Source organism: Anticarsia gemmatalis, chromosome 9 (assembly GCF_050436995.1).
Source record: "Anticarsia gemmatalis isolate Benzon Research Colony breed Stoneville strain chromosome 9, ilAntGemm2 primary, whole genome shotgun sequence".
In the NCBI taxonomy this organism is placed as follows: Eukaryota; Metazoa; Arthropoda; class Insecta; order Lepidoptera; family Erebidae; genus Anticarsia; species Anticarsia gemmatalis.
The window spans coordinates 10,038,575-11,013,749 of NC_134753.1; the positions used below are offsets into that span (position 1 = coordinate 10,038,575).

Genomic DNA, 975,175 nt, shown 5'->3' on the forward strand with positions numbered 1-975,175 from the left:
CGCCCGGTCCACGCCTTGTAACTGTAGTTGGCTGGTTGAAAGGGCTCTATGCGCCCGGTTCATGCTATGTCTATACGATTGTCTAAAGGTCGGAAAGGTCACGTGCACCTGGGTCTTAATGCGTCCTGTCCATGTCTCAGTGATGCGTATAATTGTAGTCGTGAGAATATTGCACCCCGAATTGAGTTATCAAATTGGCTTTGTGTCAGGCATGGACGAGCTCACAATATACGTGAACGTACTGAAACTAATACGTGTAATCTTTCAGATGATTCTGTACGAGACTACTAATCGCACGAGGACGTGCTACAGTCAGGGTTGGCCGTGTAGGCGCGTCAACCTTTTTGTTGGTTTTAAATGCTGGCTAGTGACCGTTGACATAAGACATAACACCAAGCGCTGGGGAGGCGGCCATTATTAGAGAATTGGGTTGTCATGGTGGCGCACGCACCCACGTGTTGTGGTGGAATGTTAATCGAGTTAGATCATTACTATCCTTTATAATTCTGAATGTTGGACATTAATTAGTGATTTAGTTAACGAGTGATAATGATATTATGGACTATCTTGTGACTTAACAAGCCCTGGTCTCTTCGCCCTATTACCCACGTCAAAATGACAGACGAATCCCAATACGATGGCGTTTCTCCTACTCTAATGCCTTTAACTATATATTATGTCGCTCCTTCAATGCAAAAGGGCCACAACTCAAAAAAAAATGAAAATCGTTTTATTGCAAAAATGACACCTGAACCGACTATATTTTATAGTAAAAAAAAACCCCCATCATTTTTGCTTATATTATGGCTGCACTGACTTACTGCCCTTTTTGCATTAGCTCACTTTGACAGGTAATATCAGTGCCAAACAGCCACTTTGCAAGTTGCGCCCGGAGATTCAACGCAAATGCTTGTCAGTTACATGAAAAAGTGCCACAATCCAAAATATGTCTGTGTTGGGAGCAAAATTTCAAGTTAATGTGATCATATTTTACAATACAAAACTGCCATATTTTGGAAAACGTCCTTTTTGCATTCTAACTATAGTATTTGTTACCATATTTTGTAATACAAAAGTGCCATATTTCTGAAAACGACCGTTTTGCATTCAAACACTAGTATTTGTTATTATATTTTGTAATATAACAGTAGCATATTTTGAAATACGTCCCTTTTGCATTAAATTATTGTGGAATAAATAATCATTTTTAGCGTGCTAGAATGGGAAGGCCAGAAATATGACCGTTTGGTATGATAATAATTTTAGTTTTCGTTACAAATTTAAAAATAAAATAATACATTTTGATGCAGGCAAAGTAAAGAGGCACCCTTTCCTTTCAAATTCCTCTTTCAGGGGCAAGATCCGACCAGTCCTTTTCAAATGCGTTTAAGTCAACCCGCCATCTCCATTTAAGTCTCCCGCGTCTGCTATGACCATATTCTGGCATCCAGTTGGTAGATATGCGTGTCCACCTTTCCGAATGCATATAGATAACTAGCTGACCCGCGCAACTTCGCTTACGTCACGTAAGAGTCATATTTTCCCCGTTCTTGTAACATTTTTTACTGGTACTCTGCTCCTATTGGTCGTAGCGTCATGATATATTGCCTATAGCCTTTCTCGATAAATGGGCTATCTAACACTGAAAGAATTTTTTAAATCGGACCAGAAGTTTCTGAGATTAGCGCGTTCAAACAAACAAATTCTTCAGCTTTATAATATTAGTATGGATGTGGCCGGCTCAGTTCCATTTCAGCCAGGCGGTCTTCTACCTTACATCGGCTATGCGAGTTTGGGAGCGCAGTATAGAATTTCGGACGTGATCTGTTCTTTTGATGCATAATATACTATGCTCCATCGCTCTCTGGCTCTTTCTGGTTTTCCGTAAGGGACCATGTTTGGGCAGCGTAGGTAAGGACGGGTAGTAGGTATAAACATGTCGACGAGCTTTCACTTCAGTGACAGTGGAAGGTTACCCTTCATTAGCTCTTTCCTGGACCAGGATCTCTTTCAGGAACTTGTGACACGTTTGTCCAACTCTTTGTCCCGTCGCGTCGGTTGTTAAAAGAGGTTATCTGGCCCTAGCAAGTGTACTCGTCGACATAGTCTATGACGTGCCCGTCTACCTCGACCCTACGTTTTGTGTTGTTGGTCATAACCTGGGTTTTTGTACGGTTCTTACTCAGTTCAATCTGAAGGTTTGCCGTGCTCAGATTTTGAGCATTGATTCGAGTTCCGATGCCGAAAAAGAGAAGAGGACTATGTCATCTACAAAACAATGGTTTGTTAACTGTTTACCACTTACAACTATGCTTTTGATTGCCATAACACCGCCAGGCTCCTGAAAATTTCTCTGAGGGTGCTGGTAAATAATTTGGGAGATAGCGGGTCTCCCTGTTTCACGCTTGGAACGATATTGTTGTCTATTGCTTTGATGAGTTTGATGTATGAAGGTTCGATTCTACTTAGTATCTTTAAGTAGGACTTGGATGGAGTGATGATACTATGGCGGAATGAGTAATGCTGTCAAAAGCTTTGGAATAATCCACGAATGCTAAATATAAAGGCTTATAAAACTCAAAAACCTTTTCTATTATCTTATTTCTTTAATACTCCTGCTGCACTCAGTCTACTCGTCACGTTACCCATTGATTGATGATGATGATTGATGTTTAATTTTACTAAATAATGAAAGTTACGCACAAAGTTGATCTCAATAATTTTACTTACTTGATAAAAAGTTAAGATTTTTTCATTTAGATTGTTTAATACAATGTTTTCCTGGTCTATTCAGTTATGGTTTTACTTAGTAATTATTAATAAACTTTTTGATACGGTTTTTTTACCAAAAACGTACAATTAACCATTTTTATTTGTAAAACTGTGTTTAATTTTTGACATATTTCTCATAATATTGGTTCAAATTTTGAATGCAAAAGGGACTTATATGCTTTTTTCTCTTAATAGGTAACAGCTATTACAAAGTTTATTTTGTAGAAAGATAGAGCTAAAAAATACGCATCTAATGATATATTAACATCTTATATTTAATAAATAAATATATGAAATGTTATAAAAAAACAGTTTCAAAAATTTGTTTTGGCTCTCCTGTAAAATTTATAGATTTCGATTTGTGGCCCTTTTGTATTCAAGGAGCGATGTGTGTATGTGTGTTATGTAACAGCCTGCATCTTGTAGTATTGGATCATATGCAGTTCATATTTGACTGTGTAAAAAGGGTAGTGTCTGAGCTTACCAGTACAGCGAAAAATTACCGTCTTTTGTGTAAAAATAATATTCTTTCAGGGATTTTGACAGTAGTCAATGCCATTTACTTGCTAAAACATAAAGCCAATTCGTTAAAAAATATTTCATAGTTTAACAAAAACCTTCCGGATATTTTTTACCAATTTATTCAGTCTTCTTATGATTGTGCTTTAAACACGGTACCACAAATTACAAAAATGAGTACAAAAAACTGTATAAGAATTTTTTAAATTATTTTTCACGAGTAACAGCGTCATTAATATACTAAGGAAAACTACAAGAACTTGTATAGCAGTTCACTTAATTCTGCGCATCACAATTTATAGCAACAGTGACCACACCCTGTATAAGTTACGATATAATATTCCCACAGTGTTCTTTTTAAGCTGCGTACACGCTGACCTAACTGTTGGTAGCTGTTTAATGCGCTATATAACTCTATGTGTTCAAGTAAAGTAACAAAACGCTGAAAGAAGGAAACAGCATAGAACATAAGCCTCTGTCTTTTAAAGTTTCTTGTATAGCGCGGCGGCTAGTTACTATTTTCAGACTAACAATTATTTTACTGTAAACATCATAATAAAATTAGCGTATCGGATTCGGGTAGCGATATTTGAACTCGAAATTGGCGTATTAACCAGCCAATTAAAAATTTTAGCGAATTTAATGTGTGTGAAAACAATGCACGATTCTGCAAAGCAGGAAAAGTCTAATAGACTCTTAAAAGCCCCGACAACCAAGACGAAATTATTTTCATACAAGGTCTGGTGATTAGGTATGCTTCTTTATATAATTTTGCGCTTGCTTTGTGGTCGCTAGTTGCAAATAAGACTAGCTCATCAGTACCCATGGGGTTTGTTCTGAAGAAATAATTTGTACCATGTGGGATACTGCTCTTGTTTGAATTAATGAAGACGAACTTGTAGATAGTGTGAATGTAAGCCCGTTGCGTATTTATCTGGACGTAGTATTTAAGTGCCATAATGTAAAGCAAAATAACAATGCACAATATTTCTATAAATTCTAATATTTCTATGTACTCTCGTAATGTTATAATTTGACTCACAGATCTCTTCGAAACAGTGATTGATACCATATGAAAAAACGAACTGTGTAATCTTTGTACAAAATTATGACTTAACATGTAAACATAGCTATTTTTAAAAAACCAAAAACTTCGCAGGCCTTTGCTACCATTAGAAGCCACTTTTGTTCTACGTAACTTGAAACCCAAGCACAACTATTCTAGTTTTTATTGAGAGATGACGTTCAGTAAGTCTGAATAACTCTATAAAATAAAGGCTATATTTATTCTAAAGCTAGAGAAAACGATGCTAATTTCCACAAGAGCTTCAACGTGATGTTTGAATCCTATTCTATGTCAACGCACGCTAATTAACTATTCTTCCATTTGCTAGAATATTTCATCCCCAGTAAAGAATAATATATAAAAATGTATTATTAGGTACCATACGAAGCTCGTTTGTATAATTAAGTAGAAAAAGACAATATTTATAATGAGTCTTGTTTTTAGGAAACATAAACAAGAGGCAGAATATATCAGACCCGAAAAATTTATTAAATTGGTTTAACTCATACTTCGGATACTTCTTTTGTGTGGGAATCGAATGAACACCAATTCCAGTCTAAAAGTTGAAAAGTTTTTTTTTAAAGACTTCCGCTCTAAAAATTGCTCTTATGCCGCGGGGGCTTTTACAAACATACAAACAACGGCACACAGTTCAACTACACGAAGTGATCGCACAAATAATTGTTCCTTGTGGGAATTCGTCAAAAAAAAAGAAAAAGTTCCTTAACAAAACCGTTGGAAGATAATCATCTTCGAAAGCCATTTTGATTTCTTGCATCAGACTCAGGATTCATATCGAAGACCTCTGCGCGGCACTAACGACCGCACAAAAGACAGTTGAAGAAAAAAAGAGTTCTTTATCCAATTTTATCAAAATTTTTTAATCGCCTGGTTAATACGCCAATTTTCAACATTATGCCTGGTAACATACGATAACAAAATAATTAAAATATTCAGTAATTAGTTACGTACGCGAAAGGGCCTTTGTTTAATTCCGTCTTTGAGTAAGGTTAATTTATTTCCAGGCAACATAATTTTGACCCAGTCAATCAAAGTCAAAGGCAAAACCGAGTTCAAAATATTTATTCCCTTAAGAAGATTATCTAGTTGAACAAATAAGGGAACAGTTAGTTTGGAAGGATAGTTCCTTGATTGGATTATAAAGTTAACTTTGAGTTCGTTACAAATAAGATGCACACGTATTCTGAAAGCTTAAGGATTTTTAATTTATGCGTACGCTTAAATTGATTCAGTGGGAAGGGCTCGGCCTTGAGTCCTCCACTCTGATCCAGTGCGGTTTTGGAACTTTGCATGCTCTCAATAAATGACATGTATCAAACAAATTTTAGGCATGCAAGATTCCATCACGATGTAAATAATTATCACTTGTTCTGTTCTCTGTTCTAATGATTTATGATTGTCACTTGCTCTAACAGTGAAGGTTTTCCTTCACTGTTAGAGCAAGTGACAATCATTTTTAATACTTTCACACATAACTTCGAAAAGTTATTGGTGTGTTGCCTCGGGTTCGATCCCTCGATCTTACGTAGGACACTTTTACCACTCGGCGATCATTGTTAGTTGTGTACTTAACTTATTTCGTACATTTCATTTCGTTTGGTGCATTACTTCTGTCCTAAATTGAGAATAATCTCTCTTTTTTTTAAATAAACAGCCTTTTTTTCATTTTCCGCATAATCAACTTTTCACAGCTTTTTCAAAACAACAATCAATATTAAATTTGAAATGAATTTCTTATGAGTTCATTACTTTTTAATTCCGAACCGTCACTCAAAAGTAATTTACATAATAATTACGTACTTTACACAAATGGTCGCAAATGACAGTTAGTTAAATTATAAATTGGATTAATAATATTCTGTTCAATCGAGTTGTGATTTTCTCCGTTCGTCAGCGAGGGTCTTAACGAACCATATTGTTTTTCTCTACGCAAGATGATTACAAATTAGGAGGGCCTTTGCCGGAACTACTGCCAGTCAAACTCAATTTAAGTTTGGTCAACGTTATTTCACAAAGGATTGTTTTAATTTTCATAATAATGCCACGACTTTAGTAAAACGATTTTCGTTTCGTACGTTTGTTTACATCAAATGATGGAATTATAATGTTATAAAGTTACGTCACCGTTAATATAAACAATCGTAAATATAAATACAAGAACTTATAAAAGAACTATACTTTCTATACTTAGATTGACTAAAATTGAGAATCTAGGCGTAGGATTTATTGACACCTGTTTTATTTGTCATCACTTTAAAGGGCAAAATTTAAAAGTGGTTAGTTGTTTTAACAAGTAATTAAAGAGTGACAACATTTTTCGTCCCTTATCATTAGCAACATATTTATTAAAGGCACATAAAATTACTTCCAAAATAATGAAACCCGACCATAAATAACAAGAGTAATAATACTTTTTTTACAGATTTCTGCCTGGTTGCATCTGAATACCATCGCCAATCGTGTTATACCCGGAATTACTTCGACAAACGTCTGGCGTAGTCACGAACATTCTATTATACGGCTAAATAGAATAGTCTTTGTTCACTGTAAATAAGTAGGATAAAGAGTGCACATTAATCTTGGCGGCTTAATCTTTTGCTTTAAGAACGGACGAAGCATTTATTATGGCGAGAGTGTATTAGAGTGGTGGTTTTCTATGAAACCTAGATTTAACGGAGTAGTGTTTATTCAGTGACCTGGAATGTCTGTCTGATATCTATGAAATGAATGAGATTTTGTAAGAACAAAGCTGTGTTATTATAATTGAAATATTTTTAAATAAAGTTGATAAAGGGTTCAGTTATCTATATAGTCCGACCACTTAGTAGGGAGCGTTGTCATGCACGATTTATTTACATTTATTTAAAGGTATCTCAATACCTCTGCATTTTTCCTAAATAACGTAGATGTATCAGATAGGTGACTGACGGTTGTGGCCTGGGTTACTGATGTTCTAAATTCTGATTATTGTATGCCTCCGACAGCTGCAAATGATGTATTTGATAGTTTCTTAACAAATAATATTTTACATCTGCCTTTATGAGAATTGGTCGGTTCCAGAATTCTCCGTTTTAAAATCCTGTCCTTAAGCACGTAAACTAGTATATTCTTACTTGATGGAATAATTCTTAACAAACAGCGTAAAAACTTGAATGAACACAAAAGTTTTAAATTAAAATATTTTTTGAACAAAAATCTAAAACAATTTGCTTCTGACCACATTAACGATAAGGTATACCTTAATGTACGTATCAAATACTTGTACAATTTTCACTAGCACGAACATTATTTTTGGTAATTACATATTTGTTACTGGGTTTTCTAATGTATATTAGAATAATCTTTATATGTTAGGTCGGAGAAAAAGTATTTTAGCTTTATAGTACGTTTGAACTTGTAATAAAATCTCTTTGGCTTCAAGAATCACAAATGAGTTCCTATACGGTTTATTAGGTTTCTTTCAGTGAGCTCGTGAGGTACCCAAATATCGAGCATTTTTGTGTAGAGAAAAGATTTTATTACAAGTTCATACATACAATAATGCGAAAAGACTTTTTCCTCGACCTTATATATGTAGAATGCCCGGTATAACATGGGAACAACATTGTAATATGTAAGTATGTGTAGTAAGTACTAAAATCAAATACCCTTAGTTCACTAGTTCATTATTGTACAAGCGAAACTGCAGACAACTAAGTCGCCGTCCAGTATAAGTGCATATAAATTGATGTGAGTAAAGCACTATCTCTTGCACTCACCCATGAATATCTATACTAATAGCCGCTGTACAAAGTCTATTGCATCGCAAGATTTGGTACGATGTTAGTCTTGGCCAACCGTGTAATATCCTTCTAGGCGTTTTGCAGCTACGGTGGCCAGTTTCATTGGTACTAGTCACTTTAGTTCCCGGACTTTGTTTATAGTGTTAATTTATTTTTTTGTTGGAACAACCATTCGTAACGGTTGTACAATATAAGAGATTGATAAAAAAGAAAAAAGTGTACTAAAAAAAGTGTGACTATTATACACATATCACATAATAGTCATATATTACGCTTGTTATACTGAAAATGTTTTGCTATTATCTGGGGACATAACCGAATTTCTCCTATTTAGAAACACTCAAATCCAAAACGAATACAAAAAGTACTTTGCCAAGCCCGGGACTCGAATGGGACAATCTATGATCAGCAATTGGATACAATACCGATCGCACCTCAAAGGTCACTATAGTACGTGTAATAAAAAACAATTATTTATTAAATCTCACCAACTACATGGTGTGACCTGAGGTAATACCAAATGTACTCGTATATTAATGTCCAGTAATCAAGTAAATCAGTCTAGACATAGACTGACCCCGACACAGTTAGTACTAGTTATCTAACTTTCCATCTATTACACTACCATTTAAATAGAGACAGAATATTTATTGTATTAACAGCTTGTACTCAGTTGAGTGATATATTTTGGTTATTTTTTGGAAGGTACCTAGTCTGAAATTATCAGTAGTTCTCTAATATATGAAACATATTATTATAAATATAAACCTTCCTCTTGAATCGATCTATCAAAAATCTGCAGCAAAATTCGTTGCGTAGTTTTAAAGATTTAAGCATACATAAACACATAGGGAAGCGACTTTGCTTTATGTATGTAAACTTACCCCCAGTTTCTGAGTACATTTAACGGTAGTTTATCTATTCAATAGCGTTTTTTTTTCTGTTCTCTTCTAGAGTTTAAACGCTATTGAATAGATAAACTACTGCTAAATGTACTCAAAAACCGGGGGCTTGTGATTTTAGAATGTAATTTCACTATATCAAAAGAAAATACAGCGTCCGTTTCAAAAGAGGTTGTAATGAATAAAGGTCTTCTCAACCTAATAAATCGGGAGAGGCGTTGGATTAATCTACTTTAGTTTAGTTCTCTGAGTAATAGAACATTATTGGTTCTGTCGTGTCTTGTTAAAAGCTTCGGGAATTCTTCCTTTGTATGAAGAAACGGCCCGCTTGTTGATGAAATGAAGACTTTTCTGAGATAAACTAACAAATTGATTTGAAAAGATGTAGTAGATGTTTATGAGTTTTGGATAATCTTTTTGGCGCTATTAAGTTGACTATAACTATTAAGTTTTACTACTACTGTCGACTTTAACAGCTTATAAACAATCGGCTAGCATGCATAATTAAAGCATTGTCTATAAAAATTGGAGGCTTTGGTCAACTCATCCCGCTTGATCTCATCCCGCGGGATGAGTTGTCCTCGTACAGTTTTTGAATCGGACAACTCATCCCGCTGATATATTTTACGATTTGTACAGACTTGAAAAAAAGTGGTTCACGCGCATTAGGGCTAATTCTCAGTGTGGCAACCGACTCGCTAGTGTACTATTTCTTATTTCTCGTTATGGCCATATAAATGTTATTTTATTGAGATTTTATTATAATTCATATTACTAGAACGTACATACATTAAATGTCAGTCAATGTGTCAAATTATTCAGATTTGAATTTAGAGTTTTTTTTTTATATTTGGCACTTATAATAAAATTATAGTTTGTGATTTTAGCCTTTTGACCGCCACAAAAAAAAACACTTCGCCGTGCCCTCCACGCCAAGCCACAATTTCAATGTCCAAAATGTTATCGATTAAGCAATATGATTTGACTGCCTCTGTGGCGCAGTGGTTTAGGTCACCACGCCGATACCACCGCGTCGGGAGGTTCTGGGTTGAATTCCCACACGGTACAATTATTTGTGCTTTCCATAAATTATTGTTTCGGGTCTGGTTGTACTTAGCGTCCATTGTTTGTATGTTTGTAAAAGTCCCCGCGACACAAGAGCAACTCTTAGAGCGGGAGTTGTTCTTTTAAAAAAAAAGAAAATATATCGATAAATAAGTGAGTAATAATATTCATCAGACACTTTTGAATATACAGCTTATAACACAAAAAGGATATTTATTTAACCTCATCTCCTACTGTAATAAACTTAAGACCACATTTATAGCAACACTTTTGTTCACGAATGTACAAATATTTCAAATAATACGGTACATTTTTACCTTTTCTTTAAAGCGGGATGAGTTGACTAAAGAAAAATAATAAAAAAAATAATTTGGTCAACTTATCCCGCGGGATAAGTTTTAAGCGGGATGAAATGACCAAAGCCTCAAAAATTGGTGTATGCAAAACTGATCAGCGCACTGATCACGGCACTCGGTTACTAAACTCCGGGCTACTATTGAGACCAATACTACTTTGCCTGACTAGGAAATCGAAACTGAGACCTCATGATCAGCGAGCAGATACATTACAAACCGAACTACAGAGGCAGTTATCACAATCGTTGCTTTAAAGAGCCTTCAAAAAGTAGATAATATCTTGTTCCAAACACGAGAGTTTTACAAGTAAATGACGTAATCTATATGCACCTTTATATCTCCGTAAGTATGTTGTTCAATTTTCCAGGAAGTACTTTAGAATTACATCGCCTTCGCTAGGTAACGGGAAGGCTTTTCACACGTGTCTCGTATCAGCGATAACTGTAGTATTACTTCAACAAATTGCACGCGTACTAACCTTGGTGATAGGGACGAAAATTGCAGGCTCGTGTTTTTATAATTTTAGAATTTGTTTGTTGATTAAACAATTATGTAAGGATCTAACTTTATTGAATACTACGACATCGTTCGTTAGGTTATTGCTTGTATAAACCCATTTAGTCCACAAATTACACGTGGTTACAGACCTTGGTGATAGGGTCGAAAATGTATTGCAATTTCGTTGTTCCTGTTTTTGTTGAATAAATAATTCAGTTAAATTTAGCATTCGGATACAATACTGATCGATGTAGTAGTTAATTTATTTGGTTAGGTTGTTGATTTTAAAGTAATAAACCAATTTAAGCGTATGTAGTCGAGAAAAAATTATGAAAAATATCCTCTCCACTCAAAAACCCAATTCAAAACTACCAAATAACTCCCTTTACATTCCATTCAAGCAAATATCGACCTCAATTCCGAAGTAAACATTTAAAAAACGGTTCAAAATCCAATATCTATCTGTTTGTATTGCTCACAATAGGTACGTGAACGTCATAACAATAACCATAGCCACAGGGTGTTTCAATCCCAAGATTATAGGTTACGTGATGGTATTAACACGGAAGGCTGTACTCTAAAGCCTTCCTAATACTATGAAGTAGAGCGAATCTGAGTGTACCGTACAGATTAAGATCAACCTGTGTTTTCATTGGAGATTGTTTGAAGTAAATCTATCGTAATCTATACGGATATTATTAATGCAAAAGTTTGAATGGTTGGATGGATGTTCCTGTACCTCAGAAGCTGGGGGTTAATTACGCTAAAAGTACTGAAGGAATGTTAATGATATTTTGGACACTGATATGTTATAACCTGTGTTTACACAGGATACTTTTTACCCTGGAAATATTTTCACGCAGACGAAATCGTGTGTAGGCTAAATATTTTTTGTAAAACCATTGTCACTATGTGCGACTGCTGATCACGCTATATTGGATTCGATTCTCCAGGGGGGCAAAAAATTCCTATTGGGTAATTTTATTCGAATATGTGTTCGAGTAGTGCCCATGGCCTCGTATTAAAATATGTCGTAAATCTTAAATGGCGAAATTGATTGTGTTTCATACACCGTCTGAACTTTCGATTAACACAGACAAGACGTTATATTAAAAGAAATAAATTTGTGGAGATTTTCATATAAATAAACCTCAAGGTTCACTGACCTACAAGTTAATGCTCTCAAAGAATTAAATACATATTCATTGGAGTAAGTAAGAAGCAAATGTACGAAAATTAGGTAATCTAGGAATCGTTTGGGTCAATGTCCTGTCTACGTTCATCTTGGAGGTAAAAAAGTGTTTTATCGTTCACATTAGTGTCCCAAATATACATAAATATTCATAAATCTTAGACTGAGGTTTTGTGGCATAAATACAAGTATACCATTCTTTATATTGCTATGAAAATGCTATAATATTTTTTACCATTGAAAGAATTAGTAAATAATGTTTTGTTCCGATGTTTTGATTGATGGGTGGCCTTATGGCCACATTTTTTATATACTTATAATATATACGTATGTATATAAAAAGTGACTGAGGCTAATGATGATTCAATGTAGTTTTAATGAAAATATATTATCGCTTAATTCCCGCCTACACAATAAAGCAAATAAGAGAGAACTATATTATGTAATTGTACACATATACAAGGAAAGACACCGTTTGCACAGTTCGTTGCCCTTCCAAATATTCCGGAACAACCGTCCGAATTATCACTGAACCGTGAAATGTCCAAGTCAATTTAGATACTAGTTCTTTAACTAAAGATTAAGGAAAAAAGAGCCCACAATAAATTCATGTAAGGATCCCTAAGCACTTAACTCGTTTATTTTATTTATACGCAACGAGCTAAATTATTGTTTTGACCTCTAAGGTCCAATGCTAAGAGGCACTCGGGCAAATAATATAGCTTCTCGGGTGAATTGGCTCTTAAAAGACAATCGTACTATAGAGTCAGACTTGGACTGAATGCTTAAAATTCTGGATTAATAAGGGTATAGGTAATAGAAATCGGAGACCTGCTATTCGAAAGGTTGTGTAATTTGCTTGTGAATCGATACTTGTTCTTTCTTCTTTGATTAGGCTAGATGCGTTCGTACCGTACTTCGAAAATGTAATGACAACGTGACTAGGGAAAGGTTAACTAAATTGAAAAGGAAATGCAAGTGAGAGTCAATTAGATTATCTTCATAACAATTGTTTGTTTTGGTAATCATGGTGATCATTATAACAGCTTACACTTGCAGTTGCACTTGATATAATGGATTCGATTCCTTCACGTTGATAATATTAACTTAGGAAATCTACAAATTATTACTTCACGCGCCATTTGGGCATACTCTAGCCTATCTTAACATATTATTATTAATCTTAGTAGTTCAAAATAAAAAAAAACGCAGAAATCTTTACGAAATTATGTAAATATCTTCGAATAGTAGCAAATATTGGCAAGTTATAGCAAAACATTGAATTTAGAAGTCATAATAAAAGCTGAAATTTTCACACAAATAACTTCATTAATAAGGCAAAAATATGCCTATCTAACTAACTGCAATCCGAGATAATTATATTGAAATCGTGAGAATAACTTTAGTTTCTACTTATGCCCCGAAGCCTTTAAAATTCTACTTCGAGTGTGAGAGTTCATTAGCAATATTTTACCTTATAACTTTCTACACTCCACGTGTAATGGAGTTAGATATACGATAACTGAAAAAGTGGCTGTAAATTTAATTAAAATTATTTCAGAAATGCGTCTTCAAGAAGTTTCATTTTTGAATGATATGAATGTAAAACACGTGATTATTTTATGTTTTCTCACAATCTGTATAAACCAGTAGATTAAATAACTTTTCATTTTAATTTTGGATAACGAAGGGAGAAAGACATGAGAACATTTAAATGACTAATTGCTTTTTATCGTATGAGTAATAATCATAAACAATGATCGTACCAAGAACTTAAAATAACGCCAATACAGTTACCTGAATAACACGTCTCACCTCAGGAAAGCATAGTTATTAAAAGACGCCCAACCTGTATGAAACACATAAAAGACTGCAGCATTTTTTAAATTATAGGTATCCATTTCATTCAATTTATTTCATAAAAAGACACCAAAACACCTTTTCTATTACACCACGATATTAGTAAGCATCCCGATACGCGTAGAATTTGTCACTCGCTCCATTCTTCGCGTGCCCGTCCTAAATTCGCATTTTTATTAAAACAATCACACAAAATATGCTTCAGTTGAAACGAGAGGGGCATACTAATGTACTCGAGATAAGGGAGGGAGGAGTCAAATTGCAAAACATTGCAGGTTTTATTGAAGGGCTCTCGTGGTTGTATGACACATTTCCGTGTTACTACTATGGGTTTTGTTGTTCGTGTAATAAATTATTTATACAAGTTACAATACGATTTTTCTACATTTTTTAGAATTAATTTTGTAACTGATACTACAGCGTACTTATAAACACTTATTTTCTATTTAAAGAACGTTTTATTTATTAATGTGACGCTTTTTTATGTTATAAAAATGGATCGAATATCGGCCATTATCGTATGTGGCGTGCATATTACTTACCATGCACTTCTTAGATAAATTGTAGTAGCGCTATTCTTTACTGTTGGTAGTGTCAAGTATCGCGAGTTACTGGAGCCAATAAATGTAATTCTCACGGAGGCGATAAACAGATTTTCGTGTAAAATGTCTTTATTGTTAGCTTATCGTCGATAGTCGATAGCAGTAGAGAATCGAACTATAGATCGGCTTATATTTCGCGTCCCTTGCATAGATTGATAAAATCATGAATCAGTTTCTGAATCACAAACTACAGTGACTGATGTTACCTGAAACTATAGTCAACTCTTGGTAAACGTTCATGTATTAAATGCTGACTGGTTCGTATCAAATTCCACATAAGATTTGCAACTAGAGCGAGGCGTGTACGTTTTCAAACGACTGTTTTAATATCGAGATGTTTGTTTGTTGTATAGTCCTCTGTGAAATTTATCAGTATACATATAGCTGTTATACTACTATAACAACAACATAATATGAGAACTATCAGGTATTTTAAAAATAAATATTTAACACATAAAAGAGTCGGAGGAAATCACTGAAAAATGTTTTAGTCAGCACAATAAAAAATTTAATCTGTTAATATTAACACTTTTCTTTCACATTTTCAAAACAGATTTCTATTTCCAGTATTTATCATATTTGTTTAAATATTTACTGAAGTAGGTTCTGAGTAGAAACATTTAAAGCAATACAAAAAGCCGCAACTGGATTCCGAAACTTATGTTAAATTGAAAACAACTATGTTTTTAGGCTTCTGAATCCTATTTCTTTTATTGAAAATACAAATGATACTGTTACAATTTTGTTTGGTAAAAAACTTAAAGCAGATTTTTTGTGTGTATTAATAGAACATTTTACGGAATGTTCTGTTTTCACATTGAACAATTTATTGAATATTCGACTGTAAAATAAATGTAACTTTTACTACACAAAATGATTTGATCAAATAGCTACATTAACTAATAGACAATGGGTTACAGGCCGCATACGTGTACCACTCCCGTAATACCAAATTATTCAGACAGAAGTGTATGACATAAATATGGTTCGTCATTAAGAAAGTTTGTTCCATATAATAGTGGGCAAACCTATTGTTATTATCAGTCAGTTTTTGCTTTTCGCTTTTCATCATTGGTTCTCAAAGCGGTTTTGGTTTAAACAGCTCCATGAAAGCATAGTACTACTGCTCCATAAATCAGAGTTGAAAGAACACGATTCAAATATGAACTCAAATTTGTTTGTGTCCTTTTCCAACCAATTTCATAAATTTTCTACCAATGGCGATATTTACAAACTAAGGAAAAAATTTTCACCACTTTTTTTTATTTGTAGTTTTATAGGTATGTTCGTGATACAAAAATTGATCAACTGTCTTAACAATCGTAACTAAAAAACAATAAACTCGTGTCAACATTTCTTCGAAAATTTCAAGCGTAAAGAGGACGCTTAAAATAACACTCAACCAAAGCGAAGCGCATTTAATGATACTACTTAGTGATGTAGGTTGCACTGCGAGTGAAACACTTGAAGTAGTAATTTCACTCGGGAGCCTGTTCATTTAGCACTGTACTCTCTGCTCTTTAAAACGTACACGTTATTATATTTAGGAAGTGTTTTGAAGTATCGTGTCTGTTTAGTAAGGAGAATATGTATTGTGTATGTTCTAAGTATGTGTCCTACTAATTTTTTAAATGCGAAGGTTTTTTGGAGTGGATAGATGTATGTATCTTTGTTACTCTCATCCAAAAACTACTGAATGATTTATGAAGTTTGGTAAACATATAATAGTCTATAACCTAGACACCAAGGAAACTTTTTACCCCTAGAAACCATTTCATACGGATGAGGTCTCGAGCAGAACCTAGTATTGTATATTCTTTAAATGTCTACCATATACGAGTAGCATGTCAGATGCAATTTTGAGTGGTCTTTATATATTTGCTGTCTCTTTATTTTGTTATTAGGTTATCTGTCATTTAAATTTTTTGCCGTGAAACTGACAATGAAACCACTCATTCGAGAATATCCGAACGTGCCATTGACAAGGTGATTTGAAAGTAATGTAAATTAAAGAGAAGAGGTCTTTATTGCTTTGCAGAAGTATCAGCACTAGGACTAGAAGCCAAACGTAAACTGAATATAAAAACAAGGCTAATAAGTATTTCAGTTATTGGTGTGAATTTTGAAACCATAATGTTTAACTTTAGTTTTAGGCAAAATAACTTTTGTACCTTCTATCTATTACTACAGTAAAATAATAATCAAAACCTTGCTTTTTCTGTTTCTCTTCACTAAATCGTATATCAAAATAAAAGGTATAAAAGCGAAAAGAAATTAGGTGAATTTATGTCGACATGATTCGACTCCCAAATCGTCGAGCACAATGGAAGTTGGCCTAGCAATTAACTCAATTACTCCCATTGTACTTAACAACCAAAAATAGGTTTCTTTATTACCCGTTTTTGGTGAAATAATAGTGGTCTAATAACAAGCACACTATGCTTTTTTCACTTTAATTAATTTAAGTGACGAGCACTTTATAAAATGCAAATATAATTTTCGTTAGTTCAAACCTTTTGCGGATTGTGCGTTGACAAAAGTGAAAATTGACTGCTAATTGTTATGAGGCAATTAAAAGGGTTTCATTATTATAGGCTTTTTAATGTACTATATAGATTGTAGAACGTTTAATTTAGTAAAAATTTTAATAGAGCAGCTTAATTATAAAGGGGGATACAAGTTCTTATATTTAACTAACGAAAGCTAAATAAAATACTCTAATACTTTCGGGAATATAAGTTTTTTTATTCGAAAACTTATGTTACATGCTTTCAAACTTTACAAGATTGATGTAGGGTAACCGTAAAAGCCTAAAATTCAATATATACGTTAAACAAAATAAATTAAAACTTAGAAAATAATATATCAATTATGAGGCGACTAGACTTACCCAAGGTTAATTGAGCAAAAATTTAAAATGATTGATAGTCACGCTGAAGGATAAAGCTAGACTTTAATTAAAACTCACTAATTTATAGTAGAAAATGCTTTGTAATTAAGATAGTCTATTTAATATATGAATGTGAAAATAAGGTTCTTTTTCAGGTTGCTGGCGGTTTGCCATTAGGTTTTTTGTTCAGGAAAAAAATGTAGCTAGGCGTATATGAGATTTCAGACGTAGCTACATACGATTTGTTGCTCAACATCGAAAAATTTTACAAAAAATAATAATGTTGTGTTTTTTTTCATACATCAGAAATGTTTTCTGCTTTGTTAAATAAAATTCTACTCTTGAAATGTTTTTTGCCTAAGTGATACTTTCACCTTTCCAAAATTGTTCAACGCATAGCCTCATGCATAGTTTTCTTCGCAATTAATACTTTATTATTGGTATTAAAAGCGACAGTTAGAATCTAATTTAACAATATGCCAATGACTTTATATAGAAAATAAAAATTTAAGGATCGCTATTAAACAATTACAAGAATCATTATATGCGAATATGAGTATTTTAGTACTAATCACATTCAAAAAATGTTGCGCATCAAAACGTTGCCAAGTGCGTACAAAACTTTATCGTCGAGTTAAACGGTATCCGTAGTTTTTTGGCCGACTGACTTTCGATCGATCAACGGAGTCTTAGCGACGTCAAACAGACAGCTTAACGAGCTCGTGATGCTGGAGAGATATACGACTGCGGCTAAGTAGCCAGAGTACCCCTAACACTTAGCTTGCTTTGAGTGTAAAAGGCGCGAAAAGTTACGTACATGTAGCGCCATGACATTTTTTATCTAAAAAATGTCTGCGGTTGTTCTATGTGTCTAGTGTTTGTATGTTTGTAGAAGTATCCGCGAAACAACAGCAATTCTAAGTGCGAATGTTGTCATCTAAAAGTAAGAAGTAACTACGATATGTTCACTTTTTTCAATGGTCAAAGATAGGGGGATTTTTTCAAACAGTAGGACACACAAAGACCAACTCCATCAAAAATCATATTATCATGTATCAATATTATCCTTCTATTAGTCATCCATACTAATATTATAAATGCGAAAGTAACTCTGTCTGTCTGTCTGTCTGCTACTCAATCACGCCTAAACTACTGAACCAATTTGCATGAAATTTGGTATGGGGATATTTTGATACCCGAGAAAGGACATAGGCTACTTTTTACCCCGGGAAAATGACGCATTTCCCGGTGAAATTCAGGTGGCGAACAAAGTCGAGAATAGTCAATATTATAATGACATTGAATTAACAAAATTCCGTTATCATGGCATTTGTTTCAATGGCGGATATGCCTTAGCGCGACTTCGTTTTATTAAGAGATATAATTGATATAAATAATTTTGAGAATATTTTTCGTATACCATTTTTATAACAACCTCATGTCTGTACATTATAGATATTAAAGAAAAACTAAGATGGGGGGATCTTCATACAACCAAAAGAAGCCAAAAATATGTTTTTTTTTTGTCTGTCTGTCTGTCTGTTTGTTGTTTACTTTTCACGCAAAAGCAACTGGACGGATTTTGGTGAAACTTATTTTGTTATATAGCTATTAGTCCTCGCTAACATATAGGCTATTTTCTTTGGAAATTCGCTATTTTAGAGGGGTAGAAAGAGAGGAGTTTGTACGAAACTTCGTCAGCTTTGGAGCTAATTCGTTTAAAATTAATATATGGTTAGAAATCAAAAATGACGCAATAAGGATTTTTGGAAATTCTGCCTTAACGGGGGTGAAAAAGGGGGGTAAGTTTTTATGAAACTCCGTCGGTTTTTAAGCTAAATCTATAAAAAATTAAGTTGTTTAGCAAGCAAGTAGTCATGATCTCCTGGTAACTGTGAAAAGGTTTATAGAGAGTTAAAAAAGCGTGAGCGAAGCTACGCGGGTCAGCTAGTTAGTCATAAATATTCTGGGAATGCAACTTCTGGGCTCTGTTGAGCGCTAAACAGAAGAATAAAAGTATGTTACCAAGTCTCTAATAACATTTGTACGAAATTTCGTGTATACATTACACAAAATATATAAATATACGAACTACGAACTAATTGTCTATTTTAAGACCAGCAAAACCAATCAAAAATGGTACACATAATAATCATAATAAAATGGAAAGTCCCATAACACATTCGAAAACATTTCGTTGAAGCCTAAAAAAAATAATTCGTGGAATTTTTCTCTGCAGGTTATTTATAGCTGAAAAAGTGTGAATGTTATTATTTCGAGAATCCAACAAATCAGTTTCTCACTTGTCAAGTCACGAGAAATAAGTTGTTTGAAGTAACAATAAGGGAGGTAATTTATATTTGTACGCATATATTTATCAGTGTCAGTTACACAGACGGAAACCTCACGACTTGAACTTATGACTTTTGCATAGGGATTAGGTTTTTTCGAACGTGGTAGGCTTTTAATATAAATATTTCTACGACTTATTTTGTAGTCTTTATTACACAGTCCATATAACGGCCTCGGAAGATAGGTCAATAATGTTGTTTTTTTATCGGGAAGACCTGTTTGAAGATGTCTAGTTGGACAAATATCAAAAACAAATACAGGCACACCTTTTCACTGGGTCCTAAGATTAATGAGCGCTACAAATGATATCAAATTGTAATCTATTTATTGCCATTTCCTGGTTTATTCATCCTCTCCTCATGTCTCGATATTTTGGCAGCAAAGGCAGTCTTTTTTGGACCCAGCTATGCTGCGGCAGTTTCTTGTACTCTCAAAGTTCTAATAATATAATGTTAAAACAGATACAATTTTATACTTAACACTTATCTAAACTAAAGAAACACCAAAGACAATTACACCAGCATCCTACAATTATAGTACCAGTTTATCTCCTAGTTAGCAGCACTAAAGTTCCGGATACAAAACAAAGAACTCTGTTCACAGATGGTACGTTCTCTAATCAATGATCGGAACGCCAAATAACATTACCGAGTTGGGAAAAAGCCTGGATACTACTTTTGATGAGGTTTGTTCCGAGCTCTATTACCAGATAATTTTGCTGGATATTTTTAGTTCTTTGCGAAATGAATAGACTGGGAACAAGAATAAATGCGCATTAAGCGACGTAAATGCTTTATCAAATTTACATATTCTTTAACTAATAATTGGATTAGTCTAGTAAATTGTGAAAAAGTAGTTATTATGATTTTACATGGTAATCCGAATTTTTGGAGTCAGTAGAAGAATACGTTTTTTCATAAGAAATTTGCTACATAATGGTTCGCTGTTACATTATTGTTATACTGGTGATGGTCCTTCTTTTAGTTTCTACGTATTATTTAAATGCTATTATTTCTTTAGTTATCTTTCTGTTAATAACATTTTCAAAGACTTCAAGGTAATTATTTTTAACAAACAAGTTTACTCCCACGTCATAACCAAAAAGACATGTGTAGTATAACTAACTTAATAAGCATACTTTGACGATGATCTTAGTTTTTCTAAGAAGTGATTTGAGTTTACGACATAATAAAAGGCTGATGACTACAGCCTTAAGGGAGGACCACATTGAAGACGTTAGCGTTGTTCTTCCTCTCTTCATTCTGTCTCAATCTATTGAAAAATTTGGTTTGCAAGTTGAATAGTACCTGTAAGTCTGTAGCGGGAGCCGTAAAGCTAATTTGAAAGCACATTTTTAAATGTAAAACTCTCGATACTCGACAGGACCGAATTTAGAAAATCACGTGGCAGATTTCCGTGTTCTCTTTTATCTATACTAATATTATAAAGCTGAAGAGTTTGTTTGTTTGTTTGAACGCGCTAATCTCAGGAACTACGGATCCGATTTGAAAAATTCTTTCACTGTTAGATAGCCCATTTATCGAGGAAGGCTATAGGCTATACATCATCACGCTACGACCAATAGGAGCAGAATGCCAGTAAAAAAAATTACAAAAACGGGGAATATTTCGACCTATTCTCTTAGGTGACGCAAGCGAAGTTGCACGGATCAGCTAGTACATAATATATTATTTCAAAATTACACGTCGCTGTGAGCCCGCACCCGTCCCGCAATCGCGTTGTATGTGTTGTTCTTAATATAATGAGCTATATGACCCGTTTCCTCAATAAGTGAACGCCCACGTTTATTAGTCTTTGTTTGCTAGAAGAATGTCGGCAATTTAGCGAAGCCTTCCAAACATTATCTTAATTTAAGACATTACCTTGATATTTTATTAAAACAGATGTTGCCTTAAAATAATACCACAATACGGCCATAGTTGACATTATACTTAATATTATATGTGCCACTCACTTTTAATTACATATATTAACCGTCTCTGTGGTGCGGTCGGTAATGTATACGACTGCTGATCACCAGGTCCCGTGTTCGATTCCCAGGTTGGACAATTTGCTATTGGTATTTTTTGCTTTCAATTTATGTTAGACAAGTTAGATAGTAGTCCTAATGAAGATTAGTAAATACCAATAGCACTTTGCCTGACTCGGAAATCAAACTCGAGACCTCGAGATCATCAGACCCATCGACGTAAGCAGTTTGAAAAATGCGATCATAAGAAATATGTGAATAAATCAATACCTTTAAATTTCACCGTATTCCCCACATAGGCACATAATAAATGAAACAGAAATAATTAAAATAAACAATTAACAACCCCATCTACCGAAAACGTAAATTCATTAATTTATAAAGTTATTCATGCATAACGCTTTCTGTCTCGAAGTCCCGACTTCTGATGCCGGTGACGTCACATTCTTGCCAATGAATTTGTGTCGGCACGCACTCATTACCTCCTTGATTTCAATATACTTAAGTAAATTAATTTGCCCGGTTTTGTAATAAAGTTTGCCGTGTTTGCTAATTAAAATTGATATTGGGGTAATTATTTTGTTTACACAAAGTTTTTGAGTGGAAGGGAATTTTGCGTGGCTTTGTTTTTGGCTTCCTGTTTTACTCTGTTTTATACTAGATACGAACAGAATTGCCGCTGTTTATGTTTTCAAGACATTTGTGTAAACTTACCGTTCGAAAAATTTTACTATTCTCCTCTTATACCTACAATAAAAAAAAATATTTTCCTGCCTGTTCGTTGCCGGTTTACGAACATCAAATCTATCATCATCATGGCTTGCAATAAATATTTAATCATGCTGTTTTGAAGGCGCAGCTAATAAGATGTGACTTTCGACAGATTGACAAAAACACCATTAGGTCTTTTCTTTGTTAAATATACGAAATGTTACCGCATCGATATTTGTAGTCAAGCAGAAAAGTGAAAATATAAATGCTTAGGATGGAAGTAAACTATTCCCACAACTCACGAGGTAAATAACATCCTTTATAAGAGAAGGAACACAGCGTTCACAGCCTCAATCTCCGGGTAGTTTCCGAGAATCTTTTGATAGATAAACGCAATAACATCCGCGACATCTCTCGATCTCGCTCGGAACTAGTTTGTCGTATATGCAAGAGATATATTTTGTAAATAAGAGTAGCGCGATTCTATCACTATTGACTATGGACATTTTTTTTATGAACGTCTGATCAGCACCTCTGGCGAGCACTGTACAAACAAATTATTAAGTACTTTTTACTGTCATACTCTCGATTATCTATAGTACGGATTGCAGACAATCAGGCTATTTTTGTGTCGTTAATTGTAGGAAGAAAAACTCATACAAAGTATATCATCATTAGATATGAGAATTGAAAAGTGTGAAAGACGGCCGATTTTTTCAACATTTGCCCAAACCAAATGCACAGCAGTATGCCCGTGGAATAAAAAAAAATAAGAGAGCTTTCTAAAACGCCAACAACTGTATTGTCATAGTAGAAAAGAATAAGAGATTACTTAATCATTATCGAAAACAAAGGAAACAATCTGTGAACTTTTTGAATAAAAATTATAGTAGTTCAAGTCTTCCGGTGCATTTTTACTATAAAACTTTTGTATAGCTGTTTCTGAACTCAATATCTTCAGGTGTTTCTTTTACAAAATTGTTACGAGATTGCATAAATAAGTTTCTTGAATTGCTTTTCTTTTGTTCAAATAGTTGAAATAAGCGGTAATCAAATATACTGTAAGCCCTTTTATTTTTAAACTTTTACTTCTCGTAATGACTACCGACAACCGGCTAGCTATCGAAAAATTTTGCATGACAATCTATTTAACGCCTCTAGCGGGCGTCGCAAAAACTATTTCGGCAGTACATTTTAAATGTCAAACTCATGAAACTCAAAAGTATCGACTGCAGAGAATCACACTACAAAAACGCTAGCATATTAACAACCTCGCTCTTTTTAATCGTAAAGCTTCAATCTACCATATTTCAAGCCACATGACTACCATCATTCGCAGTATCCGAAGAATTTATTTCAATCAACTGTCCTATACCCGGCAGGATACCGGATAGAGTGGATAGCTAAATAACCGGCCGGGATTATTCCGTATCAAGATTTACGTTCGTGTACGTTTTAGAGCAAATTTCTGTCACATGCCAACATACTTGTGACTTTGGATAACGTATATTTGCGAGGAATTCCTTGACCTACTTGTACAGTTTGTGATCATGTGGAGTCACTCTAGTAAATAACTTTGCCTTCATAAACAGAGGGACAGCGAGGGTTTAATCTGTCACTGATCTACAATGAAATAACACAATTTTATAATAGGGATGTTTGTTAAAAACATAAATTGTAATTAGTCCGTTAATCATATAGTAGATATATATTAAACGAGTATTTCCATACGTTTCAAATCGGTCGGCAGTCGGTTATAGCTAAGCTTGAGGGTTCTTGGGTTTGATACACGTATCCGCAAATTCCTAATGCCCTTTTCTAATTTATATTAGAATATTTGTCAATAGTGGTCTGGAGTTTCGTAACAGGCAATGGGCTCGCGCCTTATACATGGGACTAACATTGTTAGTGGCGAAAGATAGGTGACATACACCTCTGCCTACATCTTCAACAGGTGTGATGTATGTACATATTTTTCGTAATTAAAACGAGAACTAAAATAAAATAAGACATCCCTACACTACGCGTTGTCGTTGTTTCCAAGAGATTATGTTTTAATTATGTTTGTGGTTCGTATGGAGGTTTGAAAAGAGGGCTTTTGGTAAACGAGGGTATTAGTTGACATATTATTATTTTAATTGTATTATACGAACAAATTTTCAGGATTAGGTGAATATATCTTAATTTTGTTAATGGATTTCAGGTTTTGTTATTCTAGAGCTTAAATTATAACCAACGACGAAACAATACTCATTATTTACGACGGACAAGGATTAAAACCGTAAATAATGTAACTAGGTATTATCTAAAACATTATTTTTATATTTTACCACAAATAGTTGTTTCGAGTCTGGTTGTACTTTGTGTCCGTAGTTTGTATGTTTGTAGAAGTCCCCGCGACACAAGAGCAATTAAGTGCGGGAATAGTATTTATATAATTTTTTTCTTTTTTTCTATAATTAGCTACATAAAAGTTTATATTGCTTTAATTAGCCTCATAACATTTCAATATAAGTCGGCACCTTTTATTTTTACAGTAATGAGAGCTAATGTATATGTTACTGAATAAAATAACACCGCCTTCCAAAACCAGCACTCAAATAATTATTTCAACTATCGAACAAGAGTAAAATGTTGAAAAATAAATGTTCTTCATATATTTTCTAAAGGAACATAATAAATCACGCTCAGAAGCTAGCCTGTAAATATAGGGTGCTATAAATTTGTGAATGCTCTTTGAAAAAGACCTCAGACAAAGCAAAATTAGGCCGGAGCGATGTATTTACTCCAAGACTTTGGAAAGAAATATTATTAACTAAGTAGTGCACGTGGATCCGCGTGCGTGGTCTGTTTATTGATAAAAATAGTAGTTTTTTTTTAATCCCAGTTCTTTAGCTATCTCCGTGCACATGACAATCAGTTCAGTGGTTTGGTTAGAAAAGCGTATCCAACCAGCTGACTGAATTTTCGCGTTGATAAGATTAACTAATATTAAGTATCTATGCATTATGTATTGAAATTCAAATTAATTCAAATACGTTATTGTGTGTGAAAGTAATTTTAGTTATTAATTTCTTGAGTTTTTCAATTCAACATAATTTCTGAAGCACTATAATTTGATTCAAATCAAATCACCATTTTATAGTGCTTAACATAAAAGAGCACTTTGTAATTTTTTCAAAGAAATAATAATCTATTTTAATTCGAGTATTGTAGTATTAGTTTGGATGCGCTTAGTACCAGTACTTATACAGTACAGTAATGAAACTGCAGCTGACAGATTTCTAAAACCAAAACAAACATGAAATCTAGACAATAGACATATAAAAAAAGCTTTATTTTATATATTTTTCAAGTCACTATAATATAAACAAAACAATATTACATCCTATTACGAAAAGAATGTTTGTCGTAACAAAGTTAGTGGCACGTCCCTAATCGAAGGTGACAGTAGACATTTTATACATAAAGGTAGCTTCAGTAACCTTGAACTTACATATCCAGCCCACGAAGAGCACCTCTGATCTTTTGTCTCTTTCTAATTTCTCAATTACTGTTTTCTCTCTCGCTCTGAAGGAAACAGTGCAGGGAATGTTACGCTTTGAACCTTAGGAAGTGTTATGGTGACGCGGATTTTCGTGATTTCAGATTTCATAGTATGGTTTTGTTAGTAAACCGGTTTGCGTGAGAGCCGAGACTTTTTTTACTTTTGTCAAAATAACTATGTGTTATTGCAGGCAATGAAGTCCCGATTGCGTCCGTGCGTAAATGAAAGACCTTATTTTAACTAGAGGTTTAACTGAAAACTTGCTATTACTTTAAAATTTTCGTGACGCAAAAAATACTAACAAACAATACCCCACAACTATCGAATATTAACAACCGGCTAGCTATCGACAAATTCTATATGACAACCATATAAGCGCCTCTAACGGGCGTCCTAGGAACTATTGCTCGATGCATTTGAAATGTCAAATTTTCGATATTTTTTAGTACTTACCTACTGTAGAGAAATGCGCTACAGATTTAACCAGATTCTGCAGTATATCCCCTCTGCTATGAATACATCTTTACAAGGGTTGTACCGGCCATGACCTCTCGTAAATGCCCAATGTACGTCCGTATCAAGACATTAGTGCCCCATTTCAATGTCAGTGCGCGATCCAAAGGTGGTATTAAGAAGATTACGCTTGCTTAGCTGTTAGGAGCCGTGGATAAACGAGTGATATTGAATTGCCAGCTCCTATTAAGATAAGGAAGGCATACAATTTAATTTGAGAGACTGTTTTGTTTTCGTATTGACTTACTTTTCTTTTCCTGATATTTGAATGTTATGTTACAGGAACTCGCGCCCGCAAATGTCCCCACTAGGTATTATGCTGAAACCTGTTTTTCCCGAGGATATGAACCCTACAATTCCCCTATTTCACTATCCTAGATGCACCCTTACTAATTTTATTCCAAACTTTCCAATATCTTTTTAAAAGATAACTTTTTTCTTTAAAAGGACAACTTTCGCAGTAAGAATTGCGGATCGCACACATAAATGTACCGTGTGGGGACCGAATCCATGACCTCTCAACGCAATGGTAGCGAAGTGGCGACCTAAACCAATTTTGTATTTAAAAGGCGCGCATTTGCAAGTACTTAAAATTAATTATTCTACTTTTAAGAAAAGTGTTATCTAAAAAATTACACCACAGAGAGAACTAGATTGTGGTTTTGTACGGTAGTGATTATTTCAACACATAAAAATTACAAGTTTATTTAAAACTAGTTGTTAATAAGTATATTTTCAGTTTAACATAAACCGCAAACAAAACATACAAAACGTAAGTCATACATTATTTTCAAACACACAGTTTTAAAAACTCCCACATTTATATCTTTCTGCAAGTTAAAGCGATGTCAGAATAAAATAACCATACATTACATGAAAATTGTATATCTTTAACATATTTTACACTTTTAAGAAAGCTTTTATTTTTATTTCAAGGATTTTATACGCGTAACGTTTTATGGGTGATCGTTTGTAGGTTGTTTAAACACTGAAAAATTATGGAGGTGCTTAAAGGTTTATGATTTATAATCATTGTAAATGACGTAGAATATATTATGTGTGTAATATTTTATAACAAAAACGATTGATTAGTTTAGCTTTGGCTTTTCCATACTTTTTTGAAGTCAGAATTCAGGTCGAAGAAAAAATATCTTGAAGTTGACGAACATTGTGATACGCCCTTTATTGTTCTTTATAAAAATCCTGACAAACTGTATAATACTTAAGCTATAATTTTTCATGGAATAAAAGAAACACTAAAATCGGTTCGCCCAGTAGAAGCTTATGAGATTACAAATATATAAAACAGACGAATTAAAATCCTCCTCCTTTTTTATGTTAGTTGAAAAGAAAAGAAGTGATTGATAGTAAATATTTTATTAAATGTGACTTTACCATCTAGTTACTATTTGTCTTTCATCCTACCAATCTCAAATCTCACTCACTGACATGTATCAAACGTTTAAACGTCACATTAGCGTTTGACATTTGAACGATAGAAACTCGATAGCATCGTATCGAAATTCGATTCATAACACAACCAGAATTTCGCTGCCTTAGTTGAATTGTGAAAAGTCTAAATAGCGATAAACTATATATCAAGTTCATTCCCTAATAGGAGAAAGGGTTTCAAAACTTTCCTAGTTCAGACAAGGTTAGTGCCGTATGGAATATTTTCGCTAATGGCGTTCAACATATTAAAGCCTTATTGATATTTCATAAAACAAATTGCTCATAGTTTGTTTGTTTTTTAATAATTGAATTTGTTCCAATCATATTACATAGAGTTTTTAATTTAAAGTTAATTTGGTTATTAGTTTTTCTACTTAATTTTGTGCTTTATTTTTTGTTTGACTTGATTGGTTCAGCCAGATTATTAACTCGTAGGGTTTCTAGAATAAATTATTTAAAGTCACCTTGTATTTACAGGCATGTTCTTTTGAATACAAGGAGTCTAGAAATCTACTACTGACCAAATAATGTAATTTTCATGGTTTAAATACTTTATTCCGAGTAATAAGTCTAAACATATTAATTTGAGATAGCTATCTTGAGACTTTTGCCTAAACATAGCCGAATGGTAAGCAAATCAAAGCAAAGAAGCTTGTGATAATATGTGATATGTTAACCTCTTCTCGTACGTAAAAATAATAATTTTATAATCTTTATCGTGTTTAGACGTTCTAGATGTACTAATAAATAAAGAACACCCTCATTTTATGAACCATCCCCCTTTACGCAGAAGTAGGACAGTAACGGGTTAGAAAAAATCCTACTGTTATTTGTATAAAAAACATTTCTGTGGCTTTAAAAATAACTTAACTAACAAAGTCCACTTTAATGGCTCTTTATTAGTTTGACCTTAACGTGTCAAAAGAATGCAATTTCCTCATTTTAACAAAACAACAATTTCACTTTCGTAGGGTCAAACTTGCTACCAAAATCCACTCTCTCGACCAAATTCTTCGGTCTAAGTGAAAACGACAGTAAGATAGAGTTCCCAGAAAGGGTTCGGGATCCCAAGACACCATGACGTATATTTACGACTGTTTCTATGTATTGTTTATGTGAAAACTTCAGATGCATTGTTGTTTCGCCGAGATAAAACTACGGCTTATGAATGAATATATGTATGTATTTGACGGTACGACATTGAATTGTGGATGTATTGGGAAAGGTTTGTTATAGATATGAAATGTTTTAGTTTTGTCCGCATCTTTTGATAAAATAAAATGTTTAAAGTAGTATAGATATAATATTATGAGATCAGAATGCCAGTACATATTGGTATTCGTGTTATCATTAATGAATAAAGTATTTATTAATGTGTCCTTAGATTTTTACAGCCTGTTGTGTGCCTGTCGTTTTATTTACCTTAACATATAAACAGTTCATCTTGTACAACATTAGGTTTTATACAGCAATGTTATTAAAAATGTAAAATATTAGTACTTTACTTACATACAATATTGCTAACGACTGATCTTTAGCTGATCTAAACTATAACTGATCTAAAGATAACTGATCATTTTTTGAAAGTCATTATTTCAATAATGTAATCATTTCATCATCATCTAAATATGAATCGGGTAATATGTTGCAAAATTGTAAAACAAAATTGCAGGGAACGTAAATAATGTATATTAAAACAAAAGAATATTTCCTTATTTCACCAAATTGGTTGCTCAATTGAGGAAAACACAATGTTTTGATGAACCACAAGCGAGATATTAAAACCATTAATCATTTTTGGACTCAAGTGCCACCATTTCATGGCTTTTTTGCTTTAATAGACTATGAAGAGTCCCGATTAAAATACATTTCTTTGGTTAAGAATAGAACATTTTAGGAAGCAAAGCCTCATGGATCCGTAGCACATTTTTCTGCACTCGGTGCTATCAAGAAGAAAGCGTTTAGCATTGAGGAATGTTTAAAAAAGTAACGTTTGGGTTACGCTAGAGGCTTTAAAAGGCTAATCAATGAGTCAAGCAGAAGTAATCGAAAGGTATTTACTTGTCAACGGTTGATATTGATAAAAAATCGCCTCTTTCTACGATTATTTCGGAAACCATTTTGATACAAATTGAAACCACATAAATGTCGTGGAAATCTCACAGCTTTAGAGAAAGTCAAATAACCATTTTCCAGATGGGCTTCAAACGTCAAAAGCTACCGAATGTTTGACGTTCGGACGGCCATGTCCGACACGTGCATCGAATACGTTCGCAGGCTTTGTCCATGGTAGCTCGGCTTGCCATTTTCGAATCTTTATTCGACAATCAACATATGAAGGTGGGTATGAATATTAACTGCACTTGCGATAAAAATGCTATTCTACTAATATTATTAATTTGAAAAGTTGTGAGGATGGGATGGATGGATAGGATAGGATAGGATGTATGTTTGTTACTCTTTCGACTACTAAACGGATATTGATGAAATTTTGCGCGTACATAGTTTGTAGCCTCAATTAACAGATGGCATACTTTTTCTCTTTGGCTTTTCTTTAAAGCGGATAAAATCACGATCAAAAGTTAGCATAACGATGTCTAGACTACTTTATCTAAATTTAAGGGTCCAAAATTTCTCAAATAAAATATAAAACGTCTAATTGTTCAGAAATAGCAAACTTTATTACGAAACTCGAAAATATGAAATACCAACGAACTAAGAACATTCTTGTACTCAAATAATGCCTCCTATTTTTATCCTCTCAAGCGCCCGGCCACCGTGTCACGGATGAATGTGCTACCCCCGTCAAGCGCCCCGCCACCGTGGTACGGCAAAACGATCTTACATTTAAAAAACGTAAAAACGAAATGCTAAAACTATGTTTATCCCTTTTAAACATATTTGACATTGAAGCTGATGAAACGAGACGACGATCTAATGCACACACTTGAATAAGTGGTTGATATAGGCCAGAGAGCACCTTAAACAACATCTGACCCAACGACATGATCCTTTATGACCAATATTGTAAATCCTTTTTCTAACTAATTTTAAAGATTTGAGTATATTTTACAGGTGGATTTTAATGTCATTATTCATTAACTACACGATAAGACCTTTCGTCATATTATTTTTTTTGCCTAAAAATATTTTTTAGACTTTCTTCAAACACATGCCTAAAGCACACAATATTCAGATTAAACCGACTATTGTACTACCACTATCAAATATTATTTGTGGTTTATTTTTTTAATCTATAGCAAATTTTATGTAGATTTCAAATATATAAGATATGACTAGGGTGTTAGTATTAAAATATGACGGAATCGGCGCTTAAACGCCAACCGCCAATTCAATTTCGCGCGCCATTTTTGGCCCGGACGCTTAACGGTATATTTGAATTTTGACGTTGGGCGCTCGAGAGGTTATATAATGGGAAAGTACCTGAGCGAAAATAAAAAAGCTTTCCAGAATATTGAGAGCCAAAGAAAATATATTGTTATTCCCTAAAAAAATCTGGGGTTTAAGTTTCGACAAACGATGTCTCGTTTTTAAAAGGTCGAAGAGCTTTTGTTACGCGTCCTCGGATGTGTCAATCATCATCAAAAATATACATAATTCACTGTCGTATTAAGAGCCGACTACCGAAAGAAAATATTGTGTAGCTGTGGCTTTAATAACTAAATAGGTAAACTATAGTTGGCTTATCTAAACACGTTATGTAAAATTTTAAGAATTAATATAAAAGGAATAAAATGTCATGCCAAAAGCCTTTGTCTGGCTTGAACAACTTTCACTCTAGGTTAGCCACTAACCATACGATAGGAAGGAAGGACTGAAATTTCAATACGGAAAAATTTAACGATTATCACTACTCGTTAAACACTGTCTATTACTTATACATGAAATGTGGAATAATAAAGAAAACAAGGACTAAAAACTAGATTAGAACTAGGTTGGTTTAAAAATTAGATTTATTCCTGTTTTAAATATTCTACCCGTCTTTTACCTTTTCAAGAATAACTACTCACTATATTGGTATCAATCTTCAATTGTTCGAAGTTCCCTTGTTCGTGTATTAAGGTCCGTATTAATGTTACGTCACGTACCGTAGAAACCGATATGTCAATATTATGCCTAACGTATTTTGTGGAAGTCTTGAAGCCACTGATATGTACAAAAAATTTGATTGAGTTTCACCTTACGATTGCAAATGTGTTGGCAATTTTGTTCATTTTATTTTCTTTCCGATTTTTCTGACTTTATTTACTACTGATTGATAACTGACTGAAATTATTTTATGAACCAATTGAATAAACTAAATATTTATTTTTTCTTTATGGTCTTATATTACATCGACAGTATCCGCAAATTAAAAAGATTTCAGTAAGATATTAGTTAATGAAACTTAAGTCCGGTTAGAATTACAAAACATGTACTGTAATTTTTGCGCCACATTTTATGTAGTATAAGAAGTTTCAAAGTTAATTGAAAGTGACAAAATTCAGATGAACTGATCCAAGTTTCACGCCTACAAAGTATAAGTTTAACATCTCAAATTATAATAAAAATCACTCAAAAGTATATTGAATCGCAAATAACATACTTCCAGGAAATTCGATTACGTTCTTAAACTTTGTCCTAACTTTAAGTGATTTGTAAAGAATGTAATAAATAATATTAATTTATTACAGTTTCGTAAATACTTTGAAAATGTTATAATATCTTTAGCTTTTAAAGGTCAGTTGAGAAATTATTATAAGAAGTTAATGTAACAGCTGATCATGTTCTTTTATAAAGTAGAACAAAGTTATTGAGTTCTCTAAGTACTCGTCATTAAACTCTGTGTGTCTGAGTCTAGTAAGAAGCTGCTGCGTAGAAGGTCGCCATGTGCGAGTCCATAGACTCGCCGGTGAAGAACTGGAGTTCCTTAAACCTACCTAGGATGTCCTTCATTACTTTGTTCATGTTGGTCTTGAATACGTCGATTTGATCGGGCGCTTTCTCTTCTAATTTTGCTACTAGTTTCTTCATGTAGTCTTTGAGGTATAACGTATAGGATTTCTTGTCACCGAAAGCGTATGTTTCGACCAGCCTGTGGTTCAGGACTATGTCTACACCGCTCTCAACTGCATCATCTGTGCCTTCGTCCGCCTCCTCAGCCGAGGGGTTGAAACCCTCGATTTTGATGTCTCCTTGTCCTCTCGTCACCAACTTGCCGGTCACTTCGTAGATCACTTCGTCAACAAGTTTGACCCTGTATGTGTCTGAGAACATCTCATCACCAGTAATAATATCTTTGTAGATTCTCATTTTGTTGGATTAGAGGCGATTAAAAATAATAAAATCCGAAACAACGGCTTCTTGCCCCAAGAACTAAACCGGAAAGGGCTTTTTAGAAATAGGACAATAATGATATGAAGAAGGAGGCAAAGATAGAGTTAATAATTCTAAACTCTCGCGACTTGTACACTTAATATTAAACGCGATTGAAACGTGGTTGAATTAAATTGCGTTTTAGACCCGTTGCATTATAATATTCAAAGATGGAGATGCGCTTTGGAGCCTGATTACGTCGTCATCGTTACGACTGAAATGAATGAAGACAGGCCAAGCTCCGGGCTACTATTGAGAATATTCTAATATAAATTAGAAAATACCAATAGCACTAAGTACTGCAACCGGAGACCCCGAGATCGCCCCGAAACCTCGACCCACAGCGACAGTCACACAAAATAAGTGCTAAATGAATAAAGGTCCATTTTTTTCCAAAATTTTCCATAGCCCATGGAAATCGCCCTTCGGATGTTAAAAAGGTATATTGAAAACAAATGGGCAGATCAGTCTCGCGCGTTTGAGGGTTACGTGCGTCAGATTTTGCACAGCCGTGCAATCTGTACACAAAGAACATTTGTCAGTGTACGGTTGAATGTGACGTCATTTTTTATACTCCGCTGACGAAACACTTGATACGGCCCGCTGGACCGATCCATTGCGTTTATTAGGCCGAATTAATGGCAGGCTGAAAATTTGTGGTGTATTGATTGTTGACCCTCATTTTTCTTAGGGATTTAATACAACACAAAGAATTAGCTTAAAATCTTCGTTATTTTATTTCTAATAGAGTATTACTAAGCTTGCACTGCCTGTGACATTTGTAAAACTTGATTTTCAGAAACCATTGATTTTCAAACAAATTCAGTAGATTTAGTATTTCACATCTATTGATGAATATTGTCATTAGTTATCGGAATTAAATTCAAGCATAACTTTGCACTTTCAATTTTTAATGAAACTTGAGTTTCAAAAACCAGACGAAGTATGATTAGTATTGAAGCAGCAAATCATAAAACGTGCATTGGCACGTTTTATGATTTGCTGCTTCAATGCTCTAGTTTCTAGTGCAAACTATCAGCAACAAATCCTTAGCTAGCCGTGAATAATCCATTGCATTATAATCCTTTGTAAGCCAGAACACTGAACCGTGTCACATGTCCCACCGCAGTGCTTAACCATGATCGATGTAATGAGCTATTTAATGCTATGTACTATTTTCAATTACTAATGTCACTGGTAATAATGAATTGTGGTTATTTTAATAGTAGTGGTGAAATTTTATTCTATTGTTATAAAAGCGTTAGTTATATAACCATACATACATATAATCACGTTCTTTGTTTATTAATATTTTTAAATTAGAGCTATATAAGTTTTCGGCCCACTTTCAAATGATCGACAATTTAAATGTAAGGCAACTTAACAATTTTTAACAATAGCAACATACCAATATTTTTTAAAATTTCAGACCCTTTCTCATTTCAGGTAGTGGGACAGAGTAACGAAATAAATTTACGAATCATTTAGGATACAGCATCTTGAATAGCATACCCGATGAAAACTACGAAATTGCCCTCCACTTAATCTTAGTACTTAACCCTAGTACCGCAATTCTCTGCAGTCGGTACTGTCGAGTATCGAGAGTTTGACAATTAAAATGTACTGCCAATATAGTTCTTACGGAGCCCGTTAGAGGCGCTAAACATGTATAAAATTTCACGATAGCTAGCCGGTTGTCGGTAGTCGATAGTAGTAGAGTATCGAGGTACAGTTACTCTTTGCCATTTACATTCCACATTAGCTATTCCCCATAGAACTCTTTGTGGGTATGCCCACATAAAACTCATAAAAGTGATATTGCAATATTTTCCTATTTGATATTGAACATTGATATAGAAATAAATCCAAGCGTATCCGATTTCTAAGAACTTGGACTTATTCACTTACACAGAATTCCAAATAGGGCCTGTGTTTCTTGATAAAAATACGAATAAACTTGCTATACAAATATTTTGTTACATTCGCAACAATATTGAATAGAGATTAATAGAACGAGGTCAGACTTGTTTCAACACGGCGTGTACATTGTACATACTGAGTGAGGCTCTATAATATTGTAGACAAGTGAAAGTACAAGATTTCGATTCGATAATATCGAGCTTCTATCGTCAACTATAACAGTACTATAAAATATTTCCATAAGATAATGGATGCCACAAGATGGTCGGCGGCGAAGAGGAAGGCCTAGACGGAGATGGCGAGATGACCTGGATGCGTTCTTGGATGGATGGCCAGACGCAACAATCGACTGACGGGACTGGAAACTCAGGGGAGAGGCCTTTGCTCAGCAGTGGGACATAGAAACAGGCTAAATAAAAAAATAAAAAATGTCGAGCTTATATCGAAACCACATCGATGTTTCGTCGGTACCACAACGCAACTGCAAAAGCTGCAGCGGCACTATTCACATGGAACCACATTTAGTCGCTGCGTCGCGTCATCGTGGTCGGTTGTGGTAGGTACGTGTAAAAAAGGCCTACGAGGTAAATTGCTACTTCTATTGAGTCCGACCGAGTACCTTTCTTATTTTAAAAGAACAACATTTTGTTTGTCAAATGAATATTGACTAGATACAAACTTAATACAGCGGCATAAAAATATTAGTATTCCACTAAAATATCGTAAATGTAGATAAAAACGTCACAATTTTTTTTTTGTATTGTTTAACAAAATTTTATTATTCGTTATTTTTTCTTATTGATACAAAATGTTTTAGATCATCTTACTTTTTAGAGAAAATTGGTATACCTACACTACCAAGAAAACACAAATTGCGATTTCGATGAAATATTTTCGGTAGGGCGATAAAGGTTTAAATAACTATGCTCGCGGGAATCTGTTTGATACCGTGAAATATCAATTACGGCTTATACTTCCTTCACTTCCTTGATGTTATTTTGTGTAAATTTTAATTAAGTTCGTGTTCTATTTCCATACATTTTAATGTTTAGCTATTGTTCGTTTACGCGGTAGAGTTGGTAGGGAATATAGCTTGAACCGCAACTGCTAATTTATATTACTTATTTAAAATACGGGTAATTTTTGATAGTTTTATTTTTGTTTTTATAATAAGATGAATAATAACAATTTCTTTAGGTGTTTTTTGATAAATATATAGTGTTAAGTTAACTTTACTAAGCACCCACGACTCTGCAAGTCTTGGCGGTGAATTTTAAAGAAAACTAGCGACCCGCCCCGGCTTCTCCCGGCTTAAACAGTTCTTTTACAAAACTTTTAAACATAATCCTTCCTCTTGAATCAACCTATCTATTAAATCCGTTGCGTAGTTTTAAAGATCTAAACATTCATACATGCAGACATAGGGTCAGACGCGGGAAGCGACTTTGCTTTGAACTACGTAGTGATGGCCAAAATTTTTGGGTTAAAAACATTGCGACAATCTCGCTCACAGCTATTTTATATTTTATATTTGAACGACTTATATGGAATTTAAATTTATAACTAGAAAATTGATTGATTAGTTCAACTCTACGATGCAAATATAAAAACTACGCTCAACAACACATGACGTATTTACCTAGGTATTTGCAAAAAGGCATAAACTATCTAAAACATGTCATTATATTCTCCGAAAAGTACAGAGTCTGCAACTTCAACAACTTATAAATGTTCTAAAACAAGCAATATTAGTTTTGCTAACTTGCAGATAAAGTTCCGGATAATTCCTAGAATGGCATCATTTAACATGATTCTCAGACTTCGTTGAATTTTAACTAACGTTTATAAGTTTAAATTAGTAGAAATGGCTTTTAATGTTAAAATGCCGTTCTAATTAAAAATGGTTTAATCTTTCGAAATTTTATTACTAATGCAAGAATTGAACAATGATTGAAAGTATTTTATACTAAAGTGAGACTGGAATGAATGTATGTTGCTCTAGGTCTCTGGCCTATTCTTTCAATTACTCTTCCTCTTAAAAAATTGCGCGATTCCTTCCTGTCGTTACTATCGAGTATCAAGAGTTTAACATTTAAAATGTACTACAAAAATATTTCCTATGGCACCCGCTAGTGACGCTGTTGAGTTTTTGATACAATTTTCTCGATAGCTAGTCGGCTGTCGATACACGATAGTAGTAGAAAATAACGCTAAATTTATGTACCTAGTATTTAGCAATATACTTCGCCTTACATTACATAGAAGCAACATTATAAATAGCAAGATGTGAGTTTATTTCGATACACTTACATACTGTCCCATAAAGAAAAAGTTTAATAGACGTAGAATTAATAAAATACGACATAGAAATATGATAATAAAGCTATATTAATAAACACATTAATTAGTCTCGCAGTGGGTGTGGATTAGAGTGTTTTTAGTTGTCTAATGAGTTTTAAGCCTCTAAGATATTAAAGCTTGAGAAGCACTTTGATATAATTAATTTAAATGCGATGTTTCTTTCATAACTCATTTGTAAAGGCTTATGAGATTTTTATGAATGTGGTTATTATATTAAATGTTTTAATGTTTTTCCCCTGAAAACATATTCTCTTCGCTGATATCTTACAGCCAACAGGTAGGTTAACAATCTCTAGGTTAAGCAACCATAGGCGCGGTCATTCCATAGATCAGTGGCTCAGTGATATTTAAACTGAAAGTCTTTGCGTTTCAAAAAACACGTTAAAAGTCGGCTCTGGTTTTTGGTTACAAAGACAACAGTCGTTAAGTCATTTCCTTTGATATTGCTTACCACTGTCCATAATTAATAACAAAATGGCCACATCTAAGCTATTAATTACAAGATGTATTGACATCAATACACCTAACATAGATGTATTATGGCTTATAATTTGTAAATTGAACCTTGTATTTATTTACTAAACTAACGCATATTATATTAATAGACATCTATCAATAAAGCACATTTTGGTGTATTATAGATCCTTCTTCAAATACAATAGTTACGCTTGGCTAAATATTTAGGTTAATCCATGATTATTGTCGAGTATGCACAGTTTGTATGACATTAACGTCCGCTAGCAATAATATCGAAACAATCACTGTCAAAATGTAGCGTGATCTAATATCTTTGATATATGTATACTTCTATACAATAATATAAAATTGTAAAGTTTGTTTGAACGCGCTTATTGTTATAAGACGCGGTAGTTTTATGTATAAGGGTACTTTTGTCCCGTATCAGATTTTCATACAAAATTTTTCGATGGCAGGTCGGTTGTCGGTAGTCGATAGTGGTAGAGAATCGAGGTACAGTAATATTTAATTATTTTGAATGACGTACTCTCGATACTACATAGTACCGACTGTAGAGACTACAAATAGTTGTTTAATAAAAAAAATATCAATAGAAAAACGCAAATGAGAGATAAATCTCTTTAGATACTAATTAATTATATAAAAACATCAACTCTAAAAGGAATAAATAATCAAGAGAGATCTCTAAACTAATAAACATCACGGTTCCGTTCTGTTTTAATCCTTGAAGCAAGAATTCCAGTACTTTGCTTCATTTATTCGATTGAGTACACCCAGTAAGGATTTAATATAGCGCAAAATTTATCGGACAACTTCATCCTAAGAAAAAGAAAAAATGCACGTAGTTATAATTATACCAATTTTGCATGATAATCTATTTGTATGTTTGAAAACATTACCATGAAAAAATCCGTTTGAATAAGATGAATTAATACTTTGTGCAATATTATAGTATCTTACTAATAAACCAAATGTAAGTTCTGATAAGCTATACAATGTCTAGTCACTTTCTGTTCTATGTTAGTAATAAATTTTATGTTAGTAGTTAAATATTCTTGATATTTTCCAAATTATGTTAGAACAATTCTCAGTATTAGTCCTGAGTTTGACAACGTGCCCGGTTAACGACAAAACGCTCACTCTTTTACATGGAACTAATATTGACAATGGTTAAACATGATTGTATTTCATACACTTCTACCTACACATCAGGAAAAATAGGCGTGTTATTTTATAAGTTATGCATAGAAAACACATTCTCATCCAAATCTTTATTCTGTTATGAAGCACCATTTTAATACACGAACTAAATGTGTCAGTACTATCTGTATTCAGGTGCAGAACTGTGGGCGACACTTGACCTGACGCGCGTCAATAGAATGAATGCGATACAGGCCGTGTGATACGTTAATCTATATAGCGAGTACTATGCGTCATCAGTTTGATATGGATTTAATGGGAATTGGATCGGTGCTATAGTTTCGTAATAATCATATATCAGTTTAGCCTTCCTTCCAATTATATTGGAGTCGGCTTCCAATATCAATCGATGCAGCTGGATACCAGTATTTTCAATGAAGTGACTGTTTATCGAACCTCCACAACCTGCCTACCTTACTTGATAATAACTTCCATTTTACAAGTTTCAATACAAATCCGAAATCTTTGGTACAATCTAGACTAAAGCTTACCTATTTCACTACGTATAATGTATTTGTGAGTTTCTTTCAATTTTCAAAATAAAGTTTCATAATTTACATCTACATTTGTTGGATTTGTATTTGATTTTATATTTTAGACCGTAATCTGGCATTAAAAAAATATTTTTGATGGCAAAAAATATCCACTTATATAGCAAACTGCAAAAAAAATTTAGTTGACACAAATCGCATTGAATGTGCGCAGTATACAATCTCTCTAAAACATTTTTATAGAACAAAAATAGTTTCAAAAAATCCACATACATTATGATACTCTGATAAACGGCAATAAATACATAGAAGTGACACATGGAAATGGAGATTTTTGTTTCATTTTACTTCATAAACCATTTTGTGAAAAGTTTTTCCATCAGCAACTGTTTTTTGTTTTAGTTTTCAATTCGCTTTTTAATGGAAATGTACAATAGAATGATGTTTTGAACTGTTGGCAGTAAAAATATGTTCGTATTTTTTGTATTTTCTTATCAATGTTATTTATTATTACTGTAGTATTACTGTATAAGCATTCGTGTTATTATATTATGTTTGTTTGTTTCTAAACAATGCAAGAGGTACTTAGTTTCACGATTTATACATATATTTATTGAAAAAGCACAGAAAAAAATATGAAATACAATATAGATTTTTTTACCCCGAGCCTCCAGAAAGGTTCGGAAATATACTGTATTATAAGCTATACAGCGCATTTCATATCGAGGAGAATTCAAACAAACCAAAACTTACGGATTAATTTTACAATCAGAATAAAACTAAAACTATATACTAACTCCTATTACCTGAACTATAATAAAACTGAATCTTGTTTTTCTCCCAAAAGTCCACCTGAGTTGAGAGCCGATGTTTTGATCGCACAATGTTACTATAGTTTCCGAGTTCCGACCTCTCTGAAAACCATGTCCAACTCTCTAAAGGGAATAAAGTTTAAGTTGTCCTTGGAATACTTCACGATACGGCTAGTTGCTACTCACAAAATTGTAACAGTAAATAGCGGAAAATAGCAGTTTTGTCGCTTTTTCCTCAAACTTTTTGTAGTCAGTCAATCTGATCTACCAGTGGTTTGGTTCGTAAAGTAATATAATTCACATAATTAACTATGTATTTGTTAATTCTTTTGTCAATATTTAGGTACTAAACTGAAGAAGCTATTTACTAGGTAACCCTGCAGCTTAAACAATAACCATGCAAAATTACATCAAAATCCCTTCAGCAGATAAGCCGTAAGCGTAAACGAGGAACAAACTGACTGTCTTATTTATTAATTGCATGAAGTATGAATAGATAGTCAAATTATCAATTGTGGATATAATGTACATTTTTTATAGTTACAAATGAAAACTTTTTGGAAACATAATAATATTATATTTTAGTATTTTTTATATTGACAATAAATATCGTTTACAACATTTTGCAGAGGCTAAAATTACTATATACGTACGTCTATACAAATAGATAAAAAAACCAAATTTAAAACTCAAGAAAGTTTTTTACAATTTATTATATAAAAATAGTACGAAATGAGTACATTTCACTACGAAATATTCGCGTAATATAGTTCAAAATTAGGTTCACTCATAACAACCCTTTAATATTTGACAATTGTACATTCCAACGCTCTCTAAATGAATTGCGTACAAAACACTGAATACTAGAACACTCGTTTCACAGAATAGCAGTCAGAATAACGTTGTACGTAATTGATCATGTGCTGTACAATATGAAATACTAGCTGACCCGCGCAACTTCGCTTGCGTCACATAAAAGAATCATAATCATAATTTTCCCCGGTTTGTATAATTTGTCACTGGTACTCTGCTCCTATTGGTCGTAGCGTGATAATATATAGCCTATAGCCTTCCTCGATAAATAGGCTATCAAACACTGAAAGAAATTTTCAAATCAGTAGTTCCTAAGATTAGCGCGTTCAAACAAACAAACAAACTATCAAACGAACAAACTCTTCAGCTTTATAATATTAGTATAGATTTACATAACCCCGTGTGCGTAAATAAAACGTAATTTTAATACAGTTTAAAACAGTGATGATAAAATTACTATTTGGATAGATTGTACGGATTGAAATTTATACTTTTAGTTTAAGTTTCGTTGTCTTTGTAACGGAATAACATGCATACGACCATATAGCTTAAGAAGATTTACATGACACCTGTTAACACCATAGGTGTCGGCAGCGGGGAAAAAAAATCGGAGTACCAAATTTTACAAGTTATCCAAGTTACTATTATGATTATTTTCAAGAAAATTAAAAGAATCCAAAATCAGTTTAGCTGGAAATTGTGCTCCAGACCTTAAGAGTTAAGTATATCAAAAAAAAAAAGAAAAATTACGTATGAATATAACGAATTTTAACGTAAAAGCACAGGTAAAATAAAGAAAAGAAGAAAAATCTATTCAACATTTTTGCATTAAAATTATTTTGTGGATGGCGCAGCAACAGACAAGCAAGGAAATAATAATGTATCAAAAATATTTATATTTCATTTTTACTCAGAACGAAAATGATGGAAGGTAACGATATTCTATAAATAGCTCATTCAGGATGTTAATATTACAATACTAGCAAATGCCCCCGAGTCCGTCTGCGTAGATGATATATTATGTATAACTAAAGGTTATGTTTTATTCCGGGACATAAGCTACAACACTCCAAAGTTTCTGTATATGTTGGTCGATCTCAGACCTATTCAATAATACTCAAAAATTTCACGAGAATCGGTCAAGCCGTTTCGGAGGAGTACAGGAACGAACATTGTGGTACCAGAATTTTATGTAAAAGATGTATGTTTGTTCCCTCACAATCAAACACACCTACAAACTTTTGCATTTATAATATTAGTAGGAAGTAAAATAATATTGTAGTACAAATGACTAAATACTTCTTCTAAATACTATGTACTTAATATTTCAATTTCAATTCTAAGAAATATTATTTAATAAATAACTAATTAGTCACGCCTACTATTCGTCTAGTGTTGAGAGATTTCCTAGGATCTTTCGATTAATTACTGGAATAAAATATAGTATATTTTAATTAAAATATTTCATACTTCCATTGGAGTAATTTAAACTAATTATTACTTCTAGGCTTTCGTCTTTATGCATGAAAGAGAGTAAGCTTAAGGGTCTCAGCACACATATGGGATCGGAAAGGGATCGTCACCGTATCGCTTCGAGCCGTTCGGAATGGTTTGTATTAAACTCCCTACTGCAACGCACACTAATCGGAATAATAACGTAATCGCCTCGCCTCGGAACAGGCTCCGAACTTGAATTCCCGCGCTTACGGCTCATCGTCCCCGCGCTTACGTTTCTCCGTCCCCGCGCTTACGTCTCTCCGTACCCGAGCTCACAACTCTTCGTCCACCCTTTCCCCTTTCCCCTCCCGCGACTTGCCTGCTAAAGACGCCGCCATTCGCAAGGAGTATTTCATTCAGGGAACGTTTGGTTTCAAACTGATCTGGTGCCAACCAGGTCAGCCACGGGGCGGCGAGGCGTAAGCGCGGTGTCGCCTAGCCGTAGCCGAGTTGACGTACAGGCGCTGCTGATACGCTTTCGTTACGTGCATACGGTAGGTTGACGCCTGGTTGACAGCGAGGCGAAAGGCGTTACGGTTACGATCCCTTTCCGATCCCATATGTGTGCTGAGACCTTAAGTCACCAATCGTGGGTGTCAGTGTAATATTAAAATTCTTAAGCTTTCGACTAATAAATTGTATTTCATTAGTTTCCTGTTTCCTCTAACACATTATTTGTTTAAAAACTTAATAAACGTAAAAGTTTGAAACAAATACTGAACTCGTCAAAAATTATTAGCGTTTAACTAACTTTACTTTTTACTTCTGTACGCAATACATACATACATATTATTATGTGACTTCCTTCTTTTTGGAGTTGAAAAAACAGTATGAAGTCACGGTACTTACCTTCAAGTAACCATAAATATCAAGAAGTCTGCAAAGCCAAGAATAAAAAGCCTAAAAGTACCTTTTTTAATCTCCGCAAAGATGAATAGCACATTCTAATGTTGAGCTTTATTTTATTCATAACAATTGCCAGTATTTTCGGCACATAAATTACGTAGCCGGTCTCATTCACAGCACGCCGTGGTCGGATTCCACTGCGTCTAAATTCATACAAAATGTATGCGAAAGGCAAAGAATCTCGGTACTGTCAAGAGTGAAAATGTGTGTACTATTGTGCCTATGACGCAGTATTGAAGGAAACCATACTTACAAGTATTCAAAAGTAGAAGTCCATTACGCTTTCAATGATATACTGTTGAACCAATTTCCACAAGGCGAGGTAATGAAGACACAAAGCCCAAACAAAGAATCCGTTATTTTTTTCAACGTTTAGCATAATTGACGCTGTTATCATTTTTTTTTCAGCTAGGGAGATTAAAATCCCTGAAATCAAGATCATTTAAATTCAGTATAAAAAAATTGCCCACAACTGGTCAAAGTAATGGGCTCACGACTTAAGATTTTATACCGGAAAAGACAGTTACCCAGTTAGTTACTAGCTAAATTTTACCGCGCTTATAAGCTCATTTTGACGACAAAAGAGTAAGGAAACTGTAAATTCACTATTTCATTTTTAAATAGAAAATGAAAATATGCTCGTGACTGTACTCTCGAATTGTAACTCAGTAGAAATAACAATAAACATATTATGAAAAGCTTTGTTGCTCTTGTGTTTTGTGAAACAAAGGGCACTTGTATTATACATAGATATGGCGCTATATAACGGTTACGTGTATGAAATGTTACGACTTCCTATTTTAATTCCACACGTGGTTATTGCTTAATTAATCTCTTCTGTTGCTATTTTTGGAGGCTAAAGGAGGTTAATTGGTATATTTGTTCGTCAAACAATATAGCAAAGGTGGCACGTGTAAAACAATGTTTCTATGCATCTTTATATAAGTAAGTAATTTTGACTTCCATTGAACATTTGACACTCGGAGTCGTAAGTAATTATTGGTTAGGTTGCGACGCAGAGCATCTTGCATTCTTTTACTAAAAATATCACGTTGTAATGTAAAGATCTGGAAGACCTTGGACCTCAAGATCAAGGAAGTATTTTTAACGTACACAAATAAGTTATATTTTTTAGCTCATGATTCATTCATGGTTCGTGATTCTAGCATTGTTAAAGTACATTCACCGTACTATAACAATGCTAGTGTAAGACCTTACCAATCAATGCGGTGTATAAAAAAATAGGTTTTTCTACTTTCCATCATGTTTATAAACGTTTTCGAATGGATCTGGATGGAAGACAAAACACTATCAACTCACTTAACAAATCTGTGCCTGCTCCATGTTTTATTAGTGGGGCAGACAGTTACCAGGCTCATACACCAACCTTATTACAGTTTAAAGTACCCATTTTACGCATTATTTAACTAATAGCACCGATAAATATAAATCTTAATAGACTATATTGTAGGTCAGCCGTCTACAAGTAATTCTGTATCGAGAAGAAGCCATCTTACGACGCGTGGGATCCTTAGAAAGGTTTTTTGATATTCTGTGAGGCGAAGGCACGAAACCATACAGCCTTGTCCTCCTTTTTATTTCGGCATTCATCTTATTGCTTTGGAGTTAATTCAAATGGGGTAGACATTTTTTTTTAAGTTTCATTTTCAAATTAATGCCTGTTACTGCCTGGTAAATTAAAATACTCGAAAACTACTTTCAGGACTTGTTGACGACTCAAGGATATCGATTCGCGTATCTGATAGATAAAGAAACAAAGAGTAATAAATGAAAAATCTTCAAAATCTCTTCTGAAGAGTTAATTAAAACTTATCCAGAAATCCTAAACCCGGGTATTGGTTGTCTAAGAACCAGTTTCACAACTTATGAATAAGTATAAAATAACTTAACTGCTAAATTAATTGACTGCAATAGTTTCAAAACAGGTACCAAAATCTCACTTCTTTTAATTGATATTAAAACCCTAACCAGCGCCCCTAACGAGTGCCGTAGGTACCAAATGCTCGGTATATTTTAACTGACAAATTCTCGACATTGGTTACAGCCGGCTGTAGAGAATCCTATTGCTGGAGGTAATTATCTCAGTTTGTGATTTCGATCATGATGTTACGACTAATACAATGTCATACTAGCTGTATTATCCCACAGTCTATAAATTAAACGGTCAGTTTGTTATCAGCCTGTCACAAGGAGTTAATTAGTATGTAACTAAACATCTACATTATATTGTGATAATACCGATAAACAGATATATTAATTGTTTCACTAGCTCGATTCTCTACTACTATCGACTACCGACAACCGCCCTGTCATCGAGAAATGTCGTATGAAAATTTGATCTGCGCCTCTGACGGGCGTCGTAGGAAATATTTTGGCAGTACATTCTAAATGTCAAAATTTCGATAGCTAGTCGGTTGTCGGTAGTCGATAATGGTAGAGAATCGAGGTACAGGTCTGATTGTATGCCCGCCCTTCTGGCGGGAGAATCCCACATAACCCTGCACTCCACCCAGAGGGCATGTGTATGCTTAATGCATTAGCCACGTTAAAAAAAAGTCTGATGCTACTTCGTTTTCATTATCTGTGCTGTACCTATGTTTTCAAAAGTCAAGAAGTAGGTAAGTTTTTTGGAGCCAGCAAAATCTTTCGTAAAGCATTTCTCCATGTAATAAAAGGGCTAGTTTCATAGCTTATGTCAGATAACATAACTTAGAGATAAAGTAACAGAAATGTATGTAAAAATTAAAATTAAAATTCCACCTGATAATTTAAGCGATGCTTTACTTTTTACTTCTGACGTCATAACTCAAAATTCAGAATTCGCACAATTCTTCACGTTTATCAATTCTAAGATATGCACATTTTATTGCACATATAAAATGGGCATCTGTTAACTTGACATATAAAACAAGGGGACAGCGTGATATCTTTATTTTATAGCAATATAAAATACTTTTTTGACTGCTTCTATGCAAATTGACGTTTTTATCAACAACTCTGATACTTACAAAAAGCATTTGAATATGAAAAGACGATTTTCGTAGAAATATCTGATCCACCTCATTTTATATCCTCAGTTTTGATGAAATTTAGTTACTTACATACAGTTTAATTACATTTTATTGAATTATTACCTAAAAGATATAAATTGAATCAAATCAACTTTTTTCTTCAATGCAATTAACTGCTAGGTATTTGATAATTGAAATATAGAACCAGGTAATACAAACAAAAACAAGGTCAAATTCATTCCAACAAAAATACTATACTAGTGACGTCACAAGTCAGTATTTTCAACATTTCATAAAGAGTAGGTGGTTGTTGACTGGTAGTTAAAAACCCTATTCGTATATTATTATAAAGTTCTAATGTTATTGTTCTAAATGCACGGTTCGTTGTTAGCATAGAATTAGAATATTCTAGACTAAACTGAGTCAATGTTATAACTGTATTGTGTAGCATAAATGTTATATAAGACCGGCAATTTCAGACAAAACACAGAGCGGCCACAATAAGTCTGCATTTTCAATATATTTCGCCTTTTCCTAACAAGGTCATTGTTTCTTGGGTTTGAGAGTTTCTTTATAAAGGTACGGCTACACGCACAATATTGCCTACTAAGGATTGTTAAAAAATATCGCTGTAAACGCTGGAAGGTGGCTTCACGATAGCGACTCTTACTTGCATTGCGTTTGCTCATTTATATTATAATTTCTTTACATACGAAATTATGCGATGCCTTTTTCAAATAATTGTTGTAAAATTGACTTATAAGGGCAAAAGTGTACCTACGACTGTTGATGGTTTATTTCCCGGCGTTTGCTTCTTGCTGAATCGAAGTGATCTATATTAAAATACTTTCGAATAAGTAGCTCGGAGTTTGGTAATAGGCAACAGACTCGCCCCCCTAGAACATGAGAGTAAATGGCAAAACGAGAGTGTATTTTCATACACCCTCGACTTCGAGCATAGTATACGTTTAAAATATAAATAAATAGGTAGTAGATTGAGTATGTATCCATACCTTTATCTTCTAACAATATAGGTAGAAAATCCGGAACTAATGCTACGTCTGTTATTAGCTGTCAACTTGTCTACCAACTAGAGGTTTTGCTTCTAATAAATCTCTACACAATTTCCCGTGAAATGTTTCGAAGTTTGCCTAATAATGTGATTGTGTCTTGCCTTGATTCTTGATTTTAGGAGGACTATGAATTGTTAATTGTTATTGATAAGGCGAATGAAAAAAAAATAGAAAATTACCCTTTATGTCAAAACTAAGTGCATGTATATTCATTCGCCACATAACCGAGAAGCTAAACTGGTGAATACACAAGATCTCGCTGTTATAGGACACTCTTACGAATGTCTACACAAAAACAAATATAATTGTAATTGTAATAAATTAGAGTATGTAAATAACTTTAAATATTTAGGATTGACTATAGATAAAAACTTTAACTGGAAATTACATGTGAATGATATTTGCAATAGGTTAAGAACAGTATTATGTAAGTTTTACCAGCTCAAACAAGTACTCAACAAACAGACGTTAAGAACAGTTTATTTCGCGCTTGCTGACTCGCTAATTAGTTACGGATTACTAGTATATGGAAGAACATTTATTACATATTTAAAGGACATTAAAGACTTGCAAATAAGACTGATTAAATTCCTAGTTAGTAAAAACATAAAGAATAAGTGCAATAGAGATTATGATAAATTATTTCCTATTTGTAAAATTATGCCAATTGATAAGAAAGTAGAATACTTGATAGGTATAGAATATTACTACAATGATATGTATAAAATAAATGTAAAAAATAAATATAATACTCGTAGGGTAAGAGAGAACAAATTGGTCCAACCAGAGATAAGAAATTGTTATGGTAAGAGAACATCTAAGTACTTGGTGCCTAATGTGTTTAATAAAATAGATTTGTTAAGAGAACAAAGTAAAATAAGTAAAAACTCACTTAAAACAAAATTAAAAAATATATTTTTGTTTAAGTCTGAAGAAAATAAATAAATAAATAATCTATATCAGTAAATAAAATTATAAGCAAAAACAGATTTAGTTATAATAACAACTATGTATAATTTTAATAGTATTGATGGATGTGATATTGTTTTCTGTATATAGTTTATTATTGTTACGTTATTATTTTTGTAAAAGTGCGCTTCTCGCCATCAAACGTAAAAGTTTGGCGAGTTTACTTAAAATAAACAATATTGTAATGTTTATATGTACAAAAAAAAAAAAAAAATTATTCAGTCCGACAACTTAGTAGATAGCCAGTTTGATACAATTTCTTCATTTTGTTACATAGAATAATTCATTATAATCTAGATAACTTGTGCATGCCTAGAATCTCTATTAGGTTGTTGGACTAAAGAAATTATTTATATCAAATCTTACGTAATCAATAATATTTATATGCATTTTGGAACTGGGGTTACCTCATTATTATTCGTTCAAAATATAGAACGTTTACATTATTTTTTTGCCAAATAAAAATGCCTGTAAAAGATAGAAAGCCGCGATAATAAGATCTTTACAAATTCAAGAGAATATTTTATAATAATTTTAAAATTGAAAAAGCTTTTTAAACCCTCGACGAACATGTTTACGAGTTCATCGTAAGGCTCAGTTAAGGTTATAAGCCCAAGCGTAGGTATTCCCTCACTTAGTCCTACATAATCGTTCCATTCTTGATAATAATAATAATTGTGTCAGAAGAAAACGTATTTTCTATTAAACAATCGAAGTTTTCGTAATATGTTTTGTTACATAATGCTGTTACAAAAAATCAATTCTATAAAACCCCAACGTGATTTGAACTCAAAGTAAATCACCAACAAAATCATTTTACCTGCAAAAATAAACCGAGAAATAAACTCACCTTTCTGCATATTTATGACTAGCTGACCCGTGCGGCTCCGCTCGCGTGAATTTCGTACTGTTGCTTGTTCGTTTGAGCACGCGAATTGCGAAGCACTACCTACACACCTACACATAAAAATGCTAACAACTCTTTTGTCATCTAATGGTTATTTACGAAAGGGACGTTATGTGACGTGTTACGAACTACAACGCAATCTGTTAGTTGCGGCGAACAACGACAACAAACGAAATTACTCGATTTGCCATCTAGGATATCCCGACCGCACCGGAACCACGTAAACCAACATTTTTGTGTAATATATCATACAACATTTATGTTTGAAAATCTTATAAATGTATAACCTGTTTCAAAGGTATTTTTTTTACAATAAAGGAATCAAAATAAATTAATTAGGAAAAACATGTTGTGTTGCGGACTATAACGCCATCTATTGGTTGGCGCGAACAACAGGTATCGATACGGCCGGCACCGCGTTAACTATATATGCGAATGTTGTAAAGTAGATTGCAACGCCATCTATGGTCTCTTTAGAGAAAACGCAGGTTCAAACGATTTCTACGTATTTTTTTAAATTTTCTAAAAATCTAAGAAATTTTATGCGATTAAAAGTATCCTAAAAGTTGCTCCACTACTTATTCTACGCATATACCAAATTTCAGTGCATTCTATCCGGTAATTTTTACGTGATAGCGACACATACAGACGGAGGACAGACAGACAGACAGACAGACAGACAGACAGACAGAAAAGAAAATTATAAATTGCAGATTCGGTATCAGTATCCGTTACTAAACATCCCCCATTGTTTTTTTTTTTAAATATATTCAATGTACAGAATTGACCTCTCTACAGATTTATTATAAGTATAGATTAATACAATTTATTGCAAATAACCTTTATATGAGCTGTATTCTCCGCGGCTAAATTTAGCTGCTTTATAGAATGTTACAATTCGGGCTTCGTAAATTTTAACACGATCCATGAAGGTAAGTACGTCAATAAAAAGTTACGCAAGCCACTGAAAAGGGCTTTTCGGCGTGTGCCGTATCATAAGTATTTACTAACATAAAAAGTCCAGTAAAGATTTCAAAGGCAAAGTTACTACACCACCTATCTCCGGGCTCGATCCTGAACACCGGAAAAGTTCACCACACTCAATAACCATCGGAATATAAAGTGGGTCGTCTGGATTGATTGAAAAAAACTTTCATAGCAACATACGCCGCGGGCAAGTACCAAAAAGTTATGGAACAACTATCGCTTGTGATTTGCACGGGAATAAATAAAGAAGTAGTTGAGCGATTACTTTCGTGACACTGTTTTGAATCACATGCATATATAAAATCACGGATTTAGTCTCAAGGGAGCACGTAGCAAGTACGGCCTACGATTCTTACATACATTTTTCTTTGTACCACTTTTGTAACAAAACGTTTTGATTGTTAGATACAATCATATCTGATATGCATGTTATACAACTTATAAAATTAATATAATTATTCAACTTTACATTAAAAATCAAAAAATATAATTGATTAAATGAATTGTAACATAAAAGAGTCGCAATTATCCCAATTTTTCAGTTACTTACTTTCAATAAGGCTTCAAAAATTATGATTAATTAACATTTTTAAAGCCCTAAATATTTTATACAATAGAAGATACTTTGCGCGTAATATATTTTGAATTTAGAATATTATAACCAATACAAAAAAAAAGTAGTATGAACAATCGAAACAATGTTTTGTAGCATATAATGTTTTTCATCAGGACATAAAAATATGTACGCAGTACAAACGTATGGAACTCATCATTTATACCCTCGAGAGGCTTAGCGGCTTAAGCCTCGGCCACCAATTGTCACGTCATGTCTTCTGCATGTTACAGGATACGTAATGTGAGGCTTACGACGTCATCGCGACGGATCATTAATAATCTACTCTCTGTTTTTTTATCCGACTTCAAAAAAAGGAGGAGGTTCTCAACTCGTCGCGATATTTTTTTTACTGAAGTATATAGTAGTAGTATATAAGTAGGTATCTAAATGGTAAATTCAAAATGAAAGACAAATTTTCAAATTGGATTTCACTTTAAAATGTTAGACTCAAATTAAGTGTATTTCGCCATATTGATGTCCGATTTTAATGGGGAAATAGAAGAACTTCCAGAGAGTTTACTAAAAGTATCCTATAATCTGGTGGTTAGATAAGGGACTTAAAAAACTTTCTAGCTTTATTAAGGGTCCACATGCAGATAATTTCAACTTGGTGATTCAAGCCACCGCCAATATTCTTTCGATATGATTTAATGAAACAACACTTTGGTCTTCATTTAGTTATTATTATAGGTTTTCAATTGTTTTTGTAAAGCACGTTAAATTAAGTCTTCACAAGTTATGTCGGTACCTTAAGTGAGCCTTCCACAAAAATTAAGTCGTTTAACGTCCTTAAGATCAGTACATGGAATAAGAAAAAGACTACACTTATAATAACTATAACATATTTAGAGTGGGTGGTACATAAATATATTAAATACAATGTCTAACTACAAGCTCAAATGTAGGTGTTAGTTTGTTATGAGTAAAGAAACAGTTTTGCTAGTAAAAAGTTGTTTTTGTATGAAATAATAGAGCTGTTAAGTTTTTTTTTGTATTTTCGTTATTGTGTACCTACTCACTGGTAAATAAAAGACCCACGCGTGTTCTTCACTATCAGTAGTAAATCGTTACTAATAATAAATATTATGAATAGGCACTTTAACAGGAATTATGGTATTCTGTCTTATCTCTACAAGGTTATGCAAGATCTAAATAGTTCATACGTTGAGCAGTTTTTTATACAAAATTTCTTGATAGCTTGCCGGTTGTCGATAGTCGATAGTCGATAGTGGTAACGGTAAGAAACGCGCTAATGTTGTAACAATCGACCAAAATATGTAAAATAGTATGCTTTAAATGCCTAATATTGAAAACCCACGAGTTTTGATGGGACAAGAAATTCGAGGTGTTACCAAAATACATTCCAATCTATTCATTTAAAAGTGTCCAAAATAGATTGTATTTGAACTTTAACCAAAGAAATTCTTAATAAAAAATAATCGGGTCACAGAATTTCGGCGCAAACATGTCTCCCTTTGAGGTCCTAGATCAACAGGTTGGGTAAACATGTATTGGTTTTTTGCTAGAAAATTCCCTTTAGAAAGTCAGATTGAAATCGTTGAAAGTAGTCATACACAATATTGGCAAAATACATTTAAATTAATGGAAATTCTGTGTGCGTTTATTGCAGACAAGAACAGTTATTTTATCGCGCTTATTTTTGCATATATTACTGTTGAACATAACCAAATAGTTATGCTTTACGTCGTTTAGGTACGATTTAATTTAAGATATTTTATGAAATTTGTGTTTCTTTTTCATAAGATTTATTGTGGTAATCCTGGATCACTTCTGTACCTACTATCAGATAAAGTTGCTAATCATTTGATTTATTAGTTTTACTAGAAAATTCAGGTTTCTAATCTTAATTTTCAAAGCTCATTATCACACAGTAGCTGACAACTACTAGTAAGTCCTAACGTGAAAAATCATACTAAAAAATATCATAATTATTTCACATACATATTATGTCCAATATCTTCGTGTATAACAATTAAAATGTACAAAACATAATTGATCTCAACATTTGTTTAGCTTTCAATTTGTTTCTCTACAAACAAATATTCAGTACAATATAGTACAAGTAGATGTTAGCACGACAATTTACATGACGAATGACTCTACTCTCTCGGGCGCATTCATACATCATACCACTCAACTTTAACATACTAACTGTAACTTGCCATATGATAAACTATGCTTCTTATTTAAAATAGTTAAAAGTGAAAAGAATAATTATATTTAACCGACGTTAAAATCTAGGAGATTCCTGATTCTTTTGCATTTTTTTTTATTTTATGTTATCTCAAATCTTTTCTTTGTGTAAGCAACAGTAAAAAATATGTACACAAACCAAAACACCATTTTAATTTGCTTCAGATTAAAATTAGCTATTATAAAATTTTTAATCTACGGTCTTCTATAATTGTTTACATTGATGATACAAGACCGTATTATTATTTACTTGTTTCATGAAGCTAAAAATACGTATATAGAATTTCAAGTTTATAAAAAAAGGTTCTTGGCCCCTTTGAAAGGCATCGGCCCCTAAAACGAATAAAATAAAATCAATTTGCCCACTTCATAAATCAAAATTATTGTCTAACATTTTCAACCAGACTGATGAAGTACCCACTAAATTAATCGTTAATTGATTATGTTATTATTGGAAACCGCGGCAAAGGTCATTAACTTTGATATCGACCACATTCATAATAGTTTGTATATTCAATATACTCAAATATACCACAAGACTGTACTAACATACACCTACGATCGGAGATCAACATTTATTTATCTCAGGGTAGATCTACACTTGTACGATTTTGATTAAAGCATCTTTGATTTTCTCAAAATTTTCAATCACTTACACAAATACTGCCTCTGTGGTGCAGTGATTTAGGTCGCCACGCCACGCCGCTGCCATTGCGTCGGGAGGTCGTGGGTTCGATTCCCAAACGGATGCATTATTTGTGCGATCCACAAGTAATTGTTTCGGGTCTGGTTGTACTTTGTGTCCGTTTTTTGTAAAAGTCCCCGCACAACACAAATCTTAGCGCGGAAGTTGTCGTCATAAAACTCATTTCTTATAGTCTTTACGGCATTTTTAAGTATTCTTATTTTGTAACAATATAATAAACTTTTTTTTTTCTAATTTATTACATCAACAAATGGTAAATGTGTGGTAAATGCAGTGGTTTCAGTAAAATTAGTTTTTGACAATTTACACAAACCCCGCACCATGTCCAGATTACTAAAAAAAACACAAATATTTGACCATCAATCAAAATTTATCAAACAAATGTGTAAATTGCAAAATAAACAATGCATTATATTTACTTACCTATAGAAATTTTCACATACGAAAGATAACAAAGGTCAGTTTATGTGCATGCATGATGGCAAAATATGCGAGCGCACTCGTATAGACATGCCTTTATACCAGAATGTAGTGTCCGCAACAACATACATTTCTATTCCGTGAGATCTGTACACTAGGAAGGCTTTATATCATGTCCGAGGATCTGTGCAGTCTTAGTTACAGCTAATAAACTGCATTTTACTATTGTACTTTAATATTTGTATTTTTCTTTGCGACGTAATATATCTTACAATATGGATTGTTAGTTCATCTGTATTTTTTAATAAACACGATTTATCTATTTCGGCGAAGTTTAGGTCAAAAGTGCAGCAGCGACAACTCTAACTTGCATATACTATCATTTTAAAGGCATGCGTCAAAAGAATATGCAAGATTACCAAAGCGCACGTGTATAGACACGCCTTTATTCTAGTATGTAGTGTCCGCAACAACATACATTTCTATTCCGTGAGATCTGTACACTAGGAAGGCTTTATATCATGTCCGAGGATCTGTGCAGTCTTAGTTACAGCTAATAAACGGCATTTTACTATCGTACTTTAATATAATTGGTATTTTTCTTTGCGACGTAATATATCTTACAATATGGATTGTTAGTTTATCTTTATTTTTTTAATAAACACAATTTATCTATTTCGGCGAAGTTTAGGTCAAAAGTGCAGCAGCGACAACTCTAACTTGCATATGCTATCATTTTAAAGGCATGCGTCAAAAGAATATGCAAGATGACGAAAACGCACTAGTATAGACATGGCTTTACAACTAGTATGTAGTGTCCGCAACAACATACATTTCTATTCCGTGAGATCTGTACACTAGGAAGGCTTTATATCATGTCCGAGGATCTGTGCAGTCTTAGTTACGGTAAATAAACTCTGGATTTATCATGTAACACATTGCGACATATATTTTGGGTTTAGTGGCACAGTTTTTGTTTCTTTGCCTTTGTCATGTGGCAGATGAATTTAGTTTTTGTGTATTATATTGTTAAGAGAGTAGTAACTAATTAAAGTTTTTTTCATTTTACCCTTTGTTACAATCTAAAGCGGTATTTATATTATAGTACATGTACAAACGATCCATGGCTTAAGCAAACCTTGGCGCGGTCGTCCCATAGATAGGTCATCGCCTAGCGGAATTCGAACTGGGCGTCTTCGTGCTTTTGAGGGCACGTAAAAAGTCGGTCCCGTTAGTTGTCAATTAAGGTAACAGTCGTTAAGCCACGTCAAAGGCCTTCGGGTGACTTGAACAACTTTGACACTAGGTTGACCACCAACCATACGATAGGAAGAAGCTAAGCTGTTCCGTCCCATTGCACGGTGGTCGCCCCGCTGAACAAAGGCGGTCATAAATCCGTAACTTCTTAAATTAAGGTTTATTTCCATTAAAAATGGATTTAAAGTCTATATAGTTACACATAATTATTATAAAAAACAATTCGATAAAAGTTGTAACAGAAATAAATTAATAAAATAATATTTTAAATCAAATGTTCCCTGGTTAGAAATGCTTGTGACTAAAAAATCATAGCTTTTCAGTATGGGGTTATAATGTAAGTGTATATAATAATAATTGAATAAAATCTCTACTATATAGTGGAGATTTTATACATACATAAATATATACATATTATATGTATCTATATATGAGCCTTATTTGAAATAAAAATCATAATCACAATATATGAATATATTTACCACCATAATAACAAAAAACAACTTACTATAACAAAAGTAAACTTATATTTAATAAATCTATAACCTGCTTTAACATAATGCCCATTTTCTTACGGGGAAGTTTCCGAAGACCAGTAATAAATGGATCTGAACTAAGTAAAAGTCTATTTAATAAGTCGGTATTTGTAAGTTTTCTTGACATTTTCGAGTATGATCTCGTCTAAAGGCCATATAATTTTTTTTCCCCAATATATATTAGACAATACTGTGCAACTTCACCACCATGAATATGGACTTTGTGGACGGAAGCTGGGAGATTGTACCATGGATATTCTTGAACTAGAAGTCACGCGGTTTCCAAAGTATATTCACAAAATTTTTCTGAATTAATATGAAATCTTGATGACATAGCATGCAAAATTATAGAGCAACGATCAATTAAATATTTATTTCCACCTGTTATTTCAACTGAGATTGCAGAGTGATTAAAGAACTTTCTAGCAGTATTTCCATCGTTCGATGTCCCGCTTCCGCTACTTCGCGGTTTGTCTACTATTAAACCTAATCTAAGTCTGAATTGGTTCTGTACAAACAATTTCCTATTTTAATTTACTTCTATGCACATTTATCCAATTTATATCAAAACTTCTACATATGTTTGATATCTTTTGTTGTAAACACTTAATGTCAATATTTTCTTTATCCAACAGTGGAGGTAGTATTGTTTCTATTACGTGTTTACATTTTAGTCCACTTTTCCACTAACAGATGACCAAACTTCAAATAAATGCAACCTCGAAAAGGTACATTTAATCAAAGAACCTGAAAAAAAAGAAAATAGTATTGATTTATGTTTCGTAGATCGTGCTACGAGAGGCTACGAGCGGGCCTGCAAAGTCGTAGAAGCGGTGTAGTACGGAGAGATGCAAATTTGTGCAAATAAAAGCTAAATATTTTCAAATTAACTATTTCGATAATTATTTTAAAGTGAGTCTCAATCTTTCGAAATATATCGAAATATACTAAAAGTCTACATGAATTCTACTCTAGTGTAAATTTTTCTCTAAAATCTTGTGTGGCGTAGCATTTAAAAATAAACACATAATAAGAAAATACAGGTAAAAAATAGATTAAAATAATAAAAACATACCTTGTTCTTGGATATCCATAGCACAAACACCACTCAACAACAAAACAATTCCGATAAATCACAATTACACAAACACGTGCGCGTGAGTCACTGATAAGGGTTGTGAGTTGCGTTAATGATGCGCTCACTTCGGAAGTTCACAAAGTAATGATAATTAAGTAAAATAGTCGGTCTGTTTATAGTTTTTGATTGTTTGTTTATCGGTGTATGATGACGTGCACATAAATAGTGGTGACTAGGCAACTGACTTTTCACATTTATGACCTATGGGCGAGACCACCGTGCATTGTCGGGCAAAGGTCTCTCCCAAAGTACTCCACTGGTCTCTATTATTAGATATTTCCTGCCACTCATCGAAATAGGTGTCTAAAGGATTAAATTACTTTTAAAATGTACGCAAAAGCGTTAAACCGGTACATACCAAAAACACAAAAAAATATATTTATAAAACACGTTTTATATTAACAGTAGATCCTAACAGTCCCTTTAATACATGTCGCTAAAAAAACGTCTCCTTAAACCCGATTTGCATACCCATCTTATTTGTAGCATTACAACAAAGTTATGGGCTCGAGTCCCGTGGAACTTGGGTGTCTATAAACTACAGTAACCGATATATATGACCGCGTTAAGTGTATAGGACTGAGAGAAATATGCAAGACCTTTTACTAAAAATACGTTAGTTATGGGACTGATATGTGGGGACAAGTAGATATATTTTCGTTGGGTGTTTTTTTGGTGGGAGCTGTCGTTCCTGGTTTTAGGAGTATGGGAATATATTTTTTACTTGACTACCGAATAAGGGTTTTTGAGTATCTTTTATGTTATTTTTTTTTTAAATCCTCTGTTGCCCAAGCAACGGATATTCGTCTTAACCAAGTGATGTTGAAAAAAAATTCAATCTTTTGTACGTCTCACTTTTGTAATTTACGAAAATTATGTTTTGTATTTTAGATCCACATTAAACCCAATGATTATGAGATAATTTCAAAATTTGAAATAACATTTCGTAATTATATTATTTTTTTCTGACAATATGTCTCAGGGACAACGCACAGGAACAAAGGGACTGAAAAAACTAATAAAAGGACAACTAATAAAGGCAACATATTTTGTTCGTATAACATATCTTTTGAGCATCCAGATATTTTAAACAATAGATATTTATATAAACAGCACATAGAATACCACAAGTAACATTGAACTATAGTCCTTATCTATCGATTTCCACAAGCAACTAACTTTAAACCGAGGTTAAACAAGCAAGATACAAGTACGGTATTCAAAAAGTCATTGACTCTGTTGATCTTGTACGGTAACAGTACCTTACCTAACGTGGGAGTATGGATTAGTTTGGGAAACAAATAAGCCAATAGGAGGATTAGTTTATATTGACATGGGTAAAAATTGTTAGGGAGTTTGAAAGACATTGTTTGGTATTGTGGTATTAGGGATTTGATGTAATATATAGTATGTATCAAAATTTTGTATGTGAAGTCAAAACTAGACGTTTATCTTGTTTTTTTTGTTCGTTATTTTTAATTAACACTCACAAATCATAATTTGAATACTAAAAGTCCATTTTGGTGACTAAAAACGAAGTAAAAAAATCTGTCATAAATAATATATCATGTGTAAAGTATACCCTTTTTGTAAAAAAAAATCTCAAAACAAATAATACTTGCAATCCCTAGAAATAACTTTTGTTATCGCATTTTATAATTCTTAGCGATTAACAATGATCGTAACATAATGTAACAATTTCGAGCATGTTATTAAACAACATGCATTAGAGCCAAAAGCATCCCTACCAATATTCAACGTATTCAAGCGTTTTCATCAAGTGTCAAATAAAAACGTGCCCACAAAACTCAAACAAGGCACAAAATACTTCCCTCTAAGTTAAGAATAAAGGCTAAAGTTGTAAAACATACATAAAAGCGACTTCAATCTTGATAAACCCTAATTTGTAATTTTGATACAAGATTTACTCAAACAAAGTGTTTATAAAATAATTTTGGCGGGCTAAGTTGGATGTTCTGTTGAAATTTTAAGGCTGAGACAGAAACGATACTTCGAGTTCCTTTGAGTTGTTCTACATTAAGTATATATTAGGGTACAGGTATTAACGCAAATACGCATTTCACTTTAAATGCCTAAAGATAAAATCTATCCAGCTGCCAAATATTTTTAGCATCATACAAAAACCAACAAACGAACACTAAAGTATTAGTTTGTTAGTAGTTGTTGAGTTAGTATGATCTTTTAATGTTTGCTATTCTTGGGCCATTACAAACGCGTGAACTAACGTTACATAAATAAATATATTTTACCCATTAATGTCCCACTGCTGGGCAAGAGTCTCCTCCCGTAATGAGGGAGAGGTTAGGTCTGTTGTTGTTGTGTTAGAACTAACGTTACATAATGTTAATTGGACTCTCTCTTCGCACTTACACATTTCCAAAAACATTAAAAAATGAGTTTATTGCATACACTTATTCAAAGAATGTATTAATAGAAGACGCAAGAACATTTTTTTGATTTCTAGGCGTTTACATGCTCTTACAAGTACTAAACTTTTTTGCATGCTAAAAATACCTTCTGTACGTACAAAATAACATCGTAGAAAGCTGAAACAGTTTTACTTATCCTCCCCGAACAAAGGCTCGTCAGAATTTTAACGATGAAAACCCACCAGCCGATAGTTGTTCCGAAATAAAACTGAACAACGGAGGCTAATGATGGTCCGGAACTCTTTTTGTTTACGACTAGCAAAAATACGCGGTTTTACTTGTAATTTTGGTATAATATAACAAATATGATGAGAGTTAATTTAAATAAGAAGCTATGTTAGATTTTGAATCTTCGAAATCGGTTCAAAGGGGACCAGACAGAAATATTTTAAAGATTTAGGAATTCAAAGATAATACAGTCTTAAATGCGTCTGACTTGTGTGATTATAACCATTAATTTTATAAAAAAATATTTCGCATTCATAGTAATCATTTATGTAAGTATTATTAATAATGGGTCTGTATTTAAGAGAAATTGTCACCTGCAAACTGTCATCAGTACCGCGATTCTGTACAACTATCGAGTATCGACTATCGACTCGCTATCGATAAATTTTGTATGAAAAATTGATCAGCGCCCCTAGCGGATTTTTGCAACAACTATGTTCTTCAATGGCGCCATTTTCCACCAAACATTAAAATAAAATATTTTTTTTTTTGCTGGAGCGCACGTAGGGGCAATTCGAAATTCGAATTTCGAAATAAAATATTCCTTCCATTTTTAATTTTAATAAATTATTTAAATATTCTATATTAGATAGACGAGGCCAACGAGGCTGAAAAGGTATTGTCTCCTTTGCCTGCTTCAACGTAGAAAAAAAAAGACGCTGATTCTTTTTTTGTTTTGATAATGTTTCGTTGAACAACATTAATTATGATATTTTTATGTATTGATTTATTTTTACTAATACCGTTTAAAGTAGACTATAATTATTATTTATGAGAATAATACCTTTCATGATTATTTTTTATCCACTATATAATATATTTAAAATTAGTTTATACACAATTATTACCAATAAAATTTTATTTAAAGAACTAATTTTCAGAACGAAACTTTTTCTCACTTTAAATGTCAAGTTTTCGATACTCGATAGGTCGCGATTCTCTGCCGGATTGCTGCCGGTTTCCTAACGAGTAGCTCGATAGCAATGTATGGTATTCGATAGCGTGACGTTAGTATCGAATGTACAGAATTGAGGTACAGTGCCTCAATTCTCTACTACTATCAACTACCGACAACCGAACTGTCATCGAGAAATTTTGTATGAAAATCTGATCAGCGCCTCTGACGGATGTCGTAGGAAACATTTTGGCAGTACATTCTAAATGTCAAATGTCGATAGCTAGCCGGTTGTCGGTAGTCGATAGTGGTAGAAAATCGAGGTACAGAAGCCGTTCAGTAGGTATTGCATGAAAGAGTAACGAACACTCAAACAAACATTCGTATAATAATCATAGAACTGCTTACTGCAGAAATTTTGCTTGTTCTATCTGAATTTGGGGCAATAATAACTTGTTTAACTCTTTTCCAAACAACATCTGACCTAATTTTGTTTGTTTTTGCTATTATTTTGAAGTCGAGTTTTGCAATCATTAATTGGCAAGAGATTCAGTTTTAATCCACTAAAAAGATGTTGTTTTTAAATTTAACTAGCAAGCTCTGTTCGTGTCTAAGTAAACCGATTTGAAACCAAAAAAGTAGTTCACGGTTAAGCCCGAGTCGTGTTTAGAAATGTCTTTAACATAAAATTATATCGGACGATAGACAGACGGACACAGTCAGAACTAAATCAAATAGATAAAACATGTTAAGATGATAGGTAAAGAATACTTTTACAATCTTGTACCTAGTAGTACCTACCTTTATAGTAAAAATACCACACGAGTAAGTTTAGCAACATTATTACCTATAGTTCAAAATTTTTAAAGAGAATCTTGTATGCAAGGTTCGCCGTCGGCGGAGGTATAGGTACAATTCAGCATTTACGACATTAGTGCCCGAAGACTTAAGCTGAGGGTAATGGCCTTTTTGCTTGGCTTTTTTGTTGTGACGCACATCAAAATCTCAATTATATTCGTGCTAAAACTTTCATTCCAAGGCCTTCACTAAGTTTTCACAGTATAAAACTAAAAATAATTTTTCACTTTCAAAGAGAATTCTGACGTGAAATTTCAAAGATGAAACGTAAAGGTTTTCAACTGGTTCTAATTAGCCGTTTAACGTCTTAGCAAACAAACTGAAAATCGTTTAAGAAACGCTTAAGAAAAACTTCACTCCTTCAAGTTTGTTGAAGTTTTCAACTATCCATATTTTCTAAGTTTTCAGGCTATTCTACTTTGGAACAGTATTTTCATATACATACTGATAATGTGGTCATGGCCGGCATCCGGCCACGGCAGCCAATTTCATTGAAACCGGCCAAAAACGCTAGACTTCGCTTAGTGTCCAAGTGTGTGCACAGTACATAGGCAGACTCTCTACTCCCTTACGGGATTCGAACCCGTAAACTGAGGAGAGCGCCACAGAGGCAGCCATTCTTATTAACTAATATTATAAAAACAAACTTAACTAATTCTGAAGGAATTAATTAGTCATTCGTTTGTTTGCGTATCTTGTGGGATTGGAACAGTTATTTTCATTTCAATTGGATTAGAATCTAGCTTGTAGTGTTATTGGTTTCCAACTGCAATTCGAAGATTGGTCTCGTAGGCAGCAAAACGCCCGTTTTATACAATTCCAGGAAGTTATACGAAATGAATACTGTGAGAGTGTAGCTTTGAAACAAAACTGTGTGTGTCTGTGTGCGACATACAAAAGACTCCATTAGAAGATGAATAGAGGACTTGTGACACTTTAACACATGTCTAAAATTACTTTCTAAAAATAAAAACGGCTGCTATTTTTATGTGAATGTGAATCAGTCAAAAGAAGGTTGTAGAAACTTTAGTATATGAGTTGCTATTTTTATCGCTGTGGTTGTAGCTGTTTTGGTCGGTGTCTTCCCTCATGGACGCATGGCGTGATTTTATATACTTAGTTCTTTTTAGATTTTAAATTTACTTACTTGACCTGTCTTTTTATCGAAAGATGTTGTCTGTTCTGCTGCCGTCACCTGCCTGCATCACTTTTTGGCATCATACCTACTTGCAGTTGCACAGAGCAGTTTATAGCAATTATACTTTTCGAAGAATGCATACAAAACTTTATTCAAATATTATAATTTAAAAAAAAATTAAGTCTCATTGTATTTCAGTTTACAGATAAATTAAGGTCGAACTCCATTGTCAATAAGTCCACTTTAAGATTCCTTACCATAATTGAAAAAGCAAAGAGACCATAGACAAAATGCTTTAAAGCTCATTGTTAAAAAGCTAGTGCATTGTAGAGTTTAATCTATGGCCTTTGTTCGTGTACGGACAATGCATTCATCTTGAATATTCGTTTAAGTTAACTAATGGATTTTTATAGATTTCAATTTAATATATGTTATTTATTTACAAGGGCTTTTCTTTTTATATCCCATACTTGGCAAGCGTGGTGGACTCAAGACCTAGTCCCACCCTCATTTCGGGAGAAGACCCTTGTCCAGCAGTAAGCCATACACTACACCGCTGAAACTGTCGTGTAATGTTCAAACATCCTCAAAAATTGACGACAACAGTGTTTTTGGCGCTTATCTTTGATAACATATTAAGGAAAAATATTAGAAAGTTGCAATTAAAACTAAAGGTTTGTATAAAATAAACTTACATTTTATTATGTACACAAACAAATATAAACTAAAAACTTAACACACTAGGTAACTATTTAACACTGACTTTAACGATATTAAGGGGGCCTGTAGTACCAAAATAATATCTTTCATTTTCTTTTTTTTTAACCGACTACGAAAAAAGAGAAAATTCTTTATACCCCAGTAATTTAGTACCTCGATTTTTCGGGAACACTTGGGCTTATTTATAAAACTCAATAAGCATTTTGCAGGATAGGACATAAATATGAACCATGAAGGTTAACTATTGTAAATATTGAAAATCCATGGTCCCGGTAAGAATATTTGAATCCAGTAGCGCGATTCTCTACTAGTATAAACTGTCGACAACCGGCTAGCTATCAAGACATGTAGTATGAAAACGATCAGGGATTCTAGCGGGCGCCGGGGGTAACTATTTTTAGAGTACCTTTTTAAATAATGTTTATTTCTCGTTATTCGATAATAACATAAGTAAGGCAGGCTACAGTCATATTTATTTATAGAATGAAAAGCATGTTTCCCCTTAGTAAATAAAATATCTCCAATATTTAAAATAATTTCATTCCATGGCTCATTATTTCTCAACCTGTATATTTTAAAAATAATGACTATAAATGACTACATTTGTGGGTGACGTAACAAGTAATAAATCAAATCGAATAGAAGTTTTTCGTTAAAGACACACATGGGGTACTTTTTTCTACATTGTTTAGGGTACAATCTACCATGGTCGTATGCCTCTTTGAAGACACCATGAGCTGATGCGTTTTCTTCATCAGGTTCCAAACTGCAACAAAAGAAAGAAATACTTTATTCATTCTTCGTATGGGTAATGGCCAACCTTATGTCAAAGTTCTTCAAGCCGCCCCCAGGGCCTTTGACATGGCTTAATGATATAACTTATTGACAACAGCCGGGACCGACTTTTTACGTGCCCTCCAAAGGACGAAGACGCTCAATTCATTGCCACTATGCGGCCACCCATTTATGGAATGCCCGCGCCAAGTTTGCTTCACCCATTGATCGATTACCGAGAGTGCAACTTATTTACCAGTGACTTTTTTTTAATAATTAATAAATAATAATAAAATGGTCAATAACTATGTGTTTTTGTATTATTCTTCTCGAAGAACAAATCATTCTTGCTGATCCCCTCAAGAAATTCATCGCAGTAGAAACACCAATAAGTTTAACAGGATTACACTATACATCGGACATCGGTCCCACTAACTCGGCCCGATGCACGTACTACCAATATTTGTCTGCTTTGATTAAATTCTCGTGTCGGGATCCATTCCGTATTGTCGGTCACTATTAAATCTTATTTTATTCATTTGTATTGAAATTATTGAGGTGTTAACGGGTTACACTATTTGTACGTTTGTTGATAAAAAATAATGATCTCTTTTCCAAATGACAAGAATATTCTTAGTTAAGGTGGAAAGCGCCAGACCATTTAAATATTAGATTTAGATTGTCTGGTAGTTTTTGGAATAAATAGCTAATTTGATTGTCCCGATTCGCCCGTCACACAGTTGTTAGATGACCTTTTTAAAGTGACTTATTTATTACTTATTTTTTATTGGTCAAATGAAAAGTTAACAGTGGAATCAAATTAATCATTTGTTCTGCATAATTATTTTGACACACCGTATAAACTAAATCAGTACTACAATGAGTCATGAAATATCGTTTTAATTTATTATTATTTGCAATAACATAGACACAAAATAATTAATTTACAATAAATTATTGACATTAGCGAACGTAGCTGAAGCCAAATAATACAAAATGTATCGCATTATGTCAATCCACGAGTAAATAGAACACCTATGACTGTAAAATAAATATCTGTATTTAAATAAAATATATGTTTTAGTAATTGCAATATACGGTTAAATAATACTTATACATACACATAATAAAATTGTAAGTATCTTTGAATTAAGTGTAATGATTTACATTAATTATAACTGCACGTTTGGCGCAGTGGTTTAAGCGGTCACCTCGCCGCGACAACCGTAGCGCCGCGTGTGGTGGGTTCGAATCCCACCCGGGACATATCTCTGTGTGATGAGCACGAGTATATGTTCTGAGCCTGGTTGTGAATTTATCTATATAAGTATGTATTTAGAAGTATATAAGTATGTTTATCAGTTATTTGGTTACCATAGTACAAGCTCTGCTTAGTTTGGAATCAAATGACCGTGTGTGAATTGTCCCACTATATTTATTTATTATTTATTTATTTATTTAACATTATAGGTAGGCAATAGCCGTAAAAACTAAAAAACAAAATATTTTTTCTCATCAGAAAATTTGTTTGTCAGATTAGCCAGAATACGCTTTGAGTAGAAAGATAGGAGATTGTAGAATTTATAGAATTTTGGGATATATAAGAAGGCTATATTTTATTCGGGAAAGATTTAGACTGATAACCTTTTACTTTGTTGATATTGGTTAAAAAAAGTTTATTTATTTAACTCTAAATTTGTTTTTATCAGCAGGATTGAATGAAGCTGCATGCAGATATGTAACAAACAGTACATAATAAAATTTACAATATTTTATAATCCAATTTAAATTCACAAATTGTGGTTATATTAGTGTCGAATTATCGATAGTCAATACAAATATAATAAAGCTGATATATTTAAATTATGTGAAATGTAATCTCGTATGTGATTGCAATATTAGCGTTTCGTTAATTTGCTTGTTATTTCCGTGTTTTGATTGGAAAATGGGAAAATAGTTAATTTATATTTATTTGAATCAGTAGCTTGATTTTCTACAGCTATCGACTACTACTACCGGCTAGCTGTCGCGAAATCATAGCGACTCTCGCGGGCTCCGTGAGAACTATTTTGGCAATACATCTTAAATGTCAAACTTTGATACTCGACACTTAACGGCTGTAGAGAATCGCGCTGCTCTAATTCAACACAAAAAGCTCTTCATCAACGTTATAATAATAGGTAAGTACACTGTTTTCTTCCAAAAAATAATATTTTTTGCCATGGTTACGGTCATAATCATTTAATAAGCCGCCCATGGGCTTATCCAGCGGTTGTGATATATTAGGCCGACACAATGTCGGTCAGTTGCAGTCAAAATGTGGGTCGAATGTTGGCTTATTAAGGCCTTGCTGTTATGTTATAATATGATTAAATTTTATAAACAGGGATATTATGGAAGATTCTGGATGGGGTCTTTTATGTAGATTTTTTTAGTAACAGGGTAGCTTTATGCATGCAGTACATAACATTACGACTGTTATATAGGCAGATGAGTATTAAATGCAATCGCGTTTCGCCTTTAACTATTTTAGTCCCGTGTGATAGAGAGCGAGCCTATTGCTATATACGAGCACAATACCAAACTCCAGGTTGCTTCCTGTACTTTTAACAAAAATAAATCCTTGAGGTATTTTCTTAATTCAAAATAATATCGTAAAGAATTTCAGAAAAATGTGAATGAATTCTGCCTATCTCTGACCTAGTTGGTATAAATTTTGAAACTCACCGGATCCAGGATTCTAAGAATCACTTTACGACACAAAAAAATGTGTTTGCTTTATTGTTTGGAATAAAGAAACCGTGTTAACATAGAAATACGATAAATAAATCCATGTATTTCAATAGGGTCATTGACCTTTCTGTATCGTTTGATTGTTTGGTAGAATAAGAATATAGTTAGTAGTAAATAAATATATTTTGTAAATAATAAAACCCGCACTTGGCCAACGTGGTGGACTCAAGGCCTAACCCCTCCCTCATTACGGGAGGAGACCCTTCCCCAGCAGACATCAATGGGTTAAATTTGTTTTTATTTAAATAAATTTGGAAAAATTGAAAACTTTTGTCTGATTCTACAATATAATCAGCCTAGTCTTTCTTCCAACTATGTTACTTCACCAGATGCAGCTAAAAAGTAATATGCAACTATATTCTTGTTCTCGGATGTTGTTTAGATTTGCATAGAAATGATATAATATAAAAATCTGTTTTGTAAAAGCACAAAATACGTATTATCATTACACTATACTGTGTTGTTCCATCGCTACGTTATTAAGACCCTTATATACTGACGTAAACTTAAAAACTGTCTGCATGCAGCTATTTTACAGGGAGTGTTTTTTTTTGTTTAATTTTTGCTCACAGGTTAATAAGAAATATTTAGTACTTTTGACTTACGTATATTTTAAAGTCCTTGGTTATTTATTTATAAGCCGTTGCTTAATACAATGTCTCATAGAGTCTCTATAGATTATCTTTTCTGTCGTTGAATTACCATAAAATTCTTGTTAAATAATTTTAAGTCGCTCCAAATTAGCTTTTGACCAACAATAGAACAATTATTTTTATATACTATGGAAATTGTTGTTACACAATTTTGAAGTAAATTTAGATGTCAAACTCTCGGGACTCGATGGTTCCGACTGGTCAGAATCGGGCTAAATTTCTTATCTTATTCCTGTAACAACATTTTCTCTCTGTCTGTCTTAGCTAGTAAATTTCTCGTTAGTGAGCCCTCTCCCTTAAATGTTTGTGCATGCACGTCTCAAGCTATGATGAAACAAAAACACAGTGAAGTTTTATTAAAGCGAAGACATTTTGTTTGAAAACAAACCGCTATGAAATATTACGATGCAACGTAAGTTATTGTAAGTGATATATTGTGGGAGAATATGTTCCGGTATTATGGCAACATTGATAGTGAAACAAGCAACACAGACTTTTCCTTACTTTTACTAAAGTAATTCAATATTTATGTGCAACCAGCGGGGAAACATCTAAAAATTTAAGCGAATGTGTATTATTCGTTACGGGGCTTGTGTGGAAATAGATTATAATACTGCAGCACGAAACAACATAAATGTCGGATAATCTCTTCACCACAAAAGAACATCTGAATATACGTGTAAAATTTCTTCCTATTCTCACTTATAAGTTCAAATCGTGTAATTTTCTAAAACATATTAATATACTTTTATTTAGTTTCACTAGAATATAATTCACCAACGGTTTGCTGATATTTTCAAACAAGCTTTCAGCCAAGGGCCTAAAAGCTTAGTCATATTCTAAAAATCTACAAAATTGTTTTGTGCCATCAAATAAAATCCTGCTATACGAAAAACCTTGTCGAAAATATGTATTAAAAGTACACCTGCAGCGTACACGGAAAAACCCAGGGTTTTAAATTCTAGGTTTCGAAACAAACATTTTGAACTAAAGGTACACTCGACCAAATTGATTTGTGACACACTATAAATCTATCGCATCGCTATGTTATTAAGGATAGTCCATATACTTTGAATCATCAAACCAATACATAATTACTATATCAAGCGATTTCCTGACACACTCTTCTACCAGCATGTGAGTAGCTATCAAGATTTTTATATGACAAACTGAACGGTGCTCAAAAGAACTATTAATTTCAAGTAATTTTAAATGACAAGCTGTCGCTACCTGTAGTATTGAATGTAACGAATCACACTACAGTTGTTGACACACGCATATTTTTAGGGATTCATTTAAAGAATGTCTCAAGTAGAACAAATTGATAAAACAATGGAATATTAAAAAATATTGAATTTTTTTCTTGGTGATTTCCTAAGTGACACACGAAGCGGTTGGTTCAACTGTACACGCATTTGCATTTTTCCTAGAAGTGTTCACTAGTTTTCAGTTCAGTAAGCTGCGACGTACTTAAGAGGAGAGCTCGATGCATAAGCCCGTCTGCGGCTTAAAGTGTGTGTCTGATGGTTCAAGATTTGAGTCGTGATTATAGTGTTAAAATGTATCTACGTGGTATATTTTGTAGATAACTAGCAGTTTGCAAATTCGGCCTGCTTTTTGTACATTGGTACAAAAAGCAGGTAAATGCTATAGTAAAATAATGCCTAATGTACTTATTAGTAATTTAATGACCATTTCTTACTCGTTAAATCTTTACATTTAGCTACTAAAGTGAGTAAGCTACTTTTTTTGACCCATTACTGCCCCGCATCTTCTAGTTAAGGATATTTTCCTGATTTGAGGGAGGCTTAAGGCACTTGTCGACCAGGCTAGCCAAGTTACATTATTGTTATTACATTAAAATAATTTTTGTATAACTGGGATGTCAAAAATATTAATATTTTTATCCCTTCGAGAATACACGTGTAACAGTTATCGGTAAAATGGTTTTGAATCGATCAAAGTATAAAATATTCGCTTAGTTATCAAACAATAAATTATTCCATCAGTTCACTAGCTTACTTGCTATTTAACAATGTCTGACTCTGTGATGTTGAAGTTCAGTGCGTAACTATCTTGCGGCTTGCGGTCGGTTGTTTCCTAAACGTTAGCAGAACAACTACTGCTATTGATTTTAGTTATGGCTTCTTGCTGTCGATCTGTTTTTAACATGTGGCAATGCGTATAAGAGACTTTTTTTTATTATTAAAAACGACAACTCCCGCACTAAGAATTGCTCTTGTGTCGCGGGGACTTTTACAAACAACGGACACGAAGTACAACCAGACCCGAAACAATTATTTGCGCAATGGTAGCAGCGTGGCATCCTTAACCATTACTGTGTCACTGGTAGACAAGAAGGATTGAAGACAGGGTCATCACCTTGCGCTAAGTTTGCCACGCTGGCTAAGTAGGTTATTGACTCTTCAATCTATCAACGATTAAAATAACTTTCAGTTTTGTAATTTTAACCGAGGTTTTTTCTTTAAATATTTTTGATCAACAGTGCGATTGGTCTGTTATAGCTCTGAATAACTCACTCATAATCAATGCCGTTTCATATTTTTATTCATATGTGTGTCTGAACAGAATTTTACCACCAACATGATACCTCATGTTTGATCTTTCGACTTCTAGCGTAGGAGGTAAATCCTGTCACTACTTTCGCTCATAATGTTCTGTAATTCAATTCATCATTTTGCTAACAATTCTTGAATTTGATATTCATAAGACATCACGTTTTTTTATCCAGTTCAATGAACATCGAACATAGAATACGAAAATAAAATCTTAAAAATGTTTTCATAATGTTTGCTTCGTGTACCGTTTACGGAACAATATCGTTTTGTTATTCATTTTCTAAGAAAAATCTCGACATTTAGTACCTACATGTGTATCAAAGAGTGAAGACAATAATTGTTGAAATATCAAATGACATACAGCAAATAACATTTCTTGGGGAGAAATGTTCCGAGAAACGTTCATTTCGACGGAAGACATACTTCCATGGAAATTATTGCGTTTTATTCTTATGTAAGTACTTAGATTAGATCGAAGTTTATATTAGGTCGGGGAAAAAGTCTTTTCGCATTATAGTATGTATGAACTTGTAAAAAAATCTCTTTGCCTTCAAGAATCACAAATGAGTACACGGTTCCTTAGGTTACTTTCAGTGAGCTCGTGAGGTGCCCAAATATCGAGCTTTTTTGTGCAGAGAAAAGATTTAAACAAACATAAAAACACCACCTGCACCTCACTTATAACAATAAATCAATAATACTATCCCCTTTACTTGACACGTTACTGAAGTCTGTGTTACTAAAAGCAAAAGCGTGTTGAGACCTGATTGTTATCCGCTGCCGCTGTGGGTAGTGGAATGTACGATCCGGTTTCAGCCAGATATTTAGTATGAAGTTCCTTGACTAAAGCAAGATAGCACTGCGGTACACGGTACTTAGGGCATGCGACGAGCGAGAAAGAAATTAAATAAGAACCTAATCTGAACGCTAAACATAATGCAACTCGGTGTATGTCTCCGGGATCGTGCTATAGTCCAAGGTCTAGTAATAATTCTGACGCATAATCTGATCAGTATCGAGAGAATAATCAATGGTAAAGTTTCTTGTGAAAGAAAAAACCTATAACTGTTCTACTGCTAGGCAAGGATCTAGGCATTGGGTCCACCACGCTGGCTAAGTACGGGACTTAAAAACAATAAGACACGACTTTTTTTTAAATTTTTACCTAATATAAATTATAATAAAACCAACTGAATTGAGAACCTTTTCCATTACAAATTAGTTTAATATAATAAATAAAGACTATATTCGAATAAAGTAAACGTTTTTTGTGTAACAGGAATCCGAAACAATAATGATATATTTTATGGTATTTTACTACATAAATTCCTTAGAAATTCTAGATCGGGATCGTATTAAATTCACAGAATTCAAAATTGAGCCTTAATCTTCCTAAAATACGAGGTTTTCGACCAATTCCTTACTTCGAAAACGTCAAAAACAGTGAGACAAAGTAACCTATTGACCGACCTTTCAAACAATTCTTATGAAGTTCAGTATTGTTTTGACACGAACTTGCGCGAAGAGAGCCTCGTAATGGAATACGTGATAAATCTTGAAGAAAAATTTTCGCCACCCATTGAATATGGGGATGTGATGTGAATACTGTTAATTTTTGGTAGAATTGCCTGGTGAAAATGAGATTGTAGTGTTTCTTGAATAAAATGTATAACATTATGATTTTTGAACATACATTTATTTTCTGTGATTTGTATATTTAGCTAACCCGTACGTTTAAGTTCATGTCTGATTTGGGATCTCAAAAAATATAATAAATTCAGTAAAAAGTAGGCTATGTTTACTATCTCTACGCTTCAATTCAGCGGTTTAGCCGTGAAAGCGTGACAAACAAACATATTTTGCATTTATAATATCGGATGGCCGAGAAATCAGTATGGATATAAATTCGTAAAAAAATATTTTTATAATTATGAGTTTCATTGCGGTATAATAATAAAAAACTGTAGCTGTAAGCTGATTTTGGTAAAATTGGAGGATAGATGGCATGGAGTTCTCAAGACTTGTGATCAAAGTAAACTTAGGTTACTGTTTTCTTTGTAAAAACTAACTAAAAACACTTTAATTTCATCCAAAATACTCAGAATCTCAAACAAAAACCCTCCACAAAGTCTAAGAAAATACCGAATCCTCAAAACACACTTCCGTATTTACAATATGCGTAGGTAGTCTCCGTAACTGTTGAGTTTGAATAATATTCCCTTGAGATATTACATTGTGCCGGTGACATGTGCCCTTGACAGTACAGAGCATTCGGGAGATGTCGGGAAACGTCGGCTATATTCGGGTAAACTCGCCGCTCTGTATACAATTCATTGTGTTTACTATGCGAAGTGGAAGAAGGAATGCAGTTGCTTTTTATATTTTTCTGCTGTGATTTTGAATGTGATTTTTCTGATGGGATTATGTGTATATGTTACTGTAAAAGCTCGAACTGTGGTAAATCCTAAGATTTGCCGGTAAAACCTAAGATTTACCAACTCTCAATGGTAAAAGTCCGAACAAGTCGGAGTTTAAAAACGATGTTACGGTATACTTATAAAAAACCCGTAACATAGTTATAAAGGAGGAGTTTTGGATAAAGCGACATGAGTAGGTTAGGTTAGAAGGCTGAGGTAGAAGCGAGCGAAGCGAAGCTCCCACCTTAGCCTTGGTGGTTATTTTTTTTTAAACCACCCAGTAGGAGGAGTCCCGCGAAGTGAGGCTCCGGCGACATCTCGACATCATCAAGTGAATAGAGGTAAAAGTTCGAAATAAAACAATTGTTCCGACTTTTACCATTGAGAGTTGGTAAATCTTAGGTTTTACCACAGTTCGGGCTTTTACAGTAACATATATATATTAGAAAGGTAGTTATTTATTTTTTAAGATGTTTGACCAATGCCTGCCTAGTATAACCTGCGCCAAAACATCAAGCTTTTCAAGGTGTGTGTTTGCTTTAATTTCCGTATTCTATTATATAATAATCATGCGACGTGGACGTTTAAAAGTTATGACTTTTATCATTTGTCCAGAAATGGATACAGCCGTAAAAATATTTGGAAAATGGACCTTTTACCATTCACACAATCACATACGCGATACGTGACAAATGCTTCAGAATCAAACTGCCGAATGTCCAATCAACTCAGGTGTTCTCTCCGGTGTAAACATATTTTTGCTTGTTACTATACCATAGAAATAGTAAAAAATTTGTTAGTTTGAAAGATACATTATGTTAGGACAGGTTTATGAAATAATAAGTTTTAAAAGTACATATTATTATGTCACCCAACCACGGCAAATCTTGAGCGTACCTAAATGTATATTACTTTCTAAATATAAATGTTACCTTGGTTATAAATATAAGTATTTCTATACAGCAAAAGTTTAACTAAAACGTTACCGTTCGTTAAAATGCATATCTGCATAAAACACGCTTTTAAATTGTTGTACAGAAACTTCATATTTTAAGTTACTCCTTTTATTCTCGGACGTGAAAATGTACGGAAAAAGTATTATTTCTATTCGTGTTTTCGGTTAAGCTCAGGGAAGTCATTAAATTGTTGGAAACTAGTTTCAAAGTTAAAACTTTAATGTTAAAGTTCAGTATACATTGGCGAACCCGCAATAAATATGCATATTTCTACAAGGTTTCCCTTCATTTTTTGATTTTATGACTGTTCAGCAATCTGTGCATTACAATATTATTAAATTGCTGCGATTTTTGGGGTATATTATAAAGATACAACTAAATCTTTAGAAAATAAGTGATGACTCAAAGTCGATTTGTAACTAGCATTAACTGTTGTAAAACAAAACTATACTCAATTGAATACCAGGGTAAGAAGTCTAACCCCTCCCTCGTTCAGGAAAAGACTCTTTCCAAGTAGTGGGAGAGTAACGGAATAAAAAAGGTAAGAATAAAATATGCATAAAATAATTTCAACACAAATAATTTACAAGCAGGATAATAGTTGTAACAAATGCAATTTCGCCAATGAATACTCACCTTTATAATAATGTAGCAAAGTTCAAAATGCTTGTAATAAGTTTATAAATACAGTGTTATGGTCGTTAGCATTGTTTATTGAGACACAACTATTAATAAACTGAGGGCAAGTTGAGTGAAAGTCAAAGACTGGTCATTACCTACTCTGTAGTTGTATAAAGGTCGAACGTCGTGTTCATTTAACTTAATTGACGTTTAGTCTATATCGCTGATTGTTGGCAGCTCCTCGCATGATCAATTATTGTATCAACCACATTGTAAAACTTTTTGGCGATTGAAAAGAGTGGCCGTGAGTTTCTCGCTAGCTCTTCTCATAAGGCTCTACCCCCTTTCCGAGCTAGTGGTAGATTCAGTAATTGTAACGACTATCATAAGTGTCAATATTTGACCTAAATGAATAAATGATTTGATTTTGATTTTTGATTTTGAAAGGGTTATTTTAGGGCTATAAATTAAAATAGAAGTTATTTTTATTGTATGGGTTGCAAATATTTGATATTTGTTTTAGTTTTCAATGGAATAATAGTAAAGACTTTATACCGTGTGTTAACTACGAAAAATTTTAGAAGAACTAAAAAAACTAGAGTTTTTCTTCGAAACAATATATCGTTCATTGGCTCTTTTTTCATTTTAGTTTACACATATAGGGCAGTATTGGATGAGTCTCTCTAAAATTTATATTTCAGTACGCGGAAATCTGGCTATTTATTTATTCACGGCTAAGCGGCTGAACCGATTATGAGATAGTTGAAGACCACAAAAATCAACAACTTTATAAAAATTATAACACTCAGATTGTGATACCTAACAGAGGTTTCACTAGCGAGGATCGAGTAACAATAATATTTTATTTGAAGTTATATACAATTGAAATTTTTGAACTATGGCGATTTATACTCATAATACGAAATTGTCCCCAACCCGCACTTGGCCAGCGTGGTGGACTCAAGGCCTCACCCCTCACCCACGTTTGGGAGGAGCCCTAGCCCTGCAGTGGGACAGAAATGGGTTAAAAAAAAATACGAAATTGCTTCAGGGTTTTAATAATACTAAAAAACCTACTGCGATATCATCGATCTCCGATACTGTTCAACTATAAATGCTTACTGCAAGAAAATTTTCAAATTGAATGCTTGTTGAAACACAATTTCGCAAAAGAATCTCCTTTTACAGTTCAGTCAAAAAAATTGGCACAAGTTTCAAAAGGCTCCTCTAATTAGTACACACCGGTACTAGTTGAAACAGCCAAAAAAACTTCATAAAGCACTTAATCAATATTGGGTGAATGTGGAGCGGCGATCAAAGCTTCAAGATGTGTCGATACGTCAGTGTACTAAATAGAAAGTCTACATCCTGTAGTTAACTAGGCGACGTGTTACAAGCTCTCGAAATTCATTTACCTTGTTAACCAACTTCAAAAAGTAGGATTTTTATGTTTATTACTTCATAACTATTTGCTAGGTAAACTGATTTTAATGATTCATATTTGTTTAAATGGTGTTGCTAGCTACAATATAATTACGTCGATACGTTAGTGTCCTAAATAGAAAGTTTACATCCTGTAGTTAACTTCGCAAAGTGTTACGTGTTTTCGAAATTCATTTACCGACTTAAAAAAGGTTCTTAATTCATCTCTTGTTAATGTTTGCTACCTCACAACTGTGCTAAGTTAGATGCACTGATTTTGATAATTTATTTTTGTTTAAATTGGTGCTTGCTTCAAAATATTAGCCTACATACTGAATCTGAACTTAAGTTGGTAAAACTAAACTGATGTTGGTTTTCGGATTTAAAAAACAAAATTGTGTATGTGCGTTTGTAGCATCACCATCATGGGTTTATGGTACATTTCATCCCAGGACGCACTAAATCTATTTTAATCATGCAATGTAAGCAAATCACGGACACCACTCAGTTCTGTAATTGAAACTAAGAATTCACTCAAAGGAATACGTTTCCTTAGAGTACGTACTAAAGAGCCAAAAACAGTGTAACTCAAATATTTAACAGCACACTTGAATACGTGGCCAAATATTTTATTCCCAAGCATTTGACTCAAACAGTGTAACAGGTTGCTCTGAATAACCAGGTTTTCATTCAACAGTAACTTGGGAGCAATTTCATACTAACGACTACTGACAACCGGCTAGCTGTCGAAAAATCGGCTGTTTAGCGCGTCTAGCGGGCGCCGTAGGAACTATTTTTACAATATATTATAAACGTTAAACTAGAAAATACTGTCGCTAGCCAGTTGGTGTGTACTACTCTACCAGAAAGTGAATGCGACTGCTGATCGTTCGGTTTCGGGTTTGATTCCTGGGCGCACAAGATACATAATATTATAACTACAATTTTAAATGCGATTTGTGTATTCCACACAATTCTACTACAACAGCTTACCTGAAGCGCTACTTAGTCGAACGTTAGCATATTTCATACACTTCTGATTCCACTTTCAGGCAAAACAGGCTTCTACATAAAACATTAAAATCCAATTTATTGCACAAGTACCCACAACTGTCCATCGCTTTTAAACGCAAGTGATTAATTATGTACGTCTGTTGTAAACTACATTAGTAACCAACTTTCAAGGTTGGAAAATTGGTCTAGATTTGCTGAATAATTTCTAAGTAATATTGTTTCTGGACTACTTTTCTAAACACGTTTACGGCTTTTAGATAAGTCTTACTTTTGGTTTTCAGAGTAAGCGAAAGTGTAACAGGTGCATTTATGATATTTATCACCAGTTAAGCCACGTCAAAGGGCTTCGGGCGGCTTGAACAACTTTGACACTAGGTTGACCAGTAACTGTACGATAAGAAGAAATAAAGAAAATCACCAGTTTATTCCTTCTGAATATGTATCAGTACCTTATCAGGCGTAATAATGACGGTTGCTGATACTCCAACTATCGTGAGTGATAGATAAAAGGGCTTTGGATGCAAAAGTCAATGTATCGGTTTTGATTCACGGTTGAACTGTTGAGTTGATTTGATATTATTTAGCATACAAGTAGACCTTAATGGCTTTTCCTTATAAATCTCTGTGGTAAAAGTGGCCGCGAATACAAGCTTAATGTCCCAGTGCCTCTTAGCGGTAGTTTATCGATTCAAACTGTCACGTTTATTTGAGCTTAAACGCTATTTAATACATAAACTACCGTTAAATGGATCTCAGAAACTGGGGGTAAGTCCCATTTAACATTAGATTGCAATCATACACCGCAATACTATAAACACAAACCTTGTTTAATCCTACAAATATCCATCACAAAACAAAGAGAAAACAATAAATCACAGAAGAAATCATCTTAAAAGCAATCCATATCGTATCAAAAGACTTACGTAAGCATGTAGATGAAACCTTGTCGCACTTCATTGTTCGGAGGTTGCGCCCCCAGTTCACAATAGAGGTACCGAGCACATTGTATCGGATCGTACAGCAATATTCTTCTCCATCGCACTGCCGGTTTCTGGAAAGTTTAAAATATATTTGTTGGACATTTAAACGGCTTTTAAATAATCACATTATCTTTTTAGCCTAGACCCGAGTGTGTATTATTACAGAAGGACTTTCTGCTATGTACTATCGGCCATCGACAAACGCCTAGGCTAAGTCAGTGTGGGAACTATTTGCAGGATATTTTTGTTCCTTATTGACATTAGCGACTATAGAAAATCGCGCTATAGCAATATATTACAGCTCTTTCATGGTTAATAAAGTAACTTATGATTCATCTCAAGTCTTTAGCTTTTTAGCTTTTTTAATGTAGAATTTTGTTGAAATAAGTTAGGCGTAACATACACACACACTTTTGCGTTTATAGTAATATAATATTGGTAAGTCATTTAAAATCTGAATATTAGAATAGAAACTATTAAATACCGACTTTAGACTTCAGTCTGCGTTTGCACATTTTACAGATTATTACCGCCGACTCAAGATTAGCATAAGCTTGCTCCACCATCTGCCAAATGGAGGGTACACTGAATTTACTCGGAACCAAATAGCAGAGGTCGAATTTTGGTTTTATTGAATAACCATGTGCTACTGATGGGGAAACGACAAGCTTGTAGAAGCAGTGGAAAGTCAAAGATTTGGGTGGAAGTAAAAAATAAATACTATTCAATGTTGTAATTATTTCTAATACACATAATTTACGATGCAGATGCTGATCTCGAGATCTCGGGTTGGGTTCCCAGGTCAGGCGAATTAGTTTTGGACTTTAAAAGTAATTGTTGTGAACATTGCATTACTTATTTGATTTTATTGTTAATTTGTTTTTTATTATTTATTTTAAATTAGGTTTTAATTTCTTGACCACATGCGTGGATGACAAATTAGTATACCACTCCACTATCATTGATCAATAAATATAAATAAATAAATAAATATTATTGGACAACTCACACACGGTCATTTGATTCCAAACTAAGCAGAGCTTGTACTATGGTAACCAAATAACTGATCCCATCAAAAACATTCTGTAAAAACCTCAAGTCTCGCCGTAAAAAGTTGTGAGATCTATATAATACCAAGTCGAATAATCTATTAAGTCTCTACTTAAAGGACCTTCTGTCTTAAGTTATTACGTATGTTATTATCATGCCAATTTAAAAAAATACCTTTAAAACAAATAGACCGACCTGGCCATCGCATGATTTGATTATTAGTATGTATCACACTACACAGCACGACGAGAAGTTAATGTTCCTGAAATGTTAATGGCGAATTTGTGTTTTCTTGCGATGACCAAGTCGATCTATATGTTTTAAAGGTTTTTTTTTAAATTGGCATGATAATAACATACGTAATAACTTAAGGCAGATCGTCCTTTAAGTAGAGACTAAATAGATTAATCGACTTGGTATTATATAGATCTCACAACTTTTTACGGCGAGACTTGAGGTTTTTACAGAATGTTTTTGATGGGATCTCACTTCTTTTTGTAGAGCGAACATAAGTCCAATTTGTATGGAAAGACGTTTTTTTTTTTCATAATTCAACATATTTTCCTATGGGAATGTTGTTCAGTTTCATGGGCTAAACACCCTTACCCACCCTATACCCCCTCCCGTTATGCCTCATATAGTAGGTACCTATTTATTTTATTTTCTACAGTAATAAAAATTCATTAACTGCAAATGTAACCTAGTAATCTTATACATTTATATGGGATTACAAAGTTATTGTTACAGTTAGTGTATTTAGAAAACTGGACCGAAATTAGAAAAAAATAAATTTTTCCCATGATTAAGACACTAAACCCTATTTGTATTCTAAATTTTAAGCTTCTAAGTCTGCTAGAAGTACCTTAGACTTTTGATGATCGGTGAGTCAGTGAGTCAGTGAGTCAGTGAATCAGTGAGTGACAAAATTCAAAATTTTAACAAGTTGTCATTCTTAAACTACTGGTTCAAATTGACTGAAATTTTAAATATACCGTGTTTATACAATGACTGATTGGTTGCTGAAAATCCAGGCTTCTTGTTTTATCCACAACGAAATTATAGGGGTGTCAAAAATAGCCCGAATAGCTTCGAGAAAAGGATGTTACGGCCGTGCCGCTTTTTTTTGCTCGACTTGCGGGGGCACTTCCGTGCCCCCAGATAAACATACTTATATACTTCTAAATACATACTTATATAGATAAATTGACATCCAGGCTCAGAACAAATACTCGTGCTCATCACACAAAGATTTGTCCCGGGTGGGATTCGAACCCACCACACGCGGCGCTACGGTTGTTGCGGTGAGGTGACCGCTTAAACCACTGCGCCAAACGTGCAGATCAATAATCGAATTAAGTGTAAAATACTGAATAAATACTAAAATAGGATAATGGTTTTGTAATATAAAACTGCAATCGCATCGCTGGTTTATATTACAAAACCATTACCCTTTAACTGTTAAAAATGTACCCAAAACTTTTCTATGGGGTTCATTTTCCAACTTTTCGTACTTTAAAAACGTTTTATGGTGGGGACAATCGTTGTAATCTGGTGAAAAATATCCATAAAACGACCATTTTGCCATCGTTAATACTGTAATAAGGCTATTATGGTGTACACATGGGATGTATAAAATATGACTGTACAAAGTTTTAATGCAACTCATAAGCAATACACTTGAATAGCAGTTTGATTGTTTACTTGTTGTAATAACTTATTAATGGACAACCTGTTCTTTTGTATTCTTTAAACTTTATGTCATACTATTATAGCCCCAGAACTTAGAAGAGAGCATGCACGATTTACTTAAATAGCAAACGAGAGTTCTGTGTATTTCCAAAATAAAGTAGCAGTAGCAAACAGGCCACTGTCAGCTGCTCAATGTATAAAATTCGGTATTTTGTATGCCTCTATTAGCCGCGAACCTTGGCTGGACAAGGCTCTCTAATAAGTTGTGGGACTATGGCGCTAGTCCCCCATTTGATAATAGTTATATGGCCTATTACCGGCATCGCTGCAGCTCCCGTGGGATTTCGTGACTGTTGCATTTTGTTTCTGCTATCATCTGGTTTCCTGGAAACCATTTTTTTTTGGAATGCATTTTGCTATTCCGTATAGGTCTTCAACGTCTGTTTTGTCGAATGATTGTGTGTCACTGACTACGGTAATATAGGCCCACTTTCCGAGTGGTTATAGATTACGTATTTGATCCGATCTCGATTCAAATGGGTGGTTTCCTCCCATTTGACGACTATATCATCATAATAGTCAAGTAAAGTTTTGAAAGAAAATCATATTCTAAAATCGGATTGCAACTCTCAAGAGATACAAGTAAAAATCCACTAAAAATATCAACGGCTGGATTTTACAACGGTATTACAAGTGCAGTATTTGTTTGGCCCAGTTGAAACGTTTCTCGAGTAAAATAAATAGGGAACCTTTCGTGTGCCCACAACCCCAGGATGCTCGTTTGCAAATAGCTGATAATTTATTTAAAACAGCCGAATAAAACAACGATGTTTATTATTCGGACGCTCGCGAATGGAATGCTTTTCACACTCTTAACAATATAAGGGACTAAGACAAAAAATTTAAAAGTAAGACTTAAGTTCGTTTTCACCACTTTTATGAAATAGCTTATCACATAATATTTTGACAGTTATGTTCATTCATTGACATTAATTGTCACCTAATTAACAGACGCTTAAATAAAAACTGCGAACCTTGTACCTCGATTCTGTACCACTATCGACTACCGACAACCGGCTAGCTATCGAATTTTGACATTTAGAATGTACTGCCAAAATGTTTCCTACGACACCCGTCAGAGGCGCTGATCCGATTTTCATACAAAATTTCTCGTTGACAGTTCGGTTGTCGGCAGTCGATAGTAATAAAGAATCGAGGCACTGGTACTTAAAATTATAGCTGCAAATTATTAAATTATCTGCCTGTTAATAAGAAAACCTATAGATAGAGAGAAACAAACGACAACAAAGACTCTGGTTACTTTATTTGTGTCTACCTTAAACAAGCCGGAGGGCAAAAATCCAGAATCTTCAAACACGATTTCCCAAAAACCTCCATTTTCGTATTATGCCGTTACATGGCTAAGGTTACGTTTTGTAAAAAACTCGACAAAAAGCCTCTAACGAAGAGGCAAGAGGCTCATACATTAACGCGGCACAGACAGTCTGTTTCACAAATATAATGAGTAAGATCTCTTTATTTTATCCGATTGTGGATGGAATAATGATGTAGTTTGTTTTTCTCTTTGTGCTTTGTTTGTAAGTGGTTTATAGGATGAGATTTAAAGCTTTTGTCTATATAATAAACGTGAATTATTTATTATTTTTACTTTTGCTTGTCGCAAGTTTATTTAGGGTCGCCCATCACACGCTGCCGATGGTATATTTCTTGTAGTTTCCATTTTTTTTTTATTGACTTTGACGCTGGTACTCGGTACACTCGGTACAGATTGACGCAAAGAAAATATGCCGGTGGCGGGGTTTTGTAATTTTGACCGGTGGCCCATATGTGGCGACGCTTATAATGATAAAGTTAATTCCAGTTTAATGTTACATACCCCCAGTTTCTGAGTACATTTAGGGGTAGTTTATCTAATCCACAGCATTTGTATATGCGTTTCTACGCTATTGAATAGATAAACTACCGCTAAATGTGCCTCAGAAACTGGGGGTTAGACAAGTACAAGTCGGAACAAAACTCAAGGACTGTAATGGCCGCGTCAAAATTAAGATTATTTTATTTTTATTTTGAATAGAAACTTATACTACCGCGATCGTTAAGCTTTTATTACGCTAAGATTAGTATTTCCATAAGAGTCTTAGATTTCCTTATCACACATGTAACACAAACAGCTTTTTATACATGTTCTAACGTAACAGTTCTCAATATAGATCTAGATTTATCTAGTCTAAACATTTAGAATGGACTCTATTTAAAATGTTCTGAACCTTGAGACTAGTGGGTAAACGTCTGGAGTAAACTAAATAAACGAGATTTATTATATTTCTAATTTAATTCTGTATTTTTAGAAGAAAGTTTTGTTTATGAAATTATTTAAATGGAGATTTTATTTGCTTATTTTTGGTATATTATACCTAGTTATCAGTATATTTAAATAATTACGATATAATGATATCATATACATGGATGATATAATACATGGTTCACGATGGTAGTCACCACTTTGTACAGATTGTCGCAAATAAAATATGCCGGGGGCAAAAAAGATGAAAAAGATTGTGATGTCTACCGCTGAATCTGATAAGATTTTCATACAACATAATTCTATGGCTAGCCGGTTGTCGGTCGTCGATGGTGGTAGAGAATCGCGGTACAGCATTGTGTTTAATCAAACAATAAAACACAACTCAGGTTCATATAAAACAAATGCCCCACATATTTCCTCTTCCTAATTCTTCATACCATCGATACATTAATGAACAAACTCATTATTGTAAATATTTGTTCACAAAATGGTATAAAGTCGGAGTCAAACATTATCTTCTACATTTACCTACGAGTAATTACTGAGAAGTTTTTGGTGCGTGTCTTATTACATATTTGATTAGAAGTTCCGCGAACACATATACCTACATATGTATATACTATACTAATATTATAAAGTTGAAGAGCTTGTTTGTTTGTTTGTTTGATTGATTGTTTGTTTGTTTGTTTGTTTGAACGCGCTAATCTCAGGTACTACTGGTCCGATTTGAAAAATTCTTTCAGTGTTAGATAGCCCATTTATCGAGGAAGGCTATAGGCTATATATCATCACGCTACGGCCAAAAGGAGCAGAGTACGAGTAAAAAATGTTACAAAAACGAGGAAATTTTTGACGCATTCTCTCTTATGTGACGCAAGCGAAGTTGCGCGGGTCAGCTAGTATTATTATATGAAATGTTGTGACAATGTCCGTAAGTCGTTATAAAAACTACTGAACAATAAAATTTTACAATAATATAGCTTCGATATCAATATAGACTGTTTGCAAATTAAAATCTTTTTATTTAAGCTATCAGCTATTGTTTTCAATTTTTTATTGTTATTATGTTAGTATATAAAATCTGTCTGTTATGCTCTCACAACTAAACAGCTGTAACGATTTTCAAAAACCAATACTCTCCCATTGTTAGGAAATTAGTTTTTAATATTATCAACAGTATATAGTAAAAATATGGCATGAATCTTTAAACCAAAACCGCGTGACTCCGCTAGTGGTAGGCACATACATGTATCCTGTCTTGAATACTAATTAGTCATTTGTATCCATGTAGAGCAAATTGTTTCAAGAGTTCATTGTAATCAAATTAAAACAGCTTAATTTGCTTTTATTGTACCTATTATGAAGTTCTAAGAATGGGAGTAACATGTAGTTAAGATTGAAAATAGAAACATTAAGTAATATTTGTGATGATATTACAAGTTTGAAAGTCTATCTGTATGTTACGCTGACACAACTTAATTGCTGGCCTCACTTTTATAACTTGTACTTTTTATAGATGAGGTTCAAAATTAGGCATGAGAAAAAAGATAGGTTCATAAACATTTTTTCAGGATGCCTAATTATAGCCGACGGTTCGTGCCGTGATAAAGACCGGAGGCCGAGACATGATAAAAATATCATACTTCATCTTTAATGGCCAGTAACATGAATGTGCTTAGTATGTTTTATTTATTATATATACCTATTGACATTTAAAAAGAGCAAGCCGTGAGTTTCTTGCCGTTTCTTCTCACGAGCAACAGCTTTTCCGAAACGGTGGTAGATAAAAAATATTTTGACGATTTCAAATACTTGTTAAAGTTTATGAAATAAAGAATATTTGACTTTGACTTGACTTTGACTTTATTTATTTAAACTTCTTATACACAAAAATTGTATAAAGGCGGACTTAATGCCAAAGGCATTTTCTGCCAGTCTACCTTGGGGTGATGCAGAGATTAAATGAAGTAGGTACTTAAATAATAAAAGAGGAAAATTAATTTGAGAAAGAGGTTTACAAATAAATAACAATGGTTCATGTGAGTGTACATAAATATGGATAAGTATATACATACATAATTATTAATAATGATAAAATATTAAATACGAATAAATCAATATATTATCTAAATAGACGATATTAAAAACATACTATAAACTAAATATAATACTTATAAATATATATATATATATATATATATATATATATATATATATATATATTTTGTTTTTATAATTCATAAATACAAACTATGATAAGTGTGATGTTTCTGCAACTTGTTTTAACAAGAGATCCCGAACTTTGCTCTTAAACGTAAGACGGTTAGTAATAAGACAGATTGGACAGGAAAAGAAGAGTTGACAAACCCAGAAGTGTGTGAAGGGCAGAGAAGAAGAAGATTATTAGAGGAACGAAGGTTACGGTTGTGATTATCACACAGATATTGAAAGTAAGGAGTTAGGTAGGCTGAGGGAGTAGAAGAAGTAAGGAAAGAGAAGAGAGTCGTGAGTGCACGTAAATTACGACGCTCACGAATGGGCAGCCACCTAAGCTGGGAGCGATATGTAGATATATGATCATACTTGCGGAGGTTGAAGATGAATCGAATGCAGTTGTTGAGAAGGCGGTCAAGTTTATTGAGGAGATCTGCATTCAGGTCGAAGTAACATACATCAAAATAGTCAATCAGTGGAAAGATTAAGGTCTGCACAAGCATTGCTTTAGTCGTGGATGGGAGAAAGTTTTTGAGACGATACAGAGCCCGCAGTATACCAGTGACCCTCTTGCAAACGTTAGATACTTGAGCAGTCCAGCTCAGAGTTGAGTCCAAGTAAAGGCCAAGATCTTTCACAGTAGGGGTCAGTTCTATTATTGAGCCATCAAATACTACCGGTGGTACTGATACGTGACCTAGCCTACTGATGCTGCGATGACTGCCTACGACTATCGCCTGACATTTGTCAGGGTTAACAGCCAAACCGAACTTCCTAGACCAACACTTAATGTGCTCAAGGTCACTGTTGATCATGCCGACAACTGATGCTATCCCTTCCACTGTTCCTTGCGCGTAGAGTTGCAAGTCATCAGCGTACAGATGATACGCACCCTGAAGATTTTCGGTTAGGAGATTGATGAAAATAGAAAACAATAACGGAGAGAGGATGCCGCCTTGTGGGACGCCAGAATCGAGTTCACGCCAGTTCGATGATAAGTCACCGATGTGAACCGACTGTTGGCGTCCTTTAAGATATGAGGAAAACCAATTCAGTGCACCAGAAGATATATTCAGGTGACAAAGGATGGAAAGAAGGATATCATGACTGACGGTATTGAAGGCGTTCGAGAAATCAACCAAAGCCACCACGGTGACTTTAGTGTCCTCCATGCCCGCCCTTATATTGCCAGTCACTTTAAGGAGTGCGGATGTAGTGCTGTGACCTGGTCTGAACCCAGATTGAAGTGGGTTAAGCAGGTTGTTGTTTAATAATAATAATAATAATAATAATCATTTATTTCGACCAAACGATCATACACATATAAAAAGAAAAAAAAAAAAAAAAAAAAAAAAAAAAAAAAAAAAAAAAAAAAAACATATATATATTACAGAAGAACAAAATTAGAGAAATAATTAAAATAAACAAAGCATATTGAGATCATCTGTTTGGAAGCATATGAATCATACAGCAATGATTCAAGTAACAACCGTCGAAACGCTGCGCAAATGCTTTCAGGATGCTGTTAGGGCTAATCCGTACTCTGCTTAGCAGAGACGAGTAACGTTTGCGCATTGTGGTGTAGAAGCAGTTGACGCGCGCGTCTGCAAACATACCCGAGGCGCTGCAAAATCGTGGCAACCCCACCAACATCCTGAAAGCATTATTATATTGTACACGAAGGGCGCTGTACTGTCTTTGCGTGTAATCAACCCACAGGCTGCTGGTATAGAATGAGGTACAGTATGCTCTAAAAAGAGTAACTTTTACTTCCACCGTGCAGCGAGCAAACCTGCGGGCTATCATATTTGCTCTGACAGACAACGCCCTACGCTCTCTTTCTATATCTTCATCGTCTTTCAAGTCAGAAGTGAGCCAGTGCCCTAGGTATTTAAATTTCTCCACTCTCTTTAGGACACTACCATTCATTTTCACTGCCGGAATGACAGATAGATCTCTATTTCTGACTTGAAAGACCCTGAACTCGCTCTTCTTAACATTATAAACTAAGCCATGTTTAAGAGCATAGCGTTCACAAATGCTCAACATTTTAGACAAGCCACATATAGAGGCACTAAGCAGCACCATGTCATCAGCGTAACTCAAGTTATTTACAGGGACTCCATCAATATGACAACCGACCCTGGCGCCGCTCAGTTGCTCTATCAGCGCGTTAACATAGAGGTTAAATAGCTTGGGAGAGGATAATCCTCCCTGCCTTACCCCACATTCCAACCTATATGGTTCTGAGTAAGCTCCAGACCACCTCACGACATTGACCTGGTTAAGGTACCAAAACTTAAACATTCGCTTAAGCTCCGAGGGCATACTGATGTCTTTAAACTTTTCCCATAAGATATTATAGTTAACCAGGTCAAAGGCCTTGGAGAGGTCCAGGAAACACGCATATACGGGCGTTTTGCGACTTGTGTAGTACTTGACAGTTTGCTTAAGACACAAGATTGCAGTCTCAGTTGACAGGCCAGGCCTGAAACCAAATTGGTTATCATGGATCTTGAGGCAATAGTCTAACTCTGTATTAAGCAAACTGTCAAGAACCTTCGCAACTATGGTAGCGAGAGATATAGGCCTGTAGTTTAACTGTATTAACACAAACTGTGTTAATTGCTTGTGCACACAGGCCTCAAGCACCTTGGAGAGGAAAGGGAGAATCGATATGGGTCGGAAGTGAGCTGGACTCGATGGATTTGGGATTTTAGGTAACGGGATAATGTAGGCTTTGCGCCACAGAGAAGGGAAAGAACCGGAGGTAAGGGAGAAATTTATGATATGGGAAATGGCGGGGAGTAGGTGATCCAATACTGTGACGATCATATGACGACTGACGTCGTCAGCGCCTACTGCATTGGACTTAATTGAGAGCAAAACAGAAGGGATCATAGTTGGGTCGGGGTAAATTATTAACGGAACTGACAGTGTAGCACGTGGTTTGGTGATCTAAAGGTACGGTAGAAGTGAAATGAATGTTAATGTCATCCAAACCAACCGTGCACTGTGGGACATTACTTCGGTCTTTGCCGATACCCAGGGTCCCTAGGAACCTCCAGATATCGGCCGGGGAAGAGGAAGAAAGATTACTTAGAATGTGTCGGCGTTTAGCGTTGCGTACCATCTGATTGCATCGATTCCTTGCAACTTTGAACTGAACCCAGTTGTCGTCACAGCGGTCCCTACGGAACTTTGCAAATGCCCTATCCCTACGTCTCATGGCAATGCGAACTCCCTCAGTCATCCAGGGAGCAGGCGGTCGTTTTCAATGTTAAACTCATTTTCTGAAATTTGCAAAGAGACATTATTAGGTATGATTCATTATTGAAGAAATCTATAATCACGCTTCTATTTACGAGAATGGATAGTAAATAAATATGAACCCTTGTTCTATTTATTTATATCAGAGAGACAACAAAAGGGTCCTATTTCCTTCCGGCATTCGGGTGCGAAACCTTAAAATTGCCTTCCTACAAACATCGGAATTAAAAGCCTCTATATACGACAGCTAAACAATAATAAAGGTTCATATCTGGAAGACAAGGGTTTTAAACCTTTTTGTTTTGGGCAAAAGTATTATATGGCTTGGTTTGCTATGTATATGGCAGATTTAGTAAAATCTTTTTTGCTAATTCTGACAAGAATTTGGCTAAACAATTTAGTATTTTGATGTGTTTTTTTAGTATTATTTTCGTATTATTATATATACATATATTCTTGGATCGTAATGACTGTGCTTACTACGGAATGTTAAATTTCAATTATTTTAATTTCAATAATTGATTTTTTTAATAGAATGTCTGATGTTTTAAGATTCATGCTGCCCTTATTGAACAACAGCACACAGATGTTTATTTAAGTATTCACACCGCTGCTATGGTTTCCGACCACGGTTTGAGTACCACTGCTATAAAGTCCCCATTTTAAAGTATTGTTCCTGACGTTTGTAATATGACCTTATGCAAAACAAAGGTAATCTGATATTAACATTATTTGAAAGAGAAGCGTTGCTTTGATCCCATTTACGTAATAAAATTCACGGAAATCCTTCGCAACGGATAGATTAATTACAAGGAATTCAAAACTACTGTTGTAAAGCAATTTATAATAACAAAGCTTTGATTATTTCCTTTACTTATATACTAGTTTATAACCGCGGCATTGACGGCGTTGTGACGTTTATTGAAATCTATCAAATCACTAAATTGTATCGAACATGGTTCATGGTGTACAAGAGGCACCAAAAAATTGAGAAATTAAATTGTACCTCATACAATATGATAATATGTAGTAGTGATACTTAATCAATATTGACAACATCTTATTGAGTTTTGCCTTAATTCTTAACTATTATTATAATTGAATATGCACAAATTCATTTGGTGGTAACACTCTTAAAAAAACTCTTCAAGATTGAGAGACCCTTAAAAGTTTCAACAAAAATTAAATTCAGCTTGAAAGACCTATTTACAAGGTGCATTTATAATATTCAAATAATTTATTATTCGTTTCTCACAGACTTGAGACTTTTCTCAGGAATCATCAAAGCTTTCGTCTCCATTTCAGGTGAAAATGACCCGTGGCCGTAAATCTCTTATACGGACAAGGTATACACAAACATATATTTTTTGTAATTACACTTTTAAGAATAAATTATATTATACACGTTGGCTTCGTCAGAGATGTATAAAAACACTCATGTTACGCAATTAACTATTATAGAATATAATAGGGAGCGAGCCTATCACTATAAACTTAGTCAAGCTACTACTAAACAATCCAAGAATATTTTTGTACAAATTAGAAAAACGAAAAACTCGTTGCCCAATAGGTGAATCAAATCCAAAATCTTGTGACCAGTTGCCGAAGTTGTTACACTATAACTGTTCACTAGCGTGATTTCTCTAAAATCGGTACAATCGAGTGTCGTACATTTAATAATAATATGTTCTACAACAATAGTTCCTACGGTATCCACTAGGGTCATCAGGTTTTCATACAAAAATTCTCAACCTAACCATCGATAATCAATAGCGGTAGAGAAACGTGCTGCTTATCACAGAAACAGTTTAATATAGTGCTATCTCTTTCCCACAATAGGTCTTGAATCGCTTGAATGTCAGAGTCCGGTCCCAACCGTGTTTATTAAACGGTGAGTTCGTAAACGTCATTAACTTAACATAAACTATTTCCTTTGATGTATCGAGTATTTCCAAGTATTAAATTCCACAGATTTCTCCAAGGACCTGGACAATTTGTAAAAGGCTTAATACTTTTGTAATAGCTTTTTGAAAGGTACTGGGAAATGATTCCCGTATTGGGATTTACAGATAAATATAATGTAATTAGGATAAAATTTATTTAATTTTGTTATGAAATTCCGTGATATTAGGTACGAAATCTAACTTTTAAGTTTGTTTCCAGATTGACGTAGTTCTTTGATTTTTTTTTCGATATCAGTGAAACTCATACCTAATTCCGGCAGGCAAATATAGCATAACTATTGCATTTTTATTTGTTTTTAAGGTTTTCTTACATTTTAGTTCATGAGGTCTATCGACGTTCAGATTATAGTTGTCGGTCATTTTCTAAGTTACTAATAAAGTTGAATATTATGGCAATTTACGAACAAAATAAGTCAACAACTTGACTACACGCCAACGTCATAATAGTATAATATCAAAGAAGGGTGTTAAAACTAAACCAACCTTTTTTAACATTCAAACGAAACTTGAATTTCGAGTCAAGTTCAAGCCATTTGTATCCTAGTCTGTTTTCTTGGAACATAATTAAAAGGTCAATGACCGAACAACTAAATAAGCCTCATTACTATGTAGTATTTACAGGGTCGTTGACCTTTGAGCTTTGACCTTTGACCTAGGTAATAGGAATCTTATAATCCTACAAAATTCACATTTCATTTACATTAGCGAGGTATTTAATTATAAAGTAGATTTATCTTTAGGACTGTTAAAAAGACTCGTGTCTGTTGGGAGTTAAACGATTTTAAAAGTAGGAAACGGAAGTTACTAGAAAGTAATTACTACAATTAGAGCTAATTATAGTTAACGCTGTATCTGACTGCGAATATTATCGATAGCTTAGAATTGGTACGGAAAAATAGACGATAGATTTGTGGATTCGCGGCAAAATGTACTTAGGAATAGAAACTGTGACTCCGGAAATTATCAGTTATGAGTTTTCAATATCTAAACGTCACGGTTAAAATAATTTTAAGCTTTTAAGAACAGCAAATTAGTATTACAATATTAAATTAAAATAATAATATATTAAGACACCTGTCGGAGATAGGTCACAGGGGAAAACTATGGGGGAGGCTTTTGTCCAGCAGTGTGACGATTAGGGAATGCAATCCCGACTCGAGATCGTCAACTCGAGATCCCTCGCGATCAGAAATATCAATCCCGCGGGATCCCGAGATTTTCGGGATCCCGTCTAGTTAGTAAAAATAATACAATTCGAACGGCTTGTTTAATGTAATATGTGTGTGATAGTGTAACAAAGGCTTTTATTTTCTTTCAAATAATAATTCATTGCATTCACAATGAATTATTATTTGAAAGAAAATAAAAGCCTTTATTTTTGAATATTACTAACAACGTAACATAATTAACAGGTGTAATAACATAATCAAAAAAGTAGGTGTAGCTCCAGGAGATCAAAATAAAAAGTAATCACATGGCATTTTGAAAGTAGCCTCTTAAAATACAAAGTGTATCAATAGTACGAGCTTCTAATCGGCATCTTAAGTCTATTGCAATGTAGCCAGCTGCTGAAAATGCCCTCTCCGACAATCCCGAACGGGATCTCGTCATATTATGCTTCGGGATTGATCCCGAAAAAATACACGGGATCTCGCGAGATCGGGATCCCGCGAGATCGGGATTGCATTCACTAGTGACGATACAAGCTCATAATAAATATTATGACACCAAATTAACAGGCACAGCACATACACTAGGCAAGTAGAAGACGAATAAAATTTGTTCACAATGATTTACAAATTGAAACTTACTGTATAATTATGTGACCCAACATCTCTCTTGAACAGCATCCTTATAAGCTTAGAGGCTGCTGTGAGTGCTTGATAATCTTTGACGAGAAGATGAAGACTGTAGAGCACTCCCACTAGTAAGGCTAACAGGATTATAAGCCTGGAATAGAAAAACAGAGCTTATCAACGGTTGCATTAAAAAGTAATGGAAAATAGATAAAAAGGAGTTATTTTTTACGTCAATAACACCTAAACGAAACCAAGTCCTTTTTTTTAGTCAATAATATCTTAACGAAAACAACGAAAATAATGAAAGTATTAAGCAATATTGTTTCTATGTAAAGTGAGAATGGCAAATCTAGAACTAGGTACTACTTAGAATTTACATACAATATAACATTAAACGATATCAAATAGCAGCTGAAATTATGTCGTAATTTTTTAGTTTCTTATGTTATAGCTATCCTGAATTATTCATATTAATGAAAATGCTGTCCAATAATTAGGTATTTACGTATTAGAACGATTTATTTTAGGAATATAATATATTATAGAATATAATATAGGAATTTGCATTCATTGCGAACTAATTGCTAGTCAAAAACGGTTTAAGCCTTTGACACGACAAAATGGTTTAGCCCGGTTATTCGTAGCGTTGCGAATAAAATGTCAATCTTGCTTTCGAATTCACCACTCATAAACCAAGCAAAAAATTCTAAACGAATGCCGAATGGATTTAGTTCGGGATTGTTCGTGCTTAGTTTGCAGTTGATATTGACAACGACATTAATAGGTGCACTACATGAAAGTGGTACTACATTTAGGTATAACTCAAAATTTACATATAAGTTGCTTTTTTATTGTCTTTACAAAATAATTATTTATGCAAAAATAAATTTTCATTGAAACCCTGCATGCTTAAAAGTTCTTTAACACATTTTTTGAGGGCATACAAAGTCTGGACTAGAGGCTTAAGGCTTGCGGGGTCATGACTGTGTGTATTATTAAATATAAGTAATTATTGCTTGTTTTAACTGTTAAGAAAAATATCATGACACAGCCTTGCAAGACTAAAAGTTTTAAAATCATTCTTGAAAAAAATGTAAACTTCCCCAAAACGATTCCCTATTTTACCAGAGCTTGGTGGACGCAAGGCCTTCCCTAAACCCGGGAAAAATACCCTTAAACCTTACACTCAGTGAGTTAAATGTATAAAAATCACTTGAAAACCACCCGAACAGTGACATAAATAACACATCTCCAAAGTCAATATTTTAGCGTTCTGCGAAAAAATCCATTGGCTACTCTCCAGGTCCAGACATTTCGAGAAATATCTACTTTAACAAACTTGTGTGAAATATGAGACGTTTTTCCAAAGAAACAAAGCTTTTTTATAACTTTCTCATTAATATGAATGGTATTTTATGAGTTATTCCTAGTATTCTTCAGTAAATGTTAAACGATGAATGGAATGATTTCCCAGTGGGTTTCTAGAAGGAAATGCCTTATTTGATTACGTTTTATAATTTTATATCGTCACTCATATTTTACTTCTTGGTCAGAGAATTGCTACAATTTTATTCCAAGAGAACAACCGTGATTACTGTCTTTTCTTCAAGCTATGGTTATCTTCAAAATATTTTAAAGCTAAAATAATATTATTTTTGACCAAAGTCACTAAACTCGTTTAAGCAAGTTAAAGAGTTTGTTTTATCAAATCAAAGAGGCATTCAGATTGTTACTTGTCTCTGCTTGCAACCTTATTCAGCGACATGAAACTCGGGATATAAAGCATTAAAATATATAGGTGCAATATAAATATAACAAGGTTAAGTTATATTTTAACTATGTTTGTATCAGATTACATTTAAACTCGATAACATTTTTACGCATAACGTCAAAAACATTCAAGCGCTCACTTCATCATTATGACTTCCACTTAATATTATGCATGACTCATATTTTTATTGCATGACAACTCAAGTGAATTAAGTTTTCTAAGTCAGAAATATGATTCACGGTCTTGAATTTAAATAACTAGAGACCGCCCGCGACTTCGTCCGCGTGGAAACCCTTCCCGTGTAAATTAGATTCCCTTCGGGAACTCCAGGATAAAAAGTAACCTATGCATTATTCTGGGTCTTCAGCTACCTACATACCAAATTTCATTGTAGTCGGTTCAGCAATATTTGCGTGACAGAGTACAAACATCCATACATACTCACAAACTTTCGCATTCATAATATTAGTAAGTAGGTTGTCTCAGATTTGTACAAATTGTACTACGATTACACATCAAACAACTTAAAAATAAATTACCCCAAACTTTTCTGAGCCCCAAGTCCAAAATTAAAAAGTCATTTCCTAGAAAACGGGTACAAAATTAATCTTCTCTCTTTAAATATTTGGTTTACATAACTCAAACATTTTTTATTAGCCATTTCAGAGATACTTTAGCGTGTTGTGCGGGAAAGTGGACGTTTGGACTTGGTTTGATTACCGGTAGAGACAATCGTGACTTGTTTACTCGTAAACTCCAATGGAAGGTTAAAGGTTTAGGTTCAATCGAAAGTGCTAGTGTTCCATAAGTTTCATGTTTAATCAAAACTAAATAATCCTTTTTGATTGCAAAAAGTTTTATATTAAAGAATTGTATCTACTAAACAGTTCAAGAGTTAGCAAATCGCTTGGTCGACACTTCCCGTGACCAGAATCCTGGAATTTATTTGGCACAATGAATAAGCGGAACGTTCCCGGTAGAAAGCAATGCAGAGGAGTACTTCGACGCATAGGGCACTCTCCCTTTCTTTTCTTTTATTTTAGATTTTGTATACATATATTACATAATATAATTTAGTTTAAATTGTAACTTATAAACAGTTTCCAATAGTCGAAAGTGATTTCGAACAATATGTTAATGAGTAATTATTGCTTGAATTACTCATGAACTTATCCAACTCATAAGTTTATTATATTATCTGTTAAGTATTTACATCCAGGCAAAATTACACACTAATAAATATGACATTCACCAGTAAAAAAAAAATTATAAAGTTTCGATGCCTACATTATTGTTTTCATATCAACGTTTTATAACAAACAATTTAATCTTTCAAAATGCGCTAACGAGTATAACAAATCTCGCTGCAGTAATCGCGTCTACGGTTAATAACACAATAAACGTAAAAAAGATATAAATAATTTAAACTGGAATCTAATTAATTTCGGCAATGGCTCCGTAAACAGAGGCTTGGCAGAGCAAACGAGCGTTTCTTTCCGAAATTCAAATGTCTCCGTGTTGTACTTAATTATGGACGCCCCTTAATTAATTAAATAAGCGAAGCCAAGAGTCGCTTGTTCGAATACGATGCGGTTTGTTACTTTTTATATTGTTCTTTTTATAATAGTTCAATGAACGACTGCTAGCAGTTCATTATGTACGTTTTACTCTACTGTGAGATAAAGAGTTTGAATTACTTTGCCATTGAAAGTGAATACCTTTTGCCAAACAGTAACAGTTCAGTTTTAACATAGAACTGTATAATGCAAATTGAAGGTGTCTTATGTAAGACTTCTTTACTGTGTCTTAAACTAAATTTAGGTCAGTGCAGTGCTAACATATTTTATTGTTTTGTAGTCGCTTTATGATAATATTGTGTTCATAATTTCACAGTTCCGGCATTCAACACTAACAGTAAACGTGCACTTTCTTTATAAATAAATATTAATCAAGTATGTTTCGTAAGGCTTTGTAAAAGTGAGTATAATTACAAACTATTTTGCTGCTTCTGGGTTTATTCTCTTAAAATTAAATTAACTTTATACTGATACACTTTGTGTTTGCAAACGTATATTTATTGGTTATCATCTTGACATAAGAGTACGACATAGTCATTTCTTTTACGTACCAAGTTTTCTTCAAATAAAATAAACATTTTAAATAACCATCGTGGTCATCATGTTCCAAATTATTTCTTACTGTTATCTCTTACATAACAAAAACATTATTGACTAACGTTAAAACGGTTTCAAATAACCCAAAAAACAAACCAAATCAATTGAAAGAGAATTTTATGATTATTTGAAACCTTTTTGTTTTTATCTCATTGTCTGTCGTAAAGATTGATTGTAACAAAAACTTGAGTAATGGACCCTCAGGGTAAAGAGATTTTGTAGAATAGAACAAAACAAACAATAGGACTAGTTAATGAATCAAAATAATGAATTTTTGATAGTACAGAGCTCAGAGTCAAATTACATCGACATTAAAACGACTTTTAGTAAGTTAGTTTTGAGGTTATTTATATTGGAAGAAAGAGCAACACTTAGAATTGTCTAGAATACAAACAATGACACGTCATATGAAACATTATAATAAAAACAAACTTTAATCAATGTCGGGACCACCCGACATTGATTAAAGTTTTACTTATGCTCTTCAGACAAACACAATAAAAAATCGAAGTTTAAACAATAGATAAGTAAAAGATGAACCCAAAATAATAAGTAGATAATTAAATCATAACCATACTAAACCTCTAACACAAAATAAACAAAATTCACATCTTACTTGATTCCCATCTCAGATCACACACACACACGACTATTAACAAACACAGAATTCAATGAAATACCTGGGCATTCCTTCCCGCGCTGATTAAATTCGAAAATGCCATTTCTCCGCATTGCCACGGTGCTTACCGAGGCATGGTTATACTACCATGTGTGGTAGGTACGATTGCAGTTTGCAGCGCAGTGAGAGTTAGGCCCTCCTAAATCGGTACGTGCTATGTAAGCAGTTTGCGAGGAAAGTGGTCGTGGTATACCGCCCTAACTAGTTTGTTGTTTCATTTCCTTAAAGATTAAGGATCTGCAGACGGTCTAAGTGTGTTTAGAATTTATGATATTATGTTTCGGCTCTATTTGAGCTTAGTTGCATTTCGTGTAGAATTGAATTATCAATATTAGTTTGCAGTCGTTAAGGTTTTCATTCGTAAAATTTTCTTCGCTAAAATCGATAATCTCGCCTCAGAGTCTCGAAGGATTTTTTTTATAAAGTATTCGAAGCATCTGGCGCTGTTAAGCCGCGCTCAACATGCCAATTCCAACATTTCTGATCTAAACTTCGCCAATGTCGGCGTAATAGCTGTTTGTTTGCAAAATTTTGACTTTTTTGCCCTTTACACTTTTGCGAAACTCACAAATATTAAAAAATAGACGGAATTCAAAAGAAATAAGGCCTGGAATTGCTCAGCAAGAAGTCTAGAGAATATGGCAGAAGTTTTAAAAACCCCAACTTACCGTTCGGTATCGGAAATAAAAAGTTTTTCAATCTGTTCGGTAAAGTTACTTGACCGACTCGGTTCGTCCACAATTTGATATAACCGATAAATCAGCTACTTGAAGTAGGTAAATTGTTATTGCTGTCTGCAAAACTTTACTTTTATTCAGTTAGTAAGTTTTGAGATTTTATATTTTTCTCACGGATAACGGTAAAACTAGTGATGGAATTCTGGCGGATTTTATTTTCGTACCTACATTCATTACGTTCTTTATTGGAATATTTATATTTGCCTTTCATTCTTTAACAAAGTACTGTAGTGATTAAGCCAAGTTACCAGTGCTTACTTAGCTAAATAATATTTAGTTTTTCTTTTAACGAATATTACGTTTTAGAAAAAGTAGATATGAAAGCAAAATAAAAAGCTACATAAGGTTGTATTAACTCTACACTGGCAGCACTCTAGTCTCAGAGAACTCAGTACATTGCAATCTTTAAAGTCAACAAAGTCTTTGTTTTACGAGATTTGAGCGCTGCGCAAGTGGTACAAGAAAAACTGTTTGACAACACACATTTATAAAATTCTATTTAAAAAGCACTAGTATATAGTATTACTAGTTTTATTATTTATCGCTTAGTAATTGGCGTATGTTGGTGTGTCAAAATTTTTCAAGCTGCCCGAGATTTTTAACATTGCTTAAAAAGTGCCAACTTTTTTGAGCTCTCTGAAGCACAGACACGTTCAGCTCTCATACCTCTAAGCGGCCACCCATCTACGCAATGTCCAGGCTACAAGTTACTTAACCATCATGTACCAACCAGTAAGCACCGCGAACGCCAAACAGTAGAATCACAATCATTGTTTTGTTTTAAAAACACACATAGTGAAAAAGAAAAACAAGATTTTGTGTTCCAAAAATTTCTGAATGTATTTTTACGTGTGTGGAAAAGGTTCCAACCCAATGATAGGCTTTTAAGGCTGTGTTTTGTTGAAAGTTACTGTAGTGCAACTTTGGATCATGAAGTTCAGGATATAGATGTTGGGTTAAACCCAAACCTTTTTGCGTATAAACATGTTTACGACTTGCGAGTAAAGTGAGGGTTGATCATTGTTCTACCTTTTCTGTTTTGAACTTAATAATGCTATTTGATGTTTGAAATTATTTTGTTATTCCGGAATATCCATTATTTGTTAATTCAATTCGAAAAAATAATAAAATATTTTCTGTAAATTGCAAAAAAAGAGGATAAGACAATTGTTTTTATCATATTAAGTGTTTGATAAATATAAATAGTTGCTATGAAATGGAAAGTTATTTTGGAAGTTTGGCTGGTTGACAGTTTATAGAACATCGCATAAAAATTTACCAGTGACTTACTTAGTTCTCAATTCGATCCTAAAAGTTTGTATCAAGATTTTTTTACCTTACACCAACACGCCATCAACGAAATCTGCAGCAAGGTCAAAAAAGTTACAGTTCCCCAAAATTCTAATATACGGTTTTACTAAATCCTTTCTTTCATTTCCATTCAATAAAGGGTAACATAACATAATAAGGGCATCAAAGTAATATTACGTTCGTGGCTTTATGTATTTACATTTCCCGGCTCCCTTTTGTCATAGTAATAATAGTGTGACACAAGAAAGGAGACCACACGTAAATCTTCTTCAACCAAGTTATGGAAGCGGCAACCGCATCAAAATACATCTTATTGTTCTCAAGATTAACTTGTACGGATGTAAATAGTACCGGGAATTTCTGAATAATGGAAATATTGTTATGAGTTTTGTTTGCTATTACATTATGGTAACAGGCGCGTTTGGATGTAATATTTTAATAGAGAAATGTTGTTTGTTTTGGAAAAACATATTTGAATAAACATCGTAATGATGATGTTATGGTCCTTGAATTTCTCTTCATGATTAAGGAAAGCGCTAAGAATTGGACAATAGAAAAAAGAGTTGCAGTTCTGTTGATAAGATGAAAAGTGACGAAGTGTTCCAAGTAAGATCTGATTATTGCAAACGCTTTTTATATAAGCCATTACTTTCTTCGAGATTGGAATTTAAATGCCTTGATATTCTCCTCATGTAATTATTTAAGAAGGAAAACATAATATAATATTGTCAAACTTATTTCAGCATTACACAAATTCGCTTTCGCTTTCCGCTACATAAATTAGTTTACCTGCACATTTTAATTCAAACAAAAACCTATACTGATCATTACAATTCATTTCATATTTGTTTCCAAAATTGCATCAAAACAGTACCCAAACTACCATTTACTACAGAACTTTAGGCAAGTTCAGCAATAAAAGCCATTCAGACTGTAACGTCAATAGCACGGTCTAGTTTGTATCGTAACAAAAGAATAGGCTCCAACAGTCAGATTGAAATTCACGATACAATGCTATAACCTAACCACATGCCATAAGGCAATATTCTACGGAAATCGTTGCAGTATTGCCTTTAGTTGGAGCAGTTAGACTGTTATAACACCTGGATTTGATTTATTGTATAGCTGTTTAGTGTGAGGTGACACGGAAAGAGGTACTGAATAACGTATCGTGTAGTAAAATGTGTTGTAAGTTTCTAAAATATTATGCAATAAATGTGTATTTTTAATTATTTTGCATTTTGTAATTATGCTAGCTAGTGTATTTGTCGTGTAAATAATAAACTTTGATGTATATAGTATACGACGTACTTCAATTTTTTTTCATTAAAATGTGTTTTTAGTCCTACTACTGTATAAAAAAATACTGCTCCTGTATTTAAAAAAGTTTACGTCGAATAAAACTTTCAATTAATGTTTTGGGTTTCGCTTCTCGGATTAAACGACAATTTGTAAGGTACTGAAATTTATCTCAAGAGATATCTCCGCATTTAATTCATTTTGTACAAATTATATTTTTTTCATACAAATAGTTTTCTACCTATTTCCAGTACTTAAAGGCTACTTAGTTTACAAAGTCAGGTTGGATCTTACAAGTACAATTGCGTAACTTGCCTTATCTTACAAAGATGTATCACACAAATGTGACCACTTATATGACAAACTTGTAAGAAGAAGTAAACAAAACTGGCATGCATTATCTTAGTGTGAATCTGACGCCACTGCAGTGGTATTGTACGTAATTGTTGATTTTAAGGTCTCGGGTTCATAAGCAGGTATTTTTTATTAATGTCTACTATCGAGTAGCTTGGCATTTAAAATATACTGCCAAATAAGTTTCTACGACGCCCGCTAGAGGCGCTGTACCGATTGTCACACAACATTTTACGATAGCTAGCCGGTTGTAGGTAGTCGATAGTGGTAGAGAATCGAAGTAACGTGACAAGTGGGACAGTTTTAGAAAATATAAGAGAATTTCATGGTTCCAAAAATATAAACGGCGAAATGCTTTTACTAAAAGTTCTAGTCGTCTACTAGATTTAGTCCAGCTATTAGAGTTATATTAAATGCTAAAGTTCTAATGATAGATTGTTATGTATGCTTGTTACTCGCTCACGCTAAAACTATCAAATGTATTTCAATGAAAATTCATAAAGAAGGGTTTTTTCTAAGCTAAATTTACACATAGGACACTTTTACTTCGGAAAATTTCACACGAAGTCAAGGAAAAAGTTTCTACAGGATAAAAATATGAATTTACACCTATCGTTAAACACTTGCCAATCAAGTCAAAGGTTCTATTCTCAGAAACCTGTGAGTGCAAATTACGTGTTTCCCGTAATGTTACGTTACAAGCTGATACCTATTAGTATAAACATTTGTTTGTGAATACCTTTTTCCTGTTTACGATTTTATTTTTATTTTGTTTTTTTTTCCTTTTGGTGTTTTTCACGCCTGTTTCTTTTAAAGGGAAAGACACGTGCATTGCTATTTTTTATTTGTTCTTTTAAGTCTTGGTTCAAGTGATTATTTTTGGGCTGCCTGCCGCAAGTGTTGTGGGTTTTGTTTCCACATATGAACATAATATATTCTTTTCTGAATGAAAATACTGTCCTAATTCACAAACCACGCGGGCAAAAGCTAGTAATGGATAAAATTATTCTGTTTGATATGATTTTTTCTTAAATAGATACTTATAATTAGTGCCTACTTTTGACCAGTGATTTTTTTTATATCTTTGTAGTTTTGATGATGATCTTGATACCAAGTAATTGGCAAACTTAAATGATTGGAATAATTTAAAGGTATACTAATTAATCAACATTGCATCTATTCAATTACTTCCATTATTTATGCAGGATGTCGTAACACAATCAGACCGCAAAATTTAATCACCAACAGCCTTACTTCTCCAAAGCTATTAGCGTGAAAGAAATCGTGTTCAGGAGAATGTCAGGGGACCGCAACGATTATGGGAAAGTAATTAATGCAATTATTTCATTCCACCCCTCGCATCGGACCGTGTTTAGGTCAACAAGACGAGAATTGTTTGTAAACAGACCCTTGAGCTTTCTCAGTTCGTTAATTTTATGGTTTTTGTATTTGTACAGGTTCTCATGGTGTAAAAAAACGTCGTGAAGGAACCTTACTTGCCGTATATTTTTTTAATTTATGTAAAACTTTACATTGGGGACTCTGAATAAGCACTTTATTAGCGAATTAAGTTAGTTACTATTTTAAGTTTTAATAATATACTATAATTTGTTTGCCATCGACGCGCTAAGAAGAAGAAGCTAATTGGACTCAAGGTTTATCTCCTTCGTCGTTTTAGATTGAGGTCTTTGCCCAGCAGTGGACTGTAGGATTATTATAAATGCAAAAGTATGTACTCTCTCCGTTTAGATTGCAAAGCTGCAGCTACAATTTTCATTAAAATTTGCTTGGAGGCAGTTGAAAAAACAGTGCCAAAAATGGATAACCTATCTTTTTTTAAAGGTCAATGTTTTACCCTAATTACAAGCTAGTGGCTGCGTGTGCATTTATTTTAAGCTATGAAATAATTTTCCTTTTCCACTGTAATAACTGTGTCACTTATATAAAACTATTGGCAAAGAATAATCTAGAAACTCAATTTAATATACTAATGCCTGGAAAGCGGACGTTCTGTAATATTATAATATACAGGATATTCTCCATGTAAATTGAAATCATACCACGATAATTGGTAACTTAAGTAGGAGTTAATTAATTTAGTAGCTGTTCTAATGATTTAGAACCTGATATTAGACTAAGGGATGAACTTACGGGGTTAATTGAACGTGTTAATTACAATTAGTAATTAAAATTTTAACACCCGTAACTTTACTTGGGCTTTTTTTCTAATATTTTTTTTTATTTTAATTTTTGCTTTTTCTTGACATTTGTTACACAACACAGCGTTTTCTTTTTACTTCAGACAGTCTGATTCAAACAAATCAATTGATATTTGAATTGGATTTTTCGAAATTGCTTATAATATCTATAAATTAATTTGTATCTTACTGAGTAAGATTATATCCTTTACATTTTTTCATATTATTGGAAATATACTTTCGTATCCACAACAGATAAATATACTTCATACGATTTTTTCACAACTTTTTATGAGAATAGTTACCGTGTAGGCTAGTTTTTTCATAATAAATATTAAACTTTAACTTATTCAAAACTTAAAATCGCTGACAAAATGATCTTTTACCCACAATAATAGTAGTAATTAAACGTAGGTTGATATTAATTATGAAAACGTAATCAGTGAAACGTAGTGAGCCATTTTATAGTCCCGCAATATATATTTGTGGTCAGCAATACGAACAAAAACATGAATGTGGTGGGTTAAACACAAACGGTTAAATACATGACAATTACATGATTTGTGTTTTAAATTTATATGAGAATTTTAATAAATCATTTAGTTTTATTGTCTGATGTAATTAAATGCAATGGGCTCCCTATATTCATTTTCAGACAAATTCGTTAATAGCTAAACGTAGGTGTATTTCAAACATATCTATATCTATATACACTTTCGTGTATAATACGAGCAATGTATTGGTTGGTCAGTACATGGAAGGTCGTGGGTATTATTCTCACACGGAACAAATATTTGAGCGAACTACAAAAAGTTGTTTTAAGTCTGATTGCACTATGTATCCGTTGTTTGTGTTTTTAAAAGTTACCGCGACACAAGAGCGACTCTTAGTGCTAGAGTTGTCGTAAAAAAAAACAATTGGTAAGTGTAAGATTTACATCTACACTAATATTATAAAGCTGAAGAGTTTGTTTGTTTGATTGTTTGTTTGAACGCGCTAATATCAAGAACTACTGGTCCGATTTGAAAAATTCTTTCAAAATCAAAATCAAAATCAAAATCAAATCATTTATTCATTTAGGTCAAATATTGACACTTATGATAGTCGTTACAATTACTGAATCTACCACTAGCTCGGAAAGGGGGTAGAGCCTTATGAGAAGAGCTAGCGAGAAACTCACGGCCACTCTTTTCAATCGCCAAAAAGTTTTACAATGTGGTTGATACAATAATTGATCATGCGAGGAGCTGCCAACAATCAGCGATATAGACTAAACGTCAATTAAGTTAAATGAACATAGCTAGGTTATTTATTAGTCTCTGATCATACCGTATGTTGGGAGCACCTACTAGCATGTGATAATAAGAATATGGGCAGCAAGTGAGCACACTGGTTGTGAACATTATAAAAGAAAAAAGTGACAGTTTTATGAATAACATCAAATTGTACGTAACATCACCTATTTGCATCATTAATTGCCCATATTTTACAATATTTAGACCTACTGCTACTGAGTTTATACAATTTATAGCAAAGTTCCCTAATTTCAAAGAATCCTAATCAAGCGAGCGACTAATCCCAAGAGCTATTGTCGTTTAGATACTCATCAATTCTGTAATAAGCTTTCCTAACGAGATGTTCCTTAACAGCAACTTTGAATTTTGGCAGGGGTAAATCCATGATGTGCTTTGGAAGCTTGTTGAAGAAACGAATGCCGAGACCTGCAAACGAATTGTGCACCTTGTGTAAACGATGATGGGGACCTACTAATTTGTGTCTGTTTCTAGTGTTATAATTGTGTCTATCGCTATTTGTTGCGAAAGTCCCTAAATTTTGTTTTATATACAACAAGTTTGCAAGCACATACTGTGATGACACCGTCAGTATCCCTATCTGCCCAAAAAGCTCTCTCAAGGAGTCTCGCGCTCCTAAACTATAAATTGCACGGATAGCTCTTTTTTGAAGGACAAAAATAACATCTATATCAGCAGCCTTACCCCACAGTAATATACCGTAAGACATGACGCTGTGAAAATAACTAAAGTAAACCAGTCTTGCCGCATCCACACCAGCAAACTGTCTTACTTTTCTGATTGCGTACGCGGCGGAGCTGAGTCTCCCCGAGAGATGCGCTATTTGAGTGCCCCATTGGAGCTTGCTATCCAGACTGATACCTAAAAAAGTTGCCGAATCTACCAAATCGATAGTTTGCCCATTTACGACTATGTTAGTACCTAAATTCCTCGCGTTGGGCATAGTGAACCTAATGCACTTAGTTTTGTTAGAATTTAATAACAGATTATTACAAGTGAACCAGTTGTGGACCTGTTCAAGAATACTATTGATATCAATAAAACAAGACTTCGAACGATCTACTTTAAAAATGAGTGAAGTGTCATCTGCAAATAATATAATATCACATAAGTCCTGCACCTGAAAGGGGAGATCGTTTATATATACGAGAAAAAGAAACGGACCGAGTATCGAACCCTGAGGCACGCCGAGAGAAACAGCTGAACCTGAAGACCTTACACCATTGATATCTACTCGTTGAATCCTATTACTCAAATATGACGCAAGTAAATCGAGCGCTGTATCCCTAATTCCATAGTGGTTTAGTTTCCTAAGGAGCGTATTATGTTGGACACAGTCAAATGCTTTGGAGAGATCGCAGAACACCCCAATGGCGTCCTGGGATGTCTCCCAAGCATCATAGATATGCTTGACGAGCGAAATACCTGCATCGATCGTTGACCTACCCTTTGTGAAATCATACTGTTTACCATGAAATAGCTGATTCGAGTTAAAGTGACTTTCGAGTTGCTCTAATATGACCTTTTCGAAGATTTTGCTAACCGCAGGCAAGATGGAAATGGGCCTGAAATTGCTGGGCTCACTCTTAGATCCCTTCTTAAAGAGTGGTACTACTTTACTGTGTTTCATTAAGTCCGGAAACACACCAGCGTCTACGCACCTATTAAATATTAAAGCCAAATGGGGGGCTATTTCCAGGATGATACTTTCTACTAATTTAACAGAGATGCCCCAGAGGTCAGGTGTTTTTTTGGAGTTGAGCGACCTAAAAGCCTTAACTACATCATTAGAGTTGATATGTTTGAAGAAAAAAACACTACCACACTCTTCTACACTATTTCGAAGTAAACATTCTGCCTTGGCAGGACAGGAATTCAAGGAGCTAGTTGTAGCTGTGGGAATATCAGCGAATCTTAATATCTTCAGTGTTAGATAGCCCATTTATCGAGGAAGGCTATAGGCTATATATCATCACGCTACGACGGCAATAGGAGGAGAGTACGAATAAAAAATGTTACAAAAACGGGGAAAATTTTGACGCATTCTCTCTTATGTGACGCAAGCGAAGTTGCGCGGGTCAGCTAGTTCATATATAAAATCACGTCACTTGGTACGATACTTACAAACTTACGATTTACCTTATACTGTGTTGTTAAGATTATCAACCAGTTTAAAGTAATCTTTAAGGAACTGCTCATTTCTCTCGTGAGGTAAGCTTTATCGCTGTCGGTTTGCAAGTAATCTACGAATGACTCATTTCTAACGGCAATGGTAGTGTTAGGTACTAAACTTGCTTGCTTTAGTATTATAGTTATACGCATAGTATTTTAGTAAAGACAGGTTCTATAAATTAACAAGATGTTGTTATGAAACTTGATTGATTTTCAATATTCATAAAGGAAATTGATTCCTCTGAAGATTTGGTTATATGTACCTATAGTCTGAATCAATCTAAGGATGTTTCCTAAAAATATTTTTCCTAACACTTCCTGTAAGTTTTTAATACGGGAAATAAGCAAAAGAGGATCTAAACGAGGAACCCAAATTTATTTAGAAAACTTAAAGGACGGTCTAAAATTATTAAAACCAATTGAAATTGTAAAGTATATTGAAAATAATTTATGTTAAGGCTCTAAAAATTTACCACGTAATATTTCAGAGGCAGGCTTTGTGGTTAATAGTAGTCGGTATTGAAAACAATAGGGGCCGGCTATTTACGACTAGTTAAATATTCTGAACGCATACGTTGACCGTTTTATTTAATTACGACTCATTTATGCTATAATTATAAAAGGTGAATTGTCATTAGCATGCTTCTTGTTGATACGTTTCTGTTTGTGAATTAAGAAAGTCAAATTTTCTTAAGACACTGTTAGTGATTTTTTTTCAATAAGTACTTATTGAAAATAAAGTCTATTTATTGTTATCAAAAACCAAATTATTCCTAAGCAGTCAATCTTAATTGCTTAATATAAATTAATAAAATATAATATTTATTTTGAAAACCTGTACCTCGATTCTCTACCACTAGCGACTACCGACAACCGGCTAGCTATCGACGTTTGACATTTAGAATGTACTACCAAAATGTTTATTACGTCACCCGTCAGATAGCTAGCCGGTTGTCGGTAGTCGATAGTAGTAGAGAATCGAGGTACTGATCAGTGCCCTTAGCGTATTAGCTAAAATTATTAGTTTTATTACATTTTAAATGTAGCAAATACATCGAGAACTACTTCTTATACCGAAATAAACAAACTAAAATAAAAGTCGGAACGTCAACAATCTTAGTACATTTACATACTCCATTTACTGAAACGTAATTGGGATTCCTAGTGTTTGAGTGAATGACTAACTAATGAATATACTTGGCGACGCTGCGGCGCCGACAAACTACTAAGATGCTATGAAGTACTATGAACATCTCGCATCTCATTTGATTTCTATGTGACTGGAATCTGGAAGGTTTTGTATGAAATTACATATTATATTACGTAAGATTTATTACACAACAGCAGTCTCGTCTACATTCGCTATTTTAACATTGAATATGAAACCATTCTATTTCAAATGTCTGATAATTTTATTCTAGTTTGAATTTGACAGCTATGTTAATGATACAAACTTTTTAGGAAAACCATTTGAGTATCGTATAGTACAAAATAATTCGTACGGCGCCCGCTAGAGGCAACGATTAGTAGCGCGATTCCGTACAACTATTGAGTACCGAGAATCAGCTAGCTATCGAAAAAAAATGTATGGCAATCGGTTCAGCGCCTCTATATTTTTATATTTTAAAAGTTCTCGAAAGTACCGACAGTATCGAAACACGCTACAGATTTTCACACAATTTTTGTCAATAGTATTAAAAGTCGCTCCTTTGTAAATCGATGTAAAAATTACCTAATAATACATTACCATTTGTCATGTCTTTAAATATTTTTAAGGACATGACAAATGGTAATTTTATGCTACGGCATATAATTGTAATATGTACACACGACGTGCATTACAAATGGTACTTTAGTGCTATTAAAAAGAAAGTTCGTAATATCGTTTTCACTTCCTAATGCTATGAAATAATATTATTAGTTTTCAAGTAAAACACGACATAAAACTGTTATTTCCATTTACATAATCGAATTTATATTAAAATAAATTAACATAGCATTACAAAATTACTCTTTTCCGTCGTACGATCAAATTCGTATAATCATAATTTGTATGCCTCTAAAATAAACAATTTATGACATATTTTAACAAAAATCCTGGTCAATTTGTGCGTTTTCATACATATTTAAGCTCATAAACAAAACAGCTGCAGAATGTAGGGAGGTGATAAAATTTCGTATTTTGTAAACCACAGCGGCCAGTTATCTGAAATTACATTTGGTGAGTGCAAACGACTTGTTATGAGTTGCACATTATATGAACAAAAATTGTTTTATGATTTGTTTTTGTTCGGAGATAGATATAGCTGTGACTTTTAGCGTATCTAAAACAGGTATTCGTTAGGAATCGAAACCTAAATAGATTATGTATATTTTGTTTATTAAATAATTATGTATACGTTCTTTGTACTCGTCAAGATAATGTACCTATAGTTATAAAATCTATCAGCCTTGACAGTTGGAGAGAAACCACTACAGCATGCAGAAAGTAATATAAATAGCTGAATAATTAGATGTGCAGATAAATTACAGGCTTCTTATGTTAGAAGCAATTTTATTAATTATAAAACGATAAAGATAGTTAAAGATCAAAAAAACATCTGCAACATCTTTATTTAATTTTGTTCGAACAATAACAACTGTTGCAAAAAGTTCAAGTGCACCTTAATGATGCCAATTAAAATAAAACTAAAAGATTATAGAACATAAGATGCGGGTCGCTGAATAGCTGAAGATTAAAGGTGAAGACAAATACATTGCAATATCTCACCTTTATTTTATTATATTAGGAGCAACTACGGCTAAGGTGCAGCGCAGACGGCACACTTTTTGTGTGCGATCGAGTCTGCAGAATATCATGATAGACATTTAAAAAGAAAAATGTGGGATGAAGTGTGCTGTATTGTTTATTCCGCTCCAGTCTAAAGAAAAAACAAAATACGGTAAGTTTAAGTTTTTAATAGACTTTACCACATTAGTACCTGTGTAGTAATGAGTCTGTGACTCGATCGCACAAAAAGTGTGCCGTCTGCGCTGCACCTTATGAGATTACTAAAATATCTTGAATAATGGTATCGCTGGGACCATTAATGTATACAAATGAAAAAGATTCTTCAAGTGTTTTTGATAATTTAATTTTTATTGACTTATTTTTTTGAGGGCATGCTAAATCCCCAACCCGCACGTGGCCGGTTTCTGAATTCTACGTATTTATAATTTGAAAAAGCTTGGCTAACTCGTAACATAGCAGAAACGGATACTCAACGAGATTTAAGGTTATTTTTTCAAACTGGCGTTTTGCAGTAACGTCGTTTTAGTTGCTAATTTAATGTGAAATCTGCATACGTGCCTCGAACTGCACTTCAGGTCCGTTGAAAATCTTTGCCTTAAGTCATCCGTGTAAACTTCAAATAACACTTAAATAAAGACCCAAAAATTATCCATCATTTAAACAATATTTCTCACATATAAATTACTATTTCACATAACAAATGGCAGTCCAGCCCAGTAATCAGTCGTCCAAAGTGGATATCAACTCGTATTACTACAATTTCTCGAGTGCTGAAGGTTAATGTGCCTATCGATTAGGACCTAGGCCCTCGATTTTATATTACAGGCATTAACCGTGGCATTCCACTGTTGGAAATCGAATGCCAAATGTCGTAATCAAAGGCAGGGTATGCCGAGAATAGGTGATAAGCGCCGAATTTAATGTTAGGTGTTTATATGAGATTTTTGGAATAACCGTGTCGTTTGTGACGTCACGAATCGTATGGACTCGAATTTAATTTTTTTTCTTTACAGCTTGGTAAGCTTGTAAACCTTAGTCTTGCTTTGCATGTCTTCAAAGAAAACATTATACCGCTCTCGTGACTTAGACTTTAAAATGATCAGTAATGCACCGTTTATTAGGTACTGGAGTAGGTAGTGAAAATTGATAATTTATATTTCTTAACGTTAAGCTAAAGAGTTAGTGGCGATACCAAAGGTGCATAATTTGAAATTGCAAAGCGTATCGATTACTTTTGATACTCGAATTTCCTTATTGTAATCACTATTTTGAAACAATTTTAGCTCATCCGGCACAAATAAGAAACGACCATTCCTTAACCTTGCTTAGTAATAATTTTAGCGCATCCGCATTTAATCACTTTAAAGATCTGACCTACTATTAAACCCGACCTTTCAACTGTAAAATTATGAAGTCTTAATTCCAAATTCATTGTAACGTCCCTTCAGTAAGAAGTTACACTCAAAAGGGGAAAACCTTGACCGAAAAGAGAATACTGGGGTAAAAAAAAATACCTGACTCAACTTTTTAATGGGTCTGTGGAGTTAAGATAAAAATTCTGTACCGCTCAGATATTTAAATAGGTTTATGGGTGCCATTAAACAAAATTTATTGTCCAGTTTCAGGTCGTTTTTTATTAATATTTAGAAAAAGGTTAGTATATTATCTTCTGTTCTGCTTTTTGAATACATTGCTTTGGTTAAGCTTTGGTATGCAAAAATGACCAGTAATGGCCATTGAAGTACTTGTATCAGCTTTGTAATTTACTAGAATAATATAACATAAATAAAAGGATGCTCATTAAATAGTGTGACAGTTAGCCTGCGACCACGGGGAGTGCAACCTGCGCCGAAACGTTAGGCATTTCAAGGTAAGGTGTTCGCGTATCCTATTATACATTAAACATGCAACGAGAGTTTAAAAGTTAAGGATGCTCATTAGTGCTCAGTATATATTATCAGAGACACCTAAAGAATTAGCACTTTTAATATAACAATCAGTTCTAAAAGAACAACAAAGGGACTAAAATGAAAATACTGAGAAAGTATTCCTTTAAATAATTGAAAGCTTTACTAAATTCTATATACTCCAAGACAAAACAAAATATAATAATATCAGCTTTCGTATTGCAATACAAACAAGTGTATTCTTTTGTCATCGTATCTTAAGATTAGCGGATACGTATAACAATTTATTTTCCTTTATTTCTAACTAGATTTATGGCAATAGACTGGCCACATATAATAGTCCGACAACTTAGTAGAGAGCAAGTGCGAAATGCCTGTTTATTTTCTATATAAAATTCTAATTTTAGTCTGGAGTAAATATCAGTGACCCGCTATAAGATAAGATAATATCCATCAAGATAAATCGTACTTGCCAAGTTTGTTTTATAAGTTGTCAGACTATAAAATGGTCGAAAGACACCCAGTACTTCATAGATGTGCATTATTATCACGCCTGTTATACCTGAAGGTGAGTGTATATTAAATACTTACAAAAATAATTATTTATTTTATTTCCGTTTTTTTCTATTGGGCAACGTTGCGCTGCAACACGGCTTAACGAGGCTTCCTATGTTTGAAATCTTGAACAGCAGCTTAAGAGCTAAGAGTATTTTTACTAAGTTTTAGGTTAAACTGTAGATTAAAATGAGTGTTGCTTTCTTCGGATTAATATGTAGTTTGATCAATTATAGCAATTATTTGTTATTATTTATTAGGCTTAAACTTTAGAGTACTAGAATCCAAGTTATTTTGATATAAGTATGACGATTACAAAATGCATACATCGAGTTTTTGAGTCCCTAATTTCGTACTAGATTATAGGCTGGCATTTATTTATATGAAGTAGACTTAAGGGCAGTTTCACAGCTTTTGAAAAGGTATCAGATAAGTTATCTGCTACATAAAGTGGCAAAAGTTTGTATGAAAACAACTGCCAAAATTTTTGGGCTATAATAACTTACCCAGAAGTAGTACCTACAATCGGGCGTTTACTTAGCTTTAGACACTTTTGTTTTGCGATTGAAGTAATCAAATTAAATCACAGTGTTTACTGCAACAGACTTTAATTTTCTACTTCTTTTTAGGAATGGAAAAGAAATAAATGAACCTACTATTGCAGTGTTCTTCTTTTATGGCTATTACGGGTCAGTGCCCACTTTGTGTACTGTGCCTCTCATTTAAAATTGTCACCGGACGAGGAAGTTTTGTGAGATTTTTTGTCAAAATACTTGCGTTTTGCAACTGCCTCTAAAATTTCGTAATCGTTTCAGCTTAGAATGACAAGATGAAAAAACATAACACTTTATTAAGTGTTTGTCACGCCTAATAGCTACTTTCGAACAAAAAATATAAAGTAATGACTGTATTAAATTTTTGAAGCAGTACCTAGCCTGGGGCCAATTTCTTATTACTATCAACCATCGACAATCGGCTAGCTATAGACAACTTTTGTATACAAATTTGATCAGTGCCTCTAGCAAGCACCGTAACAACTATTTTTTGAGTACATACAAAATATATAAAATGCTCGATACTCGATAGTACCGACAGTAAAGAATCATGCAATGTTCAAAGTAGGTATCGCGCTCAAAACATTTTCCTTAACGATAATATTCATTGCCTAATACTTCAGAAATCAGGAAAACCGATTACCTATTTAATTTAAACTCCAAACTCAACATAATCATGACATGTGGCTAGTTCCTTATCGTCTCTTGTACAAGATTGTTTACATAATATTATCAGATGCACGTTTTACGGTAATAGTCCGGTTGACATGATACTCATCGGGGATCATCCAGTAATGTACCGGGCTTTCTCTTGTATTCTTGTTTTTTGTATAAGTTATTCATACATCACCATATGTGATGTATGAATAATTTATACTACAGTGTATGCAAAACAATGGCGATAAAGGACACCATTGGCAACAAGCATATTCGATTTTGCCAAAACTCCGAAAGAATACTTAGATAATACATACACAACATTACGACTATACCCGAAGTTGTAAGCAGAGGTCTAAAAAAATACACGCAAGTAAGTCCCGAGTAATAGCGAGCGAGCCAATTGTCATTTACTAGGAACATTACCAAACTCCGGGCCACTTTTCCCGATCCGAGGATCGAACCCGAGACCGTGTGATCAGCAGTCTTAAATTATTTAACACCAAAAAAAAAACTCTTTTAAAACAAATTTAAAAATAAAAATCAAATCGCATTTCAATTATTGTTGTAACTTACAGTTTGAATTTCATATCCAACTTTAATTCCGGGACTAGCGCGTTGTTCATATCACTTATTTGGCCTAACCATCGTTGAATGTTGCTTACATTACAACTAAGCTTACAGGTTGGTTAGGTTATGTCGTTTTGATGGTCCTGCCTGTTGCATGGCAAGCAATTAGGTACTGGCTAAACTAGAAACTAAACCGTCATGTGTAAGCGACAACAAGCGATGATGTGCCTGGATTATGTCGCTAAAATGTTGCAAAATGTATTAAAGTGTGTAACAGACGTCTTAGTAAAATAGCTAAGTAGGTATATAAGAACTCTGCGACTATTAAGTGCTATACGATTGTTTTTTTAATCATTAATCAGGCAAGCGTCCTGTTTGATGAAAAATGTGCAAATTAAGGTTAAAACAATCTGATTTAAGTATCTATAGAATATTTTATTACAATATGCGATATTTTTATCAGCATGAAAAGCAATATTTGTAAATTTTAATACAGGTTTTTTTTTAAATCCATACTAATATTATAAATGCGAAAGTAACTCTGTCTGTCTGTCTGTCTGTCTGTCTGTCTGTCTGTCTGTCTGTCTGTCTGTCTGTCTGTCTGCTACTCAATCACGCCTAAACTACTGAACCAATTTGCATGAAATTTGGTATGGAGATATTTTGATACCCGAGAAAGGACATAGGCTACTTTTTACCCCGGGAAAAAGACGCATTTCCCGGGAAAATTCAGGTATCGAACGAAGTCGCGAATAATCAATATTATAATGACATTGAATTAACAAAATTCCGTTGCCATGGCAACTGTTTAAATGGCGGATATGCCTTAGCGCGACTTCGTTTTATTAAGAGATATAAATAATTTTGAGAATATTTTTCGTGAAAAAAAATGCATATTTTATATCATCACGCTACGACCAATAGGAGCAGAGTAACAGTAAAAAGTGTTACAAAAACGTGGAAAATTCTGTCCCTTTCTCTCTTATGTGACGCAAGCGAAGTTGCGCGGGTCAGCTAGTTACATATAAATTTACTTAAACACGCATATTTTATTTAAAACAGTGACATCTATAACTTGATACTTGCTTCAATTACTTAAAGATGTGTAACGTAACTTCGCTGAGTGCGACATCTAGTTATACTAAGATAAAGCACACGCCGTTTAGAATCTTCTGGCAACTTGTTGTTTAACTGTTCCCCAAAAGATTACTAGAGGGCATGAAATAGAAATAGAAACACTGTTAAAAATATATACCGGAAAATAGGTAATTGAAGGATTTTTTAGAAAGTTTAGTAAATGTAAATCTAAGTATATATTTAAGAGAATATATTTCCCATGACATGATGATATTGAGCGCGTGCCCATTTTGAAACTGAAAATGTAATCGGTTACCGCCTGTTAAATTGTCTCCCTTGTCCAGTTTAGTTAATGGTCAGTTCTCAATAATCGAATATTCTCGTCAACATAAAATCTTACTAGACGAAACTAGCAAAGTAGCTTCAAATGCTTATTAGTATTTACATCAACACATCAATTTCACCATCACAATAAAAAGAGATTATAATACAAAATACATAAAAATTAAAACATCTTCCTCACCAATTTTCCACACAATAGACCCACGCGGCCCAGTTTGCTTCATTAAGAAAAATTTAAAGCCGCTCTCGTATTTTTTTCATTCCTTATTAAAGGTTACCCTGCAATATTATTTGATGATTCATTTTGACTGGCCATTCATCACGGTGGGGGAAATAAAGGGAATTTCATAAAATACCTTCATTACTTCATGGTTTGGTTTAATTCAGACATCAGTCGCAATTTTTTTCTACGTCCCTTTCTTTTGAATTAAGGATAAGTATCTTGGTATAAACAACCTTTTATGTTGAGTAATCACCAGTGTTATAAAGCTTTACAGGTCAAAAAGAAACAGACTGGTAAATAAGTGAAACATTTTAAAAAGAAAGCATGGTATGATTATTTTATCCATTTGTTATTGCATACTCTGAAACGTTTAGATAATAATATAACAAAAAACTGGAATGTTAATACTTCAGCATTGTAAAATATCTAAACACCAGTATAAAAAAATGTTTTAAGTTTTATAAGCACCACGTAATGGATTAAAAATACTAAATTACAAAGAACAGCTGAATTATAAAAAAAAACATCTAAATACGTATTTTTAATAACGCCCTCTAGCATAACAGCAATGAAGAAACGAGACTCCAAACGCAAGCAGAAGGGGAAACTTACACAACCACCTGCAAGATGGCAGCACACGTAGGATCGAATACTTTAGGTTTCAAATAGAAGGAAATACCAATGATTTGTGGTTACTAAAAGCTTGTAAGGGTACAATATATTAATATCGCGATAAATTATACCCACCATTGTTACGATTCGTACGGTTTCCTTTAGAAAGCTATTGTAATTTATTATAGCTGATAAATAGTTTAGGTATCTGTCTATTTATTACATATATAAACTTTATTTAGGTTTCTTATATTAATATAAATAATATATTAAATAAAACAATCGTATGATTGATTACTAACAATAATTAACCAGGTGTCAAAGTTAAATAATTAGTAAAATCAGTCAGCCTGCGACCAAGGCCAGTGTAACCTGCGCCGAAACGTCAAGTTTTCGAAATGAAATGCGTGTTCGCGTCAATTTTAGTATTCTAATAATTATATAACATGCAACTCGAACGTTTATTGTTTATTAAAAGTTCTATTAGGAAAAATTCTATCAATTTCGAAAAGAAAAATGCTTTAGGCTTAAGATAATATATAATAATTTTAGCATAGTTATCATTTTCTTGTCTGTATGTTTGTTCCCGTTACACAAAATCTACCGAATAGATTCTAATGAAATATGCATGGAAGTAATAATATTACTTCCATGGAAATATGTCTAATACAGATAATTAAATTGTACTCTAGATAACCAATTGGTCATTCTTTCTCTGGGATATTTTTCCGTGCAGACATCACCAAGGGCAGTATCAAATTTCCATATCGTTAAAAATACAGAGTAAATTTTAACATGTCGTATTTTTCATCAACCGTACATTTTCAAAGGATTAACAAACCTTTGATGTAAGATATTAAAACACTCATATTATATGTTTTAATTAATTTACTTTGTAATGTAATGAACAAGTTAATTGAACTCTGAAGATTAAGATTATCTAATTATAAATTTCTTGTAAATAATTAAGTATTCATCTTCTGAATATACTGCTTGAGGCAATGAACGAAAAACCTAAGTACAAAGTGAGAAAGTAATTAGTTAGATACAAAGTGTTCGGGATGTTCTTTTGATTGTGAAAATTCTGTTGTAATATGTACCAAGTATAAATAACAATATGCTCTTTGAAACCTGTAAATTGTACAAAAAGCTGTGGTAATTACATAATAATGATTAAATGTACCTCAGTGCTTACGAATAGCAAGGTCAGTTAAAATTACTAAAAGCAAATAGTTCTCGCAGAAAACGCAAGGGGCGCACTTTTTCATTTAAAATGTTTTGATAGCTGAGAGTCGTCGAAAGTCACACCACTGTATTGAGATTTTTTACAGTCGGTACTATCAAGTATCGAGAGTTCGATACTTGATAAAACTCTCTATCCTTGGGTCGCTGATTAGTTATACTTACAAAACTGGATAGTAACTCGCCTAATGATAGTTCATAGCAGTAGAAATTCGCTGCTCCGTAAAAATCCTGTAAAGGATCTTCCGTCATTAGCCTATTTAAGACAAGTTAAGCAGGTGACGTTGACAATTTGACGCAGGACAAATTTCCATAAGCCCTTTAAGTCACTCAAAACAGGGGCCGTCTTGCATAGTGGCTGTATAAGTATAGACACTTGTACATCCCCATTTATTTATTTATTAGCATACTATATAAAATATAGAAGACTAGCTTCTGCCCACGACTTATGACGCATTCCCAGGGGAAAATATATGCTATGTGTTAATCCAGGTTATTTGCCACCTTTGCAGAAAATTCTATCAAAATCCGTTAAGTAGTTTTGGCGTGATCATGTAACAAACATTCATCTAATACTCATTTTTTTTACATTTATTAAGTTAAGAAAAGACAACTGGATTGGAGTGTATATGTACAGTACACATGCGGGTAGGGTTGACTTCAACTTTTATAGGAGTTTGAAGGCGTTTTTTGTATGGATCGTTATAAGTTTTCGTGAAGTGTTAGACTATTAAATAGTCTATAAGGGATTTCGATTGGTAGTTTGTTGTTGTAACAATGATGCTTATTTACCTAACAGAGAAAATGATGAGTCAATTTAAATGTAATCTTACTGATTATATTGATATATGAATAAATCACGTCAAAACTACAAAACGGATTTAGGTACAGAAATAATTTAAAACCTGAATAACTATGTGTTTATTAACTACATTTTACCCAGAGAAACCTTTCCATGCAAACGATGTCGCGGACAGAAGCTAATATGAAAAGGTAGTAAATACAAGCTAATGGATAAAAATACAATTATCTATGTTAGGCTATGCCAAAATACATAACCGACATGTCACAAGCGACATACTTTTCTATTTTCTCTTAAGTGACCCTAAAATAAAGCGTGGCACATGCCTGATAACATGAAAAAAAGTAGAACGTGAGTGGGGGAACTCCCGGCCTTGAAACAGATGTGAAAACTATGTTCTTCAAACACATTTATTTTATTACCTACCCACTAAAGTTCAGTTTTATCGACGAACATCGAAACTGCAATTAGACAGATTTTACTGTCTTCACGGATGAACGCGAAAACTGCTCGTAAAGATTGAAATATTTTCTGTGTGTGAATTTATGTTTAGTGTTTCTATTGCTAAGTATTTTTTTTCTAACGGGCCCGCACGACTCTACATCCTCTACTAATGCCATAGCTTTGCTGATTTACAAAAATTAAGTTTGATTTCGGATCTCCAACTATAACTATAATATAATATAATCAAAAATAACAGTTGATTTGTGAAACACATGCAGACATATATGTATTTTTAGATTTAGCCCTGTTACGGTCTTTTGAAGCTCTAAAATTAAATGCAGTCCGCTTGACTTCTCATTATTCATTCGTGTCCATTTCTCTAAAGCGAATTCAAGATAGATTGACGAAATGCATCGGATCAATAAACGTCCCCGAATATCCACGAAATTCACTCGATGCTAACAGGGTATAATTCCACCGAACCATACAAAGTTGACCCGGTTCTCAACTAGAATCTAGGTCTTTAAACTCAGTCTGCATACTCGATCATCCAATCAAGAATCCATTTATCCAAAAGCTGTCCTAAATCCTCGCGTTCGGAAGTCTCCTTAAAGTCGACGACCTCCGGCCGCAGATGGCTTTTAAAGCTTGAAAACAATCGTTAAGATGTTTGGATTAATGGCCGAGAGCTTGAGTTTGGGCGTTCGGGCTCAAATAGCACCCCACTTGTTAACAGTCTAACAGTTCCGAGCTTATTTTAGAAGTCAATATCGTTTCGAGTCTATTCGAGTTTGCTCCGCAACTAACGGAACTAATTTATGTCCAACTTCGTATGCAATTGCGATGCTGCATTTGGTTCAGATCATCGGTTTTATTTGTTTCCTTTAATAAATGCGAACAACTTTGTAGAGTGAGTTTATTCTGCGATGCGGAACGTCCTAATTACGAATGCGATATTGGAGATGAAAATTTATTCTAGTTTGCATGTTTTTTTTATGCATTTGATATGATTGCTATTATTGTCTCGGAAACGATGACGGTACTTCAAAGCTGAAATGAGTTAGATTACTCAATCAAAAATTTTCTTTTTCACTTTTTGTCAAGTGATATCTACCCATGCGTTCTACCCTGCATTATTTATTAGCATCCCATTGTATGATATAACCTCATTCTCAACGGACATTCGGTCAGCTACACCCGAATTACGTGGCTCAAAACCTTTTGACCTCCGCCAAATGACACAAATGCGTAATCCAAACAACAGTGCGGTTTAGACTGACCCGAAATTAGCTAACCGGAAAATAATAATCGCTTTAAACCCCAAACCGTGGTGTTTTGACCCTTCTGAATTGTCTAAAAATTAAAAACGACAGCGACTTTTCTTTCATTTTACATAAAAAAATATATTCTTATATAATAATAAATAATATACCAGGTAGCTAATAAAAAAAAAAATTTAGCGACCATGAAACATGGTACATTATTCATTATTATTTATAAATAAATGTATTAATATTATTATATTGACCAGAGTTTTGTAAAAAAAAATGCAATACAATTTATTGACTTATAGTGTGTGCAAATAAGTAGCAAGGATCTTCTCGCAGAACAAGGGATGTTAAGTTAAGGATCGTAAAGATCACTTTACTCAAATAAAGTGTGGACTTAATATTACTTCATGAAGTACTGTAAAACTTTTCAGGCATGCAAGATTTCAACACGATATATTCCTTTAGGTTTAAGCAAGTGACATTTTTACTACACTTTATTATATTGTTTCAGTTCGTCCGATAATATTGATAACAAAAGGTAGCATTGAATGCTGTTTAACATAATCTGGTCTTACGTCAGCTTGTTTCAAGGGGAAATGCAGAGAGTATTAACATAATAAGCTTAGCGCAAATCATACATACATGTATCTATCTCAAATAAATATCTGTAAATGCTGTATAAACAGAATATTACAAGTAAGTAACAAGTTTTGAAATCGAAACGACATATTTTTCAAGACCATCGGGTTAAAGTATTATCTCAAATTAATAAAAAGTACGCAATTTGCGCATGCATGCATATTTTATTAAAAAGATTTTTGGCATAGATTTACCAAACGATTATATCGCTGGGGGTACTGCCGAAATGTGAAAAATTTAATGTAAAAAATGCGATCGGAGTATAATGCTCGTGAAATCGCATTCATATCGTAATTGGACAGTCATTAAAAAAGCCAAAGTTAAAAAGATATTTAAGTAGTTATGATGGCCAAATCAAAAATGTTATACGAGTATATTTTCAGTGCGAAAATTTTCCTTCTCGTACATAAAATATAGCTAGAATATAAATCTACAAACGGCGTTGGCGTCTAAACGTTGTGGGCGTAGACGTCACTACGAGTACATCTCGCATTTAGCTCTAACTAGATTCTGAGTCGGTCCATTCAGAAATAACAATAGACAGTTGCAGCTTTCAAGCAGTCACTTGTAGCTAGTAGTTAATTTAGAATAACATTTATTTTATTCATTTCATTTGATCATTTTGTTAAACGACAAAAGCGTTTTTAAAGAAAGACACAAGGGTACGAATTAACTAGTCGTAAGAGAATTCGTATATACATTTAGAAAATTTATGATATGATACAAAACAATTTTTAACTTAAAAATATTTAAGTATGAATCAAACCACGTCTTCATGTATTTAATTAAATTAATCATTGCTCTACATTAGCCTGTACAAACATGCAAATAAAGTAACGACGAGTTCTTGCCACAAATATTTGGTTACGTTATAAAATTATAAAATTTTTTTTGCTGAACGTTTATTTTAATAAGAATATATATTATCTTATGATAAGAATCTTATGATAACATATAGCCGAAAGCCTATATAATAAAACATTACAATAACAAACACAAAACAAGACTCCTTGTATTCAGCATTTGTAGTACACGACAAAATGAAATTCTATCTGCAAAGATGTCATTTAGGCTTTTCTTTTGTATACTAAAATATATCTTTCTTTGTACGCGAATAGATATGGATATCACGGTTCTTCTAAACATAACACGATATTGCCTATTTGGTGGGTAAAAATATTGGTTTATTTTGCCGTCGGGCGGGGGAATCTCTGTGATTTTGTTATGTAATGTTAGATTCTTTGTGAAGCTATTCTTAATAATGGCCTGATAGATGTATTGTCTGTTTGTTAGTTTGATGATGAGAATATAAATGGAAACTGATTTTTTGTAGTGTTACTTGAAGAATAATGTTTTTTTATATATGTGTATTTTTAATTCAATTATGTTTTAGTACTGAAGAAATGATTGTATATTTGTACTATTCCTAAGACAAATGCGAAAAAGCATGGCGTAAAAGACTGCAAAAGACGCAAAGTATAAGCTAGGGTTGTAAGGGTTGATAATTATCACAGTCATCAATTGATGTTGTAACTAAGTATGTATGGTCCAAGAATTTTGTAGAGAGCCTTGTATGCAAGGTTAACGGAATTCAGAATTTAGAAGATCAGTAGGCTGCTTGGTATGGCTACTTTATTTTGTAAATACACATAATTCTTAATTGCAATCCAAATAAATCGAGCGTAGCAAGGCTCTCTACTATGTTATCACAAAACTGGTAGTTATAATCACAAATAGTTTAGTATATCGTAAAGAAATTTCAAGCAAAACTACGAAAAAATATCACTACGCCGATAAACTTTTTCCAATTGTGTGTTTTCATACGTTTCTCTTCATCTCCATTTTATTAAGTATACAAACTTGTGACAAACAACTTAATTCTCGTACACGATATATTTCAATAAGGACCAACATCCCCGAAACTTCGGGTAAAACTTTCATGTGAAACTTACAAGGAAAAATATAATATCCCAAAAACTGATCTAACGCTACGCCGTCGTTTTAACAAGGATTATATACTAAAAGTTATTATACGAGAATATCGTAGGCGTATGTTTATTGGTAGTTTATTTTTCTTAGAATCCATAAGTTTTGTTGCCTTGGCAGTGGTTGTTTATCAAGTTCTTAATAGTTTGCTCTAAAATTAATGCCATCACTATATTAGCCCACTCTATGTTAGGCCTCAGAAAAATAAGCCAGGTATGTTCAAGGAAACTGTCGGTTGAGTACCAAGAAACTAAAGCAGGCATAGGTTGCAATTGAACTATTTTTGAAATTGTAAATGAATATTTTTTTTAGGTAATTATGATAGTGATCTCTAAGACTTTGCCACTATAACATTAGTGTAATAATGTGTAAGAGAATTACATTTCTACGTCTACAAAGCGATAGGTCAAGACGTGTGTACAGCAATTCCTCATCACATAACTCCTGACCTCCCTAAAAGACAATAACGAAGCTTCTATGTGCTCCACAATCCTTGTTACCATCCAGACAATGTAATGCGAGTTTATGAGTGTTCCGCGAATCCTCGGACGTTGATTAGGGTTCACAGTCTTTACGTACTCTCGTATGTACGTACCTGTGTACGAACAACGATACGGGCGGCCTCTTTACCTGGGTAAAAGTGAGTAAACAAGTACTTCATTCAGACATTTCGGTGTGATCTTGCTTGGCTGAGGTTTTGACTTGACTGTTGAGTAGGTTAGTAATCTTATTACTAAGATTGATATATCGAATTATCGCTATAAAGCAGTACTATCTATTAATAACGTTAATTCTCTATCAGTATTAATAACAGAAAGGCAATACGAAAGTCTTAAAAATATATTTTAATTCAGAATAGAATAGAACAAGATATAATATTTAGGCCGTTGAAGTAGAAACTTCAAAAAGGTTTCTTCAATATTTATTAATCCTTTTAGGGTTAATGTGGGGTAAAAAAGGATATTTGTTTTCTTTATATAATAACTGTAGCGGCTCCACGCAGATGAAGGAAAAACTAATCAATATATTTCCTACTATAAGCATTATCTTATGCGATGAAAGAAGTTGTTTTCAATACACCACTTGACATTTATTGCTTGTATTTGTACAGCATTCGTAATTGACCCCAAACATACAAACTTGCATAAATTTTTAACATTAGCTAATTTTTTTTTATCACCTAGCCGCCCGCGACTTTTTCGTTAAGTAATTTTCCTGTTTTTTTCAAAAAACTATATTGACTGCTCCACTCCTATTAGTCAAAACAGGGTGTTATTAGCCTATAGACTTGCTCCCCAGATTTATGTTATTAGTACAGACCCGTATCGTGACTAATATTACATAGTATTTGCCAACTTACAGTTACCGTAGTTGGTAATGTTCCAACCAATTGCAACTTTACCTCTCAATTTGTAAACAGAGTTGTAAAAAACAAACAATCGTACAGGAGATACTTTGTCAGCTGCAGACGATACGCTTTTATTGGATGAACTAGCAAATTGCATAGTATTGGGAAGCTAAAGGTGGTTACACACGTTTTAGCTAAATTGATAAACTTGTGTGATATATTGTTGTAGTCCAACAGTTAGAGAGCCGTGTATGCAAAGTTCGCGGCTAGCGGAGGTGTACAAAATGCAAGATTTAAATATAAGTGACCCGCAGGCGTAAGTAATTAAGTAATTAAAACTAACTAGTTTATTAACAAAAGATAATTTTAATTGCTACTGAACTAATACACTTATTCGCTTAGCAGTAGTATGGGCCAGTTAAAGTAGAATAAAAATGAAAATGTTTATTTGTACCTACTGTATTGTAATGATATTATAAGTACTGTTAAAACGTACTCTCTGAGTCCGAAGCGTATCGACACTCACATCAGAAAAGCAATGAAGTGTTCATATTTGCACAATACTTAAAATGACAGCTTCTGGACTTTTAAATTTGTTCTGTTCGTATTAAAATATGACTTGGTTGTCCTATGTTAAAAAAATGGAGATAACGAAACTATTATTACATAGTATTTGCCAGAGAATGGCAGAAAATGCCCCTGGCATTAAGTCCGCCTTTATACAAATTTGTATATAAAGAATAAATAAATAAATAAAATTATTACACAGAGACAGGCAGGATCTAGTTTGACACATTCAAGGAAAATCCTGAGAAAAATCATAGAAACGCAAAGCAGACGGAAAATGATTAATCTTTCACGCTCGTTAAACGTGTAGTTACGTATATACTCACCTTAAGGCAAAGTTGTTGGAAATTGCAACAAGTTGCGACTGGGACGAGCGAAGCTTAATGCTAATGGTGCAAACTTGGCACCGACAGTGCGAGCAAGGACTCTTGCTGGCCGACAAGTTGGCAAAGTTACAGCGATGATATGTGTGCACTAGGTTTTAGTTTCAATAGGTTCATTTGTTTTGTTGCGTTTAGCTTTTAAAGTTGGATAATGTTATTTAGTTTTGTAATTGGTTTATCGGCGACGAGTGGTCAATTTAGACATTCTACTAAGCATTGCACTTAGCTTGGTTTGTAGGTATTAAAACGTCTTCTAATAAGCTATGCGAGATGCCTTATACATTGGCATTTTATATTTTGAGTCAAACTATGCTTACAAAAGTTTATTAGTTTACCGCAAGATAAGAAAGTAAAGACAGCGAAAAGAAAATCTACTCCAACCTAATCCCGAAGTATGTAATAAACAATCCATATATTTTTAACTGCATGTTCCAGTAGAGTATCAAAGTTTGAGTAGTTTTCACATGGAAAAATACAAAATATTTAGTTTTCTAGCTGGTAATATCTTACATTTATTTCACAATAAAACCTATTCTTATATAATAATACATCATAATGTCGAAATAACCTTCCCAATATTTCTCATAATGAACTAAATGAATGATACTCGTAAACCAATAAGTTTAGCAGGTGGAACGGAAGTCATGCTCGTAACTTAGTTAACAAACGAGGGGTAAAACCCTTAGTTGGTTTTTGCGATACCCATGGGATCTTATTACCGAGGATTCTTAATCTTATTGTCATGATGATTTGTTATTGTTATTTACTTGTTTTTCAGAAGTATTGGCAATTAGAGGGTTTAAGTGAAAATATGACGTTATTGTTGTAACTAGTTCTGTTTTAAATTTTTTATGTTGAACCGTGGACTGCAAGGTATTTGGGATTTGGAAACAGCGATAAAAATAGTCACAGGGACAAAAATAAAATGAGATTTCTGCTATGCCTGATAGCAGGTAGCTCATTTGAATTGTCTTGCTATGTTTGATTTGGTATTTTCTGAAAATATATTAATGGTAAGAAAAAAATATATTTGGAATATAAAGCTATACTTTTCTCAAAAGTTTAACAATCACAGGAATATTCGATCGGGACCAGCATCTAGAACTACGAATACGCCCAATACCTGTTATCCTATGAAGTCCCAATCCCCTAAAAACTGTTTATTTGTAATGTAGATGGTATTATAGAAAACTCCTTATCATATACTTCATGCACTTGTTTTTGTTTGGGGTTTTTCGTTTTTGCTACACTTTTACTCTCCCTTTAACCAAAATAATCCCAAAAAATATACACAAAACTCTTCATAAAACACTTCTCAACTTCACCAGAATATAAGCAGTCTCAATATATTCAAGCTACTCAAACGTAGTAGGTACTTATAAAATAAATTGCTCCGGCGCTGTCGCGTCGCGTCACAACTCCGCGATAAAAAGTTAGAGGTGTATTTCACTGTCATTTTTGTATAAAGAGGACATTATTTGCATACATCGACGTAGATGAAAGCTTAAAGTAACTTGGTTTGATGTTTTATGCTCCTGTGCAAGTGTTTTTGAAAGTATAAGAAAGTATAAAGTTGGGGAGAAACTGTTTAATTAAAGATGACTAAGTATTGTTTGACAGACGAAATAGTAGGTGCTTTTATTGTACTTACTATTTCTCTGGTCAAATTATTTTGTGAAAATTTCAAAACATCTATTGATTGGTACCATAGAATATATTATGTATAGCGGATACAAAATACAATAAAAACATCATTCATCGTGTGGGGCGCATACTTATTTACTTAATTTAATACAAGAGATCCAATATAAACTTCACTTGATAATATAACAATACACCAAGATTTTGGTATCTATATGATGTTAAAATTAGATTTAAAAATCTTCTGCCATTATTAAATTCTGAACTGGTTTCGTATTCTCGAATGCAATTTTTATGAACCTGAAACCTAGCTATCTAAAGTCATAAACACTACTGCGAAACCACCCCAATTGTCTCAGTCTATATTTACTCAATTTTGTTCAAAAATACTTCTCTTTAATCTACAACATAACACGAGTTAATTTATACAACTGTCTGTGCATGTTAAATTGACGTGACAGTCTCCAGTAATTCCCTCTTGCAATCTGTACGTGAATGTCTCGTACGATTATAATTGCACCGAGTTACTTCATATGCTTGTATGTACGGTAGGTGAAGTTTATGTTAAATTACACTGGAGTTTAATTTGGATTGAAGATTAATAATAATATCATAGAAAGTATGAGTGTGAAAAATCATAAGTAGTTAATCGGTTTTTAATAGGGTACATGTAATAAGAACCTACTCATTTTTATCTCGGTTAAGTAGTGCATATTTTAGGCTCTATTTTGCATATTTTTCCTCTTTACCAACATGATTAGCTGTTACAAAATATACGTATATGCTTATAAAAAACCGACTTAAACTTCACTATATATTTCATTTCGACAGCAACAACGCATAAGGTCGTATACAAAATAAGGCAAGTTTACAGTACGGGCGTTTAAAGTTTACTTTTGTCATAACTTAAAAAAGTGAAAGAAATTTTCATTATAATGACGCTTATAATTAGTGGTACCCACATATCATCTTTATACAAACAGCATTGGTAGAAAATGAATTGTAATTAATGTAAAAATACTGAAATTATATACTTACGACTATATGCGTAGGGATGCAAGTATTATATTATAGAGTTACGACGAGTTACGACGATATGCGTAGACTTAAGTTGTCTTACCTTCAAGTTACGTCGGGTTACTACCTTATGCTTGGCTAGAAATTTACATACCGGAAAGATGCAAATTCTTACGACGTTAGTCGTGGTACTTAAACATATTAAAAAAAACATTTTTTTATTGTTTCAAATCAACTTCATTATTAATTCACAATTACCAACCGAAATATGAGGGTAAGTCATAATATGTATTAAGTTTTAGACCTGAGTCATAATTTGAGGTAGATAACTTTAACATTGAATAACATAAACAGCCAAAGGAATCCTAAGTAATATTATATTATATCAGACAATAAATCACTCGTATCATGGTTATAAAAGATAAAAATATTTCTTGGTCGACAACTTTAACCTATTTTCCACTAACATAAAAATAACAGTTTTGCTTAAAATATAATCAGTTTCTAATTATTATTTATTTTGGACTTATCTAATAATCAGTCAAAATTATGCCTTCAGCTTTATTTGCACTCAGTGCTTTACAATTAAAATTAAAAAATGATTTTAATTATGTTAACGTTACCAGGGTATAGATTTATATGATCTTCAAAAGATCGTTATAACCTCAAAAGATGTGTTTACCAAATGCTGTAATGGCGTCTCGATCAAGCAGCACTCAGAGTTGGTTACATCTGCTCTAGCGGCTTAAGCTGTACAAAGGCTCTAGTGTTTGCTGTTGTAGACTTCAAGGTTTTGCAGTTGTGGCATAGGAGTGCTTCAATATAACTGTTTTGGTCGCATCCTAGCGTTTTACTTGTAATTTTAGGGGTCAGTCGTTGAATATTAAAATAGTTTGAAAGTCAATCAATAAATCAACTTATAGTATGATTCTTTGAAAACAGTTGACAGACTGAACCACCACTTCACCTACATATGTAAATATTAAATATAATAACTTTGAGCTCTATTAAAAAGGTATATTACTCGGTTATAGATGTATAGTTACAAGAGCGATAGTTGATGCTATTAAAACGCTTTGGGTGCTTTAACATAATTCTGTAATCCCTGCGGCTGTAAAAATATTTCGAATGATATTTTATACATTTATTTGCCGTACAGAAGCCATATAAATATCTGATATAACGCTCAAGGCGCTATTAAAGACCTACGCAACTTTTTTATAGACGAGTTATATACTAGCCCTGAAAAAATCTGTTATAGAACCTAAGGCATTACAAAAAGCTTAGTTACGCTCATGAGCGCTATAGAAGCAACGCATAACTCCGTTTAAACTCCTTTATCTCCTAAAGTACCCTTATACATTTAAAGGTGTTATAGAAGACTCCATTAACTCTATTATACTTCCCTAGGCTGTCTAGCGATGCAATAACATACTCATATATCACTATAAGTCATCTGGTTCCTACTAAACGGCCACTGTCCCGCCTAGCTGTTAAAGGTTTTTTTTTAATAGCTACCATACAACTTATAGAAAATTGTACAGCATTTGAATGACTCTTATGTAAGTATCAGGCTGTATAACGACTGTATAAGCAGCTTGTGTGCTTGTAGGGTTGTATTACATTTTGAACTGAGCGAGTATTATGTAAACATTTAATGCCAATCGTACCTCTTGAGAACTTTTACTGGCATCATTACAATTACCGCTCCTTGTTGGCGATATCTCAACCATTGACTCATAAAAAATCCAATTATGACCGGATTCACCTTGGACAGGTTCTAAAAAATAATAATAACAATTCAATAACCACTACAGCAAATAAAAATGGTTCAAAATATTAAATTTATTCATAATTTTAGCAAATACATAATGTCATAAAGTCTTATTTAATATATAGTTCGATTCATAACGTCGTATGTTCAAGATACGACTATTGTTACTGAGATTTGGTTATTTCATAACGACGCATACAGAGGTAAGTATTAGTTACGACCCCTAACTTTCAGAAATGAACAACGCATAACGTCGTAACTATAATGTTACGACGTTATGCGCGGGACTAGCTTAAAATTATAAATATCAAAAGAACTACTTAAACGTTAGAAAATATCTAATTTAACAACTTTGTATTGCGTTATCATTTAGAGTGTTTCATAATTAAACAATCAAATATCAACCAAAACTTACCGATTCGACGGGATTAATTGGAGGTTATGTTATTATTGTCATTAAGTGCTCATTTTAAAATTCTTGACGATCGTAGGTTGTTTATTTTGAATATATATAATAATAATAGATATTACAACATAAATCACATCAAAGTTCTTATTGTTTACTTATTTACTTAAAATACTTTATTGCACGCGCCGTCAGTGACATACGACGGCGGTAACTGACTGTGATTGGTCAAGCACGAACCAATAGCGTAACGCATATCGTCGTATATCGAAATGCTACTGTATGCGCGGTAACTTTAAAAATATACGACCATATGCGTTAATGAAACTCGTTAATTAAAAGTAATTTTACTATTCTGATTTCAGGAATCTATTTAACTCATACCCGTCATTACGATAGTATAAAAATTGGATTTTCGATGAAAATAGTGTTCCGACCTTATGCGTGGTTGCTGTCGATTTACTCTTTAACGTTTATTTAAAGCAAAAAATATAAAATACTAAGTAACTTACCAGTCCAAAGAAGCTGCAGTATAACCTTTTCAAAAACGTTTTTATTCTATTACAGTGATTCAATTCTCAGCACGAGAAACCTTCACCGCGATTGCATCAATATTTACAAGCGATTGTCTACAAAAACTGTAAAGGTTCAACGCGAATGATCACTATGTATGGTTATGTGGGCTCACTCTAATATTGATATTCAAAGGGTATTTTCTTGCATTACAAAGGGTTTCAATTTTATTTGTAACCCCCCAGGGACCTCACATAAAATCTGTCGGGATTTGACGCAGCGCTGACTGGATGAAAATAGAGGTATAACCATTTTGCGCTGGCTTTGTCTACATTACATACGTTTACCTACGTAGATACGACCCAAATGCTTTTAAAACTCTGCTTCCATACACACTTCAACGTAATTGAAAAGCCAATTTAAAAAACAAATGTTAATCTCTCTTTCACTCGCCTCCAACAATTGTATGGGATTAAATCTACGAAGTATATTCCGCTAATTAAAATTTGCTAATCGAGTTGTGCGTACAAACAATAGCGAGGAACGGTGACATTAAACAGTGAAGGGTACTGAGAACAAATCCGAAACCCTTTCGGCCGGTCGCTGCACGAAAACAATTAATATGATTTATGAGAGAAATAAAAACCCTTGAGGCCATTTAGCAGCATTTTTGCTTTAGCAATAGTCGACTTTCGTAATAAAATTTGATTTATAATATATTAAATTTCACAAAGAAACCGAGAGAATTGTATTAACAAAAATGTCGGTAAAAGTTCTTAGCATGAGAATAATATATGTTATAAACAAGGTTTGTACTCCCTTTTATGTTGTATTTACACGAAGTTTGAGGAGGGATGTTTCCTTCGAGTGAAGTGGCCAATTTATATTTACAAGTAAAATAAGCAAGTGCGTACATATTCAGAGGAATTTTTCCGTAGTAAATTCAAATTAGGTACGTAAAAGTATTACGTCTGCAGAGTGTTATTCAGCCACTTTTACAGACTGCCGATATACCTGTCTAGAAAATTGTATAAGATAATTTAGGCAGCGAATAATTTATAGTTGAAGATTTTTTACGAGCAGCTAGAAGAAAGAAATGGCGACGGACTTTTATCAAGTCTAGTTCTTTAAGTAGTGAATGTTGGAAATATTTTTGCAAAGATTTATTAGACGCTCTAGATGTTTAAATATTTTTTGGGCTGAATTTTTATACAGTGTCGTCTAAAATGAACCTTTATGAAACAAAAACGCCAAAGTGACTTTATTTGACTGTAAACTATATAAATGATAAATCATTTTAAAATCGTTATAATGATAAAGTAGCTATTTGATGCGAAAATAAAAATAAAATTATTAATTATTTTCTAACAACATGATTCTACAGAGGAGAAATTTCCTATTATTATCGTCTGTCGACTACGCCGACAATCTGATCAGCGCCTATAGCGGGCGTTATAGAAACTATACTTGCAGCACATTTTAAATGTCAAACTCTCGATACTCGATAGTACTGATTGCAGAGAGTCGCGCTAATATACCCAGCATATAGAAATTTCTGTGTCAACCTGTCAATTTTATCTATGTATCTGTCAATTTCAATACTAAACAGATAAACAAACAAGTTAGACATTTCTATAGATAAAGGTGTGTGTAAAGGTCGTGGGGCACGTAAACACTTGGTTGACCTTTCTTAGCGCGGCGGCTCGTGTGAACGGTATTTATGCGCTACTGGGCTTGGTTGCTGACATTTTAAAAAATGTGTGACGATGTTTCTAAGCCAGTAGACTGTAGTAACGAGGTAAGTAGGCTTTGAGTAGACATGTGTGGTTAAATAGAGCAATAGAATAATGATTTTGAGTATTTATTTGTTAGGAGCTAACAGGTAAAGTTAAGAGTGTTCATGTGGACACTTTCTCGTTTACATAACATTATTTAGTGCTGCTGCACTCCTATTAGTCATAACGAGCTATTATAAGAATAACAGCCTTCTTCAATAAATGGACTATTGAACACAAAAAGGATCTTTTTAATGGAACCAGTAATTTTTGAGTGCGTTTAAACAAACATTCAAACTCTATAGCTTATTATCATAAGGACCATATTTTCATCAGATATATTTCAAGCATTTCAATACTATTTAAACATTCACAAATCAAATAAACATTCACAATACGAAGGCAATGAACCATTTCCAACAGTCCGATATCTTTACTCATACAATAATACGTATACAGGAACCAGGAAACACCAATCAGATCCTTCGCAAATAATCTAAAGGCTGGTCCACAACAATGGACAGAAATCACGTAGCAACAAATAGCAATATTGCATGCAAATATCAAGTGAGATCATCCGGTCACGGCGTTGATTGAATGAAATACAGGACGGTCTGTTGCGTCATAACTGTAGTGTGAACAGAATATGCGTATTGTTCCAACAATAGACAGCTTTTTGATATGTCGGTCTATTTTAAGAATGATTTTGTTACAGTTCAGTTGTTACAGTTTTGGCGATCTCAAATGTAAGTTAGTTTTTGGTCATTTTTGGTAGTTTATGGACTTGAAAATATTTATCAGTAGCCCGTTTCCTACAACTTTCGAATAACTAAAACCGGCCAGCTATCGATAAATTTTGTATGAAAATCTGATCAGCGCCTCTAGCGGCCGTCGTAGTAACTATTTTTAGCATTACATTTTAAGTGTCTAACTCTCGGCACTCGATGGATTCGACAGTAGAGATTCGCTCCACATATTTATTTTAGGTAGGCCCTATCTTATCGATCTTTTGTGTCAAATACCTATTTGATTTTATTATAAAAAAAAAAAAAAAAAAAAAAAAAAATCATTTATTACCAGTCCAGTTTTACAAAATTATGCTTATATCTACGACAACCCCACTAGGCGCAGCCTGTATCGGGGCTATCAATATTATGAACAATTGCCAGATCGGACTAGTTAACTTAAAACTTAAAATGCATTTATGTATTTATGAGGAAGAATGCGTGTATTTCTGTGAGCGTGTGTGTGTGTATACGTGAGCGTGTGTGTGTCTGTGTGTATGTGTGCGTGAGTTTGGGTGTGTGTGTGTGCGTATGTGTGTGTGTGTGTGTGTGTGTGTGTGTGTGTGAGTGACCCAATAATTAGTAAGTAGTTTTAAGCAGCTGTTCAATTTCGTAATAGTCAATTTTACCCAAGTATTTAATAGTTTTTAGTTCAACTTCTCTTATAGAAGTTTCCTTAAAGTTACATTTTTTCTGTAATTTGTTATAAATAAACGGATATAGGTAAGTGTTGAATCTCTTGGCGAAGGAGGTATGGACTGCAGGGACCTGGGCCCTGTAGACTCTTCGATTAAGTAAAGCTTGGTAAGTATCAGAGTTTAATATTTTTTTATGTGTGTAGATTATTGCTAGTTTTATATAAAGGCGGCGAATGCTAAGTAATTTTGTTTCTTTATGAATAAGTTCTGTAGAATACCTGATGGGTTTCTTTAACATGACTTTAAGGACTGATCGTTGCGCTTTTTCAAGGCAGATTATATGAGAAGCAGCCGTACCCCCCCAAATTCTTAAGCAGTATGTGAGAATTGATTGGCAAAGCGCTAGGTAGATTGTCTTAATGAGTTCTACACTAGCTACGTTCCTAATTTCCTTCATAATATAGATTATCTTCCTGGTTCTTGACGATAAGGCTGTAAGGTGTTCCTTGAAGGTAAGTTTTTCGTCAAGAAGGATACCAAGATATTTTATTGTTTGCGTTCTTTGAATCCCTTTACAGCCGCAGAAATTAGGATCGACATTTACTTGATCACGAGAACATGTGTGGACTAAGATGTTAGTTATTGCAGGTGGGGCCGACGCCGCAGTTTTGTGAAAACATAGGAACTTCGTTTTGCTTGTGTTTAAGGTAAGTAAGTTATCTTCTAGCCATCGCATTACTTTAGCCATACCCTTCTCAACTCTTTGATTGCAGTCATCCCAAGAATTACCATGAAATAATATAGCAGTGTCATCGGCGTAGCAGATGATGTGAGCATTTAGTAAAGGTAAAGAAGCAAGTTCATTCAGGTAGATCAAGAATAGAGTAGGGCCAAGGACGCTGCCTTGGGGTACGCCAAACGAGAGTTCACTAGGAGTACTGAGCCAGGAATAAATTTTTAGACATTGACGCCTTCCACACAAATAACTTTTGAACCAGTCATGAGCAATGCCTCTAACACCTATGCCTTCTAGTCTTCTCAGTAAGATAGGAACCGACACGGTATCAAAAGCTTTTGCTAGGTCTAGGAAAACTCCAGTGCACGCTTTACCGTTGTCTAAATTGTCTACAATATTGTTAATTAGCAAATTAACTGCGTCTTCTGTCGACCGTTTTTTTCGAAATCCAAATTGGTTGGGGGATAAAATGTTATTATTTTCAAGGTAATCTATTAAACGTTTGTTAACAATCCTTTCCATAATTTTAGAGAAGACTAGGAGCAAAGATATAGGTCTGAAGTTGTTGGGACTATTGCTTTCTCCACTTTTATGAATTGGTATGACAGTTGCAATTTTCCAGTTATTTGGGACCATTCCTGTGGATAAACTAAGATTAATTATTTCAGCAAGGGGATCTACTATGTAAGTACTAATAGCTTTAATCATTTGTACAGAAATACCATCAGCTCCAGGCGCAGTGTTTGATCTCAAGGTATGTATAATATTTTCTACTTCATGTCTGTCAGTCGGTTCGAAAAAGAAAGATGATGATGGAGAATTATTAGTGTCAACGTTTTGAGCTAGGGTCAACTGTGTGGCATTTAACTTTAAAAGTATATCGTTAGCATAGGTTTGGCCTATCGTAGCAAAGAAATTGTTACAAACATTGACAGATTCTTGAGGACAACTTTTGATGGTCGTTAGGTCTAAGCTCGGAGAAGATTTATTATTTTTTCTGTTAGTGATTTCGTTAATTATTATTTTAAACTTGTGACAGCCCCACTACTGGGTAAAGGTCTCCTCTGAAAAATGGAGGGATTAGTCTAGGAGTCCACCACGCTTGCTAAGCGCCGGTTGGGGAGTTTAAGAGTCTGCCCAATGTTCCACAAACTTAATAATTTCACCAATGATAAAATTTTGTAAAATAACATTTTCTAAGATTTAGCTGAGCTAAGTAAGTACTACAAAAATATACGTAGCGATTGCACTGTGTTATCACGTAAACAAATATTACCTAAACAACGGCAATATATGAATAGCACAATAAAATGACACACACGACCGAGACCGAATACCGTCTTTCCATGCGTGAAAATAATTCCTTTAGTACAATTCAAATTGAATTCTTGCCGTCAAGCACGATCACGATTTCATATAGAAAATATTCCACCGATTCTTCAATACAGATACCGTATTATTTTGAAAAAAAAACATTATATCACGCCTGTTTTAACAGAAGGTGTAAGCAGAGGTGTACTAAATATTGTTCCCATACTTCGCCATTAATAATCTTAGCTCCATGTAATAGGGGGCGAGTCAATTGCCATATAGCGGGTTTTACCGAACATTTTTGGGGCTATTGTCAAAAATTGGAAATTAGAAAACACCAATAGCATTTTAACCTGACCTGGGAATTGTTTTTTTTTTATTCTAGTTAATCACAATTGTTAGTCATTGACTCAAAATAAATAAATTTAATTTTGCTTCTGATTTTGAAGCGGAGACCTCGTGATCATCAGTCGTATTCACTGCTCTCTAGACCACAGAGGCAGTCAGTGAGAGAAAATGTTTATTATTATGATACCGTTTCCATTAACGATTTAATCTAAAAGCAGTGCAAATGTTTTCACAGAGAGATGCTTTGATTGCGTCCATTACAATAATCGTACTGATTTGAGATAACCGCGCGTTATTTATGTTTCAATATTAAATTATTTTAAAGGATTAATAGTTTGCGTGGGGTTTTGATTTAAAAGTCATTGAATTGTGTTTTGTTTTACTAAATATGAAGGTACATGCATACGTCATGCCTGTTATATCCGAAGGTTTAGGCTGAGATGTGTTGAATACAACCTCGTTTCGGGATTATTTATTTTAGTCCCAGGTAATAATGGCCAATTGTATTCTTTTTTTAAATGATAAGAGCTCCACGGTTTGTACAGCTACTATTGTTGCCTTGTAATTTTGTTGCTTTGTATTTTCTCGGAAATGAAATTCGATTTTTAGAAAATTATCTTACTCCTAAACCTATAAAGCAGTACCTCGATTCTCTACCACTATCGACTAACGACAACCGACCTGTCATCGAGAAATGTTGTATGAAAATCTGATCAGCGCCTCTGACGGGTGTCGTAGGAAACATTTTGGCAGTACATTCTAAATGTCAAATGTCGATAGCTAGCCGGTTGTCGGTAGTCGATAGTGGTAGAGAATCGAGGTACAGGTAACTTTCAATTTCAAGAAAAGAAAAAAAGACCAAGTCTTTTCTTCATATACGATAATTATTCGTGTAGTGCTAAATCTTATTTTTGGCAATTTGAAACAGTAGTTATTAGATATATTAAATCAACACCAATGCAACATTTCCATAAAATTTTCAGGTTGCATTAAAAATTGTAATACTGTAGTCATAATGCCGCGGATTTTTTAACACATTATTGTTACACTTTTCATGATAAAAGCCTAAAATACAACAAAGCCAACCTGTTAGCAGTAATCATGATTCAGTCGGCATAGCATGCGGCGTGAATCGATACTGAATGGCATCCGGTTGTCAGTTGAGCCGTAATTGCGCGTGCCAGCGGGAATGATACCAATTTGATCTGTCAGCAAAAGCCTTTTTATTGAAGTGCCTTTTTATTTTATCGTATTGTTTATTTTGTAATAGGAAATTGTAACAGTACAAAGATTTGTGAAAAGGTATTATTAATCGCTCCTTTTGAATTTAAATTTATTGTGGTTTGTAGCACGATTCTGTACAGTCGGTACTATCGGGTACTGAAAGTTTGACATTTAAAATGAACAAAATAGTACTTAAGACGCCCGCTAGAGGCGCTGATAAGGTTTTTATTCATGATTTTTGATAGCTAGCTAGCTTATTGATTGGCGAAATTACTAGAAAATCGCTCCTCTGTTTTGTGTAATACGATGGGAATGGACGACGTTCCTAATTCCAATTCCTAAATAGAAAAAATAATTGTGCGAGCGACAAGAAGGTGTTTCATGGATAGTTGTACATAATAATATGTACATATGTTTGTATGACTGTGAAGTCTCCGCAACTATAGGTCAGACTTAACTATGGAAATTTACTTTAAAAATAGTAAATAAAGCTAAAAGATACGTCACATGCTGTTTCTGTTAATGATAGACACACATATGCACATTAAAACCAAGAAATGTATCGCATTAATATTCATATAATAACAATGATTATGAGATAACCAAATTGCAATATGTCGTGCCAACTTGCCATTCAGACGGTAAGTATCACCCCTTTGAGTGAAGTTTTATGAGCGCGAGTAGTTGATATCCTAGTAAAATTGTTAATATAAAGGCTTTTGTGGTTCTAGGGATTTGAATATAAATGTTCAGAAGTATACTTAAGTAGAAAATTGATATTTTCGCCATCGATAGAATAACATAACTTATTTATTTATATATTGCCTGTACATACAAAACTAGAGACCGCCTGCGACTTCGTCCGCGTGGAATCCTTCCCCTGTTAATCCTAATTCCTCGGGAACTTCGGGATAAAAAGTATTCTATGTGTTATTCTGGGTCCTAAGCTACCTACATACCAAATTTCATCGAAATCGGTTCACTAGTATTTGCCTGAACAAGTAACAAACATCCATACAAACATACTCACAAACTTTCGCATTTATAATATTAGTAGGATTATACAGGCGGGCTTAAAGACTTAGACACTCTCTGACAATCTACCTTAGGATGGTGTAGAGATAAAAAAAGTATGGATAGAAAATGGAAATAAAATGAGGCTCTATTTAGATACTTCCTAGATTGTTTACCAAACAATTAGCAAGTAACTACTAATGTAACAGTTTCTATTTCGTAAAATCAACACAATTTTCATTGCCGCTATGCATTTCATTACTCACACTTCACACCACCGAATATTCGATTCAAAACAATGCGAAATCATTCAAACATTGCGAATCTGAAATCAAAGAGCAAATTATGATAATTATTCACACCTGTACATTTGCTAATGGTACCGAATGTCGGCCAGTGACGCGTAATATCGATAATGGCAACATCACTATTTGATGATTGCTCGCGATAATTTTATGGTACATCACTAAATTGATTCTGCCAATGATTTGATTTCAATCGTTGAGTGTTGTAAATTGGCATATTTGGAAATCATAATATTACGAGTGTAAAACAGTTTACTTTCTCATGTTGCTAAGAATTACAAGATTCTGCATGACATAGGTTGGTGAAACAAGCAGTTAAGTTTAAGGCAGTTTTTCACAGGATTTTGGGATTGGAAATACGTAAAAAGAAAAAATATTTGTTATCTGTCTTTCTGCACCACTCACAAATACGTTAGTAGACAACTTACCGCCGGTTTCTGAGGTACATACATTTAGCGGTGGTTTATCTATTCAATAGCTTTCAAACTCATATAAAAAACGCTATTGAACGCTAGACACTAGGTTAACCACTAACCGTACGATTAGCAGTAGTAGTATTAATCAGAAGCATTTATTTAAAAGACCTCATTATATAAAAAAGAAAAATAAAAACACTTAAACAAACCACAGTAATTCTGACACTAAAGCAATTACAGCAGAATGATTGAAATTTTCATTGTTCATTCGTATAACCGGGGCTGGGTGTTTAAAACTGGGCCGCTCGTAAACCGCCTGTCCGCATACCGTAGTGTATTGCACAGATGCCGTGGCCGACTATCGTGGCATTATTAAATTTGTACACGTCTATGTCATATTTGTGTGGTTTCCTAACATAGTGAGAACTGACGGACAGATTATTGGTAGATTAGGCGAACTCAACTGAAGTTATACTATATTCTTCCTTTTTTTCTGTAGAAAAAAAAACTCCCGCCCTTAAATTGCTCTTGTGTCGCGGGGACTTAATTTACAGACACATAATCAATGGACACAAAGTACAACCAGACCCGAAACAATTATTTGTATACCGTAAAAATTTTCGCTACTAATTTTGACTAGCACTTTTAATTGCTGATTATATTAAGCAATAGATACGAGGATGATAACACATAAATTTGGAATTTCTTAGAGTAGTTCGTATTAAACGCCCTAAAATACATACCTAAAAGTACAATCTAGGTACCCACCACAATTTTGTTACAAAGTTTTTTCCTGTTCCCGGACATATTTTCACATAAAATACTTCATTCAGTGCACCGCATGATTTTATAATTGCAAACATACTCAGCGTAAGTAAAACTTTCCCAGTATGTAACGACATTTAAATTCATGTTTGTACAAAGAAAACTTTTGGAGGTGAATAATAATGCAAGTAAGAGCACTCATATTCCGGGAGTTTTTAATGCTTTTCAACTATTTTGTAAGGTACTTTTTGTGCATTATTACGGACTGCGGGAGCTTTCTTTTATTTTCGTTTCGTATGTGGTTTTAGTGTGTTACTTATTTGTTATTTTATTTGGTTGGTATCTAATATTTGAAAGCGGAAGATAATCAACATTTTACTCGTATACATTGTCAAGATTTGTCCACGAAGTATCTTCAATCGAAGATTAACACAATATATTATTATGTTTTTCAACAGTGATATATCTACGGCAAGTTTACCAAAACTGGAAAGTGATTCGATGTTTTCAGTAATAGTTGGCTTTAAAAGAGAAAAATAAAATATTGCGATCGTTGTTTTACAAGACAATAAACGTCAAAGACGCTTTTTTCTTACTAAATACATTAGGGAAATATCTTAATCAACTCTATTACTCTTTCAAAGCCAAATATCCTTCACTTAAGTCTTCATCTCTCCACAAGTTGAACTGCGTGGAATTCGTTTTGTCATACCCGTCTAAGAATAAGGAACTCATGTAAGATTGACATAAATCTCAAGAATACGACGACGTACTGATACTGCACGCCTTGGTAGTATCCTGTTCATCTATTCTATGTACATATATCCTTACATCTTGTTCCTTTTTTGAGATAACTTTGCATAGAATATGGAATTTAATAAGCATGTGACAATTTTTGTAGAAATATACAACGACTATTTTTATGGACGTGAAAGTACGTGTGAGTGTGTATTTAATTGTTCTACTTTGTTTGTTTTTCATATAAATAAGTTTAAACTGAAATAAGCAATGTTTTAGTACGTTTTTATTGTGGTAAAACTTCTTAAAAAAAATTATTCGCAATTTTTTTTTAATATTCTGTAACACTTCTTGTCAAAAAAGATAATTAATTAGCTAAGATAAATTCGTGAATTGTAGATCCACATGGCCCGATAAATTTCTTTTTAGAACCAACTATGTTCATTCATGAACACTATTAATTGCATTTTTTATCAGTTCCAGGTATTTTGTTAATGATTTAAGAAATCAATTTGGCGATATCTAATTGTTAAAAGTCACAAAAAAATATTTGCAAAACTTTCTTCTACTACCAAACTTCTGAGGACTAATAAATGCGTTTAGTATTTTCCATTAGCTCAATGCATTTATAAGTTCTAAAGCTTATTCAAAGCCTGAACGAAGTTGTTCAAGCGAACTTAGTTAGTACTTAGATACACTTCATTTGAAACTATTTTCCTTTGAGAGTCTTGATTAGTATTAAGCTTAGGGCTACCACAAAACTTTGAGAAATCTTTGTTATACGTCGTTGAGGTATTTATAGAAGGGACTTACAAGAAATCGTACGTTTTGATAGTAAGTTTGGAAGTTCATTGACATTTAAAAGTTAGTTTTATCCGTAACCGGTCGCTATGAAATGTCTTCAAACTGACATTTATAAAGTTTATTATTATTGAGTAAGTTGAGAGTTTTAGAATTTGCTTAGTCGATAATATTAGTGTTTATCATGACTACTGAGTGATCATAAGTATCTGTCTATCTTTAATTTCAGATTTCATGGTTGATTTAGTAACACAATTCATAAGACAGGTAGGTTACAGATTAAATACCGAGAGAGGACATCCTTCTTCTATCATCATATTATGAAACCTGTTTAGTGAAAAAATGCATGCATTATCACACAATACGGTACAACGCTGGCTTTTCACTAATGCTCATTTACATGGGTTGATTTATTAATACTGAACAATTAATTTAACCGAGATCCACTGTTAGTTCCGACAACTAGCATTCGAGTACCTAAAATTGACTGTTTTACCCAGTTTTTACTTATCACTTGTCCTTACGGTGAAATAATATATCGTGATGGTATCTAGCATGCCTGAGAGTTCTTTAAAAATATTATTAAGAGTATGCAAGCCTGTAATAATCAACCGCGACTTACGGCCTAGCCTTTTACTTATTCTGGGAGCTGACCCTTACCCAACAGAAGGACAAAAATGGGTAAACGGTATTTGGCTAGTTTTTTCTCTCTAAAGAAACATCCAAATAAGTTGTAATGGAAGTCATCTCTCAACAAAATCTGCGGTTACATTTGCATTTCGTATTTCCTTGTGTAAAATTTGCACAGATATGAAAAACGATCCGCTGTGTCACTGTTGCAATTGTATGAGATAATGCCGGGAGAGAGATGCCTTTGTTGTTTCAAACTGTCTGAGTGATGTATGGAATTATGGAAGGTCTTTGCACTTTTGACTTGTCTTTTTTTCAGATTTTGACTTTCGACTATATAGTTACGCGTTTCGGGTTTAGTACTCTTTATATTATATTGCTTGTTATACAATTAAGATAAAACCTTGTAGACTGGCTTCTTGTTTCACAAGGAAAGCTTTTGTCTGTAAAGTACAGGATTCCGCTTGCAGCAACTACAGCAGACATTTCTATAGTTCATGGCAGACTCTTCATTATATTGATTGTATAAAACTGATTTAGGCGACACGACTGTCGTTATGATGTACTCTCTCGATGTTAAACAGCGGTCTGTTTGTATTGTTCCCATCTTCAGACACAGATTATTTAAATACTTTGCATTTGAAATCTATAGGTACTTTTAATATACAAGATCATATTTTATATTATCATTGAAATAAATAATCCCAAAAATAAATTGTTCCCGAATATTGAATAATGGATTTGTCAATATTCTCTATAGATTCCCCAACAATAGTTAGTTGCCAACACTGATTTGTACATCTCGGTCCCTGGTGAATACGCGACACACAATAGGATATTATCGAGAGGCGATTAGGAGATCGATACTTGTATCAAATGATGTATGGACCTCGTTCTGTATGTTAACATTAACGGTTATGAGGGTCGCTTGTGTCGGTGCTGTAAACAACAGGTTAATTTGGATAAAAAAGAGAATTTGTTAATTTTGCAGAGGGAATGGTTCAGTACGGACTGCAAACGGGGTGATTTGGAATGATAGTAAGCATTCTATGAAAAAAATTGCTTCCAATTAGTGAATATATAATAAGTGACGTAATGTTGTGCATTTCTGAATATATAAATGCCATCAAAAACATTCTGTAAAAACCTCAAGTCTCGCCGTAAAAAGTTGTGAGATCTATATAACACCAAGTCGATTAATCTATTTAGTCTCTACTTAAAGGACCTTCTGTCTTAAGTTATTACGTATGTTATTATCATGCCAATTTAAAAAGAAATACCTTTAAAAAAAATAGACCGACCTGGCCATCGCATGATTTGATTATTAGTATGTATCACACTACACAGCAAGACGAGAAGTTTAGCTCCTGAAATGTTAATGGCGAATTTGTGTTTTCTTGCGATGACCAAGTCGATCTATTTGTTTTAAAGGTTTTTTTTTTAAATTGGCATGATAATAACATACGTAATAACTTAAGACAGAGTGTCCTTTAAGTAGAGACTAAATAGATTAATCGACTTGGTGTTATATAGATCTCACAACTTTTTACGGCGAGACTTGAGGTTTTTACAGAATATTTTTGATGGCATCTCACTTCTTTTTGTAGAGCGAACATAAGTCCAATTTGTATGGAAAGACGTTTTTTTTCATAATTCAACATATTTTCCTGTGGGAATGTTGTTCAGTATCATGGGCTAAACACCCTTACCCACCCTATACCACCTCCCGTTATGCCTCATATAGTAGGTACCTATTTATTTTATTTTCTACAGTAATAATAATTCATTAACTGCAAACGTAACCTTGTAATCTTATACATTTATATGGGATTACAAAGTTATTGTTGCAGTTGGTGTATTTAGAAAACTGGACCGAAATTTGAAAATATTGAATTTTTCCCATAATTAAGACACTAAACCCTATTTGTATTCTAAATTTTAAGCTTCTAAGTCTGCTAGAAGTACCTGAGACTTTTGATGATCGGTGAGTCAGTGAATCAGTGAATCAGTGAGTGACAAAATTCAAAATTTTAACAAGTTGTCATTCTTAAACGACTGGTTCAATTTGAGTGAAATTTTAAATATACCGTGTTTATACAATGACTGATTAGTTGCTGAAAATCCAGGCTTCTTGTTTTATCCACAACGAAATTATAGGGGTGTCAAAAATAGCCCAAATTCCTTCGAGAAAAGGATGTTACGGCCGTGCCGCTTTTTTTTGCTCGACTTGCGGGGGCACTTCCGTGCCCCCAGATAAGTTAAGCAAATATTATGATTAAATTTTATTATTCGGGAGTGGCTTTGTTTTGGCTAAGTTTTCAGTAAAAGTGAAAGGTAGTCTCTACTTTTTAAGAATGTATGTGTTATAAAGGGACTAAGAACAATTTAAAGCCCCAAAAAATAAGAAGAATATTGAATTTCAAATATGATCTTGAAACTCAATATCACTCATGAGTTTTTAAATTCAAGCCCCCGAGGTCTAAATCAGATACAAGTAATGCGTTTTATCTTACATTATATTTATGTGAGCACGCGAGCTCTAGAAGCCCTACTACGAGTCTTAAAATATTTAATTAAGAATTGTTTCTTTTTTAGTTCTAAAACTAATCAATACAAATAAAAGTGAAACGCCAAATGAGTTGCTAAGCTTTAAAGTCAAGAACGGCTCAAAACATGAAATGTTGTGCTCATATTTTGAAAGCACGGGGCACAGTTTTTATGTAGATAAAATAATAACTTTTTACTCGCGAACGAAGCCGCGTGGGTTAAACAGTATTATTTAAAAGAAAAGTATAAAGACAATAATCTGTAATGTTGATTTTTAATTTAATTGTATTTTAAATGACTATAAAAACAATCCGATGTAAAATGCGGTAAGTTCTTACCAGCAAAAAATTGAAAAGCAGTATATTACAAATTATAACAAACGACTTCCACAAACCGAGTGATTTATTATCAAATTAACCTAATTCTGTAAGTCCAAATGAAAAGTTCGCGAAAGAAAACTTAAATTCGACTTCAAATATTGGAAGTAAAGGTCAACATTTTTTTTAATATTCAAATAATCTTTTTTCGAGAGCAAAGAGTATACCTCTTACCCTAAATACGTTTATAAGTACTCTTAATCTTTATTAGATTAGAGGCTACACTACGGACTGTGAAAAATGGCATCCATATCCATATTTAGACAATCGATTTTTCGTAATGTATATAGAATTAGGTTTGTGTGAATAAGCTCTGAAAATAGAGAAAGGATTTTTATTTAATAGTGATTTAAAGTGTTTCTGTATGTACGTTGGGATTATTTTTTATGTTTATTTTTTCTAAAGTTCAATTCAGTTCTTATTCATCGGCTATATTCTACTGCAATATATTTTTAGGATAAGAAATTGAAATAGGCAATGGGATATCTCAATATTTATTTGGCTCTGTTTTTTTTTTCGTGAGTTACCTTGTTTTTTTAAACAGTTAGGTCATCTAGTCTTAGCAGATGAGTACTTCTTTTTTCATAGCAACATGATGAACATGAAGTAGATCTCATACTTAAAAACAATCATTTCTTTAAATTACACGTAATAAAATCTGTGTGAAATTGTACAAATCAACATAATTTCGAATCATAAGGCTATGATGAAAGATAAAAAAATAAATGATATAAGACTGTTTTCGAAATAAACTTTAGAAAGTAGACACCTAAAACCGAGATTTATTCAAGATAAGGTTTTCATCAGAGCTCTGTAAAGAGCTTAAAAAGAAACCGTAAGCTATCTGAGATCAAAGTTAACGAAGCCTCTGATTCTGAAACTTTTATATAAATTGGATAGACTCGAGTTCTATACAAATCGTTAGTACATAGAGTTATATAATCTGAGTTTGTTTTTATTAACTTTTATAGGCAAATTGGCTGATAAGATGTTAATACAGCAATTTTGATGTCTGTTTAAGTACGAAGGTCTCGTATATTCTATGCTTGGTGACCAAACACTGCAATTTTCATTCATAATCGGTAGCCCACTAAATATTTAATGGGACTCCATTTATCTCATATATAAAATTTCACAGACATCGTCAAAGAAAAACCAAAATCTGATCGTCGATAAGTTCCCAATTTATTTTTGTACAGATTACTTATCGAAAGACAAGAGAGTAATAATTATAATCATCACGTTAACGTGTTTTTATCTTACAATATAAATCGAAAACGCTTTAGCAAATAACGTAAGAAAAATCTTCGTGAAAATTTTATCATAATAACTAGTCCTTTCACATCTAAATACGAAGCCAGTCAGCAGAGTTATTAAATAAAATTATTCAAATTTCCTTAGAGAAAAGCCTTTTAGAGGAAAATTCAACAAAAATGTCTCCTTGGCCCTTACATCTGAGGGGAAAAATATACCCCAATTTCAAGGAAGATTTGTTAAGAATGTCGATGAGTTTCTCAATTACTCGTCGGTCTTTTTATAAAAATACCAAATACGTTAATAATGACACGATAATTTAGTGTCGTTATTTTTGTGGTCTTTGTTAGTAGTTGCGAAAGGAGATCATCCAGGCTCCATACATTTTTGGGCCTTTTTCAAAGTGCCGGCCAACAAAAAAAAGTGGCATATATCGATAGAACTAGCCATTTGAAGCAATAATTAGTAGGGCACGAAACCGGTAGGATCGCTTTGAACCGAGTTATACAGGTTTGAAGATTCATAATATTCAAACATTTATTCATTTCTAAAAGTGCTGTGAAACATAAAATAATGATTGATTTTGCTAGAATTAACTATCTAAAGCAATTTTGATTGTGAAGCGACCACTCTGAAGTTGATTTAAGGTCGTAAGCACACGTATCAACTCAGAAACTGGTCGTCACCGTATCAACTCGAGCTCATCAGTATTATTTGTATGTAATTCCCTACTGTAACACACTTATCGGAATCGTTATGTGATCGCCCCGGCTCACGACGATGGGAGTGGTGCGCATGCGCATTATGCATATACCAGCACCCAGGGTGGAGTGCAGGGCTATGTGCAAATTCCGATAGAAGGTCGGGCATACCCTCTAAACCGCAACATGTGTCCTCATAACAAGGGCCCTCATCACAAATCGTGCCCGAAGCACAAAATATTGTTCCACTTGCCGATGAGTCGGACATAACAACCCAACGGCAACACTCTAGGTGACGTCTTACCTAGACGATGGTTTGTTAGTTGCACACAATCGAGGGTGCGGCCCCTTGGGTTCGCTAAGGGGGGATGCGCTGACCTTGCGCTAGTCGCCAGTGACCAGTCCAGTGACGACGCATTGGGGCGCCGGGGGAATCCAACTTGTCATACGGTGACGACCCGTTTCTGAGTTGATACGTGTGCTTACGACCTTAAATCAACTTCAGAGTGGTCGCTTCACAATCAAAATTGTTTTAGATAGTTAATTCTAGCAAAAACAATCATTATTTATGTTTTACAGCACTTTCAGAAATGAATAAATGTTTGAATATTATGAATCTTCAAACCTGTATAACTCGGTTCATAGCGATACTACCGGTTTCGTGCGATACTAACTATTGCTTCAAATGGCTAGCTCTATCGATACATGCCCCTTTTTTTTGTTGGCCGGCACTTTGAAAAAAGGCCCTAAATGAATGATCTCCTTTACTTTTAAACACCGTATGTATTTTCTTAGCAGAAGGTATACTACGTTATGAATATATTTACGCAGCAATAACGTTTAAGGGTGTTCTCACATTATTCCATCGATCGTTGATAAATTGATTACTTTGAAGTGAATCAGTGATGTTAGATCAAGTTTTTATTCTTCAAAATATTTGTTGAGATGATAGATTTAAGTATAGGTAGATTATTTAATCGAAATGGATGCAAGGAAATTAGTGTTATCATAAAAAAATTGTTCAGATTTACTCGCAGAATGACTAAAACTAGGTTTTAAATCAACCACGCTGGCCATAGAGACTTTGTTTTCATATAAACACCGTTCTAAACAAACAGCAGCGATGTTTACTAAACCATATTTATATCTATGTGCTTTCACTATAATAGGTTACACTCGCGACCCCGTTCCGTTCCCTGCGTCATATTTCAACTTGCAGGCTTTACGTGCATCGACGTAAAACATCGGGATATTTTTCTTTAAGAAAACATAACGTATTGGTTTCAGAATTTTATGTACTCATAATTTTTATGGTACAAAAAAGACGGAATAACAAATTTTATCAACTCATAGATGATCGATGAAAATGAATTTGGGCGAATGAACTCTGTGTTTTATATGATATATCAATAAAATTCTTAAGTCTCTTAATTACCCCTTACTAACCATTACTTACTTACCATTCACCTAACTCAAAGACTTAAGTCAGGCACCATCACCTAACTGTGCAATAAACATGGCAAACATACATTTGACTGCCTCCGTGGCGCAGTGGTTTAGGTCGCCACGCCGATACCACGGCAACTGGAGGTCGTGGGTTCGATTCCCATACGGGACAATTATTTGTGCGATCCACAAATAATTGTTTCGGGTCTGGTTGTGCTTTGTGTCCGTTGTTTGTATGTTTGTAAAAGTCCCCGCGACACAAGAGCAATTCTTAGTGCGGGAGTTGTCTTCTTTTAAAAACAGAAAAAAAAAACAGAACATTTAGGTTTGTGTCGTAAGCAAAAATCTTCATTAATATTTCATCATACATAAACCGAAATTCTCTCGGCTTCATTAACAAAATATTCCAGCTATCCTTCATTCACAAATAAGATTAAATACAAAACAATTCTAACAAACGTTCCTCACTAACATTTCATTGAAACCAAACAGTAAATTAATTGAAATGCCATACAACATTATCTAAAACAATTCACATGTGTATTTGATCTCCGGAATATTTACTCGCGAAACAATTCATTTTAAACTTAATTTGGTACACAAAGTACGCCTTATAGAACACAGAGAACAAACACAGAGTAAAATACACCTTAAGATTTATGTGATAAAGTTTAAAATCGTGTGTGTAGAGATAAGAAGCGTAATAATTGCGAGGAAGTCTGTCTCACGTTGAAAGTTCTAAGGAAAAGACTAACTTGGAATCGATTTGTCGGGAGTTTGCTAGTTCTGGAAAGATACTGAGACACTTTCATAAATCATTAAGCTACTATAGCTATTTCATTTTAATGTATGTTATGGTTGTTTTTTAAAGTTGGGAACAAACGCTTTCTTTATAAGTTTGCTTTTGCTGTTGGTATTTTTATGATATGGACGTTCGTATGTGGTATTTTAGAGTCATGCACTTTATGAGATTTGCATATGATGTTTACGCAATTTAGTGATCTAAAACAGAAACGCCCCTTCAAATCTAAATGGTACTTAAACGTAATCACGTTGCTTATTATCTATGCACATGACACTTCTATACCCATAAGATTTAAGACTGTCTCAAACTCAACTGTCCTACCCGAATTCAATGAATAAAAAATTGGACACGAAGACGCCTATTTTTTCATACTAAAAAAACAATATTAAGACTAAAAAGGGTATTTCTTTATTAGAGACTGATATAAACCATTTCTATCTCACACATATCTTCACTCAAATTTTGTAGAAATATTTTATAAAAAGGAAATGGTGCCAAACCCTTATCCATAGAACTCTTATACGGGTTCAAGGTTTCTCAGCGTTAATTAAAGCTGCCTAAAGGTATTTACCGGGTAGCTATGTTTGAGTCTTTTGACAATCTGAGATCTTCCACGAATACCATTGTTATTTGTATGAATACGAAATCATTTTGGAAAGTACCTAGATCTTCCTAATCTAGTAGTAATATTGAGTTCTGTTTTTACATATATTGCATTGCATTTTAAAAAGGCACACGGCTTATATGTATTTTGAAAAACTTTGTGCGCATAACTCAGTAATAATGTTATAAATTTATATTAACTTGCTTGCGTAGCCCGGGATTTGATTTTGAGAAAACAAAATATGTATGTTCTCGGGGCCTCTTCTATCTCCGTACCTCACCTTATCATTCACATTGATTCAGTGGTTTAGTTATAAACGCATGATCCTTGGATCTCCGAGATGAATATTTTCAAAATGATTTAGTCGTTCGGCCGTAACAGTATGACAGACAAATAAAGTTTTGCAGTCATAAATAAGTGGATAATACGGAGGTTGATACCATGGATTGTGTGGGTATGGATCACCAACAACATAACCCTTTCTTAACAAAATCACCATTCGCACCAATGAACCTTATCCTTAACTAAATGGTATTCCACAGTTCAGATGGCACGCAGTCCACATAGCGTTCAAGCTATGCGTGCAACGTTCCCTGTATCTGCACCCCCAACTATTCAGTCCAGCTAATTGCAACTGGAATTTTCTAGAACTATGTTTCAAACTATGTAGTTGGTAATTCAAAGTTGGTGTACTATCGTGGTGGAGTCAGGACGATATATTGACTAGGTTAAGCAATGCCATCTAGACCATCGAAATAGGAGACCGCTAAGCTATGAAATCGAGGTCGGGAAAAGGATGGGTGAGCGCTGAGCTATAAAACCAAGGTCAAGATAAGGATGGGCGAGCGGTGACAAAAAAATTGTTTTAGTAGTTTTTAGTTTTGCCGTTGCTATCGGCTAACTGAAAAATTAAGTAATGTACCTATTAGGTGAAATTAAAAATAGTTGAGCTTTTACAAAAAGTTAATAGTCAGGTACTTAAGTGGGCTTAGTTATCATAAAACTGCAATTTGAAGTGAGTATTAAAATAGGTATATATTTTAAAATGCGCGTAATAATATAAAAGAAAAATAGTAGTAGGTAGACAGCCTGCGGCTTTGTGATTACCAGTTGCAAAAACAGTAGTTTCAAACGAATTTATGAGACAGGTTAAGTGCACTGGCGTCGTAAAAAATATGTTAGGTATTATAAATATTATTACTACACTCCACTATTGTACGAACTATCGTCATATTTTTATTAAAGAACTGCTTTTGAAAATCACTCATAAATTCAGATTCTAATCTAAGCGGTAGTAAATTTTGACTGCCTCAGTAGCGCAGAGGTTTTGTTCGCCACACCGCTACCATTGCGCCGGAAAGTCGTGGGTTCGATTCCCACACGAAACAATGTTTTGTGCGATCCTCGAACAATTCTAGTGCTAGTCTAAGTGGTAGTAATTTTTTACAGCCTCCGTGGCGCAGTGGTTTCGATTCCCACGCGAAGCAATTATTTGTGTGATCCACAAAATATTGGTTTCGGGTCTGGTTGTGCTTTGAGTCCGTTGTTTGAATGTTTGTATAAGTCCCAGTGACACAAGGGCAATTCTTAGTCCAGGGGTGAAATGCGGTGATATTTTTCACATCTGTGCTTAGGATTCAGACATAGGTGTAATTTTATAAATAAAAAAGAGTAGTGTAAACTGTGTAAAATATCTTCCAGATTTCAAAGCCACTAATTATATAATAACAAAAACAAATACTATTAAAAAAGACAAGCCGCCAATCATACCCACACATACAGGCTGTTCTAATTTACGTGACGCGCTCCGAGACGAGACTTAAACGAGTTATGTTACCGTGCACCTAATGTTATGAGAACGCTTGATAATTACACACCGTCTCAAACAACGCTTCATTAATTGTAGCTGCCTTCTGAATATCTCGTAGCCTGTGTAATATAGTTGAAGATTTTGAAGAAAAAGTTTAGTAAATGAGATAATGTTTTTACTAAACTCTAACTAAATTAAATAATAAAAGTACCAAGACAAAGTACATTAAATGGCAAAAATTCGATAAGAAATCTCGGTGCAATCGGTGTACAAACGCCGAAAATAACCTTTTTTTTAAACTGCTGCTCAAAATGCTTTAGGCTGCGTGTTTTTTGCAGCCTTTACTTAATTAACCATTGAAGGTATATTATTTTCTTAACAGTGATATTATTAAAGACGCGGCTCATAATTTTTTGATGAATAAAGTTACAAAACCTTTAATTAAATGTCACAACTAAGTACAATGCAAGATGCTCAGTTAATGTTAAAACTAATTTCAAACATTTACTGCAATCTGAAAAAACACAAAAAATGACTAGACTTAAAATAGAATTGAACAACAGAATCTTAAAAAAAATAACATGAAACGTAACTTCACATAAACGTACCTATATCAAGTTGGACATAAAACATTTCACATTTTACCGTCAAAACCACTGACTTCATAATTTAAAGACTTTATGTACAACAAAGAATATTAAGCTTAAATTCTGCATACATTTTGTGATTAATGCTAATGCTGAGATAACTTATGAGACTTTATGTTCGTGTATTAAGAAGGTTCTACACCGATAAGGAATATCGTTGATGCTGGTTTTGCGATTAAATCTCTGTAGGTAATGATTTAGGAGAATTTCGACATAATATATGTCATAGTATATCGGTACCCAAAGAAATTCTTTAAGTAAAGCGGTTTCAGATTATACGATTCTGGAAATAAGTAATTTACTTTGGTAAAAAAAAATATTCGGTTGATTGATTGCCGGAGAGATAGATGTACCAACTTATGATTACAACTTTTTCCAAATTCTTTTTTTGACCGATAATTGCCACGTTGCTGGGCAAGGGTCTCCTCCCATAACAAACTTAATGATGCACTGAAATGTTAAAAATCATTTTTATCTCGTAGGACGGAAACTTCGACGTTTTCGCATTCACGTTAATAAGAGTCTTCAAGGACTATGAAACGCGCTCGTGACGTAAGAAACTGCAACACAGACAAGGAAGGTTTGAAGGACCTCGTCATAAAAGTACAGAAAAACAATTGATAGTATTTAGAAGAATTTTTTAATGTGTAATCTCCTTTATCACTAGTCTATAACGTTCATTAACCTGTTGATACCCCAAAAGTGACATTTTAGACAAAATCCCTTAATTTATAATTCAGGTGTGGGTGACTTAATCCTTTGGTTGGTGTGCGTTAGAAAATAGATAAACTAAATCACGTACATTAGTTACTAAAGTAACTAAGTCAGGCTTAGTTAAATTAAAATATTTTGTACGGTAGCTCTAACTGGCTAATTCCTGGATTTCATTTTCATTAGATTTTTCGTGGAAATATTGTGTGGTTCGGTGTTGCTAGTTTGTTGGTAATTAGTGTTGAAAATATTTGTTTAGTTTTATTAGTCGTTCGATATTGTTGGTATTTCATGTCCATTATGCCAATTGAAAACCTCGCTTTAAAAAAGATTCAAAACAGCGGTGTCATAAGCGTGTATCAAGCGTGTTCACGATCAACAACGCCAGTTCTTATAATCTCAAAAACATAGACAGCAGAATCTCTTTACTCCATCTGCGTCGCAATTTTATCAAACACTAATGCATGTCATGTTCAAAAAATAATTTAGAGGGATAGAATTTAATGAAAGCTTAAGCTTGTCTACCAACAAGTAGCGTAATATCATTAGCCTATTTCATAATACAGTCGTTTCCATTTAAATCCTCAACATACTAAAACCTTGTTTTGAGCAGCAAAATACCAGACATAAAAAGAAACACAACCTTCCAGATAAATAGAATACAAAACATTTCTATTTAACCCTTCCACTGTTTATTCATACATCAATTTATACAGTACAACAAAACACGGCTTCGGCTCAGGTGCGCGGCCGGAAGGCGGGCCGCGTCACAGAAATTATGACGCTTCTGATTTACAACTCACTTTTGTTTTGTCGTACTAAAGTGTCAGGCCACATAGAGATTTTGTTTTTATTAAAATTGTATTGTTTATTGAGAATGTTACGTGTTTGGGTTTAAGGAGCTCATTGATTTGTAAGAGCACGTAGAAGTGTTGTATGTATGGTTGTGAAACCCTTTTTTGTAGTGAAATATATTTTTCATTCATATTTTTTGGTGTTTTTCTTTTATATATTTTTGCGTCGTCTCATTCCGGACCTCTATTAAGATTTATAAATTGCCAATTGATTATGCAACCAGGGACAACGAATTTAAAACATAAAGAATGCTGTCAGTTATCAACAACCAAATTTAACAACCTGTTTTTATGAAAACTTTGATCAGCGCTTCTAGCGAGCGCAGCAAGAACTATTTTTACTATACATTTCAAATGTCAAACTATCGATACTCGTACTACCGACTGCACAGAAACGTAACTAAACCTTTTATTCATCACTTTAAGTAGTAGGGGACGCTTCAGATCCACATTCAACACCAGCTAAACCCAAGTCTCTTTTCTCTGAAATATTACCTATATCTACTATCTAGGAGTGGGTCAGTAAAACGCGGTTCAAGACAGCTGTAATCCTCAATGACCTTTCGGTTTAACACTAGTGAATAGTTCTATTAGTCAACTCAGTCGCCTTCACAGAGATTTCTTGTGAACGAAAAAGTTGAACATTGAATTGAAAAGTTGACTTTGATAAAAGTAGTTTCTTTTCGCATTAGTAACTTTAGTAAGTCGATTTATTACTCTTTTTTCACATTGCCAAATCCATTAATGAGAAATTATACTGCCAGAAATGAGTACGGGAAACATTCAAGTCCAAATCGTGACATACTGTTGCATTTCTTTCGAAGCACACAGACGATCAGCTGCCAGTTTGCGGCCACCCATTTACAGGATTTCCGCGCTAAGGTTGCTTAACCCATTAATTGCTTATCCACCAGTGATCACCACTAGTTATGAGCGCCTCTAAGTACAAAACCTAAATTACAAATACGCTTCAAGAAATCTCGCGTCAAAAATAAAAAAGTGAACTATGTAAAGATTTGTTACCGTGAACAAACTTTCAAACCGACTAATTTCAAGGATGAACATTTCAAAAATATTTGAAAAACCAAAATAAGAATTATTTTAGCAACTTCAAGTTACTGCAAAGTAAATTCACAAAGGCAAACTTAGTTAAAAAAGGTCCTCGAGGTAAAGGACAAAATAATGACTTGTTCAAAAAATTCTACAACAAAGTTGCTTAAGGTTCATAATTAGCTAAATTGTGGACTTCCCTGAAACTCTTTAAATCTTATTCTGGAGTACTTGTGTTATTTATCAAGGGGTCAGATTATTTTAGTCCACTTTTAAATAAATGTTTCAGATAGCTTATGAAAACATAGTGCCAAAAAGAAAGTCTATTAAATATTTGTTATTTTACAAAGTTGTGAAGTATTTTAACAAAGTGTTACTGTAATGTTGGTGCATAAAATTTCTATTTATGTACGATCCTATTCAACAAATACTGTATATATAATTTAAAAAATAGCAAATACTGTCTAGTAATAAGTTATCTAAGCAGTAAAAAACCTTTTATTGCCGTTTTACGCTAAGAAATACAGATCTCAAATTGCCTTTAGAATCTCGAAAGGAAAAACGTCAATGCAGTTAACTTCGGCTTAAAGACATAAGACTCCTTACGAAGTTTCCTGTGCCTCTAAAAACTAAATAACATTCAAAAGGCAGGCTTTAGTTTAATACAGACCTCATTTATTATACTTTTTTAATTTGTTTTTTTTTAATTTGTTATATTTCGGTTATAAGGATATATGTATGTTCGTGTAATATTTTAAATAATAATGAAAACCTTCAATAACGATCTATAAATTGTTCTAGAAACCCTACCCTATTGGTGTAGAGCTTTCGGTGAAAAAACAACTTCAATCACTCCACGGCATATGGCATCAAATTAACAATGACACAAAAAAGCACCGATAACTTAAAAAATAAATTACAAAATTCATTTCACGATCGTTACAGGTTTCCGTCATGACCTGTTGAACTGACGTGTCAGCTTCGTCGGCTGGCGTTTGGCCAAACTCCAGCCTCTTTTACATAATTCTTCGAACCAACGATAGCACACGTTTTAAACCTATTAACGGATTGATGACCCTTTTCATGTCTGCAGTAGCCGGTCAAACGAAGATCAATGCCAAAATTTGATATTTAAAAGGGTTGAGTTAAGCCGTAAATTGTTTTTTGGAAATTGAGTTTAGTATCTTTGGTTATAGGTATCAATAATTATAATACTAATACTTCTTCTTCTAATAATACTTCGCTATAAAATGAAGCGCTTTCAAAATAACAGCGGTTGCTTTTAATCATCTTTATATATATAATTCTTCTGTAAGTGTGTATGTCACTGAACTTCTCTTAAACGACTGGACCGATTTTGATGATTTTTTTTTGTGTGTGTTCAAGGGGATCTGAGAATGGTTTAGATTCACAATTTAGTCCGCTGGACAATGTTTTTTGGACGCGTAGACAGGACAACGTCTGTCGGGTCCGCTAGTATTTTTATAAACTTGTCATAAAATGAATTTTTCAGGGTTCATTTATGTAATCAATTTTAGGTAGGCCACCTTCTATAAAAATTGACACTGTTATGGTAAACGGTTTTAGAAATATAATCTTGGCAATTATTTTTTTTATTGAATATTTATTCATTGGTATCAACGCCACCATACACTTTGTACTCTACAAGTTGTAAAGACAGGTTGTAAAAAGTGTTCTATCTCTATCTAATTTGCCTATATTAAAGTAGTTACGTTCAAGCCGACTTTAAAAGGTGCTTACTATCAAATTTAAGTCAAATTACGGTTTCAATACCAAACAGAGTGTCAACACTTTTGTAAAATGATATCTAGTCTAATTTTAATTCGACACACAAAATCCTTCGAAGCAGTGATAACGCGCTAACTTATGTTTATATAATCAGCCTATACAACTACATTACTTATAATTCACGGCCTACTTTAAACCGAGATTTATTACACGTATAGATTATAAACCTGAGGTTGAGATTGTAACGAGTAATTTACTATCGCATGCAAAGCTGTGAGTTCAAATTATCGGCTTGTTGCTAACTTAAATTGTTACAAATTACTGTTGTAAATACGATAATGGTATTACGTGTTTTATGTTAGAGCGTAATGTTTTATGGTGGTTCTTTTATGAGTTTTTAAAAACTGTTTTTCAGTTTGAAAAAGCCGTTTTTCATGTACAGTTTTAGAATGAATATTTTGTTGTGAACTAATTTTAATAGTTTGAAGTGAATCCTTTTGGTTTCACCACCGAAAAATGTTGTTCTAATATCTGGAGTATAATTAATTCTCGTCAAATTTATAGCGGGTTCATACTCAAATCAGTTCAGCCGCTTCGCATAAAAGAATAACAAAACAACCAAATAAAAAAACGTATACATTTATAATGCTTATAAATATCATCATGGATAAAAAGATCTGACATGCAGTCGCTCAATGTTATATTCTGGGATTCGGTTGCATCCGGTGAGACTGTAAGATGACTCTAATACAATGACATGTAGTTGGATAAAAGATTAGGCTGACGATGATATCTCGAGAAGGAAGGTTTCATATTTGATCGGCTTAAATAAAATGGTAAAAAAGCCACGCGTTTAAAGCAGCGGACATAAAGTAGTAACACTGTATGAATTCCTTTTAACACATTAATATTAAATAACCCAATTAATAATAATAAACATACAAATTTCAACCACAAACAGATAATCGCAACCCATCCGAAAATTACATTCATTTTGATATTTTCAACATTTTAAAACGACAGGAAATATGAACTGCAGCCGCGGTGCAATAAGTTGACAGTCGGAAATTGAATGTCGGCCGTCGCGGTGACAATGAACGGGCTGGCCGGTAACTTTCACTGTTGACAAGCCTTTCCGCTACTGCGCCCACGTTGACAAGTAATTTTGAATTATTTTTGAATGGTTTAATGTGGTGCTAATGAAGCGTGTCGTGTAATTATGGTGAATTATGATAGTTGAAAACGTCAATTTTAGTGGGTTTGTTGAAGTAAATGTTTGCTGCGTATTCAATTGAAATATACATTTTTTTTTTAGTATTATTCATTTTACGTATTGATTATTACGCTAGATGTTATTTTTAGCTTAACTCTGTTTTATTTTATTTGTTGACAGTATTTATAATACGTGTTAAATCTACAAGTATCTTTCATCTTTAAACCAAAACCAAAATAGATGACGAACAAAACCCCGAAATCATAACCAGAAAATTACAACGACGGCCTAATTTTTCAACGCCGGCCTTTATACCATTAGATCGTTCTTATAAAACAAATGGCAGGAGCCATGATGGCCATTGACGTATTAATTAAATTAGAGAGACGTTTGACTTCTGATGGGGTTTCCGAGCTTCTCTAGTAAATTCAGTTCAGCCTATAACACACAGAGAGCGGGAGCGTGACGGGTGATTTATCTAAACGCGTTTCCTGCGCGTTTTGCTGTGTTCACACACAACATGGGCGCGTTTCGACCGCGGGCGTGCTGTATGATAATTAAAAAACACTTAATTATTGTTTTTGCAGAATACGGCGTAGTTCACTTTTCTTACAAAGTTTCTCAATAATGACTACATAATATAATAAATATACAAATCTACAATAAATTGATAATGGTAAAACTTTATCACTTTCTCATAATTGGCCTGTGTCCATGTCTATTGCAGATGACAGGTGGTGTCAGACGAAGGAGTATCGTATTAGTAACGAAGCACCACCTTCATTTGTGGCTTACAAGGTCTACGCGGGAGTGACAATCACGACCGCGGTTTTGGCAGTTGAAAGAGCCTGAGGTCGATGGAGGATTTGAAATGTAACTAGCAGGTGCTATAAAAACCATAACCACGTTGAGTGCGGTTAAAGTTAACGCGTTGCCCGATTTGTGCCCATCCGGTGTAATATTCGTGGTTGTCCGTAAAACCATTTCAAATTACACCCGCCGTTCTGCCGCTCCGACCCGCAGCCGACCCGCAACCGCGCTGTGTGTTGCGCTTTAAAAGCCTTGTTCCCTTCTCAATTTTGCTTCCGATTGGTCGGGGCACTCGCGGTCGAGGTCTTGTCAAAATGTTAAGTTTAATTTGTGCAATCTGAATTTCCCTTGGCGCTTTTAGCCAGTTGCGCTCACTGATTGGTAAGCCATCAGCGGGTTATGGGATGCTTTCGTATTTTTATAGCAAAAATACCGAGGTTTTTTATAATACGTTAGGTTGCCATAACAACACCTTGTTTAACTATTTGCATATGAAAGAAATAAAGGAGCGGAATGAGAATTTCCTCCTTTTTTGAAGTCGGATCGTCAAAGCCACCGAAATGACCAACTTTATTGCACAAAAACCTTTCTTATAACTTACAGTTGATAGTTACAACTTGTTTATCTTCCTCTTTACCCTCAGTTAATGCCGCCCGACCCACTAAACGTCAAGTTTACTAGAGAAATTACAATTAGCCCGTGTTCTCGCGAATATTCGTAAATATCATGGTAAATTATTTGTACGTAAAGACGTAATAACATCACGTTGTTTCGTTGTTTTCTTCAGATTTTTTTAGTGGGTATTCATGTCTGTGATTGGGTGTTGAATTTAAGTTGAAAATTTGAATTTACTTACCGTAGAACCGTAGTTTAAATTTTAAGGAAAAGATGTAATTAAGGCGTTCAAAATTGCGCTTTAAAGGAACATTTCAACATACATTTCAGCACTTACGACATGAGTTGTGATCTAGGTAGCCAATCACAGTAAAAAATGTTTGCTTTATTTTTAGTCTTATTTAAAAAGATATCAAAATCGTTATTATGATTCAATTCCAATACTCAAAACATCTCTGACAAAGTGACTCTCGAAGTAATAAAATACTACTGACCGATAAAAATAACACTTAAAACAGTCTCACGAAAGTTTCACCATTTAAACTTGTGACTGACAAACAAAGCAATTATTCTTTTGTATTTACAACTAGAATTTGCCCGTGACTATATTCGACTATACTATACTATACTTAAAACAAATTCAAAGCTAAAGGTTTACTATAATATCACCACCTTATCTGACAAAACAATCGGAATCCATACATCCAATAAACTTTCGCTATTTCTTAGATTCAGTTTTGATTTAATAAAGGTTTATGTTTTCAGCTATCTCCATATTAATTTTCACCACAATTATTATTCGGCTATTTAACCATGAAAGCGGGACAGACCGATTATCGTATAAACAATATTAGGTACTATGAATGAAAGTTCTATTCGCCATAAAGAGTTTTTTCTATAGCCTTTTCCAAAGGTTAAAGAAACCCCATCAAACAATTCCGAGATGAGAATAAACACTTTGGTTTATTGCCATACTCGGCATAAAGGCATAAAACAGAACATTTGCCTCAAATTGTTTTGTTTACGTGGCAAGGCTTCACAACAATTCCCCTTGTTTTCCTTACAACGTTATACGTATTGTTTATGCCATCAAAAACATTCTGTAAAAACCTCAAGTCTCGCCGTAAAAAGTGGTGAGATCTATATAATACCAAGTCGATTAATCTATTTAGTCTCTACTTAAAGGACCTTCTGTCTTAAGTTATTACGTATGTTATTATCATGCCAATTAAAAAGAAATACCTTTAAAACAAATAGACCGTCCTGGCCATCGCATGAATTAATTATTACTATGTATCACACTACACAGCACGACGAGAAGTTAATGCTCCTGAAATGTTAATGGCGAATTTGAGTTTTCTTGCGATGACCAAGTCGATCTATTTGTTTTAAAGGTATTTTTTTTTAATTGGCATGATAATAACATACGTAATAACTTAAGACAGAAGGTCCTTTAAGTAGAGACTAAATAGATTAATCGACTTGGTATTATATAGATCTCACCACTTTTTACGGCGAGACTTGAGGTTTTTACAGAATGTTTTTGATGGCATCTCACTTCTTTTTGTAGAGCGAACATAAGTCCGATTTGTATGGAAAGACGTTTTTTTTCATAATTCAACATATTTTCCTATGGGAATGTTGTTCAGTTTCATGGGCTAAACACCCTTACCCACCCTATACCCCCTCCCGTTATGCCTCATATAGTAGGTACCTATTTACACCTATTTATTTTATTTTCTACAGTAATAATAATTTGTTAACTGCAAATGTAACCTTGTAATCTTATACATTTATATAGGATTACAAAGTTATTGTTGCAGTTGGTGTATTTAGAAAACTAGACCGAAATTAGAAAATATTAAATTTTTCCCATGATTAAGACACTAAACTCTATTTGTATTCTAAATTTTAAGCTTCTAAGTCTGCTAGAAGTACCTTAGACTTTTGATGATCGGTGAGTCAGTGAGTCAGTGAGTCAGTGAATCAGTGAGTGACAAAATTCAAAATTTTAACAAGTTGTCATTCTTAAACTACTGGTTCAAATTGGCTGAAATTTTAAATATACCGTGTTTATACAATGACTAATTGGTTGCTGAAAATCCAGGCTTCTTGTTTTATCCACAACGAAATTATAGGGGTGTCGAAAATAGCCCGAATTGCTTCGAGAAAAGGATGTTACGGCCGTGCCGCTTTTTTTTGCTCGACTTGCGGGGGCACTTCCGTGCCCCCAGATTAATGAAATATTATGTCGAGAAAAAGAGGTTATTTATTGGTTTGTTTGGAACATAGAAATAGATAATTTTGTAAGGTAATGATGTTTCTTGGAATGAATTGTGATATGTGATCTTGATACTCTATAAAATATGGACGCAATCACTCGAGTCAATTTCTTTTTTATATTTTATCAAACATAATAAGGCTAAGTGAGAAATAATAAAATTAACTTAAAGTATATTATCCTTAAAGTTGATACGGCTGTATCCAAAACAATAAAATTTTGGTGGCGACCTTTTGGTTAGATGTGATCAAACACAAGTTTATATTAACTATTGTAACAAAATTTAGAGTCTTATTCACTAGCATGTTTCTGACTTTATTCAGTTCCACCTCTAGTTTGTAGTCCGCTACATACTCGGCAATGTTATAAATAAGAACAATTTTGTTTAAGTACTGTACAATGTTATCATAAAATCAAGCTCTTAGTGTTGATATAGTATATTATATGCCCTTAGCATTCCAAACTTTATTTTCGATTGATCAATGGGCAACTTTGGTACCCATTTTCTTATCACACAAAGTTCCAGCGATATCGAATTCTGTGAATACTTTTATCCAAATAACTTCAAACACGACAGATATGAGAATTATCGATGAAACTTCTTTAATATCAATAGTTCAGTTGAATTGTTTTAGTTATATAATGGATATTTTAAGCCTTTTGTTATTACTTTGTGCGTTAAATCTTTAATCGTTCTTTGTAAGTTTTCGCTTTAGTTATATGAAATTGCAGATTTTATTGTATCAGTTCTTTATGTAAGACCTAGACTAGATTTTTTGTGCTCTGTCTTCATTCTAACAAAATATAATTCTATGAAAAGAGTTTGGTTCAAACAATTGTCTGATTTGTACTCTTTAGTTTGAAACTAGGGCACGATCAAAGGCCGAATTAAAATGGTACCAATGGAGGATTTAATTAATTAAAAGTTACAAAAGCCACACTAACGTTTTATATAACGGGACAATAAATTTTCATGCACGCTTAGCTTTTTGAAAAACTATATTTTGGACTGAATTATCTTCTTTGAATCATGTTGCATTGATATTAATTTCTACCCGTCGTTAACTTCCAAATACCATTCCCAATACAAACAAGATTAAACCATACCCAAGGCCAGATTTTCTGAAGTCAACATTCTCTGAATGCAACAATCACACCTTCCCAGCATCACAAGAATTCACTTACCAGTTCATCTGCATTCCAATCGGCGATCAGCAATTTATCAAGCCTCTCCACACTTTGGTTTGTCGGAAAAGTCAATTGAAGAGTTCTCCAGATAATATAGGGGCATTCCGCTCGCGTCACTCCATTGTTCAAGATCGGACGTTCCTATTGAAAGATATAAATGTTGATCTTGCCTTGTTTCAATGCTTTTGTTATGTTATTGGATTTATTTGTAGCGTTTTGTAGGTTTTGTGTATGGTTTAGTCATTTATTGGTAGACGAATAGGTGTAGTTAGTCACATGCAGAATTTATTTCCAAATGATTAAAATATCGCGGTTTAATCATAAGGTCGAATATTGATTTTGTCAAGTGTTATTGGGTTTTTCATAGTGTTAGTTGGCAAAAGGCTTGCCTTTTATTACTTGGAAGCAAAATTGAGAATTATGAAACTGGGTGTACTTCGGTAAGCTGATGATGTCTTCAGGTAAAATAGGCGTGAATGCTGAAAAAAAGACACTGATTGTTGTGCGTCCATGAACGTTTAATTTATTCTTACTTTGAATAAAATACGTTCAGTTATTAAAAGCAGAGCCAGGTTTAACAAATCACCATTACTTACATAACCCAATTGCAGCGCTGAGTTGCAAATTAGTTTTCGCATTCATTTTCTTAAAGGAAAACAAGAAAACTCTTTTCGACTGAAACTCGGAAGGAAAAGTTTATTTGTTTAAAATATCGTTAGTAGGTTTACGAATCCTTACTAAACCAGTAACCCCGTATTATCCCTTTGGCACAATTTGATCTGAAAAAAGGCGTAGAAAAGTCTATTCTAGAGATTCTCGTAATATTGACTTCTAGTATATTTGAAGGGAATGGAAGGCTCAGTTGGTTTCTTGTTGAATACGCAAAAGAAACGAAATTACATCAATTTGCTTATTTATTATCAAATTTAGAATCAAATATATATATATATATATATATATATTTGATTCTAATTTGAAGGCAGGTGATGTTGGCTCCCTAGGTATAAAGTGACGTGATATGATATAAGCCTGGTTCCTGCAACTTATAACTAGAACAGTAATAGTAACGCGCCAAATAGCAAAGTCTGTCTGTTTTTCGTCCACATAGTGACTAACTGAACCTATTTTGATGAAATTTAGCATAGAGTTAAGTAAGAATCAAGGTTCAAACATGTAGGTAAGGTACTATTTTCATTTAAAAGCAGCATGCAGGTGCAACAGCGGGCAAAAGTTATGTCGCTGATAACTTAAAATTGCACTGTAAATGCACAAAATTACTGTATTTAAATATTTTTTAACTGAACACAATCACTCAAAAAAAACAGCCAGTGCTAACAAATAATTACCATACGTATTCATTTACTTGCAAATTACAGTACTCCTTATCTCGAATAAGGTTTGTTTACAATACACCCTGATACAATTACAGGGTAGCTTATCGGAAGGCTACGATTGAATTAGGGAGAAGCCACCCCCCATAATACACAGATTACAGACATAAATCAACCCTTCACTTGGAAACTTTGAATAGAAACCTTCTGCCGCTTAAAAGTTATTATCCAACCACGTGACTTTGCCCGCCTTTGTTTTATTGGTGATTATTGGAATTAATAAAGGAGTAGGGGTTGAATGCATTGCTCATAGTTTGAACTGCGGTTGTTTAAACTTGTACGTACGAAGAAGTAATGCATAAACGTAACTTTACGTAATTTTGACAGTGTTTGGGATGCCAATTATGCGGTTGTGAATTTGATTTTCGATTTTGTAAAATTATTATTACGATGTTTGACGATAATAAATGTGTTTCGCAAACGCTTTTTATTGTTTATGAGCTGGCAAAATATTTTTTTTTTAAGAAACTTATGCTTGCCTAAATTTCTTATGTGACTGATATCGGATTACTTAAACGCTCCAACTGTGACGAATAATAATCATATTTGCCCGATTTTCCGTACATATTCTATCAAAATGATTCTCCAATTAACTTGACGGACGGTAAGAAAGAAAATCAAAGATTACAATCCCCAAAAAAAGTACAAGCAAAAAATACTTACTAAATAAACCCCTAAACATAGACAGGTGTAAACACGAACACACACCATCTATGTGTTGAGGAAATTCGCAAATGAGATTATTCTCCCAAACAAACTACATCAAATGCGTATGTCTGAACGTAAAGGGAAATCAAAGGGATGGATTCATTGTGCTTTCGGTAAAAGTTTGACTTCCACCCTTATGTGGACTATAAGGAAACATTGTGAATAGTTATTGGGATACGGTTTGTTGGTATTAGTCGTAATTGTTATCTTGCCTGTGAAATCAATATTGATATACTCTTCATAATGCCAGTTTGCTGGCACTGATTTATCTTGTTATAAGATATTTTTTACCCGGAAGCCGATAATGAGATAGAATGCCAAATTACTGCTTACATGGTCTGAGTGGTTTAAATATTTGGAATACGCCAAAGTGCTTATCGTTCTTTTTCAAAGCTTAGATAGAATTATTATATTGTCTGGCCTAACAAATTTAACAAGAATTATGTAAATTTATTATTTTTTCGATACATCTCTGCCCACATGTTTGGCTATTTTAGGCGTGGAGCTTAAAATGAAATCATAAATCATAGTCCATTGAAATGTTACAATTTGAGGGCCAAATATTGCATTTCTTAGAGGACCCAATTTTATTTTTGGAACATGTAGGGGGGGTCAATAGAAGCTTAACTTGAAGTTTGTGGGGTTGCCACTCTTGTCCCCCGGCCGCCATCTTCGAAAAGGGGGTGGAACCACTTTATTCGCTATATCTCAGAAACTATGCGACTTGCAATAAAACTGTAAAAGCATAATTTGTAGCAAATTATTTTTCCTACAAATATGTTTCATAACTTTTTGCCCTAAATTAACAATTAAAGAAGTTATGAGCAAAAAAAGTGATTTTTTTTACAAAAATTTTCTTTCCGTATTCGGTCTACTTCGTAGCGCTGTTACTGAGTTTCTAATTAATGAAGTTGAAAAAAATTATGTAGATAAATTTTCCTCGAAAAATACTCTACAAGATTGGTCTGAGGTATTTTTTTTGTATTTATACATATCAGCTTAGCCTTTTTTCCAATCTATGTTTGGAGTCGGCTTCCAGTCTCACCAGATGCAGCTGAATACCAGTGTTTTACATGGAGCGACTGCCTATCTGACCTCCACAACCCAGTTACCTGGGATGTAAAACGATACCCTTCGTTAAGACTGGTTGTCAGACTTTCAGGCTTCTGACTACTGTTAACGACTGTCAAATATCTTCGAAAATGACAGCCGGGACCCACAATTTAACGTGCCTTCCAAAACATGGGGGAACTCGATATGTGTAAGATGGTCATCCATCCACAGAACAACCTCGGCAAGCGTGGTTTAACCTCAGAAATCGATCCGCGCGGCTGTCGTTAAAAAAAGTTATAGACTAATAAAGAAAATTGTTATGAAAATATTGCACTTTTTTGCTTATAACTTCTTGAATTGTTAATTTAGGGCAAAAAGTTATGAAACATTTTTGTAGGAAAAATAATTTGCTACAAATTATGCTTTTACAGTTTTATTGCAGGACGCATAGTTTCTGAGATAGAGTGAAAAAAGTGTTTCCACCCCTTTTTCGAAGATGGCGGCCGGGGGACAAGAGTAGCAACCCCACAAACTTCAAGTTAAGCTTCTATTGACCCTCCCTACATGTTCCAAAAATAAAATTGCGTCCTCTAACAAATGTAAAACTCATGTAACATTTCAATGGACTATCATAGATTTTGAATTCCTAAAAAATAAAAACACAATCAAATCACATAAAATATTGCATGTTACGTCACACTGTTTTCTTTCAATATCAACGAAAAAAGCAATTCTGTTCAGTGTTGAAAAGACGGCCGCTCGAACGACTTCGTTTATCGCGATATCTCTTTCAAAAGATACAAAGTACGTTGTAACTTGTGCTCGGTGCCTTTTGGTGTGCATTCGCAATCAGATGAAATTGTATTTTGTTTACATTTATTAATATTTAAATGGACAACGTTGGTTATATAAAGTCTACTGATGGTTTTTTTTTTGCATTCTCTTATTATTTAACACGAATAAATGGTGTCTACCTACTGCAGAAAATTACGCGTCAGTGAACGCACATTTCATACTTTTATAGACAGTTAGTCTGGTATCAAAAATAAAATTTCTGAACATCTTATCAGCGCCTCTATCGGGTGCTGAAGGTACTATATTTGGATTACATTTTATATGTCAAATTGATACTCGATAGTACCAGCAGTAGGAAACTACTCCTTTTTATAAATTGGAGAGCTGTCTTTTTTTCATTTTACCATTATGAAATCTAATATCACTTAAAGACAGTGATCCAATTTTAGTTGTTCAAATACAAAACCCATTTCCTGCTGCTGTATTTAAGTTATAAAAATGTTATTTGCAATGTAAATAATTCTTCAAGTTTGCTTGACTAATTAAATTTTCCCGACTGCATTTTGTCTGATTAATATTTTTTAAAGTTAACTTTTAATGTCTTCTTAAATTAAATAATAAAATTTGATTTGTTATGCTTTTTTGGATCGCAATTTCCTAGGTTTCATAATTTTATTGAGAGTCAGTAATATGTCTTTTGGAATATTATTTAAAGCAAACTTTGGTAACAAATATACATTCTTCTAGTACATCACACATTCAATTCATAAAACAATGTTAATGTATTTGATACACCTGTACCTATTACATCCAGACATAACAAAAACATAAAATATTTAAAAAGACTATTAATTTGAAGCCTCAGAATGTATTAATTCAAGTAAACAATATCGGTAAATGCGTTAATCTATTAATCCTATAAATATTGTTGTACATATTCTCCTTTGATCTTACATTGTAACGTCAGAATACGTATTTAAGCTTTAAATGAATTCAATGACTTAATCCATCGCTCAGATTGCAATATAAAATAGTAATTATTTTCGTGGTCTGGCACTTATGTCCTTGCATTACTCAGTATAGTACAGAACAGAAAGCAATGAAAAAGTAAATGTAATTATTTATTTGTACCGTTATGTCTGCGATGTGCATGTACCCACTGCAAAAATGAAGAAGGAATCAGGCTCCGTATCAAAAACAGTTTGATTTTGCATCCCTTCAAAAATTACCTATTTTAAAGAACTCTTGGAAATGCAAGGTCTTTCCAAGACGATTTCCTTCTTCATTCGAGATAAATTACTTCTGATACTCGCAACTCCCAACTAAAATTTGGGCGTATCATTGATTTTTAACCTTACATTACGAAGTGTGGCGCAAGCCTCTCTATCAAAAAAGCGACTTGTAAGCTTAAGAAATATTTACCATGCAAAAATATAGTACATCAAATCAACTTTTAAAAACAGCTCTTCATCATTCTCATCAAAAGCACTCGTAAAAAATCCTTTAACCTCTCAAAGGCACGAATCCCAGTAATTATCCCTAATCGTGTCTACTACAATAGATCCGACATCTTGAAAGGGTTAAGTATGTAAAACGATTTCAAACGAGATAAGGAGTGGTTGAGGGTTGAATCTCCGTACTTATAAACCAGAGGTCTCTCGACCTGCAATTAGCAGTGTAGGGTTAACTTTTGGGCCTAATTTAATTACGAACGCGTAATCCCGTATCATATATGATGTGGGTGTAAAAATTGGGATTTATTGTGTTGAAATTTTGTTTTATAATTTATTAGCAGTAATTTACAGCCAAGGAATTAACACTTATAGCAATGTTTTTTTGAAATGCAAAGAAAATCTTTGAATACTTTTTCTTACGTTCTTTTCCTTCTCTTTCCTTTCCCCAAATCATGTTTATGTTTGTTACCAAAACTGAGATCTTAGAAAATAAAAATATAAAATAATAAAATCTTAAATATGACAGTTGCAACCAGTTAAATTAACTATCATCGTCACGATGTTGTAAAATATAAGTCAAGAATAAAATGAACAATCTGACAATTGAAAGCATACACTTTCCAAAATCCCCATAAACATCTTTCCATTTAAATTCATCATCTCCAAAAATCACTTTCAAAATTGCGTCTTCTAAAAGAACCGTTTATTACACAGTTATTGTTCCGCTAACATCTCGCTGAAAACTTGTACGTCCAAGTTTATAAAATTATTTCTCTATAGTGAAACTTTTATTGAAAAATCAAACTTCACTGGCTTGGAAGTAGCTAGACTGCAGCACTAGCATTTAAAGCTTAGTTCCTGCAGTGGGCTTAGGCGAAGAGACCGTGCGAGTTTGTACTAAATTCAATTTATAATAATGTATGTTCAATATGTACTTGCAAACTTTCACGTTGTATGAGTAATAACTTAATACTATACGGGAATAAGTAAGTCTTAGAAGCGAATTCACTACTTTAAATTAATTATCAGATTTATCGGACGGAATTTTCACAGTTATCTTCAAACATTTTCGGTCACTGTATCTAGCAGATAGCTTATCTGACACTCATTAATGAGATGTAAAACTGACCTTAACTATTGATTGTGTTTAAACACCAGTGGCACTTGCGATTGACAAAAGAAGAAATATGTTTGCGGGTATGATCTTTGTGTGTTGGTTTAATTGCTAATGATTAATGTATAATAGAATACGGGAATTAACGCGAACACGCATTTTACCTTAAAATGCCTAACGTTTCGGGCAGGTTGCACTCGCCGTGGTCCCAGGCTGACTGAGAGTCATATGTATTCTATTATACATTAAACATGCAACGCGAGAGTTTAAAAGTTATGATTGCCAATGATTGCTTGTTGAGAAGTTGCTACTGCTACTTAAGATTAAAATATAACAAATATTTAGTTTACGTGTCTCAATTGCTAATACAACTTGATACTTGTCTGATATAGTTATACTTCTAGAAACTTAGCATATAAATTCGTCATACAATCATGGACCTTCCTTCAAATGATACTCTAAGTATTACAAGAATATTCTTAAGGAAACTCTCATCCAAAATACTACTCCCCATAAATGATTGATAACAAACAACATATACAAACAGTAATACATACCAAATTAGGATACGCGGAAAGAATGTAAATTAATCACTAACATGGCACGGTGAAGGAAAACATTATGCATTATGAGGAAATCCGCACCCTTAATCATAAGCGTGTTTAAATGATAAATGGTAGGGATAGGGCGGGCCGTGTCGAGGATGTAACCTTCGTGTATTATGGATATATTAAGTATCAATCTTTTTACATTGGATTATGTTGAGGTCAAGCTTAGTGGGTATGAAAATTGAAGTATCACGAAAAAAATGTAATGTGATGTCTAAATTTTGTATCCACGATACACATTATGGATGATTTTTCTGAGAAAGTTTGGTGGAAATTATATTTTTATGATTTAACGTCACAGTTATTACAAAGATATAATAGAAATAGTTCTCAGTCTATGCATCGGGAATGATTATAATATAATAATTATGTCATTGTGACATGTTTCCAAAATTTTCCGCTTCATTCCAAATTAATTTTAATAATAATATTACAGTCTTCAGGTAAACATCTTTAACTACACAATTACCATATTTTGAATTATGAATAGAACACTGGTTATAGTTTTTGTAGAAACTTCTTTAAAATACTTATCAACACGAAGGCTTTATTTTGAATGGTGGCCAAAATAATGTATACAAAAAATAAAATAATAATCTAGCTCTTAGACTAGTAACATTAGAATAATGTATTTCGCTTAGCTTGACTTTTGCAACTCACGTGAGTGGTAGCAAATTCAGTTTGGATTCTTGTCTATTAAAATATTTCACATGAAATTCAAAAATTGTGTTTTCAAAATTCGAAAGGTATTTTCATTGAGTAAAGGTGACTTATCAATGTTTAATCTTAAAATCCTATGAAGCTCACTTTTTCATTTCTCTATTTGACTCTGCTAAAATGTCTACATGTCAAATCCTTCGGTATTCATTGAACATGAACAAAAAATACTAAACGTTATCACTAGTCTGTATAAATAAGACAAATGACGGGGACTAGAATATTAAGTATTTAAACCTTCGGTTTGCGAAAGTTTCAAAGTAAACTAATAATTAAATAGTAGCCTAGTAATAAGTTGTTAATTTTATTCCAGAATATCAAAATTCGGTCATACTGTTGGCAAAACAGCTGTGAAAAAGTATATAAAAGTAACCAGTTTAAACATTATGCAGTTAATAAAAAGCTTGATAACGACTTCATTATATCAAGCAGCATCCATTAAATTAACGAAACAACATCGAACGTCAAGTAAATGAGAGATATCAAGTGCCATTCACGTAGATGTGTGTAAAATTAAATTTTCCGTACACACTCGTTTGGGCGGCGAGGCTCCTACATTGTTGGCTACACACTACGGCTTAGGGCTGGCGTAGTAGCAAAATATAGTTTGGATGATGTCGATGACAAAACGAAATAGACTTATGCGCTCTATTAGCTGTCTCGCTGCTGGGCAAGGGTCTCCTCCCGAATTGAGGGTGTGGTTAAGCCTTGAGATCACTACGCTGGCCCGCAAGGGCGGTTTGAAGACTTTTGAATGCCATCAATAAAGGCGTTAAAAAACTGACATGCAACGTTTCATGACAATATTTTTTAAATACAGTTGCAGCAAGCGGTAGTTATTTATGAATAAGTAAATAAAGTGGTTTGTTTAGTCTTAAAGTTTTCACATCATCTACATTTGTGATTTTACTCTTAAACACCTCTTAAACCTCTTAAACTTCGTATTGCCAATTAAGAAGCAAAACCCGGAACGAGCATATAACAATACATTTTCAAGCCTACACAAAGCCTTTAGCCTCTAAAAGCCTACTAATTACAATAAAAACTTTGCCACAAGAACCTAGAAAATTAATTTAACCTGACAGCCCTGAGCGTCATTACCCGGACACACATCTGGGTCGGCGTCATGCTCGCGTCATGCCCGAGTCTCTTCACAATAGATCGGAAAATGTGCGTTGCTAGTGAATGCGTCATTCGTACATTAATAAAGTGAGCCGTACGTGTGTTAGAACAATCTGAATAGGTGTATTGGTGATGACAGTTTTGTGTGGGACTTGAGTTAAGTGGAGAGGTTGTCATGCTCTTTTAGCATGATGCTTACGCTTTTGAGGCAAACGTAATATAATATTTATTTTTTTGTTTTAGGTATTTTTGTATTGTATAATCTAGTGGTAAATTATAAAATACGGATGCCCTGAAATCTCTGTCTTTTAATTGCCAAATTCTTACAGCAACGTGTTGAGTGTTTAGATGATTATTTAATTAGTGATATTACCTGAAATAATATTTTTTTATTATTATGAAACCCATAATATCATATTTATTTACCCATGTCTTATATACAATCAAAACATACTTATAGCACCTAAAAGAAATAAACCTATTACACGCTACAAAGCTTCATTCTCTTTTTAACATAAAAAAGAAAACTAAAATCCCAACTCATTCACAAAACGAGATGCACAAAAACCCTTTAATTCATTTAAAAACAGAATGCAAGAGTACCAACAAAACAAAGTTTAAATGGAAAATTTTAAAAGTAAACTAATTTATGTTATAAAGTGCAAACAACTGCAGGATTAAATACACAGAGATACAAACTTGAGTTTAATTACTTGCGTCTGTTGGGCAATGTATTGCCAGAAAGTTTATCTGTAAGCCTCGACTATATGACAAAGGTGTACTGGTTAATAGATTTATGTTGGCGATACCCGGTTTTATGTGGGTATAAAGTACTTTTGGACTCCTGAATCTTTGTTGTTTCGAGGTATATTTACGATATGTGTAATTGTGTAGTAGTTGTATTATTCGTCAAACCCGCTCAATTTTTATATACCGTTATTGGCCAAATGGACTTTTATGATGCGTATCAACTGATAGAAATCACTTGTGACTTAAAGATATTGTAATGATCATCTAATCATAGTAATTTCTTTAAGCGACAAACCAGTATCGCGATACTCTACCATTACCAACTACAGCTTTTGACAACCAGCTAGCTATCGTGTAATACTGTATGAAAACGTGATCAGCGCCTTTAGCGGGTGTCGTAAGAACTATTTTTGTAGTACATTATAAAGGGTAGTATTTAAACGAGTACTGTAAATTAAAGTTTTAAGTGTTAAAAATAATTAATTTACGGTATAGTATTACTAAGTGAGCGACTAACTGCGAGCGACGAGATATTAGCAGAACAGCAACTTACAAACATTAATTTGAGTTACTTAAAATTCAAAATGAGAAGCTTCATAATATTTGAGCGACCAAATTTTTTTTTGAGTGTCAACGTTACGTCCTTATTTTTTTTCACTATTTGGCAATTGTTTTTTTTATACTGAGCGGTATTTCATCTGAAGTGTTTCGAATACAAAAACCACTTTGAAAAATACTATAATGAGCAGAGTATGATAAGCTATATATAAATTCGTCTCTTTTGATATTACATCAGGTCGCCGGAGCCCCGCTTCGCGGGGCTCCTCCTTCTGGGTGGTTTAAAATAAAATAACCACGAAGGCTGAGGTGCCTCAGCCTAGCTAGCCTAGCTTCTAACCTAACCTACCCATGTCGGTTTGCCAAAAACTCCTTTTAATTGGAAAAATCGAATCTATCTTAATATTGAAGTTGCCCTCTCTGTATTTCTAGTCGCTCACTTAGTAATGTAGTCGCAAGAACAGAATTTTAATTTCTGAAATGGATTTATCACAACCCACTTTTTGTAATCTCTTTCTAGAATTTAGTATTAATCAATATTTGTAGTTACTTTGTTTAATTTTTCGCTTACTCAAATTCATACTGCTCAAGTTATTAAAACAGTATGTCATCATCAGTCGTTAAGTTTTTTTTTATTCGATCGTTTTATAATTCCCCCATTATAAATATCAAACTCTCGATACTCGATAGTACCGACTGTAGAGATATGCCATAGTAGTATCGTTTTTCTGACTTTCAAGCTATATAACATTACATCACTATGACTGTGGTCTACGGCAACAAAAATAATATTTAGTCAAATAAATAAATAAACTAATCCAACTATTTCAAGTCCCGTAGGTCACGTTTGAACGTAGAATAAACAACCAAATGTTATTCAAATATTATCCATGTCCATGTTATTATAACTGTATATTTAGATTTAAATCAAACCTAGATCCCAAAGGGCTAACATTATTCAAACATGAGTGTCACTGGCGTATGTTAAGAGTGATCGTTTCACATTTAAATTAAAAATTATAAGCTACAACGATCAAACGCGGTCGCCGCGTACATGTATAGACTAGCTGACCTACAAGGCTCTTCTCACGTATAAAGCTTCCCTTTATATATCGCTTAGGCGTAAAAAAGTTGCTTATTTTTAATTTAGACTCTTCAGTTATTACCATTCAATATTTCAACGAAATCAGTTCTGATTAAACCTCAAAAATCCATCGATCTGTCGAAATCAATCGTAAATCAATCAGGCAAACTTACACATGAATAACACCTAACTTCTACTTGTGCCTTGGTTTGCGTGAAAAGATTTCCCTTGGTTCGAAGTATGTTTTAATCCATGCTTTACTCATACGCTAGGTGCAGGTGCTAGATATTATCGATATCCTTTACTCTTCTTTTTATTTCTTACTTATTTTATCTTATCTTAGGGGTGAGGATGCCATTTAGTAGCCCGCTGACACTTTGACCACTGCTGAAGTTCTTCTTTTTGTCACCTCCAGACGTGCAAAACCTATAAGTTTTGCTATTTCATTGTTACACTTTCACGCGAAAAATTCTACGTATACAATTATTTTCGCATTAATATTATAACTAAGGCCAATACAAAGATGTACACATAATGTAGTACCCATATCATCCCGAGGGCATCGCTAAATAGATCTAACATTTGCATCCCGACGTTTGTAAAGGAGTGAAGAGCTGCGGATTTACAAGGTTATGACGTCATTTCACTTGATATTGCTAGAGGAAATATTGTAGTTTAGACAAGCGGTAGTAGAATTTAGATTGAATTGGAAAATCGGTTCCATTTCTGACTGTTTGTGGCTGCATATGTTTAGCTTAGAAGCTTTATATACAAAAGTTTAAATTTACTATATACATATGTTTTTTCTTTTAATGCAGAAGAAAACTGTAGAGATCTTATCAAATGGCGTTCTCAGGCCTGTCCCCGAAGAAAATGGTATGATTTTATGTATGTAAAGCTTTATAATGCAAAACAATGGTCGTCTCTATTTTAAAACTATAATGACATGTAATGGTATTATGTGATGTCATGTTAATGCAATTGCTATTTAAGTAAAAAATAATAAGAAAAAACAGTCATATAAAATTGTCTCATGCCAGAAAAAATATATGTTACCTACGTAATATCAAGCTCTATAATTTTGGCGATTCAGTAGGTACTTAAAATTGTAAAACAATTTTAATAAGTTTATTCTGTAATTAATATAATTTACATAGTCCAACAATTTATTAAATAATTATTACTATCAATGTGTGCTCGTACCAATAACAAACATCACGTATAAACCTTAAATTACAAAGAAAAACATTTACGACCGAGCGTGAATAATAATATTGACATTTCAGCCATATTCACATCATTATTGCCGACGATATCGGGCAATAAAATGTATCGAGTCAAATCGAGTCGCTAAATACATATAAGTACGTATGTATATACGTGTCCCATCACTAGACTCGTAAAGCGACAAGAGTTCCCTATCTCTTCACACTCGTGAATTCTTTGTAAGCGTAAAAATATATAAAACATTTATGTCTCGACTTGTTTTTGCCCACGACTTCGCTTACGAACTTAATTTTTGAAAAAATTGCCGAGTGTATCCTCAGAAAAGATTTAATCTATCATTTAGCTACAGTTTATCGTAATCGATTTAACAGTTTAGCCGTAAGAGCGTTACAGGAAAATACCTACGTTAAAAATTTTAATTCTTGTCTAGATTTGCTTGTAATTCTCGCGACCCGATTATGCGTGGACTTGATAAAATCTAGTCACAGTACATATAGTACTCTTAAATTATTTCTGAGACACAAACTCCTACTGTCAAATTTCATCAAAAGTGGTTCAGTGATTTTGAAACAAAACACGCACCCATCAAGACAAACTTTCACACGTCCTATATAAATAAAGCTACACATTTATGTCATACACTTTATAGCTCATGTGCCGTCGCAAAGACTAGAATTACTTTTTTACTTAGTTCGTGAACAAATACAAGCTTCGTTGATTAATTTTTATACGCCAAAACTCTTTTACAGGCCTATTCGTATGAAGAATTGATAGCGCTTCCTTTAATATTTTCTCATATGCGCTGTTTAGAAGCACTTAGATCTAGAATATGGCAGATGTTCCGTTTATGGTTGTGTATTCAGTATTTTATTTGCAGTTGTTCCAGTTAACGAATAATAAAACTTGAAAATATTTGAGAAGATGGCTTGTCATGATGACCGTTTGCTTTCATAAATCAAAATAGGAACAATGAATTGTCAGAATTTCACAGCTTTTGATTCAAGCGATTTGATTATCAAGTCGGACATAGCTCGAGCTTTTAATTTTTTTGTTAGAAAATATATTTTTTATACGTAAGTAAAAGACACTAATACGGCATTTACCTATTATAAGTACACATATTTAGTATTCCATTAGTTATTACTCCTGCATTATACTTTTTGTATTTAATTATACTGAAAAATAAAGCACAGTAATAGCACAAAACAAAATTTATAAACATACCAAAATTTCGCCATTTAGGTTCCATACTTTCGTTTAACGGGCACAGTTCCAAACTCCGGGCTATAAAAATATAAGCATTAATCCTATTTTAAGTTATATTAGGGTACGTATGACGTCACCGTCCAACGATCTGGTGGAGACGGCGTGCTTTCGCATAACAATTTCAGCTTATGCTAGTCTAGGCTATCGGCTTGACCTACATACTATAGTAGTTTTTATGTTCTGACCTTCTGGTTGGCAAATAGTATTGAAGATTTTTGTGTAGTCAGACTATCGTTTACAAGGATCTTTTTCAATATAAGCACACGACGATTGAGGATAGGGAAAAGTTGAGGATGTTTGAGTAGACCTAGCTTAGCAGTAAAGCTTAGAAAAACGTAAAATAAGTAAGTGCGTTTTGTAAAATATTTAGTTTTTGAATCAAATAAAATATTACGCATGGTGCTTTAATCACACATTTATAACTTAAATGCGATTTTAATTGATTGTTAACGATAAAGTAAATTTATTTTGTTTACATTGTTAATTTTATTTTTTTACATAACGAAGAAATATATAAATATATTGCATTAGAAGTATCGCTCGACCTTTGACCTTCGACCGCAGCTAAAAACTTCCTTATTTATTTTCATATTTGTCGCTCAAATCACACATTAACTAAATCAATTGAGAACACAACATTGTATGCATCAAACTCAGTTGAATACAGTACTCGTGTCAAGTATAATGATATTCTCAGCAGTGTAGTCCCGCAGGACTGCTACTGTTGCATATTTATGCAGCGGCGAGATGTTAACTACTCTCCTGACACTAGCTCATATTATAAATGAGAAAGTTGTGCGAGCTCTTTGTAACACTGTTGTACTGATTTTGGGAATCCTAGAGTATTATAAGAAACTTTGCTGTAGAGTCGTGAGAGAACCTATAAAATTGAAATGTTTTTGTGATTATTTCAGTTATTTTTTAAGAAAGTACAATTTTTATTATTCTATGTGTATTTGTGCACCGGTACAAGCAACGGTACAAAGTATAAAACCCACAAAACTTGGCTATATTGCAATTTTTTTAATTTTAAAACATAAATTCTATAAAATCAGACGTTTGGACAATAGTAATTTGATACGTGTGGTAAATACACAACTAGCCTTTAATACATAAAGCGTTTAATTAAACTGTACCAATAATAATATTCTTCAACACTTTCTTAGTACAAATAATATAATCAGCATAAATCTAGTTAAAGACAAACCATCAGTCACCAAAATTTGAATTTTAAATTGCCCATCAGGTTTCAATGTTGAGTCCTATTCGACCTACAGACACTAGGTACATAGGCGTTACGTAACGAGCCTCTATTGTACTCCTAACGTCTAATCCTTGGGACCTAGGTCGATTTGATTAGGAGCTGGATATCGCGCCAAGTATATGACCCAGATTACTTGCTTCACTTTCTATTTCTGTTTAATCATACTAAAGTAAAGATTTTATTTGTATAGTACTTGTTTGGAGTAATAAAACTCTTAAATGGCATTCGTGTGATCACGGATTTTAAAGAAAGCTATCACGAAACACTATCAAGCTTCTGAACTGCAATAAGATATATTTTTGAGGGAGTTTATCAGCTCCTCTAGCGTATTTTTTAAGAGCAAAAATTGAATTTAAAACCTTCAATGCAAAGGCGATAGAGGCTTTATTAAAGCAGATGTGACGAACATAACTAAAGCAACATTACAGTTTACTTGGGTCCAATGTAATTGTCAGCGACGAGACACTAATGTTCTTTGCATGTTGATGCATCGCATAATGTCACATTCGTCACTCAAGACTGCGTGTTATACAAACCGTTACGTAATTCTGTAAACAAATCTTCATTCATTATCATAATAGATATAAACGTAAACATCATAAGAACAAAACAATCAATCTTGCTATATTAAAAAAGAAAAAGGAAAATTCCTGAACACAGTAATTGCATCTTCAAAACATTTGCACAAAGCCGATGAATATCACAATAACCGCAATACCCGGATTCATAACACCGAGTGAAGCTATTTTTCTTTTCGGCATCCTTGCCTCCACAGATTTGTACCCTTCATTTTCAAAAAGGGCTTTTGTTTGATTTAACGACGGCGAGCACGCATCTCAACCTTTCGGCCTTCCCTCCAACCCGGACGTCCGAGAAAAAACATTTTTTTTTCTTTATATTTAAAGTGTTTCCATCAAGCCGGTTGGACACCTGTACCTCGAAATCCTCACTTTGTCCTGATGTAATGACGCCTTCGCAAATCCCAAGTTTAAACAAGTCTGTCCTTGTTTAAATAAAGCTCAATTACGCAAAACTTGCAGGTTTTTTTCATGAGCTACGCTTGTTTGCTGAATTTGTTTTCTTAGCAAATTGAAGTGATGTAAACTAAGGAAGTAATTTGAGTTATTGCAAGTCCCATTAAGAAGATAGTATTCAGTTTGATTATATAATATAAATGTAATAAAAAAAAGTATAATTATGTACAAGCGCAAGTAATATGATACTAGTTTGATTCGAGTACTGAACGTAGATGTTATTAATAAAACACGAAACATTATCAATTTGTTATCTCAATAGCAACATTAAAATCAACAATACACAGCCTTTATATCAAAGGTTAGCTTTAAAACTATCAATTAAAAAAGTTACCGTGGTAACAAAATCGTAGTTATTGACCACGTTACTCAAAGTTAATATAAAAATATTCCATATCCTGTATATCATTCCCGATCAATCAATTCACAGACACAAAGGTCACTCCACAACCGTGTTAGTTAATTTATAAGCCCGATTTAGACGTCAAATTTTCATTGAGTAATGACAGGCGAACTAATCGCCTATTACTAGAAGGTTTTGATGGGTGTCGATCCAGTAAAACCGATTAATTTTCAGTAATCTGTCTATTATGAAGTACAGCGGAAATTGCTGTCAATCACAGGATGTTTTCATACAACTCGATACTAGGTTGTTGGGTAAATGAGGATGTTGTTTTACTGTTATCTTTAAAGAAAGCTGTTTGATTAAAATTGCGATAAAGAGGTTTTTAATTAATAGTTGCGTGCATATAGCGTTTGATATTTTTTTCAAATTCTGATTTAAATTCAAGAAATATTTCTGAATACAATTTTAGTCGAATGACTTTATAGTGGCTTTTTAGAAGGTTATAACAGAGTACGAATAATAGCTTCTGCTCGCAACTTTGTCTTCGTAGGTAGATTTCCCTTCGTAAAAAAAATATAGGTATATTAAACCAGATTATATTTAACTATGTGTCATAAATCTTTTAAATAACGCCTATCCATAAGAAAACCTTTGCATTTGCCCTATTAATATAATTTTGATTTCATAATTACTCTCCAAGTCTGTTTATACAGACTGGTGGTTGCTACAATAGATAATTGTCTTAGCTAACAATTCTGAATCAATTACTAATAATTATTGCTATTAATAGTTCGGTCAGGCGAGGAAATTGTCAAACGGAGTCAATCAACTCAACGTATAATATAATAATATGTATTATGTTTTCCCAAAGGTTAACAGGTACACATGTCATGTGCTGCTTTGTACTCTAAGTAAATTAGGACAAATCTTGTTTAAAAGTCATCTTTATAGAGAATTTCTGCTGATTTCTACATATTTTTTCCAAGGCCTTAATAGATTAATAATGTCATCTCACATACCTCTCCTTTTCATGGAGATCTTTAACTTTCACAAACAACGGGCACAAAGTTCGACCCGACACGAAACAATTATTTGTGGATAGCACAAAAATAATTATTATTGTTTCGTATCAGAATCGAAGCCACGACCTCCCGACGCAATGGTAGCGGCATGGTGACCTTATCTTATATGGCATAACCTGCAGATTACAAGAAGTTAGCAATAAACATAACTTAAATTTAAGTAACTACAAGCCGGCAATATGTCCTCCACTCCCAAATACTCAACAAACGATTACAAACTTATAACTGCAAGTAAAATCCTGTTGAAAAGTCAGTCGCAAGTGTAAAAGGTAGCAGACGGAACGTTTCACATGTAACATGGCAAAGTGCTTTGACTAAACCGGGCGCAGGCTTTAGCCCCGGGGATTAGGCTTGGCTTCAAGAAAAATACTTTCCTGGTTGCTGATTTTTTTTTCTATCTTTTATTTATGCGAAATGAGAGTGTTAATGCGTTTTCTAGTTTGCGGGATGCGAATTTTTGGGAAACATTTTTGAATAATTTTGGACGAAATATTTTTATGTGATGAAGTAATTAAATGCGATGTTTCGTGTTCAGTGGGTTCGTGCCTAAAAAATTGTTTAGTAATACATTTTTGTGGTTTAAATTTGTTGAAATGAATATAATATATGTAGTAGCTGACTATCATTGCCAGTTCAGCAAAGGTTGTAAATACATCGATAAAGCCATATTTTTGTTTTGATTATACATCAATTGCAGTTTTCGATCCCTATTATATCACTATTTTGACAGCTATTTTAAGGTATAAGATTGAGAATACGTCAGACCCCAGCTACATAGAGGTGAAGGCGCATTTTAGAAATAAAAGAAGATCATAGCACCAAAACTTCCATTACACCTTTTTACTAACCATTAACATATTAAATGACGATAACCCTCCAATTACTCACGGTAAGTACTAGTAACCGAAGCATGACTGAACATACATTAAGCTTAACACAGAACACGACACCGCTAATTTCTTCCAAGCCGTCGCGTCACCGCAAGAGCATTCATGATTAATGATCGCCGATAGTCGAACGAAATTGATTTTGCGTTGAAAACAGTTTACATGATAAGGCTTTTTCATTATACGACATTTTTTGTAGGTGATTTTTTTAATCGCTAATTATAGTGAAGACTAGTTTTTGCCCGTGAATTTGTCTGTGTCGTTTATGACTTAGGACAGAATACAAACTTTCATCATCCCTTGATGAATTTTAATACCTTGGGGGTAGAATTGATCAAAATTCTTCTTAGCGGATGCCTACATAATAACATCTATCTGAACGCTAAACAGCCCGATCCGTCCAGTGGTTTGGGCTGTGTGTTGATAGATCACTATGTCAGTCAGTCACCTTTGAGTTTTATAATAGTAAAAAGAGAAGATAGACTCGCCTCTGCTGACTTAACTGTATGTGACTAGTTTTCTATTGCGTATTTTTAATACTTATCGAAATATCTTCGCTTAAGTTTAGTTATGTGTAGACCAATTGTAGCTAACTCGCCACCAATTTAATGGTATTAGGAATTTGATTGTCAAAATATTTGGTCTTAATACCCTTTGAAAACAGGAAAAACAGCTGTTTCATTATTATTTTAACATCTGAGTTTGCTTGACATTTCGGCGTTCATACTGGTCGTGATCGCAAGCCAGCTGCTTCAAGTCCCATAACACAGCCGATATAACTCCCAATCATCAAACATAATAAAATACTTGATCCCGTTAATTCCGATATATTCTTAGATACAATTCAATATAACATTCTTTCAAATAAAATAGAACATTCTTGCAGGCTATTACTTCCGCTCCTTGCATTGATATACGACTCTCAAAGAAACGAGGAAACTAAAAGGTTTAATGCGTAGGCGTATCATATACACCCACGTTTACATCTATACTAATATTATAAAGCTGAAGAGTTTGTTTGTTTGTTTGATTGTTTGTTTGTTTGTTTGAACGCGCTAATCTCAGGAACTACTGGTCCGATTTGAAAAGTTCTTTCAGTGTTAGATAGTCCATTTATCGAGGAAGGTTATAAGCTATATATCATCACGCTACTACCAATAGGAGCAGAGTACCAGTGAAAAATGTTACAAAAACGGGGAAAATTTTGACCCATCTCTTATGTGACGCAAGCGAAGTTGCGCGGGTCAGCTAGTCCAAATATAAATGTTAAGGGAAGTGATAATATTATAATACAATATTAATTCTATAGCCGTCACTTTGCCTACGTTTGACTTCAAAATTAAAGGAGTTACGCCACAATCCACCTACACTTTGTAAACAAAATTGGATTACAAAGTTTTGTATCTACTTAGGCATATTAAAACGATATACGCATTATAAGAGCATTCTAATTGAATATAATGGCTACTTTGAAATGTGAAGTAGCGATATTATACGTGGTCAGCGCCCCTAGTGTGGGTTAAAGGAACTAATTTTGATACAGCTGTCAAATTGATGATAATATGATAGATAACATTTTATTTTTAAATTGATTGAATAGTGTTAAAATTACAGATTTAGTTAATTTGAGAACCATCACCCGGCTTTTAGGTCATCATAGGTTTTTTGAATAGCGTTATACCGGGTCCTCATCATATTTTTCATCGTGTGTCCTTTGCAGCAAATAACAATCATTTTAGAAATCATTATTTCGATCGAATACTTTACTGCATAGAAAATCGGAAATTAGTACTAAGTTTTATCAAATAAAAACAACGTGTAACAGTTTTTCCATCAATCAATACTTCGATATCGTGTCGCCACCGTATCGTTAGTATTAAAAACTTCCAGTATGTGCGTTATTCGCTCGTTACACGCGACAGATAGGACAGATTTGTGCACATTATGTAAATTTGATGTGTTTGTGGATGTGAAATTTTGATAGCAGTGAATGATTTTATATACCAATGTGCTATGAATTTTAAGTGCACCTATAAATATTTTCGTGTACCAATATTTCAGTTGCGTCACACTAAATGTAGGCCAGTTGCAGTGGTGTGACTTGGGAACTATAGTACTTAGTGACCTCCTTTAAGTGTCTACGTTCCTAGTACTTCTGAGGTAATAGTTTTGAGATTTTGATCTCAGAAACTTTTGAATTCTATATGATTTTGAACGTTAGAAGAATATGAAATATCTGTCCAAGTTATGGTTTAAACCTAACCTACCTACTCCCACTGTTGGACAAATATACTACAGTTCTCATTCTTAATAAAATTTGCTATTAGGGACCAATTTGTTCTGTTAATATACATATGTATATAACAACACGTTATTTTTCCTATTGGAGTGGGCAGAGACCAAAGAACGCCACTTGGTACGATCCTTGTAAACCTCCTTTATCTCATTGACATCCATACATCTTGTGTTACAACTCCGCCGCTGTTGTTGTTGTGTTATATCAGTAAAGGTAAATGAATATATTCAAAAATAGTAATTTGCACTTGGAAATAAAATATCAAAACAAACAGTATTTTTATATTAAAAAACTTCAAGTTGTTATCTTCAAACTTTAAAATTTCAAGTGACCGTTTCCGAAAACAGTTCGACGTTGAATAGAAAAGTTTCGACCGCTTTGTTACCTTATCTTACAGTACCTTAGTTTATAAGTTGTATAATAATATGTATATTCTTATATTTTTATGTACTTAGGCAGATATGGAGTAGGGTGGGGAGAGTTTTGGAGTAAGTTGGGACAATCTTGTTTAAATATCAGAGGGGTGATAACAAATCACTTGCGTTATTTATTGACAACATCAGTCGTACAAAGATAATCTTGTTGATCAAGATAAATTAATGATTGTTGGAGCTTATTTAACAAGAATATCCATAATTATATTACAATACCCTCCACGGACGTTTGAGGGGATAAGTGCCAATTCTATGCCTCTAGTGAAAAAGGGTATAAGTCAGATTTGGTCAAAAATTAATCATGTATTGAATTTGTTTTGTAATTGAATCGGACTTGTCCAAAATTGTCACTAGAGGCACGGAATTTACGTGTTTTTAGTATCTTGACAGAAGTACCACGATAGTATTTAATGATAAAAGACATATTTAAGTTATCTCATTTGCATTGGCTGAGTGCAAGTTCTGCGAGAAGACTGTAATTGTCCGAAACGTCGAGAATGAAAACAGGTTTTTGCTTCACTCGCATTGTAATATGACTCTAGCCTAAAATAAATAAATATTTTGGACAACTCACACACGGTCATTATATTCCACTAAGCAGAGCTTGTACTATGGTTACCAAACAACTGATAAACAAACTTCTAAATACATACTTATATAGATAAATTAATATCGAGACTCAGGACAAATACTTGTAGTTGGAGTAGTAGTGTTGGAGGAACATGATCACCTCGTTCCTCCACATACTCATGCTAATCACGCAAGTATTTGTCCCGGTTGAGATTCGAACCCGCCACACGCGGTGCTACGGTTATTGTGGCGAGGTGACTGTTCAAACCACTGTGCATACGTGCAGTTAGATAAACCTACACTGCTTTTTATTCCTCAAATATTTAGTTTCCAACGTGGTCACTGTAGAAACCGAACGTTGCGTTTAACAGCCTCGTTGAGTCCCATATCTCGAATACATTTAGGTCGTCACTCGTTTAAGAGTAGCCATTACACCTTTTAACCTAAAGCAAGGTCTTTCTCTCCTCTATTTGCACGTTAAAATATCTATCGACATTTATGGGTTATTAAAGTGTAAAGTATTGTGAAGAATTTACGAGTAGCGTTATAAAATTAGTTAGGTATCGGAGATTTAAGTATGTTGTTTAGATCTTATTTGAGAGTCTTGTGAGAATGGAACGATGCTTCGTTCTATGTAATAAAAAAAAAATCTTAGATTATTGCGTAACATTAAAAATATGCATCTGAACTGTGAAACTACCTTTTTCTTTAGAGGGCACGTTAAAAGTTGATCTCAATTGTTGTCGATTAAGACAATAGTCGTTAAACCATCTATAACAATTGTCAGGCGGCTGTTCAAGTTTGAAACTAGGTTTACCACTAACCATACGATAAATTAATAATATAAAATGAATTTAAAATGATGTCACAAAATATCTAATTATAATAATGTTCAGATAATATTGACACATAGCCCCGAGAGATTACGTCCATCGAATATAATATTCGGATTCAATATTACATTGGGATAAAGTTAAAATTACTACTGCACTATTAAAAATCCGTTTTATAGAAACAGTATTATAGAGTCCTTTATATAAAATTTATTCATTGAAAAGTATTCATGAACTGCATCTGTGGACAATCTGCTGATCACGAGATTTCAGGTTTGATTTCCGGGTTAGGCAAATTGTGATTGGCCCTGTCTAATTTATGCTATCAAAAACATTCTATAAAAACCTCAAGTCTCGCCGTAAAAAGTTGTGAGATCTATATAATACCAAGTCGATTAATCTATTTAGTCTCTACTTAAAGGACCTTCTGTCTTAAGTTATTACGTATGTTAATTATCATGCCAATTTAAAAAAAATACCTCTAAAACAAATAGACCGACCTGGCCATCGCATGATTTGATTATTAGTATGTATCACACTACACAGCACGACGAGAAGTTAATGCTCCTGAAATGTTAATGGCGAATTTGTGTTTTCTTGCGATGACCAAGTCGATATATTTGTTTTAAAGGTATTTTTTTTTAAATTGGCATGATAATTAACATACGTAATAACTTAAGACAGAAGGTCCTTTAAGTAGAGACTAAATAGATTAATCGACTTGGTATTATATAGATCTCACAACTTTTTACGGCGAGACTTGAGGTTTTTATAGAATGTTTTTGATAGCATCTCACTTCTTTTTGTAGAGCGAATAGAGCGAACAGAAGTCCAATTTGTATGGAAAGCCGTATGTTTTTCATAATTCAACATATTTTCCTATGGGAATGTTGTTCAGTTTCATGGGCTAAACACCCTTACCCACCCTATACCCCCTCCCGTTATGTCTCATATAGTAGATACATATTTACACCTATTTATTTTATTTTCTACAGAAATAATAATTTAATTCATTAACTGCAAATGTAACCTTGTAATCTTATACATTTATATGGGATTACAAAGTTATTGTTGCAGTTAGTGTATTTAGAAAACTTGACCGAAATTAGAAAATATTGAATTTTTCCCATGATTAAGACACTAAACCCTATTTGTATTCTAAATTTTAAGCTTCTAAGTCTGCTAGAAGTACCTTAGACTTTTGATGATCGGTGAGTCAGTGAGTCAGTGAATCAGTGAGTGACAAAATTCAAAATTTTAACAAGTTGTCATTCTTAAACTACTGGTTCAAATTAACTGAAATTTTAAATATACCGTGTTTATACAATGACTGATTAGTTGCTGAAAATCCAGGCTTCTTGTTTTATCCACTACGAAATTATAGGGGTGTCAAAAATAGCCCGAATTGCTTCGAGAAAAGGATGTTACGGCCGTGCCGCTTTTTTTTTGCTCGACTTGCGGGGGCACTTCCGTGCCCCCAGATACTAGAATAATCTCGGTATAATCCGGTTATACCTTCTGGTATAAAAAGCATGATGTTATGTACTTACTGTGTATGTACTATTAAAAGTTTAATTCGACTACCTCCGTGGCGCAGTGGTTTAGGTCACCACGCCGATACTACTGCGTCGGGAGGTCGTGGGTTCGATTCCCACACGGAGCAATTATTTGTGCGATCCACAAATAATTGTTTCGGGTCTGGTTGTGCTTTGTGTCCGTTGTTTGTATGTTTGTAAAAGTCCCCGCGACACAAGAGCAATTCTTAGTGCGGGAGTTGTCTTTTTAAAACAAAAAAAAAAAAAAAAAGCATTATAAATCCGGTAACATAAAATAGTGGAATTAATAAAACGGATAGAGGAGTACCAACATTTTATCAGATGAGCATGAACTTTACAACTACATTTAATTTTTACAAAGTAGCGAGTTTATTTTTGTGTTAGTCATAATGGCTTTAACAATGTTTTGTTTTTTGGTTTTGAACCAAAAAAACAATAGGTCAACAACTTAGTCCAAAGCTTTGCGCAGAGTTCGTGGCTATTTAAAGTGCGAATAAATCAAAATTTTGAGTCTCAGTGACCCTCGGGCATAAGCAGCTGACAGTGATATTTTGGATACAAGTTACCTTATTTTGAAAAGACATCGATTGCTTTATCTAGACGATTCGTGCATGTCAAGGCTCTCTACCAACTACCTACTCTGTTTCAGGACAGAGCAAACACTATCAAAATGAACCCACTTCACTGCAACCAATCATATAATACCCCACTCTTACAGCCCTTCAGGTTCGTTTCAAGCTACTACTAGATAGGTAATCCATTAGTGTGCTTTATCGATACAAAGTGCATGTGTTACGGGCTCAGTCAACCAACACTCTGTTATATTGCGGGCCTTACCTACTGAGGCTTCTAGCATGTTACTACTACTTACGGAGTTTTGGTATGTTCGGAAACTTTGCCGAAATATTGGAAGGCAAGTTATCAAAACCTCTTTAGTAGACCCTGAACAAATTATTTGGATTAAACATTTTAATCTATGTCAGGCGACATGGCGATGGAACAATACGCATGCCTCAGAAAATACGGTTAATAAGACGGGAAAGACGAAAAATTTTCACCATAGTATAAATTTAATATACTCAGACATAGTACAAAAATAACAAAGAAATTATTGTCGTGCTTTTGAAAGCACTATATGGATTTATCTATAGAATGTTTTAAGCTTATAGTAATATATGTAAATTAATTATTATAAATGGCGAAACGTGGTTATATTTCCAATAAACCTATCGACTACACCTCTAGTCATGACAAGCATGATATTATGCATAAGTAAAGGGCTAAACAAAGCTCTGATTCCGTTTTATAAAAATGAAGTTTATAATAATATAAAAGTAACAAAACATTCTAAAATAAGCTTACTTGTTAAAAACCTGACACTAAAATGCGGGTATTTAAAAAAACAACGGAATGCAAACATCAAGTCGTCTACACCCTTATAAGCTTTGAAAGGCTTCACGCGTGGGAGTGTGCAGTTAGCTATTTATAGAACACGTGGGAGGCTTTTAATGGTACACTGGAGGTACAAAGATGTTCCACGAAGAGCCAATGGGATATAATTAGATGTTATTTTCAGGTGTAGAAAACTTCGACGGGGTTGAATGGTAACATAATATTGAAGGAATATATAACGGCTTTCAACATTTGTCGCAAATTTCTTAAAGTATAGTATCTGTTTTCCTCTCTCCTCTCCTCGTGTACAACTAGCGAAGCCAGAAGAATAAAAAATATTTGAAGATAAAACTTGAAGCAGATAGGTACTCTAACTGGTAAGAAAAAACACTAAAGTCCAATAAAGGCTGCACGGCTGGATAGTGTGATTAAAAAATATGATTTTGTTGAAGTTAAAATTAATAAATTATAAAAAAGTTCTTTTTATCTAGGAGATTTGATCAATTGCATATGACAGTTCATTCCTTATTTTTATTTAATTCGATGTCGGCTACCAAGTAAAAGCCTATGGAAACCAAATCATTATACTATTCAGTTTTCGTAGAAATCCAAAATCAAATATCGAAAGCAAATCCTAGAATTCGGGCAACGAGAATTCCCGATACAGTTGTCTACGTTGCTCCCGTACACCTATAGTTTGCTTCGGCTTTAGGCTCTAATGTGATAAAGGACAAGCCTTTCACGGCTTGCCGGCTTTGCTACTAGATTTTCTGATTGAAAAACCCCAATTACTGTGTTCGGAGCTTACGTTTATGCTCGGTTTGCTGTTTGAATTGAAACTAGTTAGTAAAGTAAAAAGGGTAAGTAGTTGTAGTTTTTTATTTAAACACAAATATTTTTTTGGTAATTATCCTTTTCTATGGTACTATTTGGCTAAAGGATAAGTATTATAGTAGTAGTATTATAGTATTATTATAGTAGTATTATAGTAGTAGTTGACTAATTTGAGTCTCATATTTAACAGCAGGTTGTTTTTTTATGATTGTAACTTCAACACATTCATTACTTATTTTCGAATCAAAATTTATTATAAAAATAAAATAAAGTATTATATTATATTATAAAATAATACTCTTCAAGATACCCAAAAAGAGTGTCATAATATTTTAGAATATTTTATACCCTCAGTTTTCCTTCACCTCGCTCTCGCTACAACTTATTATAGATTTTTATAAAATAAACTTTGTATCTGAACTTCCTGTCTTCCGGCAGCGAGTTATTTCCTGATTTGCTAAGGAAGGGAAAATTAAATTGCATCCCGTTTCCTCAAGTAAAATAGTCTCAGCAATATTTCAGAGCTCTTTGAGTTGTTATGAAAAAAATATACTAAGAGTATATTTTTTATAAAACTACCTAAACTTTGTTACTGTAAAAAATTGATAACATAGGCTCATTTTTTTATATTCTCTTGAACAATATACATAACATCACGCATGTTATATCTGCAGATGTAGGCAGAGGTTTACAATGCAAGTTCCATAATGGGACCTAGGAATCGAATCCGGAACCCCGTGGTTAGTAGTCCGATAGACTAGGCCACAAACACGTGCAACATACATTATAAAAATTACATTTTATATTATATTTTACCACCCTAAGTATAATCGTGCACTTATCTCTTCGTAATTACCGTTAAAACTACCATAAAACTAGCTCGTTATGAACTTTTACAAGAAAACATGTAACTACTCATAAAGAAATAAAGAAGAGTAACAATCTCCATAGCACTCGATAAACAAGAAGTGGATTCATATTTTCTTTTTCTCCATAATAAAATTTATTGACGAATGAGGCGGTATTATTGTAGACGCGCACCGAATTACGAGCGATAACAAGCAAGTGCGAGTCGAATGAATAATTCATCGATTTGTAGATCGATATGTCGCGAGGCGGCGGTAATCTCGTCATTTCGTATTAATTCCGGAAAAGCCGAGTGTACTTTTGAAAGGAAATCCGCTCTTCGAATATTTGGTTTAAAATCTGAATTTCATGTTTAATAAGGTGTGTTCGGATTTTATTTACTTTTCGAATTAAATCGAGTCGGATGTTAAAGGTTATTTCTTTTTTACGAAAAGTACTTTACATTAAATCATTTATCATTTTATCAATTTATTTCCCAAAATCTTTTGGGTATTATTATATTATTTAATTCATTCATGCTCAGTAAAACCCCAACACTGTAAGGTATGTTTTACGCAATAGCTTACTAAGGTACTTACACTTAACCCACAAACGAAACGAAAAAAAAAACACCACGCAAGATCGCTTTTCACTTCAGCCTAGTTTTCACTCGATAGAAATCCAATCTCTTTTACCCGTCAAGAAAACATTACAAACAAAGCCAACAAATCTATAAAGTGAACTTCACATTTTCTTTAAAACTTAAGAAATATTTACCTTCAAAGCGAAAGAAAATGACACTTTTCACAAGTACTGTGACCATAACATTTATAGAAGGCGACGCTTCTATTGTATTCTATAAGTCTTATGCAGTTATTCGTGTTATAAATGCTAGCAGATTTTATCTTGGCCCCTTTTAATACAACTTTCTCGATGTTATAAAAGTTTCGTAAGTTACGAGCTAAGAACTGAAAGGTTTTAACGTCTACAGTCACAATTTGCAGCTCGCTATTATTAATTGCAGCAGCGGGTTCTCTGAAAATTTGCTGTGAAATATTACAACGATTTTTGTAGATTGTTTTTCTTAGAATTTTAGTTTGTAACCATTAAAAGTATGTTCTTACGCAAATACAATGGGCGATTTATTACCAAATACAATATTGCCTGGTTATTTTTTAAATACCGTTCTAGGTGGTTTCAAAAATCTTTAATTCTCAATATTTGGAGCCATTTTTTAGGGACAGACATTTAATGAGAATCTACCTATCAAAAAAATTGAAATTATTAATGAAATGAAGTTATTTCATTATGATAAAATTACTTACCTGATACTAAAATTACTTTTACTAACATTGAATGCGTGAATAATAAAGTCAAATAAATTAATTTGGACATGAATTGCTATTTATAACAAACCATACAAATACATTTCATTGAATTAATCTATAAATAGACCAACATTCCCAATTAATCCGTGTTAAAACAAAAACCAATATAACACGCGAGTCTTTGTACTTTTAACCATTTTTATTTGAGTTTTTGCACTCGGGTTTTCCAATTTATTTAATTTACTTGTTCCCCCAACCATGGGCAATATGTTTTTCTAGTGGCCATTCGATTTTCGTCGCTGTAAATTTAAATACCTTTCGGCGGACGGTTGTTTTACACCTAACTAACGTTTTGTTTCGACAGCAAACAATCAACAATGATAAATGTTTTTGTGTAGTCATTTTCTATTTGTTTTTCTGCGTGATGTGTTCTTTTGTTTTGAGTTTTGTGTTTTAGGAAGAGTGTTTTAACGATGAAATGGTATAGTTTTTTTTTCGATATAGTCATAAAGCTATAAGATCGTCGAATGTAAGGAGACATGTGGAGAAGCGCCTTCTTCTTCGTGTCATCATCAGGCTTATGAACAAAATTAAATATTATTGTTTTAGTCTTTTGTATGTAAATATATGTATATATGACGGCGATGGGTTAGTAATTCCTTTACGCATGGCTATTTAAATACATATGCATCTTCACATTGTTATAAACGTAAAAAACATGTGTTATTTGTGCTTACCCTATATGAACGATACTTGTCTGTTGAGTGCTGACCAAATTAGGTAAAACCGAATTATATCGTATTCCTTAATTTTTAAATACAACCATATACAGTAAGAATTTTATTTGCGTATTAAATGGGGAATAATCTATGAAAAGATTATATGCACTTACTTACTTACTTACATATTTTCACTATAATGCATGGTGATAGTCATAATAGATAATGCATTGAGTGAAGTATATCTATCGAATCCAGGCGAAGCCGAGAAAAGGCAGTACTATTAAATAAATCGAAAAGGAAATACTAAAGTCTAAATATATAGTAAGGCATAAACTTACGCAGATGTAGGGCTCCGTATTTATAGTCGATGTGGAATTGATTGCGTCTCCAGCCTTTGTGTTGTCCCTTAAAAGTCGTCGCACAAAGCCTATTCAATCCCTAAAAGATTTTTGTTTGAAATATCACTTGTATTTTTACTTAAATAAAAAGACACATCTTTCAACATACCTAATGGTTTTTCTCTTGAATGATTGTTTTACATTTGAAGTGAATAGGGTATAGTTTTAAGCCCCTCTATCTATACTTAATATTATAATTATATACTTAATATTATAAAGCTGAAGAGTTTGTTTGTTTGAACGCGCTAATCTCAAGGACTACTGTTCCGATTTGAAAAATTATTTCAGTGTTAGATAGCTCATTTATCGAGGAAGGCTATAGGCTATATATAATCACGCTACAACTAATAAGAGCAGAGCAGCAGTAAAAAATGTTACAAAAACGGGAAAAAAATTTGACCCGTTCTCTCTTATGTGACGCAAGTGAAGTTGCGCGGGTCAGCTATAATATATAATACCAAAGTGATCATCGTGTTTGTCAATTTATATAAAGAACTAGAAATACTTAGTACAAGCATATTACTATTATTATATTTAATTTTCGGGTTGCTATAAACCGATAGACTACAGGAAAACGTGTGTTGTGCAAAGTTGATTGTGATATAGTTATAGCATTAAATATTAATATTGTTAAATGTGTTATAATTCCATATTAAGGGTAATATTTGTTTGTAATAAAACCACAAAAGAGGCTTAAATTAAGCTTTTTATTAATCATTCACATTGTACGACCATGTACATAAATATTTTAATTTAAAATGGCCAGAGGACTAACGAAAATTTCAAACGCCGACAATCGCTTCCTTAAAAAACATAACGTACATTTTTGAATTAAAAAAGGCGTCTTAAAAATAATATTTTTATACAAACTCAGTGCCTAACAAATTGGTTGAAAACAGATAAAATCTTTAACAACAATCGATTTTATGGAAATGTACTTCGAATTTGGTCGGAGGACGTTGGGGTACATTGGCACCAATATTTGAACAAACAATTCAAATATTTTTCATTAAGATTGAACAACAAGATACTGAATAAGAACCTGATATAATACACTAACAATGCAAAATAAACTCAAAGGCTTATTAAACAAGACCTAAATTGAAACAACAACACAATCTGTAACAAGACCAACAAATAGTTTTGACAAACAAATGTCTAACATTTGTAAGTCATAAGTTTAATTAGTTGAATTCCCAAGTATTTGACGTGTTCGTAATACTAACAGGTCCCAAAACTTTCATAGGTCATTCAAACTGTGTAAACTAACCTCAAACAATAGCCTGAAAGACCATTAGGGTCACTGAACAACTATAAGCTATGCTGCGCTGTGCTAAACCACCCTGGTCAAAAATATCATAATAATAATGCCCTTCTCACCGATATTGATGGGTAGATTGTAATCAATATAAAGACTCATGTCCTGATCTTTTTATGACACTGTACTACCGATCAACACTTCTTTCAGATTCCTTTTTAAAGTTTCAATTCTAGGCATATTTCTGTCACTCGTGCGTATGCATTACACGCTATAAAATTGCATGTACCTTCGATCAAAACGAGTCAAATTTAGCCCCATTATACTCTGATTCAGCTCAAATTTAAATCTGTTTTAGCTAGAGGTAATATATAGCAGCACAGCATTATTTTACATAAAAGTAGCAGAGCACAGTACATCTTTACATTGTGTTGACCCTTACCCATATAATTACATAACCGAGCGAGTTTACACTAACAAGTTGTACATGAATCCTAACAATGAACTCATAGATGTATTTGCAGTCGCATTGAACAACTTTTACAACGGCCGTGTCCGGATAAACTGGGTACAATTATTAACTGTGCCCATTTCCCTCTTCGATGTTGTTTATTCAACAAATATGAAGTGGTGGAAGCAGTTTACTGTAGAGGATTTTTAAAACATTTTTTGTAGAAATGTTTTTTCAGCAATTGTCTGGGGACTTGAATTTTATTTATCATCGTAGTACTTGATAGGATTTAAAGTTTTTTAACAAATAAATGAAATCACTATTTCATAGTGTTTTGCTTAACTCTGAAAAAAAAAATATAATCAATTAGAATTGTTCGTAATAAATTTATATTATTAATGTACTTAGTAAATAACATTTATTGGTACGGCCAAAGCGATTGTCGGCTACAGGATGTTACCTAATACGCCTAAATGTATCTATTTTACATTATTCATATACTTTCATCTATACAATAGCACATAAATAATTAATCTATTTTTAAAATATATTTCGCTTCAATATACACATTTTCTTAACTTATCACATCCTTTAGCCTAACAAATAAACTTTCTACAATAGTCAGTGTAAAGAGCTGCAGGAAGACTTTCAACGCCAATAGCGGAGGACCAATCTCGTTTAGGGAATAATTCGATACACCCAAAACATGTTTTCTCATCGCTAACGAAATCATACAATAATATCAAGTTAATTTATCCCAGACGTATAACTCCATTTACTCCAAGTTTGCCCAAAGGGGCTAATCAAATAAATCCCTAAACAAGTCAAGCCCTCCATGGCAATTACGATTAAATATCATAACCTCTGCTTTACAGCGTAACACTAATCATATCGAAAATATTCTGCTGAAATATATTAGACAATAATTTAATTTCTCAAAATACGTTCTCACTTTGAAAATCACCTACCAACATGAAATATTCTTTACGAATGAGGAAATTATAAATGATTACGATTTAACTATTCATCTAAAGACCTTAGATCTACGAATTTTGTAAGTATATCAACACGGGATGGAAATTATAAGAGGTGAAGATGAAACGTGAATTAAGTAGATGTTGGTACTTATAAGCCCGGGGGAAGTATGCTTTGAATATTTCATGGTGACCTTTAATCTAGTAGGGTAAGACAACACTCAAAGCTTAGCGAGAAAGGATTTTATTCCACGATATTCTGTTTCACACTATTGTTATTCTCTGATTAATTTCAAGAACCGTTTCACAGTCACGAGTGGCACTTGCAGTAAGTTCAATGTCTATCTTACATTTATTGTGTAATTTTAGGATTTAAATATAGTTTTTTTCTATTTCAATGAAGTAGTTTAGAAATAACTTGCGTAATAAAATAGCGATAGTTTGGTTAATCGTTGGAACCCTGTAGTAACTAGATCAGATAGGTACTTATAATTGACATACAAAAGCTCAGGAAGAAACAGGACATTAGAAGGTAGACATTGAATTCAAATAACATCGACTTAAAATTAAAATACAGTAACAATTTAAACTCTAGTTACATTTTAACATTAATTTATGAACACATTAAAATTATATTTAAATATAATTTGAAGCTTGGGTTGAATAAGAATAATAGATAAAAAGGGTATAATAATGTAAAAATTGTAAAAAATCTAGCAAAACAAACGTTAGGACAACCATTTACCTTGAAAGTGAGACGAGAAAGCTTAGGGTACACAGATGTATAGTGTAAATAAAGGGTACCTAAGAAATATTGTGTCTAAGAGCTATAAGCGCCTCGGTAGATAAAATATTTGATCGAAGATAGGCGATATTCGCAGCGTCGTTTTAGTATAATTGGAGTGTAAATTCGCGGAGCATGAGTCCGCAGCCGAGGATCCATATTGGGTGTGGCCGCAGACTGGTCGATGTCGCGTTGGCTTGACTCGTCTCGGAGTGTGGCTTCTTCAGACTTAGTTCGTTTACCGCTACTGCAAGTATTTATAGCATTTGAATAATCCTTGAGTTATTACAGATATACATCAATTTGCGTTATAAATTATATCCTACTAAGTCAGAAAGTATTGTGCTTATTTCAAACTTAATTTTGAAAATACTGCTTTTCTATTTAATTATAGCCCTTTTAATACGCCGGGTACTTTTAATTCTTACCCCAAATTAATAAATTTGGATGCATTCAATATAACCAAATTTATTCGTACAGTATTAAAGTCAATTTAGACACCTATTGAAGTTATATTTCCACAATGTCCCTATTGCTAAATGAAAGCTGTTAATCTATCCACACAAAGTGCAAATCTACATCACACAGTTAGTTAGCCGTAATTTTATCGACCGTACTAAAACAGCTCTTTTTATTTTAAGCCGAAACTTAGTTCACTTGCCAAGTTCCGCGGGATTCGCATTAATGTAAATACAAGTTTGTTTCTTCGTTCCGTAGTTTCTTTCAAACGGAATAAATGAGACATTTTAGTTTTTGGCGTCGCTAAGTAAATATTACTTACGAAATGAGGAAGAATAATTAGGAACAATGTTTCTTTTAGCTTTAATTAAAGTTGGTATATTTAAAGACTTACCGTTCGTTCTAGGAAATGTCGTTTACTTTGTAATTATTTTATTTTGGCGAAATACTAAATGATGGACGTCAAAAATTGTACTTTGTTTATGCGTACCATTTTATGAACACTTACTGTAAGGTATCAATTAATATAGATGACAAACATTACTGTCTAGCTGTCTGATCAATGTCGTGTCAACTCTGATTAGTTATACAGTGTTTTGTTTTTTTCTCTTATGAACCGTACCTCGATTGTCTACTACTATCGACTACCGACAACCGACCTGTCATCGATAAATTTTGTATGAAAATCTGATCAGCGCCTCTGACGGGTGTCGTAGGAAACATTTTGGCAGTACATTCTAAATGTCAAATGTCGATAGCTAGCCAGTTGTCGATAGTCGATAGGGGCAGAGAATCGAGGAAAAGTTCTAAAATGTATTGAAAGTCACAAAAACCTGTATAACTAACCGGATTCTACACGACGTTTTTTTTAACTAAGGAGGTAAGTCCCTTGGCTCCTAAGGTGTAATATTCCTGTCTGGTCATCTTACGCCGGTAAATAATATAACATTACTTGATAAGCTGCGACGTACCTTCCTGACCCAAATCCTAATCCTTTACCTCCCTTTACAGAATACAGTCACGAGCATGAAAACAATTCATGACAAATACATTGTATTTTTAAGTTTTTAATTTATGTTCCGTGTATAAAAAAACTGCCTGGGATTTATTAAAAAATAATTAAAATACCGGATACAGCCGAGAAATCGGCAAAAATCCGGCTGTTTAAGATCTTTATTATTTCACTACTGCGATGAACCCACGGTAGGAAAAAATAAAAAAAGGTTTTTTTTTTAATTATAGAAATTAACTTATTCACGCCTGTGACAGTATCAACTGTGAAACCACTCACCCGTCACAGTTTGTTTCTTAACGTCTGCATACTTCTCCCCCGGGCCGACTTCGTCAGGTATGGTCGCGGTGCAAGTCAGCTGTAGTCGGCCGTGTGCAGGCGCCTTTAGCTCGGCTATCGACACCCATAGAGAAATGGGGATGACTGGCGGTGTCCGTGGTCTTTCTTGAATCTGTTAAAAAAGTTCTTTGTTGAAAAGACCTGGTTTTCTTTTTTGGTGGTTAAAATATGGTTTTTTTTTTGAGACACCTGTCGAGAGGATTGACAGATAGTTTATTTTTATTGTTTTATTCTTAAAAAGATAACTCCCGCACTAAGAATAGCTCTTGTGTTGCGAGGACTTTGACAAACATACAAACAACGGACACAAAGTACAACCAGACCCGAAACAATTATTTGTGAATCGCACATCAAAAAATGTGTACTTGATCTATTAATTCTTCAATGACTAACGTCTTTTAAAACATTATCTTTACCAGAAAAATATAACTTGAGCCTTAAAAATAATAGATGTAAAGGTTTTCATAATAGCCTCAGAAAATTTTGATTTCATAATTAAAACAAAATATAGCCCGGGACTTATAGCAGCAATAAATGTTATACAACCAGAACAATCAATGAAGCCCATGAAATTAACATGAGAATGCTTATTATCGTATTCTAAGCAAAGTTCTAAGGTAAAGCATACTTAAATAAGGCATGTTACTTTGAAAACATTTCTTAAGAAGGTTCCAAAACAATTAAATATTCCTCAACTCGCTTAACTCGGAGGAAATTATTAACGTAATCCCCGCTGAGCTGGCAAACTTGAAATATTTTCCATCATTGTAAAATACGACATTGATGCCAAAGATATTCTCAGTTACAAATTGCAATTAAAAAATCTTAAAGCGAGAGCAATACTAAAAAAAAACATTTATAAATCTTTGCCCAATCTACGAGTATATCTATACTAATATTATAAAGCTGAAGAGTTTGTTTGTTTGTTTGTTTGTTTGAACGCGCTAATCTCAGGAACTACTGGTCCGATTTGAAAAATTCTTTCAGTGTTAGATAGCCCATTTATCGAGGTAGGTTATAGGCTATATATCATCACGCTACGACCAATAGGAGCAGAGTACTAGTAAAAAATGTTACAAAAACGGGGAAAATTTTGACCCATTCTCTCTTATGTGACGCAAGCGAAGTTGCGCGGGTCAGCTAGTTAATTCCTAATTGTTTTCTTTTTTAAAGCTAAAGTAATAGCTACTTAAAATTTTCAAAAGCTAGACAGTTTTTTCACAAATAAGTATCATTTAGCGGTCAGTTAGTTACCTATTCATAAACTGACTGCATTAAACATTTTCACTGCAACTTAATAGACTCTCAAGAATACAGAGAAAACGAGACGGGAAAAGATATACAGTGAAACATTGTAACATATTTCATAAGCGTACAATATGTGCGTCCGCATAAATTATCACCACTTCCCAACAAATATTGTATTAACAAACACTCGTAAATAAACATAAACATCATGAACACATATTGGACAATATAAAACAAAGTTACAAAAATGAAATTGGAAATAACGACGAGTCGTTTTCAAAATTTACTCGACGCCACAATAAATGTTCCCACGTCGAAAATGTTTGGTTCAGATACGTCTGGACCGTTTTCATTGCGAATAAACGCGGTTGTCAATTTAAAAAGGAAGGAAAAAAGTAATATTGTGATACAAAATCGGTTGTACTTGAGCCCAATCGACTTTGGATTGAGATTGTCTTTTGTTATTTATTTCAAGACGCCCGCTTTGATTTGTTCTTTATCTGCAACATTGAGATCTTTCAATTTGTACTTTTGAATTGCGGGATTAAAAGTTGTTCATGCCGTCAATAGTTCGAGAAGAAAGTTTCTTTTATTTTCCGAAGATATCCGGGATAGCGAGCGCTGGAAGCATTTTATTTGTTCGCCTTATTTTCCTCTAAACAGAAGCAATTAACAGGTCACTTAATTAAAAGCCGTAAGCTAAATTTCGAGTGCTCACATTCTACGCTGTTCATTTAAATTTTCAGTTTCATATTACCCGAAAGTTAATTAATGCTAGGGTAAAGAAATTCCTAAAAATAACATTGCGTCGTCTGTTGTACGCGTAGCTTAAAAAAAGAAATTTGAATAATAAAGTTAAAAAAAAGCACCAAACAGTTAATGTAAAACGAAATTCACGCATCTGTTAAAATTCTATCTAGATAAACCAAAATATGACCAAATTATTATCGAACCATTATTTACTCTCAGTTACTCAAACAATCAAAGACAATAAACAGACTGTATAGAAAGTCTACCAATGAAAATAAAAAATGTCATAATAACATTAACCATTTAAAAGCAAACAAAACAAACATCGAAGCATAATGGGAACAAAACACTCAAAAACTTAAAAGCACGTCAAATTTAAATCCGGATTGCAAACCTTTGCCATTTCTTCGCTCTGTGCCTCTTTCAAAGTGCACTTATGATGCTTAGTGTTGTTCACAGGTGGCGCTTGAGTAGTTTCGCTCACTAGCGCCCAATATTTCGCTGTGTAGTTAAACTCGGGGGCTATGTAGCGATGCTGGTGCTTCCTGTGACGGTAGCCACCTCCGCCTTTCGTGCGAGTCGAGCTTGACACGCGGTAGGAGAAGTATCGCACTGATTCTTCGTCAACCTGGACAGATAAGAAAATATTAAGAAAGTTACAACAGCTACGCGAAAAGGGAACATTCGGGTCTGATATTGAAAAAGGCATTTTTTGTTTTCCTTGTCTTTTAAGTCTTTTACTTTACCAAAGTTAACTAAAAAGCACGCAATTTTATCTGCAAGCTTAACTAGCTTGCAGATAAAATTGAACAGATAAAATAACTTTCATTTAAATATTTTTTGAGCTCTGGATACTTATTTTACAACACTACAAAGTCAGTTACCTACAGCGTCAGTCAAAGGCTTAGATCAGTACTGAGATCACATCATTATCAATAGACAAGATTCAAGCACAGTCCTCAATTTCAATTTTTTTACAATTGGACCACTACCCCTTCTTTGTCGAGAGTAATATATCATTGCTCATAGCCCTTACCTTTTCATTGTCAATATACCAAGTAAGCTTGGGAGCGGGCGCGGCCGGTGCACTCGTGCAGTTCGCTCGCAGTAAACCACCAACTACGACATCAGGCTTCCCGAACGTTATGATCGGTGGGTGTTTCTGGGCATCTGGACAAATCAATTACATTATTTAGTATTGCTATTTTTGGAATAAAAAAGGGCATTTAGAGAGTCTTTAACTATTGTTTTTGTAGAATGTACTATTAAATTTAATATTTCGTAATCAATTATTTGCTCATAGCTGTTCCTGCTGATAAAAATAGTAATATTGTCGTTTTAATGTACGGTTGCGATTAAGTATAAAAAATATATTTTGAAAACTAGTATTGAGCTTTGTCACTCGAATTTTCTCAGATAACTATAGCGCGTTACGCTAAAATCCAGTATCTGCTCTGTCTGTCTTGTCCAAATGGAAGCGACAATAATCTTTTGATTTCCTTTGTTTTAGGAGAAGCGGTGTGCGGGGCAGTTTAATCAACCATGATACGTGCACTCCAAAACAATACTAACCGTTGAAAATAACTACGTATTGTCACCAATTAGACTGTTTTCTTCTCTAAGCCGTTTGACAATTGCTCTATAAAGACAAATTAGGACACTACTATGTCTCAATTATTTCGAGATTAGACAAACAGAAACAAGTTATTCAAAGGCAATGGCACAGAAGCTTATAACGATCCGTGTGAGATAACATCTCTGTGGCCATTAGCTTGGTAGCCATTGACCCGTTTAATGGAGTTCCGCAACGGCCTGTGGATTTGATGGTAATTAAAACTGCTTTTCGTAACTGCCTAGGGATATGGGGTAAGAACTACAAGATGTATGTTGTGATTATGTGATATGGACTAATTAATGGCAAAGTTAACCTAATTAATAAAAAAAATTGGCTAAAAAAATTCAATATTTTGTTTCAAAACTTTACTTACTGAAGATACTTCACATGAGGACTACCTAAGCATCAATTTATTTAAAATATATCAAACATTCATAAGGTCCCAGATTTGTGTAATTTGTATCTTGTTGCGTGGGTTAGCACAAAAAAAGCCTTAGCAATGCAAATCTGGTATTCATAGTTTACAATCTAATGACCGGCAAATACTTGGGATAAAACTTGAGCTACAGATGCATTCAAATATAAAATCAAGTCAGATTTTCAAATGACACATAAAAGTGTAACTTCCGCTACTATAAAACATACCACGTCAATTTTCCTAAAACCTCACGTAATATGACTACACAGCAATTAGAATATAACACCAATTAATCCACGATCAAGGAATAAATTCATCTTCATTAGTTGAACGCTATCAGAAATAACACACATATTAGAAGCTCGATATCTCACGCGTAATCTGCTATTAATTGAAGCGTCTCTCAACTTGAAGGACTGGGGGTAACGTTATACTTGGGTGGAGTTAAGTGGTGTTTCATAGATTTATAGTTTGAATTTTACTTTATTTGACATAATATTTTGAGGACTTTATAGCATTAATTTGATAGCTTGCAAATAATTTTATGCTGTTTAATGACAGAACTTAAAATGTTAATAGAAAACAAATATTTGCTATAGACACTGTGTCTACTTGGCTTACTTGAAAGAGAATCAGTGATGGGTCTCTTTGATAAAATTTCATATTAGTAGGATACAAGAAGCTCATTTCAAAAGAAATTACAAATCTTTTCATGAATAATGATATTACCATAAATTAAATAAGTCAGCCTGTGACCACGGCGAATGCAACCTGCGCCGAAACGTTAGGCGTTTACCTTAAAATTAAGATAAAATGCGTCTTACCGTTATTCCCGAATTCTATTACACATAAAATAAGTTCATTAATTTGCATTATTTTTACAAAAACAAAGTACTCTTAAAGGCGTAGATCACCACTAAGGTAACGTTATATGCCTATTTCAGTAGCAACCAAAACTTTTACGAACTCTACACAACTGCAAAATTCGTTACCCCCATCAACCTTATAACGCCTTCGAATCTAATAATAGAGTTTCACAATAGACGTTATGATAATGACCAACTAAATGTGAGCTTGGACAATGGTCGGGAAATAAAAAAGTATATTTTGAACGAATGAAGTAGATTATTAAGGATGTAATAAAAGCTAATAGAAGCGAATAAAAATCGTAATACTCGGTGGAAGGGCTGAACAACCGGTCTTTGTAGTTCTGTTCATTATTCATATATGGTGAGAAGTACGATGACATTTTTGAGACAAAGTACTCAAATCTAGACTGCATGCATTGGACATGCAGTCTAGATTTGAGTTTCTGACCACAAATATTTTTTTATGGGAGTATCTTCTTAAATTCTAATAGATTAAAACATTTTTGGGTCTTTGCATACAAATTTAAATAACCCTGCAAAGACAAATTATATGTAGGTTTGGATATAAAAGTGCATAACACAATTATAGAAGCAAAGTAGCACAATTGCCACAATCATATTTTCAAGACTAAAGTATATCAAAAGAGTAGAAAATCCCTCGTTTTCATTTCTATCGTACAATTCTCATCGTGTGAACAACTATCTGTCAAAGATGTCCGCACTATAACCCGGTTATGTGCAGCCAGAAGTTTGAAAAGTTCTGACAACTACGGAAAATTAGGTTATCGATACGCCACTAGTTCGGTAGAGTTTCCCCTCGACATTCACGCTTGCTGATCAAATACGACATCACGATCCGAATATGATACGTGCAAACTTTTCTAAATAGATACTGACAAATATGTTGATGTTCCTTTCTAATCAATATGCGAGAAAGGGAGAAATAATATCATAACTTAAATTAAGGTGAAGGTCACAATTCGTCTTTGCTTTTTTACGTATTACCAAGTGAACTAATTTTGATTGTTACTTTATGTTTGATATTTTCCATTTGAAGTGGTTCGAGATTAGACCAGTATTTTTTGAGACATTTTACAAAAGGCATATTTGTGGTGCTAATAAAATGTAATTTTGCTTGTAGTCGTTTTTCTTTGAAAATTAATCAAGACAGGTTTTAGGCAATTTTGCATTTGGGTATGCTCAAAAATATTGATTGATGCTTTAACAAAAGAACCCAATAAATAAGATTCAGGGTTCAACTCCAAAGTGGAAGCCTTTGCTCAAGAGCGCTTGAAGATTGTGCTAGACGAAATTGTGTAGTCAATAGAAATTATATTCCCTTGTTCTCCCGAGATTGGTATTGGAGCGGACATAATATTGGAAGACATTGCAATGCATTTAATTAAGACTGATAGACTAGACGCAATTAAGTTCCACGAAATAGTTTGAACCTCAATTCATTGTATTATTATGTATTAGCATGCGGGCATGCGCCGAAACATCAGGCATTTCAAGCAAAAATGCGTGTTCGTGTTAATTCCCGTATTATATAACATGTATCAAACAATCTGCCTCTGGGTCTGCTCAGTCGATAGTGTAGGTAATCGACTGCTGATCGTGAAGTCTCGCGTACCATTTGGGAATGGAACGCGAGACGTCGGATAAAAGTAGGTATTGTTGGTTTTTTCTAAATTATATTAAAATATTTTCTCGATAGTACCCCAAAAGTTGGTAACGTGTCCGGTAAATGGCTAAATTCCCCGATTACATGGATTTAAATTGTTAATAGCGAAACGTCGGTGTATTTCGCCTCTGCCTACACGTTTGAGTATTACAGGCGCGATTAGTGAATGCAATCCCGATCTCGCGGGATCCCGATCTCGCGAGATCCCGTGTATTTTTTCGGGATCAATCCCGAAGCATAATATGACGAGATCCCGTTCGGGATTGTCGGAGAGGGCATTTTCAGCAGTTGGCTACATTGCAATAGACTTAAGATGCCGATTAGAAGCTCGTACTATTGATACACTTTGTATTTTAAGAGGCTACTTTCAAAATGCCATGTGATTACTTTTTATTTTGATCTCCTGGAGCTTGATTATGTTCATGTTATTACACCTGTTAATTATGTTACGTTGTTAGTAATATTGAAAAATAAAGGCTTTTATTTTCTTTCAAATAATAATTTATTGACTATCACACACATATTACATTAAACAAGCCGTTCGAATTGTATTATTTTTACTAACTAGACGGGATCCCGAAAATCTCGGGATCCCGCGGGATTGATATTTCTGATCGCGAGGGATCTCGAGTTGACGATCTCGAGTCGGGATTGCATTCCCTAGGCGCGATATTATATAACAATGCGAAGGTTTAAAAGTCGACAATTATTTTTGTAAATATATTGGTACTTCTCCTTTAGTTTTATAGCTCTTTTTGTTACTGTCTTTACGTATACCGTCTGCGTAATCTTTTTAGTTGCCGTTTTAGAAAAGAATTATCATTTGAGTAGCGTTGAAGATTGAACAATTTATATTCATGACTAGTAGACCGTAGTAGACATTACCTAAATTGGATTCTTTTCCTAGACACATTTAGAGCACCAAAACGCTATTTTGGAAGTACAGACAAGATTTTTATGACAATGTTGAAACAAAAAATATCGTTATTTTCACAAAATTAGGCAGGCACATAATAATAAGTACCTTCGTTAAAATGCGATGGGTAGGTTCCATCGTCTCAGACTGGTTTTCCATGAGAGATCAGAAACGTATCACGTAATCAGGCTATAGTACTTTATCGGTCGTATGCATTAGTTAGTCAGGGCTATGTTACAAGTACCGCTTCATTCTCATGTTCATGTTGTGTTTGTCACCTTAACGTGTACTGTAACGCGATTCTCTACAATCGGTACTGACCTGAATCCAATGCTAGACAGCCCGTCAGAGGCATTGATTGGATTTTTATACATATTTTCTGGATGGCCGGCTGTCGGTAGTCGAATCGAGCTAATGTTTAAATAGAAATACTTTAGGTGCTACCTATTGACGTTTCAACAGCCAGTCAAAGCGAGGAACTTAAATAAAAATTTCCTACTATTGATTTTCTTTCTGCGTCACAAATTATAAGCCCGACGCTAGTGGTAACACCTTTAAATAAAACTTAATTTCATTGCAACACAACCTATTCAGAACTTGCTACCTAACTTGTTTGTAATAAGACGCTTTGACGTGTTCAGGGGCTTAACTAACATAAGTTCGTTAATCGGTTTTGAACACAGAGCACGTGTGTTTGTTCATAATTAAAACTGTGTTATTGTTACGATAAGTGCCGTCTATCAAGTTTCCTGTGGAAATATATTATAAAGTTTTATTACTGGATAAAATTTTAGGCTTTGATCTAGTTATTTTTTTCAGACTTATGGTGTTTTTAACTGTCAATAATTCATACATTTTGCATTAACTTATACCGAATTCGTATGATCAAATAAAGCACAATAATAAGAATAAGAGAGTTTAAAAGTTATGATATGTTAACGAACACTTAGGCAAGTAAGGTAGCATCACGATGTTTTCCTTCACTGTTGAAACTTGTCTAGACGTATCATATCATATTTATTTTAAACAAACTTTGCCCCAAGTATCATTAGGGGATACATCTCCTGAAGACTAGTTCAGAGGCTAATACAATGATCTAATCAGAGTAATTAGCATGCGCTAACACAGCTCTCGACACGTCAAACACGTACCAGATATTAACGTTAACGAGACAATTACAAGCTCAGATTCAATCTTACTTCTCTAATAAAATACGTGTCACTGTTTTCACTGAGTTTCTAATTGAAATAACGTTTCAGGGGACTGATAGTTTACTATTCAAATTCTTTATATTCGATAGTTGTTTTTTTTAAATCAGAAAGGCAAATTGTAATCTTATGTCCGTTCTCTATAATCAGTAGCGGGAAATAAGTAAGTCAACTTCTATAGCGTTCTAAACATCACGCAAAATTACTCAAATGTTTATGCTGTATATGTAGCACCATCTAGGATCCATTGTGTAATATTCTGTAATCAATAAATATTCTTTCATCATTTAAAACTGATATATTCTTTACAATTTAATTTGCAACGATTCATATGTGATACTAAAATTGCAACGTTTTATTACGCGGTCATTTCAAATGTCGTAAGCCAACAATGAAAAGGAAATTCTCTAGCATGTCAGAACTTTCTTATGCCAGTCGTATAAAAATGTTCAATGTTCATAGCATACATATGATAGACGGCTTGTTAAATTTTAATTCATTCAAATTCATCCTTGAAGGCTTTTCAGCACTCTTGTTAAACAAATATGTATATTGTATAGCCAACAAAAATTTAGAGTACACAAATCAAGTTTACACGTGCCAAAATCCCTGTTTGTAAACGCTCAGTACAAGGCAACAACATTCGAGATTCTGGAACGGTTCCAACGAAGGAAAGCCAGACAAAATCCGAAAAAACAAGGATAAAGAAACCAGCTAATTGTTATCTGACAGTCACCACCGCTAATAAATAACTATAGTGTAACAACTTAGTTATTTATTTTATTTTTCGTATGGTTAGTGGTCAGCCTAGTGTCAAAATTGTTCAAGCCACTCGAAAGGCGTTTGACATGGTTTAGCGACTGTTATCTTAGTACACCACTAACGAGACCGATTTTTACATGTCCTCCAAAGCACGAAGAAGTTCAGTTTCAATACAACTACGCGGTCACCCATATATAGAACCTTGCTTTTGGTTGCTTAACCGCGCACCTCAATGACTTAGTAGAGAGCCTAGTATGAGAGGTTCGCGGCTGAAGGAGGTATACGGAAATTATGAATTTAGAACATAAGTGTCAGGCAAGCCACCCGTGCGGCGGTATATTTATACAGCTAATTTAGGAAAATAGCAGACTAATTCATTATTATCAAATAAAATGTTCACGCCAAGGCTCCCAACAAAATTATCCAACTATGGTAAAAAAACAAATAATTAAAAGAAACTTTATGACAAGGAATTTCAATTTATTAATCGTAGTCAGAAATCACGCGGAAGTTCAGACGGATATTAACTTTCCAATCAAATGAACGTTGGGAGTAACAAAGCGAAATTAAAATTTTAAAGTTTGAAATACAGTTTTATTACATGACGTTCAGGTTAAACGTAATCTGCTACAACAAATAAATTTCGGTTTATACCTATTTTTATTTACATGTTATTTAAGCGCGTATTTAAAACATGCCAAAGCTTAAACTTTCGCGTTGTATAATGTTCTACGATAAAACGAAGAAATCTACAAACGCTCCATATTCTCAACCTTTTATTTATCACATTATTACGTCCGCACTAAGTCCATTATAAATCTACCGATATACTTCGCTATACATCGAGAGCTTTCCGTGTATTGCGGGTATGTCAGCCCGTCGGCACATTGCTTGCGTTTGTCATGTGACTAGACACTTGGAACGGAAATAAGAAGTCTTGGAAATTCTCTGCTGAGGTAGAATTCTAGTAATATTTTCGAATTGGAAATTTTCTAGAAATAGAAAAATCTTTAAGGCTGTACAGGCAGATTTGTACAAAATACATAAAATCACGCCGTGATATCCATGAACTTCATTGACTGAATAAAAAAATAATGTAAATTTAAAATCACGTCTTATATCTTTTAAGGTTATAATATGGTGAGTTTGTCGGTATAAGATTTGACAAATTAAACAAAGTACGTAAAAAATATCTTATTTATACTTCTGCCTTCCTCGCAGCAGCTTGCTGCTATATTCAGAGACTCAAAATAATATAGCGCATACTGCACTGTATCGGTACTGTTACGCGAAGCTTGAAGAAGCTTTATCCAACTGAAATAACTTATTCATTCTAATGTATGTATTCTGTATTCCGAGTGAATGTTGCGTGAGATTAGTTCGGAGGCGTCTCGGTTGTCAGTTTAAGTGAATTTGAGTATATTATTGTAATCATTAGCATTGATAAAAAAATACAAGTCGTAATATTCTTATTATCTTATGAAGGAAAACTTTCGGGTTTATCTCGAGTACTTATTTTTTCGAATGCTAAATGTATAAGTTATAAACAGCCAAAATGTGATCATGGAAGTATTAGTTTTGTTTGTAACTGCCTCTGTGGCGCGTTCGGTAGTGTATGCGACTGCCGCGCCTGAGGTCTCAGGTTCGAATCCTGGGTCGGACCAAAAAGTCTTTTCTGAGATTTTTTGTTTAAAAATTCTCAGAGATTGCCCGGAGTTAGGAAGTTGAGGTCTTAGACCTCCGTGCCTCGGAGAGCACATAAAGCCGTCGGTCCTGCGCCTGACCTCTCTCTGGTCGTGTCGGTTTAGCCGTCCCACCAGGCTATGAGAGTAAATGAACAGAGATTGTACCCGTGTATTGTGCACACACTTGGCCACTATAAACAATGTCCTGCACAGTTGGCTGGTTTCAATGAAACTGGCCGCCGTAGCCGAAATCGGCCAGGACGACCTCATCATCACAGTTTTGTTTGGGATTCCAACGCACAGAGGTGAAGAAATGACCGCAACCAAACACAACACTACACCACAAACGTCTTACATTACCATCAAATATTCAAGTTGGCAATATCATCTATACTAATATAATAAAGCTGAAGAGTTTGTTTGTTTGTTTGTTTGTTTGTTTGAACGCGCTAATGTCAGGAACTACTTGTCCGATTTGAAAAATTCTTTCAGTGTTAGATAGCCCATTTATCGAGGAAGGCTATAGGCTATATAACATCACGCTACGGTCATTAGGGGCGGAGTAGCAACGAAAAATGTTACAAAAACGGGGAAAATTTTGACCCATTCTCTTAGGTGGCGCAAGCGAAGTTGCGCGGGTCAGCTAGTTCATGTATAAAGTCATACCAAAAATAACACAGTCATCAATTTAAAGATTAATGGAAACCCATTAAACTTTTGTAGCTATTCCTAATTCGTATTTAATTGCTGTAATACCATTTCTGGTAATAGTTTTCACTCACGGCACGCCCGACGATTAGCTTAGAAGCGCAAGGTCGTAAAGATGGGGAACTTTAATGGCACCTTGAGCTAGTTTGAGTTGTAGACTTCATAGTTAGCCTCACGGGTCGGTAAAGTATCAGTGGGTAAAGCAACGTTGCCGCGGACACTTTATAGATAGGTAGTCGCTTATTTGAACTGAGTGTCTCCGTGCTTCAGAAGGCATGTAAAAATTCGGTCTCGATAGTTATCTATTAATACAAAAACCGTTTAACCACGACAAAAGGTTTCTGGCGGCTAAATAATCTAAGACACCGGGTTGCACAAACACATAGGTACATACATACCCAACACATATATTATGTTAAAAAATTGTCATAGTGATTATCAGTTTAGATAATCGTCTTTTACACCATAAAGAATTACGACATAAGGTTGAAGATTTCCTATTGGGCGATATATAGGAAACGGCACCTAAGAAGATAGTTTTTAGTGGTCAAATATGTGCCGAATTCACTATCATACTCTAAGTTAAGTAAGTCTATTTGAATAGAGCCAAGTTTATCTCCGGAGTGCAGAATGTGGACGGATGGACGTTGAGCTTAATTTGATATGGTTTAGCTAATAGCTTTCAGTTAGTTGTAAAGTTGTTTCAGCTGTTTGAAATGATATAACAGCTTATGATGTAATGGGTTAAACAGCTGTAACTACTGCCAGTCATACTAGACAGTTATCATTATGACCTTCGCAGAAATATGTTTCTGTGTTGGTTTTGCGCTAATCTATTTTTTTTAATTCAACCCTATCATCGTCTATTTTATGCCACCATTCGTCTTCAGAACGACTTCAAACATTATAAGTTTCATAAACGTAACTGTAACCATTTTAGTAATTATTTTACATCTGGGGACACGGTAGTGACCCCGCCAAGACGAGCCAAGCATACCAAGTTAGGGATGGAAGAATTAGCCCATGAAGATTCAGCAGCCTGGCCCTGATATCTTTTTTAAAGGGGAAACATTGTGTGGTCGTCTTAAGTAACCTTTTATTTGTTTTATTTTTGGGTGTGGTAACATTATTCAGATATTAAAGTTTTTATTATTTATAGATTTAGATACCACAACTAATAACAGTAAAAAAACAAGATTAAATATATAATTACCTACACTCAAACAAAAATAAACGTCCGATAAAAATAATTTCTAGAATAATATTATTTTACTTACACACAACAGTCAGTAGATGTTCATGTGAGGCTGCCGTGTAGATAGGTGTTTCTAACGACACCTCGCACCAATACATGCCTGACGCCGACGGATCCAAGTTGTCTATCGTGATCGAGTTCTCCGTAGATAACGTCATCTGCAACAAAGATAAACAAACAATGTTACCAATATCATACAATCCTACTAACGTATCCCTGACGCAAAAGTTTAATTTGTTACTCAATCTTAAAACTACTGAACGGTAGCGCGATTCTGTACAGTCGGTACTGTCGAGTATCGAAATTTTGACATTTAGAATGTACTGCCAAAATATTTCCTACGACACCCGTCAGAGGCGCTGATCAGATTTTCATACAAAATTTCTGGATGACAGGTCGGCTATCGCTAGTCGATAGTAGTAAAGAATCGAGCTACGGATTCCGATGAGATTTGTTGATACATCATTAAAAGCCTAGAACTACAAAGATTTTCTTTTCTATTACACACGATTGAAGTTATTAATTATTGGTGAATGCTTATATCATAAGATACTGTGTTTAAGACAGGCACGTTTTTGCCTTGTAGTAGATAGTAAGTTGACAGTTCTTTGAAATAAGTTATTAATAGCTTTTGTTTTATTGTAGTTGTAATTTGTTCCAATAGAATCATTAATTAGTGTCATGAACTTGTTTCAAAAAACCACACAAAAAATTATAGAGTACTATTCTTGGTACTAAACTAAGTAATCTAATTTTAGACAAACTAGCATCTGAAAGAGAGCGACCACAAAAACCTTTAATAAGATTTGAGACAAATCTGAGAAACAGAAATTAGACAAAAGTATTCAACAATGACAGTAATAGAGAAGACTAATTGTGAGGCATAAATAAACAACTTGGAAATAAATATAAGTGGGAATAGCAATGTCACAAATATAAACATTTATCATTAACAATTTCAATTCAACACTAAAAAAGAAAAGCATAATTCACCTGTATTATAATACTTATCTCACCCCATTTAGAACCTAATAAATCACAACACAAGATACATTTCAAGAATCTGCCAACATAAAAGAGACAGCAAATATTCCTTGCGTATATCAAACAAATAAAAAGGGCCGCTCGATTCTATTCAGTTCATAAACTAGTTCTATTGTCATGGAGATTACATGCCTACCTAATCAACAAAGCCTTACAAGAGACGTTTGTCTTGAGTACGTAAATCTAAAGCCAAGTTCAGCAAGTCTTTGAATACGAAGATTTGATTCAAGTACTCTTAGAATATTCCCTGGTGCAGAAGTTTTATGATGTTCGGGGAAATATGTAGCTATCTCGTGTGATATTTTACGAACAAAGAAACTAGGCGTGGAAAAGTTGAATTTTGATGAAACAATATTTTGGGAAAATTTCGTGAAATAACATTTGTTGTTGCAGAATTCGTTGAATTTTGGGTAGAAGAGATATTTGGTTATGCCTAAATTTATATTTTTTGTATTGACTGAAATGATTTTGTTGGCTTTGTTTACTTTATTGACTTCTAGTCTCATTTTGCTGCAAGTTCTTTATTGTCTTGCTATACCAATTCAAATAGCCGCGCAGGAACGATAGCAAAGTCTTTTACCGTATAGTATTGCTAAAGAAATACGAATTCAAAGCAAAGGTCAAATATATCAAAACGTAAACAAAATCTTTTTTGTCTACCACTTCTATACAATGTACATCTACTCACATTAAGCCGTCCTCCTGCGAAGGTATAACTGGTGAACGGCGGGTTCCTCTCCCTCACGTACTGGAGGAGCTTGGTCCCGGTCCTCAGGAATTCGACCTTGTACAGCAGTTGCGGCGGGACCTGGTGCAAGCAGCGGAGTGTGGCAGACCCACCCCGAGCTACCCATGCCGGGGCTACTAGACGGACGTCCACGTCCGTCGCTTGGCCGCTTCCTGGAGGAAAAACAAGTCTTATAAGTATTTGAAGAACCGGGAAAAAAATTTAAAATAAGGATTTTGTTGTATAAGCTGGAATTCCGCAGACTTATTTTGTAAGCAGTTAATGTTGTTGAAAAATAAATTCATACATTGAAAAGATTTTTTTACTTTTAAAGTAACCAAGTAACCGAATAACGAGTAAAAGTTGTGCAGCATATTCTTTTAGCAGGTAATGTTGTTGTTCAGGAAACATTTGTGCAGTACAAATTGCAAACATGACGTTAGAACGAAAAGTATACCGTGTACTCGACCCTAAAAACGGACTCTATGTAAACATCAGATTCCACCAATACACGTAGGAAACAAAAGTAAGAAAACAGTTTGAATAGCCCACTATTCCGTGAGAACGTTTATTAACGTAGCTTTGTAGCATTCCTGTAAAAGAGAGCAAAGAAAGGTTGCATGAAAACAATAACGGTTCTAAGCGCTTTGAGCTGGACGTCTGCAGGTCAATTACTCTTGAATACTCCCCAAAGGTAAGAACTAAACAGAATTGTTTGTTGCACAAGACGTCACTCTGTTTACCTATTTAACTCGACTCCTTAACGTTTTCCTTATTTCTTGTAGATTTAGGGGAAAATTCAATTCCCTTAGAAAATACAAGGCGTGTGTACATAATAAGGTCCCGTCTCCCCTAATGTTATTAACATACGACTCAAACGTGTCGCACGCTGTTTGTATGAGCAAACTAAAGAATAAGGGTTTCTTTAACAAACTTGATGTACATGTAACACGAGATTTTTCCACACTCGAAAATATAAAAAGAATTTCTCATATTTTTCCTTGTTTTGACGACATAGAAAAATTCTTGCGAACAAATCGTTTAAGTACTTAGTTAAATATACCGTGGAAACATTCGCATGCCACTGAGTCTGACATTTATTGATTAATGGAAGTTAATGTAAGTTTTTTGAATATTTAATAGGAAAATGCTGTACAAATAAAGTTTATTTGAGCCTCTGTGTTAAAATAAGAACGCAGGTGAGTCTACTAATGAGAACATTACTGTTGTCATTCTCCCGAAACTCACAAAAGGCGTTTATTTTTCACAAGAGCAAATTAGGTCTTTGAGCGGCAAGTACTTAGGAAAATAGGACTTGTAACTTCTGCAGAGAGTTCAAAATAGCTTTCGATATGAATATTCACCGATTTGCAGTATCATTTCTGTAGTAAACACACGAACATCCGTGTTGTCACGACTTGTTGCGATACAGTTACGTACTGGGGTTAGATAGCGGCAAATGTCTTGAGGGTCGAAGACGTATAGAACATACAAGCATACAGCCTCCCTGTGGAGGGGGTGACATCCGGGAGCGTGCTTCCGGTGTACGCATCACCGACACCGGACAATGAACGTGTCGCAGGGTTGCTAGATTGTGCAAATTTGATTACGGGGCAACATTTCGAAGTAGGACACCAGGTCGTGTCATGGATCGAAACTTTTGGCTATTGCTTTGATTTAACAAAGCCCTGTAATATAAATGTCTGTAAGCGTATCTCATTTTGACTTCTGTTTGGGATAGTTCAAGTGTGATGTTCAATTCAAATATCGTCCTCCGTGGCGCAGTGGTTAAGGTAGTTGCAAAACCACTACCAATGCATCGGGGGTATGATTCCCACACGGAACGAATATTTGTGTGATCCCCAAATAGATATATTGGTCTGGTTGTATTTTATATCCGTTGCTTGTATGTTAGTAAAAGTTCTAGCAAGACAAGATAAATTCTAAGGACGAGAATCGCTTTTTAAAAAAGAAAAAAAAATCTAAAATTCTGAAAAGCTTAAGATAGCCAATTAACAAAAATGTAAACTATTCTGCTGCAAACTTAGCAACAACTGCGTTTCATTAGAAAAAGTGCTACGAGAAAAAAGCAATAACCTATTTGAAAAAAAGAAATTCGACACCTCACATGGTTTTATATTCAAAACTTTTTTCACAAAAATGAAACTTGATCAGCATACAAATAGTTTTATCCCCAAATCTCATTGAAACCCCGTGTCTTTAGTCAAAAGCCAGTAAATTAAATAAGAAGACCAGTGGTTGGGGCGAAAAGCTTCAGTACACGTGCGTGAGGTCTCCAAAACCCGGACCTAATGGATTTTTAAGTGTTGAAAGGTTTCTACGACAGTCCATTTTTACGTCACTTACCTGTATAGGTTTCTACGTGTTTGTTTATCTCGGAAGAAAATTCTATCGTAAAAATGGTTTTGAAATGTTTAGAAATGGACTAGTATTTAGTTTAGTAAACTGTGGTTAAGTTATTTTATCAATAACATGGATCTATAGTTGTATTGACCATAAACTTCTTTATCACATGAGTAACCTTTCTAGGTATGAAATTATTCTTAATCGATATATTATATGGACTGTGAAGTAATACATTTGAAGAAATAAAACTGTCTGTAGTGACTCGATAATTTATCAACAAATTGTTAAATAGTCGTTTGTTAAGATGTTGCTGTTTCGTTAAAAGAACACCGAATAAATATCTGGTTGGATATAGAAAAAATGTATGTCCGCAAAATGTCCCGAATAATTTGAAATAAAAACTATCTTTTCGTGACTAAAATTAGAACAAACGACCACTATAACGGGAAAGGTTTTATTTAGAACGGCACCTACTAAAAATTTATGAAGACCCTTTTTAGACCAGTTCAGATTTTTTTCCAAATATACCCTGAATGCGTAATCTCGGAAATGGTTGGAAGTCGTCGGTTTCAGTGGACATATAAATAGGTTCCCGTTTCGGACCAGACGTTGCAAAATATTCGACTCTTGATAGTGTGTGTAGCTTGATGGACGAAAACATGCGGAATTTTATTCTATATCAAACGGGCCGGACCAGCGAATTTCAGGATAATATTGTTGGTGTTTTGGGGCACAATAAGATTTTTTTATAATATGCTTGTTCGTACATCGTCAATACATGAACCTTGTTTTGAACCACAAGCCGTTGAACTAAAATAATTGCATTGGACTAAATATTATTTCTAACCTGTTTTTTATTTGTTTTCAATACCAGCCCACAACCAACCAAAAAAACTCGCGCTATCTTGCGCGTTATTCTGTTTATTCAGACTTCTTCATAAACTAAAATTACTTCATACAAAAGTAACAAGATGATTACGCCATTATTATGCGGGATGCACGTACAGTATCCCTAGGGCGGCTATTTACGCACTACTCGACATAGACCATGCATCACCCGTTCTCTAGAGTGAAATAAGTCTACGTAGTCTTCTAAGACAGCGATTTTATTGGTATTGGAGCTGCGAGTGCCTTGAGTTTGCAATAAAAGTGAAAATAACTAACTTGAAATTTTGTGTTCTTTTTACGGCGATAGGTTATTAGACCAAATATAAAATTAAGCTATAGCGGCATATAATCGTGATACTAAGAGTCACAACAAAAAATAATATCAATACAAATCAATTTAATATGTGACCTTTAATTATTTCTACCGAGCATAAGACACGTTGTGCATCTTAGACCGTATCCAGAAGGGGCGAATCGATTCACGCGATTTTGATAGCGCGCGTCCAAAATACGCGCGAAGCTCATGCTCCTTGTGGACGTTCACGCGAAGGTATCGCGGCAAATTCGTCTCCTCTGGACAAGGTCTTAGTATTATGAGTATATTACAAGTAAATAATGTCAATTTCAGTGGCTGCTAATTTCAGTTAATTATATTTTAAATTATTATTAAAAACAGAAGCAGCATTATCTGCCACTGACTTCATGTTACTTAAGTTATAATTGGCAACGACGACCGATCAAAAATTAAAACAAAATTTCACTCGCGTTTGCAGCAAGTTTCCAACAATTCGTAACTCTCGTCGAATGAACATAAAGTAGGTTCTTCAAAATGACGTGTAGCGGAATAAATAGCTGTACCAAAGTCGCTTGTTTTATGGCTCCAGTTTGATTTCGTAGTAATAAACCCGTTATAAACGGAATAGTTCTGAAATGAACAGAAGTAGTGTGCCAGGGAGCCATAAATGCCAATAAGTTTTTATTCGAACTAATGCCGCAATTACTTGAAAAGTTTCAAGCTGTTTTATTTGTTGTAAAGCAAAAATCTTTATAGTTTTACTGAGTTATGGAGAAAGAAATTTTATACTAAAGACCTAGTTCTATTTTATTTCAAGTAGCTTCTATTTTTTGTTCATCCACACTTTAAGTTATAAAATAAAGTTGTTGATGTTAATTTAATATGTTTGTTAAACCAACATCTAATAAAAAAACACCTTCCTTATTGATTAGAAATAAAATTATTTGTTATACCTACGACTCTGCGTGACTTGTATTACCCTAAAACTTTGTTTAAAAAGGTCCCTAACACCACAATTGATTCCAATCCGTCCATACATCTTGTAGATAATCACAATAATATAAAAAAACAGCAATAAAATAAATCCACGATTACAATAATTCTCCAAATGTATGTTCAAAGAAAAAACAAACCATTTACCGTTTGAAAGAAACTAAGAATACTCAAACAAATCTAACATCTCAAGTAATGTATCGTGAAATGTAATCTGGATCGCTCCAATGGCACACAATCATGATGAAACGTACACTATTGAGCGCTTTTTGATCGCTCAAAACGCTGAAACGAGAGCTAAAAGGCTTAAGCATACGTTACATTCAAATCTGAGGCTTTTTATTTTTGCTTTGGGAGACGCTATTTTGAAAAAGCAAGATTTAAGTTCTCCTGTTACTGATTTGAGTGGTATTTCAGTTTATTATACAAGGAAAGTAAATAAATTAATAGTAACAGCCTTTTATGTTTCTATTTTATGTTTTTGGAGCTGAATCACTTCAGGTTGTTCTATTAAATTATTTTATGTGCTCCCGAATTCAATATTTTAATGTACGATTCTTAAATTTATCGCATAATATTACAGTTTTATTTTACTCCGATTTCTTATTCGAAGGTAATAAAAGTAAACTGTTTTACACGAAATCAAAGTTCAAGAGTTTGTATTTTTAGGTAATGTACTTGAGAATATAATTTATTTTACCTTTTATGAACAAACAAAACCATAAAAAGCAAGTCTCGGAGGTACAAACTTCTAACAAAACAAGTCCACTCAATATTGGAATAACAGAATGTCGTTAAACGTCCAATAGTGAAGGAAACTTCGCCGCTTCTAATAACTTGACCGAAATTCAATTTGTTTGAAAGCAAATCCGTGTATCCATTTAAATAATTCATTGCTGTTACCATTCCATATTTAATGGTTACAAATAATACAAATATTTTCCAAGTCCACAATAATGATGTTGAATTTGATTAGAAGTGTGTTTGCCCGATGAATTATTTATTTGCTGATTTCTGTTTGGATAATGAGGATGAAATATTGGGCTGTTTTGTGGTCACGTAAGGGGACTCAATTATCGGTCTCTCATTCTGTTTTTAGATTTGCGTTTTTGTACCAATTTTATTTAATACTCCATTCTATTTACATTTGGCTTCTATCGAAGGCAGATATCAATACAAATCAAAATAAATCACAATATCCTTATCCCGATAAAGAATAATAAAATTTGATAACCCAAAAAACATGATAAAGTAACTTCCTTATACCCCATCAAATAAAACCGTAAGCAATACAAGAAACGAAATATCGAGAACAATCAATTCGCAGGTTTAGGCAGGGGTAACACCCGCAAACAAATCGCCTACATTTCACCCCGGTATTGTAAGTAGTCTTGTATTAGGAAACTGGCAGTGTAATATATTTTTTCCGTCAAACCAACGATTGAGGTCGGCCGATATGGCTCGCGGTCCGGTAGATGCACTGCAACTGACACGCAACTCCGCTACTATATTGGCTACCTTAAGTTAGCTTTAGCGCACACATGGAACATTAGCTCCGGTCTAATATCCTACAGACTTGGATAAATCATTTTCAAATACAAACGTGAATTCGCAAATCTTTTCTCAACGGTCACTGATCGAATTTATTCTCTCATAAAATCCAATTGTATTATAGATTCCTTTGTCGGTGCTTAATTTGAAGCGTGAAACTTACGTAGCAAAATAAAAGAAATGAGTTCTTCTACTGAAGAAGGAAATACTTGGCTTGATAGGCTATTACGTTTACTGAACCATGCTCCGATGCCTGATATTGGGAACTTATTTATATTTCGATTCGTAAGTGGAATTGGTTACACGAGAATAAGGTTTTTCCTCAACAAATTATATGTAATTTTGCCTAAAGATAAAAGTAACGGATCACTTATTTACGTGGGCGGCATGAGACACGCTTTAAGGATTACTTAGGTGGATGAACAGCAAATGGGTACCTAATTTTATCACGTATTGAATTTCTCTTATGTTGTTATTTCAAAATCAATGCTCCAATGAATGGATCAACAGCTTTCATCAATGATCTACTCAAAAATTTATCATTATGTACAAATACGTCTATATTTATATTTTTTTGTTATACCAAAAACAGAATTATAGCAGCGCCTGTTGCTATTTATACTTATTTAGGACACCAAAAGATATTTTAACTTACAAAATAAAGGTCGCAAATGAAGCCTAAATCTAGACCGTAATTTGGGTAAATAATTTACACATTTGGACCTTTTCGGCTCAATTCCTGTCCGCGGGTAAAAATAAAAACCATTTACCAACAATTTGATTTTGGGACCCGTAAAATCAAAAAGGGGACTCTGTATTTGGTAAATAGACGTTGGAAATTGTACTCGTGGGTTCAACAATTACGGGTAAGGCAGCAGTGACCTACTGCGGCTTAATCATTTTCGTCTTCACATTCTGACAGTGACAATTGGAATTAATTTGGCCGGGATTGTCCTAATTTCGACCGTCCTTCACTTTAGTGCTGACCTTTTGGGCTCAAAGATTTAGTAGCAGTGGAGTAGTGAGGAAACTATATTGATTAATGTGTGTAAACATATTCATGCTTCTATTTAATGATATATAAAAGCAATAATTCAAAATATTAGTTAAACATATTTTTCTTCAAAAATATTAACCGACTTCAAAAATCAGAGCTACACGATGTTATAAAAAATAGAAATTCTGTTATGTATTATGTTAAATGTTTTAAAATCGACAATCAATGACATTTAATACCAAACACATGGTGGTGATCACAAGGACTAACCTCTCTTTCATTCCTTTCTTGGACAAAACGTTATCCCAGCAGTACACACAGACGTCATTAAAATTTATTCAGTCATTATGACATGACAATACATGATAAAATAAAATAATGTTTTAAAAGATCATGCTTACATTTGTGTCTCAATCTTACTTAACGCGTTTCATAGTGTTTTACTCCATTATGAATTTAAATTTGTACTAAAAAAATCAATTTTCAAACTTAATAGCCCGTTGAGGCTTGAGTAGCTCGTAAACTCTTCATAATTAGCTCCATTACCTGATTATGCTGTTAGCAGCTAGTTAAATATGCTATTAAGCTCTATCGGCTTCTACTATCGGGAGAATTTCATTTTAAACAACATTATCTGCTTAGTTAGTTAGTAAAATACTTTTAAGGCTTAAAAAGGATTATTATACAAAATTTATTACTATTTACTACTAATTTTACTAATATTATTCGCGAAAAAATATGGCGTTGGATTTTCTGGTAAGAGATGATTGCGTGCATGGTAATCAATAATCATTTTATATTCAAAGTTATAAAACCAAGTGAAATCGCTATCGTTCTTATCTTTATCTTTATATTAGTAGGTGTTATTCAGGCAACTATAGACAGACGGCAATGACAAGTGGCTGCATAATATGTTTTTTTTACGAAACTAGAGCCACGACTGCAACCAGTTATGGATCGTTTTTAATGCCGTCCGTCTCTGCCACTGTCGGTCTATGGTCTACCGCCGCCCAGAAAATACCAACTATTGAATCAAGTTTTATTATATTATAGATATAATATCTCACTCACCTGACTTTAAAGCGTAGCACAGGAAGATTACAGAAAGCCATGACGTCATCGAGGACTGCACCATCGCCCAAACGTTCTTCACTTATTACACCATCACTTAAATCTTTATCACTTATAAACACATTACTATTATCACAATTTCACTACGTTTGACATGGTTTACTAGTTTATTGTCATGGCTTCCTCTGGAAATGACAAGTTAATATTAAGATTTCGCTTTGCATGACCGACTAACGATATACGGAAATCAACGAAATCATGTAAGTATGTTTTACTATATTTGCTTGAGTGTTTCGGCATAGATTGAACTGGATTTTGGTGGATTTTTTCACTAACTGATTGTAAGATGACCGAGTTGTTCACTGAAGCCAATGCAACTATGGCTTGTGGGACTACTGCCAATGAAACTTAGAAATTACTGCCAGTGCGACAATATGCCGAATCGTCAAACAAACGAAGGTAAAAGGCAGGATTGTTAATTCCCGTACAATATTAGATGACGAGTTATTGTTCCCAGCATTCATTTGTGGAATTCAACCGGGTAAAAAATTACCTCGTAAGAAACAGAATGAATTCATAATGCTTATTTTTATGAAGGTTTTTATTAAAATTTCTTACGGTGTTGCGTTTATTTACGAGTATAAGATCCAGATGGAGAATGAGGGATTTTGTTTTTGTTTATAATGCGGTGGTACTTTATGTTTATGTTGTGTTTAGTGATTATAACGAGACAATCCTAGGCAGTTGCCTTTACCGGTCGGTTGTTTAACCTACTGATCTTGAAATTGAATCATTTCATGTTGCCGCTTCGCCAATTTCTTTTAATAAGATTTGCTGTAGTGCGAATCTCTAACACTCTTGATTTATCTTTTGAAATATTTTTTGCTGTTTACACGGCATAGTGATACAATAAGACCCTAACTCCTTTAACTAAAAATATCACCATCTCTTGAAGCAACGGATCAGTAGCCCGATTCTCTGCTACTATCGACTACTGACAACCGACCTGTCATCGAGAAGTTTTGAATGGAAATCAGTACTACACAGTATGTACAGACTTGTTTGGCGGTACATTGTAAATGACAAACTTTTGATACTCGATAGTACCAACTGTACAGAATTGCGCTACAGTAATAAGATAACAAAAATGGCGATTGCCCATAATATTGAGTTTCTACGGCGCTAATAAAAATCAATATTTAATAGAATTTAATCCCTAACGGTGGATTTTATACACTACAAAAGCTTACATAAACTTGGAAAGTTTGTTATGTTTTAATTAGGTTTAAATATGCGCAGCCCGTAGCCTTCGGCAGAGGTCAGTCTGATGGCGGAAACCCGGAGATAGAAAAACAGATCACGTTTGAAATTATCTCTGTTTAATGAAATAGCTTTATAAAATATTAAAATTTCTATCGTTTGCTTCGAATTCCTTTGAAATGGAAGATGTTTAAATACTGTTAATGAAGTTTGTGAAGAATGTTAGGTCAAGAAGGGTAAAATCGTTACTCGATTAGAATTAAATAGAATAATGTATATTTATACCAGAATGTTCGGTTTAATGTAAAATAATTGATAACCTACCTATATTAATAATATAAAGCTGTTTTATTTGTTTGCTTATTTTAGTTATTCTAATGAATAGTTACGAAAAAACGATGTAATTTCAAACATTTCAAAATGTATTGCAAAAATAGGAGTTTATGAGAGCAAACATTATTTAGTCACTCATTTAGTTTTAAATTTAGTGTAGTTAAAAAAGTTTTGTTTTTTAATTGGAAAGAAAGAACAGTAGCTGTTAGTTAAAGCTTAAATACGAGCATTAAAACACAAGCACTATACAAATACTGCGTCACCAATAAAAACACTTGCAAGTAAACTTTGTTTTTTTTCTCTATTTTCTTGGTAAAAAATCTCAGTAACAAACTAAAATGGGAAGTACGTTCACTAAATAGCAATACACTTGCCCCTAGTGGGATCTAAAATCGTCTTTGGCAAAAGTCGGCTACTCCTCCGAGGTTTACAAGTTAAGATAAAAATTTATTAGGCCACTGAGGAATTTCGGCTTCCTCTTGAAGTCCAAATAAGATTTCAATACAAGAGAAGCAAAAAAAGCAGGAATGTTTTGTTTCTTTTCACTTAAAAATCTTATTTTTAAGCCTTGTTCTCTGAATTTAGATTTCAGAAGCGCGATTTTACAGTTGTTATTTATCGACAGTCGAGAATTTGACATTTGTAATATACTTCAAAAATTAGTATGTACGGCGCCCGCTAGAGGCGCTGATATTTTTTTCATTCTAAAATTGTCCATAATAGTTATAGGAAACCATTTGTCACATACGATCCTTACCGCTAACAGTCGATCTGCTAAGTAATGCAGCTGTTAAGTATTATAATATCTTTCTGAACTGTATCGTAGAGACAGTAATACTTTTAACCATCACCGAAAATTGTTTCTGCAATCGTGACTATAATAAAACTGCACTAATAGCCGTAAATATTGCTTTCACTTATTTCCCACTAACAGTAAAGTGAGTTCACAAAGGTGTCACATTAGTTTTCAAGTAGTGCGCTTCCGTATTTCGGACAACGCGGTAATTTTATATGTCAAAGCATGACAGTGGTTATTTTCAGCTTCGAGCACGGACACTGGCTTGTCGGAATTTAACACTACAAAATATATTTTTGGTTTATAGAAAATAGTTTGATAATATTGACCTGTATTTTTCGAATCTACAGTGTTTAGATGGCAGGTGAAAAAAATACAGTCTCTGTCTCTCATAGTATGGTTAGTGGTCAACCTAGTGTCAAAGTTGTTCAAGCCGCCCGAAAGGCCTTTGACGTGGCTTAACGACTGTTATCTTAATTGACAACAACCGGGACCGACTTTTTACGTGCCCTCCAAAGCACGGAGACGCCCAGTTCAAATACCACTATGCGGTCACCCATCTGTAGAATGACCGCGCCAACGTTTGCTTAACTCACAGATCGTTATCCGAACGGTGAGCGCAACTGGCTATGGACGTATACAGTGTATGCCACGTAATCCGGCTTAAGTAAGCAAATACTTATACGAAATATAGAAAACCAGCACAAAAGCTTAAGTAAACTCCTTCTATACTCTAGACTCATCAAACTCCAAAGGTCAGGTGTCGGCAGTATCAACAAAATGCTTACTCAAAAGATCCGAACTCCAAACGCCTAGGTATTTGTCTAATGTAAGGGGAGGGTCCCCTTATCGTTCTACATCAGTCCCGACATGATAATAAAGGGTTTTGGCCGTGCCGTCCCTGACTGGCCAACATTTTATTCAATGAACTTTAATATATCTACGTAGATGTCCACGGGTTTCTGCCTACTAAAATATTTATTGTTCGCAGTCCCGCTGACTGATTCGATTCACTTTGGGATAGCTGTTTGTTATCAAAGATACAAATACGTGTAAATCATAAGGATATTGTTAGAAGGATATCCGTATTGGGGATATAATGCTTTCATATTTGATCTTGTAAGGTTTTCGTCGCAATAAAATATGTATCTCTCTGTATAAACCAGATGTTTTCTCACGGTACGTTGCTTTCAATTTTCTTATTATTGTTATGAAATGTTTATTTCGGTTTTTTTATGGGCAAAAGATAACAATAGATTGCTTAAAGTGCACTTCATATGCCTAAATATTTTCTTATGTCATTGGTGTCATATGCCTAAAACGATATACGATAATATTCTAGCACTTGCAATTTTGAGTGTCAATCTCAATTGCGTATCTATTTTATTCTCTATTTCATCTATTTCAAATTACGAAATTTCGTTTCAAAGACCAAGAACAGACGGTTTCGGTAATATTATTCCAAAACATCCGTATTTCTCATCTTCGTAACAATGTTAATCAAGTCACCAAACACGAAATTAAAACAGATATAAAAATTAAACTCCAACGGAAACCAATTTAATGTACAAACATTTTCAATTCGTTTTTGCATTCATTGCGAGTAATAATTTTATACTCTCGAATGTTATTTTTCATTCAGGGAAGCCACGAAGTGAATTAAATGAAATGAGTGGGTGCTTATAGCTAGCACGCAGAGTTGAGTATTCGAAAACTTGAAAGGCTTTTTATAATAACGAATCGGATCTTCGCTTCGGTCACAGGTAATTTATATAGATGAATAATATTATTGATATTGATATAATTTTTATTTATATGTATGATGATAAGGTATTTTTGGTTAAATTATTGACGAGATAAAAATACCTTTCGTTTTTCCTTGTCTTTATTCCAACTTACGTGGGATCAATACTACAGGTTTCCTTAAAAAATGCTCTAAAGTGTATTTGGCTGATATTTGCACAAGTGGCCTCTGCCTGACGACAAATTGAACCACGTGTGAGATAATAAACAAAAATTTTTTTTTAGCCTAATTGAGAACCTCCCCTTTTTATAAGTCGGATAAAAATATACAAGAAACTAATCAGTTTCTTGTATAAAAGTATACAAGAAGCTGATCATCGCCTCTTAGCATATATAACAAAGTATATTTTTCTTTTTTCTTATTATTTTAAATAACAGTTGCGACTATGGTATCAAGCGTACGTTCAATTAACTATCCCTTACTACCTTTTTGCCTTATTGCTTGTTTAAAGAGTGAACATCTATCTTGAGAAATAATTACGCGGCAGTCTGAAGTATTTAGCTTAGCAGAAGTTAATTAGTTCTGGTAACAGCTGCGACAGAGCTTAAGGTGTCCGTTGTAGTGTATCATCTTGCGCTTTGTTTACTCGTTTTGCTAGAATTGAATTGGTTTTCTTTGTATTTTACTGCTGCATTTTTGTATTAAATCAATGTTTTGTCTAAGTTTATTATTATAATTTATTGTAAAGATCTGCAATACGTATTTTTTTTGTGGTACGAGTAGTGTTTTCTCATTAACTCAGGGTGTTTGAATGCAATTACTTAGTGATTAAGCCTGAAATTTAAAAAATCATGTGTTTTTTTCCCAATTTATTGTAGGTATATATATACTTTGTTTAGAGTGAAAAAGAAGCAAATTTTATTAAAATTACAACATGATTTATGAAAACGATATAAATGTTGGCACGTGTAACTTTCAAAAAATTCTATTCCTAATGATAAGTGTATTTGACGCATTTTTTTTACAAAGGCAACAGTAATTACGAAAATATCATCAAAATTTAGTATTTAATAATTCCTCATAAAAAAAATATGACGAGGGTCTATCAGCCCGTGTTACCGTTTATTTCTTTATTTAACACGCTTTTATGTTTCTGAATGTTATTGTGTACTTTTGAAATGAACATTATTGTTATGACTTTTGATATATTTATATTTTATTTACAATATATTACAGGGAACGATTTTCTATTTGATACAAATATCTTCATAGGTTGTTAAAATATTTGATTAATAATACGGTTATAAGGCCACAGAAAAACAATCTTTCTCTTGTGTGCTGGAAGTATTATAATCGTATCGCCACGACATGTATCTTATCTTAGAAATCAAACAAATAATTTTATTTCTTGATGTTTTTCAAAACTTGTATAATTATATTATTAGAAATTTCACCGTATACAGCAGCATTTGAGGTTTCAGGTTCATACATACTATAATGCAAAAAGACTTTTGCCCCGACCTAATATATTTTCTACGACATGAGAGTTTTCCACTTTTTCCTTAAATAAAGTGATAAAATAACTTATTCCACCAGAACTATTTTATGCAATCATTTTTAATGTCAAACGTTACAGTACCGAGTATATGAAATCGCGCTACTGAATGTTTTTGCCACATCGTTCTACAAAAGAACTAGAAGTCAGTACCGTAGGAACGCAAAGACAGCGTTTAGGTTAGGTCATTTATCACTGTTATTTACCCGGAGGCCCTACTTGATGGATCACCGTTCAACTATCACGTACTTCGGTACTACATAGCACGAATATTGAGTTTGGATTTAAAATAGGGAAATAGCGCTACTATTTAAAAGGCAGTTTAAAGTAAAATAGGTGAATTTCAAAGGGTGAAAGGGAAATTGGCAAAGAACTATTCAAATCTCTTCTATTATTAGAAAGTTTACATATTTGCACAATTAGTCGCTAATTTAAATACGAATAAATAAATTAACAATCTAATGAACGACTAAAAGTATTCGTAAAACTAATACGAAAATTTTACAGTTTATAAATTGTTTGTTAACAAAAGATAAGTAATTAATCTTAAAAATGAATTTAAGTAATTTTATAAGGCCTCTTCATATTAGTTTTAATAATAGCTAAATGCAATACCTTCATTAAAATGCTAGTCGTCATGGAACTCTTTCTAATAACCAGCAAACTAATAAGCACTCAGTCTATAAATTACATTAAATTAGACTTATCATATAGTACAAGTTCTTTATCAATACGAGTGTATTTGAGTGTAATTTATATCTATTTCGATTTAACAACGACAATTGCAACACAGTACGAAATGTTACATAAAAATCTCGAACCATATTTTTAATCGCCAAACGAATTTATGATATTAAAATCAACCCTATCCGTAGATATAATATTGGCAACGGTGCCCATAAAATTATATCTACTACTTTGATTATCATCACACTCAAGCAAAGTTGCTTTATACCTCTTCAATCAAGTACCTTATCTATAGAAGAAGCCCCTAAAAATCGAACTGAATTCAAGTAGTTTGACAAATTCCCTTCAAGATAAGGCACTTAACGGCCCCCTAAACTTCATCGTAATTTTGTTTTAGGGTGATGACTAAATTGTAAGCCTGTATATAGCCATGGGGTAAGGGTAAATGCACACCTCAGCGTAACACCGAACTCGTAAAGTACAACGTAACAACGCACCTACGCACTTTCTAACTTGAGCTGTATGTGCGTTTCCTGTGCTCATCACTTTCGGAAAAGGGTTTTGTGATTTTGAACTATAATAACTGCAGGCAAGAATGCTGCGTTCTGCTGTTGTAGGCTCGATTTTAATATTTGTTTCTATAAGTTGTTGCTTGTCTTGTTAAGCCCGGTATGTTTTTGTTTGTTTATAAAAGTCCCCAAGAGAATAATAATTTATTGCAGCAGCCTTCTTACAAAAACAAAATATAATAAAGCCTTAATAAACAAAAAGATACATTTTTATGGAAAAAATATATTTGTCAAAAATTTTATTAGATAAGTATGCCAAAAATATCAAAATCATATTTTTCAGTACAAAAAGTATTTTATTTTCGTAAACACAATTCATCAATAGCGATACTCAAAATCATATTTATCAGTACAAAACGTATTTTATTTTACGAATACACCATTTGTACGTCAATAACGATACTCAAATTTATGATATTAATGTTTCGTTGTGGACATTTTCCACCACATTGGATCAACGCATCATATTTTAGTTTTTGTGGCGTTATAGCCGATCGCTCATAATTAATAGTTTGGTCAATTTATGGTGAGGCAATAAGTGCGGAAAATGTGACACAGTTTCGGAGTGAAAAGTCACGAACTCGTTTTTTTTTTCATTATGATTTTCAGTATTTCTAAAAAGAAAGTATTAGAAGGAGGTAAGAAACTACAGTATGTTAATAAATAAGTATCATAGATTTTTTTGCTTTTTCATGGACGTAATCATTTTCCTTGAAAATTATCAACAACTATTAACATATAGGGCTGGAAGTCCTGTGAAGAGACCTCAGCCTAGCAGTGGAACACAGAACTAGGCCTAATTAGATAAAAAAATGCGACTTAAAGTTTGTAAGTCCAGGGGAGCGATCTCTCCTTAGCATTGGGACACAGAAACATGTTATTAAAAAGGAAAAAAAATAACGATCTTTATTTATTTTAATATTTGTTTCTTTTAATTATTTTTAACTAGTTTCTTGTTGCTGTATATAGTAAATATTCACCAAAAATGAAATAATGTAATCTGCTCGAGTATACAAAAACCTTTAATTGAATCTCATACATAAAACGACGCGTATCGTAAGGGTGAAACCACACTCTAGATAGCGGCTGACATGGGTGGCGTTAACATTGAATTATATACCCTTTGTATGTGTCTTTTATATGACGTCCAGCGGCTTAATGTGTCCAAAGGTTTTATGGTAATAGAAAATTATTTACAAGTAATTTGAGTGACACGTTTATATTTTATTTGATGTTTGTTAGAAAACGTTGCGTTAATTTTAAAGGCTTCTGTTTTTTGGATCAAAGTGTTTACTGTTTCATTTTTGTAAACAATGGATCAAAGAATTGTATACAATGGTGTTTTACAACAATTGTTTTATTCAAAACCAAAGACTAAACTGAAATAAAATTATTTCCTTGTTTGACTCTACCCAATTATTGAAGGCAACGGTAGTATAATTTTTTTTTAAATATATTTTGGACAATGATTTTCAATACTCGTATCGTATCGAGTCCCTGAGATTTAATTATTGATTTTCAAAAGGCACTTAGGATGCAACATTTTACAGTAGATAGGTAGCGAGCTAAAGAACTACCAGAAAAATATATTTTGCTTGAGCCCGACTCGTCGGTCGGCAGCATTTTAGGAAGGGCTATCAAACAACCCCACATAATTGAAACATAATAAACCAGAACAGAGTAGAAATAAACGTAAAAATAATCACTGACACTGAAACAAGAATGAGAAAAAGAACATCTATTTCACATAACCTCGAACATTCGAGTTTTACGTCAGTGATTTACAATTTGTACGAGCAAAGTTATTTGCTACCGTGTTTACGCCTTTACGACTTCACCTTGATGAGTTCTCAAAAGAAATGTTTTGTATACAAACAAACAAAAAGAGACAAACAGAACGGGCCAATTATTATAGGTACATGATGTTACAAAGGAACAAACAATGATTACTAAGAAAAACAATGTGTGCTTTGTTTTGTAAAATTGTACTGAAAAAAGTGTTTCGTGACATAGATTTTTGGTATTTTATTTTCATAGTCCTTTTTACTTATTCGTATTCAAAATTGAGATCAAATAGTGACGCCAATCATTTGATTGTAACAGAGTACAATATAAAATAAAATTTAATAAAATAATTGCGTATTTGTTTAATAAAACACTGTATACATTTTTTTGATCACCTACCCAAACATTACTTTATTATTCGTGGGCTTAAAGTCTTTAAAGGAAGTCATAAAAATTGCTCTATATTTTTTTCCTTTTGAGTATTAGTCAAGTCACTACAATACATATGTGTTTATTTTATGCGTCTTACTTCACTTAATGTAAAAAGTTAGTAACTCTTGTCGTCTTGCCGCTGGGCAAAAACCTTCTTATGATTTATAGACCCTTCGATATTCCGGGAAATGCAGGCTTCTGAGTGTCAACACGAAGAACCCTTCAGAGGCAAAAGGTCCTATGTTTACTTAAACGTATTACGTATAGCGTCCTTTTGATAATGTATGGCTTAAAAAATAATTTAACAGTGTAATAGTAGGTTTTGTTCGGATCTACAATTTTCTCTTTTAGAATTCGATACTAAACTTTGAGCTTTTGTCAGAAAACCACGCGAAAAAAAAATCCTAGGCGTATTATAAAAAGCGTACTATATAGCGTCACAACGAATGTGACAGTCGCCAATCAATTTCAAATAATTATATCCAAACCAAAAATTAAATCTAATAATCTGAACACAAACCAGGCCAGTAAGACGAGAAAAATCTACCATTGAATAAAAAAGCCATGATTGTCCCAGATTTTTGGCTTCTTACGCAGATTTAATTTTATATACGCATATTTTTTATTATCGTTTTATGATATCCAATCCTTTCTCGTTTGCGTCAATTTGGGTTGAGTTCTACATCAATCTTCTTACGTCGTTGTTGATGCATGACTTACAAGAAAATGAGTAGGTACTTTAAATATTTATAGATGTAATGAAAAACGGCAAAATAGTAAACCATGTTTTATTATGTTTTAAACGCTTACGATCCTACAAAAATTATCACCGTAAATGCTACAAAAATGACATTTTGATTATTAATAACTACTTAAATCAAAGTTAAAGGCTGTACTGGCATGGCACCTATTTATTCACCCTCGAAGTGTAAAACGAACCCTATAAACTGTCAAACAAAACCTCACTATTTGTATGTTAAACACAAAAACCACATAAGCACGTGTGTATTCCCAATAAAAACATTCACTACCGCAGTGTAAAACAATGAAACCACAGAGTATTAGGGAACACGTATGTAGCAACACATTGATGCATAAAGTTTCGACGAATAATAACAATTTATCCAGTGTATTCAATACATTATATCGTTCTTGGATCGATGGCCAAACGCAACAATAAACCCATAGGAATTGAAATCCAAGGAAGAGCCTAATTTAACCAGTGTATCCAATAGATTATATCGTTCTTGGATGGATGGCCAACAATGATCCAAGGAGACTTAAAATCCAAGAGAAAGGCCTTTGCTCAGCGCTTAGGTGGACACAAATATAAGCTCATAAAAACAATATAGTAGAATTGCCATCAACTGAAAACATTGGAAACATATCGATGTATTCTATCAAAACAGGGCTACAACCTGCATTCACCTTATAAAATTGCACGTCAGTTACGCAAACCTATTTATAATTTACTCCTTCATTACCACAACTACCATGCCTCATTAAAGAAGCCAACATCACAAAACTGTATGCAAAAACACTTTAGATTTTCCTTTTGGATGAATACAGCACAATTATTCTAGCAAGTAACGAACCGGGTGAAATCTCTTTTGAAAATCATTCCTCATTTAATCCGTGATTACGCTGCAACGCAAAACAAAAATGAAGCCGCGAGATTATTTCCTCTCATTGCTTTCTTGTTCCGTTTTGTTTAAAGCCCTGGTTATTAGAACGGCGATTTAGTTGTTGGAGAATTTAAATTTGTGGAGATATTGTTTGTATGATTTCATTTTATAAAATCACGTTTACTTATAGATTTGTACTTTTATAGCTTACTTCTTTCTATATTGGATACGATTTATCAGACAAACGCAGACTACGTCTATTTTTGTTGAGAGAAACGTGATTCTTTGCCACTATCGACTATCATTAACCGCTAGCTATAGAAAAAGAAACTAAGGATATTAGATCAGCGCCTTTAGCGGGTGCCGAAGGAACCGTTTTTTAAATACATTTTAAGTGTCAAATTCTCGCTACTCAATAGTTCCAACTGTAGACAATCGCCCAAGGTACAGCTCGAATTACAATAGTCGTTTTGTGTTATTATTATTGGAACCAGCGTTGCACTACAATACGTCATACATATATTATGTAGCGCGATTCTCCAACACTTTTGACTATTCACCGGCTACCTATCGAGAAATTTAGCATAAGAAATCGATCAGCGCCTCTAACAGACGTTGTGAGAACTATTTTGGCAGTACATTTTAAATGTCAAACTCTCGATACTGGGCAGTACCGATTGTAGAGAATTACGCTACTGGCTACCGTTGATTCCTATCGCCTACTTCAACATTCTTAAATCAAAATCTTCAAAACTAAATCTTATTCATGAGGTATTGTAGTTCGAAATAAACCAAAATTCATTATGCGAGCTACTGGCAGGGCGTCGGTATTGCGCATATCTATGACAACATCTAATTGTATTTGCATGCAGCAAACAGACAATCAGACAAGCAAATACGGTTTATTTGGTTTGAGGTTAACTTACTGCAGATCTTAGCTCGCTTGTTATTGTCATGTAGTTTGTGATTTTAAAATGTATTTTTATGTTAATGAGAACTGCATTTTATAAAATATCTTTCTCAGGATGTCTACAAAGCATATACTTCTTAGTAAATTCAAGCGATGGTATAAATAGAAAACTGAGTACATAATAATATTTAACTTGTAAGACAGTTTTCTTTGGAATATATACGATACGAAAATATATAATCACGTCTTTCGCCGAGGTTGTTTATAAAAAATACAAACAGTTTTTTGTATACGACTTAATTTTTTAAAGCTTAGTATTAAAATGTTATTGGTCATATAATTTGGGCTTAATACACTCAATTACTTGCGGCTATAATATCAAAATCATGCATCATTTTATTAAAGTTTTTATACGAAATAAAACAATCAATTCCGAAACACAAAATCGCAAAGAATAAAGACACAGTGATATCGGAAATGACCTCTCATTTCGGTCCTTTCGTTGGACCCGACCGTCTCATTAGTAAGACGTGTCGGCATATGGCGCGGCAACTTTGTGTGACCGGAGACTCGTGCTCAAAGACTTCCTTAACACATTGTTGAACAGACACGATAGATAAGTCCACTATAGGTTTGATGTTTGATGTTAACATGGAATAGGCACTCTATTACGTAATTTTTCTAAGTAGAGATTTATAAAAATGATGTAATATTATTTTGAGAATTGGTACTAGTGCATTTTTGGAAGGTTATTGTGCTACAGATATTTTAATTAAAAATCGTGGCCAAGAAATTTTGCTATTTTCTATTTGGCCCTACCTTCCAAACTGGCGGTAAATTTGCTCTCTGTATCATTGACAATCATAAGTGTCAGTACTTGATCTAAATGCATAAGTGGTTTGATTTTAATTTTAAAATAATTAATTTTGATTCATTAACTAACTACATACATAGTATCAAGCCTGTTATACCCGAAAGCTAAACCCAAAAAAATAAAAAATTTGATGATGATGAAAAATAAAATTTGATCAAAACAAGGTCAATACTAGACTAAAACAACTTTATAACCAGTTAAACTAATATAAAATAAATCTCAAAAGACTTTCCTACATTTTACTTTCAACTACATCATCTGTGCCCATTCAGTGTTCATGACACAATTTAACTTTTAGTACAACTACATAAAAATGCGATCTAACAGTGAAAACTAGGGCAGGCTGTAAAACTGTAATATTTTTGTACAATGTGTAGAGGAGTGAATTAAAAACTCATTTGTGGTTGATAGATGCGAATGTTTGAGGAATACGTGCAATGTTGAGATGTTTTTGCAAGCTTGTGGTTTGATTGTGATTGGTAAGTTCAGAAACTATTGAGCTGCTTCATATATTCATATGGGTTTTGTGAGCTCCACAAGTTATGGTTTTACCCGATGTAGTAGAGGGTAGTGATACAGCTGATGTTTTTCGTGTCTATCACTTCGTATCTTTCTTGATACTGAAACTTTACCAGGCAAGGCTATAGAAAGCTAAAATAATTTTCTGATTCTAGACATCAAGAAAGGTGTCACGTTTTTAACTAAAAAAATCAGAATTAAAAGTTACATTATACTGATTATTAAGAATAATATTTATACAAAACAAGCAAGAATGCAGTACTTATAACACATTCCGCGGAAATATTACCACGCGCTAACGTCACCGAGTGTAAAAATGTACATGCACATTTTTATACTTGCATGTGTACCCGACATAAATCACTGTGTTTTCATGGCTACCCATTTGCTCTGGAATTTACTTTTCTTATGTGTCAGAATACAGCAACAAGCCGTTGATCAGCGAGGCAATTTTCTATCACCATTGACTGTCAAAATATTTTATATGAAAAACTGATCAATGTTAAATATAACCGACCAAGGCCTTTTTTGCAATAAATATCATCAAGTAATATTAAGTTTTTAACGCTCCCTAGTCAGTATTGACAGTAGCAAATCGAGATGCACAATTCGAAAATTGACGACACGCTACCTACGTAAGAAAAGCGCGTAGCGTGTCTGTGTGTGAGTATTAAAATCTCCATTACCCGTACTCCTCGCACTTATTTTGCAGCTTTTATTAGCGGTTTGTTGCTCTATTCAGACACTCAAACTTACATGGCGCATACATTTTTACAGTCGCATGCGTACCGGACATAAATCCCCGTATATTCATGACTACCCACGTATTTGCATAAACTACTAAACACCATTATCTACATAGCGCCATCACGTTGGTATGAAAATTCAAATGAAATGTGAGAGCGGCCGCAACTTTGTTATGTTGCCGGTAATTAGTTGTTATGATTTTAAACGAATTTCGAATGAGATTAAAATATTTTGGTTTGACCGCATAATTTTATTTTAATTGTATAATGTTTATGTTATTATTTAATTACCTTTGATAAATATTCCACTTATGTTTTACACGTGAAAGTAACGCTAACACTGTCTGAATTGAAGCGAGATGCTCTGTATACGGTACAGTTGACAACTGACTAGTGATCAGCGCCTTAAGCGGGCGTCGTATGAACTATCTTTGCAGTATACCCATCCCAAATCTTAGAGTCTTGTTGTTCGATGGTACCAGCTGTTGAGTGCCATGCTACTGATTAATTTTCTCATCACTCTTTGAACATTAAACGTTAACGTCATTGGAACGACAGAAACAAGTCTTTACCAAAAATATATTTTGAAAATTATAGATGACGTAAAAATCTACTGCAACTAGTAAGGTATCGATTTTTAATTTCACGCTTTAATAAAAAATAAACAATTCTGTACATAAATTCCTTTAGTAAATTGATAGTCCTAATACAAAACTAATATTGGAAATCTCCAATTTCGTGAATAAGTAGGTATACCATTCATTCGTTGAGAGATCAACATCACATTAGCGAATTGAATAGGAATTAAAGCTAATACCCAATCGGATTATGATTGCATCGGTGGCTTTCGCGCGGATTTGTGCAAATGGAAACGAAATAGTTTTGTAATGACTTAATGTAATGTTACCTTTTAGATTTTGTTGTGCTTTGTGTCCGTTGTGTGTATGTTTGTAAAGGTCCCCGCGACACAAGAGAAATTCTTAGTGCGGGAGTTGTCTTTTTAAAAAAAAAAAAAGAAAAAAAAAAAGATTTATTTGTGAATATTGTTTTATGTTTAACTGATGAGGTTAGAGAGAAGAGAGAAAATTGAATAGTTATATTGAATTCCTTTAAGCGTGGTTATGTTTTGTAACTATAAAAGTTTCGCGTCACATGACTATTGAAATTTGAGAGAAGAATTGGTATGCCCTGTGACGAAATGTCAAGCAATAATCTTAATTAATATGCTCAAAATCGTATTATAATAAATATGAAAGCGTTTAATATTGTTACAAAACGAATCAATGAGACACATTTTTCCGCTAATTTACCGCGAACAAAGACATGCCGATCACTTAGAAAGACACAAAACGTAATGTGTGTAATTTAACAAACGTGAAAATAACACCATATAAAAATGCAAACAGAATAATGTCACTGTTCACACTGTTGAACTAAATAAAATGTTAACTTGACTCCTCGTACATCGTGTGTACAGCAGAAAAATGTGTGGCTATCTAGATTCATCGCCGAGCTTATCTCCTAACCTAGCCCATTCCTCGCTTGACTCATGTTTTTAAAATCTCGCCGCGCTGTATATACTAAGGGGTGTCGCTAGCAATGACTTTTTGTTGCTAATTTAATGTTGCTGGCTAGGTTCATTGTGACTTTTGGTGGTTAGTTGCGGTTGTAACGCGCAATGTAATTCGCTTATATCGATACAGCCACGTGTTTCGCAAATTGAAAGATCAAAGAAATGTGCCAACTTAATTATCCAACTTTGACAAGGATTAAGGATCGTTATCGCAGTCGTTTGCACCTTCGTTACGCATGACGCAGCGTTTATCGCTAACATAGAACGCTTTTCACACTAGTAATGCAGCTACCAGAATTCAAGCTTATTTATGCGGAGGAGTGATTTACCAACACTATTTACAATCGACTGTATGAAGAACTTATTAACGGTTCTAGCGTATTCCACAAGCATTATTATTTTCTAGTAACTTTACACGTCACAAACAAAACTACATACAAACCAAATACATTACCAAACCAAATACATACAAACCAAAACTTAATAATACTCAGTACTCGTATCGTATCAAGCTGCAATTAACACTATCTCCAGTAAACCGTCTAGGATTACAATTATCCAGTTCATCTCTTGTTGTTAGTCAACATGCTTTTTAAACGTCGTCAGCTCAGCTCATTTCTCTGAGCTTTGCGAAAGACAGCATCATTTGTCCACCTCCGGGCGATTAAACACAGTTAAGTGGACTTTTGCGAGTACAGCTGGCCATCATGGCCGAAGTTTTTAGTTTATTTACTTTTTAAAAGAATTTCACCTTGAGATTGCAGCTGTTTATTTTAACGGTTAAATTTTCTGATTTATTTGTACTTTAGATACAAATAGAAATCAGTATTTCAGGACCATAACTTGTTTTGTCTAGGGATCATAGATTTGACATAAAAAAAATCTACGTTGAAAAATTTTTATACAAAAACTTTCGACGGCAACTCGATTGTAGTCGCGATAATTCCTTCCTCTTGAATTTTTTATTCATATAATAATCAATAATACGCGCACAAGCTTAGAGCTTGACATTTTAACTTTCATTAATAAATTAGTACTTTGACGTATGTTACCGACTCAAATTAATACTTAACTTGTTCCTTATACTATTTTCATAAACACACAGTAGCTCAATTCCATACCACTGTCGACTATCAAAAACCAGCAAGGTATCTAGAATTTTTTGTATAAAAATTTGATGAGCGCCTTTCGTAGGCGCGGTAGGAAATATTTTTGCAATGTAAAGAATCCGTAGAGAATCGCGCTACCGTACATTGCATTAGAAACTTACACAAAATAAATCGTTCAGTTGCACAAAACATTACAGATTTTACAACTTGGGTTGAATCAGACATCAAAATAATATAATAAAGACATTTATTTTATTGATACTCACGCTCTTGGGTTGTTCGCATAATAATATATGTCAATAGAATGCAGCCTATGTGATTGCGAACTTTAAGAGGCTATTGTAATAAAATCGAAATAAAATCCTGCAACTGACCGACTAGTTTATAAAGTAAGTAGTATTATTAAAATGGCTCATTTATATAAAATTTTATTCTGATTTATAGTAAAACTAGCTGACCCGCGCAACTTCGCTTGCGTCACCTAAGAGAATGGGTCAAAATTTTCCCCGTTTTTGTAACATTTTTCGTTGCTACTCCGCTCCTAATGACCGTAGCGTGATGTTATATAGTCTATAGCCTTAGCGCCGACGCGCTATTTATAGGGACGCTGCCCCCGCCGCCGCGGCCGGCCCGTACCGTGCCGCAATACTAATATCGTGATATGTCCTAAACTATATGTCTAAATAACACACTGTAAACTGCAAAAATAATCTAAATTAAATGCTCGTGATGATGAACTTACTTATTTTGATAAGGATATATGTATTATTGGTTATATCACCAGTTAAACATCACCCAACGAATTAAATGTTTTTTTAATACAGAAAAGTAGTTTTTGTGACTTAAATAAAAAAGCTGGATATATGTCATCGCGGACTTTTTTGTAGAACTAATAAAGACCAATGTTTTTGCTATACATTGTTCTTACTTGTATCCAACGGTATAAGCGGCGCACGCACAAATGCAATCTTCAATTAGATTTTTTTTCTGACTTCTTGGACATAAATCGCTATAACTTATGCATACGAAGGGACTACAGACAAAATGGGCGACTTTGTTTTATACTATGTAGTGATTTGGATATTATTTTTTTTTTGTACAGCAAAAATCTTTTTTACGTCGGTAAAATTGTTACGAAATATGAAAAGGAAATAACTCTGTCTGATTTTTGTGCCCCGGAGAAGGCCTTCTTTATTTTGTTAATGAAATAGATCCGAGGGTTCAGCTACTGCAAAAATGCATCTTTACTCTAAACTGGAAAATCGATTGAAAATCTGAATAAAAATTATTCTACATTAACTAACATTACAGTCGTTATTCTTTTAGTAAATTACAGTGTGAATGTTTGGTCGTGTCCTTTCACTCTCTGTATACGGTGCCTAAGATTATAATCCGAGCTGTCAAATTATCTCAGCTTATACGCGCTTCCATTTGTTCATGGAGAATTTTGAACTTTGACCTTGGGAATAAAGGAGCTTATGACAAGCTTCCTATCGTAAAATGTATAAAATAAATTGGTGTATTGTTTTTTTGATAAAACGAAAATTAATGATGCGCCCAAAAATATATTACAATTGGTTTCCTTTTATCACCCTCTATTCTAGTAGATTAAAATAATTTATGTTATTAAATTAAATCGTTTGCTACTTCATGTTTTAAATACACATTTAGCTTAAAACTACAAAAACAGTGTAACAGACTATAAGATAGAAATGTTATCATTAAGTTAAATTAATTACACAATTGAGAACTTATTCATCCCATCCATTCACGAACTTCATTCATCCTAACCACTGAATAAACTATACCTTCTAACGTGTTATTCAAACCGCCGCCGTACTATAAATACAGCGGGTGTCGTATTAATAGTGCGGCCACGTGACAATACGTTACAATAGCGGGCTCCATTCTCTAGATTAAAGGGATTAAAACAATGCAACTATGCCGTGTGGGAATTGTGAATTGTAAATGTAGTATAGATATTTTTAATGACTTCTGCTAGCCTGGTAGTGAATGTGACTGTTATTTGAGTTTTAGGGCTCATTTTCTAACGTTCTAAAGAATAAATTTTGATGTTTTGATATAAATATGGTGTATAGAGAATATTATCTTGGCAAAATTATTTCATCCTAGATCTGGTTTCTGTAGTATCTGTATTATCTACAACAACGGACAGACGGCTAGCTATCGAGAAATTTCGATCGAAAATTTGATTAGCGCCTCTAGCGGGCTCCATCCGAACTATTTTGACAGTACATTTGAAATGTCAAACTCTCGATAGCCGACAGTATCGATTGTAGAGAATTGCACTACACACTACACCAAAAAAACTACTTGATTTTTCAAAAAAACGACGTTGAAAGTGCTTTATTGTTATATTTACTAACGCCTAAATTAATATACAAATTGACGCAAAACAAACATTTATAATCAAGGCAAATAGAGCAAAGCTACACAATACAAAATAAAAACACATCCGCATACGACTATTATCCCAATATGACAGGTCACCGTCATTTGTCCCCACGAGCCTTCACGAGTATTGTTTCAAGACGTCTCCTTTCGCCCACACTGATCCCAAATAGATTAGTTTATGTATTTCTTTCTTATATAAAAACACTCTTCGCAGAAACATGTTCGGTAATACATCTTAGTCCGTTGACAATGTAATGTTAGAGAAATGCTTTTTCGGGTATTGTTGTTAATTCTGAAATGAAATATCTTTCAACATTTATATGTTTAATTTATCAATTTTATGAACATTTATATTATTCAGTTAATATTCTCTAGAAAGTGCATTAAACGAAAGTTAAGCAACAATGTCGAGGACTAGATTAAGATGGGTGGCCATGGTTTCTTAGACTACCAAATAATAATTCTATCAACATTTTTTTTTCTTGAATGCTCGGCAATTGGTCTTATGATTTTGTATGCTTGATAATTCTTTAAGTTGATAACGTCTGTTGAAACTGATTGATTATCTGATTTTTCAGCTTATTTCGCTAGACACTGATCATAGTCATCATAAGGACTATAAAAAAAATTATTATAATAGAATATAATATATTGCACGTAAACAAACTATATGTGAAAATCAACTATTGCGGTTTCCTCATAAGAGCTTCCATCCTCTTAGCTGTCATCATAATGCAACATAGTAAGGGAAGGTATGTTTACAATCATTATCTCTTCCCCTTGGCCTATATTTATAGACATTCAGTGTGCGTGATATCGCAGTGTTAAGCTTGCACTACGAGCGACCCGCCATAAAATTATCGGTTTTAGTATACCGGGTCTACAGTGTTTTGCCTCTATAACAGGTGTGGTGCATCTAATATTTCGTAATGCTGTAATTTCTTGAGTAAATTAGTAAGTCAAAGAACTAGCATGTAGAAAATTTTATTGTCATAATTTGTAGGCTGGATATAATAGTACAAAGACCCGATAGAGTAGCTATATTTTGCCAAAGATACGGTATTTTTGTTTCGATAACTATTATTGAATCGAACTCGTTTCTCTCTTACTAGCTACTTATTGGAGAATATTTTTGCTATAAACACACCCAAGTTCATGGCTTCAGACTTTTGTACTAATATCACAAAACCGATTGTAACTCTGACAATTTTTCGTCAATTTTTTACGCTATAGTGGCGTAAGAGTAAAACTTACCCCAAAAAAGGAAACAACCTTACAGAAATGCGGCCAAATAATTTATCCAAGGACATTTATAGTATTCAATCATTGCCCACCATTGATCTATAAATAGACATTTAACCCAAACTATTCAACTAAAACATGAAATTCAAAGACACCTAACTAGTTACTTAGTCTCAACCTTAGTTCCCCACCGTTTCACGAAAACCCACAAGCTCTTTGTTAAGATTAACTCGGGAGTAATCTTGGCTTGTTACCACCAAGCTCTTCTGAGTCAATGCTTGTTTAAAGGTGGAGTTGTAAAGGACCAATGTAAGGTAGGCATGATCTTTTCGTAAGTATAAAGTGATAAGTAATATCATTGAATTAAATTGCCTACTTCATTAGGTGATGCCGATATTTTATAACCGAATATCTGTTGAGTACGTTACTGTGTGAGAAATTATTACAAAATGAAGTCATATTTCTATTGGGTAATATAACTGCATTATGTTGACGCATTTAGTTTTCTTAATTAGCAGAATAAACAAAAATAATTAATTGTACAAAAACCGTATAAATTAATTTCCTGTTGTTATTCGCTGGCATTGTTACAATTTTAATTTCTGCGGAATCATAACTTTTATCTTAACTTATAAATTTAAACATATTGATATTTTACCTTTGTTAGTCAATTTTAGAAGACGGTGTATAGCTAGAGTAAAAGATGAAACACAGACAGATTCTGATAAACTAACCCCAGCGTAATACCTACCTACTTATTTAATAATAGTGTTAAATAATAGTATTTTCCTATCAATTTACAGAGCTTTTGTAAACTTCTGTATAAATTAGCAAATCTTAATGAAAGAACCAATTCTAAGAATGCTTAAACAATTAAAATACTAAAACTAAACTTTACGGATAAAAATAAAATTAGCAACAGATTGCCTTGAATTATTTACTTTATACAAAATTTGGCTTTTATTGGTTCTAAGCTTCAAACTTCGAGGCCTTTGTTGAACTCTACTATGAATGATTAATATTTAAAACTTTTGTAAAGACTGAATGGAGACCTAAATAATTCAAGAAAGTTTTGAACTCAGTTCTGTTTAGCCGATATTAATAGTTATGTCATTGTGACCAATGCTATTCGTAGTTTTAGTAATTGTTTTTGTATTTATTTGTGTAAGGAATTTAACGAGCCTCCCTCGGCAAATGATTGATGGCTCGAACCAACGCACGAATGGTTTTTCTAAATTGTGATTATTCGCAAAAGTTTTACTTGTTCTTAAAATAAAGAAAAACACAGTTCTTATTGGAAAACAAAGACCCCTTCCTACACACATAGCCAATAGACACAAAGCCTAACACCTCCTTAAATCCTTGAAGAGACCGTTGCCTAGTAATGGTTAAAATGAATGAAATGAATGCAAATGAATGAATGCGAGAACCACACGTAGAAGAAAAACAATACACAGCCAACGAACCTAGACGTCTATCCAACAACTTCAAGCTTGACTTCACTTATACTCGTAAACTACTACATAAAATGTAAGTGATATCCTTTGAAGTAAGCTTTAAAGAAAGATATACAACACCGTTCGATCTTTGCAAGATATATTCCTTTTATACGCCAGCACGCTGCTACATCAGTCTTGGTTATCATGTTTCGTTGACGTACAGGCACGAGCAAAAATATGTATATACTGCCACGTTTCCAAACTGATAAATAATCGAAGATGAAAAGCGATCGTTTTCCCTTAAAATTTTATAATTTTAATAATCTAATATTGTAGTAATATGGAACTCAATGTTACATTTGAACACCTTAACCTGAAATGCTTGACGTTTCGGCACAACTTACTGGTCGTGGTCTTAAGCTACATGACTTTGATTGTCAGCTTGCAATAACGGACAATGTAAATCAATAAAAAATAAAATGTTTTTGTAGGAATGAAAACATTCCCGTCAAATATTATGCGATATTCGTTATGGAACGTAAGAAAATTTTTGGTTATGAATCTTAAGGTAATGGTAAGTATAGACCAAAATATACGAATATTCATTTGAATATTCGCTGTATACTTATAAATGCTTGTGACTGTACATGTTTAAGGAGATGACGTGAGATTGGTTATTCGGTGTTAAAGCTTGAAGCTGAACTGTAACAGATATTGTTGAGGTTAAGCAACTTGTACTGAAAGTAGGATGGGACGATGAAAATGATGATTAAATTCCAGTTTAGCTCAATAGGACTATAGATATAGCATTTGTTTGCAGCGTCCCATTTTCCTGACAATGTAAAATGCCAAATAAGAAATTTGGAAAAACTGAGCATTTAATTATAATATAAATAAATGAATACTGTAACATCATAAATTACCTACATGCAAAACACTACAATTTACAATCAAACAAGAAATCCTTTCATACATATTGTGTTTTAAAATAATAATTTTAATGGTTGTCCTACATAAATGCCTGAATAGATAAAGCAATTACGTAATATTCTTCACAATAACCGGAGCAGACTCTCAATTTTTCTAAAACCGATACGTATTAAATTCTTTTCCGAGGCAATAGTGGGAAATGAAATAAAAGCCCAGACAATAGCCAACGGGGCGAGGATATAAAGACCAATTATGTAACATTGATCCAATTTAAAAATGCCGTTAACGATCCTACGTTTTTTATTTCATTAGTATTTAACTTGCTCTTGCTCGCGGCTCTGTCCGTATGGACTACAGTAACACCATTTTCTAGCACTATTGGCAACGGGCTAGCTATCGACAAATTTTGTATGCAACGCCCCTAGCGGGTGCAGAAAGAACTAAATATTGACGTAAAGTTTAATGTTAAACTTTTACTCAATAGTACCAACTAAAAAAAGCGCGCAACGTATGTTATGTCACCGACAAAATCACAAAAACAAGCTAATACTGGAACATAAGCTACAATATTGCTAAATTACATCAAAATCCGTTCAGTAGTTTTGATATCAAGCAGTAAGAAACAGCCGTACAAATATCCTAACTTCTCCATCTATATTTAAAAAAATATAGATTAGACATTTCTATTTGAAGTTTTAAATGCAATATGTACACATGACTAAAATAAGTTATTCACAACAGTGGGAATAAATTATTTAACAGTCCGAAAGTTCCATTTGTAGTTACAATGCTTTTAACGGCTTATTAAGTAATTGGTTAAATGGATTGTAAACGACCATTAAGTCCAAATTGCCCAATGTCTGAAAACAAAGCCAACAATTTTGTTTTGTTCACCGCATAGTTCAACATTTTTATGTTATTTCTCCTGCGACGACCCGTGTGTAGTGCCAAAACGTCAAGTACATAAGGTCAAATTCATGACATCCATCTAATATTAAATAATAATAAATGTCAGTCATGTAACAAAAACGTTTGAAAGTTCAAAACATACTGCTGCGTCAATCATTTTTAGAAAAAATCGTAACGGAATCCCAACAAATATTCGAATCGACATTCATCGATGCCAAAACTTTATCTGCACATATAAGCGTAAAAATGAAAAACAGAAACGGCGAATTCAAACCTTTTAGTGCCAGCAAACCCTATCAACTCGTTGCCGCACTAGTCACTCGATTCTGCACTCGGATCGGGTGCGAAAAAATTCAATGTTGAGAGCTCTAAAGAATCAAAAGGAACAGAACAAACCATGTGACACTTTACAGGCGTTTTGCTTTTAAAGGAGTTTGTGGAAAGGTCTTGGCTTCAAAACGATGACGTGTAAGTTCACGTTACGTGACTAACGCGCTTCCACGCCTAACTGCCGGCAGAATTTATTTTTTCCTAGCGCTGCCGTCCGTTAATACACGCCTGAATGGTGAAGCGACGTGTTTTATTCTTGTTAGAAAAATAAATGTTTTAACAAGACATGTAATTTGATAAAGACTTTATAATAATATTATTACTTATCATTTTTTTTAAATATTTTAGGAATAACACCGTAGCGGGTGAAACTAAGGGTTGCCATTGTAAAAAAACATCAGTGGGTCTGATATTGGTGGACCAGGCAAGCCGTGTACGTATTAAAAACGTTACATTCTTTCAAGAACTGATTAAATAACTCTAAGTCATAAAAGGCGGTCTAAAGTTTTGCTGTATTAATACACGAACACTTCAAAAATTCAGTGGTGTATTTGTGTTCAACCGTTTAATCCTCTACATTTGTAGCCAAACGGTTATCACTGTTTTTTCAAGTCTCTTTATTTGTGTAACAAGTATAATTTAGCAAACATATAGAAGAAAATTCAAGGAAATGTATGTGAATACCGGCTCGGTTATTGCGTCAACGTTGTGGCATTTAGAGAGTAGTACTTTTTAAATTATGTTGCGAATGCTTGAGATGTGTAATGTGGAGAAATTGAGGTGTAGGGACTTTGTGTTTAATGAGTGTGCATATTGTACCTGCATGGAGGAATTTAAATTATATGAGATTTTACTAAAATTGCTTCAGGAACTTGGTAGATTTAAGCAAAAAAAAATATTATAAAAGCCTGACCCAACATTAAAACAAAATGAAAAATTACAGTGAAAACATTCTCACTGGTTAACATTGAGACTATTGAATATGGGAAACGCGGATTCTTAATTCAAAACAAGCATTGTTTACTCCTTTAAAAAAAACATGGCACATAAGCAAAAAAAAAATAGCCTGACTGATAAACTCCTTTCGTAAAGTCAGCTAAAATGTATGAACGATTAACTCTTCGTCAAACGATTAAATAAGTACCGACACTGCTTCTAAAACTATCTGCAGAAAAACAACTACAGACATAAACATCGCTTAAGTCAGTACAGCCGTCCTAGTAATGTCTATCATAAATACAAATGCCAAGTATTACAGACGCAGATAATAGCACGCGTATCTCTCAGTTAATCACAATAACCTATATTTCTACTACAACTAGCGTACGGCTAACGATGTGTTATGTTCACGTATTGACGTGTTGTTGGATAATGTTGTATAACATTATAAGGTGATAAAAAAACGATGAAGGAAGAAAAAATTACAACGGTCGCAGAAAATGATATTCTATTTTCTTTGCATATGTTCATGGAATCAAAGAGTATTGTTTATGTATAAGAAAGATTTGCATCTGTTTTTTTTTATATATGAATATGAAAAATCTGATGCGTTAATATATTACAACATCAGTATTATTATTAACATAAACGTTTTTGAACAAGCCTACTTTTTATTGAAAAATCTACACATGTGACAGCTTTTTGCCTAAGTTTATTATACTCTATTAAAATAAATCTTGCTTCTTGCTTAAATGACCCATCGTCATTTTATATTTTGTTTTCAATAAAGAATAATAACCTTTGTTTAATCAGCCATAAGCTACAGAATTCAATTTTAGCAATTTTAAAACTATACAAAGAACCCCACAAAACATAATTCTTACTTATCAAAAGTAAAACATAACCTCAAAGTTAATCCCTTTGAAATACATAAGAGTAAGCAACCGCGGCTTAGTTTATTCATAGTGTAATAATACATAGCTGGCTCATAACGCACAAATCTGTGATGAAATATTTATGTCCATACATACATTACTTTATGGAGTTCCCTAGAGGGTAATTTAGTTTGTGATTTGCTTGTACATTAAAAAGGGTTAAGTGCTAGTGAGTCTCTGAAATATTTAGTTATAATAAACAATAATTTACTAGTAGTTAATTGTGGAATAACTATTCAAAACAACTTTGAAATGAAACTTTATCATGGATCTTACGCAATTATTACATCTATGCCTTATATTCCACACAATTGATGGTCAGAAAAGATGGTGATATACATCGTTTTAGGCTATGAGTCTACGGCGTAGTGCTTGTTGCTACGCCGTAGCATCGATGTCCTCGGCCGTAGCAGTAAATGCTACGGCGTAGCAAGTGCGTGCTACGGCATAGTACCTGCTACGACTACAACATTACTTATTTCTTAAACGAAAACTAAGTGTATTTAGCGAAATAAATGTAGACAAAGAAATATAAATACGAATGGTACCAATTATAGATAACTACCAGTACTTTACATCTAGCTAACGTTACACGGTTACACGTTCTCAAATAAATTGTAGAGTTTAAAATAAACTAGAAATAGACCGGAGTCGTAATTAGATGTGTCAGTGTGTTATAATTATGAACCTTACCGCACCTGCGCTACTTCGACACGAACTCTATGTAGAGCTACGGAGAGTCGCGATAACAGAGCTATTTTATGCCTCTAATTTGTGAAGGCAAATTATGCTATTTTTAGAATGTTATATTAAGCGTTGGGTTGTGTTTTATCGTTGTAACTGAAATAGTTTTCTAAGAAACGAGTTAAACGGTACTTTCGTAATTAAGTTACTGTAATTAACAAATGTAATTTGAAGGCCAAGCATTATTGTTTAGAAGTATACTATGTCCTCGTTTTTATACATACAGTATTTATACTTCAAAATAATTAAAACAATTTTGATTAAATTTAGAAGAATGTAACAAAATCTCGAGAAAGAGCTCTTTTTATTTTAAGAACACCAATACAAATGGAGCTTAGGGCATACACTTAACATTATTATATAAAGAAAAAACATTTTGGAGTGTGCCTAACGACATTTATATAAACAAACACTCAAACATTCAAAGACCAATCAATCAACTTTAAATTAATAAAGCGGTTTGTTTAAACTCTACAAACAGAACTAGTCAAGCCCCCTTAGCCTTCTTAACCTAAACAAACAACACTTAGATGTTTTGTTATTCATTAGAAAGGCCAGTGTAAACACGACCTTATGTGGTTTCAATGTTGCCACGCACAAATTCTTCTCTAAAATTAGTCTGTATATTTGTTACGCTTTGACTTTTTGCTTGGGGTATCGTGTTATAACCCAAGTAACTGGGTTGTGGAGGTCAGATAGGCTTCGCTGCATGTAAAACACTGGTACTCAGCTGCATCCGGTGAGTTTGGAAGCCGACTCCAACATATTTTGGAAGATGCTAAGCTATGATGATGATTTGTTACGCTTTGATGGCTAAGATGGTAAAACGATTTGGATGAAAAAATCATAGCCATAGATCGTATCAATTGAAAACTCATCATTAGAAGTTTTTGCTTAAAAATGACATTTTGTTTTTAACCCACTACGTCCCACGGCTGAGCGAAGGTTAGAGGAGTAAGACATTGAGTGTATCACGTTAATGAAGTGTAGGTTGAGGGAAAACTGTATTCAGCTTTTTTGTACAAAATATTGTACGTGCGTAAAGCCTTGGATAAAAGCTAGGGATGGAGAGAAAATATAATTTTGTTCGTGTGATGAAATTATTGAATGAAATTACTGATGGCAGGGGTGGACTGTAAATCAATTATAGTCTATTGAGTGAAGCTTGCTTTTATAAAAAAATGTGTGGAAACTATGGTAGAAAATGATACATGATTTTTATAAATACATATATGAAACAGTAAAGTTTTAAAACAATAAAAAGTCGCGTTGATTTTTAAGGGTCGTTTGTCGCACAAAACGACAGTTAAATCCCAGGGTCTACCACGCCGATCAATAGTGGTTAAAGGATTTTTCATTGTTTTAAGAACTGTTTAAATGAACTTTCGGGCATAACAGGCTTCCACTCGACGGTTTTCTTTGCGTAGTAAGTAAATGACAAATATTTTGAGCACTTAGATACCTACCACATTTGAAGGTCATGAGTTTGCTGTTTTTTTGCACTCCTAAGCATGCGAGGCAGCTGGTAAATTCACTTGAAACACTAAGAATCTCTACTTATACATAAATCAAGAATCAAAAACAAATACATAAATAATAATATTTTACATATAAAAATGCTAATGCAAACGCAATGCACATCACACATCATAATAACACCTAAAATAACAAAGTCATGTCAAATACCAAACAGGCAGGTTATTAACAAGAGCGTTTCAGAGTCCAGTAGGTGACGTTTCCGACGTGTCTTGCATCCCACGACTGACGTACAAATGCAAGTTTGTTCGCACTGCGACGACACGAACTAACAGATGGGAGCGACACGTGTTTAAATAAACTCTGCTCGTTTTGTATTTTAATTTAGATGTACGTGAACTGGTTTTATGGTTTACGACACTATACGTCCCTATTTCCTTGAAAATATTACGAATGCGGTAGTAAGTCTCTCTGTTTGCATGTCTCTTCTTAATGCCTAAAGCACTGAACCGATTTAGATTAAATTTTGAACAAAGGTAACGCGTGACATAAGCAGCCGTAATATAGTATAGAACTTTGTGCTGCTGCTATAACTAACTTCTAATAAATAAATAAAAAAGAAAAAAAAATATGCTTGCAAAAACACCAAACGTTCCTCCATTCAGATTCCTGTGACACTAAAAATTATCATCTCATTATTTTGTTCTATATAACACCTAAACACACACACACATGAAATATTTTTTCTCAAAGGGGTAGGACCAAACGAAAGAAACACACCGAAAACAAACATCATTAACATCTCCATACAATAGTAAACAGTACTAAAATATACCGAGCACGTTCTCTCCCATAATATTTAATCGAGCAGACATCTTAATGTCAACAGAAAGAAAATTCATGATTATTTCTACACAAGGCTTATGAAATAAGCCTCATATTTCATGGATATAACCTACTGAATATGGAAAGAGGAAAAGGATAATAAAAATGGAAATCAATGGGCCTATTAACTTGCATCACTTGTTTCTTATATTATGACTAGCATTGTGAGTTATATATTTATTATTATATTTCTTGCTTGTTATTCGGTTGGGAAATTTTCCCATCGACAGTATTTATTTGAGGAATAATTGACGTATAGATGATGTATGAAGAATCTGGTAAAAGCTTCTTATCCTATTATTTTTTAATGCGGAGAACCAGTATGTAACGATAGGTAGGTATAGCTAGGATTTAAACTGTCAGTATATCAAACAATCGACTAAAGAAAGAAAATTCCATAATTTGAAACTAAATACTACTAATTGATTGTTATCTAATGCGATGCGAGGATTAACTCACTATTGCTAATGCCTGGTGACGCTAATCACTGTATTGTATGACACATAAGCTTGAACATGTATGGAATGTTAAATACATTAGTATTTTGCTCGATAATATCGTAGAGAGTTAGACGAGTATAATTTTTACCAAAAAATTGTTTCTTTAGAATACGCTAGGGGCGCTGAACAACTATCTTGAAAGCCAAAATACTTGATAATCAGCATTCCGATCGAAATTTCTCTTTACTGTTTTTCATCTCACTTTAGTTGTGTTGCGTAACCGATATGGCATATAACTTAACAGTTGATGGTAAACCTCGACATAGTTGATTTACCAATTGAACACAGCAACAGCAGTTAAACAAAAGTCATTTTATTCCCATATATAAAAACAAAGATTGAATATTTCACAAGTGAAATACCTTTAATAACGAGGCACTTATGATACGTTACAATAATGATATCCATCATGATCATGAAGCAATAAATGCGGGTACTCGTGCATATAAATGTTAACGGTTAAATAATTTTGAAAAGATGTGACGTCACGATCGCCTTATTGAAGAAATCGATCGATTCTACCCCGTTATGATAAACTCTACTTATGTTAAGAATCCATTTCAGCAGAAAATAATGATTACTAGTTAACTATCTAATAGATAAAGATATAGTACTAATCTAAACATATTCAAAAGTAATAAAACTACAATATACGAGAGCACAAGTAATTAATTTTAAGTTGAAGATAATATGAAAAAACTAGCTCTTCCAATGATCGTTAAATTAATGAAAATCTGGGGGCACGGAAGTGCCCCCGCAAGTCGAGCAAAAAAAAGCGGCACGGCCGTACCATCCTTTTCTCGAAGCAATTCGGGCTATTTTCGACCCCCCTATAATGTCGTTGTGGATAAAACAAGAAGCCTGAATTTTCAGCAACTAATTATTCATTGTATAAACACGGTATATTTAAAATTTCAGTCAATTTGAACCAGTAGTTTAAGAATGACAACTTGTTAAAATTTTGAATTTTGTCACTCACTGATTCACTGACTCACTGACTCACCGATCATCAAAAGTCTAAGGTACTTCTAGCAGACTTAGAAGCTTCAAATTTAGAATACAAATAGGGTTTAGTGTCTTAATCATGGGAAAAATTCAATATTTTCTAATTTCAGTCCAGTTTTCTAAATACACTAACTGCAACATTAACTTTGTAATCTCATATAAATGTATAAGATTACAAGATTACATTTGCAGTTAAGAATAATTACTACTGTAGAAAATAATAAATAATAGGTGTAGATAGGTACATACTATACGAGGCATAACGGGAGGGGATATAGGGTGGGTAAGGGTGTTTAGCCCATGAAAATGAAAAACATTCCCATAGGAAAATATGTTGAATTATAAGAAAAAACGTCTTTCCATACAAATTGGACTTATGTTCGTTCTACAAAAAGAAGTGAGATGCCACCAAAAACATTCTGTAAAAACCTCAAGTCTCGCAGCTCAGTCTTTCTGGCGTAAAAAGTGGTGAGATCTATATAATACCAAGTCGATTAATCTATTTCGTATCTACTTAAAGGACCTTCTGTCTTAAGTTATTACATAAGTTATTATCATGCCAATATTAAAAATATTTTACGTTTAAAACAAATAGATCGACTTGGTCATCGCATGAAAACACAAATTCGCCATAAAAATTTCAGGAGCATTAACTTCTCGTCGTGCTGTGTAGTGTAATACATACCAATCATGCGATGGCCAGGGCGGTCTATTCGTTTTAAACGTAAAATATTTTTAATATTGGCATGATAATAACTTATGTAATAACTTAAGACAGAAGGTCCTTTAAGTAGATACGAAATAGATTAATCGACTTGGTATTATATAGATCTCACCACTTTTTACGCCAGAAAGACTGAGCTGCGAGACTTGAGGTTTTTACAGAATGTTTTTGGTGGCATAATGTTTACAAATAAAGTGAGTTAAACAATTTCCTTTATACTCTCATGACTTAAAAACTGACATGACTTCTTTGAAAGCTTAAATTGAATAGATCATAGTCTCTTCTCAACCAGTAAAACTGTTTAGTCTAAAGTAATATAAATCTATATATACTATATAGCAGTGGCGAAGGGTGAGTTTTGTTAAAAGGCAAGCCGGAGCTAAAACTGCTTAAGCTAAGGTTAAGCAACTCTTAGTGCGGTCATTCCATAGGTGGGTGACCGACGCGATGGCGGCTTGAACAAATTTGACACTAGGTCGACCACTAACCATACGTAAACAGAAAACCTACCTAAATCGTTGTATTGCGATCCGATCTACCGAACTACTTTCATAATAAGTAAGAACTAAGTACCTATGAACGAAATTATTGATGAGGAATGATTATATCCTATTACTTCAAATTTCATGTTAAAATAAGAAAATAAGTGTCTTATTATTTAAATACAACTTAGATTGACTCCAAATGCTATCTACTAGAAACAATCGGAGAAATAATAAAAACACTACAGCTAGGTACCTACCTACCGATAAGTCATTGATAAATTTATAAAGTTATATCGTAGAGAATAACTTATGGGAATGTTTAAAATACTTATCATGTCCTTTGCATTCTGTATTATTTATTTTGGTAGATAGGTAGGTACATGTTGGCACTATGAGCATTTTGAAAACAATGTCTACACTCTACAACATTAATTTACTGATTAATAACTAATTTAACAATATTTATTGCTTCTACTTCTACCTACTTGTTGTCCATGATCGCAATACACACACAATAACAATGAAAGTAATACTTACAAATACACGTTAGATACGACCAATACATTCACACAATCACCACGATTTTACACAAAATAATAACATTCATAGATAATTTAACACAATTTAACTCATCCAAATATAATAAACATAATAATCCAAAATAACCTAAAATAGGCGCGCAAAATGAAAACAAAACTAAATCTAAAATCATAAATGTCATCACAAAAATTGCATTCATTGTCTCTCTCTCATTAAATATCATTGCATCTCACTCACACATTAGCTAGTTGCCGCGCCGCCGCGCCGCCCGCGCCGCTGCGCCTGTTGTACCTACTAGTCGCCCAATAAGCCGATGAATTCCGGGTTACCTCGCCGGTAAAACGCGCCATAGAAAAGTACGTCCGCGTGACGTCATCGACATCTTTTTCCCTTTACGCGATTCCTGCGCGCGCCGTCGAGTTGTTTGACGGCAATTTTCGGTAATGCAATGCAATGCTTTTGCTTTGACAAATAGAACAGGCGTTTATTCATGTATTTATTTTAAATTAGTCGTATTGAAAATATTGATGAATGTCGTAATAAATATAGAATTAAATTTAAATAAACGATCTTTTTTTGAGAATAATACACATTTATGTGATGCATTTTTAGGAGTGTTCCAAAGGTAAAGCCGGTAGGAATCGGGTTATATGGAGCCTTCGCCACTGCTATATAGTTGTTCAAACACTCGCTAACAGCTGCTGCGGTAAGCCCACTTCGACCGGCGCATCCTTTGTGGTAACAAAAACCTATTTATATCGATCACCATTATTTGAACGTTAGTAGCTACTGCCTATAACCAACACCTGATGCAACAATATCCCGAAGAGGGGCAGAAAGAGGTAGTGGACCGATTTCTGAAGTAATTTAAGTTTAAATGCAAGTATTATTTTTTTTGTCAAAATGACCAAGTTTGACCAAGATCTATCAAAACTACCAAGTTTGTTTTTTGATTTTTTTTAGCTGACGAAACAATTAAAACAACTTAAATTTATCACCTTTTTCTTTTTTGACCTAGTTAAAAATGTTTCGGAAAATTGTCAGCGACGCGTCACCTAATCCAAGAAACATAATTATACAAAAAAGTAACTGCAATTTCAAGTGTTGCAATTAGTTAAACTATCTTGTTAATCAATTAATGTCACACCACTGAGCTAAGGTCCTCTCGTAATTAAATCATGTCTTAAGTCCATTACGCTGGCCAAGTGCAAGCATATTTTACCGATAAAAGAATTACTATTGCGTAAGGACCTTTTCTCGATGGGAACAGAAAGTTCTTAGTTAAAACCGTTAAATTCTATTAATTTCTATTTGATAGATACCACCCAAAAGATAACTATAATTAAATAATGTATGTTCTAATTGAAATATACTATTTAACTAATTAATTTAAATATATAGATTATTTTACCTCCTGTAGAATAGAGTGAAACTTTGACACATTGCAAAAAGTTCATCCGATTCTAAAAATATAATATAAAATTTCCCTGTCCTTTTATGTAACCCTTCATAATGTCACTTATTTCCACCCCACTTGATTTATTTATAGTCTACAAATAATACTTCCCTATTATACGCTAGTTAGTCAAAATACAAACTCTAAACGAGCTAGATAAAAGTTCTCAACTCAAATTTATATTAAAATTTTCCGCTTCCTTTGAAATTTGGAGATTCTCCGCAAAAGTGTCCGGATGCCTCTGATATTGTATTATTTAAATTTAAATAAATTTCTCACTTTGAGAGATATCTTAAAAGATAGATCTTATAATTTTACTAGAACCGGTGCAGTTTTAATTACGTTTCCAAAAAGTCCGATTAATTAATTGTTTTATTATAATCTCTCTTCTTTAATTGTTGTGGTTTGAATTGTTGAATTGAAATAATAATGATGTCATTTTAACTGTGGTTAATTTAACTTTAGATATCATCATCATAAAATGCTTTCAAAAGCTTTAATGTCCGTGGCTAATTAACGTTCATGTACAATTATAGTCATAAATTAAAAGAGCATTATGCCAAAATTTACGAGGAATCTTCAAGAATGTTTATTTTATTAAAGTATCCAGCTACAAAATAATCCAAAGAATATTTTTATTGAAGTGAAAAATTGAGATGTGGGCAGGTAAAACGTGAAAGTACCACCGCATCTTATGATATATGACTTCCCTCTAAGATGTGCAACATCGTAAAATAAAATCTAGGTCACAGGAAATTTTGCTCTAACCCTGTTACCTATATCAATACAGGTGATATAGTTTATAGATAGGTACCCTTAGTACCTCCTGCGCAGGTCATGCGCAGTACGACAACTGCGCGAAATTCAACCTTAACGACATTAAACTTTCCATTCAACTTTCTAATGAAAATTCTGTCAAACGTCCAAGTTCAATTCGAAATTAAACCTCTCAAAACTTCCTAATGAAGGCAAACAGAAACTTTGAAATAAATCATCAAAAAATGTAACTTTGTTATGAATAAAATTGAAAAGAAAAGAAAAACTTTATCTTAAGAATTATTTACTAGAAAAATATTCACTTACGTAACGGTCAAGAAAACGCACTAGAGGTGTCGAGACGAGTCGAGAGACGGAACCAAAAAGAAAACAAAAGTTGTTTGTTTACTTGTATTGCCTATTTCCTACCACTCAACTCGTCGGGCGCGGCTGTCGGGTCGAAAAAACACTGTCATTTATCATGTGGCAGGCGATCAGGGCACCTGTAGAGTGGTGACTGTTTTTTGCAACATGCCGCGTGTTGGGAGCCGCGGAGCGCCTAGCGCGCCGTACTGCCGACGCGAGTGCGAGACACAGACTACCCACTACCCTACCCCTCCCGGCCGCGATCGACCGTCGCGCGCCACCACCGGCCCCGCTTCAACTCACAAAAAGCCTTGTTACTCGCGGGACAATTAATACGATTGAGCCTTTTTCGTGAATTGCCCCTCAACTCAAGTTCGCCTTTACAAGTTTTTTTAGTTGAATACCGTTCAATGGTTTAAGGATATCGATTTTAACACTTTTTGTTTACACAATCAATTGCCGAAGTCATCAAATAAAGGCATTATCTTACACAAGTTCAAAATCAATTTACCTATAATGCTTATTTTAAACAACAAAACCTATTATGAGAACGGCACTTTGAAAACTGAAAATTTCCGGCAGCTTTCATTTGAACAAACGCTTTGAAATAGGTATATAAACTTTGTATGAAACTAGCGAACTCTAAAAAGGGAAGCGTGTATCCATAAAATACCGCTTTGTTTGGTTATAAATGATTTCCAAAGTAAGCGTAGACTTTGGAATATAAATTACAGGGTTGGCTGCCAACACCTAACCGTGTGTAAAATGTAATATTAATTTCCGAACTACCGTACCTGTTGCGATTATATTAACACCCGTTTCCGACTGCGACTTTGCTTATGTAATTGGCAAAAATATTTCACTAACTCGCCCGTTCGTATTAAATATTCAGTTATAAAGTAATTCAATCTGCAGATATCAAAATATTTTTTTTTCTGTATCCACTACACCATATACGATACGACATATTCGTTTTTAAACATCCATTGAAAGTAAAACTTCCATATCAAAATATTTCAAATAAATGCGCAAAAGTCAAACTTTAATTCTCTGTGATCACATTTGAAACACATTGCACACTGCCGTTATTTCAGTTTTTCATTTAACAATGTATTCATATTACTCATCATCATCAGCCTGGGCTTTCTTCTAACGATATTAGAATCGGCTTCCACTTTTACCAGATGCAGCTGAATACCAGTACTTTACTGACCTCCACAACCCAGTTACCTAGGTTATAACACCATACCCTTCGGTAAGACTGTTTGTCAGACTTTCAAGCTTCTGACGGCTGGTAACGCCTGTCAAAGATCATTGAAAATGACAGCCGAGACCCACAATTTAACTTGCCTTCCGAAACACGGTGGAACTTGTCAGAGTCATATTATTATGTCTATGTAAAACCAATAACAATATACTACTACAGTAATGATTTTATAGCATAAAAGCTACACTGTCGAACTATTTAATTACATCGGAAACTTCTCTAGAGTAAGCGTGCACTGCAAATAGTGCACATACTTAGAATTTGTAGCGCATTATAGTACAAACTGTATTCAGAATGTGTTCTATGAAAGTTGCCTTACGAATTGTATGCAGTTTACTTGTTGAGTTTACTGACAGTATTGTAAGGTTTTGTGTTTTCTGGACGAGGTTGTGTGTGAACAACTATGTACCAAAATAAACTGAGATATGAATGCATTATTTTGGGAAACTATTTGGCTAATCATTTGGCTCTTAATTGTAAGCTTTACCTAAATACCTTGTAATCTTGATAATTAGGAGGTTTGGAACATTGCTCGGCAAATTAAAGGTAAAAAAGTGTATTCCACAGAAAAATTAAGTTAATACTTTCTTTGAATAATGAATCATTTATAGTTGCATTCTTTTTAAATAGGTTGAGCTCTTCTCTACCAAAATATTTTTGGAAAGTTTTTTATTCAATTGACATGTTACAACCTGCGAATAATTTATTCTACAGAACAGAAATGAATATGCTATTTTTACCAAAAAAAGAAAAAAATCACAGACACCCACTCGCATCCACAAATAGATATCATCCTCACACTGACATCGTCAAAATTTCATTCACGTACTATCAGCGAGGTCCGAAAATAGCCGGGCCCATTTAACAGTCGTCCCAACTAGCCCCAAAATAGGACGAAGCTGCAAACCCGTAGTGCCGACAGATTGACAAAACTGTGAAAATAAATTTAAGTTATTGCCTCACTTGTAGAGTTTGGGTTGAAGATTGATGATCTTAGGAAAGGTACAGAAACAAGGAGGTGAGTAAACCTTATCCATTGTGAGGGAAAGACAGTTGTGTACTGGGTTAACTTAGAAAAATACTAATAATAATATGTTTTAATAAAGATCGTAAGATTTGTTTGAGTACTGCACAGTGAGAGAAATTTCTCGCGCAGATGCAAATAATGAATATAAAGAGCAACAAAATATAGTTTAAGAATCATAAATGTTAATCAACGTTATCAGCGTTCGGCGCTGTATTTGTGCTATCAACACATTATAAGAGTCACAAAATATCTTCAGTATATATTTATTTTCAGCTTTTGACCATTTTTGTTGGCAATGATATGTACCGCACCAAAAATCTATTTAAGTAGAGCCTACGAAACATTATCATGCACTATCCAAATGATAAATACAGCTCAGTACATTCCCAGTTTTATTCAGTCTCGTTGTGAAGAAAACATCACCTTACCGTTTGATTAATACCTAGGCTCTACTTTCGTGCTCACTTTATCGTATTAAGATGTATGCTTTGAAGTTTATTAGATTACCGTAAAGGTTTCGGTATTAATATAATAAAAAGGGTATTGTACCCGCGGCTTACGAAATGAGGCTAAGAAATATGGCTGATAAAAGTAAAGTTTGCTATTATTGTGTGTGTTTTAATCATACTTATAAGTTGCTGCCCGCGGTTTTACAAAAATCTTTAAGGTAGTATGTTGTTTTTGAGAATACAGAGTAACACTCTGCAAAATTTCATCAAAATCAGTTCAGTTATTTTATTATTTAAGTTTCACAGAGAGACAGAATAACTACGAGTAACAGTAAAACAGTGGCTTAAAATGTACTCGTATTAAAAAAGGGATAAAATAACCATGAATCACAAATTGTTTATTGAATTACAGTTATTACCTAAATCTAGATCTACATTAACAAAGTTTATGACGGTCCTAGTACTAAGCTCGAAAATCGTATCGCGGGGACCAGAGGGATAAAACATGGATCTGTTGTTCGTTGAAGCAATATAAAGTTGAAAATTAACGAAAGAACAATGGCAAAAAAATCACTTATATTTTTTGAGCGTCTTCGAATCTCAATATTACCAATGTACTTTATTAATTATCGTATGAATTTCAGGAATATCATTTTTACCTCTGAAAGCGACATTTAATAGATTAAACAAAAAGTAAAAAATTGACTATCTAAGAATGATTCTCCATTTCCTTTAGATTAAAAATGTTGCCATTAGGTACTTTGTTGTTTATTAAGTAGATTTATGTTGTCCTTGTCTATTTAATTGTTTAAATAACTAAATAGTCTTCAACGTGAAATATATTGTTATGACAAATTATTAAAAACAGTTACTAATAAACTGAAAACTTCTCATTTATTTTGCTCATACAAAGATATATTTACAGTCAACAGAGATATTTTAGTAGTATTATCTTTTTAAAGTATGGCAACTATATATTCTCTACTTCAGTTCGATTTGATTGTTTGTCGTTGACGTTTGGTGATTTTCGGCATTGACGTGTTTCGTGTTGTTGTGTTTTTCGATTACTATTGCCTTTTCGTACCTATTTTCAAACAACTCTGACTTACTGAGGATTTCTGCTCTATTTGTCAACCCTGCATCTCTAACGGATTTCGATTTGGATTGCATCTACATGACTTCTACTGATTCATCATGGACGTTTCCCTTGCTTTTTGGATTTTGTGAACTAGTATAATACTTCTTCAAGTATGGGAAGTCGAGTCAGACTGACTCGAATTCTGTGCGTGAATTGTAACATAGAATAGCTTCCGCTGATACCCTGCTTTAGAACAAAATACAAGAGTTGCCACATTGCTGATTAGCTGGGTTTATCCAATAACATATCTCACGAAAATAGGTTGTCCGGTGGATAGACATACTCGTACAATAGGCTGCTGTGCTGACTTTAGTCTGGTACTTAGGATAGCCCAGGCATCAAGATAATGTACCAACTGAATTTTAAAATGAAATGATAATCAGAAATGTGTATGAAAGAAATAAATAATGTACAACCTTTTCATTTTTTATTTACCTTTGTTGTTACAACCAAGCTGATTTATACTATCTGATAACTTAAATACCCCATAAAACAGTTTGTTTTATAATATAACAGTCTAGTTGTAGGAACAATGACTCAATTAAAATATTCCGGAGTGAAGTTGGCTACAAATGGTTTATCAGCAGCTATCGGCTCTTTATCTCTTTATTAACGCAAAGAATTGGAAATGTAGACATAAGACCCAGAGGTTACCATACGGAAATCTCTGGGTACATATTAGTTTTGGGGCTATACCTGCTCGAAAGGTTAAGGCAGTCAACTTCACTACGATGACGATAGTAATACAGGGTGTAATTGACAGCTAACGGTCAATTATAACATTTTAATGAAGTGATGATGACATAACCTATAAAAATATAAACTCAAATTACTCAGGATCTCCGGTGCGCCTAATGAACATATTTATATATTTAGAGTCGGGAATTAATGCTGCATATTATAACATTTGTTTTATTTGAAGACGCAACATTTTAAAATTAGTGATTATGATGTATGAGATTTTGCCATTGTTCTTTACTGTTATTGTAAAGAATAAATATCATATACTAATAGGTAAATATTATTTATCAAATAGCAAAGTAATACACGAACACAGTTAGCAAATCCCACTAACGCCTAATTTCGTAGCAGTATCGTAGCACGTAATGATCATCTCGTAGCTGCTCGTAGCGGCCTGGGGCTACGATGTGCTACGAATACTGCACAACAGTAATAGTCGGATGTTTTCGGTTAACATGCAAATTTAACTAACACTGTTAATGTTTAACTGTAGTTCTGGTTGTAGTTACATATGAGATTTCATAACATATTTTAAATTTAAAGTTAACATCACTTATTTTTCTATTATTTATTTATTTTGGATTTTTAAGTGAATTTACTCTAAGGTACCTAAGAATTAGTTGTACGAAGAATTGCTGCCACTAAATTTCAAACATTATTTTTATATTATTCCTGAATGACTTTGTTTTCTTTTTGTAGTCAATGTTTAGTATTAGCTTAGAATGGAAGGTATTTGTAGAAAAATCTTTCACCATGATTATATAAAACTAATTTAAAAGCATCAGTTTGCGTCAATTCTGTAAATCTGAATAAAATAGGACAATTATTAATTACTGGCGACATAATACGTATTTTAAAGGATATATAGTCTTTAAAGAAAACCAGAATTGAACATTGAGATAATTACGTACACTCCTGATATCTTAGTAGAGGTTCTAAATCAAATTAGATTTCCAGCCTAGATTTCTAGCCCGTTTAATCTATACTGTCATATGACGTATGAGACTACCTCCAAGATTATGCTAAGACGGCCGACCTAACTTGACCTAAATTTTATCTTAGGTCTTCAGATAGTAAAAATGTAGGACACTTGAATTAGACTGCAATGTTGCTGCAATGGAAAGTGCTAATTGAATATTTATCGAGTTCGATTCCCGTATAATGTAAAAATGTTCGAGGATGAACGAAAAATTTGCATTTGAATCACTATTTAATTCTATTTGAGTCGTAGTCAAATGTAAAAACTTTAAACCAAGAACTCGGGCTTTAATCTAATATAAACTGCAAATACCGTATCTAAAATTGGGTATAAATATATTAAACCACATTGAACCTTCTTATGAACTTCTAAATACATACTTATGTAGAATCATTAACAACTAGGCTCGGAACAGATACTTGTGCTCGACACACACATTTTTGTCCCAGATGGGATTCAAAACCACCCCTACGTTAAACCACTCATTTGTTTAGAAATACCAATCGACCAACCATTTCATTAGTATTTGTGTTAACCTCCTGATTTTGAATTTCAAAAACAGTAACAGTAGCTCGATTCTCAACTACTATCGACTACCGACAACCGGCTTGTTATCGAAAAGGTTTGTATGAAATCTGATCAGCGCCTCTAAAGTGCGTCGCTGGAACTATTTTAGGAATATAATCTGAATGTCAATTTCTCGATACTTGACAGTACAAATTATACAGAATTGCGCTACTGGGGGGCTATCACGTATCACAGTTGACAACTATTTGAAAGCCACTATGCTGTATATTGTTTTCTCCCTTAGATTATAGTGATTAATACGTTACGTCAAAGCAGTAATGTACTGAATAGTGACCATAAATTTTACATATACTAGCTGTCAACTGAGATACATGATAATAGCCCGCTGGAACAAAAATATAATAATAAAACAATTGAAACTCATCCACTAGTTTACAAATCATTCGTCCGAAACTCAAACAGGGTTGTACAATATTCATTTTTTATTAACAATAACGCGACCACTTAAAATATTTACGTTTTCAGCAGAAACCCAGTGAAACGCGAGGCGCATTATTTTATCGTAAACCACATACAATTGGTTTACAATCATATCGGGTATTACGAGTATTGCGTGTTTTTGTCTCGGTCAATGACCCGATAATTTATTTTGAATCTGCATTTAATAAGTTACGTAATTGATATTTATTATTATTAGTCTGTTACTATAATGATTGTTGTAAGAGACTTAGGAGTCGTTAGCAGTGCATGAAAAAGGGACAAAAGAAGAACCAAATAAAACAAATTTTCCATATTATATCTCCTCCTACTTTCCAACCTTAGAACTTATCCAGGAAAGGAAGGTACTTTTTTAAATAACTCAACTAAAGTTATTTACTAGAGTTCGATGTATCAAAAAGTGAATACAAAAAATACTACACTTTTGTCTAAAACTACTATTAAGTTATACGAAATTATGCAATCCAGAAAACCACACCTAAAAAGCCCACAGCTAATTAAAAAATAATAAAGTACTACCTAATTCACCAGTCAATATTTACTGAAATAAAACCCATCTCAACCTGCACTCTCGCATAAACTTTATAAGACGGCCGTAATATCCAAAATTTAATTTAAACAAAGAAAAGCAGGTGGCGTCCGAGTGATCGACAGGCCCTCAATAAACCTCCCTAATGAGATTATAACGATTTAGCTGCTTATCTAAAGAAGGCATCAAAATGAGGCATCAAAATCCGATTGAATGTTTCATTGTTTTGACCGATTTGTGTCCGTGATTTCAATGAAACGATACAGGGATTATTTCCTTTTGTTGAATTCGCTTGAAAAGATGAGGATAAGCTGTTATTGTTTTGAGGGTTCCGACAGTTTTGTGTAAGTAATAGGTGGTTGTGTGATTATCTGTCTGTATAGAAAGAAGCAACTTCCAATATTTGTCCGCTTGCTGATTTGTTACATCTATTGTTAAACACATGAGAAGCAGTGATAGTCGAGTGGTATAAATAGGCTCCTCCCACGCAAGTGGTCGACGTTTCGAACCCGAGGCAACACACTAATAAATATTCGAAGTTATGGGTGTATTAGAAATAATTATCACTTGCTCTAACGGTAAAAAAAATCATCGTGATGAAAACTTGCATGCTTAAATTTGTTTATTACATTTCTTAAGAGCATACAAAGTCCCCAACTTGCAAACAACAATGACATATTGTTATTTTAATGCTTGAATTATTTTAAATTGAAAAGGATTTTGGCTAACGATTATACTCACTGTAGCTGGTTTCCACGGCGAGCCATATTCTAGGCCGATTATGGTGCTGATAAAATTAATGAGGTTCTGCTCTATCCTCGTCATCCAATATACCTGTGGCATTTATGATAACCACTGACCTGTTTTACCATCAAACATAAGATGTATTTTTACGGGAAGAAAGAAAGTCTAAGAAAGTAACTAGTTAACTTTACGTTAACTGATTTTATATAAACAAATTCAGAATGTAGTTGTTTTATGAAAATTACAATAAAATAACAAGTATTTTACAAAGTAAAACCACAAACGGAAATTATATCGTAAAATCATTTACAAATACGAACAATCACAGATTTATTAAGAAAGCCTCCCTTCCCAAATAAACTTATGCAAAGTATTTTACTAGACTTATTGTTTTATCTCTTCATGTTTTGATAACTTTACATCTGTTATATTGTTCTCTGAAACTTTGTTTTATTTCATTCATGAGTACGACTTTTGGTTGATATCAAATTTTATTATTATTGAAGTGTTTTCTTTCATGGAAGGGACACTGGTGTTGCAAAGAGAGAATTGAAAATGATAATAGGAAGTGCTCGAGATAACTTTGATGCGGCATTCAATTTTAAGGCGAGGTGAATGCGTTGAACGTTTAAATGCGTGTTTTGACTGTGAGTAGAAATGTTGTTTTTAAATACACTGGAACTGTACAGAAAATGCTTAAATAGGAATAGTTTCTTACTCTTCGGAGTTACTATCATAGAACATTTTATTAATCAGCGTCACAAGCACATATCAAAACTATTTAACCCAGGTATATATGTATATGATTAAAAAGTAATTAATTAAATAAAACACTATCTATTGTTATTCAGTAAGAATTTGTAAAATATCTTCTCAAATGTAAATTTCAATAACAAGACTTATTAACTTAATATACCGAGAAAAATGTTTAAACAGAAATGTTTAAAGTCAATACTACTAGAAGTTTTTAGTGCTACATTTTTCAAATTGAATCAATGATTGGTCGCCTTCTTTGAAGTTACTTTCTATTCCTAGTAACAAATTGCATTTAAATATTGACACTCAATTACACTTTGTATATTCAGTTTGGAAACTCTATACCCCTACCACTGGTTTACTAATACATTAGCGACAATAGTTAAGTTACCATTTTCTTTTTATAAAAATTTTGCGTGTCGAGCTAACTTCAGCTAGTAAAGCATAACTCATAGGTCACTTTTTGCTTCAGAATTAATCTAAGACGAAACAGCTTTGTGACACCAATTTCATCACTATGTATATTTCTACACACAGCTTTTTTTTCGAAAACAATTTTAAAGGATCATCTTACTACTATTACAAATCATTTTATTAGATTTAAGGCTCTTAGAAGGAAATAAAATACATTGAAATGGCTTAGTTGTTTTTCAATAACTTGATCAACACCAAACAGTCCAGCAATGCTACAAATCAATGTAACTACAAGAACATTGTTTAATCCGTAGCAAATTGAATGCAAAAACAAACAGTGAGCAAGAGTCAAGTTTCAACTGGAACTGGGCGCACGATGCACGTCCCTGAATCATTAATCGCAAGAAGCTTGGTGGCGAAACTGTTACACACTTTTGGGACACTACTACGAGTTTACAGTAGCTACTTTAGTTAGTTCGATTTACGCAAAAGGATCTAAATAATTATAGCATTAGTATAACTGCATAGTTTATTTTCTTAATGATGGAACGTAACTGAAAATGATCCATATTTTCTGTTTGTGGCAGTGTCTAGTAAAAATCATACGGCGCAGATATTAATTTATAAAACGATTATCTCTATATGGACACGCTTTAAGGCGCACCGCGGTAATAAGTTTGATCAAAGGGGGACAAAAGCAGAAGGCGCCCATGGAAAAAATTATACCATGGGAACAAAGCTGCACACAGTAAAAGCCATATAATAATAATGTGGCAAATTTCGTTATTCTTTAAACGTAGTTAATTTAAGACGAAATGTAGCACAGGGGAGTCATGATCAGTAGAACTATAAAGACCATATAAGTTATTTGTGATTTTGCTATTTTAAGAAATAGTATCATAAATTGCTATATATAGTAAATCAACTACAGTCAGTATCGACGGACAAACTACAGTAACCAGTAGTAGTGTTCAAGCGTATTTATTAATACTTGTGGCTCGAGCACTGGACGTGTCTCAGCTGAAGTAGGGTTTAATTGAGGAAAAGTGTCGGGAAATCTTGCAGGTTTCAGTGCATTACAAATTCAAGAACGACCATTGATTTCGGATTTATTTGCTTTCTTTTTCAATTTTATTGCAGCGTTTATCTCTAACTTTGTAACAAACCGTCGTAAAACCTTAGAGAGTCATTATTAGCTACAGGTTTGGAATTAACAAGTTTGTAAAATTTAGTTTTAAACGGAATATACAAACAAAATACAAAATAGGGAGCTATTCTGAACAAAACTATTTTTAAAACGTATCATTTAGTAATAGTAAATTTTAGGAAAGTGGTTCTTAATTAAAATTACCATGATTAAAAGAAAAGAAATCAACGATAGACTATAACAATTATTATCATACGTTTTATCAAACCTCATCATATAATAAGACGAATGCGTTTTTTCCACATAATAACCTCGCTAAGGTCACAAATATTTCACGAACGAAGACGCAGGTTATATCGAATTCTTAAAGAGATTTACTGCGACAACCGACACGCATAAATATAACATACACTGAATTAATACGGTTGAAACATGAAGTATTGCTGCCTACATAGGTATAGTTGTATTATTTTTAGAAATGTGAAATGCAGAGTTTCTAGCATACTAACCAGAAGTCAGGTCGTTCATTCTGTTTTAGAAATAGACTATTCCCTATCACATTAGATCAACATTTTAAAAAGGGGAAATCATTATCGACTTCAATTCACTTCTGCTTACATTTGGGAGATAAAAAAGACCTGAATTTGTAAAAAGTATGACAATTTTATCCTGCTACCACTTTTGCCTCATTTTGATGTCAATAAATCTTGCATATAATAAACCGATATCTTTAGTGCAGTGTTATATAAATATTCCATTTATCCAAATAGTAGTAAATTCATAATTTAACAATAAATTTTTACACAATATGGTCTAACTATTATACTGTAACTGCAAACTAATAGTAATAGTTTAACGAGACGCGTGGCTTCGTCAAACTGTCAGGAATCATAGGCGTGCATTTCAGTGAGCCGTCACGAACATTCCTATTTCGCGAATGCATGCAAGCATCGCATACGCATAAACAGATGCGAATGAACCGTTGAATTGGGAATTCTAGTTCTGGAAATATACTGGTGAAATTCTAAATATGCGTTACAGCTTTGATGGAATATGTTAGCTTACTAGTGCGGATAGGCTTTTTCAAACCATTTTCAAAGTCATGACGAAGTGACAATAGAGATAATTACAACTTGTAAACTTTTGCCTTGTATGACTATTTTATTGCACGAGAATTGCCATCACTTTTAGTATGCCAAAACGTCAAGAATGATTGCGTTAAACCGTATGTAACGAGCTTTTTATTTATCGATTGCTTGTTTTTATCGTAGCCTATTGTTAATTAAAAAATCCAACAGTAACAAAATGAATTCAGAGTTTCTTTGAAAGCCGAAACCTGTAATTGTTTTCAATTTTTTTTTATAATGTTGAAGAAACAAGACCTAATGTTTCTTAGAATCTTATTTATAATATTTTTGAAAGTTATAACAAACGTATTTTTTTCTAGAAACCTGTTCAAATAAAAAAATCAAAATTGAAGTTGAAACAACAATTGTAAGGTAGCCCCACAACAGCGGTATATTTTTAAAACTTGTTTTTGTAATAACGAATCACAAAAAAATTACTTCTTAGAAGTATTGTTATTTGTTTCTGTTGAATTGATTTTTAAATAAATGTAATTAGATACATATGCAGTTTGATTGTAAACTATGCTTTTTTATTTATAAATTGGTTATATTGTTATACGTGCGAGCTGACTCAAAATTTATCCAAAATTTTGTTTTTACAGTCTTTCGTATATCTGTATAGATCTACCTAACAGCTCAAAAAAAAAGACTAAACTTATATTTACATATTTTATTTTCAAGATCTAAGCCATAGGCTCTCTGAAATTGAAACGTTCTTGGTTGGGTCATGTATATTGAATATCGTATTTCAGGAAATCAGTGGTAGATAGCGGTAAGACCATAAGTATTACAAGACGTAAAACTATATAAATAACAGAAAGACTGGCAGGCAGAAGCTTATGCTTTTTTTCTACAGTAGGTCACTGAAAGGATTAAAATTATAATTTATTTAGTCACTGAACAGAAAACCTAAAAAATTACAAGGTGTTTTGAATCAATATCACACACTTCGAACCAAGCTATTTAACTTCCGATACGAGTACTACACGCAAAATCTCGAATTGTTCGTACAAACTTTGTTTAGTTTACCTAAACACAACTTTCGTTTTAATAGCTAACGTGAAATATAGGTGTGGGCGTTGAAAATTGATTTATTGTAAAACTTCAATACCGTGTACAGAGTTCGCAAATGAATTTTACACAGCCTTCGGTTTGGCAGATAAATTGGTTGAACTTGATACCAATTTTAAAATGAATGTGAGTTTAAATTGATCAAATTGTGTGTGGAGTGACAATAGTGTCGATTGGCTATTGTTTACCTTCTTCCGTATCAATGTAAGTGTGGAAGTCTGACTGTTTTGTTTCAAAGCAGAATCCCTGATCAGATTTTGATGAAATTCTGATAGTTATAGTATAGAGATAATTGAAGGCCCAGCATTTTAACAAACCATATTGGAAGACCGAGATTTTTTTGTTGCATTTTATTCTTTAAATTCATTCCTTTTCAGAATTTGGATTTAAACCTAAATACAAATTGAACAACGCATAACATTTTCACTGATATCAATATTCGCACAACTCCTGACATATTCGCTTAGAAGTATTACAACAAGTTTTTTGAAAAACCCGTTATAAATAATTCCCACTTTAAATAAAAAATGAAACAAAGATGTTGTTTTCATTGCATTGTTTTGAATTCACCGCAAAACAAAATTTGAATACATGAATAAGACAATTATTAAAATGTATAACGCAGGTTTTACAAGTAAGTACCAAAATATTTTGTTTGCTTCGCCCACGTTCACATAGAACTATAATCGTCAATATTCGTAGTACAAAATGATACTAGCAAGCGTAGCAACAGCTGCCGGCGTCCGCTACGAGTGCTACGGTTCACCCCACGTAGCCGATAGCTTGTTACGTAGCACTTACGCTACGCTGACTTTTATTGCAAACGTATATAAGTAGTATTGAGTAAAAGAAAGAAATATGATTTGAGTTTCTTTCAGACAATTTACTGGGAAAATATCTGAAGTACTTATGGCTAAGTTTTAGTTCAAAGCTCTTTGTTTCTAAGAAGAAGACTGTCTTAAGCACTGAGGTTCTCAGTTAGTTTACAAATAAGGGTCATATTACTAGATTTAACTCAGAGCTCTGCCTCCGGGCGGTATTCTCAGTTTCCTGGAAATTTTCTTTAAAACCGTAATCCTTAAAATAAAATATTAAAAAGAACAGTAAAAATAAAATAGGGAGATGAAAAATTAACTTTTATAAACAATATATTCTGTTTTTTTATTTATATAAAAAGAAGGAGGGAAGAGAAAATAGTTGTTCAATTAATGTGTCAAAAAATATTTCAAAGCATTGGTTGTTTGACGAATAGTGTGAATAACTGACTAAAAACCACAAAAATAAGCCTGGTACACTCCAACAATAGTTTCAACACGAAATATAAACCCAATTAAACTAGAATATTCGATGTATACGATTTTTATATCTGTGCTAGAATTTTCCGGAATAGTTTCATACGGACGGCTTTTTGTAAAAAATATTAGTACAAAACTTCGGAAAATCTGTAAAATATTTTGATATTCGTCCGGATTTTTAGTTATAAAAGTTAAATTCACTTTTAAAATAAAGTTAGGCTTACAGAGGATTTTTGTTCACACATTTTTATGAATAAAGCTTTTGTAGATTTAATTGACATTACGTCCATATTTGATGAAAAAAATATGGCATCTGTTCGTATATCATATGATTGTTTTAATAAGCATATTGTAGTTCAACCTCTTTGTTATATAAAATGTAAATTCTGTTTAGTCTTGGATTACACTACGACCCCAATTATGTTTCTTTTGAAAAATTATAAGTTAGGGCCACTTAAATAAGACCCTGAGTATCATTTTTTTTTTTTAATGAAAGTCATTTTATAATGGTCCTTTCCAGCAGAATATAAAGGTTAACTAATCATTACTACTAAAAATCTTCAGCCTAAGTAAAGTAACAATATAACAGCAATAAAGCTTACTGGCATACTGTATTAATTATAAACAAAAAATATGTCTCATAAATCAAACATTAAAAACATCGAAGAGATCTTTTTGGGCCGTGAAAAGAAATATCGATTAAATATTAAACAAGCCAGTGTCGTCACTCAACTGAGTTACGGTTTTACGAGTGGCTTTACGGTTTCCAAGTGGACTTACCACGGAATTCAATTAAAATACCTATTAACAGATATAAAGTTTACGATATTGGGAATCGAACTCTCTATCTTATGCCGTTCAGGATTTTTACAGCGGCCGTTAAATGAGGATCTTATATTGAACTTTTTTCTACAGTTAATGTTTATAAAAGTGATTTTTATGCCGACTTTTTTGTTAGTGACGTGTGAATTTCCTAAGTGAAATTAAAAGTATAGACATTTTTAATGTGGATAAAACTTTTTTTATCGACTGGAACTCAAACCTAGAACCCGTCATTCAGCTAAGTAGCCATTCACCTTTAGCCAACTTTCAAATCGTAAATATAATAATTAGGGAGGGATTATTGTTAATAGAATGTATTTCTTATTTCTAAAATATAAAATGTATTCTAAATATTTACATACCTATTTACAATTTGGATTAAAATAAAAAACAAAAATTCTACAAAACTATTATTAAACTAAAGCTAGTTTTCTGAAAACTTGTTAAAATATAACAACTTAACATTTTGAATATCTAAACAAATCTAATTTATTTTTGTGAGTGTATTATCAAGTTTTGAAAACTCAATTTGCAAAAGACTCTTATCTTTGACTAAAATATTTTGTGCGCACTTTAACAGTACATTTCTGAAAATGAAATGAAATACACTTTGTATTTTCTAGACTGTTTTAAAAAATTTAGACAGCCTTATCTATTTAAATAAAAAATATTTTAAGTTGTATTTTTTTGTCGTGAACGTCTGATAGGCTCGTTCCATGTAAAATACTGGTATTCAACTTCATTGGGTGAGACTGTAAGCCAACTCCAACATAGTAGGAGGAGGAAAGCTAAGCTAATGATTATGGTTGTATATTGTTATTCATAAGACGCTAACCGACTATTTACAATAACGTGTAGTTCCAGGAAGGAATATGTAAACGCTGGTTTTAAAGTATCATCCAACAGATAACAAGAAACAGATAAGCATATATTATTATTATCTATAGAGCTATTTTTGCAGCACATTTTAAATGTTGAACTCTCGCTACACAATAGTACCCAATATAAAGAATCGCAATACAGATTGAGAAATCACGTTTCTTCTAAAAATAATAATCTAGAATACATTAACAAACACTTCAAAACAACGAACAAAAGTCACATCTGCAACTATAATTATTTCCTCACCATTATACAAGCGACAAAGCTTCGAGAAAGCGACATTATTTCGCGTCAAGCGCCCGCTCTCGTACTGAACTCCTTTCAATAAGCGACGAGCAATCAATCACTATCAAACACAGGCAAAGAAATATCTATGCGATACCAACGGTTGACGCTTTTGGCCAGGTATTGTGAGTTATTGGTCCTCTATTCAGTTGCATACATCGTTTAAATGATTGTCTGAATGGAAATATTATTTTTGTTTTATACTTTAAATTGTGAGTAACTGTGCTTCTCTTATTCCGGAAACGGAGACCCTTGTCAGAGTGGTTACATTTTTTAGCTTCTACGTGAATGTTTTCAATGCATATTGAATATTGCGTTTCGATATTCATTTTGATTGTATAACTCCTAAAATATGTTTACTGCCCAACATCTCCACATAATACTTTAGGATACGGATTCTCCATAAAAGATCGATAGGTATTAATGACTTAAACTCCGTATTCACTCTAGGTGGCAATAAAAATGGCTTAGCGACTGTTGTAGTAAAAGAGATTCCTTAAGCTTCACGTTATTTGATGTGAGTGAATTCTGCCAACCTCGATTTATTTTCGACTAGTTTATGTTCGCGGCTTTATTCGCGTGGCAACTTAAATATAGCACGTATTTGATTATTATTATTATAGGTCTCCAAATGTTTCCATGCTAATTTTCATGAACATCGGTTTCGTAGTGTTACCGTGAATAAAAACACAGAAAGGCAGACAGACTTTCGCATTTATATTATTAGTATGAATTACATTTGAGTCATTTCTAAGTCCTTGAAAAAGATTAATTAACAAAACTAATCAAATCAAGTAAAATAAACTAACCCTCAAAACTATGTCTACTCTACAATCAACAGTTATAATAAGACCTTATCGGTATATCTCTTTTATTTACTTTCACTCATAAAACTAATCAAAACTTTGAATATTATTCCGTAATAAAACATACTGACCTCAAATGGTAAGGATTTTTTATTAAAAACGCGCTTTCCCCGCCGCCCTACTTCAATAATAATTTAAACATTTCTATTATTATTTCTATTATATGTTTATCCTGAAAAATAAAAACAAATTCTGTTAAGCCTTTTGGCTTAAAAATATTTAGGAAAAGGCAGATAAAAGCAAGTAAGTAAAATATGAATAATATCATGCACAATCTATTTACCTAAAACACATTATTATGTGTTTTTGTTAATTCATTGAAAAAACAGAGTCATTTAAATAAATAAGTCATTGCTTTTTCTGTTTGACTCAGCAGAAAGACAGTTAAGCGGTTTCTGAGGTACATTTAGCGGTAGTTTATCTATTCAATAGAGTTTTTATATGAGTTTAAACGCTATTGAATAGATAAACTACCGCTAAATGTTCTCAGAAACCGGGGGCTGCTGATTTAAAATTAGATTAGTAGCCACATAATCTACAATTTCAACTGCAAAGACAATCAAATTAACTATAATTACAATGCTCAAAGGACTAATCAAGAACTCTAATCTAAATCCTTTAAACCAATAAACTAAGTCTATTATCTATAAATAAAGTTGTTTATATTTAAATTAGCGTCTGGTTACAAAGTTTAGTTTTAATAAAGACTTGTTTAAAATCTAAGTGTTATTCTTAGTGGATCGTCAGACCCTTAAGGAGTTTTCAAGATAAGGACTCGGTTACATAGACGCTCGGAGAGCGGATCTTATTTTAAGCTTGATTAAAACTAGCCTCTCTTAAAAAGTATAACATTGCTTTCTGCGTAATAGTAGGTCGAGGAAAAAGTATTTTCGCATTATAGTATGTATGAACATGTAATAAAATCAACCAAAGGCATTTTCCGCCAGTCTACCTTGGGGTGATGCAGAAATCAAAAGAAGTTGGTGTTTAAAAAGGAAATAAATAATAATATAATACTATAGTAGTTGTTGGCTATGAGTTTCTGACTAAACAATCTCACATTATGTCAAGTATTTGCTTGTGCCCTGTCACAGTGCATCGGTCACTAATGCATGGCTATCCCTATTGTTACTTTTTCACAGGGAGTGCTCTCTTCCTTCTGGATATCTTTTCGGCTCCAAGAACAACTTTTTTTACAATGGTCAAGTAACTACAGTAACCTAAGAATCTAGCATAAAGTCATCTTAGATCGTATTCGCTTGTAACCAAAGTCGGTAGGTATTCGTGACAAAAATATCCTGTCTGATGCTCACCAAGCAGCTATGTGAATAGGCCCTAAATCGCCTCGAGGCGTCGGGCGGCCCTTACCTCCGTCAAGCCTACTTTATTAATAAAAGTAATAGCATCAGAATTTTTGACGTCAGTTATTTCTAAAGGTACGACGACATTGGTATCGACAGATATGCTATGAATTTTAATGTAACATAGCTTGAAAGGTGATGTCTTGATTGATATTTTATAAGATGGATATGTAAGTACCTTTATGTGTACAACATATAATTATATGCACTCGACATTTTTTATGGATCGTTCATGATTCGTAGCGCAATTATAAACTTTTATTTCTATTAGCCATCTTTTCACCGACTGACTAATTGAAGTAGGTATGTATTAAAGCTATAAAATGCACTTCTTTTCGTTATACATTGAAATTGTCTTAGTGATTTTTATAATTAATGTTATACGTCTTATTCAGTAAAACGTTAAATTATTTAGCATTTTTGGCCAAAAAAATGTAAGTATTTAGAAGATGAGCGTAGGAGTTGTAACGCAATACAAATAGTCATGACATTTACGTTAGTAAATTGAATAGATGATATTAAATTTTCACACAAACAAAATAAGCTTAATAAACTCGAAATAGACTGCAACAATCCATTTGAAATGGCGAATAAACATTCAAAACTCGACCGCGGCGAGCCAATAACGTGGACTAATACAAAGTGTTCAATAGGAATTCAATAAACTCTGTTCAAAATATTCCTAACATTTATATTTCCAAGTGCCTTTGTTGTCTTATTGGTATTGTCCGACAACAGTAGCCTTGGCATGCACGATTCATCTTGATTATTATTCAGAATTCTTGTTTATTTCCAAAATAAAGTAGCTGTATCAATCAGGCCAGCGGCAGCTGCATAAACGTAGGTCAAATATTTTTTAAATCTGAATTTTGTATATCTTCGCCAAGCTTACCACAAACTTGTATCCGAGGGTCTCTTCTAAGTTATTGAACTATAGTGTATATGACTGCAAATCGCGGACTCGATTTAGATTTACAGGTCGGCAATTTTAATATTTTATAAATCAAATTAGAATATTTCACAATAGTAGTCCGGAACTCGGTGCACGGTACTACGACATTAGGCTCGCCCACTATTGTATAGGACTAACATTGATATTGGCGAAATGCGGGTGCTTAGGTACACTTCCTGTTATAACATGCATGTTATTATGTGCCTATGTATGTTTTTTTTTCTCTAGTAGCCCGAAATGTGGTAACGTGCTCAGTATATGGCAATAGGCTCGCCTCCTACTACATGGGGCTAACATTGTATATGTCGAAACGTGGGGTGCATATCACACTTCTACATTACTAGTACCTAGTACTTCTTTCACATAACAGGCGTGATTTTATAAATACTACGTCAACGTGGGTTTATTCAAAACATGAACTAAGATGTTATTTCACCAGTATTATGATAGAATGACCTTTGAAGTTTTGCGTCTACCCACATGGTTTAAACTTTAACGTTCGTAGGCGATATTGTTGGAAACAAAATACTGTTTCAGCTTTGCAATAATATTTTCATGTGGTTCAGAGCGGATTTATTAATGGAATAATAACATGGCCTTCTATGTTATAAATAATTAATGAGTCTATTATTATCATATAGACGTGTAGATATAGAGTTGAAAGGTGCTACACCTACGTACTTTCTATTTCAGTGAGATGTAGAAGCTTAACTTCTCAGAAAATGGCGTCTTGAATAAAAAGAGATATAATGTGATGTTAAAGTTAAGATTCTCCTCAAATTTTTTGGTGATTCTAATGTTAGTTACAGTGAAATGAATTCTCTGGTCTCTGTCTATCCCTATGGAAACGAAATGAGTTTTAAGACTCTTACCCAATAGGTCGTGAAACTGGCCCCTAATGAATAATCTTTTTAATCTCATCAATCATCCAAAAGTTATTAGAGTAAATGTAAAATATGTTTCTGATTATTATTATATGTACCTACCTATGTAAAATGAATAAAACTAGAAGCAGGTTTTAATCAATAGGTAGGTACAGAGAAGTCCTGCAATTTACACGTTTGCCTTAATGTCTAATAAATAATGAATCACACAATATTAATATGATGACATTAAATCGCTAAGAACTAGAAATATATTGCCAACATGTTTTATGTCCATAAACTTAGGTATTAATTGCAATAATATTTTGTGGGCATCACATGTCACATCAATAATAATATTATGAGTCTTATGTCAATAATAATATTATATTTATTAGTTGTGTGATCCATAAAGAATACTAGTTTATGGTCTCACTGGCACGGAAAAAAAATAAGTCATACGATTTTTTTCTCAATTTTTGAACTAATTTATATAAACTTTGGTATCGCAATACACTGTATGTAGTGAAATATATTCCTACTACATACACCCATTTTGTTTGCCGATAAAATTCAAATTTTATCTAGTGTTAAAATCCCTTTAAGTCGTACTATTCTAAAGACCTATTAGCCCGTATATTAAGGCCTTGTATAAACCCAAATTTACCAAAACGCCTGAAGCAAAAAACCAATTAAACGTACAAAAGGTTAGACCCACATTTTAAGTGGGTGTAACATTTTTTGATATCGTTATATTAGAATGAGCCCTAAAAAAATAATCGCTGAAGAAACGAGAGGTAGATATGTGGGTGAGTTAAAATGTATTCAATGCCCTTTAAATTAGAAAAATAAAGTTTATATTCTTATTTGCAAGAATTTTTTATTTTCGATGTTGAGTTTAGTACAACTAAGTCTAAAAGAAGAAAATTCTATATGATGATAAAGGAGATCATCCACGCTCCATACATTTTTGGGCCTTTTTTCAAAGTGCCGGCCAACAAAAAAAAGTGGCATGTATCGATAGAGCTAGCCATTTGAAGCAATAGTTAGGCCGGGACTCCACCAAAGCAGAGATGTGTGCGGTGTGCTGTGTGCTGTGCGAGAAGAGATGTTTTTCAGCTCGCGGGACTCCACCAAAGCGGAGATGTGTGCGGTGTGCTGTGTGCTGTGCGATAAAAGCGTGTGCTCGCGCGCACGGTACTAGCAAGATGGCCGGCCGGCGCGCGCGCGGGGTTCTGCGGGTTGCTAGCGGGCGAGAGGGGGGAGGGTGACATCGCTCACTGCACGCCGCTCACATCTCTCGTCTCCACTGCGCGTCGTCCGCGCACAGCTCACATCTCCGCTTCCATCGCGACATACAAATATTACACATCTCCGCACAGCGATCTCCACTGAAGCTGAGCGGAGAGGAGACGTGTCAATAACTCAATTCTATTGGTTGTTTAAAAAACATCTCCTCTCCGCTCGTCTCGTCTCCGCTTTGGTGGAGTCCCGGCCTTAGTATGGCACGAAACCGGTAGGATTGCTTTGAACCGAGTTATACAGGTTTGAAGATTCATAATATTCAAACATTAATTCATTTCTGAAAGAGCTGTGAAACATAAAATAATGATTGATTTTGCTAGAATTAACTATCTAAAGCAAATGACCACTCTGAAGTTGATTTAAGGTCGTAAGCACACGTATCAACTCGGAAACGGGTCGTCACCGTATCAACTCGAGATCATCAGTATTATTTGAATGTAATTCCCTACTGTAACACACTTATCGGAATCGTTATGTGATCGCCCCGGGCTCACGACCATGGGAGTGGTTTGTATGCACATTATGCATACACCAGCACCCAGGGTGGAGTGCGGGGCTATGTGCAAATTCCGATAAAATTGTGGGCATACCTTCTAAACCGCAACATGTGTCCTCATAACAAGGGCCCTCATCACAAATCGTGTACCATTTGTAGAAATGAATAAATCTAAATAGACTGCATGCAGTCTATTTAGATTTATTCATTTCTTTGGCTAGCTCAACAGTTGAATCCTATTTATTTATTTGTTTTATTTTTTTTACCCATTACTGTCCCGCTGCAGGGCAAGGGTCTCCTCCGAAACGAGGGGAGGGGTTAGGTCTTGAGTCCACCACGCTGGCCGAGTACAGGTTAGGGGACGTTGCATGCCCTCAATAAATGTATTAAACAAATTTTAGGCTTGCAAGGTTTCCTCACGATGTTTTCCTTCACCGTAAGAGCAAGTGATAATTATTTCTGGCATCGTTGCGGCAAAGTCTGAAGCTTTTGTAATATATTTACCTGCGAAATAGGCTGTTGGTGTGTGAATGTGTTGTCTATTGATTCCAAAGTAACCAATCATTGATGAGTTAAGTTCGTGATGTCGTTCTGAGAAATCGGTTATTAATGAGACTGTATTAGTCTTATTTCTACACTGAATATGATTACTGTGATAATTTTATATCAGTATTTAATAATTGAAATTTGATGTTTGTTATTTGATTTATGTTTACATTTTTTTTATTATATAATTTTTTTGAAATCCTAGTTTTAACAAAAGATCATTGTGCGATAATGTGATTACTGTTATAATGTTATATAGGTAGTACTTCTATTTCAAAAGACCAAATAATATAAATCTGCGATGATTGTAACTCGAATCAGTTTTTATTTCTATAAATAAAAACTGACTCAATACTTTATAAGGCTTTTTACCCATAGATGAAACTAATGTGTATCGATAGGATTATAAACCCTAAGTTATATACTGAAGTCCGTCAACTTTTTGAGATATTTAATGTAATACCTACACTTAAAAATGTATAAAAATTCCATATTTTTACCAAAACTTTTTTGTATGAGACTCACAAAAACTCAAAAATTGCACAGGTCACTCTTTTTTTTTAAACTGATTTTGATCAGCGTCTCTTAAAATAACCCAACAGTAATCGACTAACAAACGTTTATATCCAAAAACCTTTGAACTTCTCTTTACAATTGTTTTTTATAAAGTAGTGAATAACATCTGTTTTTTATTTACTGTACTTATCCATTAAATATAGGAAGGGGATCAGACCGGAATTAAAAAATAATATTAATTGGTAGTGGATCGGTTTGGGGGATCAGACCGGAATAACTCAACTTTTAGGAGTATTTTCCTAATTTTCAATTTTCTTCATAATATCTGTCTTTAAATTGTTTGCTGAAAAATAAATTTTTTAATTATAATAAAAGACAAGGGTATTCTCTCAGATTGAAAGAAATGATTGGCTTTTAGTTTACCGCGCTGATCAAAAGCAGTTTAGGAACTTTGTATTCTTTCAAAAGCATTATAAAGAATGTAAAGAGACATGTAGAGCTTCAGCACTCAATAATATGCTACTGAATATTACATCAAATTATACTATTTTTACGTGAACAAAGCATCAGGTAAGCCTTGTATATAGTAAAAGGCGTTTCGGAACAATAAACATGTTATTTTAACGCATTTGTTCGGCACGTTTTGGTGAATCTATTCTGTGAATAGGTGATACCTACACAATGCCGATATATGTACACTCAGTGTTGCCACTATCCGTTTGCGGTTATAGTATTATTATTATTATATTAAATATTAGTATATTGAATTAATATTAAATAACTACTGTGGTTTTATGGATTGAAGTTTTGTTTGTATAAATTCATAGGCACTATAATCCAACAACTTAGTAGAGAGCCTTGAAATGCACGATTTATATAGATTAAAATTAATAATCCTACGTATTTCCTAAATAAAGTACCTGTACCAAACAGGCCATTGTCAGTTGCAATAGTCTGTGAATCAATTAATGTCTAAATTCTAAAATTTTAATACCTGCACCAACCGCAAACCTTGTCCACAAGGCTCTTTAATAAGTTGTTGGACTATAAATGTTTAACTAATAAGATAAGAATCCTTGAAAATTATCTAGTTGATCTTAAAACACTTTAGATAATATAAACCCCGAAGCGCTTTCCTTTAAAACGGAGCCTCCTTATCGATACTTAGGTATTCTGTGTTGCCAATGTAAAATCTCTCGTAACAAGATACCTACGATAAACCTAATCAACATTTTATGCGTTCAGAATAAAATGTGATTCGGTTTTTTGGTAAATTTGAGTTTCTTGATTAACCCTCTTTATGCTGCAAATTGAGTCTAGCATTTTCAGGGATTAGTTGAACTCAATTTTAAGTTTAATTAAAGCTGCAAATATTTAGCTTGCGATTAATTTTTAGGATTAAAATATGCAAATCTCGATGTTAAAATAAATAAATTTTAATTAAATAGGCAACAAACTTCTTTGCACTCGTGTAAAATTATTATTTTTACTTTAACTCAAACGGTATAACCATGTCACACACAAAAATAAGAACAAAAAAAACTATCCAAAATACCGTTTAACAAACAATTACATCGATATAAAGCATATAATTCGTAACTTACATTTCAAATCATAAATAAAACTGCCTCTTCTAAGTTATTCCAGTTAATTTAAATCAATTTCAGTACAAATATTCAACGGCAACCGACACTGGCAACCCGTTTCTCCCCTACATTCGCAACACAAGTACGTCGTGAGCAATCTATTGACTGTGTAATTTATATCTTTGAGGGAATATTCATGCTGAGACATTATTAAAATAATAATGAAACACCATGTGTTCAACACGGAAACTTTGTGTAAAATATTGGAGTGAGAGTACCTATTATTTTTGCGAGCTTGTTGAGGAGATGAAAATAGGCGTATTATGTTGGAGTAACGTTTAACACTTGAAAATAGAGTATTTTTTTACCAAGCCGCTGAATAAAGGCCTAAGATGAGAGGGATTAGGTTTTAAGTTTACTTTGCTACTCAAGAACAGGGTGCGCAGTTTTTAACGTTTATACAATGTGAGTTTTAACGGCTTCTTAAACAGAAATAAGATTTTTATGTTACATCGATATCTGATAATGATGCAGAATAAGCAACTTTAGTCGTAGTTTAAAACTGACAAAAGTAAATGACGAATAAAAAAATTACTGTTATACTTTTCCTGTCTTACAAAATAACGGTAAATAAAATAATTTACCTAGATTCCAAGGCAGAACGAACTTTTTGCCTAACAATCTTAGTACAATTTCGAAATCGAAAGTACCTAAGTGTCTTTAATTCAGTAGAAATCTAGATAACACACGAAGACTTATAGCACTTGCCGAAGCCACATTTAAGTAGCAAGGCCTTTAAATACTAAGATAAAGTGTGTCTAAAAGGTGCTCACCCACTTTTGGCGGCAGATCTCCTATAAGATAAGTAAAAATGGGTTTTACTTATTAAGCAGTTTGAGGACGATGTGCCTAAAATAGTACGAAGCAATTTAAGGAAATTACCTTTTAGAGTTCCTAGGTAAATGTTGAAAAAAACTACATCACACTTTCTTTTTCTGTCGCTGTATGCTTTGTTTCTTCTTTGCTCTTACTACCTTTAGTCCACTTTCAAAAAGATCCGAAAGGGGCCTAAAAACTATTATTTGAAAATTATAAAAATGCTTTGTTTTGAACCTGCCACTACATTACCTATCACCGCGTCACTAAGAGTAAAGTAAGATAAAAGATAGTATAAATCAAAACAGTACTACGCAGTTCAATTTTATGTGCGCATAACAAACCCATTAACATTCTAATCAAACACGTAACTTCCAATATAATAATTGTCTCTACAAACTTGCACCTACAAGATACTAGCCCGTTTTAATCACAGACTTCAATAATTCCCACATTGTTGCGGAAATAAGATCGTAGCGGTAGATGCAAGTTGCAGAGGCCAATATATTTCTGAAGTTCAATACAGTGGTATTGCACTTTCAGATAGGAAATGACAAAATATGAGCAATACGTATACTAAGAATAGCTTTAGAGTTTACTATTATAGTCGAGAAGGTTTTGATATTTATGTGTATTATTTGGAAAGGTTGTAGTATTTATAGAAAGATATCCAGTACACTTTGGCACTTCGTCCTGGGTGTGGTAATATTACAAACACATATCGACTTGGAAAGGTGGTTTAACATAAAATATTGCTCTACAACATTTTATGGCAGTGTTCGGAATATTTAATTAGTTTTTTAACGGTAGACCCGAAGAGAGTTCTTATTTATATGGTTGAAAGTTTCTTAACAATTAATTAAAAGTTCAAACTACTCAAATGATTTCAAGACATCGTATAGGTATAAGCTCAGAACTGAGCAAAATATTTAATCGAAAAGATTTATTCGACTGAATAGTAATTTTATTGTTTATTGTAGGAACTAAAAATATCCCTGTTCAAAGTAAACATTTCTTCTTTCAAAACAAATAAGTTAATGGAAACTATTATTGGATAGTCGATAAACAGTAATAGAATTGATAAATATACACTGTCTAGCGATAAAAAGGTCAAAGGTATATTTTTAGGTACAAATATTTGTCAATGAATATTTATTCTGGTTCTTAGAATAGCGTTTTCGCACCTCCAGAGTAATATAAATGTTCTAGGTATTCTTGTTGCTTCGTACTAAAATGTTTTTTGATGACATAATTCGATTTGTTATCACCTTGTCTTCAAGAATGAAAGGAGAAAAAATATTTATAGTATATTCGTTTTCTATTAATTACTCGTTTTTTACTTGTTTAACAGAATTTTCCAATATGAAAAATCGTTTTCTCATTAAATTTTTCAATAATAATAATATATCTAAATTAACGTACGAACAATTTTCAAAATTGGTTTAAGTGCGTATATCAAAACAAAAAACTGCTACCGTCTACAATAGTACGCTTTAGTAATCGTTTTATATATTATGTAATCCCTATCATCAAGCAAGATTACTCAAAGTCGTATTTAACAAAGTAACTTACAATTCAACAGCTATTCAATAAAAACGAGGGCAAACACAAATCTTTTAATTTCCTCTAAATGCTAACAACAAGAGGCAATAATTGCGTAACATAAAGTTTATTATGGCCGCGATCAGTGGGCAGTCGGATGAAACTTCAGCCGTTACGCTCCCGATTGTCTCCTGAGGAAATTGAACCGCGCCGGGATGTAGTGCTGGCGAAATATCTGGAGCGGAATATCGATGTTTGAATAAACAGGTGTATTCGTAGAGGTTTTCTTTGAAATAGAACGTTTACAAATAAACCTGTTGTAGCTGAGAACAGCCTATAGGCTATTGATACTTTGAAGGAAATCAATTCAGATAGATCTAGGGGGCAAACTATGCCAACAAATTGTTAGTGCAAGTTTAACTTGGGAATTTCGATTTAATATAATTTATTAAGTATGTAGTCCTTTTAGTGAGGATGAGAGTTTCATCATGTTTTTATATTGAAAAGAAATAACGCCGTCCATAACCATCCGTTTGTATTTAAACTCTACGAGGATAAGCTAGTCGTTATAATCTTTTCTCATCGACGTTAGTCTGCTATTTAGTTTATGTACTATTTTGTCTAACTTGTAAGACACTCGATGATAAAAAAGACTGTCTGTTTAGGATAATAGTACCTATATAAAACAATATTCGCATTTTTGTAGCAAAATATTCAAGTATCACTCCCAAATAATTATCTTCCTAATACCTCAATATCGATATCGTATTATTCCACATCACTAATGAAACACGCCGGCGGCGGCTAGATTTAAATCTATGTAATTACTTAAAGCGGCGAACCAAACAGAGTCGAAACTAAACTGACCTTAAAGTTACGGATGTAGATATTGAACTTGAGTTATAGATTTTTGTTAAAACGATAAGACTTAGTGATTTCTCTTTGTTTGGACTTTGAAATGGTAAATTATTTCACTAGATGTTCTAAATGTTAACGTTTGAAAGAAAGGTGGGTTTGAGTTTGGTTTTTACTGTAGTATATTTTTATGCTCTCTTTTGAATTATACTATTTGTATTTTCTAATTGACTCTATGTTTGGTAACCAAACAAAATTTTTGTTTGGTTTTTAAGTCAAAAACTAGATTACTATGACTTTGGATCACAGATATTTTTATTCTTAAATCAACCGAGAACTACTTAATTTGTAATTTACATAGAAAAAGAGACAAGCAGATGAAGTCATGAACATGTTTTTTTTTTGAGATAGGTATATGCTATAGACGTTTACACGTACTATATTGTCACTGAATCAGTTTCTAAGAAAAAAGGATAACACAGAATATAATATTATTATGTAAATTGGCAACATATTGAATGCTTCCTCAAGCGTGGTGATTGCTTTGAGGTACAAACATGGTGATGACGTCATTTCCCTTTACTTTCGATATGGTTTTGCTGCAACTTCGTTTACCATTAAAGATTTTCCTTGATAAAACGTTAGGCACATAATGTATTTTTTTAGTAACGACAAGAATAGATGAAATTAACGATTTTAAACTCTTGCGACTTGTACACATAATGCAACGGGTTTAAAACGTGATTAAAAATTAAACGTTAGGATACTTTATTAGTTTCCCGACGTTTCGATCGAATTGCATCGACTATGTTCACGGGCTGGTATCCTAAGCTTTATTATTTTTAATTTTCAATCGCATTTATTGATTATAAAATTAACATCTAGGTCAGTCATTTAGTTTACCTTCACAAACAAACTACGAACGTTTCAACTAGTTATAACTGCTGAAATCAAAAACAAAATATCCCACGAACCACCGCAGTGACTTTCTATCCAATAGATATTATTTTAGATGTCTTCCCCGTAAGCGATATCGTTTATGGTTAGGAAGAGGTTTTATCTAAGCTCGAAAACTTTTAGCCAATATTCCTTTAAGATTCCGGACACGATTTGCTCGACATAAAAACGCCTTAACCATACCTAATGCCTCCAAATGTGCTTATTTGAGGCTCAACTAAAGTTATAAATATATTATATACGTATGAATGCGAATAACGGTGAATGGAGTGATAAAAATATTGCTAAACATTTTGGTGACGCAGTTCAAGTTCGTGTTTGGTTAGGTGAGGAAAATGTTATGTGAAATAAAAGTCTGTAATATAGTTACCATATTACTTTCAATACATATAGAAGCGAAAATAAAAAAAGTTGCGTATGGAGACTTCAATTATAAGAAAAAAATATATAATAATATACCTACTCACTAGCACCTACTTAAAAAAATCCCTTTGAAACGACTTTCGTAAACAATGCATACTTAAGTAATCACCGACTTTGTAACCCTTTTTCTAATTCATTCAGAAAAGAACAGTACGATATATTTTATAATATGCCTTTTTAACTATACCACCTATTTTAAACCTTTACTGCAGAACAAAACACATAACGAGCAAAACATCAATAACTAGATAATATCAAAATACAATCAACATTACTAGCAAAACGAATACAACTTAACCGAGAGTATAATACTAATCCTATTAAACTCGTACCTTCCTAAGAATCCTAGAGGCAGTTATACAGCGGTGGTCGGGTTAACAATCAAAGCTGTAATAGCCAAGTTTACCGTACGTTTTCAAAACGACTCCTGCACGGCTTCGATGCAAGATTTCACTTATTTATTCTGTGATTTTTCTAGCAGTGTAGGTCTGTAAATATGTAGCATGAAGCTTGAAGGATGTTTGACAAGATTTGAGTACTCGGTTCTTAAGACATTGAATTGAGGTGCATTTTGACGTGTTGTACTTTTTACGAATGCTCAGAAAGTATCGCATCTAACTGGGCTTAAGGATCAAGAATTTATAGTAAAATCAAATATAGTAGATATCGATAAAAATATATACTGCACGCAAAAGGTAAAAATAATCAAAACATTGAGATACAGAAGGAAAATGTTTTAAGCCCCATAAAGAAAAATACATCTCACAATCTAATCCCCATTATCTTAAGTTATTTAGAGAGCCTAAGTAAAGTGGAGTACCTAATAATCCTATAATAGTTTTGAAGAAGATTTTTAATCAAGCCAAGATATAAATAAATTAAGACCTAAGCCAAAAGCCACCGGTCGACTAATTTGAACTAGATATTTTCTCTTTTCTAATATTTCTGTTTTCTTCTAAACGTCTTCTAAAATAAGATAATTAACTATCCCGTATAAATTATTAATAGAAGCCCTCGAAGTACATTAACCACATTAACAAAATTCTATAAATAGACCCTATTTTAATTATTTCTTGTTCGTAATTAGGATAAGGCGAAGGAGGGTAAAGGGAAGTCAAAGTGTATCTTAATACAAAACACATTTTCAAATATGAAGCATGGTTTTATATCAAAGTCCATACAAATGAGGCATTATGGTATAAGGGTACATCGAAAGATGAAAAAAAAAGTAGGATAAGGAGGGAAGATCTAAGTTCGAAGAAGAAATGTAGAGATAAGCAAGAGGTATTCTTTGGTCTCTATCTACTCCTATGGGAAAAAAAGATTTTAGATTAGATTTAGATTTTATGGATGTACGTTTGAAAATTTATGCCAGTACCTAGTTCTTAGGGTGCGTAGGTCTGGTTGGCACTATGGCAGCGGTACAGTAGCGTAGGTGACTGCCGCGCAAGAGGTCTCGGATTCGAATCCCGGGTCAGACCAAAACCTCTTTTCTAAGTTTTCTGTTCAAAAATTCCCAAAGAGTACCTAGAGTTAGGAGATTGAGGTCGTAGACCTCCGTGCTTCGGAGAGCACGTAAAGCCGTTGGTCCTGCGCCTGACCTCTTACTGGTCGTGTTGGTGTATGAGAGTAGTAATGGGTAGAAGGTAGAGTAGAAGTATTCCTGTGTATTGAATGCACACTTGGCCACTGTAAACAAAGTCATGCATAGTTTGGTTGGCTGGTTTCCGTGAAACTGGCCGCCGTAGCCGATATTCGCCAGGACGATATTGCATTATAGGTCTGGTCTACACTGTCAAAATTTTATTTGGCGTATAACTTTGCATTTATGACAGATAAGATGAAGAATCAGCCTTAATTTATAACGTCATACACATGTCAAATCTATTCTAAGAACTGAAGGAATTATTCGTTCAAAAATAACGCGTGGGAGAGTCTGGTGGTGGCATTTGTTGGCAATTTATTCAAACCTCGTCAGGCGTGCGCATTCGAGATGAGTTTACCATTCTCATAATACGAATAATAATTGTGCGTATCGGAAAATTAGGTGCAGCTAATTGTGGAATAGTATTTTTAGACAACGTTGATGTAGTTAAGAAATGCAATGTTAAATTTTATTTAGTTTGTTTCTTTATTTAGAGTTATTTACTCTAAAGATGGAAACAAGGAAAAAGTACCTATATTTGAAGTAGAAGGTACCTTGACTTATTTGGTTTGTAGGAATATAAAGTTATTTGTCATTAATCGGCAACTTTATTAATATCTTTAACATTATAAGATACTAGCTGACCCGCGCAACTTCGCTCGCGTCACATAAAAGAATCATAATTTTCCCCGTTTTAGTAACATTTTTCACTGGTACTGCTCCTATTAGTCGTAGCGTGATAATATATAGCCTATAGACTTCCTCGATAAATGGGCTATCTAACACTGAAAGAATTTTTCAAATCGGACTAGTAGTTCCCGAGATTAGCGCGTTCAAACAAACAAACAAACTCTTCAGCCTTATAATATTAGTATAGACAAGAGGCCAACACGAGAGACCCATAAATATGATAAGAAAATAAGTCCAAATTATCTAGGTATACCTACATGTCTATTTTGTTCGTATTTCAAGAAAATAATAGTAGTATTTATGTAAAATGTAGCGATTATATTTTATTTCGCGTACCTGAATAAATAAATTAATAAGATTTACTTAGAGAAACAACAAAGATCTTTAGCCGTAATTATTCTAAACAAAGGCTCTATTTAATCTAAGATCATTTCATTGTCATAATAGCCAGTGATATCGTTAACTAAAACTGTTCCTAGATAGTTAGTCGGTGGATGAACTTCAGTAATGAAATCTTAACGTTTCGTGACGGCTAAGGTTTCTAGAGAACTATTCAGGTTATAGCTTATTACGGTTGTAATAACTAAGTGTTGTGGTTTAAGTAGTTGACTTGTAGAATCTAATATGAGGGCAGATAGGTCCTTATTTTACACTAGATAAATGTTAAAACTAGTTCTGGGTTAATCAAAAATTGGACAAGATTTTCTGCTTTACAAAATTCTGTTTTTAGGAACATTTTTTACTCTCTGCTAAAACGAGTTTCGGATAGAATAGGTGAAAAAATTACTTCTGGGCTGCAGAAATGCTAATAACTGCTGTTGCGTAAGCTTATTTTTTCTGCAAGGATCTTACAGTGGCCCTGTAAGCTGGTTAAAATTCTAGTTTAAGTTTCCTGTATAGCCAAAAATTACAATGAATTCTCTTCTGACTGAAAGAGTCCAAAGACCACGTGATTCCGTCAAAGTTTGATGCACGTAAATATTCTTTACATTCTCAGATTTTTATAGACAAAAAACGCAAAAGTAAAAGTGTTTACGTGTGTCACAGGGAGGTACTCAACTTGATCGTTTCTATTCAAATATACCCTCCATAGATCTCATTTATACGAGATCAATGGAGCGTCCATATTGAAACGCACAGTGGCGCCAATTCTGTGAAGTTCGTAAAACGCTCATGGTGTTCGTGGCACGTGCGTTGAATGTCGTAGTATAATGTTACGTCCATGTGTGAAACTCGAGATCCGTAGACTTAGATGTATATTTTTATTAGAACCGACATACGGACTAAAATTGTAACAGATATTTGTGCAGGATAGGCAGGTTGGATGGAAGAAATTGACAATTCACTCTAGTCACTTAAATTGGTCTAGTCTAGACTATTTAAATAATAACCGGATAGACGGAATTCTTAAGGATTTTTCTATTGCCCAAGCTTTACCCCGTAACGGTAATTTGTTTTTTTAACAGCTTCCGCTAAATATATGTATTTTATACTTTTAATGCGATACTTATTTAAGAAAACATGGCGGAAGTTCTGCTTGTAACTGTAAGCGTAGGTAAGTAATAGCAGCGTCAGTACCTGCTTTAAGGAAATGAGTTCACAAAAAAGTATATTTATAAACTGTCATGCATAAAAGGGCCAATCACTTAGCGTGCGTAACAACTCAATGTGTCAATATTTATGCATGCGGGTACTTGATAAAAACACAAGTTTATTTTACATCAATAACCATTAAAAAAGCTTTCAGGAATACACATCTGGCTTGTACCATGCATCGGTTAACACGTTTGCCAATAAATGGCCAACTTTTCGTCCAACAAAATGGTTGAATGAAGAAAAACGAGCGGTTTAATGGTTCATAGATAAAACTAGAGGCTATTTAGGTGTACCACGCAATCTAGAAGAACCTAAATGTTCTTAGTCCTTATTCTGTACCTAAGTACCTATTTAAGGAGATATCCACGTACATTCGAATAGGTGCCCGTATCGTACGGTCGATAAAATATGACTACATCTATATTCACAAGCGTATAAAAATTATATTTATGTACGCAATATTAGGGATGCCACGACGTCGTTTCGAGGCTGACCTTTGTATCGCAAAAGCTTGAAAGCTTTATTCCCCACTAGGGGTTTGCTACCTTATCCTATTGAATTGTTATGCCCTGTGCGACGGCCCTGTTTTGTATCTGCGCTCGATATTGTATGGACCATAACGCTTTGCTTTCAAACTTCTGCTGACTTGATATTTTGCCAAGAACTTTTAATATTTTGAGTTGGCGGGTGTGTAGCTGTTATGAAGGATTTTAGAGTCTGATATTAGTATTCGTGTTGGGCATGTGTAAAGGAACAACGGGGGAAAGTAATTACAAAAGTAATAATTTGATCGTTTACAAGCAACCCTCGGCGCGGCCACTCTATAAATGGATGGCCGCTTAGTAGTAATGAGCTTAACGTCTCAAAGGGAAGTATGTGTATAAGTTTATTCAGTCTTCAATTGAAAACAACTTTACAGTCACATCTGAGACCGAGAAAATAATACTCGATATTGAAAAAGATAACATTGATCCTTTGAACTATCTAGTACATAACAATTAAATGCGAATATTAGGACCAATTCTAGAATACAAAACTTCTAAAACCTATTTCTATGCGAGCCTAAATCGGTTAATACGTTACAAGATTATCTCGGGAACATTGTGTATGGGAGTAATTAAGCCAATAGCTTGTGATCGCCAAGAGGCGCCGTTCTATTAATTGACTTACACTTGTACCAAAGTAAATGGGAAATGCAAACAAGCTGTTCTTGGAATATGTTCAGAATTATTGGGAGAATGGTGATGACAGTACAAGGTATTGACGTTATGCAGTAATCAATATGATAGAGAACTAATTGAATTTCTAGGAATACTGAATATTAATTAAAGATACTTGCTTGTTACAGAAATTTTGATTTCAGTTAAAATTGCAAATTTATCGGCAAGTATTTTATGAGATAGGAATAAAATTCGTTCTGCTCAAAGCTTACATCATCGCATGAATAAATATGTAGGTACTATAAAAAAACACCTAGCGTAAAAAAAAATTAGAGAGCTACAACGATGATCTATCTCTAGCAGACTCTAGCTATCAAATATATTTCAAAACTATAAATAAAAATGCCAGTCACACTGCAACTTCTAGAACTACAACAGCACGAATAACTACAGATTCCCGGTCCCAAGACACAATTAATTTAATATCCCCACACATTTCTAAGTTAATTGGTACGCGCTCCAAGCGAGATTCGATGTAGCAGGCTCACACCCACATACCTAACTGTTAAAATTGAATATCTATCCAATCTACGCCCAAAATGTGTCTAATGAAATTGAAGTCCTGTTACATTTACTAATCTAGTGATGTAGATTCAAATTCTAAGGTTTTGAGATTGTGAAATTGGTCAAAGGCTTGGGTCTATAATATTGGTAATGAGTTTGCAGAATAATAATGTTGGCTTCGCATGCAGTAATTCGTAGATTTATAAAAGTAATTGAAGGTTGCAGCTGTTCGGTTAAAAAACAAAGATCCTAGAAAAACTGATTAGGTCACATTCACGATAATTTTAAAATTGTTGGTTATATACAGTAAGGTGAAAAATCTTTACTCGCTAAGTATTTTAGGTCAGTTTTCCATTTCGTGTAAGTAGAGTAAATCGAGCTGTTCGTGTATTAAAATAAATTTTCACATGAGACATTTTAACATAACCAAAAAATAGAGGTAGTAGTCCACCTAGGGCACCAGAATAGCACCTAGCCTAGTCCAAGAAGAGAACCCGTCAAATATAGGTGAGTGAGGATAGGTGCAATTCGAATGGGTGCTCGAGATGGACTACTTACCTCAAAAAATAGCTTACCAAGGCTTACCTCTAATCACCTTGTAAATAAACACGGGAAAAGATAAAGTGTTTCTATTCCTGGCTAAACCCTCTAAGCACCTACCTGACTCGGAAACATTCGACATATTTATCACCACAACATTGGCCAGGTGCTTCGGCTTGCTATCATAAATACTACGCCTACCAACGTTACCTTACCATTAGAAATTCACGGGAGCGACGCGGCTTGCGTGATATCATTTGTTCAAGATGTAATAAACTGGCTGGATGGAGAGATGTTTCGCGTAAATATTATGGAGATAGGCCCCGTTATATATTTGCGATTAATAGGCTTTATGAATTTTAAAGGGTGTTTGTAACCCAGTTTAGGAACTGAGCTAATTTGGGTCGTGAAGGCTCTAAATACACCTAATAGATAAAATTACCGTCGTAAAGGTAATGATAAAAGATTTAAAGATGCTTACTTCGTTAAAAATAAACGATACATAAAGTTGTAGGTTTACATACGCATATTTAAACCTATTTTAGGGCACAGAAAACCACCAATAATCTATTTAGGTACAGCATCAGAATAATTGAATACAATTATCCTTTCAAATCCAACCAAACCAGTAATGTGAACAAGCTCTTACAGACAATTCAATACCAAATATTTCAACGCATCAAGCCATTAAGGTAATTGAATCAGTATAACACTATGTTAATTAATCTATCGATATGTATTCAATTGTAACGTCAAGATAGCAAATTACGTACATAATTAGTAACGTTTCATTGAACTGTCAGGAGTACTAATTCATTATGTTAACGAGACGTGGCGGAGACGGTGATGGATTATTCTTTTTCCCCTTCGTATAAACGCGAGGACCGAAAGGAAATGCGTAAAAAATGGACCAATAACAGTGTATGCAAAAGTTGGGCGCTTCTCCGACATAAAATATTAGGTTATTGAAATTTTCCAGACCCGTGGACCGGAGCAGACAAGACTGCTAACACGGCTCCTTCTTACGTAGTGAAAATAGCATTTCGCTGTAACTATGCGACGTTTACTGAAATAGAACTGAATTAAAAAGGTTTTTGCTCTTCTGTGAGCGTGTTTTGCTGGTCTTTGCTGGAGGATTTCGTTGAAAATGCTTTGATTTTAAATGTAAAATGTTGCTAAATGGCACAATATCTTTTTTGCTTATATATTTTGAGCTACTTATCAGCTGCTTGTTATATGTGCTACATAAATTTACATTAGAACCTGTATAAGTTACAAAAATATATATAGACGCAAAATTACCAATCTCATTCAATTACGGATATGAGAGATGTTATGTCCTAAATAACATCTGTACTGGAATATAATATTTTTTATTTTCTTTCTCAGGTCACTATGAGATGAATCACTGCACTTAAATGTCAGTTTCTTGCATCTAAAAGTTCTTCACAATGCGATTTTTAGGAAAATATTAAGTATATTGTTTTTAAACTTTATACATCGCTGAGGGATTATTTTTTTTAAATAAAGTCCCCTATTTTTAGCCCGGAACTTCAGCTATTTGATGCTAAACATCAAAAATGGGTTTAAACAGCGTTAAGGCGTAAAGTAAAACAGGTAGATAAAAAAAATACAGTTTAAAAAGACTTGATTCTTTTGTCAACATTTGTGAAGCAATAAAAAAAACCCATAAGATCAAATTAATAAAACCACAACATAAATTTAAAATACATTTATTAAGACATATTATCTAGGTCCAAGTTATGTCGTTCAAGACAGTGTTTCACCATTCGTTTCCTAGATCGGAAGGTCTTATCACATCGCACGCACTTCTGTTGCGCCTCTGTGTGTATCGTCATGTGTCGTTTTAACCCCGTCGATGAGGGAAAGGTCTTCGCACATATGAAACATTCGTAAGGATTGAGACCGGTATGTACGCGTAAGTGAACGGTTAGGTAGCTTTTGCGTTTGTACCTGAAAGAGACAATTACGACTAAAGGTGCGGTCACACAAAAGGCTGTTTATTTCTCAAATAAGTATACTTAAGACTTGGCTAATACTAATGACAGGCATTCGTGACGTATGCCTTAAAACAAGTTGTGGCATGATTTAGTAACAGACATTCATGTAAACTCTAATTATTTCATTTATACCACGCCTACGACTTCACTCACATAAAAAAATACTGTATGTATAAATAAAAAATCCAGGCCATAATCTATCTGCACACCAAATTTCATCAAAGACCACTCAGTAGGCTTTGCGTAAAAGAGCAATAAACAAACAGACATACCTACACACAAAAACCTTCATACATACATCCTCGCACACCTCCGCATTTGATTATAATTATATTTAGATTAAGTAGTAGAATTGAATAATTGAGTTACCTTAATCCACAAACATGACAGCAATAAGGTCTATCATTGCTGTGTGTCTTCATATGGGCAGATAAAAGACACGGTACTGTGTACTCTTTGGGACAATGTTCACATTTATACAGCTTCTCTCTCTGCACTTGTTTCATGTGATGGTTTAATTTACGCTGGTTTTTAAATGTCTTGTTACAATGAGAACATACTTGTGGATCAGATTTTACGTGTACATTTTGTTTGTGATACTGAAAAATATGACATTATTTACATAGGTTCTCGAAAGTATCAATCATGTCAATTTAATGAACTGTACAATTATTTTAATTTCGTTCAACGTTGAAATTTTGAATAATTGCACTCGGAATATACTAATTAAACGCGACGCGACTTATTATCGATAACAAATGTTTGTTTTCGATAAATACCAATGGCATCATAAATATGTAAACTGTATCTTCATACAAGAACGCTTTATTGACATAAAGGATAGAAGTGGTCAACAATACATTAAAATACTTAGGTATAGTCAACTTGGGTAACTTTGAATCATTTGGGTAACAACATTGAACGTGGGAATTTGATCTAGTTTCGGTTATTTTTCATATGAAACCAACACAATTGATAAAAGTTTGCAAAACTAAAATGAATCTTTATCAATTGTGTTGGTTTCATATGAAAAAATTATAGAAACTAGTTCAAATTCCCACGTTCTATGTTACCCAAATGATTTAAAGTTACCCAAGGTGACTGTATACGAAAAGATTTCACGTCAAATTTTAAACGATACTGTAATATAGTTTAGTTGGTTACCATCATATGAGTGTAATATGGCAGAGGCCGATTAAACCTAGCCACAAACCGAACGCATTCATTTGACACCTTGTAAAGCAATTTATGGTGTCTAAAATTGGGGGAAATTTAAATAAGAAATACCTACCGTCATATGTGACGCCCGTTTGAAACGCTTTCCGCAGACATCGCAGACGTATTTCGGAAGATTTGTATGATGCATCAGATGTTCTACAATAGCATGCCTGTAAATGAACCTAAAAAAAGTATTCAAGTGACAACATACAAGAGTGATTAAAATTGTGTGTCGAAAAACTTATTAACGTAAAAATAAAACAAAACCATACTCATATGTTCTCTGAATTCCATCAACTGTCTTAGACCAAAAAATACTGAGCTTTTCAATTTAAAAAGGATTTCTGTATGCAAAAGTAATGTTATTTGCGAAGTCACTCCAACTATTCACTATTCAATAATAAATAATAAACTATTGAACTTGCACAATGATAAAAATTTACCAAAATATTAAAAGTTAATCGGTCTCAAGAGCGGTTGGAGAAGATCTGCCGCGCGCCATTCAACGAGCGAACTCTGAGATCTAGCTATTTAAGATCAATGATTCACGATCCTAGATCGCGAAATCACGGAACGCCGATCCAAAATATCAGCATGGATCCGGCTATTGGCACGGATTATACCTACCTAGTTAAATTGGTCAAAACATTAAAAAACACAGTAGCCACTTACTTCTGTCCACAAATATCACAAAAATATCCAGGATGATAATGCATTCGTTCATGTCTCTTCCAATATCTTATTTTTTCATACACTTTGTCACATTGCGAATGTGAGCACAATCCGCCGCTCTTTTCCAAATGGACTTTGCGGTAGTGGAACTGAAGTGACAGTTGAGCTTTGGATTTCGCTTGGCAAATGTGACAGATATAATAATGAGATTTTAGTGAGCAGTGGGAGTATCTGTAAACGAATGTATGATCAATAGAAATGTCTAAAAGGGAAAAAGTAGAAATTCAAATTACAAATAATATATGTCAGTCAAAAAATATTAAAATTTGAAGACTTGTTGTTTTTTTATACAAGTTGATTTATTTAAGTTAGGGAGTGAAGGGACGTGTATTTCTATTATATTATTATGAACACCACCATGAAGTCATGCGAGATTTCCACTTCGGTAGTTCAAACAGACAGTAGATTAGGTGACAACGAATATTAAGCAGCATACGGACATTGCGATACCACTAATTGTTCGTCAACATCGTGACGCCTGCCTCGCGATGTCTGTACGCGGCTTTACATACTTACATTTGCAATTGGCAATACAAGAAGGTTCTTTTTAAAACATGATTTTTTGAGAAATTTATCCTTAAATTGGCTCTATACAAAATATTTTTAATTACTTATATTATTAGCATTTCATTGTTTGCTAAAATTATTAAACAATACGTACCTATGTGCAGCGATTGCAGCCTGATCTTTGCCAAGGTACATACACAACGTGCATTGTAAGTCATTGTTGGTCCAATGTTCGTGTAAATGTCTGTTGATACTGTCTACACTGTCTGACGAATACTTACAAATACCTAAAACATAAAACTTGGTTAAACTAGGAATCGATATCTGGGTTAATAAGATAATATAAAACCGTATAAAATTAAAATCCATACTAATATTATAAATGCGAAAGTAACTCTGTCTGTCTGTCTGTCTGTCTGCTACTCAATCACGCCTAAACTACGGAACCAATTTGCATGAAATTTGGTATGGAGATACTTTGATACCCGAGAAAGGACATAGGCTACTTTTTACCCCGGGAAAATGACGCATTTCCCGGGAAAATTCAAGTGGCGAACGAAGTCGCGAATAATCAATATTATAATGACATTGAAATAACAAAATTCCGTTGTCATGGCAACTGTTTTAATGGAGGATATGCCTTAGCGCGACTTCGTAATATTAGGAGATATAAATAATTTTGAGAATATTTTTCGTGAAAAAAAAGCATATTTTATATCATCACGCTACGACCAATAGGAGCAGAGTAACAATAAAAAGTGTTACAAAAACGTGGAAAATTCTGACCCATTCTCTCTTATGTGGCGCAAGCGAAGTTGCGCGGGTCAGCTAGTATTTAAATAAAAACAAATCGTTAAGCGTAACACCTAAAAACGGCTCGACTTATTCCTTTGTCAGGTAAATTATTTTTTTGAAAGATATTATTTTTGAATTATAAATTAAAATCATAAGACAGAAAACACAAAAAATCGTGGAGATGAATAATAGCCGCCCGAGTAAGCTAGTAGTTAATTAAATATGAGGATGACATACCACAGAACTTCGAAGGATCCTGACGTGTCACATTACTATCTTCTTCAGAATTTTGAATTGCCATATGATTAAACTGTTCCATCACTTTTCCTACAATATAATTTATTTGGTATCTCACTTATAACTTTATAACACAATAAAACTCAGTATTCAAAAATATTAGGTATTACAAATTTTATTTTTAATATATTATCCTTACACCTAGATAAACTATGTTATACATGCCGAAAACTTTTTTTATTTCATCTTTGAAGTTCTAAATATCTAATAAAAAATAGTATAAGGTGAACTTACCAATTCTTTGGTCTAGATTTTTTGGCTTCTTTTCCTTACATTCTTTCCTATGAGTTAAATACCATCCTTTACTTACTGAAATTAATTAAGTACTTAATAATCTGTTAAAAATTAAAATTATAGATTTTACTCTGCATATAATTTTCATATTATTAAGTAACTTACTATAACTTTTGAGGCATTTTTTACACTTGTACATTTTCTTGTTTGTTGTAAGTATTTTTCCTTTATTTGAATTACTAGATGAATATTCATTTGGTGTTTCTTCAGTAATATTAGCCAAAACATCATTCAAATTAGTTTCAGTTTTTATCTCAAATATTTCTGTTTCATTATTATTATTACACACTTCACGTTTATCTTCTTTGACACTATTACCAGAATCTGGTACTTTATTTTCACGTATTATATTGGCAAGTACTATATTTCCTGGCACTATACTTTGTTGTATTTCACTTTCAGATACTAAATTGTTCAGTCCTATTCTTACAGGAACTTTAATTTGTGGTTCAACTTCAGATAGTTTATTTTCTGCCACCTTTTTATTTTTCATTTGTTCCCAAAGTGTTGAATAAGGTATTTCATTTTTAATTTCAATATCACTTAAGCAATCTTCATTATCATTATTAGAATTCGTTTCTGTTTCAGTATTATCAATACAATCAGTGTTATTTGTTTCATTTTCTACAATTTCATTTTTCACAACTTGTTTTGATCCAATTTTTACATAGCATTCCTAGAGTTTCAAGGATTAATAGGATTTAATTATGTATTCATAGTATAATCTCATTGACTTTTTAGGGAAGTTTCAAAATCTCTTTGACATATTATTTTAGAAAATGTTTGTAGAAATAATTATCACACACTCCAATGGTGAAGGAAAACATCGAGAGGAAACCTTGTATGCCTAAGATTTGTTTAATACATTTATTGAGGGCATGCAAATTCCCCAACCCGCACTTGGCCATCGTGGTGGACTCAAGGCCTAACCCCTCCCACATTACGGGAGGACACCCTTTCCCAGCAGTGGGACATTAATGGGTTACATTTATGTTTGTAGAACTCCCCTTTTAAATTGATACCAGTCTGTGGACTATGGACTCAGAAAGACAGACTATGGACTTTATATGGAGTGTAACTTATATCACAATTCACAACAGACACGTCAAATTATAAACTGACACTACAAACTACAAATTATTTTCAAACAACATTCTACATTAGATAATAAGCCTAGACCAGATCACTTGTTTAATTTCATTTAGTTCTTTGGAATTCTCCAAAAGCAAAATTTATTGCTGCGGTTTTATAAAATTACCTTGCATTACCGCACAAATGAAACTGATGAATCAAATCAATTATCAATGTCTTCTTATTGTAAGTACTTACCTCACTGGAGAATGATTTCCACATCTTATGTGATTTATAGCAATTTATCTTAAATGTTGAGTATTTGGCAATATTATATGCACACTTATGGCACAAAATTCGAGGTTCATCTTCATCGGAGAGCTAAAAACATTATTTCCTTGAGAGTTGTATTTCATCATTAAACTTACCTCCTAGTACATAGACATATTAAGCTGCAGAGCAAAGAAATTGAGGAATCAACACTATGATAAGGTCCTTTTAGTGTTTATGGTCATAGTTTGGATTGCAGTAGCAAATGAAATAATACAGCCGGGAAACAGTCCCTTTAGTAAAACGAAATGACTCATTCAGAAGTGGATGTCACTTTTAAATTAATAATTTAATGTATGTTTATTTAATTAAACAAAAAAGGATTGACCAGCTTATTTTTAATTTATAAGCGCTGTTGCTGTTTACAACATTTTATGGTTATGCCAAATATGTTGGGAGTGTAGAAAAGTATTATAGGTCTCAACTATAGTGTTAACATCGGCTACTTCAAGGAACCTTGAATGCGAACAGTACAAATTCGTAAAGTTTAGGCTTCTCTACGAATAATAAACAAACCAGTGTTACTTACGGATAAACCGAAGCAGTATTCAAAACGTTGTAACCATCCATTTTCATAGTCCAAAGTAACAGAATCAACACAATTCGACTGTAGGCAGATACGGCAGACTTTCACGTGAAATGTTTTAGAAGTTTCATTACTTAAAGACATTTTTTAAGACCACAAAATCTAAAACTAGAATGAAAACACAAACAGCCGACTTACAATAACACTTTTGTAGTTAGTATGTCAAATGTCAATGTCAAGTTGCTTCAATTTCATTTGATCTAAAATAATTTTGTAACCAATCAAATTCAAGCGTTATTCGAGCGACAGCTGGTGATTGGTTCGACAAATATCATCTGTAAGGAACTGTCAGAAGGAAGCGTTCCGTTTTATGTAATAAACATTTGAAACATGCTATGTTTTGAATAATTTAAGTGAAGGATAATTTTTTTATGAAATATTTTTTGAAACTTTTAACCTTTTCCGTCAAATGAAAACTTGTCTAATTTCTAGTATAAAAGTACTTAAGCAAACTCTCGAGCTAAGAGTAAAAAAAAAACGAAGTGACATATATTATTAGCTATAGTTTGTGCATTAAGATCGTAACAATATTTCAGGGTATTTCTTGATTTCGAAATAAATAGGTGAGTTTACATAAATACGAATTACTTACAAAATAACAAGATCAATGGCGGATTCTGCAAGTTATTCACGCTACTTGAGCCACTCATAACGAAGGTATTCGCTAAAGTGAGATAAAATTGCTCAATTTATCAAGCTAGTCAGTTTTTTTTGCGTTCAATGGAGGGAAACATTAGATCACTTTAAGCGCACACATTATTCTTTGTAGGGCAAAAACATAACTAACCCTTCTTTTTAGTGGCCGAAGTTCAGTGAAAACACTTTGCTTTTTTCGTAATAATTTCATTTAGGTCATAGGGTCGTGTATATTTTTCAATATTGGAATATTTCCCTACGTCACGCAAGACGTCTAAAAAATGTTTAATGAGACTAATTAGGGACACAGTTATCATAGAACATAATTTAAATCACCTCATCGTGGTCGTGGCCGTATATCCAACTGCTGATCAAGAGGTCTCGTGTTCGATTCCGGGATCGGGCGAAGTGGTAGTTAATGGTCTTTTTTAAAGTAACGAACTCGGTATATCGCAATACCCCGCTCCCTAATACATAGGACTTACGTTAAAAATAGCGAAACGTGGTTGCATTTCACGCACCTCCTCTGCCTATACCTACTGGTATAACAAGCGTGCTATAACAGTTTAGATGTGTTTCATATCAGTCTTACAAACACATTATTATATCAACTTGCTACTTTCGCGTACGTAATATTAGTTGTTTTTTAATGTGCAAAATCTTCAGTACATAGCGAACGGTTTTCTTTTTTGAGAATGAAAATGAAATCATTACTTCCAATTTATTTCCTATCAATAGCTGCGTTTGGGATAATTCAAGCATCGCGAGAAGAAATTATACTAAAAATAGGTCGTCGCGTGCAACACGGCACTCTGTCTTGTTGAATTTACTATGAGGACCAATCTATCCATCGACTAATATTTCATTTTGTACACTTATAATTTTGTACTGAATTTGTCTAAGACTCAAGAATATTTTTCACTGCTACGGAGCAAATATGTTAAAGATTATATTATATTTAAACAAATTAACTAACTTACTTAGTTTTAATTTGATTTTGAAATGTTACTAATAGGTGGCGGTAGTTTTGGTTGTTAAAACATATCTTGTGAGTATTTTATAAATTTTTCTCACAATTTGCGTAGTATTTAAACTGCATCTACGTTCTATTTTAAGTCCATACTATTTCAATAAGCCTTCAGATTTCCCATTTAAATAAATAATCAGCCTTCAAAAACCCGAAGCTCCTGAGTAATAAAAGGCGAATATATATTGGGAAACTGGTAGGTTCGGAGATAGCGATGATAATCTTCAAATTCAAAGGGGAAGGTGGGTATTCTGTTCACGTAGCTCCGGCGTGCGTCTGTCCGTACGGTACGTGCCTGTACTTGCCATAACTATTCGTACATTATAAGCAGATACGAGGTATAAGAGTAATAGGCAGATGCGAAACTTCTTTAAGGCGCGTAGTACCGGCAGAAATAAATTTCTGTAAATATCATGGCCTAACCTACTCATTACGGGAGAAGACCCTTGCCCAACAGTGGGTCACTAAGGAGTTATATTAGGTCGGGGAAAAGTCTTTTCGCATTATAGTATGTATGAACTTGTAATAAAATCTTTTGTCTACACAAAAAGCTCGATATTTAGGTACCTCACGAGCTCACTGAAAGAAATCTTATGAACCGTGTACTCATTTGTGATTCTTGCAGCCAAAGAGATTTTATTACAAATTCATAGATACTATAATGCGAAAAAACTTTCTCCCCGACCTAATATTTATTTGTTTCAATATGTGAATCAGCTGGTAACGTAAATAGCTTTAAGAAAATTTATATTGAAAATTCACAACAACTGATTCTCTTGGTGTCTGAAATGGCCGAGTCGCTTGAGAAAACGGATAACCTAAGTATTGCCTATTATAACCCTAGTATAAACATTGCTTCTCGATATCGGTACTGAGTAATAGAATAAAATTTTGTTTCGTATTGAGATTTACTTCGTTAGCAGCATAAATATAACAAAGACATAACATAGAATCTTGGAAATTTAATCATGAAAAAAATCTTGATTTATGAAAAGTCTAATAGGTACTTTTGACAACATTTTATTGAATGTTACTCAATATTACTGATTACTAACATATAGTTTTATTGAAAAAGAAAAACATATTTTATAAGTATCATATTACTAAAATGTGCGAAGAAAAGGCATTTTGTCTAAGGTACCCGCGGGTATTAAGGCCTAGCTAAGGGAGATTTGTAATAAAATGAAGAATATCCAATATAATCAACCAGTTTTTATAATAATCAGTCATGTACTTATATTACTACCGAGTTTAAACAAAAAATAGCTTCTAAAGCTTAAAACTAAAACATCATATCACTTTTAAAAAAGCGCTGTCTTTAGGCCTTATTATAATAGGGTAGGGTAAAAAGGCCTATACTATAAACTATTCAAAAATCAACTTAAACTAAGTAAATTAGTATTCTTGACATCAATAATCATTAACATAAGGCAATAGAAAGCATAGTAGTCTTAATAAATTAAAAAAATGTCCTTATTCGCATCCATCAGGACATTGAAAATCATCAGTATATTCTGCAGTCAAACCGACACATTCTTCGTGGTACCACTTAGAGCATCGCGAACATTGCCTCATAGCATCATCCATTCTATCTTATTTGCAAGCATGACAGTACCGATCATTTTTTTTTTGTTATTTATTTTTGTCAGATCGCCTTCTGACCACAATGCTCGTTTGGGAGGCATCGTGACTGTAAGCACTAAAAACAATAATATATAAATTGAAAATATAAACTACGTATATACTACCACTAAAAAACATTTTAAAAACACGCTCCTACTTATATAGCAGTTAAAAAAATAGGAGTATAATAAGGCCTATTGTAAAATTTTATAGGCCTTAATATCCGCCAACCACCTATTTACAGAAAAGAATAATAATATAATTTTTATAACTACAAGTCTCTTAAAACGGTAATTTACGGACAAGCATACATTAATTAATAAGCGGACAGTCAATACAGGTTTGTAAATATGATATTTTCTAAACAACTTACGTTTTACTGGAGTCAATTTTTATAATTCGTGCTGCTGAACCGCACTTCTGAATGATTTCGACGATATTTGCGGGAGGAGAAGTGCTAGAGTGCGTCCGCCACTTTGCAGCGACTTGTATACGCTCCGAGCTTGTGTGACAGTAATCTTGATCGTCAACTACTGTATTTCGTACGTTTTTTGTGATTTAGGCCTTATTACCCGACAGGCCTTAATACCCGCAGGTACCTTATGTATCGTAAATACGTTACTTGTGAGCTCTGTTATAAAGACGAATAGAGCTTTACGTAAAAAAATAGATCAAGAAAAATCTATCGATATTTCGGGTAACAATATTTCATTTCTACAATTCAAATTCGGATTATTTATTCATAAATCAGTTCTTACTTTAAATAAAATCGTCTGAAGATTATATTTATGCATCACTACTGTGCTTTAAAAATTGGTACGACGTTAATTTCCATTCATGTTAATGTTAACTGCACGTTTGGCGTTTAACCACTGGGTTAAAGTGGTCACCTGGTTCAAATAATTACAAGATGGACGGTAAAATATTTTTTCTTACACAAACATTTTTAATCTACTTCTAATTAATGCCTTCACACATGTAACACAGACTTCTGAAACCACTTTTGATAGCCACATACCTAATCAGAATATTCTCAAAACGTAATGGAACACAAAACGAAATCCGAAACTCGGACGTACTTTCAAAAAGAGCCCCGGGGCTGTCATTAACGAGTTTGGAAACCTCTCCTAATGGAATAAGTGTAGATGCATTAAAAATAACTTCGTACAAAGCACGGGAGGATTTTCCATAAATCACGTATGGAGCTCTTTCGGCTGTTCTTAACGGTATGCGTGAAAGCCTTCTATAACGTAATAAATTCCGATATCAAATAAAATTACGAGGGTTTTTGCAATACGTCGTAAAGTTGCAGTTGTTTTAATGGCCCGTTTTGCTGTAAAGGTGAAAAAATGCGTCCGTATTTTTCGTGGAACCTATTTTGAATGCGAGCTGGGTGTTTGCGAATTATGTTTATTATTTTACTCGGTTACTAAAGTGAAAACCTTTTCTTTATAATAGGTTTGTAGCAAAAAGAAGGAGATTATAATTACACTTTACCAATTATTTATTTGTTTAATAATATTTCAGGTACGTATACAAACTATTAATAACTTAAAAAAAGCGATGAATAAGTCTACAAGTCAGTGATTTTACTACACAGAACTTAGAATTTGATTTCTAAGTTGACAAAGACCGTTGACCTTAAACATAAACTTAAGTCCTAAAAGCACATGCACCCAAGTTACCGTGAGTTGATGAGTTAACAACAAAACTACCTACAGCTTAGGTTATCTTAAACCTGATACGGTAAGCGGGTCAACTAGAACATTTTGACTTGATGAGACTTTGGTTCAACGCTAATGATACTTCAAGTTTAGTGGGTTTATTTTGTGGTTATTGCGGTAACAGCCTGTAATGTGGAGGAGCTTAAAAATTAAGTACAGGCGGGTAATTTCCTATTATCTATTATATCGACAATCAAGTAGGTATTATATATACATTCTGTATGAAGAACTGATTAGCACCATTAATGTATTTTGCAACAACAACGATAGTCGTCAGTCGATAGTTTTGACTATAGGAAATCGTGCAATACCTCAATATTAGTTTAAAGTGACGATTTCCGACCATTAAAAATGGTTTTTGAAGTTGACAGAACACAACTTACTATTATACTAAGCGCAGATCTTACTCAAGCCTGACTTAAAACAGACTATTGCTTTTAAAAATCTTGAAGACATAATAAACACAGCTGACTTGATTATACGAGGCAACTCTTAAGCCAATCTTGAAGTCTGCTCCCATCCTTAAGCGATATCGACATTCGACATTTACGCCTATAGTATATTCAAAAATCCCCCATATTCCGTTTACCAAACGCAAACGAGGTTACAGAAACATTCGGGTAAGACAAATGGATTCTTATTTACACAGACAATAAGCAACAGTTGTCTGTAGGGGCTCGAAGCTCGAATGTTATACATACTGTGCTCGAGCGATCTAAATAAGTAGTCATTTGGACCTTTGGGCGTACTTCAAAGTTCGTGTTATAATCTTTTCTTTGTTTGTGTTTTTATGCATATCTATTGCCCTCAGGTTAGTAGTATGATGGCGAATTTTTTATTCTACTACTGCCTCCTCTGCTGATGGGATCTATAACTAAACAGTTATTAAAAAAAATGCTTTACAAATTTTACATACTATTAACCTTCCTCTTAAATTACCCTATTTGTTAAAACCGTTTTAAAAATTTTACATACAGACACAGAGATGGACGCGGGAAGCGACTTTGCTTTTTACTATGTGGTGATATTAACATGAACACTTTTTCTTGAGGAAACGTTTTCACGTGAAATATCAAGCAGAAGTTTGTCTATGATAATACCAAGTAAATCTAATTACTAACCAAAGTGTTCCGAGAAATGATCAAAACACTTCAACACCATTAACTCGAGTTGAAATTCTCTCAAATATTGTACACAAACTCTATTTAGTTCAAAAATATATTAGATAAAGTCTGGATGATAGGGAACGCCGGAGGGCTGATAAAAATCGTCGATTAGGATTTTGGAAGTAAGCCTTCATAAACGGTTTTATCTCATGTCTTGGCCAAGATATTTTGTACTAGTATTTTTATGATAGAGTATTATTTTTTGAAGTATTTATCGGGATTTAGGTTGAGTCGTCCTATCGGATTACATTGTTATGAGTTGAGGCGCTCGTAGCAAATAAACTTGTACAGGATGATGGAAAAAAAATACATAAGTTCTTTGATTTAGATAGGAATATGTTTAGAAATAGTTCGGTTTGTCTTCGTTTACCAGGTGACTATGTAATTCGTGATCTCCGGTCCGATTCCGAGGTTGGGCAAAATGTGAAAAGGTTTTTTGTTACACTATATCATTATAAGCTTGGAACTTGATTCTCTGCATGGTTAATGTCCATTAGATAGTTCACTATAAGATAAGAAACAAAATAGAATAAAATAAGAATCAATATAGCCTAACAGTTTAGAGAAATAAGAATGATGTTATCATACACATTTTCACCCTTTCTTGAATAGGTTGTAAAAGCGTTTTTCAAAACCCATTTTTTTATTCCTTCACAGGTTTCAATAACCAGTAATAATAGTAGTAATAATAGCGTCAGTAACGAATAGGCGCAACGGTCTATGGACGCCTCTATCTACCTTCAACATAACGCAGCTTTTAAACAGCCTTTGCTATTATTTTCTTATATCCATAAAATGTATATAATAACAGGGTGCAAAATGGTTTTTAACAAAACCGCGATATAAATTTAACATTAGCTTAAGCGTCGAGTGTATCGCGTGAAAGGCGAGCGTTAATAATAAATATGGTGACGCGAATATCACTGTGAAGACAAGGCGGCCCATCTCCACGTAATATACTCCATTATAATAATGCAATGGGTTTAAAAATGTTTTGGTACTTTTGTTTTGGCTGCTAGATTTGGAATAGTTGTTTTGTGCGATGAGGTTAAGCTAATACTGGCGCGGTTACGGAAATAAAAGTGTACTTGAACATAGTGAGAACGTAGACAATAATATTATCGAATAAGGATGTAATGAAGAAAACTAATATCAAAATTTTATTCATTGAGTTGAGTTTGTCAAACCCTATACTATACCGCCTTAGTTTTACACCGGATAACCTAAAACCTTTCTCGGCAATCGCTCTACCTATTGGTGAAATCAGCATGAAATTTTGTACAGTACAGACATATAGATGCAATGTGCGATTTAAGACTATTTCTAATAGAAAAATGTTTTTATAGTATTGTAAGGTGTGTCTGATCTTATAATCTATGTTACTTAATCTATGATAAGATACTCTATTTACTGTAAACATGTACTCTTATATTATGAGATGTAATACAAAATATAGTGCAGTATTACTGGAGATTTCGTCGTTTCAATTACCTCCAACACCACTCCGTACATGGCGACCCTGCCGACGGAATATTCCAGTGCGCCGCGAATTTGATACGTACCCCATATAAGGAAGTCGACCACCGTGATAGTTCGGGATATTTGTTGTGACAATGGCAGAAGTATTTGTTATTACTTGCTACGGACACTACGTGCGCGAGAATTTCGATCTAAAAAATGGGGAAGCAACAATCTAAGGAAGAGACCTTGATAGTTCAAAATGCAGCTGCTGGGGACAATCAATCTACGACAGAGGAAATACGCTTCCATATGACTACCACGAATATAATTCTTACGGTTATTCTACTGATTATTTTGCTCGGTGTATTATTCTTCGGTTATAAAATTTATAAACGATGTCATGTGAAATGGATTACCAACGAAATACAACGAACAAATATAAGAAGATCGCTTTTTCGAAGGCAAGTACATTCGGAACCTCCGAGTAACACAAAAATCTATCCTGACGTTCCATAGGTATCTACTATAAATTTCGGCGAAACGGCAAATAAATGAATACAAGGGAAAGTGAAAAATAATAAAAAAAAAACAAGCAAAATTGTAAAAATAAAGTGATGTGTATACTAAAGCTATGTGTTTAATCAGTGTAATCATAAAAACTATATAATCGTATATAAATTCGTACGTATAATTTCGTATCGCGTCGTGTGACTGGTGACCGTGAACTTTGCGACATACAGGTGCATAGCATAACAAGATGTGCGGACTGAACTTTGGACTCTGTGTTTATTATGATGCATTGTAACAGTTGTATAATTAAAGCGTTATATTTAATCTTTTAATATGTATTACAGATACATAATTGTTTACAAATTATTCTACATTATGGTGGTAAGTTATGGACTTTATTATTTCATTGTATGAGGACTTAAAGAAAATTAGGACATATTTAATTAAGATAGGACCAAAGAGAAGGTCAGGAAAAATATTACAAAGTAAATTAGATCAAACTAGTGAACTTTATGAGCGGTATGAAGCTTGGTTAAGAGATTTTACTGATAAAGTTAAGAGTAATTATTATAAAAGCCAAGATATTTCATTAATAGAAAATTATTGTGGTTTATTTTTAGAATTGCGTGAGGAGATATTATTGTTGTGTCAAACTAACGAATGTGAATCTGTTTCAAATATGGCTTCGTTTGATTTAAAGACTGCTTTAAACCTCTTGCCTGTTATGACCGACGAAGAGTCTAATACAAAACAATTAATTGACAACATCGAGTATTATGACAGCATGTTAAAGGAAAGTGTATGCAAACAAAATTTAATTAATTTTGTTTTAAAAAGTAGGTTATCCCAAGAAGCTAAGTTAAGAATGCAATTAAAATATGATACTGTTAATGATTTAGTAAAAGATATGAAAAATGTTTTATTGTGTAAGAAAGCTGCAACGGCTATTCAAAATAAGTTACAGAAAATTAAACAAAATGACATGTCTATTGCTGATTATGGAAAAGAGATATCAAAATTATTCGTAGACCTCACGATTTCTCAAGCAGAGGGTAATGATCAATGTTATACAATTTTGAAACCGCATAACGAAAAGATGGCAATCAAGCAATTTGCAGACGGTTTGAGAAATCGGAGGTTGAGTACGATTATTTCGGCTCGTAATTATAGCTCTTTGAAAGATGCTGTCCAAGCTGCCCAGGAGGAGGAGACCTCACCAGCCACATCATCTGGAGAAATTTGGGGTATGTATAAGAAACCATATTATAATAATTTTAATTATAATAGAGGCCGGGCAACAAATCATCGAGCGCAACGTGGAGGTCGCAGTCAGTTTTCATCATATAGAGGACGAGTGCAAGGTTATACTCGTAGGCCACATGCTGACACTCAAGGACAATGGACTCGAGGTAGAGCAAACTCGAGGCAACGAAGAGGTAATTTTCACAATTTTAATAGGAATCAAGGGATGCGTAACATTAATGTGATTAATAAACAGGAAAGTTCTACACAACCGGAAACAGAAATATCAAATCAGTTTTTTCGTGACCAATAGAGATCATTTTATATTTGCTAGTGATAGTAACTGTTATATATCTTTAAATTGTTCAATGAATCATAAAATAAATCATTATTTTTTAGTCGATTCGGGTGCTTCAATATCAGCGTGTAATTATAATCATGCAGTCAAATATAACATTCCAATCCATAAAGAGAACATAGCCATAAATGGATTGGGTGGCACAGTCCAAGCAATTGGATACGTTTATTTACCTTTGACTGTGGGTGATCGAAATATTAGCCACAAGTTCTATGTTTTTAATAACTTACCAATTAAGGCCAGTGGTATTTTAGGTCGTGATTTTTTAAACAAATATAAAGCGCAGCTAGATTTTCATAAAAACATTTTAACGCTATATATCTCTCATAACCCAGTTAATTTACGAATAGAAAACACTTGTAGCAGTTCGTTTCATATACCAGCTCGATGTGAGGCTATTTATTATATACATACTAATCTGTCTGAAGATTGTGTAGTTTCATGTAAGGAAATAAAAGAAGGTGTATTTTTAGCAAGCTCAATAGCTACTCCTAAAAATGGAATGATACCAATTCGTATATTAAATGTTACCGAAAATAGCGTATTATTAACAGATATAGAACCTAAAATTGAGAAACTTTGCGATTTTGATACATGTTCATTTAACAAAACAATAAATAATGCAGATAGAGTGAAATCATTATTGTCTTTAGTACAATTACAACATTTAAATAGTGAAGAAAAGAATACAATTGCAAGTATTTGTGCTAAATATTCAGACGTATTTTATTTGCCAGGCGACAAACTGACTACTACAAATGTATACACGCATACTATTTCTTTAAAACCTAATTCAAAACCAGTTTTTTCGAAACAATACAGATTGCCTTATTCTCAAAAAGATGAAATTAAACGTCAAATAAATAAAATGTTACATGAAGGTATAGTAGAAACAAGCAAAAGCGATTGGTCAAGTCCTATATTATTAGTGCCTAAAAAGACAAACTTGACTAGTGATAAAAAATGGAGATTGGTAGTCGATTATCGGAAACTTAATAATTGTATAGAAGATGATAAATTTCCTTTGCCAGATATATCTGAAATTTTAGAATCTTTAACAGGTAGCATTTATTTCACGCATTTAGATTTACATCAAGGCTATTATAACGTAAATTTAGATGAGAACAGTAGAAAGTATACTGCTTTTTATTCAGGACAATACCAAATGACGCGAATGCCAATGGGATTGAAAACTAGTCCTAGTTCATTCTCTAGAATGATTACCATGGCAATGTCGGGCTTAAATTATGAAAAATGTTTAATATATCTTGATGATTTAATTGTATTCGGACGCTCATTATTTTTGCATAATAAAAATTTACAGGATGTATTTGAGAGACTGCGTTCTGTTAACCTTAAATTAAATCCTACAAAATGTGATTTTTTAAGAAAAGAAATTTTGTATCTTGGTCATGTTATTTCAAGTGACGGAATTAAGCCTGATCCTGAAAAAATTAAAACAATTAAGAACTATCCTGTTCCTAAAACCACTGATGAAGTCAAACGATACGTAGCTTTCGCAAATTACTACAGAAAATTCATACCGAAGTTTGCAGAAATTTCATATCCTTTAAATAAATTAACTAGAAAAGGTATTACTTTCGAATGGAGTCGTGAATGTCAAGAATCTTTTGAAAAATTAAAAGCATGTTTAATGGAGCCACCATCTTACAATATCCGGATTTTTCTGAAAATAATAAGTTTATAGTTCAAACAGATGCATCAAATAATGCGGTAGGTGCTATTTTATCAAACAGTAACGGACTACCAATAGCTTATGCTAGTAGAACTTTAAATAAAGGTGAAAGAAATTATCCAGTTATCGAAAAAGAACTTCTCGCTATTGTTTGGGCCGTAAAATATTTCCGACCATATTTGTATGGCCGACCATTTACAATACTAACAGACCACAAGCCTCTAGTTTACCTATTCAATATGAAAGACCCTTCAAGTAGGTTGATGAAATTTAGAATAGCATTAGAAGAGTATAATTTTGAAGTAGAATATATCAAAGGTGTTGACAATGCAGCTGCAGATGCACTGTCAAGAATCACTATCGAAGATCTTAAACAAATGCATGAAGGTGTAATAAATGTATTAACGAGAGCACAAACGAGAAAACAAAATAACACTGATACTACGGTAGATATAGTTCCCACTGACTCGAGGCCTGCGCAACCAAGAGTTGTGAGTACTTATATCAAACCGAAAGAATCAGTAGAGTTGCGTTTTATAAATAAAAATGGTTTAGATAAATTAAGAAAACAGGGAAAGATCACTAAGGAGAATATGATATTTTGTTATGTTGAGTGTGAAAAAACGATTTATATTAAATATATCAATTCTCAATCTCAAATGGCGCGAGACGCATTTGTGAGAGAGTTAGATATTTTTTGTAATGAATTACAGTTTGAAGAGATATATATATTAAAAAATAAAGATAATGATATTTTTATAAAAAAGTTATTAGGAGAGATAAAAGGTATAAAAGACAGGCTAGGACCACGTATATGTATTTTGAGTGATGTCGAAAGAATCGAAAACAAAGACGATAGGCGAGTGATTTTAAATGACTTTCATCTCTTACCTAGTAGTGGCCATACTGGTATGAGACGAATGTCAAACAATATAAAGAAATATTATTACTGGCCTGGTATCGATGCTGATGTACAAAAGTTTGTAAAGTGTTGTGATCAATGTCAACGTCAAAAGTACTCATTAACAAAGAAAGAACCTATGGTTATTACTAGCACTGCAGGTAGTGCATTTGAAAAGGTATTTTTAGATCTTGTAGGTCCGTTGGAACCTGATAACCATAATTATACATATGTATTAACGCTACAATGTGAATTGACGAAATATGTAGAGGCTTATCCCTTGTTTTCTAAAAAATCTGAAGAAGTAGCAAAATCTTTTGTAAATAACTTTATTCTTAGATACGGAGTACCTAAAGAGGTAGCGACAGACAGAGGTAAGGAATTTCTATCAGAAGTGTTTCGAGAGGTTTGTAAATTACTTAACATTAAACAGCTCAATTCAACGGCGTACCATCATCAGTCCATAGGAGCTTTAGAGGTAACACATAAAAATTTAAATGCATTCTTGCGTATACAAACTGACAACCATCCTGAGTTGTGGAGTAAGTGGATTCCTTACTGGAGTTTTGCATACAACACGACAGTACATTCGGAGACAGGTTTTACACCATATGAATTAATATTTGGTAAGAAATGCTCTTTGCCCAGTAATTTAGCAAAAGATCTAGATCCATTATACAATTTCGAAAGTTATCCGTGTGAATTGAAATACCGTTTGCAACTTTCACTAAAGGAGGCAAGAAATAATCTATTAAAAAGTAAATTAGATAGAAAATTAAGATATGATAAAAATGTTAACCCTATAAGTTATAAGGAAAATGACCTAATTCTTGTGAGAAATGAAGCATCTAGTAGCAAATTAGATCATATATATTCTGGTCCATATAAAGTCGTAAGGGATATACCACCTAATGTAGAAATAATTAATAAGAATGGTAAAAAGGATGTCATACATAAAAATAGAACAAAACCTTATTATAAATCTAATTAAAGATATTATCCATATTTTCCATATTGTGAATTAGATTTCTTATTTTCAGTACTTATAGATTGTCTAAACGATTACACTTTGAATCGTTTCAAAATGTATTTAATCAATTTAAATGTATTAAAAAAAAAATGTACTTAACTGTATACATTTTTTTTTTTTCATTTAGTGCGGTGATGTAAGGTGTGTCTGATCTTATAATCTATGTTACTTAATCTATGATAAGATACTCTATTTACTGTAAACATGTACTCTTATATTATGAGATGTAATACAAAATATAGTGCAGTATTACTGGAGATTTCGTCGTTTCAATTACCTCCAACACCACTCCGTACAGTATAGAGGAATATTTTGAGGAAGAAAAATAGAGAAAATTAAAGAAAAAGATCCTCATATAATAAAGTATAAATATAATATAGAAATTGATGCCTTGTACCTGAAAATTAAACATATGTATAAGATATAACTATAGTATTGATACAAAAATATAATAGTCATAAGAAAAAATGTATAGTTAGTTACCTACTGTAGTATAATGCAGTATATAATATTGCAGGCAACATAAATGTAAACCTAGAGTTTTAAGCTAGTCACAAACTTCTAATAAGTATATAGATATAAGATAATATAAAAATTGCATTTATAATACTTAAGAATAAATTTAGAATAATGTGTATGCTATATAAAAGCTAAAATTAAGACATAATAATAAAATAACTTACCTTACCATGCCTTGTAAAAATTGCAATGCCTAAAACAGGCTACTAAGTTTGTCACTACCCTAATATAAGATCATTTTGTATATATAACTAAGTAAATAATTTGAATTTGAAATAGGAATAAGAAAATATGAAAATTGCAATTATAATATTTAAGCAATATAAATTTAGAATAATGTGTATATTATATAGAAGCTAGAAACTAGACATAATGTTAAAATTTAAATAACTTACCTTACTCTACCCTGTAAAAATTACAATGCCTGAAAAAGGCTACTAAGTTTGTCACTACCCTAATATAAGATCCTTTTGTATACATATATAACTTAGTAAGCAATAAATAATTTGAATTTGAATTAGGTTGTAAAAACGTTTTTCAAAACGCATTTTTTTATTCTTCACAGGTTTCAAAAACCTAACGTCAGTAACGGATAGGCGCTACGGGCTATGGGCGCCTCTATCTATCTTCAATATTACGCAGCTTCTTCAGCCATACGCAGCTACTATTTTCTTATATCCATGTGTATAATAACTGGGTGCAAAATGGTTTTTAACAAAACCGCGATATAAATTTAACATTAGCTTAAGCGTCGAGTGTATCGCGTGAAAGGCGAGCGTTAATAATAAATATGGTGACGCGAATATCACTGTGAAGACAAGGCGGCCCATCTCCACGTAATATACTCCATTATAATAATGCAATGGGTTTAAAAATGTTTTGGTACTTTTAATTTGTTTGTGAATAGTTATTATATTCAGAATAGTTGTTTTGTGTGATGCGGTTAAGCTAGTACTGGCGCGGTCAGGTAAATAAAGATGATCTTGAACATAGTGAGAACGTAGACAATAATATTATTGAATAAGGATATAATGAAGCAAACTAATATCAAAATTTTATTCATTGAGTTGAATTTGTCAAACCCTATACTATGTATATTAGCGACCCGCCTTAGTTTTACCCAGGTTACACCGGGTTACCTAAAACCTTTCACGGCAATCGCTCTACCTATTGGTGAAATCAGCCTGAAATTTTGTTCAGTAGATGTTGAGATTATCCCGAACAGACAGCTGATAGATGCAATGTGCGATTTTAATTTGTAATAAACAGTGAGCCAGTGACAATATTAACTTGTACCTAATAATTGTCATTTAGAAAACTTTTTAATGTTTGATGGACTAAATTTAATGTTTGAATCTAAAACTGGAATAAGAAAGTTTACAAACTAATCAAATGAAACTTTATTCTATTGTCTTTGTAATTCGGAGTTTTAAATTCCTATTAATAATGATAGTTCTTTCAAAAGTTTCGACGCAAATTACATGAAACTTTAGCGACAGATGGATGCCAGGCTTTTTTAATTAGAAAATCGTGAAGACAGGTATTTGATTAAACCATTTTCACGTTCCATTTATTACAGATTTTTAATTGAATAGTTATTTAAATATTGTGGTTTTGGTTTTAGTCTCATATTCCAGAAAAAAATATTTTTGCCCATAATCAATTAAATTAATATAAATTTTAGATACCAAGATATAAAGACAATTAGACATTAAAATAAAAATTATTTGTTTTAGTCACATAAAAGTGTGTGAAAAGCTTTTTGCATTAAAAGTTTCCGACTATTATTCTCGAGACATATTTAGCATATTTTCCTTAACGTATCTTAAAGCACCTTCGAAATAACCTTGTCGGAAGCACCCCAAGTTATCAGTGCATTGAATACGCGGGAGCGTTTAATGTCCCGACGTTTAAGGTTCGATTTATACTCGAAGATAAGACGCAGTAATGTCTGTGCGTGCGTCATTGTAGGCCAGGTGTCCGCAGCTATTTACCGCCCTACTTATTCAAGTGCCGTACGCTGTGGGGGCGTAACTCCCCACGCTTATGGATCGCGAGCGCGCGACCAGTGACTACCGACGTGCCGGCTCGTGCGGACGCCTCGCACTCTGCCCTGCGAAAGCCGAAACGAGACACACATACGTACTCATCAGGGTTAGACAGAGACACTACGACCAGCTCCGTTTTCAACAGGTCGTTATTGTAACTTCCACTAAATGGTGATTCCGTGCAATAATTCTTACTTTTGTTGTACTTTTATTAAATCGTTCGCTTAAACTTTTATGAGTTTCGTGCAGTTATGGAGCTTTGGAAGTTACTTTGCTAACAAATTTTACGATTATTTGATTTTCGTTCGGTTTTGTGTTTATTATTGTTGTACAAGTTGTCGCTTGGTGTGTTATTAAAATGTAAAACGGCGAAGTTTTGTACTCAAACATTTACGATAATAATTTTGGCAAAACACAAGTGAATAAAATGCAAAAAAAAAGTTAAGAAATAAAAAATAATCGCGGTCGAATTGTCGGGAGTTACTAAAGAATGATCTGGAACAATGTGTGGTTGTAAACAGACCTTTAGGAGGTCGGAGTGAACATTAGGTGTCCACCGTCCGCCCACCTGATGATATGTGGTCATCGTCGTCCATTTATATCAATGAAGCGGGAATTCTGACGTATATCCTTGTTAGTACCTACCTTTATTTTATTGTTGAGTGAAATCTAAGGGTCCTTTCTTCAAAAAATGCTTGATAAATGAGGGTTCGAGGATGGTTGATGTGGTTACTTGTGGATTCAGTTTGTGTCGCGATTGCGTGGACCATCTTGCGTACTGACAATTCTTTGCGATGCGAAACTGACCTATTTTCTATAGTGGCCTATTTGAAAGAAATTGATACATTGGTACGGAAATATCGATGTGTCACGCGTTTCAACAATGTAATCGTAGTAATGGTGATGGAACACCGCCACTAATTGGGACAGTTTGCGAATGAATATTGTTAACATAGCTGATTATGTATTGTGTATGATTATGTATTGTATTGTAGCTTGTCTGATTATGATTTGCACGTTGCAAGAGTTAGTTAGTAGTTGCAACAAGTATTATTAGTTATTCGTTTGTTTAAGCTGCAAATATAAGCGTAGCTATTTTATTCGAGTGCAGATTTTAATGTAGGGTTTGTTTAATTTTGTCCATTTTGTAAAAGGTTAGTTTGAAAAGAATACGCTTGACTTTAAATCTATACACATACAATCATAATTTTTATTGCAAGAAAAACCTAAAGAGCTTAAATTTTAACTATTAATTGGAACAAAACCTAATGAATTTGGCGTATTAATAACTAGAAATCATTAAATCTATGCATAAAAATATAAGCCATACGGATCAGACTATGGATTCAACTAATTGGCATTATTTTATATATATCTGAATATATCTCAAAATAACATGCAACAACCAATATTTGATCGCAATTATTAAAAGCAGATTTAAACTTATATACATTTTAATTTAACGCATCACACCACAAAAATCTTACTTAATATTGTGATTTCATTTGCATGAAGCAAATTAAATCACACTTACATAATTATATAAATAGGAGATGTAATTGCAATCGATATTTTAATTACTAAATAAAAGTAGTTATGGAAATATGATCCCGCAATGAAAGGATTTAAATCCTTAATTATTGAACCAGCCAATGAATTGCGATGGCAATTTTAATCAGTTTTCAATGGAGAGAACAGATTTTTGAAATTGATGATTTTATTACGAAACGTATCGAAATATTTGCTGAGTGCATTAATGAGTTAATTAACATTGTTATTATGATAGCCAGATACTAGCACAATTTAATGATTGTAATAAAATGCAACCCACTGGAAGAGCGGAATATCCTAACACAAGCAAAATGCATTGCTTACAAGGGTATTTCAAAATGTAAACCTACTGTGTGAATTGTGTTATTGAAAATAAACGCTTTTTTTTTATTACTAGCGACTCACCCCGACTTTGTTCGGGTTCAGACAGTTGTTTTTTGCATAGGGATCTGGTATAAGGTATACGGTTTCCAATGGTAGTATAATAATCTTTAATATGAATTTGTATATAATCATGAACTTGCATTTTCTAAGAACGTTAAATTCTACCCAATTCCACTCAACATTATATACTGAAAATCAATTACAACACTAAAGGTAGATTTATTTGAGACTTTTTTGCCAAACTCGTTTTTTGTTTAATTATGTGCGTACGTCATTTTAAAATATATAGATAATAAATTATTACAACCCAAAAGAAATGTTTTCCAACAACATAATATATTAGTTAAAACATAATAAAAATATCGTTACTATAAAAACATCACTCAACCAAACAAAACAACACCCCAAGCCACTTTAAAATCCAGAACTATTATTAAAATTGTTCTCAAACGCTCCTATGAAATGCTTATGTTCAAATTGCAGCACATAAAAGCATAAAAGTGCATCTAAAAATTACACCCGTTTGCAGCACAAAGAGATTTTTGCTTTACGAGTAGCGCGTTCATAAAAATGACCGAGATTTATTTGACTGTGTTCACTCATGTTTAATGTGGGTTACTTTTAATTATTATAAAAGTGATGCAGAATAGTTAAACGGCTATAGTTTGTGTTTTAATATATCTTCTTCTTATCGTATGGTTAGTGGTGAACCTAGTGTCAAAGTTAAGCAAACCTTGGCGCGGTCATTTCATAGATGGGTGACCGCATAATGTTATTTGAGCTGGGTGTCTCCGTGCTTCGGAGTGCACGTAAAATGTCGGTTCCGTTTTTTGTCAATAAAGATGACAGTCGTTAAAGCCACGTCAAAGGCCATTGGGCGGCTTGAACAACTTTAACACTAGGTTGCTACTAACCATACGACAAGACAAAAAGTGCGGGAACATTAGGGCTCAGGAGTTTCTTAATAGGTAGACTTCACGATTATTAACTCTTTATCTTAATAAAAACCTTTATAGTAATAAAAAGTTAAACTAAATTAGTAAGCCAACAAATGTATACAGAATTTTTTCGTTACTCATTTTTAAATGCATGTTTACTCAGTAAAATTACTGAGCAAATAATGCGTTGTTTGGTATCTAGATAGGGGCCAATGTGAAAGTTTTATATAAGCCTTGCCAAACATTGGGCCCAATTATTAAAAAAACAATATTAAACCTAGATAATATCGAAACCACTAGGAATCTTTCAGTGCAGGCTACAACGGTGTAAATAATTATCTATAAGTTTTTATTTCTTTGTAGGAAGTTAGACCCTGATTTCACTTTTGATCATAAAATTCATGAGATCTTGGAACCGATTCCAGAGTCAAATCAAGTTACATAGGATTTTTTGTTTGGTAATCACAAGAAAAAAAAAGATTAATCGCTAGATGTATTGTAATTTTTATGTTTTTGAAATAACTGTGATATAAAATTACAATGAGCTATAGTTTGAATTTATTACTGGCTTGTATGAATATTTTGAAAGATCGTCCATAGTGTACCAACACAATGACATATTCACCATACTATCACGAATAACTTGATAGTTGTGTATCGAAAATTGGGCGACCAATATCCGTTAACACATTTTAAAACAAAGCTTGCACCATCAAAACACTGCAACTGACTAATCAATAAGAAAGCTCTACGAGCCTCTACGGAAGCTACGGCGGCTACGTTTCTGTAGCAGCTCTACGCGGTCTATTCAATAAAGGCAATAGCGCTATTAACGGTCGTTGAAGCGCAGCGGTAGTGTAAAACCTTTTTGTTACTTGCGATGTATTAAAAGCTGAATCGAATCAGTTCTAATAGGTTTTAAAGGATGGACGTTTGGAAGTGAAAATGTAAGTTTAATTATTTTACGACCGTAAATTGAATTGGGTGTTCTATAGAACTTTAATTTCGCCTTTTGTTTGCTTGTTTGATTGTTGTTTGCAGATTCTCTTGAAAACCTATTTTTTTATCGTTTTTTTTGTATTTACACTCTAAAAAGGTTGCTGAGATGCTTATATGGTCACAATAGTGTTTCAAATCGTTTCATAACTTTGTTTTAAATATTTTGTCTACAGCGATTCTGAATGTTACAGTAGGTACAAATTATAGCCTCGAGCTTATCTAAGTATAACAAATAAATTAATGCTAAGTTCTGCAAAGTCATGAAAACTAATTAAAGTTATTAAAAGCTAACGTTTCTCAAAAACTAATTAAAATATCGATAAACTATCGTGATCGTGAGTCACGCGATAATTGATTATGAAAGCTAAATAAATTAACACAACAGTTTTAGACTAATTTTGAAACTGATCCATTATTTATAATAACTTGAACCATCTCAAAATTACGACTAAAAAATGTTGTTGTAAGTTTTTATTTGTAATAAAATACTTTTATATTAATTTTATAATAACCTCTCATCGAAAAACATACAGAACTCCAGTACCAATATTCATAATATAATTGCTCTTATGTTGCGGGGACTTTTACGAACATACGAACAAGAGACACAAATTTAATACTTTAACAAAGTACTAACGTGAATTACGGCCAAAAACCGGTTTTCAAAAGCAACTCATGAATTTTAGGTAATTTATTTATCGTGTAGAAGTCAAAACGCGGTGATATGCTTTTCCACTGTACTATAGACGTCTTCATCTAAAAATGACTATAACATTTGAAATTCCCATTCACTTCATTACCTCGTTACACTATCTTACACCAAGTGTCAGTCATTTCAGGCTATCTGGAGCCTTGAATAATTCCCAAAGCCTGAAGCCAGTCTAAGTTTAAGTTGCCGTTATCCCTCACTAAATAGGTTTCAGAGGTTAGCCAGATTCAGTGCATGTATTACTTAAAGCTGACTTTGAGTTTGGGGAATAGAAGCTTCAGAGGACATAGAGTTTGATGGTTGCGTGTGTTTAAATTTTGTAAATTTTGGTGTACTGTATAAATCATTTTTCAGTAGACGGTTACCAAAGAACGCCACGTGATATGATCCTTACGAGTTTCCCTTGCCTCATTGACTCTATACACGTTGTCATATCGTACTTTAGTGAAATTTTAGTGAAATTTTGAGCAATTTTCTTTTTTTAATCTAATTTAGGCATAGTTGGTTTTTATATGTGTTCCCGAGTTCCGAAAAATTTGGCACTTTATTTTAAAAACAACCATTCCACAAAATACATTTTTCTAACATTGGTCTTCAAAATTATTACTACAAAATTTAAACAGTCTAATCACTTAATAACCAATTATCACACAAGCAATTAGTATGCACAATACACGGCTTTTAATTATCTTTGTCGTTAGAAAACAATACCCTCCACTTATGAAGCCGAGCTTTTACTCCGCAAGTCAAAGGGTACCGGTATTAGTTCCTCATTAAATATGGGTGTCACGACTGCCCTCAGAATCAAATAACGCTCAAAGTAATTGAGGAAGCCACGTAGTGTGTTCAATCAAAATTAAATATAGGTTTTGGGAATCTACGCGAATTTTGTGACAAACCACGTGTTGGTATGTACCTATTTTTGACAATAAAAAGATATTTATAAATATTTTTTTGCAGAGTCACAAATATATGTATATTAATAAGAGAATTTCATAAACTCTTTCCATAAAGTTATTAAAAAAAATATTTTGTACCACCCAATCTTCTGTACGTACATTTTTTTTGGTAGCGCAGTGTACCCTACACTGCGCTACCAAAAAAACCATAACAGACACCTCGCACATATGTGATTTTATCACATTTTTAGGTTTGAGTCTGGTAAATTGATTAGCTTAACCGCGAAACCCCCAGCGAACCCACGCCCAACAGTGGGACAGCCATGATTAAATAAATACCATTTGTAAACTCACGAGTTCCTCAATGTTTTCCATTGCAGTTGAAAACTGATTAGTTATTTAAAATGTTTACGTTTGAAAGCGTAGCGCTGTGTGTATTGGATTAGAGCTAGTGATGTGTCTTTTTGTTTTGATATCGATATTAATACGATATTTTGATGTTTTTTTATCGATTATCTTGAATGTAGTGAGACGTAGTTTAGTAATTCTGAAGAAAGTATTTAATTTTTATAGATAATATGATAAGATTATGAGAAAATGATACAACATTCAAAATTTTTACGTCTTATTCGATCATAAATTTGATATCTATACCTTGATTCTCTACTACTATCGATTATCGACAACGGAGCTGTCATCGAGAAATTTTGTATGAAAATCTGATCAGACGATCTGACGGGTGTCGTAGGAAACATTTTGGCAGAACATTCTAAATGTCAATATTTCGATAGCTAGCCGGTTGTCGGTAGTCGATAGTGGTAGAGAATCGAGGTACTGATCGCAAACTGGATACTGAATAATAATCTTACGAGTGACTGGTTTTTAGTAAATTAATATTCGCCATTAAATGCACTTTCGGCTTACTTTGTAATAACGTTCTATGCCGATTATGAATAATACCGTATTAGTCCTAGTCGATCTAAATCGGTTTGCCGATTAATATCGATACATTCTATTACTATGTATTAATGTAGTGGGAGTATTTGAGTTGTCATTCGGACACAGTTCTCTACTCAAATTCCGTTGCATTAAATATTTGGTTGAAATCCAGTTAGTTTCATTTTTCGACGGCTTCAAATGTAGATTTATTTTTGAAATATTTTTCAAGTAATATTATTTTTGTAAGGGTTTTGGCAGCTTTATATGTCATATTATTTTCGATTGAAATTCTGGTTTGTTGATGATGGGCATTTATTAGGTATCGTAGCAAGTGGATTTCTTTAGTGTCGGCCTACCCCTATTGGGAATAGGCGCAATACGGTTGCCAAAATGATCATTTTATTTTTTCTCTTTTTAAAAATAACGTTTGAATCTGAATTAAAAACAATATTTGTTTTTTAATTCCTACTTATTACTTTTTCATGTCGCGAAAAGCACATATTTTTTCTTCAAAGTTTGGTAAGGTCAACAAAAAAAAACATTGCATTATTTCGGAAATCATGACATTTGAAGCCATGACCTCTGACAGGTCTGTCCAAAACCTGCCCATTAGCCTATCGTTGCTTTTTTGTTCGATTAGAGCCGGGAAAAAAGGCGCTGATTTTTTTTTGGGGTTGAAACCGGAATGGAACTTATATTTTATGTATTTGGGGCACTTCCCTAATGATGAGTTTCACCCCTATCGTTTCCGGTTGAATACCTATATCAACCCTGCTAATAATACTTTGGTGTTAAATTGTTCGCCCCTTTCAAGGTTTTTAAATGTAATTTTTATGCGTATTCTTGAATTTTGCGTTTCAAGTTATGTAACCATGATTCTTTTACGATTTTTTTTAATTTTTCGGATGTCTTGTGTAGAAAACTGCTGTAAAACGCTACTAATACTAAGAGTAAATGGTATGTGTAATAATTCAGAAGGAGCAGAACAATACAATTGCATTCCTCTAGTAGTGGCGATCTTCTGTCTCTGGCTTTCAAGGTGGCAGGCCTCATGATAACATGGTGAAAATTTTATATGGATGTAAAACGTAATATAATTTTACTTTTGTTGCCTAATAACGCGTTAGGTACTTAAAAATTACGAAGTAAAAAATAAACTCCACTTAGATATTTAAAATCATTCGTTACAAAAATCCTCTAATGAAAGTCTATTATATGACACAAAATACAATAGAATTGATTCAAAACCTGTATAAGCGAAGTGTCCAGAATGTCAAAGGTTATAAAAAAGCCTAAACCCAAGGGTCTTTAATAAAAAATATCTCAAAGCTTTTATCGTATTTACTATTGGTATTGTGTCTCCAACCCTGAGGTGTTACACCTGAGGATATTTTGGACCTTTCCCACGTGAAACCTTTACTTTCAAATATGTGGGAGTCTAACTCGCTCGTTCGTGAAGAATATATTGTATTCATTAGTGTGCTTTTTAAAACTAAAGTTTGGTTAGGTAACGATTATTCAAATCAATATTTTTAATTTATAGTCGAATGTCTGGTTTGTACTTTATGGTAGTTGTTTGCGTGTTTATAAAAGTCTTCGTAACTTAAAAGGTTTCATTTTTAAAATTTACATTAAGATAAAAAGTGTCATGAGAATTTTAATAGTGTTGCAGAAAATAATGCTGGTAGATTTGTATTGAAAACTGTCTCAAACGAAAGGCATAAAACAAGGTTCATTTTACACATTTGTCATGGGATTTCACAAAGAAAAGAAAAAACCATAACAAAGACATATTTCAATGAACTTTTACAGTACTTCATACTTACAAAACTTCGCAAACGCGGAAGTAGGTACATACTTACATACTTTCACCGATTCCCACATCAGCAAACATTATTCTGCCGAGTATGTAGGAAAAAAACGTACATTAACACAGTTATTTTACTTGTTGAATACGTCGGCAAACAAAGATAACGTATGCTAAGTATATTCATGCTTTTGCCCGCGTCTCCTCGGAATAGGAACTTGCAGTGCACAGATTAAAAAGAAGCTACTGCAGTATAATATGTTATCTGTGCTGAATAATTGAGTCTTTTGTTTTGAATTTGAAATTTGGTTACTTTTTAATAAATGCTTGGCATAGATAGTAAATAAAACTGGCATACTATGTTACGTTAGTAAATTAGCTATGTTAAACGTAGTAGCACGATCTTTTGTGCTTTGTTTTATAGAGAATGTAGAGTTTGACTTATAAAACTACTTGAAAAACTAGTTCTTGCGGAATATCCTAGAGGCGCTGATCAGTTTTCCACACTGCATTTCATTTTCTCGATACATAATTGATTGTTGCTAGCGTGTTGTGTAGTAATAGGAAATCGCCTGTTAGGTTGACTTAATATTTAGATATGTGCATATGCAAGTAACATTATTTGTAAGTAACTTTATTCTCATCTTTAAAATCACTGTACCAAATTGTTGAAAAACGATATCTAGAAAATATTATTGATACAGTTTTTAACAGTAACATAATGGTTTATACCGGATATTTTACGATACTAAAATCATTGCGACAACAAACACTGACAAACAGTTACTACAACTATCTTTAGCCAAATTTCACTAAAATCGGTTCAACAGTTTTAGGTCAGTAAAATATTAACACATTTATTTCGAGTTTTCAAAAAAAATTTATAAGTATGAGTTTAACTAAAAACGCAAATGTTACCACGTCCTATTAATGTTTCAAAGGAAGTCTGAACATTTTCTCAGTACTTGGTTTTATTTAATGAAAAGATGGAGATACTCAGATCTTGTTAGATATCATGTCCAATTAGTTTTGACTAAGGCTTAGAGGTTTATTAAATTGAACTAAATGTTTCATTTATATTAATGTAATTTATTTTATACATTACTTGGGTATAAGATTAATAGTGTTTTTCTTGACCACAAGTTAATTTGTGTAAGTATTTTTTATTCAACAATTTCACAAGTTACGTAATCGTTATAATAACGTGATACTGTCAATTGACCTTCACTTCGAAGTGTCAAGCTTTTTAACACAAAAAATACACTTTTCTATTTTATCAGTTATGATACAACGATAAAATAAATATTTCCCCCGACTTTTGTACTACCTCATAAAATTCGTAGAACCTATATTTTATATTTTAGGACAAATGAAAATTTCTTTTAATATACATACCACATACTACTCTAAAAATCACCTTTTCTTTTTATCGCATGGTTAGTGGTCAACCTAGTGTCAAAGTTGTTCAATCCGCCCGAAGGCCTTTGACGTGGTCTAACGACTGTTATCGTGGAAGATAACAACCGAGACCGACTTTTTACGTACCCTTCGAAGCACGGAGACGCCCAGTTCAAATACCACTACGCGGTCACCCATCTATGGAATGACCGCGCCAGGGGTTGCTTAACCTACAGATCGTTTACCGACCGGTAAGTGCAACTGGCTATGGGCGCCTCGCGAATCACGAAAAAAAACACACACACATAGTTACTAACTTTACCTCTTTTGTATGAAGATACTTGAACATTTTAAGGACAAAAGCTAATCAGATAACATCTCACAATAATTCTACAAATGAGTTTAACCATAGGTGAGAAGGTTCAACCAGTTTTTATTCGTTCCAAGATGGCTACCAACTGCCACAAAAGCGACCACATAGACAGAATTTTAAAAATTTTACGATCCTCTCCACGTAAAATTTTCTTATTTCACTTCCATAAAATGTAACGAATGCTAAAATTATGCAGAATTCGTTCAATTCTGATTCTGAACATCGTACTTTTATGTTTGATTTAATCTTTTTGCCGTGTGTTTGAAATTGACTTGGTACAATGTTGGTTTTGTAAAGACTGAGTGTGGAGAAAATAATCTGGGGGCACGGAAGTGCCCCCGCAAGTCGAGCAAAAAAAAAGCGGCACGGCCGTAACATCCTTTTCTCGAAGCAATTCGGGCCATTTTTGACACCCCTATAATTTCGAAGTGGATAAAACAAGAAGCTTGGATTTTCAGCAACTAATCAGTCATTGTATAAACACGGTATATTTAAAATTTCAGTCAATTTGAACCAGTAGTTTAAGAATGACAACTTGTTAAAATTTTGAATTTTGTCACTCACTGATTCACTGACTCACTGACTCACCGATCATCAAAAGTCTAAGGTACTTCTAGCAGACTTAGAAGCTTAAAATTTAGAATACAAATAGGGTTTAGTGTCTTAATCATGGGAAAAATTCAATATTTTCTAATTTCGGTCAAGTTTTCTAAATACACTAACTGCAACAATAACTTTGTAATCCCATATAAATGTATAAGATTACAAGGTTACATTTGCAGTTAATGAATTAAATTATTATTTCTGTAGAAAATAAAATAAATAGGTGTAAATATGTATCTACTATATGAGACATAACGGGAGGGGGTATAGGGTGGGTAAGGGTGTTTAGCCCATGAAACTGAACAACATTCCCATAGGAAAATATGTTAAATTATGAAAAAAATACGGCTTTCCATACAAATTGGACTTATGTTTGCTCTATTCGCTCTACAAAAAGAAGTGAGATGCCATCAAAAACATTCTGTAAAAACCTCAAGTCTCGCCGTAAAAAGTTGTGAGATCTATATAATACCAAGTCGATTAATCTATTTAGTCTCTACTTAAAGGATCTTCTGTCTTAAGTTATTACGTATGTTATTATAATGCCAATTTAAAAAAAATACCTTTAAAACAAATAGATCGACTTGGTCATCGCAAGAAAACACAAATTCGCCATTAACATTTCAGGAGCATTAACTTCTCGTCGTGCTGTGTAGTGTGATACATACTAATAATCAAATCATGCGATGGCCAGGTCGGTCTATTTGTTTTAGAGGTATTTTTTTAAATTGGCATGATAATAACATACGTAATAACTTAAGACAGAAGGTCCTTTAAGTAGAGACTAAATAGATTAATCGACTTGGTATTATATAGATCTCACAACTTTTTACGGCGAGACTTGAGGTTTTTACAGAATGTTTTTGATGGCATAATTTTATATTCAACATTTAAAGATTTTATTATAATCATGAACTTAAACTTATAGTAAAAAGTTTTTATGCAACTTCTGGTTTTTTTTGTTAGTTCACATATTGATTTTTATTTTACTTAAATAATATTTACAATACCTATTGTATCATTTATTTTTATATTCAACTAGCTTTTCGAAGCTTTGCCCGTGTGGAATTTCAGAATTTTATCCCCTTCGGAGTGGATTTTTTTAAATTCTCTCTTAGTGCTCTACACTTCCTATGGAATTTTCATATCAAGTTACAACTTTCTACACTCAGTAGTTTCGGCTGTGCGTTGTCCATCAGTCAGTAACTCAGTAATAAAGCGTTTTGTTTTAGACTAAAAGCGAACAAAACGAAAATAATGTTAACTAGATGCTATGAAAACCAAATTATATTAACTTAGTTTAAATTTCATAGTTTGTAGTGCTTAGTTTACTAATGCAGTAAATACTTTGAGGTTTGAACATAAGTCCGATTAATTATTTTAGCTATGCGAGCTGAAATAAACCAACTTAGCTTAGGTTTTAGTAGTAGTGCAAGTTAGATTTTAATGTAATATTAAAACTGATACATTTATAAAAAATTATTCCGTTATCATTTATTTTACGTTACGAGTATAAATGGCAGTGTATTTAAAATCATTAATATTATCAACATTGTTTTTCTCTTTAAGAATTATTTATTAAAGCAATATTCTAGTCATCGATATCCAGTTTTACTGCCTTAATATCAAACGAGTTTTATCCACTTATAGCTTTAAAAAGTAGAAGGCCATACAGACCGACTTTAAAGTATTGAATAGACTACTCTAAAATTGAACCTAAAATGTACTGATCTCTACCATAACCACGTCCTACAACTACAAATCCAATCTGCACAAAAGTATAGTATTCATAAAAAAATATTGTTCTAAAAAAGTTCATTGGGTATTTTCCCAGTTCCCCTTTACCCCGTCACATGTAGTAAAACAAATAACAAATAAATAGTGAGCGCGCATTCTCCTCGAATACGTGGAAATTCACCACACAATGTGATTATTTTGCATTTCCCAAAATGCGCATATTTTAGTATAGAGTGTCGCGTTTGTAATTTAAATTTGCTTACAGTATTTTACTATTTTGTTTTATTTGTGGCTATTGTATCTGTCTCTCGGAGAATGTACCTTCTAAACTTTATTCTCTCTATCTTTTTTGCAGTTTGTAGGAAAAACGGTCAAAATAATTCACCGTGGATTGATCTAGATATTTCATAACAATCAACAGATGATTGCCTATATCGCTCCTTGAATACAAAAGGGCCACAAATCGAAATCTATAAATTTTACAGGAGAGCCAAAACAAATTTTTGAAACTGTTTTTTTATAACATTTCATATATTTATTTATTAAATATAAGATGTTAATACATCATTAGATGCGTATTTTTTAGCTCTATCTTTCTACAAAATAAACTTTGTAATAGCTGTTACCTATTAAGAGAAAAAAGCATATAAGTCCCTTTTGCATTCAAAATTTGAACCAATATTATGAGAAATATGTCAAAAATTAAACACAGTTTTACAAATAAAAATGGTTAATTGTACTTTTTTGGTAAAAAAACCGTATCAAAAAGTTTAATAATAATTACTAAGTAAAACCATAACTGAATAGACCAGGAAAACATTGTATTAAACAATCTAAATGAAAAAATCTTAACTTTTTATTAAGTAAGTAAAATTATTGAGATCAATTTTGTGCGTAACTTTCATTATTTAGTAAAATTAAACATCAATCATCATCATCAACCAATGGGTAACGTGACGAGTAGACTGAGTGCAGCAGGAGTATTTGCTTTAAGCTTTTGACAGCATTACTCATTCCGCCATAGAATCATCACTCCATCCAAGTCCTACTTAAAGATACTATGTAGAATCGAACCTTCATACATCAAACTCATCAAAGCAATAGACAACAATATCATTCCAAGCGTGAAACAGGGAGACCCGCTATCTCCCAAATTATTTACCAGCACCCTCAGAGAAATTTTCAGGAGCCTGGCGGTGTTATGGCAATCAAAAGCATAGTTGTAAGTGGTAAACAGTTAACAAACCATTGTTTTGTAGATGACATAGTCCTCTTCTCTTTTTCGGCATCGGAACTCGAATCAATGCTCAAAGATCTGAGCACGGCAAACCTTCAGATTGGACTGAGTAAGAACCGTACAAAAACCCAGGTTATGACCAACAACACAAAACGTAGGGTCGAGGTAGACGGGCACGTCATAGACTATGTCGACGAGTACACTTGCTAGGGCCAGATAACCTCTTTTAACAACTGACGGGACAAAGAGTTGGACAAACGTGTCCCAAGTGCCTGAAAGAGATCCTGGTCCAGGAAAGAGCTAATGAAGGGTAACCTTCCACTGTCACTGAAGTGAAAGCTCGTCGACATGTTTATACCTACTACCCGTCCTTACCTACGCTGCCCAAACATGGTCCCTTACGGAAAACCAGAAAGAGCCAGAGAGCGATGGAGCATAGTATATTATGCATCCAAAGAACAGATCACGTCCGAAATTCTATACTGCGCTCCCAAACTCGCATAGCCGATGTAAGGGAGAAGACCGCCTGGCTGAAATGGAACTGAGCCGGCCACATCCATACTAATATTATATCCATACTAATCCATACTAATATTATAAAGCTGAAGAGTTTGTTTGTTTGAACGCGCTAATCTCAGAAACTACTGGTCCGATTTGAAAAATTATTTCAGTGTTAGATAGCCCATTTATCGAGGAAGGCTATAGGCTATATATCATCACGCTACGATCAATAGGAGCAGAGTACCAGTAAAAAATGTTACAAGAACGGGGAAAATATGACTCTTACGTGACGTAAGCGAAGTTGCGCGGGTCAGCTAGTTATCCATATGCATTCGGAAAGGTGGACCCGCATATCTACCAACTGGATGCCAGAAGATGGTCATAGCAGACGCGGAAGACTTAAATGGAGATGGCGGGATGACCTAGACAAATTTGAAAAGGACTGGTCGGATCTTGCCCCTGAAAGAGGAATTTGAAAGGAAAGGGTGCCTCTTTACTTTGCCTGCATCAAAATGTATTATTTTATTTTTAAAATTGTAACGAAAACTAAAATTATTATCATACCAAACGGTCATATTTCTGGCCTTCCCATTCTAGCACGCTAAAAATGATTATTTATTCCACAATAATTTAATGCAAAAGGGACGTATTTCAAAATATGCTACTGTTATATTACAAAATATAATAACAAATACTAGTGTTTGAATGCAAAACGGTCGTTTTCAGAAATATAGCACTTTTGTATTACAAAATATGGTAACAAATACTATAGTTAGAATGCAAAAAGGACGTTTTCCAAAATATGGCAGTTTTGTATTGTAAAATATAATCACATTAAATTGAAATTTTGCACCCAACCCAGACATATTTTGGATTGTGGCACTTTTTCATGCAACTGACGAGCATTTGCGTTGAATCTCCGGGCGCAACTCGCAAAGTGGCTGTTTTGCACTGACATTACCTGTCAAAGTGAGCTAATGCAAAAAGGGCAGTAAGTCAGTGCAGCCATAATATAAGCAAAAATGATGGGGGTTTTTTTTTTACTATAAAATATAGTCGGTTCAGGTGTCATTTTTGCAATAAAACGATTTTCATTTTTTTTTGAGTTGTGGCCCTTTTGCATTGAAGGAGCGATATATATAACTAGCTGACCCGCGCAACTTCGCTTGCGTCACATAAGAGAGAACGCGTCAAAATTTTCCCCGTTTTTGTAACATTTTTTACTGGTACTCTGCTCCTATTGGTCGTAGCGTGATGATATATAGCCTATAGCTATATAGAATTTTTCAAATCGGACCAGTAGTTCCTGAGATTAGCGCGTTCAAACAAACAAACAAACACACTCTTCAGCTTTATAATATTAGTATAGATTTCTTAATTCGAGTGTCATGAAATGCCAAAAAGTATAGAGATTAGAGCTTTTATAAAATGTATGGCCTCTCTCAAAATTATTTTTAAGTTAATCAGAAGCCTACGTTTGTCTGAATGAATATTTTTTTATGATTACGATGCACGAACGTTATTGAATAATACGTATAAAATGGCTGTATTATAGTAACATATTCACTATTCTCCGATACAGGTGAAACAAAGTGTCCCTGTAGAATAAAATGTCAGGTTAGTAATAAGTAATGCTCAGTACGTTACGCTTGAAGGTTCTTTACTATAGACTTAATAAATATTCAGATAAGATGTCTCGTCACAGTTACTAGCGTTAGCTTTTATTTCACTCTCTTATTATTTATCATATGGTTAGTAGTCAACCTAATGTCAAAGATTCTTAAACCACCCGAAACCTTTGACATGACTTAACGACCGTTATCTTAGTGGACCTCTACAGCAATCGACTTTTTGCATGCCCTGTAAGTCTAAATATCACTAAACGGCCACTCATCTATAAAATGTCCGCGCTAAAAATTGCTTAACCCACTAATCATTTAACGCTACTATCTGCAAGCGCAACATTATCGCACTGTGCGAGTTTTAAGGTACTCACAGACGGCTTAGCTGCATTCGTCGGTCTCTAAATGAACTGTGAGGTCAACAACCTTTGATTCAGCAGTTCTATAAGTCGATCACAGTTCGGTCACCAATCACTTATTCCACTGGTCTATAAATGGATGGTCGTGTCGTGGTATTTCAGTCAAGCATCTCCATACTTGAGAGGCACCTTTTGGTGTGTCACTAGGCGAATTGAAGGCCTTAGAAGCAGGGTTTAAAATATCCAAGATGATTATTTTCTACCAGAATTGTTAAGATTTTTGCTCATTTTCCTGATAGTAAAGTTTTTGTATTTATACAGATCAAAATTACTTTAGAACAACTGCACAAATGTTGATAATTCTTTAATGTGTTTGTCTGTCAATACAAGGTTTGTACGGGATTGACGGGATCCAACTTCCCACAGGAATAAGATTAACCTACCATAACTATACCGGGACAAAGTTAGGCCGGGCCCGCAAGTTTAAAATATTAATTATTATCAATCACTTTGAAACTCGCATGTACTACCTATTTAAAAATCGTCCACACAAGATTTGCTTTACGCAATGTAAATTCAAAGCTATAAAGGCATTTTTAACCTTTATTTCGTCCACACAGAAACTCATTATCTCCATTCTGTTTACGTTTCGAAATCGATAGTTCTGCAAACTATTAAGTTTCGTACTATAGATTAATACTGAGATAAGTTCATGGAACTAATTCATTAGAGCTATCTGTTTTCGATTTCCGAGAAAAACAGACACAGGCAAACTGAATATTATTACTACGACTTCGACTTGGAGATAGTTTAAGATTCCTTGAACTGTGTTGAAGGTATTTCCAAGGGTTGTTTTGGTTTGAACCCGATGTAACCCGTTTCTTGGTAGAATGGGGTCTTGGTGAACATTTCTACTTAATAGACAGTCTTTTAAAAATATGAATATCATTGAACAAAGCTATTATATTAATTTGTTTATTAGTTTTTCTAATGAACCTTAAAGGAATATTCCTTAAAGGTTAACATATATTATATAACGTATCTGTCTTTCAAAATAATTTATGTCTATCAAAATCATATCGAATAATCTATTAAATTCTTCATTCAATTTTTTTACATAAAAATGCTGTATTATACTGCAAAAATGCTGTGTAATTTATACTCCTAGCCTGAATTTATTTGCCTTGGTACCACGGATATTATATGATTATTGATTTGACAATGCGTTCTAATCAACACATAACCCAATAAACGAATGTATTTAAAAAACAACTACAAAAATATACATACTATAGCATACTTTATAAAATGCCACATTCAAAATCAATAAAACGAAAACCTATACATGGCACAGAACATCTAAATAATTCACATGAAAAAAAATCTATTACATTATCAAGAACAATCTATTCCGTGTACAGTCTACGCGAGCAACAAGTAGGTGAAACGACCTACATAGTCGCACCCTACCGATATAAAATGTCACCTTAAGTTACCGGGTACTTTATAGGTTGAGCAAACAAATAGAGTCAACTGTACTAATTAAATTGATGTCATTTGCGTTTGTTTGATCATGGAATATCACGGTTGTTTTTAGTGAAAAGGGAAGCATTGCATAAGTGTTTACACTATTTTGTAAGTGCTCCTACTGTTAAGTTTAATTTGGCGTCATAGCACTCTAATCTACTCGAGAAGGGATTGTGACAGCCTGTCCGTCGGCTTGCATTTATTGTTCAACCCTTTTCAACCAGTATTGTAGATCGATCCTCTACCAATATCGACTACTGACAACCAGCTAGCTATTGAGAAATTTTGTATGAAAATCTGATCAGCGCCTCTAACGAACTTTCGATATGCGACAGTACCAAATGTAGAGAATCGCAGTACTGATCTCTGAAAAGGTTAAAAAGATTAGAGATCCTATGTATCGTTTTCGTCTTCTTCATCTTCTTCTTCTTCACACTTAAAATACTGTTCTAAAGGTCATTTAAATCCAAGTACACTCTTCACTGATTTCAAGTAAAATAAAAAAATTCATTTAAATGTTAAGAGTAGGTAGTTGTCAAGTCAAATTGACCTTGGGATTCAATTAATTTGTTAGCGTACATACAAATACCATTAGACTCGTAACAGGGTCGAGTAAAATCAATAAAGGGAATGAGGACTCGACTATGAGAAATACTATTATCTAAATTGGAAAAAAATGTTTACGTAAACATAATTTTGAGGTTCATTGATAGGTTTATTACTTAGTAAATATTTACATCAATACTGACGCAGCAATAACATATTATAATATAATGTTTGTTAATCCATTGTAGGTCCATATTGAATTACTTTTGTACCTATGGCGTTTGAAATTGGGACTGTTACTTATGATCGTCTGTTGATACTAGCTTATGAAGTTATATTGATTGGGAACATTATGATTGCTTGTTGATACGTTGCTTATGAAATTATATTAAGTGGGAACGACTTTGAAAATAAAAAATAATGCATATTTGTTTAACCGATTGATGAGGAGTTTCTTTTATTTTTAATTTAAAAAGTTACATCGTAGTCGTTAATTACCCGGGAACAAATATTTTTGAGATCTAGAAAAAGTTTTTTGAAGTCTGTAGCACGATTATCGACGTCGGCATTGTCGATGCATAAAATGTTTTGCAGAAATAGTTTCTACGGCACCCGCTAGAGGCGCTGATCGAATTTTCAGAGAAATTTTTTTGATAGCAGGCTAGCCGATTGTTGCCGATAGTGCTAAAGAATCACTGCTGTGATTATATTACCTATTTCAATACGAGATCGATTCAAAGTGCGTATTATTAAAAAATAATTGTTAACATAATAAAATATTCTACAAGTATAACAATATTATAATAACTAGAAGATAATCCCAACTTTTATTCTGTCCTCGACATGTTGGATGGAGTACTGAACTCTTAACAAGGTAGTTAATTAGCTAACTTGTATCAAGCAACGCTATGTACACGTAGATTACGTACCGAGGCGCATACACCTTGTAAACAAACTTTGTTCTACTCAAAATACATGAAATACTGCGTGTGTAATATAGAAAGTTAGAAACTTGTAATGTGTTTAAAATTTATTTGAATATTTATAGGTATTTCCTATTTATTAAGAATCTCGAACAAAGTAACTTCCCCTTCCTTCTTCCTCACAGTCTGTACTTTCATAATAGAGCCTCTCGAAGTACGGAAATGCTAAGTTCAAATAGATAATATGCGATCACCCATCTACGGAATGACCGTGCCAACGGTTGCTTAACTTACAGATCATTTACCAACTAGTAAGCGCAACTGGCTATGAAGTACTAGCTGACCCGCGCAACTTCGCTTGCGTCACCTAAGAGAATGAGTCAAAATTTTCCCCGTTTTTGAAACGTTTTTCGTTGCTACTCCGCTCCTTATTACCGTAGCGTGATGTTATATAGCCTAAAGCCTTCCTTGATAAATAGGCTATCTAACACTGAAAGATTTTTTCAAATCGGACCAGTAGTTCCCGAGATTAGCGCGTTCAAACAAACAAACAAACTCTTCAGCTTTATAATATTAGTATAGATGAGCGCCTACACATAAATGAAATAGAGTATGGCATCGGTTAGTTACCAAGTTTTTTAAAACAGCAAAATGTTTCTTTAAAAAAAACTTATTTTCTTGATCTTTACAAACTCACACACCTTTTACCTAAAACTTATATTCTCAAAGGGCAAACATAAGTTTCCTATAGTACATATAGTTTACCAAAAGTGGTATTGGTCCCTTGAGAATAAGGGCCGTGCCTGAGTCCTTGAAAACTTTCCAACTGATAAAATGTTGCTTGACTTAAGAATCGAATTTGGGACCCCGGAAATGTCAGCTGTAGTTTTTGGGATATTTACTATGGGATGAGTTCAAGGCTTGAACGGGTGTTTAGAGGGTTTCAGCTGATAAGGAAAGAGAATGAGGTTTGAAATTATATTACGAAATACACTTAATCTGTTCCCACTTTTTGTAAGCAATGGTGAACTAGCCCTCTTTATTCCTTATATCGAAAGAATTTTCTTGCCAAGCAGTATAAAAATTCAGTAATGAACTAGAGATAAACTAAACTTTTAAAAATTCAAGATTTTCCGCTGGATGAGACTGGCTATCGTATGGCTTTAGAAACTTTGAACAAGCAAATGAAAAATAAGTCCTTCAACATTTTGAGACCTTTCTGGTTCTGTAATAATTTGCTTGGAAGGGATCTTAATAAAACTGGCGGTTAGCTCACAGAGGTTAGGTCACACAGGCTGCCCACATCCTCTTAGGTACCTGAGTTGTTTCACAACTTTGAGAGCCAGGTGCTTTGAAACTTTTTGGATAATTATTAAATTTGTAGTTATCCATATGGATACCTTCTACCTGCTATGTCAGGCTTAAACATTGGTTATTTTGATAGTTTAATATCAATGTTGCTACTCAAAAGTTTTGGACCTTATAACGTTTGATAATTTATAAATTGGCCAACTTTATTCACGCTTTGTCGGCATAAGGGTAAATTGTGACCAAAGAACGCCACTGGGTAAAATTCTTACAAAGTTTTCTTGCTTCATTCACATTGATGCAAATTGTGATACAGATGTTTTAGATGTCCTAAAATTGAAATAAGTCATATTTAGAATTTTAGAAATTACTCTAACTGTTTCCAAATTATGAAGTATCAAATTATATTTTGCTTTCACGCTAGGAGTAGCGTGAAAGCTGGAGATTGAGTATGGAGATTGAGTTGATCGAATAATATTTTCTTGACTAACACAGATGATTCCCGGAATATAATATTAGTGTAGTAGTCGCGTGAATTAATGTTTTTTTCCCTTGTGTTTTTCGTGTTCCAAGAATTCGCTTTGTAGAGCCAAAACACTACTAACCTCATAGACACGGACTTTATTTATTCATTAGATTATGAGGAAATTTGTTTTATCTAGTTTCCGAGAAATGTTGTTTAGCCTTCTGAAATTTATAATGACTGAAGGTGGCTGTTGTTAGGTATTTACAGTAACGTTTTTTCCTAATTCTTAGAATTAGGAAAAAACGACTTCTGGAAATTAAGGCGAACGATTCCATTCGCAGTTATTTTTTATCCGGTATTCACGTCCGTAATTAATTTAAACGATATTTTTTACACATAAAAATGACGGACTTTGAAGAATGAATCAATACTATATATAATACTTTTTAATTATATATGATTTAAAATCACAATCGTTATTGCGATATAACACAGATTGTTTAGTTATTTTATAATTAACTAAACTTTTTATGCTTAAATTACCAACCGTCAATAATATTAAACCTAGCTAAACTCAATACTTAACATCATAGACTGACTATATTCCCAATAAAAGTAAAATATTACGCAAAAAACTATAAATGCACGAGAAAATAACACAGGTGCGTTGTTCAAAAGACTCAGTCATTGTTACGTAACACCCAGTGCATACAAGGTCGACAATGACATTGAAATATGTCGACTAAACCCGACAATTGCTCGGACCGACAGTTCATCCTTCGAGATATTAATTTGTTTACAACTTGCTCTATAAATAACAACTGCGTAGAACCGATGACAGCGGTACATTGCTTGCACAGTTCAAAAGGCGAGATGGGCATCCAGTTTTGCAATAAATTTACATCTTTGACGATCTGCAAATTCGCTAAATGATCTCAACCAATATTATTGACTAATTACAATGTGAAAAAGCGTACGACATTTATTTTAAAAGATTTAAGGTACTGACTGTGCAATTTCAAGAAGTACATTCAATTAATTTAGATTGCTGTAGTTATTTAATGAATAATGAAAGAAAAAAAAAATTAAAATTATTTATTACCTTTTTAATTCAAAACCTATAAATAATGTATTTTTTTTAAACTGGTATAGTCATATCAGCCCCGCCCCAAATAATCCTTCTTATTGTGCAGATGTTTTATTTTCATATTTAAATTAAGAGCAAATCTTATCAGTCAATAAAACATTTTTCTAGATACTAAATATTATATATATCTAGATTTTAAAAACTATGTAGGTAGTGTGTCACGCACATCTAATAGAAAATTTCCCTGGAGAAAATTAATTGAATCCCCTTTCGCATTGCAGCTGAAAAGTGTTCGAAGTTTCCAGAACTTTTCACATTTTGGTAGAAGCTAAAAGTGTAATAAGTATTTTCTGAGAACATTTTAAAATTATTGTCATTTATTTTAACTGTCTTGGGTACACTGAAAGATATTTATATGTGTTCTGAAACTTGTATAAGTTTTGGACTTCGACCGTCATTTATAAAAATATCTATACCTTAAAATATTAAAAGACTCTTTTAAAAAAATGAAGTTATGTTGCTATAAAACTTGTACTTCCTACAAATGTTTTAAATGCGAAAGTTTGGATGTCTGGATGGATGTTTGTTCCTTAATGACTATAACTTGGATCAACACATAGTTTATGCATACATAGATAGACACAGTGCCCGTTTGAAGTTAGTAATGCATAACTGCATACGACTTGCACACATAACACATTAGGAATTCGCACGAATTCAGTCTAAAGTCCACTTTTAAATTATATAGTTATTTGAAAATTAAATAGCACTAAATCTCATTCATATATACATTATCTAGTTATTCAAATCAGTAACAATATGTAAATAGTAAGTGTGATAACAATGACAAAACAATTGTTAAATGTTATTAAATACTAACAATGGAATGTTATAATCACATGGAATTTTATGTAAACAAAATGTAAAATTATGAATACTTAAGTCGGAGAAGTTTGATGTGTTGTATATTTTTTAACGTTTTTTTAATGGTGTAATCGTGTAAATAATATTCATTTAACAGTTTGTTGTAGATGATTATTTGCAGCTTTATGTGTTCTAATAATTTAAGATTCTTTATTAATTAATTAAACGAAAGTCTCCAAAGGTCCCTACGCATTTAAATAGATCCCCAAAAATATTATTTTTATCAGTCTTGTACAAACAAATTACACATAACAGGTGAAAATAGTAACCCCTTTTTTCGTATAATCGACAAATTTAGGCGCGGCGATACGTTCCGCACCCACAATATCAAGTGTTTGACTGTGATACCGTTTTAACGTTCAAAACAGTTACCCCTTTATATTTTTCATCGTAAACGGTAATATAAAAATGTTTGGACAATTACGTGCTTATATCTGAACTCTGTGGTTTCTATAATGCCTTTGAATGTCTACGAAAATATGACGTCATGCCTTCATTGGTATATGTAGGTATAAAAATATATGTAATAGCTAAATCTTGGGTTAGATTCCCGGGTTGGGTAAATGGCCCTTTTTGCTTAAAGGTTTTCTAATTTATATTAGAACGATTGTCAGTAGTAGTTTGGTAACCTTATTACATAGGATTGATATTTCTAAAAATGAAACGTGACCGTATTTCACACCTCTACTTCTACCTTAGGGTATAGGTACATTGGCTTCATATTATGTACGTCAATTTAGCTGCCTTAAAAGCATTACTATCAGTTCCTTTTGTATTTTCAATATTGGTGTATTTATATTATTTTTCAATAATAATTTTGATAAAACTATTAAAAATGTAGGCGAAAGAACTGGGCCTTTTCTTCAAACAAAGTTAGGTTATTACTTCATGCATAATGTAGTGTTACGTGTACCAATGAAAATATAAATTGTTATGAATATTTCAATAGTTATTATCTGTTACTATGTCGAATGATGTAATAATATTATACGAATAATATCGTTCTAATGCTGGAAGTGTAATGACTCATGCGGCAATGAAAAGTATTTTAAAACTGTATTTTTTACTTGAGAAAATAGATAGAAATAATCAACCAAACATGCACACAAAGCAAATGTCTCTTAAAACCACTAAAATTGCTAAGCTGAATCTAGATCGTATTTAAGATTAATTCGAAACTTCATGATTACTCAAAGCTGAAACTATTAATGCAATTAATAGCGACAAAAACCTCTGTCTTCAATTTCTTAACTTATTTTTCTGTCATGAAACCAACTACAATTCTGAAAATCATAATTCTAGGCTGGTAGGCTTAGTAGGTCGTGAGTAGCAAATCAACTCTAAATTTAATTTTAAAAACAAAACCTACCGGGTACAACGTAGCATAGGCAATCGATCCTTTCACATTCCAACATATTGAAATCCATCCAACCAATTAAAGCTTAAGATCTGTTGTATAATAACAGATGTCTATCTTCTAACTCTAGTAACTATCTAGGTGCATCTCAATCATTCCGAGATCACAGTATCTAAGCCAGCCTGTAAACCGGACGTGCTAACCGAGGTATTGCAACTCAATCTAAGCTTGCTATCACCAGACTATTATTGCAATGATTGGTTTGTAGTGTGGAGATGTCGAAATTATTGTTATTAGTTTATCAACGAGTAGTCCGCGTGGTTATATTTATAGGAAAATGTATTCCAAAATAAATCGCAAAGAAATGATTTAGAAAGAACTTTCGACTGGATGTTTCATGAGAATTGAATTTTTAAGTAAGCAGTGCCTCTGCAAAATTAAATTATCATTATTAATTGACCTAAAAAAAGTGAAGGTTATTCTTACATGTTTTTTTTAAACGTTAAAATAATTTAAATAAGACGTATTTCATCACGAAAAAAATATATACCTTAACATCACTTATCCAAGTCAACCTATTTCAAGTCGCACGAAAAAAAAGCTACATTAACAGAAAACCAAAAATCATTTTCGAATTTCCATATACATTTCCAATGCAACAAATACAATATTTCATGCACCACACCACAATCAACAGTCCCTAGCGTGCAACATACTTAACTTTGCTTCATTACCTTGATAGCAGCTACCGCAATACAAACGACCTCATACGTGGTACTCACTGATCGGTAAACGATCAGGCTTGAACCTGCTTTGTGTTTAACCCTATTGATCAGTTGTTAGGGGTGATTTTGGGTTATGCAGGCGTGACCGCAGTTATTCTAGCGGTCGAAGCTTGAAATTTTATTTTATGCTGGGAATCTTTGTAACGCGCCTTTGTAAGTTAGTATTAAAAATATTTTTATACTTGTTAAACTTTGTATGCTGAAAAGTTCTTTAACACAGTTTTAAGGAATGCATAGCCCCCAACCCGCAAATGGTCAGCTTTATCCACACAAATCGTAACCATCCCTAATTCCGGGAGAAGACCCTTACAACAGACGGTGGGATATCAATGGATTAAAAAAATACTTTGTTACTACTAAACCGCTTAATAACAAATTCTGATGAAAATAAAACAGCACTATCCTTGATTATCGTAACATACATTTAATTCTTCGTCAAAGAATATGCCTTTATTTCGTGGTTTCTTCCAAAACATTTAATTTCGTCTTCCACGAAACTTCGTAGCTCGTATATTAAAAACAAGTGCATATTCATACCGTATTCTCGAGCAATTTCAACTTTCTTCCACATTTTGTTTACCGTTCAAGTTTTTCATATCCGTCTTAGTGTAAGTGCATGATAATGCATTCGCGAAGTGCTCATAAACTATTGTAAAGGAAGTTGAATGCATTTTTTAGTGGTAGTTAAAAGAAAAGGATAGGTTTTTATTACATTTTGCATTATTATAGGTCAAGCTTTAAATGTAATCTTTATTATTTCATAAAAGCTTAAATTATGTTTAAATTAAAAACCAACTATAATGTTACTAGACAGTCTTTACAAAATGAGAATTGAAAGAAATTGTTTTACACAAAGGACATAGGTGATTTACAGGTCAGTAATTTAAGGCACTATTTAAGCAATCAAAAATCTATTTCCTCTCTCAGATAGACCAAAATGAAGATATATATGAAATTGATTTGCGTACTATTCTAAACAGTTTCCTAAATAAATTTGAACATTAGATTTAAAACACGCAAACTATTTGACAGCACTTATTTAGCAAGACAAGACTAACCCTATTCGAACAATTACAAAAGAAAAAATCTCGCAGTTATTCTAAACGCGATACGAAGTTTAAAAATATTTTCTACTATTATTGTTCGTATCCAAAGAAGTGTTAAAGAGCAATAAAGCTCAGAATCTCTGAAATCTGTGTGTTTAAGCAACTTGTTGATAGCATCGAGCGGTTATTCTGGTGATGTGCCAAGTAATTATGTTTTGTTACAATGTAAAATGATATTGTGTTGCAAATTGAAATGAAGTTGTTCTGTAATTTTCTTTGTGTTGTTTTTTTTTAATTGTTGGGTTGTTAGTTTATTATTATTTTAATGTTTTAAAGTTGATAATTAAATTTATAGTAAGTTAATTGCTATCAGAATAGTAGTTTGTGTGTTGTCTATGTTGCGAGATAGTGAAGGGTAAAATTTTAAATTGCTTTCTAAATATTGTAGTTCATTAATATCGGTTTATTTTCGATAATTTTTTATCATTGTGACTCCACTGTACTAAAAAGCTTACAATTAAAATTCAAACCATAGTAATTTACACACATTTTAGTGAACCAGTTTAATTTACTCTTTAAAGTAAAAGCACGTGGAACGATAATTTCATTCTAAAAATATGCTCCAACACGAACGAAAAATCTAGTGAAAAATAAAAGTTTTACTACATTCTTTTGTTACAGAATGTGAATTTTATTCCCACATCACTTTCGCGTAGAATATCAAAACGTAGATATGTAAAAATACCTAATTTATGAACACGAACGCGAATGGATGTGAATTCGAAAACTTCGATTACCGGTATGAGTAGGTATTTTTTTCTAGACAGGAGTGCGTGATCGAATTTTAAATAGCCTTTACGTATGAATCTAACTGTTGCTTGCTATCTGCGTATATGTAAAATTATATGGTTCGTACGTAATGTAAATAGCAATAACACACAAAACATAATAATATTACATATTATATGTAGGTACGATACCTACATATAATATTTCTTGTTTCGTACAAAGCATTAAAATAAATATTTTCACTCCCGTGAGAGACGGTGTTATATAGCAAAATACTTAAGAAACACTGTATGAATGTACGAAGGAATATCATTTACAGTAGCACTATATTTAATAATACGCTACAAAAAGGTTTTCTTTTACAAATTATTGCAACACTTACACACGTAAAACGTCCAAAAACCCTCAATTAAAACACCATCAAAAGCCTTTGACAATTAAAAAAATAACTTCGGAATGAACAAACGCAATCAATAACTGCACGAATTGGTACAATCAGGAACAAAAGACGAACACTAGCCGGGAGCAACTGAATATCGCAAATCCGAATACACCCGAGCATAGTCGAGCATACCCGAGCGTAAACAAGCATAAACAAAAGTCCCTTCGACTCATTAACAAGCGAATATTGCGGTTCACCCTGGTTTGGTATAACAACTTTTGATGTAATGTTACTAATTCGAACAACGTTTAAGAAAATAATCAATTTGTATAATATCGATTAACATAATTTTCATTTCATCGAATATTTATTTGCGATAACATCATTTGCGCTATTGATCAAAAGGTATAATGTTCATTTGATGTAATGTTCAGGTGGTATAACATGTATTTTATCGAATATTCAATTATAATATAGACAACTAGCGGTCGCCCGCGGCTCCGCCCGCGTGGAGGTCGGTGAAATTTTCCCTGAATTTTGTTTGCTACAAACCTCACGGAGCCCGAGACCTTTCCAACGAATGCAAAACCGTGGCAATCGGTTCGTGCGTTCTGGAGTTATAGCGTCAGGAAGGAAAACCCGACTTATTTTTATATTATAGATGAAAGGAAACGAATTAATAATGAACTTAATATTCGATACGATCTTTCGACTAAATCATTATTAGTTGAGTAAAACATTCGTTTAAATAAAACTAGTACTTTTGAAAATTCGGTCAAATGACATTATTTCAAAGAAATAAATATGCTAAATAAAAATCTGCCAATTAATTATTCGGTCAAATGAATAATTATACGTAATGACTTTATTGTAACTAAAATTCGCCGGAGCGATTTTCGACAAAACGTTGTTATACCAAACAAGGGTGAACCGAATATTGCAACGTAAATGCAAGCGAGCGTAATAAACTAGGTTTTTCACGCAGCTTTTAACTGGGGCCAACCGATATTCAGCGTATCGTGTGTCCTTTTACAGTTATTACGGCGTATGACTGGCAAATTGGAGATTTTTGTAGCGGGTTTTCGATTTTGATGAGGAAATATGGGCTGAAAGTGAAATATTACTTTGTATTTTTTACTTTATGGTTGGAAATGTGAATAGCTGCAGTATTGAAAGAGCAAACAGTTTTGAGTTGCAAATACGGAAACTTTGAAATCGTTTTACTAATACCAATACAGATTTCTATGTGAGACAATATTTTAACCGGTTGGCAAGAAGCGCGCCAATTAAGAGGTAGCTTTTAGGGATTTGCTATTTGGTAGTTCTATAAGTCAAAAACACTGCCTATGAAAATATATAGACGTATATTTTTCACCTTAATTGTAATAGCACCAAAAGCCGCTTAGTTTTTTCTACAATATTAAAGAATAGCCTCTAAAAGCCTCGAAAAGCATAATACCTTAAAGCATTTCATGTTCCCCATTGTTCCTTTTACAATGAACCATCAATTTCTTAGAGGCACGACTTTGAACATCAAACAGATGCTCACACTTTCTGACTCATTCCTTCATACACACACAAGCACACAATAGCTCACACACATACACATGAACGTTGTACACATGTCATCTCTCACTCAGAGCAGTAAAGGCGTAAGCACGAAAGCGTATTTTTTACTGAAGTTTTTGATAGTACAAGTAAAAACACAACCTTTTTTTTCCTCAAACTGTTACGTAAAATGCCTGCACAAAAAACGCTTTTTGGCGTCACATAAATGTTATATGTCGTCAATTTAAAAATCTATTAACCAACAATGTTAATTAATAAAATAAACCTAATCTACCCATATTTTTTTTCTACTTTTTGTGATATAGCTCAAATTAACAAATCTGAAACAAAAAAGACACAAATTCAAAAGATTTTCGTCTCTCTCGTAAAGCGAGTTAATTCCACTTACGCTTTTATTTCCCTGGGCATGTTATACTCTCGGTCGCACCTGTTCCTTCCTCAGATGTATCACTCGCAACATCCGTCAGTGTAATCTCTTAATGTATCATGTGCTCCTGGTACCTATGTCTTTATCAGAACTAACTGCTTGAGGAAACATTGGGTGAAGTTTCCGTTTTAAGAAGTAATTTATGACTGTTTGACTGTGGGAAAGTTTTCTGTACAGTATAATGTTAAGCTATATCTTGTATATCAAAGAACCTATGCGTATACTTTATTTAAAGAGGCTGATCTAGGAGCTAATTGTGATAAATTATTTTTGTCTTATAACAATAAGTTAGTTCTTGTTTTTAGGCAGTAAATAATAATATTATTTTTCTCGGTAACAAAAGTTAGATAGGCCTTTTCCTATACATTTTGGATAAATTAAAATAAAACATAATAGAAGAAAATATACACACGCTATGTACCTTCTACCCGATCGCTCTATCTATTTTTTTATTTCCAGGCCTTCCGATTTAAGGTGTGTGATTGGCTTAAAAAACCCCAGATATAAATTCAGAAGACTTTTTCAACTTAATACATAAAAGACGCAATAATAATATTTATTTTATCAAACCCAATAACCTCTTAATAAATACGATTTATAAGAAGTGTTAAAAGTATCAGATTAGGCACACCTACGCCAATCTTTTGAAGTAAGTAATAACATTTATCGAATTCGTCTTAATATTTTCTTGGAAAAAACATTCTAACTTCGATAAGCTGTTAAAATATTTATTAATAAACCGTTAGAGATGATTTTGTTATATAAATGGAATTACTTAGAACTTAAATGGATTGAAGAACTTAATTATGGATGGTAATTATGTATCGTGTAGAAACCAGCAGCGCGATTCTCTACCGATATCAACCAACACCGTTTAGCTATCAAGGTATTAAAATTGATTAGTGCCTCTAGTGGGCGTCGTCGGTACTATTCTTGCAGTACATTTAAAAAGTCAAGCTATCGAGACTCGGTGGTTCTAATTGTAGAGATTCGCGCTCCGTTACTACTGACCGTATTTTTTTTTATATAACAATACAATTAATTTATCTATGTTACCGACATTATAACTCACTTTCAGTCGCAAGAAAACTAGCTAACTTAATTTTTCGCTAGGGGCGCTGATCAGATTTTTATACAAAAATTTTCGACAGCCGGCCGATTTTCGATACTGAATACTAGCAGATAATCGGGCTACTGGTAGATATTTATTTACCTACTAGCTGACCCGCGCAACTTCGCTTGCGTCAGATAAGAGAGAATGGTGAATTTTTTCCCCGTTTTTGTAACATTTTTTACTCGTACTCTGCTCCTATTGGTCGTAGCGTGATGATATATAGCCTATAACCTTCCTCGATAAATGGGCTATCTAACACTGAAAGAATTTTTCAAATCGGATCAGTAGTTCCTGAGATTAGCGCGTTCAAACAAACAAACAAACAAACAAACTCTTCAGCTTTATTATATTAGTATAGATTAGTAACAATGTAATATCGGTGCTTATTTCTACACATTTATATAAAACTCAAGGGAATATTAACCTTAATAGCAGCTAGTTAACTTTGACTTATTTCTAAAAACACGATACACAGAAAAATAACCTACGTTACCCTAGAATCAATTATAATATTTCCCTCTTATTTATAAAAATATAATAATATGAAGTTATGAAGGGCTTATAAAGAGTTTTGGTTCTTTCATTCCTTAGAAAAAAAATGAAAAAGAGAAAACTTATTTTAGTACTGCTTTAACTAAACTAGGTTTGTAGTGTAATAAGAGGGTTAGTTTTTAGTGTAAAGATTTACCAGCGCTCAAAATTGACCTTTTTACAATACATAGCTCTAGATCAGCAAACTTTTATAAACAAACAAATCCTGTTATTCAATTTCTATTCAAATATTTTTTTCGTCATTATTTTCCTAAATTCTCTCCGAACTAGTGTCCTCGTAGCTACTAATAGGTCTCATTACAAAGTTGGGTCCTCTCGAGATTACCGCCGTTTACTATCAATATGGGACATTGTCCTGTTAGTTTAGGATCCTAATACGCGTCAATACGCCTGATACGATTTATTAGTTTGTCTTTACTAATACGGAGATAGAGTGTTATGGGATTACGTAATGGTTTCATCGGATATACGCAAGTTTTATATTAAGTTTCATAAATTATTGTGAATATTGCCAACGTGGTTAATGTTTAATTCAATTGTTCGGGACTCTTTTTTAAGACACGGTTTATAGGTACTGTAGTTGGATATAATAAAAAAACTTTTATTATTCAGTAACGTCGAATATCGAATCTATTTATACAATAAATAACAAAGGATTTCATACATTTTCAAAAGTTAAAAACAGTGCCTCGATTCTCTACTACTATCGACTACCGACAACCGAACTGTCATCGAGAAATTTTGTATGAAAATCTGATCAGCGCCTCTGACGGGTGTCGTAGGAAACATTTTGGCAGTACATTCTAAATGTCAAAATTTCGATAGCTAGCCGGTTGTCGGTAGTCGATAGTGGTGCAGAATCGGGGTACAGTTTTCGATATTTTCCTTGTTTTGAATTTTTTAATACGGTCTGTGTATGCTTCTGTTGAATTTAAACCGGATAAACCTAAACAATTATGGAAAAACAATTTACAATAGAAACGATTGCAGTAGAAAAAGGCTTGTACAATGAAACTACACCATTGGGACGTAGCTGCAACATTCAGTAACAAAAACCAATAACAAATCGACTGTTTTTCCTGTGTACAAGAATCATTTGCTATCGTTTGTGAAAGAGACTAATGAATATTGGGCAGGAAAATATTATGGAAATTATTAATCAATGTTGACATCATTATTTGGGTTGCCGGATATATTTGTGAATTAGGATGTAGGGGTGTTTTTTTTTGGAACTATTGGTCCATTATTGAAAATAGTTTGTTAGAGAGCCAATTAGAATGAGAACATGCTAGGCTTTACTTTTAAATAGAAACTATCACAGAAAATCTATATAGCACTTATACACGAAGTCACAGGCGGAACCACTAAACATTTTGTCATGATTGGGAAAAAAATATTTTAGTAACTTTCACCGTATGTACACTAGATACTTATCTTCTGAAATATTTATACCTGTATTGTTAATTCCAATTAAGAAACATTTTTAATCTTCATTTACATCTTTTATATTTTTTATGAAGAGTTTTTCTCCTACATAAAATTTAAAGATTTTTCTCTTTGTTGCAGGTTGTGTGAGCCGCAAGCCATGTGTTACTTCAGTATAATAGTGATAATATTCGATTATTTCGTATTGTGAAGTGGTTGTGAGACGGTTGCCTCGACGATGCATTGGCGGCGCAGTATACAACTTCTACTACTATTCACCCACTTGTCTGGGATAATATTAGGTGAGTACTATGATAAAGTTTTATCTATATACTATAATCATTTTCTTTTTTGACGAAAATTATCCTTAACTGACAAACCTCTTGGTAGTTCTCGTAACACACAAAAAAATATTTACGTATTTACGTAATTATGATACTATTCAACGTCTTATTTGTTAAGAGTTATATTTCTGTCAATTATACTTAGTTATTTCTGAAACCAAATACGAAGATTTTGTCTTTTTATTTGTCGAACTTTGTTATTTGGGCGACATGAAAATCGACCCTTATTAATAAAAGTGGCTAAATATTTATTTGTTTTGTCACTCATTAAAATCTTAATTTCTACTAAAATTAACTTCCATGCACAAACATCTCAAACAAAACAATTAAAATCTGTCAATGCATAAATACAAACGACGAATAACAAACCTACGTTCCCTTTTCACGACATTCCGATGGATACCAAACATATCAATACCAGCATTGAATTTCTGAAACAATGTTCACTAAACACACGCAGACACAATGTTGTTAATTTATGTGCACGTGTACAGTAAACAGAGTATTACACTCAATTACCCCCAATTTGGGGAGATACGCTATCGTTCGTTACCCCTATTGTGAATGTGGTAATTTGTTAATGGGGTAAATTAAAAATTCTTATTGTTTATTGGCGCTTTAAGTGTTAAAGGGTGTGTGTGGAGCGTAATTAATGCATTGATCAAGTTTAATTGATTAAATGTTTTTAAACTATGTATGGTTAGAAAGTTCATTGGTAATTGTATAGTGTAGGTTCTTATACGAAGGGTCATTGACTCATTCGGTTTTTACAATTAAATTAATTGAAATAATTAAGGTTGTTAACACTTGAACTATGTTGTATTAGAAGTATTCAAACTAGGATATGTTTAAATATGTTAAGTACTACTTTGAAGTATTATTCCATCATGCTTATTTTTATAGAAGAAGCTCTATTACCCTGACGCCTCATTACGCATCAACGCAAGAGTCACTACTCTTGCAAAATTTTCTTGTATTTTATCTTTGGTTCCCACGTTTAACTAATTTAGTGCACAAGACTGACCTATAAACTAACTAACCCCTCATATCGTACTATCTATTAATACCACCCGGCTGTCACTATTTATAAGTAAGTATATACCGCTATTAAGAAGCAGTAAATCTTCGTGTAAATATTATGACTACAAGAAACATACATCAATATCTTAGTAAACACTTCGCTAAGTTAAACTGCAAGCTATTTAGCTAGACAATGCCGTCCACCGCACACATATTGAGCGATATAACATAATTAATCGCGGCTAAGCCGGACGCCCGTAATCTATACAGACGATAAATCTGTTCGTAGTTCACGAGAGCGTGTACACATGATTTATTTAGCAGAAACCACTTTCAATTAAATCGGCTACTGATTGGAAAGTTTGATTGAGTGTGTAGTTTTTAGAAAAGGGTGTTTGGAGAAAGTAGTTTTTGGAAATATATAATGATTTTGTAAAATTTGAAGATAGACATTACTTTTTAGAACCAATATGGGGCGGTCTGATTTCAGTTTAAGTGTACATTTTAATGATACAATAATTGTATTTAAAAGTTTGACCATCTGTGACTACCTACCCTTTTTATTTTGGACTATTACTTAGCAAAGTGTAGAGTACATATATTTGTCCGTGTTAGTCGTTTTAGCTTGATACGCAGACCTACATACATAATAATATAATAATAATATTAATTACTAAGAGTTCAAAAGCCTTAAGCATAATTTGTTAGTTAAAAATAGCTAAAAGTACTTTACATGCAACCGTTCCTAGTCGTATTTCAATTTCTTTATGTATAGTTGAAAATATAATTCACTGAACTTTATTTTTTGACTGCCTCCGTGGCGCAGTGGTTTAGGTCACCACGCTGCAACCGTCGGGAGGTCGTGGGTTCGATTCCCACACGGGACAATTATTTGTGCGATCCACAAATAATTGTTTCGGGTCTGGTTGTGCTTTGTGTCCGTTGCTTGTATGTTTGTAAAAGTCCCCGCGACACAAGAGCAATTCTTAGTGCGGGAGTTGTCTTAATAAAAATAAAAAAAAAAAAAAAACAAAAAAAAAAAAGATATTGCAAAAGAATTTTAAAACGGCATCAAAGTAGAGTATCGTACAGAACAAAATTTTCGTTTCTAATTAAATGGACCTGGATATATTTTTAGAAACAGACAGAATACATAAAATCCTTTTTTTTTTATAATACACCTTTTCATTGAACTATTTATTTGCTTAGAGCAAAAATAGTAATACAATCTAATAGTCATTGAATATTTGCCCCATTTTTATGATTTTGAGATTAAAATTATGTCGGTCCAAAAATAGTTGAAAAGGCAATCTTCTTGCACACGTGAAAAACCGGACGTTCCATAACTACTAAAACCTAAAATTATATTACCAAGTAGTAAAAATCTTTAAAACTATAAACTATGGGTTTATAGTTTAAAAGATAAACCCATAAAAAAAGAAAATTCTGTTTCAAAAATGTTCAAAATGTTTTCCGTCGCATTTCTTTTCAAAATACCTTGCCAGGTATCCCCATGGGCACATAGGCATATACAAAGAGACTAATGGATTACGAAACGAACGACTAAAGTCCACCTGTGTGCTTTTTCAATTTGCTGACGTCACCAATCCCACTGTCAAACGGCCTCACACCGCAAAAGTGACGATAGGAGTTCGAGAAATAAAAGCGTAGGAGGAATCAGTCGATTTGAACTCGAAATGTTGGAAGATTTTTCAATACACTGTACTTACGTTGGTCCGGAATATCCCACATATGAATATAAAAAAAAATCTTTATTTATCTATGTATTGACATTATTGACTATTGAAAACTATTGCCAAATTCTGTATGAAAACCTATCAACGCATTCAACACCCCTTACGGGTGTCGTGGGTACTTATTCTTAATTAATACGTAAAACACTCGATACAGACAGTAGAAAATCGTGTTACTGAAACCACAATAATATGCACTATGTAAATGTGGATTAGAAATTATAAACATTATATATCATGTGTTGGAATCAAACACACAACGTACGACTTGCTAGTCCGGTAAATCACAATAGTCATTGTACATAGATAGACGTGAATCATGGAGCAAAAATTTTTTTCAAGGAACCTATCACTTGGGTTTCTAATAACTAATCCTGTTACTAAAAGCAAAAATATTAGTTAATATAAAGGAAAACCATTAACAAAACAGACATTATTCCTTTAAGCAATGAGACTACAAAACCTTATTTTCTGAGAACATTAAGTAAATCTTTTTAAAGTCCAGAGTTCATTAACCGCGTTGCTCTATAAATTACGACGAACATACTTTTAATTATTACTTTCTTCTAGGGCTATTAAAACTTTTTCATTTTTGGTGTTTTAATGGTTACAACAGGAGAATATACTCGCCTTAGGTTCGGATTCGTATTAAGTATAATTACTCTTTTGTAAAATTTTAAAATTCCTGGAATATGACCTTTTGAGCGATTATCTACCCCTGAACACGATCGATAATCGAATAGCTATCAACCAATTTTATCTGATGAACTGGTCAGCTCCTATGGTGATTTTTTCAAGGACTAAATTTATAAGTGAAAACTATTAAACGCTCTTCACTGGATAGTCCCGAGTGTAGGTGTAATCCCGAAAAAAAATTGAAAATAAGCCCAAAAAATGAAATAAGTCATATACGTTAAATGAAAAATATCGAAATAATCTGTACCTCGATTCTCTACCATTATCGACTACCGACAACCGGCTAGCTATCGAATTTCGACATTTAGAATGTACTGCCAAAATGTTTCCTACGACACCCGTCAGAGGCGCTGATCAGATTTTCATACAAAATTTCTCGATGACAGTTCGGTTGTCGGTAGTCGATAGTAGTAGAGAATCGAGGCACTGTTCCCTATATACAACTAAAGTTACTAAAGGTACAAGAAAACAGTATTTATTAAAACTTAGTTTAATAAAACTGTAGTTCCAGTAAGTATTTTGCGTGAGTCAGGCCATAAAGATATTCTAGATAAGTTTGAAAGTGTTATAAACTACAACATAAAGTTATTTAAGACCTAAGCTTTGTCGTACTGTAGTTATGTTTCCAAAGGCTTATTTTATTTGTGTTTATTGCTATAGAAACTGGAAATGAGCCGCGGTAATTGCCGCTGTACTTAACGTTTGAAATAGTGGTGGAATTTATTTGTACCGTTATGTTAGTTTTCAACTTAGGAAATTAGTAGTTAGGTCTTCAACATGACCTGTAATTGGAGTTAAATGGAAAAATAAAATCACGTTAGTAGCTTTTTAATGCTAAAATGTAGTTTGAAATTAATCTTTGATCTCGAAACCAATGCTATGTGTTACTTATAAAAGTATTGATTCAAGCCTCGTTTTCTTTCAATACGCTTTTAGCCCAGTACAACCACTAGTACATAATAGTACATTTTTGTCCCTTTAGTTAACAAATAAATTGGTAGCACGTGGTTATGGTGATATTTATTTAGTTTTATGTCGCTCAACCTTTTATTCCCACGTAAATAAACAACTATTATGGATTTTGTGCATTCTATCCGCATTCGTTACTAAAACAACGACATTCAACCATTAAACCTAAAACTAGAACATCAATCATACGTTACATTGTTCACACCAAAACAACACAACCATGAACATCCCAATAGAAAAGCACCAACAACACTACACCGATCACTACGGAACAAATAGATTGCCGAAGTCCATTGCGAATGCGTTCACGTTTGTCGATCGACAAACTTCTCACTCACGTACACTCATGCAAAACTTTCACAGGCAGCTACTAATACAATTTATTCGTCGTCCCCACCATTAGCAAGTTTTCTGCTTTAGTAAATAGGTAGATTACCTGTAATCTTATTAATTTTATACTACGGTTGTTACGTTGAAAACATAAAAATGCTTGTTTCATTTGTTCAGTGACGCGATTTCCTACTACTGTTGATTATTGCCAACCGACTTTGTAAGAAAATCTGGTCAATGCCTTTAGTGGGTGCCGTACGAATTATTTTAGCTGTCTATTTTAAAATAGCTGACACCCGCAACTTCGCTTGCATTACATAAGATAGAATGGTTCAAAACTTTTGTCTTTTGTAACATTTTTTTTCTTGCTACTCTGCTCCTATTGGTCGTAGCGTGATGATATATAACCTATAATCTTCCACGATAAATGGACTATCCAAAACTGTTTTTTTTTTCAAATCGGCCTAGTAGTTCCTGAGATTAGCGCGTTCAAACAAACAAACAAACTCTTCAGCTTTATAATATTAGTAAAGATGTCAAACTTACGATACTCACAGAATCACGTACAGTTTAGATCGAGATATCTAATTACTTCAATTGTAAATACATAACTTTAATATTGGTTATCGAATGGCATAAAATATTTTTAAATGTTAACAAAATTACTCAAAGTACGGTAATTTTCGTTTCACTGCTTCACCTTTATATAACACTAGCTTTTGCCCGCGACTTTGTCCGCGGGGTTCGTGACTTAAGACTTTGAAACTTGTGACTTAAGAATTTTCATACAAACTTTCATACTCTATTTTATCTCCTTGAGGGTAGAATTGATCAGAATCCTTTCTTAGTGGACGCCTACGTCATAACATCTACCTGCATACCAAATTTAAGCCCGACCCGTCCAGTGGTTTGGTCTAGGCGTTGCTAGATCACTATGTCAGTCAGTCACCTTTGAATTATATGTATTTAAATATTTTGTAAGTATATAAAGTAATTGCAAGTAAATGAGAAACGACAGCTTCGATTAAGAGCAATTAGTAATATAATGTATTGTGGAAACATAAATAAGAGGTACGCGGAAGAAAAACTTACATAGATATCTAAAGTTGAAATCTAGAATAATATTATAAATAGCTGACCCGCGCAACTTCGCTTGCGTCACATAAGAGAGAATGGGTCAAAATTTTACCCGTTTTTGTAACATTTTTCACTGGTACTCTGCTCCTATTGGTCGTAGCGTGATGATATATAGCCTATAACCTTCCTCGATAAATGAACTATCTAACACTGAAAGAATTTTTCAAATCGGACCAGAAGTTCCTGAGATTAGCGCGTTCAAACAAACAAACAATCAAACAAACAAACTCTTCAGCTTTATAATATTAGTATAGATGAAACACTAACATTAAGTTTCTTAATGTTAAAAAAAACTACCTCTAGACTGGCTGAATTTCAAATAGGCTCTTATTGTATTTTTCTACATCGAAATAAAATCAGATACCTCGAAATTGAGGAAATATTTCTGAATTTGAACTTATTATGAGCTTCAAGTTTGCAGGAGGTGGGGTTATAAAATTACCCTCAATTTATTCCCGGCGACTGGCCATTTGCAACATCCGCGCCTTCAAGAGGTTTCCGTAAATCTATGTCATAAGAAATAAGACCTAAAATTTTGAGCACTTTGTAAATATTATTTGGGCAATAAATTTTAATGTTATTTTACTTTCGGTTTATTTTTTGATGGACTTTTTTATGGTTATGAATTCTATACAGTGCTTAAACTTATTTACATTAGTTCTCTATTATGTTCAGAACCTTTTTTCAATATAAATTATTCGGTGTAATATGATAGAAATCGTGTTTTTTACAGTATTCCATAAAGTAGCGTAAGTGCTTTACGTAGACAACACATTATAAATAGATCATTAATACTATCATCCCAAAGAAAAAATTCCGAGAGTAACATGTCTATACACACAAAATTCTCTGAAGCGTTGCATTAATACCGGTATACAATACAATTTTGCACAAAAAACCTACATACAAAACTAAAAAAAACTCGGATTACAACTCGTATATCCGTCACACAATCCATTACCACACCATGACACGACATACATAAATCACACAAATTCCTTTACAAGAGGTTTGCACACGCCACGCTTTAACAACCACTATCAAAATATTCCACCCAAAAGTTTCAGTATTAAATTCTATAAGAACTATAATTTACCTGTTGAAGTGGCAAGTTCTGAGCTCGTCCCGGTGATCCAGATTAAAATTTTGCACATTTCACTCCAAACTTGGGTAATGTTTAAACTTGAATCAATTAATACGGATTATTGAACGGCCTGGTGATGATTCTTCTTTGACGGCTATTAGGCAATGGCTCAGGTGTCGCTAGCAATAATGAAACGAAAGTTTTGGATTAGATCCAAGGGAGCTAAGTATGATATAATAATATACAAGTATTGTGATATGGTAGTGTTGGCAATACGCATTATATCAAGTTTCCATATAATTAAAATCTTATAGCTCGAAGTTTTACCACTACTTTTTTTAAGTCCTTAAAAAATATTACAATTGCTTACACTAGCTTGAGTATAAATTCTCATAGGCAACATGAAGAGTGCGAATTTAATTTATTATAATATCGGCGGAAAAATGTTTTGCATTTTTTGTTCAACCCGTTACTGTCCTGAGGGAGGGGTTGGGCCTTGAGTCCACCTCACTGACTAAGTGCGGGTTGAGGACTAGTCTAGCTATATAAAATATAATAAAATCATATTATCATGGTGTTGTCTTTAGTCAGTATTATTTTAAAATCTACAAATTGCACACAAATTCTAACTAACGTTCTAATGTAAACCTACAATCTTAACTTCTCTTATGATATACTAGCTGACCCGTGCAACTTCGCTTGCGTCACATAAAAGAGAATGGGTCAGAATTTTCCACGTTTTTGTAACACTTTTTACTGTTACTCTTCTCCTATTGGTCGTAGCGTGATGATATAAAATATAGATAGAAAAATATTCTCAAAATTATTTTTATCTCATAATATAACGAAGTCGCGCTAAAGCATATCCGCCATTAAAACAGTTGCCATGACAACGGAATTTTGTTAATTCAACGTCATTATAATATTGATTATTCGCGACTTCGTTCGCCACCTGAATTTTCCCGAGAAATGCGTCATTTTCCCGGGGTAAAAAGTAGCCTATGTCCTTTCTCGGGTATCAAATTATCTCCATACCAAATTTCATGCAAATTGGTTCAGTAGTTTAGGCGTGATTGAGTAGCAGACAGACAGACAGACAGACAGACCGACAGACAGAGTTACTTTCGCATTTATAATATTAGTATGGATTTTAAACAAAAGCTTCATATAAAATCAATACCCATGAGGGTTCCAAACACAAAACTATATTTCTATATCTAGAAATACGTGATATACAATACTTTATAGCGCTATATTCAGCGATAGATATTTTTTTATGGAATTTGTAATCGAACGATCGGACTCCCTGGGGAACTCGCTGTCTGTACTGACTAGTACCTACATGTTACGTAACTAGTGTAGAAAAAGGGAGTTGATACTATTTTTATTTTAAAATGAAATAAATAGCACTTTGTAACCGTTTTTTGTATATTTATAGAATAATAAAAATGTAGTTATTTTATGTTTATGCTAGAATTTTAATACGGTCCTAATTTGTGATGCAAAACTAAAGATGTGTTTTTTTCATATCAATGACGACGGTATATATTATAATTCTTAAATAAATTAAAATCACTTCTATCTTCAACTTCAGATGTTAAACTATAATTTAAATGTAACGACGCAGTTTAGTATCACATTTTTGGGATATAATTATTTTTCTCCTTGTCAATCTTTTGTTATATACAGGTCCTCTTATATCTTTTTGTCAAGCCTTAATATCATATAAGTATAAGACTTTCGTCTAACGAAAGAAAAATCATTTATAAGCATAGGTAAATCGAAGTACTAAGGATTATAAAATAAATAAGTAGGTAACCCATCCCACGCAAAGGTTAAAAGGTGTTTCCAACTTGATTGATGTTCACACAATTCGTTTCTTAGAATATAGGCATCAATCAGTCATTGACCCCTTTTGCATTACCTCTTTTCTCCCTTCAATGGAATAGGACCTTATTTTTGTAAAGGAAGACGTTTTAGAAGCAAATGATGATGATCTTTTATTTAAAATGGGTGGTATTTTGCTTGAATTTAAATTTATAATTTATATTATCAGAAACTGATCCACGCAGCACCACTCGCTTGTGGATTTACCGTTTGTCCGTGAACAGACAGGCAGACAAACAAACTAAGTTTTTCATGTTAATATTAAAAAGTACGGTTCTGAGCTTTTACCTTGTCTAATTTCTACTCAAAGACACTTAAAAGTGCTTTTTTAATATTTTCTTCTGCTGACTCACAAAAAAGCTATGTACGATTTGAAGTTTCTGGGATAAACGGTTATTCATTTACGCAAATCCCATTGAATAAGATTTCTTTATTGTGTACACAAGCAAGATATTGATACAAGTATTTAATTGTGAAATATTGATGTACGAATCGTTTACATTGTTCTTTTGATGTTAACAGAATTCAGAAATTTTATGTTATGTATTCAAAATATTTCGTTGCGTATTCATTGTGAAATGTTTTAACGGAAATACTGAAATTTATTATTGTGTATAAAACATATTTCAATAATCCGTTGAGTTCACACATGATTGAATTCTGTTGTTACAATTATTTCCAACATTTTGATAAAATGTGCTGAGGCAAAGTAATCCTCATTGGCGCGGTCTTACTGATATTATATCTCAAGGTTTCGGGTTCAAGTCTCGGATTGGGTAAATTTAGATTTTGCATTTTTTTGTATATTAGAACGTTTTCACTAGTAACCCGTTGTTTGGTAATGTGCCCGGTATATGGCAAAAAACACGCCCTTACTTGGGACTTACATTAATAAACGAAACACGGATGTACTTTTGAAATCTCAGTCTACAACTTTTGGTACACAACTGGGTTTCTTTTCTTCAATGCCGCCGATTGAACAGGTTTCCACAATGACTATACACATTAGCACAAATTACCTATTAACACAAGATTCCTTTTCACAAGTTTGTAATCATCGTACCAAGTGGCGTTCCAGAGAACGCAAGACCAGAGTCTTTCTCTACGCCTTTGGGAAGAAGGCATTCAAATACATAAACATCTTATATACAAAGATATAAGCAATAAAACGCAAAGAGTAGGACACATAACAACAAATTCTTAATCCACCTCTTCACAGCGTTGTCATAAGTATCCTAATATTATTGTTCTGTAATCCCCATGCGACACGTGAGGATTATGGTATTACATCCTTACACCATGCCTTCAAGGCCGATCATTTTGACGATTCGTATACATATACAATACGAAGTTATTGATTTTACGTTGCTTTGTATCTGTTCGTGTATTAAATATTTTTAGTAAATAGATGAACTGTCTCTGTAGCGTGATTAGTGGTGCATCTGACTGCTAACCACGAGGTCCCGGGTTTAATTCCTGTGTCGTACAAACTGCTATTGGCCTTTTTCTAGTTTTTATGAAGGCAATTCTTAGTAGCAGTCCGGAGGTGGAAGGTTATTCTAAATAGCAGTTTGGTAAGTTGCCTCACATAATAATATGGCCCCTGTCTTAAGTGATCAAAGATGTTACTTTCATCGTTATTTTTCTTTTCTTTCAATATCCGGAAACAACAATTTACATCAATTTACCTACAGTTTTACATCAAACTGGTATATCACAAAGCAAACCATTTTCTCTACTTCCGAAGTAATGTCCGCAAAGCTGTTCCGCTTTCCAGTAGATATATAATAATCGTTAAAGTTTTCATCCCGATGCCTTTCTTGAAGACAAATGCAGTTCTTTTTAAAAATATTTTTCTCGAGAGCCGAGTTACAAGTTGCATTTTGTATCCACTACAAAACTATTGCAATAAAATTCTGTTGTCACTGGTAGATTAATATTTATGATCTATGTATATTATATTATATCTGATCTAGTCGGCCTGAAGGTTTTCAAGTTCTATATGCCGTGTCCATATGTTGTTGCCTAGACTACTAACCTAACTATGCAAAAAATAAGTTTCATTGAAATCCGTCCAGTAGTCCCGGAGATTGGTGCGTACAAACAGACAAACAAACATACAGAGAAACGGACAATTTTTTTTGACGATTTGTGTTCTATTTATTATTTTGTGATTTTTTAAATGTACAGAAGCGCCATTTTTACTGTTTCGTTAGATAAAAATTTATTTACCTTAAATGTTTTCTTTAAAACGACTTTTCATCACGGTTTTACCCGCGTTACTCAAATTGAATATTTTCGGTATCAATAAAGTATGTAAGTAACTATGAAAGCACATGTCCTTTCTCAGAATACAATCTCTTACCTTTATATATCCGAAATAGGCTAAAGCGGTTTGACGTGAAAGAGGGATGAACATAGAAACATATACAATTCACAGACAAGGTAAAAAATAAATAATGGTATTATAATATAAAGTTTACATAGTTTTAGTAATTCACTTCTATTTTATCCGGGCGTAGGTTTATTGTATTCCCTTGCTTGAAAAGGTGGGTGTGAGTGCTCTGTTAATATAATATCTCATTTTTAATAACGGCATTTATAAAGTGTAGACTTCATGCCGCACATTCATCTACTTCATATTACTAAGAAATCTCAGAGCTCTTCATTACAGACTTTAATGTTTTAATTTCCAATTCATTTTCTCACATTACAAACTCTGAAAGAACTAAATTAAGTGCTAATATTTCGAACAAAAGTTTAACCGGGACTTTTTTAAAGTCCCCTATCCTCTTTTCAATTAAATTGAAAAGAACTGCGAGAGTTTTAATTGTCCCTCGAGTCAAGGAAATTGGGATCCATTTTATTTGAACCCATTGTTCGAAATGAGGGTGCCTTTTTTTAAACAATATTATTTCTTTCATAGTCTGAGGCCCAATGTGACTGATTACTGATCATGGGATGAATTTGAATGCCATGAGCTGAGTAAAACGTCTTAATGAAATTATGTGAGCGATATTCGAAAATTTTTATTTTTTAAACACCTTATTAATGTTTAAAATTAAGCGTAACATAAAGTTTTTCAAAAATAATTATGATATCGTTTCATATAAAACAGACATACTTTTAAATTTTACGCAAAGTATCTAATAAATAATGTTATAGTTTCTGCAAAAAGTCAATTTATAGCATTCAAAATTGAAAACACAATACTCATAAAACATCAACATTCAATAGCAACAACAATAATAAAAAGCACTAAATAAAAAACTCTAATGACACAGCTACAACGTGGTGTGAACGCTTTCAGAGTGCAGCCCAATCTTTTCCCAATAACTAGTAGAAGGACTTCCCTTTGTGTAGCGTCAGTAGCTGTAATTACATTTGAGCATTACTTCGACCGTAGATAGAAGAAGAACAGTAAATAAAGAATAAAAAAACAGTCACTAGAAAACGTTAAAAAAAATCGCTAATAGTTATTCTACCTTTCTGTAAGTCTAGCGTCACACGTCTATAGGATCTGCTTCAAACGTTCGGCGGTGAAAAGAGGCGGCGTTACAGTGAGTGCGACGCTATTTTTAATGTGCTTTAGGTGTCTCAAATAGCGAGCGTGGTAAGAAGAATGTTTAACGCCGGACATCGCGCAGGTGTGTCACTAGACTTTAGTAACTATATTGGCGGTCATTCAATCAAATATGTTTCCAAGGTACACGTCAAAAGGCATAAGCCGACAATACAATAGAATCTATGGTGTTCAAGAGTTTATATTTTTCTAAAATGAATATAGAAAGCCAAAAATCAATTTTAGTATATTAGTTATGTGTATGAAATAAGCTTTAACGACTACTATTAAAACCGTTTCCAGTTCACTTTTTAGTTTTACAAAATCGACGAAATTTAGATGCTTATCTTTACTTTCATATTTAGTCATCATCTAATAAAAAGTAAAATTCAAGATAAATACTAACAATATATTGAATTTTATTTCGCTCAGGCGACGCTTTAGTTCAAAATTAGCCAGATTAATACGTTGGGAAAATTCTCAGTTGCGCTCTAGTGTGAAAACTTTCAGTAATTAGTATTTCGTAATCGTGAGTGCAATATGTTGGTAACAACTACCGAAGTACTCTTCTCTGCATAGCGTCTGATGTAATTACATTTGCAATCACTAAGCTGAAAGTTGGTGAAGTTGAGATTGGTGTTTTGGTTTTATTTAGGCAAATAAAATATAGGTATAATCTTTGATAAGTGATTTACCTCAGAATCTGAATTTCCTGACTAAAACTTACAAATAATGAAATGAAAATTGATAGTTAAAATATATTTTTACAAGTATTTAATTTTCTAGTTCATAATTTTGCACTAGTAATCAAATTAGATTTTCCTTTTTTTCTGCTCCTATACTTTAAAACTAATTGTATGAAAAAGCCTATACAAATTTAAAAGTAATATAAATGCTACATAAAAACATGCAAAGCCACAAATACAATATACAGTCACGTTGAGCAAATACAAAAATGCAAAATAAATGTAATTAAAAGTTCCGACAAAGTTGGCCAGCAAGCTCGACAAACTGCCGCGTTGATTCTAGTGTTAAATGCAACTGCGAATATTTGTATGTATTTTATTCTACAGTACATATATTTTTTTTAATAAACACAAACGCGTACACAAAATCACTTCTAGTTGCAATGGAAGTAGGCAGACAGAATTGCAATCAACATCACTGTCTAGGATCCTTGCAACCTAATTTGGCGTATTGAAATCCGTATGTAATACATTTTACACGGCCAACATTTTGACAAACTGTAATAGAATTATATTTATTTTAATATCTTTAGTACATAGGCCCCTCTTTTAAACCAAAGCAACAACACCGATTTGGATAATATAATATTTGTTAAACAGATAGATTACTCTTTGTTAAATGACACGTGCTCCGTCTTTTCAGTAAAAAGGCAAGTAAATATTTTTTTATTCAATTTTTGTTGCCTACGTACTATAAGTACCCAATACAACCTGCCCTCAAGATTCTGAAATCTGTTTATATTCCCTAACAAGTCGAGCAGAATTGCCTTTACTCGTAATAAAAACAAAAACAATAAGACTTTGTTATCTAGAGCAACATAAACTTGGAATAAAGCCGAGGAAAGCATAATTACAGGGATTTGGAACAAACCACTGTTTATTTCGTGAAAATCTATAAGTTCACTAGTTTTAGTACTTTTTAGATTAGATAAAGGGCTTTAAAATATATTACGTTGAAGATTTTATTACCTAAATGGGGCAGCAGTAGAATGTGCGACTTTATGTAGAAACGTCGCATGATTGATTTTTAATAAAAACAAGGTGTTGGCCGTTTGGAATGTAACAGTACGGCTATTAAGCATTTCTACCGTGATTTAGCTTAACATTCGTCAAAGGTGAAGTTGCACGCAGGGTATCTCAAACGTTACAAAATCATGTAAGGTAAACGACTAGTCATATTTTGATTTTATTACATACTAGCTGACCCGCTTGCGTCACATAAGTTTTTTACTAGTACTCTACTCCTATTGGTCGTAGCGTGATGATATGTAGCCTATAGCCTTCCTCGATAAACGGGCTATCTAACACTGAAATATTTATTCAAATCGGACCAGTAGTTCTTGAGATTAGCGCGTTCAAACAAACAAACAGTTTGTTTGTTTGAAGCTTTATAATATTAGTATAGATTTTGCATCACGGAATATTCAATATTACAAGGCCGAAATGTCAAAGAAAAAACGTTTCTAAATGACTTTTCTTTTTAATCAGAGCATTAAAATCTATACCACTCTTCAACGAAGGCTCTGTCTCTGAACATCGAAAGGTAGTATTCGATACCTATCCATTTTCGTCACAAAGGCTTCCCGAGGGTTCAATTATACAAAGCGAATCTAATTTTAGAAATGCATTGTCTTGTCGTATTTTGTTACGAGTTTATACAAGGTAAAGGGTTATGGAGATTACTTAAGATTATTACTGTTTAAGATTCAAGTCAGTTAGTTGGGTAATTCGAGAAATAGATTATGAAGTCTTGTGCTTACTTTGCTGTTATATGCTTAGAATTGAAAAAGGTTTTTGGAATCGTTAGTAAATAATAACTCTAATTGTTTAAAGTTAAAGTTTGTAAGTATTGAATAAAGTAGACGAAGTAGCCCTTCCCTGGAATAAAGTCAAATATGTGTATGCCGTCTTAAGTGAATGTTTTTCTTCATCCATATAAAAAGAGACAAATCTCACAACAATATGAATGACAATGAAAAAAATTCAAACGGGAAGTCATGAATACCGCCGTCTATTTATAAAAATACGCAACATTTCACAAACAAGCAATACCACAAAAACAAAACAGAATTTAACATTCATACCTAATTTTTCCACATCCGTAATGCACAAAAACGGAATACGCGGAATCCGGATCTGAGAATTATTAAAAATGCGGTGGACCCGCTCGCCTTGGACAAAAGTAAATAAGATACAAAGATGACATTTTTGCGAGTCTCCGTTGACCCCGAATATGTAATGACTTACGGTATAATCTCGTTGAGACTCACCCTCTATATGTTACGAGAAGCTAATCAGGCGTTGCAATGTGAATTTAGATTTCGTTGGGTTTCTGAGTCGTACTTACGTAAATCGAGATGTTTTTTTATGAGGAAGGGAATGGATGCTGTTTCACAAAATCGGTGATTTTTATTTTGTATGTTTATTTGAGTGTTGAAGAGAAAAGAAGGTATATGAGCACTTATTTCTGCTCGCAACGTTATAAACTATCAGTGTACCAAATTCCATCAAAATTCGTTCAGTAATTTTGGCTCCATTGAACAACAAACATCCAGGATTAGTAAGACAGTAACAAAAAAGTAACAGACAGGGATCTGAGGTTGTATTTGCTACTTCTACAGAATATTTGCAGCTTCATAAATAAAGCTAGAGATTATATTGTTTGCCAGACCAATTTATATCAGCTGTCTAATATTTACATGCAAAAAACAACAACACAAAAATGTTTGTTGCAGCGGAACTAAACAGATGCAATCACGAATAATAAATAAATATAATAAAATACACTACCACACTCAAGCGATATTGGTTTATATTAAATTGCCTGTAACACAGAATATTGTGTATAAATTGACCTGAAAACAAGTCATAACAAGGTATTATCTGAACAAAGCCAGTTTAATCTCTTACGCAAGAACAAGACAGAACTAAAAGCTTTGCAATCCATTTCAGTTGTACCTTTGTACGTTTAAGTTTGTAATATTGTGCAGATATCATTCTTTGTAAAGGCAATTGCAGTATTTGCAAAGGAAAAGAGTACTTAAATAAGATTTTCTCCTCATCCTTCCCTCCTTCATCAAATGCAAAAAGATAAATAAGAAATCGATACTTATGTAAAAATTACTTATGAGATGAAATTTGACAATCCGTAGCTCGATTCTTTACTACTATCGACTACCGATAATCGGCTTGTCATCGATCAATTTTGTGTGAAAATCTGTACCTCGATTCTGTGCTACTATCAACTACCGACTACCGGCTAGTCATTGAGAAATTTTGTATGAAAATCTGCTCAGCGCCTCTAACGGAAATAGTAGGAACTATTTTGGCAGTAAATTCTAAATGACAAACGTTTTGATACTCGACAGTACCGACTGTAGAGAATCGTGCTACTGATGTTTTCTAAAGAAGGTATTTTTCTTAGTAACCTATGCTGCTCCATTTTTGGGGAAAGGTCTGCCCCAAATTCTTCCACCTGTCTCTGTCATTTCCATGACAACTCCCAGATAGGTATTCATGGCTAGTAGCTAAGTAGTCTAGTTAAAAAAAAACAAGTCTTGGTTTTATTTTCCGGCAGTTTCATCCCACGGACATAGATGTTTTTAACTAGTCCAAGTCACTCTTCAATGTTTTCAAATTCACTTTTCTAAATGTTACTGAACTAGTTGGTAGCTTGGCTGTTGCTATGCTTGAAATTATAATAATAAAGATAAAAAGAACACCAAAAGTATTATGATACCTAACCTGAAATGGAGTGTCGTACAGAATTTAAATACAGCGAGAATAGGGGTGTTTCGGTTTCATTTATTGCCGAAAAACATTTGATATTCCGTGTACATTTATAGTGCTGTTGTTTTTATTGTTTCAACGTGATTCGTGTCACAGATCACTCGGTGCGTCGTAAAATTTTAATCACTTTTTTCGTAGGCATAATAGTTTTACATGCCATTCTGCGGCGTTGATGTTGAATTTATTCTGGTTATTGCTGTATTATTTATTTTGTGGTTATTTAACTTTATTATTGTAGAAGATGAGGCGTTGAATTTAGTACCGGTTTTATTAAATGAATAGCAGATTTATGCTGTATTGTATGACTGTATGATGTTGTATTTCATGCTGGAATTTAAAACCTCATACTATTAATATCTTGTTTTTTTGGCATTAACATAATATTACACCTGTTAAACCGGAGTGTGTAAGCAGAGGTAAATGAAATGCCGCATTCAATAATTTGCATTATCTCCCTATATTCGCGGAAAAAAAATGTTGTATACAAAACAGTTTTATACATCAACAACGTAATTAATGATTCGAAAAAACTTGCTGTGAAACTAATTACTTACACAAAAGTGGCCAATACCAAAACGAGTACACTTCTCGCCCATTTTCTCTAATACCCTCAAAAGGGTTCTGGCCACAAAAGCTTAAAGCCATTTGTCACTTATAAGCTACTTAGGAAAGAAGGGTAGATAAAAACTCAGAGATAATGAGAGTCATCCTTCCGCCCTTTACTAGACACAGTTGACACGTTTTTGTAGGTTGTTTTTGTAGTGTTAATGTGACCCTGAAATTATGTATTAATTATTGTGTTAGTAAATTCCTTTGACAAGGGATTAGTGCTTTTTCTTCCTCGTTATTTCGGTGATATTATTACAAACAAGGAAAATTGTGTCTATCCTGTGTTGCATGTAATCATTTACGAAGTAGTGGTTTGAGTCCTATTTGAGAAGTAAATTGTAATGTAACTAACCTAAAACCGTATGTCTACAACCTGTATATAGCGATATACAGAGTGTAGTATTAAATACTTGTACAGCATATCTCGCTGTCTACAATATGACTACAATATGTCTCAGTCATAAACAATAGAAAGTAAGCCTTAACTTTAAGGTGCTACAGTAAACTATTTATTTCACATTTTAGTAAAGGATAATAAGATAAATATGTTGCTTTTAGAAAACGAAGCATGAAATTAAGCGTTTCTATTTGTTCTGTACCTGCAAAGCAATTATGTTAAATACTGTAACCAGAAAGGTTCTATTAGTGCCCTAACAACCGAGGCGTAATACCCGTGATGTGACGTTTGCGCTGAGTGTGTGAGCATCAGTGCGCGTCGTAGCCGCTCCGCTGCGCTCGTAGCCTGGCGTAGCGTGTCATAGACACCTGTCGTAGCGCATCTACGACTTCTTTGACTTTTGTTTTAATGTAACGTAATTTTTAGTTTTACAAAATTTAAGTAATATTTTAATATTATATTCGTGTCTTTCATTTATAATGTGTGTTTTATATTATTAAAATAACTACAATATGTCATATTATAATTTGTCTTCGAATATGAAACAAATTCGGTTTGAAATTAATATGTTGTAAAATGTGTTTATGTTATCGTGATCATACTAAAATATATAATTTTCATAAATATTCTAAATTGCAATACATATTTTTTAATTTTTTCTCTAAATGTTCTCATATTTACAAAACGATACTATCATAAATAAATATTACCGTAACTATTTTGCACTTTGCACTCAGAAATGCACACTACATCAGTAGTTTTTATTGAACGTGACAAGCCCTGCAAGTCTCTTACAAAAATAACAAAATATTTTGTAAAAATATCATGCAACCTCTGAATGGAAAAATGTAAACAGAACAACATTTTGAAACATATCAATGTACTGCATTTATAGTGACTCAATATTTTACCTGAGAGAGTTAACATTATTCGATACAACATTAAAATTATTGTGAAACCGTTTTGTTTTCGTCATCGTAATTCGTTTTTTATTACAGAACTAGCTGACCCGCGCAACTTCACTTGCGTTTATTTTTTCCCCGTTTTGGTAACATATTCTACTGGTACTCTGCTCCTTTTAGTCGTAGCGTGATGACATATGGCCTAAAACCTTCCTCGATAAATGTGCTATCTAACACTGAAAGAAATTTTCAAATCGGTCCGGTAGTTTCTGAGATTAGCACGTTCAAACAAACAAACAAACAAACTCTTCAGCTTTATAATATTAGTATAGATAGTATAGATTAAAGCATTGACTCGGAATATTATAGCCATATTATTATATACTAGTTGCTCCTGCTGAATTAAAAACTTGGTATTTCAAAAATGCCTAATTAATACAACATTATTAAAGCCTGAATAAAATTACCAAATTATTATTATATTAACTTCACACCAGTTTTTTAACATGTGATCATTTCTTAAATAGTCCCCAATAAATTAATTAGTATTGCAGTCGAAGTATCAATGAATCTAAAAGAATCCAATATCTAAAACCATTGGGACTACAAATAGCCCTTGCAACTTTATTTTTATCAACTTAAACGACTCCGCTGACATTTGTTCGACAAACACGAACAATAGAATCCAACGGGCAGCAGTAGGTCTAAAAAGATTTACGAGTTCTAATCAAGCGCACTCCGGACTACGTTTTGCAGTGATTTGTGTCTCTATTAGTGAACATAGAGAGTTATTCTGAGAGTGAAATAACACGACTCTACTGATTTCTTTGTGCTGTGTGAAATGAGTGCAAAATTATTTGGATTTAAATAACAAATTAATTGATAAAATCAATAGTTTAATTACAATAACTATAGGAATATTAGCATTAATTCACTGGAATTAATAAGACAAACTAGAAAAATATATATTAACAAAAAACTTTGTAAATACGTAGAGTATTTGATAGACGTAATAGAAAAAGTGAAGCTCAAAGAATTAAAACAATAAACTTTTTTGATCCACAATTATAAACATGCTTGTACTCTTAAAGCTGTCGGCAGAAGTGTACAACATACACCCACATTCCGCTATTACAGTGTTAGCCATTTTCCGGCCTACTACTGATAAATATTCTAATATAAATTTATTATAGTCTAGGTCAATTGTATATAGCTAGGTGTTTGTTAAATTTTTAAATACACTGTAAATATGCCCTTTTCTACGATGATTTTAATAAATCGATTTTAAAAAATACTATAAATAGCCATTATTACTGAGTTTGACCCGGGAACCGAACCCGAGACCTCACGATCAGCAGATACATTACCAGCCACGCCACAGGCGCAGTCAAACCAAAAAAAAAAACTACGATAACTTTATATCGTTACATACCAAATAAAACATCCAAAATTATTCCCCCAAAATTTTCCATTCAATTACTCATCTCAAAAAACAACAGCACCCTGTTTACGAATAATATTGGATACCTAAGAAACATAACAACAACAGATCGAATCCGTATTAAATTGGTACGTAACGAAAATCGAGCTTGATAATTAGAAACCCGAGTATACATGTTTTTAATTAACTCCACCCATGTTGATGGTACACAAATTGAAATTGTGTAACATATGTACCTATTTATGTAGTAATTTGTTTCGAATTTTCATTAATTTTAGCTAATAGTTATTGGTGGAAGTTTGTATTACTGGTTTTAGTAAATGCCTCTGGGCTTTGAATACGGCTGTTGATTACTAGGATTATTTACCTACATACAGGTTTAGGCAAAATGATTTAAGTTTTTAGTTTCCTACTGGAGTCAAAAAAGTACCCGGAGCTTAGTGACATGTTCGGTATCGATATATAATAATAAAAAAAACAACTCCCGCACTAAAAATTGCTCTTGTGTCGCGTGGACTTTTACAAACATACAAACAACGGGTATAAAGTAAAACCAGACCCGAAATAACTATTTGTAGATCGCACAGGTAATTGTTCCGTGTGGGAATGGAACCCAACCTGTGCTATATTTCGATAATTAGTCATACAGTATTAATATAACAGATGAAATTAAACAATCATATGCAAAAGATGAAGAGATGATAGCTTTTTAAATCATAAGTGAACCTTAGTTACAATTTCACATTCCGAAACTGTATCCCAAAATATACGTATGATTTTTATGAACAGCTAAATGAAATTTTATCTAGCAAAGGCGACCTAAAATTAAAAAGTGCGTAGGTGACATTTTTTCGGCGAAAAAAATGCTGAATTTTTCCACGAAAATTCAATCATAGTTCGCGTTTGTAAAAGCACCGTGTATTTCAAAGAATATGAGCGCACTAAATGTATTACGTTTTAGAGTCGCTAAAGCAGTTTGGTGAGAATTAACTACGGTTCAACATGTTGGTTATTACGACTCTCGATTATGACCAGTGTTCTACACAATTTTATTATATCTGTAAAAGTTTATACATTTAATAAATATATAGGTAGTACACTTGCCGCGTTTTCATTCTGACCCAGTATCTAGAGCAATTACTTTTCGAAATCTTTCACTAAGGTTATCGACTATTTTTATATACCGAAACAATTTTTATTATTGACTGGATATCAAAAGCTTTCGGTTGGAAATGCTCAAATACCATTAAAATTTCCTTCTGTAACTTGATTTTTTTCCTGTCGAAAACGTATTGGTTGTTTCAATAAGTCACTGTCGTCCATTTAATATTCTGATTCTCTATCAAAAAGCGACTCGAAAATAGGTATATCATGTTGTACAATTCCTAATTGTTCTTCTATCCTAGTACCCATGTGCAACACAATAAAGAAGTTAAACGTTCTTTGATGGCAAATAAATTACTGAAGTGTAACTCAAATAGTTAACTCTATAAATCACACTTTACGTTTGTTCTTGCTCTCAGAGAAACTTGAAAACTGCACTATGTTCAACTTTCATTACGAGTTTCAAAGCGAAGGAAGAAAAATAAACACTATTTACTTGAGAACGTAAGATATCAAGATAATATAAGTGCGATAGAATACAGCTGTGCCGTGTGCCTTCTGATTATATACAAGGATATTTTCAAACTTTGGTGGATTAGAACACTGTCCGTCGAATATCCTCTAAATGCCCTTCAAGATAGCTTAAGAAATCTGTAATATCTATAATAAAATATTCTCATCCGTTTTTTGACCCATTATTGTCCCACTGTTGAGTCTTTAGTTCTGTTAGGTCTTCTCCCGAACTAGGTAGGGGTTAGGCATTGAGTCCTCCATACTAGCCAAGTGCGGGTTGCGTCAGTAAGTCGACTTCATCACCGTAGCCGTTTTTTCATATAAAAGAGCATAACCCCGCATAACTTTTGAAATGTTATTATATGAAAGTATTCTATATAGATGTTCTAGTTTGAATTCCTTTCTTCAAAATATTTATATAATACTCCAGATATCTCTATAAAACAAACTACATTTTAAACTACAGCGCAATAAAATAGGAAGCATCCAATCCAACTAGTAATCAAATCAAGAATCGCAGCAACTGAAATGAAAATGATAAAACGAAACCTGGTCTCCAGTATCGTGGAGTATAAATAAAAGTATCGGAATAGAATTGTCCGCCGAAGCAATTTCTCGTTTCCGTAAGACGAATCGGAATCTCCATCTGGCGAAAGAAAGAACTGAATTTACATTCTGTCGGTTTACGGACGAACGTCCACTCTTTAAAGCAAACAGTTTGAAACTAAGTCAACATTTTTATGAACAGTGCCACTCGGTTGTGTTTTTTGAGAGCAACGCCTTTCGAGCCTAAGTGTTCGGGGATTATTTATTTTATCCTTGAGAGACGAATCGATTTTGGGAGTGCTTTACTGTAAGGACTAGTTAAAAAAACATCGATTTCTATGTTTTGTGTTTGGAAAATAACTGTTCATTGTTATACTTTTATGTTCATTGAATCTCCAAATCATTCTAATGAGGTGGGAAACAAAAATAAATGATTATAAGCTTAAAATAAAAAAAATACTTTAAAGCCCGTTGGAGATGACTCGCGTCCGACTGTTTTGCTGATAAGTTAGTACTGTTAATAAGTGATTTTGAATTAAAAATAAAATAAAAAATAAATTTAACCCATTACTGTCCCACTGCTGGGCAAGGGTCTCCTCCCGTAATGAGGGAGGGGTTAGGCCTTGAGTCCACCACGCTGGCCAAGTGCGGGTTGGGGACTTTGCATGCACTCAATTAAGGTATGAATCAAATTTTAGGCATGCAAGGTTTCCTCACGATGTTTTCCTTCACCGTATTTTGAAACCGGATTTTGAATTATTAGCTCTAATAGATTTAGGAACTTAAAATTCTATACAGCAATGTTCAATGATTATGGCAAGCATTAAGGAAGAATTATTCCACGTGGGAGGAAATTGCGAGCAAAAGTTGGTCTGCTATTAAAATACCTTAAAGCGAACATCCCTGCCGGCTACTTTTAATAATGTCTGTTATATTGTAAAATGAACTATAAAGCTACATGTTAACTAATTATTAGGACAGCGGTACAAGAACATTGTTTGAACTTAGTACAGTTTAATGGCTAGGTCTCTTTGATGGCCGATAAAACGCCCAGTCATTTGTGTAACCCCAAGTGACTCAATTACATTCTGATAGATGTTGTAAAAGATAGATGAGGTACTTTAGCAACCGTATTCTATAATATACTGCTTTTTGTATAACTTTAAGTTATATCCAAAGCTCTAAAAACCATTAAATACATTTTTTATTTCCTACGAATGTCCCACTGCTGGGCAAAGGTATCTTTTTGGAACGAAGGAGGGATTAAGCTTTTAGTCCACCACATTTGCCAAGTGTAATTTGAAAACTTTACATAAATACTATCAAAATAGGCTTTAAAGAAATTTTACCCCCGGTTTCTGAGGTATATCTAACGGTAGTCACGATAGTTTATTTATTCAAATACGATTAACATAATATTTGCGCTATTTAATTTTCTAACAATCGAAGGGAAAAAAGCAGCTTATACTATTTAAACTGCATTTGTCTTAATGAGAATAGTATTTTTTTAAATCAGGTACAAGTACGAAGACGTATTTTTATTCAAGTAATTTTAAATGCCACACAGTTACGTATTTACAACTGCTTTTTCTTTACGTTTCTGACATGAAAATATCTTATCTAAATTACTTAAAATCATTTATACAAAAAAGTGGTGTAAACAAACAATATTAATATAAGCTCTAGTGCAATGTCGTGTTTGAAATAAATGCACACTTCAAACTTTTAATAGCTTCTAAATGATACATAAATGGACCTCAGAGTATTACTTCAAACTTTTAAAATAACATTTAAATGTACCTTAGGGTAATGTAGACGTGAAACATTTTGAGTAGGGCCGAGAATGTACCAATTACTTGATGATATTAACAGGACATCAGGGAATTATAATTATTTTTCGAGGTCATTGTAACCTCAAGATTTTTTACGCGTCGCATTTTCGGGAGACTTTCATTCTCGATTAATTTTTACAATTACTATTATTTTCTTCTTTGTCACTCGGCCAAATATTATCTAAATTGGTCTAGTCATTCCAGAGTAAAGATATGAACAGACAGTGTTAGTTGTTTTGTGCTTTCTTAGGTCATGTTCTTTCCATGAATCCAAATCGGCACAGCCGTTTTGATGTTAAAGAAGGACAAACAAACTTTTTAACAACATTTTATAACATCGGTAAAGGAGATCGGCAGATTTCGTACAGCTTTAAGTTTGCGTTGTTTCGTAACAGAATTTGTACCACTTATTAAGGAGACTAAGTCACTTATTTTTATTTGGGAGTATTATTTTTAGAAGTCCGGATTAATTAGAAAGTATTTTTTTATTTAAATAATATTTTTTGGTCTATGGCTTATATTTGTTGACAACTAAAGAAAAAGAAAATCTCATGAGACGTCACTGTTAGTCTGACGTCTACGCATCCGCTAATTTGCTGTTGTTTTGGATTGTGGTTTTGACAGCATCTGAGCAATTTAGCGAACTATCTATAACTTTTACCTCCCAACTTTTAAAAATATAAAAATTTTAAAATAAGCTTGTCTATCATATTAGCTACCAATTTAAACAAAAAGTAAACCTAAACATGACATTTTATAAGCTGTACGAATTCTTCATACAAACCTGCCGTTCGCCTTTAAGTTCAATACTAGCATACATCCTTTTCATTTATAAGAATCATATGCATTTTGTTTTGCGCAATAGAGAGAAATACCGTAAAAAATATCGTACTAGCATTTCCTGATAGTACAAAAAATTCCCTACAAAACAGAATAACTTACCTAATTTAATGCCAAGATAAGAATAATTTTAATAAACTCGTGCACTTCATGACATTATTATTAATTCTGCACACTCAAACAGGAAAATTAATTTAGTTTTTGTGCTGCCATACAGAAACCGCACGACTGCGGTGTGCTATGCAATTCGTGACTGCAAACGTGATACATAGAGCCTGGCTTTCATTAGTTGCTTTAGAGCGTTCTACAAAATTTTTACACATATTTTTATTATTTTTGAGTTTTTTTAACGTGTTACTGTCCAATTGCTGGGTCTTCTCCCAAAGAGGAGTGTGGAATTGAGGCCACCACGCTCGCCCAATGCGGGTAGAAGATTTTGCATGACCTCAAAAAAAATGATTAAAAAAAATTTAAAGACCCAATACTGTCCCACTGATGGGCAAGGGTCTCCTCCCAAACGAGAGAGGTGTTAGGCCTTGAGTTTACTACGTGTAGCTACCAAATGTAGGTTGGGGACTTTGTACATCTTCGAGAACTGTTCTAAAAAAGTCTCAGGCATGCAAGATATCGTCATAAAGCTTTCCTTCACAAGAGATAATTATTTTTAATATACACCTAACTTTGAAAAGCCATTGATGTGATGCCTCAGGTTGGAACCGTCGAGCGCTGGCGTAGGAGATGCCAACTTATACCACTCGGCTATCACTGCTTCATATATTATTACTAAAATATATTTGTTGTCAAATTCTAAATATTAATTAATGTTGTGGTTATTTGAAAGCAATTGAGTACGGTTATAATTTGTCAATTTTGTTGTGATATGATATTACTGTGCTGAAATAATAATTGTGAATGCACTGTGGTTATAACATTAACTTGCTCCGCGGGTACGTTTTTGTTTTATATTTTGACATAATTTTATGTAGGAAATGACAATAATGACAATATTATGAACACGTGTTTTTTTTATTAAATATCAAGTTTTTTGCAAATCTGGTAAAATGATAATGGATTATTAAATATTATATTTTTGTGAAATATTTGTCGTAGTTTTTTGTCGACTTTATGTAATATGTACATAAATACAGGCAAGTAAGGCATTAACACACAATCAGTACCTCGTTAACATCCTAGCAATTAAACTAAGCCTAAGCACTTGCGTTAAATAATCCGAAGCACTAAATTCTCACCCATTATGACACATGTTGGCTTTAATACACGAACTAACTAAATACCTACGCGTAATTACACGTACGAGAATTATGTATACAAATAATTACTGGTATATTACTTACTCGCTATTGCGAGTTGAGCATTCGGGAACATTAACCCTTTAATGCGAAGGTGACGGAGTACACAATGTCGAGAAATTCTCGAGTGATTCTCGAGTGTTACTCGTGTTCATTAAGAATGTGCTTGTCATGTATGTTTGTTGTTAATTAGGGGTAAAATAATTATGTTTGTGGGAGGTTTTCTTAAATGCGTGGCTTGTGTTATGAAATTAAAAACACGAGTGCAAAAGACAAACATAAAAAATATGTCTTTTAAAGTTAACTTTTACTGTCCCACTGCTGGGCAAGGGTCAAATTCCAAACGAGGGAGGGGTTATGCCTTGAGTTCACTCCGCTGGCCAAGTTCACGTTGGGGTCTTTGCATGCCCTCAAGAATTATATAAAACAGTTTTAGGCATGCAAGGTTTCGACACGATGTGCGTTTTATTAAATCAAAACTCTGCTAACGTTTCATATGATGTGTGAAATAAACTGTAGACTTGAAACCAATAAGATGCTGTCTCATAAATGTAAAGCTCCGTTTTATATCTTAGACACGTAGCACGTCCGGCACAACATGAAACTAATGTGCATGAGCAACAGAGTGTGTTGCACAAACTGCTGTTACGTGTTTGTAATGTAGTCAGGAAATAAAAACGGAACTTTATGAATAAGTCACTTTTAAGGACATTATTGTATCATCATTATTTTTGTGTAGCACATTTTTCTACAGTCGGTACTACCGAATATCAAGAGTTTGACGTTTAAAATATGCCTGAAAATAGTTTCTGCGGCTTCCGCTAGGGGCGCTGATCAGTAATTTATTCAAAATTTCTCCATAACTAGCCGGTTGTCGATAGTGGTAGAAAATATTGAGATTGGTCTAAGTAAGAATTGTGATCGCTAGACAGAAAATATATACAATTAAGGATTGGTTTTACGAATAAAAAAACATATTGCCTAAAACCATTTAAAGACATTCGCTGCTGGGTGATCTTGACAATAATTAAAATATTTTTCGGTGACAAGTTTAATTAAAACTAGCAAATGTGCAGGCAAATGTCTATTACTCTTATAAACCGATGAGGCAGCAAGTCATAACTTTCTGGGCCAATCCGGTATTTGAAACCAAGACCTCTACGCAGCAGTTTCATACACCATCGATATGTCATAAAGGTAGTCATTATAACTATTCAGGCAAAAATCAACAATCAGTCAAAATATTTTAAAAATTTACATACAAAAACCCACTCATGACATTATCCATTCCTTTTACGTCACGGTGAAAGGGTTAATAAAAGTCCTGTAAGGGTAGGCTGTTAACTTTGCTTGACCCTTTTACCGCCTTGGGGCGTTCGGAACAACCAGTATGTAATTATAAAATAATATATCACTATTATAATATGAACGTTAAAATAGAAAGTTGAATGCTCGGGTAATGTTTTGTGTTAGTCTTTAGTTCGAGTTGTTAATAAATAAATAGTTATAAGTTTAACTGAATTACATGTATGTTGACGTTAAAGTGGTAGTTTGTTTGAAGGAAGAAGTTAAAAAGGGCATATTTTCTTACAAGTTGGTCGAATGGGATTAAAACGATTCAATGGCGGTTTGATAATAATATATTATAATTGTGAATTTTGCTTTGCGTTATAACGCTGTAGTCGTAAAAATAACATATTATTTTTATATTGCACTGATTAGTTTTAAGGAGACCTGAAGATCATTGTTATTAAAAGTTTGCTTCGGCGAAAAATGAATTATTTTATGTAATGAAATAAAATCTTTCTATAACAATTAAATAATTTTAAAACCGACATCCTACAAACCTAAACTTGGTTTTATGATAATATTTCTTTAGTATTCAGCAGTACGTTTTCTCAGAAAGCTTCATTGTCTGTGCCCACGCAAAGATGATTGTATCAATAACACCCACATTATGCAAAGTATTTTTTGTCAGTTCTGAGAATTTCCTGCTTTATACAAAACCCATTTTATACAATCAAGAATACGAACACTTAGGTATAATACAAATACGAAAACATCAAATCTAATTATTAAGTAAGAATATTTCGCCCGGGTACTTTTTGGGATAGAACTTAAAGCTGCACTTACTTAACTTACCACCGTTTTTTTTACAGCGGTTTTTTAATGAGTTTAACGCTATTGAATAGATAAACTGCCGTTAAATATACCTCAGAAACTGGGGGTTACTGGTTAACACAGTGAAAAAACAATTTTACTTATTTGAATCCAACTCACGACTACTCTTGATGTGAAACAAAAATCTCGACCGTTATAGTTGGCAGTGAGAGCAATAAATTAAATAAATTGTAAAACCCATGGTCCCTTTAGGCAACGGATTACTATATTTACTTAACTAAACTTTTAATAAATATTAATACTAGTGGAAATTATTTTTCAGTTACTTAACTCAACATGTCAAAGTACAGCTACAGTTGAAGGAATCTATGTCTACATTTAGCATTATCCCGACCTGAAATCAATACTAGACACCAAGAGCTTTGTTAGATAATAAAATCAATTTCACCATACTATCAAAACATTCTCAGACCTTTTGTGCCATAGCAACGTATAAATTCACTTACACAAGTAAGGATGGAACCTAACTTTTATCTTATCCGTGACTAGCCAACTGGGGTCTCCCACTTGGGGATGTCCCCTTTTATTTCGTGTAATGGCCTTTGCAATTGTTTTTTTTTTACGTTGCTAAAACTCTGCTTGTTCAGGTTTTTTTGCTGGAAACAAATTAATACCTGTTGTTGTGTGAAGAATAGCTTGTATAGATAGTTGTTACTCCTTCACAAAATCTTGCAAAATTAAAAAATATTGAAGCGCCATTCAATGGCCGTAAAATGTATAAATAAACATAATAAAAATAAAATAAAGCATTCGAAAATAGTACCTCCTCTCTTTTGAAGTCGGTAACAACGACTTGATGATATTTTACACTCAAATAGACTTTGGCTTTATGTTTTCTTCCAGAGACATCTATCACCTTGCCATATTGTATTCGAATAGGTTGCAGTTTCACGTGAAAAAAGGACAAACACATAATAAAATGATGGTAGTAAAAGTTAATATGATATTAGGTACTCAGTTATTTTACAAAACTCACCTGACTCACTCATACAAAGTTGCTTGTGACTCCCAAAGTAGAATAATTTAAATGTGAACCCTACTTTGTAAGCTATACGAATACATTACATAAAAACAAATACAACAATAATAAGTCAATTCTAGAATAATCCAACAAAGTTTTAATAATGTTCAACAACTTTTATTTGTTTTTCCATGACCGAGTTTCACGAGCGAGTAGTAATAAAATCATATACCGTAATAATAGTCATTAACTTTATAACTTACAAACATTTTAGAACTTTATTGCTAAATTATTAGATTCTAGAAATATCCTTATTTTCATCCTACTGCTACTATTAATGAGAAAGTTTGTGAGGATGCATGTATATTCGAAAAAATACTTACATATGTTCTCACATATTATGAAATCTTTTATTAAAAAACTACTCGACTGATTTTGATAAGATTTGGTACATCGTTAGCTGATAACCTGGATTAACACACAGGATTTGTTACCCCAGGAAGCTTTATCACGTGGACAAAGTCGCGAGCAGAAGCTATAATTATTCAAATAATATAGTTATGAAACTCTGTTTACCTGTATTGTTTGCATTGTCAAGTAATTAAGTGTTTATTTAACAATGAAATTAATTTGTTTAATGGAGGGAACTGAAGTAGGTCCATGACATAATTTAAAGCAAACATGAGGCTATTAACGGGAATTAAGCTACGGCGCTGATGTGTTACACATTACCCACCTTTGAGTGTCACAGTGGGGTAAATATGACTTGGTAACTTGAAATTACTTCGATAGCTCTATTCGTTTATTGGAGTGGGTTAACAGTGGTTTTCCGTAATTATAAGTATGATTATAATTTTTTCTTCAGTTTTTTATAAGCTTTAAGCCACACTACGTGTGTTGTTTTGTTGCTTCAAAATATTTTTTTATGAGACGACAGTAAAGGAATCATAACTGTTGTTTTTTCGTAACCAAGATTTTACTCTATTTCTTCATCCCATTTTCAATCTGTTACTAGGAACACCGAGCAACGGGATAAGAGGTTTCTGGACATCTAATAAAAGGGAGGGGGCATATACATTCAAGAACTATCGCACTATTGTTACTACTCCTGTGTGATATGGCCTTCGAGAGTTCGTCACGCACCTTGCATGATACTTTCCCATAACCCTGTCGTTCCAAACTTGACCACAAAGCCGTGAATCTTGTATTACCACTTAAAAATAATTATTTATATTTATAAACTTAATGAGAGCTACTTATATTTTCTTAACTGATTGATTGTGAGTAATGGTTGGCGTGTAACCGGCCAGTAAGTTGGACACGAATCTTAAAATATTTTGCTTCGTCATGCCTAAGTTTATGGCATTTATGTAAAGAAAAAATAAATAATTCGACTGTAGCTTGGGGTCGTCTCCAAAAAGTCTTCAAAAGGAAATAGAGACTAAATTTCTACATGTACACCTCTATTTAAACCAGAAAATATCTGCCATTGGTGCAGGCTGGAAAAAGCTTCCCGATTCACTGAAATCTTGAGCACATACATAGCCTTTTCTCCAACTATGTTGGAGTCGGTTTCCAGTCTCACCGGATGCAGTTGTATACAAGTATTTTACATCGAGTGTCTATCGAACCTCCAGTTTCCAGGATAACAGACCGTCTGTCTGCGTAAGATGTTAAGCTCACATAATAATTTTAAAAGCATTTAATTGTCGAATTGGTCTGTAATTTCTTTATTTACAGCATTTAGTTATACCTCTGCAGGGCAAAGACCTCCTTATTTTTTCCTATCACCCCAGATAAAAAAATAAAACAAGTTTTTTTTTTGTCAAAGTATCAACTAACTAAAAATGTTAGTCAACAACATATCAGAAGTTTTTATTAGTAAACAAACGAATTAGATTCAAAATTTCCCTTAATTTTCTCGGATAGGTATCATGGGAAACGTCTGTTTGTTATTTATTGTTTTTTCCGCCACAATGGAAAGTTTTCTCATGATTGATTTCAAGTTTTACTTGATGACCTACTTAATGGCAGTGTAATATTATGTTTGGCCTGTTTTTTTTTTGATGTAGATTGTGTACGGCACATTATCCGTATAAGAGTTGTCCCGTTGTAGATTGAGATTGAGAAGATTATTTTATCTCAATTCTGCCTATCGAGTAATTAAAGAGTTGTCATATTATACGAAGTAGAATGGTACGTAACGTATTTTTCAGGACATTTTCAAACATCGAAATAGCAGAGATTACAATATTTTAAAGATGATTATAGAGTTGTGACTATTTAAAGTGTCTCTATAAGAAGTATTTTATTTTAAGAAAGTGTAGTGAGAATCTTTTTCTGCCCGAACTCGTGTTATGACGAAATCCCGTCGTTGGCAGATTCACAGATTCGATTCCGTGCCGGCGCAAACATTTGTATGGTCTACAAATGTTTGTTCCCAGGTGGATGTTTGTTCGTACGATTTGTGTTTGTAACAGCACCGATGACAATGGATGTAGTCTTGTTCAGTCTATGGCATAGTTAAAATAGTAACAAAATTTTGACTTACACGCGCATTTAAACATATAGTAAAAACAGCAGACAAACAATTAACAAAAAACACAAAAAAAATGGGTGATGACACTAATTTTGTATTAACTCTGTACAATAAGTCCGCCAATGTAATTTGTTCTCTGTGTTATAAGTGTACTGTTTTATACGGGGTGCATAAGATATTTTTGTGTCATTTTATTTAACAAAAGCTCTATTCACCTAATACCTAATGCCACAACTCACCACACTTTTAAATTCAATACCCCAAAGAATATTACCTGCGAAAATAACCTCCAAATCACAAAGAAGAATTTAGATAGAAGATTAAATTTACAGGCACATTTACGACACAGGACGGCAGGGGCGGGGGGTGGAGGGTTGATGTAAAATACGGTGTCATTTAGCCTGTAGGCCGGGCGAGATGATCACTGTAAAGTCGACTTACTAAGGCTGCTGTTTTAGTTAAGATGTGCGAAGTAGAGGAGTGGGTGGGGAATTCTGCTAGTATATATTTTTTAAAGTCTTCTGCTTGCCAGCAAATGTCGCCTGCTTTCGTTCAGTTTTGTTCGTGTACAAAAGTCAGCGTTGCAACCAATAAAGTTGCGTAACTCACTGAGAGCACGTCTTCATTCGATATAAATCTAATTGTTATTATTCTATAAATATTTTTCCTACATCATCAGAAAAAATATAAAAGAAGTGATAAGTATCCTTGCATTTATAACATAAACTGTAAAAAGAAGAAAAGTAGCTTTATGCGGGATTAGAAGATAATTATTTGACGTCTTATTTATAATGTCGTGAATGTCTAAGAAAAGTACTTTCAACTTATAGCAACACACATTATTTTATAGTTTAACATTTCTTCGTGCACACCTTTTTTCGCTTATCTTTAATGTAAAAGCAGCCTAAACTCGCCTCACTAATGCTTGCAACTCGTTATAAGAAGGGTCTCATTCTCGCCAAGTGTGCACGTACCTTTATAATATTCATGTCGACTCGTCTACGTTTTACTGTAATTGGAGATTTGTTCACTTACAAAGAATGTTGTAACAAGCTTTTATTTTCAAGTTCATGTTAAACGTTACGTTTCATATGTTTCTTTTATTTAACACTAACATCTGCCAGCGCCTTCGTTGTCATCGTAAAAAAAATCCCAAGGTAAAAAGTAGCCTATGTGTATATCAAGGTTATAAAATATCTATGTACCAAATTTCATTGAATTATTTCAGTAGCATCTTGATTACAATTCAATGAGTAACAAACATACATTCATACATACAAACATACATATATAAATGCTCTTGCATTCGTAATATTAATAGGATATTGAGATTGTAAAATGTTTATCTTTATATGGTGCTGTTGATTACAATGCTTCCTTATGGCGCGTACATATTATATATATAACATAACAGCGTTATTACTAAATTTGATAATACGCGATCATACGTTGAAATGTTATAATATACCATGTGATGATATACACTGCAATATTATTAGCACATACCGTAAAAGGACCCTTAAATACGAGTTGGGAAGCAGAAAGCGTACAGGAATTTGAAAGATATGCTCCAAGCGATACGAGTATCACCATTTTAAAACTGCATATGGTTTCATTTCTCGATGCCGGACGAAATAAATATAAAAATAGTGTTTATTATCCTTTACAATTAATTGAATATTAAGTAAATTTAGTAGGTTAGTTTAAGTAAGTTTAGCATTTTACTAAAAACAAGCTTTAACTTCACTAGAAATGAAATAGAACCAATGCGGCAGTAGTGCAAAACTTAACAAAACATTGCAATAACCAATCGAAGCAAATAACAATACGTTACAAATTACCTAATTTATTTCCCATAGGAATTACTGTTGGAAGATTTCTTATCGAGACACGAGATCTATCAACATCCATCTTGCTAATTAGTTGAGGTCAATGACCCGTTGATCATAATGACAGGGTCGAACATAGCTCATTAGATGGGACCGTCTTAAGTCCTCGTTTGTGGTTGACAGTCAACCTTTGACTTCTGGTAGCCAATTTAGTTTTGGCTTGTATTGATTTTGTGCATTCTAGTGTATGGCTGTGTTGTTCAAGTTGTTTTTGGTACTACGATTGAGATTTTAGTCACATTACTTTAATAATTACAGGTTTAAGCACTAAGAAATGTACGTTTAATTAAAAAGTAAATGAAGGATAACGATTTCTAGAGTATTTTTTGTAATTTATGTATACGAAGAGAAAAATTTACGTAAAAATACACATTAAATGAAAGAATCAACCGTTAGGTGGTACGAAGTGCACCGGTTCAGCTAATCTATACTAATATATCTATACTATATACTATTAATATAATAAAGCTGAAGAGTTTGTTTGTTTGTTTGTTTGTTTATTTGTTTGAACGCGCTAATCTCAGGAACTACTGGTCCGATTTGAAAAATTCTTTCAGTGTTAGATAGCCCATTTATCGAGGAAGGCTATAGGCTATATAACATCACGCTACGGTCATTAGGAGCGGAGTAGCAACGAAAAATGTTACAAAAACAGGGAAAATTTTGACCCATTCTCTTAGATGACGCAAGCGAAGTTGCGCGGGTCAGCTAGTTTTAGATACATCTTGATAGGCCTCATGACTCACCATCGTCTGACATTTTAAAATCGTATCTGTTTGTTGTTTGTCGGCATTTTTGTGTAATAAACAACCACAAAAGAAACGAAAAATCGGCAAATATAGTAGACTATATGTATAATTAATATATTTTTTTCTTTGTTAACAGTGGCTGGTATGTCGGACGTGTGGGTAGAACTACGCGCGCCGAGGTTCGTGGTGCACCGACACAGCGCCGTGCTGCGCTGCGAACACAATGTCGACCCTGAGTCGCTTTATAAGGTACGTGAACATTCTTTTAAACCATTACTGTCCCACTGCTGGACAAGGGTCTCCTCCAGAACGAGGGGCATATGAATATATCTATACTAATATTATAAAGCTGAAGAGTTTGTTTGTTTGTTTAAACGTGCTAATCTCAGAGATTGCTGGTCCGATTTGAAAAAATCTTTCAGTGTTACATAGCCTATTTATCGAGGAAGGCTATAGGCTATATTAATCACGCTATGACCAATAAGAGCAAAGTACCAGTAAAACATATTACAAAAACGGGGAAAATTTTGACCCATTCTCATTATGTGACGCAAGCGAAGTCGCGCGAGTCAGCTATATTATATATTTTTTTTAAACTAGATGATTTTCCTAGCCTCTAGTACCTAATTATTCCTATATAGGGCTTCACAATCAGCCTATTTTGGTTTCTGAGTCGGCCAAAGTGCCGTTACCATTCCGTCACTTAGCTAGGAGCGTCCAAATGCTATATACTAAGAAGTAGCCTGGGCAAATACTCTATCACACATTACTCAAAAATAACTGTGTTTTCAACTATCAATATGACGAATCACGAATTAGCTCACGAATTGTCTTAGTATTTTTTTTTCATAAACGTTTTCCACCTGTCTTAAAGACAATTTTACAAAAATAATAATATACATATGTATATCAAATTCGTTAAGCTGATTTTAAGTTTTACGCTTAGCAACACATTTGGCTATTCATTTGAATATCATATGAGTCCGGTGAATGGATTTTACTCTAGTTGATTATGTACAGGTGGTGATTTTTCTTTAATAAAGTTAATAACTTACTACTACGACTAAGGACCTCTAACCCTACCCTTACGTTGAAGGAAATAAGACATTGTAGCGGCACGTCCTATAAGAAGATTAAATTAGTAAAAACTTTTTCGAAAGTAAAAGTATATTTGTAAAAGCTATTAAATATGTAAAGTTTATTTTCAGTCTAACATTTTATTGTCATCGTAACTAAATTCTTGTACTATTCTTTTACCTAAACCAAGAATTAACCCGTCGAAAGCCATCGTGGTTAGAACAAAACAAGTACAAGCTAATGAAGCAAGTCACACGCAACTCCTTGACCTCTGGCCTTTATACACATTTCTTAATTAAAATAGAACTGACTTGATTTATTTATAACACGTTTCACACATTTTATACAATATAAGTATGTACCTTTGAACGTTTAAAACTACCTTTCTTCATTTCTAAATATACATAACTCAAAGGTGACTGACTGACTGCCTAAATCCCGGTTTCTGAGTACATTTAACGGTAGTTTATCTATTCTATAGCGTTTTTTCTACATGAGTTTTGACACTATTGAATAGATAAACTAACGCTAAATGTACCTCAGAAACCGGGGGATAGTGATCTATCAACGCACGGCCCAAACCACTGGACGGATCGGGCTAAAATTTGACATGCAGGTAGATGTTATAACGAAGGCATCCGCTAAGAAAGGATTTTGATCAATACCCCCAAAAGGATAAAATAGGAGATGAAAGTTTGACCTGGTTAAGAAGTTATAGTATTATAGCTTAGAATCCAAACTTGATCCTTCTTTGTGGAGTTCAGAAATTTGGATTGGGAACTTTCAATACTTATCGTCTTACGCACCATTCGAAAAAGAGAGCAATTGTATTTTTTTTAAGTTTTTTCTTAAGGTGTACTACTGCAAATTGATTCGAATAAACGAGCTGATGAACTCTGAAAAGATCTTATTAACTTATTCATTCATGTGTGAACGAACAGAGCTATTTTTGGAATTCTTTCCGGAAAACAGTTTTATTCTAATAAATTCAATTACAGTTATATTTTCGTAGGATATAAAAAACTTTTTATATCAGGGTAAAGCGGAAAACTGTTTAAACGAAGAATACTATCGCCTGTTGACAACCGGCAGCGTGTCGGGAACCGTAGAAACTAATTGTTCAGTACATTTTAAATGTCAAATTCTTCATACTCGTTAGTGACTACTGTCGCTACAGTTACGTTTAGTACGTATTGCAGAACGTTTTAAAGGATGATTATTATATTTTTATTACTAACAATTAACCATCACATAAAACAGGTGAAAATATTAACTTAAAGACACATAGTGCAGATTAATACATTAAAAAAAACCTTTTCCCACTTAACATCGTTTAACGCTAAACTCTTGGTCCAAAGGCATAAGTGTAAAAGAACATCAATATTTAATACAACCTTAGCCTTAAAATCTTTCAAATATCTTTATTACATAGAACCACTTAGCTCAATCAATCTACGCAATTGCCTCTTGAACATCGACCCACATCAAGTACTAATACACTCAACATTTAATACACTTACTATAAACTAACGGGGTACTGAAACAGGTTTATTAACATGAAATCAAAAATGATAAACAGATAATATAAAAGCTGTGTTTTTTTTCTATTGGCGCGTGATAAGTTTTATTGTTTCTGGCCTTTTTATTTTATATAAATAAACAAACTTAAAATTATAAATGCAAAAGTCTGAACCTCGACTCTCTGCCACTATCGACCACCGACAATCTGCTAGCTAACGAAAACTTTTGTATGACAATCGGTCCAGCGCCTCTAGTGGGCGTCTTAGAAACTATTTTTGCAGTACATTTTAAATGTCAAACTCTCGATACTCGAAAGTACCGACTGTACAGAATTGTGCTGCTGTATGTCGTATGTATGTTTGATACTATGGATAAAATTTGGACTTGGATTAACTTAGGGTCTATTTTACCCGAGAAATATTTTCAGAAGCACGTATTGGACTTAGAAACTGAATTAACTTAGGGTGCATTATACTCCGGAATTTTTTTTTTGAGAAGCATGTGCGGAATTATAAATATGAGTAAGTATTTGAGACTTCAAAGATTTTCTCAAATCACTAAAAGACTAACCAAACTGCACTAGCTATTAGAAACAACTTAACCGAGCGCACTAAGGGCAGCCAGTTAAATCGGCCTACACAGGATTGCGAAGGATTGGACCAGATGCTCAATCCTCATCGAAATTCTAAGCACTTCGAATTTCTGAATGCAAAGTTTCGAGGAACTACCGTGGCTACGGTATTTTAGGTGCAGTGTTGAAAAGTGGTTTAAGTACAAACTATTTTATGAAGACTTTTAACAAATTTGTTTCGTGAGAAATTTTACGAGGAACAAAATATAAGGAACAAATGCTTTAAACTATCGGTAACCGACAATGATAACTATAAACAAATTTTCTAAGAACTATTTTCATTAAGCAATTTAAAATATTAAACGCTTGCTAGTCGATCTTACTGACTGTAATTATTTATGGATTAACAAATATGTTTGCTCCGTGAATAAATCGAATATTGAAAATATTTGGTACACATACTATACATACATACGGACATAATCTCTACATACTACACACATTATTAAATTATGTAACTAAAATAATGGTGTGCCATAGTGGATTTACCGTCTCACTTATCTCATATTTTGAAGGCCAGCAGTGAGAATTAGAGCTTATATTTTTCCTTCTATTATTACCGACTTAAAAAAGGAGGAGGTACTATGTTCGTTGTATCGTTATTTTATGAATGTTCATTTGTAAACGAATTACCATGCTATTTTATACTCGAAAGGCCTACCCATACCATCTCGAAAAAGTCGCAGATAATTTTTATTGTTATTGACAGCGACTGACTTTAAAAATCAGTTTTTTAATACATACACAAATGCAACACTAAAAACTTCGCTGGAACTCTCTAATAAGACGTTTCACGTTCACACATAAAGCTCAAACACCAATAGCTATTAAACCAAGAGTGGGAAATCCTAAAACTAATACAACCTGCTTTTACGAGTATATCGATTGATCTGTTTGTGCTTTAGTTAATTGCTTTCAATTATACGAAATGGGTACTAAAGTTTATGAACATAATACTAGTAATATGAACTGTTTCATAGCAGAAAACGTATTTTTTTAATGTAGTGAAAAGTATTAAATTGTTAATCGCGTAGAGTGCGAATATAAAATAAATAATACCAAATTTAACCCATTAATACCCCAATGGTGGCAGAATAAGGAAGCGGCCTTTACTTTTCATACCTTCAAGAACTGTTCTAAAGAACTCTTAAGTATGGAAAGTAATTGTATCATGATGATTTCATATTTCGATAATTTCAACAAGTGATAACTATTTTAAGTCCAAATATTAATAACTCGAAGTAAGTTATTAGGCACCATTTTGTTTATTTCGCTACAGGTCTATGCAAGCATGACATAATAATATTAAAACAGATTCATTTGAATAGTTCATTGATATAATCGGTGACTATAATCTGCATGTATGCACGGTAAAAACCTCAAAATTATTATTTATAACATCCTAGGAATGTTTAACAACATTAGTTACCGTCTATGGATCTGTTTACTTTGTCATTGTTATTTATAAGTTTAATGTTAAGCGCTACTAAACCAAGCATATAAAAAAGATTACTTTTGTTAAATTATACATCTGCCAAATACAAATGCCAGTGAAAACACCTATATTTTTCAGTTAATAAAGTTAACATTAGCCCAACCCGCAATTGGCCAGCGAAGTGGACTCAAACCCCTCCTTCATCACGGGAAGAGACCCTTGCCCATCAGTCAGACTGTACTGGGTTAAATTTATTATTGAGGGTTGACGTGGCAAAAGAAAGATGGCACAATTGACGGTACCTGAACAGCAAAATAGATGCTAAAATATAAACCTAAGATTCAGTAAGAATTTAAATATTCTATACGACAGTTGGGTTTAATTTTAGAATTCTAGTCTTGCTACTTTAGGAGTAGAGTTCAGGAGTAAAATAAAGAAGGTTCACCTGCGTCTAGGGGCTTAATATAAGCGAAGTAGTACCGTATTTGTCGTACAGTCTGAAGCAAAAATATGTAGGTATATGATGTTATGTTTTCAACTGCATTTTTATAGATGAAAATTGTAAAAATGGTACGATTTATTGACTTCTAAGAAGTTTTACCATTACTGTTCGTTTATTGTTGATAGCAGCTGTTATTAAATTTATATTTTCATACAAAAGGTAAGAGATGTAGCCGAGTGGTTAAGTTCTCCGCCTTTCGCCAGTGGTCGAGAGTTCATACTCGAGGCATCACACCAATAACTATTCGAAGTTATGTGTATTAGAAATAATTATCACTTGTTCCAACAGCTAAGAAACCTTTCATGCCTGTGAGTTCTTAAGTGCAGTTCTTGAGGGTAGGCAAAGTCCCCAACCAGGACTTGGTCGGCGCGGCGTGGTGGACTTAAAGCCTAACCCCTCCCTCGGAGGAGACGCTTGCCCCGCAGTAATACATTAATGGTTTAAATTTATTTTTATTTGCAAAAAGTCCCATAGAATGTACACATTTTTGCTTGTGACTGTACACACGAACTTGGAAATAGAGTACTTATCAGTTTGTTGTGAACACGTGAAATATTTATGTGCTAGCGAAAGACTTGACGTAATACGTGACGTTCTAGAGTTTATACAAAATTCTCTTGTATATTTATTGAAATAGATCACTCGTATCTTCGACGTGCGGTAGGTATACATGTTTTAAAGGATTTTCTCCTTTCACGAAGAACATTTTGTATGAGCAACAATTTTTCCAACAACTAAACCATTTATTAAAATACTAGCGGATTAGCCCGAATTCGTCCGGGTATAGTACAATTTTATTTCGTTGGTTACCGCCCCGTGGGAATTTTGATCCCATCGATGAAATGATGGGATCGAAATTCCCTGATGAAAAACAGATCTTGTTCCGACAGCTGTTACAAACATATTATATTTAATAATATTATTCAATTAATTTAGTAATTAAAAAGTTACGCGTGTACATTTTGGCGACTCATTCTTATTTGTACATTATAGGAGATAAGTCTATTAATTATAAGTGTTCTATAATTAAGACAGAGCAAGTAATTGTATTTCGCACAACAAGTACAAACTTCAAAGTTAGATAGAAAGTAGAAAATTGTATTATTCTTAGTATTCAAACTTATTTATTTTTTACAGGTGGTGTTTTTCAAAAATGGCCAGCGCCTAATGAAATTTGTACGTGGACGGGATCCTCCCTACGAGTTTTACAATATAACCGGTGCTGAAATAAATGTAAGTTGCAATTTAAGTTTTACAGTATATTTTTATTTAATTTACATTTTTATGCAGTAGATTTGAAACGAGTTTAGGGCTTACATTAACAATTTTTATTGGTTTTCCTTAATGTCAGGCAATATTCGAACACCCAATAAATTACAAACATAAAATTAAATATATATATCGTACAAAATATATTATCACGGGGCGTAGGACGCGGTGATCCGATTTAATACAAAAAACAATCTTTAGAGAGATGACGACATAGTATTTTAGTAAGTATAACTAAAACATTGGTACCTATCTTGTTACGCTACATTTCCTATATTTTCAACCCATAAGCAAAATTTTCATAATACATTTTAAAAAGCAATATTTTCCACATTGATCAACTTACCTTCAGGTTTCAACCTTGAGTTTCCCCTCCTCTCATTACTTTCCAAAGTAAATACTACGGCCTACTTTGAAAACTTTCACTGTAAACAGTTAGACAAACAAAAATAAAACAAAATTATACTTAGTGGGTTCCTGGGAAAAACAATTTGTTTACCTTTAAACGTCTCTAGGGTATTGTAGGAAAAACAACTTGAGGTAAAAAGTGCAAGTATCTATCGTAAAGAAACAGAAACGATCTTTATGATAAATGGAGAGATGTAGTTTTAGTTTGGAATTTTTGAGAATTTTCTTTTATATTATTTTTAAACCTAATTAATTTTGCATCTAGATACAATATTATATTTAAATAAATCAAAATGGTACTCATCTACAACATTGTTGCAAATTAGCTAGGCACTGAATTACTGATGCACTTAACAGTTATGAAATAATTAGGTACGTCAAAATACAGATGATAGGCTGAACTCTTCCGTTTCCGTTATATTGTTCTGCACGTTGTTTTAGTAGCGTATTCATAATTTTCTAAACTCCAAGTTGTTTTACATTAAAACACGTACAAATGCTGTGTATGTATTTTATTTTCATAACACAATGTTCGTAAATAAGGCAAAATAAGGGAATAGGAACCGCAACAAAAGCATTGGATAAGCTCACCCACCTTACATCCAGAATGCTTTTAGAAAACCACTCTGTTCGACACGAAACGACAAGTTTATTAAATTAAAACTAAATTTTGTTGCCTGTCTAGAATTTTTATAAAACAACATGAAGTCGAGTCACGCGATCCAGACCAGGCAGTAGGAGCAATTAATTCTTAAGCCGCTGGTGGCCTTATATACATTGAATTAAAATTGTGGTTGAATTAACATAAGGTATGCTGTACAGCAGTGGCGAAGGCTCCATACAACTCGATTCCTATCGGCTTCCCTTTCTGGACAGACTTAATATTAGTGTTAAATTAATTGTTTACTATTGCCAAATAAAACACAATTAATTAATAATCATCAATATTTAAACCGAAATCTTTAACTAGAATCATTAATCTAATCGAAACAGTACGAAAACGCCTACCCTTCAAAAATTACGCTCCGCTAAAAACGCAACGTGAAGTAATAATAATGAAATAAGCCGGAGGCGCTGATCGAGAATCGCGTACAATAAAAACTATGGCGGCGATGTCGCTTACGACCTTTTGGATCGCGCTTCGCACCGCGCTGCATAGTGGCGAGCAAGCCGGAGGAAGAGCGGGTTGCCTCGCGCTACAGCGCTCGCGCCGCGACGGACACATGATCTTACGCATGTTTCTGTCGCGGCGCGAGCCGCGTGCAAGAGCGAGAGGGCGAAATATAAGCTAAACATCCTGCATAAGTATTAGTGGAACTTCTCCAGTTTGACATTAGGTCATGTTTGTTTACTGTTTACATCTTTCGCACGCTCTATAACAAATTAGAATATTTGTGTTTATTACAACATCATTCCTTAATAAATGTGTTTATGCGTAATTGTGAATGTATCAGTATATTAAACAGTAATTGTTTTGCATGTTTCTATTAGAGTAAATTTTCATTTTGTCAGATTTATAGGTTAAACTCATTACAATAAAAGTGTTCTGCGTTTATCCATAATGTGTTTGATATTTTATTGATGATGAATACATTCTAAATTGCTTGTATAATAAGTTACTAAACAACCAGTGCGAGACAATCATCAATCGTTCGATATACGTTATCTTAAATATGTGCTGTTGTGTTACCTACGTGTTACTACTGAAGATATAGTAACTTAATACAAAACAAGCATGATTAGGTAGCATGGTAAGTACCTATGTATTATTAGTCTGTAGAGAGAAATAAGATACTGTAGTCGAATGTAGATAATACTCTCATATTGTTATTATGCAGTAATACGCTACTTTTACGTCGGCATTCTTACGATGTACATAATATGTAGGTACTATACCTAGACAATGACTTATAGCTCCGGCTTACCTTTTGTAAAAAATGACCCTTCGCCACTGCTGTACAGTCGCTTAGAATTAATAAAGGTTTTGAATCCTAATAGTTTAAGACTTTTGAAAGGTCTTTGAAGTGATTTTTGGTGGTACTATGTTGGTACTCAATATTGTCGTTGAAGAAGGAGAATAATAAATTTACGAGAGGTGAATGATCTTGCTGAAACTTCACAATTTTCAATGTACTTAGAAAAAATATTATAAAGAATGTTGTTACATTTTTGCGTTTTTTTTATGTAATTTAGTTAGGCTACTTAAGTCGTATCCTGCAGTAAATAATGATAACATCGGAGTGGCTTTCAATTCCAATGTAGTTGATAATCAATTTGGGCCAAAATTTCTTAGAGTCACCAATTTTTTTAACCCATTACTGTTCCACTACTAGGGCCTCTTCCCAAACGTGGGAAGATGCATTGAGTCCAAGTGCCAGTCGTTAACTTTTGGTAACCTTAACGTTTTAACCTGCTTATATTAATTTACCAAATTAGGCTATTTACCTTAACAAAGGTATAGTTTATAAACCACTAACAACAATTTTCAAAGAACCAAAATTGTTAATATCTAACTGAAACACATTACGTATTCCCAAAAGCAGTTTTACCGAATAATTCAATAAACAAGCTCCCGAGTCAACACTGAATGCCCACAGGACGGGAACAAGGCAACGTATTATTGCAGTATTGTAGGGTATTGTACATGGAATGAAAGTCACCTAGTGTGAACTGCAACTGTTTAGATACCGCGGTACTCGTGGGAGGTTTGTGTTTGATTTTAAAGTTGTGGTACGAAGAAATTGTTATTTATTTGTAAATGTATTGAATTTTTTTTGCTCTTGTGCGTTCTCTTTGACATCGGCTATCATTTAGCAGCGAAAAAAAAGTATTTTTTAAATATGATGACTAAATAAATTTTTGTTTGTCGGTTCCACTGCAAGAGTCTCTTTTCGGAATAAAAGCATTGACTCTCACATTGACAAGCTTTAAACACAAAATGGAAAAAAAAGAAAGGGCAGCAGGAATTTACAAAGTTAACCAGTGTTATTGAATGCTGGTTGTGTTATTCTATAGGTACAAAAATGCATACTTTATTCTTTTTTTTTTGATAACTTTATTTTACTTATGTAATTGTTTAAATTTTATTCGACGGCTTATTCCAATTCCTCCCACACTTCATGTAATGGTCTGTTCTCCAAAGAGTACACAAACAATAACGTTTTAACGTTACACGTGTTAAAATAATACACGAACTATTACCTCGAAATAAAAGCCCAACATTATTATCCTCAAACTTTAGTGCTCACTTATACTTATTTTCTTTTCGTCGTTCACTTGATACCATTCATCTTGTCACTTCATAAATAATAAAAGAAGATCAAAAAAACTTCCAACAACGCTTCTTTTATTTTATTGAAATATTATTGGTATAGCTTTATAAAACTTTCATCGTTTCCCTCCTATATTCGTATTTTAGTTTTCTTTCTGTAAATAGTTATTTTCCGAGGTAGAACTTTGTAAGTTAAAGTAGGTATTTGAAACGAACGATGAAAAGGTCGCATTACATTGTAGCCTTTTTAGGGTTCAGTCGAAAAGAATACTGGTTTTATTTCATTTAAGCAATTTTCGCGGTTGACAGTTTACTAACAATATGAGAATGTTTAGTTGTCTTGTGCTTTAAAGATAATCGTGGTGATGTTATTTCATAGAAAATCTTTAGTTAGAGAAAACGAAGGACTAAAAACCCGTTCTCATGACGCGTTTATGAGTATAAACAATTTATTCTTATTTTATTTCATTTATTCATTCAATAATAATTTAATAATAAACTAATAATAATAATTTAAAACAAATTTTAGCATGTGTACGGCCTGAATAAATATTTTGCCGTTGTAAACGTCATGTGAATGGGCTCCTAATTTTAACATTAAAAACCTTAAAATAAACCACATTTGAATTTTTGTTAAACTTTTTACGCCTGTATCGTTAAATCGCTCATCCAAATTAATCTCCTACTGGTCCCAATTACTACGGAACTCTTTATTCTTACAGCCAGATACGATCTTGACCAATTATTTCAGTTTTCAGTACCACTTCGGACTCCTAATGATGCTGAGTTTCCGGACCCATCCAGAGAATAAAACAAAAGGATGATTGGGCTTTCCGTAAAAAGGAGCAATTGAATTTTACAGAGGACATTGTTTACAAAGACAAATCTATATTTCAAAGAAAAAAACTGTGGGATGGAACTCAATCAGTTTTCGTAATCATAACAAGCGGTTGTTTTTATAAATAAAATTGAAATGGTAAAATAAAATAAAAGCCACTACAGTTGAGTATGGTTCTGCCTCTATGAACAATTGATAACTTCAGTAACATTTAATGATACCTGTAGCTCGATCGCTACTACTATCGAGTAACGACAACCGGCTATTTATCGAGAAATTTGTATGAAAATCTGATCAGCGCCTATAGCGGGCGTCGTAGTAACTATTTTTGAGGTACGTTTTAAATGTCAAAGTTTCGATACTCGGCAGTACCGACCATAGAGAATCGCACTACTGAAGAGCAATTACTATTAACAACTACCAGTATCGTATCGAGCTGCTGTTACCTAAACTTTAAACATTGAATTGTATTTGTTATAAATAGATTCTTTGACTTAGACGCTAAGGATGTGCTAGAGCTGTGTTAAATTTAGATACATCATTCTTTTGCAAAACGAAATTTTGTGTATAAAAACTTACATTATCATATTCTTTTACTTTGACATTGTAAAACCACAGTGTTTTAAACCTTTACCAAGCTGGAATAAAAATAATTACCCACACTTGTTAGAATAAGTCGTTTAGTGAAATATAAAGCACATTTGTTTTGTGGAGCGCGTAGCCCTTTGCCGCGCACTCTCGGGTTCACCGCAAGCGACGCAAACGCGACTGCCGCAGACAATAATGTGAAATCCTTTAACTTGTTTATTTATGACTAGTGTTGTTTTATTTATATAACACTATTTGTTTTAATATAATAGATAGAATATTATATTATAACAATAGTTCATTCTTATGTAGAAAAAATAAGATATCTATGACTTGCTGGATGATGTGTTACCGACGGCTCTAATAAAACATACATACTTCTATTTTTCTTTTTATTTATTTAATTTTATATAAGATCTTTCAGACGTAATGAGAGTTGAAAGATAATCTATTATAATCTAAATTGTTACAGTTTTCAATGATCCTTTAAATTATGTAATTTTATAAACTGAATAGTAGTCCTCAAAACACAATAGAATTTTTATTCAAAGACTTTCTACATAAAAACTCCGTCATACAATGTCAAATTGCAAAATTTACTGAATGAATGAAAGATTTTAATTCAAATTCATTTTACTAAAACATTATTAAATGTATTGAAAATCCACTCGGGTTTCACTAAAATACTGGTCAAAAAGAATCCCACTCAAAGATAATACGCCTATAATTTTACCTTCTAAGTACCATTGACTTAATAGTATATTTTGAGCAAAAGACTCTATTATTTTGTATCGATTTTTGTAAACAATAGGCCAGTCTAGACAAACAAAATGACTGTTGATTGAAGCCTATATTTTGACGCTATTATTTGTGCCTGTGTTATGACATAAATATGTGTGTGTCATGTTTTATTTTTGAGATTTTATTTTTCTATTAAAAGTGAATGATTATTAAATATCGAGCTGAAAATTGAACTTCTAAGCTTAGCACACGTATCAATCGCCAAATGATTTAAAATGTGGTTACGATAATCAATCATGTACGTTTCTAACAATATAGTGATAAGTTTCCCCTGAATTAATTGGAACTACCACTGTTAATGGCGAAAAGCGGGTATATTTTGTACACCCTTGCCTACACCTTCGGGTATAACAGACGTGATTATATATGTATGTTTGTATGCTAACAAAAAGACCCCTGCTTCTTTATTGGTCACCCATCTTAATTGTTTTTTTCTTCTTTTGCAGCTAATATCTCTATCTCCAACTTCAGTGACGTTGGACAGGCTGGACTTCACAGCGTCGGGCACATATGCCTGCGAAATTGCGCTGGAGACACCCTTGTATTTCAAAGTATCGAAAATACATGAGCTGAATGTTATTGGTGAGAATTTACTCTTGTTTTTCTGACCTACACATGTTTAAGTAAATTTTGAAATAAAGATTGATGGGGAATAAAACTGTACGTAACAGTAAAAATAATGAACTCAAACAATGAAAGTTAAGCGTACGTAACCAGCCATTTCACATCGATCATTATTTCAAAATTAAATAATCATAGCTCTAATCTACGTTTTGATAATAATGTGAGTAAGTACGGCATTCATTCTAAGCAGTCAAAATATTGACACTTATGGCTCTCGCCATAATTGCATGATAGCCACAAAATAAACAGTAGAAGGCTTTTTTAGTTATTACTAATCACGCATTCAACTCTTTTCTTATTTTTCACCCTCCTACTAATCCTTTAAACAATTATTCAAGCCTCAAAAAACATTTCAGTGCGTCAAAAATTCCGTCCGAAGATAAAAATCAAACGTAAAAAGCTGTCGCCCACCGATATCCTGGAAGCGACATGTCAGAGTGCCGCCGCGCACCCCGCGCCCCACCTCACCTGGTTTATAAATAATATGAAGGTAAGACATTGCTAACATTCGCACAAACAATGAAGCACGTACTGTATTACCTTTTATTAGACGACAGTGAAAGATGAGTTTCCTTATTTTGAATTAGGTTTTTTAGGATAACTGATTTATGTGGCCTGAAGTGTAACTGCCATTAGTTATGATAAAATGTTTGCTTGTCATCTAGGAGGCACAGTCTATCATTAAATTTCGTGTAGCAAGTTTAGCTGATATATAAAGAGATAATTTGATCCAATATTCTTCTAATTCCAAACACCCTGCAATCTTTAGACGACCTTGAAGGTTAGGTATTACTGTTCTATGAATACATTATTTTTGTTTTCTACCGACAAAGTCAATATTTTGTGGGTATATAAATGTAACCTGCAATTTTACAGTGTGTTACACCTTTTTTTTTCTTTCTTTTCTGTACGTATTACTTAACACTAATCATAATATATGTATACCTAATAAACAGGCGTAGAATTTTTAAAATATATCTTTTCAACTTTTGCAAAACATAACATGATGTTAACATAATCCAGTGACGCAAAGTAATACGATAATCCTGTCAGTAAAGTTATAACAAATCGACAATGAAATTCAAAGCGCGAGTGCTTCACAGTTTGATTTCATAAATATTCATACCCTCTCCCCATGTTCAGGTATTATTCGAATTTTTGAATATTAATCAAACATTTTCGTGTTATAATAGAGAGGAATAGATTTAAGTTCTTTACATGAATAATTGTGTGTTAAATGCGGTAGTGCATTGTGTTATGAAGTCAGAGGGTTTTGGATAGACCACTAGGTTTAATTAATCCCGATTTATGTATCTTACTTTAAGTTTTATCTGGATATATGTAAATTTGAATTAAATATTTTTTTCCGTATTCTGATTGAACTATGAGGGCACTGTACATGTTTTGGATCGAATCACCCAAAATGTTTGTTCGACAAAATAAAATATCAATCAGACTTAGCTATAAAATTTACAACTGTTATCGTGTTTTTCTAAACGTTAGTTAAACGCGTTCTTCGTAACACGATATTTTGAATTGTACTGGCGAAATACAACGTCTACTTCAATACCACCCATCTGCACTCTAAAACGAAACTTTACCTTGCAAAGATTTAGGTCTCCCGGTAAGCGTAGTCATATCAACGTATGACTTAAGACAACTGTCGATATAAGCTGCTTATTCCTTCTAAATTCTACGATATAAATCTCCAAGCAATAAATACAAGAGAATTTCTCAGTGTCAAAGATCGCAAAGAAATCCTTACAGTACCATTTATTTCCGGCCACGTCACAAACATTGTGTATTTCATAGACGCCTGTTTATCGGATACAGCCGAAACGTGTTCGGATAACCTTGTTACAATAGATACGAGGATTTTTATACTACACGATACTAATACTACAACAGTGGTTACGTAAAATAGTGTCCTTAAAGCCAGTATTCGACTACAGCGAGTAGAATTGAAACTAGCGAAATGTGCAGGACTTTGTTCACAGTGTCCACTTGTGCAAAACACAGGTACACTCTCTACTTTCCTAAGTTCATATAATTTGGTCCGACACGACCAGTGAAGGTTAATGTATATTAGTCTATTAGACTGAGGGCAGATAATAGTAAAGTTTGACTCAAAACTATTGCTTTGCAAAACATGCAGTTGTGCAAATTGCAAACAGGCATTCACAGGCAAAATTGTCTAAAATGCAGACTTGATATGTGTGCCAAGTATTCATGTACATATCAATTCTGCATTCTTTATAATAACGTAGAGATTAAAACTAAAACATATTTATCAACATCAGCTCCTTACACATTGTTTTTACGACATCAATTGCGTTGTCAATGATATCACATCTCGGATCCGCATCGTTGCCGGTCCATGTAAAACTAACCTGAATCTAGTTGACGGACGACGAACTTGTCATCACCATACTGCTACGAATTGAAATCCGTATAGTCAGTAACAAATATAAGGTTTATCAAAAACTATATTTTTGTCACGTTACTAAGGGCTATACCCGAAGTTCTAAGAAGCACCGTAATTGTATTCAAAGCAGTATTGATTTTATCGTGAAATAATCGGAACTAAATCATAATAACATACCTTGGATTTCACTTTAATAAAAGTATTGCAAATGAGATACAAAAGGCATAATATTTCATATCAACACAATTAAAAGCACAATTTTCACTTTCGCTACTATCAAATAGTTTAGTAATTAAAATCGTTGGCCAGAAAAATTGTTCTTTCGGAATACGCTAGGGGCGCTCTACAGATTTTCATACAAAATATCGCCATTACTATTCGCTTGTCGATAGTGATAGGATATCAGCCATCTTTCGTAATTCGAAGTGAATATCGAATAGGTAACTATTTACGTAAATAATAAAATGTTACATAACTTTTTTATTTACGTACATACATTGACGTCATGAAACTAAGTCTTGAATATTTTATAACTCTATTCATAGCGTTACTTGCTAGCGATGGTTAGGTTTTATTCTTTATACTACCTATACTTATAAACATAGGCCATACATCACCGAAAGATATAGGTACGATGCGCAAGGGCAAAAATATATATACATAGAAATAAAATATTGTAATCAAGCTGTAAAGTTTTAATTGATTTACGTAAATACATATGTTGGAACGTACTTATTAAAATGTTTAAGCAGCCAGCTATTGTTAAAAAAGTATATTTTTTAAACAATTTATTCATTATAATATTCACAAAGTGAGGATAAAGTAACGATTTGTAACGCGAATGAGACAGGACACTGTAATCGTAATTTAACGCAGTTTATAACCGGAGTGAAGTAGCCACTAGACTAGGAAAGCGCATTTCACATTTACTATATTTTACATAACAATCGAATTCGTAACATACATACATAAGTCAATAATTTCAGTCGTACAATGAAACCCAGATCGCGTGCATAGTACTATTAACCTTGTAGACCATATCGAAAGGAAACGTTTGGTCACATACAGCGGCTAAATTCGGTGGACTACTGACCAAATGACGTAAATTATCAGTGCTATTTATATTTTGTTACGTAAGAATTTATTGAAGTACTAACATATTTTTGTGTTTTGTGAAAACAGGAGTCAATAAATCACGTCTTTTTAGGCCTCCATACCCATAGGTAAAAACGGGACCCTATGACTGGCTGTATCTGATTCTCATGAACCGTGATAGTAAAACATTTAATATTTTTACAAATGACGTATTTTTTGCATTAAAGAGGCTTAAAGTCAAAACGGCATTCAATTTTCTAGTGAAAATATTGATATACCCAAGCCTTGATGGATAGAACGACTTCTATTGTGAACCAGAAAAATATTAAATTAAAAATAAATAAAGTAAACCACACATTAAATGGCTTAGTTTTTTTTTATCTATTTATTTAAAGCAGTTTTTCCTTTTTTCTGACAAAATAACTGTATGAATCATAGCTACTGATAAACTTCACGTAACGGGATAAGTTGTTATGTTCCCATTTCTCACAGAATGTGAACAGAAGTAGGAATATACTGCAAACATATTTCGGTAATTACCGTAGTTCCAATTAGTGTTGAAGGGCGATAAAATTAGTGGTAGGTAATTATTTTATACGCAAAATTTTAAAGCTGTTTTTACGAATTCGGGGATTGGTTTTTGTTTTATTTTGAGTTATTTGCTATTTAGAGCAAACAAAGAACGTAATAAATATGAAAACCGTTTTATCATGATATTGATTATAAACCAAATTAAGCAACATATTAAAATATATGGCTTTCTTTAATGTTATTGAAATTTCCTACTCACTATCAAATAATTTTAGTCAGATATACTCACTTAGATAATTTTCTGTTCTGAACTTCGTGGCGATACGTTTGGTTATAAAATAATTAGCCTTACAAACACATCTGACGAGATTAAAAAGTCGGTTTGATGAGTTTTCTTTTCTGCTCTAACGATCCCCAGTACTACATAATTATAAATATTTAATGTAACAACTTAAATATGACAACAAATATACGTATAAGAGACTATTTGTTGCCATATTCAAAACAATGAAGAATACATAAACACAAGTACAAAAATGTGTAAATAAATAAACATTTACCTTACACCTTCACATTACAGTGTGAAAACAGATACCTGTGCTAAATTTACCTCCATCCTCCGGGGAATAGAGACAAACATGATTACTCTACGCTATATTTAGTTACAATTTGGGAATTGTACGCAAACACTTTCATGTTTTTGGAAAAAGGACGTGGAAAACAAATGTGTTGTGTGAAAATAATTTAGTAGCTTTATATTTAATTTTATATGAAGACAGAAGTCAGTTTATCTTGTTCGTTGATAGGATGACTTTGTAATAGAATCATTGAAATGTGTAAGCCCATGGACGGCTTTGGCGACAAAACTTCAAATACAAGTAATCTATACTAATGTCATAATCTATATTAATACTATAAAGCTGAAGAGTTTGTTTGTTTTTTACTTGAACGCGCTAATCTTAGGAACTACTGGTCCGATTTTAAATTCTTTCAGTGTTAGATAGCCCTTTTATCGAGGAAGGCTATAGGCTATATATCATCACGCTACGACCATTAGGAGCAGAGTAACAGTAAAAAAAGTAACAATAACGGGGGAAATTATGACGCACTCTTATGTGATGCAAGCGAAGTTGCGCGGGTCAGCTAGTAGTAAATATGTGTTGTCAAAAAGGTAGCCAACAACGCCCTTTTTTATTTCATAATTCACAGCTGAGCTCTCTAGTACAGCATTTCTTTTAAAAGCTGTAAAAAATCTACTTTCTGTGCTAAGCAATACCGCCTATTTAAACCACTTACATTAAAATTGTGGTTTATTAAAAAAAATGACTCTGTACACGAAAAATAAGAAGGTATATGATTTATTTCGTCATCTAAAACTTATTTTGTAAATTGTCAATATTGACACATTAATACAAAAATAATATTTGGAATTTCTTGAAAATAAAGCAATTTTGGCATACGTTAAATATGTTGATCAATAGAGGTCTGATAAGCTAGTAGCTAGTGAACACTTCTCTCACAGAATAGATCTATTCTCTTATATAAGTTTACTTTATTTACGAACAACAAAATACTATTAAACGTTCTTTGTTGTAAGCAACGGAATATATTTCGTATTTAATAGGTCTTGAAGTAATGTAGCTAGTTTATTATTTCGCTAATTGGTCTTGTTTTCTTTATGATACTGTTCCATTACTTATTTAAAAAGTTTTGATAAAGTATCAAGATTACTTAGGCTTGTTTTAATTTGTAAGGATTTTGACTAGATACTAACTAGCTGAAGTAAATTTAGTTTTTTTAATATTTATTGTATGGTTACTGGTCAAAGTAGTGTCAAAGTTGGTCACAGCCCATAAGGCCCATAATATCTTAGTGGACAACAACCGGGACCGACTTTTCAGCGTGATTCACAAACAATTATTAATCCTCTATTTTTTCTTTGTGTATATTTAAAATTATTTGACAACAATTAATAGTAATTTTTTATAGCTCATTACTATGATAGTTGAAGAAATCTCCTCTCTGAACCAAAATATTGGATAACTATTTGGTAGTTGTAGAAATCAACCCTATAATTAATCTCCCATCAATATTATCTTGATAACGTTAGATACCTGAAATAGTCCAAAAAATATCCGTTTAAAATCAATGACCTAAACTCTCGGCAACGTTTACAGTTAAAACCAGTTAGTCATGATCCCTTACTCTACTTATCAACAATAATCATAACCTCCCCTCTTCTCCCTGACAGGTAGACGAAAGACTTACAACCCCCCACGGGGCAGTCAGCGTCCACCGCCACCACCACGGGATGCCGCTCTCCATGACCAACTCTTCCCTGGCATACCCGCTGAGCAGCCTACAGTTGTACCCAAATCAGACGGTAGACGTGACTTGTATGAGCACGATACCAAGCTACGCGAGTATGGGCGAAGGTTTTGCTGATGTGCAGAATTATACGGTGCCTGGTGAGTATTTTTAAAGCTTCTTTATTTATACTTTTCTGGTCATTTTTCTTCTTTTTCATTAGCGTCTATTCCGTCTTGTGAATCTCGTCATGATGAATTACATCGGCAGTTTAGGCGTTTTAGAATTTCATGAAAAAAATATTATTTCAAATTGAATTAGTTTTTCAAGATATTTTTGTACTGAAACGGCTTACTGTCGGCTGCCGTTTCAAATTTGCGCAATAATACTTCGAATATAATATACAATTTAATATTAATAATTACCAAAAAAGTACTAAGTGAATTGAAGAGATGATTACAAAGTCCTGGAAAAACCAGTAGTGGTAGGTACAAAAGAGGTCAATGAACCGAACAAAGGCTGAAATGGAACTAATTTACTTGATTCCAGAAATTTGTTTTACGAACTTTAATGAATTACTAGAATTAAGTAAATTAACTGTGAGAGAATAAAATGGGAGATATTATTGTGCTTTTCATAAAAGCAAAAGTGAAACAAAGATGTTCTTAGAATTTATCTCTGGTGGTTTTTATAAAAATGTACTTGAAAATATTTATGCTAAAGTAACTTTTATTTTAGAAGACTTGTTTATTCTTTTACAATTCCATGAAACCAAATTCTTTATTTTGTTTCAATAAATATCCCTTTGCCGCATGGGAAATAAAAAGGATGTCCGTTAATCGGTTTACATCAGTCCTAATTCGGAATGTAATCAAAAACCGATCACGTGTGACGGAATCAAATTAAACCCGCCACTCAGTGTAATGTTAGAATGAAATTCATCCGATTTATATTTAGAAATATACGAAACATCAACATACCACTCGAAAAAGTACCTTTTATAAAATTTCCTTAAAAATCTAGCATCCCTTGAAAATTACAGACGCTTAAATATCTCTTAAAATTACGTCAGGGGCAAAGGCAAGCGGAATTCCAGCCTAGCAAAATTACTGTGCTTTTGAAACGTTGTGAATTCGCGACAAAATGTTATTTTTAAAACATTTTCTTTTTCAGTTAAAGTGGTGAGTAGTACAGAGCCGACGCCGACTCAACTGCCAGTCAAAATTGTTAGTCCCGAACTGAATTTATCGGCCCGATGTCACGTAGAGCGTATACTATTTGTTTTAGTCATATTTGTGTGCCATATCTACTCGTAAACCGGGGTATGTTAGCTAACCATTGTTTCGTAACATCTGTCAAAATTGTGTAATGTATGTTACATGATATTAACGTTAACATCGGTCTTGTAATGTGCCACTGTAGGAATGTTTGATAAAGGTTGATCCTTATTGTAATCGAGGGTGTGTTAGGAGGGCAACGGTTGTTCGGGATGGCTTCAATTTGCTACAGATTTCACCGCTGTGCTGTAAACCTCGGCAATATGTGGCCTTTGTGCATGTACATCAAGTCTCTTATATCAGGAGCGTTGTTCTATTTTGTAATGAACATTACTCGCGAGTGTGTTGCCGTTTTAGTGATGAAAATTGTGAAATAACTGGTTGTGTTTCGTCTGTTTTGAATATTGTAATGGTTACTTATTACCAAATTGTCGTGTATTTATAATACTTTCATATTAATATCAACTAAATAACAGTTATTTCAAAAATTTCGATATTCATGTTATTTCTTCCTTTGGCATTGACAATATAATTCGAGTCGTGGTCGCGTGCGGTTAATAACAACATTACAGGCCACAATTTTGACAGGTGTTATAATAAAATAGGTGAAAAATATCCCGATATAATTTATATTTAATTATTGTACCGCATAAACGTTTCTGTGAAATAACTTCAACGTGATATTCGTGTGTATAACTATTTAGTTTAGCTTATAAATGTATTGTGTATTTAATTCTAAAACTGCTTTTGTATTCGGAAATGTGAATAAACTTTAACATACACAACGGTGATTTCCAGTTTCGCTGTAATTTTCCAAACAATAAACTTGTAACAACTCAATTGGCTATAGTCGACCGAATAACGGTTAATCGCTATTAAAATCTGTTCAAATAACTTTAAATAACGCGATTCCCTCGCAAACAAATATTAATTTAATTAACGCTGGTTGTAATCTTATTATGGACGTTTAAGCAAATCCCCTTTAAAATAAATGACTGAACGCAACCTACATTTATAATTTTAGTCGCGAACATGAAATTGCTTGTCTAATGAAAAGACGAGGCAACTGAAACTTCGTTATTTTGCCACGCGTTTTAAACACTGAATTTAATAACTCATGAAACAGTAGTTTCTTATATAACACCAGTCACTTTCTCGGAAATGTATTGGATATTTGATAAAGATAATATTATTTATTATCTACGCTGCTAAACTATTCAATGAATTTCTAATAAAAAAGTTTACATGAAAAAGTTTTAAAATCGAACGAGTTTTATGATTGCAGCGTTCATTTTAAGGCCATGATTACGTTACGATATTCTAAATTTAAAATCCTGACCAAAGAGTTCATGTTACTTTACAAAATGGCGGATGTTTTTATAAGCGATATTTGAGTTTTTAGTTATTGTCTATGAGCTTCTCGGCGCTTCTTTGAATCCTTTGTATATTAACCTTTTAACTTATGTATGCGCAATTATGAGACTGAATTAGGAAGTTAGAAATGTAAATGACCCGATTTGACACCCACCTATCAATGCTAGAGAGCCCGATGTCCATTTTGTATATAAAGTTGTGGCTAAGCCAGACAGTAAACTTGTAAAAGTCAGCAGTCACTTTATGATAGAAACTAAATAATTGCGTGACTTAAAAAGCGCGTTCGCTTTTACATATCATTAAAAATTTTGCAAGTATAATGAAGAATAATTTTAACTTTTTAATGATTGAAATTTCCTCGATTAGGAAAACTAAACTTGGACTAATTAATCTTGGATTTGTGAATGTGTAAATAAAAACTTTATATTCGAATAGATATCAAAATTCTTTGTGAAGGAAGATTTCAACGTCTGGATTCTATTTATGCTTTTAGTGTAGTGAGGTATGTACTTGTATGGTAGAAAAACGATAAATATTGAAAGTTGCTCTAAATCAAATAATTTGTACAAAATGCTACATCAAGTAGAGCAACTTACAATGTAGGCTAAGAAATGAAACGCCTAAGATGGTTTCACTAAAAGTATAACTGAATTAAATCAATTGTAGATGTAAGTAGCAAATTATTATTTTATCTAAAATTGTTAGAAAATTGACGCATGAAATGTAAAATAAATAAAATTGGATATTTGCAAATGCAATTTTGTTAGCAAATTGATATAATATTATAAATAATACAATGTGATTTGAAATATAAATATCATATTCGCTATTTATGTTTACATAATTGCGACATAGTCAATTCTTTTTTATAATATCTTCAATATAAAATAATGAAGATAATGAACGACGCTGCATGATATGGTGTGAAACATCGCGTAATATGCTCTAGTTGAAATAAATTATACAATTATTTTTCCTTAAAAACCGAGTTATTGCGATAACATTGCAAACGTTTCTATCTACTTATTTTTACTTTACGGCTATCGATATAGGTAACAAAGAAATATTTTTCATTATTTCGCACTTGATGTAGAACGATTAACGAATAATATTCAGCATAATAATATTCAGCAAGTCACTACATCCTCATATTAATTGTGTAATTAAAGGGTTATTTCCTCGTTCTGAATGAATAAATAAAAAGTCTACAAACTTCCTATTGATCACCAAAAACACAGCCAAATCGCATTCCGAATCAACCAGTATAAGCACGTCCATGTTCACACTATGTACTGTATAGAGATCTGATAGGATTGCGTGTTTGTGAAGACAAAGCTCCGAGCTCAGTGGGACTGCGGCGTGTGTGCAACTGTACTACTGCTTAATGATCTAGCAATCATTGCACCTAACGGGACTAGGAATTCAAATGACGTGCTATTTTCTATTAGAATCTTTGTTGCACCAATATACATACGATTTGAGCCGGTTTTCTATTTACAATAACCAAGATATTTTAGATAAACTTCGTATGATATTCTTTTTTTTTTTAGTTTTGGGTGAAAAAAAGGTGAAATAAGTCAGTTCTAAAATCTGCCTGAATTGGCGTGTAAGATTCATATTTGAAAATGATTGCTACAGAATTGTGATTTCGCCCTATTAAATATCTTGTTTTATTCGGTTCGTAAAAAATAGTTATGAATGGTTTTAACGCGTCACTTTTATACACTGTTTTTAAATTTCATGAATAGTTTTGTTAGTATTTATGGAGCATATTGCGCGACGTAAAAATTCATTGATGATAAAAGTTTCGGAGCAATTGTGTAACAAAAACATATCATGATTAGGAGTGAGTATTTATAAACAAAATTTTTATAAATGTTGTCGAAAGGGAATGCTTTCATATTCCGTTTGTATTTAATGTTTGATGAATGCTAAATTTTAATGTTTTCTTACCGGAAAACGGTAAAAGGAAACGCCATATAATTGTATAGATACTTTGAATGACTTAATTTTCGTAATCTTGTAATTAGTGAGGCTTAAAGCGTAATTAGGTAGATAAAATATAATGTGTGTAAAATTTCTGTAAGTAATTGCGTAAATTAGGTGTAAGCGTTTAAGAAAATGTTTGCATGAAATTTTGTTATGAACACTCAGGCTCTGTTCCGAATAATGTAAAGTAATTGTATGAACTACATTATACCGTTGATAATTATAATAAAACGTATTGAAGGTATGATTAAAACAATAAACTTTTGCATTTTGCTATGAACAATATAAAATAAGATCGTCGTTACTTTCAATTTGAAATTCCAATTTTGTTTTCAATCATTCGCAAACCATAAAATAAAAACCCCAATGTGATGCGAAATTATCTCCGACTGATAATAATTTTATTGAAATTATAAGTAAATTATCAAAACAAGTTATTCCTATTGTTTCCTACGTCATACTCATTCTCCTTTTTGCTACATACATATAACTAAGTTAGATATAACGTGTAGAGCGATGTTCCACAGGGGTAAATACGACTTGACATGTTTGCGTACTCTGGCAACACTGATAAAACTCCTCAAATTTACCTTCCCCTAAGCATTTTACCCTCAAAACAGGGAGACGCGGGGTTATTTGAGCTCTTGTTAGACATATTTACTCCTGTGTTTTTGTAAGTAAAAAACTGCATTGAAATCGAAAAACATAATTTACTGTATTTTCTATATTGATGATGTAATTCATGCAGGCTATCGATGTCTTCCTTATTGCTATACACTCTTTATATAAACTTTAAGTCTTATCGTAAGTTAGATTTTATATCGTAAATGTAAAAGGAATACAGATGAACCGGTCGGACATTTTTTATTAATTTTCCGCTTTATACTTTTATAATTATCGCTGTTAAGACTATTAATTAACGTCAATTTTGTACAGTATGCGTAATGATAGGTTTATTATTCATATCGTTTACCCTCCCTTTAGTATAAATGTATATAGATGTGAGACATATATTTAGAAAGTAATTTATTTACGACGATGTTTTAAACGATTCACTTTAGCTGATAACTGTAAACTTCCCTGTGACGTTTGATGTTTTAGAGTTCGGGTGTTTTATTGAAATACCAAAGAAGGAGTAAATAGCTCTTTTTAGTAAGAAAGACATATCACTTGTTATAACCAAACTTGAGGAAATAATATATCCGAACTCTTTAGTGTGCATCTTCACTGATCGGTATTGCAATTCGCGAATAAACGTACAATTGAATTTGGCTGTCTTTCGTTCATTCATGAAATTACGAGTTTAATTTATGTATAACTAACTCTCTTATCTTTCTGTATGTTTGCTATTAAATCTCTAGTAAATTTTCGCAGTCTGGCATTAACACTATTTTAGATAAGTTATGACGTTAAATAATTGATCAAAAGTAAAAAGCGAGCGTAAGCTGGAGAATAATATTTAGTTAATTGAAATGCTAAATAGTAATATTTATCATTACTAAATACATATATGTGATACCGACAAGTGGACATGTCCTTTTATTAATTTAAAATGTCGCAAAAACCAGCCGAGCTGATAGTAGTAAAGAATAAATGTTATTGTGTGTTTCATTGTGTAACGATCTGTTGCGCTGGATTTGTATGAAAAATAATGTCTAATATTTACAAGATGTGAAATTTTATCTCTTTATAATATAAATGTATTACACGTTGGTTTACACATAATTGGGAATTTGTTTTATTTACTTTAAACCCTATTTTTTCTCAGTTGTATGAATTTTTCGAAGCTTAAAAAAAAATAATCCTAAGAAGAAGTCGAATATCTAAATATTCGACTTCTAACACAAAATATGAAAAATATTTTAGAAAAATAATCCACATGACATCGAAATTGAAAGTGAGGATTATATTGAATATTAAGTAAAAATATTCCAAAATATATATTGAAAATTTATATTCAAAGTACAACATTTTATACTCAGCTTTCACATAACGTCTTAAAACAACAACACAGAAGAAGCCTTATTTTTAAACAATATTATTTCAAAAATGTACATACATTTTAGTAAATATTACTGGCTATTTGATTGATGGACGCCGCCCGAAAAGCGTTTAAGCTGAACATAGATTAATTTACTCGGTGGAGTTGACTGCAGCTACAACTCGCTTTAATACAATATTCCTAGGGTAACAAGCGCTTATTAACTTTCAATTAATTTTCCTTTGCTCCCTTCTCTTACACGAGAGACTTGTTACGATGAAGTAGTTCCTGTAATCTTGTATTTTATGGAGTAAAGGGAACTCATGTTAATCAAGTAAAATTACAAAGTGAAATGATCGTATGTAATTTTTATTTAATTAATAACAAGCTGAACATTTTTTTATTAATACAGAAGAAAATAATTCATTTATTATTTATAATAAAGTCATAATAAATCTCCGCTATGCTATCTTCGAGTAACGTCCCCAGAATACTCGCAACGTTAGTTCATTAAAAGTTTAATCATTTGTTCTCAAAACTATTTAAAACATCGTTTGATAGTTTAAGATACAACTAGGTTTAAAATTTTGTATTAAAATGAAGTCTAATTGCTGCATATAATCATATTTTGCTCTACGTAAAACGACTGGAAAATGTGATTGCGTACTAAAACGCATGACGGAAAAGCGTAATTAAGTCATTAAATAAAAATGACACTCCTAAATTACTGCGTTAACAGCTCTCAAAAGTAACAGGTTTTTATGTCACTTTTACAAGCAAAACGTTCATCACAAAAGTGACAAAAGAAAAGGTACTTTTAAATAGACTTTTAAATGCAGACAATAAAGGACATTGTGAAGGAAGTTAATAAAATAAAATAGGTAAAAAGTTACGCGACCCATTTGACGAAAAACGCTTGTTGCCTCGAGCCATTCACAGCACCCGAGGGCTTAACTCATTACCCAAGTTTTAAAACGAGTACTCGAACAGGTTAGAACGACAGCCCTATTTTCTGAAAAAAAAGCCTTTATAACAAAAGTTGGATGGCCTACATTAATAGTTTTCGTAATGGCCTCTCCAGCCTTCAGTTGGGAACAAATAAATCCGAAACAATTGAGTTCAGTAAAGTTGTAACATCGCGTCGTTAACTCCGACCTTCATCGAAAATCGTCCCGACAGATTTGAACTGATATAAACACTCGTATTTTGTGAGATTTGGTCTATAGGATAATGTTGGGATCAGTCAAGCGCGTTCGAAGGCCGAATTGCGCCTTTTGTTTTTATCCCTCGGCAAGCCTCGGCGAAAATCTTGTTATACCCACTGTTACGGACTTTTTATATCCACTGTGTATCGATGTGAGGCTGTATTAATATGAAATTGCAAAATATTGAGTGTATTAGGTAAGTGCGATTTTATCTAGAGTATTCTGTGGAGTAGATGAAGTAGGCGGTCACGGGTGCGGGAAAAACTGGTAGTAAAATGTTTTTTTCTGTAGCAGTAGGCTGAAACCTGATAGGAGTGAAAACGTCGATGTTTTTCTTTTTTATGTACCTATCTCGATATTCAGGTACTCGTATTTTACTACAGTTATTCAATCCGTCTGAAACCTCGAAATAAATAAAATTGGCAATCACTGAAAGCAAACATTTTTATACTATCAAATTTTATTACCTAGTTTCGTATTCAAAAACTTCGTTCTTCGTTAAAAAATACAACTCCCGCAATAAGAATTGTTCTTGTGTTGCGGGGACTTTTATAAACATACAAGAACGGACACAAAGTAAAACCAAACCCGAAACAACTATTTGTAGATCACACGAATATTTGTACAGGGATGACAATCTCAATTATATTCAAAAACTATTAGGAACAAATAAGGGTCGTGATGACTCAACTGAGGATTACAAAATCTACCACGCATTTGCAAATACAATAGTGACGAACAAAATACATGACCAATCAACACCAAAAGAGGGGTACCTCTAAAAAAAACCACCAGCTCAAAATACAAAACAGTTTATTCAGCTAAACGATAACCAAACACAAAATGGCCAACGGTATTCCCTCAAAAACCTTTATCGAAACTTTTGTTGGGTATTGGGAATACATGTACAGGTACGAGCAAATAAACACGCATGTTATCAACCTCACTTTTATCAATGCAACTTTTTCAAATCCATACTAATATTATAAATGCGAAAGTAACTCTGTCTGACTGTCTGTTACTCAATCACGCTTAAACTACTGAACCAATTTGCATGAAATTTGGTATGAAGATATATTGATACCCGAGAAAAGACATAGGCTACTTTTTACTCCGGGAAAATGACGCATCCCATGGGAAAATTCAGGTGGTAGACGAAGTCGCGGGTAAAAGCTAGTTTATTATAATTTAACTAATTTATGAATAAGTTTCAGCGTTACTTACTTAGTTATAAAAAATATAAACCAAACACTTTTTATGTGTTTAGGGTATCACAGTTTATTACGCCAGTTGGTTGTTCCTCGAGTAGCTTTCGAAATATAGCGTGTTTTTTTTTTATATTAGTGGCCGCAATCATTTGTTACAGATATATGATAATAGGTATCTTGGTAATCGGGATTAGTTTATTCAATAAACTATATAACTATAATTATTTATTTAATCACCTTCTACTTCTCGATTTACCTACAAGCAGTTATACAGTCACTTTTAATCCACAATTCCATCTAGCTTCAATACAATCTTTATTTTATACAGAAAATATGTTTCAAAATGGCCTTGCATCCCGATTTTTGCTTACGGCTATACCACAGGATGTCAATAAATGTTCCAAGCGGTGATATTGGGATACACCTCCCATCCGACTTACGAAGGTACAAATGGTTGTTTTCTAACTAAAGGGAAGTGATTACTAGTAATGTTACTATCGGTCTATACACTGTATAGAACAGTAAAAGTAGAACTACTTCAGCCTTGTAATACAGTTACTGGCGCAAATAATGAGGAAATAGGAAGAGAAACGAGAAGAAACACATGTGGTGGTACGCAATCTTATTAGCGGCAGATGGATTGTGATTTTAATACATTTAGTTGGAAGCCAGAAATTATTATTAACCAACTAAACATATTATTATTATTTGTAATCATTTTTGTCATTTTTCTTCCTAAGAACAAGATGTCTGTGCGTTTCTGAAAATTTTTGCATACTTAAGAATATGAAAACTCCTTTTATACTATAATTTGAACTCTCTTCAGAATGTATCAGTTTAATTAATGATACTACTTTTAGTTTAGGATTATTATATCACTGCTTGGTGCTTACATAACATTAAAAAATAAAAAAAACTTTATGATAGTCGTGAATATTCGTCAAATAAGGCTTTGGTCCTTTCAGTAACCATAGTTAGCAATCATTAAAATATCAGGGTTAGAAACGTATAAGAAATGAGTCTGGTAAGTATTATCTACATCAATGAAGATGCAGTGAATGTATGACTATCAAGTAAGTAATATTTTATTACAATATTTTTTTATTTTAAAGTACAACGAGACCAGAAATAAATATTTATGGATCGCACAAATAATTGTCCCGTGTGGGAATCGAACCCACGACCTCCCAACAAAATGGTAGCGGCGTGGCGACCTAAACCATGGTACAGGTATAGCTAAAACCCAATCTATATAAATAATGTATAACCAGCTAACTCGTGTCTAAAAGTACTGGTTCCAAACTCAGTGATTACATATTCACTTTAGTTAGTAGAACCTAATGTAAACTTTCCAATTTCGCACACTAATTAAGAGTTTCCTGTTTATTTAGTGCAGTGTCAGAAGGTTTCAAAAGAGAGTTAGTATCACTAACTCTGTACTAGTTTGTAACGCTACCGGATTTAAGGGATTTGAGTTATCTAAAGTCTGGTTTCTACCTAACCTTCGTATAGATATGGGGAAAAATATGTAGTATCCTACTATTTTTTAAATTATAATTTTATAAACATTGTGGTGCAATCTTGCATGTCTGAGAGTTCTTTAACCCGCAATTGGCTAGCGTGTATAATCATACTAAACTATAATTTTAAAACTTACCTTATTACCAAATATAATTATAAAATATCATAATTCAATTTTCTATTCTTATAAAAGTCACCTAAATATCAGGGATGATCATATTATGAAGGAAAGTAGGAAGTAGGCTGGCGAAGTATAATAAATTCAGAGCGAATAAATTGTTAACGAGATCCTTTCGGCAGGTAATGGTAAGAATGCGTCTCAAGGACGAGAGGGAACTCCTTACTCTTATCTATTGGTACTTTTAGATTTGTATGGTGATTTGAAAGTAGTGGTTGGAATATATTTTTAACATTATTCACGGAACGTTTACTCATAATTACGTTTATAGTAGTAATTTTTAGTTATAAATGTTAGAAAAAGGGAACTGGATCATTAAATATTGCTACGAAATTATTTTGAAGTATAGTATTAAGATTTAATGTCGACCGAGAATTTAAAAGAAATGAACGAGATTTTGGTTTCCATGGATTACTCGTCCATAACAGGTACCTAGCAATAATTGTATTACGTATTTTTCATGGGTTGCATGCCTTTTGTGTAGTGTTTAATACATCAACAGGTGTACAATTAGAAATTCTCAATAATACACGAACTAAATAACTTCCATCCATACAACTACAACAAATATAGCAGAGCAGAATGTTCCCAGTAATAACGCAGGTGAGAATAGTTCGTGAACTGAATGCTTAATAATAAAACCGCTGCTATTAAACTGTATTGGATACTACAGAGTGTAATAAACGCGAGGAATGCCAGATTAGTACTTCATATGTACAATCAGCTAAGTTCTACATAGTTGACTTTGTATGAATGTGGTTTAGCGAGTAATCGTTCGCTGTATTTGATCTAAAGGTGGAAGTGAACTTTTCCCTACTATTTTAGGTTAAATGTCACTTTAGTTTAAGGTGTTTTTCCACTATTTTGACTTTAAAGTCAATTGTCGGACTTCAAAACATCTAGAAACTACTTTAAAGTTTTTAATTTTATTTATGTCACTGGTTTATTATTGAAATTAAGCTTGATTTTTCAAAATTTTAAAACTACACTATCCTAGATTTTACTACGATAGTGCCTATGGTCTAGATTAAGTACCTACAGAGGCACAATAATTAACCAACAATCCACTAAACTTTAAAAGAATGTTCTTATTTCTCTAGCAAAATTTCCGGAATCCAGATTTAAAGCCAACGGCGACTTGATGACAAAATACGGGAATTTAAATTAATGTGTTGTACCTTCAACTATACAGGTACAGTTTGTACATCTACAGTTTAAGGGTTAAATAAAACCCAAAACGGTAGCAGAAAGGTAAATTTCACAAGGTTCAGACACAGTCATTTGTATCTAACAATACGATGGAGTTGCGAATCCTGAGGGGTCGGATAGAAAATGGCTGCCATAAATCTGTGGAAATGTTAATTTAACATGATATTACTTGTAGTTGATCTGTTTTGAACTATGATATGTATGTCCTATATTTAAATGAAAACTGGAACATGTTTTGAACTGTGATTTGTATGTTCAATACTTATTATAAATGTGAGTAAGATTTTGTTTGGAATATTAATTTAGAGTTTCGCTTTAACAGTTTTTAAAGGGGTACAAGTTTTCCATCCTGTGTCTGGCTAGTGTGGTTACTGATTCCGAGACGAAATCTGTACCTAGCCGTAGCAAAGTTAAATATTATTGTCTTTTTTAATACCAACCATAATTTCAAACCACTAGGTATGTTTTTCTAGTGATGTTATTCGAAACTTAATAATAATAACCGCATTGACTTTCGGGTACATAAAAGTGATTTTCTACTGTTGTTACCATCTAGTACCAAGTGTTTGACACTTTAAAATACTTAAAGATACAATTTCTTGCGGAATACATAAGGAGCTACTCCGTTGGCGATAGTAAGTAATACTAGGAAATCACGTGTTCCATATAAAAGTTCGATAGTTCGTCCAAATATCAATTCAATAGAAATGTATTGAAGTGTCCCACGGTCCGGAAACATCCATGCTCCTGTTTTTATCCGGTTTTAGTTGAAATGTAACAAACCTTGTTATTCCAAAGTTATGAGCTTGTTTGCATTCAAAGAGGACGAAATAATCCCGGGCCAACAGGTGTGAGCGTGTCTGTTACAATATTAAGGTATGAACAATGTTTATGTTTTACAAAGATATTATTTTGATTTTTGCGAGTGTGATTTTTGAATTTTGTTACTTGACTTTTTTAAATTATTGGTATCAATTCATAGAAGCTAGGCTGATATATAAAGAAGCCATTTTCCATTAAAATAAAGAAAATTTCTTAGAAACTGCATGAAGAGGGCTTTTTCAAGAAGCTTCTACAAAGACCTACTTACATAAGGAGTCTAAGTTTTTAATGACAATAAATATTTCTGATTGACACTTTAATTACAAGTATAACATAAAGAACCAAAGCCTACTAAGTTTGAGATATGGTCATCGCATTATAACTCAAATTAAAAACTTAATCATTTTATACGTAGCCTTTGTACCTTCAAAATATATTTTTCTAAAACAATTTAATGACGGCAAGAACAGATGAGATTAAAATAGCCTGAAACCTAACATTTGAATGTAAAACGGCAATTAACGACTGTAAAGAAAAAAAGTAGCTATTGTCAGAAGAACACTTTCATCTAATTAGCATTAAGTTACAATGAGTCAAATTAGATCCTAGAAAAGCTGCCCTTTTAGTTCCTTTGTTGGGAAAGTTCTATTGTAACATTATAAAGATTTTTGTTTAGTTGACCCAAAGACAAAAGAATAAAATTGATTTAATGAAACAATTCTTGATCAAAATTTATAAGTCAAGGTCAAATTTTAGTACAGTTAGTCTAATAATTTTGAATGTGTCCTACATTCAAAATTATTAGACTAAAAGTCTGTATGGGGGTAAAAGATATCGAATTAAAATCTTTCTCTTCCAAAATGTAGGTCTGAATCCTTTCCATGGAAAATAGATGAAAGCTTTAAAAGCAAGAGCGATGAAATAGTTTAGTGGAGTTTTCTGCTCAACAATAGAACAATATTAATTACAAGTCTGCTTGAATTAACAATTAACAAAAAGATATTTCTTTTATTTGCTAGACAAAAACTCTAACAAAGCACTACGAGACTCGAAACAATTGATAGAGCGTCAATTATAAACTATTTAACATTGATTACATTAAACTAACAGTTGAATTAAGTAAAAGGTTGAGCACAGAGGTGTTCTATTCGAAGTCCATTCGTAGCTGTCTCGCCCCGTCGGCTATAATTATGTAAAGTTTCGACTTTCCAACTTTAAACCAAGTTGGGACAGAAAAGGTCAGACGGAAAGAAATTTACGATTACTTAAAGGCAACCCTTTGAAGTGCTTGTTTAGTTGTTAATAACTGTCTAATTGAGATGAGACGGAGATTTTTAAGACGTGGACTAGTTTTGTGACCACATAATTTTAAGAAAAACACTGAACGAGTGCTTAAGAGATACATATGTACATATTGTATGTACATATCTTTCTGTATTGCTTTTGTTATGACAAATCACTTCCCATATCAGTGTAGGTATATCCATGAGTTGGACGACGTACAAAGCTTGATTCATATACATCATATAATATCTTTTTAGATCTAGAGTTCTGAGGACGAGTATATTTTCCATGCAAGATTGATATTATGTAACACCAAAAGAAAAAAAAAATTTTGATTTATTAATTTTACCTATCCATTTGCTGCCTATGAAGATAGTAAACCGTGCTTATGTAGATGACTTGCCACGCAGTCTCTTTCCAACCTCCCAAAACAATGCATTCAAAGGCTATAACATAGTTAATACACCTGTAGCCTTAATTAAACTTCTTGCTTATCTTTCCTCCGCAGCGGTCGAGTCATACAGCGACCAACTGCCGACGACCATCAAGATAACTCTTATCGAGCGTCATGAAATTTATGAAAGCATTAAAACACGAACTTACTGTTTTACGTAAAGGTTTCTGTATATTGTACTGCTTTGGGTGGAAGCCTGCGTCGTAAAGCGTCACTGGCCAGAAGAATCAGTTACAGTCAGTTAATAATTTCGATTTTTGTAGAAATCGTAGCAAGGGGCGTTTTTGGCCACTTTGCGACGTTAAGATAAAATTAATTAAATCTATGCTTACCCCCGTGGGATAAAGGCGACATTATGAGATTAGGCATAGTTAGTTCTCATCGCCTCTTAAGGGGCTTAGCGTAGACTTAAAGAACTAATTCAATTTATAAATACATCAGAACGTTAAGTTGTGTTGCTGACACATAAACGATACAAGCTCGATACAATCGTACCTATCGAGAGTACGTCATCGCGCACCAAATAACCTTTTCTGAAAAAAATAAATTCACCTTTACGTGTTACCACGGCATTGTAGACGCGTAAGTAATTTGTTAATTAGATTTTATCGCATAATTTTATATTCCACAGTTTAACAGGTTTGAGGGTAATTGTTGAATTAACAATGATGAATTATGGCGTTCGTAAAGTCAAGGTTATGGCTTGTAACGTAAGGTGGTGTAATTAGAAGGAAATCATTGCTTTAACTTGAAACCTCGTTATAATGTGCAGGAAAATGAATATTATATATATATATATTCGCTTAGCCTTTGTTCCAAACTATGTCGGAGTCGGCTTCCAGTCTCACCGGATGCAGCTGGATACCAGTGTTTTACATGGAGCGACTGCCTATCTGACCTCCACAACCCAGTTACTTGGGTATTGACACGATACCTTTCGGTAAGACTGATTGTCAGACTTTCAAGCTTCTGACTACTGTTAACGACTGTCAAAGATCTTCGAAAATGACAGCCGGGACCCACAATTTAACGTGCCTTCCGAAACACGGAGGAACTCGATATGTATAAGATGGTCACCCATCCACGGAACAACCTCGGCAAGCGTAGCTTAACCTCAGAGATCGATCCGTGCGGCTGTTGTAAACTAAGCCACGAGCTCCTCAGGAAAATGAATATTATAAATTAGGTATTGTTAATATATACTCAGATTAGTATGAGATATCGCATTAACATTAGATCTTAATGAATCTCAAATTCACTAAGACACTCAATTCACTCATTCACTCATTATATCATCAAGTAACTTTTAAACAAATTTACTTACTACGAAGTATGGCCAAAATACAAATTCAATTCAAATTTTGAATAGCTGTATTTTATTTACACAATTTGGTATCTGAAAACATAAAAATGTTCGATAAAACCCTTCAATATCCGAGCAGAGAAAATAAGAAAAACTATTTTTGTAACAAGAATAAAATAACAGAATACGATAATTGAAATTATGATTTATACAAAGAACTATCAATAAAACGTTTCCAAGAAACTACCAAATAAATATAAAATAGTGTAGTATAAACGAACCACAATATTTTACCTATAACTGTACAATGTAGATATTTTATTTGTCCTAGTTTGTTACATTGCAACCCACCTGTACCAACTATTGTACAGTCACGGGCAAGCATGGTGTACGTGGTGGTCTATTTTTTTCAGCGAAAAGCAAAATGTTGCGAGTTTTCTTTAGTCGATAAAAACTCACAGCAAAAGGGTTATATTACTGTTAAATTATAGCAATAGTGAATATAGGTTTTTTTATATTATTTGCCCTGTGTGTAGTGTTTGCGGCGGCGCAGCGGCGAAGAGATACAAAATTTTACTGTTTCTTGTTTAATACTGCTACTTATTTTGAACATACACAGAATTATTAATAATATTTTAAATAAATCTCTGAGCTAAGTTGCTGAATTGTACCTAGGTATTACATATTAGTAAGTTTGAAGATGGTGTACATTAATGGGTTAAATTAATTTAATTTATTTTAGTTTGAAAATGACACAAGAATAGCTTTAAACATGTGACTATATATTATATGAATTCTTGCTCAAAACTGTACTAAATTTCGCCCACAATGTGTATTAAAAATCGTATTATTTACGAACCCACACAATCGTTTACGTGGTTTGTGGTTTTATTAGACTAATTTTGAGTTATTTTACGGTTATACACAAAGGAATAAAGTGAAAGGAAGTAATGGTTCTTAAAAAGATTAATAGGTTTATTCCCACGCTAAAAGACGAATGAAAATAAATCTACTGACCTTTAGATAATACGGCTGTTGTCAACAATTTAGTGGAATTTATCATTTGAAGTTCCTTAGAAAATTAATAACGCTTAGATTGATTTGACAAGGAAAACAATTACATTACAATGCACCTTAACATAATACCTAGTAAACAAGATAACAGCGAAATTATTTAAAATATTTTCTGAGCGCATTATAATAAAGACGAAGTTTCGAACAATTTTCAGCTAATATTTGTACTACAAAAATCAGCAGTAACAAACGACGTGACATAATCCACCACTTTGTTTGGATTGAAAATCTTCAAGGACATCATATTTGGAGAAGCTTCGTATTGGTGACTCTTTTCCCAAGCAAATCGAAACTTTCCGAAACTAACCCGTTCAGGTAAATTCAACAGCCTTACAAAGAGCGGCTTAGATTATAATAACCATGTATCATCCGCTACTCAACACTGATTTTCCTTTTGCAGAGCATTTAATCCTACTTTTACAACATCAGCTCATGAAGTCAAATAAGGGCAAAACACAAACATCGATCAGTCATCGGTTCGAGTCGTGTCAACGGAACGCTGACGTCACTTGATCTTCGCTGTAGCCGTTTAGTCACGATCTGAAAGTAAAGAGTGGAGTGATTAATTGATGGACTGGACGTATATGCTAGTACGTATATGTACTTTGACAGAAGTGAATGTATTGAGATTGTTAATACGAGTATGTAAGCACTTTGACAAAAGAGATGGACATGCTACGCGAAGTACTTATTTTTGAATCTCGAGCAGCGAAAGTTCTCCCTTAATTTTCTATTGAGAAATTCTCAGAATGGCCTGACCTGAATTTCCCGTCACGCAGTACTCAGAATTGCTTGAAAATTTTAGTTTTCGTTACATACTCAGTGCTTCGGCAAAAACTGTCATTATTGCGTCAAATTTTTACTAGGAAATTACTATTACTCCCACCACTACTAGGCACTTTTTTAATAATGGAAAATATTATGGAATTTAGGCCTTGATTAAAGTGGACATCGCCAGCGCGACCATTTTATATCATCCGTACACACGTTTGATATTGTACTACATGTATTTAAACAACAATTCAAAATGTAGCTTGTATAGAAATCTCGAGAACCCAAGCTTTATTACATAGAGTAAACAGAACAAGCTACAACAGAAACGATTGTCGGAGTTATTTCCAACCGAGTATTTTGTGAAACAAACACTGCTATGTTATTTTTAGTTCTGTAGACGTACAATTTAGTTTAATACCTTTTGTTATGTTACAGTTTAAAATGAAATAACTTGGATTGTGGAGATGTAGTTATGGTATGCGGTGGTTCAAAGCGTAAGTTGAAATACGTTAAAAGCTTGTTTTCATATGATTTTTAGATGTCGACTTATTCGTTGCTGCAAACAGTTTTTTAGTTGATAGTTTTCAAGCAGTAGAATCTGACAAAAAACAATACTGTTTCTGAAATAAAAATGAATGGCATTTGAAAAATCACTCCAGAAAAAAAAATCCTACTTCTGCAGAAGCAGTATAGAAACGATGGTATAAAACTCTTAACAAGTATTTCGTCAATTAGTAATTGGGGCAGCGAAACAAAACAAAATCAAAAATTGAACCGCGAGCAAAACACACACCAATAACAAACACCCATGCCCATCAAAGCATAACAATCGCTGTACATTTCCGCTTACGTATACAAAGCGTGCTTATGAGCGAGCACACAGGATACTCTACAACTCAGCAATGAACACGCAAATTGCTCTTTTGCAAAAAAACCAATGGCATGGGACTGGTTGTCACGTTGTTTACACACCGTCGATTCGAGACCGGGTTTCATCAATCAAAACATTTTGTTTATCAACCATGGTGTATCTTAGTAATAAGTACTGGCATGTATGGGGATATGGTTTATTGTTTGAGACTGAGAATCGAATTTAAATGGCTTTTTTATTGGTCCTGAAATGAGACAGCATCGCAAAAATTCTATAGAAAATGTGAAAATAGCCCGAGAAAATCCCCAAATCCCAAGATTCTGCAAAATAATGTGAAACTTGATGGGATTTTTGAATAATGTTTATACTTAGTGGAATATAATATTAAAACTGATTATCTATTCAATCTAATCACGATACAAAAGCACGGATAAAGAAATAGGCAAACACTTGAAACGTTCACGATCGAAATAAACAAAACGTAAAACCATTAATTTGATGATGAGAAATGGTATATCTACAAAAAATCTAGTTAGGTAAAAATATAAGTGATAATTTAGTGAATAAATTTTAATTTTATCTTTCACGGTGTGAGTTATTCAATCTGAAGAATGTCACCTTGAGATTAATGGTGTTGATGATAAAATGAAGCCTAGATGGCGGCAGACAAATCGTTTTCTTGACAACATAATGAGAAATTAACAATTAGTTATGGATAGTGAATGGGGAAGATTTTGAGGAAGAGGCTAATTTTGCAAATGTTTTTTTGTATGACTTTTTTTGCACCGGAGGTTTTAAGGAGTAAATAATTTTGATCTTAATTTCGTTCATATCTAGTACCTTTGTAATTGCACTAAACTTATTACCACATATGAGATAAGTATAACAAACAATATGTTACTTAAAAGTGCTCTACAGAAAAAAAAGATATTCTCCTCGAACATAGTACAGAGCCTTGGCATGCACAATTTCTGTAGAGTAGCAGTGCAGTTTCCAAAATAAAGTAGCTGTAACAAACAGCCTTCTTATAAATACATCAGGCAGCCCTGAACTAAAGCTCTCTTCTAATTTGACCGACTACATAAACAATCGTAGAGATTGTAGAGATCATTCAATCGACAGAAAAAAGACTTCAGTCCCTCAAACCGTGTTTTTGAAATAAAAATGTCAAAAATTGCAATTTCAATTCCCATGCCGCCGTTGAAGATTGATCTTTTCAGTCTGCATTCGAAGGATCTTTTCGAAACTGAAACTTCTTGGTACTTATTCCCTGGCGGTATTATACGAAATACTTCCGATTGAATGTCAAAGGCTTTAGTGGGAGATTCCTTACATATCACGGATAGTTTTTGAAATTGAAATCTTGTGGGCATTGATGTATTTGTACGAATGCCTATGTTTTTGAGAGGTAAACATATAGGCTCTGTGATTTGAGCGTTTTGTGCAACTACTGACCACGAAGTTTCAGGTTCGATCAAATACTTATGAGATTTTCTATTTTTTGTTGAAATTTTCTCAATAATAACCCGGAGTTTGATAAGGGATGCATATACGCTAATGGGACTGCCACCTACAAAGTATTAATAGGTATTTATTACGAAAAGTGTGTGTATTTCATATTCACCTTCGTGTTTAACAGTTACAGGAGCGACATTACATAAAACACAACAGTATTAAAGTACACTAAAGGTCACTTACTGAAAAATACGAGGCGTAAATTAAAGGTCAATTTTGAGTTGTCATTTTTAACAAGTTCTACGAATCACTCCTACGCCACCATTTAGTTCGCAAGTATTTTATTACATTTCAGGGTTCTTGGGTTGTTAACCCATTATCAAAACTATCAGCAAATTATACCACTTTTAATCTATATTACTAGAATCTTTAACTTGTCAAGTAAAACGAGTTGGCACTAAGAATTGACATTTAAAATATACCTAAAATAGTTCCTACAGCACCCACTGGGGGCGCTGATATTTTTCTATTCGCAATTAATTGATAGTTACCCGGCTATTGATAGTCGATAATGGTAGAAAATTGCACTACAGTACAGCGCATGGTTACTGCAAGAGATAGATCAAGGATTTAAGATCGTTACTTGAAATACTTGGAGCTTACCTGGTGTATGAGAGTTATGAACTCAAATGCTTCTGGGAGGTCGGCTCACTACGACTATGAGCGGGCTTTATAAATAATAATATGGTACACTAATTATTAAAGTAGTCGGATATAGATAAAATTTCTAACTTTTCTCCGTGATAAGTAAATATTTTGTGTATTTTTTTACAACCCAAGGAAGTAGTAGATTGTTAAAAGTGTTTTTTTTAGCAAAAACCCTACTGAATGAGCAATGCAAAGCAATTTAAATAAAAGCTTTTAACAAACAAGTAAATTAAATAACAATGTAATAAGAAAAACACTCAGGAAATAATCCTGCACCGGCTCAAAGTCGCGAGCTTAGGAGACAACCTCCAAACCTAATTAAGCTGAGGCCTCATTAGTACATTGTGTTGTCGCGGCGTTAACGCTGCGTTGTTTAGTATTTTTAAGTATTATGCGTAAGATTTCGCACGCGATGTGTCTACGGGCTATACGAGTTAAGAGAAACTTTGCCGCGATCACGGACTATATTCTACTGATATGCTAGGGCCCTATTATAAGAGCGTTACATCATTGCACCGTTGCTACATCGTCATTTTATATTATATTTGTTTGTGATCAATTGTAATATGCAACGTGGTACAAGTTTTAATAACGACGGACGGTTGTTTCGCTGCATTATCAGTGTTTCGTTGCGATAAAGGACTTTCTGCAGCTAGAGAGCACAGGGCGCAGCATTGCAAAAAAACAGTCTAAGACTCATAGACAAGTAGCTCGATTCTCTATTACTATCGACTACCGATAACCGACTGTCAGTGAGAAATTTTGTATGAAAATCTGATCAGCGCCTCTGACGGACGCCGTAGAAACTCTTATGACAGCACATTCTAAGTGACGAAATTTCGATAGCTAGCTGGTTGTCGGTAGTCGATAGTGGTAGAGTATCGAGGTAAAGCGTCGTAGATGCTAGCGGTACATCATCGCAGCCGCGTATTGTGGCCAAAGTTACATCAAGCGCTACGCTTTCCGCAAGGATGGCCTCAACCTTAATCAAAGTAATAATGACCTCCACTCTGTTTATAGTAATTAAATATTTAAATACAAACGCGCCCTTTATTGTTTTCTTTCGAGAAATGTGTTTCGCTTTGCTGGTTGTATTTTTCTAACATCAGTGTAGTCGTGTTTGGCAAACTTAATTTGGAGTAAACAATCGGATAAAATACATCTATCTTTCATCCGATTTCTTCGTCTTAATAATATATCTGCCGATATGTTAAAATTTTACTTCATAAATACGTTAGCTCATGTTACAAATCTTTGACTGGTTGTTATCTCATAAATTTCGATAGATAAATTAATTATTGTAATTAGATTTTAACATGACAAAGCATTAACATAGTTAGCAATAAATTTCACAGAACCATTTCATTCTCATTTAATGGACAACGCTAATTAGTCTCAGCTTAAATGATAGCCTAAATATTGGGCCAATATTATTGAAATGGACATTAATATATGGTTTGGCACAATTGTTTTATTGCTGTTTCCAAAGTGATTAATTGACGTACTTGCAAATAAATTAGAGGACTAGAGGTTTAGAAATCAAGTACTAGTTTCGGCTAGCGACTTCGTCCGAATAAAATTATTTCCCGTGGTAAAAATTATCCTATGTTCTTATCCGGTTTATAAACAATCTCATCAAAATCCTTTAGTTACTTTATTTCAAAAATGTGAAATGTCCAATATAAGTTCGTTAATTTTATGTTTTTTTTATAAAATCATTAAATCGGTTTCTTGCTTAGTTTCCATTAAGTGCTCTCTGGTGATCAATTTTAATTCATTTCTTTTAAAAGACAACACCCGCACTTAAAATTATTCTGTTTCTGGTTGAACAAAAAACCACTGCGCCACAGAGGCCGTCCAAATGTTATCAATGCTACAATAACATACACCAGTCTGTATTAGCAAAACATCTAAATCTGTAGCTCGATTCTGTACTGACATCGACTACCGACAACCGGGCCTGTCATCGAGTGTGTGAAAATCTGAGCAAATCAGCGCCTCTGACGGGCGTCGTAGGAACTATTTTGGCAGTACATTCTAAATGTCAAACTTTCGATACTCGACAGTACCGACTGTAGAGAATCGCACTACTGGTACATACAAGTTGTGTTCAATTTGCGAGCGACGCGGCGACGTTGGCAATGTGGCAAGAATAGTCGGAGCCAATAACTGGAACTGTATTGCAGTGAGATAGTACTAATGCCTGCGGTTTTCCTTCAAGCCAAGTTTACTTCGTACTGAGATGTTTGAGGAAGATGTTGATGCACTTTTGCTTTGTTAATAGAAACTAGCTTCCGTTACTTTTAGAACTTTCGCGATGTATATTTATTGTTTCGCGTTATAAAGAAATTTACAAGACTATTTCATTTTCTTCTATTCGACTTGTTTGCCGTTTCGAAAACATTGACTGTGTTCGTAGGCTGCATTAGGTAAGTCTCGTTTAGCATGCTTTGCGAATAAAAAAATGGACTATAATGATTCTACCTTCAACCATTACTGCTATAGTAGTCGTACAGATATATAATTTGAGCCTGAAGTTTCTATAATTTTTGGACCCACTGAACAAACTCAAAAATTCCTTTACAATTTGCAACATACTAAACACCAAATGAATTAATGTGTAAATGTATTATGTGCCATATTACGTACTAATTAAGCAAACCCGAACGAAGCCAAAAAAGTCTCGAGTTTAAAAATATAAATCAATCAGTATTCACCTTATTGAAAACCTTTTACCAAAAATTACGATACACCATCCCACAAGGCGATCGAGTTACAGCATTCCATCTGGAAAATTTCCACGAAGAGAATAACATGAACAGTATTTATTACGGTTCACGCTTTATTCCACATACTGGGAAAGGTTTCAGTGAATTAATTGCCGATTATATGAAGCTATGAGGCACGGTACACCGAAACGTATGGCTAAGAGTGTAATTGAATAACTCGGTGACTGTACGTGAATTGAATCTGTATTGGAATTTATATCTTATTTGATTGTTTGTTGATTTGTTTTTGGTGACATTGTTTGAAAATCGAGTGTTTATGTTTTGTTTGTATCTTAGCACATACAACGATATATTTTTCTTACGGATACACGAATCTTTTTTTATCTACCTTAAAACGCGTAACGCTACGATTAAAGTCTTAATCGATTCGTACTTCACTTATTACTTCATAATTAAATATTAATGCTTTTGTTTAAGTGTATACCATATCTTTGATGTTTAATTAGATAACTTTGAATTAATATATTTAACTGGAAGATGGATAAGGAGGCTTGATTATATATCATTAACCTTTTGATATCTTAATTAAAAAATAATTTAATTGCACAAAAAACAATATTTATCTAACGTGTCCTTTTTATGTCGTATTAAGGAAAAAGCCCTTTTTCACGATCCATCGTTTTCTGAATTTTATTAGAGGAAAAATGTCAAAATATTAAACAGAAAAGGGTGAACAAGAACAAAATAATAAATTGGCCTATAAGGATAAAATTTTCAGGTAAAATAAAAATCCAAAATGTACATAAATGCCGTTGGCAATACACGGGGATTTGTGAAGATATTCAAACGAGTAGGCAATGTAGGTATACTGACATATAATATAATTATTAATATGTATATTATAAAAAATGTTGCTTCCTCTTTACTATTGTATAGATAAGCTAAGCTTCATTGTTTTTATACTGGTAAAAGTAGAGCTTTTAACGTATTTTCATTACTCGATCTCACTCTTTCAGCAATCGGTAGCAAACTTACATTTATAACACGTGTATCTCGATTCTCTACCACTATCGACTACCGACAACCGGCTAGCTATCGAAATTTTGGCATTTAGAATGTACTTCCAAAATATTTTTTACGACGCCCGTCAGAGGCGCTGATCAGATTTTCATACAGCATTTCTCGATGACAGGTCGGTTATCGGTAGTAGTCGATAGTAATAGAGAATCGAGCTACTGTAGCGTGATTCTGTACATTTCCAGGATCGAGAGATTGATATTTAAAATGTTCTGCAAAATAGTTCACATGGGACCCCTTAAAGGCGCTGATAATTAATTTTTACATTCAATTTGTTGATTGCTAGCCAATTTTTGATAGTTGATAGTAGTAGGAAATCGCCAATGAACTAATAGTAGTCGGAAAATGGGATAATATTTCTCAAGTAATTTTAAATGTCAAAGTATTACAAATCTATTGTAACACACATTTTTCAGTAGTACCTAATAAATCAACGCTTTCATCCTCATTTTCCAATAAAAAAACTCTTTTACTGCTATACTAAAACATTGTTACGGAAAAACAGCTCATTATAGTAATATAACGTTCACGTATCATAAACAAGCCATTGAACTGACTCACAGACGGTAATGAGGTGACTTTTTGTATTTTTTATGTTTTTCTTTAGACATTAACGTGAACAGACGTTATTGTGACTTGCTCGTTAGATTCACACCTATTAGCTTACAAAACTTTGTGTTATTTGAGCTAGTTAGCTTTGAAAGTAATAGAAGGATGCATAATGTTACACTGTAAGACGTTTGCCGTCATATATTTTCTTTGTATTTTCATATTCACTTAAAATATAATTTCTTACATTTGCGTGCGTTGTATTCTTTAACTTAGTCCCTAAAAAAAGACAATTATATAAAAATTAGATATTTGAGGTAAAATGAAACGGATTGCAGTTGAACATCCACGTATAATATTTGTTTTTTATGTGAAAAATTACTATGTTTTTGTCATTTGAACTGTCACAAACATAATACCAATAATTAGAACTACCAGCATAAAACCACAATAAATCTCTAAAGAATTTATGTTTTTTTTTTCACTTTCCCAGCCATTAATCAGTTGACATAGTATCGTAAGCTAGCATCAACAACAGGCATATATCTGGCCAGATATACAATCTCCTCACACAGCCCGACATATTTATATCTAAGGCCACTCGTAAACACACTTTATAGCCCGTCAAGGAAACCAAATTATTTTAGTTGCTGCCAGATATGGTTTAAATGGGCCATTTCTCCGAATCCGGAGTGTCTTTTTTTATTCGTATGTTTGTGTTCGATTTGAAAAATAATTTTATATTATTATTTAAATGAATATTTTTGTTACTTCTGTGCTTGATTTTCGATGGTTAAATAATAATAATTTATTTTAAGTCTTATTTTTTATTTGGTGATAAAATTATTTAAAGTCCGGCTATTATAAAGAATAATCATTTTAATTTGTTAATAGTCATTAAATGTTTTTGATGTTCAATTTATAAAGTGATTAATAGAGTTGAAGGATTATTCTCTTTGTAAAAATAAATCAGCGCGGTTTTCAATTTAGAGAACTTTAACAGTAAGGACCAATTTAATTAAAAAATCAAACAGACTTAGAAGATTGACCAAGAAAAGATCGATACACTCGTATTGAAACTGAAATTCTTCTATCGAAATAAGTTCTTCTCAAAAAGTGTTTTTTAGGAACAAATACAACAAAAATGTTCAAATAAAATAGCTTTGCTAAACATGCGTAACAAACAAGCTCGTTTTGTATAATGAACTGAACAGAACGTAATTCTCAAGCCTCCGTTACCATCTCATTAAGGCCTGAAGTAATTGTGTTGTAGTCTTAAGAAAAGAAATAATATACTTTATACTACAGAAGAGATACCCCTTTATGTAGCAAGGAAACTTAAATATAAAGGCTCTACCACACGATGCAGTTTTAAACGCGGCGATTTTGACAAAATTGTCGTTGACGTTTACACTCTCTATGTCTATTTGTCTGTAACGTGATTTGTGCTTTCGAGTACCTATCGAGAGTTTGACGTTTAAACCGTACTACAACAATAGTTCCCACAACGCCCGCTGGAGGTGCTGAATCGAATGTCATACAATTTTTTTCTATAGATAGCCGGTTGTCAGTAGTTGATATTGATAGATTTGATTGATATTTATTTAATGTGATTTTAGTATGTCATATCTTGAAGGGAATGCCTTCAAAGATTCCAATCATATTTTATGTTTAGAAACAGTAGTTAGCAACTACTGTTTCTAAACATAAAATATAAACAATTTTGAGACTAAACTTTTTAAAACAAGTTTAGTCTCAAAATTGTCTCAAATGTCGTGAGTTTAATTCCTATCCAAAAGTGTGCGATCTACACAATTGTTTTTAATTTTTATTGCATTTTCTGTGGTTGCAAAACTCAATGAAATAAACGTAGTCATTAATCGCAATTCAGTGTGAACAAGCTCTAAACAAAATAAGACTTTCAAAGACGGTCGTGTAATATAATTATAAAGTATTTGTCACTCTTTCAGATGTAATAACTCGAAAACTCTGCTCCAGTTAATTCGACTTATATTTATTGAGTTAGCAAATTAGTTTGTGAATTTTGATAGAAGTTTTGTCATCAACAAGTACGAAGTAGATCAATTTGTATTTGTAAACATACTTATTATTGTTTAATTAGTAAAGTTTGGTATTTAAAATATTTATATGGAATCAGTGATATTTTTTAGGTTCATAATTTATACAGTATATTTTCTAGATATAATAAATTTAATCAATGGTCTCCTCCCGGAACGAGGAAAGTGTTAGGCATTGAGTTCACTCTAAATCCCTACTTAATGTGACTTATATATACATTAAGTGAACAAATTTATGCAATGAAAACTACTTCCAACATTATTTTCATGGCAGTTTTGAGTATCAATAGACTTAAATCTAGTATCGAAAGTTATTTTGAATACGCTCCAAAAATAGTTCCTACCGCGCCCGCTAGAGGCGCTGATCATATTGTCACATAACGTGTATCGATAGCGAATGGGCTGATAATAGCCGAGATAGTATATAATTTTTAAAATCATAATTCTACTGAAGAGCAAACGGTATTTTCGATTCAAAATACCACTGGTCATTATAGATTACAGCGACATCTATTGTCATGTTATAATAACATTGACTCAACGTTAGACGTCCCATTATCATATTAAATACCCACCCATTAACCTCCAAGCTTCATTGGGTTTAATTAATTAATTACAGGCTCGAATTTCAGTATATTCAATTAACATGTGTTTCTAAAAGCTTGTAAGGTTTAGAGTGATTGAAAAAGGTATGGAAATTGTAGGCTGTTTGGTTCTGAATAGATCCTATTATATTCAAGGGTTTATTATGAAAATTATTTTTATAACAGTGACTATATTAAGTTATTATTTACAATGAGCTATTTAGGGCTACATTTAGGCAGCTACTTTGGCATGCTTTCTGTAGCGCAGGACAAAGAAGATCACGCCTATTATGAATAACCTTAAAATAAGCATATCGTTTTCATGAGCGTGCAATTCACATGCTTATAAAATCATAGTCCATAGGTTTAATAATAATTAACTTTGGTGTTATGTAATAATTAACTATAAAAAACGTCATGGCCTTACTGGATAAGCACAAGGAAAGTATCAAATCTTAAAAAAGTGTTTATGTTATAGTAGTAAATAAAATACAACTTGCTTACGAACCTAATTAGAAATTTAGAACTCCATCACAAATTGTACAAGCCCTTTCGCTAGACCATGAACAAAAATCATTTTGCCGTTGCGTATGTCAACCTCTCTCTATGGAAATAAAAAAGCTAATTTGCAGAGATCTGCATAGAAACAGGCTATTTCAGTATGTAAATGTGTAATTTAAAGTAAGTATGCATGTTGAGCATTTAAAGTTTAGCTACAGATTGTAGAGTGAACTAAATGTCAATGTGGTAATTTAGTTTAAGCGTGTTTAAACGTTAAGAGACGCAAATATTTTTTATGATTCGTGACGGTGTCAACTTACACATTTAGTCACTATTTTTTTTTTCCGGGAATGGGTCTCCCTCCAAACAAGGGGAAGGGGTCAGGCCATGAGTCCACTACGCTGGCTAAGTGCGGGTTGGGGACTTTGCATGCCCTCAATAAATGTATTAAACAAATTTTAAGCATGCAAAGTTTCATCACGATGTTTTCCTTCACCGTTCGAGCAAGTCATAATTATTTTTAGTATACACATAACTTCGAAAAGTCATTGGTGCGATGCCTCGGGTTCGAACCTGCAACCACTTGTGTGGGAGGTGCCAACTCAGTTTCTACGACGCCCGCTAGAGGCGTTGTCATACTATTTTTTTCGATAGCTAGCCGGTTGTCTGTGGTCGATAGGTAGTGGTAGAGAATTCGTGTACTGAGACGCAATGTAGTCCCGTTCATTGAAGGTTAGATAAGCTCTGTCTCACTTTAAATATAATTAACTATTCATCTCATGTGATTTAGAAACATAAAACATTAGTTTATTACTGTTTTGAGAATCATTATGGTTCGTGCATTATTAATGCAGTTATCTCAATGGACGGTATGACGGTATATTATTCTGCTTTAGATATTAGTGCATAGCTTTCATTATTTTAGATTTAATAGAATTATTTTAGATAGAAATGTTTAATATTAAAGACCAAAAAGCTTTTCAATATATTCAAAGAAAACATTTTTCCAATTAATTAACAAAACGGGCAATTTTTCAAGTCAAATTGTGATGTATGAGCCAAATGCACACTTTTTACCCATCATGATATACATAATATATGTAAATATTTATCTCATGCTTATAAACTATATATTACTTTTACTAATTATTACTAGTTAATTTTATCAATCTGAAGGAACTGTTGTTTTTCAATTTACGATACACTAATATGCGGTAGGAATGCTTTAAACTCTAAATTTACAAGCTACTGATACCACGCAACGCCTCAGTAAGCGGATTTTAAGTAGCATTACAAATGCTCTTAGCTACTGCATAACAGTGCATGCCGTATACCGTATGCATTATCCTAGACTAAACTAAGTATAATACTGTTACAGATTGAAAACTTTTATCTTACTTTTTCGATAAAAACATATCATATCAATAACCTGCGTAATAATTTAACCTAATCTACAAATCACGTTATAGAGGTATAACGACATTTTCCTAATGCCTACAATTGCGTTTAAATATTGTATAAAAACGTTAATAATATAAACTTAAAGCGGTCATTATTCATTTATATCGTGCAATACACTCCAACATCAGATTACCTCCTCAGATTAACAGGTAGGTATTTGAAGGTAGCATATGCACCGTATGGTGCATTAATACCTACCTATTAATCTGAGGGAGGCTCAATGTGGCCTCGTTTTTTTTACACTAAACGCAGCTAAATTCTAGGCAAAAAGTATTATTATCAATAATCGATTTTTTACAAAACTAAATTGTTTTAAAACTGTTTTTTCTCAATCATTTAACTCCCGTATATCCAACAAATGAAACAAACAATCCAACACATAACAATAAACTCGTTCAATTACTTCAAGTTAAGACATTCAGAACAATAATGTTTCAAGTACCAAGTTCATTCACCCATGACTCCTACGGGACAGTAAGCATGTGTCAATGTCGTGACATTGCCTGAGGTAAGGCTGCTTTTTCACTAGATATAATATAAAATATGTGATTGTTATTTTTTCGTAGCATAGATTCTTAAGATTTTCGCAACTTAGCTAACTCATTTCTAGTACAATTTGTTTCAATATAAGGTGCGTTAGCCCGAGTAGAAACACTTCAGTTCTTTTTTTTGCCGTCTAGAGATAGCCCATATAGCTATGTAAACATAATTATTTATGTATCTAGATAATTAGATGCTATCGCTAAATGCTCATATTATGATCACAGGTCATTTGTCAAAATTAATCAATGAATCAAGCATTTTTTACGGGCCCTCGATAGCATTTAAACTGAGGTTTTACATGCTGTGACAGTCGGCTCCGATAAAATGCTACATCAATTAATCAAACACACCAAAGACTGTTCGTGGATCAGCAGTTTCATGGTTTGTTGATGCTAATTTGACCGCGAGAAAGACCTTACCGCTTTCCTTGTTCGTATACTCCTAGTGGAATATCTACTTTATTTGTCCCAAGGCAGAGATCAGTCATCGTAATGTGGCCTCCCCGTAAGTAATTATAGTCTAGAGGGTCTTTAGATAAATCTTCAATATGCAGCTATATGTATTCATTATTGGATGAGTAATATTAGTAGAATAGTATTTTGTTAACTAGCTTTGACTTTCATTGTATAGTCCAACAACTTAATAGAGAGCCTTGGATGTAGGATCTGCGGCTGGCGCAGGAATACCAACATTTAAAATTATTATTATAATTCTCAACTGAGTTGTCGGACTATAGGAAGTATTACGATTTATGTGAGTATGAATTTGATTAAAACGTTTTATTGAGGAGTTGTCTCGGCTTTGAACTGTCGACTGCTTGCATGGGAAGTGTGAACTTGTACCGTTCTTCCATCACTGCTCGAACCATATACCTACTACGATCGATATACAGCATGATTTTCCATTCCCACACATACAACCTATTCCAAAACATATCTATGAGCCCACAACAAACCATTACCTCGGGAACACCCTATCCACCCTTTTTACACCTACGCATCTCATTTTGCATAAAGCCTCCTACAGGATATTTGAAGGCTTCGTAGAATCGAACTTTGCATATCACTTGATGATAATAAAACGATATTTATGTTTGTGTGTTGTTTCAAGGACTTGTATTTTCAAGGTGGTGTATCTTATGCGGTGTACTCATGGGTTGACGAAAAGATGGATAAGTAAATAATAATTAGTTGAAATTGACGGTTAGTCTATATCATTGATTGTTGGCAGCGCCTGGCATGGTTACTTATTATAACCACATTGTAAAACTTTTGGCGATTAAAAAGAGTGGCCGTGAGTTTCTTGCCAGCATTTCTCATAAGGCTCTACCACTTTCCGAGCTAGTGGTAGATTCAGCAATTGTAACGACTATCACAAGTGTCAATATTTGACCTAAATGAATAAATGATTTGATTTTGAATCTATAACACAATGACATTCCGAATTAAGATGATTGCTAGTTTTAAAGTAAGGTAAGTAGCCGAAAAATCCGAGTAAACCGAGAAGCGGGTATTTAAGAAGTCTATTAGGACATAGGCTTTATTTGGATTACCCACCTTATTTGAAAATAATTTTGAGCTTCGAAGGGCATAATTCTAAGATTTCTTTTTAGTTCAAGATGTCAGTCGGCTTGTGTCGCATGAAAAAAAGTGGTATGATGGATAAAAATTTAATAAAAAAGTTGCAGCTATACGAATTTGTATCAACACCTTTAAAAGCAGTTTGTTTTACTTTAAATCCAAATCCCTATCAACAGCATTTCAAACATAAAACTGACCCTTCTATCCATTCAGTCATAACGCTAAGCTAATATAATTTAAAATTACATGAAAATGAAACGAAAACCTTGTTTAAGCTCATAATTTGATGGTTTTATGCAAACCACCGTCTTTTACAGTCATTATGCATTCCATCCCCATCTTAAAGTTTACACCTCGAAGCATAATGGCAAAGTTTGTGAAACCTGATACCCGTCAAAGTTTTAATTTTATATTTATTTTTAATCATCATTACGTACTTTGTTACTCCGTTAATGCATTATAGTGAAATATATTAATGACTTTGTTGGAGAATATACTTTTAGTTGAAAAGGTTTTACATACATACAATCACGCCTGTTATACCCGAAGATGTAGGCAGAGAAATATGAAATACACCCGCTTTGTATCATTAACTATGTCAGTCATATGTAATAGGGAGCGAGTCTATTGCCATATACTGGGCATAATATCACCAAACTCCGAGCTACTATTAAGAACAACCTAATACAAATAAAAATAAATCAAACACATTGCCCGACCTGGAAATCAAACCTCGTGGTCAATATTAGGATACACAACAAACCGCGCCATAAAAAAAAAATCTTTAACAATCTCATCACTAGTACTATATTATAATCGCTCTACAATTTAAGCAGCTAGTTCATAAAACGATCCAAACTGACTCCATGAAAACTAAAATGTAAAATTGAAAAGAAACTTTTAGCTTGTGCGAAGTAAATGTCCACGCGTCACCGGTCTTTTACAAAAAGTTTACGTCACACCAGTTATTCAACAAACACTGAGTTCGCCTTTTACTAAAACTTGTCAAACCAGCTATTTTTATATATTTTTCGCTGTTACACCTAAAAATGTAGGAATAGCTGTTTAAAGCACATTACACATTCAATGGTTGTTTTTGATTCATAGTAGTTTCTGCCCAAGACCGCGTGAAGGATTTCCAGGGCTAATAAGGGATTAAGGGATTTTTTTTTATTTTATCACATTCCGTTCAGTAGTTTTTTTTGTATGAAAATGTAGCATACAAACATGCATCCTCACAATCGTTAGCATTTATGATATTAAGCAGGACGTACGGCGAAAAGATTTTGTTTATCGGTACATAAGGTCACTTCGGAAATTCACTGGATATCAAGTTTCCTAAAAGATAAGTAGCTCGATTCTTTACCACTATCGACCAGCGACAACCGGCTATTTTTTAAGACATTTGTACAAAAATCTATGAGTGTCTCTAGCCGGCGTCGCAGGAACAATTTCGACAGTATTATTTAAATGTTACTCTTTCGATACTCGACAGTACCGACTATAGAGAATCGCGCTACAATAGATTTTCGCGCGAGGAAAGGTCGCAAGTAAAGTTTAGTTTTACCAACCCCCTTCAATGTCAATAAATTCATAATCTAACTATCAAAAGCATATTTGAATCATTTTGACACAGATGCCTCTAATCCAATTACAGAGGGAAACTTCCCCGATATTTTAATTTAACTTTCATAATTCCAATATACAAGAGAGTGAAACATTAAAATCTACAAACATTATGTTTATTAAGGTCGTTTTCGGGGAAAGATTCCATCGGAAATTGCGGCTTACGGTGGGAGATTAACTAAATGAAGTCATAAGTTTGTACAGAATCGTAGGGAAAAATGAGATACGAATCGTGCACCCGAGATGATTCGGAATTGACTTGTCGTTCGACGGAATGAGTGGAAATGAAGTCATGATGTTTAAGGAGTTTTATTTGAGAGGGACATGTTTCAGATATTTTCAAGTGGAGTTGCGTTTTTGCGAGTTCTATATCCTTCTTCTCATAAGTACTTATACTGACATGAGAAAGGCGAAATTTTGTAAGTATGGATATCTGTTATCATATCACGAAGCGGATAGGTAAAGAGCGGATTCTGATACATTTGGTACATTGATAGTTTATAACCTGGATTAATAAATAATAATATTGGTAGAAACTTGTTATTGTCATTTACCTTACATCACCCAACTAGGAAATTAAGTCTATAATTGTATTTCCATTGAAAAATGATACTACTGCCTATTCTTAATCAACAACCACTCTATTATAACCACTTCTATGTAATCGTTTCGTAACCTATTAATACGATGGATTTACATCATTAACACAAAGACTACATTAATCTAACCCCAATTCACATCATATTCAATTATTTCTACAAAAATAAAATAAAAGTAATCAATTTGTTCGAAGTTGAAGTCTTGTTTTGTATTGACAAAGTAACCGGCAACATGTCGTTTACTCGCTTATACAAAACAGAAAATAAAACATACTCCTTATTTAGTTTCGTGATGTTTTGTAGATTGTTAGTCGGGAACTACTACAAACTGAGCAAGTCACCTGCTATCTGTTTCATAGCTTGGTGCTACTGTATCCTCATATTTTGCGTCTCTCTCTATATTTACTGGTACATCCTGACATACACTAAAAAAATGTACGAGATTTTGTACTCCTCATCTGTAATAACAGAATCTGCAATACATGTAATCATTTCGTTTGTAACCAAAGAAGAATACATAACTCGATTCATAACCAACCATTCGCGGAACCATTTTCTTGCACCGCTGCTCATTTTTGTATCAATAGCTTCATGCATCGGTTCTGCCCCTTCGAAAACCTTTTCATCCCAAGTGTTTATTACCGCTAACGCTTTTATGTATGTAGTTTCTGTCGTATGTCGTTTGACTCCATTTTACGCTACATATGAGTATCGTAAACGAGTGAATGTTCTACTAAAATCTTTGAAATACGACTTACAAAACAAGCATGTGACTGACGAAATTAAATTACTCTGTATAAGTATATTTGGCAATAATTATACGAATTTGGTGCATGAGTTTCATCCGGCTTTTGTGGTTATGAAAATAAAGGTGAGATCAATGTTAAGTGTGTTACTTTCCTACTAATATTATAAATGCGAAAGTTTGTAACAATGGATGGATGAATGTTTGTATGTACATTATGTTTATTACTCTTTCGCAAAAAAGCTTCTAGACGGATTTTAATAACATTTGGTGCACAGATGTCAGTGCACCAAATTTAAATAAAAACCGGATTAAATCTGGATTAACACCAAGAAATTTGTTACTTCGGGAAATTTGGTGCGGATGAAGTCGCGGGCAGAAGATATTATTTGTAAAAGATTAAGTAATTTATATAAAAATGTGTTTCAGGTTATCATGGGATTTACGTTTGACTTTTTCAAGATTTGCTCCGTGAGTTACTGGTTGATAGTTACTCCAAGCAGGGTAAGTAATAACGGGCTAAATTTTCCCTTCTAAAAAATCAGTGATAGACGAGTGGTATAAGCTGGCACTTCCCACGAAAATGGTTTCCGGCTCGAACCCGAGGCAACACACCAAAAACATTTCAAAGTTATGTGTGTATTAAAAATAAATATCACTTATTCTAATGGTGCAGGAAAATTTGCTCGACAGTGGTGCATCAATGGCAATAACATCAATAAAATTATCATTGTCATGTAATGGTATTAATATCAAAATGTTTTACAAATGTTTAGTAAAATAACATTAGACACAGAAATATGACAGTAAACAAAACCAACACGATTTTGTTGATTTGACCTGTTTTCTATAATAAATTATATTACTTTCTACTACATTATAGATACTGTAATTTATATAGTCATTTTGATCAGTGCAATCTTGTTCTAATTATCTATTGTTTGCAGTCTTTGCCCTTAGATGCAGTAACATGGCTTTTTGAACTAGGTCTTCACGTAATGCTCATGTGTTTACCTATGATCTTAATGGAGCTCAGCTTGAACGATCTCTACGCAGTTAAAACTATTCTTGCTGATCAAGTGTTGTTCTACAAAGGTAATTATATATTTCTTTTTTACTAAGTTGCACAAATTGCACTTTTTATAAAAGTGTGCAGAATGTTATACAAATTCGAAAATTTTCCTAAGACCTTGTGACGTCGTATGCGCTACAGTTGATTCGACATGCGCCGAAATGGCATATAATCCTGGAAGTATGTAGTAAGCACATGTTAAAGTAAGATTGTATTAATTTGTTTCAGACAAAAAAATAAAATGGCTTTTGTACAACACAGTGCAATTTATAGATGCAAGTATATCACATTGCTGCGTTTGGAATGAATTCCCCGCGGATCTGAGCCTCGTGTTAGGTTTCCTCAATTTGTGTGTTTCTTACACCATCGTTTTGTTGCAATTTATTTACTAACTTTAATATCTGCGCGTTTAGTGCAGTGGTTAATGTGGTCGCCTCGCCGCAATTACCGTAGCGCCGCGTGTAGCGGGTTCGAATCTTCGAATACCACCCGGGACAAATTTTGTGTGATGGGCACGAGTATTTGTTATGCCTGGTTGTAAATTAATCTATATAAGTACGTATTTAGAGGAATATAGGTATGTTTATCTGTTATCTGGATACTATAGTACAAGCTCTGTTTAATTTGGAATCAGATGATGGTGTGTAAGTTGTCCTAAATTATTATTTTGTTTTTTATTTTTGAGGTGTAATGAAATAGGATACTTTAGAGTTTAATAATACTTGAATTTGTTTCGAAATAATTTTACGACACTTATTTTCATTACTACCTAAAGGATATGTAATTTGTTATCATTTTAATTACTTATGTGTTAATGATGTTGAATATTTTTAGGCTCTTTTATTTTCGAACTTTGTTGACCATTATTTTTATGGTACGCATTATTTCTTCTATCCATTTCATTTGTCATGTTTCGAAAAAAATCAATAATAAACCCATTTCATTTATAATAAGCTGAGTCCTTTATAATTATTGATTCCTCGTACATGTTATAATTTAAATAGACATCTTTTTACAGTATATTACTATTTATTATCTGATTCTCTCTTATTAATTAATAACGTGAAAGCCTCAAGTACAGTCATAAGCAAAAATAAATATCATTGGACAACTCACACAAAAATTTACTTAAATTCATTAACTTAATAATGCTGTGCATTTATCGTAAACGTGCATTAATTGAATTAATCGTTTTGTAAAAAAAGTGTGTTTTAAATTGTTACAGCGTATGCATATTTTTGACGCTTACTGTAAATTGTGCAATGAAATAAATAAATAACAAAATGAATCAAATCAAGTTTATTTACAATCAACTGTCATATAAAGTTTTGCATAAACAATTACGTTACCATCTAAACTGTTCACACCGAATATTATATAATTTATTTGTAAATTTATTCTACATTTCTATTTGTGTAGGATTAATGGATTTGATTAACAAATTGGCATTAATGATATGACTATAGCATAGATGAAGGGAGTTTGGGAGTTCACTGAGTTGCCGGTATACGGCGACAATTGTTGGAAGATGTCATCGAAAATTCGACTTCCCATTTGCACTAGATTCAAGCCAGCCGTGGCAGTCATATGCCAAAAACCATCATTTTAAATGGAATGCCACAAGATTATCTTAGGAAAAAAGAAAAATTCATGTCAATCGAATAATCTATCATGGTTTAATAGCAATTTAAATTTCTATACGTCAAAAAAAAACACCCGTTATAAGGAGTTTTATTTCAGAGGGACATATTACTGGTATTTTCAAGTAAAATTGTGATTTTGCAAGTAACTTCTTTATCCTACTTATATAAAAAATGCGAAAGTCTCTGAGAATCTTAAAAACGAATTTTTATGTAATTTGATACGCAGATAATTTATAATCTGGATTAACCCATTAATAAGTCTGAACCTTAATAAATTTAACTAAAATTTTTAAAAAACCCCGACTCATTACCTTGGTTTCAGTTTAAAAAATAATAAAAAAAACTAAATCTTGAAGTACCTAAAAATGTATTAATAAGTCTAAAAAAATACGTCACGTTGGGGGACCGCTCCTAAACTAACAATATAAATAAAAATTGTCTAATTAAGCAAGTAAGGACCCCAAGGTCAAAGGCTCAACCGATTTTCATCATAATATCATTCATAAATACACTCGCACACAAGTCATCTTTTATCCAAAAAAAAACTTAATTGAAATCACTGCATTCATTATCCGGAAGTTACGATGCCAGAGACACACAGACACTCAGGTAGACAGACAATGAAAGTCAAACTTATAACATAAAATAAAAGGCTATAAAGGAGGCAAGGCATAAAAGACGGATCTTTTTGCTTAGGGGGTTAAAAATAATTTATTTCACGCAGAAGAAATCGTAGGCAGAAACTTGATACTATCATTTATTCTCAATCAACAACCACTCTATTACAACTACTAATAAGCTTCTTGCAACCAATCACAATAATGGATTTGTATCATTAAAACAAAAAACACATTGATCCAACTCCAATTCACAACATATTCAATTATTTCTACAAAAATAAAAACATAGCAATCAATTTGTTCGACGTTGAAGTCTCATTCTGTATTCACAAAGTAACCAGCAACATGTCGTCTATTCGCTTATACAAAACAGATAATAAAACATACTCTTTATTTAGTTTCGTGATGTTTTGTAGATTGTTAGTCGGGAACTACTACAAACTGAGCAAGTCACCTGCAATCTGTTTCATAGCTTGGTGCTACTGTATCCTCATATTTTGCGTCTCTCTCTACATTTACTGGTACATACTGACATACCTCAAAAAAACGCACGAATTTTTGTACTCCTTTTCTGTAATAACAGAATCTGTAATACATGTAATCATTTCGTTTGTAACCAAAGAGGAATACATAACTCGATTCGTAACCAACCATTCGCGAAACCATTTTCTTGCACCACTGCTCATTTTTGTATCAATAGCTGCATGCATCGGTTCTGCCCCTTCGAAAACCTTTTCATCCCAAGTGTTTATTGCCGCTAACGGTTTTATGTATGTAGTTTCTGTCGTATGTCGCTTCAATACATTTTACGTTACATACGAGTATCGCAATCGAGTGAATGCTCTACTAAAATCTTTAAAATGCGACTTACAAAACAAGCATGTGACAGATGAAATCAAATTCCTTTGTATAAGAATATTTGGCAGTAATTACACTAATTTGCTGCATGAGTTTTATCCTGCTTTCATGGTTATGAGAATAAAGGTGAGATCAATATTAAGTGTGTTACTTTCCTACTATTATAAATACTAAACTTTGTATGTATGCATAGATGAATGTTTGTTTTTGTTGTTTATTACTCCTTCGCAAAAAAGCTTCTATACGGTTTTTAATGGGTACACTGATGATGATACTTTTTTCCCCAGACAGTATTTTGGTGCGGATAAAGTCGCGAGCAGAAGTTATTATTTGTATAACAGTAAGTAATTTATGTAAAAATGTGTTTCAGGTTATCATGGGATTTACGTTTGACTTTTTCAAGATATGCTCCGTGAGTTACTGGATGATAGCTACTCCGAGCAGGGTAGGTAATAACGGGCTAAATTTTCCCTTCTTATAAACCAGTTATAGACGATATAAGTTGGCACTTCCCACGCAAATGGTTGACAGAACCAGAGGCGACACACCAATAACTTTCCGAAGTTATGTGTGAAGTTATTAATGACAAAATGTTTCACAAAAGTTTTGTAAAATATTTTTATTTACACACATACATTAGACACAGAAATATGACGGTAAACAAAACCAACACGATTCTGTAATTTTTATAGTAATTTTGATCAGTGAAATCTTGTTCTAATTATCTATTTTTTGCAGTCTATGGGCATTGATACAATGTCATGGCTTTTTGAATTAGGTCTTCACGTAATGCTTATGTGTTTACCTATGATCTTAATGGAGCTCAGCTTGAATGATCTCTACTCAGTTAAAACTATTCTCGCTGATCAAGTGTTGTTCTACGAAGGTAAATATAAAATTATTATTTTTACTATGTAGCACACATTGCACTCTTTGTAAAAATGTGACTGGCTTTATAATTTAAACGCATTTCGTTATCATCAAACGCATTAATTACGAACGCGCTTAATGATAACAAAAGGTTTGATTACCGGTTTAGACGAAGAGCTAATGTCTTAACTGATTAACTATTGAATATGTACGGTATATTGCAAAAGGCTCTATTAGATGCGACCAAAAATTGTAAAGAGAGAGTATTTCGTAAATTATTATTATTTTATAATTTTCCTAAGACCTTGTGACGTCGTACACGCTACAGTTGATTCGACATGCGTCGAAATGGAATATAATCCTGAAAGTAAACTGGTAAACACATGCTAAGTTTTTACTTATTTGTTTCAGACATGAATATAAAATGGATTTTGTACAACACAGTGCAGTTTATAGATGCAAGTATATCACATTGCTGCGTTTGGAATGAATTCCCCGCGGATCTGAGCCTCGTGTTAGGTTTCATCAATTTGTGTGTTTCTTACACCATCGTTTTGTTACAATTTATTTTCTAACTTTAATAACTGCGCGTTTGGCGTAGTGGTTAAAGTGGTCACCTCGCCCCTTCGAATCCCACCTGGGAAAAAAATTGTGTGCTGTACATAAGTATTTACTCTGAGCCTGGTTGTAAATGAATTGATAGAAGTACGTATTTAGAAGTATATAATTATGTTTATCAGTTATATGGTTACAGTCAAGCTCTGCTTAGTTTGGAATCAGATGACCGTGTGTAAGTTTTCTCAAAATATTTATTTATTATTATTTATGCGTAATGAAATAGGGTTTAGCTTTAGGGTTTAACAATACTTTAATTTGTTTCGAAATCAATTTTACGACACATATAATAATTGCTATCTTAAGGATTTGTGATATGTTATCATTGTAATTACTTATGTGTAATGATGTAGAATATTTTTATTCTCTATTATTTTCGAACTTATTTTAATATTATTTCATGGTACACATTTTTACTGTTATCCATTTCATTTGACATGTTTTGAATAAAATCAATAATAAACTCATTTCGTTTATAATAAGCTGAATCCTTTATTCATATTGATTCTTTGTACATGTTATATTTTGTAGAGGCTCAAGGTTAGAAACTGAAATTATTACGAAAGCTCAAAGATACGGCAACTAAGCAAATTAGACACTTTGAAAACTATGACAGTAGAGATAAATAGCTTTGTTGTGTACTAATATAGTTTATAAGACCTTTACTAACAAATTGAGTCATTGATACGTCTATAAATAAATAATTATTATTAATTGTTTCTTTATTTCAATGATTTAACTAAACATCTACTCACAGTATATTGCTGTAAATTTATAATGTTAAAGCCTCTGTCTTTCCATCGTATGGTTAGTGGGCGCCCATAGCCAGTTGCGCTCACCGGTCGGTAAATGATCTGTGGGTTAAGCAACCGTTGACGCGGTCATTCCATAGATGGGTGACCGCTTAGTGGTATTTGAACTAGGCGTCTTCGTGCTTCGGAGGGCACGTTATAAGTCGGTCCCGGTTGTTGTCTACTAAGATAACAGTCGTTAAGCCACGAACAACTTTCACACTAGGTTGACCACTAACCATACGACAAACAAACAAACAAGCAAGTGGTCAACCTAGTTCAAAGTGGTTCGAGCTGCCCGAAAGGCCTTTGACATGGCTTAACGACTGTTATCTTAGTTGACAACAACCGAGACCGGCTTTTTACGTGCCCTCCAAAGCACGAAGACACTCAGGTCGAATACCACTATGCGGTCACCCATCTATAGAATGACCGTGCCAACGGTTGCTCAACCAACAGATCTTTTACCGACCGCTGAGCACAACTAGCTATAAGCGCCTCAAAAAGTACGGTACGGTACAATATACATTGTAAAATTTTCATCATCATTTTTATCGCAGAAAATAGTAAAATGCCTTTTATATTGACTTCAAATTAATAAACTTAATAAAATATCAATGTATTAACAATAATTTTCATTAAAAATTAATATATAATGTTTAGGACCACTATTCCTCGAAATGATTTTCGAATTACAGCATTTTAAAAAAAGTGAACAATCCCCATTTATTCTTCACTAGCTGACCCGCGCAACTTCGCTTGCGTCACATGAGAGAGAATAGGTCAAAATGTTCCCCGTTTTTGTAACATTTTTCACTGGTACTCTGCTCCTATTGGCCGTAGCGTGATGATATATAGCCTAAAGCCTTCCTCGATAACTATTCTATCCAACACTGAAAGAATTTTTCAAATCGGACCAGTAGTTCCTGAGATTAGCGCGTTCAAACAAACAAACAAACAAACAAACTCTTCAGCTTTATAATATTATTATAGATTTGTATTTGTACAAGACTTAATTAACAAATAATTTTATTGACACTCATTATACGACTATAGCATGATGTTTAAGGAGTTTTATTTGAGAGATACATGTTAATGGTATTTTTAGTGAAATTGCCATTTTGCGAGTGACTATTTTAGCCTACTTCTTATCTATACTTATGATATAAATGCGAAAGTTTACGAGAATTTAGAATATCTGTTATCCTATCACACACTAAACTACGAAACGGATTTTTATGCAATTTGGTGCGCAGATAGTTTATAATCTGGATTAACCCATTAGCCACCTTTACACACACACTCTATCGCGCATGAAACAACAATCGTGCATGAAAGAGTTCGTGTGTGAAGGGAAAGGAAAGACAACGCGCCGCGCTCATCTGTCAAGCTCGCGATGAAAATCGCGAGCGAAGACCGCACTGCTTTCCCGCGCGTGATCCTGCACTCTCCTAAGATCGTGCGATAGATTGTGTGTCTGTAAAGGTGGCTATTGAAAAGTTTTTACTAAAACAAAACTTTTTACGCAGATGAAGTCGCAGTCAGAAGCTTGTTATTGTCAAATGACAAGGGTAAATAACCTACATCACCCAACAAGATAATTGAATTCCTAATAGTCCAATGCAAATCATTGTTATCCTTTATTCTTAATCAATAACCACTCTGTTATAACTACTTCTCGCAACCAATGATTATAATGTATTTATATCCCTAAAACAAAAAACACATTAATCCAACTCCAATTCACATCATATTCAATTATTTCTCCAAAAATAAAAACAAAGCAATCAATTTGTTCGAAGTTGAAGTCTCATTCTGTATTAACAAAGTAACCGGCAACATGTCGTCTATTCGCTTATACAAAACAGATAATAAAACATACTCTTTATTTAGTTTCGTGATGTTTTGTAGATTGTTAGTCGGGAACTACTACAAACTGAGCAAGTCACCTGCTATCTGTTTCATAGCTTGGTGCTACTGTATCCTCATATTTTGCGTCTCTCTCTATATTTACTGGTACATCCTGACAGACATTAAAAAAACGCCTGAGTTTTTGTACTCCTCATCTGTAATAACAGAATCTGCAATACATGTAATCATTTCGTTTGTAACCAAAGAAGAATACATAACTCGATTTGTAACCAACCATTCGCGAAACCATTTTCTTGCACCACTGCTCATTTTTGTATCAATAGCTGCATGCATCGCTTCTGCTCCTTTGAAACCCTTTACATCTCAGGTGTTCCTTACCGCTAACGCTTTTATGTATGTAGTTTCTGTCGTATGTCGCTTCAATACATTTTACGTTACATACGAGTATCGCAATCGAGTGAATGCTCTACTAAAATCTTTAAAATGCGACTTACAAAACAAGCATGTGACAGATGAAATCAAATTACTTTGTATAAGAATATTTGGCAGCAATTACACTAATTTGCTGCATGAGTTTTATCCTGCTTTCATGATTATGAGAATAAAGGTGAGATCAGTCTAAAGTATGCTACTTTCCTACTAATATTATAAATGCCAAAGTTTGTATGTATGCATGGATGAATCTTTGTATGTATGTTTATTACTCTTTCGCAAAAAAATGCTTCTAGAGAATGGGTACACTGATAGCGTATACTCTAGATTAATACGAAGGATACTTTTTCCCCGGGAAATGATGTGGTGCGGATGAAGTCGCGGGCAAAAGCTATTACTTGTATAACTATAAGTAATTAATGTAAAAAATGTGTTTCAGGTTATCATGGGATTTACGTTTGACTTTTTCAAGATATGTTCCGTGAGTTACTGGATGATAATGACTCCGAGCAGGGTAGGTAATAACAGGCTAAATTTTTCCTCCTAGTAAACCAGTGATAGACGACATAAGTTGGCACTTTCCACACAAATGGTTTACGGTTCGAACCCGAGGCTACACACCAATATTTTCAATGTCTAACGTATAAGACATAGAAATATGATGGTAAACAAAACCATCACGATTTTGTAATTTATATAGTAATTTTGATCAGTGCAATCTTGTTCTAATTATCTATTTTTTGCAGTCTATGGGCATTGATACAATGTCATGGCTTTTTGAATTAGGTCTTCACGTAATGCTCATGTGTTTACCTATGATCTTAATGGAGCTCAGCTTGAACGATCTCTACGCAGTTAAAACTATTCTCGCTGATCAAGTGTTGTTCTACGAAGGTAAATAAACATATAATTATTTTTAACCCCCGGCAAAAAAAAGAGGGGTGTTATAAGTTTGACGTATTTGTGTGTGTGTGTGTGTGTGTGTGTGTGTGTGTGTGTGTGTGTGTGTGTGTTTGCGTCCGTACGTGCGTGCGTGCGTGCGTGCGTGCGTGCGTACGTACGTGCGTGCGTGCGCTCGTGCGTGCGTGCGTACGTGCGTACGTGCGTGCGTGTGTGTGTGTGTGTCTGTGGCATCATAACTCCCGAACGGATGCAGTTGTTTAAATTTAGTATTTTTTGTATTATAGGTTACTCATCTGCGAGTGTTCTTGGATATGTTTTACTTATTTGTTTCAGACATAAATATAAAATGGATTTTGTACAACACAGTGCAGTTTATAGATGCAAGTATATCACATTGCTGCGTTTGGAATGAATTCCCCGCGGATCTGAGCCTCGTGTTAGGTTTCATCAATTTGTGTGTTTCTTATACCATCGTTTTGTTGCAATTTATTTTCTAACTTAAATAACTGCGCGTTTGGCACAGTGACTAAAGTGGTCACCGGGCCTAAATAACCATTGCGCCGCGTGTGGCGGGTTCGAATCCCACTTGGGACATATATTTGTGTGATGAGCTCCAGTATTTGTTTTGAGCCTGATTGTAAATTAATCTATAGAAGTATGTACATAGAAGTATATATATACTTACTATCTAAAGGATTTGTGATTTGTTATCATTGTAATTACTTATGTGTAATGATGTAGAATATTTTTAGGCTCTATTATTTTCGAACTTGTTTTAATATTTTTTCAATGGTGCACATATTTACTGCTATCCATTTCATTTGATATGGTTGAAATAAAATCAATAATAAACTCTTTTCTTTTCTCGTTTAAAATAAGGTGAATCCTTTATACATATTGATTCTTTGTACATGTTATATTTTTTGTGCATACTCAAGGTTAAAAACTGAAATTATTACGAAAGCTCAAAGTTACGACAGCTAAGCTGATTAGATACTTTGAAAACACTATGATATTAAATTGTTTCTTTATTTCTGTGATTAAGCTTAATATCTATTTACAGTATATTTCTATTGATTATATTATGCTCTCTTATCAATTGATATTGTTAAAGCCCGAAAAAGTACAGTCGAAAGCAAAAATAATATATGTACATTATAAGTTTTCGTCAACAATTTTATTTGTGAAAATAGTAAGATGCCTATCACGCAAATACTACAGAACGGATTATTATGCAATTTGGTACGCAGGTAGTTTATAACCTGTATTAACCCATTAGCCACCTTTACACACAGACTATCGCGCAAGAAACAACAGTCGCGCGTGCAAGGGGAAAGGAAAGACTACGAACCGCGCCCGCGAAGAAAATCGCGAGCGAAGACCGCGCTGCTTTCCCGCGCGTAATCCTGCACGTTCCTAAGAACTTGCAATAGAGTGTGTGTGTGCGTGTAAAGGTGGCTATTTTATTAATACAAATCTTTACGCAGATGAAGTCGCCGGTAGAAACGTGTTATGGTCATTTTCTTTACATCACCCAACAAGTTAATTGAGTTCATAATAGTCCATTGCAAAACATTGTTATCCTTTATTCTTAATCAATAACCACTCTATTATAACTACAGACTACTTAGCTTCTTGCAGCCAATTACAATAATGTATTTATATCATTAAAACAAAAAACACATTCATCCAACTCCAATTTACATCAAATTCAATTATTTCTACCAAAATAAAAACAAAGTAATCAATTTGTTCGAAGTTGAAGTCTCATTCTGTATTGACAAAGTAACCGGCAACATGTCGTCTATTCGCTTATACAAAACAGATAATAAAACATACTCTTTATTTAGTTTCGTGATGTTTTGTAGATTGTTAGTCGGAAACTACTACAAACTGAGCAAGTCACCTGCAATCTGTTTCATAGCTTGGTGCTACTGTATCCTCACATTTTGCGTCTCTCTCTACATTTACTGGTACATCATGACATGCCTCAAAAAAATGCCCGAAATTTTGTACTCCTCAGCTATAATAACAGAATCTGCAATACATGTAATCATTTCGTTTGTAACCAAAGAAGAATACATAACTCGATTTGTAACCAGCCATTCGCGAAACCATTTTTTTGCACCGCTGCTCATTTTTGTATCAATAACTGCAGGCATCGCTGCTGCCCCTACGAAACCCTTTTCATCTCAAGTGTTTATTACCGCTAACGCATTTATGCATGTAGTTTCTGTCGTATGTCGTCTCCCTACATTTTACGCTGCATATGAATTTCGTAATCGAGTGAATGCTCTACTGAATTCTTTAAAATACGACTTACAAAACAAGCATGTGACTGACGAAATCAAATTCCTTTGTATAAGAATATTTGGCAGTAATTACACTAATTTGCTACATGAGTTTTATCCTGCTTTCATGGTTATGAGAATAAAGGTGAGATTAATTTTAAGGCTCCTACACACAGCACACAGTGCCGTGCACCCGGCGGCATTCACAGCCGCCGGCTTCGCACACCCAGGGCCGACATCGCGGCCGCCGCGGTGCAGCCGGCGGCTTCCACAGTCGCGGGTTTTGCCACACAAAAGAGCTACCGGGTTGTGCCGGTGGCTTAGTCGGCTTGCCGCCGGTGGCACACACAGATATTTGACACACCGACGTATTGATGTATCATTCTTGACACATTAAGTACGTTATCTGCTCAAAGAAATAGGCTATAGTCTCGTTTACAAAAATGTATTTCTTGTGTATGTGATAGACGTTTTAAAAAATAAATCCTCTTTAATATTATTTATTTAATTATTAAAAGTTTAATATGAAAATGAGTAAGAAGATTTAAGCCGACTCAGGCACTACATAAAAAATAATATGGTACCACAGAGCAGATACTAAACGTAACGGTTTATTCAAATTATTGTAGCATTGAAGTCACACTATTTTATGTCACTGTCACTGCGCGGCTTAAGCCGGCGGTACTATTGCCTGCGGTACGGTCGCGGCAATACAAGCGACTAGTAAGTAGCTTTTAAGTGTGTTACTGTCCTACTAATATTATAAATGCGAAAGTTTGTAAAAATGAATGGATGGGAAAATGGATATATTATTATATGTTACTGTAAAAGCCCGAACTGTGGCAAATCCTATGATTTTCCGGTAAAACCTAAGATTTACCAATTCTCAACGCCCGGGGACGGATTTTAATGAAATTTGGTGCACTGGTAGCTTATAATCTGGATTAATGCATAGGATACTCTTAACCCCGGGAAATATTCTCATGCAGACAAAGTCGCGAGTAATAACTAGTATTTGTATAATAAGTAATTTATGTAAAAATATGTTTTAGGTCATCATGGGATTCACACTCGACTTTTTCAAGATATGTACTGTGAGTTACTGGTTGATATCTACTGCTGGAAAGGTAAGACTAATAACGATCCAAATATCCTCTTACAATAGGTACAGGTAGAATAATGTGCAATCCAATAGGGCTAAGTTGATATGACCGCGCGGAACTTTCGACCTCGCGGTACAAGATCGGAGTAAACAGGTGGTATTATATTAGTGTAGTATCTACATCACCGCGCGGTAACAGAACCGAGAAACCGCGCGGTTACTCGCGGTTCAAGAACTAGCGCGCGGGTCGTAGCGCGACGCGCGGTATTGCGCGGTGATGTAGACGATACTAGCTGTTTACTTCGATCTTGTACCGCTCGGTCGAAAGTTCCGTGCGGTCATATGAATTTAGCCTATATCGGTAAACATTTATTTAAACAATACAAGACACAGAATTATGACTGTAAATAAAACTAACAAGATGTTTGTTGATAAGATTCAGAGCAGTTTCATTATATCTGTTACATTTTATTTTTATTTCATACGAGAATGTAAATTATATTGTGGGTTTAATCAGTGAAAACATTTTCTAATTATAAATTTTTTGCAGTCTATGGGCATACATACAATATCATGGCTTTTTGAATTAGGTCTTCACGTAATGCTCATGTGTTTACCTATGATCTTAATGGAGCTCGGCTTGAATGATCTCTACGCAGTTAAAACTATTCTCGCTGATCAAGTGTTGTTCTACAAAGGTATATGACTAGATTTTTTTATTTATTACTTTATACATGGCTTAGCCTTTCTTCCAAACTATATTGGAGTCGGCTCCCAGTCTCACCTAGTGCAGCTGAGGACCAGTGTTTTACATGAAGCGACTGCCTATCTAACCTCCATAATGCAGTTACTTGGATTATAGCACCCTTGATACCCTTCGGTAAGACTGGTTGTCAGACTTTCAAGCTTCTGATTACCGCCAACGACTGTCAAGGATCTTCGAAATTGACAGCCGTGACCCACAATTTAACGTGCCTGACATACGAAGGAACAGGACAAAACGTCCCCAACCCGCACTTGGTCAGCGTGGTGGTGTCAAGGCCTAACCCCTTCCTTATTACATGAGGAGACCCTTGCCCAGCAGTGGGACATTAATGAGCTAAATTTATTTATTTATTATTTTTATACCAAAGTTACTTTTTATTAATTGTTTCAGACAAAAATATAAAATGGATTTTGTACAACACAGTGCAGTTTATAGATGCAAGTATATCTCATTGCTGCGTTTGGAATGAATTCCCCGCGGATCTGAGCCTCGTGTTAGGTTTCATCAATTTGTGTGTTTCTTACACCATCGTTTTGTTGCAATTTATTTTTTAACTTTAATAACTTGTGTATTATGAATATAAAATTGATAAAAAAATTGAAAAAAACACCTGTATTGTATGGGGACCCCCTTAATATGCTATATTTTATTTTTAGTTGTAGGGGCAACGGATATAGGTTCGTAATTTATGAAAATTTCAGCATCCTAGCTTTTACGGTTTATGAGATACAGCCTGGTGACAGACGGACAGAAAGACGAGATTTTTTACGATTTTTCGTGGGAGGCTTAGTAACACGGGTTCCGTTTTTACCTTTAAGGTACGAAACCCTAAAAAAGGATACTTTAACGATATTTCAATTTGTTTCGAAAATATTTTTACGCCACATATTTCTAAATAATTTGTTATTGTTTTCATACTCTTATGAAATTAAATATGTAGATTATTTTTAAGTTACGTCATTCTTGACCTTGTCTTAATTACATATTTTTATTGCTATCCAATTAACTTATGTTTCGAAAAAGTCAATAAAAAACTCATTTCACATGTAATAAGCCGAGTCTTTCATTCATATTGATTATTTTTATATGCTTATATTTTTGTACATGCTCAAGGTTAGAACCCGAAATAATTATGAAAGCACTATCAAGACGATCAAGTCGTTGTTATAATTCGTCATATTGCATAACAATAAATTGATTATTTCGTTCAATAATTCTAAACATATCGATGATAATAAGTTTCTGTCATTATTTTATACTCCCTTAAGCCGGCCGCATACGTTCGGTTTCTGAATTAGGTTTCCAGATTCGGAATTCCATAAGGATAGCGCAAACTTCCGACTTTTTTTTACGAACGCATCAAACCGAAAGTAAGGTTATAGAATAATGTGCGCCCTGTTGAATATGTTTGATGTATGTTTGTTTGTAAGCTTAGCATTCAGGTTCTGTAATCTGAATTCACGATCTGCGGGCTTATCACGTATCTCAGTTGATAGTTAGTGTATGTCAAATTGATGGTCACTATTCAGCACATTGCTGCTTTGACGTAACGTATAGTTAGTCACTATATTCTAGGGGAGAAAACAATGTACAGCATAGTGACTTTCAAATAGTTGTCAACTGAGATACGTGATAGCCCCCTGGAAACCTAATCCAGAAACCAAACGTACGGCCGGCCTTATTAATTGATAATAATAAAACCTTGACAATATTTGTAGGCATAAACAAAGATACATTGTCAAATTTTGATCAGAATGTTTTTCAAAAAAATTCTGAAATGCCTTTGTATATTAACTTCAAAGTAAAGTTACTATCACTGGGTATTTAAAACTATCATTGATAGTCTGATACAAGAAGGTACAATTGAGAATGTGTCAGTTTATGTATATTTTTGACGCTTATTTTACATCACCCACGCAATTGCATCACGTAAGAGAGAATGGGTCATAATTTTCCCCGCTTTTGTAACATTTTTTACTGATTCTCTGCTTCTATTGGCCGTAGCGTGATGATAATAATATATAGCCTATAGCCTTTCTTGATAAATTTGCTATCTAACACTGAAATCATTTTTGAAATCGGACCAGCAGATCCTGCGATCAGCGCGTTCAAACAAACAAACAAACAAACAAAAAACAAACTCTTCAGCTTTATAATATTAATAGTATAGATTTTATAATAAATTAAATTAATAACAAAATAAATCAAATCAAGTTTATTTACAATCAACTGTCATATAGTGTTTTGCATAAACAATTACATTACAATCTAAACTGTTCACACCAAATTTAATTTATTTATAAATTAATTCTGTATTTGTACGAGATTTAACTAACAAATAATTGGAATTGATTATATGACTAGCTAATAGCAATTAATGTATATTTAGTTAATTATAAATCAGGTATCAAAATATAAACTGATTTTTATGTCATATAAATACTAATGATGATGATTAAAAGTCATACACAGATAAAATCGGCATTGAATGTGAACGTAGCAAACCAAAATTATAGAGACGTCGGTATCTCGTCGCAACTTGCGTTATTTAGTCTTTGCCAACCCATGAAGAGAAGGCGCGATTTTTATGTATATTTGAGCTGATCAAAAGATGTTGGGTCCGATTACTGGGTTGGATGGATTACACCCTGAAATTCGATAACTTGCGCGGCACATAACGATAACTTTACTTCGAAGGATTAAAAAAAGTTAGTTCATAGAGGCTTCTTTCTGACAATTCAAAATACCACTAGAATAAAAAAATGTAATAGTAGGTAGTACAGTCTTATATAGGTATCTCTTTCAAACATATGTATGTAACAAAAAATAAATACGTCTTTTAACTCTTAACCTTAATTAAAACATAGCAATGTACTCAACGTAGGTATGCGAAAGGTCATCCCTTGCACAGGTCATCAACCCATCGCCTAAGGGCTAATGGAACTCATTACCTTTAATTGACATTTACGACGTGTCAGGTAGCACCTGAAGGATCATCTTTACTTAAATTCCATTAAGATCTTGTCTTAATATAGATATGAATAACTCTTCAAAGGACAATTAGAGGAAGAATGAAAACCGAAAGGTGAAATTTTGTTTGTTTTTAAGGGATTATAATGAAAAACTTTAAAACTAATTTTATTCTATTTTTTGGGAGCCATTTAAGTGGTATTGGTTTAAATAATAATAATGATAGTGCTACACTAATTTTTATTATGGAACTTTTCAAAAAACGGCAAAATAGTCATATTTTTTTCTTGCGGCGAGTATATTGAAGGAATAACTTATCTATAAAATAAAAATAATATCAGATTTAATAAACAAAAATTGTTTTCAAAACTTTTGAATTCATACTTTGCATCCATTTTAAAAAATTCTTCATATTTAACTACCCACAAGACAACAAATAATCAAAAAATATTTCAAAGCAGCATATTTTTTTTAACGAAAATCATCACATCACCCTCATGGTTCAGCACAAAACGTATCAAGTAACAAAGTCTACATTATACCTACATACATGTTACATTAGCCCTGTCAGTCTCATATAAAAACGATGCGTAAGAGAAAAACGATGTACTTGTTCAAGCTAGACACCTTATTATCAAATAAAAGTAGGTGACGACAAACGTACGTGTTTTTCACAGAAAAGTGTCGCTTGTTTTTCGTTGGATTTCTTTCGTGAAATTCTGTTGTACTCTATATGGAGGTATATGGTAATTGTTTCAAGTTTATTTTATTCAATTGTTATACATACTTAGAATCATGTTTGATTACTTACAGGTATAGGCAGATACTAAAACACTACTCGCTACGACTTCGCCAAAGTTGTTTTACCTAAAACACATTCGAACAATTTTTATACAAAGCCAAAATACCAGAAGGAATTTCCTTTACAGTCGGTAGGTACTATCGAGTAAAGAGAGATTGAAATTTAAAATGTCCTGAAAAATGGTCCCCACGACGCCCGCTAGAGGCACTATTCGAGTTTTCACATTAAATTTCTCAATAGTTAGCCGGTTGTCAATAGTGGCTTTTTCAATATCGATGCAATCAATTAAATATTAAGAAACTATGTGACAGTATTGAAAAGCTTACGGTAGAAAGTTGAACTAACTCAAAATAAGTAGAATAGTCTTATTTATTTATTAGTTTACGACTAAACCTAATTTATATTTCGCGGCAGCACCATTTATTTACGTACCAACTAAAACTCTCAACATAATTCAGTCCAAATGCGATTAAAACGACAAACATAAAGTTTAATTCTCAAGTGATAAGTGTTATATTAACTATTAGGGTATCCGGCAAATTGCCCACAATTTATTTAAACATCCGAAATGAAATTAAGAGGGACAATTGGTATGGAACCATTAAGTTAAAAGATTGTCACAAATCACGGTCGGTCACATTATCACGGTCGGGGAAAAAGTCTTTTCGCATTGTAAAAATCAAAAATCAAAATCAAATCATTTATTCATTTAGGTCAAGTGCTGACACTTATGATAGTCAATGATACAGAAAGTGAATTTACCGCCAGTTCGGAAGGTAGGGCCAATGAGAAGAGCTGGCAAGAAACTCCTGGCCAATTTTTTTTTATCGCCAAATGATTTTAACAATATTTACGCTGGTATAAAACATTGATGATGTAAGTAGCTGCTACCGAACACACTTTGGTCATAACATAAATAAAAATTAAATGTATTCGTATGTATAAACTTGTAATTAAATCTGTTTGGCTTCAAGAATCACAAATGAGTACACCAAATATCGAGCTTTTTTGTGTAGAGAAAAGATTTTATTACAAGTTCATACATACTATAATGCGAAAAGACTTTTTCCCCGACATTTAAAACGAAACGGTTGGAAGATTAAGAAGAATGTAAAGAATTTAAAATATTCGTTCTGTGAGGTTTTTGTGGTGTCTAGACAAAGAATAACTACTCAGGTACGACACAAGGGAGTAATGAAACGTTGTTGCGCTGTTATTTTTACGTGGGTTTGTATTTTGTAATTAAATTTATTTTACGACATTCACGAATGGAGAATACCGGATTAAAAACTTACTTGATGTATATACTTTTTATAGCGGAGCAGAAAATATTTCATAATCTGTCTATTCTAATTGAATCCAAAAAATATGAGTAAATCTTTTTAAAGACTGAGAGTAAGCCTTTGGTTTTGCATTGATCTATGTGTCATTGAATGGTCATAAAAATTCAGCCGTAAGAGGTAGCTCGATCCTGCATTACTATAGAATACCGATAAACGTCTAGCTATCGAAAAAAATTGTATGACAATCGGTTTAGCACCTCCAGCGGACGTCGTAGAAACTATTTTGGCATTTGGATTTTAAATGTCAAACTCGATACTCGATGGTTCCAATTGTAAATCATGTTACCGGTGTCCACGTGTTACTATGATTTATACTTATGCGTTGTACCTATTTAATAACAACCAATTTAATTAAATCATTTTACTGTAACGTAAATGTAGCCAAATTTTCTCTTAGAAAGGTGACAAAGAAAATATATCCAGAAAACATCTACATTATACTACTATTTATCATCCAAATAAACGAGACAGTCACACATCCGAGCAATTACTTTATTACGATGAAAAACTTTCCCGTAAGTAACAAGTACTAAGGTACCAACATTTCTAAGTAACGCAACACAACTTACAAGTTATCTCATTAGCCGGTTGTAATTCAGTAGCTAACGTTGGAAGTAATTGATGGGCGTGGATTAAAAATGTATGTTTTACCACGTGTAACGTAAAACCTTGAACTAGAAAAGTGTGCTTAGATAACTTTTGAGTTCGTAATAAGAGTGTAAGTTTGAACTGATTTCTTACAATCATGTATCAATTAATGTCGATAATACTCATAGAAACGGCCATCCACATCATTAATAATTACAAATCGCAAAGGTTACCTCAGTACCTCAGATTGATAAAAATGGAGCTGTAAACTTTTATTCTCCGCAATGAACACGGTTTCGACTCTGTAGCATCAATGCTATTTCCAAAATACACGATATAAAACACCACAGCTCGATAGGGCACTGATAAAAAGAAAACCTGCTTTTAAAGATTAACATGTTTCACGTTTATGCATAGAAATCAGCGCAGAAACGATACAAAGGCTCACTTAATCTCTTAACTTAATATTTAATTTTTCTCTTAAAAATTCCACTGATTCAACCTAAGGTTGTTTAAATGTGTCGGCACATAATATCAAGCAACAGGCATTACTTACCTAAAAACAACCAAAACATTCACTCAAAAGCATAAAAACAGAAAATAAATAAGGATAAAACAATGTTATTTCATCCATTACACACAAACTTCTACACGTGGAGGAAGTCATACAAATATCAATAAAAAAAACAAATAGAAAGTTTCATAACGTTGTGTAAATTATACGATAATTATGTGTTTAAGAATTCTGACGTTGATTTGACAGTTGTCTTTTAAGAATGGAAAAGTAAATTGTATACTTTTATTATGTAGAGTAAATCAATTCATTACAAATAAACGTATGCGTTCTTCTTTAAATACTTTAAAATTCGAGTATAAGACATACAATAGATCCTTAATATCAAGCAGGGAGAGGTGAGTGAAAATCACCGCGTTTCGCCATTTACGATACCAATCCCATGTAATAAAAATATTCAAATAAGAAAAGACTTGTAAATTGTGGGTGTTTGTTTATTTATTTTTTTTAGTCTCTGTTTATTCCTACGGGAATAGGGCACGATTTTATACATAATAACACTATATTTATTCTATTTTTTAGATGCTTTTGTCAAAAAGCATTCTATAATAAGACATTTTCCAAACCAAACTTTAGTCTTTTAGCTTAAATTAAGTTAGAAGTCTCAAATAAGTTGCGTAAAGTAAACCTTTCTTAGGAATGCCTTATTCTAAATCAAGTTTATTACATGCTATATGTCAGCACAATCAACAGGTACAAGCCTCCCTTATATTGTTACATCAAAACAAACGTTATTAACCCTAAAACATTGACAACACTGAACAGTCACCCAAATCTCACAAACTCACTTTATTAAATGAAGTAGATTATAAATCAACGCGATTCCTTAAACCGTCGCTCGGAGGTCTTCAGAAAACGCGAGGCACATACATTTTGCTTGGAAAGTGGTAATTTAGCGAAATTGAAGGGGCCCACATTACACACCCCTGTAGATTCCAATAAATTATGTGTAAATTGTATTGTAAACACCGCCCCTGGGACCGATTTAATAGAATAAAATTTGCATTTCGTTATAGAACGAGTGGCGTCTCCGTCATTCGCATGTTAAAGGTATTATCGATGAATGAACGGCGAAATACATCATTTTTTGTAATAGGGTGGGCTTTTTTGTTTTACGTTTAGGTGTAAAACGTATATCGGTGCTTAGAAACTTATTTTACTGCACAATGTGACTGTTTAACCGCTATTAATGTAGTTACTCATCGAAATTTTGGAACATTCTTCTTTCTTATAATTGCTACCTTACCTTGCATATGTCTCTATTCCAGAATTGATACGATACTACTAAAGGCACTAAAAAGCGTTAACTGTTGTGTTATAATAATAAAATATTGAATGACAATTATTGTATACAATATTTATTTTTGCACTTAGGCTTACTTTTCTCCGATACTTAAAGCCGAAATTCAAGACATAAAAAATATATAAGTACGCAGATGCTTACTGTTTCAGTTTATCCAAGTTCAAAATACTTCAGTCAATCTCCAAAATCTAGACTGCAAAGATCGCGTCAACCAATTACCTCAGAAATGTTTATGACTATCTCTAAATAACTGTATAATGACTCGTTTTGTGCAATTTCTCTTGACAATCATAAATAATAACAGCCTCTAGGACACCCGCGGGACAGCAAATAATGGACATATTATTCAGTACTATTTATTAAATTTTATTGAAATTATTTTTAGTGCCGTGAGTGGAAAATATATTCTCTGAAAAAACGATTGTACTTTCTGGAATAATCTCATTTTAATTGTATTCATACGATGTATTATAATGATAAGCAAAAATTATCTCTTGCTCAATGTTTACACCGAATTTGTGATATCACATTTGGAAACTTTTTCATTTATTTTCTATTATAATTATGGTAAGGAACCCTTCGTGCACGAGTCCGACTCACTCTTAGCCGGTCTTTTGTTTTTGTTTTGGCAACTGAAAATAATGAAAGACTCAATAAGAGTTGCTAAAGTCGAATAGTGAGACAGCATAATTTAAATAAAAATTGTTAACTTAGGCGCTGTCTCCACGGGCGAGAGAATCGCGACGAGTCCGCCCTTGTATCGTCGGACAATCTCCACGAACGAGCGATAATTCCGCCGCGTATCGTCGCGAGTCGCCGCGGAATCTCTGCGATTCCGCGGCGACTCGTAACCCGCGTTTTCCTTGTTTAAAAAGCTTCTCGAAACAAGAGGCAACATTGAAAACAAATGACGCTGCATTTGACAACGCGCTCGCTGCGCGCTCGTCGCGATCGCGCGGTGGACTCGCTGCTTGTCGCGGCCGACTAGCGACGATGTATTGACGTTTCGCACGCTCGTTGACACTCGTAGTATCGCGGCGATATTATCGCCGTGTGGAGACGGTTCCATAGAGAGTGTATAGAAATACGTGGCACGACGATAATATCGCCGCGATTCTCTCGCTCGTGGAGACAGCGCCTTATAGACATTTTATATCGTCAAAAAAGATTTTTACAGCTGGCCATTTTAAGAGTACTTAAAACTTTATAAACCAGACTTATACTCAAAACTTAAAAAAAAGATCATACATCGCCTGTCTAACTTCATTAAAGTAGAAACACACTTGAAACTTAGATGTACAAAAAACGTACCTCTCAGCCAAAACTTTAACTTTAGATTAAGGTGAATTTTTAACGTGTAACTTTCAACATAAAACTACTAGACAGATTCAACAATGACCAGTTACTCATAATTTATGAGGACTTGACTTATCAGAATAATCCTTAAAGGTTTTAAAAATAACTAGCGGCCTGTCCCGGCTTCGCACGGGTTGACATTTATTTTTTATTGCATTTAAAATTGCCCATATTATTCAGTGATAATGTAGCATTCAAATGGTGAAAGAATTTTTAAAATCGGTCCGGTACTTATTGAGCTAATTCGCTACAAGCATACACACATATACCCATTTTGTCCACTTTATAATAATATAGTATAGGTAAAGTGATGCGCGCCGTTCTGATCTCTTACGTGTTCAAGAAAAAATCAAAATTTTATACAAAATGATCAAGCTAAGAGTTCTAATTCTTCAAATATCTATAAGCAACATTCTATTAATATTAGTTCAGTGGTTTAGGTGTGAACGCGTAACATACAGACAAAGAAACATGCTCGATTTTTTAAATTGAATAGTATTATTAGTATAGCTATTGTTAAAGAGAATTAATTTTACTTTTACAAAGAATATTTTCTTGAATTAAATGGTATTATGTTTTTAAAAGACAATGAGTAATAGGTATATTAGGCTTTGCCTTTGTTGAAATTTAAATTCATTTCTTTAAAAAAATATTAAATCTTTCACTTAATTTTATAAGTATAAAGAATTGCTACTTATCTCAGACTAGTTTTTCTCAGTTCAATTCAAGACTGATTTTGAAGACCAATTTGATTACCTTTGCAATAGTAATATATTACATAGACACTCATAACCTAGTTTTTAAGGTCAATTGCTAGCAAATTTTACTAATTAATATCATTCAAAATAAAATTCAATCTATTTAATAATAATTTTATTTTCATTGCAATTTGAACTAGATGGATAAGAACTAGACTAGAATGATAAAAAGCCTTTAAAATAAATTAACATGTTTGTTATAAATATCTGGTGACCTAAAACGTAGTTACATAATTACAAAAAAGGTTTTTACAAAAAAGCACTTTCCAACTTTTCATAACTGTCAAAACATTAGACACTAATTTATTGCAGTCACAAAGTAAGAACCTTTAAAAGAACAATTTGAAGTAACTCTCAATTAGAAAGATTTTCCCGATTCCCGAACATAATTAAAAAGGTCGTTGACCTCACCGCACCCTAACAAATCCGTTCGAAAAACTTTACTCGTAAATCAACAAAAGTAGAGATTATTTTTAAACGTACCTTTAAGTTTTTGAACCATTTTTTATATTACGAAGTATTTGAAAACCTTTTTGAGATGAAACAATATCTAAGTAAATGTATTATTATAAGAATGCATTAATATTAATTTGATAAAATACAATACATCAAAAGAAATAAAATAATCATAACTTTGTTAATCTCGTAATGGAAAAATAGTTTTTGAAAAGGTTTCTTTCTATTTATCTTTGAAGTGGAGAAAATATTAATATGCTTAATAGAATAATAGCTTTGCAGAATAACGAATTTAACCAATTATTACAAACTTGAATAGAAAAGAAAGTACTGAAAATTATTTGGGCTCTTTTTCAAGATTTAGTTTGCTAAGAGATTTTTGAAGTAATTTGGTTTTACTTTTTTCATTGCATTGTAAAATTAAATTTTCCATTCCTAATGGATATAAGAGTCGATTCTACATAATAATATAATATTAATGGAACCTGGCTGAATAGGGTCCAGTTTGATAAGATAATGCTCTCGGTAATGTACCCGACTGCTAATCATGGGTTCACTGGTTCAATTCCCGGGTCGAGCATAGTGCTATTGGTGTTTCTAATTTATATAAGAACGTTGGGTGTGATATTATATATGTAAGCTTTTAGGGTTACAATTTTACTCAGTTTTAACAAAGATACAAATACCACCGAATTTCGAACGTAATTCTAGAAAGTAAAATATTCTAGAAATAAAATACTTCAAAAACAACGGCCCGTATATTTTGTTCACGTGTAAACGTACAAGCGGTATTGTTCTAGAAAAATAAAAGCAAAATAAATTGAATATTCGTCCTAATATTGTAAGTTTATATGAAAATTATACGTAAGTTAGATGTAGTGAGTAACTTAATATATCACTTGAATAACTAGAATTTTATATAGTTATTTTAGCGACAAAATATGCCAGTGTTTTACATAAAGATTTATGAAAGTGAGCTGAGAGAATATAAGCGTTTTACGAGCTTTTCGTGCTACAATTTTCCTCTAAGGTAAAGATATATTTTTAAAAATAATATTAAGTGTTTTTAAAATGGAAGAGTTTGGGATCTTTTTGGCTTGGGATTGTTATAATTAAGTTTTATCATTGATCTTTAAATTCAAATACCGATTAAAAAAAAATTCAACCCTGAAACGAAAAAAATAATAAAGAAACATTTAGAAGTTACTGAATAGGGTCAAAAATGAAATTCTTCAAAAAGTTATGGACTCCTTAACTCTTAAATGCTAAAAAAAATTGAGCATATATTATGTAGACTATAAAGTAATGGTTCTGAAAATTATATTGACCAAATAAATAGGACATTAAAATTAAGATACATTTTATAAAACACTACATTTTTACATTCCCAACAAGAATAAACTTGAATAAAAACTTACAAAACGTTTCAAAACAACTTAACCTAGCGGAAAATCCCTTTCATAGCGAATGACAAAATTTTGCGTATCAAAAGGGTGCTTAAAACACCAGGTGCGAGGCCCTTACATCAGTGGTTGCAAAAACTGTTTCCCCCATTATTTAGAATTAGGCAAGCTACACACTTGGGACTGCTTACACGTAATTGGTGGTGTAGGTAAATTTGTAGGTACAAGTCGCGTGCGGCTAAACGTAGGAAATTAAGAACATTATAATAATATGTTCCGTGTCGTTACAACTCCGTCCATAGGGTATGTTTGTTTTAAACTTTCGGTTGATTGTTCTGATTTAGTATAGGATAATTTATTTGCTAATTTTCTGCACGATTTACTGGTTCGCGGTTGGTTAAATAATTTGATGTTTGTAATTTAAAATTTTCATAAAACAATACCTGCTCTATATTTTTTTCAAATAGGCCTTTTAGAATCAACATGTACTGATACTATGATAATAATTATACTCAGATTATACATATTTTGTTCGTTGACTTTATAAGAAGACTCAATTTATCGTGTAATTGCCGTTAACTACATTTATCACTGAATATATCTTGCAATAGAGTTGCTGATACATTTTTTTCTCCTAATGTACTTGATTTTCACCAACCCATACTTGGCTAGCGTGGTGGACTCAAGGCCTAACCCCTCCGCCATTACAGGAGGAAACCCTTATCAAGCAGTGGGACATCAATGGGTTAAATTTATTATTCTTATTTATAATGTAATTTTGACACTAGACGTTATCACATAACTATACAATAAAAACGATCACACTTATTATTACAATTTTCCACTCATGTCAACATATTTCACAATTTTATACAATCACTTACCCCCGGTTTTTGGGTACATTTAGCGGTAGTTTATCTATTCAACAGCGTTTTTTTTAAGTAGTTTAAACGCTATTGAAAACATAAACTACCGCTAAATGTACTCAAAAACTGGGGGTAAACCAGCAGAAGGTCTTTAAGTTTACTTCAAAAGCCAGCATTACAGATATAAACGCCACTAAAAGCCGTCTTGACAAACAGGAAGGGTTCCGAGCATTCGTCGTTAAAACACACTTCACAAACTTTTATGACGAACTGAAATACATGGCAGCCTCCCGCCAAGTGGGGACCAAAGATATACAGCTTGTAGATAACGTACTTATATACGGCTTATATTAAGGAACAGAGAGTGTACCTGTGTATTATGCACACACTTGGCCACTATAAACTAAGTAGTGCTGCACAGTTCGCTGGTTTCAATGAAACTGGCCGCCGTAGCCGAAATTGGCCATGACGACATCAATATAATTCAACTTAAATGTGAGTGCGTAAAGTTTTTTTTAACGTTAATGTTTAATGATAGTTGTTTATATTAATTTGGAATAAATTGACATAAGCGAATGTCTACAGTCGATGCTAGCGGGGTTTGTAAATTTGACATTTAAAATGTACTGAACGATTAGTTCCTTTGGCACCCGCTTGGGGCGCTGATCAGGTTATCATACAAAATTTATCGATAGCTAATAAAATTTCATTAAATAAAAGCCTTTTTCGTTCCCTTTTTTAATGACTGGCTACCTAAGCTGTTAGCTTTTTCCAAAGTAGACCAATAAATAAATATTCAAGATTGTTCATGTCATTAAAATAAAATGTTCTTTTTCTGAGAGTAATAAATTATCGAATTTGCTCTACAACCCAGTTATTATTTTATAGTTAAAAAATATTTTAAAGTATTCCTAGTAAAAGCTAATACCAATTCAAAATTGAACACTTCCTTTAAAAGCCGTTTGAAAGAAATTGAATCTGCTAAAAGCATGTTTTACTTCATACAAATACCTTTAAGAATAAGAAAGTAAACGGGCAAAGAATACCCACTAGAATTGAACTATAAAATTAAGTTTTCTCTCAGAAAATTTTCTTTTAACTTCGCTTGATATTGCAGTGGTTAATTTTTAAGTTTCGAGGATCTCGTAGAATACGCCAATAATAATCGGTTATTTACTAAAAACGCTTGAGATTTGTATTGCTTGAATAAACATTAATTATTTCTCAAAAAAATAGGTTAACTTCCTAAGTTTCTGGATATCCACGAATATTTAAACTAGCTAATGTACACGTCTGCTTTTTTTCATTGAAAATAGCCTCCATCTTGGGACAAGATCTAATGAGTACTCGGCAAAATTTTATTCAATTTAATTCAGCCGTATTGAAGTAGTAAAACAAATCACTTTCGCATTTATAATATTATCATAGCTAGAAAACTAAGTATCAACTGGAAATGTTCGCAAAACTTAATGAACACTTTAGATTTTTATTTTCATGCGTCTTAAGGTAAAATTTAATACACTTATAAGTTTTATCCAACCGCCGTAGTAGAAAAATAAAGGCAGCAAAACTGCACACCATTTCACTCAACTAAGCTTCCCAATGCAAGCGGAAGGCTTACCTCTAGTATCGCTTTTTTATCCTTTTAGTGCTTTATTAGCTTGAAAACCATTGGAGAAGACTTGTGTAGCGTGAAACGAAGCCACAATTGAATGCACATCACAGGAACGATGACACAACGCGAGCGTAGAAAGGGCTTAAACGCCACACACTTTTTTCTTTACTGTAGCGCGATTTACAACAGTCGGTGCTCTTGATAGATAGTTAAGTAGATAGTAAAATAGTTCTTGCAAAATACGCTAAGGGCGCTGATAAGTTTGTCATAGAAGATTTGTAGCTAGGAGATCGTACCACGGACAGTCGTGGGTAATAAATGTATTTATTAGTATAAAATCTGTAGATTTTTGTTAATTTCATGGCACATAGCTACATGCAATGAGTTTATTATTAGGATATTTACTTGAAGTACAGTCAGCTTCAAAAGTAACTGATCATACTCAATCTTTTGAAACCCTATATACTATATACCCTATAACCCTATATTCAAAAGATTGAGTATGATCAGCTATTTTTGGAGCTGACTGTACAAACATGAACTACCAAACAGAGATAGCTTTTTGGTACTTTTAGACATTGATTTGGGATTTTTGTGCTAATTATATTTATCACATAAATCCCACATCCCAGTATAAGTACTCTAACGTAATATATTATGTATTAATGTTATTAGTTACATTTAGAAGCATTGTAACATAAGAATATACGTATTAGACGCTGCGTAATTAATTTATACTTAAGATATTTTTTATCTGAAGATCTTATAAAATGCTAATTAAAAATAAAGTGTGTAGGTTTAACCCAGCCTTAGGCTAATTTCATCAAAAAATGTTATAATAAAATATTCAGATCTAAATTTAGAAGCCTAGCTAAATTAGTACTTAATATATTTAGAAAGCTTGTCCAGTTATAATTAACGAAATTATGTTCATTAAGTCGTGGTTGCCTAATTGGTTTTTGTGACAAAATTAAAACTATGAAAATGGAACTCAGTTCAATGGTTTTCAGAATTAAAAGCATATTTTTGTAAGGTTAACTATTTTTTATGGAATATAAAATAACAATATAGAATATTAATATAGAAAAGACAATAACACTTTGCCGAACTAGGGAATTAAAACCGAGAGCTCGCGATCAGGATTCGCATACTTTAGGTACAGCAAAGACCTTATAATATGAAGTTTATGAATTACAGTAATCTACTCAACTAAACTTACGCTCTGATTTTCAATAACATACCGTTTTGTAAGAATGTTAGTTTTTAGCGACAAACATGTATTTTAGAAATGTCTAACGGTCGCCAATTTTCAACCGTCTAAAATACTAAAAGGTCGTACTAGGTCACGATTTTTTAATATTAGGTCGGGGGAAAAGTATTTTCGCAATATAGTATGTATGAACTTGTAATAAAATCTTTTCTCTACACAAAAAAACTCGATATTTGGGTACCTCACGAGCTCACTGAAAGAAACCTAATGAACCGTGTACTCATTCTTGAAGCCAAAGAGATTTTATTACAAGTTCATACATACTATAATGCGAAAAGACTTTTCCCCCGACCTAATATACATTTTCATCGAAGCCGCGGCATAAGCTAGTGTTATAAACCAGCTACTTGTATTAACTTCAACAAGTCACGTGTCTAATGCAGCGTTTCTTAGAAAAAGCAATTTTCTATCGCAACACGTCCACCTTCACAGAAATAAACCGCAAGATATTTTATAATTTTTCCACCTACTTTTCACTAATAGAAAAATAATTGTCTAAACTTTTTAGATTGAATTCACACACGTATTTGATTTTTCTTTCTGTAGTATGTATTTTACCCCGGCCACAGCCCTTGTTCGATTTGGAGGAGTCCCTTGCCCAGCAGTGAAACAGTCACAGATACATTTTCTCTGATTCCGAACTCAATAAAAACTTATTGGATTTTTCTATTGCGCAATTCTTAATCAATAGAAAGACATCGGAATAAAATCTAAGACATAAAAAATGCTTTTCAAATGAATGAAAATAACGCCACAAAGCCACGTATTAAATTTTTAAGTACAATTGGAACAATTCTATCGTAATATTTTTTAATAATATATAAAATCTTATCTTCAAATCTTGGACTGCTTGTCTATTGACCTCAAAACAAACCCGCCAATGGATGGTAGTAATTGATAATAATTTCTCAAACAATGCGGACAGGTTGATAAAGCGATAGAAATATAATCCAACTAACTTAATTTGATTACGTGGGTAATGAAATTATGGGGGAGTCTGCTTTTGGGAGGGGGCAGGAATTGGGTGAAGGCCACTAATGAGGTTAAGGCGGACGCCAGGTTCTGACCGTGAGGTTTAAATAACATGAAAACTTGAAGAATTACATTTATTCTATGACCAACAGTAATTTTAGTTTAGTCTGTTCCCTTTTTTCCCTTAATTGATTAAATGCCTTAACCGATTTGAACACATTTGGGAAGGTAATATGCTAGCTGTATAACCTTTTTACCAGTTTCTTATACCTGCAGAAGAATACTAGTAACTGTCTTTCAGCATCAAATCCAAGCCACGAAACGAATGGCCAAAAATGTACAATTCACGCATCTAGCTGTTTTAGAACTTTTGTGATATAAATTGAATTATTTCAAGAGCTTTCTCTTAGAATATAATACAGATCTTGACATCATAAAATCGATAATGACCATGCAGATGCAACAAGCACTGTAGAATAGAATATTTCTATCAATCGCCTGACAGGGGAATCTCCGGAGTGTAGTTGAACTTTCTTCATAAATAGGTAAACTTGTATGAGACACACTAACGCTTTAGCCAAAAGCCCGTCTTACAGGTTGAGCTCTACGTTTAACTAGATTCTAAGTGTTAAACAGAATTAGAGGTGCGGTCATCTCTTGTGCTCTCAAGTGCATGATGTGTCTAATCGTCGTCGTGAATATTTGAACTGTTCGGACCACTGTGTACTGTGTTCTAGGATGATCGTTGATTAATTTGATTTGACATTACGGCCCTCATCTATTTTATTGTCTACCAGATAGCTAATCAGATGGAATTTTGACAGTTATTTTGATGGCCTCCGTGGCGCAGTGGTTTAATAGGTCACCACGCCACTATCAGTGAGTCGGAAAGCCGTGGGTTTGATTCTTACACGGAACAAATATTTATATGGTCCACAAACTAGGTATTGCTTCGAGTCCGGTCGAAATCTGTGACCGTTGTGTGTAGGTATGTATGTATATATTGTAAAAGTCCTCGCGACACTAGAGAAATCCTTAAATATGGAGTAGTTTGTTTTAAAGAAACTACTCAAGAAGAAACGAAGAATTTGCTGTCACTTTATTTAGCAGATACGTTATCTGACATCTCTTCCGTCAAAATGAGTATAACGTAATTAACACAATTAGCCAGTTTCAATTAAACTGACCACAACAACGACGAAAGGTACTGGTAAGGCTGTTTGTACATTGCTTGTAAAATCTGCAACATTTTGAATGACAACACAACATTCAAAACACAGGCGTCGTGTTTCAAAATAAAGATCAATGAATCGTCCAAATTACTGATATTGCTAAAGTACAATATAAATGATTGCTATCGAAATAAATTAATAAGAGTTAATTATAATAGCAACAACATAATTACACGTAATAATTAATCAAATAGCCGAGTGTCGGATTCATAATTGGGCGCACCAGTTTTCCTTTTCACGTTAATAATCCTCTCCCTCCGTCAAATTAAATGCTTTTATCCCTTTTGATATAACAGAACAAAAGAGTGCAAGAAATTGTATTGGATTCGTAATACAATGACAAAGAAAAATGAACGAATAATTTAAAAAGTATATTAAAATGAATAAAATATCAAATAATCACTTTAAAACGATAGATTTTTTTTTCTTTTCAAAATTAAATCCAAGAAGAAATAAATAAGCGTATCTTCTATGGCTATATTTCAGGAAATTCTTGCACGTGATTCTTCTTGCTTGGACTTTTCGTGCGTAAAGTAGTGAGTTTTACAGAAAAGAGCGTAAGAGACAGACATTAACTGTTATTTTTATGTTAACTTATGACCGCGACTACATCGGCGTCAATTAGACTTCCCGCAGTAACTATATACTGTGTATACTGTGTACTAATACAGGTTATAAACTATCGGCGTGCCAAATTCTTTTTGATGTGACACAAAATGACAAACATCTTAATTTTTGCCTTTCTAACATAAAAAGGATTTTAATACCGAGCCCAATAAAAATACCTACTTAATAGTAGCTCTTAATTTAGAATCTACATAAATTACACTACTAGTCACCAATCGCTACAAACGTTTACTGTAGCAATTTACCCAACTTTGACGCTAATTCTCCTAAAGAAACAAAGAATACATCGCAAAGTGGTAACCACTAACTCTTTGTAGTACAGAACTGTGTAGTGAAATAGTAGAGGCGATCAATTAAAGCGATTAAGAGAGCCTTTGGATTCAGTCATTAGTTCCTTTAGTAATTTACTTACGACAATCGTTTTAGTTTTTATTTCGACGAGTTGAAAATGCAATCCATTTGTTTTTTTGAAGATAGTGATGTGGTAAATATTAAGTGTATTATTGTCAATATAATGACGTTGACTATATTTATTTTCCGCATATTGCGACGGGTTCGGTATTGTTTTAATCGTATACATAATATTTAGAAAAAAAAATAGAGATTTGGTTATAGCTGTGATTGATTTTAAGATATCTTTAAAGTACTGTACTACTATTTAAATATACTGTTCATGGTCGGAAGCTTTCTCTCTAATTAATTATAAGGCTCCATATAGGTGTCTAAGCATATTGTAATAATATCTACTTACATTGTTTACACAACATTATGATAAAGATATATCTACTCATATATGAAACAGAACCACTAAGCATACGAAAGAAGAACTACAAACAACGTCTGAAATCTACTCACAATATTTAACAAAACCAGTATCACTACAGAACTTCATTACAAAACACAAACCATATAAAAAGCTTACACAAACAAAGCACCGAGTTTCGTTTATTTAGCGGCCGCTCGAGGCGAAACAAATGAAATAGTAATAAAACAAATATGGAAAACATGTTTTAATGACTAACGTAGGTGTGACACGTGTATACCCAGTGGAATTGCCCCGAAAAACTTAGAAACCCATCACGATATCGTTCCGGCGGCTGAACAAAATAACTTTATTAAACTTTCGCCAACGCTTCCGTGTCGAAAGTCGACATAAAATAGAAAGAAAATATTCTCGCTGACTGATTGCCTCATCAACGTCCCGGGAAGCTAAGAACACGAAACCCCCAAATTATTTCCTTATATTAAACCCGAAAAAGTTTTGTAAAGGAAAATGGCCTCTAAAGAATATCTAATTAAACATTCTGATTATTTGCTCGGAGTTAGGTAAATCAACAGTTCGTCGGGGAGAATAATGTTTGTGTGTACTAAGTAAAGTATAATAGGAACGTAATATAAAGTGAGGGTAGGCTTAGAATAACGTCATTTACATGAGGGACGGTGGATTCGGGCTGTGGGCGACAGATAACTTTTGATAGGGAGGAGTGAGAGCCAGTGAGGCGTGCTCAGGCGGCGCGGAGTCGGTCGAGTGTGACTCAAGTGAGCAGATCCTTCATAAGTACGCGCCTATAAAGGGACGCTCGCCCTTATTAGACAGTTTGATGTGCCGTTCAAGTTTTTGCTGATTTATTGTTGTGGATTTGTGTGATTGTTTACGCAATCATTTCGGATTTATGTGACATTTACTATTCAATAAATTGAACTTTAATAGTTTTCCTTTATTTGATGGAAGTAGACTAAAGCAAAACGTTTAATTAACTCTTTTAAAAAGTGTGTTCAATTCAATACAAAAAGCAATATGCCAACAAATAACATGATTACTTTCGGGCCGAAGCTACAAATATGTCAATTAAAATATAAAAAGTTACAAACCTTTTTCAACGCAGTATTTGAACAAAATACCCAATTTTATTCAATTAAACGTTCAAAAACGAGCGGAGATAAAATCTCAATAATTTAGTCGACCCAAACATTTATTTTGTCACATCGTATTCTGTTTTACGACGAAATTGGGATAGCAACAAGTTGTTATAAGCTCTCCGACCTCCGAGCGTATTTCATCAAATAATTTTCACGACAGTACATCAAAACTGAGTCAAAGAAAATTTTGTCCGCAAACTCTAATCCGCTGGCCGAGAAAAAAATAAATAAAAGAGCCAAGCAAGTTTCATCAGCTACAACATTACAAAGGAAAGCCGAAAGATGTCAGCACTCGCTTCACAAAATTCTCCAAACGAAGTTTCAAACTCAATTTGCATTTGGAATAGAAATAAAAAAAAATTGACAATTGTGCTCCGGGAAAAATGCGAGAATCGAATGAGGAGACAGAATACGAGATAGCATATTTATTAATCGCATTTTACAATTTACTGCGACAACTCACGCTGACTGAGTAAGAAATCAAAGTAAATTTGAAAATAAATGGATACGTTTTTTGCGTTAAAGAATGTTTTTATTGAAAAGAATATACTATGAATCAATTTCTAAGATTTATTTACATTTTAACTGTGATATGAAGATTAGGATTGGGAATCATCTAACACAGACGTAATCCATCCAATTACGTCTGTGTTAGATGATTTATATAGGTGGCGTCATAATGATTTTTAGTTTCCTACAACCCCGACCACATTTGACAAAAAAAGTGAAGATTGTCAGGTTGATGCATTAATATTGAAGAAAATTTAGATGGAATTTAGTTACAGTCCACAAAATGGCTACCACAAATTAACCGCGTTTAGATTCTAGATTACTTATTAATCTGTGTTTGTTATCAAGTTAAATACATATACAACTGACAGTATTATACAACTTCATAACATTTAAACAACAGTTTATACCATACGTGCTGCATAAACTCCATACAATCTACGTTAAAACTGACCCAAAAGAATACAAGGACCTAGTTAAAGCCCCTAAAATAACACATAACGGTATATAATGTGGGTCACAACAATAGTTCAATGGGCCGGGCTTGACATTGCAATGGCCATTCAATCGATCCTTTGGCCGCTCGTCTTTTGCCCATTTAGTTGGCTATTCTCCTAGAAATGGTTAGTCGTAACATTATATCGCTGTGATAGTTAAGGACTTTATTTAGGGAAGTGTTTCTTATAGTCCAATAACTAAATAGAGCTTTGTATGCCAGGTTCGCGTCAAATGAAGGTATTTTTTTTTTACCCCGTTACTGTCCCACTGCTGGACAAGGCTCCTCCCAAACCGGGAGAGGTTAGGCCTTGAATCCACCACGCTGGCCAAGTGCGGGTTGGGGACTTTGCATGCCGTCAATAAATGTATTAACCAAAATTTTGGCACGCAACGTTTCCTCACGATGTTTTCCTTCACCGTTAGAGGAAGTGATAAGATTTTATTGCTATTATTTATATTCAAGCTATACAGAATTGTAAATATAGAACATCAGTGACTCGGCTTATGCAGTTAACGGTGGTCTGTTTGATACTTTATTTTTGTAATTACATTGAAATATTTTTTATTTTCATAGCGTTTTTGTACTGCCAATGCTCTACTAAGTCGCACTCGTTACGTAAAAGTTTATTTAGTATAGTAAAGATACTAATATTACTTACAATTTATAAACGGCTAGTTCAAATTCACTCACTAATTTTATCACTACCAATTACCGCACATAGTCATAGATTTTATCATACTCAATCTAATGAAAAGTATTTTTCTATTTACTCAACTTTTAATAACCTTCATACACTACAATTTTCAAGCAACAGCAAGCTGTGGGCTTTGTTGCTTGCAAATCGAACTATTTGGCTATTACAAGTCGTCTAAACACGACATTTGTAAAAGGTATTGTTGGAGTACGTTCATAGAATGATGTAACAACAAACTTGCTACAACTTTTACAATTGATGAACAGACACTGCGTGGAAAAGTTTCTGGGCAATTGCTTCTGTATTGTACTAATAGAAATAACATTACTATTAACACTGTATATTGACTAAATTTCGTGTGTTGTCTGTATTTCGTTTATTATACTACTACTGTGGCTCTTGTTAACAATTAAAGCGTTGTGTTTGTTAAGACCCGAGAAATAGGAATAATTTGTACATAAAACCAGCGCAAAGACAACGCATGAAATGAACCTTATTTTAAACAGTCGCGATTCGCTACAGTCGGCACTGCCGAGTATCGAGAGTTTGACATTTAAAATGTTCTGCAAAATTAATTCATACGGCATCCGCCAGAGGCTCTGATTGGCATGGAATATTTATCGATAGCTAGCCGGTTACTGATAGTCGACAACTGTAGTTTGTCGAAATTTATGCAGTGATTATATTTACGTTCTTTATCATCCTTAAGTTTTTGTTTACAGAGTTTGTCTAATTGCTTACATACAGCGTATTAAATGTCGAAGACTCATAACTAGAAAGTTCGACTGATTAGACATCGCACAAGATAGAAAGTCTCAGAGTCAGTAAATGAATAGTTAGAGGCAACAATACAACGCTTCTCTCGCAAATGAAAAACGCGCTTGCAAAGTGAAAGACACTCTTTGTACTTATAGACTAGGCCTCAGTCATAGCGATTTTATACCGAAAAAAATTGACGCATAATAAAAACTCTGTTCCTTCAAATTTCTCAAACCAATTAAATACGTATAAATTATGAGTAATATACTTTCGCGTTGCATGTTTAGGATATAAATACTAAACCTTTTTACTACAGCTTATGTTTGTTAATTAAAATACTATTTGGTACCGTGCCCATAGTGTGTAGAGATACTAAACCTTATCAATTTATGGTCGAAGTAGTTCCCGGAGTAGAATTTTGTTTAATGTTTTAGTATAAGTAATCAGCCATTAGATCATTATTTTATCAGACGTACCTATATTATGTCAGTAGTGTAATTCATAAGTTCAATATTCTAAATCAAAATAAAATTTTCCATAATCATATTGATATTTAATCAGAAAATGTAATCTACTTACTACTACTTATAACTTAGTAAATCAAACTTTGTACACAATTTATCGAGCGTTTCTTTAGAAGATTACTTGTTCATTACCTAATGCCTAAACTCTAGACAGTAATTATCTGTTCTTACAAATAGTAGAACTTTGATGTACGATCATGAAGTAAATAATTCAAGGAAATTAGAAACAAAACCTCCCAGTTTCCTCCCGTGAGGGTTATTACAGTTTGCTGAGAGTTTTCAAGAAGTAACGTACTTTATAACTAAAATATTTGATTAGGATATCGTACTAAGATTATAAATGTGTAAATTTGTATGAATGGTATGGGGACGACTATTCCTAAGCATCTCTATTAGGGTTGTTATGGATGCCGATTTTTAGGAAGCCATGGGCGCGGATGTTGTTAGCCGAGACTTCATTCGGAACATCATTTTCAATTGTCAAATGCAAATTTCTGAATAAATGTGATTGTTCCGTGTTTACTGATGCAGATGCGAATATCCGCAACACCCTTGAACACGATTACTTTTTTTTTATCTTCCTAAATATGACAGATCTTCTAGAGGTATAAGCGATATTACCCGCTGTCACTTGCGCTCCAGCCTTCTTCAACACATGGATACTTCCTGCTTTGTACAAAATGACAATACAAGCACTTACAATCACTACGCAGTGCGTTTGTCTACGCGCTTGTGGAAATCACGTGTGCAAAATTTTGTAAGAGGCGTCGGTACTGTCTGTCTACGGTTTCTAAGTTGGATGTGTTTTTTTTTCTGTTTAGGTGTCGCGTTTCTATGATGTTTTGTAGACAGGTAGGGTGTAGTAGGCTATATTGTACATGTCTGTATTACAAGTACTGACTGTTAGCTACGAATTTGATGTGTTTTCCTTTAGTTGTTCTAATTCTTATTTATAAATTAGATATCTTATTGTAGTAGAAATATTTGTTGCTTGTTCTTGAGATAAAGATAACTATTTTAAGTGAATTTTAATATTTGGTTGAAGATTGTAATCATGCAATAATCATAACGCGATTGCCACATCATGTTTAAATAAATATTCTATTTCCCAAAAGTACCTGCTCATAGCAAAATCTATCTGTAATTTATTTTTAATACTTATTTGGATCTATACTACTTCCATTCTAAGATGAGTTTCAGATTGTCAAGACAGTCAAGTGTATAATAATATTATATCTTCTAGAAAATATATCTTTAAATCAGAAATAAGTTAGTTTTTATTTAAAGCAAGCAGCTGTTACGGCTGTTTGCATATTCAAATCTTTTAACCCATTTCTTTTGCATTACGTCCACCAAAATTACGAAGTTAATGATCCCTAACATTGAATATCATCATTTTATGCTAAACAAAGGGTCGGGTCAACGGAATGCTATCGAAACGACGCTATTTATAACAAAAGTGTCAAGAAAAGAAGTAAACAATGTTAAAAGAAAGGACGTTTTGACGAAAGTTTGGCGATTTTAGAAGGACGATTAGGAAAAACTTGCAATCCAGTTATGAAGTATCGACATTTTTTGGAAACGAACATAAAGAGCATAAAATGAAAATGAAAAATGAGTAATATTCATTTAGAAAATTTCACTTTTGCAAGACACCCTTCTAGCTCTTGTAGTATACTTTTAGGTATAAAAAACCCATATGTCGCCGGCATTAAGTATTCTTTACTGGCTTGTGGTGGCTACAGCAAACAATTTTTTTGTGAATCTCCAGCAAATTATGAACTGAACTAGCAAAATTATTCTGATCTCGCTTGTGAAACAAACATTACCCAAAAATACCCTATTTTTTTCAATTTCGCAACACAAGCCTTTTTAATATGTATGCCAAAGTTAATTGTTATCGAGTATTTGACGTTTAGTCGACAACTCGATAGTATCGAAAGTTTTCGCTCACCAGTTTTACCTCGTATTATGATACCGAGTGTTATTGGTCGAAGTTCTACAGTAAAACGGGGAACAGATTAGCATTTTATTTATTTTGAATCCGACGGAGCGTCGCCACTGGAGGGACACTTTACGATCTGATTTAACATTCAAGTCAGAGGACTCGCGGACGAGCTACATTCGTGAACTTTGTAGTAATCAAGATTTTGTGTAAGTCTATGTTGTTGAGAAGTTATTGGAAATTGAGCCTTATTATAGCTCAAACTTAGTATATAGCCTAAGAAATAGCTTGTTGTTTGGACGATAGAACTGTCGTAGCAAAAAACAACTGTCTTATTTTAGAATGCACCGAGTTTTAAACGCGATTGTACCGACGTTTGAATCGAGTTGCATCGATGATGGTTACGGTTCTAAATTCAATGTTTTTATAACCTACATCAACCGTATATCATCCTTTATTTCTTAAACCTTGTAAAAATTATTTCAATTCATATCATACAAATCTTTAGATCGTTTCGGAAAACCGGTTCGCCCGAAACGGCAAGAAACTCTTCTCTAATTCGTTTAATTCACTTCAATAATACATAGGCTAGTCCCATATCAATTTTGCTTTTGTTTTTAATTCCAGGCCGAAACCGTAGCAGTGTGAACGTAGAATGACCGCATGGTCTACAAATATTAGTTCCAGCTGTGTGGATGCAGCGGCACTCGTGGTAAAGTTAATTTTGGTGACGACGGGCGACGCGGCGACCTGAACTTTTTCAATATTGGGAGAATTTTCCAGAATGGTCATAGGATTTAATTATAATAATATGTAATATCTCTATTGCTTTATGTCTTATTGAAATTTAATTTCAGCAAAAAAATCCGTAATGTTATAATGTACTTTCACGAAGAACCGCAAAAGCAATTAAAAACAGAGACTATTTTGCAACTATGACCTTCAGTACAAATAATTATAATATATTAAAGTAAAAATATAAATAAACTCACATAGATATTAATAAATATTTTTTATACCATTAAAACAACTATTAGACGAAATCACCAAAAGAAAGAGGGTACAAAAAAGACTAATATTTTTTATCAGAATTTTTCACGACCTCGGTATATAAAATTTAATTACTATTTCCATGAAAGCACAGTTCCTCTATCCAAGGCTATTCAAAGATTCGTGACCCGAGATACGAACGATCTATATCTATTAATTTTGTGCGAGCCTAAAGGATTGTTGTGAATAGATTAAATTAATGTTTGCAGTAATAATTCAGAGCCCACGCTTTATATTCATGGAGCAAATCACTTGTAACTGTAGTGTTGTGATTATATTAGAGTGTTTTATATAATAAGTAAAACACTTTGTAATTTTACACTGCGATTTTTTTATATTTAGTATTATGTCCGGAAACTATGTTCTACTAAACGTTTTACTTTTTGAGGTTTTTAAAGTGTCTTACTCAAATATTCTAGCTGCTTATCCGCATCCTGCAAAATTATTAAATTCACCATATCTATTAATATTTTCATTTCAGGTTTTCAAATTCTTGTTAAATTATGGTAGGCGATACGATAAATAGAAACGGTTGTTTGGATTTTTTAATTATGGCATGCAGCATTTTTATTAAACATTGTTGTATCATTATTTTCTGAAGATGCATTAAAAAAATAGTAACATAATTGAAAAAATCCTGCAGCTGAAATTGAGTGCAAACTCTAACTCCTAACTATCCAATAATATATTGCAATACAGCACTTCTATTCTATCTTTTTAAAAAAGCAATTCCAGATCAAAACCTTGAACAGACGGCTACATAATTTCTAATCTCCAACGTTATCTAGAAAATTAGTGTAATGGCGTTGGGAGTCGTTCCATCCCATTAATTACTAATTATCGATATCCCAAGCCTTGGCCTGAGCAATGTCTCCATTACCGACCGCCGTATTGACTTATCAAGAATAAAATGAAAGGAATCAGATGGATTCTGGCTTTGTAATGATTATGTATTTTTTTGCTTGCTTAAATATGGTTCTGCCGATGGTTTTGTATGTATTAGGAACAAAGCTTTCAAAAAATATATGGATTCACTCTAGGGTATTAATGCATTTAAATAATTGCTATAAAAATTAGAAGGCCTGACCCGTAGCACGATTCTTTACAATTGGAACCATCGAATATCGAGAGTTTGACACTTAAAATGTGCTGCGAAAATAGTTTCTACGACATCCGCTAGAGGCGCTGGTCAGATTTTTGTAATTATTTTCGATAGCTTGCCGCTTGTTTAGCTATATTTGAAAGAATTAGACATTCGGGCTACTGGACAAGACATCAAGAAAAAAGTATCTGCGTGCTTTAAACTATTCCAGAGATCCTTGAATACACTACATATTATTATGATTCGTCCTACATAGGCAGTGGAACTAAGCATAATTTAAATTTTCCTATAGTTCTCGTTTAGTTTAGTAGGGTCAAACAACTCGTTACTTAAAACCATTTAAATTATTCACTAGCGTAATACTATGCAAGATTAATTAGACCAGATTAGTATAGAGCTGCGTGCGTTGCGGACTAAATGTATGTTTCGTTGCATACTTCACATTATTACTGAAATTATATCTTGCTGTTGCGAAATGGTATGGAATATTAATTATACAGTTAAATGGAATAATCATTTCGTTTTGCCACTGGTCACTTGTATTCTCTCATTACAGTTTAGATTTTCGCCTTGTCTGTTACCGATTAATTTAGTCTTGTTTAAGCAATCTAAAGGTGTCAACACTCGAAAAAGTAATTTAACGTGCCCTTCGTATCACGGTGACGTAGTACTGGCAAGCACTAAGCTGCTATACTATTGCCAAATTTTGCTATTCTCACCGATCCTCATACGACTTACAAGAGCATTCAGCTATCAGCGTCTTCATGGAACCGCTGTAGAATAAAGTGTAGCAAAAACAAAAAAATGCAAAGAATAGATATACTAATACATTAAACTATATTAGATTAGATATACTAATATATTACATGTATTATACTAAGAAGAAGACTTATATGTACAAAATAAAAGCATACAAAGAATCCACATTTCATGCAGTAATAATGCAGAAAGAAAACATTCAATAAAGAATCGCTCAAACGTATTGCTCATTAACCGTCCAATACAATCGAACAGGTATCAATCGTTTCGATATAAAGAGGCTATTTAACATCACCCACTTACATTCACCGCTCATTCAGGCATTCAGTCGTTATAACGATGCGGGAGACTTTCTATGAAACGAACGATATTTCAATCATATGTGTATGAATGTTCGAGTAAATGGGTTTTGTAGATGCAAGAATCGAAACAGTATGTTATTGAGAAGTCAGATAATTGTGTTTCGCTCCTGATTACCTGGTGCAAGATATGATGCCAAAGACTGACTAAGGGATCATTTCTGCTAATCTGCGATAATAGTATATTAAGCAATCGGCTTTCAAGATATGTTGTACAATTAGTTTACTTTATGTACATATAGAAATGGAAAATCACTTGCCTACCTGTAGGTACTTGCATGTTAGACAATTATTGTGAATCCAAGACTCTGCTCTCATTACGAATCGATCAGCTTGCAATAGTAGGACAATAATAGCTTAACTAATAGCCTTAAAAAAGACTTTGTTTATGCTATGACAAGTTAATTCCTTTTAGAATTCATAAGCTTATTCACTATTAACATAGCGATATCCCCTAAGGGTCTCTATCAGGACTGTGTCACGTAAACACAATGACATTGACGTCGATAGCACTCAGCCTCTCAATAACGGACACTACCTTTAGCTACTGATACGTTATCGATATCTTAGATTTATATTACAACAAGACATATGATTTTCAGGGGCGTGATTCTCTTAAGTCGGTACTATCGAGTATTGAAAGTTTTATATTTATGACATAATGCAAAAATAGTTCCTACGGTACCCGCAAGTGACGCTAATCAAATTTTCATACAAAAGTTATCGATTGCGTTGAAGACAAACGTTACGTTATGTTGCGTTAAGTTCCGCTAACTGGAATTCAAAATGTGCAAATTGATCTGCAATCTAAACATTTGCATAGTCATACAAAAATTCTAATCTACCAAACATTTTCAAATGCAATTTTATTCAAAGGGAGTACAATGTAGCGATTATTTGTCAGTTGTAGCGGCATCAGCGTCCTACAAAGGTGTAGAGTAATTTATCATCTGTATTGATAACGGACGTGGTGCGAGGCCGTTTATTCAATAACTGTTGCTTGATGGGAAGTAACAGGTTGTTAGAATAGGCTTGCTTTAAGAGAATATCTTTACTCTCGTAGAAAAGGTATAGTGAATTTGAGAGTAGATTTTAAGTTCTAAGTAATCTACTCTCGCTTATTGTTAGTATTATTGTAGTGAGCATTGTTCAGTCTGTTTGGTTATAGTTTTATGATTAAACCGATTTTAAAAAAGCACTTGATTAAAATTCTCGGAACGCACATAGGTAGGTTAATTTTTTACAACAATGTTCTCGGGGACAAAATCTCGTTTGAAGATAATAGATCCTGATAATCAATGTAAATGAATGATAATGGCATCAATTTGTCACTGTAAGATTCAGTAGACCAAATGCAAGAGACACAATACTTTTGGATAGGGTGGGCTCTGATATACGTGGTATTCCGTGTTAATCCAGAAAATTAAACATGTAAATAACTATAGAAATTCACAACACTTACTCATTACATTCTACTAGAAAACCTACCTATTAAGAAACTTCTCAGTGTCTCTCTTGTTGTTAAAAAATTTCGCAAGGAAATCTTTTCAAAATAATACCAAGTTCTTCACAATTCCTATGAATACGATCTCAACAATAATTCTCAAAAACCACGCTCACAAATCGAGCGTAATATCTACATATTACCTAAAAGATTGTCTTGTTTCTATAATAAATATTATGTTAATACGTTAAGATGTATTCCTTTTCCTCGAGGGGGAAAATAACGACAACTCTATTAAGCATACTGTTTGCTTTGAGGAAAACCGTGGAAATATCGCGTATGTTTTTGTTTTCCGAGATTATTAGTTACTATGTGGTCAGTGGCAGTTATATGCTGTGATGACCCTGCTATGTTATAAGGAAAATTTTCGGTGACTGGTAAGCAGTGTGTTTGCTAATACGAAACTACAATTCTTCGCAGCGATTTTACTGATTAAATCAGGAAAGTTTTTATTTTGAATTTTCCATTTGTCGTCATTGGAATTATTGCAAAAGCTATTATAATTTATCTGAGTGTGTTATACCTTAACAAATAAACCGTTAAAGTATTTTTTTAATCAGTCGAGTTAACCATACCATACCATACATCATGAAAAAACCTACACTATTAAAAACTTTTCATAAAATGAAAAAAACACGAAAAGAAAAAAATATCTTCGTATCTTTCAAATTTTTCGCTTAAAAACTGTTCTGCAAAAATCTCTCCCACTGCATTAATAGTACGTAAATAGCATGACAACAAAAATGCAACTCCATACAAAAAGTCTAATTTAAACATAGCATACTATACACATACACCCACACCGCACCGAGTTTGCATTTCAGCAAGAATGCATATGCATATGCATAAAACGTACAGTTGGTCTGTGTACTGTGTAATATGCTACGACAGCGCGACGTACTGACAGTTATTTACGTCCAATACCTACTTCAAGCTCTTGAGATAACCACTGTGTAAACTTTGTATGTTGAATATTGGTACTGAATAGTTCGGTTCGCTATTTTAAAGTCCATCCAGTTAAATTTGTTTTTTGAGTTTTAAAGCTTCCTTAGTATTAAATATTTTATTACCTGTAATGACTACATACATGGCCAAAGACCAGTTTTTAATTTTAATCAACTATAAAAAAAATCTCTAATGGTGTGTTTAAAAATAATCAAATGCGAACAACTATACCTCGCAAATTATAAGTAAGGAACCGCTAATCAAAACATTTGCTCAAGAGAAGCTTCATAATAAGAAACTCCATAAAAGTTGAAGAAACCACAATAATAAATAATAAATATTAAACAAGTGGGTCTTAACGCCATCTATGAGATTTACGTGGAAGCTATTAGGAGCAGTAACTTACAAACATCACATTAATGTACTCAAATACATAACTTTATAATTTAAACGTTTAGTGAACTATTAAAACCCTTTAATGCAAGCCCTTTCGTTATCAAAGGTTCGACAACATTGAAACGGCATCTGCAAGTCCTTGGAAAAACCACTAATGTAGAGTACCAGCAAAGTCGTGAACAGTGCAGTAACGCACAGCCAGATGGCGCTAGAAACAAAGCTTGTGATTTTTAGAATAAAAGCTTTGTGTATAACATTTTAAAGTACACAGGTTTGTTCTTAACTTGTGTTTTGTAAAGTATTTTTTTCCGAATTGAGTAAATAAAAAATGCTGCATTTGATTATATAAAATCAAGTTATCTTTTTTTTTTGCACATAAGTACATTTATCTTATATACAATATCAAAAGTTTCGTGCTATTAGGTAAATATTTGTCTGCTTTCACTACTTCTGAGTAAGTAAGTACTAGATACATATGAAATTATCAGGTGTCAAAATCTAACATTGCTTATTATATCGTACAGTGCACTGAAAAAGTATTTATATTCTCAACTAGTACACGATGTGTATAAGGATTGACTCTCTGTCGACAACAAATACTCTTACTGTATATCCCTGTACTCTAGCTGACCCGGCGAACTTCGTACCGCCTAAAATATCCAAATTAAATGTCTTTTTTTCAATATTTCTGAGAGATTTTCTTAATATTTTTTTTCCGTAAGAACCTTCTCCTAATAATAACAAATGCAACACAAAAAGAATTAGTAAAATCGGTCCAGCCATTTACGCGTGATGCCGTGACCAAGGAAATCGGGTTTCATTTTTATATTGATTATCATTAAAATAATAAATTAAAAAAAAAACTCGATTAATTTTTAAAACACAACCTTTTATGAAAAACCAACAAACAATTCTGCCAAAGAAAAATTACCCAATTTTTTTAAAGTCAAATATTTCATCAACTCAAAGCAACTTTCAAAAACATAAAAGTACTCATTGCGAAACAGGTACAGAGGGTTGAAAATAAAAAAGTAATAATACAGTCCCTTGGTCACGTTGGACGTAGTACCCCCTACACCCCCTACATTATTGTGAAAGTGGGAAGTTGGCCACGTGTCGGCGGCACGTGGACTCGGTAATATGTCCGCTGTTTTCAAATTAACTTGCGAAATTTGTTTTTTCTTTTGAAGTTGGGTTTCTGATTAAAAAGATGGGTATATTTTGAAGTTTCGTTTGTTATCTGAGGCGTATGGCGCAGTTGTTATAGTAGTGACCATTCATTAGTAATGCTCTAGACATTTCGGGGACGAATCACAATAAACATAGTTTACATACACACATTATTTCACTATATTTAATAATTATTATTTAGTTTTACTTTTTCAACATGACATGCTACTTTTATATAGGTACTCATGCACGGAAGACGATTGCAACGGGCAGTGGAACATAAAAAGCCGCCAAATCGTTACATATGGACTTTATGGTGACCTGCTATTAAATATAAACTAACAATATAGAGCCTGTTGTTGGTTGGAAAGCACCAATCTTTGGAACTACTGGTTCCAGTTGTTTTTTGTTTTTGTTTTGAATAAGCTATTTATTGAGGAACGCTATAAGCTACATAAAATAACGCTATGACTAATAGAAATAAATCAGTATTAAAATTAAAGTCCACGCGGACTAAGTCACGGGCGACCGCGCGTCCTTAAACATAACACTGGCAATTATTATGATACTTAATTGCTACTGATTGATTATACCCGTGACTTCGACTATGTTTGTTTCTGTATATTGATTTTTTTTGTTAACTTTTTTGTGCTTTATAATAATATGTTTAATTTACATAGTCTGGAAACCTATTTAGAGAACGGTGACTTATGTTTTACACCATGTGGTAGAGATCCAAAATACTGAAAAATAAATGTTTAAGAATTGTAATATTAGTTAGACGTTACATTATTTTATACCTACATCGAATTCAAGTTAACAATTTTAAAGTTCGACATATAAAATTAAACATTCCTGACAATATCACGCGTTGTCAACAAGGGGATAGATAATCAGTATTTGATTACAAACGACTACCGATGACTCATCAGCTCACCCTATCAACCTATCATAACATAACTAAGTACAGTCACACGCAAAAATATCTGCGTAGTTACACAAAGCGCGTGCGCGGAATTATCGACCCGTACGCTTTTCACCGCCTCTCATTCGCCCGGTTCGACCCAATTGGTGAGTACCAAAATTTACTCGTGTACGGACAATGTGATCGAATTCCATTAAGAAAGTCGCTTAAAAACAAGTGCATGTATCTTGCAGTGGCGTTAATTATAATTATAGCAAGTTTGGTCCGACTACATGTAAGTTTCTTTTTAATATTAACCTTTATAGGTAAATGCTTAACACCTGTCTCTATTGTCCCTCACGCAATCTCCTTTTCTGCAGGTTTCTTTCATTTATATCTTTATTAACTAATTGTACGCACTTATTGGACTATAAACCGAGCATTGAATATTGGTAAATGCAGCCGTAATGCTAAAATGACGTTTGCAAGAAACGTCAAAGAGTGCCACGTTTCTCTATATTTTTTTTTTTTGCAAAAAATCTCTTTAGTTTATTTAAGTAATCATTATATTTTTACATTTATAATTCTGTACTTAAGTAGTATAATCTATTACACTATAATATAATCGTTTACCACTAGTTTTAAAATAGTTTCGAAACTACGAATATGAGTATACGTACATTTCTAATTGTTTTTTAATTTGTTTAAACTAACATAAGTGTAATATAAGTACTTATGGTTATCGTACACAAAAATTTATCATGTTACAATGCCATTATTGCCTTAGTTCTACTCTTTGTTATTCTTTACTCTAGTAATAAACTAGTTTTAATTGTTGTTATATAAGACATTTCGTCTACAATATAAAGAAATAGATTTAATAGTACAGTACACTATTTAGAATCAAATTAGTCATTGTATATAAAGTATTCAAAAAAAATGTTTACACGAATATTTGTAGCGTTCATGCCACGTAGACACTTGGGTTAATACACCTGACTACATAGACTAGTCATGAAAACAATATTGAACTTATTAAATAATCAGAATTTCTATTTAAAGTTTTCTCCCGAACATTCATATTGACTTCTGAATGGTTGAACAGAATAATTACACATTTGCTTATACAGTAGTCTCCACTTTTCATGTCACTTGTTTCATAAAGTCGATTTACCACTAAACCAATACTAAAACAATATTTACATAGTTGCTCAGAGTTTAGTTAAATTTGTTCCTGTAATTTGTACGTTTCTAAAGCATGTCGAGATAAATATTCATACCTAATGCGGGTTTTTTACAAATAAATTATTAATATTATAATTAATCAGACAAGCTCCGATTAAGTAAAAAAAAAGATCTTTTATAAGTTAAAAAAATGTATATAAACATAATTTAATTATATTGCACGGGAATAGAAATATTATATCCATATTTTGTGGTCACCGTACTTGATGAAGTTAGGCATTGCACCGTTTGCAATGCTAACGACTATCGACAGTCGCCTCTAGGTAGGCGCCTTGGGAACTACTTTTTGGAACATCTTAAATGACAAACAGTATGTAATGTTAATTGACAGTACCGACTGAAGGGTATCGCGCTACATCTGTTGATCCTAGCTATAAAAAAAAGGTTTGAAATAAGGCAAAGGAAACTTATCTTTCCATAATAACAATAGATTACACAAAGCTCTATAAAACAGTCTGCAAATAAAGCTTTGAAATAAGCTTTCAAATGACGTGTTATGTCACGCTTCTAACTACACTACAATGCAGTAATAACTAAACAAAATGCAACCTTATCCTTCAGCAATAAGGTTCACTTTAGCATAAAGTTATGTGAAGTTTATCACCATGATATCGCGTAATGTCACGTCAATGTCATTAGTTTCACGGCGACTGAAAGTGTTGTGCAATTTAAAGGGAAATCGACCTTGTGGAATTATTATAGGGTGTATAATAGCTTGTTTTGTTGTTGAAGTAAAAGTTTTCGTGTTCGTAAAAAAGGCACGCGATCATGTAAACTAAACGTGAACATGAAAAATGAAACTTGAAACACACACAATATTGTGTTTACTTCATGTAGAACAATAAATAGCAAAAATTTACTTTTCAGTGAAAATTGTTAACTATTTTCAAATATTTTCTTTAGTTTGTTATTAATTGAGCGTGTCTTGTGGGAACTTAACATCTTAAAACTATTAGTAACTAGATTCGAAACATAGTAAGAATATTATTGCCACAACTCATTTTTTGTGAAAATTTGCGGTTAGATACAGTCTTTAAGTATAATAAAATTATAGTTTATTCTAAATCCGGTGTATAGTATGATTTGATTATTTTATGACAGTCTCTTTCTATCGTATCCCCGCAATAGTATTTATTTTATAAATCTAGAGCCTTTGTATTAATGTCTTAATACGTGTTTTGTATTAAGTTAGGTAATTAAAACTGACAACAAAATTAACAACCCAACCCGCACTCCGCCAGCGTGGTGGACTCAAGACCTCCCTCATTCCGGGAGATGAACCATACCCAGCAGTGGGGCATAAATGGTTTAATATAATTTGACTGCCTCCGTGGCGCAGTGGTTTAGGTCGCGACGCCGATACCACTGCAACGGGAGGTCGTGGGTTCGATTCCCACACGGGACTATTATTTGTGCGATCCACAAATAATTGTTTCGGGTCTGGTTGTGCTTTGTGTCCGTTGTTTGTATGTTTGTAAAAGTCCCCGCGACACAAGAGCAATTCTTAGTGCGGGAGTTGTCTTTTTTAAAAAAGAAAAAAAAAAAAAGAATAATTTAAAAAAATCCATCGAATGTTGTTAACAATCTAGATTGTGATACCAGGACTTTAACTATCATTCTCACACGCAAACCTTACAAAAATCGTATTTTTTTTTCTTATATTTGTTTAAAATTCCTATTACGTAATTAGGAACACATTTTCATTAGTTTACAGCTTTAACGACACTTGTCTTCGCAAACACTGCTATTTAATAACTTAATTTTAAAATATTGCAAATGAAAATTCTAACATTCTAAACAAACCCTTGTCACGTCGACTAATCCTAGGCGCATGCGCGCCGCCATCTTTGCCTACGTCTGCGCTAGAAATTATTGGAAATTGAACTCTATCACTCAACTTTAAGGCTGAAATTCATACGTAGTGTTGGTTGGAAAATTCCTACCCTTGGTAAAATAGGGCTGCAGACTCAAGGTCAAGGCAAGGAGAACCACATCTGTTGCTGTTTGTTTTGTATGTTCTAGAAAATTCGTTTAGAATTTAGGTCTATCTTTACCACTCCACTATCGATAAACTTATCTAGTAAAATAATTATAAATTCGTTCATGTATTTGCTGTCACTTTATCTACAAAATAGGTAATCCAACGCTTATCTGAAAGATATAATACAAATTCTCAGTTTTAAATCATGAGAGAAATGACTAAACTACTTAATGATTGACTATTTGGCAACATTATTTTCGTGCCTCCGATTTTCTGTCATTGTTTAATCGAGTTTATAACCGCGTTTTGATATATTTTGCTGACATTTTTAAAGAACGAGCAAAACATTTACTTTCATTCATATTTAGATTAAAGTTTCATTTCTCAACCATGTAAAGTTAAGAGTATAAACATGACATACATTCATTCTACTCTTAAATGCAAAACATCAGATCAATACTAACCAGAAACCCCTTCGCCCTTGAAACGACATTGAGAAAGGGGTTGCATTAAATACGAGACAACCCATAAAGGACTTTAAAACGTCTGTAATAAAGTACAATTTCCGTTGCACATTTAAAGTTTGCGGTGTGACTGTGGGAATAATATTTTAAAAATAAGTTCCAGATTCACAGTTTATAAATAAGTGTTAGATAACCTATCTTTTGGATGAAGTGACTTAAAATATAGAAAAACAACTGTCTGAATTCCATTCGATACTTAGCTATTCAGAAATGATGAAACAGGCTTTAGTCTTCTAGACTTTTCTTGAAACTGAAACCTAGAGAGCTTATATTTATTTTTATGGACAGAAATAAAAATAGATGATGTCGAATGACAACAAATCAATAGGAGACCTACCCATATAATAGGGTTTAATGTTGCCCTAGTTTAGTAGAATCATGTTTAAATTGTGACATACTGCGGGACTAACCGATGTGGCGTCGACATCGTCGCCAATTTCTCTCATTCTGTTTAAAGAAAAAAATACTATTTCATTTTTAACTCGATAGCCATACTATAGTTTCAATACGTGTTAATCGCGTTGCAGAAAGCCTGTTGAAGATGTACGTACAATTTTCCAATTACATGAACAGTATTCCAGTTTTAGACGAAGTGAGCAATCTCGTGAGGATTCAAAATAAGTAAATTCTTATCGGACCGTAAAATTATCACCATTATAATATTCTTCTATCATAATATTATTTTCAACAATACAGTGACGTGGCGAAGTGTCCAATACGCATGCGCGATCCCACAGGCTTTTTACCAAAGTACCAAGCGACTTAAGACTCTCGCCAATCGCAATAGAGCTGAAAATAAAACACGATCGATACTCATCTCGGCCATAACGCCTTTGTATAAATCTCTGGAAGCAGTTATACGCCAGCTCTCGTTCGGAAAAGTCGCGCCAAGCAATACAATACTTAAATAAATTGCACTAAAGTTAGTATTTGCTTGTAATTTTGAGCTTATACGCGCGTGAAATAAGCTAGCCGTATCACGCCGCGTAATACGCCGCGTGAATTTTCTTTTTGATCGCTGCAACTGCAACTTCGGTATGTATTTTGAAATATTTCTATAAATTTGAATCATTTATCACGCTCTTTAAGGGGCCCCCAATCTCAAAGTAAAAGGAAAAAAGAAAAGAATTGCTATCTAGTCACAAAATGCAACAAGTTATTATTAGTTTGACGCATACCTACGTAACCACTTTTTGTAGACACATTTTTGGACACCGCTGTAATCCATTTTTTACTTGCTGTAACATAATAAAAGGTACCAAGTATTGTAGACAGCTTAAACTATGCAGTAAAATAATAAAAGTTGTGGAAATTAAAAGCATAGGTTGATTTTTTTCCGTGTCCAGCATCCATTTTGAGAGGCATCTCTGTCGCGCATGCGTACTGCTTCTCGGCTTATATGATGACGTCAAACGACTAGAGACACTGTCCAATGAATATAAAGTTTTATTTTCGATCAATAACTTGTAGAACATATTGCGGAAATTAAAGAGTAGGTACTAAAGACTTAATTACGAAGCCTGTTGTGATTATAAGCATTGTATTACTGTATTGCCCCTTTTTTATAGAATATTGGAAGATGCTAGAATATTTTTTCGAGGTAAACAAGGAGCATTAATTTATAATTCCCTTTATAATTACTTTTTTCGTTAGTCAACACTCTTAAATTTTTAAATTTTATTACGTCATATAGCCAATTACATTTACACCCCCTTAATCATATTTACATTTAAATAATTGAAACATACTGCTGACTCTTGCTGCTGGCAATTCTTGGCCACACAACATATGGCAGGAAGCTGACTTATTCCGTAGCACAATTTTTCCGTAGACATATTTTATAAAGACTATTTTTTTATGGCGTTACTATGTTGCATTAGCAGTCTTAAAAAGGGTGGATAAAGCAATTATCCCTTGAAACAAATTTTAAGTCACCCCATCTAAAACCTAATAGTATTAATGCGTACTACAATTACATTTGAAAATTACAAGGGGCGAGTTGAAAAAAACAGAGACGACTCACAATTTTATAGGAATTAACGACAACAAATGGACAGTATAATAATATTACGTAACGCAATTGTTGAAAGCTTTTATGAACTTTGTTATTATTTATACTTTTTTATTATTATTTATAATGTTTAATACTCGATATTAAAAATCATGAGCTTAATCTACGCCCCATAATTATTTATACAGCTTGTCTGTGGGAACCAATCGGCACATTATGTAACGTTTAAGTCTCTTAGCTTCTCTTGTCGTGTATTGAAAGAGTATAAATAATCGTATGTATTGTGACTCTATGAACACAATTCTTTATCCCCAGAGAATACTATTGTGTTGAAAACTTGACGTCTAAAATTTACTTCAAACATTAGTTCCTACGGAAGACGCTAGAGGCGTTCTCATTGTTCCATACGCTTGGCTCTAGCTGGTTTCTTTGTATACGTAACATTAAAAAGCATCATCTATCACGTTTCCACTTGACCTTCCATCTTGAAATTTCCATCACAGACTTTTTCCACAGGTAGCTCGTTTATTTCCACGCATGCGCGGTTTGACTCGGTCTATGACGTACAACATACAACTCTATGTAATAGGAATAAAGTCCAATATGTCTTGCGATCAATACCAGACAAAAGGCTTAGATGTCGGGAAAACCCTTGAAACTGCTTGAGGCGCAACAGTTTCGCGTGATGCTTTCAAAACAAATAATAAATTGTTGCCTTCGTGACTCTAGAAAACTATTAGTATGTAATTATATTTTCGATTTATTGTTTTAGACGTTTATGATTTTAGAATATGAAAATGATTTTATAAATGGATATAGAAAAAAATATGGAACAATATTTATAAATTTCTTTTTATACATTTGCTGAAAGTAAACCAAATATCTAATTATTATAGAACCCCTAAAATTTTCCGCGTTAACGTCACGTTTTCAGCTACCTCAACCCACGCATTGATCTTATTCTGTAGGAATACAAATTTTATGACGACAGTCAATTACTCCATGCGTTACCTTTGAAAGAAGCCTGTGCAGCTCTCTTCGAAAATCAGTGTAGGAGAATTTAGATAAATTTTTATCAGCCTTATCGCTTAGTGCTAGAGTTCAATATTGAATAATCAAAATAAAGTTTTCAAGACTCTTTTATTTATGGTGCGTGAAACGTCTGAATCTGTGTATAACATTAAAAATGTCTAGTCTATGATTTTTAATAGTACGAATTAATCGTTGAATTATATTATCAGAATGATTATGGAGGATGATTTCCCTTTAGATGCAAGTTTAAATGAACTGAACATGCTCTAGACGTAAAAATCGATCGAGTCGTGATACATACTTACAGCTTCGATATTTTATAGACTAAGTGCTTCCACACGCCTGCGCCTGGTTTCAGGCTCCGACTATCGTTCATAGAATAAAGCACTCTATCTAAAAGCCATAAAGTGCAATTTAGCATGCCAGTAGCTTATGCGTTTCCTTTGATAGAAGCCTGTGTAAAATGCGTCTATGCAACAGTCTCGGGCGTGGCTTCGACCTTGAACAACGTTGCACTTGATTAAGAAATTTATTCATTTACAATATAGTGCAATTTTAAACGATTTTAACAAGTTTACTTATTACGTTTCAAGTGCACGTTAATACGCCGCGTGTTACGCTTCATAAGTTTGTGTCGCGAAAAACTTTTCGAAAACTAAAGAGAATTGAATTATATTATTAATGTTTTGTTTAATGGTGTTGATTATTGTCATCTTCACTTTGTGCAGAGAATACGTATGTATTTTTTTTATTATAATATGCAAATTATCCAAACATTATTGTTACTGCTAATAGCCGATGTTGTCGCTACATGCATGCGTCTAATGAATGTACCTTCCGTACAGTAATTTTCATGTATGTTTTCTTTAAAAATCATTAAAAAGTTTACAAAAAATATTAACAAAATCTGTTAAAATTTTATGGAAATAATTAATGTTACCGGAAATTAATTGGTTTCAGTGGAACATTCCCAATAAACAGACACGTCTGCGGGCTAGACGAAGTTTTATACTACTTGCGTTCATATTAGGTCTATAGCACTATATGTATAGGTATTTCTTTATAGTTTGATAGGACACCAATGCATAACTGAATGCGTTTTTAATTAATGAATCCTGTACACCCCGCCCTGGAAATGAACAATCTTTCAATTTTGAATATTAATTTTATAAGACGTGGAAAACGTTGTTGGTTTCACATATAAGAAGTACCTATTTGTATTACTTTATAACAATGTAAGTGTGTAACTGTTTGTTTTTCCCTAAATAAATAAATAAATAAATAAATAAATAAATTAACTTTAACATTCTGTAGTAGAGTTCAATGTTGAATGATTTAAAATGACTGGCGCTTCTACGACTGACTAACAGCACGTGATACGTCTAGAAATACTAAGCCAATATCCAAGATTGTTTCATATTTTCCGGAACCACACAATAACAATCCGTGATTTAAAAGTTTAATATTTCTTTAATTGTGGTTCTTTCACTTTTCTCCCTTCTTTCAAATTATTTACGTAGCCTATCTATGTAGCCTCTATAGCGCATATTATTTATGTAGTCTTACAAAATTTACTCTTGGTTCTATCTAAATCGGCTCTATAACTTTCAAATTAAATCATGTCCAGTCTATCTCATTGATAATTAGCATTTGGATAAAACACATTTCCAACCAACAGACACTTAATGCGCATGTGCGTTAAATTTAAGTCCTGCTACCTCCTACCAGCTAGGAGTCCATTTTAAATTACAGTTAGGGCATCAATCAATATCTGTATGCGTTTCCTATGATCGATGCTTGTGCATCAGCCATATTTTACACGCTTGCGCACTGATTCCAGCCTTCAACCTAGGAGACCTTTTCCCAACATAGACGTATGTATATCTGAATACTGAAGTCTTCCACTATTATTTCAAATATTTATGTCAGTATAAATGTTATTTTACTGCTACAAGCGGAGACCTAATCGGCCAACTGTTGATGCGTCAAGCCGTGTCCTTTAGTTCGTGTTGTTGGTCTATCTAGTAAAAAAATATTTTTTTAATTACATTGGTCTCATGTTATGTTGCGCTTATTTTACCAATACATGTAGAGCACGATTTGAAGTTAGGTAATGTTTCAGTATTCGGTAATGACAGAAGTAATTCATATTAATTTGGCATCCTTCAATATCTTGGAGCATTTTATATGGACAATGTGTATGAAACAAATACGTACAAAGAAGTAATATCTGTGCAAAGTGCACTAGACAGATAATAATAAACGCATTGTCTTCCATTACTCGAGACTTTTTTATAATGTATCTAGTTATTAAACAGTATATTCCACTTGAAAACTTAGAGCTTCTACATTTTTTTTTTAAGTTTGCGATGCGACTGTTTAAAATAAATCATGGTTTCTATCAGTAGGCGTGATGGGCGTTAAGTACGTCATGAACAAAAATAAAATAGACTACATGACATAAATCACAAATTTCCATCGAGTCATACCTAACTATCCACATTCAAAATAGAACATTCTAGGAACATCGGTACGCCTGCGCCTCGCCCACAGGCTTTCAACAACCTACACACAACACAGGATTCTATCCAATCGCAATAAAGTTTAATATGGCATCAATCAATAACAAGGATGCGCTCCCTATGAAAGAAGCCGGTGTAAAGTGCGTCGATGCAACAGTCCCGGGCTGAACTCCGACCTTGAATAACGTTGCACGCGACATCAATCTTTATTCAATTGAAATACAGTTTTATTTTAAAATCTTCCAGCGAATTACTTACGCTTAAACATTGTAATTATACAGCGCGTGTTTCGATAATATTCGGGAAACTCAAATCGTGATAGTGGCCAATATCATATATTGAACTTTTGCTGTAAAAAGGGGCACGGTTAAAACATACTAACAGACTATTAAAAACCCTTTTTTCAATGATTATTGTGTTGATCATCGTGATCGTTGCTTTGCTGTTAATTGAGGTACGTAATTAGTTATAATGCTATCCATATTACAACCACACAATAACTTGATGTAACACATTTTTTTCGGAAACGAAACATCATACCTTATCTTGTTTGAATTCTTAATGTGCCGTGTGTTGATACTTGTTAGCGATTTTAAACTATCTTTATTACTATTCTAATAAAGACAGTTCAGAAATTAATGTGTACTTACATATTAAACAACGCTCATATAAACTAATACCTAACTATTTTAATCACATCTTCAATCTTCTATAAGATATACCACCTGTAGCATCAATACAAAATCTTTTATATAGTAATTTAAATACATTTTAGGATAATTAATCAATAGTTGCATACATTTCCTATAAAGGAAGCCTGTAGTCAAAATAAATCTCACGCTTGCGCGTTGTGCACAGCTTTTAACTACATGTCTACAAAACAGAATTCTAAACCCCCATTACTTCAAATATGGCGTCCGCCGATATTTAAGTGTTTGAAATAAAATAAGCAGTGATTTCTATTTACTTCATCAACATATGTCTATTGATGAATAAAGATTCATAAGAGCCGTATGTTTTGTAGGAAAAATATTAGTGATCACTTTAGTTCGGACTTTTAATTTATTTATGTATTCAAAATAAACTGTTGTATTTTGTGACTCTCCATAAAACAACACAGATATGATGACACTAGATTAGTATTTACATTAAACTTTAATCACATAGCGATGAATTAGATAATTGTATACGCTCCTATATAACTAGTAGTAAATTGCAATCAGTTATATTATTTAGCATTATGACACGAAATAACCGAAATTTACTTTTCTTTGTCAAATAAAAAAACAAATTAAATCCTTTTACACACATATGAACATCATCGTTACATGGACGATCGCCTTATATTTTCACGTTATAACAAGAACCATGACTTGAAATTGTTAGACCCGACAATTAAGACTTTCCTAATGTTCTGGCAAACGGCTTAACTCAATAAGTTCACATAATATTTGCACTCGAAAACAGTGTAGTGCGTTCATAAGTGAAAAGAGCTACGGCGTGACTTGAATATAATGGCACGTGTCACGTCTCTGGGTGAGAAGCGTGACACTACAAGCTCTTTATAAAATACTGAATTCCGTCTATATCTGTTGCTCCTTAAGATATAAAATACACAAAAATTTTGCATAATACATATGTATTAGCGACAATTGCTTAAGTGATTCTTTATTTATACAAATTTGTGTCCCTAAGCAAGAAATTTCCAGACAATATCACGCGCATGCGTTAACATAACTGACAGCCCACTTGATTGTAAACCTTAGCGAATGGTAATAAAGTTCATAATATCGATTAGAAACCACTGGCTGCGTTTCCCATGAAAGAAGCCGGTGCACATCATCTCACTATTATAGTGGCGGGCTGAGCTTTGGACTCAGATGACGCGTAAAGCAATACAGAACTTTATTCAGTGCCTTTTTAAATTGAAAATAGATTGACTTATCGTTTTACGTCGAACAATACCTAAATACGCCGCGTATAACACTTTGAAGTGCAATAGACATTTGTTTCGTGAAGTGTTCTTAGTCCATCTTATCTTAAACAAAAAGTAAACAATGATTACCTGGGAAGAAACGATATTACTCTGGGAAAAGATATACATAATTCTTGAAGAAATGTACCTAGTTATAGAGACAGAGGGTTTAGAACATATAAAACCGGTGGTTTGGTTTATATTTTGGTGTATCGTAATGCCTGTAGTGCATTTTGTGGCGACGTTAGCATCTATTTGGCTGGTTTTGTAAGTATTAATTTTAACCAAAATATATTTTATATGTATTCTTTTTCTTGTGATAATAGCCATTACACTATTGTCTTGCCTTTTTCTTTTACGAAAGCAAATTTTACAACGAGCGTAAAAGATCTCTAAACATTAGTGAAGTTGTTATGCATGTGGTAGGGATTTGTTAATCTGTTTAATAGAAAATAATACTTATTAGTACGAAAAAAAAAACACGTATTTTGCGGTATTTTAAACATTATATGCTGTATATTTTTATATGGAGGTTAGAAAGTCGATTTAAAATTGTCATTAAAATGCGAAACACTCAACTTAATAATTTCACTTATAGCTTCGAAAATAGGTCCAAAATAGGGAATTTCCAGAATGTTGTTTGCGTGCAGCTTTCTGAGCCTCTACGGCCCACGCGACAACACGTGACGCTTTGGCTGCGAAAGAAGCCGGTGCACACGCCTTGTGCAACAGTCCCGGGTTGAGCACTAATCACGTTACGCACTATATAAAATTATATTCAATGAGCATACATTATACAGAATATAAATATATAGAAGCTTCACGCCCCGACTATATTACACAATACGGCGCGTGATACATCTCCCCTTTTCAGCGTATTTTGTTTGTAAGTGTCCTAACAGTAACAAACTTATGTGTTACTTACTGTCTGTGTTGGTATATTAGAGTAAACAATTGAGAAGATTAGACTTAGACATGGCTGACATTTGGTTTTCCTCGCTCAGCATGGTAACGAAAACGATTCTGTTCTTGATGCTGATGGCCGCGATTTGAGCAATTTTATAAGTTGCTATTTAGATGTAACTCTTAACCATTCATCATTAATACGTTCTAATGATGTCTTTCATACGATGGAAAGACATAATCATGATATTAATTTGAAACTTGCTCTTACTAAAGTTTTATAAAACACTAGCGGACCCGACAGACGTTGTCCTGTCTAATAAATTAAAAAAAACATTGTCCAGCGGACAAAATTGTGAATCTAAACCATTCTCAGATCCCCTTGAACACACACAAAAAATTTCATCAAAATCGGTCCAGTCGTTTAAGAGAAGTTCAGTGACATACACACTTACAGACGAATTATATATATAAAGATAACATTAGGAAAATTAATAATGGTACCTTGAAGGCTACTTGAATGTTATAATTATTATTTATACTTCTTGTAGGAAAGCGCGTCACACTCTCAAACAAAGAATAAAACTAACATTACAAAGTTGTTAATAATTCATACGCTTACTGTATATTTGTTATTGATGACTAAACTCAGATTTATAAATCAATAATAATTAAAATAAATTATAATTATTACTAGTGATGGTTCTATAAATATAACATCCTGATTAGACACAGATAAATGTGGAGTTCAGCGGAAATGTTCAATCAATACCCTAGGTCTCAAAATAAAACACATCCAGGTATCCCTTCACGCGTGCGCACTGAATTCAGGCTCTGAACTACCGATGTAAATCAAATCCGTCTCTATTAAAGGGCCATAAAGCATAGTTTCGCTCTCCTCAATCACTGGATGCGTTACCTATGAAAGAAGCCTGTGCAGCTAGCCCGGGCACAGCCCCAAGTCCGAATGACGTCGTACCAAACAAAGACCTTTATTCGTACAGACACGAATTTATTATGGGTTTTGGTTAAGGATGAATTAATTACAAAACATTAAGCATAGTCTAATTTCCTGATACCACATTTTTAAGTTCTTTTTACATGTCTAGATTTTTTAAATATTTTAAGGAATAAAAAATAAGGCAATGTAAACAAGTTTTGGCAGTAATCTTGGAGATAAAAACTGCAGACGTGACCATAATTTTTTGGCACAGGTGTGTCATACATTATATTAATTAAAATTCTAAATTCATCTGTAAGTGCGTCTAAGTACTTAACGTATTATATCAATAGACCTAATACCTTCAATTAGAAAAGAATTTGATAAATCCATGCTCGATATTAATTTTAAATTATATTTTAGAACTGAAACAATAGTGCCAACTACATATCAATCAGTACTTATTTAAAACCATTGTCCTTAAGTATTTTATTTTAGAAGACTGTTACAATATTTCATGAACAAAGACTTACGTTTGCCTAGATAGGAACCATTTTATGGACCAATATTTAAAATGCCATCTTTGAGCATGCGCACAGCATCCCAACTACATTCATACGATTCTGTACTTTAATATACAGCAATAAAGATCAATATCGCACCGGCCTGTGGCAGCGCGCTGCGCTTTCTAGGGCATCAGCCAGTGCACCACGCCTAGCTGCAACAGTCCCGGGCTAACTTCCGAGCTCACTTGACGTGGCACTCGCAGTAACATTTCATTCACTGATACAGCTTAAATTGAATCTATCTCAATAAATCTCTAGCTTCACGCTCTAACAATTGCTAAATACGGCGCGTGATACGGCTTAAAGTGCTACAATCGTCAAACGTCGCGAACGGTTAAACGATCCCTGTGTCTCGAGACACAGCGGGCTATACTTTGAGAGGCTAAGAGGGCAGTAAGAGCAACCCAATAAAAATGTACTCCTACTACCAACTGTTCATGGGCATCATGTGGTTCGTGTTCATGGAGCTGCTTGACTGGGCGACCCAAGACAATTCCGAGGAATTCATCCGGTGAGATTTTGCTATAATTTACCATGATTTCATGTGTCATATGTTCTATTTGTCTTAAAAATCTAATATATAATAATGTTCCTAACGACAATATTACTGGGAGTCGCGGCGTTTATATATCCATTTTTGTGTCTACGGGATAAGGTTTGCTAGAATCATAAAGTTTAATTGACTCAATTTAATTGAATCTTATTGAATTGATTAATGAGTTACATATTCGAGATTCGTCTAAAACTAGTGTCTCATTATTCAATTCTTCTTAATAGATATAGTCTGCCACAAAATGCATAATTCCGATCACTTGTCTCGCGCATGCGCGCCTTAAACCAAATGCGTTACCTATGATAGAAGCCGGTTCAACTGACACGGTCAGAGATCTTAATTTTTATGAAGCTGCGTGCAGCAATTACTTTTGTGTTAGGGATATTTAGCAATTAAATACAAAATTTGTAGTCATAGATCTTAGATCTAGTTAATATCATAAAATCTATCATCTGAATCAATAACAATAGATAATTCTCTTTGATACGACTTGTACTTTTACAATTGTAAAAAAATAATATGATTTAATAAAAAAGTTTTGGATAACGCTCCACATTAAATTTACATCCAAGATTTACATTAACGGCAATATAAAAAAATCGCTACACAAAATTTCCAAATGCGTTACCTATGAAAGAAGCCGTTGCATCGGGAAATTTCCGGAACCGTATTCGCGCCTGCGCGGAACCGCCTGACCTTTTACGACCCACGCAATACCGAGCGCTGCGTTACCTTTGAAAGAAGCCGTTGCATACGCCTCGCTGCAACAGTCTCCGCCCTAGCTCCGAGCTCACATGACGTGGCCCGCGACATAGAACTAAATTAGTGTAGAACAGTAAAAGTACAGTTTGATATTGAAGTGGACATACAGTTCCATTTTAAAGTGGGACTACAATTTGATATTGAATATACAGTGGTTTAACGGTTAACGTTTAGACGATATAACTTTATACGGCGCGTGATACGCTTCACAGTCACAGTGCTGTGAACTTTTTTGTGAATTTTGCAACTTCGTGTCCCATTGGTACGTATTTCAATATGTTCGCATAGTTCAATTAGTTATTGTATTTTTTTTTTCAAATTCTAAATCATGTTTTTAATTATTTCTTTACTCATAACTGCTAAAAGTAACTCATAAAAAGCTTTCATTAGTTAATTTGTTAAAAATAAAAACGTGATAACGAATTAAAAATTCAGCACCGATAAGCAATCAATAAATCTAGGTCTCAAAATAGAACGCTTCCAGGTATCTCTTCGCGCAGACGCACTAAATTCAGGTCGTTTCAATCAAACATTGTATGCGTTACCTTACCATAAAACAATAAAAGCATTTGTATGTGATATGCTTAGAAAGATAGATAAAAAAATAAAAGAAAACGATCAAGATCATTAAATAAAATTCTAAATAAAACATTATATGATCTAACTTTTTGTGTTTGCACTGATATTAAGCTCTTAAAATCGGATTTAAATCTATCTGAAACTCTATACAACTGCATCAATTGCGTTACTTTTGTAAGAAGCCGTTGAAAGAAGCCTGTGCAACAGGAAATTTCCTGCACTTAATTCACGCCTGCGCGCAGCTTCCCGACCTTTTACGACCCAATACTGGGCGCTGCGCTATCTCTGAAAGTAGATAATGCATAAGCTTAGATGACGTGGCGCGTCACATAAAACTTTATGCAGCCGGAATTGTAGTTTAATATTTAATGTGAAGTGAATATAAGTTTTAATTTTGATACGCCGTTTGATACGCCGCGTGATACGCTTCACAATATTGTAAACTAGACGGAATTATACCGCCAAAGATATTTACGACGCGTAATACGCCTCGTGTTTCTGTAAACTTACATAGTGAAATCGAATCGTTTTAATAAACTTTTGTGTATCAAGCATTGTACGTGAAAGAATCCTATGAAAGAAGCCGCTGCAACAGGAAATTTCCCGAACCGTTTGCTTTGAGCTCATATATTATGACGTTACGCGCGACAAAGTACCTTATTTTCATTGAGCACATAGTTTAATATTAAATCTGAAATGATAGAATTTTAGCGTCCTTTCAAAAATTGTTAACAAACCGCGTGAAATGCCTCGATATGTTTGAGTTTTAGATAGAACAGTCTTAAATGTAACCAACGTTATATCCTAAATATGTTCACGTTTTAATCTAAAGGACAATGCGTGAAAGAATCCTGTGAAAGAAGCCGCTGCAACAGGAAATTTCCCGAACCGTTTTCGCGCCTGCGCGTAGCTGCCTCTTATGACGTCCACGTCACTGAGCGATGCGTTACCTATGAAAGAAGCCGGTGCACGCCCCTTGATGCAACAGTCCCCGGGCCGAGCTTTGAGCTCATACGACGTTACGCGCTGAAGTACCTTATTTTCATTGAGCACATATTAGTTTAATATTAAATCTGAAGTGATAAAATTTTAGTGCCCTTTCAAAAATAGTTAACAAACCGCGTGAAATGCCTCAAATTTTTATGACTTTCAGATTGGACGGTCTTAGAAGTAACCAACTTTATATCCTAAATATGTTCGCGTTGTAATCTGTAGGATAATGCGTGAAAGAATCCTATGAAAGAAGCCGTTGCAACAGGAAATTTTCCGAATCATTTTCGCGCCTGCGCGCAGCCTCCTTTTGTGACGTCCACGTCACTAAGCGATGCGTTACCTATGAAATAAGCCGGTGCACGCCCTTTGATGCAACAGTCCCCGGGCCGAGCTATGAGCTCATTTGACGTTACGCGCGGCAAAGTATCTTATTTTTATTAAGCACACAGTTTCATGTTTAATCTGACCTCATAGAATTTTAGCGGACTTTAAGAAATAGTTAAAAACCCGCGTAAAATGCCTCAAATTTATATAACTTTTAGATCGAGCAGTCTTAAAAGTAACCAACTTTATATCCTAAATATGTTCGCGTTGTAATCTAAAGGATAATGTATGAAAGAATCCTATGAAAGAAGCCGTTGCAACAGGCAATTTCCCAAACCATGTTCGCGCCTGCGCGCAGCCGCCTTTTGCGACGTCCACGTCACTAAGCGATGCGTTACCTATGAAATAAGCCGGTGCACGCCCCTTGATGCAACAGTCCCCGGGCCGAGCTCGAAGCTCTGATAACGTCGCGTGCAAAATAGCACTTAATACAGTGGCCATACACTTTTAAACTCAATGAAGACTGGATAATGATTCAAAGAGAGTTGGGCTTATTTAGCACGGCGCGTGATTCGCCTTCGTAGCACGGTTAACTTTAAAACCTCTAAATCGTGATAAGCCTTTGTGTCCTTAACACAGTACAGTTGGATAAAACTGTAAGTTTTATCTTTGCGTATATCATACTTAAAAAAACAACTTCTCTACTTGTTTATTTAAATTATTTTATCCGGTGGTTTAATTTCTATCGTGGAACTAAGTTGATCACAAAGGGTCTTAAAAAAAATTGCTCGTTTGCACTTTAAAATCAGCTCAGCTGATCCATGAAATCACTAAATTCGTTACCTACCTCTAATTATTATGTATATAAATTAAATTAAACTATAAATAGATAGATGCTGTAAATTGTAATGTCTTAATAGTAATAGACTATTAAATCCTACGCACAGTGCGCGTTGTTATCTTACGTGAAAGAATCCTATGAAAGAAGCCAGTGCAACAGGAAATTTCCCGAACTATTCTCACGCATGCGCGTCACCGCCTGACCTTTTACGACCCACGTGATACCCAGCGCTGCGTTACCTATGAAAGAAGCCGATGCATAACGCCTCGCTGCAACAGTACCCGGGCCGAGCTCCGAGCTCAGATAACAATACGCGCGATAAAGAACATAATGCAGTAGCCATACGTTTTAAAATTCAATGAATAGCGGATAATTATTTGAAGTGCCTTGGACTTATTTAATAAGGCGCGTGATACATCGTCTTAGTGTAGTGCAAAAGAATATTAGAAAATTAAAAATGAGTAAATACGCCGCGGTCTACGCCTCACAGTGCTATAAACTTATGTCGTGAAATGTAATGTCTTAATAGTGATCAACTATAAATCAATTGCGCGCTGTTATCTTGCTTGAAAGAATCCTATGAAAGAAGCCGGTGCAACAGGAAATTTTCCGAACCATAATCGCGCCTGCGCGCAGCCACCTGACCTTTTACGACCCACGTGATACCGAGCGCTGTGTTACCTTTGAAAGAAGCCGGTGCATAACGCCTCACTGCAACAGCCCCTGGACCGAGCTCCGAGCTCTGATAACGTCGCGCGTGATATAGAACTTAAGGCACTAGCCATACGTTTTAAAATTCAATGAATAGCGGATAATTATTCAAAGAGACTTGGACTTACTTAATACGGCGCGTGATACGCCTTCTTAGTGCAGTGAAAAGAATATTAGAAAATTAAAAAATATTAAATACGCCGCGGCCTACGCCTCAGCATGCTATAAACTTACGTCGTGAAATGTAATGTCTTAATAGTGATCAACTATAAATCAATTGCGCGCTGTTATCTTGCTTGAAAGAATCCTATGAAAGAAGCCGGTGCAACAGAAACTTTCCCGAACCATTCTCACGCATGCGCGCAGCCGCCTGACCTTTTACGACCCACGTGATACCGAGCGCTGCGTTACCTATGAAAGAAGCCGGTGCATAACGCCTCGCTGCAACAGCTCCTGGGCCGAGCTTCGAGCTCAGATAACAATGCGCGCGATATAAAAATTAATGCAGTAGTCATCGTTTTAAAATTCAATGAATGGCGGATAATGATTCGAAGAGGTTTGAGTAATATTACTTAATACGTCGCGTGATACGCCTTCTTAGTACAGTGAATTTTGAAGACCTTTACTTTCATATCTTAAACGCAGTACGATCGGATAAACCAGTAAGTTTTGGTATTTGTGTAAATAATACGTACCGACTAATTTCCGATTATTTTGTAAATTAACTTGAGCCCGGTGTTTCGATTTGTATAGGTTTGCCGAAAAAATCAATAACGATTATAAATAACTCCCTGTTGCACTTTTGAATTAAGACAAGACAATTAACTAATCGTCACTAATTTATGAGATCGCTAAATGCGTTACCTATGAAAAAAGCCATACAACAGAAAATTTCCTGAACTATTTCCGCACTTCTGCTGTCACTGGACAACTAGTACAAAATGTAACTGTATTAAAACGCAATAGAGTTTAATTAAAAAAAATACAAAATGTGTTATTTCTTGTGACTTACGAACTAATAAAAAGCAAAGGGCAATAGGTTGAAATTGAGTATAATTTTATATGTGGCTCTTGCACTTAAAATTACTGAAAATTGTAAATAACACTTAATTTACTGTCCCTCTTGACGACCGAAATAATGTAATCAATAAAATATATTATTCGGTTGGCATATAGTTGATAATATAATTGATGTGTAACAAATGTACTTACACGCTGGAAAAAAAACTTAAAACGGCGCGTGCCACGCCTCGTAGCGCAATTGCAGACTAAATGATACTCTATCAAACGGCCATAAATCACAGAATCCCTTAACGTCAACGTCACTGAATGCGTTACCTATGTAAGAAGCCGTTGCATCAGGAAATTTCCGGAACCGTGTTCACGCCTGCGCGGAACCGCCTGACCTTTTACGACCCACGCATTAACGAGCGCTGCGTTACCTATGAAAGAAGCCGGTGCATAACGCTTTGCTGCACCAGTCCCGGGCCGAGCTTCGTCGAGCTCAGATAACGTTGAACACGTTTCGTCTTTTACTTTGTCTCATAGACGTTCAACAAGTCGGCGACGCGTATTGTGAATATCTATAAAAAAATATTTAAAAGTATCTAGACGGTTAACAAAATACATAAATCTATCATCGACGATTCCATAAACCACCATTTTTACAATCCGCCATTTTACAGCTTCGCGCCACCAGAATCGATATTGAAACCTAAAATAGTGTCTAGCTCTGAACTAGGAAATTTCCAGGCCGTGCACCGCGCCTGCGCGCAGTTACGGGCGTAGACTGCATTATATAGCAATGCCATTTAGTACTGCGTCGATCAATAACTGTATGCGCTTCCTATGAAAGCCGGTGCACCACGCCTTGCTGCAACAGTCCCGGTCCGAACTCCAAGCGCAGTTGACGTTGCACTCGACATAGAACTTTAATCAGTTGGCACACAGTTTAATACTTAATGTATAGTGAGTGACGCTTCTACGCCTGAACATTAGCTTAATACGCCGCGTGATACGGCTTGGAGTTTGATACGCTCGCGTAGCAATCGGCTTTCTTACGGAAAACATTAATTCGACGTTGGCTTTTCTACAACATCGACGCGTGTGAGAAATAATTTGGAATTCGAAGAAAATATTATCGATAATTAGATACCGACTTTAAATAAACACCAGTACCTAATCACACATGTATCTGGCCGTGACGCTGATCGCGATTATTGCGACTTTGGTGAAACTTTACGTAAGTTAATCTTCTTTTATCTAGAATACAGCTTAAAATATTTTGGTAGTCTAGAATTTTCCTTCCCCATCGCGCTTGCGCGACTGTCCGCTTTCTGAGATCCGGAATCTAGTTTCCTCAACGAGACTTTGCTCTAATGGGAGTAAGGTTCACATTCCAAAGTGATGATCTTTGAAGAAGTCGGCATCATTTCTCAAGACGCAACAAGTCGGGGACGTGACGTGGAAATCTTTGTTTTGATCTCATCCGTGCTTTAGACGACGTAAGACAAAACGTTCTAGCATTCGAAGCGGCATATATCATAGTAGGTAATATAATTATAAATTCATAAAGATAAAGCCTGACATAATTAAGTAACTACAGCAACTTGATTCACATAATTACGCATACAAATTGATTGAGCTGTAATAAATTCAATATTTGATTTATACGTGCAATCACGTCAAAAACTCTATAAAACAGTATGAATAATAAATAATTTGCTAACTCTTAACGATGCTTATAAAGTGCTTTTTAACGTTTGTTATAATTATACAGGATTGTTTAATTATAGCAATTCACTTAACAAAGTATGCTGGGGACATTTTCTATGGTTAATTGCTTAATCACGGGGAGAATAATGTTAGTTTTATGTGTAGTTTACGCACGTACAAGAGATTATTACGTGGGTTTATGTATAATGGGGCGAGGGGCGTCTACGTGGCGATCGATAGAGCTAGATTTTATTAATATCCTAGTCTAGACCTGCGCAGTTCCGGCGTCGTTATTGATGTGCGCAGTTCAAAATGGAGGTCTCTTGTATTACCTAGGAACAGGGTGCGCGGAACTAACCCCTCCCCCCGCCACCCGCGCTCTTCCCCGCGGCTGCTGTCCACGCCCGCCCCTAGTAGTCGCCATTTCGGTTTTATCTTAATTGCGTCATTTGAATTTTAGTTTTAAACTTTAAAATTACTAGTGAATTTGAAACAGCAGTTGTAAAAAATCTTCCTTAACGATAAATTACAATTAAATTACACTCGTGTTCGTACTTGTGACCCTATAAGCAAAGGTAAGTACGAAAGCAGCCATTTTGATTTACGACCGCTCTGACCTTAGACCTTTATTATGAAACCGGCGATGCGCCCCTTCTTACGCCATGCCGCAATATTTTGACGGGGTCTAATGCGCAACTGGTTTTCGAAGGCGTTTTAGTTTAGAAAAGACTTAGGCTTGAAGTTTCGGGACTTAGAGAAATGATCAAACATTTTTATGATACTTAAGACATTGTATTATTGTGTCTACTAGACTTTCCTGTTTATTGACAATAGTGTAATATTATATGGGAATAAACGCGATATTTATAACTAATTCCCGATTTGCGTAGCATTTTGGCCAGGACACTCTGGAAACAAGTTCCAGATCAGGCAGTTGGTTTTGGCTACCAAAATAATTAAATATTCGACCGAAATGGTTTCACATTAATACTAATCGAAGTCTACATTTAAAAAGATTTTAACTCGTAACGCAACTAGGAATTAATGAATACGCAGTAATACGCACGCTTTTTTTGCCAGCTCAACTTTACACTTTCGGGAAAAAACAGCAATGTATTTACAAACAAAAACATCAACTTGATGCGTCAACAAAGAACCTTGTCTTCATTAAAACATCTAGTCACATTCTTTGTTCCTTTGATGACACGAATTAATAGAAATAGTACAACGGACTTTTAACAATATATAAATCTCAATCAAGTGCCCGAGATTGTCCCTCCCTCTTGTTTATGTGTTGTTTGACGTTAGCAATTAGCACGATATTTAACGACCAGGAATATTTCTAGGGAATTTGCTTCTAGAACGAAAACTATAATAATACAATTTTGAATGAAAATATGTTTGATGTCGACAATTTTGGATTCTTATTGCAAGAGCAAATAAGGCAGTAGTTTGTTTTTTTTTACACTTATTGTTGCGTTCGGGTCTCGTCTAAATATTGGAAGGTTTAAGCTCAAATGAAACGCCTATAAAGTACAACTATATAAACCAAATTTAGTACTAGAGAACACTTTCACGCAAAAGTTCACCAAAAAATCCTCTATTATTAAAATTCCTGAAATAATCAATATTTATATTAACCGCATAAAAGTCTAACTATATTTTGTTCTGTATATTAAATTTAACCACAAAATAAACCGCAATAAAATTAAACATAATATATGTAAGCAAATTCGCACCCACTAACCAAATATTATGATCTAAATTCATCACCAAATATCGATATACGTCATTCAAACTATTTACTTACTTGTAACTTTAGTCCTACGTAATCGCACGCGTATATCGAATTCGTACAGTATCGGTTTTTGATCTCATCACTATGCATCTCGCGTAACACACGTTTCGACATGTTTCGTTGATCCGGGATCCGGGATCCGAGACCAATTGTTTAATTTAATTTGTCATTTCTATTTTTACTTGACTGATGCTCGATAAGAATTTTTACGAGAATTTTCTACGTCACATCACTAACGATTGAAATTCAGAAACTGTCACGGATTTGAATCTCCAAGCGGTATTTTTTTTAACTGTATTTATGGTTTAAGTTTGACGTGTAAGGATTTTTCTTGTTTACTGATTTTATTTTTTATTTTACAGATACGATAAAATACAGATAGTAAGTTATGATTTTATATTTGAAGTAGGCTATACTTGACTACATACCAGTGTATATAAGGTTTTCATTGCTAGAACAAAATAACATAAAATGTAGAGCTCATTAAAAATCGTTCATTGTCTTTTTGTAGTTCTGCCCTTTGTCTAAGTTTAAGTTTAGCTCGTTTAAGTTAATGTGCTAGAAATGGAACTGTGTAGTCATTCAATACATTCTCATATTCCATCTTATTTCACCAACCAGATAATCTACTCAATAATCAGCAAAATACTTCATAAAGCGTTACATTGTTGCAATCCTTAGTGCAAGTACATTCGAGTTTCAATTACTACGCCCACTCGAACCAGTTGATGTAGATAATCTCTTGCAGAAGCTCCAATCGATTTATTGATTTGTCACTGTTTGCTAACGTTCTCGATTCGACAGTTTATTGATCGAGAAACGACACATTAGTAGCGCTTTGTTTTATTATCAGACGATGTTACGCCCGCAGTTCTGCTCGCAAAAAATGTCGTGTTTTGAAATTCTGTGTTTTGATCTTTTTTGAGATGCATAAAGCCCCTAACCCTGCCAAATTTCTTCTAAATTAGTCCAACTATTTAACTGAAAGCGACATTGACAGAAATAATTTAACTTTTAGAATTTTGTGGTGTGTGTGTGCAATCAGTAGTCACCATAAAGTAAATGTTGTTAACACTGTCTAATAATTCTTAAACCTGAATACTAAACAAAGGAACTTAAGAATCTAAATAAAATCAGAATCGTCTCCCATTTTATTATTAACAAACAACTAATTAAAACTTTAATTAAAAACAAGATGATAATCAGTAATAACAACAAAATTCCAATAATACTGGCAGTATAAAACTTATCTGATTACCAAATCGGGTATCAAATCGCTAAAGTATGGCAAATATGATAAAAAGGTAAAAAAGACTAGAATAGCGTAACGCCTACGCCTCGGTAGCTATAAAACCTTTGCTGTATAAAATACTAACAGTCACCCGCGACATCGTCCGCGTGGTGTTCAGTTTTTCTGGTGATTTTATAGCTGCTTAACTCTAACACGCAACTTCGTTTGCGTCACATAAGAGAGAATGGGTCGTAATTTCCCCGTTTTTGTAACAGTTTTACTGGTACTCTGCTCCTACTGGTCTTTGCGGGGTGTTAACCTATAGCCTTACTCTATAAATAACCTATCCAACACTAAATATTCCTGAGATTAGCGCCTTTAAGCAAACAAACTCTACAATTTTATAATATTAGTAGTTAATCTTCCTCATTTCAATTTGTGCCAGTAATTTCTGAGATTTGGGCGTTCAAACAAACTCCTCGGCATTGTGTCTTCATTATAGATGCTTGTTTACGTCGCGTTTATAACACTTTCAAACGATTATGTGTATAAACTGTTAAACAAATGTAAAAGGACAAATATACAATATTTATTAACTAGTAAAAGAGTATAAATAAGAATATGTGGCGATTGAACGGTGTTATTTTTATTACAATATAACGCTAATTTTAGAAAGCCAACATACAATCCACATTTAACTTGATCAAATAAAAAGTTATGGATTAGTTGTGGTACGTTTCTGTCATAGAAAATATGGACGACTTTTCGGGTCTTAAAATACTTTAACAAATGGATTTTCACACTTGTAAATTATTTATTTATTTAAAAAGCATGGACGACTTACAGCTACATTAACTTATCAATGAAAGTGACATAGATACAGCTAGCCAATTACAAGTCGACACGTTTAGAATTAGAGTATACATTTTATTCTATTATGCATACGTCTCTATGCGTACAACCATTGCGAAGCTTGTAAGATTGTTTTTTTTTTTTATAGTTAGAAGTTAAGCTAATACAATAATTTATTTAAATGACATTATACACCTTTGAAAAAGGAAAAACTAATAGACTTCCTAACCGTATCCACCCTGGTACAAAAGGGATCAATATCAACGAGTTTGCTGAATTTATTAAAGGTTCTGCTGGCACGAATTATAAAAGAGTTTTGTCTGTAGTTTGACATAGCGAAAGGGACTCGTATTGGTGGATTGTTGCGGGTTCTAGATGGAACATTCAGACTGAATCTGGACAATAGGTCTGGGCTATCAATATCATTCTGAAGGATTTTCGATATTAAGACGCAGTCTGATATATCGCGACGAAGGGTTAACGGCAGAAAATGGAATTTCTTACAAAGATCGAAGTAGTTATTAGCCTGGTATGGTATTTTTTGATGGTAACAAAGATATTTGATGAACCTTCGTTGAATGGTTTCTATTCGGTCAATATACTTTTGATAGCATGGATTCCAAATTTCACATGCATACTCTAACTGACTTCTAACGAACGTACAGTAGAGAATTTTTAATGTTTTGGCCTTTGTAAAACTTTTTGAAAGACGCATTATAAATCCCAATGACCGAGATGCTTTGGCCACGATAGCATCTACATGCGACTCGAAGATAAGCTTGGAGTCATGATATACACCTAAATCGCGAACAGAGTTACACCGGGGTAATGGATTATACAATATTTATTTAAAACAATAGACACATTTTCCGGTTGGATTGTTAAAAAAAGCAGCTCCTTGATTTCGATCTCTACCTACGGTTTTTACAACCCTAATCTACTTCTGCATACAAAACATGCCCACGGTAACCATTAAGGTTTACCATTTCCTTAATATTAGAAGGACTCATAACAATATTATAGTCTCAATTTCAATCGTACACCAAAGTACAGTCATGAACGGTAACATAACTACAAAAAAATAAAATAACAACTAAGTGATGGGAAAAGCTAAATATGTACTGATTTAGAAAAGTCTCCGCGTATTCATACATAGAGCTCCATCGAAGCAATAACTTGTTTTTGTCAATAGAATTAAAACAATAGTCTAACAATCACAGTTCTTGAAATATTGTCTGATGATAGACAGACAGGCAGCAAAGTCCTAATAGGATCCGGTTTTTATTCTTTTGGTACAGATCCCTACAAAAGAACGAGACTACTGAATTCAAACCAAATAACACAAAATTAAATTCAGATAGCAATTAGTTCTGAATAATTCTAATAGATATTTTCATTTTTAAACATACTGACATATTTTTGCTTACAACTGTACGAGCAGATGACGCAACTGGAAGGACTTAAAAGCATTTTAATGGGCCATACACAGCAAATGACTTTTATAAGGGAAAGCAGACACACAAGAGCTTGAGTCATAATAACAACGAGTTAGATTATGCTTTCTAGAAGTCCTTACACTTTGATTGGTTCCATTTGTGGGCTTATTGACTCTAGTTATATGTACTAAAATTGGAATAGAATATTCTCGTTATTTATTCTAATATTATTATGTAAAAGCTGAACGAATAAACTTCTTGAAAATCGAGTTTAGTTCAGTAAGGTAATTTGTTATATTCTGGGAAAGAAAAGAAAGAAATATAAAGTTTTCCATCAAATTCCTATGTACAGTACCGACTAAAGACAGTCAAGTTTTAACAAGTCAAGACAAACCAATTCGATCATTGCAATAAGTTTGTTAAAAAGCTGACTTGGTTGTAGTTATGAGAAAATTGTTAAAAAAAATATAATTAAAATCTAAATCAAATCTTCATTTAACATAACACTTTAAAGTCTGTGAACGTAACTAGAAGACTCAAAAATTACGCTACAATCCCAGTATTAACAGACCTTTACAAATTTCGCGTGAAGTTTCCAATAGCATTAATCTATTTTGACCACGCAGTATTAGCATACGTACAGTTCGAGTTGACAATGACAAAGGTGCATAGACTGTATAGTGCGGGGAACGGACGCGCCGACAGACCGTCCGCCCACGGCCGGCGCCCGCGCAGGTGCCCGCCCCCCACACCCGGACACATAGACTAAACATTAAAGACATGATTATCAAATCTTTAAACTTTAGAAGACAATGTAGTTTTGCTTATGTAAGGATGACACAAAATCCTTTTACATACTTAGTTTCATATCTTGGTGTAAATAAACTTTAGCTTAATCTTATCAGAAACAATGTAATTAAGGGTGATATCACTTATTTATAAACAATTGCAGACTGCATCAGTTTTGTTATATGCAACTATTTCTGTCTGTCTTCTTGAGCAATAATATTATTTGTATTATCATGTACTTTAAATTATAGTGTCCTACCTCAATCTATCAAAAACTTAACCCACTTTATTTGATTGCACGCTATCACAGTCACAAAAGTGCTAGCTAAACTAGCTTCTGGTATAATATATTGAACCACTGATCACAATGTTTATCTATATCTACCTCTAGATGTGGAAACAAAACCCAAGTTTATCCCTACAATAATTGTCACATCTGATTAATAATCTATGTGAGTAGAAAGCTTGAATGAACACTAGTGAATGGACACAGAGTATAGCCCTGATTCGAACCTAGGCCGTCTCGGGCCCGTCCAGACCGGTACATTATCTGCACTTACCATACGTTGATATCGCCAGGCTTTCTTGCACTCGGACAACAGTTCATTTGTATATTAAGTTTCAACTCGAAGTTGGACTATAACTTTATACTTGTTGAACTGGCTTTACTTACTCAACTTTATATGTTGAAAAACATACAACTTTTACATATTCATAAATATAATCTTGAAAAAATATAGAAATCAGAAACTTATAATAAATGCGCATTGTGTTAGCCAGTTAGCAATAACATAGCAAGACTCAACAAAGTAAGATTTTATGATAAATTGGAACATTGGGAACTGCCATAGAGTCGAGGATATAAAAATTCTTTCGCTCTTAAATAAAGCATTAAAAACGAACAGACACATTTTTTCTGAATATTGGTATACCACTCTTGCACTACAAATATTTACATATCACTAAGCAAATAACATAACACATGGATACACAATTTAATTAAAACATAATTAAATCAATTATGTGGTTGACGGTAAGCGGATCAAAGGACGCCGGCCCAAACATTTTGATAGCATCTTAATCCGCGCCCACGTTGCGCCGCACAATGGGACTAAGCCCATTTTTTATTTACAAAAAAAAAACATCAAACAATAATGTTATGTCATGTTTCGCTTGATTGATATGAATTGTACAACACCGATGGCAAATCTCAGAAAAAACAGTCCTCATTTGCATTATAAAGATGACTAATTGTTAACATGCTGAAGTATGACGTTTTTATAATTTGAACCAAAAGTTGTCTTGAAACGCTCAATCATTTATTGGTTTTTTGATTTTTTGCTTGACGTTTTTTCTTTTCTTTACAGATTCGCAATGGGAGTGCACGAAGTTGCAGTGTTGGTGATAAGCGTCGTAGGAACAATGGGCTTTATCCCCCATGGTTCTATTGGGGAAAAGGTTTGCTAATTATCCGTAAAGCATTCATATTTTAGATGAAACTTGTAACATCAAAGTCACTAACAGTTGAAACAGACATTACAATATCGATTTCAAGCCGTCTTTTCTTTACTTATAGAAAGTTAAGAAATAAAAATCTCACAATTTTTAATAAACTTACCCTTATTGCGGCCTTTTTATCATGTACTGGAAGATAGAAAAAGAAGACAACGGTGACGTCACAGAAGAGTCTACACATCGTAACGGCTGCTGCATGTCGCCTGCAGAATCCCTTAGTGAATTTTAGACTACCTAGGGGTTATCCAGACGACAGGCAGCTGTTACGTAATATCACGGAATGAAGAAACATCTGACATGAAATCTTAGAAGACTTACAGAAGATTTGGAAGTCGGGAGGCCAATTTTCATAATTGAAAACATTCGAGACAACAAAGATTTCAATCTCAAAAAAGTACCAAAATGTTTGCATAAATCTGCAGTAATGTGCGTATTTTGCGCATACAATCTATGTATATATTGATTAACTGGCATTTTCAGAGTCGTTATAAGGATTGGCGTTCTGGCACTTTATAACATTATCAAAATACTTACAATTTATTCATTGACACCTTTGTACTACCTATTGCTGAATGGGTCGAAAATACCTAAAGATACAACAAATTACTTTATGCAGTCTGATTTCGTAGTGGGTATGGTTTCCTGTTGATATTTAAGTTGTGCTTTTCGAAAAACCTGCCCACTGTGTAATCGGTATATAGGGTGTTGTTTTTTGAAATTGAATATTTCAGGGATAGTTCCGAATGTTCCAGATATGTCCAATTTAAAAATAAACGCCCTGTTTATTCTTCATATTTCACTTGCACTGATTTGTCTAAAGGTCGCAATAAGATGTTGGAGAAGTTTGAAAACAAATGTTACAAGTTTCTATTCATCAGTTTTCTTATAAGGTATTCATATACACTTTGTAAACCTTGCGCAAATGTATGTTCGCTTATGTTCCATTAAAAAAAATATCTTAAACAGTATTATTTCTTAAACGTTGAATTTTAAATAAACAGAAAATTTTCGAAACTATAAATTAGATTTGCGCAAATGATCATGCACACTTTTAATTATCTTGCGATAAGGGGCTAAATAAATGGAAATAACAAATAGACAACATTTTAGATTGAAAAAAAACAACTTATATCTGAAGATATTTTACCTTTAGCTGAAATTAAACACATCATGAAAGGCGCTAACGTAAAACCATTGTCCTAGGATCATATACTAACGGAGGCTTTGCTTCGTGAGGTAGTGGAAAGGATGGGGAAGGAGTTCAACGACGCAGCGTCGAGCTATCTGGAGTTTCCATCGAACGAACGTCACCTTGCCCTTATGGCCCGTGCCAACAAGGACTTGGAGAACGAACAGCTCGATTACGATTCGCTGATCGACGGCAACCCCAACCCCAGCCTTCGCGACCAAGAGTACTTACAACACAGGTAATATTCAACTTTAATACCAGCAGTTAGAGTCCAAAATCGCGTTTTTATACTTCCAGAGACTTTGCTGAAAATTCTTGAGAAAATAAACTACCTTAGCTTGAAAGGAAAAGAGTTCATATGTGAAAGAGGCCTTTTGAAATGTTGTTGATAAATTGTCCAAATTAACTTTCAATAATATCTCATCGTGAATAGTCGTATTTTAAAATGTTATATAGTAACACTATAATTTGAAGTTACTAATAACTTATATGTGAAAAAATATAGGCATCATTTGTAGCCAAAACAAAATTGTAGTAGAATTTGGCGGATACAAATTGACCACAGTTAAAACCACAATTTTCCTCAAATAAACGTCTAACAAATTGCAGCGAACAAAGACCAAACAATCACTTAGAACAATAGGAACGGGCTATTGTCTACATTTGTTCTAATTGCAGAAGACAAATCAAGTCTAGACGAGAAATTAGGACGAATTAACAACATTAAGATTGACAGATAACACGATTAAACAATACGATTAAGGTGCGGCTGTGGTTCAAGATATACTAGTATATATTTATAGCTTTATATTTATATCATTACATTAGCAATAGGTGTACGCACATTAGATTATCGCGTATGAAATGAAGCGAGATAAAACAGCCGAAGCTTTTGCAGCCGAACACGTCATTGTGTCTGTATTTCTCTAAGGATTTGGTAGGATATACATAATTGTATCTCATAAAGTTATGATACAAACTTCTAGCTAACTTGATGCTTCTGTGGACATTCAGATAACAAAAGCGAGTACAAACAACACTGATTTGAATAAAAATATAAAGGTCATATGCAACTGCAGTATCGATTTTGTTGGTGCTCAGTACCTTTTTTAAGTCAGAATTTCGGCTTAAGTATATCGTGTCTTCTACTGGACTATCAGCCTTAGATATCTTCTTCGCTATACTGGCCCCATTTCTCTATCAAAATAATTCAATTGTCACGTTGGCTCCTCCGGGATTCTGTCCTTCATGCCTACGAGCCCATGACAATCTGAACTTGCCACTTTATATTAATAGGTTATTATTTATGGGCAGTAACAAATTGATAGTGACTGGTAGGTTTAGTCACTGGGTGACCTATTTGATTTATGAACTAGTTCAAACCCTGTAGTATTATTTATTAAAGAGCTTTCAGTAGCTCGATTTTCTACTACTGTCGATTACCGACAACCGGCTATCGAAAAATTTTACACGAAAATCTGTTTAGCGCTTCTACCGGGCGTCATAAAAACTATTTTGGCAGTAAATTTCGATACTCGAAAGTATCGACTGTAGAGAATTGCGCTACTCACCAGAAGAAGGTTTTTGATTGATATAGAGATTATTACATTCATTGAATGAATTGAAGGATTGATATCGCAAATAGATTGATTCTAATACTAGAAGTTAATCAGACGACAATTTCTTACGAATCGTTTTCCTTGTAAATTAAAAGACGTCTGAAATCAGTACGGGAACTTCTTTGGTGATTCTTCTTTTCAGCACTATCAAGTTTTACTTTTTAAGAGGGTTAAAGTATTTGTTTCTGTGACAGCTCACTGTGGGGCCATCAATACGTCACTGGCGGCGCCGGCGAGGGCCAACAGCGGCTGCAACCGTCTGGCGTGATGCCCAACAGGCAAATGGTCAAGACCGACGCGGTTCTTCCGGCCTACTGTAACCCGCCAAACCCTTGTCCTGTTGGATACACCGGTAAGCATCACACATAATACTTTTATATTTTTCATGATTATGAACACATGATTTTAAGGAAATGGTAACAAACAAAAAACAATAACAATATCGTACTTTTACTACACTACGAAGACAGACGCCCAGAGGTTTCGTTCTTTCATCAACTCTAACTGCTCAAGCAGTTAGTTACATTTATTCAGTTACAATTCGGTTCACTTCCTATTGATTGTCGAGTCACCATTTTTTATTTTGATATTCTTTTTTTATTCACATTTCTTTTTGTTTGTCTAACAGAAGACCAAGGTTGCATCAGTGAATTCGAGAACACCGCTGCCTTTAGCCGTGAGTACCAACTGGCCCAGCGATGCATGTGTGACGGAGAGCACATGTTCAGCTGCCCGCCTGACTCCGGCGCCGACCTCGACCTCCGCTACCCAGAGCACCACAAGAAGAGCCACGTTGTTGCCAAGAAGTACAAGCCTGCAGTGAGTATGTTGTTGTTTTAAAGCCTCCAAACCTATGGCCGCATCACCATTAATTAATATTAGAATTAATCGCTTTTGTAAATTACCTAAAGTATTTTTTGTAATATTTTCTAATTCAGCTGCTCTACCCAAACATCAGTTGTATTCGTCAACACTCAAGTAAATATATATTTCCTCTTGCAGGGAGAGAATCCCTATTTGACGGGTGAACGTTTACCAATTGCAGCTAAGAAAGGTTTTGATGTTAATGTCTACTAAGTCTAATTCTAAGAACTAAAGTATGGAATAGATTATACTATATTTGTTAGTGTCTTTTTATGTCGTGAGAGAGTGTCACTCTTCTCCACGGCTTGATTATCGTCTTTGTAAAGTTCTGTTACAACCTCATTAAGGATTGGTCACTGTTTGAAACTGCGCTTTTCTATAAAAGTCACCACCTTATGCCGGAGATCATCTTGGCTATCAAACTCGTGACGTACGAAAGATTGCATTCAAGTTAGGAAGGAAAAGATAGCAATTAAGGAATAAATGGTAGCTCTATATTTTTGTAATCCCAATGCTAATGAATCCTCTATTTTTTCATTTGCTCTCGCGATAATACCTTGTAGACTAACTATAAACCTTACTACGAATATAACAATGGCGTATGCCTTATTCTAACTTCCAAGACTCACGTCTCGCAAAATATAAAACTAGGTTGAGTAATATTTAGCATTTCCTATAATTTGGTATAAATTATAATTATCAAAAACATTGAAGCTGTGAATTTCGTTAGTTGTATATAATTGAATATTTTCTCGTCATTGATAAGCATATATATTTTTTCGTAAGCGTATATATTATTTTCGATGTTTAAAACAGGCGTATGATTTGCGTATAAATTCTTTATAATATATAAAAATTATGGGTTTTTGACGTTGGTCCTACATTAGGTGTATAAGTAAGGTTTTAAATGTAAATATAAACCAGAAATGAAGAAACGACGGATAATAATTAGCCAAAACATAAAAATATCGCAACAGATACCTACCTACAAACAATAATTTAAGAAAAGTAATGTAAATGTATTACTTCATACAAGCGGAGCTTCTATAAAAAGCCATTTAATATATAATATTGTCGTCAAGTTTTGTACATACTGCGACGGAAAGGATTAATCAAATGAGCTGGTAATAGTTTATAGTTAAACTACGGTTCGGATATTGGAACCTTACTCAATTTTAAGTAACGCTAAAGCGAGGCGAGACACTCATGGCTAGATGGACTCACCAGTCTCTGCCTACCAGCAAGTCAAACAACTTTTGATACGATCGTTTTTTAGACAACTGGTCGCATTGCATGCAAAGTCCCAAACCCGCACTTGACCAGCGTGATGGACTCAAGACCCAGCCCCTGCCCTTTTTGGGGCGAAGACCACTGCCCAGCAGAGTTAAGGGTCAGTAACAAACAAAAACATAATTTGGTCTTGATTTTAAGTATAACTTTTACAAATTAAGATACCAGGGGTCAAGCCAATTTCTAAATGCTCTGGTGGTTTTAACAACGTTGACCCTAGATCTATCTAAAACCAAAGAAAAGAAGATCTTATATTGTCTCCGTCGCTTATAATAAGTCGGACTACAAAAACCGCTGAACATCACTTAAATTTGAGGGATCTTTCAATGTCTGTTTGGACGTATTAGGGTAAGCTATTTATTTTGTACATACGTTCTTATTGATAAAATTGCGACGTCTATATAAAGAACTCATAATAATATTGCTTGCATTGTCGGGCGTATAGTAAATAATTATTAATAAGATATCTTAAGGAATGTATATATAAATAAAAAAATGACTTGCGTGGATCGATCATCAAAACAGTAGAGTAATTTAATATTTAGGATAGTTGCGGTATTTGTACCTTTTACAACTGAAAAAAGTAAATTTATTCATATTTTCAGGATAATTTTTAATTTCTTATATTGTTCTATACTTTGAATTTCCTGCGTTATAATTTTAATCACTAAAGTCTTTTTACGCTTAGTTAATATTCGTAAAAATAATTAATACTTATTTAAAGAAATGATCTTAAAAAAGAGATATGAAACACCATGTCCTCCACCATGACCATCTTCCGCGAGACCTGAGAACATAATAGTGCGGCCATCTTTAAAAAAAACTTAACACCAAGATCATTTTTAATTTTTATTTTTTTTAATTAAAATATAAGTTAAATGGTTTTCCCTTTTTTGTACTTAATCAGTTGTAAAGGGTTATTTTCAATACTGTACAGAAACCAAATAGGCAACTGTAGGTATAATTAAATAAACGTCTTCCTTAGTATTTATATATCTTAAAAAATATATATTTTAAATTATAATTATTCATATAATGTAAGTATTCTCCGCATTAGATAAAAGGTATATAATTATAACTTATATATTTAAATATTTATCATAATTATATATCATATTTAAGTATATATTATTCTCTAAGCTAGGAGTAAAATAAGTTACCTGTAAGCTAAAAATAAAAAAGATCTATAAAACAAGCGCCTTTCAAAACATTTATTTCAAAATAAATATTATTTTTCTTAAATACTAATTTCGACTTAACAACGTAAGTATTTTATACAAAATTCCTTATTCATTACAAAATATCAATCTATTTTTTATTGTGCTAAAACCATCAATCATTTATTGAAACCTTAATCAAAATAGAAACAAAAAAGAAAATAATAAAAATGCGGAACATAATAAATAAAAATATGATATTCATCGACAAACAATAATAACTAAACTAACAAAACAAAACGCATAGGTTTCTTTTTTAAAAAAAACTTGAAAGGCGCTTATTACTTAAAAAAAAACATTACGACGCACATCTTAAGTAATGGTCTAAGTTTAATAATAATATATTAACTGTATATTTATGACATAGTGCCGCATTCTCTGCTATTAGCGTGTAAGCTAGGTTAAGTCACGGGCGGTCAGCCTCGGCAGCAAAAGAGTCAGTCTAGTCAAAACAGTAGTGTGTAAATATGTAGTTAAAGAGATTTATGACCAGATTCACAATTTCGGAATAAGAATAGACTACCTTATAGCTCGATTCTCTACAACTATCGACTATCAACAACCGACTAGCCATCGAGAAATTGTACACGAAAATCTGTTTAGCGCCTCTACCGGGCTCCCTGGGCACTATTTTGGCAGTACATTTTAAATGTCAAACTCGCGATACTCGACGGTACCGATTGTAGAGTATTACGGAAAGAATTTTGACAGTCACAGCTGTCACTTTACTGGTTTACCAAGACTTATCCAGAAGGTGTGAATCTGGTCTTTATAATTATATTTTAAATGGGAGTAATACGAGAAAATGATATAATATTACTTAGGAAGGTATATTAGAACTAAACCGGGCTAACTAACTACCTAAAGCTAAGTTTTCGAACGACATGGTAAGGTAAGTAGAGGAGCGATTTCCTACCACTATCAAGTAACGAGTAACTATCGAAAAACATGTGAAGATCAGCGTATAAGGTAAATTTCAAACTCCATATGTTAACATCGCATGTAGAAGAGAAAAGCTAACACCTTGGAACGTAAAACCTTTGAATCCTAATAAAAATGTGTGGTTTTTGTATCATATTTTTATTGGGATGCAGGATATTTACGTCTCACCTGCTGCGTTGGCTTACAACAAATACTTCATTTATTGTTTAGAAAAGTGTTAAAATAGCGTCTCATAATTCCCTTTAAACAAAAACAATTATAATCTAGTTCTCCATCTTAACTAGTATAAAGATCTACGAGGGAAGCATAAAAAAACCTCTATGTACATTGCATGTAGGCAGAAGAGTCACACATTTTATAAATAATAAGTTGAAGGAATTGCTGATAGGCCACAATATTTAAAGCATAAATACGAAATGATGGAGTTGAACACAAAAGATTCTGGATAAATCAAAAAAGATAGGAACATCGCTCTCGTACGGAATGAATTGCCAAACATCTTGCATTCAAGGCAGCATATTTGGTTTATGTCGACTTTCAAGTATTACTCGCATTGAAATCAATTAGAATATGTGTTACGAGAATATATTTTTTATATAAAATACCAAAAAACCCAAACACAAATAAAATGCTTATATTTTTTTAATAAATAAATATATTTTTCCATAATGACGAATGATACCTCGTTTAGTAAATATAAACTTGACAGTCAAATCGGGACACGGATAGTGCTAAAATACTTAGTGGTTTAAGAAAAATAGTAATGTCCTTACATCAAGACATTACTCAGAGTCACCTAGTTCCTAGTTGAAATCAACTGGCGATTATTATAATAATAATATAAGATGACGTCGTTTAATAATTATGTATTATATTGTAACGATAATGGCGCAGCCTATGACAACTATCTGAAAGGCCTAAAACGGTAGTTAGCGTCGTTTTGCGATTAATAATATCTTATAATCCGTATATACCTCTTATGTTGATTTTAAAAGCAAATGCTGTTTGATAAATTAAGTACGTATAATAAAACTTCGATTCGGTAAAATTAATAAAAAACTTCGTTCAAATGGCGCTAAAAATACAAAAATATATTTTTTGTTCGACGATTATTGGTGTTATAATTTATGATGTGATTCGTGGTTATTGTTTAGGATATAGCGAGACTCAAATACTACCTCAAAAACACCTCAAAATACATATAATAATTAGAAATATTGACTGGAAGATACAAAAGTTCAATGACATGCATACAGTGACTTGTATTCGCAATAATATAATTGTTAGGAGTAAGTTCGCGAAACCTATGAGACAATAGTTATGCATACATACGAGTGTGCTGCAATAATAATAATACAATACTGAGTACATAAATAGATAAAACCACGATACCTCTCGATATATTTCTAATAATAATTATAAAGCGCGTACAAACATCATTCATGTTTTAACATTGATTTTAAATAAAAAAATAAATTATTTCATTTTTTGTAAGCTCGCCGTCTAAATTATATAAATTATTATTTAGTAAGCTGTCTGACGGTTTTTTTCTTTAATATACTTTTAATTCACTATGTCTATCTCTTATTAATTTCCTTAAAGAAACACCATGTACTTAATCGTTCGAAATCAAAGATTTGATTATTTTCAAATATTTTTTGTCTTTAAAATACATTGATTTGTTATATCAATATATTTATAATTTGGACGGCGAGCGTACATTTAATTATCACGTTAATTTTCAATTAAATATATTTGGAACATTAATATAAAAATATCACCAAAATTACAGATTTTTTCAATGATAATTATGATTAAATTTCGTTTTCAAATTTTAATTGTTTAATGTCATTATGTAAGCATAAATTGACGTTAGTACAAAAGATTTTCATCTTCTCGATAAAATTATGAGCCTCATTCGTACAATCGGTTTACCATCGTATCTAGGTATATATTACTTTAAGCAAAAATCAAACATACCTCAATAGTGCAATAGTAGAATCGTAAATAAAAAAAACTCGAAACAAAAATAAAAAAAATACGTTTAATTATTTCAAGTAATAATTAGATTATGTTCGAAATAATTTAATATTAAATTTGATTAATATTGTTTAAGAAAAAAGCAATAGGATTTTATATAGTTTGATTATGCAATAAATAAAATAATTTGAACTTTTGAATTAATTATCAATTTTGTTCTTACAGTAATAATTAGTTTTATTGTTTAGATTCGTTCTTAGATAGTAAGTGGTAATAAAAAAACAAAAAAAAAACATAAAAAACTATAAAAATGAAAAAAAAATGTTTCTTTTTTGCTAAATGTATGTTATTCGGTATTTTGTAAATTTGGTAACTATGGAGCATAATACCTACCGATTATTAAAGTATAAGCATATGGGCATGATTAAAACCGATTACATTAGATATAAGTAGAAGAATGCCATATAATATTGAGCATTTCTGAATAAATAAAATAAGTAGGATAAGGTAAATTTCGATTATGTTTTAAGTTCTACTTCCGCGTTAATTTGTCCATTGCATAGAAGAAATAAAATTAAATACACTTATCGTATAAAACAGCTTTTGAAAAATAAAAGAAAATTTAACATCGAAAATTAAGAGTCCATTCAACACGCGAAATTTCAACGGGCGTAATACACACGGATACGATTATGTTAAAATATATTAAACTAATAAGACCTTTGACCAACACTGAAACAGTCACGGACTAAAAAGAGTATCTAATAAGAGCAATTATCGCGACCTATATAACATCTGAATAAAAAGAAAATCCAAAAAATACTTACGATAGTGTGATTCTCATAATTCCAACAATCTATGCAATGGATGTAATATTTTTTCCGTTACTAATACCAACTTCAGAACAAAAAATATATAATTTGATTACTATTATATTTTTATTCTTATATTAAGTTTTTAATTTTCCAAATCAAAGGTCAGCTGTGATGACTTACATTAATTATAATAATTTAAAAGCTGATGTGATCGATCAAAGACACTGTGATTAAAATATTTACTTAAGTGGCGTTTAGAAAATATTTCTCGAAAAATCAAAACCATTTCATTTAATAATTTTGATTTTCAGATTATTTCTTTTACTTTAATGAAAATATCTCATTAAGTTATCTGATTTTCAAGTCTTCACTTCCTATAATATTTTTAATTTATCATGAAAGGCTCTATAATTATTCTGAGTTAGTAATATGTAATTATTCCTTTAAATAAAAATGTATATCTTTAATGATTTTACGTTCTCGATAATCGATGGAATCTGAAAATTAAAGCATTAAGAAAAAAACATTTAATAAAATAATGATTTTATCATTTACATTTCATAATAATTTAAAGGGCTTTATTTAAATCTGTTCAGCCACTAAAACCGTTTGATTTATTTATCTTAAAAAAAAACAAACCATGTAATTTATATTACAAATAGATTTTTTCGATTCTTTCTAACATAATTAGGCATAAGTTGTATGAAATTGGAGATTGGATGCCTGGAACATTTAATTTTAAAACATTCAAGTAGATTTTATTATACAACAAAAAAATTACAGCTCTTAGATAAAAATAAATAAAATCACAGTCGTCTTAAGTTACTCTAGCCACATTTGACACTACATTTGAAGCTGAAACGAAAATTTAAAAATGTGTCAGAGGTCACTGAAAAACACGAGACATACTAACAACTAAACTTAAATCGATTTCGCATAAAAATGGTATAATTTGAAATCAGATTCTTTTAAATCAGTGAAGCATATAAAAATAGTCTCCAAACAATTGCACTGAAATTCCTCTTAGTTTACTTTTGTGTGAATGATTTGTATGTATGTATAAAAAAACAGCATCCCCTCAACGTACTTAATTAGCTGGATAAAGATCTAATATCGTGTAAACTTAGTAAATAAGATATGAGTTAGCTAAGTGTACATTCAGAAAACAATCGCATGAAGTGTAAGAAAAAAAAAAGGTAGTTATGTAGTAACGGAAGTTTAGTTAAACGTGGTTACTACTAGTTATAGTTAGGTTAAGTTTGGAGCCCGTACAGATTTGCGGGTGGGCATTACGTTAGGGACCCTATTCACTGCTCAAAAATCGCGCACTACCATAAAAACACTATAAGATCTATGGACAAAACTATCCACAACATAAAGTGGTTGTTACCCGAACTATAAAACTGAAAAGCGGTAGATAATAAAATACGATAATTAATATTATCCAAACAACTTTCCAACCGCAGTCCACACTGTTTTGTCCGAAATACGCATGTGAATACAGGTCTATAAACGTGTTTGTATGCAACAGTGATCGCAACCTAAGAACACAGTCCCGAAAGTATCAAAAATTTGTTAACAACGTCTGTTTTACAACAATGTCTGTTTTAAAGAACGTAGCTCGCTATATTTCTACCTAAAACACTTAAAATTCGTGGTAGAATTGAGATCGATAATATAGAAAAGACAAAAGGCTAGACATTTGGATGATTGAACAACAGCATTTTGTAGAGTTGTCTGATAACGTTTGAAACGTGACTCCGATCTCTAAGTGTGTACGGGCTCTAGTACTAGATGCCTGACGCAACGAATTCTTAGTACAAGTGTACAGTGATATTTTCTTACTCTTTCTTTTCTATTCTAAATAACGTAGCAAGAGTCGGAATCTTGAACTGACAGTTAACTAAACATTCGTGTGTTGGGCGTAAGTTAGGAATTAAAAAAGTATTCGAAAATTAAAATACTATAGTTTAGTAATAAGAATGTATATAAAAGAAAAACATGACACGATGAAACCAAATCCGTAGAATAAATTATAATCCCCTCGTTTGAGTCTAATTAATGGGTTTAAGTTAATATAAGAGTGCGGGATAATATAATAATCTAAAGCTTCTACTAAAATAACTAGTCATATAAGATGTACATTCATTACATGAAGTGAAAATCGTTCTCGTAATTAGGACTATTTGTAGAAACGATAAGTTAAGGAACGTTGCAAAATCGGTCATATTTCTGTATTTAGTGGACCTAACTTCGGGATTAAAAATTCGCTTGAATAGCTACAGAGAACGGCAAGATAATGACGTATTTTCAAGTACAGAAACTATTATACTAAAAATATTACACTATTATACATAAAACGCTCATGGACAAGATGTCGCTACCGCACCGTTGCCGTCGCACTGCAACCAAACCGCCACCGCGCCACAATCGCGCCGCCCTCGCACTACTGCCGCTTGATATTACCATACTTTGCCCGTACCACACTTTGAACTCATGTACAGAACACCGCACACCGACGTAGCTGTGCCTTTGTTTATTCCATTACCGGCCGCTAACGAAGGTGTCTGTACTTACAAGTATGGTAAAATCAAGCGGCAGAGGCGCGGGGGCGGGGCGATTGCGGCGCGGTGGCGGTGCGGTGCTGGTGTGGTTGCGGTGCAGCACCGACATCGTGTGTGTGAGTGCTAAGCGGCCGGTAATGGAATAAACAAAGGCACAGCTGTGGCGCAACATCCTGTAAGGATAGCCCAGTAAACTATTTTACAATGAAGTACTGTCAAATTGGAACCAACTACAAAAGTAATACTATACAGGAGGTTAAACGAAATTTAAAATATGACGATAGAGTCTTTAACGCCGTCCGTCCAGCGGAGTTTGCAGCAATGGTCAACCACGGCTCGTCTGCCCCCGTGCAGATGTTCAGGATTGATGCCCAGACTTGTGGAGCCATTGAATGCAAGCGGCGCCACTCATTGTCTATTGAAATTTCGTTATACCCATGTTCTAATCAGTTCGCTAGATAACTTGATAAAATCGGAAAAGCGCATTATAGCTCCGGTTTGCTAGCAGTAATGGATTAGGAAAATAACAACTATGCGGGATAGAAAAACCATGAAAAGTATCACCTTTTGAAAAATTTTACTTGAAGTTCAAACTTATGCAAAAACAATCTTGGCTCCCTAATAAAAATATGAAACGGGGCTGAGAGCGTTATATGATTGAGTAGTATTAATGTAGAGTTTGCAGCGATGGTAAACCACGGCTCGTCTGCCATCGTGTAGGCGTTCAGGATTCATACCAGACTTGTGGAGCCATCGACTGGATACGACACCTCACCAATCGTTGAACTTTTAAAAAACACCAAGTTTATATGCTACGAAAGAACATAACTTTTTTTGATAAGGAGTTCAAACCAAACTAGACCATTCGGTCCTAAGTAATATAAAATTTCAAAAGGACTATGCATACGATTACAATGAACGAATAACTGAGATCTTACTGACAACAGACACTATTACTACCGTAATTCTTTAAAGACATTCGAGACCAAATATCCTCACCAATAAAGTCCAGGAACTTAAAAAGATGAACTATGGCAATTCAATCCACAATAATACTGAAATGTGACCGACTAGCAATTAAAATGTACATAACATAAAATCGGTGGCAAAGATTATTCGCTAGCTATAAGTTGATGATTGAGGTTATATGAGCCGAAAAACTTAAGCATAGGTTAGATTAAGTGACCCCAGGCGGGCGAAGAAAGCAGTATATACCAAAGATAAATTATTATTTGCGAGGGTTGAACGAACGAAAGTATGACTCTTATAAGAAACAGATACCAAAGAATTAATTTTTAATAACAACTTTATTTAAAGACATTAAATTGTAATTTAAATGACAGCAAATTTTACGAACGAATAGAAAATCTAAAGTCAAATGTTTTCGCAGTTTGTGAAGCATTTAGTTAATGGGTGTTAGTTGGTGTCACTCTGTATTGCAATGGGCGTTAATTGCCAGGATTTTTCCTCAACGACTCGAGTAAAGCAATTGATTGCATCCATTACCGCTGCAATGGACAACAATTGATCCATCAGTCATGTCATTAGAACACTTTGTTGACCACACCTAGTATATGTACGTATTATTTAAGCTCTAGTTAGTATTATTTTGAGGATTTGGGAACAAATAATGGGAGCTAGTGTGTGTAAATTGTATTATAAGTTTGGAAGGATGTTTTCTTATTTCTTGTATCGCTAATTGGTCTTTCGATTTCGTGTGATCTAATCCTTTGAATCCGTGTTCTTTAAACTCCTGAACATTTTGTTTAATAATTGTGACTAAAATCTAGTATTTTGGTTATTAATGAACTGTCTCTCACCTTGAAAAGAAAGAATAGCTAATTCACCGCTAAGAAATGGCAGATAAAGTTCGATTGAAAAAAATACAGCAAATCTAAATCGATAATACTCCACAGAATAAATATTCTGGGTTATGTAGTGCCTGGAAGCACTCTTCAATAAAATAAAATAAACAGTCCGAAGGAGGCATTTCATGGCACAGAATATAAATTCTTGAGACTAAGAAATTCGGAAAATAATTGTAATCAACTAAAGATTAAAAAACTATAAATACTATCAACGCAAAGAATAAAAGCAATATTTTGGTGATGGCACAGTACAAAGACATCTTTAAAAATATTTTCGAAACCAACGATTTTCCAACAAAGGTTGACACGACAAAAAAATGTCGTTTTGAATAAAAAATGTGTATATTGGCATGTTGTTAAAATTATAAAAAAGCTTACGCTTTATAATTCCTAAATCTATTTTATTTGTGTAACCTAATATTTTATGTACCTATTTAATAATCCCTAATAATAATTTTAAAGGTTTCGCAAAAACGAAAGAAGGATACGAGAGGGTGCCAAAGGCATGAAAAATTCATTGTTGTTATTTGTTTTTCGTGTATTTTGTGTTAAAACGTGTGTCAGTTCGTGTATTAAGCGATAAGGGCTGTACTTTTTGTAAAGGCTATCTTTCATCCCTCGTTGTTATAAAATACGTTTTAGTTTAACGTTTTATCCTATAATTAGTATCTAGTCATATGGAATTCGTGTCCTCATTAGGATAAGAAAATATAATTTTCTTAGTATAATTAAAATAAGCTTGATAGTAAGGGCGACGATGTCTTGCATACTTAATAGTTTTAATTATAATTATAATCATTTCTCGCTAATGGTACCGGTTAATACCACATTAGCAAATGTCTCCCCTGACCATTCTTTGAGACAATATTACCGATAAATTAAACAGTTTTATTTTGTTTCGACTTTGTTTTACATGATTTACATGTTTCGCTCTCTGACTGTTTTCTACATATATTTTCACTCTGTCTACTTGAATGATTGAAAGAGTGATCGTGTGAATGAGTAAATGAAATTCTTCGAGCGTAAAATATCTATTGAAGACTTATGCGTTATTTTTATTAAAACATCTGTGCGGTAAATACAATACTGTATTTATAATTACTACGCAAAAATAGTAGGTTATACTGTTTTAAAATCGTGTAAAAAAATCGGTATCATTATAAAATCTTGGCGAGAACAAACACATTTCGAAAAATGTTTGATAACGTGGTAAGACGAATAATATTATTAATAAGTACTTATTCATATAGAATGAAAGCTTAATAAAGAACTTAGAGCGTGAAATACAATAAAAAACATCTATAAAATTATCGTATTAAAATAAAACAAAAAAGTATGAAAACAACTTAGCTTGAAAATCGGCCGATAAAGTGTATGAAACTACGGGAGACGTGTATGAATACAAGAGATAACATGTATGAAACATCTGGTTTGAAATGTATGAAACTTACTTTCTATATGAAAAGGTTTAGGTTATAAGTATGATGATGGTGACAGCACGGATGTAATATTTAGAAAATGTCTAATAAGTTGACTAGATGGTTAAGTGTACATTGAAAAATTGATGTCAACCGATAATGGAAACTATTTAGTGTAAAGCCGGTGTACCTCAAAAAGCGAGCCGGCTTTTAGATAAGATGTGTATTGGAAAATATTATATAAGTCAAAAATATAAAAACAACAAAAACAGTAGTGTTAGAATTAGTTTACAGCGTGAATTTGTTGTAGTTCTAAAGCCGCAATATCGGCGAAAAATCGAAAATAATCATCAAAAGCATAAATAAATAACAACGCTAAGCTTTATATACTTACCGCGATAGTAATATAACACCTATTTACATATGAACAACATCTGAGCGGTGGCTTAGTGAGTGAAATTTAAAAACAACGACAACTACATCCAGTCTTATGGGTATCGTGTTATAACCCAGGTAACTGGGTTGTGGGGTTGCAAAAAACTTTCGCTCCATGAAAATACGAGTATTCACCTGCATCCGATGAGACTGGAAGCCGACAGCATAGTTGGAAGAAAGGCTACCCTAATGATGAACGAAAAACAACTACATTGGGTAACCCCGCTAGATTTGAACGACAACAAATTCACTTTATATAAGGTTTGTAAATACAAAATACATCTAGTTCTCAAACTGTGTACAATATTTAATAAGAAGTGAAAAGGCAAGTACTAAGGCAGGCAAATTAAATAGTATATTATAAAGCTATTCAGTCATGATTTATAAGTAGCATAAGTCATATAAGTAATAGGATAGGAACACCTGGAGCTATTATATTCGGCTTTAATTTGTATATTATATACTTATATAATATTATATACATGTATATACAAGTTTCTTCGCTACTGAAAGAGATTAAGAATCGAGTTAAGACCTTTTGGAATGGAAGCCGTAAAGTCGTGAGGAACACCCGGTAAAGAAAGTAGATCTAACGACTTACGGAGATAAACAATATGACAGTAGGTATCTAAAAAAATCTTTAATACCTATGGCAGTATAATGTATGAGAAGCGAAGAAACAAGATAATAATAATATATTTTTTATTTGATCAACTTCTTATTATAATTGTAAACTAATTTTACGATTACTTAGTTCAACTTTTTATATTTACAATAATATAGTATAATATTTTCAATATTATACTTCAAAATAATAAAAAAAATATATTATATAAGAACGCAAGAAAGATAATCTTTTCACCTTATTTCTTTCTGAATACGTTAATTCTGTTATAAGTATCTTATATATTTCCAGTTATATTACTTTTCTATTATAATTACAGCTCCAGGTGTATTATAATATAAATGATTTTACATAAGGAGTCTGGTCAGAATGGCTTAAGAACACTAAGTAGGATGACTTATAACAAGTCTTATATAATATTATCGTAAATAGTTTTTAATATGTGAATATAAAAAGTATCGTTCAACTGCATCACCAAAAGATATAGTAAAATAGTAATAAAAAGTAATTTGTAAGCTCAAAAATGTATCGTACATATGGTTGGATATAAATAAAAGGACATACAAAAACCTCTTAGAAATAATAATTAAGTACCCGAATAGAAATATAAAAGACCGATAATTGTACAAACAACGTTTAATAACGTAAAAAACGCGCGCTACCAGAATATGAAATTATAGGTAATATAGTAAAAGTAATTTTGTGACAATATTTCAATACTAAAAATCTGCAAGCTATCTTGATCTGATTCTTATAACGCTAAGTTATTTCCCAGTGAAATCGAAAACTGTAGAAACACATTTGTAATAATATTCAACTTACTGAAAACAAAATAACGTGCAAAGAAAATGGATATAACTCATATTTCACCTGGGCTTGCCGTTTATAATATTCATTGCCGGGTAAAAAGACAATTTTATCGACACTTTTCTCAAATACAGTTTACGGTTTTCACTGGAGAGTTTCAACTATTAGTGCGCCAAAAACTACCAACTAACCGAGCAATCGAACTTACACAGTACTAAATATCCTCTTTATACTTTCAATGCGTGTGATGAAATGCTGTCAACCCGTACTAGGCCTGGGCTGATAGATTTATCACTCTCATTACCTTTTAACAAAAAATAACTTCAGAACTTGTATGTAAGATATATTTTGAGCTTATAGTTTATATATTTATATTATAATCAGTATTATATATACTATATATCTGTATATATTCATTATTATATGTATATTATGTATATAAGTATTATATTAAACGAAAAATTATCGATTCAAAAATGTTTTTGCGATTCACTAATCGCGGGCTTAAAACTTGATCCACCGTCGCGATAATAATATTATTATAAAACATCAAATCGAAAACTAATATAATATACGATTTTTTAGAGCATATTTCCACCAAAACTTAAGAAAGAACAGTTATAAAAAAATACTATTCTATATTAAATACATATGTATAATATAAAACATGTATATTAATTAACAACTCACTCTAAAAGTCGCCGTTAGTATAATATGCAAAAGAATAAGAGAGTGGTGAAAACACTTGTATGGAACTTTTATGATACAAGTTTCATACAGAAGAGTGTATGAACCTTTAACGTATTGATCTAGTTTCATACAAGTACACAAATCTTATAGAGCGTAAACGCGTAAGTGGAAATCATCCATGGCAAGATGTTTAAATGAAAATGAGATCAAATAACTTCGTAACGAAAAGCGGCTATGAAAATGATTATAATATAAAATATCTATTATAATAATAGTATAATATTATGTTGGTGGAAACGTGCTAATTTTATTAAATTCATCTTTTGAACTATTAAAATACTCGTATATATTCTTGTACCTGGGTGATGCTCCTTCATCTATCAAACTTGACAACACCTAACTATTATTATTTGTCCAATCGTGTGCTTAAACCCTAGTCTTAAACGTATTCTAAGCGGTACTCTCAAAGTACATTAAAGTAAGATGTATGAATTCTCAAAAGAAAAGGAATAGTTTATGTAATCGTATAATATTCGGCTTAAAAAGTCATTTGTAACCAGTCAGCATTTCCTACGTCAGACGTATTTATTAGGTATTTGTAAATTTATGAAAAACGAAAACGACATGTTATGAAGATCTCTAAGAAACCGAGTAGTGTGTATATATTAATTACGTGTAGTTTAGGAACTTTGATTGGTTTGGATTCTGTTATTTTGGAAAAAACTATCGCTTGGCAAAAGCTTAGTAAACCATCTATTTATAAGGAAAATCTTTAACAACTTAGGAAGCAGTCGTGCTTTAGAACTGTCGCAGTCGGATCAACTAAGAGTAACTCCTACATAGGTAGGGATAGGGGTTAGGGAAAGAGAGGGTTATTGGAGAGGAAAAACCCATTATAGGAAGGACTATCTTATTGGAGTAAAAGGATGATTATTGGAGAACCACTTGTTACAGAATCCAAAAGAATCAAAGTTACAATATTTATATTTAATCTATCAGCTTGCAATCTTTTTAGATCTTCTTTAAAATAACTGATGAGAAAACTTGAAGGGAGGTTTGGGAAGCAGTAAAGTATTTAGTTGGTAATAATGAGGTTGTAACAGAACATTTTATTGGTGTCATAAATACGTGACGCACAAACGTAGGAATATTGTCAAGATCTCGAGAAAATTATATTCTAGTCAAACAAAACCAAAGAAAATATCTATGTAAAAATACCTAACATTTCTATGTTTGAACTATGGAAATAAGAGCTGTATGGATTTAAGAAAATGAGTAATATTTGCTATGTCCCGAACAAAATGTAACATATTTATACTGTCCTTCCAAAAACTGTACCATGTTACATGAGACAGAATCGTATGATTGTAAAAAAGTCGCAATGTCGATTTGGGCAAACCATTTCAGTCAAAACTATTCCTATTAGCTGGTGTCAAACGCAGAAACATTCTTAAGGTATTTGTGTTTAAAGACCTTCATATAGAATTGTATTAATATGATCGACATTGCGAAAATGTAATTCATTCTTCTACCACAAAGGTAGAAAGAAGTGGCTTTGATAGCAAAACAAATATGAATGTACCTGTAAGCATTAAGGCGTATAGATGGCACTGAAACTATTTCATACACTTCAGAGTAAGTTTCATACATACACTTCTAACTTTGTAAACACCATGTACTATGTAATTGAAGAAGAAATGTATGAAACTGAATATGAAGTGCTGAAAATTACTGGATTTTTATTATTAAATGGATAGTTTAACAACAAGTTTGATGAATCCAGAAATATATATATACCTTTCGGTATAAAAACACTTAAGTTAACAATATTATCTATCCTTCTACGTGTTATCCTATAGGTACGCCTTGAAACTCTCAGCTGAACTATTATGATAAGAGCCATGTTATATACAAAAATAATATCAATTTGTCTCAACCGGAGTCGAAAACTGATACCCAATATTCACTCTGTTAAAATTACTTCAAATTTTGTGAATGTTATAACCTCGTATATAAGATCACTATCAATGTTACTATTAAGCCCAGGGTTTTGTTACGTGAAGACGGGATCCAGGGGGATGGGCAGCAGCGTCCCCCTGGTCATCCTAGACTGCTGTCACCAACGTCTTGGAGTGGTGATTAGTAGATATTTTCCCAGGATCACTTTTTTTCCTAGTAAGGTGGTACTTCTAAGCGCTTCACCTTACAAATTCTATTACTTTACATGTAGTCTTCTGTAGGAGCCGGTCCACCGATCTTAGCAAAACATTCAAATAAACCTGAATGTTTGAATTTTTAGTGATTTCAACAATCAGCCTCATCCTGGCAGTGCGATGATGATGGTTGATTGACTTACTAGAAATAATTGGCACTATGGATTGGTTGAACAGTAACACGCGTGGTGGATGGTAATTGCGGGTCGATTAAAGTTTGGATCAAAATTAAAATAGATTCATTTGGCTACGGAATGGTATAAGAAATTATGACAGAAAACGAATATTTCACTAATATTAGGCCTTTAGCCTCGAAATTGAATTCTTCAATAGCCCAAGCCTTCGCCAGATTATCTGATCACGCTAGCAGAGGCGGAAACCCTCAAAATTGGTGTAGCTAGCGGTGAAACACTCAGGTCCATCAGTAAAACATGATGTGGTGTTAGGACGCCGAAAAAATATTACACCAATCGGCAGACGGCCGTGACCTAACAACACCTAATGGACACTCACATCTCGTTATACTTGATGGACCGTAGTTCGTTTTAAAAAGGCTTCTTTGAAAAACCAGGAGTTGTTCGTAACGGCTCCTTCACTGAACACTGTCAAGTGGCTATAGTCATCAAAGCTGAGGTCAATGTACCCTGGACGGAAAACAACACCTCGTGAGTCTTATAAAAGAACAGGATTAGGGACATTTGACCAGAATGCAAGGAGTCAATGGGTCTATGCTTCGAGAAGTGAACCTGCTCCCTTAGATTTTCGATCTTCGATTATTTTCGTCTTTTTCTCTTTCCTGTCTAATTCAAAAAAGGGATCCTGTGGAAAATATCTTAATAAGAACCTTCCAGCCTTACGTACCAGAGGGCTCACTCTGTAAGTAGGGGTGGTGGTTTCATCTCGGTTTTCGCGCCAGATGAAGCCCGGGGCATTTAGCGAAGTAGCTTAGGGGTTATAACTTAAGGAGTAGTCATGTATTTCTCACTTTTGGGGTACGGTAGGTGAACATCCGGAACGTGTGCGTCTCAATGTAATTATATTTACAGTTATAATAAACCAATAATAATAATAATTTCTGTTTTTTATTTGTCTTCTTCGTACCTACTACTAAGTAAAGGTATACAACCCTACACTGTTTAGTAAAATAGCCAAATATTTTGGCTAGAAGAGATTAACATCTAAGAGAGCCTCTAGGACCTTTACAGCCTATTTTCTTTTGAACCCATATAGTTACCCACACCGCTACCTGAGGTCTTCAAGTACGAGTATACAGAATTATGCCAACTCTGACCTCAAATTTCTAAGTCCTATTAAAGAGAAGATAAGATTAAAAATATTCGCTAAAATTTTTTCATGTAAAAGCACTCATACTGCAGACTAGCTTCCACTAAAATCGACTTCGCTAAAAGAGCAAATTCAGGATCTATTTCGTTTAAATTTGAACTTGGTTTTTACAAAGCAGTGATATCGGTTCGCTACAGGTAAGGGTTACAAGATTATTCTGGGAGGAAACAATAAGTCAAGGTTGGCACTTTGAATGGAGGTGGTCCTTACTTATAGAGTCTAAGGTTCAGTTCCTAGGTCAGTTACAAAATTAATCGACTAAGGAACAATAATCAAAAAATCTGCAGTGATCGAGATCCTGGGTTTGAATCCGAAGTCAAGTAAAATATGTTGCTGATAGAAATATAAAGTTTCACACCGCACTCGATAGATGGCACTACTCTCGCTCTACATTACATTGTATTAGCATATTCCTGTTTACAGTTAACTACTTTTTATTACTATTACTACAGGATATAAATAAATACTATAAAATTACTCATTACTATAGGATAATGGTTATCAAATGACATAATACAAGGAAAGATGGTCACGTTATTATAAACAGTGCACAAAGGTTTTCCCTTCCATCCTTTCTATAAATAACAGGACGATATGATAGGAAAATTATAGTACTAGAAACGAATTGTAGGTTCAGACTTTGATCATGTTTTTATCACGCCTATTGTACCTGAAGGAGTAGGCAGAGGTATATAAAATACACCCACGGTTCGCTATTAATAGTCCCATAAAAAGGGGACGAGCATATTACTATACACCGGTAACCAAACTGCGGGGTACTATGGGGAAACACACGAAAATACCAATAGCACTTTGCTCGACAAGGGAATCGAACTCGGTACCTCAATATTCTAATAAGAAGTATAAGCAATAGATGGAGAGCAGCTTAGGTGTGGTAAAACGTAAGTTTATAACAATGAACGAGTTTGGAGTTGCTGTGGCTACCTGGTGGAGCTGAAGATCGGTGATCGCCTCACTGAAGTGACATCATGACATACTATACAAAATCGTAAGTTAGAAGTATCTAGGATGGTGATGGTAGGTATGTCTGAAACACTGTCTATCTGCCTAGCCTTTCAGACTTTAAAGGCTTTCAGTCTCACTGGACGCAGCTGAATATCAGTTTTTTACATGGAAAGACTGCCTATCGGCGCTCCACAGCCCAGTTACCTGGGTCATGACACGATACCCCTCGTTAAGACTGGTTGACTGACTTGCAAGCTTCTGACTACTAAATATTGTTTTCTGAACGTTCCGTACACTAGTATCAAATTCATTTAGAGACTCAAACACTGTCTAGACAATTATTCAACCCTAAGTTAGTTCCTTTATTTCACACTTTCAAAAATCGTACTAGAACTTATTTTAAATTACCCCGTGACATCTGGCTCACGCTCAGTGCATTAGACCAGTTATATTACAAAAGACAAGTGTGATTTTGTTTTACAAATTATCATCTTTGATAATCCATTCACAAATTATACACCTACATGAAATGACGTTTGAACAATAAAAACTACAGTATGAAACGTGCTAGATGGTTTATTTTTTAAAGGACAATTTGACAGTTGACATCGGCATTCATTTCATTATGTTTACAAATAATAAAAACAAGTCGACGTAAGGCTTGCTACACACATATATATTCGGGCTGGCACGCTCGGATCGTTAGTATTTATCGAACCACAAAACCGAATCGAAGCACTTTCTTTACTTATCCAGCTCTCGTCTGATCGTAAGAATTTGGTTTAAACATTCAGTCGCGGCGATGGCATTTTTCCCAAAAACATACATACATCTACACATTCAGATTTACCACCCGGCTAGGCCGATTGCCGAATGCCGAACCGAATATGTGTGCAGCAAGCCTAATAGATAATGGATTTACTACATTATATGACAACATATACAAACAATATAAAAATTATGCAATTATAGTCACTATTATAAGCGAGATAGTGTCGATAAATGCTTGCACAAATTTCACAAATAATTGTTATTTAGTTTTACAAACGGAAAACAGGTTTTTATGTAATTAAGATGTAGATTCAGTTGAGTCTTAAGTATATAATATTATGTAGGATAGAGACGTTTTACATAGGACAAAATATGATATTTATTTTGAAGAGATATGATAGGACTGTACTAAATATTTAATTAAAATCAAATAGGTCCAAAATGCATAAATCTATAATTTAAAAAATTGTTACGAAGAGTAATAAAATTCAATAGTAAACGGAATAATTAGATTAAAATTAAATACATTATTAATAGTATGATTACGTTATTGTTATATTGGATATCTGAAACAATTTATAGCAATAATAATTATTATTAATACATTATAACAATTATTAGTATTATTTATTATCTCATATTCAATTTGAAAGAGTGAAAAATTTGTTACTAATTTTATAATAAATATTGTTGTTTGACAATACAAAATGATTTAATTACAAATACGATAGGGATACTATACGAAAGATATATGTAGGTGTACATAAGAGGTATAAGTACTTGTGAAAAAGAACAGAAAATTCAATGGACAGATTTGATGAAAATTATTATATTGTGTAATGTTATGACAAATCGTGATACAACAGTCCCTAACAGAATTCATTTAACCTAATATTCAAGCTACAATATTTTTGTTTCAATAATTTATTCGAAAGCTGACGGCAATACCAATTACTTATTATAAATTCAACGCCTAAGTAATTTATAATTCATAAAGTATCCAGCAAAATGAAATGTAATGGCAAGAGTTTCTACAACCTACGTCACTAAGGGCACACGACTTATACCTGGTTTCTGAGGTACATTTAACGGTAGTTTATCTATTCAATAGCGTTTAAACTCATATAAAATAACGCTATTGAATAGATAAACTACCGTTAAATGTACCTCAGAAACCGGAAGTTAGAAATAAGTTTCAGATAGCTTATTCGATGGTTAAATTGACAGTCAACGTATGAACGTAACTGTCAAAATTCTCCCGGATAAACTATCTGAAATTTATTCATAAGTGGTGATAGCTAAGACTTAATTTATTACAATAGAGTTAAGATTCTTAGAGTTTTGTTCAACAATACTAGTCTAATGTAAGTACGTAACAACTTAGTACTTAGGAAGGATTTGTTTGTATCTAGTAGTGTCGTTTTAAAAACAGCAATTTCAAAAGATTTGCTATTCTATAATGATAATCATGACATTTGTCGTTAAAAAATTTAAAGTATTTGAAAAGTAATCAGACGTATTTCTTTAAATTCCATTCTTCTGGTAATGACGTTAACAATTTGTACTCCTGCGATGATTACACAGTTAAATATTATTCCTTTTTTAAAATAAAGTACAATTATATTAAGTATTATTATGAGAGAACGAGATGAATTGAATCTAATTGACAAAGACAAGTGAGTTTTATCGCACACAGGAAAAAATCTAAAAATCGTTATTAAAATTTTCCAGATGATGATAATATGTTTGCAACGCTACAGTTTTAAAACAACACAATTACAAACTCGATACAAACAACACCTCACCTGCTAATTTAGATTCTACTAGTTACAACAACTACTAAGTACATACTAATATACACTTGATAATAAACCTGTATACATAAATGTTTATGTCAGATCAAACTGCAACATTATTATACGACCGACAAGAATAAGAAACTATTCAAAATAACAAGGATTTCTTCAGTATAGAGGATAAAAGTAATTTTATTTTTATTTTTTCGTAAGCAATTATTTTTATTGCAATGAATAAACTTTTAAACAATGCATACAATCATATCTGATTTTCATAATTTGTTTACATTATTTTAATAATTATTATGAGAAATTCAAAGTAATACGAAGTTGGAATAAATTGATGCGTTTCGTTAACTTCATCGATCGTTCAACAAGTCACCGTGTACTCATAAACAGGAATATAATACAAACAAATGCATATGTCTTGAGAGCAAACAGAGATCATAATTTTGTATCGAATTATCATAAAACCTAACGTTACTTTATACTGCGTTGAAATATATTTAAATACATATCGTATACCACTACCTACTCATATTTTACTGCGAGATAACAAGACGAAACTACGGTCAACATTAAATAACCAACTTAGTTATAAGCGTATTCTGTTTTAGCTACAATATCTTTATTACGACATAAAATAAATAAATAACACACGAGGACGTGATGTGAATTAAATCGCTCTACCAAATCTCGTTTCAATTTCGTCTGACTCACCGATACGCTCAGAATCACAAACTAAAAACTAGTATCACACATTATTCTGCAGACGTATTAACAACACAATAATCCCAGAATAATCACTTTTCGATAAACGGTCATAACTCACAAGTTTTGTACCAAAACAAATCCTTAATCGATTGGAAGGCCACCGTTATTCTAATACACTAGCTAATTAGTTTCGCTACGCACAATTAAAGCTTTTGCTCGACGACTTGCAGTCGAAGCCGCTCTATTACAATGTAACTCTAAATAGGCATCTAATCTATGCATCACATTACGTCATCCGCATTGACGTATGAGAGCACGGCATCTCAATTTATTTGACCAGTTCATACACAGTCTGTACACTGGGACGCGATCGCAAACAATCAAGTGTAACGATGTTCGACATCCGAGCTTGGAGCTGCTCGCTCCCGGTCGTCTCTACCTTATCCCTGGTGGGTTGTGTGCTCTCTGAGGGCGCAGACGCGAGCCCCGACGGTCGCACCGCCTCTACTCGAGGGTCCGTCACACATTCAGCGTCAATTCACTCCCACGGGTAAACACTTGCACTGTTTCACCTTCTGCAACCGCTTGCGTCTAAACGGCGGGTTCTGACCTGGGCAACGTAGCGTCACTGTCACCCAGGTGAACTTTTTAGGCCTACAAAATGAGCAGGACTTGAACGCGGGCTGCGGCCTGTCCGTGTTGTCACGACGCCGCGGGCCCTTCGGTATGTAAAACGAGTTGCACTGACCGTAACAGAACTTATTAATCACTGTTGTGGGCAGACAGCCCGGCTCTCGGATTTTCTGGACTAGAGGCTCGGTTTTACACCAGTCTTCTTTTAGATAATCTTTCTTAGTCACAACGAGCGCGTTCTTCGAGGATTTTAGAATATTCCTGAACTCCACTCCAGGGGGCAATTCCGTGGTGTCTTCCTGTTCTGGCACTGAGACGACCATGCCGGTCTCCGAGCTGCCGTCACCGAGTTCATTTCTTTGCACAAAGGAAGTTGACGATGATGCAGTGGCCTGTTCAGCCCGCCGTCTCTCCGCCAGGAACGATTCCACTTGTTTGATGTTAATGATGTCCATGACCGAGTCGGTAGGGGTGAACGGCTTCCTACTGCCGACGCCGGCTCCGGCGCACACCCCGCAGGTCGCGAGGAGCGCCGCAGCCGCCAGCCAAATATGCGACTTAGATAAGTTCTCCATCTGCAACAATAAATACGATCATAAATATAAATAAATATTATTTGCAGCAATTAAATCGGCGTTCAAATAAGGCGTCGTAATTTTAGAGTAGGTTTCGGAGCGGATGTCGTAGGCTAACTCACGTTGTATCTAGAGATGGGAGGCAACATGTCGTAGGCAGTGCGTCGGTGTAGTCGGTCCGCGAGCGGCGCGCTGTGTGCGTGTGCGCGGGCTCGGCCGGCGGAGCGGTAATGAGCGCAAGCGCGGCTCAATGGACCACCGCTCAATGAACGAGAGATGAGTCACGCACCGCGCCTCCGCCATAGAACCGTTACTACCGAGCGCCGCGCAGACGCGACACTGCACATGTTCCGGATTACTATGACGACAATAGTTTACAATGCGCTCTCTCTCCTCATAGATAAGGCCATCTGTTTGCAAACAATTGTAAAAAGGCGCCTTCGTGGTAATTAGCAAGGTTATGGAAAAATATGTTCTTTGTAAGCCGATTAGAATTAAAACGACACAGCTGCAACGGATAAAAATATTTTGTTCTTTTAAGCTTATTTAATGAAAACTTTTAAATCTAATACTAGTAAAAAAGTGGCCCCGTTGTTAATATAGATCAACTATACAGTATACTATTGTACAAAAAAAATGTTTTGTCATTCAGTTTACATTATATTATTGAGAACCTATGTCGACAACGTCAAAATTATTCCTGAAATAAATCTAAACGAGATAAGAATAATCTCTCAAAAGATTGCCATAAAAATTAAGACCTTGTCATATCCCAACTCTGGCAAAATCAAGACAAACACTGCCCTACCATTCGAAACCAGTAATAAACCCTCACTGAAGCACCTAACTAATAGGCAGAATACGACAACCGAACATAACTAGTACACTGTAGTGAGATTTTCTCACCTATCTTCACAAGGCGCCAGGCTTTGGTGGCAAGCGCCGGCGCAGATGTGCCTCTTCCGTTCGCTCACAATACCCATACAACTACCTTCGGCGAAATGTAGGCGACCAGTGTGGGTGCAACCTATTTCAATTTAATTTTTAACAATATATTTTTTTGTGTAAGTAGGTACTTCGATTTGCGCAGGAAGTTTGCCCTGCGTGACTATTATGTGCGGCTTTTGTGAAAATAATTTTTCGTCGGAATGACGTTTAAAGTTATGAATGAAGTCTTTGTGTGCAATTGTGCACGCACTTTGTCACACGTATATTTTATTATTTGAAAATATTTAAACTAGTAGCAATCGCTTTTTTGCCGTTTAGCAATATCAAATTAATGAATTGCTATATTTTTTTGATATAATAGAAACGAAAATGAGTACGCCACTGAAATACCCAGAATAATTATCTACATTTAAAAAAAAGCAATATAATATACAATCACTTGTGCCGCACAACTTTGTAGTTAAAAATAAAAAGCAATCTAAAAGTTTTGCGATAGTTACTAAACACTAAACTTTGGTACATAAAAATGTATTTTTAAAAATGTGTGTAAAAAATAACACTATTAAAAATAGCCAAGTGTAAATACCACACTTGTAGTAGTAATTGAAAGAAAATATATAAATATAATCTACCTACACTTTATTGGTTTCATTGAAGGCTTAATTAGAGGTTTGATTTATAACCAAGGCAATCAATCCATTACATTTACATATAACTTGTGCAAATTGCTCCAACTATTTTATCATAAACTTGCATAAATGCTACATGTGAGAATATTGTAGTAAATAAAGCTAATTTTATTTAATAGGAATAAAAATATTTTTGTGTCAATGAACATAAGTATTTTTAAAGGCACGGTACGAAAAAAATTATGACTTTATAAAGAACACAAACTTTGAAATTATGAAAAATATTTTAATATGCCTATTTTATAAAAGACAAGTAACACAAAAAAAATGAAAATTATGTATAAGTACAATGTATATTTTTAAAATCAGTTAAAAGTGTGGTATGTACACATGTATTTAAAATGTATTAATACAAACGTATGACTAACCCCAAAAACATTCGTTAACCGAAATCCAAGCACAAAAAAGAAAATATTCCTAAGCATTGTGTAGATATTTCATTATTATAAATAAAGTTGAAGCTATTAATTCCGAGGAGCCTCACATTCCTTAGCGCAAAGGAAAAATTTTACGACAAAAGGAAGTCCTTTTTAAATCGTTAGTTTATTTTTTCTATTACTACAGAGGCGCTTAGCATCGCAGGGCTGTGGAATTTCATTCATTCATTCATTCAACTGATCGTTTTGTTCACGTAGGGATGTCAAAAAAAATGAGGCCATAATAGGCGTTAAAGACGACCCTTAGCGACAGGCCGTCTACATCGCCCACGCTTATACAGCGGGCTCCAGAAAAATATTGATCGATATTGTCGAAATTATATTTTTTGGTAAAAAGTAACTTTGATTTTTTTTACATTTTATGTTACATGCAGTTTTAAGACTTATTGAATACTTATATCAATGTAATAATTTACGACGGTAAAAAAAAATTGCATAGCTCTCACACACGGTCATTTGATTCCAAACTAAGCAGAGTCTGTACCTACTATTGTAAACAAATAACTGAAAAACATACGAATATACTTCTACAAACTTTTAAAGATACATTGACAACGTGTTAATGAATGGCTAATAATAAAAGTAAAATTCGCTGTGTATTTTAGTAAATTTATTCTATATAAATAAAACAATTTAAAAATAAATAAACACATGCAGATTTTCAATTTTAGCATACATTATGGCGCAGTTTTACGATACAAGATTACAGGCTTTTATGTAAATGTTGTATATTACAATAAATAAGTACAGCGATAAATAACCCGTACACTATTATTGACAAATGACAAACACACGTGCTATTCGTGTCTCATTGATGTGCACATTATTTGCTTCAATTGCTATAATTATGGTGACATTATAATATAATATTAACATAATTATATGTTTTATTACTTTGTTTAGGTAAATTTTATCGAACTTATAGAGCAGTTGCTTAAATAGTTCATGCGTATTTTATTTATTTAAAGTAAAAAAACATATAATATTAACCCTACTTTTTTTCAAAAATAAATAATTCTAAATTAAACTAGTAGTATTACAAACTAGCCCTATGATGTCTATACACTTGTATAAATTTTTTTTTCTCAGAGACTGAACTAGTCAAAGTATTCTGTATTCAATTCCCACACACGATTATTTCAATTATCAACACAATCAATCAATCAAAATAATTCGAAGTGAGCTCCGTAAACTGTAATTAAAAAGGTGTTAGCCGCCTTCACGCTAAACAGTTGAACATCAAGTCGATACTATTGTTTGCTTCCTTCCAACATTTGTGATTGAGAGCTTCTAAAACACCGCTAGGGAATTATCAATTGACAAAAAATAAAGCGATCCATTAAAATCACACAAAGGAACGAAAAATATTATTGTTAGAATCGCTTTAGATAATATCAATCTTGTAACAATGCGATCGATCGATAAACATTGCTTGAAACATTTTAGCTTGAATAAATCCAACAGCCTGTATATATCGGGCCCTGTGATGTATGGGCTACACACCTTAGGTGTTTGTAAATGCCGACTTCTGAGAAAAATATCAAGAATTACAGCATTTTAGTGTTCCAAATGATGTCATAGATCAATATTGTACAATCGTAATATTTTATAGTAGTCCCGGATGTTATTCTGATCTTTACGTGTAGGTTAATTATTTTATAAATAAGTATGATTGTAATAGTAGGTAAATTCTATATTTACGGGTTAAGGAAATAAATGTATTTTATCCTATTTACACAAAATTATTACAATAAACGTGACGTAAAACGAAATCCAAAAAATAAGGTAAATATTTTATGAAATTGAATCTAACTTTAATCTATCAGTATACGTAGTCATAAAAGTACCTATATTCAAAATGGTGACGCCCATACGCTTTAAACTAACGAGTTACGGGTGACACTTACGCATAGCCCTTTGAGAGCAAGTGCACATGATGTAACGTGTATTTAAAACTGAACACACTGTATTACGAAATTCGGTGTTCTTTGTAACAGACAAATTACGAGCTAAATTGTTTGAACTTGTTAACCGGACTGCACTTTAATTAATTTCATTCAGACAAACGTTACGTCATCTGACATGGTTATTTTATAATTTGGACAAAAATACGACGAGTGCACACAAATAAATAACGTTGTATGGTTCGATGCACAACAAGAATGCATTACAAGAAAACCATTTAATCAGCGTAGGAGCATTATTCGTCATTTGATACGTGAACTCCGGCTGGGAGGCGCCGCCGTGTATTGTCGACCATCTATATATCAACTAAGTTTAATCGCCTCCAATCGCTTTGATCAGCGCTGAATCGCGGCGCCGGCGCGCTGCCCGCATAATACCGCAACAAAAAACGGGAACAGAAAAGGTAAAGTTCCTCAAACGCCAGGTACACACGTTTAATACGAGCAGACTTATAAATCAAACCGACGGCTCTAACAACTTATGACATAAAATCCTTTATTATTCACACGGATTCCAATAAAAAAGCATCGATGTTGAATAGCCGGGGCGGCGGACGCGCCACGCATCGAATAACATTATAGGATTAAGAACACTTTTGGTTTCTTTTCGAATGGAACAATTAGAGACGGGCGTGATAGGTGTGACAAAAAATATCTTAAGCTTTTTGCTTTTATAAGGGATCAGCTTTACGCGCCTGCAGAAGGTGCCTAAAATATGTTTCTGGGAAATTGGATTAGGTGATGCGCGAAAATGTTTGTTTTTTTAGCATATTTGTTGAAATATGCGAGGGATATTTAATATTATAATTAATTGAAAGTTATATTGTGTGGATAAATAATCCGTGAATGAATGTTATATCCTAATCAACGATTTGGCATTTGGGTTTCACGTGCAGGGTCTGAATGAGCACAAAGATATTTTATTCGAAGATTTCTTTAAAGAATCGGTTAGGTATGTATCGGTGTAAATTATCGACGGTTAGTAACGCTATATTAAAAACTCTATAAACTCGATTCTGCACACTTGTGTTGGTTGTAATTTGATATGGAGATAGACAGACTGGTTGGTAGACTAGACATCTAGACAATGCGATACCTACTGGGACATAAACAACGTTTATTTTTAGTTACGTGTGAACGTACCACCAATTAGAACATAACCTACAAAAACATACAATGACTAGCATCTTGTACGCAGTTACACTTGCACTGAAAAAAGTAAAATATCTGGAGAGCAACAGCAGTTGAGGTTTTATTTCACCGATCGGATTGGGTCCGACAATAATCAATATTGGATTATTGACTAATCAGCATTGATTTCATTCTAGACCCGAAATATTGGAAGCGAAGTCAATCTGAGTTAAAAATGCTACAATGCAAGATCTTTCCGGAAAAATACTTAAAGAGGAGGAATTGTAATCGTTCAGAATTCTTTTTTTTATCATAACAACTCAAATGCTAGAACGATGGCCAAGGTACAGTCCGTAAGCAAGCAAGTCTAGAAGGTAGAGTTAATTATGAAACTCTTGGCCACTCTTTTAACCACCAAGTACATACAACTCTTATTTAAGACCGATCTTAAGCCAAAATAAAAAAGGTTTATAACCTAAGACAGTTTGTTTCTACACAGGCCTTGAAAGAAACAAAATAACAAGAGGACATAAACTTTCCGAATAACTTCTAGGCATGACAAAATATGACTGTGTTTATGAACAAGTTTTCGACATGTAATATTTTTGCGGAGACAAAACAAATAAACTTTTCCCGTTTGTTTTATCGGGTAATACTAGGCTTATCACGCGGCTTGGTTCATGATAACTTTCTATTTTTGATAGGAAGTAGCTATCTAAAAAAAATAGTACGTGTGTAAATCCTTTAGATATTAAGTTAAGGCACCAATTTCCGTAAAAAATGATACGGCTTAGCAAGCTTGCCAGTCGGTAGGCTTAGCAAGCTTTAGAACTACATTTGTTTTCAGTGGAATCAAGGCTAACTCCTTCCTCACTCGGAAGAAGATCCTTGCTCAGCAGTGGGAAAGTTGGGAAGAAAAAACTCGCTCTTACTTAGTCGTAGGATGCGCTATACACACAGATGGACCTAACATATCAACACATACATCTAATAAAATACCTACTTTGAGAAATAATCTTAAAGTAATAATATAATTTATTGAATGCTACCAAAAATACTCTTTTGCTATGTCAGTTGTACGTGTAAGCTGTAATACGAAGAGAATAAGTACTAGATCTCAAAGTCGAAATATATCTTCATTAGAAGACTAATGTAACATAATTTATCTTCTACGATGTCAACAGAATATTTGGCAACTATTCCTAAGGCATACATTACGCCCATATATATATTTTCTTCATGTAGCTTATATTGTATCATGGAGAGGAAACAATAATCTACAGTTTTCGCGTAGTTTGTAGTGATGATAGATCCTATAAGAACTACTTACGAGTGTTTGTTGTTAGCCATTATTAATGCTTTCGGAATAAAATATAGAATAGTTTTGTCGTCAATTCCACATAAAATTGATGTCCAGATTTATTCATCTTAATATGTTATTATAATGGTTGAGATAGTCATTTGTGTAAAAGTCATAATGTCTATGAAAATTGTATAAAATAATTTCCATAGTATTTTACATTAACGCTTTTTTCCCTTGCTTTTATCCATCCCCTAGTTTTTGGAGCCAATACTATTAAATAATAATAATATAGATAAAAATTTACTTGCTTTTAACCTAGTCTTAAGATTTGCCATACAAACAGACACTCCTAACATATCCACACATACATCTAACAGTGCTAACTTGCACAATAATCACCGTAGTGTGCAAGACCAATGGTTGGTATTTGGTAGCAACGGGACTTGATCGGTTTGACCGTAACAACTCATTGTACAAGTACATTTAATTATTTGTCACGCTGCCAAATACATACAAAGTTTATTGTGTTTTTGCAAGAAAAGAACAAAACCTTTCCAAGTTTTGCAAGGATTCTTTGTAAATAACAATCTTGTTCAAGTCGCTAAAAGATTGTTGATTTGGTTACATAGCTAACGCTTAAGCACTCTGAATATGCTACTAATTGCTAAAATATCGTTAAAGCAATTATCCCTGAAACTTATTTATTAATACGTTAGTTTACGTATATAATCGTTCTACCTAATCAGAAAACACAGTATTCAAAGGCTCATTCTTCCATTGTCAAATTATTTAATTCTTGAAATAGTTCATACATTACATTGGTCAACACGAATTTTGAGTCTGGGTTCTGTACCTTTGATTTTGATTACATATGCCTAACTAAAGAAAGAAATAATATTTTTATCTAATAAAGTTTGCTTTTGTAGCTTTTAGAACGAATTTTAAATTTTAATGGAAAAGCTCTTTTTTTCACTTTCAAATATCAATATATAATAGTAAAAAAGTTATGATTTATATATTTTTATTAATTTAAATTATAGAATAAGGCATAAAGAAACACAAAATACAAAAAAGGATAAAAATTTTTTTTTTAGAAATAAATACTTTTGGTTTTTCTTGTGTGAAAATAGGAACTTGATGTGATCTGTAGGCTCTCCATATTCGTGGTACTGCAAACTTCATCTTTTTTTCTCTCCGCAGTACCAAGCTGAAAAAAATATAAATAGCATGTATTAACGATGTACACATTTAATGTATATTTCAAAAAATATGTATATAGGCATATAAATGTTCATTTAATATAAGATGTATTTTCTTACCTTCTAAAGTGTTTTTGCAGTTATTACACAAGAAGTGAGGTGCCCATATTTTGTCCTGACTTCGTATTGACATGTTAAAGTAAGCTTCATATGCTTCACAAAATGTCTTATTTGATAATAAACAAATTTGATTGGCTCTCACTTTAATAAATTCATCACAAATGTAGCAAAAAGAGTCCACGTCGTTTTTACACTTTTTCGATGCCATTTTTAGACCTTGTGCTGCAAAAAAATATGTTATTCCTTTAGAACGCGCACGCGCATACTGCCATGACACTCTGCTACCACCCGCTTTACACCCCCAGACCCCTCACCCCTGGTTTTGCGTCATAAATGCAACAGCTCTTCAAAAAATCTGCCAAAACCCCATATATTTAGTTTTCGTTATATTTAGTACAAAAGCAAACTTAATTTATTATTAATGTTATTCCTGTTTTCTTTTTGATTAATATAATCAAAAAATATGCACTAAAACTCAGGCTCAAAAAAAAAATTTTTTTTTGTCGACTTGTGTTATTGACAGACACAACCTTTAACCATTAACCTTACGAATACACTTTATGTGAAAGATATTTTATATCTGCCAAAAGAAAAAAAAAATATATTTTCTAAAAAGAATTAGTTATCCATACTACAAAAATACTATTAAAAGTATTTCGTATATAAAGTCACTCATACAACAAAAACCCTCGCAGGCTTTTATTATTATTAACTTTATATACAACAAACAAAAAACTACGTCACCCGTCTCTATTTCCACAAGCAAAAATCGTCGTAGTAGGGACCACACACGTACACCATTCTGTAAAGACCCAGTTTCTTGCAACTTCCTGCCCACAATGGTCACACCACCATAGCTGGGTAACCACCAAACCAATTACTATTGACGCAAACTTATAGACCCACAACTTAGTAGAGAGCCTTGTATGTGAGGTTCGAAGCTGGCAAAATTATCCAAAATGAATAATTTAGAAAATCAGTGACCCGCAGGCTTATGCAACTGAATGTAGCCTATTTGATTCAGTAACTTTTTAAAAAAAAGGCATAGTATTGTTCATTATAATCTACATAAACCGTGTATGCTAAGGCTCTATACAAAGTTGTCGAATTACAGTGGACTAATACTGAACATGGGGGTATGACGTCATTGATTGATTATTGTTGTTACTCATCATTCGTAATTAAATCAGTTGTCATCATCACTCATCAGATATTGAATGTGTTGTCAAGGAAAAAATGGAAATCTGTTTTAGAAGATGGAGACTCGTCACCTGTAGCGCGATAGAATAATTATGGAAGGATCAAACTCAAATACATAACATTATTTAGCAAATTTCGTACTTAGTATTTAAAGTACTCATATATGACTGTTAACGTTCTGATTTGTTTTTTTTATATAGAAAATATAATCGCTTACCGATACTCGGCAATGAGATAAATGCCAGTATGTAATCTACATAGTCTCATTATTACGGGTCTGAAAATCTTTAATTCCGGTGACCAAAAGCCAAAAACATTAGCACAAAGAACCTTTATTTACTTTAAATTATTCGCACAAAATAAATTTTAAATGCGTCACCTATTCGTTTATATGGATATCAAGTGATCAAAATAATTTTCATTTTAAAACGAGTCGATTTGATTTGTCAATATTTCTATTCTATTGTTTAAATAGTCCTTTAACCGTATTGCTTACTAGCTAACTACAAATAACTGCAAACAAATTGAAGTATCTTGAACACAATTCTAGAATTTGTTCGTCCGATACTGACATTGAGTATGGTTTCTTAACACCGTACACAAAGGTTATAGAGGACGAGTATAATTAATATGGCCGTATTTAGAGCCATGATAAATCGATGCGTGGTTTTGTCAATTAATTATTTGACGATAATCTCAATATATTTATGTAGGAACATATGTTTTTCATGCATCGTTGCTTGAGTCACTTTGGCTCTAACCTTTGTGTTTCATTTGACGCGAAAAAATGCTATGTATTTATGTGTGTAAGTGTGGTGATTCCTCTCAGTTTAATTCAAACAATGAATGATTTGTAAAATGTTCTTTATTACCTCTACAAAACGTTAATTATTTAAGCTAGAATTTAGTGTCGATAGAGGGTCATCAGATATTGTATGCACCGTAGTTATATAAACTTATTAAATATCGTTTATATAGATTCAGGAAGTACTCTGTGTTGCGGTGGGTTGTGTATCTGACTGCAGACTACGAGGACTCGGGTTCGTTTCCCAAGTCAAACAAAGTGATATTGTTCTTTTTTAATTCGTACTAGATTATTTGCAATAGTAGTCCGGAGGTTTGTATCGTGCTTGGTATACTCGTATGGCAATAGGTTCGCCTCCTATTACATGGGACTAATATTCATGGCAAAACGCGAGTCAACTTCATAACCCTCTGCCTACACCTATAGATATAACAGGCGTGATTCTATATATGTATGGATGTTTCAAATAAGAACAAATACCGACAAAGTGAGCGCTTACAAACCAATAAAAACGAAAGCGTATTTTTAATTCCTTTAGACATCGGAATGCCTGGAATGACAAAGTGTATTTTTGAGACGCATCTATCAAAAGTCTGGCTTAAAAATACCCCAACCCAAATAATAAATATATTTCCACGTAATCTGTGAATACTGCGGAAATGCTGGAACGCATACTCAAAAGCAAAAGTATTGAAGTGGGTCTGTATTGTAGATGAATGGACCTAATGAACACTAACGGATATGACATGAATTCGACATGACGAGTTCACGGAAAAAGTATTATATTCAAAGAAATCTAAATTATAAAGTACTTATACTGAAGCCTGCGACTTGGTTTGTAATAGAAGCCTGTCATGATGAATCGGGATAATTATATTTGCTAGACGTATATTTTATATTGACAATATAGACCACCCACTGAACTGAACAAATTCAAGTCTATGAGTGTTCGATAACTATAAAAGTTTGTTTATTTTTATGATAAAAAAATCAATTAAAAATATTTCTCATTAATATCAATACTCATTTATGAAACTTTGCAAACTATCATCTTAAGACTTGTCATTAATATTTATTGACTGTTTTAATTCAATTAATGTGTGTTCTTTTCAATAGTGACAACTAAACGGACATTATTTAAGCAGAATGATGGTGATTAAATTGAAATCTGTGGTCAAATCTCTTAAGTTGAGATACTTAGGTATATTATTTGATGTGGTCAGACCACAAATTAGTCTGTATTTTGAATTAATGAGATTTATTAGTTTCGTAAAGTGATAAATGTTTTGATTACAGGTTATGTGTATTCGTCATTAAGTCTAGTCGGTGAAACCGGAATTTTGCTTCATAATTGAGTTACCTACTGTACGTACAATGTTGGCTCACCGGTGTCTGGAATAAAGTTCCTCATGAGTAGACTTCATACAAATTTTTAGTTACATATTTTTCTTTTTTTTATGGATAAAAATAAATAATATGGATAAACAGACGAAACAAAATGATTTTTTATTGTTTTCTCTCTATACAACCATTGCGCGTTTTGATAACTTAAACGTTTAAATACAATTTTCTCTTATCGTATCAATGTATCTGTAACTATATAAATAAAGATAGTATATAAATATATATCGTAAATAGAGGCTAATTAATTGTTCAGTTTCAGTCCACTAGGAGAACAAGTGAGTGTCTGGGCGACCATTAGTCGCGAATACCTCTGGACTGGATTACCACATTATCAAGATACAAGGAGCAAGGTAGGTTCGCAATTGGTTCTGTAGCGCAATTCTCTACAGTTGGTACTGTTGAGTATCGATAATTTAAAACATACTGCCAAAATAGTCCCTATGGAGCCCGCCAGGGGAGCTGATCAATACCGCGATTCTCTACAATTATTGGAGCCATCGAGTATCGAGAGTTTGCCATTTAAAATGAACTGCAAATATAGTTTCTACGATGTCTACGATAATATACGATAATACGATATACGATACTACATTTTTCGATAGCCGGTTGTGGAAAATCGAAGAAGAAAACAACGAGTTCTGAGATAAACTCATACAAACATGAGACGTAAGTAATGTCATCATTATTCCTTACGCAATAAATAATGTCCTTATGTAGTCATAACCGTGACACCACTAACATTGAATATATGGGTTATTTTTAGGAATTATTTCACTAACGTGGAACAATACTTTGTTGTATTTCAGTAAACGTAATACTTATTATATTTTGTTGTTATTTCCTTATACATCTCTTATGTTCTAAGTATTGTTTTTAGGGAATAAGAGATTTTCCAAATAGCTCTTGAGCTGTTTACTTTTGCCCAATTTGCCATGAAAAAGTCCCTTATACCTACTGTATATTAGGAACGGTAAGGGTCATCAATAGTAAATTCCAATGCAAGCAAGATTACTATTGCGTGTGCATTGCAATGGGTTTGAATACGATTTCTTAGTTACGATATAGAACTTAAAAATATGTAATGCTTTTGAAAAAAGCTAGCCAGTTTTCAGATAGTAATATTAATTGGGAATTTATTTAGGGAACTCTTTAGTTTAGAAATCACTAAAATTAGGTACGTACGACTTATTGACATAGTTATTGTTGTGAGTTTCCAAATCATATTTTTATAGTCATACGAGTACATACTTTAAGGGTTTTACACTTACGTCATACGCACTTTTTTCCTTATAAATCTGCGTAAGCAAACTATGAAAGTTTTGTAGACTATTTATAACAATTCCATTCACGAAATTGATAAACAGTTAAGGAAGTCTTGCCTTTTTGGTTTAAATTTTCCTTGCAGCTAATCAATTTGGCTACCGTTTTTAAGAAGGTATTTATATAATAAGGAATTTATATGCTTATTTTTCTTCTGAAATACCAATCTTGTGGTGAGACTTTCCCCATTATATTAAACTAGCTGACCCGCGCAACTTCGCTTGCGTCACATAAGAGAGAATGGGTCAGAATTTTTCACGTTTTTGTAACACTTTTTACTGTTACTCTGCTCCTATTGATCGTAGCGTGATGGTACAAAATATGCTTTTTTTCACGAAAAATATTCTCAAAATTATTTATATCTCTTAATATATGTAACGAAGTTGCGCTAAGGCATATCCGTCATTAAAACAGTTGCCATGACAACGGAATTTTGTTAATTCAATGTCATTATAATATTGATTATTCGGGACTTCGTTCGCCACCTGAATTTTCCCGGGAAATGCGTATTTTCCCGGGATAAAAAGTAGCCTATGTCCTTTCTCGAGTATCAAAATATCTCCATACCAAATTTCATGCAAATCGGTTCAGTAGTTTAGGCGTGATTGAGTAGCAGACAGACAGACAGACAGACAGACAGACAGAGTTACTTTCGCATTTATAATATTAGTATGGATGATGTTTTTTGTAAACCAATTCACCGTGGGGTTACCCAAATCGGAGTCGAATCCCCAAAACTCAAATGAGGAAAATTCTGGATCAATGATGTTAGCTGGAGTCAAAGGTCGATTTAAGAAAAATATAATTTAATACTGAACACACGAGTATATGTTTTGTTGTAATTTTGCTAACCGTGAAACCTACCCTTGTACCTACTAGTAATTCTTTACACTAATATAGGGCTGGATCGCAGAACAACTTCAACACAAATTGATGTAGTACTGCTAGGACCCAATTTAACGTTCCTTCCGAAACACGGAATAACTCGGAATGCATAATATGGTCACCCATCCGTTGACCGACCCGGCAAGAGTAGCTTAATCTGAGAAATCGACCCGTGCGGCTGTAGCCACGAGCTCCTCTTACCAAAAAGGTCTTTTAAATTATGTCAGAGAGCATCCGGAAACATGAAAACAGCGATCGTTATAGAAGAATGTAACATGCCTATTATTTGTTATGCTAAACCGTGTGTTGTCGCATTAAATGTCATGGCATAATGACACAGAGGCGTGTTAACGCTCGACCGAACACTACAAATTACGGGACAATTTGCTGAGAATTGTTTATAATGAATTAATGTTCGCAGAGTACGGCAGGCGGTTATTATGCTGATTTTATGACGACCGTTACTGTGGCTTATTCTCATCATTGGGATGGAAGGCGCCGTTTGTTTGTGAAGATGACCTGACACTGAGAAAACTAAGTAAAATCACGAAAATTACAGAGGACCCGTCTATTCCGTGCCTTATACAGTGCAATGTTCAGTAGCTCAGTCTATCTCGCGTGGATATTTCTCGTCGACGACTACTTCCACAACCAGACAAGCGTCTCAAGCAGATGGGAATTGAGTATACGATATATAAAGTTTTAAAAGAACGTGTTCCAAGTATTTAGAAATGTTCTACTAGTTGGTTTGTTATTAAAACAAACGTTGATGCTCTTTACTATGTAGTGGTGTCCTATGTGTTTCAAGGATAACGTCCAAAGCATTACCACCGAATGAAATGATAGTTTCTATTTTTTTTTCTTAATTTGATTTTTAATTAATTATTTCCACATAACATATGATTACGCCCCTTACATTTTTTTAGGACAAAAGCAAATATCGTGTATCTCATCTTCAAGTAAATTGATACAAACATACCCCTCTTTGTATCAATTAACAATGAATAATCTGGATCATAATTCTATCGTTTTAGTTTGTCTTCCTACATCAGAACCCGACTCGTTCAATTGGTTTAATGTCTTAATGGATACGCCTTTGATTAAGTTATTTATTTGTTATATAATTTGCATAGGAATTGACATAACAATGTAGGTAAATAGACATATGTTAAGCGATGTTAAAATATGTAAAACATTGTTTGTGAACAGCAAACAGTATTTTACATAAGATTATATGGTGGTTGGTTTATAAGATAATGTGGCAATAAGGCCACGTCATGAAGCAGAAGGCGTGGTGAGGGCGGGATTTTAAACTATGTGTCATCTAAACCATTACAGAAAAATATACGTCTAGTTATATCACAAAACAACATAAAGTAATACATGAAAAATAACTCCAAATTGGTTCATTAAAGTCCCGCTGCTGGGCAAAGGTCTCTTTATGGCTTGAGCAAGGGACAAATTTTACCTTGAGCTAACTAAACAAAAGTATCCTTTTTACTATATTATAAAGGCTACTAAACTTGTCTAGATGAATGATTGTCAATCTTTCACACAATAAATATTGATCGTATTTTGTTGATATTTGGTGCACACTGCAGTCTGCACACGAGAATAATCTGGATACTTTTGTACGAAGTTGCAACGTCTCTACCACAAAGCATTGCTAGTATTATGGAGAGCATCCAATTCAAGGTTGACAGAACTAGACCAACTTTCAATGATCAGCCAAAGACATAACATGAATCATGTACTACTCCAAATATTTCACACATTTATTAATAACACTTACGTTCACGGTAAAACCATAATAGCCCATTCATTTCCTCTTCACGATCTAAACATAACTCAACGTATATTATTGAAGCAATTCTGGAAATAAACAGACCAATACGATCAATTACGAGATTTGGATGAAATCCGGTAAAATATGAGCGCACTATTTTAGAAGTTTCGAAAATGCATTTACAGAAACAAGTAAAATACTAAACATTGATTTAGCATTTTTGCAATGATGATCATGAATCATGTTTGTCTGTCTGTCTTTTAGGACTTTCTGTCTTTCATATAAATAAGTAAGAAATCACGACAAATACCGATTCCAAATTAAGAAGTTAAAAGCCATCATTATAACGTTCATTTTTAAAAATAATATCTAAATGTGTTTTAATATGCATCTTATGAAAGAAATCATAGTGATAATCATGTGATATATTATTATGTGCGACTCAAATATGTGCAGAGTAAAGCTAATTTACTGGCGTGCTTCTGATATTATAAACTCAAGATTTTTTCTTTGATTGTCAAAGCATGTAAGTTTTCATTCCAGTCTTGTTTATTACGATACATAATGTAAGTCTTTACCAACTTACTTACGAAATCGCGAAGATTATTTTTAAGGCTTAACAAAGATACTCACTGAATAAAAACCACGTCTATATTTTCTGCTAATTCACGAAACCATTAACCCGTACAAGCAAGCGATCGTATTAGGTAGGTATACTATTACTACTACCCGTCCAAATAAGATAGCACTAAAACGATAGCTGATAAACAAACAAACATTGAGTCATACATCCATCCATACATACATAACTACATACATAAACGTATTGATGTCGATGTACTTATGTGCGAAACACCGGCTCCATTGCACTTGAGATTTAAGAATGATTTTTTGTTTGTTGTGATCGTGGGTTTTGCTGAATATTTTTGTATTCAATTTGGACAAATACATTTTCATTAATTAATCACTTTTCGAAACTAACTATTAGCATGTAAGTCATAAACTATGCTGATTATCCATAAAACAAATGTCTTTAGCGCTGGGTCAACTCAATGGGACTAATAGGAAAGACGCACGGAGTCTGATTTCCCTGAATTAGAAAACCGGATTAGTAACTTAAGTTATTTATTTATTAAAGTTTTCCAAACACATAATATATAGTAACAGTATTTTGTACAAATATTTATTCAGAGGTACAAACATAACATAAAATATTAAGAACGTGACAAGTCTATTTTCTCGGTATACAATTAAATGTACAGATAGATCTAGTCCGATAGATTACTATGCAGATGTTATAATAGTACCTACAAGTATACCAGACTAAAACCACACTAGACGGTGTCTGCACAAAAATATTAGCTAATGAATGAATGATTTCAGGTTCAATTATAGATTTGATGAATGTTCCGTGCGCTGAGCCAGGAAATCGGAACATACTTCTTTCTTATCCAGTCACAGGGAGATAGATGTCAAGTTAAACATATTACTTTTAAACGGCTGGTAGAGATATTTATGTACTGATAACGAACTACGAGAAACGTCACTCAAATATAATAGCAGCATAAGAAAACGCTTTACCTTAATCGATAAGCGTTTCTGACTTTTTAAAAATATTTTTATTACCTGCATTGAATGAAAAATTCTCAATTTAAATACGCGTATCTCTATTTAACACAAGCCAAGCATGATTATTGACACTAGTACCGCGATTCTCTCTCCCTATCGACCACTGACAATCGGCTAGCTATAAAAAAAAATGTATACCAATCGGTTCAGCGGGCTCCGTAGGAACTATTTTTGCATTAGATTTTAAATGTCAAACTCTCGATACTCGACAATACCGACTGTAGAGAATTACTCTACCGATTAATAAAGAAAAAGACAATAACACCCCTTCTTTTATTTAAAACATTTTTCTATGAATGCTGTTAAGTATTATGCTAACTCACGCTTACTACAAGATAAGGTGAATTTTCCTACTCTCCATATTTAAAACTCAATGTTTATGAATTCCATTGTCACCTCTAACAAAGTTGGCAACAATATCTAAAACGTTCAAAAGAACCGTTGCCAAGGATCCTAAGTTAAGTCGACCCTAATGTAATTTCTATTTTTCGGATTCAAATTTGGCAGTGTGAAGGAAAAAGCATTGTTCATTCTGTTGTAGGGCATAAGTTTCATGTTTGTAAAGTTAAAAGTACTTGAAAACTGACATTTGGCAAGGAACAAAGGGTTGGGAAATAGATCGGTTCTAACATTTGCTTTCCGATAGGACTTTAGAGTTTCATAGCATTATTCTTGGCACGAGACGTTCAGTGTTTGTAGCAGTCGCTCGAAGACAAATCGAATTATGTTCCGTAAAATGCTATGTTGTGACAAATATATTTTGTACTAGGATGCGTGAAAATATGAATCGTTAGTAAATAATTCCGGGTTTTAATTAATTATTGTAATTGTGTCTTAAGAAAACAAATATATTTCAATACAAAACAATTATTATTTGCAATCGATAATAGCAGCTGGAGATTAAACGAAAATGTTTGTATTTTTTTTGCATGACGTGTAAATCATAATGATTTTTTAGTACTGTGACTACACTTATTATTTTTAAATACCAGCGAAAACTAAACTGCTCGAACCAGGCCGAAAAATCACGGGAAATTTTAACACAGAGAAGTTTGACGATTAAAATCCACTAAATCATAATCGTATGACATTGGACACGCGGTGGACGGACGTCATAACGCGCGCAGTGAAATTTGGCAGAAGAGCCGCCGTTATCAGCGGCCGGCGTGCGATTTATAGCACTAATCTACGTTTCCGAATACACCCCGTTAGCACCGGCCGATTGCAAAGAATATGAGGCAGATGCGATACTAAAATGAGTTCAGTAGTGCAATTCTCTGCCACTATAGACTATCGAAAACCGACAAGCTATCGATAAATTTTGTATGAAAATCTGATCAGTGCATCTACCGGGCGCCATAAGAACTACTTTGGTAAAACATTTTAAATGTCAATCGTGCTACAGGTTTATTACTTCAGAGTGTGAAAAAAATAAAATTTGTGTAAATTGTACGATGTACGAATCATCTTATCATTGTCCTTTAGTTGGCTGTCTTATTGAAATCCTTGGTTTTTCATGCAAAGATTCACCAGTAGGTACTATCTTAACTCAAAATTGACGTTACAGTATCTGTTTTTGAGCTTATTTACCTTTGTCAGAGCAATACCTAAATCTCATAAGTATGTAGAAACTTTAAAATCTATTACCAATAAAATCAGTAAGACTTGCGGCATATAATACACGACAAATCCAAACATATTTCTGCTACATTCAACCAATAAGAAAACAAGCAAAATTCTATATATTTGAAACCTGAACAGTATTCACTGAAGCAGTAGAGATCGGTAGAAACATAAATTATACATGAGGACATACTTGACTAGATTGTCCTGGTACGTTGCCAGGACCCGCCGTCTTACCCCGGAAGCCTTCTATAAATCTTATCAGATATCTTTTCCAATTTGATCTAGAACGATAAAACTAGCTAAGGTATAATATTTTCGTATGTGATGCAAGTGCCAAATATTGTATAAGCCAGACTAGGAGCACTGTAGTAAAGTTCTGTTACTGTTAGAGAAATCGGCAGAATGATGAAAATCTTCTGGGATAGATGACACTATGGGGAATCTATTGTAGGGACAAATTGTAAAACCATATTGTTCTTATTCAAGAAATTATCATTTAAATAAAATACTAAACATTCTATAAATTAAAGGCATTATAAAGAACCCGACTCACACTTAGGCTGTCTGTATCAAATAGACTGATTTTGGGCTGAATTTTTTAGAGCTATTCCGTTATACATCAAGTGAAATAAAAAAATCAATACAAAATCGAGTAAGTTATAAAAAGAAATCAAGACAAAAAATCTTATAAGATAGAGCAACGTTAATCTATGGGGAAACCCTACACTACACACATCATATTACTATCATCATGATGACACCACAAACACGTAGCATATACCTCATCAATTTACAGCATTCCTTTAAATGAATCGTACAAAGGTCTCAAAGAGGCAAAGTGCAGAATTTTTAGTACTCAGTCATTTGATATCATGAATGATTCTATTGCACCATTGTAACGTAATCAGGAAATCCCCTCGGTTCTTGGGAATGGAATCTTCATTTGTAGCCGGAAGTTTGCTATCTATAATATTAAGTTTTAATAAGCTTGTATCAACTTATAAATCCGCTTTTGACATATAAATAAGTTATTAAAACGGTGTTTCTAAATTGATACTAGTTGATTAATAAGGACCTTAGTTCATGTAGCTCGATTTTCTACTACTATCAACTACCGACAACCGACTAGCAAAATCAATTTATCTCGGGCTCGGTGAGAACTATTTTGGCAGTACAGTTTAAACGTCAAACATTCGATACTCGACAGTACCGGCTGTAGAGAATTGCGCTACTAATCATTACCGTACCACATATTTAAAGAAAAACCCTAAGTCAGCCTATTCGCGACAAACTGGAAAACTACTGAACGGATTTTCATGCGGCTTTCATTAATAGGCGGCAATGATTCATGTCTTCATGAGACAGGCTTTATTGGAATAGGTTATTATCTGACATCTCGCTTATTACACTGACGAAATCTTATAAGAGTGATAAGTTAGTTGCTAGTTATTATCTATTAACTGATGTATTTAATGGTGAGCCTCTTAATGAATTAATTAAACTTATTATATGTATATGTCTTATCAAGAAATCAATAGGAAAATCCTAGGAAAGAACATAGGTACATACATTTTATAGGAATATTTTCAATTCCATTGAAAGTAATTCCTTGAAGTTCATAAAGTATTTATGAATTACAAGTTTATAAGTGAGGTCGGTAATGAATATTATAAATAATGTATTTAATTACAATTTCATTTAAATCATAACTTGACGGCGGCACATAAAGGATGTATTATTCAACTTGTTAGTTCTATTACTAATTGTATTGAATGTTTTTGAATTTTGATTGATATTGCTACTTGTCGGTATAGGAAAATCGTTGGGTTATTTTATTTATTTCTATCATAAGAACGTTACTTGCATCTTCTGCGAATAAAGCTAATCAGTTTGAGATGGGTAAAAAATCTGAGGATAAATTCTTCCGGACTTTTAATAGCAATTTTTGTCAATACATGGCTGCTCTAGCCGCTTGAAACTTTATGCATCATTTAGCGGTATTAATACCAAGCTGCAGAAATCGCGGTGAAAAATACGAATGTTAATGCAGGACCAATTTATTATGATATTGATTTTGTAAAATTACAGCAACTGTAGCTTTATAATAGCACATTTATTTGCTTCGGCTAATTGAGACCCTCTATATTTGTGCCGTTCAAAGCAACGTATGTCATTGTATACTGATGTAAGCTCATTATAGTCTTTCCGTAACAAACAACAAAATTTACCAATCGCAGGTGGTCAATGCTTCATATGTATTACCTCTGACATTGACTTTGATTTTAAACGTATCAAACCGCAAATACCGCATTTTTATAGCGGCAAATATCAATCAGAAATATTTCATCCGTATTTATTTAATGCATCTTTCAAATCTAGGCCGAGTTTGATGAGGTTAGCTAAACTGGAGCGAACTAATTCTCGGTCCTAAGTCTGGATGTTTGGATATAGACAAGTGCTCTATGAAAACGATCCAAGGGATTAATCATAGATTACACCGACAGACAGTTATGCGTTCAATATTACTGGTGATAGTTTAAGGTTAAGCATTGGTATTGCGGTCTGGTAATGGATGGGTGACCACAGTTAGAGGTCTGGCATTGTGTACTTTGAAAATATGAATTGTAATTTGGTCGTGGGTATAAAATAGGTACCTAATACTATATAATCTGTTTTAATTCAATCTTATTTCACAGTGGGGTTTTACAACAAAACGTGGTAAAAAATAGGTATAGGTAAGGTAGGTAGAGTAAGATTATTCGGAAGATTAGAAACAATTAAAGTAAAGTTTAAAAGTGCTGCAATTCAGTTCGTTCATTGCAAATCTTTTAGTCATTGCTTAGATTTAAATGTTATGTTATATTTAATTCATTATCATCATACAATGACGTTTTACAAGAGCTTCTAACAAAAAGCAGCATTTATTAAAATAATTTACACTAATTTGCAATAATAATACGACATCAAAGCCATGGGAAATCAATACAACTATTAACTTTACATTTTCAATTTGAATTTTAAACATTCAAACATTCCATAAAATCATTGTATTAAGCGCAAATAAAAATGTAACACCGCGCTTACCCCCGGTTTCTGAGGTACATTTAGGGAGTTTAAACGCTTTTAACCCCCTTTAAGCTGGGTACTCACACACGGTATTACTCGATAGTATTACTCGAATTCAAGTAAAAATCAATGTGTGGACCGCAAAACTCACAGCTCGAAGGCTCGCATCGAGCCGGCTCGATGGAATTAAATAAAACTAATTTCCTTCGCACTTACTCGAAGCGAGCCGTCGAGCTTGACTCAAGCGTGTGTACGTAACCGCGAGTGGCGCGATTCGAGCGTCAGTCCGCCATCATCATCATCCGTCATCCTTAACCCAGTACCTCCTTATGTGTTTTTTCTTCTTCCTTTCATTTTCTTTAATTCTTTTATAATTAAGAACTGCGAGACTTGCTAAATACAGCCACCGTTTCCTTTGTAGCACAGACATCCTTTGGCTCGAACGGACCGGTGAATACTGAACGCTGCGCCTCACTCGATAGATAAATGCTGAATGTGTGGACGAAAGCCCATGCCATGGGTTTTACTCGACAGTTTAGCTCGATCGAGTAAAACCCTGTGTGAGTACGGAGCTTTACACACACGCTCTATCGCGCATGAAACTACAATCGCGCGTGTAAGCGCCGGTTCCCAATTGCCGGGTGTCGGATCCGAATATCAATAGGAGGTTCTAGTAGCAGAGCGTTTTATATGAAGCTATTCACATTTATCGTAAACCTTTATGTTCGGATTAACCGTAAATGAGTAATAACGACACCCGAGAAGTGGGAACCAAGCGTAAGGGAAAAGGAAAGACCACGCGCCACGCTGGAATAAAAGTAGGAAGAAAATTTCCAGTTGTCACTCCGGGGTGACGGCATAGAGGGGGCAACTGGGAATATAACAGCTGTCAAGCCCGCGAAGAAAATCGTGACCGAAGACCGCGCAGCTTTCCCGCGCGTAATCCTGTACGCTCCTAAGAACGTGCGATAGAGCGTATGTGTAAAGGCGGCTAATGAATAGATAAACTACCGCTAAATGTACTCAGAAACCGGGCATTAGTGGTGGACAAGAGGTATCATTAGTCGATTATAAAAACGATCTGATAAATCGATTGCGACATATCTGTCATTCAAACTCGAATAGAATGTTCGGCACGTTTGAGCCGAGTTTTTGCTGAATGAAGTCATAAGTAATATCGTCCCTGTTAAGGCTTATACTGCTCTAATAACTATCGTTTAAGTAGAGTACGTGATATCTATTCATTGTCTGACATAATACTATGAGAGCGCGCTTTTTGCACGTCTGGTGACTTTTCACTTTTGTTGTATGTGGTCATTGCTATATACAGAATCACATTTGAATGTACAGATTGTGTTTTATTGGGTTCTGTATATATTTGTTTTATTTTGTAGGCTTATTACTTTTTACCATTTTATTATTTTCAGGGCTTTAAAGTAGATTTATAGTAGGGCTTTACAGTAGGCTAGATTTTGTTAGATTTTTTTTCAAAACATGGATTATTACCTATTGTTAAATGCTATTGTTAACTAAAAATTATTTTCAAAATGATTAAGTAAAACATATTTTAAAAAATAAAGTTTTAATCAAATTAGTGATGCGGTTTTATAAATTGATTTACTGAATAGCTATGCAAAAATCCTCAAATCACGGTAATAAATATTTACAACACTTCACTACGCAACTTCAATTACTATTAAACTATAAAAAAAGGGAATGACATCACCAAACTTCACCTTAAATAAAAACAAGTTTGTTCCCTAACACAGTTAGCGATAGTCGATAATAATTATGGGTTGATGTAGATAAGGCCATGTTCGCACTGTTCGTGTCTGTCACACCTCACTAACAACACTATGGACAGCGTACAACACTATCGTGACAATTATTATTATTTTTGACATGATACATTTTTAATTTTATTTGTTGCCAGTTTTTTACGGGAAAATTTTACTTGGAGTAGATGAATGCTGGAATGGTCTTAGTATTGTTGATGGAATACTTTGTATTTGTTAAAATAATTCATTTATGGTGATCGCATCTAATGCGTTCTCTTTGATATTCTCATTGAAATTCAATTGAATATTCTGATATGAGTGTGTTACTATAATAAAGTCATATAATACGTAATATCGATGCTTAAAATTTAAGAGTGTAATCGAATCAGAAATGAAAAAAACGATGTTTGTTTGTAAAATTCATTTACGATGAATACTGTTTAAACAAAGTATTAACAAATTAAGGATAACTGAAATATTTTGATTGTCACTTCACCGATAAAATAATTAGAAATAATTTATATTAATAAGTCATAATACAATATTTAAACCACAACATAATCACATATACGTGTAACTAAAATAAACAAGTAGCAATAAATTGAATATAAATATAACAAAGTAATAAAATATCGATAGAATCAATTATTAATTATAACGCTTATTATCTGTAATTCTATGTAAAGTCACAACGCCTGCAGGTACAAAATAACCAATAACACAAGCGTCGAATGCAATTTTCCTTATCGAAGCTTTACCTTCTATTTAAGTCATTAATCAATATTTAATCACACAATTTCAAATTAAATTGAATGTTTTTAGGTTCGAAAATTATTATCAGTATTATCAGTATCTAACAAAAGTTCTGAACTCTAGCTCTATCACTATCGACTATTGACAACCGGCTAGCTATCGAGAAATTATACACAAAAATTTGATCAGCGCCTCTAGCGGGCTCCGTAAGAACTATATTTCCCGTACATTTTAAATGACAGACTTTCGATACTCGACAGCACCGACTGTAGAGAATTGTGCTACTGTATCTGGTATTTTTATAACGTCTTACGCTCATAGCTCTTATAAGCTAAGCTAAGCCAAGGTATAAATAATTAAGTTGTATACAAAGTCCGAAAATACTTAAGGTTACTGCGTTTTTTAAATCAATGTCTAAATGAGCGAAACTATTAGCAAAAGATAGTACCTAGACTATAGGTATTAAAACTTTTTCCTGAGACTTTTTGATCCATAACCATCGGAACTAAATTAAGAGAACTTATTTTATTTGCTTAATTTATATCAATAACTACAAGAAATGTATACTTTGCAATCCATATACGATTTTCAAACGTATCTCTCGTAAACTAAATATGACGTGCTGATCACTTTTAAGCCTACGTGTCATCTGTGAATCACTGAATCAGCTGTCCAAATATTGGTTCTTCATTAGATCCTTATTACTTGATATACCTACGTCATATTTAGCAACACGCAAATAGCCAATTTAGGAAACTAACTAGATATTTACTGAACTTATTCCGTAGTTCATGATTTCTTTCACGATTTTATTATTGTGATAAAAATGGGTGCCTGATTCACCATTTACCGATAAATATCTTATAATTAATTAATATGGCCGTGAGTGACAAATATCCAAACATTCGCAATTTTAGTGCATACGTTCAGTAGTTTTAGCGTGATTGAGTAACAAACATCTAATCCTACAAACATTCATACTTTCGCATTTATAGTATTAGTAAGATTAGCATAGAAATAAAAAACTAAACAATATATATATAAAAGTACTAAAGAGGAGAAACGTAACAAATATACAAACAACGAAAACAAAAGCCATAATACAAACAAAATATTCTTCGCTAAAATAAAATTCACGCAAGAGTTACGGTAATACATTTCAAAAGCACTTACAGCTAACAAGAAAAAAGAAAATCAAACTGTGAGCTTTAAAACGTTGCTATCTTAGCAATTAAGTTAGATCCTATATATCAGGAAACTTGGCAAGGATACCCCATTCGATGGCAAGTATAATACCTTGACTGTCCGTTTATCAAGATTATATCGACATTTACCGATTCAACGAGCAATTCGCATCGTATGCCAAACAATCAAGCACATTACCCTAAATCTCTTCCTTAGCATAAATTAAAATTTAAACCTTTATGTTTACAAGAATACATGATAAATTAAAATTATCTACCCACTGCTTCAACATGTTACAAATCCCGCCTACTGGATTCGAACCCACTACCAACCTACAAGCACTCAGACTTCAAAACAAACAAGAAAACGCGATAAGAATACATACATTACATAATATCACGCCTTCTTAATACGATTGGTAAATACTACAAACTGCCACACACTAGGATCTTTATAGAAAATACATTTTTCCTGCGATTTGTGCTTCGTGTGAAGTACAATTTCTTTAATTTATTTACTTTTGCGAAACGTTTCAAAATGTCATACGCATAAAAATATATTATAAGTATGCTGTGTAATTTTCAGTAATAAAATACTAAAACATTTGCCCGGCTAAGTCTTAAGGTTATCTGATAGCGGGCATCTCTACATGCAATTTTTAGATTCATTTAAAAAAGTACAATTTATTTTTTTATTGAATTCAGAAATTTAGTTTTGGCTCGATGTAATGTCCGCTATTTTTTACGACATCAACTAAATCCGACTTTGATCATTCTTTGAGAAGCATTAATACTCAAATAAGACACACTTAAATAAACAAAATATAATACCGTCTTCAAATCGGTACTACACCTGACATACGTCCACGACAAAAAGTAAACCACTTTTCTTATCCATACTTTACAAATCCTCGAGCACACCAACCATTTTAAAAAGTGACATCATAGTATTGTTTTTCTTCATAAATGACGGCATATCAAATTAACACGTGTACACAATCTAAAAGAGAGCACTTTGGACGTTTTTTTGTGGAAGTTTTTACAAGGCAATAATTTGTGAGGGACAAAAAATAATCGAATGTGGTCGAGTATCAGTTTGTGAGTCAACTCGGGAAAACTACTGGCCGCAGTGGCCACTGTATCTGTTTAACGGAATTTGTTAGATCATCGTGATATAACACTCCAAGTAGATTATTGTGTCGCTCAATTTTTATACACTTTTGATGGTTACGTTTTTTTATGCTGTGGCGCGTACTAGTATGAATAGTAACGCGTGTTTTATTGTTCTTTATTTTTTAATCAAATTGTTTATCAATACTGTTATTTTCAGGATTATATAATAAGAGCCATTTTGTAGCCAAGGTTCTATTTTTTCAGACTCTGGACTCAGAGACAATTTGACAATGCGAAATAAAAACCACCACTGATTTCCACCGATAGGTCACTAAAATGCTATAGAATCTAGTCAATGTTTACAAACTAGTCTCTCATTTTTATTGATACATAAAATTCACCATTACACCTAAAAAAAAAAAAAACTTCAGCATAACATTCCTATCCAGGGATACGATCAGGTACCAATCTAACAGCTAACAATCTAAACATCTCAATAACAAGCTCTACACCTAATATAACAGCAACAGTTAATTCTATTCGATATTAATCTAAGTTAGAAGGAATAAATAATCGTATTTATGTGTTCCAGTACCGATGGAGACGAGATACGCACACACAGTAAGACAGTAGACACGTTAATTGTGAAGTGTTAACTGTATATTTACATAATTGTAGAATTTAATTACAATTGATTTATATAGTAATTATTTAAGTACAGAATTGTGGAGATAAAAATGTATAGAAAGGTTTATAAGTACATTTTCAAAGCATAAGAAATCGGCAAAGAAAAACTGTCTCTGTAGTACCGATCGCTAGTTTTACGAAGACTCGGGTACAAAGCTGGGATCAATACAGATACAGATACAGATTGCCATAGTTTTTTTTATATCTGTTATTTTTTTCTAATAAGTCTGAACTTATTCCCAGATACCATCTACAGAGCGTAGAGATAGCAATGTACAAACGGTGTAACGTGTATTTTATATACCTTTGGCTAAACTAGCGAGTTCGAAGAAAGATACCTTCCGATCCCAAAAATCTCGCCAAATGATTGTTTTTCAACCAAAACTCGGTGTAAACACATAATAATATATATCAGTCAATCTATGTTTGGTCACTTTCGATTAAGTTTAAAACTATTTGTGAATAAAAAGTACAAAACAATACTAATCCGAGCTTAAACTACTTATATTGGTAAAGCAGACAAAATAAAAAGTAGGGTACATGCTTGACCACTTTGCAAACAATTATATATTTAGTCTAGTCACTGTCTAGTCTTTAAAATATTGTGTAATATTATGAAATCCGCAGCTTTCAAGAATTTTCAGACAGATTATCGGTAAACCATTTTTTACTACTCTCAAAATTGTCACCCATATTGAAGATATTTTAAACAATATTATAAACGCGAGAGTCTGTCTTTACAACTAAACCGTTGAACCTGATAAGAGAACAATTAAGCATAAATATACTTACAAAACCCGGATCAAAAGTAGACTGTATTAAATACTATCTTTTCCTCTAATACAAGCCGAATACGCTACCGTTGATAAATATGATTGCATCAAGATTTCCTGTGACCAAATATGAACCAAATATGACTCATGCATTACTAGATTTTTCCTAGACACTTGGTTGGAGCACTATGAAAACTTTTTTATTTTATAATCTTTATTTATTGAGGGCTTTTAACTCTATGAGCTTAAGTCAGCCCCATCACAACAAAAACAAAAAAATTGACACAGTTATTTTCTTGAAACTATAAAATATAAATTTATAAACACATTTCACCTCACTGGCTGGATAAACTAAAAAATTGCTAAACAATTCAAATTTAAACTAAATTTAAATTAAATTAAAATTAATTAATTCAATTTAAATTTTAATTTTTCGATGCCTAACCAACTAAACCTATCCATTAAGCCGCAACACGGGATTCATAGTACTCTAATTACAAATCAGTCCACAGTTTGCACTACAAAGAGAGTGGCCGTGAGTTTCTCGCTAGGTCTTCTCATAAGCCTGTACCGCCTTTCCGAGCTAGTGGTAGATTCAGTAATTGTAACGACTATCATAAGATTCAATATTTAACCTAAACGAATAAATGATTTGATCTTCATCATAACACTACCAATTTTACTCATTACTTACTTCCACACTGACATGTTTATTACTGCTATTTTTCAACTGCTCATAATATATCCTGCATTTGTTATTAACAATGATTCTGCTGGTTCACTAATGAGGTGTACAATTGTGTTCGTGATGATATTAGGAGCGGATGGTGTCAACGCGTGATACTTAGTGACTATGTTGTTTATAATCATGTGATTCTCTGATTGATTGTATAAATGATGGTTGATGTTGGAGATAATAAATAAATGAAATAATAAATTACATTTATTGCTGTTTGGACTGTTCTTGCTGCTTCTCAAGGGGTTTTCCGATTATTACTTGGTTTATCTGCTATAATAAAATGTTTATATTAAATTGACATTTGTTTAAAGAGTGAAGGTAAATATCGGAAGGAAACTTTCATTCAAACACACCTTGAATGCTTCAGATAAGTAACTAACTCTAAGGATTCCTGCTTTTTAAACAAAAAAGAAAGTAGAAGGTGGCGAAAATACATAATTTAAAAAGTCACCGAATCAAGCACCTCCTCCTTTTTTAAGTCGGTTAAAAAAAGCTTAATTCAGAATATTTTCAACATCATTTGCTATATTACCATCAGTAAACATCCGAAACAAAATAAGAATCCTTGCATTTCCGTTTCAACATAAATATGGGTGCAAAATATCCACAAAACCCTTCAGCGAAATAAGTAACAATAACTAAACAATACACGTTGGCAACCAAACGCGCCATTCAACCTTTTGATCCCTAACCAACAAAGCGTAAACCATTGTCCCAATACTGTACTGTGACGTCACTTGCCATAGAACGCTGGATGACTGATTGTGATTGGTCTGTAAGGCTTGTTCGGACTGAGCGTTTGATGTACGCGTACTTGCCGCTGTTGCAGGTACCGACTAGTGTCACTGGTGTCTCCGTGTATGCGAAACCGACTTAGCATACATTTGAACTCTTAGCCCTCTTAGTCGATACAAGACTTTAGGCCATACCTGCAACATCTCAAGAATAGTATGTGCAATGTGTTTTTATATTTCTGGATAGGCTGCTGCATTCAGATACAAGCCGCTATGAGGAAGGTGAAAAAGAAATACAAGAGACGTAACCAATTATTGCTGGTGACAGAAGCGTAAAGGTATTGTCTTCTAACGGAGACCCACCTGAACAATAAAAGCGTTTTCGTTCTGTCACTCTCTCCTATCTATCTCCTAGCAATACTCTCTTACGCATCTGTTTTTTTGCTTTCTTGCCTGTGTTACTATAATTGCAGGAATCATAGGTACGAAATGCCTGTATTGGCATAACTGACGTTAGGGCCAGGCCACACGGTACGGCACCGCACCGCAACGCATTACTCCGCACCGCACTGGCGGCCACACGAGCAGTGCGGCGTCGCAATGTTCTTACGGCGCCGTTGCGGCACCGCAACAGGCTTAGCTTGGCTTGCCCAGTTAACGACAGTCTACAATAAACAATGGATCGAAAAAGACGTGTGTTGCTGCTATTATAACTCTTGCCTATACGCCGTATAAACAACTGAGCGGCGCGGCGGCGCCGCTGCGGCATCACACTGCTTGCACCCCTCCCCGCCTCGTCTGCCTCGCGCCGTTGTCCGGTGCGCCTGCGGTGCGGCGCCGGAGCGGTGCGGCGCCGGAGCGGTGCCGGACGTACCGTATGGCATACCATACATTTTTATATGTAGGAAACCGTTGCGGCACCGCACAGGCGCCGCGCCGGAGCCGTACCGCACCGTGTGGCCTGGCCCTTACATTAGATCGCTAAGTCCGAACAAGTCTTAATGATCTGACAATGTCTGGCCACTAGTCACCTCGCCACTGTCGTGATTAGATAACTGACGTAGATAAGGTATGAGATCATAATACTGATTTATCGGCTCTTTGAAGTTTGTTACCAACTTTGTTGACATTTGAACTTTTAAATTAATCTGTTGGGAAGTTTTTGTTGTATTAAAATCAGAATTTTAATCACTTTTTTGCAGTAGATTGATAATAATATTTGTATGAATTTTTGAGTAAGCTATATTTCTCTGTAATGGAATCAAGTCAAATATAAATGAATGTGAATACATTTTACATTTTTCAGCCGATGCTTCCGAATTTCGTGGTTGAGGGTGTCTGATGACGTCTGAGGGGTAAATGACGTTTCGATAAAGTGAAGAAAGTTTAATGATGAAAACGTTGTAAGTACCTATAGTTGCATGGTTCATGCTATGTTTCCTACCCGCTTTGTGGACTTAAGATCTAACCCCTTACGATTAGAATGGTACTTAAGTGTCATAAGACTCTTACATCGAATTTGCACAAAAAATAATAATATAACTTAATTTTATATCTTCTAATAATCGATCTTAATAAAAGCCTATCAGTACACCATTTGTCTACATTGACACCTCACGCCACCTCGATCGGTAAAGTGAATATATCAGATATCTACTCATTAACTAACTAGGTTTACAACGCAAAATATATTATTTATTGCTATTCCAACTAGAATATCAACATTCATAACATAAGTAATTCATATTTAAGATAAAGCCTGTATACTAATGCAAGTTTAAGTGACGATTATTACTGTGGCCTGATTACCTATTAAATAATAACTGGAGATAAAATTATAATTATGATTTGCTAACTTTACTACCTAACACGTAGGAAGAATTTTCTTTTTAATAAGTAAGCTTTAAGCTCTCCAAAACAGGAGACGCGGATGTTGGCAAGAAAGCTGCCAAACTTAAGTAGGATTGGGCGGGTCATGTTGTTCGGATGCATCCGGATAGGTGGGCAAGTATCGTCACAAAATGGATGCCAGTAGCGCTACCATGAGTTGGTAACTATAGTCTCCCGGAGACACTGTAGTTCTCGTAAAACTCGAACAGCGCCTCTAGCGGATAGTTAAGGTACCAAAATTGCTACCATGGGTCGCCATATTTAATAACGTGTAGTAAAATTAAACAACAGTGAATGTAGATTGGCTTTGTCGTTCATTCTTTCCCTATTTGAGCCCACTGTTGTAGCTGCGTTCTCACGTTAACTACTCTAGTTTTTAACTACGCCAACTCATGGTAGGGCTACTGAAGATCGACGACGACGGCGAGGCAGGCCGAGGAAACGTTGGCGTGACGATTGTGACACCTATCTGGAAGGGTGGCAAGAGATGGCTGAGGATAGAGACCGGTGGAGGAGTTTGGGGAAGACCTTTGCCCAACAATGGGACAGTATAGGTTAAAAAAAAAAAAAAAAGTAAGCTTTAATATCTTTTCCTTTTTAGTTTAATGATTACTAGCTTAGCAGAGAGACAGGCGTAATTTTTAATAAGCATTTTAAATGAAAACGGTAGTTTTTTTTTTGGTCTTTGCCTTCACGCTTTCATCCCGTTTTTATTCACGTTTGAAAGAAAGCGTGATGTCGTGCATGTATGTGTTTTTTATTATTACTGTCAACTCAACTGTACAGAATACAAACAACCTTAAGATAATATAACAATTCTAAAGATTTTTACTTTATACATTAATCAGTCTCAAACAACATCCTTTTAATTCCAATGCTAAACATTCATAATATCATCACTTGCCGATCAAACTAGAATGAATCTGCTGATCCACATGACTTGTCCAGCCTAATGCCACTCACTATAACCGAGAACTTAATACAATATTATCCGGATCTAACTTAAAGAGTTTCATACTACTAAGTGCAACAGGATAAGAGCACCAATTAACACCGTACGAAACACGAAACCTATTGAATTAAATTAAAATAATTATTACCAACTGGTTCATTTGATTCGCTACAAATTGTAGCGAGAACGTACGTCAGTCGTACATTACTAGCAGTTCGCTTGACAATCAGTTAAATTGCCACCTGAACTCATTACGCATGCTGCATTGATCTGTATCTAAGAAATTCTCATTTGATAAGGTTTATGACTGCATTTCTTAAGTGTTTGTTTGGTATAGAATTATTTAACATAAGTCAAATCCGATTTTATAAGTATTTAAAAGGTTATTATTGAGTGAATTAGATAATTTATACGTAAGTTACATACATACATTATAATATCATACCTGTTATACCCGAAGGTGTAGGCAGAAGGATATGAAATAGACCCATGTTTTGCCATTAGCAATGTTAGGTCTCATGTAATAGGAGGTGAGCTTACTGCCATTTACCGGACTCGTATCCAATTTGCGGCTATTAATAATTATTCTAATATAAATTAGAAAATACCTATATTATCCGACCCGGGAATTGCACCCGAGACCTAGTGATCAACAGTCGAATACACTACCGACCGCGCCACGCGTCGACCCTTAAAAAAACTTCTGATCGTTTCCTTCAATCCTTTTAGGAAAAAGCTTCTCTGAAGATAATTTTCGTAACAAAATTCCATTAACTCTTATAAGTTTGGTAATAATTTTGAACAAAAAAGTACTTAGCTCAATTTGACTTTAATAAATTAATGGGTATTTGTTGCCAAAACTTATTGGAACTTAATAGATCTTCTCTAAAGGAGCCATAAATCTACTGTTTCATAAGTCTAATATCTTCTTACTACTTATTCTTTTAAGCAATCTAGTCAGAAGAAAAGCAATCTATATTCTTAAGATGCTTTGAATAATTATTTTATAAGATTCGAATACAGCAGTCGTTTTTCTTTTGTGTTTCCAATTTGTATGTTGGGTAAAAGTGATGAATTGCGACGATATAATTGCCAAAAACTACATAGAAATAACGGTATTCAAAAATTCTTCTTGGTAAAGACATCCAAATGCAGTAAAATGCATAAAGCAGTAGCTCGATTCTCTGCCACTATTGACTGACAACAACCGGCTAGCTATCAAGAAACGAGACTACTTTACACGAGAATCTCTTTAGCGCCTCCGGATCTGTTAACCGGGCTCAGCAAGAACTATTTTGGCAGTACATTTTAAAAGTCAAGCTCTCGATACTCAACAGTACCGACTGTAGAGAATTGCGCTACTTGCTCCTTAATACTAAACCAATTAAGCTAGGACCGATATTAAAGTGTTACATGCATTCACAAAAGCCGGAGGTTGCATACAAATCGATCTATGAGTTCATGTTCCTGTTCAGAACTTAGCACTTCACATTCTTTAAGACATAACGTAGGCACACATTTAAGTAATTGACCTCACCGTTTAATTATCATTACTGAGTTTCAATATTGAATACTAATTCGTGCCCACGACGTCGTCTGCGTGTAAAGTTACCATGAACAACATTCGTAAAATACAGTACACTATTTCATCGGTCTGAGATGCTTCGATCACAATTTTAGTACGCAGACCTGATAGACGGAATGGAGAAAGCACATAGTCCTTACTGGGCTGGGACTCGAGAAGGCAAAATCTCAATGGGGGCCATTGCATTGATGTTTTTGATACAAAAGCAATGTAGATTAATAGTAGTACTTGAACATAATATAGCTCTGAATTTCCCTCTATAAAAGGAGGAAACTTTTTTCCACTCATCAAACAAAGATAATGTACTGTACTGTCCTTGTACAAATAACCCTATTCTATCACTTCAGGCAAGTTACGACTTCACCTCAGCACATTCCCAGTGCCTGCCAGATCAGTGCTTAAGCATACGAGAGGTTAAGCAAGGAAATCTGCTGAATTAAGAAGAATCCTGGAACAGTAGCTCAAAAGTTTACTCCTACGTCCAAGCTTACAAACATTACAAACACAATATTAGTATATATTTCCATACAAACGGTGCCGTACAAATTACGTGTCGCCGTATTTACTCATTGCGTCACTTACTTCGTGATTGCTTACGGCAAAATGCAATAAAACTCAATTAATTAATGTGATCGCTATTTTGCGATAAGTTGGAAAATACCATTATTATATGTAAAATATATTGAGGTTAGGTAAACATAAATAAGGCTTGTGTCAATAAATAATCATCTAAGAGTACCGCATTGATTCATCGAGTTTTTCAAGAGAAAAAATGTTTATTTATGTGAATAAGAAACTGACAGTCATTTGCGGTTAAAGAAGCTAACTTAGGTATTTTCCGGGATAACAAGACTTTAGAACCTTCTTACTAACTAAAACCTGAGAAAACTATACCAATAAAACGTCGTTTTTTTGTATAAAACACCTTAAGTTATGAACCTATTCACCTTTATGAATAATTATATTAACGACATTCTCAAGGGTCTCCTCCTGTAATGACGCGTAATGAGGGCAGTCCACCACGCTGGCCAATTGCGGATTTAGCCTTAACTTTAAATAGGTAAAAAACCTTCTCAAACTCAACGAATTATTAGAAGTCCACAGAAAATATTTCCCTGCAATCAGAAGCTAACACAGTTCAATTCAATACAATTCATGGCACTAACCCTATAAATGTCACATAAATATTGGTACAAGTGATCGGAACTAATACAGAGTGGAATGAGCGCATACATTACATGAGATCGTTGTGTCACGCGACATCGGCCGTGTTTGATGCTCTGCGCTACGATACAATCACAATACGTTTACCATACGTTTTTATATTGGAGGATAGTTTTTGTTAAATGGCTATCTTTTTCATGATTTTAGTCACACTAAAGTCTAGGCGGTAGTTTCACAGTCGTAGTGTATGCGACCGGGACGCAGAGATCTCGGGTTTGAATCCCGAGTCGTGAAAAAAAATATTTCTGAAGGTTTCTGCCAAAAAAATCCCGGATTTGAAGAGCTCCCACTGGTCGTTCCGGTTATCCATCCCACCAGGTTACGAGAGTAAGAGAATAAAAACTACCTTTAGAAACATAGACAGTTGGCCGATTAAATTGAAACTGACCCACGTAGCCGAATATCGGCCAGGAGGACATTGTTATTAATCTTTAAAAATATTTTTTTCTTTTTGATTTTATACACCATTCATTTATTATTTAACCAAAAAGCTATACAATGCTTTTCTTTTAGTACTATAGTCACTATACTCAACCTCTGACTGGCTGGACTCAAATTTCACCGTCATTGTGTCCGTATTAATTTGTAGTGCCCTACATCATAAGATCTATTTCTGGCGCGAGAGTCGTCACACTCATTAGAGCTCATAAATATTAATTGTTCCGTATAGGATATGAACTGTGACGCTCGGTGCAAAGGTAAGTTTGCGACACGAGCCTCCAGTTACAACATCGTACATCTTATTGTGATCTTCATTAAGAATACCAACGCCACTCGTAAAGCAGCTTCTCATTGCCGAGTAGAACTATTATTCTACAACTACTATTCCATTTCTGGATATGATTTTTTTTCAGTAACCTGTACAAAGAATTGTAACCTTTTGAATCCACAACGCTGGCCAAAATCAGGCTTCTTTGTTCTCCTTCAAAATTAGTTTTCAAAAAATTGGGTAACCTGATTTTGTAGTGGGAGTTTTCTTGGGGTTTTCTTTATTTTCGCATAAATAACTTTGTTGGTCATGTGTTTGTTTTTCAGTTTTCGAAATTTCACAAAAAGAAGAAATCTCACAAGAAGACAAAAAAGTAAGTGTATACCACTTGATTATCACTTTCATGGCCGTTTTTCTAATATTAAGTAAACATGACGGGAATTAAAATATACGATTATCATTTATTGTAACACATAGTTAAAATTCCTACGTTTATTGTCCCAACTTTTCCTTTGAGAGTGTCGTCTCCAGCATTACGTCATCCCACGCCGCTATCGTTTACCAGCTTAGTGACGTAGCGATAAAAAATATGTAACAAACACCGGTCATGGCTCTCTCACTACTTATCCATCTACCGTAAAATTTGTATTAAAAAGTGCCCGAGATATAATCGAATGATGTCATTATTATTTGTGTGAATTACGTTACCTGTTTGGTAGAATAACAACGTGTTGCTAAAGGGGTAGAAAAAATTAAGTTAATATTACATTTGTTATTCGAATTAAATAGTTTTTATAGTTGTCATTTGCGAGATGCTTTTTTAAACTATCGATAATATAATTAATATCATATTTTTTTGACTATCAAATGCCATTGAAATTCAACCAAGCTAGTAATCCTAGAGTCCAGAAAGTTTTACTGAAGCCAGACTAGACTGTCTAAAGTCAGGCCCAAAATATAAAATTTTACATAACAGATGAAAACTACATGGTTTCACCTACAGCAAGATAGGCTTGTGATAAGATGTGAATGTGGTACAAAATAACGATGGCCGAAGTCGAGAGGGAGGCTTGTGTCTTTCGGTAAGTAGATGCAGAAAAACTATGAGCAGTAAATATGCTTACAATAGCTTCTAATCATCAATGATAACCTAATAATTAATCTTAATTATGTTAGTCGTGAAATTCTGTAAAGGCCTATGAACAACATTGGATGTTATTTGGCTGATATAAAACATTTTATACCTAAAGGTTTTTATAAATCTTTAAGCGCCGCACACGTCAAAACCTACTTATAAATCGATACTTCATTTCCAGTAGCCGGTATCTCGCCGAGATCACGACTATCGAGCGAATAGTGTTGAGTATTGACACTAAACGCACGATTCTTAATAAGGAAACATCAGACTCGTATTTTAATATGTATCATGAACGGTAATGGTCCGATTATGATAATTGTCATTATTATGATCATAATTATTGTATTTTATCGATAGTTTATTTAATTTAATATTTCATTTAATGGAGTGTTATGGTGTTTGCTTGCATTTGTAATATGATTTACTAATGCTTCTGTAGCTAGTGGTATAAGATTTAATGACTTAGGTATAGCTAAGGTAAGGCTATGTTACCGACAATTGAATTTTCCTACTAGGAACTCTTAATATATGTATGATCTAGGTGATCAATTCCTAGCTATTGAGTTTTCCTATTTAGCTTTTTAGTAATGATCGAAAGTTTAAATGCGTACCTATTGAAATAGCTGTGTAAAATGTATGTGGTTTTATTACGTATTCACAACTGATTACTGAGTGATAAGATATAGTATTTTTCCCCAATTATGACATCAGGTACCAACCATAATACATGATCGAACAAGGATATTCTACTAACTAAAAATGCGAAAGATTGTGAGGATGGATAATAGATATACACGTTCGTTACTCTTTCACGCAAAAACTATTTAACGGAGATAGTTTATAACCTAGATTAACACTTAGAACTTTCTACCATGGAAAATCTATACATGCGGACGAAGTCGCGGCTTGAGTTAATTAAGAACAATTGGCTCTTTTATTTTAGTTTTTATTTGAAAAATAAAAGATCTTAATTTTACTTGAAGTTTTTACCTAAAATAATTCATAGTATTTCTATGAACGGGTGTCTAATCTCGTCACCTCATTTATCTCCAAACATTGAATCATAAAACTTAAATATATTTACTTTACGTTTATCATACGACAAACTGACGATAGTAATTTACAAGATTTATGCGAAAACATGAAAAATTGTGTAATTAGTATAAGTATAGCTGTAATAGCCGAGTGGTAGAATGCATGAATAGCATGCGTTTCTCACGCAAGTGGTCTACGGTGCGGACCCGATGAAACACACCAATAACTTTTCCAAGACTTTATATGTGTATTAGAAATAATGAAGTAAAGAAAAATATTGAAATGAAACTTTGCACGCTTCATAATTGTTATACTCATTTCTCTAACCCACACTTGGACAGTGCGGTGGTCCCAAAGCTTAATACGCTTCCTTCAATCGGGAGGAGGCGCTTGCCCAACATTTAGATAGTGACTGAATGAAAAAACGTAGAGGTATAGGGATCATATCCGTATTAAGTCAATGTTAGGTAGTTTTAGTTATAAACTTTTGACTAGATCATTGTAGATATACCAATACTAAGCGCAATTAGAGTTAATACATTTACTTATTTATCCTTTTTTACTACTAGTCTACATGTTTGCTTTCGTTCTTCACAAATCTTAGTTCAAAGTATACTTAATAAAAAGGATAAAATTAAACAATAGTAATACTAGAATCATCATAGGGAAAATGCCATGCGTAATGTAGGTATGAAATTCATAGGGCTGCCTCAACTCTAGAGATTACTTAATATCTATAATACCAACAATAAATCTAGAAACGAAAATGATATCCTTTTGTTAAACTTATCGTTCAAGATTAACCAAATTGTTTTCGTCAACAATACCCACATTAATTTACTCGATGCACGTCAAACACATAGCGTATTTTTTTCTACATAAAGTCCAAATTTCATCGTACACCTCTATATCTCTAACTAATCGCAAGACTTAGGTAGTAAGTATTTATAAAAGTATTTCATCCTTGGACGAAGACTTGTGAGGTTTGATCCACTGGGCAGCATGCCTAGAGCATCTAACATAATTCTAAAGGAAAAAAACCAACCACGATTTTAAATAACACCTAAATGCCGTTCCTAGTGAAACCTAGGAGTACCGTTGGGTGACAATCTAAAAAAATGGCAGTCAAAGCTATAATCGTCAACCCTAGCCGCTTGTATGGTGTGTATGTGATCATCAATCACTCAAGCATCAGCGCGCTGACAGTCGGTGACGCGTCGTAATGTACCTCACGTCATGTCATCATGCTCGGCTATTTCCCCCTACATAGCAGGAAGGAAATAATATTGACATGACTTTATACCTAATGTACCTATTGTCATGTACGTTAATGTGTATGTTACCTAAAGATAGGAACAGTTTATGTAGTACAGTGCTATCACGTAACTCAGTTGACAACTATTAGGTCGGGGAAAAAGTCTTTTCGCATTATAGTATGTATGAACTGGAAATAAAATCTCTTTGGCTTCAAGAATCACAAATGAGTACACGGTTCGTTAGGTTTCTTTCAGTGAGCTCGTGAGATACCCAAATATCGAGCTTTTTTGTGTAGAAAAAATATTTTATTACAAGTTCAATGTTCATACATACTATAATGCGAAAAGAGTTTTTCCCCGACCTAATATTTGAAAGCTTTACATTGTTTTCTCCCTATCATTATGGTGATTGACACGTTACAACAAAGTAGCAATGTACTGAATAGTGACCATCAATTTGACGTACTCTAGTTGCCAACTGATATACGTGATACAAATATAGGTGATGGTTGTGTTTGGTAATTATGCAAAATGAGGTCAATTGTAAATAACTCGATATTAAATTAGCGATGTGGTATGAATAATTATGTCAAATGGGGATATATAAATAATTCGTGTATAAAATTATTTATATCCATATTATAGTTAATATAGTATTAGATAGTTAAGTTAATAACAATTGTGAATACAATAATATAAATTTAGTGAGAAAAATCATTACATTATTTTCAGAGCCGTTCTTATGCCACGCTCCGTTAAGGCATGTTCTGCAAACATTCCTAAAATATTTCAGCTTTATTACAAACACTCATATTGACTTACCTACACTGATATTTTGGATTACTTTTTTACAAGACACAAAGTACAACCAGACCTGAAACAATTATTTGTGGATCGCACAAATAATGGTTCCATGTGGGAATCGAAGCCACGACCTCCCGACGCAACGGTAGTGGCGTGGTGACCTAAACCGCTGCGCCACGGATACCTACAATGCAATGATAATGAAATAATTTCAGGAATTGTATGCAAGACTTCATTTAAAAAGCAAGGAAGTAGATATAGATGATGCATGGAGGTTTTTAAGTGCCATTTATTTAACACGACTGATACGTGGTTTTACCAATCGTGTTGTAAATTGCATAAGAATTTAAAATCAAATCATTTGTTTTAAAAGCACTTCATATAAAACATATCGTTTGTATTTTTGGTTACGAGTGTATAAATATTGAACTTTGAAAAACCCACGTTTAACATCAGAACAATATACTCGAAGATGATTAAACATGTTGGTACTTTTTACAAGATCTAATTACATACTAGTGAATCATTGGGTTTACCTGCTAAATTATATTTGAGGTGGTCTCTTACTCAGACCATTTGGTTTTAATGTAAATATGCAATATAAGATTTTGTGCCTCGGAATACATTTTCGCGACCAATCGACGAGTTATTTTTGTTCCTAATTTTTCTGACTGCACACTTTACAATGCTTGATATATATATTTCAAAACAATTCCTATTTAATTGAAAGTCTCCTGAGCTTATTTATTTTTGCATACCTACCATTATATATTTATTCGAATCCAAATATGTTTTCCATTCTTACTAAGTGCATGTTGGGATTTTTTTTAGCTTTCAACATCGTGAGGGACACATTAGAATGTGAAATTTAGTTGTTAATGTAACTTAATGGGTTAAAAGGAAAATCAATAGATGAGGATTTTTACATGCCAATACTCCCAGTTGTTAAATACCTTCTGATATTGTTTGTATATCAAAAAAGTGTATAAAACCACATACTTATTGCAATTGCTGTGGTTACATTTCCGCGTGGGCGCCTGAATTCCCGATGAACGAATCTTCGGAACGAATTATTCCTTTTACGGAGTGCACAAAAACATAAAGATGAAACTGCAATGATTAAGTACTCTTTAATATTTTCAAAAACTATTGACGTGCGTTTTGCAAATTTGGTAATCACTAATTAATACGGTCTATAATATATGAGCTTCAATAAATAATCTAGTATATTTGTATAGTCAAGTATTTCCCCGCGATTAGTAAACTGTCTGTATAGTTCAAACACGGAAAAACTATATAGGTACGCACTTTTTTAAAGGAAAAGTTTGTGACGACAAATACCACTGAATAAATTTCGATAGTGAAATTTGGCACACCGCTGATTTATAACCTAGATTAACATAGATATTTATTTTCCCCGGAAGCCTTTTCGGTTTTCCTGTACCGAAGTTAGAATTTTGGGTTTTCTGAATTTTATCAGGCATGTCTAACATTCACTAGAAGGCAAGTAACTATACTCTATTTAAGACTTTATTCTGTTATATTAATTTAAATATTTAAGGTGAAATGCGATTTAAAATATAATATATTTATTACATAACGAAACTTTACAGCATTTCTATCTAAAAAGTCTATAACGAACCAATGATTCATTCAATACTAGAAATTAATGTAATATCGGTAAACTTTCATAAACATGAAATGAAACGGGTTCAAGCAGTAAAACAGTTGAATCACACCACTCAGAATAGAAGTCTCGTAAAATCAGAACAATTTTATCAATTAATAACGGACAAACTCGATGGAAGACGACAACGATTTAATAGACTTTAATATAGATAATGTACTGGATAATAAAATGTTAATTAAGCTGTTGAACGTGTTTTACAACAAAGGAGGCGCCTTCAGTCTGTGTGCAAAGGAAGAAAAACAACTATTAAATGAGTATAAAAACAGTTGAAATTAAAATTTCGATTGGTTTTCGTAAAGCGCCGTATTACAAATGTCATTATTATTATGAGGTATGGAAACTTCTCAACCCGCACTTGGCCAGCGTGGTGGACTCAAGGCATAACTCAGGCCTAAGCCTAACTGGTACAAATATTTCAAGTAGAAGAAATTAAATTGGGTAAAAACCATGATTTGATAGACTCTATGTACTATGACAACATTAGTCACCACTACATTTCTACTAAATTAATCTAAGTACAATGCTTTTACAAATCGGAACAAACGTGTACAAACAGAAATGCGACAACAATGAACAGGGCATAAATAACACGCTTCTCTTAATTATCAAGGCGAAATCATTTAGTCAACAAACACTGATTTTACGACTAGAACGCTAGATAAAACTTGTTCAGATAATTATTATGTTTATTGAAATGAGACAATAGTAGTTGAAATAGTTGCCATTTGATTGGCCTGGCGCCGTCGGGTGAGAAGCATAGACAACTCTCAGAAATAGATCGAACGTCAAATTCCTGAACGCAATCCTGGAGATCAATCATAAACATTCGTAATGGCAATCATTGTGTTCGAATTTCGAAATTATTTTGACAGCTTGAAGAATGATAGACAAAATTAAATTAGGTTACGTCTTTATTAAAAGAAAATAATAAGTTGCGATTAACATTATTCTACTTGTGTCCTATTCGCAATAAAGGTTCAGACGGAGTATTAAAGCGATCGTATTTGAAAATCATCTTAAATGCCGAAGTAGGTCAGTAAATTTTTAACGGCCGCGAGAAAGGGTCAAGTTTAATGATAATATGCGTTGAATGATTTTTTGTCTATTTTTGACTCGTGCAGATTTTAATGTCATAAAATTCCCAAATATTTTCAGCTCATTTCAAGCTGGATGCATGTATGCACATTAGTAAAATCGAGGTACACAGTAGGTAATGGAATGAAGCCTACTATTATACCGGAAGGACACGTAATCAGCAGCAGGATAGTAAAAACTGGACCCCTTTTCCGAGCTGGTGGCAGATTCATTAATTTTAACATCTATCATGTGGTTAAATATAAGGGAATACGGAAATTAACGCGAACACGCACTTTACCTTAGAATTCCTGAATTTTCAAGGCTGACTGAATTTATTTTATGAATTTGAAGTTATATGTGTATTACCACACACTCTAACCGTGAAGAAAATCATCGAGATGAAACCTTACACGCCTTAAATTTGTATAATGCATTTATTGAGGGCATGCAAAGTCCCCAACCTTCACTTGGCCAGCGTGGTGGACTAACCTCCTCCCTCATTACGGGAGGGGACTCTTGCCCTGCAGTGGGACAGTAATAATTAGTTAAATCAATTTTTAATTTAGTGCAATACTAAGAAAATTACGCCGTATTTTCGCACTATCACTACTGACATGTAGCAATTGCCTTCACGTGATAAGTAGTGGATCAAATGAATGGCGATGGTGAATGTGTGATCATTCATTGTCGTGAGTAATTTATAAGTCACGCGGTATGTCTTGAATTACGCTACGATGACATTGTAGGCACTTTGTTACCTCATACTGGGTCAGATTTAGATATTTCAATATTAACGAACGTCGTATTTATTGACAGCTTTGCAAATTTTAATATGCCATTAATTATGACCAGCACTCTTTTTACGCAAGTTGATACTTCCGTAAAAAGAGTGCTCATGAGGTCTCAGGTTTGAATTCCGGGTCGGGAAAAGTGCTATTGGTTTTTTCTAATCTAAATGATAATTATGTCTCCATAGTAGCTCAAAGTTTGGTAACGTGCCTGGTAAATGAAAATAAAATCCCTACATTGATAACGGCGAAATGAGGGTATATTCCATACTGCCGCTGACTAAACCTTTGGGTAGATATAATTGGCGCTATATTATCCATGTATGTAGTTTATGTTATAAAAATATGTTTTCCTAAAGTAATAAAATCGTAAACCTCAGCTATTGAAAACAGCTACAACAAATCGTTTTATTTGGCATATCGCTAAACACGCCTTCTTAGTAGCGAGCACCGTTTACGCCACCTGTCAAAATTTGCGCGCCACTTTTGACAGCCCCATTTGAAAATAGAATTGATAATGGCGGCCTTGATTTTGACAGATAAATTATAACTGTTGAAGTCTATGGTTTTGTTACGTATTGATTTAAATCAAAATGTTGTTTTTTTATTATTGACACTTGGAAGATTTGTTTGTTTATGAGCACTTAAAGTTTTAACATAGATGGATGCAATTAGACGTAGGATGTATGTATGATGGAATACAGACGTAAAACTGAGTGTGAAAACATCGTAAATAATGTTAAGATTATGATATAACAAACGTTTGGCGTTTCGTAATGGAATGTGCTACTGATTGTTTTTGTTTCAGTCTACAAGTTTCTACTTTCTTTAAGGAATTTATAAAATATTTCTTGGGGAAAACTCTATGTTTAACACAAACATATATTATTCTCAACAATAGATGATAGATTTCAGGAGAAAATGAGGAAAAGTTTAAAAAAATAAGTAGCTATGATATCATACCTACTTATTTTTTTTAACTTTTCCTCGCGCGACGCGACCGAAGTGACGGACAGAAGCTGGCGATTTACTAGGTATGTATGTACATATATTATAAAATTGGCATGTCACTTAAACCTTATTATATACATTGAAGTGTAAATAAAACGATTACCTACGATGATATAATTTCCAAGCATTTCTAATTACAATTTATTACTCATTAATATTCATGCAATTAATTATTACCTTGATTAACTCTAAAAAGGATAGAAGGTAATAAAAGCCAATATTATTATTAGTTATGTCTAAATACATACTTCATGAAATCGATTATAGTCGCTTAAGACCTATTAACACCCTCTGGTGGAGGTCATATTTTATATTTATGGAAATAATATAAGTGCATTTTATGCAACTTGCTTCTGATCGCAACATGATATAATGTTTAGAAAAGTTATCTGAAAATAATTTTATAATTTTAAAAATGTAAAAATAATTTTAGAATTATAAACAATGGTTTTATTTACGATTTCTGTGCTAAATTTAGTAGAAGTAGATTTCGTATTTGATTAATAAACATCTGACTTTTATGTTTGTGAAAAAAACAGGTTTTCTCTGTCTAGTACATAAGAGACAGTTATGCTCCAGACTTTGTATCATCGTCGGTCAATCTTACAACTATGTTTTATTTTCACAATCTATTTACCACTTTGCTGAAGTAAGACTACAGAAAGGACTGATGCCACTGGCAGGCAAAAATTAACCCTTTGATTTAGAATTATCATATAAATTGAGCTGGTTTCTTTTCAACCAATTAAAACAAGTTTTATAAGACACATGTACTTATAAAAAACATTTTAATGACGTTAATCTACACATGTAAGTAACAGTAACTCAATAATGAGTACGATAAATATTGACTTTTACTTAATCGCAAAAGCATATTTTGCTAGGAAATAACACCAAAGAAAAAAACATACTCTCCGCGGTTCTTCCCACAAAATACCACCATAATACGTACGTCTAAATAACTGACTAATTATTTCAGAATACACATCAACGCACAGTTAATTGAAACACGTAAATATTCCCTCTTTTGCAATCACAAACCTACATAATATCAAAGCATAATAACTTAACACATTCAACTAACTATATCCTAAGAAAATTCACAAATCAAAGCCCTTAAAATGTCAAAGAAAACAAACAAATTGACTATAAAATACTCACCATAACACGGCAGCCAATCACAGTACACAAATAATACACGAACTCATATTACCAAGAGTTGTATCCAATAAGCCGATGAATACGTTCGTCCCGGTCGGATGCCGGACTCTTTTGGCGAACGATCCCCATTTCCTAACGTGAAAGTTTCAGACTATATAGCTGAAGTTGGATAACGATAAGTAAAGATTTCTTGTACGAGAGTTTTCTTTCAGGGAAGGGTTTATCGATTGTGTTCGTTGGTAGGTTTTGTTACTGAAATTTTTGTTAGATGTTGTAGGAAAGTAAATAGTAGTAGTCTGATGTTATGTTTATTTAGATAAAGACTCATACAAAGTATATGTTTTAAAGGTTTTTACTATGAAAACTACTTTCATGTTAAAAAAGCGAACTTTTGGCTCTACTGATAATCTTTACGCAACTGGAAAATCAGACCTAAATTTCATTAATCGCCTAGTTAGTAGCGGTAGTCCACATGTATCTGTTTAACTATAACTCAAAAACAAGAAAATATACTACAAAACATCACAAAATAGACATTCCTAGAGCCCCAAAACAGATATCCCAAGAACTCGAACAATTATCTCACAATCCACTACCACCAAGACACAATTGTCTCTAATGCTAACATCAGACTAACTACCACTAAGGTTAAAAACAGCTATTGTCCACATTCAACACACAAACATCATCAAATAAATCTCGCCGCAGTTGAAACGCATTCAAATTATCACAAATCATATAATGCATTAGAACTTTTGATCTGTCCTCAGAGACTTTGTTTACGCAATCACTTATCTATTTTAACTCGCTGGCGGGGAGTTAGTGCGCGTTAGTAGTACGTACTTAACTCAAGTTTATCGCAGTAACGAAGATATTTCACCGCATATTAACTGCATAGTGGATAGTGTTGCCTGTGGGTAAGTTTTGCAGGATTTTAGATTTGAGTCTGATAATGGACGGCATAGAAAAAGACTATCGCGTTTCTGTGAAATCTTTCTTCTTATTTTCAGATTAGAAAGCAGGAACGAGATACCGCGTCTTCTTTTTTCACTTTTTGTATTTTTTTTCAGCAATCTCTTTTTCATTGATGATTTATAATATAAAATAACCGGTAACGCAGTCGCTCCATTAAAAATACTGGTATTCAGCTGTAATCAGTGGAAACCGACTCCAACATAGTTCGAAGAAAGCCTGGGCTGATGACGATAATTTTGATTATGATATCAAGTAGGATAGAAAATATCTACCTAAGAATCACGAAAGTCAAACGTAAGAAACTAACTTTTCAGTATCATCTAAAATTTCACCTATGCCACAAATACAGCTCCGGAGAAACGGGAGACTACCACTTAAGAGCGGGTAAAAGCGAATAGACAGATAAAAGAACAAAGTGGAATTCAAATTCCACAATTTCCACGAATGCATTATCACCAATTAAACTTACTGAAGTGTCCCAGTTTAGTGACAAAGCACAATTTTATTGTGTTACTGGCAACACCGTACAGGCGCCGTCTGCGCGCGCGCCGCCCGGCCCACGTGTGGCGCCTCCCGCCAAATTATGTAACATAGACAATTCACTATGATGGCTATGGCGCCGTGACGTCATCACACATCAACTTATAATTAACCCCACATTCAATAGTTCAACGTTATTTTCGTTACACTATTTTTAGATAACGTGGGTGTAAGTATTTAGAAATGTTTTATTGCTGTTTTATTGGTTTTACATGTTGTTAATTATAGCCTTATATGGGTATCATTTACTTGTCTTATTAAGTTTGTAAACATGTTATTAATTTTATTACCGTTATGATCCTTTTATCGTTTTTTTTTGCTTTTATTGTTAATGTAAAGTCATATAAGCGAGTAGTATATTTGAAATGTGTATTATAGTACGTTATCTAGTTAAATATTTGTCTTCAACCTGATGTTAGAATCCACAAACGTAATACCAGTCACTCTCATCATTAGACATAAACTTGACAAAACCTTTAAGATGTTGCCAACACTTAAAAGAGCCTGACACCTCACAACCCCAAAATTTGCACTTATCAATACTGTGTAATAATTCTGTGTATTTCCAAAATAAAGTAGCTGTAACAAACAGGCCATACAAACTTGCGGGTATCTAGTGTCCAAAATTGTAAACTTTGTATGCATTTGCCAGCTGCGAACCTCACATGCAAACATTATAATATATCTTACCTATACATTATCCTTTCAATACTTAACAACAACAAAAGCTTCTCCACAACTCAACTGATATTCCACCCAGATCATAAAATTTTTGAATGGTCGAAACTATCACACTGACATAACAATCCATCCTTTTGATACGTACAGCCTACGTACCTCCATACATACAAGCATACATACATACATACATACATGTATGTATTAGCAATCAACACTGATTCCGTATCTGATTGTTAGTCAAGTTGAGTGTTCGCACGGTGCTTTCTCTATTTTTACCCTGACCGCAAAATATCATCTCGGCTAGTCTCGACTGGGAACCGCTTTAACCTATAAGTAACCAGCAGACCTACTTATTATTGTTTTTCTCACATTTGAATATGCTATTCTTTACTTATACTTTTTAAAGAGAACCTTTTGGTGCAGATTATCATTGATAGCGAGTCAGATTGCAACTACGGTAGCCTGCACCGAAACGTCAAGGAATTGAAGATAAAACGTGCATGTCGGCGTAAATTTCTGTACATGTAGGTAATATCAAATAATACTATGCTTGCTTCTATTGTTCCGAAAATTCATCAGCTACTAAAATACAGACCCAACTCGTACTGAAGGCGCGGAAAAATATCATGAACACACTCTTTTTACTCATCGCGTTTTGTATTATATTTTGCATTTTTGATCAATTAAATTAGCGAAGTCTTTACAGTTTAAAACCTTAATCCAGTATGAATATATTTATTATTGTATCTTTGCTTTCCCTTCTTTAAGCAGCAGTCAAAAGTGTTTTTTTCCAAAATCTGTTAAAGATAGATTTTGTCGTGATAATCTAAGATAGTAATCTATCTACCTTGTAACCTACGTCTGAATATTGAAAATGATATTATACAGGCCATTTAACTTCATAGTGCACTCCACATACCACCATCACCATCGTCTGAGGGAACCGTATAAAATGTTTTGTGGTATGACGCACACTCGTCAATGCCCGCCGATACGTAAATTTCAGTGCCTATAAACCTCCCTATAGGTACAACACACGTAGATACACGCTCTACATATCTGAGGATAAACAGTTTAACTGCGAGGTTCAATTGCTGGTTACTTTGTGCACAAAGAGTATGTGGCAGATGGTTTGTGGGAAGAATTTAAACTTCGGATGAAAAGTAGGATGAGTACTTAAAACTAATTTGCAAGATAAGGCATTTTTACTGACTGCTTTTTTTACTGCCTCCGTGGCGCAGTGGTTATGGTCACCACGCTGCTACCACTGCGTTGGGAGGCCGTGGGTTCGATTCCCGACGGAACAATTATTTGTGCGATCCACAAATAATTGTTTCGGGTCTGGTTGTACATTGTGTCCGTTGTTTGTATGTTTGTAAAAGTCTCCGCGACACAAAAGCAATTCTTAGTGCGAGAGTTGTTTTTTAAAAGAATTTTAATTGATATTATTGTTATTGAGACGTTTACCTGATAGGTAAGAAAGAGAAACTTATCATTATAGCTCATCTAAACTGCTATAAAATAAACATAATTTGCGGATAGAGCTTTGTACATCGAACCTAATCAGTGATATTATAAAACTAATACGGATGCATAAAAACTTTAATACTATCGCTTAATCGATTATCATTCACAGTTTTTCTCTAGACTGTAGTTCCTGTAGGGATTTCCCCTATACTTTACACCAATAAATAATTCATTTACTTTGCGAATATGCATTTTTCAAAGAAACTATTAAGCACTTTTCTGCTCACGCGACCACCAGCTGTTTCTTAAAGATTCTAAATCAAAGCAAGGTTTGTTTTATGTTGCCACTAATGTGATAGATTGAGATGAATGTGCGAAATAACCTTCCCAATACAAACCCATTTGTGACTATATTATTATATAATACATAGAGTAGGTACTAATGTATTAAACCTAGTCTTAAAGTTTGTTTGTTTGAAAACGCATATCTTCGAAACTAGAAGGCGGATTTGAAAAAAATCTTATTTGCATGTACAGCCTAATTATTGCGGTTAACGATAAGCTATCAATCATCACGTTGAGACTAAGGGCCAATTTCAATACTTTATCCAAGATTACAGATAGATTGCTATCTTAGGTTATTACGTGACCTATCCATGAATGAATAAAAGAAAGCAAACTAGCAGTAAAATGATAGATACTGCTGATCCTTAATAAGTAACCTGCAGATAAAAATAGGGTCTTGAAGACAGCCATTATATGAGCAAAGTGATCAGTAGTAAATGCCAGAAACGTGTGCGAAACAGGGTTGAAAACTAGTGAAACAAAAAGAAATATGGCAATCGTTTCGATTTAGGCGCCATACGTCGAGTTAACGTAAATAATGTCTGTAATATTAAACATTCAATATGTTGTGTCGTTCAACGACGTATTGAAATACCACTTTATTACGTCAATGAACATTACTATCTTGATGCCATTTATAAATAAAGCTTTTATAATAATAGCATGTTGTGGAATTGTGTTCAGGACAATAATTTTCATGATACTGTTGCGATAAGTTTCACTAGATTTCTAATAAGTATTATTTGTCCGGAAAAATCAGGGAAAATACTTATTAGAAAATTCATTCCAAAGGCAGGAATGAATTTTCTAATAAGACGTATTTGTCAAAAATATCGGATGAAATGTTCATGAAAATATAAGTTTACATGAAACTTTGTCATTTAGCAAACATAACTGAAATCGTGTTTTCCAATACTCTGTCAAAGGTCATTGCTCCGCCAATGAAAAATCAATTTCCTGTGCCAACGTCAGCAGGAAATTTCCCAGACACAATTCAATTGATCGTAAATCTATGTCGGAACTCAAACCTTTTACGAAATAAACCAATCTCAGATTGCAAATATTCCAATAACTTGCTATGAAAATTACTTAGTTTAATAATGTAAAATCTTGCGAAATTTTAGTGGTTTTCCAAATTAATAAAGCAGGATTCTGTTTTATTTGTGTAAAATAATAATGGAATGGCGAGATTAGTTCATAATACTACAAAAGTTTACAACGAGGTAACCAAGAAAATGTTAGAACCCAGAATAGATTTTCCATTGTCTATATTTAATTTACGAGGAATCGAAAATCTAAAAGTGTCAAGCATCTATTTTGATAACAATAATCACATTTTAACTGTCAATAGAAACACTGTGTATTCAATGAAAAGAATAATTACATTAATATTTAATTAAATAAACTTTTACACACTACAAAAATCTTTCGCCACAACAAGATTATGTAAACGTGTTCATTATTGGTGCACGTCTGTACTTTGACAATGAGATCATACGTCTCTGTCGCCGGGTGAGGAGTCAAACACTGACAGACACCCACGAGGGAGACTGTCATTGCAATTGTAGATATTCAGCAGTACCATTGCTTAAAGATTTGTTTTTATCATCACGTCTGTTATAACCACAGATGTTGGATGGTGTACACGTTTTGCCATTTTCAATTTTGGTCCCATGAAATACTTAAGAGCCCGTTGAAATACACCGAGTTTCTTGCAACTTCCAATTTGAAACAGAAATTTCATGTTGAAATTTTTTCCAGGATCAGAAAAATCAAAAAGCATTTTCTTGGTCTGTAATTGTTGTTAAAAACTATTTACCATATTAATGTGTGTATGAATAAAAAAAAATACAAGTCGAGATATTATAGAATTATCAGACCCCTTTTCCACTTTTGGTCCTAAAAGTCTATTGCAAATAAAATTTTACACTACCGGCCTTGTCATGAAAACGGCGCCAGATAATATAAAATTTGGAGCACGTACGGTACTAAAACGTAATTGCTACAATGTTACCTAAAACTCTCATTTCACTACATTTGTTCACTCACCTGAAGATAATGTGGACATAAAAACAATTCAGGAATATGGGCGGCCATTGAAAGTTTCTTCTACGACTAAGCTCTATGTATAATGTACAGACACGTAACGTATCTAGTATGTAAAAGTAAGGACATAAAACACGCCACAAACAGTTTGCGATATCAAAATAAAAGGCATGTTAATACTTATGATAATAATTATGTTAATATGAGAGTGAGAACATGAGTATAATAATATTTTTGCAATCATTGCTTCCAAACAAACGGTTCTCAATTTTGGTGGACTTTAACATTGTAAAGATTATTTGTTAGAATCAATTGTTGTTCTTTATTTTCTCAACATTTTCAACTCATTTCAGTGGATGATTATGTCATAGCATTATTCAAAAATACCAACAAATTAATAGTCTTGTTGTTTTAATTAATTTATTTTTTGTCTGTGGGTACTATACTACGTCTGAAAAATACAGCGTCTTTAGCTACGAACAGCGAGCAAACAGTGATTGTCGCCACGAGGAAAACGCTTCCACGTTAAGTATTCGCGATAACGAACAATAAAATTCTAGTATGTACTTAGTAAGGGAAAGGGGAACAAAAAAACATGTTTGGAAAGATACCTAACATCAACGACTGCTGCTCTCAACGACTTCTGACTTCGATAGTATTTGATACTCTTTCAACAAAGGATAGTTTTTTCAAACTTTAATACATACCTTTATCCCTGTATTTACAGATTTCTTTCGTGGATGGAGGCTCAGCAGTAGCGCAGTTATGTATAGTCTGTCGAGTATCGAGAGTTTGACATTTAAAATGTACTGCCAAAATAGTTCTTGTGGGGGCCCGTAGAGGCGCTGAACAGATTTTCGTGTAAAATTTCTCATAGTTAGCTGATTGTCGGTATCGATAGTAGTAGAGAATCGAGCTACTGGTCACCTTCTTTACAATAAAGTTAAGTTTAACGCGCCTGATACATTAGTAACAGCAACATGGCCTGTTAACGTTAAATGTATTAAGCTTCATTTTAAACATCGATGCACTATAAAAAATGCTACTAACTACCAATTTCAAAGGTACAATTGGATATCCAAAATACAACTTAAAATCAAAATCAAATCATTTATTCATTTACGTCAACTATGGATACTTATGATAGTCGTTACAATTACTAAATCTACCACTAGCTCGGAAAAGGGGTAGAGCCTTATGAGAAGAGCCAGCACAAACTCATGGTCAAATTTATTAGATTTCTTCAAGAAAAAATCTAGTGGGTGAAGTCGAATTTACTTACGTTAAGGACCATTTTCACAGTTTATATTTAAATGTATATGGTGGGTAAATATTTACCCAGAAGAGGTAAAACCGGAGTTTAATCTACCAAAGACGTTAGGATATACTGTTATGTTGGTATACAAATGAAATCTAAATTACTTGATACCAAAGACAGAGTACAATTGTCTTGCTGAATTAATATTGTACGACTGTCAATTGCCAAAATTTTAATACAAAACCCTTCCCGTCATACATATTTAGTGATTTGACACATTAGCATGAGTCGTTTCTTTTAATCTGATTTATTGATGGACCAACATCCGTTGAAGTTGTGAAATATTGTGTTTGTCTTCATTTATTAGAAAGACTGGTTTCAAAGAACTAAAAGTTTCAAGACTTGAAATTATTAGGGATTCTTGAACTCGTGCCCTATAGATAATTCATTCAAGACAATCAACATTATGTATGTTTTTGCTATGTAACTATGGATTACAATTTATCTATCTCAATAGTAAACTTCGTATGGAAATCGAACCTCTGCAAGCATCTATCAGGCATCTACTATGTTAACATTTTAACCATTGTACCTAATTCAGAATTTCTTTCATTATTATGTTAGGCAGGTAAACGCTGCGAGATGGCTAATACGGCGAATAATAAGATGGAGATTCGGCTAACGATACTTCATTTTGAAATCCTCAATCAGTTTAATTTACAGAACATGGAGTCTTCTACATCTAGGTTAAAAAAAAACAGTCATATCACCCGCATTTAGATTAAAAATTAATGTTTGTATGCACTTCGAACATTTTTAAAGTCACTACCTATTCACGTAAGGAATTCTCGATAATAGTTTTAAAGCACTACTACGGCGCCGGCTTTAAATGGTGTAACGAAAGTGCTCGACATCTTACATCAAGCAAACGTAGGCAATGTTCCAAAAATGTTTCTACACACCAAACTTGGTAAGAACAGACTTAGTAACAATAGTACCGGCTGACACTTACACCGTATGTATTTGTGTTCGCTGCAATTCATATAACCAAAATGCATAGCACTGCACTCAAGAACGATACTTAAAGCAATTTTCTGAAATACTAGCAAATGGTGAATTCTTATTTCGAACATTTTGGCGATTTTTGTGACGTTTCTAAGTATAAGTGCCTGCAATATTTCAGGACGTCGCCGTTGGTTATCTCTGGTAGCAGAAATAATAGATAAATATATTTCTTAATTTTATGGCTGTTGCTAGTTTTCATTACTTTGTCTCTATTCTTTCCTGACTTGGATTCTTTAAACCTAGGACGGCGTAATCTGTAGTTTCGTTTTTGGCATTTCCGTGCAGCTCTTATTCAGGAGGTGCCTTTTGCAACTTTTTGCAGAGTCCGATTAATATGATATCATTTTTTTCTCCAATTTAATTTGTGTGTCTTCCTGACTGCAATTCCTGTAGAAATTTCAAATATCCTATCGCAAAATATAGACTAATATACACCCGGAAACCACTGGACAAACCACTGCTATCCCGAGTTGATTCTGTTTAGCCAGATCTATGAATTTGAAGCACTTAAGTAGTTTCAAATACCAAAATGTTTACATTAAGCTGTAGTTTGTATTCGCTGAGTGTTCGGATAGTTCGATAACTACTCATCATTGGTGTTTATTGATCCATAAATACTATAAGGGGTATTTTACTAACTCATTGAATTCTTATTTAAATGTGTATATGAATATGTGTGATGGAAGTAATGGTTTAGTCATTTTTTTAGATGAATATTCGTTATTTGACGTCTTATTGAAGCAAAATTGATTACTATAAATAAACAATCACTAGCATTGCAGCATTGCCATGAAAATAAACCTTTTGAGTAAAAACATGTACATCCATATTTTTCAAGCTTAAATTCTTGACTTTTAAGCCAGCCCAACTGTAACCAAATCGTGAAATTTGTAACCGTTTTTTCCATTTCATTTCACCAGTGTGATAGAGCCTTAACTAATATCTTCAATATAATCTTCTTCCGTGTTTTAACACAATAAGTACAAACATCTAAATCTCCTAACCAGCTCTTAGCTCGTAAGATGATCATCTCCCATGCCTATTAAATTACAATGAACATCTATCGTTAATCACCTAACTTCGAAAAAAGGCCAGATTAGAATACAAAGCGAGATGGATCTCTAAAAAGGATGTTTAACATTCAGTCCGTGTTTCTCGTACTAATGTCAGTTTTTGTGCAGCACCGTTCAGTTGTCGTCACTTCTCGATTTCAACTGTACCAAAAATTGCGTAAATAAAGTTACAAATAAAGTCATTTCCAAATGGCTGTAGAGGGTAGAGCAGTTTGTAACCTACGTATTTAACACTCGTTGCTTTCATCGATGTATAAGATATATCAAAGGTCACTTTTAACCACACAATGGTTATTTTTTTTAATTTAATTATTATGAAACAATTTTGTGCTTATTTGCTGTTAAAACTATCGCTTCAGTAATTGATGATGATTTTGTCACTAGGGTCCCAAGACTTTTTAAAATAAAGTCCAGCAAATTTTACTCACTCTACCCATATGAGAATCGAATTGGTGACAATATACAGTAGCAGTAAACCACCTAAACAATTTCACACCAAACTAAAAATATTCTAATCACGTTTACATTACTCTACAGTGTTAGGCGCCACCAATTCGGTTTTACGTGTTTTTGTACGAATCAAACATGCGTCTCACGTTCGAGTATCATGTTACGGTACGGTGTAATACGAGGACGGTCGCGTCTCGCCGACGCCCGCAGGTGTACGGCGCCTACTACTGTCGCCGATCTTGTAAACAGAATAATGCTACGTTCATATCTATGTACTACAATAGTCTAATGCAAGAAATATTTAATTTCTATCGATGTTGCGAGTCCGGATGAAGGGAAAGTCCGCAAGACAGGAAAATCCGGAGAACCACAGTTTTTCCAAAACCAATACCATCTTATAGGATCCATCCTTTTTCTTCCTAAAGGGTTGCATTTACGCAATATATGCTTCATGGTTCCCGCTTCACCATTGCAGTGTCCGCGTTTCAGATCCTCTATGGCTCTCATTTGCCTATGCTCCAACCGACTACTATTTTCGGTATTTTAAATGAAATACGAAGCTCTTAGGTAGTAAGTACGGAATGCCTTCATACCATTTGAAGACTCTAGGTCTCCAGAGTACCAGAATTCCAGAGTCTGAATACGTGGCATAAGGGTACCTATATAGATTACGAGGTTAAATACTTTAAATGAACAAACACATTTTATATAAGAACAAATTTTAATAATTCATAGAAAAATACGCTCAGTGTATGAACGCCTTAAGCTAAGCTTTCATATCGCAATTGGACTGACATAGTGAATTGGAGTCCAATTGTTGTCAAGGAATTCCAACTATTGTAGAGTCAAAATTATTACAGCTTATAAGCGGATTTCATATTGCTCAAAATGCTTTTGTGAAGTCGCTTACGTATTCAGCTATTCTCTCTTTTCTTACGAAATTGTTTTGGCCACTAAATTTACTTTTTGGGAACGAAATACTTTACTTTACTAAGCTCTGAAGAGAATCGCTCTAATGTTTCACTAACGTAAAACTAACATCTAGCTTTGAACTGGCTACGACAAAGGCTGCTTAACTTTACTGTAAAATAGGTGATCAAAATTCAATGAAAACTACAATTAGTTTTCGACTACATAATATATTATGTAGGTACCTACATATAATGTGAAAAGCTTTAATTTTTTAAATAGAGCATTCCTATTTTGATTTTAAAAATCTTTTGAAATCAAATAAGCTATAACTTTATTGAAATAATGTCATAGCTATCTAACGTTTGAGTTATATTACAATTCGATTTCGTTAAAACACAAAGTTGCGGCATTATCCCCGAATTGCATTTTATAGGTCTGAATACATATAAAATGCTACCATCATAAAACAGATGTAAGAGGAAATTTTTGTATCAGTCTTTGTTTTGGTGCTCTGTAGATACCTAGAAGGGTAGAATATAATATTGGTAAGGAAATATAATATTATGTTTTTAACAATGGGGCACTAATTTTAATAAGACTAACGCTAAAAACGAATCATGAGTTTATTTCTATACATCCATACTAATATTATAAATGCGAAAGTAACTCTGTCTGTCTGTCTGTCTGTCTGTCTGTCTGTCTGTCTGTCTGTCTGCTACTCAATCACGCCTAAACTACTGAACCAATTTTCATGAAATTTGGTATGGAGATATTTTGATACCCGAGAAAGGACATGGGCTATAATATATCATCACGCTACGACTAAAAGGAGCAGAGCACCAGTAATTAATGTTACAAAAACGGGGAAAAATTTCACCCATTCTCTCTTATTGGACGCAAGCGAAGTTGCGCAGGTCAGCTAGTGCACCATAAAAGTAGAATGAAAAACAGATCTCCAGTATAGCTTGTAATAATAAACCCTCGCTTCCTATGTCGCGATTCAAAAGCGCAGATCAAATATTTAATTTATCAATGTTTTATGTTAACTATTTTCTTAACTCATGTTTTGTTACTTTCATTCTATCCATAGATTATACATTTATATATTCTATCTGTAAGTGATAAAGACAAAACAATGTTTCACTAATCTAATCCAGACGTTTAAACCAATGTTAACACACAAGCGTGGCAGCAACGCTACGTTGCATCGGCGTCCGTCGGATATTGTCTGGTGAAGCCATCAAGACGGGTTTAAGGTTGACCTGAGGGTAAAGAGTGCATGAACACTTTTCCTTATTGTGTAGGTGAATGACTTGTCAATATTATAACAACATGCAAAAAATTATACACACCTTTTATGAAGGAATTTTATGCTACTCGCTAAGCCTTTTGTGTTTATTAGAAAAATAAACGTGTGTAAAAATAACACAACAGTTTATCCATCGATAAAATGTGCCATAAATATAATACGTCACTAACAAGTACTATAACGTGGAAAATTCTGACACATTCTCTCTTATGCGACGCAAGCGAAGTTGCGCGGGTCAGCTAGTGATGTTATAAGACATAAAGTAAACATTCCTCAAACGCCTACATGTTTCCTCATAGCAAATTGATGTGCAGAAATTGCTATTCGTAAAATAAGCCGCTGAGAATCTTTGTGATCATTTTGTATTAGGTACAGATAGACAAGAACAAGCAGACACGATTTTTGCATTTTATTTAACAATTTTGTTATTTCGAATAAATTCTCTGAATGGAATTAAATTATATTATCACTTGGTACATAGGTACCTACTAATCTGTCTACTGTCTAGCTAATGTTCTAGACAAGGTTAAAAATAACCCTTTTTTTAATTATTTGTTCAAATCCAAAGATTAGTAAAAAATATCCTTATTCGCTTTTTCATAATATTATGAGAAAATCGTCGACTTGCAAATACAACGATAGCGCAGACGCGCAGCGCCATCTATTAAATAGTACTTGAATTACATTTCAGTCGTTATTGTATTGTGCCGTTTTCTGTATTACGTAATGTACAATGAAATATAGCCCTGTTTCTCTTCGTATAATGGGTTTCATGATGTAGGATAAGAGCCTATCGTCATATGCACGTTACCAAAATCCAATCTTCTATTAAGAATACTCTAAACATTAGGAAACTTAATTAGCACTTTTCCCGATTATGATCAACAGTCGTATATCTACACTATCGCCCAGATCATAGGACAGTATCTAGGATAATCTTAGTACATAAGGATGAGAGATTTTAAATTAATTATCTATTTACCCTTGAGGCGTAACTATTATAATTATTATGTTACTTTAAAATCTTAATTGTAATAACGCAAAGTTAGGTAGTAGGTAAGTTCAAAAACCTCGAGACACATTTTTCAACAGCTGTTTAATATTGTCTACAAAGTAATTAGGTTCAGTCTGAAATAAAACGTAGTAAGTATATTTGTAGTACCTATATTTGTTTTTTTTTATGTATTTGTATATATAGTGTAAATTAAGCTTATTTTGAATATTGTAGGTACATATCTGAAAAAGTGTTGTGAACAATAAAATTTATTTGCTAGAAAGCTAAAGGTTATAGGTACGTATATATGTAGTAAGTACTAGGTATAATGTTACGACGCAGTGCAGGCACTAAGGCAGGATCAAGGTTATTTCTTATTATTTTGCACGCAATTGTTCCTAGGACCTACATGGCACGAATGACAATGTAACATAAGACATACTAGGAACGTATGTACTTTAGTAGTCTGGCGTTTATATATTGTTCTATAATAATAATATATTAATTTATCACTTCAAAGAGACCAAACGCTTGTTGCCTCAGATTTTCAGAGATGGGGGCCGATACCTATTAATAGCCAGTTAGTTGGTAAACAATCAGTCGGTCAAACTGTTATCGTATCTGTTATATGTTTGACAAATCTTTGGACAGGTAAAGTCAGTATCTAGTACTAAGAAAAAGGAAAATCGTTTTCTGTTCTTGTAAATTTCGAGTGGCTTGAACAATTTAAACTCTTTCCGTATGAATACTATTAGTGGTCATCCAAAACTTTTGGACTATCTGCAGCAATTGGGCAAGTAAGCATAATCGCTGTAGTAAAGATCTAGCGCTCGTTAAAAGATACTTTCGACTTGGTGAAAATTCGACGTGGCCCTGGTACGAGTTACCCAATCTGAGAAAGATAATTATCATGACAACTCATTAATATTGTTATTGATTATGTTTATTACGACTAGATTAGGTAATGCATCACGCGATAAGAAAATGCAAAAACCTACAACTATGTTTTTTGCAGTTGCATCGAAATAACATTGACCTTGGCATTAAGCTTCATGTTTGGTTTATCACATAAGCCGATTAAAAATGATAAAAAACTCGAGATTTGTTGATTCAGTGAGGTATTCTTTTTTCTGCATCACTGAATAAACATTACTAAGATATATTAATTGCGCAAAAATTATAAATAGCGTGATTTATTTGAAATTTGACCGTCCCGGACTTTGTTCTAAGGATATTTTGAAGAAAAGATATCGACAAGGCTAACTAGTAATTCTTTATTAGTTGAAAATTTACATTGCAACCGGTCACCACAGCGCGCTCACACGTGACAAACATATTATTATAGACACTAATGTATTAAGACTTGTTGTGTTATCTCATTTTAAATTCAACCTCCGATCGGTATTAACGAAAATGAGTCTCCAAAATAAAGTGGCGATAGTAACCGGTGCTAGTTCAGGCATCGGAGCCGCTACAGCAATAAAGTTTGTTGAAGAAGGAGCATTTGTTTCAATAGTGGGAAGAAATGCAGAAAAACTACGCAACGTGACCGCAAAATGTGCAGCAGTTGGAAACAAGCCTCTTGTTATATCAGCTGAACTTACCAACGATGAAGATCTGAGAAGAATCATCGACAGCACCATTAAACACTTCGGTAAACTTGACGTGTTAGTCAACAATGCAGGAATATTCGACTTCGATGATATTTTATCTGAAACTGCAATGAGCAGCTTCGATAAAATGATTGCCACGAACCTTAGGCCTGCTGTTTATTTGACACATTTGGCTGCTCCATACCTCATTGAGACGAAAGGTAATATCGTCAACGTATCCAGTGTAGCCTCTATACGGATCGGCTTGCCGCGTTGCTTCGCTTACAACACGTCGAAAGCTGGGCTGGACCACTTTACAAGAACAATTGCGTCGGAGCTCGCACCAAAAGGTGTTCGTGTGAACAGTGTTAATCCAGGAATTGTGCGAACAGACATATCGGAGGGTCTTGGGGTCGAGAAGGACCAGGAAGATGATTTCTGGAACTCGTTTAATAAAACGGCGCCCTTGGGGAAGATCGCGGGTTCAGAAGAGATTGCAGATTTGATATTGTTCATAGCGAGTGATAAAGGCAAGAGTATAACTGGTGCGTCGTTTGTGACTGACAATGGTACAATGGTTGTGTCGCAAATTGTAAAATAATTAATACACATTGACAAAAAAAGCACATACCTACCTAATGTGAGATCATCAATCCGTTCAAATTTCCGCGAAGTATTTCTTACACAAGAATGTATCTAACGATTTTTAACCTAGAGATTTTTTAGTAGTTAATTGTATTTCTTATTATAAATACCAATGGTTTTTGTTCCACCTTATAAACTTTTAATAACGCTTATGATTGGGATATTTGGACCTGAATGGTTTTCATACGATCTCTATTCCGTACATGTGAAGCTACGAGTACCTATAGCTAATAGCTATGATAATGTTTTCCAATCGACGTACCCGATATTTTTGTGTATGTATTCTTTATATAAAAGGCTTATTATAATCAAAACATTGTGGATACCTTTAACAAAATAAACTTAAAAAACTTCTCTTTTTCACTCAAAAATTGCTTTTAAATTTAAGTGTTTTATTTAATACCTTGTTCCCGCTTTTCCGGCAATTCATAAGCTGTTTATGTCAAATTTAATCTAAATCCCTTCTACCGATTAAGGACAAGACTTAATTTGCAGTAATTTCCAGCAAGATTTCCGATTTATATGTTGGCTTCCTGCCCTGAGGGTCTACAAGCATCTATGGACAAAATAGAATTCAATTTTCCGGCAACATTGTCGTGCTTATAAGTTGACTGTCTCAATTAATTAAAACAAAGGTTGGCTTAGCCACTGAGAATAATTGGAGCACCTGTTGGAGCAGCTTTATTTATCACGTCTTTTGCAGTTGCGGGGTTGATAATATTGAATAAAAATTACCAAACTATGTTATAACTGCTTTAGTCTATCTTTCACGCTTTAACAGCTAAATCAATGAACTGATTTCGATGAAATATTTGATGGAATTCGAGTACAAACAGACTTGTTTTTCTCAAAAACAACGCTTATTACACGCGAATAGATACGCGCCGAACAACTCGTCTGCCGATATTATGAAATGCTCCGTAAGTGAGGTAGACATTGACAAAACATAAATATCTCCATATTACGAATAAGCTGTACCTATTTGCATAAATTTAGTTTTTACATTTATTTCATATTCATGAGTATTTCTTTAAAGTCTTCTGGTTATAGAGATAGCCATTGTAGATTAAACACGTCATCCTTTTAGTAGTTTTACACCTGATCACTTAAAGAACGCGTTTATTTTGAAAAAAATGTCGTTGAGTAGTTGTACCGTAACTGCACGTTTGATGCTGTGGTTAAAGTGGTCACCCCGCTGTAATAACCGTAGAGCCGCGTGTGGTGGGTTCGAATCCCACCTGGGACAAATCTTCGTGATGAGCACGAATATTTGTTCTGAGCCTTGTTGTCAATTTACCTATATAAGTATGTATTTAGAAGTATGTTTATCAGTTATCTGGTTACCATAGTACAAGCTCTGCTCAGTTTGGAATGAAATGACCGTGTGTGAGTTGTCCAATGATATTTATTTATTTAAATTGCCATTCCTAGTTGCCTGTTACGTGTGAATAGGTAATGTGACTGCCGAACAGAGGTTTGGAGTTTGAATCTCGAGATAGGCCGAAATGTTGTTTCTAAAAATGACTGTCTAATTTTTTTGTAACTACGTCACTGTAACGTCTTATTGATATTCGATTGAACCGATTTAGATAATATTTGTCAGTTTTTATAAGTATAAGGTGTTTAATAAAACACTGTAATTTCAAAGCGATTCTTTAAGAATAAAGGAGATACTTATATTAAAAAATACTGTTTATGGAATACAAACACACACATATACATTGTGTGGTAAATGGAAGACATTCATAGATTATATCTATAAAAAGGTAGGTAGGTTAAATACAACTGTGAAAAAAAATATTCACGACAAATGACAGGCGTATTTGTCATTAATTCTTGAAAACATTGAACAAAAACGATAGCTAATTTTAATAACAAATACAATTAAGTGATTAAAAATATCTACGTTAAAAAGCGTTAGATACATTTTTGTATACAAAGTAAGACGCGTGCATATATTGTAAATTTTCTTCACAGAATTGATGAGGTCATATTCCGGGGTTTTTTTTTTATTTCTATTAATTATTTCACAATTTGCGGCACAACCATCGAACCATTGTCAATTACAAACGACGCACCAGTTATACTCTTGCCTTTATCACTCGCTATGAACACTATCATATCTGCAATCTCTTCTGAGCCCGCGATCTTCCCCAAAGGCGCTGTCTTATTAAACCCGTTCCAGAAATCATCTTCCTGGTCCTTCTCGATCCCAAGATTCTGCGATAAGTCTGTTCGCACAATTCCTGGATTAACACTGTTCACACGAACACCTTTTGCTGCGAGCTCCGATGCCATAGATCTTGTAAAGTGATCCAGTCCAGCTTTCGACGTGTTGTACGCGAAGCAATTCGGTAAGGCGACTCGTTTGCCGGTTACACTAGACACGTTGACGATATTGCCTTTCGTCTCAATGAGGTATGGAGCAGCCAAATGCGTCAAATAAACAGCAGGCCGGAGATTCGTAGCAATCATTTTATCAAAGCTGCTCATCGCATTTTCAGATAAAATATCCCCATAGTGGACTATTCCTGCATTGTTGACTAACACGTCGAGTTTACCGAAGTGTTTGATGGTGCTGTCGATGATTCTTCTCAGATCTTCATCGTTGGTTAGTTCAGCTGATATAACAAGAGGTTTGTTTCCAACTGCTGCACATTTGGCGGTCACGTCGCGTAGTTTTTCTGCATTTCTTCCGACGATTGTAACAAATGCTCCTTCTTCAACAAACTTTATTGCTGTAGCGGCTCCGATGCCTGAACTAGCACCGGTTATTATCACCACTTTATTTTGGAGACTCATTTTCGTTGATACTGGTCGGAGGTTGAATTTGAAATGAGACAATACAACAAATGTTCATATACTTATTAGTATGTTTGTGTATGACACCTGCGAGCGCGCTGTACGGCGGTAGCGATGTAATATTTCATAAAACAAAACATTACTAGTTAGCCTTGGGACTAATTTTTTACAAAATATCCTTTGAACACGTATAGGCAGAGGTTTAACAAAAACTTATGTACACCCATGTTTCGCCATTCACAATTTAAATCGCATGTTATAGAGGGCAAGCTTACTGCCAGATACCAGTCAGTCAGTCAGTCAGTCAGTTTGGGACTCTGAGAAACTAACAAAAATATTCTAATTTTATTATATTTAAATTAAATGGAAACGAGAAAATCCAAAGGTAGCCTTTTACTGACCCGGGAACTGAATTCGAAACCTCAGACCACAGAGGTAGTTAAATACGCGTTTTTAACCAAGTATGGATATGTAGGCCTCGAAAGGGATAATTGTTTGAAGACTCAAGTGAAATAGCAGCCGAACACTTATCGAAAACTGATATGTACGTATGTACCCAATAACCTAAATTTTTATTTACTTTGCAATTTGTGTGAAAGTTCGCGTCCTTTTGAATGGGCAATTAGTGGCCACAAAACCGGCAAGACTAGGGTCCAACCGAACTGTGTGTCATCTTCATTGGTATAAAATAAATAGTGAGCGTAACTTTTATTTTATGTTTAGTATTCCTGTGGTTTACCTCGTCTCGTGATGTGACCAATTTTTCTTAGTAACAACTAAACTACCTAATAAGTACTTGTTCATTGCTCCGTGGTGTAGTGGTTAAGGTCGCCACGCCGGATTTGATTCCCACACAAAACAATTAATTGTGCGATCTACAAATAATTGTTTCGGGTCTAATTGTACTTTGTATCCGTTTTTTGCATGTATGTAAAAGTCTCCGTGACACAAGAGCAATTCTTAGTGTACCCGAGTTGTCATTAAAAAATAAAGAAGATTGTTACCATACAGAGATTCTCTCACTCTCTTACCACGATAATCCATACTAATATTACAAATGCAAAAGTAACTCTGTCTGTCTGTCTATCTGTCTGTCTGCTACTCAATCACGCCTTAACTACTGAACCAATTTGCATGAAATTTATGATATTGACATACATGAGATATTTTGATACCCGAGAAAGGACATGGGCTATAATATATCATCACGCTACGACTAAAAGGAGCAGAGTAACAGTAATTAATGTTACAAAAACGGGGAAAAATTTCACCCATTCTCTCTTATTGGACGCAAGCGAAGTTGCGCGGGTCAGGTAGTGCACCATTAAAGTAGAATGAAAAACAGATCTCCAGTACAGCTTGTAATAATAAACCCTCGCTTCCTATGTCGCGATTCAAAAGCGCAGATCAGATATTTAATTTATCAATGTTTTATGTTAACTATTTTCATAACTTATGTTTTGTTACTTTCATTCTATCTGTAAGTGATAAAGACAAAACAATGTTTCCCTAATCTAATCCAGACGTTTAAACCAATGTTAACACACAAGCGTGGCAGCAACGCTACGTTGCATCGGTGTCCGTCGGATATTGAGTAGTGAAGCCTTTTTAAAGACGAGTTTAAGTTTGACCTGAGGGTAAAGAGTGCATGAACACTTTTCCTTATTGTGTAGGTGAATGACTTGTCAATATTATAACAACCTGCAAAAAGTTACTCACACCTTTTATGAAGGAATTTTATGCTATGCTTTAAGTCTTTTGTTTGTTAGAAAAAAAACGAGTGTAAAAATAACACATTTTATCCTTTAATTTAGTTTTATTATTTACCTACATGCCTGTTATTTATGTATATTAAAAAACGTGAGGTAATAAGATTCACAGACACAAGCGTTTGCAATTTGAATATTTCTGAATTACGCGTAGCAGCTTTTTTACACTTAAAAATTTACCCGCAATTAATCCTGAACCACTATCGATAAATCTACCTTTAAAGGACTGATATATGAGCATATTTATTGCAAGTATAAACAGTCTTAGTCAAAATTGTGCATTACAGCCACGTTGTACAAGACGAACGCGCGGTATATAAAAGGGCGTAGTCGTTGCAGACGCAATTCATTCATTGTCCCACCCCCGATCTGTACAAGTAAAAAATGAGCTTCAAGAATAAGGTAGTGATTGTAACCGGTGCGAGTTCAGGCATCGGTGCCGCTACAGCAATTGCGTTTTCTAAAGAAGGAGCGCGCGTCACCATTGTCGGAAGAAATCAGGAAAAATTACGTTATGTCTCCGAACAATGCTCAGCTGTAGGTAGCAAACCTCTTGTCATCACAGCAGACGTTACCAACGATGAAGACCTGAAAAAAATCGTCCACGGCACCATCAAGCACTTTGGAAAACTCGACGTATTAGTCAACAATGCCGGAATATTTTCCATCGATAAAATTTTATCTGAAAACGTCGTGGACAGCTTCGACAAAGTGATAGCTACGAATCTTCGGTCGGCTGTTTATTTGACGCATTTGGCTGCTCCACACCTCATTGAGACGAAGGGTAATATTGTGAACGTTTCAAGTATAGTAGGGAAGAGAGTGACTATTGAGAACTGCTTTGCTTACCACACGTCTAAAGCCGGATTGGATCACTTCACGAAGTGTGTAGCTTTGGAACTAGCACCGAAAGGCGTTCGCGTGAACAGTGTTAATCCTGGCTTCGTGAGAACAGATATTATGCAAGTTTTAGGCGTAAAGAAGGAAGCCCAAGAAGATTTTTGGGATAGTATGACGAAAACTTCTCCGTTGGGGAAAGTAGCTGATTCTGAAGAAATCGCCGATCTTATTTTGTTCATTGCTAGTGACAAAGGAAGGAGTATCACTGGCTCTTCGTTTGTGTCAGATAATGGTGCGATATTAGTGCCGCATCTCGGAAACATTGAACTACAGGCATAAAACATACACTTACTTAATATTGTGATTGTTTAACTGCTAAGAGATAGGCTAGCTATAAGTTTATGTACCTACTGTTTCATATACCATCGCAATGTTTTAATCAAGTACCTAACTGTGTAATCAATATATTTTTATGAATTATTTTTATTATTTTCTTTATATCCAATTGCTAAGTTTAATAACTTAATTACCTATCAACTCATGAGAACAATACAACATGTAAAGATACTCGTAGCTTCCTTTGATCTCGAGACAACCTATATCCCTATCATGGCGTGCCTTGAAGCCTAAATTGTCTGAAGGAGAACGAACATTATCACGTCAGCCAAAATACGTCCAATGAACATGACCTCCCTTATAGATTTCCACACAACAAGATTTAGATATGCTCTAATGTGTTCTAATTACGGCAATAAATACGCAGGTAGGCAAGCCATATGTCGCATTAAAAATTAATTGACATTGTTATATCTACTTTATATGCACTATGCAACGCGGTATAAGGAAAGATTAAATTAAAGCTTATTTATGAGTTCGAGTTATTGTAAGTAGGTATTAGGTATTATACAGGGTGTAAATCAGACGGTTATAAGCCTTAAAACTATAGTTCTCGCGGAAGCGGCAGTTTCTCGGTTTCTGATCTTCTAAAGACCTTGAACGTTTTAACATTGATATTTTCAAGAACTAAATTAAAATTGTACAAAAAAGCATACCACAAAATATAGGCAGATGTTTTTGTTCTAAATATTTTTTTATGTTATTGCGATTAATCAAAATCAGTCTACGCTAATTCACAAACAATGATGCCTTACAAAAAATATAATTGTTTAAAATCTTTTTGTGGATAGGTATTTAGGCTGGAATGTGTTGTACTAATATGTTCTACAGCAGTCCTGCGGCTAATAGAATCTATACAGACATGATTCTATTGAAATTTAGTCGCAAATTTTTGACTCATTTGAAGAGCACAAGTTACTATAACCGCACTTATATAAGGGTAACAATAAAACGAACACAATAAAAATGTAATAATTTATATATGATAAAGTAAAGCTTACAACATAAGGGCTCCAAATATTGGAAATTCAGCACTAGATTTATTCAATTTGTACCTAAATCTATTGAGTAGGCCGCTAGCCACGACCACGCCATTCACACCGACTCGATCAACACGACTATGCACTGAATTGTTCACTTGATTTCTCACTATTTGTCTCGACACTTGGGTTCTAAAATTCTTTAATTTTATTCTTATGCTTCTTTCACTTTTAAACTTAGTTGGTTTAAAGACATTTTCTCTATGGACACCGTTCCTTGAAGGTACACGAGTGGGTAAAAGGCGTAACTTGGGCCTTTTGATCACAGGTCGTAGAGGCATGTATGTGAAGTCTTCGTCGGTCGTCTTTTCTGGACTTGCATTGCCGTTTGTGACTATATCTGGAAAAAAAAAGATATTAGTACCACGATATCGGAGAGGAGAAGCTAAGGCTTAACCAGTTCAAAATTGGAGAAAAAAACAAAATTCTGGACCCACTAATATTGTTTCAGAGCATGATGAATGAAATCAAATAACCGAGACGTAATAATTTTATTATAATGTCCTCCTGGCCGATACTGGCCAACGGCAGTTTTATTGAAACTAGCCAACTCTGCAGGACTTTGTTTATAGTGTCCAAGAGTATACACAATAGACAGGTACATTCTCATTGCTTGGTGGGACAGATAATTAATTATTTATTCCTTCATTATTGTAGCCCGATGGGCGCCACGACGAGTGAGAGGCCAGATATATGACGCGGCTTTACATGCTCTGAGAGGCACGGAAGAATGTATGAAACCAATTGCAAAATTCCACCTGGTAGGCTATCTAATACTTATCCAGACAGGGGCGAATAAAACCCCGTAACATAACTAGAACATACTTATGTATTATTAATTTATTATACACGAGGATTACCCCGATAACACATTTTTGACACGTGCTTGTCTAAGCCAGTCATAAATGTCAAGGATAAAGGTCAAGGTAGAAATATAAATTGCAGTCGTTAAGGGCCTGTACGTATTGACTTCGACCAAACGCACGCGTACGTAAAATCCGGGACTATAGCCCCGAGGTAATGAGGGAAGGAGGCCTTGAGGCCAGCTTGCTGGCCAAGTGCGGGGACTTTTTTTTCCCTCAAGCACTGTTCTAAAGAACTATCAGGCATGCAAGGCTTCATCACGATATTTTTCTTCACCTTGGGAACGAGTGATAATTATTTCTTATACACACATAACTTCGAAAAGTCATCGGTACGTTGCTTTAATAATAAATAGTGAAATTAATGAATAAATATCAAGAATTTGAAAGAAATCTAGCAGGATTATTATGACCTTTTATTTTATTGGTATAACCAAATGACGGCTTCCGTGGCGCAGTGGTTAAGTTGCCACGACTAGTTTTTTTATTAAAACTGGCCGCTTCGCCAAATATCGGCCCAGAAGATATTACTTTTATAATGTGTCACATAAATTACACAGAACACATAATTCGTCAGGAACTAGGATCGTCTCAATGATTGTAATTCAAGTCGTGATCAAAATTTGAATAATTCATTAGTTTAATTGAGACACATTAATTTCAAATAGATTTATTACACAATAGCGGCCACCCGCGACATTGTCTGCGTGGACTTTAGTTTTCCCGTTTTCACAACATATTCTATTAATGTTCTACCGCTGTTAGTCTAAGCGTGATGTTATAAAGGCTTCTTTGATAAATGAACTATCCAACACAAAAAACTTACTGACTGCTGCCTCTGTCCCGTGGTCGGTATTGTATCCGACTGTAAGTCATATGAATGCACTACCGACCGCGCCATAGCAGTCGCGATAATATCATAGCTAAAAAATGTTTATTCATAAGCTTTTAATAAGTAAATCATAAGTCTCACTTAGAGATAAAAAAAAAGAAAACCTTAACCTTTGCATATAAAAACCTTTTTTACAATAATAAAAAAGCAAGTAGGTATTTTATTATAATTACTTTTTTAAAAGTAATTGTATTGTAACTAATATTAATGACTAGCTGACCCGCGCAACTTCGCTTGCGTCACATAAGAGAGAATGGGTCAAAATTTTCCCCGTTTCCGAAACATTTTTTACTGGTACTCTGCTCCTATTGGTAGCAGCGTGATGATATATAGCCTATAACCTTCCTCGATAAATGGGCTATTTAACACTGAAAGAATTTTTCAAATCGGACCAGTAGTTTCTGAGATTAGCGCGTTCAAACAAACAAACAAACAAACAAACAAACTCTTCAGCTTTATAATATTAGTATAGATATCTTATTATTCAAATAAATGACATTACCAAAAAACTAATGATCAAGTTAGAAATATATTTTGAGGTTCCTCTTACATTTCATTTTGAAAATATTTATTTATTGCAGTAAAATTTTCGACACACTTAAGTAGTTTTAAGTCATAAATGCATATTAATAAGTTGCTCAAAACAATACATTGTAATGTAAATCTCTGTGCTGTAACAAAACTACGTATTAAAGAAAATTGTAATTTCCATAAATTATTGCATTTTTTTGAAATATTCTTAAATTTTAAAACACAATATGAGTAATAACACTTTAGTTCGTAACTATAATATTTTTTAACATTTCTTTTTTATACTCCCGTCAGTAAATCTCCAATATAAAATTGTAATAAACGTATTGCAATTTAAAATAGCTAGCCGTGAGTTTCTTGTCGTTTATTCTCACAAGCAACCATCGAAACGATGGTAGATTCAAAGTATTAAAAGTTAACGAAATAAAGGATATTTTGTATTTCAATTTAACTTATTACATTGTTTTCAAACGATTTTTTTACTTATCAGTTCAATTGGTAATATCAATAATTTGTCCACCCGGGACAAATCTTTGTGTGAAGAGCACGAGTATTTGTTCTGAGCCTGGATGTCAATTTATCTATATAAGTATGTATTTAGAAGTATATAAGTATGTTTATCAGTTACTTGGTTACCATAGTACAAGCTCTGCTTAGTTTGGAATCAAATGACCGTGTGTAAGTTGTCCAATGATATTTATTTATTTATTTATAATTAAAATAACTTACCCTTGTTCCTAAACAAGCAATTTTTTAAGTAATCAGCTCACCCGAGTCAGTTTTTAACCACTCAGTGGTAAATTTACCAACTTTGACAATAAAAAAAATGGATATGACGTACCTGTATGTGGAAATAACGTCCGTCGTGGCAGTATTGAGTCTCCTAATATCTCGTACATGGTGTAGTCAGTCATCACGAAGTCCTCCAGGTACGTCGTCGGCTCAGATCTTAATAATAACGTCGATGCATCCTGTACATAACAAATGTTACTGATTAAAATAGGTTTAACTTAAATAGATATTAAGTAAGCTCGGAGTTTAGTAGCGTACCCGATAAATTGCAATAGGCTCGCCCTATTACATGGCACTAATATTGTTAATAAAAAGCGAAACGTGGGTGTATTTCATACAACTGGAAGGGCAGAAGCTACACATTTGGGTAAAACGGGCGTGATATAATGTATGTTATGTGCGTAGATATTAAGTTTGGTTGGGATTTCTGCTGTAATGAGAGAGTAATTAGGCATTGAGTCCAGGTGGACTTAATGCCTAATTAATATTATAAAAAAGGTTTTTAAAGAACTATAAGGCTTGTCAGTTTTCCTTACGGTGTTTTCTTTCACCGATAAAACTTGTTTAAATTGTTTTTAAACTTTAGAAAGCCAAGAGAAAGCAATATTTTACTTTAGATTTCTACTATCAGCCTTTGGATGACGAATCAAATGGCATTGACTCATAAAATAACGATTAAACTAAAATAACTTGACGGCCTCCGTGGCGCTATAGTTAAGGTGGATGTTAACGCTTTGGGAGATAGTAGGTTCAATTATCAGACGAGATAACTCTGCGATCCACAAATAGTTGTAGAGAAAACATAAAATAAACCTGTTTTTAAGGGGCGGTTTCTTTCTTCCAGTCTCGGGTGTTTAAAGCGCTTCTTTTAAATCTTTTTTTTAACGTATGTATGTTACGTGACTCACCAGCATAGCTTCCCTAATGTCAGTATGCAGGTGCGAGTGGCGCGCGGCGTGTACCGCGCCGTCCACGTGGTCGAGGTGGTCGGCGAGGCACTGCACGAGCGCGCGCCGCCCCAGCGCCATCACGCACTTCACCATGGGCGCCGTCAGACGCTCCTTCGAGCCCTGCGCGATGTAGTCGTACAGGATACCACGACCTGTGACACAAGTGCAAGTCTTTAGAAAGATGTTGGTGTCTTAGGTTTTAAAGTAAACAATTAAATTCAGAACTTTTTTATCATGATTCCAAATTACTATAGTCCAACAAAGTAGAGAGCCTTGGCTCTTGCCTTGATTGGTTATAATAATAGTTTTAGTTATTTCCAAAGTAAAGTAGAGCTGGATCAAACTGGACACCGTCAGCTGCATAAGCTTGCGAGTCACTATTCTAAATTTAGTATTAAATTCTAATTTTTTCATACTTCTGCCAGCTGTGAACCTTACATACAAGGCTCTCTACTGTGTTGTTGGACTATAGGTATTAACAATAAAATGGGTACTACAAAAAAAATAGGACTGATTTGAAATTATTATGAATGCAAAACTAAGCAAAGAGAACTTACAAAGAACATAAACTAACTAAATATGAAAACGTGCTCTAAATGCTTGTTTTGCATTCCATTCAAAAGTTTATACTAAAATCTACAGTGAGTTTTATCCGCGGTGAATATTTTAAAGATCACATATTTTATTTACTGCTCGACGCTTCGATCGAATTGTAACGACCGTGGTCATAGGGTGACGTATCGAGCCCTATAAAATATTCACCGCGCATGAAGACCCTTTGTGCAACTTAGTAATATGTGCACAAGCCGCAATAGTTTAAAAATGTTAATTAAAATATGTTTTGTTGTTGACACATAATTATCGCATTACTATGTACATACTAGTTAACTTTGTCCTAATATAGCATCAAACCACAAGCGCGAATGCGGGCGAGTGACGCTTTATATTGACTACACTTATAAATAGAGTAAAGACTGAAATATTGAACAAATACATGCGTATTAAACAAATAATTGATAATTTCGAGTCTAGTTCGAAATAGTGGGTGGGTAGTCCAAAAATATTACTTTAATCTTACCAATATTATTAAATGCGGGCCAGGTACGTGTGATTTTCGTGAGTATAGCAACCATTTTTTCAGCGAGGGATCCGTTACCGAGTATGTTTGACACCATCACGGGAAATAACCTCTGAAACTAAAAAACCTCTGTTAGTTGCATATCAATAAACATATAAAGAAATTAGTATCACTCGCGTTTAGTCTAGTCCCAGTGTTTGATGATGTAAGAAAGAAATACTGCTGCCCTCGTGTGGCTAACGCACATAAAAATTTAATTTTAATCCGAGTGTTAGTTCCACATATAAGCAAGTTAAAATAAAGAAACTCAAGGTAAAAAGCTTTAAAACATTAGTATCGGGGACTTTCTCTAACATTCAAATAATAACCCATGTCAAATTTGTAATTTAGAGATGAGGCCAACAAGTAACATATCATTTTTGATGCTTAAATTAATTTCTATATATAAATTAGTTTAATTCTACTACGAAAGTAATCTATATTCTGAATGACTTAATATTCCCCATTGTACATTTTCTCAGAAACGATTACCAAAAAAGAACTTACTTGTTGTTGTATATTGGTATCCAGACTGCAAGGGTTTGAACAGAGAGCATCGACCATATCCAGTACAGTGATCTGTAGCGGTTTCTTAGCGGGCACGTTGAGAGCGTTGAGATTGTCGTCGTTTAGTACTAACACGGCTAAGTTGAATAGGTTGGGAAATATCGGACCTATTCTAGTGTTTGTTGCTAGGTCTTCGAGGGCTATATTCTTTGTGTCCAGTCTGAGGAGGAGTATTGCTGTGGAGGAATAAAAGATAATGAGTTTTATTTTTTTAACTTGTGTTTTGCAGTATGTAAGAGAATGTGTGAATACGTGCGTGCGTGAACGTATACGTACGTATTCGTTATACTTTCATCTTTCTATATTTTTTTATATTGTATGCATATTTTTATTTTGCTGTGTTTTCCTTTCCTACACAAATGAACTCACAGATTTTTCATTGAATATTGATCAAGCTAAGAGTGTGAATTCTAAATATTCACGAGAACGTAACACGCTATAAAACTCCTAAAGTTAAAATAATTCCTTGCTTAGGAGAGAAAGAAAATCTAGCACTTTATAAGCCTTCCACAACTTTACTTGTTGCTTTAAAGTGGATTGATTAAACATAATTTTGTAGTAGTAAGCACGTTACGATTTGTCAAGTATAGCCGACCGTCGCGGTCAAAGGGTTAATACGTGCATTTTAAGCTCACCTCTAGCAACTTGGGCGTAATAATTAGTTAGTTGTACACTATTCTGAATATTGCTGGCCGTGTTGAGACTCTTGTCATCGGTGATCCACTCCACCGTCACCGTGGGCTCCGAGGTAAAGTTGTGACTGTGCACGTTCGTGCTAACGTCCGGCACGCTCATTAGATTCTCCTGAAAATATATACGAAGATATTTAATTAAGACGAAAAAGTAAGTTAATGTCTTCAAAAAGACAGGTGTGTAGTACTCGTAACCGGCGGTTCTGGTCTATATGACATAATGTGTGAATATCGGCAATTATTATATACGAAAGAAGAGACATACATATTTACTTAGCCTAATAGGAGTCGAATTTGAGGAATCAATTACTTAAGAATGACATGCGATGACATACGACGACATAAAAAAAACACTGGATAAAGTTTTCCCTTAAATGCTTAAGTCGTTATGAGTTTCGCGTCATTTGTAGGGCAAGGGACCCTGGCTATCCCATGGGGGATGACAAAAGGGATCACAGTACATTCAAGAGAGAATAAACGGCAGATGGACAAATCTCGAAGCAGAATTCTGGGTTAATTCTTCTTTGAGCACATTTAATTTGATATTCCATACTTTACAGGATCCGAATGTATAGCATTGAAAAGGTAATATGTAGAAAATATGCTGTTATACTTACAAGAGGTACACACAACTTTTCCTCGCCGAACGCCGCGTATTGCGTCGCGCACGTCCCGACTATAGGACTGGTGTCAGACAGCATTAGCACTTGGTTCACGTCCCAGCTGTCCACACAGGTCTTCTTCATCATCTCACTGTGTAGGGCCAGTGTCTGAGGATAACAGAGGAATTACATCTACATTAATATCTTTGAGGGTCTTCAGAAACTACATTATTCTTTCTATAATCTCAATCAATTGTTTGTAAAATAGATATATTTGATATATGCGCCAATTAACTAATATGCCAATAAGAAATGACTTGTAATTAATGTATACTGCCACATATCTAAAATAGTGGCATATATGTTTTAGTTATTTGTACTTTAGAAGCTTATAGTTATTGTAAAAGTTGAAATATGGTTAAATTTTGAAATGCTTAGTTTGGCTTGACTAAGGCATTGAGTAACAATGATGATCTAAGATGCTTTTAGAGCAGGACTTAGATCCAAGAAGCTGCTGTAAAGGTAATGGACTCAACTAACTTATTTGTTTGTCAGTAAAGATCTCTGTGACCCAAAGATTATCCTTCCAAATTTCTATCCACAATCCCATGAACTTTAAGCCTAAAAATAAATGTAAATACATAAGAAACTCACACTAATAACTTGTCTGAGTTTATAGCTGACATCCTCAGCGAGGTTCGCACAGGCCTCTGCATTGATCTCAGCCCCACACTGCTCAGCCATGCACTGCACTGACTCAGCACTGATGCCAGCAAACCTTCCTTGTGATGAACTGCCATCCTGGAAACATCACATAAGAATAATAAGCAATTGATCAAAAAGATAGTTCCTTCTAACATTGTCCCCTGGCAACTGAGAATTGTCTTCCAGCAATGGATCAAGAATGTATAAAAAAGTAATTTCCCAGTAGCTATCTCTAGCATTGTTGACTGTCAACTGGGAATTGTCTCCCCTACTAGGGTGTAAATTTATCCCAATTATTTCCTCCAAATTTGTACTAAAGTGGACAGAAGGTAACTTTTTAAATCCTAGGGGACAGTACTAGAAGGAATTACTGCCCCTGACAACTGGGAATTGTTTTTCCAGACACCAGAGTGACAAATTTTTCCAACATCCTTCAGATTTGTGCTAAAGAGGACAAAGGGTAACTTTTATTGAGCTGTAAGGCAGTGATAGAAGGAATTACTAGGAATATACCAACAAACAATGTTTATGAAAGAAGCAAGAGGCTTGTTGTGAAATATTCTATTCTAGCTGACCTCTTTGTATTTTTAGTTCTCTATTTTTAACTTACAAATGTCTGTTCTAATAGCCAGTGCTAAAGAAACTGTTATATTGTAAGCTGTTTATTGGATATTTATTAGTTGTCTGGTTAAAGAGTAAATACAGGTTGATTTTAGTAATGAAGATATAATAAATTGCTTTCATAAGATTTACTTGTTATACTACAAATTGAATAGTAATCATTGTACTTTTTTATATTATCCTATGTAAACACCTACTTCATTTTATTTTACAATTTGAAAAAGAGGTGAAAGATCTAGATACAATGGCATTAATTGGAAAATTATAATGTAATATTTAACATTACAACAGTGCCCTATAAATGAACTAGATATAATTTAGGCCCATTAGTTAAACCTACATTAATTCAAGTAATCTTTTCATAATAAACAACAAAATATATTCTCCAAGTACCAGTTTATACACATAGAAAGTAAATACCAATGTGAACTTATTTGATGAACAAAATTAATGAATTTAACTATTTTCTGTTGAGGATTTATTTTAATTATATTTTGAATCTATTATTTAATACATTTATATTGCCTGTAAATAATAATTGAGAGTTTGGTTGAACAAAAGAACCATAGAAAATCACCATGGTATATTTATGTATCATAGGTAATACTGATAATGTGATCAAGTACCTATAAGCATTATTTCGCAACTTTAATAGGTTACAAAATGTATGTCAATTTTATCTGATAACTTTTATTTTATCATGTAATGACAACATTCTGTTAAACTTTAATGAATGTCAAGTTCATGCATTCACCCAAAAAACTAGTTTGCAGCGAAAGTTTTATTTTGATAACCTCTAAGATCTTAACGAAATTACCTTTTCTGTTAGCGGAGGAGTATCGCACTGGCTTGAACCACCGGATTCTGAGGCTACTGACTTATTTCTATCACGTTCTCTGCTACTATTCGCTTTTTTAGAATGACTTTTATTACTCGAAAGTGAGTTAGACATTTTTATAATTAACACGTATCTTTCGATACTCACAACATTGTATTTATTGCTATTGTTTACTGTACTATTCTAGTGAAAGATTACGTTAGTCACAATTTCATGTAACAGGGAGTCACGTAAACAAACGCTCAAACAAAAATCATGAAACACGGTAACGAGCACTGCGAGGCGGCCGCCGTTATTTCCCCGCACGCAGTGACATTGACATTACAAACTGACGTGATTGCACCATAGACTATAGAGCACTAACAAATGTTTCGTTTTACGCAGCAATAACTATCCGCCGAATAAGTTATGATCTTGACTCTATGGTTAACTGCTCTTCTCTCTAAAATGCTTTTTTTTATGTTTACATTTATATTCCTAGGCTATATGTTCTATATATTCCTATAAGAACTAGAGGCTACTGCTTGCACCCGCAGTAATAATATAATATATTTTAGTATCTAGTAGATTGTGAATCAATATTGTACACACATTATTTAATTCTGTACCTACATAATTAAATAATGTGTGTAATAGAGCAGTGATAGCCGAGTGGTATAAGTTGACACCTCCCACGCAAGTGGTCGCAGGTTCGAACCCGAGGCAACACACCAATGACTTTTCGAAGTTAAGTGTGTATTAGAAATAATTATAACATGCTCCAACGGTGAAGGAAAACATCGTGAGGAAACCTTGCATGCCTAAAATTTGTTTAATACATTAATTGAAGACATGCAAAGTCCCCAACCCGCACTTGGCCAGCGTGGTGGACTCAAGGCCTAACCCCTCTCTCATTACGGGAGGAGACCCTTGCCCAGCAGTGGGACATTAATGGGTTAAATTTATTTATTTATTTTACCTACATAGACAAAATTACGGGGCCTACTACTCTATAACTTTAATGCTCTTTAACTAAGTGATTTTAAATTGCATTTTCGTAAAAAAAAACCGGTGTAATGCTTTTAAATTATCTGACGGGCGAATTAATTTCTATTTTCCGTTTTATCTGAGAAAAAATCCTGTTGCATGATAATAATGTTTCAAATTATACCACGCACTAAAATAATGCACACAGATTTATCAACGTCCTTTGATAATATTGTGGGTATTCTTCCTTCCGACTTTATTCTGCTGGGCTGCGTTGTTAGAGATCATTTTGCTAATTATTTTTGTGATAAATTACAAGGTTTGTGTTAGAAATGAAAAGCAATTTAAATTCTTATTTTTGTTTATATTTTATATTCTCATAAGTAAAAAGAGCATGTGGACATATTGGGTAGGTAACGTCTATTTATATTAAACGTAATGATCCAAAATAAATTAGCAATGCAGTTTGCTGAAGGCACACAATTCCAGGTTTTGCGAGTTAACAACCACAACAACCATATTATTTATTATATACTTCTCATCTATTTATATACAAAACATTTTTATATCTCTGACAAACTTATATGTTCATCAATTATATTACAATATTCATCTATCGAGTCTTCCTGTACAAGAATTATTGCAATTTTACGATAATAACTAAATTTAAATAAATGAACGTCGCGATAAAATATTATTACCAATCATTACGTACTTACACCTATGTTTTACAATTATTGGCATAAAATAAAAAAAATATCTATGTTCACATGAGGCACGTATGATTATTCTTTCATTATGTCAACAGTACATAACAATTAAGTTCATTTTACTTAAAAATTATGAATAAAATAAATCTGACATAAAAATATTATACGTTAATGTACCATCTCTTAAATTACAAAAATATTTCAAAACATGGCAAGTCAACATTGTAACACTAGGCGAGAGTTGTACTTATTCGGGAACATTATTGTTTCAATATTTGAATTATTACAGTCCTTTGTAAGGCGTCCTGTGGTTCTGAGTAATGGCGCTACTCGGTTGGAGGTGCTTTCAACATTGGTATTTGTAAATAAATCTATCTTGAATATCTATTGCGAAACAATCATTTTAACATTTGTTAGAATAGTTAACAGTTGATATATATTTATAACTTAGAACATTAAACAATCTCAAATTCGTATCAGTCTTGAACCTTCATATTCACTAGCTCCATTTGAATTGAACTACGGACTCCTTATCACAAAAATCCTCATTGTAAATGCCATGTAAGGTACAATTTTGAACTAAGGATAGAACGCCACAACTAATTTGTATGAATGTTTATTAAACTTAATTTATTTTGTAATTGTTACTGGTTGAAACATTTTATTAGGCACTCATTTAATACCGACGAAAATACGAAACTGTGACGTCACTACGCCGTATTCTATACTGTGTGTTTTTGATATTTCATAAAGAGTAGCTAATTTGACTGGTAGTCAAGTACTCAATTTCATACCAGACGATTTTTCTGTTATAAATATTCAATTATATTAAGGACCCTAATATATCCCTAGCAATGAAATTGTACCTTAAATGACACACATAACTCTTCTATAAATAAGTATCACGATCACGAACTCGATATTATCGAAGTAATATCGACTATTTGTCAAACACTTTTGTGTTATTTCAAAATCGATGAGATTTTCGTGACCATAAAAGCCCAAAATTAGCTATAGTGCCTTATTCACAAACTCTGATTAACTTTTATTTATATTTTATTCTTTTCTCTCTTATTTGGTAAGTTTTAAGAGGGAAAGAGACTTATATAACTTTATCAGCGTTTGAAGTAAGACTATTAAACACAGATGTATATTAAACTAGACAAGCAAGTGTTTGAAGACAAACTTCCATTTCCTAGAAAAATCTACTACTTAAGGTTGGTATACACATGTCGAAAACTCGATTGAGCAAATTTTAACAACATTATTACTTAAAACATCTGTCCAGCTATACAAACTCGACTACGTGTATATCAACCTTTACTAAATACGACTTTATGAGTATTTTTTCAACTTTCATCTCATATGATGATTACTTATGATCATCATATTAAGCGCTTTCAAATCTGCCTTAAATAACTACACGACTGCTACGCTGTAGTTACTTACGACAAATTTAAACATGCCTTAACTTGCTGTCTATTCCAATATACATCCATGTTAAAAACTCAATGTTATAAATAAGGCAAATAATGTTCCCATGTTTGAACAAGTACACTCCCTGGCATAAGTAAATATCAAAGAACAGTAATAGTTAAGGTCACATGCCACGTACTAGTTGTCTGCGTTGTGGGGCTATAGTAACGGAAATAAAGTAAGACACCCAAACCCGAGGAAAGAAAGAAGGAGTCGTGAGGTCATTCCGAATCGCTGCCGGACTCTGACAGGCAGAGATCATCGTTGAGCACGTCGCTCGGTAACGCGGGGTTCGGCGGCGCTGTACCTGCAACATACCGACTATGTTTCATTCTTCTTCCTTAGTGTATGCTATTGCGTTGGCCGAGTTTGGGAAGTGTTATAAGTTTTTGTGTAAAAACAACCACGCTTTTAGGTACTTTGAGTTGTTTAGAGTTGCCAATACGTCATGATTATTAGGGTGTTGGCTCTTATAACATAAATTAACTAACAAAATACTTTCAGAAGTAACTACACTATTCTTTTGCACAGGCACTGAGATTCCTATACTTGAACCTTTTATAAAGCTAAGTTACGTGTCCACCTGGTCGGAATCGGAACATACGGACCGTAAGAATTTGTTCGTTTGTATTAATTTCTATCGGATCGGCAATTGTGTCATAATAATTTGTACGCTTTTTCCGTACGCTCCGATTCCGGTGAACGCGTCACTTTAAGGCGTAAAGAAGAAAAACATTAATTTCAATAGTAAATAATATAATAATATGAACAAACCGTTAGGAAGAGAGTGGTGTGCGCTGGAGTCGTTGTCGTCGCTATCGCTGTCGCTGCCCGAGTCGCTTCCGCTCTCGCTCGACGAACTCGACGAGCTGTCCTCTTGTTGCGGGGGTTGCTGTACCAACATCACATTAGTAGTAATGGGACTTAGGACTATTCGTTATTATTAACTATCAAGAGTTTTAAGTAATAATAACTGCACGCTGCACGGTTTTATACGAACCTGAACATAAATAGTGGACTTTTAACGGGATTACACGACTAAACTAACAGTAAGGCAACTGTCATATAACCTTCTAAATCGCCTAAAAGAATAAGACCACCTAACAATATAATGGCCAAATCCATGGTACAAAGCTTGTACAACTGTACATTGCATGGGTAAATAAAAATATGAGTTGTTTGTTTGTCGTATGGTTAGTAGTCAACCTAGTGTCAAAGTTGTTCAAGCCGCCCGAGAAACCTTTGACGTGGTTTAACGACTGTTATCTCAGTATACAACAGCCGGGACCGACTTTTTGCGTGTCCTCCGAAGTACGGAGACGCCCAGCTCAAATACCATTATGCGGTCACCCATCTATGGAATGACCGCGCTAAGGGTTGCTTAACCCACAGATCGTTTATCGACCGGTGAGCGCAACTGGCTATGGCCGTCTAAAGATATGAGTGTGTGTACCTGTTGGTGTTGGTGTTGCACGGGCGGCACGTAGGAGTTATGATGGGTCCTGTCCACGGGTGGCGGCGGCGCGGCGGGCGCGGCTCGCTCCTGGTACCCGCGCGCGTACCCGTTGTGTGTGGGCGCGGCCGCGGGGGCGGGCGCGGGCGCGGGCGCGGGGGCTGGAGCGGGGGCGGACAGGCCGCCCAGCGCGTCGTCTAGGCCAATCATTGGCAGGGACGCTAGTGTGCTGTTGCCACCGCCCGACCAACTGGAATTGGGAGTTAAGTCCGTTAGAGAAGAATGTGCTATTCAGATCTTGTGTAAAAACTGACGGATGCTCTATGTTATTAGCAAGCAATAAGGAACTTACGTGTCCATATTTCACGAAAAAGCTGCCAGCTTTAACTGTGCATTTAAGCATGTGAAGCAATAAGTGTTATCCAGCCTAACTAAAATTACTACCTCGCAAGGTAGCCTCAAACAGAGACTACCTATTTTTCAATTTGTCCAATGGCTACTGACATAGTAATATTGGAAACAGCCTTAATACATGCCAATTTTTTCATAAATTTTCTGAGGGGATCTATTATTTATAATAAAATGTATAAAACATGTGTCGTATAGTTACTCACGGAGCAGCCTGTGGCGGGGAGGTCTTCTGTCGTGGCGGGGAGCGCACCATGTTGGTGGGCTTGGCCATGCTCTGCGCACCGTTGAACCGAGCCGCAGGGTTCGGCTGAGCCACGCCTGGCACTGATAATGTAACAAAAACAGAATTTTTGACTAAGTTTATATTGCAGAGTATTAAGAATATTTAAGACTGTTAGGAAATACGATGTACTGAAACCTCTGTAACCTATTGATTCAGTTGTTAACTGAGCGAACCTCATAACTCGACCTTTATAACAGGGTCCATGGATTATAAATCAGCGAGGAAAAAGAAGAAAATCGGATAGAAAAGCAAGAGTTATTGGTATTGCACATAAGTCAATAAGGTCCAAAATAAAACCGCAAAGATTTGAACCACAATAATCCGAAATACAAAATGCATAGCGTTAAAATAATATTTAGGGGATTGTTTGTAATAAGTGAGTGTGTGTACCGGTATTAGGGTTGGTACGCCTGTTGGTGGTGACGCGCGTGCGCGACGTGGAGCGCTGCGTCGTGTTCGTGAAGTCCGACGTCACCGGCGTCAGCGGCCGCGGCTTCTGACTTGTCTCTTGTCTGCAAACATAATATATACAATGTTACATAATATTAATACCGCTAATATCAAAAGTTTGTGAGTATATCCATGGATGTTTGTTACTCTTTCACGCAAATACTACTGAACCAATAACTATAATCAGGCAGTTACAAACGTGCGAATTACGTCTTAATCAAAATAATTAAATGAATGTGACAATGTGTAAGTGCGAGCGAGAGAATGACATGACTTAGTTCGCACGTTTGAAATGGCCTGAGTATAGTAGGTAGCAGAAGACCAAGAATAACACATAGGCTTTTTATCCTGGAGTTCAAAGTGACTAGGATTTACACGGTAAGGGTTACCACGCGGACGAAATTGCGGGCCGCCTCTAGCATTACATATATTTATAATCAGTAGTTTTTTCCCACTATTTCCTGCAAACACAAACCACATTAAATAATATTAAAATATATTATTTTTATTAGCAGTGTTTTTTCCCACTATTTCAACGGTTGGACTACTTTAATAATTATTACTCGTGTTTGCGACTGTTAAGTAAATGTCTTAGGTTTGTATTCCGCGCGGGACAAAAAGTTGTTTGTTTTTCCGCTTATCTCCTGCACGGTTGGCTAGTTTTAAATGGCCTGGCGACCAAATACTGACCAGGAGAGAGTCTAATAAATGGTAATAAAAGTCACCACACTAACTACAGGATAATTAAAAGCTATTTTTATTGATCTTAGCAACGACTACCGGTTTTGAACTTATATGTAGCGGTAATTAAAATACACTTAAAATTGTGATACAAATAATAGTTTTAAACAAAAATGTTACAGTCATTCATATATCACCATGACTGAAACATTCTTATTAGAAAGTGGTGAGTCATGAAATTCCTATTATAATTGCCATGGACCTACTTTCAATACGTACAAGTATAAACTTTCACTTTCAGGGCGGAGTGGCCGCTAATGTGATATTTCCGGATTCTTAAAAGATGTTGTTACATTTAAATTGCATATCGATTTCATTCTTTACTATGTGGGCGATGAACGCTGGAACGGACTAAAAGCCAGTTCGAACAACAAATTATTCTTACTTAGGGATGGATAGCCCCAATTGTTAGTCTCGGATAGACTGCTACTACTGAAAACTAATTTCGAAGGGATGCGGCGTAGTGAGAAATAAATACGTCCACACGACCAGACGTAACACGACTAACTGGGCGCAATTTGCCAAATGTGGCTGTGCCAGTAAATCTGTACTAAATTATTTTTTGTTAAAATCAGGATTCGTCGAAATCGTCCGTGTATTGTTTGGATTAAGAAAGCGATATTTGTACTTCGAAAGCGGGAACGAAATAAAAATAACATAAAGAAAAAAATATTGAATTCCCGTCCACTTCAAGGTGTCTATAGAAATTAAAAGCGTGTACGTATCGAAGCTATAAGCGTGTCGCACGGGTCACAATTCGCAATTTTGACTGAACAATCGGGATGTCTGACAGGCAGTTCTGAGCAGTACATAAACTTAAGGTATGTGAAGTCAAGTACTAACCTAGTCTTTTTAACTTGTATATTACTAGAGAGCTTCTCCAGTGTAATCTCGCCGGTAATTCTATCGATGATGAGCACGCACTCCTTCGTGTACGGCCTCTGGTTGCCCTTGAACACAGTCTGTGGGACGCCAGCGCCATCTGTAGAACAATACGACACAAATTTATAGATTTAAAACTTTCAAAGGATCAATTTCGCAGGGAGTGGAGCCTTTTTGTGAGTATACTTTACATATAACGGAAACATTTACAAAGATTTTTTGACTGATCTCAATTTTAAGTTCTACATTTTTTACATACAAATTCTCATCTTGTAAAAAACTATTGCACAAAGATTATAAGAGATAGTAGAAGAAGATATTTTGAATATTACACAAAGTTATTACATAAAAATTTGAAAAAAAAACTGTTAATATAAAAAAATGTGTATCATTTGATTCTATAATTTTCCTTAAGTTATTATTACAGGCGAAACACAGGATTTCCTCTATCATCTATGATATCTATGTAACAGTATATTGTGGGTAACAAAAATAATTGTGTGTAATCCTAATTACATGCTATAAAGAAAGACAAGAATAAACGGGGTCCTGCAGGCTTGCTCAAGACAATAGAATTTGAATTCGAACGATTCGGAGTTCGAACAATATCGTACGTTTATATTCCAAACTATGTCGGACCACTTACTAGACAAGAACAATTTATCTAGATTATAATGAAGACTAATGTGTATTACCAAAATAAAAAAGCTTTCGAACAGACCACCGCACAAAGGGGTAATTTCGCCGTTCTGGGGAACAAATTTTTGTAACCTGTTATTATTAGATTTTTTGGTTTCTCATTATGTTTGTATTAAAATGAATGCATTTTGATAGCTTTATGAAAAAAGATACAAAGTATTTGTTTAACTACATAAGACGTCCTACCTACAGCTACATAAAAATACGGATCACTGGTACTTTAAATTCCGAAATTACCTCCATCAGTCGCAAACCTATTTGTATGCCGAAAAAGCCTTATACTAAGCTGTTGGACTATTGAGCATGATTCGTTAGGTATTTTATTTTGTTTAAAGCTTCTATAGGCTAGGCTGCTTAATTTGGGCAGCTTTACCTACTTTATGTATGCATTACGTATGCTTTTAGTCCATATTAAGTGGGAATATTAAGAGGAAAATTTTAAGTTTACGAAACCTTGTTTTGAACAAGTGGCATATATGAATACAAACCTAAATGTGGTACAGTGACGGTCACTTGATTATTTGTTCCAACATCCACCGTTGCCATTTTGTTAACGTCAACTGACGCCGGTTTGAAGTCATCTGAAATGGTACAGAAAAATTATTAGACTTATATGTTATACATTTGTATGGTTTTTCTTATAACAGAGGCCAATCTGAGACAAAATTTACACTGTAAAATGATTAATAACAATATGAAACAAATTAATACTGTAAAATGGTGGAGGTCTCTGTCCAGCAGTGGCACAGTATAAAATAACAAAAAAGGAATTATATCATCCATGACAGATGCTGCCAGAAGTAAAACCTACTTAAACATAACATCATGCCTATACCCGAGGGTATAACGGTTCGCCTTTTGCTATGTTAGTCCCATATCATAGGGGGCGAGCCTATTTCCATTTTCCGGGCCCGTCACCAAACAGGCTGCTATCAAAAAATATTTTTACTTAAATAGAACATTTTGGCCAAGCCGAGAATCGAACCCGAGATATACTACTTACCATCGCAGAGGAAATAAAAAAGTAATTGTTACAATTATTTAGGTCATTAACATCTAGAAAACCTAGTGACCTCATTATTAGGAAATACCTTTACAACTATAGTATTAGATCATACATATTGTGATTAATTGTAAAATCCCAAGTACCCAATATATTGTAAGAAAAGGAATGTGAAACTACTGATCAAATTGGACTTTCATAATAGCCAGGACATATTTTGGTAAAAAGCACCAACCTTTAACATTAATTTGGCTATGATTTCAGGCAACTGTAACTGCTAACTGACAAGCTTTTGATATGTGATTGCATATATATTTGCATATTCAATAATTTTGCATGACAATCATTATACATCATAGACTCATGTATCACCATTAGATTGATATTCAACAACCCATAATGATACCTTTCTTCGAAAATACTTTTCTTCTAATTCAATTTCATTTCATTCAATTAAATCTCAATAGATTTAATTAATTTAATTCAATAGATTTTGGGCTAGATATACAGCACAACAGCTCTCCGAGTCATGGAGGTCTACAACCTCAAATTCCTAGAACTTTCTTTCCTCAAATTCTTAACAGAAAATGTCGAAAAAGACTTATTAACCTGATCCAGGATTCAAACCTCAGACTTCTTGCACCACATACACTTCCAATCGCACCAAAGAGGTAGTCAATAGACAGTAATAAGGGTATGTACTTACATTTAATAGTGTGATATTGAGAGGCCTTATTATTAGTGAAACTAGCTCCCAACTTTAACTCTCTCACGTCATCATAGTTCAGGCTGTGTTTATCGGCCATTATGACCCGCTGATTATGCCATATATAATTATTTCCTAGAACAAAAATGTTACACAATTAATTAAAAACATGTTACACTGACTTCACCAGTTTTATTTGAAGAATAATGTTGAGGCTTAGAAAATTTATTTATGTATGGAGAGTCTGTAAAAATTGTAGTTATCATAAAACTGAAATCAGTCAAAGAATCAGATCTTGTCTAACATCATCCAGAGAAGGTTAAACTACAGAATACATTACATAAAACCATATTATTAAATATGAGAGGGGATTAAAAGAGTTACTATGGTTAGCCCTTTCCTGTGACTATTAAAATTTTCTTCATTCATATTTTGGGTGATTATAAGTGACAAAATAGCTAGTACACAAATAAAATAAGCAACTAAAGCTATCTGTTGAAAACTTAGCATGGTTGTGTAATTACTTAGTACACACCCAAAAATAAATGATAGGCACAAAGTTATCTAGATTATTGATTTATGATTAAATTATGCTAAAGCAGTCATGTCCATAGACTTACTGACATCATTTTAAAATAAAGTAAAGCCACGTATGCAGTACTTTGTACATGACGAAGTAAGACTAGGACAGTGATTCACCATTAAAAAAAAGATGAAAAGCCATATTTAATTTAAAAAATGAAATTTAAAAATCCATTTTGGCTTCACCATTTTGGGTCATTGACCTAAAAAGCTCACCTAAATTCCACTTCTCAGTAATGAGTGTCTTCTTATGCTTCTACAAGTAAGTGCTATTGTAAAATGTTCCAATAAAGGAAAATTACTTCCATTAAGGAATTAAGATGCAACATTCCATAATTAAATCAGGCTTGGAACCTTGAAGATATTTGGGACATAAACCTTTCTCTTTTTAAATAATTCAAGTTCAAGTTTTTTTTTAAGAATTTAATGGTTTCATTGACAAACTGACTGTAATGTTAAGAAATTGCACCTTTTTAGAGTATAGAAATAGGTGTTGGGTGTGGCAAAGTTCAATAAACTCTTTTTTTTTCTATGTTTGTGGTTTGAAATTTGAACTGTAAATTCATAACTAAAGAACAGTAACTTTATTTATTGATTGTAATTGTAATACTTTTTTGGATACCTTTATCTTTTTCTACAAAACTGTAACATGAAAAAACATGTTTAAATTGGATATAAAAAAATTATTAATTTACCAAAAAGTGTGGTTATTTTATATTTATATTTTCCATTTTCCATAATTAATGAGACAGTATTGGATCAGATGATTACACAATACAAAGTAATTGTTCAATGGAATTTATTATAATTTATGTTTAATACACTGTTATCACTCAGAGAAAGATATCATTAAAATTAACTTTCTGCTTCCAGAATATTTAAATTACAATGGTAACATAATACTGAACACATTATTTTTTTACTTTCCTATGCTATTTAGATTTTTTTTATATTTGGTGATGCATATAATGTAGTGTCAAGATTAGTAATTGAAAATAGTTACCTAAATCATACAGTAGATACCTGTGATACAAGTAAATACACCGCACAGGTACCTATTATGCATACGTATCTTTACATTCACTAACACAGCTGACAAACTAGGTCTAAAATTTTTTTTTCGCCACAACACAAAATAATTCTCACAATAATATAGATAAGAAATAAAGCCCCACGTACACTGATATACTGCTCATACATCAAAAATATAAAGTTAATTGCAACTTAAAATCGTAAAAGAAAGTTCAAATAGATAAAATATGGCAAACAATTTTAAAGACTGAGTGATACCCTTACCTTCGATTGATTCTCCACTGATGGTAAAAGAAAGCCTGCTATGTCTCCGAAATAAATGTCATCGTCAGTACGGTTTTTAGGCGCACTAATTAGATAATAATCTCATGGAGAAGGGCTCGATAAAGTAATAAAATAGTCCAATAAGTTAGACATGGACTATTCCTTCGACCTAGTTCCCATGACGTTTAATTTAGAGATGGCGTGTTATCACTAATACTAATCACCTACCTACGTAGTGTTTCGCTATCTTACTATTTTTGAAATGAAAGATAACAGTATTTAACATAAACTAGACGGCTAAAATACAAAAATATCTTGATTTAAAAACTGATCAAACAATTATGAAATCCTCCGATCGAATGTCGCTTAGATGTTCCAAAATCGTGAGATTGAAATATTTAAAAAAACCATCAACTTTTTAAAGGTCATGTCTTTAGTGGATAGATCTACATAAGCAATTAAGTAATTAAAATAGGTACTCTTTATCAAATTGTCGCGTAAAAGTTTAACAGTTAACTTTACTATGAATCTAATTAAACTTCTAGAAACTTGTAAATCGATATAATCTGAATACAACTCGACTATACAAAAAATATGTTAACCATCCAGTAGACAATTTTATCATCTGTCAAGTGTCAAAATAACACAAATGTTTAAATGTCAAGCGATTTTTGAACGGATGATTTGTTGATTTTCCGAATCTGAATATAATTTGTTGATTTCGTTGCTATAACACGCAAACTACTTTGATTAAACAAGATGACTAAAAAGTCAATTAGTTTAGACGTTGATCCGTCAATAATGGAGAAGAATATGAGGATTATAAAAGTAAGTATTAATAAAAGTTAAGTGTAGTATCGTTAAAAACAATGGCATAATGCTTAATATTATTGTTATTTTTAGGATAATCCTGTTGAAGAGGAATTTAACAAGCTTTTGGCTTCCGTGGATCCTGTTCCGTCCAAGCTAGTGAAACCCAAACCAGGTATCATTGCTGTAAAATTATTTTTGTATCTATTCAATTGTGCACATGTCCTAGGCAACTTCATTAGATGCGCTGTCCGTTAATAAACAATAATGATTAATATTTACTTGCAGGTTTTTGTGTTAAGTCGTTCACAAAAACAGATAATAAGAAGGTGTTTGTGAACATTTGTGTGACTGATGCTATACCATGTCCAAGAGACATAACCAATGAGGAGCTCATGCAAATTCTTAGCTCTGAAGATCCCTCCAGTTACAGGGTGCCTATGAGCATTGGTGAAGGTAGGACTGAGCCGGACAACTCTGGAGCACCCGTCACAGTCTATGATGTTGCCGTAAACCCTGAATTCTTCAAGAAGATAGAAAAAGATGATTTATTCCAAGTCTTCTTCCTCACTGTAGTCTTTGAAGGCTTGCAAGACAAATATCAATTACCAGAAATAGATATGCATAAGTACACAATTTTGAAGAATAGAAAGTCTATTGGCACTTTGCAATCTCATAGAATTCAGATAAGGGATATAAAGACTTGTGAGGATAAGATAAATAAACAGCCTCTTATTGAAGAGTTGGAGGACAAATCTGCAGGCAATAAGGTCAATGAACCTGTTAGTAAGAAAAAAGAACTTCAGTACAGATTGCGACGTGAGCCGCCTACTGGGGAGATTGAATATTTACTGGCTGAATTTAAAATACCACCAAATGTAAGTCTTCAAACCTTAATTTTGTACTTAATATAGCCACTGCACAAAACCAAATTTGTGTCTACAAATAAGAACTAAAACTGCAATTTCAAATGAGGTAGACCCAAGAATATTTCATGGCACTGGTCTCCTCTTATAATTTATTATTTAGATGTAGATTTAGAATTTTGAAGGACAAAAATGTAATAAAAAAGTAACATGTCAATTTTTCATTTACAGATAGAATTAAAAGATCTCCACCTAGAAGTGGGTGAAGATCGCCTAGTGCTGGACTCTAAGGGAGTGTTTGAGTTGGTTGATTTCTTTCTGCCTTGCAGTGTGGACCAGGACATTATTGATGCTCAGTTGAATAGGAATGATGACGTAAGTTTACCACTGCTCTAATAAAAAAATACCTCTATACTATGTAACCGATTTTGACCAAACACTATTTGTCGAAATTTTGTTTGTTTCTTGGTCTAACTACAGTACAAGAATATAAGGTATGCTTTATTTACCAAATAATTATTTAGCATTTCAAAATAAAACTAACCTTTAATCATGACTGTCAAGTCCTCAGAATTAAATTTTCCTCATGCAAATGCATTTACATTTATTGTGAATTTTGAGTGTTAAAACATAGGTACATAATATGCGTGTGCGTTCGCGCAGCGGAATGTTGTTGAATTTAAAGATATTAATTATGCAGATATTTAGTGTATGACGTCGTATAATTGTGTATGGTAAAAAAAAAATTGTGTACGCAGCCATTGTGGAGAAATTCACCAAAAACTGATTCCGCTGGGCGAACGTTGTCCTGGCGGAACTTATTTTAATCCATAGACTTTAGAAGAAAAGAGGTGTGTCCAAAAATTAGTGTGTATTTGTGTGTAATTGTGTATGTATGAATAAAATGAGTGCATGCATAAACTTCGGAGAAATTCAAGTTTCCGCTACGCGAACGTTTGGCCATTAGCTAGTTTTCATATAAAGCGCTTACATAGAGAGCTGTAGATTTTTACATACGTTGTTTTGAATTTGTTTATATTTGTTTAAAAAACAGATTTAGAAAAAATCGTAGGGCTTAAAAGATAAAAATATAAACGTAAAATACACTTAATAGGTCTTAGTTCTTAAAGTATGCACTTTGGGGTCTAGATTTTCACGTTTATACAAACCTTGTAAGTATCTGAAACATGTTGCCAAGTATCAATGATGTTCCGTTAGTAATTAAAGAGTTAAAGGACAATTTTACCATGAATAGATCACTGTTTACAAAACAGTCAAATATCACGACGTTCTAAAGGAATTGCATGGTAAAATGTAAGCCAAAAATTAGTTTATTCATTCAACTATTCACATGCAAAATTTCATGTCATTAAATTTAGTAATTCAAGAAATCAATTAAAATACTGACGAAGCATCGAAAACCTACATAACCCGACCAAGTTCGGATAGCTACAAAAAAGCGGCCCAGCCATATATCTAAGAGACGTTCTTAACCTTCCAATATAGTATTTACTAATATGGTACAGTTCCGTACACAAGCGTTAGGAAAAAATAAAACAATTGCATTTCTTGAATTAAAAATATTTTTTTAATAATAACCCAACTATCTACGATAAAAACAAATCTTCAATTAACAAGTACTTTTCTATTTAAATATCCGTGTACAAAAATTTTTTTTATTAAGTATATTACATATTATTGCCCTCTCTTTTCTTCAAGGATGGAAGTACCGTTTCAAGCGGGAAGCCGCGCGCGTCCTGTTCGACTAGCAGTTTGTGGAATATTCCACAGACGTTAAATTACGTGCGTTCACAAGAATATAATTAAATCAAAATATTAACTTTTAAAAAATGTGAATACCTATCGGAACTCCGGAATTATTCCAGTCAATTCTGGAGCTGAAAAATCAGAACAATTGAACAACAATTTGGTGTACAAAAATAAATGACCTTTAAATTATATCGAAACAACAACTGTGTTATCACCTATACCAATTCAATACCGGTATTATACGGTAAATTTTGGGATGTTACCTAAATATATTGCATGGACGCTTTTTTGTAGCTATCCGAACTTGGTCGGGTTATGTAGGTTTTCGATGCTTCGTCAGTATTTTAATTGATTTCTTGAATTACTAAATTTAATGACATGAAATTTTGCATGTGAATAGTTGAATGAATAAACTAATTTTTGGCTTACATTTTACCATGCAATTCCTTTAGAACGTCGTGATATTTGACTGTTTTGTAAACAGTGATCTATTCATGGTAAAATTGTCCTTTAACTCTTTAATTACTAACGGAACATCATTGATACTTGGCAACATGTTTCAGATACTTACAAGGTTTGTATAAACGTGAAAATCTAGACCCCAAAGTGCATACTTTAAGAACTAAGACCTATTAAGTGTATTTTACGTTTATATTTTTATCTTTTAAGCCCTACGATTTTTTCTAAATCTGTTTTTTAAACAAATATAAACAAATTCAAAACAACGTATGTAAAAATCTACAGCTCTCTATGTAAGCGCTTTATATGAAAACTAGCTAATGGCCAAACGTTCGCGTAGCGGAAACTTGAATTTCTCCGAAGTTTATGCATGCACTCATTTTATTCATACATACACAATTACACACAAATACACACTAATTTTTGGACACACCTCTTTTCTTCTAAAGTCTATGGATTAAAATAAGTTCCGCCAGGACAACGTTCGCCCAGCGGAATCAGTTTTTGGTGAATTTCTCCACAATGGCTGCGTACACAATTTTTTTTTACCATACACAATTATACGACGTCATACACTAAATATCTGCATAATTAATATCTTTAAATTCAACAACATTCCGCTGCGCGAACGCACACATAATATGCAACTGAAGCATTTACCTGTAGAAATCCTTGTATAATTAGTTACTTACGTAAAAATTGCTGCAGTTTGAGTATTTATTGTTATTTTTTTTTATTTCAGATGTTATTTGTGAAGATGCCAGCCATTCATTAGATTTTTTTATTTATGGAAGAAGAGGAATAAACAATAATTTAAAATAAATAATTTAAGACTGTTTGTGTTATCAGTTTATTGTCAGGGGAGGCATTTATCACAATAAATAGATTTTCAAATACATGATGTGTTTGACTAACTACTCAGACTGGAATCCTAAAATACTATTTCATATTACATTTTTGTTCATCACTTTTTGTACCATGTTAATTGACATTATTCTTAGTAAGTAACAATTTCTGTGGTTCTGCATTGACATAAACTTGGTTAAATTGAACTAATTATATTAATATCACATGAATGCAGATCCATTAAAATAAAATGGAACTTAACAACCTATTAAAAGCTAATTTAAAAGTAGATTAGATTCATTGTCAACTGTGGAAGATATTTCTAAGAACAATACATTTGTGCCAAGAGCTTAATAAAAAAAAAACAATACTATTATTTCTAGAATTCGTAAGATGTTAGTGGTTTTTTCGTTACTTTCTATATACCCTTCTGTTGAACCGCGTTGTTGACGCCTCTTTTCTAGCCAGGCATCTTAAAGGTACTTCCGCAAACACGATAAGAATAATTATTTAAAATAATATTAAAATTGTATAAGAGATTAAATGCGAGATTAACAGTTCATAAGAAATAAACTAAGTATAAGTGTGATAATTCATTCCATGAGTAAAAAGGTATGTTAAGAGATTTTGAGTAATTTTTCTTAATTCATAATTTGTTGCTATACCTACTTAAAATAAAATAATTGTGCTTAATATTGAAACACACTGAAATAACAGATTTTAAAACAAAAATCAATACAAGCAAAACTTGTGAAAACTGTGCAATATCAAAAAAAAATAGATTTGAATTTAACTATAAAATACACTCAAATTAATTGTAATAGGTAAAAATCTGCAATTTGTGATTTTCATATTTTCTACTTAATCTAATAGCACTCAAGTGTAAAACTTTCTTCACAAAATCACATACAAACTTATATAACAGTTTAATGTTGTTTTAGTTTAATTATTTAGTTTTAGTGCATAGCTGCAGATTGGTAAAAGATTTTGTCGTTGCTGTTTTGTATCTGCCGTGCAGTGTGTGTAGATATTACACCGGATTCTTTGTTATACTTAGTTTAGGGTCGATTTTCCCATCGTCAGATAGTTTTAGTGTTACTAGCTAGAAGAATAACTAGAACAAGACACTGGAATGCTCTCGTACTAGTCCATATAACACGCGCGCATTCTCACACCACAGAAAAGTCTTGTTAATTTTTTTTTCTATGATATTCTAGAACTCATCATGCTGTATTTCAAAAGTCTTTCTATCTAAGCCTGCCAGTAAGTTCTTATCGTACTTCATTAAATGCGGTTTGATTTCCTCCATCATAGTTTCATAGTCCCTCACTTGTATCGTGACGACGGAACTGAATCGTTGGTGCTGATTCCTTCCCAAGTAGAGCCGGAGGGACGGGTAGCTCATTATTTGTTCGTGTTGACATAGACTTCGCTCGTTTACGCAGTTTACTTTGCCTAGCTGGACCGCGTTGTTTAGTAACTGGAAAAAATGATTGATTGTACAGCTATATTTTCAATTTAACATTTAGGGTTCATGGTAAGAATGCTTAATTAATAATAGAAACTTGGGTAAAGGATACTACTTAGTTTTAAATGTCTACATTTTCCTTTTTTGATGTACGTGCACTATTGTATATCACAAAAAACACAAATATAAAGAAAATTGCTTACAAATAATATAATACTTACAATGCCCGTAATCGCGAAGTCTGAGAACATTTCGTAACATCTGTAGCATCTAGGAGAATGGAAGTACACCAGCCAAGGTTTCTTGCCACTGTAGACAAAATATACATTAATATACTAAATATCGAAAAAATGAGATGCTATGATGTAGTTTAAAACATTTATTCGTTGTGAAAAATAAATAATAACAAAAGTTGTATTTGTTACCTGCTTGGATTCAACTCTTCTGCAATGACAGTCTTCGTAAACGTGTTCCAATTAAGCTTTTGTATCGAGTCGTCAATAAGTTCCAGCGCCCATTCCAATATGTAAGGCGCTTGAGACATGTGTTGTAGACTTACACTGTAAAACATGCAAAGTGAGATATAGATAATTCAGTATTGACCCTCAGCAGAGTCGATCAAAGTACTTAATTATTTTCTCATGACTACAAAAACGAACGAGGCTGAATTTACTGCATTCTTCGAGTAGAAAGATAGAAATAATATTGTAATATTGAAAATTTCCTATTCCAAACGTAGGCAATCTTGGACTATTATGAAATCATGTAACACATTTGGGCTTTACAAATATACAAGACATGTTCACTAACCTGAAATGTTTCCCAGACGCAATAGGATAAAGCCTCGCGATCGGAGTGCGAATATTATGACAGAATCCACCGGGCTTGTTCGCGCAGTTCAATACACCGACACGTACGAAGTCTAGCGGTCGAAGCTGAAAGTGTAGAGTTAGAAAAATATTGTTAAAGGTTATTATAAAAAAAGACCCTATTTGGACAACATGCCGAATTAATTGAGGAGAAGAGAGCTGGCAGTTGCCACTCATGAGTAGAACTCGGCATTAAGTAAGTCTATTTTTTTAAAGCCCAATGATATCGCCTCCGTTTAAGTGTGTATTAAGGTAAAATAAGAGAAAAGTAATTGTAAAATATTATTGGAAAATGTGACTTACTTTTTTAGCAACAATCATAAATTCGTAAGCAAGCAGGTCACAAAGGTTTCCGCAGCGCGGCGGCAGGAAGGCGACAAGCCAGCTTTGCTCACGACTTGAAGCGTCAAATATCTCCAAGATTTGCTTCTCGTCTAACTCCAAATCTGGAAAATAAAAGATAAGTTTTTTGTATAGCTAGACTTTAGCATATCTTTTCAGTATAGGTTATGAAAAAGAAAAGTAACTTAAATGAATAATTTAGTAATCGATTGTTAAGGCGGGTTACTCACGCAGAAAATCCTGCAGTCCTGTCCTACTCCTGACAGAGGAAAGTTCTGAATAGATTAATTCGAACTAAGTGAGTACGAGTAAGAACCAAACTCGATCTAGTTAGGCCATTTCTGGCCGGAGTAAGTCGCAAGGTTTTCATTGTACTGTATTTTCGGAAATTACCTACGATTACTTGGAGCGTTATACTTTATATAAAAAAATATTTGGTGTTTAATCCAATGCATACCTTCACTGTCAATAACCATATGTATAAAGTCTCTGAGTTGTTGTTCGTAGTCCTTCCCGCTGTATATATTCTGTTTGTCTTTGTTCTGAACCAGTACTACGGGATGTCTGTGCGTCACTTGACGACAGTACTTATTTGTGTTCAGCGTGCATGCCATTATGCCGAACTGTGGGTAGAAATATAAGTATTTTGATTGAAATCAACATTGATTATATGAGATTTAGTTCTTGGGTCAAACCATGTGATGGTTTTTGGTTTAAAATGTGTGATGTTCTCTGGTTTCTGATGGGAATGTATTATTTTATGTATGTAGGTATGAGTGATGTCTCAATTTACACCAGAAAATAATAAAGTGCTTAAATTTGTATCGGACCACAAAATGCATTAAGATCTATTGTAATTAACAATGTCTCTCTTTAGCTTCGAGGAAAATGTGTTATGTTGATATTAATTTTGAGATCTTTTCAAATACGAATAATGGCAACTCAAATTGTGTTACTATAAACACCTACTACAAACACCTTACACAACTATTTTATTAGGTCATAACGTCGCTTTAGTCTATATTGTACTTACACTAATATCTTGTCTATCACGGAACTGTTGGCTGGCGCGAGTGAATGAGTCTGCTATGTGTTCCCACGACGACTCGAATGGTGCTACGAGAAGTACCCATATGCCCACGTCACCTGAAATTAGCAACGATATCGTTAGTCTCCGATACAATGTATAGAATAACGCTGAGCAGTGCGATATTTCAGCATACCCTGAGAAGGCTCATTATCCTCCAACGATTTTTTACTTCAGTAAGAACTATTTTAAGTGTCAATCTACCCATAGTAAACAGCGCTCCTACCGTATTCCGCAAGAACTACTTTCTTCGCGACATTTTAAACGCTCGCTAGATGTTAGCAGAAACTTGCGCTAGAGTACATTACACAGTAAATTATATTAAACAAACTTCAAGTATAAAAGTACTTACCACCGTCAAGTATTCTGATGAGATCAGAAGGCGACAATGTATGTAAGTTGACGGCATCGGCAGCAGTTTGCAGAAAGTGTTTGATGTTAGTGTTAGTGGCGGCTCGCTGGTACCCGCCGCCGCGCTTCAGCATGCCCCACGCGGGAGTCGAACCCACGTGTAAAGATGCGCAGAGCTGGTCCCATTTATCACAGTCGATCTCGCCTGGAATATATTACAAGTAATTAATATCGCTTAGAAATGTTTTTATCTATAGCAAATAATAGTTACAAATCTTAGGACGATTACTGATAATAATTTATTAACAAAAAAATCACATATTTTTGCCACAATCTGGGAGGCAATCCCGGGACTTCTGTCTAGAGGTACCACTTAAAATCGACCGTGATTAAGCATTCATATTTAATCTACTGACGATAGTTTTCAAGTAGTTACCAAATATACTCGACTATAATTAAGTCAAGAAGTTATAATATTTTTTTCTATATCATATTTGTTATTTACCGAAATTCAAATCTGGGAAAGCCGCCATCATTTGATGTAGCTGCAGTTTACTCTCTTCTTTCTTCGAGAAATATAGTACCCATGGTGTTTCAGAGCCGGTACGTAAACCATTTCTGATTTCCTGCATAAAATATAACAACAAATAAATAAAGTTATGTGTATTTTATATAATCTTAAGTGTATAGGTTAATTGCATTTTATTAGCGAATTATGACTTAATATTATGTTTTATTTGAACACGTAATCGCTCGTAATGTCACCCAGTTAAGTTATAAGTATTTATTAATGATAAAAATATAGAAGTAGTTTGTAGCAATTTAACGATGTAACCCAGTACGGTCGATATAACCAGTACAATCGCTACCATCGCAACTCGATCCAATCAGTTCCCTCAAAACTCGATACATGACTACTGAAACTCGACCATACCTTTAAAGCATCAGGTCCAATCTGTTCAATATTAGGCAGTGATTCCACAATCTCTTGCAGTATTTCCTTCTCATCTGTGCTTTCTATCTCTCTGTTGATGTTCTTGTATCTGAACACTATAGTCGTATAGTCGTCGCTAGCTAACTTCTTGCGTAGATCGTCATCTTCTACTAGGACCACTTGGACGAGGCCACGCTGAAAATAGAATGTAGTATTCGAAAGTTTGAGAATAATTAAACACGACAAAATATGTAGGTAGGACCTTGATAAAGAAAAATGGTAAAGTAAATATAGGACATAAACATTTGTAATATAATTTTTAAAGAAGCCTAGACACAAGGAAGACGAGTCCAATTTTATGAAAATGTCTTCAGCTATCAATATAGACTGGTGAAACTGGAGATTCTTCGATGTAATTATGTGTCTGTCTATAAAAGTTACTCAATAAAACGATTACATCAAATACTTTCAGTCCTAGGGTCAGTTTCTACATCAATATTAACAGCCAAAGTATAGGGGTAGATTAAAAATGAAAGTCAAATATGTTTCTTCACGAACTGAAATAACTGTAACTGCCACTGCCACTTACTCGGAGACGGATAAATAAATAAAATGTCGAGTCCATCAAAACACAAGTACAAGACGTACAACGTAAGAAGTACAACAATCGTACAAGTAGGTACGATTCAACGGGCACGTGCACTTGACACCCGGAGCCCGGAGCACAAACTACACTAACAGTAGTTTGTATATAAGCGGTCTATAAGCGATCTTACCAGTCTATAAGCGATCCTAGTGAGAGCATTGCCTTCAACTCTGTTGTGTCCGAGCACATACGCCATGGCTCTGTCAGTAGCACGTAACTGCGTCACAGCGGGCACGTGCACTTGACTACGTAGGAACTGTAGTACGAACTCGTCCAGTGATTCCAGACTGCGGTCGCCGCGGTAGTACACGTAGTTGCCGTTTTTACCCTGAAAATATGAAGTACTATTTTGAAGGCCTATTTTTGGGAATGGAAGGAAATATTTCCCAGGATAAAAGTATATTCTGTCTTTATCCAGGTTTTTAATTATCTATGGGCTACATTTCATAAATTTACTCAGTTGTTAAGAGTAAGAAGTAAATCTATCCTACTTCCGTATTTATAATGTTTAAAATTAACTGAAGATTTGGATTCCGTAGACGATTGGGTGCAATTGTTACACGAAAAATTCCTTTCTTAAGGAATAGTAATTCATAGTGTTATAATTATAGCAAGTTGTCTAACGGTGTGCAACTAAGATTTGGGATCCCTCTGACCAATGACATTTTGTGACCTCTCTTCTAGTCGCGCCTGATAACACCAATTGTTATGAAAGTTACGGAACAAGTGAAGTAACTACTACTGATTAGATACGCTAATAATATACGCTTGTTAAATTAAATGAATGTGACTAATATTGTTATTAGTCGACTAAGAAATAATATGATTACTTCATATCAGCCTAGGCTTTCCTCTTATTATGTTGGAGTCAGCTTCCAGTCTTACACGATGCAAATAGATACCAGTTTTACATAGAGCTACTGCCTATCGTTAGACTTATATGTTGAACTGATATGATTTATTATGTTACTTAGGAAAGTCTTACATTTTAGTATTATCTAGGTAAACTAGTATGTCAGAAAACATCGTAAAATGTGTAGGAATTTAATAGATGAGACAAGCGCAGGATCGTTAAGTGGCGTACTAAGGGAAAGGCCATTAATCAACAGTGGGCAGAAGTGGGCTTAATACAGCGGCAGATACGACGGGTAATAAATTAGGTAACGTAATCTTCATTTCCAGCGCGATTAAAACCCGTAAAACATGTTAGTATTGTGTGATAATTTAAAAACGTTAAATTAAACCTGTTGCACTTTATTAGTTATAATGAAACATGTTAAACTACTAAAGATAACTATATATACTATACAAATGAATTGTCATTTTGTTCGTTTTGCTAATAGACTGACCAGTACATATTAATTACAAACTTTAGCCCACAGATGGTAACATTTGCTTTGTTATAACTTCATAGAAACTTTCGTCAGAATCGGTCCAGTTGTTCTTCCGTGAAAGCACGTCATAAAAGCATTATTTTTAAGTCGTAAGTTTGGAAAAAAATACTTACATTCGGATAAAATAGCAGTGATGGATAGCTGCCTATTCTCATATTGTTGTAACAAAATGAGTTATGGTATTTACAATTCACCGCACCTATTTTCACCTGAAATATTAAATCAGTATTAAAAACTTGCGATAGGAGCATTGGCTATGGTTAATAAAATATGCAGTAAGCAACACTACATATCATTACATCAATGTATTACATATGCAATGTTCTAGTACCTGCAGTATAACATACTTAGAACAAACATGAGTAATAGTCATCACTTTATAGAAATAAATTCTCTCATAAATCCACAATATTTTATCTTTGTATTGCCCAATCATTGAGTTATATTTGAGAATATCTTTCGTAACAAGTCAACCTTTATAGAACTCCATATATGAAGCATTAAATGTATTATACAGAAAGCAATCAAATTGAATGTAGAGTAAAAGCTACAGTTGATTAAAACATCACAGGTTTTATAGCATGACTAAATTGTTCTATTAAAAAATAAAATGTTTGAATTAAGAATACTCACAATTCCTTGATACATTTCAGCCAGTTTCTTCCAGTCATCAGCCACATTTTGACAGGGTGGGCAGAAAGGAGAATAAAAGTTTATAAAGTGGAAACCATCCTTCAAGTAACTGGCTGAAAAAAAAGACCTCATTAACACACCATAGAAACTAACTTATTGTTTGTAACACTTACTTTCAACATACATTAATAAAGAGATTAGTTATTATTATTTTTCAGAGAGAGACTTTTTTCTACTGAATTGTGGCCACATTTTCCTAAAATTTCTATTTAAAATACTCACACATGCATGTATTTGACAGTAACATTTTATATTATTACTTACTGAATGTAGCTCCAGATAAAGTCTCCACAAATGGATCATTTTGATACAGTCCATTATAGAACAGATTGTCATACTCCGACTGTGATCGGTAGTCATACTTCCTAGAGTATGAGTGTGAACCATACATATCATAGTTACGTCTCTTGTCTGGGTCTTTCAATGTTTCATATGCTTCAGTGATTTTTAGGAACTTTTCTTGCTCATCTGCATCCTGTAAAAGATAGTTAAAATAATGAATGAGAACTAATACTACTATGACTGATATTTTTTATGAGGATATTAATTGTTGGTAAGAGGTTTATAGTGCTAATAAGTTAATAAATACCCAAGTGCAAAACCTTTAAAACATTGCTCCTTTATTAAAGACTAGCTGACCTGCGCAACTTCGCTTGCGTTCAATAAGAGAGAATGGGTGAATTTTCCCCGTTTTTGTTACATTAATTACTGGTACTCTGCTCCTTTTGGTTGTAGCGTGATGATATATAGCCTATGTCCTTTCTCGGGTATCAAAATATCTCCATACCAAATTTCATGCAAATTGGTTCAGTAGTTTAGGTGTGATCGAGTAGCAGACAGGCAGACAGACAGACAGACAGAGTTACTTTCGCATTTATAATATTAGTATGAATTGCAAACATTAGAAAGTTAAAAAACCTGATTATAAAATGTATTTTCTTGTGTAAAGAAATGAAAATGGATATAGAATTAAAATGTTTATAAGACTACTATATAGGGTACATTCATAGAGTCGTCTAATTTAAAAGGCCAAGGCTAAAAACATACATAAAAAAATGTGAATAAAAGAAAAGGCTATTAAAGTGTGTTGACTGAATTTCAACACAATGTTCAAGTCTTTGAAATATTGTTAATGGTTTTAATGCGAATAAAAAACAAAACAGCTACTCTGTAGTTATTTACATAGACAATATTATTGCTGTGTAGAGGTTGAAAAAACACATGTGGCCAAGATCAGAAAAAAAACATCTGTTACACATAATAGTTAAAAATGAATAGATGTGCACATACTTGAATTGATACTTAAACAATTTATTTTTTATAATAATTTAAAGGATTTCTTGATAGCAATTTCAATGCCCATAAGTGTATAAGATCAATAATATTATAAACTTTTCATAAACTTATATTTTCTGCCTTGGGTACTGAGGAAAGTGAGTAATGCAACTCAAATGCTTCAAGCAGATGGGCCATGACTACATCTGTTATTTATGTCTGGTTATGAGGTATTTAATTAAAAGTTTTAAAAAATAATAGCACAGAGTGTCTGCAGCTACATTAGATTGGTATAGTGACAAGAAGGTCATAGGTAACAGTTTAATTACACAAAGCTGTCTAGCTTTCGGGACCTTGATCTGTGACTAGATTAGGGAAGTTAATATCAATGAATGATTCAATCACTATAATAGTGAACTAATTATAAAAATAATGAATTAACAGTAGTTTAATTTATATTGTAATACTTACCGGATTTTTATCGGGATGAAATTTTACGGCTAACTTTTTGTAAGCTTGTCTTATTTCTTGAACTGTAGCTTTCTTGGTTACCCCCAATACTTCATAGTACGAAACGTCTGTCAGGTTAACCGCGCCAAAAAGAAAACAGCTTAATACTAAAATTTTCCACCTAAAATAAAACAGGTAACATCCCAATAGAATACACTAAAATTAAGTTTTTAAATGCATACGAATGAAGTTTAAGAGCACTTACATTTTCAAAATTAGAATGTAACTTTTTTTATTATAAAATGTAGGAACCGGCAGTGAACATTATCGTCTCAACAGCAAATACATTACTCACAAAATAATTAAGTAACGATAGATAACACAATTTAACCCAGAAATTGAGATAAAACTCAATGTTTACTTTTTGTGTAGGTGTCAGACGGTAAAGTTTATTCACTTTGCATCTTTCATTCATCGAGCCGAGTCTGCCGAGTTGACGTTTATTTGACGTGAGTCGTAAACTGTCGTGTCGGTTATGTCGCCCACAGATTATACAATTGTGTCGCCTGTCGGCAAGTGTTGCCATTGTTCCCAAAGACGCATCCACTATCCATATACAGCAAGTTCCACGCAAGAATGTAGAAAATTCTCCTATTTTATTAAGTAAAATTCACTCAGTTATTTCGGAGTTAACCTCATTTCTGTGGTACTAAGTTGGATTTCTTTCCATTAAAATTTGTTCTCTTTATAAGTGTACTCACGACTTATTGCTGACTTTACATTGTGACGCGTTAAAAAGACCCAAGACCTTATTTTACTCGACCTCTGACATTAACTGTCGTTTATTAATTGAATAGGCTCTATGATCTCAAGATACGTTGATACAAGGTAAGGTAGGTAACGATTCAAATGGCTGGTCAAGGTAACATTATGACGAACTATAATACTTACTGGAACTTGATAGGTAGATTGGTTATTATGGCGTTTTCCGGTGCGACTGTTTAACTGTTCACTTTTATTTTAATATATTCTTTTCAAAAAACTATTGGGGCGATGATCAGTTTATCACACAAATTGCGCTAACCGATTGCCACTCGATACCGTAACTCGATAGTCAGTAGTGATGGAAAGTCGCCTCGGGTGTTTTTCTTTCAGTTTTCGAACCTTTCATGCTTATCTTTCCTTGAGCTTTCGAACCTTTCATATTCATCTTGTTTGACCTATTAGGTTCAGTCCGGTTTTCCTAGGATTTGTCACGGTATAGAGGACAAGGAATGTCCGGGGAGTTTTGTGCAAAATGTATGTTGTAGTGCGGGGGTATCTACCCAGTGTCCTCGTATAGTTTGTACTAGGTAGACTTAATTTTAAAAAGTGGGGTGGTAGACAAATAACAACTCAGTGATAATTATAAAAAATATAATTGCAATGTTGAAAAAATAGACATCACTTTGATATCCGATCTATCAATTACAACATAATTTTGCAACATTAGCAAAAATACAATTTGAGAAGTGTTCCAAAAACAAATGAAGATTTTTTTAAACTTGTGTCAGGAACTAGTGCCTTCAATATCGCGCACATAAAGCTATTACAAATGTGTAATAAGTTTCACTTGGAATTTATTTTATTTTACATTATTAAGTACTTAATAACTAAAAAAGCTTATCACAGGCAATACAACGTACTTAAATAAATATTTCATGACAATTTCAGTGGTTACTAGCGCTACTTTAAATTAAAAAACTAAATAAAACTAACCAGATCTTTTTGATCACACACCTTTCTTAAAACTAAAGGCACAGAGCTTATTTTTCTGCTTTTTCTTTAATTATTCAGACAGTTTTCATAAGATACTGGCATCTAATGAGAATTTCTTGACGAAAGTAACCAATAGTAAAATTTCGCGTCGCTTCAACCGTTATTATTTTTATATGACTACTTTTGCTAATAAATTATGTTCATTAAAATTTCGAATACATTGCTACATTTTAAAGTAGTTTTTTTTTATTATTCAATTAGACCCGGCAGTTTGCCAGCCAAGTTCAATTATTTTCACAGATTGCATTATAGTCGAATTCAAAATCCAAATTATGATTGTGTTTTACAATCATTTAGAAGCCAATAATTAATACGTTCATAATATACATAATACTTGTAAAGGAATGTATTTAATTACAATCATATATCTTTGGATATTGAAAGGTAACTTTGTTCTATATAAATGCAGTTTATATTTTCTAGGGCGCTTTAAAAAATAAGGACTCTCTTGCGTCATAGCCCAATGAAAGGCCGATGTTAAAAATAGGGCACGAATTTTCGATTTGTCTTTTTTCCATACTGTAATGTAGTAATGAGTCTGTGTTATTGTGGTCTTTGATTCAGGAATGAAGCCTTAATCTCCTTGATTGGAAGTCGTATACATAGATATACTACTAAATTGTAGGTGTCCTCAGAGTTCGCTAAAATCAGCCTTTAACATTTTGCGCCCTATGGATGTATAATCGTCATCGATTTTACAACAACCAAAAAGTGTAATCAATTAATGCTGTGTGAATGTAAAGAGAGTTGATACATTGTTTCAAAATACTTCGGGTTACTCTTAACTTATACTGGGCAAAATTAGGCAGCTTACCAAATCTGCGTTCAAGATTGCATCGACTTGGCATATTATTCGGCATTTTATTCTATACATATAAAGCTAAATTTATTATATTCGTGAAACTACTTGCATTTAAAAATCCTATCTACATTTTGGGCGCACGGTGGCGCACCGGCAAGTTAGCAAATCACTCTGATATGCATTGTATTCGCATTGTAACTAATAAAAATATAACTACAATAGTTATGTTCTTTCTATACCCATTTCCGAATAATAAATTAAAATACCTCATTATAAAACAATGAGAGCCAAACCAAAAACCGGTAATTACCTAAAATTGATCAACCAGATCTCTTAACACTTCTTTTCAATGTGAAATAAGCTAATATTCTAATTACAATAATTTCTACGACGAGGACTGTAGTGTCCGTCCAGAAGTTGCCTTGCTTGAAGCTGAACTCCTTGATCAGTTCTGAAGGATGCCTGTAACAAAAAATATTAACATTAGTCTAAAGTAAATGCCGGTAAATGTTTGAAATTAAAATGTCTTGTACCCAAGAGTATAATAACAGTATCTACGGAATATGTGTGTAAACACTGCTTTTGGTGGTAGATGCGTGTAAACATATTATATTTCTTACATGCACCTTCATAATATCGTTTTTAATATAATCTGTGATAATAATATCTCTTGTGCAAGAAAACTCTAAGATTTTCCTCATCTTTAATTGAGGAGTTTATGGGCTTATAAATTCTAATGACATCATTTTCGCGTCCATGCAATAGATTGTAAAATATCATATCAAAGAAAACAAGTTTTTTCAATTTACTAGTCTCAAAATGACCTAAATAATTCAAGCCACCGTTTTAGAAAGGTCTCTTCTGAATGTCATTCAAGGAGTAGTCCCGAAATAACAGCTGTACCTATGTACCACGCTGACCAAAACTCTTATTCATGCAATAATACAATCAATAATATGAATATACTCACTTCAAATGACAATAAGTGATATTCTCAGGACAAATAAGTGGTTGTCGTCCATACGAATACATAGCTAATACGAGCGCTTCAAAGGCATGCCGAAGAAACGACCCGTAAGATATGACGCGCATCATCGGAGACATGTGAGCGAACATCACTAGGAAACCGGCGTAGACGATCATTGCACACGTCCAGATTGCGCCTAAGAAGGTACCATTCTGTAAAAGAGAAAATAATTTTAAATCTTAGATCTGAACTGGCTGAAGGGAGTTGAGTTCTTGTTATAGTTTTTTAACAGCTTTTTCTTGATGAAGGTGTTGTTTTGAAAGGTTTTAGCAATGTTCTTCATCTCCTTGAGATAACTAGTAGGTGTTTGTATTCAAATTCAAGAGTTACAATCTTTCACGAGCAGGTTTTTGTTAAAGTAAGGATATGTTGTTTAAAACAAAAATACCTGCTTACATTTATATCTATGTTTTGTGGTGTTTGGTAAAGGGCAAAAGATTTGCTCTAAGAAAACAAATGAAAACTTCTATCTTCAACTCTGCCTATCCCCGGTATAAACTAGTTGTTTTCCTCGTGCATGACGAATAATATATTTACGTAATTCTCAGTCTACTAGGATCTGCAATATTGTATCAACCAGACTGATGATTAATGAGCTCTTGCCATTTGAACTTGGCTCTCATTATACATAGTTGATTTTATCATTATTTTATTATACACAATTAGGGAGACTAGATTTTATAATAGCTATTCAATTAGATTGAAAATTATGGGGATAATTAAAGTATATTATGATATTTATTGATAATAATCGTGTCTCTATTTAATAAATATTCTTTCTCAAATGTGAAACTTTTCAGCGCTAAAATTCTAGAGAGATTTCGAATATTTGTCGTTTAACTGAATATTTAGGCGGCTAATCTGCTGCCAAATCCACTGCCAACAACCACATTTTTTGGCAAAACTTTTAAACCTTTGAATATTTTAAGTAAAATGTTTCTGTCAGCTGTTCCAAAAAAGGTGGACATCGCCAGCTACAGTTGCTAAACTACCACTTAGTCTACAGATACTGTATATAAACTTATATTTACAACAAAATCATAGTGTACATAATATTGTAAACAAAACAAACTGATAATGATTGACACATAAACGTAGGCTGTACATAGTTCCGGATGAATGCCACGTGTTAGTCAACATGTGCTCGTGATCTAGCCGGTATACAGTCACGTTACTGAGACCGAACTTGGACGAAAGAACATAATACAAAACTTCCCTATAAGAAAAGGACAGCGCTATGCAGATAGTCGATAGTGCTATCTCTCTCACTCGGTAGAACTTGGTCTTTGTTAAAATGTCAGAATGCGGCTCATAATAGATAATGATTATGATACATTTTGTATGAGCAATCGACCTTTATTGCATAATGCACATTACTGCATATAGTGGGCTGGTCCGATTAGGATTGCACTTTGACTGGATTTATTACACACAGATGTAATAATTGAGAAAGATAACGGAAAAGTTTCGGAGAATGTTCATGATACGTTATTTGATAGTTAAGTACCTACCTGAAAATATTTTTTTTTCGTAAGTTATTTGTAATTTCAAAATGAAATAAATCGTTAATCAGGAAAGCTTTACTAACGCACTCACAATATAAAAAAGACTCAACCATTATACCTATATAGAAATACACGCTTTTATTTCAGAGCAGATTGCACTAGTAAACTAACAGTAGGTATGTACCTGATACTAAAAGTATTGTAGGTACTGATACCACAAAAAGCCGAGATACAGAAGTAACTCATTTAATAAATAGATATACATATAACTTACCACAGGATTAAAGCAAGTTCCCAGCACGAAGCCCATGGCTTCAGCGAGAAGTGCGACGTTGGCCAGCGTGAGTACAAACATGATGAACCGACTCGGCTCCGCTGGCTGTCCCGATAGGAAGTATGATGGTACCGAGTAAACAAAACTGTAGAGTATCTGTGGAGAAGAAAGATTAATGTTTACAGATGAAACTCAGGAAAAACAAAACATTTTAATTTGCTACTTTTTGTTGAAATAAACAGTTTAAAGTTTCATCGGACATATTTATTGATACTGGTTGTTTAGCTGTCATAAAAACACGCTGAGAAGCAATAAATCATTGCCAGTTCATGAACTGCATTGTGGTGCACTAGAGTCGTAGCTTTCCATACTAACTGGAGACCCAATGCTAGCATTAGAAACCGCTACACAACGCAGTTATTGCCAGTTAATTATACGTGGCATCGTAAAAATTGCAGGCAAGTTTGATGTAGACAAAAAGCTTTGTCCAAGAGACTTGACGATGCATAGCTACTACACAGTCACACCTACAAAACGTGCGAACTTGGCCCCATTTTCACAATACTGACCATTATAGAACTAAACTGTATAATTTTCTGCAGAAATAATATAATTATTTCGTGTTAACAAGCCATTTGAACTTAGGTAGTAACGTGTCCGATGTGTCCATTACACTGCACGTGTGACCTTAGAACTGGAGATAATTATTAGTAATTGCACAGATTATGTCGGTTTACCTGTAGTGGCATGCCCGTGACCAGAAGCGCCGCGTAGTAGGTCTTCAAATTGTACCAGTTGTTGAAGTTTTCCTTTTTCAATACTGATAATTCCATTGGAACTGAAAAGAAAAACGATGAATGTTTAGAACATTCCTCCAACTGAGTTATAAAAGTGCATCGAGTGATGTATTCGAGCAGTGATGTGGAGTACTGGGGTAGTTCTTTTCGTAATGGAGTTCCTGTTTCTAGAATAAGTACCTAGTCTATATAGATATACAGGTTTTTGTTTCGAACTTAAGACATGATCTAAAGAAACTTGTGATCTACAAGATATTTATACTATTCTGGAATGGTACCAATATTGTAATAAGTATTTGTTAATAGTGGTCTGACTTTATATTATTATACTTAATTAGGGACATATTTTGGTTACACTGCTTCGTTGAAAAATAAACACTGTTTAGAATAAACACCAAAGACCCATAATAAATCTAAAAGCTTGTGTGCATTAAGGTGGGTCATAAAAATAAAACACTCCAAAAACAGCACGTTGCAAGTCAATAAACATCGACCATGTTTTAATCAAACAGGTTCTAATTAGTTGATTTGACTTTAAAAACAAGAGTTGTTGGACGTTTGCACATTTTACGAGGGAATTATTCGCGCATTTCCGCTGTATAATTATTTAATTGGGCGTTTTTCTGATTATGATTGCACGTTTTCTTTACAAATATTTTTTCCGAAGAAATATAAATGTTGAATATCAAATATAAAAGATTTTTAGGTAAATGAAAGAAAACGGTGATCGTGTTTGCTTGCTACTATACTATCCGATCTGTAATTGCCGATAAATATTGTATTTAGTTGCATCTAACAATATTGTCATAACATTTTAAAAACTCTAAAGTTAGGGGAAGCCAGACGTTTTGCCAATTTGCGATACGTTTACTCTCGCTTTAATCAACTTTTTTTACACAAATATTTCGTTACTCAGTGACTGACTGACAACACACAGCCGAAGGGGACCGTAGGGGAGCACTAAGGAAACAAAGAAATTCTACCTCGAAGGGAGTGAAATTCCTCGCCGTCAAAGCCTCGAGTGGAAACCTAGTAAATCCATACATTACGGAAGTTTTCAAAAAATTATGTAGAGAGAAATAGTACAAAAAATATCCATTAACGTGTCAAATGATAACAATAAGAAGAGTAAGGTTAAGAAGGTCCAATTAATTATAGTTTGAGTACATAAATATATTTTCACACAATAATAGGTAAGTAATTATTATGACGGTATTATACACGTAAGATGGTAGAGCTAATTATCATAGGCCATAGAGTAAAGTACGATGTCGGTTACAGGGTCTAGCTTAGTCATACATACATCTACTTATTTGCACCTTACTAATATTGAATACTAGCTGGCGTGTGCGGTTTCGCTCCTGACAAAGTTTCATCCCAAATTTTGAAGCTTGGGAGAAACATTTTTGGATAACAGGTATAATGTGTGTTCATTTAGGTACTCTCTCAACTATATGTGTGCCAAATTACATTAAAAATCAATCCAGTATTTTTGCGTAGTTTTTACTACTTTTTACATCTTCCAACAAAACCGATAGGTAGTTAAATGAATGTGATGCAATGAGTAATCACTAGTCTCTTTTTATCAATAGTCTAGTTATAAACGCAATATTTTCCTCAAGGAAACTCAGAGATTTCCCTGATATTATCTTGGAATTTCCATCCCGCACTTTATGTCAAGTTATTCAAAAGAATCGATGGCAATCCGGCATCCTAGATATTCTATTATACTTCATATGGAACCGCTAAATCCACTCATTTTGCATCATACACTTCTTGCTAGTGTTTGAATTCAGTATGAGGTAGGTTAGTAAATTATGTACGTGTATTACGTAAATACTTTTTCAATAATTACGTTAGCGGTTAGACAAAATTGCGAGTAAAAAATAAAAGTACATGTAAGACATATTAACGGCTTAACTTTAAAAAGAGTAGGTAGGTTTAGTTTATCAGTGTGTGAAATAAACAGTTAATCTTATCGAGTTTCGCAACACTTTGTGTCTATCAATTGAAAAAGTCCTCGCAACACAAGATTATTCTTTGTAATGAAAACAATGGCATGTCTAACCTTAAAAAAAATAATGTCGCCAACAGGATATAAGGGATGACATGATTTATTACGATATTCATCAATCGATTTAATTAAAAATCATTTATTCCTAATTAAAGTTATTTTCAGGACAAAAGAATAGGTTGATTAATAGTATGAAAAAGATATGAGAAAATATTTAATGACGGAGATAATAAGTAATTATCGATGATACAGATAATTACACTATGTAGTAAAGGACGTTTAGAGCTTCTCGTCTACCACACCGGGTCGGGATCGGAGCATACGGACCGTAGGGATTTGTTGTTTTGTATTAATCTATAGTGCCTGTACAATAGAAATTAATACAAATAAACAAATCTTGATGAGGACGCGTAGCTTTCGCGTAGATTCCCTGCACAATTTATACCCGCGATATTCTTTAATAAGCATAAGTCTGTCGAGGTTACTTTTTACCTATGAGATGTATGAATGTGAAAGTAAAGATTGTAAACAATGTGTCTTTCTATCTGCAGGGGATATCAATGTTACATTAAAATGTGTGGTAAAAATAAAAATTAAGCGTCACGTAATGACTTTGACACCATAATTTTATATAAAAATTACCATCTAAAAAAAACAATCACACAACGTAAAATGCAATTTTCGTTCGAATTATTTTCAATATAAAGGGTGTTGACTTGTCAAAAGGTCTTCGTCATTATGCTAATGAACATACAAACCTTATTTAGTACATCAGAAATGAATTCTAAGAAATCCAAAAGCAGGAAAAGATCTTTTTGAAAAGGCGATTGATAAATAACCGCTCTTGCGTTGACCTTCAATAAATATATTCGCAGTAATGGTGTGTTTACTACATTTTATGATTGCTTTCTTATTTCCTTTACAAGATAAGAAAGAGTTGAGACAAAGGAATTTACATCTCTTTATGGTCGTAGTAATAAATACGACATTCTGATGATAATTTATTTACGTACGGGAAAGTACCAGTAGCAGAACTTCCCAGTTAAATGGACAGGTAAAATTATACGATTTACTTTAAGACGTGATTAATGGAGTATGTCAGATAATTGTATTGCAGGTATTCATTTAAATATTGACAAAAAGAATACGATGTTAATTTAAAAATATGTATTATATTATGTTTTTAAAATTTTACCCCTGGCTTCTGAGGTACATTGAGTGGTAGTTTATCTATTCAATACCGTTTAAACACATATAAAAACACGCTTTTGAATAGATAAACTACCGCTACCGGGTGATATTAAACACAAGTCTACATTTTAAGAGACGTTAAGTTATAAAATACTGAGTTTTAAAGCTTTTGATTGATAATAAAGAATGTAAACTGTCCTTTTTGCAGTCAAAGTCATAGCACATTTACATAGCTGACACTGCACTTGTACATTTGCAAGTAGGTCAAAATAAATTGCAACTTTGACCATGATATAATGCTCTTCGAATCAATTTCAATTGCAAATCAATTAATAATGAAGAATTCAGAAGTTTGATTATACGTACGAAAGCAATCCGCCCACTGTATCAATTTGAAAGAAATAAGTTCAATGGCAGGAGTAATTTATTTAAGGAAAGATTAATTATAATTTCGTTAGTGTTTAAGACGGCTTATACAGGGTGTCCCAAAACTCAACGATAATCCGTGACAGGATGAAAGGCCAAGTCATACCGGTTCTAGGAAAAATAAAAAAAAAATTCCATATCACTTAGTTCAGCAATAATAGACACTTTTCAAAAAAGTTGAAATTCCACACCCTTGGTCGCATTTTCAAGTCCTGTGATCACCAATGTCACAATTTCGCTGTGTTTTTTTGAATTTCGTGATCTTCATTAAATATGCTATTAATCGTAAAACAAATTAATGCACAAAACATTGTTAATTTAATAAAAAAAGTTAAGTTTTAGTGAGTCATGGTTCACAAAAATATCGTTAGTTAACTTTGTCGCTTCATATTGAAAAAAAAATGTACTACACTACCCTTGGCAAGTTATTTCAAAAGTTGGCGCATTTAATCAAGATTTCAAAACGGTGCAACACTTGTCACTTTTCTTGCCATTAAAAATGTTATTTTTATTTGAACGACGAGTATCCTCGAAAATGGATCGAACGCAGTGGTACAATTGTATGGCGTCCTCGTTCCCGCGATCTAAATCCAGTAGATATTTTTTACTGGGAATGCGTAAAAGAAAAAGTCTATTCGAAATCAGTACAAAATCTATCAAAACTTCGCCAGAAAATTGACACAGCATCAGAGGTAATAAATGCAAGGAATTTTGCTTGACTGGTGCAAAGGTCTTTTGTAAGGCGTTGCAGAGCCTGTATTCGTGCCAGAGGAAAACAATTTGGAATTACTTTAGTTTAAGGAGAATAATTAAATAAGAACGATGGTTCGTTCATTCTTTTTTTTATTATCATTACCTATTATGTTTATTACATTTATTTTATTCATCATTACCTATTATGTTGCTTTCCTCTGGCACGAATACAGGCTCTGCAACGGCGTACAAAAGATCTTTGCACCAGTCAAGCAAAATTCCTTGCATTTATTTCTTCTGACGCTGTGTCAATTTTCTGGCGAAGTTCTGATAGATTTTGTATTGATTTTGGATAGACTTTTTATTTTATACATTCCCAGTAAAAAATATCTACTGGATTTAGATCGGGGGAACGAGGAGGCCATACAATTGTACGACTGCGTTCGATCCATTTTCGAGGATACTCGTCGTTCAAATAAAAATAACATTTTTAATGGCAAGAAAAGTGACAAGTGTTGCACCATTTTGAAATCTTGATTAAATGCGCCAACTTTTGAAATAACTTGCCAGGGGTAATGTAGTACATTTTTTTTTCAATATGAAGCGTCAAAGTTAACTAACGATATTTTTGTGAACGATTACTAACTAAAACTTAACTTTTTTTATTAAATTAACAATGTTTTGTGCATTAATTTGTTTTACGATTAATAGCATATTTAATGAAGATCACGAAATTCAAAAAAACACAGCGAAATTGTGACATTGGTGATCATAGGACTTGAAAATGCGACCAAGGGTGTGGAATTTTAACTTTTTTGAAAAGTGTCTATTATTGCTGAACTGAGTGATATGGATTTTTTTTTTTATTTTTCCTAGAACCGGTATGACTTGGCCTTTCATCCTGTCTCGGATTATCGTTGAGTTATGGGACACCCTGTATAGGTATAACAGGCATTGTTTGATTTGACAGAAAAGATTATCGCTTCGAGATTCATTTTGGTCGGGAGCTTCACACATTCGGGACGGCATGGTCGGTGCACCAGTATTTACTGAGCAAAAACAATTACATTTATCTACATGTTCTTTTCGATTTTACCGCCCGGCTGTTCCGATTAATGCCGGCCATAATCTGCAAGCTTTATAAAAAACTTTGTAGTTTTATAATATATATCATAAAATATACTTACTTTTGAGTACAGCAGGCATGAGTGAGGTGTATGAGAGGTAGACGGTGGACACTAGTAAAAAGCTAAGGTTGCTGAAAGTCTTCGACGCGTCGCTGCCACATCGCTCGTACAGCAGGCCCAGTAGGACGCCGATCATGATGTGCATGAATACTTTTAGGTGTGATACTGTCTGTGGAGAAAAAGAGTACCATTTAATGTATATGTTACTGTAAAAGCCCGAACGGTGGTAAATCCTAAGATTTTCTGGTATAACCTAAGATTTACCAACTCGCAATGGTAAAAGTCCGAACAATTCTTTTATTTCGAACTTTTACCTATATTCACTTGATGATATCGAGATGTCGCCGGAGCCCCGCTTCGCGGGGCTCCTCCTTCTGGGTGGTTAAAAAAAAATAACCACGAAGGCTAAGGTGGGAGCTTCGCTTCGCTCGCTCCTACCTTAGCCTTCTAACCTAACCTACCCATGTCGCTATGCCCAAAACTCCTTCTTTATAACTATGTCACAGTATATAATTATACCGTGAAATAGTTATAAACATAGTTATAAAGGAGGATTTTTTTATATATCGTAACATAGTTTTTAAACTCTGACTTGTTCGGACTTTTACCATTGAGAGTTGGTAAATCTTAGGTTTTACCGGAAAATCTTAGGATTTACCACAGTTCGGGCTTTTACAGTAACATATACACTCTACTTATCTACAAAATACTAAACCTATATTTTTGGGAATTCTAGTTACTTTGTCCTGTATGAAAAGATGTATGGGTGTGAACGAAGCTAAGAAAGTTTGTAACGATCGTACCAAGTGGTGTTCTCTGGTATCTACCTTCCCCTATCCGAAAAAGGCGTGATTTTAGGTATTATTGCAGCTCACGAGGTTCGGTTAGATAAGGGTTACTAAGGATGTTTGAAACTACCACGAACGTAGTACTAGCATGTCTAGCATTGACCATAACATTAAGGTTTATAATACGTTAAACATTAACGAAAATAGTTTATTATTCTTACATGAGTGATAAAACGTATTATTCTTTTTGTTGGTGACAATTTAATTGTATATAACGTATTAGTTTAGTCAAATAATTGAGGAAAACAATATATTATAAGCTATACAAATATTTTGGGAGTCATAAATGTTTACGACTTTGTATATTATCTGTAAACAAGCTGGTTTTATTGTGTTATATTTATTTTAATCTGTGTGCGATTGTGAACCTTCGTATCGCCTTCGAATTGAGTATCCGACGCATACAATTACTTCTAAAAATAATGCTTTAAAATATTCCAGAGGCATTTGCGAATCTTCTTAATAAGAAATCTCCATCCTCAATAGTTAAAGTACTCGATAAAAAATCATAACCAACTCTCCAAAAACTGTGTTTATTGAAAATATATTTCCGATCATAACTTTAAACTCTCGCGTTGCATGTTTAATGTATAATAGAATACGGGAATTAACGCGAACACGCATTTTACCTTAAAATGCCTAACGTTTCGGCGCAGGTTGTCAGGTTGTGAGTCAGCCTGGGACCACGGCGAGTGCAACCTGCGCCGAAACGTTAGGCATTTTAAGGTAAAATGCGTGTTCGCGTTAATTCCCGTATTCTATTATACATTAATATATTTCCGATATTTAAGTTTACCAAAATTTTTTGTCAATAACGTTAAAAATGCATGCCGCATTATAAAAGTAAGTTCATTTAAATTCATGCAGCCATACTTTTTAATTTTTTGTACCAGTCGTTGGCCGAACTTTTTTCAAAATCGTTTTCTGGTAGGCGGACTTGTTTTTTTTATCGAAATAATTACAACTGGTTCAAATCGATTTTGAAAAACGAGCGGTGAAAAAAGTTGAATTGACGTCACAGATATGGTTTTTTCGCTCTTTTCTTTTTAGTAAAAACAGGTTACCTTAGGAATCTCTTTTTTAAACGTCAAAATTACTTTTGGAACTTAACAAATATACTTGTATAAAAATTGTATACAAATTAAATCACTTTAATTATGTAACACAAAGGAAATAAATAAATCATATGTAAGTGTACCTAAATAAATTATGGACCGCGAATTGTGGTGCGATCACATATTTATACAGTACTTATAAAACAAAGATTGAATTTATTTCTAATTTTAAAAGTGCTTTGACAACCTTATGTAAACCAAGTTTTATTGTCCATTTATTTATAAAAGGATTATAATAAAATATTCTTAAAGCCTTTATTAAGTCGTGACCGAGTGATGCCCCCATTATCCTCAACGCTGCAAGATCGAGATTGCGTTGATAATAATATGATTAAAATCACGCAATTACCCTTTATTATGAAATAAACTTTATTTTAAACAATAGGGTTAAATTATAATTTTATTTTTAAGTAAGCAGTAACTCTAACTAAACGCATTTGTCTGCATTAAAAGTTTTTCCAGGATTAAACAATTTCAAAAAGTTTACATCAAGCTAAGGCTAAAGTCATACAACATACAGCGTCTTCTGTTTAGAATAAGAGTGGTAGTAGTATTATAATTATTATCTATACGTCATACTTAATTTCTTTGATTAGTAAGAATTTCTAATAATTTTGGTCACCGAGTCGTTTTGTTCATGGTCAAACAAGTTCTATATTTACAAATGGTATAAAAACTCTACGAAACTTACCCAATCCCTATAATGTTGCATGCAGCATCTTTTAAACAGTTTCCCGAACTTATACACTTCGTCGGGTGGGTTGACTATGACTGAGGTTTTCCCGAACGATATGGCTTCAATTTTCTTATCAGCTACCGGTAGTATAGGCGCAGGTTTTTCTATTGTCACTTGATTTGAACATTTCTCCGCTAAGAATTCGTTGAACTTCCCATATTCACCCGTTGCTATTTCCAATACTGTAGAAAAATAATTTGTTAATTAAGGTAATATGGGTAATGATTCTTCTAATTTCTTAAACAGGTAAAAAAGAGCACAACTTTATAATAACTGATGAATCTGCTAATTTCTTTTATTGTACAAAAAATGCCTCTAAAAAGTTTTTTATTGTGTTACTTAATAATTTTTCCTGCTTCTTTTTATCATCTAATTTAGGTATCAGTCATATTTTTTACAAATTTTATCTACCTGTTTGAATATTAAGTATTACAAAAAAGCAGTATGTTCAACTCAAAATGGACCTTGGACTTCGATAGACTACTTTTTGCTAATAATATAATTCGACTATGGACTTAATACTTACTGTAGTCAGCCGGGTTGTGGTACACAGGACATTGAAGGCCTACAGACGCTAAGTAAGGCACCGTGTCTTCACTTGCCCCATGGTATATACACATACCTTCAGCTAGGATGTATACCTGAGAGATAGTAGAGAATAGAGAATATGAATACATGTGACGTCACACATCGCAAACTGAGAAATTACTACTTACTGCAGTAGCTATTGAGAAATGTTGCATGAAAAACTGATCAGCACTCCTAGTGGTAATATAAGGAACTAATTTGTTAAAGAAAATTTGAAATGTCAAACTCTCGATGTTATACATTGTATGGAGTGTAGAAAATTGTGGTACTGTACCTATATTATATTGTTTTTCACTCTCTTGCTATGATCTCTTGCGTAATAAGTACATAAATAATTGACGATTAAAGTGTTCGTATAATAATGTCAAAATGGAGTATCATTTCTATTATCATTCTTAATATCACTGTTATAAGAATCATATCGCACTCCCGGTGCAACACTGTCACTTTTGTAAAAAAAAAACAAATCTATAGATATGTTATAAAGTCATTGTTGTGTGAAGTGTCAACGTTTTAAATGCTTCTCCTGAAAAACTACATTTTTGCATAAGTGACAGTATTGCACCGGGGATGCGATATGTAATAATTGTTATAACAAATGATTAATATACATATTTAATAAGAAGTAGGTAATTGTGTGGGAATTAAAGCTAACAAAGAAATTTATTGAGGATAATGAATGTTTAAAAGTTTTTTATTATACAAATTTTATTTTCTCACGAAGAAACCATGGATATACAACCACTTTGATGTTCAAAATATTTTGACCTGACGTCGCGTTGTCTGGTTTATAAACGGTACATTTTTTGTCAAAATATGTGAGTACAGTTACCTCTTTAGCTGCTAGCTAATTAATTTTATAAAGATAAAATGCTTTTGAAATCGATTTACAATAAAAGCTGTTTATTTTGTGTTACATTTAGATAAATAAAATATATAAAGTTAAGTTTACTGATGCTACCTACATAGATGTTCAAGTTAGTGACAGAGTTATTCAATCATGTTTAAACCTCCCGAAACTTTCATTAGCAACCAAGACTAATTTATCATATCTGTTGAAACACGGAGATACTTAGCTGTAACACAACTAAATACTTGCATATCGAAGAGAGTTCTGCGCAAAAGGGAATCTGCTAAAAACCTACTGATTATTTACTGACTTATAAGCGTACGAGCGTCACGGTTTGCTTGTGGATAAAAGCAGCCTATAATTGCGACGATACTGGTTTCTCAAAAACATACCTGATCGAACATGGTGTATATCGACGCAGGCGGTTGATGTATTGTGCAGACAATTGTACGTCCGTTCTTTGCTAAGTTCTTCAGCATCTCCATGCATTGTCCCGATGTTCTGCTATCTAGACCACTGTGGAAAATAATTTATGTTTAAAGCTGTTACAAGTTACATAGAAATTATGTTATTACTAGTTTCTAGAAAAGAAAATTCCCACAATTATCAGTATAATAGCCGCTAGATTGATTACAAAATAAAAATTGCTACTAGTAACTTTTTTTTGCATATAAATAATTATCTTAGAGATTACGTTTTTGCGGAAGCGGCTAGCCCTGCGGTTAAAGTTAACCGCTAGTGCAATTGTCCCGTGTGGGAATCGAACCCACGACCTCCCGTTGCAGTGGTATCGGCGTGGCGACCTAAACCACTGCGCCACGGAGGCAGTCAAATGTAAAAAAAATTAAAATCTTTAAGACTGGTTGTTGTCCTGTGTTCGTTTAAGAGTATATAACAATTTGTGTACGTCAAAATCAGCCAGAAATTTTAATGAGCAAGATTTTTTTAGCAAAACAAGTTTGATAAGCTGCCGCTGCGTTTTATCTAAGTATTTATTTATTCAACATTTATTACGGACGTAGACGTTAAGAATCCATTAGACTTTAGTTTCTCAAAAAAGCTCATTTTGATACACGTGTAAGTTTCATGGTCGATCGCAAATATTTTTTTGTTTATATTTTAATATTAATGGGCCTAGATCTATTTCGTTTCACAATAAAAGTACCTAATTAATTAGTATGGCGTTAAGACGGAGAGATTTGCTTTATGGATTATTAAATATTAATTATAAGAAAGTTTAATAATAAAAAAAAAAGATGAAACCTTATGTCATTCAACATTCTTCTGTTTTTTTTTTGGTATTTCTCATTAGACAAAGTTTGTCTTAAATTTTCTTTTTTTTCATTATGATGCATGTTATTTTAAGGATTAAAATATGTTCCGTGTAACTTACGTAGTAGGTTCATCAAGGAACAACACTGGAGGGTTGTCAATAAGTTCCACTGCTATAGATAATCTCTTCTTTTGTCCACCGGAGAGATTCGCACACCTCGTGTTTTCTGATCCGGACAACCCTAATGTGCTAATTATGTCTGTTATCTAAAACAAAGCAAAAAAGGATTGATATTACCCACATAATAATATCCTGTACAAGCTATAGAGCAATTGTTGTAGTCATTATATAGGAGAAAAAACGTAATCACTATGCACTATTTTTAGCTTAACTAGGCATGATCATGGAAACCTCTATAAAATATGACTGCAAGAATCACATTTTATTAAGTTTGATTTTCAGTTTTCTGTGAACATGAACTACTTCCTACATTAATCCTCCATATTAAATTAACCACAAACGTAAAATCACATGCAGTTTAACTCAAACACCGATATTATTCCATGTCTTTAGCCAAATATTATTTCCGGGAAAACAAATAGCGTGTTGAACGACCCAGGAATGAATTCCAAGTTGCATAGATAAATAAATTCAATCCATTAATGCCCCACTGTTGGGCAAGGGTCTCCCGTAACAAAAGAGGGGTTAGGCCTTGAGTCCACCACGCTGGCCAAGTGAGGGTTGAGGACTAAATAAAACAAGTCACACATGAAGTAAAACGTGACTTACAACGCTCATTTTCAGCTTTTCAGTCAGCGTATCTCCTAATTTCATATCAGCGGCAAACTTCATAAGTTCAGACACAGTGAACAGGGGGTTCAGTCTGTCATCTTGCAGGATATAGCAGGACTTCTTTCTATATGTCTTCAAAGTACGCATGCTGCTATTCGGTGTGAGCTCGCATAGACTGTCGCCCGCCCGTATACTGCCTGTGATGCCTTTAGTTCTGCAACAAGAGAGAATATATTTTTGTTAATTCCTGTGTCAATTTTTTTGGCAAATAAATTCTTCACTACTTAATTGCTAAACGTGTTTTAAAGAATTTTAAGTTCCCGATACCTTTTTTATAGCCCGACGTTGACTTGTTGATGACGGGCTACAATTTATAAATTACCCTTGCCATCTCTGTCTGTTCGCCATCAACTTAAAACTATGAAATTTTTATAAGGATTTTACCAATGAATAGAGTAATTCGTATCGTGTTAGTGTCTCATTTGTTAAGGTCAAACCAATGTTTTCAGGGATGAGGGGAAGCCAGGGAAGCCTTTAGTGTATTGATAAGAACAAATTTCGCATTGTAAGACAATTTTCTCAACGAAACTCTTTGATTGGAATAAAATCTTAAGTCGAAACCACTAAAACACTAGATTTTTGAGAAGCAGTAATTATGTCATGAAAAAGATCAAAATTTGATTAAACTTAATTACTATAGTTCTGGGAATATATTAATTTTATTGCACATAACAATGGGTTTGGAAATACACGAGGCACCGCCCATTTTGGATAATCACGGATGTAGGATTTTTTGTTCAATATTCTTTTGTAATTAGTGTCTGTTTAGTAATTATTTGCTAAAGACTATAAATTGCTTCCTGTAGACACCTTGTTTTGAATTGGAGTCAACGCGATATCAAGTTTTAACGTATATTCTCTTATATAAAGGGTTTTTTTTTTAATTTCTAATCAGGTAGGCAGGAATTACTTATACTTACTTTTTTTTTTTTTTTTTTTTTTAATAACCCATATCTGTCCCACTGCAGGGCAAGGGTCTCCTCCCAAACGAGGGGGAGGGGTTAGAGGCCTTGAGTCCACCACGCTGGCCAAGTGCGGGTTGGGGACTTTGCATGCCCTCAATAAATGTATTAAACAAATTTTAGGTATGCAAGGTTTCCTCACGATGTTTTCCTTCACCGTTGGAGCACGTGATAATTATTTCTAATACACACATAACTTCGAAAAGTCATTGGTGTGTTGCCTCGGATTCGAACCTGCGACCACTTGCGTGGGAGGTGCCAACTTAAACCACTCGGCTATCACTGCTCTATACTTACTTACTCTTCCTTTATACTTCTCAAAGACTGTAAACTGTTTTAGAAAGTATAATACCTGCTATCTTTTCAGTTTTACTCCTCTTTAAGCACAAAAATCAGCTTGATATCTATGCCTAAAAATATGTTATAACTTACTTTGCTGTGTTAAGTTGATATTATTTCTTCCTCATAATTAAAGCTGTCATAAAATACATCACAAATCTTTTTATCATCTGACTAGATGTGATAGATCTACCGTGTCCACAGACAAACTGTTCAAACAGTTTTGTGGACCATAAGTATAAGTTTCATGTAAGAAACACTGTTTTAATAATAATAAATAAATAATAATAATAATAGCAGTTTTTTAGATTAACGCGTGCAAGCAAAAAAGATCTTAAACTTAATTTTGTTCGTAGAGATAAGGCCATATATTATATTCCTTTAAGACATGACTCGAAGGTTAGTTTTTGGACCGAGATGTGGCTAAATTTACGAACGGAAACGTCGTATTACCGTAAATACAGTGTAACATTACTCATCACTATAGTCTATCAACTTAGTAGAGAACATTGTACGCAAGTTTCGCGACTAGTGGATGTACATACATATATGAAATTCAGAATTAAGAACATTAGTGAGCGAGGGTACTTGTAGCTGACAGTGGCTTGTTCAATATAGCTATTTAATTTTAAAATACGCAGGATTAATGCGCAGAATACTTGCTTCTGGCCACGATTTTGCCCACGTGAAAAGATTTCCCGGATTAAAAAGTACCCTATTTGTAAATCCAGGTTATAAACTATCAGTGTACCAAATTTTATTAAATCCTTCCAGTAGCTTGTTCGTGAAAGAATAACAAACATACATCCATTCTTACAAACTCTCTTATTTATAATATTTGACAAGGCTGCCTACTAGATCGTCGCACTATATTATCTTCACAAAGAAAATGTCCGTCAAAGTCGTATCGTCATACAAATGTTTGTTTTATTTATATTTACAAAGACAATTATTATCGTGCAGTCATTATTTGATTATTACCGTTTCCGCCCTGTTTTTATTCTCACGGATAATTTACTGTCGTTAGTTTAAGTAAATAGGTGTAAATAGTCTTGTAATAGATCTGTAGTTGAGATTCTGTAATGATCTTACGAGACAAAAAGCTAGAACATTATACCTACAGTTATAGTAGCTCCACTGTGACAGTCGCACATCGCGTCGTGTTCACAAATATTTTGTACAATCTTCCCAATAGTCTTTAGGGTCTTGTGTTTGTAAGTGAGATTTAGGTTCGTATTAGAAGGGTTTCAGCTTGAGATCAAGATCTTAAGTCAATCCAGAATTAAATTCGATTTATTCATTCGAAACTTAGTCTTAGTCTGTAAGTTAATAGCAGAGAAGTATAGTAAGTCTGTGTGAGAGCGGACATAAACTTGAAAGGGGTGAAGACACGATAGTGAATAGACGATTGATAGACACAATTAGAAGAAGCAAAAATATCTGCAAACTGAACTTCACATGAGATAAAGTCAAAACAATTCACATGGGAGCACATCATTGTATTTTTCGAAAAAAAAAATCATGTTGCTCCGTGCAGAATTCGGTAATTGTTGCCTCGTGTATTACTGTGTTATATAATTTAGAATCAAACCAAGGCTATCTTCATTAGATAATGGACTAGTTTTTGTCTTGTTTGCATTAAGAGATTTCTCTGGAAAAAAATGTAGCCTGTATTTATTAGTAGAAAATAAGTAGCTTTAGACATATAACCTTTTTGTTTTGATGAGTTGATGGTGAAGTGAATGTTCACACAGATATTATCATAATGGTCCCATATAATACTGGAGCAAGACAGGCTTGTTGACAACTCTGAGTTATTATTGAGAATTAAACAACAAATTAATTGAAGAATCTGACCCGAGTTTACTTCCCAAACAACAGAAGCGTTAGGCAATTAATTTTTAAGTATATTTATTCTATCGAAATAATAGAAGAATGTTTACTACAGTTTGTTTGTAACAGTAACCCACATTCTTAAGTACAATATTAGTGCAAAAGTACTTACGAGAATCCAGTGAGCGCGTTCATGAGCGAAGATTTGCCGGCTCCGGAAGGTCCCATTATGGCGGTCAGTTGACCAGATTTGAACAGCCCAGATACGCCTTTTAAAATTGTCTTCTTATCTAGAACAATTGCACTCAATTAGATAATTGCTATGATAATAAATATAAACTTGAATAGAACAGAGCGGCTATGTTTCAATATAGATTTTTATGTTTATGATTTTAAAGATTAATATTTTTGAAATGTGTTACGTCCATTTCTTTAAGTGAATATAGCCTGCTTTTAGACATATTATTATGCTTTCGTATCAATTCAAAGTTGCTTGACAAACATTACTTATTTTTTTAATACATTCGGATTACTTTCTCATACATCGCTAAGCTACTCAATAGCCAGCAATAGGCTTGTAGTCATCGAGCGCGTTTTAATTTTATTTTTTGTCTTTGGTAATTTATGTGCAAATGTAAAAATGTTTTATAGGTGTTTATTAGTCTATCGATACATATACAAAAAGTCTTCCATACATCCTGTATTGCTGTAATATATTTAACTCATGCGTTTTATGTTCATAAAATATATCATATCAGTACAAAAAATAAGAGACACGAACAACCTTCCAATTTTGGTTCCTACATTTTGGTTTTTTGTTAATTAGTAGTCTGAATAGATAGATAGTAATTTGATGGCCAATTTTGATTTTCAAGGTGAGATCATGATTAAAAAACGTAATTTCGAAACACGTATTAACATTTTATCTTTTTTGTACTATAAATATATGAAATATAATATGTTTTGAATTTAAGAATAGAACCAGTAGAACTCTAGATCAGGCTGTAGACCAAAATATAGTGTACAACAAGCAATTTTTTGTGGCATCAAACTGGTTGGATATCGACATAAGGCAACATTTTGTAACTTTACCACTATTGTAGAAGAATGAACCTTTCAACAACTTTATGTTTTCAGATGCAGCTGCTAAGCTAAAACGTTTAACTTTTAACAAACTATCTTTGTTTCTGAAAAGAGTGTATAAGCAAAACGATCGAGCAGAAAATAAGGTATCGTAAACTTAAAGACCCGTTAGCAATTTTGTGTTATGTGTACAAATCGTGATATTTTCAAATATTTTAATAATTAGATTGTTTCTAAGGAATTAAAGTAAACAATTATTTTAAATATTTAGGATATATGTATGTTTAGCCAGTTTTGTGCAAAATAATGACCTGTGTAAAAACAAAAAGAGCCATTATATTTTTTAGTTTTTTTATGTATTATTAACACTGCATCTTTATCACAATTCCAGTAGATCTAGCTTTAACGAAGACTTGAAGCTTTTTATTCTGTGTTTTAAAAAGACTACTGGTTTTAAAATTCTTTGCTCAACCTTTGTACCTGTTGTAATTATGTTAAATTTCAGACGTAATTAGGTAGCTATTTTGTGTTTTATGTACTCCCAAGCGAAATTTATATTTTATTTTAGAATACATTACGTTTGTACATGTATTGCAATCAAAGTAACCAAAGAAATTTCTCGCGAAGAACTACTGCTGGACCTTTATTGTTATCATTATTTCATGTTTACATTCTGAAGATAATCGTATTATACAAAAATATACATGTGGAAGAGATATAAATAATAATAATTAAAAAGGCTATGAAACAGTGTCTCTTTGAAACAAAAAAATGGACAAAACGTCAAGCAAACCAGGATTAATAATATATATGTAGTTGCATCAAACTTTATGTATACCTAATACCTATTGGACTTTTTATCACTTTGATAAAAAAACATGCATTTTTTGTCACGTTGCACATAATAAATTATAATGCACGAGATGAAAAGATCAAGCAAAAACTGACACACGACTTTAAACATGTTTTAATAATTTATTTAATTAATTAACACGTGACTGTACCTAAGCTTTCATACTAAGGTTATTGATGCGCCCGTCAGTCTGTCTGTTACGCTGCACGGGTATACCACTGAATCGATGATGATAAAATGCAGCATGGAAATACTTATAGATGCGAATTAAAATAAAGGCTCCGGTTTTGTTTAATAACACACGAGCGGCGTCTCTCGGGTCAATTAGGATTTCTTTAAATAATATTATTTACATCTATTTAAAATTATTTTGGAACTTAACTGTACAACACTTTACGTACGGAGCCTTGACCAGTAGTAGAAGATACATGGGTAAAAATTTTATTAGTTAAACATATTTCCCACCGATAAAACATTCTTAAACATTTACTCAAACTTTGTGTGTTTGAGGGAACCTATCTTTGATGCCAAATCCGTATTCATCCGCTTCATGCGTCATAAATATCCGATTTGTATTTCGAATACAAATTATTGATTTTTGGTTCCTTTGAACTTGAGCTTGATACTTGTTTATCTATCGAATCGATAAATTAATTCACTAATTGCTTTGATATAATAAATTATTCACTCCTAGTATTTGCATACATTAATGTCTTTCCTCATTTATAATAACGGCAATATATTTGAAAAGTACATTAATTTGTTCGACATCCGGCAATTAATACTCATGAAGAATGTTCTACGCTGCTACGAGGTACGGCTACGAGGAAATCGTAGCACTTACGATGTTCAGTACATTCTACAGTTTTACCCGCATCTCTCGTCATAGTTTCATTACGCCTATAGTCCAAACTGTAAAGTGTGGGTCAGGGACATTATCATTGGCCTCTTCTATTTTGGGATGAATCAAATGGTCAACACTGAGACAGAAATCTGTCAAATTTCCTTTTTTCCTTAGCAACAATCTATAACGAGGAAATCAAAACTAATTGCTGATTTAATCAAGTTTGAATTTAATTAACAACCAGTTTCGCGACTCAAAAATTCAAAATCTAAATACCATTAAACAAAAAACTCAAAATACGACTTAAGTGTTAGTGGCCATTTTGTGAGAAAAAACCAGTTATGTAATAATAAAATTTTGATTAGACGAGCAAAAATTTTGTACAAATAAAATATAATGTCGTCGACATGTTTGTTGTACTTAGTAATTTTTTGGTAATTATGTTAATTGAAGGTTGTTTCGATACATAGGAAGTAGACGCTATTATATTAGAAGTAAGGTCGACGAGTTAAAGTCGAGCTTACACGTGAAATAAACACATATGTGAGTGTTGTTTAAATGGTAACGAATTTACTTAGATGTTTGGTTCAAAAACAACAGTTGTTGCCAAGCTGCGAGTCAATGAAGTTTTAGTTAGATTAAGTTGAACCGTTCTTGAAAACTTCTTTATCCCCCAATTTCGTTGGTGAGTCTAAAAAACATGGTTTTGGGGCCTGAGATGTTTTAAGAATGCATTTTGAATCGGGGCTATTCCTTTGTGCTTTGTGACAATGGAAGCAAGCTTCGTCACATTATGCTGACCATATAACAACAAATAACACAGAAATAGACAGAAAAGTCCATATAATTTATTATCGAAGAGGAAAATCATACAAATATTATTCTTTCCTATTCGATAGAACCACTAAAGGATCTAATAGTATGAAATGGCCGAGGGAATGAGACCGCGGTGTAATGTCCATCCATTGATATTGACCCTTAAGAGTTCCCTCTCGCCGGCCTCCTTTCAAACCATTAAGGTGTCACAGAAGGAGGCCACGGCCCTTTCAACTATCAGATCTATCTTCGTTCAATCTACCTTGTGAATGTAACAAACGATAATAGGTCATGTTTATTTAAATCGCCTGTCGATGGGAAAATTCAGGCAGTTCTCTTAACTTCACGCTTAATACTGAGGTTAATGTACGTAGCTTGAATAACCGTCGCATCACGGGTGGTGATCTACCAAACCCCACATAGATACATATATTAGGTCGGGGAAAAAGTCTTTTTGCATTATAGTATGTATGAACTATCGAAATATCGAGCTTCTTTGTGTAGAGAAAAGATTTTATTACTATACTTACTTTCAGATACTTTAATGCTAAAAGACTTTTTCCCCGACGTAATATTTTGTGTGACAAGTACAAAGGATCTGAGTCTAAATTAAAATTATTCTTCGTTATACGGTAAGTATATCGCTATGGAGAGTTTTGTTTGAAATTAGACACACAAAGAGTTCAGTTGTTCGAAGTTACGAAAAAAAAAATTATGAGATTTGTGTGATTGATCTTCATCAAGTAGTGAAGTACTGTATTTTTTCTTATTGCGTGGGATAATGTAACAGAATAATAGAAATAATGTTTACCGTATTTCTATGACGAAAAAATTTTTACGCTGTTGTTGGCAAAAGCATAAGTACCTAAAAAGATTTAGTATTCGTATTATTTTCTAAGAAAGTATAAAAAATGCATACAAGGCTAAAAGAACAAGGAATTTTATTGCAATAATATCTTAAATTGTAGTCGTTTGTGTCTAATTAGTTCTTTCGCTAAGTCGAAGAGGCGCTGATTATTTTTTAAAAAAGAAATCTGAAATAAAAGAACCGAAAAACTAATTCTTTATCTACTTTTTAATTAATTTTTATTTAGTCGCTAAAACATCACGTTTGTACTTAGACCCCTCCATTACAACTAATTAAATTCAAGTAATTAGTGTTATAAAGAATAATTACGACCATTTTATTGTCACGTGTAACAAACAAGATTATGTCACAAAAAATACGAAGCACGTGTATTTTTTGTTTTAAAAGTTCACATTTACGTAGCAGCATGAAGCTGAGCATCCACTGCGGAATCGCAGCGTTCGGACCGTAAGGATTTGTCACCTTGTATTAATTCTTGTGGTGCTATCCAATGGACGCAGTACTATAGAATTTAATACAAGGTAAAAAATCCTTGCGGTCGGTACTATCCAGTATCGAGAGTTTGACATTTAGGACGTATTGTAAAAATAATTCCTACCGTAGCTCGATTCTGTACAGTCGGTACTGTCAAAATAGTTTCTACGAACGTCAGAGGCACTGATCTGATTTTAATACAAAATTTCTCGATGATGGCTGTCGGTAGTCGATAGTAGTAAAGAATCGAGCTACAACTCCCGTTAGACTGATCAGATTTTCATACAAATGTCGATTGCTAGCCGGTTGTACCGATCCGGACACGCAGCTTGAGCGTGTAATTCGACTGGTGTAATGTCACATTAATTTATGAAGAGCTTTTGGCATTTGATCACTTAAATCAGATGAATTGTCACATTGACGCAAAAAATATGATCATAAAAGTTTATAAACTTGATTTTTTGAGTTGTTATCGATATTTTTTGTATGATTAAAATTATTATTGCCCTTAGCGCGTTTCTAGAAAAGCCTTTTGAAATAGTTTGGAATGAAGATTACTTGATGCGGAAAAGACATCAAAGTCTGAAAGGCAATCAAAATCAAATCACATCATAATCAGGAACGATATAACGTATATTTTCTGATTGTGACCCATATTTCTAAAGTAGATATATGGATTTTAAAAATGACAAACCTTTATTGGTTTGGTCGGTTTGTCAGTCTGTCACGCTTTCATGGTTAAGTATAAAAATAATAGCGATGAAAATCGAGAGAGCCATAAATCATATTCTAAAGAAGGGCAAAGACCTTACATTATTAAAAAAAATACGCATATACATAATGTTTATACGTAGAAATGCAAGTATGTAGAATAAATAAATCGAGAGTGACATTTCAGTCATTCTTCTAAATAGCGTAAACGTAATTACAATTAAAAGCCACTTTATTACAAACAAACCATCATGTGATAACTTATAATAATAACAGTAATAAGAAGAAAATAATAACAATCGTTGCAAATAGGTCTACAACATGCAATTATTTAAATTAACGAAAATTATCGGATAGTCATGGTACATGCGGATAGTCAACGTGACTATCCGACGGTAGTATAATGTCAGGGCTTTGGAGCTATTATTACGAATACCTGTGTATAACACACGTGGGTCTTGTACCTATGAATAGTTCACGTGGGTTAAATACCTTGTTTTTTAATAGATTGCTAATAGGAACATTTATGTAGGTATACATCAGTCTGTTGCATACTTGCTCTGATATATTGTTTTAGTATTCATAAAATGATATTACTATGTGTTGAGAGTTTATGATAAGATAATCGAATCAATTAATATATGGATGAAAAAAACTTAAAAATTATTAGCATTTGTGAGAGTCTTTTAAACAGTTCTCTAAAGAAAATGAATACGCAAACCTGGAATCGCCACTGTAGGGGAATTTAGGCATAATAATTTATTATTCATTCATTTAAGCTCAGGAGTCGATTTTATCACCGTTCAATATTTTTCTAGAACGCTTATAACGCTAAAGGTACGTTGCATTGTTAACTGCAATGGATAATTTCAGGTCCAATTTATTCAGTATGTCTGCTCCGTACAGATTAATCCGTTCAATTCCTGAGCTAAATGATTCAAGTACATAACTGGCAGTAGTTACATAAAGTAATTCTTCATGATCTCGTCTTGGAATAGAGCCATTAATCACATCCCACATGCGCATGCGTTGCAAGACGGAATGATCAGGATGTTATTCAACCTCAACGGTCACCGTACTCAGTGCAACATTTAAATAATTAGGCATTGTTTTTGTTTTTTGGCTCATCAATGCTATAGCCAGTTCATGCGGAGTAAAGTAGGTACATTTTTTCGATTCTAGTTTATGTAGCATAGTGTTCTGATCTTTCACTCGACAGTGTCTCGGTTTATCCCAAGTCAAGTGTTGTTGGCAAAACAAATATATTGCTTCATTCATCTCTGTCAGACGTCTTCTTTCTCACAATACTTCCATCGATTTTTCCGTCTTCCTCGACTCACATGTCCACATTCACACTTATCACTCGTCTTGTAACATGGCTTGCATCTTTATAAGATATTGTGTAGTCTCAAACTTTGCATTGCGTTATATACCCTGCAATGTCGATCGATTTCGATTCAAAAGATTCTAAATTTACACAAAGTACTAAGTGTTCTTTCAGAATACGTTAAGTGAGTGGAAATTTTCTTTTAAAAAAACTCCATTGCTATGCAAAGTCTATGGTAGTAGGGGTTCGCCCTTGAGCATTGTGACCTAAGTCTGTATTTTTAACGTGGGCGATTATTTGTCATAAAGACTGCATAAAACAAGACTTGAACAGCCATTGACGACTTTAAAAGACTATATCAATTTAAGTTTAAGATTATGATTGAAGCTTTTTGGCACTTAAGTGGTACCTACAGAAGATGGATTGGATGGATTCTTAAATTGTTTTTATGAGTATAATCTGTGGCTACGTCAATTACCCATTTTGAATTTGACCGGTTTAAGGCGTCATAAACATAAACTTTTGACACCTTGTTTTTGCACTTTGCATTAATTGGTTCTCAGATTTTTACTACACAATAAATATTAATTAATTTGAAAAACAATGGTTTCTTTTCTTTGTTGGTAACCTAAATTATTATTACTATCAAATGGAAATATCAAACTCTATGCTGACGTCACGGTGAGTCTATGATACGTAGTATTAAAAGGAAATTCGTATATTATACCTAATCATGACCTCTCACACCTTAATTATTTACATGACCCTCGACTCCGAACTGTATACGTATCAAGTATTAGATAAACAGCCACAAAATCTTTTTTGTTTCTAATCAAATTGAATCAAACGACACTTATGAATATTTATCACTGGCAATCACTTTAATACTTGTTCAAAACTGGTCACACTGGCACTTTGACGTAAGTTGTCTTGTCATACAGCCTAATTTGCATAGTCAATCCATTTTTCCGACTTTAAAAACTGATGATAAAATTATGACATAATTAATAACTCCAATTACATGTTAAACGAATTTTCTTGTATGATTTTTTCTCAGGAATGTTTTTGTCAATGCTTAAGAATTTACACTGTGACGCTGTTGATTTATAGTTTTAATATCCAGTTAAAGAATGACGCTCAAAATATGCAAATTATGTTTTTTTTTGTTTATACTACGTAAAGTTACTTAATACTTATTATAATATTATAGATAGATAATTAACGTACCTGCTTGTTGCAGCACCTAAGTAAGTTTGTTAATTCAGGATATATAGCGGAGGTTCATGTTTAAAATATATTTTTTTTTTCATATCATATTATTGAGTAGAGTAGTATATGTATAAGAATAACCAATTCTTAAACGCGCATTATATCCACTTATTAGGTTCAGAAAAGAACTGTAAAGCAAATCATCGCAGAAAGTATTTACGATATAATGATAGCCACAATAAATCAAACTTACACTTCAGGATGTTGATTCATCTACCTATCATGACAAATGTGGTCACAAAGTCATCATTATTTATCCTTGGCAAATACTACCACCTGCAATTGTTCTGTAATTAGATAATTATCTGCGGAAGCCTCATTATTCTTTTTACCATTGTTGTACAAAAAAAACCAAGGCTGAATAAAAAAATCTGTGCCTCGTAATAATTTACAAAATGGCTGCAATTTACGCAAACTGTCATTGAGTCCTGTCAAAATGTCATTGATCTCATATTGTATCTTAAAAAAAACGTGTAAACGTTGTTTTCTATGAGCATAACTGTATTTTAATAGTCATTGTACAATAGTACGATTGCTAATAAAACATAGTCGAATGTGAATAATTTGACACGTTATAAATATATTGTGAAGATTTACCGGTTTAAGTTTAAACTATCATTAATCATTTGACTTACTGAGATATAATAACACGTTATTAATAGATAATTTATTTATATACCTATATCGGAAGTTTGCTTCCTACAGCAATTTTCAACTCGCTTCTGCACACGACTTCGACCGTATTTAAGATCTTCCATTGTAATAAGTTTAGCCTATTTATTTAATACATAAGCGAAACGAAATTTTTCAGAGTGAGGTCGGGAGATAGTCAAAGAGCTAAGTAATAAGAATATTCAGTTCAAAGGATATCTATGTATGTTCTCGCCGTTTGTGTATTTTGCAATCTCTCAGTTTCGATTTTCGTTTCGAGCTAGCTGCTATTGGTCTGCGCTAAACCGTTCAGTGATATAATAATATACGAGTATATACGATGACGTAAATTAATCTGTCAAACTCACAACCGTGCATTCACAAGGTATTAAGATTTAAACTCAATAAGGTCGTTTACAAAGGTTCAAGGTATATTTTAAATCAATGTGTACAAGATAGTAACGACACGCAATGTAACTAAGTAACTAGTAGTTTCAATTACATTTCATACCTACTTGGTAATGACACACTAACAATGACTTTGAATTCACGTGAATAGACGTGTGCTAGGGTTTTCAACCGTGATTGTCTGTTTTTGATAAAGATTTGAATAGAGTCCCTATTCAAATTCTATGATTGAATAGTTTATTTTGAATTAATTGATTACATTATTAGTTTGTGCTATCTACTTTGAATTTTTTTTGTTCAATAAAGTAGCATATGTCTTTCTACGAGAAGTAATGTTTGTCAAATTTTGTCTTAGAACGTGCCAGGCCTATGTTCTGCAGTGAACAATATAGGCTGATGATGGTGATGTAATGTAGTTCAAACCGTTTAAGTGGTTTTGATGTGAAGAAGAACCAGACAGACATTCATTTATGTTTAATGAACACCTATGAAAAAAGTTTTGACAATGTCGTCGCAAATGTATGGAAAAATGTGTCTAAATTCTAGTTAATGTAATCGATACAAAGGTCGGCCGTTCAACTTTTATTACGTGTTTTTACCTGACTACGTTACGTAAAGGAAGGTTATTTGTAACTGATTAAGAAAATCGATCACGACATTCACGACTACGGCATGGATTAAAAAACACAACGTATTTTTCTACAAATACCTCAAGTTTAGCGCAGTGGTTAACGTAACCTCGCCGCAATAACCGCAGCGCCGTGTTTGGTCGGTTTGAGTCCCACCCGGGACAAATATTTGTGTGATGAGCACGAGTATCTGTTCTGAGTTGTTAATTTATTGATATATATATTTTTTTTTAATTTAGAAATATATAAGTATGTTTATCAGTTATTTGGTTACCATAGTACAAGCTCTGCTTAGTTTAGAATCAAATGAACGTGTGTGTGAAAAAAACATAATTCTATTATTTGTATAACTCTCACGAGTCACGACCTCTCTGTTTTTATATGCTCAGACGTTTTTTTGCTGTAAGCAACACTAATATGCGTGAGCGCAGATCATTAAGTTAGTCATTAATGTAATGTCGCTTGTGTTTTGTAAATATATTTGTTTGTTATGAAGAGGTTGACTTATTGTTTATTTGAAGCGAATAGTATCTTAAACTATGAAGTACAAAAAGCTTTTGCTAATACAAAACTATTAATGCGCGATTTAATATGATTTATTTTAAAAAGTGCTACTGATTGCACGTAAAAAGTATGGGTCTGTTTGTTGTCATGTCATAACCGTTGTACGATAAGTTATGTCAAAAGTCCTCAGGCGGTAAATATAACTCTGATTGAGACTAGGTTGATTGACCTTTACAACAGAAAAAAAGCTCGATAACACTAGTAAGTAAATTTCAATTATAGCTTTTCATGAGTTTGCAATCATCAAGTAATCCAGAGTGACTGCGTTAATTCCCGTACAATAATAAATCAATCATAACATTGTCAGAAAATTACGGGAAATATTTCCACTCACGAAATATTAGTTATTTTTATTATTAAGTTACTTAAGTATCTATTAGTCGCCGGTCAAGGCCCACTAAACGTGTCAAGTTTGGTTACATAGTTGTTTATTTACGGTTACATAATACTAATAATAAATATTGTTTGTTACTATATTTAGATACATCTTATACGTCCTCGTGCTAAGTGATTTCACATATTTTCCCTAAGATAAGAAGCTGGCTATATTTTAGGTAATAAAAGTATAACCATATAACCCAAGGGCCTTCATTCAACCACTGTTGGGTAGGGATCTCCTCATTTTCATCGTTGAAGAAAAAATAATTTCTAAACCACGATTAACACAATTTCCACTCAAATGTACCAACATACATACCATCTCTCACTTAGTTTACGTAACTTAAAATTAGAATTAATATTTTCTTTACACAAAATTATAATGTGTGTCGTTGCAACCACACGCGGACCACGGAATTTCGTCAAATTAAGACAACAGGCAACTGTGGTTGCCCTATAGATTCTCAAAAAGGAGGCTCTATGAGTAGGAAGTAGGTAGTAAAGGCTTAGTGATACATGTTCCTTTTCTATTGATTTATTAGAGTCAATAGTCTATACAAGTATTTGTTTTTATCAGGAACTGGAGCCAATGACATCATAGAGGTAGTATTACTTCAATAGAACCTTATTTGTATGTTGTAAGAGACACTTGAAAGGTTTTCCTTTATGCTCAAGTGATTACAGTGTACTTGTCATTTGTCTATACATCCGATTACGTCATAACCGGTTTCAAAGAGGTTTCTGTTTATTTTTGTTAGACACTATTTATTAATTTACTTTTAATACAGATTTGTTTATGTATCTAATTAATAAGTTTTTGCTATCTCAATATTAGTGATCCAACTGACAGTTTATCTTACTTTAGTTCAAGATTAAATTTAACACCAATATCGAGCCAGCTATCGAGTAGTTATCGACAACTTAAGAATATTATGTTAAATGCGAGGCTATATACAAATAACTTTTCCATGGAAAATTAATCAGCGCCTCTAGTGAATTTTTTAAGAATTTACAGTCAAAAGAACCTCATCTACAAGAAGGTACTCTTCAAGAAGGCGGTATAGTCTTCAGTGTAGGGAATCATGCTACACCACTACACGTAGGTTTTTCTACAAAGTTTTCCCTGGCTATAATTTATAAAAGGAGTTTGATTAATTTATGTATTTATCTGATAATAAATTAACTGCACTTATATGCGTGACATTAATCTTTCACATGTAAATCTAGAGTGAATAAATAATTGTAACGCTTTGAGTAAATTATTACACAAGAACAATAATATGTTATCCGCTGTTTTACATAAATCTAAGACGCTGCATTGAATTTTAATTATATAAGATACATAATAGTATGAATAAATACTTAAATGATCTTAAAAATAATATGAAGAAATCTCAAAGTTCGTAATCATTATGTCTAGAATATTTCATTGTTTTTATTCCTATTTTTATGTCCACTCTAGCCTGTCTTCGTAAAAATATTTACCAACCAGTGTGGTTTCTGTTGTTAGTTGGTTGGTAATTGGTTCCGTACGTAATTAATTAGCATAAAATACAGTAAATTGCAGGATATAAGGTCTATAAAAACATTTGCCTTAAGTTCCTTAATAGTACTATAATTCTTTTAAGCTCTTAGCTTGTCAAACTAGTCGTAAAATAAATTTATTTTTTATGCACTATTATACTTTTTAATAAAATAAACTCCACAATAATTTTATTTCTTTTTAATTTTCATTTTCTGCCAATATTTTTCTGTTTACGCTGGTATTCGGCCTAATTAACTGCATCAATCGTTCATCTCAAAATCAAAATGTACATAAAAACTATACTGATATTATTTTTCAAAAACACTAAGGAAAGACTTGTCGACAAATAAATAAAAGATAATTGTTTTGATTACGACATATTCTAGACTGGAAATACAGGTAAATGTTTATGTATCATACTAATATACTTAGCTTATGTATTGATCTACTAGTTGACCCGCGCAACTTCGCTTGCGTCACATAAGAGAGAATGGCTCATAATTTTTCCCGTTTTTGTAACATTTTTCGTTGCTACTCCGCTCCCGATGGCCGTAGCGTGATGTTATATAGCCTAAAGCCTTTCTCGATAAATGGTCTATTCAACACAAAAATAATTTATCAATTCGAACCAGTAGTTCCTGAGATTAGCGCGTTCAAACAAACAAAAAAACAAACAAGCAAACAATCAAACAAACGAACTCTTCAGCTTTATAATATTAGTATATATATAGTACAGAACTGGTCGTCCCTAGGAGGCTATCTAAAGAATCATATTATCTTTTATTAGGTAAAGTGCTCGATGTGGTTAGCATTGACATCGATATTTTTAATTTCCATAATAGATTGTTACAGTATTGATAATGTAATGCAGTCTTAAGGCGATCACTTTACTAGTAGGCAGCAAATTTATTTATGAGGAAGATAATCTTTGAAGTAGCCAGTCTTTGGTTTTGAATTGGTGGTTGCTGAAATGATGGCCAAGTTAACTATAAAATAGGTGTGAAGTCATAAAATCAATTTACAAAATATATGTTTTTAATTCTAAGGTAATGGTAAAATACGTTATTATTTTAATAACGTGATAATGTTATTAAACCAATAAATACAGCAAGAAGATTTTTCTACACTAAGGGGGTAAAATGTTATACTAGTGTATTTTTACATAGAGGAACTCAACATAGCTAACGAATTAACGGTCCTATAGTCCTATGTTATGTAATCCTAGTAATCATATTTTAGAAATAAATAAATATTCAAAACCATACATTTAGAGCGCTGTAAAATACAAAAATCAGGTTTGCACCTAATGAATTGTTAATGTAATCGATGTAATTAAATTAATTCCATTATTTTAAAGAACATTTCGAGGTTCGCACAAGGTTGACTCCATTTACAAAGCCCGGAATGTCTGTTTATATCAATTTAATAGAGAGGAAATTGAAACATGAATATGAAACTCGAAAATGTACAAAAATAGGTTTTATTTCTTCGAACAGCGCCTCTAGCGGCTGCTGTAGAAATTATTTTATTGTTCTATATTTTATATGTGGAGCTCTCGATACTCGATACCCTCTGTCGAAAATCGCGTCACAAATCTACAGTGACTAAAGGGAAAACGAGTAGTAAGTAATACCTAGGGCTAGTAAGTATGTGTGTATTGAAATCTGGTAGAGCAGGTTTTCTCTGTAACGTTTAGTAACAGCGTGTAAACGACGAATCGCATGTCTGGATGATAGTTACGAGTTACATTGCGTAACCTAATAGTGCATCCAAACAGTTATTTGTTGTTGGCTATGTTTACGAAAATTAGGCAATCAAATAAAGATTTTGGTTATTGTAATACTGTTTTTTTATAGAAATAAACGAACTCCGCAAATATTGTTATGTAAAAATTGCATTGCTATATTTTTTCACGCATCTTTGACGTATATCGGTAGGCGCAATTTTCAATTTTTGCATTAATACAATACTTTTAAAACCTTCCTCAATAATACGACAATTTGTAAAAACCACATAGGATCTGTTCAATAATTTGTAACTTTATCGCGAACATAGGTACAGACAGACGTGGCGAGGACTTTATTTTATAAAATAATAATAATGAAACAATAATGATATAACTACAACATAATTGATTTAAAATTAACATTCAATAAATGCAATTTGAGTGCATATCAAAGATAATAAAACAATAATCTTACAATGTTGCAGTAAACGCTGTTTTTCCGTATAACTGTGTAATAACAATAAAAAACTTAAACGTGTAGGATTTAATAATACATTAATATGTAGGAATTTGATTAATGATGAATGATGAATTTATATGTGTGCAACAATGTTAGGTGTGATATAAGTAAGCTCTGAAATCATTGAATCAATGGAAACATGCATTGCGATAAAAAATTAAATTGGCTTTTTTGTCATCACTAATCTATATTTACCAAATTATCATATAGTTATTTAAACGTTTTTCTGGAAATAATCCGAAGATGTCAAGAAAGAGTTGAGCTTTTATACTAATCGAATTGAAAGAAAAATAAACCTGAAATCTTATTTTTCTGAAATGGGACTAATTATTTAGGTATCATATCCCTATGTACAAATGTGCTTTATTTCCTTTTTAGTTACTTAATCGTTAATGCCCAGCGAAAAGTTAATTTAAAACTTTTGTCAACATAAATGTCATAATCAATATTCTCAGCTAACTGAAGCATGAAATACAAAAATAACATACTACCATTAAACTAATGACACAAACCGTTTAAAAATACAATTATAATAATGACACTAAATATAATTATAATGTAGTAAAATTACATTATTTTGTTCGACGATGTTATCAGAAAATGGCGGTACTAGAACTAATCTTTTAAACAGTTCACGTGGTGGGGTGCACGTGAGCACAATACTTAAGTTGAATCATCGCTGGTTTATGTGCAATTACTGCAAACTGTAGCATGGAAATAGAAAAATGTTATGTATTATTTCATAACCTTATGGCATATGATATTATTCTTTTTTACCCGCATTTGGCGTGGTGGACTCAAGAAGAAGAAGTTAATTCCAGTAGTAGGACAGTAAGGAATAAATTAACTAACCCCATTCTGTCCCATTTTTCTGGATAAAGGAAGAGGTTAGTGCAAAAGACTACCATGCACGCTATAAAATTATAATCACTAGCTGAGCTTTAGCAGGATTTTTTGCCCCGTTTTTTTCAGAGCCGATAATAAGGTAATATTTAAAAACTTTGACTGGGCTTATAAAATATTTTGAAGAGAAATAGGCATTATTGAAATAAACTCATAGTTTCATAATATAAGAACCTAGGTGTTGTATCGATAAATCTGTTTATAATAGTATATTTTGTGGAAAATAAATAAATAAAATAATACAAATTAGATTAATACCGAGAAACGTGTCGTAGAAACTAAAAAAATAAATAATATAAATTAAATAATACCAGCTCATAACGAGGTAAATAATATAATAACAATAACAAAACTAAAATAAGCCGTTATTGTTATAACTATGAGAATATGACAAGGTTTTTGTTTTTGTTTAAATAAAGTAAATTATATTCTTTGTGATATTTTTTAGTCGTCTCAGGAGGATTTTTGTCTAATTAACTTGTTAAAACATTGACGAGTAATGACGTAAAAAACTCAACCATTGTCCGCGTTATTTTAGCGGTGAAGCAATGCTATATTATGCTTTATTTGAGGAAAAAATTATAAAATGTGTGCAGGAAATTTTCTCAACCTCAATTTAGCGAATATTATGTAAAACAATCATAAAATTCAATTTTGAAAGAAAATTCCGTAAACAAAGTTAAAGTCCTACTAATATTATAAATGCGGAAGGTTGCGAGGACGGCTTCATCTTTGCTGTGTGTTATTATTTCACGCAGAGGCTACTGAACGAAATTCGAGGAGGTACATAGATAGTTTAAAGCCTTTTGAGCACATACAACTCTGTAACCCCAGGAAGACGTTTCACCCGGATAAAATCGCGGGAAACAACTTTATTAATATACCCGTTTCGTAAACAATATGTATTTTTAGCATGTTATTTTTAACCGTTACAAAAAAATATTAGAATAACTGTGACATCAATATTGGATATGTAGGTATTATGGAAAACAACGGTATATGAATGTCAAGGCCTAAGTGTTATTTATAGCTTTTAACGGCGATTTTTTTTTACTTAAAGCTATTTAGTATATAAGTGTGAATTACAGACTAAGAGCTATATTTCTAAGTAATGGAACCAAAAAAGGTGCTAATAAAGTAGCCATTAGTAGCCAAATCACTGTGTCGGAACCTAGGCTTCAAAGGGTTTAATCTGTATTCTGTACCTCGATAACTAAGGTTTTCGATGTGTACGATCGATGCCATCGAGTTTGTGTCAAATGCGTGATATTGTAGTTTAGAATTTTCAGAAAACTGCTGATAGCGGCTGGCAACCTAGCACTTTTGCATAAAGACCCCGGAAACCCATGGAGATTGTTGGAAACTGTGAAATTGCTTTAATATTTACAAACAACCTGTAACTTTTAAAGTCCTTCTATTCTCTGTTTAGAGTCTAGCAGTTAGTAGTTTTCTAACAGGAAAATCCCACATTGCGGCCACTATAGTAATGGGCGGCAATTAGCTCTTATTATTCACATTTAATCACAACTGCATAACTATTTAGGCCACGAGTAAATCGATTTGCATTACGAAGAGACCATCACTTATACGCAATAAAACATCTATGATTAATTATTTAATTATGACATTATTATATGTTGTATTTATTATGCATAATTCATTGATAAACGTGAATGAAATTAATATAACTCGTGTAACGTGTCAAAGAAAATATTATTTATTTTATAATAATTATGATTCCATGCATATTATTTCTTCTAACAATTACGGTGCTAGCAGATAACTACACGGTCATGTGAGATTAAATAATCAGAAATAAATTATTAAACAGCTCATGACTTTACTCTGCCAAAGCGATCGAAGTTTAACCGTGAGAAGAAGCAGAGCTTGGATCGGTTTTTGATATCCTGGAGCCAAATAAATTGAGGCTACGGAAAAGGCAACCTACCTCCTACAAAAATCGTAACAACTAAGTACACATTTTCTTTTGTTCTCGATGGAAATGCATACACCGTATGAATCCGGGCTGCGCGGGGTCTCGTAGTCAGACTACCAGCGAACGAGTTGGACCTATCGTCTAAAAGTCCAAGCAAAGAGTTTCAAAACTAACAGCAAAATATTTTTTTAAATTTGTTTCTTACGAATCAAAAACTTTTATACAACGATTTGCTAGTATAGCACTGTTAAGTAATAAGCAATAAAACTTTTATCTTACTGTATACACTGTGGTTATATCACGTTGCATTACTCATAGATAATAATTACGAGTTATATTAAAATACCTACTTCTAGGAGGTGTCACAAGGCGTTTTCTTAATTATCTTAAAACCCCTGGGTTTTTTCTATTAAACGTTTATTTAAATCCACAAAAGCGATTCAGAACTATGCATTTTATAACGACTTTTGATTATATCATGTCATATATGTAATCATACTTACTACAGAAACCATTTTAGGTACTAAATTTACCAATTTAACGCTAACATACTCATACGAGTATAAACATAAGATTAAAAAATAATGTAAGCCAAATCAAATTGACAAATTTATACTCGATACAACGATTTTTTGTAGTAATTTTATTGGTACAACCAACTATTGTTTAATGTTATATACATATTTATAACATTTAATCGAAGTTTACTTTGTACGTCCGTGGTTCCCAAATGATAAAAGAATTCCGGTTTGAAACAGGTTACAAACGATAAGCAGTAAAGGGAAAATCAAGGCAACATACCTAAAACAAGTTCGAGGACCTCTCGTGTTTATGTATAATATCGATTTCTGATGGCAAGTAAATAAAAAAATAATTTTAGGGGAGGTTCATATCTGACGGAACATGCGTCACGTATTATCGGTCCCGTAACGCCAGAACAGACGAATGTATAGAAAAACATTTGACCGTTCACACTCAACCGATGATGCATCTTCCGTCAGTTGTGAACCGTCCCTCAGTGGCACAAAGTATGTATTGGCCTAATTTTAATTGCAAAACCAGGCAAATATGATTGAAATTTCTTTCTAGTGGAGGAAAAAGAGACAAATAAATAAATTTTGAAACGTATTGGCAGTTTGAAGATACAATTTATTTATATATGTTTCGGTGGCTTATTAAATATTCAGCAGCAACCAATTAACATACTAATATGCAAATTCACTTTAGGTCAGAATTTTGAATACTCTTGGACAAAAATATATTGGTATAAAAATATATTGGACCAAATTTTAGGATCCTGTATCAAAATTAACAAAACTTGTTGCGATTTAACGATGGCATTGGGTAACAAGAATATTTCTAAACGAAATGGCGATTATTGAATCATTTTAAAGTAATTATGTAATTGATTAGTATCAAGTTTTATTTGCATCATGATTCCTATATTATTTTATTGTGATATTTTGTTGCCACACATTGAGAATCTCCGTTACCTCATAAGTATAATTTTGAAACGATTTACTGTTTCAAAACTTTAGATTATGGTTTGAGCTGAGCAGCAAATCGGTGTTTGCCGAATTTCGGCAATATGGTAAAGATTTCTAAGAATTTTTCATCACCTCGTAAATTTGACATTTAAAATTTCGACTGGTTTCGTGGTGTAGTGATGTGTGAGTGGCCTTTTTCAAGCTGATATTGAGCATAGCTTTATAACACATACCTATAGGAGATACAATAATGATGAGCGATGCCGCGGACATAACTATGTATTTTATAATGTGACCTTATAACTTTAAGTTTACCTTTCCAACAAACTCGCCAACATGTGGTTTGTAACCAAAACGCTAATGACGTAAGGTTTAAAGTTTTTACTCGACTACAAGTTTGGTTTTTGTATCAAGCCCGTTTTAAAAGAATATTTCTGTCTGTTGATGTTATTTTAAACTTGTGCCATTGACCTACAGGTAAGGAGTTAAGTTGCTGTTTGTAAACACAAATTAGCTTCCTTAAGCGAGCAATATTTTACGAACTTTGGGTTTCCTTCCAAAAATAACGACTCAAGATCGTTAACCGTACCCAATAGTCTTTGATCTGACAATCTTAATGTATTTGATTCATGAAAAAAAAGGTCGCCTCAGATGGAATCTTAACCTGCTATGGCCATCAGCTAAATTCGGCAGTAGCGCGAAGGGCCTAACATTGCAAATGGTGAAACGTTGATGTAATTCATGCCTCTACAATACGGTCTACACCTTAGGCGTGATGATAATTCAAATTGCTTACAAAATTATCAATTTTATATAAAGGTCCTTAATAGTTATTTGATAGTCAGTAATGGTAGAATATGATCACTTAACCTAGAAGGGAATATCTTCTTCCGTATAGTTACCGGTTAAACCTGCAATATTCATGATTGTTCATACTCTAACCAGCTGTTTGAGTAACGGGATGTACCTACTTTGTCTAGAATATCATAGTATCATATGACTTCATCTGATTCAAACTTCAATTAGTTCATTCCGTTTGTTAAACTGGTTTTATCTCCGTGCAGAAAGGCACGTGCAAACTCAACACAAAAACGTTGACAAAAAATCAAAGGGTAAAGAAGAATTATAAAATGTGATAAGGTTTTTGACGCCTGTCAAATTTTTATATATTTAAAACCTAAATGATATAATTATCCTTACATGAATTCGTGATTATAATTCTTATAAGCAGAAGACGTTGATTAAAATAAAATATGGTTTTTCGATGATTTCTTCTTATGTGGACTAATATAAAAGGTTCGAAATGAGTTGCGAAATTAATATAATGTATCTTTTGACTTTCTAAGCGTATACCTCAGGGGAGTGTGAGACTATAGAAAATGATTAGAAATGGGAATCTTATTAAATTCGTATCTGACCTCCACAACCCTAACTGGGTTCTGGGACCTACCTGAGATATAACACGATGACCTTCGGTGAGACAGGTTGTCAGACTTTCAAGCTTCTGACTACTGTTAACGACTGTCAAAGATCTTCAAAAATGACAGCCGGGACCCACAATTTAGTGTGCCTTCCGAAATGATATGATCAGTTCACTGATATGATCTGTTGTACATATATTATGTGTGTATACTTTGGGTTACATTTGAAAGAAAGGCATAACACTCGTGAAGTGAAGTGCATCGAGAAAGTTGTTACCTCGCTCGATGCACTGCTTATTTAAGCAGCCAACAGGTTTTAAACAAAGCAATGCGGTTTTTAACCTATAACGCTTGTAAAATGCCAAGAAATATTTTCACATTTCGCACTTAAAGATTGGTTTTGGTATAAAATTATTTATGAAGTTAGTAACTTAATTATTTTAGGGATCATATACATATAATGATTTAGTTAGATGTTCCTATTTTTTGCCTGAAATTTATGAAAATTTAAGACAGGTTTTTCCCCTATCACCTAAATAGATTTCAGGCTTATTATTGAGTACAGAGTTGAGGTTTGTTGAAAAGCTATTACTATATCTGATATACATAATGCATATATAAGTACGTGTCCGTTTACATAAGAGCAAATTCCCAGACTGCTAATCATTTGATACATTAATCTGTACTATGACCTTATTTTGAATTAATTATCGTGTTAATAACCTATTAATTAAAATTATATAATAATATTAAATAACACAAATAATGCAAGGCATGACATCATGTTTGTTATTCTTCGATTAGACATTGCACATTATCTCATCTAGCAAATGTTTCTCTTAAAAGATAAACTTACTTATCATCACTAAATGGTTATAACGAATAAACAATTTTGATTTGTTTTGATTTAAAATTTTAACAGCCTCTCGTTATAGCTATTTGCCATCACTATTTACTATCGACTATCAAATACAGATATTTTTTTCGAGTACGTAATTTCTGTATTTTGTTTTGCGTGTGACTGTGCTTAATTGTCATCAGATGCAGAGATATTCTAAAGCTAACATTTTAATCTACAGCAATTATTTTTATCATAAATATCCTATTTGAACTTATAATCTTAGCATGTCATAAATCGAACATTCGCAAAGAAACAATTATTGCATAAATATAAAAATAATTTTCGTCATCAAAAATTGCGTTTAGACGTATAACCCAAGCTTCTTATGAATCAGAAGCTATGAAACAATCAGAGCAAAACAATGTTAGGTACCGATTATTTTTTCAGTAGGTACTATCAAAGGTTCTACGCAAGTTACTGTGACGTCATGTCTAAATACTTAATTGATGAATGACTAAACTGTATCACTTTGGCCTTTAAATAAGTCTTATGTAAATGTGATTACGTATAGAACATTATACGAACATTTATTTTTACGACTTTGTTGTAAGGAACTGTAACAGGTGACATTTACAATTACAATTACGTTGACGCAGTTCTAAGAATTAGAAATTTTAATGATGATCGTGTTAGTGGAAATGTAGTATTCGAATTTACAATAAACTAACTTAATTTATTACATAGTCCCTTGCAGCTAAGTCTGTCAGACTTTGGTAGAGGCATAGTAAAATTTACTGCATGAGTTTTCATGCGGTTCTCATTAATTGTTATAGTGTGTCATGGGAGGCTTTGTGAATATTACTTTAATGTGACGATAGTTGAAGATGTCAATAAAACAAACAATTACGATCTACTACGATGAATTTAACCCATCAATGTCCCACTTATTTCTAATACACACATAACTTCGAAAAGTCATGGGTGTGTTGAATCGGGTTTGAAACTCCCGCAGTATAACTAGTTATTAATATACCTAACTCTTTACAAATAAGTTCAAATAACCTAAAGATTTCTATTTTCTGTTAATTTTGTTGTTTTTGGTGTAATACTCTCATAAATTATAGGTCACAATAACACATTTTTTGTATTTTTTCCTCAAAATAGAAGGCATTATCAAGTATGCAAATTGATAGAAAAAGACAACTTTAAAAAATTATCGCAAGATTACAAGAACCAATTATGATATAAACAATGTTATGTTGTTATTTTTTACTAAAATAGAATAAAAAATTGACCTGTGCCTTAGAAATATCACACAAGGACAATAAAACGTGCGATTGTAACCTTTATGTCCCATATTTGTTACTCATATTGTTTAAAAGTACACGTGAAAAATGCTTTATACTTTTTATTATAAAAACCCTCTCATACCAATCATTTCTTTTTTATACTCAAAGACAATATAACAAATACATGTGCCCCGGGGTTCCTTACAGCCATAAGGGTCAACCACCTTGCCCAACGCGTCACGGATCCCAAATTGATCCCAAATACGAAAAAAAAATATTTCGTTACCGATTTTAAGTTTGCTCATTACCCGTATAAAGTGAGCATACGAACAAACTTAAATAAAAATAAAAGTATTTTAAATGTGTAGCATTTTTATCTGCGTCAAACAAATGCACCTGCCCTTAATACAAGACATAACTTATTATATGCAGTAGGGCTATGGGTGTGTCTTCAATCCACGCGCTGTCAATTACGATGAACTAATCAATCGAAACATAACAAAAGCCGCGGGCTATCTTATCAATATCTCGGCCGGTTATGGTCTACCACCATTAGTATGCAAAGTGCGGTCGTTTAATGTAAATTATTGTGTTTATTAAGCTCAAGTAGCCGTTCCTAAACCCTTGACATTGAGGAGTCGACCTGACGCAGAGGTTACTCGTATTATTATCACAAATAACTTCACGTTTACAACTTATTTTAAGGATGTATCCAGGTGCATTTATTTGTATTTAAAATACAACTATTGAAGAATAAATTGAGATCGGAAAAGACAAACGATGGACACGAAACTAGATACAAATAAAAAATTATGTTTAGCGCAAAAATATTTGTTCCGTGTGAGTTTTGAACCCACAACCTTAGTGTGTTACGGAGGCAGAGTGGTGAGCATCTTCAGCGCTAAACCATGAACGTCATCTGATTTAGGATTACGTATAGACTTATAGACAGACGAGACAATTTGTGCTTTCACATGGTTAAGAGGAGTCGTAATCAGCGAGTTGCATTCAACAATAGATAAGTGAAGTAGCGCAAACATTCGATAGATGGGTGACCGCTCAACGACATACGAGTTGAGCGTTTCAGAGGACGAAGTTGTATTAAATCACTCTTAAGGTAACAATCTTAGAGCCATGCCAAAAGCAGCCTGTATGACTTTAACACTAAGTTGCCGTAAAAAAATAAGTAAAAATAAAATAGTGGAAAAACTCGATTTGCAACGTTTATCGGGTCAATCAGGTTAATAAACTAAATAGTTTATTTTGTGTTTTTGTACGTGACCTACTGAATAAGTTTTGTGGTTCATTAAACTGCGAGGTTATTCTCAAGCTACACGGACAAAAAAGTTTCGTCACCAACTTTTGTTAACTAAAACAAGTTGAAGGAATTTGGGTTTGCTAAAACCCGTTTCCTTTTTAATCATTGTTTTTATTGAACTACGTCTAAATACATATTTTTTGCTTTTTCTTTTACTAAGGTGAACTATGCTTCTGTTTGATAAAATCCTATTCACAAACCGAAATTTGTTAATTTTCATAGACTGGCGGCTACTTCAGAGAGTTCTAATAAATGGATAGCTAGAAATTGAACCTGTAACTTAATAAGGCAGTGTGAAAATGTTTAACAAATGTCAAATTTAATCCTTAAAATATAAATTTTTTAGGGGATCTGGCATTGTTCTTCCCAAAAATTGAAATGAGTTGTAAAATACTATTTGTTACATTGGTGAAAATCGAATAAAAATCCATTTAGTTTTTGAGCCTATCGCAAACAGATGTGCAGAACAGACAGACGATCCTATGAAACATAAAGACTAACTAGTTACCCTAAAATTTCTTCTACATTGTTTTATATTTAATATAATAAAAGCTTTTAAAATACCGACATGTTTGTAATACATAGTGAATAAAGTAAACAAACAACGGCAGCCCTAAGTCACCGTGTAATGGTCGGTGCACAATATTGGCACGGAGTCGCCTCCGCGGGTCCTTCACCCACGCTTTAAAGGAAGTCAGCTTTGTCATTATTTTGTTGTTGTCTCATCACTCGTGGGTCTTGTTTCTTTATATACATACTAAATAAATTGTTGACAGCGATTTCTTTGTTGTTAACTTTATAACTCAGGTACTTATTATTATTTTTTTATTAAGACAACTCCCGCCCTAAGAATTGCTCTTGTGTCGCGGGGATTTTGAAAAACATACAAACACCGAACACAACAAGACCCGAAACAATTTTATTGGTGGACCGCACAAATAGTAGTTCCGTTTGGGAATCGCACCTTACTCTGGTTAGTTATTATTAGTTTAAGAATAATCAACCAACAACTAACCATAAAAAATATGGCCGCATATTGTATCGCAATGCTTATTCATGCGTTTGGTTAGAAACAGGCTAGTTTTTTGACTTGTTGTGGCCAAGCCAGCCTTGTTTTATAATCTCTCAATTATTTTTATAATAAACAACTAATTCGCTGCCTACATCTAGCTACGACACAAATTTTTCAATAACTTGTTTGTGTTTATAGTGTTAATTAAACTAGGTATATAAATAAACTGACTTTTGATTATCAAATACCTACGTAAGTTTTATCGGAGTCATTAAGATTTTATTTTAGTTATATTAAAATCTTGCAATAAGTATACAGTACAATTGCAGTTTCAGTTATAGTTGCAGCTACAGGCTGAACAGTTTTTCTGTGTTCGTTTTTAAGATTATAATGTGTTATTTAAAAAATATGTTGTTAAAAAATAAAGAAGTGATAATTTTTTTCTTATTTTTAAGGTAATTATGCAATCTTAAATAAAAACATCGCTATCTTTGTTATGTTACTATACCGCAGATAATCACGTTAAATAATATATTTTATTTTTATTGTTAAGATTATTATGTAATCTTAAAGGAAAAAAATGGTGTTATTGTTACTATACCAGATAATCAGGTTAAATCATATGCAAACAGGTTAAATCATATGCAAATCGGAAACAATACGTCAAAACGAAAAAGCACTTCGAAAAGAACAAAATAATGCTTAACTAAGAAATGAATTAATACGAAATTCTCATTAAAACAATGTCGGCAGTATTATCTTCGATTTAGTCGATGAAATATTAATATTTTAGGCCTAATTTTGCGTTTTTCAACAGACGATTTTATTTAACGCCATCTTGGATAAAGATAAAGGGGTTGGAGCCGGGGGGCAAGGGGGGCGACCTCACAAACTTGAACTTAAGCTTCTACTGGCCAACAGTAGCTCGATTCTCTACTTCTATCGACTACCGACAACCGGCCTGTCATCGAGAAATTTTGTATGAAAATCTGATCAGCGCCTCTGACGGGCGTCGTAGGAATTATTTTGGCAGTACATTCTAAATGTCAAACTTTCGATATTGGACAGTACTGACTGTACAGAATCGCGCTACTGAAGAAAGAATTTAACCCATTAATGTCCTACTGCTGGGCAAGGGTCTCTTCCCAGAATGAAGAGGGGTTGGCCTTGAGCAAGAGTTGGAACAAGTGATAATTATTTCTAAGACACACATAACTTCGATAAGTCATGTGCTTCGAGTACGAACCTTCGACCACAAGCGTAGGAGGCGCAACTTAAACCACTTCGTTACAACTATTACCTCTATATAACACAATCCTGAATGTAACTTTTCAATGGACTAATTACCTACACAATTCTTATCTTCTAACATCTACATCATAATTACAATCTGTGCGGAATTAATGACTGTATAAGCGAAATCCACATGTTCAGATAACGGTGATTGGTTAAAGGAAGCCCTTTAAGCACCGAGTACACGTGTAGCAAATAAAATAGAGTTATATTGCATCGATATATATGTAAATACTGATTGTCTGGCGAACTGACATATTATTATATGTAAGTACAACGTACCGAGAAATATTAAGATTAGCATATAAGCTTGTTTCGATTGTATTTTTTGTGATACTAGTGTATGTTTAGCATGACGTCACGAGGTCGATTCCCGGGTCGGACATAATATTGCAACTAGATTTCCAATTTCTAGCATTGAGGTTGTTAATAATAAGCTGACCCTCAATTACTAGCTGTATCCGTTGTGATGTGATGCACATTACAAACCATGAAGCGTATTACTAATACCTCTGCCTATACCTTTGTGTTTAAAAGGTGTGACGTTATAAATGTATTGCATGTTAGGTTTATCATATCAAATATCACTATGACTGCAATGCATTTCAGCTGCGCTTGCAAACATTGCTGCATTCTGATTGTCGTACTCGATACAATTACGAAAAACACTATCACATTTCATTTAGCTATGAATAAACAAATAACTAACCAAGTAAGCATTTTTGGACTTTCGTTCTCTTAGGATGGTTCGTTATTAAAGGGCAGGTTTAAAACTTCATCGAGCGTGTTATCAGATTTGACACCTCTCCAAGAATATGTTTAACTAGCTGACCCGCGCAACTTCGCTTGCGTCACGTAAGAGAGAATGGGTCAAAATTTTTCCCGTTTTTGTAACATTTTTTACTGGTACTCTGCTCCTTTTGGTCGTAGCGTGATGATATATAGCCTATAACCTTCCTCGATAAATGGTCTATCTAACAGTGAAAGAATTTTTCAAATCGGATGAGTAGTTCCTGAGATTAGCGCGTTCAAACAAACAAACAAACAAACAATCAAACAAACAAACTCTTCAGCTTTATTATATTATATTAGTATAGATGTACAGGTTTTCTCGTTATATTTTCCTGCATCGTTCATTCACCTGTGAATCTTATAAGCTTACGTTTTTAATTAAAGGTTTTGTTGTACCCACGATCTTTTTGAAACCGTCACTCTCACATGATAAATGGGACAAGCATGATGTCAAAATTTAAGACCCCTTTTAAACCCAAAAAAATTACATACATGGTTCCATCAATAAAATTTGTTTTTTTTAATGATTATGTTATTATACACAAGTACCTACATCATTCATCATCATGATTGGCCTTTATCCATCAATTGCAGATGATTTAGGCGGCTTCAGACATATTTGTAACGAAGTATACGTACACCATTATACCTACTGTGTAAAAACATTCAGGTTTCAATCTGGGTTACAGTTTTCACTTCCAAATATATTTCGCGTATGATCAAAAATTAGTACCTATCACATGACTTCTGAAAATTCACACTTTTTCCATTTAACTTTAATGATTAACGCTAACCAACTTGCACAATTTATGCGTGCATCTCATATTGACTATAATGCTCAAAATAATATTTTCTGTGTTAGATAACCTATTTGACGGATATTTATCCGTTAGTTGTGAAACTGGTTATCTCTGTCTTATTTTCTTGTCAAAACTTAAGTTTCAGCCAGGCACCTTTTAGTACATGCTTATCATCAATTTACTAGACACTCTAATTAAAATCGAAATGTACAAAATTGATAAAATGCAGACACGTTGCGGAATTGCTTTGCAAAATTCATGCTTCGCTTATATTTTATGTCTCAATAAACACGTGTTCTGTTTAAAACCAGTTGCCATCAACATATACAGAATCGAGTTTTATCATTATTTCGTAATTTGTTTATTAAGGGCCCGGGTGAACTTGGACCGAATCGGAAAACTCCAAAAATATTGAACGATAAAGGAATTATTGTTTCTTTATAGTGATTATTGCTATTGTTCGTTGACCAATGGCTGAAATTCAACCGTGATTGTTAAAAATATTTTTTTGTCTTTTTGCACTCCTTTTCAGGAATTGCATTAAAAATGCTCAACCTCACACTTTTCTTCTTCACTAATACAGATATTTTCTTCATGTATTAATATAAAGTCTAAATAAATATGACTAAAACTATCTGTCCACCCTGTTATACAATGGCATATAAACATTGACAATAATATCGTAATCTGATACGATATACCTTCCATATAGTGGCAAATTGTTTCCTTCTATGGTTTTACTTTTCTACATACGATTTGCAAAATTATGGTTCTCCGTTTATAAAATTAGTATAGATTACGCAGTAATTAATACAAAAATGGTATTGGCAAGTAAAAGGTGTGATATAAATAGTACAGTCACAGAATGACTAACGCCACGTGTTAGTAGATAGTTGTGAAAGTATGATCGCAAACAAAACTGAACCCAATTTCTAAGTAAACATCAAACTTTGTATCAAATACGATAATGGATTCGAAGAAACCTGTTCAAGTTTATGTGAGGCCACTTGATCCACTGTACACGTGGATCGAGTATCAAAAACCAGTAATCCTAATATTGTATCGTCGTAACGTCGTAGGCGTATCATTCCCCAGGACGTTGGGTAATTCTAGAACATTTCCTCGTCCAGACATTACGAAAGACGCCCACGCACGACTTTCTATAAATAATCTCATATTAAATATGATTCGTCCTTCCTTCCCTACGGAGTAGCCGGTGCGGGATACGCGGCCGGATGCAAAGGAATCACTTCAATTGGATAAGCAGTTCTTATGTGTGCATCTTACAAACAAACAAACAAAGATCCCCCTTTTATTGCAACATCAAGATGATTTAAAAGACGATTACTGTTACCACATCGATGATCTTATGCGACGCAACGTTGAACGGCCATTGTTCGTACTCGCGGTTTAATTCGTTTGCTTTGTGATAACCTAAAGATCTATAAACCTTAATAACCGTGTATTTATAGTTCAATAATCACTTAAGTTCACATGTTGCAAGAAGACCATACCTCACGGCTTAAAAACAAACATGTTTATGTTATGAGATTTGAATGAGATCATCTTAAGATTTCATAATCCATTGAATGTTATTAGGGAACTAAGAGGTGTTAAATAACGCAATCAGTATGACATTCACCTTGACTCTTATAAACTTGCAGCATGATTACTTTCTATTTTGTTTTCGTTTCCTTATCCAAAGCAGACAGACGCAAACATTGCGGAATCAAAAACCGAAATCTAGCTTTCAAATTTTGAATTCCAACCGGAATGCATTTAGCAAATGTCAAAAGCATTTACGTCTGGAGCGAAATATCAGATTGTGATTAAAAAAAGTGTAATTAGTAGTTCGAATTCCGATTAAATTAAACGAATTTTAATGAAGTATTAATAGGGTCTACGTGACCAAATTTGTATAAGCAGCTACTGTTATTTATAATGTATAGAATATGTGTTCATTAATGCATTTAAGTACTTAGTTGTACGGCGATAACAAAATCAATAAACGCGGGCAATTATACATACACTATTAAACCACACGTTGTTATTACGATATCGATGTATAGGTGAAATAAACAGCTATGATAGAGTTTAGTTCAAAACATATCTTCGAAACAAACTTTATCTTCAACTGAAAATAATTGATCTGATTTAGTTATGACCTTAGTTGTAATAACACGATTTTCTAATTAAATCTAGACGTTGAATGTTTGTTCCACTTACTTTTTGATCTCAATCCTTCGGATACCGTCAATGTTATCTTGTTGAACTCGATGTCCACGGGTCTAGGCGGCGGCATGTTCACTTGTAGTGTCCTACACTCATGGTGCTCCTTCCCGCTCACCTTCTGACCTAAGCCCTGCAGCATTGCCATTGCCTTCGCCATTTTTACTTCAAATAAATCACTTTTTGATATCAAAAATGTCTACAACACCATCAGTGAAAGTTTAAAAAAAAGAAATTGCACTTAAAATTCACTTTTATTTCGCTGATGCAGTTCGAATTTTTAATTTATTATAGAATCTCGTGATTTTATTTTAATTATTAATATTTAAAAATCGAAGTTTTATGTTCGTGTTCCATAGACTATTACGATATAGTCTCGCGTCCGGCGCAATGTGCGAAAGAGCGCGAGGTCGTCAACAGACTGCCAGTGCGCGGGTGTTTCATACAAGTTTCATTCGAACAAGCGCCTGTCTTCAATACTAGTTGATGATTCCCCAGATTTAATTACGGTAATAATATTTAATAACTAATTAATGGGTGACACTTAACATGTAGGCTTGTTATTGAATATTTATGTTTAATTGTGACCTTTGGAAAAAATTAAACAAAAAGCATAATATTTCGTATCGATACATCGTACCTTATCTGCTATCGATTTTTTACTAATTACTCTTATACATTTTTAATTAACGTAATTACGAATATGTTAAATTTTAATTCAAGTATGGACTTTTGACACAGGAAGAGAATGCGTTTTAAATTTTTACGCGTGACGTCAAAACGCCAAAATTTAATTGGATTCAATAACAACGTGTTTAAACTTTTTACTGTATTACCTGTATTACACAGAGACTGCTACAAGCTCTTTGGACGAAAGTATAGACTAAAGGTCCACAGTGTTATCAGATCCTTATAAAAAAATAAACACTTTGTTCTTCTTCGTTAATATGAAGATTTGAATGGTCAGTATAGTGGGTAGGCTATTGAACCGTCGAAATATACCGTACAATTTCGTCGGCCATTACATACGCACTAGGTCAAAGTTAATAGGCGCATGATACACCCCGAGGAGATGTTATACGCCGGAGAGTATAGACAATAGAACAGCGATAATTTTTTTTTATAAAACCATAACACAGCGGCGAATATTTTCAAAATTAGTCCGAAATTTAGTAGCGTGTCCGGTAGGTATAGGACAATAGAATCGCCCTCTATTACATGCATTTTATACAACTTTGCCTATACTTTCGGGTATAACGAGCGAGCTATTATGTATTGTAACATAGCAGGCTTTAAGAATACGATATCGACTAGCCATAATGGATATTAATCGAATGATATTTTTACAATCGAATAGTTATTATCTTACTATCGACCAAATGTCAAATGCTCGATACAAACTCGACATCATTTAGATGCATAATTTCGAGCTGCACTTGACCGATATTTGTTATCAGTTGCGACACAACTGTTTGCAGTTATGATAATAGATAAATTGTTAAGTACTTATGTCAACTGTTTTACAAAACGTGATTTCTAACTCGAGAGTAATGTCAGTATTACGAGTACATGAAACTCTCAGGAGGTTTAGGTTTAACTCAGTTATTTTTAAATCAAGATTTTTTTAAATAATTGTACCTAAAAAATAAGTAAGAACTTATTGTATTCTTTTGTTCTAGTAGCGTATAGAAAAGGCGACATAACTATGATTAGGCGATACTATGATTAGGTACTAAAAAGTTTTTAGAAATGATTACTAGCATTATGGGTACACAGGTATACAGTATCTACCAGCAATTCCCTAAACCCCTTAAGTTAAGCTCGCGAACCTGTATTTTAACAATTATAGTGTAAAAGGTGGTATTCGAACTCAAGACTTTTGCATTATTCCACCTCTTAGCCAAAGGACTACATAAAATCATTTTCAAACTAACTTAAACTTCTATCACTTAATTCCCATTGTCTATATTGACGTAGAATAGGTAATGTGAGAATCAGACAATGAAACACGAACCCTTATGAAGGCCAAGCTGCTTGTTCGCGATAAAATCAATATGCCGATGCACATTTTATGGTTTCATCGAATATGAACACTTACTCATACTAGGAAGCTATGATTTATTGTGAAATGTCTTTGTGATCCAAGTGTATACAGATGATCGCGACGTCGCTGCTTCGTGGGACAGGCTAAATGCTTCCTGATTCATTGATTTTTTTATTTAATATTCTTAAAAATGTAATATTCTCGCGGATGTTGGTAATAAAGCTGCCAAATTAAAGTGGGATTGGGCGGGCCATGTTGTTCGGATGCATCCAGATAGGTGGGCAAGTATCGTCACACAATGGATGCCTGAAGGTCGACGACGACGTCGAGGCAGGCCGAGGAAACGTTGTTGTGACGATTTGGACACCTATCTGGAAGGGTGGCAGGAAATGGCTGAGGATAGAGACCGGTAGAGAAGTTTGAGGGATAGGTACCTTTGCCCGACAATGGGACAGTATAGGTTAAAAAAACTTAATAAAAGTACAAACTCTCTCCAGTAATTTGTGATATTAAGTAGCTAGCTATTGAGTTTCGTGCTAGATATAATTACTATATAGATACAGCAAAAGTTTTGCCTCGACTGTATACAAAAAATGACCATTACTAATATAACTGCGTTCACATTTGTGTCCTGTGCCCTCCCAAAATATGAATGGGTCTGGATCTTATTAAGTCTTTCACGGGCATACAAATATTCGTCGTGATGTTTTTTCTAAAGTTAATGCAAGTTATAGTTATTACTAACAGACACATAACTTGGAAAGCCATTTAGGTTTGAAGGTAGCTGTTACAGACTATACTAGTTTGTACAGTGAAGATTCTTTCGTAGAAATTGGAAAGTAATTGTATTATTTATTTAGTATTTCTATAGATTTTTCCTGTTTTATATTATAGTAGTCTTTAGAAAATATATTTTTTAATTCGATTTAATATATAGTACAAGTGTAGGTAGATACTTCCATAATTATAGTGGCAGCCATTTTCCCGATGTAGTAAACGTGCAGATGTTAAAGTGACTATAATTATTTTGCGTCCAGTAAAATGGATTGCATGCATTTATTCATTTGAAGTTCCATGTTTTAATTACTATAGCTACGTAATTATACTGTAATATTTAATTGTGTCTATAAATAATAAATAATTATATAGATTTTTATTATATCTTAAGGTTGCGTTTCCACTAATGGGGGGAAGTAGCTACTGAGCTAGGCGGTGTGCAGGAAAACCCACCAAAAGCATTTAATTTAGGGCAAAGCGGCGTTTAGAACGACTTATCCTTAATGCTTAATTTTTCCCAGCGCGCTAACAAGCTGATGCTGCAGAAAATCCGAGAAGAAAATCGAAATATTGTATTTATGACTCTCCTGTTCAATAAAATTGTGTAGCGAGCGTTGGAAGTTTATAAATACCTGAGGAATTAGTTCTTGTGGAATACAATTGGGGGCGCTGAACAGTTTTTCATATAGGTTTACTTACTTGAAGTATTCTCGCTTATCAGTAGTCGATAGTGATAGGATATCTTTTTAATACAAGAATTAATTATGAATATATCAGTATTGCAAGATATGCAATTTTAATACGTAACTAAACACTTAGAGCAAAACACGACACGTAAGATTATCTCGAGCCGCCCAGAGTCACAGGTTACTGATGTCACTTGGGCTAATTATTATCGCGTTTGTGTCCGTTATTAAACATAATAATGCTACATTAATGACTTTGAGACGCAACAGAAATATTTGTTTGACTTTCTAATGTTAAGTCAATGACTTTATGACTTCTGTCATTGTGTACCATTGATAAATTGAGTCAAGTCTTTTCGGAGTAAATAGGTTTTTTTAACGTTCACACGTTACCCACCTTTGCAGGAATTTGCCAGTGTAGGAATAATCCGCTTGGCTCTACATTCATCTAATACAAACTTTCATGTTCTTTTCACTTGTTTAAGGGTATCTTTTTGAAAAACTACCCAATGTAAGTATCGGTTCACGGACACCCTAACAGACAGTATTATCGTTGTTTTTCGCTGTATAAAGCACCGGGGATAGCTGTCAATTCAATTAGTTCGTTCAGTGGTGCTTTATTATTATATAATATGACCCCGAAAGTCGAGCCAGAGACGTCTGTAGATTAAATTTTGGTCGTGTTAAAGATTTATTGTAATTTTCCTTCTGAAAATTCTTAGTAGCCGCTTACTTAAAGTTAAGACCTATAAATAGACTGATGTAGAAATAGACTGAGTCTTTCCCAGTGGGGCTGAAAGATAAACTTAGCTACGTGTGGGTGTTGATAAAATGCGCTTACCCCTTTGGGAAAATATTCCATACTAATCTATACTAATATTATTAAGCTGAAGAGTTTGTTTGTTTGTTTGTTTGAAAGCGCTAATCTCAGGAACTTCTGATCCGATTTGAAATTGGCTATATATATATAAGCACGCTACGGCCAATAGGAGCAGAGTAGCAGTAAAAATGATACAAAAACGGGGAAAATTTTGACCCATTCCCTCTTAAGTGACGCAAGCAAAGTTGCGCGAGTCAGCTAGTTTTATATATGCAAAAGTAACTAGTTTTACTTTATGACGCTTTTACGGTTATACTATAGAAACTTTCCAGTCGCAGAAAAAAATGTTTGTGTTATTTGTTAGTGATAAAAATAAATTTAAATCAATCAATGCCACTTCGCTGTGAGTTCGGACTTCGGAAGATTAAAACGAGAATTTTCTTCAATGGTCAAATGTCAGATTGTTCAGTAAACATTCATAAATAATTTGTTAATGTTATCAATAACATTGATTAAGACAAGGAACCCTATTATTGGAATTCGGCATTCTAGAACGGAACGTTTTGTTGAACGTAAATAAATACACGATGTAAACAGGAAGGCTTTGAATTAAATTGTTATCTTATGTTTGTTTGTGTGCTAGTGTTCTAGAAAATTTTCCTTGTTAGCGCCCTATTGTCTGTGGGTTCAAATGATAAGTATTACTTAATGACTAGGTTTGCTTCTCGAGTGATTTGCAAGGGCAAGTGCGAGGCGGTGTGCCGGCGATCTGCTGCATTTACACAATTTACCGCGTTTAGTCATGCCACCATAATGATTATTTTACAGGCGCTCATAGCCAGTGGCGCTAAGCAGTCTTCAGCGCGGTTATTCCGTAGGTATATGGGTGAGTGCATAGTAGTATTATGGTCTGAGCGTCTCCGTGCTTCGAAGGGTGCGTTAAAAGTCTGTTCCGGTTATTCTCAATTACTTTTATCCTTTCCGTACTACACCGTTTATCTTTCTTTACCGTCGTCAATTATGATAATGATAAGAATATTTCCGGTGTGATAACAAATATTCGAGGCATTCATACAATAAATCATTTTATTCATTGTTATGGCTTTTATGAGTCACAAGCTGACTCGCGCAACTTCGCTTGCGTCAGATAAGAGAGAATGGGTCAAAATGTTCCCCGTTTTTGTAACGTTTTTAACTGGTACTCTGCTCCTATTGGTCGTAGCGTGATGATATATAGCCTTTCTCGATAATTGGGCTATCTGACACTGAAATAATTTTTCAAATCGGACCAGTAGTTCCTCAGATCGTTCAAACAAACAAACCAACTCTTCAGCTTTATTATATTAGTATAGATTAAAAATCGCATACCTACTGTATTATTTATATTTTTTCACGCTGATTTGCTTTTAAATTTTGCACTTCAGAAGTTTATAACGGCAAAAGTTATTGTACTTATTCGTATAGGTACAGATACTATAATTTATTTTTGGTAAACAGTATGTAAATCAGGCTTATGTATAGTAAGTATGTGTTACCGTTATGCTATTACGTATGTATGTATCGCGTCGTACGTGCAGCCCGATATATATTTTTGCTATAGTTCGTCAATTTTGTAGAGCGCCCTAAAAGCAAAGCTTGTGCGGGGCTGAAGTTTACACAATCACCCTCTTATTTATAAAAACTCTACAAACCTATTTTAGTTAAAGAACTACTATAATATGTCTTCTCTTTTTCATTTCGCTTAGGAGTGAAAGAAACAAAACTCTTTATAAGCCTTTCGTAACTTCATATATTTTTATGAATAAGAGGGTCGGAGTTTAGAACATCAGTATCCTACAGGCTTATGCAGCTGACGGTGGCCTGTACGATACAGCTACTTTATTTTCGAAAAAAATAAAATAAAAAGAATTATGAAATTGAAAATCTTATTCGCTTGCCTCTAGCGGGCGCCCTAAAAACTATTTTTGCAAAACATTTTAAATAACATACTCTCGATAGTCGATAGTCCCGACTGAAGATAATATCGTTAGAGACCGCGTCTGGATAGGTTTCCGCAAGTTGTTTTATTTGATCGTAATTAGGTTTTAACAATGGGTTTCACCTCGGAAAACCAAAAATGGTTGAAATCATGAAACTAGTTTTAATAGTAGCGTAAAAACCATTATGTAGTGCCTCGTTCTAAACCTGATTAGTGTTTTCTTAATATATTTCCAGCTTAGTTATTACACACTACACACAAATAAATCAGATTAAGATTATAATTGTTGTAACTGACTTAACCACCGTTTCTGAGGTACGTTTAACGGTAGATTATTTATTTTATTCAATAGCGTTAAAACTCATATAAAAAACGCTACGGCATTATTTATTTTAAAGAGCTACAAAATGTCTGGGTCTAGTTCGAAAACATTTTCATATTCTGATTTTTTTCCATGAAATATCTTAGACTCGACCTTAAAAGGTTGGTTGTAGATTGTAACCGATTGTTTTTTTTTGGAAATACATTTTCAATTTATTCAGTTGGTGACAATTTATTACTAGTAGTGGATCAGTTACTAACAATAATAGAGCTGTTTCTACTTTGTACCAGGATATTATTTAATTATGTATCTATTATAAGCGATAATGGAGATAGCGTTGTTACAACACGTGATGTGAAAAACAAAGCGCTTTTTTGTCATGGAAAATCTATTTTTCTTTGACCAGCTTTTCCTTGCCGTGGCCTCATTACTTTGTCGTTAAGATTATATGTAGAAGTGACTATGTACTTTTTTGGGTTAAAGTTTTTGACTTAGTTTAGTAATTTTCAAGTTTTTCTTCCAAACAAACCTCGATATACCGACCTAGTGATGTAAATGTAGATTTATCTTTTTTAAAAACAATTTATTTGCGTGGTTGCTCTGCGAAGAGTACGGAAGAATATGACAACATCTTGGATAATAAAAATAATAATCTAATACATTATTTATACAATTAACATTTTTAATACGTAAATAATAATGTTAAAAATCTATGGGAAACTAGTTTGTGTCAAAGTTTTAATTTACATAGTGCGATAAAAAAGATTACTATAATTTCAATCTAATTAATTCACATACGCCATCTATATAACAATACATAAACAATTTACAACACAAATAAATGCACATTAAAGCCATCTAGCGTCGTAGCTAAGAACTACGTACTGTAAAGAAAATAAAGAAGATCTTAAAGTTCATTGGCTAATGACTAGATGGCGTTGATGGCAATTATTGTTGAGACTTGTTTGATAAAACTTTCAATAATAAAATAGGGATTAAAGTAAAGGTTTAGGTACAGGAGGAAAGATGAAACTGTTTGAAAAGTCCGTTATGCATTTTATTCATCATTTTGGTCTATGGCCAATATAATTAATCGTGCCATAGCATAAAAAAGTTAGTTAGATTAATAACGACTTTATATGGACACAAATGATTAAATAATAATATGATAGATTTTAAGTAGTCCTTCATCTAAGTTTATATGAGAAGATATCTTTATTTGTCATAAGTCTATTACGCGACGAAGGAAGACTAATTTTAGGATTAAAACATGTCGTTAACCTAAATATCATTTTAGAACAGACTAATTTTGGAATAAAACTATTCAGAGATTTTAATGAGCATTTCGGTAGGAAAATCTAAGAAAATGCATAACATGAAAAAACTGACTAAGCAATAATTAAATAAGACATAAAAATCCTATTAGTGTGTTTATTTAAGTTTAAATAATTCATCAAATTTGATACAAATGCTTTAGTAACATTATACACCCGTAGCAAACAATCTGCTCAGAATGCAGTAATAAATTACCGCTGTGAAATAAAGCTAAGTAATGTAAATGTAAATTAACGGCTGGAGTTAATTAATTGTCAATAAAATGCTTTCGCTAATGACTTAGGCACCTATTAGCCATAGGCCTCTTGCAAGTTCCGAGAATTAACAATTTGAACGATTGTCGGATGAGTTCTGTTTTTGCTTTTATTTGTTTCCTCATTTACAAAACGTTTGTTGTTAAAATTAGGAAGATGCGCACCTTTGTCTCTTACATACATAATGTCTATAACAGATACATTACAATAAAGGGTATTGTTCACGCACGCACACACGCACGCTCACACCCACATAGGCGCTAATAGAGTGTCGTACAACACTCATTTACAAATTAACGTGCAATGAAACAAATGCGTGTGCAATTATTTACCGGCTACGGACAAAGGGTTTCAATAGTCCACTTGGAGTCGAGGCAAGGCGCGCGCGCACTCGACCGCGCGACGCAAAGAGGCGCGCACGCGCGGCAATACGAATTCGATTAACAAGTGTTAGTTCGCGAACAAAATGATGCTCGCCGGGGCTCAGATAGTTGACGATGGAAGTGTGGCGTACTCGGCAGGAGCCGACGGTTCAGGGGCTGTGGGGTGGAATGTCCCACCCTCCCCCACGCAGGGCAGCTCGAAGGATGCACAAGTGGAGCTACCGGAGAACCCCGTACAGGAGTTCGGGATGATCCCTAAATTGGAACCTGTTGATATCAGCTTCAGCAACATCACTTGCACGGTCAAACTTGGAATAACTAAAGGTAAATTTAATTCCGGAATGTCATTATTTTTTATCGCTGTAATTGTCTCTCTAAAAGTTTAATATTCTTTGAAACGACTGAAGGAAAAACGTGAAAGAAAATTATCGTGTGTTATCAAGTTAAATTGGTCAATTAAAAGTAAATTTATTCGTTGTATGTGTCTCATGGTCAGTGTGTTTACTTAATGATCCGGGTACAATTAAAGGTTTTGAACTGCCCTACATAGAGTCGTAGAGCAGTACACAATGTAAGAAAACCGACGTTGTTTCTCCAATAGAACGTGATAATGTTATTCGATACTCTGTACTAAGTAGAGCTAGATATAATAAGTATGATTGTATCAACAGTAAGTCAGTAACATGATAATAAATACATCAATATCTTTGTTATTCTCGTGTCAGAGAGAACAATAACACAAGAACTTGTGAAATGTATCATTTTCATATCAACACGCGTTAGTTTTTTCCTTGTCTCTCTTTCCATCTCTTATATGGAATGCTATAGTTTCATAACTCTAATTGGTAGCACTGAAAAGTAGGATAGTTTCACATGTGAAAGCCTTTCTTTTTCGTAACTCTATCTTCCAAAATTACCTTATTAAGTTTTTAAATGTTCTTAAGTCTAATTCAAAACGCAAACAAAAGTTAAAAGTCTACCCATCTCTGAAAAACAGTAAAGAGTTTATTCCCCGGACACTTTAGAGTCATTCAACTGTATCCAGAACTATCTTTGCTTTAACTTACTCAAAAGATAGATAGAAATCCTATCTGAAATAACCAAAACGTGTCATAATATTATCCATACAACAAAAAAATAAATAAATTTAACCCATTAATGTCCCACTGCTGGGCAAGGGTCTCCTCCCGTAATGAGGGAGGGGTTAGGCCTTGAGTCCACCACGCTGGCCAAGTGCGGGTTGGGGACTTTGCATGCCCTCAATAAATGTTTTAAACAAATTTTAGGCATGCAAGGTTTCCTCACGATGTTTTCCTTCACCGTTGGAGCATGTGATAATTATTTCTAATACACACATAACTTCGAAAAGTCATTGGTGTGTTGCCTCGGGTTCGAACCTGCGACCACTTGCGTGGGAGGTGTCAACTTATACCACTCGGCTATCACTGCTCTTCCATCCATACAACAGTAAAGTTTAAAATCTATCGACAGTTTGGCAGCCACGGTGTCCTTGTTTGCTTTCTTTGTTAAAACAACAACGCTAAATATATTAGTTTTATGTAAAACAGTGCGCATCAGCTGCTTATCAATTGGAGCAAATATTGCCTACATAAAACCGAGTGTGGGAATATTGTAGATAGGCAAGTAAATAAATGAGACAATGTATTGTCATTCTGGTAGACTGGTCTAATAGTAGATTGTTTCATGTTAAAGGATGTTGCTATACCAATTCTATCGAGCGACGTCTTATTGAAGCCTTTTACTGCTTTCAGCATTGTGTCAATACTCGATCACAGCCTGAACAATCGAATCGACGATCAATCGATTGGTTTGGTAACTTAAGTAGCAGTCTTAAATTTGAACTTTACAAAAGCATTAGTTCTGGAAAGGGAATTTCCCAGCTATTCTTACTATTGACATTTATAGATATATATTCAGTTCAATGAACCTTGCAATCTCAACTTTTGGGATTCGACACTTAAAAAATATTGTTTTTCCGCGGCTTTAACTCAATCGAATAAATCGTTTCATCATTTAATATACAAGATAATTCACACTCTTATATCAGAAGGTGTTGGACCGAGGAGTATGAAATACACCCACGTTTCGCTATCAACACTGTCATTCCTTTGTAATAGAGAGCGAGCCTATTGAAATCAAAATACAAGTCAATCAATCACCTACTTATTAAGCTAAAGACATCTTCTAAATAAATAATCACCGTATATTTTACAAGCATCTAAACAAACGGTAGGTATTTAAAACAGCAAACATAAAAGATTTTCATTATCATCTCATTAAACTCGTGACCTATCTAATTCGTTTCAAAGTCCGATATCTGACGACGAACATGACGCAAGGACAATTAATTACATGAACATTATCTACCATTACTTAGGTCTTCATGTAACTTGTAAGACAGGAAACGGATCGTTGGAGACTACTAGTTACAATGCAATACCTTATTAGTTAGTGTTCAGTTGTGAAAGAACCTTCTTGACGGGCTTCACACTGTAATTACTTGAGTAGTAATAATAGTAAACAAAACTAAGTGGTTTTTTGAAGACAGCTAGTTATGTTTTAGCTCTGAAGTCTTATTCTTTCTTTAGTGGTAAATAAACGACGATAGATCCCAAAGATAGCTAGTTATTTTTTTACTTTGAAGTCCTATTCTTTCTTTAGTGGTAAATAAACGACGATAGATCCCAAAGATAGCTAGTTATTTTTTTACTTTGAAGTCTATTCTTTCTTTTTGGGGCTTGAAGACATGAAATTTTCATAACTGTCAGCAGCTTCTAACTTAATTGATATCAGTGCAAGCGTAACAAGATCGAATACTCTTGGCATTGAATGCGATTTAAACTAGATTCGATATTTAGTTCGATTAATAGTTATCTTGAATGGTTAAAATGATAAGAATCAGCTTTCTTTTAAGGATATTGTCCTAAAAGTTAAACACAAAAGTTTGTGGTAAAGCGTATCCTCGTATTATAGGAAGAGAAGGGGTTGCTATGGGTTTTGGAGATATTATGGTCCTTTTATTTCCAAACATACAACACTGAAACTGCTTTGTAAACCTAAAGTATGCATTTGTTCTGTTTTCTGAAACAAAAGATCTTTGTCACGCTTTTGTTTTCACTTACTGAGTCATACAATATTTATGTAAGTTGAACATACTGTCACTGGTCGAGTAAGAATCATATTTATGAAGAAATTAACAAAGGAAATCTTATCCATGAAAATACATTCACTTAAAATGTACACTATAAAAAGATACTTAAATTTATGTACACACGGTCTATTCATCCATTTTTCTTACAAACTGATATGAAAATTCTATAAAATTTTACACATTTCTATGAATAATCAAATTGCTAGGGTGAGGCAAAAGTAGATCATAAGTAACTCTTTCTATTTGACTAGAAAGTATAGATCATGTTTAACTTTTGCTAAAAGTCCGAAGAAATGTTATTTTTAAGATATTTAACCCATAAATGTCCCTCCCGTAATAGTCTACTTCCGTAATGAGGGAGGGGTTAGGCCTTGAGTCCACCACGCTGGCCAACTGCAGGTTACACCTAATGTAAATAACATAACCTTTATCGTTTTATTAGTTCCTACATGATAGTTTATTTTGTCTACCATTAGAACTATCTAAGCCAATTAAACTAATTACAGATAAACGTGGGGAAAATTACAGCTTTAGTGCTTTAATTACCACGCGTGACTTTCTTGTAGACTATCCATCTGTTTCTGATATAATAATCTGTATATATAAAAATGAATTGCTGTTCGTAAGTCTCGCTATAACTCGTGAACGGCTGGACCGATTTGGCTAATTTTGGTCTTGAATTATTTGTGGAAATCCAGAGAAGGAGTAAAAGGTGAATACATATGAAAATGCGCGGTATTAAATAAAAACAAGAAAGCGTGAGCGATGCTGCGCGGGTCAGCTAGTTGTATTATAATGTATAGCTTGTATGAAAAGAAATCGATATCTTTTATGTCCTTGAAGACATCTGTTGGTGTCTTTACCCACCATAGTATAGAGGTTCGTATGTCTGTTTGTTGCCGATCGTAGATTTCAGAGATCTCAAATGGTCAGTTTCGTTTTGCTTTCGTTCGTGTTTCTTCGTTCATACACTTATGAATAAGCTTCATCCAATCTCAGTTAGATAAAGTGAAAACATAATATGTGTGCGAAAACCACTTTCCTCCTGAAGTGCTGAAATCGGGCTTACATAAAAAGTAGTATCTTTATGCAAAGCGAAGACGGAATCGCAAAAATGTTTCAATTTACAAATTGCTTTAAATTAGTTATTTCAATCCTAACTTAAGTCACAATTTAAACTTATTCACTTTATTTCATAATTGAGTAGGATTGTTATTGAAATTAAATGAGTAAGTTATTTTATTTAAGTGGGTTTAATACTGCCTTAACCGAATGTTTAGTTATTAATTAACTAACTAGTAACTAGGCACCAGTTCTTCAGGTTATACCAATTTGAAGATGGGAACTCATTCTATTTATTTTTATAATAGGTGTACATTATAATTAAAAAAATATCCTATTCGTAATAAAGACGTGAGAAATAAATCTTAAATCTATTGTCAGGAAATACATTGTTTAATAGATAAATGATTGTAGTTGTTTTATCTAATGAACAAACAATTTGTAGTCAAATGTCATTTGTTTACGTCATAGCTTAACATTTAACCTGACGTGTTAAAAATGATCTATGATTGACATGTTAGTTACAAATATGTTTATATTATCAGTAGCTCGATTCTCTACTACTATCGACTACCGACAACCGACCTGTCATCGAGAAATTTTGTATGAAAATCTGATCAGCACCTCTGACGGGCGTCGTAGAAACTTTTTTGGCAGTACAGTCGAAATGTCAAAATTTCGATAGCTAGCCGGTTGTCGGTAGTCGATAGTGGTAGAGAATCGAGGTACAGTAGCTCGATTCTCTACTACTATCGACTACCGACAACCGACCTGTCATCGAGAAATTTTGTATGAAAATCTGATCAGCGCCTCTGACGGGTGTCGTAGGAAATATTTTGGCAGTACATTCTAAATGTCAAAATTTTGATAGCTAGCCGGTTGTCGGTAGTCGATAGTAATAGAGAATTGAGCTACAGTATCGATCAGAAGTCATTATTGACGATTGTGCAATGAAATCAATGTTAATGAAAAATAGGTAATTCAATGGTCACATGAATCCTAGGTTTTGATTTTCATTGTATTTCTGACATGTTCCATTTTCGTCTTGTTTTGGCTGAGGTAGAGGACAAGTTTTGAATTGTAACCTTCATTTATTTAGGAACAATTGATATTCATATATTTTGTTACAGTAGGACAGAAAAGATAGTAAAATAGCGCTTATCAAACATATATGGAACACAACATACAGCCCATGTCAATCTCGTAGAAAATTCTTATAATATTATAGGATAATAACAATATTGTAGGATATTATCAAATAAAGTACGTTCGGTGTATAGAGACACGAACTAACAGTATTCACGCATTTCGAACTCTCTTTTTAAAATATTAATATACCAAAATTATATGCAAGATTAATGCAGCTGTACCTACCTACTTGGTATCTACATATTTTTGGTTTGTTTGAAACCCGCAACTCAAGATTAATCATTAACGAGGTTATTGTCATTAACAAACAATGTAAAAATACACATTCTTAATAATAAGGCTATTAGTATTCTCTTTGTCTGTTATCTCATAGTAATTTCGTCAAAACTATTAGACCACACCCGTCCTAATATTTATAATAATCTTCTCCTATCGATGGATTAACAATATTAATCATTACTATCGTGACATAGTTACAATGGACTTAAAACAAAGATAAATTATGAAAGAAAGATTACTATTATCATTTAAATATTTCTTAATACGTAAATTTTGAACACGTTGCTTCACAGCTGCGATGTTAAATACGAAAGCGCTATTGACGATTTTCATGACGTGGAAATGTCAAACTTTATCGAACATTTGACATTAAGTCGATAGGAACTCGATATAATCGAAAATTCATGCTTTATATTTATTAAGACCTTTTGACTGCATTGAAGTTATCTGGGGATAAATGCATTTAGTTGATTTTATAAAAAAAATACAGTCGATGATGATTTAATTTTTACGAAATTTGACTTGACAACATGTCAAGTATGTATTCATTTACTTCATAAAACATAAAAGCAGTAGACCAAAACGCTTCAGACTTGTACTAATCATGCATAATGATATAAAGTTCAAACTAAACCGATACGGCAATTAATGAATGAGTTAATTATAATAACTTCTTAGTAACAAACCACAAGGCTTCATCTCACGTTTTAATGATAGGAAATAGTAGATAAGGAGGTGTTATATGTAGCCGACCACTGTGAAGGTCATTTAAGGTCAAACGTATTAAAGTTATGTAGAGATAATCTTCAATATATCATGCTAGAAATAGATTTATTAACATGTTTATTGCAATTAGAAATGTCTGAGTAATTTCGCATCTTTCCCTTTAAAGATGGAGCGCCACTAACTAACTACCTTTTAGTGCGATAGTATCGAATTCGTATCGAAGTTTTGACATTTGGACGATAGTTCTAGGAACTTAGATATGTAGTTAGTTATGAAGATCAAAATTGACAAGCTTAAGTAGTGAATTAACTTGTCATCTCACAATTATGTTGTTCTTTAACCTTTGCTCTACTTATTCAATATTATCAAGTGACCAACTAATAATTTTCTACAAATTATAAACAGTAAAATATTTTCCCTCTTTACATAGTGACACATTTCCTTTGTTATCTGTTCATGAGTAAGCTCCGATTTGTTGTTAAATTATCTAGAAAAGGTGTAATATCTTGGATGTACTTTATAGATTATTTTATACAAAGTTCAAATCGATTTGACTTTGACAAACGCAGATAAATATTTATGTTTTTCGTTTACAATAAGTAAAAGACAATGAAGGTGCCATTTCATTTTAATTCAAACTTATATCAGAGGTGGAGTTCGTTGTGTATCGAGATGTCCGATAGTCCGTCCTTGCATATCCTAAATTCACGATCTTTTGATCTCTAAGAGAATCGTCGATGTGTTAGAGACCCAGAGTCCAGAGTACGGCAAGTTCCTACCACTATAGTCTTACAAGAACCCACCAGCTATCAAGGAAATATGTATAACATTTTGATCAACGCCTGTTGAGTAACCCCCAGGAACAAACGTATTTTTAATGCCAAATGCTCGCTTCTCGATATTATCGATAGTGTATGAAATCGCTCTACAATTCTTGATTGATGTTTTTAACTCTAAGAAAAATACATATTATCAATTCATTTTTCCTTAGCGTAGGTCAGGATCTTCTTATTTGAAGATACACTTCATAGCAACAGCACATAAATGTGAAGATAGAATGACCTGAGCTTGAATGACCAACAAAAAAAACTGTTCTTGGAAGCTAACTTATAAACGTTTGCGAACAAAAACCTGCATTAAATATTCTTTCATATACTTTTTGCATTATGACATTAAAATAATCGCTAAATCCGTTGTAGATGTTTGTTTATCGATTCAAATGTACAGTTACGACGTAATCTTCATGTCCATTATTCCCGGATACGTGATATCAGTTATCAAGATACAGGCGAATCAAAGTGATAAGTTGATAAGACGTGATCAGAAGCATTGTTCATAGTTCGTGCATCGAGTTCGTTCAACTCAATTGGCATGTTTTTGAGATGCCCCCCTCTAAAACAATAGGAAGTTGTCAATTCTGTTGCGGCACGATACACGATATGGCTTGGATTTTGTGTTGACTTTCAACGTATGAAGTGATTTTTGTTTTATGGATAAAATTACATCGCTTATATCAGTGGCAAAACTGAGTTTTATAATATTTTGGTACTTACTGTCAGTTCGCCCAGATCCTGAGTTAAACATTGGGAAGACCCTGTTTATTTTAGTTCCTCCATATTTTAGTTCTTTTTATATACATATAAGGTAATATTGTCGTCATGAGCTATACAGCCAATTTTAAAGCAAATCGAGTCTTATATAAATACTATAATGTTTCATTTACCGTTCTTCTAAATTTTGAATCAAGATATTTTAAAATCAAAACGATTTGTCTGTTTCCTTTTTGTTACTAAATTTGGTTTTTAATCACTCGAAAGGGTTGAATAATAAATATTAAAAACAGATTTTCCTTGTTTGCCAGTCGCAGCTGCATTGGTATTGCAACAAAATTGATACCACGAAGACTTTAGTTGAGATAATATTCCGTCCTTCTTCTTCATCCAATGGTGAAAAGAGATGCAAGAATACATCAAATCATTATTAATGAGTAGTTTAGTCGTGTCTTAAGCAAATAACTAATAATGTACACGTTTGTTATTGAACTTAGAACTATAGAGATAACGGGACTTATGTTTGTATCCGATAACAGCTTAGCAAATAGAAATGTTTTTATGACCCCAGGAAATAATTGGCGCTTGATTCATATGCTAATTATCTAGTGAGAAAATATTTAATGTTTACGGAAGAAACAAACTTTATTTTGCTTGTATTTGCGAAATCACATGACAATTATTTATGTTTTATATTTATTTGACAGATCTCAATACCGGTTTCAAAATATCCTCGTCATGCTAACAAAACGTGAAAAAACTGCGAAAATATACAAAAATAAGCGATAAAATCTGCACAATTCACCAATTACGAATGAAACTTCAGTTATGCTATTTTTATATTATATTTTGTATTTTTAAAGCATAGGTATATATTGACGGATTTTCATAACATATTTTTCAAATTTAAAAAATGCTCTCTATAATGTAATAAGTAGCCCTGGGTTTCTGATGTACATTAACCGGTAGTTTATTTATTCAACAGCGTTTAAACTCATATAAAAAAACTATGAATCGATAAACTACCGCTAAATGTACTCAGAAACCGGGGGTCAATCATGTTCGTATTGCATGTCCGTATTAGATACTCTTTTTAATTTATATTCTGCTACATGTGTAAACTTAAATCTTTGCATAAAAGTTAATCAAAGCAGACTTGTTTTAAACGCACATGTTACCTCGGATAAATATCAATCCTTACGAACTGGGATTCCCTCATCGGAATATTTATTTAAATGTTGCGGTCAGTCGCTTTTAAAGAATCAGATTATTCAATTTTTCCATTGGTAAATATTTATAACTCAGTTTATATTCTAAAATATTACCTACTCTCCACTACGTAGATGAATGCCCGCGTATGTTTAGCAATAAACTTCCAAAACCTAACATAGAATCATTACAATCGACAATCGTCATTTGTTTTTTTACATCTGTTTTAAATTATTCAGGTGAACTCATTTTTTTCTTTCATGACTAAAAAGGTATATAGGTCTATATGCAAGGCATAGCAACCTCGTTCACATTCGTAGCAATAAACAATTACAATTTACATACGATATAAAAACGCATAATAGAAACTGGATTTGGACGAACGTCATTAATTATCTGGAGAACAAAAAAGAAAAATTCTTACGTCATAAAAAAATATTTAACCCACGAAATACCGCTCATCTTTATTTCAAGTCTCTGTACAAAAATATCAGTGTCAATAGTCATTACAATAAAAACAAAAGACAACACAGCTCCTTGTTTTATTTTTGTTATTGAATATTGATAAGTCTGTTTCGGACATAACGAATAACGAACGTCTGCGGCGAAATCAGAGCACTTAAAAATAAACCTGCAATTTAAGATAAAATATGGCAAGAATGTTTTGACAACATTATCTGAGAGTTTAAAGTTTTCAAAATAAAGTCGATTGATTTCTTTCATTATTCTTTAAAGTAAATAAATGATTATAAAATAAGTGCCGGTTGTCTGAGGCAGCAAGCGTACATATTCGGTTCGAAATTAATCGGCCAAGCCGGACGGCAAAACCGAATATGTGTAGATGAAACTGATTTGCAGTCGAACAAGGGAGCAAATATATGTCAGCCTGGCGACATTTGAAGTCAATCATGATGGATTTGAACTACCTACTATCAAAATTCACCTACTCTAAAACGGTATAATGAACCAGGGAGTGAGCCAACCATCAGTGATTTAGACCACATCGAAAGATTTTGTGTTATTTTCCTAAAATTGTAGCCTGAGATAAACTTGGTCGTATTTTTAATTAGTCCTTTTTAAGTGGAGTGCGTAAAACGGAAATTTATTTTAATTAGGCTTATTTTATTACTTCAGATAACATAGATTTGTAATTCTTGTTTTTGTAGTTTGAGGTCAACCAAGTTTCAAATTGAAATTGTAAGCCTTTTGAATTAGCCCAAAGACGGCTTTACTTAGATATTTGCCGCTAAGGGAGTCTTAACTAAAATGTTTGACTAGCCATGTTATAAAGACCATCAACAAGCGGATTGGCTAACAGTATGCGGTTTTATAAAAACACCAGTAGGGCAGGCAATTCACTAGAGTTGGTACTGTCGAATATCGAGATATTGACATTTCAAATGTACTGCCAAAATAGTTCCTGTGACGCCCGCTAGCGGCGCTAATCAGATTTTTATACAAATTCCTCGACAGCTTGCTGGTTGTCACTATTCGATAGCAGTAGAGAATCGAGCTAAGGGTTACAATCTGTTCCCGTATTCCACAGCTTAAGTCAAGCGTTTACGGTACTTCTTTAATATTATCTCATATTACATTGTTTTTGTTCTCCATGATTTAATAGGAAGTGCGCTTATTATTGTACTCACGTCACGATTCGTAACATTACTTATTTATTTGGCCAGTGCATACGAATGGCTGACTTAAAGCACACTGAATGAGTTTCCTTCCTCATTGTAAACGTTTTGTCGTGTTTTTATTGTTTTTTATGACATAAAAGTAGTTTTATAACGATTTGCAGTTACTGATAAGTGTAGCTGATACTTAATAAATTACCAACGTTTTTTAATGAAGTTTAATTAACGAATGTTAAAAAGTAGTATATTTTGCAAGTTAATTTAACAAAGAAATAATTTAAAGTATAGTTAATAGTCGATTGATATCAAAGTATTTCCAAAGCAGGATAAATAGTAGAAAACAATTAATAGCGGAAAAAATATTAGTAAGAAATACATTAATAAATTGCAGTAAACAAAAATTTTATAAATGTTTAATAGAATTTATAAAAATATCTAACGTACAAAAACGTACGAATAAATAAATAAACCTATTAGGTACGATCTGTATTAATTGCCCGTAGCCAAGTAAAACGCGATGTCAATAAATAATAACTTCTACACGTGGAATTAAATAGTTTACAATTCAATTAGTCGTGTCAATCTTATGGTGATGCATGTCAATTACATTTAAAGGTAAATACATCAAATACAATACACATGTCAAGCAATCGACGATGGTAATAAAATGCACATTTTTAAAACGCCGAAGAAAATGTATGCGTAAAAATGAATAAATATTGGACAACTCACACACGGTCATTTGATTCCAAACTAAGCAGAGCTTGTACTATCGTAATCAAATAACTGATAAACATACTATATATATACTTCTAAATACATACTTATATATGATACATTAACAACCAGGCTCAGAACAGATACTCGTGAACCCACCGCACGCGTCGCTACGGTTATTGCGGCGAGGTGACCACGTTAACCACTGCGCCAAACATGGCGATAAAATACATTTGCAATGCAATAAAATAGATACTTAAGGGGGATCCACAAATACGATTTTCTTGCCGCGTTTTTTAAATATTCTTTATTGAAATTATTGGATAATTATAAGTTATACTGATACTTCGATACTAATATCTATTTAAAACTTATATATTTACTTGGAGAATAACAGTAACCTTCATAATAACAAAGATGTTACTACGGAATACTACGGATGTAATAAGAGACGATAAATAAAATGCATACTGAGTGTATTTACGTGATACTTGAGACAAAAAACTTTATTGAGCAAAATTAAGATTGACGTGGATACAGGGCTGTCACATGTATACAATCTAGAATTAGATGCAGATATTAAAAAGATGTCTTCTAAAATGTGAATTATGGACCTTAATCCAGCAATTAAATTTGTTGAAAAGGAGAGAAGTGAGGGGAAAGAGGGTATTAATTAGGAAGAATCTTACGCCCCTCAGGGAGTAGAGAACGCTCTAAATGATTTCAAAAACACTTCATATGTTGCTTAATACGTCTCCTACATATCAGATGGACTGAATTAATATGCTAAGAAAAATCACTAGATATAAGGCACTCGGAGCATCATTAGGAAACAGTAGTAAAGCAAAACAAAGTAAAACTTTACTAAATAATATTACTTAAATGTATGTTTTTCAGTACACAAGCTATTACTTATTTCCTGAGCACATATTCAATGAACTGTTTAAGGAAGCTCAAGTTACGATCATAACCGCGGAAGGCCGCAAGTCATAACAAAAAACACCTACATGTATTGCACATGATGATAATTCAGTTTGATTCTATCCATAATGTGGTAACCCTACAGACTACAAATGACAGCATCAAGGACCTGTCAAGTGGTTAGCGTTATAATCTGTTGTAATTATTGTCTTCGAACAAAGTCTTTTACAAGCCAATTAAAAAGTTTAGAACAACTAAACAAAATTAAATATTATTATAATATGTTTGTAACTGTCTGGACAAGGTTTGTATGGAATCGAAGGGATAAATTTGAACTATACACGGACAAAGTCGACGTCTGTTATTTAAAAAAAATATGAATGTAAAACCGCTAAAATTAAAGCTTATCTACCCAATTGGAATAAAATTTTACAGAGTGATAGTGCCTATCCCCAATAAGGTCATAAGACACTTTTAAAAGCAAGTGGAGCTATTTATATAACTTTAAAATCCAGTTAAATATAAATAACTATAATTACTAACCGGTATTTTAGTGTTTAAAAATAGAGACACGTTTTTTTATTTATATTCAATGACTAATAACATGATTGCCTTCGTATCGGTAGCCGATTCAAGAGAAGGTCTTTTAGGAAGCAGTAGGTATTATTGGGTATTTCGAAAGAAATTCCCAGTATCTACTAATGTGATCGATTTATAAAATATCCAAGAAATTTACTCAATGTTATAATTTTTAGAGGAGTTTTTACCTGTGTCCTTGTATGCAAGTTCGACTTTCTGCATAATTTGTATAGGTACTAGATTCTAATTAATCTATACTAATCTATACTAATATTATAAAGCTGAAGAGTTTGTTTGTTTGTTTGAACGCGCTAATCTCAGGAACTACTGGTCCGATTTGAAAAATTCTTTCAATGTTGGATAGCCCATTTGTCGAGGAAGGCTTTAGACTACATATCATCACGGTACAACCAATAGGAGCAGAGTATCAGTGAAAAATGTCACATAAACGGGGAAAATTTTTTTCTTATGTGACGCAAGCGAAGTTGCGCGGGTCAGCTAGTTTACTACTAAAACATCTAATTAATTATCTGTATATCGAAGCGCGCGGTGATTCTTTACAGTCTGTACGAGTAACGACAGTTTGACATTTAAAACGTTCTGCAAAAATAGTTCCTATGACCACCGCTGGAGGCTGATTAGATTTACATACACTCGATGTCTAGCCGGTTGTCGATAGAATTATGAAAATATTCTTAAGTAAAGTAAGTTTCTCGTTTCTGAAGGTCCAGTTAATAATTATAATTAAACAAATTCACACACTTCTAAGATAATAATGTTATTAATTGTAGGCTCATTATATTTTATTTTCCTTACATGTTTTCCTTCCCACTGCTCATGACTGTCTGTTTTTATACTAAACGTAGTTAAATAGTACCTAATTACCAAATTCGTCGATAAGGAAAATATGAGCATGTTTGATACAAAAACGAATGTACTGAACAAAAAAATCTATGATGACATTCAGAATAAGCACAAAAACTTCATTCGGCCAGTTATTCCTATTTTGAATATAAAATGTAGGTAATGAATTATTTTTGACAAACTAGCCTTGAACTTGACGCATATTTTATCTCAATTCTGATTAAAACGCTTCTTTGAGTTTGGAAATTGATTGAGTAAACAGATTATCTTATTCATTTACGTCTTTAGCCGAAAAAAATAAATATTTAACCCATTACTTGCTCATTGCTGGACTTAAGACAAAATCAGGGAATAGTCCCTTAAAGAGACAACAATTTCAGTCCGAGATGAAGCAGAAAAGTTAAAATAAAGTCTAGGGTAATTATTTAATAGGTAGGAGAGAGACTATAAGGAAGACTGATCCCACCACCATTTTTACGGGACGTATAGCTAGGAAGAGAGAGAGAGAGACATACGTAATTAATTTAATAGGTGTATAATAATATATTTTTCCTTTACCGATGCATTTATAACAAAGTAGGAAATACAATTCTCTGAATCATAAAGAAATCACCGGAACTGTAGTGTTTGTAAACTTGACATTTAGAGCAAGTTCCTTGTGCGACGTAGATTTTGGAAACTAACAACATTTAAGAAATATTTTTCTACAAAAATATGTCCTTAATTTATGCGTCGCGGTTGCTTTTGTTGTTCTATCGTTTGTTGACCAATGACCTTTCGGTCGAAATATTCTCAACTGTGTCCAAATTACAAAAAAATATATAATCTATATCCGAACCGAAGAACTAGCTTCTTGTATGCCACAACATAGAAAAGTGCAGTTATAAAAATCTGAAAGCTATGGGATACGAACTCTGAAAAGATGTTACCTTTTGGTGTGAGATGACATTTTTAAAAATACTCGCGGATTATTAAAACCTTTTTAATACATGGCTAATACGAGACTACTCAGACAGACATCACAACATATAACACACTAGTTGACCCGCGCAACTTCGCTTGCGTCACATAAGAGAGAATGGGTCATAATTTTCCCCATTTTTGTTACATTTTTTACTGGTACCCTGCTCCTATTGGTAGTAGCGTGATGGGATATAGCCTATAGCCTTCCTCGATTAATGGGCCATCTAACACTGAAAGATTTTTTTAAACCGGATCAGTTGTTCCTGAGATTAGCGCGTTCAAACAAACAAACAGACTCTTCAGCTTTATAATATTAAGTATAGATTACATAGAAGTATGTAAGTAATCTAACTACAATGTAAAGAGACCACGGCAGGCCGCAAGTATCTACCGTCTGCGGTTAAACCAAGATCGTAGCGAGTAAAAACTTGATCGAAGTCCATCAGCCTTGGAGTTTGTTTGTAATAACTATTTACAAAAACTATATAAAACCTTCGCAATGACGTCTGGACTCTTAATTCCGATTATTGATTGTAAATATTTAATCTTAAGATTATCATACTGAATTTCTTAAAACATCGCCATGCTCCTGCAAAAGACAGAAACCGGTTAAATTTTTTCAAGTAGAGATTAAGAATGATTTTTTCTGCCAGCGAAAAGTTTAAATGCTCGAAAATAATACCATCTTATGTAAAATTGTATAAATAAATTATAAAATGTACTCTCCTCATTCTCTAATAATATGTCAAATATTAGCTAGTAATAGTGTATTTAGTCAGTGTAAATTAGCTAGCGACCGTGGCTAGAGAAACGCCGAACTGTCAAGCAGGTCAAAGAAAAATAAGTACTTAATTGTAATTATCTAGTAGTACGTTACCTATAGTAGTGCCTAGAAGTCTACTGTCTAGCCTTGAACATGACAAGTATCGTAGTCCCTCGCAACTAGGTTATCCAGTTGACTTTCGTATCCGTTCATGAGCGGCTTCAAACTTGTTCTTTACGTTAAATTATTTATCTAACTAATTACTGCATTAGATGCAGTAAGCACAACGCCATCAGTCGTCTAATATTATGTTGTATTTAATTAGGTAATAAGAAAAAAGTAGAGACACTTAAAAAATTACGTATCGTAGATATTTATTTCGAATCCAGTTGTAACGTAACTTTAAGTGAATCTAAACTTAACTTATGTCCTTGTCAAAGTCGATTTCTAAATTAAATTCATCTAAAACTTTTCTTCAGTTTAGCCGTCTAAGGTAAACAAACATGCAGGCAAAACCTTAAGCAAATGTAAACTTAACCTAGCATTTCCCAGGTGTAAATATCTATCACTGACCCAAATTCATCGATTTTCATTCTTAATTTTAGGTGTCAAAACATACCAAACATACAGTGAAAACTTCTGCTTGTATAATTGCATTAGTATATAGTTGTATGGTAAAGTATAAAGGTATCTTAAGGCCAGTGACCTTATTGGTTTAACACGAATATCTGCGTGTTCGGGTCAGGCGGCTTGCTTACCTTCAATACAGATTACGTACATTACACGATCAATACCGGTATTTAAGTTCTATTTCTTCTTATACATCTTATGAGTTATTTCGTTGCATAAGTTTTTGTAAAGCCACTACTCGTTGGTGTGTGTGTATTACAGAGAATGTAAGAGCCTACTACAGTTACTAATTATCCCGCACCCTCCCTAACGTAAAATTTTTTTGCAAGATCTATCTCGGCCTATATGTGATATAAGTTCGCTCTACAAGATTGCATTTAAATCAATTGGGTAATTAAGCATTAAGCAACCGTAACAAACATAAGCCGTGTGGTCCATTACATAAAGTAACTTCCACATTTAGTAGTTAAATTACGTATTGATACAAGAGCAGAAGTTTTAAAACATATATAAATAATATAAACTGCCTAAATGCGATATTAGAAATGGATAAACACGAAAACAAACATTTATATTCTTATACTAGCTGACTTCGCTTGCATCACATAAGAGAGAATGGGTCATAATTTTCCCCGTTTTTGTAACATTTTTCGTTGCTACTCCGCTCCTTATAGTTACAGCGTGATGTTATATGGCCTTCCTCGATGAATGGTCTATTGAATACAAAAATATTTTTTCAATTCAAATCAGTAGTTCTTGAGATTAGCGCGTTCAAACAAACAAACAAACTCTTTAGCTTAATAATATTGGTATAGATATATAACAAGATCAACAAACCCCACTAATAGACACATTATCTGAACCAATGTCAACAAAGAAATGTAATAAACGATGTATAATACTTCATAATTGATTCATTAAATCATTAAACTATGGGATAATTCCTCGTAGCAACTGATTGTAACAATGACTGTTGCGACACCATGTTTTCATCCGCCTCGGACTTTGTACAGCGATTATCTGATGAACTTTGTACCATAACTATACAGTTGACAAATGATATAAATATAATTAGCATTATTCATATTATGTTTATCAATGGCTAAGTCCATGGACTGTGGTTTTGATAGGGCAAAGTGTAAATCTCTGATAATTGTTTACACGAATAATGTTCAAGACAAGAAAGTAACTAGGCGTTAATGGATCAATTTCAAATTCAGCCACGATTTTATTGTTAAAGTTACTATTTTTGTGTATTTTTATTGTAATTTACGCTCAATTTATAGACGTTCTTAGTTTCCTGGAGAAATCATTTCAACGTTTTTGACCGATTTTCTACATGCAATGCTTTTTTTTAAGCTCAAGATGTATAAATTGCAATCGTGACAATCATATTTGTGTTTTATGATTAGTGCAAAACATTTCAGTAATAATTAACTAATAACCAGAATTTAACTGTTTTATTTTTATAATTAATATTTCAAAGCAAATTGTCATATTTGTCCTAAAACCGATTTATTTTATCGTCTAAAAATCCTTTTTGTTTGGAGGACGGCACCCGGTCGTTGCAACATTCGACATACATTGTTATCAGGCTATTCATTTCAGTATTTATTGTCTTACTGCCAATACCGATGTCGAAAATTCTTTTATCATTATTTCACACATATTGGTTAGAAACAGGTGCTCTATCGTACAATCTCGGTGATAAATCTTTCAAACAAACAAAGATATTAGATTGTTACACTTTTTTTGTTTGAAATTAATCGATTTTATCTCGAATCTATTTCGACATGGTAGCTAAAATGTTGTTACCATAAATATTTGTTTGTAATATTGATCGTCTTGTTTGTTTTGTTTTTCACTAAGTAAAATGTGTTCCCATCTCTCCTGAATGATAATGATAACGGAACGTAAAAGTTATAATAGCCTCACTTTTCATCTTTCCCTTATTACAAGAAATGGGAATTTGTTTAACCCATCGCAGGTTCGAACCCGAGGCAACACACCTATGACTTTTCGAAATTATGTGTGTATTAGAAATGATTATGGTGAAGGAAAACATCGTAGGGAAACCTTGCATGCCTAAAAATTTGTTTAATACATTTATTGATGGCATGCAAAGTCCCCAACCCGCACTTGGCCAGCGTGGTGGACTTAAGGCCTAAACCCTCTAAGGCCTAAACCCTCCCTCATTACGGGAGGAGACCCTTGCCCAACAGTGGGACAGTAATGGGTTAAATTTATTTATTTATTTAATTTATCACCCATTCTCTTGAGATGGGAACGCACCGATTTGGCAGACATTATCATTAAATCCGTTGTATACTACACCCAGCCACAAATTAGCCATGTAATAATGCAGAGCCTTTTAGAAGTCGTTGACTTGCATCTGACGTCAATTATATAAGTAAAAAAGAGTTGATACTTGAAATTATATGTCAGAATTTTTTAACATACCTAATTATTTTATATTACTGGTAATAAAATTGTACAAAGTATGTAAAAAGAAAATCCTCGCGACAAATAATAATCTAAAGTCTAAAATATAGTGTAATGACATTGAATGACAATGTAAATTAATTATTAAATTAAAACTAAATTATATGCCCGATATAATATAAACAATAATTAAAAATTAATTAAACGGCTACCTAATGTGTGTAATAATTTATTTCTCATAAAATAGTAGGTGTTTTCATATGACTTTTACTGACGTAAGTGAATTTAATTACTTGTGGACTTTGTATTAATACCAATAGTTTATTTTAAGCTAAACAGGTTTATTTGTTTATAAGTTAAGCACTGTTTTTTCTAAGTTAGTGTTGGTTTTAGTTTTTTTTGCCTGAACTGTGTTAGTTAATGACTTTATTTTGAGACCAGAGACAAAGAAAATACTACCTACAAATCCGGCTTTAAAAAATAAGAAGCATGCAAGTCCAATGGGCATAAAGTTCACTCAGAGGTTAAACTATCATCTGTGGTTTACATAATATTTGTTTTGTATGAACTTTGAAAAGAGACTTGCGGTACGACAAAAGTTAAGCAACTACAGTAACGCGATTCGTAACGAGAGTTTGACATTTTAAATATCCTGCAAAAATAGTTTTTACTTTGCCCGCTGAGGCGCTGATCAGATTTTCACACAAAATTTCTCGATACCTAGCCTGTTGTCGACAGTGGTAGAGAATAATGTGTCAAACTAATTTAAGATCTTAAGAATTTAAGTTAGAATCATTCTAAAGTTTTATTCAATTAGTCCTTTAAATGGTCACTGAAAACCCGACTCTACCAAAACTGCTTGTTCAATATTCTTAATAAAACAAATTACTACAATTAATAAATGCATGACCCTGATACCAAAATAAGAACAAGTCATAATCTAAAAGTGAACAGTGCTAAAAATAGAACCTACATATATAATATTAAGAGCAGGTACTTTTTACAACGCTTATAAATAATATACTGAATACGCTTATTCGACATCAAACAGTACTTTTCAATTATATTTAAGCTTGTTTAAGTCCAAGGTTCTGTCTGCACTGCTTTGTTTCTGATGAGAAATCATTGATATTTTCTTCTTTGGGATTCAATTTATTAGTCTTTCAAAGAATGATCCCAGTAAAGAATAATTTATCAGTTTGAGATTCGGAACTTAGCGCCTAAGTAAATTTTATTCAGCACAAAAATAAAATTCCAACTACCAAATTACTCCTTATATTAGTCGGTCTAGTCGTTTAATAGTTAAAAAATGATAAGCAAACAAACACATAGAATTTAAAAAATAATCACTAAAGTTTAAATTACGGTAGCGCAATATTTTCCCTCGTTCAGTAACCGATATGTAAACAAAGAAGCCGAGCTTGATATTCGGCAACTGGCAATTTTCATTATCTGTGGTGGTGTCAGCAACCTCTGACGTCACCACAGCTGATACCGCGAATATGGGTCGTTGTATCACATGTAGCCACCGAACTGTGACGTAACTTACATTACCGCCTTTGTTTGAGTTTGGAAGTTCTTCTTAATACAAAATGAGATGCGTTTTAGAACGCATCTTTGTCTGACTAACACCCGTTTTCTGAATACATTTAACGGTAGTTTATCTATTCAATAGCGTTTCTTTTATATGAGTTTTATCCCTATTGAACAGATAAACCACCGCTAAATGTACCTCAGAAACCGGGGGCTAGTCATGTAATATTTATATTATGTCGTTTGGTTTTTTAAAATTGTGTTTTTATTTTGATTATAGTATTATTTTTATTTTGATAATAGCCTAACGAAATAAGTTCATTATTTTACTTTTAAAACACAAACTTTCGTGTTAAACATAAAATAGCCATTATGTTTCTTTTTTTAATAAATTAGTTGTATATTTTAAAATTTACCTGGAACTTTTTTAACATTTCTTTATATTGGCTCTCCTTTTAAAGTAATACTATTTCATTTAACCTTTCAAGTTGTATAAATTTATTTGCCAAAAGCACGTGAGAACCAGACGTCATAATTAAATTATCCAAAGATAAAATAAATGTTTGGACATTTTTCAAGGCTTTTACCTACTAATATTCATATACAAAATATGTGCCAATATTTATCATATCGATAAGAATTAACTTGATGATTAAAGTGAAATATGTTTCAGTCTTATGTGGATTAAGGATTTTGTTAATCTAATTTCAAAACACGCAGTTCGTGACTTTGTTAAATTATGCGATAGCATTTATGACTTAAATGTTTAAAAAAAGGAATTAAAAAAAAAACTATTCATCTCTTTCTTGGGTTAAGGACAAACAAAAGAACAATATATTTTTTGTAAATGATCGATTTAAGTGATCTGTAACTGATCATACAATATTAAACTTGATGTTTAGGCCAAGTCGTGGATAGAGTACCTTAGACTTATACTTTACAGTTAAAACTAAGTTGAAAACAAATTGTTAAGCAAATGTTTACTAATCGTGTTCAAATAACCGTCATTCGTGAATTATTTGCCGTTTCAAGTTATTCACAAGTGTACACTAATAAGTTAGATGTAGAAGCGTCTGCGAATACGTCTGCGATGTTTTTTGTGGGATTTTTTATATTTTATGTAATACATCATGTAGAATCATAGTTAGTATAAGTCGTTGGAAATAATTACTATTATTATTCATTTAAAAATAATCTACCATTGCGGTTTTAAATAATATATATGAAAATAATAAAATAATCTTCCCATGTGTGCAAATAATAAACGTAACTATTTTGGCTAAATATTTTGCGTTTACAATTTTATTGCTATCTTACAGAAACTTCGAAAACATTTAATAGGATTTCAGATTGTTAAACTCTAGGTTCTTAGGCTACTATGGACTATAACTAGCAAAGGCATTTTTATACCCATATTGGGTAGTTGAAGCATCTTTACATGCAATGAAAAGTACACTTACCAATTTAATATACATTAGACAATTTAAATTACATTTAGATATGAATATAACGGTAAAAATTATCTTTAAAAAACATTTGCCGACGTCAAATTTCCGTGAATTCAATCAGCTGACAATATAATTTCAACAAAGGTAGTGTACCATCAACAAAGCGTGTCTCTTTGTTTCCACATGTTTCGTCAACAATGTTTACATACATACATTCATACATACATAGTCGAGTAGCATCCTTATCGTGCATAACCGAGGACTTTATGCTTCATAAACTATCTTTAAATATTCAAGAGCCACTTTACTGAAGGGTTTTATTAAACTTAGATTTTGTGAATTAAGATTTGTGTGTATGATTGAAATATTTATAACGTCTGAATTTTTAATGGTGACGGGATAGGCTAATCATGAAACTTGAAGTCAAAATAAGTCTTTATATTTGCATAATTGTAATAACATCAAAACGTCTTCATACCACAGAAATATAGAATGTTGAATGGAAGTTCCAAATGCATACATTGTATACGTATGCATTTAATTAAAATAAACATTAATAAATAATTATATAAATGAAAAATGCAAAATCATACGAATCGAATTTTGGCTACACCTGGGGTCTGTGATTCGCTTTTTATTTGTGGTGACATTTGACTAGCATCTTAATCTAGCCATATTACGTACTTATTTTGACCGGATACAAAGAATCATCAATATACCTACCAACTACTTATTTCAGCAGCTTAACGGTTTATGAAGATATTGCTTATTCAAGTACTCATTACAAAGTACACCCTCATATCATCAAACAGCTGTTTTATATAATAATATTTACCGATAATTATTGATACAGTTGCGCACGCGCAGGTGGCTAGACGTATAAATAGTCCAAACAAAAAAGGCAAGGACCGAGAACGAATTGCTGCAAAAAAACAATAGTACGATATAACGGTATTCTTTATTATATTTAATTATAGCAATTTTTGAGATCAAGTCATTAGGAGTTTGCAAAATTTATAACTACGACTTTGTAGTTATGCAGGTCTGACACGCAACCACATACTAGCTTCCGCCCGCAACTTCGTCCACATAAAAATGTTGTAAGAACTATTTTGGCAGTACATTAAAAATGTCAAACTTTAGATAATCGCTACTGAACGGATTTTGGTGAAAACCTTTACATGGATTAACATATAGGATACTCACACCACTAAAATCTTTCCGCGGGAGAAGTTGGGAGCAGTGCCTCGATGCTCGACTACTATCGACTACCGACAACCGAACTGTCGTCGAGAAATTTTGTATGAAAATCTGATCAGCGCCTCTGACGGGTGTCGTAGGAAACATTTTGGCAGTACATTCTAAATGTCAAATTTCGATAGCTAGCCGGTTGTCGGTAGTCGATAGTGGTAGAGAATCGAGGTACAGAAACGGGCAGTTAAAAGTCATAAGAAGTTTATTATGTGAATCAATGAAGTACAATGTTGCACAGGTCATGTCATTACTGCGTAATAAGATTAAACAGCACTTGTTTTATCACAGGTTTTATAAGCATATTAAATTATTTCCGTACAACTTTGCAATATAAATAATATTATCTTGTACGCAAATGTTTTCTCATTGTAGTTTACCTACTGATATAAACTTACCGCAGCCCGCGACTGCGCCTGCCTATAGCTTTCCTGTTTTCACAACATTTTTTATTCTTCTCTACTGTTATTCACAGCGAGCAAAATTGAACCAGCGGTTCCTGGGTTTATCGTGTTCAAACAAACAAATTCTTTAGCTTTATGTTACTAGTATAGATTTAGTCGTATATTACTAGCAATTACTAAGCCTTCCTCAATAAATGGACTATTCAACAAGAATATTTTTCGATTCGAAGCAGTTCCTTATATTAGCGTGTTTAAGCAGACGATCAAACTTTCCAGCTTTATGTTATACATAACTATTAAGGTATATAGATATACATAACTTACTATTAATTTATGTATGAACGTTTGTTTACGAGCTACCTCCGAGAGCTTTTTGCGCAGTGTCCGTTCTTGAATCATGCTGTGATAAAAGTAGAACTAAATACGTAACTACATGAGATATCTGTTGTTGTTTACATTTTGTTGGTAAGGTTTATTTTAAAGGAAAGTTTAAAGGCCAAGGAGTTATATTTGTATACTTCTTAGCTGACAATTTTATTTAAGTAAGTCAGATAAAATTATTTTGATAGCCGAGTGGCACAAGTTAGTATCAGCCACGCAGGTGATTGACGGTTCAAACTCGAGAGGTAACACACCAATGACTTTTCGAAGTTATTTGTGTATTAGAAATAATTATCACTTGTTCCAACGGTGAAGGATAACAGCGTGATGCAACCTTACATGCCTAAGAGTTCTTAACAGTTCTTGAAGGAATGCAATCTCTCCAACCACTTGGCCAGCGTGGTGGACCTAAGGCTTAACGCCTTTCTCATTCCGGGAGAAGAAAAAAAATAAACATTTACACAAAAAATGCAATATTGAATATAAATAATTATTAAGTGAGATAATAACTAGCTTCCGTGATAATGTTATCGGAACTGTCAAAGTACAAGGCCGATATATTTATCCAAGTTAATGCCAATAATACACTATCCACTAACTACTCATTTCTAACACCTATTTATTGTATTAATCCATATATAGAAAATGGATAATCTATGTACAATTTAATAAATACTTGATATTTATAATGATTGAAAGTTTGTTTGTTACGGCTGGTAGAAAAACAACTAAATTATTCCAGATTAATTATATTTTATATCCTGAGGTCATAAGCTACTGATTATTTGAAATTCAATTCGATTCAATTCAATTGATTTAAAATTGTTGAAATAAATCTATGTGACACTAACCACAGACAAAAACGAACTAATTATTAATTATCGTTTATTAAGTATATATCCATGCCAGTATCGATTTATATATACACATTTTGCTAGCCTGAGTGATTTAAAAAAAAACTAACTGATTTAGTTGACTAAAATTCTTATGTAACAAGTTTTTAGAAAATGTTGTTAAAAATCATACATTAAACATTCGGGAAAACATACAATTGACAACTTTCAGTCATAAATTGCAAAATCATTCATCGAAAATGTTAAACGAAATCAAATATATAAGTCATAACTGTCTCAAATAAACAAACATATTATAAAATCAACAATCGCTAATCTTTAGAACATTATGGAACGTGTTACAACTTATACGCAGACGTATTGAAGGTTATTGCAATCCCCGCTAATAAAACAAATAAGAACATTACTGTATTAATAAACAATTATTAGATATAAGATCGTTTTATATAAGAATTTGAATGATATTAAAATCAGTATTTAAGCGAATTTGAATCTTCAGCTATTTCTTTTTACAATTTAGTTAGTTAAATATCAGTGAAAAAAGGTTTTCAGAACAATAGGACCAAATAGCCATACAAATACAGAACAAAATTTCTAATAAACATCTGATAGGCTGTATAGAAAATATACAGTTTTTAATGCATAATACTAAAGCAAATCTAGTCTATCCCTTAATTAATAATATCAATAATTACTTGCTCGCTTAGCAGTAAGAACTTTAGAAAAAAGCGCTACAGTTTTTCTTATAAGTAGGTACTTAAATTCCTGAAATGACTTCTATATATTTTACTTTTGTTTAAAAAAATACTTAGTTGAAGCGGAAACGTGCTCACAAGTAGAGAGATATCACTTCTGAAAGGCGTACTTAATAATGCATTGAGAAAGTTTAAAAGTACTATAGTAATTTCTTCAAGTGCAACAGAACTGTTCGTGTATCAATGACGTCAACAAAGGTTATCAGGGTTGTAACGAACCGCGGAAACTCAGCGGGCGACCATATAGGTCACACTCACACACTTCACGTATAAATAGGTCCTGTTGTACTAACTCTTACAGAGGTGGCTAGGTCAATTTCTCAACAAATAATGAGCGCTCAAACACTTAGTTCAATTAATTTGATGGCACTTTTAAAACTGGTATTATAACGTCTTAAGTATTTTCTGTATTGATAATCAATTGAAATAGAATTAACCAAAAATATATCTTTAATTTATTAAATTGACGATAAGTTACTAAATCAAGATGATTTAAACGAAGGTTTATAGTAGTAGGCAAGTAAAATAATAAACGATTTAATCAAATTCCAAGCAAAATAGTTGACTATTGACAGTCGACATAAGCAAATAATATTTAGCAAACAAAGTATTTGATGATTAACAACATACGCGTATTAAAATATTTACTCATCAAACGGATATCTCATTCATCTGAATTATTTATAAAAACATTATTTAATCGACTTCACAAAAGAGAGGAGGTTCTCAATTGGACTGTATTTGTTTTTTAAGACTTCGTAAAGGAGATGGTCCAATGTTCCACTAACACACATTCCTTGTAAGTAAACACACAAACAACCTTGCGATCACTCTAATAAAATGACACTGATAAAGAACTGGTCTAAATTATCTGACACCGTGAATACAATGACAAAACACATAACAAAATTGAATAAGTGATCTGTCCTACTTTATCCAAAACAATATGGAATTTCTTCTTTATCACCAGTAAAACTGCTGCAACAATAGTTCATTATTTTCTCTAACATAGAATCAAAGCCCACACTAAAAGGGTTACTTAGGTAACCATATTCCCATTTTTGAAATTTCATCAACCATAATATTATTTTCTGTATGATCAAGATGTTTTCAACAAAGATGAAAAGAGGACAGGTGTCCCTTAAGATAGCTCCACGACCGAGTTAGGGTCGCTAAAGACAATTGAATGACAGCCGACCAAAACCAGGCATTTTGAATATTCATGGGAGGATTATGTCAAGCAGTTGACAAAGTATGACTAAAATGATGATAACACTTCTCTGCTGTAACAACATTCTACAACACTTTACCTCAACTCTGAACATTAGTTTTGTCTTTCCAGGCAGCAAACAGATCCTTCATGGCGTCCACGGCAGACTCAGGCCGAGGCAGCTCATCGCCATCATGGGGCCTTCTGGTGCCGGCAAGTCCACACTCCTCGACGTACTGTCAGGGTACCGCATCACTGGCGTCGGTGGTGCTGTCTTCATCAATGGAAGGGGGAGGATTATGAGTAAGGGCCTTTATATTATTGTAACTAGAGTATTTGAGAAAGTCTTGTTCGGTAGTTCTACCTGATTAAGGTTTATCGTCTGGTGTAACTTTTTTCAGTGGATTTTTTAAGGCGTTATATTAATTATTTCACATTATATTTTGCTAGGAGCTTGTACTTCACGTGAGTCCTTATCAATTTTATAAAATAATAAGGACGAATTTTCAACATTTTTTTACGATAAGATGTCGTTACTCTTTAAGCTGGATAAGTTAGATAAAAAAGTTTTTAGTCATTTGCATTATGTTTAGTAAAAGTGTGATGTTCAACGACTAAGCAATATTGGTAAAAAATGTTTTCGTATTTACTTTAATTAAATTGTAAAATTGCAAAATTAAAGTACACATTGACGTAGCCTGTGGAATATTTATATAACAGAATAGATGTTATGAAATCCACTATTCATTAATAAACGTCTCCATAAGCGTTTACAAATAACATCAATAAAATGATTAGATTGCAGTGCATTACACACACGTATCACATGTTTATCAGCGAAATAATTAGCTATGAACCACGGACCCGGATTCTAGACGTCAGATAAAACTAGGCTAGCCTAGAAATTATTTATAATGTTCACGTGTTCACCATCTATAGGTAAACTAATATAGTGTCATATCTATTTATAAGTTGTAATGGACCTATATAGGTCCTTGCGGGACACCAAATTTCCGGTTGCTTATGATACTTTTAGATAAGAATGGTCATTATTTTTGATATTTTCACTAAATTGGTAAGGTGATCATATTGTTATATTACAACTATTTCTGATCTAATCAGATCTTACATACAATTTGTTGCTATTTTAGCTTTTTTCCGTCTTAGTTCAATTTTTTGGCGTAAATTTTCAAAACAATTTGTTAGACATGCGGAAGTATGATGAAATAAGAAAACCACCAAAAGTATCTGTTATGTTCAGTTGTATCAGTTGCATTTGTTGTTGTTTGTTATAAAATAATCGATCGACCAGCAACTGCATTAGCGTTTGTATCGACAAGTGTCGTAATATCGCTAATACTTGTTCAACCAGTATAATTGTCCTAACCATGACCCTTTAGATCTCGTTCTCGGTACATACTCTAGCGGTTATTCCGTGATTACGCGACGCTTTTCAAATAGTTTTCTGCCTTTTACGTGTACAATATTTTTCTTATACAGTATTTTTTAAAGAAAAATTATGGTTAAATGATGTATCAGCGCGTTGCTTCTAGGTTTAATTCAAACATATCATTTTTTTAGATTGTATCGATTTCCAATTACAGGTTATCTACTTTTATAACTATCATTTGATGAGTATATTGAGTATCTAAGAAGATAAAATCTTGTTCTTTTTATATCTTACGTGTGTATAGATTAGTGATTTATAAATGTTGCAATCGTTCCCTCTCCATATTAAAGAAAATCAAGACCAACTACCTACAGCCAAAACAGCCAAAACTACCCAATTAAACGATATAAATATATTATGACCATTGTCTATCTATTCCAGAACGCTTCAAGAAGATGTCGTGTTACATACAGCAGGATGATCGTCTGCAAGGTCTGCTCACGGTCGGAGAGAACATGGCGCTGGCTGCCGACCTCAAACTGCCAACTAAACTTGACAAATATGAGAAGGGAGGAGTTGTAAGTGCATTTTACTATATCGAAGATACCATAGATTATGTTCTGATGGATAACAATGTATTAATGTTATAATATTAGGTCGGGGAAAAAGAGTTTTCGCATCATAATAAAATCTTTTCCCACACAAAAAAACTCGATATTTGGGTACCTCACGAGCTCACTGAAAGAAACCTAATGAACCGTGTACTCATTTGTGATTCTTGAAGCCAAACAGATTTTATTACTAGTTCATACATACTATAATGCGAAAAGACTTTTTCCCCGACCTAATAATATTATATGTATATAGGTAAATAGCTTTAAGTTTGTGCGGAGCATTGGTAAAAATATATATTTTTTTATTTTATTTATATCTAAGATAAGATATTTCTATCAATCTCTGCATCACCCCAAGGTAGACTGGTCCGCCTTTATACAATAAAATAATAAGAGTCACCTCGACGTTTACTAATGCATGTTTAGTCAACAATATTTGCAAAAATCTTGCATAATTTGCATATAATTGTTTCTAGTCTCGTCGCTAGGTAGACAAACTTGTGTATAAATCTTAGGTTTTACCGGAAAATCTTAGGATTTACCACAGTTCGAGCTTTTACAGTAACATAATATAAGACATGTTAGTTACACGTTATAAGGATAGACAAAACTAAAAAACAAGTCATATTTTTGCTTGCAATAGCTTAAAACATATTTCTTACAAATGGTGCGTAATTTTGCTAATTCGAGTAAACATTAGTTCGGAGAATTAGCAGAAAGTAATGAGTCGACCGGTCTAACCTGAATGAGCTAATATGCTTGTGGTTTTGCATAGGGATGGAAACAAATGGCTTAGAAATATCGATATTTTAACAGAAAAGCGATCATTAATCGATGTTTACTATCGATTTGTGATTTACTTTTTTAAGCATTCGAAATTTATTTAGCCACCATACACTACGGGTCCAAAATTGAATCCACGGATTTAATTTACTCATGTGTATAATTGTTAAAACAGTTTAGTAGTAGTTTGTATTTAACCGACCTTTAAAAGAAGGAGGTTTTCAATTCGACGCGATTTCTTTTCGTAAGAATACATTGATGTTTCGATAAATATACTATATTTTCCCTACCATGATGTCACTTCGATGCATATAATAACATGTTGTTTATTTAAACTATTGAAATAATGTCGTTAATATTTGTTCATAACGATGTTTGCAGCCCTAGTTTAACATTTCCGACAGTGAAATGTGTTCGTAATGAGAAACAGTGAATTCAATTTATGTTGTTAACGTTTCCGTTAATGAAGTAATCAATTTTAATTACGATTATGCAATATGATTAACATGGTAACTTGGAATCTTAAAAAAGTACAATGGATTTATGTTATCGCTGACGATTAGTTAATTTGTGATTGTGAAAGTGATGGATGTTAAAAATCTAATCCTTTTTGTGTAATATCAATTAAAAATTATATTTGTATTTACATAATAGTCTTGCTAATATAATTTTTCTACACAACAAGAATTTGAAGAATAAAGTATTCTTTATAGCAAACTTATTCAACCATTCTTTTCACACATCTATATCACACCACATCAAAAACCTTTTCTTCAAACTTGACTGAAATAAATACATAAATAAAATCACGCCTGTTATACCCTAAGGTGTAAACAGAGGTATCAATACACCCACATTTCGCCATTAACACTGTAGCATTCAATAAATACGTAATAGTTATTATAAAATTATCTCTTTCTTCCACAGATAGAAGACATCTTAACAAACCTAGGTTTATACGAGCACATGAACACGCGAGGCGCACAGTTGTCAGGAGGTCAGAGGAAGAGGCTCTCCATCGCGCTGGAGCTCATCAATAACCCCCTTGTTATGTTCCTTGATGAACCTACCACGTGAGTATCAAGCATTGACTTTGTTATGACGATGAAGACGACCTTGGACGTAGTTTCTGTCATTCAATTATTTCTATGAGCGTTCTACTTATTTCAGTTAGGTATTCTTAATACGGAAAGTAACTTAAAAAGTAAAAGTCGATCGAAACTGATGTAGTAAGAAAAGTTATTAGTATAAATTAGTAAAGAATTGCGTAAAATATTAATGATAACTTTGTAAATTTGCCAACCTTCATAAAATTTAAATATTATATTTATATCAGACAGAATCTGCAAGTAGAACAGATGTAGGAAGAACTATATTATTAGACACAGTGCCAGGTACCTACACTGGAAATCGCTATACATTTTATTGTAGTACTTAAGTGTACTTATATTAAAAAACAACAATATTAGATTCAGTAACCCAAAATTACCAAGTACTGAAACATTTTTTCAACGGAAACCAAATAATCTTACAGTAAAAAGGATTACAATGACCTACAAAAGCATAAAATAGATACCAACATTATCGGTATTTATCAAGATTTGCAAAGCGGATACGAATTGCCAATTGCGTCGTCATATTTACCTAACAATATCTTTGGATAGACTCATTTAATAATACTTACTAATCTTACTTATAATAAAATACCAAAGTTTGATTGTTTGTTATTCAATTACGACAAAACTATTGACCGAGATTTGATGAAACTTAGTACACAGATAGTTTATAATCGATTAACACACAGGTTAGTTTCACCGCGGGTAGAAATTAGTATTAGGTTGGGAAAAAAGTCTTTTCGCATTATAGTATGTATGAACTTGTAATAAAATATTTTCTCTACACAAAATGCTCGATATTTGGGTACCTCACGAGCTCACTGAAAGAAACCTAATGAACCGTGTACTCATTTGTGATTCTTGAAGTCAAATTGATTTTAATACAAGTTCATACATACTTTCATGCGAAAAGACTTTTTCCCTAACCTAATATTTAATAAAAATATCGCTGTTATCGATTCCGGTAGTAACTAAATTAAATTTATCTTGTTCGACTTTCGCTAATCGTTTATCGCAGATACAACACCGATAGCTGCACTTGGATATTATTTTAAGGAATGTATAAACGAAGGTCGTTTCACAATTATGAAATGTACGTTAAAAAACCATTGTTAAAGTGCGAATTACTCATTACATTAGGTAATGGGAACTTTATCTAAGTAATAAAAAAGTTCTTTGAAAGAATGTGTCTGCACATGTGTTAGTTTAGATATTCGTACTGTTAGAATACTGAAATAGAAATTAGCCGGCAGAATCAAAAAAGACAATTCAATTTTAAACACTACCCGGTCCTTGCAGTTGTTGAAGACTTGACATAAAGTTTGAAAACAAGCTAACCATTTATAGCTTTTAACGTGACAGAAATTATAGATAGCAATCTTGTGTTGGGCATTTAAAATATCTTGTTAATGTAATATGTATGTCCCTTTCATATTAAATAGATTTAATTCGCAAGTATATGACGTAGACCACGTGTAGTTTAAACGTTAAAGAAATTATTTCTTTCAGAAAATATTACACGAACTGTCTATGTATTTACTGGTTGAACTAAATTACCAGTAATATTTAAATATCATTTACTGGTCTCCCAGTTTGTGGAGCAAGTGATAGGGACGTTGTACAAACAATTGCACGTGACGATAATATTATGTTTATAAAAGATCACGTTTTACATAGACTTGTACATGTGTGTTATTGGAATGTGATGATGAATGGAAGAGACAATGGTTATGTAATTGAAAAGGGTGGAAGGGAACACGTGTAAGATGTTTATACTTAGTATGAGTTAGTCTGATTCAGATAGAAAATATCTTGATATGTGATTTATTTATTGTATTTCCTTCAACTTTGAAATAATATACCGTCAACTTTGTTACTTCGTTTGTTAACTGAAAAACATAGGTAATTTTGGTGATATTTGTATTTGAAAAATGTATAAATTTTATCAATTCATCTGTTTAATTATAGGCTAGGTTAATAAGAACTTTACATACATACATACATAATATCACGACATTTATCCAAAGGCAGGCCAGACCAGAGATAACCACTTGGTACGATCCTTACAAACTTCCCTTGCCTCATTTACATCCATACATCTTGTCACTGTAATTAAACATATTTGTCATTAAATAATGTATAGGTAAAGTTACCATAACTAAGTGATTATGCCATAGATCACCTTAGGTCAAATTTTCGCACCTTTAGTAGGTATATTGTGATAAAAAAAAAATCAAATTTAAGGTGCCAAATATTAATGCGACACGAAAACACTGTGAAGGAAATCGCTACTGATACTTTTAAAAGATAATTCTTTTTGCAAAGATATCATCATTTCTTGGAAAAAAATGTAATTTCACGAAACATTTATGTAATGAACAAGCACCTAAAACGTATAGGCCAGCGGTTTCGCTTGATTTCGAAAGTGTAAATGTTATTGTCTGGTCATCTGTTATACAATATTTAAGAACTGCTAAACAAATACATTAAATTTTCACGCTGATTATGATTTCACACATGATGATATATAGTATACGTAATGAATTTATGTATGCTGTGAGAATATCGTCTATTCATTCGTTCATTCTCGGTTACTCAAATTACGTAGACATTAATGTAAAATAAATATTAAATATCAGTGTCATTAGTGACACCAACATTATGCATTCAAAAGACCGACGAGTCACTCATGGATACTTAAAACACACACTACTCTTTATTTACACAGAAAAACTTAGATAACATGCGCCAAAAGATAAAAATTAGGTTACAGCATCACTTAAACTTGAATGATATTTTAACTTTCGCTCGTAGTCTATTTAATCTTCTGAAAGGTGTTACTAATACACCAATTTTCCTATTTCAGTGGTTTAGACAGTTCCTCATGCACGCAAGTGGTGCAGCTCTGCCGGACCCTCGCTCACCAGGGCCGTACCATCGTGTGCACTGTTCACCAACCTTCTGCTTCACTGTTCGCACTCTTCGACCATGTGTACGTCCTCGCTGCCGGCCGGTGCATGTACCAGGGTACTACCAAGAATCTGGTGCCGTACCTCGATCAGGCGGGGATACCTTGCCCGATTTATCACAACCCTGCTGATTATAGTAAGTGTTTTGTTTTACTATAGTAGAGAAGAAATGAGGAGTAACAGATCAAAGTGTATTAACTCCAGTCACCCCAAAAAAAATTGTACAGAACGTATTTTTTATCTGTTCCGAAACTTGTAACCCATGTCAAATTATGACGCATCAAAGTGTATTACTTTCTATTTAAAAAAAGAATCAAATGTATACATCGTTTCAAACTATATTATATCCAGGTTATATATAAAAATATTAGGTATAAAATATTATGAATTATGCCTTTATCTCAAAAGTTAGATTGATGGAGTTAATACACATTGATCTGTTACTCCTCAAATAGTATTTATAGAATAGGGGAATTTATCAAATCTATTTTGAACTATAAACAAATTTTGCTACCGTTATATGCATCTCAAAAATGCCCGTGTCCGGAAGATTCTGATCTCCTGACTGACCAGAACATGAGAAGTATGGACTAGAGGAATAAAGAATATAGTAAAGGGAAAGTAACATTAAGTTAAATATGTTTTAGTCACCGTTTAATACGACTCCGATGCTATTCTTGTCTTTTGACTTTCACGCACATATTACTAATGTCATGTTATGATCGTTTGGTTTCCTAATTTGAATTCAGATTAACAGATAGAGAACAATCTACCTTTTAATACTTCAGTTTCTTTTTGTCGTGTGCTTGCATCATTTCCTAAAGAGTACTTAGCTATACAATGTACTTTGATCAATAGAGAATGCCAGCGTAATAGTTCATCAGTAATTACACAAGGTTATAATCTAAGTAAGCACAACAAACAAGGTTACACGAGTACTTATATCAAAATACTAGCTGACTCGCGCAACTTCGCTTGCGTCACATAAGAGAGAATGGGTCAAAATTTTCCTCGTTTTTGTAAAAAAATTTATTGCTACTCGGCTCCTATTGTTCTTAGCGTGATGATATATAGCCTATAACCTTCCTCGATAAATGGACTATCTAACACTGAAAGAATTTTTCAAATCGGACCAGTAGTTCCTGAGATTAGCGCGTTCAAACAAACAAACAAACAAACTCTTCAGCTTTATAAACGAGTACGTAAGTACGTATACGTATTTGTCAAACAACTCGTATATGAACTTTGGTTACCATTGAACGTGTCGGAATAAGGTTTTATTTAATGAGAAGGCTTTTATTTTCAATGTAAAGTTTAACCATAAGATTAACGATAAGTCTATGTGATTGTTGCGCGTGGGAAAGATTGATAAATAAAGATTAAATCTGTCTATTTCATAGTTTAATATTAAACGGGAAATAATATATTTAAATATTTTCTGTCTCATATTAGAGGCATTGAATGACTAAGCAGAAATACTAAAATTTAGATTACCGTTCGACAAAGACGAAGGATTTTTGTTCACTGGCTTTGATTGGCTCTATGTATATGTTACTGTAAAAGCCCGGACTGTGGTAAATCCTGACATTTTCCGGTAAAACCTAAGATTTACCAACTCTCAATGGTAAAAGTCCGAACAATTCTTTTATTTCGAACTTTTACCCCTGTTCACTTGGTAAATCTTAGGATATACCTCAAGGGCAGGTAAATGTAGGTAATCCATACTAATATTATAAATGCGAAAGTAACTCTGTCTGTCTGTCTGTCTGTCTGTCTGTCTGTCTGTCTGTCTGTCTGTCTGTCTGCTACTCAATCACGTCTAAACTACTGAACCAATTTGCATGAAATTTGGCATGGAGATATTTTGATACCCGAGAAAGGACATAGGCTATTTTTTACCCCGGGAAAATGACGCATTTCCCGGGAAAATTCAGAAAATTCAACGTTGTCGCGAAATATCAATATTATAATGACATTGAATTAACAAAATTCCGTTGCCATGGCAACTGTTTTAATGGCGGATATGCCTTAGCGCGACTTCGTTATACTAGGAGATATAAATAATTTTGAGAATATTTTTCGTGAAAAAAAAGCATATTTTATATCATCACGCTACGACCAATAGGAGCAGAGTACCTAACAGTAAAAAATGTTACAAAAACATGAAAAATTCTGACCCATTCTCTCTTATGTGACGCAAGCGAAGTTGCGCGGGTCAGCTAGTATAAAGTAAGTTAATAGTTATAAAGAAGGAGTTTTCGGCAAACCGACATGGGTAGGTTAGGTTAGAAGGCTGAGGTGGGAGCGAGCGAAGCGAAGCTCCCACCTCAGCCTTCGTGGTTATTTTTTCTTAAACCACCCAGAAGGAGGAGCCCCGCGAAGCGGGGCTCCGGCGACATCTTCAAAATCTCATTATAACTATGTTACAGCATATAATTATATCCCTAGCAATATCATTATATTACGGCTCAAACACATTATAATATGACTTTATCAACTTTTACCGTGTCATTATGTAAATCCTAAGATTTGCCAATTAAATGGTGGTAAAAGTTCGAAATAAAAGAACGTTCGGACATTTACCATTGAGAGTTGGTAAATCTTAGGTTTTACCGGAAAATCTTAGGATTTACCACTGTTCGGGCTTTTACAGTAACATATATAAAAGAAAAAAACAGACGATAAAGCTATATTACAACTTTCTACACTCTGTATACTATCGTACCGCTTTTGTATAGAGAATGACATTAGAAATTATCCTTAACATCAGCTGCCTATATTTTTCTCGGCCGCTCGTTAAGCGATAGCAAGAAGGAACCGTTTCACATACTATAAACTAACATCAAAATGACTAACCAAGTATAATTTACTTTCAGTAATCGAGCTGGCCTGCGGAGAATATGGCCAGGATAAGATCGACCTGATGAGCAACAAGTCAGAGAACGGCCGAGCTCTGGACTGGTTCGATGATCCCGGCAGCATCCCCACCATGGAAGGTCTTCGGAAGCAGTTCCCCTTCAGCGTACTCCGAGAGACGGAGCCCACGGGAGGAGATGAGGAAACTAGCCAGGCTAACCAAAGATCAGTGCTTATTAAGAGAGGCTTTATGAAGGCTAAGAGAGATTCGGTGAGTTGCATTTACGATAACGTATGATGGAATTTGATGTTGAATTCTTAAGAAAGCGATGCTGTGCAGAGATTTCGGGCTCGAATCCTGGGTCGGCCGAAAAGTCTTTTCTGAATATTTCTAAAGAATTTCTCAGAGATTGCCCGGAGTTAGGAAGTGGAAGTTGAAGACCTCCGTGAATCGCAGAACACGTTAAGCCATCGGTTCTACGCCTGATCTCTCACTGGTCGTGTTGGTTTAGCCGTCCCACCGGACTATGAGAAAAGGATCAATAAAGAGTGTACCTGTGTATTGTACAGGCACTTAGACACTATAAATAAAGTCCGGCACATTTTAATGAAACTGACCACTGTAGCTAAATATCGGCGAGGAAGACTTTAAGCTACTCCATATATCACGATCTCACGTTATTTTTTTCTTTCTAGACAATGACCCATCTCCGTCTGCTAGTGAACGTGGTGGTCGGCATCATGTTGGGCAGTCTGTTCATCGACGCGGGCAACGAAGGCTCCAGGGTGCTGGAGAACTACAATCTGCTGTTCGCTATACTGATGCACCACATGATGTCGCCTATGATGCTTACTATTCTTACATGTAAGTAGACAATATGGTATTCAAAGCCGCTTTGTACTCGTGGATTTTGAGTAATTAAAGGAATAATGAAGATTAAGGGGTTGATTCTTCCATTTAGGCTTTGTTTGACCCCAATAATTTTTAGATATACCCGAAATTAATCCTCTAAATATAGGGCTAGCGGTTTGCCTGTAACAACATTATAGGCGGACAGATTTTCGAATTTTATTCCTGTTATAACGGATGTGCATTATTGATTGGTACTCACTCTGGAGTTTGAAAAGATTTTCTCCTATGTGATAATTTACTTTAACTTGATTGTAACAGAATGAAAAATTGGATGCATGATGGGTGTTATCAACAAAAACTTGCTTTTAAACATTTAAAACCGTGTAACATCGATTTGGTAGACTATGATAGTGGAATTTTGTTATTTCCTTTGTGTGAGTTGTTCAATCATATACAATACTTGTAACTACGCTGTATAATAGACCCGTTAATTGTAAAAACATGTTGTTATTGAGTAAATCATTTACATACTACTGCGTACTACATATTAATGTGTAATGGATATAGATACTACGTAATTAGAATTCGAGATACCTCGCTGTCCATACAGAAATAATAAGCGAAAGTTAGTTCGCGATTTTTTATCTTTTCCAAATATACCGATGTGGTTGACAATTTTAAGTATTCCTAAGATAAGATATAGGAGATTTTTTTTCGCCGCATGGAGTCACTATTACATAAATTGACTAGACTAAGAAATTTACATAATTAAGTTACTGTATATAAATAATTTTTGTTTGTTTGTTTGCAGTCCCCTCGGAGATGTCGATATTATCGAAGGAGCACTTCAATCGATGGTACTCGCTAGGTTCCTACTACATATCAATTACAGTCGTCGATCTACCTGTATCGGTAAGTTCATTAAATTAAGCTAACTTTCTAGTACAAGAAACAAAACAAACAGTCATATTCAACTTTGCTTCTAAAAGTAAGAGACATATATTTTTTATCCGATTTTGTTTTTCATACGTTTATTAGTCTATCCTAAATATGGTGATCGTCTGACTACAAGTACTACTAGGAGGTCATGGGTTTGAGTCCTGCATGATCATGCAACCACAAAATTAATAGTTTCCGAACTAATTGAACAGACCTACTTTTTGCTCCTTGTACATACAAATGTAGCATAAAATAATAAAAACTCGCATTTAACTCGAAATTCCATGACACAGTAGGTATAATATAGGGAGATATAGATCAAAGTCATTAAGTTAAAATTCCCATTTTCTTATTTCAGATAACAGCGTGTGCAATATTCAGTGTGATAGTGTACACGATGTCGTCGCAGCCGATGGACATCGTACGGTTCCTCATGTTCTTCGCCATCTCGCTGTACACCGTCCTCGTGGCGCAGAGCTTCGGTCTTATGATCGGTGCCGTTTTCAGTGTTGTGGTGAGTTGATGACAGTCTTTCGATAGTATCGAGTTGCTGTCAGTTCAATGAAAAATAGTCGATATTCTTAGTGTTACAGGCGCTAGTGGCAATTTAGCTTGTGTAATTAGGTTACTTATAACCTAAGTATTTGTCAGATAAGTCTTTAAAATATTTATTTCTAATGAATAGTAATGTAATCTTTAACTACCGATTCAATGATATCATGTAATTGATTCTTTAAGGCTTTTGCTCTACTCATTTTGTATACCGCATAAAATCATACAAGGACTAAAAAATGCTACTATCAAACCAAGACCAAGTTGCTTAAAAAAATCATGTACAAAACTGACATGAATCGTCAATTATATCAACTTTTTTACAAACTACAGGCTAAAACTGTGATCTTTATTTGTAAAGTTAAAAATATAGTACATATTTAACTTATTCTTCTTTCCAGAACGGTACATTCTTGGGCCCAACTCTATCAGTACCAATGATGATGTTCGCGGGCTTCGGCGTGACGCTCCGAGATTTGCCTTGGTACCTGTACTGGGGGTCCTACGTGTCGTATCTGCGATACGGGCTCGAAGGCTTCATAGGAGCCATCTATGGTCTGAACAGACCTATCCTGGACTGTAACCAGGCGCTATACTGCCATTACAAGTGAGTGGTGCATTATTCTTTTTCGTAATAATTTTATTTACCTACGTTTATTCACCCTATTATGTCAGTTAGGCAATATTTTGCTATTGCAATTCAAAAGGTACAGATAAAAAATATTATTCTTAGCATAAAAATGCTATGTAACTAGAGTGACCATGATATTTATTTTCATCGGTCACGAAAGAAAATTAAGTTACAGCATCGTATAATGTTCCAACAGTTCCTTTATAAAATCCGCGAACTTTTAGACTACACTTGTCCAAGATATTCAAAGACAGCGTATAGAAATGGACGCTAATGGCCATATTAGGTAGTAACGAGTATACTTATACCTCATCTCATTCTATACCCAACAATACAATACCAGTAGGAAACTACTCAAACAATTAACTCAAAATGAACTCTTCCCCATCTCCAGACATCCTCGAACATTCCTGGCAGAAGTAGCGATGTCTCCCGACATGTTCTGGTGGGACGTGCTCGCGCTCACACTGTTCGTCGTCATCCTAAGGATCGCCGCCTTCGTCCTGCTCAAGTGGAAACTGAATGCTGTGCGGTAAACCTGACATGTGAACGTAGGCTTAGGTATGACTTAGATGTATGGCACGGGAATTATGAACACCTTACCAAGAAGAATGGTCCTTCAAGAAAATTTTGCTGGAAGGGTAAGAAGGCTCGGTTTCACCACTTCTTGTTCAAATATCTAGAGTTGTTTGTGTGTTGCGTAGACAGTTGTTTTCATATACATATTTGATGTCACTTTTTTTAGCACATATGTTATGTGAAACCTAAATAAATAAACGGTGAAACTGCCCCTTAGGATTTTTGAAGTGCCAGGTTACTCGTTAGTGTGAGTGTTAAAGCATGTTTTTTATCCACTAAAGACCAAAGATGGATGAATGTACTTTAAATTGTAGCGTCGTGTTGCCGTTAAAATAGTTTAAATTTGCATTTTTTTTATGAACCAAGTATAAATATCCAAGGAGCTTGATTCCCTTGTCATATTATTAGAAGTAATTGTATGTCATTACGGTAATTCAGTTTCTTCAGGAAATATCTTTGTTACGAGTGGTTTCGACTATATGACTATCTGATATTACAACTATGCAAACTGACTATCCAGAAAATTCTACGAATCTTAGGATAATGCCACATCGATTTTTATTACTCAAGTTGGTATATCAATCTTCAAAGTCGATAAAATATTAACATCGATGAATGGTTAATCGATTGATGTGGCACCATCCTAAAGTTGCAGATAATACCGTTACATGTTGATAAAAATAAATTGAGATTAGTACAATACTATGCCAATATCGTACAAGGGAACTATCAGGGTGATAGTCAAGGTCTTGTCATACATTATAATATTTCTATTACATAATATATTAATACATTATGTTTTAAGGGTCCAAAGGTAAAACTGTGATAACTTTCCAAGATGTTTTATTATGGTTTGAATTCATTTGTTTTTGGTTCCTTTTTCATTTAATTATTTACTAACTCTTTGTGTAGAAAAAAACAAAAACACGGCTGTGAACTTCCGGATTATACAAAGAGGTACAAAAAAATGGATTTGACGCAATTTATGACGCAAATAGTTAAATTAGGTTATTGTATGAATGTGCTCATTCACCCATGATGTAGTTTTTATTATTGTGGGCTTAAAAATATGTATCTTAATTTACTTTAATTATTTTTATGTAATTGACGTGTATACATTATTTTTTATTATTTGTTTCAAGCTATGTATAAACAATGTTAAGAATAATATCCAATAAAAAGCTAAGTGCGTTGGTTTGGAATTTAATGTAAAAAATATGAATAGGTTGCAAACAAAAATGTTTAACGCGTACGAACTATTAAGTTAAGATATCTAGGCCGACATTTAGAAGTATAAACAAATTGACTATCAAGTTTACACCGTGAATAATGTTCATAATATTGTACTATGACGTCAAAGTACCTACCAGTAATGTAGGACAATCGTACACAAATTTTGTGTTAGGATAGTTAAGCGTCATACATGCACCGATCTAGTTGGCCTTTCAATGACTATCTATATCGGGATGTGTAGAATGCTGGTATAATTTAGTTGCTCAATTAGTTATTTATTTGTAACTAGAATAGAACTATATACATAGGCTGTACTGAACTGTTACGTAGATAGTATATAAGATTGGTGATATATTTTGTAAATATGTTTTTTGTAACAATAAAATTTATAATTTTGGTACTTTTGTCTTTTACTGGTGCGGTTAATTGATATTGTTCTTCAGTTTACCTGATATTACACCTATTACAGGCATCTAAATTGACCATAATACGCTGCAGCTGAAAAAACTAATCTTAGAAACTTATAATTTTGTATCTGAATTGTAGACATAGAAATTTTACACGGGAAATAAAAATAATAAAACTTGGGATGGGTGTAAGAATAAAGAAGAAACAGGCATTTAAATATAAAACTATATATTTACACTTTGTTCCCAAATAAAATATACTCTTGTGCTAACTAAAGCAGGAAATATTGGTAAGTCAGCGATTTTGGTGCTAAGACTCTTTATATAATTCTCCTCTCTTAAAACTACTAGTATATTAAATACGTTTATTATTAAATACATTATCACATTTCCACAGCGCTATACAAATTATATAATACCTTTCTTTAACCATTATCACACAAAGAAGTTACAAAACGATTATGATCGTCTAATTATTGATCAATAAATAATCTGACTTATCATATTCGATAAGATTTTTGTATTTGACTTATAAGAAAGGAAATCAAGAATTCTATAGAACTGAAGCTTTACCTGAATAGCATATTGAAAATCAATATTTTTGAATTCGTTACTGTACCACTGCTAGGCAAGGGTCTCCTCTCAAACGAGGGAGGGGTTAGTCAAAATTCATATTTACATTATAAAAATATATAGTTTGGTCTAGTTTCTTAGAAATAATATTTTTTGTATAAGGTACTTGTAACTGAACAAACGTAGGACAATAATAATAACATATGAGCAATGACCATGTCGTAATTAAATATGATTCTCACAAAGACGTCTAACTATCTGTCATTATGTCTCATTTCCTGTTTTTAATATAAATACAAGATTAATTCATTAAAGTGTGAATAGTTGAAATTATAAATCTTTTTTTTCATAAATACGCTTGTCTAACAAATGGAGACAAGATAATTTCCATTTTTTCAGGCGGCCTGAGTTAATATAAGTCTACGACACACCTGCGCAACGCTTGGCGGCGGTTGTCGGCAGATGTGCCGCTTCATAAGACCAAAGAAAACCTTATTTGTATCAATAGTCATTATAACAACTATCTAGTCGTTATGTTTTCGAGATACTTCACCAAAAACACCCGCAATTTTAGAATATAAATCAACATTTGAGACAACCTGTTCATCTCTTGTTCTTTTGTCAATTAAAGCATTTCCCCAAATGTACTCGATGATATACCACTGCAGACAATAGAAACTAATACTCATAGTTAAAGCACAGATGAACGACAAAATGCAGACCGTTCTGGAAGCCGTTTCGAGGTATGAGTATACATTGTACCCGAGTACATAATGCACGTACATTCTGAAAACAAAAAATAGGATGATTAATATTAAAATCACGGATTTGGAGTAAGAAACATTGGCAAAATAAAATGTAGGTATACGACACGATTTTATAAGATAATAAACTAAGAGTTTTCCAAAAAAAGGATTTTTTGTTTGTTTGTTTGCATTGAATAGGCTCCGAAACTAGTACTTAATAATGTAAAGCTGAAGAATTTTATTGATTGCTGAAGACTTTGAACGTTCTAATCTCAGGAGCTAGTGGCAATCCACTAGCTCCTGAGATTAGAACGTTCAAAGTCTTCAGCAATCAATAAAATAAAATCTAAATTGATAAAATATTGTTGTGTTAAATAGTCCAGTTATTCAGTAAAGCTATCAGCTAACATCACACTATCACTAAAAGGAGTGAAGTAATAATGAAAAATGTAAGGAAAACGGGAAAATTAAACTCCGCGTGGACGAAGTATCGGACAGCGCCATAATAATATAAGAAATGTACTTACACAAATGTATAAAATACTGAGAACGCAATCAGCATTTGCAAATTGGCTCTATGGCTCTTAGGTCTGGTCCGAGGAGTCAGTAGCAGATCTATAAAGACCAGTACAAATGAGATCGTGTGGAGAGAATGCTGGGCCCAAAGTGGTAAGTACTCGAACACTCGGGGAGGCGCTATCATGTCAGGAGCTAGGTTAAATAATATCCAAAATGTTGTATCGCCAAACTGAAAAATAAACATATCCAATATATCCATACTGTATATGAAATGAAATGAAACATATCTATACTAATATTATAAAGCTGAAGAGGTTGTTTGTTTGTTTGTTTGACTGTTACTCAATCACGCCTAAACTACTGAACCAATTTGCATGAAATTTGGTATGGAGATATTTTGATACCCGAGAAAGGACAGAGGGAAAATGACGCATTTCCATGGGAAAATTCAGGCGGCGGACGAAGTCGCGGGTAAAACCTAGTATTGTATACATTATCACGATTGTTATACCTGAACGTGTAGGCAGAGGTGTATGAAATATACGCCCATGCTTCGCTATTAATATTCTTAGTCTCTTAATATCGGGCCAAGCCTATATGCCGGGGACATTGCCAAACTCCGGGCTTCTATTGAGAAATATTGTAATACAAATTACAGAAGACTAATTTACTCCGAAAAATCGAATCCGAGACCTCTGCTTCGCAGGCGCTTACTCCACGTCAAAAAACAAACGTACGCACTTTTTTTTAAAGACAACTCCCGCACTAAGAATTGCTTTTGTGTTGCGGTACAACCAAACCCGAAACAATTATTTGGCGATTGAACAAATAATTGTTCCGTGTGGGAATCGAACCCACGACCTCCCGACGCAATGGTAGCGGCGTGGTGACCTAAACCACTGGGTTTATTCCTGTAATGAACTTTATATTTCTATAGGAACTGTTTGATAGGAACTGTTCTGAAAAAGAGCTTTCAGGCTGACTCCCAATATTTTCCTTTAATATACCATCATATTAAATAAATAATAATAAATATTATGCGGTCATTCACATTGCATGATATTTTATATCTCAAGAGTCATTTGTATATCTATCAAACTGACAGATAACTATAATTAACATGTGACTAATTTTATATCGTCCGATAATATCTTTATTGGAGAAATAATATTGATGTCTTGATAATAAAAAAAATAATTGAAAATATATCTATATCGATACACGCTTATTTTGTTTTAACACGCGAGTAGAATAGAAGTATATATCTAATCGCAAAATAGGGCCCAGGGCAAATTTTTTTTTTCATAGAAATAACTAAATATTGGTTGACAACTCACATATCATTTGATTGCATACTAAGCAGAGCTCGTACTTTGGTAGCCAAATAACTGGTAAACATACATAATATATACTTCTGATTATATACTTACACTCGTGCTCATCTCACAAATATTTGGACGTAGTTATGAAAGAACGTTCCAATCCACAAGGTGGTCAAAATTGAGTTTTTGAGCCCAAGCTAGGTATTTTGGATCGTCCTATATAGTGGTGAAGACACTGACTCTTTTACGACAATAACTACTGAAATAATTACACGGTCTAAATGATAAAACGTACCAAAAGATCTAAATTGTAATCGTATAACGTGACATTACATATGGATCGTACTATTTTTATTTGTTTTGGACTGAATGCAATAGAAATAACGATCCAATCCATCTTGAAACGTTTTAAAATAAATATTTTTATAATAATTTTAAATCTTAAAAAGTGACATTCCATTTGGATCGTTATATTTTATTACATTTTGGACTGAATAAAATAAGAATAATGACTCAATCAACTTGGAACGTTTTTAAAAATAACAATTATAAATGAAAATTCATTTGGATCGTACTGTTTCAATACGTGTTGGACTGAATAACATAAAAATAATGATCCAATCATCTTGTTTGTTTTTCTTCTTCTTACTATCTATTTCTTCAAAACATTCCATGTAGGTACTTTATATATAACGTGACGATAATAAATTCATATTGGTAAAAGTACCGTAAAACGGGGTGAATAGAATTCGCGGGGTGAATAGAAAAAAAATCAGGAAAGTTTTCAAGTTTTTTTTAATATTTGAGTACTTCTCGTTGAAGAATTTTGTTCAAATTTTAAATGATTTCACGGCGATATTACTTCTCTGCGGTGTTATAATTGTTTAAATTGATATTTATACCCAAAAAATTGCTTCAAAGTCTACCGTCCTTGAATGCCTTAATATCGACCCTCAAAACTTTGGATTTAAAGTGGGATTTCTTTTCTAATGAGTTGTTTGAAGTGTTTATCTCTTTAGGTGTATATTAATTTATAAAGATACAATATTGTTAATTGAAGAAACGTTTTTAAATCTAAAAAATATGTTTAAATCATGGAAATAGTATTTTTTTTGTATAAACGGGGTGAATAGAATCGTTTGAAGGGTGAATAGAACTACAGTATGGGGCAAATGGAAACATAGCAGGGTTCAATAGAAACGCGTAAGAGGTGAATAGAAACGAGTGAGGGGTCAATAGAGATTAATAAATAGGGTTGTCAAAAACTGTAAACAAAATTAACATAAACAATGAAAAATTAATAGTCATTAATCTTCTGAACTTCACAATTATCATTGTATCAAAGTTATAACGGCAAACTACTGCATATAGTATGAAAGTTAGTTAGGTTATCTTGCTTTATTTTTTCAGTTAAAGTAATTATCAACGGTTATTTAAATTTTTAAACACACAACCTCCCTTTTCAGTATGTTGGATAAGTCGTCTTTGGCAGCCCTAACAGTTTTTCCATTCACCCCTTTGGTCGTTTCGATTTACCCCTATCGCTGGGTGAATAGAAAATGACCATTTTTTAAGGAAAAATCGTAAAATTATGCATATTTTTGGACAAATATGGTTTTAGCTCTTTCTTCATGGCGCCGGACATGATATAAAAGAACTCGACAATAAAAATAACAAGTTATTCGCAACAAATTTTTAGGACAAAGTTGAAAATCGTTTCTATTCACCCCGTTTTACGGTAAACCTTAGTCTACCTATGACCCCAAACGCTGTGGGTTAGTCTCTGAGTACCCCGATCCCCGAAGCCCCCGTCCCGGAGTGCCCCAATTTATTTTCGTCTTGTGGAAAATCATCACAATAAAATTTACATTCACATATTTCACATACATCACATGTTATCTATATTAATATTATAAAGCTGAATGAAAAGAAGAGTTTGTTTGTACGAGCAAATCTCAGGAACTACTGGTCCGATTTGAAAAATTATTTCAGTGTTAGATAGTTCATTTATCGAGGAAGGCTATAGGCTATATATCATTACGCTACTACTAATAGGAGCAGAGTAGCAATAAAAAATGTTATCTATACTAATATTACAAAACTGAAGAGTTTGTTTGTTTGTTTGAACGCGCTAATCTCAGCAACTACAGGTCCGATTTGAAAAAATCATTCAGTGTAAGATAGCCTATTTATCGAGGAAGGCTGTAAGCTATATATCATCACGCTACGACTAGTAGAAGCAGAGTACCAGTAAAAAATGTTACTAAAACGGGGAAAATTATGACCCATTCTCTCTTATATGACGCAAGCGAAGTTGCGTGGGTCCAGCTATGTATGAATATTTCTTAAAAAATATGTTTTAATAATGTTTCATTGTTTTACTTATGTTTTAGAAAATATATATATTAATTTCCAAAATATAGCAATTGTAACATATTGGAACGTTTTTGCAAATTAAGTTAAAATCTACTTCCATACATTAAGCCTTTTTTCAAAAACGTTCCAAGTGCATTTTTTTCATAATTTGTATGAGAAATATGAATAAATTTTAGTGACAAGTATATTTAAAAATAAAGTTTATTTATATAGTTGCAGTGATACATACTACTTAGCTGTACTCGCTACCAAAAAAAAGCGTACCACAAAATTACAAAAACGCGATTTACTCATTTTGACCTGCGTGTGGATTGGAACGTTCTTTCATAACTACGTCCATTTGTCCCGGGTGAGATTCGAACCCGCCACACGCAGCACTACGGTTATTGCTGCTAGGTGACCACGTTAATCACTACGCCAAACGAGTAGTTAAACAAATTAAATACTAGCAACTCACTCCAGTCACGGGAAACAAGATGGCCGTCATTGCGACATCCCGAATATTCCTCAGTCTGTCCATTTGCGGAGTTTCATCGCAGCACTTCTCTCGCCAGTCACAGTATATGCACAGCAGAAGATAAACTATTGTAATTATCTGAAAAAAATACACAGTCTTAATTTTATCTTCTTATATCTCTTTTTGGACCACTCCCGCTCTAAGCACCGCTCTTGTGTCGCGGGGACTTTTACAAACATACAAATAACAAGCACAAAGTACAACCAGATCCGAAACAAATATTTGTGGATTTGTGGATCACTCACATAATTGTTCCGTGTGGGTATCGAACCCATGACCTCCCGGCGCAACGGTAGCAGCGTGGTGACCTTAACCGCTGCGCCTCCGAGGCAGTTGAGTGCACTAGATATTCTTTACCAGTATTAGATAGGGATAAAGGCCTGAGTCCATCACAATGTTTAGTTTCATTATTTCCTTTGTCGTGTCAATGAGTCTCTAGATACTTATACTACAAATTTATCAAGAGAAGCATTATCTATGTACGAATTACACACTTAAATACATAAAATGTGGCCCTTTTCAATGGAAGAAGACAAACACTATTCTTAAAGATAAATATTAACATAATATATGTACATTTTTATGCAAATGTGAAGCTCACAACGTTAGAGGATAGTTAGAGACCAAAGAACGCCACTTGCTACGATCACTACAAACTTCATTTCATCTTGTAGTACTACGTCCCTGACCTTTAAGATGTAACAATGTATAATAATCGTTGGCTGTCGTCAAGTTCAGACTCTCTATGATATCTAATGACTGACTGCACTTTGATAATCCAAACCTCATTTACACATAATATCTCAACAGCAGCCCTTCTAAACAATCAACAGGTAAAACTATTGTCTATTAAGATACTGCGGCTAATTTCCAGATTAAAGTTTTTCCAACAGTTGGTTGAAGTCAGGTGAAAAATAGGTATTTTAGGTTGTAGTTTCAACCATGGTTTTTAATTAAAAATTAAGTAGTTCCATGATTTCCTTAAGTATGGTCATTGCTTCCGCAAAGATTCGAGTTTGGGCAGCTGAAGCAAGGTCGTCGATGTTAAGAAATTGTTTTTGTTTGTAAATAGAGACAAGTTATTAGTGTAGATATATACTTATAATATAGAGTTGAAGAGACGGTTTGTATAAAAGCGCTTATCTCAAGAACTACTGATTCGAATTGAAGTTATTTTCCTGTTGAATAGTTTATTGATTGAGGAAGGCTACTATGTAAAACATCACGTTATGCTTAATAGGAGTAGAGCAGCAAAGAAAAAAATTGTGAAAACGGGATAACTGAAGTACACGCGAACGATGTTGCAGGTGAAACCTAGTGTAAAATAATCATAACTTTTTAATATTGAAACTAACACATTCCCTTGCGGCATATTTTTGACGTCACCTACCTGTTTAGGATTTCAAATAATCTTATCACTAAATCCTAAAAAGGTGTGACACGTGAATTAGTATCAGTATTTTTGATCAAAAATTTGCTTAGCAACATTACGATTACATCGTTTACTATTATGGAATATTAGGCTTGTATATTATTATTTAATTTTAATATCTGCGTCTGGTGCGCGATCAGTAGCGTATCCAATAGCTGACCATGAGGTTCGAATCCCGAATAGGATAAAGTACTATTTCATACTTAGATATATATCTTACAATATTGCTCAATAATAGCCCGAAGTTTGGTAACATTTAGGCTCGTCCTATTGGCTACTTCCCCCTTAAGGTGAAGGTTTAGGTTTACCAAATGGGAAGTAGCCGCCCTATTACATGGGACTACTATTGTTAATGGCGAAATGTGGGTGTATTTCGTACAGTACCCTTTACACCTGCGAGTATAACAGGCAATATTAAGTATGAACTAAAGAAATAACAAAGGTATTTAGTAAAAACTAGTTTTAAACTTTTCATATTAGAAATATATAATTATCACCTTTTCAAAAAGTTACGTGTATTAATTATTTGTTATCGTCTTGTTATATGAGTTATGTGACAGACTCAATAACTATTGTAAGTATGATCTCACTATTGTATTAGATAATGTGATTTAGTTCCCAATGTTATGTTTGTTGTGTCTATAGGATGAAAATAACTATTGTTTTCCTTTAGATTAGTCATCACAGGTGTGTGATCGAGATCTGGTAAGTGTTACAACTATAGTCATTGTTTTGAATATGTAACCTTTGTTTATTCGCGGTGGGAATCGTGAGAAAACGGGTATTCTTCAATACATCTATAATATCATTATATTCTACATCCTATACATATAATAAAAATTGATAACTGAAATGTATACATGTACGCGGTATTTTGAAAAATTAAATCACATTGGATATTTCTTTTCTGCCGGCACAAGGTTTGTGTGGGATCGATGGGATCAGAATTCCCACTCGATTGGAATCAATGGGATAAAATTATTCTATAATAGGACTAAGTCCGGCCAGTCCGCTTGTTTAATATAAAAGCAATGGTGTGTATGTTTGTTACTAACTAAGTTAAAACTAGAGAGCGGCTTTTGTTAAAATTAGCAGATACAAACAAAACTCATGCTTTCTCAATTTAAAGCAGTGGTAAGTATCAAAGTTCTCGTTCAGGGAACCCGGTTGGTTCTCGCTCTCTGTGTGAAAACAACGCTCTCAAAACTGATTAATAACTAGTAATGGCATTCTATTTTACAATATCATAACAATAGTCACTCAGATGCTTAAAAGTTGAATACATAGTTATATCCTAATTAAAATTTTGTTCCATAAATAACTAGTACAGCAAATCTGTACTAAAATACTCACATTAAACCAGCAGGTCAACAGATTCCATCTGACAGTATCATATGCCCTAACTTTAGGGTCTTCATCTACGGTCAAATCAATCGTCAACGTTACATACGCAGTCGCCAACAAATGGAGCAAAGCCAGGCTGTAAAACCATAGCCTAATATTCAAAAGAGAGTACCCGTTCACCATCACACACATCACTCTGACAGCTGTCATTTTCACTTTTAAATTTTCAATTGTCAAAAGGTCAACGCTCTCTCCGATGTTCAAATGTTTTACACGCGCGCGTTTTCGATAACATACAACAAACAATGTATTAACAACAGTCGTTAGTGCCGAAATGATTAGATTTCTATAAACCCGACTTAAATAAACAAAAGCACTTCATTAAGATAATTTGAATTTATATTAGATTGGTTTTAGATTTAGTAGAGATAAAGGTCGTTATTGATATAGAATGGGGTATTTTTCAATTGAATCGGAAGAAAACAATACACGAGTAATAATCAGCGCGTCTCGCGATTGAATGATTGTAGCAACGCCGTGAGTTAATTTTATCATCAAGTTCCTACGACTACTAAATATAGAGCTGTATTGAATAATATTTAAATACAAATTACTTTGTAATCCAAAGGGTAATGACAAGGTCTTGGTTTCTGTTCGTGACGCGGTGAAAAGTATCAGTTTATTAGTCAATGTCTGAAGACAAAATGGTATCAGGCTCTAATAAATAAATTAGTAAATTAGGAATCTAATTAAGATTTTAAGTCAATTTTTTTTAACCTCTAGTTAATAAATAAATGGTAATGTTATTGAGATTCTTTGTTCTTGTTTATGCACTTTTATTACCTTATACCGGTAACGTTAACAAACACAGGACTCAAACGGCAAAAATTAACCAAAATTTGTTCAATAGCCATTTGGGAATCGATTCCGAGACATCTTGATCAACACTTAGTTACACTATAACAGACACAAACATATTGAATGATAACCTTTATAAGTACATAACATACAAACAAAGCAAATTACAATGTATTTAAGTACTATAAAGATAATCGTAGATCATAAATGCTTGAAGATTTGTTTCAATAGATAATTGTTGATATACAAAAAAAATATCTACATTTTGATAAAAAACGTCACGTGTTTTTGACTTTTAAAAATTGCTTAAACGCATTTCTTGACGGGATGCCAAGTTCCCAATCTGCAGTTGGCCAGCGTGGTGGAGTCAAAGCTTAACTCCTCCCTCGTTCAAGTTAAGACTGTTACTCCGCAGTGGGACCATCATGGAAGAACAGAGTGAAATCATGTGATTAATTGCAGATGTAATTGCATTATGTGCTAATTTGTATTGTATTACAGCCTACTGTCGAAAGTTTCGAAACGCCCGAAGTGCCGTAAGTCTTGAAATTTACCAGGTAATCCTAATATTTACCAATAAATCCTTAGAGTTACCAACCCCAAACCTAAATCCTGCTCAAAGTGCGAAATGTTCTAAGATCATCCTTAATTTCGGTAAATCTTATATTAACCATAAAAAGTAACCAAGTATCGTAAGCCGTTAGAACTTTAATAAATTTTAATTTTTAGATCAGGTCTTAAACTTTGAATTAAAAATTTGGCAGACACGCAATAAAATAGATTTAATGCGTTAAGTAATTTCAGTCTTTATTTCTAAAGTAATATTTTCTGGAAAACAATATCAAAAAGCAATCCCTGCCGCCATCTGCTTAACTTAACTTACTTAATACTTCTTTGCAACTAATATTCTCTAAAGTATCAGGGCTTAAAGATAAGAAGATACAGAGATAAGAAGTCTCAGAAAACCTATCCGGTAAATAAAATGACAGAAAGTTTATAAAAACAACTATCAAAATGCTACAGGATGGCTAACCGGTACTTATACGAAGACTAGTAACCGGGGCTTATAGATTCAAAATACTACCAGTAGCGACATCTGTTAGCTTGTCTTGAAATCACTGACTAGTATAAAGTTGACAACGCCTGATGGAAAACGATTCATACACACTCACTTGATGTTATCAGTAAAGCTTTTCTTACAAATCGGGTGTCTAGTTAACTGCAATAAATTGTATTTTGGAGTATGATTCGTTACAAATTTCTTTCGAGTTCTGTTACGTCCCGGCAATAAAAATGCATTGTCATAACATCGTAAGTTAAGGACATTTACAGGGTAATATGGAAAGATTTATGAATCAGTTATTAATGTATTATAGGTAGCAACAAATTGTGTTTGTAACTAATGAAATTCAATTCTAATAAGGCGTATGTTGTTCATAGAACCAATAGATAGAATTATAAGCCTGAGTCAAAAGAATACAGATATGACTGTCAAGAGCATTATTTTTGATTACATAATTGATTTTATTGATCAATAACAATTTTAAATTTCTATTTTGTGAATTGTTAAGTACCTACTTAGTCGCTAGGCAACTTTTTTAACGTCTTATCCGATTATGAAGTTAAATAAAACATGAATACACTTTACGTGAGAAACTAAGTTCTTTTATAAGAATTATTGAATTAAAATGTGCAACACTAAAATCTTAGTGCCTAGAAAGTTTTACTGTGAAGACACCACAAGACATACTTGTTGCAAGTTGTGAATGGTTCGCCTCATGAAAATGACTTGCAATATAACTAATTGTAGGCGCTTTTAAAGTAAAAAACTAATTTGTAAAGAAGCAGTGATTTTCTTTTCAAATCAATAATGATACCTGTATAAATAATACATAAAACAACTTAGTGTTTTTTTCTAAGCGAACTACTAATTAGATGAAAAGTGAGATATAAAGAGTAAGTTTCAAGTCAGTTTTTTTCACTGACAATAGGTATTTTCTATGACGGGTGTCGTAGGAAACATTTTGGCAGTAAGTACATGATAAATGTCAAAATGTCGATAGCTAGCCCATTGTCGGTAGTCGATAGTAGTAGAAAATAGAGGTACTGTACCTCGATTCTCTACCACGATCGACTACCGACAACCGGCTAGCTATCGAAATTTTGACATTTAGAATGTACTGCCAAAATGTTTCCTACGACACCCGTCAGAGGCGCTGATCAGATTTTCATACAAAATTTCTCGATGACAGTTCGGTTGTCGGTAGTCGATAGTAGTAGAGAATCGAGGCACTGATCAGCCTTCGTTGACGCACGCTACGTTGGAAAAACAAACATTTATTTGTAAGCTTTACATAAGAAAGCATAAAGAAAGATCTGCGATTAGAAGTTAAATAACAGATCTCGTGTCGATCGCATGATAAACCATACACACATCACATGAACACAATATTTACGTTAAACCAATGACGTAAGTGTTGATTTATAGTAATCAATTAATGAAGCTAAGCGATGTTTATGTAATTCCGGGAGACATGCATACTGTGAGATAGGTAACTACTCCGTACCGATTCTAACGAGTATTATCAGTTCCAAGTAATGCAATGGATAAACGACCTACAAATTTTATTTTGATACATGAGTAATGAGAAGCTTTAAAATTCTACGTCAACTTACACACACAAATGTTGCTTTCCTTGATTAATAGAGTTGACAAAAATACATACAAATATTTCGAGTTTAAAAAAAGTTGAACTTTAATTGGTCTAAGATTGACGTTGATTGTTTTTACTCTGGTTGAAACGTCAAACGAATCAAGGGAATATGATCGTGTTATTTATAACCATTTTACTTTGTTTTATTGTAACCATCGAGTATCAAGAGTTTGATATTTAAAGAGTATTGGCGACATAGTTTCTACGACGCCCGTTAGAGGCGCTCAACCGAAGCGTTGTCGGTACCCGATAGAAGGAGGTAGTAGAGAATCGAGCTACTGTAGTGGTCAGTTATTAGAAAAAACAAAAGCCAGCTCCAGCCAGTAGCTTTGAGCAACAAGTAACAGACAATAGAGAAATCAGACAAACGTTCAAAGCCTGATCTGAAAAATATTACCGCCAATTACCATTTCTTATTTCTACATTAAGAACAATGTTCTTTTCTGTTTTTTCATTGTAAATGATTAAATACCATATCAAATGCAATCATCTCATTATGCACTATTTGTTATTAAATCATTATCGCACATTGAAGTATCATGCACCGAGTGATATTTGTGCTCGTGATAATGCACGTCAGTGTTTATCTCCGGTTATAATTAGAAGGGGCAAGGCTTAGGCGATGTGTCGTAGGGCTGGACACGTGAGGGTAACTGATAACCTCAGGTCAGAGATGAATGATGCTGTAACGTAAACGTGCCATTCATGAAGGGTGGATGTTACCTAAAGCTGGTCGTTATGTAAATTGAAGTATTCTGATGTCTTTATCCAATCTTTGTCTTACCTTTATTCCACGTCGAGAAGGGCCGGTACGATGTCTATAAGCAATAGTAACAAAAAATAACATAAAGGTAGGTAACTCACGAAGGAAGATGCTTAGAAGTGAAATCAATGTCCAAGAATATCAAACTTAATATCTATCCTTTCATGTGCCATAAAAACCTTTGAAACACTAAAATTACAGACACCGATAAAAAAATCCCAAAAAATATGTGGGTCATCTAAATGCTGTCTGTGGCTATGAGGCGGAAATCCGACTAATGCAGCATTCATACCTTAATTACTCATTTAAAAGTTAAAGTTCATATGAAATTTTCAGTGACATGCGTCAGAAAAGCTTTGTAAAGCGTGAAGATCATTACTTCCAACACATTAATTTAGTATCATGCATCGTTACTTTTTATGAAGTCCTGCTCGTAAAACAACAAGCAAACAACTTAAAGTTTTACACACAGACTTCTCTGTACCGACTGAGTAAAGAATGCTTGTTTTATTTAAACTTCAAAAGGAAAGAATCTAATATGTTTTATTTCAATTATGCAAACAACATGTTCTTCTGACGGCTCTAAAGCCAGAATCAGGATTCTAGTAACTTGGTTTACATTCAGAGTATCTGCATACTTACTAATTCGGTACTGCAACGTTACACAAGATGGAAGATACCTACTGAAGTAAAGACAGCCCAAAACAGCGTCATATTTATATTTCTTCTCTCTTTAATTTCTATTAAATAAAATTAATAATTACGTAAGCTACGTTCTTCTAGGAAACGATAGCCGGGTGAAGTTCAACATACGAAGACAAAACAATTGGAACCAAATTATTACGATTACTATTAATTATGATTACTATGTTAGCACAAAGACAGCGCCCGACAGTCTAAGAAAGAGAGCGATTAGACAAGTACTTTGATTAATGCATACATACTTGCATTCATCACGAATTACATAAACCTTTTGATAACATACATACATCAAAAGTTCTCAGGTGTTACTTTGTTTTTGACTCTTATCAGTTTCAAATATCAGATATATTATCCTAAAGTTTAATAGTTGTAATCTAGTTAAAAACTGAACTATGTCGTTAATTATGTTTGCACTTTAAAGGGGGTGGCAAGGTTTAATTGTCGCCCCACAGCTGTCCCGATAAAGAGTTCTGAAAAATGTAACGGCACCTAAACTTACATTGTATAAATATAAGACATATATTGAGGATACAAAAACCCAGTTTACAGTGTAGATAATAAAGTCTAGTATGTAGACTGAAAATATTGATATTCCCCGCACATTTTATTTGCGTCGCCGTTTTCCAAGATGCTATTTTTGAATCCAGACCGTGTTTAATAATGGTAAACAGATATTAAAGGTAAAATAAAATGTATCTCATTTTTATTGAAATACCTAAGAACAAGTTATTTGGTCGCGCTGGTTCAGATAGCAGAGAAGAACAATCTGTTGCAGATTTCATTTTAAGGTTAAAACAAGATCTAATAAGTTAATTGGCAAATAGGTAATAGTAATAGGCTATAAAATAAAGATAAGAAAGAGACGGCGAGGATCTAAGGATTAATTAGGTTATCATAGATGAATAGGTTTAAGTATTTATTGGACTCCTCGTGTTGCAGTCAAGGATTGATCACCGATCACCTCAGCATGAGATGAATCTGAAGGAAAAACTCCCCATTGAAACTATATTTACATTATCTGACTATGAAGCAAAATGATATATTATATCAATAAAAAACCTATGCACGAATGATAAAACACTTTGTATTCATATATTGTATAGGTCTAACTAAATCAATCAATCAATCTGCCTAGCCTTTCTTTCACGTAAGTTTGAGTCGGCTTCCAGATCTAAGTAAGTAATAAAGTAATAATAATATATATTTTAATAAAGTATGTGGTATTTAGAAATATACATATAAATATATTCCTAGCGCAGTAGGTATAGCATGATCACTTATTATAACTGTGATGTACAATAGCACAAGCTTTATGGATATTAATGATATTACGGTGTAACAATACAAATATGTGTTGTGCGTACGTAATTCAATTATAATGCGCCGTTGTAGTAACTGCATACACATTCGTTTATGATTGAGATTCAACATAAGGATTAAAGCTTCGCAATACATAATAATATATACATACGGACATTACGTACATACTAGTATCACGACTTTATACCCGTTGGTGAAGAGGCATAGGTGTATGAATTTTTTTTACAAAATTCCTGCAGCCACTTAACCACCCAAATGAGGATTCAATCGTTACATTTTTATGTAAAACTGTACGGAATTTGAGTATCTTAAAAAGTCCTTATTGTCTACTTATCCAAACTCTAAAAATTAATGTGTTTGTAAGATCGCACAAGTAAGCGCTATACAAGTGTCGGGCATCTATCCATTCTGTTCCGGCGACGGCATACATTATTAGGGCCTTCCGAATTATCTAGCAATCAGCTTTAAGAAACACAAAAGCAGTCGTTCTCAGCTCCGCAACCTGCTACCTTCCTTAAAATGCTAATTTTTAAGCTCTAGACACGCGCTAAGCAAAGTACCTGACAGTGCATACGGCCTTAAAAGGGGAATCCTTTGTTTTTTAATACTTACGGAGAGAAGAATCTTTATAACGTATATAAGGTAAGCAATTAGAGGATCTTTAGAATAGTTTCGCGCTATGTAAAGTAATTATCTCATACTAGCTAAAACCATAATAAGTAGTAAATACAATGTAACTTCAATTTATCCACAAAGAACGACTCAACCACCCGTTTAACAACGCATTTATAAGTGTCAGATAACTTACCTACTAGATAAAGTGACAGCAAGCGTATGAAAACAGCTGTGAAAATTCCATCTAATAAGCTATCTGGTACTTATACAGAGGTCAAATCATCAGCCTAGCCTTTCTTCCAATCGATGTTGGAGTCAGCCTTCAGTCTCACCGGATACCCACAATTTAACTTGCCTTCCGAAACACGGGGGAATTCGATATGTATAAGATAGTCACCCATCCACAGAACAACCTCGGCAAGCGCAGCTTAACCTCAAAGATCGATCCGCGCGACTGTTGTTAACTTAAGTCACGAGCTCCTCATACCGAGGCCAATGGGGCCTGGAAACGGATATTAAAAAACGACAGTATCAAACAACGAAACGAATAGGCGAAGTTAATCAAGAATGGGCAAATCATTGACGTCATCAATATAATGTCAACTCACTGTTTTGCCTTTTCCATAGTAAATAACAAGCTATGTTTCCACGAATGATCAGAATCTGTTTATGTTGCATAGTTTCGAAGCATTAGAACCGGGATAAACAAGATTGTTTCTATGTAGGTTTCTTACGGTTTTAATCGCCTGAACTTTGCTGATCAGGTATTTATTGTAAGAAGCCACCCGAAGACTGTTTCTGTTAACCGGTGTGATGAATTTTTTTTCGGACATAGCCACTGATCCTTTTTCCTAGCTTTTGGAATGGAGTCAAACAATAACAAGACAGTCGATAATGAACAAACTAGTCGTTGTTTTAGACGCAACGCAGTTAACAGCATTTTTAAATAAAAAAATATCTAAGACATAATACCAATGCACATTAGCAATAAGTTCTATTAAAGTCTAACTCTAAACCTATTGTAGTTAAAAAACTACTATATTTTCTCTTTTTCATTTCGCTAAGGAGTGAAAGAAACAAAACTGTTTATAAGCCTTTCTTAACTTCATAGGTATATTTTTGAGAATAAAAGGGTAAAAATCATGACAATAACTCAGTAAATTAATTTCCTCTGTCTATTTCAAAACAAATTGGTATTAACGAAAAGTAACAGCACCTAGGTAAAGTTCTAGAACCTTATGACACATTCTAAGATAGAGAAGGTTCACAGTTGACAAAGGCTCTTCACAGCCTCGACCCTAATGTCCAGTCAGTAGCACATACATATAAACATATTCCGTACGATACAGTAATTGCCTGCATTATTAGTCGATGTTATCTACAAACTAGCGGTTTCTTGAACACTCTTAGTAATTTGCACTTGATAGTTTGATACTTGTTTCATTTGGAAGGATAAATGACTCATTTTAAGACGCTTTAATGCCTGTTATGGTCCCCGTTCGAAAAATACTGGAATTATCTATTGAAAAATTTCCTTAGCTTTGAAGTCTTTACAAGGTTATGCCTAGAAGGTAGTGAATAGCATTCTGTCATAAGTATGTATATCCTAATAACCAAAAAAATAATCGAAAAGGGGAACAGAATTATACTCCATAAGTTAGTTTTGACAATGGACATACGCAAACCAACTTTCTTATAGATAAAGAATCCAACTAAATTACTTATTTGCTTACGTAGCACATCTGTAATTTACTGCCTACTTAAAATATGGTTATAATCAAAGGATTTAATATTGACATTATCACTTTAATCTCCATAATAATAGTTATAAAATAATTAATTTACCGACAAAGCCAATCATGTATCAACTAATTAAATAGACTAAGACTTATATTACTGGTTATTGTAATTATATCATTCAATAATAAGTGCAATTTCAATAAAATCTAGGATTTTGCATTATACGGGAATATTTAAAACACATAAGAATATCTACTTCTTTCAGAAGAATTTAGGAGTCTATCTAAAACCGGTGAAAAATACCACTTTTCTCGAAATTAAAATCTCAATCAAGAACTATCAAAACGTAACATTCAGCTTTCAAATGCAAGAAATTCACACCTTATCTCTTAAACTATTATAACTAAAATATTCTAGAGCCATAGTAAGGGGTCATTAAATAATGATACCTTATGTTTGTGTTCAAACGGCCTACAAACTGCGTGTCCAGAAACATCGCAGCTAAATTATCACGATCACGTGGGTCTACACGCGTTCACGCACTATATTAGTACGATATTCATTAATGTACTTCTGATAATGTGTATTGGTATAGAGTAGGCATGGGTATATACCTTCGCAGTAGGTTCATATCCCTGCCCACAGAATAGCAAAGGTTTTTTTTTGTTTTGAAAGACAACTTCGGCTTAAAGAAGAGCTATTGTGTCGCGGAGACTTTTAAAAACACATAAACCACGGACACAAAGTGCAACGAAACCCGCAACAACTATTTGTGGATCGCACAAATATTAGTTCCATATGGGAATCGAAACCACGACCTACCCACCACTGCGCCACGGAGGCCGTCAAACTAACTAAATAACTGGAACTTTGGTATCCATTACTTTAAATCTGAAGTATATTTAGCTTAATATACATCGATCCTATAATATTATATTTGCAAGATCTCAAGTCTTTCTGATGCCATCAGTGTAATTTTATAAAAAGGAAATACGAGATCTTTGTTTAGGATAGGCAATTCTTGATCTTGTGAAACAATCGAAATGTAGGGGAAAATCCGTGGTAAAATCGAGATAGTACCCAATTATAAATGAAGGAATCACCCAATCGCAGGATTCGACGACTATTGTTAGTCAGTATCTGCAATAATATACTCTGGTTCCACGAAGTCTAGCCAATAAATTGGTCATCGACGCAGATGCTTGTCATAATCACCATAGGTAATGATAATAATCTGTTCTAAGAAAACGATAATGCGCTATACACATCAAAGTCTATAGACATTTGTATACCTTTTTTCTCAAATACGTTTTGTGGAATACTAGTTCATCTATTATTTCCGAATATCAGTATTCGTTGCTTAACATCACCCCCCCCAATAGTTTTTTTTCTAAAATATTCAATGTACAGAATTGACCCCTCTAAAGAATTATTAAATTTATAGATTAAGCGATACAATTTTTTTTAAGTGTTTCGGTCAACTTCTACAAACAACATGACAATTATGTAATGCATGGAAGTTCCGATAAAGAACTCTTAAAGTAAATATTTTGGTAGGAAAAGTTGCTGTTATCAATAAAATATAATATAAACAATAATATTTTTATTATTAACAAGCAGTTTGCCCCGGTTTCACCCGGGTTACATAAGGTACACCTAAACAAACATTACACTTCAACCTTCCCCGGGAATCGCTACCTATTAGTGAAAACAGCATGAAAATTAAGTTTAACGCGAACAGACAGACATATTAGGTCGGGGAAAAATCTTTTCGCATTATAGTCTGTATGAACTTGTAATAAAATCTCTTTGGCTTCAAGAATCACAAAGCAGTACACGGTTCATTAGGTTTCTTTCAGTGAGCTCGTGTGGTAACCAAATATCGAGCTTTTTGTGTAGAGAGAAGATTTTATTACAAGTTCATACATACTATAATTCGAAAAACCTTTTTCCCCGACCATAAACGCGGCAGAGAAGATTAGACCTTGCATGCTTGAGAGTTCTGTAGAACATATCATGAGGGTATGCAAAGTCCCTAACCCGCAATTGGCCAGCGTAGTGGACTTAGACCTAACCTCTCTTATTACGGGAGCAGTCCAACAGTGGGACATTAATGGGTTACATTTATTATTTAAAACGTTAACGACACATCGACTAGATGGTTAGCCTGACTTTTAAACTGCACAATAGTTTATGAAGTGTAAATTATTTCTTCAAAATGCAATTAACAGGAAAACTCAAAGTGGAAATTTACACAATGACTTAACCACAAACAGCGTATAATATTTTTAAATTACGGTCTGTTTTTATTATTAACGGAAGGCTGGCAGCACTATTATTAGTACTCTCACCAGCTACCCTGATAGAGTTAAACCCTTGTTGTTTCAAGACTGAACATCATATGCGAGAAGCAAAAAAATTTCAACGAAAAAAATAGTCTTTTAACATTAGGATTAAGATTAAACTATTTTTTCAATAAATACTTTAAGTTTGCATATTTTTTGAATATGGCTCTTGGATGCAACTTAGGCGGATATTCGACAATTTGACGACTTGTCACTACACACCAATCATTGGGTTACCACAAAGTTGACTACTAATCCAATTACCTACCTTACCATGAGTCAATGGATAATTAAATTACTTAAGGTAATACCTTTTCTACCTCACCACATAATAATTAGGCACAGGTGTAATACCTAGGTTCTATTTTATTCTGTCGTATGGTTATTGGTTAACCCAGTGTCAAAGTTGTTCAAACCGCCCGAAAGGCCTTTGACATGGCTTAACGATTGCTATCTTTGTACCGACAACAGCCGGGACCGACTATTTACGTGCCCTCCGAAGCATGGAGACGCGAAGTTAAAATACCACTATGCGGTCACCCATCTATAGATTGACCACGCCAAGGGTTGCTTAACCCACTGATCCTTTACCGACCGGTGAGCGCAACTGGCTATAAGCGCTATTATATTGACGGTAAAGATTTTCCACATGGGTAAGAATGAATCAAGTACATACTGGGAAGCGGTTCGATGTTCACGTGACACTTTCGTGTTTTCAACAAGGAAAAATATTCAGAGGTTTTCCTCTACAATGTGACATTAATCATGTTTCAAAAAAATGTTTCATTAGTCGTTTATTATGGATTAACCTTATAATAAATTTATTTTTAATTAAAAAATACTAGGTAATTGTAATCTTTGGCATATTTATTAAAGATGAATTTAAAAGAAAATTATAGATTTTTAAAAGATGCATAAACCATCAAAAATATATAAAACAGGTGTTTGCTTTTGTAATCACTATTTTATTTCAGTTTATGGCTATGGTTGTAGTTTCATATTACAAAGATTTAATACATTTCTGTGGATGCATGGTAGCAACGGAAGTTTGTCCATAGCATAAGTATAGGTATATTCCTTCGCACGTTTGATCATTCGACTCCTGGGCATAGGCCCTCTGTCGATAAGGTAATAAGGATCCGAAAAACCTTTCTTTTCAAATGGCCCATTGGCGAATTCTATCCTAAAAAAATTTTACCAACAATGGATTTGAACTTTATCTTTTTTCAAAATGAAGATTCCAGAATGCCAATCGGATGGAAGTCAAACCTCTGACACCGTGCTCTCTGCCCCGTGGTCGGCACTTGAAAGCTACTTACTCATATTGCCTACCAATTATCACTTCAATACCAATGGTGTTTACTAAACAACTTAATTAAGATACAGTTAGGTTCACGCGTGCTTGTTTATCAATGGCATGAGTCTAAGTAGGTATATGACTTTGTAGTGCAACCCTGGCCTTTGAGAATGCAGTCATCGTCTCACCTTATCTCCAGCTTCACCCCATAGTTTGGTACTTCTTCCATTATAAGAAGAAAAAAAAAATTGAGACCCTATTCGTCAATATACAATGTTAAAGGTAATATATTAACCGAAGTATCAACTATTCGTGATTTAGGTGTACATATGGATTCCCAATTACGGTTCACCGTTCACTATAATAATATGGTTGCTGAAGCCTATAGGGCCCTTGGATTTGTGTTAAGAAACTCCAAAGAATTTAAAAATCCCGTGACTACAATTCTTCTCTATAACAACTTTGTAAGAAGTAGGCTTGAGTACTGCAGTGTAGCTTGGAATCCTATATATAAAGTTCATTCAAATAGAATAGAGGGCATACAAAAGAGACTAACTAGACACATATCCTACCGATCCAATTTATCAGGTATAATAAAAAATTATTCAGAAAGACTAAAATACTTCAGAATGCATAGTCTTGAGTCCAGACGATCTGTCTCTGATCTATTATTTTTATACAAACTCCTAAATAATCACATAGACTGTACTAATTTGTTATCTAAGATCAATATAAATGTACCCTGTAGAATTCCTCGCTCCCCCCCACCTCTTTTTAGTATAACCCGCTGCAGAACAAATCTTGGCAAACATAGTCCTATCAATAGAATAACTCTAAAATATAATGACATATCTAAATTGTCGGAGGATGTTGATATATTTTGTAGCTCTTTAGGAAAGTTCTCCAAGTTGATGTTAACCCTCTTGGATATTTAAATAAGTATATGTCAATAAAACTATCAGTATTGTTAAAACTCTTATAGTAATATGATACCTATTAATATAATACTTAGCACATAAGTTTAGATATAAGTGTTCATTTTTTTATATATATATTAATATTTTATGTCAATATTTTAAAGACTGTTAAAAAATTTATGTAATATTTTTTGAGTATGCTGTAATCTCCTATAATTGAAGGAACATTTTGTTACAAATGTTGATTATGTGTATTCAAATGTGTAATGTATCCTTTGTTGGAGATTCATAACAATAAATAAATAAATAAATAAATAAATAAGCGAGATATAAATGAGTAATCATCAAAATACATTCGTGCAATTTGTGCGCTTAATGGGTCACAATAACTTATTATCTGCCGTTGTCTAGTTTCAATAGACCTAACATCAGTGGTCCAATACCATTGAAAAAAATGCAATATACATATGAATATACTCCGATTTCTATAAAAGGAAAAAATAGAATAAAGCAAAGCAAAACAAAGTTAAACAACTGTCCCTGAAATGCCCTGAAATCTCTCAATATTTTTATTTCATTCTTGTTTCATCATATTACATTACCACGGCATATAGAGATTCTTTATGCCGTAAACATTCCGTATTTTGACATTTAAAAACGCACAGAAAGCAAATACAAATTCGAAAACCTAGCAAAAATCTTCTTTAGTAAACAAACACTGGCCATAAACATAATGGTTAGTGGATGGCACGCGCTTGTCTCGTGAGACAGTCGTCAGTTATCGCGACAGGCGCAGGCCGTAATGACTGTGAACTGATGGTATCTAGGTCACCATTACCTGCATCCAGTTCCATCGTACTGACGGTTTGACGGACATTCCTTTGATTGTTGCCGCCAGAATCAATGAATTTATCGAACATTTTAAGTGGATTGTGTTTAAGCCTTGTATTTAGAACTGTTTCTATTTCTAAATGAATAATGTCCTTTCTTGGATGAATTTGGTGGATATACATAACATTGAACTATATGAAAATAATATATATAGTAGAGTCATCATAACAGGCGCAGGATTCGATTTAACGTGGTTAATTTATCATTGATTTGGAAAATCATTGCTTTTGAGCCTAAGGGGAAAAATATTTGCAGAAATTAAACAGGTTCATAACTGGCTAATACCAGATCTCCAATCTTAAAATTATCCTAATTTTTCAATCATTTTTCTGTTCGTCAACACAATAAGAAGACATTTTTAACTTTATTTTTAGAAAGAGAGTTTTTCTTTCTAAAAAAAAATCATAATTTGAACTGCTTAACGAACACCTAGCGTTTTCTGGAAAGGTCATGTTTGTTTACATATTAATGATATAACAAATAAAAATCTGGTTTTAAAATTATTTCTTATTATTGTCTCGATAACGGTCAGTGGCATACTTACAAAGGTTCTTGATTGAATTACTTCGGTTATTACGAGGTTCTGGACATTTCTGCCTGTGCCGTGTTTGCGATAAAGTAGCGCGGTTTTGGGTGATTTCATTTATCGTATTAGTTTGTGCAAATGTTTATTGTTCTATAAAGGATGGCCATAAATTTCTGTATATTTTTTTTTGATGTTTACCGATAATCTTCGTGAATGCCGTAACATTTTTTTAACGTTTTTATGCACGTCCTTGCACGACAAAATACAACCTCGTGGCAGATAAATTTTATATCAAATATAATAAAGTAATATAATAATACATGCCATTACTTCTAGATGAACTTACTACTTACGAACGGCAAAGTCTAAATTGAAATAGTTATTTAGTTTAATATGAAATATATAAGTAAATAAAAGAAGGTGATAACAATGCACAATTTTCAAGAGCACTCTAACGAAGTCAGTACTTTATATAACATCAAATGCATTTTATATTAGTTAAAAAGCAACAACAAAATCGTTCAGGTTCAATTCTAAATCGACTAATTCATTAAAGTAATTGGATCGCAAACAGAAACGCTTAAACAAATTGTAAACTGTGCAACTAAGCGGTTTATAGCACTTTAGACGACATAAGGCAAGCGCTCACCTAACACGGTAAATAAATAGTAAACTTAATGGTTATACTAGCCTATCTTCCAACTATGTTTGAGTGAACTTTATGACCGAAATCGATCGGCCATAGAAGACGTCGTCGACGATTTAATAAGAAACAAGTAAAATATATCAAAAATACTGTATTTTAATTATAATCTAATATATAAAATTCTCGCGTCACAGTTTTCGTTACCGTACTCCTCCGAAACGGCTTGACCGATTCTCATGAAATTTTGTGAGCATATTGAGTAGGTCGGAGAATTGGCCAACATTTATTTTCCATACCCCTAAATGACACTTTTTTTTATTTATATGGCAAAATAACGGTTGCCGGGTCAGCTAGTAATAATATAAATTTATTGACCTTAGCAACATTTGATATGCTAACATATCGCGTAACATCAAAGGATTACATAATATAACTGACCTACGCAATCTGCCAAATACTTCTGAAAATAGCAAACACTAGCTAAGTATTAATACCTTCGGATATCTTAGAACGTTGTACTTTAAAGCCATCAATTATTCCCAAGGCAATATGTAATTCATTCCACACCTCAGTGATAAACACGATCGCATGATTCACGTGGACATTGTATCCAAACAACTTATAATCTAGCATTACTTGTTTCATTGATAACGTATTACCTAATATCTCTTGCTAATGAATGAGCAGCCTAATACTATTGTTTATTTATGTAGATTATGCTGATTAGAATAATCGATTAGAGTATTTCGTATATCATTTTTCGGCATAGCGGTCTGAATGGCGCGAGTTGGTAAAAAGACAGATCCACCAATTTGTATAGAGGCGCAAATAAAGACCTCGATACAAAACGCGACGAATTAAAGGCTCGCCGACCTGCTGCCATTGTATAAAATTATGTAAGCATTAGTAAGCAGTAAACTCACATGCCCGCACTGCACACGTGAATTTTCAAATTAAATTGGCTATATAAGCCAACAGCGCCGATTTAATTAGGAGACGAAGTGGTCGCCATGGCCGAAATCGGTCGGATAGATCAAATAATTTCGTACAGAACTTCACGCCGCTCCGACTGACTGCTGACTAACTTTAAGCTAGGATTTATTGGTATTAAGCCCAAGATCTAGGATACCCCTCAATAAACCCTTTTTCATTAAAATCTCGTTTTATAATAACAGCAGAGTAAGACTATGTTGAATGTGACAAATAACGACGCCTTTTACGTAGGAGTAGTACTTATGTAAAATTGTAATAGAGTAATTATATTCTTACAGAGAGAGAGAGAGAGAGAGAGAAAGAGATGTAGGGATTAACAATCAAGTGCGTACTTGTGCTCTTCGTATAGCCTGCTTAGCCAAGCTCTTTTGTTGAATGTTCCTGTCAATATCTAAGAGTCAGAACATCTGTACCCATCGACTAGTTTAACCTTTTATGATAACCTTAGTATTTGGGTCAGACATCAGTTCTTCCGTGTGAATACTAGCGATAACCGCATCAGATTCCTCTTACACTTTTATGCTGATGCAGAATTCTGGTAATCGTTGGCTTAATGTTTTTAAAGTTATTTTATAGCTTTTCTTGCATAAGAACAGCCTTCTTGAATTAACCCTCAGATCTACCGTCGTAATATATGGACAGTGAGATCTTAAAAAGGAGGTTTTATTCCCACTTTTCCACGTTTAATTCCCAATATCATTCATATACAAAGTACTACGGTGTAGTTTCTTCTAGAAAATATTTTTTCTACGGCTAGCTATATAACCCAGAAACCTGATGAATAGGCCATTTTATTATTTTCGTGATCTCTCATAAAAGCCAACATTTTGCGATTGTAATTAAAATTAAAAAGCGTTGCATTAATGTACATATAACTGGATAGAAACACAATATTGTGCTCATATATAATTACAATGTATAACACATATCTTATGCACTAGATAACCATCTTACTGCAGTTGACACACAAACAGTGACATTTCCATAGCTGATAATTAGGCCCCGTTTCATACATTTCCATCGTGGAATAATGTTTCAGTAACTCACGTGTGTCTTGTCAATAGTTAAATATGTGCACGTGTTTTATCATTTCATCATGTCTTTATACTGTGACGAAGTCATGATTTCCATTCCTGAAACTATGATGGTGGTTTGACTCATGAAATATGTGGGAAAGTCTGATTTGTCATTGTCGTTCTTTTTTCAGTTTACGGTTTACCTATATTCATTGTTGGCTGCCATATAGATATGACGAATCAAAGATGTTTAATTAAGAATGATTGACCACGCTTTCAGCAATTTAATGAAACATTTTTAACATAATATACCTATTGACCGCTTGTTAACGATTTTAAAGTTCACTTTTAGAAACTGAAAGTTAGCTATCATCTTAATACCTACAAGGATGGCTATTTAAAAATGCACTTGCGTCACTCAAATTTTGTCAAAGTTATCTAAATATTATAATTGTACCTAAATTAAAAAATAATGCTAGCTACTAGTTGAAGGCAGTAAAATAATCTTAAATGATTTTAAATAAATATATTCAATAAAGCTAAATAAACACCGAGAATTCTCTGCACATATTGGTTTTTAAGATAAGATAACCTTTAACTTCACGTTAGAGTAAAAAGGTCGAAACGTACGATGGTTTACGGCAAACATGATGGATTCTAAACATAAGCACGTGTTTAAAAAGTATCAATAAACACCACAGAGTTTTATTACGTTATTAGTCATTCGGTCATTCATTCACCGTCGATGTTCGTGTTTAGGTCATGCGCGAGTCAGCTAGGCACGCGCCTTTCGCGTGGACTGCACGCACCAACCACGCATGCGCCACACGAGACGCCATCATGAAAACGCGGGAAAACTATTCCCGTCCGAAAACTGATGTGGAAAATTTTATAACCTATAAATTGTTTTCGCTCAAGTCATATGTATGAATCAAACCAGCTGTTCAAGATCAAAAGAGATCAAAGATCAAGATCAAAATTTAATACAATTAATAATATTTATAAACGATAACAAATTAGTGCATTTTTTATCACTGACAATAACGGTTCTTACTATCTGCGAAGACGAAGTTTTTATCATACAAAAATATAATTTCGAAATCAGTAGTGTCGGAAAATCGCTTTGTTTTAATCTTGTTTGTTAATGTAAACAACCGATTCAAGGCCTGGTATGACAATAACTTCTTTATTACCTAGGTACAATATCGCTGTGACGTTTTGATTACGAACAACCAAGGGCCGGAGACTGAGTAAATAAACCATTTTCAGATGTTTTCCGCATCGTTAAAGATTAACATAGCAGTAATATTACCACCATTAACATATTAGATGACAGCTCTCAGATTAAAAAAATATAATTTCGTAGTGTTGATGTTCATTCGCTATGTCACTTTTTTTTATAACACTGAACGGTAAACGATCTGTGGGTTAAGCATACCTTGGCGCGGTCAATCCATAAATGGGTGACCGCATAGTGGTATTTGAACTGGGCGTCTCCGTGCTTCGAAGGCACGTAAAAAGTCGGCCCCGGTTGATGTCTATTAAGATAACACATGTTAAGCCACGTCAAAGGCCTTCGCTCGGCTTGAACAACTTTAACACTAGGTTGACCACTAACCATACGACAAGAAGAAGACTAAGTATATACACACTTCTTATGCCACGAGCTTGACCTTCTTTTTTCTACATGTAAGTGTATCGTAAGATACCATTTACTCACTAAGCACATTGACATAAAAGAATATTGATAATTTTTCTTATACGATTTTGACAGGCTCAGGAATCGAAGCCCAGTACAGTTCCGCTGATCACCCAATCAGATTTGTAAAAAGTGAGCTCCTATCATATCATGTTTAAAGCGTTCAATAACAAATGATAACCCTTATTACTTAATAATAAAAAATAATAAAAATTGTCTTTGTATCGAAAATTTGTTTTGAATAAAATCAAGTTTATAAATACATACCCATATAAACTGGCATTTAAAGTTTTTAATAAATCTTTCAGCAATAGGATTACGCAGTTGCACAAATTAATAATCATTGTCGACTGAAAAATATTCTTTGATTGCTCTTCAGAATATTTTATAATTGCTCACTTTTTAGTTTTCACTCGATTTCCTGCTATTTAAGATTACTTAGTATATTTAATAAAATCTCTGACATACTGAAGACCGGAATAATAATAGTATTTTAGTTAATAGCTTGTTTAATTATTATTTTATTATGAACGTTCTCCGTAATCATTGCAAACAAAATTCGCAACTTGTGTTGGATAAGATCCGAGACAATTATTGAGGGGTCGGTTGAGTGATAAGCGATAACCTCTTTACAACGGCACCGCGGACCTCCGACGCATTCAGACGCAAGCAAGAACTTCGCCCTTCTGCGTCGCGTCTCATCAAGTCTATAAAGCCAATCGGTCCACACAAAAGAAACAGTACGCATTCGATCTCCGCCGATGATGTCAAATTAGACGTTTACAACAGCGCGAGAAAATTATACGAGATTATGACAATAACAATACAAAATCAGTGTTGATAAAAATTAAATACTTATTTTAAAACTTCCCTCCGTTTGGGCTGCGCATGCGTGCAGTCGACTTTGTGATTGGCCGTGAATAGGAACGTTCGCAAGAAACAAAAACATGAGTGTAAAGAACAGCAGTCGGTCCGCGTGCAACAGCAAAGGCAGCATGATTGTTGTTTCCAACCGATTGCCCTTTATTTTGAAGAGAAATGATAAAACCGGTGATTTGGAGCGAAAAGCCAGGTATGTAAAAATATTATTTACTTGAAATGAATCCGGTAATATTAGTAGAAGTGATTTTATGTGAGAATTTAGTCCAGAAGTGTGAATTCTAGAATTAATTTGCGATGTTTACAGTACTTGAATCGCGAAAAATATGAAAATTGTGTTGTAAACCTATTTATATACAGAATCATGGTTTATATGTTCCCATATTTGTTACGGATGTCCGTATATTTTGGTTGGATATGTTAATGACCGCGGCTTCTAGAAAAGCCGGGGTTTCTCGGGCCGCGGCCCAATTCGGGAAGTTTCTACACTTGAATTGCATACTATTTCCTGTGCCTTATCTGAATAACAAGAAAGCCGGTGTATTATGGTTTATTTACTATTTTAATTAATATATCAATGGGATTTTTATAATGACTTTGAAAAGTAAAATGAGCTCGGAAGTTTCTCATCAATTTGAGTGAATTAAAATGTGTTTTCATTGTCAGTGATTTAATGTACGGTCAATCTTTTATATTTGTTCAATGAGTGTTAACGCTGTGTTGTGATTGACAATACCTATAGCAATTGTCATCTCATATGTTAATGGAAAATTGTATGGGAACCTTGGACTTGAATGCAATGCAAGGTCAAACGGACGATAATTGATTCATCACGATCGCTCCTGATGCAACTCAATGGTTTATTTACATTGTAAAAAGTTTTTATAGATAAATAATCCTTTTGAAGTGCAAACTGGCTGGTTAGATATAAAACGGTTCAATACTGATATGTATTATCTGAACCAAAGAGTTTTTAATATACTTTATGATCTCGATAGCCTGTTACGTAAAGTAAAATAAAACTTCGATAACGTGGATGAAACTACCATTATTATATAATTTTTCATACAATTTTTATATACTAGAGGACTGGCCTGACTTTGTCCGGATATAGCACAACTTTATTCAGTTGAGAAGATTTTCAGAATGAGAATTTAGATCCCATACAAACCTTGTCTCTACAGCTACAATTCATAATATAGATTAATAAAAATATACCGCCAGAGATTTAAAATATAATTAAATAATATAATTTATCGATCGCGCTAATTAAAATCACTCGGTAATTATAAAAGGAAGGCTAATTAGTTAATAAATATTGTCAAGTAAATAATGAGTAGCGTGTCGTAATAAATATAACACAATTAGATTAGAGACAAAGTTTTAGGTACCAACTAGTTACTACATATTGATAACATTATCGTACGAAAATAAAATAGTTAACGTGTGCTTGCGTAAGAATTAAACATTAAAATAATAATATTTATGATTATCGTTTTTACTGCCTTAAACTAAAACCCCTCTAGCGGGTAGGGTAAGTAAGGGGTAAGTCAATACATCCCTAACTAAGCACGACTAAGCGAAAACAGGGTAAAGAACTTATGAGTTACCGATACCTACTAGTCATCTCTATTATGTACTTAAACCTATTAGTCCAGTCATTATAGTAAGTTCACCTCGGAATTCGAGATACCCAGCTGTAAGTCTGTAAATACTTGTATATTGACACCCTAAAAGTTGTCTCAAAACCTACATATGGTAGGGTGTACGCAACTATAAAATTTCAAGGTCCAAAGTCCCAAAAACCGGTTTTTTGAGCTTTTTTTGTAAATATCTCATTTCCTATGGAATTTTTGCATTCGTATTCATTACCAATATTGTACAGTATAAAATTCTCTACAAATTTTGTTTGAATTTTTTTTTACGGTGAACCGTTTTCGAGATAGAGGGGGGAGAGCGCGCGGTCACAGGATCATTTCAAGTCAACCGGTGCCTCCGGTCGAAGATGCGCCATATATAGTTGATGAACTATCGATAAATCAATGATTATAATAATAAATAAATTTAACATTACTGTCCCACTGCTGAGCAAGGGTCTTCTCCCGTAATGAGGGAGGGGTTAGGCCTTGAGTCCACCACGCTGGCCAAGTGCGGGTTGGGGACTTTGCATGCCCACAATAAATGTATTTAACAAATTTTATTCATGCAAGGTTTCCTCACGATGTTTTCCTTCACCGTTGGAGCATGTGACAATTATTTCTAATACACACATAACTTCGAAAAGTCATTGGTGTCATCATTTTCTTCATAATTATATTAAATCTATATCTTTTCAATAATACTGATTTATTTGTTTTTTTTTTCATCATGTAAGAAGTTATTAATATTAATTAGGTTAAAATTCAAATATAGTGCCTATATTTTCATGAAAAATTCTGCAATTACATGGGCAGGTAAGTGTTGATAAGTTAATTAATACTGAATAAAAAGTGGATAGGTTATGAAAAAAATGATAAAAAATAATGTAATAGTTAATAGAAATTGACAAATATTTATTAATCATTGATTTATCGATAGTTCATCAACTATAATATATATGGCGCATCTTCGACCGGAGGCACCGGTTGACTTGAAATGATCCTGTGACCGCGCGCTCTCCCCCCTCTATCTCGAAAACGGTTCACCGTAAAAAAAAAAATTCAAACAAAATTTGTAGAGAATTTTATACTGTACAATATTGGTAATGAATACGAATGCAAAAATTCCATAGGAAATGAGATATTTACAAAAAAAGCTCAAAATACCGGTTTTTGGGACTTTGGACCTTGAAATTTTATAATTGCGTACACCCTACCATATGTAGGTTTTGAGACAACTTTTAGGGTGTCAATATACAAGTATTTACAGACTTACAGCTGGGTATCTCGAATTCCGAGATTCTTACCTAATTTAAGCTTAATTGACTGCACTATATATTTATAGAGATTTATAGACCACACCCACGCATTTGTAAAATATTTAACCGATGAAGGAGAAATTCTATAAAAAAGAGTTTAAATGGGTTTCTGTTTTTAACAACAAGGTTTGATAGACAAGCTACATTGAGCCATTTTTTTTATATAAAATAAAATACATTTATAAAATGAGAGTTACGTATAATAATAAAACAAAACATGTTGGATATAAAAATATACTTTCTAATTTAAATCATAGAGTTTATAAATCTGTGTTAAGTCTATCAACTTAACAAGCGTGATAGACAGCTTAAGTTTTCTCGCGATGACAAGAGATGAGAATTTTTTTATTTGGCATAGTCCAATTAATAGGTAGTGTCCAATTATTGTGGTGTGGTAGGGTCCAATTATTTTCAGTTTTAACATGGTTGCTTAGCAGTCGAAATAATGTCTTTAAATAATTTCGGAATAATTTTATATTTTTTTTTGTAAAAACCAGGCTTGCCATCGAGCTAAAATAAAAGTAAAATAAAACATGAGAATTCGCGATGCCCAGTAGTGGGACTATCGGGTTAAAAGTTATTCAACAAGACATGAACCGATAGTTAATTAGGTCTAGAGATAGAGGCAATCAATCCTGCAAGTGTGAGCTAAAATTAAACTAAGAGCAGATAACCTACATACTGACACCCTGTGAATTGTTATATTATTGTCTTTATTCAATAAATCAGATGCACGGCCATAAATATCACAATATATTCATATTATATTGTAAAATTTACTCTACGGTTTAATATTTACGTCTTTTGATAATGTGAATAACTACAAATGTGTTTAATAATATATCTGCACACGATCTGCGATTTCTTGCGCGTCCTAATATTTACCGCGGTTTTCCGAGTTTCAAATTGGCTAGTTTTAATTTTGTTTACATACCTATTTGCATTATTAATCAACAGAAATAAATTATGAATACTGCCTTAGAATTATTAATTCAGTCTTTGGTTTTGGATTGTTTATCATGGTTTACGGTCACGTTGACTTGCTCCTTACGACGTTTAATCTGCTGAGCATATGAAGGTTAATTTCAGAACTTAGTACCATACTGTTAACTCAAAGTTTAACAATAATTAAGATAGTATTTAAAAAGTAGTAAGATACTATTTAAAAACAAACAGACTCAAATAAAAATATTTTATTTACATTCCCAAATTATCAAATCAGTGCATTTTTTTCTTCAATCAATATTTTATTTTTTTATTTTATTTTTAAAAAGACAACTCCCGCACTAAGAATTGCTCTTGTGTCGCGGGGACTTTTACAAACATACAAGCAACGGACACAAAGCACAACCAGACCCGAAACAATTATTTGTGGATCGCACAAATAATTGTCCCGTGTGGGAATCGAACCCACGACCTCCCGACGCAATGGTTCCGGCGTGGTGACTTAAACCACTGCGCCACGGAGGCAGTCCGCTTAGGTATTCGATAATATTATTTATATTAAAATCGTCGATTATGAAGTAATAAAGCGGGCCATCTCCGATAGTGACAATGACCTGAATGATATGTTTACTTATTATTATGTAGTTTTATAATATCATTTCATCACTTTAGTACCTTCATTAATGATGTGGCACTCGTAAAAATATGGGATTTGTTTTAAAATTGGGAGAGATTGAAGATACAGATTTTATAGACTTCTATAAGCCGGACATTTGTTATTTTTATTTTTGTTTTTATATTGTCCAATGTGTTTACATGATATGTAAGATTTAAAGATATAAAATTAAAATATTTGTCGGATATGTAAATTCCAGAAAAAAAATGCTTTCGGGACATAAAGACACGATAAAATGAGTACTTAGTTGTCTTCTTTCTTTAGATTTTGTAGATAACTTCAATAACATTATTTAAGGAATACTTTTACATATCTAACAGAAATAAACCAATGGATATTAAAGCCTCCTTTTGAGTACTTGTAATATTTTTTCGTTCAACCAATTTAATTTTCCACCTACAAACAATCGCTTTAATTTCGCCAGCATGCAAGGTTCGTCTCTATAAAATATGTAAGCCAAGTGCCTTGTCTGAAGACAGCAATACACCTGTAGGATGGGCCCTAGTATCGATCGGGACTAATAACATTACCTTTCTATGCACCGTCTGTGATCGATGCCCTCTCTGACACTTTCAAGGAGTGCTTTTGTAATTTGTCATGGTAGATGTGTTACATTTTACTTAGAGTATTAATCGAAGTGTTACTAGAAATTTATAGACAGATTTGTAATCCAAAAGTGCATTTTTTCGTTGAAGTCATAGTAAAAGAATGCAATAGGCAATTTATCTGAAAAAAATATCTAGCTTTGACATGCAATAAGTAACGCTAGATTTTTTTTCAGTATGCACACTTTCGCGACTTTATTTGCATAGGTACTAGGCCTTATTTTATTTATTTGACCATTATGTTCTGCTCTTTATTAAGCCATATAACCTTTGGTTAGTGATGTCTGTAAGATTTTATTTATTCGGAATCAAAAGCAGAAGGCACGAAACTTAAAAGTATTAGGTTTACAACAGTGCGTTCATTTTCCAGTCACGTTAGCTTCAATAATCAAATCTACGCTAGAAAATTTTCACAAGGCGAGAAATATAAAACCATTTTGAAAGTCACGTTTTTTTTTAACGTCTACATCATAAGCAGAAAGCGTAGGTCAAAAGAGGATGGGATTCTAAAACTCGTTCAGCTTTCAGGCACGTAGGTTTTAAGAATTATAATCTTCCTCAAATTTTCATAAAGTGAGATATGTAAAGCCTTCTTGGAGTCACGTTTTGGCTTCTTAGGTTCCGTGTTTCAAAGGGCAAGTGTACTTGACATCATTAACTATAATTGTATAGTTTGTACACTTTCAATGAAAATATAACGTCACTCGTTTGAAGTGGCCGACAGTGTATTCGGATCAATTGGAGCGCGGAAGTCTTGTCATCACTGCTTGTTTGTGCTTCGGTACTATGGAATACTGAATTACAGTTTGTTTTTGGGTAATATTTACGAGCACAAGTAACCGAGCAAAAGTACAGTAGTATTAAGAAAAAACCACCCCGAAAAGGATTGATGTTAATGGGATTTCAACTTGAACGCTCCGAAACCTTTGATACATTTGTTAATATTCATGATTTTAAATTAGTATAACAAAATAAAAGGTGGGAATATTGACGAGTATTTTCATTTCTCGTCTTAGATATGCATATTGAATAATTTATTTAATTATTTGAGCAATAATCTGTAATAATATGACAAATAAGTACTTGAAACGTAAAAATAAATGAATCGTTACCAACAGGGCTTTCTTCCTGTCAATTAAATATATTAATTAAGTGAACATAATTGTTAACTATGTGCTAATCTATGTCGTAATCGAAAAGCCTTCTTTTTAATACATTTAAGTGACGTAATAAAAACATTATATAACATCATAATATAAACATTAACAAAGTTTGAACTTAAAAAAATGTATTCAAGCTGATACGAGTTCAAGTACCTTTTAATCACTTTCTCTTAGTTCACGGTTTATAAACAAACGTATTTACTAATTAACTGATATTATACGGATCATTTCACCTGTTTACAAAATACAAGATGCAATTCATTAAAGTATTTTGCAATCAAAACACATAAATAAACATACTGAGACGCCGTATTTTTTATAATAGGTGATTGTTCTAAAATGTTCCCAATATATTGCCGTCCCCCATAGAATATTTACCGTTCGATAATGTAATATCATTGTAACTAATATAAAAGAGAACATGTCACAAATATTACCAAAAGATCGAGGCATCTTTTATCCCCGGTTTCTGAGGTACATTTTTTGTATGAGCGTTTTTTTTGTATGAGTTTTAACGCTATTGAATAGATAAACTACCGTTAAATGTTCTCAGAAACCGGGGTTAAACAAGCACGAGTACTCGAAGCCTGATAACGACAAATTTCGAAACCTGATTTAAATCACTTCTTAGTTTTTAAACAGTTCATCTACAAACATTGGATAGAAAACAGATGTTTCTGATCAATAATATGACTAGTGTCAGGAACAGAATAATTGAATAAACATGTCTACAAATACATAACGTACTGCGCTTGTGCATTGAACACCGGACATGTCAATAACAGTTTATTTCGCAACATATTCCCGGCAGGGGGCGCACCTGTTCACGCTAGATAGATTCTGATTTTATCCTATTATACAACTATGTGATACTTAAAACTGTCGAAAATTGGCAGCGAATGAAAAATTGCTAGAACTTTATGTAGTTTCAAAAGGAACCAAGTAAGGTGACTTCCTTACTTAGTTCTTTTTGAAACTCACTCTTCCCTAAAGTCAGTTATCCCTAAAGGGGCAAAGAAAATAGGAAAAGGAAAAGACATTTCTATGCATCCTATTATATTGTTTGATAACAATTACAACTGTCAATCGTAATAATAATTTTCAATCGATTCGAACACTAGGAAAATCCTTTAACGTATCACTGCGTTTAACCACAATTAGCATTACACCAAAAATTCTAAAAATAATTTGGAGAGTAACATAAATAAACGATCATATACAATACCAATAGTAAAATACTCTAAACAGATATAATATCCCTGGATGTCTCTTACAGTGCCGGTGGTCTGGTCACTGCCGTAGCTCCCGTGGTGATCCGTGGCAGCGGCATCTGGGTGGGCTGGCCCGGCATCCACCTCGACGACCCTAATGAAAAGATCCCGGAGTCAGACCCGAACGACAGAGCACCTACTGCTGGACTGCTTTCTGAGAAGGTAGGGCTTGGTTTATTCTCTAAAGACATATACAAAACATCAATTAAATCTACGTCCGTCTTAAACTCTCCCTAACATTTCGTTGTTTTTTTCTTAACTATAAGTATCAATGTGTTTGAAACGTGTACAAGAGTATTCCAAATATCTTATTATGATCATAATATACAGATTTGAAACCTTTTAGTCCTCATCTATGTAGAAGTCAAATCAAATCAAAAATGTTTATTTCGTTATCTCGTACAACTTTTACAATAAATCTTACATAGAGACCTCCTTTTAAGTAAAAAATATACCTGTGCTAGGAGGTCCTGCTCTTCTATGGCAAATTATAAGGACAACCACTCGCATTGAGAAATTTAACACAAATATACAAAATTTAATTTGATTTTGGTTTTGAGACCCCAGCTAGTGGCAGTGTGGCGGCCTCCCTATGAAGCTTTTAGACCCCAGAGTAAATTACATAATGTCAGCTGGGCTTTGCTAAAATGGAGCACTTTATTTAATGCTTTTAGACCCAAGTTTTACATTTATTATGAATCTCCATTCCAGAACTAAAGACTTCTACAATACCCTTTTATGTATTCAATTCATACAATGTACTCACAAAGCAACAAGTAAGCAAGTCGCTCTACAATGTCACTAACATTTGTAGGCATAGCAACAAATAGGCAGTATTTACATTCCAAATAACATTCGACCTGAAACTTGAATACAAAAGTAAACAAACGAGATGACGTCGACCTTGCACCGCGCTTGTCGTGTACTAACAAATAGCGAATTTGTTCGCAAATGCATTACGTCTTTATAGTAACCGATACGAGAACGATGAAATTATTTAAAAGAAACCGCAAACCGAGTGACGGAGTAGCAAAGCAATTGTTCATTCTTGGGCATTTTCTGTTTAAAATAAGTTTTTATCTTACGGTACCCAACACTCACTAGAATTAATAATTTGTTTTTTGCTTTATTCACATGAATTTATTCTAATTTAATTGGAAAACACAAGATCCCCTTTCCAATAGAATAAATTCGTGTCTTCCCAACACAAAGACATCATATAACACATATACTTGCAACATTAATTACACACTTAGGGCTTCAGAAACTTTAATTAAGTTAAAAATTTATTAAACTTATCCCTATTCAATTACTAGCCTACAAATCTGATCGAAATCGTTGTCGTGTCGTATAAAAACTGACGTCGCCACTCCAAACGTTTGCCGACTAACTTTAGATCCTTATGATTACACAACCTACTGTTAGCAATAACAAGTTTGCCCTTTACATATTCATACGAGTTTGTGTACAAAACATATTCCGTTATATGTCTGAACTGTGACGTCACACATCTATATATTTTCGTTTTATAGGAAAGTTTCAGGAAGTAATACCAGTTATTTTCCTATCAGATTGTATGAATGTGACCGCAAGATAACGTAAGCTTGTGCTCACTTTACTGTATTAAACAAATACTTAGGGATTAACTGAGTAGATATTATGATAAAGTGAAGAGATTTATTAACAATGCTATTGAAACATGAATTACTAGGTGTATTTAGGATTTATGTTGATTAGTATTTTATTATAGTAAGGAAATATAGTACATACATACATCAAATCACGAATATTTGCAGTAGGGGTAGGACCAAAAAACGCCACTTGCTACAATCTCTACAAACTTAACACAAATTTAATACATACTCTATTATCTCGATATGATTCTTAAATTACTAAGTAGACACGATCTTAGCAAAGAAACCTATCTAAGATGCTGAGATGCACAACGGTTGTCCGACGAAATCTGTATGTGTATGTGTACAAGCCGCGATAGTTAAAACGTTAACAAACTTTTCCTCAAAACGACATAACATTTGTTCTTCCAGATTGTCCCTATCCACGCTGAGCCAAAGCTCTTCGACAGCTACTACAATGGATGCTGTAACGGCACCTTCTGGCCTCTATTCCACTCCATGCCTGACCGAGCCACCTTCATCGCTGACCACTGGAAGGCATACATCAAAATTAATGAGGAATTCGCTGAGAAGACCGTCCGCGCCTTGCATTTATTGAAGCAGCAGAAAGGGAAGACCGAAACCTCTCCACCGATTGTGTGGGTCCATGATTATCATCTTATGTTGGCTGCTAATTGGATCAGACAGGTAAAGACAACATTTCAATTGTATATCAAGTATATCATGTCATTTGATTTTGTTATTAATGGAAACTGGTTTCTTTCACAGCGTGCTGAGGAAGATCAAATTAACTGCAAGCTAGCGTTCTTCTTGCATATTCCTTTCCCTCCATGGGACATTTTTAGACTGTTCCCCTGGTCTGATGAAGTTCTGCAGGGCATTCTTGGTAAGCACAAATTTTTCGCTTGTTTTCCAAGACTTCTGGGACTATTTCCTCGCATGAAAACTCTGTAACTTACTTATTTTTCCCCAGGTTGTGATATGGTCGGATTCCACATAACAGATTACTGCTTGAACTTCATCGATTGTTGCCAAAGAAACCTAGGTTGTCGTGTGGACAGGAAGAATCTCCTCGTGGAGTTGGGTGGCCGCACTATTTGCGTCCGTCCTCTGCCCATAGGAGTGCCCTTCGATAGGTTCGTGTCGTTGGCCCAAAACGCGAAACCAGTGCTCTCTACTAGCCAACAGATTATATTAGGAGTTGATAGACTGGATTATACCAAAGGTTTAGTACATAGACTGAAAGCCTTCGAGAGACTGCTGGAGAGATATCCGGAGCATATTGAGAAGGTGGTGCTGTTGCAAATTTCGGTGCCGTCGAGAACTGATGTGAAGGAATACCAAGACTTGAAGGAAGAAATGGATCAATTAGTGGGAAGGATTAATGGGAGGTTCACTACTCCGAACTGGTCACCGATTAGGTACGTATCTTAAGTAATAGAACTCGACAAGGCTTTTGATACAGTTAGTCACATTACTTAATACAGCATATTCCCACGATCCTAAAAACTTCGTCAATATTCCAGGTACATATTCGGTTGTATCAGTCAAGATGAGCTAGCAGCCTTCTACCGAGACGCTGCAGTCGCTTTAGTCACACCATTAAGAGATGGCATGAACCTGGTTGCTAAGGAGTTCGTAGCTTGTCAGATCAACAAACCGCCGGGAGTATTGATCGTGTCGCCGTTCGCTGGAGCAGGGGAGATGATGCACGAAGCGCTTATTTGCAATCCTTACGAGCTCGATGATGCTGCTGAAGTCATTCATAGGTATGATTTTTTTATATAAATAGTAAGTTAATGTTTTTACGTAAGGTGTCGTATCTTTCGAATCTTATTCATGGCCAGACATCTATATCTGGGTCTCGATCCCTATTTTAAAGACTTCTTTTGTCAGTGGTAGGCAGGCAGTATCACGAAAAGTTGAACTAAGTATTAATGACAACTAATTTGGGGGCTTTTCTAAGTCTCATACAACACTGTACCTTAAAATTCTAAGGCAATGTTCTTTAAAATAAATACCGTTACGTTACGTACGTTTTACGTTTATTAATGTTCACATTTGTGCTCCAAAAGTAACGCATTGGGGAATTACAAGTTCGCAAACCGTGTTAATTTCTGTAGGTAACTACACAACGAAACAATGTCAAGTACGATGTGGTCACAAAAGATCATCTCAAACAAACATTTGGGCCAAAACACAAGTTTTATCGTTTATTTAGGCCATGTTAATGCTTTAGCTTTGATACCGAATAAACTCGGTCGTCAATTTAGGACAGTGACACCAAATTTAATGCAAATAAAAATGGTTATTTGTTACTAGCCAACAACTTTATTTGTTAGTAATATGACTAAGGTTTGCTACACACATATTTGGGTCGATTAATCGGGTAAGCCGAGCGGTCAAATCGAACATATTATTATGTAGATGAATTTTCGGGAAAAGGACCGCTCGATATCACCGCGCCTGAATGTTTAAACCGAATTATGCCGATCGAACCAAGACTTACTGAACAAGTGCAGTAATTGCTTCGAATCTCTTTTGCTGATCAATAAATACTGTCAATCCGAACGTGCCGACCTGAATATGAGTGTAGCAACAATAGCAAGCCATAATATAATTGTGAATAATATGAGCTCGTAAATCAACATATTTTATAACTCAATAATGAGTGATAAACAGTAATCATAGTAATAGTCCAATTTGCGATAACTGAGCATCTCTATTGTTATTTACTGAGGCAAGATATCATGTATTATTAGAAAAACAAGGTATTAAATAAATTGATTTGATTATTCTATGACAAGATGTGTGCTCGTTAGCTACTAAAGCACCTTTGAGACTGCAACGGCTTATTAATAATGCAGTATCTATCTAGCTTACTGCTTAGATTTAAAATACGGAATCATCAAACCAATTTAATTTGATTTGACTTCCTTATTTTTGCTTTACCTTATTAAAAGAGCTCACTTATTTGTTTTCCTTTAATCATTTCTCATTGGACTACGTAAGTCACACACATCGGATACGTATTAGAACTTGAATGCTCCGATACAAAAGCAATTCTCCGATTCATATTAATTGTATCGATACAGCATCATACGATCCGATATTGTATCAATACGTTTCTTATACCTTGAGTGTAGGACTGACACAAGCCTTGTAAAAGCTTTTCTTCTGTCGTAAATATTATTATCGACAAGTACGGCAGTTGAACTCACAATCTACCTACTGACCGTCGTTATCTCGTTCTGTTTCTTACTCTATGACGTCAATACTAAGTTGCATGAAGATATGATATGACGCGGGATCACTCATTTGTTATTGTACTATTTTTATTAGCGTCCATCTTTGATCTCGCAGGTTACTTTTGAGTTGAATTCGGAGAATTTTGGAAATGGGTTTAATTTTAAAGATATATCTTTTTCCTTAAAAGATTATGACAAAGTTACTAGAACTGTGATAAAACATTTCTTAAATTATTTTAATCTATCACAAAAACTGGATGGGTGATGAAAAATTGTCGTACTTTATAAGTACTTAATTCAAGTTCTAGTCGATCCTAAATCCTCAATATCAATATTAAGACATGCATCTAGCAGGAGAAAATGCTTTTAAAGCTGCCATGTTATTCTTTTACAAATTTTATCTCCGGTAATATGCCATGCAATAACGAAATGAGAAACCTATATTATCGAAACCGAACTGAAACCATTAATCGAAGTTCCATTATAACTGTTAGGTTCAAAGCTACTAACAGTACCTGTTGAAATGTCCTAGCAGTGTGTATTCAATTTCAGAGCCCTCATAATGCCGGAGGACGAGCGCACGGTGCGTATGAACCATCTGCGACGAAGAGAACAGTTGAATGACGTCGACATGTGGATGAAGAACTTCCTCAAAGCGATGGACTCGCTCGAAGAAGAGGCTGATGACCTAGGAGCTACTACTATGCAACCAGTGACTATTGATGACTTTGATGAATATTTGTCTAAGTAAGTAGCAACTTTACAATACGTAGTATTATATCCATGTACAGGAGAATTTAAATCACGTGAAGGGATCTTCGCCCTTCAGTGTGATGAGGCAGGCTAGCATTAAGAGTAAAACTTAAAGTCCCATCTACTTCTTGTTCCCATAGAAATCCTAAAGACTTTCTAAGATCTGTGCTTCTTTCGCTTTATTCAAATTCGAAGATAGATAGAATAGTGGATTCACAATTCCACGTCTCATTCCTATGGTGGTAGAGGAGGTGGTGGAAGTAGAGACTGAAGCACTCTCAATGATCCCTGTATTTTCCTCTTTCTTGAAACATTTTCATATATGATCAATGTAATGCATTGAGAAATTTCCGGAGTTCAATCACAAATGTAAATATTTGTGTTAAAATTATTATGAATGAAAACATCGAACTAATTGTTGTTATGTACTGATTAATATTACATAATGGTCGTTTTGCCAGTCATTTACATTACGAGTGAAAATCCGCAAGTGTAGGATGACATTATAATATTGAACATCTACAAAAAAATAAAAATATTGCGTGTGAATACAATTTTTGATAATTTGAAGCAAACAAACTTAAACTGATGAGTTTTATATTTCGTAGTACAAATCCAAAGAAAAGATACCACAAGAGTTTTGTAGAAGATATACTTTTTGTAATCCTTTCAAAATAAAGAATCTAAATAAAATCATTTATTAATTTAGGTCAAGTACGAACACTTATGATGGTCAAATACAGTTAATGTATTTACCGCCAGTTCTGAAGGTAGGGCCCGATAGAAGCACTTGTAAAAGTTCTCAATTGGTTCCGTAGTTGTCGGTAGCCGATAGCGGTAGAGAGTCGAGCTAATGTACACGTAATCAAAAACGAGAAGACGTCATTGCACTATCTAGCAGTTTTTAAATTCCATGTTGTCTTTTCCCAGGTACATCGGCTACACCCAGAAGCTAGCCCTTCTCCTCGACTACGACGGTACCCTGGCTCCCATCGCTCCTCATCCAGACTTGGCCACCTTACCGCTGGAGACCAAGCACACGCTGCAGAGACTCTCCAACATGTCTGATGTATACATCGCCATTATCTCTGGCAGAAATGTTGACAATGTCAAGAATATGGTGAGTTACCTTTACATATTTATCAGCTTTCTTTGTAAGTCTTTCATCTTACTTCAGCTATCATTGATTGTTGATTATCGCTACCAAACACAATTTTTCTTTATTTATTTGTGGTCTAATTGCTTTTTCCTTTTACATAAGCATCTTTAGTATAAATTATATTTCTTTTTTCATTCTTTATCTCGACCCACTATAAGGGATATGCCTCCTTGTATGACTTAAAAGATGCCAGTGTTATCAATTGCAACCCTACAATTTTCGCGAAGTAAATCTAATGATGATAAAAAGTTCATCAGAATTACGATCACTAACATCGCACGGAAATCTAAAAGTGTTGTTTTAATCTTCAAACAGAAAACAGTTAACTAAGCGTCTATTGGGTTTTCAAACAAACACGTTTAGTGTAATGCAAACTAGAATTCTAAAGACACCAGTGACACACCCTCAAAACAAATGACCCTCACTTCATCTCTAGAAATATATTACACATCAAATAGATAGAAAGAAACACAACGGTTATCGGAAAGGGCATTAATGCATAAAACACAGAGATATTTTGTCCAATTTTCCTTATTGTTGCCAAGACATAAGTACCGATGTTTACAACAAGTCAATGTATTCTTAATGTTAGTGAAACTAGGTTAACTTTGATAATTACTCACGAGTTTTTGATGCGTATAATGTCGCCATATTTAAATGAATTTGATCAGATAATTGTACTTCATATAAATAAACATCTATTAGTCATGTATTTAGTAAATATGTATTTTTTTCTTGTACGTACTTTCCATTTATATTGGTTATCCCAGTATTTACTTCTTATCAAGTAGTTAGGTCAACAGAGCTTTTATTTTCAGCTCGATATGACTCAATAAAAAAAAATCTTTTATGTAGTGATGAGTGATACAAAAACTCTACCGAATTTAAATTTGGTTTGTAACAATTCAGGCCTCCAAATATTTAAATATGTAATTAAAACGTAACTAATTATTGATAAAAATATAACTTTGACATAACAGTTATCACATGTATTAGCATGCGATACAAAAAAATGACGATATTAGAATAAGTTTGTCTCGTTTTAACAAAAATAACACGCAGTAGGTACCTAAAGTGTAGAGCGTTGTAGAATCTCTGCGCACGGCCTCCGTAGTAACAAATTCTTTATAATTAGCTAATTATTACTTGTTAAGGTTCAAATGAGCCGGCGGCGTACCGATTAGAGGTACCTTTGACGTGTATGATGTGCCATTACGATAGTGTGGTTGTTTTATTCCATAGGCTTATCTAAGTTCACAAAGACTTGGTAATTTTTGCGTCGAATTGCGCTAAAGTTAAACAATATTAGGTTTAATTATAGACATATTTGTAAAACCTTACATCTACCTTAATTATATATCAGCAAACAAAATTAATTTATACATCATTTGTAAACCAACGTAAGTCGGTAAGAACATTTTGTACGCTAAATTGGTGCCCTGTGGTACTCCACTGATTGAATCAAAATGTCGTATTATTCAATGAAGATCAAGTTTTAGATAAAAATTGCTTTGATGTTATTGTTTAGTTCCTCATCATCATCATTACTAAAAAATAAAGAAAAACGTCATTGATAACATAAAAAAATAATAACAATAATATTAGATCTGCTACGCATCTATGCAAAAACAAATCGTGCCAAAATCAGCTGTAGCCACTAACACAGTCCATTGAAACAATCTATCTACTTTGCAAATAAATAACAAGGTCCCATATACCAGCTATCGGTGAACTTTGATGCCGTTATCATTGTTTAAAACAAAAATATTTATATAGTTTGACGTAGCGATACCTAGCACCCTTGATAGTGCTGTTACAACCGGGTTATGTACCTAGTAGTATATTTTGTGTCATTGCTCGTTGTTACGTAATGTTTGGATAGGGGCCACTGATTTTTATTAAGTAGGTATTTTAGGGTAATATGCATATTTATAATATCTGCCCGTTACGATGCTAGTATTATTTCCATCAGCACTTTTCTTTCAGTCCTCTCCCTCTTTTGTCCTCTCTACGGAGGTTCCTAATTCAGCAAAAAGCTTAACTAAATTTAGCTGTAAGAAGCCTCACGATAAACGATCAGCATGTAAATCTTTTGTTCTTTATCTTAACTCCCTGACACGCACATCGTAGTTGCAATAGTGGCCATGATCGCTGAACTTGCGATACGGCAAGAATTTACGACTTTACAAACAACGAGTAGATATAATAATGTATTATTTACTTACTTATAAAATACTGGTTATTTTCAGGTCGGTATTGAGGGTATCACTTATGCTGGTAACCATGGTTTGGAGATCCTTCATCCCGATGGCAGCAAGTTCGTTCATCCTATGCCTATGGAGTTGCAGGAGTCTGTTGTTGATCTGCTGAAGGCACTGCAAGATCAGGTAAGATATAAACACAGCTTCTGTGTACTGTGGCCCAAAATGTCACCCTTGAGTTGCACCTAACAGCTCCAAAGCTGTTTGATGAAAATATGTTGATCTATCAATGCACAAACATTAACATTAATTACCCGTAATAAAATACGCTTGCAGCAGGTTATTTCTTTTTCCTCTAGATTAATTTTCATCTGGTTTACTCCGTCGAAAGCTTTAGACAGATCAGTTTTATCTATACTAATATTATAAAGCTGAAGAGTTTGTTTGTTTGTTTGTTTGAACGCGCTAATCTCAGTAACTACTGATCCGATTTGAAAAATTCTTCAGTGTCAGATAGTCCATTTATCGAGGAAGGCTATAGGCTATATATCATCACGCTACGACCAATAGGAGCAGAGTAGCAATAAAAAATGTTACAAAAACGGGCAAAATTTTGACCCATTCTCTCTTATGTGACGCAAGCGAAGTTGCGCGGGTCAGCTAGTCAGATATATTTGACAATATACCCATTTATTGCTTTTTCTAGGTCTGCAAAGACGGTGCTTGGGTGGAGAACAAGGGAGCATTACTTACATTCCATTACCGCGAGACGCCGGTGGCTCTGCGACCTGCATTGGTAGAACAAGCCAGTAAGCTCATTACTGCGGCCGGATTTACACCTGCGCCTGCTCATTGCGCGCTTGAGGCCAGACCACCAGTAGAATGGGACAAGGGTATGTATCTTCATCCCCTTTTAAACACAATATATTTCTAAAATATTAAACATATTAGATCTTAAAATTAATATAAATATGCAAATATGGTATGGTGTCATAATGAGAAAATTCTTTATTATCAAAAAAATACATTGTCTAGAAATTGAGAATGTTTACTTATCTGATGGTTTGTCTATAGGTCGAGCTTCCATCTATATCTTGAGGACAGCTTTCGGACTGGATTGGAGCGAAAGGATCAGGATTATCTACGCTGGTGACGATGTTACTGATGAAGACGCTATGCTGGTAAGCACTATTTACAATCACAATCTAACACCACACGTGCTCAGCATTTAGAACTTAAGTGGTCCAAGAATTGATCCTTGTGATAGACTGCACAATCTATAAGAAAACTGTAGATAATATTCTAAGCATGTTCCTTACGATTGTTAAATTTACAGGCCCTAAAAGGTATGGCAGCTACTTTCCGTATCGCATCATCAAACATCACCAAAACATCAGCTGAACGGCGTCTGTCATCTACCGACTCAGTGCTGGCCATGCTCAAGTGGGTCGAAAGGCATTTCTCTCGGCGCAAGCCCAGAGCAAACTCCCTCACGTACAAGAACGCAAGGAAGGCAAGAGACACGATACAAATGCACATGTCTTATCAAATACCTTCGAGGTCACCTCGCCACACCCCACCACGCACACCAGACAAGGCTTCAAGCGGCTCCGACTCCAGTTAATTCCTTCATACTTAAGCGTAGTTATTTAATGTCATTGTAGATCCCACACAACAAGCTGAGAAGTACATCCTTCATCAAATATTTATTCTTAAGTCTCGACCAAAAATTTGATTAGTGTCTTTACCAATGAGCTGCTGATGTCTATGAACTGTTGTCATAAACGTCTTATTCTAAGATTTATTGAACTACCCTTCTCAGTCCACTCCAAAAGGTAGGTCAGTATTCACTATCGTTCCTAAAGCTTTAACATTTTTAGGAAATAATCACATCTCATATTTACAAAAAATCTATTTCGTTTATTGAAATTTATACTGAGATCGTTGTATAAAAATTGACTGAATAGTATTTATAATTTTGTCTAAATTATTTTGTTGTAATTATATTCTCGCGTCGCCATTTACATTTAGTACATTCGGGATGTTGTGTTTCATGAAATTAGTTTACGAAGTAGTAAGCTTATTGTGAAGGTAACATTGCATGCCGACGTAGGGCCTTTGCACACGGGCGAGTGTCACTCGACCCGTGTGCGCCGGCCGTTAGTGTTACATGTTATTTATGTGATAGAATAGTGATAATAAGTTTAAGACTATGTTTATGAGTATATTTGATGTACGTAAATATAATGCACAAACAATGCATTTGTGTTTTGGCTATGTAATAGTGCAACATTTTACTGTAGAGTTATTTTAGTAAAACAAAATAATATTATACCTGATTGTCTACATCCTATATAAAGGTAGATTATCTCAAATTGAATAACACAAAGATCTGTACCAATGCGAAATTCTATCCACATATCAATTTTAACATTTTGATATTGTCTACTATAAAAATTTTAAATAAAATATTTTACTCTATTTACGGTTAGTTATTATTGTAAATAATGTGATCTTAGATACATTAGTAAGTGTTGTACGTATTGAACTAGTCTGGAGATAGGTATACGTCGTTGTGTCACGGCACAGGACTCGAACTCCAACTATCCTTGTATTTTTGTAAGCATATTGATGTTTTTAAGAATTTCAATAAAAATTACAAATGAGATGGACAATCGTGTTTTAATTAAGACGTGTTATGTTTGATTTACTAATACACCTTACCATATACCATATTTCTATATTGATAGACTGTGTACTTTAGTATGTCCCATGAGTTTAAAGTCCTTTCCGAGTTTCCAGGTTAATACTCAATCACAGTCTATTAAAAAAGGAGCTACGACTAGGTCAATCTACTGGCAACACTTTCAAATTGACCGTACCTTAATGAAACAAGATACTAAGCTTTAAATAAAAAATACATGAGACGGAAAATAGCCTTTTAATCGATAATATATACAAAAACATTTCTACAACGTTAAACTCGCAGGCTAAACTGGAATGTTTACATTGTGCCATAGAGAAGTAAGTGTATCAAAAACCGAACGTTAATATTTTACACCTCGCTACACTAGATGGCACTGTTGCGCAATATGTACGAGATTTTAAATTCCTATGGCTTTTTTTATACTGGATTCGTTTTTCGACCAGCGTAATACTTTAGTAATCAAAACTTTGATTAGATATTTTGTTAAATAATTCTAATAAAAACTTACCTCCTTCATCTTCAAGAAGATAACAATATGACTTATAGAGTTACTAACTAGAATAACAAATAATGTCAATGTGTAATAAGCTAATTGTTACTCATGGCAACACTCAGAACAAGAATTAATAAGTATAGCAATACTAAACCAACTAATTTCTTTTATGAAGAACTAAATAAAAAAAGAGAAATACGAAGAAACATTGAACTAAGTATATCTTATTAATACGTATACGTAATTTGGGAATGACATACCGAAATAGTATAGACAAGAGAATTAAAAAATAAGTAGTACTGAACCCGAGTTTAACTAGAGTGGCTCAAGGCCCATTCGTCCCTTCATTTTTCCCTTTCCCTTCATAATATAATATATGTATACACCCAGCAGTGTATACATATATTATATTATGTAGTGTTATACATAAAATCCCGTCTTTTTCCCAGAGCGGTAGGAAGAGACCGACTCTTAACTATACATCAAAAACCAAACTAAATGCACTGGATATCACATACCCATATTACAAATAACTTCTCATACATATTGCGCAACCATTACCTCAGCAAGGCATCAAGAAATATACAAGTTACAGTCAAAAGTGATGCACTTAACTAACATATATTCACAAATTACACTAAACAGTCATTATCACAATAAACACACTGAACACGTGTGCATTACACGTTACTGTGCGACACGACCAGCCATGACAGAATGAAGTAGAATAGGCAGATGGGGTACACTGCTAATGCTTTCTTGCCGTCCGGTTGACTGTCTCCTAGGAATTTTGTTGCAGCTGTAACATACAACATGACAGTATTAGGTTAAAATACATTTTTTACTGCTTTTTGTGGTTAAATACGTCATGCGATAGCAAGTGACGAGACCCTGCAGCAGAGTTATTGAATTTTCCAACTAAGGAGGAATATCTCTCAGTAGTAAAGTTTGAGTTAGGTGTTTGGCAATAAACTTCATCATAGCAGTGGAGCTCAATTACAGGCATGATGCCAACATTTACGTACAAAAGGTAGACTGAGACATTTAGAGATTTTTGGTAAAGCAGTAAGTATACTATTTGTTTTTTATTAGACTTATTGCAGCCTAAGACATTAATCGTTAATTAGTAAGATATGCGGGTAACCTACTGGACTCTATTTCTAGTGAAGTAACGATGGTTCTATTAGTTTTATAAGCTGGTCAAACAACACTTCCATACTACATATTTCATAATATATAACAGAATACTTACCAAAAGTAGCCCAAACGAATCCCGCCATGGATATAACCAGTCGTAAGAAGAACAAGAAGGTAGTCTGCGTACTGAACAGTATGATGCGACAGATCACCAGCGACAACGCGATCGGGAACATACAGTAGCCCAACACGCACACCGATTGAAAGAATGAACTGAAAACATACATTGTTATTGTTAATATTATTAACTATTTGCACTAAAGATAATTGGTTTTATTTCTACAGTTAAAACTGGTGTAATTTAGTTAGGCAGGTATGAAACCAGATCAGAGGTATAAACCATTTACTGAAACGTTCATCTAAAGGGGATTGATGTGCGTAGAACATTTTTTTTGGCTTTTGTTTTTATTTATTCGGATTTCTTGCGATTTTTCCAAATTTTTAGCTCAGGCTTTTTTTATATTTATTGATCTTCACATAGGCCGACACACACAGACCGAGTAAAGTATCGAATAAATGTTTAGATATACTTTAGAACATGGGAAGTGTGGTAACTTTAAGCTTACATCACATACATGACATTATCCAATCGCTGTTTAACAAACAGCCCAAACAATTGTAAGGAAAATTTAACATTTATAGATCACACTATACATTTGACAAACAACACAAGAATGTTGTGTCGTTATTTTCAAATATTTACATAGTATTGACAAGATTCTTGCGTAGATTTTGTAAACACAACAATCAACTTGAATTCCTAAACAAAGTAGAAAATTTGATTTGCTATGTTACCGATACCGACACTAAATAGAACTCAGCTATTTTAACAATGTGTACTACCTTTACAACTAGACAACCTTTAGTTTTCTACGGATCACTAAGTCTCGGGTACGATTCCGAGTGAAGTAGAGATCTATCGATATGAATAATTGGCAATGGTTAGTTACAACAGTAATAATATGAAAAAGACTCCCTCTTATACATATGTATTTAAAATGTGGTTGTATTTCATTCGACACTGCCTACACCATTGGCTATAATAATAGGCATGAATTGTAAAATAAATATAAATTAAACTTACATATTGCCACCAAGTAATTTAGAATTAATAGTGACTATAGCGGCTCCTATCCAGACTAGTACGAACACTTCAGCGAACTCCGGGCCGCCGTCGTTGGAGTTGTCGGCCCTCTCCGCGCCTTGCAGGATCGTGGCCATCAATGTGCAAAGCAGCAGCGGTCCCCATAGATCCCCTGAAATATAAAAATAATTTTGAAATTGTATAATCTAACTGCTGATTGAAAGGTGTTTCAATAACATAATCTGTAGTTAAAGTTAGATAGGCGTTCAGTTCACATACAATGTTGATGGTTTACTATTTAGTAATTGTGAAAAATCTGTTTTTGAATCACATAATTATATTGAAAGACTTCCCAATTTTCCGGCAATTTATAAAGCACTTCATTTAACAAATAAACTGTAAAAGAAAAGACCTTTATCAAGTGACAAAGGGTGAATGAAAAAGAGGGTAAGACTACTTTCGCAAATCGATCGTGGGCGTAACTTTTATACTTAAAGGTCAAATAAATGACACACAATTTACCTATACTGAAATACACTGGCCTAAAACTATTTTCATAAAAATAATTCTATTAACTTTACACTTATGTATTTCTAAATTTACTTATGGCTAAGTGAAATTCCGAGAATTTGAAGTAATCAGGCCATGTAGTTATACGAAAAAGCATTTTTTCAGTGAAATTCTATACATAATTGATTTCAATCTACATTTCACAGCATGATATTGATCTCTTTGGGGAAAATGAACTAGGTCATTGATATTAGATCATTGGAAATGTATGTCAATGTGTTAAGCTATTAAATAACTTAAAATTAAATGCTTTTTGTCAATATCACTACATTTTAATGGGAAACACTAATAGTACATTTATTGATTAAAAAATACATGATTGATTGTTATCTTATCTTAATGACATGAAACATTTTTTTTTTTTTGTAATTTTGTTTGATTATTTTATACATACATAATAATACACCTGTTAACATGGTGGCGTGAAAGAGGTGTAAGAAATACAACCACCAGAAGAGGGCAAGCCTATAGCCATTTACTGGGCATGTAACCAAAGTCAGGGGCAAATATTAAAAAATATTGTACTAAAGGTTAGAAAAATCCACTTTGCCCCACCTAGGAATCGAACCCAGACCACATAATCAGTAGTTGGATACACTATTGACTGTGCCACAGAGGATTAAATAAAATTTTCCTATAAATAAAAATCTACATAAACAAAAACTAATACAAGTCTTGTATAAAATCTTATTCTACATGACTAAAAGACGAAATAAAATAATAAATAAATCTACTCACATTCTTTTAACAAGCTAGTCTTCTCTCTAGGGATGAGTACATGGTAAAATTTATTGCCAACAGCCCTCAAATCTCGCATCTATAACAATAAAATAACATCAGACCTAGGTTCATTTGAATCACTAAACTAAACTAGGTTTTAACAACTAGCTTCTTCTTGCAACTTAGTCTAGATTCTGATTAACTCAGGTAAAAACTATCTCATATGAATTTGATAGTTATAGTTTGTCGCCTGGTTAGTCCAGGCGACAAACTATAACTATCAAATTCAGAAGTTTGGTGATATAGAGTAACAAACATTGTCTCACATTTATGATACTATTACTGGTATTCTATGATTTTTCGATTGATAAAATCTGAACTATCAGTATTATCACTGAGACATAAATAGAGAGTAAAAATGTCACAACATAAATCTAAAATGAACACTGCATTTATGTAAAAACTAGTAAAAAGCATATAAAACTACAATATTTTATATTTTATAAACTACTAGCTGACCCGCGCAACTTCGCTTGCGTCACATAAAGATAATGAAAATTTTCCCCGTTTTTGTAACATTTTTTACTGGTGCTCTGCTCCTATTGGTCGTAGCGTGATGATATATAGCCTATACCCTTCCTCGATAAATGGGCAATCTAACACTGAAAGAATTTTTCAAATCGGACCAGTAGTTCCTGAGATTAGCGCGTTCAAACAAACAAACTCTTCAGCTTTATAATATTAGTATTAGTATAGATTTCCTTCTAAAGTGAGCCCATCAATTATTTACTTAATGTATGTAACAACCAAATGAAACTAATAGGGTATATTATTGCCTTTTAAAACAGACCCATCAATTTTCTACTTAACATTAACAAAATCTGAACCAGTGACACTCATAAACTAGCCACTTGGTCCAATACAATTGCATCTTTACAAGATATAATAGCATCCTTCTATTATCACTACTACTGTTTATCGGATGTTTTAGTTAAAACTTTATTGTATTAGAATTAGAGTTCATAATGCTTTGCGAGTTGTCATTGTATTTATGTGAATAGTTAGATTTACATTTGAATTGTAAAGATTATTCTGTTTACCTTAAGTTGTTACTGCTAAGATTATTGGTATATTAACTTTAATATTGCACAATTTTACTGATAGCTAATGCTTATTTAAAAAAGACTAATTCAGTATACCTATCATTGTTTGATAACAACTTACAAAATGATATTCTTGTATGAAATTGAACTTAAAAGACTCAGAACAATTATAATTATTCTTTTGAAAAGTTTCATCTAAATACATTCACTGATTATCAAAAAGTCTAAACACAGCTGAATTACTATTCAACGTTAAGTTAATTTGAACTAGGCTGAGCTCTTAAAGAAACTATTTCTATAACCAATTTTTCTACTGATTAACAGATTAAAAACCAGTACTATAAAAACCACTAAAACATCAAAGTGATACATACAAATGTCTCCTTGATAGGTTCATCAAGTGTGTTGAACTCCATACTGTCTCCGGAGGGCACACCCCTTGTGGGAATGTTCATCTCACCCTCGACCACCCCCACGTCACCCGCCGGGTACATCTAGAATATGAAAACAATACAGATTTTTGTGTTTAAAAACGGTACAAATATACTAACAAGAAAATTTTACGTTCAAATCCTTAGCAAACATTGAAAAAAGGAAAAATATAATAATAGTTTTCTATAGTCTTCTCGCAGAATATCGTAACAGTAAAATCAAAAAATTGTTGTGTGTAAAGTTATTTTCTATAGTGAAGATAAAATTGGGAAACCAGATGACTCATTTATGCTCGTTTTAATCAAACAGGAAACTTTACGCGATAGCCGGGCTCGTATAGCGAGTTCATCAGACCGCTTTGTACTATTCTAACAACGCCTTTTTCATCAAATAATGTTTTTATAGGTGTGTTACTATCAAAAAGTAATGACTGAACCATTGGTAATTAATATTTTATATTAGAATAGTTTGGACTAGGTTTAGGCTGTACCAAAACTTACATCGTACTTAGTGTCAAACGAAGTCATGTTAAATTTTAATTTCACACTATATTAACACAATAAAATATGGATAAAATAAATAAACTCCAACACATCAAACACTCATAGACGATTTCAGTGACATTTCTCATCTGTTTACTTGCCACATGACAAAATTTTTTATACACGTTCCGTTAAACAAAGCTAACCGTGCGTTGTGGATTTTGTTATTTTTAATAGTTTCGTTTTATTGCTTTCGAAGACAAATATTTAGTACATTTTGAGGGTTTCTTGAATAACAAAATTATTTAAATCCTAGGAGAAATCTTTACACATTAAAAATGGTCAAAACTTAAGCAAGCCCAATAATAATACTGAAAAGACTTTGAGTCAAACATTAGAAATAAAATGGCAAACAAAATAGAAAATTTAAAAAGCTAAACGTCAAACAAAAGATCGATTGTTTGAAAAAACCGTGTTTTTGTTAATTTGCAGTTGATTTGGTTAATAATTATCGATCAGACACCGAATAAATTTAGATTGACAACTATATGTAAAGTTCATGATATGAAAGTTACAGTTAAAAGTGAGTAATCTCCATTATAGCTAATTAATATAACCTTGTTGTATATTGTATTTTTGGCAAAACATTCACGTTTAACGTCAATTTCGAAGGTTGGACGGGCGTAGCGACTTGGCGGTGGGTAGCGAACGACGACAACTGCGGTATTTGTCGTATGCCCTTCGACAGCTGTTGCCCTGATTGCAAACTTCCCGGAGACGACTGTCCTTTGGTGTGGGGGGCTTGTTCCCACTGCTTTCACATCCACTGCATCGTAAAGTGGTTGCACTCACAGCCTCAGCAACAGTGTCCTATGTGCAGACAAGATTGGAAGTTCAATAACAAATAAATTACGAAACAGCGTAAGTGCCACTCAAGTATGTTTCATTGAACTCTTGTTTCGCAATTCTCGGTGCTATTGTTTCAAGTGTTATTTAATAGAGCTTTGTCTGACAACATTCTGATATTCACACTCATAAAATACTTAATACAATGCTATTTTTCTGATATTCTGCACATGATATCACTTTAATGTGGGTAAAATTTTAATGAATTCTAACAACATATAATTATAATAAGGTTTTGATTTATTAGTCAATTAAAAGGCCTATACATAGCAGCATTTTGTAAACAGTCCTCCTTACCTATTGTTGATGTAAAATCTAGTCACTTTTATTTACAACAGTGTAAAGGCACGTTTAACCCACGTCCCAAATTGACTAAAACAGTTATGGATTTGCAAATCTTGAAATAAATGACAATGTTACTTGCTTAATTTGTATTTCATCAATTTTTATATTCAGCGTATCTAATGTAATAGTTATAATATTATCTACCTAAGATATGGTATCTAAAGGTGCTTATAATATGTATCATGTTTATTGCCAATTTGTTAATCTCTTGTGAGTCTGGCAATATTAGTGCTATCTCTGCCACTGCCACACTATACCCCTTAAAGCAAGTCTACTGTTTGTTTAATCTTATTGGATTTCTATATTAAACTAGCTGACCCGCGCAACTTCGCTTGCGTCAGATAAGAAAGAATGGGTCATAATTTTCCCCGTTTTTGTAACATTTTTTACTGGTACTCTGCTCCTATTGGTCGTAGCGTGATGATATATAGCCTATAGCCTTCCTCGATAAATGGGCTATCTAACACTGAAATAATTTTTCAAATCGGATCAGTAGTTCCTGAGATTAGCGCATTCAAACAAACAAACAAACAAACAAACTCTTCAGCTTTATTATACAGGGTGTAAACGACAGCCTACCAAAAACGAAAAAAAATGACTTTAGACACGATTCTGGTGCTTATGGCGTTGAAAATTTTCATCGGTTTTTTCTTGATTTTTCCGATTTTTTATGCGTTTTTTTTTATTTTTTCTGGTATTATTTCGTTAATACTACACAATGCAACATGAATATGAAAAAAAAACCGTCATATTACTGTTTTTCACAAAAAACAGCAATGGATTAAAACAACGTATAAATTCGCTATCAGCTGTTCGGCCAACGACACCGCGCCGGCGGCGGCCGGCCGCGACGGTCGACGTCACGCCGTGTACCTACGCGCGCCACACAGACACGATTACGCACACAGCTGTCAACCTCACACTCACTAGTATGCAGCGTTACTTAGTATTTGTTCTATGTTAAAAATGAAAATTACATAATTATCCCGCTCTCCGATAAAAGGTAAATTCATAAGATTTAAAATGTGTGATATCTTATTATTACACGTACAAATACATACAGAACAACAAAAAATCCTATTGATATTCTTTAGCGCTATAAAAATCTCTAATAAACAATTTAACATGTATTGTCGCTTTGTTCCATTTGTTCTTGCAAAATTCTATTCGATATTTACACGCTCATTCATACTTCATACAAGCGCGGTGCGACTTTAACCGATTCATGGCCAATGACTCAACAGTTGAGTCATTAAAAAACCTTTAGGAAGGCCGATGGCTCAATTGGTGAGTCAAACCAAAATTGTATAAAAACGGATATTAAAAAAAAAAAAACACTTAAACTACCATTTTTCAGATCTCATTAAACATTTCCGTGAATATCAGACCTGGCCCTTCAATTTAGAGAATATTTTTATTAGTCAGGTGTCATAAACCTTTTGTATAACTGCCGCAAAACATCTTGTACACTTTTTTGTAAAATCGATTGACTACAGCTTGGAAAACCTTGATTTTCTTTATCTTCAATTTGTTGATCATGGAAATCAGTAAACATTGCCTGGCTACATTCAGTAAAATCGTCGTAGTCCTGATTATCTACAAATAATATTACAATAATAAATAATGATTGAATACTACTAAAATGTTTACTACCTCTGCAATATTTCATTAAAACCAACAAATACTACCTTGAAACGCCATATTAACTTTTATTATCCACAAATTCGAATAGGAGAACACAGTAACACGTTTCTGGTTGTCAGACTGGCTCGAATGATGGCGAAAAGCATTAAATCATTACAAGGAGCCAATGACTCATCAGTTGAGTCATCCTTCAGGAAGGCCGATGGCTCAAATGGTGAGCCACCGACCAATGAATGGGGCCTGGCTGAATTGTTCACGAAAATGAAGGTGGCAATGAATCGGTTAAAAGTAGATGGCCGTAGTGACGCGTGACGCCGCGACCGCACGTGGATGTTACATAGATGGGATGCGACAAAATGGATGCTAAGTAATTCTCCGGGGATTATGAATTATGATAAGTTAGTTTCTCTGATAAGAATATTAATGGATATTGATTGTTATCATTGTTATGTACCTACATTTTTTATGGTTTAATTAAATAAACGTTTCGTGTTTATTTTATTTACTTTAAGCTGATTTTATGTTATAAATATCAAAGTTTTTTAAACTTACATCAATAATGTTTGTAATGTTATTTGGTATTTGAATAAAACTACAATGCAACCAGTAACAACTGTGACAAGTAAAAATAGTAATGCCACATCAATATTTTATTGAATCTAATCTCTCGCTGGGATCCTAACTCGTCGCTCGTCACCAAATCGGCGGCGCGCGCACGAACGGCGCGGAGGGAGCGGGTGGCGCGGGCGAGGGGCGGCGCGAGTGAGCGGAGAGGCGCCCGCGCCGGCGGCTCTCTTTGATCGATAGTTCGAGCAATTCGCTCGCGGAAGACGGAAGCTCTTCACCGGTGTCGTTCGTTATGTCCTATTCGTCGTGTCGTGTGTGAACTGCTGTTTATTATTACTTGTTATTATTCCGGTTTTGAGTTGTTAGTGTTTTTATTGTTATTATTTTTGTTGTTATTGTTTTCAAAGTGCAGTTGTGTTCGTAAATAGGAAGAAATGTTGATGTGTTATGTATGGTGAAGCACGTGGAAGTGCACGGCGTGCTCTGCACCTGTACGTCCGGATCCAAAGGTACTCAAACTCTCGCCATACACCAGGTATTTGCGTGTTGATAGACATTGATAACAATTTGTTTTAGCACTTCCTTATTATTGGTTACGTTTTGCTATTATTGTTTGATTTCACGTAAGCCAAGTAGGTACCTACCTACTTACAATTTTACTATGAGCTATTGTAACATACGGGCCTACTTACGATACCATAAACGATACATAAGATTGTTATCTAATGATAGCGTTGCATACTAGTGAGCGCATAGACGTGGTGGTACGCGTACGTACCTACGACGCGTCGCGACATGTCGTCGCTGAGTCGCTCAGCGCGCCGCCGCCGCCAGAAGTCTCGTAGGCATGCGCGGAGATACATCGCGTTGTTCACTATACATTGAACGCTCAAAAATGACTAACTCGGGAACCAATCATTTCCGAGAAATATCGTTGGAGTAAATTTCGCGCATACAGTGTCACAAACTTACCAGTAAAGTTTTCGGTTAGCTGTCATTTACACCCTGTATTAGTATAGATAAATATAATCAATCATTAATTCTTTACAAATATTTACAATGCTACTGTCAATAGTGTCAATATGTATTTATGCCCAAAATGACACATATTGTACCTGCTTAAAATAAATTGCAAAATATAATTTATACTATATTCTGGTCTCTGATGGTTGTTAGCGAAAATAGCATTCACATTATCATACAAATGAGATTGTTATGTCTGTCTAGTCATAAGTGAAAGTGTTATAGAATCTATATTAAATTCTTTAACATGATGCAATATATTGTTACAATAATACATTTAAATAATTACTTAATATATTAAAATTCATAACTTTTGGTTTTGCATATTTAAACAAGACTAACTGTAAAATATTGCAGCATGAAAACAGTTTGAATATGCAACATTCAAAATAAATACATGCATATTTATGGTCTTCTTTTTTAATTTTAAAAATCAAATGTGTGTTGAAGTATCAGTTTGACCCATTTTACTTAATTGATAGCTAACAGCCACCCCATCTGTGGGTGGTAAGGGTGCCCTCCTTCCATTTTATCCAATCTAAACTACTGCTAACATAGTGTGTGACTACAGCTTTAAAACTTGTGTTTAGATCTAGCACAATATGGGAATAAAATACCCATAAAGTTACCTCACACCAAATATTTACATTGATTAATTTATAAACCAAATATTTGAAAAAATGTGATTATAAAATTATAATTTAAAATATGTTATTCAAATGAGATGGTATTATCAAATTTATACATTATGCATAATTTATTATGGTGAGTGATATGAATAGATCTTCCAACCTAAATACTAATAAACAACAATTGTTTTGTAACATTTTGATTGCCATAAAACAATAGGTCAGAGAGTGCTTTCGAAATCACTAACAATAGCCATGTCCCGCCGCGGACCGGTAGCCACTGTTGCATTCATTCTCATAGTAAACAATCACTTTTACATTATTAAAAGTGTGGGTCAACTCATTGTTTGGTCGGTACCCAAGTGCATAAAGTACCAGATACACGCAATAGCCATGGTAAACTACGAACAAAGTAATCTCCAAGTCGTGGAGGTAATTGTTACGAAGCCTGCACGTTGTACGTACGAATTGTACGTAGTATCGGAGCCGTGACGTAGCGTGTGCCGGCTCCGACACCGGCGCTGGTCGCACAGGCGGCACACTCACCGGCGGCCTGCAGACGGCAGTCAGTGCCGCGCGCTCGCGGGGTCGGACGTGTCGCCCGCGCATGGAGCGCTCTCGTGTGTGATTTACGCGGTGCTGGTGTTGACGCGCTCTTTGTACTATAGTACGCACATTATAGTATCGTTCGAGTGACGCTTCGTTCAAGCATGCTGATGGTACAAACTAACTCACAACCGATGAAGAACAGTAAGATCAAAGGACCACCTCCTGTGCCTCCGCGACCCAACCAGAGCGTGGTTGCGGAGGCGCTGGCGAAAACGAGGAAGGCCGTCGCGGACTCGAAGGCTAGTTTCACGAAAAATCGTGCATTTTCCAAGCAAGAGAACAGTTATACTTCAAAAGCTAAAACTTTGGACAGGGCGAATACTGTGAGTGAATCAACTGTGTCACCTAAACAAAATGGATTGGCACGGGTAAAGTCGTTCATCAGAGATGTGATAAGTGATCGAAGCTCTTCTTCGGATGAAAGGAAATCTAGCGGTCAAAACTCAAGAAGAAGTTCGAGCGATAGTAACTCGATTCCAACGCCGGGATCAAACAAAAAATCCAATGAATCGTTGAACTCCAAAGCAGTCAAAACATGCAGACAAATTCTAGTGAGGTCGCTGTCGACGTCGAACAAGTTAGATCAAGACTCGAAATCGAAAATCACGAAGTCATCTAGCTTTGCAGAGAAGACGCTTCCTTTACGGAAAGCACCTCCACCACCCTTGTCACCGAAACCTAAGTTGAAACCAATGAAACCCTTGCCTATAAATCATTCGAATGTATCGAGATATTCTGTAGAAAACCTACATTCACCTAAAAGTCCTGCGGCACACCCACACTCACCAAAAAGTCCAGTGGACCATCCACATTCACCTAAGAGTCCTGTGGACCACTCAAGTTCACCCAAGAGTCCTGTGGACCACAAGCACACACCTCAAAGTCCTGTGGAGCACTCACATTTACCCAAAAGTCCTGTAAATAGCACACGATCACCTTTGGAATCACCAGACCTCAGTCCTTATTCGTATCCTATTGATGCGAAGCCACAGAGTCCGGTGTCAGAAGCACCCTACGCCTCAGTGGAGGAAGTTCAAGAATTCGATGACCGACTTCGGAATAGTCCATCAAAACAGATCTCCAAACCTACTGAAACACAAAAAGAACCAACAAGTCCGAAAGCCGATGAAATTGTGTACAAAAATAACAATTCACTGGAAAGAAAAACGTCACGAGTCACAGAAATGTTAATTTCAGAGATACTCGCAAGTAGAAATAACAACAAGGATGACGCGAACATTGTTATCGATAAAGGCAAAGATTCGGAGATGACCAATGGCAACTCAAACAGTACTCCGGAGAAGGAGCTGATGAAGGACATGAATAATCACGAAATGTTAATATACGAGCTTCAGTCTATGCGGTCGCAATCTAACGTGCCTGAGAGTTTGGACACACCGGAGTACGCAGAGACCAACGGACAGTGCGACTCAGAAGATTCCGAACAGAACTATGCCATGTCCTCAGTGACCAGCGGGAACACGGATGATGGAAACATAGATGACCAGGCTTACGCTTACATACTTGACGACGACCTTAAGTCTAGGTGGGTTAAAGGAATTCATAATTGAACATTCTTATCATATAAAAACTCGCTACAAAGAACGTCACTTCCGTGATTTCGGTACGTTGAGCTGCGGTTTTGTGTTAAAAGGTCATACAACTTGAACAAACCGGGTTATGTACGCTGATATAGTCGTCAATACAGCGAGCAATTTCTAGGTCATCATAATTACATTGTAGAACTTAAAACGTTCCACTGCAAAAGGCGTTTATGATAGATAATTACCTTTCTAAATTACTCGCAGACTTGTGTTGTTAAAACGTGTTATATTCGTCATGGAGATTTGATTGTTTTGTGTTTTTGTGGCAGACTACGTAAGCAGTTCCGCGCGATCAGCACCATGTCTCTGCAAGGGTTGCCACCGTTGCCGAAGAGTCTTAGCGGCTTTGCAGAGGGCGAGGCTGACCTCCCGGAGACACCCTCACCGCCTTCAGACAAACCCCCCACAGATCTGGACTCACAACTAGCTTACTTGAAGAAAGAAATGGTAAGTTTCAAACAAATAAACAATCTTACAAATGTTACAGTTTAGTCACTTGTTGATATTTTCTCAGTATTACGCAAGCACGACTCGTTAGTTACAACAATTTCCAAATAATTATGTCAATTCTAATAATGATTGCGCTACTTTATAACGCTTTCATTATTCACGATGATGGTAACAGCGTCCGAGCTTATTAAATTTATCGTTTTCCATTATAAGCTAAAATTATATTACGATTTCATAAAAAGGAAGTTTAGTACATCATAAAATATACCAACGGAAAGGTCTCCGGTGTTACAGAATACTGGATATATAGGTAACTGAAATAAATTTCACTTTCGATGGTCGTATATGAAAGGAAAAATTCATAACATTCCTTCGCTTATAAGGATAGTTGATCAAACGGTTTGTTACGAAAGTTTATCGGGCGAGAACTACATTACTTAATGACAGCAATTTTATAGAAACTAGACACCGAAAATAGAACTCCCCTGTTTCGTCAAAGTACAAACATGGCAAGAAATAAATAATGTATACAGCAGCGTAGTTTAAAAAACAGATGTTCATACATTTGGGCTTATCGCTGCCAACGCTATGCAGAGAGTGAAATGTGTTCCGTTTACTTGTGCAGTTTGGCAATATAGGAAATAAAATACTTTAAATAAAACTCGAAGAGAATGTGTGTCATATAGGTACAGGTTATTATAAACCTATTAAGATAGCGGCTTATCTGTTATAGAAATAATTGATTGCAATGTATCGTGCAATCGATTAGTAACTGTTTGAATGGTCATTTGTGTTTGAACACAGAACACTCATCGATGTTTACTTACTGTGGATATTAGAAGCCGGTCTACCGTTATCTTTGCGTGCTGGCAATATCTATTAAGCAAATTCCCACAACTGATGTGTCTATTGTCTTTTACTTTAAAAAATGATGTTTGAAATGTAGATAGTAATTATTGATAAAAACTCATGTCATGGTGTTTTAAATATGAGGATAAACCGTGTGTATCTCGTACAGATGAACGTTAAATCTTAAAATTATTTCGTTTTATTTTAACCACAAGATTATTAAAGTTAGCAAAGTGCTCTACAAATAATCTTAGATGGTAACATTGTCTGGTATATTCCCCAAAACTATTAGAGGTATTTTGAATCCCGTTTACTATTCTAAAACTACACTGTCCCTTAGTATTATAGGCAACTTACTTTCAGGAAGATAACCGAAAAGTTACCAAACTTCTACGAAATAAATCATTAGATCTACTAGAGTAAATAAATAATTTCAAGAAGTCATCATTCACATAGGCATACATCATCTGAATAGATCAATAAATCGAGTAAAAAGCACAAAGCCGACACCTGGTGCATGGAAGTAGTAGATAATAGCACATCATTATCGCATTGCACAGTCGCATTCGATCATGACGCAAAAACTCGTAACATAGTTTTACTATCGACCATTATAATACCACTCGCTAAGGCATTACTGATTTGCTTACGTCCGTTAAGAATCTCAGAACACGAAATACCCTTCCCCTACTTTGAAATAGAGAAATCTGTCGCCTAAATCGTTCTAAAAACGGTATCAATTCTAGTTACCAGCATTTGACATACGTAGTACTTATATGCTTAACTCTTTTCTTCTTTCTGCCCCCGTCTTTCCCGGAGTAAAAAGTATCCTATATGTTAATCTAAGTTACAAGCTATCAGTGTAACACAATTTTAACAAAACTCGTCCAAAAGTATTTTATAAACTTTCGCATTTATAATATTAGTAGGATACTGAAGATACTTCATTTATTGCAAAAGAAACATGAAATTGTTGTTACCAAAAAAAAATACCTACCCTATTTATAGCCGCTTAAAACAGCATACAAAATTACTGCTCAATAAACCTGAGCGATTAGATATTGAACGCAAAACATAAAGATAAATAATTATCCTCGTGCCACACACTAACAATACATAAAAGAAATGACAGGCATACATAAGTGTGACACGTTTTTATTATACGAAGAAAATCTCATTGTATTTCTCATAGTCTTGACAATGAAAGTCTTTGCTAACATAATACTAGAACGACTTGATATTTCAGCTTAACGATATTGTTATAAGCCGGGTTATGGGACTACCGGGCCTGCTATATACTCGTTATATTGTGACTTTATTATTCTTATCCTTTATTGATACAAATAGCGACAGTATAATAATTTAGTCCGTGTTATAGTTGTCCTTTTTGCTAGGTATCAAACGCAGCAAATCCGGGATATTGGTTTTTAAGCTTAAAATCTGAAATTCTCGCAATTATGCTTGAGTATAATAATAACAGATATGATATTTATTTATCTATCACATACAATGGTTACGAAAATCGGACCTACAATAAAAATTTACATGGTCTAATAGGTGAATCTGTATGAGAAAATTTAGATTGGTATTTGCATGAAGAGGACTTGAATGACAGATTACCAGCCTCTCCTAACTCCAGACAAGCTGTTCGAGTATCTTCTGAGAGTCCCTAAATCATAGGATTTTCAGTACTACTTAAGTACCCCTAGATCCGCTAGCGAACATACGCATAAACTATAGCAAATTAATATACGTAGTTCTAGATATAAAAGATGAGAAAAAAACATACTCAATCATTTCCTGCGTAGGTCGTATTTAATTATTTATACACGCGTCAAACGTTAGGTATAGAGCCTACAAAAACTTGTTGATATGTCGTATTAATTAAACTAATATGGCTGTTGAATCGATCTTTGTCAGGCACCATGTAAATTGTTTTATATTAACCACGCTTAACGAGCAGGTCTAATGTTGGCCAAATATGTAACAGGTTGTGGATGATCTTGTGATGATTTAGTTTACCATATTATACATGTATTACGAGATGTATGTTTGTGAATGAAGCAGAAGAAGTTTGTAGGAATAGTGTGGCAAGTAGCGTCTTTGATCTCTATGACTATCCTTAAAAGAAGGTGTGATTTTATGTTTGTGTGTCACATGGTCAAATTTCGCAGAAACTAATGATTGAGTCGTCATTAAAAAGAGTTTTCGGAATCTCCCAACCACTTTCCGGGACCGAAGTAGCTAATAGATATTTAGTGACTAATTATAAATTGGTTAGTAAAAGGAATTACTCACGATTTACCTCATTATAATATTAGTTTACATAGAATTTAAATCTACCAAAATTTAAATTCATTAACCATAAAATATGATATCTGACTAATATTATTTTTCTTATATACATTTTCCGGCAGATAAGCCTATGATCTTATGTTAATCTTCTTAAAATATTGACCATGAAATCTATAGCGCTATTTCGAAACTCATACTTAATAAATATTACGAATACGTACATTGTAGAATAGTATCGATGTTAACGAATGTCTGGATTTTTGATGCTTAAACACTCCTGAACTACTGAATACATTTTGATGCGACACTGAAAATCTAGGACTCGTAGATACTTTTTACCATGTGCTACAATACTATATTATACAATTCCATACATATTTTTAAGCAGACCAGATCGCGGGTATAAACGGGTGTTATATTGGAATAAAAGCTAGGTTAATAATGTCTTAGCTCGGTGCCGCTGTTGCCGGTGTATAGTGTATAATAACAAGACTAATGACAATTATCGTTCGTTCTCAACAACCTTGGCGACCTTGTAATCGTTTGCATCCTACACTCTACACTGTTATTGTTTGACACTCGTTTTAGCCAAATACCGAGTTAAATTGAGTTGTATTGAGTCCATATTACTATAAAAACGCCCTTTTAAGTCGTTTAAAGGAAGGTAGAACTATATTGATGATGATATCGTGTCAGGCTTATTTCTCCTGACAAAGATTGTTGGCGATTCAAAATCTATACTTCTATACTAATATTTGTGAGTTTGTTTGTTTGAACGCGCTAATCTCAGGAACTACTCGTGCGAATTGAAAAATTATTTCGGGTATAGATAGTCCATTTATCGAGGAAGGTTATAGGCTATATATCATCACGCTACGACCAATAGGAGCAGAGTACCAGTAAAAAATGTTACAAAAACGGGGAATATTTAGAGCCATTCTCTCTTATGAAGTTGCGCGTGTCAGCTAGTTCCATAATTAGTGGAAATAAAGCCTGTATGACAAGATGTATGGATGTGAATGAGGCAAGGGAAGTTTGTTAGGATCGCGCCAAGCGGCTTTATTTGGTCTCCGCCAATTCCTATGGGAAAAATGTATGAGTTTATTTTATGTATGAGTAGTTCTGTATGAATGTACGTCTCATTCCTTATCCTTAACCTGACTGAATTCATTGTGACCATGATAATCTAAACAAACAAACCGTGCAGTTTTCCAGTTACGTAAAGTGCGATCAATACGGCAGTAAAATGTTTAAAATGAAGTATATTACTACTATAATTGATTATGTATCTTTAAACGTTGGCAATTACTATTTAAATTCGGACTTTCTCCAAGCAATACTACTCGAAACTTTTTATAGACAATTTACGTATAATATTATAGAACGTGTAATACAAGTTTACCTTAGAAAAGGTAATTATCAGTCAGTTTTACCTCGACGATTGATCGATTGATTACATATTAAGTAATGCATAGGAGGAAAAACTTGTATAAATATATAATTAACTAGCTTTTGCGCAAATAAAATCACGTATGAAAAATTGCCTCCTACTTATACACTTTGCCGGAATACAAACTATCATCCCACCAAATTTCATGTAACTCGGTTTAGTAATTTAGCCGTAAAAGTGCAGTAGAAAAAGAGGTAAAGTTTATTCCGCCTGTATAATCTAAGATGTTAATGGGAAAGTACAAAATAGTTGTACAAATGATAAACTTCGAAAGAAATAACAATGATATGGGAAATTCCCTGATAAAAATATTTTTGTATTTTATCATGCAGTTAATTTCCCAAAACTAACTCAAATAAATACCTCTATGAAATAAGCCGCGAACATAATACATGATAACTCAATTAATGTCAAAACAATTTAATATTCTATAATTACAAGTGAAAACAAAAACTGCTCAATTTATTGTACGCACGCTAATAATTATTATCTAATCAAACGTTTTGGACTGCCCCGATAGATATCTATATAATAGGCAATAAATAAGCATTATCATTTGTGTAATAATAACACTTCGAATATTAGTAGTTTCGTACGTATAACACCTGTGTCTCCTGTGTTTTATGCAAATTACTTGTTGTAAGCACAAATAGACTACGAGTAGGGATGTAAACACCGTAATAAACATATTATCGATATTTTTATTCAGATAAAACAGATCGCATCGAAATATTGATGTTTTAATATGAAGGTACACGAAGCATAATCGAATACAATTTAGAGATAAGATTAACGCAGTTTTGCAGAAATTAGTTAGATTATCAGACATTATTTTCAAAGAACAGTAGTCAACTTGTAACTTTTATACAACCTATGACAACCAAAATCGTCCTTCGCTGAATCACTTTTCCGGATCCTAGGTTGCCTTGATTTCATATGTCTAAGCAGATCACCTCTGTCTTTTCAAACATCTATACTTATAATAAATCAGTAGAGAGTTCAAGGTCAGGTTTTTTCCTGTCTGTATGTTACGCTATCACGTAAAAACTACCGGATAGAATGCACTGACATTTGTTATATGCATAGAATAAGTAGTGGAGCAAGTATTGGGATACTTTTTATCGCATAAAATTTCATAGATTTTTAGAAAATTGAATAAAATACGTAGAAATCGTTTGAACCTGCGTTTCCCTAAAGAGACCATAGATGGCATTGCAATTCATTTCACAACATTCGCATATGGTTAACGCGGTGCCTGCCGTATCGATACCTGTTGTTAGCACCAACCAATAGATGGCGTTATGGTCAGCAACACAGCATGTTTTTCCTAATTAATTTATTTTGATTGCTTTATAGTAAAAAAAAATACCTTTAAAACAGGCTATACATTTATAAGATTTTCAAACATAAATGTTGTATGATATATTACACAAAAATGTCGGTTTACGTGGGTCCGGTGCGCTCGGGATATCCTAGATGGCAAACCGAGTAATTTCGTTTGTTGTCGTTGTTCGCCGCAACTAACAGATGGCGTTGCAGTTCGTAACACATAACCAAAAATTGGTTGCATTAAGGAAATAAATTGCATAGATATGAAACAGACTATGTGGTAAGTTTTAAAAAATAAACAACGGATGATATATAAAAAATAATTACGGGTTACGCGGTTTCGGACGTATCATCGCAAGTATACATTATTACGCGTGTGAAGAGCTCCGGCGCAGATAGGTCTGTCTGTAGCTATAATAATATTCTGAATCCAGACGGGTAAGCAATGGTCAGTCTTTAATAGGGTATTATATTTTACACTGTAAACTGGTACGGATACTGACGAGAGAGGAAAAGAAGGTAACCACAGGATATCAGGCCTGCCTGAGCCTGTGTCACATTGTGTGTCCCTTTCGTAAATAACCATTAGATGACAAAGAGTTGTTAGCATTTTTATGTGTAGGTGTATCGAGTGCTTCGCAATTTGCGTGCTCAAACGAATAAGCAACAGTACGAAATTCACGCGAGCGGAGCCGCACGGGTCAGCTAGTCAATGAATAAACGTTTTATTATTGTCAATATCGATTCACCATAGATGCTTTTCTGTAATGTTTCTAAAACATCGATGTATCTTTTACATCTCTACGAGAACTTACTGCATAGTTATACGACCTACAGACGAGGCGAAATAATTGTAGTAAATTACAGAGCAATGTTCGTAATGGGATGCTTAGTTCTTTTGTGTTCTTTCTTATTATGTAGGGTTACAGTTATCAGCTATTCATCACACAGGTATAGTATAGTATTGTATCGTTACTTTGCATGGTTCGTATTGTATATAAAGATCAAAGCATTTAGGTCAATTATTGTCTAAGTAAGTGTTTGTGAATTAACAGCCAAGTAGAGCCAAAGGACAGAGCAAGAATCTCTTGGCTATTGGTGGGTGTTAACAATCATTGATGATTTAAAAGAATCCAACGCCGAGGTCTTAGGTACGATTCAGACCAACCGGCTCGCGTCGGGCCGGGCCGGGCGGCATTTTACAATGCGGTAAAGAACTTTGAAATGTATCAACAGTAAATACAGTTCATATTTGCAAGCAACTTACGCATAGCTATCTCCGTCGGCATCCCGCGACGCGTCGCGACCTGCCGCGACCTGTCGCAGAATGCGTTCGGCTGTCGCGACGGCCGACCGGCCCCGACCGGCTCCGAACGGCGCCGTCGGCATCCAATCGGCTGCCGTCGGGTCCGTTCGGAGCCGGTCAGCTGTGCGTCGTGAAATACGAACGGAGATTACGGTGTAGCAACTAGCGAATCATTGAAGTTGTGTTCTTCAAGGGACAGTTAACATATTAAAATCAAAAATGGATACGGAAGAAAAACTAATTTCTTTAGTCCAGACATATGATTGGATTCCAGCGGACGCTGTCGGCTGCCGCGGCACGCGTGCGGCTACCGCGGCAGCCGTACGCATACCGCAGTAGCGGTACAGCTCCGACGGACGCGTTCGGCTGCCGCGGCACACGTTCGGCTGCCGCGGCACGCGTACGGCTCCGTTCCGATGCGGCGCGACGCGAGCCGGTTGGTCTGAATCGTACCTTATGTGACTCAATTTATAAAATAATAGAAGTATCAGACATCCGGGATATAATCAATCACCCAATCATATTGTAGCAAACGCAAGCATTGTGAACTATAGCACATTTTTACTCTGTGCTATTTATTTAATTAGAATTCGTTAAGACTGAAAGAAACTGTAATATTGATCGTTTAATTCAATGATTATTTCATTAAAATCGTAGTTTAATAACAAACTTAAGTCTCTAACCAGTCTTAATTGCTGCAAAAAAAATAATAAATCATTAATTTTTTGCTCGTCTTCATCGTGTATCTTCTGTGTAGAATCTTTCTTGAAAATACTTGAAATCTATCTTTCATGTAAGTAGTTTATTATAAAGTATCATAATTTATCTTAAAGTGATCTAAACGGTGGATGCGTGTAAATTATATCTTGTTAGATCAGAGCGACTTCGGTACATCTATTTTATAGAAATGTTACGTATGAATATTGATACGATTCCGAACAGAAATATTTAATCGCTATTATTTCACGTGTTACAGTTTAGTTTACTCTCACAGAATTCCTAGATTTTATCTTTTATCTATATTTCCATCTTGTCATGACTTTGTCAAATAGTTTTTTAGGTGTCAAAAAAGTTATAGCATTTCTCAAATAGAATTATAAATTCATGAAAAATTAGAACATGTCCGAGCTTTCAATTCTTCGATTTTACATACATACATATTTTTGTTTTGTTTTCGGTAGTGTTCGGCTGAAATTGGTACAGAATTTTCTTTCCCAAAAGCAATTTGTTATGTATCCCAAACCCGTACTTTTACTATAGCACGCAGCCTTAGTTTGATGAAACTACCTGGAACACAAATACTTTCTTTGTAGCCAAAATTTCACATGTGATATTTATCAAACTACCTAAGCCAAACAAAAACTTTCTTCTAACAGAAAACAAGCCGTTGACATCTAGTACAAAGACTGAATTTCACAGAAAACTGTTCAGCAGTTTAGTAAACGTAACGGTATCTATAACTACAGACAGATCCGGTTTAAAGCATTGCCACTGGTGTCGTAATCTTGTTTGCATTTATATGAATCTTCGTATTGCGTAGGAGGAGCACATGGCTTGACATGCCTCGGCTTACGGCTTGTTATTGTTTGTTTTTAAATGCACTGTTTATTGTAAATAGGATTAGGTAAATCCTTTTGTCGGTGTCGGTTGTAGTAAATTGTATTTGCATGTTATTGATTTATTCGTAACTTTACTATGTGGATATTGTGATGTGTTTTATTGAGCTTGAAATCCCCAGGGTCTTTGCCTAGAAATAGAGGATGTGTTTTAAAACCAAACCAATGATGTATAATCCATTGAGTTGTTATTAAACGTCTGGTAAAGAACTAGTGAGTCAACTGCCTACTAGGGCTTCTATTTTTAGTTAAAGAGGAAATAACAATTAATACAAATTCAAAAAGGTCACATAAGATGAAATAGGATATTTATAATTCGTCCTTTTTAAAATTGTAAATACGATTACCATTGAAGCTAATTATTGTTGTGTCAATACAATATTTGTAAAAAAATACTTTTGAGATCTCGACCCGTTAAGAATTTCACAAAAATAGTTTTTCAATATTCCATAAAATCGATTTGACTTGTCCAATCGTAATAAGTCACAGTGCAAACAATATTGTTACCTTCTAATATTTCATACAACCGGTTTGTACATGGTTGCGATTCATTTAACGTCTGATTAAGCACGCTGACGGCATTACCTGTCGCTTATGCCATATCCTTGTACTGTAGATCGGTGGCGATAACAGCGCAAAAACTATAAGGATTGTAGCACACGTAAATTTCCACTGGGAAAGGAATCATCCATGTATTCTTCTCCAATTTAATCTTAATATCGTCTTCAGACCGTTAACTAGACGTCAGTTTATAAAACTCTTATTCATAAACTCAATCGTCAACTAGGTATAAATTTAACGTGAGCCCGTAACAGCTAAGACGTCACTCGCACTTAGCTAAATCTTTTGTTTTTGCTATTTTACTTCCTCGCAGCGGCTACATGGAGACACAAAGTTATTTGGGGCGAAAATACTATAGTACATAATACTAATAAATGTGGATGATAAGTCTTATACGCTGTCGATCTGTTTTAGAGTTTGTGTGCTACAGCCCTAAGATTTAATATTCCGACAGGGACTTACTAAAAACTAAAACTAGAAGTGCTTTAGAAAAGTTAGAAGCGTGGATAATGAGATTCAGACTGGTGGTTGTAATTCATAAAACTGGTCGTGCCTGTCCTTTGAGTGTTCTGTAACCGAAATATAAAACCGTGGATAGAGTTATAACCAGTGAATAAAGTTATAGTACTCTGAGCTAGTTTTTCCTTCTGCTAAAGGAAAAACTAGCAAGAATCAAGAATATACTTCTTGTTTAGACTATGCTAGCTAATTCAGAGGAATAAGAAAAACCTTTTCAATTTTGCAGCAAGTTCTGACCAATAAATTATGTAACTTTACTAAACTGTTTTGCGTTCTCCTGACTCATGTTCATTGCAATATAATTCAATCCAACGTATCCCGTTGATTTCCTTTAATACCTTTGAATCCTTGACACGCTTACCTTATTAATGAAACCATTTATTTGGATTGTAATTATTTTCCTTATACGTCTATCGTAGGTAATTCTGATATCCTTCCCTATGAGGATATCTGTTGCGTTTAATACTCTTGAATCGATATGACTAAGATTCAACAGGTAGTCAAGGAAACCCTTCTTGTTGACACACCTTGACGCACGGAAATTAGTCACATAAAATTGCGAAACTAATAGAAGGACAGTGACATTCCTGTCTGAATTATGATAAGTTTTTTCCATTAACATATATTTTGTTATTAGGTTTTACCCTGAGATGAATTCTTCTTATTTTCCCTTAGAAAGTTCCCAAGATCGACCTCTTCGACGATCGTCAAATTACAATAACTAGCTTGATTATAGTCGTGATATTGAACGCTTAATTTTGCTGCAGAAGTATACACGAAAAAATGGATCCCCGTTCAATCCCAAGAAAGTATTCACAGAGAATCCATAGAGCTTTCTTACCATTACTCATTTTTCCGGAAGCCTTAAAAAGTGAAGCTTTATTACAATATTATGTGTGACACGTATCCGGAAACGTTACTATGTGTTCTGGCTCATTATAAACTATTCCATTCCCTATTATAGACATATATTACGAAAGCTTGTTATCTGGACATCAGAAAATACGACTTTCTATCTCTTTTGTCCAAAGACATCGTTGTCTTCCCACGCATTTGTTTTAAACGCCCCCTTATACAGTTAGATGGGCTTTTACTTCACAAGTTTTAATTTGCCGCGATACTGACTAGTAGTTGCATACATTAGACGTTTATAGACAGTGATGTGTTTTATGACGGTGCCTTTGCCGTCATAATGGTTTTTATTCATTGTTTAGTCCAGTAGAGTTGGCTTGTTAGTTTCCTTAGGAAAAATCTCAACGTTTGGGATTAATTCTTCTACATTTACTTAAATGTTAATCACACCATTGGCTTGAATTAAAATATTACACCGATAGTCTCACACTAAAACCTACCAACGTTATTTACGGTATCAGAACGCCACCCGTCTTTAAGACAATTTTTCTTCATTTTAAACTTCCGAAACAACAATTACCGTCAGTGACATAACACAAATAAATCGTTTTACAAATGCCAAAGTAATTTAGAGCATTACGTGCCCCCCTAAGCGGCTGTAGAATGTTAGTACGAGTGACGTCCGCAGCCCGGCGTTGTGATTAACCCTCTACCCGCATTGTGACTGCATCCGCGTTGGCAACGCCACCAGCCAGGATGTTAACCCCTACTACAGGAATAACTCGATAAATGACACGGCCTATAATCATTCACGCCTTTCGTCACTCGAACACGAACTCGTGGCTAGTAAACACTAATAACATGGATTGAGAATTTTGAATAAATAGTGAGTTTCCTTAGTTAACCCTTCGTGCAAACAGTCTGAAAATTAGTATTTAGCAGAAAAAAATTAACACTTCCAAACTTACTTCACCGATGGTACATACTGTCTCAAACTATATTTACCAGAAACCCAGAAAAAACCTGTCAAAAGTAATTTTTCATTCAGTACAGTATGAATGAAGATTGAAATCATGTTAGAAACTGCGTCATTTATATTCAACGGATATTTCTGTTAATAAAAGCAGTAAAATGTGTCAATAATATTAATAAACCACATGTGGTTAGTTTTAACGTTGACCCCGATACTAACTTGGGTTACGATAATGACTAACTGAATGACACGATACCGTGTTTAGATTCCACACATTTTTATATAAATTTAATTATTTATACTTTGTTTGGTAATTTTACTATATTATATTTTTGTAAATTTGGATAATCCAGAATAAATACTGTGATTTAAAGGAAAATTACGAATACCAATTATTTTCTATGTCATCAAAATATAATGACGTGCATTGCATTTTACAGTGATTTTACTCATACAAGTATGGTTGGGAGAATTTTACGTGCACGCAGCTGAGGTTTTTTCCCGATTCATGAGTTTATAGAAAAGCTAAATATGAATCAAAGTTTGAATATTGTAATAATTTGCAAATATATTTTACGAAATGTTTCCACACAGTATTGGTGATAACCTTCAGGCCTCACTTTAAAATATTTCAAACTCTTATTTACAAACTGTTTATTAATATCTAGATTTCAAAACAACTATCGCCTAACTTTTGTTGTATGGCTAATTGCCGGATAGCTTATCCAGTAGATAAAGTGACAGCAAATGTATCAAAACAATTGCCAAATATCCAGCTGATAAACTAACTGATGCTTATTTAGAAATTATGAAATCGGGAGTAAACATGTTTTATCGAATGTACCGATTAATCAATAGATTAGGGTTAAGAATTCTATTTAGTCTATTCTCCTCCAACTACACATGCCAGCATTATTTTCGATCGTAACTCGCGCACTCATAAAATAATATAATAATGTAGTAGGAGACATTATAACGAGAGCATGTCGAGTCGGTCTGGAGAGCACGTGCCGGTATTTTTAGCACAAGCGACACCCGGGGGTTACATCACATCTCTAACCGGATTACTCCAAAACTTATCAAATCGTGCATTCGACAGTCGCAATGCGCCCGATACGCAGCAATGCCATAGGAAATTGCTTCTTTTATAAATAACGGATATGCATTTTCAGGTGTATCAAATTGTATCTTCATCTCTCCTCATGTTTCTTTATAGCTTCTATAGATAAAGTGCGGTATTGGGTTCCAAAAGAACTTAGTTTTTAGTTTACTTCAAAACAATGATGAGTTTGTATAGTAAAAAATAACAAGTGCATCATCCATGTTATGAAACGATGATGTCATCGCAGTAAATATTGATAAATATGGAATCCTAGAATATTTATATTGCATCACAATTTTGACACGTCTCACGTTTTGTTCGAAGTCTTGTTTGTTTGTCTATTTATTTCTATATCCAGTGTATATTTTTTACTAATTAACATTACTATTTCGAACTAAACTTCCTTTATTACAATAACAACATTTATTTTATTGCCTTATTTACACTGACCTTGCTGGTCAAGTCTAAAATATGAGGCGTGGCTCAGTATGACAGAGATATACTTACATAAATATCAAACATTCATATATTCACGTCTTACCTTGCTAGCGAATAACCCTTGACAACAATGCTCTTAAAAGTTTCCGTTTATTATAGTTCTATAGATGCCAGGGGACAATTTCTGTAACTCGTGACCAAGAATACGTGCGCTATCTTCCAAACTTAATGTACTTAACACATACACAGCACTGCCTTTTCGAGCTAACCTTTTTATTTACCAAACATAACATAGTCATTGTTAACAAGTTTACTGATATTGCTCCGGGTCCGAGCTTCGATACACCAGAAAATTAGGTCCGTGTAGAACATTTAACCCCTCCCGTATACAAGAACGTAACAGACGTAATAAACCCGAATGACGCACTAGAAAGATGTGATAAAATGTCACTCGCTTGCTTTATTAAGCTATCAGATTATCTACGACTTGGTAAGCGCATGGGGACATTTAGGACGACCCTAAAATTTACGGTATCGTCTATAAATAACGGAGTCAACGGGGCATTAAGCAAAACAAACTTATGTTTAATATAGACGACACGGCTCGTTACTCACGCTTGCTTTACATCAGTTATAAAGGGCATTATATGACTATAACAACTTTTTATAAAGACTTTATTAACGCTTTATTTAGAAAAGGGATAAAGCTATTTCCAGCTATATACACAGCATCAACGAAAGACTAGTTGACATAAATAACGAACTATCTAGGACAATGAAAATCAATATAAATCTCGACCACATTATTAATTGAACCGAATTGGCTAATGGGAACATTGCATTATGGAGTGCATCATAAAATTTTATGTCCACCATCGGCCACAGAGCAATAGAGCGAGAGTCCGTCGACCCCACACCAGCAGTGACATAATGCCCTACGATTGGATTACTGACAACTTAACAACTCATCAATTGCTGACGGCCGTCTACGAGCTATCGCTGGCTAAGCTAATAACTACATAATTGGATTCTACAGTCCACAATCTAATTCAGAACGCATATCTGTGTTTGTTATTATTGTCTGTCGTATTTCTGGATTCTTAGAGATGCCAAAAATAAAATTGATCTGTTAGTCAACGCCTGTACTATGCGTTGACGTTTTTTGTAACTGTTACGTTAAATAGTAAAATACTAATCTACTTTTAGTGAACATGCATGTTCCTATTGACTTGTTATTCGTGAAGCGTTTTCATGCGACCTTTCACAAGAATTTCTTTTGTTTGTAAAAAACATTGCGGCTGAACGGTTTTCAAAAGTGGGCTATTTTTTTATTCGTTTTCGTCAACGATACTCGATACTTGAATCAACGTTTGGTTATTTAGCACATGGATTATAGGCTACTGGTTCTGTTACACTGCCTTCACTTGGCTAATGGGGACTTGTTTTGCTTGCATCACGCGTCGTACTCGGGTTAGCCGGTGCATGGTTCACACCTGTGCTTGCACTCTCCACGTGTTTATCTGTTCCATTAGCGAGTCCCGCCTCGGCTCACATGTCATAATACTCATAATGCACCTTTGTTCTTATTTGCTTTAGCCATGTTTTCTCATCCTTATCGTCCAAGCCTTACGTGGAATTGATTAAGTCTAAGCTTACCTTTACACAGATGTAAAAAGCGGTTGATATCAACTTTTGATGTTTACCGAGAAAGTCTCACTTAATTATAATCGTAATGACATGGTTTGGACAAGTACGAAAATCGCTTCTGTTAACGCATAACATTTGGGCGAAGTTAACAAAAAGAGAAACTAAATTTCGAAAAGTAGAAACACTTTAATTTTAATAGCAATTTGGCATGATTGCTCTTATATTACCAAAGTGTATCAACTTTGAGAGCATTGACCATTCCGATATAAATTTTGTTAAAACTGTTTTATCCAGTATCACTTTCTTTTTGCACACGGCGATTATAAATAATTTATGTTCATTAGATTTCTAAACTTAGTACTAATATTTTACTTTCATCAACGGTCGGATTTGTGAATGGGTAATAAATCTTGAATACCTAACACGATTTTGATTAACTGTTATCTAACTGAATGAATGCTCATAGAGTCGTAAATTAGTTTTCATTGAATCTTGTGGAGTGGATAAATTGTTTTGTAATTGTCTCAACATGTCGGTGCGGTGTGATAAAGCACAGCTGATTGTATGAAGTGGTGCATCTGTGTATGGCGCGTGTGCGATGGAGCGTGTCGGTCGCGCATCATGGCGGCCGGACGACCGTCGCACGCGCACGCTCCAGAGTACTTTCACATGTCATATTCGTACACAATTTCACCTACATTCGGTTTAATCCTCTTTTGTTCGCGTATCGCATAAATAGCTAAACCGATTTCGCAACAAAGAAAAATATTTAAATCGTGAAACTAAATCGATTTCACAATTTACGACTGCAATATTTTAAAATGTTATTGAATATTTTATTCGATCATCATTAGTGCATTTGTTGCAAAATAATGGTGACTTGTGCATAGTTACAACATGTTACAAAGTTTTCATTAACATTAAAAGTGATGATGTGATATAAATTACGTTGAACGGCGCTATGTTTGTAGGTTAATAGTATGCACGGATCACTTGATAGTGAAGCGATACTTATGGCTTGTTGCACAATCGTCGCAAATCTTAGGTGTCGGAGTGTCGGCTCGTAACTCGACCACGATCATTATATTTCTATTTTGTAACCTTTATGTAACGGCCCTTCTGGGACACGATACACTTTTCATCACTCCCACTAAACTTACATTGAACTTTGTTGTTATCGGTGCTAAGAAATATTCGAGTGAAAGAATAGTTTAGGCGTTCTCAAGGATTTATGAATGTTTATTACAGTAGCTGTACAATGCCAAAGAAATTAAATAGTATAATTTATTGCGATATGTCTAGACTAGATTGATTTATTAGTTTGTTCTCAATTTCATTTTTGTCGCTGTTTAGTTAATCGTTTGTCGTGTGTTAATGGTGTAGTGTAGGCTTTTTGCTTACAACTAATGGTATATAAGAACTGGTGTCTCGATATCCGCAACAAAACCATAAGTACTGTTCTCAGTCACTTCCGACTGCTGAACTAATAGACAGTCCCGTTTATCCATCAACGATATTACAAAGCTTTTTTCTTTTGCGAAACTTCCCAAGCACTGTTTATGATGTCTATTTTGAGGACTATATAATATGTTCAAGTAATATTTTACACTAGCATCAAAAGCAATGGATCAATGGAAACTTTAAAAGTTTGCAACCAACATGGATGCTTACATATTTTTTGGAGAACAGCCAGCAGACGTAATGGAAATATGAATCTATACTATAATATTATAAAGCTGAAGAGTTTGTTTGATTGTTTGTTTGTTTGTTTGAACGCGCTAATCTCAGGAACTACTGGTCCGATTTGAAAAATTCTTTCAATGTTAGATAGTCCATGTATCGAGGAAGGTTATAGGCTATATATCATTACGCTACGACCAACAGTAGCAGAATAGCAGTGAAAAATGTTACAAAAACGGGGAAAAATATGACCCATTCTCTCTTATGTGACGCAAGCGAAGTTGCGCGGGTCAGCTAGTTTTCAATATAACAATTTGACAGATTCCCCCGAAAAATGTAGGCCGGTTTTAATTAAACGAATTGGTGTAGAATATTGAATACTAAGTCACCACTCACCTAGTTTTTTTTATTAAAACAATAAAGTATAAAAACACTAATAACTTGTTGTTCTTGGAAAGCAATTTAGTTTTTACTGGTACATTACGCTACGAATAATAAATAATATCGGTAATCGATGCCAACGAACATTTCACGTTTCTACGGACGGACGGATTTTACAAACACAGCGAAATCTAGATTAGAGCCACCCATCCATTGATTGACCGCGATGCGAGTTGCTTCACTTGGTTATGAGTACTAAAGGTAATATATTAATAGTATATTGGTATTCTCTTATCTATATCAGAATATATCTTAATAGTAGCCCGCTGTTTGTTAACGTGCTCGGTAATAGCAAAAGGCTCCCTCCATATTAAATGGGACTAACATTATAAATGGCCAAAAGTGTATTTCATAGACCTCTGTCTGCAGTCTGCACCTTCGAGTTTACCAGACATGGTTTTATATATGTATAGTGACATCACCAAAAAGAAAAAAGTAAGGAAGAAGAAGAAAAAAGATGCATTGAAATTTCTTTATTCAACTAACTTAGTACATCTTGTGTTTACAATTTCAATCCCGTTTCTTTGGCTGTACTTAAACTATGTATGTTTAAGTAAAACTGAATATTCATATCTATACAAGTGTTCTACATCTCAACAGTAATAGTTTTGTCAGGCGTCGAGTCGGTAAAGTAATTAACTCATTATTTTTAATTAGTCTCACCGCGTGAACGATAACATTGAAATGTTGTAATGCTAACATTCGTAAGTATGTTTGTTATGAGGTAACTGTTTACGATTAGGTAAGATTATTTGAGTCACATGCGTAGTACTGAAAACCTAAATAAAACAATAGTCTAAACATTTTTCTAAAAATAAATAAGCAATTATCTTGTTAGAGTGGCAGTCATAACTTCCTAAACGAATGGGCAACCTAGTGCCAGAATTGTTCAAGTCGCCCAAAGGCCTTTGATATAGCCGATGACTAATATTATCATGAACAAAATAACCAATCGACTTTTAATTGCCTTCTATAACACAAAAATGCTTAGTTGATAAAGCGTTCAGCCATCTATGAAATGTCCGCGCTAAAGATACCTTAACCGACAGATCGTACGAGTTAAATAATCTTTATTTAACCAGCGCTTTTCCATAAACTATTCCGTAATCGATACAGCAGTTTATCATGTAAACAAACCTACACCTTCGTAACATTAAGCTCAAGGTAGTAATGACTAAACTTATAAATATTCATATCGCATTCAACATGGCTTCCGTGACGTCGGTGTTTGGTTCAATCAATCAAACGCTATCCCTAAGTGCTATCGAGGGTGGTCAGATGTGCATTATCGGCCACTACACCCCACCGTCCAACGATTAACGTATTAAGCCTTATTGTGATAAGGAACGGCTGTAGCTGATATTGTACTGATTCATTCTATTTTATGCTGCCAGTATATTTTTTGTACTAGGTAAAGTTTTTCTGCTCGCATTCTTGGATTACTCCAACTTGAATGTGAGTAACGTCTCGTGGAAAAAAACTAAGACAGTGTATTGCATACCACAATTTCAATCATCTTTTCTGCTAAACGGTTTTCTGTTTAGCTAAGAATTTTCGTCAATGAGTTCGTGTAATAAAAATGAGTTGTACATTGCATTCAGCTGCGTGGCTCATTGCTATTGACAGATTCATTCCACGATTAGTATTATCATTCTTTATGCTATTAGAGAGCAACTTAGACTTTAATGAATTTGTAAACACGAACAAGTTATTTGTATACAATTGAAAAACAATTTGTCTTCAAAACTGATCAGACGTTTAGCAACACTTTTACTGTCAAATCCGTCACGCTTTCGTCTGTTCTTTGAAAAACGCACTCCTCAAAATTTCTATACATTTTGTTGATCATGTTCATTTGCATCAAAATGATTCTTTTCTATGATCAAGAATCAAATTGATGACATAATCGTTATACAATCTGCAGTAATTATTCTATGCAAATTGAACTGTGGAATCGGAATTAATGATGGGTTGTTGTACCTCCGAAACGTATTGGTCAGCACCAATCAACTAGTTACTTTGTTATTATTGGAGCAGATTTCTGCGCTACACAATTATTCGATTACAATTGTGTTGCTATGTAGATTCTAAATCTATTTTCAATGGGCTGACGTGACGTCGAGCTAGATTTTCACATAAACAAAAATGTGAATCCATCAGAACTCAATGATATCACACATAGATTTTGTATGACGTGCATTTACAATAAGTATGAATTAACAGAAAAACCAAGGAGTCATTAATCCTGCACATTACTTTCAAAAAGAAATTAAGGTTTTCAAAGAGTCTGATCTTAAAATACATCGCGACATAAAAGTTAAATAGAGTGGGCACTGAAAGCTTTTAATTTCCTGCTCTACATTATTCTCAAGTAAGGTGAATCGTAATACATCATGGCAGCGTTTAGGCAAGCCTCCCTAATGACCCATTCATACAAGCGCTTTGATAAAGCGTGTATGAGTCACGAGTCGTGAGTACTCGTGAGACCGCGTAAATATGCACATACCGCCGATAACAATGCTAACTTTTATTGATTAACTTACTTCATGACAAGGCTGTTTCAAGACTCTATGGAAGAATTATAATGACAATTGATGAAGGTAATTCTCAAGATATAATGTTCGGTGTGATACAGGAAGATAATAACTTTAATTGACATAATTATACTGTTAAACATACAAGGAAACTGATACAAAAAATATCGCGTATCTACCAAATGGCAGGTTTTTGTAGCTCATAATCAGAATTTGCAATATCATTCGACATAAGGAAGTATGGTAAAATCCCACCTGCATATTGCCTACACAAAATATAAATCCGGTGAGTAGGGTCATGAGAAAGTTAAGTGGATGTCAGCGGTTGATGGCGTGCACAAAATTCGTTCACTTACACATTCAGAGAGACACTCGATGGCACGTGAACGAAACCGGGTCGAGAAGAAGAACACTTGCCGCTGATTCTCACGGCCGATATTATTGAATATAAAGCTAAGGGAACTTGGGAAGGAAGTAGCTAATAAAACTCATGTACATTGGGTTTCTACGATGTTACGAATGACAAAATATTGTCTGAACAATTGTCGCAAAACATACAAATGCATCTCATTTGCACAATGCTTCCTTTAAATATCAATATTTACGCGATGCGTGCTTATTGCACGCGCATGATCGAAACATTAGCAAGGAAACGTAATTACTCGCATCCGAATGTACGAATATCCGTTACCAATATAATGTGGATCGAGCAGCATTTGTTTACGTTCAGCGTTCCGAATAACGACCATGAGATGTAATTTTATAGGCGTTTCCTACTATTCTTCTCATAACGCAACATCTCAACCGACAATAACCATTCCATTGTTGGCCATAATTCTAGACTTTGAGAAACTATTCAAAACAGGCTTTCGTAATATTTTCCACGGCGACGGCGTTTTAGGTTCGAGTAGAGTAGCTCCGAGCGATCACTGTTATATATTAATTGTACAGGAAATAATATTTTGCTATGTTATCCAACATAGAGTCCTAGGTAAGATGGTGAAATATAATGTACACCGTGAGAAGGCTATTGTTTCTATTCCGTCATAGAGCTCAGCAGAGCGCGACTAAAGGCCTCGAGGCCTTAAGCGTCTGTGACTCAGTGCTGGCGATTATATGCTCGTTCTACACAATACAACACTTTTTACTACGTTTTTGGTATTCAATTATAATGACACATCTTTCCGTTAGCCATTCATTGTGTTTTTTTATCGAGAACTCTGAACTTACAGAGCTTTTCATTTTTTATTTACGTCCACTCTGACACATCTCATTACGGAAATAGCATGTTGCTACCGGCAAGTAATGAGTTAAAAGCAGCTTTATTACAAAATCTTACATCATATGAAATGGAAGTGCATATTGAAAGTATAAAAAGTTCGCAATGAATTTTATGATGCATTGTTCCCAAGCAACAACGCACCGCAAACTCGTTTTCTGGGATCATATTTCGTCCGCACATCTAAACCGCGACACGTTCACTGCTTTTGAACATGTTATAAAGAGATTTTATAAAACTGGATTATGAATTGAGGTATTAGAAAACGAATAGGGCGGTAGTTTTAGAAAGGAAACATCGCTTCCTGCGGCAAAGATATTTATTCAACCATCAAAGACTATAATGTTATCGCGTCGTTCATTAATTTCAGAGATTGCGTCTCTGTCTATTGGTTTATCGAGTTCCGCTGTGTTTTCGTGTTTGCAATATACCAGTAGCCTCTATCTCTGAGATAATCTCCGCGAAATATTGTCAAAACAAATCTGCGGCAGTTCAATTTGATTCCCTCGCCAATATTGGAGTGTTGCGATATTGCCGGATCAATTGATTGGACAGTCGGATAGGAGAATACTTTATGGTCGTTGTAAAGCTTAACGTTATTGGATTTTTATGTTGTGGTATAGATACTTTGAATTAGTTTTGTGTTTCTTAACGTATAAGCCATTACGGATTTAATTCATTGAGGTTCTTCGAAGTGTAGACACATTTTTATGTGCAAACATGCCACGCCATGGCTCGTCTAATTCATGTATTCAGGTCGGTATGTTGTAGTGTGGTAAATACCGTCAATGTTCTAGTTTTAGGTCAGTACTTAAACCCAAAGCGTGTTGCGACCTACGGAGCGGTGTAGCAGTTTTTAAAACCGCAGTCTGATATCTACCTCGCTTATCGTATCTTTCCTACGCGCGTGGGGAAGCTTTTACATAGTTTGAGCTAGAAAAAAATTATGTATATACCACTGCCTAAAACTTACTGATTATAAAAGACTAAAACAATCCCTTGGCTTTATCGTTCACTCCAAATGCCCTAAAATATTTGGTTTAATGATCGTTGTAGCAAGTTATTTGTGACAGCGCATCATACAAGTGCTTTTACCGTTTTACTTGAAGCTTTACTGTACCGTGATAAGCGATGAGCACTTTGTTTCATGTTGAACTGACTTCAAAGACCACCATTCCATCGCTTTATTTTTCATAATTTCCAAAACTTAAAAGCAAATGACTATATCCATAAAGCTTTAGTGCTTCATGATCCCTGAATTAGCAAGTTTGTTTACACATTTCTCAGCAGATCTAAAGATCAAAGTCACATTGTCGCCTGCTTTTTGATAAGTTCTTTGATATTCCAGGCTTGTTCTAAGGTCAGTCGGAATGTCACAACGGTATTTGCAAACAGTCAAAAGCAAGACAATGTGTCTTTTATTTAAAAAAATATTTAACCTTTAACCGATAGCTGCAACTTGTGGTTAGAGGTCAGACAATCACCAAGTGTAAGGCAATAAATCAACCGTATCAGGTTGTTCTTCAAACCCGAGAGTAATGTACAGTAAGCGGCCTTCAAAAAAACTAATTGCCGCGACATGAGCCAGCAATATTCGAGATCAAATCCCGCAAAGTCTTTAGAACTTCTTAATCCAATTTACGTTGAAGTATTAGCAATTCAACGGTGACTACACAAACTTTCGTAATCTCATAAATAAGACCTTTTCCCTTAGGATTATCGCAGGTCAACTTTATGACGCCTGTCGAGCTGTCGTATATCGTTAATCATACTCGAATCCAAATATAGTGATGTGACATTTAATGAACTCGTCAGTATATTTACGGCTTGACGTCTGAATAATCGTTAGGTATATTTTAAATAACGAATGCTCTTTACACGTCACGGTGTCCGAGTGTTGGCATAAACGCATCATAACGTGAGTCATTGTCGACCTTTCCCGCTTCTAAATTCGCGCTGCCAACGACCGGCGCACGCGCAGGACCTACAGCGCCGTCCGCTAATTGATCATTAAGATCGTATTAATTTAGTATGATTATGTCAATCTTACACATTTCACTATCCTCTCCTAATATGATTTGATTTGAATGTCTTCGACACTTTCATTTCCTTTTCCTAAACTTTATAAGCATGTTATACAACAACAGTCTTTATGGCATGTTTTGTTTACACTTCCTTTTTTGTTATAATAGTTACGTTATGTTTTTAAATGTAATGTTTTCTAAATCCCGATTTCGTTACGACCTCGTTAAAAGGTCACGGTGTTTGTGCCAAATGCTAATGACTCGCTTTTACTGTCAAGGTAGTTTCGTAATAGTCTATTATATCAGAGGATTTTCACTACAATCGTTAAAGACGTTTAATTATTTTTCAATAGTAACTTTCCATATTGATTAGATGTGATTATAGTGTAGTGAATCTCCCTCGTGTAGTGCGTCGACACGCCTTGTGCCACTTAGCTTAAGGTCGGCTCGCTGCGGACCGACGGCCGACCGATTCGGAGGAGAGCGTGTGCCGAATGCTAAATCACCGGGATTGTTTACTTATGCCACTCTTGTACCATTCACTATACCGCTTTCATATGATGCAGCCAAACTTTGACACGTGACTCCCGAAGTTTCTAAAAAGTTATTGTTCTAACATTATTATGAATTCATTTCGAATTTTATACGGCAACCACATTGAATTTTTCACGTTTAACAATATCGTGTTGCACAGTAGTAACATTTTGATTTTGTAATCGCCTTGAGCAATCTTTGATGCTTCAAAAGTTTTATATCTTTAGTAATTAAGTAATCGCACGGCCATTGTCCGGTGCCCCTGGCCCCGGCGAGTCTGTTGTATTGAATCCTTCGTATCTACAGTATCTACCGCGCCTATGTCATTGTTTCGTAGACAGTCTGTCTCTTTATATTCCGTAATGGTGACACAATGCTTTGTTTCACTATTTACTTCGGGTGTGCGGATGTCCTCTGCCCTAACAAAAGACAACATCGTATAAGTGGAAGAATGGATGTTTTGTTACATCATGTTTGTCTTTAGCGAGTGTTTGCTTTTACACAGCTCGCATGGATCACTGCTTAAAATAAGATCAAAGTTATGATTTAGTTAATGGAATATGCTACTTTTGAGCTTTAGCCAACTGTCTGTCATTACCATATTTCTATCATATGATATTTTCTCGGTTTTCAATTTATTCATGAGTCACTTGTCGACATTTTAAACCGGTAATAGTCTTAGTTTCATTTTACGTAACTAGTTTTTCTTAAACACGTCGATACCAATGCAGGCTAAAATATCCAACAAATATTACTTCCTAAAGCTTTTAAGGAGCAAAATAATACCCGGTTTCTGAGGTACATTTAGCGATAGTTTATCTATTCATACTGTCCTATTTATACGAGCTTTAAACGCTGTTGAATAGATAAACTACTGCTAAATGTACCTCAAAAACCGGGGGTAAATGTCATCACAATATTCTTCTTCATTTTAAATAACCGTCTGTAAGTTGCAACAGTTGTATGTTCCCCCACGATTGATCGATGGTCTGTGAACACACCTTGTCGCGGCCGTTGACTCTTTCGTTTGGGCTGTTTTCTACACCATTACGTGGGTGGGTGCAGTTTTTACAAGCCTACCCACTGCTTGCACGACAAATGTTTATGTTAATCGTAGATATCGTATGGTGGTCTCAATTTATTGACCATTTTTTAACACCAAAAGAGTAATCTTACATTTCTAACTCTCACTCGGGTGAGAATTGAAAAGCTGTAACTTGCTGTATGTATGTTTTTTTAACATAAACTCCTAAATGTATTAGTGTTCATATAAGAGTGGCTGCCTTCATCGAGTCACGATATTTATCTCGACACACAAATGATTCCCTTCTTAAACCAGTGTCATAATCAACTAGGTTTTATGTATCTTAGACTTTCAACAAGAATATTTACATTACTTACAGCAAACTGTAAATTGTTTTGCAGAATAAACTTCACAATACAGAAAGCTTTCCAGGTATGGTTGTAGTTTGTTTGTAGGCTTTTTCATGTTTCAAGTGCCCTGCAATACAACATTCTTTCATAGTCATTAAAGAAAGAAAATTACTTAAAACCGCTTTCATCCAATTACTGTAAAAAGTCACCATATTAGGCCACAATAATTTTACCATGCTTGTTTACTTTAATAAAATACTGGGAACAACAGGCCACTGGTTCCTATCAGCCAATTCTGGGAACCTTTGTGATTCAATTCTTAATATACTATGAGATTCTTCTATATCAACGCAATTTCCGACGTGCGACGAGAGTTTGAAATATGTAGGTATTCATTTTATTACTTTTGATGGATCTGAAGATCTTTCTAAACTAATTTATGAAAAAATATTCTTCATCATCTTCATGACAATATGTATGTACATCTGTATGTAGATAGTATGTAAATTTTCTGTTGATGAGAAAACAATGACAATTAGTATGTTTAAGCTAATTAACTAGGAGAAAATATGTAATGTACAACATTCTATCACAAACTGAATCTCTACGCGAATACTAAACAATGAATGAAACGCAAACGTAAACGACGTCATAACATTTCTGTATTAATAGGTCTTCCTTTCTCCTCATCCATTAGTGGCAGTTAAGCTCTTTTATGCAAATCTCTAACAATTTAATTACAACAACTATTATATGTTATAACACTTTATATAATACTATTAACCTTGCAATAACTAGATAATATTACAATATAATATTTCAGTGAATTATTCGCGTGGGTAGTTCGCGTATTACAGTGAATAATGCTGATATAAACTTTGTTATTGAATCAAATCTCTGTTCTGGTTTCTGTTCATCATTGATTCAATCTGGAATATGATTCAGGTAGCTATTTTAGTCACTGGCCAATCTCATAGGTAGTTTTCGAGGTGGGTACTAAATGACTCAACTAACTAGCCAGTTAACACGTTTAACTGGAATCTTAACAGATGATATTTTTCATAGAAAGCCGATCCATTTTAGTTTTACGACTAATAAAAGATTCGCAAAACGCAACCGGTTTTTAACCGCAAAAAATTTACCAGACATTTATTATTAATAAAATCGTTAGTGATTAATTGTCATGCGTGTATCTATTCAATTAAAATTACGTGTTTTATTGACCAGATGCTTGTGGATCTGTAATAAATACTATTGACAATAATTTACAATTATAACAGCAATTGAATAATAGAAAATTGCAGGAGTAACAAGCGGTTATCTTTGGTCTTTCTCTTCTCTTAGAGAATTTAAACACATTATTTAATAGTAACCAAGATTAATACATAGGATATAAAGTCTGTATGTATGGATATGAATGAAGCAAAGGCAGTTTGTAAGGATCGTACCAAGTGGCGTTATCTGGTATCTGCTATGGAAAGAAGGCGTGATTTAATGTTTGTATGTAATACATGCTTTTTCCCCCGAAAATCATTTCACGCGGACGAAGTCGCAAGTAGAAGAAGCTAGTGTATTATAATTGCAACATGACGTGTACATTATTACGTCCCTATCTTATTTAATCTCACTTCGACATGGACGGGCCACGTAATTGTTCTCATTACGGTTTTTGTAGGCATTCCACAACATTTGGCGAGCACTTCGAACAGTGAGCTTGATGATTCACGGACACCGTGTTTGTTTATTAAATAGGACCGCGACCAACGCGATGTGATTCACACGTATACAGATACGATGTAGAGACGGCAAGTAATGTAGCAGAATAATTCGAAACTATCTGCCCAAAAAAAAAGGGAAAAGAAGAGATTTTCTGGAGTAAAGAATTTATCTTCGATGCTGGTTCTCCAGTTATCCTAAATTTCCTTAAAATAACTTACCTTTGTAACTGACAAACTTTAAAATCTATATTATTAGTAAGTTTAGATTTTTCTTAACAACATTCATCACTGGAGCTTTTTTTAGGGCTGGAAAGAAAAGCATCTAATGTTCACCGCTATTTCGCACGAAATAATTTTGAAACTGAGGTGGTATTTTTTGACTTAAGTCAATGCTGTTTATTTACCTACGTGATCTGCTTGTTTAAGTTTCAAGTGCATGATTTTTCAGTTATCAAGTTGTAGTTGGTAACTGTACAAAGACAATTGATGTGCAGTCATCAGTAGATGATGCTAAATTGCTGCACGTGTGCTTGATACTAAACAATCTAAAGTGTAAGACATGTTCCTTATTCTATCAGAGCTTTATATGGCAGTAAAGATACAATACACGGAAACATTTCATTCCATTCATTAAAAAAAAACAACTCCTGCACTAATAATTGCTCTTGCGTCGCAGGGACTTTTACAGACATGCAAACGACGGACACAAAGTACAACCGGACCCGTAACAATTATTTGTGGATCGAATAATACAATGACATAATAAGTGTAAAACCATTTTGGAAAATACCCATGTTATGTAAATAAAAGTAGAATAATATTCTTAATCCTTATTTGTATTAATAAACCGACTTTTTGTTCTATAAAACCGGAAAAATAACATTAGTCATGGAATAACCCGCGACTAAATGCTTTCATATTGTCATTGTATAATGGAAAAATGAGGCCGTAACACAACCACTTAGTTGTTAAATGATCTATTATCGGGTTGTATTGCAATATTGGAGCCAGGGCCTAGCAAGGGATAAAATAGATACAAATTAGATCGCTATTGGCATCGACTATTGACAAGATATGGGACCTATTTCCAATTGATATCATGTTGCAATACTCTGTTTCAAAAAAAATTACTGGCTGGTTAAAAAAAAAATAGTCTATTATATAAATCAATTGTTAAATTAAAAGTAGTGCATTCCAAAAAGTATATTTCTAGCTCAATGCCATTTTGAAGCACATGTAAGTGACATAACTAAACCAAAATTAAATACTGAAACGCTCTACATGACAAAGATTTTATAACATTTTACGGTACTTAATGCGAATCTTACCAACGGCATTGTTAGACAATATAATTTAACTTTTTCTTAACAAGTTCTTTGTCGAAAACGTTATGAGTGAGATTAATATCACGTAGATATATGCTAGTTTCACAGATCTGTTTGTTGTGGCTTGCAATGACCTTCGCTACTATCTAGCTGGCAGGAACGGCACTTGACTGGTCAGACCGCTATTGTTTGTCATTGACGTGTTATACAATATAGATGGATACTTGACGTTAGACTCGACTTAGAACGCCGAGGCAGTATGAATAGGTATATTTCTTAGTAACTTTCTGTTGTGTATTTTGTTCCTAGATTTTTTGCTGCAGGTTTTTGTATTAAATTTGTAAGTAAATCGTATTCAGGTTTAATATTCGCATTCTTTTCGACTTCTTTCCTCACACTGCCAAAATGTTGTCATTCTCATTAAAGCTGTAAATGAAAAACCTCGTCATTACGTTTATCAACGCATAACTCCCAGCACCAGACAAGATTTTATCTTAATTGTCCTGTCATTTTGCTTATCAGCCAAGAAGAAACTCATTTCACATCATTATCCGTTCTTAGCAAAAGTTTCAACAACTTGTTTGTTTCCCTCGTTCTGTTGCGTAACTCGAAACAAGAATATAATGGCAGCAATTCTTGTTTATTAGATAAATCGTTTGAACGGTATATCGTGCCTTATTGATTGGTACTCGGTATTATGTTAACGGTGTCTGCGCTTCCGCAACCACAACCTGCCCTTACCGGCCTTGTAAGGAGACTGGCTCTCCACAACTATGTGGGTAGTCTAGGTACCCAGGGAGCCCTCATTGGTATTGCATTCACAACGCACCTTGAGTCCTCAAAGTGACCTGAACACACCTGTCTGTTCGGTCGAGGACTCGTGTCCGAAACTGGTCCGACTGCATTGCAAAAAAGGGGCGTGTGCCAGGGCATTGTTTAGGGGCCGCTCATGATGTCATCGTTTAAAAGTATACAACCACACATTACATAAGTGAAGCGTAAGATTATAATGTCGAAGTATATTAAAGTACCACTTGTATTTAGAAAGGAAGCGTAAAAAATGGAGATGCAGCTGCGGACATGTAGTTAATTGCTATGGCACGCGCACAACCTGCGTCGGGGGCTCGAGGCGACGGGCGGACTAAAATGAATCTTAAAGAGAATCGCTTGGAAAAAGGGCCCGCTTGAAGCCGGATTACATCGCTTCCCATGTTTTATAGTATAGCATGGAACCGTTTATAATGCTACTTTGTAAGACCGTTAAAATACACATCAACCCTATAGCTAAAGCAGTGTTGATCTTGCTCCAACCGCACAGATTTTTTCTTCACTTATTTTTTCATCGTATCCTTTCAACAAAAAATAAACACGTGCTTTGAAAGGACATCTGCTTGCACTTCGCGAAAAGGTTCCATTTTAACGGCTTTGCACTTTGCAGACTCCTAACATCCGTGTAAAGTAAAAATTTATATTGGAACCGGACTTAGTACTGAATGAGCCTGTGTGCGTATTCAGGTTGTGATTCAACTCACCCAATTAAGGTGAACAGGTTTGCGAGCCGATTAATAAACAATACTTAAAATACTTTTTACTTCTCTGAATTAGGTTTGTGTATTCGTGAAATTGGACCGGTGATTACGTGTAGAACATATTTCTGTTATTGTTTTTGTTACTTACTTCTTGCTTTTCAATATCTCTTCGAATAGTTTTTTATCAAATCAATTAAGCTACGTTTTATTCTATGAATTCCGTGTTACTGATAGAATTGTCATATAAAATTTTAAACTACCGAACATACCACTAACACACCGATGGCATAAACGTTTCGCTACTCTACTAATAAATAGGCCTAGTACTAAAAGGGTGCGACATCTAATTTGTCTATCGACACCTAGTAGTGAAAACGACAGTTGAAAACCACTACTAAATTATACTACCACCTAGGTGGTCCAATAGCAATTTATATCTTCGTCTGTATGGAAGAATCAGAATAGCTTAACTAAGCTTTTATAGGTAGAGTCGTAAATATCAATAGGTATTGAGTACATAAGCAAAATGTGCGAAATATGGAGGTGTTAGATGAAAACACAATTTCCAAACAATTAGCGATAGTAAACAGCTTTACACCTTTGGCTCACCTTTAGAGTCTATGTATGATGATAACAGTAAATAATAAAAATAGAGAAGGAATGGTGCAACGGTCGGTATACAAACATGGTGAAAAACGGGAGTGGAATGGTCCGTGGGAGGACTGGTCCCCGAGGCCGATCAGTGCGTTTTTCTAACGCCCTCGTACGATAACTGTACTCAATACATAAACTCATTCTATACTTTAATACAAAACATTCGTTTTATTGATTTTGATTGAAAAGAAAACATGATACAAAAAATTTACACGAGAGTCTTTGAGTATAAAGTTCCTGGATTTTTATCTACATAGACACTAAACCGTACAGTGACATCTAGTAGAATCTTAGTGTAACTTTTGTAAATCGTTATTTACTACCAAATAAAAAAAACAAAAAGTAAAAAAAAAATAAACAAAAGGTCGTTTGGCGTGGTTTCACGTAAGCGAAATAGTATTGTATCCTTAACTATTATTGGCGTTAAATCACAGAAATACCACCTAATATTAATTTACCTGCCAACCAAGTAATTTATGTTGAACGCACTATCTGTCTGACTAATTCTTCATATAACAACATGCTATTAAGTCAGACTACCTAGGGAATGCTTAAACACTTTCTATTTCGCTGGATTAGATCATAACGCTAATATTTCGCATATAAATTGAGAAAGTTATCAATAATATTACATTAGTATATTGCGTAATAAATATATTAAATCGAGATAAGCAGAACTAGTTTTGTGTCCATATGGTTCCACTATGAGTGGTATGACTGGATAAAGTATTAGCATAGAATGATTTAGGACCAACGCTAAAGAGTATTTTCAATTGAATTAAAAACTATTCTTATGATACTGAAGGGTCTTTTCATCTCCCTTCGTTTATCAAAATTAAATTAGAAGATTACATTTAAAAACCGGTCCTTATTTTTCTTCATTTGTTGGAAATGGCAATTAGGATCTTCGCCATTTTAGATCAAGCCAAGTGATAAAGAGGGCTATAAAGTTTATGTATAAAATAAAGTTCATATCTTGAAGACCACCCATACACCTTTTTTTTTTCGTGGGGAAATGCATTACGCATACCCTGCGCCCTGGGTGGAGCACAGGGTTATGTGGAACTCTCCCACCAGAAGGGCGGGCATACACCACTAAAACCCCACGAGTGCCTGCCTATTCAGCGTGTGTGACGTGCGACGGGATAACTGCTTGCGCTTAGAAGCGCAAGTCGCACCACCAATACACCTACTTCATAAAGTAGTAAAACTTCATCCAGAACAATCAAAAGAGCGCCTACAGGAAATATGGGAACACAAACCTTCCCACCACTTAGTTTATCTACATGTCAACTTCAAATTCGAGTGCTGTTAAGTAGAAAACAAGTCTTGCCCACACCATAACCGGGTGCCGTAACTATGGTAATAATATTATCTTCCGGTCTTCTATTATCGTATAAGAATCTCTCGGTGTGTATTGAATTCAAATGATAATAGTATGGAGGTTTATAACCACGTGGGTGCTGCATGGCGCCGGCGCTTTACACCATGATACCATGCAGTCATTATAACGGTGGTATGCTATTCGTGTCGTATCTTAGCATGCGATTATGGGAATAAATTATACTATGAAACTCACACCTCCGTTGTTGTTTATGTAGGTTCTATAACGTTCAACTTAATCGGTACATTGATTCACTTGCTGTTCAGGTTTTCTTGTTGATGATAAGAAACAGTAAAAGGTAATTTCATTTTTAGTTTTATCTTTTGCAAGACGGTTGGAGAATCTAATGGAACTAGGTAATATGTGTTCTATAGCTGTTTATCCTGCTAACTTTGCTATTATTTGAGTACATGATGATATCACAGATATAACAAGCTTTCAATGACCTATTTTCACTGTTCTTAGCTTATCTAGGTCTTACCTATAACTGTCTCTACAATGTGCATGTGTAACGTGTATTGCACATAAAATATTTATGCCGAATTGCATTTCGAAATTGAAACCGAGCCAATTAAGGTTCATGTGGCTTCATCCGATGCATACATTTGCAGTTCGTAACACGTCAATGTTTAAACGTAACCTAAATGCCCTTTCCTTTGCTCTAATTTTTAACTTTTGTTTACTAACAAATACAGCTTTATCGTGTTGTCCTCCTATGAAAACAAAGTCTTTGCGCAGAGTAAAGGTGTTTCCGAAACTTTTTAATTTCTAAACTTTACCATATTTTCATAAAATCTTTTCAACTTTTTACTAGAAAATAACACCTAGAGAATATGGTAAAGCTTGTAAAATACACCTGAGCACCATTTGTCTCATAATAAATCTCGTTCCTTCTGCGTTCTGCGGCTAGACTATACCCAGTCTATTATTAATCAATGCACAGCTGTTCATTACTTCACAAACCGCAGGTTTCCCTTCAGATCAAATGACACGTTGTGAAGAAAGTTTGTAAGTAAATGATACTGATGACCACCGGTCTCGGACACTACCGGAACAGAAATTGCGCTTGAGTGGTTAGGTTACACTTGATAGTGACTAGATCTGCGTGGGATTGTTTAACCATTTCACTTGCACTGTTTTACTTTGTTTCCTGGTAAAGTTAAGGATACTTTAAGTACCTTTTCAAGATAAATACACTTGTGGTTTTAGTGTGTGACTATATTTGGCTACTTACTTACTTTTCCTTAGCATTCTGGGTGGCTGGTTATATTTTGTGTTTGTATCTTTAACGCCATAGTTTCTTATGTGAGAAATATCTTAGTACCTAAAATGTTAGTCACGAATCTCATCACTCCACAGATTGCTCATAAAGGGGTATTGCTTCGAAACATCCAAAAAGAAATTGATAGCCGTTTACGGCACTTAAACGTTTAGCTTCAAAACTAGTAAGCAACAGTACCTTAAATAAATAAATTCCGGTTATAGACGGTTCGGTACAATAGACCGGACGCAGTACTGCACAAATAGCTGTTTCCTTTGAACTAGCAACAACAACTCGCCACAATTGTTGATGTTACTGAACGCGTGCCTTCACAGAAACTATTAAGTTTTCTTTACGTTTTTCTAACGCATGCTTAAAGCGCTTTGATGAAGACTTTTTCTGTCAAAGCTTAATGAGTTGAGAGATTTACGGCATATTTTAAAACATCAATCATGGTATTTTTAGGCCTACTTGATAAATGAAGACGCCATATATGTAACCGAATATCTTAGTAAATAAAGCCAATGTCGATATATTCTGCCTCTAGGTAATCCCGAGGCCTTATTAACAATTATTAGAAAGGGAATTAAAATCTTGTACCGTCGATAATAATGAACAAATGATTTGTCAACACATTTGACAATTGCTATTGACCTTTTCACGGTCTCCAGAATTCTAATCCATCTGTTATTTTACTACCATTGCCGTACTTAACAAAATTGACTTTTCCCTATTTTCTAAAGCTTTTTAATGTCCGGCCATGAAGAGGTGCGGGAAAGAGTAATTGAATTAAGTAACCATTCGCCACCCCTCCATACTGTACTCAGCTTTCATTTGAAAGGTCCATCATGATATTCCATTATATCAGCAAGTAGATTACACCTTTAACTATGATTTGTCACGAACACACGCGGGGCCATAAATTTTTACTGCTCAAAATATTTTGATGCTTGAATACCATCAATTACAAAAGCCATGAAATTGATTATTTTCTTTGAAACTGGCACAATTATTTAACCTTCAGCGTGTTTATTTGATCTACAAACATGAAAACCATTTGGCAAAGCTGGCAGATACAAATGTTTACCGTACGTTTCAACCGTATGTCTCCATGCGTATATTCATTTAAAAATTCATCCTGAACATATGTTATTTATGTTTCCCCAACTCCCATATTACAATAATAAGACTTCAAGAATATTATATACAACCCAATTTTGTTCAAGAATTGAGTCGTACAGATATTTATTTCCTATACCAAATTGCATTTCATTGTGCCGGTTGTCGAGCACTTTACAATCTGAATACAAAGTGGTCGAAATTGGCTCCAGGCATTCATACACTTGTTGAGGACAAATAATCAATTTATTTCTACGTTAGGCTGTCATTGTGTAAAATTGAACACGAACGGGTTCTTGTCTGATTTAGAACTCGATCATTAAATTATACGACTTGGTATCTGTAAATGAAAGACTCATCAAATTTCTCTTTATTTATAGTTTGTTACAGACTACATGCTAATTACCCTGCTAGTTGGGATTCACTTCAATCATGTTTGAATCTTCAACGAAGCGTGAAGTGCCGTCAAACCGTCAATAGCCACTTTCCCTCTTTTCCTAAACATTCTCTGCGGGAATCCGAACAATGTTAATTTTCACTCGTGAAGACTCGTCATGCATTCAGTTTCATGCTGTGATTCTGTAATTCATTGCATTCAGATAAATGTGTCCATGTTTAATGCTACAATCGAATGCTGTTATGTCTTCAAATGATTTATTATTGTTATGTATTATTGCGATTTTTTTATTGCATTAGTTCAAGACTCTCGTTTTATTTTATTACTATCTGATCATGCAATAAGAGTTAATCGTTAAATGTATTTCTACTAATTGGTTGAAAAGCGGATTTAACATTTTATTTTATTTATCTGAATTTAAAAACAATTGACCGATTCTAAGTATAAGAACCTTGAAAACTATTTAGCGATATCACATGATACGCTTCGATCGTATAAACTTTATACAACCTATTTGTTTTTTCTTCCATATAATCTAGTTCTTAGAGCGCTTCTAGCTATCGCGTCTGGTCATTCAAGATCCGTGTTGGTCGCAAATGTGACTAGCGTAGGTAATATCAATAAGTTGTTTGGTTATTTCTGCGGCCCACATAGAGTCGTGATCGTACTGCATTCCTATCTAACGCAATCGAGCAGAACACTCGCGGAAGGTCGCTGGCTATGTTCTTGTCATTCATTTGTTATGGAAATTGTTTATAGCTAGCATTGAAGAATACACGCCAAATTATATGCATTGTTATTTCTCTTAATTAATCTAATTGTAGCGATATAAATGGCAGTGTTGAATCAATTTACACACCTATGGAATTTGATTTCGAAATCGGGTTTTGAAATGGGAAAACTACTTTTTGCGTAGTTTCTTGTATTCATGCGTCATATTTTTTCCTCTTTTTTCGTTTTTTAAAGGAAAATATTAGGATTAATCACCGGTTTGTCAAACTACGTCATTATACCTACTTGACGCTAACCTTATAACTTATACTTACTAAAGGGATAAAAATATAAATAAACGATCCACGTGAAATGATAAAAGCCTTTCACGTGTAAAGGCTGTTCAAGTGTTCAGTCAATCGATAATTAACTAATGTTTACATTATCTACGTTCACACTATATTTAAACGCACCTGTTTATCAGGTCATGGTAACAAACTCCTACAGCAAACATAAAACTCATTTTACTTTAAATAAATTACATAACATTCCCGCCATTATACTGGCTGCCCTATTTTTTCTTTTACTGAGTGGCAAAGGCACAGACTTTTATTTCATCTTACTTATTTTTTCATTGGCAAGTGCACGCAAGCGTATGTAAACTAGGATTCTGATAATTTCTTTACTTTCTCTGACACACTCTGTGTACTTCCAGTTTTAATGTTAACTGTTGATACATGAATTCCCATATTTACGTTCTTACCGAGATTGCTTTTACTGTTAGACTTAAATGGCAATGTTTTTTACATGTATAATTCGTATTCGAGTCGTGTTTGCCCGTAATTGTGTTGCAAATGTTTCGTATACTATTTTTTATTACTGTAAACCTTGTTACTATATCCGTTTAGTTTTTTGTTCCACTTATTTACAACTTTTCAATAAATCGATGTGGATTCAATTACATTTCAATCAGCTTCCCTATAGAATAGGCTATCGTTTTCTTTTAAAGAGACGTACTTATTGAGACTATTGAAACTAACGACTCAACTTTTTTTATTTTCAGGCGAGCCTACGACAGCTGGACTTGTCTCTGCTCTCGGAGCTGTGGACCCTGAGTGAAGCAATGGCATCATGGCGACGGCAGCTGGAGCGAGGGCCTCGTCTCCGCCCCGCGCCGCCGCCGCCCCCTCCCCCACACTACCTCAGAACATAAACATCGAAATCAAGAAATATGTTCAGTGACTGAAAAGGACAGTGTCCAATTAAATAAGGACTAAGTTGCCATGTCTAAAATAAATAATAAACTAGGCAGCGAGGTAACACCTCTTAACCCACCACGTTTTATAGGCATGGCAACCCAAACCATTGACAAGAAAGCTAGTGATTTCACTTTTTACACTAACTGTGTTGATATTTGAATTAATTCATTGTATTTATTAAGTTAATAAAAGCTTGTAAATAAAATGTTATTTTAATTCCTTGTTATAGTCGAAGACAGTAAAAAAGATGTGTATTTTCGTTAGATTGAAGTACGTACCTACATATAAGGCATGGAAAATTATAAAAATGATAAAACCAGACAACTTCTAACGTCTGTACTGAAGCGTGTTAGGATCTCGTGTATCTCAAATAACTGAATGTGCAATTAAAATAGTTTCATTCACAACTGCAACTCGATACTCACAAGTATTAGTTCTTTTGAACACGCAGTTTCGATATTTTTCTCTTAATGCATTTCATCACGAATGTAGATCGTTTGAGAATAGTTACTTAATAATAATAGACTCCAGTTTTAGAAGGGTAGCGGTAATAGGCACCTATTTATCCATCGTCAGTATATCTACGTTTATTGGTGAAATGATTACCTACAAAATCAAATCTCATAGAGATATTTGAACAAATTTCAAGGAAACATGTCTTACTTAGGTTATTTACCAAAATAACCAAAGGTTAATTACCAAAAACCAATCAAAAGGCCTCTGTTAACCGATTCATGGCCAATGACTCAACAGTTGAGTCATTAAAAAACCTTTAGGAAGGCCGATGGCTCAATTGTTGAGTCAAACCAAAATTGTATAAAAACGGATATTAAAGAAAAAAAAACACTTAAACTACCATTTTTCAGATCTCATTAAACATTTCCGTGAATATCAGACATGGCCCTTCAATTTAGAGAATATTTTTATTAGTCAGGTGTCATAAACCTTTTGTATAACTGCCGCAAAACATCTTGTACACTTTTTTGTAAAATCGATTGACTACAGCTTGGAAAACCTTGATTTTCTTTATCTTCAATTTGTTGATCATGGAAATCAGTAAACATTGCCTGGCTACATTCAGTAAAATCGTCGTAGTCCTGATTATCTACAAATAATATTACAATAATAAATAATGATTGAATACTACTAAAATGTTTACTACCTCTGCAATATTTCATTAAAACCAACAAATACTACCTTGAAACGCCATATTAACTTTTATTATCCACAAATTCGAATAGGAGAACACAGTAACACGTTTCTGGTTGTCAGACTGGCTCGAATGATGGCGAAAAGCATTAAATCATTACAAGGAGCCAATGACTCATCAGTTGAGTCATCCTTCAGGGAGGCCGATGGCTCAAATGGTGAGCCACCGACCAATGAATGGGGCCTGGCTGAATTGTTCACGAAAATGAAGGTGGCAATGAATCGGTTAAAACATAGTAGAGTAGAATGGGACTTTGATGTATTAAAAAAACGTGATATAGATAACTAAAACTTACAATACTGCCGTCGTAAATCTAAACACAGTAACTTCAAAATATGCGTTTTGAGAAAAACGCGGTTGAAGTTTAATGGTTAATTTTTGCTCTCATGAAGATACTAATTATTGTATATTATTTCATGCAACTTTTAATGTTAGTATATAGTTAAATCTTTGATTCTGTATATATATATCTAGTATATTATTATTGTATAAATAATAAAATTAGATAATGTGTTTTAAGCTAGGGTAATAATATAATATATTTTTCTTTTTTAAGTTACAACACGGTAACTCAACGGTTACTGTGTTGTAACCAAGTTTTACCTATTACTGTGTTGTAACTTTGTAAAGATATTAACATTAGGGTAATTACGACACAGTAAGTATGTACATACTGTGTTATAACTATGTTTCTTAGAAATACGTATAAAATCAGTAATACAGTAAATGAGATACTGTGATTTATTCAAGTATTTGTTGTTTATCTTTGAACAATATTTTATACGCAATCATAGTAACTGAAGAAGCCGTGTTATAATCAAGAAAAAAAAAATTTTTACATCTATTCACGTTAAAAAAACACAGTTAGTAGTGAGATACTGTTATTTAATTTAAAATAACACGGATACTGTATTTTTTATTAAAAAAAAGTTTTTTTTTGTAAAAATACTGTGTTTTTATTTAATGTATTTCGGTAACTATCCAACGTACAAACAAACCGAAAACTTTCTCAAATAGCCCGCGGTCTCCTGATTCCAAAGAACTAAACAAACTATAAACACAGTAACTTAAGTTACTGTGTTTAGATTTACGACGGCAGTATATGCCTACCTGACATATATTATATGCCTATAGTCAGAGTAGGTACCTACATAATATTTTAATGTTAATAATATGAAATGGAGCCTTCTAATAAATTAAGCTTAAACAATGCTAAATTAGTAAATATTTTGTAATTTACATAAATGAAATATGACAACCTTAAAAATCATATAAATAACAATTTATTATCTATTTCCTAATGTTTCAATTATGAACTAGGTAGGTACTTGATGTTGATACCTACTTGCTGAAGAGCTTAAAGTACAAATTAAACTTTTAATTGGCATAAAAATTCAAAGCTGCCTGTTAAGTAGGTACATAGTTACGAAATACGTTTCCCTCCTTTTCCCAATTCCTAGTAAAACTCCGTTATTTCCGCCCCTACACCTTGTACAACAAAACCTTATATGGCTTCACCACCCTCTTTTAATACGGGATACGTTTGTATTTATATCTGTTACAAATTACTGAAGCTATACTAAAGTACTTATTTATTTATGGAGGGAAAACAAACAGTTACACAAAAGTCTTACTTCACTAAAAATAGCAACAGATTTGAACCTATTGATTGAAAAATCAAGCGGTTTATAAATCCTGATTAGTGACATGATTGATGTGCTCAGGTAAGTTAAAAGGGAGGAAAGTATGTAATAAAATAGGCGTATAAGAAATAAATGTCTAAAAAGGGACAAGAACTGATGCAAATACTAAAGCCGAGACCGCAAAAGTCTACAACACATTAGTATCTATTTACTTTAGACATACCTACTTAACATCACGCCTTTTATATCCGAAGGTATAGGTAGAGATGTATCAAATACTACAACCCGTTTCGCTATTCAGTTTGATTATGTAGCTACCATACCAATGCTAATCTAAGAATGCTTACGATAAATTCTGGACTTGACTAGGACACAACATTTTTATAGTTTCATTCGTTTTATCTTTCTACTGTGTCCATAGAAATATGATAATTTAGTACACTTGCTTTTTATTCTGACCCACACGCCAATTATCTATATCTCGTATCTTATGGGTCACTAAAATACTTTCAAAAAGTAACTCCAGCAAAGAGGAACAGAAATATAAACGTTTATACCAGAACGTGTCTTAAAATTATATTGTCTAAAGTAGCCCAAATATACCGATTATTACTAAGGCTAAAAAGACAGATACCCAAAGTAGGAGCAAAGCCAAGTAGAAAAGTTTGACATTTCATTCTGAAAATAAACATTTCAATATTTCTTCGTGTGTCTACGTATGTGTTTCTTCTTATAATTTTCTAAAACAATTAATAATTTAATTAGGTAATTATCCGATGTCAGTTTATTAGCTGCAACCGATGTCAGATCTCTCAACATTACAAGTAAACCCAGCCCCTAAAGAAGAGCAGCCGCCGTCCAAGATAACTGAATCCGTAAGGGTTAGTAAGCTTGCACCGTTATAAACAAAGATTTATTGCCTTTGTCCTGTAGCATTATCAATGTAAATCTTAATTATGCCTTTTAATTACATGTACAACCTTCACAGTTGATAAAAAGATGACGTTGCATTCACTGTTTTACGTTTCAGAAAATAATATCAATGGAAAAAGAGAATGAAACAAACGCCAATCGGAAATCGAGAATTGACCTCAACGCGCTTCCTACCCGTCAGTACCTCGACCAGACCGTAGTTCCGATTCTGCTGCAAGGCCTTTCCGCGTTGGCCAAGGAGAGGCCTCCGGATCCCATCAACTACCTGGCTGCGTATCTACTAAAGAACAAGAGTACTTTCGAGAGCAGCAACTCTTCCAATAACAACCCTCCTGCAAACCCCCAAACATAATACTCTCATAGTTGTATTCGTGTAAGTTCACTGAAGTTAAAAAAATAGTCATATAGTGAGTAGTAGCGCCACTTGACCTATGATAGCTAAAATAACCTGACTTCCTATTTCAAAAGATCTCTCTGGTCAAGCTGTGCTACTTTTTCTATGTTGTTATTTTCTTTAGCAGAGGAACTACAGTAATAATATGCATGTTAAAATATCATTAAAATGATTATTTCTTTTGGAATAGAATTTAACGGTGTTGAGAGTAACCAAACTATTGTACTAATATAGTTTTTAAAATATTGCCAGTGATTGAAGCTGTGTTCAAATTATACTGCCAACCAGCTTGACTTTCCAATGCCCATAGAGCAAGCTTGTATATAACACTAGTCAATTACATGCTCAATTTACAACTAGCCAGTATTCACATTATTATTTAAGCAATAGTTTGGAACTGTTTATCCTATTGTGTCATAGACAACCATAAAAAAAGTGTTAACATTTTTGTAAACTATATGCATGTTATTACTGTTTAACATAGTCTTATGATAAAGCAGTGTATGTACATACATAAGCCTTTGTACCTATAATAATCATAATGTTCTCGATGATGGCACAATATGACTGGGATGTAGAAGTAATTTTATTTTGCTATTTAAAATAAATAATCTAAGACTACAGAAGTTGTTTTTGTTTGTTGTTCGCTAGTCATGTAACAATGCAGTCATCCATTCTTCTTGAAGTTTGTTGTTTGTTTGAAAGTTGCACTGTAGATGAAACAAAATGATCACTACTTTGATGAGACATCTTTTGCTAGCTTCACTAAATGAGTACACTAACGTTTCAATGCACTTCTACATAGAGAATCTAGACTGGGATACTTCTAGAAAAATAGTGGTTAGTGTAGTTGCAAGATTTTGATTTCTTCTATCATATTCTTTGTCACTACAGTGCAGAGTGCCTATTCAATACTTATTAATAATAACCAAAAGTGCAGTATTATATTTTATTAGGCTCAAGCAAATTCTGTCTATAAATGTTTGTGATGAGTGTAATGAGTGTATAACATAATGCAACAGGTGAATAATTCACCATGAACATAAATCTATACTTTGAGAAAATTAGGTAATCCTCTTTCTCTAGGAATTTAGGAACATTAGGTGCTGAAAGAGGAATACTTCAAAGAAAAGCCATAAAATAATAGCCTCATGAAGTTTCATAATTCTACCAATAGATGGGGCTAGTGCCTCCACTCATATGCTGCTACTATTACTACTACTAAAAACTACAAATTAAATGACCTGTAGATAAATATAACATAATTTTTATTTAACAAATACCAACTATTCTAAAAACATAGCAAATAATGAACATCCTTTAACCAATTAACCAAGCAGGGCAAACGCAGACTAAACCAACTGAATTAGGACCATCTCTCAGCAAAGACTCGAATTTAATAAAAGAATTAGGCATTCTCCTTCAACTCGGGTTCTTCAAGGAACTTCTGGCGATGCATCAGCCAGGAGTCATTGTCATCGGCGCCTTCCTCCTCGGCCACTACGGAGGGCATCTCGAAGACTATGATGTCAGTCTCAATGCTCTCGTCAGTGAGGGACGGTACTGAGTCATGGATGGGGAGGGGCACTGGCTCTGGAGGCAGGAATTCTGCCATGTATGCTGTCACGTTGCGAGCTCGCCATGTTGCTATCTTGCCTGGAAATTGGGAAGAAATATTAAAGTGGGTAGGTATTTATTATTTATTTTGGCAGACTTCGTAGCGCTGTGATTAAGTTAGTCGCCACGCTATTGTGTGTCGGAGATCGTGGGTTCGATTCCCACGCGGGTAAAATATTTGTACGATCAAAAAGAATTTATGAGTCTGGTGTTGTATTCGTTGTTTGCATGTTTGTAAAAGTCCCTGCGACACAATCAATTTTAGAGCAGGGGTTGCCTTAAAACATTAGATAAGTAGTTTAAGTTCTTAGGTACTAAAGTGTCTAATAATGTGTAATGTACCTACTCATTTGGTATAACGGTAGTGAACATTTTAAGATTTACAAGTAGCTAAGTAGGTACTAAATAATTAGTGAACTAAAATTGCAGTTCTTGAAATTTAATGAAAATATCCACTCTAAATTTGTATTTTGCATCAGACAGTCGATTACATAAAGATATAATTATCCCTACTCCCGCAAGTATTAAATTGGTTGGTACCTACGTAGGTACTACCTAAAAAAACATCGTCTTTCGTCTTACCTGCAGTCTCATCAAACTCAAGTTCCTCTTCCTCCTCTCCCATCCTCTCTTCCTTGACTTCTTTATCTTCTTTCTCCTCCTCACCTTCCCCAAGTTCTTCTAAATCAGGATCCTTGATCAGCAGATAGAACCCATGTTGCATACAATTGGTATCAAAGACGAAACACCCGGGGCCTTTAGGTTTGCTCTTCAACCAGGAACCGTGGTAACGATAGCGGGGATAGATGATCTGTCCAGGACCTTGTATGACGCCTTCCAGCCAAGTTCCCATGAACTTTATCTGATATTCAGCGAAAAAGTAAGTCCCTAAACCGTGACGTTTTCCTTTAAACCAGGCTCCTTCGTAAATATCCCCGTTTGGGTAATAATAAGCGCCAAATCCTTGCTTCAAGTCATGTCTCCAATCTCCCTCGTATCTTGAGCCGTCAGGGTACAACATTTTCCCCACTCCATATTTCATGGCTCGCCGCCATTCCCCTGCAACCATTAAATATTAGATGTTTATTTCACAAGCTCTGTAACTGATGTGGCGTGTCGTTTCGCTTCTCACAGATTAGTTTCAGATTTGCATACCTATTAACTACATTATGTTTCTTGAGATTCTTCAAAATGATCTATCACCCATTCGTGTTTGAGACCGTATTGAATTATAAAAAAGCTTCATAAGTGTGTAACTAAGTAGAATCTATTCACATAATAGAGCTGAATATGATTACTTTAACACAAAACATTTCACATGGTAGTAGAAAGAAGCAAAAATTAGTCAGGTCTCATTCGATCTAGTGGGTGAAAGAATTATTTTATGAATTTCACAAGACTTACAAACACGACACGATTATTCGAAATTATTAAGTACTTACCGTACTACAAGTATTAGGTACTTTAAGTACGTAAGTTCAGATACCTAATGATGCCGTACTTTTTGTATTACCATGGACATCTTGTTAAACCCTCACCCTCATAGCGAGATCCATTCTTGAAAACATACAATCCCTTGCCGTTCCTCATGCCGCGACAGTAGCAACCCTCGTAAAAGTCTCCATTCGGCAGCACAGCCCAGCCTTCACCGTGGCGTTCACCATCTGCATTGCGCTTGCCTACATACACCTAAAATAAAAGCTTCTTTATCACACAGGGTTCTGCAAAAATCTTACATTTAAATTATGACAGTTGTTGCAAAGGACACCAGAGGGGTCTTTTTCCTGCGATCTTTTCAATTCTCCTGGTGAGTGCCGTAGGGACCACCTAATTTTGTATTAATTTAAAATATCAAACTCTCGATACTTGATAATGCCGATGGTAAGGAATAGCGCTATAGTTTCGCCGTGTAATATGATTGAAAAATATCCGCTTTGATAAAAAAAAACCAGGGCTCCTATACTAATATAGTCGATTATGTGGTACTTACATACAAGACTACAACATCTGCGAGCGGACTTGCCCCCATAGCAACTTAATAACCCTTCGTCTATATCTTTAAATTATATGCCTACAAAACAATAAGATTCCCAAGGACAACACGGGTCAAAATCAAAGGTGGCTAGCCGATATCTCTCACGCAACACGTCTATTATAAGTTAAGGTACCTAGGAAGTTCGTACTCACCACACAAAGAGCTTAAAGATGTGGTATCTCTTACCTCAACAAAAAAACTATTAAAAAACCGCAAGGCCACGCGTGGTATGTGCATGGATTTAAACTGCGTGCTTCACTAATTTATAATTATATTTTACTGTTTAGATTTTGTATTACATTAATCTCTATTGACTATTTGGGATTAAATTGGGATCCATTACTATAAGCGAAGACTGGTAATAGGTTTTCTAACTCTACTTTATTTCACTTGAAATAAATATCTTTCATCTTGGCTACTTGTTCTCCAAATTTAAATAAATAAATCAGTATTTTTTAGAGGCCAATGAAAAGCAATCAGTGCTATGAACTTTTCGCAGATTATGCGTATTTTTAATCAGTATAAAGTGCGTCATTCAAATAATATTATCGTAGCCGCAAATGATACTATGTAATAGAGAAGAACGTGTCAATTTATAATAATATTGCGGTTGCATTAGGTACCGACACGTGATTGAACGGATGCATCGAATTATAAACTTCCCGGGAGAATATTTTATAAACAGAGTTTCTTGTTAAAATAAGATTTGTGGATAATATTATGAGATTCTAATCTATCGGCAAAAAGGTAACATAAAGCACTCAAAGGACTTATAGAGGAAGAGACCACATATCTACAAAAAGTAGGCTTGAATTGCAGCTGCTGTACGCTATTCCTTTACCATAGATGCCCACATAATACGTATTATGATCCGTTTTTATTGTAGAGGTAGAGATATTGAGGGGCCCAGAGGGGCCTATCCACAGATCATAATATTAATAATTCTAATTTATAGGCATAGGATATTAGTTGTCCTAGCTAGGGGGAGGCTTCTCTCCCCGAGAAAACCAGTAGTTAATCCGGTTTATGCTTCTTACAGGTGGCTAATGTGGCTATCCTATTTATTTACAGCAGGTACCCACTAGTAGAAAGTTTTTACGCTTGCCGGTAGGTAGGTACCTACACTTAGTAGTAACCTAGGTAACTCTACATGCCCTCAATCTCTTACCTTGCCTCTACCAAATTTAAACTAACAGCTAATATTATTACATACTCCAATGGTATCAACATCCTCCGGGCCTTCTTCGCCTTTTGCTTCGGTACCCATGATTTCAAAATATTATTTATTTACAAAAATACAGTTGAATAATGACAAAGATGATTATTAATGACAAATGTGTCAGCCATAGATTGCAAAAACCATAGAAAAAGTTTCATTAATACTTAGTACAGTAAAGGCTATTTACGGATTGTTTCGTAAGAAAATATGGATAAATAAAGAATATAAAAGTAAACAGAAATATCTTTATTTCTCACACACCCATGTCTGAATAAATTAATAACACATTATAGTAATAAAGTGAAGCAAGCTACGCAAATGAACGGGTCCAGTGAGCTGGGATAACAGACCTAGAACAACGTGGGAATCTGTGTGTGACTAGATGCCAGGCAATCTTTTTTATTATGCACTGAGAACACTAAACTTGATATTACAAACAGGTATCATACATTCTTTTTAAATTAATACATCCTGCTTGGTTTTTTAATGGTGTATCGTAATCTCTCATTAACATAACTGATTACTTTCTTACCGATATATGCACCTATGCACTATAGAAGTTAATTAAGTGCGCCCCTTTTAACCAACAAGATGTTGTTCGTCTCCATAAAACTGAGCATTTAAACCTTTATACCAGCTCACCGGAAGATCACAGACAATTATAATTATTTTATAGCCTCATAATTAACAATTTTTCACATTTTTCCATAAAATATATTATTTTTAACAATTTAAAAGCAAGAGAATTTCATTTAGAACGGTAATAAAGAAGTTATAGCTGCGAAAACTACACCTAAAGTCACTTACATTTAAGTTTTATATTAGTAATTTTGTACTTTACGGTTCCGCACGGCATTGTTGTGGCAAGTAACACATCGCTCTCATCTCTAAGGGCCTTACGCTAACTAAATTCAATTACTTTTACATCTATATAAGGTCGACATAATTCTTCTCTTTAGGTCACGAGACGCAGCGGCATCGATGACCTCGATCAAGTCGAATTCCATCTGCGTTTATTTTGAACAACTTTTTACTCACTCGTTCACCTTATTTCGATAAACCCACTTTGACACTAAACTAGAAAACAGTATATTGTTTATATTAGCTTTTAGCGCGGCGGTGCCTGCGGTGGCGCTTCTTCCAATTTGCCCCACACTACGTTGCACATTTCTCGCACCAAAGCTTGTTCTCCTGAATCTAGGTCAGGTGCTGGTCTTCTACGCTCCCGTTCAACTCGTTCCCGAACTTCTAAAACTTGCAGGGCTCTTACCACGGCCTCTGGTCGCTCATTCCCCGTTCCTGTATTACCAACACCTTTCTCTGCTTCTAAACGCCGAACCTTCTGTTCTAGGTCTCTTACATATTGAACAGTTCGTTCTGCAAGTTGGGGATGAGTGATAGGTACAGCGGGTACTGCACGTGTACCTTCCTCAGCATTCGTCCCGCTGCTGCTGCCATCACCGTCGTCCCTCTCTCGTCCTGCAGCTCGCCCACAGTTCACACACGTACTTCTCTCACGTTCCTCGTCCAAATACAAACACAACTCTTTTAACTCTAAGTTATCACGAATGAGTTCCTGTTGCTTGTCATCTAACTGCCTCAATTTATTCTGATAAGCGGACACTTCTTGTCGCATCACAGATGCTGTGTATCTGCCAAACCTTTGCCACTCGCGAGCCAACTTCCTACCTTTTTGGCGATCGTCATCCAAAAAACAACACAAATCACGTAGTTCCTGGTTGTCCTCACTCAAACGTCGGTTCGCTTCTTTCAACGCTTTTATCTGTGCTAAAAGCGCCTGAATCTGTCGCTTCTGGTCGGTGGATGCTCGCGGTCCCTCGGGTTCTACACGCTTAGTGAACTTAAGCATATCCGCGGATCTTCGATGTAGCTGTTCTTCTTCAATGTTACGTTGAGCTCGTTGTATGTCGTCGGCACTCCTTGCTCTTGCGGTTGGTTCCACTGGCTCGTGAACCAAAGCTTTCGTCACTACTTCGGCTGATGGTCGCGATGGCATGCGATTTGCTCCTGACGGATGTGGATAACCTGGATACCCTTGTGGATATTTCACTATTTGAATGGGTCCTCCACCATACGAGCCTGGAACAGGACCATGCGCCCCCAAAGGATACTGCAATTTACTAGGATCGATTGGCTTCCCTGCGTATGGCGGTTTGTACTCTTTGACAGACGGATCGATAGTGGATAGCTTGGGGCCGCTCGCGGCCAACGGAGGCGGGTGATAACGCGGTGGAAAGTTGACCGGTTCCGGGCCCTGTTTACCTAGTTGCTGCTTCTGTTTATTAAATTGGCCTGCGTTCTGATTGATTGACATTGTCGTGGAGCCGATACGTTCTCGGTCACCAGCTCAGACAATGCATCGCTTTGTGTTCGAGGGGTTCATTTCCGAGTCTGCAGATCACGTCGGTGCGAAAGCCGAGACGGCATGAGTTCAACGATTGGTCCTTGAATGAACAGAGGTGGGGAACGCCGCCGGCTGCGTAGGCTGTAGAGCGTGGCATTCGCGCAATTAACTCAACCGTGTTTCTCTGTGTAACCTAATGCACTCGTCAAACACTGTGAAGGATCGCGATAAACTGTTATTTATTCAAATTTTGATCTAGTATTAAGAAAACGATCGTTTTATGTGATGTTGTTTTCAAAAAGCAGGTTATGCGTGACCGTGTGTATGACGGCACAACGCGGGCGCGCGCGGGGCGCGTGTCTCGGACTGGCGCGGGCGGCTGCGCGCCGCTCTACCTGCGGAGGCTGTCGCGCGTCCCGCTCTACCGCACCTCACCTGTGTGCACCTACCTCACGCACACACACGTCATCGCCACTGTATACACGAACTATCATTGACTCGCTGAGTTTCGCCGCACAAAAGCGCGCAAGCACACACACGCAGCCTGTGTCACTCAACGAAGGCGCTCAGATGAGGATTGCTCTCGTCTATTCATCCTCCGAACTTTATTGCATACTTTAAGTTCAATAGCAAGAACAATAGTGACTCCTAATATAAAAACATACAAAGACAAGCATTATTTTGATACTGGCGCCTTTTCTATTCGCTTACGTTCAAACTTTATGTTGGGTGGCCGATTTTCAATAAGTACTTAGATTGAGAGTTATTTTGATAATAATATAAGAAGAAACTAAAAAGAAACAGATTCACCTTAAAACAAAACTGCAAAGGTACCTTACGATGATGACTCAATGTTAAAGTTCCTACTTCGCATTTTAAGTAGGTATATTACAAAACAAAAACATAAAATATAATGAGTAAAATTAAGGTAAAATCTATGGCAACCATAACGTAATTGATATTCAAGGCCGTTCATACAAAAAGACGGAAAAAATATCACCGACTAATTATCACACTTAAAATGAAAACGCCTTGCGAAGTTGTATAGCAGAGTGCCTTCAAACATTTTGTAGAGAACTGTCTCTGTAGTATTGCTCTGCGATTTTTGTAGGCGTTCTCACCGGGGTGGGTTTATAAAACTATAAAAATAATCACAGTAACTGAAATTGACTTGCAGCTTGAAGTTCCACGAAAAAGTAGTAATTTCTATTGAGCAGTAAAATACTATTTACTGCACAACATACAATAAATTACTGTTAGGATATTACTATAACTAGGTGAAGTAACATAGTAGCAATGTTAAAATAAACGCACTTCTAAGCGTTCGACAATATGAGGAACTTTTCATTCATCAAAGTTTTACAAAGTTAGTATGTAAAAAACTGATTTATTTTTGTTGTATTAACAAAATTTGTATAACTTCTATATTACATTTCAGCCAAATAGATTTTATAAATTATCGCCTAATATGTACGAAGCTGGAAGCATACATGTATACAAAATAAATTATCATAGTTGGATAATATCGATAGTTCATATTTTCAGAAATCACAACACGTAACACGTAAATGCTCCGGGGCACATCTGTTGTGAAAATATTTTTACCAACGCGAGAATCGCACTGAACCCTCCCGGTCGGCAGCCGTTCAATCTACGGCTCGTGCCTGCAGTGAGACAGAATACTTACTTAACCTGTAGTTACATCACTGAAAAATGATTGACAACCTGATACTTTTCTCATTAACATAAACTCAAGATTTATTCATAATTTATTAAAATATGCGATGCTGCGATTACACAACTTACTTAACTTAACAAATTCATTTCCGAAATGTATAACAAAACGTCATGAATATAAATATTAACCTTTTCACTGTTCATTTGTATTCTATTCGTGTTATTTGGCAAGTGTATGCAAAATGCGTGGTATACTGGGGTCGGTAGTGCCCCCTCTATCAAACACCAGTAGTTGTTTGAACGCTCTGCTAGGATGGCGCGCGGTGCGCATGCGCAACTCTACCTCGCGGTGTTAGTGTTCACGCAAGGTATGTCGTTACAAAATTTTATTTCAACTTAATTTTTATAAGTACTGTAATGTGACCTGGATTGACGTTAATTGTTATAAAAGTGATATATTGTAAAGAAAAAAATGTTTCCTTTGGAAAATTCTGAAGGATTCAGTACTCGTTTCGATTTTTGGGAATCAATTAATTTAGTTGAATGATTAATATCAATCATAGCTGTTGACTAATATTTTGACCATCTTAGACATCATTTTAAAATATATTTTCTTGGAAGTGTATTGAAGACTAGTGACTACATCTTCAATTAATCAATTAAATCATCAATTATTCATTATTTTATCAATTATTAAATCTTCAATTAAAACATCAATTATTATAAAATCAATTGTGTGGCCTGATTTTAACTGAACAGAACTAAAATTGCAAAGTAATAAGTAACTTTTTTCACGCTAGTAGTAACAAAAAAAAATCTTACAATGGAATACTATTTGATTAATGACTAAAAATAAGCAATATGTACTTTTGAAATATACTCGCAAAACTAAGACACATAACGTTAAAACAGGACTCGGGCAAAGACAGTTTTACGTAAATATTATGTGAAATTATGTAACGAAAATATCTTCGTAAAAATTACTGTCAAGATTGTTAACACGCGACAATCTAGATTAGCATAAAATATTAGTCCGAAAATCAGGAAATGCTTATCAATCTAGTCTTCGTTATGTAAATGCAAACCACACAATAATTAGACTTTCGCTATTTACTTTCGAAGCCTTACAAAGAGAAATGAAAAGTGCCTTACCTCCAATTATATCAATGGTTAATATTAAGCACTAACTGAATAGTTTATGGATATAAACTAAGCTAGAGCCGTGTAGGAAGATTTAGAAGACATAGTTAAACACCTAATTAAATAAAAGCTTTTAGTAAAACAAATAAACTATAGCTAAGATATTTATACCGCTATGTCAAATACAAATAATTATAATTAATAATTTAAAGACTAGTACCGCATGCATAGTGAGTTCCATAAAAAATAGATACCTACTTCCTATGCATAAGGGTATTGCATGCGGGTGTATTCTTTAAAAATATGATTCTTGTTTTATGATTTTGAGAGTTACACGTTTTTTTAATTTAGTTATGTTGTCATGTTTTAATTAGTGTAAGATTATAACCCCCGGTTTCTGAGGTAGGTACATTTAGCGGTAGATGTACTCAATAGCGTTTAAAATCATATACAAAATCGCTATTGAATAGATAAAATACCGCTAAATGTAATCAGAAACGGGGGGTAAGTCACTAAAGTCACTCTCTTTGTATGTAATATATAAAATAGCCTACATTAAAATTACTTTAAGTTTTAACACCGGTTTAATCAACGCTGAATAAGTTTATGTTAGGTTCGGTAAGTGCAAAGTTATTTGTATTCATACATTTGCGATCATTTCATCTATCGGAAAGGTTATCAGACACTTATCCACGAGCTGAAAAGCTAGCTCTTGAACGATACAATCTACAAACTATCAAATTAAGTCAACATACTCTACCTTCAGTATGCAAATGGACACTAGCTAACTAGTAGATAGCTACTAACTGCAGTTGCAATTATTGCAACTGGTGACACTCTGTCTACCTATCCGTTGCAGTTCGCTGATTCTTACATTTGACATACTTAATTACTGACATATTTTTTTATAATTTTTATGAAAGATATTATTTATTAACTGCCGTCGTCACTCCATAGAGAGAAGACCTTTTGCTAAGATAAATTGTCATTTATTAGATCGTTTGCTAGATCTCATTTTCCTCTAGATAAAAAACCCAATTTCGTTACGGAAAACCGATTAATGTCAAAATGTTGTATGAAAAATTCTGTATTTATGAATGAACTAAATTTCGTAATTAGTGGCTAGTTAATCAATAGGTATTGATTATGCAAATTAAATACTAAAATAATTTTCCGATTATAATATCAATTTTTGACTGCTAGTTAAAATTCTTAGCTTAATATCCAGGCAGTTTCCTCTTACTTGAGCTATGTTAACTTCGCTCACATTTGAACTCAGGCGGAAGCCACAGGTTACGCAACAGTAGTAATTGGGTCTATGTATACCATAAACTATTAGATAAGTCAATATAATTACCAATTAACTCTGTATAAGTGTCACTAATTATACGTTTAATCATTTCTTTTTTTTATTGTTTGGAACTGCATGCAATCAGTCTTACCGTAATTGACCAAACATAACAGACATAATAAGTAGAGTAGGTAATTTGTACAGGAATGACAATAAAAATACTTTTTTAGGTTTCTAGTTTATATGTCTCTAGTTTCTAATCTATCTTATACAAAGAGTGTCTTTGAACAGCTATTAATGGTAAAGTACCTAATGTATCTACTCGTACCCTTAAGGAAAGGTCCTTAAAAGTACATTAAGTACTTTACCTAAGTCCGACGCAGAAATCGTGCTCAATCTGGTACAGACTTTACATTTTGAATGTTTGTATTTGTAATTGCTTCTCAGTCAATCCTAATAGTAGCAACACTTCAAGAACCATAACAAAATATATTCAAATTATAATCTTGGAAAGTAGTCAGTCTTGTGGTATCTAAGTGACATAACAACAGACCTTTGACCCCTTTGACACGAGAAATGTGACTTGATGTGACACCCCTAACAGGTAGAGCTGGTTTACGTTTATTATCATACGCTACCGGAATTCACGGATGCACTCACATTTTCGGTCACTGACTGATGATTATGAAGATTTTATGCATTTTTGCGATAATAATATTCGATAAAAGTTTCTGTTTAAGTTTATTCGGCAGTCCATTCCAGACTAAAAGTTAATAAAAAAGGTATGTTAGTCTCAATATGACTTATGCATATCAATACAAATATCTATCTATCTGTATGCTTTAATTAATTCGTCAGCATTATTTTCGAAATAAATTACCGAAGATCGAAATAAACTTTGATGTAGAGCAAAGCAGCCTACAAACCTACTACATAATATCAAATTCATTTAAATCTTCCCCACTAGACTATAGGTAGGTAGTCCAAAATAAAATAAACCGAATGAAGCAGTAATTACGCCATGGGTCCACTACGCCAGTCAAATGCGAATAAAGGCATTCCTTCAACAACTGTTGAAATAATTCTCAGGTAGTTAAGATTTCCTTTCAACGTTTAACCTTTTTCTTTCCCCCAGGAGCATTATGTCAGCGGAACCCCATCAAGGAGGCCCTGTACCTGCACAACGACACATTCAACAACGTGACCTTCGAGGACTGTGTGTGGCGCAGGGAGAAGGAGGTCTGTCCAGATCCTGACGTCAATCTGCATCTTTATACGGAGTCGCAGCCGCATAAGAGAGTGGTAAGTTTCAACCTACTTAGTATAATTATTTTAGGTAATACTTTTCTCTTAAAAACGAACATAAATATATTGTCGTTTGGTAATGGAAATGTGGAAAATACTGTATACTACTTAAACGTTTATCTAGGACTTTTAGTATAGAGGTAGAAAATGGTTAGGCCGTAAGCTTATTTTAAGATGAACATATATACTACTACTATATACACGATGAAGGCAGACAGACGTTTTTCGATTCTTTTATTTTAATACAAGATTAAACCGAATTAGCAACGTGTGTGTAATTTTTATCTTTAGTCTTATTTCTTAACTAGCGTTGTTATAAATACGGGCTTAGTTTACCTAGAAGGAAATATCGGAACGAAATTAAAGCAAAAGTATATTATTAAGTAAATCTCGAAATAAATGCGTGAGATGTCGCCATACCAATACGGAGCCTATTGCACAAGTGGAATTCCATCGAAATTTTCTTACGTTTGCAAATCGATGCAATGAGCCTTGAATCTGAGAACGTCAATAATATTTTATATTCCTTCTACTACGAATTGCGTTTCATTGTAAAAGTTTTTCATTCATAGTGACTTATGAATATTTTTATAACTTCTCAAATAAGGATTTTTTTATTTTTTTATTACATTCACTTCATGTGATTTAAATCGAAATTGGCGCACATAATCCCCATTATTTTTTTAAAACACGTTGGTACCTACTTAATCAAAATAAGTAATTTGGAATGATTAAAAAATATTTTGAGTCGTAATAATATCGCATAGAAATCCAGTTCCACATTCGTAAATCAACAAACGTAACACGAATTCAAAACCTCTTCCTTTTGTCCAATCGGTTAAAAATCCTTTACAAACCTTTTCAACCCAAGGGATTGTGATTATATTATGTACCAACTTTTAGTAGCCAGCTGGAAAAAATACCTGCATTATATTGTGCTGTATTGTTGAGTTTCCCACGTGCCTATTACCGATCAGAGTTGCATGCATGTATGCAATGTTTTTGGCGCATCATCGCACGCAATTATGTCTTGTCATAAGCCACTATTGTTGTGTAATGCTGTTTCTATGCCAAGTTATATTAAAACTCCTAAAAATATTTAAGAAAAAGTGAAGGGAATGGAAAGAAAAAGAGGAAAATTTGTTTTATAGTGATTTGTAGAGATTGTTTGATTTGTAATGATATTATCGGTATATAGATTTAATGCTACAAACAATAAAAATGGTGTTATTAAATTTTTTTTCGACCTTAAATTGATTTATTTAGACACATACCTAGAGTATTAGTTACACGGTACGTTCCTTAAATCTATATAATAAATCAAATTGTAATTAATAGTAATTAAAGCGTCTATTTTACAAACCTTATGAAAGAAAGCAGTTCACCTTCGTGCTCGTTGAAGTGTGAACGCGCAGTTTATTAGCTCGAACGCGTTGATATCTTTTCAATGAACAAATGTTTTACGTCGTTTAATTAATATTTTAAGTAAGTTAAACTTCTATTAAAGCCTGATACTAGTGAACTGAAATAATATAGGAAGCCTATTCTCAGATGAATAACTTAAGGGGTTCCGTGCTCAGTGGGTAAAAACAGGACCCTTATACTAAGACTTTGTCTGTCCGTCTGTCTATTACCAGGCTCCAGTCTCATAAACAGTGATAGTAAGACACTAGACAGTATAAATTTTCACGGATGATGTGCATCAATAGAATAAAAAAAAAGGTTTTAGGGTGTCTTCCCGTACAACAAATGCTACATTTTTGTTGTTTTAATAACGATTAAGAACCGTTCGTTTATTTATTTAGACATTATTGTAGCTATTTAAAACAATAAAGAAATCATTTTACATCAAACGTAACCTACTTTTTCAAATCGATTCTCTGTCACTTAATTGGGACATAGGACATACAAAAATATTTTGACACGACTTCCAGGAAACACAATCAAATTCACTTTTATCTCATTATAATGTGCGCTGCGTGTTGCAAGAATGCGTCCGAAATACCGCTAGTTGTCCTCAAGGGGCAAGCGACAAACGTTCTCCTTAACAGTGGGGGCTCATGTATTATGGCGAACACATAACCATTCATAGTGTACAAGTTAGAGAATTAGGTTATAAACCTACTTTTGGGCGAATTGGACTGCCCTTTTAGAAGTCAAGAACACCGTACTATGAGTTTGATTGATGTAGGTACGGTGAAGACAAATTTTATATTATACTAGCAGCCGCCCGCAACTTAAATCGCGTGGATTTGAGTTTTCATACAAAAGTTTTTCTTCAAATTTTAAACCTTCTACGCTGAGTTGATTCAGCTGTAGTCCATCAGTCAGTCACTTAGTAACGGAAGAGTTTTTATATACTTATATTGATAAATGATTACTGACGCACTGCGAAATGAGCAGAGAGCATATTGTGTCTCCTCTCAAAGAAGGTGTGTTTGTATGGCTTTCGAATCCACGACACTATCCAACGGAGTACTTTTCTTTCGTACAAGAACGATGTATTTGAAGAATTGACAGCTAACCACGGTATCCTAATGATGTTCGACGGCCTAGGTGGCGCTGTGGCTAAGGTGGTCGGCATGTCACTACCAGTGTGTCGGAGGTCATGGGTTGGATTCCCACTCAGAACAAATATTTGTGCGATCCACAAATGGTTGTTTCGAGTCTAGTTGTATTTTGTGTCCGTGTTACAATTCTTGGTGCGGCGATTGTCGTTTTTAAGAAAAATAAGAAAAGCAAAAAGTCCTTCACTATTCTAGCAAATGTCAAAATATGAAATAATTTCTTATTGTAAAAACATTGTGTGATCAAGGTATTTTTTCAATGAATTGTTCTACTTCTGTAATTTATCATGAATTAAGTAAGGCGTCTTGATAATTGCCTGACAATGAATTCATTGTAATATTCCTAGAATGAATGTAAACAGACGGTGATTTAATTACTGGTATCCTTGTTAACAATGCTTTGATCTACATCAATATAATTACTATTTTTTATGTTGTTGACTAGATAAGAATAGATGCATCTTCTTATCTCAAATAGGACTTTACATAAGTTATGGCCTAATAACTGTAGCTTTTCCTAAAAAAATCTTTTAAAATGTTATTTGGTGTAGGCATTGTTTATTCAAAAATTGCAGGAGCAATTCTTAAATTCATTTTGTTTGTTTTGTAGGTCGATTTAAGCAGTCAAGACTGGCTGCGACAGAGTGGGTGGGATCCAGCTCATGAGACCATCCTGCTGGTTCACGGTTACGCGGGAGGCGATGATACTTTGCCCATCACTGTACTACGAGATGGTGAGTGATTTTACTTCTTATAAACTACCGCTAAATGTGCTTCAGAAACCGGACATTTGTGAGCCTATTAGGGGCCTTAAACAAAATTACGGTAATAGTTTCCAAAATCTCCTTTTACATACTAGGTTAGGTACTCCTCACTCAACTTTTTACAATTAAGTAACCTTAATTGTAAAAAGTTGAGTGAGGAGTAGGAGTTGTCCAAAAATTATACGTCTTGCCGGTTTACTTTTTCTCACAGACGATAAGCTTATAATATTTTGTTCGTGTAAGAATGCAGCGAAACCAAACAAAGGGTATATCTGCAATCTTAAGAAGGCATTTTATCATTCTTAATTTGTCATAAATAACAAGATAATACGAGAAAACAAGCTCGCACATCTGCTAAAGAAAGTGCAATTTTACTTTTCTGGAAAACCGCTTGCATCTCGCTTGCAATTACCATTGATTAACTGCTGGGTCGTCGCCAATGAAAGGTGAAAGTGTCGTCGGTGTACTCGGCAGTCTAGTACAGTAAGTGTTAATGTCGGCACTCGGCTGTCGAGGCAGGAACAACAGCAGTGCATGCGCCGCATGACAATCGCGCCCGCGAACTGCGGCTCCCACACGGCTTTCACCCACATGTTACATGGGTTCAATGACCCTATCGATGACAGGTTGCGAAAATTGTAGCAATCGATAAAAGTACTCTATTTGCATGACTCTCAAGTAACTAATTTCTTGTCTGTATGTTGATATTTTCTGGTTTCTTAGTAATTATGACTTAAAGCGTAGCATTGAGTAGGTGATGACTGATGTGAAAATAAAAATATATACCTATTTATAAAAATCTCTGCGATTACCTGCACGAAATGCCGCCAGATTTTATATCGAGATTGTAGAGAGGATTTTAGATAGAAGACATAATCAAATAATTACACCCCAGTGGCTGTTTAATGTTCTTTGTTAACCTCTTCAAGCTAATCAGCAGACCCAAACTTATGTTAATTTAAAGCAGACCTTCAATATATTATCTGTATATTTGTCCACCAGCGTATCTTCGTCGTGGTGGCTACAACGTGTTAATGCTGGACTGGGGCACTCTATGCCAGCCGCCGTGCTATGTAGCAGCCGTGCACAACCTGCGGCCCGTGGCGCGCTGCGTGGCTGAAGCATTGGCCGTGCTGCGACGAGCCGGCCTTAGGACTGACAACTTCACCTGCGTCGGACACTCGCTTGGAGCTCACATGTGCGGCATCATCGCTAATTATCTGACGTTCAGGATTAATAGGATTATTGGTAAGTTTTGAATACATACAAATATTTCATTGATGGTAACAGTGACATACGGTGGACGCAGCAAGGAGCGTTTGGCGTGAATGAAGGGTTAAAAGACTACCAAAACAATTATTAGCTGATTCAATCGTACTATGACATTGATCCAATGTGAAACCAGTACTATTAGCTTATTTTTAAACTAGGTACCTAAGTAAAAATAGTTTATCCAAGAAATAGTGTCCGAAGCAAATATCTACTTGCTTTAATTTTGGTTCTACGTTGTAACAAATTGTGTCCATCGTGTCCGGTAGCTGTATAAAATCTACACGTTTATTGTGTGTCTAGGTTTGGACCCCGCCAGACCCTTGATTCGTTCAGCACCAGCTCTTCGTCTGGACCCGGGAGACGCGCGTGCAGTTCACGTGCTACACACAAACGCCGGCCGGTACGGAGAGGCGGCTCGCCTAGGACATGCTGATTTCTGCCTCAATGGTGGCAGGAGCCAGCCTTATTGCGAAGATACGCCTAGTAAGTACCTATCTATCACCGAAAAACAATTGAACCTGCTCTGAAGAAAATAATCTTTAATAAATAAATAACCATGTTGGTATACCGGCACTGATTTGGAGATATACTTAGATTAATAACGCTATAATGCAACCAGCCATGCTAAGTATTTAGCTAATCTAAGATGCCCTTTTAATGGAGCATTAAACACGACTGCATGCTGATGCTGCTAATGGAACTTAGTATTTTCAAATATGTGAGGTTTTATCTTTATAATCATCAATATGTTTTGTTGTATAGATGAGGCGCTATGCAGTCACATTTGGTCGATCTGCTATCAAGCGGAGAGCTTGTTCCGCAACCGGCCCGCAGCGCCGTGCGGTCGTCGTTGTTCCGTGCGTGTGGCGCCGGCGAGAGCCTCCGCGCTGCCGGTGCCTATTGGACAACCAGCACCTATGACGTTAGTATTCTACTTCGTCTTTAACTACAACAGCCTTTGTGGTAATGTATGCGACTGACGTGCCGGGGTCTCGGGTTATGGCAAAAAAATATTCTGAAGTTATTCTGTCAAAAAATTATTAAGTGAATTACCTGGAGTTCGGAAGTTGAGGTCCGTGGCTTGGAATCACGTAAAGGACTCGGTCCCGAGCCTGCAACCAGTCCTGTTGATTACCCGTCCTACCGAGCTATGAGTGTTGGAATAGGCAGTGCAGGAACACTGTCTATTCCATCACTCCTATAACCCGGTATTGTGCAAACACTTGGACAATGAAAGCTAAATCCTAGCCCAATAGTGCCTACCTTTGGAAAAAATCGTAACTGACTGACACTATTGACTTTATTGAAACATATTTTCACAGAGCATCCGGAGCGTACTGTTTAGAAGACTTCTCGACGCCATTCTGTCCACACACATCAGGTCTACTGGAAGGCGACGAGCGCTGCTGTCTGGACGAGCAGTACGCGGCGGCGGCGACGACCGAACCGCAGCGGAGACGCCCGAACAGACCGCGACCGCTGCGACTGCGCACGTCGAGGCGAAGACTCAGTGCAGTTGACGACATTGAGGAGAATACTACTGATTAAGACTTAAGTTCAAAATAACTGCTATTTGGCGGTTTGTACTGTCGTAAGTTTTTAATTGGTTCATTACCATGACAGGCGTGAAAGGGTGTGAAATTGCATCCTGATTTTAAGTGTTACGAATTCCCTAAGCGGATTATTGTTCGTAGTCTCCTGACATACCGAATCGGTGGTACAAGTAATAGGCAACAGATAGCTTATCTGTTGTTATCTCAAGATAAAGTTTATGATACCTGAACCAGATGTTTAGTTCTAATGGTAGTAAATATGATTACAGTGTCCTTTACTTTAAAACGTTTTATACGCAGCTATAGTACAAGAGTATGATTTCTTATATTGGTCCATTTTTGTGATTTTAAAAGCTTTTTTACTTAAAATTTTAAATGAAATTCAATGTTTGCGATCCATTTCTAAAATTCTTAATATTTATTACAAATTGAAATGAATATAAAAGGATATATTTATATAACGATGATAATATTGTTAATAATAAGTGTGCGTAGATTGGAGAAGTTGAGCCAAAGAAAATCTTACCATTAATTAATTAACGTTCAGTAAATTATTATTTTAATATTTAACTGTTTTATTTATTGTTTAAAATCCAATACCGGTGTAATGTCAGGCCTGAGAAAATCTCATTAACACATTTCTAGTTTTCAAAGTACGAGAAATACGAGAATTGGTGGGGACCAATTCTCGTATTTTTACTGCGTATCTCTTGAGAAAACCTGTGGAGATTTTCTATAGAGTTACAATTTATAAAAATAACCAAAAATTTTAATGTTCTAACCTAACCTAACCTAACCATTTTTTTAGTTCAGTCACAATCATAAATATGTATAGGGATTATTTAGAAGGTGAACAATTTTTTAGGAGGAATATGTAAAGGAAAAATACTAAAACGCAATAATAAACATACACACCTATTTATTACAACAATATGAACTAAATCACATTCCGAGTTGACGTTTCAAACAAATTCATCAAAATAGTCAATTTTATACAAATCTATTAGGAATTGCAGCTTTTGGAACATTTATACATACAAATATGTATTATTTTAAATGAAGGCAGTCTAATAATATTGCAAAGTAATTAATACAGTAGTAAACACTAGTGGCCATTTTTAATAACCTATCTTCAAGGATAGACAGACAAACTTTGGTTTAGTGTACTCCAGCTGAAAATAGGTTATTGAAAACCGCTGCAAGTTTATGAGAAACTAATTTAAACTAAGATTTTTCCATACGGATAAAATATACACGCCTTATTCCCAAAGAACTAGAGATTTGATTTGTTTTATTCCTATTCGTAAAACTTGTTTATATATGAGTTGTGATGATGACTCAATAAGCACAGTATGTGCATAAATATAATGTAACAAATCAAACTGTTTTGAATTTTAGTATCAAAATGTGATTTCATAAGCACAAGCAAATATTTACGGAAATTATTTTTTTATGATCTATGGGAAAAAGGCGTAAAATTGTAAGTTAATTATTAATATTACCTAAGTTTTAAGACTAAGTCTAGTAGACAAATAAAGGCTAACTGAAGGCTTCTTTAGGCTTCAATCGCATGGGATCTTTTTGTATAACGCAAAAAAAAACAGTGAAATGTAAATAAGCAGTAATTTTGCTACTATTGTTAGCGTAACCTGCGGCGACATTCAATGCAAGGTTAATAAGATTCGGATGAAGTTTTTAAAATAAATTTTTATGCTTATAGAAAGAGGATCATTTAAAATTCTCATCGCATTTAGCAACTGAGTATTATGTTTACTAAAAGATTTCAATGAAGCCTAAACAAGTCCTAGTCTAGCATTTAATTTGAGACTACTTATAAGTTTTGTTGCTGTCAGCTTTTGTTGCCCGACATGAGTAGAGAGAGCAGAGCTGCCTTTTCCTTCTCCTTCTTCCTCACGACGTCAAGCGCGCGGTTCTTCCACGTACTCTTACGTAGCTTGATTGGACGACTGCCTACGTAACGACCTGTATATGCCACAAAATTATGGATATATAACGTTAATGACATATAATAAGTTTAACTCATTATTTTATCAGTTCTGGACACCCGGGCCTCGTCCCGGAATATTTTCCCGTAAATCAAATCGTAAATGTTAATAAACACTCAGGTAAGCAAGGTTGCACCACGATGTTTTAATTTGCTCAACCCGGGTATCGAACCCGAGCGTAGTTCATAGAAAGCTGACGCACAAACCACTAGACCAGTGAGAGAGACACAGACTGTAATTTAGCATGAAAATAAACAGTTGACAAATTTGTGGAATGTCAATTATCGCGAACAGAGAGACAGACAGACAAACGCGACGTGATGACTTAGCTTTCTAACATGTAGTGATAAGTAAGTACACATACCATCCATTTCCTTCATCGCCTTGATAAAGTCGCCGGGGTCCTTGAAACTAACGAAGCCGAATCCTTTGCTCTTGTTGGTTCGCTTGTCTCTGATCACCTTCGCTCTTTGAAATGAGCTGTATTTACTGAATGTACGTGTCTGGAAGAGTAAAATATATTGAACATACGGTTTCACCGAAATGTTACTGGAGTACAAAATTATAGCTCAATAATTTAGCAGGCAGAGGTAGACTAAGTTCAGAATAGATAACAACAATGTTCTAGAGGCTTATGTAGTTCATGGTAGTGTGTTTGGAAATTATTAATTATAATTTAGTTTAATTATGCATCCCAAGGCTTTCTACTAAATTGGTGACTATATTAGACTATTTAAATTAAAAAGTTTAGTTGAAAAAATAAGTATATAAGACTTTTTCGCGACACGACATTCCTGCCCTTGAAGCCTTATTAGCAACAAATAGAATACAGTAATGCTTACCAGTAGTTCATCAGTGACGTCATTGCCAAGATCTCCGCAAAACATGCGGAAGTCATCATCGGGCCAGTCCAGAAGAGTCACATCCTCCCACACCTGACCACCAGCTGTTCTTACCACCTAAAAATATAAAGTATTATCATCAAAAATGGATGTCGAAGATAATGATAAGCTTTGGTTACACCTCTCTGAATAAGTATGGGTTAGCTCATCAGGTAGAATTAACACTTACCATATAATACCTATACCTTTAAACAGATTGTCAGTCTTTTACAATACAAGTTTAGTATTTCTGCTTTCTATGAAGACAAATAATAACATCTACTATTAGGGTTTCTCGAGATAGCGGTGGATTTGTATCTGAACTGGCTTGTACATTTTTTACCTTTCTGTTTTTCTTTTCCTTCTTAGGTTTGGTAACGACATCTGGGGTTGAGATAACAGGTGGTGGCGGCGCTGGTGGTAACACAGGCTCTGGTATGGGCTCCGGCCGCGGCGGAGGTGGAGGCGGCGTTCGCTTCTGTTTAACAAAAAATAATTAAAAAGTTGGTGAATGATCAGCCAGATTTTTTGTTCAAGTTTTATGAAGATTGCTAGATAGAAGAATAAGGGTTTTTTTACACAATCTCACAAAAACTAGGTTAAGTACTATAGCCATATTTTGCTCGTAAATTTATGTAAAGTAAACACATTTCCGATAGCCAATAATTTTGGAATTGAAATAAATTTCATGGAAATTGAAATATGTTCTAGTCAATAGAGTCAATAAAGTCAGTAGAGAATACTCACTCTTTTCCGACTTTCTTTTTCCTTTTTTTCCTCATCTTCTTTGGGTTGTTTGTATAATTTAGGTGCAGCTGATAGCACTACGGGTTGTGGTTTTGGCGGCGGCGGTGGTATGAGCTGAGGTCCTGGGAGGCCCGGCCTCAAGAACGGCAGGCCTGGTGGAAATCCATCGGGTGGCCCGCCGGGTCGCATGCGAACCTGCCAATATAATTCGATGTAAGAAATTTAGAAAATCGAATTAGAGGATCTTTGGTTATTCTTTTTAATTCAAAAAGCCTTGTTTCGGATTTTTTTAATAATAACGTGACGTAAAAATGCACGAATGCTTATCAATAGCAAATTTGAGTATCATAAAATATCCGAGTAACAGAACAAAACGAAACAAATTTTCAACAACAAATTCAAGGTGCAGATAATTATACAATAAGATACGGGAGTTAACGCGAACACATAGTTTACCATGTAACGCGAAACTTCAGTTTCTGTTCTGTTCTTTTAGTTTTCAGCGTGCAGATGCTCTTCTCAAGTCGGGTAAATGCTGAAACTGAAATACCCTGTCGGTAAAGTATTGCTAAATTAAAGTTTTAGTTTTATTATTACCTGTGAAGGCACCATGATGGACGGCGGGGGCGGTGGCGGCGGTACTGTAGGGTACATCATAGTAGCTGCCATCTCAAAGGATGGCATCATAGGCGGCGCGGCGGCGCGTTCTAGCTGTTGTTGTACAGCACCGAACGTCGCCGCGCCGATCACCGCGCGAGCCGGCCCACTGATGATTGTGTCCCCGCCCGAGATCTCCGCCTCGAACCTAGTGAAGAATTAGTAGGTGAGCAGAAGTCCCACCGATAACTACATAGTCAAGAATTTTATCTTAATCCTGCTTCTGCAGAATGATATCCTCTACTGTCCTCCCATTATTGAGAATGAAGGCTCAAGTCCTTACTGGGTCAAGAGTGCATTGAGATTTTGTTGTTCTCCAAGAACTGATTAAATAAACTTAAAACTGCAAAACATTAGGAGCAATACAGTCACAAGTATTCTTTCAGATTGTGCTTAGTTTATAACATTTGCTTATGAGGCAGCATCACTCAGTTGGATACTCAAAAAGATTGCCAATGTTATTCCCTGGAATGATTATAGATGAAGATAGCCTTAAATTTTTGTTTTTCATAGCTGTCTACCAGTAAAATTCTATAGTACGGCTGCTGAGTTATTACTGATTTGACAGATTATTCTTTAGATTAATCTATATAACCTTGCACGAGTGACACATTTGCCGAGTGATTTAGAATACCTCTTTAATACAAAACTTTATGTCAAAATATCAGAATTAAGTAATTTTCCAATAAACACTGTTTCAAAACTTAAAATAGTTTGTAAATAATATGAAAACTTTTTTTTTTGTTCTTTAGTGCGCTTGTACAAAGTTACATCGTGCAGATTCCTGCGTCTAGTTTTCATAGTGATGTGCTTAATAGTATTCGGTCCGAATTAATTGGAATAGGTATGATTTTTATTTCAAGGAATATCGATGGAATATAGGAATAAGGAATATGGATATTTATTTTATTTCATCAAGGATACTCCACCTAATTAAGAACTTGTGTCTTTAACTATTATTGGTTTTGATTTTATTTAATTACACTTTATACTAGAATATTTAAAAACAAACTGTTCCAAAATGATATTAGGGTTACTGGTTCAGTCACTTCACTAGTATTGTCAATTTGTCATGTGTCAAACTCAGCGGCCGTACTATAGTCTACAACTAAATATAACGGCACATTAAACTATTTCTATTGGGTGTTGCTCTTCCTATTGTCTTCTACATAACAATAAGTGACAATGAATTGACTGTCATTTGGATGAGGGTAGATAGAATGAATAATGTGCTTATATAAATTGAAATCTATATATTGATTTCTTCATGTTTTTTTTATATGAATGATAAAATTTTTAAAATTCTAATAGTTGAATTAACAAGTTGCCTCAGAAATCAAATAATATAATCCTGTGGCATGCTAATATGTTTTTAATTACCACAAATGATTATCATACCTAACTTTAGGAAGTAGGCCAAACATGCAGTAAGCAGTGCCAAAATAATTAGTAAATCAGATAAGCCGAGTAATGCATTAAGATAAAATGCTTTTATTATTTTAAAGACTTTAAGTACTGTGAGTTACAGTTGGCGAAACTGTATAAACTACTGCTAATATTGGATAACATATTTTCCAGAAATTTTAAACCAAATTACCAAAATTTTATATTGTTTTTGAAATGCACTTTCTGAGCTTGATAATCATTTCCGAGTTTAGATGAAGCATTGACAAGTTTATAAGCAATTTAAAACAAATGTTTATATCTTATGGTGTCTAGTTATGATTGTTATGAATCAAGTTCTGACCTGGACATTTCATCCTGCATCTGCTGGTATTTCGTGGAGTCGTCCATGACGCCGCTCGCTGTTTAACCTTAAAGAAGTCCAAAAGGTTTACGTAGTAACTAGAATTAATATTTACGCCACTAATTATTACCACTTCTGATACATACAGGTTCACGCATTTTCGGGATTTAATGGAAAGTTAACCAATCTTTGGGGTAAAAATCGCAGAACACGACGACAAGCGAGTTAGACCGAATGACAGATTGTAAAATGTCATGTCACTCGGGCAGTTTCTGATTGATAACTTTGTAAGAATATTTAGTCGATAAAAAATTCAATAGTCAATTACAATATCTATTAATTTATGTCCGAACAATTTATATTCCACTGTCATAAAACTCATTTTTTTTCTTGTTTTATTTATACAATAATATTCAATTAATTAACAATTGCAATCAGCTTAGTGCGAAAGTAGAAAATCGACTTAAACAACTTGCCTAATTCCCAAGTGACATGACAGTGACAAGTGACAATTGTTATGACGTTGTCTTTGGAAATTGGAATTGTATTGGCTTGGTTGAAGAATTTGGTTTTCAATCTGGACTATTGAGCATAATCTATTATAATTGTTGTGGCACAATGATTGAGGAGGATAATAAAACCTTATGGTGTGGGAATTTAGCAGAACAAGTTACAGAAGAATTGCTTTACGAACTGTTCTTACAGGTCAGTGCACTCCCACCTACTATGTTATGAATGAAATGTTTGTTATTTGCTGCTTGATTAACTTATTATTGTAATTTACAGGCGGGACCGCTAGAAAAAGTAAGAATACCAAAGGACAGAGACGGTAGACAGAAGACTTTTGCGTTCATCACATTCTGTCATGAGGTGTCGGTACCTTACGCCATGAATTTGTTCCGTGGTACTTCATTATTTCACCGTCCAATCTCGCTACAATTCAGAGGCAGAATGCCGGTACTACCGCCGCCCATTAGATGTTATGGACCAGAGACTGTAATGGATTTCTCACTACACTCAGCCATTGCTAAACAGTTCTGTGAAATGGCCGATAGTTTAAAAGAGGAAGATATGAGAAGCGTGCAAATGATCCGCCAGACTAATGATGTTCCTGATAGATTAGTCATAGCTAGTTTACAAGGGAATTGGCAGAATCGCCATCATCCATACAGACCCAAAGACAAAATGCATAGAGATGACTATAGATCAAGAGATTCTAGAGAAGTGAGAGAATCTCACAATGACAACTACAAAGGAAGTAGTAGGAATAAACATAACTCCTCTCACTGGCGGGAGAGAAGAAATAATAAAAAAGGAAGCTACCATAGATAGCATTTTAGACAACTTGTTGTTTTAAGACATTAAAACTGGTTTCAGTTTTATTTGAATGCCTTAAACAACAATATAGTTCCATATTGATATGGAAAATAGGTTGCAGCATAATATGAACTTTAGCAAATTATTTTTGAAGTGATTGCTGTTCACACAATCAAAAAGTTACCTGATTTTATAATAGATCAGTTATGTGTTTATTGACTAGCAAGTTAATGAGATACTATGTTATGTATTCAGCCATAGAAGAAGGAATGAACTAAGAGACTAGGAGTTGCCGTGTTATGCCTTTACAATACAATATAGTAAATTAATTATCAATTTTGCATATAATCATCCCTTACTTACCATGACTTATATTAAAATACACTTGACTGTATAAAGTAAAATGCAATAGTTTAGAAATCATGCTTTAGGAACTAAATAGAAAATGTTTATATAGAGTTGCTCTTTCTCCTTACTAGTAATGAGATATAAAATTTTGATTTAGTTAGGTGAGCAGCATGGCTCGACTTATGTTTAAATAGATTTTAGTTATTACTACTTTTACTTCATATTTTCTGTATTATTCATCTTTAAAAATTTAAACTTTCCAACAAAAAGCATCAAACATGTTGGTTTAGCTATTCTCCATGTTTTGAACAAGGATACCTAATGAACAAAAAATATTTTTTTGTAAGTTTAGATTTATAAATTAGAAACATTTATAGATTTTGAGAAATATAGATAAAAAATACAGTTGGTGTTAAGACTATATTCAACTATATTGGGCAATATATGGACTAGTTTTTATTGTGCCTATCCTAGCATCAATTCCACATAAATAATAGTTGATATCATAAGGTTTTGTATTTTTAAAGAATATTTCATATTCACTCTCTTAAATTTTATGTAAATAAAAACGCAGTAATGATAATTCCCAGTTTGTTTATTTATTTATAGTTTTTTTTGTCTGATCAACAACAATTGCTACCATGTCTTCACGTAGAGGTCCTATTGGCTGTAGCTCATTAAATGTTAATGATGTCGCCTTGCAAAAGTTTGCAAATTTTTGATAACCAATAATCTGCAAAATACGAAAGATTGATTAGACAAGGGTTTAGGCATGGAGATATTAGCAGAAAATATCTTCTGCTATACCTATCCCATAATATCATTAACTCATTCGTGGTACGTTTACGAAAAAAGTAATTGAATACGGAAAATTAATTATTAAGAATTTTCGAAATCACCATAACACACGATCTTGTAGTGTGACTCTACTAAACAAATAACGAAAATAAATCTTATTTGTTCTATTTCAGAATCGAACCCACGATTTCCAAACTGGCAGTGGGGTTTCGAACACTTAACCTACTGCGTTCCGTAAAAGTAAATCAATACTTTTCCCCTTTGAAAGTTGACGATCAATTTAAATGCACTTACTTTTAATACTTACGAGTTCCTTTTTATATTTATACACTACGTAGCCAGCAATGTCATAGATGAAGGCAATCGACACAATGTATAAAATAACTGTGATTATCTTCTCTTCTATACAAAATATGTCTGTTTTGAACACCCAGTATATTATGCATGTGCCAAGAATGCCGCGCAACGATAAAAATAGTATTAGGTAAAGAACTTCTATGAAGAGGAAAATGTATGTGTCTCCGTAGCCTTGCTTTTTGAGAAACCTGAAAAGATATCTAAGTTATATTAGTCCTAAGCCTAGCCGTGGGATAGTGAGCCCTAATGACGAAAGGTATTTGGGGTGCAAAACGCTGAACACAATTGGAGGAGCTCTTTTCCTAAAATTGCTTTGTAATTTCGCAACTATGCTATGTACTTAGCTGCCGTTAACAAGGCTTCCATTAACTACCAGATTGACCACTAGGATTTCAATGAGATAAATTATTTATTTAAGCCTAGTTAAGTTTGACGAATTGTAAGTAGGTAGGTATGCAAAAAGCCAACAACATGCACTCTTACAAACAGCAGGTTGTAATTCAAGCAATCATCGTAAAACTTTGGTATAAATTTATTACTCGAATGTTTTTCAGTATCGAAGGCTGCTATCATCAAACATTTGTTTTCGTCAACAAAACATTATTTACAAAACACTTTTATATTGACGAAGGACGGTTTCACGAACAGTATAATAAGTTCGCAATAGAAGGGCACTACCTACCACGTAGACACCCAAGTTCAAGGCCGATGACTAGATAGATAAACAAACGAATAGGTGTTAATCGAAACTTGGAAAATTGTTTAGCGATGTTTTATAGAGAACAGAAACACTCGGTGTTTTTCCTGCTTTCGCCGAAGAGGTGGACTGATTTTAATCATAGGTTTGTCCTAATGTAGGTACATTTATACCTATCTACAGGAAAATTTTCCGAATTCTATACTAAACGCAGAAAAAACATAGCTTCTTTTAAAGAAAACTGCAAAAACGGCTGAAACAGAATCCAAACCTAAAAACTCGTTATCAACAATTAAGTACACGGTCTGCAGAGAAAAGCTTTCAGTGAAATACATAAGTGAAGGACTTTTAATTATACCTTGGTATCCTCATGATATTATTCACATTATTTAGTCAGCCGTAAATTAATATTTAACAGGTGCGTAGATGCTGGTGTGTTTCCGGACTTAATGAAACACAGTAAAGTAGTACCACTCTTTAAGAAGGGATCTAAGAGTGAGCCCAGCAATTTCAGGCCCATTTCCATCTTGCCTGCGGTTAGCAAAATCTTCGAAAAGGTCATCTTAGAGCAGCTCGAAAGTCACTTTAACTCGAATCAGCTATTTCATGGTAAACAGTATGGTTTCACAAAGGGTAGGTCAACAATCGATGCAGGTATTTCGCTCGTCAAGCATATCTATGATGCTTGGGAGACATCCCAGGACGCCATTGGGGTGTTCTGCGATCTCTCCAAAGCATTTGACTGTGTCCAACATAATACGCTCCTTAGGAAACTAAACCACTATGGAATTAGGGATACAGCGCTCGATTTACTTGCGTCATATTTGAGTAATAGGATTCAACGAGTAGATATCAATGGTGTAAGGTCTTCAGGTTCAGCTGTTTCTCTCGGCGTGCCTCAGGGTTCGATACTCGGTCCGTTTCTTTTTCTCGTATATATAAACGATCTCCCCTTTCAGGTGCAGGACTTATGTGATATTATATTATTTGCAGATGACACTTCACTCATTTTTAAAGTAGATCGTTCGAAGTCTTGTTTTATTGATATCAATAGTATTCTTGAACAGGTCCACAACTGGTTCACTTGTAATAATCTGTTATTAAATTCTAACAAAACTAAGTGCATTAGGTTCACTATGCCCAACGCGAGGAATTCAGGTACTAACATAGTCGTAAATGGGCAAACTATCGATTTGGTAGATTCGGCAACGTTTTTAGGTATCAGTCTGGATAGCAAGCTCCAATGGGGCACTCAGATAGCGCATCTCTCGGGGAGACTCAGCTCCGCCGCGTACGCAATCAGAAAAGTAAGACAGTTTGCTGGTGTGGATGCGGCAAGACTGGTTTACTTTAGTTATTTTCACAGCGTCATGTCTTACGGTATATTACTGTGGGGTAAGGCTGCTGATATAGATGTTATTTTTGTCCTTCAAAAAAGAGCTATCCGTGCAATTTATAGTTTAGGAGCGCGAGACTCCTTGAGAGAGCTTTTTGGGCAGATAGGGATACTGACGGTGTCATCACAGTATGTGCTTGCAAACTTGTTGTATATAAAACAAAATTTAGGGACTTTCGCAACAAATAGCGATAGACACAATTATAACACTAGAAACAGACACAAATTAGTAGGTCCCCATCATCGTTTACACAAGGTGCACAATTCGTTTGTAGGTCTCGGCATTCGTTTCTTCAACAAGCTTCCCAAGCACATCATGGATTTACCCCTGCCAAAATTCAAAGTTGCTGTTAAGGAACATCTCGTTAGGAAAGCTTATTACAGAATTGATGAGTATCTAAACGACAATAGCTCTTGGGATTAGTCGCTCGCTTGATTAGGATTCTTTGAAATTAGGGAACTTTGCTATAAATTGTATAAACTCAGTAGCAGTAGGTCTAATATTGTAAAATATGGGCAATTAATGATGCAAATAGGTGATGTTACGTACAATTTGATGTTATTCATAAAACTGTCACTTTTTTTCTTTTATAATGTTCACAACCAGTGTGCTCACTTGCTGCCCATATTCTTATTATCACATGCTAGTAGGTGCTCCCAACATACGGTATGATCAGAGACTAATAATTTAACTTAATTGACGTTTAGTCTATATCGCTGATTGTTGGCAGCTCCTCGCATGATCAATTATTGTATCAACCACATTGTAAAACTTTTGGCGATTGAAAAGAGTGGCCGTGAGTTTCTCGCTAGCTCTTCTCATAAGGCTCTACCCCCTTTCCGAGCTAGTGGTAGATTCAGTAATTGTAACGACTATCATAAGTGTCAATATTTGACCTAAATGAATAAATGATTTGATTTTGATTTTGATAGTAATAATAGGTAGTAAGTTTATGGGCCGTTGCCCGAAGGATATCATTACATAGGTCTGTACAAGTTGAATTCCTAATAGGAAAGCAAACTATCGTTACTCATGACCGGACGTGGAAACAAAACCAATGGTTGAAACACCATAAATATTAAACAAACGAAAGAATGAACCTAATCGTTATTTAATTCGAACTTGAATTCTTATCGTAGATGGTAATTTGATATTGTTTAGGAAACGGAAAACTTCCATAACTGAAATTTTCAGTAGTAGCGTAAGGTAGGTAGGCAGGTAGACGGTTAACCGCAAGGCTGCATTAATTTCTTGAAATGTGGTTGAAAGGAACGAAACTACGTTAGACTCAAGATTGTCATTCATCGTTTACCCAATGACTTACGCCTATTAGAGGGTACAGAGAATCCTATGTTAAGAAATACCTAATTGATTCAATTTTTTTACTACTTCTAACTACTAGGAACTGCTGTTGCGGGGACTTTAACAAACAATGGACACAAAGTACAACCAGCCTCGAAACACCTATTTGTGTATACCTACCACTTATAGGTGTTTGTTCTGTGTGGGAATCGAATCTACGACCTCCCGACTCTCCGCAATGGTAGTGGCTTGGCAACCATGCCACCTTTAACCACGGGTCTCTACTCCTTCTAGTCTGATTTAATAATAAAGGTGCAATCATTAATCTTTAACAGATCTGTGTAAAATATCAAGTACCAAAATACCTACCACCTCATTTGCAGTAGCGGATTAGTGATTTCCATGAGAACTAGCGTGCAAGCGAACGTGCAACCCGTGTAATCCATCTGCATGTATATCGTTATAGCAGCGAGCGCGCTGAAGTGATGGAACAGCATCAGGATCGCGTCGGTCCAGTAGACCACGCACCACAGCAGGTCGAACGCGAAGTAACCCCATGACCATAGCATTAACGCGTACTGAGAAGGCATCACTTTACCTGAAAGACATTGTCTTTAGAAGCCACCTGTAACAGTTAGCCTACCTACAGTACCTACCTACTATGTTTCAGGAATCCGAAGTGTCGTTAAAATTCGATGTTCGATAAATGTCATATGTTTCTAAATCGATATATAGGTTCGTACTTTCGCGAATTATGATAGGTCTAGAAGATTTAAATTTCATTCAAACGCAGCTTGGAAATGAATGAAATAATTGTAAGAATCAATCGAAATTTTGTGAGAAGTTTCGTTTTCATTACACTTAGTAGCCATAGAAGGCAATCTGCTTATTGATTTTAAAATCTTTGCTTTAGGTATAACTGAAAATTATAGTAGGTATAGGAGAGGTTTGTCCACAAGAATTTTTTTTTTGTTTATTCATCAGTAATTACAAACCAACTTAGGCGTAGGCGAGACATAATGACGAAGGCGTGGACGTCATACATTTTTATACTGAGCTTTTTAAGCTTGGGCTTCAAACAAAAATATGATAGGTAGGTACATGTAAATGAATTTATGCCGACTACTGGACAACCTATTGAAAAACTTTAGGAAAGCGTTTTCCTTGCTGCAGGACTGTAAAATACCAAAACCCTATTTTAACTTTTGTTCGTGCTGGCAAAGCAAAGTACTGACTGGTTAACTGATCCGCATTGTTCAGGGTCCGTACGCCACATTGGTAGAATCCAACGATGGCAGCAACGGTTCCGTGGAGTAGGGTAACCACTCTTGAGCACCATTCTGGACTCTTTTCGGGCGAGTTTATAACCGTGTATATGTACAGGTTGGACCACAACAAAAACGAAGTTAACTTTATCAGCCACGGATTCGATAATTCGAAATACTCCATTCAGATCTGCATTGTTGTTTTACACTGTATTTTATCTAGTTTTGGTTAGTTTGAATATTGTTTTATTACATTTTCTGATCAAGTGTGTATTTTGTGTTGATATGTTTGCTATGAAGTTGTCAGTGTCTCATTGTAGTTTGTCTATGATTACATAGTGAGATTTTGGAGTTTTAATTGTGATTCAAAAAGGTAGACACTCCTTTGTGTCACTGTAGAGTTAGGCGTTTATCCATAATTTCATGTGGTACCTACTCCTTTTAAATTTATGATTGTGATTAATAAAAGCAGATATAGGTAGGTAAATTAAAATAGCTTCTAAAATTTCATCGTAATATTTATTTACTAATAAAATTTTATAAATTAATCGCCATTTAATAAAGTTCGCTCCATTGGAGGATAACAATACAACTTTTTATTTACATTTTAATACTTACTACTAACTACAAAAATACCTTTCGCATATTTCAGTCATAATTTCACAATTTTTCTAAGTACACTTTGTAGGATAATCGTATCGACGACTCCCGAGCAGACGTCACGCATCACGAGAGAAACACGGAAAGTCGGCGTTCAAGAAGAACGGTCAGCGGACGGACATACAAATCGCGCAGGGATCACTCCTTTCTACGGCTATCGATACCGTAGCTTATCGACGTACTTCTCGATGGCGCGATACCGCGACGGGGGCATCGCTTCCTTGAGCATCTGGCGGAACCGGACGTCCTCACCGAGGGCGAGGCACAGTTGTCGAGCGTGCAGCCGCGCGTCGGCGCTGGCGTCCCCGAGCATCTCACCCGCCGCGCGCAGCAGCGCCGTGCGCGTGTCGGGCGGCAGCGCCAGGGCCCGCGCCGCGCCACCCGCCGACACCAGCCGCGCTAGGGCGTGCGCTGCCGCCGCCCGCACCGGGCCTGCGCGGTGACCGGCGCCGCGCCGGGCCAGCGTGGACACAGCGCGCACGTCACTACCACCGCACGCCAGGCGCACGAGGGCATCGGCGGCGTCGGCACGCAGGAAGCGGTTGACGTCGGCGCAGCGTTCCAGCAGAGCGCCCGCCGCCTCGTCCAGTTCTGGATCGAGCGCTCGGCCGCGGTGCTCGAACAGTGCCCCCAGCGTGCCGCACGCTGCCCGCGCCACGCGGGAGCGTAGCGAGCGGACGTGCGCCGCTGTGGCGCGAGTTGCGGCTCGCCAGCTGGCAGCGGGGGCCCGTGCCGCGGGGTCAGACGCCAGGCGCTCAGTCTCGACGAGGCCGCTGACGATGACCTCCCAGTCTTCGTGCCGGGCCGGCACTATGCACTCGGCGAGGGCGGTGCGAACGTCCCTCTCGCACGCTCGCGGCGGGTCATACGCGTCGCTCACGGGATCGGGCGATGGGTTTCGGCTCCGGGCGGGCGAAGGACCGACGCTCTTCGGCGGAGTCGGCGTAGGTCGCGCACTGGGGGTAGCTCGGACTGGCGACTCCTCTATTACGGTTTTGATGGATTCGAGGGAGTCGTGCTGCGGTGTCCCTCCGGCACTATTCTGTTCGCCGAACGCGGCGTCGATTCCTCCGCCGATCGAAGGCGGCGGCACTTCCAGATGCGATCTTCCGCTGACCGGGGAAACGTTCGATCTCTCGGAGTAGTCTTCGACTCGAATCGAGAGAGACCGAGGGGACGGGGGTTGAGGGTCGGTCGCCTCGTCGGCGACGATGGTCAGCTCGGTGGTGGGTCCGAGGATCAAGTGGTCGTTTGGACCGTTTTTGGAGGCGGAACCTTTTTTCTCGGTGTCCCCATCCTCGTAGCTGGTGAGCGCGCTCGAATCCCTGCGAACATAAATGAATACATTAATGCGTCACGCTCAACGGCGCCGGGTGGTTGTTTGTTTACGCGACGGCCGGTGCTGTAAATTACCGCGTGTGGGGAGGCAGGTCGGCGACGAGGTCGAGCGCGAGCGCGTGTGCGGGGGAGGGCGCGACGGCGGGGCGGGGGCAGCAGCACAGGCGCAGCATGCCGGCGACTGCGAGCCGCCGCGGCGCCTCCGCGACTGACGCCGAGCGCCGCCACACGCCGCCGTACGTGCGGCACACCCTGCCTACCGCCCGCGATCAATTGGCCCTATGTTGATGAACCCACGTACCTACTGTACTACCTGCATATTATGCAGATTAGCCGACGTTCACGGAATTCTTACCGCTCCGTAAAAGAGTCATTAGTCACCGACTAGAAGCTAGTAAAGTAATATGACTACCCCTATGAGTCAGAATATTAAATTTCAAAAGCTTTGGTTAATGTAGAGCAATAGACGTGGGCTTCTAGAATCCCTATCCTTTCTGTATTAACTTTGCAAATTCGTAGCTTCATTTCCCTATCAGGAAAACTAAAGAATGTTCAACAGATTCTGAGCTTACAAAGGCTCTACAAAACTCTATCAAATTCCAATCGCAAGATTGAAGAATACCAAATGGCACTGGTGTTTGATACCTGTCCAACTGCATTTTTTGTCATATTTAGATTTAGGTAAGAATATTCTAGCTTAATCTAGCAACCTTCTCCAGGCGGTAACCACACGTCAAGGCAGCATGGCAAGCGATAATTTTCTTTTAACATTTAATCGGCGTTTAAGGACTATTAACTGTTAGATGGTGTTTGCTGAGCGCGAAAGTAGGGCGATCCAACGATAGCAGAAATAGGTCGTCTGTCGTTCATAAACGCTCTGAATAGAAGTGGGCCAATAATTTAAGTTCAAAATGTAGGTTAGTGGTCGCACGCTACCATGTTACATACAATTACACTTACAGTGCGTCCTAAAGGGCTATTAACTCGTAAGGTAGTAATTCTCTTTAATTCCTAATGAAATGTCACTCTTCATGAGACCTTTGGCTGAAGGAAATTTATTATTGACGCCAAGACGGACTCGCGTGGTAATCAATTTGCCCAATCAATTACATTCTATTTCTTGATGATATTTTGGTATTGAACTTGCTGCGGGCTAAAGGGCAAAACTATTAGCGGTGTAAACTACAATGAACTGCGCCAATCTATGAATTTTAGAGAGGTTCTCGTTAAGATTTCATAGATTATAATAATAGAACACGTATTGATTGCTTCAGCAATATCATGTTGATTAACTTTATACCGAAAGTGGATTAACGCGAAATCATTATAATGTTACTAAAGCCATGTGTTATTCATGCAGCATTCTGAACATCTTTTATTTTGAGGGGACAAAAGTTCTTTGACACGCTCCTAAAGTTACACTCTTTGTAGGTAAGTATAAGCAAAGTATTTACAAGCTTCTAGCTGAGTGCCAACGACAAGTTAAAGACTTTATTTTAGCCTGTAGATCTTCAAACTAAACAAGATTGCGTCATGTCTCGTTGCCACGCGACAACATTATTCGCGCCCAAAACTTTACTTACAACTACTTTGTTCTTGAAATTCAATATATCATGGTAAAAAAGTATTTATTTGACGGTTGACATTTCCTTCGAGGTCGTATGACTTGTTTTCTTGAAAAGCGTTACGAAGTTACGAGTGTTTCACCCTATTATTCGTTAATATCGATTGTTTAAGGCCTCAGATTGGGGTGACTGACTTCAGGGTGTAATTGCTATAGTAATTGGCGGGTACATTTACATAGATAACCATCGGTGGTCAGCTGTTATCGTCGCAATCGAAACGAAATTGGAACACGAATTCATTCTGATTCATCGTGAAGAGTTTGGATTAGGTTATGACGAAGGTTTTGCAAACGTGGTCACTTCTGAAAAGAGGGATTTCGAGCCTAAATTTGTACTTTTCTGAAGAGCGTTGCATTCTCGATAGTTATAGAAGCCCATGGTGGATATTTTAAATTCTAGAGCGGTCTATATCAGGATGATGTTAGAATATCCCAACACTAGAGCGAAGGTTGCTACCATTATTAAGGAAAGGGCACTTAAAAGACAATTTCAAGTAAGTACGTACTCTTAAAGGAGGAGAAAATCAAACGCGTTTTTCATCAAACTGTAAGCTCTACAAAAGCTCTACGAAATGGTAACCACAATCGAATTTAAACAATTTCTAATGATATTTAGGACAGTTCGTTGAAACGATAAACTTAATTATTTATTTACAGAACGAACAAAAGTACCTAGTTACCTAAACTAGGTACCTGTTAATTACGTCTAGCCTCATATTTCTACCAGAATAGCTCGAACTTTGCTTTTAATTAACCAATTATGTACTTACTTAAAACTTTACGAAAGCGACTAGGAATTTCTTATAACTCATTTTCAACCTCCTTGTTACTGTTAGCATTTAATAGAGCATAGGTACACCTAGTTTGCTCAAACTGAAACTGGAAAAGACTGGAAATCCCCCAATAAAGCTACAGTACAATCTTTATAAACGAACAAATCTCACGTTTGCAAAAAGAACCTACTTTATAAAGAAAATTGTCAAACTAACAGAAATGATTTAATTTCTACAAATACAGTCGTGCCCAGGAACATTACCGAGACTGGCCAGGGCCAAATACAAGCAAAAAAGTTACATCAGTTTTCTCGGTACCCTGGTCAAACCCTAAAGAAAAACCCATTTAAAGGTCGGAAAAAGCTTAAACTGCGAGAAACAAAACCCTAGTTTCTCCCCTTCTGTAAATGCTCAAAGCATATAATACTCCACTTTACAATACTTATCCTACAGCACAATGAAACTAATCTGAAATAAACACGTCTTTACAAAGCGTCGTAGGCTGAAGCTTAATAAATATAAATCGTCCAGGTGATTCAGTTCACACGGTGGCGAAGGTCAATAGTCACTCCACTCGGATTATACTTGACTTTATAAGTTCAAACTATTGAACTTGATGTCTATTTTAAATGAAATCTAAAAAAGGAGGTCCATTTTACTTGCGTTAAGCCCTTCGCCTCTACTGAATTCGGATCTTCTCTACCTACTGAATGCGGATCTTCTACCGTAACAAAAAGGGGTTTGGGTCTTGAGACCCGCACTCTTACCAAGTATGAGTAAGATACAATATTCCTTCAAGAATAATTGTTTTAAAGCACTATCAGTTATGCAAGACTGTCACGAAATCGCCGATCATAGTTTCCTTCAGTATATTTACTCATACTTTAATTGAAGACAAGAAACAGTAGATTAAAACATAGATTTAAGCTAATTAAGAATGAATTCGAAAATGTCGTGTTAATTTCATACACCAAACTGCTAAAAGTTTGAAAATAGCTTTATGTTCCTATAAAATATTTGTAGAACTAAGATTTTACTCGTACGACTTTTAGAAACACTTTTGTTTTTCCTTAATGTCGTCCGCAAGCCTATCTCAGGCATCGAGAAAGATTTTATTTTAAGCGGTTATTCGTCCTACAGCATCGAGCCACGGTAAAATTATTATGCTAAACAATTTGCAAAAGCTTAACAAGTACATATTGGAAATCAATACATTTTCTATATTACAGCAAGTGCAAAAAATTACATGATTGCATAATTATTTCTATAAAGCTGTTACGTTCTTTTACAGAATAATTAGTTATAGTCAGCTGCAACGGTTACTTCCTTAGGCGCCCTAAGAATAACCAGCTGCTTAGCTTGAAGAAAAGCATATTCCACTTACATTTTCAAGTTATTAAATTAACAGTTTTTCACGTACCTGTCACTCAAAGGAATCGGCGATAGTGGCTTCAGAATGTAGTCCCGGCCTGGCTGGGATACTCCTGAGGAAGAAATATACCGTTGAGAATTATGCAATGGTTTTACACAAAACCGTTGCAGTCTCACTGCTTGGCATCAGTCTTCTAAAAATGAGTGAGTTGAGGCCTGATGTTCCCACAAAGATGAAATCTGTATTAAGAAGTTTAGATTTCTTCAAGATTTCTGAGCAAAGCTGCATGCGATTTTTATTGTACACTAATAATTCGTATTTCTATTGAACCTTCGCTTGCTTCTAATTATTTTGAATAGTCTGGGATGTAGAAAGAGATGATCTATATAATCGATTAAGGAATAAGGATAATTTACTTAATTATATATCTAAATCAGTGAGTTACTTTTACATAGTTTTCTTTCATCGTACCTGGTAAAGGTGCAGAGTCGGGGAGAGGCCTCAGTCTCCTGGGCGGTGGTGGTGCAGCCGGCGGCGGCGTAGACCTCGCACGACGTCTCACTGGTATTGGCAGCTGAGAGCTTCTAGCGGAAAGAAGGATATTGTAAAAGTCATAAAAAATAAATCTATTCAGCTTATCTACAATAGCAAACTATCTTCATGATCTAGAAGTACCTACATACTTAAAGCGGTCGAGCCACTTGGTAGAAAAATTTAAAGCATTTTAAAGCACAAGTTAAATATCAAGTTCTTTTTTGAGTCGGTGCAGTTATTCTTGTTTTTTTTCTGTTGAACCTGGGGTATTTCTTATTTTGTAAAGCTTATTGTTAATCATATAATGTCAATAAAAGCACTGAAGAATAAGAGTTATAATAGAGTCTACTTACCTAGCAACGTGACTAGGTCGTATGTTTTCGACAGGTCGACTCAGCCGCTCTCTCAGCTGCAGGAAAACACATCCAATTATATTAATCGATATAATCATGTTTATCAAAGAAAACTATCCATAATATAACTAGCACTAACTACTCGTTATTTCCTATATAATAGCACGCATTAGTCTGTGGAAAATTTCATTCACAAAACAAGGATTTATAATGGTCATTCCAATTTGGTCGGTTGATCCATTAGGTTCAACATTCATTTGCGTACATACGCCTATGTATAACCTAGATAAATAGGTTTGTATGTATAGGTATTAAAGCTTATGTCTAGTCCGAACTAATCGATTTTGTTGACAAAATAAACACCTATGCTACGCAGTTGTATTCAAAACGTGACTTTGATGTTTGCGTAAATCTCTTTGAAATTATAGTGATTTATCAAAATGAATAATGATTTATACTGAAAAGAAGTACTTACTAATTGAGATGCCCTTAAATATGCTTAATTATATGTATAATTAATGTATATGATTGACGATATACATATAAAAATGTGAGGCTTTAATTCTGAATCGGTTCATTTGCATCACTATCGCAAAAATCAGAAAATAGATCGCAAGTAAACTTCAGTCGGGCAAACCAATATTTTTTTTCAATGGAGGGTCATAAAAGGTCCCCATTTAAATTAAACTTTGAATTACCTTGTTACAGAATACATCAGCTCTGGCAGTTCCAGCCAGTCGTCTCCTGACTGCGGAGAGAACAGCGGCAGGTCCTGCTGCTCTGGCGAGACATAAGGTTGCTCGTAGCTGAGCGCTCTGCACTAACTCCTTGTCGCCACTCACCTAAATAAACAATGAAAATAGGCGATTAATTGAAATATTCAATAATTTCTGAATTGTTGGTTCGATTTGGAACTTTATTTTAGTAACTTCAACCTTTAGCGAAAACTATAAAAAAAACACTTAGGTAATACTAGTTAGTATCTACTTACAGATTTTAAGTCGATATGATTTATCTACGCATTGGAAACGCAAAAACTGATTATTTCAAAAGCATGAGGACACATTAATTTCCACATGCTAAAAACGACTTTCTTTTTACTTCAATTAAACTGAACATGTTTAAATTGTGCCGAACTCACGACCTTAAGCCACAAAAAGAATAAAAAGGTTTTCATTTTCCAATCTAATCTTTCATCAAAACAAAACCTAAAACTCACTTAAAATGTGTAGAAATAACTCACCCCAATCATAGCAGGATCAAATATGAGATCTACAATATGGTGCAGCGCTAGTCGTTGGAGTAGAGCATGAGGTAATGCAGCAGGTAACGGTTCTCTTGCCATGCGGGAGATGAGAGCGGGCAGGAGTCCTCGGGCGCAGTCGCTGCTCGCTCCCCGCACTAGCGCACAGACTGCACCTTCAGCTGGGGCCCTTGCTGCCGCCACCTGGTAGAAAAGAAAAGAAAGACTAATGATATTAGGAACTGCGATTTGAACAAATTTGTAATGTTTTTAACGAACGTAATTTGAGCGTTTTTTTTTGGTTGCTAAAACAGTATTAAAATATGCTATTCCTATTCCTAGTCCTTTTACAAAAAATCTTAGATAGATCTATTTTTAAAATTGCTATATATTATATTAATGCTGTTACTGCATATTGAGTAAAATAAATTGTAAAAATTATACTAACCTACGTTAATTTTTGAAAATTTAGGTAAGTCGTTAACTATACCTACAATTATTCTATAAAATGTTTCAACGTTTATCTAATTGCATTTCAATATTTATTCAGGGACCTACTTCTACTATCTCGCCTCTCAACTATGCCTTGGCTATGCTAATATTCAGTTTTATAAAAACTAGGTTATTCAGGTTATCGCCACAATTGATGTGGGTGGTTCATTTGAATAGATACTTCTTTTTGAAATTCTATGTCTAGACGTGGGGAATGTAGTCGATGTAGTGGCAGTGTATTATAATAGCTGTCTGCATAACACTCGAGTCTGTAAGTAATACTGTACTTTATCAGTTGTTCGACACGCGACCAATAAGGTTCATGCCCATTAGATAATTCGCAGTTTGGTTTATGGCGACAATAGTGGTAGTCGTAAAATCGCAATTAAATTTGTTAGGCATCTGATTTATTAGTTGTTTAACTGTTGTTTTAAACACCTTGGTGGTTAATTCGACAAAAAGCGGAATAGAAAATGGGCCCAAGCAGCGAACCCTGGGGAATTCCGTAATTAATAAAAGCAATGCAAGCTTTCTGAATGTTTGGGTAAACAAAGAGTACAATTAGATTTACTTTTTTGAAATATCCATTGTAATAATGACAATAAAATGTCCCTAATTTAACTAACTTACCTTACTTAGGCCGTTATTACGTAATAGCGGAAGACGATGCATTTACAAAATTTATCAAAAAAAAACCCTTGAATACGACATTAATTTTCTATGACTACTGTAAGCGAACCCTAGCATTTCTCCAATAGAATAATATCAGTAATTGCTCTACAAGTGTACAATAAGGGCATATTACCGTATCGCTGAGCGCCCACATGTGTTGCACGAGGGACAGGGCGGCCGGCTCCACTTTCCTCACGCTGCTAGCTTCGAGCAACGTGCTGTGGAGCTGGTCGGCCGCACGAACTGCTGCTATCCAGTTCTCCTGGAGAATGACCAAGGGAAATTAGCAAGTTCTTACGTATGCTTAGTTCAGTTGCTGACGTACTTACTTGCTTGTAAACATGCTGTTTTTGTCACGTTAGGATTTTTGAACACCTATTAAATTAAGTGGTCTTCCAGTTTTCAGCTGTAAGCCCTGGTTTTTTTTTTAATATTAGTTATTCTAAGTTACATTGACCACTGTGTAAAGTAGATATTATTCTTGTTTGATTATTATGTTAACTATCCTATCCTCTATATCTATTTCCTTGCACAGAATGTTAAGTTTTTAAGTAGGTAGGTACAGTGAAGCGGTCTTACTTTATTTCTACTAAGCTAATCTGTGTAATAAGGCAATGGAAATATTTTAGTGCTTAACCTACTAATTATGCACAGTTAGAAATGGTTTTATCGAATTAATTACCTACCCAAATAAAGTAAAAATAAAGACCGATGAAACAGCTATTAAAAGCCTTGCCCCACGCAGCTAGCGGCCGTGACAATAACTTGCCGCCTCGTGGAGACCACAGACGGCAATGTTTCATACAAATATGATAAATGTCTAGACAAGAAATCCTTCACATTCCTGTAAAGCTTTGCATTTTAAAGACGATAGGTTAAACTTCCAACCACCGCACCCCTGTTACAACAGTTTATATATTTATTTCTACCTATTATATAAATTGTATCGTGGAATACATATTCAAGTTTTCGTAACCTTGCAGCAAATTAAACACTTTCGTGGAATCGCATTAATACAAATTAAAGTAGACGGCTTACACTGTTTGGAAAATTCACTGAATATTTAGTAACCTGTTGGTTTCATGGCACTTTCAACTAATTTGGCAATTTTAATGGATTGTATTACCGTATTATGCAGCTGATCTGCGACGTGTTGAGGTACTATGTCCAGTTCTTCCCAGTCGTAGTGAGCTCGAAGAGGAGTTGGAGACCGAGGGGTCAGTATATCAGTCTCCTTAGGCGGCGATGATGCCAGTAGGCTCAATACAAACCTAGGTCCCAAAAGAAAATATTCCGTGAGAAATGACTAACTCTAGTAAGTTATCATATCTCAGATATTGGTTGAAATACTTACCCGTCTCGTTCCAGTTGTACACGCGTCTGTTGTCGACGTGGGGATACCGTAGGACTCCTCTGCAAGTTGTGCAATACCTCCACTTCTTTATGAGGTTCCACAGGACTACGGGAACTGCGACCAGATTTCTCGGGAGATCTCACTTCTGCCATAGACAGAGCGAGCCCAGACATATCTTTCATCTTACTTTCCTGCACATCATTCTTCGCTTTGAAGTAATCGTAAAGTTCGCTCAAAGATTTCGACTTTAATTTCACTCCATTGTATTTAGCCACTGAATTTTGTTTTTGCGCCTTATTCTGAATTACTGGCAAAGGTATGCCACTCTTTTTTATGGATTTCATTTGAGATTCTCGTTCGAATGCCTCACGTTTTATTTCGTTCATTCGACTCACTATGGTTGGCGTAACAGGTGCCATGATTTCCTTGAAATTATCTTTTTTTATGAGAGGTTTATTTTGTACGTTGTTGTCTTCTTCACTAGTTATTAAGTTGTCGCTATCAGGGGTCCTTATTTTTACACTTTCACCTCCGAAACGCACTTTTTTGACGACTACATCAGTATCTTCTGAATCCCCATCGCTATACTTTAACATGTTTCGATCTGAACTATCATAATCATCTTCGCTTCCAGTATTCTTCTCTGATTCAGTCTCATTCTCTTCTAATACAGTCATTGTAATGGCAGTGTCAGAATCAAACTTAATTTCGGTTTCTATTATCACTTTTGCATAATTATTATTGTAAAACGGTATCGGGCCGAATGATTCCTCTGAGGATGAATCTGCCGATAATCTAATAGGTCCTGTGTGAGAATTATTGTAAATATGATTTATTTTAACTAAGGGTTGGTGGTTATTATTGTTATTCCTATAAGTGGTTTTCTTAGGAGCATAGTAGACATCCATGGAATCTTCATCGTATGTCTCGTATAAACTTCGAAACTTATCTTGAGTCTTAGAATCTAATCGAGATAGATTGATCATATAATCTCGCGGCCCACATGTTCTTCTGAGTTTGAGCATAGATCGTTGCGCTACATCTCTGTGCATCGGATCGAACAACTTCTCACCTAAAACTTGAAATACTGGAAACATGTCCAGGTTCGGATGTCTTCTCTTTAATATTCCCATAACGGAAGGTATTGATAATATCAAGCCAGTGATCACGTTAACTTTTGTGTCAATGTTCGCAGAATGAGGTCTGATGTTGTGGTAGGAGCACTTGTCTAAGATCGCTCGCGCCGCACATTCAACATCTTCACAATGAGTACAGAAAACTTTCAAGGCATCCAACGCTGCTTTCCTGACATTTGGTGAGCTATGTCCTAAGTTGTCCACAACTTGGTCGAAGGGAAAAGCCAAAGCATTCCCGGAAAGCGGTAGAAGATCTGCCAAGACTCGTAGCGCATGCAAACGGACTTCCCATTCGGGATGGGTGAGTCTATCCCTGATAGCGACGTAGAGGAGCTCCACATCGAGGTCCGGAGGTAGGGCCCGGGCCCTGAGCACACGGTCCCACAGAGGAGCGAGAGGCGGCGGCGGTGTTTCGGGCAGTTGCATGGTGTAGGACTGAGGGCGACGGGCTCGCGTGCCCGGTCGGGCCGCGTAGCGCCACACAACTGGGTTAATGGTCGGACGGTAAGCCACGCCGCCCCTGACCAATCGATGGAAACACATACCTACGTGTAACCGCTACGGGTACACGTGAACACATTCGCATGTACGTACCACCAGCATAATAACATTTACCTATTAGCATAATACTAATTTGCATGAAAATATACGAAAGTTACAGAGAATGTTTCATTTTCCGTAAGTTTAGAGGCAATAAATAATACGTACACGTACAACTAGAAATTACGCGAAACGTTAGACTCAAAAGCTATACCAAAGTTGTAAAGAAAAGTAAGTATTAAAGCTAGGAAATTATATTAAAAGGTAGGTACCAAGCATATTTCGTTCGTAATTTTCTAGAAAATCTTAGGCATACCTAAGTAACCTACATCTGCCGATAGCACCTATAATATTTTGTTCCGTGCCTTCGAATAACTTATGTCTAAGAAGTTAATGAGGACGTAAATTTAATTAAATAAGTAGGTGAGCCACCATAAAAATACCATGACTACCGCAGCAAACGATTCGGTTTACCTACTTATTGTCACCTAAATACCGATCCAATTGTTCGGATTTTTATTCGTGAACAATATTCCGTGGTGGAAATATACCTATGTGGTAGCTTTTTCGATTACGCGAAAGCTTTATATCAATCCTTTGATAAGAATTAAGGCCATTCTGACACCAAGGCCAAGACCTTCGTATGGTAAGGCTGACGAAGACCTTGGTTTGCGTTACCAAACAATGCACAGCGACTTGCTAAACTTCTTGTTACGAACACTTTTACAAATTAATTGAGTTTTTAGGGTTCTTCTGTCAAACTATAAATCGATCCATGGTATTGTCTATTTTTTTAACTATTTATAGATCTTAGGTTTAGGTACCTATGTATCCAGAAGAAGGACATTTTGAAACTAACTGCCAATACTTGCTGCCTACTTAACGTTCGATTAATCAAAAGCGACATGGACATAAATGAGACAGCCAGACCTGTATAATATGTTCAATAATAGTAAGGTGCCTTTCCCGATCGACAGACCGATGTTTTGACTGATAATAATATGATGATTTATTAATGATAGTCATCTCTTAAATGTTTTGTTACGCTAGATATTATTGTCAGGTAGGTATATGATAATTACCAGACAGCTAGACCACACGACTAACTAAGTTAGGCAGCTCTACGTTTTAATAATTGGATAAAGTAATAAGCACAAAGGGTTGAACACCACCGATTAAGGCCACCGAGCCGACGGTATTGTTGGCTCAGTACGATGATCTAGCCATGTACCTATTGTGTTATTTAAATGATGAGCAGCTGAATAATATATGTTAATGAGTATTTAAAACCATAAACTCTAGCCCGCTGGTAGTGTTATTACTATCAATCAACTAGGAATAAATGTACCTACTAAGTAGGTCCATTATGAGCATTAATAATAGGAACACCTTAGTTTGTCTAGGCTCATAGTTGGCTCTGTTGTTAGAACTTGGTTTAACTAATAGGTATATACCTTTTTGTCAGGTAGGTACATTTGGGTACGGACATGTACAAATTGGACAACCATGGTACGATGCATAGGACTTTTGCTTCCATTTTTGTCACATACCCTGTCATAGGTTCTTAAATTGATAGTATAAATTATATTAATATTTCATAAAAATGATTTCGTCTAATATTTCAATAATCTAAAACTATTACTGCACCGTAGATCCTTATCTATTTTCGTATAGATAAGAGTTTATGGTACAGTGATAGCAATAACTAAACGTGTGCGTACGACCGCCATGTTTATTTTGTTAAATGTCATTTTTCAGCTTTGCCTTGTTTGTCTTCGAGTGAGTGTGTGTCTTGTTGTGAAGAATTTGGTTCTTCTTGTAAATTAAAACAAATAAATAATAAGTTATCGATGAAGTCTACCAATGCAAATCATGTGAAAACTTCTATGTGCATAATATTGTGGACATACTTCAACATAAATATGTTACCGTGATAATTCTAGTGTGAGTGCGGATCAAAGATAATGCCGATGCCGACAAGATGAAGCTTTTATCGCTGTTATTTATGATTACGACGAGTTTCGGCGTCCGTGTGATCCTCGCTCAGAGCGATAATTGTACGAGGACTAACAGTCGTGGTGATTATAAATTATGCGTTCGCAAACTTTCAGACACTCTTGCGAGTAAATTTAGTGAAATAGTGGTCAAAGAGCTCGGAAGCGAGTACACAGCGCACTTTGAAATACGAACCGCTTACAAAGTAAGTCGTTACCAGACGTCCGACAATGACGTTTTGGCCAGTATCGTCGACAAACTCAGCTATAAACTATCCTCGGCGACGAACATACTTCTTGACATGAACAATGTTATAAACGACAACAGCACTCCGTCCTTCACGCATCCTTGTCCATTCAACTCTATTCGTAAGTCAGTATTTATCAAAAGTTCCAATGTATACGATGGCCTGCCTTCACAGGACCCAAAGAATAAAATGTTGGGTCGCTTCAAAGATTTAAAAGTTAAGAGACAATATTTCTTATCACATATGGATTATGCTACTGACAGGGATTGTGCGACAATGCCTCATTCTAATTTGAGGTATTTGTATCATAAGATAGTTCATCCAGACCCCAAACTGGTAGTGTTTATAATAGACAACAATATGAAGGAGGATTCATTGCAACATGCTATAAGTGTGGCCAAGGAGACAGCATATGCATTGCAGGATACTGACATGCTAGCACTGAAGCTCACAAACATGACTGAGTTCCTAAAATTTGAAGATGCTTGCAGTACAGATGGAATGTCTGACTTGGGAAATGCTACAGAGAACAATAAACTTCTACTACGAGAATACCTATCATCTCTTGACATTGCACCAGCTAATGTCACTCCTCTATCTATAAACAAAGACTTGAAGAAACTACTTCTAGAAAAGAACTTACCCAATAATAAACTCTTCATATTCCTGACAGACACAAAAGTATTGAAGAATGATGTCTGGCTCAAGATCTTTCCATTTTCATTGAGCAAAATTGAGAGTTTAAAGTTTGCTATTGGACTTATCTATGAGAATCAAGTGGATAAGAACAGTTCCTTGGGTATATTGCACATAGACAAGTGGCACAACACACATGCCAACAATCATTCAGTAATGAGACTACACATCAATGACAGTGGGGTGGTAGGACAAGTGGCTTCAGCATTCATCTCACTCCTCCCCGGACATTACGACAGCAGAAAGATCAAGATTGAAGGCCCAGTCTGGGAAGCAACAGAAAGAGACTTCATGATCTCCTTAGTACTTCCAACTTCTAATGGTGTTCTAGGATTAGATTTGTATTGGTCTGACTTAGCTGAAGACATTGTATATTTCAAAGGCAGTAATGAAAGAAAAAGAGCATTTGTTATGGATTTTACAGGTACTGTTTTGATGCATACTTTCTTTCCTAGGCCAGAATCTGCTTCAGAAAAAATCAAGTTCACTAAACTAGAGAGTGTGGAAACATACTCATTCATTAGTACTGTCAAAGCTGAAATGTTGGCCAACAGTTCTGGCAACTTAACCATGTCTGAACAGAACTCTACTAAATCAATTATTTATTCCTGGAGATGGATTGAGAATTTGTACATAGCTTGCATAGTATCTGAAGTAAAAGAAGAGGTAGCTTTCAATAAAACTAATATATTTTTCACTAGGAGTAACAAAGAGATATTGTTCCACAGGCTGGATTTATTTCCTCCTAAAACTGGCAAGATGTGTAGGCATTTCAAACAGATTGCTACTATCGATCAGGGCACTGTATATTTGAGTCCCTCAAGCTTTCAGTCACCATTTACCTATCTGTATGACATGGGTGATGGTCAGGAAGCAGTCACATATATGCAGAACTACTTGGCCTATTTAAAGAGTGTTGCTCATGGTCTTCTCTCTAATCCTGGTCTCAAAAACGAGATACAGCAGGATGTAGGCTTCTTGAACTCAATTTTGTCCTTTTATAAGAGACAACACTTACATGGACCATACTCCAAATACATTGTCAGGAGGTATGCAGTAACTGAGAGTGGAGTCTTGGTTATGTTTCCAGGCACTGTGTTGGAGTATGACTATGAACCAGTCAGGAGACCATGGTACACTTATGCTTTAGAAAACCCTGGCAAAATAATCCTGACTCCTCCAAACTTAGATGTTGGTGGAGCAGGCTATGTGGTGTCTATTTCTTATGCAGTACAAAGTTCCTTCTATCCAACTATGGTTGTTTCAATGGATGTTACTATGGGATTCCTTTACAAATTACTTATAGATAGCTTACCTCTCTGTGCCATGTCTTATGTTAAGTGTTTTATCATGAACAATAGAGGCTACTTAGTATCGCATCCTGGATTGATGGATCCTAATAGTTCTGGGCCTATTGAACAACAACATATCACTCATAAGGAGTCTATGATTGCGATTGATATGTTAAATCATAAAGGTTTCGTTACAAAAAGACTGTGTAATAATTTCTTTGACAAAACTATACAGCGATTTTACGAATTTAATACGTCACTGCCCAATGTGCTCTCTAACGTAGTGTCAGGCGATCATTGTGTTCATTATTACATTGCCGCGATACCAGGAACAAACGCTTTTATAGGGTTAGTGAACGCGTCTTGCAATGTCGGGGCATTCTGTCCTTGCAGCATGTTCGATCGACTATGTCTTAATTGTAATCGCATGGAGCAAACGGAATGCGAATGCCCCTGTGAATGCAGCTCCGAACTCTACGAATGTCCCAACGCAAACATATCACGATTCAATCAAGATATCCCTCTTTGTGGCATGATGTTAGAAAACAATAATCATAAGTCACACTACTTCCATAACTTTGCAGAGAATTTAAAATCGTGTTTTGATTTCCAATGCGAAACTTATTTGTCGCATTCTTCCTGTTTAGGTGTTTTAGGTTGTGAATGGTGCCAAATAGACACTGATGGCAGGACTCCTCTGTCAGCTCCGTTCTGTACATCACAGTCGACTTGTTTTAACGGTGTATTAGGCGCTGTCACTCCTTATGGGGAAGGCACGTTCGGTCACGTGAATAGAGACGCTTTTGGCAGCTATTCGGCCATCGGTCCGGTCGCAGGTTGTATAGTCACTGTTAGTTTAGTTATTGCTGTGGCGATGTATTGTTATAGACAAAACGTCACCACAGCCAGTTGCCATAATTTGTACGTGGATGGTCCGGCGGAAACTTGGCACGATGCTGACGTTCAGATGAGTCATTTGCAATCAGATGATATGCATGACCAGTCTGGACAGGATAAGTTGTTGCCAGCCATGGAGATCGAAGCTCCGATTTCGCCATACAGGGTTGTGACAGGGTACAGGAGAGCGCATACCGCAGGCGGTTCTGACCATGGTTATTCTACCATGACTCCCCACGAGGATTCCGAGGCTACTGGTTTCTCAGTAAATGAGCCTATCGTATTGTCAGATGATACGAAGTCTGACGTTAGCTGCCCCTTACCCGCTAAGATCAAGCCTAGATTAAAAGCAGCTGATTTAAACATAACTGTTCTTCCCTGCGGGAAAAATAGTGTTTTAGCTCCTGTGACTGTGCATAGACATATGGAAGCACCCTAATAATTAAGTCGATTAAATAAATCTACCTCTATGTACATATTATTACATTAAAATATCGTGTTTAGTTCGGTTATGTGATAAATTTTATTTGCAGATGTTTTTAATTTGTTCGTGTACTTAGCTTTAGTCGTCCAGTATCACAAGTATTATGATAACTTAAATTTGGTGCTCTTTACGTAATTTGTTATACGATTTTTTTATAATTCTATGACATTGACTATTGATGTTCCGTATTAATCTTCCGACAATGTGAAATTATTTCGATGTATACATACCTATAGATAATTGTTAAATACTTGGTACTTAATCTAATCTTTTATCAAGATAATCTTAATGATTGTAATGGCCTCATTTAGATCAGACGGACAGTTGTTTTATGTGTGTTGATGTGATGTAAACATGCGAGCGTATGTGTATACTACTATTGCAGGGCTAATACTGGCTGTACTCAACCTTGGAGTTACGTAGACATATCAGTCAGATCATAAACACGGCAGCTATTTCCTACTCCGTAAAACTTCTTAGTTTGTGGTTGCGAGATATTTTATTTTTTACTTATTGTTTTATTATCAACGTGGGAATCATAAATAAAAATAATATTGAAAAAATCATTCTACGTACTACGCGGGTTGAGTATAGCTACGTAAGATAATTATCCATACGTAAGATACTTTTAAAAATATTGTATTCTGTAATTAGTAGCCTCTGTGTGTAATGGCGGCTTAATTAAGTCCTAAGGAACAGAATCAGGTTGTATTAAACAGGTGAATAAGAAATCGAGTAAGTTTTTATATGTTGTATTTTATGTAGTAGCTTGTAAGATATAAATTAATTTTTGATAAAGTGCCAGTGCCTCCTATATGACTAAGATATAAGGAAACTTATTTTTAAGACTGAACTCTATGTTGGCATTAATTTGATGTAATACATTTTCTTTTGTAAAATGTATGGTTTTATTATCCTGTCACTTTGTTATAATACCAAAAAGTATGTGTTTCAGTTGATTCTCATTTATTATACCAGATATTATGGCTTATTGGATTAGTCGGATTGAATCATCTGAGATTTATTGGAGTCTCCAATGTCTGTGGTTCATATACAGAGTGAGTTTGTATTGACAATAAAATATTGTCATTTTTGTAAATTACTAGGAATTTCTGAGTACTGTAGATGACAGAATTGATGAACAGAATGCAACCACGACACCTTTTTCACACTGAAGTCGTCGTAATCCTTTAGTAGTTATAGGCAGGACCCAAATAAAAAATCTAAATACAAGAATCTTAGAATATATTCAACAATATCCTTATACATAAAATTCATCACATTTAGCAGTAAATAGATCAATATTTATTCATCTTCGAAGCGTATATGCGTGTGAGTGGGTTGTGGCGAGGCAGGGGCCAGCGCGGGCGCGGGGCGCGTGTCATGCTGCGCCAGCAGGCGACAACGGCCGCGGGGCCGCCGGTGAGACATGGCACCGAGCGCGCGGGACCACTGCTCTTGCTCTTCAGGACCGGAGAGCACGCGCGCGTGGTTTGTTGCGTTTGCGCAGTACTGGAATACGATAAGCTTTAAGTTAGTACAATATACATTTTTAGAGTATGATTTGTAGTATTCGGGATCAATGTGAAAGGTTCTTTGATGATTTCTAGCATAATCAATCGTTTTGATTTTTCTAAAATATATGCCTTATGCTTATGTTTTTAGTGGGTGTTCGAAGGTAACGCTTTGTCAATGGTCTACACAATGGTTGTCATCAGAATATTTGTTACACTACAGCCATGCATATAACAGCATCTTTTCAAATCTCTATTTTACTGCTTTATTGAAGATGACACTGCACAACCAACTCGCAAGTATACTATTATGTTATAGAGCTGTTATATCGAAAGTACAGTGAAAAGATATAGATAATAGTTACCTCTTCGGCAGCTTTGGCAGTATCGAACCTAATAATAGCTTCAGTTTGACTTTCTTTCACATCAACGTGTAAAGCATGAATGTTGCTTCTGATCTGAAAAAAATGCAAATATAAATATTATTGCACATTGAAAAAAAAAAAACAAAACAATACTTTCCTAAGATATAAGCTATCATAGTTCAGACAGGAAAGCAGAATAGTCGGTAGATTTAGACACACCATTTTTACTGTCAATTTGAAATGTAGATTTACCAAATTCTTGAGCTTTACTTACTAAATAATATTGATAAAATTCGTTCAAAAACTTACTGTTCTTTTGGTAAGTCTTATGTCTAAACATGGCTCAGGTAAGATCTCCTTCACAAATACTCCAGGTATTTTCTCTGGTGGACCACTCTTCTTAGCATGTTCCGGCTCATCTGATGGTATACCTGAAAAATAATAACATATATATAATAGAATCCCCAGAGGAGCCCCAGAGGAGCTCGTGGCTTAGTTAACGACAGCCGCGAGGATCGATCTCTGAGGTTAAGCCACGCTTGCCGAGGTTGTTCTGTGGATGGGTGACCATCTAACACATATCGAGTTCCTCCGTGTTTCGGAAGGCACGTTAAATTGTGGGTCCCGGCTGTCATTTTCGAAGATATTTGACGGTCGTTAACAGTGGTCAGAAGCTTGAAAGTCTGACAACCAGTCTTACCGAAGGGTATCGTGTTAAATCCCAGGTAACTGGGTTGTGGAGGTCAGATAGGCAGTCGCTCCATATAAAACACTGGTATTCAGCTGCATCCGGTAAGACTGGAAGCCGACTCCAACATAATTTGGAAAAAAGGCTAAGCTGATATATATATATAATAGAATCCCCAACACATCTATAGGACAGTTATAGGAATTTTCCAATACTGGTGGTCATAAACTAGTACAATATCAATTTATTTTCAATTCTCAATCTATACTAATATTATAAAGCTGAAGAGTTTGTTTGTTTGTTTGTTTGATTGTTTGTTTGTTTGTTTGTTTGTTTGAACGCGCTAATCTCAGGAACTACTGGTCCGATTTGAAAAATTCTTTCAGTGTTAGATAGTCCATTTATCGAGGAAGGTTATAGGCTATATATCATCACGCTACTACCAATAGGAGCAGAGTACGGGTGAAAAATGTTACAAAAACGGGGAAAATTTTGACCCATTCTCTTAGGTGACGCAAGCGAAGTTGCGCGGGTCGGCTATAAGAAATAAGCACAAAACTTTCCCACGAAACAGATTAGATTAACAAAATGTTTGATAGCTATCTCTTTCTCGTGAGAAAAAAAGAGATGACGAATCCAGAAATATAAAAAGTCACAAACCTGTCTCAGCTTCAACAGATGGCGCTGCCGGCGCAGGAATGCTAGAATACTGATGTTTCTGACTATGCATATTAGTTTTCATCTCCTTCATATATTTCCTTTGTAAATTCAAGTATTTATTTCTAAGGGCCTTCCATTCTGCTTTAGATAATACTTGTAAACCCCATAAAGCGCCTCTAGGGGCTTCGTTTTTAGTTAAATTGTTCTTAGCGTTACTTCTTTCCTTTGCTGTACGTTTTCTTGTTTTTTTCTTCCGAGGCGTGTCGCCGTCCTTGCCTTCGTCGTGGCTTGTCATCTCGTCTTTTGATTCTAGATCTGATATTTTATGCTCCTGTAAATAAAAAGCAGTTTGAATAAAGTTATACAGGATATTCAATGGTATGAATAAACTGTAGTTAATATTGTATTATAGAGATTAATTTTATTTAAAAAATAGCTCTTTTTGATTAATAAGCCTTGATATGCACTTACCTCTGTAGGTGTTGTGACACTCACTATGCTTTTGTTTTCCTCCTAAAATAATGAAACAAAACTTTATTAATGCAGTATACTAGCCAATCCAAAGATTTTTACTCCCAAAAGAGAAACAACAATATATATTTTGTTCAATCCAGTCCTGTCCAAGGGCATTCCTGGCAAGGGGTGAAGGTAAAGGTGTCAAAGGAACAATGACTGAAATGAAGCTTAAATGCATGGTAACAAATACTCACAGTAGGAGTAGGAGTCTCTACTCTCTTCTCACTATCAGACTCACTCCCCAACTTCAACTCAAGACTCTTCTGCGGTGTCTTCTTCTCCTTCTTTTTCTTCTTCTTAGGAGGTTCATACTCTTCTTTATTTTCTTTACTATCATGAGTGTCATGTACTGTTTCATCTACTGAGAACATTTTGATAGAAGATAAGTCTTCTGGAGGCATGAATGTGGGGAGTTTGCAACCCATCTTTGTGAAGGTGGTGATGCATTTCTGGGCATCTTCTGGTTTGTTGTATTCTATGAAGGCAAAACCCTGGAATTAAAGAAAAATGTTTGTCTGGTAAGAAAGTGATAATATAAGTATCTTTACAAATAATACAAATCACATATTACTAGATTATTTAGGAATAGGAAGGCATTCTTTACAATAGTATGAAGGCAGTTCAACTACAACCACTTATATAGAAAATACTGAGCTTTTAACCATGTTAATAGTATTTTTTTAAGCTAAATGTAGTTATAACTGACTTCAATCAATGAATGGTAGATTTTTTTTTTATTTTAAGGTTAACTAATTACACTAAAAAAAGTTCATAACTTACTTTAATCTTCTGTGAGTTCTTAAACTTGGGTAATGAGATGTATGCCACTTGCCCATAGTCAGAAAACACTCTCTCCAGCCACTCCCTACTTGCTGTCACTGGTATAGACTCTACATACACAGTCCTGGAGTCAGCATCGTAAGGTAGCACTGGAGTTTTACGCTTCACCTGAAAAAACATACATTTTTATATACAACTTCATCCTTTTTATATTCTCCAATGAATACAGAGAACATGTACTTATCATGTTTTTTGCCAACTGTATTGAGGTTTTCCTTCATTTTAATAATGGCTGGGGACCTTTTGGCATGTAATCAAATACTAGTACAGTCCTACAGTTCCAAAAATCAGAGTATTATGTCAAAATCAGAAACTAAAACTAGACTGTTGTTGTTAACTAGAATGTTCTTAGCACAGTCAGCATCAATGTAGTTGTAAACTAATTGGAGTATACATGAATTGTTGCATTCCAAAATGGGCCATTTACCAGATGGCTCACCAGGCTCACCTACCTGTTGCTACATTTATGACAGCACAGAATTTCGGTGTCAGGCTGATAAAATACTGTTAATTATCTTTGTGACAGTATCAGGGTGGTAAAACTCACATCTACAATATTTCATTAGAACTAAAAGAAGAATCATAGAAGTTGCTTTATAGTCTAAGAAAGCTTCTTACCTTTAATCTATCTTCTGATAGTTCCAAGAGTGTAGAATTCTTCATCGCCTTAGCAATATCAGTAACATCTTGTGTTAGAGACCGAATTTTATTGAACTTCAGAAACAATTCAATAGGCACATACGGATTTCTATTTACAAGGCCTCCTAGAAATCTATCTTTGGACAAGTTAGCGTCGCTGAAGTAGAACTCCATTTGTTTGAGGATATTCTCGTAAAGTTGCTTCTTACGATGTCGTACCCGCTTTCTCGGACTGTTTTCATGTTTAGCTTCCTCAACAACAGTTGTTTCCGTACCGGTCATTGTGAATACTGCAAAATTGAACGTATAAATGATTTTAATTGCTTGTATCTTATAAAACTAACTTATAACGGACGTAGAATTTATTTATGATTCATTAGTACAAATAAGAAACTTACTTCGAAAACAAGAAGTATTGCAAAGACTGTCCAGTGTCCTGCAACGAAATTCGCAACCTACGAATGACAAATGACAGATGTCACATTAAGTCATTTAATAAAGAAATGCGGATTGAAGTCACGCAAATAGTAAAAATCGACTAAATACTAATACAATGCTGTGGAGTGCTACCTATTGAAACAGAAAAATATAACTATTTTCGTCCATCATAAAAAAGGATATCTCATGAGACATTAAATTGTCTTATAGTAAAGCTTTTAAATATTATAAACATTGCTACCATTAATTCTTTATCTGGATTTTAATTATTTCCGTTAATTTTAGTCGATTATTTTTGAACGAATAGTCTACTACCTGTGGCTTTTTTTACCAGTGGCACATTACAGATAGTGATGTGTTATTCATATTTGGTTTAAAGATACCTATACAAATTATTTAACTGTAAAACATTATTAAAGTCACAATATGAATCGGTAAATTGGGAGTAGTTATCTGGTTGTACATTTTTTGGACGAATTTATTATAATATTTTCATATAAAAGATTCGATAACGTGAAAAAAATATGCACTTCACATAATTTTAACCAAAGTGCTTTATATTTAAGCTTGCTGACCTGGGAACCGTCAAAACAAATACCGTAAAACGGGGTGAATAGAATTCGCGGGGTGAATAGAAAAAAAATCAGGAAAGTTTTTAAGCCCAATGTTTGAGTACTCCTCGTTTAAGAATTTTGTTCAAATTTGAAATGATTACACGTCGATATTACTTCTCTGCGGTGTCATAATTGTTTAAATGTTTAAATTGATATTTATACCCAAAAAATTGCTTCAAAGTCAACCGTCCTCGAATGCCTTAATGGTCCATACATTTTTTTCAAAACTTTGGATTTAAAGTGGAATTTCTTTTCTAATGAGTTGTTTGGAGTGTTTATCTCTTTAGGTGTATATTTATCTATAAAGATACAATATTGTTAACTGAAAAAACGTTTTAAAACACAATTCTTCCATTCACCCCTCTGGTCGTTTCGATTCACCCCTATCGCTGGGTGAATAGAAATTGACCATTTTTTTAATGAAATATCGTAAAACTATGCATATTTTTGGACAAATATGGTTTTAACTCTTTCTTCATGGCGCCGGACATGATATAAAACAACCTGACAATAAAAATAACAAGTTATTCGCTACAAATTTTTAGGACAAAGTTGAAAATTGTTTCTATTCACCCCGTTTTACGGTATATATTTAACCACTAGAATGACGCAAATGTCTGAAATTTTATTGTAATGAAAAAAACGATTTCTCGTTTCGGTATTAGGTACTTACTAATCGATGTATCACTATAATGTATATCGAATATCGATAACAGTCGATAACGTGAGTGCACCTCACTATGGTGCTTAGTACATTTTGACATTCTGGATTTTTGGTGGTCCTGTCGAGATAGAGTATGTGGGAAAAATCATTGTTTGTTAGTAATTAGGCAGGTGTTATTTATCGTGTACAATGTTCTAATATGTTAGTCATTATTGATTTAATATCGAATAGTAATTTGTGTGCATTCATTCGGTGTGCGTCCGTTGAGTGTGCCATTCATAGATTTCTCAGATAGGTCTGTGCGGAGAGACGAAGATGATTTTGATCTACAATAGTGATATTATTTCCGCATAATTGTGTTTATTATTCACGATGACTACGGTTGCGAGATCAGCTAAAGTTAGTTTAAAGTCCCTCGAAGTGCCGACGGCTTTACAGGAGGGAGAGAAATTCATCAAGTGGGATGAGGTACTTTTTTATATTATTTTTTTCAAATTCCTAATGTTACTGTTTTGTATATGATGTTGACAGACATCTCACAGTCTGTTGGCGTTATGCAAATGCAGGAGCATATGTTTCATATTATTTTGTTATTATACTTTCTTATTTGAATCTGTTACATGTTATCCTTTGGCTTGGGGACAGTGTGTTTATCTTTTGTTTATAATTTTGCATAGATATTGCTCACAATATTATTTTGTTATTTAACTCACACTGTATAATCCACAGAAAAATATACAAATTGTTATTTCCCTATATTCTCATAGTTTACTTAAAGTGTGACAATGCATGGGTAAACCCATAGTATTGATCATATTTACTTGTTTATTATTATTTGTGTAAACTGTTATTGCCTGTAGTTCAAACTAGGTATTTATGTAGCACCTTACAAAATTTCCAAGAAGCTAGGTAGATTTATTATAAATACTTTTTTTTGTTGTTTTTAATACACTTAAAAAAAATATAAGTATATTATTTAGTGAGTAAATCCTTAATTTTACAAAATATTTTTTTCATTTAAGAGTATTGTATTGTAAAACTAGATCTATCTAAAAACAAATAATTTACTTATTTGTTTGTCTCACAGGACTCAGGCACAGGTCTTCCAGTCACCCTGCGGGTGGACCCTAAGGGCTACTTCCTATACTGGACTGACCAGAACATGGAAGTGGAAATGCTGGACATTGCCACCATCAGAGATGTCAGGACTGGAGGACATGCTAAAGTACCAAAGGTAAGTTGATAAACAGTAAGAACTTCTAGGCCTCTTAAAATTTTCTAATTTTCAAATATTTTAGCCAAATAAAAAATCTAAATTGTATGCTACAAAGTCCCTAAAACTTTAGAAAAAGAAATGTCACTGGCATTATAACATTAAAAAAAAAATACTTTTGAACCAGTCTTGCAGGTTCTAGTTTTGAATACCTGCTTTTTTGGAATTGAGTGTGACATAATTTCATTATTTTGATTTATTTCTATATTTTCTATATGTTTAACCTAGACATTACAAAGTCTAGAATATTTTAAACACAATGGAAAAATAATACAATAGTTCATGATTATAATAGTAAGATATCTTCATTGCTTAGCAGGCTACCTAACATTTCATACTAGAATATGTAATGAATAGTCTTTTGTTCAGTAATGAGACATAATAAGGTTTTATTACTGAATTTGTTATGGTTCTGCTATAAAACTCACCTGTGGAAGGTATGAACAGTCTTATAGGTATTTTCAAATGTTATTTTGTGGTTTTATGATCATTTGTGTTTAAGGAAAAAGTATCTTATAAATTATGAGAATGATAATCAAATTAGTTTTATAGACTTCAAGGCTAATGACAATCACTGCTCAGTCTATGTCTATAGATAGATAGCTTTTTGGAAGCATTAAAGTTCAGTACTTCTGTTTTTTTAGGCAGTTCAACCATTTTATTATGATTAATGAACAGTGCATAATATCGCGCGTACGATGTTCTTACAATGCAATCTTCGCATAGTAATTCTATAGAGCGGCAGATGCTTAATAATGTTTGAGACAAGCGATTCTGTATTCAGCAATCGCGTTATAGCGAAGAAATTCAGGGAAATCGAAAAGCTTAGAAATTGAGTAGATCACTTATGTCCCGAAACTAAAAAGTAAACAGTATCGTCCTTTCCATAATTTTCCGCCATTTTTTTACCAATTTTCATAAAACCTCATAATGAAACACTCTATTATGAAAACCCCATCTCAATCTATCGCGAACGTGCAGACAAACAGACACGCAGTTAGAAAATTAGTGGTAAAGTACAGAACTTTACCAGCTTACTTTAAAAACGATCAAACTGTACTTATTTCGTAGAAAAATGCTGTAGAATATATTTATGTATGCGACATTTTACAAATTAAAAAAGTATACACGTATAATAGGAACCTCTCTTCGCTTCCGCGTCCCACAAATATTCTACAAGGGTCATCTGTCATATATCAATTTTCGCGTGATTGATATGAAAGTTTATTGGACAGCTTATATTGTTACGTTTTGCCAATAGCCCGCCATGAATTCCCGTAGCTGCACTGAGGGGAAATAGAATAAAATATGGGGCAATAAAAAATCATGAATGCTTCAGACGGGCGACGTTTTAATAAATGGGGAACTGCGTTTGTAATGTATGATATTGGCGCAGAACGATTGCGAAAGAGCGTTTCAGCAATAATTCTGCAGTATTGTCATATACTAGTTAGTCTTACAGTAAAGTTAATACAAAAAAAACCTAAAAATACTGCCAGTTTTAAAGTAACGATGTCCCGGGTAAGATAACTGTAATGTGGTTAAACTTATAGAATCAGTGTATTGTTAATTTCACCACGAAGAAACTTATAAAATCTTCAGATTCAAGGGCATTGCCATACGAAACACTAATAAGAAGATAAGTAAGTCTCTCATGAGGTCTTAGTAGTTCAATATCTTCTCTACGAACAGGTTGACCATTTACCAAAAAAAAGTAAAAAAGCGTTTCCGATACATAAGTATTTAAAAACATGAAGAAATACGCCCAAAGATCATTAAAATCCTAGTCCAGTCCCACTGTAGTAATAGGATACCATTTAGTCAGTACAGTTAAGAAAGTCGTTCGTTTCGAGTTGTTACTTCACAGTTGGATAAAGTTCGCGAATAAATGAAAGAACTTCACTTTGAACTGTGCCGTGGAAAGTTGACACTGGACGCCTCTTGTTTTCGTGTCCGATAATATTGCTCTTGTTTATTGTATAGCTTTTTAATCTTAGATTTGGTTTTAGCCTTTGAAAAACAGTTTTTATAAGCATTTGTTTAGTGTCTGAACATCAATGTTGTAGTTAATCCTAACGGACAAAAGACCGAATAGAAATTTTGGTTAAGTTATCGTTGCACATCTCATTGATTTTTGTTCGCATTTTCCTTACATTTTTAACACCCGTATCTGTATGATTGTATACAAATCTGCGCGTATATACGGTATACAGATTCGCGCGTGTGTAAGCACGTAGGTATCATTTGACAGGTGTTGCTATAGGCGAAATCGAGTGAACACGCGCTGAAAATACGCACGGAAAACATTCATAAGCTAAGTAATAGATAGCGTAGAGTATCTCTAGGTTTTTAATTGTATAGCAATTTTATCGTTACAGCTACAATATATGCAAAATTTATTAGACCGTGAAATCACATCAAATCTACCAGTTGAAAAAAATAATAACAAATTAATTGCACGCATCTATCTCACTCGAGTTTTCTCGACATTTACGCTCGCATTATATACACAATGTAATGAATCTAGTTACAGAGATTAACTCGCACTTCACACTACATTTTGTTTAATTTCTATGCGCAAGCGCCATAATGAACATGAATTATTATGACGTAAGTGGTTATACCGCGAACTAGTATCATAAATAGTTCTAATAAGAAGAAAACATTACATCTCGAAGGATTTAGTCAAGAGCCATATTTGAATCGATTTCATGGTTTTGGCACATGACAAAGACGCCTATCGCATTATTTGTCATATTCACATTCTCACTAGTTAACAGTTTTTCTTAAATTAGCGATTGACTTATGTTCCGTTATTCATACTAAGAGTGTAATTATGCTTCATACCGACTATCTCATTTATTCTACATTACGATGATCATAATTGCAAATGTATCTAATTGCTCTTGTTCCATTCTATTGAGTTTGATATACCGTATCACCCCTATAAGTAAAACATCATGAGCAGTCTCCGCAGATCGCACGACAAACTTTCTCATAACTTATCCTCATATCTGCTAAACGATCGGAAAGTTCACGTTTTAAAAGTCATGTATCAAATAGCAAAGTCCGAAGTATCGCTCGTGAAGATTTAACGTCGTCATCAATGACCATTAATACCGTAATAGTCCGCAAAGTAATATCTTTTTCACTGCGCCGAGGCAATGTCAACTTTGTCGTAATTAAGTTCATCAGTCTCCACCATATAAGCGATTCTATAGATGGCAGGCAGGAGTATTCATACCATACCTATTCCGCCATAAAACAACTTTCATATGTCTATTGTTCTTCATCTTAAACTAATCCAAGTGCTTACATACTTCTGTACCAAGTGCGGAAAGTTTTGCCAGACTTGGAACAAATTCATTGTTTGTCAGAGAAAATGCCAAACGGCGCTCAAGTTTGCCTATATAGAGTAACCATTTGCACCTAATCTTTTATAATAATAACATTATCATTAGACAGGCTGCTGACATAAATATTGTAAGGCAGGTTATTCATTAAGACATTTCATGTTATGGTACCATAAAGTGTCAATATCGTGTTGGTGGTGCTGCGTGGCCCGTGGTGCTGGGGAGCCATGACGGGACATAAAATTATAGGGCGCGGTAGTGGTAATTTCACTGACACTAGAGCTGCCAGCTAGCGTCGCTCGCCCTAATAACTGTCCTGTCGTAGTCATCGTAATAACAGGCTAACGTGCTTTTAGTTCAGTACTAACTATGTAGGTACGGTAACAAGGGTAAAATAACTTTAATCTGAAGTATTGTTCTCTGATAACAATTTCCGAGTGATATATTCCCTCGATAATTTCAAAAGGCACTTGTTTGTTTCTATCATGGTTGGGTGGCAAGTGTTTACTCGCGTGCGGTACTAGACAGTTTCATGTCGGTTTCACCACATGCGGTGTTCTCTACTACTAGTCCTTAGGGGATGTGATAACTACAAACACGTTTTATAAGCGGATCATTGACCCTAGTGCAGTTTTATTAGACACAGTAAAATGTGTTCCTCTACATCTTTATCTTAGTACAGACTGACCTGAAATCCCCTAGACGTAAGATTACGGTCCTTTTGTGGTAACCGAGGAGTTGTTCAAACGAAATGTAGGACCAAGATTATTCGGGGTAGCAAAAAAATCACACACTTATTGTAGTCTTATTCAGACAAAGTCATATTGAGCTGATTTTATTTTGATTAAATTAACTGATTACACATGGTTAATCTTTGTTCTAGAAGACAATAATACATTTTCTAACAAAGTGCTTTAGTGAAAATGTCAGAGAAAAGACATTCTACTAATCTTGCCAAAATTCATGCAAACGTTTTAATTATGAGATACCCTTAAACACACGCATGCCTATTATCGAGCCATGGGGGTCTCATCATTACTTCCGAGGTTTAATTAATTAACACCACTAATAATGAAAATGGAATTACGTTTTAAACTAATTTAATTAACACACCGATATGAAACTAATATAAAAAATACTCTAGTGACAAAATTAGAACATAATTAATATCGGTTGCTTATCGCCATCGCGTTTGCTAACCAGAGCGGCACGATATCATAGATATTATTATGTAATACCTCATGTGGCTGCTAAGTAATTTTTCAAACTTAATTAATGACTATCAACACGAACAAAATTAGGTGTATACTGTACACAATGACATGTTAAATTATGTTAGTTAATATTACGTTGAAACGGCTACATGTTTCCAAAGGGAACGTCTATATGTGTATTTACGAGGGCGTCGTATACAATCAGATATTCTCCTATAGATGTTAATAAACTGTGTGATGGATGTATTGGAGCACGTTGTTGGATGTTCGGTATTGGTTGCACCACCTGCCTTGTCGTTCCAAATTGAAGTACCAATATGTGTTAGTCTGGTATTTGCCGGTTTTGGGATAGAATACTGTTTATTTATTTGTGTATTTGTGGGTCACTGTGCTCGTCTGATGATGTTATATTAACGTGGTTTTTATAAATCGTATTGATGAACTTAACTGGATACCGATTGATAACACTTAAGCAAAGCGTTGAGAGTCAAAAGAAGAACGTAGTTGTAATCACCTGACCGTGTTCGTTCAGTCATCAGAAAAACTCAACGTCAATTTTGCAAGGCTAGTCCCCAATAAAACGAAAGAAAAGAGGTTACTCATCGAACCATACAATAAATTGTTTGAACTACTGTCAATTTCAAACGTTTGTGTACAATAAAATGGACGTCAATGCTATTTTTGCATACGCTTGTTATACAAGTTGATGTCGTTAAATACATTACGGGTACCCCGTAGGTGTGCAATGTAGACATTGTCCGGTCGGTGTCAATATTACATAAGGTGACCCAAAGCAAACAGTGCTGAAGTGGCGTGGGCCGTGGCGATATTTTACCTGAAACTCGTGCCCATATACCTCTACTTGTACTCGCTACTTAGGTAATGAGTCCCGAATCTTCGATATATTTGGCTCCTACCAAGCACGCTTTTAACGCATTCCAGGTTAATTCGTAATGTCGCGAGGAGAGACGTGCTTTACGACAACATAAGTTTGTCGCTCCACGCTTTTAGCTAAATCCGATGTACGAAGTTTTCTCGTTGTAGAACTCATTATAATAATGGATAAACCTAGGACTTATGTAACATAGGATTAAGTTGTATGTACACATTTACATTTTTATAACATTCTTACATACTGACAATGGTGAAGGGTATGAGACATAATATATTATAATAATAAAATTTATTAACATAATCTCGTCTGAATATCTCCATCGAGTGGGATAAGAGAAATAACGTGCTAAATCGAAATGGGTAGACAAACAATACAACTATGATGCTTTAAGTCTTGCAGTGCGGTTTATTTAAGCAGTATTAATTAAATACAAAACGTCATTTTGAAACGTATTGTGGTCAGCGTCTGAAATACACTTGAACATAAAAACAATTGGTACCTACACGTGGAACTAAAGTAATAACTCGGGTACTGGCCGTCAATGAGCTCTCACAGAAATTTCACCACAAAACTCGCTTCGTGCTAAACTCGAGCTCACCAATTCTCAACCTGCTGTTATACAATTTTGATAAGATTATGTACACATTGTATAGTCATTATCAAGCGTAAATATCAGTTTTCAGCTGTAATTCATTCGTCTGAGACGCAGATGAGATCATCCTAGTAATGTCCACCTACACTTGCGGAAAGAATCTGCTCTTAGAATGAGTTTCACGTATAGACACGGGAACTATTCTGGATATATTTGTGACCTTTCGTCGACTCGGCTATAATAAGATTGCCTATTTGGCGTGGACACTGAGTCACCGAGCAATTAATTATTTTTTACCTGGCTGCTTCTAAACGAATTGTATCTATACTAGCCGTTAAAGCTGGTTGTTTAGTTTTTGTGTTGATAATTATGTCCGATTTCTTCACTTCTGGATAAGTGTCGATCAGTTTAAGTGGACAATTTTGGATACATTGGCTGTCACTTTTGCATATTTGTCATCTAACTGACCTAATTGTAATCCATGTAAATGGCCCTGATGACTATCGATTAAAGAAATATCCGTTGGCTGTTGTTATAATCTACCTTTTCCGAGGAAATGAGAAAAGCGACCAGTAGATATATACGTAACTCGTAGGTATCTAGCGAAAATCGGCAAAATTATGTTTAATTTTGTGCTTCCTTTTATCGCCGGTGGCAGTAAAAATGAAGCAAAAATTATACTTTTTTAGAATTCCCAATAATATTTCTAATACATTCAAGTTCTACGAAACTAATTTTCATAGACAAATCAAGCGTTTAATATTTTTGTTTCTATGAATACTTACTATTAATATGAAAACATATTGAAACAATGATATAATTATTGTATGTAATATCGAGTATTTCGACCCGATATTTCTTAGTAGCCATCCGGAGTTTGGAACTGTTCCCAGTAGCCGCTAAGCTTACTCCCTTTTAATATCAGACCTGCTACAAGAGGTTGTGTATTTTCATCATCAATCCATGAGTCATGCAAAAATTACTTTAATAGTTTATTTCCTTTTAAATTCAAAAGATATGTCCAGAACGCTTTTTTGTTCCCTTTTCCCATTTCTGCTGAGCCCTTGAGGGAACCGCAGACGTGAGGTTATCTTATTGAAATGTAGCGACGATCTCTTCACCGTCTATATTGGAGCGGAGTATGAACGTGGGGTCTGTAGTACGCAGGCCACGTATAGGTTAATCCTTACATGCTCCACATTCACCGTATGCCTTATATCACGAGTTTCGCCAGAACAGATTAAACGATATTGTGTTCCATTAATCATTTCATCTTCGCAAGCCGTTTTCACGTTGAGTTGAATTTTAATTTTACAATCAGATAGTGAGACTCGCATTCAGATTCAAGGCACGCTCTTCGATTTTATTAAGTGATGTACCCATTAGACATTCAATTTTTCGCGTTAGGGTTGATGGAGAAATAAAATAAGACTACAAGAGTTTCATAATGTTATTCTTAATGCATTAAGGAGTCTAGCGTCTATATAAGGCGTTGTAGTGCACATTTAGTCTTATAATGCAAATAGAGAAATTTAGTCACTTGATGATTCTTCATAGCAATAGATTGTTTAGACCAAATACTATCCACGATCTGACATAGTTTTCAGCTAAATTGTCATTCTGATAAGTTAAAACTGGGTTTTAACTTGCAGGTTTACACTTCATGATTATTCCGGGGATGTCTATTCGTAATTTGGTTGACGTTTCGAACAGGTTATTGTGCCGTGGTCACAGGCTGACTCATATTATAATGATATAATACATAGTAATGCCTCCCATGACGACTATTCCCGTTGCGTAATATTTAAATTACAGCAAAATGTCCTCTCTCCTTCTATAAATATTTACCAGTCTTCCATGACACGATTATTGCCATCTACTATCCAGAACTTTCTTGGAAAAGGAAAGATAAAACAGAGAGGACTCTCAAATCCATCTACAGTCATTAAAAATCACTTTACTGCCAATATCAAAGGCATCGTTCCTTTTTTTAACAATTTGCATATTTTAGTGTTTAGAGCTTTGAATAATGAACGATATGTTAATGAGATATCGACGGATTGTTATATGCATGCGGTGGTGCGCGAACATTACCGCCTGACCGGTCGTTATCGATTCCGTGTCATGCACTAATTTTAGAAAAATCTATTCTATAAATCATAGCTTCGACACGACGAGATCATTCTATTGCTTTATATTTATACACACATTTTATTATTTAGGACAGTCGAAGCAGTTGAAGTATCAAACACTGTTACTCTGTACACTGTTTATAATTCAAACGATTCTCATTGCTCGTTTATATTTCGAATTCCATACCGCTTCCTCTATATTTTTAAGATGCTTTAAGATTTTCTGGAAATGTGAGCACATTTCAATAACTGGATGCGCTTACCGAGAATCAAACAAAGAGTTCTAATATAATCAAAGGAGGATTACACTTTTGTTTGCCGATCTCTTGATTGATGGATTTAAAAACACAGCCGACAGAGTTATTTGTCCTTGTCTAAATATTAACGCGAAACACCTTTGTTTCTTAATTTGATCCCAAAATGTTTACGATTCTCAGAGATCATTCACACCGCGTGAATTAGTTAGACAAATGGCTGCATGTTTTTAGTGGATTTTCTGTAAAAAAACAATTTTGACTGTGACGGATGGCTGGAAATTACTATTTTCATTAATTCAGGAGTTAATTTGTAAGTTTAATACTTTAATAATGTTTAGTATTACGATTGTTTTATTATTCGCGTAGGATTTAACGAGTTCTATATTAATGCGACATAGTTGTTGTGGTTTATTGTATGATTATGAGTTTCCGTTGTTCCCACGCCTGGTCTGCTGTAAAATGCTGCGTCCTGGATCACTATTACTTTGGTAATTTCCTTCATTTTTTCTTGTGAATAACTAGCATTTATTAATCTTGTCGCGTGGTATGTTGGCTTTTGCTCTCCGGTTTTCTTGTAATATTCATATTAAGTATAATTTATATTTTCGAATATGTTCAATTATTTCATATTGTAGCTTTAAAAACCATCGACTTATTACAGTTTCACTCTAAAAGGTATATGTATCCATTTTATTCTACACCAGATCTATATATCGTATCGGATTTTAAAACGATTCTACGAGAGTTTAATTTATCTTCAGTTGTATCAGCGTAGTACAGCTTGGTTTTCCATTACAGTATTGTGGATAATTCCACTCGCTACAGTCGGCCGGTACATAGGCTTTTACTAAATTGCTCCACAATACCCCGTTCAGTTCGGTTAATACCGGCTAAATCCTCGAGGTTTTCCAACAATCTCGCCACGGAACGTCTGGTCAAACGTCAATCATTTCAGAAATGTTGCTATGTAATGTACGTGTATCCGACAATTTCGGGACTCGATATCTCTGCGATGTGAATGCTTTCTCTATTCTTATTTGTTTCATAAAGTGTATTACTATTATACCTTGTTATTTAAATAGGTTTACGAAGCTCAGTGAGGTGTTGAACAAAATAAACATAAATACAAAATCTGAAAAAAGTAGATATAGAACTAATTCCTGAAAAAGAATCCACAGAAGTGGGAAAAAAATGTCATCCAGCTAACTACAAAAACTGTCAGCCTTCATCCACATAGCAAAAAAAGAAAACATTACCAAGACTCATTGTAAGAACGAGACTAGTTCTACTTAATACAAAACCTAGTTCAAAAGAAGCACACTAATTAAGCTGCAAGAAAAGCACCACGAGAAACAATCAAGGCTCTATTAAAAGCTGCTGAACGTATAATAGAGAATAGTCGTCTAATGGTGCGAGGGAGCAAACGTTCTGCTTTAAATGAACGCGTATTTCATTTGTAATCTTTTTACTTTTTCATTTGGAATTCTATTATCGATTCTGCAGCGATGCAGCGGCTTTCCTGAATCCCTCTTAGTTATGTTACGTCAACGTGCTTACCAAACCTGACGCTTGTCGCATCTTTGCCGTCGGATTGGAAAGCATATTTACTTTGTTAGAAGCGTTGTGTACCTGAATGCATAAATAAAAAAAATATTTACAATTTTTAAAATGAACTTCTTGTTCGAAAAGGAAGCCAAGTCTTCGGTATCGATACGTCTTTGTTTTAATTTAGATTTTTACAAGTATTGGAATTATTTTTAAAGCTTTTGTTCACCGTTCTAAGTTGATAGAGATCATAGCAATCACTAATGCTTAGTTTCAGGAAATGAAACGATGTTATTTTTCTATGTTCTCTGGATACGAACGTAAAAATACATTATTTAACTAGGGCATAGGTCTATCTATAAAATACACTTTTTATATTGGCGAAGTAATCGCGTGTTAACCCTTTAGTTTCCACTCTACGTAATAAAATAAACATTTCCCTCTCGGCTGCTTCATTATTCATAGTTTACTTACATTCGTTCGCACGGTCCAGCTCGATAATCATCTGTTATCAGCACATTAATATTATGATAAATTTTAAATTCTCCCCGATCCTAACTGGTGACCTACTTTACCGTCAGCGTAGTACCGTTACTGTCATGTCATTGTAATTGACGTCTACGGCGACGAGCCGCGGAGCCCGAGCGCGACCAATGGGATGCCGCCCTATCAATATACTCACTCGCTAGATACTCCACTGACGGTAATGCACACTTTCTAATTTTAATCACCATTAAATTTAAATAATAATCTCTAAATACACCTATTTCGAAAGTCAACCCTTCTTATTTATTATTATCTTCTTTTGAAAGCATCCATAACCTCTCCCATCTTAGAATTATTGTATCTCTTGTTTGTAAGTACAAAATCAATATCATAATTACGGCCGAATCCCTTTCTTCGAAATTTCGATCCGAAAATGATATCTGTATTCAAGTATTTAATAACTTTTTGTATAGTCGCTCGCGGTTATTGTACAGCTTCGTCAGATTTTAATTAAACTTTACAGTTTCAAACTACAAACTTCGAAACAACCTTTAGGTACTTTTTCATATTGATAAACTCGCTTCAGCAGTTCGGCTTCATCTCGATAACGAGCACAAAACACGGGAAGCGCTCCGGGGCATGTTTCTACTATAAGTATAAATAAATCTGAATGAACGACATGTGCGAGTGAAAAAATATTTGCTTTAAAAAACTCCGTTACAATTAGATGTTACGTGCAGATATAAATTGTTCGTATTATGTCATTGTTATTATTTCAACAATGCAGCTCGGGACCGAATGTTTGGAACATGTATTTTTGTATCGCCAATTTGCCGGTGGAAGCGTTTGACTTATCGGATAAGTTGTATTGTGGACGAGGTCGGGTGTTCGACAAAAAATATCGTTATTGTGACTTTGATCACGCGAGCCCTGATTTCACGATATGGTGTCGAGGAAAAGTGCTAAAACATCTGTGCTATACTCGGTTTAGCGCCCCCACTTATTTGAACGGGTTTGGAATCGATAAAACCAACTCTATTTGTGCGAACGATTATTCACTGTCTAAAGCTCAACGATGGGTATTTTCAGATTCATAACTGAAGATAAAATGAATTCAGAATTTCTTCATTCTTGGTGCGATTTCTCAGCAACATTGCAAACTTAATTTTGTTAAACATCGTACCTACCGTTGTAGCGTATCTACGAATTTCAACTTTGTTACACGTGTTGAGAATTTTAACAATCCTCAAGAAAGGGCTATAATTTTGACTTTGTGTAATTTGCTACTTTTACACCATAAGTTTGTGTATTTATAAATGAAAATTGGTTTGAAACATTATTTATGGGCAGATATAACCCTTCAATGGCCTTCTAATTTTTTAACAGGGGTTTCTCAAAATTATGATGAACTGTTCGACTTTTCCTGCATTTTCCACCGAATATAGTCCATAAAACAAAGTTTATAAAATAGAAATGCGATGACCCGGCAGCTTACAAAGTTGTGCAAGTTAGTCAACTTTTCCTCGTTGCACCAATTCGTATCAAACTTAGTTCCAAGTTACAATGTTAAGCAACAACAGAGTTATAAATACTGCACGAGTATTTTGTTTGTTTCCTTTGTTTGCGAGAAGTTTGTCATCTATCTTTGCGGTTCCCGCATTTGGGAAAATCGAAATTGTCAAAAGCACGAACTGCCAGTTATTGAGATTCCTTTCACAATGTCATTAGTTTATTATTCTCAAAGCTGTATAAATTAAGACCGTATTTAATCCAGCCCGCCTGGTTGCAGATTGCACACACCTGCGAAAACTCGTTGTCGAGTCCCCTCAAAGCATGCACGTTTTATGACAATGATTTCTTCTACGTTTGAAATGAAACACTGATTAGATGGAGTCCGAACCGTACTTAGCCATCCGATGTTCTTTGGGCTACTAGGTATGTAGTGTAGGTAGCGGCATAGAGTGAGGTGGCCTTGTCATTAGGTTGAACATGCATACGACCTGTCAGCTCTATTGAACATGAGCAATTATGTTATTATGCTGTACAAGCGGCTATTATTTCACCATTTAGCCCACTTTAAAACCACTCAAAAAATGTACATGTGTAATTTTGTTCGCAGGATCAAAAAATCCGCAATTTGGTCCTGATTGGCTCACAAGGATCTCTAGAAGAAAAGACTGTCACCGTGTGTTATGGCGCCGACTTCGTCAACGTCACTTTCATCAATTTCTGCTGCACTAGAAAGGAAATTGCACAGGTGAGCCGCTAATAGCATAGCAAATAGATTAGTAGATACGCTCAGGTGAGTCATTATCACTTCAATCTGCTGATTGAATTGCTGTGTACATGTTTCTCCGACTGTCGGCCAGATTAAAATATAGGTCACTTTTTCAAACGTGACTGAAATAGAAGTGGCGATACGGAAGTAGGGCATGAAAAGTTCACTAACAATTTAGGCAATGACATTATGTTAACACAATATGATGGAAAATCGTGTTCAGTCGCGTTAGCACATCACGGGACAATGCGGTTGGAATAACAAACAGTAGCACGTAGACTATCCATACAACTGCGGATTTCACGTTGGCTGATATCTGTTCTGTGCCCAGCGAAGCGCGTCGAATCCATGTCGTAGGCTGGAGGCGTAACACTCCGGTGCCAGATTAAAACTTTTCTATATTGCTTTGTTCGTCTGCAGCCATTCACAGTGTTTGCTGCGGTGTGGTGAGCTCGGCGCTCGCCTATTGGCATACTTTACAGTGTGCACCAATTTCATGATTGAAGCCAATTCATTAGCTGCGAGGCTACAAACACCTACATGAAACTTGCCATGTTCAGATATTTCTCAGAATATAACGTTAAACGTGTACTTACTTACATACTATGTAGTATTCGTTATATTGTTATAAAATAACTTGTGATGTTAACCTTTTGTATAAATCAAACGTAAAATAAAGCTAGCATATCTTGATGGCAGAGCTTTAGTGAAAATATGAAAGATAAAAAATGTATTCGTATGGCCACTTTACATATTGTTTTTTATGCTAAAAGTAGATCCATGTGGGAATCCGACTCCGCTTTGGCCGGTTTTTCGTTCCGATGACATAGATTGACAACGGATTCGGCCCAATTTATAAGCTTCACCTATATAGGATGTTTGTGTTGTTGCGGCCAAGAATAGAGCCGTCACTTCCCGCAGGTGATGGGAAAAACCAACTGAACTGATTATTCAGCTAAATGAACAACTGAACCGTAAAATCTACCTAATTTCACATGGGATGGAGTCGTTGTCAAAATCTTCATTATGCTATCGTTATTGCTATCAGAACTAGTTGTTCGCATTAACTACTTTTACAAACACATTTAAAATGAATTCTGTATGAGCAAGAATCTCATATATCCTCCGAATGAAAGTCCACAATGGTCTCCCATTATTATCAACTCTTAAAACCTTTCATTTTAAGACAAGTCGTAATTAATTATCAGATTTTAAGGAATCAGTCGTCACCATTCGTCGATTCTTAGTTAAGCCGCTTTAGCGCTGCCATCTTACGGATGACACCGACTGATCTAAAATAATCAGCATGTCAAGCCGCTGAAAGGAATCTGCCAAGTCGTGATTATGGAAATATCGCCTCGGAACAAACGAGCTTTTAATCAGGACCCGATATTTACGCTCTGATTTGTTATGCGGGAATAAAATTTATTAATCAAGCTGATTCGAAAAATATAACAGGAAAATTATCGTTGTTTAAATGCCTATAAAAGTAATGATTAGTTAATGATATAGTAGAAGGATAAAAGCTTTTATGTATGCTGTTAAAGGTCCCCCGGAGCGACACGATACCTCGTGTTTCGTATACGTGTTATTTTGTTTTCATTCAACAACCACAAGTCAGATCAAGGTTGTAATTTGTAGATATTATATGAACTACAATATCAAATTTAGGCACGTTTTTGCTTAATATTTTGAAACCATATAGGTATGTTAGATAAGGCAGAAAATCGTAGTTTACAATACAAAAAGATCGCTAATCGACTACACAAGTAAGTAGGTATTATAGAAGCCTATTTTCAACGTACCGTGCTAAAGTATCTTAGCTAATTACTGCATTTTATTCAAACAGACTTGTGGTTTAACAATGGTATAGAAACAGCGCTCGAGGCAACTCTTTATGTACGCGAAATGAAATATTACAGTAGTCTAAAGATAATTTGCTCTTGGAATGTAGGTGCGTTTACAATTTTGAATAATATAACGGAAATGTTAAATAACGTGTTTTCACATGTAATAATGTAGACAAGGCAATAATTTAGCTTTTGAAAGTGAATCGCAACGTTAATGGTGCTTGTAATTAAGTTATGTTACCGATAATGTGCGGGAAATAGATGAGCGACGATAAAAGTTTAGTAATCTGATTCTTTAGAAATGGCTGCTGTGAAATATTCATATTTTTTTAGAGAAAAAAATATTTGTTGAAGAAAACACTTCGAGAACGCAATTTTCTTGTTTTCTATGCTATAGGAAACTATTAGGAAATTGTATGATTGAGTCAGTGATTTGACCACATTTTACGTAAAATATCGGTCATATTTATATTAAATTCTAAATGTAACCTATTTAATCCGGCTGAAAACCGCCGTACGTCGGCGCATGAAGTTATTAAGTTCAAATATGATTGGGTGAAAGCCTATCTCGAGAAGCAGGCAGCCTGCCAGGTTTTGGAAATAACTAGCGACTTATGTAATAGGAAATCATATAACTAACGGTCGTTGGTAATGCATACATATGCTGAGAACATGCGAAATGTTGTTTGGCTTAGTTCTTCGAATTTGTAAGTTGCTACAAGAACTTATGCCCTATTTATGCAGTTAAGTATGAGTTATGTGCCTTTTGTTGAAAACTAGAAGAGTGGGAGAGACTAATAATAGAGATTGAGAGTTTATATTTAATCGAAGTGTTATAACTGTGGTAGTAATTGAAAGGTAGAAGTTCACTGTAAATTCGCAATGTCGAAATCTTGTAATAAACGAGGCGTTACTCATGTTATGTTATGGTGTTATGATAAATATTGATTTGATAAAATTGCATTCTTGTGTCAATAATAAATTCTTAAAAGAACGAGTTAGGTGAAAAGTTGAAAGAAACTCATAATAAAGATGTTACAGTACTACTGTTACTTGTCACAAATTGTGCAGAAATAGGAGTCCCTCGGGGCTCCGAGGGAACACTTCTAAAGACTTACTACCTACTTTAGCACTTTAAAGAGGAACATTTTTCGTGTCTTGGCACAAGAACAATCCTTTAGTGCACGACAACATTATGTCTCACACTCCAAAACTGTGATAATGAATAGGCGGCATGTGTTCAATTAAAATTGGAATATTTAATGCACAAATACGAGAGGCACTCAACAGATTCCCTTTTAATATTTACACGAATCACTGTCTGACATCCAACTTTAGCATAAACAGAATAAGGCATGTATGATGTTAATCCAGAGATATTTTAGCGAGGAAATTTATTTATGAAATGTACAGCGGCACACTGAATGTCAAGCAGACGAGTCTTTCATACATTGTTACCGCTTGAGGCCGATTAAAACGTAATATGTCTTGCCCCGTTTTTTGGTCCAATTATAATCCTAATGATTAAACTACATTGTTTTATTTGTGAAACGAGGCCGAGCAGAATCACGGTCGTTATAATACGTGTTATTCATGAACATTATTTGGAAAAAGTGGCATGAAGTGTTCGTGACAACATTTCGTGGTGTCAGTGACAAATGTTGTACGGCCGTGTGTTTAGTGATGGGGCAGACGTGAATACACGTATGCGATGCGAGGATGTGCCCCACAGATCCCGGGGTCAAGGCTCGCACGTACTACGCTCTTATTATATTTCTTTTTGACAACCATTGTTGGGATTTAAATATATTACATGTAATCATGGCAGTTTTGTTAGGGTTTATTTTTTAAATTATGAGCTTTTCAGTAGATAAATATATAGATTTAGCATATCAACGCGTGTGTCTCATAGTCACATCAAGCGTCACTGGTCTTCAAGCAAGCGACATGGCCGTTAGAAATGGAATTATCTTAGATCAATTTGATTTAGGACCCACTAGTGCATCTAGAACCACAGTACCATGTCGCTTCACCGCATGATCGCATGCATCCGTAACATGATTACTTCATGGTGAACGTCGTCATGGTGCGATAAAAATATCATTTTCTAACAAGACCTCAATTTCGGTTAAGTGAAAAGGGCACAGAATGAAAGGTTAAATAATTTGTACTATTCATTCCATTACCATTACATTGTAGTATTAATATAATAGTAGGTTTCCACGATTTCAGTCATCAATGTTATACATTATAAAGAAACTTTGTTTAACATAATACACACACGGTCGATTGTCTACCCTTTCGTGTATAAATACAGTGTGTTGAATGTTTTGACAATGTAATTAAAATTGTCCCTACGACCGGCAAGTTGCTTTAAAAGCACTTATGTGGCTTTGTCACGTTTGATGTCAAGTTTATTTGCTGTCTTGCGACATTTTATCAAGACGATGTTTATGCCGTACGGCCGTAGCATATGAGTTAATGTATGGAGTACAAGCTTATGTCATGTGCGGTATGCATCGACATTTTCCGAATAAGAACTTTTCGCAGACAATGTTTTCTATTTTATATTTAACAAACAGTTGAGTAATTAATCGAAATAATAGTTTGCTTGATACTTGTGTTAGAAATATTAGCAGAACATGAAACAATATTAGTCCCAGAAAAGTGTGAGCCTAACACTACTCTCGATAGTATTCTGGAGCGTCTAGCATTCTTAAAGGATTGGTAGATTTACAATTACAATTCTAAGAACTAATGAAAAGCTTATGAAATAAATATTTTTAACTGGATTTGAAATAAATTGTAAATGAGTGAAGTCCCACGTTGGGCGCCAACTAGTTAAACAGTATCTGTACAGTAGTCCATTTAATTAATTATCACTTACTCTAATAAGAATCCCGTTTAATAAAAGATTATTCTACAATTCTTTGTAATAAAAGAATAAAAAGAGGTTATCAAAATATGCATACATATTGCTCTTTATAAGGAAGCCTGTTCTTTGTACATATTTGCTCCGTAGTACTACGCATAACAGCTTTTAAATTTACGACTACTTACTTAATGTAGCGGAGTAAATGTTATGTTTACTTTTACCAATAGGATATATTTTATACGTTTCTCATAGCACCGAAAACGTTCTCGAATTAAACAGTAATGGTTTCTTTATCTGACGATTACGCGTGAAGTTATTTACGACGATACTGGTGTCTTGAATAATTAATGCCTGATTTCTCTTAAGATTTCAGTTTTACCTATTCAATGGCCTTAATAAAATCGTGGGCATTTTTATGTCCCTTTATATTGTTTCGTAAATTTTGTTGTTGTGTTTTATTGAAGAGGAAATAGAAACTATAGTTGTTATGCCTACAGTACTCCAGACTTTGCTGTCAATATTAGTTAGTTGTAACTTTCTTTTCCTTTTCTTTAGTCCAAAAACTTACGAAAGGAGCTCAGTAGCTCTACCATGAGTTGGCGTAGTTAAATCATCTTACTTAACTAGAGTAGTTAACGTGAGAACGCAACTACAACAGTGGGCTTAAATGTTCGTACCATGAGTTGTGTTGACGTTAACTACTCTCGTTATAGTTAAAACTTTATCATTCGTAGTAAGATTTTTAATCTGTGGTTTTGCGACATAATGTCAACATTCAATCTGTAACTTGACTAGTGAATGCAATCCCGATCTCGCGGGATCCCGATCTCGCGAGATCCCGTGTATTTTTTCGGGATCAATCCCGAAGCATAATATGACGAGATCCCGTTCGGGATTGCCGGAGAGGGCATTTTCAGCAGCTGGCTACATTGCAATAGACTTAAGATGCCGATTAGAAGCTCGTACTATTGATACACTTTGTATTTTACGAGGCTTCTTTCAAAATGCCATGTGATTACTTTTCATTTTGATCTCCTGGAGCTACACCTACTTTTTTGATTATGTTCATGTTATTACACCTGTTAATTATGTTACGTTGTTAGTAATATTCAAAAATAAAGGCTTTTATTTTCTTTCAAATAATAATTTATTGCATTCACCACACTATCACACACATATTACATTAAACAAGCCGTTCGAATTGTATTATTTTTACTAACTAGACGGGATCCCGAAAATCTCGGGATCCCGCGGGATTGATATTTCTGATCGCGAGGGATCTCGAGTTGACGATCTCGAGTCGGGATTGCATTCCCTAAACTTGACTAAGCTTGAGTGTTGTAGTTCTATCTCCTTCTATTCACATAAGACAGACAGAGAGAAAATACGACACACGTTTGAAATTGATATGGTAGTATTAACCAACAAAAATAAGAAGTCGTCGCTTACATATAATTTGGGACGTTTTCGTGTATTTTTGATTTTGTGTTATTGCTTTTTGTTTATTGTCAGCCGGGGACAAAAGAAAACACCTCAGTTACGTTTTAGTGCTAGTGCAAGGATTCTAATTAACAACTAATTTTATTTTCATCTTTGTTTAAATAATCCTCTTTCCTGCCGCGTCCTAGGAAACTTTATGAACATGTTTGCAAAAACTGCATGGTTTAAAGCTGAAGTAACTTTTACAATGATCACCCTTGTGGCCTCTTGGGAAAAAATGGTTCGCCTCCCCAACAACACGCTGATACAGTATACATACATACAAATCAAAGGTAAGCTTAACAGGCTTACCTTTGATGCTAATAAAACTCTTTGAAATGATTTTAAACCCGTGTGTTGACATAATAAATCACAAAATTCTATAAACACTTCTTTGTTAGTCGATATAGTTTTGTAAACTTTGTTTTACAATTATTGAGAGATTGAAGGGATTTCCACTTAATTCCCGCATACCACTTTGAAATGTCTTTGTTCACGTCGTTCATCTTTGAATGCAGAGTTTCAAACATATCACAACCAATATTTGTTCTATCGAACATTTTTTAATGGAAAATAACTTCAATTATTTGTAAAACAATACGCTCTCACGAAGCTAAAAGTCGGTGAGTGCCGTAACTACTATAGTAATAGTTCGTTACTACAGCATCTGTCAAATTCGTAACTCATGGTACCATTATCGTACGGAAAGAATGAACGACAAAGCCAATCTACATTCACTGTTGTTTAATTTAACTACACGTTACTAACTATGGCAACTCATGGTAGCAATGTTGGTACCTTAACTATCCGCTAGAGGCGCTGTTCGAGTTTTCATACATTTTTTCAACTACAGTGTCTGCGGGAGACTATAGTTGCCAACTCATGGTAGAGCTACAGAATGACTTTTTTATCTATAACCAGACTTTAGTTTTGTTAGATACACGTGCCAAATTGTCTTCACTAAATTATTTAACAGCTTCATAATTTAAGATTCTTTATTCTAAACTATTTATTCTAACATTCTAAATTATAATAAATTGTCTACAGCTATGGACGGAAGGTTTGTTCGCGTTGGCTTATAACCTCAACCAGTTGAACAACCCTACAATCAAGTTCCTGGAGAAATTGCACACGAAGATCGTCCTCAAGGCGGACAAGTCCGGGAAAATACTCGTTAAAAAGTACGTATACACCTCGTATAATCCCCTGGTCCATTGCACTGAAGGAAATATGAAAATGAGGATGATTACGACCTCAGAACGCTACTACTTTCACCCCCAGGCTGTAATCCATCTCATTTTCATTTAAAAGCTTAGATGGTTTTTCGTCGGCTTGAGCACATTCTTGTTTAGCAGTTTGTACTTAAAACCTGCCTTTATTATCTTAAATTCAGGTGAAATCTTTATTTTTAACCTCTGAAAAAAATGTCGTCGGAAATATCTACTTCATATTCAACAAAATTTTAAATAGTGTGAAAAGCTGTCTGATTGAAGAATATTCGGCAAACATACAGTTAATTTACTGACTGCATTTTAACTCTTACTTTATCAATTTTATGTACAGTTTCTCGATAAGAGTTCTTGTTTGTTCCACTGTGTCTGCTCTTTTATCATTTCTCCAGCGTTTAATGGGTTGTAACGGGTCAATAAGTACCATTAAAACTTTCGGAGTGAAGCATTAAAGGATTAAAGTACGATGGCAAGTTTAACCGAATTCTATACTTACAATGTGCATTGACAATTTGTACACGTCGAAAACTAGCAACTTTCTGATGCAGAAGATAAAATGTTATTGCAAGATTGCCAAAAGATTCTACGTTCTTGGCGAAATGATGTACTCATTACCGAGATAAAACGATAATTGTTAAAGTCTGATTCATACAACTAATTGTCGTTGTGATTCATTAAGATTTGCGATAAAAATTACGTGTTGAACATCATCAAATCACGAGCCATTGATTGGCAATCAAACCCACTAATCCGATAAGACAATTGGTATCAATCATTGAGCAGTAAACGATAAAGACATTCCCGCTGCACTAAATGGCTTAATTGTGCAGTTCAATATAACCCTTTTACGACTGCCGCGGCAGATAAACAGCTGATTGAACGTGTATTTACGTCTCGCGAACTCGTATAGCAGTAAATCTTTAGTTAAATAATCGTTTAAGATGCACCCATAGTAAATCATTGGTGAAGTTAATGGGCGTTGTGATGAATATGATTAGCTATTTGCCTCGCGTAAACTTCAATGTTAGGATTGTTCGAGTTTTCCTCTTGGCGTTTCGTCGAGTATTGTTGCTCTCGTGATTCCGTACAAAAGTTTGTGCTGGCCTTCGTTCATCGCTATTGGATGATGCAGTTCGATTTCGCTTATTTTATTTATTGTGGTGTGGTTACGAAAATGTGCTACAATTGTACATAACTCTGTCTTTCGCTGTCAGGAAAATCACCGGCTACGAATTCGTTAAATATTATTTGCAAGGCGGAATTTAAATCAGTAACACATGATGCATTATAATGAATGAGATGATAGCTGTCGCAATGCATCATATGTATGCAGCCGCTCTACATTGTAAGGAGATATTTTCGGCAGTCAAAGTGCTCTCAATTCTCTAAATCCCACTGTGGAAAGTACCGGGCTTATTTGTTCGGATACCTTTATTAACCCTATTGTCGGGAATGTTCGCGTGTCTTCGATTCCCGATAAACAGTTAGTTACGTTATCTATCATCGTGGTTTCACCCCACGTCGAATGTGAGTGTTGAGCACAATACCTTCGTCAATCTACGGCTGACGCGAGTGACAAACTTATCGTAAACTAAGTTAGTGTTTATTAGAATCGAAGTTTCGTGTGTGGCTCGCGTCTGCTGTGAACACAGTTACGAGTTGTACTTAACGTTTTAGTTGAATTAGGGAGAAAAGAGGAAGATTAGGAGAAAAATATGCCAAGACTGCAACAACAGCAAAGCAGCAAAAGGCAACTGAAAGATTCACGAATACGATAAACTTGTATAGAGTTATTTAAATGATTATGCATGAATACTGTTAAAATGTTTAGGATAAAATCAACTCTGAGACATAAGAACAACAGTGGAAAAACAGCCAATTTGTAACATAACGGTGCCTCGACGTGAAATGGTACCAGAACGACTTGTCTCCTTGCTTGTTTGTTTACAGGACCCCTTTCGAATGTTTTTGTTTACAAAGCATATTATACTTTAAAGGATCTTTTAATAATAAAGTCTTACTTCATACATAGATCGCACGAAGGTTGTTCACTGTTGGCTTCGTCTAATATTGAACCAGTACTGTTTGTTTACCGCCGACGTTGTTTACTTGTATTCTTTCACAAACCATGGCGTGACACTACATATACAAACATAAGAAATGAATGGTTGAATAGTGTTGCTACGCTCGACTTGTTCAAAACCCAATTTGAGGGGAAAAAATCCAGCAAAAACTTCGCTTTGTTGATTTAGACTTTTTTTCGTACATTTACAATACTCGTGTAAATGGACGTTTCCTTTTACATTTTAATTTTTGACGGGCCCGTTTGAATTTTTAAAGACCTGTCTTTTGCCTTTGTGTTGTTAAAACCTTGCTGTATATTGATATGTCTCGTCTAAAAATATGACAAATTATTACATCTGGCAACATTAATAATGATGTGTGATCTATACGCTAATGTGTGAATATGTTATTTAAATAATGACCGCATGAGTAAGTAATGTACAGATTCCAAGCTTCATATATTTCTTTTACGACGGATACTGTACATGGTTTACAAAAACGCTTATAGAACCGCTATGTTATCTGGTTGTAAAAAGCTTGGTCTTGCACCTTTATCGTAATATTATGAACGAAGTATTTTTGCTTATGATTGTTATTTTAATTATCATCTGTGAGAGTTCAACTTTAGGAAGTTTACCTTGAGAACTGATTAAAAGGTATTTTATCCTAACAATTTGTTAGGATAAAAATACCTCTTAGACTTATTTCGAAAACCAGCAAATAAAAACTGTTGAGTTCTAGTGAGTAGCAGCTCTAACCAGTGTAGTATCATTATTTATTTGATTTATAAAAAGCGTTGAAATTAATGTAAACAATGACGTGATGTATGGCTTTTATTATTTGTCCTGAAAGCATGTGAGTAGTTTCAACAAAGAGCAAAATATTAAAAAAATATATATATATCATAAATTAATTAAAACTGTTTCAACACTTAAAAACTGTTAAAAAAAAAATTGGAGAAAGAAACATTTTTCATGCACGTTTACCAAATGATTTAACTACTGACAACTTTATTTCAACTTATTATTTAATGATTTTCTCTCATAACTTGTTCAAGCCGTTGATCCATTAGTCCGACGGCGCCTCTTACTTTTGGCAAAATGTTCTACCATGCAAATACCTATTTGCGGCATCCACTCAAGTACTTTAACGGCAACTGGCCCTTCAGAAGCTAAGGCTCGCCCATTACCACTTCACTCCTCTTATTGTTACAGTTATCCCTTAAGTAATTTTAGATCTTCTCAAGATTGTGCTTATCAGAACTTTATGTAAATAAATAGATAAATAAATATCATTAGACAACTGGCACACGGTTATTTCATTTCAAACTAAGCTGAGGTTGTACTATGGTAACCAAATAATTAATAACATGCCTGTATACTTCTAAATACTCGTGCTCATCACACACGAAATTAACCCGAGTGGGATTCAAACCCGCCATACGCGGCACTACGGTTATTGTGGCGAGATAACCACGTTAAACATTGCGCCAAACGTGCAGTCACAAACTAATTTAACTAACTTAAGAAACTTTAGATATTTCCTAATCAGAATTTTTTATTTCCATAAAACTAAGAACAAATTATAGTTTCTAAAGTAGAATGCTGAGACTTAATAGCTAAGAGTAGTTCACTTTCAAACTAACATTTCCGTGAACGACAGTACAGTCTTGAGATAGAAAAAGTTTTAAAAGAAAATATCTGATTCGGATGTTCGAAGTGTAAAAAGAAATGTTCGTAGATAAGTATCTTTTGCTTATCGCCCCTTAAAAGTCGTAAAGGTCGAGTAGGGAAGGGGTCAATGTTGTTCTGATACAGACGAAAGGGTGAATGCAATTCTATCAATAATACAGTTAGGAATGGTATTTTATTGCTGACACTTTTCACAGAAATAGCTGATAAGTTTATTGAATTCGTATTTTCAATAAGATTCCTCCTTGATAAATAGAAATAAGTTCACATTTCGTCTGAAATAAGGAACCCTTTATCTATTTAGAGTCAAGAAAACGTGGTCGAGACATTTATATCTTAAATGCTTGCATCTATCCATAAACAGGTTAAAGAACCTCAATCCCCATTATTTGTTTACGGATAGTTTAACAGATAAACAGCAATATATTTTTATTTCTACATGTTTACTGAAGCTCGTGACGTCACGGTTATAGTTTGAACTGGCGACCTTTTAAGGAGTCAACACTTTGGTCGTTAGGCTATTGTTGTACAGTCATCTAACGAGGAATGTAACAAAGCTAAAGGGCGAAGGTTGAAATATGTATAACCTACGGTGAACTGCGGCCATCACCTCTACGAAAGTCAGTGAGGTCGACTGACTCGGAGGTAAATGCCAGTCACCCGTACAGGTTTCCACTGAAAGCTGACCTGAACCAAACCTGATTGATGGCGGTTGAATGTGACATGCTGCTAATGTATTGTCGATGCATTTAAACATTTTTCTTTATTTTCATTAACGTTGGTTTGGTAATGTACAAAATATTGCCATGTTTTCCACATTTTTCTAGGCATACAAAATGAAATTCATGTATCTGAAAAGCAATGATCATAAATCTGAATCCTATACGATCTTTTATTTATTATCTATTTCGAATTATAGTAACGATTGTCAATTTTCTCCCCTAGTATCGTAAAGCTGCTAGCCCAAAACAAAGAAGACAAGAAACGCGTAGAAAAAGCGTTAAGTGAGTCGGGTCTACCTACAGGCAAGAATGACACCATCAGCCAGTCCAAGTTCCACTTCGAAGACTTCTTCGCGTTCTACAAGAATCTCACGCAAAGGACTGAAGTGCAGAAGATATTTAATAATCTGTGAGTATATTGCTTTGTTGCTGTGTTTCCGCGATGGAATGCGCTACGTCAATTCGACAACGAGACATCTGGCGTTTCTGGGTATTGCCGATGAAATTCTAGCGATTCAACTCAGTCGCACATGGGGAAACGTGGGCAGTTTCAAATGTAGGTAGTTAAAACGAAATTGTTCATGGTTTGCATTATATCTTAGCCATCCGCGATGTAACGCTTGCAGAAGACACGGTACTTACGAACAAGAAATTCCAAACATTCTTACTGCTTGTATTATCTGTTAGTTCATTCATCGTACACTATCTTCGATAAACACTGTCACTATCTTTCAAGGGGATCGTAAAACAGTCTAATTTACAATTCATTTCACTCGTGACTAAAAGTTGCTAACCGATAAGGGAGCCTCAGATCAATCAAATAATTTCGTGTATCTTAGTGAGATGGGAAGGGGAACAGAAGTGTAGTTTTGATGGATTTTCCTAGACGCCTCTCATTACACCCGCGGGAATTACGGAGGTGGTCTATTTCTAGCCTGAGGTAACATACGGCGCATTCTTTTTGAAAGATGGTAGTCGCCGGTGCTATTATGAAAGGACTGCGAACTATGTCACAGTATTCTTTATGTGACCTACTGTCAATAGGAATCTATTGACTATTTTAGTACTATTTACATTACGTTATAATGAAATGGATTACATTTTAGTTGATTGTTATTTGGTACGCTTACATTTATCCACTTTCTGTGATCCTATTGAACGTTTTGGTAAATGCCCGCGGCATAGAGCGCGTGGTTTGTTAATAAAAATACATCCTGTGTTTTCGGGGTAGGCTATTGTATTGATTTAATTGAAATACTCGTAGTTCCGCATGCAGATACCGAACGTTTTATTTTAAAATATATGACCACTTTTTAAAATTTTGCATTATGATTGTGCTTCGGGTTTTTTCTGTAGAGTAAATAAAGTAACAAAGCAAACTCGTTCTTCAAAAAGTATCGCGATTTTGATGCATCGAAAGATATAGCCGGTAAAATTCTTATACGGAAATATAATTTGAACTCCTGTTGCTCCCAACTAACTTTATACTAACAAACCCTAACACAACTAATCTTAAATGCAAGAACATACACACGGATTGAACTTAGTTTAACTTAATTAAAAATTTCTATTCCACGCTCCGATTACTCAATTCTCCATAATGTGTTTCAAGAGCGAGTTAATCACGAACTTTCAGACGGATTCGAACTTGTGACCTTTTGATCAATACGAACTGCCTAACAGTTCAGTTAATTTTGTCTGGAAAATCCATTTGGTGTTCGTATAATGTCTACTATTTTGAGACTATTGATGTTTGCACAATGAAATGTGTGTGTTTGCCATTTTTTATCTTCTATCTGAATTGTTTGTACTGTTGCGTACGAAGTTAGATGTACAGAATGTTACTAGTTCTCTTTTAACTATGGCATGTATGTGGTAATAACGAAGTTGCGGTATTTATTAATAAACAATCTATTGTATTTTCTACGGAAAATGTGTTACGATAGAGGACTTTGTACTCTATTATACAAACAAACAACTCCTTGTAAAGTCTCATAGCTAAGCAATACTTTAACTAGAAGAAAACACCCCAAACTAGACGATAAAAATATAAGAAGAGTTCTTTAAACCTGAGGGTCATTGGTCAATTTGGAAAAGACTTTTATAATTATAGCACGGTTGGTATTTCCGTTTTTTTCGGTCATTATTCACAGGAGTCACAGTGAGGAGTGTGGGAGAGACAGATCATTCATACATTGCATGTGATCTTGGCTCACGGATCCATTCACGTAAAAATGCCGTGACGTAGTCTTCCAAAGAAACAGTTTTTTTTTTGAGTGGGTGCACGCGTGATGAAAACTATAGATTTGGCTGTTTAATGAAAAAATTTATGTAAATACGCGTGTAAGTTTGTTTATAACGTCATTAGGCCGTATCGATTAGAACAAAATACAGACATTTCTCTTAGGCTTAACTCAGCTGAAGGATTACGAAATATTTGTGTGAGTCAGAATAGTTGTTACTACCGACCTAATTGGACAATGACTTATGTTCATCGCGACGAAAAGTTCATCTTCAATGCGGGAGTTGTCTTCCAAAATAAAATAAAGCACATTTATAAAATTAGTTGATTACATAACCTATATCCAGATATAGTACGACACAAAAGGTCAATACTTTACCCGAAATAAAACGTCCAGGTGTCGCATATATAACTCGTACTATAAATAAAGTGGATGTGCTCCTGTCGTTTAAAAAGGTCGTGGGTTGAAGCGAGGCGACAATTAGTTATAATTGTGAGCCACGTTAACCTCATCAACCATTTGACTCTGATATAAATCACAATTGAAATAAACGCCCGCGCGAATTATATGCTAATTTTATGAATGCGAATATTTTAGGTTGCTGACCGCTGTTTGGGTATGTGTTTAGTAGACGTATGGGCTCATATATTATATCTAACACCGTCTAGTTTATGATTAGAGCTTTATTTTACATTATTTCGGCCCTTTATTAATTAACATTACGTTGTTAGTGCTGAATGTTATACACATTGTGATAAATAATTTTATGATAAATAATTATTATTTGTATAAAGTCTGAGTGGATACTTTTGAAATATATTTTGGATTTTAGATCTATCGAAATTTTGAATACCAAACATTAAATTATGTTAAAAACGGTTAATTGGATATATTTCTAGTACGTCCCATATTGGTATCAACAACTAGAGTTACTGAAAACACAGTGGTCGAAATAATCATATGAATGAATAAGATGAGAAAATATATTTTCTATCCTGAAAACTGCTAGACAAGAGAAAGGGAAAACTTTTACGCAAAATATTATTTATGAGTAATAAGGAAAACTATGTTTGTGTGACGTATAATTGTGTATTTTTGTTTTTGTCAAGTTCATACGGTTCATTGTTAGTGAGTCATAAGTTTATAATCTGTTGACGGGAAGTGAAGTACTGAAACCCTGGGACATTCCTTGTCCATTGTTCGAACAAACGGGTTGAGCTCAACATTTTTCTATTTAAAGAGTTTATGCAAAGTTATTTTAGCCTCCATTAACGTAATGATGTCGAAACGGATGTCAAGAGCAAGGTCTCGAGTTCAAAACCCAGGTCGAATTTTAATAGAGGCATAGCAATTTGAAACGTTTTGAGTTTAAATAGTGTAACGTAAAATGATAGGATCGTTATCTGGTACATTTAAACCGTCATCGGCAGACTGTTACGTAAGATAATTTACCTTTAGCCCTTTGCTTACCCCTGCAGAGATGGCTTTAGGGGATGCTGACTGTGAACCTTTGTAAATATTTTTGATTACGGTTACCATTGAATATTATTTACGAGAGAATTGCGCATGGCAATTGTTATGTTACTTGTCGTACACAGGCGTCCACTTTCGGTGAAAAAGCTGCACAATCCACTCATATATTTAACATACATATTTAGCTTTGCAATTTGTATTAAAAATATTTCTCGCGACATCATTAATTCAAGAAAATCCGATTTAATTGTTGAGCCGCCCTTATCGTGTTTGCAGGTATAAGGCAAACAGCTTACTGAGCTTCTAAAAAGATAGGATACCTAATAACTAATTCTCAGAAATATGAACATTAAAACTAACCAAATCCATAGCAACGAAGATTGAACTTAATTCCTGCTTTAATTAACAATTCTCTCTATAAAGCCGTTTTGGCTAACCACCAATACAACACCACTCGAAATGTTTACAGTCTTCCACTGAAATTCCTCTCATATTATCTAACACGTCTTAATTTAACACGTAGAACCTTTTCGAGTAGTTTTAGATATAAGTAATCTATTTTGTAAGGGTAAAAGAGTTATGTAAAAGGTTTAAGGGTGTGTAATGTGTTGACGATAACTTTGTTAAGAGGAGACGATTGGAATCTGTTTTCCGAGTTTTAAATGTACTTCCGATCTTTTTTTGTAAGTGCGGTAAATCGCGCCCGGTAAATATCAATATTCTCTCGCCCTCTATTACGAGTACATGAGACTAAGATTGTTAATGGCGGAGCGTGAGTGTATTTCGTACACCTGTACTTATACCTTTGGGTACAACAGGGGTGATATTATATACGCATGTATGTTCGTTTGTTTAATAGTTGAATGTATAGTTATAATTAAAGGTGTGTCGTATTGTATGGACGATTTCGATATTAAAAATGTGTTGCATGGGTTTCGAAGATTATGACGTATTCATGTCGATGAATAATTTTTAGGGTGATTTAGAATGCTCATATAAGGAAAGGATTTTGTTATGTTGGGTTTACCGCGCTTCTCTTTTCGTAGAATTTGAATACTATACCTACATATTATAAAAAAACTTCTATTCTCATGATAAAAAAATCCGAATAATATTTAAAATGATAAGAAATTACTCATTAAATTCCAAAAATCACGGTCGAATTCCTTGAAAGGGCAGCAATTCCAGTTCCCACAGGATGTTGGTACAGCTCCGGACGAGATCGGTCAAGGTTTTGTGATAACACACATTCTGTTTACAGCACGGACGGCAAACCGCATCTGTCCGCTAATCAGCTGGTGGACTTCCTTAACGAAGTGCAGAGGGACCCGAGACTCAACGAGATCCTACATCCGTACGCGGACCTCCAACGAGCCAAGGATTTGATAAAGACCTATGAACATAATAAGTATCATCAACAAAGATCGCAGCTCACATTCGATGGATTTTTAAGGTTTGACTTTCATGTATTTAGTAGTTTCCATAAATTTTCCCCTAATGATTCATTATATCTGAGATCATCAAAAGATTTGTAGAGAAATCAGTAATATTGGTGTTGTGTAATTTACCACTTTTGTGCGTGAAAATTTGGGAATTTTGTAAACTCTGATAGAATGGCCTACAGGAATCCCTGTGCCCTTCGGTTTTTCATAGAAACTTGTAGTGCTTCTAATGATTTATTTTTTTCATATTATGACACCCAGTCTAGACTCGTGTTATATTTCTACAGTATCTAAAGTATAGTACAAAAGTGGAGGTAGCCATAATATTATGTACGTAATAGATATAACCAGTGTTATGGAGCGTAAAATCGTTGGACTAAAAGGTTTTTTATTTTAGTTATAAAAATAAGAGGTTAATTAACTCTTCATAACATATTCATAAAATGATCCGTTGTTTGTATTTGTTCATCCGATGGAGTTGAAACTGTTTAAAGTGAAATATCGCGTGTTAACGTCTCTACAGCTCTTTTGTTTAATGGAATTAATTTGCATTTAAACTGTTCAACATATTACGTACACATACGAGAGATGTAATATTCAGATTTTTATTACTAGCCGTCTGGGTATTTTACAGATACATAAATAATTCTTACAGATAATGGTTCCATTGTGCAAACTGACTCCTTGGGCTTTTTTCAGTAATTCTTTGCTGTAGTCAAATGATTTTCTGCAGCTAGCAGTTCGCTTGTAGCTAGCTGTTTGTTGTCCTAGGGGTTTGTTTATACTACTGTAGCAAATAAATGTAAGTATAGAAATAAGACGAAATATAAATTGCAGGTTCCTAATGTCTGAGGACAACCCAATAGTGGCGGCGAGTAAACTGGACCTTTGTGACGATATGGAACAGCCGATGGCGCACTACTTCATCAACAGTTCACACAATACCTACCTCACTGGACATCAGATCACTGGCAAGTCTAGCGTCGAGATCTATAGGCAGAGCTTGCTGGCTGGATGCAGGTGAGAAAACCCTTTTGTAGCTTTAAGAAAATAAGTGGGTGTAGACGAACTAAGAGGCGTTTTTCTTCTCCTAACGACTGTTGACAACCTTACGTAGATGCAGATCAATTTTGTACTAAAACCGAACGTTGATTAGAGTGAGTGTTCCAGCGTGGTCTCAATATACAGCTAACTGTCACACATCACCACATAATTTCAACTTATCACAGCTGTCAATTGAACGTTTTAGAGAGATGCAGAGTCCATATTCTAACTACACTGATCCGCTATAATTCATTCTCATAGGCAAATGGATGCTGAAAAATTCATAGTGCAAAAACTAGGTCATTAGTAAAAACTAGGTAATTTTACTCTCGTTGATTTATAATAATTTACTACTTGATTTTAAACAACATCAACAAAATATGGAATAGAAATTTACAAAAGATGTAATCCGAAGCCGTCTCAAGGCCGTATCTAAGCTGTTGTCAGAAGCAGGTCTTGCAGACGTCAAGGTCGACGATCTGTGATCTTGAACTACACACAATAGCCGCTCGCCGAATTACTGATACTTTCACTTGCATTCATTCACTAAGATTTTAGGGGTTCGGAATCGTTAGGTTCATAATGGCAAATAATGATAGGTTGATGAATAATAATGCTCTAGATATCTAAATAGAAAAAGGAGCTCGTGGCTTAATAAGAAAAGGAGCGCGGATCAATCTCTGAGGTTAAGCTACGCTAGCCGAGGTGGTTCAAACGATGGGTGACCATATTATTCCATATTGAATTTCAGATCGTGTATTGGTTTGACTAAGTCATAATAAATTATGATTGTTTGTTTTCGATACAGTTGGAGCGTTATAGGGGTTTTCAATAATGGCTCATTCATTTTGTCTAGTCGCTCAGTGATTACTTTTGGTTAAGTCAAGCTCATTGCATTAAAAATGTTTCTTGCGAGGTTCTCAATAACCTTTCAGATTTATAATTAAAAGTATTCTCATTAGAGCAAATATGAAATCAGCATGATAAGTATATTATTTTGAAATTCACAGACAGTTGCAATGTATTCAATATTTATATTCGCACTTTAAAAATGCAGTCTGACGAGTATTATATTAGATAATAAAATTATGTAAAAAATGCATGAATTTGAATATAAAATATGCCAAACTGGTATTTAAGCTAATAATATTGTGACCGTAACCTTTCTTACGAATACCACCTGCCGTTAGGTTTTAGTATGTTTTTCTAGTTTCTACCCGCAGCTTGGTCCGCGAGGAAAATATTCTTGAGGAAAATATAATAGGTACCACCTGCGAATTATATCTAATCTCTGTGCCAAATTTCGTTAAAATATTGGTTAGTTTTTGCGTAAAAAAGTAATAAGCATACATCAATTCATCAATATGAAAGGGATTAAAGAATAAATTAAGTAAAACATTTTACCAACGGCTATTATCCAAATTGCTGGTATTATAATAGTAGTGGTAAAGTGACGGGCTCTCGTAAATTTTACAACAATCAAGACAATACGCTGCCGGCTCGCGAGCTTTTAAATACAACTACGTTTTAAAAATGTTTTACAGGCTATTATATCCGCATTTTTAGCGTAGTTTTAACAGACAATCAATACTAGTTTTACTGGTATTTCGAAGTAGGAAATCTTATTTGATTTACGGTTTACGGTACAGGCAGATTTTTTAATCAATGACGTATTACGTGCCAAATTTTTGCATAGATATGAATTAGATGCATAATGAATCGTAAAACGTACACGATCATTTGTCTACCGCAGTTATATTAACAGCTAAATATATTTATTAATTCTGTAAACAGTAGTGTCACAATAAAGAATTAAAAAAGTTCCTGATTAATTTGTCTTCCTACAATTAATATTAGCCTGAAACAGTAGTTATTATCTCATTAATATTAGTGTGAAGATATGATATTGTGTTGTGATCACATGGCGTGTCGCAGGGTCGCTAATGGATTTAGTCATCCTGTATCTTTTGTTTGTGTTCGGCACTGTTCACTCGAAACATGGTTCAAACGAACGGTATTATAACCAGCCCAGAACATGTGTATAATCTGCCGCATACCCGACCACACCGCGCTAATTGCCACGCTATCAACACTAATTTGTTTATAAGAATCTCTATAATGTAACCAATGCGTTTTTAATAGTTATTCCAATTAGTGCAGTATCGAACAGCACAGTTATCGATGTTATCAATGTGAATCGACCTTAATTATCTTGTTAGCGCAACAAAATATATGTAAATATTTGGTGAACATATTTTTACTGCGCGCTTATATTTTTTAGCTCGCCGAAAATATGATACAACCATGAGGTTTTTGCTTTGTTTATTACATAAATATTTATGAGTTTTAAACCAATGTATGATATAATGATCGTGTTTGAATGTATATTTATTTTAAACGAGGAACTAATAAAGATCTTATGTTCTAGAAACATATGTTTTTGTACTAAAGGTACTTTGGAGAAGCACTCTCGATTTCCATGAAAGCTTGTTGTGAAAGATGTTCTATAAATAGTTGTTAGGACTCACCTATTTACAATATAGTTGGCCATTTGTTTCTCAGAATTGGTATTAACCGAGAGGTTTCTATGATCGTCGGCCGAAATTGCGGTTAACCGACGATAGAACCACATTTAATATTCGCCACAAATATTTTATTGAGCTGACCGCAATATAATGTACTACAATACAGTGTAGTAAAAATATGATATTCGTAGAAATGCTCGTACGAACATCCCAGTAATAGTTTCCTAGTATTGTTGAATGAGAGTAAACATACGCTTGAGCTATTTATCATTCGTTATTGATTTCCTAGATGTATGGCACGGCTTGGCGAGTAAATGTGTTTAATCCAAAATTATTGTCACAGACCTGCTATTCCTTGTGATAATTGTGTTATTTTGTTTACGTTCTTGGTTATACGGGTAATGTATGATGGTACCTCTGGTATTAGCATGTTTTTGCTATTTTCTTTTATTCTAAAACGTGTGAGCGCTCGCTTCGTTTATATTAAAAATTGTAAGGTATCTACTAATTGGTGTACGAGCGACTAAGGTTATGAGATTATGAGTGGATTAAGGATATAAAAATCCTATCTTTTGTAGTTAGTAGAATTATTATCGACTAAGAAGAATTCTGTAGGTTGCAAATGAGAGCAAATAGGACCATCATCCATAATATCTAAATCTGCGTTATAGATAGTTATTACGCTCTATCCATTAACTGCTTCAATCGCAGCGTTAACTTTCAAAGAGGAAGCTTTAATGAAACTCGCGATTTCGATCCTTCAAACGAACGAGGTCACTCATCAAAAGCCTCAATGCACTGATATAATCATCATACTGTATAATCACACTATATGCCAGCTATCATTAACACGATACGATGGTAGATTCAAAATACTATGACGATTTCAAATACTTCGAAAAACTTTATGAAATAAAACATATCGTCGTTTAAGTTCTATCATGGTTATAAACCTTAAATGACGATATGCTTTATCAGTAATTTTTTGTCAGTTTTGACATTTTGATGTCATTGGCTAGAAAATCAAAAGACAAAATTGACGTGACGTGGTGCTAGACCTTAAACGATGATATTAAAATTTGACTTTGACTAGATAAACATAAACACAACATTCTGACTTCAATTTTTTTCCACAGATGCGTAGAACTAGATTTCTGGAACGGCCGCACGGATGAGCCGGTCATCGTGCACGGGTACACCTTCGTGCCTGAAATCAGCGCCAAGGAGGTACTGGAAGCGATTGCCGAGAGCGCATTCAAGACCTCCGATTACCCTGTGATACTGAGCTTTGAGAACCACTGCAACCCTCGGCAGCAGGCCAAGATAGCCAACTATTGTAGGGAGATATTTGGAGATATGCTGCTCGATAGACCGCTGGACTCACATCCTTTGGAACCGGGTAAGTGACATTTGACTCTTTGGATGCTTGTGATCTTTGAACACAGGTATTGTATGTACTATTTACGCATAAAAAGGATAATATATTGCATACATTAAGTGACAATATGACATAGTGATGTATGTGGTCACAACGCTGCCACTTCGGCGCGCGGAACTCGGATTTCATTTTACACAAGGAAGAAGTATTTGTATGAGTTACAATAAGTTATTTTAGGTGTCCTATTGTCCCACGCACCGATTGTATGTTAGTGAATATCCCCGCAGCACAAGATTGACAAATTATAATGGTGGTAGCTTTTAAAAAGATTAATTTCTAGTTAAATATTTTATCATACTGCATTTTCAAACGTTAAATAACTAAAGCTTCGCTCGCGCTGCAGTCACTGGTGTCGTGCAGCTAGCGCGAGGCTATTTTCAAATCACCTATAAGCTAATCAATAATCTATAAGTGGTGAAGTCTAGTTCGCGCCGATCTAGTACTTAAAACTATTTCAATATTTAAACTAGCATATCATCAATTTTATTAATACTAAGTGGACAACTTTTTACGGTTTTCAATTTACCTATTGTTTGCAATAGTACAAGACAAACACGAATAAACTATGACGAAGTAAAACGAAACGAAATTATTATAATTTACTTTCGCGAATCAAATATTTATGAGTACCCTAAGTACACTGGAGTTTTATATTTAAACATGTAGACTGTAAACGAGGTACTACGAACTGGTTATATTACCCTACTAAATAAACTGTAAACGAATTAAAAGCACAGTTTGTTTAACAAACAGTTCGCACGTGGAACCCAACGCATGTAGATACGCCATTGAGGTAGGTCGTAAAGTAAACAATCAACTCACCTACCGATATTAAAGATTGTGCTCAACAGATAGATAGCTTGTTTGTTATCCACCGTTAATCTTTCATCCGGTACACACGAATCTGCATCAAATTTTATCGATCCGTGATGAAGTCCAGATGATTTTTGATTCGATTTTATTAAAGGAAATGACGCGGGTATTTATATCGGCGGCTAATATTCTGCTTTGTCGCGTCCCATGATTGCGCAGTAGGGGGACACGCTAAAATTAATTACTGGAGCTTATTGGAACTTTTATCTTCAGTGACGTAATGCTGAATTGTTAAGCCACGTACGCACTTTTCGAACACGAGTATTGCGAACAGATCTCTTCGAATCTTTGCAATCAGCTCTACCTACACTTTTTATTGTCAGTTAAAACGGGTGTTTTCAACACTCAATGTTAAATGCTTTAATAGTCTATGATCGCATTCACGGAAGACACTATTAAATGTTTTTGTTGCCATTACGAATTGTAACTCGCATCCGTAATCGTAAGTGCATTCACACCTTTGCAAAAATAACCTTTTAATAAAATTAGCCTGAATAATATGATATCTTAATAATCAATTTAGTTCGAGTGTACGCTTTGAAGTCGAACACCTGCAATGTAGTGCATTGTTTGGCTCGCGACCAAGTTACGTTATGAGGTGTAACACCATGAGACAAATTACTTAACACTACATTGACTTCTAACATCAATGGTTTGTCTGTTTGTTTGTATGTTTCCTTGATCTTAGTGCAACACTTTATTACGAGGAGGAAACTGAAGGAATGTTATGATTTGGACGATTTCAGTAGTTCGTTTGTTTATTTACAAGTCACACTTGATAAATGATGCTTGTTAGATGTTTCTTGGATATCATTATTTCGTATAGTGTGTTATATATACAATGCTACTTATCCCTAACGTTTTAGGTAGAAATGTTAGCTTGGAATGTGCGTTGAAATTCTCTTCCTCTATCACCTTTCTCTACTTTTAAATAAAAATATTCTTAACGAAAGTTAAGTTTAAACCCTTCTAAAGATTACTTAAGCTACAAGGTGATACAGGTATTACGTAATGTACGCGTGTAATGTGCGTTCAAAGAGAAACATTGCTTGATAATCGATTTAAATCAAGTAGAGTCTGAGTTTCTTACAGTCTCTTCGGATAAATTCCTGTATCACCTAGTAGCTTTAGTAATCTTTAGAAGGGTTTAAACTTAACTTTTCTTTAAAATATTTTTATTTCAAAGTAGAGAAAGGTGATAGAGGAAGAGTATTGAAGAAATAAGAAGAAATAGGTTACCGTTTACATTTGTCATATATAGCTATTAGTCCGGTTTTAAGATTATTAATTCGACTTTTATCAGATTTCACGTATCAAATCTGTACTCAAGAATACCCACCTACCGTACTTTAGTGTGAAAAGTACCGTAGTCAATAAAATCGTTACAGTTTCAGTGTTGATTTTAGGCGTTTTATGGCCGACCATATTGTTCTGACCTTTTAACATTATTCTAACGGACAAGTATTTTGCATTTACGAGACGTCGATGTGGGTCAATAACCCTGTTTGTATCAATAAAACATTTCCTTAATGTTCTGTATAGTTTCCAAGGCGTTTTCAATCGATATTTGCCACCTTTGATTTTTCCAATAGCAACTTGAAACAATTTGAAGTCTTCTTTTTACTATATTTTGTTTTATTTTATATCAAGTTTACGAAATTTCACAGAGACAGTATTTTCGGACATTTATTCTAATAATAAACGTACAAAATGTCAAACTTTTGGACAGATCTTTGAGCATATTTATAATAGGATTAATATAAATATCAACCACCACTAAATGTCAGTGAAAATGTCAAAAATACTATTAAATTAATATATGCGATGTGACTGTCGAAAAGTGCAAAGATAAAATTAAATGTTCAAAGTTTTATAGCTTGTTCCATGAGTTATGTTTGTAAACATCGAGTGGGGTTGCCAGTATACATAACTAGATTTAAGTGTTGCCCAACTATCGATAGTAATTCTAAGAAAAAGCTATATATTATGATGATTCATGAGCTTATCAAAATTCAATGAATCATAATTCATGGACTAGACGGCTTGATAGTATACTAGTGTCCGAGATTCGGTTCTCGGGATATTAGCCGCATTTCTAGCTATCTGCTGTAGGAATATTGAATGATTTATTGGTACACTTTTGATCTTGATGCCTTTTCATACGTTATTTCTATGACATTCATCGTAGCTCGTTGAGAATATTATTTGGTTTAGTGTAATGTAAAAGAAAGTAACTTTTGGCGCCACAAGTCTAGTTTTAGATAGATTGTTTTACATAGTATTCCCTTTGTTAGATCAAAAGTAACCAGATACCTATATTAATACTTTGCTGACCTAATTTTCTTGTTAACTTTCAATACGAAGATGCGATGTGATTTGGTCTTATCACAACTCTTCTTTGACACAGGAGGGGAACTGCCACCACCGTCGTTACTCCGCCACAAGATCATAATAAAGAACAAAAAGAAGCATCACCATCATCACAAGAAAGAGGACTCGGTCGCGTCGGAGGAAAGCGAACATCGTCCCGAGCCTCAACCGCAAGGGAACGGAGACGTCTCGGCAGCTACGGTACGGTTTTATGTAGATGTATGTACATGGCTTTATTATTTCTTGTATATCTAACGAAAAACGTCACTCAATGTATAATAATTCCCGACTTAACGTGCACGTGTACGCACATACGCATATCGTACGTATACGAGCAATGTATTTTTACAGATCTCATCCAATACTTTTAAATTCTAAAGTTTTAGTTAGCGAATCTAGAATTTGAATGGATCTTTGAACTTTTCATAACCGTTTGTACACATATTAAAGAAGATAAGAGCCTTCCCATATGGCGCGTTGTACCGCCTAAGCGTTGTTGTTGCGGTTTTCTGCGTATAAAGTATGCTCTATATTCCACACGCTGCACCGCAAGTCCATCGTTAGTATGGCGAAATGTTTGCAGAGCGGTGCAACAACGCATAGTGGGAAACGGCTACAACAGTCGTTTCGCCGCCATTCGGCCGTTCTGTCCACAACGGATATGCAGCAGCATAGAAATCAGCTATTTCTACATCTCATTTGCAGTTAATGTGTGTGTGCGGATACCGTCCGCATTTGCGTGACATTTGAGCTTTTACGTGTATTTATGTAGACTAAGCCTGTACTTATAATAGTGATAGAACATTTAAGCGTCATTCAAAGTTGAGAGACGTTATTCGGCTATTAATAAGTACAAGGTATTAATCGGTGACATTTACAAGGATCGTTTAGGTCACCATAGTTGAGATATTATTCTATCGTAAATGGTAAAAGGTTGGTCTGTTACCAATATGCCTGGAAACCGTAGTACGAATTCCACGAAACAAATATTTGTGAGATTGACAAAATTATGTAGTCGTTACTGATTTTACTTTGTTTCTATGATCTTTAGAGTCCCCCGTGGCACAAGAGTCATATAACACAGTAGTGTTTGTTTTATTAAAATCATTTAAAAAAAGAAAAGCTTTTCTTGTTCCGGTATAAACGGTAATATAGCGGAATTACTGGGAGAGACAATGTGAGAGAAAAAATGCCTGAGGCCAGTGGGCCGTGCGTTTGTTGCCGGCTTTTTGTGGTTAACTACAATTCCTGTGTTGCGGTATACGAACTGTAGTATTTTTTAAACTTTTGTCGTGACGTAAACTGGTTTAGTCGCAGTTTAGTAGGTAAAATAAGGTATTTTTTGGTGTGCATGCGGTTGACTGATTTAGGTGTGTGGGTATTCACTATTCAGGCTTGCTTGTATAATTACTAGATTCTCTATAGTGTCGGGGCTTGGACTATTTGCCACATTATCTAATCTAAAGCCTTTATAATATTTAAGGTACTAGTGCAGTAACATTGCATGTAGATACTAAAACGCTTAAAATAATATTAACCAAGAAAAGTTGGTTACGAATACAGTATACATTTACTCTCTTTACCAAAAAATATATAGTCTAACAATGCTCAAACAATGATAGTTATCTTAAAATGTGTCAGTATTCAGATTAAATATACTGGTATAATGTTTTAAAATAAATCTGTGTGAAATGTTTGTGTCGAGATAACAGGTGCTATTTTGGATGTGTTTATCTTTACTACACAATTATCGATAATGCGGTCCAATCTCGTACACAAACAATGATAAAAATACTATTAATAAAGTTTAATTTGTTATTACTACTGTAGTAGGTATATGAGTGTTCACTGGAATAACATTTGATATTTTCACGTCACAATTACCACATCGTCACTGCGTGTGTAAAAATCGCTATGCGTTTACGTTCTTTACAGGAGACAAAAAATACTGCCTTTCTCAGAATATTGCCCTAGTTGTCAAATAAATTTAATTTTAAAAGAACTTTAAGTATTCAATGAATAACATAGCTTTATAGAATAGCGCGTATCGAAATAATTAAAACTGCATCGAAGTCGAATCAACTTAAACACATAGGAACTTTTGCACGCGCAACGACGATGTGCAAAAGTTTGTTACTATAACAAATGCGAACATGTTTGTTCGTATATATGTTTCGTTCTTCTTCACATTTAAACAACTGAACAGTTTTGATTGATTGTTTGTAATCTGTATACAGTGTATACGCACAAAAGTTTTTAAACCAGAGAAAATCTTTTCCACGTGGAAATATCGCGAGTATGTAATGTATTTGACTGTGAATAAGTCTTACTATAAACGAAAAACTGAAAGCAAATTCTTGCTTTAATTTAATGTGTACGGTATGATAATAAAACATTATACGTGCACACGCACGTACGTGGATACATAAAGTACGTACGTTTTAAAAAGAAATTGTTTCGTGCATTCCCTCGCAATCGAGGCAATAATAAAACTACTTATTTTCGTATGTTAAATGTCCATTGTGAATATTTATCGTGACAGCCGCATGTTCCTATATTTTGTGTTGAAGTTAATATCTTATTTCCGTTTCCAATTATTTAGCATAATAGTTTGGAATTTATGAGAAACGTTTCCAGAATATCTTTATTTTATGTCGCGAAATTGTTCCATTTTGGCTAATGATCAAACGTAATGAACTTGTAAATGTACTTTAAATTTCAACATAAAATTGTTTTTTATTGTCACGATTTATTATGCATGTTGTATTTGTCATGCAATATTAAATTGTTTCCGGTCGGACTGTACTTTTGTTTACTTTATAGTATAGAAGACCCAGTTTGTCTATACTTCAAAAACATTGATATTGTTTTAACGGTAAATATTTATAGGAATTCAAAATTTTTACAATAGGGGAGAAACCCTCGGTATTACAAAACTATCGAATTTACCTTACAGCACTCTTACAGGACTACACCGCACGTAATACAAATTGATAGGACATTTTCTAGTACCCAGCAAAACACCAACTATTCCATAATTTAATGCTTTACCATACGCACTATACAGAAAAGACTTTAACATAATGGTTTCCATATAAACACCACATAATCTTTCACCTAAAGCTCAAAAGTTTACCACCTTCATACAGCTAATTTTATCAATTTTTGTATCCAGTTGACTCGCCAAGGGTCATCAGAATCATCAGACTCGGAGAGTTCGTCGGGCGAGGAGGAGGCGGGCGGCGCCGACAGCGCAGCGGGCGAGGACGCGCGCGAGACCCACGCGGGCGCCGAGATATCCGCGCTCGTCAACTACGTGCAACCCGTGCACTTCAGCTCCTTTGAGAATTCTGAAAGTATGTTCTACTGATTACATTATCATTTTAAATACAAATTTTGTCCTTGATAAGAAGTTTGTGTTAATTACTAGATTGTTGGTATTTGAACATGCCAAATTGCAGGTCATTTCTTTTAGATTTTGGATTAAACTATGCACTCTGATGTAGAGGAAAAATACGTCTGTTTGTTATTTCGTATTCTGCTATTACATTCATATTTAGTGGTTATTTTGTCCAATATCTTTGAAAGTTCCAGACAGAAGGACATCATTTTTATAAATTATGTATGTAAATTTATTGTACCTCATCAGACTAAGGTATTACATTAATTTAATCCTCCTACATTTACCCATATCCATATTTTATGACTAAAATAAGAATGCCAACTTGTTGTTTGTAACAGAAAAGAACCGTTTCTACGAGATGTCATCGTTTGACGAGAAGCAAGCGACAACGCTACTGAAGGAGCGACCCATTGAATTCGTGAACTACAACAAACATCAATTGTCTCGAGTGTACCCGGCCGGTACTAGGTTCGACTCTTCCAACTTTATGCCACAGGTTTGTGTACAATGACTTATAGTGAAATATTCTACTGATGGGTATTTTTTACTTTAGGTATTAAATTTCAATTAATCATTGAGAGCTTGTTAAAACAAATCAAATAAAAGAAGAAAATAAGGATGCCTTTGCTTTAAATAGAATTTAGATGATTATAAGGAAATTCAGTTCCAAAAACAAGATATTTGGTTTGGAAATAGATAGGTATGTTAAATAGTTTGTAAAATATGTAAAAAGTAAATAATTTTTCTAAGTGACATCCGACGGAACTTCCGAGATGAGATAACTGAGTACTGATAATGAAGTACATATAGTGTTCCACGATACAAATAAAATTGTAATAATGTTTGTACTACTTTTTAAATGAAATCATCGTAGATATGACAGTATCCTTCGATCATGCGTAGATTCCCATATTGCGTACAACTGTTCTAACGTACAGTTTTGTTAACACAAGAGCTTATGGTGATCGAATTAGATACATTTTCAAAATAAAAAATTGTGAAGATCATCTACTGAAAACTGCTTTATCTTAAATCTGAGATACTTTATTACATAGGAATTTGTAGGCAGGAGACCCTTGCCCTACAGTGGGACAGTAATTGGTTAAAAAAAAATGTGATTTAGTCACATCTCGGAAAATCCTTACGATGAAACAAAGTTCATTATTACCAGAATGTTTTGATACAAAAATATCTTGATTGTGTTGATAATCGATTAATTAAAATTTCAATTTAAAAACTATTTGTGGTTTAGTGTTTCTAGAAAATTATCAAAATTATATAAGTACTTCTAAGAAATACATATTATTATTAAGTATACTGTTTCGTACGACAGTTGGGATATCAATTATCATGTGTTACTTACTTAATATAATTTCTGTTCACGGCGACACCCATATAATTTAGACTCTGTTCAATAGGAATGGGCCAAAGAATACCTCTTGTATTGAAATTCTAACTTGATATAATATGTATAGTTATAAAAGCTCAAAAAAAATTGGGTTATTCTTGTCACCAAAAGAAACAAACCTTTTTCATATTAATGTTATATTTCACCAGGTATTCTGGAACGCTGGTTGTCAACTAGTGGCGCTAAATTACCAGACGCTAGACCTTGCGATGCAGCTGAACTTGGGCACGTACGAATACAACCGGCGGTGCGGGTACTTGCTCAAACCTGAGTTTATGAGGAGAAAGGTAAACTATATCAAATATTTATTTTTTAGCTTTTAGAAGTAATAGAGATTAATCTCTCACACATTTATTAAAGTTACTAATTTACGTAATCGAAAATAAAAGTAACGGTAAAGGAAATCATCGTAATAAAACCTTGCATGCTTTATTAGGTCTTTAACTTTAACTTTGAGGGCATACAAAGACCCCGCACTTGGCCAGCGTGGTGGCCTAACCCCTCCGTCACTCGGAAGGAGAACCTTGCCCAGCAGTGCAGTCATGAGTTTAAATACACATATGTATATTTATAAATGAGTACAAGAAACAGATAATTTAAAACAATAAGATCTTTATCTAGTAAATTCTATTTATTTTAAGTAGTGAAGATCGATGCTGTAATCTCTCTTTCAGCAGTAGTGCTGCCATTACATCATCACTTCGAAACTAAATGTTTTTCCATAGTTTAAGCAACGCGAATGGCTATTGTTAAAAAATCGTTCCTAAGAAATTAAATCATTTCACATTAACAATAGAAATTGTAGTATAATGAATTGCGATTCAAAGAATTTATATTTAACGCCACGTGGGTATTAGCAATCACACAATCGAGATTTCCTAGATTTTCTCTATACATGAACTATTCCTAGTAAAGTTTCCTTCAGTATTAGGAATTATTGGCATACGACCAAATTCCACACGTCCTGGCTGGTAATAAAGTAGAAATTCGATTAACATTCGCACGTTCGAATTAAAATTAAATTGTGTTTTGAAAACAGAACATTTGCATCGATTCGCAGTAATTTCGGTGTACTGTAATCGAATTGGCTGTTATTTTAAGTGCTTTGTTTCGATTTACGTGTGTAGGCATTCATCAATTCTGTCAAAATAAGGGGTTTGACAAAAATATCCCGCACTAAAGTGAAAATATTCGGAAGGCTGTACATTTGTACAAAAATTCCAGTGCTACTGACGTTTAGTTAGCAACAAATAACGTTAACAATCGTATTTTTATAGCCATTTTTATAAGCGAATGAATAAGAAAAATAAATAGTAAAGTTCGATTTTAAGTTAGCTTTAATATGGGGGTTGAATTTCATTTGCATAAATACTGACTTCGCTTTTGTGTTTCAATTCTGAGTATTTATCTAGAAATATATGTAATTCTTGACATTCTTACAATAAATAATGCCGCTTAAAAACATTTCTGTCAAGTCACAAGTCTCTGATCTTAAAAGCCAATGAAAATGACCAAGCAATATTTCTTGAATGAACTTATTGTACACTACAAACTTAGTTAGTAAACCCTTGTTTGTTTCATTGACTCGCTACGTGTGACTTTTGACACGTACAGTGAAAACAATGTTTATGGTATCAGTAGGTCATGACTGGTCTGTTTGAACCAAGTTAGTTGGACAAACAAGGTAATTATGTGGTTTCTGCAATCAGTTGAGGTGGGAATGTATCAATACGATATAGGTATGAGCTTTTAGGAGTAAGTTCTTGAGTTTAAGGGTAGTTATGTCTGTTGATAATATTGGTGGGGGTATTGTGTTGGGTAATTGTGATGCTAGCTTCTTACATCGTCAATGGATTGTAATAGAAAAAAAAACAGGTCGTGGAAGTGGAGGAGTTCCTTGCCAGTTTTTCTCATTGGCCCTACCTTCTGAACTGGCGGTAAATTCACCTAGTGTATTTTTGACAATATTAAGTGTCTGTATTTAAATTAATAAATGGTTGGATTTTGATAGTGATATTTCCAATTATATTAAGTGAACCTGTTCAACATTTTTGTAACGTAGTTACCCCAGAATTGTACCGAAGATAAAAAGCTCGATTCTTTGTCAAGCCAATCACTTTGTTAGAATGTTATGATGAAAAAGGGGTGTTGCGGATTCAGTTTTTGTTTGAGAAATTATTTTGTGTGGTCGATTTATTAACTTGGCATACAAAAATACATTAAAAAAATATTCTCCAAAAATATGCACCGTATAACAATAAGTCAAGTAATAAATATAAGTCTCATATGGAACTAAATTGAATAATGTCCTTATATTTTGATACGTAATAGATTGTATGATTCATTGAACTCGACGGGAAATTGGTCAGTAGGTTTGTATGATAATGAGTTGAGGTCGCGGCCTTGTGTTGACCACGCGTATTACGATCGCTGAAGTTAAACTACGTTGAAGCGTTCGAGTATTAGATGGGTAGCACTTTGCTAAAGATTGAATAGTTTTTTCTTGTTTGATTGGGTATACGGATATTATCTACCCGTGGTCTTTTGGGCTGACGAAGTTAGTTTCATTTCAGAGAAGAAATAAAAATCTTTTGCCGGAACATAAGCTTCCATGGTTAGCTTTTACACGGTTTACCCCATTTTTGTCGAAAAAAAAACGTATTTTACGTAATACGTAGAATTAAATCTAGGATGAAAAACCTTAATATCAAGTCATTATTACGTCATATCATCAATATAATAGAAAAAATACTCAATAAGGTCAAGTTCGTGAAAAGTGCCAACGGCTGAACTTCACCAATGTAAAGGACAATTATCCTAAAAAGCTTTGTCTACCAGAAATAAACTTTCCCAACAGTAAAACATTAACTAAAAAAAAACCTGAAATACAAAACTCGCAATTCAATCAATCCTTCGTTTCTTCCAGGACCGGCGTCTAGATCCATTCGCGGAAAGCACAGTAGACGGTATCATCGCGGGCACGTTGTCCGTCACGGTGCTCTCCGGTCAACTGCTGACAGACAAGCGATGCGGGACCTACGTCGAAGTAGACATGTTCGGACTACCCGCCGATACGGTGCGCAAGAAGTTCAGGACGAGGGTCGCGCCTAACAATGGGATTAATCCTGTGTATGGAGAGGAGCCTTTTGTGTTTAAGAAGGTATGTTTGATCTTAATTTTTTTGGTTTAGATTGCATTAAAGGGGGACGATTGGTAATGGTTTTAATGACAATGCTTTTTTTTTGTGTAGACTGCATTGAAAAAGAGGCGATTAGTAACTATGCTTAGAATTTTAAATAGTTTTTTGTGTGACATGGTTGTTTTATGGGTATATGATGTGATTGAGCTGGTGATGTGTCATAAAAAATACTGCGTTTAAGTAACAGTATTGTGGATCACCATTACACAGCGGCTAATGATTTTGACAAACACGAAAGTTGGCTTCATTTTGATCATTATAAAGAAACAGCCCAAAGATTAATGTGTTGCTTTAATTAGCAAGACTTCAAAGCATACCAAATAAGCTTTGAAAACCTTGGAATCAAACAACCCAAAAGATCAGAACAGAAAGACAAAGACTTTCAGATAAAGGAACTTAATAACATTCCAATACACAAACAGCATTGATCACTGCACCTACATATCACACAAATCGACACTACTTAAAACAGTTGTACGCAATACATTACCCGTTTGATACGGTTAATAGACGTGCGGACGTATCCTTCGGCGCGCCATGTGTTGCGTGTCACTGTTGTTTACAAGTCGTTTGTTTGAGGTGCGCCGGCGCCGGTACATTGTGGGCGTGTTTTGTTTTACGTGTTTATTGATTGAGTGGCTTAGTTGTCTTAATGAATTGTTTGATGTCATTAGGTTTATGACCCCTCTAGACAGATTTTTTTGATTTCCTTTTTTAACATACAAACGATTTACACTCCAAATACCTGTTGTGGATACTAATATTTTTTCCACGTCGGTAACGAATCGAGGAGACCCTTCGGTCACATTGGTAGCGGTGTTCCTCTAACCATAGGGACACGGAAGCCGTTCAAGCTGACATCAAAAATATCTGAACATCATTTATTGCCAAAGGAATTTTAACATTATTCCTTTTAGAAGATTTGTAGTGACTTCTTTCAGAATTAATAGTTAGGCATAAATTAAACTTAGCTTTACAAAAAACATTATACAGGCTGTTGTAAAACAAGTTCATTATTTTAAACAACAATTACATACACGTGGATAGCAAATCTATCCGATATTATAAATAACAGTAGTGTTCAGCGAATTATTGCCTTCCTTACACCCACGCTTTCAACGGAAGCGTAAGTTTGACATAAACAAATTATTTAGAGTGCGTCCACCACTGACAGTTCGTGTAACTAATTTGTATATACGATCTTTATTGTAACGACTACATCGTGTAATGAAATTGCTTACAAGTCAAGTTTACTATCAATAGTGATAAACAAATGTTAACTTCGAAACTTACGCGTTGCATGTTTGTTATACAACGTGTCCCAAAACTCAACGTCAAAACGAAAACCTGAGCTAGGCCGAGTTGTGTTGGCTCTCAAAAAATAATAAAAAAAAATCTATCTCGTGTAGTTTAAAAATGACAACCATTTTTGTAAAATTGCCACCCTCTGATGAGTTTAGTCTACTGTGGCAACAAATGACTTCTTTTCTAGTTCTTTTTTTATGTGGAGTATTCTTAAGTAACGCTCCCACAAAATTCAATTCATGAATTGCACACAACTTTATTGGAATATCAGAAAATATCCCTTTTATGGCGAATTATGCCGTGAAAATAATTTCATCACTCAACTTTGACAATCTGTCCTGAAAAATAATTGTACTACGCCTTTTCGGCATGTACCTTCAAAAGTTGGTGCATTTAATGAGCTTTTGAAAATGGTATAACACTTACTAAATTATTTCATAGACGATGAGAAAATAAAAAAAATCTTAAGATAGTCGGTATTTAACGTATTATTAGTTCGTCATAAAACTTTCTCAAAATTATTCTAATGTCATCTAGGCGTTCTGTGAGGTGTAATTAAAGAGAAGTAATGTTTAATTATTGACGATTAAGAAAAGGTTCATTTAAATAATCATTAGATTTTTAATAATAACTGATCTTTATTTAAACAATCCCAAATACAATAAATGTCACTAACACCATGACAGTAGAGTCACTATCCGTCCCACTCTAAATCTCTTCGTCGCTTTATGCGACTGCCGCCCAAGAGGTCTCAGGTTCGAATCCTGGGTCGAGCCAAAAAGTAATTTTAGAGATTTTCTGTTAAAAAATTCTCAGCGATTGCCCGCAGGTAGAAAGTTGAGGTAAGGGACCTCCGTGCCTCGGAGAGCACGTAAAGCCGTCGGTCCTGCGCCTGACCTCTCTCTGGTCGTGACGGTTTAGCCGTCCCACCAGACCTATGAGAGTGTACCTGTGTATTGTGCACACACTTGGCCACTATAAACAAAAAGCTGCACCGTTGGCTGGTTTCAATGAAAAAGACCGCCGTATCCGAAATCTACCAGGACAACATCATCATAGAACGCTTAGATGACATTAGAATAATTTTGAGAAAGTTTTATGACGAACTAATAATACGTTAAATACCGACTATCTTAAGATTTTTTTTTATTTTCTCATCGTCTATGAAATAATTTAGTAAGTGTTATACCATTTTCAAAAGCTCATTAAATGCGCCAACTTTTGAAGGTACATGCCGAAAAGGCGTAGTACAATTATTTTTCAGGACAGATTGTCAAAGTTGAGTGATGAAATTATTTTCACGGCATAATTCGCCATAAAAGGGATATTTTCTGATATTCCAATAAAGTTGTGTGCAATTAATGAATTGAATTTTGTGGGAGCGTTACTTAAGAATACTCCACATAAAAAAAGAACTAGAAAAGAAGTCATTTGTTGCCACAGTAGACTAAACTCATCAGAGGGTGGCAATTTTACAAAAATGGTTGTCATTTTTAAACTACACGAGATAGATTTTTTTTTATTATTTTTTGAGAGCCAACACAACTCGGCCTAGCTCAGGTTTTCGTTTTGACGTTGAGTTTTGGGACACGTTGTATAATAGGACGTGGTAATGTACGTGAACGCGTATTTTGACTTGGAATGTATGATTCAGTCAGCCTGCGATAATTGTCAGTGTAACCTGCGCCGAAATGTTAAGCATTTCTGTACATGCGGGTTCGCGTTAGTTCCCGTATCCTATTATGTAATAAAATAGAAGGAAAAAGTTGGATTATGAAATTGGGTTTAAGATGCTAGTTTATAAGTTGCTTATAAAATTACTTAAGTGGTTCAAAAGTCGCAGAAGCGGTGGCAGCTGGTTAACAAAAATATTGCAGCAGTTAGTTTTATATAATTAACGTAGTAGATAATACAATACTCTAAATTGAATGCTTTTCGTGAGCATCTAATTGTATGCTGCTGTATATAGGTAGAAATTAATATGTTTGGTGTTGCCGACTGTACTCCACTAACAAGATTTAACGCTACCATAATAGTACAAAATAATTACCAATCATACCAAAAAAAAAGCCGTAAAATTACGTTTTTCACAGGTGTTTACACGGCAGTCGGTTCGGTTTTTGTTAGACTAACCTTGTTACGGTTTATTGTTACAATTGTTTAACTAGAAAAAATAGAGGAAGTCAATTACTGAAAAGATTTCAGTAAATTTTACACGACGGTAACTTGAGACTTGTTGAATGTTTATTGGATTACCTACCATATTTGTTAAACGTATATGGGGTTCCGTACCAGGCCATCGAAAGTTACAGGGGCCGAAACAGGTCAGTAAAGTCAGTAAAAGTCAGTATTTTTGGACCTGGTCAGTAAAAGTCAGTATTTTAGAAAATCGGTCAGTATTGTCAGTATTTTTCCAAACTCACACACGTTTTTTTTTGGTTTTCCTTTGCTGTTGGCCAATCTTACATTCTCGATTTGCCCAGTAATCATATCAGAGGGCTGCTTTGGATGCTCGATATTATGTTGATGATCTGCGTAATATATATGTTACTGTAAAAGCCCGAACAGTGGTAAAACCTAAGATTTACCAACTCTCAATGGTAAAAGTCCGAACAAGCCGGAGTTTAAAAACTGTAACATATACTGTATATTACAAAACTCCTTCTTCATAACTATGTAACCGTATAATTATATACCGTAACATAGTCATAAAGAAGGAGTTTTGGGCAAAGCGACATGGGTAAGTTAGGTTAGAAGGCTGAGGTGGGAAAGTTAACCTTTGTCGTTATTTTTTTTTTAATCCACCCAGCAGGAATGCAATGCAATGTAGGAAAGCACCCCACGAAGCGGGGCTCCGGCGACATCTCGACATCATCAAGTGAATAGAGGTAAAAGTTCGAAATAAAAGAATTGTTCGGACTTTTACCATTGAGAGTTGGCAAATCTTAGGTTATACTGGAAAATCTTAGGATTTACCACAGTTCGGGCTTTTACAGTAACATATACATGTATTAAAGCATCACATGACTTCAATAGAACAGCAAATTAAAATTTACTATTTTTTGAAATCAATATTTTTGAAGTGAAAATTCTTTAGCGCCGTTTCGCACTTTTGCGAAACTTCGTAAGACCTGATTGAAAATTCGTAAGACCTGATTAAAAATTCTTAAGACCTGATTGAAAACTCGTAAGAGCTGATTGAAAACTCGTAAGAGCTGATTGAAAACTCGTAAGACCTGATTGAAAATTCGTAAGACCTGATTGAAAACTCGTAAGACCTGATTGAAAATTCGTAAGACCTGATTGAAAACTTTATTAACAAAGCTTTTTAACACACTAAAAAGGCAATGCTTGTTGACTACGGGGATGGTGGAGACCAATAACCGAAAATAAGCTTTTTAACAGTCTTAAAAAAAGGATTTTGACTTCTCAATTCGACTGTATTTTTTGTTATTTCACACCATTCACCTGAAAAACGGTTTAGAAATGGTCTGTATTTGGTCAGTATTTTTGAATTTTTGGTCAGTAAAATCAGTATTTTCGACCTCGGAACTTGTTTCGGCCCCTGAAGTTATTATCGCGACATTAGGGCTTTAATAAAAGGAACCTCTGACGACATTCAACTTATGTGTAACAATAAAAAGAGCATCAATTTCTTTTAGTTAAAGTTAAAGTTTTTAACTGGAATTTTATTAACATACACACCTTTTTCATATGTAACATTTTCTTTAAGGATTGGCATACGCCAAAGAACGTCACATGCTGCGATCACTATAAACTTCTGCCTCATTTACATAAATAATAATGTTAATTCGTTCCACAGGTGGTGTTACCAGAACTAGCAATGATCCGCATAGCAGCTCACGAAGAAAGCGGCCGGCTACTAGGACACCGAGTCTTACCGGTCGTTGGGTTATGTCCCGGGTACAGACACGTGAACTTACGTACTGAACTCGGACTACCGCTAGCTGCTAGCCTCTTACTATTAGTTGTAGTTAAGGTAATACATAGTCTAGTTTTTAAGTGTTTTCTTTACATTGTGACGTCCGAGTAGTTTAAAAACTCACATTTTTGACGCGTAGTTTTAATTTTTTAATGTTTTTTATTGAACATTTTGACGTCTAAGTAGAAAAACTTAACTTTAAAAAATTGCTCTTTATATTTACGCTAGCTTTGATTTAATTTAACAATATTGGTTCAAACGATTTCATGAAAAAAAGTTAAAATCTTCTGCTTCCACTTTCGTTTTTGATAAACTGACGAATCGATTTGTGTAAGTTGTATAATGTGATGGTGTTGGTACTATTTTGGAGCCCTGTTATGTGTTCAAATCTTTGTTGGGTCATATGGGCTATTGTTTTTTATATGTTTACTGACGGGTAGAGGAAACCAAGGGTTATGCTATTATAAAGGCTCAAAGATTGCTGATGATGAAGACTCTCCATGGTTGATGTTTTCAGCCCCCCGCGCCAAGGCATCCACCGTTAACGAGATTACGTTCCTGTTACCGCTCCACTGAGAAAGCCAGTTCACGATTTCGATTGGGGACTATCCATGGACATTGCTTATTCAAGAGTTTCACCCAACTTCACTCATAGTCAGTTAAAACTTATTGTCAAAGTAGAATTGCAAGTGTAATAACTTTATTAATCCGTTCTTGTTGTCTGTGGATAGGCCTTATTGTGAACTAATTATAAACTAAGTTTAGTTATCGGGATAAGCTAAGCTTTTGTGAACCAAAGCTCGCTTATAATGTACTTATTTTTTTATACGATTGGGTGTTTTCAGCTAATACGCAGTTTAACATTTTGGAACATTATTTTCGTGCGCTAATGAATGCTCCGTGTCTAATATTACCCCGTGCAATTAAAATCCTTTCACAAGACATTAAATAAGGTATAATGACATTTCCATTTTGTAAGTGTATTTTGTGTGTCTTCCCTCTAGAGATAGAAAAATCCCTTTTTCACCAATTGAGGCTTACATATACACAATATGTATATTAAGAAAGTACGGTACAGAGAGTGTTGTATTATATCTTCCTGGGTTTACTCTACAATACTATTTTTGTAGCCAAAAGCCATCCCCAAATATTATTTTTTTTCTTTTCTTTTCCAGGATTACGTGCCGGACCGGCTGTCGGAGCTGGCCGAGGCTCTCGCCAACCCGATCAAGTATCAAAGCGAGCTGGACAAGCGCGAGCACCAACTGGCCGTGCTGACCGAAGACACGGACGTGCCGAGCGAGGCCAAGCAAGAGATAACCGACTGCAATGATGAGGTCAAGAGGCCTGTCTCAATTGTTAAGCCTGTGAGTAGTTTGGATCTTGTGTTGTAGGTTTTAAGGTTGTATATTGATTATTATTGTTGGAGAGCAAATTATTATTAAGCTTTGGTCTTTTAGTTAATGTTTTGTCACACAGATATGAGTGATAGGGCCATTTCGTTCTTCTAGTATTTGTCTTTGAAATATAGAACTTATGCTGCTGAGATTAAGGTTGCAATTTGATTAGGTTAGTTTGGTTGACACAAAACGACATAGAATATAAACATGTTTTAAGTCGTCTAGACACACTTTATTCGATGCATGTGCATCATATTATCGTCATAGATTACATGTATACGTTATACATTCGAAAAATATAATATTCATAGAGTTTTTTAAATACGTCATCTAAGTAACAGTATTTTGAAAATACGATTGCAAAATTACAGATAAAATTCAAGGACGGTCTGGAAGGCAGTCCGTCCCGCGACTCGGCAATAGAGAGCACAAAACTGATTGAGAGCGAAGCACAACCGCCCGTCGCGCCGCAACCCGTCGAGAAGAACTCACACGGTATGACGTCACCACTCTCTATACTCAAGTACTTAGTTCCCCGGAGTAAGTAAGTCTTCTTCCTCTTCTATGCCACTTTTGTTTTGGAGTGTCTAACATCGTACGATTAATTGTTTGCACGTCTACGTAACATTGTGTGTGCAGGTAACTTGTATTCAGGACTGATTTTTCATTGCCAGATATACATATGTATCTTTGTGTATTTATGTATTTAGAAGTTAATAAGTATGTTTATCAGTTATCTGGTTATTATAGTACATGCTTTGCTTAGTTTAGAGTCAGACGACTGTGTGTGAGTAATCCAATTTATATTTGTATATTATTATTTAATGAATGAAAGTGATAATACATTGAAAAACACTTTCTCTTATCAAACCGGCAGAATTATTCTTAGTTATCTGGCGATGAAAAATTGGGTCCTAATGTCAAACGAGCGAGCATCTTTGACTGTTGCTTTTGAGATCATAAAACAGTTAAATGTATGAAAACTAAGTTTGTTTTTATTACGTATACTCCTGCGTGTGTATACGCAATTGGTATACGTAAAGATTTTTTTGTGCACGACAGTTGTTACTGAATTGTTTAGAAAACGAGACAGCCAATTTATAATTAGAATATTTCGCTTAGTTGACTTTCTGTTATGTTATGTTTTGTTTGGTTTATTCTGGTTCATAGTGGTTTGTGTGTCATTTGTGAATATTTAATACACTTGAGTTGAAAAATAACACTCATATAAAAATAATAAAATGAGTAAACTTTAATGACAGTCTTTTTGTAAAACTAACGATATTTTACGTAACGATTAAATACATTATTTGTTTGTCTTACCTAACACTTGATAGATTTAAGATTATATGTATTCTGTGTCAAAATTCTTCAATAGATACCTATTCATTATTCAATGTTATTGATGTAGCTTTAAAGACATTTCAATACTTCTACATAATTAAACGCTTTGAAGGACTTTACTTTTCTATTTTCGTACTTCCAACTTTTAGCATCTTCCTTGGAAACAAAATATTCAAGCTAATCTACCATTCTTTCTATAATTTATCTTATACTTAAACTACGTACCTACCAGTAGAGTCCCATAGCACATTACATTTAACCTTTAAATATCTCTCTACAGAAGCCGACAGCAAAACAAACGGTACATCAGATGAATCCTTAGAAGAGACATTAGAAACTCTCCTCTCTTCCAAGCTGGTCCGTGACAAACAGACAGAGTTGACGCGCAAACTGGATCAGTTGCGACGTAAACACGAGAAGGAGAAGAAACCCCCTACCTCCAAGTTCTACGTTGGGAATAAACTTGTGAAGAAATTGTCTTCTAAACAGTTGTAAGTTTTTTGATTGAAATTTTATGATGATATTGCTATTTATAACTGCTAGGTGGATAAGGGTTGATGGATTCTGCATTCATTCTATTTAAAAAAAACTCTTGACTGCATGTTTGGTATTGTGAATAACGTGGCCGCCGCGGTTAGATAATTGCCGCGCTAGCCTGTTGTAAGGTCGAGTCCTGCCCAGGATAAATATTCGTGTGATGACTATGAGTATCTGGCTTTGAGCGGCTGGATAATTTGGCTGTACATTCTATACTCTATACGTATGTCTTTTGAAGTATATGCCGTGTTTATCAGTTGTCTATTTACCGTAGAACAGGTGTTGTTTTGATTGTAATCAGATGACTGGATGAATTATTTACAAAGACAATAACTATTTTTTATATGTTTGAAGACCTGTCTCGTTGACCACCAGCGAGTCGCTCCCGGCGGGCGAGGAGGGCGGGGCGGCGGGCGGCAGCTCGGAGCGCGAGCGCGCGCTGCGCCTGGACTACCACCACGCCATCTACGCCGCGCTCGAGAAACAGCTGCGCCACGACCAGCAGCACCAGATGAAGCAGCTCGCGGTAACATAACAGATTATACTTTACTAGCTGACCCGCGCAACTTCGCTTGCGTCACGTAAGAGACATAATTTTCCCCGTTTTTGTAATATTTTTCACTGGTACTCTGCTCCTATTGGTCGTAGCGTGATGATATATAGCCTATAACCTTCCTCGATAAATAGGCTTTCTAACACTGGAAGAATTTTTTAAATCGGACCAGTAGTTCCTGAGATTAGCGCGTTCAAACAAACAAACAAACAAACAATCAAACAAACAAACAAACTCTTCAGCTTTATAATATTAGTATAGATTGACTGCGACATACGATTCAAATTCATGTGACGCCTTTTGAGATGTATTTACGCTATACTTTACTGTTACGTGTCGTGAGATGTTGTCTCTGTTGTATACAAGAGCAGTTTTCTTTTATTGTGACTACAGAGATGCTCAATTAACACATGTATATTTGAGCGAGCATTTTTTTCTTCGCAGGATTCCTTAGAAGTAGAAAAGAAAGAGATACTGAACAGGCTCGCTAACTCGCGGAAGGAGGATGTCAAGGCGTTGGCGAAGAAGACCAACAGAGACAAGGACGAGATCAACAGGAGAAAGAGGGAGATACACTCACAGGTACATACTTAAAATACAAAACTTTTTCTTTGACATTATTGTGTATGACGTATAACCTGTGTATGTGCATACAGTCGGTGGAGCGCGGCGTGGCGGAGTGCTGTCGCGCCGAGCAGAAGTACGCGGCGCGGCGCGAGCAGCTGGCGCGCGCGCACGACCGCCTGCTGCAGCTGCTGCTCAAGCACCGCGACCAGGTCAGTACACACTACCCCTGCCACATGGTGTATGTGCATACAGTCGGTGGAGCGCGGCGTGGCGGAGTGCTGTCGCGCCGAGCAGAAGTACGCGGCGCGGCGCGAGCAGCTGGCGCGCGCGCACGACCGCCTGCTGCAGCTGCTGCTCAAGCACCGCGACCAGGTCAGTACACACTACCCCTGCCACATGGTGTATGTGCATACAGTCGGTGGAGCGCGGCGTGGCGGAGTGCTGTCGCGCCGAGCAGAAGTACGCGGCGCGGCGCGAGCAGCTGGCGCGCGCGCACGACCGCCTGCTGCAGCTGCTGCTCAAGCACCGCGACCAGGTCAGTACACACTACCCCTGCCACATGGTGTATGTGCATACAGTCGGTGGAGCGCGGCGTGGCGGAGTGCTGTCGCGCCGAGCAGAAGTACGCGGCGCGGCGCGAGCAGCTGGCGCGCGCGCACGACCGCCTGCTGCAGCTGCTGCTCAAGCACCGCGACCAGGTCAGTACTTACTGCGAGCCCTTTTTTCATACACATGCACCCTGGGTGGGGTGCAGGGTTATGTGGGACTCTCCCGCTGCAAGGGCAAGCATACTCACTAAACCAACACGTGTGTCCTCGCTTCCGCTTGGCGGCGTGCAGCGGGATAACTGCCGAAGCATGCACCACAAGCCGCACGCCTCCCGGTGGCCCCAATTTAGGGGTCCCTCACCACGGGTGCTCTCATCCCAAAATTGATCCACATGCCAATGAGCTGGACACAATAGCCCATCGACATCCCTCGAGAGGACCCTCGAGAGGTGGCGGTACTGCGGGCCCTGTAGCCACTCACTCAGACCCCTCTACTAACGTGCATGTCTCGGCACAGGCGCTGCTGGACCTGGAGCGGCTGTGCGGCGGCGCGGCGGAGGGCTAGGGCGGCGGAGGCCCGTCTCGTCGAGGAATCTGTGATATTATCGCCTAAGGAGCAGCGAGCGCCGAGGTTCGACAGTACCGTTCTCTCCCGTAGCAATCTCATAGTGTAAGCCGCGAGTCCGCCGGCTCCGTACATATCCGAGCGCGACGTCGCGTCCTCCTCTGTATTATTGTACACGTTCGTAGACGTAGCTAACGTTAATTCCGTATATTGTAAACTTTAAATTATGAAATTGATTCTTATGATGGTTATTCCAATATTTTTCTGGTTAGTGAATGCGTTTCGAGCGATGAGAGTTTAAAATTTGTTTGTGATCGAACTTTATCTTGATTTTACTGAAATTGTAGTGCACTCGTTACGGATCGGGTACGGATAAGATGCGTGCGATTACGATTCGATTGTCACGAATGTTAACGATGTATCGATGTGGTTTTATATAGCATCCGTGTAGTATTCGCGACGTGTATTATGTGTTACGGCTTTCTCGCGTTTGTTTTTAATCGTACTAACAGATGTGAGTAACGGTAGGTTGTAGATTAACATTCCATTTTATCGCTTAGTGGTTAAACGCCGAGTGTCGGCCGTAGCTATGTAACGGGCCGTCGCACTGATATCAGATGTAGAGGTACTCCAAATATATTTAGTCAGTCACGAAAGACAAAGCTTCACTTAGACAATACCTTAGACTTTACAGATAGTATTACAGTAGCTTACAGACTCCGATCAATGTAGCAGTACTTGAATGTAACCAAATGTATTTGAAATAATATGTAGTCAAATCTCGATACAAGATTCTTCCTATATCTTTCTCATTCTGTTCTATTAGCTATTCAGCGAGATATGGTTATAAAAAAATAGTAATTAGCAGAAAAAGTAATTCTTGATTGTCTGTTATCATCAATACCTTTGCTCAGATATGCTCTTTTCTTTCGGCAAAGAAGTCTACTTATACTATATTAATGGCTCTGTGTAAAAGAGCTATATAGTACCTTGTCTAAAAATAAATTGTCATCTCGCTGAACAGACTACTTAGTAGCAAAGCTATTAGCATAAATCAGGAACCGAAATGCAATAAATAAAGTGCTGAAAATCACAAATTCTAAAGTATTTAAGTTACAACACACTGCCAATAGTATTATCAAGTTTAGTCTTGAAGTCATGTGTCTTGTAGAATAATCAACCTTAATGTCGAATGCATACGGTAGATATTAGAACTATACGTTGGGCGCAACACCGAACTTATTTGCTTCCAAATCCTATAGAGATAAGAAATTATACGCATAAATAATATAGTACAGTTTATTCACTAACGTTTCGTTCAAAATGTCTTCCTTTTATTTCTTCTCAAAATCAGAAGTGTCGCTTCCGATGTTCTTCCAATAGTTTAAAAACTCGAGGCTTCGTTTTAAAACACTGCAGAACTGTCACTACGGGTTTTTATTTGTTATAATAGAGTGTTTTATATTTCGATGGTGCTTTCTAATAGGCTCGAAGTACTTATTGATACCACTTTCTGTAGATAAGACTTTGGTTTGAATTCAGTAATGGATAGTTCGTTGACCAGAGTTCTTAGAATAGTGATTAATAAAGTCAGCTCGTTCGTTACTGTATTAGTGTGTGGTAACTTCGTGTCAGAGTCGTTGGAGCCGCCTGAAGGCCTTCGACTTGGCTCGACGACTGCTGTATAATATTGAGACCAAGATTTCTCGTATAACGGAGACTAGTTTCGGCAACACTTAGTACTAAGTAGGTACACATCCATAGTTCGAGTGCGCTGACGTCGCTTTACTCGTGGGTAGTACGCACAACTGACCGCCGGCGCCTCGAGTAGTCCTATATTAGTAGTAAGCACATTATTCTCGCCAATGAATTGATCAATAAGTTTCAGCAATAATTATAAATAGGTATTTCAACTACATCCGTCTTCACTTGAACGAACATTGCAATAACATAATTTATAACTCACTTTTTCATAGTTTTAAGACGACGCTCTCGTTTGGATACGTTAATTCTCAAACCTCGACGTGTATTTATAAAAATCAAATGCAAAATCTTTTCGTATAACTTCAGTTCTCCTATAGCATTGATTGTAAAGTTGGAGAGTATCCAAACGTTGGCGTCACGTAACTAAATAGTGCAATATTAACTTATGACTTGGCTGTCTTTAACCTGACTTATGCACTCTCCGTACCGATTAGGGAATACGATAGTTGCCAAAATGTAGTTGAACGCTACAACATTGTGTACAGTTTTAGTCGTTTATCGATTTTTGGCGGTTAATTCATAGTTTTTCAAGTCTTGTCCTATACTTGCCTTGTCATCCATTTTTAAAAAGGTTTGAACAGTGCATTGTGCCATGTGCCTAGTGTGAGCTTACGAAGTTATGTGTACTTGTTGTAACTTCTCGTGTAAGGCATGTAGCTTTCTTTATGTTGTGGACTTATGGCGTTCGTATGGCACGATGCACTCAAATATATTTTTACTCACTGACAGTCGGTGAGATAAGAGAGTGGCCATTATTTTTAATGTATTTATCGAAATGTTTTCCTGTACAAATTCCTAGTTATCGTATAAGTGCCATGAATGTAATGATTTTTTGGTCCCACGTATTTATTAACTTTTAAAATCTACTTTATAATACATTTATTATTGTTAAAATTAAACTTTTAGATGCTGTTGGGGTTATTTGAAACGTGCTATATGAACTTTTCATACCACTCAAATTAGCCAACTAATGGTAATTGTACTTTTCGCATGGCAATACATAGTAAAAGATGCATAGTAAAAGAACGGACATTCTTGAAATTCTCTTCCGACTTATTTTGAGTGACTCAATCTTACGTTCAGAGAAAAGTATCACGTTTCAAATAATCCCAATTTAATACAAGAAAGTAAAAATGGAAACAGGGAACCTCTACTATCTCTTGACTATATTTATCGATCTGTGTATGCTGAAGTGTTGTAACACACAATAGTTGATAATTATAATAGACGAGTGTGGAGTTATATCAATGTGTCTAGTTTTAATAATGTAATATAGATTCCCATCAGGATCTTGTGATGATTAGGAACGTAAACACGTAAGTACGTAGACACTTTCCTGTTAGCGATGAAACATTGTATGAGAGTATTGTATCGTCTAGATCGACACAATTTGATGAGCTTAAAATTCGTAGCATTATGTCGCTCTGTGTGAAATGATGCTGATGTTGTACGTGCACGTAATTCCTCCATATTGTGAGTTGAACATTTTAAACGTAGATTATTTAGATTGGGAAATAAATGAGATGTTTCCGTTTAGGTTGCACATTTAGGGGATGGTACGATTGTGAACAAGTATTCTACAGCCACTTTACCGATTTCCAAACCGCAGATATATTTGCGTGAAAAGGGTTCGTCTTATGCTGGCATTTAGTACCTATCTATGCATTTAATACCTAGTGGTTAAGGTAATTCCACTGGCGACAGTTTCGTTTCTTGCAATGTTGTACTCTTTCAAAGTGTTAAATTCTTTAAAGCATACGACTGATTTAAACCAGGCTCATCAAAGAAACTAAAATGAACCGTCAATAACTATATTGTCTCAAGTCATACAGAAATTTTGTCACGATACTTCCTTTTTAAAAGCTAAAATAAAAATTTGCATAGATAAGAAAAAAAACTTTCTGACATGCCCGCAAATGAGCGTACGCATATGCGTTTACCAGTGCCCATTCATTTTTCGAATGAGTTCCGGGTAGAAAGAAAATCCTTTCTACGCTCATTTACCTAACAAATGTGGTTCTATTAATAACTTACTCGTATCTGAACTTTAAATAATAATGTGGAGGCAACTTTAAGTCGACGGATTAAGGTGTAAATTTGAATTTATTAACTCGATTTTATCACTCTCCCGACGTCCACGACAATTTTTAGCGTGTATCTCTTCGTAAAGACCCGTTTTTGGCATTGTTATTCCCGTTCGTTGACACAAACGATTGATTAGACAGTAGTTAGTATAACGTCAGTGTAATGAGTAGATATACGGATGTTTAATGAAACACGACTTGTTCTTGCCTTGTGTAATTTATATCGTCTCTAGGTAAGATGTAGGTGACGTCTGTTCTGAACCACAGCATCTTCGCACTCGTATCGTTAGTTTTTCACTAAAGGCCTAAGCTTTCCGTCAGGTTTGAACTTCGAAAGGTTGTTCGCAATCTTTTAATCTATTTTTCTATTTGTCTTGTTATACCTTCGTGAGGTCGAACTCTCTAAACTTGGGTTGTACTTGCCCCAAAATCGCCCCAATATTATTATATAACATATTTATTGGCTATTTAAGAATATATAAATATATTTTATCGTATCTATCCCGCTTCGATTGTTTATTTGTGTAATCTGTCGCTGTGGTTTCCGTGTTTGGCTACATTATAATATTAATACATATTAAAGTTCGTGTGATTCTGCCAACTAGTTGTTAAGGGTTATTTCGTAGTATTTAAATGAAATCCGACTGCAGCTTCGATAGCGTGACGTTTGGGTGTGGAGGGTGACTCTTGTAGTATATTCTCGAGTGCTAGGTTACTCTTAAATAGTTAATAAGTGAAACTTGTATACTTGTTACATTTTGTATTGACTATTTATTTTTTAAAGAGTTAACTGATTATGTATATTCTAATATTTATATATTTAGACTATCCTACTACTATAACTACGTGTGAATTGAGCTGTGGAGATGATCGTTGGACGTGTTTCTTAGACGGTGTATTGTGACGCAGTGTACAGATTGAGTGAGACAGCTCAGTATTATAGTCCCCGTAGAAATGGCGAGTTTAGTGTAAGCCACGATGCTTGTGTGTGCGCGTTTGTGATGATTCGTTGTAGGGAGCTGTCTCACCGCGCGCTCTACGCTGTGACTCACTTTTGAAACGTTTTAACACTTGTATTGTTTAACGTTATGAAACTATAATGTTCATTTATATTGTCTGTTACGCTGTCACACTTGTTTGCTCACGTTTTCTACTGAATCTACTCTCGTTATTCCTTCCTGCTTTTGTATGTTTTTCGATGTTATACATTGTCGAGTTTTAGAAAGTTTTACATAGTCTGCCGACGTATTATTTTATAACTAAACGCTATATACAAGACTCAATAACTGTATTTACTTTGCTTGTTCTTCAAATGTTTTACGTACAAATAATAATCTACCTATTTTTTAAACTGATCTTAGAATCTATATTTTTGATGTGGTTTCCTAAATGTTTACAAATTTTAATTATATCTACTATGAAATAGATATTCTTCACGCGTTTGTGGTCATGCCGTTGTAAAGTTATACCTAGCTAGTTGTAAGGATAGCTTTGTTCTATGACTCCGCTTGATTTGTTATAGTATTTCCATTACAATCTGTACTAATAACAAACTTAAGACATTTGAAATCAACTACAGATAAACAGTATACCACTGATGACCTTCCAAAAGGATGCTATATTATAAAGAATTACATGACATACATGTTTGGGCTTACTAATAAAAGTTAAATTGAAACTCAACGGCTAACGAAACATGAGTATTTTGTTCCTTGGAAAAAGCATTTTTGGTAATTTTTCCTGACGGTTCAACTCCATTTTTCCTGATGGTAGTGCACGAGTAACATGTTTTAAATCATATAAACCACAATCAAGCGGAGTAATAAACAAGTGATCGGCACATTTCTTATGATCTACTTTAAGCGTCGGGAGACCGGTTGTGAATAATGCGAGGTACTCGTATTCGATGCTCGGAGCTGCAGTCCGTTTAGGGACCTTGTATCACTTCCCATGGGAGCCGTCTAGTTATTGAGAAGGATTCACACCGTGTACTTGTGTTTGGTTAAAAAATTTCTATAATATCGTTTAAAATCTATAATATAATTTGAGTCACATGTTTTCTTGCGTATAGCGACATCTATTGAGCGATAGAAAGAAACTTTTGGGATTATTTGGGGTTGTCTCAAAGATGATATAGATTGTATTTCGTTTTTTTTCTATTTATTTATATTGCCAGGATTCTATCACTGGATATCAAGGAATAAAAGACATTTGTTATTTACGGAATAAAATCTGACTCAAATAAAATTGTCGTTAGTTCAATCACACTTGTTTCGTTCTAAAGTATTGTTCTCTCCCTCACTCTTTCTGTCTATTTAAATTATATTAATTGATTAATTTCTTTTTCTCCTTCTTAAAATAATGTAAATGGTTACCAAACACAATATACGGTGATTCGGAAAGTGTTAAGAATGCTTACTAACTGTACAGAGATTGGTTTACTAACAAAAGGCTTGGTTGGAATGTTAACGCACATTTATTTTGGTTCAAAACCTTATCGTTTTTATCATTTAATATGAAAAATGTTAGCGCCATCTATACCGTCATATAGTCATTCAATTGGCATTCTACATAACTATATTTTTTTCTCAATTTTAATGGAGTTTAGTAACTTTTTAGTATAAGTTTGTGATTATTTTCAGCTCCTAGTAAACAAGTGGAGGGCTTTACGTCAAGGGCGGTAGCTATGATAATTTTGCCATTGAGAAATATTAAAGACCTTACAATTATTATTAAACATTGTTAAGATTTTATTTAAGTTACATTAAGCTTAGATTTGTATTCGCTTTTATTTCTTGCATTTGTAAAGGAGTATAACGATTTAGAATCGTTGCTATATCCTTAATAAGTATTTATTTTACCACAAGGCACAAATTTTGATCTGAATGTTAATAATATAAAGTTTATTTGTATAGAGTTTTCATTTATAATTATACATATTTTTAATTGCACAATTATTTTTAAATATTTTTATTTTCACCGACGTTACGTCGCGGGCATTTCTCGTAACCATAGACAAGTTGTGCGAAATAATTTTGTTTATAATAGAGGGTGTGTATAAAATGTTGATGTTGTTATATTTTGTTGATTTAATAATTTAGGATTTAGTCGCACTTATTGAATCTTAGCAAAGATCTGTTTAGTATAAGTTTTTTTTTGCAAATCGTGTGCCAGAGAATGATATCATTAATATTAAGTTTAAGGTCTGTTAGCACTAAAGTGGTTGGTTAAATGTTTCGGTATTGTGATATGAGGCAGTGAGCTTAGTGCCATTTTTGTGTGTTAGCGACCACATTGGTGTGCGCAGACGTTAATCAGTTTACGTAGTTATTTATTATAGATTTTATTTAGAAGGTTGTCAACAGCTGATTATTATAATGGAGCTATAGTTTATGTTACAAAGTGATGTGTTATGTACCTACAGAATTATTTGTGACCACCAGAATGGAAGTTAAGTGTTGCTATTATCAAAAAGAAACAGAAAAATATTTAATCGTAATGTTACACCTCATATTTTTACAGCTGATTTTAAAATAAAATACATTTAATTATTGATTTGAGTAGAACATAATTCCTTATAAATATTTATTGTTAGTAACAGCTTGAAAAATAAATTTATTCTTAGTTATCTGATGTAGCTATTTTCTTATTATTATACTTAATGCTAAACAAAAACGCATTATTCTGTTTTTTTTGAGAATAGCAACATTTATGTGGTACATAACCGTGAACGCTGAGCCATGTACTTACTAGTATACAATACTGTTGATTCGTAAAGTTGTCTGGGCGGCTTTCATTCTCTAATAGTCTAGTCATTTTTAATTCCTCCGTGTTGTATCTATACATAAACAAGTATGCCTGTATATGGGTAGACAATATAATAATAATCAATATGAATGTTAAACATAATATATAGGTGAAACTTATATCTATTAAATTTGATGTCTGTTCTATGTGTTGTTTTATTATAAAACTGTGACTAATATCGCCACTACGCCCCCCAAGCAAATAATATTATATATAAATAAATAAATATAAATATAAATATTATTGGACAACTCACACACGGTCATTTGATTCCAAACTAAGCAGAGCTTGTACTATGGTAACCAAATAACTGATAAACATACTTATATACTTCTAAATACATACTTATATAAATAAATTAACATCCAGGCTCAGAACAAATACTCGTGCTCATCACACAAAGATTTGTCCCGGGTGGGATTCGAACCCATCACACGCGGCGCTACGGTTGTTGCGGCGAGGTGACCGCTTAAACCACTGCGCCAAACGTGCAGTTAAATTACAATACAATTATAATTACAATTATATACAATTAGACTTTATCCTATCCAGTTCAAACGAAAAGCAGTCCTAAAGTATTTATCTTCTATCTTTTCTATAGGGTGACAACTAACAAAGCAATAACTCATATTCATACTCCGGTTACCTTAATACACTCAGCGGCAGAAAAAGTGGCCCAAGCGCTTATCGTGAATTTGTAAACAAATTAAGTAATATATGAAAGATATATTGTAGTAAGTAGTTGCGAAGTGATCTGTTTAGTGTTATGAAGTGTTGAATTTCAGATTAATTTAAGTGACGGATGACTTTTTCTAACAATGTGTGTTAGAACTGAATTCAGTGTTGATTCGAGAGGTCAGTTGAATTCTGTATTTTGAAATATTGCGGCACGGAAACGATTTTCTTTATGATTTTTATTGATTATTGGTCTATTTAGATTTTAGAAAAGATTTGACGATGCCACTTACTGCTGAACAAGTGGCTTAGGTGGTCTTGTTGTCCGATCAGGGCCATTACCATTGAGAGGTGGCTGCATTTTTCAATGTATCGCGTACCACTTTAAGGTCTGCGATTAGGAGGTATCGTGAGACTGGTCTCTACACGCGGCGACTAGGAATTGGACGAACACGATGTACATCCGCAAGAGATGATCGATTTGTTAACCTCGAGGTGCTGAGAAACCGCTTTCTGACAGCGTTTGAGATTCACTAGAGGCTTCAAGCGGCACGCGGAGTCATTCTTAGTGAACGAAACATGAGGCGAAGGATAAAAGAACGTAATTTACAGGCAGGAAGACCAACCCGAGTACCAGAACTCGAGAGACACCATCGAGTTGCGCGATTACGATTTGCTCGTAAACATGTGAATTGGCTATCGACCAATGACCAAGTTCTTGTTAACCGATGAGTGCTGAGTAGCATTAAGAGCACCAAATGGTCGTGAGAGAGTGTAAAGACGCCATTAAGGACGGTTTTTTCCCAACACAACACGTCAGACGGTCAGTTACAAAGGTAGGTCTGTTATGGTATGGAGAGGTGTATGTTTGGAGGCACGTACGGAGCTTGTCATCGTAGATCAGCGCCTAACAGCAGCCGGGTACATTGAAGAAATCTTCCAAGACCATGTTGTACCACTTATGGATTTCATTGGTCGGGAGGATTAACTCTAATGCAGTTTAATGCGCGCGCTCATAGCGCCCGCGTTGTGGAATCGCACCTTGCTGATATCGGGATTCAAAAACTGGCTTAGCCTGCTCACAGTCCAGACATCAACCCCATAGAACATGTCTGGCACATGCTAAAAAACAGTGTATGCGCACTGCCCAACCCACCAGAATCACTTGGTGAGCGAAGAACCGCTCTAGTCAGAGTGTGGGATAAAGTTCTTCAAGAAGTAATTAAAACATCCTCCAAAGCATGCCAGAATGCATTTTTTTTTTTTCTTTGGTGCAGAATTAGGTTTTTGCAAAAACTTTCAGTAAGCGATTTCGACAAAAGCTGTATTTTTTAATTTTTCCCATTTTTGATTAAAAATTACGACTATTTAGTGTAAATTGTAACTAAACTTGTGTATAAACTGTTTAACTAATAGTTAAAGCCAAAATAGTAACCATATATTGATATTCTAAAAAGTTTTATCGTAGTTTTGCTTTGGGCCACTTTTTCTGCCGCTGAGTGTACAAACAAATGCAAAGAATTTTGGTTACGCAGCAGTGTACCTACTGTATTTTTCTTTGCCAGTTGGAATCACTTGTAAAAAGCAAATCCAGTTGCCTCATATAACAAGATTTCAAAGTTTCAAATTAATAAACAAGGCTCGAGCCCCAAGCATTCATAAACTAGATCTAGATTCTGAAAACCGTAACTAACCGTAACTCTGAAACACCGGATCTTCGGAAATAAAACTGGTTGAAAATTTTGCTTATTTTGCTTTTCTCTTTTTACATTCCCATCTGATTCTGACATTGTCAATCAGAGAGTACCTGTCAATAATTCTGCCCGTGATCTGTTAATAAAATGTAAAAGTTTTATAAAAATTATATACAAAAAAAAACACAAAAATATAATGAAATCAAGTTCTAAATGCCTGTAAACTGCGGGACTGGATCAGTCCATGTCAAACGAAAAATTATAGTTCAGTCCAGATCCCTGGACGAAAACCTATGACCATTATAAACTTCTGAAAACCTGAGGATGTTTCGGCAAATTTTAAGTTCGTCTTTGAAGACACCGCTGCTGTTATGTCAGCCAAGAGTTTATTACCAGAACTTTGTGATGAACGATACGTTAGCGCAGTTAGAGAGGGAATGTGAGAGGTACTGTCCTGTGCCACGGTTCCCGCCGCAGAAGGTTAGTGGTTGTTACTGATAGTTCTAGAGTAGGTGTGGTTTCTACTGCAGTATCCATTGCAAAGTATAATAGGGTATTATGTGGGATGTTAGATAAAGTGGTCTAGAATTTGATTAATACATCATTTGATTTTATGGAAATCATTTTGATCCTAGCATACCTACATATTGGCGGGTATAGTTATTTAATTATAATATTACGGAGTTCGTTTTTATGATACGACCACGAGTATTTTCACTAAGCACCTAAAAGCCTGAAGAAGGTTTATCGACCTCACGTTTGTTATTCCTAAATGGTTTGAAGTTACTCAGTATAATTGACAATAACTGTTTTATGATCCACGCATTCTATTTATTTCTAGGTTGTTAGGTCAAATTGACCAGTTCCTTTGGAAATAAGTAGATATAGGTACCTACCTACCTAGCTCACGAACAGTAGGTAATGTTTGTCAAACCAAAGTCACTAATTAAAAAACAACCAAAACAAAACTATCTTTCTTATGGGTCCGCTTCAATATTTTACGCAGTCAAAAAAAATGAATAGGTACCAGTACCTAAGTACCTTTAAGATTTACCTAACTAAGACAATACATCTAGTCCAAATACTAACTCAACAAAGTTGTAGGTGACAGTACTTGGTGCAGGAAGCGACGTCGGCCGCATAGCATGTCTATTCCTCAAACAACAGCGGGTAATCCGGACGCTCTCGTTGTACGAAGACGACCCTGAACGCGGCGTGTTCGGCGTGGCCAATGACATCGCACATATTGACACCAGCACGGCTGTCAGAGCGTACCAGGGAAGGGTGTTCTTGAAAGACGCGTTAGATGTAAGATTGATTGAAATTATTACTATCTACTTACATTATTTTCATGAAACAATATCTGCTGTGTTTTACTGTCTGTTCGCGATTAACTTAAATACGTACTTAAATACAATATTTCAGTAGACGGACTTTAATAGATATGGTTTTTAATGGTTACTAGATCCGTCTATTTAAAATGAATTGTCTTAGGAGAAAGGCTTTAAGGTACTGTTCATCCAAACCTGTATCGAAACTCGTTTCTTGCTGGAGTTTTGTAAAATTGGTTAGTTCTCAGTTTTACACGAGGACACTCAAACTGTGCTTTAATCTCGTTTGCCCTCATCAAGATTTTTTAGTTTTATATTTTCATACAGGACGCAGACGTAGTCGTAATCTGTGGAGGTCACTACCTCCTCCCTCCGTGCTGTAACACGTTAGACCGGGATCTTTTCATGGAGAACATGCCATTTGTCCGTACTTCGGCGATTGCGTGTGCGCAGTTCGCGCCACATGCCATCATCGCTATACAGACGCCGCCTGTCGATGCTAACTATGCTCTTGTTAGACATGTGAGTAGCTTATTTACTATTAGATAAAAAATGTTACCCATTAATGTCCCACTGCTGGGCAAGGGTCTCCTCCCGTAATGAGGGAGGGGGTTAGGCTTTGAGTCCACCACGCTGGCCAAGTGCGGGTTGGGGACTCTGCATGCCCTCAATAAATCTTAACTGTAACTATTAGATACATACAAAATTATATCTATCCCTATGTCTAACCCCCGAACGACTTGATGAAGGACGAATTATGTGTTTTTTCAGTAGCGAATAATAACGGCGCGATATTGCAGAATCCATAATTATGGACTTCTATCCCAATTTTGTCCAAGTGATTAGACTTTTGGCTGAAAAGTATCCATCTACGTCATAAACAACATATTATTCTTACTGTTGACGGATACCATTTTGTGATGAAACAATATTAACTATCAGAATAATAATCCCTACACTACCTACTTACTGTACAAAGGAGGTATAACTAGGTGCAGTATGAATGATCTAGATTATTCTAGATGCACGTGCCATAGCTCGGTTGAGCCACTACACTTAAAACAGAACAGCTGCCGATAGCCAATTTGAGAATTATTCTTTATCGGACAAAGACCTAAAAGATCCGCTTAAATAATCGGTCAACGCAGCTGCACTTTTAGGTACTGTTCTCGAAGAAAAAAACAAAAACTTTAATCTTATCTTATACCTCTTAGACCTCTTTATATTGTTTAAGTTTTTGGAAATGACGTATTGTTTTGACGGCTATTCTAACCAAATTGGGTCAAAAATGAAAGTAGGTACCTAAATTAGAAATGTAGGAAATACATATACGCGGTCTTCTGGTGTGGGAATTCTCCCAAATTTTTGCAAAAATGTAGACGATAAAAATATTGATCGTTATATTTTTTTCCTCATAATTATAGTATGTTATACTGATAGCAATGAAAATTACCGCAGTTAGTCTTTGCGTCCTCTATAATTTATTTAATATATTATTAAGTAAACCACAATGTTACGAGGTAGAGCAATTTTTACTCCGATGATTGAATCCGGTGGGTTTGATCTAGCCTACATTTAGCGAGCGAAGCTGCTAGGTTAACTTCCTGATAAATATCAGTAGGTTTAACTAGACTGTTAAATTCTAAATTGTACTGTTGAAAGACAATGAAAATAGCGAGAAACTACGACAAGCGGCGCGTGATGGGCATGAACGCGGTGAACGCTATGCGCGCGAACCAGCTGTTTTGTGCGGCGTGCGATCAGGACCCATCGTCGAGCCAGCTGCCTGTCATCTGTGGCACGGGACGGTGCACCAGAGTGCCGGTGTTCTCTGGCGCTGCTACTAAGGCGAAGAACTTTCCGATGGTATAAATTAGGCATATTTTTATCACTGTTGAATTAGGTTGTTGGTAGGAATAAATGGGTACGCTGAAGTGTGAAGGTGTTATTAAAGGAATTGGTTCCTGTTTCTTTTGAACAATTGTCTCAACAAGAGAGGGGTTAGGCCTGGACTTCACCAACGGTCCAAGAGTCCCACACTCTCACATTACTTTCCTTTATGAAATGTCTTAAAATTTTTCATCACCATAAAAGCCATTTTGTAAAAGACGTTGGTATAGGTAAGTCTGTAAAAATAAATTGAATACTTAAACAATGCAGGGTAAAATTGGCTGTTTGACACGGCTGGTACGTGAAGCGGATGAGATTATCTGTCGAGTGAAGAGTAATAATGAACAAGGACATCTCTCGCTTGGTTTCTCCACTGCGAGATTCGCCACCTGTCTTATGAAAGGTAACTATTAGGTTTCTTACCTTAACCAAAGGTAATCATTAACAGGTTAAATTAACACTATACGTACCTACTTATTTTCTTGCTGGTTAAGGTACCTTTAAATTATTACGAGGTCGCAAGTTGCAAGCTAAACCTGTGCCGAAACGTCAAGGAAATCAACGTACATACAAATACATAATTATTTTATGTACCGTTCAATTTCAAATACCCAAATCTTTAACTTTGATTTTACTAGATCTTTACTACATGCAGATGTTTAGGGATTTTTATTAGCTGCTATGCGGGTAGTGCCGGACCAGTTTCGTGTCCAAAGCTCCATTGATAGAGTTAAATTATATTCCTGAGTTTGTATTTCTAATCTATTCATCAGGTCTCTTCGAAACATCAACGTACATCGACAGCGCGCTCGTCGAGCAGGCGGACCCGGAGAAATGTTACGGAATGAAGTACTGCGCCACACCGCTCAAGATCTCCAAGGGAGGCTCCCTGGAGTACCTTGTACCTGAGATCAATGACTTTGAGAAGAAACTTCTTAAAGATAGCAGGTTAGTACTCGACGGTATTTTCGATTTTTTATTACTATCTATAATTTAAGAATAAATCCAGAGAATGGTTGGTGTCATGGAGTGTGTTGTGGACTCCGCCTGGAAGGCCTATGTCATGACTGGTACCCTAATTGAAAATCACCAGGACCAACTTTTATAGTGCTCTACTAAACACGGATACGCTTAGCTCAAATACCATTATGTGGTCATCCATCCACAGAATGTATGCGCCTAGGGTTGCTTAATCGTTAATTGTCTATTGCTAGCTAAGTTAACGACTGGCTTTTCGGGCCTCAAACACAATATCATAAATATCTATTTTCTGCATATAAATACAACATCACAACTTTGTAATCTAAATATGTTTATCCGTTACCATAGTTACAGTTATCACAGATGAAAAACGTTTCCATAATATTATAGCATGTAGAGACTAAAAGTAAATCAGTCATAACACGGGTTATCTTCATAAGATAGCGATGTTTATCCGCATTGATATAATACATGCACAAATCTGTTTATTGCACTTTTAAGATAAGTTGACGAAATTAATTGGGATATTGACCGATAATAAAATTGAAATTATGACAGCTCAAAGGTTTTTAGCTTTTAAATTTACAAGATCAATTACCTCCAAATTCAAATTGACTATCGAAATCAGAAGAAAAAACATTTATTTTTGTACGTAACCTTCATTTGCAATTGATTGACTAATAAAGTTTATCTTTACGTTTCTGATTAATAAAGAAGATCAAACTTAATTTTGATGCATATAAAGCACAGTTACAAAGTTATAAATGTTTAAATATATTTAACCCATTAATGTCCCACTGCTGGGCAAGGGTCTCCTCCCGTAATGAGGGAGGGATTAGGCCTTGAGTCCACCACGCCGGCCAAGTGCGGGTTGGGGACTGCTTGCCCTTAAAAGTTAAGTAGGTATATATTTTTTTTTATCTTGTCGCATTAGAAGCATTATGCTTTACAATTTCAATTAAACTTTCCATTTATCAGAACTGTTAATGTCTTCACCAGATGTGACTTAGAAGACAGCTTAAACCTGGGCCGCTGTTTCGCCCACGGCGAGGAGTACTACCTACACCCGTGCAAGCTACCTCAATGTTACTACGTTGAAGACTGTCCCGTCGTTAAACCTTGCTCGAAGAAACAGTCTAATTGAACTTTACCGTACATTGTTAATGAGATATTGTAATAATAGTTAAAAGTTAACCTATAATTGTCATGCTGGGCGAGTAACTTTATATGTCTGATTATAGTAGCAAGTCACTGTGAGGAAAATTTAAATTTTGAAGGTAACAGCAACGGCGTTTATCTGTTCCGTTACTTGCAGTCCTTTCTTACGACTCTTGTTATTATTTCCTTTCCTCGCAGCGATCTGCTGCTATTCTAAGACACGCAAAGTTGTTTGGCGCGTTCTATTAGAGGTTAAGTATGAAAACACAGAGAACGGGATCATATCAGGTTGATTTTAACCCGTTAGTA

At 34.1% G+C, this 975,175-nt stretch overlaps 31 protein-coding genes and 1 pseudogene across 54 annotated transcripts; 14 read left to right on the forward strand and 18 right to left on the reverse strand.

Annotated features, from left to right (window-relative positions):
- Nucleotides 1-32,947: 32,947 nt before the first annotated feature.
- Nucleotides 32,948-33,484, reverse strand: LOC142975268 (translationally-controlled tumor protein homolog pseudogene; annotated as a pseudogene).
- Nucleotides 33,485-64,042: 30,558 nt separating this feature from the next.
- On the reverse strand, nucleotides 64,043-97,374 carry LOC142975453 (uncharacterized). 3 transcript variants are annotated; one of them, XM_076118296.1, is made up of 4 exons: nucleotides 97,234-97,374; nucleotides 92,621-92,759; nucleotides 78,240-78,367; nucleotides 64,043-64,853 (listed from the first exon to the last, which is right to left on the reverse strand). In XM_076118296.1, the coding sequence occupies exons 1-4, from the start codon at nucleotides 97,239-97,241 to the stop codon at nucleotides 64,685-64,687; spliced, it is 444 nt and encodes a 147-aa protein (XP_075974411.1). In that variant the 5' UTR covers nucleotides 97,242-97,374; the 3' UTR covers nucleotides 64,043-64,684. The 3 variants fall into 3 exon arrangements, with proteins under 3 accessions (XP_075974411.1, XP_075974410.1, XP_075974412.1); XM_076118295.1 differs by having other exon boundaries at nucleotides 97,170-97,281; XM_076118297.1 differs by lacking the exons at nucleotides 92,621-92,759; nucleotides 97,234-97,374 and adding an exon at nucleotides 88,706-88,856.
- A 95,074-nt stretch (nucleotides 97,375-192,448) lies between these two features.
- Nucleotides 192,449-254,894, reverse strand: LOC142975705 (uncharacterized). 2 transcript variants are annotated; one of them, XM_076118706.1, is made up of 8 exons: nucleotides 254,739-254,894; nucleotides 220,083-220,267; nucleotides 211,882-212,093; nucleotides 210,172-210,307; nucleotides 200,066-200,199; nucleotides 199,424-199,657; nucleotides 196,972-197,143; nucleotides 192,449-195,468 (listed from the first exon to the last, which is right to left on the reverse strand). In XM_076118706.1, the coding sequence occupies exons 2-8, from the start codon at nucleotides 220,144-220,146 to the stop codon at nucleotides 195,326-195,328; spliced, it is 1,095 nt and encodes a 364-aa protein (XP_075974821.1). In that variant the 5' UTR covers nucleotides 220,147-220,267; nucleotides 254,739-254,894; the 3' UTR covers nucleotides 192,449-195,325. The 2 variants fall into 2 exon arrangements, with proteins under 2 accessions (XP_075974821.1, XP_075974819.1); XM_076118704.1 differs by having other exon boundaries at nucleotides 254,637-254,894.
- A 36,536-nt stretch (nucleotides 254,895-291,430) lies between these two features.
- LOC142975395 (uncharacterized) lies at nucleotides 291,431-297,708 on the reverse strand. Of its 2 annotated transcripts, none has more exons than XM_076118207.1 (10): nucleotides 297,508-297,708; nucleotides 296,907-297,029; nucleotides 295,683-296,253; nucleotides 295,518-295,592; nucleotides 295,224-295,313; nucleotides 294,346-294,478; nucleotides 293,625-293,855; nucleotides 293,026-293,122; nucleotides 292,104-292,333; nucleotides 291,431-291,687 (listed from the first exon to the last, which is right to left on the reverse strand). In XM_076118207.1, exons 1-10 carry the CDS (start codon nucleotides 297,646-297,648, stop codon nucleotides 291,450-291,452), a joined length of 1,929 nt encoding a protein of 642 aa, XP_075974322.1. In that variant the 5' UTR covers nucleotides 297,649-297,708; the 3' UTR covers nucleotides 291,431-291,449. The 2 variants fall into 2 exon arrangements, with proteins under 2 accessions (XP_075974322.1, XP_075974321.1); XM_076118206.1 differs by having other exon boundaries at nucleotides 293,026-293,134.
- A 15,825-nt stretch (nucleotides 297,709-313,533) lies between these two features.
- LOC142975622 (uncharacterized) lies at nucleotides 313,534-406,597 on the forward strand. 2 transcript variants are annotated; one of them, XM_076118580.1, is made up of 8 exons: nucleotides 313,534-314,138; nucleotides 345,930-346,090; nucleotides 381,056-381,168; nucleotides 387,223-387,318; nucleotides 393,707-393,842; nucleotides 394,241-394,374; nucleotides 400,187-400,403; nucleotides 401,416-406,597. In XM_076118580.1, exons 2-8 carry the CDS (start codon nucleotides 346,027-346,029, stop codon nucleotides 401,556-401,558), a joined length of 903 nt encoding a protein of 300 aa, XP_075974695.1. In that variant the 5' UTR covers nucleotides 313,534-314,138; nucleotides 345,930-346,026; the 3' UTR covers nucleotides 401,559-406,597. The 2 variants fall into 2 exon arrangements, with proteins under 2 accessions (XP_075974695.1, XP_075974696.1); XM_076118581.1 differs by having other exon boundaries at nucleotides 313,541-313,650.
- Nucleotides 406,598-482,165: 75,568 nt separating this feature from the next.
- 7B2 (Secretogranin_V domain-containing protein 7B2) lies at nucleotides 482,166-532,417 on the forward strand. 9 transcript variants are annotated; one of them, XM_076117921.1, is made up of 7 exons: nucleotides 482,171-482,306; nucleotides 505,349-505,367; nucleotides 510,662-510,752; nucleotides 512,013-512,236; nucleotides 513,812-513,969; nucleotides 514,246-514,436; nucleotides 514,620-532,417. In XM_076117921.1, exons 3-7 carry the CDS (start codon nucleotides 510,669-510,671, stop codon nucleotides 514,692-514,694), a joined length of 732 nt encoding a protein of 243 aa, XP_075974036.1. In that variant the 5' UTR covers nucleotides 482,171-482,306; nucleotides 505,349-505,367; nucleotides 510,662-510,668; the 3' UTR covers nucleotides 514,695-532,417. The 9 variants fall into 9 exon arrangements, with proteins under 9 accessions (XP_075974037.1, XP_075974036.1, XP_075974039.1 ...); XM_076117924.1 differs by lacking the exon at nucleotides 482,171-482,306 and adding an exon at nucleotides 486,615-486,796; XM_076117925.1 differs by lacking the exon at nucleotides 482,171-482,306 and adding an exon at nucleotides 501,866-502,715.
- A 1,798-nt stretch (nucleotides 532,418-534,215) lies between these two features.
- LOC142975617 (gremlin-2-like) lies at nucleotides 534,216-583,840 on the reverse strand. 2 transcript variants are annotated; one of them, XM_076118574.1, is made up of 2 exons: nucleotides 583,738-583,840; nucleotides 534,216-538,144 (listed from the first exon to the last, which is right to left on the reverse strand). In XM_076118574.1, the coding sequence occupies exons 1-2, from the start codon at nucleotides 583,738-583,740 to the stop codon at nucleotides 537,470-537,472; spliced, it is 678 nt and encodes a 225-aa protein (XP_075974689.1). In that variant the 5' UTR covers nucleotides 583,741-583,840; the 3' UTR covers nucleotides 534,216-537,469. The 2 variants fall into 2 exon arrangements, with proteins under 2 accessions (XP_075974689.1, XP_075974688.1); XM_076118573.1 differs by lacking the exon at nucleotides 583,738-583,840 and adding an exon at nucleotides 538,267-538,482.
- Nucleotides 583,841-598,163: 14,323 nt separating this feature from the next.
- Nucleotides 598,164-599,465, forward strand: LOC142975689 (3-oxoacyl-[acyl-carrier-protein] reductase FabG-like). The gene has a single exon (XM_076118688.1). It carries the CDS (start codon nucleotides 598,266-598,268, stop codon nucleotides 599,043-599,045), a length of 780 nt encoding a protein of 259 aa, XP_075974803.1. The 5' UTR covers nucleotides 598,164-598,265; the 3' UTR covers nucleotides 599,046-599,465.
- A 1,275-nt stretch (nucleotides 599,466-600,740) lies between these two features.
- LOC142975614 (3-oxoacyl-[acyl-carrier-protein] reductase FabG-like) lies at nucleotides 600,741-601,937 on the reverse strand. The gene has a single exon (XM_076118571.1). The coding sequence runs from the start codon at nucleotides 601,889-601,891 to the stop codon at nucleotides 601,112-601,114; it is 780 nt and encodes a 259-aa protein (XP_075974686.1). The 5' UTR covers nucleotides 601,892-601,937; the 3' UTR covers nucleotides 600,741-601,111.
- Nucleotides 601,938-603,984: 2,047 nt separating this feature from the next.
- Nucleotides 603,985-604,977, forward strand: LOC142975613 (cyclohexanol dehydrogenase-like). Its single transcript, XM_076118570.1, has one exon. It carries the CDS (start codon nucleotides 604,045-604,047, stop codon nucleotides 604,837-604,839), a length of 795 nt encoding a protein of 264 aa, XP_075974685.1. The 5' UTR covers nucleotides 603,985-604,044; the 3' UTR covers nucleotides 604,840-604,977.
- An 880-nt stretch (nucleotides 604,978-605,857) lies between these two features.
- On the reverse strand, nucleotides 605,858-615,432 carry LOC142975697 (uncharacterized). Its single transcript, XM_076118696.1, has 9 exons — nucleotides 615,086-615,432; nucleotides 613,597-613,743; nucleotides 612,958-613,110; nucleotides 612,284-612,452; nucleotides 611,589-611,824; nucleotides 611,043-611,160; nucleotides 609,923-610,116; nucleotides 609,064-609,193; nucleotides 605,858-606,276 (listed from the first exon to the last, which is right to left on the reverse strand). The coding sequence occupies exons 1-9, from the start codon at nucleotides 615,218-615,220 to the stop codon at nucleotides 605,894-605,896; spliced, it is 1,665 nt and encodes a 554-aa protein (XP_075974811.1). The 5' UTR covers nucleotides 615,221-615,432; the 3' UTR covers nucleotides 605,858-605,893.
- A 983-nt stretch (nucleotides 615,433-616,415) lies between these two features.
- On the reverse strand, nucleotides 616,416-626,966 carry Eaf (ELL-associated factor). Its single transcript, XM_076118326.1, has 9 exons — nucleotides 626,765-626,966; nucleotides 624,887-625,021; nucleotides 623,666-623,758; nucleotides 622,440-622,578; nucleotides 620,796-620,917; nucleotides 620,326-620,446; nucleotides 619,712-619,961; nucleotides 619,033-619,150; nucleotides 616,416-618,565 (listed from the first exon to the last, which is right to left on the reverse strand). Exons 2-9 carry the CDS (start codon nucleotides 624,984-624,986, stop codon nucleotides 618,480-618,482), a joined length of 1,029 nt encoding a protein of 342 aa, XP_075974441.1. The 5' UTR covers nucleotides 624,987-625,021; nucleotides 626,765-626,966; the 3' UTR covers nucleotides 616,416-618,479.
- A 448-nt stretch (nucleotides 626,967-627,414) lies between these two features.
- Nucleotides 627,415-631,552, forward strand: LOC142975516 (PIH1 domain-containing protein 1-like). The gene is made up of 5 exons (XM_076118426.1): nucleotides 627,415-627,592; nucleotides 627,668-627,749; nucleotides 627,863-628,452; nucleotides 628,672-628,815; nucleotides 631,412-631,552. The coding sequence occupies exons 1-5, from the start codon at nucleotides 627,524-627,526 to the stop codon at nucleotides 631,442-631,444; spliced, it is 918 nt and encodes a 305-aa protein (XP_075974541.1). The 5' UTR covers nucleotides 627,415-627,523; the 3' UTR covers nucleotides 631,445-631,552.
- Nucleotides 631,525-641,554, reverse strand: LOC142975515 (dnaJ homolog subfamily C member 10-like). The gene is made up of 16 exons (XM_076118425.1): nucleotides 641,290-641,554; nucleotides 641,046-641,205; nucleotides 639,564-639,774; nucleotides 639,240-639,352; nucleotides 638,720-638,815; nucleotides 637,343-637,540; nucleotides 636,567-636,761; nucleotides 636,138-636,258; nucleotides 635,634-635,837; nucleotides 635,228-635,340; nucleotides 634,652-634,817; nucleotides 634,156-634,298; nucleotides 633,794-633,918; nucleotides 633,409-633,543; nucleotides 633,205-633,292; nucleotides 631,525-632,995 (listed from the first exon to the last, which is right to left on the reverse strand). Coding segments are annotated over exons 1-16 (2,337 nt in total). The 5' UTR covers nucleotides 641,292-641,554; the 3' UTR covers nucleotides 631,525-632,728.
- Nucleotides 641,555-642,426: 872 nt separating this feature from the next.
- On the reverse strand, nucleotides 642,427-692,556 carry LOC142975339 (ATP-binding cassette sub-family G member 4-like). Its single transcript, XM_076118124.1, has 12 exons — nucleotides 692,119-692,556; nucleotides 662,327-662,444; nucleotides 658,958-659,174; nucleotides 658,289-658,434; nucleotides 657,288-657,411; nucleotides 655,984-656,098; nucleotides 655,413-655,639; nucleotides 652,759-652,927; nucleotides 647,188-647,288; nucleotides 646,451-646,606; nucleotides 644,615-644,823; nucleotides 642,427-644,106 (listed from the first exon to the last, which is right to left on the reverse strand). The coding sequence occupies exons 1-12, from the start codon at nucleotides 692,279-692,281 to the stop codon at nucleotides 643,965-643,967; spliced, it is 1,887 nt and encodes a 628-aa protein (XP_075974239.1). The 5' UTR covers nucleotides 692,282-692,556; the 3' UTR covers nucleotides 642,427-643,964.
- Nucleotides 692,557-700,674: 8,118 nt separating this feature from the next.
- LOC142975209 (ATP-binding cassette sub-family G member 1) lies at nucleotides 700,675-742,130 on the forward strand. Its single transcript, XM_076117934.1, has 11 exons — nucleotides 700,675-701,044; nucleotides 727,349-727,519; nucleotides 729,048-729,184; nucleotides 730,931-731,076; nucleotides 733,985-734,223; nucleotides 736,964-737,214; nucleotides 737,640-737,808; nucleotides 738,608-738,708; nucleotides 739,094-739,249; nucleotides 739,689-739,894; nucleotides 740,313-742,130. The coding sequence occupies exons 1-11, from the start codon at nucleotides 700,804-700,806 to the stop codon at nucleotides 740,452-740,454; spliced, it is 1,959 nt and encodes a 652-aa protein (XP_075974049.1). The 5' UTR covers nucleotides 700,675-700,803; the 3' UTR covers nucleotides 740,455-742,130.
- Nucleotides 742,131-742,239: 109 nt separating this feature from the next.
- LOC142975210 (androgen-induced gene 1 protein-like) lies at nucleotides 742,240-751,468 on the reverse strand. Its single transcript, XM_076117935.1, has 4 exons — nucleotides 750,976-751,468; nucleotides 748,131-748,268; nucleotides 743,984-744,204; nucleotides 742,240-743,496 (listed from the first exon to the last, which is right to left on the reverse strand). The coding sequence occupies exons 1-4, from the start codon at nucleotides 751,174-751,176 to the stop codon at nucleotides 743,235-743,237; spliced, it is 822 nt and encodes a 273-aa protein (XP_075974050.1). The 5' UTR covers nucleotides 751,177-751,468; the 3' UTR covers nucleotides 742,240-743,234.
- A 19,234-nt stretch (nucleotides 751,469-770,702) lies between these two features.
- Tps1 (Trehalose-6-phosphate synthase 1) lies at nucleotides 770,703-790,173 on the forward strand. Its single transcript, XM_076117936.1, has 12 exons — nucleotides 770,703-771,080; nucleotides 778,509-778,665; nucleotides 780,549-780,824; nucleotides 780,906-781,023; nucleotides 781,111-781,558; nucleotides 781,664-781,906; nucleotides 783,938-784,132; nucleotides 785,069-785,258; nucleotides 787,547-787,684; nucleotides 788,205-788,391; nucleotides 788,573-788,679; nucleotides 788,835-790,173. Exons 1-12 carry the CDS (start codon nucleotides 770,956-770,958, stop codon nucleotides 789,120-789,122), a joined length of 2,472 nt encoding a protein of 823 aa, XP_075974051.1. The 5' UTR covers nucleotides 770,703-770,955; the 3' UTR covers nucleotides 789,123-790,173.
- Nucleotides 790,174-790,422: 249 nt separating this feature from the next.
- LOC142975213 (protein YIPF6) lies at nucleotides 790,423-796,441 on the reverse strand. Its single transcript, XM_076117937.1, has 6 exons — nucleotides 796,305-796,441; nucleotides 795,747-795,866; nucleotides 794,288-794,366; nucleotides 792,980-793,151; nucleotides 791,951-792,108; nucleotides 790,423-791,497 (listed from the first exon to the last, which is right to left on the reverse strand). Exons 1-6 carry the CDS (start codon nucleotides 796,329-796,331, stop codon nucleotides 791,379-791,381), a joined length of 675 nt encoding a protein of 224 aa, XP_075974052.1. The 5' UTR covers nucleotides 796,332-796,441; the 3' UTR covers nucleotides 790,423-791,378.
- Nucleotides 796,442-796,707: 266 nt separating this feature from the next.
- Nucleotides 796,708-840,427, forward strand: LOC142975219 (anaphase-promoting complex subunit 11-like). Of its 3 annotated transcripts, none has more exons than XM_076117950.1 (3): nucleotides 796,708-796,869; nucleotides 796,959-797,207; nucleotides 803,883-804,023. In XM_076117950.1, the coding sequence occupies exons 1-2, from the start codon at nucleotides 796,851-796,853 to the stop codon at nucleotides 797,192-797,194; spliced, it is 255 nt and encodes an 84-aa protein (XP_075974065.1). In that variant the 5' UTR covers nucleotides 796,708-796,850; the 3' UTR covers nucleotides 797,195-797,207; nucleotides 803,883-804,023. The 3 variants fall into 3 exon arrangements, with proteins under 3 accessions (XP_075974065.1, XP_075974064.1, XP_075974062.1); XM_076117949.1 differs by lacking the exon at nucleotides 796,708-796,869 and adding an exon at nucleotides 840,028-840,427 and having other exon boundaries at nucleotides 797,067-797,207; nucleotides 803,883-804,060; XM_076117947.1 differs by lacking the exons at nucleotides 796,708-796,869; nucleotides 796,959-797,207 and adding exons at nucleotides 801,930-803,555; nucleotides 840,028-840,427 and having other exon boundaries at nucleotides 803,883-804,060.
- Nucleotides 840,428-843,746: 3,319 nt separating this feature from the next.
- Nucleotides 843,747-845,029, forward strand: LOC142975342 (protein dpy-30 homolog). Its single transcript, XM_076118127.1, has 2 exons — nucleotides 843,747-843,957; nucleotides 844,107-845,029. Exons 1-2 carry the CDS (start codon nucleotides 843,877-843,879, stop codon nucleotides 844,359-844,361), a joined length of 336 nt encoding a protein of 111 aa, XP_075974242.1. The 5' UTR covers nucleotides 843,747-843,876; the 3' UTR covers nucleotides 844,362-845,029.
- Nucleotides 845,030-845,660: 631 nt separating this feature from the next.
- On the reverse strand, nucleotides 845,661-860,893 carry LOC142975398 (radial spoke head 1 homolog). 3 transcript variants are annotated; one of them, XM_076118211.1, is made up of 4 exons: nucleotides 860,796-860,893; nucleotides 847,559-847,709; nucleotides 846,603-847,079; nucleotides 845,661-846,059 (listed from the first exon to the last, which is right to left on the reverse strand). In XM_076118211.1, exons 1-4 carry the CDS (start codon nucleotides 860,796-860,798, stop codon nucleotides 845,812-845,814), a joined length of 879 nt encoding a protein of 292 aa, XP_075974326.1. In that variant the 5' UTR covers nucleotides 860,799-860,893; the 3' UTR covers nucleotides 845,661-845,811. The 3 variants fall into 3 exon arrangements, with proteins under 3 accessions (XP_075974326.1, XP_075974325.1, XP_075974327.1); XM_076118210.1 differs by lacking the exon at nucleotides 860,796-860,893 and adding an exon at nucleotides 849,269-849,446; XM_076118212.1 differs by lacking the exon at nucleotides 860,796-860,893 and adding an exon at nucleotides 849,224-849,330.
- On the reverse strand, nucleotides 849,506-852,025 carry Ccdc85 (coiled-coil domain-containing protein 85). The gene has a single exon (XM_076118208.1). It carries the CDS (start codon nucleotides 851,607-851,609, stop codon nucleotides 850,383-850,385), a length of 1,227 nt encoding a protein of 408 aa, XP_075974323.1. The 5' UTR covers nucleotides 851,610-852,025; the 3' UTR covers nucleotides 849,506-850,382.
- LOC142975397 (pancreatic lipase-related protein 2-like) lies at nucleotides 853,585-863,773 on the forward strand. The gene is made up of 7 exons (XM_076118209.1): nucleotides 853,585-853,684; nucleotides 856,883-857,049; nucleotides 860,230-860,353; nucleotides 861,386-861,631; nucleotides 861,956-862,138; nucleotides 862,418-862,577; nucleotides 862,978-863,773. Exons 1-7 carry the CDS (start codon nucleotides 853,630-853,632, stop codon nucleotides 863,201-863,203), a joined length of 1,161 nt encoding a protein of 386 aa, XP_075974324.1. The 5' UTR covers nucleotides 853,585-853,629; the 3' UTR covers nucleotides 863,204-863,773.
- Nucleotides 863,774-864,110: 337 nt separating this feature from the next.
- Nucleotides 864,111-869,507, reverse strand: LOC142975586 (uncharacterized). Its single transcript, XM_076118524.1, has 8 exons — nucleotides 869,393-869,507; nucleotides 869,247-869,313; nucleotides 867,440-867,647; nucleotides 866,843-867,037; nucleotides 866,439-866,573; nucleotides 866,057-866,173; nucleotides 865,579-865,717; nucleotides 864,111-865,191 (listed from the first exon to the last, which is right to left on the reverse strand). The coding sequence occupies exons 2-8, from the start codon at nucleotides 869,291-869,293 to the stop codon at nucleotides 865,058-865,060; spliced, it is 975 nt and encodes a 324-aa protein (XP_075974639.1). The 5' UTR covers nucleotides 869,294-869,313; nucleotides 869,393-869,507; the 3' UTR covers nucleotides 864,111-865,057.
- Nucleotides 869,508-869,750: 243 nt separating this feature from the next.
- On the forward strand, nucleotides 869,751-871,494 carry LOC142975539 (uncharacterized). Its single transcript, XM_076118454.1, has 2 exons — nucleotides 869,751-869,951; nucleotides 870,033-871,494. Exons 1-2 carry the CDS (start codon nucleotides 869,865-869,867, stop codon nucleotides 870,576-870,578), a joined length of 633 nt encoding a protein of 210 aa, XP_075974569.1. The 5' UTR covers nucleotides 869,751-869,864; the 3' UTR covers nucleotides 870,579-871,494.
- Nucleotides 871,495-877,030, reverse strand: LOC142975538 (TLC domain-containing protein 5-like). 2 transcript variants are annotated; one of them, XM_076118452.1, is made up of 4 exons: nucleotides 876,698-877,030; nucleotides 875,832-876,060; nucleotides 872,017-872,254; nucleotides 871,495-871,644 (listed from the first exon to the last, which is right to left on the reverse strand). In XM_076118452.1, the coding sequence occupies exons 1-4, from the start codon at nucleotides 876,909-876,911 to the stop codon at nucleotides 871,507-871,509; spliced, it is 819 nt and encodes a 272-aa protein (XP_075974567.1). In that variant the 5' UTR covers nucleotides 876,912-877,030; the 3' UTR covers nucleotides 871,495-871,506. The 2 variants fall into 2 exon arrangements, with proteins under 2 accessions (XP_075974567.1, XP_075974568.1); XM_076118453.1 differs by having other exon boundaries at nucleotides 872,004-872,254.
- Nucleotides 877,031-877,237: 207 nt separating this feature from the next.
- LOC142975280 (uncharacterized) lies at nucleotides 877,238-888,855 on the reverse strand. 2 transcript variants are annotated; one of them, XM_076118027.1, is made up of 9 exons: nucleotides 887,143-888,855; nucleotides 886,915-887,059; nucleotides 885,922-886,050; nucleotides 884,625-884,828; nucleotides 884,080-884,223; nucleotides 883,382-883,437; nucleotides 882,966-883,075; nucleotides 882,543-882,606; nucleotides 877,238-878,712 (listed from the first exon to the last, which is right to left on the reverse strand). In XM_076118027.1, exons 1-9 carry the CDS (start codon nucleotides 888,819-888,821, stop codon nucleotides 877,542-877,544), a joined length of 3,702 nt encoding a protein of 1,233 aa, XP_075974142.1. In that variant the 5' UTR covers nucleotides 888,822-888,855; the 3' UTR covers nucleotides 877,238-877,541. The 2 variants fall into 2 exon arrangements, with proteins under 2 accessions (XP_075974142.1, XP_075974141.1); XM_076118026.1 differs by having other exon boundaries at nucleotides 882,966-883,078.
- A 1,730-nt stretch (nucleotides 888,856-890,585) lies between these two features.
- LOC142975282 (VWFA and cache domain-containing protein CG16868) lies at nucleotides 890,586-895,328 on the forward strand. Its single transcript, XM_076118028.1, has one exon. The coding sequence runs from the start codon at nucleotides 890,800-890,802 to the stop codon at nucleotides 894,382-894,384; it is 3,585 nt and encodes a 1,194-aa protein (XP_075974143.1). The 5' UTR covers nucleotides 890,586-890,799; the 3' UTR covers nucleotides 894,385-895,328.
- Nucleotides 895,329-895,657: 329 nt separating this feature from the next.
- On the reverse strand, nucleotides 895,658-900,118 carry LOC142975633 (la-related protein 7-like). The gene is made up of 9 exons (XM_076118605.1): nucleotides 900,050-900,118; nucleotides 899,631-899,941; nucleotides 898,953-899,120; nucleotides 898,367-898,663; nucleotides 898,128-898,169; nucleotides 897,657-897,987; nucleotides 896,618-896,739; nucleotides 896,309-896,401; nucleotides 895,658-895,941 (listed from the first exon to the last, which is right to left on the reverse strand). The coding sequence occupies exons 2-9, from the start codon at nucleotides 899,931-899,933 to the stop codon at nucleotides 895,735-895,737; spliced, it is 1,563 nt and encodes a 520-aa protein (XP_075974720.1). The 5' UTR covers nucleotides 899,934-899,941; nucleotides 900,050-900,118; the 3' UTR covers nucleotides 895,658-895,734.
- A 1,358-nt stretch (nucleotides 900,119-901,476) lies between these two features.
- Nucleotides 901,477-959,589, forward strand: LOC142975279 (1-phosphatidylinositol 4,5-bisphosphate phosphodiesterase classes I and II-like). 4 transcript variants are annotated; one of them, XM_076118022.1, is made up of 21 exons: nucleotides 901,477-901,835; nucleotides 902,455-902,601; nucleotides 915,234-915,371; nucleotides 922,644-922,777; nucleotides 927,526-927,711; nucleotides 932,280-932,471; nucleotides 933,298-933,480; nucleotides 937,166-937,428; nucleotides 940,748-940,929; nucleotides 943,886-944,066; nucleotides 944,452-944,609; nucleotides 945,671-945,808; nucleotides 948,448-948,681; nucleotides 953,849-954,025; nucleotides 955,144-955,335; nucleotides 955,740-955,908; nucleotides 956,993-957,203; nucleotides 957,604-957,775; nucleotides 958,247-958,384; nucleotides 958,459-959,067; nucleotides 959,435-959,589. In XM_076118022.1, exons 1-21 carry the CDS (start codon nucleotides 901,740-901,742, stop codon nucleotides 959,480-959,482), a joined length of 3,948 nt encoding a protein of 1,315 aa, XP_075974137.1. In that variant the 5' UTR covers nucleotides 901,477-901,739; the 3' UTR covers nucleotides 959,483-959,589. The 4 variants fall into 4 exon arrangements, with proteins under 4 accessions (XP_075974137.1, XP_075974139.1, XP_075974140.1 ...); XM_076118024.1 differs by having other exon boundaries at nucleotides 957,625-957,775; XM_076118025.1 differs by having other exon boundaries at nucleotides 955,740-955,863.
- A 10,054-nt stretch (nucleotides 959,590-969,643) lies between these two features.
- LOC142975721 (malate dehydrogenase-like) lies at nucleotides 969,644-974,953 on the forward strand. The gene is made up of 7 exons (XM_076118739.1): nucleotides 969,644-969,986; nucleotides 970,611-970,814; nucleotides 971,165-971,359; nucleotides 972,500-972,703; nucleotides 972,998-973,130; nucleotides 973,501-973,675; nucleotides 974,708-974,953. Exons 1-7 carry the CDS (start codon nucleotides 969,831-969,833, stop codon nucleotides 974,850-974,852), a joined length of 1,212 nt encoding a protein of 403 aa, XP_075974854.1. The 5' UTR covers nucleotides 969,644-969,830; the 3' UTR covers nucleotides 974,853-974,953.
- The last annotated feature ends 222 nt before the right edge of the window (nucleotides 974,954-975,175 follow it).

Excerpts from the sequence above, each read along its gene's own strand:
- LOC142975453 (XM_076118295.1), bottom strand. Across the intron at positions 78,368-92,620 it reads TTGGGTCACATAATTATACA|AAACCGGCAGTGCGATGGAG; the intron begins GTAAGTTTCAAT and ends TAAACTTTCCAG. Across the intron at positions 64,854-78,239 it reads GGTTTCATCTACATGCTTAC|TTTGGAACCTGATGAAGAAA; the intron begins GTAAGTCTTTTG and ends CTTTTGTTGCAG.
- LOC142975705 (XM_076118706.1), bottom strand. The coding sequence starts at position 220,146 with ATGGTGCAGTCCTCGATGACGTCATGGCTTTCTGTAATCTTCCTGTGC. Across the intron at positions 212,094-220,082 it reads GTGCTACGCTTTAAAGTCAG|GAAGCGGCCAAGCGACGGAC; the intron begins GTGAGTGAGATA and ends TTTTTCCTCCAG. Across the intron at positions 197,144-199,423 it reads AGAGCGAAGAAATGGCAAAG|ATTCAAGAAAGACCACGGAC; the intron begins GTTTGCAATCCG and ends CTTTTTTAACAG.
- LOC142975395 (XM_076118206.1), bottom strand. The coding sequence starts at position 297,648 with ATGTCTTTAAGTAATGAAACTTCTAAAACATTTCACGTGAAAGTCTGC. Across the intron at positions 293,856-294,345 it reads GCTGCAATCGCTGCACATAG|ATACTCCCACTGCTCACTAA; the intron begins GTACGTATTGTT and ends ATTCGTTTACAG. Across the intron at positions 291,688-292,103 it reads TGTCATGTTTGTGGATTAAG|GTACAAACGCAAAAGCTACC; the intron begins GTAACTCAATTA and ends TGTCTCTTTCAG.
- LOC142975622 (XM_076118580.1), top strand. The coding sequence starts at position 346,027 with ATGCATTGGCGGCGCAGTATACAACTTCTACTACTATTCACCCACTTG. Across the intron at positions 346,091-381,055 it reads CTTGTCTGGGATAATATTAG|TGGCTGGTATGTCGGACGTG; the intron begins GTGAGTACTATG and ends CTTTGTTAACAG. Across the intron at positions 387,319-393,706 it reads TAACCGGTGCTGAAATAAAT|CTAATATCTCTATCTCCAAC; the intron begins GTAAGTTGCAAT and ends CTTCTTTTGCAG.
- 7B2 (XM_076117918.1), top strand. The coding sequence starts at position 496,124 with ATGTACTCCTACTACCAACTGTTCATGGGCATCATGTGGTTCGTGTTC. Across the intron at positions 510,753-512,012 it reads ATGGTTCTATTGGGGAAAAG|GATCATATACTAACGGAGGC; the intron begins GTTTGCTAATTA and ends CCATTGTCCTAG. Across the intron at positions 514,437-514,619 it reads CCAAGAAGTACAAGCCTGCA|GGAGAGAATCCCTATTTGAC; the intron begins GTGAGTATGTTG and ends TTCCTCTTGCAG.
- LOC142975617 (XM_076118573.1), bottom strand. The coding sequence starts at position 538,293 with ATGTTGCCTCCCATCTCTAGATACAAC. Across the intron at positions 538,145-538,266 it reads CTCCCATCTCTAGATACAAC|ATGGAGAACTTATCTAAGTC; the intron begins GTGAGTTAGCCT and ends TTATTGTTGCAG.
- LOC142975689 (XM_076118688.1), top strand. The coding sequence starts at position 598,266 with ATGAGTCTCCAAAATAAAGTGGCGATAGTAACCGGTGCTAGTTCAGGC.
- LOC142975614 (XM_076118571.1), bottom strand. The coding sequence starts at position 601,891 with ATGAGTCTCCAAAATAAAGTGGTGATAATAACCGGTGCTAGTTCAGGC.
- LOC142975613 (XM_076118570.1), top strand. The coding sequence starts at position 604,045 with ATGAGCTTCAAGAATAAGGTAGTGATTGTAACCGGTGCGAGTTCAGGC.
- LOC142975697 (XM_076118696.1), bottom strand. The coding sequence starts at position 615,220 with ATGTCTAACTCACTTTCGAGTAATAAAAGTCATTCTAAAAAAGCGAAT. Across the intron at positions 613,744-615,085 it reads CTCCTCCGCTAACAGAAAAG|GATGGCAGTTCATCACAAGG; the intron begins GTAATTTCGTTA and ends TGATGTTTCCAG. Across the intron at positions 610,117-611,042 it reads GCCCGCATTTAATAATATTG|GTCGTGGTATCCTGTACGAC; the intron begins GTAAGATTAAAG and ends CTTGTGTCACAG.
- Eaf (XM_076118326.1), bottom strand. The coding sequence starts at position 624,986 with ATGGCCGATAAACACAGCCTGAACTATGATGACGTGAGAGAGTTAAAG. Across the intron at positions 623,759-624,886 it reads TCAATATCACACTATTAAAT|ATGACTTCAAACCGGCGTCA; the intron begins GTAAGTACATAC and ends GTACCATTTCAG. Across the intron at positions 619,151-619,711 it reads TGCAACACCAACACCAACAG|CAACCCCCGCAACAAGAGGA; the intron begins GTACACACACTC and ends ATGTTGGTACAG.
- LOC142975516 (XM_076118426.1), top strand. The coding sequence starts at position 627,524 with ATGACTAAAAAGTCAATTAGTTTAGACGTTGATCCGTCAATAATGGAG. Across the intron at positions 627,593-627,667 it reads AGAATATGAGGATTATAAAA|GATAATCCTGTTGAAGAGGA; the intron begins GTAAGTATTAAT and ends TGTTATTTTTAG. Across the intron at positions 628,453-628,671 it reads AATTTAAAATACCACCAAAT|ATAGAATTAAAAGATCTCCA; the intron begins GTAAGTCTTCAA and ends TTTCATTTACAG.
- LOC142975515 (XM_076118425.1), bottom strand. Across the intron at positions 639,353-639,563 it reads TTTATCTGGAGCTACATTCA|CCAGTTACTTGAAGGATGGT; the intron begins GTAAGTAATAAT and ends CTTTTTTTTCAG. Across the intron at positions 636,762-637,342 it reads CTAGGATCGCTTATAGACTG|CGTGGCCTCGTCCAAGTGGT; the intron begins GTAAGATCGCTT and ends TTCTATTTTCAG.
- LOC142975339 (XM_076118124.1), bottom strand. The coding sequence starts at position 692,281 with ATGGCGAAGGCAATGGCAATGCTGCAGGGCTTAGGTCAGAAGGTGAGC. Across the intron at positions 652,928-655,412 it reads TGCAACATTATAGGGATTGG|ACAGTATCACACCTAAAAGT; the intron begins GTAAGTTTCGTA and ends TTTTCTCCACAG. Across the intron at positions 647,289-652,758 it reads CATGCCTGCTGTACTCAAAA|TTCCAATGGAATTATCAGTA; the intron begins GTAAGTATATTT and ends TTTTCTTTTCAG.
- LOC142975209 (XM_076117934.1), top strand. The coding sequence starts at position 700,804 with ATGATGCTCGCCGGGGCTCAGATAGTTGACGATGGAAGTGTGGCGTAC. Across the intron at positions 737,215-737,639 it reads TGAAGGCTAAGAGAGATTCG|ACAATGACCCATCTCCGTCT; the intron begins GTGAGTTGCATT and ends TTTTCTTTCTAG. Across the intron at positions 739,895-740,312 it reads GCGCTATACTGCCATTACAA|ACATCCTCGAACATTCCTGG; the intron begins GTGAGTGGTGCA and ends CCCCATCTCCAG.
- LOC142975210 (XM_076117935.1), bottom strand. The coding sequence starts at position 751,176 with ATGACAGCTGTCAGAGTGATGTGTGTGATGGTGAACGGGTACTCTCTT. Across the intron at positions 744,205-748,130 it reads TCTTGTTTCCCGTGACTGGA|TTTGGCGATACAACATTTTG; the intron begins GTGAGTTGCTAG and ends TTTATTTTTCAG. Across the intron at positions 743,497-743,983 it reads TCAGTATTTTATACATTTGT|AATGTACGTGCATTATGTAC; the intron begins GTAAGTACATTT and ends TTTTGTTTTCAG.
- Tps1 (XM_076117936.1), top strand. The coding sequence starts at position 770,956 with ATGAGTGTAAAGAACAGCAGTCGGTCCGCGTGCAACAGCAAAGGCAGC. Across the intron at positions 781,024-781,110 it reads AGTTCTGCAGGGCATTCTTG|GTTGTGATATGGTCGGATTC; the intron begins GTAAGCACAAAT and ends ATTTTTCCCCAG. Across the intron at positions 788,392-788,572 it reads ACCAGTAGAATGGGACAAGG|GTCGAGCTTCCATCTATATC; the intron begins GTATGTATCTTC and ends GTTTGTCTATAG.
- LOC142975213 (XM_076117937.1), bottom strand. The coding sequence starts at position 796,331 with ATGACTTCGTTTGACACTAAGTACGAT. Across the intron at positions 795,867-796,304 it reads CGTTTGACACTAAGTACGAT|ATGTACCCGGCGGGTGACGT; the intron begins GTAAGTTTTGGT and ends TTCATATTCTAG. Across the intron at positions 791,498-791,950 it reads ATTCGTTTGGGCTACTTTTG|CTGCAACAAAATTCCTAGGA; the intron begins GTAAGTATTCTG and ends TGTATGTTACAG.
- LOC142975219 (XM_076117947.1), top strand. The coding sequence starts at position 802,111 with ATGCTGATGGTACAAACTAACTCACAACCGATGAAGAACAGTAAGATC. Across the intron at positions 803,556-803,882 it reads GACGACGACCTTAAGTCTAG|ACTACGTAAGCAGTTCCGCG; the intron begins GTGGGTTAAAGG and ends TTTTTGTGGCAG. Across the intron at positions 804,061-840,027 it reads CTTACTTGAAGAAAGAAATG|GCGAGCCTACGACAGCTGGA; the intron begins GTAAGTTTCAAA and ends TTTTATTTTCAG.
- LOC142975342 (XM_076118127.1), top strand. The coding sequence starts at position 843,877 with ATGTCAGATCTCTCAACATTACAAGTAAACCCAGCCCCTAAAGAAGAG. Across the intron at positions 843,958-844,106 it reads AGATAACTGAATCCGTAAGG|AAAATAATATCAATGGAAAA; the intron begins GTTAGTAAGCTT and ends TTTACGTTTCAG.
- LOC142975398 (XM_076118210.1), bottom strand. The coding sequence starts at position 849,322 with ATGGGTACCGAAGCAAAAGGCGAAGAAGGCCCGGAGGATGTTGATACC. Across the intron at positions 847,710-849,268 it reads AGGATGTTGATACCATTGGA|GTGTATGTAGGCAAGCGCAA; the intron begins GTATGTAATAAT and ends CTTTTATTTTAG. Across the intron at positions 847,080-847,558 it reads GAATGGATCTCGCTATGAGG|GGGAATGGCGGCGAGCCATG; the intron begins GTGAGGGTTTAA and ends TAATGGTTGCAG.
- Ccdc85 (XM_076118208.1), bottom strand. The coding sequence starts at position 851,609 with ATGTCAATCAATCAGAACGCAGGCCAATTTAATAAACAGAAGCAGCAA.
- LOC142975397 (XM_076118209.1), top strand. The coding sequence starts at position 853,630 with ATGGCGCGCGGTGCGCATGCGCAACTCTACCTCGCGGTGTTAGTGTTC. Across the intron at positions 853,685-856,882 it reads GGTGTTAGTGTTCACGCAAG|GAGCATTATGTCAGCGGAAC; the intron begins GTATGTCGTTAC and ends TCTTTCCCCCAG. Across the intron at positions 862,578-862,977 it reads GGACAACCAGCACCTATGAC|AGCATCCGGAGCGTACTGTT; the intron begins GTTAGTATTCTA and ends ATATTTTCACAG.
- LOC142975586 (XM_076118524.1), bottom strand. The coding sequence starts at position 869,293 with ATGGACGACTCCACGAAATACCAGCAGATGCAGGATGAAATGTCCAG. Across the intron at positions 866,174-866,438 it reads AGGAAAAGAAAAACAGAAAG|GTGGTAAGAACAGCTGGTGG; the intron begins GTAAAAAATGTA and ends TTATATTTTTAG. Across the intron at positions 865,192-865,578 it reads GGCGATGAAGGAAATGGATG|GTCGTTACGTAGGCAGTCGT; the intron begins GTATGTGTACTT and ends TGGCATATACAG.
- LOC142975539 (XM_076118454.1), top strand. The coding sequence starts at position 869,865 with ATGATTGAGGAGGATAATAAAACCTTATGGTGTGGGAATTTAGCAGAA. Across the intron at positions 869,952-870,032 it reads TTTACGAACTGTTCTTACAG|GCGGGACCGCTAGAAAAAGT; the intron begins GTCAGTGCACTC and ends TGTAATTTACAG.
- LOC142975538 (XM_076118452.1), bottom strand. The coding sequence starts at position 876,911 with ATGGAGTATTTCGAATTATCGAATCCGTGGCTGATAAAGTTAACTTCG. Across the intron at positions 876,061-876,697 it reads CAATGCGGATCAGTTAACCA|GTAAAGTGATGCCTTCTCAG; the intron begins GTCAGTACTTTG and ends AATGTCTTTCAG. Across the intron at positions 871,645-872,016 it reads ATAAATATAAAAAGGAACTC|ATTATTGGTTATCAAAAATT; the intron begins GTAAGTATTAAA and ends CGTATTTTGCAG.
- LOC142975280 (XM_076118026.1), bottom strand. The coding sequence starts at position 888,821 with ATGTGTTTCCATCGATTGGTCAGGGGCGGCGTGGCTTACCGTCCGACC. Across the intron at positions 886,051-886,914 it reads CAGATCAGCTGCATAATACG|GAGAACTGGATAGCAGCAGT; the intron begins GTAATACAATCC and ends GTCATTCTCCAG. Across the intron at positions 883,079-883,381 it reads CGACCTAGTCACGTTGCTAG|AAGCTCTCAGCTGCCAATAC; the intron begins GTAAGTAGACTC and ends TCTTTCCGCTAG.
- LOC142975282 (XM_076118028.1), top strand. The coding sequence starts at position 890,800 with ATGAAGCTTTTATCGCTGTTATTTATGATTACGACGAGTTTCGGCGTC.
- LOC142975633 (XM_076118605.1), bottom strand. The coding sequence starts at position 899,933 with ATGACCGGTACGGAAACAACTGTTGTTGAGGAAGCTAAACATGAAAAC. Across the intron at positions 899,121-899,630 it reads TATCAGAAGATAGATTAAAG|GTGAAGCGTAAAACTCCAGT; the intron begins GTAAGAAGCTTT and ends ATGTTTTTTCAG. Across the intron at positions 897,988-898,127 it reads GTGTCACAACACCTACAGAG|GAGCATAAAATATCAGATCT; the intron begins GTAAGTGCATAT and ends TTTTATTTACAG.
- LOC142975279 (XM_076118022.1), top strand. The coding sequence starts at position 901,740 with ATGACTACGGTTGCGAGATCAGCTAAAGTTAGTTTAAAGTCCCTCGAA. Across the intron at positions 901,836-902,454 it reads AATTCATCAAGTGGGATGAG|GACTCAGGCACAGGTCTTCC; the intron begins GTACTTTTTTAT and ends TTTGTCTCACAG. Across the intron at positions 902,602-915,233 it reads GACATGCTAAAGTACCAAAG|GATCAAAAAATCCGCAATTT; the intron begins GTAAGTTGATAA and ends TTTTGTTCGCAG.
- LOC142975721 (XM_076118739.1), top strand. The coding sequence starts at position 969,831 with ATGTTTCGGCAAATTTTAAGTTCGTCTTTGAAGACACCGCTGCTGTTA. Across the intron at positions 969,987-970,610 it reads CACGGTTCCCGCCGCAGAAG|GTGACAGTACTTGGTGCAGG; the intron begins GTTAGTGGTTGT and ends ACAAAGTTGTAG. Across the intron at positions 971,360-972,499 it reads ACTATGCTCTTGTTAGACAT|ACAATGAAAATAGCGAGAAA; the intron begins GTGAGTAGCTTA and ends TACTGTTGAAAG.